Source organism: Dermochelys coriacea, chromosome 1 (genome assembly GCF_009764565.3).
Source record: "Dermochelys coriacea isolate rDerCor1 chromosome 1, rDerCor1.pri.v4, whole genome shotgun sequence".
Lineage (NCBI taxonomy): Eukaryota > Metazoa > Chordata > Testudines > Dermochelyidae > Dermochelys > Dermochelys coriacea.
In genome coordinates, this window is record NC_050068.2 from 286,641,476 (window position 1) to 287,785,116 (window position 1,143,641).

The 1,143,641-nt window shown below is 41.2% G+C and overlaps 11 protein-coding genes and 4 long non-coding RNA genes across 26 annotated transcripts; 8 read left to right on the plus strand and 7 right to left on the minus strand.

Moving 5' to 3' along the window:
* Positions 1-24,928: 24,928 nt before the first annotated feature.
* Positions 24,929-49,566, plus strand: TSPAN8 (tetraspanin 8). The gene is made up of 8 exons (XM_038410531.2): positions 24,929-24,988; positions 30,595-30,657; positions 33,633-33,761; positions 35,075-35,149; positions 35,237-35,344; positions 42,971-43,120; positions 45,161-45,244; positions 49,385-49,566. Exons 1-8 carry the CDS (start codon positions 24,929-24,931, stop codon positions 49,436-49,438), a joined length of 723 nt encoding a protein of 240 aa, XP_038266459.1. The 3' UTR covers positions 49,439-49,566.
* Positions 49,567-65,963: 16,397 nt separating this feature from the next.
* LOC119844753 lies at positions 65,964-75,630 on the plus strand. Its single transcript, XR_005289386.2, has 3 exons — positions 65,964-66,093; positions 69,802-69,928; positions 74,027-75,630. It is a non-coding gene; the product is annotated as an uncharacterized LOC119844753 (long non-coding RNA).
* A 39,541-nt stretch (positions 75,631-115,171) lies between these two features.
* Positions 115,172-118,250, minus strand: LOC122457816. The gene is made up of 2 exons (XR_006277489.1): positions 118,103-118,250; positions 115,172-115,749 (listed from the first exon to the last, which is right to left on the minus strand). It is a non-coding gene; the product is annotated as an uncharacterized LOC122457816 (long non-coding RNA).
* A 44,579-nt stretch (positions 118,251-162,829) lies between these two features.
* On the plus strand, positions 162,830-354,817 carry PTPRR (protein tyrosine phosphatase receptor type R). Of its 4 annotated transcripts, none has more exons than XM_038411493.2 (14): positions 162,830-162,963; positions 179,659-179,963; positions 262,271-262,384; positions 271,191-271,346; positions 278,041-278,151; positions 286,363-286,625; positions 323,700-323,886; positions 327,659-327,743; positions 335,772-335,851; positions 337,924-338,061; positions 343,747-343,857; positions 345,731-345,888; positions 350,240-350,353; positions 353,597-354,817. In XM_038411493.2, the coding sequence occupies exons 1-14, from the start codon at positions 162,885-162,887 to the stop codon at positions 353,688-353,690; spliced, it is 1,995 nt and encodes a 664-aa protein (XP_038267421.1). In that variant the 5' UTR covers positions 162,830-162,884; the 3' UTR covers positions 353,691-354,817. The 4 variants fall into 4 exon arrangements, with proteins under 4 accessions (XP_038267421.1, XP_043349343.1, XP_043349347.1 ...); XM_043493408.1 differs by lacking the exon at positions 162,830-162,963 and adding an exon at positions 177,613-177,736; XM_043493412.1 differs by lacking the exons at positions 162,830-162,963; positions 179,659-179,963 and adding an exon at positions 260,962-261,040.
* An 823-nt stretch (positions 354,818-355,640) lies between these two features.
* Positions 355,641-462,260, plus strand: PTPRB (protein tyrosine phosphatase receptor type B). Of its 3 annotated transcripts, XM_038381931.2 has the most exons (34): positions 355,641-355,801; positions 357,083-357,475; positions 378,255-378,496; positions 384,775-385,051; positions 394,917-395,195; positions 395,575-395,832; positions 396,718-396,981; positions 398,707-398,976; positions 402,879-403,139; positions 411,369-411,635; positions 412,712-412,975; positions 414,376-414,639; positions 415,264-415,527; positions 416,879-417,142; positions 419,507-419,776; positions 420,793-421,056; positions 421,787-422,050; positions 422,387-422,668; positions 429,506-429,784; positions 433,519-433,668; positions 435,842-436,085; positions 440,621-440,727; positions 442,083-442,182; positions 444,836-444,919; positions 445,036-445,053; positions 445,175-445,256; positions 445,698-445,788; positions 448,663-448,739; positions 449,548-449,682; positions 451,466-451,588; positions 451,802-451,965; positions 452,863-452,998; positions 456,827-456,947; positions 457,861-462,260. In XM_038381931.2, exons 1-34 carry the CDS (start codon positions 355,747-355,749, stop codon positions 457,881-457,883), a joined length of 6,636 nt encoding a protein of 2,211 aa, XP_038237859.1. In that variant the 5' UTR covers positions 355,641-355,746; the 3' UTR covers positions 457,884-462,260. The 3 variants fall into 3 exon arrangements, with proteins under 3 accessions (XP_038237859.1, XP_038237878.1, XP_038237886.1); XM_038381950.2 differs by lacking the exons at positions 355,641-355,801; positions 357,083-357,475; positions 378,255-378,496 and adding exons at positions 383,757-384,397; positions 384,569-384,670; XM_038381958.2 differs by lacking the exons at positions 355,641-355,801; positions 357,083-357,475; positions 378,255-378,496 and adding an exon at positions 383,757-384,397.
* A 16,808-nt stretch (positions 462,261-479,068) lies between these two features.
* KCNMB4 (potassium calcium-activated channel subfamily M regulatory beta subunit 4) lies at positions 479,069-515,114 on the minus strand. Its single transcript, XM_038370041.2, has 3 exons — positions 513,943-515,114; positions 493,436-493,563; positions 479,069-479,694 (listed from the first exon to the last, which is right to left on the minus strand). Exons 1-3 carry the CDS (start codon positions 514,276-514,278, stop codon positions 479,526-479,528), a joined length of 633 nt encoding a protein of 210 aa, XP_038225969.1. The 5' UTR covers positions 514,279-515,114; the 3' UTR covers positions 479,069-479,525.
* Positions 507,623-521,062, plus strand: LOC122456016. The gene is made up of 3 exons (XR_006274620.1): positions 507,623-507,633; positions 513,961-513,963; positions 520,745-521,062. It is a non-coding gene; the product is annotated as an uncharacterized LOC122456016 (long non-coding RNA).
* Positions 521,063-534,511: 13,449 nt separating this feature from the next.
* CNOT2 (CCR4-NOT transcription complex subunit 2) lies at positions 534,512-681,275 on the minus strand. Of its 4 annotated transcripts, none has more exons than XM_038397345.2 (17): positions 680,999-681,071; positions 632,608-632,680; positions 597,674-597,796; positions 588,569-588,625; positions 572,185-572,251; positions 568,784-568,931; positions 567,967-568,149; positions 565,253-565,332; positions 563,606-563,731; positions 561,550-561,674; positions 557,948-558,068; positions 557,685-557,841; positions 549,225-549,286; positions 549,076-549,125; positions 547,531-547,631; positions 543,826-543,970; positions 534,512-536,254 (listed from the first exon to the last, which is right to left on the minus strand). In XM_038397345.2, the coding sequence occupies exons 3-17, from the start codon at positions 597,782-597,784 to the stop codon at positions 536,168-536,170; spliced, it is 1,620 nt and encodes a 539-aa protein (XP_038253273.1). In that variant the 5' UTR covers positions 597,785-597,796; positions 632,608-632,680; positions 680,999-681,071; the 3' UTR covers positions 534,512-536,167. The 4 variants fall into 4 exon arrangements, with proteins under 4 accessions (XP_038253273.1, XP_043349372.1, XP_038253266.1 ...); XM_043493437.1 differs by lacking the exon at positions 680,999-681,071 and adding an exon at positions 680,402-680,420; XM_038397338.2 differs by lacking the exon at positions 632,608-632,680 and having other exon boundaries at positions 680,999-681,257.
* Positions 681,276-855,311: 174,036 nt separating this feature from the next.
* Positions 855,312-928,954, minus strand: MYRFL (myelin regulatory factor like). Its single transcript, XM_038372943.2, has 25 exons — positions 925,250-928,954; positions 918,400-918,490; positions 914,536-914,603; positions 914,189-914,447; positions 912,790-912,881; positions 910,603-910,753; positions 904,539-904,734; positions 903,106-903,182; positions 898,819-898,929; positions 897,856-897,946; positions 893,392-893,592; positions 892,899-893,007; positions 889,450-889,559; positions 877,851-878,014; positions 877,126-877,189; positions 874,539-874,624; positions 873,788-873,859; positions 873,653-873,699; positions 873,392-873,550; positions 866,368-866,430; positions 861,493-861,580; positions 861,145-861,219; positions 858,866-858,974; positions 855,974-856,048; positions 855,312-855,878 (listed from the first exon to the last, which is right to left on the minus strand). The coding sequence occupies exons 1-25, from the start codon at positions 925,293-925,295 to the stop codon at positions 855,792-855,794; spliced, it is 2,691 nt and encodes an 896-aa protein (XP_038228871.1). The 5' UTR covers positions 925,296-928,954; the 3' UTR covers positions 855,312-855,791.
* Positions 928,955-929,034: 80 nt separating this feature from the next.
* On the minus strand, positions 929,035-983,756 carry LOC119863668 (RAB3A interacting protein). 3 transcript variants are annotated; one of them, XM_038422415.2, is made up of 11 exons: positions 983,586-983,756; positions 963,519-963,794; positions 963,043-963,304; positions 956,051-956,146; positions 952,593-952,670; positions 951,966-952,169; positions 948,709-948,837; positions 940,228-940,340; positions 935,369-935,468; positions 935,197-935,266; positions 929,035-929,387 (listed from the first exon to the last, which is right to left on the minus strand). In XM_038422415.2, the coding sequence occupies exons 1-11, from the start codon at positions 983,702-983,704 to the stop codon at positions 929,305-929,307; spliced, it is 1,530 nt and encodes a 509-aa protein (XP_038278343.1). In that variant the 5' UTR covers positions 983,705-983,756; the 3' UTR covers positions 929,035-929,304. The 3 variants fall into 3 exon arrangements, with proteins under 3 accessions (XP_038278343.1, XP_043349396.1, XP_038278352.1); XM_043493461.1 differs by lacking the exon at positions 956,051-956,146 and having other exon boundaries at positions 983,586-983,751; XM_038422424.2 differs by lacking the exons at positions 963,519-963,794; positions 983,586-983,756 and adding an exon at positions 959,053-959,163 and having other exon boundaries at positions 963,043-963,182.
* Positions 983,757-992,026: 8,270 nt separating this feature from the next.
* Positions 992,027-1,003,430, plus strand: LOC122457817. The gene is made up of 3 exons (XR_006277490.1): positions 992,027-992,218; positions 996,453-996,540; positions 1,001,861-1,003,430. It is a non-coding gene; the product is annotated as an uncharacterized LOC122457817 (long non-coding RNA).
* A 6,805-nt stretch (positions 1,003,431-1,010,235) lies between these two features.
* On the plus strand, positions 1,010,236-1,042,205 carry BEST3 (bestrophin 3). The gene is made up of 9 exons (XM_038368989.2): positions 1,010,236-1,010,387; positions 1,012,946-1,013,040; positions 1,013,609-1,013,842; positions 1,022,688-1,022,842; positions 1,023,573-1,023,650; positions 1,024,098-1,024,250; positions 1,036,539-1,036,619; positions 1,038,010-1,038,161; positions 1,041,082-1,042,205. Exons 1-9 carry the CDS (start codon positions 1,010,236-1,010,238, stop codon positions 1,042,001-1,042,003), a joined length of 2,022 nt encoding a protein of 673 aa, XP_038224917.1. The 3' UTR covers positions 1,042,004-1,042,205.
* A 5,740-nt stretch (positions 1,042,206-1,047,945) lies between these two features.
* On the minus strand, positions 1,047,946-1,081,240 carry LOC119856970 (cathepsin E-A-like). Its single transcript, XM_043507417.1, has 9 exons — positions 1,081,185-1,081,240; positions 1,080,827-1,081,004; positions 1,075,812-1,075,929; positions 1,074,053-1,074,171; positions 1,063,240-1,063,439; positions 1,062,044-1,062,166; positions 1,060,845-1,060,989; positions 1,049,476-1,049,574; positions 1,047,946-1,049,388 (listed from the first exon to the last, which is right to left on the minus strand). Exons 1-9 carry the CDS (start codon positions 1,081,238-1,081,240, stop codon positions 1,049,209-1,049,211), a joined length of 1,218 nt encoding a protein of 405 aa, XP_043363352.1. The 3' UTR covers positions 1,047,946-1,049,208.
* Positions 1,081,241-1,095,997: 14,757 nt separating this feature from the next.
* Positions 1,095,998-1,098,776, plus strand: LRRC10 (leucine rich repeat containing 10). The gene has a single exon (XM_043493484.1). The coding sequence runs from the start codon at positions 1,096,046-1,096,048 to the stop codon at positions 1,096,898-1,096,900; it is 855 nt and encodes a 284-aa protein (XP_043349419.1). The 5' UTR covers positions 1,095,998-1,096,045; the 3' UTR covers positions 1,096,901-1,098,776.
* A 10,571-nt stretch (positions 1,098,777-1,109,347) lies between these two features.
* CCT2 (chaperonin containing TCP1 subunit 2) lies at positions 1,109,348-1,133,890 on the minus strand. 2 transcript variants are annotated; one of them, XM_038405085.2, is made up of 16 exons: positions 1,133,574-1,133,890; positions 1,131,600-1,131,674; positions 1,130,403-1,130,468; positions 1,130,185-1,130,296; positions 1,129,811-1,129,887; positions 1,127,110-1,127,222; positions 1,123,215-1,123,417; positions 1,122,910-1,123,010; positions 1,122,700-1,122,827; positions 1,118,441-1,118,544; positions 1,116,270-1,116,389; positions 1,114,713-1,114,841; positions 1,114,504-1,114,607; positions 1,112,960-1,113,059; positions 1,111,321-1,111,462; positions 1,109,348-1,109,641 (listed from the first exon to the last, which is right to left on the minus strand). In XM_038405085.2, exons 1-16 carry the CDS (start codon positions 1,133,574-1,133,576, stop codon positions 1,109,611-1,109,613), a joined length of 1,608 nt encoding a protein of 535 aa, XP_038261013.1. In that variant the 5' UTR covers positions 1,133,577-1,133,890; the 3' UTR covers positions 1,109,348-1,109,610. The 2 variants fall into 2 exon arrangements, with proteins under 2 accessions (XP_038261013.1, XP_043349410.1); XM_043493475.1 differs by having other exon boundaries at positions 1,131,600-1,132,739; positions 1,132,987-1,133,718.
* Positions 1,133,891-1,143,641: the final 9,751 nt, after the last annotated feature.

Consider the following 1,143,641-nt stretch of genomic DNA (forward strand, 5'->3'; position numbering starts at 1 on the left):
GGCACTTTAACTAGTAGGATGAAACTCACACAAGTAGGGCCAGAGCATTCTTGGTAGAAAGTCATAGGCTGTGTCATTCACTGCCACTGGAGGTCAGGGTGAGCCCACATTTTGCTAGTTTCAGAACATGCTGCAAGACCCATGCCCTTACACAGATTTTACTTCAGTAAAGGAGTGGCAGGAATGTCCCAGCAACATTCACCTGAGTAACAGAAGCCAACAAACAAGGAAAGGGCGATGATTTGGACAGATACGTGTGATTCTGTCTTCCTACTAATCCTTGTAACTGGTGCCTAGATAGGACAACAATGGGTGCATTAGAAGTGCTGATGGTAGGTAATAAATGGAATGTCTTACAGCTCGTTTTGGTATAAGAGAAAAAGAAAAGCAGCAAGTATTTGTATTCTTGAAATTATTAACAGTGTTCATTACAAAGAGACCAAACTTGTTCAGCTTGTTTTACAGTAAACATTTCTGGGGGTTGGGTGGGAGAGGCAAAATCACACATACCCTTTTTGCTATCTGGTTGGATAGCTGGCTAGAGCATGTGTGAATGAATCAAAACCACACATGTGCACCTAAAAGGACCATCATCAAGGTGTTTCAGAGCTTTTTATTGTTCTTTAATCTGTGTAATTTTAATACCCTCTTTAGAAGCTTAAAACCACTATTTATTTTCCTATTGATTTCCTTCTTCTCTTTCCACTTGCAAGATGTTTTTGTTTTGCTTTGTTTTGAATGCAGGTGAAATTAACACGGCTGTTCTTATTTAAAAACACAAACAACTTCAATTTGTATAGCATGTTCACAAGCCAAATCTAGGGAGGGGCAGGGACCGAGATGGACGGTAAATAAAGTGATCAAGTTTTCTTTTCCAGATTTGTAAGTTCAGGACAGTAGTGGCATCTGTGAGGCTCTTTTCTGGCATTTCGCCATTGCATTTCACTGTTCCCTTTTATGGCCACCTATACATGAATGGGAAGACAAACACGCATGTAGAGGGTCAGGGCCAATGTGAAAGTTTTGTATACTCATTTGTTGCCTATTCCGGGGTGAGGCATGAGAAAAATGATGATTTTTTTCAAAAATGGACCTTATTTTCATTTACATTCAGTCCCCTTTATAACACTGTGACAGAGTAAAGGAGCCTGAGTGTAAATGAGAATCAGGCCCAATATTTGTAGTCCTTCTTACTATGCTTCCCAGTGGATATTAATCTGACTTCCTGACACAGCTCATCACGAAGATCCCTCTATGCCACATGCAGTTCTGTCTTCTCAGTTGGTGAGGGGATGTGATACATATGTGTTGCAATGAGCAAGCTCAGCACTGCACTCCAGGTGGATGGACAGGTAGGAGCTGCACAGTGGGAGAAATTAAAAACTTCTTAAAACAACAGAAGTTTTGCCCTTCTTTCTTTTTCTAGACTATACCTGGGGAAGGAGAGGTGCAGAGCAGGGTCAGCCAGGAGGAAAGAAGGAGCCAGCATTGGGGTTAAGGATTAGCTAGCTCAGTTCTGAAGTTTCTGAATAGAGCATGAGAGGGAGAAGAGAGTATCTGGGGTCACTATGGGAAGTGGGATAGCAGAAATTCAGTAGTTTGGTTATTTGTATTACAGTTTTGCTCAGGAGGCTACAGATAGTGTTAGGAGATATACCTAGATACCCTTCTTATTTTTGTGATTGTCCTGAAGAGAGAGAGACAGAATTTATACACACTTCTATTCCAGCACAATTCAGTTCTGAGGTTCAAGGATCAGATCAGGTGACTCAGTTCATCCTTGCATGCTTAGTCCCCACACAGAAATTCCTCTTTGCAGTTCCACATGTGATTTCACCCACATTTTCAGGAAAACAAAGCGTTGTTGACTTTGATAACTTTTGTTAACATACGACTAAAATGAATGGATTCACACCTTTCTTAGTGTTTTCATTCTTTCTTTTGGCAAACTACACTGCATGTACCATGCAGTGTCCCCAGCATGCAAACTGATTACTGTAAAAACAGAAGGAAGAGAAACTCTTTTAATGAAAAAAAGATTTGGAGGACTATGGAATAATCTGTTCAGAAGTCCTACATTTGGGATTTCACTCACATTTCTGAGAATGTAGAAGATCAATGTCCTTTGGGACGGTGAATATTAAGAGGTTAACAAAAGCGTAGCATCCAAAGCTAACAATACCCCATGACTATGAAAAAACTGTAAAATAAGAAGGTGAAAGGACACATTCACAGCCAGCCTGGTAGTAGATAAAATTTAATGTTCTAGAGCGGAGTTCAACGTAAACTCCAGAAATATTGGTATCCCAGACACACAATGAAAACAGTTTAAAACAACTAGATGAAAAGATGAAATCACATATAGGTCAGAATTAGCTCCTTCTTCCTTTCAGTCCAGTGCATCTCAGCAATAGCTGAACACCTGTTCTGTTTTGTAATATTATTTCAGTGTTTTCTTCTGCCATCTGTTGCATCATTGCAGTACTGCGAGTCAATTTAACAGATGAACTATTCTATTGTACACCCGTTTCTTTGCTGCTCACTAGTGCCTGGGCTCCCACACAAAGGCAGAAGGTTTGGTTATAGTCACCCCCTGGGATGTAACTGCAAATCCAACGTGTCTAATAGTAATTGATATATATTTAAATTACACTCTAAAATGCTCTATAAATAGCCTACAGTTTGCAATCTAACTGGACACATCAAGATAAAGGAGTGGTGACGAAAGCAACACACCACTATTTTCCATGGTAATTTTCACTCTCCGATGTTTTCTTCTTTGTATTTATGTAACAGCTCCCTCCATCCGAGGCTCTCAATGTGCATTGTCAAGAAGAGCAATTGTAGCCTCTCAACCACCCTACAAGAAGGTACACTGAGGAAGGTTACCTCCTCTGAGACACCCAAGATGACAGACAAACAAGGAGGTGGAATCCTAATGCAGCAATACATACTCCCATGTGATTGGATTAGGGGGCTCCCTCCCGCTAGGGCTGCATTTTCTTCTTCCCCCTGAAGAACCTGGTGCGTGTACACCCCCTGCCCCCATCAAAGTTGCCTCTCTCTGGTAGGGCTATCCTTCTGGCCTTCTGGTAGCTCTGACTGCCAACATACTGAAAGGTTTCAGAGTAGCAGCCGTGTTAGTCTGTATTCACAAAAAGAAAAGGAGGACTTGTGGCACCTTAGAGACTAACCAATTTATTTGAGCATAAGCTTTCGTGAGCTACCGAAAGCTTATGCTCAAATAAATTTGTTAGTCTCTAAGATGCCACAAGTCCTCCTTTTCTTTTTGAACATACTGAAAGTGTCTTCTTACTATTCACTGATTTTAGACAGGGCATGTCATCCCTGGCTACTGTAGAAGAGGACAAGTAAATGAATTAATTGATAGACTTCCGTGGGTGTTCAGTGGAGTTAAAAAAGGGACACAAGGCACTCTCCCTTTTTGCACCTGAGCAAAGGGTAACTACAGTCTGTGCCCTGGCACTCTCAGACTGAAAGCTGACTGGATTCTAGTGATAGAAAGATCTGGGGTGATGCCATAGTCAACAGGGTTAGCACTGTGAGAGTAACCACTGCCCTCCTCTAAAGGCTGTCAAAATGTGTTGAAATGCCTGTTCTAGCATACACTCCCCCTGTGCTCCTGAGGGCTTCTGTCTGAGTCAACCAGAAAGCCCCTTGGTGTTTGTCCCTGGCTCAGAGTACTCCTGTCACTGCTGGCTCTGGTGTAAATATTTGGAAAGATTTTGACTATGCAAAATGCTATATCTTTTGCATCCATCTAGCAAACTGTCAGCTGTTCTGCATTGTACCATATTTTGCATTGGCATTCTGGTCATTTTTATTTTCTTATTGGCTAAGTGAAAACTTGTTCAGTTCTTGTGAATGACTCAGCTACAATCTGTATATATGGAAGAGGCACTCATCGTTGGCACTTGAAGAAACAATAACAGTCAGGCTACCATTTTTTGTTCCTATTCTTTGGCTTCAGCCAGTGGTTTTCAACCAGGAGTCCGGGGCCCCCTGCGGGGGCGTGAACAGGTTTCAGGGGTCCAAGCAGGGCCAGTGTTATACTTGCTGAGGCCCATTGCAGAAAGCCAAAGCCCCACCGCATGGGGCTGAAGCCCAGGGCCCTGAGCCCCACCACCCAAGGTTGAAGCTGAAGCTTGAGCAATGTAGCTTTGCAGGGGTCCCTGTGGCATAGGGCCCCAAGCAATTGACCTGCTTGCTACCCCTTCACGCTGGTGCTGGCTTTTGTATGCAGAAGACCAGTTATTGTGGCGCAGGTGGGCCATGGAGTTTTTATAGCATGTTGGAGGGGAGGGGGTTAAGAAAGAAAAAGGTTGAGAACCCCTGGTTTAAGCTATTGTTCTACATGAGCAGGTGGAAGGAGCTCGAGTATTATATGCATTTCATAATAAGCTGGTTTATCATTTCCCAAACAGCTTTCTTTATCTCCTTTTGGCCCTATGAGTCGCCTGTCTCTATTTAGAAATATTGCATTAGAAACGTGAAAACAAAAGAGTAGACACCTTGGTTACTTCTTGAACTGCTGTGTCTTATCCCATACAATTCTGTTTTGCTTTGATGGGGCTTGCTGCCAGTTCCTCCCCCCCCCTTTGTACATGTTTGTTTCTGCTGCATGACACGAGTAGTAACTCATGTTTTCTGGACTCCTACTTTCTCTTACCTGCCTCTTGTCCTTATTTCCTTTGGGGGGGGGGAATGAACCCCTTTCTCTTAGGCCTCTCCAATTAGCTTGTCTTTTACATTTTCTAAACAATTACAACTTTCACTGAGTGCTGCATATTTGTGTGTGATTTTGCAGTGCAAAGGTTTCCCATAAAATTCCTTGAGATTTTACTCTCACCACAAAAATTTAGTTAAGCACAAAATGGACATTTTTTCTAGCGTGTCTAGGATTATTTTTATGTGTTGTTGTGCATATCTAATCAACATTTTTATTTTGGCAGAACTATTTTTGTCAGAAAATTGGAGACAATAAAAGCTGAATAATCTTTGTCTAGTATCTCAAAATACAGAGGTTGTCTTCCTAAGAGGTTGTTTATTTTGAATGGAAAAGGATTTTCCCCACTAATACTTTTCAGACATTCTCAACCAGTGAGGTTTGTTTCCTTGCTCAAGAGCACAAAATTTCTCCACACCAATTGTTAGCTGCTATTTCCATGGGCTAGATTGTCTCTTTAGGCACAGCCCTGAGCCAGGGGTAGTATATAAGATGCACCACCGCAGAAGCAGCCGAAAGCAGCAGTGGGCCTCTGAGAAACTCCTCTGCACCACTATTCCTTCCCTGCTTCCACCTCGTTCTGGTGGGAGGAGGCAGGGTTATTAATTCTGACCTCTTTAGGGCAGGATTTCACCCATGATTCTAAACTTTAGACAGACAGGTGCTCTAAGACCGTTTGTGCCTCTTTATGACCGTTTTCCTCCCTCTCACTCTTTATCTGTCTTGTCTGTTTAGACTGGAGGCTTTTTGGGGCAAGGACTGTCTCTTACTGTGTGTTTGTATAACCCCAAGCACAATGGGTCTCTGATCTCAGCTGTGGCCTCTAAGTGCTGCTGTAATATAAATAAATTAATTAATATTAGAGCTGTTTGGAAAATAGCTGTTTTTCCTTAGAAAATTTTGACAAAAATAAAAAAAAAGTTTTTCAGCAAAATCTCTTCCCTTTTCAACAAAAAGTCAAAACCCACAATAGTTTGGCCAAAATCTGAAATATTTCCATTCAGAAATGCTGCCACAATCTCTAATAGGAGTTATAGTTAGGGCAATATGGGTGATTCTTGCTCCCATTTTCCTCTAAAAGTCAGGCTGCTTGGTCAGAATAAATCTCCCATGATGCAGCAGGATCTCCTCTCTTAGTGGCTGAAGGCATTGCATCATGGGATACCTATGGCTGTAGTGCACCACTGATGATGAAGTCTGGCTGGGAAGCCTAGCCCATAGAAGAGAATGGGGATGTGAGAAAACCATACTACAACTCCCACATGCCACTATGATGGCATTTCCAAATTGAAATATTTTGCTTTTAGCTTTAAACTGAGAACGTTTACATTTTTGTGCATTCATTTTTTAAAAGAAAAATCAAAATTTTCCATGGAAAACAAACTTTACAACTTTTTTTGTTTAATTAAAACCCAATTTTCTGCTGAAAAACAGTTAGAGGGAAAATTTTTGACTAGCCCTAAATAAGGCTGTATCATATATAACATAATTGCACCTTTAGCTGACTTACAATATTCCTCCATGAACATTTCTGTAGTATGTATCTGCCAGGGTATTCTTTTTTTCCTCCTTGTTCCTTCATCAAATATGACCAGATTTTTCCTTATCAATAAAGTACCAACTTCCAAAGTACACACAGTCACCATACCTACACATTCTTATCAGCTCTCAAGGTGTGTTTGTAGAAAATATGTAATGTGAAAGTAGGGAAACTCCCCATCAAAACAAGAATCATACATAGCAATGAATTGTTATCTGAGCAAATTATTTATTAACACAGCAAGGTGTGTCGAAGACTGAACATAGTTTCAAACTAGGACTTCCATTCTGAACCTTCAGAATGCATTGTCTCATACTGAGAGATATGTGAATGATGCTGGGCTTTAGCACATTCCTGTTTTAATTAACTGTTCTATTACTAAGTCTGATTTGAGCATTTTCAGCACAGGATACTGTATATTTCTGTTTGGGCTGATGTACATAACGAAAGGTGATGGGTATGTGGAGACTTGTGTGGGGCATGCTATTTACAGCATAAAATATGTTTTATATGTTCTATTGTTGGGGATAGTATGACAGCCTAGGGGACACTGGGACGTGCTGCTGGATTAGTGTACACTAAGGGCCACAAGGAAACCAGAACAACTTTTGAAAGCTTTGGCCATTCTAATGATGACCCACAGGTGAAATGGATTTGTGGAAAGGTGTGCCAAATTTGTGTGTGCCTGTATTTTCCAAAGCATGTGGGGGAGAGGATGAATACTACTACCTGAAGACTTGGTTGAAGTGGAGAATGAAGGAATGATGCCCAGTAAGGAAGGAGCATCAAGGAGTGTGCAACTAGCTTTCCCCTTAAGGCCTAGATGCTTATGGGCCAACCAACCATAGTTACTAAGGAGGCACACCTAGGCAAGGATCATTTGATTCTCCTATAAAGAATGGCAGGAAGAAGTCTCTAAGTCTCTAAATTTGTTGGTCTCTAAGGTGCCACAAGTACTCCTTTTCTTTTTAGGAAGAAGTCAGGCTGCTGACCCTGCAGAGAGAGACAGTTCTCAGGGAGAACAGAGTGGGAGTACAGAGGCTTCTCGGAGCTCCAGGATAGAAACCTGAAAGACCAGGGAGTGACCCAATGAGGAGGCAAATGAATAGACTTGAGACCTTAATTTTGAATGTTTTGTTAATTTAATAAATCGGAACCTGAGAAGAGCTGTGACTGGATGAAAGGATTTATGAATGATTGAACAAGCCTCTTGACTGGGGAAACAAAGGCAAGGGCTGCTTGCAGAGTGCTCTGAGGCCATGAGGGCATGTGTGGGAAGCAGCTATGCATTGATGGAAATATGAATGTGTTATTCAGGAATTTTGTAGTTAGGCATATGTGACTTTTTTTTTTAACTTTCATACACAAGTAACTTTAAGATATAATGGGTGAGAGTCTTGATTCCAGACAAGCTTTGCTCAGTGCAGGTCCTGAGGGGACAAAGTTGGTTGTATGTCCCCATTGAAGTTGGGGCTGGACATTCAATGTAAAGCAATGTCAAGGCTGCTCTAATTTGTACCTCATTGCACAACTCCACAGTTGGGGGTTGCTGGAGCCCGGAAGCATTCCAGCCATGGTCCATTGCCATTTCCCTTGGCCATGCTCTGACACACCTCCTGTGCCAGAAACTATGATGAAGGTGATGTAGAGGTGGCTATGCCAACTCTGCATAACTGGAGGGTTTCCCTGTGCAAAGGAGATCTTCAGGTGGCCACTTAAAGTTTAAGTTTTCTCAAATGGGCTAGAATGGCACAAAAGAGATTTAGTGTGGTCAAGTAACTGGTCCAATGATCTCACATCTCCACAGCTTCAGAAGACTCATACGCACATCATTAAGCTATGTGCTATGTTGTCATAATCTGGGAGGTGCATCACTTCATATTTGCACATGAATGGCTAGTTTGATGGTGAAAGAGCTCAACCAGATTTATGCACCAGTAATCCAAATAACATTGTTTCAACAGTAATTAGTGGAAGGTTGTCTTCATGTAGCTGTTGGGTTTTCAGTTAGAGGCATGTCTGGGGAAATGTGCATGGGCACACAAATGCCTGTATTAAATGGTACTTTTCCAAGGCATGGGTCTTGTTGCTATGGAGGATGCTATTTAGATACATCTTGATTTCCAAAAAGATACTTATCTCTGATGTGTATTTGACATTTTGCAAATGGATGTGAAATGTTACTTATGAAAAATTGGACCAATTATCAGTAACACAGTTTTTGTTTCTTGTACAAATGTAGTACAGATTGGGATTTGAGTGAAGGCTTGTGACCTTGATAATCCTCATCTGTTGCCTTTGTTGACATGCTTTGTGAGGAAATAGTTCACATAGATTCTCTAGAGAGGTTTTGGAGTAAACATCCTACATAGATCCATATCCGATGTTTTTCCCCTTGAGTCATTTTAGGATTGGCTTACAGATCATGGCGTTTTTATACTGTAATATTTAGTCTTTGGGCCAGATGCTCCTTTAGGGTAAATCATCATAGCTACACTGAAGTCAATAAAGCAGTGCAAATTTACACCCAATGAGAATTTGGCCCTTTATTGTCTATCATTGGCATTCCCAGACTTAGTGAGATGGGCAAATATTTAGCATGGAATACAAAAGGTAGGAAAGCAAGCATTGGACCTACAACTTGGGAAAGTTAAAGACTCTAATTTTCTTAGTGAATAATGTATATAACACATCCATTTTTTCCTATCAATAAGTGCTCTGGAGAACAGATTTTCTCTTATTACTCTTGCCCCCCCATATTGACTGGGAAATCTGTGTGTCATCATAATACAAATATTAAATAATAATACACTATGGATCATAAATTTTATTTTGGTCCTGTACATTGATGGTAGCAGGGATGGATCTAAACAGCAAAGTTCAGAGCTTATTAGAGATCTGAACTTCCCCAATAGCATGAGTGGTGGTCAGATCCAGGATTTTAGTTTGCCTCATTATAGAGACAGGTTCCAACCATAAAGGTCACATCTTTGTGTCTGATTATCAATATAGATGGAGGTTTTTGGATCCATAGCTTTTGGTCAGGCTTATCTTTGGATATAGTTGATATATATATATGGAAACCCTGACCATAGATATAGATGATCTTGGCACAGTTTTGGGAAGCTGGAATTGCATGCTTGTGTGGATGTTCCACACTATGTGACACAGTTTCAAGATAAACATTGTTCTTTGTTTGTCATGAGACGGTAGTGCCAAAAAAATTCATTGACTTTGATGGGATGGCAACCAATTATTTAGTATAGAGGAGGCATAAAGGTCAACTGCATGCCGATGTGTAGCCTACAGGCTCAATGGGAAAAGCATCCTTTGTTATCCTAACTGTTGAAAATCAAAGTAATTATGCTCAAAGGAGGCATGAAATGGAAACATTCAGGTTTCATTTGTTCCCATGATGATTTCACTCTGTTGTTCCTTTCAGCATTATTGCCTTCTTTTTGAAATATTCTCTGTCAAAAAGAATTATTTCCTTTTAGATTTAAACTGTAAATTGATCATCTACATCAGAGGTGGCCAACCTGAGCCTGAGAAGGAGCCAGAATTTACCAATGTACATTGCCAAAGACCCACAGTAATATGTCAGCAGCCTACCATCAGCTCCCCCAACCCACTCCCAGCGCCTCCCACCCACTGGCAGCCCCACCGATCAGTGCCTCCCGCTCCCTCCCTGCATCTCCTGATCAGGTGTTTCGTGGCATGCAGGAGGCTGGGGAGGAGGGGGAGGAGCAAGGGCAATGAAGGCTCAGGGGAGGGAGTGGGACGGGGGGAATGGGGGCAGGGCCTGTGGCAGAGCCAGGGGTTGAGCAGTGAGCACCCCCTGGCACATTGGAACGTTGGCACCTGTAGCTCCAGCCCGAGTCGGTACCTATCCAAGAAGCCACATATTAACTTCTGAGGAGCTGAATGTAGTTCTGGAGCCACAGGTTGGCCACACCTGATCTGCTTTACAGTTCCTCCTCCCCATATGTATTCACTGCATGCACCAGAAGCAGTTTAGATGATTCCTGAAATGTTAGCTTTGGTGTGGACAAATGCTTTAGCATGGGAACAGATTTGTAATAGCAGCTGTGGTGACAAAAATATTAATGCATCCTTATTTTGGCCTGGCTCATCCCCACTGCCCACAGTAAAGGGCAGAGTACTACCTCATGGGACCGTTCCTGCTCCCTATCCTAGGGCCAACAGGAACTCCTCTGGAACTCTGGATATTTGCAGGAACTGGGGGGCAGAGAACAGTGTAGACAGCTGGAGGGACAGGTGCACTACACATATTGTAGAAGTGAATGTAGCCCGAAGTTGTGTTAGCTTTCCAGCAGAGTGGTGAACTGCCCACTTTAGTGAAGGTTTCATGGATGGTGGCAGTCAGGGAGTCCCTGTTAGTTGATCTTGAATGGAATTGCACTGCCCGATCCAGATTGGACCAGGGTGCCCCAGAGCAGCGGAAGAAGGCTGGGTCTTTGAATGGATGACTTGGTCTCCAGGCAGATCTGTGGATTCTGAACCCCCTGTTTCTTCCAGAGGGGCAATCTCCTTCTACCACCTCAATGGAACAATCTATTGGAAACTCTTGCAGGTGGAATGAAGAGAACCACCAGGGTTTTTCTACCCCTTATTTGTCAGTCTAAGGCACCTACCACTTTGCTACCTAGTCCCCTGGTCATACCCAGAGGTTTGTCTGTGCAGGTGGTAGTGATCCCAGAATATTTGTGGTAGGCTGAGACAGTGATGCTATTTTTATAGTGGAAGTCAAAATATTGGGGCCAATCCTGCCTGGTGCTGAGATCCTTCTGAAAGCTGTTGAGCACCCTCTACTCCCATTTAAATCAGTGGAGGCTGAGGAGGCTTAGCAGCAAGCATGAGCTGCTCAGCATCTCACAGGCTCAGGCTCTTTACAGAGACTTTATTCTATGACTTCAATAGGAAACATGCTCTCAATACTGATGTGAATTACACATGTGCAGTTTAGGCCTGGTCTACACTACAGACTTAGTTTGATGAAAGCCATCTTACATCCCTTCTGCTAACCTAACTCACCTGTTATGTTGACTTAATTTCTCCACCTCCATGAGAGGTGTAGCACTCAATTTGATGTTGATGCATCATCAGAAAGGCAGTGTAGACACACGGTTGTATAAGTCAACTGAACTGTCCTTCAAGAGATGTCCCACAGTGCTCTGCTGTGACTGCTTTGGTGATCATTTTCAACTCTACTGTACAGCAGCCAGCTACAGAGGAAACAGTCCCTCCCCTCTTAAGACCCCGGGAACTTTTGACTTCCCATTTCCTGTTTGATCAGTGTGGAGAGCTCGACAGCCCAGCTGATCATGGCAACTCAACAACCCAAATACGCTCCATCCTGGAGTACACAGGAGATCATGGGTTGGTCTGTGGGGAGAAGAGTCTGTGCAGGGTATGCACTGACAATGGTTGCCTTGTGGTTTGCATGCATTGCAATGGAAAGCTTGGCCTTCAGCACAGCCTCAACACCTGCAGAGAGGCTCTAGGAAATTAGAAGACAGAAAGAGAGAACACATGATGACATGTTCAGTGAGATAATGAACGCCTCTGGGACAGCAGATACAGAGCTTAGAGCCTGGAGGATTTCATTGTCTGAAAAACTGGACATGGACATGGAGAGCAGTCCACGAGAATGAGCATAACATTCAGGATGAGCTGCTGCAGATTGTGAGGGACCAATCAGACATGTTGATGCACCTGGTTGAGCTTCAAAAAAACAGCTTAAGTCTAGACTCCCACTGCAGTGCCTGAAGAATGGCCTGCAAACATCACTGTATTCCCAATCCCTCTCTCCTAAACGTTCCAGGAGGTCGTGGGGAGGGAGTGGAAGGTGCAAAGAACAAAAGGCAGCCATTCCAAGGCCTTTGATGGGCAAGACTTCTGTGATTACAGACAAGCTGACTTGGTTTCTCCCTCCCCAGTTTTATCCCACCGTTTGCCCAAGGTTAAGTTATTTCTCTGGTCTTTCAGTTTCTTTATGTTTGTGTAATAAAAGTCAATGTTTCAATAATTAAGTACTCTTTATTCATTGCAAGCATGGGAGCTTAGGGGCAGGGAAGGGGAGGTACAGGGAAACTGATACAAAGGAAGGGATGGTATGGAACGGTACAATGGAGATAAGCGGTGCACATTACTGTGGCTCATTACTAAAATGGGTTTTCAAAGCCTCCTGGAGACACAGAACTCCTTGCTTGGCTCTTCTAATTGCCCTGGTATCAGGATGCTCAAAATTAGTTGCCAGCCTATTCACCTCCACACTCCACCCCTGTGGAATCTTCTCTCCCTTTGCCTCACAGATATTATGGATCACGCAGCAGGCAGCAATAACAATGGGGCTATTGCTTTCACTGAGGTCTAACCTAGTAAACAAACTGTGCCAGCAACCCTTTAAATGTCGAAAGGCATATTTCACCATCATTCTGCACTTGCTCAGCCTATTGTTAAACAGCTCCTTACTACTGTCTAGATGGACGGTGTACAGCTTCATGAGCCATGGGAGCAAGGGGTAGCTGGGTCTCCCAGAATCACTATTGGCATTACAATGTCATCAATGGTTATTTTGCAATCCAGAAAGAAAGTCCCTGCTTGCATCTTTCTGAACAGACCTGTATTCCTAAAGATGCGTGCAGCATGCGCCTTTCCTGACCGAACCACACTGATATCAGTGAAACCCTCCCTATGATCCACCAGCACTTACAACACCATTGAGAAGTACTGCTTTCAGTTTATGTATTCTTTGGCAAGGTGGTTTGGTGCCAAGATAGGGATACACATGCCATCTATTGCCCCACTGCAGTTAGGGAACCTCATCGCTGCAAAACCATGCACTATGTCCTGCATATTGCACAGAGTCACTACCCTTCTTAGTAGAAATCGATTAATGGCCCTGCACACTTGGATCACAACAGCTCCCACAGAGGAATTACCAACTCCAAATTCATTCCCCACTAACCAGTAGCAGTCTGGCGTTGCAAGCTTCTACAGAGGGATTGTCATTCTTTTCTCTATTGTGATAGCAGGTCTCATTTTAGACCTGTGCTTCAGGGCTGGGGAAAGCTCTGCAAAGTTTCTGGAAAGTGGCCTTCCATGTTTGAAGGTTCAGCAGCCACTGCTTGTCATCCCATAACTGCAAACGATGTGATCCCACCAGTCAGTGATTGTTTTCCAGCATCAGAAATGGCTCTCTAGTATGTTCAACTGCTGTGCAACTGCCAGCAGCAACAAGGAATTGTTTCATTCTATGGCTTGCAGCAGGGCTGCTTGAAGGACATTGCAATGTCCCACGTGGCTTCTCCTGTCTCGGCTCTGGAAATACGGCAGGATAAAGCATGAGGTGTTTGTAATACTCACAACAGTAGTGCACAGCTGAGCAGGGTCCATGCTTCTCGGGCTATGGCAGGAATGCGGCTAAGCCAGGCTTTCGAAAAAAGGCGCCAAAAAGCATGGGTTGTTTGCCATTGATATCAGGGCAGGGAGGGAGGAAGGGAGGAAACTGCATCATGGGAGGTCAAAGCCATGTTCCCATTCCCCCCGTGACAATGTTTTGGTCCCATGGGGCATTGCAAGCCATTCCCAAAACCTTCTGCGGCTACTTGAACTGTAGGATAGCTACCCATGGTCCATTGCTCTCTGCATCGATGCTAGCGCTGCTAGTGAGGACACCCTCCACTGACACAATGAACATGGTGTGGACACGCCCGCACAACTTAATTACTGCAGTGGCAGGATGTCAATTTAAGTTGACTTCAGTTTGTAGTGTAGACATGCCCTTATAGATCTGGATTAGTGCCCTCGGTAAAGCCACCAACTTGGCTGATTCAGTAGTTAGTATAAAGTGTTACCCTTGAACCCTCTTCCTGTCTTGTAGGCCAAATGAAAAACACTGGGAAAGCAAAGTATCTTTTCATGTATGTGGAGGACAAAAAAGACTAGTGCTTGGGAGACAAATATGACTGGGGAATAAAAAGCATGTGTTTGTCAGCAAATGTTTATGAGCTGCAAAAGGTGGAATTTTCCTACTGAAGCTCTTAAAAGAAAAAGCCCGGAATGTAGAAATAAAATTATTGTGTGCAAGGGAGTTGCATTGGAAAAAAATGGTCTACTATTTCCTGATTCATAAAAAGGTTATAGTGTCCACTGAACATGGGAAGTCAGCAAAGTTTAATATCAGCAGGAATGTTAAGTTTAGAGAACAGATAGGTTTGTGATATGAGGAAACCCCCCTTTGGCCTATGAAAGGACTACACACATCTGGTAGAGAACTCATGTGGTATTGCTAAACTTGGTGTCTTGGGATGTGCCGCATATGTCCCATGAAGGGGCAAATGATGTATGGTCTTATTTATGTACAATGGACATCCTTGTTCTGCAAAAAACCCCTCTCACATTTAACCGTTAGACGGCTGGGTTTTTTACCCCAGATGGGACCTAGGATGTTTAATATATGTTTTACCCCAGATGGGACCTAGGATGTTGGCCCCTTACCAAAACTTAGTGTTTTTTTGGTTGGCCGTCTCCCAATACCAGGAGAAAGTGGAAAGGCTGAAGAGGCGTCAGGATCCTGGGTCTGACAGGAGCTCAGAGCTGAGCTGGGGAAAAGTGCAGCACCCCAGAGCCCGAGCAGCAGCCCAAGACTGAGAAGTTGGAGCTGCACAGACTAGCCGAGCTGACAGTGAACCAGAACTGTCAGTTACAGTGGAGAGCCATGAGATCAGAACTAGGATAGCGAAATGTCCACCATGTGGCAAGTAAACTGGAGCCAAGTGCAGAGAGTGGCTAGGGAGAAGGAGGTGGGGATCTGGGACGGAGAGGACCCAACAGAGGGAGATGTTGCCAGATAAACAGGTGTTGAAGGCTGGACTCAAAGGTGGGGTGGCATGAACTTGACGGGAGGGCCAATACTGGGGAGATGGATCCCTGCCACTGAGAACCCGAGGGTGTGTAGCCAGCACCAGAGCAGGTGTTTTAACCATAGTATCACCATAGCATATCCAGGTCCTGGAAGGAGGCCTGGGATGTGTAAGGAATAGATTGTGGATTTTCTTGAGTTCCAGAGGCTGTTGTTTATGGTGTTCTCCATGGCCGTAGTGCAGGGTTCTTTGATACTTTAACCTTCTCAGTTTTTCCCTTATTTGTTTACAGTTGCTGTTTAATAATCAGATGTGTTTAAAACTCTATGCAGTGATCACTAGGTCAGGAAAGTGGCTGGTGAGGAGGGAATACCTTGGAATGGAGTCTTTTTGTTGTGTTTGTACAGCACAATGGGGTCCTGGCCTAGTTTGGGGTCCCTAGGTGCTAATACAAATAAATGATCATACTCGATATGAGTAAGAGTGGCAGAATCTGTCCCTTAACAAGAGTATTTTGACAGCAGTGATATTTTGAAGTAAGTTCTAGTAAATGGTTTGCATAATTAAGGGCCAGATGTGGATACCCTTCCTCACACTGAGTAGTAACTTACTCCATCAGTAGCTCTTCTGAAACCAATGAAATGTTTTAAATCCAAGGTCATTTAGCCTAAATGAATCCTGGCCAGGTCCTGGGAACCATGAAGTCCCCAACTGAGCCTTAAATAAAAGAACAGCTTTGTCCATGAAATAGGTAAAAAGGATGTAAAACAGCCAAGGAAGCTAATAGTAAATGAAAAGCCTTGCTGGAGGGTTAAAATAGAAATGTGCAGACTATACTTGGGTCTTAGAGTCACAGAGGCTAAGGCCAGAAGGGAGCACCAGGTCATCTTGTCTGACTTCCTGTATATCACAGGCCACCAGTACCTACACGCTAAACCCAGCAACCAAAATCAGACCAAACTATTACAGCCCACAGGAGACTAGAATATTACATTTCATAGGTAGAGAACAGAAAGGAGTGAGGTACACCAATACCCCAGGCCCCCCAGTGGCACAGAAATGATTAAGTGAGATATACTCAAATATTTCTGGCAAGTGACCCATATCCACATGCTACAGAGGAAAATGAAACCCCCCCCAAAATTATTCCCAACCCCACATATGGCCATCCGTTAGACCCTGAGCATGTGAACGAGAACCAGCCAGCCAAGCACCTGAGAGAAACAGAATGCTCAGTGCCACCTCAGAGCCCTATCTCCAACTGTAGCCATCCCTGATCCTGTAAAGGAAGGAGATCAAATCTTTTTACATTAGTATGGAGCAAAATATCAGCGGGTGTTTCAAAATAATATTTTTCATTAGAGTTTTCAGCTAAAAGAACTGGGTGGCCTTGGGGAAAAAAAATCAGCAATCTGTTGAAAGAGGAGAAGTTTCCTGGGGGAGGAAAGTAAGAGTGGATCATAGATGGACACGCTGTGTAAAGTTTGTTTCCTGGCAGAAGAGCTGTTGCTTAGGCAACAGGAGAGAGAGTGTGAGCGCACAGAGCTGTGAGACCTTGCAAAGGCAAGGGTGGGAGAGCCGTGGTAGTGTCAGCCAGACACCTCAGAATGCCTGGATTTGGGTGCTGAGTTCAGAGCGGACTTCTGGATTTTTGCACAGGGAACACTGGGCTCCAAGGTCTTGCCACCCGCAGAGTGGTGCAGCAGACCCTGATTTTTGAGTAAATTGACTTCTACTCAGATCCCCTGTCAAAGAACAGGCACAGGGAACTGAGCACTGGCAAGTTATTCAGATGGTTAATTACCATTACTGTTAAAATTTGCTTCTTATTTCTAGTCTGAATTTGTCTAGCTTCAACATCCAGCCATTGGATTTTGTTATATCTTTGGCTGCTGAAGAGCCTTCTACTATCAAATTTCTGTTCCCTATGTAGTTACTTATAGTCTGTGATCAAGTCACCCCTTAACATTCTCTTTAAGATGAATAGATGGAGCTCCTTGAATCTTTTGGTATAAGGAATGTTTTCCAATCCTTTACTAATTCTCATGGCTTTTCTCTGAACCCTCTCCAATTTTCCAACATCCTTCTTTATTTGTGGTGACCAGAACAGGACACAGTATTCCAGAAGTGGTTACCTCAGTGCCAAATACAGAAGTAATATAACTTCTCTAGTCCAACTCTACATTACCCTGTTTATACATCCAAGGATGGCATTAGCCCTTTTGGCTACAGTGTTGCATTCAGATTATTGCATGATTATTCACCATGACCCTTTTCAGGGTCATTACTTCCCAGGATAGAATCCCCCACCCTGTAAGTACAACCTACATTCTGTGTTCCTGGATGTATGACTTTACCTTCAACCACATTGAAATATACAGTGTTTGATTGTGCCCAGTTTATGAATTGATCCAGATTCCTCTCTATCAGTGACCTGTCTTCATTATTTACTGCACCCAAATCTTTGTGACATCTGCAAACTTTATCAGTAATGATTTAATATTTTCTTCCAGGTCATTTAATAAAAAAGTGAAATAGCATAGGGCTAAGAATTAATACCTGTGGGACCCCACTAGAAACATACCTGCTCAATGAGGATTTCTCATTTACAATTACATTTTCATACCTATCAGTTAGCCAGTTTTTAATCTATTTAATGTGTGCCATGTTAATTTTCTATTGTTCTAGTTTCTTAGAATGTTGTGCAGTACCAAGTCAAATGCCTTCCAGAGTCAACAAATATTCCATCAACACTATTACTGTTATCATCCAAATTTATAATCTCATTTAAAAAAAAGATAGATCTATTTTCCATAAGCCCATACTGATTGGCATTAGAGTACCCTCATTTAATCTTTTATTACAAAAGTCCTATATCAGCCATTCCATTATTTTGCATAGGGCCAGTATCAAGCTGATAAGCTGATAATGACCCTTTTACTCTTTTTTAAGTATTGGCACAACATTAACTTTCTTCCAGTGCTTTGGAATTTCCCCAGATCCAAGAGTTATTGAAAATCAACGTTAATCATTTAGGGAGCTCCTCCATAAATTCTTGGATGCAAGTTATCTGGACCTGCTGATTCAAAAATGTCCAACTTCAGTAGCTGCATTCAACATCCTCCTGAGTTACTATTTGAATGGAAAGTATTTCATCAACATCATCTGATATGAATTCACCAGGCTTTTTCCCAAATCCAGACTAAGGTTTATTGAACATTTCTGCCTTATTTAAAATTCTACCATTCCGATTTCCATCTAGTAATGGACTGATACTATTTTTAGGATTCCTGTTGTTCATAATATACTTTAAAACACCTCTTCTTATTCTTATTAACTCTGATAGATACAGATAGCTCTTTGTCTTCATTTGTGTCCTGTATCAATTGTCTACAATTGCTAGCTCTTAGCTGATAGTCATTCATTTATAAAACTACCCCTTTTTCTATTGGTTATATTGTTTTTTTATTTTTATAGATTATTTTAATTCCCTTCTAAGTGAGGTTGGTTTTTAACCAGTATATCCTTCTTTCTTGAGTGTGTGATTGTGATTCTGGGGAATCTGAGAAAATATTCTTAAATAGTTTCCAATTTTCATTCACATTTTTTCTGTTTAAATTCTTTCTTCCAACTGACTTAGCTCATAGCTGTTTCCAAGTTTGTGAAACTGGCCCTTTTAAACTTCCAAGTATGAATATTACAGGTTTGGATTTTATTCTGTTTGCACAACACATGCGATCAAGTCATGATCACTTGCAGCAAAGCAACCACTAATTTTTAGTGCTGTGTCTTTATTTGTCAAGGTGAGGTCTGGTATAGAATTCTCCCACGTTGGATGCAATGTGTTCTCATTTATACTATTTAGAAATTCTGAGGCTGTTGAGGCCTCCAGCATATGTCACTCAGATTGAAGTCCCTGATAATAATGCAACTTTCCCCCCTACACATTATAGATAGGTGCTTATGGAGCTGGTATCCTGTTTCACAATGAGATTTGGTGGTCTGTAGCACCTAACAACTAGTACCCCATTGTGGGCTTTATCTGTTACTACATTATTCCAAAAGCATTAAAGATCATTTTCTTCTGAGTTGTCAGTGACTTTCAAATACGTAGTGCCACTCCTGTTTTGCCTATTCATTTGGTCCTTCCTAAATAGATTATAACCATTACTTTAACATTCCAATCATGCAAATCCTCCCACCAGGTTTCAGTAATACCAACTAGGTCAAATGTATGCTCATAAATGAGCAATTCCAATTTCTCTTGAAAGAGAGAGAAAATATATTGCCAACACTTTATTGCCAGTATTGCCAACACTAAGCCCTCAAAACCCATGAGTCAGATCAGAAAAAATCACAAGATTTTTAAAAATGCCAATATATTTTTGGTTCTTTTTATTTGTCTCCTAGCTTTTGAGCCTTTAGGGAGCATTCATGTCATGTTTTCTAGCTCCCCACTGCAATCTGGGGTGTGGGTTGGGGGGGTAGAAACATAGTTTATTTTAAAATGAAAGCTGAGATTCGCATATAATCACTCAATTCTAGTAGTTGAGGATAAACTTGTGAGATCTGGAAACACCATATGTGTTCTAACACAATGTAATTTTCCAGTGAATAAAGACTATAAAGGGACGGTGGTGTCTCAAGTTACAGAGAACTGTTCTTCTAGCTATTTTTCTAGTGGCTTCTCCCCTTCCCCAACCATGATACATCATGGTAAGCAGAAACCACCACCTTGTTCCTCCTCACCACATATCTGCAGCCACATAGTCTAGTGATGCACATTGTCTTGCATGCATCTTTTGCAGAGCTGAGCTTTCAAAGGATTGAGTGAGTCACAGCAGACAGGAAATCCTGATACAGTTCTCAGATTCTGAACATGTACATTCAGTAATCAAATAGACAGGAATATCTCTGCAATATCCAGCCTATTCCATTATGCAGTTTTAACCATATTGGGCAAAAAGTTCATACTGTATTTCATCCTTTTCACCTTGCCATTGACTTAAAACTGTAGTCCAGTGAGCCTACATTTGAAATAGCACCTTAACTGGTTCTTGGCTAAAATGGTAGTGACTGATTTCCAGTTTAAGTATTATTATTACTACTACTACTAATATCTTACATTTGTTATAGATGGACCCAGTCCAAAATCCCAGATCCAAAATCCATAAAATATTGAAGGTTATTGAAATCTGAACACAGATCTAAAAGTTATAAATTACTCCATCTTTATAACCAAAATTGTGGATCCCCACACACTTTGGGGAGTTTGCAATTCAGATCTGAATTTGAAACCCATTTTTAATCTATTTTTTATCTTTCTTGATGGACCTCAAAGTGCATTCAATACTGATTATATATAGGAATCACTTCACCCATACTGATGTGCAGCACACCCTTAGAAAGTATATGGCAGCTGTTTAGTTGTGTACACAATATTAGAGACAGGAAACGAAGAAGATTGTATCTAACTGAAAACCCAGAACAGGGTAAATGCAACTTAATTAACCAAAGCAGAAATAGATGAGAGGGGTGACTCATATCTTCTGTTGCAAAACAGTGCCATGGGATCTTTAATCAGGCTTGGTCATCACAATCTCAGGTTTATCATTCAGTTGAGAGACTAAGCTGCAAGAGTCACAATACCAGAATTTCACATTTATATTTAGCTTTTGCCCTACATTAGCATGCTAGCCTCACCCATTCCCTGCACCCAAATGAGTAACTGGTAACTTCATATGCTAACCTGTTAGGTTTTTCCTTATTTGCAATTTGTATTTTCAAGTCTTTTAACTGGAAAAGGATTGCAGGTGATTTGTGGCAGAGCATTTATTTTTGTATACATATATAAGGGCCTAAATATTGAATAAGACGTTCTGGGATTGTGGGAGCAATTTGGCATGCACAATTAAATATGGGCACAAAACTGCAGGCAGAATTACTTGTGCTGAGAGTTGTACCCATTTAGAACTGCTATGGGCAATTCTGGTTGCACCTACAAATCAAGTCATTACAGCTCTAACTGCAACTGCAAATAAACGTACAATGATCAAGGATACTCCAAATCTGGAACTGCAAAGAAGAAAGGTTAATATACAATAGACTTACCATCTTCTGCAGACAACTTCTGCAGAAAAACTTCTTGATAATGGAAGGCGCTCACATACTTTTAATCACATACTGCACATTTTTACTTTAAGTACCTTGGCACATAGATATGAAACATCACTGTTATGACAAGTTTATGTAATACATGAAGATTATGTTATAATTAGAATATAATTCACATTGGGAATGTATTTAACTTTGCCCAATTCCCCTTTTATCAAGTCTCAAATGAGATATAGCAATCAAGTCATATGAAAGTTCACTTTTGTTTTTTCAGAGAGACCAGGAAAAAAAAAGTCCTGATGGTTTTTACTCCTGGGTAAATGGTCAACAAAAGAGATGCCCCCAGTCTTAGGGAGAACTGTAATCCTCCTGGGACTTGCTTGTAATAACTGGCAAGTGGTTCTTTTCTGACAAGGGAAATAAAATCCCAGAGGTTCTGATAAATTACTTCAGCAACTGCAGCCTCCAATTGTACCTGCAATGCTGAAAAAATAGGCTGACTAAAATCTAGATCTTAAACTTTTAAGTCTTCTAACCTCACTGCAACTGTATACACAATAGCGCCAGATCTGCAACTATACTGGTCTTGTGCCCTGCACAACTGAAAACTTAACAGAGGGGGAAACTGGTTCTATTTCTGACACACTTTGGAGTAGCCTCTGGCTTGATCTTCATAGAATGGGGTGAATAACTGATTTTTTTTTTGGTTTGCTGGCAGTTCAAAAATATTGTTTGGGATCAAACAAAACATTGTGTTCAATCTGAAACATATAGATTTCATTTCACTTCTGGGCAATTTTAACCTTTAAATAAAAGCAAAGGGCTAGAGTCACAGAATCGCTGGAGGAGGAAATGGTGCCACCATTCCTCTTAACCTAATAGCCCAGTGTTTGAGAAATTCACATGGGATATGAGAGATTCAGTCTTAAATCCCTGCTCTAGGGCAGGGATTATGAACCTGGGCCTCTTCCTTCTCAGAAGCATGTTCTAACCACTGGCTTAGATATTGGTTATTCTAGGCTAGGTCTTTCTCAAGTTCTCCTGTTAATGCTGTTCCACTTTGTAAAAAAAAAAACAAAGAAAGAAAGACTCCAAAGTCTGATGGTTAGAGCGCTCTTTTGGGAATGCAAGATCTGGATTCAAGTCCTTATGCCAATGAATAAACAATTTGTCAAAAAAAAATTGCCCAGCTTTAGCTCTAAGTTCTTCCTAACTTCAACAGCCCCTAAAGGGGCCTTTCCAGTAGCTGGGGATCTCTGGAGTTAGGTAGCCAGTACACCAGTTTTGTATCTGCTTTCTGCTCCAGAGTGGTGGAAAGAAGATGGGAAGGTGAGGTGGGAGCTAGGATTTGGTCCTATAGACTCCCTTTATAACTTGCGAAATGTTTGCATACTAACCTCCTAGAGAGGGGCCATTCTGTACGTGTTTATCCTTGGTTTTTATATCAAAATGCTTCTCAGTTTATCACATTTTCCCCCAGTGATTTCTTTTCTTTTTGAATGTCTGGTCCAAACATTTCAGATAAAACTATTTTAAAAATTATCAATTGTTAATGGATATCTACTATACAAGACAGTTCATGACTGTGTAATCTCTGGTACAATATGACACTTTTCTTCAGAGCTATTCTGATAATAAACTTGCTCTAAATGCAACTCCGTGCTTTAACTTTAGACTTATATCTTCAAAGCAGATGTCAGCTGTAATTCTTTCATTGCCCTTTATAGAATCTGTTATATAATTTTATATGGTACTTGAACTATTCTCATGATTCATTTGTGGCTATGTAATTTTTCCATGAAGACATATAAATTTATTTACTTGTTTATTATCTGGGTCTTTAGATCTAAAAACATACTACTCTATTGTTTCTCCAAGTTTCTGAGAAATATGCATTTCATAAGCACAATTATTTATAGGAACATTCTCCGATTTAGTTTGGATGTTTTGAAATAAATTAGTCATAAAGCCAAGCCCTTAGAATCAGAAAAATTGTTACTTCCAAAAAATATGCCATACCTCTGAAATTTGAATATCTGTAAGTCAGGTTAATCACCAGTCATCAGAATTCAGAGCAGGTGGGTCTTCCTAAATTTAGTTAAATAAAAATTATGGGCTATATTTACCCAGTATAACCTAGAGTATGTCCCCTTTGTAAAGAGCAACAAGAAGAATCTATGCCCAACAAAATTTATTGGTCCAACAAAACCCACGACAAGGTTAAGTATCCATGTGTGCCATCTTCAGACACCTTGCCTATTAACCATTTACATATACATGTAACGCTGCCCCACACAAATGTGTGGTATTGGCAGTGGGCATCAAATCTTGGACCTCTTGAGCTGAATGCATGAGCCAAAAGACGCACGTCTCTTAGCCAAGACTGTAGCAATCTCTAGCTGGTTTAGCCACCACTAGAGGGGGCAAAGGTTACATATGCAAATATAGAACATTCCCCAAACCACCTTGCTGTGCACTCAGAATGGAGATCTGGAGGATAATAGTAAACACTGCTGACTAAAGAGGAGAGTTGGTCAAGGTGGGTGGGGCTGAAACTGGTTCAATATAGCCCATCCCCAGCCTCTACAGGCAAAAGTTCTGTGGAACCATCTGCAAATTAAATCTTTCTTTCCATGGAGAACCCAACATAGCCCCTGCCTGACTTTCATCCCCCTGGGATTGTTTTGTTGGGTTTCCTCTAGAAAACATAGCGATAGAGAAGGCCAAACAAACAATCCGCTATCTATATTCATTTAATAATATCTTTTTGAGGTCAACCAATGAAACCAAAATAAAGTCATTACAATTGTCATTGTCATTTACTCTGGGACAAAATCCTGCCCCCTGCTTTCTGGGTGTAGGGAGTCTCACAGTGGAACTGCTGTGTGGGGCTGCTGTGCTGGGGTAGAAAAATATCTGGCAATCTGCACAGGGCCTGTGTGCTCTGCACTACAGATCCAAGCTCCATGGGATGCTGTCATGGAGGGAGAGCCAAGAGCAGTCTGGAGAGGGCGTTAAGATTGAAGTAATGGTGGCAGATTCCTCTTTCCCACTACTGTGCAGAGAAAGCCAGCATCCATCTCATTACTTAGGCTGGATGTTTGGAACAGGACTGAGGGGAGGTCTATGAATTCTGGCAATGTGTAAATAAAGTGATGAAACAGAGCAAATCTAGTAATTGTTAGAAGCACTAGAAGTGCAAGCGTTTAGCATTTAATGATGGATTCTCTTAAGACTGACCCGATAAACATTTTACATTTTCATTTCCTCTCCTCCACTTTTGATATTATGCCTTAGCGTATAGTATCTGTTTAATTTTGGGGTATGGAAAATAAGAATGCAAACATAAAAACTTCCAATCCTGTAGCCAGAACAAGAGAACATGCCTATGCACATATTCAGAGATAACTCTTGGTGGTGCTTGGTTAATATTTACCCCGGGCATATGTGGTGCTTGGTTAATATTTACCCAGGGCATATGTATTAAATTAAATAATTGTCCCGGCTTTCCTCCAGGACTTTTGGTATCAAAGCACAGAACATAGCCTCAGAGCTTTCTGAAGAGTTAAAAAAAAAAAAGAGAAAGGAAGAGCTCCTGTAAAAGCCTCTCTGAAATTTTGGTTCCACTAGCTTTTGAAAATGGCAGGGGTGAGCAGCTGCATGAAATATTCCATGTTCATCTTCAACTTTTTGTTCTGGGTAAGTTGATTTTTAAGTTACTAATAGTGGCATGGGAACCAGAGCCCACCATATTCAGGGAATATAGCAGCAGCAGTTATAAAGAAAATTAGATATAAATAAAAAACTAGAGTATGATTGGAAATAGGTAGAGCAGAGGGGAGAGAGAATCCGTTTAATTTCAGCTTATCAGCAACATTAGCTTAGTCTCTGTTTTTCTTTAATTTTCAGTGCTTAGTAAATGCCTGCATTTTTTGTACATTTGAAATTAGAGATCTAGTTCTTGTGATGACATATCACAAGTGCCTTCATTTTGAGGGACATCACTCATTATAGTCCAAAAGTTGCCTATGTTACACGTGAACTATCTTGCTTTTACTTTGTAAATTATTTACATCTGGGTTTAGAATAATTTTATAGAAGCATTTTCAAATCTTTTGCAGGAATAATTTGTGTGTGTTGTATTTTGGCTCTATCTTGCACTGAGTCTCTTACTTTGGCTTTGCTGACAGGTTGTAATGGTGTGTATTAGGGATAATTATATGGAAGTGGATGGAGTATGTGAGAGAGTAGAATCCAGGCCTGATGTAAAAGAAGAGCAGTGTGAAGCCTTCTAAGTTTGGTTTGAAACAGATCTCCATACTTGTTGTGTCTACTTGTTTGCAGACCTGGAAGTTTTTGAAAGATTTGAGTCCAAATAAAATCAGTCTGCTCATGGCTGAATCTTGTCAGCCCTTAGGCAAGAGATGTAACAGGTTGACAATGGGGACACTGAAAACAGAAGTGGAATTAGTAGCTATACCACGGGACTTGCCTCAGGGGATCTTTCCCAGTGAACAGAAAACAAAACTCAAAAGGAACCACAAACAGTAGCTTCTGAAAGTTTGTGGCTAGCCAAATAGAATTGCAAAATCTTTTCATGCCTTGAGGACACAATAAATAAACTTCTAATGAGCCAGGGCTGGTTTGTGAACTCAGACCTAGCCCAGGCTGATTTTGAGTGTGTTTAAAGTTTAAGGTGAACTTTTTACATAACAGTACTTAAAGGGGCACTAATCATAGATGTGACCTCAACAGTCATGTAGTCTGGTCCACTGCACTCAAGGCAGGACTATGTAATAACTAGACCAATCTTGACAGGTGTTTGTCTAATCTGTTTACATTAATCTGTTTACCTATTTACATTAATTCTTATGGGGAAATTGGATTCACGTAACATTGTTTTGCTTAAAGTAGCATTTTTCAGGAACATAACTACAATGTTAAGCAAGGAGTTACTGTATGCAGTTGATTGTTCTTTCCTAAGTGGAGTACTTTGCATTTGTCCTCATTGAATTTCATCCTATTTACTTCAGACCATTTTTGCAGTTTGTCCAGATCATTTTGAATTTTAATCCTATCCTCCAGATCACTTGCAACCTCTCCCAGCTTAGTATTGTCTGCAAACTTTATAAGTGTACTCTCCATGCCATTATCTAAATAATTTATGAAGCTATTGAACAGAACTGGACCCAAGACACTTCCCTGCGGAACCCCATTCAATATGCCCTTCCAGCTTTACTTTGAAACACTGATTACTCTGGGAACAGTTTTCCAGCCAGTTATACACACACCTTATAGTAGCTCCATCTAGGCTATATTTCCTAGTTTGTTTATGAGCAGGTCATGCTAGACAGTATCAAAAGCCTTACTAAAGTCAAGATATACCACATCTACTGCTTCCCTCCATATGCAAGGTTTGTTACCCTGTCAAAGAGAGCTATTAGGTTGGTTTGACATGATTTGTTCTTGACAAATCCATGTTGACTGTTATTTATCACCTTATTTTCTTCTAGGTGTTTGCAAATTGATTGCTTGATTATTTGCTCCATTATCTTTCTGGGTACTGAAGTTAAGCTGACTGGTCTGTAATTCCCCGAGTTGTCCTTATTCCCCTTTTTTATAGATTGGCACTATATTTGCTCTTTTCCAGTCCTCTGGAATCTCTCCTGTCTTCCATGAGTTTTCCAAGATAATTGCTAATGTCTCAGATTTCTCCTCAGTCAGCTCCTTGAGTATTCTAGAATGTATTTCATCAGGCCCTGCCAACTTGAAGACATCTAACACGTCCAAGTAATTTTTAACTTGTGCTTTCCCTATTTCAGCCTCATTTTCACTGGTGTTTACTATGTTAGATGTCCAATTGCTACTAACCCTTTTGGTGAAAACAGAAACAGAGAGAGAACAGTGGGTATTACTACAGCTTTTATTCAGTGTTCCCCAGGCACACTCATCCTGGCACTCTCCAGAAGTGTGCAGAGCACTGCTCCCCAGTGTGGGGTAGAAAAATCGAGCTTGTAATAGGAAGCTAAGGTAGCATCAGCCTCAGAACAGCTACTGCCACTTGAGTACTTTTTAGTATATTGAATTTCAACAAAATCAAGGCAGTGCTTTATTCAGGGCTCCTGTAAGGACATAGGACTGGAAGGGATCTCCTTGGTCATCAAGTCCAATCCCCTGCTATCACAGGCAATCCCATTTAAAAACTTATCAAGCTTCATCTTAAAACTAGTTAGGTTGTTTGCCCCCACAACTCCTATTGGCTGTTCCAGAACGTCACTCCTCTGAGGGTTAGAAACCTTCTGATTTCCAGCGTATGCATCCAAGCAAGGGAATAAGGGTGTGTAAGTCTCCTCTTTGCTTCTTTACCCAGGCTGCCTATAATGCAAGCAGCAGTGCAGGGAGGAGTGCAATCTCCATGCGATTGCTACTCGCCCACCTACCCATGTGGGTAGGCAGTGAGTGGAGCCCTAGTATTCTAGTCAGACACCACAGTCAGTACATTTGCAGTAATCTCCATCAAGCGTAGGGCTGGCACAGATTACTGCACTTGACTTTGAAGGAAGGGGGTGGGGAACCAGGCACCAGACTGTGACTCTGTGAGACACAGTCTGGGCCCTGGTCTGCTCCTGAGGCAGTTCAGCTACATGGGTGGCCCTTGGTCAGGGCTTGTGGCAAAGCCACAATATAGCCCTCAGTTATTTGCTATTACCCATAGCACTGGTTGGAAATTTTCTGATGGCACATTTTTTTCCATCCAAAAATGCTGATTTGTCAAAAATGAAACATTTTGTCAACATGTATTGATTTTGACAAAATTTCATGTGGAAAAAAAAATCCAGAAAAGAGCATTCTGATAAGGCTGAGGCATTGTGTTTTGGCCCTCTCAGAATGTAATGCTTCAATTTTTTCATTTTGAAACTACTTTTTCAGATTTTTTAAAAATTGGGTTTTATAGAAGAAAGTCTAAATTGGAAAAAATGCATAGACTTTATCAAAGTAAAACATTTTGATTGACCTGAAACTATTTCTGTGTGTGGTGGGGGTAAATTTCATAATTTTGCCGGAAACTGCAACAATTTTTGGTTCTCTTTTATTTTGGAAAGGAAACATTTTGAAATTGGAGTTTCCCACTAAATGGAAAAATCTAGTTTGGGCCCATTATTCATTTTATTATTATGGATATATTTCTGTGGCAGTAATTAAGTCATTAATATTGTGGCTCAAATTTTGTTCATGAGTTTAGGCCAAATGTACTTTCTCACATGAGAAGTGCCACTGAAGTGAACGTGACTAAAGCCCATAATGTCCGATACATAACCAAATATTTTACTCAGTGACATAGACCAAGGCCTGAACATGGGGTCATATGGTACCATCAGTTTTTAAGACAAAGTCCCCATTCCTTTCAATGGAAGTTCTAGTTAAAATTTGATAACATGAGATAGCTGTAGCAAATAATATCCTCTCTTTTTATTGTTTCCTCTTGTTCAGATATAAAAGCCTATAAACAGACTAAATACTAATGTACTTACAGGACTTTTACTTAGAAACAGAAAAAAATGTAGTGTTCAGGTTTGAGTATTGGCCATGTTCCACATTAAATAATCTGCTAAAGTCATTATGGGATTTGAGATTGAGTATTATACTGGCCCTTTTAGTGGGTGAGGATTTTTTTTTTAAGGAAAATTGTCTAAAAATTATAAAAATAACAATGTTACTTTAGAATGTCCAGGAATGGTCACAATCTTACTGAGATGCCAATATCATCATCTCTCTCAAAAATTAAAGGTCATCTTCTACCGCCCTTAAATTGACCACTAACGGGATACAGCAAGGTAGTACTGAACTTGTGTAAGCATGGCAGTCTGTCCTTAAATGACAATTCTTTCTCCTTCTCTCCCCACATCCCCTTCATTCTTTCAAGCCAGTACATTCTTTGAATGTGGTTCTCCTCTTACACTAGTATAACTATCTTTATTTCAGTAGTTCTAATCTGAGTTTCATCAGAGTTAGTGAGAGGAGAGTCGGGCCCTTTGCCTGCCTACTTATCCTTCATCCAGTCATTAAGGTCTTCTCTGGTCTGAGGAGAATATCTGAAAGGCCACAGGATGTATGCTTTCAACTAGCTGGGCATGTCTCCAGTTGGGTACAGTACACCTCTGCTTGATATACAATACTGATATTATTCTTGGAAACCAGGATCTGCACATGGTTGTTTGTAGTCAACCACTGCAGCTAATAAAAAACGGGGTGGGTGAGTCACTCAGGGCCAAATCCTGAAATCCTTCTCAGATTTTACTCAGTCACCAATCAGACTCCCAGGGACATAATTAGAAAAAGCATGAAATCAATACAAGTTTACCTGAATAAGAAATGAGGGAGGACTTCAATATTTGATACTTGATCATTAATATTAGGCCACAGTGGGCCTATGGGAATGTATCTTCCTGCACCCAGAACCATTTCTCACTTCCTACCAGTCTGTGGAGAGCTGCCTGCAGGGTTGGAACCCATTGGGTTGGGTCAAGTATTGGCTAAGCCAAGTGGAAAGAGTGGGTGGGCTAAGGAGGGTGGGGGAATGCACACCATCCCTTCTCTGGTCCTGCAGTACTTACCTGGAAAAGGCAACACAGCTTGGGAAGGCTGTTGGCAGAGGGAGTCCTTGGTAGTGCAGTTTCATTAGAGAAACAGTGCCATGGAACAAAAGGCAGCTGGGGGAAGAGGGCCTCCATGTGGATGGTCCTGATATGAGAAATGATCTTTTTTCACAACTCTGGTATATACTGTGTTCTCTAACTATTATAACATTGTACATTTATATACACCCTCATCCCACCGAATCACAAAGTGCCTCCCAAACCATGTACATAAATCACTGAACTGTAGGCACTTCAGGGACTGGAACATCAGGCAGCTGGTGCACAGCAAACTGCACCACTGGGGTGCGTGAGGGAAAATCATCTGCCATTTATGAAGTTTTCTGGCTGTGAAGCTGTAGGCTGCTGTTCTTTCTTTCACTTTGTTGTACAGATAATTTCAGTATTTCTGCAGGCATCTGGTGCAGTTGGGGATGGTAAGTGTGTGTACAGGGAGGCAGTGTTACCTAATGGGCAGAGACTCAGCTCTGCTATTGAACTCCTGGGAAAACATGGCCAAATCACTTCCCTTCTGTCTGCCTCAGTTTCCCCATCTGTAAATGGGGATAATGATACTGATCTCCTTTGTAAAGCACTTTGAGTGCTTGTGATGGAAAGTGCTATACATGAGAGCTAGATATTATTATTACTGATGTTTTTTCCCTGCAGATATGTGGCTGCATTATTCTGGGGGTCTCTATCTGGATGCGTGTAAGCAAATCTGCTCAAGAGGTAAATGTATTTTGTCCTACAAAAAACATTTTTTTCACCCTAAAATGCTAAAGCACTGTGTCAGCTAATAAAGACAGACATTTTCCACGGTAATTTCCCTGAGCTTGCTAGCCTTTCAGTGAGGTGACTGTTGTGTGTATAACCAAATTATGATCTCTAACATTAAATAAGAGGGATCAGTCAGGTGGTCAGATGTAATGAATGGTACAATTGCAGAGGTATATGTGCCATGAGCTTTTCTTTATGGTACTACTACTATATATGTTTACAGTGTGGGTGGCAAAGCTGCTTAGATTTCTGCTGTGCAACATAGTCCTGATCTTGCTCCCGTTGAAATCACAGGGAACTAGGCCATTGATTTCAATGTGGGAGAAAGATCAGTACCTACATAACAAATAGTCTCCTCAAAAGTCAGTCCAAATTTTTTTTTAGAAAAAGAAGTACACTCAGGAACCCTTTTGAATTTTCCAGTGAATTTTCTGCTTTCTAACCCTTCCTCAAAAGTGGGATGTCTATTGCCTGAGCAATTTTAGCCTTTACATATAAGCAAATATTTTTCCTATGTTTCCAATGGAACTGTAAAAATGTGAGCCCTGACCCTGTAACCCATTTTACTGCATGAGTAAGGATTTGCAGTAAAGGGTCCTAAGGTAGCCAAATCAAGAAGTCATTATGAAGGGTTATATTGTCCTTTTCTGTAGAAATCCTGCTGGAGATGAGAGGAGAGGAAAACTGCTTGAGGTTCTTCATGGAGTTTATTTGGATCAGTCCACTGGATTTTCACCTACCACCTTCCCTCCTTACAAAATAAGCAGGAAGTCCACCCTCCATGGTCTAAGATTCCTGAGGAATCTACCAGAGACAAAGGCCTTCTGTGTGGAGGCCCTTTACTTCTTCAGTGGTTCTGGGGCCCCCTGCAACTTACTGTCAATGGTCCCTGACAGTAGAGTTCCATTGGAGTCACACTCTAACAGCGACTCTTCCATCTGCCACTGGTCAGGAATCTCCCTTAGTGCGAGGCTGGTTCGATAGCACGGTGGGGGTTAGTGGAATAGTAGGCGCTTTGAGCTTTTAAGATTTACTATATTGATTGGGGAGGAGAGGGGAAGAAAAACATCCAGCTCCAAACTCTTGAGAAACATAACTCTTTTCCTCAGTGCATGAATCTGGGCCAGAGGGAGATAAATGGATTTGAGACTTAATGAGTAATTTTGTTCTCAAAATGCTTCTTGACTGATTCCAGAAGTGAAAAAAAAAATGACTATCCATGTTGGAAACAATTTTTGCGACTTCCAGGTTGATTTTATAGGGCTGATTAAAGTGCCAAGACATTTGATTGCCAATCTGTTGCCATACCATGAGCCAGGGCACTTTTCCCCATCAATCAAGAACAATATGTCTTTGATCAACATTTTCACATTTACAATTTAAAAACAAAACAAAAAACAAAACAACCCCCCCCCAGATGTTGGCATCCTACCTCTGGTGGCTGGCTGTGTTGCAGCCAGTCAATCTCAGAGTAAACTCCCACCTTTGCCAGAGTGTGGACATGAAAGAACACATCGAATATTTATTATAGAGTCCCCTGGTACAGAGTCCCCATATTTTATATAAAGTCATTGGTTGGGGGGAAGTGGAGAGCTCTGAGCTTCTTTTTTACATAAGAGGATAGAAGACAAGTTCTAGTCTTGAATCTCCCAGTCTTCTACAGAGGCTCAAGTTGCCACACATATCTTATTGACTTTATACAGCACACTTCCCCAAATGGCCTTGTATACCTGGAACACCTTAATCACAACTGTGCTCTGCAAGGCCACGAGTCAGGAAAGCATTTCTATTCAGGACAGTATTTAAGTGTGTACCTAAGTACTTTCCTGAATTGGATCCCCAGTTCTAAATAGCTGAACTGCTTAAGTTGCTGCCTGCAGAATTAAGAGTTAGATCTTGAAGTCCTTACACACCATTTTCAGTCTTCACTCAGGCAAAGTTCCCATTCAAAGTCAATATGCATTTTGTCTGACTATTTTACTGAGTAACCATTTCAGGATTTGGCTGTAGATGAATACAGCTCTCCAACAGTAAATAGGAGGTTTATTTCACTTGGAAAAGTAAAGCACCCTGCATTCCTAAAATTATACTAGTCTATAGGCACCTCCACTCTTTCCATCAGAAGATAAATGTGACAACTTCCAGACATTGTTACTAATCTTGGCAACAGTGAGGAAAATATTCTTTGAAGGTTTCTCCCAATGTTGGCCTATGGCCCTGCTCGTGCCCAATGGGAACTGAATAAATTGATATTTAATTATATTGAATTATAGGAATTGTTTGCTTAAATATGACACACATCAAAATACAGACACCATCCCTTAGAATAATACTGCAGAATCAGTTTAAAACAAAGAGAAGCCTTGGAAAAACGTATCTGACCTTGCCCTCTCGTGTATCCAGTACTATTCTGAATAGTGCTCTCATGGGAAGTGCAATAGAGTAAGCGAATAAATTTCTGGGATTGTCATGAAGAACTCTTCCCCCCCCCACCCCCCAACACTAGAACAACAACAAAGAACTTTTCCAGGTAATAATTTTTTTCTACATAAAGTAAAACCAAATATTTATTGGCTGAAAACAGAACAAATCATATTTAAGACAAAAGACCTTTGTTTATTCACTAAGGGTGAAATTCACCTCTGTGCAGAGAGCCAGCACAAAGACAATGGACTGCTAATTCCCACTTAAACTCTCAAAATAGGACTGAAATGAGTGCATAGGCCTTAGGAGTGTCCTCTACTCAGGAAAGACTGTCACCCTGATTGATTAATCCATACATAACAGTTCTCTATCCTCAACTACAAAGTCACCCTCTTTTTTGGGGGGTGGGGAGGATAAGGAGAGGTAGATCAGGTTATCTAACAAATTACCCTTCTTCTATAAAGGGTTTTCTTACGGCTGACTTTTTGTTTCTCTCTCTACAGGATATCCATTTAGATAATAGCCTGTTTTCAGCTGTTGACCTGATGATAGCAGTGGGCTCCATCATTATGGTCCTTGGTTTCCTGGGTTGCTGTGGTGCAATGAAGGAAAGTCAGTGCATGCTGATCTTGGTAGGATCACAGAAAGAAAAACCTTTGTCTACACTTTTCAAGCTAAAGTTAGGGCTGGTGGAAAAGTTCCTTGCAAATGAGACTAGCTGTAATCTGGGGCAGTTCTGTTTGATCAAATTATTATTTGTATTAACTGTTTGGACCCATTCCACCCAGTGCATGGTGGGATGCCTCTCACTGTCTGACAAAGGCAACTTCCATAAGCAGGGTTGGGAGGGTTTCAAAAAACATTGGGCCATATAGTGGCTGCTTAGTGGCCTTCCATGATAGCAGTCCCTTCACTCTTGGAACTGCTAACTCTTTCAACCCCAGGAAGAAGTTATCCCAAAGGACAGTTTACACAGAGCAGGGCTGGTATACAGGTATAGCTGCCAAGTGTCATGCATCTGGTGTGACACTCACATCCTTGCAGCCCTACTGAGATGTCATTGGTTCCGACAGCTGTGGGAATGGGCCTGAAGCTGGTACTGCCTGCCAGGGGCACTGTGGGCACTCTGCCTCCCATTGCCCTTCTCCCTCTTCTGGATCCCAGAGGGGAATCAGCAGTTAGTGGGAACAGAAGGTGAGGGGGACCCAGTACTGGGTCCAGAAAGCCCCTAGCCAGCTCCCAGCTTTCTCCCCAACCAACTCCCACTCAGCTTCCCCCTGCCAATCTTCTCCCAGCTTCCCACCACTGTCACCTTTCACCCAGTCACCTCAGACAGCCCCCAGGTCACACCTGACTGCCCCCAACCTGCAGCTTGCCTTACCCAGCACCAAGCCATCTACCCAGCATCCTTAACCACAGCTGCTAAGTACTATGCAGCTCTACATCCTACCCCACACGGCTTGGAGTGCCAATATAGTCCCCACAAATTGATGATTATGGGATTGGTTTGTCCAAATATGCAAATTAGTTCATTACATCATTTGTATAAAATGTTACACAGGGAGCTGCACAAAACATTTGTACTGGGGAGGGCAGCAATCTGTACCATGCCAACGGATAGAGCACAATATGCAGTACTCGTGTGAGCTTAGCAGTCTTCAGATAGATTGTGCCTGCCTGAGATATAACAGCTCCTGATGCTCCTCCTGGAAGAGTGAAATACCACATCACCCCTTATGCTGGCTCAGGGCATTTGTGTACAGAAAAAGGCCAGATTTTGTCTCAAACTGAGTTAGGATGAATACTCTGATTAGCTCTAAGCAGGATGTAAATTTACTCTACTAAAGTTTCCATTCATGTAAATAATAATTTGCCACCAAGCTGGAAGAAATGATCTTTTGCTGGTCAAAAGGTTTAACTTTTTCCTTCTTTGTTTTCTTGCTAGTTTTTTATTGGACTGCTTTTGATCCTGATCCTTCAGGTCGTAGCAGGTATTTTGGGAGCAGTGTATAAGTCTCAGGTATGGTTCAATCACATTTGCTGAATTCTTTGCAATATTTTACATAGAATATGAACTATTACAATATAATATCACTTGGATTTCCAGATAGAAACAACACTTAACAAGACTCTCTTCGAGGAGACAAAGAAGTTGCAAGGCTTCACTTCGAATTCTCGTGTATTTCAAGAGAAGTTTCAGAAGTTTGAGAAAATGGTAATTGAAGACAGGTGTTATCTTTCTAGTCTGTTGCATCTGATGCAGAGTTAATCCTTGTTTTATCACTACACTGCTATAAAGTTGAATATCACCCTTCTGAAAAAGCATAAACTGCCCTAAATGCAGCTGAAAAACTGTACAGGGGAATTCTATTCTCCATGTGTGGCTTGGAGTTCTTCCCTGTGCCGATTTCCCTGCACTGACATTAATGTAAGAATTGGGGGTAGCGGTTTAGCACAGAGACGACCCGTATCTGCTGATAGGGGGTGGCGGAGTTGGGGGGGAGGCAGAGTGAGGGCAGACACTTCAGCAGATGCTACTGAGCATGTGAAGTCCATGTGAGCATGCTCAATACAAGCCAAGCAGCAAATTTGGGGAGACACATGACCAGTGGTAAGCTGGAGCCAGTTCGCACTGGTTCGCTATAACCAGTTGTTAAATTTAGAAGCCCTTTTAGAACCGGTTGTTCTGCGAGGGACAACCGGTTCTAAAAGGGCTTCTAAATTTAACCGGACAAAAAGTGTCGCCTTGGGCGCCGACTCCACGGGTGCTCCAGCCCTGGAGCACCCAACGGGAAAATTTGGGGGGTGCAGAGCACCCGCTGGCAGCTCCCTGCCCCACCCCCGGCCCCAGCTCACCTCTGCTCTACCTCCTCCCCTGAATGCGCCGCCCCGCTCTGCTTCTCCACCCCTCCCCCCCCGGCTTCCCGTGAATCAGCTGTTCATGCAGGAAGCCAGGGCAGGCTGAGAAGCAGGGTCGCAGCTTCCCGCTCAGGCCCAGGGAGGCGGAGGTGAGCTTGGGCAAGGGGGGGCGCGAGCAGGGCCTCCCGCACCACAGCAGGTAACCCGCCTCTGCCACCCTCGACCTGAGCGGGAAGCCCCGGTCCTGCTTCTCAGCCCTCCCTGGCTTCCTGCCAAACAGCTGATTCATGGGAAGCCGGGGGGAGGGAGGGCATGGAGAGGTGGGGTGGTGGGTTCAGGGGAGGAGGCGGCGGATCGGAGGGGAGCTGGGGCCGGGCGCGGGGCGAGGAGCTGCCGGTGCAGGCTCTGCACCCACCAAATTTTCCCCGTGGGTGCTCCAGCCCTGGAGCATCCAGGGAGTCGGCGCCTAAGGCACCACTTTTGATGTGATCCGTGGGGGGAGCGGCCACTCCCCCCCAGCTACGCTCCCCCACCCCTAGGAGCCAGAGGGACCTGCTGGATGCTTTCTGGGAGCTGCCCCAGGTCAGCACTGCCGGGACTCCCCACCTCGCCCCCCGGCAGGTGCCTCTGGCTCTTAGGGGTGGGGTGGGCATCCACTATAGTGGCCCACAAGACCCTCCCGCCTGGTTCTGGGGGCAGTCAGGGGACAGGGGAGGGGCCATCCAAGGAACGTGGGGGGGTTGGATGGGGCAGGAGTCCTGGGGAGTGGGGGTGGGCAACGACCCCCTCGTGGGGTGAGGAGGGAACCCGTTTTTAAGATTTTGGCAGCTCATCACTGCACGTGACCCCACTTGCCCTTCCCCACACATCATCTCTTGTTTAGAATATTCACTGGATCCATCACTATGCAGTTTCCCCATGCCCAGCACACACACCCCCACCACCACCACCCTGCACATAGGGTCCAAGCCACTGACTAGGGGTTTACATACGAGTCATTCTTTAACTTTCTAGGGAACGTTTTGAGGAAGTTTGATATCTCTGTCTTTATCCCACTCTTTATTGTATTATCTAAGTACCTGTGTGTTGTCAGAGCACAAAACATTTTTGGTACATGAGTATTTGAAGAAAAGAGGGTCTCACTTTTTTTTTTTAGGAATATCATATTTGCTTGTATAGAAATTCCAACTTTGTTCTATTCATTTGTTTTCTCTCAGAACTACTGAGCTATATTTTAGAAGGTTTTATGGTTGACTCATTTACTACAACTATTTCAACTTCAAAGTTCCATATAAAGTTTGTAAATCACCAAAGGACCATGTGAGTTTATAAAGTCTGGATATTATGTATCTAAGATCCATAAATTAAATTGCCTGGTTCAAAGAACCTAAATTGGAGCAAAATAAACCAAATAATTTTGGTTCAAAGATTACAAACTCTGCTATGTGCCTACAGATACTGTAAATTTCTTCATCCAAACACCCTGACTCAAGAAAAGTTGAAGCACCCAGCAGTTCTTCTAAGTAACATAGAAAGCCATGAATAAAAAGCTTTCAAGGTCTTCACATGCTGCCAAGAGAATTTACAAGGTCTGTAGACTCACCTGTTCCTTGAAAGGTCTCCAGCCCCTTCCTGAGGCCCATGTAAGCTCTGCACTTGTTATGCCACTATTGAGCTTACAAGACTGCAGATTTTATCTATTGAGTTTAGAAGGCCCAGAGGTATTGTCTCTCTTTTGCAGGGTCTGCATACTCATTCCATTGATTTTGTAAGCTTTATTCTTACTGATATGGAAGGTACAGGGTCTGCAGCCTATAACCAAATGCAGACCATTATAGAGATACCTGAACCAAACCTCTGAATTTGAGCATATCCAATCTTTGATTCATAGATTCCAAAGCCAGATTGTGATTATCTGATCTCCTGTGTTATACAGGCCATGGAGCTTCCCCAAAATAATTCCTAAAGCAATCTTGACTTAAAATTGTCAGTGATGAAGAATTTACCACAACACTTGGTAAATTGTTCCAATGGTTAATTACCTTCACTGTCAAAAATTTATATTTATTTCCAGTGTTAATTTGTCTAGCTTCAGCTTTCAGCCACTGGATCATGGTATACCTTTCTTTTCTAGATTGAGGAGCCCCCTATTAGTAAATATTTGTTCCCCATATAGCTACTTACAAGAGTTGTTATAATCCTGGGATGCACAAACTAGGGAATCTCAAGTAGAAAGACAGTGGTTATTTAATCTCTGTATTTAGAACTGTTGTGACTGGTGTGACTACTGCTAGAATACTGTACCCAGTTCTTGTGCCCACAATTCAAGAAGAGTATTGATAAAGTGGAGATGGTTCAGAGAAGAGCCACAAGAATGATTAATGATTTAGAAAATATGCCCTATAGTGACAGACTCAAAGAGCTCAATCTATTTAGTTTAACAAAGAGAAGGTTAAGGGGTGACTTGATTACAGTCTAATAGTATCTTGGATTTGGATCCAGATCTAAAATTTGTCACTCTGAATAAAGTGAAAGACTAAATCCCTAGATTCAAACACTACTCAAAGACAGGGAAAGTCAGATAAAGAACAAAATGTTTGCATCTTAGAGCTGTCTCTATTGACCATTCTGAATACCTCATATAATGCCAGGTTTGTTGACTGCGTTGCCAGTGGACCTTATCTGCTCTGGAGAAAACAGACCTGATTCATATCTATGATTCTTGATTCACAGCAATGGGGACATGAGAGGTGCAATTTGAACCCCCATGCTCAAATGGGGATTCATCCCTAGGCTAGATTGTGATTCTGTCACCACCCTCTATCTTTAAACTCTATCTATGACTCCATAGAACTTTGATTGGAATTTTCCTATGTAAGGACTCAATAACTAATAAAAGACCTTAGAATCTGGCCAGTGCGGGGAATAAAATATAAACAACATTTTCATTTTCTTCTTAAAAATACTAAAGAAATTCCCAATGTAAAACGTACCTCACCTGCTCAAACGCTTTGGTTATTCTCTGTAGGTGAAGCACTTATCTGTAGCATTTGCATTAGTGTAGACTGGAAATCATTGTTCAGTGTCTCATTTAAGCAATGGCTGAAATGTCTCAATATTTTTCTCTGCCCTTCAGAAAAACTGTCTTTCCAACACAAACATGATACAGGAGGATAGAATTTAAAATACTTTGTTTTAGCTCAAATGTTTTTATTTCTTCTAAATACTCAACAAAAGAAGGAGCTTGTAAAAGGGGCCCTCAGTAGGCCAAGGAGCCTCGTGGTTAGCACTTACTCGGTCATGGGGCAGTGGTAGGAGAGTCTAGGCTCACCCACTCCACTGGGTTCCGACCCAGGGCCCTAGGAGTAGGGATGCTGGAACTGGGGGAGAGGCAAGGGGATCATGGCCTCCCAATTTATAACATGGGTGTAGTTTGGGGGCTGCATTGCCCCCCCCAACTGCAAGTCTTGAGCAGGTACGGAGTGGTGGCAGCAGGGGCTGCGCTTCATGGTGGGGGGAAATGATAAGGTGATCATCTCCCCTGCTGTCAAGCACAGCCCCTGCCAGTGGCATCAGCCTCTTCCCAGAGGGGATGAGGCTGAGGTGGGCCTCAGCACCCCCTTGCCTAGAGGCCCAACCCACTGCTCCTCCTCTTCCCTCTGAGGTCCTGTCCCCTGGCCAGTCTGGAAGCAGAGCCGGGCCATGGTAAGAGCTGCCCAGGAAGTCCGGGCTGCTGTGGGGAACCCCACACTTTTCAGCAGAGTGCCCAAGGGGGCAAGGACATGGGCTGGGGGCTGCTTTCAGGCACCCTGACCCCCACCCAGGGCAAGTGGAGGGTCTGGGGATCCCCACAGCAGCCCAGACTTCCTGAGCAGCTCTTACCACAGCCTGGCTCTGGATTCTGGCCTGGCCAGGGAGCTGGTCTCAGAGGGAAAGAGGAGGAGCAGGGTCAGGGCCACATGGGAAGAGGAGGGGGGGCCCTTGTGGCCTTCCCACTTGTACTGAGGTTCTGGCACTCTTGTCTAGGAGGGTCACCAGACCTTTCCCTTTCTCTTTCTAACAGAGTTTCCTTCCCTCAGCTTCTGATCCCAGATAAGGGGAAAAGAAAAAGGAAACCAAAACTGCCAGCCCCGGCTGGGCTGTGCCTACAGCACTGTGCCTTCAGGGAGGCTTCTCCAGCCCCTTTTGGGAGGAGCCCTCAGGGCAGGTCTGCATTCTTCCTCAGCCTCCCCTTTCTGAGCTGGGTTGCTCCCTTTTCAACCCTATCTGCAGCTGGAGCATGATCTGCAGGATTGGAGGGGCGGGCCTACCTGGGCCCAATCTAGCCGTTTAACCTCTTCCGTCCCAATGTGGGATTTGTATACTCCATCACAGAGCTATGTATCACACACCGTTTTACCAATGTTAATTGAAATTTTACATCTTATTTAAAATAAATGATGAATCCAAGCACCACTGGAATGACGACATAATGGGTTTATGGGAGAAAGCAAAGGTTGTATAAAGACTTTATTAAGGAGGATTCAAAACAAAGAATGATAACATTATAACAAGCTCTGCTAGTCCTAACCCTCCTTTCCTTCTCCAGTCTGAGGTCTTCACTTTACAGGTCTCTAATGAAGCAATAACTCAGAGCTGGCAGACTCCTGCGCCAGGGGAGAGACCGGGCGCAGCATTAAAAGCCTCCCTATCTAAGGGAAGTTCTTTCTGTATCTGGCTGCACTTCCCATTCAAACCAGCTATGGCAGCAACCCAGATATGCAATCTGTATAATCTTTTCAGCACTCAAAGAATGACAGATACTATTTTGTCATGACAAATGTCACCCAGTGACAGCACCACCAGTGAGATAAGACGCTTTGGTTTCAAGCCATTGGTTCCAAACTGAAGAGGTTTTGAAGAAAAGTTGCTACTCCAGTCTTTACTATTTTAAAATCATCCACCGGTCTGTAGTGGCAAATTTACTCCTGGGATAAGGGAGCCTGTCAGGGACTATGTCAGTCATAAAGAAAAATGACCATATCTTATGGAACATTCACCATGTGTTGCTTATTTGAAATATTTTCTCCCTTACTACAAAGTCATGTAATGCTATATTTTATTGTAAAAGAGAGGGGAAATAAAATGAGATAAAAGAGAGGTTCTTCTGTGGGTTTATGTCTAGGCTCATATCCATGCATGCCTAGCACCAAAAGGTAGAACATTCAAGATGGATCTGATCCTGAAAGATGCCTCCTGAGAAGTGCAGAATATTTTCAACTCCCATTTACACCAGGGGACAGGCCACTCACCACAGAGCAGCTGGTGCTCAGAACCATTCATTCTTATTATGCCTGGGTGTGCATTGCTTGGTCCATAAGAGTACATGACTTTAGGGGATGAGCTTAAGGGCTCTTCTTCTGAACACTGCCAGGGATCCTAGTAGAATGGTAGCCACAAGCAGTGTTTAGACAGCTTGTGCTACCCCCTCCTATTGCTGACCCAGCTCTCTGCTTATGATATCATAGACAGTTCCAAGGAGGGGTGAGGAGTCTCTCTGGAAAAAGTAGAGGTAGAGCCATAGTGGCTCTGTTTTTAATAGATCATGATTGTGTTATTATGTCCCATGGCCTTTACATCTCTACAAGATGAGTGGTTCCAGCTGCCCTTTAAAAAAGAGAAGAGCTAAAGCCAGAACTTTATGTTGCCCTACTTCTACCCCTGCACTTTGATGGTTTGGATAAAATAGAACCTGAATCAAAAGCACACCTGGTTTAGGTTTTTAAACCCAAAACAAATTCCTAGCCTCTCCGGCCCATGGCTAGGTTCATGGGCTACCCATCCATTAAGGGGGTTATTTTTCTAGCTATTGTCTTTTTCCAGGTTGGCTTTTTTTCACATGTGAAATACTTTGGCTATGTCTAACATACAAATATAGAATGCAGGGAAAAAACATAATTCTGAAAACATCCAACATTATTACAGGCTATGTTGTGGCACATGCAGTCATTAATCCAAAGCCATATTACTGATTCTTTCTTATTGTATATTGGAAATCTGTTTCTTCTTCATCCTCTTTATTTATTGACTACAAGTCACCTGCCATTCTGATTGATAGACGACATTGATACATGTACGCAAAGGGCCTCTTAGATGTGCAATGTCTTTGTAAGGTTTGCAAGCGTGAAACAGATTTATGTGACATAAAACAAACAGGATGTTAGGAATTGTTAAAAAAAGGGATAGAAAATAAGATGGAGAAGATGTTATTGCCTTTATATAAATCCATGGTACGCCCACATCTTGAATACTGCATACAGATGTGGTCTCCTCATCTCAAAAAAGATATACTGGCATTAGAAAAGGTTCAGAAAAGGGGCAACTAAAATTATTAGGGGTTTGGAATGGTGCCCATGTGAGGCGAGATTAGATAAGCTAGGACTTTTCAGCTTGGAAAAGAGGAGACTAACGGGGATATGATAGAGGTATATAAAATCATGAGTGGGTGGAGAAAGTGAATAAGGAAAATTTATTTATTTGTTCTCATAATATAAGAACTGGGGGCCACCAAATGAAATTAATGGGCATCAGGTTTAAAACAAATAAAAGGAAGTTCTTCTTCACACAGCGCACAGTCAACCTGTGGAACGCCTTGCCTGAGGAGGTTGTGAAGGCTAGGAGTATAACAGGGTTTAAAAGAGAACTAGATAAATTCATGGAGGTCAAGTTCATTAATGGCTATTAGCCAGGATGGGTAAGGAATGGTGTCCCTAACCTCTGTTTGTCAGAGGGTGGAGATGGATGGCAGGAGGGAGAGAGATCACTTGATCATTACCGTTTAGGTTCACTCCCTCTGGGGCACCTGGCATTGGCCACTGTCAATAGACAGGATACTGGGCTGGATGGACCTTTGGTCTGACCCAGTATAGCCATTCTCATGTTCTTATGACTTTTTTCAGTCACCATTCTTCCTTTTCACCCCTCCTTTTCTCCTCTTTTACAGAATCAGTGCTGTGGTTTGATGAAGGGATATGAAGACTGGGGGAACAATTTTTATTCTCTTTATAGTAATTTTAAGAACTGTGAATGTGCACAGAAAGACCAAAATACAGATCTCTGCATCCTTTATTCTACCAGAATCATTTATAAAAGGGTAAGTACGATTTTTACATATTTCACTTTCCAAAAAGAGGTTTAGAGCGAGGTTCTGTCTGCTTTGCCAGGTCATTAAAGAGCCCCTGAAATTTTTCAAAAGGAAAAGGTTTTGTTCTGTTTTCCTTTGTTAAATTTTCCTCTCCTCCAGCGATTGTGAAGTGCAGCATGCTTTTTGGCTGCTGCCTACTCCCCCTCCATACCCGCATTTCCACAGTGCAATGCAGTGCCCTAAGGACCTCTGCAGCCTGTCTGGGTTCCCAGTTTGTGGTCACCAGTGAGGATTCTGAGTGACAGGAGGCCTTAGCAACATCTCCATATTGCTATAGGGATTACTCACCTTCTCTCTCACCCCAGGCTCAGGATTCCACACAATAAAATAACTACATTGTCAGACATGTCTGCCCAGGATTTGACCCATAGCTTTTAAAGTACTTAAGAATATTTCAGGATGAAAGGCTTCAATGTAAGATTTTTTTCTTGTTAATCTCTTTTAAAAAGGGTTCACACTCAGTTATAGAATCTGCTGGAAGGAAATGCTGCATGTTTTCTGACAGCTATACCCCTTGGAAAAGCTTTCAGCATTTAATTATAACAGTAAGACAGGGTGCATGATGACAGGCAGCAAAGAAAGATTCAGACACAAATTGGAGGATGGGCAGCAGGGAACTCAATTTATCTATTTCAAGATTTCATTGCATGGAAATTAGAACTCTGCAAATCCAGAGAAAAATAGTGAAAACAGGCATAAAATGTCTGCATTTTTAGAAAGTTAGTGCTACGACATGTTTGGTTTTGCCATTATCTACATCCATTGTATAGCCAATTTCCATAAATATCAAATTTTGGGGCTAGATTTTTATAAATATTGAATTTCATGGCCAGATTCTGCCACCCTTATTTATGCTGAGTACTAATTCATTCCTTGAGTAGTGTCACTGAAGGAAAGCTGCTTGTGAATAAGGGTATATTCAGCAGGTGTATAGGGTGGCAGAGTCAAGACCCAACATTCAAAAATACAAAATGGTATGTGCCCCTTTGGCCAAAGTTCAGTCAGGGCCTAAATGGAACCCACAGAATACAAGCATGAAACTATAGATGAATTATTGTGGGTGCAAGACAAATTCCCTGTGCAAACCACCAAATTTTATGGGCAAGGGTGGATATTGGCAGGATCTTTGTGAAGCAAACTCACCATTTTGAGACTTGCAGCAATAGTGAGTCAGAGCTAAATTTAAAGCCTTTTTGAGAGAAAGATAAACATGTTTATCACTGGGGAGGAAATAGGGTGAAAGTCCATCCACATGTTGGTCAGGGAACAGCGGTGGAGGGTCGCTGTAGTTTTGATGGCTCTGGGCCTCACTTGGTCTTCACCATGGTTTGCAAGAGTAGTTAGTCACCGACTTGAGCAAATGTAGTCATGATAAGAACAGGCATCTGTACATTTATAAAAAAAAGATAGAGAGGCTCAAACTGGAACTTCAGATCTGAATTGCTCACTCCATCCCACATCCAGCCTGAGCCCCTCGAACATGTGAGAAAGTTTGGATTTAAATGTGGCTCCATATCCAATCAACCTGCTCTGAGCCTGTAATAAACCTGACCTGGAATAGCAAATGCAAATATCAGTATAATGGGAAATGGACTCACTTCCAGACCCAAACTTCACAGCTTTGGCCCCTCTCTAATAAAAAGGGATTAGACAGAGAAAATAAGAGTAAATGATATTTTTATTTCATTTTGCATGTGGCAGTATCACAAACCCTAGACACTGAAGCAGTGTCTTTTATTCAGAAACTTTACCCTACATATATATTTGGATACTAGATTCATATTTGGGAAGACAAAACAGATATTCCTCCCAGAGCACAGGATGGTTGCAGATATACTCTGTCTTTGTAACAAACCTGAGCAAATTAGAACAGTTTCTCTCGCACATGGTAGATTACCTTTTTGGCCAGTGCTATCCCATGCAGCCAATGATTTTAGAGGTGGTACTCCTAATAAGCTTGTATTACTCATAATTAATCTTTTCTTTCAGCCATGTGGTGTTGTGATAATTGATTTCTTCAAACATCATATGGTCATACTCATGGGGATTGCATTTGGACTGGCATTTATTGAGGTATCAGTATAAACCATTAAAATATTTACTAGATGACAAGCAAAGTGTTGTATTTGAAAGTGTGCTGGGACTGGGATTAAAATACCTGGATTGCTCAACTATTAAGCAAGAGTGAATTGGCTTTAACCTCATCCCTAATTGTACTATCATTTAGTATTTAGGTATATTGCAGTAAGACCTCAGGATCAGGACCCTTCTGTGGTGGGTGCTGTACAAATAGGTTGCATGTCCCACTTCCTGCAAAGAATTTACAGCCTAAGGGCTTAATCTTAATTTTACAATTGGCCCTGAGCAAGGTCTGGTACGTAGCTGCATAACCCCAGCAGCATATTGGGGAGAGTCACAGTCCTCTCCCTATTTCCCCCCCACTTTCTGGGAGGACAATAGTTTACTTACTGTGCGACTGGCCAGTTACTGGTTTCTGACCACGACAGGAGTGAGGTTCTAGAACAGCCTCCCAATAGGGGTAATGGGGCAAACAACATAGCTTTAAAATGGATTCTGAACAGGATTACTTGACAGGTTCTTGTCAGCAGCAGAAACAGAGGGGCCAAAAATACCAAAAGAGATGCTATTCTTGTTCTATTTCTGGCCCAACTAGACAAAGGAAATGGTAGAAATTTCACAAGAGAACCCATCCTTGTGGGATTTCCAGATGAGCTGGAAGTTGGTCTGAACTTTGGGATGCTCATGTGAACCAGCTGGTCACCTTGAACTTCCTCAGTTTCAGCCATTACTACTTGCTGGAACCTGAAATTCAACCTCCCCCCCCTTTTTAAATTGCTTTAAAGGGCCTGGAATTGAAGTCCACTGAAGTCAACAGACCTTCCAATGGGCTTTGGATCAGGTTAAAACAAAGTTATCGATCTTGTCTTTCTAAATACATTGATTTAAGAAAGCTTTACATTGCCAAGAATTCAGGTCAGCTACATTACCTCAATTGTAACTACATTGCAGCCCTCACATAATAGAGAGATTATGATGTGGAATTATTGTTCTGAGGACACAGTTCCCCCATAGAGGAGATTTAAGCAGGTAAAGAGCAGAATATACAATTGGAATGTTTGGGCTGCTTATTTCAATTGTTTCTTCATTTACTGAAGAACGACACAATACATTTATTTTAAAGGAATAAGGGGGGGGAAGTGATGTTATCTAGTTAACCACCTGACTAATGTTAGGTTCTGTCTATGACTAAGAAACAGGGGGTTTAATTGCTTTGCTTCATTCCATTATTTCACATTTTTTGTATTACTTTTTTGTAGTCCCCCCCCTGAAATTAGAGGCTTGAGGTAAACACAGAATGACAAAGTGAATTTTGCAGTACCAAATCCATAATTCAGACTGAAAAGGTATTTAAATTGTAGTGCTGCTTTGGCAGAGAATTATTCTGCTTGGCCTAGAAGTGGGCAGGAGCCCCCAACCTAAAAAAATCCATGTCCAGGAAAGTAAGAGTAAGCAGGAAAGACTCAGTACAGCTGAAGTGCTTGATATGACTTGCAACTAACCTCTTACTTAGCATTTTGTATAAGACTGTGTACTCACTATGCATAGCACACCTTTGTGTCAGGGTGCGATGCTGCACAGGGTCCTCATTTCCAGCACTGCTTACTGACAGTCTGCCTCTCACTGCCTCTTCCATGCCTCAGCCCTCCAGCCAAGTCACATAAAGTTCAGGGTAACCAAAAGGTCCAAATGAAAATCCAAACATCTGAAAAATTCTTCTGCCCTCTTAGGCAACTGAAGTCTTCTGTGCCATGTAGAAACCCTACCTCAGAACTACTCAACCACAGAAGCCTACTCTGTGAGTTTGTCTCCATAGGAAAGTCTTCTCTTCTCTATGGTCTCTCCCTGGATCTTGCCCCCTTTCCAAGGCCTGTTCCCCACAGGGATCAATTCTATCACTATGACTTTTCTCAGTCTAACTGCCTAAACCCCTTCCCATAGAGATTCAGAACTCCATACCTCCTCTCTCCTAGGCCTTCTCCACTCAGCTCTGTTTAAGTAATCCTCTGCAGCTGGGGTCAGTCACTCTCACTCCATTACATCCAGCTGGTATCACTAATTGCCCCTATATAGTTAGATCAGGGGCAAGGCTGAGAGTAACTGCTAGGTCAGAAGCCAGGCTGAACTCAGCTTGCCCAAAGATCCAGCCTGCCTATGACAGCTGGGTATTATTTCAAGAAGCTACTTATGGTGGATCACTTAGATGAAAGTTGCAAAGCACAAATGAGGAAAAATAGATCATTTGTGAAAATGCAAAAGGAACGTTTAAAATGTAGTAAAAATGTATGTGATGAATTAACTTGTCCATGAAAAATAAAACTTGTAGTCACTTCAGTTTAGTGAGTACAATTACTGTAACTCAGTTTTCTCCTTAAATGCCGCTTCTTCTGGCCAGCAGTCTACCCCGTTCTCCACTTGGGCATTGCTTGTTGCTGCTGTCTCTCTTGATCATGAGAGAACTAAAAACCAAACAAACAAAAATCCAAGGGAAAGATCCTCAGCAGGTGCAAATTGTCATAATTCCATTGACCTCACTGAATCTGACATTTTACACCTGCTGAAGTTCTGCCATCAAGAGTTAATGAGTTATGACATCTCAAATAGTAGCCATTAAAAGGGCACTTGCTTAACCACCTTCCACCCCAAAAAACTACCCCCACCTCCCCAAACTCAACAAGTGCTCTTCCAAAGCTTCTCCTTTTCTCTTCTTTTTGCTATTGGCATACTGATATACTAACTCACTGTGATATTTGTATAAATTAGACTATAATCTCCTTGAATTGGGGATATTGGACCAAAATCAACACAGGCACAAGTGAATATGCCTATGTGGCTTATACCAGCCACTAATGAATTTGTCTCCTTGTCTCGCTTTACATCTGTATATTCCAGTGGTTCCCAAACTTGTTCTGCCACTTGTGCAGGGAAAGCCCCTGGTGGGCCGGGCTAGTTTGTTTACCTGCCTTGTCTGCAGGTTCGGCTGATCGCGGCTCCCAGTGGCCGCAGTTCGCTGCTCCAGCCAATGGGGGCTGCGGGAAGCAGCAGCCAGTATATCCCTTGGCCCACGCTGCTTCCAGCAGCTCCCATTGGCCTGGAGCAGCGAACCGCAGCCAGTGGTAGCCGCTATTGGCCGAACCTGTGGACGCGGCAGGTAAACAAACTGGCCCGACCCTCCAGGGGTTTTCCCTGCACAAGCAGCGGAACAAGTTTGGGAACCACTGGTATATTTTATATGTTCTCCATTGTAAATTTCTTGAAAAAGTTAAACACTATTGTTTAATTGCTTCACAAATGACTATTTGGATTTTTCCTGTTTTTACTTAGCACTTCAAATAGTGATAAATTAAGGCCAAAAGGGATCATTATGATCATCTAATTGGTTCTCAACCTATTTACCATTGCGGGCCACATATGTGGCCCACAATGTGTTATGTGGGCTGCATCAAATGTACCTCCATAGCCCTGAGGATGTCACATGGGCTACAGCTCTGTGCTGATTGGACCACAAGTGGCCCTTGGGCCGCAGGTTAAGAACCACTGAATAATCAGACCTCCTGCATAACCCCAGCCACAGAATTTCACCCAGTAATTCTTGCATCAAAACTTCGCCTTAGTCAGATTTTATTTCAGTCAGCTAGTTCTTTAATAGATGCAACACTTCTGGCCTGTTCAAATTACTGGCAAATTTAAAATATTTGTAATGTGACTATTTAGCACCCAAAATGATAGGGGTGTCTGAGTACATATGCAAATAATGTGTGTGTATAGATGTAATATAAAAGCTAGTGAAACACAAGAAAGGTAAAAATCAGAAAAGATTAAAGATGTCAAAGAAACTAAAATCTTGGTATACAACAGAGTCTGAGAAGTTATTCCAGCGACTTAGAAAATAAAAATGAATAGCTGCATTTAAAAATCCCGCATCTGAAGAAGGGTCCCCCATCAACATGGGCCATCTTTTTTAAACAAAGTTTAAGTTTTCCATTCTAGTGAAAGTCATTAGAAAAAATCTACTCCTCCACAGATTTATGTAAATCCAAGACATTTGCAAACAAAATGTTCTCACTGTGTATCAATTCTATGCAGGGATTTCCAGGACTTCCAAGTAATACCATAAATATCTTTGTTTTCCAGATTGTTGGTTTGGGGTTTTCGATGAGCCTGTACTGTCAGATCCAGAGAAATTGAAACAATGGAAGTGTCAGAACTATGTCATCAGCCAAATCAAAACTTTTATAGTTAAAATTTGGTTTGCCACATTTAAACAAATACATGCATGTCACAAGCAGCTGTTTTGATAAAAGCAGCAGCCCTGATGAATACAGATTCTTCATGTGAAACGATCTCCTTAAAATTAATGATGTGAATGTGGATTTTTATTTGCAATAAATACAACTTTTGTTTACAACTTTGATGAGCTAATTTTGTGTTTAGATTACTTTGAGTGATGTTGAAATTTTTCATTTATCAGACAATGTGTCTGCACAGTGTTGCGCTAATCACAACAGAGTCCTCAGAAAAATCTGCAAATGACATTGTAATGGTTGGCTGATGCTGTGAATCACATGATTCCAGGAAGTATTTCTTGTGGGGCAGTCTTTCTTTTATAACTAATATCACAGGTCAATTTTGCCCCAGGTAAGGTATTATGGAGAAGGTTTTGTTATTTTGGGGATTCCAATTTTTTCTCAAATAGGAAATATATTATCTCCTTAGGGATGTTTAAATTAGCACCTTGCCAGGTAACATGGACACTGAGAGGTCTCAGTGCTACTTTCCCAAATGAGAAATTGGATTTAGGGACACATATTTCACAAGTCTGCATAAAGGGTGATATTCTGGTGCCTATTGAAATCAATGGCAAAACTTGCATTGACTTCAGGGGGCCAGGATTTCATCTAAAGTGTCTAAGCAAGGCAGCTGGTTCTGCAGAAGCAGGTAGGCAAGAGAAAAATGGGAAAAGATCAATCTGAATGAATATAACACATTACATGAATATACTTGGCATTAAGTAACAGTTTTATAAGGTTATTTAGGTACCTAGAGATGCTGATAAGCAGCTGGTGAGATTCTAAAAAGAACCTTGAAATTAATGGGACTGCTAGAGATTGGGCCATAGGCAGTCTGGCCTGCTGGTTAAAGTGAGAGTTTGGCCTACCAGTTAGAAACTGGGTTCAGGGTGAGCAGAGTCCAGGACCAAGCCAAGGGTCTGGGCCGGAGGGACAGAAGCCAAATGCCAGAGCTGGAGGGCAATCAGAGTCATAAGCTCTGCAGAGGCAGGAACTGAAGGGGAGCCAGAGCAGGTTAGGAGCAGGGTCTGGAAGCCTGCTGATACAGGGACTGAAAAGGCAGGATACACATTGAGCAGCCAGGAAGCTGCAGCTGCTGCTGTGCTTAAAGCCAGCCAACTGCGCTTCCTGACCAAATAGGTGATGCAATCAACCAGGTAACGTAGTGCAGGCCAGCTATGCTTGTTGGATTGCCAGGAGACTGACTCTGCTGCAGCTCTAATCCCTGACAGTATCCCCCCCAACTACGCTCCTCAAAGGCCATGAGGCCTGATTTCTCTGGGTAGATGCAGTGAAAAGCGAGCTGGAGGTCTAAGTTATGGACATGTTCTGCAGGTTCCCACAAGCATTCATCAGGGCCATATCTCTTTCAGTCAATTAAGTATTGGAGCCTTCCCTGTAGTCAGCGAGAATCCAGAATTTTCCAAACCATATATTCTTCCTGACCCTGAATGGTTATTGGTAGGGGCAGGGGAGTGGTGCAATATGGGAAGGTATTTTTGGTATGTGGCTCTAACAGGGAGATCTGGAAGATGGGATGGACTTTAAGAGATTCTGGTAACTGTAGCCTGAAGGTTACTATAATAATCCATTCTTTAATCTGAAAGTCCCCCATGTACTGGTGGTCCAGATTTGCAGATGGGTGAGTAGATCTAAGGTTCTGGGTGGCCAGCCAGACCTTATCCCCTACTGAGAAGCTAGGGGCTGGCTGACAGTGCTGATCAGCATATCATTTGTATGCTGCTTTAGCTTCTTCTAACCAGAGTTTAAACTCTTGGTGTATCTGAAGGATGCGAGTGATGAAGTCAGCAATGGTGTCATTGGAGACTTGGTGGGGAATTTGGGGTGAAAGCAAAGATGGAATCCGTAATTAGCAAAAAGAAAAAAAGATATCTGTTGGATGGAGACTTATGTGGCATTATTGTAAGCAAATTCTGTGGGAGGTAAGCAATCATCCTGATGGTAATTAAGAAAGCCACATAGGTCCCGCTCCAGGACCTGACTGACTTGTTTTGTCTGACTGTTGGTGTTTGGGTGGTAAGTGGTCAAGGAACAGGTGTTGATTCCCAGAGGGCACAGGAAATTACCACCAGAAACAGGAAATGAACTGGGATCCCCAGTCAGACACTATGCTCATTGGTAACCCGTGGAGGCAAAAAATGTTTTCTTTAAAAGGGCAGGCTTGTCTCTTGGGTGATAGGGAGGCCTCAACATGTTATAAATGCACCATTTTAGTAAGAAAGTACACTGTGACTAGAATCATGGCGTGTCCTTGGGAGTGCAGCAGTTCCATGATTAAGTCCATGGCTGAGATGGGGTGGGCAAGGGCTGAAGGAGATCCAGGGGTACCATATGGGTCAGGGGGTTCTTCATCCAGGAATAGAGTTTGCAGGATCTTACATAAGCTGCTATGGAAGCGCACAGGACTGGCCACAAGAAGCGCCTAGACATCAGGTCCTAGGTCTTGAATTGTGCAAAGTAGCCTGCCAGAGGAGGGTCATGGCAAATAGTCTTAGGATTTGGAGCCTGGTTGTGCCCTCGGGCATGAAGATGCTCCCCTTGCAGTAGAGGATTCCATCATGGAGTGTGAACACCAGGTTGGACTGAATATTAGTATCTTCTAGGGTCCAATGCATTTTAATCATGAATGGATCATTGGGCAGCAGAGACCAGATGGAGGTATTGGTTAGGGACTGTGGTATCAGCAATAAAATTCAAAGGTTTCAGGATCATGCACAGGGTTTCCATGCCAGGCTCACAATACTTGTCCTTTTGGGATAATGCATTCACCTTCCCATTCCTTATTCTCGAGTGGTAGTGATCACAAAATTGAAGTGTGTAAAGGAGACCAGTGGGCATGCCACTGGTTCAAATGCTGGGCTGTCTTCAGGAGTTCCAGGTTCTTGTGATTAGTAAGAACTTGGACTGAGAATTTAGTGCCTTCCGGGAGATGCTGCCACTCCTCGAAAGTCACTCTAATGGCCAATAACTCTTTGTCTAAAATGTCATAATTCTGTTCCAGGGGAATAAGTTTGCACAAATGGAAGGCAGAAGGGTGAAGCTGACCATTGGAGTCAGCCAAATGGGAAAGGTTTGCTCCCAGCACAAAGTTTGAAGTATTTTCCCCCACTGTAAATGGTTTGGCTGGGTCTGAGTGGATCAATATGGTGGATGATATGAATGTAATCAAATGCAGTCTGTGCTTTTGGAGACCAGAAAAATAAGGCTGTCTTCTGTAGGAGAGTAGTTTTAGGGGCAACCATACTGGAGAGCCCCTTGATAAATCACCTATAGAAAACGGCAAAGCCCAGAAAGCATTGTATTCCATGGATGTCTTTTGGCACTGCCCAATCTTCTTAACAAAGAAAATTGGCACTTCTGCCAGACATGTGGCTGGACAGATGAACCAGTTCTGCAGGTTCTCTTGCAGATATGTGAGAAGAGCTTGAAGCTCTGGTTCAGAGAGGGTATATATAAGTCAAAGAGAATCTCAGCTGTGGTGTGGAGGTCGATAGGACAGTCACACCTTTGTCCATTTTCCCTTTGTCAAAAGCATCAGTGAGATTGTGATATTTTAGTGATATCTTGACAGCAGCAGATGGGACAGTGGAAGGCATGTTTAACTGTTGTGAGATCACTTTCTTAGAGTAGGCAAAAAGAAAAGGAGTACTTGTGGCACCTTAGAGACTAACAAATTTATTAGAGCATAAGCTTTCGTGAGCTACAGCTCACTTCATCGGATGCATACTCTACTCTGAAACCTTAGAGTAGGCATTCCTTGTGGCATGAGGTACAGAGAGTACCAATCCTCTTACTGGCTTTTTTGGGATAATGCATTCACCTTCCCATTCCTTATTCTCGAGTGGTAGTGATCACAAAATTGAAGTGCGTAAAGGAGACCAGTGGGCATGCCACTGGTTCAATACTGGGCTGTCTTCAGGAGTTCCAGGTTCTTGTGATTAGTAAGAATTTGGAACAAGAATTTAGTGCCTTCCAGGAGATGCTGCTACTCCTCGAAAGTCACTCTAATGGCCTACAGGGGTCATGTTCACGAAGCCAGGGCAGACTGAGTATAACCGCAGAGTGGTGGTGGTGGTGGGGGGGGGGCAAAATTAACCCAAACTTGAGAGCTTCCTGTCCCTATAGAGAAACAACTCCTAGGAGAATGGTCTGGTGAGCTACTGGGCCCAAGGATAGGACTGACAATCAATGGTTTCTCCTAGTTCTGGAGAGTTTTTGCACAGGGTAGGAATCCCTTGGGCCTTAGCAAAGTCCCAGCCCACAAAATTATCCAAGGCCCCCAGTCAACTAGAGCTTCCAGGTGGATCTGAGGCCTCATAGAAAACCAGATCGGCAGTGGCAATCAGAGGTGTGTCGGATGCTGGTTTGCTTTTGCTGCTGTCCTAACACTGGCATGTGGGAGCCAAGAATTTATAAAGGAGGGAGCAGACTGGTCCAGCGCAGGTTCCTTTATCGAGGCTGTGGCCTGATGGCTTCCTTGCCCAAAGACCAACCCAGCCTTTGTCAGCCATAATGCTGTGAAGTGTCTAGGTCCCGGGCAATATAAGCATAGCAATGCTTAGCGTCTATGGTTTTCTGCTTCTGGTACATGCCAGCTGACCTGGTCATACTGTCTGGGTTCCAGGTCCTGAAGTGAACTGCGCAGGTAAAGAGTCACAGTTCAGGGTGTTGGCAGTTTTTGGGGTGCTGAGCAATGCTCATGACACTGCTCAGTCAGGGGGATGTCAAGTCGAATGAACAAATCAATTAGGTCATCCAGACTGGATGGAGGTTCAGCCTGCACCAGTTCCTCTTTAGTGTCTTCATTCTAGCTGGATAAGGTGACACTGTGCTGCCTTGTTCCATTCAGTGTCCACAGACAGAAGGCAGCACTTGGCTGCGTATTTGGCCAGAGGTTGACACCCCTGTCATAGCGCCTGAAGTGTGGTCTAGACAATTCAGGCGCAGTGAGGGTCAGCAAGGATCACAGACATTGCTCGAATAGACTCCTCCAACTGGCCTAGGAGGGGGCTGGACTGTTCCAAGAGGGGAGATGCCCAAGCCAAGGCTTCCCCAGACAGTAAATTAACAACAAGCCCAACCCAGGCCTGGTCAGTAGGGAACAAGTTGGGACATAACAAGAACAGGAGCTGGCACTGGTTCAGGAAACCTCTGACTGTTTTATTTTGGGCTGGGAAAGCAGCGCTCCAGCCCACAACACCATTAGAGATAATTCATTCTTTTATAGTCCTTGCCACAAGTTGTATCCTATACAGATAAAATATAGCTTGCTGATATAAGAAAATAACTACAAGCCATGTGCAAAATAACATAGGTATCAATCTCAGCAGGAGGACAGTGTTATGGATACATTCTTAAATCTTTGAAACGATTCATTGCTGCATGTCAGTAGTTAATGATAGATCATACGCACCTGACAGATTTTGTATAGTAACTTGCTGGCCAGCTCAAGCTGAGGCCCTGGGCATAAGTGAAGTTAGGACCAAGTACATGTTCACTTCTTCCATACTAGCCTGCTCTTGATCATACTTATCGGCTGTATCATAGCACTGTCTTCTGCAGTTTGAAAAACAACTTTCAAGTGCATAGACATTTTGATATTCCCAGAGAACCATTCTTGCATCAAAATAAGAATACACCCTTTAGACTCTTTGGATGAAATTCTTGTCCAATTGAAGTCAAGAGCAAATCTCCTCTTGATTTAATGGGGCCAGGATTTCACCCTTGGAGACGAGAGTAATGATAACACTGTGTTCAGGGCTAGGGTGAACATCTTCTGTTATTGATTCATGGGAGCTCACCAAAATTCCTTTCAGGCTATGATGAATATTTACTCATACAATTCATCTGTTGTGATTATACGTTGCGATGATTCTTAATTGATGAATCCCCAGATAGCTTTCAATGGATTATCCATCTGTAGCCAAAATGTTATTTTGGTCATCTTTAAAGGCTTGCCAGTTGCCTTTGGCCTAAATACTACTACTTCAGTATTTGTAGTGCTCCTTATAGCAAATATGGGGATGGCTGCAGATACTGCTAGGCAGTCTCATTGATTTATCTAAGGCAAAACTAGCCAGACATTAAGTGTGACCACTGTAGCATATAAGAAACAAACAGATTCAGTGCCTTCAGTCAACAGTATTAGAAAGGTAAGTGAGTAGCTGGACAGGACCATTTCTCAGAAAGACAAGGGGGTGAGGTAATATCTTTTATATTATGTCACCCACCATGTCTCTCTCATATCCTGGGACCAACACGGCTACAATACTACAAAAGACCCTGTATGTAATACCCCACTTGGGGACTCATTAATCCCAGAGTTTGAGGCAAATGCCCCTTTTGCCCAGTATTAATTCAGCCCATTAATATAGATGCTCCTCTGACTAGACAGGCTGCTTTGATTACATTGTCCATGCTGCAATGTCCCTGGCAGAGCCACTATGTTGCACCAGAGATTTCAGCATCAGCAAAGCAACTCATTTAAATTTCTGCATTAACAATTAACTCAGTTTTTAAAGCAACCAGAGACCAATTGCTGAGATCACATCCACTGCTTAATCTTAATGTCTGGAATATCTGAAAATGGAATTTGACGGTAAACCCTCAATGGAACAATAAATCAATGTGTTTTTTTGAACAGCAATTATATTCAAGGTCATGGTGAACTCTTATGTTGCCCCATAGAGTCAACTAGACAGAGGAAAGGTACAGGGCCAAGAACAGAGCCTTTTGGAATAGCAGAAAACATACCTGCAAATCATTATAATTTTTCAGTTTTTAAGGAAAGGAGTGGTAAGAGGAAAGACAACAAATCCCTGCCTTTGCCAGAGGAAGTAAGTCACAACTAACAGCCATATCTGTTTAATATAAACTGGTCATTTATCTTGTCAAAGCCAAAAGAAATATCTAATTGCCACATCCATGATGTTGAGTATGGGTCAGACTATATCCAAAGCATAATTTGTTACACTAGTTAAAGGGATTCTAGCAAAGTGTACTGTTCTCATAAGGGATTAATATTTGTGGGGGAGAGGAGGAGAAATATCAAACAAGAAAAAGAAAAGGTTTATAGTTCATGGTAAAATCTGACGCAGAAAAGCCTTGTCCGGAATGTTATAAATAAACAAGGGATCACTAATATGTCCAAGACTGGAAAGCCAATCAACTGGCAAAAAAGAATGTAACAACAACGCGACATAAATGCTGACTGTGGAAATGAAAGGAAAGAAAAATTGGGCAACCGAAAAAGGTCAAGTCCTTTAAAAAAAAAAAAAAAAAAAGAGTCAAGATATGGGGACCACATCCTGACCTTTGCCAGCACTCATCTCAGTGTGCAGAAAAGTGAGCTTTAAGACACCTTTCTGGTTCTGTGGTCCCTAGAGATGTTTTGAGCCAGTTCAACCCACAGCTTAAGTTACTGCAGCCTGAGGGCTGTCCCACATTCCATTGGCAGCTGGGGATCACAGCAACACTCCAATCTTACCCCAACATCACCCTTACACCAGGGGTTGAGAGGGAGGGGGTTATAGAGTCAGCTGTGCCAACTGTATGGCATGTCCAGAGATACCTGGGGAATCCCCAGGTAGCTGGAATCACTGGGTTTCCAGCTAGAATGGGGACTAAAGATCTGGAACCACTATTTAAAAATGGGATTGAATGAGGCAGCAGACTTTATTTTTAAATTAATGTGGAGGATTAGCAGCTCCTGAATAGGATTGAAACCACAAAAGTAAAAGCCAGATCCCTGGCTCTGCTTAGGTCCCTTCATGTCACTAAACCTATCCTAAATGTGCAGCAAAGGATTTTCTGGCATGGAGGAAAACTCAGCTGATATAAAGCTAGTGTAGGCTGGATTTCAAACATTCCCAAAGGTTTGGGGCTGTTTAAATTTGAGTTTTTGGTTCAACCAGTTCTAGAGAAAGTTCCTAATCCAGTTGGGGAGTCCAATTTGAAACCTTCCCCTGCAAAAGTTCAGATTCAGAAATCCACCTTGGATCAATTTCTACCAGGAAGTGACAGAGGTATGTGGAACTGGGGAAGTATTCAATCTGGATTCAGTTCAAGATCTGACTGAAGGTTTGGATCCTTTCTGATTTTATCCAAGGCAGTTTGATTATAAACCAATGGACTGGGAGGTTTTTCCACCAATATCAGTATCCTGAATTCCAATCCTTTTTCACTGAAGAGCTCTGGTTTTTGTGCAGTGTTTTCTGATTTACCAGCTTTTTGTTCTTTATTGAGATCTCTTTGTGGCTGAGAGATGACGATAAGTTTGATTTTTGCAATTCCCTTTTCCCCCCTTTGATTTCTTTGGGACTTGGAGGCACTCAATGATTTGCAGGATTGAATCTTCTTTCTATTTGCCCTTGGAAATTATATACGAAGGGGAAAATCATGCCCCTAGATCCCGGTGCTTCCTCTTGCACAAAGTGGAGACTCAGCCTCCTCCACAAAAGTAGCCTCCTCCCACTTTCCCTGGAGTCTGTGAAGACCTCTCGAAAATCTTGAAATTGGAAATTGTCCAAAATCTATGCAAGGAGGGAAGCAGGAATTGAGCAGGATGGAATAGGAGGGAAGAGGTGACACCGGGGTCTGGGGAAGGGATGCATATTTTCTCAACCACAGCTGCCTGGAGGTCACCTGGAGAAGGTAATAACAACCTGTAAAGCATATTTCACCTCAGGTGCTCCAGGTTCTTCACCCTGCTAATAAATGAAACCTTCCCACACCTACGTGAGGTAGAGAAGGATTGTTAGATCCTTTTTTCAGATATGGAAACTGAAGTTAAAGGAGGGATTTAACTTACTAGCCCATGGTTTTGCAGGAAATCAGCAGCAAAGCCAGGAATAGAACCCAGGAGGTCGAATCCTGGCCCCAGTCACTTCAACAGAGCCAGGATTTAACCCAACAGTTCTGCTGCTCAGGACCCTGTTTAATTAATTAAGTAACTTAATAAACTAACTCTTTCTCTCTCTCCTCCCCCATCCACCCCCTTTAATATATTTCCACACTTCCTTTCCAGGAAATAAACCTCAAACTTAAATCTCATGATTTGATGATGTATAATAAGGGTAATTATCAAAGTGATTTCCAATGAATGCCTTTAAAGGATTGCATCTAAATCATCACTGATTGTTGTTATATATATATATATATATATATATATATATATATATATATATATATAATTTAACAGGTTTTCTATTTAATAAGTCAAATAGTTTCCATTGTCCATAGGCTTGTTCACTCTGTGGTTGTCTGGTGCCTGGTACCTGAACGGTTTGTCAGATAAGAGAGATCCAGGCTGAATCTGTAAATATTGACTTTGTTGTTTCAATGTGTTTTCTTGGCAAAGGTTTTCCATGCATCGTACTCCTTTCCTGTAAGACAGGTGTTTCATTATAATCATGAATTGCAGCATGGGTAAATTCTGAAACATCAAAGCCATCAACATTCGACTTATTGGTATGAATTTCTCTGTTCCTAAAGCTAAAATAAGACCAAGGAAAAAAATGTTCTGTAGACTTAATGCAACAGTTGAATAAACAATGTATTGAATGAACATCATCTTTTGTCCTATTTGCGAATTGTCTGCAAGCAATTTGCAGTTTGTTATTTTAAAATATTTGTCAAATTATTTCTTTAACTAATTCTTGGTCTGAAGATTGTTTGCTAGTGGTTTGTTATGTGTAGTGAAAATCTGAAATTCCAGCTGTATTGATGAGTTTTGACTGTTCACATGCCTCACATTGTTTATTTCTGCTTCCTGACTGGATTACGTTTCCCATGCACATGCCTCTGTTTACAAGGTCAACATTCATTTTCTGTCAATATTCTGTAGTATTTGCTTAAATTTCACTGTTTCTATAAATATATCTGCCAGGAGACTTGTTCACTAGAATAGTCATAGAAAATGGTTATAAAAGTGGAGCACATATCAGTGAAGCACAACGTACACTCTCCTATCAAATAGGAAATGAATTGCAACCACTTTCCTCACCACTGAAATTAGGAGCTGTTTAGATACCATGTTGATATGTGCCTCTGATATACCATAGACAGACAGACAAACAGATTGATGGATTAGACCACGTAACAACACTTCAGAATAGGAAGTGAATATGAATATTATATCTAATTGCAATTACAAAGGAAAGAATGTAAGTTACTTGAACTGGAATGTGTCCAGGCATCAAGATGGAGGGTTCAAGACCCAATCTGATGCGAAGTGCTATGGGAGCTTTGAATGCCTTGCATGTTGCACAAGGATCTGAATGTTTGTTAGCTGAAATGAGAGATTGCAAATGGTTTCACACTGACAATTACAGTACAATAGGGTGCACTGTCTAGGAAATGAGAGCTGTACTAGGGTGGTTACATTTTAATCGTTTTGAAAGATATCCCTCAGCCAAGGGGTATTTCCTATGTTAAAGAGAAAATTATCTCTTGGATATAGACCTTTTTAAGTGTGACCCCCAAACTGAGGATTATTTCTGACATATTTAGTATGGCACAAATGATCACAGTGCATCACCTGCTCCTCATGAATTACTGCAGTGTTCGCCTCTTATTGTACACATGGAACTCCAGCTGATGCCTATGGGAGGTTAGCCACTGCTGTCCTTGTTTGCACTCTGTGTAATGTCTCAGTCAGTGAGAGAAATGAGACCTACCAATAGACACACTGAGACTTACATTTGTTAAATTGCTTCAACATAAGTTGTTAAATATATATTCAAAATACAATATATCAGAAAAACCTTTACCTATAACTTTAATATAGTGCATATGCTATGCAGATATGCAGAGGATTTACAAAATTGTGGACAAAAGATTTCACAAGCACTTTCTCAGAGTCAAAATTGGCTCTTTTTCAACTGTTCTTGAAAGGTCAGTTTTTGGATGGAAGTTGATTTTAATAATGATTGCTCTAGCTGTAATAACCACAACAATGTTATGGGAAGGAAACAATTGCCATGGATTTCATGCTGGTATGGATAATTCTGTGATCAGATGGAATGTATTTTATATTTTCCAGGTGGGACATTTGACTTGGTTTTGGTCATATGGCAGCCATTCATGGGTTTTAAGACAATAGGTGATATAAGCTTTCTATGATTATAAATCTGCTGTTTTCATTTATTTTTGTAGTCTATGATGGATATTGCTGTAATTTACACTGGAAAATAATTGTACTCAGGAGCCAATGGCCATGTAGGCAGAAACCAAAAATATTTATAGAGCATTTTAACCAAAATAGAATTTTAAACGATTTCTCAAGATGCTCAAACTACCACGGTGAAAGTTTGTTAGATCTTTCACTAGGGAAAGTGGTTCATGTGCTAAACTACATGATTATTGATGATTTCACAAATGAGTTAGTGCATCAAATATTATAGTACATGTTGCTATATATTGTTAAATAGCTTCTTTGTTCCATTCTGGACTTTAATCGAGCCACACCCATTTATACTAGATAAGAATCTGTCCTCTGATATCCAGAAGGGAATTTTTCTCCTTCTATCTATCTACTCTTCTTTTTCTAGCCTTTGACCCTTTATATGGGTCATCTCTTTGAGCCCATCTTCTCCATTCCAGTCTGTCTTGAAGCAGTTCCTTGGAAACTCCACAGTTAATCAGACCCTTTTGTATGACCTACAAACCATCCACCTAGTTATGAGTCTTCCAACCCTTCTCTTACCCTTGACTTATATGTTTAGCTCTCCCTTTCCTACACATCCTTCCAATCTTCTTTTCATATGAACAAACCATCTCAGCTTGGGCTGCCTCAACTTCTTTTTAATTGGTACCATCTTCATTTCATGTGTTCTGAATATGGCCCATCCTTGTAACTCCAGTCACCCACCTTAATATTTTCTTTTCCACTGTATTCAGGATCTGCTCCTATTGCTTCCTCGATGCTCAACAGTTGAGCCATACCAAAGCACAGGCCTGATTAGATCTTGTAGATCTTTTCAGTTTGAGAGGCAGTCTACTATCACAAATCACTCCATTCACTTCTCTCCATTTAGTTCATGCCTTCCTGTTCTGGTTATAAATTCATCATTGAGTTCACCTAGGTGCTTGAACTTCTGACCCTACCTTCTGTTTATTAACTACCTGGATTTTTCAATCAGCCAATCAGGCTATTTGTTCTTGTTATAAAGCAGTGATTCCCAAACTTTAACACCCTGTGAACCCCTTTCACTAAATTGTGAAGTCTTGTGAACCCCATTCCTAAAAATGAATATTTCCAGGGATTTATGTTTAAATTTCCTCAGTGTGATGGATGCGCTTGCTTTGCTCTGCATAGCTCTTGGAAGTCCGGAACCACTAGAGAAAGATTAAAGTCTGAGGTCTGGTTTGGCATCAAGTCTGTTTCTATATTTGGTTTTCAGATGTGCCTATGAGGAAAACGCTTTCTCGCATAAGTATGTTGTTGAAAATGGTAACAAAACTGCAGCAGCTTTTTCTGCCAGAAGAGGGTCCTCATTTCTTAAACTCAGCCAAAAGTTGATCAATGACAGATTTCTGAAACTCCTTTTCAGTTCATAATCACAGGAGATCTCAATCAATTTCTCTTTCTCCTCAGTGTTCAATATCTGGGGTTTGGGCTGCTGGCTCCCCCGCTGATGGGGGCAGGGCTTGGGCTGCCAGGCCCAACTGCCCTGCCCCGTTCTCCTTGGGGCTCGGGCTGTCTGTCCTGCAACCGGGTCCCGCCTGCTGCCTCCAACGCCCAGGGTCCTCTGCCACCATTAGTGAAATTTTTCTGGCAAACCCCCTGTAACGTTCCGTGAACCGCCAGGGGTTCACGAACCCCAGTTTGAGAATCACTGTTATAAAGGGTGTAGAAAAGTTAGAGGAAACCTGAAAAGTTAACTTGTTCTGGCAACAAAACTACTGTGCCAAATTCTGCTTAGTTATACCAGAGTAAATCCAGAGCATGTCCCCTTCAGTAAGAGATACTCTGGATTCACAGTGTACTGTTAATAAGAAAATAATTTGTTTCCCAAAGTGCATGGTTTAAAAATTGGCATTCATACCAGATAAGGGTATTATCATAAATAGTTCCATAAAATGGAACAAACAGAGTTTTAAAAAATCATATGTAATTTACATGGATTTTAGTATAGATTCTTTGCCTTTATTTGGGATGGCTGCAGAGATTTACAGTTGCTGCATGTCAATACAGCTGCGTTTCTTTGCTTGGAAGCTCTGTGTGAGGCAAAAGCTGAGTTTATGACTTCTTAATGAAAATGAAGGGGTGGATCTGCAAAAGATAAAGGGCCATGACAGTGAACTCTGTGAACAGGGGACAGGAAGCCGCAACCATGAGAGTTCCTAAAGAACTTTTGAGAGCCAGAAGCACCCAGAACTTGATAAATTTCAACAAGTGAAGTAAGATGCAGTACTTATGCCCCTGTCAGGGAGCCAGCTGCAGAAGGGGTAATCTTTTAGCAACACACTGGACACAGCTGATCCTAATAGGGGCTGCCTGATTGACTGCACTTCCTGATTTGTGGAGGGGCAGAGCTAACTAGTATTTGTTTCAGTAACAGCCAGCACTTGCTGGCTGCTCAATGCATTCTCTGCCCACCCATGCTCCACCCCCACATATTCTTGTGTCTACTTCAGCCCCTCCCCTTCTCCATTCTTGACATCCCTGGCTCTACTTCCTGACCAAGTCTCCGGTTCATCCATTGACTCTGGCATTTGGCTTCTTATCCCTGGTTCTGACTGTCGGCTCTGCACTCAATGATGTCTGCAGGTGTCCCGTGGCTCTGATCCTTGATTACAGCTCAGCTCTGCTTTAACCTCCAGGCCTGACTACTCCCATGGCTTTGACCATTAGGCTTGACTGCCCACATCATAGCTGTGTTCTTAACAGGCCCTGATTCAACACTGTACTTAATCATGTGCCTAGTTTTAGCCACATAAGAAGCCCCATTGACTTCATTGGGATTGCTCATATACTTAAAGTAAAGCATATTCTTAAGAATTTGTAAAATCGGGGCATATGTTGAGTAGCAACTATTAACATGTAGCTCTTTTGTGGCAAGCAGTATTATAGCATATGTGTAGCAAATTTGAAGTAGATCCCGTACATGGAAACAGGATTTTATAATCTCTTACTAATTTGTTGTTTTGATTTTTCCATATATTTTTACAATTGTTAGGGAACAAAGTTAAAATTTGACATTGAAAGCCCGGTGGGGTGATAGTGGGCAATGTAGGATTACAGAAGGGCAAGGAACTAGTCAGATCTCTTTACTGTTCAGTTCCAGACTTTTTAAGCATGTGTTTTTTTAAAAGGTGTTGCGTTTTTATAAAGAACGTCATTTTGAGGGGTGTTAGCTGGACTCTATATGAACACTTTTAACATTTATACTTTTTTAACAAAGTTTTGTTTGGAAATTTATCTGCTTTTCTAACGAGTGCTTAAAAGTTTAAATAGGTGCATATAAGGTACATAGTGATGGCGGTGGGGTGGAGGTGCAGGCATGGTCTGACAGAGCTTATGACTACGTACAGCCCTATGGAAGTAACTGGACACAGTTCTTCAGATGGTGCTGTACCATGGTACTGTACAATAGTATAATTTCTTTTGCATCTTTTGCATCAGATGTTACTGGCCATCAATATTATAAATGAGAAGTAAATATATTTAAGAACAGTGGTCTGTAATGAGTCATCTCTGAACCTGATGAGTACTCTTTGAGCCTGCTTACCTGAGGGCTTGACCTCAATCAACCAAGGCTCAGCTAATCCATAGGTGAAGGTCTAACTAGGTGACTGCAAGGCCGGGGTATAGGCTTCAAATGAGAGCAGCCATGCCAGTTTCTGACATGGCCCCAGTAATAATTTCTGAGGCACATCCCTATTAACTTCATGCCATTCTATGAAACAGGCATTCACTGACACTCTATCATGTAAAAACCTCTCTTTAACCCACAATAAGATATTGGGCCAGATCCTCAGCCGGTTTAAATCCACATAGCTCCATTGATATTGCCATAGCTCTATTGATCTCAGTGGAGCTATTGCCAGACCACACCAGCTGAGAAGCTGGCTCATTGTCTTTTACCTCCTAGTTACTGATTTGCCTGACAAGTCTGTTAGGAAAGAAACTACAATTTAATTTGTTTCCAAAATTTCATGCAGATTTTTCCCCCTTTTTGTTTCATGTAGCTTTGCACATCCTTAATTTGCTTTCACGAAAGATGGCTCTTTTCCACAAAAGATAGGTAAACCATAATTGTTCATAATTTTAAGGCACAGTCCCATTTTTTTTCAAAAACGGACCCATTTCTTTAAAAAAAATACAGATGTCGATTTTCTTTTGTAGCACTGTTCTCTCTTTTTTTTAGTTCATCATGTAATGGGGAGAAGCTTGAAGCCCAAGTCGTTTTGCACTTTATTAAGAACATTTCACACACATCTGCTTTAAACACCTTACCTAAATATTTCTGAAAATCCAAGAGAATCACATCATCTGGGCACCTTTGTTACTGTTTGAAAGAATTTTGCTAACTGGTTTGAAAGCATGTTCCTTTTTCTTTTCAGAAGTTACATTAATAAGTGGTCTGGCTTAAATTTACAAAATTCAAAATTTATCCCTACTGACTAATAGTTTCCAATATTAGGTTACATTGTTTTAGAACCTCAGAAAGCAGCTGATCTTACATATCATGTAAACTATGATGCTCCTACATGACAATACAACCATAAGGATCATCACTTTTCATTATGTACAGCATCAACACCACTCTATCTCCACAGTTTTGGGAGCTGATTAGAATATAGAGATTAGTATATTTCTTTCTGGCATGGTTGAGTTTCTTGGTTATCTTGTTTACTACATTCCTCTGCCATTCTCAGTATTCCATTTTTATTAAATGACATGCTAAATAGTTGATTGTATGCTGCTGGTCAGAAGAATATTCTGATTTATATTTGACACATTAGGCCTGCACAAGCACATTGTCACAGGGTGAGATGGCCCCTTCAAGTGAGCTGAGCAAAGTCTCACCTGTGATTAGCTAGCTGCTTCCTAAGGTGGTGAGGTACAAGCCCACCAAGTAGCTCCATTGATGGGAGTCTTGCAGGAGACCCTGGGTTGGAAAAAGGACCTAAACGTTGAAGGACTTGGCTGAGGATTTGGGCTGTGTAGGCAGCAACAGAAAGGCTCTGAGGCAGAGGTTTTAAAATGAGCCAGGGGACATGATTGACGCTGAACTGTGATAGTGTTTGTGATAAATGAAGTGGGGGTAGCTCCCTTTTATGTATAGCCAGCCAGCCAATTAGCTATAAAATCCCTGTTAGTAGCTGTTCTCTACTTGCTTTACCTGTAAAGGGTTAAAAGTCTGACTGCATGCACAGGTAAAGGGAAGTGAGTGGGCACCTGGCCAAAAGAGCCAATGGGAAGGCTAGAACTTTTAAAATTGAAACAAGACTCCCCTTTTGTCTGTCTGTCTGTTGTTCTCCTGGAGAGGAAACAGAGCAGCAATGATGTAAAAAGGTTTGAGCCAGGTATGAAAAATCATCAAATCAGACCTAGAAACTACTCCATTAAAAATCCCAGATATGTAAGTAGATCAGGAAATGTCTAAGAAGATGCAATTAGGTTTATTTCTTTTATTTCTTTGTCTTGTGGACTCCTCTGTGCTAGCCTGAGGTGCTTTTGTTTTGCTTGTAACCTTTAAACTGGACCTCAAGAAAATTATTCTGATGCTTAATCCTTATAAGTGGTTCTTTTTAAAATCTAGCAATAGTCTGAGTTTTTAGATATATTTTCTTTCTTTTTGTTTTTAACAAAATTTACTTTTTTTAAGAACAAGGTTGGATTTTTGTCTCCTAAAAGGTTTGTGCACATGTTGTTTAATTAGCTGGTGGCAACAGCTGATTTTGTTTTCTTTCTCAGCTCTTTCCCAGAGGTGGGATGAAGGGGCTTGAGGGTACTCCACAGGAAGGAATTCTCAAATGCTTCTTCCTGGGTTCTCAAAGGAGGGTTTTTTGCACTTGGGTGGCGGCAGTATCTACCCATCCAAGGTCAGAGAAAAGTTGTAACCTTGGGAGTTTAATACCAGCCTGGAGTGGCTAGTATTAATTTTTAGAATTCTTGCAGGCCCCACCTTCTGCACTCCAAGTGCCAGAGTGGCGAATCAGCCTTGACAGTATTTGAGCAATAAATAAAAAGGAGGAAAAATACTGAGGCTGGTGAAAGCTACATTAAAGCACTGGGAGGGGAGTTGGCCTGGCTTCCATGAGAGTGGGGAACCTGAGGTAGAGGCAGGGACCGATGTCAGGATTGGGGTGATCCCTGTTACACATCCCCATTCAGTGCCACCAATATGTCCCATTCAGCACACTCATCAGTGTTTGCAATATGATCCTAGTTCCTCACTGACACTAAACTGTGGTCACTGCAAGACACTTCAGCTGGTTCTTGGTTGGAGAACTACTTAATTAGGACACAGGTATCCCTTGCTTGGCTCACTTTGCCACCACTTTTGATTGGCATCATATGCATGAGGAGGGGAGAGGTACATGGGGAGAGTATAATGGATCTCAGGACTTGTCTATGCTGGAAAGGGTTTGCCTCCTAGTGGAACCACAGCTTATATCTGCAAAATTTTATACTGGAATAGCTTATACCAGTTCCCTGAACAAAACAAACTATCCCAGCAAAATGACTTTTTTGGCCAGCCTAACTGCATCTCTACTAGGACTTTTGTCAACACAGCTATGTGAACTATGCCAGCAAAAATGTTAAGTGCAGACTAGGCCTCAGAAATACACACAATACCTCAATAAAGTGTGTGCCTTTTATTTCCTGAGCAAGTCCTACCAAAATACTGCATGCTTTTTGTATGGGCTCAAGACATAGTCATGTATCCTGAAAAATTGCCCAAAGGAAGGACTTTAAAAACAGCAGGAGGACAGGTTCTGTTGGTGTGCAATGAAAGTAGGGAGAAAAAAAAATCAACCAAATGTTTCAGAATTCCAAGACAGTATTTATTTTCCACTATGATTTGCTCTGAGTTCTTCACTGTTTCCATAGGTTTGTGTATTCATGACAGAACTCTGGTCTGGTTTAATATCAGCCAGAAAGAAAACTGAGCATTAATATTGATGATAGTGAAGTCGTTGCTCATGCCAGTACTGACAGTCACTGTATCATTTACAATCTCTAAAAGTAAATTGCTTGCTATAAAAACATTACAATATCCTATTAGAGCTTGCATAGGCTGCTGAGAAGTAGTAAATCTTTTAGAAATTTGATCTTTGGGTTCCATTAACTTAATATAAAATCAAAGAAAATTTTAGATATGTAACAGGCATGAGTAGTTTCATACGTTTCAGACAGTACAGTACAGTTTCACTGATTAAAAATACCTGGGTCTCTTCCAAACTTGTCGTCATATTGGCTATATGGCTGTTACAAGCAGCCTCCCACAAACAGACAGATCTGAGAGTTCAAAGCTTATTTAGATTGAGTTCACTTATAAAAGGGAAAAAAATGCCATTTTTGTTTGGAATAGTGGCTTGTAACTTTTCCAGTGCTATTTTTCATTAATATCACCTGATTCTGATATGTATGCTATACAGCAGACTCTAAATAGGAAATCTGGTACCTTTTGGCCTATTATTCCCATAGCATCTGGCTAACAGGTACCATACAGTTTTTGTAGTGTGACACACCAAATGAAAAAGTCTGATCTTTTTAAAACCACAATAAATTCCCCAAATGGGTTCGTGTGAAATGTTTAAAAGCAGAAGACGGAGGTTTTGGGTTACCTTGCCTTTAATTTGAAAGGGGAAATAAATGGAGCCAGGTGGACTACTTATAATATGTGGCTGTGCCAGTTTTTTGAATCTGTGAACGTCACACTTGGATACAGCTGGAAATTGGAATAGTTGTTATAGAGACTTGATCATCCCATAACACACAGAAGATGGACCATTTGCAAGGACTCTTTGAAAGCAGGATACTTAAATCTATATTGGGGCAGATGTACTAGAGTGGCAACATGCTAGATGTCATATGAAAGGAATGAAACTTCTTAATTTCACTGTGATATACAAGAGCACAATTTCTCAGGTCGCTGCATCCTGGCCTCTACCCACTGTCTGCTAAAAGTTGCTGGGTTGAGAAGCTCGTAGGACTACAGCCTCAGCTAAGGCACTTACCACAGGAGCCTGGATTGGAGGATTGCCCAGCCCCACTGATCGGTCCAACCATGCTATTTAAGGCAGAAGGAGGCACATGAAGTTGTCTGAGTAATAAGGTGATTTCCTCCTGTGGCTGTACTGGACTCTTCTCCTGATTGGCTCCTGCCTCGTGCTTAATCCTTGTGTCCCATTCCTGCCCTTCCGCCTTGCTTCTAAATGTCAGTTACTAGTCCTGCCTCTGACCCTCAACTTTGATTCCTGGCTGACTCGGGTGTGATCCCTGGCTCAGGTAACTGGCAGTTGACTCTAGTGCTGACCCTTGGCTTTGTTCCCCAACCTGGCTGCCTGCTTTGCCCACTAGACCTGACTACTAGGCAAGACTGCTTACCATCTTGGTCCATAACAAAAGTATTTTTAAAAATGTGGGTTTCTTTCCTAATACTGTCAGCCTCAGCATTTCTCTCTTTGGTGGTATGAGGCTTGTAGGGAGCCAGTCCTACTGTGAAGGCTTCTAATTCTTCATTCTGGTTTATTTTTACACTATTTGCAAGGTGGGCCTCAGGGTAGGCCCAAGTAGGTCTCTTGAGCAAACAACAAACTCACAACACAAAGAAATCCATTTCCTCCCCCCACCCCCAGAGTGTTGTCTTATGCTGTCTTATGGTTGCCAGCACTTTCTCAATCAGAAGGAATCTTAAAAAGAAAAGGAGGACTTGTGGCACCTTAGAGACTAACACATTTATTTGAGCATAAGCTTTCGTGAGCTACAGCTCACTTCATGCATCTGATGAAGTGAGCTGTAACTCACGAAAGCTTATGCTCAAATAAATTTGTTAGTCTCTAAGATGCCACAAGTACTCCTTTTCTTTTTGCGAATACAGACTAACACGGCTGCTACTCTGACAGAAGTAATCTTGATTGTTTCCCCTATAGGAAGGAGAACAGCCTTCTATGTAGTAGAAGCCTTTTCTCCCTGCTGCTGCTTGTTTCTGTTTTAAAAGGTCACTGGTTGTCCATAATTGGATTTCAAGTGTTTCTAATTAACCTGAGGTAACCTCTTTTTAGTCCCTAGGGTAAAGGGTATTCACCATTCTTGGACTGATATGCCCATCTTCCTCCATTCTCCTATAACTGTCTGGTCTGACTTTGAGACACAGCCCATTTCCAGAAGTCAGCTGGCCATCAGCCAGAGGTGGGTATCATGAAGGACCAACCTAAAACAAAGAGGTTGGTAAAGTCTTTCTTCAGATTTCAAATGCAAGAGACAATTCAGGAGAGGAAATATCGTAGTAACCCCTCACAATTAACCCCCCAGACTCGTACACAGTCTTAGTCATTAAAAAAGAAAAAAAGCAATATTTTAGGATCTTCTGTGTAATCCAAGTAAGAGAACATATAAACAACTGATGCCTATTCTTTGGGAAAAATTCAGCAAGGTCAGTACAAGGTATTAAGCATCATGTAAGTCCTATTTAAGCCCTATCTTGAGGTTTTATGTGGTGCATGGGCCTTTGTGCTCTCCCTTAGATCCTAAGTGAATTTCACCCTTGGTGAGATGTATTTGCTGTTCTTAGATTTAGCCCATGTTATTTGTGCTGCATTCTCCTCCTGCCAAACATTTTGCCATTATGATAGCCAAATCAGTTCAGATCATTATGAAACTTCAGACTTTTAAAGGTATTGAGGCATTGAAATCGGTGTTTTAGGTTCCCAAATGTGGGCCTAAGTGACTGTATTACAATGCTGTAATTAAACAAAAGGACAAAAAAGAAAGTTTGGGGATGGAACAATAAGGTTCCCATTCATCCTCTAGTGTCTATATATATATATATATATATATATATATATATATATATATAATTTTAAAGGTTGGGGGTTGATCAAAACAAGAAGCTGGAGAAGCAGGGCTGCCTTAAAAAACACCCCCACCCCGCTGCAAAAAACAACCCCCCAAACACCTTCAAAATGTGTGTGAGAGAGCTGCAAATTACCCCTTGTAGATTATTTAGGATCAGATTCTGACACTGTTACACTGAATAGCAATTTACTCTTCAAGACCTGATATTGACCTCAGTGAGCTGTCCTGTGGAATAACATACTACTGTACTCAGCATGAGTAAGGGTTTCAGAAGAAAAAAATAATAAATTTAAAAAAAACCCACAAGAAATAGATTTGATCTTCTTATCATGAGCAGTAAAATAATATTTTGGCTATTTTTTTTTCATACTGAATTGGTGAAAATGCTGCAATAAGGATCATTTTTGACCTCACTTAGAAAATGCCAGTTTCATAACAGCTGTATATGTTTGTTCCATTTTGGGTATTAATGCTTTTTACTGGCTTAAATATCAGTACTAGTTATAAACTAATAGACAAATGTCTAACAGATGTACAAGTGCACATTAGAATGAATACAAAATTCACAGAGAAAAATTCTCCCACCCTCAGAATTGATCTGCAAAGTGAATATGAGACATAGTACACTTGTGCTTCTTTAGCAGTTAACTCGTTTGTACTGTGGGAGATTCCTTGATTCCAGTGTGCTCTTTTTCTCTTTCATGTTTTATGTAGCTATTTGGTTCTTTTATTATTGTCTCACCAGAATTTTTTTAGCTCCGGGTTTTGTAGATAACTTCCTTGAAGAGCTCTCATAATTTCTTGAGTTTCCTCTTCATACAGTACCATACTATACTGATTACTTAATGAAATTAAACTCTAATCAAGAAAGGGAGGAAGAATGGTCTTTAATTAACCAGGTTCTCAGGAGATGTAGGTTCAATACCTGCTTCTGCTATACTCTTCCTTTGTGACCTGGGGCTAGTCTCTGTAATCTGAAGGAGCAATTGCAACCCATGTAGGCAAGATCTCTAAAAATGCCATAAAGGGGGTGGCAGCATGGACTAGCTTTGTGGTACATACCTACCTGGGACTCTGATTATGTATTTGGGTGGCTAGCCTATCCTGCTGCTGTAGATTCACTGCTATTTTTTTACCACTCTAGCTCAAGTATGCCTATGCATGCTGCAGTCACACCACCAATGGCAGCACAGACACCCCCTGCCACTCACGGTCCTATCTGCTACATGGGGATAATAATACTTCTTTTCTCCCACCCTTTGTCTGCTTTGTAAGCTCTTCAGAGCAGGGATTCTCTCTCACTATAAGAAAAGGAGTACTTGTGGCACCTTAGAGACTAACAAATTTATTAGAGCATAAGCTTTCGTGAGCTACAGCTCACTTCATCGGATGCATTTCGGATGCTGTAGCTCACAAAAGCTTATGCTCTAATAAATTTGTTAGTCTCTAAGGTGCCACAAGTACTCCTTTTCTTTTTGCGAATACAGACTAACACGGCTGCTACTCTGAAATCTCTCACTATAAGTATATATAGTGCTAGGCACAATAGGGACCCAATCTCAGCTGGAGATAGCAATATTTACAAATAGTAAATAATAGGAATAATTAAGTAGTGAAAAGAACAGTAGTGAAATCTGTATTTACATAGTGAAACAGCTCATTTATTAAACAAAGATGTTTCTATAACTATATAAGGTTGGGAAAATATTTCATTCAATTGCCCCAACTCTCATGTTAGGTTGCCATGTTAATATTATTAATATATGATATTAAAAAACCAAGAATACTATCTTCATGCCTTTTTACAGAGATTTCTCATTAATTTCTTTGTGCCCTTATTTTTCCAGGGATTTCTCTGATGCTGTAGTTGTATTTAGCACATATAAACTACTTATGATTAAAGCAGTGAGGTCCCCAACTGGTGCCCAGATCAAAACAAACAGTTCTCTGGAACACCGCAAAAGGGAACTAGCATCTCTGCGGTCTACCAGAGGCTTCACCCATCAAGCTCCTGATTGGAGCAGACATCCAGCTCCACCAACTGGCCCAGATGCACTACTTAAGCTGGAAGGAGGCACAAGAAGTTGTCTGAGCAGATTCCTTATTCACTGCTGTACTGGACGCTGACTCTGGCTTGACCCTTGGCACTGTTCCCTGATTTCTGACTGACTCCACTCCTGACCGTCACTATGATGCCTGATACTGATTTCAGCTCAATCTTTGGCATGGCTCCTGATCCTGACTCTAGCCCTGACCCTGGGTGTGATCCTGGCTCTGGCTCTAGCTTTGGTTCCTGGCTTCTGACCCTACCTCTAACCATTAGGCCTGACTGATCACATCCTGGTCCCTAGAGAGGCTTAGTTCGATTTGGATAAACACTGAAATGGTCAGACCTTATTCTTACCTGAATTCTCTACCACTCTGACAAGCACCATCCCCAGGCCCTAATATCCTACACGGGTCCTCTCACCAATCCCTTCCCTACAGACCTTTTCCTCCCTCTCACCTGAATCCCTGTGGGTTTTCGCCCCCACTACAGTTGCAGTGCACAGTTACAGCAAAAATCCCCAGCGGCTGGAGATGGGACACTAAAGGGGGAGGGCTCTGAGTCACTACAGAGAATTCTTTCTCAGGTATCTGCCTGGTGGGTCTTGCCCACATGCTCAGGGTTTAACTGATGGTCATATTTGGGGTCAGGAAGGAATTTTTTCCCCTGGGTCAGATTGGCAGAGACCCTGGGGGAAGGTGTCTTCCTATTCAGCATTGGGCATGGGACACTTGCAGATTTAAACTAGTGTAAATGGTGGATTCTCTGTAACTTGAAGTCTTTAAATCAGGATTTGAGGACTTCAGTAACTCAGCCAGAGGTTAGGGGTCTATTTCAGAAGCAGGTGGGTGAGGTTCTATGGCTTGTGATGCCCAGGAGGTCAGGCTAGATGATCATGATGGTCCCTTCTGACCTTAAAGCCTGAGTCTATGAGCTTCTCTATTGTGACAATAGTATGATTGGAAATCTCCTGCTGTTTGGGCCAGCTTCTGCTGGGGAAAGTTAGAAGGTGGATGGGTAGAAGGGAAATGTCTATCAAAACTTTTTTAAACCACTGCACTCATTTAGGTTTTAGTTTGACTTTGGGATGGTCAATAGGTGATTGATTGTTTACCCACCAGATTCCCCCTCCTTTAATTATAGCAAAGTTTAAAAGGACTCTTTGCTGCTTTTACAGATCCAGACTAACATGGCTACCCCTCTGATACTTGAAAGTTTAAAAGGTGTTCTTATGTACAGTATGTCAGTGAAATAATTCTTGTAGCATTCAGCAATAATGGGATTCTGGGGCAGGCGGGATGGGGAGGAAGAAAATGGCTCTAGATCATGAATATTAGGCCATGTTTGCAGTAGGTTAATTGAGAAATAAATTTGCACCCATTCAGGTACCTTAAGTGGGAGCCCGTGACTCGGAGTACAAAGCCTGTACCCAGCAGGAAGGGGTTAAAGAATGGTTTTGGGCTCAGGCAACTCACCTCACTGCACCTATGAGGCCTCCCAGGCTTGAAGGAAGATCCTTAAAAGGGAGGGAGCCGGTTTTGGGAGATGGACAGACTGCTCCCTGTTGATGTCCAAAAAGGAGTATGGAGGACAAAGTTGCCTGAGTCTTCCTGTGAACACTACACAAAAGTTTTGAGGCCTCTGAGCTGGGCTGCAGCTTATTAGGTATCTCCTGAAAGGAGGGAGGCCAGAAACATGTCTGGACTATTTTTGTATTTTGCCTTTCCTTGTTACCTTTCCTCTGAGGTGGACTGGGGAAGAAGGCCTACGGGGGGCTGCAGTAGGAGGCAGTCCAGGGAAGAAGCTGGAGGTCTGAAGTTCTAGACCTTCAATATCTGCTACAGGGGCCTTGAGCTACAACCCAGGGTTGAGGGAAGGACTGGGTTCCCTTACAGTCATCAGAAAAAAGAATGATGAAGACTGCGGAGATAAGTTGTAAGGACTAGCTGGGCTACAGACCTGGTAAGACATTGCCAGACTGTTGTTGGACTGGACACTTGCCCTGAAGAGATGGGTCCGAGCATGATCTGTCTGGATGGGGCTAAATTGCCAGACAGAGGGGACCACCACCACCAGACCCAAGTGAGTGGCTGGCAAGGTGACAAAAAGAGCAAATGCCAATGCTGTGTCTGCCACAAGGGGACATGCTGCTGGTGAGTCACTTTGCAAGCTGCTGTGCAGACATACCCAGGTGTAATTCCCAGAATGGGTCAACGTACATTTGCTAGCTCTGCTCGAGCAGCATGGCCGTGGTGGCACAGGCTCAGGGTATCCACCTAAATACAATCCTGCCTGACCCTCTAGGTATATACTTGCTCAGCTAGCCTAAGCTGTTGTGGCCATGCTGCTATTTGGTGTTAGCTCTAGGAGAACTAGCACCTGTTTGTCTACCATGCTGGGAATTACACCTCCCACCTGCTGTGTAGGCACATCCTTTGTCACAAAGCCCTACTGCTCAGCTGGCTTCTGACCTTTTTATCAGTTCATTTTAATTGACATAGTGATTAAGCCACTGGAAGATGCCAGAATCTTAGCTACATCATAGCTCTCATTGGCTTAGTGGCACCAGTGGTAGCTCCAATGGGAATTTCCCTCCAGTGTTCCCTGTTATGGACACAGCCTATGGCTTTAGACCACATTTTCTCCTTTGTCAAAAGAAACAGTTAATGTGATGGTAAATCTGCCTTCTACATTCTTAAAGTGTAAAGTTATATCACATCTGTATTATTTTTTTAAATCATCTATTGGATTTGTTTGTTCAAGTTAATCAAAATGGTGTGTTATTGTTATGCAGTGATGCCAAAACATTTCACCAGAGACTTCATCAATATGTTTGGTGCCTTGCCCAGTTTCATGTGGTTTTACTTTTCCCCCCTCTTGTGGAAGAAGGCACATAGTGATCTTAGGATTTTAATACAACCAAAGATCAGGCCTTAGAAAGATTCCCTTAACCAATGGAAAAAGAGATAATAAAGACTGCTGAGGACAACTGGGGTTGGGCTTTTGTCTGTATGGCTACTGATGAACTCTCATTTTCAAAAGATCCTGACTCATGTTGGTGGGTATTTACTCTCCAACTGAAGTCAAAGGGACCACTTGTATGGGGAAGGCAATCACAATGAGCCCTTTCAGTTTCTAATCTCCAGAGCATTATCATTTGTTTGTGGCGGCACCCAGAATATGCTAAGTAGCTTCCTCCATTCAAGAGGAGTGGATGGTCTCTTGTCCAAGGGGTTCACAATTTACAGACCAGAACAGTCAAGTAACTGCAAGGGAAATAAATAAAGACGTTTTATATAACTCTGCTACAGTCTCTGCAGGCAGTAAGGCACAAACAGATGCATCTCTGATTTCTTCTATAAATACAAAAGGGGAGAGTAGTTTTTTGTTCTGTTTTTTTTTTTTCAAAGGGCACGTGAACTGTCTGGCCAAATCCCATCAACTTCTGGAAAGATCTAGGTCAGACAAGTATTTATTGCCAAAAAATCTACATGCAACAATAGTCTATCACTAGCAAACTGTAATTGTGCACTAACTTATGTCTGGTGCAAAAATTAATTGCAGTGGGATTGCAAAGGAGAAGGGATTAGGTTGGTCAAGAATCTGTCCCACAAAAGATAAATATATTTACCCATTTAAAATTATGGGTTGAATTCTGATCTACTAACCTTGTGTCCTGCCTTTGTGACTTGGCTGTGTAAGTGCCAGTTGAGTGAAGGGGTATGTAACATGTTCGGTGAGAGGGAGGGTGGCCTAGTGGTTGAGAGGCCTAGGAGTTAGGACACCTGGGTTTCAAGTCCCTGCTCCACCACACATATCCTGTGTGACCTTGAGAAAGTCAGCTAGCCTCTGTTCCTCAGTTCCCCAACTGCAAAATGGGCTGTCTTGAACTGTCTGGCAGTCTGGATACCAAAGCCAAGAACTCAGAAGATGTTGGCTCTATTCCACCTTAGTGTTGGAAACAGCAGATTATGATGATGATAAACTTATGTGGTATTTTGAGCTTTGGAGTAGTAAAATATGTCCTTAGTTACAGCCTGAGTCACCTTCCCCCGTCATTGACATTAGTGGCAAAACTCACTGACTTCAGCGGTGCAGGATCATGCCCTTAAGCACTATTTAAGGCCTGAACCTACTCCCACTGCATTAAATGGAAGCAGCTACCCAGAGCCACTCACTCATGAGGTTGTGTTTGAGGTATTTTAGGAAAAGCACTTGGAACAATTATCAGCTAGAGTTACCATATAGACAGCAATATGAAGTGAGTAACAGACTAGATAGGGTGGAAGCACAAGAGGTGTTTAAGATAATTTTATTGAATAAGAACTGTCCGTATGAATGAAAAATTGAACGTCTTCCAAAGCAGATCTAATTCGAAGAATTGACATTGCAATCCATGAAGGCCTTTTTCCAGCGTACCTTACATTTCCTCGCTAAGCCTGAGAGATGTACAGTGGAGTCATATATCTTTTCTTGTCCCCTGCCTCAGCCAAGCTTCTGCATATGCAAATTAAGTTAGTCTGAATTGTTTGCAGAGCCAGAGGCCTGAACATCTCAACTCCAAACAGAGAGTAATGTGACTCTCCTTAGTAGCTGGACACTAAATTGATTCCTTCTTCTCACCTCTTATTCTCCAATGTATAACAGGAACCTGCTCACCAAAGTGGAAATAACTATAATAAAGCTCAGTGTATTTAGAAATGGATGAACTTTGTAGAGTTCAGTGTTTTGTGAACCCCTCTAATTGTTTTCGGAAGTTTGAAAAACTAGTTCAATATTGCTAACTCTTCCCTCTCTACAATTGACATGCTTGTTTTGTCCCCCCTTCCTTCCCCTCAAGGTAAACAATGAAATTAGAAAAAAATGAGCTTGTTTGTTTCCTTTGGAAATCTGTACTACATATTACTTGGTTTAGAAAAGACCCCTGCCCACCTATTGAAATCTAGACTTATGTGCCCTGTCAGATCTATTTTAAAATCGGAAGTCCCCTCTGAGCTCTATAGAGAGTTCTCTTGAAAAAGCAATGGTAGGATATACAGCTGGCTGAAAAATTTCCAATGGAACAGTTTGCCACTGGAGAATGTTGTTCTGTGGGAAAGTGTAAATACTTTCAAGACTTCTGATAGAAACCAGGAAGGCAGGGGTGAGGGGGGGTTGCTCAGGACCCCAGGTAGTCTTGCTCCATGCCCAAATTGTATGGAAAAATTCTGTTTCAGTTCTTCTGAAATGGAATTCTTCCAATATGTGTATTCAGGGGAAAAATTTACATTTCTAACTCTTTGTTCCAATTCAGAATGGGGGAAAAAATAGGAAATACAAAATTTCCCATGAAATGGAAATTCAGTTCCTACACAGCTCTTGCAGGATATGACATACTATATTTATTTCGTTTTGCCTTAGGGTTTTTCTTTCTGCCTCTCTGCTCCTTTTGTGCAGCCTCTTGATTTTGCTTTCACTTCCTCTTTTTCTCCATTGATTGTTTTCTTGATCCCTGCCTTGCAATCTTTTTTTAAAAATTGTCTTTTTAAGTCAAACATGAGCCCAATAACATCTAAGTTGAACTTACAAACCCACATAGTTTGAGTAGATTTGAAATTTGGCTCAACAGGTTTGCTCATACCTACTTATTAAGATCTATACCAGTGGTTCTTAACTCTGGTCCACAGTTTGTTCAGGGAAAATCCCTGGAGCGCCGGGCCAGTTTGTTTACGTGCCGCGTCAGCAGGTTCAGCCGATCGCGGCTCCCACTGGCCGCAGTTCGCCGCTCCAGGCCAATGGGGGCTGAGGGAAGGGCAGCCCCAGCATGTCCCTTGGCCCGTGCTGCTTTCTGCAGCCCCCATTGGCCTGGAGCGGCGAACTGCGGCCAGTGGGAGCCGCGATCGGCTGAACCTGCGGACGCGGCAGGTAAACAAACCGGCCTGGCCCTCCAGGGGCTTTTCCTGAACAAGTGGTGGACCAGAGTTGAGAACCACTGCTCTATACTGAGGCTAATGTTAAAACTTCCTCTTTCTCTATGCTACATATTCTCACTTTTTTATTATCTTTACTTAGTGTTATATGCAAAATCTTTGACTCATGGAAAAACAATGTCATGGATTGCCTGGCCTCCTTCATTCACTGTAATGAGGGAGGGTTATCTGACACACAAGTCCACAAACTGTGAACTGGCTTGTATATTTGATACTATTACATTAAATTACAAGAGTTCCCTTCATACACACTTTTTCCCTTCAGCACAGCAAAAGTCTTAACTACTGTTATTAGTTTCCCTAACAGTTGCACGGGTTGATTAATATTGCTGTTTGTAACCTACTGTGACTTATCTGTGAAAAGCCCTGTTGTTAGTGGAATACAATAAAAAGAAATAGGCTTCTCAGAAGGAAAGGGAGTAAAGGGAAAAAAAACAAGATTTTTTTTACACAAAGTTTTATAATACAGCCATTAAATTATCCTTAGAGGTGTGTTTTAAAAAGTCTTTGAGAAAAAGTCTGAAGTATTTATTCTACATTTATTCAGGCCTTACTATGGCACTGAAGCAAATGGAATTTGCTTGATTGAGAACTAAGGGTAACATTGTCAAAAGTGTCTAAGTGATTTAGGAGCCTAAATACCATTTTCAAAGGTGACTTAGGCCCAGATACTCAAAGGTATTTCTGGGCCTAAGCCCCCTTTAAAACTGAGATTTGTGGTAGTTTTTTTCAAAAGTGCCTGTAAAAACTGTGGGACAGATTCTTTCCACTGGTCCAAGGCATGGGGAGTCCTCAGCTGGCATAGAGATGATGTAGCCAGCTACCCTGTCACCCCTCCTTCCCCCAAAAGTGCCCAGTCAGGGTATATCAGGTAGTCTAAAGTATGCAAGAGCCAGCACAGGACTGGCTGCATTGTCCAGTCACCACGCTGACTGACATACCTTACTGTCTCTAACTGATCCTGACTGTGACCAAAGACTGTGATCCTGTGCATCTGAATCTGTTCTAATTTACACTGGTAAGAGCATAATGAGACCCTCAGTACGGAGCCTCAGAATTGACTCTTGGCTGCTTTGTGCCTTGAGATCCAAGCACTGAGGAACAAAGGGACTTTCTCTGGACAAGGAAAAAAGCCAATACACAGCAATTGTGGGCTTGTCTACACTGGCAAGTTTTGTCGATGAAACTAATGTCGACAAAAGCAAAGTCGCCAAAGCGTGTCTACATTTGCTCCCTCTATTGACAGATCATGTCCACATTCGGGGCACCTTTGTCAACAGCAAAAGCAAAGGACTATGGGTATGTATCCCACAGTGCCTGGCTACACCATCAGTTCTGGGAATGCGGAAATAGAGCACGGCGCATCCTGGGATGTGAAAAATGTACCGTCATGCATCGCTTTGTGTCCCAGCCCTCCAATGGTTTCTGGCTTCTTTTCGTGCTATTTTTCCAACTATCATTCTTTTGTAGTGCGGGCCAGCATCTGCTGTGAGAGAGGATGGATCCCTCACATCTCTCCTATGCGCTGTTAGCTGTCGTGAGGACATCGTGCACGACAGCACATTTACTTGCAGAGTTACTGACAGAGGATGAATCGCAGGCACGCGAGTGTGACATGGACGGCAGCAACTTATCAGGGCTTTATGTATTCACAGAGCAGCTGCATATAGTAGACCGTTGTTTTTGGGCTAGGGAAACAAGCACTGATTGGTGGGATCGCATTGTCATGCAAGTGTGGGATGATGACCTGTCATAAATGTAAAGGGAAGGGTAACCACCTTTCTGTATACAGTGCTATAAAATCCCTCCTCACCAGAGGCAACATCCTGTTACCTGTAAAGGGTTAAGAAGCTCAGCTAACCTGGCTGGCACCTGACCCAAAGGACCAATAAGGGGACAAGATACTTCCAGATCTTGCGGGGGGGGGGGGCTTTTGTTTGTGCTCTTTGTTTACGTGGTTGTTCTCTCTTGGGACTGAGAGAGGCCAGACAGAAACCCATCTTCTCCAACCCATCCTAATCCAAGTCTCCAATATTGCAACCAATATAGGTAAGCTAGGCAAGGCGGATTAGTTTATCTTTTGTTTTATGTGAATTTTCCCTGTGTTAAGAGGGAGGTTTATTCCTATTTTCTGTAACTTTAAGGTTTTGCCCAGAGGGGGATCCTCTGTGTTTTGAATTAGAATACCCTGTATAGTATGTTCCATCCTGATTTTACAGAGATTTTTAACCTTTCTTTTTTTTTAATAAAATCCTTCTTTTAAGAACCTGACTGATTTTTCCATTGTTCCAAGATCCAGTGGTTTGGGTCTTTGATAATTTTGTAACCAATTGGTTAGGATATTATTCTCAAGCCTCCCCAGGAAAGGGGGTGTGTAGGGTCTGGGGGTATATTTTGGGGGGAAGACATCTCCAAGGGCTCTTTCCTTGTTCTTTGTTTAAAACTCTTGGTGGTGGCAGCATACTGTTCAAGGACAAGGCAAAGTTTGTACTTTGGGGAAGTTTTTAACCTAAACTGGTAAGAATAAGCTTAGGGGGTCTTTCATGCAGGTCCCCACATCTGTACCCTAGAGTTCAGAGTGGGGAAGTGACGACCAGTTGGTACAGAACTTTAGGATGCATAAGGCAACCTTCATTGAGTTATGTGCTGAGCTATCCCTAACCTGCCGTGCAAGGACACAAGATTGAGAGCTGCCCTTTCATTAGAGAAGCATGTTGCAATCACTGTGTGGAAGCTGGTAAATCCAGACTGCTACTGGTCAGTTGCAAATCAATTTGGAGAAGGAAAGTGCACTGTTAGGACTGTATTAACCCAAGTGTGCAGGGCAATAAATCACATCCTGCTGTGGATGTGACTCTGGAAAATGTGCATGGAATAGTGGATGGCTTTGCAGAGATGGATTTCTCTAACTGTGGCGGGGCACTTGATGGCACACACATTCCAATTTTAGTGCCAGATCATCTTACCTCTGAATACATCAGTAGGAATGGATACTTCTCCATGGTGTTGCAGGCGCTTGTGGATCACCGGGGGCATTTAACAGACATCAATGCAGGCTGGTCTGGAAAGGTGCATGACACATGCATCTTCAGGAACAGTGGCCTGTACAGAAAGCTGCAGATGGGGAGTTTCTTTCCAGACCACAAGATCATAGTGGGAGATTGGAAATGCCCATAGTAATCCTGGGAGACCTGTCTTACCCTTTACAATCCTGGCTCATGAAACATTACACAGAGCACCCAGACAGCAGCAAGGAGTGTTTTAACAACAGGCTGGGCAGGTGCCGCATGGTAGTCGAATGTGCATTTGGCCATTTGAAAGCTCATTGGAGGTGTCTCAATAGCAGGCTAGACCTTACCGAGGATAATATTCCTGTGGTCATAGCCATGTGCTGCACTTTGCATAATCTGTGTGAATCTAAGGGTAAAATGTTTGCTCATGTGTGGAGCACTGAGGCAGAGCGCTTGGCTGTACAGTTTGAACAGCCAGATGCTAGGGCTGTCAGAGGAGCCCAGAGGGCTGCTATTAACATCAGAGAGGCTCTGAGGAACCACTTTGACAATAAAGGGCAGTAACACATGTCTGCTTTGGAGTTGCTTCCCTGGTGCATCCATGAACAATTTTGGGGCCCAAGATCTATGCAACAAAATGCCTTAGAAACCTGTTCCCGAGAGTGAATTGATTGCTATATGCTTTTGTAGAACACAGAATAAAAACGCTTTACCATTAAATACTTAGCCTTTATTTATTGTTAAAAAGGGTAAAGCCTCACAACTATGTGTAGCTTGAGCTATCATTGTGCAAGCTGTGAGAGGGGGTGGAGTGATGAGGAAACTCAGGAGAGCTGTGAAGTGAAAAGGAATGTGTGGGCATTGGGGGGAGAGGGGGGTTGGCAAAGAATTATGCATCTGCATGTGCTGCAGTGGAAGTCTACCACGGATCTGCTCAGTCTGCAGCTATATCAAAGACTTGAGCAGCCCTGTCAGATCCTCCATCACTTTTATCATCCGCTCTGTCGCTTGCCTAGCAAATGCAGCACTCTCTTTTCTGTCCTGCCTTTCAGCTACCCAGGACTCTTTGCATTCCTTGTTCTGTCTCTCCTTGCGCTGCAGCACCTCCTGGAACATGTTTTCTTTGCTGCACCTAGGGTCCCTCCTTATCTGCCGAAGCCAGTCTGTGGGGGTGTGTGGTGTGTTCCTCGAGGTCTGTGCTGAACAAAAGCGGGATTGTTATATTCTAGCAAATGATTGAAACATTTTAGTAACAAGGGCCTTTTGCTAGTAGAAATCACTTTCTCTCTGAGACTTTAGGCAGGCACATAGTTCCACAAGCACCCCAATCATGGTGAGTGTCGGGAAGGCAGTTGGGTTTACAGACAAAACGGTCACGGTTTGCAGGGCAGTTTTGCAGGGAACTCATTCTAAAATTATCACACACTTTTTCATGAGCGGCCAACCTGCTGGCTGACATCTCGCTGCTGTGGGTTATCAGGGAAACCAGGGCACAACTGCTGAATGCTTGCGGCTTTCACCTTGGTCTATATGCAGCTCAGCTATGTGCTGCTTTGCACCCAGATCCAGTGATTGCTAAATGGCATGGTACAGTTTCCTACAATGGGGGAACTAACAAGGCTGCAATCCCTTGGAATCTGTGGCAGAGGATTAACAAGTACCTCTTGGAAACTGTCCAGAGACTCTCTCTGGAAGATTCTCTGCAAGTCTCGATGTCCATCGACACCCTGCTTGGCCATGCAGATTAGCTACACCAGGCAATGTCCACCTCACAGAAAACACTACCTACCTCCCACTTTTCAATTCCCTACACAAGCCGTAGTAACTTACCCAGCGTCTCATCCGCTTCCTGCTCCTTGTTGAGCACTTCTGGAGAGGAGAAAAGTTCCTGGCTGCTTACCCCACTGGGCTGGAAGCACCACATCCTCTTCTTCCTCAACTTCTTCTTCCAGAATTTCAGCCTCCAGGTTACCCCCTCTTTCTGCTGCCTGCGATGTACCCACGAGTCTATTGGCGATGGAGGTGGGGTCACCACCAAGGATAGCATTTAGCTCCTTATAGAAGTGGCAGGTCTTAGTGCACCATGGGCACAATGGTTCGCCTCCCACACTTTATGGTACGCCTGCCTCAGGTCCTTTATCTTCGCTTTGCACTGCTGCATGTCCTGATCATAGACCTTTTTGCACAAGCCTCGAGAAATTTGTCCATATGTGTCCTGATTCCTACTGGTCATTTGCAGCTGCGACTGAACAGATTCCTCTCCCTATATGCTGATCAGGTCCAACAACTCAGCAGCGGTCCGAACGGGAGCGCATTTGGTGCGATAGCCAGCCATGCTGACCTGGGAAGCTCCTCTGAGAAGCCAGCAAGCAGGAATTGAGATTTAAAATTCCCAGGGCTTGCAAGGGAGAGGGGTGGGTTGACTGCAGGGCAGCAGAATTCAAACCGATGACCAGAGTGGCAGCATGGGAATTGTGGGACACTTTCTGGAGGCCAATACAATAGAAGAAAAAGCTGTGGTGTCTACACTGGCTGTTTGTCGACAATAAAGGGAGGGGAACTGACAAAAGTCTCTTGCAGGGGTGTAAGCTTTTTGTCACGAAAACTAGGCGTTTTTTTTTTTTAAAAAAAAAGTCTCATTGCCAGAGAGCATCGTGACCTTCTGGTATCATTGTCCAATCTCCAGAAGCTGCAAGTCACTGGAAACAGAGGCCTTGCACGCATCACTTGCACCCCAAACCATCTCTGATGTGTAGATGAAAACGTGAGAGGCATCAACAGGCAGAAAACTTTTGGGTGAGTGATTCTGAAGGGGACCTTCTGTTAATATAAATAATCTAAATCCTTTGCCAGTGAGGCAGCTTCTAGCAACTATACCTGGGTTCTTCCTCAGTAGCTGTTTAGAATTTCATAAAAGACATGAAAGAAGCAGACATCTTCCAGGCCTTTTATGATCCTCCTGACTCTTCTTCCTGGAGAAAGCAGTCATATGTCTTGTTTATCTCATGTAGTCATTTTGTTTGTCTGCCTCCCCCAAATGCCGGAGTCTCAATCTGAGCAGCTGAACAGGAATCTGAGAAGTTTCAGGAACATTGTTTGGTAGCTGGGCCTGTGTGTGTTGTAGTACCACGGCTGAGATATTTGCAGTGGAATCCACCTCTTGCTGCAGAATTGTGTTCTTGAATCTAAGCTTCCATTTATTTATTTTTTTTCTAGCCCTCATGGATATGAGGAAAATCTTGAGAACATGAACAGGTCAGTGTTACTGATTCAATATTATCTTCCTAGGTCTACAACAGCCTGAAGCAATATCTCAGGGATGTGAACTGCCCCTCCACCTCACTAGGTTATTGACTCTGAATTCTAATGAAGCCAAATTAAATGTTAAAGCTTAACTATTTCAATGTTCAACCCTTTAACCGAATGATCCAGCTGATGTGCTAATCCCACCATTTTAAACTATTTTCCATTCTTCTCTGAATGTGAAAGGATCCAACTGTCCCTTATTCAAAAGCAAAACCAGACAGTTTCCCACAACAACTTCTTTGATGCAGCTGTATGAAGTAATACAAACGTACGCAGCATATTGAAAACTAAAAGCGAGGGTGCAGCATAATAAATTAAACACAAGATCTACTACACTGGTTGTATTGCTGATGTTCCTATTTAATTCATTTAAAACCTCAGTTTTTAAAACTGAACTAATGCTGCTGCTGCTATATTCCCTGTCTGCCACACTCAAGTATAACAGAATCCAGGGAATTTGCCATAGAATCTTGCCACCGAATATACAGAGTCTTGGGGATTAGCAGTGGAGGAGTATCTTTAATTTGCTGGTGCTATTTTTGCTAGTAGACCAAGACTGCAAAACTCCCCTTGACTCTGACAGTTGGAGCAGTGGGACCCTGGTTATGAAGCAAATGGTTAAAGTTCAGCCAAGAAAAAGGTAGAGGTGTAAGATTGTGCTCTTGCACGCTATGAAAAACTACTTGCTTTTGAGCCATCAGCTAAGAGTGCCCTGTCTACTTAGTCTTTCTTGCCATCATTTAGCTGGCACTGCTTGGGCTGTTGGGGAAACACTACTCCTTGGCTGTATTGACTCACTGCCATGAGTGGTCATCAGACTGTGCGGTGTCCCAGACTATGCCTCTAAGGAAAGGATGGGGTTCCATAGTTGTATGAGCACCACCCAGCCCACCTGAGAGAGAGGTAGACACTCTTTCAGATTCACTCACCCCAATAGTTTTAGGGTACAGACAGGCTGTGGAAATCCTGTGGCTTTGGCTCTTGTTTTGTTACAGAAATAGCTGCGATGGAAGACTTTAACTATTGTGATATTTCTTAGGAAATCCTTTCCTTGCTGCTATAGTTTGTTTGATTTTTGTAGCTCAGCTCAGTTAATCTTTTATTTTTTCAAAAAAATCATTTGTGTTCAATTTAAAATAAAAATGGGAAAGTATTTTAAAAGCTATAAACAACCTTTTGGGTTTTGTGGGGGTCTTTTAGTTGGCACCAGTTAAAAGAAAAACTCCTACAGTGTAAGCAGTCAATTTGTTTTGGTTTTGTTCTTTGGTTTATTTTATAGTTGCAGATGCTGGGTGGGTGGGGAGCAACTTCATTTTTTCCCTGTTACATCTGTCATTTTACGAGTTTGTTTTTCTTTCAGAAATGGTTGGTGTTGATTTCAGCACTGCTGTCAATTATTATTCCATGCTGTCCAATGCCTCACCTCAAAAACACACTAACGTAAATTACCCTTTGAATAAGAGGACTGGACTTTGTGCTTAAAATATCCACAGTCTATGTGTACACCAATAGATACCAACATCTTCTGAATAGAAGCGTCCTCTTTTCTCTTCCTGCCTGATCCATTCTGATAAGCATGAGGGATATTTTCTTTTACTAATGGACTCCAAGTTCTTCCTTTTTCCCAGCATGAGCCAGCCTGCAAAAATGGCCAATTCCCAGCTGAGACAATGGGCCCACTTCTCTGCGGCATTGAAGTCAATGGAAGAAATCTAGCCCCATTGATTTAATTGGGGCTAGGATTGCACCTAGTAGAGCTGTGCCAGTTTACACAACTGGAGAATTTCACTCAATATTTTTCCATCTGCTTGGAGAGGTCACTGTTTTACACAAAGGGAGGCTGGGAGCTAGTCCCTTCCCCGTAATTTAGAAGGGCAGCTGCCAAGATGTCCTATGTCCAGGTCTAGACAATATCATCTCTTCCTCTGAGTAATTTTGACCACGACCTCCCTTCTCTGACCTATCTACCCCCAGAGGATTGGGACCCCAGGAGGTCACAGAAGTAAACATGGGGATGGGGGGGAAATAAAGATATTTTGCATTTCCTACAGCCAAGCAACTGGACCAGGGAAGCATGCAGGTGGGGACAGTGACAAGAAAAAGAAGGCCCAGTCCACTCTAAGATGGAACTCTGGTCATAGGCCCATAGAACAGAGCTAGGGGAAATCCTGCTGGCAATGCAGAGACTATCAGTTTCCTCTGACACGGCTCTTTTCCCAGTGTGTGATGTCCCTGTTACAAGCGGACATCAACACTATACTTTAATTCAGACAGACAGTGAAGAATAGCATATCCAATGGGAACCTGTGTGTGCTGAATGGCCAAATTCAGGCCTAGTATAGCCAGGCGCAGCTCCCATGGACAACTCTAGGCCAAATTTAGTGATGATAAACAGTGGTGTGAATTCCATGTGGGTGTAAGTGGGTCAGAAAAAGGGTGTAAGGAGGTGGAGTGGATAAGCAGCATCACGCTGGCATTCGGTGATTATGCAGAAAATTACAAAATGAGGTGGGCAGAAGACTAATAGGATGGGGAAAGAAAGTGGTCAAGGGGCATGAGCTGAGCCTGTGTTTCCCAAGCTGCAAAGTCATTCTAGCATATACGCTCTCACATGCGTATCACCCCTGAATGTGATATTTGGAAACATGGCATTAGCCTTACCGGTAGGTGAAGGTGTAGGTACAGTCAATGATTCAGTTTGTGCCCCATTTGTGACATCATGGGAGTATGCCCACCTTTTTGCTACATGATGAATTATCCACATACATTGGCCAACACTGCAGGTTCAAAAAAATCTACAGACGTAAACGTAGAAAAGTCACCTTTCAAATAGTAGTTTGTTTTGTATTTGACTAGAGGGAATAAAACCTTGGAGCTTTTATTTTATATTTAAATGGTACTTCATTAAAGTTTATTTAAAAGGCTTCATAGAGTATTTTCTCACAGTGAGAGTAAAATATGGCCCATTAATGTGGTGCTGATTTATGTGGCCACTTTGATGATGAGGAAGTTTAATTAATAATAGTTGTATTTCTGGAAAAGAATTTTAACAAGGTGTTCCACATATGAAAAATACAGAAGTCCCTTTGTTCTAAACAACCTCCACAGGGGTATACAAGGAGTTTTATTGCTCACTGTACTTGTTTTGATAAATCAGTAGGTTACTTTGAGCAAGCAACCAGAGCAAGATCAATGTTACAGAATGTCAGATCTTGACCAACTAAGGGAACAATTTCACCATTATTAAAGAGTTGTCAGAATTTTTTCTTTTATAGATGTGATATCTTACACTGACATTTATTTTGGGAGACACTCTTTTACTTGTTGGTGGAAATAGCACCTGGAAGCCCAGATTTCAGCAGGTGTGTCTTTTTTCCATCTTTGAAATACTAGAAAGCTTTTGGATGTGGACCAGATTTGCTGCTATTCTAGGTTACTCTAATAATCATTCTGTGGGCTCCATGATAACTCAAGGGTCCCTTCCCAGGAGATTTAGTGGTGAAACTGATCAAGAGCAGGATGAATATTTTGGGAACATTAATTTCAATTTTTTCAACTAGTTCTAATTAGTTCTAGCTGGTTACTTGTTCTGTGAGCAGTTACTACTCTAGCTCAAATAAAGGAGACAAACAGCTATCCCAGGAACTCCTAACCCACAGCTAGTACTATACTCTAAACAGCCATGTTACAGCAACTTATGATATATTTATCTGACTTACCGCCTTCTGGGAAACTGCCAAGGTAACTCAGGTCAGTACATATTCCCACTCTATGAAATAGGTACTTGTCTTAGAAGAACTGGTAGCATTCCATAATAAATCAGTTGTTAATGAGTATTAAAGGCATATTGATATCAAAGGATCAAAATAAGTTTTTAATATAAAACCACCATGTAAAAGCAGGCACAGAAGTCAACAGATACTGACCATGTGACAAGGGTATATAGCCTTTTGGTAATCCTGACCCATGCCCTATGATCGGGGGTTGGACTAGATGACCTTCTGGGGTCCCTTCCAACCCTGATATTCTATGATTCTATGACTTATGCCATGGAATAAAGACCAGTCTCTTCCCAGCAAGCCACGTGTCTTCTTTATTATGCATCCTAATATAGTTATCACAATATGAATATAATAAAGCAACCAGAGTTCACATGTTTACAGTCCTTTATCACTTGTCCATATGTAGTAGTAGCTCTTCCTGTACCAATGACGCAGTGGGGATACATTACAGTCTAGTCCATCTAGGACAGAGGTGGGCAAACTATGGCCCGTGGGTCACATCCGGTGTGGTGTGGTGCGCTGGCCAGACATGCTGCTCTGAGCGGCATGGTAAGGGGGCAGGGCCAGAGGGTTGGATAAGGGGCAGGGAGTCCCAGGGGGTAGTCAGGGGATGGGGCGGTTAGATGGGGTGGAGGTTTGGTGGCGGGGGGTGGGGTGGTCAGGGGATGGGGAACAGGGAGTGGTTGGATAGGGCAGAGATTCGGGGTGGGGGCAGTCAGGGGATGGGGAGCGAGGGGGGTTAGATGTGGGTGGGATCCCAGGGGGTGGTTGGGGCGGGGGTCCTGGAAGGGGGCGGTCAGGGGACAAGGAGCAGGGGGGGTTGGATAGCTAGGGAGGTTTGAGGGGGGCAGGCAGGGGGCAGGAAGTGGGAGAGGGCAGATAGGGGGCAGGGGCCAGGCTGTTTGGGGATGCACAGCTTCCCTACCCCACCCTCCATACAGTTTCTCCACCCCAATATGGCCCTTGGGCCAAAAAGTTTGCCTACCCATGATCTAGGAGCATGGAATTTCTATTCCTGATATACAGTGACTATAGAATTCCCTATCTAAGTATCTAAACTACACCCTTGGCATCTTAACCTTTATATTTCCTACTCAGATATTATAGGCTTGGCAGAATTAGAATTTTATTTTTTAAATAATTTTGAGATAACATCGATGTTTATCTTTAAGCATTTTTAAAATGTTTTATTGTTTTTAAACATTCACATTTCACAAAATTATGGGTTTTATTTAAACTATTGAGTGTTTTTGAATTTTTATCAATTTAAATGTTCACAGTTGTAGGAAATTATGAATGGTCAGACAATAATTATTTAATAAGAGCAGATGTTGAGATTCAAAAGTCAAACCATTAAAATACTAATTGTCAACATCACATGTCAAAATATACAAAGTAAATATCCTTAAATCAAACTTGAATAAATTCTCAAGCAGCATTTTTCTTACTTTGCACAGCTGTATATTTAATTTATCGATGGAATTTTTTTTGTTGGTTTGTGCATGTGTAGTGAAATTGACATTTACCAATAAAAGTCTGATCCTTCCAAGGCTACAGCTAATGTATAGGGTGAAGGGCCTTTCTGTTCCACAATATGGAGCAAACCACTACATTTAGTTTCTTTTTTCTTTTCTTTTTTCAAACAAAACTATTTTAAAATACACTTTTAACAAAGGACAAGACTGCAATTCTGAATACTTCAGCATGCCATTTGTATGCTAAAGTTATTTTAGTGTTGCCAGCCCTTGCTATTTTATCATAAATCTCATTATATTGCTGTTTTTCTTAAAACCCCAGCTTATGTGACTGTGAGAATTCCCACTTTCACTTTTTGAAACAAGTTTGATTGTGGAGAAAAGCTTGAAAATGCAAACCTTAAAGGTTCAAAAACCAAAAGTCAAATAAAAAGACCCAAAATGTATATAGTTGTTTTGCATTGACTTCAACAGAGCCAGGATTTCCCTGTCGTAATCTGTTTTCAGTTCTGCCACTGACCTACTGTGTGATATTGGGCAAATTATTTAATCTCTCTGGCCCTCTTTTTCCCCCTTCCCCTTGTTTTATCTGTTTTGACTGTGAAATCTTTTGGGCAAAGACTGCCTCTTGCTATGTATTTGTACAGTGCCTGGCACAATGGGCCCTTGAACTTGGTTGGAGGCTTTATGCACTATCGTAATATAAATGGAAACAGTAAATGAATGTATTCCTGAATTTACCGGCACAAGATTCTGTTGTACACCGTATGACCCATGACAGTGGAGACAGAGCTTAAACACATGAATTTATTCTCTGCATGTGTTGAAATCAGTAAAAGGGTTGATTCCAAGAAGAGGGCTACCATTTTTCATAATATGGAACTCAACAGCTATGCAGGTGTAATGCATCACAAAAGCATGAAGAGTGCTTTCTTCATATAGGTCACCAAATGTAGTTCATGGCATAGAAAACACTGTAAAAAAATTTGCAGGTAATTAAATTCAAGTAGAGCCTGCTGGTTCTGAATCTCTGTGTCTTACCCTGAGTGCAAAGAATCAGCTGTGGAATGAAAAAAAAAATTCTTTAGGTGAGTATGGAGAAGAGGCTGGATTTTCCCTTTTAATCTTTAAAGTGAGTCAGAATCAGACAGCAGAATTTGTACACCCATAATGATAATGTTCAGGGACCATCTGAAGGAGCAACAAGGCAGCTGGGTTTTAATGCCCCTTCTTTTTTTTCTGACTTTCTGTTGAAATGTTAGCACTGATGTCACATATGATCATGGTTTTTATTATGTGAACAATTATCCAACCTTCCAATAAGATATAATGGACCAGATTATCTGGCATACTGCAGGCGTGTTGCACAGAGCCAGCTCCTCCACCATCACTTTTCTTGCCAGGGTCAGGGGTGTGTGGGCAGAGCATTATTATGCTCCAAATATTTTCAGCCAGTAGATGGCCCTCTGTATTGGAGGAAAAAAAACAACCCATGAATTCTTCAGTTCTTCTCAGGGTGAAGGTATAATTAAAAATGGGGATCAATTAGTTTTCTTTTGTACTGGAAACAAAAATCAGGAGGCAAATGGCAGTTACAAAAGTTAAACGAGGCAGGTGAGATCAATTTGGGAGGTAACAAAACCAAATTATTTATTTAGTGTTCTGAGTTAACAGATTAATACTATATTTGTGCTAGAATTATGTAGCGTATTATACACTGCTTTGTGGAGAAGCCCCATTTCTTCTGGTTTCACAGAAGTACAGTGTTTTGCAGTTTGATGTATTGTTCTTTTAAAGCTACCATAATCTGGAGCATTCTGAATTACTGGGCCAGTTCCAAATCATGGTCACCCTACAGCAGCTTGACTGCTGCCTTTAGACTAAGCTATATGCTTTATTTTTACAACTGAGGTCTTCTCTTTATCCACCAAACGGATACAACTTCCCTATAAACTGCATCTATATTAACTCAGCTAATCCTGGAGTGACCACATGTAACTAGTTCTGGAGTTTACACAATTACCCCAGGGCTGGATTTACCCCAGTAAGTCCATTTAAACCTTTGCCCATTTGGATGGTCTTTTCTGTTTTGTGAGTCCTCATTCCCTGGTGACACTGGACACTACCAATTTATAGCTTATATGAAGATATAAATTACTGTCAAATGGCAACTTTTTGAACTGGTGCCTATAGATGAAGGCTGCATTTCCCATTGTCCATGTCCTGAGAGATCCAACTTCCTCCAGAAGGACTTTTATTATGATTTTGAAAGAAAGGATATTGTCTATAGAAAGACTAAAAATACAGTAATGAAAAGCACATTGTTAACCATTTTTCCTCAGTCCTTGTTAGTTTTCAGCTGAATTTTTTCATTTTTTGGCCGAAAATGTTAAGTTTTTGGCTTCTGAAAACCAAAATTTTTTCAAAAAAAGAAAAGGAGGACTTGTGGCACCTTAGAGACTAACAAATTTATTTGAGCATAAGCTTTCGTGAGCTACAGCTCACTTCATCAGATGCATTCAGTGGAAAATACAGTGGGGAGATTTATATACACAGAGAACATGAAACCATGGGTGTTACCATACACACTGTAAGGAGAGTGATCAGGTAAGGTGAGCTATTACCAGCAGGAGAGTGGGGGAGGGGGGAACCTTTTGTAGTGATAATCAAGGTGGGCCATTTCCAGCAGTTGACAAACCTTACCTGATCATTCTCCTTACAGAGTGTATGGTAACATGGTTTCATGTTCTCTGTGATACACAAATTTTCCATATTAGGGTCTAGATTGTACAATCCATACACACAATGATGAACAGTTGATAGGGCTGCTGGTGTGAGTCAGTGCTCTTAATCTACCTCCCAATGAACACTATCAAGTTTGAGACACCACATCTGCTCAAGTAGTTTTAAACCTTACCGTAATTCTCTTTGCAAAGACAGATACATATTTATGCTTTGAAAAGCCAATAATTATATGCTTCAATACTCTTTTTTTAAAAAAAATCAATGCCTGCAGCTCACTACTTATGAACAAGTACAATTTTTTTAAAAAAATGTGAAATAGAAAACTGCACAAAAGGAAGCTCTTTAGAGAAAATAGGATATTTTGCATTTATATGTATTCCAGCTTTTGCTAACAATGGAAATAAATTGCATTAGTAGGCACATTTTATATAAAGATGAAATTTGCATGAGAGGAAATTAATAACTATCCATTTCAATCTGGGATAAACGGTTGAACTAGCAATGCAGTCTGGACTATTGCACTAAACTATTTGTATGACTGTAATTATTCTAATTCTCCACTGGATGTCAATACTGCTTAACACAAATATTGGCTCTGAATTCATTGCTAAAGCAGGAAGAACCCTGTGCTTTTAAAGAATGTGCTTTACTCTGACTGTTTTAACACTATGTAGTTATGTAGTGGCAATTGCCACCTTAGGTGAAATTCTGGTCCTCTTGCACTTAGTGGGAGTGTTACCATTGACTTCAATAAGGCCAGGATGTTATGCCTGCCACTCTCCACCCAACCATAGTTAAGGTTGCAACTAAGAGCTTGTCTTCACTACGGAGGTAAGTCGACCTACAGTATGCTACTCCAGCTACATGAATCTACATGTCAACTTCCCTTACTCTTCTCAGAGAGCTGGAGTACCGGGGTCGAACAGAGAGCTCTCTACTGTCAATTTAGCAGGTCTTCACTAGACCCACTAAATCCATCCCTGCTGCATCAGTTGCAGCAGTATCAATCTCCCCATAGTGAAGACCAGCCCTAAGTTTCCATTATAAGCCTGATTTTTGCCCCTTTCTCTCCAGAATCCACAAACAGAAAAATATCAGCCTCAAAAATAGCAGGTTACATCAGAGATGACGGTATAATTTTAGGCCAAATTGAAATGAATTAGACAAAGTCATCATGGAATTATGGCATTCTAAAAACAGAAGTTCCCCAGTGTTCAAAATGTCTTCTAATGCTTTTCTCTCTGTTTTTACAGAATGACACAGCTCATACTTCATTTACGAGACTCATATGGCTGCGATATAGTGCACAGGACCAAAGATGAATTAATTAAGCTTACATTTTAAGCTGTTAAAATTGTATGGTAAATAGTAAAGTTAGAATGCTAATTGGCTCGTACAAGCTTACTTTAGAGAGTCACATGACTGCTAGAAACCTAAACTTTCTTTAAAAAAATCCCCCAAAACACATCTCTGACCCTTTTTCCTGATTAAGATACACTGCAAAATTACTTCCTTACATCATCCGCTTCTTTAGGTCTCCAACCGTCAGCAGGGAAGGGAGTGTTGCATAGGCACTGATGGAGGAGCCAATAGTAACATAATTCCTGAAGCAGAAGTAGTTCCAGAGGGAAATTAAGACCCTGTAACACAATGGAGGTGTTCAAAGCTCCCATTCTCTGCAGATCTATGAGATTTGAAAGATCTTGTGGTTCCTCTGAAACCCCTAATGTCTCTTCCACAAAGGGAGCATTGCATCAGTAATTCCATGAGGAGAACATGAGCTCTCTGTTGCCCTCCTGTTTGTTTATCACAGATGGGAAACTCTATGAAGAGAGTAGTATATATTGATATAGGTGATCATGTATGAGTTAACAGAAGGTAAGAAAAACAAAGAGGGTGAGGCAATATCTTTTATTGGACCAAGAACTGTTGATGAAAGAGACAAGCTTTCAAGATTGTTGTCTTGGACCAAGAGAAATTAGTCCAATAAAAGATATTATCTCACTTGCCTTGCATCTCTCATATCCTGGGACCAACAAGGATACAGCAACATTGCAATTAACAAATATATTGTTTAACAGAAGAGAAAAATCCAGTACTTTTGTTGGCAAGTGACTGTGAAAGACAACTAGTTAAATATGGAACATTTAGCAGTCTAAGGGTTTTTTTAAACAACATGTGTAGGAGATCAGCAGAAAAAAAAATTGTAGAAAACAAAATGAACAAAAATGGTGTTTCAGCAATTGAGCCTCCAAAGCTGAGTTGGTGCCAGTGGCACCCCATACTTCTCTTATTCTGCCTAACGATGCCTATGGTATTTAACTTTCACAAGGATTTAATGTTTGACACAGTGACAAGATTTCTTCCAAGCATGCATGCAGTGGTTTTTTTATAAACTTTTTGGCATATTTATTCAAAATGAACTTTATTTAAAGTTGTTGTAATCACATACATACATTGGCTACTAGCCATGGGGTTCGAGCTATTAATCATAAGCCAGAATCCATGGCAGATGTAAAAAATAAGTTTTATTTATCAAACTTGCTCATTTGAAATAGCAGACCAAGAAATTTAGTTGGAATCTCAGGGTTTTGATTTTTTCTTACATATTGTTGGCAATAGAGTCAGGGAATTATAAAGGTGTAAATCATATTTCTGCTTGTTCCAGACATTGTTGGCACAAAGCTAAAATTATTTTTCCATAAATGCAAAACCCATTGTTTTGATGGCCTCCGTTTTCCTGCCAAATTATACAACTAATGTTATTTCTTCAGTCTAACACTCTTTTCTATTACAATACCATCTTTCAAGTCACAATTGAAATGTATTTCCAGTTACAGTCATCAGACCAAAGGCATGCCAATCCTGGCAGATAATTCAGATCCATAGAGATGACCACATTTGAACCCAAGATAAAATATAGTCTCCTGTGGAATGAACTGCAGACTGTGGTTAGTATTCTCCAGAGAGAAACAGATGAAAAGGCATTTACCTGACTTGGGGAAAACAGATTTATAAAGCAGATAATTTTAAAACATTTATTTCTAGTAGGTCATTGGTTCCCTCTGATGTCTTATCAAATGGGAAATATCTATCTGTCCTTTTAATTAAGTGAAATAACTTCCCTCGTGTGACACACCCAAGTCCTAACCTTGAAAAGACTTGTTCGTATGTTTAACTTTATGCACTGAGAACACTGGTACTAAAGTCAATGTAGGCAGATGAGAGGTGCCATAGTAGAAGTATTTGCAGGGGCCTTAATTTTCATTATTTTGTGTTTTGTTATTCACTAATATATGAAAAACTCCTGCAGTGTGGACCTCGAGTTTTATATTAGAAAAAATTACCCACAAAAGAAGATGGGGGAAAAACATTAACAAAAGTAACATGTCAGGATACAGAAACACTCTCACCATTTGAGGGTTGTGGATTTTTTCTCCTACTTATTTTATTTTTAAGTTGGTTTTGCTTTTTAAAGTAGTATCTCTATATATACACATTATATGAGTATAAGGACACAACTCATTCCAAATTGTCTTCTGTTTGGGGCAGATATGTGCAAACCTTACAAAGTTTGGGCTTTACTAGATGTGTACTCTGATTCTAAAAGGTTTCATCATACTTCTGATTGCTCTTTAGAATTATGAGAGTACTGTCGATCTATAGTTCTATATAGACTCTTACTGCGTAAAAATGAGAGTTCCTTTCTTGAACAGCTTATAAACCTTTCATCTCAGTTACAGAGGATATCAGACACCAAATCAGATGCAGGAAGATGTGCAGACCCCTTTGGAGAGGAGATTAGCATAAGAGGGCTTCATGAAGGAAGTGATTTTAGGGAAAGTGCTTGATGAACAGAGAATAGAAAGCTGTCCCAAACATACAGGGTTTCAAGAAAGATTAAGCTTTAAATTAAAATATTAAATGTTCTATCCTGAGAAACAGAAGCAACACGTGCGTTAAGGTTAATATTGTCAGTATCCCAGGGAGTTGCAGCCTCTCTTATTTTTTCCAAATTTATAACATGGCAATGTAGCATAGCTCACTGTGCCAACAGGGTCCTCCTAACGAATAGCTGTTAATAGACATTCACATTAAAACTTGAAACATGGTTGAAGGTAACAATCTGCCTCCCAGCTGTTAAACAGTTCACCAGGAAAATGAGAGGTTAAACCCCAAGATTCTGATTTTGCCATGAGGCATAAATCCAGAGAAGGTCCACAGAAGACAATAGAGTTATTCTTAGCTTAAAACAGTCAACCTCAGATCGGGAGCTGGTCAGTGCACGCCTGCTGTTATCATGTGTTCAGGGATCCTCAGGAGAAGGACTGAAATCATACACATGTTATGCACTAGTGTCTGTCAAGGTCTCAAACAGCTGGGATGTATGTCACACGTCAGTCGTGGTACTCAGCTGCACTACAGTATCTATTTGTTGGTGAATGCTCATCACAGGCCTTGTGTGTTAAGTTTCTCAGCATTCCTCATGGTTCAGTGTCCTTTTGTTTGCCAACATTCTATTTGTACTTGAAATGGGTAAGCTTTGTTTTCAGAAATGTCACCTTTTCCAGGGGTCCATCTTCTTCCTTTTTCAATCATAAAAAAGGGTGGCTTTTTCTGCTTCATGTTTCAGAACAGCTTAAAACAACCCGACAAAAAAACAAATAAGATAACAGAAGCAAAAGTTTTTGCCTGAAAGGTCTTGAAGAGCAGAAATTCAAAGAGACAAATGAACTCAGAATAGTTCTTACCATGCCCCTTCTCAGTCACCAACTTAATTCTCTTTCACTATCTGATCACAAGTTTGTGGTGCAGTAACTGACCTTGCAGCATCTTGTACTATTTTCTACTGGAGTTTGTTCTAAACAAAATACCGTCCATCTGCTTTTGTCTCCGCTGAAATGAAAGTGAGGGCAGGTATATAATAACCAGTTCAGGGACTTCCAGGGCAAAGATTCACATGCTTGCCCTGAGCAGAGCCAAAGACCACAGCTGCATGCTGTAAGGTTAGCCCAGAGATTGGGGGATGGGTGGGTAGGCAGAAGCTGGATCAGCTGTGAGGAATTAAGCACTTCCCTCACTAGGAAAGGAGTAAAAAGAAAAGGAGTACTTGTGGCACCTTAGAGACTAACAAATTTTCCACTCTATACGGCTAAATTCAGTGCCTTGCATAATGACAGGTTTCAGAGTAGCAGCCGTGTTAGTCTGTATTCGCAAAAAGAAAAGGAGTACTTGTGGCACCTTAGAGACTAGAGAGAATAGTCTCTAAGGTGCCACAAGTACTCCTTTTCTTTTTGCGAATACAGACTAACACGGCTGCTACTAGGAAAGGAGTGGAATTCAGAACACGTTTTTGTTTGGTTGATAATAAAATGGATATCTGAGATCATCTGAGGCATTCTTGAGACTTAACTTCTAAGGTAGCTTTTTCTTTCAGAGGGCCCTTGATTCTGGTACTTGACCCTTCTGTTGATTGGCCAGAACATGAATGTCAGGATTAGTGCACTCAGCAAGCTCCAGGTCTTTAATAAAGAATGTGAAGAGCCTGGAACTGAGGGGAAATGTCAACTTGTTCACTGCTCTTCTGGTAAATCTCGATCCCCTACTCCAGTCTGATTTTATATCCCAAAGGGAAACATGGGAGGCCTGCCCCCCTTTTATCCTAAAGTATTTATACATATTCTTCCAACTTTCACTGCACTAGCCCTTTAATGTCCTCTGGGACTGAGATTCTCTCAAGTTCCCTGGGTTAATGGTAAGGTTTTCCCATAGGCCCAATGTACCATAGTGCCCTCTTGGCTCCAGTGTAGTGCAAATAGCATTCCCAATCAGCAAGATGGATATTGCAGATCTTTCCACTACAAAGAGGTGGGAGGACGGGAAGCACAGATCACAAAGACGTGAGAGATTAAGGGAGTAAAAACTGGTAGCCTGGTAGACTGCTCAAGGTGGTTGAGGGGAAAAGCCTGAAATAGTGTGACAGGTTTCATAGCAGAGGTAGGGGTGTGGGGTTCTGCAGGAAGACCCATCCAAGAGCTACTGTAATGGTAAAGGTGTTATAGTGCTGAGACTTGGGGAGATAGTTTTTGTTCCTGTAGAGATGTGAGACTGGCTGGCACTGAGATTTCTCAATTCACTGTGCTTTCCTGGATGTTAGGGATCAGGAGGAAAAAATCAGAGCAGGAGGTGTGCTAAGGGGTACTGAAGAGGGGAGCTTGTCTTCACTCCTTTTCAGCAGCAGCTATTGTTATTACACTTAATTAAAAGAGATAAAAATTTGCTCTAACAATGAAACTTTCTTCAGCCCCAATCCTGCGCGTGCTTAACTTCACTATGGTAAATAGTCCCACTGAACTAGTCACAATAGTAAAGTTAAGCATGACTGTAAGCATTCACAGGGTTGTGGCCTAAGACTTCAAAAGGCAGAGCTGTTTCTTTCAGTCCTGGACCTCAGTCCTGGGATTTCTTGTGTGTATGGCTGGACGGTGCCTGCACAGATCCCCATTGTCTTCAGTGGGTTTTTGTGAGTGCAATAGTCTAGTCCCCCTGATCCTTAGCGTCTGCATTTCCTGACTCTTATGGATTTACATTTGCAATTTCAACATTAAAGAACAACAACCAAGTTCATTCAACAGTTTCAGATCTATATATCCTTGATGCAGTTGCCTCTCGGTAAGATTTAAAAACAACACTCTTGCTGGTATTTGCTACTGACAGGAGGGAAAGAAAATTAGCTCTGGCTTTCTTTCTTTTGAGGGGAGGGGAGCAGAAGAGGTTATATAAGGAAAACATTTTCAAAATGATTAGATCAACTCCTTGATCATTTGGTTTGTAGGGAGAAAAAGGCATTGTAGAGTGTTTGCCAGCTAAGGATCCAGACCTGCAAAGACTTCCATGTGCTTTGCTATAACTATACAAACTGGTCCCAGGGGGGCTATATTTGTGTGGTTAATAACCAAATTATTTCAAGAAAGATGGGCCAAGTGAAATTGATTGAAAAAATGTATATAGTTATAAAAATGATACATACTGTAAACCTATTATATACATGCTGCCACAGCTCTGCTGTATTCCTTTATCTTGTATTTCTGGCACATTATTGTAGGTTTTTTACATAATGAAAAAAAGGTTGTATTCTCAATTTATCTGCTTTTTCTTTTAATGAAAAGTTAATAACTAAGGCCCCAATCCTGCTAATGTGGGCCTCTGCAAAGCCCTATTAATTTCAATGAATAGGTTTCAGACCTGGGGCCTTTATTTGAATGAATACTTAGACAACCCGTAATAGGGACTGATCTAATCACATGAGTAGCTCTATTGATTCCAGCATGTATGAGCAAGGGTTGAAGGAGCGGGCTAGGGTTGCCAGGTGTCCAGTTTTCGACCAGAACACCTGGTCGAAAAGGGGCCCTGGAGGCTCCGGTCGTTAAAAATCTGGTCGACCGCACAGCAGGGCTAAGGCAGGCTCTCTGCCTGCTGTAGCTCTGCATGGCTCCAAGAAGCAACGGCATGTCCCCCCTGGCTCCTACGCATAGGGACAGCCAGGGGGCTGCACACACTGCCCCCGCCCCAAGCACCAGCTCCACAGCTTCCATAGGCCAGAAACCTTGGCCAATGAGAGCTGCGGGGGTGGCACCTGTGGATGGGGCAGCATGCAGAACCACCTGGCCATGCCTCCACATAGGAGCTGAAGGGGGACATGCTGCTGCTTCCGGGAGCTGCGTGAGGTAAGCGCCGCCTGGAGACTCTGAACCCTTGATCCCTTCCCGCACTCCAACCCCCTGACCCAGCTCTGATCCCCCTCCCACCCTGTGAACCCCTCAATCCCAGCCCAGAGCACCCTGCTGTACCCCAGCTTCACCCCAGAGCATACTCCCCCAGCCAGAGCCCTCACCCCCTCCCGCATCCTAACCCACTGCCTCAGCCTGGAGCCCCTTCCTGCACCCTGAACTCCTAATTTCTGGCCCCACCCCGGAGCCTGCACCACTAGCCAGAGCCCTCGCCCCTCCTGCACCCCAGTGTCCTCAACCAGCCTGGTAAAAATGAGTAAGTAAATAAAGGTGGGGAGAGCGAGTGATGGGGGGGGTGGAGTGAGCAGGGGACGGGGCATCGGAGAAGGGGTGATTCAAGGGTGGGGCCTCAGAGGATGGGCTGGGCAGGGGATGAGGCAAGGGTGTTCAGATTTGTGCAAGTAGAAAGTTGGCCACCCTAGAGTAGGCTCACAGTTTGGAAGTACAACTACATGCTTAGACATAAAACCATATTTTGAGCCCAGGCAGGTATTTCTGCTTTTCTGTTCAGATACTCCAAGATTCTCTATTAGGTGTTGTGAAGCAATGTTACGCATGGTCAGTAGCATGAGAGGTTTACAGGGAAACCTGACAATGCTGCAGGAAGTGTTTTTGATGATTCAATAGGTGTCAGACTTCTAAGTCTGACGGAACCCATACTCCAGCATGTTATAGGAATGCTGTGCTGATAGAGGGGACTGTGTTTTTGCTGACATAGCCCACAAGCACCAAACACTTGTGTTCATTATAGAACCTACAGTAACTTTTTTCTATCAAGTATCAGAGTGTTAGCTTCCATCTCTTGGCCAAATTCTAAGCAGGGTTATTGTATCCTGGATCTAAATTACCTTTCCAACTTCAGTTAGATAATGTATTATTCCTCTCTGAACTGTTGTGAATTGTTATGTACTGTTTAGACAGCTGCTCTGTACCATTCCTGGGAAAGCTGCAATTCTGTGCTGGGTCAAATTGTATATATACACAAACAGAATTTTGTAAACCTCTTTGGGATCCATCTGGATAAAGGGTGCTATATAAACAAAAGATCATCATAGCTGTATACAGAGACTAATATTCATAATCCCCATTAGCACTGTGAACTCAACAAATGATTGAAAGACTGCATAAATGGAAAACTACTTGAAACTGTGACAAAACATACATACTGTATGTAAGCACGTGGACATCTTCTCCTGCAAACACTTATACATGTGTTTAACTTCATTACCATGAATAGTCCCATTGATTTCAGTCCATAAGTGTTTGCAGGACTGGGGCCAATGTATGCACTGTAGGTATAGTCTAAACTTACCCCTGGTGTTCGACGTTATTTATTAAATAAAAAATAAACAAGTTTTAACCCAGCTTTCTCCTGAGATGACTCAGAGAGATGCTCCAACTCCTATTGTATCTTGGTCTAGAGATAATACAACTCACCTGCAAACATAACTCAGCAAAAATAATCCTGCATTTTTAAAAATTGTATTATTGCAATGAAGTGTAGAGATCCCAGTCAGCGATTAGGTCCCCATTGTGCCAGGTACTCTACATGCTTACAATGGGGAAAAAAAGTGATGTCTCCTGCAAGGACCACCAGAAATGACATTAGTGTGATACAGCAGAAGAGCTCTGTATTCTTAGAGCCTGTTACGCTGTACTATGATCAAATCTAGGTGTCCTTTGAAGACTGTTCTATGAACTCTGTTGGGAAGATGTATCTGTCACAGGCATCTTGTACATTGGAAGTCACTAGAAATTATTCTTTAGAATTTTTAGGGTGCACTAGAAGAAGAGATGTTTCAAATTTGCATCATGGAATGTTTTGCATCTCTTTAAAGGCTCTGGGGTAAATAGACTGAACAGTACGGTTTGGCCTAGTGCTATTGTTACTATTATTTCCCTTTTTAACCCTGCATTCCAAAGTCAACCAGGGCAGCCTGTTCCAGCATTATTGTTGTGCATATATAACTTTAATATGTAAACTATTAAGGCACCAGAACTGAGTTTATGTTTAGTAATGGAAAATAACATTCCATACATTATCAAATGAAAATAGATATATTGCACTCTATTCAGTGAAAAATTTTCTGCTGTATTCTACTCTGGGAAAACTATGGAAAAATCAATATTTGTCTTTCATACCTTGTGTTGTAATTGTCTGAAGTATTGGCCCTAGCCACAGAACCTTCTTGCTGGACTTACTTAGAATCCTAGATACTGTTGATGGGAAAAGACTTACTGGGATCAAGTCCATCTCTCTGTCAATGTAGGATTATTAATCATTGGTCGTTTATCAGGGCTTTTTCCAGTCCAATATCTCAAACTTCAGGCTTCCCTTAGGAGAATGTTCCTAATGTGGGAACACTGGCAGGTAGTACTGTCAAATTACAGATGTCACCTGCTTAGTGCAAGATTGCAGACAGGTTCCCTCTTTTCACGAGTGGCTCTAAGCATGCCCCATTAATCAATTGCAGGCCATTTTTCTCATAAAACAGGCCTTCTACATCGTGTAGTCATAGAATCTGTGTTTTTTGGTAACTCGCTGACAAAAAATAATTGTTTTCTACAGTCTACCCTTTTATTTCTTTTATTTTCTAGTCTTCATGATCATGAAGATTGTTCATATTTTCTAGTTAAATGTAAACTAATGCCATGTGGTCCTCGTGAAGCTGCAGATCACCTGAAACAATGGCTCTGATAGCAGACCTACCCTGTTCATCTATGTGTTATCTGAAACCTATAGAAAACTATTAAAATAACTATTCCATTTAGCTTGTTAGCTCAAACATCTAGCTAATGTACTTATCTCACAAGTCCAAACTACGTCTCTGGCTGCCAAACACTCAACTATCCCCTAACCAGCTTCCAAAACCACCAGCTTTCCTCTTACAATTTCTGCAATGCAGTTATGTTTTATCATTTAAAAAATATCTGCAGCATATTATAAACTGGCAATAGTGGGACTGTCAGAAATACAGTATGTCCAATTTTGTATAACACAGTGCTATTCATTTTAATATGTCACTCTTTAAAAAATCCTCTATAGATTTACTTAAAAGAAGCTGCTCCAGTACTTCTAGGTTGCTATGGTAGTATTTCACAGAATTTTGGGCTTTGCTGAAGAATTTAGGTTTAGTTGCCCATGGATCCCATAAGGAATTGAGTACAGGAAAGAGTTTGCTAGGAACCCTAGTAAGAGAAACACTACTGGATATATTGCACATTCAGGATTAGCCTTTAGAAGTAGCTGGAGCAGGTGAGTCCTGCACAGCTATAAATTTGCCGAATAAAATTCTTTTAAGCAATGGACACTGTTGACAAAGTGAGACTGAATTCCAAGACGAGATATACAATGTGTCTTTCTCTAACTATAAGGATAGCCTTCTAGGGGAAACACTGACCTTTCCCAGGGTATAAAAAGCATGACTAAGACCAGTTTAGTGATGTAAATGCAAAATAAACTAGCAACTTTATGTTTCTTTGTTTTGTGAGCCATAGGTGGAAATGGTCGTGGATGACAGAGAAATTACCTATCTCCTAAAATAATCTCAAGTGTTTTTTTGCCACTGAAGGCCCTTAGTCTCTGCTACATCTCCCTGTCTACCCTGCTAAAATCTTTATATCAAAAGGTTGTAAAGAATCTTCATATCAAAATAATTGTTTGTTTATTATTATTTGCATTACAATAGTGCCTTGAGGTTCCAGCCAAGATCAGGGTGTTATATGAAGATGTAATAAGAGACGGTGCCTGACTCAAGGAACTTTGTCTAAAGAGACTGGGAAGGAAGCAGAGACACAGATAAGAGCAGTCACTTGCACAAGCTTTGTGATAGAGCCACAAATAAAACCTTCATCTTATGACTGAGCCCTGTGCCTTACCCACTAGTCCATGCTGCTATGACTGAGGAAAGAAGGCTCTTCCAGCTTTTTGGGATATTATTGGTTCTAGTACTAATATCTGGTTAAAAGCACAATGTGTGAGTGTTCAGAGAGAGTAGAGAAGAGACGAATCTGGGACTAACATCAAATCACGCTACAAACTTATGCCTGATGCATGAGGCTGATGAGTAATGAAATCTATGCTGGTATGTAAGCTTTATATAAGACTGGGTGAGGGCTGTAATTCTTCTTGTGCAGGGGCTCAGTAAAGTCACTCTTGGGAAGACTGCACTTTCAGGCTTATCTCTATTTTTAATCAGTCAATAAATTAGTAGCAAAAAAGCATCCAAAGAAGTGCTAAAAAGCTGGTAAAGATGAGAGCACATGGCTAAAGGAGGCAGTTTGTTAGAATTTAATATAGACAGCTGAGAAAGTAATTAAAGGAAGGGGTGTAAATGTTTTAATGTGAAGGATGCTGTGATACCATCTGAGAGGGGGAGGAATTACTTAAGCTGTGTGTGGAATAATAAGGTGGAATGGCTGCAAGCTAGAGAAGAGGGAATTTAAATCAGAGTTCAAGAAATATTATAGAGTATATTAGACAACAGTACAACTTGCTAAAGGAAGCTCATGGAGGTACCATTACTAGAGGCAGTCCACAATAGAATTGATGCAACCCACACAGCCCAGTCCCACTCCTATTAAGTCAATGAAAAAATTGCCACGGATCTCAGAAGCAGGGTTGTGCAGTTATGCATTTAAGGACAAATCTTGCCCCTGCTCTGTAGATGTGCTGAGTCTCCTGGCAATAGAACCAGCATGGAGGGACAGGATTTGAGGGAGTGGAATTCACAGGGCCGAGGCAGTTCTGCATGGCTTGAGACTCAGCTCTGTGGCAAATCTCTGTGGGCCATAGCACAATGAGCAGGACATGAGGAAATGTGATGCCAGAGGATCCTCCCTGCCCCACAGCAGAAGGGAATGCACTAGGGCTCAGCATTAGCCACCTGCTGCGATGCCTACTACTCTCCCTCTGCCCTCACCCCCCACGTTTTCATGGAGATACTCTAGGCACAGCCAGAAAACAGGGTAAATTATACATAGGGCAATTCTGCCTTACTGTTGTGGGAGTGAGAGATGACCTCGAAAATGCTTTCCAACCCTCTCATTTGAATTATGAGGCTGAACAAGAATATTTTGATAGGAATCCATGTATATTCATATCTCATAATCTGTCTGGAATCCTATTTACACACTTTTAGTGGCTAATAATCAGCTAATCAGGAACTGAACTGTGTTTTTATTGTTCTTGTGCCTTCATTCATAAATTGGTCTGGCAGAAAAATGGGAAGGTCATAGCTTAGTGCTGCACACAACCGATGCCAAACTCACAATGGAAGTCATAAATCATTCTGAACATGATGAGGCCTATAACTTTAACGTTACCATCTACAGATGAATGTAGAAGTCTGCAAATGTGGACAAGAAGCAGGGGGCACCTATGCTAATTGGCTGGCTGCCTGCACACATTTCTAGGTTTTCGTAGTAAGGAGACTGTCCCTTCCAGCCCTATATTTCCTTGCTATACAATTTAAAATCTTCTAGTCTCCAGGAATCTTCTGCTGGTGTAGGGCTCAGATGTCTGAGCAGGTCTTGAAGTATAAGGATTCCAGGACAGCTCTTTCTTCCATCTGTCCTTTTCCTAAATTACCAACATAAACTAAGTCAACATATGCCAGCTGTAAACTGACTTGAGTGCCCACATGAGGGGTTGCCACTGGTTTAAATACATTATTTTTTAAAATGAATTAGTTAAGCCAGTGCAACTTTGAGGTACAGACAAGGGTTCAGAATATCTTTTAGTATCTGTTTTATTCTAATAATGGGTTGCTACATGTCAAGAGAGTTCTGCAATGGTTTGTAGGAAGGTCACCCATCGTGGGCTTCATGAGCATGAATGGAAAGACCTTGTGAGAATTGAACAGTACTTGATCAAGAGAAACTCTAAAATACTGCTGGTGCCTCATGTCTATTTAAAGGTGCTGTACCTCAGAGAAAGCTAGAAGACTGGTGAACAATTCATAATTACAGTGTCAATCACAGAGGCTGGAATTCATTGCTTCAAAGATTAGAGGAAACACAAGCAATGGAACACACTGATTGGTGGGATCCCTGACCCCTGGAACAAAACCTTTATTGCGAAAGGAAGAAGTGTATGCATGTTGCTAATCTGAATGATGGCTTCTGCTGATGTTTAATATTGAAAGTAAACCTGATGAGTATGCAAGTGACTGAAGGCTTTGCATTCATGGTATAACTGATCAACTAACACTCAAGGACAAGAAGTGTGTCAAGTGGGCTGGCCACAATGCTTAGCCTATATATAGTAGGTATATCTGCATAGTTTGTTCACCAATATCTCATTCATCTTCACCAAAATAAACAGTACTGGATTCACTGACAATTCCTAACATAAGTAATAAATGTAGGGGTATTTTGGGGGTAGGGAGTGCTGATCTCTCTAAATCAAGAGGTGATTAACATAGAGCTTTCGAGCTAACGGTGAGAGAGACACTATATGTTACAAGTCACTGTGAGCATTCCTAGGAACTAATGCCAGGGATATCCCATCAAGGATTGCTCTTGTTCAGCATATTCAAATAATGTGTAATGGGATCACGACACTCTAAAAGGGATATAATTGCATTTTATTACTCTTTTGGTCAGCATGAAGCAAGACCTCTGATGTTTTGACCTCTTGGTCTCGGTAACAGATGCCCTTTAGTTTAATAAAATGTAATTATATTCTATTCAAGTCATAGTGAAAAGTCATTACTAGAATAGTATGGAGAAAGGCAATCCCGTTTTGTGGAGGATTTTTATATTTAAAAATCTGGTTTCATTCTGATTTGGAACAAAAACAAACAAAAAATCCTTTGAAATTCTCTGCAAAAGAAAATAGAGCCCTGGTCCTATCTGCTGGACCCTGGAAGGTCTGGGATCTCCCACTCTGAGGAAGTTAGCCAGGTGGGTCTGCCAAGAAGCCAGGTGGAAGAGTTGGCAGGAAACCAAGAAGTGTTCTATTGAACCCTGGCCTCGCTTCTGGAGGAACTTTACTGAAATCAAACAGTCTCTGCAGAACTTTTTTTTTTATCAAAATCTAAAGTCAGGATTTTCTCGACCAGCTGTAGTCAATAACCATTTCAGTTTGCTGCTCATTACCTTTTCCTGCACTCAGGAGTAGCCCTCATTCCGCAGTCCACCCCTATTTAGCAAAGCACAGCGCAGCACTTAACATTGGGTATGTTTTTAAGTACCATTGACGTCTGTGGAATTAAACACATGCTTGAAATTGAATAGGGATGGATTGAAGCCTGTGCTTGAAGGTTTGCTTAACCTGGATTCTTGGTGTTCGGAAACCAACCAGTCTCTTCTGAGGCTGAAACCCATAAGTGTACATAAGAACAAGCTGGGCTTTGAGCTAATTGGGGTTTACCCCAGCTTGAAACAGGCAAATTTCACATCGTTCAATTGGTGCAAATTGACTTGTCCTTGGGTGCTCGAAGGTATCAGCACCGGTGCAACTACAGTAGAACCTCAGAGTTATGAACATCAGAGCGTACACCAAATATTGAATGGGAGCTACTCCAAAGTGCAGATAAGGCCCCATACATATACAATTTTGGATAGTGGAGTTGGTATTGGTGTATGTGGGAGGGATTTACGGTTCTGCCATGCAGAATCTCCAGATTTCCCTTTTTGAAACCTATATATTTTACCAACTGTGGATGAGGTTCTTAAAAAAAAAGAGAAAGAAAAACTCTCAGCATGACCATCTCCCACCAACATTAAACATGCTATCCCTTTAATCTACTTCACATGCATTGGCTGCATACCAGGTAACCTAAGCCTTGGCTGGCAGTACACTAGCCACTATTGCACTACCATGTTGGCTCAGTCAAAAGCATTTTTATTAGTAACTAATTTATTGTACAACATAAGCAGAAGAATGAGATTTCAAAAACAATATAAAGATTTATAATCTGCAAGAGGCACCAAAAATGCTTTTGTACACATAAACTCTGAATACAAAGAGATTGGGCTTGCCTCAAGAGCTACAAATAATCTAGGAGGTCCTGTAGAGTCAGGTTTTTTTCAGCTCTTGATTTGCTAAGTGAACAATGGCACTTAAAGGCAGTTGACTTTTATCTTATTAAAATGAAAAACATATGTGTCCCTTCTCGCAGGTCTTCTGTTCTGGTAGAGTTAGGAGGCAGGAATTTGCTATGGGTTGATATCAAGTTTTCAAACATTGCTTTTGAATATTTTCAGCACACAAAAGATAAGTAACTCTTACAAATAAGAGGATAAAATATAACACAGAAATGGCATGATATTAAGCAAAGAAAAATTTAGGCCGAATAGAGAGAACTTCCTAAATGTGAACCAACTGCTTTCAGTCTCTGCATGAATGTATAAAGCAGAGAGGGAACAAAGAACCTTCTGTGATGGGCCTGGTAAAAACTACAGTCCTTACTCTCCTAAGTAGGGTTAGTAAAAATATATATTAATCATTTGTCTTTTGATGTGTCTCCTTTCCAGGATCCTAACCCTCTTTTTGATTCCCCCTCCCCACCTCAATGGGCATATCCACCAGCACAGCTAGTCAGTAGTATGGAGGGGAGTGTATATTGTAACCCCTCAAGGGGCGTAGCATTGGGCATACTTCCTCCCATATGCTTTGTTGCTCCAGGAGTCATTGTTGTACCTGCCTGAGTTGCAATAGTTCCTGTATCTCACATTGTGAGCTGCTGCACTACCCATATATTGGGCCAATGCCACAAAAAACAATTGAGTCAATTTTTGTACATTAGATAGCTGAGCAGCTCTGTTGCTTGGCCATTAGAAAGTAGACTTGACAAAGATGTTGAGAATGCAAAGACCATTGTTCTATTCCCAGGGGACTGAACCAGAAGTCTACATTTCAAAAGATGTATAAGCAGTGTAGCTTAATTTCTCAGCAGCTAGACTAGACTCAGCCAAGGCTAGATATCTTCAGTCCCAACAAAGTAGTGTTGTGTGTGTGTGTAGTGTTTGGGTGGTGGGAGAGCGGAGAGGGAAGGGGAGGAGTGAGAGAGAGCAATAATTCCTACCCCCGTAACTGTGGAATGCTACTATTTTGGACTCTTATCACTTCTAGGAATATATCCCCAAATAGACAATGATTATTATTAAATAAACTATTAATAACAGTTGTATTACTGTCATGTCTAGGAGCCCTAGTCATGGAGCAGGACCACACTGTGGTAGGTGCTGTACAAACACAGAATAAAAAGATGGTCCCTGCCTTCAAGGCATTTACAATCTAAATATGAAATTCCAGGAGCCTCAGTAGTTCAGCATTTTCAGATAGGAGCTTTTATAATGTATTTTCCTAATGACCACCACAGTAGTATATGAATGCTGTAGGACAAGAATATGAACATATCTGTTTTAGGTTACATCTAGAATCAATATACTTTCAGTAAAATACAACTTCATTTGTATGTTCTTTCTCTTCCTGCACCCCCAGTCTCCAGCTCCACATACAATAAAATAATAATAATAATACAACAGACTATACCCTTGTCTCTGCCTCAGGTGAATATGTTACTTAGATTTTCATGATTCATAGGGCTCCACAGTGAAGTAATATAATTCCCATATCCTGATAATTTATTTAGCTTTGGAAAGTCTTGAGTTAATTCCCATTTTACTGGAAATTGTTGGAAGGAAAAAGAGAGATGTGAAAGTAATAATATGACTAAATATGAACTTATACATTTTGGAACAAAGAACATAAGACAGACTTTCAGGATGGAGTACTCAATCCTGGAAAACAGTGACTTTGAAAAACGTTTGGGAGTTCTGGAGAATAATCAACTGGACATGAACTCCCAGTGCAATGCTATTGGCAAAAGAACTAATAAGAACATAAGAAAGGCCATACTGGGTCAAACCAATGGTCCATCTAGCCCACTATCCTGTCTTCCGACATTGGCTGATGTAAGATGCTTCAGAGGGAATAAATGATACAGGGCAATTTACTGAGTGATCCATCCATCCCCTGTTGTTCAGTCCCAGCTTGTGTCAATTCGAGGTTTAGGGACACCCAGAGCATGGGGTTGTGTACCTGAGCATTTGGCTAATAGCCATTGAGGAACCTATGCTCCATGAAGTTATCTATTTTTTTAACCCTGTTATGCTTTTGGCTTTGATAGCATCCCCTGGCAATGAGTTCCACAGGCTGACTGTGCGTTGTGTGAAGAAGTATTTCCTTATGTTTGTTTTAAACCTGCTGCCCATTAATTTCATTGGGTGACCCCTAGTTCTAGTGTTATGTGACGAGGTAAATAAATATCTCCCTATTCATTTTCTCCACCATTCATGTCTTTATAGACCTCTATCATATCCCCCCTTAGTAGTCTCTTTTCTAAACTGAACAGTCCCAGTCTTTGTAATCTCTCCTCATAAGCTGTTTCATACCCTTGATCATTTTTGTTGCCCTTCTCTGTACCTTTTCAAATTCTAACATATCTTTTTTGAGGTGGGGCAATCAGAACTGAATACAATACTCAAGGTTTGGGCATACCATAAATTTATATACTAGCATTATATTTTCTGTCTTATTATCTATCTCTTTCCTAATGGTTCCTAAAATTCTGTTAGATTTTTGACTGCAGCTGCATATTGGGCAGATGTTTTCAGAGAACTATCCACAATGATTCTGTGATAGAATACACCCTTCATGCCATTGTAATAATCTTTGTACAAAGTATGCCTTGTAAGGTATCATTTGAAAACTCATAATTTGCTGGTCAGTATTGTCCTGATAAAATATAAGTGGCAACATTATATGTGAAGTTATAAGATCCCCCTGTATAATGTTATTAACACATGTTCCAAGCCCCCCCACCCTGCCCAAGCAGAAGTGGAATGTGTGCGTGCCTTAATTTGCATTTAAGCCGTAAACAGAGTCGTCAAGCAGGAAGGAAAAATAAAGGAATTTCAAACAGGTGAACAAAACCAGTAGGGAACATCCTTCCACGTAGATTCTTTGTCTCCTGGTTCTCAGCTGGAAATGTTTTTCGAAGAGGGCACTGAAACTATTAAAAGGAGGGACAAATACCCCACGGGACCCTTTTTCTCTTTCCCTGCCCATTGCATTCTCTGCACCTGAGAAGATGAGAGGAAACAGCCATTAGACTCACGGGAGGGGTTCTGACCTGGAGAGTTTGGTCAGTAATCTGCTGGAGCATGTGGGGTGAGAATTTGCTTTGCAACTAAAGCAGTTTCTTAAGTACATACCAGCAAGTGTTTTATCTTTATTTTTCTTGTAACCATTTCTCACTTTTACACTACATTACTTATATTCAATAAAATCTCTCTTTGTAGTTAACAAACTTGTTTTACTGGTTTATCTAATCCAGTTGTTTAAATTGAAGTGTCTCGGTAACTATTTAAGGTAATGACATGGCATATTATTCCCTTAAAGAAATAACAGACTTAATATATGTGCACTGTCCAAGAGACGGTGGGGCAGTACAGGACATGGATTTCTGGGAGAAGATCTGGGACTGGGAGTATGCTGGGGCACCCTTACTATAACCAAGGCTGGTGAGAGCCAGGGTATAGTTTGCAGGCTGCAGTTATACACAAACACTCAGGATGTGGCTGCATGTGGGAAGTCTGCTTTGTAACTCCCAGGTGCTAATTAAGGCCTGGCTTGAGAAAGCCCTGGCTGGGATGATTTAGTTGGGGTTGGTCCTGCTTTGAGCAGGGGGTTAGACTAGATGACCTCTTGAAGTCTCTTCCAACCCTAATCTTCTGTGATTCTATAATACTACAGAAAGGCATTATAAGGCACTCAAGGTTGCAGGGCAGGGGTGACACAGCCCTTCACTAGTCTGGATTGTTTGTCAATTTGTCACATACTCCAAGATCTTTCTTGAGTGGTAACAGCTAACTTGGAGCCCATCATTTTATATGCATGCAATCCTGGGATGCGTAAACAGCAGAATTCAATCAGGAGCAGAGAGGCCATTTTTCCTCTGTATTTGGCACTGGCGTGGCTACTGCTGGAATACTGTGTCTAGTTCTGGTGTTCACAATTCAAGAAGGATGTTGACAGTGATGAGCTGCCAAAATCTTAACAACCGGTTCCCTCCTCACCCCACAAGGGGGTCGTGGCCTGCCCCTGCCCCCTGGGACTCCTGCCCCATTCAACCACCCACATTCCTTGATGCCCCCTCCAGGATCCCTGCCCCATCCACCCCCCTCCCCTGTCCCCTGACTGCCCCCAGAACCGGGCAGGAGGGTCTTGTGGGCCACCATAGTGGGTGCCCACCCCACCCGTAAGAGCCAGAGGGGCCTGCCGGGGGGCGAGGTGGGGAGTCCAGGTGGTGCTTACCTGGGGTGGCTCCCAGGAAGCATCGGGCAGGTCCCTCTGGCTCCTGGGGTGGGGTAGAATAGCTTGGGGGGAGCAGGGGGAGTGGCCGCTCCCCCCACTGATCACATCAAAAGTGGTGCCTTAGGCGCCCACTCCGTGGGTGCTCCGGGGCTGGAGCCCCCACAGGGACAATTTGGTGGGTGCAGAGCCCCCACCGGCAGCTCCCCGCCCCACGCCCGGCCCCAGCTCCCCTGCGCTCCACCTCCGCCTCCTCCTTTGAACACGCCGCCCCGCTCTGCTTCCCCACCCCTGGTTTCCTGCAAATCAGCTGTTTGCGCTGGAAGCCGGGTGGGGCTGAGAAGCAGGCGGCGGCTTCACGCTCAGGCCCAGGGAGGCGGAGGCGGAGTGGAGGTGAGCTGAGGCGGGGGAGCGCAATGAGGGCCACCCATGCCACAGCACGTAACCCCGGGGGGGCGCAGGGGAACCGCTCCCCTACCCAGGTCACTTCCACCTCCCTGGGCCTCAGCGCGAAGCCGCCGCCTGCTTCTCATTCCTCCCCGGCTTCCTGCACAAACAGCTGATTCACGGGAAACCGGGGGGACAGAGAAGCAGAGCGGGGTGGAGCATTTAGGGGAGGAGGCAGAGGTGGAGGTGGAGGTGGAGGCAGAGCAGAGGGGAGCTGGGGCTGAGCAGGGAGCTGCCACCAAATTTTCCCCCCTGCTCCAGCCCCCACGGAGTCGGCGCCTAAGGCGCCACTTCCCGGTTGTTAAATTTAAAAGCCCTTTTAGAGCCGGTTGTCCCCCGTGGGACAACCAGTTCTAAAAGGGCTTCTAAATTTAGGGGAGGAGGCAGAGGTGGAGGTGGAGGTGGAGGCAGAGCAGAGGGGAGCTGGGGCTGAGCAGGGAGCTGCCACCAAATTTTCCCCCCTGCTCCAGCCCCCACGGAGTCGGCGCCTAAGGCGCCACTTCCCGGTTGTTAAATTTAAAAGCCCTTTTAGAGCCGGTTGTCCCCCGTGGGACAACCAGTTCTAAAAGGGCTTCTAAATTTAACAACCAGTTCCAGCGAACCGGCTCCAGCTCACCACTGGATGTTGATAAATTGGAGAAGGTTCAGAGAAGAGCCATGAGAATGATTAAAGGGTTAAAAAACATGTCTTATAGTGATAGACACTTGGAGCTCAACTAAGAGAAGGTTAAATCTGTCAGTACGTACATGGAGAACAAATATTTGATAATGGTCTTTTCAATCTAAAAGAGAAAGGTATAACATGATCCAGTGACTGCAAGTTGATAGTAGAAAAATTCATACTGGAAATAAGACATACATTTTTAACAGTGAGAGTTGATAGCCATGGGAACTATTTACTATGCATTGTGGTGGACTCTCTATCACTGACAACTTTTAATTCAAGATAGGATATTTTTCTAAAAGGTCTGCTCTAGGAGTTATTTTGGGAATGTTCTATGATCTGTGTTGTACAGGAGATCATAGTAGATGGTAAACAGTGGTCACTTCTGGCCTTGGAATCTATGACTCTATGAAAATACCAGCCATGCCATTCTTAGAATAACCAATTATTTGAAATGCAGGGAAGCCCTATATGACTGAGCTGTGTAGGGAATTAAGTACCAGAGAACTGAGTACATTTTGGTGTTGAGCCATCAGGTGTAATCATTGGTCTGGCTGGATGACCCCACATTTTTTACTGCCTGCTGCCCAGCTGCTCCTCTCAACCACAAGCTAGCAATGCTTACAATAAACCTGGATTAAGAAAAGGCACAATCCAGAACTGTCATTACAGACTACTTAAGCCTATAAAGCCCCATATATCCTATTATGTTGTACAGACCGTGAAATGCTGAAGCTGTGCCTGTTTTGGAATTAGTAACCTTGGATGACTGCATTCTGGCAGAGACCAATGTAGAGAATACACGGCTGATAATCTGAGACCCAGACTATTCTACCCATTGAAACAACCTCTGCTACTTGGATAACTGTGCTGTGTGTTCAGTCTTAAGGAGACTCTTGGGAGACTTGACATCTGACTACACAGTAGTTAGGCATATATCACAAGTCTTTCTGCAGTCTGTGTGGTCACTGGCTGTGTTTGTCACACACCATAAAGGAAGCTATACCCCACAAGCAAACAATCAACCAAAATTTTATTTCCAGTCAAAATGACCCCTCAAGTTCTCATAGAGTTAGCCAAGCAGCCTTTCCACTTTGCTAGAAGAAGCTGACATAGAGGGAAAAGTCTGCCAAATTTGATTAAATAATAGGATGCTGATTATACCCCACTAAATTAATCACCTCTTGTGCCCAAATTACTGCTGCAAGATCTTGTCAGCTCGGTTCCCATCAGTGGTATATACCGGAGATCTGTGCTGGAAGATGGTTCCACACTTGTAGGGTGTATTCTCATTTTGTTGCATGTTTCACTAGGCTTTCTCATTGTTGTTAGTCTTAGAGCTTTGCCTCTCCATCCTTCAATTGCAGTTCAATCTCCATTTCTCCAGTGTTGTAGAGCAGCTCCTCCCTTTCTTCCTCCTGTCTTCTTAAAAAAATCAATAGAACACAATAAACTTTACTTTATCACAATAAAATAATCTGTCGTAAAAGTCCAGTTTTTGACCAGTAGAATAGATGAAGTTCCTCTGGTAAAATTTAGTGATGGAGTTTCACACTTTCTGAGCCTCCATGTGAAACTAGTCCAATGAATAACACTGAAAGCAACAGAATGTTTTGTTATGATCAAAAATGTACATAATGTAAAGATCAAAAAGTATAATGTCTGGACAGATTTAAGTCTTATAAAGAAGTTTAGCTTTATGAACTATAAATAAATTGTATGATAGAAACCACCTAGGCTATTTATTCAGCTGCCAGTGTTCCTCCAGGAGAAAAATAAATGGGTCAACAGGCTTTCATGCTTGAATGCCATTCACAAAAAAATCACAGATGTGCAGCCAAAGAGCTGAGGCACAACTGCAGTCCCATGAATAATAATATTGTACTTCTGTCTAAATTGCAACCTGAAATATTTTTGAAATGTAACATGCCTTTCTAAAAGCCCCAAGATCTTTCCTTGCCTATCTAAAATGGAGAAATTAAAGTCCTAGACACACAATATATTGTTTCCATAATACTGGAGATGGAAATTGACAGAATAGATCTGAACACTTCCCTACAAATCTGAGGTAATCAAGAAAATCCCAAACTCTGTTCCTGCTTTAATCAAGGGATCCTTCCTAGTTAGGACACAGAATGGGGCAATCAAGGCTTTGCATAAACTTGTGATTAGATAATTAGTTTGAGAATCTTGTATAATTAACGTAGACAAAAATGGAATCCAGTCTCTCATAGGATATGGGAACCTTGCAAATGGGGGAGGAGGGATGGAGGAAAACTGAGGGTTCCCAAAACTAGAGCCTAAAATTGTAAGCTCTTTGGGGCAGGAGCTGTCGTTGTTCTGTGGTGGTCAAGTGCCTAGTGTGTTGGTACTATAACAATAAAAATAATTAATAATAAACAAGTAAAGGGCATTAAACAAGAACTGTCCACTAAGAAAACAATGAAATGCCCAAAATAAAATAAAAAATGAATAAGCCATGGTGAACAGTCTGGAATGTTCTTTAGTAGTTAATAGAGAAAGTCTGTAATGGGCAATTTAAGATGACTTAACCAGGGAGGCTGCAAAAAATGGGTTAGAACAAATACCCTATTGGAAGGAGTTATGTTTAAAGTGATGGTGGGAGGGAAGCCATAGGGAGACTGTTGCTCTTTGCTCAATAGGAATATATTTATATTTCTTAAAATAAATAATGTTGCCAATCAACTGCATGAAGAATTTGGAAAAGGATCTGAAGTCTGGAAAACTGGCTCCCAGAAGATCAGTAGGCAGCATCAGTCTCTTTAGAACAACAGGTGGAAACTTTCCTGCCCAAAATAAATCTTATCAGCACACAGCTAAGCTCTTGGATGTCTTTACATAATATACATGTTTCAGAGTAGCAGCCGTGTTAGTCTGTATTTGCAAAAAGAAAAGGAGTACTTGTGGCACCTTAGAGACTAACAAATTTATTAGAGCATAAGCTTTCGTGAGCTACAGCTCACTTCATCGGATGCATCCGATGAAGTGAGCTGTAGCTCACGAAAGCTTATGCTCTAATAAATTTGTTAGTCTCTAAGGTGCCACAAGTACTCCTTTTCTTTTTGCATAATATACATGGAAGCCACAATTTAGCTGGTGAGGAAATAATACCCTTAGTCAAAGGTATACCACCAAAATGAGACAATGGGAGCAGCCACCACTGTTCGAAGACTTTCATGTAATTTAGTAGTAGGTTGAATGCTTAGGGCTTGATCCTATTTCCACAGAGATTTATGGAAAACTTTGTATTTATCTCAAAGGTGCAGGATCATCAATATAGCACTTAAAGGCTGTGTCTTGAGACCCTTTTATACTTCCATTTAATATAAAGGGGTTGGGTTCCTTACTTCGTATTTTAATCTTCTGAATCTCAGTTGAATCTCTAATTAAAATATTCAGTTCAGTATGATTAGTTTTCTTAGCAGATGTTTTTGCTCAGGCATGAAGACTATTGGAAACCAATATGTTCTCTACACTGGCTATATTTCTCCTGAAAGACAATTCTGATCTAATTAGTGTGGGTATTAAAGGGATTTCCCATCCTAAATATACTAATTTCCTCAACTGTTGTACCTATGTCTAACACATCTCTAAACATAGTAAACAGAGTATCTTCAGTTACCAATGCCCCAGAGCTTAAATTCTTGTGGCCTTAAAAATCAAGGATCTAAGATACTTGATACAAGTTTCTAAATCTCATTTGAAACACCTGATTTTTGAAGGGACTTGAGGGCACTCAGCACCTCCTATGAGATGCTCAGCATCTTTCAGGATCAGGCCCTGGAAGCACTGTCACAAGAAAATATGTACAAATCAGCATTCTGGATGATTTGGTCACTTAAACTGTCACAGAATTGTCCTAATCTGAGAATTCCTGTGCAATATAACATCTGGCAGCTGTCATATTTCATAGCAGTGGTACCTACCAGACTTAGTGAGGGAAGCTCAGGACACCGTATCTTATTTTTTGATGGTAGCCTGTAGCGGGATAGTCACCCCGCTCCTGTCCTGAAGGGGTTAAAACAGCTCTGGGAGAGGGCTTCCCTGGGGGAGCCAATAGTAAAAGCTGCCCTAGAGAGGGCTGTGGCTGGAAGTAAGGGGAGTGAGAAGAAGCTGGGGGAAGCTGACTGTGTAGCTGACCACAGCTGTGGCCAGCTCAATCAGGGCCCAGCTGGTCCTTATAAGAGGGCTGTGGGCCAGAAGCAAAGGAGTTTCACTCTAGCCCTGGAGTGGGAAGGGGTAGCTGGCTGAAAGCAAAGTACCTGAAGTAGAGCGGTGCTGGGGAAGGGCAAAGGGAGCTGGGGAGCTCCAGCCTGGTAAACCCCCAGGCTGCAGGTAGGATGACCAGACAGCAAATGTGAAAAAACAGGATAGGGGATAATAGGAGCCTATATAAGAAAATGACCCAAAAATGGGGACTGTCCCTATAAAATCGGGACAGCTGGTTACCGTAGCTGCAGGCCCTGGTAAAGGCCCAGAAAGGTACTGGGGCTGCAGAGGGGAAGCCTGGGAATAGGCAGAGGAAGTTGGTCCTAACCCCTTGCCAATGATGAGTGGCCATTACACTGCAGTCTGCCCCAGTGAGTGGGGGTTAGATGCGGACTGGCAGTAGCCACTGAGGCAAGGTGGGTTTAGAGGGTTGGGGGTTCCCTAGGGAGGGGAGACCCAGAGTGTGGGTGTACTGCTGGGGCAGAACCCCAGGGTAAAGGGCACTGGGGTCTGGGAGGGACAGGGATGCCAGCGGCAAGCGAGACACCGGCCTGCAGAGGGTGCTCTGAACGTTGGAAAGAGCTAATTCCCGAGACAACGAGCAGGAGGCTTCGCACCGGTGAGTTGTTGCATAGCTACATAGCCCCACTGGAAAGCAGTGGATATTTATGTAGCCAATCTCTTTTTTAAAATGTGGCTTTAGAAGCAGTTGCTATGACGGACCTGGGCATCCCATAAAGAGTCAAATTGGATTTAGCAAACTAGACAGAGGCTGAAAGAACTAAGAATTGCAGTAAAATTGGAGATTTAACAAGAGGTACTAAGTGGAATATGAAACATTACTTCCATATGTTGGAGAAAACCATATGTCAAACAGGGGGAATGGTAGGATATCAAAGTGGTAACTGAAAATTGGTTGGGCTTGGAAAAGTAACTCAAAATCAATACAATAAACAGAAATACCATCACTGCTATCGATATTTGTCAGTCCTTTTGACCTAAAAAAAATTTGTTAAAGGATGTTGGTACCTGGTATTAAATATTTCATTTTTATAGAAATTGTAACTTCAAAAAACCAGTACTGTAGTTTAACTATTATATGAGAGAGGATGTATGTGGGCACTAAGTAAAAACAAATATATTAAAAAAAGCAATGAGCTGATAATGAAATTAAAGTGTGTGTATTACCTAGTGATATTACTCTGTATAAAAATATGATTCATGAAATAACACTATTTGTTGCAAAACTAGTAGCTGTTTAGTTTATTCAGCTCTTTCAAATGCACTTTATCGTCCACAATGTTTTCTTTCTTCAAATATTGAACTGCCACAACAACAAACATGTTATCTGGAGTCATGGGTATAATTATTTGCTATTCCATTGTTTTGTTGTATATTGAAACAAACATAATTCACTTTTATGGGAGATTTTACAACTGGCAGAACTTAAGGAAAATGCCACCACAATATCTCAGCATTTACCTGAACAGCAAATTACTTCCTGTAATAATTACCATTTGAGTTTACGGTAAAATCCTACATCTTAGCCAGATGACACCCAGTGGTGCTGGAACAATATTTGTAGTGGGGGTGCTGAAGGCAGAAACCATGTTTTTGGGTTGTGGTTACTACATCAAGCCAGGGAGCGCAGCTGCACCCCCTGCACCACTAGTTCTAGCATCTATGATGATATCTGGCCTACAAGCTGCAATTACAGTACTCGTATATAGCTAAAATCAACAGCTAATTGGAAGATCGCATTCTGAGAGAGAACCTGTATTCTGGTTTATGACGAATGGCTTGCTAAAATTTGCCAAACAGCTTAGCAGCCTGTTTCCATGTATTTGAGATAACAGATCATACAAAAAGCTGGTTAACAATAGCACATCTTTAAATATAAATAATGAACTCCCAGCAATCAGTTCTGCATAGATTATTCTGTGGCAAATTGCAGCTACAGTAGAAAATGGAGAAGATGCTGCTTCAGCGGTAAAAGTTGCTGCTGTCTTCTAGCATTGTGTCAGAATTGGGGGGGGAGGGAGAGAGTAGGTGAGGTTAATTTTGGTCTATCTCTTCAGGTCAAGACATCTGTACTATAACAGATCGTTCTTTGAGCAGTGAGATTTGGAAAGCAGCAGGAAGCTGATCCTGTTCCAGGGGAAGAACATGGCAATTCTGCCATTTACTTCAACTGGAGCAGGACTTGATCCCACACTACTGGTCATGAATGGCTCAGTTACAAAAGGCCAGATCATGTAGCCCTTACTTGTGTTGGTGAGCACTCATTCACAGGGGTGCAACAATTCCTATTTAGTACTCACTGCTGCAACTGAGGGATCCAGCTCATTGTAACTGAGTAAGTGCTGACAAGAGCATAAAATGCCTTCTGAAGACAAAAGAAAATAGCAACCATACCAAAAAACTCTATCTGCTTGTTAAATAACAAAGTAGGGAAACGCACCAAATGGTAATTTGAAAATATGCAGCAGTTGCATCCCAAAATGTATACAAAGCCATTGTCCTGCAACAGAGGCTGTGTGTGTGTGTGTGTGTGTGTGTGTGCGCGCGCGTGTATTTAAATCAGAGATCAAGAAATTAGAAGGGAAACCTTCTTTTTGTTAGAGAAAAGAGAGAGGCACTGAAAGAGGTCCAGTGGAACGTGGGTTAGCTCAGTAGCATTTCATCTGAAAACGTGTATTCAGGCATTTGGAAATCTCTTCTGCACCTTGTGTGGATCACCAAATCCCCCCACAATTTTTTTTCAAGCTTATCAGTATTCATCTGAAGATGTTGTCCATCTATATTCAGAGGCATAGGCAGGGATGTGACTAAAGCTTGGACAGCACCTGCTTGTGTAACAGGTTCTAGCAACTGTTTCCAACTCCTTACTTTCACATGCATAAAAATTTGCGACATTTCCCATATTTTGTGGTCAAAGATTTTAGGCATGAAATAGATGAACTGCTACTTTCAACAAACCCCATTGTTTTTCTGACTCCCTTCTCCATCTATATCTGGACAGTGAAAAACATAGTATTCTCTGATATGACTTTCTTTGCACTGACATCCCCTATGGATGAGTCAACATACTCTCGGGGGGGGGGGGGGCGGGGAATTATCTGAGCTATGTTCCACCCACTGGAGTAAGGGGATCTCTTTTGTCACTCATCAGGAGAAGGCAGAGAAAGTGGGAGAGGACTCATTTAAAAGCAGAGAAGGAAAGGTTGAGAGTCATAAGAAGTTTACACTTCATCTCTCATCTTAGAGTTTTAATTTGGATGGATGAAAATGTTTGAAAATTAAAACTGACAAGCCCTTAATGAAGACTAATTGCACTGAATATTTTGTGTATTAAAGTATCCAATTTTACCTACAAATATGGGCCAAGACTTTTTTAAAATTCTATTGATTTTTCAGTGCCCAATCAAGACCCATTTTCAAAGAAGACTGATTTCCTGAGGGTGGATGATCAGTGCAGGTCAGGGTTAAAGAATTTATCACCACCACCTCTTCTGTTCTTTCTGCTTTCTATATCAATTAATGGTCTTGTCCTGCTTCAGACACTATAACTGTGGGACACAGAGGCCCATTGGGTGTTCATTATTCTGTCAGCAACTCCAGCCAGGGCATGACAAACTATACCTAACACATTGCTGTCATGGTATTTGTCTGTAAAGAAGGTGGTGTAAGATGAGAGCCTATAGCATAGTGGTCATCATAAGCATTGAGAGATGTATGCATGAGTGCTATTCAAAAAGTTGTATGTATTCACTAAAATATGTTTACATAGTTTAATCAGGCAGGGTTGATCAAGTTTTTCCAGACAAAGGAGTGTTTGTTTACCTGTCTACCTAGATCTCTGACATAAATTAGGTAGGATTAGCCAAATACAAGGGGAGTTCATTTGCATTTGAGGTTAACAGGAAGAATAAGTCAACAGGAGGATGAGAAAGCAGCATGATGTAAGCATATTGGAACACAAGTAGCTGGGAAGGAGGATCTTATGTGGAGATGCATTTCAGAAGTTTGCTGGAGTATAAGAAGAAGGAAAAAGAACCCCTTGGTTATCCCACTGAGGGAGCAAAAGGGACAGTGCTTTTTGCATCCATGAAAGTTGGATCCTGGCCTGGAGCTGGCAATGACAAGAGGTTGCTTTAGGTGAGAAGCTTATCGTAAATAAGGTCTTAAACTGTTGTGATTGTCTTAGAAACATGTTGTTGTTTTGTTTGTAAGCATCATTGTTTCCATTATTCTTACTCAATACTCATTTGAATCTGTAAATCTCCATTCATTGTTAATAAACTTATTCTCCTTTTAAAAGTATACTATGTCATGTCAGTGCTGTGATATTAAGGAAAGGGTGTCTTAAATCGAATCAAGTAAGATGCTTTGTACACTGTCTCTTTGGAGGCAGCAGACTTGGTAATTACTGTGACTCTTCAGTGACAGGGGCTGGACACCAGTATTCCCGAGAGAATTCGGTGCCAAAAAATTAAATTCTGTACACATTTTAAAATGTAAGTGGGGCCCCAACGGCCAGATCTTCTGTCTGTACAGGTTGCTTGATGCCACTCAACTACTCATTGATTCTTAGCCTGATTGAGGGCCAAACCAACCCACAGCATTACTTGGAGCAGCCTAAAGGCTACTGTAATTTATGCTGGCTAGAGAGCTCCCCAGAGACTACTCTTCTGGCTGGGGATCTCTCCTGCCCCCTGCCACGTCAAGTAGTGTCCTATGCCTGGGGTCCAGGGGATCAGGTAGTATAGAGTTATGCCACCTGGAGGTTTCTTCTACTGGTATGTCAAGGGAACCCCAGCTATCATGTTAGGACAACTTTCTGTTTCCTTATGCTACTGGAGTGGTGCAAAGAGAATTGACCCTGACCCTGAGAGGTCTGGTTTATTTCAGCTGCCCAAGGACCCTGTGGTGTTTTGGGGATCACCCAGACCATAAGGGGTCTTGTCATTGCCTGCCGCCAGTGATCCGTTCACTTTGGCACATGCTTCAACACAGTCTCCCACCAGAGACCTGTGTGGGGTAAAAATAAACAAAAGTTTATTTAATAGAAAAATCACAGACTCAAGGGAAGCAAACCTATACAAATTACACAATTTCATTACACCATTAGATAAATTCCTCTTTCTAATTACCTATTGCCTTTCAACAGTTTGCCAGCATGCTCCATATCATACAGAGGAGCCAGCATTTCATGGACAGCACCCTGCCTAAATGTTGACCCTCAGTTTCTGACCCTCAGACACAAGCCTGCTTTTAAAAGTTTTTCACCCCTTTTTCTCTTTCCCCTGGCATAATGACTCATGGCTATTCAAAGTGAGGGAAGTTTTCCAGGACTGGAGTTTTCTGTTCAGTTTCAATGTCTTTCCATTAACTTTAATGGTCCACCATGAGCCGCTTTTTGTGTAAAACGTGTGGTTGGGAGGAGTCTTTCCATGGTGTGAGGTGCATTTGAAATTGTAGAACAGATCATGAGCATAGTATTCTATATAAACAAATAGATACCTACCCACAGTCTGAATCCATAGCTAATAATGACCATCCAGTCTAAAACATTACAAGCTTCAATAAGACCTTACTTGACATATATTTATAACACCTTAACATTGTATACAACCAGTTGATCCAACTGCCTATTTTGGGGGTTCAACCCCCCCTTTCTCTCCCTGGAGTGTCTGGACACTGGTTGTCCTAGACCCACAAAGCTGGATGCTCATCTGAACTCCTGAGCTGAAGTATGAAACCAATGGATAAATGAGCATTTAACTTAGAGCTGGTGGCAAATCAGGTATAGCTTTCAAAGGAGAGCCCTTCCTTACTTTTTCTACTGCAGAGTCATAGACTTTGGGTAAAGTTTAAAATGCTGGGCTGCTGCTGGCTTTTAGCCAATGCTACTGCTGGCACCTCAGACTCATCATTTGATCAGGTTGCCTCTGTTACATGAATGTTTAATTATTTTTGGGATATTTTTAGAAGGCTGAAATGAGAGTGCTTTGTGGCATTCCAAATTAATTAATTTGATTTATTTGTTCTCTCTAATAGTACAAAAATGTTTAGGCTTAATATCTATTTTGAAGGACCTAATATATAGAGAAATGTTAAGATATCAATGACTTTTTTTTGTTTCATTTAGATTATCTGGCTGTAGTGGACATAACCAACACACAGCCCCAGTCAGTCACAGCTATGAAGCCAGTATAACTGGTTTCTTTACAGCATTCAATAAGATCTGCTTGGGGCATAACATGTTTGTGGGGAAACACTGCTCCTGCTCTATTTTCAGTATTTATAGTTTTTCAGAATGGATGCATTATTCTTATGTCTATAACAGTAATGCCTAGAGTAATACCCCAGCTGAGATCAGGGTTCCATTCTTCTATGTGATATATGTAGACCTAGTAAGGGACAGTCCTTGCTCTGATGATCTTACAATCTGAACAGACAAGACAGAGGATGGGAGAAAAGAAGCATTATCTCCATTTTATAGGGGGAACTGAGGAACAGAGAAAGTTGCACACAATCAAGTGTCTGGCAGTGGCACAAATTTCCTGCCAATTTCCTGAAGCCCAGGGCAGTGCTGTATTTTTTTTATATGACCATTTTTTTTCTCAACATAATAGTCTAATATAGAGCTGGAGGAATAGTTCAAAAACAGGGTTTGGTTTTGTCAATTGAGATTTTACTGCAACTCTTGCAATCTGGGAGGATGGGGTAAGGGAGCGTTTGTTTGAAAGTCCTGGCTCCTAGAATCATGTGATTATGCGGGAATCACAGCTTTCTTTTTTCAAAGTTTCTAACTTTCATGGATGTAAATAGAATTGGCTGAATTTTTTTTTTGACAGAACAGTTTACCATCAGAAAATGCCGTTTAGTCGCAATTGAAATGTTTTGTAGGAATGTGTCAGTTCTGACAAAAGTTCTGTCAGAAAAATGTTGAAATAAATTTTTAGCTTTCTTGTTTAGATAATGTTGAAATGCTTCATTTTGACTTTTACTGTTAACATTAATATCTAAGGTTTATATTTACTACTATTTTGATGTTGTTGAAACAAACCATGTAGAAGTTTCCAAATCCAAATGTTTCAGATTTTCTATTCCATTAAGTCAAAATTTGGACTTTTTTTTATTTGGAGCAAAACCAAAATTTGAAATGTCAGAATTTCCTGTGAACAGGGAATTCCATTTTCTGACCAGCTCTAGTTGTAGAGAAAAGCTGGAGTATGGGAAGTGTATAGGCTCAAGAATTATAAGGCAAATAAAGAGTCCCACACTTTGTTTTTTTTAAAATAGATTAAGAAATAATAATCTCATGAATTTTTGGTGGCCTGGCTCTCAGGTTTTTAAACACCAGGGGTTCAAAATGCTGCATTCATTCAAACTTTGAACAATTTTTCCATTGAGCTACATTTGTGCCTATATTCACAAATATTTGTGAAAATATTTTTTAACATGCAAGTTGGAATAATGGGTGTTCTCCATATGAATATTTATTTGCCCAAGAGCAAGACATTAATGCACAAAGGACCATATCTGTTCTTATTCTTAGCTATTCACTCTTGGTTATAAGTTTGTTTTTCCTGTTCAAATAGTTTAGCATGTCAGGAAGCAAAAATGATATCAAAAATGATGTCTTGGGTGAGCCCAATCACACAATGAATAGTGAGGAGTTAAAGCGAACACTTTGATTATCCCATACATTTAAAATTGTTTCTCCAAGCTATTCAAATATGTATGAATAACACAGAAATTTGCAGACACCTGGATATACTTATAGAAGTTTTGTGAACAGAAGAAATGTCTAAATCCATAATGTACTTTATTCTCAATAACTTGGCCAGTCCCAGCCCTGACTCTGAAATATTTTATTATAGTTATATCACTCTTTACCCATAGATCTGGAAGGGCTTTCCAAAGGAAAGGAAAGTGTCATTACCGCCAGTATAAAAATAGTGAAACTGAGGCACAGAAGTGCAGTGACTTGTCTGAGGTCTCGCAGAACATCAGTGTCAGAGCTGAGAATAGAACCCAGGTTGCCTGATTCCCCAAGGCGTGCCCTTTCCTGGGCACGATGCAGCCTGTCTTGAGAGTGAAGGCTGTTTTCTGTTCTTGAGGTGTCTGTCACTGTAAAAGCACTGAGGATAGCAATTGATGGATAAACCTTTCTAAAGGTACTGAATGAAGAAAGCCCCATCTTATTTATACAGATAGGGCCATGTGTGTTAGTCCAGAATGAACAGGTACTACTCACTCCACCATACTTCCAAGATTGGTGGAGATGAATTTCTTCCTGAAGTTGTGATTTCAAAAACACAATGTAAATAGGAATGGATGGTATAGATGTCAGTACAGTTTGTATATATCAGCTGTAGGAGAACATGTTTTCATTGCTCTAGGGCTAGTAGGCACTCTGATTATTATAACATCTCCCTATTTTGGTCCCATGTTTCTGTTGAGTCTCTGTTCTAGTTGATTTTTGGGTTTGAGTGATACCAAATTTTCCTCTCAATCAGAAATCAAAGAAACACTTGCAAAATTATTAGGATAGAGAGAGAGTGCCTTTAAAATAGTCAATAGTTGCCAAGAATAATAACACAGCATTATCTGTGATTAGAGAACAAATGGTAGTATTTTTAGAACAGGAGATATCTGAAGTTCTGTAGTTCTTAATGGCTTCTTCTGCATACCCTTTAACTCTTTGATACTAAAAGCCAAATTTTCCAGAGACAAGCCCATATTTTGTTAGTGGATGTGCTAATGCTAAAACGATTACACCAATATTTTAGAATTCAAATTCGTTTTATTATAATGAGTGAAACAGTAAGTTGTTGACCATGTGTCCGCATAAAGCATTACTAAAATAAAACTAAGCTTCACTGATCTCAAATCAAACAATTTTAGCTAGTGCTCCTTCAGATCAGAGCCGCTATAGTAGCAACTCCTTGCAGTTTTGACGATACAACAGTTGAAAGTCATTTGAGAAGGGATTCTGCATGCTGTCACTTCTCCATTAGGCCTAATCTTGTCAGGTTGTTGGCAAGGTATTTGGCTGGAATTGAGTTGAGGTTTAAAATTCATATTTATGATATGGCTGTCTAATGGCTTCCCTGTTCAGATTTAGTTGAGAAGAGCAGGTAGGCCCCACTGAAATCTGGACAGTGTTCATTCCAGTTTTCAGGGAGACAACTAGGACCAGGATCTGACTTCAAGTGTTAGATTTCAATCGGGACCTGCTTAGGGTTTGGAATTTTACAAAAGCAACTGCTAACTCTCAATGTATTGCAAATCTGAGAGCTTACAAACTGTCATTTTGAAAACACTCCTCCCCCACCCCCGGACAGTACTCTGCAGTATTCACACCTGCCAGAAAATGTTAGAATGTTTGTTCCAAGAACAAAAATGTGGGCAGAATATTTATTCTAAGAACAAATATGGGCGCATGTCTTCCTCCCAAAATAAAAAGTACAGTAGATACATGCTGAACCTTCTCCAACTCTCTCAGGCTGGAATTAGTCATTTTTTCTGTGAGAAGGCGGCATCAGCTGTTGCCAGAAGGAACACTGGAGAATGAGCTGCTTCTGGGAGCAGTGTTTGGGTCAGCAGTGGGTTTAGTTAGACCAATAGGCATGGATGTCTGTATGGGAAGGTAAAGCCTGAGTTAGCCATACACTGTGAAAGCTGTGGTGGTGTGAAAGCACTGTTTCAAAAGCATCTGGGATTGGGGGGAAGAAATTCACAGTATGGTAAAATTGTTGATTTGCCAAACAAATCTCTCTGTCAATACCTTCCTTCCGTCTCCCTTGCCCCCACATCCTGAGACTCTATGATGAATATTTTCATAATCAAAACAGTGTTTCATTAAATGATCATCTCTTCTAATGGATCATGTCCAGAAAATATGCAGTGAGTGTACTGAAAAAGGGAAACCTTTGGTAGTGGTGCAATGGTATCACAAGTCTTTCAAAGACTGCAAACACCCCAAAATACCAGAAGTGATAGTCTCTTCTAGCAATGCCAGCTAATTTAGTCTGTCAAAAGTCTGAAGAGAGCTCTATGTAGCTCAAAAGCTTGTCTCTTTCACCAACAGAAGTTGGTCCAATAAAAGATATTACCTCAGCCACCTTGTCTGTCAAACACAGGCATTTCAAATTACATTAGTCCCAATAAAATGAGCAGCTTTCAGTACCTTCTGTTTAAATAATATGAGATTAAAACAGACCAAGTCATAAAAGCTTTAGAGAGGAATATATGTTCTTGTGGTTAAAATGCTGCACTGGGACTCAGAAGATATGGAATAAATTCTGGCCCTGCCATAGACTACTTATGTAACCTTGGGTGAGTCACTTACCCTCTCTGTGCCTCAGTTTCCTATCTGTAAAATGGGGATTATAATACTTGTCTATTTTATAAACTCTTTGGGGCAGACATTGTGTGTCTGCACAGTGCCTAGCATGTTGGGGAGGGGGGGCCTACTGCAATACAAAGAAATATTGTCAAACAAAATCAGCATAATGGAAATACTGAATGGCAAGACTGAAGTATCATATTGGATTAAAAGATTCTAATGGGCCCGGTGACTATCCAACTGTCATGTATACTGCTATAATAGTAACATATAGGAGGGATGGCCAAAACCTGTTCCATCAGAATTGGTTTTTGACAGAAACCTGGGGGGGGGGTTGCTGAGAATATTTTTTTTGTGATGTGTTTCTGCTTTTCCTTGAAAACTTTGATATTTTTTTTAAATCAAATAAAGAAAATGCCTGAAAACAGAAAAGTGTTTGGTTTTGGCCAAAAGATGAAATATGTCAATTCTGAGATACTATTGTAGTTCATGTCCCCATTCTACTCTATGGGCCAGGCTTCCCAGCTAGACTTCACATCCCAGAATGCATTTCAGCCATAGGATTCCTGTAATGCATTGCCTCTTTTGACCCAAAGAAGAGACCATGGTCCATCAAGGCAATTATAGAATGACCAGGAAACTTGGTCTCCAGAGAAAAATGGAAGCACGAGGCTCCCAAATTACAACTTCCATGAGGCACTGCAGGACATTTCCAAATAGAAATATTCTAGTTTTCAATTTTTTGTTAAGTCAATTTCTTCCACTGGGAAGAACTTATTTTTCTGACCAGTGCTAATATCCTTGAAAGTATTTCTTTGCGTTCTTCCTTCCCCTTCACCCCCGTTTCTATGGAAGCATCCCCTGCCAACACTGGAGATATTCATAGTTTTAGAACCCAATCCTGCAACTCTTACTCTCTCAACTGTTTTCATTAAGGCCAATGGACTGACTATTCACTCAAATAAGGATTATCCATATGAACAAAGGTTGCAAGACTGGGCCCTCAATGAAATCATGTTTACTAAAAGTTCTGGTAGCTATAGTTCATAAACATTCTAGTCGGTAATAACTAAAATAATTTCAAGAACTCATAGAAAATGTATGAACACCATGACATTTTTGGTAGACAAGATGGATAAGTCTCAATAGATCAGCTATGCTGATGGCCTTGTACTGTTTCAGAAACCTCTCAAGGGATTGAAATCAAAAGTGTGGAAACAACAATTTTCCCCACAATCTTGCTGAAGGCACTCCTGTGTCTACAGATCTCATGAAGTAAGAAGTTCATGTTTTTGGCACACTATGAAACTTTCAAGAGTTGTCCTATGTGATCTTTTGAACAAAGCAGCATCAGTAACAATCTCTGAACTGAACAAGATATGACAAGCTGGAAAAAAAAAAGGGGACACTCTTCTTTTGCTGCTGAACTGTAGCTGCTGAACAGCCAAGTCGTGCATGCTGCATTAAATCTGCTCATCTTCAGAAAATGTTTTTGTAAGTGTGTATTCAACAAGGCAGAGAATTGGTCTGAAACATGGTGGGAAAGCAGGCACTTATGGGGCACCATAGTGTGGCACACAAGAAACTTAGTTGCAGTACTTACTTTCTTTTTGTATATTTCTTTCTTGCTTTAATGTTACCTTTACGTTATAGTTCTATTGCATTCTTTTTGCAATGATGATATTTTGAATTATTAACCATTTTAACTATCAAAAAGCTCCATATTGGCCCCATATGAACACATTCTTAATACTTAGAAATAAGATCATTCCTGAGAAGCTGAAACAGTGAAACTTTACCTGAGTTTAGTAGTCTGGTTTTTTTGTTTTTTGTTCAATAATCCTTTCACAATTGTAGGAAAAAACATAAATCTGATTTCTTAGGGGAGAGTGAGCTCTGATTCTATATCAACTCAGAAGTGAGAAACCAAATCAAGATAAATATTAGTGACTGAATTCATCTGTGGAGCTGCAGTTGCATATTCAGACTTCAAAGAACAGGAAGGATCCATATTGGGCAGTAAATGATATGAAGCAATATCTGACCAAGAGTGGGGGAACAATCATGAAAGCTTGTACTACATGTTGGAATATGTATGACATGAAAGGCTTCTTGAAAAAGTTTTGACAGACTGCACTTGACAGGGCTCAAGAAGATGTTGCTACTCAGCACAGTTCATAGGATGATGAAAAACATGAATACCTAGAAGGTATAGTAAGTTATTTGGCCTCCTCAACCAGTGAGGTCATCACCACATGGCTCTTGTTAAAATACATATAGAGGGAGAGCTTGGAAAATTATAGAAACAAAATTAAAGATTTTCAGTCAGAAAAAGTAAAATGATTTGTCTAAGTCCTTACGTGGACCCCATCACTTGCTTCTGGGGGTTTGTCTTCACTACTGAGGCAAATTGACATAAGTTATGTCAGCTACTCCAGCTATGTGAATAACGTAGCTGGAGTTGACATACCATAGGTCGACTTACCACAGTGTATTCACTGCGCTGCATTGATGGGAGACGCTCGCTGGTCGACTTCCTCATACGCCAGCTCCCCGAAAAGAATATGGGGTCAACTGGAGAACCCTCTGCCTTTGATTTAGCAGGTCTTCACTAGACCCACTAAAATCCACACCCATTGCATCGATTGCAGCAGTGTCGATCTTGCCAGTAGTGAAGACAAGCCCTGAGTATTTTGTAGAAGTACATAACTTCTAGTGGAAAATTTAAGTTTCTCCAAATGGATCTCAAATATCCACTTGTTTCTGCCGAAGCAACAAGGCTGGTGGATGGAATGAGGTAGATTTGCATGGAGTGAGAGAAAGCAATTTTTAAGTTTTCCAGTTTTTTCCCTACTAATTTTCTGGGATTGTCACTACTTTTCTCTAAAAGAAACATAAGGCAGTCCCTACATAAACTCAAACAAATATTTTCCTTAATAAAAGTCTGAATTGCGTAACAAGCCAGGTAACTAGGAAAAACAGTTGCAAATCAACAGAAGTTTAACAAAATAGTTTTTAAACATCAATGTACAAATCTTCAGAAACATTGTGCCATTGGCACTGAATGAGACTGGATGTCTTTCTAAAAGATACGGATACTACTCAGATACTTGATTTAGAGTATTAGTCTGTATCCGCAAAAAGAAAAGGAGTACTTGTGGCACCTTGGAGATTAACAAATTTATTTGAGTATAAGCTTTTGTGAGCTACAGCTAACTTCACTGGATACATGCAATGGAAAATACAGTGGGGAGATTTATATACACAGAGAACATGAAACAATGGGTGTTACCATACACACTGTAACAAGAGTGATCAGGTAAGGTGAGCTATTATCAGCAGGAGAGTTGGGGGGGGGGAATCTTTTGTAGTGATAATCAAGATGGGCCATTTCCAGCAGTTGACAAGTAGAAGCTGCTGGGTTTGATGCAGGAATAACTGGGTGAAATTCTATGGTTTGTGTTACACAGGAGATCAGACTAGATCAAAATGGTCCCCTATGCCTTTAAAATGTATGAAAGCAGGATTTTTTGTAACTTGTTTAGTAAATTGCATACAGAGCATGTTCTAAATCAGGGATTTCTCAATTTCTTCACAATGTGGACCGAAATTTGAGATAATGTCTCATGGACCTCCACTCCTCCCATCCACAGATACATGGACTGCCTTTCCTCTCTCTGGTAATGGAACAATATCTGAAAGGTGAATACAAAAATTGCCTACATGGAAAAAGTGGCAGTAATGCAATTTAGTAGGTGGGAACAAGCAGCTGAACCAGCATCATGTGATCAGCCAGCTCTCCACAGGCCAGTGGTAAGTGCTCCATGGATAACAGATTGAGAATCACTGTTCTAAATAAACTTGTACATATTCTAACATCTAATGCAACCAAACCTATTCCAATGGGACAATTTAAAATAATACAGAAGTTTGGACTGAATATAGTGTCCAGCATATCAAAAATATGGATTCATTTGCTAGCATTAGTGATTTGTGTGTATGGATTCCTGAATCCAAGAAAATAGATATCTTGCAAAATCAAACCAAGGGACAGTCTCTACCTGGCCTTGTCAGTCTAGGCAAATATTTTAAAGATAGAGATGTTAGCTTCATCCTCAATAACTTCAGTAACATCTTTGAATCTTTAGAAGAAATTCGATATGACAGGAATTTCAGTTCACATAAGATTCCGGATGCCACAGTCTTGATAAAAGACTTAATTTTTCTTTCTCCTAGCTGCTTTCACCAGTGTGATGAATGAATCTGCCATACTATCTGGCACTATGTACTGCAAAAGACAATCCATGAAACATTCTGATGTGGTGTTAGGAGCAACATATAGTTTTTGGACAAAATGAGAGAAGACAACTATCAGAGTTAAATTATAATGACTCTGATTATAGCTAATGCAGATGGTAATCTCCCACCAAAATAACAAAGCCATTAATTAAATTTGTTAACATAAATTTGATAGTTTAAACATGAGATTGATGTTTTTAATTTCACTTGTATAACTGGAAAACAGATTGATCTTTCAAAATTACATTTGGCAAGCTGTTAATGAAGATTAATTGCTTTGCTTGATTTAAAAATTGTAGGGCCAGATCCCTGGGGCTATGCTTGGATGGGATGAAGGGTGAAGAGGTAGCAGCTCTAAACCACCTTCCTGCTCCCATAATCCTTAGCCTGACTGTGAGCCAAACTGCCCCAAGTGTAATTTAGAGCAACCTAAAAGCATAATTTAGAGCAGAGCATTGCACTCAAGGTTCTGTCCTTTCCTGCACCTCAGCCATGCTCTCAGCCCACCCAGAAACACCCACTGTACGTGGGGGAGGATGTGTAAATGAGTGGCATGGAGCCAGCTATGTCTGCTTCACACCACCCCAGGATTCTCCTTTGCACTGGGTGAATCGCAGTCTGCCCGGTTAGGGCAGATCTCCTTCCAATTTGCACCATTAAAGTTGGTGGCCATGATCTGACATGCATTTTTTTTTACATGTAGGAGGCTTTTATTGTTCAAAAATAATGCTGGACATGCAGGGTTTGATTATTTTTATACCACTTATTGATTTGATAGACACAAAGAATATGGTGATAAATATGGCAGTTAAGTCTGTTGTAGCTTTTTTTTATGCACAGTGTTCTTGTAGCCATGTCAGTATCTGGACAGATGACTTAAACTCCACACCAATTTCATCAGCCACCGTCAATCCATTAAACTCTCTCTGGAACACTTCCCCGCTAGCATCAACTTCCTCAACACCCTGATCAGTTTCAACAATGGAATCTTACAGATAACTACATACAAGAAAACTACAGATCACCACATCTATCTTCACAGATCCAGTAGCCACCTCAAACACACCAAGAAGTCTTATCTACAATCAGGAACTCAGATTCCACGGAATATACTCTCCAAGCTCATCACAATACCAGCAAGTTTCCCACAGACCAGGGCACACCCAACTCAGTGGCACCAGACCCTGCCAGAACAGCAGATGCAATACCTGCAAACATATCTCCACTGCTACAACCATTGGCAGTGTGTGACTGTTGCATTTGGGAAGACTAGGGGTGCGAGTGCCAGAAGCTCCCTAGAAGCAGGGGGTGCTACTGGTGCCCGGACTGTGGCCCTGCCCCCCACTCAGCCTACTCCCCCCAAGGTCTTGCACATGCTCCACCCCAAGGCCCTGCCCCCACTTGCCTCCTCTCCAAGACCCCACACGTGCACCACCCCAAGGCCCTGCTCCCACTCTCCTATTCCTGCTCCACCTCTTCACCTGAGGTCCCACCATCACCCTTAGCTCCTCTCCACCCCCTCCCCTGCGCCCCCCACCTGCCACTTGTACCTCTCTGTCCTCTCCCCCAAGACCCCCCTGCCTGTCACTCTCTCCTCTCCGCCCCCTGTCACATTTCTCACCCTTAAGGGGAGGCCTCTGGGAAAGAGGTGAAAAGGAGCAAGCTGCAGGTGGGGGAAGTCTTGGGGGGGGGAGGGAAGCTGAGTGGGAGCCAGTGCCGCCCCCCCATTTCTCAGGAGCTTCCAGCAGCAGCGCTCCAAAGGTAGTGGGCCATTGGCATTTCTTATCCCATTTGGCAAGACTTAGCCTCCTCAGGCCTCTTATACCCACTACCCATGGCTACAATTATCAACACTCCCCCACAACACACCTTTCAAGATCCATGCGTCCTACTTATGCCTATCACAATGTGTGGTGTACCTCATCCAAAGCACTAACTGCCCAATAAGAACTCTTTGGGTAAAATCGGACAATCACTGTGCTCTTGAATGAACTCACACAAGAAAATAACAGACAAAAACAGTGTTATCACCTGTGGGTGAACACTTTTCACAGAGCGATCACTCTATATCTGACCTATCAGTCCTCATCCTCAAAGGAAACCTGCACAATACTTCCAAAAGATGAGCTTTGGAGCTTAAATTCATAACTTTGCTAGACACTAAAAATGATGATCTCAATAAAGACACTGGACTTATCATAGAAGCATAGGACTGGAAGGGACCTCAGTAGGTCATCTAGTCCATTCCCCTGCACTCAAGGCAGGATTACAAAATAACTAGACCATTCCTGACAGGTGTTTGACTAACCTGTGCTTAAAAGAGTGGCATGTTCCTAAAAACCTCCAGTTACACAACCTCCCTAGGCAATTTGTTCCAGTGTTTAACCACCCTGACAGGAAGATTTTTCCTGATTGTTAACCTAAAACCTCCCTTGCTGCAATTTAAGCCTATTGCTTCTTGTCTTATCCTCAGAGGTCAAGGAGAACAATTTTTCATTCTTCTCCTTGTAACAACCTTTTATGTACTTGAAAACTGTTATCATGTCTCCTTTCAATCTTCTCTTCTCCAGACTAAACAAACCCAATTTTTTCCATCTTTCCTCATAGGCCTTGTTTTCTAGACCTTTAATCATTTTTGTTTCTCTCCTCTGGAATCTGTTCAATTTGTCCACATCTTTCCTGAAATGTGGTGCCCAGAACCGGATACAATACTCCAGTTGAGGCCTTATCTGTGCGGAGTAGACTGGAAGAATTACTTCTCGTGTCTTCCTTACAACACTCCTTGTAATACATCTGAGAATGATGTTTGCAGTTTTTTTTTTGTTTTTTTGTTTTTTTTTTGCAACAGTGTTAAACTGACTCATATTTAGCTTGTGATCGACTAAACCCCCCAGATCCCTTTCCGCTGTACTCCTTCCTACGCAATCATTTCCCATTTTGTATGTGTACAACTGATTGTTCCTTCCTAAGTGAAGTACTTTGCATTTGTCTTCATTGAATTTCATCCTATTTATTTCAGACCACTTCTCCAATTTGTCAGGATCATTTTGAATTTTAATCCTATCCTCCAAAGCACTTGCAACTTCTCCCAGCTTGGTATTGTCTAAAATTGTATAAGTATACTTTCTATGCCATTATGTAAATCATTGATGAAAATATTGAACAGAATTGGACCCAGGATGGATTCCTGTGGGGATCCTATGTGATATGCCCTTTTCCACCCTATATCAGTAGACACTGTCAGAAATCAGCAGCATGAACAGTTGAGACACAAGTGAATTCTGATTTCAGAAGTAGGGAGTGAAATTTAAGGAAATCCCTAGGCAATACTCATTAGTGGCCTGAGTGATCACTAGATGTCACTGTTCTACAGAAATAAAAGTATGATAACTTTTTTCTGGCTGGTTTCAGAGTAGTAGCCATGTTAGTCTATTTTCGCAAAAAGAAAAGGAGTACTTGTGGCACCTTAGAGACTAACAAATTTAATATGAGCATAAGCTTTCGTGAACTACAGCTCACTTTCTGGCTGTAAATATGGTGGGTTTTTAAAATAGCCGTTCAGAAACTCACATTTTCAGGGGTTGAACTTGTCTGAAGTTTCATGTAGTTCATCGTAAAATGTGATTCACTACAAATAATTTACTTTACTTTAATATAACATTAAGTCTGATTGCTTGATTCTCCTCTTACTTACCACTGAAGGCAGCAGAGTGATGCTAGTGTATGGTGAGGGATTAATCGAGCCATATATTCAAACTCAAAAGTACAGTCTTTACTCTTTCTCCTTATATGCATACATTATGAGAGGGTCTTTAATTACAGGGTTACATCAAAATGAGCAATGAAGCACATGCAATACATGGCAATACTTTCTCCCCTCCCCCATTTTTCAGATAAAAAATACAGCCAGATGCCTCCATGTATGTCCAGTTTTAACTTGGAAGCTATGCTAATTGTAAACAAGTGAAATGTGGGGTTTGCCCTGGAGATACTTATCTAATCTCTGTTGTCAGTTTTAAGTATTTCATCTCTGCTTCTTGAAATACTCGATTTAAGTTTTATCGATACTTAACTAGACTATGTAAAAATACATACATAATTTTAAATGTTTATAAAAAAAGCTACAGATAATATTGTTTATGGGACCAACTTCTGTTGGTGAGAGAGAAAAGCTTTCAAACTGCACAGAATTCTTCAGGTCTTGGAAATGTGCTAAGAGTATTTCTATACTGCAATTAGACACCAGTGGCTGGCCTGTGCCAGCTGACTTGGGCTCATGGGGCTCGGGCTGTTTAATTGTGGTGTAGATGTTTGGGCTTGGGCTGCAGCGTGAGCTCTCAGACTCTCCCACCTTCCAGCCTGAGCCCAAATGTCTGCACTGAAATTAAACAACCCCGTAAACACAAGCCCGGCAAGCCCAAGTCAGCTGGCATGGGCCAGCCACAGGTTTTTAATTCCAGTATAGACGCACACTAAAAGTGTCACGGTTATATACAAGATCAAACAGATTGGTTAGCATACTCTAAGGGACCATTCCCAGAGAGTAGTTATCATGATTCACAGTCAAGCTGGAAGGGCATATCACATAGGATTTATCACATTTTACGATGAACTACATGAAACTTCAGACAAGTTCAACCCCTGAAAATGTGAGTTTCTGAACGGCTATTTTAAAAACCCACCATATTTACAGCCAGAAAGTGAGCTGTAGTTCACGAAAGCTTATGCTCATATTAAATTTGTTAGTCTCTAAGGTGCCACAAGTACTCCTTTTCTTTTTGCGAAAATAGACTAACATGGCTACTACTCTGAAACCAGCCAGAAAAAAGTTATCATACTTTTATTTCTGTAGAACAGTGACATCTAGTGATCACTCAGGCCACTAATGAGTATTGCCTAGGGATTTCCTTAAATTTCACTCCCTACTTCTGAAATCAGAATTCACTTGTGTCTCAACTGTTCATGCTGCTGATTTCTGACAGTGTCTACTGATATAGGTGGAAAAGTAGATATGATACAGAGTTAAAATACCTGTGGTTGGGGAGAACTGTGTGAATTGGGGAGACATTTAAAATGTGTCTAAATAAGATGTAGAAACAAAGTAATATACAGACAGATTCACGGCAGTGTCTGCTTCAGTTTTGATTTGTACAGACCGAGGCAAAGGACCTGCAGTGGCAGAAAGTTTGCCTAGGAGCAGGGGTGTTGCAGCACAAGGCATCAGGCACATGCCAACCCTGCCAACACATCACCAAGGGTATATCTAGACAGCAGCTGGGAGCACAGACACGCACTAGCCTGGGCAGACAGATATGCACTAGCTCTGATTGGGCTAGCATGCTAAAAATAGCAGCATGGCACAGACAGCAGCAAGGTCTAAGCACCTGAGTTTGGACCCAGGGGGTCAGGCAGAGTTATACTTGGGTGGCTATCCCATGCTACCACTCATGCTACCACATGGCTGTTTTTAACATACTACCTCATCCACAGCTAGCATGTACCTGTCTAACCATTCTTTCAGGTACGCTCCCAATTGCACTGTAGGCATACCGCAAGTGGCTGAAGGCAGCATGCATAGATTCCATACATTTCTGATACAGTTTCTGCTGCTGCGCTTCTGTGGAGTCCCTGTCAGAGTTTATAGTAGAGCCAGTCAACAATTTTTCAACAAAACATTTTTTTTTGTTGAAAAATACTAATTAATCAAAATGGAAACCATTTTCAGGAACATACCAGGTTTGATGAAACTTTGATTGGAAGAGGTGTCAGGTCCAGGATGGAATTTCTGGTTAGAAAGCAACACACCCCAGAATAGCGAATAGCCCAGTGGTTAGAGCACTCACCTGGGATGTGAGGGAGTAGCAGAGCAGGGACTTAATGCTGGATCTCCCACATCTCAGCTGAGTGCCCTAAGCACTGGCCTATTGGATCACTAAAGTTTTGATGAGAAATCGCATCCTGGACCTGAGAAACCTTTCCCAATTAAAAATTTTTGTTGTAACTGGTAAGTTTTGACAAATTGGCATTTCCCAGTGAAATAAAATCCCAAACAGATCTTGTGATACTAGAATGCCATGCCATAGATGAGAAATGGAGATGAGAAATGTATTTACAGCAGTGTAACAGACCTGAATGCTTTTGCATTTAAACTACCACAAATGAAGGAGGTGCTAGAAGACAGAAAAACAGCATTTTCTTCTATCAGATTCAGAAGACCTTCAGCCCCTTCACTAATAGTAATGTGAGCTAACAGATTGTAGGGTAAAATTCAAGATGGGTACATTAAATAGGGGCACTAACACCACTTAAATCCTAAAAACAGGACTTCAGCGGATCTTAAGTGGTACACAGTGCCCCTTGTGATAGCCCCTCTGAGGGGGGTGAATTTAACCCTGTCGGGTAGGTTTTCCCTTGAAGTTTTCCCCAAGGCAAGGGGCTCACTGAAGGACTATCACAGAGAAGCAATCGACTTTGTTTGTCTCTCAGCTGCTGATCTACCTCATGGAACCATGTTTTTTTTCTAGACCTGGGCCTGCAGGTGGGGCAAACATGACTTGGGGAGGGGACTGGAGTGTGTCAGTAAAGCACATGGTACAGAAGATAAAGATTCTACATGAGCAGGTGCTGCTCTGTGCAGGGGTTCGACCATCACCACCCAGAAGAAGGACTTGCAAGAGGGACTCCACCCATCCTGAAATGCTGACAAACCTCAGACTCACAGGAGTGAGTTCAGCCTAGAAGAAGCATGTCTCAGCACTTCTGTTGTTTTCCAATCTGTAACTCCCAAGTGCTTTAAGCGTGAATTGTCTGTAGTTAAGAAATTCCTTTGCTAAGCCTGTGTTCCTTGCTTTGTTCCTTGCTTGCTGACACATTGTCTCTGAAGAGGTTAAACTAGAGGCACAGAGAGCCCACAGGTTAGGTGGAGCTCTGAGGAAGTGTGCTAAGTGACAGAGGATGGGTTGTGCGGTCTCAGACGGCGGGGGGTTGGGTGGCAACAACCCTTGTTCCAAGGAAGGGAGTCAGGAAAGAAGTCAGTGCCCCGGACTGTGTCCTCGGGCACCAGACCTAAAAACAGTGACTGGACTCAACACAGCATCAGCTGGACTCTGGTGCCTCTATACTGGTGCATTGGGCCAGGTTGTAATAAACATAATTTTTTTTAAAATGTAACTTCCTAAGTTTCATAAGTAAACTGGAAACAAAGTCAATCATTTGGACCCACATTGGACTCTCCTTGGTGCTTGTCATAAATATAAAGGGAAGGGTAACCACCTTTCTGTTTACAGTTCTATAAAATCCCTCCTGGCCAGAGGCAAAACCTTTTCACCTGTAGAGGGTTAAGAAGCTAAGATAACCTCACTGACACCTGACCCAAAATGACCAATGAGGGGACAAGATTCTTTCAAATCTAGGGGTGGGGGGGAACAAAGGGTTTGTCTATGTGATGCTTTTGCCGGGAACAGATCAGGAATGCAGCCTTACAACTCCTGTTAAGTTAATAAGTAATCTAGCTAGAAATGTGTTAGTTTTCTTTTGTTTAATGGCTGGTAAAATAAACTGTGCTGGATTGAATGTATATTCCTGTTTTTGTGTCTTTTGTAACTTAAGGTTTTGCCTAGAGGGATTCTCTGTTTTGAATCTGATTATCCTGTAAGGTATTTACCATCCTGATTTTACAGAGGTGATTCTTTTACCTTTTCTTTAATTAAAATTCTTTGTAGAACCTGATTGATTTTTCATTGTTCTTAAGAGTCAAAGGTTTGGGTCTGTGTTCGCCGGTACAAATTGGTGAGGATTCTTATCAAGCCTTCCCCAGGAAAGGGGGTGTAGGGCTTGGGGGAATATTTTGGGGGAAGACGTCTCCAAGTGGGCTCTTTCCTGTTCTTTGTTTAAAACGCTTGGTGGTGGCAGCATACGGTTCAAGGATGAGGCAAAGTTTGAGCCTTGGGGAAGTTTTAACCTAAGCTGGTAAGAATAAGCTTAGGGGGTCTTTCATGCAGGTCCCCACATCTGTACCCTAGAGTTCAGAGTGGGGAAGGAACCTTGACAGTGCTCATCAGCAGGATTGGAATCTTTTGATCTACAGTGCAGACCTCTATCAGTCAAGTTAACAGGGTAACTGGTAGCAGTAGCAGCTGCAGCATCACAGGAGCCAGCAAACAGAGTTGTAAACGGGAGTTTGTAAGAGGAGTTTGGGGGGAAGACTAAGAGCCAGGCAGAGGATCAGACAGGCTAGTGAAGGGAGTGTGTGGTGTTCTGGCAGTGTTTTGGTGCTCGTTGGGGGTTTGCTTTGCTGTGGGAGGTGGTGGTTTGGTTTGTGTTTGTATTTCCCCGACTTACGGGATTTAGGTGGGAAGGCTATGACAGATACAGAGGCAGCAGTGGTAATGACCCAAGCAGTGGAAGACACAAGGAAGATGACTGGATGTGGAAGCTGTGGCATGTACGTGATCCTGGAGGGGGTACCTGAAAAGAGTTTAATCTGCATGAAGTGCCGCCTGGTAGAGCTGATGGAAGAAAAGATCAGAGGATTGGAGAGGCAGATGGAGACTCTGGTTGAGTTTACAAGGGGGTTTGAGCGGATGATGGAGCAAAGACATGAGGAGGCTGAAGGGAAAAGGTCTTGCAGATGAAAGCAGGACCAAAGAACTCTGAGGGGAGACTGCTGGGTGAGGAAAGTGGACAGTGGAAGCATGTGACTAAGAAAAGCAGGCAGAGGAAAAGACGGGCTAGTGAAGGAGAAACAGAGCTCAGGAACAGGTTTGTGGAGTTGGAAAATGAAGAGGGGCTCAGCAGGTGGTCACTGAAGGTGAGAGGGCAAGGAAGAAGAGAAGAGTGGCTAGTCCTATAGGAAAAGGAGAAGAGTCAATGGAGACTACACCAAATATGAGCCCCAGGAGGATACAGGATGGGTTGCAGATGATTGCAAGGGACAATAGGAATGGAGAGGACTTGCAGCCAGAGGGAACAGGGGATAGACCGGAGAATTGCACCGTGACCAGGAAAAGGCAGGTCTACATGATTGGGGGCTCCTTACTGAGAAGAATAGACAGGCCTGTAACCAGAGCCGATCCAGAGAACAGAAGGGTGTGCTGTCTGCTGGGTGCTAAGATACGGTATATGGACCTGAGGCTGAAAAAGATCCTAATCGGAGTGGGAAAGAATCCACTGATTGTCCTTCATGTGGGAACAAATACAGCTAGATTCTCACTGGAACGTATCAAGGGAGACTATGCCAGGCTAGGGAAGACACTTAAGGAAATTGAGGCTCAGGTGATCTTCAGTGGGATTCTGCCTATTCCAAGAGAAGGGCAACAAGAGTGTGACAAGATTATGACTGTCAACAGAGGGCTCAGGCAGTGGTGCTATAAGGAGGGCTTTGAGATGTATGGCCACTGGGAGGCATTTATGGACAGAGGACTGTTCTCTTGGGATGGACTTCACCTGAGTAGGGAGCGAAATAGACTTCTAGGATGGAGACTGGCACAACTGATTAAGAGAGCTTTAAACTAGGAATTTGGGGGAGATGGTTGCGAGATGTCCAGGTAATCTCCATGCTGGATTTTAACATTGAGAGGGAAGAAAATGAAGTAAGAAAGGATACAGCCGTGGGTAGGAGAATGGACATAAAGAGGAAGGGTAGTATAGATACTAGTCTAATAGTACTGGCGGTAGAATGTCTGTGCCTAATCAGGTAAAGAATGTGAGCGAAGCCAAATAGCAAAAATTAAGATGTCTGTATACTAATGCGAGGATCCTACATAACAAAATGGAGTAACTAGAGCTACTGATGCAGGAAGTGAAACCAGATATTATAGGTTTCAGAGTAGCAGCCGTGTTAGTCTGTATTCGCAAAAATAAAAGGAGTACTTGTGGCACCTTAGAGAATAACAAATTTATTTGAGCATAAGCTTTTGTGAGCTACAGCTCACTTCATCGGATGAAGTGAGCTGTAGCTCACAAAAGCTTATGCTCAAATAAATTTTAGTCTCTAAGGTGCCACAAGTACTCCTTTTATTTTTGCAGATGATATAGGGATAACAGAAACATGATGGAATAGTAGTCATGACTGACTACAGCTATTAAAGGGTATGTGCTGTTTAGGAAAGACGGAAATAAAGGTAAAGGTGGTGGAGTAGCATTGTATATCAATGATGAGGTAGACTATAAAGAAATAAGAAGTGATTAAATGGATAAGACAGAATCTGTCTGGGCAAAAATCATATTGGGGAAGAAAGCTACCAGAGCTTCCCCTGGGATAGTGCTTGGGATGTGCTATAGACCACCAGGATCTGATTTGAATATGGATAGAGACCTCTTTAATGTTTTTAATTAATAAATACTAATGGGAATTGTGTGATCATGGGAGACTTTAACTTCCCAGATATAGACTGGAGGACAAGTGCTAGTAATAATAATAGGGCTCGGATTTTCCTGGATGGGATAGCTGATGGATTCCTTCACCAAGTAGTTGCTGAACCAACAAGAGGGGATGCCAGTTTAGATTTGGTTTTGGTGAGTAACGAGGATCTCATAGAAGAAATGGTTGTAGGGGACAACCTTGGTTTGAGCAATCATGAGCTAATTCAGTTCAAACTAAATGGAAGGATAAACAAAAATAGATCTGTGACTAGGGTTTTTGATTTCAAAAGGGCTAACTTTAAAAAATTAAGGAAATTAGTTAGGGAAGTGGATTGGACTGAAGAACTTGTGGATCTAAAGGTGGAGGAGGCCTGGAATTACTTCGTCAAAGTTGCAGAAACTATCGGAAGCCTGCATTCCAAAAAAGGGGGGGAAATTCCTAGGCAGGAGTTGTAGACCAAGCTGGATGAGCAAGCATCTCAGAGAGGTGATTAAGAAAAAGCAGAAAGCCTACAAGGAGTAGAAGATGGGAGGGTCAGCAAGGAAAGCTGCCTTACTGAGGTTAGAACATGTTGGGATAAAGTGAGAGAGGCCAAAAGCCATGTAGAGTTGGACCTCGCAAAGGGAATTAAAACCAATAGTAACAGGTTCAATACCCATATAAATAAGAAGAAAATGAAGAAGTGGGACCGCTAAGCACTGAGGATGGAGTGGAGGTTAAGGATAATTTAGGCATAGCCCAATATCTAAACAAATACTTTGCCTCAGTCTTTAATGAGGAGCTCAGGGATAATGGTAGGATGACAAATGGGAATGAGATATTACCACATCCGAGGTAGAAGCCAAACTCAAACAGCTTAATGGGACTAAATCAGGGGGCCCAGATAATCTTCATCCAAGAAAATTAAAGGAACTGGCACATGAAATGGCAAGACCATTAGCAAGAATTTTTAATAAATCTGTAAACTCGGGGTTTGTACCATATGACTGGAGAATTGCTAACACCGTTCCTATTTTTAAGAAAGGGAAAAAAATGTGATCCGGGTAACTACAGGCCTGTTGGTATGACATCTGTAGCATGCAAGGTCTTGGAAAAAATTTTGAAGGAGAAAGTAGTTAAGGACATTGAGGTCAATGGTAATTGGGACTAAATACAACGTGGCTTTACAAAAGGTAGATCATGCCAAATCAACCTGACCTCCTTCTTTAAGAAGGTAAAAGATTTGTTTAGACAAAGGAAACACAGTGGATCTAATTTATCTCGATTTCAATAAGGCATTTTATACAGTTTCACATGGGGAATTATTAGATTATTAAATTTGAAAAGATGGGGATCAATATGAAAATTGAAAGGTGGATAAGAAACTGGTTAAAGTGGAGACCACAACGGGTCATACTCAAAGGTGAATTGTCAGGCTGGAGGGAGGTTACTAGTGGAGTTCCTCAGGGATCGGTTTTGGGACTAATCTTTCTTTTTATTACTGACCTTGGCGCAAAAAGTGGGAATGTGCTAATAAGGTTTGCGGATGACACAAAGCTGGGAGGTATTGCCAATACTGAGAAGTACCGGGATATCATACAGGAAGATCTGGATGACCTTGTAAACTGGAGTAATAGTAATAGGATGAAATTTAATAGTGAAAAGTGCAAGGTCATGCAATTAGGGATTAATAACAATAATTTTTGTTATAAGCTGAGGACGCAACAGTTGGAAGTAACAGAGGAGGAGAAGGACCTTTGAGTATTGGTTGATCACAGTATGACTATGAGCCACCAATTTGATATGGCCATGAAAAAAGCTAATGCAGACTTGGGATGCATCAGGTGAGGTATTTCCAGTAAAGATAAGCAGGTGTTAGTGCCATTATACAAGGTACTGGTGAGACCTCATCTGGAATACTGTGTGCAGTTCTGGTCTCCCATGTTTAAGAAGGATGAATTCAAACTGGAACAGGTACAGAGAAGGGCTACTAGGATGACCTGAGGAATGGAAAGCCTGTCTTATGAAAGGAGACTCAAAGAGCTTGGCTTGTTTAGCCTAACCAAAAGAAGGCTGAGAGGAGATATGATTGCCCTCTATAAATATATCAGAGGGATGAATACCAGGGAGGGAGAGGAATTATTTAAGCTCAGTACCAATGTGGACATAAGAACAAATGGATATAAACTGGCCATCAGGAAGTTTAGACTTGAAATTAGACGAAGGTTTCTAACCATCGGAGAAGTGACGTTCTGGAACAGCCTTCCAAGGGGAGCAGTGGAGGCAAAAGACCTATCTAGCTTCAAGACTAAGATTGATAAATTTATGGAGGGGATGATATGATGGGATAATGGGATTTTGGTAAGTAATTGATCTTTGACTATTAGCAGTAAATATGTCCAATGGCCTGTGATGGGATGTTAGATGGGGTGGGATCTGAGTTACTACAGAAAATTCTTTCCTGGGTGTCTGGATGGTGAGTTTTGCCCACATGCTCAGAGTTTAGCTGATTGCCATATTTGGGGTCGGGAAGGAATTTTCCTCCAGGGCAGATTGGCAGAGGCCCTGGAAGTTTTTCACCTCTCAGCATGGGGCATGGGTCAGTTGCTGGAAGATTCTCTGCACCTTGAAGTCTTTAAACCATGATTTGAGGACTTCAGTAGCTCAGACATAGGATAGGGGTTTGTTACAGGAGTGCGTGGGTGAGATTCTATGGCCTGCATTGTGCAGAAGGTCAGATTAGACAATCATAATGGTCCCTTCTGACCTTAAAGTCTATGAGTCTGAGTCTATTTATCCTCTCTATGGATTAGCCACTAGAGTGGAATTAAATGCGTACTTTGCCAATGGGTTTAACAGCTGTTTTCTAATAGCAGAGGAGTGTTAGGAGTTGGGAATTCTGGGTCTTTTCCAGATTATGTAGAGAAGTGTGCTGTAATGGTTACAGATCCTTCTGTCTCTCTATCTCCCAGAACCTATTTTTGTCCCCCTCTACTTCTATCTGCTCACACCTATCCTTGATTTCTTTTGCTTACATTGCCACTCAGTGTGCACCCCCTATCCTGCCCCACCTGTCCCATGTTGAGCCTGTCCTCTCTCTATGCAGCATCACTGCTTTTGAGTGAATCAGGGTGCTACCTTTTTCTCCTACATGCTGCCTGTGGGCCAGCAGGGAACTATTTAGAGCATATGGGCATTCTGGTGCCACAATGGTCCCTGCCCAGCCCCCGCAGCTGCGGGATGGAACATACTGCATTGCTTTGAGGGAATGGTGCATGTTCATTCCACTCAGCAAGTGGGGTCTATGTGGTGATGGAGCATGCTCAGTGTAGATGGGCTCTTCAGAGAACTTAACTGCCATTCTCTTAAAAAGCCTCTCTTCTGAACATAAGCAAATGGAAGTTTTCGGAGGCTTATAATTTGGCCATGGTCTGTGGATTTTCACAGCAATAGCAAAAGGCACATCCTGACATTAGGATGACTCTTCTGCCTAATTTCAAGATCAACTGTTAAGTTCAGTAAAGTTAGGAACATCTGAAAACAGGGTCTCATAATGAAGAATGTTAGGAAACCTTAACTGCAGAAGGATGTGGTGGTTATAGTGCATCACAAATTGAATATGAGCCAACAATGTGATGCAGTTGTGAAAAAGGCAACTATTATTCTGGAGTGCATTAACAGGAGCGTTGTATGTAAGACACTGGAAGTAATTATTTTGCTCCATTTGAGGCCTCAGCTGGGATATTGTGTCCCAGTTATGGGTGCCACCTTTTAAGAAATATGTGGATAGATGGAAAGAGTCCAGAGGACAGCAACAAAAATGACAAAAGGTTTAGAAAACCTGACCTATGAGGAAAGATTTTTTTTTAAACTGGGTATGTTTAGTTTTAAGAGGTCCTGATAATCTTCAAATATTTTTGACTGGTACAAAGAGGATGGTAATCAATTGTCCTACCTACTGTGCACATGGAGAACAAGAAGTAATGGGCTTAATCTGCAGCAAGGGAAATTTATAGATATTAGGAGAAACTTCCTAACTGTACAGATAGTTAAGTACTGGAATAGGTTACCAACGGAGGTTGAGGAATCTCCATCATTAGAGATGTTTAAAAACAGGTTAGACAAACATCTGTCAAGGGTGATCTAGATATTCTTGGTCCTGCCTCCACATGGGGTGCTAACCTCTCAAGGTCCCTTCTAGCCCCACATTTCTATCATTCTTTGAGCATGCTGCCAGTGGGCATGCTTATGACTTTCTACTGCCTGGAAAGGTTCTATAGTGCCAATTGTCTATTCCCTAGGGAAATTCCATTTCAATTGTGGGTCACAACAGAGCTTCAAGGTTACAACAAAACGGGATGGTTCTAATCTAGTTTGTGGTTTTGTTGTGAACATTTCATACAGTTCTAATTTTTCATAGTAATAGTTGAAAATAGATTAATTTAATTTTTTGCTTCAAATGTAAATAACCTTTAGATCAAAGAATGCAGTTTAATGAAAGTGTACATTGTTTGAGTTGATTCTGTTAACCTCTTTGCTTTTTTTAAAATACATTCATCAATTAAAATATTATAAAGCTGAAAGTTGTTGCTCTCCAGTCTATATTTACAAAGCATAAAAAAATAAACTGACGGGACCATAAGTAACCACATAGGCCAGGCCAAGCATTTAAAAATGTTCTTTGCTACATTCAATTGTGGTATTGCAAGTGTGTATGTGTCTCAAATAGTTATGCATTAGTAGCACTTTAGTTTTATATGAGAATCATAATCAATCCTTTCTTCTCATCAGTATAAGAAAATGGTGTTAAAGTAACCTTTTTTTAAAAAACTCATTTAAATAGAAAAATCTTCTAGTCTGTGTTTGTACAGTGCCTAGTATAATGTGGTCTTCTTCCTGGTTGATCATTAGGCATTACTGTAATAAACATGATTAATTAATACTGGCATGAATCATCACAGTCTCTGGGCTCAGTCCTGTTTCCAATTAAGTCAATGGCAAAATTTCTCAATGGTCCTGATTAAACTCACTATAGTTAATAGAATATGTGGTTTCTTTAAAGATTTGGGGCCAGATTGTGAAGCCCTTCCTCTCATAGGTGAACAGTTACTCATACTAGTAATTCCATTCTATTTAGGTTCTTATACCACCTGTAAGGGGGTGGACTAGGCCCAGAGGCCCCCTATTGGAGGCTTCAGGGTCCTACCACACCCTGTCCCAGATAGGAACAGAAAAGAAGTCCTCCAAGCTGCCTAGGGGAAAGCTGCTAATTGGAGAGAGGCTGAGAGGAACAGCCAATCAGGGCCCAACAGCTTCACATAAAAGGAGCTGCAGAGCTCGAGAGAGTTGCTGCCTAGAGCTGGAGGAGTGAGGACTGTGTTCCTGGCTGGCTGAAGGAGCAGAAAGACCACAGATAGATCAGTTGCTGGTAGGGACCACTGGAGCAAGAGGGATCTCCTGACTGGCACCTGGAACTGAGCCCAAGACAGTTGCTGGAAGGGATTGGGGAAACAAAAGTGAGCTCCTGGCTGGCTGCTGGGACTGAAGATAGAAGAACATCTGTACCATAAAGGCCTAGAAAGGGTGAAGAGTCTCCAGGGAGGAAGCACTGGGGGGCACCATAACAGGGTGAGGGGCTATTTGAAAGAAGGGGCTACAGGCCTGATTAAGGACTGAGCCCAGGAAGAGCAGTCTCTCCAGGGAGGAAGTTCTGGGGGTATGGCCCCATACCAGGGCCAGGACTATTTAAAGACTGAACCTGGGAAGGGCTACAGAGACACCACTGGAGGGGTACTGGAATAGGCCCTTGGTGGACTGTATACCCCAGAAGAGGTCTGGATGTTTCACACACAAACTGTGAGTGACTTGGCTGGAACGCTGAGTCACTGAAAATCACCTGAAAAACCACCAACAGCAGTCACCGCAGACTAAAAAAGTTCAGGCACACAGATACATTCGGCCAGGTAGTGCTTGCAAGAGGTGGGTGCCACCCCATTACACCAACCTTGTCACCATGAGATCTGAGTATCTTCCAAAATCATATGAAGTACCCTGCCTAGCAGCTGTTAGATGTAATTCATTCTTTCTCTCATTCTTTCCTCAGGGGAAAATTGTTTGAACAGTTTTTTAATCAATATTATGTATAGTATACTGTACGTTTATATTAGGTTTAGAGAGAGAAGGTGGGTGAGGTACTATCTTTTATTGAAACAACTTCTGTTGGTAAGAGAAACAAGCTTTCAAGCCATACAGAGCTCTTCTTCGGGTCTTGGAAAGGTACACCTATCCTGGGACTGACACAGCTACAGATGCACTGCATATATTTAGATTTGACAGATTTCAATTTTTTTAAATCATTTTGACCGATAATATCAATGATTATTTTAAGCACTTTCTTTTTATTTTTAGCTATTTAAATTTTCACAGTTGTGGGATATTATGGAGGGGGGTCAAGAATGGGAGGGGGTGGAACAGACAATAATTATTTAGCAAGAGTAGACATAGAGATTCAAAAAGATAATTTTATAACTGATCAAACACAAATTGCCAACATCATGTGGCAAAATATATAAAGTAAATACCGTTAAATCAAACTCCAATATGCTCTCAACCAGCATTCTTCTTACCTTGCCTATCTGCAAATTTCAATTCTGATTAATGGAAATATTTTTCATCAGTTTGTGTGCGTACAATGAAATCTACAGTTACCGATAAAAATCTAAATCTTTCAAGCCTATTTATATTAGAGAAGGCAAAGTTGAAGAAATGTATCTTGAACCTGCAATAGAAGTTCAGAAGGTCTATGTTTAATGACAGCTTTCAGAGTAGCAGCCGTGTTAGTCTGTATCCGCAAAAAGAAAAGGAGGACTTGTGGCACCTTAGAGACTAACACATTTATTTGAGCACAAGCTTTCTTGAGCTACAGCTCACTTCATCGGATGTATGCAGTGAAAAATACAGTGGGGAGATTTTATATACACAGAGAACATGAAACAATGGGTGTTACCATACACACTGTAACAAGAGTGATATAGGGTGTTTCATGTTCTCTGTGTATATAAAATCTCCCCCACTGTATTTTCCACTGCATGCATCCAATGAAGTGAGCTGTAGCTCACGAAAGCTTATGCTCAAATAAATGTGTTAGTCTTTAAGGTGCCACAAGTCCTCCTTTTTTTAGAAGGTCTATGGTGGCTCTTAGTCCTTGTGGAAGCTCATTCCACACTCTTGGACTGGTCATGGAAAAGCTCTGGCTGCTGCACAGATGAACTTCAATAGAACTTCTCATATGTTACTACTCATCTTCATCAGTATAAGTGAAGAATTCAAAATCTAACCTTTTGAAAATTTGTCCTCTACATTTAGATATTACTGACTAAATTTTCAACAGTGACTAATGATTTCAGTCCCCCAGCATTTGGGTGCCAAAACTGAGATGCCTGATGAGCACATTCACCCTGAAAATCAAGTCCCTTTAAGGTGTCTCATTCTGAGCAATCAAGATCACCAGTTACTCTTTAAAATTTAGGCCTACCTCTAGGAACATGAAGAAAGAATTTGGTACCATATTTATTAATACAACCCTATGCAAGTAAATAGTTCAGTAATTATTATCATCATCACTCCCATAATCGCATTGGTGGTTGGGGCACCATCACTGATGAGCAATCAACCAATTGTCTCCACCCCGATGATTATGTGTTAGTGCTTGAGTCTCCGCGAAGTCCATTCCTGTTCACTCTTTTATGTTGTCAATCCATCTCTTCTTCTTCTCTTCCCCGTACTGTCCCTTGGAAGATGATCTTGGATAGGCCAGATGATCTTGTTATGTGGCCATACCACTTCAGCTTGTACTTCTTCACTGTCATCACTTCATATGAACTGTTTCACTGTCTCCAGTTCTCGTCCACTGACAGTGAGATGTGAGCTGATCCCATCAAGTTTGTTTGTCATAAGCTTGGTTTTCTCTGCACTGTTCAGTAATACATTTTTAAATTACTCATAAAAAGGGATTGGATGTTTGTTCTATAATGTGCAAAGTATTTTAATACTTGTAAGTGTTAAGAATTTCTCAGACTAAATGGCCTGATTCTGCTCACAAAAACTCAGTGAAAGTCTCTGAAATGTGAAAAGTCGTAATGCAAAGTGGGTGAAATCACTTCCTATATACCTCACCTAGTAATCAGTCTCTATTATGGAGCCTCAGGGAATGGCAGTATGTGTGGGGATGTGGGGGATGTACTCCAGCCTATGGGTGGAGTCACATAATTTCTGCTGAACACATAGTATCCGAGTACTCACAAACATTAGTGAATTTATCCTTACACTACTCCTAAGAGGTAAGGAAGTGTTATTATCTAGAGCTGGGCAAATTTTTTGAACAAAACCTTTTTTCAATAAAAGCTGCAGATTCAGCAACACTGAAACGTTACACAAATTTGTGTTGATTTTGTGGAATTCTTTCCGTCAAAAAGACAAAACAAAATGCCCAACAGCCTTTTAAAAAAAATCAAATATTTCATTTTGGGTGACATAACATCATTCTGACCTTTTCAAAACAAACAAATGATTTTTTTTATTCAAAATGACTTTTCATTTTAAAGTTTTTTAAAATGTTAAAATGATCAATAAATGTCTTGTTTCTGGTCAAAGTAAGTTTTGTGTTTGACCCAAAGTGATTATTTAACTTTTTTAATTTGCCAAACATATTTTTTTATTCAGCCCCAAACAATAATTAGGCAAAAAAATCATTATTTGGCCAGATCTATTATCTCCCACTTAATTATGGGGAAACTGAGGCACATGTGGAGAAAGTCATGTGCCCTGGGCTCTTTAGCAGAACCAGAAGTTGTACCCAGCTCTCCTGAGTGCCGCTCCAAGGCTTTTGGTCACAAGACTATCCTTCCTCATGTTTGGGTAGCATGCTGGTGACCACTTAATCTATGTAACTTTTGGCTTCTTTGACTCATTTCCCAACTTGTCTCTATCCCGTACCCAGTTTCTGTATTGTTTTGTGTGTGGAGACCCCTTCCACTATGTACAGTGGGTGTGAAGGCACACCTAGCCACTCTGCACATGGTCCTGCTCACTCCTATGCTATGGCCACTGCCGTCCTTGGCAGGGCGAATTTTGCATACCAGCCCTTTCTACATTAAACTGTTGATTCACCTGATCTGGATCTAGATGTCACCCACCTTTGTGATGGCAGGGAGCAACTCCTCTCCCCTTCCCTCCACTTCCAAAAAGGGATATCATTTGAGTAGGTACAAAAGTAGATTTAGAATCAAAACATCTTTTTCAATGTTATACTCTTAAAACTGAACTGGGGCAATTTTTCTCCTTGAGGTATAAATAAAATGTTTTGATTATGAGCCAATTTATTGACACTTGATAGAATGAACAGTTATCTCAGACATGTCAAGAGGGAGTTGTCTAGATATGGAAATATGTGTTTGTACACAGATACACACACAGAGAGAGCTAAATATGAAATGAAAAGCAACAGCACATGGACTTGTAACGCCCCCTGGAGTAGTTGGGTTTCAGAGATCAATGAATGGCTTTCATTGCCCATATATGCATTTTTTGCCATCTGTGACAGGTGTAAAATGGATAATATTCTTTGTGTTAATAGTTAATCTAACTATAATGTAATGACGAATTTATGAGTTATACTGAGAATACATTTTATCCATGGAAGATCATGCTTTTTCATAACTATTACAGATCATAGCTTTTCAGTATCGCATACACCTATCTGTATTAAAGATCTTTACTACCATGCAAAGCATACACCCGGGGTGAATACACCTGGGATGAAACTGTGCATCTGTTTAACGCAAAACTAGCTCAGTGGTTTGAGCATTGGCCTGCTAAACCCAGGGTTGTGAGTTCAATCCCTGAGGGGGTCATTTAGGGATCTGGGCCAAAAATTGGGGATTGGTCCGGCTTTGAGCAGGGGGTTGGACTAGATCAGTGGTTCTCAAAGCTGGTCCGCCACTTGTTCAGGGAAAGCCCCTGATGGGCCGGACTGGTTTGTTTACCGTTCAGCCAATCGTCGCTCCTACTGGCCGCAGTTTGCCACTCCAGGCCAATGGGGGCTGTGGGAAGCGGCTCGGTCCAAGGGATGTGCTGGCCGCCCTTCCCGCAGCCCCCATTGGCCTGGAGCGGCGAACCGCGGCCACTGGGCGCTGCAATCGACAGAACCTGTGAATGCAGGAGGTAAACAAACTGGTCCAGCGCACCAGGGGCTTTACCTGAACAAGCGACAGACCAGCTTTGAGATCCATTGGACTAGATGATCTCCAGAGGTCCCTTCCAACCCTGATATTTTATGATTCCCATTTGATTTCAGTGGGACAGGATCTCACCTGAGGCTATGACCTAAGTCTAGCTCACTTGATGTACATATGTGGCCTCCATAAAAATTCAGTTTCTGCAGAATCTAAGATTTTATTTTTAAAGAATAAGGAGTAAGACTCTATCCATAACAGTTTGGAAGGAAACCATCCAAATATGAATGGAATGTAATCGAGGCAATGTTGTCTTCCTGAGTCTGAAGCCAGCCTGAAATAGTTACCCTAAAACATGTGAACTCCCCCATCCCACATGAATTTCACTGATGTATCAGCTCTAAAGCCTATTGACAACACTTGACTCTGAGCATTATTTAATTGCTAATTGTTTTAGTCACTGGAATGGTGTGAGAGATTAGGAACTGGGAGTTGCAGAAAGGACGGAAATACAGAAGAAAGAACAGAAGAGTCACACAAAGACAAGAAAGAGAGAGAACCAGAGAGAGGAAGATGGGGAAGGAAGATAAACAAGGGACAGGAATAGCAGTGTCCAAAAAGGGACCATATTTCCCCATTGAGTTTGTTACTATATTGTAGACTAAGTATAAAATTAAAGATATATGTGTGGGTGTGTGTTGTAAAGAAAGCCCCAATCAGCAAGAAAGAAGACTCAGAATAATTAGTTAATTAGTTGCATCCGATGAAGTGAGCTGTAGCTCACAAAAGCTTATGCCCAAATAAATTTGTTAGTCTCTAAGGTGCCACAAGTACTCCTTTTCTTTTTTTTTGAGTATAATTAGTATTACTTGTAGTGTGGGAAGGATATATGGTTTCAAAAGTAACTAATAAAATAAAGAGCTGCAGTACCAAGACACAACACAAACAAGACACAAAGAAACAAGCCCAAATCTTCCCACTGTTCTGCTAGTAAGCAAGGAGTGGGGAGGAGAAGATAAGAAAAAAAAGGCTTTGGGAAGAAAGAAGACTGTAAATCCTATGTGGATTAATATTGGAAATAAGGGTGAATTGTTTCCAACTGGGTTTTAGCTGAGTCAGTAATTGGCAATGACATTGCTTGTTTGTTAAAGGATATAAAAAGTAAAGTCTTAAAGGGTTCATTGCTAATACTTTCCTGACCATGTTAGAGCCAACCGATATCAGTCTAAGCACCCCTAGATTTAGCCTGTTTGTAAGTATCTTGATCAAATACTTGTAACTGTTTTGTTATTGTTTGGATGTAGTAAATTGCTATTTTTAGGCTTTTTAGGCATATTTAAAGCAATTGTATAAATTCCATTTGGCCTTTGGATATAATAAAGGAATTTAATATTAAATTAATGTTTGGTGGTTTCCAATGTCAATATTAATAATTTCAAATATTAATAATAATTCCAACATATATAAAAACAGATTCTACCCTGGATCTTTGTACAGACCTCCTATTGACATCATTGCTGTGGACTGAGGGGAATATGGAATCCTAAAGTTATAAATTAACCCATGGACCATAATTAAAAATGGAATATGGCTCTTTCCACAGGGTGAGTGACTCCTTATGTGGAAATATAAAATACTGACACTTCTTGGATGAACTATTCTGTTTATTCCAATGAAGTGGAATTGTTCCATAAAGTTGTAATCACATTTGTATGAGTCTGATGTGCTTACAGGCTCTGTGATGCTCGCCGTAGAACAGCAAAAAAGAGGGAAATGGACCCAGGGTCTATATAAGATACTAATACATATGCTGTTGTTTGTTTCCATATGGAATGTGCCTGAAGAGGATGTTAAGAGTAATATCTTAATCTCTATCCGGAAAGACATTATCTGTGGCTTCTTTCTTCTAACTTTGTTCTTTATTTTCACATAATTTTAGGTGGGAGTTTATTGGATGGGATGTCTGCGTGGATATCCTTGAGACCAGCTTGGATAATGCCATGGAAACCAATGAGTCCCCAGCTCCAGCCTCCACACCAAAATCCAGTGGAATCCAGCCCTTGAATGCAAGCATAGAAAGATTTCCTGTAGTAAGATGATATCACATAGGATGTTATGCCTGATCTAAACTCCCTCTCTCTTTGTAAATTAATGTGAGGATTTAGATGATTGTTAATTTGATATTGCCTTTACCATAATTTCACCCTCATGCACTCTTCCCAATTATAATCTACTGCCAGAACTGCAATTTGCAGCCTTTTCCCCTTTGGTATAAAGTTTATAGTTAGTGAATGTTAATATAGTTATAACTTCAGCCAGTGAAGAAGTCTATTCTGGGAGCAAGGGAGAATACAGGCCCAACAATTGTCTATCTAGGGCAATTATTTTAAGATAAATTTGAAGGTCTCTACATTCTATAATGTTTCATATGATTAATCCAAGACTAGTCAAATGAAGAAAGAATAATAAAAGAACAATATTGTTGTTCCCTGAGCCTCTGAATAGTGTCAGGATAAATTTTGAATACACGAGTTTGTTTCCTCCTCATATGCTAGAAGCTTCTGCTGCCTGATTTTGGCAATCTAGGAGTTCCTGTCCTCGTTGGCCTTTCATGCACACCAGTATACTGAAATTTTTGAATGGGAAGTCAGTGTCTCTGGAACTGTGATTGTCTGTCTCAAATGTATGTTAACTAAACTATTCAAAAGACAAATAGAACATCTCTTTAAAATGATTTCTTTCAGTCAAATCAAGCAATTTCTCATTAAAAACAAGCTTTGTGATTATACAGTAAAAAAAAAAAGACTGTTAAACCAATCTCATGGAGGTGGTCTTTTTAAAATGTCATTTGTTCTTACCTGTTGCATAAAGAAAGAAAAACGTCTGTTTTAGAATATATTGTATCCCTATTAGTAAGATCCTGGCCCTTCTGATTCATATTTATATTTATTTATAATATTGTGCTAGACATTCTGGAATATATTTTTAAAGTGGTTCGTGGGAGGCTGACACACAAATTAGACATCGGCCTGAGTCACAAAGTTTTTATCTGTAATTTGATCTGTTTCCAAACTTCCCTAAATGCTAGCTCTGGATTAGCGGAGGCATTGCTTGGATTTGGTTTGACTCATTGTGGACAGAAGCCCACATCATGAATTCTGGATCCAAAAGTAAAATTCCCCCTATTATGGGAGGTTAGGATCCAGAGTTATGAATGTATTGTACCTATTTATTTTCAATCTTAACTTTAGCTACTTTATTTAGAGAAATGCTGCATGATAACCATAAGTTAAAATGTAATCTTTAAAAGCACATTTTATATTTTTTTTCTTATGAAAATCCTACAAAATGACCTACCACATTAAATTATCCTGATGTAATATAAATGGATGAACAAACATGTATAGTTTTAAATATTTGTTCTTCACTGTACTATTCACTTAAGGTCTTTTAAGAACATTCTGAATCTTTTTTTTTTCCCCTGGCTATATTATAACTGTGACAAGCTAATCTGACTGGCTCCAGTGGAACATTGCAGGGAAGGAGTTTTTTACTGGCTGCTGGTGTGAACAGCTTAAGGTAGAGAAGAGATTGATCTCAAAGAAAATGCAACAAAGAATAGGCTTAATCTAGATACGTGGTTCTCAAACTTTTTTTTTTCCTGGAGCACTTGAAAATGGCTGTGGGTTTCAGTGGACCACTTAATGATCTTTCCAAATGTTGTTTGTACCATTAGCTAACTATTGTAAAGCACTTTGGATAAAAGCGCTATATAAAAAAACCCTTAATAATAATTAACATTTTTGGTTCTACAAATAAAAGCACACAACTCGTATTTTAATATCCGTAGTCTTACCTTTCTAATGCGATGGATGTGCCCTCTCTACCCTACTGCGGCAGCCCCCAAGCTAGAGCTCAGAAGGAAGGGGGTCTCTCCCTCTGTCCCCCACCGCAGCAGCCCCTGAGCTGAGGCTGGGAAGGAGGGCCATGTCTCCCTGCAGCTGCAGTCCTTGGAGCTGGGGAAAGTCGCCATTTTCTCTGACTGCTTCAGCCCTGTACATCCCAAATTCTGCCCCCTTCTCACCCCACTGCCCCCTCCCACCTACCCTCTATTCCCAAGGCCACCACCTCACCTTGTATGCGTGTCTTCTCCAGAGTCCAGGCACCTAATTAGTGGAGCCATGCCTGCGTGGCTCCACTAATTAGGTGGGTGGCCCTTCATTCTCTCATGTGTGACTGCCCAGGCGTGCACCTTAGAGGGAACTATCCGCGGACCACCTGAATGGAGCTCATGGACCACTGGAGGTCCGCGGATCATAGTTTGAGAACCTCTAATCTAGATGATGAAATGGTAGATAGACTGAAGAAAATCTCAGCCACTACCTGTGAGTCTGACCCATGCTCATCTTGGCTGATGAAAGATAAAAATACTTGGTCCCTCTATTAACACTGATTTGTCAGTGCTTTCCTCCAAAGGACTGTTTATTAGCCACCTTAAAATGCACATTTCTGATCTAGTATTCAAGAAATACTCTCAATACCCCCAATTGTGCCTCAGGCTCCAAGGCTCCATTTCTCCTTCCTTCTCTTCAACACTTATGGCAAGCTCCTGGGAAGATCGTAAAATGCCATAGATTTAAATTGCAGTGTTAAGCAAATGATGTTCAGTTATATTCCTTCATATCAAATACTAAGCTATCCCAATGCATGAATGAACTCAGCTCCTGAAAGAAGAGCAATTGAATAAAGTTAAACCCATTTATTTGTTCTCCATCCCCTCACCCTTTATAGTTACCTGACTTTCTCCCTGCACCATTCTGAATTCAGTCATCATGCCTTATTCCTGTGACAGAGTGCTCTGAGTCAGGTACCACATAATCCATTTCATTCTCCTTTCCTTCCCTTTTCAGATTGGAGTGAATTACTTCCAAACAGTGTATAGCAAAGTTCATTAGAAAAAGTAAAGAAAATCACATCTTGTGTAAATTTGGGTAACAGCCTAGTAATATCAGCACATACATGTAGGCACAGGTGAGTAATTCAGAGAATAAAGGAATGTTACATTCTGTCTCCCTCCCATTCTGTTGGAGTCTTTGCAAGTCTCTTAACATTGCAGCATTTCAGAGACTCTTGGGCACAGCAGAGGTCACTGAGTAAGTGCTGTTTCCACCCACTCCTATCTTAGAGGGTCCTGTCAAATATACATTGGAGAATCTTAGAAGTAACTTAGAAATGTTGTGATTCTTTATTGCCTCACTAAGTTGTATGATGCATTTGCAGTTATTATTCAGCCCCCAGCTATGGAGTCATACTACTGCGGTAGCTGTTCTATTCTGAGAGAGGCAATATATTTGCCTAGGTGCAATCTCTGGGACATAAATTAATCCATGTCCCTTTCCCTAGAATGGTTGCCTTTCTATGCCACATTTATTTAAAAAATAACCAAAACCAATCCCATCCCAGAGATGTAGTTATTTCTTCAATTCTCATTCAACTCTCCTAGCATCTCAAATGATCCTTTGCCACCACATGTACATTCACCTTATTTTCCTCTATACAAGTTCTCTCTCTTTATTCCCACACAGTGTTTCTATAGGCTACTGAATCTAGTACAAAAAACCATGTAAATATTCCTTGTCCTAGCCAGAAGTGTGATGCTCTCATCTCTGGTTAATATTCTTATCTATTCATCATCTTGGCCTGGACTGTCTTTCTAAGTCAAGGATCCTTGTTGTCAATAGAAGCCTTGTTTATATACAAAATGATTCCTAGCCAAGAATGACAATCTTGCTGGAATGACAAGTTATAAAAGTAAGATCTCTTCAACATTAGGAGCATACTATTCTAATCAATATCTCAGCAGAATGTAACCAGTCAGATGGACCAGACTAGCAGGAGGTGACACTAGTGCGTAGGAGGAATCATTGTGAAGAATTAGCCAATACCATAATCTCTACCTCAGTAGAGAGCATTTGTAAAAATAGTGCTGTGACTCTCTGTACCTCAGGGGAACACCCAGCACCCCCATGTTCATCATTGTAAAATGATTGTGTGGTATCCAATGCAAAGTTTGTCATGTTGGGTGTCTTTGCTCATGATGCACTGAGCATTGTTGTTATAGTAATCATTGTTATAGAAATGTTATAGGTTGTAATTTTATGTATATAGTTATGAGGTGGAGAATGTGCAAGCCCAGGCAAAATCTCTCCAAGAGCAGAGGGGCAGTTCACACCTCATCAGGGCATGTATGGGACAAACCCAGCCCAGCCTCACAGGAATAAAGGACACTGGCCTAGGCTACAACAAAGGATGTGCTGGACTCTTGAGTGAGTCACTCCCCTTCCTTTGGTCAGTTTGGAACTATAATGAGGTAATGCTCACCTGACTCTGAAGGGCGGGGGCAAAGCCAAGAGGAAAGAAAGAACATGATAAAATGGAGAGACATTTGCCAGGCTCTTCCTCTCTCTTTTACCCATCTACAGACATCACCACCAAGCGACTGAAGCGCTGATCAAAGAGGAGATCCTGGTGGAAGGGCAACCAGTCAGCCTGTGGTGAGAAGTATCTAAGTTTGTAAGGGCATTGAAAGTGTTAAGATCAGCTTAGAATGCATTTTGCTTTTATTTCATTTGACCAAATCTGACTTGTTATGCTTTGACTTATAATCACTTAAAATCTATTTTTGTAGTTAATACATTTGCTTTTTTGTTCTACCTGAAGCAGTATGTTTGGTTTGAAGCATGTCAGAGACTCCCCTTGGGATAACAAGCCTGGTACATATCAATTTCTTTGTTAAATTGATGAACTCATAAGCTTGCAGCGTCAGCGGGCATAACTGGACACTGCAAGATGGAGGTTCCTAGGGTTGTGTCTGGGACCGGAGATATTGGCTAGTGTCATTCAGTTGCAAGTAGCTAGGAGCAGCTTACATGCCAGAGGCTGTGCGTGAACAGCCCAGGAGTGGGGGTTCTCACAGCAGAGCAGGGTAAGGTTGGCTCCCAGAGTCAAGGATTGGAGTGATCTAGCAGATCACCGGTCCAGATAATACCAGAGGGGAACGTCACAAGTACTCAATGAAAGAGTTGTCCTGGAATCCTCAATGATCCTGGATACCCAAATAGTAGAATTAAAATAACATGCATACTCTCATCTTCAGCTGGGCAAGAGGCTATATACTGTCCGAGACTCTCTCACACTTTTCCAGAGATGATTAGTGTCAAATGCTATATTCGGAAACAAAACTACAGACACTAATGAACTCAAGCTGATGCTTGATACAGTAGCTCATCTTCTGGCCAGCATAGACCAACAAGAGCCCATCACTCCAGTCATTCAGCTTCCTATTGAACCTCAGATCAAGCTTGGCATTCTGGTATTAAGCTGGGCCCATTTCATGAGTGCTTTGAAAATTATTGTGTAGATTTTCTTTCTTTGTCTAACCCATACAATCTGCAACAGCTGCAATCCTTATGAACAATGAAATGGGCAATCTATGGCCAATACTACTGGGAGATACAGATAAACCCTTCTTGACCGTTGCCCAGTGGCTGTGAAACTGCCTTCCATTCAAGCTAATAATGACCACAATCCTTACTGCCTAGTTCTCCAGTTGTCCACAGAATATTTTTTTTTCGAAATACAAAGTATATAAAAATGGGGAACAAAATGAGTAAACAAAATGCATCTCTGGCTTTCTTTATTAGTTAAAGGGAAGCAAAAAAGGAGGTGCAAAACCATTTAGTCTTTCTTTGCCAATCACCTTTAACATTTCAGCCTTTTTCTACCATATATGATGATATAAAGAAAATGAGGGAACTGCCTGAAACATGTGTGAACAGCACTCTGAGGGTTGCCAAGGAAGCTAAATTAGCATGGGTACATCCACAAAAACAATAGCATCTACAGGATTTTTTCAGTTCTTCTCACTGTTATGTGAGGAAAATCTTTACAAAAAATGTTGATGCTCAGTTTAAAACAACCAAGGAAAAGTAACACTGGGAATCCCCTTTCACCCATCCCACTTTTCTCAAAGTTGTCCACTGTAGAAACCCTGCAATGTACGGCTCTAATTGCAGAACGGATCACAGAAACATTCCTTCCCCTATATCAAACGATGGTCAATGGATAGACCATTTGAAGGAGTGAAGTACCTGCCCTTTCTTGCAGGATTTAGCCTGGTTTAGGATTCTCGCAGTCTCTAAATGCTTGGTTTTTTTGTTTTGTTTTGTTTTGTATCATTTAAACTGAACTTTTAAATGGGATCTTGCTGTGGGTCTGTTTTATCTTGGGTGTCCTATCACCCTTTGAAAATTAAGCTTTTTTTCATGTACTTACATTCTATGGTTTCTTCTGGGAAGGTTTGATATCAAGATTGACAGGTTGGGATGGCCACGAAAAGAAATTTATCTTAATAGGTTCCGTTAACAGCGTGAACATGTTTGAAGCAGTACCTAGAGCTCACTGGATCCCAGACAAACGTTGTTTTATTTCCTGTCAGTCATGATCTCCGTCACACACTTTCAACCGTTTATGTTTGGCGGGGTTTTACATAATTTGCAAGGGGGATGGGAGTCGATGTAGCCGCATTCATAAAAATACACCTAGTCCGAAGAGCCTGCGGACGTGCCAAGTCATGTGAAGCAGCGGCCACGTCCATGTGAGCGCTTTAGTACTGGGTAGATTTGAACATCGCTGCAGATTTAGAAGCAAACGCTGAAGCTTAGCTGCGGGCGGGGGGGGGGGGATCCTCAATGCTGTTGGATTTTGAAACGAAGACCAAAATCCCCCCCCCCCCCTTCTCCTCTCGCTCTTCCCTGTGACTGTGCTAAATGGGCGGGATTTTAAGGGCTCTCGCCTTCTTCCTTCATCTCTTCACTTTTGCCCCCTCCCCTTACGGACAACTGCCTCTCCCGCTCTGGGAGAGGAGACCTCCCCGGAGCCCCTCCGTTGTCCACTTCACTGTCCGCTTATGCCCCCCTTCACTCCCCTCATCTCCCCCCCCCCTTTTTTTTATTTTTTGCTCCCCATCCTCCTCTCGCTTCCCCTCCCTAGGTTGCCGCCCAGCGTTCGCGCCCCTCGCGCCGTTTCTAGCCCCCGCCGCTGTGGCTCCTCGGGAGCCGCTCCCCCGGGGCAGGTGAGGGCAGCCGCCCCCTCCCCCTCCCCCTCCCCGCGTGCGCATGCTCCGCTCAGCTCCCAGGCATGCTCAAAAGCCGGAGGGGCGGAGCCTCTGACAGGGAGCGCGGCTGCCCCGGCTCGCGGCCGGCACCATGCGGAGGCCAGCCGCCTGCCTCCCCGTCGCGTGCCTGCTGCTCCAGCTCCAGCTCCAGCTCCAGCTCCAGGCGGCAGGTGAGCGGCCGCGCTGCGGGTTGTTGCCGCGCTACCCAGGGGACGGAGCTCTGGGGAGCGTCCCCGTCATCTGAGCGAGGGGAGACCGGCGTGTTTTCCAAACCGGCACCCGCTAATGGAGCTGCCGCAGCACCTGTTGTTGGCGGACAATGGCAAGGGTCGGGGCTAAGTGCCCCCCGTCCCACACGTAGTGGCCCGGCAGCGTTAAGCGCCTTGCTGCGGGCGACAGCGATGCTTGCGGTAGTCTAAGCAGGGAGTTTCTTCCCCCGCCCCCTCCCCCTCCCCAGCATTAACATGGATGTAGCTTTGCACACACTAAAGCACGTGGGGGGGGGGGGGGAGAGGGAAGGAGCAATGGTTAATCTAACGCCTGCAATCGTTAGCTACGGCGTCTTCCCTCCTTGGGGCTGGGGAGGGTGCAAGTGGAAGCTCCGCCGCTGCCTTTGATGGGGATGCAACGGGCCGAGCTAACGGCTCGGAGCAGGTAGCTGGAGAGATTCCGCTGCCTCTTTGGCCAGTTCTCTTGTCCGTGAAGTGCCCTCCGCGCAGGTCTGGGAGCGAGGGAGGGGGCGGGTGTGTTTCAGCACCGCGTGTGTCTTTCAGCACCATGGTCAGCAACCGCCGGAATAAACACAACTGCAAAGCTGGAGCGTTGTTAAGAGGCCAAATGTCACTGAGGTGGATTCGGTCGCCGTGGTAGTCGCTATCCTCAACAGGGTTGCTAATGATTAAAAATAAAAGCACGGTTAAATGGCACCGCGTGCAAGCCCTCAGCTGTTGCCAGTTCAGGTACTCTAACGCCTACAGATACTCACCTATTTTTCTCGGTCACTGTTGCTCTGGGATTTGGAGCACGAGCCACGTAGGTTTCTAAATATTTTAGAAGGATGCAAGTTTTTTTTTTTTTTTTTTTGAAATTTAGCATCTTTTAAATTCCACACCTGAATTCAAGCGTGGAAACAGGATTTTAGACAGCAAAATTTCAGCTGCGACAGCAGTCATTTGTGCAGTAGTCCTGTAACTATGTTAGTAAATCCTCTCACTGCTTAGCTAGCAAAATGTGGGCATCATTCAGAAATGTGGCTAACGAGGAACTATATTATACAGAGCTTTTCAGTTCAAGCGTCAGTTTCACTTTGATAATCATTTGCTGTATTTCTTCAGTAAATGAAGGATATGGCTTAATCGGTATAAAAACTGCCCTTTCTCCTGAGTCCTTTTCTGCACTTCCCATCACGTTAACTTAAATTCTCACCCTTTTAGAAGGAAAGTAAATTGGTGCTGAAGGCGTAATTAAATGTAGTTTGTAATTAATATAACTGAAGTGTCTCTGTGTTTGCAGAGTACTGCTGTATCTCTACTTCTGACATAGAAAATGGCTGTTGCACCCTGCTTATAACTTACATCCATGACAACCTCCCTTTGTGTGTGTGTGTGTGTGTGTGTGTGTGTGTGTGTGTGTGTGTGTGTATAAGGTATAACAAAATACAATGGCTGAAAGTTGAAGCTAGACAAATTCTGTCTGCAAATAAGGCATACATTTTTAACAGTGAGAGTAATTAAACATTGGGACAATTTACCAAGGATTGTGGTGATTTCTCCATCATTGACAATTTTTAAATTAATTGGATGTTTTTTCTAAAAGATCTGTTCTAGGAATTATTTTGGGGAAGTTCTATGGCCTGTGTCATACAGAAGGTCAGACTAGATGATCACAATGGTCCCTTCTGTCCTGGCAATCTATGAATGACTCTATGAATATGTGAATACATATATAGTCTTTTGCTGCCACAAACCATCTTTTTGGAGAGTGTTTCAGTATTCCATTAACTTGAACTGTTTTATTATGGGATGAAAGGTTTTAGAAGCATATCAGGGTTAAGTAATACCACTAGAAATGTAACATGGTAATAAATAAATCATGATTATCAGGTTATGATAATAGTTGTATACATTATTTAATATGCCAGATAAATGGGCATGGCATCATCTTGTTTAATCTAGTCACAAGAAATTGTTACCATCAGTTATTAGAACTTTACTCTAATGGTAAATCAGACTATCTTTGACAAGATTTCAACCATGTCTTATTCCTTTGTATTTATGGTTGCTTAGGAGAGTCATGTATTGCTATTTTACACAATGTGTGTGACAGATTACAGACTAAAGGATAACGAGCATTTTGAAATCCATTTTATGAAAATCCTTAAGCTGCTTTTAGTTTGTTCTTTTACAAAAATATACATTAAAATTAATTTCTGTGTAAAATTAGTGTACAACTGCTATTTGTCATAACATGCCTTCTAAATCTTCATTTATCCACTATTAATTCTAAATTGCACAGATTACCTTGCTTAGTCTTTCCATCATACTAATGGAAACTGGCTTAACTAAAATGTACAATTGTCTTGGTATGTTTAACTTGTTTTATTAAGTTAATATATGAAACTTAGCCTTTAATCTAAAAATCTTCAATAATCATAAAAATGGAGAAAACAACACATTGCTATCTTGTTTCCCATGCAATTCTGGTGAATAATCACTTTAGAAAAATGAGCATTAAAATCCAAAAAGTGAAACATTCAGTCTTATAATGTGTACAGCTCCCATCAAAGATGAGTTGTGCCTGCTCCAGCCAGCATGGAGTTTTCTGTTACTAGTCTTGTCATTCAAGACACTACACTAATGAGCTTCCTGACTTTTACTATCATAGTAAACTTAACCTTAAGCAATTAAGAGCTCTCTCACTTTCACTTGAAGTGAAAGATGAATTAGTCATTTGGCTCATTCTGGAGCTTTCTATGGAGCACAGTTGACAGTTGTGAATCATGAATGTGTGATTTTGTGATAAGGGTTCATCTGGTAACATAAAAATGTATTTCACTTACCATTACTGATTGGTCATAAGTTATATGTTGTTTGTCATTTTGTTTTGCTCTGTGGTTGAAACTACTTGGCTTTTCATATATGGCTTTGTTCCAAAATTCAAAATACATGAAGCCAACTTCTATGTAGGAGGATGCTAAGATATCCATCGGCAGATGCACTAACAATATCCTCCCTAATATCAGTTGATGTTAATAGGTTTTAGGAAAAAATATGATTTTGCATTTAATTGAGATATTACTACAACAAGGAGGTATTGATTCTGTAATGTGTTTAAAGCAATTCTTTGTAACTGAAAGTATTACACTGCATATTGGAGAAATGAGTTTGCCATGGAAAGGCTGTTCCATTACCATTGTGCTCCAATATCAGGATATGTATTTGCAAAGAAGCTGACATTTTTTCACCATAAAAGAATCTCAAATTTCTACATTTGGTTTTTTTAAAAGATCACTTGAATTCAGTTTAGATGCTGTTGTCAATAAAACATTACAGCTGTGTAGAAAGCAAATTAAATCTAGTTATGCTCTCAGATACACCTCTGCAACTTCCACTGAAGTCGATGTAGAATTAGGGCCTTTATGGACCCAGTGCTGCATTGGGCAATGTGCAAGAGCAGAAATCTGCTTGTACAGAGCTGTCACAGCTGGAGTAGGGCCTACATTTGTACTAACTGATTACAAATCACTATGAACCTTTAGCTGCTATTATGCTTTGAAGAAAAGTGCAAGATAGAGTAATGGCATAGGTTATTTGCTAGTAGGTATGATATAGTGCACATTTTTGCAACAAAAAGTTAGTATCTCTCTAGACGACCAGAAACAATTGTTATTTTGATGAAAGAATGGTAGGTGGTAGTCAGAACACATAGTGATGCACCAAAATAAGCTTATAATTAGAACTAGTGAACAGTGGTTCTGGATCAATTTTATAGTGGTGGTGCTGAACGCCACTGAATCAAACTGTAGACCCTGTATATGATGGAAACCACTTCAAGCCAGGGGGTGAAGGAGCACCCCCAGCAGTCCTAGTTCCAGCATCTATGCTAGTGAACCATTGGTGTTACCTAGGTTACTGAACTAATTAACTATTTAGCTTCATTGTCTTTTCATGAATTCCATGAACAGGCTTAAAATATACAAACAAAGAATAAAATATACAATCACTGTAAATGGCCCAAGAAAAACCATCTATACTGGAATAAAACTTACTCAAATAATAACCTCCATATCAACCATCCATATGTCTTTTATCAAAATACTGAGAGAGAAAGTGATTTTTGCAGAAAGTCCTAGAGGTTAACAAATTCTGGTGCTGGAGGCCCATGGAGCCAAACAATTGTACGTAAAACTTGGTAGAATTGTCATCATTACGATATGGTTTCTTGAGCAAAGGTCTCGCAGCATGTTTCTTCAGGGCCACTGTTATTATTCCCTCCCATGAAGGAACACCTTGATAATATAAAACATGGGATCACTACTTCAGCAACCAGGAAAGACAAAGGTCCTACTCTCAGTCTTTTGCCAAAAGAGATCCCAGTGCCTCCAAAAGGTCATCTGAAACTCTAGTAGAAAAGACTGGCATGTATCTACTTGAGATACTGCTCAGGCCTGATCCAAACAGTTGTAACTGCAAAGTAACATGAAAATCTCTCTCAGTGGAATTTTGCAGGTGTGGAGAAACTTAAACGAAGTGTGCTAGATTGTGTGCAATGCATATGAAAATTGACTTTGGAGAGAGCATCTACTCCTCCCTGCTAGTTTGTAATGAAAGTGTCCTTCAAAATGGAAGTTTCTGTGTAGCATATCCAGTCAAAAATATTGAGGTGTATTCTCCTTTGGAATGCCTTCATAACACTACATGTCATATTGAGAACACATAATGTTTAATGTTAAATTTGGAAAACCAGTTCCTACCAACTCTCCATACTCCATGTCTCCTGCAAAGGAAATTGTGTGTCACGTTGAGCTGGTGGAACTGCAAATACACCAGAGACAACATGGGAACCTTCCACTGGTGCAAATCACTGTAGTTCCAGTGGGAGTTCTGGCCAATAGATTTTTTTTGAGATTCAAGTTAGAACTTTCAAATTAAAATATCTGATAAATTAGAATGTTCTTTTTCAAGATGAAATGGAAAAATGTTACAACTCACTCTCTCAAGTCTGGGAACATGATTTGAGGAAGGAAATTGGAATGTAAAAACGATAATTATAGGCTTACTCTAGATATAAGATCAGAGCCAGCCAATTTAAGAATTCACTGAAAACCAAATTGTGAGCAAATTTGTGTGGATGTGCCGGGATAGAAGGAAATGCAAGAAGCCCTCCCCCATCCCTCTACATCATGCTTTCACTTACTAGGCTTTAAAAGCCCTTTCTACAGTAACAGTCCCATGCTTAGGGGAAAATAGAGACTCTGCACTCAGGGAGTGCAATATTAAAACCAGGGATGGGGAAGAGGTGGTGACATGGAGTTGCTCTGGTGCATAGAAGTGGGGAGCAATCTGTGCCCGCCTAATGGTTGGGGAAAGGGGCTTAGCCCTGATGGGCACAGAGAAGCCCCCAGAAAGATTGCCTCAGACATGCCCAGTCACCCATTGTTGCTCCTGGGCAGGGTTGCCCACATTGACTTCCTCTCATGGTCATGGCATGAATGCTACAATCTAGCGCTGAGTATACTTGTCACTCACAAAGCTGATGGTTGCTGGAAGTATTGTGGCATCAAAGACAATCATGCTTAAATGCTGTGGCAATGGGCCAAAGTCCATCTTTTTTGAAGGAAGTTTATACTGTGGACCAATGTAGCTGTCCTGTTGGGGTTTCCAATACAGCTCTGAATCAAATACTTAGTAAGGCCAGCCAGTTATGTAGCCTAGGAACTCATGAAAAGCACTGATTTCTCAGAGCCACATTAGCTGCACCAAAATTCCATAGGCTCAAATTCTGCTTTCCATTACAGCAAATACTGATTTCACTGGAGTTACTGTGGATTTACCTCTTTGTAACACAGAACAGAATTTAACTCAGTCTTTACTTGGAAAACTACAATAATGCCAAATATGGCAAATTGATGTGGCACCTTCTGAAAAACAGGCAATTATGACACAATATCAATGCATCAATACTATGTGTCAGAATATGTCAGAATACTAAGTGCCTTAGGGACCAGTGCTTCATCTCTTAACTCACATGAGTAGACCTACTGAAATCAATGGGCCATAGTAACAGGTTCCATTTTCAATATATCAGGCAACATACCCCTAATGTAGATGATGATGAGATGCAAAGCCTCACTTTCAAAATACTACTGGTGCACTTAATCATATATTGGCTGCATTCTGACTACTTTGTTCTGCTTTGTTGTGCATTTGTATGATTAATTACAACCCCTATACCTTGGAAAATGTTATGTGTAGTGAAATATTTTTCAGATGAAGTTGTTTTTTTGCCAGTCCTGGAGTTTCTTACACACTACCTCATCCACAGACTAATAAAGCAGCATCCAGATTTTTTTCTCTTAAAGCAGTCTAATTAACTTAAGAAAATACCTTTTGCAAAGCATGTTCTATTCATTTGATTAACGCAAATCCATACATTTGTGTCAGTTTTAAAAATCTATGTGGATTTATTGGTAATAATTCTTGATTTTAGCTGCTAGAGATAAACATTAGTATGTGTACAACTAGAGCTACATAACCTACACTAATGAGATTTTAGTCTGACTTGATTGACATGCTGTTTTGCTGCCATTTAAGGCATACTGTTAAGTAGACATTACAAATGCGAAGCATTTTGTCTCCAGACAGTTTTTGTTTTCCTCTGATCTTTCATGATTATATAAAGCATTTTTCTACCAGAAATGTTGAGTACTCTTGATGTGTTAAAATGTTTTTGACTAGAACAAATAAAACATGGAGAGATGAATCTGGTATTTGTATTTAGAACTCACATTACTTGTAGTTTTTCTTAAGCTTTAAAATATCAGTGATTTGTTTGGTTTTCTGAGAGGAAAGTGTAATCCAGAGCCAAAATACTTCTTGAGTTATTGATTAATATATAGAGCTATGCCTTGTGCAGCATGGCTGCACATGGAGAAAGAAGGCCAGGGAGAACAATGGAAGACATGTTGTGATTGGTGCAATCCATATGAGGGCTGAAGGACCAATCGATCAAGGTGATATGTGGCTACTACCTAGGTCTGAAAATGCAAATTGTTTTGATTGTTGAAGTACCAGTGGTAGTGCAAGTTTCCTCAATATGCCTCAACCTTGACCTGAAAGGACTCGCTCTCCTTCACCTGTTCAGCTCTTGGCCTTTCTCTAGCAATTACCAGCAAAGCTGTCAATGACAAATGTAGCATTATATATTTGTAATTTGGACTCCTGGGAACTGGACCAAGACTAATAAACTCTTATCACAATATAAATATTTTAAGAGACTTGAAGGTAATATTCCCCCCCCCCCACTATAGGCCATATTCTCCACCTTATGGAGGTACACAGAGGGGTGCAAGTTGTAAGGATGGGTCAGAATTGCATTCCCCATTCTCAGTAGAATGCAGGGATTGTTTTGTCCAAAGATAGCAGGGAGGAAACAGGCTATGGCCTCAGCCCACCTACGCTTATAGGAACAGAACTATGATCATACAGGAGCAGACCAAAATCCATCTAGTTCTATAACCCAGTGGTTCCCAAACTTTTTACTAAAGCGAACCACCAACTGCATTTAGTCTGTTGTGGGTTTTTTGCGACCGACTCTTGCATCTATGCACCCTCACCACAACCCTAATCTGAGCCTTCTGTGGAGAGGAGCCCCCCGCCCGGGGTCTGGGGTGTTTGGAGAGTGAGCCCATCCCACAATCGCCATGCAGAGGCTGCTCCTGATCTCCAGGGCTGGGCCTGGCTCCTAGCTCTGGACATTGTGACTTGGCATATCTGTTTGCAGTGCCAGTCAGGTTTGGCCAGGCCACTCCCCCATCATGACGAAGGGACCATCAGGCCAAATTTGAGCGAGTGGCATTGTGACCCATGCATCAGGTCACAACATCCTGAATGGGGAGCCAGGCCCAGCTGTGCAGGAAAGGAGCCACCAGTGTGGGATGAGTACAGGGTGGGTTTGCTCCCTGGAACCTCAACTGCACATTGGATTAGAAGAAGTGTATTTTGTCTAGCACCTTGCAACCCATCTAAAATCTTCCTACAATGCACTCCTGGGCTGAGAAATACTGCAGTATCCTTGTACTGACTGTGATGAGTACCTGCTGCTTCAGAGAAAGGTGCAAGAAGCCTTGCAGTAGGCAGTTAAGGAATAATCTGCCCATGAAGGTGGGACCAGTGGAGTGGGAAGAATAGGCCTATATGTACTAAAAGGTTGTAATAGCAGGCATGCTCTCCATGTGTGCTGCAAGAATTCAGCTTGGCACTCTACCTCCTGGATGCTTTGCAGTGCTCCTCAAGGGGCAGTGCAGCTCCACGCTCCCCTTTACTTTGGGTTGCACCTAAGTAACATGTTCAAATCTGTCACGCTTTCTTCCCTTACGTATTGCTAAAAGCAGAGAGAGATCACTTTAAGAGAGCATTTTTAATTTCTCTGTTTTTTTGTAATTATTAATAATAATATTTATAATGCCATATCACTTAAGAGCCTTAGTCATGGACAAGAACCCCATTGTGCTAGGCGCCATACAAACATAGAACAAAAAAGATTATTTGTTCCTCAAAGAGCTCATGATCTAAGTAATAAGGCTATTTTCATATTTCCCAAACAAATTTTTCATGGAATTTCACTGTACCTAACTTCTGACTACATCACAGGAAGTATGGGCTCAATACTGCAATCTGGTTCGAGTAAGAACTGCTCAATGGGAAGAAAAGGATGCTGAATCAGTCAATATTTGATGTCACTGTAGGCTTACACTAACAATAATCAAAGAAGCATTGTTAGGGAGTCTGGTTGGCAGAGCAGGAGGGGGGCCCTGAAAGGAAGGGGGAACAGTTTGTTTGGTCTTGGTCATACTCTTCCAGGAAGGATTCTCATGCTAGAAGATGCAGACTGCTTCTGAAAAATATACCTTTGCTTGTGGAGCGTTAGGACAGGAGAAAAACCTTGCCCTGGAGAAGCACACCCGAGTCTGCAGAAATTACTTTTTCAGCATTCTGAACAGAAGCAATAGAGAAGTGACCGATGAATATAAGAGCTGCCATACTAGATCAGATCATGGTCCATCTTGCCCAGTATCCTGTCTCTGACAGTGACCCGTACCATTCAAGGGGAATGTACAGAACAGGGTTTTTAATTGAGTGATCCATCCCTGATTTCCACTCCTTATATTTCTGGAAGTCAGAGGTTTAGGGTCACCCCAAGCATGTGGTTGCATCCCTGACAATTTTGGCCAATAGCCATTGGTGGACCAATCCTGCATGAACTTATCCAGTTCTTTTTTTAACACATTTATACTTTTGGCCTTCACAACCATCCACGGCAATAAATCCACAGGTTAGTTGTTCATTGTGTGAAAAAGCACTTTCTCTTTTTTGTATAAAACCAGCTGCCTATTAATTTCATTGGATGGCCCCCTGGTTTTTGTATTGTGAGAAAGGGTAAATAACACTTCTCTGTTAACTTTTTACACACTATTCGTGGTTTGATAGACCACTATCATTTCCCCGTTAGTCATCTCTTTTCTAAGCTGACCAGCCCTAATTATTTTTTGCCTTTTTCTCTCTACATTGCTGTTTCCTGCAAGAATACCTTGTCTCTACAACTGTGTTTTCTGCTCCTCCAGTATTTATAATGAGACCCAATAAGCCACGAATGATATTACCAAAATGTGTACTTTCTGTGGGACATTGATGTCAGTGGCAGTTAAGGGCCACATTCTGCCATTTGTATTCAAGCTGAGTAGTACCTTACTCCATAAATAAGCCCATTAATGGGCCCTGAAATGACAGCTTCAGAAATCACTAGTCTGGGGTAGAAATTGGCCATAATTCCTAAAGAAAATGGGATGATTTCTTCTTTGGAGAGAAGGCAATGGGGAAAAATTGACTTGGGCCAGATACTCCAGTCCTCTGCTCTAGCTTCTGTCACAGCTGGTTAGCCAAATGTCAGGGAGCTGCAATTGGCTCCCTGTGAATGTAGCTCAGATGTAGTGAAAAATCAGGGCCTTTATTCAAGCCCTTAAAAAATAGGCTTTCTTATCCCTGTGAATAATTTTGATGTTTCATCAAAAAATCCAAAATATTTCTGAAAACTGAACTTTTTTGATTCACAAATGCTACTATGGTGCACATGGGAGTTGTAGTTTGGGAGGCTCATTTTCCTTTGTAGGCTGGGATCCCTGGTTGGACCACATCTCTCACAATGCACTACAGTCTCCCCATATGGTGTTGCGATGTAGTGCCATCCTGGGAGTCCCTGACCATTGTGCATGATGGGAGAAGTAATCCCGCTGAGAAGCCTGGCCTATAGCGGAGAGTGTGATGAACTATAACTCCCATGAGACACCACAGCGGATATCCAAATCTAAATATTTCTGCTTTGGAGCACTTGGTTTCTGATGAAAAAATTGAAATTTTCTGCAGAAAACAGACACTTTCATGAAACATTTAATTTAGTCAAAAACCCAGTTTTCTGTCATAACAGTTTCAATGGAAAATTTTTGACCAGCTCCATCTTTTTCTCCTCTCTCTCAAGCCAGTTACTCTTCGGGGAATTCTTTGTCAACTACGCAGTGCAGAATTTTGCAGAAATTAATGTTGGGCATGCAGAATTCCCTTTTTCCCCCCCCCCACAGAAATGGGCTGCAGAGATGTTGGCCACCACTAGGGCCTGCTGGACCCAGCAAAGCCCAGCTCATAAATAGAAGACAAGGCTAGAGGGAGAGGGAGCGTACTGGAGAGGGAGGGAACCAGCAGCTGCAGTTCCCAGCTTCCTCCCTGAAGGAAGGAGGCAGTGACATGCAGGAAACTCCATGCAAGCCTGGGCCCCAGCATCAGGTTGTTTCTCCCTCTGGATCCCTGGGCTCTAGAAGGTCTCTGAGTGTCTGGGCCCGGACAGGACCTGCAGCTGTGCTCTGTGGGGTAGAGACTGTGAATGTGCTAGCTGGGTGGGGGGTGGAGGTGCTCCATGACTGTGGTTTTGCGAGGGAGAGGGTGTGAGTGTCTGGTCTCCTGGCTGGGCTCTGAGGGGGCAGAGAAGCAGGAACTGGGTTGTCATAGGGGTTTCTTTAATTCTCTACTCCTGGGGGAATTTTTATGTATGTCTGTATTGTTGCAAAAGATACTTGCTGACAGATATTTTGAAATACATTACCAAAATAATTGAAACTGGCATGATTATATAGTGTTATTTTGACATATAAAATTTGCAGAATTTTAAAATGTGTGCAAAATTTTTATTTTTTTTTTTTTTTTGGTGCAGAATTCACCCAGGAGTAAGCTAGTATAGGGCCTGATTTAGTCTCACTGAACAGAAAATCAGTTAGAAAAATCTCATGACTTTGGATAGTGCCCACACTATCCATCCTTTCACTCAGCATTCTGATTTTGGCATTGGACTCCATGCAGAATCCAACACCGCAGCCACTGCCCCTTGATAAAGTGGTTGAGTTTAAGCCAGTAGATAAGTGGGAGGACATTTCCGGTGTGAGATGCTGGAATCTAGTGATAGTGGCTAGGGCTCTAGTCCAAAGCCCATTGAAGTCAATGAGAGGACTCCTGTTGACTTCACTGGACTTTAAATCAGGATCCAGGTGAGTGTCTAATGCTGCAGAATGGGAGGGCAGATGGTGTAGGGAAGTGCTCGGGTTTGAGAGTACTGAGTTAGAGACTAGGAAGAAATGTGAAGATCAGAGACTTGCCATTTCTTAAGTAACAAGGTTCAGTTAATCTGTTTTCTGAAAATCACACACATTACTGGAAATAAAAGTAAGAAATGAAAGTTAAATTGCAACTCGTGTAATTTACCTGGAAAAATGCTTTAAATGTCCTTTGAATATATATATATATATATATATATATATATATATATATATATATATATATATATATATATATATATATATATATATATATATATATATATATATATATATATATATATATATATATATATAAATCAAGAGTCAAGTTTCTCTGGTTTTTTTTTCCTTGTGAAATTAATTTCTTCCTGTTCTCATTTCTCCAAGTTCTGGCTTGTTAGTCAGAAAGTGGCAGACTCTGAAATAAACTTAAGATGCCCACAGCCATGGAAAAGCTGAGACTTAAAAAAGTATACCTCAATTAAACGGTGTGATTTTTATCATGTCTGTGAGTGTATTTTACATAATGTTGGGTTATGGTATAAAGGTGTTTAGAAGTATGAATTTTGGATGACTGCATTGTTCACAAGTGGTGTGATGTATACATATGAGTGCCATATATGTTCCAGAAAAAACAACTTTGGAATGTTTGAGAGAGCTACTTTACCATAATTCTAACTTCTCTTGGCTCAGAAAGAGAAACAATTAAAACTAATTTTAAAATACTTCTGAAAATGACTAGGAATAGCTTTTCTAGACCACAGATGTAAAAACTTCCAGAATCCATTATCTTGGGTCCTTTCAGGGCTAGAAGTGAGTGTGAGGTCCCATTGGGAATCTCCCTTTTCCAGTGGTAAAAAGCTCTGGTTTCCAGGCCTGGGGGATATAAGATAACAGACTTCAAAGTTTGACATTTTAAGTCTTAAAGCTGTTACTGATTCTGAACTGAATCTTGCCTTTCTTGAAAGCTGGGCAAGGTTAGATTTTTGGGGAGAGAAGGATGAAACATTTTCCTGACAGGTTGTTTTAAATAAAATGGCTGCTGTTTGAAGCTGCTTAGGGATTTGGAATGGTAAAATACATCCTGCAGAGAAGGATTAGTAAATGGGGCAGCTGACAGTCAAAAGTGCATGGCCCATTCATTTATTACATGGTTTTACAATTTATCATATGGTATCTCTGCTACATATGTAGTGATTGTGTGTCAATATGGGGTATGTATATGTTATATGGACAGATCCATGTGCCATCTCTGATTCCTGTGGTGTGTGAACATGTCTATTCAGGATTAGACTCTCATGATTAGGATTTGGGTGTCTGACTTAATGGTCAGAGCAGGAGTCAGGGGCCAGAGGTCAGGCTGGGTCAGGATACCAGAACCTGGAAAAAGCCAAAGGGCAGACTGAGAGTCAGGTGCCATGCTGGAGCAAGAGGTCAGAGTCAGGGAGCAAGTGCAGGAGATACAGTTCTAAGTCAGGGGAAACCCAGTTGCCCAGGCAACTTCCTGTTCCTCTACTTGGTTTAAATAGAGGCAGAGAATCAATCCAGACTCCTGGAGTTTGGCCTGTCAGATCACAGGACTGTAGTCTTCTGCCACAGTTGAGTTTGAGTTCTGGCAGCTGTTAACTGGAACTGAGTAGTGGATTTTCACATACTGTATCCTAACCACCTTTTGGCCTGGGGTTCAAGACCCATGCTGTGGATATAGACTGAGCTTGTACACACAAGAGCCATGAGATGGCAGTGACTTTGATCACTTTCTTTAAATTGGATTTTTAAAAAAGAATTCAAAGGCGACAGGAACTTTCTGTTGTACATTTTCACATAATTCTGTTCCCCTACCTTTCCTTCTATTTACCAGAGGGGAAAATTCAATGTTGTGGTGGGAAACCACAAGTTTCATGTGAATTACACAGCAGAACTGACTTGCATGATTTCCCTGTGCCCCTTTCAAGCCATGAATGCGAACTTATATGCGGAGTAAGTCTTTACTCAATAATGCTGTTTACATTAAGCCAGATTGTGGCTGGTCCGTGTGCAAGGGTGTGGCAGTTGTAAGGCATTTCCATTCCCTCCCCCGCATCTGTGTAGCTCCCTGCTTGTGTGCCCAGGATGCTAGACACTACAAATGGGGAGGTGAGGTGTAGGGCCATGGTCTTGCACCCTGCACTGAACAGCAGAGGAGAGTGCATGCTGCAGTCTCCTAACAAGCGTATCAGAGGGCCTATACCGACTCTGTGCCAGAGAGCTGAGGCATTGCCTCCTGGAACACATACCATAGTGATGTATTTCCCCAATGCCACCAACACAGGTCAGTGACTGATCGACACAACTGAACATTTTCGGTTTGCTTGTGAGAAAAGTTTAGCCTTTCTCATTTTGCTGGCCAGCCCCTATGCTTTCTGGACTACACCAGCTCTCTTGGCTGAACAGGAGGTATGGGTGGCTTTTTGCTGGTAAGGGTAGCAGTCTGGGTACCACCAGTAGAATCAAAGCCAAAATAGCTTAATCGGACTCCTGGAAGTTTAACAACCCAACATTCATCTGTTTTAAAGGTACACCCTGTATCTGACTTTTTTTCTTCCTGTGCACCAAATCCATCTGCCCACAAAAACAAGGGCTACTGCACCATATAATCCCAGCTTCTCTACTGGATGACAGTCTGTCAAGAAGAAAGCCAAGCATTCAAGGTGCTAGGTTCTGTGGTGGGTTGGGGAATGATTTCTTTTGTGTTTGTCTACTCAAAAGAATAATTTACATTTTATGTAGCATGTTTTGTACCTCACGATCCCAAAGTGCTTTACAATTCTGTATTCCTAATTCAGGAAAATGTCCCATTGGTTTCAGTCCATATATACTCCTGGGGGAATTCTGCACCACTGCACAGTGCAGAATTTTGCAGAAATTAATGTTGGGCAATTTCCTTTTTTCCCCCAGAGAAATGAGCTGCAGAGATGTTAGCCACCACTATGGGCCACTGGACCCCCGCAGAGCTCAGCTCACAAATAGAAGACAAGGCCAGGAGGAGCAGGATAGGGAGGGAACTGGATGGTTCCCAGCAGCTTCTGTTTCCCACACACCCTGAAGTAAGGAGGCGGGGGCAGGCAGGGAACTCCGTGCAAGCCTGGGACCCAACGTCAGGCTGTTTCTCCCTCTGGATCCCTGGGCTCTGGGAGGGAAGGGTCTGTGAGTGTCTGGGTTGGGGGGGCCTGCAGCTGGGCTCTGGAGAGTAGGGATAGGGGGTGTGAGTGTCTGAGATGGTGGGGGTGTGGCTGGGCTGCGGGGAGTAGGCGTTGTGAGTGTCTGGACCAGGGGAGGGGGCCCACTGCTGGCCTCTGGGGGGAGCGAGGCTGTGGCTGGCCACTGGGGAGGAGGGGGTGTGAGTGTCTGGCCCCCTGGCTGGGCTCTCGGGGGGAGGGGGACACAGAAACAGAAACTGGGTTGTCATAGAGGTTTCTTTAACTCTCTACTCCTGAGAGAATTTTTGTGTATATCTGTATTGTTACAGACATACTTGCTGATGGGTATTTTGAAATAAATTATCAAAATAATTGAAACTGTTGTGATTATGTAGTGCTGTTCTGACAAATAAAATTTGCAGAATTTAAAAATATTGTGCTGAATTTTTAATTTTTTGTGCAGAATACCCCTGGAGTACATATAATAATTCTGCATATACATGAATCGCTTAACCCACCATTGAAATTCACCCGTCTTTGGGTAGCAGTAACAGTAGACGACAGATAGGATACTGTTCTTGATTTGCAGTCTGGCTCATTGAAATTTCATGAAGAAATTAGGTCAACAGAATGTAATTACCTAAACTGGAATCTCTGAAGGGCACTGGAATTGACATCTTAACTCTTCAGAAAAGTGCCATGGGATCTTTAGTGACCTCCATCTTCTCACAAACATGATACAGGCAGGAAGAACAGTGATGGTATGATTTCACACGATTCAAACAAAGGACCTGCCAGCTTTGACATTTCATATATCATTCATTGGTCTGAAGAATCTCTCTCTTTTTCTATATCCTTACCTTTGTTATTTGTTGCTTTGAGAATTCCAGTTTGTTGTTTTTAAATTGTCCGCCAGCATCTGTGTTTATTACACACAAGAAACAAGTTACCATTAGACAAGATGACTGAGCTGTTCTGATTAAGTACAAAAGCGTTATCTTTACATATAGGTGACATACAAGGAACAAACTGTGTGATCATTTTCAAAGTGGGGAGGGGACAGTGGGAGTTTGTCTTCAATGCAGGCACAACAAATATATTGTGAAGAGATTAGAATTATATATGTAAGTAAGATAGGCTGATAGAAATACAACACATCATGATTTCTTGTGTGTAGAGGCCCCAATCAGGGATCAGTTCTCCATTGTACTAGGTACACATCCTAGTGTAGTAATGTGGTTACACCTGTGCAGCCTACTTTCTTCCAGCAGAGGAAGGATGATCCAGTGGTTAAGGCATTAGCTTGGGATTTGGGATACCAGGGTTCAGTTCTCTGGTCTGCCACAAACTTCCTGTGTGACCTTGGGCAAATCACTTAGTCTCTGCTATCCTTATCTGGAAAATGGGATAATATACTTCTCCACCTCCTTGGTGACTTGTGAGAGTAAATAAATTAAAGACTTTAGTGTGCTCAAATAGTGTGGTAATGGGGGTCATATAAGTACTTAAGATAGATAGATAGAATTTACTCCTGTGTTTGCTTCCTCTGTGTAGTCTTCAAAATGTAAGCATGACCATTTGCCAGCATGCAAAAGAAAATTTGTCATGATCACCATATCAAGAATGGAATCTATGTCAATGCAATAGTGTTTATCACCTACAATTGCTGAAATGTGCCCAGCAGACTTTAAAAGCATCATTCCATATTCCCTAAATAATTCCTCCTAGGATCTATGCAACTCAGTTCAGCAGATGGTTCTGAAAATCTGAATGGCCAAATGAGACTGTATTTTCATTTAAGTCACTGATGTTCTCTCTTCTTTCAACAGGGTGCTTTTCAGGAGACAATGATCACTTCTTGGCAATTCATCAGCGAAAGAGTGGGAAACCCGTATTTATTTATCACCATGTCCAAAGTGTTGAGAAAAGTTTGGATACAAATAGCCAGAAGATTTATAAACACAATTTCCATTCCTCTTCCTATGCAAAAATAAGCAAGCTGCACCCTGCGATCATTGTTAAATCAACTTTCCCTAGACCTGCTCATGACCCATCCCTCAATCTATTAGCCATGACTGGTCAAGAGCCAGAAGTGGAAAATCTCCCGATTCCAGCAAGCAATGTGATTGTTGTGGTAAGTACCTTTCTCTAGGTCTTGATATTGCTTCATGGGCATTTTTATCTGAGGTATCCAAAGTTCATATTTCTACTTCATGAGCTATGCCACTTGCAGCCCTCACTTTGTCCTCCTCATTCAAATAAAACTCCCTGTGACAGAGTGGTGGTAGCAGCATTGTCATCAATTACCTTGCTGCAGCATCAATTAAGCACTTTGTGTTGGGGCATTATGAGCACCAGAGTGGTAATTACTGGGCTAATGATGTAATTGGGAAGATATAAATAGTCACAACAGGAAGCTAGGAGGAACTCGGAAGATGAGCTGTGTTAAAGAGGGAGGCTGTGTGGAATGCGCCCACTTCGAGATGTCTGTGTTATGTTCTATGGGTAAAAGAGTGGAGGAACAAAAAATACACCTGGAGAAAGGAGCATATCCTTGATATGTTAATGACTGTGAGGAGATACAAACAGGCTAGGCAACACAACATACCAGGTAGCTGAGAGAGCACCCCACGACACGCCTATTCAGTAAGCCCTGTCATGATGTGTGTGATAGGCAGATAACCAGACAGGCAGAATTTGGCCCTAGGTAGTTAAGGAACTTGTCTTTGCTTCAGGTGTCTTGAATACCTTTCTCTGTACTGCTCTCTTTGAATTTGCACTGCCAAGCAAAGTGGTAGAACCCCATTTGCTGGATGGCTTTTAAAATTAATGTGAAAAAAGCACTAAAAATGTACTTTAGGGAATAATCCTTCATAATCAGGGAGATGGATGGATGATCTAAAAGGTCTTTTTCATCACTTCTATGATGTGTTGCAGAATTCCATAATTATGGCAAAGCAGCTATTTTAGAACACTCGTATATCCTATGTGGCAGTCAGGAACTCCTGAGCGGAGCATTTAACTGATGTAGTCCTCGGTCCAGTAGATGAAGCAACATGCACTGCTTAACTGGAGACCCAAGCATGCAACCCTTGACAGGCAGCAGCTTTACTAGGTGAGCTAAAAAGAAACTCCTTCCCCAGGCATGGTGATAGGAGCTATGGAAAACTTTTCTCAGGGGCAAGTTAGCGCTCTTTTTTCCTCTGGATTACCGAGCCATCTGCTGGGGATTTCTATGGGAGCTAGGCTGGGGAGAAGATAGCAAAGTGCCAATGAAACAGCTCAGTGACTGTCACTGGCTGGAATAGTACCTAAGCTGCTGCTCCCTGCCATATAGCCAGTGGAGCCATATAGTTACGATCCACCAAGTTCACCCCACTCCTCCGCTTCTGCTCCATTTTAGGTGTGGAAATACTCTTTGTGGAGCTGTCCTCCATGGCATACACAGGGGCTGCACACATTCTGCAGGAGCTACCACCGTTCTGCACCCCCCACCCCGTACTGTAGAATCGAATGAGACCTAGGTCACAGAATTATAGAAGATTAGGGTTGGAAGAAACCTCAGGAGGTCATCTAGTTCAATCCCCTGCTCAAAGCAGGACAACACCAGCTAAATTATCCCAGCCAAGGCTTTGTCAAGCCGGGCCTTAAAAACCTCGAAGGATGGAGATTCCACCACCTCCCTAGGTAACCCATTCCAGTGCTTCACCACCCTCCTAGTGAAATAGTGTTTCCTACTATCCAACCTAGATCTCCCACACTGCAACTTGAGACCATTGCTTCTTGTTCTGTCATCTGCTGCCACTGAGAACAGCCTAGCTCCATCCTCCTTGGTACCCTCCTTCAAGTAATTGAAGACTGCTATCAAATCCCCCCCTCGCTCTTCTCTTCTGCAGACTAAATAACCCCAGTTCCCTCAACCTCACCTCGTAAGTCATGTGCCCCAGCCCCCTAATAATTTTCGTTGCCCTCCACTGGACTCTCTCCAATTTGTCCACGTCCCTTCTGTAATGCGGGGACCAAAACTGGATGGAATACTCCAGGGGTGGCCTCACCAATGCTGAATAGAGGGGAATAATCACTTCCCTCAATCTGCTGGCAATGCTCCTACTAATACAGCCCAATATGCCATTGTCCTTCTTGGCAACAAGGGCACAGTGCTGACTTGTATCCAGCTTCTCGTCCACTGTAACCTCCAGGTCCTTTTCTGCAGAACTGATCCCCCTGTCTGACCAAGGAGGAAGCGACTAGATTTTCTCTTTTCTAATTTACAAAATTCAGCAATTCACAGTGGCTCTCCTGGTCATTACTGTGCATTAGTAAGTTTTGGCTATAACCGTATGACTAATGATAACAACCAGTATATGACTAATTCTGTAAATTGTTTTGCAATACTGTACACTTTTATGAAAGATGCTAGATTAAAAAACACAAGCATTTTTATAAGTCAACCTGTTGTACAGTATGTTGGCATCTTAGCACAGAGAATGTTTCAAAATGAAGATTCCTGGCTAGGTCTTGGTTCTTGGACTCCTGCTAGAAATTCCAGGTGCATCTGGGTTGTTTTGCTGATGAATGTACTAAGTATTTGCTCATATTTGATTGAGGTAAATGGAATGCAAATAGCTGCTGGAGTCACAGAAGATGAAAAAGAGAACCAGAAGGGGCTAATTTGGATTTATGAAGAGTTTTCTATTCTAACTATCAATTGCTATTAATATATTTCCAGAAAATTAGCATTTAAGGGCCAGATTCTGTGCTGATTTGCATCCTATGTAACTCCAGTTTGGTGCATATGTAACATATGCAGCTGACAAGAGTCAGCCTGAGGCTATGCCAGTTTGCACATAGAAGTGGGCTAGAGTAGCTCAAAGGGCTGACCACTTCACTGGAGGAATGTCAACTGTTAGTGCAGTTCCAATAGGGAGTGGTGCTGGTCAGGTAGGAGGAGGAGCCAGGCCAGCTGATGAATACATTGTTTCAGTGTGTCCTTAGCCAGCAGGTTTCCCATAAAGTCTAGCTGCAAATTAAGGCTTCTTTCCCCTTCCCAAACCCGAAACCAGCAGACACCTGGCAGCACTGCTTGTCATCCTCTGAAGGTGAATCCCCCACATGGATATAGCTGCCCATGCAGGTGTAAGCAAATTAAGCCCCAGATGCATGGTATGTATAGTATCATTCATCTTAAAAGGTGATAGAACCTTACAGGGAACTTGTATGAATTCTGGGAGAGGCACAAATCTCACATCATGATGGAAAGCCCACACATGAATGATCGGAGAGAACCTATGCTTTCAAATGGATGGCCTCCTAGTCACTTTAAAACCTGAATAACTCAGGTTTTCAGTTGGCAGTTCTTGCATAACTGTCCTATTAAATGTAATTGTGACCTTAGTCCAGATCCTTGCTGCTGCATTTATGCTATGAAGAATTTACCACTGTTCTGAGACCTTCTGTTCTGACCGAGAACCATTTTGTGCTCTAGGCACAACAGTGTGATTTGAGCAGCCTTTGCCATGACAGCTTTCAGTAAGCTTTCTGTGGGAGTCTCTGAAACTGTTATTTTAATGTTGTCTTTTAGCATGAGGTAGTCAGAACAGTATATCTCTTTCTGTAGAAGTGCTGAGAGACTCAACATCCAAATGAGCTTAATCGTACTGTAAGAATTTTCCTGGAGGATGCCTTCCACCATCGGGCAGCTCTTCCATTGCAAAATGCCTGTTGGAATTCAATCAGACATCCGCTATTTGCAGGGTTTTTCACATCTGAGTTTTCTTCTGTGAATTTAATGCTAAATGAATTTCTGCATTAATGACATTTGAAAAGGATTAGGTTTGTTTTGAATGCAATTATGGCATTCCCTCTGTCTATAACATTTGCTACTTGTTGTTGTGTCTTTTGGGTTTTGATCATTTAGGGCAAACATTTGCTGTATTGCACTTTCTGACCTTTTTGTTCCAGCCTTTAGCTATGTTGTTGGTTCCTCAACTTGAAAGGGCAATTGCTAGTGTCAGTGCTTCCTGTAATCCAGTTACTTGCCTAATGCATGTTGGGATTTAGTAGGAAAGCTTGAAAAGGGGGGTTATTTTTAACTAAATCAATACAGTCAGTTTATTGCAGAGGAGAAGGAACAAAATTTAGTCAAATTTCAGCAGTTTACATTTAATTTTCTGCATAGTAAGGGCAAAGAAGAGTGACTGACTGTACCAGGAATGTAGAATTATTAGAAGGTGAAATTCTGTTAGAAAAAGACCATCTAACAAACAAAGTTTCACCCACATACAGCTGATTCCTTGAAGCATGTTGTGAAGCCAAGAATTCTGTGTGCAAAAGAGTTGTTTTGGGACTCCTTCAATAAGAGTTGCATTCATGAGTTATCTTTCCAGTGAACCTGGGGAAATTGCTGTGCATGTTTATCTGGGGAAGGAAGAGGAGGCATCTCTTTTCCTGGGGTAAATGTTATATAACTTGAGGCTTTCTATCACAGGAAAATGCTTGCCTTATCTTATGCTTCTAGTGTGTTTGCTTGTTTTTTAAGGAACAATAGGGGCAAAACAAGAGCTTTTACAGGCGCTTTGGTTGTTGTATAACTATGCCTCACAGACCCAGTCTGACTATTAGGCCATATGCTCCTTTAAGCAATACCAGAAAACACATGAGAACAGCCAATTGATGGTTTTATGTAAGGGATTACTTGTTTCTCACAGGACTGTATTTTAAGTGCCCTATTCACCAGGGTTTATTTTGTAACTGGAAAAGCTATTTATTTATCAAAAAAATGCATATTTTCAGGGTTTGTGTGAGAGTTTGTTCATTTCACTCTTGATTCTCCAAACTGAGATGCAATTATTCAGAGTTTTGCATGTGTAAAGTATATGCATGGGGTTCTCAAACTGGGTGGTCGCAAGGTTATTATATGGGAGTTGCGAGCTGTCAGCCTCCACCCTCAAACCACACTTTGCCTCCGGCATTTATAATAGTGTTATAAATTTAAAACCACAATTTTTATGTTTAAGGGCGGGTCTCACTCAGGTTCGCTGTGTGAAAGGATAACCAATGCAAAAGTTTGAGAACTACTGGTATATACTCAAGGTGAGTGCCACCAGGGTCAATGCAGTACACAGAAGGCAGAAATAGTACATGGATAAACACTTACTTATTTATAATTAAAGATGCAGCTGTCTGGCACACTTTTGAGTAATTTAAACCCTGTTTGGGGGGAACTTGGAAGAAAAAGTGAAGGACTAATAGCATTGATTAGTCAGGTTAGCCGGGGGCCTACAGGTGTCTTCTCAGAGCTGTCCCAAAGCTTGTTAACTCTAACATTCCCTTTCTGTCTATAACCAGCATTTGCTGCTTGTTGTGTCTTTTTTGGGTTTTGATCATTTAGGGCAAACAGAAACATTTGCTGTATTGTACTTGCTGACCCTTTTTGTTCTAGCCTTTAGCTATGTTGTTGGTTCCTCAAGTTGAAAGGGCAATTGCTTATTCAGTCCTGAGTCTCTCCCAGACTGACTAACAAATGCATTGTGGTGTTTGATTGGTTTTGTGATGCCGATAAATGTCCATTAGAGATTGAGCTGAGACTATCAGATGCATTTTCATTTGTTTCCTACAAAGTGTTTTGCCTTCAGGTTTCAGGACATGGAAAGCTAATGCATTTGGTCATTGCATTCACTCTTTCCTTTCCTCCTTCATCTCTTGCACACCGTATTCACAAATGCGAAAATCTGTCTGACCCTTAATTTGTACCATGCTCGTCACTGTAAAGTCCTGTACCTTACAAAATAATAGTTTCAATAAGCATGAATCTTCTCTTAATTGCATTCGTTTTACATCAGTGTAACTCACCTCCACTGACTTGATTGGACTTATTCCCAATTAACACCAGTGTTAGATAAAAATCAGCCTTCATATCAGTGACTTATCCGTAGACTTTAGTTTCCCTTTCTTTTTGTCTTTGCAGGTGTAACGCTGACAGACCTCGGTCGTCAGCGGATGGAATCAAACCTGGAACTTAGTGCACAAGCTAAAAGCCAACTGGCTGTTAGCTAAGGCTGTAGAGCAGACTCCTTCAAGTCTCTCTAAGTGGTGTCAGTGCCACTAGATGGGACAGAACACCACACCCAGAAGGTGTGTGGGTTACCTACTTCCCCTAGCTGAGGAAGCAAGTCCCGAGCTTCAGACACTTCGCAGTTGAAATCCGGGATGAGCCGCCACTGGTAATACCGACAGACGCTGGTCGTCGGCAGGCAGGATCGAACCAAGGATCTCTGGAGCTTAGTAGCCTCTACCACATAAATTCAAACTGGAGCAGGTACAGAGAAGGGCTACTAAGATGATCCGAGAAATGGAAAACTTGTCTTATGAAAGGAGACTTAAGGAGCTTGGCTTGTTTAGCCTAACTAAAAGAAGGTTGTGGGGAGATATGATTGCTCTCTATAAATATATCAGAGGGATAAATACAGGAGAGGGAGAGGAATTATTTCAGCTCAGCACCAATGTGGACACAAGAACAAATAGGTTTAAACTGGCCACCAGGAAGTTTAGACTTGAAATCAGACTAAGGTTTCTAACCATCAAAGGAGTGAAGTTTTGGAATAGCCTTCCAAGGGAAGCAGTGGGGGCAAAAGATCTATCTGGTTTTAAGATTCTACTTGATAAGTTTATGGAGGAGATGGTATGATGGGATAATGGGATTTTGGTAAGTAATTGATCTTTAAATATTCAGGGTAAATAGGCCAAATCCCCTGAGATGGGATATTAGATGGATGGGATCTGAGTTACCCAGGAAAGAATTTTCTGTAGTATCTGGCTGGTGAATCTTGCCCATATGCTCAGGGTTTAGCTGATTGCCATATTTGGGGTTGGGAAGGAATTTTCCTCCAGGGCAGATTGGAGAGGCCCTGGAGGTTTTTCGCCTTTCTCTGTAGCATGGGGCATGGTTGACTTGAGGGAGGCTTCTCTGCTCCTTGAAGTCTTTGAACCATGATTTAAGGACTTCAATAGCTCAGACATAGGTGAGGTTTTTTTGTAGGAGTGGGTGGGTAAGATTCTGTGGCCTGTGCTGTGCAGGAGGTCGGACCAGATGATCAGAATGGTCCCTTCTGACCTTAGTATCTATGAATCTATAAAAGCCAACTGCCTGTTAGCTAAGGCTGTAGAGCAGACTCATTTAATTCTCTCTCTAAGTGGTCTTGGTGCCACTTAGCTGGGACACAACACCACCCAGAAGGTGTGTGGGTTACACAGGCACAGGTAAGATTGGTGGGAATTTCCTCATCTCCTGTTCTCATTCCACTTGCAAGAAAAAGGCAAGACCAGTGTGTTTGTGTATGTGTCACTTGCATTTTGTAGACTCACAGGCAGTGGCTCAAAGTTCCAATTATGTGTCCAAGAATTCCTTTTGTGTGACTGGACTCAAGTCAGTACAGGAGCGTGGAACACTGTTCGCTTTGTCCTCATCTCTCTGGCTCTGAATTCCATTTCAGGTATGCATAATCCTCACTAAGGAAAAAGGCTGCTAACTCTCTGTGGAGTGTGCTGGATACTGGAATAAATTGAAGGCCGTTTGGGTTTGCCAGCTGCTTATAGTCTGAAATAGTTCTACAGCAACATGGCAATCCCTATGACTGGTGAGAGAGGATCTCTGCCTCAAGCCATAGTTTTTGGTGCTGGGCTGAAAGAATTAAACCCCTTGTGCTGTAGCTCTTCCATGCCATCAAATGTGTTTTTTCATCAGCAGTTGAGTCCCCGATCTCATAGGGCATCTGAGAACCAGGACGAGCTGTGGTCTGGCCAAACTTTTGAGGTGGGTGTGGAAATCTGGATATCCTCTCCAGAGTGCACAGCTCCCGTAGGTGGAAGGTTGGAGATGGAATCCTTCCGTGAAGCTGTGGAGCCATAGTGGAGCTGCGCTGTCATCAGTACTCCAGCCTCCTCTCACAATTACTGTCACCGCCTCCCTTCTGGTTACCGCAATACCCATGTTGCCCCCATGTCAATGCATACAAAATTCAGTTGTTGAAATCGTCTTTCTTTGCTTGTTGATCTGCCCATACCTCATAAGCACATGCACCCTCTGAATGTTTCTATTGGTTCCCCATTTCCCACTGCATCAAGCTCAAGCATCTTTTTTGTTCAATATCTTCATAAATGATCTGGAGGATGGTGTGGATTGCACTCTCAGCAAATTTGCGGATGATACTAAACTGGGAGGAGTGGTAGATACGCTGGAGGGGAGGGATAGGATACAGAAGGACCTAGACAAATTGGAGGATTGGGCCAAAAGAAATCTAATGAGGTTCAATAAGGATAAATGCAGGGTCCTGCACTTAGGATGGAAGAATCCAATGCACCGCTACAGACTAGGGACCGAATGGCTCGGCAGCAGTTCTGCGGAAAAGGACCTAGGGGTGACAGTGGACGAGAAGCTGGATATGAGTCAGCAGTGTGCCCTTGTTGCCAAGAAGGCCAATGGCATTTTGGGTTGTATAAGTAGGGGCATAGCGAGCAGATCGAGGGACGTGATCGTTCCCCTCTATTCGACACTGGTGAGGCCTCATCTGGAGTACTGTGTCCAGTTTTGGGCCCCACACTACAGGAAGGATGTGGATAAATTGGAAAGAGTACAACGAAGGGCAACAAAAATGATTAGGGGTCTAGAGCACATGACTTATGAGGAGAGGCTGAGGGAGCTGGGATTGTTTAGTCTGCAGAAGAGAAGAATGAGGGGGGATTTGATAGCTGCTTTCAACTACCTGAAAGGGGGTTTCAAAGAGGATGGCTCTAGACTGTTCTCAATGGTAGCAGATGACAGAACGAGGAGTAATGGTCTCAAGTTGCAATGGGGGAGGTTTAGATTGGATATTAGGAAAAACTTTTTCACTAAGAGGGTGGTGAAACACTGGAATGCGTTACCTAGGGAGGTGGTAGAATCTCCTTCCTTAGAGGTTTTTAAGGTCAGGCTTGACAAAGCCCTGGCTGGGATGATTTAACTGGGACTTGGTCCTGCTTTGAGCAGGGGGTTGGACTAGATGACCTTCTGGGGTCCCTTCCAACCCTGATATTCTATGATTCTATGATTCTATGATCTTGCCCTCACCTTCAAGGCCCTTTACAGCTCTGCTCCTTGTGGTGTTTAGATGTTGCTTGTAATTATTAGAATTGGGAGCACTGGCTGTTGGGACTCTGAAAGGACAGGAAACACGAAGGAGGGGGGAGGAATTGAAGAGGCTGAAGGAGAGCTACAGAGGGTGCAGCAACAGCTTGGAAAAGAGGTTTTCACTTTAAAAAATAAAGTCCTGTTGAAGTTTAATACCTTGCCTGGCTACTACAACATTTTGGCGATGAGGATGGCTCTTTTGCCTCTGAACCCACCTGCACCCTTTTTACAAAGCCCAGGTGAGCCTCCAATTGCTTTTACTGTCTGGATCCATATGTTTGAGACTTATCTGCTTGCAATCAGTGCTACAGAGATTTCTGAAATAAGAAAGCATGCTCTGCTAATCCACTGCCTTGGAGCAGAAGGGCAGCGTACATTTTACACTTTTTTCCCCTTGCAGATGATAAATATGAGAGTGCACTCACTGCATTAAATTTTTTTGTACCAAGAGTGAATGTAGTAGCTAATCGCTACAGATTTTGCCAGCGTGACCAGAAACTAGGGGAGCCTATAATGCAGTATATTGCTTCCCTGTGGAGTCTGATTGTAACTTGTGACTTTGAGAATATGGCAGAAGAGATGATTAGAGACCAGCTCTTTGGGAAAAAAAAAAAACCAACCATGCTTCGTGTAAGAGAACGTTTACTTCTAGAACCACAACTTACACTAGAAAAAGCAATAACCATTGCTCCGCAGATTGAGTCAGCTACAGCTGAAGCCAAAATAATGAGCATGGATACAGGAGGCACAGTCCAGGCTGTGACTGCTTTGCAGAAAAGTTCACTATTGCTGCAGATAAACAATTACAAGAGGAAAACTAATGAAAAATCAGCAAATTCAAAATACAGTAAAAGCATGCTTTTGCTGTGGATCCCCACAACATCTTGCAAGCTACACAGGATGTCCGGCAAAAGTAGCTCAGTGCAATCATTGAGAAAAGATTGGGCATTTTGCTAAAGTATGTCGCAACAGCCAGTTCAATCAACAGGTGCATGCAGTTACAATACCAGATGTTACTGTGCTGAGCGTGGACAAAATGACTACTGCACATATTCCAGAACAAATAAAGTGCATGGTAAATGTTTCCACCATTCAGCTAATGTTGGAAACTGGCTCAGCAGTATCTATACTACCTGATCCCATCTATTTGCATTACTTTAAAGATGTGCCTCTTACTGAACTCAAGCTTCACTTGGTGTGCTATTTGAAAAACCATATTCCAGTACGTGGCTGCCTGCCAGCAATAGTTACTTTTGGTGATTGCTGTGTTACTGCAAAGTTCTACATTGTCCACAAAGGCACGCCTATGCTTGGCAGAGATTTATTGGCTGCTTTAAATCTCAGGGTAGTTAATGGACGAATTGATCTTCCTCAGCAAAGCACTCTTGTGGTACACACACCAGTTTCAGCTGGGAACCAACACCAGGTTGAGGAGAAACCCTTCTCTGCTTATGGGTTTTCGCATAAAGTTAAAATGAGGAATAATGTGATGCCTGTACGACAGAAATTATGACGCTTACCATTTTCAGACAGGGAAGCTGTTTCAGAGGAACTTAGAAAACTTGTTCAAAAGGACGTTATTGAAGAGTAACTCCTTGGAATGGGTTTCACCTATAGTAGTGATGCAGAAGAAGGGTTGAGGCATTCGCCTTTGTGTGGACTTAAGGGAGCCAAAAGCTATTGTGATTGACAGCCATCCTCTTCCTCACATAGAAGAAGTATTTGCAGAACTCCATGGAGCAAAGGTGTTTTCTACTCTTGATTTTCAGAGCGCATGTCACTAGGTTATGTTGCATGAAGATAGCAGAGACCTCACAGCATTTATTACACATGAGGGACTATTTCGTTTTAAACATGTTCCATATGGTCTCGCATCAGCCCCAAGTGCCTTCCAAAAATGTCATTGATTTTGAAGAATCAACATGGAGTTCAGTGTTTGGATGATATTATCGTGTTTGGACATACTTCAGAGGAGCATGACAATAACCTTCAGTCTGTACTAAACTGCATCAGCAAAGCAGGCCTCAAGCTCAATAGGTCCAAATGCAAATTTAGACAAACTGAACTCTCCTTTCTTGGGCATACAATTTCACAGGCTGGACTAAAACCTGATCCAGCTCATATCCTGGTAATTTCAAATCCTCCTTCTCCTCCAACAGATTTGCAAACCTTACATTCCTTCTTGGGTCTTACCTCCTGGTACGCAAAATTCATTCCCAATTATGCTTCTGTCATTGAACCGTTACGAGAATTACAATGGGGAAGTTCAACCTTAGTGTGGACAATGGATGCACAAGCTAGTTTTGAAACAGTGAAAGACTTGATTGTACATAGTCCAGTACTTGCACTATTCAGTCCTGCATTGCCCACAATTGTAACTATTGATGCTTCTGATTATGGACTTGGGGCTGTCCTCATGAAGTTGTGTGAGGACAGCCCCAACACAGAAAGGACTGTTGCATTTGCTTCAAGGACACTAAGTAATGCTGAGAGAAAATATTCTATAGTCGAAAAAGAAGCACTTGCTTGTGACTGGGCTACTGAAAAATGGAGAGCTCTACCTGTGGGGCTGCACGTTCAAATTACACACAGACCACAGCCCTTTGACCATGTTGCTCACCACGAAAGGACTGGGAAGAGCAGGATATACCATATTGCTCGATGGTCTGGTCTGCAAGACTACTCTCTTTCAATTATGAACTGGAATATAATCCTGGAAACCAAAATATGGTAGCTGATTGCCTTTCTCGCCTGCCTTTGCCTTCACCAGATGGTCCACCAGAGGATAGGATGTAGTAGTTGCGCTTATTACAGCACTCTTACAGCAGTTACAAGAGAACAATTTCAAGCTGCTTGTTCAGCGTGTCCAATTCACCAAAAACTACGGGAATTTCTGGCAAAGAGCCCAGTAACCCTAAAAACCTTGACCCAGTTTTGCTGCCTTATTTTAGAGTTCGGGATGAACTTTCTTTGCTTGATGGCTGTGTGCTATGAAGTACACACCGGCTACTTGTGCCAGAAGAACTCATACACCTGGCAGATGATACTCGTCAAGGAATTGTCCGAACCAAATGACTATGGGGTCTGTATTGGTGGCCAGGGATGTACTCTCAAACTGAAGCACTCATAAAATCCTGTGTCACTTGCCAAATGCATGATAAGACAGCAGTTACATGTACCCCTCCATTACAGCCTGTTCCTCTTCCTGAATCTGCATGGGAAAAAGTGGCGATTTGACCTTGTAGAACCCTTTGATACTGTTCCATTACTGTTATGCCATCACCTTAATAGACTATTTCAGTAAATGGCCTGAGATAGCATTTACATCACAAATCTCTTCAACTACAGTAATTAAGTTCCTCTCTTCAGTTTTTAGCGGGGAAGGTAACCCCAAAGAACTGGTTTCAGATAATGGTAGTCAATTTACTTCCCTGGAGTTTGAAACTTTTCTAGCATAGAGGAACATTTTACATAGAAGGTCGTCCCTATACTACCCTCAAGCCAATGGGGAAATCGAATGGTTTAACAGAGAGTTTACAAATGGCTAAACTGGAAGGGTGATTGTGGATAACCTTCACTACTGATTTCTTGCAAGCATACCGGGCTACACGACATGCCACAAAGCAAAGATCACCCGCAGAGTTACTGCATGGGAAACAGATGAATGCTAAATGGAACATTGCTGGATTGTTAAAGGCATGACCTGAGGCCCCAGCTGAGGATGATGTGAGAAAAACAGTTGAACAGAACCAAGCAAAGTACAAGACTTTCACAGACAAGCAGCAGGGTGCTAAGGAACCAAAGTTTCAGTGTGGTTCCTTCATTAAAAAGAAAGGGATTACTTGTGGCACCTTAGAGACTAACAAATTTATTAGAGCATAAGCTTTCGTGAGCTACAGCTCACTTCATCGGATGCATTTGGTGGAAAAAACAGAGGAGAGATTTTTATATATATAATACATACACAAACCCATTGTTTCATGTTCTCTCTGTGTATCATACACACTGTAAGGAGAGTGATCACTTAAGATAAGTCATCACCAGCAGCAGGGGGGGGAAAGGAGGAAAACCTTTCATGGTGACAAGCAAGGTAGGCTAATTCCAGCAGTTAACAAGAATATCAGAGGAACAGTGGGGCGTGGGGTGGGAGGGAGAAATACCATGGGGAAATAGTTTTACTTTGTGTAATGACTCATCCATTCCCAGTCTCTATTCAAGCCTAAGTTAATTGTATCCAGTTTGCAAATTAATTCCAATTCAGCAGTCTCTCGTTGGAGTCTGTTTTTGAAGCTTTTTTGTTGAAGGATAGCCACTCTTAGGTCTGTGATCGAGTGACCAGAGAGATTGAAGTGTTCTCCAACTGGTTTTTGAATGTTATAATTCTTGACGTCTGATTTGTGTCCATTCATTCTTTTACGTAGAGACTGTCCAGTTTGGCCAATGTACATGGCAGAGGGGCATTGCTGGCACATGATGGCATATATCACATTGGTAGATGCGCAGGTGAATGAGCCTCTGATAGTGTGGCTGATGTGATTAGGCCCTATGATGGTATCCCCTGAATAGATATGTGGACAGAGTTGGCAACGGGCTTTGTTGCAAGGATAGATTCCTGGGTTAGTGCTTCTGTTGTGTGGTGTGTGAAAGATTCTGAGGCAGTAATGTGCACTAAAACCTTCACAGGGCACATTTATTTTTCTTTTGTCATCTTCCTTGGAAAATGTTAATAGAAGGCTAGTGGTGGGATAGTCCAGAACACAAAATTCTTTAACTGATTAGCTGAGTGTTGGGAGTCTGAAAAGGGTCACTCATAATAATCCAGAGTAAATTTTCTGTTTTTTGTTTCAAATTGAGTTTTGCACAGAACAAAGCGGTAATCTTTCTTTCTAAATACCCAGCTCATCATCTTGTGTGAAATTGCCAAGTTCTTCCTCACTTTTCCTTCATTTCTTACTAAGGGAAACTCCCAGTGAAGTTTACTTGGAGATTTTCATGAATATGAATTAAATGGAAACTGAGTAAGGACTTCAAGATTGGGCCCCTGGTTGTCTTTTGAATTCTGCCTTTTAATTTTTTCTTGAAGGTGAACTGAAAAAAAACAACAAATAGATGTTTAGATTGTAATTACTAGCTATATGTGCATATATAGTGGGGGCAGAGTGGTCTCAGTCCATAAAGGGGGGTGGGCATCATGGACCCACACTGCACTGGGGCTCCCCGTGTGCAGCTTGGTAGGGGCCAGTCAAGGCCAAGGAAGGGGACAGAGGATCTGCTGTTTAGCACTTCAGGGCCTTCTTCCTTAGCACTCACGGCCAGGGCATATAAGTGGTTATAGAGAGCTATTTTAGCCATTGGGCTTCAGTAGTCTTTCGGAAGGTAGAGGGAAATAGATTGCCTTTCCTCCTGCATCTGTGCATCTAGCTAGTGCCTATGCTAGCTATTTGGGTTGAGGATGAAGATTTGGCTGTAAGAGTAAATACAAGAGGTAGGTCGTCTTGTTCCCTCCCTTGGCCTTGCCTGCTCCTTTACCTAAGGAGCCTGAGTCTAGTGTGGTCCACGCTTCTGGACCCCAGATCCCTTCTGGATTGAAACCACACTGCTTCCCTGTAAAAGGGGACCTTGCCTGGCAGTAGCGGCAGATTTTTGCCCTTGGTGAATAAATCAAGTGCATATTCCAAATGGTCTTATATCTGCCACGATCTGATCAGTGTTTCTCCTATAAAAGCTGATGACCCCACTACCCACTAAAACAGAGTAAGGGAGGCAGCATTCTGTTGTATCAGGTTCCAAATTGCTATATCCACCACTACAGATGCCCAACAATCCTAACTCACCAATGAATGAGGTCCCCAAAGGCACTCAGTATAATGAGCCCCTCCTCCTTCTCCCCCCCCCCCCCCCCCCCCAAAAAAAAGTTACCATCTGTCTCAAATAAAAATATACGGCACACTGGTCTACTTGAGGAATGAACAGTGAGGAAGCACAGATAGAGCTTTTTATTCATCTCTGTTAGAGCCCTTAGAGAATTGTCTTTGTGAAAACCCAAATTCCCTTACGCTACTACTGAAAGGCAGAGAAAGGGCATTCAGATGATGAGACAACACATGTTTTCTTATTAGTAAACATTTTCTTGGATCTGGCAGTAGAGCTCTTGCACTATTCCCTTGGTTTCTTCATTTTAGATAGCTGTATGATTGATATATATACACACACAGACAAATTAGTCATCTTTTAAAGGTTAATAATGTAACAATTTTAGCCTGGCTTTTTAAAAAAAATATCTCATGTCACTTTATTATGAAGCTGTCAACCTACAATATTTTATTTTAAAATATGATGCTATTTTGAGTTGTAGAAGCCAAAGATTAGGAGGTAGAAGAGGATCTTGAGGATGAACCTTTGGCTCCTTAAAGATCAAATATTTGTGCACTTTGGCATAATGGAGAGCGACCAAACTGTATGTGGCCAAAGTGTGTTTAAATGAACAATACCGGATTCTGGAACTGAGCACAGCTGAGAGGGACAGCTTGAATGCGTTTAAAAGCTATCACATTGAAACCTTTTTTGAAAGCCTTGCAGGAGTGTAATGGTTATAGGAATGGTGAGCTCCCAGGGGAGGTATGCATAGAGGTACTGACCCTTTGTCTTTATTTTGTTCCTATAAGTGCTTAAGCAATGTTGTTTTACCCTTCTGCTGCCCTTCCTTTGAAGGTCATTCATGACTGACAGTCTGTAATGGAGCTAATTCTCATTTGGCTCTGCTCCATAATAAGCTGGCAGAAAATACTTTGGGAGTCTGGGACCAATTTGATAAAATTCTTCTAGTCCTGTATGTGGTAAAAGCATCATGAAAATATTGCGGCTACACATGAAGCATTTATAATAATATAAAAGCATAGAAAGTGTAGGGGCTGGCTGTTGTATTGTAGCTGTGTTTATTTAAATACAAATAGAAACAGACTTTACATTTTCAGCCTTTATCCGCTGCTTCAGAAGGCAATTGGAATACCTACTTCATGCAGCTTTAGCTGCACATGTGCATTTTCTTTACTAATGGTCGTGTACATCACTGTAGGACTAATCACAGGCAATACAAAGATTTTTACATTTATGATGTGCTAAACTCTTTTGTTTGATTTACACGTTGTCATTTACTGGAGTTCTTTTCACTGATTGCCCATTATCCTGTTTCTATTAGCATGTGTTGGTGGCTGAAAATAAGGGGTTATCCCTTTGTTGGGGCTAATTACATTAATAATGTTCTTCATTTTAAAACTTGCTTTCACAGAAAAAATGAACATTTTTATTATGGTTGGTAGTGCTGTGGTGTTCATACAGTTATGCATTGTTTGGCCAATTTGCTAATAATGGGCCTTACTTTATGCTGTATCTAACATAGTGACTAAATGAGAACACAGTTCTGGATGCTAATAACTACCTATACACAGATGTTAATGATGCTTCAAATTTAGGTATTACACAATTTATGTTTATCTGATGCTCTTAGTTGACAGGCCATGAAAAATATGGGTATTTAGGGCCAGCAGCAGAATGACCTAAACTACTGCCTCATTTTTTAGGGACCTTTCATTCATTTAGAAAACTAAACCTGGAAACAGTATAGAACAGAAAGTCTTTGTCTCAAGGTGAAGGTGATGTGCAGCCAGAACACAAAGCATACAATGTTCTCTGGTACCCTCTGACAGGCTGACTCGGGAATGGTGCTGCAGGTATATGTGAATCTACCTACTTAGCCTCAGTGATGGTCAGTACAGGTGTGGGAAAGAGAAGCAATCAAATTCAATGGCAAATTAATAATTTATTTAACATTTTTTCTTTTTCTTTTTTTCCCCCCACCTTCCCTACGTTTATCTTGTCTATTTAGGTTGTAAGCTCTTTGGCCAAGAGCTATCTTTTACTATATCTTTGCACAGTACCTATTGCAATAGGGCTGCGATTTTTGTTGGATAGCTAGCAATTGCTGTAATATAAATAGTTAGCAAATGGATGAGCAGCATTAGGAACACCTCTTGCACCTACTATCCCTACCCCTGTTTAGGACAAGGGAACATTCACTTGAAAATACAATACACCTTCATATTCAGAAATAGAAAGAAATAAGTTTGCTTATCTTGTTTTTGTTTGTTTTTTTCTAGATTTATCTTACTAGAAAGCACAGACTTGTAGTATTACAATACATGATATATTAGAAATCCATATGCTAAATTTTAAGAGTCATTGAATGTTTAGCTTTCAAATAAAAGAAAAGGAGTACTTGTGGCACCTTAGAGACTAACAAATTTATTAGAGCATAAGCTTTCGTGAGCTACAGCTCACTTCATCGGATGCATTTGGTGGAAAAAACAGAGGAGAGATTTATATACACACACACACAGAGAACATGAAACAATGGGTTTATCATACACACTGTAAGGAGAGTGATCACTTAAGATAAGCCATCACCCACAGCAGGGGGGGGAAAGGAGGAAAACCTTCCATGGTGACAAGCAGGTAGGCTAATTCCAGCAGTTAACAAGAATATCAGAGGAACAGTGGGGGGTGGGGTGGGGGGGAGAAATACCATGGGGAAATAGTTTTACTTTGTGTAATGACTCATCCATTCCCAGTCTCTATTCAAGCCTAAGTTAATTGTATCCAGTTTGCAAATTAATTCCAATTCAGCAGTCTCTCGTTGGAGTCTGTTTTTGAAGCTTTTTTGTTGAAGTATAGCCACTCTTAGGTCTGTGATCGAGTGACCAGAGAGATTGAAGTGTTCTCCAACTGGTTTTTGAATGTTATAATTCTTGACGTCTGATTTGTGTCCATTCATTCTTTTACGTAGAGACTGTCCAGTTTGGCCAATGTACATGGCAGAGGGGCATTGCTGGCACATGATGGCATATATCACATTGGTAGATGCGCAGGTGAACGAGCCTCTGATAGTGTGGCTGATGTGATTAGGCCCTATGATGGTATCCCCTGAATAGATATGTGGACAGAGTTGGCAACGGGCTTTGTTGCAAGGATAGGTTCCTGGGTTAGTGGTTCTGTTGTGTGGTGTGTGGTTGCTGGTGAGTATTTGCTTCAGATTGGGGGGCTGTCTGTAAGCAAGGACTGGTCTGTCTCCCAAGATCTGAGAGAGCGATGGCTCGTCCTTCAGGATAGGTTGTAGATCCTTGATGATGCGTTGGAGAGGTTTTAGTTGGGGGCTGAAGGTGATGGCTAGTGGCGTTCTGTTGTTTTCTTTGTTGGGCCTGTCCTGTAGTAGGTGACTTCTGGGTACTCTTCTGGCTCTGTCAATCTGTTTCTTCACTTCAGCAGGTGGGTATTGTAGTTGTAGGAATGCATGATAGAGATCTTGTAGGTGTTTGTCTCTGTCTGAGGGGTTGGAGCAAATGCGGTTATATCGTAGCGCTTGGCTGTAGACAATGGATCGAGTGGTATGATCTGGATGAAAGCTAGAGGCATGTAGGTAGGAATAGCGGTCAGTAGGTTTTTGGAATTAGCCTACCTGCTTGTCACCATGGAAGGTTTTCCTCCTTTCCCCCCCCTGCTGTGGGTGATGGCTTATCTTAAGTGATCACTCTCCTTACAGTGTGTATGATAAACCCATTGTTTCATGTTCTCTGTGTGTGTGTATATAAATCTCTCCTCTGTTTTTTCCACCAAATGCATCCGATGAAGTGAGCTGTAGCTCACGAAAGCTTATGCTCTAATAAATTTGTTAGTCTCTAAGGTGCCACAAGTACTCCTTTTCTTTTTGCGAATACAGACTAACACGGCTGCTACTCTGATAGCTTTCAAATGTAATTGCTGAGAAACACTCTGAAAATGGATATAACCTTTATGAAATAACTGCAACATGAGTCTTTGAATGAATGAATAAATGATTAGAAAACATATGGATGCATAAAGTAGAATAACAAATGTACCCTACATAAAAGTAGAATGTCCATAAAACATTTGACATCCCTGCTTATCAGTTCTTGGCTTTTTGATTCTAAATTGAAAGCCAGGGTGGATATTGGAAAAAGTGAGTCTGGTACTCTGATATCAGGCAACTTTCATTTAAGCACTAATTTAACTTTAGACAGCTGTGGGTGCAATATACTAAAAATACATGCAAAGCATTGCTAGTTTAGTTGTGGACTTTTACTTTCATTATTGTCTTCATCCAGTCAATGAAAAATTATTCACATTTTACTTATAACAGATATTGTGGTATGATATCAGTTTTAGTGAGCAAAATGTTGTATAACAAAAGAGCTTCCCAATATTTCATGTAGGGTAATAAAAATAATTACTATTATGATCCATTTTTCTTTTTAAAATAGAGATATAGAAGAGTGAAGATAACCAGCTGTGTTTATGCAGATCAGACCCAATCATCAAAATGTTTTTTCCTAGCCTTAAAATCTATGAAGTAGAAATGGATGAATGGTGGGGTGTGCGCACACACAAAAGGAAGAAAAGCAAACCTTGTTTTAGCTTTTAAACAAACTCACTACTTAACTGTTTACCTTCTTTGAATCTCAATCCATTGAGAGGAATAACCAAAACTGAATTTTGTGCAAATATTGTAGAATATTCACAAAGCAAACAATGATGAATTTGTAATCACAAATATTTTTTCATGGGAAGTCTGATTCTAGACATTTCACTCCACCAATCAGGGATAGAAACATTATCAATAGGGCCCTACCAAATTCATGGCCCTGAAAAATGCATCATGGATCATGAAATCTGGGTGTGCCCCCCCCCCCCGGGGAAATCTGGTCTTTTGTGTGCTTTTACCCTATACTATACAGATTTCACAGGGGAGACCAGCGTTTCTCAAATTGGGGGCCCTGACCCAAAAGGGAATTGCAGAGGGCTGTTGCAAGTTTATTTTAGTGGGGGTCACAATATTGCCACCCTTATTTCTGTGCTGCCTTCAGAGCTGGGCAGCTGGAGAGCGGCGGCTGGTGGCCAGGTACCCAGATCTGAAGGCAGAACCTTGCCAGCAGCAGCAGAGAAATAAAGGTGGCAATACCATATCATGCCACCCTTGCTTCTGCGTTGCTGCCTTCAGCTTTCTAGGCAGCAGCGCAGAAGTAAGGGTGGCAATTCCATACCATGCCATCCTGACTTCTGCACTGCTGCTGGCGACGGCTCTGCCTTCAGAGCTGGGCTCCCAGCCAGCAGCCACCACTCTCTAGCTGCCCAGTCCTGAAGGCAGTGCAGAAATAAGGGTGGCAATACCGTGACCCCCCCCAAAATAACCTTGCAACCCCCTCAACTCCTTTTTCGGTCAGGACCCTTACAGTTACAACACTGTTAAATTTCAGATTTAAATAGCTGAAATCATGAAATCTATGATTTTTAAAATCTTAGGACCGTGAAATTGACCAAAATGGACCATGAATTTAGTAGGGCCCTAATTATCAGACCAGTGAAAACAACTCAAATTTGGAATATTCAAAGTAATAGCCCATTTAAATAGTTTATTGAGGTGTTTCCATAAAATTTTCAGACAGTTTTTGAACAAACAAATTAATTGGTGGATATTATCTGTTTGCAGATAACTTCTAAAAAAGATAAAAGGTTAAGTTTGCCAAATATATTCTATATGAGTAGTATACTCTGCTATAGTTAGGGCTTATTCCAATAAGACCTTCTATATGTGTATAATACAATGACCTTTTTTCTTAAATGTAAAATAATGAAAGAGAGGAATCCATAGTACCTCTGGTACTCTAAGTACACAGCTCTTTGACCTTTGGAAAAACATATTTTTACAACATTTAGTGTCTGCTACTTAACTTGAAAAGAACATCTAACCTGTTCTGGCCTCAGTAATTTATTCTGTGTCACCAATCCTACTTGCCTTTGGCCAGATATGATTGTCCAAGTTTGGCAAAGACTTATTTTTCTCTGTCTTTATTTACTTCGTAATTTTTCTTTCTATCCATTGCTCTTCTGTTCTAGGGGACTCCATCTTTGACTTCTCATTGTCAGTGTAGCTATATTATTACTACTGTAGTTTCTTCAGTTTTGAAGATGCCCTTACTCACGGGTGGGCAATCTACGGCCCGTGGGCCACGTCTGGCCCATCAGACCTTTTAATCTAGCCCTCAAGCTCTCTCCAGGGAATGGGGTCAGGGGCTTGCCCCGCTCTGGTGCTCCAGCCAGAAAGCAGGGTCAGGGACTCGCCCCACTCCACACAGCTCCCAGAAGCAGCAGCATGTCCCCCCCTCCGGCTCCTACACATAAGAGCAGCCACGGGGCTCTGCACGCTGCTCTCGCCTGAAGCGCAGCTCTGCAGCTCCCATTGGCCCGAGCTGCAGGGGCAGTGCCTATGGATGGGGCAGAATGCAGAGCTGCCTGGCCAGCGCCACACCTCTGCATAGGAGCCAGAGTGGGGACATGCCACTGCTTCTGGGAGCTGTGGGGGCAGCACCAGTGAATGGGGCAGCATGCAGAACCGCCTGGCTGCCCCTCCACTTAGGAGCTGGTGTGGGGACATGCTGCTGCTGCTGCTGCTGCTGCTGCTGCTTCTGGGAGCTGCTTGAGATAAGTGCCACCTGGAGCACCCTCCTGCACCCCGAACTCCTCATCCCCAGTCCCATCCCAGAGCCCTTACCCCCCCCCCCCGCACTCCAATCCCCTGACCCAGCCTGGAGCCCCCTCCTGCACTCTGAACTCATTTCTGGCCCCACAGCCCAACCCCCAATTTTGTGAGCATTTATGGCCTGTCATACAATTTCCATACCCAGATGTGGCTCTCAGGCCAAAAAGTTTGCCTGAAGGCATTAACTGAAGGGAGATTTTAGGGTTTGTCTGCACAGTGAGGTAATGTGCTCTGCAAGGGTGTGATTTCTAAAGTACACCAATATGTTGTGCATTAATTAGTCTGGGGAGACCCTACTGGTGTGCACTATAGATTCCCTAGTGCACTCAAACATAGTACAGTTTGAAACAGTACTACATTAAAGTGCACCGGCAGAGTATACACCTGACTATGAGCAACATGTTAGTGCATTTTACAAATTACACCCATATAGAGCACATTACCTCACCATGTAGACAAGCCCTTGTCTGGTTCTTCTGGACAGTAGCTTGTTCTCTTGGCTTTCCTTCTTTGCATATATAATTGACATCCAGGATCTCTTAAGACCTTCACCAGGAATAAATTTCACTTCCCTTCTGCTCTGTCCTTGGCTCCTTCTTTCCTCTCCATCTGTCTATCTCTAGGAGATCTCATTGCTAAATTCTCCCTTTAAATCATTTTTTGGCAGACTACATGCAACTCTACATTTCCTTTGATGTTCTCTCATTTCCCTGTTTACCACCGCTCCAATTGGTTTAATTGTCAATTTCTGAGGAGACCATCATGTCCTCCTAATGACTTGGCTCTGCACTGCAAGTGGGAGTCAGGACTTGAGGGTAGAGCTGGCTGGAAAACAAGAACTGCATTTTATGAAAAGTTTCAAGGCTTCAAAACCTGGTTTTGGTTTTGCTTCACGTCAGAGTGAAACCAAGACCTTTTGAAATTTTTCATGAAAAAATGAGACATATCCACACCAGAATAGTCAATAGCCTTATGGTTAAGGCACTCACTGGGAATGTGGGAGATCTTGGGAGAGAGTCTCTGCTCTGAATCCCTGCTTGCATATGTGCTCTGTCTCTGGTTTGGACCATAAATGCTGGACCTGAAAATCCTGCCCAGCATAAGGTAAGGGTCCAGCTACACTCCATGGCACAGTGCTTCCCCAACCCATAGAACTTTATTGGTTAAAATATTACTTTATCTCTCTGCAGTATGGAAGTCCTCCCCAACCCAGAAGGAATTATTGTCCTGTTCATGGGTTTAGCCCACATACATAGTCCAAAATGTATTGTATTGTGCTATATCAAATGGGGACGGTAAGGGAGAAAGTTACCTACTCAGTAGCTAATACCAGAGTGACTAAGTAGGCTGACAGGCAGTGAGTGAAACTGAAGCATGGTGAAGCCATGCTTCTAGCCCACTCTCATGTTCTCTGTTTGGATAGCTCACTTATTCATCCAAGGAAAATCTTTTAAAAATCCTCCATGTATAATGGGTAGTCATTTTAGTCAAGCATTAATGTCAACCAGACAATAGTTTCAGCCAGACTTGCATTAAATTGCTTCTGCATTGTTCATTCTTTCTTGAATTATACTTTCTACTGGGACTTATGCTATTATACTACTTATGTGAATTCGCGTGAAATTTGAGAATTAAAGTCCTATTTGACATGTCTTATTTTGCCCACTGTAAAAACTGCATTTCTTTATATTTAAGCAGGGGTGTAATGCATTCAGGGGCACTTTGACATAATTTTGAAATGCTACTGCTTTCCATTCTTTTTTTCCCATTGCCACTCACTCAAAGCATTTACCCTAACTCATGCCACCCTCTCCTCTTCCCCCTCTGCCCCCTCCCACATCCTGTCTAGCTTTGCTAGAATTCCTCACCTCCAGAACTCCCACCCCCAAATCCCTAGTGGTGGATTTGTTGTTTCTTCCCCCATGAGCCTGGTGACTCTGAATGTTAACTTACCTCCCCTCTCCTACCCACACTCCAAGACTTTGGTGTCCCTGCCCCTTTCCTCACCTGCCTATTGGTTTCTCTCTGTCCACTTACTTTGGTGGTTCCAGCATTGCCAACTCTGAGTTCCAACACTTAGTAAGACCCAACATATAAGATATTGAAATTTTGAAAAATATTTGTCTTTTTTCCCCTCTAACAGGGGAAGTTCCCACCCCCTATTGATGTGTGGTGTCATTTCAGGTTGAATGGCTTCCCCTATCTGGCTGCTTGGAGTGGGAATCCACTCACTTCTTCCTAACGGCCACTTGGTCCATCTCCCCATCTCTCCTCTAACCGCTCAGCTACTCTTCTCACCATATACTGACTACACTCTTCTGTCTCCTTAGAATCCTCCCCATCCCAATCAACTACCCTGGTCTGCCTAGTATCCTTGCTCCCACTCATTCTCCTGCCCCTGCCATTCTCCTTAGTTGCCTGCCCCTCTGCTTGCAATCTTTCTGCCCTCTCAACTTTTCATGTGTCTCAGCCTTCTCCTTTCCTGTCCCCCAAATTCTCTTGGTCCTAAATGGTCTGCTTTCCTGATCTGCTTCCACGGTTCCTTCTCTGCCAGCCACAGTCCTCTGACTCCCACATGTACCCCACCCCATATCTCGTTCTCTTCCTTTCACGATCTCCTTTCTGAGCTACACGGAGTGTATAGAAACAGTCATCCTCACCAAAGGCAGGCTGGTTCCAATCCCTCTGAGAACTATGGGACAAGGTAGTCATTTTTCTTCTGATTGCATGAGCTGCTTAAACCTATCCCAAATCACAACACTCACAATAATGTGGTGAGAGATAAGAAGCTGTTGTCTACTACTTCTTCCCTGGGCAAGTGGCTGCCATCCTCCATTTCTGCTGCCTATCTCCCCTTCCTCCCCCGATCCCTCTCCAGAAGGCCAGTAAGAGATATGGAAAAGTGCAAATGTTTCTCTTGTGGCAATAATGGCTGGTTGCTGCAGGCTTCCTTGGACTTACGGACTTTAAGCAGTGCAGGCGCTGTTAGTTTGGGATAGACACCCATGATATTTAAAAAAAACAAAAACAAAAAAAACCCTGACATAAAAATGAGCAATGGCTTCTGAAAATCAAAGCCAAATCAAAGCCAAAATGTACCTTAATTTTCAGGATACAAGCTCACATAGCTCAATAATGAGTTCAATGAGAACATATTTTTGCTCAGAAAAACATAGTTTGAGTTGCTGCTTGATTACTAAGTAAAAGAAACCAGAGAATGCAAAGAAAAAGGTCCTTTCTGCTGAAGTAGTACTGACATAGGATTAATTTATCAGTTGCTTGTATCTGAGGTCAATTTTGTAATGCTAAAAATTCCCTCTGTAAAGTTTCAGAGTGGTAGCTGTGTAGTCTGTATCAGCAAAAATAACAAGGAGTCCTTGTGGCACCTTAGAGACTAACAAATTTTATTTGGACATAAGCTTTCATGAATTAGAACCCATTTCATCAGATGCATGGAGTGAAAATACAGGAGCAGGTATAAATACATGAAAGGATGGGGGTTGCTCTACCAAGTGTGAGGTCAGTCTAACGAGATAAATCTCACTTAGGTTTTGTAATGACCTAAGAACCTAAACTTAATTTCCCCAATTCTAATTTCTCCCTACTGTTACTCACACCTTCTTGTCAACTGTCTGTAATGGGCCACTCTCTTACCAGTTCAAAAGTTATTTTTCCTCCCTTGGTATCCTGCTGTTAATTGATTGATCTCGTCAGACTGACCTCACACTTGGTAAAGCAACCCCCCATCCTTTCACGTATTTATACCTGCTCTTGTATTTTTCATTCCATGCATCTGATGAAGTGGGTTCTAACCCACAAAAGCTTATGCCCAAATAAATTTGGTAGTCTCTAAGGTGCCACAAGGACTGCTCTGTAAAGTCTTTCTTAAATTTGAGCTGCTATGTAGGTTAGAATTTTACACTTGAATTAATTTCAAGAAACTTTTTTCTTTAAATATATAGGGGAAAAAAGTTTAATAATACAGTTTCATCCACCAGGTGTCCCTCTAATCACAAACAGTATGATAGGTTTTTATGCAATCACCTAATTGCTTTTTAAAAGGAAATTTACACACCAGCTATATATGTACAGTACCTGTGTTAATCACTGCATTCCCAGACCAAACCCTTTGTTAAATATAAGTAAGGCTGTGAAATAGATAAGAGTTTCAAATAATATTGTTTTAATGTAAGTTGTAGTTATACAAATACATTTGGAACTGTGAATTCCCTAAATCAGCCTGAACTTTGACCTTGTATCAAATATGCCTCATCTATTCATTAATCACCTCCTTAAATCAAACTTATTCTAGTACTTTATCCCAGTGGCTCTCAATCTTTCCAGACTACTGTACCTCTTTCAAAAGTTTGATTTGTCTTGTGTATCCCCAAGTTTCACCTCACTTTAAAACTACTCGCTTAAAAAATCAGACATAAAAATACAAAAGTGTCAGAGCACACTATTACTGAAAAATTGCTCACTTTCTCATTCTTATATAATTATAAAATAAATCAATTGGAATATAAATTATTGTACTTACATTTCAATGTATAGTCTATAGAGCAGTATAAACAAGTTATTGTATGTATGAAATTTTAGTTTGTACTGACTTCGCTAGTGCTTTTTATGTAGCCTGTTGTAAAAGTAGGCAAATATCTAGATGAGTTGATGCACCCCCTGGAAGACCTCTGCGTACCCCCAGGAGTACATGTACTCCTGGTTGGGAACCACTGCTTTATCCAATAGAAACAACACAATTCAACTAGTGCAACTATAGTAAAATACATAGCGATAGAGAGGGCCAGAGCTACTAGAATTATCACTATTACTGAGTTGTGTAATTCATCATGCCTCCATGATCAACACAGGCCAGAATTACCATAGGCTCTGATTCAAAGCCCACTGAAATCAATGGAAAGATTTCCATTGACTAGAGGGCATTAGATCAGGCCTATACTCTTGGTACAACTACACCCTACATCCTCGCTCCCATTTATCATGACCATTTCAGCTGCCTATTAATAGCAAGTACCACCAATATCTCACCTGTTTCTCTCTATACACACTCCTGAAACAACATTCCACTACAATTTATAGAGCCAAATTGATCTCATTCACCCTCTAAAATATATACCAGTTGGAGTCTCCCATATGGATCCTTAATTCCAAGCTCTTGTTCATGTGAGTAGTCCCAAGAGACTCAGTGGAACTATTCATGTATATAAATGTTGTGAGACTATGGGTGTTTCCCAGTGCAGGTATGTAGACCAGTGCTAGCTCATCTTGTGCTAAAAATAGCCATGTGCCTGTAGTGGCATGGGCAGTGGCTCGGGCTAGCCACCCAAGTACAATCACATCAAACCCTTGGGTACATATGCTGAGCTGCTGCCAGTGCTGCTGTGGCCACAGTGCTATTTTTTAATGTGCTAGCTCGGGCAGGCTGGGAAGCACTCTCCCATTACCACTGTAGACATACCTTGTACGTGTACGTTTGCAACTGTACACAGTTACATGTGTTGTGCCATAACCCCCCTATTGTCCACATCTGAAGCTCTGAAGCATGTGTATGAAGGAGAGTGCATTGCACAGAAGCTAGCACACATGAAGAGTGGTGTATGTACATGCCTCTGTTCTGGCATGGCCCTGTACCAGTGCTACAGTGCAGTGTGGATGGGAGCAAGGGGCATGTACCAGGTCACAGGTAGCCATAGTCCTCCAAGGCCATTCCCATAATGCAGGTGATACATTTACTGCTTGACCTTTTACCCAAAGGTATAAAGTCCCTGATCCCTCATTGCCAGTGGCAGTAGCAAACTGCACTGAGCACTTCAGATCACTTTTCTTCCATGAACTATATTGATCAGTACAGGCAATCCTGGATCATGTTCCAAAAGCTGCCACCTCATCTCTGGGTACACCTACGTACTGATCAAGGTGTGGTCAGACCGCACCATCCTCCACGACTTCACCTGGATTGGAAGGAACATATCTGTACCGGGGGAGTGGCAGGGCGCTTCAGGGGAAGCCCTAATCAGCTTCTGCCATTCCAGCCCCAATCAGGGGAAATGGGTTGGAGCTGGGCTACTAGCTCGGACTGGCCTGGAAACTGGCCACACCTGCCAGCTTCGTTAACAGGGGCTAAAAGCTTCAGAGGGAGTGGGGGCAGAGACCAGGAGCAGAGAGTAGGCTCAGAAGGAGTCAGGAGTGTGTTACCTTGTTGCCACTGAGGCCTGTGCTAGGCCAAACCTGTAAATAGTTGGAGTTTGGTGGTGGGGACCGGACACAGGAACAAAGAGCATGGGTGTTGCACCAGCATAAAGTGGTCTTGGCTCATTGGGGAGCAGGTCCAGGAGGCAGAACCCAGCAGGGTGCAGTGAGCACCCCATTACACAGGGCATTTCACAAAGGCTGGGGGAGGCTGCATTCACCGGACTCCAACCCAGTGCTGGGAGTGCATGAAGCACCTCAGCCTCCTGTATCAAAGGCTGAAGGACTCCAACAATCACTCTGGGAGGGGACTTAGCACATGTCCATGCTACAATGAGTTGGACCAGGCGCTCTCAAGGGCAGTGAGTACAGAGCCTGAAGTGACTCTCAATCCCTTGCTCAACCCTGCTAGCCGCCTCATACAGCAAGATACTGCTGTAAATCAATTACTGTATTGAAATCCTGTGAACTGCTGTAAAGCGTTTAGTGGAAGTGTAACAGAATATTAATGAGCAGTTACCACAGGAGGTGTTCTCTCCTGCCCAATGAATGAAGGCCCATAAACACTAGACAAACCATTGTGGAACATAGGAGGAAAAAAGCCTTTCTTGATTGCTCCCTCCAGCTGTGAAGAGATGTGTGTGTTAACTCATCCCATCAGCTTGAACTCTGGGGGGAGGGAATAAAAATCCCTAAAGAAGAAGAAAATGTATCTCTATGCTGCTTGGATTTTGGGAGGGCAAGATTTCTAAGCATAGCAATGGATCTCCAGCTGCTTAGTCTGGATTAGTGCTAAAGGACATATAGAACTTGCATATTGCAGCAGCTTCTATCACCTTTTGGAACATAAGAATGTAACATATTTGTCGGTGTGTATGTTAACCAGCTTTAATCTTGTAAATAACTCTCATTTCCTTTTCCTAGCTAATAAATCTTTAGATCCTTTATTATAGGATAGGCTACAAGCGGTGTCTTTGTGAGATCTAAGGTACCATTGATCTCAGGTAAGTGACTGGTTCTTTGGGAAAGGGAGTAACATAAATCTTGCATCCAATGAAGTGAGCTGTAGCTCACGAAAGCTTATGCTGAAATACATTTGTTAGTCTCTGAGGTGCCACAAGTACTCCTTTTTCTTTTTAGGAATACAGACTAACATGGCTGCTACTCTGAAACCTGAATCTTGCTGTGATCTTTGGAGTAAGGATCCATCTATCACAAAAGTAGGCTTACCTGGGTGACAAAATGGATTGGAGTATCCAAGCACACTGCCAGTGAATCCATGTTACAACTATTATAGTGGTTGAGTGGTATACTTGATGATTGGTTGGAGAAATCTAAGTATAGAACTCACAACCATTTCAGGGTTTGTGCCCTGCTTCTGAGCAGTTTGCCCTGAGGTTGGTATTTGTACTCTTGAGCCACTGCAGGAGAGCTTGACACCTGCCTAGGTCTAGAAAGGGAAAGAGCCATTTGTCTGTCTGAGGAACATTGTAGCAGTCCATTCTCCCTTTGACCATTTCAAATGTTTATTACTGTTCCCAATCCCTGGTGTTCAGTCTTTCCCCACAGTGAGCCACTCTGCAGAAGCCAGGAGAAGAGTGGGTGGGTGAAGCATCAGCTCCAGTGGTTGTACAAACATAATTCTGTGTCCCTTAGCAGTGGAAGGGTGACAGGTTTGCGGTGTTAATCCAAAAGTTCAGGGAAGAAAATACACTTGCAGTGTGACTCTCTTTTCTCTCCCCCCCCCCCTTCCCATGCTGTTCTCGGACATGGCCTAGACTTTCTGAGGCCAGAGAGACTAGTGACTGGGTGGACATTCTTTGTGGTTCTCTGTTCTTCTTCCATGGGAACTGGCTGCTAGCTTAGAATTGCCTCCCTGTGCTGGAAGCCTAATTCAGCAAACATTTGACACAGCAGAAATTCAAGCTGGTTATTCAAGTTTAATGGCAGGGCAATGTGCTTTGTAGCTCACCAAGACACCTTCACTCAGCAATATGTAGATCATTAGCAGAAACATTTGTGGCGTAAGTGAATGGGTGTCCTACATAGGACTGGAAAGACACTCCTCTTTTGCATTCTGGTACCTTGCTCTCAGCTATGTTCTCCAAATGATGACCAGCCTTTAAAGAAGAAATAGGTAACTGGAAATGTAATTCCTGAAAGGAACTGAACCGCACCCCAACCAGCCCTTTGATGCACTGTAAACAGTGGAACATTTTAAGAATGCTGATGCAAGTATCTTACCATTTTTACTTCATGGGCTGCAAAAGCAGCCTTAAGGAAGGAGGCTATAACAGCAGCATTCCTGGGATGCTAAAATGTATCAATATTGTAGCCTTTGGCAGCACAATTGCATTATAGGGAGAGATTTTAGGTTCTGTCCAAGAAGAAATGAAATATGTGGGGCACAGCTACACCATGATAGCTGTGTCGACATAATGCTTTGACTTGCCAGGACCTTCCAATGCCAGTAGGGAACCCATTCCACCAGGAGGGGCAGGAGTAGCACCTCAGAGGCAGATGAAGGATCTGCTTGTCAGCACAGACAACAGTGAAGAGCAGTTACAGTTACTTAGGGAAACGGAGGATTGTGATCTTAAGGAGGAGACACCGATGATCTGGTTCATGAAATGGGACTATGCCCAGAGGGAATGGGACCATGCAGTCACCGGTACAATGGCTGGCTGAACACTTTTGGGGCTCACCCACTACTTCTCCTCTCTGGGAACCAGCAGCACCTCTTGTTCCTCATCCAACTACTGCTTCTCCTCCAGATACCCAAGCTGCTATTGAGGCAGTGAATTACACACATACCCACACACCCCTTGCCAGGGTGAAGTGTGTTGGATGCCCAGCACAACCTCCCTTCATTGACATTCCAACCCCTCACAGAGGAAAACGCCAGAGTATGCAGAAGGGGAATAATGAGCCTGATCCAGTCCCTGTAGCCCAGCCTGTATTTGACCACAAACCCTCATGTCCTCATTTGGTTGTCTCCCCCGCCCAATATTCTGCAGCCAATCCCCCCTTGTCAGGGCAAGGGGGAGGAGAAGGGCAGGGAAACATGGCCACAGACAGTACTGTTTGCCCACCTCTCAGGGAATTTGACTGGGTTTTTTATTCATTTGTTTCTGTTACAACAAACAGAGCTAAAACAGTTTGTATGTCTAGATGTCAAAGCTACTGTTCATGTCACTTTCCAAGACAGATCAGCAGGATGTTTCCCACATGTTTGGGATGGGTCAGCAGTATGCACAGTACAACTGTGATTTCTGTAAATGAGTTGCCAAAGAAATGCAATGAGTTTTGTCCCTCCCCCCACCCAAGAATTTCCTACTGTCAAGGAGCAAAATAACAGGGTTCATGATAACTATCTAAGCTCTGAAATAACTATTGCAGTCCAAAGCACCAGAATGAAAAACCAAGGAGAAGTTTTTTGTTAATATTTAAGTGACAATACAGACAAAAGAAATAAAACTAACTTACCAAAGAAGATATCTGACACTGAACAGTGCTTTTTTGACCCACACCAAACAGTCACCACCTGCAACCATAGGAGTACTCATGTACAGTACCTGACAAGTGTTTGTGGACAACGGTGACAGAAAACATTGTGAAGAAGGAATGTTTGACATCTGTACCAAAACCTTAAAGAACTGTTTTTAAATTACCTTTAACTATGCTTAAGTGCTCCCTAAAAAGCACCCTGAACAGAGCTGCTAACTTGCAACAAACACATTGCTTAATGATGGCATGAAAGTGCATACACACTCTGCATAGCACAAACCCAAAGGTGTTAACTTTGAGGACCCTTTCAGTTAGTACATTGTCAGCTGCAGGCGATCAAAACTCGCCAAGGCATGTCACAACACAAGTCTTTGATAATTTTCCATTGGGCTTTTCCAGTAGCACCTAATGTCACAATAGTGTTCCTTGGCACAATCCCAAGTTATCTTCCAGCTTCACACTGATCTGCAGTATTGCATCATGAATTTCCTTTGCCCATCAGGAGCAGTGTGCACATGGGTGGGATCTGGTTGCCTGTATAGGCTTTGAACACCAGATCTTTCCTGTGCCTACTCCCTCTGGAAGTATTCCCCTTTAGCCTCGCATATGTTTTGCAAGGCACAGCATGCCATAATAATGCAAACCCTGTTGGCTATGCTGGCATCTTGATAGGTCCATAGGCATCACCAACAATGATGATTTTTTTAGATGCCCAAAGGTACAGTCCATCATCATTCTGCAGCTACTCAGTCAATAGTTGAATTCCCTTTTCCTGGGGTTAGCAACTTTGGGCTACAGCTTTGAGCCATGTGAGGAGTAGGTAGGTGAGGTCCCCTAAAATAACTGTGAGAACCAAACCATGTCATTTCTGGGGAAAAAATTCCCTTCTCCCCCACTGCAGTAAAATCCTGATCTCCTGAGTGCCCTGGCATTATGGACCTTTCCTGTGTGTCCAGTGTTGGTGTTCATGAACTGACCACTCTGGTCCACTAAGTCTTGGAGAATGAGCAAATAGTAACTGCTCTGTTTCATATATTCACTGTCCCCTTTCAGTGAGCAAAGTGTTGGGATGTATGTTCTGTTGATAGCCCCTGCACGGTTCAGCAACCCCATCCTCTGAAATCCCATTATAATTTCAAGGACGTGGATTATGCAACCACTCATAGCTAGATCGATTGCAGTACTAATAGCATGGCAAACCTGTACAACCACAACTGTTGACTTCCCAACCTGGAACTGGTTTGCATCTGACTGGTAGCTGTCATGTGTAGCCACTTCCAAAGGGTAATAGCCACCTTCTTCTGTACTGTTTGGAAAACAATTGGTCTGGCACTGAACGGTTGCTGCAAGCTGCTTGCACAACTCCATGAAGGTCTGCTTCTTCATTTGGAAGTCCTGCAGGCACTGGTTGTTGGGGTTCTCATGCGAGCCGGACAAAGCACATCAGCCAATATGGTTGGTAGCAAAGCCGTTTATCTATTATTTCCTCATTGCTTTTATACACTCCTCTTACATAACATTTTCAACCCCCTCCCGTCCATCATCCGGTCACGGAGACATTTTGTTGGTCGAGCAGCCTTAGCACGGGCTGTACACATGCATTCTTCCTCTTGATTGGAGCACAGCTGTCCGCTATCTGTTGTCAACAGGATCTGGTGTTGCCAGTCTGTCTGGGTCACGTTCCAGCCTGTAACTCTTTCTCAAGGTTCATTAAAGGGTCATCAAAGGTTCACCGTGACCTTCACTAGCTCATAAACATTCTTAACTATCTCACAAACACACCATGTTCCCACAACTGGTCATCATCCCAGGTTTCCAAGACAATGTGGTCCCACCACACCGTGCAGGTTCTCTGGGACCAGAAGCAGTGGTCCATCCGTGGGCATAACATTCCAATTTCAGCACTCAATATGGGATCCCAGTGGATTTTCATTTGCCCTTTCAGTCATTTGTCTTTAGTGTCTCAAATTTTTCTGGCCCCATTCCATCCAGTATCCAGTGCATTGGTCCCATGAGCAGTAGCAGGAGCACAATCCCATCATCATGGACTTGCTCCATGTTTTCAATGCATATAGAAGAAGGGAGAGACAATTGGGAGCTGTCATCACCAAATGTGTGAAGGTGGCATACAATACCAGCAACACACAGCAAAGTGATTCCCAAAGCATCTCCTGAGATGCAAAGGACTCTGGGATACTATCCCTGAAATGGTAGCACTACTGTTGCATACCAAAAAGGGGCAGTAGATAGATGTATCTCTGTGCATAGTGTTCTGTGTGTTCTCATGAGACAAATGCAATAAACACAAGGTCCAATTTCACAAGTATTTAACACCTGCTAGTAGTGCTTTTCACAAACTTCTGTTGAAAAATCAGACTTGATGATGATGATGATAACATGATAAATATCATTGTTTAACATTTATATTGTTAGTGTGTGTCTATGAACCTGATCCTGGAAATGTATGTGAGTAAATTTACTCATCTGAATACATTTTGAGGATTGATCCCAAAGATATATATGGATTAATCCTTCAGAAGGTGTTTTTCTGAATAAGATTACAGGATTGTGCTGTATAAGTACTACAGTCTTGAGCCAATAAGGTGAAATTAGTGGGGGTTGAGGGTGCTGAGTGTATTGTGAGACTGAGCCCTTAGCAATATTTTTTTAAATTTTTTGAACTAATTGTTCTCTTCCAACAAATAAACATCTCTCCTAATTTGCAGAAATGAAAGCACTCTGGAAAACCAGACATCTTGGAATACGTGAGCATGCTTAGAGTTTATCTGTCATAGCTTTAGATCTGAACTAAAAAAAGGATTTTCAATAGCAATCACTGCCTATCTGTCCACTGACCATGTGCATTTGTGTGGGGGTGAAATAGCTGTTAAATGTTATGTTGCATGTAAACTTTGATTTTTAACATTTTAGTTGTAAAGTTGTCTTCCTCTCCAGGGGACAGCTGGGCAAGAGAGACAGCACTGGGTCATAAAATGATGAAAGGAAGTGTTAGCTGCAAAGGCACAGTAGAAGAAGCTGTGAGTAATTTTTCAAGTAGTGCATTAGGTGGTGGCCTCAGAGTTCTGGTTCGTATAATGATGCAGAATTTTTAAACAAGATTCTTTGGCACTACATTTTTTAAAAACTTTAAGGTGGTTTGAATTCATGATATGCATCAATATTGATATAAAGAAGCTTTTAGGGAAAGTAGGGTTTAATGGAGATAAAAGCTTTCACATTAGTTTGTTTTAGTGTCATAGTGTGAACCAAATTTAATTTCAATCCAGTGAGCTAATTATATATTTTTAATCCTGTTATCTTATTTGCAGCTTCCTGGATGATCTCTAGCTCTGTAATCTCATAAAGTGCCATGTTTCTTAAACTGCATGCATGCATCGGGGAAGCCATTGGCAGGAAAAGAGAGAGAGACTGCAAAAATTCATTCACAAACTTTCGTAATTTGAAAGTAGTAGTACGCACCAGCTACATATACATCCTGTAATGAAGTGTGATTATGTAAGTACTTGTAATTTTGAATACGCTTTTTTGTTTAAATATAAAAAGGCATTCTAAGAGCCAAGGAGTTGCTTAGCATTATGTTCAGTAGTATAGAACTAAATTCTGCTGTGGGCATGTTTGCATTGGAATTGCAGTATATAGCATTTTGCACTGAATGGCAAATAGGCAAATATCTCAAAAGGATGCATGGTTAACTGTTCTATTCTGCAGGTACCTGCAAATACCCATTGTAGCTTGTACTGTTCATGGAGGCCCATTAGATTAGGAGAGCAACTAATTATTCTAATAAAAAAATGTGGTCAGTTATGTTGAACTGAAATGTTAAAGTAACTGTTCTCATCTTACACAGTGAATACCATGTATCAGAGGGGTAGCCGTGTTAGTCTGGATCTGTAAAAGTGGCAAAGAGTCCTGCATCCGATGAAGTGGGTATTCACCCATGAAAGCTTATGCTCCAATACATCTTTTAGTCTATAAGGTGCCAGAGGACTCTTTGCCAGTGAATACCATGTAAACACAAATCACCCTCAGTAGATTCAACAATGGCCTTTTCTTGACAACTTGCTTATATAACTAATCTTTTACAGCAGTTAAAAAGCCCAGTGCAGTGACTTAACTGATGAGAATTATTGCCAATGACATTGAGGTTGACACCGGGTTTTTTTTTAATCAAGCAGAGGTTTATGATGAAAGATATCAGTGGATTCACAATAAAAGAAAAGAGGAACTAGCTTAAATAACAATTTACATGCATATTTATTCAATTATAGCCTGGAAAAATGGGTGAATAATTTAATGTCTGAATGTTGGGCTACCCATAGGTTGTATACAGGGGGAAATATTCACAAATAATATTCTCAAAGAAAAGGCCAACATTTCTTGGATAAATTATTCACAATGAATAATTTGACCATCTTCACTAATTAATGCTATATGTGCATGCCTATAAATGTTCATGTTAAACAAATGGGAATTAGATCCTGTGGTGTATGAAAAACATTGCCACAAGTCATAGGTCCAATGCTGGGGCATAACATAGTCCAGTTCCAAAATCTAGCCAGTGTCTAGTTTATCTCCATGGGAATCCATTCTGGCACTGGGGGCTTATCTGCCTGCTTTTGATTGAAAGATTGCGACCTAAGGGTCAAATCATGCAAACGTTCATTTTCAGTGAGTTGCCCTTATGTAAATAGTTCCACAGAAGCAAAAAATAAAATAAAATAAAATCATTGTTAGCATGATTATGGAAAGGAAGAGAAACTGAAGTCACAGGTGATTCCAACATGCATCTCGTTGGAGGACTGGGGCCTTAACGTGTATAAAAATGAAAGTTGCAAGCTAGCAAGGCTGCAAGTGAATCAGTAATGTAAGATGAAGCCTATCAATAGCTTTTAAATCGGTGTTTCTTGTTTTACTATGATTGTGATAGCCCACTTGCAGTTCTCATCCATGAACACTCTACCTTTAAACTTACAGATTTTTGTAAATAGGGGATTGAGGAAGTTACGTATTTCTGGACAATGAATAGAGCTGTATTTGAAGCACATCATAGGTTGACCTACCTTTTTGCTGGCTTAATGTGGGGCTAACTTCCACAGTCCCAGATCACTACAGCTAGATAGAACTTTATATTAATAACACCCCCCCTTCATTTGGCATCTAGCACTATCTTTCTTCCTGTAAGGGTTAACAGCACTGAAGAGATCCTTTTCTGAGGGCAAACCTAACATCTACTGCTTCATGCACACAGAAATGTTAATTTGTTTACATTTGGTATTGCTTCATCAATGACAACCTGATTAAATCTATTCAATAGTGTGGTGGTATTTCAGACCATTTAAGCATTCATTTTACAAATCAGTGGTTGGAAGAAGATGCTTACAAAATGGGAAAGACTGAGGCTATAATTTGGCATATTAGTAATCTTTTTTGGTAACTTAACATTTGGACAGCAGTCAAGGAGAAAGAGAGGTACTATATGTTTGCAATAAGCAGAGAACCAGAAGACTCTTTCTTTATCAATATAGATGAAATGAACTAATGATATTTTCCTGGTTCTCCTATTATTTTTCTGTTTTGTCTTTTTACGTTCTGTGAGTTGCCATACCATATAGAAAACTCTCTAAAGAAAACAAATAAAGTGCCTGTGGCTAATCCTGCAACCCTCTCTTAGGCTAAACTCCCATATATTTTGATTGCTCAACAAGCAGGCCCTCTAAGCTACATGCTCCCTACTTCTGCATGTAGCGGAGAAGAGTAAAAAGTGCCAGAAGCGCCCACTGATAAGTGTAAAGCCGGGAGCTGTGACTCAGTTGCATACTTTGCCGATCCAGGGCAGCAAGGCTCCCTCTGACTCATCTCTGTGTAGCTGAAAGAAGTTGGGGGAAGAGTTGTGTTTGGAAGGAGGCCGACCAGGGGAGCAGCTGCTCTCTGGAGCCTGCACCAGATGAATTTTTAAATACAAATCTCTTCTGAAGTTACAGCTTACAATAGATTACAATCTGTTCAAGTGTGCCTAAAGGGATCACCCTGCTGATGGCCATCTGAGCCATGTTGACCGGAAAAGGTAGGCTGAATAGACTGGAATGGAGAGGCAGAGATGGGATAAGTGCCTTGAAATCCAATATCTCCATACCATTACAGGCTGGCCCAAACTCTAGATCTTGAGGAGATCATGTCAATTTCACTAACTCGTGGAATATTGGGGAATATCGCCCACAGGAGGCAGGACTTGTGACCCTACAGCCCCTTCCCTGCAAGCTGTTCTGCACAGTGTGCTGAACCCCATTGTCTTCAAAGAAGTTCCTTGTAGGTGCAGACATAAAAAACAGCTTGCTGTATCAGGGCCAAGGTTTGTAAAGGGTTTTGAAGATGTAACATGCTGTCTAAAATCATCATTAACAACAACATAATGCTGTTTAGCATTTAAAGAGGCAAATGCATTTTAATTCTCTAAAATTTATTAAACATTAAAAGACAGACCAAAATTCTGTTCAGATATGTCAGCATAAATGAAAATACAGTGGAAGTTGTTTCTTCATTTGTGCTTTATGAGCACTAAGTATATTTTACATTTGTAGGGTTACTGTTTTGTAGAGGAGGTTTTGTTAATTGTTAGTTGTGACACTAACATCTGAGACTGGCATATATATCATTTATAAAGCACAATCAACAAAAATGTCATGATATCTTGCAAACATATATAGCCCCAATTGTATAAGTACTTATGCATATGAACAGTTTTATCATTTGAATAGTCCAGCTGAAGTAAATGGAATTATTCACATGTGCGAAGCTAAGCAGGAGGTAAGAGTTTGCAGGACTGATCTTAAAACAGATTGCAAAATTCTACTCAAATGGGTCAGCACACACCCCCACCCTTGCCCAGACAGCTGTTGTTTCATTAGTATCATTGTCATTTATAGTAAAAGGCAGGCTAATAGATTTTGTGCCTAGACAGGTAAATTTCCTTTTTCTGCAAGATTGGAATAGACACACAAACATAATGAAGGTAAGAAAGATGGTCTGTGAAACCACACACACACAATCACATATGGTGTGGCAAAGGTCATTTTAAGTAATTCTGAGACTGGTGATCTGGGTTTGATTATCCGCTCTGGCACAGACTTCCTGTGTTGTCTTAGTCTCTCTGTGTGTCAAATAAACAAATATCTTCAAAGCAATATACAAATTTATTTTTAAAAGTGCTTGCAAAGTGGTCTTTCTTGCATCAGCATCAAGGGGAATCCATACTCCCGTTTGTTGCAGACACAAATATATTGATTAATGTATCTGTCTATCTTTCTGGGTTCATACACCATACCCACCATCATGGTGTCTGAGAACTTGATTGCAGATACAGGTAATGATCCTGCTTCCATTTAAGTTAAAGGGAATTTTGCCACTGGCTTTCACCAGAGCAAGAGTAAGATCAGACAGCATTTCATCTCCAAACCCCAAGTTCTAACAGTCCCATTCCCTTGAGTGTTAGATGAATCAGTGGTACATAGGTGAATCCAGAAGCTTAAAATGGTCTGTTGCAGTCTAGGTCCCAAAAGTTTTAACAGTTAAAACAAAAATCACAAATAGGACAGCTGCCATGTACACAGCATATTAATGTAGCTGGGGTGTGTTGACACAATCCTTTCCTCTTACCCAAAGACAATGAGCATCTTCTTTAGCGCCCACTGATGTCAGTGATCAAAACTCCCAGTTACTTCCTTGGCATTTGATCAGGCCCTAACAGAGCTGCTGCACTCTGCTGTACCTGCAGATGATGAATGAGTCTTTTTAGTGCCCCATAATAAGGAACATTACCATAGTCTAACCTCAAGGAATCTTCCATGTTAAGAGATGCTTTAAGTAAGAGAAAATCTACATTTTCTTCCCTGACAAATATAAGGAAAACATTTTAAGGAAACTGTGTTAGTAAAAATCATGGTAATGAGTCAGTTACGGTAAATAAGATTTTTTGAGTGAAAGGCTTTATTTGTAATGGAAATACTGAATGTGGCTACTGCAGATGAGTGAAAAGCAGGGCATGAAATTACAGCCTGCCATCTGTCTTTAGCTAGATCATTCTTCAGTACTGTCAGTCAAAATCAAAATTCATCATTCATGTGGGATGCTCTATTTTGAAGCTTTTCGAATGACAGACAGAATATTCAACTGTATAAGACAAGTCTGACTTGGGAGGGTCAAAGCTTTGCTGTCATAGTTTGCAGGAGGCAAGTGAATTGCTTTATCCATCTTTCCTGTCTCAGTTACAGAAAGATGTGCTAATATTTCATCTGCAGCATGTGTTCTTGATAGAAAGAAAGGGAAAAGAGCTGACCATCAAGACAGATATCAGCAATGGGGCCACAATTACATTATTGTGTGTCTTTGAATATTTTTAGAAGGTTGGTGGTTAATTTTGAAGATAATGACTCTGAATATTTGAACTTAGAGAAGCAGTGCAAGGAAATGGTAGTGTTTGGTACCTCACAAAGGGTATTGATTATAGATTTGGTTGGAGAGCTGATCCAAAAACATTGGGGTTTCTTTCCTCTCATAAAATTTCACATGCACATTTTTAATTTAAAATTTTTATTCACTTTTTTAAACTTTTTTTTGCAGGAATTTTTTTACTTGAAATTTTGTTTCATTTCGGTTTTCAGAAACCAAAAGATTTTCAAAATCTCTGATTTTTTTTTTTACTTTTATTTTCCTATTTCCCCCCTTTTTCTTTTATTGTCACTTAATTCAGTAGAATGATTGACATCTAATTTTTTTTTTACATTTCCCTCACCCCTTTTTGCTATCTAACTTTTTAAAAGTTGGAGAAGTTTTGAAAAGTTATAGTATGGGGGGGAAGGGGAACCAAAACCAAACAAACAAAAACAAAAGATGGGAAGCAAAAACAAAACAAAAAAACTCACCCCCAAGCCAGACATCATTCCATTCAATTCAATGGCAAAGACGGTGTGGAAAAAGGAGGAAGAAGAAAAAACAAAAATTTTGATTTCAGAAATGTTTTTTGTTTTCAAAAACCAAAGCAAAAACTTCAATTAGAAATAAAAGCAAATTTCTTATGCTATTTCAAAATTTCCCATCAATTACTTTTAAAAGTCAAAAATGAAATTTTCCTGCAAAAAGACTTCATTTTTCAAACATGCCATTGTTTGATGGGAAAAGTTTTCAGTTGAAAAACATCCATCTCTACTTGGCTGATTACCTTTCTGCTTTTCTGGGCTTATAATCATGGTCTTGCACAACTTAGAAACTGCCTGGTAGACAGCGATCCCAGAAGCATTTGTAAAGTGCTGTGGTTCCAGGAGGTTACAAACTCTCCACAACTCAGGAACTCAGCAGCTAATCAAGTTGGGTTCATGGAATATGCAAACTTTATTGGCCAAACCACTTGGATTCAAGCTGGTTACAATCTCCATCAGAACTGACTGCTTCTCTTCTTATAAACTTTTCATCTAGATCTTGATGGAGAAAGCTAAGCTCCATGATCCATTTTTACAAACTCTGCTGGTAAAATATTTCATAAAAATACTGATATACATTGATTTATGTTTAACTGAATGGCATATTTTCTGTAATTACAGAAAAATATAATCTCTCTATTGGAAAAACTGTAACAACCTAGAATAAGTTTTCACATATTTCAAATTCTTCTAAGAAACACTAAGAAAGTTACCAGACAAAACACTTTAAAATACAATTCAGGTTGAAGAGACCTCTTAAATTAAAACAGGTCTGAGAAGCAAAATCCTGTAGTTCCTAGAGATCTCTACTTTTCCCTAGAAATATTATCCTTCTCTCCTGACTGTTCTGCTTTGTGATCAACTCTACCTCCAATGAGGGCAATGTACAGGAGAGGAAGTCAATGTACTTTGGGGTTTTATATGCAAGACAGGGCAATGTGCAGTTTCTACATATGAAGGAGAGCCTATGGCCCTATCAGAGCAATGTGCTAGCTGGCAAATCCATGTACGTGGGAATCATTTTGAGAACAGCTTCAAAAAGCAATTTCAAATGAATGATACACGTGGGTTTATCTCTTGAGTAAAAAATTTTAATGGAAATATGTGTGTGATTCTAGTGAAAAATGTCTGCTACTCAGGCTTTTTAGATTAGCAGGCATATTTATTTCATTTTTGAAGGAGCTTTTCTTTTTGGTCTCTTGATGCTCTTGCAGCTTTACTACTGCTATGTTAAAAATGTAAAGCTGGATTCAATTAAAAATGTTTGCGTCTTCCACAAAGAGGAATTCCCTGAAAAATTGACTTCAATTTATCTTGTTCCCCCATGGCCTTGCCATGGTAACAGGATAATTTTTATTGGATCAAAGCTCTATGTTTTTTTATTGATGGGTTCCACAGCCTACAGTGTGTCCAAAATGCATTTTTAAAATTGCTTTTTCTTTAAATTCTATTTTTTCACTGTGCATTAGAACATGTTTGCATCATTACTAGATAGATTACTTAAAATGTGTCTATTAATTGGGGAAAAAAGTACATTTCTAATTGCATGGTGGAATTACATATGTAAAATTTCCAATGTTCATGTTCACTTTAATTTCAGTCTCTGGTTCTCCTTCTCTCATAATATGCCACTGCTGTGTGTACCCTCCATGATCCCAGCAAAGAAAGATCATAAAAGCCCTGGCTAGGATTATTTAGTTGGTGCTGGTCCTGCTTTGAGCAGGGGGTTGGACTAGATGACCTCCTGAGATATCTTCCAACCCTAATCTTCTATGATTCTGTGACTTATTTCAATCTTTTGAGGTTATAATAGCAGTTGTGAACACTGAAATTGAACAGAAAGATAATTACACTCAGAAACTTATTCAGCATTAAACTAATTCTGTATTTTACATGTGCTTTTTTTAAACCAGTACAGAATTTATTGCATAGTTAACTATGGAAATTTGTGTATTTCTATATTCTAAGGAATTTCAAGTCATTGTCACCAGTCAACTGCGTGTGTCACAGTTCAAATCTCAATCTAGCATCTGAGAGTTGTGGTGATTGTATTCATATCCACAAATGCTAGATGGTTTGATATTTTTAATGAAGATAAAGATTTAGGTAAATACAACAAAATCTGCAAGACAGCCCTAAATATGCAGAATCTATGAATGCTTCTGTGCTGTGGTTTTTTGACTGACATGTAAAACTAAGCAGTGTTCTTTGTTTATCACATTAAGAACTATGATGTTTTCTTCCCTGGATGCACACATGTAAGTCCCATTAGTACTGAAGTAAGTTACACATAAGCATTGAGGAGATAGAATAGTTCCCCATGGCCCTTATGTTCTCTTCCATGCATTAAATCATGTGGAGAGGAACAAAATAATCTGAAAATATGATGGCTTTGAAGTAGGACTGTTGAACCACAATATCCCCAGCACACACATTGCCCCGAGCTGGCAAGAACCTAGATGGTAAGGACAGAATGTCAAAAAGGAGTGCATAGGTTTTTGCTAGACCTCCTGGGGTGAATTTCATCCTTTGTGCAGCAAATATTCTGCCCTTGCAGACAGAGCTGGTAGAGATAATACATATAATTCCCGGGAGACAAGAAATCTAATCTAATCTAATCAAAATCAATTTGACTATTATATCATAATAGACATAAAAACAAAGTTTTGACATTATGGGAATTAAACATTTTGATAATTTCCTATAAACATTTTGGCAGTCAATACATTCTTGTGAAATGTTTCTAATTCATTGAATTAGCATTTTCCAACAGAAAAATATTCCATCAGAAATTTTTTGATCAGATCTATTTATCCTCTTCAGGTCACTATTGCTGGTATCCTTAGTGGTCAAAGCTAAAACAAAATCTAGTGATGTATGGGCCAGTTTTGGTGTTTAGTAAGTTTGCCAGCTGTGGACCTAATATTTTAGACATAGTGTCCAGCACTGAACCTGACCATGAATAATTTTGTGATCAATATTATTCTTTTAAAAGTATATGTTTCTGATATAAATTTAAAAATAGAGCTGGTTAAACAAAGCCAGTTGCTTTTTATGGGAAATTCTAGAAAAATCATTAAAAAAAAAATCTCATGATGATATTTGTTTTTTGGATTTCTCCCTCTTTTTCCCATGGACAAATGGGGGGAAAAAAAGATAGAGTGACATAAAAACTTTTTTTGTTTTTGCTGGAAAAACTTGTCAATTATTTTATCATGAAAATTATTGTTTAGGGGAACAAAAGGTTATTTTCTTTTGAAAAAATCATTTTCATGCAAATATTTTGATCACCGATGCTTAAAATGCACTTAGGATATGTCAGGCAATACTTCTGAATCAAATTTACCATCCATTCAGTAATTTAGTTTTATTAATATATAATCTGTAATATTGTGCCTTCGCTTGTTTAAAGGTCATTTGTTTTCCTGGTAGTGATCATTTGTTCTTGTACAGCAATTGCTGCTTGTAAATATTTGTGCACATCAAGCTGGTTGTTACCTTCCTTACCTGCAATAAAATCTTAGTTAAACAGCTACAGGCAACATTTGATTGTTTGGCAGGGTACAAAATGATGAATCAAAGATATGACTTTTTAAAAAGCTATTTTGAAGAGAGTCGAACAATCCTCCTAGTCTTTCAAAATCCATTAGGAGGATATTGCTCAGGAGAGTCAAGCTGATCCAAATTAGCAGCAAATGAGTGATGGCTGTAATGTAAAGAGACAGGCAGCAAGAGGTCACACTAAAAATCCATTACTATAAATCTGCCAAAAATGTAGTTTTCCCATTATGTGTGTCAGACTATTCTCCAAGAGCCATGTTAGTAAATCTAATTCTTATGAGGCTTGATCTGAATTCACTGAAGTCAATGGCGAAGCTGGTATTGATTTTAATGATGCAGGATCAGGGCTAAAGTCTCTTTGCTATAAACTGTATCGGTAACCTACATGCTTTATACTGCAGCATTTTTATGTATGTATTTATTTGGCCCAAGGAAAGGGAGAGAAGCAGTGGGAAGGAGACATAAAAGGGCCCAGAAAGATCATAAATAGGGTGTGGCAGTTATTAGAAATGCTTAGTAGATGTTTCTGAAGCTATATAGGAAGTTATAATTGTGCGCGAGCTACTTGGCCAGTCACGCCTAATCACCCTTTGAGAGCTGACCCAATCAGAGAATGTGGTGGGGGGAGAGAGCAGGGAAAGGTTATCAGCAGAGTTAAAGCTGGACTCAGCAGTTGATCCATATAGGACTAAGACGTGTCTTCTGTGGAGGCTGGGTCCCAATACCTGTACCACTTTGGATACAGGTGAATGCTATTCCAACTTATTCCAACTTCACTTACTAGGAAAGACCTCAATTAGGCATAATGTTTGTTGCACGACAGCGTGTTTTTATGGCCCTAGAAAGAGAGCGGGGAGAAGATTATTTGTCACCGTTAAAGGCTACAGAGCCTTGGGAACATACATTTAACTGTTAACTAACTGATCTAATTGGGATTCTGTCTCCATTAAAGAGAGAATGGGGGGCAGAGCTGAGTGAGGTGAAGGTTTATATATTCTTACCTGAGTTAGCTGGGTTTATAAAGAGAAGGTAGTGCCCTACAGAGTGAGTCTTATACAGATCCAAGGAGTGGATGTTTTATATGTTGATGCCAATACCTGTTCCACTTTTGATATAAGCTACAGATTTCTGTTTCACCAGCCATTGAGGACTAGTCCACTATTAGCGCGAGGGCTGGGATGGTGGAGATCCCCAGATTTGCTGACGAGGTTCTGACATATCTGAAAGGACTAAGCTGCTCCCTTTCTGCTCAAGCTCTGAAGAGTCCAGGTGACACACATCACATATTTATGATCACTCTATAAAGACTGAGAAATCATCTCTGAAAGAACATCAGAGAGGAATGTGTTTGTGTGTGCTAAAGTATAGAAGAGTAGATTTTATGTTGAAACATTGCATTACATTTAAATATGTAACAGCGACAAAAGCAGAGGTCTGTATAAGGAACACCAGTAGATTTATTGTGTGACAGCTTTTGTTTAAAAGTTATTTCTAGTACTGCAAATGTACAATGTTTAATATGTGCATTGAATGGCTGTTTTACTAAGAAACTGTATGGTATGCTCTCTTCAAAGCTGACTGGGAACTATTAACACCTACCTATCGAGATTTTAAATATAATTTCACATTAGCGTCCTCCCTAATTCATCTGCCCACAAGGCCTTTATCTTTAAATCCTTTTTTGCCTAACATATGTCTGTACTGTTCTGTTCAGGTTCTTGTACATTACCCAAGACCATGGATGGTATCTGAGTACTTTCCATTAATGAACTAAGCAATGTGACTAGCATCAGTCACGGGAAATTCTTTCCTTCTTTCTCTTCTTTTCATTAGGCAGGAGTACATTGTAATGTTTACATGAATGTGGACAGTCAAGAAGTCATGCATGGGGATTCAAATATGCTTGTTAGGAACAGTCTTTTTTGCCAAGCTCTCCCACTCAATTCCCCAAGGAGCTACAAAAATGATGCTGCAAAATGGCTTAATTTTTCTTAAACAGCTGAAATGTTAAGGAGTTATTACATGTGAGGAAAAGGAAAGAGGGAATGGGCACATAACATTTGTTTAATAGAATCCTGTGTGCTCTAACAGAACAAAATCTATTACAGCAATTTAAAAAGCTGTCCAAGTTTGCTAGCAGTAAGACCAAATCTTTGTATTTCTTGTAATAGAAGTCCTGTCCATATATTTTTGCTACAGTGCTTCCTGAAAAGGGAAAAAAAACCTCACATTACTCACAAAAATACCCACTTTCTTGAGTTTAGAAATCTACATTTGGGTATAAAATTCTTGGTTTCACAGTATTTTGATGTATGAATGAACTGAGCTGCTCTCCATCCTGCTGCATTTAACATGGTAATTTAGACAGAGAGAGGAAAAAACCTTGCTTCTTTGCTCTCATTAATAGTTAATTGTTATTGCATTGTTTCCTACATTGGAGACGTATACTGGGCAAACCATTCTTCTTTCCCTACAAGTGAGCTGATATTATTATCCAGAATAATAATGCTGTAAATAAATGTGGTCCTTAGAGGAATAAAACCTACCGAGTTTTTTCTTCCTCTCACAAAACACTTAAGTTAGCCAACAACCTGTAACGGAGTACATCTGGGAAGAGAAATCAATGGTGATGCTTCATAAAAGAGAGCTCTCATGTTCTTTAAAAGGTTAGTATTGGCTGTGTCAATGACATTCAGTCTGTGCTGTGGATGATATAGCTATCCATGCTAATGCTTTCTGCATTAGTGAATTAACTCTCTTTTCACTTATTGCAGGACTAAGTCCCTGGGGAGAAACTGAATTCATGATGAGATTTATATCAGAGTGTCCCAGTGCGACTGGGATGATCCTCCCACCTGCCCAGACAAGAAGTGGATAGTAATAAGATGGGTGCAAGTGCTGGTGGAGATAAAAGTGAAATTTATATTTACCCTACATCTCAGAAGACAGAGATAGGCCTGGTTCAAGATAAATTAAATGAGCCTTGCATGTAGAAAAATTTCAGTAACTCAAGTATTACAGAATTTATATATGGATAATGAGAATTTCCTCAGTTACATTGGGTAGGATGAAAAAAGGAAGATGTTTGGAAGGGGCATGAGCTTTCATAATCTACACTGCAACTAAGGGAGTTAGGGAGAAACTCTTTTAGTAGCCAAGTTGTTACACATTCAGACACCTCCGTGTTTGCTGCACCTTCCTTTGGAGCATCTAGTACTGACCATTATTCCCACTAGACCAGGAGAGCTGATTAGATGGAATATTGATCTGATCCATTATGATCCAGTATCCTTAGGTTAGAGGCATGGTTGCCATCAGTAAAGGAGAATGGGGGAATGGAGGACAGGTAAGAGGAAAGAACAGGTGGTATGAAGGCAGTACATGATGATCTTGGCTGTATCATCCTGAGTTTGAGGTGATTGATATAAAAGATATTTCAATGAAAAATGTTGTTATGATGTGATTGTGACTTGTAGTATCTTCCAGATCTTGGAGAAGCAGTCTAGACCATTCCTTGAACAGGTGATTGTCGTTCTAAGGGTAGATGCTAAATCTGATTTCCATTAAGAGCTTGATGAAGGATATAAATCTTTTCAGGATCTCAGGAACTTGAATAAAGCAAGAGCTGTGAGAACACACTTTTTAAGCCAATCAGTTTGAACACTGAATCCTTTCTTACACTTGCAGGACTATTCATATTTTAACTTATTTCCCAGTACACCATAGAAACATGAAAAACATGACCCACTGATTTTCTCATAGTTACAGCATAGCATTTAAGTCATTTTAGAGGAAGATATTATAATGTAACGTAATAGTAGTTATCTATCTTTAGATATTCGCATCTGCCATCCAGAAATACAACTAATCCACTGAGTTTAAAATTGTTAAGATGTTTGTTGATTTGTTTTTCCTCTTAAGAACTAGGGTGAAATTTTCTGTACAAATAAATGCACTGCTCTATTTTACCATTTCTAATAAAGAGCAGACACTTTACTGATTTTGAGAGAACTAAGGTGAGGTTCTGTGTACTTATTTATGATGTATTTATCATAGCACTTCACCAATGACACAGCTGTACTTTTAAAGATGAGTCTCTGCATGTTCAATAATGTGCACTGCCCTTTGGAAAAGTTAAATCAGATCCTCTTTAATGTTGACATGACTTGCAGCATTGGAACCGACACAGTGCATTTCAATTAGGTTTGATTTCCCTACCTAAAAAGGTCTTAAAAGCTAATTGGCACAGTGCTTTTGTCCTCCTAATGTAAACAAAGACATAATTATGCAGGAGGCTGGGGAGAGGGAGTACACAGGGCAAAGACATTTCTGCTGTCATTAAAATGTTAGTCACATCTGGAGGAGTGGGAATCATAGCAGTTAGAGATAGGGAAAGGGGAGTGGTTACATTGCAGACTCTCCCTGTGCAAGCACAGGATACAGTGTCCCATTAAGCCATATCAGATATTAATTGATTCTACACAGTTTTAGCCTAAAGGCCAAGAAGAAGTTATTCTCTGGTATTTTATATCTGAAGATCTTTATTAAGTCCAGGGTCAAAAACAAAATGGGTTTATTGTAAACCTCAGGTTGGTTTCTCGTGGTAACAATGCATCTAACAGTACCATTATTCTCCTCAATAATAAGCCCTTTGAAAGACGTACACAGGAAGCTCAGAGTTTTATTTTAATATTGTAAAGAAGTAAATTAATTCTTAGGCATGAATTGTTCCTTTCAAAAATGTTATTTTAATACAAAAAAGTAAACAATGGCTTTTTTTAACAAATGCCTCCATTTATGTCAGTGGAAGGTAACTACTTAGATGAATGTCTCAGCTAACTTTTCAATATATTTACATTCAGGACTATGGAGAGACCTAGTCCTTGCATGCATTGCCACTATCATCTAAGGTTATGGAAACTGCTAAATAGAATTTGTACTGTATGGCATACTATGCTAATGTCTCTAGCTATTTCAGCAAAAGAAAACGTTTCATCAGCTACCACATTTGTTTATTATTCCTGAAGATATTTTCTGATTGGAAAAAAAATCACTGAAAATAGCTGCGGAGCGGATCTTCTGGTTTACAAACATGCCAGATGCTCATTGACTGCATGATGTGTTGCATATTCCTAAAATGGAGCCATATTCAATCACACATAATGCGTGAAATTCAAGGCTGGCGTAATGCCATTGACTTCAATGGAGTTACACCAGGGATGAGTCTCGGCCCAATGACGTATTTGAAAAGTACAGCTGTATTCACGTTGGTGCTGCTAGTGTTTGCCTTTTCATGTCCTCTTTTATTGAGCATATTCGATTCCTTTCTGCCCCTAGAAAGCCTCTAATTGAAAAGGCATTATCCTGATTTTGTTCCCATTCTCTCAAGAGATTCAACCTGGATGATGGATATCCCATTTACAGTGGAGGCATCTATGGAGTTTTAGGGGGAGCCTGTGATCCAGCAACTTTTCTGGGAGTTTCTCCGTTATATGGAAACTAGTGCTTTTGTTTTTGCTTGGAAAGACTGTTTTCAGTTAGATTGTTCATTAGGGAATTAAAAGGGGGAATCTAAAAATACCCCTCTTGGCATTTCCTCCCAGAAGTTTGTTTATATATCTATTGTGTATCAAACGATTGCATAAATTCTACTGCCATTGATATAAATACGGATGCATGAAATAAAATTGCTCACCAAAAGGGCCTCACTCATTCAATTAGTCCATAGTTCATGAATTAACTGACTTTTTGACAAGTTCATGCAACAGTAACCAAATCCTAACGTTACAACAGTCAAGAAGCCAAAGTTTCCCCCTCAGGAGTGACCCACATAGGTGGCAAGTTGCAGTGGAGCTTGCATAGCAAAGGAGCAGCCATGTGTAGAGCTATTAAGTGGATACCAAAGGGGAAGGACCCAGTGGGAGGGAAACAATTCCTTACAAGTCACATTTTTGACGCTATCTTCAAAAAAAAAAAAAAAGCAGGGGCAAACCAATGTTTGTTTTTTCAAATTCCATACTACTTCCCATACTTTCAAATCCCATATAGATAGTCATTACTAAGGCTCTACCATATTCACGGCCATGAAATGCGCATCACAGACCATGAAATCTGGTCTCCCCTCCCCAGTGAAGTCTGGTCTTTTGTGTGCTTTTACCCTATACTATACAGATTTCACAAGGGAGACCAACGTTTCTCAAATTGGGGGTCCTGACCAAAAGGGAGTTGTAGGGGGTCACAAGGTTATTTTAGGGGGGCCATAGTATTGCCTGTTGCCACTCTTACTTTTGCACTGCCTTCAGAGCTGTGTGGTCTGAGAGCGGCAGCCTGGTGGCTGAAGAGTGGTGGCTGTTGGCTGGGCACCCAGCTCTGAAAGCGGCACCCTTCCAGCAACAGCGCAGAAGTAAGGGTGGCAATAATATACCATGACACCCTTACTTCTGCACTGCTGCTGGCATCAGCTCTGCCTTCAGAGCTTGGTTCCCGGCCAGCAGCCACCGCTCTCCAACTGCCCAGCCCTAAAGGCAGCACTGCCGCCAGCAGCAGTGCAGAAGTAAGGGTGGCAGTATCAAAACCCCTCCTACAATAACCTTGCAAACTCCCCCAACCCCCACAACACCCACACGCAAAAAAAACCCCTCCTTTTTGGATCAGGACCCCTACAATTACAGCACTGTGAAATTTCAGCTTCAAATAGCTGAAATCATGAAATTTACAATTTTTTAAATCCTATGACCATGAAATTGACCAAAATGGACCATGAATTTGGTAGGGCCCTAGTCATTACAGATATATCCTTGTCATAAATATAAAGGGAAGGGTAAACACCTTTAAATCCCTCCTGACCAGAGGAAAAACCCTTTCACCTGTAAAGGGTTAAGAAGCTAAGATAACCTCGCTGGCACCTGACCAAAATGACCAATGAGGAGACAAGATACTTTCAAAGCTGGGGGGGAAGGGAGGGGAGAAACAAAAGGTGTGTGTGTGTGTGTGTGTGTGAGAGAGAGAGAGAGAGAGATGCTTTTGCTGGGACCAGAACAGGAATGCAGGTCACAATTCCTGTAAAGAGTTAGTAAGCAATCTAATTAGATATGCATTAGATTCTGTTTTGTTTAAATGGCTGATAAAATAAGTTGTGCTGAATGGAATGTATATTCCTGTTTTTGTATCTTTTTGTAACTTAAGGTTTTGCCTGGAGGGATTCTCTATGTTTTGAATCTGATTACCCTGTAAGGTATTTACCATCCTGGTTTTACAGAGGTGATTCTTTTACTTTTTCTTTAATTAAAATTCTTATTTTAAGAACCTGATTGCTTTTTCATTGTTCTTAAGATCCAAGGATTTGGATCTGTGTTCACCTTTGCAAATTGGTGAGGATTTTTATCAAGCCTCCCCCAGGTGTAGTGCTTGGGGGATATTTTGGAAGGGACACGTTTCCAAGTGGGCACTCCCCCTGTTCTTTGTGTAACACTTTGGTGGTGGCAGCGTTTAACCTAAGCTGGTAAGAATAAGCTTAGGGGGTCTTTCATGCAGGTCCCACATCTGTACCCTAGAGTTCAGAGTCAGGAAGAAACCTTGACTATCCTCAAATATATATGCCATTACAAATATATCCTCAAAGATATATTTAAGCACATATTGATGCAATGGGAGTTAGGTGCTTAGGCCCCTTTGCAGATCTGGTCCTATGAACCTGATTCAAAAATCACTGAAGTCAAAGGCAAGGCTCCAATTGACTGTGGTAGGCTTTGGATCAGGCTCTTAAATTGGTCTTTACTGTACCAAGTTTGCCTTGTGTCTCTTTCATTTATCACTCTCAGAAGTGAACCCCTGTATCTCCTGCACTTGCCATCCACCACTGATCTTCAGAATTCTCTGCTGTGTTGTACATTTGACCTTAGCAAACTCAAGTAAAACTGCTATCTTGTGTCTTGGGGGCAGAAAGATTGTCATGGAAATCAATTCTTGGAGGTTATGTGCTTGAACTTGTCATACCTGTCAAATCTTTCCCTTGTTTTTATATCTCCACTTCTCCACCTTTGCTACTACTTTTTGCTAAGCTCATACTAATGGATTTGATTATGAAGACATCTGAAACAAAAATAAAAGAAACCTCCTTCAATCATTTGACCACCATCCTCCTAAAGCTAGTCAATGGATACAGGAGTGAAAGAGAGAAGCAGAACAATGTTGTCTCTTCTCTAGCTTTTGAGATGTTCAGTGTTCCTGCCAATCTTCTCTAAAGATGGCAAGGAGATGATAGAGGCCAGATCAAAGCTGGTGTAGATCTGCATAGCTTCTATTTCAATTCAATGGACCTGTATTGATGTATACCTGCTAACAATCTGACCCAAAGCTATTAGTGTTAAATAATCATGTCAGAAGAACCAATTCCAAAAGAAATGAATTTACCCTTTCTTCCTCCTTCAAACTCAGTAGAGCCAAAGCTCTGTGTACCGTGTGGAAAACTTGATTTAATTTACACAGCAAGAGCACAGAATTTTGCAGCAGCTTCTGATACTTTAAAAAAATGTTTTTTTCTTGAATTAATATAAAAATGAATAACTACAGTAACTTCTGTGTTGTTTGGTATTCAGTTCCTTTTTATAAAAAGTCATTGCTCTCCGGATTTATGCAGTGGAAAACCCATTACTTTTATAGAAGTCAGGATGTGGAGGTTTTGCAGGCAACTAGGGAACATACGAGGATTCTAACACATAGAAAAGTGGATGTGGAAGTTTGGGATTGTGGGATAAACACATTAGCAAGACATTAACATGATCAGTAGTGGTTAAAAATATTGACAATAAAACATGCATAATTCATAGTGAAAAGCCCATTGAGATAAATATACTAATTCACACCTCAGAGCTATAGTTTCAGACTGTCTGCAGACTCGGGCAGACAACACAGCACCATTTGTAGTAAATTTATGCTTGGAAAAGTTTCCTTGTCAATTATAAAAGTCTAGAAATGTAATTTTATTTAAAACAAAACAAAATACTGTGTCACTGCAAAGGGAGATATTAGGGAATGTAGTTTGAAAATATCCAGAGAGCCAGAACCCAGCAGTAAAGAATTGTTGATACCTCTGAGAAGCAAAGATAGAATATTTACAGGAAGTATTTTATTGCAGGAACATCTGAAGAAACCTTCATAATTCTTACCACTTTTACTGTTTTAGAGCCTATCTGCCAAGTTCCCCAGTATTCCTCTGTCTAATAATGAATATGAACTAGCCAGTTAAAGGTAAAAGATAAGAGCAGCATACAAATAAAAAAGAATGTTTCTTGCTGTGATATTAGCAGAACAATTAACTCTGAAGCCCAAATAGTAGTGCAGAGCTCAAAATAATTCATGTTCATATTTTAATCACAAACACCGCATGCTTCTCAGGTTTAACCTTTTGGAAGTATGCCAGTTAATAAGAGTTTGTCCAATTGGAGTTGGAAACTCATGGCAAAAGAGTCTGTTTTGAAATGCAAACCTTTCATTTTTAGGGCAAGATCAGTTGATATTTATTTAAAATATCTTTGCTACAGGATAGAGTATTTAAACAAATGATTGTTACTCCAGTTTAGTAAAGGAAACATGTTTCTCTACCAGTGGATTCCAGAAGGGCTCTATTAAAGAGAGCAAGTAATGGATTTGCGAGTAAAACAAAGAAAAATTTTGTTCCACAAAATTTTTATCAGACTTTGTATTACACTCTTTCCTCTTAGTTCTTTAAATATCAGTTGGACAAATTACAACAAAATGGGGCAGAAAATTAGCTGATGTAAAAAACTGAGGATCAGGTCCAATATTTGTGAAGAAATCATCTTCTTTTGGATAGATTTTTTTATTACTGTAATGACTTTAAGAATGGGTTGGCAGCAGAGTTTGAATCTGTGATGTCTAGCTCCAAACTACAGATCTGTCCCACTTGTGCTAAAAAAAGTAACATTATTAGGTGGTGGTAATAGTGGTAGTGTAGTAGTCCATTATTATATAGTAGAAAATGCTTGAGGGGGACATGACATACACTGTGCCATGTGTTATCCTTCACATTTCAGAAAAGAAGGCAGCCACAAAACCATCCTATAGAAATCACACAAACTTACTGGGAATGGATGAGTCATTACACAAAGTAAAACTATTTCCCCATGGTATTTCTCCCCCACCCCACCCCACCCCCCACTGTTCCTCTGATATTCTTGTTAACTGCTGGAATTAGCCTACCTTGCTTGTCACCATGAAAGGTTTTCCTCCTTCCCCCCGCCCCTGCTGCTGGTGATGGCTTATCTTAAGTGATCACTCTCCATACAGTGTGTATGATAAACCCATTGTTTCATGTTCTCTGTGTGTGTATATAAATCTCTCCTCTGTTTTTTCCACCAAATGCATCCGATGTAGTGAGCTGTAGCTCACGAAAGCTTATGCTCTAATAAATTTGTTAGTCTCTAAGGTGCCACAAGTACTCCTTTTCTTTTTGCGAATACAGACTAACACGGCTGCTACTCTGAAACTTGTTTTCCTATAGGACACTATTCACTAGAAACACTTTTACATTTGAAAAATAGGTTCATCCACTTAAGAATGCTATTGAAACACACATCATTTGTGAAGAAGAGCTCTGTGTAAGCTCAAAATCTTGTCTCTCTCTCTCACCAACAGAAGTTGGCCCAATAAAAGATATTACCTCACTCACCCGGACTGTCTAGTATCCTGGGACCAACATAGCTACAGCATCGCTGTGTGCTGTAAACATTGGCATTCTTTACTTCCTGACCTAAACTGGAGTGCGATTTTGCTGTTAGAGTTATCATCTTTCACTGAAGTGGCAGCTGCATCTCAGTGATAGATAGCAATAGTCTATATAATATAATTAATAATGCATATATTCTTTAAATCAGTTTGTATTGTTTTTTGCTATCATTAACTGTGTGAATCAAAATCTCTTCTGTTGTCAGAAGACACGGGAATAGCTAAAACTGCATGCCACAAATCACTTTCATTCTAGGTCTTGGTGTTTTGCAAAACCGAGGCTTCTGTGGAAATCATATGTTGTTTTTACATATCACTAAACCAAACCTTTATCGCTTCCTTTTTAAAATAAATTCTCATCTGTCTTTTTTTCTCATCCTGCATCAATCATATTGACTTAAATAAATAATGGAAGAACTCTGCAATTGCTCAATTGCTTAAAAAAAATTTTTTTTAATCTTAACTCCTCTCCCTTTCCAATTCCTATTTTGTGCCTCAATCAAGAGTCAAATTAATTAATTGCTAGAATAAATTAATATTAGCTGTGGACAGTGGCTATGGATCTTTTCAAACTTAATTAGTAGCTCAGGTATTCATTAGAAATGGGGATTTTTTTTTTGCCAATCGAAAATAGTTGCTTTGATAGATGTTCTCGCACTCATATACCAAAAACAAAAATGAACCTTTTAAATATATGTTGGGAAATCCAGGTAGGTAGAGATCAGTAGAAACAATTTATTTTATTTGGACACATTTGGATAATCACCTCTTGTGATTTGTGATTTTCCTACATATGTTAGTTCTGTATCATACTGCAGGTGGACATCTATCAAGTTACATTGTGTTCCCTGAGGTACAGCATCATGCAATGAAATATCTTGTTTTCCTTCTCGAGTCAAACGAGGGAAAAGTTCTCCTGTTAGACTTTGATGTGTAAGTACTTTTCTCTGAAAAGTGAGGAGGTCTGTTCTGGGATAATATATTTGTTTTAATACAATGGAACACTATTTCTGGTGGTTGAAAATCCCTCAACTGCAGTCCATTTCAGAACTACAAGAATTACTGTTTTGCACCTTAGGTGGAATGAGTCTCCCTCCATGCTCTTCTCTGCTGGGAGTTGGCTGACCACATTTGTTTGAAGGAAATTTATGTTTCAGTGCAAAAATACAACCAAGATTATCATGTACTTCCTTAATGGATTTTGTTCCATTACAAGAACCTGTGCCCCATATATTCTAACTTCTGTATGTGTTAACCATTTTAAGAGGCACTACGTGTATGATACAGACCAGCATTCAGAAATCTACAATAACAAACATTCATCATGAATTTAAATTTAATTCAAATCTAAAGAAAAATATACCATCCTCCTGGAGCAATCAGAGATCAGACACACTAGAATTGGACAGGCTTTTCCCCAACACATTATGAATATTAATCTATGAAGAGGATGAAACTAAATAGAAAATACTCACAGGAAGTGTCACAGAGGGCTACAGCATGAAATGGAGTATAGTTAAAACGGGGAGGATGGCTCACACCTATTTGTGGAATACCAGGAGATGATAGTATTCTGGCAGTTAGTGGTGATATAGTCATTATGTACCATAGCTGAAAATCAGGCATGCTGCAGGACTTACTACAGTGAAATACATGCCATATGACACAACCATGCAGTCCCTGCTACTTTCTTTCTGGTTCCTTGGTGAGAGTAAATATGTTTGAATGGAGGAATTAGGACAGGAGTTACTGATCACTGCCATGTTTATCACATATGGTATTGTTAGAATCCATTGTCCAGAACTGTGGCATAATCTTTCAGGTTATCTGTTGGGTCCTTGGTCTTTCAGTGGAAATATAAATGTACTTCAGCTAATGCAGGCTAGAAAGATGTTTGTAGTTTTAGGACTGAAATGAGTAGGAGAGCTCATTTTGTATTTGGATGCTAGAATGAAAGCCTTTGATTAAACACTCGCTGACCAGACGTTTCTGAAGTGTGACTGTGAATTCTTCATATCCTCGCACATTGATATCAGCAGATGGAAAAACTCATTTGTGATTGAGATTAATTTGTTCTGTCTACACCAAAACAGTTGGACAGTAGGAGTTAACGGTCTCAATTTTGTCAGAGATTTGTGCTAACTATATGCCTTCCTATAGAGGGTTGTACAGTATACAACCACAATGGAGAAATTCTTCTTCTCCTTCTTCATTTGTGTTGAAGAAGCAAAACTTAAATTTGTCTGATTTTCCTGCCATTATCAAGCCTGTTCTAAATAATTTAGATTGAATTTTAGAGACTTTATATTACATTTTGCAAAGGAAATTTAATTTTCAGTATATTTCTATTGCATTTAAGAAACCATGGAGCCTTCCTCCAGTGATCAAAATATCACTAATAAATTCCTTTTAACCAAACATGGTGTATCCTAATGGAAAAAGCTTTCATCTTAGGTTTCAGTATTAGTAAATGGAAGTCATTGAATGGTTGGGTTTTTTAAAATTATTCACGTATTTTTTCTCTATGTGAAATGGATTGCAACATTTTTACTACTAAGGCTTTGATCCTGCAAGTAGTTAATGCATGTGCTTAGCTTTACTACACAGATTCATAAAGTTAAGCACATGCATTAAGTCTTTGCAGGATTGGGGACTTAATTATCTTTACCATTCAAAAACGTTCTGTGGTTAATAAAATAGCTGAGCAGCTCATTTGCAAGAAGCAAAACACGAGTGGACCTGTTTTTAATTAAATGTTGCATAAAGATATTGGGCTTTGAATCGTCTTAGCAATTCTATTCCATTCTATATAGGTTCTTATACTGTGCTCATCACTATAGTATCTGCATTCTGTGCCTCCATATCCCAAAATATCATTCAAGGTGACCTGCAAATGATCTTAAATAAATGGGATTGTGCTTTTTTAAAAATCTATTTGTTTTACCTTAAAAAATACTAAGAATGTCAAGTCCAGTCTGCTTTGATTTAGCTGGAGGACCTGCTAGTTCTCTCAGAGCATGTTTACTATGGGGTTGTCTACAAAAACGTTTAGTTTGCAGCAAGTTGGGATATAAATCTACCCTGCACTCACCTGCCGCTCATTGTGTCCATATTGACCTGCTGATATATGCTAATAGTTCCTTAGTGCACCTTGACCTACCTCTTTGAAACAGAACTATGTTACACCACACCAAGCACCTGTTAGTGCACATCGGTAAGGTCCACATGAACTATTAGTGCATGGCAGGTTAATGGTGGTCCTTCACATCCAAGCTTGCCACAAACAAAATGTTTGATTAGAAAAGCCCTATGACTTTCATGCCTTAAATGAAAAGGGGGGAGGTTGAATCTCTCACAAAAGCTTCTTTTGTCTAAAATGTTAGTCACAGAAGTTAAACAGGTGTTAACAAAACCCAAGAGTGTTTTTTCCATCTGTGTAGGAACACTACTTCTCCGAATAACAATAGCTAAGTTGATGAAAGCATTCTTCTGTCAGCACAGCTACCTGCGTCTACACTCAGGGTTATGTATGACATAACTACGTTGGTCAGAGGTATGTTTTTTCACACCTCTGACCAATATAGCTATGCTGATATAACTTTCAAGTGTAGACTCAGGCCATGTCTACACTACCACTTATGTTGGCAAAATGTATGCTGCTCAGAGGTGTGAAACTCCTTCCCAAGCAACATAAGTTTTGCTGGCATAAGTGGTAGTGTAGACAGTGCTACGTCGGTGGAGAGCTTCTCCCACTGACATAGCTACTTTTGCTCATGGAGGTGGTTTTATGATGTCGACGGGCAAGCTCTCTCCTGTCAGCAGAGAGCAGCTACACGAGCGATCTCACAGCAGTGCAGCTGCAATAGTACAGCTTTGCCGCTGTAAGTTCGGTAGTGTAGACATGGCCTCAGTCTAAGTTTCTAGTGTAAAAAACAGGCAGACCCCACCACTCTTTCAAAGAAACAAACCAACAAAATTAACCACTTTCAGGCCTTCTAGATACATCATAAAGAAACATGAACGGGAACAAACTGGTTTTTTTCCCCCCTTTGCTCATCACCTTTAGGACTTTCTCTGAACTCTGTAACAAAATATTTTTGGTCTTTGCATTCATCAGTCAGAATGGCCTGTATATGCTGGCAAGTTTTCAGCCATTGACTTCTATGCAGATGCAGAGGCTCAGCCTTTTTTTATGCATACAAATGCAGATTTAGGCGCTTTAGGCAGTCTTAACTTGAAAATGTTTGCCTCATTCTCTTAGCCCTATGTCCTACCTTTGATCATGTTGCTTTGAAAGTAGTAAGTACTGTATCTTGAAACAGACATTATTAAATTAAAAGAAATGCCCATTTATACTCAGGGGAAACAAAACACATTAAGAGATGGAAACCTCTGGGGAGGGGACTTAGTTGTGAGTTTGCCAACCTAAAGTGGTTGCCCATCTAATCCTAATAGCATGTGGTTTAACTTGATCAGTTGAATGACTGAAGTGGGTGTTTTTCTGGATAGCACATCATCATCTTATGGTTGAATAGTTCCATTTTTAACTCAGATTGTTTTATACATATGAAATGGTTTGGATGCATTTTACATACAGAAGGATTGCAACAGATGGTGAGGGGGCACAGAAGAGCAAGCTACAGTTACCAAAACTCCTCTGTGAAAGAAATGCTAGAATCTCGCATCTCCACAGGAAATAATAGATCTCTTTCATGGTACTGTATGTTTTTATTATGTTTAGACATAAATATGATGGATAAAGGAAAATATATCAAATGAATCTGTAAATTATTTCAGTGCTGGTCAATTGTTGTGATACTTTAATATAAACCATGCCAAGAAAAATGTACTTGAAATACATTCCACAATGTATAGCATCTAACACCAGATCATATATTGTAAATATCATAAATATTGACTTTGTGTAATATCTTAATTTTATTTCATGGCAGGTATTTTTAGACGACATTATGACTGTGAAATACAACAAATATTTGAAAAATATTGGGTCCTATAAGTAACATGATAATCTGGGGTGAGGGATAGCTCAGTGGTGTGAGCATTAGCCTGCTGAACCCAGGGTTGTGAGTTCAATCCTTGAGGGGGGGCCATTTAGGGATCTGGGGCAAAAATTGGGGATTGGTCCTGCTTTGGGGGTTGGACTAGATCTCCTGAGGTCCCTTCCAACCCTGATATTCTATGATGCTCATGGAACCATCACATGATAAGAATGAAAAACAGTGGAGCAATGAAGACTGATAAATGCAGTCATTACAGCTCAAGTATATTTTCTTTTATCTCACTAAGTAAGATGTATAAAACTTCAGAGGTCCAAATTCAGCAAGGCAGCTATAAGTACATGCATAGCCAAACATGCATGAGTTATTCTGTGGAAGTTAATAGGGCTACTCATGTGACCAATTGGGATCAGAACTGCCTCTATTCTGAAAAATGACTGTAAAATGCCACTTACTAGCTTAGCAGGTCTATCCTTATGTACATTCAGAGTCATAGCTGGTAATTTTAGTGGCAAAAGCAGGTCTTAAATAATGTTATTACTGAAAAAAACGTCACAACTCTGGGAAAATGACTTCAATTCTTTTCTTTTCCGTGGCATCATCCACAGAATAGTTAATCAAGTGCCAGATAGTTCCTTCCTGCAGGTTTCCCGTGAAGGGGGACAAGGGAAACTCAGTGAGGTTTCCCCTCATGGAATTACTTCCTTCCTTCAGGAGGGAAAGTGGGGGTTTCTGTGTTTCCAATACCTATAGATCTCAAGGTGTCTTCTGTGGCACAGGGCCACTGTCTCTGGCCAATTATTAATTTCCATGTCATAGCTTGATTTATTTTAAGTGTATAATATTTATCCAGACATATGTAAGTGTAATCAGATGGGATCTAGGCATTCATTTTAGTGTTGTGATTAATCTTTTATAAAGTCGATTTTAATGTGTGTAACATTATAGTAGTAGCGTCCCTCAGTATCCTTGAGGTATTGAGTCAGTGCTCTAAAATCATAATGGACAGATAATAAACAAATGCATTATGTACCTGTATCTCACAGAGTGGCAGGAACATAAAATTAGCTGAAGCGTGCATGTAATCTGTGTGCCAACATGCTGGATGGATGGCTTTGGGCATTACAGCTATAGAGCCAATGGGATGGGCTTCTATTTTGAGATTTTATCATTTGCTCTGTGTGATTTTTAGAGGTTTTGCATGGGTTTTATTTAACTCTGAGCACTAATAAAAGGCAGCAAGCAGTTACTTCACTTCCAAAATGCTGAGGAGGGCTCTAGTTACAAAAGCTCCATGCAGCATGGTACAGAGGAGAGCAAAAGCATGGACAGCAGCTGGAAATGGGGCTGTGCATGGAAGGGAGAAATGTCTGAATAATCAGTTTTCATGTGGCTAAAATGCAGGGGTGGAGAAAGGGAACTCCATCCCTACACAGTACAGCCCTACCATAGTAACTGTTTCATCTCCCTCCCACTTGCATGCTATGGTAGGGTCATGCAACCTCTGTAAACCTAAATCCTGCCCCGCTTCCCATTCTGGGTGCCAACCTGTGCAGGGTGAATGCAGAGATTCCCTCTGGCACAAGAGCTGTAGAATCCTCCCTGAAGTGCCCCTTTCTGCAGGGGCACACTGCCTGACCAACCACAATGGGAGACTGAAGCAATGCAGAAGTCTTTGCACTGGCCCTTCTTGCCCTTGGTTCACTCAGGAAAATGAGTTGGGTTGGTTGGCTTTTGGTTTTTGTTTTTCTTTGGCACACTAATATTGTTTAGGCAAAATCTTTCTGGGAAACTTTGCTGAGGGGCACACTTTTTATTAGCATCTAATTTCTGTCCACTGCCCCAAAATAGTAGCAGAAAATATCTGTTCGTATGTGGAATTGTTAGGCTTATCTGAGTGACACACAGCATGAAAAATGTTTTCCTTCAATTATTTTTGCAGTGTGAAGCAAATTACAGTTTTTCTTCAAATGTAATTGAGAAAAGAAGACTGGCTGCCTGTCTGTCATTGCCTGTGTTTTCAGTGAGCAGCGTATATGGCATTCAAAACTGATGTTGCTAATTAAATAACACATGCAGGAAGCATGAGTAAACTGTAGTCTGTTCAAGATACCCCTCAGGTGCTGTGTGTCACCTGGTAAGATTCAGCTCATTAGCCGTAATAAAATCATTATGTGCTTACAAAGCTAGAAGCAGCTGGAATGTAAAAAAATCACCATGTACTGCTGTGTGTGTGTGCGTGTGCGCAATTTTAAATTCTACAGATCAGTTAAATTAACTGTTGGCAATCTCTGAGAGAACAGCATTCAGATAAAACATATGGGATATTCACAGATGCATAAAGCCAGAAGGGACCATTATGATAATCTAGTCTGACTTCCTGTATAGCACAGGCCATAAAACCTCACTTAATTATTTCTGCATCAAGCCCATAACTTCTGTATGAAGCATATATTTTCAGAAAGATATCCAGTTTTTATTTAAAGACTTTTAATGATATAGAATCGACCAGATCCCTCGGTAAGTGTTCCAATTGTTAAGTACCCTCACTATACAAAAAAAGTCCACCTTATTTCCAGCTTGAATGTGTCTTGCTTCAGCTTCCAAGCATTGGATCATGTTATGCCTCGGTTGACTAGAATAAGGAACCCTATGCTATCGGAAATCTTCTCCTTATGTAGGCACTTTTAGATCATGATCAAGTCACCTCTTAAACTTCTCTTGGATAAACTAAATAGATTGAGTTATTTAGTCTTTCACTATAAAGCATGATTTCCAGAGATCAAATCACTCTTGTAGCTCATTTCTGAAGCCTTTCCAATTTGTCAACATCATTTTTGAAGTGGGGACACCAGAACTGGACAGAGTATTCCAGTAATGGTCTTACTGATGCTGTTATGCACCTCTTTTGATAAATTATATAGATTTCCAGAAAGCTAATGATAATCTTTGGAGAATTATGGCACATTGGAATACCAGCAAAAATAATTAGAATAATCAAGATATGATATACAGAATGTGCAGTCAGATATGGTGACAACATCAGCCAGTCATTTGCAGTGAGAATGGAGTAAAATAAGAATGTATTATGTCTCCACTATTGTTTGCACTAGTTGTTGACTATGTCATGAGAAAATTAACCGCAGAAGGCAAGTGAGGAATTTTGTGAATGAATGATAAAGCACAATTGGATCATCTCATTTTGCTAATGACATTGTCCTGTTTAATGAACAAGAAGACCCAGCTTTGGTCAGATACAACAAAACAAGTTGGTGTGTTCATCAACAATTAGAAGACAAAATATTTGGCTATAAATGTCCCAGAAGTAACCATTAGAGTCAGAGAAGAACCACTAGAAATAGTAAGTCATTTTACTGTGAATGTAAAATTAGAGAGTGAAAATGTGCATAATGGGGACATTATGCTAGATGTCAAGCAATAAATATCAAAAGCAGCAAACTACTTTCATAAACTTGAAAAGATTTGGAAAAGTAGCGTGAGTGGCACTGACAAAAAAAACACGTTCTTTTTAACATTGGCATTATGTCTGTCCTCCTTTATGGAGCAGAGTCATGGAAATCTAAAACAGAAATTGATAAGAAGATCAACTCCTTCCAAAGTAAAAGCCTGCAAAATATCTTCTGTGCCCATTTGAAAGAGTTTCTTCCAATATCAGAAATTCTAAGTAGAGAAAACAAATCTAAATCATCAAGTATGGTAAGAAGATGATCATGGACATATATAAGACATCATTTAAGGATGCCACCAACATGACTTCCGTGGCAAGTGATAATTCAAGAAAGAGGAAAAATACGACCTAGAGAAGTATTATGCAAAACAACAAAGAAGCAAAATCCTTCAACATAACACTCAGAAGTCTAAACAGACCAGCACAAGACTGAAATGAATGTTGGAAATTGCTGGATACTTTATGTACCTGAGGATGTGGGAGGATAAGGAAGAAAGAATAATGCTGTATATAGCAGTGGTTAACACCTCATTTCTACTACTTGATATTCTTCTGTATCCCTTGTACATCTAAGGATTACATTAGCTCTTAGACACTGCATTGCACCGGGAAATCATGCTCAACTAGTTCTCTACCATGATCCCTTTGTTCCATTCAGAGTCACTGCTTTCCAAAATACAGTCTGTCATCCTGTAAGGGTGACCTACAGTCTTTGTTCCTAGACGTATCTGACCTTGTATTTGCCGCATTAAAACATGTTGTTCAAGTGAGCCAACTTATTCAGATCACAGTGTAGAACTCATCTGTCCTTATGATTATTTACCACTTCACCAATTTTGTGTTATATGCAAACTTGACTAGTAGTGATTTTATATTTCTTCAAGATCATCTATCAGAATATTGAATAGATTCTGGGAAGAGACCTTCAGCCAATTTTTGGGTGCAAGTTGTCCGGTCCTGCAGACTTAAAACATTTAACTTTTTAGTAGCTGCTGTTTAACATCCTGCCTAGTTACTGTTGGAATGGAAAGTATTTCATTATTGCTGTAAATATGAATACATCAGCCAGCTTCTTTCCAAATACACAACAGAAATATTTATTGAACCCTCCTGCCTTTTCTGCATCATTAGTAGCAATTTTATAATCTCCATCTAGTAACAGAACTATACCATTGCTAGGGTTAATTTTCTATCAAATTTTTAAAAAAATCTTATTGTCCTTAACCATACTGGCCATAGACCTTTCATTAATACCTTTAACTTCCTTTACCCATTAGCTACATTTCATAGACCGTGCTTTCTCTTCCTTGATAATAATAAGTCACTAGTTAGATAAGTGAAATCCAAGGACAATAATTCTCTGTGATCATAGAAATGTAGATGGATTCACAGAATTACAGTCTTTTCAGAGGATCTGCAGTTTTCTTCAGAAGCAAACCCCTTTTTATTAAAAGGAAAACTGTAAATTCTCTAGACTCTTTGGGTATATCTACACAGCCCATGGAAGTGAGCTTCCTAGCACAGGTGAACAGACATGGGCCAGTGGGACCCACACTAGTGCTATAACAATAGCTGAATAGACGGCACCTTGAAGTTGTGGCTTGTGCTGGAGCTTGGGCTCTGACACCCACCCCCTTCACTAGTCTTGAGAGCTCAAGCTCCAGCCTGAGCGGCAGTTCCAAGACACTGTCTGCACAGCTATTTTTACAGTTCTAGCCCTGCCAACCTGAGTCTGTTGACCCAGGCTGAGAAGCTCTCTTCCACAGGCTATGTAGGTACCCTTCGATGCAAAGACACTATAGCTTCAACAATATGAAATAGTCTTTTTGAGGTTGTAGCCAGAAAGAATGAAATAATAGCATCCAAATAAGTGTGAACAACACCTCTTAAAATGAAAAATTACCCCATTCATCAAACTGAGTTAGCACATTTTGAATTTAGCAAAAACATGAACATAAAATTCCCATCAGAGGAAGCAAATTGGATTTATAAATTTAATCCGATTGCCAGTTCTCTACTTCTAATTCTCTAAGCCAATCCCTGATTGCTCCTATATACCATTCCTCTGTTTTTGTCTTCCCAGCCCTTCAAACATAACCCAATCCTGACACTGCTGCTTCTCTTCTAAATTCCCAATATGATCCTCCAGCTTCTGCTCTTCCCACCATTCTACAGTGTGCATCTATATGTTTTATTCATGGTTAAAACTCTACAAATATTTCTTTGTGTATATATATGTGTATATTATGTGTAAGAATGTTCTATTAGAGCCAGGCAACACTTTTTTGCACAAACTGGCTTTTAAAAAAAAACAAACAAACTTGTTTTCAACAACAATTTTTTGTGTGGAAAATCGTCAATTTTCTCAATTTTTAAAATATTTGTTTACCAAAATCATTTTCAATTTTTTAAAAATTCACCAGGTTTTGGTAAATAACAAATACATAATGTGATTTTGATAAAAATTTGGTTCAAAACTTTTAATGATAAATTTGTAAAATATCAACAAGAAATTTTTGTAACTTTTTACAAAATTGTTTTCCTGTTTTTGAACAACTCTATGATCAGTTATCTGTGTGTGTATTTTTAGCATAGAAGAAAAGAGAAGGTTAATAAAAAGAAGAAGAGAAACAACAGAATAACACCAATGAAATCTTGGGAACTTAACTTAATTTCAGATGACAATTTAGAATCTCTAATAACACATTGTACTATAAAAGACTTATGAGTCATACTTTGTTTTCAAACCACATTAAGTAAAAGAATGAAAATACATGACTTGTCAAGGCCAATTTCTAATCTTTTCCCAGGTCATCCAAATAAATAACAACATTCTTTAATATTTCATAAGGGAAAATGTGTATCTTAAGTCCTATTGACAGTCAATGGGATTTAGACTCCTAAATGTATAAAACACTTTTGAAAATGAGATTTAGGTTCCTTAATCAGTTAGGTGTTGCAACACCTAAATACTTTTTAAAATCTGGGCCCTGTATATTATGGTGATGGAAGTCATATAAGTACCTAAAAAATAGATCTTAATGTAATCTAGCGGGACCTAATGGATTATGCTACAGTATGCAAACACAAAAAAGGAATATATGTAGTGAAATAGGTTAAAAAAATCCAGATCCAAAGGTTCTGTCAATCTTTTACACAATCACAAATAAAATATATGTGTAATACCTTCTTTCTGTACTTTAGAATGTGTTTACCAGAGGAGTTTTAAATGTGATTATGGCTCAGTATTAATCAAATTTTATACTAAAATATTTTACATACAATGTAATATGACAAACCAAAAATGTGGAAAGGGAAATACTATGGTTTAGTGGATAGGATGCTGGACTGGGCATCTGGAGACCTGGGTTTTATTCACAGCTTTGTCACTGACCTGTTGCATGACTGTAAGCAAGTCACTTCACATTTCTGCTACTTTTTCTCCATTGTAAAATGTTTTGTGACCCATAAATGAAAAGAGTTCTACATGTGATTTTAGCATTATTATTATTTATTATTGAAAGGAGCTTCATTGTTTGCAATATTTTGTGTCTTGCTGAGATACACAGTGAATCAACACTCAGTTTGTGATTAAACTTCTTTATTTTGACTACAAAAGCAGTTGTGAAGTTAACAGCCATGGGACCAAATTCTGTTGTCTATTATATTGGTGGTGTAATAGGGAGCAAATTTTGCTCCAGGAAGAAAAATCTATGCAAAGAGGGAGTAAACGTCACTAGGTACACAATGTCAATCCAATCAATAATAACACAAGCAGTTGAAAACCTGATGTTGCTTATCATTTGAGATTAATATTTCAATGGGCTAAAATCCCTCTCTGTGTTCAGAGTCAGGTTGCTCACAGGTAGCTGCATGGTGGAACCAGTAGGAAGAAGCTATTTGAATACAGTAGTTCTGTAGGGCTACTCATTCTGGATATGGGATCTTCTTGTTGATACCTGATGGATGACTAACTTACATAACGCACCTTCTAGACCTCTCTGTACAGATTTGCTAATTACTATGAGAAGCATCCTCTCTGTACATTCCAGTTCTGGTAAACTGCAGGAACAGCAAGTACCTTTGGTGTCCCCCCCAGGGAGCACACCTCGGCAGTTCTGGGACCAGTTATGTCTCTAGCAATAATACCAGGCAGTCACTTTCTAGAGGCTGAATGGGATTTGCTTTTCTTTCTCTGTTGACTTGGAAACCTGCATGATGAGGGCTGATTACTGATGTGAAAATGAGATGCACAGAATTTTACACATGGATGTGGACATAGCAGCAGCACCTGAACGGCTTTTGGAAAAGTAAGAGACTCCATCAGGTTATTCAGTGTGTGATATAGGTCTGTTTAAATGTAGCATATTGATATAGTGAGTTGATGACACTTATGCACAGGAAATGTTGGATTATATGCACTGTAGTATTTTTGGTCTGGTATTTCTTGTATGGTGAACAAATTCATCCGTTTTTCATAGTAACCCAAAAACTGATCTTCATATTGTTGTCATGGGACTGTATCTGTAACACAAGGGAGATATGGGAAGTAAACTACCAACTATGGGCTCATTTATAGCCGTGCAGCTCCACTGAATTTTTTTTCTTAATTATTGCTACAACAATTTGTGGAAGGTATTATATTTCCAAAGGCTTTTTGCCACAGGGACAGAGAACACTGCGTATTATCAAAACTTAGAATTCCAATTAACTTAAAAAAATATTTTGCTTGTTCTTGCTGTTTGTTCTGCTCAACAAATGTAAAGATTTTTTAAAAATCTGCCTTTTTAATTTAAATTTTCTTTTTCTCATTTTCCCTTTTTCCCCTAAGAGAGGTGATTATTTAAGTATGCAATATCTGTCTGAAGAGCTTTTGGGGAGGTTTTTTGCTTCTCAGGAGAGGTCATAAAATCCTAGAAAAAAGACAGAGAAAAGAGCCATTTAGTTCATCAACCCTGTCTCCATACCCATGTAGGGCTGTTCTATTTTATATTTTTGACTGCTTTGGTCCCAATTAGGCAGCTTCCCCCATCACTTAGAAGATTTGCGTACAATCTAATGTTTACCATTGTCAGGAAAGTTAGTTCTAGTCTAGGAGATAGGCAGGGAGCGATTAATCCATAAATTATTTGGTATAAAGATCAGAAATGTTTACATTGAGCTCACGTCACCAGTATTGCCATAGAAGCAGCCTTTATTCATGCAAGTAAGCCTATTGATTTCAATGGGATCATTTGTGTGGTTTGGAATGACTCGTGAAAAAGTGTTTGCAGGATTGGACCCTTAACTAAATTGATTTCTGCCTTATCATAGTTACATGTTATTAGGCTTGTAAATAGTAGGAGCTAATTTGTCAAAATAATCTTAAAAGCAATGGCTTCTACTTAGTGTTATGGATTAACAATAAAACAACCACAATCTCATATGAAATTCCTTTCTCTGCATAGTACTGTCATATATGGTATATACATACAATATAAGCATATAATATATAATTTAAAGCACTTTCTCCTGAAATTTCTTGCAGTTTTTTTAAAATTCAAACTTAAACATGGAGGACCAAATTCAGCACATGTATATGCAGGCGCAGCTCCACTGACAAATTTGGCTCCTGATTTTCAGTTAGATTCCAATCAAGCACTCAAAAAAAAAAAGGCAAGCAGAACTTTATGCTAATGGAAATAACTTCTAACACAGTTTCCCCTTGTGATAAGGCAGATGTCATGTTTTTCAGAAGTCAGTGGGGCTCCATCTAAGCACAGCAGCACACCCACATGCAATCCCCTATGGCATTGGGCCTTAGGTATGGTGAATGTGCCATTTGGGCTTTTCGCCCTCCTTTGAGCCGTGCATACAGCCAGAAGCTAAGGACTCTCACAGTGTGGATTCAGAGATGCAGGGACTGCTATTCTTATCCCTAAAATGGAGCAGTAGCCTCAGAGCTGTTATGTTGGCTCCTGCAAATGCCCAGGTGTGTGAACTTCACCCATAAAGCAAATGAATACATATCTTTTCCACTAGTTTTTGATAACTGAACAGTCACTTTTTCATTGTATAGATTATTATTATTATTTCTTTGTATTATTCTAGTTCTTAGGAGTCTCCTCCTTGAGGTTGTGTGGAATAAGGGAAGGGGAAGTGTAAGTGACCAGAGGTACATCTGTCTTGCATCCCTTATCTGAAATTGAATTGCACAGATGCGGTTGGCACTGCTCAAGTTTCTTCTTGCTTGTGTTGTTCTGTGGAAAAGTAAGGTGATATGGAGGTGGAGATGCTGAAGAACTGGAGGTGAGGAAAAGCAGAAAAGAAAAAATTCCACAAAAACAAATGGAAAGAGCAACAAACAGGGAAAAACAAGGGAGGGTACAAAGACTTGAAGCCCAGTAAAATTCCTTTCCAACTGTAAATGTGAAAAAAGAGGGTATGTTTACATTTGAGCTGGGGGTGTGATTCCCAGCTTGAGGAGACATACTCGTGCTGCCTCTCGTTGAGCAAGTTACCTAAACACAGAGCGTAGCTGCAGCAGTGCGAGCTGTGGGATTGGCTGGCTGCCTGCAGCACATATCCGTCTGAAACCCTAGGCATGTATTTGAGATGGCTTGCGCATCCCGCCACTTGTTACAGCGTGGCTACACTCTGTGTTTCACTCCCCAGCTGGATGAGAGCTAGTGCCAGTATTTCTCCATTTTCCCTTTCAAGTGAAGACATATTGAGCAAGACTTGAAGGCCAGACCCAGGGAAATATTGAGGTCACCCACATAAGTATCTTCAGGGAGTTTCACCTCACTTTCCTACCCTGGCTCCAATGCAGCAAATGCAATGCAAGCAAAAGGGCAAAATGTAAGATGAGCAAAGTACAAGTATAAAGCAAGCAGTTAATCAGTTAATATTTTCTCAGTACTTTCAAGATTTAAGCCTTGAATAAGTCCTGACTAGTGTTATATGCTTATTAAGCAGGAAGGGCAAAGAGGGTTCCCAATGGTATGTGGTGACAGTGCTGCTGTGATAGCTGAATTTGGAATTGCTGTAATAAAAATAAAACATAAAGAAGTCATAGTGGTAATAAAGTCTATGCATTCCAAATTGGCAAGTATTCCACTTGTTGAGTAAATTCCTTTTGGGAAAGTAAGGATGTTTTCACAATATTAAAATGACTTACAAATAAAATATATCCTAAAAATGAAGAAATGTTTAAGGATGGGAAGATGATATAGGACATCTGTGGGGTTTTTCTTTGCATGATTTATGAGTGTAGACTTTCTTGAATGGCTTGTTTTAACTCCAAGAGCCTGAGATAGGCATAGCAAACAAATCTGAATAAATAAAGAATGAACTACCTTTTACATTGCTGTCAATCTCTTTCTAAAATTTACTAGGAACACTGGGTTATCTGTTTACAAAATATTAGCTGGGAGGGATACCTCGACTATTGGAATGGTCGAAACACTGTTATCCCTCTGCCCCCTGCCCCCAACCACTGACCAACACACACACGCTGAAGGGCCCTGGCTTCCAATCATTAAAGAGTTGGTGAGAGTGTCAAAAAAAAGGGGGGGGCACTTTCTTGCTCTCACTGTTTGTCTTCCCAAATGGAACCCTTATTAAATAAAAATAAATTGGGCTGTAGCCTCTTAAAGTTTTTTCCACCGTGTTTAGTCAACACATGAAAACCTTGTCCCAATTTACAGCGTCTGGTACCCAACGTAATTCTCAAGAATCCAACATGGGCAGTATTAGCAGCCTGGACTGGAGCGGGAGACCTAAAATACCAAACTGGCATTTATGTCTGTAAGAGTCACGCAGTTAAAACCCTGTATGAGTCTTCAAATATTAAGTGTTCATATTTCCACTAAAATGAAAACTATACTTTTGGTCTTCAGTAGTACATCAGTATCTATCCATTCAGCTGCTCAAGAGAAGAGAAGTTTGCACCTCAGAGTCTGTTTTGATATGATGCATTTGGTATTGCCAACTCCAAGAGTTCAAAAATCATGAGATTGTCTTTAGTTCACGAGTTTGTTTTTTTAAACAGTAATAATACAGCGGGTGTGTGATTTTGGAGCCTATAGGTTTCATGTTTTGAAGCAACCCTGAGGCTAGAAATGTACTGTTTTATTAAATGAATTCTGAGATTCTCATCTATTCATGATAAAATCATGAGAGTTGGTAGCACTGGAGAGTGATATGAAGTATCTGTGCTCCTCAAACTATGGAGATTATTTTTTCTGCATCTGGCCCAGAATGCAGTTCAGGTGATGCTTCTTAAACTATGCAATGATAAACATCATATTTAATATTGGCTGGTTTCGGTTTGTATGGCGTTGAAACAGCCTACTAGATAGGAAAGTCAATGCTATCAGTTTTGTTCCCATATCTCGGTGATGACAGTAGTATTGGACAAAGCTCAAAGGGTTGAGAGGTTCAGTATAGTTCAGCACCTAACAACCATGGGTCACCTTGAGACATCTTTAAAAGGCCAGGTTTTCAGAAAGTACTGAGCACTCTGGAACACTTTGAGGGCAATTGAACCTGTATTTCCCCTTAGTGGGCCAGCAAGGATATTCACTCTCAGGCCTCCAGATCCCCAGCTGTTGCCTTTCTTGGATGGAGATCCACATCTCACTCATTTCTGACCAGGTGTGACGGGGTGCACTTACACCGCCTTGGCTTTGCAAGAGTTAACTGTGCATTGCAGGCTGAGGAAGCCATGCCCCTTTGCTTCTGCTGGGCATGCTGAGCCTAGAGGCAAGGTATAAAAGGAAGCAGCCCAGCTCAGTCTGGACAGGTTGCTGAAGGGAGAGGTTGGGTTGCTGAAAGGAGAGGATGCCAGCTGCAGGTTCTGTCCAGGGAGCTGCTACAGGACCCAACTTCAGAATCAAGGCACACTGAGCCCCAGTCGGATTCCAGGCTGCCTGACCAACCCAAAGAGGAGGCCCTGCCATCAGGAGCTACACCATCTGAGGACCCCAGAGACCCATGGGAATCTTGCTGTGAAGACAGGGTAGGAAGCAGCCCCGGGGACTTAGACTTTGCTCTGGTGGCTGAACCGGGGAACTAATAAGGACGAACCCTGCCATTGCTAGGGCCATTGCTAGGGCCCTGGGCTGGGGCTCAGAGGAGCAGGGAGGGCCCAAGTTCCCCTACCTGGGGTGTCACACCTTCCTGTGTGGCACCCCACTTCCCCAATGGGCCACACGCCCTCCAGCTCTAAATGGTAGGATCCTTCTTCCCAGTGTCGCGCCCACCCTGTCAGGGTTACGATCCAAGCCTGGCCTGCAGAGCCTCTTGGCTGAGGCGTCTCCCTGCGCTGGGCCCGCTGCCCAGGGTCCCCCTCGGTCTGCCCAGCTTACCGCACCCAGCTCCAGTCCCAGCTCCACCACTCTGTCTCAGCGCTGCTGCTGCTGCTCTGCCTCCAGCTCCCTGGGCTGCTTCTCTGGCCCCTCTGCCTCTGGTTGCTGCAGCTCTGCTCCCAGGACAGGGTCTGCTCTCTCTGGGCTGCTTTTCTGGTCCCTCTGGATCTGGCCCAACTCTGCTCCCCAGCTCAGCTTGGGCCCCTGCTTTCTCCTTAGCTGGGCCCCACTCTGTCTGTCTGACCCAGGCAATTCCAGCTCACACAGAGGATGGGACCTCCCTGGCCTCCTGACTCCCTGATTAGCCTGCCCGCCCTGTCATTCAGGCTGACCTGGAGCATTGGCCTCTCCCCATTGTTCCTGGGGACTTCCAGTCTCGGGGTCCTGATTCCATCGACCCTTCCCCTTTGAGTACTGGGAGCTAGCAACTAAAACTAACTGACTGTTAGTAAGGGGGCAACAGTCCCCTTACACCTGCATGCTTTCTACTTGCCCAACCCATACTTCCCCATCCACAGTGCTATTCTTAGCCTTAGTGCTGTCACCCTGCTGCTGGAGTCTTTCCCCTCCACAGAAAAAAACTCCCCCAGCAGGGGATGGCTGCTAGCTCCCCATTGTTGGAGCCCTTCTTCACCATAGGGAAGAACTCCAGCAGTGGGAAAAGGCTCTGCCAACTCCTCATTGCTGGAGCTCTTCCGCACCTCAGGGAAAGACTCCAAGACTGGAAGAGGCTCTGAAATTTCCCTGTTGTTGGAGCCTTTCCTCACAGTGAAAGGCTCCAGCAGCCGCAGGGAGCTGCTGAAGCCTTTCCGCACTACATCCTCTCTTCCAGAGCCTTTCACTGGCACATGTAGCTACACACCACAGTAGATGCAGCCTGCTTTTCGCTGTGGCATGTAGATACATGTACATTACATGCTGCCACCAATGGTATGTGGTGTTGGCATAGCCAGCTTGATTGTCAACATTTATAAGTAGCACATCATTCTTTCTATTCAAGCCTACTGTATTCTTATGGTAAAAACACTACAGAGAAAATATATTTAAAACAATAAAATAACCTGCATGCATGCTAATAGCCTTACCAGACACCATCTCCACTCTAATATGGGCTCTGGTAGGAGCAGTCCTTCAACGGCCTACCCCCCGGGGTTTTCTTTGTGATCACAAGTTCATCACAACTTCAGCTCAGAACAAGTACACGGTCTTAAGGGGCCACAGTACCAGTCTTCCCAACCTTTCTCAAAGGATTGGGGCCCTCTGTGGACCAAGGGTCCTGTCCATTTGCTGGATCAGGAAGAAGGCCCTGAGTCCAGGATATTTATTTAAAAAATACTTTTTGTATGTTGGTCCCTGGAAAGTCCAATTTGAACCAGTATATGTGAACCTCTCCAGGGGGCGGCTTTAAAGGGCTGATAACAGAGGAAGTTCATTAGCATCCCCTCCCTACTGGAGAAAGTACATATAGTGCCACAATAAGACGTATAAAATTACATTTTAACGCACTGTACCCCAGAGGTATTAACCCTAATTCTATAAGGTTTAACTTAATTCAATAAAGTTTATCTTAATTCCACAAGTTTTGTTCAAGATATTACAGAATACTGTCAGTCACACTCACCCCCCTTCTGAAAATCAGGTTCTGTCAGAGAATCTCAAGCTGGCTCATCTGAAAATTGAAGCAGCAAAATTACCTGTCACTTCTGAAAATCTTGACCATGATGTTTGTCTAAACATTCCAGATCCTTTTGTACTGCAAGGGAAGTTTGGAAAACACATAAAAGAGGCTTTCCCATGAATATCCTGCTTCCAGCTGGCCAAGAAATAGTACAAGAATACCGTTTTTGGTAGTATTTCAGCTCTTCTCCATGTCCCAAGTACAGCTGGGCGAAATGTTTTGAATAGTTTATTTGACAAAAATGCAATTGTGGGTAACCCAAAATATTCATGAATTTGCGACAAATAATTGTGGCCATTCAAAAAACGGCTGGAGGAAGAGTTGCTGCTGTACCTGCTTTCCCCCCTTTTAACCTTTATCCCAATGGCTAGGGCACTCATCAAGGACATGGGAGATCTAGGTTCAAAGCCCCTAGAATAGACTCAAAACAGACTTTTTTGATTCACCAAAAATTTTGAAAACATTGAGATTCAGTTCAACCCAAACTGATTTTTTTCAGAACTGCCATGAAACTGAAAAATCAATTATTCCCCCAGCTGTAGTCCTGTGGAGGGACAGAAGGGCACGAAAATAAAAGTGTTCTGTATCTTCCCAAAAAGATTCCGTTTGAACGAAGGTTCAGGAAGATTTCTAATTTAACCAGAATGTTTTACTTATCTTTAACTAGTGGCAAAATTGTCTGTGAAAATAAACATGCAAGCAATATAGCAAGTCAATAGTGTTGGATTCTTACCTTTAAACTTTCTAAGCCATGTGAAGGGCTTTGGTAGTGTGACTCCTATAAAGTCAATGAGTGTCTTGTGGTTAAAGGTACTGGTCTTGACCAGTACATAAAAGAAAAAATTATCATCTATTTTCTCTCATGTACTAGTTTATAATTCTGGATAAAAAAGCCATTGCTCCTCCTGACAGCTTCCTAGAAAAAATTTCTATATTCTTTCAGCCATTTCACAAAACTACAGCAGGAATTTAAATGTCAATAACTGAGGTTCGTTTGAGGGAGGTGAAACTAGCTGCAAAAACGTATAATACATCTTTTACCAAAGAAGCAGGGAAAGACAGTACATGTTCCATCATGCTTCAAACTTTACACAGACAGTACCTAGAGACTCCATAATCAGAGAGAAAAATAATGTATTACAAAGTGTTGTACTGAACATGCTCAAGAGCCCATTACTCTGTGTATTACAGGTAAGCTTTCGGAGGTTGAAATGTTATATGATTGCTGCAGTCATGCTAGGCATAAAAATTGTACTGTAGATAATAGCACCCTTTCTTTCTCTTATAATAGAGGGAAGTCTTTGGTTTCTATACATTTAAGGACAGTTTGGATAATTTTGTGCACTAATCATCACATATTTCTCAAAGAATAAGAGGGTTAAAATGGTTCAGCTGGACTTCTCTCTCTCTCTCTCTCTCTCTCCCCATGTTTTCATCTGTCTGTGTATTGTCTTTTGCTCTTGCAGCAGATCATTCCTGTCAACTCTCTGGCATATAGCTCAGGGGTAACGAGAGAAAAAAGAGTCAGAAAGGGCTGAGAAAGCTATCATTCCAGTGGCTTTGAAATACACCCCTCCTGATCCTTATAACAAGCCTAACATCATTTCATTCTCATTTAAAACTCAGGCCTTGGGGAAATGCAGAACCAAATTAAAGAAGGGCAAAAACTAACTTTTCAAGTCTAAGTCAAGGATTGCTCCTAAATAAGTTGTAAATGTCTGTCTATCTTAGATATGTATATGGCCCCCATTACTACAGTATCTGAGCACCTCAGAATCTTTAGTGTATTTAACCCCACAATGTCCCTGTGAGATAGGAAAGTGCTACTATCACCATTTTACAGAAGGCAAAGGGAGGCAGAGACGAGATCACACTAGAAGTCTATGGTGGAGCAGGAAATTGAACCCAACTCTTCCAAGTCACAGGCTAGCACATTACCCACTTTTCCAGCCTTCCTTTTGTTATTGCCAGGCTATACTTTCTGATAGTTAATACTGAATCAATGGAAAAAAATAGTTTTCAACTTAAAATAGATGCAATATCACATTGATAGTTTTTTTTAAAGGGAGTTATATATTTCCATTCATCCTTGTTTTATTCAATGGGTTTCTTCTTTATCACTTATTAAAGTGCCATTGTGTGGTGCAGGAGAAATCTCCCTTCTCCTTATGGAACCCAAGGGGGTTCAGCTGTCATCCCCAGAAGATCCTACAATCCTTATGGATTGGCACAGGCCCACTGCATTCCCCCGCCTCCAGAACCTTTCCTTACCCTCCCCCAAGTGGTTCTCATAATACAAAGGGTAACAAAGACTCAGACAATGCTTCCATGATCAGCATTAACTTAATTTCAAGAGCCCTGGAGATCTGTGGGGTACAGTGCCCTGTAGAGTGGACATCCCTCACCCTTCTCCCTGTCCTACCCATTTAAAACTATGGAGCCTGAAACCCACTGAGCTCTTACGGTGCGATCCATAGCCTATTGACTTCAAAAGAAAAACTCCCATTGACTGTAGCGGGCTTTGGATCAGGGCCCTTACAGAGGCTCTTATGTGGGGTTATGAGATGGACATAGAATACAGTGAATAGACTAATGAATTCCACACAAACACACACACCCCAGTGACACGTGATAATCAAGGAGAGATGAATCCACACCCAGGTTTCATGAAAAGGAGATGTAGAACTGAGTCTCATCAGCATATTGAAGACAATGGAGCCCAAAATATCTCACTATATCACCTAATGTCTTCAAATAGGCGCTGCAACAGGAGTGACACAAATGTGAGAGCCCTGAGAGAGGAACAAAAAAATGCCTTCTGAGACTTCTCAGAGAAGAAGCAGCAAATCCTCTGATGTATTATTCCGTCCCTTCCCATAAGATCATACTAGTGGTTATCATGTAGTATCCTCGTAGACATCTTACTCTTTAGCATTGCTATAAGATCACTAGCAATAGATATTAATGCACAGCCTAGACTGATAGGAATCAAAGTATTCTGTAGAATCCAAGTGCAACTGGAGCTGGTTCATCACTATCTTTCAATAGTCTTCCCTGAAAAAGGAAAGTTTGAGATCAGATAATAATTGGTGAGTGGTTAATATTCATGTTGGTTTGCTGAGTAACAGTTTAAACACAGAGTATGGTTGGAAATTTGGCAAAATCTCAGATGTCCCGGAATGCCCTCTTGAAGAGAGATGTTAACAGTCCTCATCAATAATGAGCCAAACGTGTGTCTACATGTTTTAATAACCATGAAGGGTATGGGTCCTTTCTGTAAATGCCTGACTATAATGCTCCAAGCATACCTAAAACCTCAATGAATGACTCTAGGTGAAAGCTAGGCACTACAGACAGAGCATTCCCAATATCATGTTTCTGACTGGCTAGTACCAGATGCTTCAGAGGAAATTGTAAGAACCCTTCAGCAGGCAGATATGAGTTACTCTGCACCCCACATTAGGTCTCATCTTGGTCTCTAATAGTGAAGAGTTTGCCTTAAGCCCTGACGCATGATGTTCAATATCACTTCCACAAAATGTGTGTTATCATTAATTATGATAACTCTGGATATTCTTCCTATCCATATAAATGTCCAATTCCTTTTAGCATCTTAAGTTCTTGGTCTGAACAGTGAGTTCTACAGTTTAATTACACATTGTAAAAAAGTATTTCCTTTTATTCATTCATTTTGCATTTCCCACATTTCAATTTCAATCAGTGTCCCCTAGGGGAAAACATGGAGAACGCAGTGTCCACTGTGTCAGTTGTCATGCTGACTAATTAGATTATCCCCATACTTCCCACTAGTATTACTTCTAGTCTTCATTTCCTTCTGAGAGCTCATAGTATGTGTGTGTATACATTATTTTTCATTGCACTATATGAATATATCAAGTGCCAGAAATATATGTTCTTTATTATCTTACAAATTCATAAAATTAAGAAGCATTGATTTTTACCTAAAATTTAGATTTTGCCTCACAGCGAATATTTCACTGAACTTGTACGATGTGTCCATCTGAATACGCAAAATTTGAATTGAATTGGGCTGCAGCAATCTAAATGCCAATTTCTACCACTTAACAAATCTGTATGTTGAGTTAATTTCTTGATCACAAAAATATTCTTTGGACAAGTTATGCCAAATGTTCACAGGCTCCAAGGAAATATGAACTGTTTGATCTCAGTACTTATACATTCGTTCAGCAGTCTCCTCATAGGAAAATTGCATGACTGGAATAGAGGTGTATGCCAGGTCACAACTGAATTATATGGACAGAGAATTGTTTACAGCATTTGCCTATACTTTGTCTGATTTTAATTACCTCAAACAACATATGTCATCACTTTCTCTGCAATTACAGGTGATTTTTTTCTATAATTTTTAAGCCTAGCCCTAAGATTCCCCCCAACATTTTCAGTCATTACCTGATGGCCTTGGAAGAGTATAAAGTTCCCAGCAAAGTGCTTCTGTTTTGATTTCTATTCACACTGGGCTCCTAGCAGAAAACGGTAGTTTGCATAAGTAGCTCAATGTAATGGCTAATACCCAAAACCATGACATCCCTGATTTGGAGGGATTCATTAATCATCAAAAGCGTTACTGATATTCAGAAAAATGAATACAAATTGCAGGTAGAATAGAATTGTGGCTCTGCAATTTTGTTATCATAAGCCACAATTATCATTCAGCATGGACATTATATTATATTATAAAAATATTGGGCTGGTCAAAACCCCGAAATGTTTCCTGTTTTCCCTGTTGGGGAAAATACAGGAGAAGTTTAAAAAGAGTTGGGGGGGGTCCCCAAAATCCCCAAGTCAAAATGTTACAGTTTCCAAATACAACATTTAAAGTCATAACAAAAAAATGTGTTTTGAAATGTACATTCAGGGGGAGAAATTACAATTTTCCCATTGGAAATCAAATAGAAAAATATTGATTTCAACTAAGCCACGTTTCATGATGGGAAAAGTTAGCTGTCAAAAAATTTCAATCTCTCTCTTTCTCTCTCTGCATGTGACTTCATTTCTAGACCAGGGATAGAGTATTATCAGAAGGCTGTTGATACACAATTATACACAGAAAATCTCATGCACTGATTCAGGTTTGGACAAGAGCCAGGAAGGCTGACCCATGTATCTGAAATATTACAAATAGACACAAAGGCAAGCCTGAGAATGTGGCTGGCTCTGTGGAAAAACCCTCTGGATAAAACCAAAAGTCCATAATTTCCAGAAACATCTGCCCTGACATCTGCATGCACATGGGAGTCTTCAAAGATAATAATACATAAGGATTCCAAACGTTGCACCATCACTATTTTAGAGAGTTTAGCTCTGACATTTTCCATACGACCTGATGGTATATAAGCCAACAAAATCACAAATCTACATCATGCTTCAGGTGTACAGGAAATGACAGGAGCCAAATAAACTAGTCCCTGTATCTGGCTACCTCAAGTCTTGCAAGCAGAATGAAAACAATACACTACTCACCCCTCCTCTTTGTTCTGCGAAAAGTTAGAGCATGGCTGAGTGCAGAGTTGTACAAATAAGTGTATCAAACCAGATCGCTCTGCTTTATGACCGATCCAGATAACACTCAAAAGTAGAATCATGAATGGCATATGTTTATTCATAACAGATCCGTCACTATCCAACCGAAACTGTAGTCACAATGAATCTTAGTAAGCCATATTAAAATCCTAATAGATACTGCTAACGTTGCTGCCCAAGCCATCCATCCCTTCATCTTCCCATGCGGAGCCATCTTCCAGTCACACAAATAACAGAGACAAAATAATCACTAGAACACTGGAGGGGTATTTTCACTCCTCCGATCTTGAATCAAACAAGTGCCACAAAAAATGGTGCCTGTTCGGGGTATTGGAACTTTTTATTCTTCATTCTCTGTGTCATACAACAACTTTCTGGCATTCACTATAGATCAATTAATATTTGTTAGTGAGCTGATAGATAAGTAGGTAGGTATGTAGGTAGATCTCTAAGTGGATAGTAATGCAAATAAAGCAACCCATTTATGAGTTTTCTTTTTGCACATGATCTGTTTTATGGTTTTCAATATTCTGGTCCCTATTTTTTTTAAACAAAACAAAAATAAATGGAAAAAGACACTTTTGAAGACTCACCTCTTAACCCTTTTTTATCCCTGATAGTTAGATAGATAGATAATATTCTGACTACCCAGTGGTAAGTGGTGGGAGAGAACTTGGTAGCAGAAGGTAAGGGCGGATGGGTGTAGTTACTGGAGTTCTGAGGGAAGGAACCAGACTAATGAAGAGCAGTGGTACGTTTGAGAGGCAGACTGGCAGAGAAATCAGAGCAGCAAAAGGATGATTTGGGGAAGGAAAATAAAGGGGGGGAAAAGAGAGGCTTTATTTGACTTTAGCCTGAGTAACAAATCTTGCACTTGATTCAATAAATTATTATAATAGAGAAAAGACATTACTCCATATTTGAAATAAATCCCGTTGTGCAAAATTTCATTCCCCTAGGATGAAAATCCATGAACTGAGATGTTTATGGAATCCCAGTGTTAAATGTTTCTTCTTTGGTTTTCTGTTCTGAATTTTCATTTTGGAAATATCTCTTTCCAAGCATTTTATTTATTGCAGGCAAGAACTCTTTTCCCTCAAATCACCTGTTTTGAAACTGTCACTTCACTTGCAATAGCCAATTAATAATTGCTCTGGGAAATGAGGATGAGTAGCAGATTCAAAATTGTATACTCCTTAGAGAGCAGGTGCAATACATGATAAACACTGCTGATCAGCAAAGAGTAAATGATTAATTAGTGTTGTCTAACAGTGGATGTTTCAGTCTTTCCTTTTCCAAAGCAAAAGGAGCAGCAGCAGTAACTGAGTAAGAAATCATTTTAAAATGTATGCTAACATTTTATTATATTGATCTGCCATATGCTAATGCTCACAATGTATATGCTCCATAACAGTACTGTTAGCTTAATAATTTTGTGATTTCCAGCGGATCAGAAAGATTTGGACTCCAGATATGTTTCTCTTTTATCCCGGTTTATCTAGTCGAGGGAGATTAGACCCATCTAATTCTTCTAATCTAATCTGTCTATCCTAATATATGTACTCTATCATATTTACAGAATACCAATCACCATAGTATCTAGGCACCAAGTTACAGTAATATCAGAGTGGCATAACGATATTAAAAAGGAGCTCTACTCTCACGAACATATATTTAGAGATTTGTTTTCTCTCTTTTCCTTTTTCTCTACCTCTCCTTTTTTACTCTTGGAGTAAAAAGTATTTCTCTTGGAGTTTTATATTTTCCTGGTTTATATCTAATCAAAAACTGTTGCAGGCAAGTTTTGTGACTGAAAATCCTGTGTCACTGAGAGAGAGATTTCTTTAAGAAAATAGTTCTTTCTTTATCAAACACAGTCGCAATTTGATATCTTGCCCACTGCTAGTTAATCTTGCTCTCACAGGTCTATCTGGGAAGGAGGAAGCCATCCTAGGGTACTTTAGAGCTGAATGAAAGCTTCTCCTAGATCGCCCCTCACGTGTTCTGGGATCTTGAGCAAGTCACTCAGCCACACTGATGGCTTTAAATAGAAGGGAGAAATTTCTTACATGAAAAATCGTTTTCATTCAGTTAAATCAACCAGTTCAATTTCATTTGGGTTAGACCTCTTTAAAGGTCTTACTCATTTCCAGGTTAGCCCCTCCTGTAGAATACATTTCCTTTCCTTCTTCCTGCTTTCACCTGCACATAGTATCCAGAAAGGAGCAAGGGAGGGATCAAATGTTGTGTGCAGCTCTCATCACCTTCCATCTGTAAAGGGAGAGATCTACATGCACAGGGCCCCTGTTACATGTGGATTCTTGGGGAATGATCTTTACTTCAGTTCTTACTCAGGTAAAATTCCGTTGACTTCAAAGGAAGTTTTTCATTGGTAAAGACTTTTTTCAACTGACAACGTTTATCACACTTCCCTTGTACTTTTTCCTTATTAAAAATGCAAATCAATTTCACAGATGATCATCTTGAGAAAAACAATTAGTAAGATTCATAGAGGTCAGTCATTATTCGAGAACTGTATGTGCTGAGCACAGAACTCATTTGTTTTTGTTTTTCAGGCACTGCAAATGGATGTAAACAAGCTGAATATCACATTGCTTCGGATATTCCGCCAAGGAGTGGCTGCAGCTTTAGGACTGTTACCACAGCAAATTCATATCAACCGACTCATTGTAAGTACCAAGAATTTTGTATAAGAGGAATTACCAGGTAATTTCAGTTACATTAAATTAGCTTTTGTGCTGTCATGGAAAAGTCCAATAGACTCTGATTGAAAAAAGATCCCCTTTCTATAGTTTTTTAAACCATTCTATAGAGCATAATGGAAAATTATATCTCTGTTGTCACATGGTTCAAAAAACTTATGGAAATGAATTATCTATTAAATTTTAGCATAATTCTAGAATTATTTCTAGAGTAAATTCTATAGAACTCTCTTTGTTTCATCCAAGGGTTTTAAAAGAACTGGCCGAGGAGATCTCTTGACTGGAAAAGTTGATTTTTTTTCAATAAATCTTGTAACACTGGGTTTGTCACAGAGGTCTGGAGGAAAGCAAATGTTGCACCAATATTTTAAAAAAGTAAAATGGATGATCCAGATTATAGTCCTGTCAGCCTGACATTAATCCCTGGTAAAATAATAGAATGGGTGATCTGGGGTTTGATTAATAAACACTGCAAGGAGAGTAATATATTTCATGCCAGTCAGCACAGATTTATGGAAAATAGTCAAATTAACTTGATATTTCTGATGAGAGTACAAATTTGACTGATAAAGTAATAGACTTCTGTAAGGCATTAGACTTGGTACCCCACAAAATCTTGATCAATAAACTAGAATGATACAAAATCAACATGGCACACATTAAATGAAATAAGAACTGGTTAAATGAGAGATCTCAAAATGTCTTATAAATGGGGAGTCTTCATTAAGATGCTGTGTTTCTAGGTGGGTCCCACAGGCATAGGTTCTTTCTTGGCCCTATGCTATTTAACATTTTGATCAATGACTTGGCGTGGGGGTAAGAGAGACATAAAATTGTCACTGATAAAGTTTGCAGATGCCACAAAGATTGAGGGAGTGGTAAATAATGAAGAGGACAGGTCACTGATGCAGAGACATCTCGATGGGTTGGTAAACTGGGCACAGGCAAACAATATGCATTTCAGTGTAAGATCATACATCTAGGAGAAAAGGATGAAACCCATAGGTACAGGTCGGGGGACTCTATCTTGGGGGATCAGTGACTATCCATGATCCTCAAGTCTTTTCCAGACAATCAGCTTAATATGAGCTCGCAATGTCATCCTATGGCTAACAGGCCTAATGCAATCCAGGGATAGAGCTGTCCATGGTCGTGCTGGTGTGTGCAAATGGCTCCCATGCTTCTGGACAGGAGTCCTTTCCATGCAGCGGTTTGCGTCTCCTGTCTGGGAGCGTGTGAGACGCTTGCACACATGAGCAAGACCACGGCAGGGCTGGAGGTCGTATATCCATGTCAGAGGAGCTGCCGGCACAGGGTACTGGCTCCTGGGAGTGGAGGCTCAACATGCTGCAGGTTTCATTGCTGCAGTTCCTGGTAGAGCCCTGCAGCTCGGCAGATACCGATTTATATCTGCGGATATCCATATCTGTGGAGATGGATTTTGTATCCACGTGGGGCTCTATCAATGGAAGTATAAACACAGGAATATTGAAGGGAGGGAGGTTATATTACCTCTGTATTTGGCACTGGTGTAACCACGACTGGAATATTGTAGTGTCAAGTTCTGTTGTCCATAATCCAAGAAGGATGTTGAAAAATTGGAGAGGGTTAAGAGAAGAGCCACAGGTATGATTAAAGGATTGGAAAATATGCCTTATAGCAGTGGGCCCCAAACTTTTGAGGGCTGTACCTACCTTACCCCTGTCAGTTCCCCTCTACCTCCCAGCCACAGCTAGGAGTGGGGTGCAGCTTGGGGGGACATAGACAGGAGTAAGAGGGCCGAGGCTGGGGCCCCAGGGATGAGACTGGGGATGGGGACTGAGCCAAAGCCAGGGCTGGGGGCGGGAGCAGAGTTGCAACCAGGCCCTGGTGGGGGCCAGCAGCAAGGCCCACAGCCAGGTGTGGCTCCATTCCTGGCCCCACCCCCAGCCTCAGCCCTGGCTGGGAGCGGAGCTACAGCCAGGCCCCTCAGCCAGGCATGGAGCTGCATCGAGGCTGGGAATGGGGCCAGGCACAGGGCTGGGAGCAGAGCTGGGGTCATGGCTGGGGGCAGGGCTGGAGCAGAGCTCAGGGCAGGGAGGGGCTGGGTGGCGCTCACTCCCCACCCCCAATGGGGGCTGGCCTGGACCCACCATGCCCCCCAAAGGTCCCATCGAGCCCCCTTGGGGGGATGCTCACTACACTTTGGAGACCTCTGCCTTATAGTGAGAGACTCCAGGAGCTCCATCTATTCAGCTTGATAAAGATAAAGTTAAGGTGGGACTTGATCACAGTCTAAGTACCTACATGGGGAACAGAAATTTGATAGTAGAGGGCTCTTCAGTCTAGCAGACAAAGTTAAAACAAAATCTAATGGCAGGAAGTTGAAGCTAGACAAACACAGACTAGAAATAAAGTGCAAATTTTTAAATAGTGAGGGCAATTAACTATTGGAACAATTTACCATAAGTTGTGGTACATTCTGTGTCACTGATAATTTTAAAATCAAGATTGGATTTCGTCTCAAAGATATACTTTAGTTCAAGTAGCTGTGGGACTTGATGCAGGAATTAATACAAGGAGGTCCTATAGTGTGTGTTATGCGTGAGGTCAGAGTAAACGTTCACAATGGTTCCTTCTGGCCTTAAAATCTATAAATCTCTTAATCTTTAGTCAATTCTATGGTACATTTCCAGAAGGAAATTTATTCTTATTTTCTTTATACCCCATCCCTTCATTCAAATATACATGTGATTCCTGCTCAGACTATATGTTGGTCTGTCTCTGTTTATTTCTGATACATTTCTAAGTCATCGTCACCATAATATCTGAGCTTTTCATTAAATGTCTTGTTATGATATTAATATTCCTGCTTTGATAGTGGGCTTCAGCAGCATGTGTTCAGGAATGATCTTGTAGATCCTAAGGTACCATGTTCACAAAAGCTGGTGACATTTTGTTTCTAAGGAAGGAGAATAAGTCATTTAAAAATAATTTTCAAAATCTGTGATTTTCCATTTAAAACTAGCTAAGATTGTTAATATCTGGTGAATATATAGTATGTAAAGAAGTATACTATACTTGTGCAGGGATCCTCGAGGTGCAACCTGGGACTGTGGGAGCGCTGTGCCCCCTTAACGCACTAATGTAGGTTGTCTCTCACAATGCCTTACTGGTGACAAGCAGCAAACCCTTCCAGGAGCTGTTGCTACTCAGTACAACTGCATGTGGAGCCCCACACCCCGCCAGACTGCATGAATGCTCCCAGAGCTGCTCATGGATCACACAGAGAAAGGCACCAGCCAAATCCCCCCAGCTCCCAGCGCTGTACTTCCAGAATATATTGTCTTGCACTGCTCAAGACCTTGTCTTGGGCAGTGCAAACTTATGAATTGGTTCATCACTTCATCGATGGGACGTGGACATACACCAGCCTTTGTAATCTGAGCAGATTTACCAAGCACTTCAGTCAAAATCACTGGTAAGGATAAACTTCAGAATACGTTTATTGATTACAAAAGACAGCTTTTAAGTGATTATAAGTAAGGTTACATTTTTAATCATGGGTATTTTTAGTAAAAGTCATGGACAGGTCACGGGCCGTAAACAAAAATTCACGACCCGTGACCAGTCCGTGACTTGTACTATATATCCCTGACTAAATCTTGGAGGAAGGGGGCAGCCCAGGGTGCTCGGGGAGAGCAGTCCGGGACCCCGGGGCTGGGGCGGGAGGGTGAGTACTGGTGCATGGCCCGGGACCCCTGCTGGTGCTGATGGGGCGGGGGAGTTGGCAGGGCTGGCAAGCTGCCTACCTGGCTCCCCGGAAGCAACGACATGTCCTTCCTTCAGCACCTAGCTCCGCATGCTGCCCCCGCCCCAAATGCCAGCTCCACAGCTCCCATTGGCTGGTATAAGGGACTGCGGAAGACTTTGTTACAGCCTAGCTAGGGAACTTTCGCTTTCTCGAGCTGAGAAGCTACTGTGGGACATAGATAGCTGTTTTGTTATTGTAGGAGATAGTTCTTGAAGGACATAGCTGCTGTGTTATTGCAGGATATAGATAGTTCTTGAAGGACATAGCTGCTTTGCATGGCCCTTCGCCAGGTAGTAGAAAGCCCCCCTTTAAGAAGCACCTAATTTTATATTCATGAGCTGTTTTTGTGTAATGCTTATTAACGCTGACTGTCTGCCCCTCCGTTGGACTCCATCCCAGGCAAAGCTCCGGTGTGCTGGGTTTCCCGCCTTTGTGACTGCAACGCTTGGAGTCCCCGTTGCGGGTGGGTCACTAACCTTCAATAAAGCCAATAACTCAAAGCTGTGTGTAAGCCTCGTTTTTCTCAGAGTACTCTTGCCGGACCTGTGGTGCTTCGAGCACCGTGGCCCAGAACAGCTGGGAACCACAGGGGTGGTGCCTGTAGGCAGAGGCAGTGCGCGGAGCTAGGAGCTGAGAGGGAGGGACATGTCACTGCTTCCGGGGAGCTCCCCAAGTAAGGTAATCAGATGTCCCAATTTTATAGGGACAGTCCCGATTTTGAGGTTTTTTTCTTATATAGACTCCTATTAACTCCCACCCCCATCCCAGTTTTTCACATTTGCTCTCTGGTCACGCTACCCCCAAGGTAAGCACCACCCAGAGCCCTCACCCCCTCCCATGCCCCAACCGCCAGCCCTGAGCCCCCTCCCACACGCACCCAAACTTCTGCTGCTGCTGGGAGGGGGAGAAGGTAGTGGCCCGAGACTGCCCCAGCAGCGGCCAGTGCAGCTGGCCCAGGGGCTACCCGAACTCTTCAAAAGGCCCACAGGCCAGCCCCACCAGCTGCTGCAGAAGACACGGAGGTCCCGGAAAGTCACAGAATCTGTGATTTATGTGACCTCCGTGATAAACTCTCAGCCTTAATTATAAGTGATAGGCAAAAGTCAGAGAGCTACCAAAGGACCATAAAAGATCAGCACTCAGTCTAAATTCTGAATCTCATTAGACTAGGCAATATCTGGACTAAGCAGTTTTTCTCACCCTACTGGATACTGCAAGTTGGTTAGTCTTTCATATGTGAGCTCTCCCTGTGAGCCTGGGGAGCATAGAATCATAGAATCATAGAATATCAGGGTTGGAAGGGACCTAAGAAGGTCATCTAGTCCAACCCCCTCTCAAAGCAGGACCAATCCCCAACTAAATCATCCCAGCCAGGGCTTTCTCAAGCCTGACCTTAAAAACTTTTAAGGAAGGAGATTCCACCACTTCCCTCAGTAACGCATTCCAGTGTTTCACCACCCTCCTAGTGAAAAAGTTTTTCCTAATATCCAACCTAAACCTTTCCCACTGCAACTTGAGACCATTACTCCTTGTTCTGTCATCTGCTACCACTGAGAACAGTCTAGATCCATCCTCTTTGGAACCCACTTTCAGATAGTTGAAAGCAGCTATCAAATCCCCCCTCATTCTTCTCTTCCGCAGACTAAACAATCCCAGTTCCTTCAGCCTCTCCTCATAAGTCATGTGTTCCAGTCCCCTAATCATTTTTGTTGCCCTCCGCTGGATTCTTTCCAATTTTTCCACATCCTTCTTGTAATGTGGGGCCCAAAACTGGACACAGTACTCCAGATGAGGCCTCACCAATGTCGAATAGAGGGGAATGATCACGTCCCTCGATCTGCTGGTAATGCCCCTACTTATACATCCCAAAATGCCATTGGCCTTCTTGGCAACAAGGGCACACTGTTGACTCGTATCCAGCTTCTCGTCCACTGTAACCCCTAGGCCTTTTCTGCAGAACTGCTGCCGAGCCATTTGGTCCCTAGTCTGTAGCGGTGCATGGGATTCTTCCGTCCTAAGTGCAGGACTCTGCACTTGTCCTTGTTGAACCTCATCAGATTTCTTTTGGCCCAATCCTCTAATTTGTCTAGGTCCCTCTGTATCCTATCCCTATCCTCCAGCGTATCTACCTCTCCTCCCAGTTTAGTGTCATCTGCAAAGTTGCTGAAGGTGCAATCTACACCATCCTCCACATCATTTATGAAGATATTGAACAAAACCGGCCCGAGGACCGACCCTTGGGGCACTCCACTTGATACCAGCTGCCAGCTAGACATGGAGCCATTTATCACTACCCATTTAACACTGGAGCAGTCTCCTCAGTTCCAGTGTTCTTGTTGCCTTTTGGAGAACACAAGTCCAGACATGTCTGAGGGGCATTGCTGAGTTCCCAGGCTAAGTTGCACAAGGCCACACCAGGGGAATTGCTCAAGTAAGCCATTGAATTGTAACTCCCTTGCCGGACAATGGCAGTTGATATTTGTTCGACAGACGCTCAAACATTGGTTACCTCCCTGGTTGTGGTCTCTGGGGTGCTAAACCTGGGCAATTCCCAAACTCACAGCATATTTTAGTGACAACCATACAACACAATCTTATAATTTTATATGAACTAATGATATACTTATTTAGATAGAACGATGGGTTTCAGCAGATCATAATCTTTCCTGTGATCCCTTACATGGCATGATTTATATGCAATATCACAGTTTTACACAAATGATGAATATGGGGATTACAGGGCACTCCCCTGAGGTATAGAGTGTCACACTACTATATTATATAAAGTACTTAAAGGTTAATGTTAATGGCTCACTGTAGGAATCGATAACTGTTGTTTTCCACAGGGCATTTCTGCCATTAAACAGAAAAGCCATACAATCTGTGTGTTGCTAGTATTCCATTATTGTTCCAAGTGAGGGTGGCTTTTTTCAGGCACGGTGTGGGCTGAATACCAGTGAAGAGGATTGACAGGTTCAATATAAATGTATTTCCTAGTATGATAGAATTTTATATGCCAAAAGGGATCAAAAATACCTTTCAAATAATGTCTTTGTTAAAGGATCACACACGCTGTACAAAAGGAAAGATCAATAGCAATGCAATGACATTCTTTTCATTTTCTTTGGGAACATCATTCATGGCAGGGAATGCTCAATCTTCTTGTCCCCCACATTAACCAAAATGTTAAAGTTATAAGGCATACACAGTGAAAAGTGCAACTAAAAGAGGAACTTTCCTTATGGGTCCTCAAATACTCTGTCATAACATGTTGTGTAGCAGCTTTCCTAATATGCTCTGAGGAGCCTGGGTAATTGAGAGCATCTGCATATTGTGTTTTCCCATTGACTCCGTGGTTTCTTACTTTCTCTTTTAATTTGTGGTTTGAGGGTAGACATATTAACATTTTGCCCTTACACCTAGCCCAGAACACATTAGAAACATTAATTAATATTGGTCTGCTCAACACCCATGGTGAAGAAGGTATTAATCTACCCATTTTCTAAATGGATAAAATGGGGCACAAAGAGGTTATATGATTTGGCCAAGATCACACAGTGAGTCAGTAGTCACGCGCATTAATAGTGTAACTGAAACATCCTTACTCCTATTCCTCTTGCTATTACAACTAGACAGCAGTTCCCTCGATACAACACTGCTTGTGAACAAAGCCCTATATTAACAGAAGGTATAAAGTCCTTTCTGTAAGCAAAGGAGAGCCTACCTAAGGGAGGCACTAAAAGGTGGGAAAAGCACCTCCTCAGCAAGCTCCCCCTTTCCACAAACCCCATAGAAACCCCTCCATTGGGGCTATAGGGTTCTGACTCTGTGAATGGGACAGGAAAAAGAGGGTGGCGGATCTCCTCTGGAATCTCTTGCCCCCCCCCCAAACCACAGAGAGTAATAATCTGTGGTAAATCACACTGGTTCCCCTTCTGCAATCTGGAAACAACCCTGCTCCAGGGGCATCTGTGGTGGTAGAGCTTCTGGCAACCTGCCTCCTGCAAGAATTGTAGGGTCTGGGGCCTAGTAGAAGATAGGAAAGAATTCATGGCAATATGGAGGCAAGGAATCTCCATGAATGTGCTCTTTCATCTGGCTTATCCACAAGATCTATAGGTTTGTGGGGACTGAACTCCTGTCACTTGTGTTCTGGGGGAATGGCAAATTCTGCTTCCAATGAAGAAATCAATGGAAACTATAAAAGTTTATTCTAAGTAGGAGCACAACCCTATAGGAGAAAATGGCAGCCTCTGTGTATGCTATGGTTTCTATGGAGGTCAAATTTAAGCTAATTATCCTTGAAAGTGTCCCATTAAATCTGATGTTTGTGAAGTTATGCTTCTGAATGTAATGGCTCAATACCTTAAATATAGCAAGGTCATATTTGTTTCTTCACAACAACAATGAAAGTAGTGAAGTAGGATGATTATACTTCCTGAAAAAAAACCAAGATTATTCCAGTTTTAATTAATTTATCCCCATCCTGTAACAATACATTGCAAGATACCAGAAACACAAGCAGACTTTTCTATGGAGTCAACACAACTTCCAGGCTGACTTTTAGGATCCTATCACATTGCTGTAGCATCTAATAGCATGACATTGCAATGAGAATATTGTGCCTCAGCGTCACATAAAATTGCAATGTGTTGACATTGGATTGCAAAGTAACAACAAAACACCAACATGTCATGATGCAAAGCAGTTTTGCTGAAGGACAAACATTTAAAGATGGTGATTTTAAGGTGAGGATAATCTAATTGGGAGTGAGAGAGAAAAAACACAGCATATACTATATTTTTTATCATCCATCTTGTGAAGTTTAAATTGCTCGAAATGGAATGTGAGTAGAGAAAGAGAGCAAGCGAGCAGTTGCAATCCTCTTTATACTATATTTTTCATTTTTTAAAATATTAAAAATTGTGGCTGGCAGGAATGATTCAGAATCAAATATTTTATATTATTTGTGTTATCTAGGGGAAGAAGAACTGCGTTGAGCTGTTCGTGTCTCCAATAAATCGAAAACCAGGAATTTCTGATGCTCTTCCATCTGAAGAAGTGTTGCGGTCACTTAATATCAATATTCTGCATCAAAGTTTATCCCAGTTTGGAATTACAGAGGTTTCCCCGGAGGTAAGTTATCGTGTGTCTAACATATTAGAGTTTACTGTAAATTAGTCAACTCTAAATATAATTATTAAGATCTGTGTTAGTTCTTAGGCTAAGGTACTGATACTGAGGAGAATGTATGGCTAATAAAAGTTGTTTTTATTATTATTGCAAGGCAATAATAAAAAATAATCCTGTTAAATTATTTAAATAAAGCTTGAATGGATCATATAATCATTCAGGCTATGGCTACACTACAATTTATGTTGCATAATTTATGTTGCTCAGGGGTGTGAAAAATCCACACACATCCCAAGAGACATAAGTTACACCAACATAAGGACTCGTGTGCTCAGCACTATGTTGGTGGGAGAGCTTCTCCTGCTGACATAGCTTCTGCCACTCGCAGAAATGATTTTATTACGCTGATGGGAGAGCTCTCTCCTGTAGGCATAGAACATCTTCACCAGCCGTGCTGGAGTGACACAGCTGTATTGGTACAGCTGCATCGCTGTACATATAGACATGGCCTAAGAAACTTTGGTCTTTCATATGTGAGTTGGCTGATCTGAAGACTTCTGTGAAGACACAAATAGAATTCAGATTTCATGATAATTCTCCACTTCAAGTCCAACCTCCCGCTTGGTCCATACAGGGTTAAACTGTGTCTTGAATGGCTTTGGGAGCATTGTATTTATTTATTTTATCTATTGCTGACTTTGTTTTCTGGGAGTGAGAGATTTGAAAGTTTTCCCACTTTATTTTTTTACCTAGCACAAAAAAGAGAGAGCCCTTAAAATGTCTTGCTATTTTTTATTACCACTTTTATTTAAAAAAGGACCAGCACTGCCACATCGGCAGTGCTCTGCAGACATTGTATTTGGACATATATTTGACTGTGGGTTTTCCTCGTGACACCAAAAGAAATAATAATTAAAGAAAAAAGGAAAGGAAACCACTGAGTTCACACACACATCAGGCTATAATCAAATCACTTTGGATCTTTGTTTTGTGCTTGGAAGCCTATAATTACACATAAAGCCCCTTGGACTCTTTGTGAGGTCAATTTCATGAACCGTCTCAAAACAGTTAATCAAAAACAGATTTTCCTGTGCAAATTTCTATTTTGATGACAGAGCAGTTTTTGGTCAAAAAAACATTCTGAATAAAAAACTTTGATCAGCTCCAGTCCCCCATCCCCGCCCCAGTCCTGTTGATTCCTATGCCTAGCAAAGGATCAGGGCTTTTATGTCCAGGCCTGTGTGTGAGCCATTGCTGAGTGCATAATGGGTGCTATATTAGCCTATATTAGCCTATATTAATTGCTGAACTCCCATTTTTCTACCTCATTTGAAAGTTCTAATTCAGTGTAAAGTGCTGCAATATATTTTCAGTATGAAAAGTGCAATATAAAAAACAAGTTATAATGACCAAAGTCATATGTGTTTCCTACAGCAGGTAAATTATGGAAATGAAAGGGTTTTCACGGTGCAGATACTGAGGTTATAGGACACTGAGTTATAGGATCACAAAGTGAAGCTAAGCAATCTTGTCCTAATGTCAGATCTGTTCATTACAACTCCAATCAGCTACCCGGGCTGCAGCCCTAAAATACTTTCTTTAAATGAGAATTTACTTTAGTGCTGAAGTGTATGAATTTGAGAGGTATGATTATTCCAAATACTTCAATTACAAATAACAATTCAAATAGACAAGGGAAGAAATCATATGTGAATAACTGTTATGAATGGAGAAATGATTTCAAGCTAGGAAGGACTGTCTGAAAAAACAGACTGTCTGACTTTGAAATCTCACCTATGTTATATGAAATAGTAAATTGTCATTCCTCAGTTTCAATAGTCTAGAATTACTAAGTATTTGAATTCTCTTTCTGTCAATCAGATAAATGTAGCCAATACAAAGATAAAGGTTTCATGGAGTTTTCTCTAGAATTCTTCATACAAAATAGCTCATAAAGTCAGGTGGGTTTAATGCTATTGGGAAGACAAGAGCATTATTTGAATGTCTTTATTCCATTTTTAACAGATTACATAAATAAGGCCCTGATCCTGCAATGACTTATGCATATGCTTATCTTTACATGTGTAACTAGTCCCACTGTCTTCAGTGGAACTACTCATGTGTAAGTCTTTGTAGAAATCAAGGACTAAAAGACAGCTACATTTAATCTTCACCTCCCAGCCATGTTAACTGACCAATTTTTCATGTATCCCTAAATCCACCCAAAGAACAAATGTTTACAGGACAGAGGCAATAAGGGGCTATAACCAGAGTCACACCAATGTCTGTGGTCCCCAGGCTTTACTTATGCACCTTACTGACTGCAGCCAGTGTGTTGGAAGCATATTTTGAGAATGGTCAACTTTCTGCCCATGCCTTGCACAGAGTGCTACTGGTCAAGTGCTTCTTCTCTCCCACCTTTCTCTATTACCAGAGGTCAGGTGTTCATTTCCTTTGTCCCTGAGAGTGGTCCACAGGAGGTGCCTTAATAACAGAGTAGGTCCAAAGTTATCATAGAAAAAAAAATTTATAAAAAACCGAGGGCTTGTCTGCACACTAGCTTGAATCAGTTTAGATAAACCAGAGCAGACATACATAACCCCCTACATAGACATTCTTGAATCCATTTAGAAATTGTTTATATCAATTTAGCTTAAATTGATTCCATACTAACTCAAGCTATATTGATACAAACTATTGTTAAACAAACTTAAGGGGTATTGCACCAGTTAAACTAAATTGGTGCAAGTTTGTGTGTAGATAAGCCCTGTGAGAAAATCAAAGCATTACATTATACTGCCACTTAGCTAGTGACATATGTTATAGTTCCAGTTCATTTAATCAGCACACCCTTGCATCTTTAAGTTTCAGTGTCTGTCTCTGCTGACAGGCTTTTTTTTTTTTCTTACCATCTCCGACTTTCTGCTCTCAATAAGGAGGACTATACCAGCAAAGCTTTTGTCTCTAGGAGCTTAACAACTAAGCTGTTTTAAATTAACTTAATTGTTTATAGCCCCGTCTTATCAGTTTTCCTGGACCTCAGAACAAATAGTCCTGAACAAATTGATACTGTCTCACAAATTATTTTCTTATCATAGACATGAAGTGACTCAGCTACAATAGTCCAGAACCCCTGCTATCATAATTACAGAAGAGTTTAAGTAAGGGTTCTGCTGTCCTTCCTGCTCTACATTAGAATCAAGGGAACAGACTTCTTTCGTTAGGCTAACGTAGTATTTCGGTGTTCCAAAATGGCATGTCAGTCAGTGTTAGAGCTGTGGTGTGTAATTTTTGCCATTTTATAGACACTACCTAACGTTTCAAAATGGTTTAGATCTGACTTTGAGAAAAACAAAATCAGGAGAAAATGTGCCCTGCATTTGTAATGGAGAAGAATTACGGTAGACTCAACTACTTATATAATAAGTTCTACCATTTAAAAAAAAGCTCTACTGTTCCATTAATGTACTAAAAATAAAGTAATTAAAGTCCTTCAGCCAATAGTTCAAAAATTATGTTACCTAGTTAACTCTCTAGTTTATTTGATCTTTAGATGGGGAGGTACATGGCAGCATTTATTTACTTATGAAAGGGAAGTTCAGCTGATGCTCAGTGAGCTCCTGCTTTTAATCCAGTTTTCCACGTAGGATGTCTGAAACACAGGAAGGTTTTCAGGTAACCTCCCCAAGGTCAAACAGTTAGTTTATAGCTTATGGGCCAATGCTGCAGCTGCTTTGAACACGGAATTCCCATGGCTGTCAATGGGAGTTCAAAATGCAGGGCAGCTGCAATGTTGGGCCTTAAGCCAGCATGAAGACCCAGGCCTATCCTGTAAATATTAGATGAAATGACCTCCTCCCTGCGTTGAGGTAACTGAATTGCACAAAACAAATAGTGAAAGCAGTGAATTTATTGTTGTTTAAATACGGTTAAGAACAATTTAAGCAGAAATAATTGGCTAGTATGCCAGTGTACCATTGAAAATGCTTCAATTTTCTGAGTGATTCACTGCAACAAGGTGATTTATAATTCGTTTTCAGCCTGTGGACATATACAGAGCCCTTAGGGTCAGGTTTTGAAACCAAGTGCTCACATTGCTGAGCAGTTTCCCACCCAAGTACTCTCATTGATTTTAGTGGGTGTACTGTGTGAGTTTCATTTTGCCATCTGGCCTTCAGTGCTGTGACAGACTGGCATCTCAACAAAAGAATATTCTTGTTAATGAAGTTTTTTCTAATTATAAGTCAATAGATAGTAATTTTTTTTTAAAAAAAGTACCCCTAAATTAACCATCTATCAAATACTTATGTGTGTGTGCTGTATTCTATAAAGCTATATTCTGTGAATTACACAGACTAGGCACTGAATGCTTCTGTCCCTCTCTACAACTAGAGGGAAGCAAATCTGTGTCAAATCAAAACAGCAAGCGGCTGCTTTCAGTTATGGGTCCCTCTGTCCCTGGAGTCCATGTTCCCATCAGTGCATATAAACTCCTCTGCTTGAATTCTACCTGAGCAGAGCTTTCCCTGTTTGGGAGGGCTCTAGGTCAAAGGGGTTTATGAAGGTATGTAGCATTGCTCAATTTGGCAAGGTCCCAGGAGACCTGGCAGATTTCAGAGCATGCCGGCATACCCAATGACAACATAGCTCCAAACCATGCCCAGGGATCAGCATGGAGCAGAAGGCCCTGCTGAGTTTGCAGATCACTCTCCCCCCACCCCCATGAGACTCCTGAACTTTTCCCTCTGTGGTGATCAGGTGACTCCAAGTCTATAAAGTCAGCATCATAGAATATTTGCTATAGGGCTTCCTGGGTCTTCATTAGGGACATGTCCATACTTGCAACTGTGTGTAGAGTACACACACTGCATGCCCAGCAGGTATGGATATAAGTAGCAGTGTAGACGAAGAGGCACTGCTTAGGCAAGTAGAGCAGAAACACCCCAGGGTATGTACCCTACACAGTTCTTTATGGGTATGCTTATACGCCAATTAAACACTTGTGGTTGGCCCATGTCAGCTGACTCAGGCTCCTGGGGCTCAGGCTAAAGGGCTGTTTAATTGCAGTGTAGACATTTGGGCTTGGACTAGAGCCTGGGTTCTGGGGTTGCAGGATCCCAGAGCCCTAAACATCTGCACCACAGTTGAACAGCCCCTTAGCCTGAGCCCCTGGACTTTGAGTCAGCTGACACAGGCCAGCTGCACAGTGCCTCCTATGTTTACACAGCTGTTTTAGCAGTGAAGTATCCCCCTGCCTCCTGGCCCTGCTGATGCCTCTCCCTGCCGCAGTGAAAGCCTCCAGCAGTAGGGAAAGGCTCCGACAAGGGGGAGGTGGCAGGGAAACGCTCCAGAAGCTCCCCACTGCCCGAGCCTTTCCCTGCCATCTTCTCCCTGCTGGAGCTTTTCAGTCACGTGTAGCTACACACCGCAGTGAGTGTGGATGGAGCTTCCTGTTCACTGTGGTGTGTGGCTACATGTATCCTACATGCTGCACAAGTGTAGACATGGCCTAGAAAAGAAAGTTTGTTCTTAACTCAAGTTGATTAAATTGAGGAAAATCATAGTGAAGACAAGGCAATTTTTAGTTTTCACATGAATTAGCAGGTCAAGTTACAGAGTTGGGCTCTCTAGAGGGCTTTTCTATGAAAGGGGAGCACTGAGACTTCGGAAATGCATATTGAAGACCTGATTTAAATATTTTCTTTTCTCTCAACTTGACAATTTTATTCAAGAAATACAATAAAGAAATAGACTGAGATTAGGAGTGTGACTTTCTGTATTAATGTGCACAACTTAATTTCTTTCAAGTCTATTTGTATGTAATCTTCTTCCCTTTGAAACACACAAGTGAAGATTGCATTTGCTGCAAGTATATACATCGTAGTCTGAATAATGTATTACAGTTGGACTGAGGAGTCTATTAGAACCAAGTTTCCATTAAGCTTTTTTCCATTTGAAAATGTAGCCAAAATATTATAATTTCATATTCCAACCAGGCTTTCTCACTGCAATAAAGACAGAATAAACATTATTTGTTTTTTATTTTATATTCCCCAACAGCTCTGCATTTTTCAGCATACAGAGCTACTTTAGAAATGTAATATCATTGGGAGTCCCTAAAGTTAGGAAATTGCTTTAAGTACAATCAGAATTTAATATAGGGGGAGGGGTTGTTTGGGGTTTTTCTTTAGGTTAGACTGTCAGGGCTTTTCAGCTTATTAATACATCATGAGATTCTGTTTGCACCTGTTTTCACTTCTGAGTAAGGTGTAGATAGTACGTAGGCTAGTTTGTAGGTGTTGTGGGAGGAGACGGAGCAAAATGAGACAGCAAGAGCAATTTCCTCAGGACACTTATGAGTAGTACCCTCTTACCTGATGGGCCAGGTAGTTTCCAAGAAAGAATGAGTCTTGTTTACTTAGCTTACGACCAGTCCATTGCATCTGTGGGAAGATTACTTCAACAGTCGCTCAGAATATCTTAAATCATCTTTGGGTGTGTTAGGATTATTGTGGCAAACACATATAGTTCAGCCGGTTTGCTTATTTTAGATAGCTATGGAACTGGCAGCGGTCAGAGCCATATACTATAGAATGTGTACAATAACAAATCTGAACTAGTGCATAGTGCCTGATAAGAGCTCTTTAATCTGCACATGATATTATAGAATTTCAACCTCTTTTTTTTTTAAATGAAGAAAAATGTTTTGCAAGGCCAGCATGAAGCGGACAAAATCTGGAGCAAAGAAGGATTTTATGCAGTTGTCATATTTCTCAGCATCTTTGTCATTGTAGCAACATGTTTAGTGGTAAGTCTGTTGCTTTATCTTCCTTCTGTTTTCATTTATTTATTGCTTACATCAGTCTGAAAGACCGAGTCCTGCCTCCTTTATTCCAAGAGGGCTTTCATAAAATAGTGAGAAGCTCAGCCTCTAAGTAACAGTAAGTAACTCTGATAGTGTTGGGAGGCCAAAGCCTGATGCGTAATAGAAATACTTATTATGTTTAGAATGTTTTATATCTGATATAAAATATCACTAATGTAAGCTTCAGAAATAATGGACATTTAACCATGCACAATAATCATGCAGTAATTTAATTGAGGGCTTCTACTAACATGATAAACCATGAGAGTGACGCCTAAGTGAGTGCTTTACAGAGGTCACAGAAGCCCTGAATGTCACTATGTATTTCTAGTGTATTTTATTTCTTATATTATATGGTAATAAAAAACACAACATTGATTTTATACATTTTATACATGGTAAAATGGTATTAGCACTGTGTAACAATATAATTACAATAAAATATGAATTTGACATTGAAAATATTGATATTACCACTATTCAAAAATGTAGTTAGGGATAAATGTGTTATTAAACTGCTCTTTTAACATGATGTCTGACATGTGATGCAGTATATGTCTGGTGGCCAGGTGTCTAGCCACTGGATGTCCAGTGAACATCCTTGCTAATGAATAAACACTCCAATGAATGAAATTCAAAAAAATTTAAAGGGCCCTGAGTGCATGTTGACACTGGAGGTATTAAAGGGACACACTGAAATCTTTTTCAATTTGATTTTGTTTAAAAAAAGGAAACTGTCATTTATAGCTTCTGAATCTGAATCCTTCCCACATTGTTAGGGCACAAGCAAGGCTCCATCATCCCTGGGGCTCCAGGGCCATTCTTTGCATGTCCTCTGTGTTGTTAGTTCCATAAGTTTTCTCTCTCTGAGTAGTGTTCAGTGGAGGGATTCTTTTGGTTTGCCTCACTTTAATGTTCCTCCAGCTGCTCAAGAATGTGTTCATTCTTAACACATGTCCCAAATATTTCCATCTTCTTTTCTGGGATAACTTTACAGATAAGGGATTGTTGAACTCTGATGAATCTTGGCACTATTAATTCCACTGAATACCCAGTACTTTTCAAACATACTTGCTTTCAAGGGCATTTAGATGTCTGTCTATATACCTTTGGTGGATTTGCAGCTTTTACATCCATATGTTAAGATGGAAATAACATTTGAGACGAAGATTTGTAGGTCGGTTTGTAAATTATAGATGTTTGATGACAAAATCTTACTTAAGCTGGTAAAGCCTCTCTGAAGTTGTGGGGGAAGGGGGATTCTTGTTTTTTTCCATCTGACAAACATTAATCCTCCCTCTTCCCCTCCTCGCCCCTCATTTCTTATGAAGAATAAGACATATTGCATCATCAAAGATGTCACTGTAATTCTGGAAACAGGATGTGATAAATTTTCTGTCTCTGCTGCCTAGCTGTTCAGTTTGTGGAAGCAGAGTACACCACCTTGGACACCTACTCCATCTTCCTCCTTTTATCTACATAATCATAGAATCATAGAATCATAGAATATCAGGGTTGGAAGGGACCCCAGAAGGTCATCTAGTCCAACCCCCTGCTCAAAGCAGGACCAAGTCCCAGTTAAATCATCCTAGCCAGGGCTTTGTCAAGCCTGACCTTAAAAACCTCTAAGGAAGGAGATTCTACCACCTCCCTAGGTAACGCATTCCAGTGTTTCACCACCCTCTTAGTGAAAAAGTTTTTCCTAATATCCAATCTAAACCTCCCCCATTGCAACTTGAGACCATTACTCCTCGTTCTGTCATCTGCTATCATTGAGAACAGTCTAGAGCCATCCTCTTTGAAACCCCCTTTCAGGTAGTTGAAAGCAGCTATCAAATCCCCCCTCATTCTTCTCTTCTGCAGACTAAACAATCCCAGCTCCCTCAGCCTCTCCTCGTAAGTCATGTGCTCTAGACCCCTAATCATTTTTGTTGCCCTTCGCTGTACTCTTTCCAATTTATCCACATCCTTCTTGTAGTGTGGGGCCCAAAACTGGACACAGTACTCCAGATGAGGCCTCACCAGTGTCGAATAGAGGGGAACGATCACGTCCCTCGATCTGCTCGCTATGCCCCTACTTATACATCCCAAAATGCCATTGGCCTTCTTGGCAACAAGGGCACACTGCTGACTCATATCCAGCTTCTCGTCCACTGTCACCCCTAGGTCCTTTTCCGCAGAACTGCTGCCGAGCCATTCGGTCCCTAGTCTGTAGCGGTGCAATAATCTCTGAGTGCATAAGTTTAACACACATAAAATGGATGCACTCACAAATTCTGCAGGCTACAAAATGTTGGGCTTTTAATAGGGTACCCAAAATGATCATTTTGGAATTGTACTGCAGCTGCATATTTTATCCCTAAATGGGAGTGTCAAAGGTGCTGTTGACCAAATCTGGATCTTGATTACTTGGAAGTGTCTCTTAAAATGTGAAGTGGAAACTAATTAGATGGGTGTGCAATAGTGGTTAGTGCAAGCTAATTGAATTGTCTATGTTAATCCTTTGTTCTATAGAATTATTATGGAAATTATAAAACAGTGCAGCTTTTTCTCTTAATTGGGTTTTACAAATCATGATATTTAACTGCACAATTTTTACACTGACTGAAGCCTGTGCATTAAAAGTCTTTACATATTTTATTTTTAATTTCTCTGGAATTTATTAATGAACTGCAATAAGAAAACTATTAAGCCTTTATTTTATTATGCAGTGTATTGCTATATACAGTAATACAGTAGTATTATGTAGTAACATGAGCTAAATTCAGACCAGTAAATTGTTCCTCCCAGGCCACCCATTTATTTCTGTGTCCCCTCATCACCAGAATAACTGTGCTCTTTGTGTCTCAGAAGGGATTCACCACCAGTGGTCCTCTTCTGCAGCCCAGACTATGGACTAATTTCTCTGGGAGCTCCATACATCATTTATAACCTATTAAGTAACAGACCAATTAAGTGTAACTATTGAACAATGCTATTCTAAGGAGAACAGGCCTCTCTGATTTTTATTTTTAATAGATAATGGTTTGTTGTTACACTAACCATTTTTAGAGTACAGGTTACTTGTAGAGCTGGTTAACAAATGGGATAATTTTTGATTTAAAAAAAAGTATCCCTTTTTCTTGTCAAAAGTTTTCAAATTCTAAAATTTGAAAAACAGAATGACTTTTTTCACACACAAAAAAAGAAAAGACAAGAAAAATTTGACCCTTTTTTGTGTAAGTTGTGAGATTCAACATTTTTTGACTGGCCCTATTTGTTTATGAAATTTAATTTGTCATTCATTATTTTTGCAGGGTGTTTCTTACCAAAATCATGGGTGGAGAAGGGGTTCTGCCAGTTAATTGAATTTTAGAAACACTTTAATCAGGAGAATATTGAATAACAGGAAATTAACTTGTCCTGTAAAAATTTTCACAACTGATCATTTGTTCTAAAGTTTGTGCAGCTTTTAGACTTCATAAAATTTTCAGGATATTCAAAAAGCTATGATTGTAGGAATATACACAAATAATTTATGACCCCATACATCAAAGAAAACCAAACTTGGCATTTTTTTTCTTGAAAACATAAGATTAATTTTAAAAATACTGCATCAGCTCTTATGTTCAATGCTTAGTAGAATTGCTGAGGGAATAGTAGGAGATTAACCAACAATTTCTAGCCAGTCCAAGAGTTAGTTTCTCTTTCTAGGAGGCCTCATTCAATTTTTCTTAAGTAAAGTTTATTGAGTGACTTAAGCAAAATCAAAATAATATACTTTTATTCTGAAGTAAGAGTGTCCCCACACATTCATGCACTGAAATAACAAAAGATATGACTTAAAAATCAATTTGCCTGTGAAAGTTAGGCTCTTTTGAGGTATTCTGGGCAGAAACAGAAGGTGTGAACTTCAATGTATGTAGATTAGACCTACTGATCACTCCATGTGGACCCAAGCAAGGAGGCAACAGGAAGAGAAGTTGCATTCCCATTGAGTTGTGAGTCTACACCAGGGTCCCCATATATGCAAAATTTAAAGATGTCCCATTGTGTCCTAGAAGGCAGCTCTTTAAAGGTTAGGGATTTTTCTTCATATTTTTCAATTATCCTGTATCTCTGTGTTGGTGTGTACCATTTATCCTAGTGTTCCGAGGTGGCTGTAGAGAACTGCCTTTCCTTAGCTCTTGTGTGCTATAACCAGGTCAGACATCTTATGCCATGAAGACCTTGTCCATGCTCAGCCTTGAACTGAGTCTAAGCTTTCTTTAAACATGGCTGTAACTAAATTGGTTACTTGCATAATTAGAGCCAAACTGTTTTTAAAACCATTTTTAAAAACCCAGAATGCCTTTTTAACCATGTCTTTGATATGATTTTTTCCCCATCCATACTGTTTGGGCAAACTGTGTTAGCTGAAACCATGTCTAAATGAAGACCAAACATGATTCCTTAACTCATTTCACAGCCTGTTATGGGTGGAATCTAAATTTACTGGGTTGGTTTTTTTTCTATGCTCAAATAGCAGAGTATTAGAGAGAGGTAGGAAATTGTGCTAGTCTAGATGGACCCCGAAGACCTAACTAACTGTGCCTCCAAATGAGACATCACATTGAAAGAAAGCAATGTAAATATGGGATTTAAAATGTTGTGCCATGAATGGCAGAGTGATATTCCCATAATCAAGTATCTAGGAGTTATCTGAAAGCAGAAAAGCCCAAAATGATTTGTAGGAGGAAAGTGGTTAGAATATCTCAAATACCTGTATTTATTTATCCGATATACCTGTTGAGTTTTGTAATATAATTAGGGCTATTTTCCTCCAAAGTGAGGAGGACCAAATCTTGCTCACTTTACTGATGTAATTTATTCCCTAACTCAATTCAGTGAATATAGTGTTTACATATGTAACTGAGGCCTGCCTAATGGGTGAATTACCTCATAAATGGGACAATTTCAAGCTCACACTGAAGTATTAATCTTTGAATATTACCATGAAAATGGATGTATGAGATATTTCCAGTCACACACATTGGGCTAGGCAGTGACAGACCCTGGCACGGGCTTGAGTGAGAGTAGTCAAGGAGCCTCACTGAGTGGAAGCACCATAAAAGTTCCTGGATTTGTGGCAAAGGGAAGTAGAAGCAATACATTATGTTCCTCGATTATTCGGGAGTTTGTGGAATCCCCTGTAGACTCTGCAGGACAGAGGGATCTCGTAAGGTCTGGGAGAATGAAAAAAAAACACTGAGTTGGAGAGTGCAAAAATATACTTATTTTGTCTTCTGATAGTGAGACTCGCTTTAAATTATTTATAGCACCTGGAAAAGAAATGTAGTATGGTTGTTACTAGGACTGTCGATTAATCGCAGTTAACGCATGCGATTAACTCAAAAAAATCACAATTAATCGCAGTTTTAATTGCACTGTTCAACCATAGAATCGTATTAAATATTTTAGATGTTTTTCTACATTTTCAAATATATTGATTTCAATTACAACACCGAATACAAAGTGTACAGTGCTCACTTTATATTTTTATTAAAATATTTACACTGTAAAAATGATAAACGAAAAATAGCATTTTTCAATTCATCTCATACAAGTACTGTATTGCAATCTCTTTATTGTAAAATTGCAACTTACAAATATAGATTTTTTTTTGGTTACATAACTGCATTCAAAAACAAAACAATGCAAAATTTTAGAGCCTTCAAGTCCACTCAGTCCTACTTCTTGTTCAGCCAATCGCTAAGACAAACAAGTTTGTTTACATTTACGGGAGATAATGCTGCCCATGTCTTACGTACAATGTCACCAGAAAGTGAGAACAGGCGTTCACATGGCACTTTTGTAGTCGGCATTGCAATTATTTATGTGCCAGATATGCTAAACATTCGAATACCCCTTCATGCTTCATCCACCATTCCAGAGGACATGCTTCCATGCTGATGAAGCTCGTTAAAAAAATAGTGTTAATTAAATTTGTGACTCCTTGGGGGAGAAATGTGTGTCTCCACCTCTGTTTTACCTGCATTCTGCCATATATTTCATGTTATAGCAGTCTTGGATCATGATCCAGCACATGTTGTTCATTTTAAGAACACATTCACTGCAGATTTGACAAAACACAAAAAAGGTACCAATGTGAGATTTCTAAAGATATCTACAGCACTCAAGTCAAAGTTTGAGACTCTGAAGTGCCTTCCAAAATCTGAGAGGGACGAGGTGTGGAGCATGCTTTCAGAAGTCTGAAAAGAGCAACACTCCAATGTGGAAACTACAGAACCCAAACCACCAAAAAAGAAAATCAACCGTCTGGTGGTGGCATCTAACTCAGATGATGAAAATGAACATGCGTCAGTCAGCACTGCTTTGGATTATTGAGCAGAACACATCATCAGCATGGACGCATGTCCTCTGGAATGGTGGTTGAAGCATGGACATATGATTCTTTAGCGTATCTGGCATGTAAATATCCTGCGACGCCAGCTACAACAGTGCCATGTGAACGCCTGTTCTCACTTTCAGGGGACATTGTAAACAAGAAGCGGGCAGCATTATCTTCTGCAAATGTTAACAAACTTGTTTGTCTGAGCTACTGGCTGAACAAGAAATAGGACTGAGTGGACTTGAAGGCTCTAAAGTTTTGCATTGTTTTCTTTTTGAATGCAGTTTTTTGTACATAATTTTACATCTGTATGTTCAACTTTCATGATAAAGAGATTGCACTAGAGTACTTGTATGAGATGAATTGAAAAATACTATTTCTTTTTTTTACAGTGCAAATATTTGTAATCAAAAATATAAAGTGAGCACTGTACACTTTGTATTCTGTGTTGTAATTGAAATCAATATATTAGAAAATGTAGAAAACATCCAAAAATATTTAAATAAATGGTATTCTATTATTGTTTAACAGCATGATTAATCACAATTATTTTTTTTAATCACTTGATAGCCCTAGTTGTTACAGAGACATGTTAGTGCTTCCCTTATTGTAAGTTTCCTAGATTTTTTTTTTAATGCTAGAAGGGATCATCTAAAGTGACACAACCACACCTCAGAAGAGCTTGTTTCTTCTTCTAAAAGCATTAACTCCATAGCTGCTAAAGAGACATAGTGTCGGGGTCCTTTGCAATGGCAAAAATGGGGCCCATGTTAGCTTCACAGTCACTGCCAAGCCAGTGTATCTTTGACATGGAACTCCACTGAGATCAGCAGAGCTGAATCTAGAATTAATGACATTATGAAAAGTAGTTACCACAGATAGCGGATACCAAAGTTTAGTGGGCAATGAGTGGATAGTGGAATCCAGGTTAGATGGAGTTTTTAGATGTTAACATTTTGGCTATTGTAAAAACACAAGTTTTAAATTTTGAACCAGTCCACAATCAGTTGAACCTATTGTGCATCTGTTGGGTTTTATTAAGGATTTAATTTATTGTGTATTTCTTGGTAGAGAAGATTTTAAAAATGTCTCAATCTACAAGAAATCTACTGTCTACTTTCCCCAAGGAAACAAACAAAAACATGACATTTCTGAAACATTTAGAGTCAAAATGAAGCCTGGAGTGATTTTTTTGAAGTATTATAAACCTGAAGTGCTGAAGTCGTAGCACAATAGTGTTGCAAAGGTGACCTTGTAAAATTATTCTATTCTGGAAACAGCTCTTTGTGCAATGAGTTAACAACAAGTATTTTGAGACTCTAAAACAAATTTAGGACATTAGTTAGAGAGAGATGAGTCTGGATGTATCATAAGCATCAGATGATATCTTGCACTATTGTATTTTTGGTGTTAATATTTTGTGAAACTTTTCTATAATTACTTTGTTTATCAGTATTTCTTTCCATACAATGGTTTTGTGACAACTATCTCCCATTATGTTTTATTTATCTCTTTAATAATACAATTGAAGTAAATGTATTAAAAAAATATTAGTTAGCAATGAGAACTTCTAAAACCTTCTACTACCTCTGTGCCAGTCATGGTTTATATAATAGAAATATTTACCCTTTTTGTTGGAAACACTTCAGCCCATGAGTTGTGGAATCCTTCTAGAAATCACTGATACTATATAGATCAATCCAAGGCATTTTTAATTCTTCCTTGACTTTGTTTACACAGTAGTTGGGATAAAATTTGATACTCTTTCCTTTCTGTTTCTATAGGTCCTGTACAGATTAAAGGAAAAAATTCAGTTCTCACTGCGACAAGATAAGGAGAAAAAACAGGAGATCCACCTTTCACCCATTCCTCTGCAGACAACTCGGTCAGAGTACAAGACAGCAAACAGAATGGTCCAACCTGAACAGGCTCCTAAAGCTGTTAATGTCATAGTGGATCCTCAAGGCCAATGTGTTCCTGAGATCAAACCTCCACTCTCTGCCAGTCCATCGCCTTTCAAAATGAAACCTGTGGGCCTTCAAGAAAGGTAGGATTATGCCGGAGCACACTCAATATTTACTGTCTCATTTTAAGATCTCGAAGCATAGTTTGATGTGCACCTCCTCCTTCAGAGAAGCACTAAAAGGTGCCCATCCAACACAGCGAGTGCCTTTGACATACATGTTAAAACACAGGAACGTTGGAGAATACGAAGTAATAATCGACCAAAGCAGCAACACTTCTTTTCCCTTGCACCCTGTCATGCATCATTTGAGCATCAGTCACATGAACTGTTTAATCCCTCCCCCATCATACTTCCCACCAGATAGAAATCCCACTCTCAGTTGCCTCAGGATATGTCTACACTGAAATCAAACACCTGCAGCTGGCCTGTGTTTGGTGACTCAGGCTTGGACTAGCGGTCTGTTTAATTACGGTGTAGATGCTCAGGATTGGGGTGGAGCCTGGGCTCTATGACCCTCCCCCATCACAGGGTTCCAGAGCCCGAGTCCAGCCCAAGCCCAAACCATCTACATCCCAATTAAACAGCCCCGTAGCTAGGTTTGCCAACTTTCTGATTGCAGAAATACCCTCTCTCCCTCAGTCATTTTCACGGGGCTAGGCAGGTGATTGGGGTGAGGGAGGGAGTGAGCGCTCTGGCTGGGTGTGTGGGCTCTGGGGTGGGGCCAGAAATGAGGGGTTTAGGGTGCAGGGGGGCTCTGGGCTGGGCAGTTCAGAGTGCAAGAGGGGATGCGGGCTCAGGGAGCGAGTTTGGGTATGGGAGGGGGCTTAGGGCTGGGGCAGGGGGTTGGAGTATGGGAGGGGTTTCAGGGTGCAAGCACCGGGCAGCGCTTACCTCAGGCGGCTCCCGGAAGCGGCTGGCATTTCTCTCCGGCTCCTAGGTAGAGGGGTAGCCGGGCGGTTCTGTGCACCGCCCCTGTCCGCAGGCACTGCCCCTGCAGCTCCCATTAGCTGTGGTTCCTGGCCAATGGGAGCTGCAGAGCTGGAGCTCAAGACAGGGGCAGCACGCGGCCCCATGGCCATACTTCTGCCTAGGAGCTGGAGGGAAATGCCAGCCGCTTTTGGAAGCCACATAGATCCAGGACAGGCAGGGAGCCTGCCTTAGCCTCGCTGCGTTGCCAACCGGAATTTTAATGCCCAGTCCGTAGGGCTGACTGGAACCGCCAGAATCCTTTATTGACCAGGCGCTCCAGTCAAAAACTGGACACCTGGCAACCCTATCCATAGTCCGAGTCAGCTGACACAGGGAAGCTGCGGGTGTTTGATTGCAATGTAGACATATTTTCATGTCACAATTCCAACCTTTTCTTTGCATCCTGCAAAGCCTTAGTGGGCATTGGAGTCTGAGGGCAACTAATGCCTTTGGGTCTGCAAACTGGCTAAAACAAAAGCTCAGAGAACTGCCCCATCGACTCTGAAACCTCTCTACCCCAAATAGACCACAGCACGGGGGCAGTGCCATGGCATGGGGGTTGCAACATGGAAGCACCATGTAGGGTGTGCCTAGTGCCTTGGTTTTCTTTAGTTTGGCTTTGCACTGCTCTCTGCCATTACCTTGTTCTCCCTCTTTTTTTGACTGTTGATTCACTGGCTGCATATTATTCAAATCCCAGTTTGTGAACTCTCTAGGGCAGGTACTGTCTTCATGATGTACAAGAAGGCCCTACTCCCTGTCTGGGTTCCTTAGGCATGACTGCAGTATAACTAATCAACATCATCCAGCCAGGAAAGCTTGTTCTGTCCCCTCTCCCTTGATGTCACTCATCAAATGAGTGACCCCACTGCCATATTTGACAGCCAGGGGGGAATCTGTGACTCCACCTCTTGAGGAGAGGATAGAGGTTGGGCAATTGCAGAGAAGCACTATGACTTCTGCCTGCAGGGTTCTCCACTCACACAGACGTACCACTCTATGTAAAGCTGCTGGGGAATTTTTTGACAAATTTTTTTTTGCCAAAAAATGCCAATTCATCAAAACCAAAATGCCTCATGAAGCAGGGTTGGTTTTGGCAGATCTCCCAACTCAGAAGGAGGGTGGCGGGGAAAAAGCAAAGCTTTGAAATTGGTAACATGGGACATTGTGACATTTGCAAACTAGAAAGATGCAGTTTTTTGAGTCAAAGTGACTTTTCGTTTCAAACTTTTAGTAAATTTAGACCAAAAAGGGGAAAAAAAACCCTGAAATCAAAATGAAACATTTTGAAATTGAAAAGTTTCCATTGATTGGAACCTTTTTATTTATTTATTTGGTTGGTTGGTTGGATTTTTGGTTTCTGAAAATTTTCACAATTTTGACTTTTTGTCAAGATCTGGGACAGGCAAAATTTTAGAAATCTCAAAAATTCTCACTGGATGGGAAAACCTTTTCCTACCCAGCCCTAACTGGATGTCCCAGCTGCACTGCAGAGCTGTGCCAGGTCAGGGTTTGGGTCTCTAATCTCTCCTATTTTAACAAGGATGGAGACGTTTGGTACAGAAGCAAACACTGTTCACAGTTACCACAATTGATGTATCACTGAAACAATTCTGTGGTTTGTCCAGCTTCTTAAAATATATTTTGTTTATGAATAATTCAGTAGATTCTTCGCACATTTTTACTGCCTCTTTCTCCAGCAAGAATCTTGCTTAACATTTTATATAATAAAGAGTTTTCCCTATAGGCTATACAGCTAACATTTGCATTTATCAGAGGTATTCAATGTCTCTAATAAAATATATGCCACACATACTCTGGCACTGTAATACCATGATTAAGGCAGTTGAGAAGAAGCATGATTGTCTTCCTGATACCATTGTGATCCCAAATCATTGGTCCGTCTGTAGCAGTAGTGGTAAAATAGGGAAGAGAAACGAAATACTTGCATGACTTTAATGGGGGGGGGGGGGGGGGAGAGAATATGGCTTTATTTCCTGCTAACAGAATTTATCAAAATCATACCAAACCTCAGCCTTCATTACCAACTATATATCCTGAAACTACCATTGTTTATTAGGAATCCTTTGTAACAGAGCTCTCTTTAAAGAAAGATCAAAACTTGTGTGATATAAGAGTTACTTACATCCGAACTATGGGCCTTGTGCTGCAGTGATCACTCAGTATCACAGTCAAGCTGTTGGATGATGGGAGAGTGACATCTAGAGGAGGGAGAAAAGATTGCAAAGTATCTTGGTTTCAGAGTAGTAGCCATGTATCTTGGGTTTCATTCCTGAGTAGGAAGAAAAGATTGGTTCCGTTGGAAAGATGGGCACATTTCTTTCTGCAGCCCTTTCAGTTGCCCGGCTTTGGGTTCTTGTCCTGGATCACTTTTAGCTGAAGGTTTTCCAGTGTCCCTTTGAGTAGCTCCCTATTTCACTGTAGTGGATCTGGAAATACTCATTCAGCAGAATGTTAGCTAAAGCGTTCCATTTCAACGTTTGTTCTGGTTTTGAGGAAAGGCAGCATGGCAATGCTATCATGACCATAACAGGCGCTGTAGCTCAATAGGTGAATTCTCTTCTCTAGTATTAATAAAAAAAGTCTTTCCATATTTGGCATAGAGTAAATGTTTGCCCCATGGAAGAGATGGTGGTTAAAGATATACGTGAATGACATAGAGATGATAGACTGGCTATGTCTAAGCTATGTTTCTTGATCCCTTTTCTCATTCTGGTTATTTAGTGATTCTTGGCAAGGAAAGGTGAAGGGCCTTCTTCAAGGCCTTCTGGAATCTTGTAAATTATTCAGCAGAGGGTTCTTGAAAATTGATGTTTGCTGGCATTCCCGTTTCCCTAAGTGACAAAGGCCTATTATATTGGCAGCATACCTGGTCCCATTACTGACCCAACAAGCAGGAGAACTAATGTTCTCCAATAAATGTCTCCTGTGAGGCACTGCAATAATTCCTTGGGGCTTAAACTGTCTCGTCTGTCATATTGCATGCTGCATGATCATTTATTTTTCTAATTAAACTCTTATAAATTGGCCTGCAAACCAATATTTTTCCAATGAAAGGTCAAGCCTAATTTTGATCTCCACTGGTCCAGAGTTAATCTGATTTACACACTGTAACCAAAATCAGAATCTGATGGATAGTGCTTTGGTATTTTAAATTGTAGTCTGACTAGTAAAGCACTTCTTCTTTTCACGTCCTAGTCACAAACTAGATGTTTTTCCAGAACCGTGCACAAGTGATGGCTCTTCCCATTGCTGCAGCGAGATCCTCCTTTGTACAGGTCTCCCCAGGAGTCGGCAAATGAGCAGATCCTCCACAGTGTACACTTCACCGTACTCGCATGCATTTGTGCATTCAGTAAAGCACTGAAAACCCTATTAGAGCTATTAACAAGTTAAACACAAAAGTGCTGGGTGTCCATTACAAAAGGAGCAAAGGAGATAAGTTACCACACCAGCAAATCATGCATATGATTTACTAGTGGAATTACTCAGTTATCCATCTATTATTAGAACAGCCATACTGGGTCAGACCAATGATCCACCTAGTCCATTATCCTATCTTCTGACAGCGGTCAATGCCAGGTGCTTCAGAGGGAATGAACAGAACAGGGCATCCCCTGTTGTCCATTCCCAGCTTCTGGCAGCCAATGACTCTCAGAGCATGAGGTACATCCCTAACCATCTTGTCTAATAGCCACTGATGGACCTAGCCTCCATGAACTTATCTAATTGTTTTTTTAACCCATTTATAGTTTTCGTCTTCATGACATCCCCAGCAGTGAATTCCACAGATTGACTGTGAGTGGTGTATAGATGTGCTTCCTTTTGTTTGTTTTAAGCCTGCTGCCTATTAATTTCATTGGGTGACTCCTAGTTTGTGCATTATGTGAAGAGGTAAATAACAGTTCCTTATTCACTTTCTCCATAGCATTTATGATTTTATAGACCTCTATCATATCACACCCTTCCCCCTCATCGTCTCTTTTCCAAGCTGATCAGTCCCAGTCTTTCTAATCCCCCCCCCCATATGGAAGCTGTTCCATACCCCTAATAATTTTTGGCACCTTAGAGACTAACAAATTAATTTGAGCATAAGCTTTCGTGAGCTACAGCTCACTTCAAGCTTATGCTCAAATAAATTTGTTAGTCTCTAAGGTGCCACAAGTACTCCTTTTCTTTTTGCAAATACAGACTAACACGGCTGCTACTCTGAAACCTAATAATTTTTGTTGCCATTCTCTGTACTTTTTCCAATTCTAAAATATCTTTTTTGAGATTTGGTGAAGAGCACTGCATGCAGTATTCAAGATATGGGCATACCATGAATTCACATAGTGGCATTATAATATTTTCTGTCTTTTTATCTATCCCTTTCCGAATGGTTCCTAACATTCTGTTAGTTTTCTTTACTGCTGCTGTGTAGATGTTTTTAGAGAACTATCATGATGACTCCAAGATCTCTTTTGTGAATGGTAACAGCTAATTTAGACTCCATCATTTTGTATGTATAGTTGGGATTATGTTTTCCCATGTGCATTACTTTGCATTTATCAACACTGAATTTCATCTGCTGTTTTCTGGTCCAGTGACCCAAGTTGTGTGAGATCTCTTTGTAACTCTCCACAGTCTTTTTTGGACTTAATTATCTTGAGTAATTTTATATTGTCTGCAAATTTTGCCACATCACTGTTTATCCCTTTTTGGACATAATTTATGAACATGTTGAATAGCACTGGTCCCAGTACAGATCCCTGGGGGACACCACTATTTACTTCTCTCCATTGTGAAAACTGATAATTTATTCCTACCCTTTTTTCCCCTGACTTTTAACCAGTTACTGATTCATGAGCAGACCTTCCCTAGCCAGTCCAAGTTCCTCTGCAGGGTTTGGTGAGTGGAAAATCCCCAAATGGGAGAACAAAGAAATCAGCTGTTAATTCTGGGTCTTAAAAGCCACGGAGCCTGAAGATATGTCTGCACTACAGAGTTAACCCAGATGATTGGCCAGGGTTAGCTTTACTCATTACTGTGTCCTCACCGTTTCTGCATGCACCTGTTCCATGGTTCCTGGTGCTGAAATGTTCAAGGATTCTTACCCAGTCAATTTTGTCCGTTATGGGAGAACTTGTCTGTCCTTTGGGGGTGACTTGTGGGAAGTCATTGGAGGATGATCAGCACTCAAGTGATTTATCACTGCAAAATGGGTAGGTTATAGCCCAAGTTCAAACTGTAGCTTGAGTTCTAACCCACATCTCCAGCAACATAGGTGAAAAGTTTTTCTGCGTGCCTGGTAAGGGGATTTGGGCTAAAACGTGGGTAAGAGCCCCCATTAACTGAGCAGTGAAGATGTACTGTGAGAGGGAACTCAGAGGAACTCATTGACACACAGGAAGCCTGGGCAGGAGAGAGGCAGAGAGTTGCCAAGCTTTTGTAGAAGGGAGGATTGTTGACCTTTTAACTGTTTGACCAGCTGAGGAAGAAGGAAACTGGCTGCACAGGAGAGAGAGAGAGAGAGAGAGACTAGTCATTTGGAAGAGAAGCCAAAGAGAAAGATCCTGGACATCTCAGAGGAATTTGACCTAAGCCCAAAGAAAGCTCAAGAGTGGTGAGGAAACTGAGGCAAGGAACTAGGCATAGGTGTTTTTTATTGTTTTATCTAGATCTGTATATTTTTGTGCTAGGTAAAGTAAAGAGTGATTAAGTTTACAAACCTCTATACAGCCTCTGTGTCCATTTGCTTCACTAGTATGTGTCCCTGAAAAGAGAACTGTAAACCTAGAGTTCCCACAAGATTGGGGCTCTGGTAAAGGGTGTGCTTAAGTCATTGGGAAGTCTGGGAGGATCAGCACTGGTCCTAGGGACCTCAGGCCACAGGGCCCCATTTCCATGAAGAGGTAACAGACAGTGTTCCTGTGCATAGGGAATGTGCCAGAGAGGCCAAGGGGAGAGACAGGACAGCAGCCTACTCATACTAAGTGCTCACGGGCCCAGTGTGTGAGTCCCAGACATAGCACTCTGATGAGTGTTCAGCCAAGGGGAGCTCCATTAGGGCTGGGTGTTACAGCCTTCATGATTTAGAGCATAAACTGGTGGGTTTAGTAAAAAATTTTCCCTGGGGGGCAAGTTATTCCATAACTGCCCACTGCCGGGTTTTGGGTTTTTTTTTTTTGCACCTTCCCTCTGAAATATCTGGTACTTATTGCTGTCAGAGAGAGGCTACTGGACTAGATGGGCCACTCGTCTGCTATGGCAATCCCTGTGTTAATTTTGACAGATCTGCTCCTTTTCAGTTATTTTACATAGGTACAAAAATTAAATTACAGTATCTGACCACCCTTATTCATTATCTCTCCCTTGGCAGCCATCTTGTGGGTGATAAGCATTAGCTGTACAAGCTGATACTTGTTTTACATATAGTCCTGGCAGGTTTTCTGGAACTTGAGGAACAATCTCCTTTCAAAGGAATCAATACATTAGTGATACTGTATACCAAATTGACCTTATATATTAACTAGTAACTATTGTGACCCCGTAGTTAGAAACACTTAAGGGAGGGCAAAAAAATTGATGCTCTTGTTTACTACATTAATATAATAAAAGTCAAATAAGAAAGTATCACTATTTGAGAAAATCTCCATTTAATAAGACAAGAAATGTTATCCAGCAATTCTCTCTAGTCCTGTTCTGATTTTTGAATTAGAACTCAGCTGATGCTGTAGATATAATTATTTTATTACATAATCTCATTAGGACTAAAGATGTTGCTGAGATTTTCTGCCATTAAATGAAATATTCTATTGTGAGTAATCACGTAAAGCAATACTTTGTGGGTAGCACCTTGCAGTTGGAATATTGTAAACATGCCAATGTTTGTAGTTTCTGATATATGTATGAGAACTTACTATATTTACAGGAAGGGGCCTTGAATTTCCTGACCAAAATATATTTTCTTTGCACAGATTTGGAGGATAAATTTACTCTATTGTGTTGAGCTGAATATGCTTTTGGCATTCTTAATTTAACTGTCAGGGATTGTTTCCAGGAAAATGTCGATGTAAAAGCAGAACTATGTGGCAACCCAAAAGAATTAGCTGGAGAACATGTTTGAAGAGATATAGAAATTACATCTTGCCCTGTCAAAAGGAATTAGAGAAGCAGCAAGGACTCGTAAACTGAGTTTGAGATGGGAGCCAGAAAATCCTGATTTCCAATCCCATCTCTGCCACTGACTCACTGTGTAGACTTAGACACGCCACATAAACTCTATTTCCATGTTCCTATCTGTAGGCATACCTACCTCACAGGAGTATTGCAAGGGTTAAAATAAGAATAATAATCTAAAGCCCATTGGAAAGACTCCCATGACTTTCAGTGGACTTTGGATCATGCTCTAGCTGAGTACAGGGCCTTCAGTCTGGCCAAGGAAGAGCTGTGCAGATCCCCTAATCTTTGGCCTCAGGCTGAAGAGAAAATTCTGTCCACTCCAAACCCTTTTGCAAAGCCTGTTTACTTGGACTTTATGGAAAGGACAAGAATTTGAATGAGTCTGAACTGCCCCATTTATCTCAATGGGACATCAACTCAGATGCCAATCTAAGGATGACCATTTAAATGTCAATTTTTACTATTTCTCTGCTGATTATTTCAGAAGAGGAATCCAGCATATGTGGAGTGTTTTCACAGTGGTTGAAGCGATCTGAAACAGTATTGAGAGATGTAAATAACTGGAAGCTCTGTTGGATAGTTGATTTAGGTTAGTTCTTTATATAAGATTTTGAAATGGAAGAGAGAAGATCTAGATGATTGGAAATTCCTTGGGAGGAAATCCTTAGTGAAGAACAAAAGATTTCATGGAAGTGGGAAAGGATTTTTTTTGCTTTGGAAGACAAGAGTAACTATTTGTCTAGATATTTATATCCCCCTGCCCCTTTTCATAGTATTTAAGTTATATAGATTTTTAGAATAGTTATTATAGAACCCTGATGGCTTCATCTATATGGATGGCTGATGGCTGCATTCTATGGACTATTCCATGAAGAGTGGATCCATTGTTTGCGATGACTTCTACCTATCATCATCTAGGTCTTTAGACCCACATCCAACCCTGAGTGCCTCATGGACTTTCTCCCTTTATCTTGAATGCTTCTTGCCGGATTGGTCCAAACTCAGCTAGAATAGATGGTTCACTTCCCCTCCCTAACTCTGGTGTTCCTTAGGCAGGTGGTACTATCCCAAATTTCCTCCATCTTTCCTGCAAAATAGGAAATTTTCATAGTTGGTGACATTTGTTTCTGGGACCAGACAATCCAGGCAAATTAGCCCACCTAATATTCAGTACAGTTTCACTGATTGGAACTTCAGATTCTCTTGAAAGAAGAGAAGTAAGTGTTCAGTCTAGCTGCAAAACACAAATGCCTGTGCTAGAATTTGTATTTTCCTTTTTACACTTTCTTAGCCAGAAATTTTTAACATACTTTTACTGTATTGCCAGATCTCTTATCTTGCGTTTATTCTTGTTACTCTAGTTGCTACTGGTTTTAGCTTGTACACAGGAAACTGCAGTGCCAATCAATTTAGTTCCCAAGGTGACAGGAAACCCTATTTGGTCGGATGTTGATTGTGCTTGTCTTTACTGCTCCACCCATCACATTTTCTTCCTTTTTGGCTGAAGTTAAGACAAATTAATCATTGGCCACCATCTGGCAGACAGTTTTGGTGGTTTGTCAGCTAATTGTCCAGCTGACCTGTTTAAAAGTAATAAGTAGTATAACAAACTGAGGGGAAGTATCAGTGGTAGGACGAAAACCTTTCTAGAGGCCTAGAATCATGCACTGATTTCTGACAGAATGAGTGATATGGCTAATTATGAGTCATTTATAGTCTTGTCTACAGGAGAGAAATTTGGCTTTCTAACCACTGTTTGGTTCCAGTAGCATGCCTGCAACACTCATCACAGAGGAAAGTGATTTCGGTGGGACACAGATGTTCATTTGGAAAAAGACTTGCTTCCAGTAAGGCTAACCACTGTGTGATCCTCCACCATGCAATTCTCCACTGGTGCAGCACCAGTGCTAATGGGATGGCTGACATAACAGCTCCAAATATGCCTATAGTGTTCTCATTACAATTCCACAGAGTGTACTGGTCACTATTTAGATGTTCTATAAGCTTTACTTATACACCACTACACTGCATGGGGGTCAAACTGACAAAGCCACTTATCTGTACAAATGCACACAGCATAGAGCTCAGCAGCATGCTATCCAGCAATCATTTTTTTCAGAAATGACTTCAAGTTTGTCTTGCTTATATGGGTAGCATGTTTCAGGCTGGGCTTCCTATAGGTGTGCTGCCAGCTGGCCTGAGGTCATTGTATGGGCACTGGTGGCTATCTGGGAAGATGAGAAGATTCAGGACCAGCTGAACTTGGTCATTCAGAGCACTTTTGTCTCCAAATGTGTGTCCAAGTGCCTATTCAGAATAGGCATCACTGGAAGTAGCAAGCAATATCTTGGAAAGCAAAGACCATAAAGTCTAGTATAACAAATCCCAGAGCAATAACTGTAAATCCAGCTCAGGTAGAATGTCACTCTCTGAGAAATTGGACCAAATCCACTGACCTTGCTTTTCCATGCATCCTGATATGAAACTGGGTAACATGGAGCCTCCCTGAAGTGGAGTGGTAAGGGACAAAGAGAATGAAAAGAACTTCATCAATTGGGCAGGCCACAAGACTGAGGAGTAGGATTAGGGTAATCCTAAAATGCTGTCAGGATCTCTTTACTGGGTCCCAAGAATCAGAAGCAGCAACTGAGCAGGTTCAGGAGGAGGAAGAATCTGTGTTTGAGGGGGCTTCCACGTCCGGTACATAGCTTTTTGTTGTACTGTTTACTAGTGGGGTCAGATGTTTGCAGTCTTGTGGAAGAATTTTCCAGATTCTTATGAATGCTGCCATTAATGCATGTAGAAAGGCAGATATAGCCTTGCGACAGAACAGAGGTGTCCATCATTCCTCCTGCAGTGGTATTCCACCCCACACTGCCTCCACCATTCCTCCTTCCCAAACACATCAGCAGCCCAAGCCGCTGCTGACCAGTTTGTCCTCAATCTGTCCAGTTCAGGTTCTGTTAATTCCCTGTTCTCTCCATCCCACTTAGACCCAACCTTTGGCTGAATGGGCCACAACTCCTGGTAAAGGTGGAAGAGCCCAGCCCAGCAAGCAGAGCTGCTGGCTGAGCCAGGCCTCATGGCCAAACACAAAATGGCAGGCAAGCAAAGAAAATAAAAAATCAAAGTGCCACAGAAACTGCTATGTGAAATGTCTACAAATTAGATCATTTTATTGCAAGAAACATGTATTGGACAATATAGACAAAGTATTTTACATTATATTGTATCTGCCAACCAAGATACTAGCCTAAGGCACCCAATCTGTGTGCTTCTCTATCTAACTGAAATCACAATTAATTCTGTCATTGTATTTAATGTGTAAAAACAGTCATAGATGCTAGTAAAGTGGCAGAGACCACGAGAGTACGGTAAATAATTACGCTGTCATCAAACAACACAAGGTGGATGAGTGTGACATTACCCAGGATACAATCTGACTGTTGAACAGCCATGTCCACTCAGTTCTCCAACCTGAGGTGCTTTTTACACTGCTTTGCTGTAAGAGTTACCACTCTTGGTCTCCTCACACAGCTTCCAACATGCAAGTTACACCCCATTATATTATGTGAGTGCTGTAGCCAGCCACTCATGAATTACACTGCAGAACAACAACACCAGCAAATTCCCAGTCCAGACTTGCCCCCAGAAATGTATGTCTTGTACAACGCTCTTCTGAATAATACAAGCTCATATAAAGCCCATCATTTTATTAATAGAAAATAATGTGCACAAATCCTGTTATTCCAAATGGAGTTTCCCAAACACTTCAATCCAAACTCACAGATAAAACAATAAAACAAATTTATTAACTACAAAAGGATTTTTAAGAGACTTCAAATAATGATGCATAAAAATCAGAATTGGTTACAAGAAAATAAAAGTAAAACACAATTAATACCTAATTTAACAAGCTAAGTGAATTCAAAGCAAAGGTCTCTCTCACCACATGTTTCAGCAGTCTTACTGGCTGAATTCCTTTCAGTCAAGATCCCTCCCCCAGGCCAAAGCTGTTTCCTTTGTTCTTCAGGTGTTGTGGGTAGAGAGAAATGGAGGACTACTTTGGGGCCTTTCCTTTCTCCTCTTTATAGCTCTTTCTCTTCTTTGAGAATAATCTCCAGCTGAGGTTCAGGAGACAGAAAGTCTGTTTAGATGGGAACCCCCAACTGTTTTTTTGTCAAGATGTATGTTTTCACCCACATCCTCTTTCCTGTCAAAGAATGGACACTTAACCAGGTGATAGTCCATTTGATTTTGCTGACACCTGACTGAGGCGTTTGTTAACCTTTTGTTTCTGGGGAACTTATTTGTGGCTGCTTCCCCCCAGACTTGGAACATGTCTAGCAATGCCATACAGAGGAATCCTATCACTTTACATGCAACATTGCCACACACATTTTACCAAGACAATAACGATTAGCAAATTATGAGTTTTCAAATGATACCTCACAAGGGCATACTTTGTACAAAATTTATCATAGTCCTGTAAAAGGGGTGAATATAGGGGTAAAGACTGTCACAGTGAGGTAATATCTTTTATTGAACCAACTTCTGTTGGTGAGAGAGACACACTGTCAAGCCACACAGAGCTCTTCTTCGAGCCTTCACAGAGCTACGAATCAAATAACTCTCCCAACAGCAGCAGAGTTTCAGTCCCTTCCTCCAGGGATGGGTTTATTTTTCAAAACCAAAATAGTCCATCGCAAATCAAAACAGATTAGCCAGCTCCTGCTTCCTGGCCCCTCCTAAAATCTCTTCCTCATAAGGCTTCTATCTTTGCCCACACATCTCCAGTCAGTCTTCTGCATAACCTGGAGCAACCCTATGCAGATCCTTCCCTCACTCTCGGTCCTCGGCAGGAGTTTTTCTGTACCCTATAGGTGATTTCTCCTACTTATGTTGCCTGTTGGCCTTTTTACGAAGGATCAAGTGCCCTGAAGGCTGTCACCTGATCCTTGACCTCAGTCCCATCACCTGACAGGCAATTAGTGGCAATTAGTCACAAGTAGCACTAAGCCCAGATTCCTTAAAGGGCCATCTCTCCATTAGATAACACAATACATGGTAGCATTGGCAGCAACTGTGCAGATTCTGTTATTTGTTGTGGTTGTCTTTGCAGTTCAGAATGTTTTGGTTTTTAGCTTTATATTTTCAGTTAATCTGTAAACATCTGGGCTAGGGTTCCTTTTCTTTTGTCGAGTTGTAGTGAATTTTGTATCTGTTGTCAGTGCCTTTGTGATGCAATGGTTATGCAAGTATCAATAAAAGACATCAAACCTATCACTTGGAAGGAGCTAATTAATCAAAGATAAAGCCAAATCCACCTTCCTTAAAAAGTAGTCCCACCCTATTTCCCAACTCTAGTTGTGATGGGTTCAAAATCTTGTGAGAATGGCTCATCTCATGAAATTCCATCCTGATACGGTAGCTGATTTGTCATAATTTTGCCATGTGGGGCCAAATTCAACAAGGACAGTTTGTATGATTTTTGGTGCCATCAAAGCCAAAGCTGAACTCTAGTCCTGATTTGACTTTGAACCTGAGCCAAACTTGAACACCACCTCCTTAGCCATTTTGTAATTATTTCCATTTTATATCTGGGGAATCACATGAAGTGGTTAAGTGACTACCCCAAAATGACACAGAAGTCATTGTCAAAGCTGGGTACAGAACCTAGGTCTCTGGGTTCTGAGCTTTACCATTAGACCATGCTATGTCTAAGAGCAATAAAGAGAGGTGAACGTTAAACGTCTCTCTGTGGTTAGAGTACACTGACTGGGATCATCTCTGAGAAACTGTGCATTTTGTTAATATTATCTAGTTACACTTTCTCCCCAGGACACGGAATGTCTTTTTGTCTTAAGCAATACATTGTTGGGGCTTAATAAATAGCAATAGTATTAATAATTAATTAGTGGTCATTTTAATGTTATTATATTAGCCCTCAGGCTAACACCACAACTTGACATCGGGCAAAACAGGAGAAAAATCTGAAACAACTTAAAGTGGCCCCTAAACATGTGGCTAGCCATCAAAAGGGCAAGTTTTCTATATAATCGCTACACCCCAAAATGTCACTAACTTTAAAATTTCTCAAGTGAACTTCCTCACAGGAATGCTGTCTGGCCAATGACAATTCCTGAGAGAGCTGCGCAGCCAATGGGAGATTATGGTGCTGTCTGGCATTGGCTGAGGGGCCGCACCGCCACAGGGTTGGAGCTCTCTATTCCCATAGCTCCGCTGACATTTGTGGGTGTGGCAGCTGCATCTCCTACTTCCACTAAGACCCCACAAACACCTAATGCCTTTGTAGCAAACAGATCATTTCCTGGACTTTATGTTCCTCTCCCCTGGACTTGGCAGTGGGACACAACAAGGTAGTCTTAGGGACATAGGGGAAAAAAACACAAGCAGAGCTACAATACTTCACACAAGGGTTAATAAACATATGATGTTGTCATAGTCTCCTCTCACTGTAGACCTATGCATCCCTATTGACTTCAGATGATTTGCACAGGTAACTGAGAGCAGAATTTGGCCCACTGGACACATATTGCTGAACAGAACTGCAGGAAACAGTGGCTGGATAAACAGAGGATTTAAAGATACTGTGAAAAAACAAAAAGCTGGGTTTGAAATTATCCACCAAATGACTCTCCAGTCTGTACCTTCGTGTAATTTAATAATTTATTTAAGCTTCTTAATGTTGATCGTATTGTTACTAAAGTAAGTAACATGAACACTCTTTGTTGTGATTATTCCAATCTAAGATATCCATGAAACATGAAAAGAAGTTTGTATCAAGTAGTTAAGAGAGAGTGCCAGGGACAGGCAAAACACAATAAAGCTTCAGCCTATCCCATGCTCCCTACTCAGGGGCCAACCAGAAGTGCAGTCTCTCAGTGAGACTTTGGAGCCTAAGTGTCCAAGTCACTTTTGAAAAGGGGATTTAGACGGTTCAGTCTTAGTAACTTGCAATACTGAATGGAGTAATGCCTCAATGCCTTTACAAATCTGAGATGACTATAGTCTTGTCTATAGATGATGCAGCTTTTTTAAACAATGGCCTGGATTTGAAGGCTCAGTATTTTTCAGGAACTGCTATCATTCTGTAATTGTTCAAAGGGTGCTAACAATTCATTTGTCTGTGTTTAGAAATCCTCTATGTGACACTTGCAGTTGTTTAAAGATATGAAGACCAACTCAAATAAACAAGGAAGGAATGTGTTTTTTTTATTATCTTAAGGTTGACAGGGTGTTGTAAGCACCTCCTTTCAAGATGTTCCTTCCTGTCTTTTCCTAATGGCAGTCCTACCAGGAAAGAACTCATTATACTGATTATTCTTCAAGCAACAATAAAATATAATTTTCTCTTACTAATACCATATGCATAGCACCAGCTGCCCAATTAAATAGACAATGCTTCTGACAGTGCTTTTTTCAAGTCTACTGGATCTGGCTGAACTTCTAAGGAACATCAGTGCATGACGAGGTTATATTTCTTTGCTTGGAGTGGATACAGATTCTACACTACATCTGAGCAATATGGGCATGTCCAATTATAAATTCCTAGTACCGTTTGAAAATAGAGATTGTGCTTTAAGGTGCTGTCCTTTAGCTAAGGCATTAACATTAAATACTGGAAGCCAAATTTGTCTCTGGTGTAACTTCAGTGACATAAAGACTCATTTCTGCTGGGATGCCTGCAAGAAAGCAGCTGTTTTGTACAGAAGTCTTGATAACTTATAACGTTTGTTTACTTTAGAGCAGGCTGAAAACTGATTTTCTATGGAAAATTGGGTTTTCATTTAAATAACATTTTTCATTAAAAGTGTCTGCTTTCCATGGAAAATTTGGACTTTTCATTGAAAAGCCAATACTCAAAAACTGTAAAATTTCAATTCAGCAATGCTGCTGTGGTGCCTCATGGGAGTTGTAGTTCAGGTAGTTCATGGCTCAGTTCATAGGCCCCATTGTCTCCTATGGCCTCCATTCCCTCAGCTGGACTATTTCTCCCTTTATGCACTGCACCCAGGAACTACCATGATGCACCATAGTGCTCAGCAAGAGAGGAGTGGGTGCTGCATCATGGGAGATGTAGTCTGCTTTGAGAGACAAACCCACAGAAAAGGATGGGGCATGAAGCACATGAACTACAATTCCTATGAGGCACCACAGTGACATTTCCTAATCAAAAGCTTTTGACACAAAAAAAAATCTATGAAAAATGTAGATGAAACTGAAATTTTCCATTTTCAGCTAAAATTTTCCGCAGGGAGGAGGGCGGGCAGAAATATTTTTGCAACCAGCTATTTTTCATTTTAAAAAATTATTTGCTTATTATAGCTTATCTATATGACCACATGATCTTATTGCTATCCTCTTCTTCCCTCCCCTTTCCCTACCTTCACTGTCCTCTTTATTATATTCATTGCATCTTGTTTCAAATTAGATTTGTAAGCTCTTTGGAGCAAGGACTCTGTCCTTTTGTGTGTTTACGCAATGGGTCTTCTAATCTTTAGGTGAATGCTACTGCAATAAAAATAATAATAATAATAATTAATAATACACTTGACTGTTTGCACTTAGTATCTCATTGTCTGAAGCAAATTAACCATAAATTAATAAACACTGACGCAGCACTTTGAAACACCACCAAATAAATAAGTGCAAAGAATTATGATCTTGGTTTTAACTCTGAATATTGTAAAAGCTTTCATCCATACTAAAACACCATATATAGGCATAAATAGCATTTAGATCTTTGGGGCACTATTAAAATTTCATCTCCAAGTGAAGTTTGCATGATAAAACGCAAGTTGATTGTAGAAATAATCTGCAGGAAAAGATGGGAGACTGTCTAAGCTGTGCATTTTGAAAAGTCAGTTCCCGTAGCTGTACAGTGCAGCCTTATCGAGAACAGAACAGGAGTGAATTGGCAGTACATTAGAAAGCATGATTAAAAGAGGGAAAGCTGAAACTATTCTCATGTCAGCTGTTTTCCTCCACAGGATATTGAGTTATTCCTGTCCTAACCTGATACTGATTGCTTAAAACTTGGTCCAGAAATACTTGTCAAAACTGTTTCCTTTGTTCGTTTTGACATGCGGAGGTTGGAGTACATTTTGAAATGGTTTGGAGTGTTGGCTTTAGTGCTGGAGTTATTGGCCTGCTGTCACTCACACCACTGGAAGCAAGAACAGGCGCTGTGGTTGGTACATAGGATGTATTTACTGAACACTCATTTAACACTTACACCTTGAGGTACTGGTTAGTTTCTACAGACTAAGTGGGAGCTGCTAAGGAGTGTGGGGGCTACCGTGGGAGACCTGAGGGTTTTGTCACTAGGAAGTTGAGGTGGGTTGGAAGTCTTGCCTAGAATGAGTCACACCTCTCCTCTTCTGGGATCCCCATTCTCCTCTTGGTATGGGCACGGCCTCCTCTTGTTGCTACTTCCTGACCCCTTCCTCAAGCTGGGAGTCAGGAAGCATAAACTATTCCAGCAAAAGATGAAAAAGAACCAGTAATAGAACACTAGGAGTTGTATCCTTGGGGGGCAGCAGTTTTAGGAAGAAATCACTTGAGACGCAGAGAGCTGTAGACCTTGAAAATCAGCCATTTATTGTCACACACTGAACTAATCAACAACCAGCCAAAACTGGCTGGGCTATCCCCTAATAATCTAACTCAGTTGCCATAGCAACAACAAGATTCTATTACTACGACAACCAAATACACAATATATTCTTCCCCCCTTAATGAGATCGTCCCCTAAATAAAACAAACACTAAACTAGAGAAGGAGGGTAGACTGCCTCCATTCTTGGCTAAACCCTGGGGATTATTTTGCCCTGTAACCGTAGGCTTGCCCAAGCTAAAGATCCAGCCATCTGTCTCTAGGTGGACTTCTGGTGTTGGTGCAGCCGAAAGTATCTTGGGTGCAAGCCTGACAATGGGTTCATAGTGTGAACGGGTGAGCATGTGGTATCAGCTCATTCAGGGAAAGAGTGTATCTCTGCCACAGGCAGTAATAGATTCATAGATTCATAGATACTAAGGTCAGAAGGGACCATTCTGATCATCTAGTCCAACCTCCTGCACAGCACAGGCCACAGAATCTCACCCACCCACTCCTACAAAAAAACCTCACCTATGTCTGAGCTATTGAAGTCCTTAAATCCTGGTTTAAAGACTTCAAGGAGCAGAGAAGCCTCCCTCAAGTCACCCATGCCCCATGCTACAGAGGAAGGCGAAAAACCTCCAGGGCCTCTCCAATCTGCCCTGGAGGAAAATTCCTTCCCGACCCCAAATATGGCGATCAGCTAAACCCTGAGCATATGGGCAAGATTCACCAGCCAGATACCCAGGAAAGAATTTTCTATAGTAACTCGGATCCCATCCATCTAATATCCCATCTCAGGGGATTAGTCTTATTTACCCTGAATATTTAAAAATCAATTACTTACCAAAATCCCATTATCCCATCATACCATCTCCTCCATAAACTTATCGAGTAGAATCTTAAAGCCAGATAGATCTTTTGCCCCCACTGCTTCCCTTGGAAGGCTATTCCAAAACTTCACTCCTCTGATGGTTAGAAACCTTCGTCTAATTTCAAGTCTAAACTTCCTGGTGGCCAGTTTATACCCATTTGTTCTTGTGTCCACATTGGTGCTGAGCTGAAATAATTCCTCTCCCTCTCCTGTATTTATCCCTCTGATATATTTATAGAGAGCAATCATATCTCCCCTCAACCTTCTTTTAGTTAGGCTAAACAAGCCAAGCTCCTTAAGTCTCCTTTCATAAGACAAGTTTTCCATTCCTCGGATCATCCTAGTAGCCCTTCTCTGTACCTGCTCCAGTTTGAATTCATCCTTTTTAAACATGGGAGACCAGAACTGCACACAGTATTCTAGGTGAGGTCTCACCAGTGCCTTGTATAATGGTACTAAAACCTCCTTATCCCTACTGGAAATGCCTCTCCTGATGCATCCCAAAACCGCATTAGCTCCAGTAATGGAGGGGGGAAAGTCAGGAACAGGTGACTGTTGATTTGGGGTCTCACCAGAAGTGGTGAAGTCAGGCAACTCCACTGAAGATGTGTCCTGGGGACTAGTATGACCTGGCAACAGCTGATCTATATGTTGTCGCCACGTGAGATCCTCGGAAGTCCGGACAATGTAGGAAACAGGTCCTGTTCGAGTGATGACAGTGTCAGGAACTCATTTAGCTCCAGAAGCATAATTCCAAGACAAAACTGGCTGTTCAGGATTAAAGGTTCGGTCTTTTGCTCTGGGTGCATGCCTGATGACTTGATCTTGTTGCCGACATTGCACAATTTGTCAGGGTTCAGAAGGTTTCAGCAGATCAAAGCAAGTGCGCAGCGGTCGTCCCATCATTAGAAAGGCTGGGGATGCCTTGGTTGTAGCTTGAGGTGTGTTTTCTGTAGGATAGTAAGAAGGTGTCCAGATGCTTTTGAATGGATAATTGTCCCCTTGCTGATTTCAAAGCGTGTTTCATTGTCTTCACAAATCTTTCAGCTAATCCATTGCTGGGTGGATGATATGGTGCTGAAGTGATGTGGTCTCATTTGCCTTCATAAAATTTCCAAACTCCTGAGAGACAAACTGCAGTCAGTTGTCACTCACAAGTTGTTCTGGTAGACCGAAATGACTAAAGAGTCCCCGTAGTTTTTGGATAGTACTCTCTGCAGTAGTGGACTGCATTATAGAGACTTCTGGCCATTTAGAATGGGCATCTACCATCACCAAGAACAGGCTTCCTTCTAGTGGGCCAGCGACATCAACATGAGTATGCTGCCATGGATTTTCAGGATGTAGGGGTGCCCACTGGGGTGCATTCCTCACACCCTGACATGACATATGAGCTCTTGCCTTCTCTTTGATAGCACTGTCTAATCCCGGTCACAAAAATGGCTTTGTGCAATTTCCTTCATGTGTACTTCCTTTCCTTCATGGTGATCGGAATGTAGCTGTTCTAACATCTGTGATCTCAGTGGTGGTGGGATAATGACACGTCTTCCCCACAACAAACAACCAGAATGGACCGATAACTCCATTCTCCTGGACATGTAGGTAACAAGGTTGGGTGAGACCAGAGAGGTTCTTCAAGATGTTCCATGCATCACCAGGTCCATAACTTGGGACAATACTGGGTCAACGCGAATTGCCTTCTTTACCTGAGTTGCGGTGATGGGTGTGTTCTCTACCTGTTCAAAGTAAAAATTTTCCTTCTGGGCAATATCTCAACATTTGACTGGCAAGGGCAGCCTTGAGAAACATCTGCATTGCCGTGCAGAGTGGATTTCCGATACTGAATTTCATATGTGTGTGCGGAAAGCAACAATGCCCATCATTGCATACGACTAGCAGCTAATGGGGGAATGTCTGTGTGTGGTCCAAAAATTGAAGTCAGTGGTCGACGGTCTGTGAGATGTTCTAAACTTCTATCTGAACAGGTACTGATGTTCAGTACTATCTGAACAGGTACTATCTGAACAGGTACTCAACAGGTCTGAAAACTATACCCAATGCCTCACGTTCAATTTGGGCATAGTTAGTTTCTGCTTAGCCTAGGGTGTGTGAAGCAAAAATAATAGGTCTCTCTTCTCCCAAAGGCATAATGTGTGACACGACTGCTCCTACTCCATAAGGGGAGGCATCACAGGCCAACTGTAGAGGTAAGGATGGATCAAAGTGCATCAGAACTTCCAAGCTGAGCAATGCACCCTTAGCTTTGTTAAATGCAACATCAGAGGCTTCAGTCCACTTCCAGGAGTTTATGAAGTGGTTTTAACACTGTGGCTAACTGCAAGATGAACTTTCCATAATAATTCAATGGTCCTAGAAATGAGCAAAACTGGCTAACATTCTGAGGAGGTGGAGCCTCCACAATAGCCTTAACTTTTGCATGGGCCTTACGAAGACCCATAATATCAATGATGTGTCCCAAATATTCAGCAGAGGGCTGGAAGAATTCACACTTGTCTTTGTGGACTCGTAAGCCATACTCTTTCAGTCTTTGTAGGGTAGCCTTTAAATTCTTTAGGTGATCCTCCTCATTCCTTCCAGTGACCATGATGTCGTCCAGATAGCACTGGACTCCTGGCATGCCATACAAGATCTGGTCCATAGCCCTCTGGAAAAAGGCAGGATCAGACGTTATTCCAAAGAGTAGGTGACAGTGTTGATAAAGCCCTTTATATGTCACAATAGTCAACAGCTCTTGGGACTTTTCATCAACATGCATCTGTAAATATGCTTGACTCAGATCAATCTTACTGAACTTTTGTCCCCCAGCCAGGCCTGCGAAGAGGTCATCGATGCGGGGATGCGGGTATTGCTCTGCACACAACAACGGGTTGACCGTGACTTTAAAATCTCCACAGATCTGGAGGGAGCCATCTTTCTTCACTATTGGAACGATTGGAGTTTCCCATGGGCTATGGGTAACTGGTATTTGAACTCCATTTGTGACCAGGCACTCCAGGTCCACTTCAACCTCTGGCCTGAGGGCATATGGCACAGTTCTAGTTTTCAGATAATTTGGTTGACTGCTAGGTTTAATGTTCAATGTCACAGTGATTCCCTTCATACTTCCCAGATCCTCTCCAAAAACAGCAGCATGTTTCCTTAGTACAGCGGTCAGACCAGTTTCATCTTTAGTCGTTCGGTGCACATCTGCCTAGTTCAGCTGAATCTTTCTCAGCCAAGACCTACCCATTAAGGCTGGGTAATTGCCTTTCACCACAAACAGTGGCAATTTAGCAGCCTGTTCACTGAGCTCCACCTTAACATCAGTAGTGCCCAACATGGGCACAGCTTCTCCCATGTACGTCTTCAGAACAGTTTTCATTGCCTTAAGTGGAAGATGTTGTAGCTTTTCTTTATACACAGTTTCGGAAACCAGCGAGACAGCGGCACCGGTGTCCAGCTCCATGCATACAGGTTTGCCATCCAACAACGGGGTTAGCCATGTGAGCCCACTGCCAAAGACAAAACATGCAGTGGCACTTCTTCTTCTAACGAGGTTCACCTTGATCATCCGGGGTCTGTTCTAGGGTATGCAGATTTTCCTTTTTGGTCCGCCAGACGGCAGGCCTCTTTTTCTTTTGTTTACAGGCAAAGTCATTGTGTCCCTTTTTGCCACAGTGTCGACACACCAGATTCTTACACCAGCATTCTGATGCCTGGTGACCCGGCTTACCTCAGCAGTAACATTCCTGACTCCGCACAGTTTTGTGGGTAGGTTCTTGTGATACCTTATGCACCCTAGGGAGTGCACCAATGTACTGTGCCTCCCTTATAGCCAGTTCCATGGAGACAGCAATATCAACGGCCTTCTGTAAGGTAAGCTGAGCCTCTGTCAATAGGTGCTTCCATATAGCTTCACTGTGCAGGTCACACACTAATCTGTCACGCAGGGCATCATTTAACATCTCCTTAAATTCACAGTGTTCTGCTAGCCTTTTTCAAAGTTGCTACAAATTCTACAACTGTTCATCTTCTTTTTTATCTCTTTTGCGGAACCTATATTTTTCAGCAGTTACCAGTGGTTTTGGAGAAAATGGGACCCCAGGATTTCCACAATGTCACTGTAAGATTTGGTCTTTGGCTTAACAGGGAGTAGGTCTTAGCCCCCACAACACTTAAGAATATTGGCGCCTTCTTCTCTTCCGCAATGTCATGTGCAATAACAAAAAGCTCAAAACGCTCAGTATATACGTGCCATTGCACTATAGTCTCCTCAGAAGGTTCCAGTGGCCCCGTAAGTGTAGCCATGGTTTTAGTTTCAGTTTGCACTGTCAGTGCAAACAAGCCAGTTCGCACCCCCTTCCAATGGCAAAAAGGTGCTGGTTTTTTGTTGGTTTTTTTAAAAAAATGTGTTTAACCTTGACTTCTACCTTCTTTTGTTGCTGGGGCAGCACAGGGATCCTATCCTCGTTGCCACGTTGTTGTATCCTTGGGAGGGTAGCAGTTTTAGGAAGAAATCACTTGAGACCAGAGAGCTGTAGACCTTGAAAAGCAGCCATTTATTGCCACACTGAACTAACCAACAACAACCAAAACCAGCTGGGCTATCCCCTAATAATCTAACTCAGTTGCCATAGCAACAACAAGATTCTATTACTACGACAACCAAATACACAACACAGAACACACATAGCCCTTCAGGACACATACCCCTCCTGAGGATTCCCAGGGTTATAGATTAGCTCCAACACCCCCACCCTGCGCTGTAAATAGGGCCCCATGATTAATGAGATTATGCTATCACACAAATGGCTACTACATAATTCATCTCTACTGATGTTGACTCTGGAACATAACAACACTATAAATATCAACATCATTAATTACTTCACTCCTCCTCAAGTCAGAAACATCAAGCTGATAACTGTTTGTCTTTCTTAGAAGATCCACAGGAGAGGTGTGAACCTGTGCCTGGAAAGGGGCTTTGGGGAATGAGATTGGGGGGACAAAAAGGTAGACAGCCCTACTGTTTTTCACGTTAGGAGCTCAATATGTAAAACACTGTGTTTAAAGCAGCTTTGGTGTGCAGGGAGATGGGAAGATTACGCATGCAGATGGATCTCTGACCATATACAGCCTATTCACCACACCACAGTACTGAAAAGAGGCCTCTCTTTGGTCTCTCCATGGTCCCCTGGGTCTTCATGGACTTAAATGGGAATGAACCAGGGATAGAGCAACGGACTAGTACAGGCTCTGAGTAGAACAGGTCATTGGGGTATAGTGCCATATAAATGTGAAGACTTTACTTATTATGTCTGATGTGCAACACAGCACACAGGATCTTGATTAAAAGGTAAATCATTCATTTAACAGCCATATGTACTTCTGTACCTTCAAACCTACTCTTATGCCACTGTTATTACCAGTTACTGACATAAAAAATGCTGAATCTTGAAATTAGCCTTTCTTTTTAGCCCCATGTGTCAGTCAGGACTACTTACAATGACTGACCTAAAACTGAGGGAAACCAGCTTGCTCAACATCACATATCAGGACACCTGAGTTCTGTTCCTGTTTCTGCTACAGATTCACTGTGTTTTTAGGTACGCTGCATGTGGCCTCTGATTTTTGGGTGCTTCAGTGTCGGGCTTGCCAACTCCTAACAAGTTAGGCCTGTTTTTCAAAAAATGTTGAGCACCCACAATTCTAAATGCAAGTCCCAGCCGCAGAAACACCAGTGAAAATGAAGGCCAAAATGTCTTAAATTGGGGGCCCAGAATTTAGGCAACCAAACTCAGAGATCTTTTTGAATGTGTGGGCTTTCATCTCTGTGTACCTCAGCTATAAAAATTAAGGTTATTGATTCTCTGTGAAGTGCTTTGGGATCCAAGGATGAAAAACACTATATAAAATGAATGCTAAGCATTATTTTTTAAAAAAATGCATCTGATGAAGTGAGCTGTAGCTCATGAAAGCTTATGCTCAAATCAATTTGTTAGTCTCTAAGGTGCCACAAGTACTCCTTTTCTTTTTGCAAATACAGACTAACATGGCTGCTACTCTGAAACCTATCATTATTTTTTTAGTTATCACAGTGGTTTTATTCATGATTTTCTCAGATTTATTCTGGTGATATTGAATAAGAGGAGGCTTATGTTAATATGTGTTGCATATTATCAGGGTGTGTTTTTTCTGTCCTATAAATTATTGTCAAATAGCATATCTGAAAAATAAAAATCAATAGCTATGTCCTTAAAACAGAAAATGTGGACCTGTGAAAGAAATGAATCCGCATAATTTCAGGCTTGTGATTGACCTTCATTCTGAGCCTTTTGTCACACATTTTAAGAACCAGTTAAAGTTCAACCTGGAAGTCAATGGGAGTTCTGCCATTGACTTCAGTGGAAGCAGGACGGAGTTCTTTATCCTGAAGAAGGAAAACTTTGTTAAAATGCAGGGCTTGCTATGGAATGATATGTGTTAACATTCAGAGAAATATTTGTTGGGCTTGAAATCACATCTGAGTTGAAGTGCGATTTTGACACAGTAGACAATGAGCATCACTCAAAGTGAGTCACACAAATGTAATCATTTGTAGATAAGGAGGCAAGATTGTCCCAGAGGCATGTAGGCTAGATGCCTATGAATGTTTCAGGCTGTATCATAGAGAAGAGGCACAATACTGAGGTATATGTGACCTTTAAACATATCAAGAGTTACTCTTATGTTGACTAGAAGTGATTAATAACGTAATGATGATTTTAAATAATATTTCCCAAAGCCACCAAACTTTCAAAAGAAAGTGTTCTTTAGGCCCTGATGATGATAATGTATGATATAAATCTGAGTGTGAAACAAAGCATATCTAAATAACGTATTAGAAGGCATGATTTTACCACTTGTCCATGGCTGAAAGAAAATAGTGGCACATTAGACACTTTCCAGAGATCCCCTATACCTCACCAATTGTCTACTTTGCCACTCTGAAAAAACCACCATGGACTGATTTTTCAGAAATGCTACGTTCCCACAACTCCAGATGAAGTCAATAGGAGCAGAAAATCAGACCTATCTTTATTTTATTTTTGCACCAAAATATAGAACTTAATTGTGACCACTATAACTCTCTTTGTTTTTTTGTTTACACTTCCCTCCCCTTTAACTGTCATGTTTTGTCAGCCACTTAAACATGTTTCTTCTTAGCAATTTTTTAATATTTGGGAAAGCAAAATCTTCTATATTTTCTCAGTTGTCCTCTTTACAAAGCTGTGATGTATACTACTGAAATGGGAAAATAATTAAAGAATAGGTTTTTTAAAGTCATTTCTTAATTTGACACTGGAAATCAAATTCTAGGCTCACCAGTAATATTTTAAACATAAGAATCCATGGACCTGGTTCTGCTCTCTCATTTATGCCAGTTTTTACAATGGTATAATTCAATTTAATTTAATGCAGTTCCTTCTGATTTATGCCAGTCTGAGAAGAGACTCAGGCCCCATATCTAATACTAGTTGTCATGACCATGAGTGCCAATCTCAGGGTAGACTGTCAAAAAGCAGGACAGACACTCTAAATTGGTGGTATTTTCTACAATTAGATTTCACCAACCCAGTATCAAATGTGAGTTCCTAAACCACTGTAACAGTCCTACCATGGAGTCACAGACAGTCCCCATGCAAGCAAGCTGGACTTGGTGATAATGGTCACTTATGCCAAAGATCACAAAATATTAGGTCACTTGCAGTCCCAAAAGACCAGTCACTTACCTCAGGTCAATTTGTACCTCAGATCTCACCCCAAAGACTACACTTGTAAACTCTATTCTAGTTTACTGTAGTAAACTAACTAAGGATTTATTAACTAGGAAAAACAAATGAGAGCATTATTTACAGATTAAAGGAGGCAACATTTATACACAAATGAGTTACAGTTTATGATTCCAAAAGTTGACAGAGTTGTAATAATCTGTCAATACTGAATGTCTCTTTGGGCTAATACAGCCTGACCGTGGGGATCTCTTTGCTTTTGTTTCCTTGCTACAGCCCTGTGAGAGTGCAAGCAGCAAAGAGATGAAAAATGTTAATGTTAGCTATCTTTGTTTCCCTTTTCCAGAATTCAGACTGATGGGATGAGTTTTCTTGCACGTAGCACCTTCATGGGTATGAGAGGATCATTAACCCAGTCTCTGTTTCCTGATGTTCCATAATTGCCCATTTCGTTTTGATAATCCTGCTTGATGTGCAGGGAAACCACTCCTTCTGCCTCGGTTCACAAGTTCAGAGAAGGTTCAGAGCAGGCATCTTTACAGTTACAAAGCAAAACCATGGGCGGCGGGTGCAGGGGCAGCAGATTTGTATAATTTTTGGTGGTGCCCAGAATGGATCCAAGTCCCCCTCTCTCACTAAGGCTCTGGGAGGGAGTTTGGGTGCAGGAGGGGGGAGGCTCTGGGAGTTTGGGTGTGGGGTGCAGGCTCTGGGCTGGGGGTTGGGGTGCAGGAAAGGATGAGGGGTGCAGCACTTACCTCCGGCAGCTCCCAGAAGCAACCCACACCCACCTCTGGCAGCAGCTCCTAGGGAGGGGGCTGGAGGGGTCTCCATGCACCGCTGACCATAGATACCGCCCGTGCAGCTCCCATTGGTCGCAGCTCGGGGCATGGGCAGCACGCGGCATGGGCAGCACGCAGAGACACGCCTGCCCCCCAGCCCCCCGCCAGGGGCTGCAGGGACGTGCCAGCCACTTCTGGAAGTGAAGCGGAGCGGGCAGGCAGGAAGCCACCTTAGGCCCATTGCGCTGCTGCTGGTGGTGGTGGCGGGGGCCCTGGGCCCTTTTAAATTACCCGGTGGCAGCAAGCAGGGCCGGGGGGATGCTCTGGGGGAGGCGTGCGGGGCTGGAGGAGAGACCCAGCTCCAAAATTTGGTGTAGCTGGGCCCCCATGCTCTCTTATCGATGAAGCATGGGCACCACGGGCCCATACAACTCGCCTTTGGGAAGGCTAACCTGTCGGCCCCACCCCTTCTGCCCGAGGCCCTGCCCCTCCACCCATTGAAGCCCCAAGCCCCCCATCATGATGGAAGAGCCCCAAGACACACATCCCCTCTGGCTGAAAGAGCCACAGCCCGCCCTCCCCGGCCACACCAGCCAGCCCCCACCCCCAGCGCTGGGCCATCCCCAGTGTTGGGCTGAGCAGCTGGGTCTGCCCAGCACTGGGCTGTCCCCAGTACCAGGCTGAGCTGCCAGCATGAGCCACTGGGCCAACCCTGCCCTTGGCCAGCCTAAGTCCCACCTGGGGCTGCTCCCGGCCACTGGCAAGTCTGAGCTCCAGGCTACCGGCTGGAGCTGAGCCCCTGCTGGCTTCAGGGTAGAGGGGGAGGGGCCTCCTGGCAGAACATGGGTGGGGCCGTGACCTGGGTCCAGGGAGGCTTAGCCTCCCCTGGCCTTTGATACCCACCACCCATGAGCAAAACTTACATATGACCTTAAAGAATGGGATACAGACATTACAAATAAGATTAATGCATCCAACAACTTATAAGCGTTTGATAGAGTCTAAACACTAAAGATATCCTTACAAGTCTAACACTTATTTTGAACAATACTAGCATACAGGTTAGCTGGTCTGGTTTCCAGCTATGAATTTGTCAGTGCTCAGCTGACGCCTACAGCCTTGCCAAAAGCTGGCCCCTGGTCTACCAGCATCACACAAGTAATACTAATAGTATGAATTAACAGAAATAAAAATTCAATGTAGGAAGGCTAATGCAAGGGTTTTTTTTTTCCTGTCTCTGCAGTAAGATCCACAGACAATAGCACTGTTGAGTTTCCACTGCTATGTATGTGTTCTTAGAACTCAAACCAAGCTCCCACCTCTGCAGTCACAGACATCAGTGCTCTTCCCGCTAATTAATGTCTTCCTTCCACCTGCACAGTTCAACAGCTACCCCTCAGCAACAGAGAAATTCAGCAAAGGAATGGGGCACTGAGATCACAAAGGAAGCAACTCCCTTGTCTGAAATTCCAAGGTCACAGGGCAATGACTTTTGGAGGGCAGCAACCAGCCGCAGTTGATTCCCAAACCATTAAAGAGAATGAAAAGCAGAGGACTGGGGCTCTGGGCGTTGCATTTTTAAAGAGTGCTGAATAAACATTGGAGCGTGTATTTAAAGAAATTACCAAGTTTAAATAAACAATCAGGAGAACTTGTTGGGTAACTGGTTTTCATAATCACAACCGGTGGATTAATTTTAGGGTACAGATAGACCTGGAAATGACCTAGCTAATGATTTATAGCATTTGCTAACCTGAGAGGCCATTGAGATGGACAGGTGGAGCTTCCTTTAGGGGCTTTTCAAGCAAACGTTGCATTAATCATTTTTTCCACCATAGTTACTGCTAAAATTTGTTCTATAAATGCAACTTTTAAAAGATACTAACATGGATTGACTCAGTGGCTCTACAATCATTACACCATCTAAAGATATGGCCCTGGGTATATCTTATGCCCCCATAGCAGGCACCAGACAGTATCTATACATGTGTAACTTCCTGGTTTAACTTACTTCACATTCTCAATACCAACCAAAGAGTTAGACCCAAGCTTACTTCAGTGAATGTGCTAATGTACCAAATGTTTAAAATTCCACCAATTCCTTACGTAATGATAATTCACATCAAGAGAAACTCTCAGGAGAATTGCAAGAGGCGTGATTTTGGCCACATAGGACCAAATCCTGCTCATCTTTCTCAAGTAAAGGACTCATTTACCTCCAAATTTGGCTCAGAATATATACTTGATAAATGGAATGTTAACCTTATTCACTAGGACTGAAAGGTTCATAGTTATTCAGAAGTTGTAGAAATGAGATTTACAAAACTGTTTCATTCTAGCTGGGATTAATGTGTATTTATACACATTATAGGCTGTGTGACTCCTGAAATGGTGGGAGTGTCGTATCCCAAGAGCCAGGACTCCAGGAGGAATTGTGTCTCAGAGAGCCCCTATGCCTCCCAATATTCTCTGACATGCAAAGGGAGTTTAGCCAGTCAAAGACAGGTACTTGACTAAGCTACTAGTCTTACCTATTATGGCAATTTCTATGGTCTTGATCCAAAATCTATTGAAGTCAATGGAAAGACTCCCAGCAGTTTCAATGCACTTTGGATCAGGCTCTATACAGTCATTCTTCTGCTAGCCTTTTTACTTAGTGTCCTTGCACTGCCTCGCTCATGCAATTCCTGCATTCAGGTGAGCTTAGTGACCAGTCTTCTGCTCTGCCCCATGTGAGGGTCCAAGATGAGGAACCCTCCTTGATCCCTACACATTTGCAGACCCACTCAGAGAAAGAGCACAGTCTAGCACTCTAGCCTGATGTATAGGGCAGTAAGTAAGCCCATGTGTTGGATATTTGGTGTTGATGAGTTCATCAATGTCTCTAAGATTAGTATAATGTTTACCTCATTTATTAAGTCTCCTACCTCATTTCTTCAAAGTGTAGTTTCAGATTACTGTTTTAATGGAATTATGGTCCCCTAAGGCGATCATCTGCCTTATTGTGCGTTGATCATCTTCTACTGTGCTCTTTTAAAAATGCTTTCTTGGCTAAATTAGCAACTGGCCACTTCTGTCTTTGCTCTACTACAGAATTTTAAGTGACTTAAGTTAGGACTTAAGAAAATAATTCTACACTTCATAGTAAGTAATTTGGTTCTCAACACCAATTTTTTTTGAAAGAGCCCATGAAATGGAAAAAGCTATAAATTCAAAGTTATAATTAGATTAGGTATATTTCTTTTTGTTAGAAAGGAAGTAGCCCTTTTGCCAAGACTGCCAGATATAACAATGTAAAAGCCAAGGAAAATATTAACATTTTAGCTGTACTTTGTTACAAAACAGTATGAATATTTTCTTTCTTTCTTTTTTACCAGCAGAAATCAGTAGGGCCTTTCAAAGAGTTATGATTGGACCCAATTTGGTACATATTTTCACAGCCAAGAACAGTGCAGATAAGGTTAACCAGGCTCATTGTACACCTCTTCTTGTACTATTGATTTCCAGATTGATTTAAGAGGTTGGTTTTGGTCTATAAAGGCTGAAATAGCCTGGAACCCACCCATCTATAAGAGACTCTCCCCATGATATCCAACTGTTAGTTAGGATAGGTGCCTTGCTGATGCCCCTTTATTATAAGCGGGGAAGAGCCTGCTAGGGTGTTATGAAGTCACTTCCTCCACAAGTCTATAGCAGCCTAGGTTTGTCAACTTACAGGGCATGCTGCATGGCCAACCTTTTCTCCCTGGCCGGTGAGGAAATGGGAGTTGGGTAGGCCTCGGTATGGAACACGGGAGTACGTGTGGGGTCAGTTAATTTCGGTCTTTTCTGATGTTGCTGTGTCTTTGAGTTGATCTGGGGATGCTGACAGATCTGTTTAGTGTGTTTTTTTAATATTATCAGTGGCACCCATTGCGTTGGATGGGTGCTCTTTTATTACACTCTATATTAATTTAAATAAACAGCTTGACTGAGTGGAGTCAAAATCACTACACGTTCACAGACTAGTTATTCAGCCTTCTCCATGCCCTCTACTTGCAAGAAGAAAGTGGTGCTGAAAGGCATTTCCCCTCTCTCACTCTTCCGCCTAATTTTTTACACAGCTGTCACTGTGCCTCTGAGCTGGAGGAGTAACATTAAAATGCTTATTCACAGGCCCTGACAAAAAGTGTCCCTGGTACAAAATGAATAAAAGATGTTTCACACTTAGCCTCTCAGCAAACTGCACCTCCCGGGGCTTGTGGGGAATGAACACTGACAGCATTGTATCTGATTGTAGCTGCACAATTTCCTGTTTAGAACCACCCATCATAAGGTATATTGGAGCACTGCAAATTAGAGTCCTGTGCAAATGGCTGAATGCATCTGATCTCATTTACTGATGGTCCAGACTGTGGCAGTTTTGGAAACAGTCACAGGTGGAAGGTTAGTGTCAAATGAGTTATGCCAGAGGTTCTCAACCTTTCCAATCTTCTGTATCCCTTTCAGGAGTCTGAAGTCCGAGCCCCGCCTCCCAGGGCTCAAACTCAAGCCCCATCACCCAGGACTGAAGCATGCAAGTTAGCTTCATGGGGCCACATGTGGTGTGGGGCCCTGGGCAGCTGACCTGCTTGCCACTCCCTAACGCCAGCCCTGCACTTGTGACTCCCCCAAGCCTGTCCCAGGGGTGTCGCAACCCCCAGGCTGAGAAACACTGATCTAGATGACATATCCCCCTCAAGAGTTCTGCATACCCTCAGGGGTCTGACTACCTGTGGTTAAGAACCATTGATCTATGCCTAGCAGTACACTATTTTGTGTGCAACGTCCCTGTAGATTGTCAACTGTGTGCTCAGTTATATAGTTTTAATTAGAGCAAATGTTGCTGTGGTTGTAGCTAGTAATTTATCTATATTCAATCTATTCCCTGTTTCTGTTCTGAAGAGCGGGGGTGGCCACTGCCTCGGAAATGGTTGATTTTTGTGTCTCACTACTGAATGACAGCTGCTGAATGAAGTGCCTACCTGTCATTGCACTTCTGCGCTGCATTTCTATTGCTCTATATCTAAGCTATAGCTTTTTGTTGATGGGGACTCTAGTTTATCTAGGGAGCATTGGGCAAGCTGCAAGAAACTGCTACATATACCTGTAACTGCCCACATGCAGGAGTTGTTTGCCACTCCTATCTGCTATAAGCTTCTCCCATGGACTTTCTAGTCCACAGCTGCCTACTTTCCAACAATATTAGGTTCTGCAAAAGTTTGGCAATGAATTTCTTGGCAATGGCTGGTACAAGCACATGTTGTGTGCCATCCATTCAACTTCACAGTCATAGCAAGCTCCATCCTTTTCTTCTGAGTCCTGGAAATGGTAGATAGATTCTTATCTTTTTCCCACTCCTGAGGGCCTTATCATCCTCCCAAGTGAAGCAGCCAGCCCTGTAGTTCTCAACCAGGGGTCTAGGGCCCCCTACGGGGCCTCAAGCAGGTTTCGGGGGGCCTCCAAGCAGGGCCTTCATTAGATTTGCTGGGGCCCACGGCATAAAGCGAAAGCCTCATCCTATTGTACTGAAGCCCAGGTCCCTGAGCCCTGCCACCCGGGGCTGAAGCTGAAGCCTGAGCAATGTAGTTCATGGGGGACCCTGTGGCATGAAGCCCCAGGCAATTGCCCTGCTTGGTACCCCCTAATACTGGCCTTGGCTTTTATATGCAGAAAACCAGTTATTGTGGCACAGGTGGGCAGAGGAGTTTTTATGTAGGATGACCAGATAGCAAGTGTGAAAAACTGGGACAGGAGGTGGGGGGTAATAGGTGCCTATATAAGAGCCCCAAATATCGGGACTGTCCCTATAAAATCAGGACATCTGATCACCCTATTTTTATAGCATGTTGGGGGGGGGGCCTCAGAAGGAAAAACATTGAGAACCTCTGGCCTAGCCCATCCCAAAAGGCAGCCAGATGGCTACAATCAGCTGAGCTCTGTTTTGCCTCTGTCACCTGCTACTGTCTCTGACTCACTTCACCATCTGTGGGGCCTGGATACCAAATTTTTGCTATAAGCCACCCATCCGTGTAATTGAAATACACTTGTGTACAGGAAGTCTTATCTTGAGCATCATTGACTCCAGCAAGGGTTTTCTTTCTTTGATAAATGAGAAACTTTTTTAAATGACAGCTGGGTCATTTCTATTCACATAAAACAACAGGGGATAAATAGTATACTAAAATAAATAAATAAATGATTAGCATTATTGAAAGGATCCATTGGCAAGTACATAAGAGAGGGGGAGATAGTGCATCAAAGCAGAGTTTTGCCTGAGTGAACAAAATGCACTGAGTGGAGTGTTTAGTGGATATGGAAAGACTGGTTAGCTCAAAAAAAAAAAAGTGATCACCACTAATAGACCTTATTCCAGGGAGATGAGTCCAAGAAACAGGACAGCAACATCTTTTACAAAGAAAAGTACTGCTATCTGGGAGAATAGGGTTAACCTAACAATAATAGATACATGGTTTTAAAAAAAAAGAAACATTAATAAAAGCAACTAAAAATCTTCTAGTTAAAGAGGAATCCACTGCCCCAAAATTTGTAGCAACTGCCATCACTCATACTGCTTACTTATGGACGGTATTATGTGGCTTATGGAAATAAATCTGTAGTAATACATTACTTATTAAGAGGCCTTATTGATACAGTCCCACACTGTGAGCAATGTGGAATCACCATCCCAGTGGAAGTTCCAGCAGGCAAAGGAAACATGCCTATTAAGAACTGATAAGAAATGTATAAAACTATTTATAATCCTAGAGGGAAAGGGGAGTGGATGGAGTTATTGATCAATGGAGAGAGGGATGAGGCCAGTGGGTGGAAAGAACTGCCACTAGAGATTATAGAAAGGGAAGTGAGTGGAGTTGCTCACTGTTATGACAGAGTGGCTTTACAAGAGCTTCCTGATATGGGGTGTAATAGTACGCTTATATATAGGGCAATATGTAGGAACTTAGACCTCTACGTTCAGGAAGTGTTTGATGAGAGAGGACAGTATATGTGGAGGAAGGAATAAACCTGAACATTATATTGTCTCTCTCTATCTTTTTCTATCTCTATCTTAACTGAATACTGAACAGTGCTTTATGGAATTTAGAAATATGCAAAAGTCAGGCAGAGCACCTGGTAACACTATTCTCTAGATAGTTGGCAGGCATGCGTTTTCTCTGCATCACAGCCCTCCAAGAACTTAGAACAGTGGGGTGTGATTAGGCAGATTCACTCAGGTTGTAACACCCCAAAGAAAAACCACTGTCACCTGTATAGAGGCTCACATAAACTGGTTCAAATTGGATTCTCCCCAGACCAGCAGACAAAGCGAGGACCTTTGGTTAAATAGTTTGATTTAAAGCTGACTGAGGGCCTTCTTTCTGATCCAGCAAATGGACAAGACCTTCTGTCCATGGGGTGCCCTTCCTGAGAAGGGTTGGAAGGACTTGAACCAGTCTGTATTCTTGTTCTGAGTAAAAGGAGTGATGAACTGGTAACCCCAGGAAAACCCCTGGGAGGGGTTTAAAGAACTGTTCAGCAGCCAGAGCCTTTGTTGGAGTCATGGGGTGATTTCTGGTAAGCTTATTAGCATGTGTGTAGGTTCTTTTGTTGTTTTATGTTTTCTCTATAATTCTTTTCCCTTAAGAATAAATGTGCTTGCTTAGAATGAGCTGGTGGTAATTTATAACTCTGGCAATTATACTGTTTACCATCTCTGTGGAGAAAAGAAAAGCAGGTCTGCTTAGGCAGTCTGACTTAGTTGGGGAATTCACAGTGTAGGCAGGAAGCTGTTTAGCCTGGAAATAGCTCAGCTATTTGGGTGTCTCCACCCAAGAAAGGTAACGGCTGAGCAGCCTGGAGCCTGGGGTGCCCTTTCTGGACCATAGAGCAGGAATACAGGGGCAGTTGCTCTGAAGTGTGACACTGCTTTCTTCATATTTTGCAAGATCAAATCTGTCGTGGAATTAAGCTTTCCTTTGAAGCAGAAAACAGAACATTGATGAGTTTGATGTCCTTCAAGTGAGACATTTTTGGTGTCTGTGCACAATCCTCTTTAAGTCTGCTGATCATTTCTTTGTCTCTGTTTTACCTCATTTATTATGGTTTGTGCCTCCTCTGATTTGGAACTGTATTCCTATTATCTGCACATCTACTACACTTACATTGTCTTTTTGTCTGCTGCTAATATTATAAACTCCCACTTCCTCTGTGCTATATATTAAAGACATCTTTCACATCAGAGGAGATTGTTAAAGTTACAGGCAGTCTACTCTTTATTTGATTTCCATGAGCTGTAAATGGGGTTACTTTTAAATCATTTAGGTAACCATTACTTTTTTCCTTATCTGGAACATCCACTCTTACTGATATCACTGACTGGTTGTTTTTAGCATTTCAGATTCATGAGGATTTAATGGATCATACGGAATAGTTTGTATTCTAGAATATCATTTAGAATAATTTAGGTGGTTTCACACACACACTTTTCTTTCAGAGGTCCCTGCTTTTTTAGAGCTTGCTGTCAAACTTACTTAATGTCATACTGATTTGTTAAAAACACTAAAGGTTACATGACAACATTCAAAGAATCCCTAAATACCTTATTTGGTGAAAAAGTGTTGAGAGCGTGGATTCAGAGGATTTCATCTGTAGGTCATCAGCTCAAATGTAGCTAGTTAACCTTTGATGTCGGAGGCCAGTCTAGTGAGTTGATGGTTTCAGACCAGTTCTAAGTGGGCAAGTTTCTATATTACAGCAAAACACCATCACAACTGGTACTAACTGGCATCCTTGTTGGTAAGTTTAGAAGAGAAGCCATCTATTGAATGGGAATCGAGATTAAACATCCCCTTCATATCAGAGTTGAAACACATTGTCAATAGGCAAAGTGTGGTTTTGTACTTTTCAACACCACTGCCCCCACTGTACCTGATTTATTTTATTCTCTAGAGGTATCACTTCACACATATCACAAGCACTAAATTCACATTTTTGACATATTGAATAGTGGCCAGATGTGGAATTTTCTTGTTGCTTTTTGCTTTGAATGATGTCTCTACATGTGGGGAGAATATGCCCGAGGAATTTTACATTGATATCAACAACAGATAAGTCCCCAATATTCAATTTCTTACACAGTAATCTTCTCCTCTACAGATATAGAATGTAACGTTGAATACACTTAGTTTCTTCAGAATAAGTTAAAAATTATCTGTTTTTACTAAATTGTCACTCGTTTTTCCTTATTTTCACAAATTGTGATTAGAGTTGGGCCTAAGCCACAAAGTTCAGAACTTCGGAATTCAGAAAGTTCTCAAATTTCATATGTCTTCAAACCCAAGCTTTTGTTTTGGGCCTAGCTAGAGTCATGACCAGGCATAGAAGTGTCATATTATTTTTCAAAATCTGTGAACTTGTAAATAAGATTTAGCTTCTGGCTCTCCCCCACCTCTTATAAGGAATATTCTAACATTTCTCTTTCCCCTCAAACCTACTTCTCTACCTCAGTGCCTAAATGATTAATTTATGATTAAGAATCTGGATTTTGCAGTTTGATATGCCCACCATGTAGAAATGTTTACTTAATGCTGTTCTCTTTTTATATCCTTCCAGTCAAATATACCAAAAACAGAGGCCCTGATCCTGTAAATATTTACGTGTATGATTTACAAGTTGTGAGTAGTTCCATTCAGTGGGATCACTCACATGTATGAGTGATTGAAAGATCAGGGCCAGAATTATCTGCCATGCTATGGCTTCTTGGCCAACCCAAAACTCCCACTGAAGCCAATTTTGAATTCTGTGCATACCTAAAACTCCTAGTGGCTACAATGGAAGTTTAAAGTGCATACGTAATTCAGGAGCATAGCATTATTATACAATTTTATAACTATTAGATAGGGAGCTAATATAAATGTATTGTTATTTTTCACTATAGGCGAGGATCCAATGTCTCCCTGACTTTGGACATGAGCAGTTTGGGAAATGTCGAACCTTTTGTCGCTGTGCCTACCCCACGAGAAAAAGTAGCAATGGAATATCTACAGTCAGCTAGTCGGGTCCTGACAAGACAGCAGCTGCGAGATACAGTCGCATGCTCTCATTTGCTTCAAACAGAGTTCATGGTGAGCCCATTTTTCACTGGGAAAAAAGCAAAACAAAACAAACCTTGCAAGGCAATTTTAATAGTGCTAGTCTAATAAATGCAAGAAATGTGTACAATATCAGGGCAAACAGGAATGAGAAAATGTATACCACTCTCTTGAGTATGTTTGAGATATAACAAATGAATATGAACAATATCATTTTTATTAAACATGCTAGGGCATGTGGTTTGTTGGGCTTTTCTCTCTTTTGAATTCTGCATACATAAGTCAATAAAACAGATGATGTCATCTTGGATGCAAAATAGTTTTCATTATAAATTATCTCAGCTCAGTAAAATCTTTATATTTCATCTTTAAAGAGACACTGTTTATGAGGCAAGTCAGTGTGCCAAATAGTTTAAATTGAAAGAATTTTAAATATCTGCCATGATTGGTAGGGGAACACAGGCCCACCCTCTACTCTGGGTTCCAGTCCAGGGCCCTGAAGTGAACAGTCAAGGTCTGCATTTACACCAACCTTAATGTTCTCAGCCCAGGACTCCTTCCTACCATGTTTCTTCTCCCATCCCTCAGAGAGAGGGACTGCAGGTTTTCTCCCTGCACTGTTGCCAGCCTCCTGGCTTTATAGAAGCCCTGCCTGTTCCCTCACAGGTGAGCTTCCTCCTCATTAACTCACATAACACAGTCTAAATCTCCCTGTTTTCAGCTTAATTGGCTGGTTGAGCCTACTTGGCTTAATTCAGCTATCGCAGAGCTGATGTGGGGAGTACACCCCATCACACAGGGCCAAGGACAACCCCATGCCAAATGGAGAGAGTTTTGTTGTAGCAAAGAAGCCTCAAATATGGGCAGAGACTCAGCCCAGGAAAACGCTGTATAAGGCAGGTCCTACGTTTGAGCTGCCTTTACCTACATGGGTGGAAGAATTCCTGTTCTGCACCTGCTTTCACTTCTGTTGTGCCAGGGGGAGGAAATGAATGAATGCAGAGTGAATACATTGTATGTGTGAAGTATGCTTGTGGTAGGGGATGGTGTGGGTGCAGAGTATGGATGCATGTGGATGAGATCAGGGTAGATGCATGTGACTGAACACGTGGATGAGCACAGGTGGAGTGCAGGTGACATTGTATGAAGTGTGCAGACTTAATGGATTTGAATATGGGTGAGAGAAGAGTGAATGTGAATGAGTGAAATGGGCCAGGGAGAATTCAATAAAAACAAGAGCAGCTGAAGAATTTTTCATTCATTTATTTTCTGGTAGCAACTGCAACAAACACAACAGTATGCAAATGTATGCAAATGTGTGCAAATTAATGCTCATTTGAAATCTGTTGCATTTTGGGTTGCACGGGTTAGCAGGTATGTTATCGTAATATAATCTCTTACTTACACTCTTTGTCCTTTATCTTCTCTTGCCTTCTGTAGATAAGCATAAAGATTAAGTGCCATGTCTATGTTTGTAGAGCACCATATAAATTTAGAGAGATGTTTATGGTCTTGGCCCTCCATACAAGCACTTACCCCTGGGAGTAGTCCCACTGAGTAAACCCCACAACCAGTAGTAAGTGTTTATAGATCTCAAGTGATTAACTGGACCAGAAAAGCAAGGCTCTATGTTCAACTTGATGGCATGTCTGTGTCTGTCTATAATGTGATAACTTCTGAATGCTGCATCTGATCAATTCCAAAATTTCAGGGGATGTTCTAGGCCTCCATGGGCAGACTCCTGTTGGTTTTGTTGAAAACTGGAGAACCTTGATTTGATTTCCACTACTCAGGTCCATAGAGCCTATTTGGGGTTGTAGGCTGAAGAATCTATCTGGCGGCCTCTCCTGTCTACACATATCTCAGGCAGCATCTAAATACACTGCTCTCTCTTGTTGACTGTACAACTTTACCTGCTTAAGCAATAAAGTGTTTTTTCAGTTTCAAAGTGCCAGAGATGTTTGTACCAACAGTGCAGAACTGCACCAGGGAAGCTATAGCTGACATAAAAGAAAACAGTCCCTGCCCCAAGGAGCTCACAATCCAGTCCAGACCCTGTTGGAACAGTTCAGAGTACACCAGGGGCTGTATGCAGGGATCTCACAAGGTCACAGTAAGGAGGAGTGAGCTCTGGAGAGAGATGTGAAGAAGGAGCAGGAGGTCATGAGACACATGGGGCATGGGAGAGACTGTTCCATGCAGAAGGGGAAAGGGCATGGAAGGCAGCTTAAAGGATTGGTGAGGAGGAGGCTGGGGCTGAGTATGGGGGAGCAAAAGGAGAAGGAGGCGGGAGTGAAGTTGGGTAGGACTTGCAAGTGAAGAAAAGTCTGCCCTTGATGCAGGAGGCACAGGGAGGGTGGTGCAGGGACTTGAGGTGAGTGACATGAGCAGAGCAGCAGGGGATGAATGTACTTTTAGCAGTTGCACTTTGTCTGGGCTGAGGGGGAACAAGGGGAGAGGCACAAAATCAGAGAGGAGGAGGCTGCAGGAGCCAAGGAGAGAGCAAGTGGTGGAGGTGGGGAAGAGGCAAGGATGGAGATCAGAAAGGATTCAGTGACAGTTTGTGTGGGGGGGAGTAAAAGTTAACATGAAGGTTGCAAGCGTGGCTGGTGGGGAGGTCAGGAACAGAGTGAGAAGCAGGAGGGAATCACAGCAGCAAGAACTGACTGTAATGAATCTTATTTTCCTTTGCTCCTGTTGGCCCAGCGGGGAGGGAGAGTGAATGCCCTCAGGCACTTTGAGAGCCTCAGATAAGCAGTGCTCTAGGAGGGGCAGGGCACTTCAGTTCATGGACAGAGACTGTGTTCCTACCCCTCCCACTACCCTTCTTGCAAGAGACAATTCTGCCACCTTCTTAGCACTCACATAAGCTTTGGCCTGAAGGGTTGTGGCGTGGGGCACAGTGTCCAGAATTTCAGAGGCTGTTCTGGTCATCAGTGGGCTGAGCCCTGCCGATGGCTGTGAAAATCAGAAAAGCCTGATTTGCAGCACTGGAAGCATGAAGTAAATCAATCCTACGGCGCGCTCGTTTGGCACAGAAGGCTGAGGAATCTCTCTGCTGCCCTCTGCTGCTGCCTATACAACTCACAGGCAGCAGATTAATATTTTGCTCTCTTTCATTGGTTGTACAGCTCGGCCTAGATAAGCAAGGAAGTGTGAGACCCTCTAATAATGCTAATGGTTTCACATTGAAATCATTTGAATTTTCTAAAGGAGGCTGCATGGTTCATTGGTTAGGGCACCAGATTTGGAGGCAGGAGATTTGGGTTCAGTTATTGACAGTCCCCTGATTCACTGCGTGTCATTGGGTAAGTCACTTAAATCTATGCCTTAGCTGCCCTGTCTGTAAAATGGGGATAAGGTGCTTAACCCACCCTTGTAAAGGGATTTGCAATCTACACAACAAAAGTTTTATGTGAATGTTAAGCATTACTGTGTAGGAATCTTGAGGGCATTCTCACACAACGTAGTTTTTAGCTACAGTTTGTAAATCCTTGCTCTTTTCAACCCTAGCAAATTTTCAACCCCCTTCTCTTAAACTGTTGTGTACTTTAACCTATTTTATAACCTCATAAAAACCTTTGCTTTTAATAATTCATCAGAACTGTTCCTCGGAAGTCAACCCTTCAATGTGCAGCTCTTGTGTTTATTAAAGGAAGGGTGTTGACAGGCTGGAGATGGGAACCAGTTTTTTTGTTAATACTTTAATATCAACAGATAGTTGTGAAGCATCAGATGGCCTTCCAGTATGATTTCCTGCATGACTTCTTTAGAAACACCAATCTGATCTAATTTATTTCTATAGGAAATACCAATGAATTTTGTGGATCCCAAAGAAATTGCCATCCCAAGTCATGGAACTAAAAACCGTTATAAAACAATTTTGCCAAGTAAGTGTACTTAAACAATGCTTTTTAGTGTGAAATTTAGTCCCATTTTATTAATATAACTCTGTTTATAGATTTGTAGGACGCCTGCTGGTCTTTTTTTTTTTTATGGGGGACATTTTGTACATATTTGAATTAGGGCTGTTGATTCATCGCAGTTAACTCATGTGATTAACTCAAAAAAATTAATCATGATTTTTAAAAAAATCACAATTAATCACAGCTTTAATTGCACTGTTAAACAATAGAATACCAATTGAAAAGTATTAAACATTTTTGGATGTTTTTCTACATTTTCAAATATATTGATTTTAATTACAACATAGAATTCAAAGAGTACAGTGCTCACTTTATATTATTATTTTTATTACAAATGTTTGCAGTGTGAAAATGATAAAAGAAATAGTATATTTCAATCCACCTCATGCAAATACTGTAGTGCATTCTCTTTATCGTGAAAGTGCATCTTACAAATGTAGATTTTTTTTGTTACTTAACTGCACTCACAAACAAAACAATGTAAAACTTTAGAGCCTACAAGTCCATTCAGTCCTACTTCTTGTTAAGCCAATCACTAAGACAAACAAGTTTGTTTACATTTATGGGAGATAATGCTGCACCCTTCTTATTTACAATGTCACCTAAAAGTGAAAACAGGTCTTCCAACGGCACTTTTGTAGCTGGCATTGCAAAGTATTTACATGCCAGATATGCTAAATATTCATATGCCCCTTCATGCTTTGGCCACCATTCCAGAGGATGTGCTTCCATGCTGATGATGCTCATTAAAAAAAATAATGTCTGAATTAAATTTGTGACTGAACTCCTTGGGCGAGAATTGTATGTCTCCTGCTCTGTTTTACCTGCTGCCATATATTTCATGTTATAGCAGTCTTGGATGATGACCCAATACACGCTGTTCATTTTAAGAACACTTTCACTGAAGATTTGACAAAACGCAAAGAAGATACCAATGAGAATTTCTAAATATAGATACAGCACTCTACCCAAGGTTTAAGAATCTGAAGTGCCTTCCAAAATCTGAGAGGGACAAGGTGCGAAGCATGCTTTCAGAAATCTTAAAGGAGCAACACTCTGATGTGGAAACTACAGAACCCGAACCACCAAAAAAGAAAATCAACTGTCTGGTGGTGGCATCTGACTCAGATGATGAAAATGAACATGCATTGGTCTGCACTGCTTTGGTTCGTTATCGAGCAGGACCCATCATCAGCATGGATGCATGGTGGTTGAAGCATAAAAGGACATTTGAATCTTTAGCGCATCTGGTATGTAAATATCTTGTGATGCCAGCTACAATAGTGCCATGCCAACACTTGTTCCCCAGGTGACATTGTAAACAAGAAGCAGGCAGCATTATCTCCTGCAAATGTAAACAAACTTGTTTGTCTGTGCAATTGGCTGAACAAAAAGTAGGACTGAGTGGACTTGTAGGCGCTACAGTTTTACATTGTTTTGTTTTTGAATGCAGTTATTTTTGTACATAATTCTACATTTGTAAGTTCAACTTTCATGATAAAGAGATTGCACTACAGTACTTGTAATGGCGGAATTGAAAATACTATTTCTTTTGTTTTTTACAGTGCAAATATTTGTAATGAAAAATAAATATAAAGTGAGAACTGTACACTTTGTATTCAGTGTTGTACTTGAAATCAATGTATTTGGAAATGTAGAAAACATCCAAAAATATTTAAATAAATGGTATTCTATTATTGTGTAACAGCACAATTAATTGCATGATTAATCGCGATTAATCTTTTTAATTGCTTGACAGCGCTAATTTAAATAACTTATCTGTATTCGATCTACAGTGAGGGACCATCAGAACTGTGGCCTTGAGGGGACCTCGGGCACTGTTGCACTTTGGTCCCGCCTATTCTCTGCCCATGACACATAGTAATCTAGTCTCCGGTGGGCTGTCATACTTTGGTCTCATTTCAGTTGTAGGGTAAGTGTGTGAGTGCTGGGTGGTGTTGGTGGCTTGTGATGTACAGGAGACCAGACTAGATGATCTAATGGTCCCTTCTGGCCTTAAACTCTAGGACTCTAGAATGCTCACTGAGTTATGTCTAGTCAAGTTCTGCAACTGCAAGACTGGACCCTGAATGAGTCAGAGAACCTTATTGCAGATCCTTTACTGTCTAACATTGAGTGATTCAGACTAAATGAACCAATGTGCCCTCGGATCTTCTTGAGTAGACATTCATTTATACTGGTTCTCTTTCTCTTGCTTCTTTTCTTTTCCTACTGGTTTGTAGCATTGTTGGAATCCATCTCTTTTAGCCAGATAACTACCCTTATACTACTATCTCAGAGTTGCTGTTAACATTATTGTTGTTAATTTCTTGTATTGCTTCTGTGTTTTCATTGGTCTAAGTGATGCATTTCCCATAACAGTCAGAATTACTTCATTATAAATTGAGTTAGTCAACATTTTCTGATGGAACATTTTTCTATCAAAAATACAGTTCCATTGACATAGAATAATTTTGTGGGAACATATAATTTTCACTGAAATGTTTGCTGGAAGAAAGTAAAAATGATTTGTTTTAACTTTCTCATTTCATTTCTGTGATGTTAGAATGTTTTGTTTTTATTTTATTTCATTTCATTTTGTCTTCTTTATTATACTGCATTATTATACTTTTTAATTATGTGTAACAGTTTGAAATGAAATGTTTCAATGGTTCTGAATCAGAATCCACAAGAATTTCTGTTTAATGGAAAATTTCTAAATTCCAGTTTTTTGTTAGGATTCAAAACGAAATCAAAATTCAAAATGTTGACTTTTCCCATGAAACTGATATTCTATTTTCCAACCAGCTCTAACAATAATGTCCTTGCAGTCATGTGCAGTCATATACTTTGCTCAGTGTGGTAATCCTGAGCAAAGTATATTCTATGCATTTCACACATTCTAAATGGTAAGAATGTTCTCTGTGCACCTAACTGAATTATACTTTGATCACACTGTAAAAGGGATTTGCAGGCAAATTATTGAAAGATGTTGTCCATCAAAAGTATTATTTTGTCAGGGATCTGATATTGGAAACAAAACACGGGTGAAATTCTGAGCCCCCTGAAGTCAATGGCAAAACCCTCATTAACCTCAAGAGGACCAGCATTTCACCCATTATGGTCAGTGAGCCACATACAAAGGTACTGTATGCAAGGATGGAAGTTACACATTGGTAAATGAGTCTAGGTTGGTGTAATTTACATACTGAAAGCCCAGAAGACTACCCCCTGAATTTAGCCCAATATAAACAGGATCTACACTAAACTCCCATTTACTTCATTTGGGCCAGAATTTCATCCAATGCCTCCAATCTGTTGATATGCCAACCCCTTAACAAAATAATGCGTTCTCTCTTCATATAATTCTGAATGTTAAATCTCCTGCTGCTACCATTGTGTATAGACCCACAGAATGTACCCTGTAGATACAGTGCATTAAATTACACTGTAGTTTGTTTGTATTTGAATTGGGTAGCTACAGTGTAGCAGTAGTCAATGATGCTTAAGTATCATAATGCCTTTGTATTTTCACTTTCATTGTAATTGGAAAAGGTATCATTAACTTCTGGATGCACTTTTAGTTGACATGCACTGCACAGCAGCGAGAGTCTCAGACAGATATTTTGTAATTGCCTTTTACAGAAATCAAGAGAAAATGAGGATAACAGATCAGTCATGTATTAATTCAAAAGAAATGCCTTGTGCTCTTCTACAGAAGATATTTTGGGGATCTAGGCACATTCTGATAAATACACAAATGCTCCACTCCCAGACTCCAAGGGTTTGGAAATTATTTGAATGATTTAATAGAACAGCCTTCCCAGTTTCCTGCTCAGATGATATCAACCTACTGCTTAGTCCTCTTGTGTCAGCTTTTCCATTCCAAGCACTGGGTGCGTCTTTTGAACTAGGGCACCTGTAGTGACAAGTGATGTTTGAAATGATTAATTTTCTCCTGAAAATGTCCATGGTCTGGCGCTCTACCCTTTGTGCTGCTGAGAAGTTTCTCATTTTCTAAGAAATAATTCTGTCAAGCTGTTAAGAGACAGACTGCGTTGGGGCAGGTTGGCATGAATAAACACTATTTTGTCCGATTCTTTAATATGAAGTGTAATGAAAACCTAATAAAATGTATTTCTTAATAGAAAATTGTCATTGTAGCTGATCCAAAATACTTTTAAGGAATGATTTTTCAATTGTAGAATAAAATTCTCAGTGCTGCTAGACAAACACTAGAATTTCATTGTAAGATGCCTAGAAAATGCTAGGAGTTTTACAATGGTATAGTAAAGTATCCCCAAGTTTAAGACAATAATTTTTTAAAAAATTAAATTTAAATCAAGTGAACAAAATGCTTCCTTGTGCCAGTTTATAAGCAGATGCCATCAGAGGTGATGTATGGGGGAGGGCATCTGGGGTCATGTGACCCCCAGATTTGCTGCTTGGCTTGTACTGAGCGTTCTCACATGCACTCTGAGCATGCTCAGTAATACTGCTGAAGCCAGCTTCCCTCACTCTGCCCCCTCTTTCACCCACCCACCCACACTATTGTCAGGCATGGGTCGTCTCTGGATTCCATGAAACAATTCTTTTGAAGCTGAAAATCCTCAGTCTCCCTTGAGCTTTTCCTACAGTTCTGACATTGATTGTGTTCTATCATTATTTCTCCGATCCTGCTCCCTTTTAAAATCAATAGGATTGTGAGCAGGCTCTAAAAGATTCATAATTTTTTTAGTGGGAGGAAAAAACATTTCAGCACAGATGCATCAAGACAGTTTTTTATATTCACCTGATTCAATAAATTCATCTGGGTACAGTCAGCCATACCCTGATATTTAAACAGTGTTAAGTTTAGGGTTACCAACCCTCCAGGATTATCGTGGAGTCCCCAGGAATTAAAGATTAATCTTGAATTAAAGATTATGTCATGTGATGAAACCTCCAGGAATACATCCAACCAAAATTGGCAAACCTAAGGTTGTATCAAAATAAAACCTAAATGCATATGAGGTTAGCATTATTTTTGATCATGTAGGAATGATCACTTTTACATGTGGAATATAATTGAATGATCACTTTTACATGTGGAATATAATTGAATCATGCATATATTTACATACCTTGAATCGATGAGATATTTTTCCAGTGGGCAATATGTTGGTAGTTTGGAAAGTGATTTAGATGTGATAAAGGATTATGCATGGTTTACAGGTGTTTTATACAACTGGAATTTTGAGCCAATTATGAAATTTGCTGTATGAATAAAGATCCACAACTCATACAATATTTTCAAATTCCACCTTATAATATTAGCCAAATAATGTCAGCTACCCCCAAAACTTATCAATTCCATGAGCAAACAGAGGCAAAATAATTAGGGATAGATGACTCTTAAAAGGTATATGTCTATCCAAAGTTTTTGAGACTTCTGAGTCTGCAGAATTAAGCAAATATGTGAACAAATTTCTCTTTTTTGGATCCTAAAGATCAGTACCATGAAACCAGCCTTTTGCACATTTCATAACATCTGCATAGTATAGGAGTCAGGACTGGGGACAATATTAATGAATGATTTATTAGTAGTAATCATGTGAAGTATATTGTAAATGATCATATAGCCTGACACCCAGAGGGCTTCCAGTCTAAAGTCATACAAAAATGGGGGGGGGGGGGGAAAGAGCATACAAGCCAGGACATATATAGAGTGGTATATGACCTCTGAAGCTTTCATGCTTCATGACAAAAATGGGATATTAGTAATTTCTTAAAAATGGAGAAAGTAGGAGCTTCCCATATGGAAAACATGAAAGAAGGCAATGGTAATTTTACCTCCGTAAAAAGTACAATATGGGGTCATTTGTTTAAATGCCACTTCCACCTCCAGGCATTCATAATTGTAATACTCAGCACTTTCATAGCATCTTCTGTATCTCAAAGTGTTTTACAAACTTTAATGAATTAAGTATAACAATCACCCCAGAAGATATGTCCGCTCTCCTGACACCAGATCCTGAGTCTTTACCATTCTTGTCCAAAAGATCACTAACATGGGTAATTTAACTACTCCCACTTGTGGATAACAGAGTAATGCCCACTGCTCCTTAAACAATGTCTCCTCATTTCAAAGTTGCATAGATACCATACATCCATTTTCTAAACAGTCAATACCTGGGAGTGATTGCTAGTGTATGCAACATTATGATTTTCAAATAGTGGTAACTTAGTTGATTGGAATCATAAAAAGGATCTTAATAAAATATTTAATGATCCATTAATATCTTGGGAAATTCAGTATGAAAAATATTTAAACAGCCTGGAGGTTGAGTCTTCTTCTAAGAGCATGTTTAGGGTAGAGGTCAGGCTACATCAGGATCATAGGCATTGTGAAAGCTAAAGGAAGTGGGTGTTTTTCCAAGGACATGTAGCCTAAGGCGTTTGTGGAAATGCCTAATAATCACTGTACTGAAAAGGAATAAGAGGTTTCCTGTCCTCATGTGGTTAAGGGAAAGAAAATAAAATCTCTGTATGAAGAGGTTTGGGAAGGCAAACAGAGAGATTTTTAACTCAGGCTAACTAGGGTTCATTTTACTCTGTGAGCACACAAAATGAGAAAGCCTTCCTGCTTGTACTGTAGCCTGAACTGAAGGATATGAATGCAGTTTCATATTCTGAGAAGTATATTTTATAAAACATGGTCCTAAACCCTGCTGTGGCTCCAAGCAATGAACTCTTGTTGATTTCAGTGGGAGTTAAGTATATACATAGAATATCAGGGTTGGAGAGAACCTCAGGAGGTCATCTAGTCCAACCCCCTGCTCAAAGCAGGGCCAATCCCCAATTTTTGCCCCAGATCCCTAAATGGCCCCCACAAGGATTGAACTCACAGCCCTAGGTTTAGCAGGCCAATGCTCAAACCACTGAGCTATCCCTTCCCTCATTGTCCCTTTTGTTCTAGGCAAAGATATAGACTAGAACCCCAGATGCACTGCTGTGAGAATACTAGATTTTACCAACAGATAAAATAACGTATATATGCTGATTCCACAATTCAACATGCATACACCTTTTTACACCTTGCTTGGACTCCGCCCAGTAATCATCTCTCCAGGGACTATTTCCAACAGAGTAGATACGGTAACTTCAAACAGCTGCTACTTTTATTTTATTTGTCTAAGCAATCTGCCAAAGAAAGTTTTCCCTTTTTTCACCCCAGATGTGACAGAACACGGTTTCCATTTTATTTTGTTGAAGGGATTACATTTTTGCAGAAAATGAGTGGAGGAGGGTAAAGTAGTAGCTGCTAGGCAGTTACAGTGTGGGCTCCTATGCACCCTCCTCCCTGTGTCTTTTTGTGGAGAGGACTGTTGAGTAGATCTATGTAACTGAGAAACTTCTGGCTCCCATTCAAACCCCCTAGGGTGAAGAGATTCCCCAGGAGCACAGCTCCATGATGCACAAGAGATTTAAAATCCCCTCATAGGGACTTAGCGTCCCATCAGCCCTGTGCTCAACAGAATTGCTTCTGTCCCAGTCCCGCTAGGACCCTCCAAGGCCATGGAGGAGGCTGGGAATAGGATTTGCCCTAAAATAATAGGCAATTGAAGGAAAATGTTCTTATAGTTTGGCTATACATTTCTCCAGATACAAGACACCTATTCAAATGAAATGTTTGTATGTTGAGTTACAGTGAACGTTCCTTCTATACAAAAAGACAATTCACCCTGTGCAGAAGGATCAATACAATGCCTTTACCTGATTTAAGGCTCACTTAAGCCCACAGAACACAGGTGTTAATGGGACTTACATGATGTTTAGGCTTTTTGTAAACCCTCTGTCTAGGAGTGAATTTCACCCAAAATGCAAAATGCAGCACCAAGATAATGGTAGATTATTTTGCTCCAACTAGTCTTTGATTCACTTCTGCGATTCTCAATAGAAATCTTCTCTTTGTGATTTTCTTTTCAATTTTCATCTTTTCTGACTTCTTAGATCCGCTAAGCAGAGTGTGTTTGAAACCAAAGAATCCAGCTGACTCCTTGAGCACCTACATAAATGCTAACTACATTAGGGTAAGTAAACACACATTCTTTGGGTGCTCCTGAGACAGCATTCTGTTTTCCAGCTGAATAGTTGAGTCTGTTTGGGCTCCACTCTCCTTTTACTTCTGTTGACTTCACCTTGTAAGATATAAGGATAAAGTCTACCCTACCGCTCTCTCACTATTGGTGAGATAAAGTGGTCCCGACTGGGTGTTTATAATAAAGCACCCAAGAGTTATGTACGTATTTAACCTATGGTCACATAAGACATAGCTCTGGAAGGGACCTCCAGTCATCAAGTCCTGTCCAATCCTGTTGCAGCCAGCCCCATTATATAATCCCATTCATAAACTTAGCATCAAGCTCCATCTTAAAACTAGTTAGGTTGTTTGCCCCCAGTACTTCTCATGAGAAGTTGTTTCAGAACCTCACTCCAGTTCACTCCATAAAGGAAGTCATTCTGCTTTTTTAAAACAGCAATACATAAATATATACACCTACACACACACAGTGTCCTGTCCCCCATCCCCTGCCCCATCCCGCTCCTCACTTTACATCTGTACCGTCAAGGCTTTGCATCACAGACATCATTATAGTTAAGGAGAATGATTCCATTTAAAGAGCATCAATACTGCTTTTAAATGAGCAATAGAAATTAGGCCATGTATTGAGTCCTGTGAAGTATTCCTTCCCTCCAGGGGATGAAGTACCATGGTGTTTCATATTGCTGACACTGGTAACATTGTCAATGATTTAAAAAAAATGTAACAGTGAGTAAATTAAATTTCACATGAATTTACAGTATATTGTAAAGCACCTTAGACACTTCAGTATTCTCGACTGTCTGAACATTCTGACGCACCTGTCATTGACAAGAGATGTTGGGGCATATCTGACGCATTGTTCTGTGTAATGGATAAGTCAGTGGATTGTTCCATTGTCCCTGTGGTTGTGGAAATGGTTTCACTGAAGAGAGAAACAAAGTTACAATATCTGGCTCTGCCAATCATTTTATTCTTTAATAATTCATTCCTTTTTGAGGTTGCCGCAGCCTTCGCTGGCCAGCAAGGCTCAAAAGAACTCCTTCTTTAGTGCTGGACCCAAGTGCAGTGTACAAGTTCACAAGTTTTCCTTTTCATATGATAAAGATCTTTCCTTTGCTTGCTTATCATTTTCAGCGTGTCTCACGGTTCGTGCTATCTTGAGAGAATGTCCCATATATAAGGTCTCAGAGGCATTTTCTGCTTAGCAAGTATAAATTGGAGCTTCTGAGTCTGTAAGGATTTATGTATTCAAAAACTCTTTTCCCTTCATAAATCTTCATGGTACTACTTAGTTTCATATTTCTATTCTGTTCACTCTCATTTGTTTTTTATGGCCTGTTGCTAACTATACGGCAGAAATACTAACTAACAGGTAGAGCAGGCCAGAAAAGGGAATTTCTATTTTGTGGGAAATTCTGCAGTGTCAATGTTTCAGTTTGTTTCATTCTGCATCAGCACAAAATATTTACATTGAAGAATTTCATGTGAAATGGAACAATCCGTTTTGGCACTGGACAACAGGGAAGCCGGCTGCCTCACCAGCTTGTCATTTGTCCAGCAAGGTAACCAAGCAGTCTGGGAATTAGGCAGCCAGGGAGTCAGGCAACCAGGGAGCCAGCCACCTAGGGAGCCAAGCAGAGAGAGGCAGCCCAGCTACCAGGCAGGGAGTCAACAAGTTGGGCAGATGGAGAACCAACTATCAGGGAGCCAGGAAGCCCATCTGCCCACCAGACAAGGGGCTTGACAAGTTGGGTAGCCAAGCAGGCAGTCCAGGAAACCAGGGAGCTGGGCAGGCTGGCAGGAAAACAGGTAGGCAGGGAAGTTTCAACAAAACCAGCACATTGCAGTGGAATATTTTGGTTACATCAAATTAGAATTTTCCAGCAGAAAACTCTTCCACTGAACAATTTTTGACCTGCTGTACCAGGTCATGCAGGCTTTCTGTTTTAATTTATCTTGTGGTCTAGATTCCCATTTCTTTCTCTGGAACTTTCACCTAAGATCTCTGTGCAATGCATGACTTTAAATCAAATACTGCTGTGTCTGTTTCTAAACCAGGGTTACGGTGGCAAGGAGAAGTCCTTCATTGCAACTCAGGGTCCCATGATTAATACCGTGAATGATTTCTGGCAGATGGTTTGGCAGGAAGACAGCCCTGTCATTGTTATGATCACAAAGCTGAAAGAAAAAAATGAGGTATGATATCAAATGGCTACATCCAGAAATTACTCCAGTGGTTGTATTGTAAATGAGACTGTCTATACATCTCACAGTATATAACATCCTTTGTAGAAAGAACCTCATAGTAGATATAATACCAGCAGATAACCAGCTCTTAAATGTTAAGGTGATGGTCATTATGGAAAAACCTAAGATAGATAATTAGATATAGCATTATATAGCAATCTCAAGAGATGTATAAAGCATATCCCAGAATATTCATGAAGGCTGAGGGATGGCAGTTATGAGAAACACTCCACATATAGTTAGGTAGCACTTGTAAATTTGGGATCATTACCTGTTAATTTTAATTATATATAGAATATTTTCTTCTTTTGGATGATGTAATGTCCAAGGAAGATTTCACCTCTATGTTCCAGACCTGCACTTTGGAACAAACAAAGACAACTCCTAAAGAATCCATCCCAAGTTTTACAAAAGAACCTAATTCATGTTGAGAAATACAGTTTGGGAGCATTTAGTCAATAGTATGGTCATATCTAGCCAGTATGGAATTATATAGTTCCTTACATTAACACGGAGAATATGTGACCATTGCTCATTAATTGCTAAGGCCAGATAAGGCCTGTTATATTTTCTGTGACTTTTGGAGGGACTCCCACCTACCTATTTTATTAGCTTTATTTAATGCTTGTACAAATTGATGCCAGGTTCTCCATTATGGTAGAAGAACACAAATCAACTGCCCAAGGCACTGAGGGTGAAAATCACCTTTGTACAGAGGACCAGCGCAAAGTGTATGCATCACTTAAGTCCTATTTAATCCTATTTTAAAAGCTTAAATGAGACATAAATGGTGCACAGGCCTTCTGTATGGAGTGAATTTCACCCTGAGCGTGCAGGGCCTTTAATTGTGCCTGGTCTCTGGTTGAGGGGTTAAAGGTGGGCAGAAGGCTGATTATACCTTCCCTTTTATACGTACCCCCAAATCTGGCCCTTTTTCTCTCTAAGTTTAGAGTCGAGCATACAGTGTTTATAACATATCAAACAGGAAAGCTATATAACGTAGGTCTGTGCTGTAAATATCCCACATATTTCCACACCAGGCCACATTTTGATACTGTAGACCAGCCAAACCAATGTCTGGGTAACTTTCATTAATGGAATATTTTTGAAAAATCGCCCCAGTAACAGAATAACAAATATTTGACTAAGGAAATACTGAATTTTTAAACACTTACTTCTAACACTGTGTGAGAAGAATGACTTGAAAGAAATGTCCAGTGGTTTCCAACATATCAGGAAACCGTGTGTTTACCTGAATTGGTGAGGCCTGCCACGCTAGTGTTTATCAGCATTGTTGTGGACTGACAGTGGTAATTTCCTTCTAATAAAAGAGAGTGAGACATCTTCAGTGTTCCCAGGCTACTTGGAGAAGGTCTGTGTTTACATGAACTGTTCTGACATTCTAATGAACAACTCTGGGAAGAAATGTTAAGAACTGCCTGATGATTGTAAGCTGAATTGTTCGGGATTTTACTTTCTACTGAGAAGAAAACAATATGTTAACTTCTTTAGTAAAATATTTACTGCCTGCAAAGAAGACAAAATAGCTGCTATGCGGCAAAATAGCATTGTAATTTTTTGCCCCCTTTGTTCTCTGCAGCATACCCATCATTTTCAGGGAGGTTTGTTTATAAAACACACAGATGTTCAAAAGCAGCATCCCCCAACTCTTTCAGCCTTCCAATACACAACTCTTGTATGTAGGCCCTATTCCTCCTGTGCTGAATAACATTATGATGAACATGAACATTTCTGCTGTGAAAAGTCAGGGCTCAGAAGCTTTCAAGAGTCTTCATTACTGCTTATGGTGGGTGATCCAGGCTATGCATATACAGTACAAATGTGGGGTTTTATTAAGAACTGTTTGTTCTGTCAATGACGGTTCCCCCCACACACACACTACATACCATGTACAGCCAACCCATGCTTCTTTAGGGCCAGTTTCTGTCAGCCTTCTCATGTGACCTCACTCCCTGGGACATCTTGTCGCATAAGGTGCTACTTTACATGAGTGACAGAGGCAGAATCAGGCCCACACTTAACAATATAGGGAGACATTTTCTGCTGTCATCATGCCACCATTGACTTCAGTGCAGTTATTTCAGCAAATAATTTGGCCCATATTACTCATTATGTACTTGCTGCACCTTTTGTGTTTATCACAATCGAAGTTGGTTTTAAGAAGCTGCCGCTATCAGAAATATGTACAAAGGTTGTGAGTGAGGAGGGTGGGGAAAGGAGGAAAGGTATAGAGCTAGTTTTAAAGCTCAGCGTCTCCCACCCTGTATAGGTACTGCAGGAGTGGACTGAAAATAGGGAGAGATTTTCAGAAGTGCCTAAGAGAATTAGGAGCACCAGTCCCATGGAAAGTCAATGGCACTTGTGTTTCTAGTGATCTTAGACTCTTTTGAAAATCTCACCTGTAATTATGAATGTGATGACTGCAAGACCCACTTGTTCCCAGGCACAGGTTTAGAAAGCATTTAAATAGGTGAGCTCCTATAAAGGAAAATTAAAAAGAGGCCAAGGAGCCACAATATGAATGGCAAGGAGCAGATACACTATTGCAAGGAGAAGTGATGGGCTCTATAGGGTTTTATAACTCAATTAAGGACCAGAGAACTCCTTTCTCTCCCCATATACAAACACAGTAGCCATATCCAATACACTAAGAGTTTTCTCAGAACGGAAATAAGATTATGAAGTTGTTTGAATGACCCAGTGGGTGGTTTTTGAACAGCTTTCAAAAATACCTGTTCTAAAAGATGAGTACTATGAAAACTTGTGGTCCAGTTTTCTTGCCATATGAAATTGTTAGTATTGGGCAATTTCCTTCTTTCATGTTTGTATACCTGTGGAGTTTCTGCAAGATTGTCTGAAGACAATCGCTGTCCCCATTTATTTTATATATCATCCATTTGTTGCAATACATTCCAAAATATGATCATTTCCCTGGTATCCAACTTTTTGGAAGTGCCCTAACCACTTGAGTCTAGCTCTGTTTTCAGGTCTTCTTTTTTGTTATCGCCATGGTATTTTCAAAACCAGCATGGAAACTGTTAAAATTAAGCTATTGTATTTTACTAAATGTAGATGAGATATTAACTGAGGATTGTTTTAATTAACAATCTGATTGCATAGTCCACACAGTGCAAGCTGCCAATTACTGTGCTGGTAAAGAGTCAAGAAAAACACTTATAAGGAGGTTCTGAAGTCTTTGGAGACCAGTGCACAGTATTCTCATTTATCAAGAAGGTTCAGAAGCTGACTGCACCATTGTTGATTGTCAGGGTGCAACTGCACATTTAGACTTTTCATTTCCCATATTAACAATGAAAACTAAACTCCCAGGGAGGGGCATGCCTTTCAGATCACATAGCTGATAGTGGCCATATGTCACATGGTGTGGCTGCTGAACTTTTGAACGCTTTTTTCTTATAAATTTATTAGGGTGTTTTCTTGCCATTCTTGGTATCTTCAGAGAGACAGCGTTTAAGAGGTATGGTAGCTCTGCAAGTCTTACAGTGCAACTGATGACTCTTCTTTGAATGAAACCAGTCAAATTGGTCAGTGCAATTTCAGTTACAAAAAATGTGTCTTCCACACATCTCACATTATTAAGGTAATGAGCATTTCTTTTTAGAAGAATGTTTATTCTCCAGAGTGTTTCCATTCAGCTCAATGAGCTATTGAGTGATAAGGTACACCAGAAATTTAAAGATCTTGCCTGATGGTCAAGTCTTGCATTTCACTGTAATGTTTAAACTGAACTATACTGATTTTTTTTCCAGTTTTAGCAGTATATACTAGAAATTGTGGTTCATGGTAATGAATGACATTAAAGCAATGATTTTGTTTTGCTGTGCAATGGGGGCTGTTAAGTAGCAGCTATCTGAATATACGTTGTTCTTTGAATCAGTAGTTGCTGGTGACAGTAGAAAAAGTCCCTCGTGTTGTTTCTATGGGTGTAGGATAGTTTGTTCCATGGTTCAGGGTTTTTTCTGTGTATTGGTTACTAAATGTTTTCTGTAAGTTTCATGTGATCTGTATTTGAAATGAATAGTAGCTATGCTGCAGGTAAACATGGTATTCCACCTGAGAGTTTGATTTCTTAGTACTATCTGTTTCTACATCTGCCTTTGAACAGATGCTTGGCAAGTACATTTCTGGAAAAGTTTATTAGTTCAATAAGAATGCTTTATATTTATAGGTTTACTCAAGCATTTTAGGCAAGAGAATAACTTTTTTATCTTCATTGCAGCTCAGAAATTGAATAGACACTTCTTTCTTAGGCTTCAGTTTATCTAAGGGCTTAAGCATGGGTTTAAGTCTGTGTTCAGGGCCCTAGATAGTAAATAGGGATACAATTCTTATGTGGGAGTGGGAAAAATTCTGAGTCCTTTACTCAGTTTCAGTCCTCACACAGGCAAAAGTTCCATTTAGGTCTTTTGCCTGAAGAGAAACTAAGTAATGGCTTCAGGATTTCACTCTGTACATTTATAAAAATGTACCTGCAAAAATCCAACTTGGATTTTGAATTTATCTTTTGTTCAAAATATTTTTCTTCAGTCAAACTTAGTTGAATTTTTAAGCATCAAATACTATTCAAAGTGTTCAGTATAATGGATTAAGATTTTAAAGGCTAGTTTTCAAAAGTAGCCTCTGATTTTGGATACTTCTGTTTCTGGATGCCCAACGTGAGACAGGTTGGGCCTGATTTACACAGATGCTTCAACTGGATTTGCGGCTGCTCAGCATATTCTAAGAATTAGACCCTAAAACATTCATCAGGACACCTGCAATCTGTTACTCATAAATGTTTCTGACATTCACAATATGTGAATATCACCTTGTTTGCTTCAATATGTGCTTTTCAGACAGATACTGTTCTGATAAGAATCTGATATCAGTATCATCAAATCATAGGCGGCATATAATGGAGGCCAGAGGAGACTGAGCCTCTCCAAACCTCATGCTGCTGGCGGGGGGAGGCAAGGCAGATTTGGGGCCCCCTGAAAAATCTCCCCCACCATGCTCCCCGGGGTGGAGGAGCTCTCACTCACCACCGCAGCTCCAGAGCTACAGCAAGGGCACAGAGTTTTTCCGGCCTCAGGGTATCGGGGGAGGAGGAGTGAGCAGGAGCGGAGCTCCAGGGGGGAAAGATGTGGAGTGGGGGCAGAATGAGGCCGGAGCCATGTGTGGAATAGGGTGGGGCCACAGGGGAAGGGGTGGAATGGGGTGGGGCCATGGACAAAGCTGCAGGCAGAAGGGGCAGGATGGGGGAGGGGCTCGGGGCTCCAGCCAGGGCCTAGAGCTCTGCCGTAGTCCCAGCCAAGGCTGAGAGCTCGACCCTGGCTGGCACTGAGCTCTCAGCTTCCCCACCACCCGTGACCCCAATTGAGCTCTCAGACCTCTCCCCACCCCGGGCCATGGCAGGGAGAGGGGCCAAGCTTGGCCCCCTGCCCTGGTCAGGGCCATGGCGGGGGGATGAGGGGGGCTGAGAGCAGTGTGTGAGGGCGGGGCCTCGGCCACAAGAGGCGGGCAGGGGGATCGCCTCCCCAAGGGGGAGCTTCATCTGCCTGCCCATGCATCCAGTAATTAGTATCTGGATTCACACTGATGTTTCCTTTTCAGAAATGTGTGCTCTATTGGCCAGAAAAGAGAGGGATCTATGGGAAAGTTGAAGTCCTCGTTAACAATGTGCAAGAGTGTGAGAACTATACTGTCCGCAACCTTACATTAAAGGTAATGATCTATGGCTGTTATGGGGAAATGTCCTTCCAATGTCCATAATATTTAACTGTTGAATGTTCAGTGAAATTGAACAGCAATACATTTAAAACTGAAAAAGGGCACATTTTTTCACTATTCATAACTAACCTATGGGACTCACTGCCGCAAGGTATAATTGAAACCTAGGACCTGAAGCCCTTATAATAAGGCCATTTTACATCACTCTGGCAGTGTAAAGGGGCCTTAAAGTTATACTCACTTAAGTTACACTCACTTTAAGGCCCCTTTACACTGTCAGAGCAATTAGGGTTGTCACCAAGTGGACCCTTGAGGACTCACCCCTTCTCTGCCTCTTCCCTTGAGGCCCTGCCCCCTCCCTGCCACTTCACTCGAGGCCCCACCCCTACCCCACCTCTTCCTCAAGGCCCCGCCCCCAACACTCACTCTTCTTCCCCCTTCCTCCTGTCGCTAGCTGGATTGTCTCCACCTCCCTCCCCGCACCCCCAGCAGGGCTTCCTCTGCTTGGGGCTGGGACAGGAGCTACTGCAGCCTGACAAGGAGCCTGCCTGCAGATAGGAGGCGGCCCGAGCTGAGCAGGGGCTGGTGCGGTTTAATGACCCGGCACCCCTGCCCTGCAGAGCTGGGCTTTTGGTGTCCAGTCTGTACAACTGACTGGACACTGCCAGGTCCCCGTTTTGACTGGACTTTCCAGTCAAAAACTGGGCACCTGGCAACCCTAAGAACAATGTAAAGGGAGAGTTTAAGTGAGAGTTGGGGCCCCAGAATTTAACAGGATTCAGAGAAGGTTTAGATATTTATATGGATGATGAGAACACCCACAGTTCATTAGATAAGATAAAAATATAAGCGATATAAACTTGATGCTTCAGGGCATAAGCCTGTCTGGAGTTAGGAAGAAACTCCTCCTATGAGCAACTTATTCCATAATTGTCCACAATAAGGTTCCTTCATCTGCTTCTGAAGAATCTGGTAGTAGCCACTGTTAGGGCATGTCTACACTTACCTCCAGAGCAATCGATCTAGCGGGGGTCGATTTATCGCCTCTAGTGAAGACGTAATAAATCGACCGCTGAGCGCTCTCCCGTCGACTCCGGTACTCCACTGGAACAAGAAGTGTAGGCAGAGTTGACAGGGGAGCGTCAGCAGTCCACCTACTGCAGTGAAGACACCACGGTGAGTAGATCTAAGTACATCGACTTCAGCTATGTTATTAACGTAGCTGAAGTTGAGTAATTTAGATTGACCTCCCCTTCCCCCCAGTGTAGACCAGGCCTCAGAAACAGAATGCTGGACAAGATGGGCTACTAGTCTGATCCAATAAGGTAGTTCCTGTGTTCATATACCGAGGATATTGTAGTTCTCATGTAAGACCTGCTTCAATACTTATGATAAGGTCTTTTAGCAGATAGTGGACAAATTAAGCAATTTCATCAATATGAATACAATTTAAAGGCCATATTCTCTGGCCTTATTCCACTCCCATTGCTGCACTCCTCCTTCTATGCCTGCCCCCTATTCACATCCCACAGTGCAGAGGGTAGAGAGAAGGTCTGGCCAGAGTGCATTACACTCTGGCAATCCCCAGCTGATAATAAGGACCCATGGTGACCCTAGTCATCTGGTGTAAATAGGAGCAGAAGAGAATCTGGCCCTGAGTATCTTGTTTCACCATATCAAGGTATGTGATTTATCAGCTGTTGGATTCCCCAAATAGTCACCGGTATCTGGTTTGATAATGTATGTATGGGCCAAATTCTGCCTTCATACATGCATGTGTCTGAAGCTTATCATATTGACAGAAATAAAATTAATTGCAAAATTGTTCTTCACAAGTGTATAAGTGATATCTTTACATTATTTCCAGCAAGGGAGTCAGTCCCAAAATATGAAACACTATTGGTACACATCCTGGCCGGACCATAAAACCCCAGATAGTGCTCAGCCTCTTTTGCAGCTTATGCTGGATGTGGAAGAGGACAGGATGGCATCAGCTGGCAGAGGACCTGTAATTGTGCACTGCAGGTAATCTACTACAGTTTTCTTAAAATAATTAGTGCAAAACTCAATGGCTTAGAATTCTTATAGTAGGGCTACAGACATAGGTGCAGGAACTAGGGGAGCATTGGGTGCTGCCGCACTGCCTGGCTTAAAGTAGTAATAACAACCCAAATACATGGTTTCCACCTTCAGCACCCCCACTATAAAAACTGCTCCCGCACCACTGGCCTCAGATCACAAGGCCCTTTCCTATTCAAATAGGGCCTTTCTGGAAGTGGTTAAGAGAAAGTTCCACAATGCTTTTACTAAATTCTGGTTGAACTGTTAGTTTGCGTTGCTATGTTTTAGAAATTTAGCCATATTTTGGTAGTGAATAGTTCCTGAACCAATCCTGATTTCTGCTAATGAATTAGGTAAGTGTTTGAAAGACAGTTCTGAGGAATAGTTGTCAGTCTGTGTTCCATGTTGTTCACTGTTCACTTTAGCTATTTGTTGTCCATTATTCATGTTGTGTGATTAGTGACATGTTCTGCCCCATGATTGGCTGCCTGAAACTTTTTAAACGGGAGAATAATGAATCACAAACTTGAGGTAAAATTTTTCAAATGAATACACATTAGTACTAAAATTCATGTTCATTCTGGGGTTTGTGAACATTTTCACAACTGCTTGGCTGAATACTCACAAACCATAAATAGTGTTACCCCACAAATCAGAGTGAGCCAAATGCTGCCCATTTTGCTCATCAGAATTCATCAGTTCTATTAATCATCTGTCATTTTACTCTGTGTACTGTAGTGAACTAAATTGTACATCATGAAATAGTAGTAGGCTATTTCAGATTTGTTATATTACTTGAAAAGGTGTTAGGAGATGAGGCAACTTAGAAAAAAATTATTTCCATGCCTTTTTTCTCTTATAATCATGGTGCTATAATGCACTTTTTGCTAGACATAGGTCAAAACCAGAACTTTTCTTCTCAAACTACCTCTACTAGCTCCATATTTCTGGGATTTGGATAAATACAACCCAGAGATTTGAACAACCCCTCATTATGCCAAACCAAATCCAAGGAGATTTTCCAAAAACCATAACCACCCCAATTTTGCCCATCTCTCTTTACTATTTTATTTTGTTTTGTTTTGTTTTGTTTTGTTTTCTTAAGCAATCCACAAATCTATGTATGAACTTCTAGGTTCCCATTTGCGCAGTAATGCTTTTTCATGAGGAGGGGCACAATGGAACTTGGTGTCATTCGGAGGTAAATAACATCATAGGGGGGTCTGAAATCACTGTGTCCCTAATAAAATGAACATGACGCTGTAGTGGCGGTGTCATATTCCCTCTTCTAGCAACATACTTTCCCACATTTTAATCTTCTGATTTATGGGATAGAGGTATCCAGATCTCACAAAACTTTCAAATTTGGGGCTGTTTGCCTGGGATACATATGTGCAGCTCTCATTTATTTCAGTGGCAGCACTGCATGCTGACCTGAGGACAAAACATGACCCTCAACCTTGTGCAGAAAGGCTATAAAAATATTTTAAGTTTTTAAATTATTATCAACATTGAAAAAAAATACATTTGAAAAGTAAAATGAAAAAAAATAACCTACAAATGCTGGCTGCTGTCTCATGTGCTCCAATAGCATGTCCATTCAGGGCATTATGTGTAAGAAAGAATATAATCCATCTCACCCTCCAGCAGCAGAGTTATGTCTGTAGAGCTAAGAGGAGAAAAATGAGTATACATTTATTATTGTCATTTAAATCAGCAGATGTGACTCTGAATACACAGAGGGAACAGATCCACTAAGTAAGAACGTTTGTTTTGTACAGCCAGTTTTCAGAGTAGTGTTGCACTTTAAAGGTACAGAAATTTCCTCTGTCACTTGAAGTGCCCATCCAAATCTTATACTAATCTATGACTGACACACCATCTTTTGTATGGTTTCAGAGTAGCAGCCGTGTTAGTCTGTATTCGCAAAAGAAAAGGAGTACTTGTGGCACCTTAGAGAGTAACAAATTTATTAGAGCATAAGCTTTCGTGAGCTACAGCTCACTTCATCGGATGCATTGTGTAGCATAGTACATCCAAATGAGCTCGTGTGTTTTGGCCTCTAGGTGGTCTTGGACTGAATATATATTTGAATGAACAGACTTCAAATACAAAGTAAGAGATTTTTTTCTATTGACCAAATGAGGAAAAAAATAGAGGCATAGAGCTAGATTCTCAGCTGGCATAAGCTGATTTAGCTCCATTTATGTCAATTAAACTATGCTAATTTATGCCAACTGAGCAGCTGGCCCATAATGTGCAATACACAAATTACACAAAAGATATCCTCTGCCCCCAGAAGAAGCAACAAATTAATATATAAGGTGCAGGAACTGCCTGGGTTACAAAACTACCTCTACCCATGGTGATGAACCTGACACTGACATTTTGGGTGCTGAAAAATGCTGCATTCACTGCCTTTGCAACCAGTACAGAAGCCCCCAACCCCGGTGCCTCCCACCCCATGGGGCTGGAGTCCCTGAGACTCCCGTCCTGCAGCTGAAGCCTAGAGCCCTAAATGGGGGGAGTATAGAGGGCTCTGGGAAGTAGTCTCTGAGAATTTAAGCCTTGAAATTATTATTCCCAAAAAGCAATAAACACTACTCTATGGTATTGGAGCCCAAACAAACAAACAATACAGCAATACAGAACATCATACTGTACTGCCACAGGGGTGCAGTGTGATAGGTGTCTTAAAAATACCTATGTAAGTAGATCACAAAATTGCCCTGATATTTTGTGAGAGGTATATAGGGCAAGTAACAGATTCTCTGTAACTTGAAGTCTTTAAATCAAGATTTGAGAATGTCAGTGACTTAGCCAAAGGTTACAGGGTCCATTACAGGAGTGGGTAGGTGAGGTTCTGTGACCTGAGATATGCAGGAGGTCAGACTAGATGATTGTGATGGTCCTTTCTGTCCTAAAGTCTATGAGTGTCAGATTTAGTTTGCATAGTCTGCAGTAAAGTCAGGGAAAAAGATATGACCTACATTGCCTGATGCTGGGGAGATGGGAACTTGCCTTTGTCAAATACACTGGAGAATTTATCCAAGAACAGTTAATCCGTGGGAAAATATAAATCATGTAATACTACCAGGATCTTAGAGGTAGGGGGATCTGCTGTGAAAGTGCTGACCTATTGGTAGTTTTAACTTATGCACCTCATTTGTAAAGGATTTCACAATATTTTGAAGAAAAGAATGTATGTGCAGTAACTTGCTTGTTTAGGCTAGTTCCTCTGCCTTCCCCTGTGTATAAAATATCTCTATCCCATTTTGGACACATTTGCCCAGATGATATCAGCATTCAAGGATATAGGTTGTCAGCTATAAATCTCAGACTCACCCCAGGAAATCAGTCTTTTCTGATTGCCAGTTTTGCTTCTCACTATCCCCTCACTTTTTGGCTTAGCAGCCTTATATATTTAATACTGCTGACTCCTGGGGTACCTGAGTCTCAAATACACTCCCATCTTTAATTCCATAGCCAGGAGTCTGAGATTGGGGTCCTCTGCACTGCATACATATAATCCTAATAAAACTCATACTGCAACCTTTCATCCAAGACACTCAAAACACTTTACAGACACTAATGGAATTAAGCCTCACAGCACTCCTCTGAGGTACATAGCTGGTATTATACCCATTAAACAGATGGATAAAGTGAGGCAGTCAATCATTTAACTACTTAGTGCCTCACTTTATCCATCCCTCCTCCACACTCCCCCCAGACGGCAAACGAGGAACAGAACATGGAAAGTTGCAGCACTCACTCCCTCTCCCCTCTGCAGAATTGCAGAGCACTACAAGAGGCTGATAGAGAGTGGCAGCATGATTACTGGTCTTGCATACATCCATGGCTAGTGTGGAGAGAACTGTGACAGAATCTCTCCAACTGAGCAAGATCCATGGAGATGGGGCTTGGAATACAGATCCCTGGCCTCTGCTGCCTTTCGGGGACAGATTCCTCTGGTCACTCCACATCTCCCCTTGAACTGGAGCAGAGAATACTCAGACTCCTCAGGTCCATTGGATCTGTAGAGGTTTTGCATTTACATTTCCCCCTCCCGGCACTTTTGTGCAGAGCAAAAACATATGGGCCTCACAAACTAACCCACAACTGTTTATCTGCTGCAGCTCTGTGAGCATTCATTTTCTAGCAGAAAAGGTGAGTTAGTCATGCACCTAAGCACTGATGAGTCTCTTTTCTGCTGAGTATTTTCAGGTCCATATATCCAACATCAGAACAACTTCTTTGAAGGATGCAGGTTGGTGTCTGTCAGCTCTGTTCACCTTTGTTTTAATTTTACTTTCAGTGCTGGAATAGGAAGAACTGGGTGTTTTATTGCTACTGCCATTGGTTGTCACCAGCTGAAGGAAGAAGGCGTTGTAGATGCACTAAGCATTGTCTGCCAGCTACGAGTTGATAGGTGAGTTGCAGTGGAACTGTAAGTCAGACAAAAAACACAATGTGGCATTTTCAGTCCTGGTTTGCCACATTCCTATCTGATATATTTGTCTGTTAACCTCACAGAACAGAAATACTCTGCCTCATTGTAGGATATGTCCTGCATCCTACACTCTGTTTAAAGAAGGTCACAGTTGGGTAAGAAATATACAAATGTCAAGACTTTAAAGGATTCACCATTCTTTAAGGTGAATTGAAGTGTTTAAATTGTTAAATTATTAACATAACACGTGGGACGATTTAAAATTTATGGAAAACTATGTGGGAGATTTTCAGAAGCTCTCAGAGTTGCCTAATTCTCCTCCTACTGATACCAAAGTGAGTTTTTCTATGGACTTCAATGGGAGCACAGTTAGACTAGCACTGAATACTTCTGAAAATCCCACCCTACATTTTTAACTGGAATATTTTGAAAAGTTCTTTCCTTTTTTACTTTTCTGTCAGGACCTGAATTTGGGGTTCTGTGTTTCTCTTGCAAGAGTTTCCTACATCACAATGGCCAAGCCTAAGCCGGTTAAGAAGCTGAGGCTATTTGGCCATCCAGTAGCAATGAGGAAACAAAAGGACCTCAAAGTTGTAAACCAACAAAGAGATCTAAATAAGAGAAGGTATTTGTTGAATAAATTGTTTTACAATTTCTTTGCCCATTCTGCCTATCAGCTGTCTTTTTTTTGGTTAGAAAAATCATAGATTATTTTAAAATGTATTAACCTGAGAGTTTCTGTGGCCTAGCAGGCCATGTATTAAGAGACACTGGATCCTGCACTCCATGTGATGCAAACCTCTCACTGAAATCAATTCAACAAAGGGTTGGCAAAAGCAGTTTAAAGTGTATGTCACAATGCATATTCCTTTCCCCCTGGGCCATATCCTCTCTCCCGGACAGACACACATATCAATTCCAAGTAACTGGCTTGGTGCAAGCTTGGGAAGGGAGGTGAGTGTGTGTCTGTAATGGCCAAGTTGCAGTTGCTTTTAACACCCTGAAATTGCAATAACCCCTACTGCTTCTGGGTCCCAACTCTGTGAGGGGCACTGGCCGATGGACCTCAGTGTTAACCAAAAGAGCCTCAGTTTCATTTTCTATCTGAAAGACAACACTGGTAATGCAAAAAGAAAAGGAGTACCCGTGGCACCTTAGAGACTAACAAATTTATTAGAGCATAAGCTTTCGTGAGCTACAGCTCCGATGAAGTGCATCCGATGAAGTGAGCTGTAGCTCACGAAAGCTTATGCTCTAATAAATTTGTTAGTCTCTAAGGTGCCACGGGTACTCCTTTTCTTTTTGCGAATACAGACTAACACGGCTGCTACTCTGAAAACTGGTAATGCAGTACAGCCTCAGCTAGTAGTCCAGTAGTACAGCACACACACACACCCTTACTACTATGCTCGCTTTCAACACTGGATATGAGCTTAGGTCCTACTGTGGGACTTCATCCCAACATCTGGCCTGAAACCAGTGCTACCAGCTGAGTTATCACACAGCTGTATTAGGTGTTGGTAACTGATCCAACAGACTGCACTGAACACTTTTTTATGGTCAAGTTTAACTAAGTTGCATTGTTGGCGCTGAAATGAGTCACTGTTGTAAAATTTCTTCTGTGTCTGCTGTTTAGACAGGATGCATTGTAGGCATTAGAAAGAGGAGAGGAAGAGCTGCTCTCTGTACATGTGATCTAAAGGTCACCATAGGTTACATTTTTAGGATATGAAGAAGAATGAAATCTGTGTACACTAAGGTCCAAGTTCTCTTGTCCTTACTCATGCTGAGTAGTACCTCACTCCTCCAACAGCCCCAATAAAATCAATAGGATTGCTCTGGGAGAGTGGAACTCAGCATGTATAAAGGGTATCAGAATCTGCCTCAAGTGCCTGAGTTTTTTATGACATATCTAATCTTAGTTGTGCTTAAAATATAGCATATAAAGTGTTTTTTAGAGAGATTCCCCATAATTGTGTTGGGTTTGAAATTTGGATTTTAACAGCTTAGATGCTGGCTATATGGTTCCCTATATTTCTTACATCTGTTGTGTCAGAATTGGATATTCATGATGTAATAACAAGTAGGGCTGTCAAGTGATTAAAAAAAATAATTGCATGATTAAAAAAATGAATTATGATTAATTGTGTGATTAATAGAATACCATTTTTTTAAATATTTTTGGATGTTTTCTACATTTTCAAATATATTGATTTCAATTATAACATAGGATACAAAGTGTACAGTGCTTAGTTTATATTTATTTTTATTACAAATATTTATACTATAAAAAACAAAAATCGTATTTTTCAATTCACCTAATACAAGTACTGTAGTGCAGTCTCTTTATCATGAAAGTTGAACTTACAAATGTAGAATTATGTACAAAAAATGGCTGCATTCAAAAATAAAACAATTTAAAACTTTAGAGCCTACAAGTCCACTCAGTCCTACTTCTTGTTCAGCCAGTCACTAAGACAAACAAGTTTGTTTACCTTAGCAGGAGATAATGCTGCCCACTTCTTGTTTACAATGTCACCTGAAAGTGAGAACAGGCATTCGCATGGCACTGTTGTAGCCGGTGTCACAGGATATTTACGTGCCAGATGCACTAAAGATTCATATGTCCCTTCATTCTTCAACCACCATTCCAGAGGACATGTGTCCATGCTGATGACAAGTTCTGCTCAATAATAATCCAAAGCAGTGCAGCCCGATGCGTGTTCATTTTTATCATCTGAGTCAGATGCCAGCAGCAGAAGATTGATTTCCTTTTTTGGTGGTTCGGGTTCTGTAGTTTCCGCATATGAGTATTGCTCTTTTCAGACTTCTGAAAGCATGCTCCACAACTCGTCCCTCTCAGAGTTTGAAAGGTAATTCAGATTCTTAAACCTTGGGTCGAGTATTGTAACTATCTTTAGAAATCTCACATTGGTACCTTCTTTGCGTTTTATCAAATCTGCAGTGAAAGTGTTCTTAAAACAAACAATATGTGCTGGTCATCATCCGAGACTGCTATAACATAAAATATATGGCAGAATGCAGGTAACACAGAGAAGGAAACATACAATTCTCCCCCAAGGAGTTCAATCACAAATTATTTAACACATTATTTTTTTAACAAGTGTCATCAGCATGAAAGCATGTCCTCTGGTTCTTAGCAGCAGAGCAGATTGTTTGATTTTTAAGAAACAAGGTCATTCTATTGTACTTTCTTTTCAGAGGTGGAATGGTTCAGACCAGTGAACAATATGAATTTGTGCACCATGCACTGATTCTGTATGAAAGCAGACTTTCTGCAGAAGCTGTCCAGTGAAACTATGAAGGGTACCCAGAATGTCAATCTCTTGAGGTAATTTGTTTCATTACCAACCAGCAACTTCTTCAAGGAGTATACTGCAATGGATGCTTTGAAGCCAACTTGTGAAAGGATTGTGGATTGTTTGGCAAAAATATAAAGATTGCCAAACCCTTACTGTACATGAATGTATTGTAAGCTTCCCAAAAATGATTTTTAAAGAAGGTACTGTACTGATGCTACATGTGGATTTCACGTATATATAGCTAAAGGTGGATTTATTTCTGTAATAATAATATCTGCTATACAGAATGTATGTATGTACTATTGCTGCAGTCGGATGGAAACTGGAACTTCTACAGAAGAAATGTTTTTCTGTGTATAAATGCTTTAACATTTGCCAACTCTGTCTTGTGAATGGACTGTCAGCTGTTAAACTATACCTGTTAAGTGCTATTACATATTATGTGGTGAGCTTATTTCTTGGCCACATAAGACTCTTGCTGCTAAAGTTGCAAGGATCAATTATGGATTTAAGGTGAAGAAAGTCCTTTTGTTTTTGAAACTGCTCAAAAGCAGTTATATCTTTTATATGGAAATATCTGTTCTTCATACTATTAGCTATTTAATGTGTATTTACAGTAGGTCCTATAAAGCAGTTACAGAGCACAACCTCTGTTATTCAGTGTATATGTATGTATTTACTCTATACTGTTGATTGTACTCTATACTGTTAGAAGCTGCTTCTGCTCCTGACCTGAATCCAGTGTATTTGTAAATTGTATAAGTCATTTTACTTTTAAAAGAAACTTTGTAGAATATATTAAATGGTAAGGATTTTAAATATTTGTCTGTCTTTTACTAAAAGGGGCTTTTTAGAATATGTTGTCTACATGTTGTATCTCTTCTGTTAAGAGATGGATGCCTTTGGAAATATGAACTGTTCTGTAACAGGAGGTTGTACAAAAAATGCTGCTATGAATGTTTCCATATATTTCTGCACGGATTTGTTCTTTAAAAGAAATGTGAATCTAGCATAACTACTTATAGCACTAGGAAGTCTGCACCCAGTTAAAAAAATCAGTTTTTAATTCAATGATGTTGACTTTGCTTCATACTGACAATAAAATACACTTGATACAAAATAGTTAGTGAATCTGGAGTTTTTTTTGCATACAGTAATTAACCATTACTATTATTATAATACAATAATAAGGCAAATGTATCCCAATCAGCTCAAGTTAATTTCATGCTGTCTTCTGACCATTTGGACGGTCAAATCACTGAGGCCTTTATTCAGCTTTTAGTTAAGGCAGATTCTCACTGTATGTAGGCAAAATGGATCAGATGATGCTGAGGCAAAGTCAACATCACTTGATCCCATAATGGGAGTGTACATGAGTAAGGACTTAGTAAAGAACTCAGAGATTTGCACTCCCACCATGTATGGTTTTCAGAACTCATAAAGAGGAGTTGGAAATCGTATTTAATAATGTGATCTTGCATGATGGACTCACAACATTTCATTACAGAAACTGTGCATGGTGAAAAGAAAAGGAGTACTTGTGGCACCTTAGAGACTAACAAATTTATTTGAGCATAAGCTTTCATGAGCTACAGCTCACTTCATCGGATGGATAGCATGGCATGTGTTTATTCAGCACAATCCAAATCACCTGCAGACATGTAATGAACAGTCAATTACATGAAATTACAATCCCTTTTCCTTATATTTTTAGTCCAGTACATTGTTCAGATGTTGAAACAACTTTTTGTTTGTGTGTGAGACTTGGTAGTTTCAAAATCTATCCCTCTTTTGCTTGGATTTTTCCAAATAAATCAGAGTCAGTAAACTCTGAAGAATCATATGAAAGGACAAAGTGGTAAAAAGTTCCCAAAACTATTGAATAGAAGGAAGTGCTCGTCACTGACTTTTCCCCCTGTGAAGGCACATTTCCTTCCTAGCCTTCGCTTCACTTATCTGAGGTGGTGATTTTGTGTGTGTGTGTGTGTATGTGTGTGTGTGGTTTTTTTTTTTTTTTAAAGAGAAGCATGGGGAGTTGTTAGATGGAAAATGAATCCTTTATTTCATGTCCTGATTTTCACCTGTCTGGCTTTCAAGATCTCAGGTAAGTGCATCTCCTGGGTTCCCCCCTCCGTTCCAGTTCTCATTCTGTCACTAACCAGGGCTCCCAAGGGTTGCCTGAAACTTATTCAATGCTGTGAAAATAGAGCTACTTCTCAGCCTGAGTTTATACAAGAGGGATCGGGGGGGGGGGGGAGGGCAGGGCCAACAAAGCCAGAACTGTTTAGATTTCTCGCCAAAGCAAAATAAACTCTCTCTCCTTGAATGTTGTATATGCATCATTTTTTAAAAAAGATCTCGGACTAGACAATCCAATGGCTGAGCTCTGAGCCAGCTTTCTTTGAAGAGAGATTCAGATTACTTATTAAGGCTTTGTGAAACTTACAAAAGCAGAAGCTTCTTGGGGCACTTACTTAGAATACAATCTTATGTCGTGCGTCATAAGAAAGGGGGAATGAAAAAACAAAGGAAATCATATGTATTATTTTTAAATGGTTTTGTTTATATAGAGGAGCCTGAAGCTTTGACTAAATAACTGACTTTTTAAAAAAAAATTGAAAGTGGTACTGAGATTGATTTTGAATCATCCAATCCTGTTCTCTGTAACAAGGGGGAATTTGGGGTTGGGGGAGTTTAATTTCAGTGAATGATTTCTGTTCATTTCAATGTTCGATGTATACATTTAAGCTTGGATGATAAAAGAATCAATCTGATCTGTAGTGAAATGGTTATAAAATAACGAGAAGAGGAATCAATGTACTTAGAAATATAAGATACACAGAGTTCGTATCAGTCAAAAGCCCCCATCCTTTGTAAAAGATAAATGAAACATAGCCCTGAACAGGCAAATAGATTTTGGAAAGTCCCCTTTTCTGTCCTTCCTTCCCCCTCCAAATACTATGATTTCCTTAAAAAAAAATCAATGTGCAGTCTTATATAGTGGATTTAACTTGTGGTGACAGTAATGAAGGCTAATGGATCTCTGTGTATTTGAAGAGGAGGGAGAGGGTTTCTCAGAAATGAGCTGAAAGTCAATAGCACCCACGATATCCTTTTAATTCAAGTTTGATTTCTTTGGTTTTTACGTAGAAGGTCAAGGTGAACATTACCAAAAAGGGTTTGTTGCATTCTTACCCTTCGCAGTTCCCAGACCAAACAATTGTGATTTTGTGGCTTTTAAAATCAATTCTGCTGGTTCAGGTCATAAAAACTGAGATATACCGAAACAGAGAGAAAAAAAGAGGTTTATTTTTAAGTCATTGGGATTTATTTTTTAAGGGCCATGTATGATTTGTTATATTTTTATGGGTTTTTCATCTTTCAGAAGGGTTTCTGATTATCCATGTCCAGAAACGGCAATGTCTTGTTGGAGGCAAAACAGCATTTGTGGGCAAGTGCAATCTGACTGATCCAAACCAGCAGTGGAAGTGGACAGAGGATGAGAAGCTGCTCCATGTTAGATCTGGCCAGTGTTTGGGCATCTCCAAGTCCTCTGCTGCATCATCCCGCAGCATCTTCATAGACTGCCCTCGGGCACCCAACTGGATCTTCCACAACACAGAAGGGCTCCTCCAGGTGGCAAACACCTCTCTCTTTCTCACAAAACAAGGCCCAAGGGTAATGATCAAGATGGGTAGGAAATACCCCCATAGCTGGAAGCAAATAGATGTCGATGACAAGGGGAAAACTGCCTATGAAAATCTGTGCCCACACAAAGGTGAGCTTATCCTTTCAGGCAGTGTCCTGGGAGTTGTGGTAATAATCCTGTCTCTGTTGTACCCACTTACATTTTAAGGACTATGACATTACTCATCGGAGGTTAATTTAAAGGATTGTTCAGAATCCAAAATCAGAGTGCCTTAAAAAGATTAGTTTTAAGACAGCCATGATAGCTGCCTTTCTAACATTCAGTGTTTTTGATAGTCTGGGTGATATTTTCAGACTGTTTCCTTTTCTGTTTCATTTTTGGGCCCAAATCTTTATGTATAGGCTTAATCCACCAGACTCTTGTGCTATTTACTTCCCCAAAAAAGAAGAATATAATTTTTGGTGCTGCTTTCATGTCGTTTATACCAATGTTAAATTATTCAGATCCTCCTCATCCACTTTATCATAGATATACACATTTCAAAAATCTACCAAAAAAGGCAAACAGTCATCTGAAAAATGGGGTAGATAGAGTACAACCTCACTGATAACCTGAATGCTTGTTCCCAATGAACAAAGAGCCTTCACATTCTATTGCTTATGCAGCAGTATCACTATACCAATATGGGGAATATTCCCTGTAACAAACACAAAATCCTCAGTATAATGAACTGAACCCAAACCTATGGAAACACTGGTTATAAGGTTTTAAGATGTATATCTGTGTGCGTACCTCTGTATGTGGCATGTGTTTATATACAGCTATAACATAAAATGTGGGGAGAAAGGGTCTGAATGTTGTTTAATCATCTAAGTTAACAGCTCTTGCTTTGTTGTTTATTTGTTAGAGTTCACAATAGCACTTTTCAGTATTGTTCTGTGCTTTGATTTAGCAGTGCACTAAAGTAAATCATAATGACCTAGCTAGCTAGCTCTTTATTACAGAGACAATAAGATGCATCCCATGTGATTTATTCCATCCTTTAAAAAAAATTGCTTTAAAATATACACATGAATGTGTCATATGACCATCTGACGTTTTTTAGGAAGTTTAAAACAAAAAAAGAGTCATATGTGTTCTAGAGATGGGCAGAACCAAACACTCTGTACCCAAACACTTGTAAGAAGTCAGATTTGAAATTGAAATCCGAATTCAAATTTTCCAAAGTTCAGGATGTTCATATTTGGTGTTTGGATTAGGCCTATTATAGAAATAGTTGCACTTCCTGGGTTTGGATCTTGACCCATCTCAAATTTTGTTAGATGTTTGGATAGAGATTCAGTGTGGTTTTCTTTTTTTGCAAGACTGAATCATTCCTTTGACAAAACCTCACTATTCTTCTCTCGCAATCTCTGCTGTTGGCTCTATTTCACTTTGCATAAATAATTAAATATTAATCAGCCCAGAGAGAAAGAAAAAACTTCCCAGGGCACTCACTTGGGATGTGGGAGTCAGAGGTTCAACTCCCTGGTCTAGTAACTCTCACATTCCAGGTCAACAACGGGGTCAACAAACATGTGGACAAGGGGGATCCAGTGTACTTAGATTTCCAGAAAGTCTTTGACAAGGTTCCTCATCAAAGGCTTGTACATAAATTAAGTAGTCATGGAATAAGAGGGAAGATCCTTTCATGGATTGAAAACTGGATAAAAGACAGGGAACAAAGGGTAGGAATAAATGGTAAATTTTCAGAATGGAGAGGGGTAACTAGTGGTGTTCCCCAAGGGTCAGTCCTAGGACCAATCCTATTCAACTTATTCATAAATGATCTGGAGAAAGGAGTAAACAGTGTAGTGGCAAAGTTTGCAGATGATACTAAACTGCTTAAGATAGTTAAGACCAAAGCAGACTGTGAAGAACTTCAAAAAGATCTCACAAAACTAAGTGATTGGGCAACAAAATGGCAAATGAAATTTAATGTGGTTAAATATAAAGTAATGCACATTGGAAAAAATAACCCCAACTATATATACAATATGATGGGGCTAATTCAGCTACAATTAATCAGAAAAAAATCTTGGAGTCATCATGGATAGTTCTCTGAAGACGTCCATGCAATGTGCAGCGGCAGTCAAAAAAGCAAATGGGATGTTAGGAATCATTAAAAAAGGGATAGAGAATAAGACAGAGAATATCTTATTGCCCTTATATAAACATCTTGAATACTGCATACAGATGTGGTCCCCTCATCTCAAAAAAGATATACTGGCATCAGAAAAGATTCAGAAAAGGGAAACTAAAATGATTAGGAGTTTGGAATGGGTCCCATATGAGGAGAGATTAAAGAGACTAGGACTTTTCAGCTTGGAAAAGAGGAGACTAAGGGGGGATATGATAGAGGTATATAAAATCATGAGTGGGATGGAGAAAGTGAATAAGGAAAAGTTATTTACTTGTTCTCATAATATAAGATCTGGGGGCCACCAAATGAAATTAATGGGCAGCAGGTTTAAAACAAATAAAAGGAAGTTCTTCTTTACACAGCACACAGTGAACCTGTGGAACTCCTTGCCTGAGGAGGTTGTGAAGGCTAGGACTATAACAGGGTTTAAAAGAGAACTGGATAAATTCATGGAGGTTAAGTCCATTAATGGCTATTAGCCAGGATAGGTAAGGAATGGTGTCCCTAGCCTCTGTTTGTCAGAGGGTGGAGTTGGATGGCAGGAGAGAGATCACTAGATCACTACCTGTTAGGTTCACTCCCTCTGGGGCACTTGGCATTGGCCACTGTCGGTAGACAGGATACTGGGCTGGATGGACCTTTGGTCTGACCCAGTATGGCCATTCTTATGTTCTTCTGTGAGTGTTCTAACCCCTGAGCTATTGGCTATTCTGGCATGGGTATCGTCTTCTCCCTGGTTTTTAGGGAAAAGTTTCAAAGGGCCTTGGTTTCATCCCCATGTGGAATGAAACTAAATTTCAAAACCTCCATTATTTCTGGAAATGGAGTTTTTTTTTCAGCTAGCCTTAGTATGGAGAGTAAATACAGCATATGCAGAAGTGGAACAGCAAGAGAAGATCTCAAATGTTTGGTTTAAGTGTATATATTTCAGGGGATCTATTCAGTTAAACTGAATCATAGAGCATTTTGAAATTTGTCTGTCACTAATCTACTTGGAACCAGACTGCAATGTTGCTGGGTCTCCTGAGTCTTGCATGACTTACAGATGGAAATATGGGAGACTGAGGGATTCACAAAAGCTCACACTCTGGCTCCACAACAGCCCTGTGCATGATTTTCAAGTGGCACTATTATAGAATTGCACCAAAACTTTATGACCTGTAGATTATTCGGTAGTTACAAGATCTGGTAGCTGTTAGATGAAAAAGGTGAAAGGTCATTACTACCACAGAGGAAATAGCCAAAATAATTGTCCACAGATAATTGCAGGGCCAGTACCGTTGTGATCTGTGGACAGTTGGCAAATGAGAAAAGAATGGTAAACTTGTCAAATGATTTGTGATTATTCACTCAGCTCTAGTAATCACCATGTAGCCTATATTCTGGTTTAGAAGACAGTAGTATTGCATTACCCTCCTCTATGGTATTGATATAGACCTAGCCTGCTCTTCTTACCACAACAAACATTCCCGTGTTGTTCCTAGGAGTAAAAACTTCAGGCCTGAGCCCAATCTAGATAAAACACTTACACCGTAAAGATAAAATAGATTTATCACATATTGAGTACCTTAGTGCAGCGTTTCTCAAATGCGACCACCAGGCCACCACTTTTCTTGCAGCCACAGCCTCCTGGGCAGTGATGGGGGGGACACAAAGCAGCGGCCCCTCCCCAGGGGCCACCAGGAGTGGTTGGGCCCTGCCCCCCTCTGGAGAGACACAAGCTGAAGAAGCAGGCAGCCAGTGAGTTCCCCACCTCTCAGAGTCAGTGGTGTTCGGCTTCAGCCCTTGGGTGGCAGGCTCCATTCCCTGGGCATGGGCTTCGGGCTCCATTCCCTGGTTGCGTGGTGATGGACTCTGGCCCAAGCTCACCCCCGCATCACCTCTACCCCCCTGTTGACTCCCCCACTGTCCCATTACCCTTGGCCCCTGCTGCCTCTGTATCCACCTCCCCATCCAGGGCTTAATTTGTCCCTGGGCTTGCTGGGGCTGGAGTGAGTCTGCTGTGAAAAGTGATCTTTGTGTGTTTGTTAGTATCACTTTTCACAGCATACTTAGTAGCTAGCAAGTCTAAAAAAAAAATAAAAGCAAAAGAAACAATAAGAAAAAGACAAGAATGTTCAAAGCACCTTATTTGTGTTTCTGTTCTGTTTAGATCCCCTAAAGAATAGAGACAACTATACACTATTTTTATTATTGAGTCTGCAAAAAAAAAAAAATCCTACATAGATACATTACAATGATTTGGACATGTATGTGTGCATATTTATTTTGTTTTTCCTAAAGTTAATTAAGTTTTTTAGGGGAAAAGGTCACAGCGGCCACCAGCAAGAGTTGGTGGCCACACTCTGAGGACACAAAAAAATGTATTACAAGAACCCCGCCTTAGTGTGCTCAGCTCCTCAAAGACACAGAACAAGAAGAGGGGAAATGTGCATCAAATACATCATTATATCCTCTGTCTGTTTAGTCTGCAACTTCAGCTAGACAAAACAGAGGAGATAACAAATAAGCAAAATGACTCATTGTCAGCTGCTCTTGGTGCAAGCTGTCTAAGGGACCCAATTTTTCTAATTGGTCCCCTTCAATTCAACCAGTCCATAAATTCTTAGCTTAAATTGAGTCTATCAGCCCTTAAACTCCAGAGTTTTGCCAGTTCCTTTTGTCTCCTTGTGGGTTTCTTAGACACCGCCTGAAATGGAGCTAGGTGACCTCTGCTATGCCAGGCTTTTCTACCTCCCTTCCTTCTCTGTTCGCCCTCATTTATAGATGGGCTTGTTTTCCTTATTGGTCACAGATGTAGGTCCATGTCTCTGTGATGGGAAGTTCTGGCAGCTGCACAGAGGGAGTGATCAGCCTGATTGCCTGTAACTAGGGGACACTCTCCTTTCCCTTCTGCCTTTGCTCAGTATGGGGTTTGCTAAACCCCATTATACTGTACACTTTGACATACAGCCTGTTAGTGCCAAAATTTCTTGTTTCCATTTTTCCCACTCCCTTCTACTTTATTTGCTCCTTTTCACCATCTGTCCCTCATCCAGACCCTCCCCTCTAAAACAGTACCCTTCTGCACACCTTTGGTGTGCCTGTCCTCTTTTTCTATCTCAAACATTAGACTGAGTCTTGAAGGATTATATCATGGGGAGACTAAAGCCAAAAGGGCTTGATCCTGCACCCTTTAAAGTCAATGGTAAACCTCACATTGACTTCAGTGGAGCAGAATTAGGCATAAAGTAGCCAGCTAGCCAGAAGAAGCACTCAATAATCCCCAAATGGAGGTAAGCCTCATCCCAAAGTTTTTTGTTGGTTTAAAATGTAGGTTAAACTGAAAATAGAGGTGATAGAAAGCATTTTTCCATGTGCCGGCCTCCTTCTTAATGGGTCTGTTAGACTAATGCTTTTCTGGTCTGTCAAAATTCCAGTGGCTCAGACTTTCACCACGGTCTATAACCTACTTACCATTCACTATCCAAAGCAGTTGGAGCTCCTGGTTAGCACAAGTGAGGCGCTAAAGGAGTTCCCTCTCTAATCTGACTGTAGCATACACGTTTTTTGGTTTACAAATTAGTATATGTTAGAGCTAGTCAAAAAAATGATGAAACATTTTTACACACACACAAAAATTCAAAAGTTTTCACATAATATTTTTGTCAAAATTTCAAAGAATTTCAACCAGCTTTAGTGTATGCCTTTAATGAAGCAATATGATGCAACATGCGCTGAACATGAAACAAACGGTGTCTGACAATTGGTTTGAATTAGAAAAGTATTTTTAAGATATATATACTCTTTAGTAAAAAATTATCAGTTTTTACATAAAAGCTTAAAAAAAAAACTCTGCATGTTTTCATTCTAAAAACTATGATTTCCAACTAGAGAACACTGCATTATTTCACTTGCTTTTTGTTTAACCTGAGTTCCTAAAATAAAATAAATCAACCACCATCCCTCCATAAGAGCATTTAAGGACAGAGTATTTTCAGAACAATTACTACATATCTTGACAGGTTTCAGAGTAGCAGCCATGTTAGTCTGTATCCGCAAAAATAAATGTGTTAGTCTCTAAGGTGCCACAAGTCCTCCTTTTCTTTTTACATATCTTGGATGGCTAAAGTAGCAGCTTTCATCTTAGTGCATTTTAACACTACCCAAGATACACTATAATCACCTAAAAATAGTCTGCTTCTCAGGTCTCATTGTTTAAGTAAATAGTACTTACATTATATATATGCACTTTTAAAGAAACTATTGCCCATCCTTATGATGATCCTAAAACCTCTAGGTCTCTCCTGAACTCCCACCAACAAATACTATGTATATAATGACTTCAGGAATAGGCCCACAATTTCGTTGTCTTTATTGCTTAAATTCTGTATGTATTTCTCCCACAGGAATAAATAAAACTTCAGCTATAGACCCAATTATAAAGACTTGGTTATAATTCCATGTTATAGTAATAGGAACCCACGGATAAATGTGAAATTTCACTTTTGTAAAAAGAAATGGTAACATCTTCACTGAAGTTTAAGCCCTTTATTCTGATGTGTTTTTCTAACTCACAATGACAATTACAATCCATAGAAACACAGAAAAAGAGGCGACTGAACACAGAACTGTGCTTGCTCACAAGGGAAAAATTTTGCAAGGTCTGAGCAGCCAAAAAAGTATAGAGAAGATACAGAGGAGATAAATGTGACAGCAGTGCTGCACATGTTGAAAAGTAGTCATTGTTTTTAAGGTTCATAGACATGGACAAGAGAGACTGTCCTAACAAATTTTCAATCTTTAAATCTAATCTAACAAATTCATTGTACTTGAGTCTCATCTAACAACTGCATTGTACCTGAGCATATATTGTACTGACAAATTCATGTCTGAGTCCATATTGACAAACAGAAGCGCATCTGTTATTTCATGGGGGAGATCTTTAAAGGCATAGTTGGGAGTTATATCTCCAATTCCCATTGACTTTCAGTGGGAGCTGGGCTTAGATATCCCTTTGTGTCTTTGAAATATCTCCCCCTTAATGACAGGTTTCAGAGTAGCAGCCGTGTTAGTCTGTATCCGCAAAAAGAAAAGGAGGACTTATGGCACCTTAGAGACTAACAAATTTATTTGAGCATAAGCTTTCGTGAGCTACAGCTCACTTCATCAGATGCATTCAATGGAAAATACAGTGGGGAGATTTATATACACAGAGAACATGAAACAATGGATGTTACCATACACACTGTAAGAAGAGTGATCAGGTAAGGTTTGTCAACTGCTGGAAATGGCCCACCTTGATTATCACTACAAAAGCTTTCCCCCCCAATTCTCCTGCTGGTAATAGCTCACCTTACCTGATCACTCTCCTTACAGCGTGTATGGTAACACCCATTGTTTCATGTTCTCTGTGTGTATAAATCTCCCCTCTGTATTTTCCACTGAATGCATCTGATGAAGTGAGCTGTAGCTCACGAAAGCTTATGCTCAAATAAACTGGTTTTTGAATGCTATAATTCTTGACGTCTGATTTGTGTCCATTTATTCTTTTACGTAGAGACTGTCCAGTTTGACCAATGTACATGGCAGAGGGCCATTGCTGGCACATGATGGCATACATCACATTCAAAAACCAGTTGGAGAACACTTCAATCTCTCTGGTCACTCGATTACAGACCTAAGAGTGGCTATTCTTCAACAAAAAAACTTAAAAAACAGACTCCAAGGAGAGACTACTGAATTGGAATTAATTTGTAAACAGGATACAATTAACTTAGGCTTGAATAGAGTCTGGGAGTGGATGGGTCATTACACAAAGTAAAACTATTTCCCCATGTTATTCCACCCCCAGCCCCAGCCCCCCACTGTTCCTCAGATGTTCTTGTCAACTGCTGGAAATGGCCCACCTTGATTATCACCACTAAAGGTTTTCTTCCTCCCTTCCCCCCCTCCCACCCGCTGGTAATAGCTCATCTTAAGTGATCACTCTCCTTACAGTGTGTATGATAAAACCCATTGTTTCATGTTCTCTGTGTGTGTATATAAATATCCCCACTGTATTTTCCACTGAATGCATCCGATGAAGTGAGCTGTAGCTCACAAAAGCTTATGCTCAAATAAATTTGTTAGTCTCTAAGGTGCCACAAGTCCTCCTTTTCTTTTTGCGAATACAGACTAACACGGCTGCTACTCTGAAACCTAAACAGAGTGATTACCCAGGGACTGGGTGCACTCATTTAATGCAATCACCTTTGGTCTCAGAACAAGAATTCAAACTAATAATGAGCAAAAGCAGAAGGCCCTGAAATTGGAAAGTTTTGGATAAACCACCTTCCCAGGCTTGGGCTGCTCTCCAGACTTTTTGATTTGTGCCTTTCTCTGTATGGAAGTACTTTCTATACACAAAAAGAAAAGGAGTACTTGTGGCATCTTAGAGACTAACAAATTTATTTGAGCATAAGCTTTCGTGAGCTACAGCTCACTTCATCAGATGCATTTTTTTCCACTGTAGCTCACAAAAGCTTATGCTCAAATAAATTTGTTCGTCGCCAAGGTGCCACAAGTACTCCTTTTCTTTTTGCGAATACAGACTAACACGGCTGCTACTCTGAAACCTTTCTATACACACATTTGGAGCCCCACTCAATGAAGTTCCTCCTCATTCCCACCTGTTCAACAGCCAGGCTTTCACCCTCAATCACTTTCACCCAAGTCAAGGCCTACTGGCTTGTCTCTCTTCTATCTATTGTTGTCTTCTTCTACTCACAGCTTCCCTTTCTATTCCTTTTTTCCCTTCTCCCAAACCATTCTCCCTTCATGTACATCAAAATAGTTTTTTTGGAAAAAAAATCAATAGATATTCCATAATCAAGTTGTGTTTTTCTAGTTCAATGCAATGAATTTAATGCCACTGCCATATCCAAAGCCTTGTAAAGTGAAATCACCTCTTAACCCATAGAACAGGCAGTGAACATGCAAGTTGCCCTCCTCAAACTATCTGGCCAATATGTCACAACCATGTCTCTTAGAATGAAGATTTAGTTAGTTAGTTGATCTCCCTGCTGAGTCGGCAAACAAAGGTGCCAATTGCTGACAAATATACTTGTAATTTTTGTGATGTGGCTATTTTCCCAGTAGGAACTGAAATGAGACCACCAATTCATTGCACATAAGCCTCTGAACAGCTTCTGGGTGGTACTGCCTTTTTGTTACTACAGACTGGTCTTAATTGTGATGAATCTCTTAGTAGTGAAAAACTCACATAGTCTATTCCCATCATCATAGAAGGTTTAACTTCTAATAAATGCTGAGTTAAAATGTAAATTCTCAATTGTAAATCTAGCAATAAACAATATCATCTATATTGGTTGGCCTAGTAATCTAGCACTGACATGGCTTTGAATGCAACTGGAACTTTATCCTTCTCTGCACAGCTGTTAAATGGTGGGAGCACCATGGAGGCTGCACTGTCAGTCCTAGCAGAAAGGATCACTTTGTGTTGTTTCACTAAAAACCCTCTGACCAGGGGAGATTAAGGCCCAAATTCATCACTGCACTTGTGTTGAGCCCATCACAGAGAAAAAGTGCCCCCCCTACCCTGGTGCTGATGGAGACCAGTGTGTCCCCTGACACACAATGATCTCTATATCATCTGTGACTGTCAGGGAATAGCAATGGAAAGTCCTTGGACATAAACACATCCAACACCATCCAAAGGAAAGAGCCCAGTGAGGTTTAGGAACAGGAAAGGGAGGGCTGCAGGGACACTTAGAGCCTGAAAAACTTCCTGATGGGATAACGATATAGAGAAATTTCTTAAAGATTTTAACAGTACCATTACTGAGACTATAGCTTCAGTCTGTCAGTCTTTGAATTCTAAGCTCTCCTATGTGGAGTTTACAATTATATTATCAATAAATAATTATTAGCAAAGAGTGAATCTGAAAAGGTTTTGTTTGGAGCAGTATCCAAAAGTGTGGATGCTTCTCTGAAGTATCTGATTTTTTAAAAGACACGATAATAGAGGCTCAACTTAAATGTATATCCCAAATTAAAAAATACAGTAAGAGAACCAAAAAAGTGCCACCATGGCTAAACAACAAAGTAAAAGAAGCAGTGAGAGGCAAAAAGGCATCCTTTAAAAAGTAGAAGTTAAATCCTAATGAGGAAAATAGAAAGGAGCATAAACTCTGGCAAGTGAAGTGTAAAAATATAGTTAGGAAGGCCAAAAAAGAATTTGAAGAATACCTAGACAAAGACTCAAAAAGTAATAGCAAAAAAAAATTTAAGTACATCAGAAACAGGAAGCCTGCTAAACGACTACTGGGGCCAGTGGACGATTGAGATGCTAAAGGAGCACTCAAGGACGATAAGGCCATTGCGGAGAAACTAAATGAATTCTTTGCGACTGTCTTTACAGCTGAGGATGTGAGGGAGATTCCCAAACCTGAGCCATTCTTTTTAGGTGACAAATCTGAGGAACCGTCCCAAATTGAGGTGTTATAAGAGGAGGTTTTGGAACAAATTGATAAATTAAACAGTAATAAGTCACCAGGACCAGATGGTATCCACATTCTGAAGGAACACAAATGTGAAATTGTAGAACTACTAACTATTATTTGTAACCTATCATTTAAATCAGCTTCTATATTAGATGACTGGAGGATAGCTAATGTGACACTAGTTTTAAAAAGGGCCCCAGAAGTGATCCCAGCAATTACAGGCCAGTAAGCCTGACATCAGTACCAGGCAAACTGGTTGAAACTATAGTAAAGAACAGAATTGTCAGACACATAGATGAACATAATTTGTTGGGGAAGAGTCAACATGGTTTTTGTAAAGGAAAATCATGCCTCACCAATCTACTAGACTTCTTTGGGGGAGTCAACAAGCATGTGGACAGGGGGGATATAGTATACTTAGATTTTCAGAAAGCCTTTCACAAGGTCCCTCACCAAAGACTCGTCAGCAAAGTAAGCTGTCATGAGATAAGAGGGAAGGTTCTCTCATGGATTGGTAACTAGTTAAAAGATAGGACACAAAGGGTAGGAATAAATGGTCAGTTTTCAGAATGGAGAGAGGTAAATAGTGGTGTCCCCCAGGGGTCTGTACTGGGACCAGTACTATTCAATATATTTATAAATAAGACTATGATATAATCACGGGTATTTTTAGTAAAAGTCATGTTCAGGTCACGGGCAAGAAACAAAAAATCACACCCGTGACCTGTCCATGATTTATATACCATAAATGCACCTGATTGAATCTTGGAGGGGGAGTCTCAGGGGGCCACAGCAGCAGCTGCGGGGATGGAACCTGGGAGGGCCTGTGGCACCAGCTGCTGGGGGGGGGTGGAAGCCCTGGGGGCCCGCTACTGCTCCGGCTGCCGCCAGGGGAAAGGGGAAGCCCAGGAGGCCCCACTGCTGCTCTGGCTGCTGCTGGGAGACAGGGGAAGCCCCGAGGGGCCAGGCACTGCTCCAGCTGCCCCAGGACCACTGCTGGAGCCACCGAGCTGCAGCTGCTCCCACCACCCACTGCTCAGGGAGTCCCCTAGATCAGCCTCATAGGCTGCTGCTCGGGTGGTCCCCGAGGCCAGCTGCCCAGGGTCGCCAGAGCAGCAGCTGGTGTGACTGGCCTCAGGCTGCTCCAACAGCAACCAGTGTGGCTGTCCCCAGCGCCACATGAGCAGCTGGTCCCGAGCCGCGCTGGGGTCAGCCACACTGACTACTGCAGAAGTCACGGAGGTCGCAGGAAGTCATGGAATCCGTGACTTCCTGCGACCTCCGTGACGGACACAGAGCCCTCTTCATAAATGATCTGGAAAAAGGGGTAAACAGGGAGGTACAAAACTACGCAAGTAATTAAGTCCCAGGCAGACTGCGATGAGCTACAAAGGGATCTCACAAAACTGGGTGACTGAGCAACAAAATGGCAGATGAAATTTAATGTTGATAAATGCAAAGTAATGCACATTGGAAAACATAATCTCAACTATACATATAAAATGATGGGGTCTAATTTAGCTATTACTACTCAAGAAAGAGATCTTGGAGTCACTGTGGATAGTTCTCTGAAAACATTCACTCAATGTGCAGTGGCAGTCAAAAAAATCTAACAGAATGTTGGGAATCATTAAGAAAGGGATAAATAATAGGACAGAAAATATCATATTGACTGTATATAAGTCCATGGTACTCCCACATTTTAAACACTATGTGCAGATGTAGTCACCCCATCTCAGAAAAAATATACTGGAATTGGAAAAGGTTCAGAAAAGGGCAACAAAAATGATTAGGGGTTTGGAACAGCTTCTGTATGAGAAGAGATTAATAAGACTGGGACTTTTCAGTTTGGAAAAGAGACAACTGAGGGGGGATATAATAGAGGCCTATAAAATCATGACTGGTGAGGAGAAAGTAAATAAGGAAGTGTTATTTACTCCTTCTCATAACACAAGAATTAAGGGTCACCCAATGAAATTAATAGGCAGCAGGTTTAAAACAAACAAAAGAAAGTATTCCCTCACACAATGCACAGTCAACCTGTGGAACCCTTTGCCAGAAGATGTTGTGATGGCCAAGACTATAACAGGGTTAAAATAAGAACTAGACAAATTTATGGAGGATAGGTCCATTAATGGCTATTTGCCAGGATGGGCAGGGATATTGTTATTAGACCCTCTGTTTGCCAGAAGCTAGGAATGGGTGACAGCGGATGGATCACTTGGTGATTACCTGTTCTTTTCATTCCCTCTGGGGCATCTGGAATTGGCCACTGTTGGAAGACAGGATACTAGGCTAGATGGACCTTTGGTCTGACCCAGTATAGCCATTCCCATGTTCTTAATCTCTTGGGTCTGTGGAAATAGGCTGGAAGCAGGTGTCACATTAGATATCTGGAATGTCCTGCTTCCATTGGCATTGGAACCACCACAAGAACTGACTCTCTTGGGATACTACAGAATTTCCAAAACCAGTAAGTGTAAGCAAACATATGGGTTTAGGGTGAAGTTTGGGGGCATTCTTGTTTTTATCTGAACCAATTCAGCTTCCCCCTATATATGCATGAGATACAAAAATTTGCTCAGGGATAAACCCTGTAATGCAAAGTCTCAGACGAGGAAGACATTTTTCTAAGGTAAAATCCATTTTTTTAACTTTTAAGGAACTACACAGAGAAGCCTTTAAAAACATACCATTTGTCAGTTTCTGCTATTCTTCTATATTCTTAGCTGCAACAAAAGATGGAGCCTGATTTTTAAAAATGGCATCCATTTTTGCAGGCTACCTACAGTTCAAGTAGTTAGATATCTAAATCCAACATTCATTTTTCCTACAAAACATACAGACCCTTTTAAAACATGGCCCTTCTATTTTAAATAATTGCTTACAACTGATTTTATATAATAGCTTCCCTTAACTTCCATAACAGGGAATAAGGATTCATGCATGTTTCACAAAAAGAAAAGGAGTACTTGTGGCACCTTAGAGACTAACAAATTTATTAGAGCATAAGTTTTCGTGAGCTACAGCTCACTTCATCGGATGCATTTGGTGGAAAAAACAGAGGAGAGATTTATATACACACACACACACAGAGAACATGAAACAATGGGTTTATCATACACACTGTAAGGAGAGTGATCACTTAAGATAAGCCATCACCAACAGCGGGGGGGGGGGGGGGGGGGGGGAGGAGGAAAACCTTTCATGGTGACAAGCAGGTAGGCTAATTCCAGCAGTTAACAAGAATATCAGAGGAACAGTGGGGGGTGGGGTGGGAGGGAGAAATACCATGGGGAAATAGTTTTACTTTGTGTAATGACTCATCCATTCCCAGTCTCTATTCAAGCCTAAGTTAATTGTATCCAGTTTGCAAATTAATTCCAATTCAGCAGTCTCTCGTTGGAGTCTGTTTTTGAAGCTTTTTTGTTGAAGTATAGCCACTCTTAGGTCTGTGATCGAGTGACCAGAGAGATTGAAGTGTTCTCCAACTGGTTTTTGAATGTTATAATTCTTGACGTCTGATTTGTGTCCATTCATTCTTTTATGTAGAGACTGTCCAGTTTGGCCAATGTACATGGCAGAGGGGCATTGCTGGCACATGATGGCATATATCACATTGGTAGATGCGCAGGTGAACGAGCCTCTGATAGTGTGGCTGATGTGATTAGGCCCTATGATGGTATCCCCTGAATAGATATGTGGACAGAGTTGGCAACGGGCTTTGTTGCAAGGATAGGTTCCTGGGTTAGTGGTTCTGTTGTGTGGTGTGTGGTTGCTGGTGAGTATTTGCTTCAGATTGGGGGGCTGTCTGTAAGCAAGGACTTACAGATCTCTCAGATCTTGGGAGACAGACCAGTCCTTGCTTACAGACAGCCCCCCAATCTGAAGCAAATACTCACCAGCAAATTTATTAGAGCATAGGGTTTTGTTAGTCTCTAAGGTGCCACAAGTACTCCTTTTCTTTTTGCGAATACAGACTAACACGGCTGCTACTCTGAAACCTATTTCCCCATGGTATTTCTCCCTCCCACCCCACCCCCCACTGTTCCTCTGATATTCTTGTTAACTGCTGGAATTAGCCTACCTGCTTGTCACCATGAAAGGTTTTCCTCCTCCCCCCCCCCCCCCCCCCCGCTGTTGGTGATGGCTTATCTTAAGTGATCACTCTCCTTACAGTGTGTATGATAAACCCATTGTTTCATGTTCTCTGTGTGTGTGTGTATATAAATCTCTCCTCTGTTTTTTCCACCAAATGCATCCGATGAAGTGAGCTGTAGCTCACGAAAGCTTATGCTCTAATAAATTTGTTAGTCTCTAAGGTGCCACAAGTACTCCTTTTCTTTTTGCGAATACAGACTAACACGGCTGCTACTCTGAAACCTGTGATGATGCATGTTTCAGTTATAATTCAACATCAGTTATTTGAAACTGTTTCTGCTTACCCCTGGTAACCAGTCTTACAAGATCTGAGAAGTTCCAAAAAGCTGTGCCATACTAGCTTGTCTGGGTATTTAGCAGTCATGATAGGATACTAATATTTGGCAACTAACTCAGCAATATATTTTTGCATTGCACACTACCATCATATTCCCAAAACTGATGGATTTCACGTTCTTGTAAATGGCCTCATTTTACTTAGGTGGCAAAAGAGGAATGTGTATATGCAGTTTGCAAGATAAATTTAATCGGTGCCATTTCATAACATTCTCATGCTTTGTTACTGATGGCTGTAGTATGTTTACATGCAGTATGTCATTCAGCCACTAGAGGTCATCTTTAAAAAATTATGCCCTGTTGGCCTAATTGTTCCCATTGAAGTCAGTGAGAGTTTTTCCATTGATTTCAATGGGAACAATTAGAACAAGGGTTCTCAAACTGGAAGTCGCGAGGTTATTACATGGGGAGTCGCAAGCTGTCAGCCTCCACTCCAAACCCCGCTTTGCCTCCAGCATTTATAATGGTGTTAAATATATTTTAAAAGTATTTTTAATTTATAAGGGGGGGGGTCGCATTCAGAGGCTTACTCTGTGAAAGGGAAGGAGGACTTGTGGCACCTTAGAGACTAACAAATTTATTTGAGCATAAGCTTTCGTGAGCTACAGCTCACTTCATCGGATGCATTCAGTGAAAAATACAGTGAGCCCGTTGCCAACTGTGTCCACATATCTATTCAGGGGACACCATCATAGGGCCTAATCACATCAGCCACACTATCAGAGGCTCATTCACCTGCACATCTATCAATGTGATATATGCCATCATGTGCCAGCAATGCCCCTCTGCCATGTACATTGGCCAAACTAGACAGTCCCTATGTAAAAGAATAAATGGACACAAATCAGATGTCAAGAATTGTAACATTCAAAAACCAGTCAGAGAACTCTTCAATCTCTTTGGTCACTCGATTACAGACCTAAGAGTGACTATTCTTCAACAAAAAAACTTTAAAAACAGACTCCAACGAGAGACTGCTGAATTGGAATTAATTTGCAAACTGGATACAATTAATTTAGGCTTGAATAGAAATTGGGAGTGGATGGGTCATTACACAAAGTAAAACTATTTCCTCATGTTTATTCCCCGTCCCCACCGCACTGTTCCTCAGACTTCTTGTCAACTGCTGGAAATGGCCCACCTTGATTATCACTACAAAAGGCTCCCCTCTCCCCCCCCTTCACTCTCCTGCTGATAATAGCTCACCTTACCTCATCACTCTCCTTACAGTGTGTATGGTAACATCCATTGTTTCATGTTCTTTGTGTATATACAAAAAGAAAAGGAGTACTTGTGGCACCTTAGAGACTAACAAATTTATTTGAGCATAAGCTTTCGTGAGCTACAGCTCACTTCATCGATGCATCTGTAGCTCATGAAAGCTTATGCTCAAATAAATTTGTTAGTCGCTAAGGTGCCACAAGTACTCCTTTTCTTTTTGCGAATATAGACTAACACGCCTGCTACTCTGAAATCTGTGTATATAAATCTCCTCACTGTATTTTCCACTGAATGCATCCGATGAAGTGAGCTGTAGCTCACAAAAGCTTATGCTCAAATAAATTTGTTACTCTCTAAGGTGTCACAAGTCCTCCTTTTCTTTTTGCGGATACAGACTAACACAGCTGCTACTCTGAAATCTGTGAAAGGGGTCCCCAATACAAAAGTTTGAAAACCAGTGAATTAGAACAACACTGAACACTTTTGAAAAGCCTACCCTAGAGCTCTCTGTGTGCTGTATAGATTTCTAAGCAGGTGGATGCTCCCTGGTCAAAAAGAGATACAACGCTGGAACTCAAGCTGTGTGGACATCTGTTTGTGTCTACGATGGGTAGTTTTCTTTAACAAATACCTTCTGTTTAAGATGGACCAGGAATCCTTGTATCAGGATAGTAGTGCTGCTCCCTTGCAAAAATAAATAATTCTGCTTTTATTGAAGTCAATGCAAAGCTACCATCAATTTCAATGTGCGGCAGAGCAGGTCTATATTGAGCAGTACTCCTGAAAATAGAATAAGAGGCTGATTTATATAGTGAAAGGTAACTGACTGGCTCCTGTGGTCAATCTTACGTTGACTAGAAGGGTCCTTTGGCTAGAAACCCACAGTAGTACTGACCTTGATCTCCAGCATGACTATCATATGTGTGATTCCTTGTTCAATTTAACTTCTCGCAGAGGTGAGGGAGTGTTTCTGCGAAACACCTGATCTACAGTCCGTTCTGTCTATCAAGTTCTGTCTCCTTTGCATGGTTGCAGCTACTAGCCCCCTGACTGCTGAATGCGGTATGTGTGGCTCTAGTGTCAGGACCTGCCCTTTTATGGAGTTGAAGCTTACCTAAAACCCAGCTGGCAATGCAAAGCAAACCATTTCCTGCTGCAATCATTGCTATTTAGCTATATATGACTTGGCTGAGGCCAAGATTTTCAAAAATGGGTGCTTAAAGTTATGCTTCTAAATCCATATTTAGGCACCAAATCAAGTGGCCTGATTTTCAAAAGTGCTGCTGAGCACATGGTAGCTCTCATTGTCTTTAAGCAACCTTTTTGCCAGCTAGTCTAGTCTTTGGAGTTACTCAGAGACATTTCAGAGAAATGCTACATTTCTATGGCCCCAAGGGGCCCTCCTTGCAACTGAGGACAGTGAGAGCACAGTGATGCTCTAGCCACACCCTCTCTCTCCCCTCTGGTAAAAGCTGTGTAGTGTAGACTGAGCACTACATGGGCTCCACATATGCACCAGGGGATTCTCCACATATCCTATAAAAACAGCATCCTGGCTGTTTTGCACCACTGGAGCAGACTTAAGGTTAAATGCTGCTCTCCCAGTTCCATCTGCGATTTCAGTGGAGTTAATTCAGCCTTATACCAATGTAAGAGAGAGCAGAATTAGACCCGCAGTATTGGCCTTAGCACCTAGATTTTGTAAAATATTTGATCAACATTTTTGTGATTTAATAGAAACTTAGAAATTTTTGTTCATAGAAGAGCAAAATTAAATAAAAAACGGGAAATACATACAGTAGTATGGTTATATATTCATCTGAAAAATACCTCTGAAAGGGCTCACATGATATATGCTGGGCTAACATACTGTGTTGTTTGGATGAGGAAACATGTTCATTAAAGTGTAACTTACAAAAACATATGTCTTGTATATTTTGGTTATATTCCTGGATGTAAATAATAGCATGCAAAGTTTCAGTTTATCAGTAGCATTAAATAGGCAAGTTTCAGAGTTAACATATGAGAAAAGTTATATTCATTTTAAGAGGAAAGTTCACCAACTGATCCTTTTGGTAGAGGAGTAATCATAGGTTGGTATGCTAAGACATCATAATTACATGCTAAGTAATCATACTGGAAGTTTTCTGCTACATCTAATCTAGTCATTAAATCTTTTTAGAAGGCCTGTGAGCTAAAATTGTTCTAAGTGGCAACCAACCCAGTGATGCAGCATCAAAACAAAGTTCCATCATGTGCAAGACCCTGGTTCAAAGACAGGAAAAGTATCATAGGCTTTAGGCTAGTAAAGGCTAGACATGGTGATTCAGTTCTCTGGGAGAAGACAGTGAGCAGTTCCAAGTGCCCAGCCTAAATGTGGTGCTCCTAGATGGAGAGTCCACAACAGATTGAACCCTGCCCTACTGGCCACAGAGAAAGGATATTAAATACATATCAGTGAGGAGGAAGAGACATGAAAATGTGGAGGAAAAATGTGCAGTAAAATCTTTCCTGCACGCTAATTGCAACTTTGGCATTCTCTAAAGGATACGTGACTAAAAACACAAACTAGTGGTACAAATTTGCAAATGATTCAGCTAACTCATATAATTGTTATCAGAACCTTGAAAAGACAGCAACCAAGGGTAGTTTGCTCTCTGGATAGAACTGGTATAATAGTACACATGGAAATGTTTTAAACGATCATCAAATCCTTGAAATGTGGAGCTGGAAAGAACCTTGAGAGGTCATCGAGCCCAGCCCCCTGCACTGAAGCAGAATCAAGTAAACCTAGACCATCCCTGACAAGTGTTTGTCCAACCTGTTCTTAAAACCTCCAATGATGAGAATTCCACTACAACCCTTTGAAGCCTATTCCAGAACTTAACTAACCTTATAGTTAGAAAATTTTTCCTAATATCAAACCTAAATCTCCCTTGATACAGAACAAGTGATCACCATCCTCTTTGTAACAGCCCTTAACATATTGGAAGACTGTTATCAAGTCCCCCCTCAGTCTTTTTTTCTGAATACTAAACATGCCCAGTTTTTTTAACATTTCCTCAGAGGTGAGGTTTTCTAAACTTTTTTTAATTTTTGTTGCTCTGCTCTGGCATGTCTCCAATTTGTCCACTTTTTTCCTAAAGTGCGCTGCCCAGAACTGGACACAGTACTCCAGCCAGAGCCGTCCCAACCATAGGATGGACCGAGGCAACCACCCCGTGCCCCGTGCTTTGCGGGGGGGGCCTGCTTCAGGGGGACATGGCATCCAGGGCAGTCTGGGAAAATAGCAGGGGGCCTTGTGCTGGCAGCAGCAAGCGTCCTGGTCCCAGCCCGCCCCACCCTCGCTCAGGGGAGGGGGCGGAAGCCAGAAAGAGGAGGGGTGGGAGCTTGAAGGAAGGAGTGGAATGGGGGCAGGATGAGGCGAGGCGGGGGCTTGGGGGCCGATGAGGGGGTTGTCCCTGGCCCCACACCCTCTTTGGGATGGCCCTGACTCCAGCTGAGGCCTCACCAGAGAGGGAAAATTACTTCCCATGTCTTAGAAGTAACACTCCTATTAATATAGAATATCAGGGCTGGAAGGGACCTCTGGAGGTCATCTAGTCCAACCCCCTGCTCAAAGCAGGACCAATCCCCAATTTTTGCCTCAGATCTCCAATTGGCCCCCTCAAGGAGAGAGCTCACAACCCTGGGTTTAGCAGGTCAATGCTCAAGCCACTGAACTATCCTTCCCCCAGGACAATCTCACCTTTTTTTGCAACTACATCACATTGTTGGCTCATGTTCCATTTTTGATCCACCATCAGATTCTTTTCAACAGTACTACCACTTAGTCAGTTATTCCCCAGTTTGTAGTTGTTCATTTGATTTTTCGTTAGTAAGTGAAGTACTTTGCACTTGTCTTTATTGAATTTCATCTTGTCTAAATCAAAACCAGTTCTCCAACTTGTCAAGTTTGTTTTGAATTCTTTGATCTACAATTTTCAAGCAAGAATTAAAAGTAAAATGCAAGCATCACACTTTTGATACAGAGGGCCATATTTAGACTGCATTTACACTAAAGTAACTCCATTTAGCTTGAATGATGTCCCTCTGCATTTACATCATTGTAAATTAGATTAGACTCTAGCCTGGAAGTGATGCAAATAATTCGTTTCCCCTAAGAAATTGGAATCTTTTGATATCCAATACATTCAAGTAAGTGCAAAATTCTGAGAGCCATATCATGCCATCAATATTAAAGCACTATCTCCCACCTCAGAATCAATGGGGAATTCTGCTTAAAATTGATGGTTTAAATGACCCAGTAATTTTATTTTACTATGGTTTTCACAAATATTCTGATCATGTAAGTGAAAGGTCTATAAAACATCTGTTTCCATTGAAAATCAAAGGCTATAGAACTGACAGGTACGCTTAACTAAACTACTTATAGTATAACAGGTTCCAGGGTCTTTACTGTTGAAAGTATGGATGATAAGCAAATATGAAGCTAATTTTAGTTATTGTCCTTTATTCATCTTAGATCTGCACTGGATTTTCTGCATCTTGGAGAACAGTAGAAGTACCTCCTCTCCTTTTAATGCTATTACATCTAGTCCTGGGAATTTCCATAGGAGTAGCACAGAGATCTTCATCAGAAACATTACAGAAAACTACAGTAAAAACATTAATGAAAAATTCTATCTGACCCTGAAATTGTCTGCAGTAACAGAGAAATCCTGGATTCCAGCAACTACCTATCATTACTTCAGTACCCCAGAAGAGGTAAGGCAGACAAGTTAATCGGAATATATTGGGCCTAGTTTTCAGTCATTCCGTATCTGTGTCAAATGCATTGAGAAGAACCTTGAAAATACCAGGGGACATATTCAGAGTAAGTGCAGTCCAGCTGAGCGGGCAAAGGACAGGGTACTATTTCTGATTCTCCAGTTGGCATACTGTGTGAGCTATGATTTCATCTCTATTGAAAAGAAAAGTGCTATTCCAACCTTATGAGCCTGATTTTCAGCTGTTTTGCAGGTGCAAGTAATCCTATGTGCAATTTAGGTAGTTGGGTCAAATACATGGTTTTCATACGCGGGTGATGTCTGAATGACTTAAATAATTGTGAGATAGATTCAGCCTGGCTCTTATGTTGGGGATATGCAGTGTGAAGATGGTGTAAAGCACTTTTTCACTGCCACCTTGCTTAAGTGTTAGGCAAAACTACAAGCCCTGTACTCAGGGAACCGCAGAGGTTGCTCTTTCCTTGCTTCACTTAGGGCCCACTCACCCACAGAGGGAGAGCAGAGATGGGAAGAAGGCAGACTTTTTATGCATAGGCCAGAAAAAACAGCAAAGAATACTAAGTTGCACCCTGTAAAAGGATGTAGCAGTGCACATGTGGACTCTATAGGATGCCTTCCACCATTCCCTCTGTGTGCATCTCTGCAAGGTACAGTCAAGTACTGATGGAGAAAAACACAATGTGTGGATGCAAAAACACAGATCATCTGTAAAAATCTGGCTATGTGCAGGCAGTAAGGTTTAAAGAATGTGATATGTAATTTGTTATATCACTGCTACAGATATACTGATGTTTCAAATCCCTCCAATTCCATGTTGCTTCTATTGCCATGGGATATTTTCTGTGCTAAAAAGTTGGAATGGGCAAATAAAAGTGTTTAGTCATTACTTTAGGTGACAGCATTAGTTTGGATGAGACTGGGAAATGTGCTTTGTATCTGCCCAGTTTTGTGTGTATTCCAGTAGAACTAACTACCATGCAGCTGTTTGGAGTGCTCTATATCAGTTTTCTGTTTATTCAATGGTCTTCACTGTAAAGGTGAAATTCACCCTGATTCGGTGGGCCTGCCCAAGGATGTCAGCACCACCTAGGCTTTGCTGGGGATGGGGGCGAAGGGGGGAATGGATGGACTGTGGACGGAGAGGCCTCGAAGCGAGGCCTCCACATCCCTGGTTTGCCACAAAGAGCATCTCTGCACTCATTCCGCATAAGTTGGTGTGGAGGGCAGTGCTGGAGGTAGACGGGGGAGCAATGTGACCCAGGACTATGCAGATCCAGAATCCGAACACACTGCACAAAAGGTGCAGAGAGGCTGTAGCAGCTATCCCAGCATATAGGCTGGAGCAACTGCAGCAAGAGGTAAAATTGCTTCACTGCAACCCCGCAGTCTGGTGCTGAGCTGAGGGAGGATTTTGCACCCAGGTATGATTTGATTTTTCAGGTTTCATGCAAGTGAATTAGATGTTACCCTATATGATTTGCGTTCAAAGTACATCAAGCTAGCTGTCTCACACACACCATTAAGGTACGTGCACTCCAACTAGAACGCTAAGCGCCTACTGATAACTTCACTTTGAATGGAAATATTACACAAAATCTTCTGTTGTTAATAGCAAACTTACACTGCCTCCCCACACTGCCACAAAGTACCCCCACCAAAGTTTTGGAAAAATCAGGCTACTTCATGATCTAGTGAACTAGGAATTCCTAAATTCTAGTCCTGGTTTTGCCAATGATTCACATCAGTGGACTTCAGCAAATTACATAGGTCAAATTTTTCAAGCCTAAAGGCCTAAAGTGAAGCACTTAAATCCATATTAAGCATTTACATAAAAGTGATCTAATTTTTGGAGGTATTGAGCACATGCAGCTCCCAGCTACATCAAGCCACTTTTATTTAGGTGCTTCACTTTAGACATACAAGTTTAAAATTTTTGGCCTTAAACTGCTGGTCTTTCAGTTTTCCTGTCTGTAAAATGGGGTTAAAACATTTATTTGTCCACTTGCCATGGGTGTTTAAAGGATTGTATAGTGTTTGTACAATGCTTTGAAAATAGAAAAAGCTATGTAAGTACGTAGTATCATTGTTAGGAACACAATGCTGTCTGTGAACAGTACCAACACAGGCCAGACTCCATGGCTTACAGAATAAAAGCCTGGACGTTGTTTGCCTGTGAACAAACCCATTTTGGGGGGACAATGGTGGCACTTGAATCAAACAAAATGTTTAGTTTAGAGCAGCTTTGGGTTGCAAGTAAATCTGCAGCTTGCACTTTCAAAGCTGTGACAAAAGCTATGCAAAGCCCATTTCCTTCTGATTAAAAAAAGAGAGAGAGCACAGTTGGTGTTTTTAAAAAAAAAAAAAAAGCCAGGAAACCTTGGGAAAGTGTCTGAAAAAGACTGGAGCCTGCTATTAGACACACATCCGGGCACTCCCAAAACTCACTTCCAGCTTTTTTTTTTTTTTTTTTTTAAATTCTTGGCTTAGCAGACTGATTCAGTAACTGCTAAAGGCCATACTTACTGATTTACTAGGAGTGTGTCAGTTCAGTACCAACTTAGAATTAATTATTTGGTATTATGCTGTTTATTCTGTTAAAATATATTACCATCAGTGGCCTATCCTATCCCTTATTCCAGTGTTGGGATGACATCTCTGGCAATCCTTACCCTTGAGTGTCACTGTCCTCTGCAATATACAGAAGGATTCCTGGAAGTCCACAAACCTATACTTATTTTCCAATGAAAATACAGGAAGGGTGAGGCTTTTAAAGCCTTTTCAATTGCAGGAGTAACAATCAATCAGTCAATCAATAAAAAAAGAACTGCTTCTCAATTTAAGGACAACACAGAAAACGTAGCAGCATCCTCTTACTTGTGAATCTCCCAGAATGAAATTTTGAAATTTGGCTCTCTTTTGCAATATAGCACAATACAATTGAATTATTCTGGTTGGAAACAACCTCTTCAGGAGAATTCAATCCTTTTAGGTAAAATTCAACATTTGGTTGAAGCTCTGAAGCTTCTCCTGATTTCATTAAGATCAATTGGTAAAGGAAAGTGCAATTGGTTGATTGTCTAGAAACGTACCTGCAAATTTGAACAAAAAAAGTTTGCCATGTTCCTCAAACACAGATTTTTCTTTTTTCATGCCAAATGTATATTTAGATTATGTATTTTTAAAGTACGTCTTTTCTATAATTTAAGATTCTGAACATGTTGCATTTACAAAAGGATCTCTGTATGATCTATACAAGTTCAAAAAAACCCCAAACAAACAGGCGCTTTTAAACATGCACATGTTGAAATAGGGACCTACAGTTTTTTTCCAGATATGTTACGCTTATAGGTCTCTGAAGGTATGGTGACCATATTGATAATGTTTTGTCATTCTTGGAAGCACTATCTCCCCACTGTTTCTAAAAATGATCTTGTAATATCAGAAAGTCCGAGTGGCTAGTGCAGCAACAGACATCACTCAACTTGAATTGATTTTAACAAGATACCTCTGTCATTTCAGATCTACGTTTATTTTGTCCTAACACACATGCCGTTGTTACCTATCACACTACTGTTTATCACTTTAGAATAGCTCTTTGGGGCAGAGACCATCATTTTGTACCGTGTTTGTACAGTGCCTAGCACCATAGGGTCCTGGTCAGTGACTGAGGTTCCTAGCACTACCATACTACAAATAATAAATAGAAATAATACTAATAGTATCACTACAGCTTATGAATCACATAGTTGTGGTTACAGAAAATTTTTAGACCTGTCACTGGAATTGATCCAGCATGAGATTGTGTTTGGGTTGCTGCTCAATTTATTGTTTATGTCCTTCATTTGAGCCAGATTCTGCTACATTTGTTGCAGTGGGACGATGTGCAGAATAACGCATTGATCGTAATACTGAGCTTTGCATCAGTGGACCCCTGCACACAGTCCCACTGAAATCCATGGAGCTTCGCACAGGTGTGGGAATCCACACTCAGAGAGTTCAGTGTGGGCTCAGAGACCAAGATACTATTCAGCATGAGTAAAACTGTTAGAAGCTTGGCCTTTTCACACTGCTGGATCTTGCTTATCAGACTGATCACTTATTTCTAACAATAGACAGAAATATCCAACAGCTCCCCCTTCCTCCAAGAGGGTTAACAAACAACTATTTTTAACTCACAGCATTTTTTCATGTCAGTACCCACAGAAGAAAATCTAACAATGCTACTGACAAATGTGCTTAATTGTTGATCATGAAAGTTAAAACCCTTGTACATTATACAGTACTGAAAATGCAGAAATATAATATATCCTGTGTAAAGGGGGGGAAAGCTTACTTTTCTTTTCTAGTCAACTCCAAATTTACCCAATCTGCTTCTACCTTGTTATCTATCCTGATACTGAAGATGTGAAACAATTCTAGGTACATTACCCCATCCCCCACCCCGACCCCCACTCCCCTTTGCTATGGCTTGAAATGTAGATGAAAGGAAATGGGAGTAAATAGGAGAAGTGGTGGGTTCTGCTGTTGCTTCTGCTTCTTTAGTGTATGAAATTCATTTTCTTTGTTCCCTGAGAATCTGGAGACTTTCTTGCTTTCTGTGGTGTGTATTTTTAGTTTCAGAGCTATTCAGGGACTGGGAAGGAGATTGTTTCCACGACAAAAGTTGGGGGGGGGGGGGAAAGCGGAGATAACTTGACCCTCTTTGATGTACTGATTACTCCTCCATCCATGGAGTTGTGGAGAAATTAAATACCAGGGCATACAAAGCCTTGAACTCTTTTTTGTGGTTTTACAGGTAGAGATTAGACTGGTTTGAATATGCTAGAAAAATAACGAATGAGTATGTTGACTGCGGGTTATTTAATCTTGGGCACTGCTGAAATGACACTGTGGGGCACAAAGAGAATGAAGGAGGGGCCGAAAAACTTAGCCAGAAAGTTGCACTCTCCAGATGATGACTTTGCAGAGACCCCCCACCCCCACCCCCCAGGCGCTAGACAGATGGGAAAGGAGGTTTGAAAAGAATCTGTGTAAAGCCCAGGATGGCAAAGGAGAGCGTGGCTGGGGGGGCTGGGAAAGTGAACTGGATGGGACCCGGGGTGAGGCAAGTGTGAAACGAGACGGTTTACATAAGAGATTCCGATGGGTGTGTGTGGGGGGGGGGAGAAGCTCAGGGCAATCAGCATCTGGTCGCTCCCGAGTCAGAAATAGCCCTGGGATGGGAGCGGAGCCCCGGGAGAAAGCAGATGAGGGAGGAAGATAGGAAGGAAGAGGGCTGGGGGAGAGGAAAGTGAAGGGCGAGAGGCGCTGAGCCGAGCACCAGGAGGAAGGAGCGGAGGAAAGTGAAAGTCTTGGCGCAGGCTGAGGGGGGGCACAAGGGGCAGCCCGGCCTGGGCGCCCTGCCGGCCGCAGACATTGGCTCCTGCCCCCCCCCCGCCTTGTGCCTCTGGAGAGGGACGCAAGGAAATTGCCTTTTGATTGCGGAAGTCGGCGGCCAGGGCTGAGGCAGAGTCAGCCGGGGTCAGCATGGCAGCGTGGGAAGCGCTGCGGCGAGCTGCCTCCTCCTCCTCCTCTCGGAGCCTGCAGCCGGCCGCGGGCAGCCCCTGCGCACCCCCTGCCCGAAGGAAACCTCAGGGAGCCCGGGGCCCCCCCTGAGCGCATGCAACCAGTGCCCGGCCCCGCAGAGGGCTGCCCCTCGCGCACCAGCCGGGGGGGGGAGAGGGGGAGGGGGGCTCGACCCAGGACCCATTTTTGGCAACGTCGCTTCTTTATCCCTCCCCACCCCCCCACTACGAGGATTATTGCAAATAAAACACTGGTGGCAATGCTGCGCTCGGCAGCTGGGGTCTCCTTGTGGATGGCGCTGGCCCTCATCAAGGTGAGCTGCCAGGAGGGGGGAAGGGGCGCCAGGGGGAACCACAGTTCCCCCCCCCTCATCATTTCATCTTCACTGAGTCCATCCCAGAGCAACTCACCTGCACCCCCCCCCCCTTTCCTGCTGCTCAGAGACTCCCCTCTGCCCCCTGACACTCCCCCGCCTCTCCCCCAGGTGAATTTCCATCGCCGCCTTCACCAGCAGCAACCCCTTCCTCCCGGGGCAGCGGGGGCAACGTCTCCTTTCCTTGACTCACGTTGCAAGTCTCCCCACCTGGTGAGCGACCCCAATGGCCCCAAGAGCGACTCGGGGAATAAGGTGAGTGCTGCAGAAGTCAAGGCACGTTGTGGCTAATCAGCGGTCTGTGTTGTCCTCTCCAGAAGGGCCACGGGGAGCCTGTAAAATGCGCCATCAGCCTGACGGAGTGGAGGGTCTCCAGCCGGTCTGTCTATCTCAGATGGAGCAGTTTGGGGAATCTCTGCAACTTCACCCTGACGTGCAGCTCTGACAACGCCTCGCACACAGAGTGTCATCCCATCCAGAAGACTAACGAGTCCTACGAATGCAGCTACAATGGCTTAGAAGCAGGGACTTTGTATCATCTCAGGATTTTCTCTCTCTCGGACACAGAAACGAGGAACATCTCTTTGCAAACAGGTAAGGGCCACAGGTGCAGAAGTGCTGCAAACTTTTTTTTTTTTTTTTTTTGGCCGCGTAGGAAAGAGGGCTGGGGGTGGTTTGTTCCCCCCACAATCTTATTTCGAGGCTGATTTTCCTGACCTTGCTTTGACGATGGAAAGGGGAGATGATGTCCCAAAGGATTATTGACGCTGTTTCCAAAGACACTTTAAATCTACATCGTTTGCAGCAGGCTGGCTGCAGAATTCCCATGCTTTAACTCCTTCCCAGTTGCTCTCAGTAAGTGCTGCTGAAAAGTAGCACTCTGGGCTTGAAGGGAGATTTTACTGTGAATAGTCTAGATCTATTTAAAGGGTTTATTTTGTTAAAAAATAGATTTCAAGCGATTATAATACAAAACAGGTTTCAGAGTAGCAGCCGTGTTAGCCTGTATTCGCAAAAAGGAAAGGAGGACTTGTGGCCCCTTAGAGACTAAAAATTTATTTGAGCATAAGCTTTCGTGAGCTACAGCTCACTTCATCGGATTCAGTCCACTGAATGCATCCGATGAAGTGAGCTGTAGCTCACCAAAGCTTATGTTCAAATAAATTTGTTAGTCTCTAAGGTGCCACAAGTCCTCCTTTTCTTTTTGCGAATACAAAACAGAAGATCTATTTTGAAATAGCAGCATAAAATATGCTTTGCGCTCTTCAAAGACGTTACAGATTCTCCGTTCATAGTATATTTGCTTGCATTTAAAACACAGCTATTGCATTATAAACTAACTGAACCTATCAAGAGTGGATAACTGACTGTTTTACTCTGCATAACTTTATTGGAAATAAGTTTGACCAATTTCAGCCCATGAAAGCTGACAGGTAGCTGTTCAAAGTTAATACTTTTTCCTAAAATAAAACTGCTTGTGATTATAGTTAAAATAAAAATGTGTGTACAACATTTCCTACAAATACAAATCATGGGCATACATGTGGTATTACATAAAGACCAGTTGTTCTCAATAGGTTTTTTGTATTGGAAACATAATTGGCTATAAATATACTGAAATGTTTTCTATCCATACTCTGCAAATTCAGTGTCATTGGTTTCCTATGTAGGAACAAGTTATAGCTTTAAAACAAAGAACTGCACCAAAATATTGACTTCAGTGTGAGAAAGATTGGACCCTTTCTTACATACACTGATGTTTTAATTTCATATAGTTCTTTTTTTAAAAAGCTGCTGAAATATAATATTTGACAGCCTTCTGCTAGTTGCTAATACAGGACCGCAAACCTGAGTTGTTAAAGTGTAAAAGGCTCTATCATCTGATCCCTTCCTTTATCCTTTCCTGAAATCTTAGCTATAGAGAGGCACTGCAATTTTTAATTGTGGTCTTTGTTTATGTCTGAAGGTGATAGTAGATGAATACTTAGAAGTGACCTTTTCTAATCCTCATCGTTTTATTTCACAATTACTGTGCCTCTTCACCAAATAATGTTAACTAACCTCAGTTAACTGGCAATCAATTAACTCAAGATAAAACAGTCTAGCGTAGTCAAATCCAGGGTGATAGGCACATATTCAATGTGAGAAATATTTTTAGTATGGCTTGGTAGAACTAATTGTTTCCACAGTAACAGCAATTTAAATCTATATCATTCATTGCTCCAACTGTTTTTAATATTGATGAATCATACTTTAAAAGCAAAAATAACAAATTAACTTATCCAAGTAGCAGGTATCTATCACAATCTTCGTTGAATGGTAAAGGTTTTTTATATAGCCCTTGAATAGAAGATGAGCAAAAGGTAGCAACATATACAGGAAATTATATATTGTATAAGTGGAAAGTGTTTTGATTATATTATAATATTGAATTTAGACAATGGTTAATATATATCATTTTTGACAGATTTCCATCTTGGTAAACAGGCTTTCACAGAATATAAGAAAATGACAGAATGATTGAAACAGATCTGTGTACAATATTTGTATGATCACATGTCTGTTGGATACAAAGTAACAAGATGGACAAAAGTTTACAGCTGAAATCCTCTAAATTAGTTTACCTTGATCTAGGTGAGGCTTGTGTTTGGATAGCAGAGAGGTTAGCAAGAAGGAGAGAGGGCTTTTTTATACATATCTCTTAAGGAGATTGTGAAAACTGCCTATGGAAGCAGCTACTCAGGTTGCTTTATCTGCAATATTTACTTTGCAATATCACCCAGCACCTGAATGTAGTCAAGTCATTTACATAATTTGGATTATGTATAGAAATACACAATTATCTGCCAAATGTAACTATTTCCAATGTTTTAATTAATGACTTTGATTTGTTAAGGTTTAACAAGGCAAAAGAATACATACAGTAAAATACAGTACATTTTAATATATAGTAATATACAGTTTTTAAAGAGGCTATTCCTTCATTTCCACTAGGGGCAACATTTTACTCTAGATTTCTGGAAGACTTCCCCCCTTTTTTCTCACTGACTTCTAGTGTCAGTACTTTTGTTAACTAAGTTATGGAAACTGAATCTATAAAGGCATTTATTCTTGGAAACTAACCTTTGAGTGTGTTTGTGTGAGGGGACCTTTTGGGGCAGATTATACTGAAAGGCAAAACTCCCATTGACTTTAATAGGAGCAAAATCAGGCCCAGTGTGTAGATAGATATATATAAAATAATCTGTGTTATATAGACCACATACATAACTTCTTGTGAACATTCAGTACTGCTAATGCTTTTATAGGCTGGTTCTCATGACGAGTTTACATTTTGCCCATGACGTTTTGCTTAATGTTGTACCTTAATGTCAAATGTTCACACTTACAATATGAAGTGGTAGGGTAGTTAAAATAATGTTGAAGTTTAACTTAAACCCCTAAAATTAAAAAAAAAAATCATTCTATCTTCATTTTGCTCTATTCTGCTTTGGTATTTAAGGTGAGATCAATGCGTAGTAAATACCACACATGTTGCAATTCCTAAGCAAAAGGTTTAAATTGAGGAAATTAATTTGATTTGTTTTGTGAGTATAATTCAGACTCTTAAATTACTTCAAGATACTGTAATTTAATACATTAATGTATTACAAGAAAAACTTTATACGTTAAAAGACAGGACTTTTTCTAAACAAGAAAAAAGAGTTTACCTAAATTGCCATTTAATTTGACAACTGAAGACTATTAATTTGTAGAACATTGATCCAATACACCACAAAGGTTCATTCAGGTGAAGTCTGTCATGGTGATGTTTACTGAAGAATCTTTAGTCTACAGATTATTAATTAGAAAAGACAATATCTGAACCTCTACAATTGGTCTTTACTCCCCAAAAAGTGGCATGAATATTACATATATTGCTGTTTCATTTTGATAGTAGTGCTATTTTTGGAGAGCACAAAATGAGAGGGGAAATGCTGATAATTTATCAGAACTGAGCTCTACAGATAAATTCTGCAATGTATACCTAAGATTACAGATGTGATTAGGCATCAAGTTTGTGCCTTTGGCATATTTTAGTATTTATATTGGCAGTTCTGTAGTATTTAAAGTACATAAACTAGTATACAAGATATACATTTAAATATATATATATTCTGGACAATATTATTGATATTTTAAAATTTGATGACAAAATATGTGTCTAAGGGGCTTGTAACCCTTATTCAAATGTGAATAAGGACCACTGTATGAATAAAGGTGGTAGAATTGGATTTTATGTTTTCAGACAAAAACGCTTAGGCCCTGATTCTGCAAACACTTGTACACGTGATTAACTTTTTACCTCTGAATAGTCCCTCTGAGTGACTTCAAGGCATTACTTAGAACATTAGGGCCAGATTCACAAGATAACTGCACTGGGCTCCATAGGCAAGTTAGATGGAGAAACACCTATCTTCCCCTGGTTTGTGCATTGCACTGGGGCTTAGGCATCTGAACATCTAAAGGGGAGCAGCAGAAACTTTTCTGCACACTGGCAGAAACATGGGCATCTGTGGAACTTTTACAGCAAAAACATAGGTGTTGAGTGAGCTTAGGCCTACAGGGTTCAGCTATAGCTGAGCAGAGGGCTTGTGAATCCTGTTGGGGCCTGATTCTGGAATTTAGGCACCAAAAGTAGCAGTTAGGTGCCTAAGTCCTTTTGTGAACCCAGCCCTATTTAAAAAACACTTTTACATTAGTTCTAAATTATGATTAAATTTGTGGGAAAATACATATTTTAAAATCCAGACTTAATTAATTGGTCTTTAGAACCTTGACGGTATCTTAATGAAGTTTTTATTTGGGTATTTCCTTAGTTTTTGAATAAATTATTTAAAACTTGCTGTTGACTCTTATATTTTCAGTCATAAAGATACTAGGTTTAGCTATAATTAGAGGGGGTTTTAATACATTGTACAACATGGTATTAGGCCTCAACTGAGTATTGTGTCCAGTTCTGGGCACCACATTTCAGGAAGGATGTGGACAAATTTGAGAAAGTCCAGAGAAGAGCAACACAAATGATTAAAGGTCTAGAAAACATGACTATGAGGAAAGATTGAAAAAATTGGGTTTGTTTAGTCTGGAAAAGAGAAGACTGAGAGGGGACATAACAGTTTTCAAGTACATAAAAGGTTGGTATAAGGAGGAGGGAGAAAAGTTGTTCTTAACCTCTGAGGATAGGACAAGAAGCAATGGGTTTAAACTGCAGCAAGGGTGGTTCAGATTGGACATTAGGAAAAACTTCCTGTCAGGGTGATTTAGTATAATGCCAACAGACCTTGGTCATTGGCAGGCGGGATCAAACCGGGGACCTTTGGAGCTTAGCACATGAGCCTTTACAGCATAAGCTAAAAGCTAACTGGCTGTTAGCCAAGGCTGTAGAGCAGACTCATTTTATCTCTCTCTTTAAGTGGTCTCAGTGCCACTAGATGGGACAGAATACCCCAGGAGGTGTGTGGGTTACATAAGCACTGGAATAAATTGCCTAGGGAAGTTGTGGAATCTCCATCACTGGGGATTTTTAAGAGCAGTTTGGACAAACACTTGTCAGGGAAGGTTTACATTATACTTAGTCCTGCCTTGAGTGCAGGGGACTGGACTAGATGACCTCTCAAGGTTCCTTCCAGTCCTATGATTCTATGGTATTCTCCTAAAATACTAAACTGGTAGATACTGTTTCTGCCTTGACTCAGACTGGTTCCACTGACAAATACAGGCACCTGTGCTAGCAACCACTTTGAAGTTAAGTATTTGAACTGAACAAAGTAAAAATTCTATCACCCTAGTAATATACCAACAGAGTTCATAAACTCAGTCAGACTCCAAGTCAATTTGGAGATAAGACTAAACCCCTTTATTTATTTTTTTTCTGTGGCTTTATAAACTCCACAGATGTTAATGAACCATCCTTGTAATTCTATAAATTGTGAGATCTTTGGGACAAATGTCATTTACTGTATCTTGTACAGCATTGAGCATAATGGGGTCCTGACATAGTCAGGCCTGTAAGCATTACAAATATTAAATAATAATAATCCTCTCAAGAGATAGATTATGAATAGAGAATACATATTGGGGTAGTGTGATATAAAGGTTTTATCATCATGAATTTGAGCTTCATCTCTCACAAGAAGCAAAACGTTATGCAGCTCATCCCAAAGAAATTGATCGTTTAAGGACTGTAGGATCAGACCCATGAACTAATCTTCACAAAATTCCTGTGTGGTAGGTAAGTATTATCTCTGATTTATAGAAACGGAAACAGAGAGAGAGTTAAATTGGAATTTGAGAGTTCCCAGCTCTCAGACCTGTGCTCACATCCTAGATTATATCTTTCTCATGGATAATATATTATGTTTCCATAATTACAGTCCATCATGTCTTTGGGAATCTGCAGCTGTAATCATAACTAGTCTGTTAATCAAATGTACATACAAGGGCTGTGCATGTCCAGTAAGTACTCTTACTAAAAAATTTCACAAAAACTAAGATATTAGTGTAGTGGAATTTTTAAAAAAATTAAACACCCAGATTTATTTATTTTATATATTCAAAGGCATTCGTTCATTATAGAGTAGTATAAAAATATCTTCATGAAAATGTTTTATTTCTGTGATATATCAGTGTGGGACAGTTGCCAGCACAGAATATAATAACAATGTAAATGGTTTTTTAAGTGTGTGTTTCCAGCCAGAGCTCTTTCAGCCCAGGCATTTCCCAATCTCATTGTTCCTTTGTTCTAACGGATGTACAAAGGACTGAGTGTTTTGTTTTCTGGGCCAGATAGATTAGATAAAGTTTGAATTTCTGAACTTCATCTTCTAGGCACGCAACTTTTTTTTTTTAAATACACCTTGGAAATTAAATTCCACACCCAGCACAATGTACATTATGAAGAAACTGTAGCATGTAAAATTATAATATGCTATTATCTTTGATATGATTTGATAAGAGACGTGATTACAGTGTTGATTACTTTTGCAGTCAGTCAGCCTAATCCTAATTCTGTTGTTTCAGCAAGAATGAAAAATCCTTCCTTTTATCACCTATGGTTCTTCTTCATTTAAGAATTTCCTGCATCTCTTACCTTACATAATGCTAGTATTTGTTTGACTCCTAAAGGGTGATTTTTTCTAATTCAACCCGTCACCTTCAAAGAATAATTTTACATTCTTGCTATTTGCCAGATAATAGTCTTTAACGGATTATTATATATTATAGGTGGAGCTGGTAGCAAAGTCTTATAATTAAATATCGTGGGTAGCATGTTAGTCTGTATGCACAAAAACAACAAGGAGTCCAGTGGCATCTTAAAGACTAACAAATTTATTTGAGCATAAGTTTTCATGGGTAAAAAACCCATTTCTTCAGATGCATGGAGTGAAAATTATAGATGCAGACATAAATATTCTGACACATGAAGAGAAGGGATTTACCTCACAAGTGGAGAACCAGTATTGACAGGGCCAATTCGATCAGGATGGATGTAGTCCACTCCCAACAATAGATGAGGAGGTGTCAATTCCAGGAGAGGCAAAGCTGCTTTTGTAACGAACCAGCCACTCCCAGTCCCTATTCAAGCCCAAATTAATGGTGTTAAATTTGCAAATGAATTTTAGTTCTGCTGTTTCTCTTTGAAGTCTGTTTCTGAAGTTTTTTTGTTCAAGTATAGCTACTTTCAAATCTGTTATAGAATGTCCAGGAAGATTGAAGTGTTCTCCTACTGGCTTTTGTATGTTATCATTCCTGATGTCCGATTTGTGTCCATTTATTCTTTTACGTAGTGACTGTCCGGTTTGGCCAATGTACATGGCAGAGGGACATTGCAGGCACATGATGGCATATATCACATTAGTAGACGTGCAGGTGAATGAGCCCCTGATGGTGTGGCTGATGTGGTTTGGTCCTCTGATGGTGTCGCTAGAGTAGATATGAGGACAGAGGTTTGCTACAGGGATTGGTTCCTGGTGTTTCTGTGGTGTGGTGTGTAGTTGCTGGTGAGTATTTGCTTCAGGTTGGGGGGCTGTCTGTAAGCGAGGACTGGCCTGCCTCCCAAGGTGTAGGAGAGTGAGGGATCATTTTCCAGGATAGGTTGTAGATCACTGATGATGTGCTGGAGAGGTTTTAGCTGGGGGCTATACGTGATGCCCAGTGGTGTTCTGTTGTTTTCCTTGTTGGGCCTGTCCTGTAGTATGTTACTTCTGGGTACCCATCTCACTCTGTCAATCTGTTTCCTCACTTCCCCAGGTGGGTATTGCAGTTTTAAGAATGTTTGATAAAGATCTTGTGGGTGTTTTGCCTCTGTCATAGCTTCATAGATATTAAGGTCAGAAGGGACCATTATGATCATCTAGTCTGACCTCTTGCAGTCTGAAGGATTGGAGCAAGTTCACTTGTATCTTAGGGCTTGGCTGTAGACAATGGATCGTGTGATGTGTTCTGGATGGTAAGTACTTACCTACATGCCTCCAGCTTTCATCCAGGACACATCACAGGATCCATTGTCTACAGTCTCAGCTGTTTGCAGCCCTTATTACTGAGCAAGGCCTCACACCCCCGCCTGAGGAGGCTATCAAGTAACATTTCCTCCCAGTTTACTGATAGGGTAACTGAGGTTGCACAAGGTCAGTTTAGAAGAGGTTGAAAATCAAATCCAGGGCCACATTCTGTGCTGCACTAAAACTTAGGGCCCAACGGAGAGGGCGAAGGTGACTGTAAACCACCTTTGTGCCTCCCAGATTCTAACCTGCTCTATCAGCTTGTGTCCCCCGTGGGTAAGAGCAGCCTTGGAGGATGCTCTAAGTCACAGCAGCCTTACCAGGCTGCCTCCAGGCTTCTCCACAGCCCAGACTTTTCTGTGTGCAGAACGCTCTGGCTGCTACCCATCATGCCGCTGTCTGGCCCCGGCCCTAGCACTAACCTATGACAAACAGCACCATAGGGACATGTACACTAGCCATAGGATATTCTTGCTGTAAGGAAATCTCCTCATGGCCACTCCCCCGCATTGTACCCTGTGTGCCAGTGAAAGGGCATAATTTGCAAGTCTGAAGCGGACCCCTCTGAAGGGGTCAGTGTGGTTTGGATGGAATTTATGCAGGGGTGGGGGGTTGGTTTAAAAAAAAAACTTAGAAGTTTACGTACAAGAAATTACATTAAAAGAATATTTAAGTTTGCAAAGTCAGGCGCTCAAAAGTTAGGAAATGCCTGAATCAAAGTTGCCCATTTGTTTTATAGGGCCCCTGCTTTACTCAGGGTGCACAGTGAATGAAGCAGTGGGTTGAAAGAAGGAAAAGGATGGGTTTTGAGGGGGTTAAGACGCTGTGCTGATATCCTGCACAGCTGGGATCTCTGCCTGGCTCTGCCACACTCTTTGTGTGGTTGGGCAAGGCATATGCACAAGGAGGCTGTATTAAGGTAGCACGGGCACTAAATTCAGTCACCTCCTAACTTTTGAGTGCTTAACTCTGCAACTTTAGTACTTTTTTGTACATTATAACATAACCATGTTATCAAATACAAATGAGAGCTTTAGTGCATCAGTGTATAATGACTTCTTTTAATTACAAGAAACTATAAAATAATCAAAAGTCTGTAAAATTTGGAGTATACTTGCTATCATTTTTGGAGCTTAAGCTTTCTCTCAAACAGTTTTGCCCAAGATGACTACTTAATCAATTTGATATGTTCTCAAAGAATAGTCCTTTAAAGTATATATTCTGAAAGCTTATATACAGGTGGGTTTTTTGTTATTGTTGTTTTAGACCTTTTGTGTAGGACAATACTTCTGGTATTGGAGACCCTTCCAGAAGAAGAGTGGATATGTATTGTCAGAAGGTGCTTATGCTGATTGAAGACAATAGCAAAAACCAAAACGCTATCATAATTAAAATTGTATTTTTATCTTGAAGAACTTTAAATATACACATTTTTGTGTCCAACTTAACTGCCGGGGAATGCTGAAATATGTTGTGCATTTATTTGTGGTGTTGGTATTGTGTATCCAACTAAAAAACCCTCAGAATCTGGCATAAGCACCTGAAAGTTAGTCACTGATGCTCTAATATTTATAGACTACATTATCCTGAGTCATTATGACTTCAGTGCTGTTTCTAATATAGTGATGCCATACGTTTGTTGTCAACAGATTTTGAAACTCTTTATTTACACACACTGAAGCATGCGCTTTTCTATAGTATACATATATCTGGGTTCTCCAGGGCCAATTTATAGGAAGATTAGTTGTGTTTTCAGTGAACATGGTGTTTGGGAATGGAAAAAAGAAAAATTTTCAATAAAGATTTGCAGTGGAATGATGAAAAACTGGGAAATTGTTGGAATTGATTGAGCTAACCTGTAAAACTCTTCTAAAGCCTAACTAAATTAATATTTTTGCTGTTATTTGTAATTATAGATCCCTTACCACCAGCAAAATTTGAAATTAATAAGGAAAAAACTACTTCGACAAGCTTGCAGGTCTCGTGGAGTCCATCCTCAGGAAAGGTGGACTGGTATGAGCTACAATTATCTGATCATAATAATAAAAAGATACAGAATGTCTCAATACAAGGAGGTATTTCAAGAAGAGAAGAGACCTTTTCCAATCTCACCCCTGGGAGCAAATACAATATTGTCATTACTGCAGTTGCTGGAAATAAAAGCACCCCAGCAATTCACATCAGCGGATCTACTGGTGAGACCTGTTTTATGTGTAGTGCATCTAAATAAGGCTACTGAGCATTTTTACACACATTTTGAGGTTATGGATTTCAAAAAGGGTATAGATATACATTTCTCCTAGATAGCTAGTAATGCATGTAATCAGTCTTCATTAATCTAACATGGTTCACGTTGGTTATAAATAGAAGTAAACAAAGAATGTCTAACTAATTTTAAGAGACCTCTTCTAAGTATGAAGAACTATTGGCAGGTCCAATTTGGCCATCAATTTTGGTTTTGCTTTTGGCAAACCCTAAACACTCAAAATCTTTGCAAAGTTGAACAGTTCAGTCTTGCTCAGATAGTGAAGAAAACCTTTACCTGTAAAACATATGTTTTTTTTATTTCATCAGTGCCATCCCCAGTGCAAAACATTCAGATCAGTGTCAAGACAGACACTATCCACGTTTCATGGTTACCTGGCTCTGGTTATGTGGATCGATACAGGCTGCTATTACTGGATAAAGAAGGACCGGTTCGTGAGATCAACCATGAGGAACGCTTACTCTCCTACACTTTTCTTGGACTTACAGCAGGACACCTGTATAATCTCACTATCATAGCTGAAGGTGCAGGACTAGAGAGCTACAACTTTAAACTGGTTAGGACAGGTAATTATATCATAAATAACTCATAGTAACCTGTGAGGCTGCAATATAGCACATTTCAAAATAAGAAATGGAATTGTTTGGTCTGGCCTAAACTGAACACTAAAGTTCAGAATTCTGCCCTCTGTGTTGCAGAGCTCCAGCTGACCCCAATTGTTGCATGCCTGAATCTAGGCAGCATACAGCCCCATTCTTTCATAGCATTGTATGGGGTTTAACTTAATTATCTGAGTTGCAGAGTTTAGTGGTTTTCTGAAAAGTTGGAGGTAATATTTCTGTAGTTTATTTTTGGGGGGTTAGAAATCCTAACTTTGAGACTCACTGAAAACTCCTATTGACTTCACTGGGAATTATGCACATGACATGACAGTAGATTGTGACCCACTATTTAAATCTGCATAGAATGGCATAGGTCAAAGCGGTCACTTTAGAAAAACAAAACAGGAAGAAAAGAACCTTCATAACTTTTGATACATTTAAGAACAGCCCTAGCAGAAAACAAGGTAAGAGTTGTTGGCTAGCTTTTCTTCTGGTGAAATGTCAAAATACAAAGAGCCATATTTTGATCCCACTTACACTGGTGGCAGTCAGGAATAACTCCAGTCAAACTACAGCTTTTGTTGTGCTAACACCTCTCCGGCTTTCAATAACGTTGAGCATCGTGTGCCATTATAATCCTTTACATTCAACATGCACAATCAATGAAAATAAGGAGGTGATTTGTGTATTTGATCATCCAGTGATGTTACAGTAAGCAATGTTTGTAGAGCCACTTTGGGTATAAATAGTCTTAAATATAGATTTAAAAAATCATGCCATGTTGCTGTAGTAGCAGGGGGGTTGTGTACTCTGTGGGTGAAATATTTTGTTTTTCGTTATTTTTTTTAGCCCCAGCAGAAGTCTCAGCTTTGATGGTGACGAATGATGGCAGCTTGGATACATTAAAAGTTACATGGAAAAGACCTCTAGGAAAACTAGATTTCTACAATATCACTCTGTTTCATCTTGGATCCATTAAAGAAATCAAAACTTTACTGCCCCAGGTCACAGAGGCTCAGTTTGACAAGTTGATTCCAGGAAGTCTTTATCAGGTCACTGTCAGGACAATCAGTGGTGAATTATTCACTGATAAGATGGCAAGTGGCAGGACAGGTAAGTCTTCTGCATCAGTAAGAACATTTGTAATCAAAGCCTCTTTGATCTATCCCATGGAATACACTGCCATGTAGAAGATCATGTTGGAAGAGAAGCAGGTTTTGTTGGTAGGCAATAAGAGGTTGCTGAGATTTGGTTGTTGGGTATAGTGTGCCGGTGCTGGCTGGTGTTGGTGGCCTGTGATGTACAGGAGGTCAGAATAGATTATCTAGTGGTCCCTTCTGGCCTTAAACTCTATGATTCTGTGTGGCAAAAATTGTTGGGCTGATCTTACAGTACTCCTTACCGGCCAGTCCGCTTACAGCAACCTTGCAGCCAGTAGTCAAAGCTACAGTGCTGACCTGTCAGAAAGAAGCGGTGTATATGCTGTAGATAGAAATCAGCATAGGTTGAGCCTGTAGCAAAACTATTCAGCACCTGTACATTCAGTAGCTTTTGCCTAATTTTATTATTTTGAACACAATCCAGAGAGAGAGATAAAACAGGGCTACAGTAAATGGAAGTGTGCATGTAAGGTACTGTGCAATTATTTAAAACTATCAACAAAGTATAACAACATTGCCCCGCTATGGTCATATATCTGTGGAGAGAAGAACACTCACAAGTCAGAAATGTTCAAGTCTTCAGTCTCAATCACAACGGTTCTAGAGTTTGTTTATATATATTGGAACGGAGTCATCAATATTAAGATCCCAAGCATTTGATATTGCTATGAAATTTGGTCGTAAGCAAGATCCTGGTTCTAGGCATAGCTCATTAAATCTAAGCCATTTTGACTGCCCACAGCACTGACTAAGGCACATGGCAGTCTTTGTGGTGTTGGGTTATTTATTTATTTTAGTTGTATAGTTATTTTTCATCTTATCTGATTGATCAAACTGAAAAGACTGCCAAAGTTCTCCCCACCCACACACTACTGTTAACCATGAGTCCACGTTACTTCCATCCTACACCTCTTGGCAATTGGTAGAATTTAGATTGGAAAAGTTTTCAAGTGGGTGAAAAGTACATGCAGGACATCCAAAAATTGTTAATAAAGTCCATCTGAGTTAAACAACTACAGAAAACAGCAGGAAAAATAATTTAAAATGCTGCGAGTTTCATTCTGAAGATGCATAAGGTTTTCGCTAACCTCTGATTTATTGTTCAGCATTTCTGATGTCAGTAACTGACAAACAGTGAGTTCTTTGTGTGGGAGAGGGTATATTTCTCACTCAGATGAGTACTACACTTTGTAAAAACGCATTTTGGCCCAAATTTTTAAAGGTATTTAGGCATTGCTGCATTCAGTGTTGCAATGCCTAACGGACTTAGGACCATAAATCTCATTTTCAAAAGTGATTTAAACTCTTAATAATCTAATTCCCATTGACTGGTGAAAAATCTGGGCCTTGATTTTACTGTAACTGACCAAAGCACTTCAGCAATGTCTGAGCTGTGAGCCAGGTTTCATTGCTGTCCGGTTATATTTCCCCAGAAAAAACACAAATTACTCACCTGTTTCTCAAAAAGAAAAGGAGCACTTGTGGCACCTTAGAGACTAACAAATTTATTTGAGCATAAGCTTTCGTGAGCTACGATGAAGTGAGCTGTAGCTCACGAAAGCTTATGCTCAAATAAATTTGTTAGTCTCTAAGGTGCCACAAGTCCTCCTTTTCTTTTTGCGAATACAGACTAACATGGCTGCTACTCTGAAACCTGTCACCTATTTCTGTATTTCAGTTCCTCAGAAAGTTTCAGAGCTGAAAGCTAGCAGTGGTGGTTGGCTGAGGTCTCTGACAGTGAGCTGGCTGCCCCCTGCTGGAGACTGGGAGAGATACTACATTATGTTGTTCAACCTCTCCACTGTGCTGCTGAACACGACATTAAAGAAAGACAGAAGAGAATATGTCATCCAGGATATACGACTCATCCCAGGAAGACAATATGAGGTGGCAGTCATAGTGGAGAGTGGAGGTTTACAGAACACGGCTCGCTGCAAAGGCAGAACAGGTCAGCAATCTCATTATACTGATAGCATGAAACTTCAAAACTTTCAAGTTGGCTATTTTGGTAGCTGGAAAAAAAATAAAATAAGTGGTATGTATTATACTGATTCACTAGGAAAACGCTTTCACACGAGCATAGATAACTATTTTAACTCAAAACATTTGTAGTCATCTTCATAATAACTGTAAATGAAAGAGCAAATTCCTAGACTCTTATTGTTTGTTTGTTTGTTTGTTTGCTTAATTTATTATTGGCCCAAATCCTGAATTCCTCATTCAGATTTTGCTCAGGAGTTCTATCCCTTTGATTAGCCACAATTTAATATTTTAAATAGTGACTCTTCTCTTTAAAAGAGATGGGACCAAATTCAGTGGTGGTGTGAAGAGTGTTATAAATTGCACATCAAATTTCAGATAGTCAGAAAAAAGAGGTAAGTGGTAAAGCAGAGTGATTTGGTCTGGTTTTGCATTCATTCTGGCATGAGAGACCTGATCTGCATCTCACACCACTTTTACACTGGAGTAACTCCATTGACTTCCGGAAAGTAACTCCAGTTTTACCTTGCACGTGAAAGCAGAATCAGAGCCATGAGATGTAATTGAGTGATGTACACATTAAGACAGTGGTCCATCCTGTGGTGTGTAAACGGCCGTATGTGAGAGTATGTGCCAGATTTTGTTCATCGTAAATCTAACTCTACTGACATCAGTGGAGATAATCTGCATTTGCACTGGTATAACTGAGATCAGAATAGTCTAAGGGCATATCAGGCTGAAGAACAGAGGAGTATGTCATTTTCAAAATACACTTATACGTATCCTATAATGGTGTAAATGATGAAAGGGTGCCTAATTTTATCTAAGGATGTCTCATGGGTTTAAGTTAAAGTAGCCTCTTCTCTGCCCTAAGATCCACCTGAATCACAGAAGCTGTCCTTTCTCAGATAAGTGTGCTAGATACAGGAACAAAGGGGCAGATAGCTCACTATGAGAAAGCAGCTAAGGGCAATGAACAACATTGCAGCTGCAAGTGTCTACCAGCTCAGCAGGCTGCATGAGAACATGATGAAAACAAAAAGCAGGTGGGTGTGAACATAGAAATAGCACAGAAAACACCAGCCTCTGCACACCACAGATGGTAGTAGCAAATATATAGATTAGTTAGTGGCCCTCTTGGGAATCAAATGCTTGCAGCTTGCAACAGAAACAGGTGCGGCATTACCCCTCTATCAGAACCAAGGCCTGATACAAGGTTTCCAAGAGTTCAGTGCTGCTTTTTTTTTGACTGATGTTCCTGGAGACACATCCGACATTCCTGTAATGAGTGTGATATTGCCGTTCCTGCAGTAGATGTTTCTGTGAGCAATGTGTGGCCTGGCTTCCCTGTCAGCCTTACTAGCTAGCTACTATCACTGATGTGAACTAAGTTGGTTCAGGAGTAAGGATTGTACCTCCAGTCTATGTGGAGCAAGCAAGCATATACAATGGGTCAATTCTATTCTGTTACATAATGCAAATCCAGAATAACTGCAGTGAATTTTATGGTGTTACTCTGGAGTTGCACATTGGAATAAGTCAAATGAGAATTTGGTTTCTGAGTCTTAATTGACACTTGTTTTATGTGTAATAGGTAGGATTTTACTCTGTACCTGAGAGTGGCATGAGGCAGTGTGTAACAAGAAAAGCAATCAACAGGAGGGTATAAGATAAGGCAGGGTGTGCCTGATTGAGTGCTTTTCCTGCTACACCCTCATCTTTCACTTCCTGGGTGTATAAACTGCACTCATTTTGCATAGCCACAGTATGCCAGATCAGTGCACATTATATTAATTTAACATTCACCACCGTTTTCTGGCCAATTTAACTCAGCAAACCAGATTCTGATCTCACACGGATGAAAATCCAGAGTAATTTAAGTCAAAGGCGTTCTGATTCTGATTTCTCTTTCTCTGGTGCAAACCTGCAGTAACTCCTTTGAACTCAATGGATTAACACTGGTATAAATTCAAAGTAACAGAGACCAGAATCTGGCCCATAAGCTCAAATTAAATTATTAATGCCTAGCACCTAGGGCCACACAGAGGTTTTGGGGCACCTGAGGCAAAATCTGAAGCAGAGGCCCCCTCCCCCAGCCTTCCAAAATAAATTACCGCTAAAGAGAGAGCCCCCAAGGAGGAGAGCGAGCCTGAATTCCACTTACCCCACAGAGGTGGTTCAGCTCCTGTCCCAGGGGGCTGGGCCCAGCTGCCTGCTCCAGGAATTGCAACCTCACGTGTGAGGTCACACCTCACTCAGGTTTGGCCCTCCGCTCCTCCATTCTGACCGAGGGGCTGCAAGGCCATATTTCAGTGAGTAGTGCTGCAACTCTGCATGCCAGATTGCAATGTCATTCAGTTTGGGAGCCCTCTTAAACAGGGGACCCATAGCAAATGGCCTCTTTTGGCTCCCCATCAAGAGCCGCCCTGCCAGCACCCTCCTCCCCACACACATCAATTTACCAATACACACTCAGGGCCAAATTCAGGACCTGGCTTCCTGCGAATCAGCTGTTCGTGCAGGAAGCCGGGGAGGGCTGAGAAGCAAGTGGCGTCTTTGCACTCAGGCCCAAGGAGGCGGAGCGGAGGGGAGCTGGGGTGGGGGGGGCATGAGGAGGGCTGCCCGCGTCACAGCAGGTAACCCGGGGGGCGCACAGGGGAACCGCTCCCAGCCCCAGCTCACCTCCACCTCCCTGGGCCTGAGCGCAAAGCTGCTGCCTGCTTCTCAGCCCTCCCAGGCTTCCCGCGCGAACAGCTGATTCACGGGAAGCTGGGGGGGTGGGCGGGGGGGCAGAGAAGCAGAGCGGGGCGACGCGTTCGGGGAGGAGGCGGAGCAGAGGTGAGCTGGGGCCGGGCGCGGGGCGGGGAGCTGCCGGTGGGGGCTCTGCACCCACAAAATTTTCCCCTTGGGGGCTCCAGCCCCCAAGCACTCAGGGAGTTGGTGCCTAAGGCACCACTTTCGATGTGATCAGTGGGGGGAGCAGCCCCTGCCCCTGTTCCCCCCCCTTGCTATGCTACCCCACCCCTAGGAGCCAGAGGGACCTGCCAGATGCTTCCCGGAGCCGCCCCAGGTAAGCAACACCAGGACTCCCCACCTCACCCCCCGGCAGGTCCCTCTGGCTCTTGGGGTGGGGTGGGCACCCACTACGGTGTCCCACGAGACCCTCCTGCCCGGTTCTGGGGGCAGTCAGGGGATAGGAGATGGGGATGGATGGGGCAGGATGAGGCAGAGGGGAGCAGGGGGCTTCAAGGAACACGGGGGGGTTGGATGGGGCAGGAGTCCTGGGGGGCAGAGGCGGGCCACGACCCCCTCGTGGGGTGAAGAAGGGAACCGGTTGTTATGATTTTGGCAGCTCATCGCTGGACATGACTGTTTGTCACAGCTACGTTTGCCCTATATCTATTTTCCAGTATAATTGTTTTATGTCCCTGTTTGTAGCCCCTGACCATCACAGAGTTATTTTGTAAAAAGAAAAGGAGTACTTGTGGCACCTTAGAGACTAACAAATTTATTAGAGCATAAGCTTTTGTGAGCTACAGCTCACTTCATCGGATGCATTTACCGATGCATCCGATGAAGTGAGCTGTAGCTCACGAAAGCTTATGCTCTAATAAATTTGTTAGTCTCTAAGGTGCCACAAGTACTCCTTTTCTTTTTGCGAATACAGACTAACACGGCTGCTACTCTGAAACCAGAGTTATTTTGTGAGATTTACTCCCCAGCCTCAGGCAAAGCCATTCCCTCTGAGTAGTAAAATTTCTGTTACTCTCTTATTGCTGCCTAGCTCCTGACAGCAGCGCGGTCAAGATGTGGTATGTGTGTCCATTGCAAAGTCCTTTGCTCATTGCTATACTCATGTTCTTCCCTTAGCTCCACAGCCTGTTCTTCAGCTCCGGGTAAAGCACGCTAATGAATCTTCACTAAGTGTCATGTGGATGACCCCTGTTGCAGAATGGGACAGTTACGTGGTTTCACTGGGAGACAGGGATCTTACCGTCATAAACAAGGCTCTTGTGAAAGAAGCTAAAGAATACACTTTCAGTGGTCTGGTACCTGGACGGAAATACACAGCTACAGTCACTAGCATTAGTGGGGATTTAAGCAACTGGACTTCAGTAGAGGGAAGAACAGGTAACACACTGTCAATCCACTTCTAATCCAACTTCTAGTAACCAGCAATAATGACTTGTCGCTTTCTTTGTACTGAATTATATTAAAGCAGTGTCCAGATGTCAACACCCTTGAACTTGTGTACATTTTCTTAATAGAAATGCTACATTTCTAAAACTCTTGTGTGTCTTGCAATATATCTCAGAACATCCAGTCTCTTTTTCTGCCATTTTCCATGGCTTTCTAGGATGGATATGTAATTCCTGATGGAAACTGGTATCTGAAATGTTTCTGTAATGTCTGGTCGATCTACCTAGGATGAGGATAATAAGTCCTGTTTTCACTTAATATCTTGGGGAACGTTAGCTTCCTGATTTGTTCCTCAACAGATGCACTATTTGGGAGGAGAAATGGGAAAGAATTGTTTGAAGGGGGACATTTCAAAGTTAGCAGACACAAAATGGAGGTGACCTTCAAAACATATTTTGAATCCTGCTACCTTTTTGATTAAAGAAACCCCATCTGCAACACGATCAAAATTGAAGTGACTGTTGGGTGGTGCTTTTGTAAAAATCACAACCACTACTTTTTTATGCCTGTGTCTAAGTTTAAATCCAACCTATTTCTTTGCTATGCCTGCCTGATGCATTCTTGTGAGCAGGTAAGGCCTTTAAAATGGGTATTCCTTTAGGCATAGCACAGGATAAAAACATACTGTGAGTGCAGTTAGTCTAATTGTAGGCCCATAAGACTGAGCGTGTCCTTTTATAAAGCTTAATAAAGTTTTATCCTTCCTTCCAAGGTGCAGAAGGCTTGACTTCAGCCTCCATTACTCCATTTTGGGATTTAAATGGCTAGGATTTAATTTCCTTCTGTTTCAGGCCCCTTCTCCTAGGAAAGGGCGTAGTGTCAGACTGCACTAATTGTGAATCCATGTGTGTGGACAAATCAGGAAGGAGTAATACACATTAGGCATTAAATTATAACTTGTAATGAGCAAACCTCAAAAAGGTTGGAAGCTAGGTTTGGATGAACGTCCCAGACCTCAGGTTATCTGTACCTTATGTCAACTACCAGAACCTATTAGATTCATAGATATTAAGGTCAGAAGGGACCATTATGATCATCTAGTCTGACCTCCTGCACAATGCAGGCCACAGAATCTCACCATCCATTCCTGTGAAAAACCTCTCACCTACGTCTGAGCTATTTAAGTCCTTAAATCATGGTTTAAAGACGTCAAGGTGCAAAGAATCCTCCAGCAAGTGACCCGTGCCCCATGCTACAGAGGAAGGCAAAAAAAACCCAAGGCCTCTTCTAATCTGCCCTGGAGGAAAATTCCTTCCTGACCCCAAATATGGCGATCAGCTGAACCCTGAGGATGTCGGCAAGATTCACCAGCCAGATACCCAGGAAAGAATTCTCTGTAGTAATTCAGATCCCACCCCATCTAACATCCCATCACAGGCCATTGGGCCTATTTACCATGAATACTTAAAGATCAATTAATTGCCAAAATCATGTTATCCCATCATACCATCTCCTCCATAAACTTATCGAGTTTAATCTTGAAGCCAGATAGGTCTTTTGCCCCCACTGCTTCCCTTGGAAGGCTATTTCAGAACTTCACTCCTTTGATGGTTAGAAACCTTCGTCTAATTTCAAGTCTAAACTTCCCGATGGCCAGTTTATAGCCATTTGTTCTTGTGTCCACATTGGTACTGAGTTTAAATAATTCCTCCCTCTCCCCGGTATTTATCCTCTGATATATTTATAGAGAGCAATCATATCTCCCCTCAACCTTCTTTTGGTTAGGCTAAACAAGCCAAGCTCCTTGAGTCTCCTTTCATAAAACACGTTTTACATTCCTCGGATCATCCTAGTAGCCCTTCTCTGTACCTGCTCCAGTTTGAATTCATCCTTGTTAAACATGGGAGACCAGAACTGCACACAGTATTCCAGGTAAGGTCTCACCAGTGCCTTGTATAATGGTACTAACACCTCCTTATCTCTACTGGAAATACCTCGCCTGATACATCCCAAGACTGCATTAGCTTTTTTCACGACCATATCACATTGGCGGCTCATAGTCATCCTGTGGTCAACCAATACTCCCAGGTCCTTTTCCTCCTCCGTTACTTCTAATTGATGCGTCCCCAGCTTATAACTAAAATTCTTGTTATTAATCCCTAAATGCATGACCTTGCACTTCTCACTATTAAATTTCATCCTATTACTATTACTCCAGTTTACAAGGTCATCCAGATCCTCCTGTATCATATCCCAATCCTTCTCTAAATTGGCAATACCTCCCAGCTTTGTATCATCCGCAAACTGTATTAGCACACTCCCACTTTTTGTGCCGAGGTCAGTAATAAAAAGATTAAATAAGATTGGTCCCAAAACCGATCCCTGAGGAACTCCACTGGTAACCTTCCTCCAGTCTGACAGTTCACCTTTCAGTATGACCTGCTGTAGTCTCCTTTTTAAACAATTTCTTATCCCCCTTTCAATTTTCATATTGATCCCCATCTTTTCCAATTTAACTAACAATTCCCCACGTGGCAATGTATCAAACACCTTACTGAAATCTAGGTAAATTAGATCCGCTGCGTTTCCTTTGTCTAAAAAATCTGTTACTTTCTCCAAGAAGGAGATCAGGTTGGTTTGGCACGATCTACCTTTTGTAAAACCATGTTGTATTTTGTCCCATTTACCATTGACCTCAATGTCCTTAACTACTTTCTCTTTCAGAATTTTTTCCAAGACCTTGCATACTACAGATGTCAAACTAATGGGCCTGTAGTTACCCAGATCACTTTTTTTTCCTTTCTTAAATATAGGAACTATATTAGCAATTCTCCAGTCATACGTTACAACCCCTGAGTTTACAGATTCATTAAAAATTCTTGCTAATGGGCTTGCAATTTCATGTGCCAGTTCCTTTAATATTCTTGGATGAAGATTATCTGGGCCCCCCGATTTAGTCCCATTAAGCTGTTCGAGTTTGGCTTCTACCTCAGATATGGTAATATCTACCTCCATATCCTCATTCCCATTTGTCATGCGATCATTATCCCTAAGATCCTCATTAGCCTTATTAAAGACTGAGGCAAAGTATTTGTTTAGATATTGGGCCAGGCCTAAATTATCCTTAACCTCCACTCCATCCTCAGTGTTTAGTGGTCCCATTTCTTTTTTCGCTTTCTTCTTATTTATATGGCTATAGAACCTTTTACTATTGGTTTTAATTCCCTTTGCAAGGTCCAACTCTACTTGACTTTTAGCTTTTCTCACTTTATCCCTACATGTTCTGACCTCAAGAAGGAGCTTTCCTTGCTGATCCCTCCCATCTTCCACTCCCTGTATGCTTTCTGCTTTTTCTTAATCACCTCTCTGAGATGCTTGCTCATGCAGCTTGGTCTACAACTCCTGCCTATGAATTTCCCCCCCTTTCTTCGGATGCAGGCTTCCAATAGCTTCTGCAGCTTTGACTTGAAATAATCCCAGGCCTCCTCTACCTTTAGATCCATAAATTCTTCAGTCCAATCCACTTCCCTAACTAATTTCCTTAATTTTTGAAAGTCAGCCCTTTTGAAATCAAAAACCCTAGTCGCAGATTTATTTTTGTTTATCCTTCCATTCAACTTGAACTGAATTAGCTCATGATCACTTGAACCAAGGTTGTCCCCATAACCATTTCTTCTATGAGGTCCTCACTACTCACCAAAACCAAATCTAAAATGGCATCCCCTCTAGTTGGTTCAGCAACTACTTGATGAAGGAATCCATCAGCTATCACATCTAGGAAAATCTGAGCCCTATTATTATTACTGGCACTTGTCCTCCAGTCTGTATCTGGGAAGTTAAAGTCTCCCATGATCATGCAGTTCCCATTAGTATTTACTTAATTAAAAACATTAAAGAGGGCTCTATCCATATCCAACTTAGATCCCGGAGGTCTATAGCACACCCCAAGTACTATCACACAGCAGGCTCTAGTAGTTTTCTTCCCCAATGTGATTTTTGCCCAGACGGACTCTGTCTTATCCATTGCATCACTTCTTATTTCTTTACATTCTACCTCATCTTTGATATACAATGCTACTCCACCACCTTTACCTTTATTTCTGTCTTTCCTAAACAGCATATACCCTTCAATACCTGTAGTCCACTCATGACTACTATTCCACCATGTTTCTGTTATCCCTATAATATCTGGTTTGACGTCCTGCACCAGTAGCTCTAGTTCCTCCATTTTGTTACCTAGGCTCCTCACATTGGTGAACAAACATCTTAATTTTTGCTGTTTGGCCTCGCTCACATTTTGTACCCTATTAGGCACAGTCATTCTACAGCCAGTATAACCTATTAGGCTGGTATCCACACTACCCTTGCTCCTTATATACATTCTCCTACCCACGGCTGTATCGTTTCTTACTTTGTCTTCTTCCCTCTCAATGCTAAAATCTGGAGTGGAGATTACCGGGACATCTCCCAACCATCTCCCCCAGATTCCTAGTTTAAAGCTCTCTTTATCAGCTGTGCCACCCTTCATCCTAAAAGTTTATTTCCTTCCCTACTCAGATGAAATCCATCCATGAATGCCTCCCAGTGGCCATACATCCCAAAGCCCTCCTTATAGCACCACTGCCTAAGCCATCTGTTGACAGTCATAATCTTGTCACACCTTTGTTGCCCTTCTCTAGGAACAGGCAAAATCCCACTAAAGATCACCTGAGCCTTGATTTCCTTAAGTGTCTTCCCCAGCCTGGCATAGTCTCCCTTGATACGTTCCAGCGAGAATCTACCGGTATCATTTGTTCCCACATGAAGGACAATCAGTGGATTCTTTCCCGCTCCCTTTAGGATCCTTTTCAACCTCAAGTCCACATCCCGTATCTTAGCACCCAGAAGACAGCACACCCTTCTATTCTCTGGATCAGCTCTGGTTACAGGCCTGTCTATTCTTCTCAGTAAGGAGTCCCCGATCACGTAGACCTGCCTTTTCCTGGTGACGGTGCGATTCTCCGGTCTATCCCGTTCCCTCTGTCTGCAAGTTCTTTCCATTCCTATTCTCCCTATTCTCTTCAACTCATCCTGTATCCTCCTTGGGCTCATATTTGGTGTAGCCTCCATTGACTCTTCCCCTTTTCCTATAGGACTAGCTGCTCTTCTCTTCTTCCTTGCCCTTCCACCTTCAGTGACCACCTGCTGAGCCCCTTCTTCATTTTCCAACTCTGCAAACCTGTTCTTGAGCTCTATTTCTCCTTCACTAGCCCATCTTTTCCTCTGCCTGGTTCTCTTAGTCACATGCTTCCACTGTCCATTTTCTTCACCTAATAGTCTCCCCTCAGAATTCTTCAGTCCTGCTTCCATCTGCAAGTCTGAGCTTTTCCCTTCAGCTACCTCATGTTTTTGCTCCATAATCAGCTTGAATTCTAAACTCAACCAAACTTTCCACCTGCATCTCCAATCCTCATATCTTTTCTTCCATCAGCTCTATCAGATGGCACTTCATGCAGACAAAACTCTTTCCAGGTACCCCCTCCAGGATCATGTACATACCGCAGCTTCCACATCCAGTCATCTTCATTGTATCTTCCACTACATGGGTCACTCCCACTGCTGCCTCTGTATCTGTCATAGCCTTCCCACCTAAATCCTGTTAATCTGGGAAACACAAACCACACCAAAACACCACCACCCACAGCAAAAGGTTTGCCAACTGTAGCTGGGAGTCTCACAGATACAGGCTTTCTCACAAGTCTTCCAGTATTTCCTACTTCCAGTCAGTCCGAAAATATCATTATCATCATCATCATGAAAAGAAAAGGAGTACTTGTGGCACCTTAGAGACTAACAAATTTATTAGAGCATAAGCTTTCGTGAGCTACAGCTCACTTCATCGGATCCGATGCATCCGATGAAGTGAGCTGTAGCTCACGAAAGCTTATGCTCTAATAAATTTGTTAGTCTCTAAGGTGCCACAAGTACTCCTTTTCTTTTTGCGAATACAGACTAACACGGCTGCTACTCTGAAACCTATCATCATCATGGAAAATCCTAAAGGATGTGACCATCTTGCAAATTGAGCATCACCCAGATTGAGCTCTGGCAAGCTGCTTAAGGTGGTCTGGTTGTGTATTCTGTCTATGTTCATCACTGGCAGTCTTGTCGTGCCATCGAAGCTTTTGATGTCCATGTGCTCATCGGCCATGTTGCTGCAATCCTTGGTACACACACTTGAGAATTCTTTCGTCTTCCATTCTAGTAATATCTCCATATCAAGAAAGCCACTGAAACTGCACCTGTGCTGTTGGAAGCGGTTGCTGGGCTCAGCTTCAAATATCCTCATTTCTGATATTGTCCTACTACTTAATATGAAGCAGCTGACAAAGATGATGAGTACTGAAATGACCATCTAGTGTTTCTCAGCCTTCCTCAGTGCCCACATTTCACTTCTATACAATAGAGTTGGTATAACTTTGGTACTGTAGATCATCAGAAGCCTGATGGACTCACAATATCCCTACAGAAGGCACTGAAGAGCTTGAAACATGGCAACAGCTGCTGCTATATGCATATCACATCTTTTCAGCATCCCCCAGCACTGTGTGTGATGGCTACCTAAATATTTGACAGTTGCCACCTGCTCAATGTCCCATCCGGACAGGTTAACACTGAGTTGGTTGTAATCTGGAGTTGGAGGCCACTTGATTGTCATGGCCAGAGATTTAGTTTTATCTGGATTAATAACCAGACCCATGTGTGCTGCTTCTTGCATGACCAGCCCGCCCACTAGCTGCAACGATTCACCAAACTGAGCCAACGCAACAATGTTGTGGGGGAATTCTGGATCTCAAAGCAGAATATGGTGTTCAGCTCAGAATATGGTGTTCACTGACAGCTGCCTCTTCAAGTTTATCCATCAACCAATCAGTGTAGATATGGAACAATGATGATGAGAGAACTCAGCCTTGCCAGAACTTCCCTGGCAATAGGAAACCATGCTGTCTGTCTGTCACCAATGCAAACCAGCTTTCCATTCCACTATAGAGCTCCCCTATCAATAGCACTATCTTTCCAGGGAGGCTGAGATGCCTCACCAAATCCCCCAAACATGCCCGAGGCCCTGAATCAAAGGCCTGATGGAAATCTATGAAAAGTGCTGCACACAGCTTATTAAATTCAGCCATCTACTCAAAAGCTGAAATATCACTAGAAGAGCCTTTCACACAAAAATCAGGCAGAGCCATTGCAGAGCACGGATGGGCCTGAGAGGCAAAGTTCAGATTCAAATCCAGACTTTCCCATACTCCAAGCCTGTCTGGACCCAAGATTTTGGTTCAGACCACTGAATAATCTAACCTAATCTGATCTGTTTTATCAATATGCTTAATCATATTTATGATGACCAGTGCCATAGTGTTTAGGCTCTGAGCTAGGTATAAAGCAAAATCTGTAGTTTGGATCTGAATTTTCCAAAGCTAAAGGGTTTTTAGATTGTGGAAGATTGAGTCTGACTGAACACTTATGTGAAAGCATTCAAAAATGAGTAACTATATTTTCATACTTTAATCAAACCTTAAAAGGGGTTCATTGGGTTTTTGTTAACATTTGGGCTAAATGTTCAGCTCCCTTTTTCTATTTCTGAACAAGTTCACCCACCCCTATTTATTTTAAAGGTAACATTTTGCTACCCCTCAATCCATCATTAAATGTTAGAAGAGTCAGTGCTATGAAATTCTTCTGAAGGAAAAGAAATTCAAGTCAGACTAGAAAGATTATATGTCCCAGTAACTCAGAAAATTAAAGTGGTGAAAGGTGTTGCCTTAGTTAGGTCTTGTGCATCTATGTAATTGGTTTGCCACTGGCTAGGAATGGGATGAACTCTGTGCAAGTTCGGTAGTCATCACAAACACAAATGACTTCTAAGTCATTTGTTTTTATCTGAATGACATTTATAAAATGAGATCCCTTCCAACCTCCTCTCTTGAATCATTTTGAGCTGACTGAAGAAAGCAAAGCCTGGGAGACCTTTCTGTGTAGCGCTAAAACCAGGAAGCCTTTACGGTTTCCCACAAATCACAGTCCATCAGACAGGAAGCAAGTCTGGGAGTCCACCATTAATTTATTTTTAGTCCTGTTGAGTCTGCTTTTTTGATGCACTTCCTCAGTGTGACTAAACTCTGTTTGGGAAATTTGTTTGTTTCTGTGTACTTACACCATGACATTCTCCTATTATAGTGCCAGCTCAGGTGACTAGCCTGCATGTGACAAACCAGGGGGCAACCAACAGTTTGTTCACCAACTGGACAAGGGCGCTGGGAGATGTAGAGTCATACCAAGTGCTGCTGATTCATGAAAATGTTGTCATTAAAAATGAGAGTGTTTCCAGTGAGACCAGTAGATACCACTTCCACTCCCTGAAAGCCGGAGGACTCTATTCCGTGGTCGTTACCACAGTTAGTGGAGGGATATCGTCCAGACAGACGATTGCAGAAGGGAGGACAGGTAAGGAAGGGGAAGGAAGTGTTCCATCATATCTGTGTAAACTCCCACAAGCTGAACTGATTTGGAAGGATGGTGTCATGGTTAAGTCAGTGGACTAAGATTTGGAAGATCTGGGTTCTGTGCCAGACTCCCATGCGTGGCCTTGCACAGGTCATGCCTCTGTTCCCTAGCCTCACAGAGTTGTTGTGAGGAAAAAATGTTTGTTGGTCATTAGATACTCCAGTGATGGGAGCCATAGAATTCTGAATCTTTCATGAGCAATAAAGAACAACAACAGTTTCTCGGATATTGAGCTCTGTGGGGAAAAATTTCACCAAGTTTTTGTGAATTTGGTCAAACCCAAACATTCTGTGATTTGACCCAAATGTTTTTCATGAAAACAACTAGTGATATTTTCAGGTAAAATCATGAAAAAACTAACCAGTGAGAAAATAGCACTGAAAAGTTGGGAAGCTAAAAAAGTTTCTTAATGTTTCCTAATTAATAGTGACCATGACAGAAAATGGTCAGATCCTTCCCTGGTGTAAATTAGCTTAACTGAAATGGACTTCAGTGGAGTTATGCCAATTTGTGCTAGTAAGGATTTGTCGTAATAAAGTTATTTAACTCCAGAATACTCCTGATCGTTACCTAAAATGTCACCAGTTCTGGCAGGGTCAAACACACCAGCACATCTTGCATCACTGAAAAGAACCAGATCAATTTTCTACCTATTTTTGGCCACTAGGGGGTAGAAAACTCTTGATAATTAGAAATAAATCTTTGCATTGGCCTCAAAAGGGATTTGTGGTTATTTTTATTGGTGAGGAATAGCACTGTAGGAGGATAGCTAACGCTCTAGGATATTAGACGTGCCATCAGACCCTTGACCTCACCACCACAGACAATAACTTCACTGTCTTTGTTCAGAAACTCAGATGTTTGCTACTCACTTGGAGTGGAAGGTTTTCTAATGTTAAATAAGACATCTCGCCTTTTTTGTTTTGCTTGGTCACATTCCACACATTCCTGCTGCCCTTAACAATTGGAATAAGCTATTTAAAACTTCTTTGCTGCTTTTTCCTTTTGTTGCACAGTTCCTTCCAGTGTGAGCGGAGTAACAGTGAATAATTCGGGACGGAGTGACTACCTCAGTGTTTCCTGGCTACCAGCTACTGGAGATGTGGATAGTTATTTGGTAACACTCTCCCATGACAGCCAGACGGTTCAGACTCTAACCATTTCGAGAGCCCTCAGTGAATGTTCTTTCAGCAGCCTGGTTCCTGGCAGGCTCTACAATGTGACAATAATCACAAAGAGTGGGAAGTATGAAAATCATTCCTTCAGCTGGGAACGAACAGGTAAAGGGGACAGAAAGAAAGGGGACTGTGTGTGGATTCAGTCACATACTTCTCTCACGTTCAATCCTTTGTGATGATCTGTGCTAGCAGTCATGGCTAACCAAAACAGGAGCTAAATTGGAAGGTCAAGTCCTAAAACTACAGTGCTTAAGATTTAAGGCCTGCTTTTCATTTATGACCATAGGACTACTTTACACCACACTGACAATGTAAAGTGGCCTTAGCATAAATGAGAATCAGACCCCCCGATCTTCCTCACGTTGCAGTCAGTGACAAAACTGCAATTAACTTTAATGTGAAGAGGATCTGGCCCAAAGTATCACTGTATCATAACCAAAGGAGGATTGGGAGTAAAAAAATGTGAGTACATAGGAAGGCCATCCTTAGCTAGAATAATTTGTGCTCTTCACCAGGGCAGTAATTTTGATCCCAACGTAAGTGAGGGGATAAGGAGCTTTTGCTTCTGTGAAAGGACAAAATCCAGTAGATATTTGGCAGCCTTCATGGTGAGCTGAGATAAAATGACAGTTTTGACTCAAGCACTTTGTTCCCCGGACCCTGTAAGTTGGCCCTTCATGTACTATCCTGTGCAGTAGGGGTCCAAAAAGGCAAAAAAATGTTCAGATACAAATAGAATGGAATGGAAAGTGATACTGGAAATAATATAATGCCATAATATAAGTGAACTCCTGCCTTTATTTCTGGACATGCTATCTCAAAAAGGATATAACAGGAATAGAGGGGAGCCAGAGATGGGTGACAGAAATGATTTGAGGTATGGAAAAACTTCCATCTGAAGAGAAATTTAAAATATGAGGACTGTTTACCTGAGTGAGCAAAGGAATAAGGGGGACAAGATAGAGATATGCAAAATAACCCCCTTTCTCTTAATAGAACAACAAGGGGACAGCCAGTGAAATAGAAAGGTAGCAAATTTAGCACTAATAAAAGGAAATACTCTTTCATACACTGCAGAATTAGCCTATGAAACTCATTGCTATATGATAGCAAAGAGTGTAGCAGGATTCCAAAAAGGATTGGGCTTGTATGTGAATAACAAGAACAGCCAGAGTTACAATAGCAAGAATTAAAACAATCAAACAAAACCCACTGTTGGAAGGGATCAGCCCTCATGTTTCACATCATAAGCCATGCCCTAATTCATGGGAGTTAGGAAGAAATGTTCCCAGTGGGCAGGCTATTCAATAACTGCCGACTGCAAGATTTTTGCACTTCTCTCTGAAGTATCTGATACTTGACCACTGAGCTAATCTGGGTATGGCAGTGCCTGTGCTCAGTTACCTTTCTCTGGATATTCTGTGTGACACATTTATTGTTTCAGAATCCCTAATTCTTTGCCTATGTTCTTCTCTTCCCCCTCTTCCCCCCTCCCCCACCAGTACCTTCAAGCGTGCAGGGGCTTACTGTCAGCAATTCAGCAAGAAGTGACTATTTAAAGATGTCCTGGTTACATGCCACTGGAGATTTTGATAATTATGAAGTGATCATCAAGAACAACAATGACTTCAACCAAACAAAAAGTGTCCCCAAGGATGAAAATGAATGTGTGTTCACTAAACTGGTCCCGGGGAGGCAATACAGCATCACTGTTAGCACACGGAGTGGAAAATATGAGACTAGTAAAAGGGTCAATGGCAGAACAAGTGAGTAAATACCCTGGAGAACATCCTGAGAGAGTTCTGATTGGAGTGAGGGCATTTTTATTTACAGTACACAGGTAAAAAGGTAATCTTGTTTTACCATCTGATATTGATAGCTTGGCTCTTCAAACGTGTGTCGCTCTAAAGATCAAAGGAGGCAACTAGGTTACAGTGGATGTCTAAGTCAGACATGCAGAAAATTTACAAAAACCCATATGTTTAGGGTTATAAACTCTGAGATAAAATATAGCATATTTAAAATCAAAGTTGTACGGTTTTGCCATGTCAACCTGTTGTTTATGTTTTAAAAGCAATGACAACAGATATAGAATCTCTCTCTTTCATGTGACAGACTGGAGGTGCAGAAAGAGAGTTATCCATGCTTTTATTCATTTATTTGTTATTTTAGTTTTTGTATTGTGGTAGTTCCTAGAAGCCCTAGTCATGGACCATTGTCCTAGACTCTGTACAAACACAGAACAAAAAGATGATTCCATTAGTTTCAATAACATTTTGCATGCTAACGTTTACATCACAAAAGGTATGTCAAGTCATGTTCCTTGGCAATGGTCAGAATAACAATGACCTGAAGAGTTTATTTGTTGTTCTTTTCTATTGTGTTTTCAGTGCCGGAGTCAGTGAAGGAATTGACTCTTAGTAACAGAAGCACTGAAGACCTGCAAGTTACCTGGTCAAAGGCTGAGGGGGATGTCGATCAGTATGAGATTCAGCTACTTTTCAATGATATGAAGGTCTTTCCACCCATTTTCCTTGGAAACACAATTGAGGAATATCGGTTCACAGCCTTAACCCCAGGGCGCCTGTACAAAATTCTTGTCTTGACAATCAGTGGAGACACACAACGTGCCACTTTCATAGAAGGACTGACAGGTAAGAGAAAACAGCTTCTAAAACATGGTTTCGGGCTTCTTCATTCCAGAGAGCAAAAAACTGGGAGTTCAGAAAATCCAGACTGCGTCAAAATCATACTTGAGCTCCTTAGTCTACAATGAACCCAGCTGTAATACTGTCAGAGAAATGCAAGATCTCACTGAAAGCCACATCAATACTTCAGCTAAACTAAGCTTCCCTTAATAAACAAGTTTCAGAGTAGCAGCCGTGTTAGTCTGTATTCACAAAAAGAAAAGGAGTACTTGTGGCACCTTAAAGACTAACAAATTTATTAGAGCTTAAGCTTTTGTGAGCTACAGCTCACTTCATCGGATGCATTGCTGGAGAGGAAGATGATGTCTGTCTGTATCTGTACGAGTTTTTTCATGAAGTTGACAGATTTCCACTCTATACGGCTAAATTCAGTGCCTTGCATAATGACAGGTTTCAGAGTAGCAGCTGTGTTAGTCTGTATTCGCAAAAAGAAAAGGAGTACTTGTGGCACCTTAGAGACTAACAAATTTATTAGAGCATAAGTTTTCGTGAGCTACAGCTCACTTCAATGCATCCGATGAAGTGAGCTGTAGCTCACGAAAGCTTATGCTCTAATAAATTTGTTAGTCTCTAAGGTGCCACAAGTACTCCTTTTCTTAATAAACAAATGTCACAATCATCCACTATCATATAAGCGATGGATGGTAGTGTGATTTCTTGGTTAGAGGAGGGCATTGGGAGTGAAGACTCCAGATTTCTTTTATGCCCAGCTCTACCACTGGTTTGCTTTGTCACCTTGGTGAAATCACTTAACATCTCAGTCAGCTCCCCAATTTACCCATCTGTAAAATAAGTACATTACATAACTACAAACAGGTTTTGTGACGTTTAATGCATTAACATCTGTAAAGAATTTTGAGATTCTCAGAAGAAAGATCCTTGCGTAATATTATCTGCAGAATATAAAGATATCTAGACAAAGCAACTATAACAGTATTTTTTTATTTTCTTTATTGTCTCTGGAAAGATATAGCATTCTTCTTATGAATAAAGAGAAAGAGAGAGGTACGGTGTTGTACATTGCTAGGGCACAATCCTACAAATACTTACACACATCTGCAGCTTCACTCACACAAGGAGTGGGACTACTCATAGGAGTAAAGTTACACATACATGTAAGTATTTGCAAAATTAGGCCCCTCATGAGTACAATAGTCTCTTTTCCTTTTGTACTCATTCGTGATGTAGACTTCAGAATTCCATTTGCTGCAGCTACAGACATACCAGTATTTGAAATATTTGAATGGAATGGAAATTTCTGAGCTGGGGTTTCCATCTTTCTGTTTTTTTTTCCCAGCTCCAAGTGCTGTCAAAAACATTCACGTTTCAGCCAATGGGATGACAAACAGCCTGAAAGTGAACTGGACTCCTGGAGGAGGAGACGTTGATTCCTACACAGTGACACTATTCCACCACAACTATCAGCTTGATTCCCAGACTGTCTCCAAGCCTGTCTATGAGCATACCTTCAGCAAGTTAGAAGCAGGGGAGCAGTACCGGGTTGTGGTACAGTCTAACAGCGGCACCCTGCACAACAGTTTAACGGCTCTCGGACGTACAAGTACGTTTCTTCATGGAAAAAGGGCAAAAAGTGTCATACATTCCCATCAGATTAGTACTATTTTATAACAGTATTTTATTATTTGTCTATATGGTGTTCCAAAGTGTCTGGGGAGACTCAGATGTATAAGGAGTTGTTTGAAGGCTTGATCCTGCAAACCTACCTGGTAGTAATTTCGCTGGTGTGAATAATCATATTGGTGTCAGTGGGACTTCTCATGTGGGCAACTTTGCTTGAGTAAATGTTTGTGAGACTGGGCTCTCCAGTCCAAACTCTGTCATGGGATCTGCTAATGCAGCCTCTTATGCCTGCCTGGAATCCCAGAGGAGCCGACGGGACTCCACACAGACATAAGGTGTGTGGTAGCAGAGCCCACTGCATGATCAGGGGCTCCCAGACAATATATAGACCCTATATAGGGTATGGAAGAGATGTAACTCAATATCATGATTTAAATCCTCTTCCTCTTTTTGTGTGAGCCTGTGTTTTGCTTTGGGGTTGGGCTTTTGGGGGGAGTAGCCCTTGGCTGAGATGTTTTCTGTCATCCCGTACTTGCCTGTCTTGCCTATTATTTTGACAGTTTTGTTGTTTCTTTACGTTTTAATACTTGTTTGTATTCCTTTGAAACCTGTGATGATTTTTCAGCTATTTATACACACTACACACACACATACCCGCTTTGTGGTATAAAAGCTAAATAAATTCTCTCTCTTCCTGATCATTCAATTTTTTTTTTTAAATAACCCTCCCCTGACCATCCCTTTCTCTGCTGTCCCAAGCACCATGGCTCTCTGGAAACCACCCCCCTACACCTCCTCTTATCCATTGCTTCCTCAACCCAACCTTGGCCTTGGTGTGCTTTAGCCACTTTACACACTGGAGGAAAAAGGAATGTAAGCTGAGGCCAAGGGATGGGTTGTAAGTGTCTCAGCCAGGGACAATGCCTGCTACATCAAGAGGGTGAGAATGCGATATTGGAGAGTAGGCAGACTAATCACTATTTTGGCCCCATCTTTCATATGATCTTTTATTATTTCTTAGATATGACTATATAAACAAGTATGCAACTTCTGTTAGAACAACATTGAATAGCCGTGGGCTGTAGTCTGCTTTGTGAATTTATGCTCCATGAAGCAGAGAACAGGGGAGTAGTCTCAGGGTGTTGATTACGGTTCTCTAATTCATTCCCAAGGGGCTGTCTGCCAGCTGCGGGTAGCCAGAGCACAGCACACCCCCTACACCTCCCTTCCACCCTCCAGCCACTAGGAGTTGTGGGGAGTTTGTCCTAGACCTGGCTCTCTGCCTGCTGGGGGTCTCTCCTATGCTGAGGAAATTCAAAGTTGGGGAGATGCAGATGATATATAAAGCTATAAAACTGTATCATTTAATGGCAAAAAGAAAAGCAGTACTTGTGGCACCTTAGAGACTAACAAATTTATTAGAGCATAAGCTTTCGTGAGCTACAGCTCACTTCATCGGATTATGCAAGGCACTGAATTTAGCCGTATAGAGTGGAAATCTGTCAACATGCATCCGATGAAGTGAGCTGTAGCTCACGAAAGCTTATGCTCTAATAAATTTGTTAGTCTCTAAGGTGCCACAAGTACTGCTTTTCTTTTTGCGAATACAGACTAACACGGCTGCTACTCTGAAACCTATCATTTAATGGGTTAGCCAGCCTTCCAACATTGCATTCCATGCTCTATACTCTCCCCAAATGTATTTATTTTAATTTTTTTAATAAATGTATGTAATTTTATATAGGGCAGACACAATGAACAGAGATGTGCATAACAGGCAACTTTTCAAATGATGTTGGAGTGTTGTACACAAACTGTGAAAGCAAGATGTTTAGCCAGTTTTATGAAGTAGAGTTTAATAGAAATGACTTCAATTCACCACTATTTGGTAGAACAAAAAAATCTGTCTCTTTAAAAATCTGTTTAATCTAATCTACAACTTCTAAAGTGCCTTAACCATAATCATGTAATTATTGCATGGTACTTGGTGCAGAGTTAAGGTTGTTTGGTGCCCTACTGATACATTTCCATAGATGAACATTCATACTTTTTTTTTTAAGTTTAACCTTCACTTTGAATTTCCAGGAGGTATAATGCTTGGTTCGGAGATAATTACAAGATCCCTGTAATGCATCTTACCCTAAATTACGGAAAGTAGTTTTTGTGTAGGAATTCTGTCTGTCTGTCTGTGTGCACGCAAATACACAAATACACATACATACACCACATGCATCTGTGTGTGCTGACATACATAAATATTTTTCACAGTTAATTATGCTAATCCACAAACGCATATTAAGTGATACAAAATTAACCTCACAATCTCTTTAATTGTTGTTCCCAGTTCCTGCCTCTGTCCAGGGATTATTTGCAGATCATGCCTACAGCAGTCATTCCTTGTTAGTGACCTGGCACAGTGCTCCTGGAGTGGCTGAGAGATATGACATCCTGCTCTTGACTGAGCAAGGTATCCTTCTGAGCAATAAATCGGAGCCAGCAACTGCTAAACAGCACAAATTTGAAGATTTAATACCAGGCAAGAAGTATAAAGTGCAAATGTTGACAGTCAGCGGTGGGCTCTTCAGCAGCCGAGCAGAAACCGAAGGCCGAACAGGTAGTTAGAGCATTTCAGCATTATTTACAGTATCTGCAGTAAGATATGGTATGAATATAATGATTCATCCAAATATCTAGTTATCCAAAAAGCTCCAATAGGAACCAGTCTCCTCGAATCAATGCATCGTTTTTTGGACATATGTTTAATGTAAAAAATTGAAAATTGCTTACAAAGGGGGTGTGGATTTTCCAGGTTGTAGTGAAGGGATCAGCAGCCTTTGGCATGGGACCCATCAGGGTAAGCCCCTGGTGGGCCGGGCCAGTTTTTTTACTTGCCATGTCTACAGGTTCAGCCGATCGCAGCTCCTACTGGCCTCGGTTTGCCGTTCCAGGCCAATGGGGGCTGCGGAAAGGGTGGCCAGCACATCCCTAGGCCCGCGCTGCTTCCCGCAGCCCGCATTGTCCTGAAGTGGTGAACCGCGGCCAGTAAGAGTTGCCATCGGCCGAACCTGAGGATGCGGCAGGTAAACAAACAGGCCCGGCCTGCCTGGGACTTTCCCTGATCATCCATGTGCCAAAGGTTGCCGATCCCTGTTGTAGTGCATTGTATATTGAAGCAGAGAGTTGAGGAGTGTTGCTATAGTTAAGGATCTCTCTGCATGTCCATTATATAGCCATGTTAACTCTTTCTATTGTCTATCCTTAAATTCACTTGGCTTATATAGGATCCTAGCCTCAACTTGAATACAAATATACTGCCGGTATTGCCAACCTTTTCTCAGGCAAAACTTCACATTGATGTTAAAGGGAAGTTTTTTATGTGAGTCTAGACTGGAGGATTGATCCCATTGGGTATCATACATATTACATATGTGTTGCTAAATGGCATCTATAACTTACAAAAGTTTTCATCTTGTTTCTGGATGTCATTGTTTTTGTGCTTTTATGTTATATGAATGTAGTTCTCAGTGGCTTAATAGAAACTTCTTCTAGTCATAAGTGTCATTTTAACTGAAATTTAGCTTAGTTACTAGAATCTCTGATATTTTCTCCTGTATTTGTCCCTGTTTCCAGTCCCAGCTGCTGTCACAAATCTGAAGGTCACAGAAAACACCAATGGACGCCTGTCATTCAGCTGGACTACCTCCCAGGGAGAACTGGACTCCTATAATATCTTTCTGTACAATCCAGACAAATCCCTCCAGGACAGAATTTCAGGGGACCAGAATCTTCAGCAGTGTTCTTTCCAGAACTTGCGGCAAGGCAGGATGTATAAAATGGTGATTGTTACCCACAGTGGAGAGCTCACAAATGAGTCATCCGTATTTGGAAGAACAGGTAGGAGCATCTAGCAGGATAATCCATCACCAATGAAATCTTCCTTAAGAACATCGGTGAGCTAATTTAATAGCCAAAAGCTGGTACTAGAGTCTAGTAAAGCTGCTAGAAGTATCCAAACTGTCTTTATACATCAAAGGCATTATCTAAAAGGAAGCTAAATTCTAAATTATGTGACAACTGTTTTCAGATAATAAATAAGTAAATATTGTCCTAATTTATTATCTGCGGCCCAGTGGTACCTAGGTGTCCCAATCAAGGGCAGGAGCCGTATTGTGCTAGATGCTATATAGGTATAAATAAAAAGACAGTCCTCTGCCCCAAAGAGCTTAAAGCACTGGTTTATGATAAGATGCAGCAAGTGGGCAAAACAAATGGGGAAGGGGGAAGACAAGGTAGCTAACAGTGAAATGAAAAAGTTTTTCATGGTCAGCACTAGTTTCAGCTTACCTTTTGTCTACCCACTGCTAGATGGCAGGGTGTTGTAGGCATTTGTAAGAGCTATGTTACTTCCCAAAACCTCCTCTAATCTCCCACTACTCCCCCTCCTCCTCTCCCCCGCCCCCCCCCCAAAACACACACACTGAAATTCCTGAAATTTGTTTCCTGTTTTTTAGCCACCTATGCTATGTATATCTAGATCTTTATATGGCCACTATCACAGCACTATCGTAGCACTATTCTTCCCCAAAATGTTCAGTGTGTAGTAACTGTGTACCCTCTCTTTCAGTTCCAGCCCCAGTTATTAATCTCAACAGCTCCAACAGAAACATGACGAACAGTCTGTGGTTCACCTGGGGACCAGCATCAGGAGATGTAGATTATTATGAACTGAATCTTTATAACCCAAATGGCACACAGAAGGAAACAAGGCATGGGAAAGACCTGAGAGAGTGGCATTTCCTGGGCCTAGTTCCTGGCAGAAAATACACCCTAGTTGTAGTGACCCACAGTGGTGACCTGACCAATACAGCAAAGACTGAGGGAAGAACAGGTAAAGAACTGCAGTAGTTTTTTGCCCCCAACTGTCAGAATTTACAGCAGTTCATTGATATATGATGGATTTATTCTGAGATAAGATGTTTGTTGCATGAATTATTAAAGGCATAGAAAAGTACAAGTAAGACAATCATAAATGGTATTACATTAATGTCAGGAAATAAATCAGAGTCCGACTGGTTTGTTCGGAGTCTTGTTTCTTATCAATGGTACTGTGCAGAAGCTGGAGAGAAATAAAGAAGTCTAAGATAATGGCTGTTTTGTCTCACACACCCATCCTGTGTGCAAATGTCATGAGACTTTTTCTTTTCATTTTGCCCCTTGTGTCTAGCACCCAATCCTCCTAGCGCTGTATCATTTGCTGATGTTGCAAACACCTCCCTGTCAATCACCTGGCTGGGTCCCCCAGACTGGACGGATTATGATGACTTTGAGTTGCAATGGTTCCCGAGAGATCCCCTTACAGTCTTCAACCCGTACAGCAACAGCAGATCAAAGGGACGCATCATGTATGGCCTTCGACCAGGGCGGCTCTATAATTTCAGTGTCAGGAGCGTCAGCGGCAACACCTGGAAGACATACAGTCAATCACTGTCTGGAACTGTGAGAACAAGTAGGAACCCATTTGATATTGAACCCTTATTGCTCATCTGGAGATGATGCTGAAACAGTACGGCCAATGAGTTAAATCTTACCCATCCCAATTAAGCATTTATTAATTTCTATTAGTTGACTCAAGAATGTCTGGATATGGAGTCAAGTAGAAATCAAAATGTTCCTTTGTCCTGCCCTAAAGCAAGTATGTAAAGATTAGAAATGATCACAAGCTGCAAAGTTCAGATCCAGATCAAAACATTCCTGAAATTCTGGACCATTTGGTTCCAGATTTCGATTTATCATAGAATCAGAAAAATGTAGGGCTGAAAGGGACCTTGAGAAGACATCAAGTCCAGCTCCCTGCATTGAGGTAGGACCAAATAAACCTAGACCATCTCTGACAGGTGTTTGTCTAACCTATTCTTAAAAACCTCCAAGGATGAGGATTCCACACCCTCCCTTGGAAGCCTATTCCAAAGTTTATCTAACTTTATGGTTAGAAAGTTTTTCCTATTATCTAACCTAAATCTCCATGATGCAGATTAAGCCCATTACCTCTTGTCCTATTTCCAGTGGACATGAAGAATTGATCACTGTCCCTTTTATAACAGCCCTTACCATAGTTGAAGACTGTTATCAGGTCCCTGCTCAGTCTTCTTTTCTGAAGACTAAAAATGCACAGGTTTTTTTTAACTTCCTCAAAGGTCAGGTTTTCTAAGCCTTTTCTCAATGTTTGCTGCTCTGCTCTGGCCTGTCTGCTGATTCAGATCCAATCTTCTCTGAAGTTCAGGTTATTTAGATTCTGAAATTTGGAGTGGGTCCATCAAGATATTTTGAGCAATCAAAAAGGAAGTGTGTTCCTGGGGCACAAGAAGGCCTTGAATATAGTAGATTTGAAAAAGTAAAGTCAAAGAGTTCCTTTCCTCTTAATAGCTGTTTGTCAATGTTTGTGGCTTCCACCATATTTATCTGAGTCCAGCTGATCTCATTAACAGTCTGATGAGAAGACTGCCCTGAAGTGGACAGAATAGCTAAACCATGGGGAACATTTTGGAACATACAGTAATTTGTACTTTGGGTCATATGTTGTACCTCACATAGTGTAACTAAAACACATATTTTGCACAGTGAAATACATACTTCATAGACATGCCCTGTTGAAATGGGCATTTCATATGTTACACAGGAAACCAGATTCACACATAGTTCATGTGACTTTTGTCCTCTCAGCCTTGAGAGGACTGTGTTGTGGTTTCCATTTCTGATTATTCAACTGAACTACTAATCTTGTGATAAACTGCAGATACTAACTGCTATATGTAGACTAGACGGCCTAAACTTTCATTTTTGTTTCTTTGCATGTTACTCCTTGAAAACATTTTAAGCGGCAAAATAGCAAATTTTTGCCACTTGAATTCAAAGTGCTAATTGGAGAAGTAAAAGGACAGAATAAAGATGTTAGCTGCTATGCTTCTTCCCCTAATTACATCAGGAGGCAGTGAAACTGCAGCAAAAAGTCTTATGAGTGATAGTGCCATGTAGAGGGGAAAGGGGAATAGAAAGTGCATTCATATGCACACACCATTTAGTCCTGTTAGTTTTCTTCCACAAAAGACCTGCAAAACTGGGCTATGTTTGCAAAGGAGTTGGGCCCAGGGGGTGGATGAGAGGAGCCATGAAAAAGATATGCTAAGTGACATACATAGAGAGAGAGAGATTTGGTGAAGATTTTGGTCTATATTTTGCGTGGGGGGGGTGGTGAGTGTGTATATGAGTGTACATATACACACAGAGTATGGGTCAAAATCTTAACCAAAAAAATTAACTATGTACTCTGTGACTTCTCTCAGTGGAAATTCATATCTGATATAAGTGGCTGGAAATCCCAGGGACACATTCTAGAAGGAAAATACTGGTCACTTTTGTTCCTGCAGAGGTCTGTGATCAGTTTGTTCCTTGCATTGATTTTATTCTGGAGGGAAATGTAAAGAACTTAACATTATGGGCATGTTTATTAGGTAATAAATTTTTTAGTCTCTAAGGTGCCACAAGTACTCCTTTTCTTTTTGTAAATAATATAAGATCATTTTAAAAGTTCTAATTAAAGGAACACATTTTGACACAGCGCAAAAATGAAATTAAATCAAGGCACCTTTGTCAAACTCTAACTTTCAAGGTGAAAAGCTAGAGATGCATGTAAAAAAATGAACAAACCCCAAAACCAAAAAACCAACCAACTAAAAACATTCGTATAATACTTGGAAAAAGGTCTAACCCAGGCATTGGCAACCTTCAGCAAGCGGCCCATCGGGGTAATCCACTGGCAGGCCGTAAGACATTTTGTTTACATTGACCGTCTGCAGGCACAGCCCCCCGCAGCTCCCTGTGGCTGCTGTTTGCTGTTCCTGGCCAACTGGAGCTGTGGGAAGTGGCAACCAGCACATCCCTGTGGCCCGCCGCTCCGATTGGCCAGGAATGGCAAACCGCGGTCACTGGGAGCTGCGGGGGCCATGCCTGCAGACGGTCAACATAACAAAATGTCTCGCAGCCCGCCAGCTGTACTCCTTAGTTGATACTTTGCAACTGTAAGATGATTTGTTTCAAAGAGAGTGATCCAGCCAAGATTTTCAGAAGTGACTGATGGTTTGGGTTGCCCCAGTCTTGAAATTTTTTAAGTGGGCCTAATTTTCAGAAAGTGCTAAGCACCTACCCTCTGAAAATCTGGCCACTTTAAGGTGTCAGAAGTTAGTACCTATAATTATTCATCACTTTTGAAAAATTTGGCCTTTTTACATTTAGCATCTCAGAGGACAACAGTGGTTAGACCAGGGGTCAGCAACCTTCAACACGCAGCCCATCGGGGTAAATGCTGGCGGGCTGCGAGACATTTTGTTATGTTGACCGTCTGCAGGCATGGCCCCCGCAGCTCCCAGTGACCGCGGTTTGCCATTCCTGGCCAATCGGAGCGGCGGGCCACAGGGATGTGCTGGTTGCCACTTCCCACAGCTCCAGTTGGCCAGGAACAGCAAACAGCAGCCACAGGGAGCTGCGGGGGGCTGTGCCTGCAGACGGTCAATGTAAACAAAATGTCTTACGGCCTGCCAGTGGATTACCCCGATGGGCCGCTTGCTGAAGGTTGCCAATGCCTGGGTTAGACCTTTTTCCAAGTATTATACGAATGTTTTTAGTTGGTTGGTTTTTTGGTTTTGGGGTTTGTTCATTTTTTTACATGCATCTCTAGCTTTTCACCTTGAAAGTTAGAGTTTGACAAAGGTGCCTTGATTTAATTTCATTTTTGCGCTGTGTCAAAATGTGTTCCTTTAATTAGAACTTTTAAAATGATCTTATATTATTTACAAAAAGAAAAGGAGTACTTGTGGCACCTTAGAGACTAAAAAATTTATTTGAGCATAAGCTTTTGTGAGCTACAGCTCACTTCATTGGATGCATTCAGTGGAAAATACAGTGGGGAGATTTATATACATAGAGAACATGAAACAATGGGTGTTACCATATACACTGTAATGAGAGTGATCAGTTAAGGTGAGCTATTACCAGCAGGGGAGCGGGGGGCGGGAAAAAACCTTTCACAGTGATAATCAAGGTGGGCCATTTGCAGCAGTTGACAAGAATGTCTGAGGAACGGGGGGGGGGGGGGGTCGGGAAATAAACATGGGGAAATAGTTTTACTTTGTGTAATGACCCATCCACTCCCAGTCTCTATTCAAGCCTAAGTTAATTGTATCCAGTTTGCAAATTAAATCCAATTCAGCAGTCTCTCGTTGGAATCTGTTTTTGAAGTTTTTTTTGTTGAAGAATTGCAACTTTTAGGTCAGTTATCGAGTGACCAAAGAGTTTGAAGTGTTCTCCAACTGGTTTTTTAATGTTATAATTCTTGACGTCGGATTTGTGTCCATTTATTCTTTTATGTAGAGACTGTCCAGTTTGGCCAATGTACATGGCAGAGGGGTATTGCTGGCACATGATGGCATATATCACATTGGTAGATGTGCAGGTGAACGAGCTTCTGATAGTGTGGCTGATGTGGCCTTATGATGGTGTCCCCTGAATAGATATGTGGACACAGTTGGCAACGGGCTTTGTTGCAAGGATAGGTTCCTGGGTTAGTGGTTCTGTTGTGTGGTGTATGGCTGCTGGTGAGTATTTGCTTCAGGTTGGGGGGCTGCCTGTAAGCAAGGACTGGCCTGTCTCCCAAGATCTGTGAGAGTGATGGGTCTTCCTTCAGGCTAGGTTGTAGATCCTTGATGATGCGTTGGAGAGGTTTTAGTTGGGGGCTGAAGGTGATGGCTAGTGGCGTTCTGTTATTTTCTTTGTTGGGCCTGTCCTGTAGTAAGTGACTTCTGGGTACTCTTCTGGCTCTGTCAATCTGTTTCTTCACTTCAGCAGGTGGGTACTGTAAGTGTAAGAATGCTTGATAGAGATCTTGTAGGTGTTTGTCTCTGTCTGAGGGGTTGGAGCAAATGCGGTTTTATCGTAGAGCTTGGCTATAGACAATGGATCGTGTGGGTGGTCTGGATGAAAACTGGAGTCATGTAGGTAGGAACAGCGGTCAGTAGGTTTCCAGTATAGGGTGGTGGTTATGTGACCATCGCTTATTAGCACCATAGTGTCCAGGAAGTGGATCTCTTGTGTGGACTGGTCCAGGCTGAGGTTGATGGTGGGATGGAAATTGTTGAAATCATGGTGGAATTCCTCCAGGGCTTCTTTTCCATGGGTCCAGATGATGAAGATGTCATCAATGTAGCGCAAGTAGAGTAGGGGCATTAGGGGACGAGAGCTGAGGAAGCGTTGTTCTAAGTCAGCCATAAAATGTTGGCATACTGTGGGGCAGTGCCGCTGATTTGAAGGTATACATTGTCCCCAAATGTGAAATAGTTATGGGTGAGGACAAAGTCACAAAGTTCAGCCACCATGACATTATCGGGGATACTGACCCTGATGGCTTGTAGCCCATCTTTGTGTGGAATGTTGGTGTAGAGGGCTTCTACATCCATAGTGGCCAGGATGGTGTTTTCAGGAAGATCACCAATGGATTGTAGTTTCCTCAGGAAGTCAGTGGTGTCTCGAAGATAGCTGGGAGTGCTGGTAGCGTAGGGCCTGAGGCGGGAGTCTACATAGCCAGACAATCCTGCTGTCAGGGTGCCAATGCCTGAGATGATGGGGCGTCCAGGAATTCCAGGTTTATCCATCTTGGGTAGCAGATGGAATACCCCAGGTTGGAGTTCCAGGGGTGTGTCTGTGCGGATTTGTTCTTGTGCTTTTTCAGGGAGTTTCTTGAGCAAATGGTGTAGTTTCTTTTGGTAACCCTCAGTGGGATCAGAGGGTAATGGCTTGTAGAAAGTGGTGTTGGAGAGCTGCCTAGCAGGCTCTTGTTCATATTTTGACCTATTCATGATGATGACAGCACCTCCTTTGTCAGCCTTTTTGATTATGATGTCAGAGTTGTTTCTGAGGCTGTGGATAGCATTGTGTTCTGCATGGCTGAGGTTATGGGGCAAGTGATGCTGCTTTTCCACAATTTCAGCCCGTGCATGTCGGCGGAAGCACTCTGTGTAGAAGTCCAGTCTGTTGTTTCGACCTTCAGGAGGAGTCCACCCAGAATCATTCTTTTTGTAGTGTTGGTAGGAAGGTCTCTGTGGGTTAGTATGTTGTTCAGAGGTGTATTGGAAATATTCCTTGAGTCGGAGATGTCAAAAATAGGATTCTAGGTCACCACAGAACTGTATCATGTTCGTGAGGGTGGAGGGGCAGAAGGAGAGGCCCCGAGATAGGACAGATTCTTCTTCTGGGCTAAGAGTATAATTGGATAGATTAACAATATTGCTGGGTGGGTTTAGGGAATCACTGTTGTGGCCCTTTGTGGCATGTAGTAGTTTAGATAGTTTAGTGTCCTTTTTCTTTTTTAGGGAAGCAAAGTGTGTGTTGTAAATGGCTTATCTAGTTTTTGTAAAGTCCAGCCACGAGGAAGTTTGTGTGGAAGGTTGTTTTTTTATGAGAGTATCCAGTTTTGAGAGCTCATTCTTAATCTTTCCCTGTTTGCTGTAGAGGTTGTTGATCAGGTGATTCTGCAGTTCCTTTGAGAGTGTGTGGCACAAGCGTAGTCTGTGTGGTATGTAGATTGTAATGGATTTTTTACCTTCAGTCCTTTTGGCATGATGTCCATCTGTTTGCATTTGGAAAGGAAGATGATGAACCTTGTATTTTTGCTTCAAGGAACTGAGGGATAAATTACTAATTCCTGCTATTTTAGCTCCCTCTTTTGCATTGTACAGTACTTGATTCTTCAGCTGTAATGTATTTCTTTGAACAATTGTGGAAAATAAGGCTGAAAGGAAAAAGAGAAGTTTATAAATAGCATGTTAAACATTTGTGCCTTTCACTGTAGAGTGTGTGCTATATGATATGGACATTTCATTGTAAGAAGTATGCATTTCAATTACGCTGTATGATGAGGGGGGTTTTTTAACTAGATTTAAGCTCCAGTTGTACCATAGTTCTAATAATATGTTGGATTCCTATTGCACCTTTCTTCAGAAGATCTGAAAAGTTTTTTTGCAGTTAATTACTGACGAGTCACAGTTCTTTGGAGGTCGATGGCATTAATTCAGTTTACAGAGATAAAATGAGGTCAAGTGACTTGCCTAAAATCTTTCAGCAAGTGTGCGGTAGAGCTAGGAACCCTGACACTTAGTCCCTTTGCTCTAATTAAATTATTAATTTAGACTCGAGTGCTAAGAATGATGGCCAAACCATAGAGTAAGCACAAAATGTATAATGCATGTCCTCTGTTACATTACACTTCAACTTTTCAACCTCTCCCCTTCATCTTTAGGACCAGACAGAATACAAAACCTTCACTGCCGGCCACAAAACTCTACTGCCATTGCATGTTCCTGGACCCCGCCTGACTCTGACTTCGATGGATATAGCATTGAATGCAAAAAAATGGACACTGGAGAAGTTGAGTTTTCCAAAAGGATCGAGAAAGAAAAATCTTTGCAAAACATCATGATGCTAGTACCCCACAAGAGATACTTGGTGTCCATCAAAGTGCAGTCTTCAGACATGACTAGTGAGGTAGTTGAAGACAGCACCATCACTATGATAGACCGTAAGTCCTTGATGTATCAAATACATAGGTACAGTGGCATGGAGGCAGAAGGTGAACAGGAATAAGCTATCATCTGGTCCTGTTGGTTAGTCAGCAGACTTTTCAACCTCCAAACCTGCCTGTTGTGTCACACCAGCCACCAAAATGTGTGACCAGTGACCAAAATGGGGAACACCCTGTGTTTAGTTGCACACTGTGCCAGATTATAAGGCTCTTAAACTATAAAACTTCTTTAAAGGATTTTTTATCACTGGTTTATTTGACTCATGTAGTAAGAACAAACTTGAAAACAAGTTTTATAATCTGTCAGTCATGGCACAACATGCAGCCTACAACTGCCCCTTTGTTCTCCTCTGGGTTTGCCTCTTTGCTGTCCCCTGGTCCTTTCCTCTCACCAAATGCCATCGCCAAGTCAAAATAGTGGGAAGCCACTTAGAGTCTTCAGGAAGTTGGGGCAGTGGCTCTTTTTCAGGCTTTACTCCCGCTTCTCTCAGATGATGAGTTTGCGTCGGGCAGTGGAGATGAAGGAAGGAGCACTGCTCTGCAGGCTCCTCCCAGATCCCCTGTGGCTCCTCCCTTGGGCTGCAGATGGGTGGTAAATGGCAGCTTGCAGCTACTCAACAACATACCCAAGGAGGGAGGTACTGCCAGCCCGCATGGTACTGCCCTGTGCATGGTGACGTCTCTCTCCACTGTGCACAAGCCACTCACAGGAATCTCCTTCTCCCTTCTGCATCTTGGCAGAACTCAAGTTGTGGCAATCCATGGGTCACCTCCAGTCTGGGTGGTACAGCATGACAGAGACCCTTAATTACCCCCAAGGGCAAATGTTCCAGGAAGTATAGTGTGATTGAGAGGTCTGGTCACCAGTCCCCCCTTGGCTGCGTAGAGCCAAGGAGAACTACAAAGTCCAGTCACTAAAAACCACTGCCCAATGGTCCCTTCCTGAAGGAAGGGAGGACCTGATGCTGACTCACCTTAAAAGGAGACTATTCCTCTCTGTTGGCGAACTCGGATTAGGGCCACAGCCTGATCAGTGCCCTCTGAAGGAAAAGAGCTTTAACCCAGCTTTGGGACCATTCATTTATGTCAATTCCCCTTTCTTCTGTTCATTGACAACCTTGGAAGGGGCAGGTTATCTGGGGTCCAGCCACTGGTCTGGGCCTCTTAGGACTGTAACTGGGAATGATAAAACCACCCAGACATTCCAGAGCTGTGACCCCAATGAGTGCTGGGGCCCTGCCCAGAGCCTGGGAAAAAAGAACATGGTAAAACCCACCCTTCACATGAATTGCAACCAAGCCTTGTCTCTTCTACTACAAGAGATGCTATGAGTTCAGATAAAATCAGAGCTAACCTGAGCATCACCAGAAACAGCAACAGAACCTCTTTGAAGGCTTAACTGTTCTCCATTATTTTCATTTTTAGACATCTATGCACTATCAAGTTCTGGTTGAGCCTGGAAGCAGGATTGTCTAAATACCATGAGGGAGCCAGCTCTCCCAAGAATTCCAGACTGGTCTTACAGATCGAAGATATTTGGCTAGTCTTCAAATAAGCTTGTGAACTATTGGTTCCTTATCCACACCGAAACCCTTTAAATTTTGGCCATGACTATTAAACAGTAGATACTGATACAATATATGTGGCTATATAGGTTATTGAAAACATTGAGCTGCGATCTCTGTTACAGTGCTCTAGTGTTCCATTGGGAGGCTTACATCAGATGTACTTTATTTCCCCCTCCCTCTTTTTCCTTTTCCATTTCATAGAATCATAGAACTGGAAGGGACCTCGAGAGGTCATCTAGTCCAGTCCTCTGCACTTAAGGCAGGACTAAGTATTATCTAGACCATCCCTGACAGGTGTTTGTCCAAAAAATCCCCAATGATGGAGTTTCCACCACATCCCTAGGCAATTTATTCCAGTGCTTAACCACTCTGACAGTTAGGAAGTTTTTCCTAATGTCCAACCTAAACCGCCCTTGCTGCAATTTAAGCCCATTGTTTCTTGTCCTATCCTCAGAGGTTAAGAAGAACAATTTTTCTCCCTCCTCCTTGTAACAACCTTTTATGTACTTGAAAACTGTTATCATGTCCCCTCTCAGTCTTCTCTTCTCCAGACTAAACAAACCCAATTTTTTCAATCTTCCCACATAGGTCATGTTTTCTAGACCTTTAATCATTTGTGTTGCTTTTCTCTGGACTTTCTCAAATTTGTACACATCGTTCCTGAAATGTGGCACCCAGAACTGTACAAAATACTCTAGTTGAGGCCTAATCAGCGTGGAGTAGAGTGGAAGAATTACTTCTTGTGTCTTGCTTAAAACATTCCTGCTAATACATCCCAGAATGATGTTTGCTTTTTTTGCAACAGCGGTACACTGCTGACTCATATTTAGCTTGTGATCCACTGTGATCCCCAGATCCCTTTCTGCAGTACTCCTTCCTAGGCAATCATTTCCCATTTTGTGTGTGTGCAACTGATTTTTTCTTCCTAAGGTGCAGTACTTTTCATTTGTCCTTATTGAATTTCATTCTATTTACTTCAGACCATTTCTCGAGTTTGTCCAGATCATTTTGAATTTTAATCCTATCCTCCAAAGCACTTGCAACCCCTCCCAGCTTTGTATCATCTGCAAACTTTATAAGTGTACTCTCTATGCCATTATCTAAATCATTGATGAAGATATTGAACAGAATCAGACCTAGAACCAATCCCACTCGTTATGCCCTTCCAGCATGACTGTGAACCACTGATAACTACTCTCTAGGGACTATTTTCCAACCTGTTATGCACTCACCTTATAGTAGCTCTGTTTAGGTTGTATTTCCCGTTTAGTTCCTGATGTATCACTGTTCAACATATAGCTTGTTTAGACATATGGCAGATACAAATGCCAGTTCCCTATGGAAGCCATACTATAAATCTGATATCAGATCGTCTATATGTAAATACTTTGCTTAATTGATTCAGTGTCGTGTTTTGTTTCTTGGACATTGTTTATTGTTCCATTTGATGTGAGAGGGAGAAATCTAAATGTTTCAAAGCAAATGTCTATCTGCAGCCTCAATGGTCTCAAAGTACCTGGATTGAACCCACCTCTGAAAATGCTATTTTAGCGGCTATAGTTTAAGACTGCATGGATTTAATGAGACATTCATGCAACCCTGGGCAGCTTCTGCAAAAAAATCCTACTTGTAAGGAGCTGCCTCTGTCATTATGTTTAAAACACCACTGGTCTGTTACGTCTTCTGGCAGCTTCTCTGCTGGAGAGGGATACACTTTGGGCAGGTCTACACTACAGCAGGGATTCACGCTCTGAGATCGATCCACCGGTGATCAATTTAGCGGGTGTAGTAAAGACCCGCCAAATCGACTGCAGATTGCTCTCCAGTCAACCCCTGAACTCTACCCCGACGAGAAGGGTAAGGTAAGTTGACGGGAGATTTTCTCCCATCGGCCCCCCGTGGTGTAGACCCCATGGTAACTTGACCTAAGGTACGTTGACTCCAACTACATTATTCACATAGCTGGAGTTGCATAGCATAGGTCAACTTACTGCTGTAGTGTAGACATAGCCTTTGTGACTGCAAAGAGCATAATATGAGAGACATTGGGTCTAAATGGTTGAGTTTGGTTGAGATTTGCACATCATTTGCTGTTATTATGTAATTAAAAATATATAGATAGTGATGTATTTTATTTCGCCCTCCCTCTCTCTTCTTTTCCAGGCCCCCCTCCACCACTTCCCCACATCCGAGTAAACAAAAAGGATGCACTCATTACCAAATCTTCCATCAACTTTACTTTCAACTGCAGCTGGTTCAGTGACACCAATGGAGCTGTGAAATACTTTACTGTGGTTGTGAGAGAGGCTGATGGTAAGTTTTTATGAATTAATAGGTTTCTTTCTGTAACCCGTATTAACACAAGGAGTGTATTTGTCCTCATCTACTGGACAGACTTCAGAAGAGGTGTATGGATCTGCTTCTGCCAATGAACCTGGTCCTTTAACTTAGCAGGGAGAGGCTTTTAAATCCAGAGGTCCAGTCTCCACTGGCACCATAATTAAGGACAGAGTTTTACTTCATTCTCTGGGATGTTACCATCCACATGTTTGGACAGTTTCCTTACTTAGAAGATGAGAGAACTCAAAGCAAATGTCTCAGAGAATAGAAATGGGACAGATTGTCTTGCTATGCACTGATTCAATAACGTGGCTTAGACGCTAACTTGAAGCAGGTAAGAATGCATCTCAGCTTCAGTTTCTGTTGCCTTCAGTGTTGCCTGATAAGCCGTTATTAGAAAACAAAGGTAGCTTACAGTCTGAATAAAATTCATGTTGTTTATTTCATGAGGCAAATTGCTCTCACATACACCAGTGTAAATCGAAGCAGAAAATGTCCTCATATAGTGCATATATAGTTCCTTCCTTGTGCTATCCTGTAGAGAAGAAGAGTGGCCTTGCAGTTAAAGCCCTAAACTAGGACTCAGGAGATCTGAGTTTAATTCTTGACATTGCCACAAGCTCCCTTTGTGACCTTGTGTAAGTCACTTAACCATTCCGCTGTGTCTCTGTTCCCATGTAAAAATAATCCTTTTTTTCTCCCATCCTGTGTCATTCTTGTCTATTCAGAGTGTAAGCTCTTTGGGGGCAAGGACTGTTTCTCGCTATATATTGGTACAGTGCCTAGCACAGCTGACCCTTTTAGGCACTATCATAAATAATAAAAAAATCAGGATTCATTTCTGCGGACTACAATAATTTCCTATTGCAACTATTCTCTGTACCCACTGGCTACTTTTTTTTTTATCCCCTGTGGAAGGAGGCAGATGGCGGGGGGGGGGGGAAAGCAGGGCGGGGCAGAATTATGCAGCAGAGGTGATTCACACAACCTTCTCAAGGCATCAGACCCTCCCTGTGCACACTGTTCTAGAATGGGATCTAGAAGAGATATAGCAAACTGCCCTGAGTTATCTAGCCAAGCAAGCCAGCATCGATCCAAAAATATCCCCATAGACCAACATGCAGTGTGGGTTCAAATAGAAGACAGTGTGCCTGAAACACCCTGAGCTAGGCTCAGTCCAAAAATACTAAGGGTACATCTAAATTGGAGCTGGAGGTATCATTCCCAGCTCAGGTAGACATACCCATGCTAGCTGTGATTGAGATAGCACACTAACAAGTGGAGCAAATAGTGGTTCCCATCTGACACCCTATGTGCAGCTACAGCTCTGCTGTTATTTTCAGCACATTAGAGTGATCAGAACTGGCATGGGCATGTCTATCCCAGCTGGGAATGACATCTCCAGCTGCTGTGTAGACATACCCTAAGACTTAATTTTAGGAATTGTGCCACAAGTCAGCAGTGTGTGGACCATCACTCACTTAAGAAAAGCACAGAGTGTTTCTTTAGGACAGTTTCTTTAGGACACTCAGTAATTTGAGTCTGTAGAGGTCTCTGTAAAGAAGGGGCTTTCGTGTGGCTTAACAATTTTGAAGACAGTATAGCATAGTCTTTATCAGACTGTAAGAAGCTTTTTAAACCACAGTGCCAGGTTGCTTTGAAACACAGAATTTCCTATCTGTAGGAATTTGCTGTTTGCCGTAGGAATCTGCTGTGTTCTGCATCTTCTCCTGGGGATCAGATTACCACACCAGACCAGCTGTTGTCTGTAAAGATAACATAGCTACTAATGACCCCTGCAGTTAAGGTTAATAATAACAGTTTGTATATTGTGTGTTCCTTGCATAGACCTTCAGGTGCGTTACAAAGGAAGGTAATTTGGCAGATGGGAAAACGGAGGCTCAGAGGGAAGTGACTTGCCTATGGTCATACAACAGTTTAGGGTCAAAGCTGGAAATAGATTCCTGGTAGTTAACTCCCAGTCCCATGCTCTATTCACTAGACCATGTTACCTCCCAGACAAAGTACAGAAGTTTGTCAAGTGTTAAATATGTCTATTGATGCCCTCGGCCTTAGATACTTACTGCACTAATAGCACGAGAGCTGTGGCATATGTGCAATTTTTTTTTACCATTTTTTTTCCTAGGCAGTGAAGAGCTGAAGCCAGATCAGCAGCACCCGTTACCTTCCTACTTGGAATACAAACATAACAATTCCATACGTGTCTATCAGACCAACTATTTTGCAAGCAAATGTGCTGAAAACCTTGACAGCAACTATAAGAGCTTTGACATTAAGCTTGGAGCTGAGATGGAAAGTCTGGGAGGAAAATGTGATCCCAATCAGCAGAAATTCTGTGATGGGCCACTGAAACCCAGGACTGCCTATAGGTTAGATTTATTGTGGTAATTTTGCTGTGTGAGATGTGCTGTATTATTAGGTACTATGCTATCTCGATGCCTGATGTACTTGAGCTGCCATAGATTAATAACCTGTGTTACATGGTGTTCTCTGTGTTGTACTGTGCAATTTATAAAAGCTTTGTCCCTGCCCCATCTCATATTTAATGTATAAACATTTCCTTCACCTGTCTGGAAATGCTACAATTCATTATGTGCAAAACTCCATGCTGTGCAAAGGCCTCTTTATCTCTTTAACTTCGATGGGGAACTTTGTTACAGTTGCTAATTTCTCTGTGGAGAGACTTAAGGGCTGGATCAGCAGCTGAGTCAGGGAAGCATTCAGGACAGTTAAAACAGGAGAGCAGGAGATGCAAAGGTAGTTTTGTGTTCCTCTAATTCTGTGGACAGGCTCCACCAGGCCAATCTGCTGGTGCAGACTGGAGCAACCCAAAGGCCATTCTACCCTGTGCCAGCTTCCAACTGACTCAGGAAGCCTGTACAGTAGCTGAGGCTGACCAGGACAAAGGGAAGATTTAGCCACAGTCGGGCATGGTGTGGGAGCTGCTAGAGCACCTGTACACCTCCTGTTGCATGCTCTGCACTGGCATGAACCTCCAAGGGCTGAATCCAATTACCTTAAGGCCACTTTGCACCTATGGAAGAGCAGAAAGCACCTGCAGTGTGACCCAGCATGTAGGCCTTAGATTTTAGCCAAAAAAGTATTTTTTAGAGTATTTGAAGTAATATCTCCAAACAACTATGATTTGTATTTCAGACAAACTGGATATCATGTATGTTTATGTACAAGCTGCAGCTTCACATTAAATGTAATTACTTTTCCCTGCAGCATTAAATCAAGCTTAGCTACTAAATGTGGACTACTAAAAACTTAATAAGAAAAGGAGTACTTGTGGCACCTTAGAGACTAACAAATTTATTAGAGCATAAGCTTTCGTGAGCTACAGCTCACTTCATCGGATGCATTTGGTGGAAAAAACAGAGTAGAGATTTATATACACACACACAGAGAACATGAAACAATGGGTTTATCATACACACTGTAAGGAGAGTGATCACTTAAGATAAGCCATCACCAACAGCAGGGGGGGGAAGGAGGAAAACCTTTCATGGTGACAAGCAGGTAGGCTAATTCCAGCAGTTAACAAGAATATCAGAGGAACAGTGGGGGGTGGGGTGGGAGGGAGAAATACCATGGGGAAATAGTTTTACTTTGTGTAATGACTCATCCATTCCCAGTCTCTATTCAAGCCTAAGTTAATTGTATCCAGTTTGCAAATTAATTCCAATTCAGCAGTCTCTCGTTGGAGTCTGTTTTTGAAGCTTTTTTGTTGAAGTATAGCCACTCTTAGGTCTGTGATCGAGTGACCAGAGAGATTGAAGTGTTCTCCAACTGGTTTTTGAATGTTATAATTCTTGACGTCTGATTTGTGTCCATTCATTCTTTTACGTAGAGACTGTCCAGTTTGGCCAATGTACATGGCAGAGGGGCATTGCTGGCACATGATGGCATATATCACATTGGTAGATGCGCAGGTGAACGAGCCTCTGATAGTGTGGCTGATGTGATTAGGCCCTATGATGGTATCCCCTGAATAGATATGTGGACAGAGTTGGCAACGGGCTTTGTTGCAAGGATAGGTTCCTGGGTTAGTGGTTCTGTTGTGTGGTGTGTGGTTGCTGGTGAGTATTTGCTTCAGATTGGGGGGCTGTCTGTAAGCAAGGACTGGTCTGTCTCCCAAGATCTGAGAGAGCGATGGCTCGTCCCTCAGGATAGGTTGTAGATCCTTGATGATGCGTTGGAGGGGTTTTAGTTGGGGGCTGAAGGTGATGGCTAGTGGCGTTCTGTTGTTTTCTTTGTTGGGCCTGTCCTGTAGTAGGTGACTTCTGGGTACTCTTCTGGCTCTGTCAATCTGTTTCTTCACTTCAGCAGGTGGGTATTGTAGTTGTAGGAATGCATGATAGAGATCTTGTAGGTGTTTGTCTCTGTCTGAGGGGTTGGAGCAAATGCGGTTATATCGTAGCGCTTGGCTGTAGACAATGGATCGAGTGGTATGATCTGGATGAAAGCTAGAGGCATACAGAGACAAACACCTACAAGATCTCTATCATGCATTCCTACAACTACAATACCCACCTGCTGAAGTGAAGAAACAGATTGACAGAGCCAGAAGAGTACCCAGAAGTCACCTACTACAGGACAGGCCCAACAAAGAAAACAACAGAACGCCACTAGCCATCACCTTCAGCCCCCAACTAAAACCCCTCCAACGCATCATCAAGGATCTACAACCTATCCTGAGGGACGAGCCATCGCTCTCTCAGATCTTGGGAGACAGACCAGTCCTTGCTTACAGACAGCCCCCCAATCTGAAGCAAATACTCACCAGCAACCACACACCACACAACAGAACCACTAACCCAGGAACCTATCCTTGCAACAAAGCCCGTTGCCAACTCTGTCCACATATCTATTCAGGGGATACCATCATAGGGCCTAATCACATCAGCCACACTATCAGAGGCTCGTTCACCTGCGCATCTACCAATGTGATATATGCCATCATGTGCCAGCAATGCCCCTCTGCCATGTACATTGGCCAAACTGGACAGTCTCTACGTAAAAGAATGAATGGACACAAATCAGACGTCAAGAATTATAACATTCAAAAACCAGTTGGAGAACACTTCAATCTCTCTGGTCACTCGATCACAGACCTAAGAGTGGCTATACTTCAACAAAAAAGCTTCAAAAACAGACTCCAACGAGAGACTGCTGAATTGGAATTAATTTGCAAACTGGATACAATTAACTTAGGCTTGAATAGAGACTGGGAATGGATGAGTCATTACACAAAGTAAAACTATTTCCCCATGGTATTTCTCCCTCCCACCCCACCCCCCACTGTTCCTCTGATATTCTTGTTAACTGCTGGAATTAGCCTACCTGCTTGTCACCATGAAAGGTTTTCCTCCTTCCCCCCCCTGCTGTTGGTGATGGCTTATCTTAAGTGATCACTCTCCTTACAGTGTGTATGATAAACCCATTGTTTCATGTTCTCTGTGTGTGTGTATATAAATCTCTACTCTGTTTTTTCCACCAAATGCATCCGATGAAGTGAGCTGTAGCTCACGAAAGCTTATGCTCTAATAAATTTGTTAGTCTCTAAGGTGCCACAAGTACTCCTTTTCTTTTTGAGAATACAGACTAACACGGCTGCTACTCTGAAACCTGTAAAAACTTAATGGGGCAGTTGTGCAATTGAAGTGAAAGCAGCTTTCAAGTGGGCTCTAGCTGGGTTCAGTGGAAATTATGCCCACTTATCCCTACTCAGAATGAGACCTACTGTGAGTAAGGATTTCTACCTCTTAACTTCTTTGATTCTAAATTCTATCAGCTGACTGGCAGGAACCTCCACAACAGGTTACCAAAGCCACAATGAGAGCTGAGTGACTAGATCAACAAACCTTTCACAGACACTCATTTCAGCTTTTTAATGAATTTGCTTAGATTTCATTTGAGCTCCTTTTGCTTTCTGTGAATGCTCTTAGAAATGAGTTTGCTGAGAGGAAAATTCATGGACTTAAACAGTGAATTTCAATTGAATGTTGCAGAATTTTTTATTTTGTTCATTGTGTGTATCTGTATCAGAAACCTGCTTAAGAACTACGTTCATCCAGTCAAAGAACAGAAGCTTACCAGGTGACCACGTGTCCAATCAAATCAATGTGTTCATGTGAACAGATTTGTTGATTAATTTTCAGCGACAAATTTTTGGCAATCAGGAGCTTGTGAAACTAGCAAAGACCTAAATCCAACAAAGACGCCGCTCACTATGATTAGTTTGTCCCGCTCATGGGACTACTTTCATGATCCCCAGGAGCCTAAGGTGGTAAAGCCCCAATCCTGAAAACATTTATGCACATAAATAGTCCATTTACAGGCCTAATATCAGGAAAGATGGAAGTAGGTCCTGAATATGACTATTCACATGCAAAGGTGTGTGCAGGATCAGAAGCATAGAACGTAATCCAAATCCAAGACCCAGTATGATAGTATTGAGGGCAGTTATATCCATAGATCAGCTACTCAGCAGTTTTTTTGGCTTACTGCAGCCCTATACAAAGAACACACTGTGATATATAAGCCTTCCCTCTGATCACACAGTTAGGCAGAAATTTTTTTTCCCCAAGTTTAATATGTTGTGCCATCTAGTATCTAGTCCTTCTTTCATTTTCCCCACATATTGTTGAGCAAAAAATACTAAAAAATGGAATGAACTGCTGAGGTGCTAAAAATATTGGCTTTGAAACTCTCACTAAAGCAGAAGCTGAACAGCAAAAGGTATAACAATAACAGTAGTTAGAAGACACAGGAAATGTACTTAGTAAATGTTGTCCAGAAGCCCTGTTTTGTGATTTTGCTATTTCTGTGTTAACCTTTAGTTTTCTCCTATTTGATACCAACTCCCAAACAGATCTAATAAACCCTTCTGCTTTTCCAGGATCAGTATCCGAGCTTTCACCCAGCTCTTTAGTGAAGACCTGAGGGAATTCACTGAGCCACTCTTCGCAGATACCTTTTTCTCTTTACCAATCACTACTGAGTCAGGTGAGTTTCTCCTTTTATTCTATACTAACTGTACCAGTTACATGGTATGACACCCATTGGTGCTGGAGTGGGTAGGAGAGAGCAGCAAGGACCTTGTTGCTGAACTGAGTTACTTTGAGATTCAGCTCTCCGCCAGTTAATATTTGGTATTCAGCACTGTCTGTTAAAACAATAGCTGTAATGTTTCCCCTTCCATCCATGATTTCCTTCTGAAGTACAAAACTTCCTACAAATTATAGGGTTCACTTTAAAAGGGAATCAGAGAGAGAGAGAGCAAGGACTGTGCAGCATCCTTCGGGACAGAAATAATACGTAAGGCTAGATTCTCCGGTCTGCTTTCTGCCACTCAAGCTGCTCAAAGTGGACAGAAATGGCTAGTGGAAATTTCTCTTGGTGCAAGGGAGCTCTCTTCTGGTGTGAGAGATGGTATAACCACCTCCTGCACCTGCTGTCAGAGCAGAGGCGGTATAACCAGAGATGGTACAACTACCTCCTGCACCTGCTGTGCCATGTGTCCAGGGTGTAGGAGAGATGTCAGAGGTGGGAGGGAGGTGTGGCAGAACTATGCTGATCCTTCACGGTGTAAGGTCACCTAGGGACTTTATGCCAGTGGCATGAGTTAGACCTGCTCCTCAGCAACTCTTAACTTATGCCGTGGCCAAGCAGCACAGGATCAGGGAGCCACAACCAGCCCCTGTGTTCCCCCATCTCAGCTATGGTGGAGCAATAAGCCCGTAGGTTATAAATTGTTTGGGAAGGAACACATTGCCCAATAGAGTGGGGTCCCTGACTGAGGGTCTCTAATCACTGCTACAATACAAACAAAATAAATAATAGCATAGCCCCTTGATACAAGGATCTCAATACTTTCCAAACACTGATTAAGCCTCAAAAATCCCTTGAATCCAGACAACAGTTCCTTTCTGGATGTGAGAATGAAATGGTTTTGTCATCCAGTGTAAATGGTCTCGAAATGGGACTGAATCAGTGAATTATCCTACTCAGTTTGAAAAACCCAGTGAACTACTGTAGCCTGGGGAGGAGACCTGAACTCCTGGGAAATCTGGCTGTTTCTTCACTCCCTCATTCTATGGAAGGAGAGAACTTTTTTCTCTTCTACCTATTTCTTGCCCATCTGATGTACAGTGTAAGTTCTTGAAAAACTAAGGAAGTAATATCAAAGCCCAGTCCTCCAAATATATATGCATTTGAAGTTCCTTTGTATTTATTTCAGTGTCTTTAACTGATAACATTGTATTTATCTAATTCCTTTGCTCTGTGTGTGTGTGTGTGTGTGTGTGTGTGTGTGTGTGTGTGTGTGTGTGTGTGTGTGTGTATCTATCTATCTATCTTAGAACCCATGTTTGGAGTTATAGAAGGCGTGAGTGCTGGTTTGTTTCTCATTGTGATGGTGGTGGCTGTCACTGCTTTATTTGTCTACAGACAAAAAGTTAGGTAAGTAGAAACTCCCTTTTTTTAATTTTTCTTGAACAAGGTCTGATGAAATTAGACATGATTTTCAATCTGAGACACTGAGGAAGGTGTAAAATTGGATGAAAACTTTAAATTGTATTTAGGAGAGCAAAAACCTAATTCCATTTCCCTCACCATTTGTACAAATTGAATATTGAACTAAGAAGCCCCATATTACCCTTGATTAAGGAACAGGATTTCCACTGATTAATAGGAGTTGCATGATTTAAGGCTGCAATGGGACCTTTGGTTCTTAGTAGAGCTGGTCAACACATTTTCACTGGAGCAGTTTTCTGTCAGAAAATGTGGCTTTATTTAAACCTTTCATGAGAACTTATTGATTTCAATGACATTTTTGATGGGAAAACTTTGAAATGATTCATTTTGACCCTCTCATTTTGGAAACATTTAAACATTTTCTTTCAAGAATGTCAAAAAGTTTAGTTTTGACTTTATTGTTCCATTTCATTTTGAACTGACTTTTATTCTATAATATTAATTTTATATCATCTATATATTATTTTAATTTAAATATATAAATATTAAATATAATATTTTAACATTATAAAATTAAAAAATTACCTTATTGAAACAAAACATTTTATAGTATTGAAATGAATTTTTTTTTATATTTCTGAGTCAAAAAATTTTGGAATTTCTATTCTGTGGGAAATTTTGAAAATGCAACATTTCGCTTGGAATTGGAATGGAATTTTTCTTTGAAATGTTGGAAATTGTTTTCCAACCAGCTCTAATTCTTAGTCTGCATGACGTTATTCTCTAGCAGTTTCTTCTAGACACTTAAGCCCATATTCAATGCAGATGTCTAGATGCTGACCATGAAAAAAGCATGTGCACTTGTGTGTAAAACCTGCATTTGTTTGTGCCTACAGACAAATGCATGCCTACATATCTGTATGCATACACTGCTACCATTATGCATGAGTAAAATGCAGGTTTTGCATTCACAATAGATGTACACATCTTCTCCTGGCTGCTACTTAGGCACCTGCATTTGAAAATATGTCCCTTATCCTCTAATTTATTTTTGCTCTACATACTTTGAATGGTAAATAGTAAATCATATGAAGTGCATGTTTTCTCAACTGTATTGTGATTTCTTCTTATGAGTTCTGTTCAATGGGTCAGTGAACGTCAGTATATTTTTCTGTGTCATATACAGTAGGTAAATGTTTCTTTCATTTACAAGAGAGGTTTCTGAGGGAACAAATGGTGATCAGAGATGGAGAGACAGTGTGTGTGGTTTAGTGGAACATAGGAATGTAGGACTGCAGGGGATCTCCTGAGTCACTGAGTCCAGATCCCAGTTATTGCAGGCAGCCCCATTATATAATCACATTCATAAATTTATCAAGCTCCATCTTAAAACTGGTTCAGTTGTTTGCCCCCACAACTCCTAGTGAGATGCTGTTCCAGCGTCTCACTCCTCTAATGGTTAGAAACCTTCTTCTAATTTCCAACCTGAATTTGTTCATGGCCGGTAAACACCAGGAAGAGAGAAGAACTATTTAGCTAATGGACAATGTTGGCACAAGAACAGATGGGTGTAAACTGGCTATGAATAGTGGAATGAGCACAGAATGAATTCCAAAAACTTCCCAAATCTATCCGATTTGCTGCCACTAACTCCTGCTTTGATCCTTCACAAGTCCCAGATGGCCTGATTTTCAGAGGTGCAAAGCACCCACAACTAGGAAGACCAGATGTCCCGATTTTATAGGGACAGTCCTGATATTTGGAGCTTTGTCTTATATAAGTGCCAATTACTCTCCCACCCCCGTCCCGATTTTTCACACTTGCTGTCTGGTCACCCTACCCACAACACTTGAAGCCAGTGGGAGCTGCAGGCACTCTGCACTTCTGAAAAGCACAGCAGTAACCTGTTCCACAATCTGCACATGGAAACTAGGGATAATACCTACTTCACAGGGATGTTCTACCGATCAGTTGGTTAGGCCTTATCCTGCCATAGGACACCCACTAGGACTGGCTGGAAAACAAGAATTCTATGTCACCAGAAATTTTGAGGATTTGAATTTTTTTTTCATTCTGTGTTGGAACAAAACCAAGACCTTTCTAAAATTTTCAAGGGAAAAAAAAACAACAGAGTGAGATTCAGACCAGAGACTTGAATCTGGGTCTCTGCTAAACCAAGTGAGTGCCCTGGTCATCAGTCTATTGGTTATGCTGGGGTGGGTGCTTCTTTCTCTCACTAGAAATTCCCTCCTGGACCTGAGAAACCTTCCCAACTAAAGGTTTTCCGTGAAAAATTTCAGTTTTGACGAATCAGCATGACAGTTAAAAAATTCCTGACGAGCGCTAATACCCACTTTAGTGGTAGTTTGGGCTGTGTCTCTTATGGTAAAAAACAGACCATTACTGTTTTACACCGTTTTTTTCTTATATGATATAAAATTATTGTCCTATTGCAGCAAACTAAGGTACAGGAAAACTGTGCAACCGCAAAGATCCATTTCAGAGTAGCAAATGAAACAGCCATCTCTTTTTATTCCTTTTCTTTATTTCCTGCCACAAGATACTTTTGTTGCCCAACTCACATTGACTTTGAACATAGCACTAAACCAAAGTAAGAATAGCTTCCTTTGTATTGCAGTAATGGCCAAGAGCGAACTACAGCAAGGCTGAGCATTCGCAGGGACAGGCCGTTGTCCGTCCATCTGAACTTGGGGCAGAGAGGGTAATCTCAAAGTTTGTTTCTAAGAGAAAACTGTTTTAACGTGGCATCATAGATGAAACAGTCTCTCCAGTCACTCACTGACAAGTTCTTTCTTTTTCTTTTGAAATTATTTCTAGGAGCCGGAGAATTTCCAGGTAAAAGCAAATATTTCTTCATTTAAAATATCTTCCTTTGTAATGAATTAGGTGAATAATGTCCTTGTCTCCTGGGGTAACTGGGTGTTTTTGTCTTTTTTTCTTCTGTCGAATGTTTTAGTCCAATAAAAGTAAATCAGTTTGAAGCGCACTTCACCAAACTCCAAGCAGATTCCAACTACCTCCTGTCCAAGGAATATGAGGTACGAATCCAATCCAGTGGAACCATTTCTTTATTGAATAGACTGGTTGGGTGCGAACTCTGGATCACTAACCCTTCAGCCCCAGAGACATGCATTCCCTGGTCGTCTTCACATAGTGAAAATGAGTTTGACAGTCTCAGCTTAAACCGTTTGTCCTACTGCCAAAACCACAACTTGATCCAGTTGGCAGCCTCTGTTCATGAGAGGCCCAACACAGGATCACCAGGATGTGCTGAAGGTCAGGACTGATTTGTGCTAGCAGAGCTGTATGGCAAATCTTGAACAGTGCCTACCAGCAGTATGCCTGGTTCAAGCCAATGCCTCCAGTTCTCTAATTTCAGTCTAATAAAAATAAGTTCCTTTCCTTGGCCTTGCATGCTGTACATTCTGTTTTGTAGCATCCTGTAATTTTCACCTCACATTCATTTTGGCCTTTTACAGGACTTAAAAGATGTGGGTCGAAGCCAATCATGTGACATAGCGCTTTTGCCAGAGAACAGAGGGAAAAATCGATACAATAATATATTGCCCTGTAAGTTTTATGTTTGGATATATAATATTACATCACACCTGCTATTTTTCACTTCTTTTCTGGATGGGATGGGGCATGTAGCATATTCCTTTCCTTGTTTCGCCTTGTCCGAGATGAAATAGCATTGCCAAGCCAAGTCTTGGTGCTTTGATGCTGATGGTGTATGGCCATGAGCAGCTTTAAAACAGCAGCTCTCATGAAATTTCACTTCCCACCAGAGGCGTAATGACTAGTGTTCATTCTGTTTATAAAAGGCTTCAGCTGTTCTAGCCTTTCAGCTGTTCTGTCAGGGTGGATAGTAGGAATAATAGAAACCTTGCATGTGTGTTTTGTGTGATCAGAACCAGATAGCAGCAGGGCTACTTTCTCCCTAGTCATTCAGATATTGTCAGTTCAAACCTGTCTAGTGGCCACAAATCACTTATTTGACATTGATAGGCGACAGTCGCTTCCTTCAGAGTTAATAATGAGCCTGCAGTAGCACAGTACCCCCAGCATGGCAGAAGGTGATAATCCTGAAGGAATCCTCTTTCATACAAGACAAAGATCCTGGCAGTACGTGGCACATGAGAATAGGGATAGCCCTGGGAAATGCCTGCTGGAGGTAATTAGCCCACCTTAAATAGCCCCCTGCAATTTCAATGGGCTATGGTAGCAGTCAGCTTGATTTCCAGTCCTAACTTGCCATGTAGTATTGCCGTGTGCCATCGTTAGTTGGCATGTTTTATCCAGAGATGGCTGCATTTCAATAGTGGTGAAGGGATCCCTCAGTGGCTATGTCTAACTGCAGCATGGAGGGTGCTTCCCAGCTCAGATAGACAGACATATGCTAGCTTGTGCACTTAAAATAGCAGTGTAGCTGGGGATAGCATGGGCAGTGGCTAGGGCTACCTACCCACGTACATACCCAGTAGGTCCGGGAGGGTTTGTATTTGTAGCACGCTAGCTCAAGCAGAGTTGCACTTGTCTGTCTACCCATGCTGGGAAGTACCCACCCAACTGCCAGGGAGAAGTACCCAAAGTGTGTATGGTGCTATGGTACCTCTATTTCTCAGTCTGCCCTGGACAGGCAACTCTGCAGCCAGAGACTCAGGAGGAATGCTGTCTTGCTCAATCACCCAGCATTTTCCCAGGGGGCTGCACAGTGAAGTGGAGACACAGCTGTCTGTCAAGGAGAAGAGTGTGTGCTCTCCTCCATGCACTGCTGGCTCTGCTGTCAGGGGCAAAGAGGGTTGCAGCCACAGTCCCACCATTACCCTAACTCCCTACCTCTTTCAAGTAGCTGGCATCCACAAGAGCACAACCAGGGAAGAGGCTTGTGCTCTGCAATGGGATTGCGCTCACCTGTGGGAAAATGGGGTGAAGTCTCCCGGGGCTGAATCCATAAAGATACTTAGGCATTGCAGTGCCTAACCAGTAGGTGCTCTGCCCAGCCCTCCATCCTGAGTTAGACATTTAGACTCCCCATCAATGCATGAGGGGAGGTAGGCACCTATCACAGGGATCCTGTGAAAGCATCAGTGTCATGCAAAAGGAAGGAGACAGGACTTAGGGCCCAGATTCACAAAGGTACTTAGGCACCTGCTCCCATTGGTCTGGGACTCTACTTACCTGACATGCCAGAGGGAGGCACCTCCCGCTGCTCAGAATTCTCCACCATCAATCCTCTCCTGACATTAGGCATCTGAGCTGGGTAAACCCATGCCCTAGCAGATGAAACCCAGACCATTCTCCTGAAAGACAAGAGAGACCCACCCCATTGTAGCCAATAGCTCTGTGTTTATAGCACTCACTTGGAATGTGGGAGACCTGTTTTCAAATCTCCATTCTGATTTGAAACCAGGACTTGAACCCACAAATCCCACATCCAAGGAGAGTGCCTAGCCCCCAGGGCATTGTGTATTATGGGTGGATCTCTCTGTCTCTCCTATTGGAGCTTTCCACTTAGTATAAATAATTGGAGGAGGGACTTAAACCTGGATCTCCTGCATCCTAAGTGACTACTCTGGCCACTACACTCGGGGATAGATGCTCACACTCTCGTTTGTATGATGGCTGATCCTGAAGGTTTGCGCCAACATCTCTGGGGTCGGGCCCCACATGAGAGATTGGTGGGGGAGCCCCTAGTTTGAGAATCCTGCTTTGAAGCTTCAGCTTGAGCAACAGGTCTGAGCAGTTTGTTAGCTATGGGGTGGTATGATCTGTTAGGCAGCTTTGCACATGCCCACCACTGGAAACCTAGCCCTGTTCTACAGTGGGTGGGGAGGGGGGTTGACCTAAGATATGCAACTTCAGCTACGCAAATAGTGTAGCTGAAGTCAGCGTATCTTAGGTCAACTTACCTGGCCATGAGGACGGCGGCAAGTCAACCGCTGCTGCTCCCCCGTCGACTCCGGTGCCACCTCTCACGAGCTGGAGTCAACAGGGAGCGTGTTTGGGGATCGATTTATCGCGTCTAGACAAGACACAATAAATCGATCCCCGATAGATTGATAACTACCCGCCAATCCGGTGGATAGTGAAGACCTGCCCCTAGACACTTACTGGGGTAGGAAGGAGCTTAATAGTAATTTTGAGCATGTCGGTGGCACCTACATTGTGGACTGAGGTGCCAAACAAGACAGTTACGTGCCTATGGACCTTTGCGGTTCTAGCTTCTTGCATACAATCTCGCTCATCAGCCGCAATGTCCTTTGGAACCCCCCTGGTGAAAGGTATTGTGCACATGTGGGTAGCTATCATTTGCAAACAAACCTGCCAACTCTGACTGTGAAAGTGCAGTCAGTATTTTTACATGGGCACATTTCCATTTATGTGAAAGGGATGAAAAATCAAGACCTAGGCATAAACCTCTTGTAATACATTTCTTCCCAGATGATACATCAAGAGTGAAGCTTTCCAACGTAGATGATGATCCTTGCTCAGATTATATTAATGCAAGCTACATACCAGTAAGTGGCTCAATGGTGTTTTTTTTATAGTTCTTGTCTCTCCAATGGTAATTTCACCTTCTTGTGAAACTTAACATGTAGCTAGATCCTTAGGGCTCCCTCTTTTCATATGTTCACTGGTTTTAATTAAAAGTCCGAGAACTGTTTTTGTGTGTGTGCTGAAAGGCCATGTCTGATTGCCATACAGTTAACTGAGACTGATTCAGTCAGCTCTTAAAACTGCTTCCCTGAATTGCTATAGTTATATAAGAGTGCTGTTATAATTGGCCAAGGACAACTTCTGAAAGGTCACTGTTTTTATACAATTTCTGCAATAAGCACAGCTATCACTGAGATCATACGTCCACACTTGTATTTCATCCTGAAAGTGTTTGCACCTTGTATTATGGTGAAATTGGCTGAGATTACAATTGTGCCCTTTGCCAGGGAATTATGATTGATAATAACAGAGCCCTAACGATCCAAATTTCAATCCAGAGCTCAGTTAATTAATGGCAAACAGCAAAACAAAACAAAAACCCAGTGGTTCAAAATGCCTAGGGCAGTGCTGAACACAATAGAAAGATGAGAAATCTCTGACTAATGCTAATAAATACCTTCCAGCAATATTTAAATACACTGGCACTTTCTCTTCCTCCTTCTTGCTCCCACCAGCCTTCTGCTTCCAGAGTTTAGGGCGTCCTTTAGTTTTCAAGCTGTGGCTGCAGTGAAGATGTTGATGCCACAACAGTGGTGGATTGTTTGCAGTTGCAATAAGGTCTGTTTCTCTGGCATTATAGAAACTAATTGGAATTTTCTGGATTTGTAGGGCAATAATTTTCGCAGGGAATACATTGCGACTCAGGGCCCTTTGCCTGGCACCAAAGATGATTTCTGGAAGATGGCATGGGAACAGAATGTTCACAATATTGTCATGGTAACCCAGTGTGTCGAGAAGGGCCGAGTGAGTAGGGAGGTTTCTTGCTTATTCATTACTATTTTTAAATTTTGTATTTATTATTTGTATGACACTAACACCCACAGACTTTGGCTGAGATCAAAGTCCCATTATGCTAGGCAGTGACACGTAGTAAGAGACAATGCCTGCCCCCACAAGCTTAGAATCAGGTTTTTGAAGCTATTTAGGCACCTAAATCTCTTTGATTGCAGTAGGAGTTAGGTGCCTGCATGCCTTTAAACATCTGGCCCTTGCAGTCTAAATAGACAAGACAGAAAAAGGATACATGGGGAAACAGAGGCACAAAGAGGTGAAGCGACTAATCCAAGGTCACACAGCGGATCAGTGAGAGAGCTAAGAATAGAACCCACGGCACAAACACAGTATCCTAAGCACACATGGCACTTAAAGGGTAAATATAACAATTACCCAAAGACATTGCAATCTCTAAGGGCCTAATTCTGCATCTGTAATCACAGTGAGTGGCTTCAGCGTGACTACTTACGTAAGGGCTTCTCAACACCAGTCGGTAGACATAATGTTGCATGGGATAACAACGTACAAAAGGTTGGGATATGGGAGGACAAAGGTAGAAATCAATAAAGATCATGAGATAAGCACCATGCATTACATGTACTTCATGGTTTATTTATTTAAGGTTAGTATATTACAATTATGAAACTTCTCTGGGCCTTTCACTTACTTATTTCACTGTCCATGACAACCTCATAAAACTTATGCTGCTGTAATCAGAATCTGAGCCACCATAAAAACATCTTCTATGTATGGTACAAAGGCAAGTGACTAAACTGTAGAAACCGTAAATATTATTTCCTTCCCTGATGCCCTCATATAGACACACAGAGGTAATGGTTACATCCAAGTCCATTGCATTGTTTTTTTGTTTTTGTTTTTTTAAAAACCAGAGCAGCTTCCCTGCATTCCCAATCACTCTTTAAACCAGAGATTGAATTGAGGGGAGGTGTGGGAAGTAGTGGTCCAAGCTCCATCTCTTGAGTTGTCAAAAACAAGAGTCTACTCACAGCTGATCTTCTTAATATGATCATCCCTCCTCTTTTCATGTGCTTTGATCAACAGTAAAGTAGTTAACAATGTTGACATTTAAATTGCAAACATTAGCCTTTATAATTAAGATACCCTTGTCGTGAATAAGACAATGCATGTTTCTTTCAGAGTTGTTGTTTCAGGCTGTCTTCAGACTCAGGTAGATATCACTGAATTGGTTCATACTCTGATCATGTATGGTTGTAAGGTTGTCTTTAGCAACTAAAGGTGTAAGGTAAGCATGTAAGGTGGAAAGTTGTCTTTAGCAACTAAAAGAACTAGCAATTTAATTTTTTTTTTTTAAATAAAAGTTCAGATTCTAGCACACTCCAGGAAAAAGTATTGGTTCACCGAATCAGTCCAGATCAACCTCTGCTTTAAACATAGTCTAAAGAGTGCAAGCAATCATAACTGTATGTAGAAATGCTTTTTGCTGTTTAGGCCCTGACATAGCGAAGTACTTAAGCAATGCCTAACTCAATGGAACTTTTTGCTTACTTAATTAAGCATGTGTTTAGGTCTTTTGTTGACTACACGTGCATATGGATTATTTTAGCTGCCTTAATTGTCCATCTACTGATGAGTGACTGCTTCTTGCCTCCTTGGAAGCGGGGGACAATTAGGAACCCTGTGCAAAAACTGAGCTGATAAGAAGGTGTTTAAATATGACAGGGTGGCTCCAGCTGTTGTTATTATTGAAACACTCTTTTCTTTGTTCATACAGGTGAAGTGCGATCATTACTGGCCCCTGGACCAGGATTCCTTGTATTACGGAGACCTGATAGTTGAGATGCTGTCTGAGTCAGTGCTTCCGGAATGGACAATAAGGGAGTTTAAAATTTGTAGTGTATGTTCATTTATTTTATTTATTTTATTTTATTTTTAAAAAATCTGTTAGGAAAACTTAGAATGGTTAAACCTCACACATCCTGATTGCTCTCCAGTGACCTACTCCCTAGTGGCAGCAGTAACAGAACATGATGTTCACTACAAAGACGTGGTGTGTTGGAACATCTGCCTCTTAACTGTCCTGATTATCCACATTTCTGTGATCTGACAGGAAGAGCAGCTTGACTCAAAGAGGCTCATTCGTCACTTTCATTACACAGTATGGCCAGACCATGGAGTTCCAGAGACCACCCAGTCCCTGATCCAGTTTGTGAGAACTGTAAGAGATTATATCAACAGGACTCCAGACACCGGACCAACCATTCTGCATTGCAGGTATAAATGAAAGTAGGATATGATTGGTTCAGGAGTTTTATAAAATATATTTAAAAGATCTCTAATGTTGGTGTCTCTCAGGGGGTAACTTTTGCTTAAATTTCTATGGAACAGCCACCGGCCTTAATAGATAGACTATGGGCTAGGTGGTCAGGAACAGTGTTTGACACACATGCCCTCATCCTGAGAGATGCTGGGTGCCCAACTCGTGCCAGTGAATAACAGCTCTCAGGAGGTCATGCCTCCAGGTAGGACCACTAGAGCACTGTCCCTAGCACACCTGCTATTCCAGGGTGACCCTCAGCTGCAGCCTTTTGGCAGATTTTTAAGTCTCCTTTGCACTGCTGGCTCTGGCCCAATGTCTCATTACCCCTTTTTAATTAAGAAAAAGTGAAGCATAACTAGTGGTACATCTGAGCTGCAAATGTGTGTCCAGATCTTCATAGATGTTTAAGGCCAGACGGGGCCATTGTGACCATCTAGTCTGACGTCCTGCATAACACAGGCCAAAGAACCTCACCCAAAAATGTAAAACATTTGGGTCCATATTCAGGGTCATAGTCTGAACAGACCGGTTCATCTCTAGAAAGAAAACAACTTTAAAGGCTCCTTACAAACAGATTTGGATATATTGAAATGTCAGCCTAACTTCATCCATAGTGACAAACTAGTGACAAAGGAGATATCACAACTAGCTGTTCTATGACTCCAAACGAAAAATCTACTTCCACTGTAAACTATTACCATCTGAAATCCTAGAGCTGCCACTTGTATAGTGCAGATAATCCAAAGACCATGATGGATCTATAGCAATGCCAATCTGTTTCTTGCCTGAGTGAAATGTAAAGAGGGCGAGAGCTTTGACCCAGTGGGTTTGTGTTTTCCATCTCTTTTCAGTGCTGGTGTTGGTAGGACAGGCACATTCATTGCACTGGATCGAATCCTTCAGCAATTAGACTCTAAGGACTCAGTGGATATTTATGGAGCAGTGCATGATCTAAGACTTCACAGGGTTCATATGGTTCAGACAGAGGTAAGCTTTGGAGATGGCACAGCACGGCACATCTTCATCATTAATATAATAATAATAGTTTGAACACAAAGAGTTTTACCTGAGCATCTCGAAGCACTTCACAGCTGTTCATAAATTAGGCCTTGTGGCACCACTGTAAGATAGTTAACAGGTACTGTAGCACTTAGAACCTGATCTATTCCTAGTGAAGCTAGTGGGATTTTTTTCCATTGCCTTCCATGGAGCTGCATCGGGCCCTTACATATCAAGTTCTATACACAACTTAGAAATAGGGATCACTTCACCCGCCACTGAACTGCAGTCACCCTCAGGAGTGTAGCGCAGCAGACCTTTAACAGCACATTGCACTGGAGTTACTGAGTTAGATAAATATACTGGGGGAAGGAACATAAGCATTTAAGTACATTGGGGATGGGCACTAAGATGAATAGATAGGCAGTCATAAAGGGAGAAAACAATGGAGGATGGAGATAATTACTCAAGTGTTTATTATTTTAAAACCGTAGCACTTTGACCTTGCTACTGTGTGGTGTCCTTGTACTTACTGGGCTGACATGTCCATCTTTCATTATGCTATTGGGAAGGAAGATCAATCTTTTCCTAAGCCATTATGGAGAAGGGACTGAATCTATCTTGTTAGCACAGGATAAGCAAGTCTTTTATGGTTTTAAAAGTGCAGGAAAATCACTTTCAGAGACTGGTGGCTAAACACTTAGGGACTAATTTAATAAGAGTAATGGAGGCAGCTTGTACATTGTCTCTGTGGAACGTGTTAATAGAGAAATTGGAGTGGGTTTACTAGGCTGTGCAGCCTGATACCAATGTAGCTCTTTGTTGCAGTTTGGAGGTTATGTTATGGGTGGCTAAGTTTGCTGATGTCTGCAAAGGCCGCACATGGGCATGAGGAGACACTGAATTTTATTTCAATGCTATCTTAATCATCAAAGAGCTCTAGTTAGTACAAAGTCAGAATTTCCCAGACCTGGCTGTGGATCTTCGGTGGCAGCCTGGCATAAAGTCCTAATCAGATGCCATACCCAGGTAAAATGTCTGACAGGACTGTGGAGAACTCATATACTATTCTGTGGAAACAACTCACCACAGATACCACTACCTCTTCCATCTTATCCTGAACCCTTGCAGTGATGGCTTGAGTCCCATCCAAGCCCCTGGAGTAGGCAGCCTCAATACAGCAAACAGTGAGAATCCCCAGAGTAATCCCAGGGGTAAAATCATAGCAAAAATGAAAACTGAATTGAGCCCAGATTAATAGTCTGGTCCTTCCTGTTCCAAGGCTAGGGAGTGCATCCAGCACAGAAAGAAGTTCTAACAAACCTTTTATAAATGATTTTCTCCTTCTCTTGGTGCTTCTTCTTGTATTGAAGGTTTCCCATAATCCTGGGGTAGAGGTAAATACTACAAGGGTTCTGTTTAGCAAACTATTTTTGGGAATTGTTGGAGTTCTAGGCTCCACTGAACCTGAGGAATCTGGCATGAACCAGATTCATGGCTTCATTAGAAGAACTTCCAAAATCCACTTCTATATTTGTGTAAAAAGAAGGTTTTATTTTCACCTGTTTGGGAGAGCCTAGGATGGGGAGGGTGGGCAGATGGAAGTGGACACGCTATTATTTGTATTGAAGTAGCACCACAGCAGGGGTGGCAGGTCTGTATAATTATTGGTGGTGCCCAGAACAGGTCCATGTCCTTCCTGCCCCCCACACACCTACCTTGTAAGCTGATATGTATATTTTTTAATCTTGTAAAAATGGACTGGAAACAGTAAGCATTTAACAATTTCCCTATATTACACACTGGGGGGGGGGGTGAGGGGTTTGGGGTGTTGGAGGGGGCTCAGGGCTAGGGCAGAAGATTGGAGTGTGGGAGGGTGAGGGCTCGGGCTGGGGATGAGGGGTTTGGGGGGTTGGAGGGGGCTCAGGGCTAGGGCAGAGGGTGGGGGTGAGGACTCTGGCTGGGGGTGTGGGCTTTTTGGTGGGGCAGGGCTGGGGATGAGGAGTTTGGGGTGCAGGGAGGCTGTCCCAGGGCTGGGGCCAGAGAGGACTCCACAGTCCCCCCAGCCCTCTCTCCCCTCAGCTCAGAGCCCCAGACGTGGAACAGGGTCCCATTGTGCTTCACACTGTACGGACCCAGAATGAAAAGACAGCCCCTCCTTGAGACATAGATTGTAAACTCTTCCAGACAATCGACAACAGGAGAGCACAAGGAAACAATGAAATAATATTGGTTAGCATGATAGGGAGCTGTCTCCACAGCTGCCTAACTGGCAGGGAATCACTGCTCCATTTCACTCACAGCATGAGCCCTTAGCAGTATCTGCTAACTGAAGATGCTGTGCCCTGACCAAATTTCCACTGAATCGGTGGGTGGGGTGCAGAATTCTGTTCCCCAGAGACAGCAGCCTTATGTGCATGACAGCAGGTTTTGTAACTTTCCCAGAGAGAGGACAGTAGAGAAAAAAGTACAGAGCAACAATTAAACTTGTTATGCAAATGAAGAGAAATTGTTGAAAAAAAATTGTGGTCCATGGGGAAATGATGCTTTTAAGGCAAAGTAAAATTAAAAACAAGAGCCTTAGTATGGGGAGGTGTTCGCTAATGTCTATGGGTACTATAATACATTGGTCATGTAATGCTAGTGTTCCTGTGGTCATTGCTCTGAGAGAATGGCACGGCATGGAGAATTAGCAGTTTATGCATAAGCGAAGGCAACCTGGGTGAATAGCAGATCCTATCAGTTAGGTCCTGTCCACGCTGGTCAAAACAATATCTTAGCTCCTTTCTAGTAAACTATTCAAACACTAGCCTTAGAAAGGAGATAACACAGTTCACTTGGTCTGCATAGACAAGGGCTAACCTTGCTGGAAAACCAGGGAAGTCACAGTCAATATCATAGTCTAATAAACCAGTTTATAGCACATTTAAATCCTGTCAGCACTGGCAAGGGAAAGAACATTGACTTTTTTTGGTAAAAACCATCCATATTTAAATATAATTTGTTAGAAAAGGGTCCCACAGGCTTTCCTTGTCCAGTATAAACAGGGCCTAACTGCACTTCGCTGCCCAGCCTGGAAGTTATCAGGAAGTTACTCTTGTTATCAGGAAGGTTGAAAAACATACTTGACAAGGGCTTACTTCATTATGTTACATGAGGCTTAATGTTTTGTATGGGCAGCAACAGTAAACTGGAAAGCTGCTACACAGATCAGTTGTGCAGAACCAGGAATTTCCATGTCACAGGAATTTCTGCTATTTCAAAATTTGTTTAGTTCTGAATCAGAATGAAAATAAGTAATTCTGAAATTTCCCATGAAACAAACATTTTGAAAAATATTCAAGTTTTAGTCAATGGAAACATTTCATTTTGATTTTCATACTTTAATTTTTTCATTATTTTAACAGTATGAAATAAAAGCTATTTCAAAATTAAAAGTCCATTTTGATTTGGAAAAATTGAAACAATCCATTCCAAATATGTCAAAACAGAACATTCTGACATTTTTTTAAACTTTTTTAAAATTTATTTTCCAAAAGAAATGTTGATATTGACATCCCACAGGAATTTTCAGTTTCAACAAAATACCATTTTTCAGTGGAAAAATTTTCCATTGGAGAATTTTCCAAACCCGCTCAAATAATAATCTTATGAAAAAGATACATTCCCATAACAACTGACATGGCTTTTTATCTCCTTTGGAACAAAGGTGTTGCAAAACACCATGTTTTACCATTCAGTGGCATCTAAGTGTAAGACTTTCTTACTCCTTTGCAGATTTCACTAATTTCTGACGCTTCCCTCCCTCTTTTCCAGTGTCAGTATGTCTATTTACATCAGTGTGTGAGAGATGTGTTAAGAGCAAGAAAGCTACGCAGCGAACAAGAAAATCCCTTGTTTCCAATATATGAAAATGTGAATCCAGAGTATCACAGAGGTAGGGACAAAGTTATTGAATTATAAAGCTTTTCAGATTCACAATTTAATAGCTAGGGACATATTGCATTATCTCTTGCCTGGGTTATTATAACCTTCTATCAGACATTCTCTCTTCTACTCTAACCAAAATGCTGATGCTACGGTTATCTTCCTCTCTTGTCACTCTGGCCATCTCATTCTCCTCTTCATTAGCTTCCCCATTAAATCCCAGCTTCACCTCCACATCTACATCTCTGATCTCATTTCCTCCTACACCACTCACTCACATCATATTCACCTCCCAGTGCCGTCACCTTACTACTCCCGTTAGCTTTCTTTCACACTCTTTTCTATCTCACACATTATTAAGCTGTCCCCTATGACAGGAACAGCCTCCAAGCTCCTTCTCTCTGCCCCATTAAAACTCACTCTACCCAGAAATATTTGCTTCCTCCTTCACTGTCTCTTCCTGGTTTCCCTTGCGTATTCTTACCTCACATCTCACATTTGTCTGGTCCATTTTACTTATAAGCTTGTTAGGAGAGAGAAAGTGTTTTATTTTCATGAAACACCATGTATATTTCCAGTGCAACACCAGTGATTTTTAACAGTACTAAGTGACATTTCCTTTCCATTGTTGATGACCTATCTTCAAAGCCTGGCTCCTTTCCCAAGTGGGAAAGAATTTGGTGATCTGACGCTCACCTCCACATGTGAGAGGCCAAAGACTGAAATAACAGGAGTTGTACAACTCATGACTGAAGTGTAATGGCGGAGCTGTGAGTGGGAACTTGCTCAGTGCCTCCCTCTTGTCATACCAATCTCTAGACAGTGCTGGTGCTCCGCCACTTCTCCACACACCATATTCATCTGCTAAAGATGGAAAATAAAACAGACTGCTGATTTTTCTAATCTGTTTTCCTTGCTTTCAGATGCTGTTTATTCAAGACACTAAGAACAGCCACCTGCTTTTGTGATCAGATTTGTTAACTTTGTGTGTGTGGTGTGTGTGTGTGTGTGTGTGTGTGTGTGTTTCATGCACTAGAGCGGTGCCAGACATTTCCATTGATGCTGTGTATAATTTATTGGTCTGGTGACTTTTTTAAAGATATATAATTTAAGTGTAATAGATATTATTGTATATAATTGTATGTTGGTGTTACGTAAAGATGTATTTTTTCTATAATGTTTATATTAATATTAAGCTTCAGATAATACTATTTTTCCATACTAAAGTTTTTAAGAACTTTTCTACATAAACTATTTTAAACTGTGTGTCAAAAAGAACTGCTGAGTTTGGAGTAGGTTGTGTATTGGCACTTAATATACAAGAAAAATCCATTAAGGATAGCCAGCCTTTTTAGCTGACTCAGTGTTCACAAGATGAAATAAGATACATGTCAGATAAAGGATAGTAGTCCTACATAGGAATTCTAAACTTTAAATTGATTGCTGATTGCTTGTGGATTTCATCCATTCTGATCAAATCACAATGCCAGGGTGCTGCAATGAAGGAGTACCATTTAGCAAAAACTCATTAACATCCAAATAAAAAAAACATCCACTTCACTATGAGCAACTGTTTCACTGTAATCTGAATGTTAGTGGAAAAATATTAACATATGTTGCCTTGAAGTTTAATAAAAAGAAAAGGAGTACTTGTGGCACTTGTTAGAGACTAACAAATTTATTTGAGCATAAGCTTTCGTGAGCTACAGCTCACTTCATCGGCTGCTACTCTGAAACTTGAAGTTTAATAGAACTCTTCTTTTACTCTCATGGGCGGTCTGATTTTGATTTGACCTGCATGACTATGTAAATGAATGCATACAGGAGCGAAAGATAATAAATAAACTACACATGCATTCACCCTGACTGACATGCAGAGACTTACCTCCATGAGGATGCAAAACCTGGCAATTTTTATCACTCTTTAAAACAAAAGTCATTATTAAGAGAGTTTAAAGAGTAGGCAGAGCTGGATAACATCAGTATAGACCCCCTCCCCCTTAAGAATATACAGATTTACGGATGCCAAAGATGGAAACAGTTTGCACAGTAATAGTGGCATTTAAGCTGCCATTGGTCTTTATTGGAGATCACTTTTCCCTTGATACTGTAATCTGAGCACTCCTATCAATAGCATTTGTTTCTTTGTGTTTAAAAAAACTCACTTTGAATTAACAGGAAAGGGACTGTTCACTATTAAAATATAAGGAAAACTTTGTTTAAAGAACAATCCTTTCCAAAACAGAAAGGAAAGGCTTGGTAGTTCGGCCTGCCTTCCGATCTCTTTCCACACAGCTTCTCTGGCCTGCCACAAGACAAAAACTTTGAATATTTTTGTTGAGGAAGGGGCAGAGCTGTTTGGAGGAGAAGTTGTTCAAATGAGCCTCTGATGCTGTAAATTCCCTGTTCTTTGGCATGTTGGTACCCCCACTCCAGGCTGTGTGGCCCATAAAGTTTAATACTGTCCCAACCAGCACTTCAGGACAGCCCCAGCTGTGGGGAGAAAACAGCTCCTGTTGCACAGAATTAAAATAAAATCATGTATTAGGGTTGAGAAGAAGGAACCTTGCCCCAGGTTCCAGGAAGAGAGGACATAAGCCTTTTTTGCACCTCTGCATGCTGAGGCTAGTCTCTCCCTGCTGCAGAACACCCATGAAAGTGACAATGGAAGAGCAGAGGAAAACACCAAGGCTGCCCTTGCAGAATTTTCCTCAAATTTTCCACTCAGTGGGGTTGGTGGGTTTGGCCAACACAGAACAACCAGGGATTTCTACTCACCAACACTGTAGGTCACCCAAAGTCCCCTAGATAGACCATCCCGACAGTCCCTGTGTCTCTCCACTCGCTCTGGAGTCCCCCAGACACCCTTCCTGCAGCTGCTCCAGAGACCTCCCTTTATACAAGGTTTCACAGCCACCCCTCCCCCCCCCCCACACACACACTGTAGTGAATGAGGCATGAGGTTAGTTCCCATCAGTACAATTGCATGTTGAAGGAATGTCAAATGTACCATATAAATTATTCCTCCCTAGCTAGTACCATGACATTTTTTTCTGCTAAGGAAATGAAACCTGTTCAATAATGTGCGCTTGGAGAGCACGAGTCCAGGACTGTAAATGGTGTATAGATGTAGTTCATCATTTTCAAAAGCCTACAAAGCATATTCCTCTTTTTATTTTAAAAGTTGTTTTCCTGTCTCTATGCCTTTAAAGTGCACAAATCAGCAGCCAAAACATGATGCCCTAGCCAAAGTCTGTTTTCAACATTTCTTTACCCTAACAGTGCCTGTAGGTCATGAACTTTTTCCTTTTTTACCAAAATGATGAGCAGCCATAAACACTCGCGTACCGTGCTCTTGAACAGCTTCACCCTAGATATGTGACTTCTCACACACAAACACACACACACACACGTATGACTGGTTCTGTGTGCTAGCTAATAAGCTGACATATTCATGTGTAGCAAGTATAATTATACTGAGAACAACTAAATGTCAGAAGCTCTGTGATATTTTTGGTGCAAGCCACCAGTTAGTATAATTAATTATATTTATTGTGCCTTGACATAGAATGCCAGAACCGATAGGGAACTGTTAGAGCAAAAAGGCTGGACTATATTAAAGAAAGATAGCTGTTAAGGAACATAATCCTCAATTGAAGATTTTTTATATACTGTATAGCTAAGAATCCCCTTCTTGATGTTTTCCAATTGTAAGGTTAAAAAGCAACACTCAATGTTGTTTTCCCTTGAGCTAGGATTTGCACACTTGGGGCTCAATCTTGTAAATCCCCCCGACCCCTTTCCTCATGTGAGTAGTCCAATTAATAGCAATGGGACTATTTACATGAGCAATGACACGTACAGCATCATTCGCAGGCCTGGGCCCTTAGTTAATATTTTTTTTGCTTGAAAAGTATTTAATAAAAAGTGTGATGAATTGTTTTAGTCTGTGCAATACCAATGCAAGGCCTACTACTTATTTTAGCAAAAACTTTCACATAACATAGCTAGAGATTTAGAGAAGAGGTTTTTTTTGTTTTTTTTTTAATTACAACTAGGTCATTGAACTAAATGATTGCAATAGACACACTGTGAAGATGTCATGAAAGCGCAACTTTATAAATTGTATCTGCTGTTATAGTTATTTATATGGCTTAAATGTGCTTGATAAATGCCTGCCAAAAAAAAGTACTTCTTAGGCAGCTACATAAAGAATTTCTCTTCAGCTGGAGTGCCCATAAAGACCTAAGAGCAGCTTTGTGTTCAGCTTACACATTATGCCGTGGCATTGATGCTGTGTTTTGGAAAGCAAAGCACTGGAACCACAGACAGCAAAGTGAGATCACATACAATGCAAAGTTACTATTCCTTACTATTCCTGGGTGGTAATGGCCTGAGCGTTATCACCTGGGAGGGTGATCTGCTGTGACTGGGCCAAGAGCCATAGATTGTAGCTACTCATGTGTAATACTTAGGTATGGCCTATAGCAATTGCATGTCCTTGTACACAATGCACTAGCCATAACTGGCATGGCTCGCAATTGTATACAATTAGTTGCCTGTCTGTCAATGCTTCAAGGACATTCAATTGTGTGAATAGGCTGAAGCATAAGATGAGAGTCATTTTGTTGATGACTCAGCCTCAACCTTCTGAGCATTACATTCTGGGCCCCGTTGTCCCTGGAGGGTGCATCTCTGAATGAAAGATGAGTTTGCACTAGCAGGCTTCCTGTGGCCTGTTGTCCTGTGACCATCCCCTTTCTCCCTGGTGACACTCCTGTGCCCAAAGTAAAGCAGGGTGACTCGTGACCTAGCAGATCAATGAATTAGATAAGATTGGTCTTGTTGAACGACTGTAGCAGAAAATACATATGACTATGGACTAGTGTGGAACTGTGGTATACAGTATCAGTAATGGTGGGTGAGTAATTTGCAGGTTGGCTTTTTTTTTTTTTTTGGTTTAATTTGAAAGCTAAAACTATATAGTAAGTCAAGTCTAGGAGCTGACTATATAGTGTTCTCAAATAGCACACTACTTTACATTGCTAAACAATTTTTTTTAAAGCTAGCTAGTCATAAATTCTGTACGTGGGTAAAGTTTCAGAAAAAATGGTTGCAGAAAAATATTCCATTTTCATATGCTATATAATTATTCATATTCGTGTTCCTAACAAACAATAGGTGAGCACAGAACTACACTACTATTGTTTAATTTATGTATTTGTTATATATACTTTTATAGTTTTAACTCCTGTCTACAAAGCAAATATATTTGAGTGTATTTTACACAGCGTTCATGAATAAAACAGTTAATTTAAACTCATGTCCTTATCTTCTATTTGACTGCTTTTGCATTATGGATTTGTGTTGTCCTGTTGTTTAGGGAAAAGGTCATACGTGAATTTGATTTTTAAATTAGACTGTCTTCAGAGGACATTAAATTCATCAACGACTGTGTGCTCATGAGAGAAGTACATACACCATATGCTACTGAGTGGCGGTTGCTTTTTCCTCCCAAATACTTTTCTCTTGGCCTCTAGTAACCAATGTGAAATCTCTTATCCAAAGTTCATTTTCAGTTGTCGCAGTGCAAGACTATGAAAGCTCAAAAAAGTGAGCTAGTTGTTAGAAAGACCCTGCCTGCAGGAGAGCAACGAAAGGAAACAAAAATCGATGGCTTTAAGAGGAAGCCAATATGAGAGACTATCCGAAAAGGTGCAAGTGGAGAATGCATGTGCCTGATATTTCAGTTGCATTTGCATGCATTTTCAGAGGTGTGGCCTGTGGTGTAGGGCTACAATAGCAGAACTCACTTTGAAAATTTTAATAGATTAAAAATATGAAGATCTTTTTAAGAGCTTTTATAAACAGACGCAGGGGGAGCTGCACAGGGCCCTGTGGCAAAACATCCATTGCTGTGAATGGGAACAGGATGGTGGCCAGAAAAAGCAATTTGGTTTTATTTCCTATCCTACTGTGAATAGGGAAATATGAAAAGTACAAGGTGGTTAGTAGCAATACAGAGGGGAAAGCGAACACCTTCCTGAAGAAACAAACACATATCATATACTGTGTAGTAATGGTACCAGAATACACCTCAGTGTAAGCTGAGCTATACTGTAGAAGTAATTACTAAAAAATAATTAAATGCAGAAAAATAAAATAAAGTTTCTCAAATGCCGCACACTGCAAGGGAAGAAAAATGAAATGCAAATAAGGGAGAGAGAGAAACAAGTTCACATGTTATCTGGGGGCATTTTAATTGCCTGTCACAGTGATTTCACTAGTGTTATTTTAGACTAGGTAAAACTGAAGAAACACAGAGGTAACAAAGAATGTTATTCAAGCATCAAACAACATGACAGAGTATGGGCTCAAGATGTGATAAATACAACTATCCAGTTAGTTTACCCCTGTATCTAAAAGATGCCTGGGGTCAAAAGAAAGAAAAATATATTTTGAGTATCAGACGTTTAGCAAATGAGCTAACAGAAATTGAATCCATGCAAGAAAGGTTGGGGAGAACTAAAAATATCAAAGGACACTGCTATACTGTAACCCACACACGTCCTGAGTATGGTGTTCTGTCCCATCTAGTGGCACCGAGACTACTTAGAGAGAGAGGTTCATGAATCTGCTCTACAGCCTCAGCTAACAAGCAGTTGGCTTTTAGCTCATGTGGTAGAAGATCATGTACTCAGCTCCAGAGGTCCCAGGTTCAATCCCACCTGCTGTGGACTGGGGTCAGTCAGAGTTATAATAGCACATCATTCCGCTTAGAGCTGGTTAGACCATGTGACAAATTCTTGTGCACCATTTTTTTCCCCTCCTATTTGCCCTGCACTTCTCTAGGTGGTTGGAAAATTTCCATTAAAAGCACCAAAATTTTCACCAAACTGGCAAAAAATTCAAATCAGCTGTAATGCCAAACATGGGGCTTGCTACAGCCAGGTGGTATTGTTATGATTTATATTATCATGGTGTCTAGGAGCCCAGTCATGGACCTCAACCCCATTGTGTTAGGTGCTGTACAAAAGGACAGGCCATGCCGCAAAGAACTTACAATCTAAGTATAAGTGACAACAGAAGGATATAGATAGACCAACTGGGGAGTACAAGGAAACAATCGGTCAGCAGGATTGCCTGTGGTCTCAGCACAGCAGCAGCCTCATCATTATCAATTCTTTGTCTGGAAAAAAAAGTTGGTTTGTGGAAGCAGATATTGAGTTCTCTCAACTTCCCTTGACTTTTAAATGAGAGTTGAGGATGTGCAGCATTTCTCAACATCTTGCCTAACTTGGAGGGAACAATGTTCACTCTTTACAGTGTTGGAAACAGCAATAGGAAGAGCAGAAAACCCATCACAGCCTTTTTTTAAACAAGTTCTTAAACATGTGAGTATTTCTATTTGCCTCAGTGGGATGAGGCTTAAATGCCTTGTCGAAGTAGGGACCACGTGAGGAAAAGTACAACAATCAGGAAATTTTGGGCCTAATTCTGCCACCCTTATTCATGGTTAGAAATACCTCATTTGGAGCTCAGTGAGAGAGCCTGTGAACTACAGGAATGGGAGAGGTTAGGCAAGTAAAGGACAAAGCGTAAAGCCCCAAAGCACCTCCACCAACAATACTTAAATTGACATTTTGATTAAGATTTCTTCACCAATCAATACAACATAACTAAACAGTTAAAGAGCATGAACAATTAAAAATAACATGTAACACACAACCCAAGGCCACGGAGAATGTGTTCTTACTGAAATTTCAGCACTGGCTGTGATTTTGGCATTACCAACAAAACTCCAATGACTATATGCAATTCAGCTCTGATTCACTTCCCACTGAAATGAATGGCAAAACTGCCATTGGCTTCAATGGATGCAGGATTGGGCTCTGAATTGGTAACCAGAAAGTGGGGGAAACTATTTTTTTTCAATAAAAGTCCCCTAGTGTATAGAACACTGTGCACATACATGTTATTATTTGTAGCATGGTAAGGCTCCAAAAAATGATTGGGGCCTGTCATAAATATAAAGGGAACGGTAAACACCTTTAAAACCCCTCCTGGCCAGAGGAAAAATCCTTTCACCTGTAAAGAGTTAAGAAGCTAGGATAACCTCACCGGCACCTGACCACAATGACCAATGAGGAGACAAGATACTTGCAAAGCTGGAGGGAGGGAGAAACAAAGGGTTTGTGTGTGTGATGCTTTTGCCGGGGACAGATCAGGAATGGAGTCTTAGAACTTAGTAAATAATCTAGCTAGATATACGTTAGATTATGATTTCTTTAAATGGCTGAGAAATTAGACTGTGCTGAATAGAATGAATATTCTTGTCTTTGTGTCTTTCTTGTAACTTAAGGTTTTGCCTAGAGGGATTCTCTATGTTTTGAACTAATTACCTTGTAAGGTATTTACCATCCTGATTTTACAGAGGTGAATCTTTTTACCTTTTCTTATATTAAAATTCTTCTTTTAAGAAATTGAATGCTTTTTTCATTGTCCTTAAGATCCAAGGGTTTGGGTCTGTGGTCACCTATGCAAATTGGTGAAGATTTTTATCAAGCCTTCCCCAGGCAGGGGGGTGCAAGGTTTTGGTGAGGATTTTTGGGGGAAAGACGTTTCCAAACAATGCTTTCTCAAAAATAAACCCAGACGTTTGGTGGTGGCAGTGGAAGTCCAAGGGCAAAAGGTAAAATAGTTTGTACCTTGGGGAAGTTTTAACCTAAGCTGGTAAAAGTAAGCTTGGGAGGTTTTCATGCAGGTCCCCACATCTGCACCCTAGAGTTCAGAGTGGGGAAGGAACCTTGACAGGGCCCCACTGTGCTAGCCAATGTACAAACAGAGAGTGAGAGAGGGTCCCTGCCCTGAAGAGCTTACAATTTAAATAGCAAGATGGACACAAAGTGGGGAAAGAGATAGAATATACAAGAGTTTAATAAATACATGAGGGCAAATGGACCAAGAAGCGGGGGCTAGGGGGTGGGAGAGGAACCGTCACCTTTTGCAAAGAATGAAAATAGCAGATTTTAAAAATACAAGTAGAATAAAAGAACAGGGATCTCACTAATTTGCATGTATTTGCTAATCAGAATGGTGAGTGTGAAGCAATGAGGAATTTGCATACAAGTGACAATTGGTTATGGAAGGAATACGCAGCTGTCTTGTGAACTGCAAGCCAAAACACCACACATGAGAGGCTAAGAAAACTGGGGAAGGATTGGGGAAGCCAAAGGGTGTTGTGAAGCCACCTATGCCCCTCAACTCCAAGTGCACCAAGCCACACTCTGACACACCTGGGAATCTGACCAAAAATATTTTAAACTGCGGATTAGAAACTATATTTTTTGGGGGACTGGATCCATCAGAAGATTATAAATGGGCAATGGCCTATTTTGCTGCTAGATCACCAGTTCAAATATGTTTGCATGCACATCCAAGGGAAGAACTTGACTCACAATGGTATATATATATATATATATATACACACACACAAACACACAGCAGACAAACATTCCCTTACCTACACCTCCTCATTTTCTTTCCTTCTCTATTACTTAACTGTATAATTAAATTATGCAACTCAGGAAAGTGTTTTGGAAACCAGATGGCATGCAAATTGCTACACAAAGTAATGTTGTATTTTAAAGTTTTATTGCAGGCCACACACTCCAATCTGGTTGGTATATGGCCCTAGAATGAACTGCTTATTAAAAGCTGCTTGTGTGATCGTTGAGCCTCCAACTTAGTATTCAGAACTGAATAATCAATCACACATTTCACAGAGTACTGTTGCAAATCTTGTTCTGATCACACAGAACAAGGGTGCAAGCTTGAATTTGATCCTGACATCCAAGACATGGTAGATGTCATGACAAAGAGGGAAACTGGTTCTCAAAGCAAGAGATCACTGAGCCAAAGGACAAACCACGTGCAAGTCTGGAAAGCCAGGGAAAGGCCCAGCAAGTGAGGACAAATAATATGAAGTGGGAGAAGCCACAGTACAGATATCAAGGGGAGACATGAAATTCGTGAGCTCTTCCTTGGGTCCTCCATTGGCTTTTAAATTCTGAAGCTGAAATTCTTTAAGAATAAATTCATAAATATTTATTGTAACTACTCTTTTATTGTTTGTTTTCTTCGGTGCATAGAGAAAGCCTATAGACCTCTAAATAGTGGTACCATATTGCATACAAAAGAGTTCCCCCCCACTCTAAGCTCTTCTTGACATTAGACTGATTTTCTTTACATGTATGAGCACTGGAGTAGTTCCACTGGAGAGAGCAACAACAGGTGACCAGTGTAAACCAGTTACCCATATCTGCCAGCATTAAAACACCTTGGCAACTAGACCTAAGCATGAAGATTAAAATGCTGGTGAGCCAGCCAGGCTTCCACCACCGATGGGGCTGCACCAATAGCAGCACTGGTGGAAAATTAAAGAAAAAAGTCTACCAGGTTCACAGTCTAGGAAATGGACCCGTTGCTGACATGAATTGTCAGCACCAGATCTTCCAGAATCAGGGTTGAGAATATAGATAAGCCAAAGCTCTTTTCCGCACCACTACTGTCAACCAATTTGCACAAGTCTCCATCACACTGTCTGAAACGGTGCTGTAAACTGTTCTCTGCCCTCTCTACACCAGTAGTTAAAACAATGTCCATGAGTTTGGTGGGACCCACTATTGACAACCATTATCACCAGCAGGTCAATTTCCTAGCATAGATGGAGCTAAGCTGACTTCAGTCTCCAAGAGGCTCATATGCAGAGAGAGTTTAACAGCTAAGCTTAATAACAGCAGATGTTTAGAAAAGGGATAACAGACAAATGTGTGAGTCATAGAGTGCATGTAAAAAACATCATTAGACAAAAAAGCAAAGGCAGCATTAGACCAAATAGTAAGAAGGGAATAAAACAAAAGCTGTCTTCATTCCTTATGAGACTGCGATTGCCCAACTGGCCAGTGTTATGAACACTGGTGTTTCAAAGTCAAAGCCACATACATATCTAAAATGCTGTGTTAAACAGAGCTGTATTCTAAGGTGAAACTGGTAAGCTGGGATTTTCTCCTCCTTGGGAGCAGCACATTGGTGAATAGTGCAGGTATCCTGTGGAACGGGCTGGACACTCCACAGCAACAGTCGCAGGGCTCACGGGTTCAGGTGAACCAGTTGCTAACCTGCAGAGGGACAGCTCAGCCCACATGTGCTTGTGTTGCCTGTGGCTGCTGGAGTTGGGAGGCTGACACACACACACAAAGCTTCCTCACGCTAAGGCATGTTGTAGCGAGATGCCTTGTAAACCTGGGTACCCCTGGGAAGTGTCACATGGTAGTACAAGATTAGGTGTTTTTTTAAAGGGAGCCAAATTATCAGAATTTCTTTGTGATACAGTAATTAATATTACCAACGCCATCATTTGACTCAGTCTGAGAATGCTGCAAGCCAGTGAAGCACAACGCTTGCATCAAATTTTAAATGGATCAGTTAAAATAGATCTTTTTGCAAATTAAAAAAAAATCACTATTTCGATGTTTGATTTTTTTTTCTGAGACATCACTAAAATCTCAGCCATCTTGATAACCAACCTAGAACACATAAGCTAAGGGAAGAAGATTATTAGACAGACACGGCTGATAGAGGAACAATACAATGAGGAGGAACGCAACTCGGTACAGAATGTCTTAGTTCTTGTCTTCACTATGGGGGTAAATCGACCTAAATTATGCTACTCCAGGTATGTGAATAACATAGCTGGAGTTGATGTAGCTTAGGTCGACTTACCCTGGTGTCTTCACTGCACTTCTTCGACAGGAGATGCTCTTCCCTTACTCTTCTCTGAGAGCTACATCTATCCCTGCTGAATCGATTGCAGCAGCATCGATCCCTGCAGTGAAGACCAGCCCTTAGATGATTAACAGCTAATTATCGAGACAGACAGAGCTCAATATAGATGAATGCAGAATGAGGAGGAGTTTGGTAAATCTTTGCCACACCATTCAGTGTGTGTGTGTGTGTGTGTGTGTGTGTCATCAGTATGATTAAGAAAGAAACAACAAAATGAAAGGGGAAAGTATGTGTGTTATAATTGAAGGAAGGAAATGAGACTATTTCTCAATCTATATAATTAAGAGACATTGTTAAAGTTGCAACCAGCTTCCATTATAAAGTCCTATGTTGACACGTGTATCAGTTTGACATGGGCTCTAAACCATCACATTTACTCTGAAGGCAAAAAGAAAAATTTTCTTAAAACTTTGCAGGAACAAACCATTTTTGAGTAATTGGTCATTCAATATAACCCTGATTGGAAATGCTGATTTTTGTCTAACTTTTCTGTGTTTCGATTTTGCTCAAAAATGACTTGTTACTGCTCAAACTTCCCACATAGTGAAAACTCCTTAACAACTCCTGCACCTACTATAAATGAAGAAAATAGGTTATAATCAAGCAAAGTTATTAATGATTTCTTTTTGTGAATAGTTTTGTGCCTAAGTGATTTCAGTGGGAGCTAGAGACCCAGTTCTGAACTCATGGATGTCACTTTGGAGTTTTCTGCCATTGAGTTCAATCGGAGCAGGAGCAATCATTATGGATGAAATTCACTGCTGTGCAAAGGGCCAGTACAAAGTCTATGCATCGCTTATTACCACTTTATTCTCTGTTTAAAAGTGTAAGCAGGGCTTAAGTAGGATGTAAGCCTTGTGCTAGCCCTCTGCACATGGTGAATTTCACACCTATATAAATATGTTGTCCTCTAGTGTCTTGTTGCAGATTAGAAACAAATTCAGAGCACTTCTACAGGTGACAGTTAACAGAGATCTGTCTTAAACGCAAGGTGTAAGAAGAGCCTTTGATTTGGTTGCTAGAGGACCAAGATTCCAGGCCTGACTCTACAGGCATATGCTATTTGATTATGGAGTTAAGGTTGCTTCCATGGTCCCATTATAAGGCTAAGGTTGAGTCCTTCTCATATTCCAAATAAAAAGAAGAGAAAAATCCAAATGCTTTAAAATTTGTAAGTGTTACACCACATGGTCAATTGTAAGGTGTTCTGAGCTTTTTGATTAAACTGAGTAAAACCCCCAGGGGAATGTAAAATTAACTGCCATGCAGCCATGCGTAATCTCTATATAGACACACAAAATCCTTTGGGAAAAAAAAACTTATCCCCTTCATCTTGCAGCTGGATCCCTGCAACCCAGGGAACCCCATGAAAGTCATGGGGCTCTACCACCTGCACAAATGCAAGTACAGTATCAATGCCGGATAAAGACACAAGCTGATCAGCTGCAAATGCAAGCCAACATCTATTTCTCATATCCTGATAACCATGCACACCTTTCTTGCTCAAACTCCAGATGCAGAACTACTGTATTCTAAAACTAACCTGTCAATTGATAGCGCCAGTAACTGCCTTCTCCCATTTAACAGTATCACTTTAAAGAAAAACATGCCAAAATTGATACACAACCGCACCCAGAGTTAAGGTGTTAATAAAATATACAGATATACTGGAAAGGCGACTTGGTTTCCCAAGAAATGGGTGATTTCAGTCCTACACACCAATTCTTCTACATCAAAATCATGTATAATTAGCTTTGTGCCATAACCACTCTTCTGTCTACTATCAGTTGTGGCTCTTCTTTTAGCATCTCTGCCTTCCAAGTAGCTTCCTCCCACTACGTCTGTATTTGCTGTATCCCTCCTCCATCACTTCTAATTTATTAGCTTATTTTTTCAAGATATAAAAGACATTTTATCTTCTGCTCCTCTTTCTAACCTGTTGTGGTCTCCTTTGTATTGTCTATCACTTTGATGTTCATAACTCCTCCAGATTCTGTATACTTTAAAAAGGCAATTAATTGGCTCTTTCTGTTGCCTTTCATAGAATAAAGAAAAGCTGCTGAGGCACTTCACCACACACCTTAATGCAGATGATGTACTGTCATTTATTATTGCTTTGTGTTGACAGTTCTTCAGCCAGAACTCTGTCTTTCATTGCTCGTAGCCAACCCGATATGAATTAATTTTTCAAATGAGATTTTGAGCCACAGAAAACAATGCTAGTTGTTTTACTTCATCTGTAGTCCCATTATTTTCTAGGTTGGCTGTAAAAAATGTAATCGGGTTTATTGGACAATATTTGTTCTTAATAAATCCATGCCATTTGCTGGTTGTGTTATCTTCAAGGTATTTTCCTATTAATTGTATATGGTCCATCATTTTAATAAGGATTGAAGCTAGATTTCCTAGGTCTGGAGGGATTGATTTAATGTTGGTACTGCATTTTCATTTTTCCTTTCTTCTGATGCCAATTTTTCAAGACTTTTCAAAACCAATTGTCAAGGGTTCAGTCTATTTATTAAGAAATCTTCACAATCTGGGATGCATATCATCTGACTTATTGACTGGTCTATATTCAATTGTCTTCTCTGCTGCTTATAAACAGCTTTGTTGACAAGGTTTTCATTAATTCCTGACTGTCCAGGCCTGTTTTCTTAAAAAGACTGATTTAAAGGATCAGTTCAATAGCTCAGCCATTTTAATGTCATTCAGGATTTTATCACGTTCATTTATTAATGAGTCCACATCCTTTCTAGCATTTCTTTTCTCTTTGATCTAAAAGTCCTCTGTATATTCATTAGCTCTTTGGGCTAGCAGTGAGTCCACATTTTTGCTGTCCTGATGCCCCCAAGTCTTAATTGCATTCTCATTTAGCTCTATCCTTCTCCTCCATGTCTAGTATGGGGTTCTCTTTTACCCTAAGCCCTCGGATTGCTCTCTCATGAGGACACATTCCTATCAACGGAAGCCTAGTTTTTCAAAACAAAATTTAGCAAGGTTCTAGCCTACATCAGTTATTTCTTGGCCTGACTTTGGTTAACTGCTTTTAGGCTTTATCATTCTAGGGTTATAGGGTTCACAGGAGGTTACATCAATTACATTCTCTCATCAGAAAATGAGCAGTGTCAGTTTGTTCCATTGTCACCATGACAAGACTCCAGTTCATTAATGTTTCCGTTTTATCCTTACTCACTCTTTGCTTCACAGTATCAGTCTCCTTTGTTATTATTCAACTGGAAGTAACTGTCAGATATTTTGGAGTTAAGAGAAAGCTCGTGCTCTATTCCCTTCCGGAATCATTTAACAAGCATAATCAATTTTGAACTTGAGGTTGCTCTCCAATTTTAAGTCTCCTCTCACCAAAGCAGACATTCCAGTGCTCAATGATTCCAAAATCTTCCTCTCTCTACCTTTGATACAGTCTTTGTTTGGTCTCAACTATCAGTTTTTCCTTTTTCACTCACAATGGGCACTGGAAAGATCTCTGAGATCATCTACCTCAATCCCATCTTCCAGTCTTTTATCCCAGAACTCAATAATCTGCCACTGTTCCAGCAAATCTCTCTTTGGTATGTAATGTAAACTGTACTGCTCCTACGGCATGCAGTTACAAAAATTCATGTGCAAATTTCACAATGGCAACAATAAGCTTGGCTGAGCTGGCAAATACTATCCAGCAAAATCAAAGAAAGTCATAGCCATGTGTTAAAATGGCTAATCTTCAAAACTCAGCTTGCAGTCCCACAAACTGCCTGTAGAGGGGCCCAAGCTTTGCATATTAGCCTCTTGTCAAGAGCCAGAAGGTTGCATATGAATTTATATATATAAATCTGTAATATTTGCTTATTCCCTGAAAAAGGACTAGAAATTGTTTCTTATTTCAGCCTACCAGCAAGAACAACACCCAGTCTGGATTTGTCCTCAGGCTGCAGTTACATGTTCTCTATGTATATAAATCTCCCCACTGTATTTTCCACTGAATGTATCCGATGAAGTGAGCTGTAGCTCACGAAAGCTTATGCTCAAATAAATTTGTTAGTCTCTAAGGTGCCACAAGTACTCCTTTTCTTTTTGTGAATACAGACTAACATGGCTGCTACTCTGAAAAAAGACAGGGAAACTTCACTCGTCTCTGAACAGCCCTGCTTTGGCCCTCCTGGATTTTGAGAACAAAATGAATGCACTAACTTCCTTTGAGAACTGGTCCTTCTGAGACTCTCTTCAAACTATAAGAATTTGGTTTATTTAAACTGCTTTGTCTAGGAAATATGTCAGTTGGTGAAAACTAATATGTGACATCGAACCAGCTTGTGAGAATTGATTTTCCTATACTATTTCTAGAGAGCAACAAATGAAACTCAAAGCTGGAATGAGCCAAAAAGTTATGAAAGAGCTTGGCATATATTTTATACTGCTGTATATTATTAAATTAAAGACTCTTCCTCAGCAAATTACCCTTTATATAAACAGCACCAGAGAAGCTTCTAGTAGTCAGCCTCCTTGCCTTTCTGGGAAATGTATTTTCAGGATGATTAATCTATGCATTACAGACTCTTTGGAAATAGGTTGTGCATTTTTAAAATGTTTATTTCACATACAGTTATACAGTATGATGAGTAATTCTATTTACTTTTCTCATTTGTTTTTAAAATCTACAGGATGTATGCGTAATGAACAGAAAGTGGTTTTCTGGTCTATGAGATTGCAAACCTCCATTAGAATGATAAAACTGTGAATTAAACATTGCACATGTAGGCAATCGCTTTTATATCAGAACATCGCTTCACATGGTACACTCCCTACCTCTCCCAGTTAATTGTAAACATCCAGTCTGAGCCATTCAGCAAGGCTGTGATCTTCCAAGACTGTTTGATTGATTGCACAATCATTCTTTCCAAGGTTTTCTTGCTCATGTTTTTTATGCTTTCCATTGGTACAGACGATAGTTAGTCTGACATATCATCTTAACAACTTCTTTAGATGGCAAAATTAGGGAAAGCTTTTGTTTTAAGTTTAATAGAGGCTTGGCAGCTGCTCCATGCTGAGGAAAGGGACTGCTGATTTTCATTGAAATTAAATATGGAAGCAAACCTACCGTATGTTTTAGATGACTTCAGCAACGAAGCTTCCGTCACTTCTCTTGGGAAACTATTCCACAGTCTAAGAGGTTACTTATTATAAACCCCTCCCTGATGCTTTTTGCACCATTCTAGAGAATTCCTTCTGTTTCACCTCGGTCCCTCAAATATTTGTAGACAGGTAAAAGTTTGTAAAAATGGATATTAGTTATTCAAAAACATGTATGTGCAATACTGACAAAAGATCCTTTAGCAATCCACTCCTTTTATAAACATGCAGTCCACACTATCCCAGCATCTATATTATTCCCTCACTGGTATACATTTAAAATACATACATTACTCTGTGTGTCATGAATAGGAATTACATCTCTTGCTGCCAGGGACTTGCACTTCTTGAAGTTTATTTAATCGCTATAAAGAATGGTCCATTTGCTAGGGATTTAAAGACTTTTAACCTATTTTTCCCTTTGGCATCTCCCATATTAAACCAAGAGCTTTTCTTTTGCTCTGTCATCTGGACGCTGAAGGATAAGCAAGCTATATAGACCCTTTGTTGTACCAAAAGCAGAGATTTGTTTGATATGCCTCACAGTTGTAGGTATACATATATGGTACTGGAAGGATAGCTTCTGTATGTCTGGAGCTGAGGCAAAGGGCTACAAGAGGATAAAAGAGCTGAATGCAGATTTAAAAGTTCCATTATACTTCCATAGCATTAGAAACTGAGAAAATCCAGTCACGTCATCTTTATGGTGTCTAATTCTCACCAAAAGAATTAACCAGCTCTGTGAAGTTCCAAGGTAGGAATATCCAAATGACTGTTTTGTTGTAATGCTTGGCTATCACATTTCGGTTGATTAGAGCCCAGCTTGGAGTCCACTGAAATGGGCTATGGTTCAGGCCTTTGGTGTATGCCAGTTTTTTTTTCTGCTGGTGAGCTTTAGTGAAGTTCTCCCTCACCAGAGATTACACTCAAGAGATCAGAATATTGTTTAAACTGGAACTCTTTATTGGTACCCCTCTAACAACCCAAGGCAACAAAGCTCACACAGACCACTGCTTAAATAGCTCAAACTCCTGCTGCAACCTCCTACTGGCTCACCAGAGCTGACTTTTGAGCAGAGGACCAGCCTTAACGAGACAGACTGTGGAAATATAGCTCTCAAATTCCAACCAATTTTGCACAGAACACACAATTTACTCAAAACGGGCTATATTTACACTACAAAGTGTGTGTGCTTACTTTTGAATGTTATGCAGACAGAATCAGAAGTGCCTCTCCTGCTCAGGTAAATTGAGTTAAGCTTCTTAACGTAGTAGTTAATTTTTCTAATCCACCCCTGAATGTTTATTAACTTATTACAACTACAAAAACATGCCAAACACAATGTCAGAGAAGGTGGACTCAAAGAAACAATGTTCAAATAATTTCAAATAAGCACAAGAAGCTACTGGATTTGAATATTATATAAACAAACTGGTGCACATGAAAGAGAATGCACATTTTTTAATAAAGCTGTGCACTGGAGAGCATGATGAAACAGAGTCTTTCAAAGTAGTGGCAATATAAATATTGAATGAAATGGAGAACAAAGACTAGTTTGATCTCCTTAAAGTGCGACACTTTCTTAGCAGATCTCTGGACAATATGCAACAAGTATTGGAAAATATACTAAGCCATCACCTTCAGCCCCCAACTAAAACCTCTCCAACGCATCATCAAGGATCTACAACCTATCCTGAAGGACGACCCATCACTCTCACAGATCTTGGCAGAAAGACCAGTCCTTGCTTACAGACAGCCCCCCAATCTGAAGCAAATACTCACCAGCAACCACACACCACACAACAGAACCACTAACCCAGGAACCTATCCTTGCAACAAAGCCCGTTGCCAACTCTGTCCACATATCTATTCAGGGGATACCATCATAGGGCCTAATCACATCAGCCACACTATAAGAGGCTCATTCACCTGCGCATCTACCAATGTGATATATGCCATCATGTGCCAGCAATGCCCCTCTGCCATGTACATTGGCCAAACTGGACAGTCTCTACGTAAAAGAATGAATGGACACAAATCAGACGTCAAGAATTATAACATTCAAAAACCAGTTGGAGAACACTTCAATCTCTCTGGTCACTCGATCACAGACCTGAGTGGCTATACTTCAACAAAAAAGCTTCAAAAACAGACTCCAACGAGAGACTGCTGAATTGGAATTAATTTGCAAACTGGATACAATTAACTTAGGCTTGAATAGAGACTGGGAATGGATGAGTCATTACACAAAGTAAAACTATTTCCCCATGGTATTTCTCCCTCCCACCCCACCCCCCACTGTTCCTCTGATATTCTTGTTAACTGCTGGAATTAGCCTACCTTGCTTGTCACCATGAAAGGTTTTCCTCCTTTCCCCCCCCTGCTGCTGGTGATGGCTTATTTTAAGTGATCACTCTCCTTACAGTTTTCAGAGTAGCAGCCGTGTTAGTCTGTATTCGCAAAAAGAAAAGGAGTACCCGTGGCACCTTAGAGACTAACAAATTTGTTAGTCTCTAAGGTGCCACGGGTACTCCTTTTCTTTTTGCGAATACAGACTAACACGGCTGCTACTCTGAAACCTGTCATTATGCAAGGCACTGAATTTAGCCGTATAGAGTGGAAATCTGTCAACTTCATAAATTTGTTAGTCTCTAAGGTGCCACGGGTACTCCTTTTCTTTCTCCTTACAGTGTGTATGATAAACCCATTGTTTCATGTTCTCTGTGTGTGTGTATATAAATCTCTCCTCTGTTTTTTCCACCAAATGCATCCGATGAAGTGAGCTGTAGCTCACGAAAGCTTATGCTCTAATAAATTTGTTAGTCTCTAAGGTGCCACAAGTACTCCTTTTCTTTAAGCCAATAGGGAATCAATAAAACAATCTTAAGGTAGGAAATCCCGAGAGGCAGTCATCAAGAGTAGGGATTAGCTGGAAATTTCTATATCACCAACGCAAAGGCTGTGATAGAATTAATTCTGTCCTCGACTATTCCATAGCCTGTAGAGCATGCTGGAAAGATACTTACTGTCTTTCTTTGCTTTCCAATTGAATTTTCTATGTCTACTCATGCTGCAACTGCTCTGCAAGATGAAAGGTGATTTAGTATCATCCTGATAACTGTGATTTACTCCCAGTGGTGTCCACAAATCACAGTTCTAGCAGGTTTACAGCTGTGATGTTCGAACAAACTAGATTTGACATAGGGATTCAAGTCACTCCTTACCTTTGCTCAGGGAATCAGCCACACAGTTCAGTCACAAGAGCTTTTACAGCAAAGATAGAGAGGATTTAGTTAATCTGGATTTATGAGAACCAAGCTGCTGCCTCAAACCCTGGATGAATCTCACCAAATTTTTCTATTTCCTTTGAAAAAAACAAAGATATTTTAATGTGCATCGAATAAAGATTATACAGACTGCCTGTAGTGAGTCGTGCCCAGTGGGTGTCAATGGAAACATATATAAAGTGGGCTTGCCCCTGTTTCACTCAAATGGCAAAATTGCCCAAAGACAGCAATTTTCTCTGATTTGCAGTGTGACAATAAAACCCATGGAATGGCTCAGATTGTTGCTAAGGTAGTGTGTTGCTAAGGCAACAGGATTGCAGCACATGAAAGAGGTCGTGGAATCTAGAAACTGTCACTGAATAAAAAGATATGTCCTCTGCTAACTAGCAGGCTTCTATTTTCAAAAGATGCCAAACTTCCATAGGCAGTTTGAAAAAAATCACAACCTCCATTCATCGTAGCAATTTCCACCCCCCCGCCTCAGACTGTACCTAGAGGAGGAGGATGATAAAAGGTGTACTTCCTGGTGACTGAGCCTTTGAGCAGAGAATTATGTATACACCATTTATATAGCACTTTTCATTCCTAGCTTTCAAAGCACTTTATTGAGAAGTGTAACATTATCCTTATTTGACAGATGGGGAAATTGAGATACAAAAAGATTAAGTGACATCCTAGAGGACATACACCGGGGCAGTGGCAGAACTAGGAACAGACTGCAGGCCTCCTAAATCACAGCTGTGGGTCCTACCCCATGCTGTCCCCATTGTATGCTAATTTCTAAAATAAAAAGCTATTAAATCATTTGAATATTTGATTATCTGTACAATAACCACTGAAAGGATAATAGACAATGGAAACCACCTTATGACATCAGAACGTTTCCTAGGGTTTAAAGTCCAGTTTGCTTTTTTTGTGGAAATATTTCTATGGATAATTGTCAAATGAGTCCGGAAGCAACAAATTAGATATTTAAATCAACACTAAGAATGGCAGAGATTAAAAAAATAAAGAGCAGGTTTAGAGTTGCAGACTTGTTAACGAAGGTTAAAAATATACTATATTATCATATGATTTACATCAGAAACATATTGAAAAGTGGGATCTCATTAATAAGACTTGTGACAAAGGCAGAGACAGCTTTGCATTGAACTAAAATGTGCCTTCTATGTTTATTCTCTAACCCGACTAGGATAAATAGCCCTGAGGTTTACGATGCTGAAAGTTGGAAATGGCAGGGTAAGATATGGAAAGCAGATACTGAGTTATTCAGTTACTAGTATATCTTATTTTTGATGTTGAAAAACATCCTTTTGCTGAGACTGTTAGCACTGTATACCGCAATGGAGTGACTGTGACAATGGTAGTTTAGTTACATGCACTAAGGGTCTGTAAAAAGTAGAGATGTTATTCTTTTCACTTGAACAAAGTGATGTAAAGTGACTCCATGGCTCATAGAACTTTCTAATTTAAGTATGTGATTAGAAGTGTCACACAGCATCTTAGCGGGATCTCTACTACAAAACGATGTGTGTGTGGTTTATATCACCACTTTGTGAAGCTGATAACGCTAACAGAATACTATAGAACTGCTAAGGACTGAATGCTATTGAGTCAATAGGATTATTCCCAGCATTGTTTTCCTCTTTCAAATAAAAATCAGTATTTGTTTTCCAATTACAAGAGAAAATTCCTCAGAGATCTTAATATTTTGCAAGATAAACAACCGAGGATGAAAGAAGAATTTTGTCTAGACCCAGGTTAAAGTGTCAATTTCAAAATGAAACTCTCCAGCTCAGTGAAAAAAAATAAAATCAGTTGAACATGTTACTTTAGAACTTTACATTAAAAAAACTGAATTGAGAAAAGGTAAAAACCAAAACCAACCATCCTTTATTATTTCAGAAATACAGTCTATGATAAAGTAAATAATATTTTAAATATTTAATACCAAATACTAACAACAAAGATTGTTTTGCAAAGATGAAATTCACCACCTTTCGGGTTTTCTGATATCGTCCCTCAGTACAACTAAGACCTGGATAAACTAGCCATTGTTCAAGTTTAGCCTAATACAGTACAGCATATTCGGTGCAGTTTAGAATCTTTTAGTGGAATATTCTTGTTTACTGTCATAGCAGAAAAAGCAATTAGTTGACATTTCATAAAGCTGTCCCCCAAGAATAATCCTCAGGCATCAGCAACACCAAAGCTTGACAAAACCCTGGCAACGGGCATGTCTGGGTGCACCAGACGTGTAGGTATGTCGAATTTGCCACTTTCGATTTTCTTACAACTTTTTCCCTTTCCTTCAGTGACTTTTCCATTTATGAGTGTTTCCTCTTTTTTATTGCCTCGGCTTTAACGGCCAAGCTCTTTGCACAGATTGTCAGGACCACAATTAGGACTCCTACCAGGAAAGTAACCAGAGGCCAGAGAAAGCAATGCAAGAGAACCGTCTCATCATGGGTACGCCTAAGCAGCACATCATCTGGTCTGTAAAGGAGGGAGGAAAAACAGGAGAAATAAATTATATATATATATCAAACAGGCATCAATTCATCCTTCAATGGAAGGCATTTGACCTGGAAACAATAATGGCATTTTATTTGTAACAGGGCAGAAAATGATTAAGTGGATCATTCCACTTTAATTTGCAAATATATGATCAACATTCATGGCCTTCTGCCGGGGTGTTTTGTCTGAAGTATTTTGCAGAGAAAAACCCATTCAGAAAAAAATGGTCTGGGATTTTAGGTTATCATATAAAGCAGTGAAAGACAGCACAATGTAATAACATCAGAGTGTTATTTACGAAAAACAGTAAAATGATCACTTAATACACTACATCAGTACTCTAAAATGTAGGTGTCAAATTGCATCAAAATGAGATAATTACTTTTAAAGTGTTACTTTTTAATTAATTACTTTAATTACTTTTTAAACATTCTAACTCATTAACTTCTAGTTTTTACTACACTGGGCATAGGGGTGTGGAGAGAATTATAATGCTTGAAACAAAGCATTGGTAACAGTCAAATATAACATAAGCAGGGCCTGTGCCAGTACAACCCCTTTCCCCACAGTTCTGCCACTTCTCTGCATTAGGGGTTTGCTACAGCCTAACTACCTCTGTGGATTGCCATCAATTGCTAGAATCGAGGCAAATTCCTAGTATAGACACAGCCTTTTTCTCATTCCTAAACTGCTACAATCGCCTAGTACAGGACTTCATGACAGCAGAGTCTATCAGAGTAGTGTCAATCTGTGGTTTGCTAGTGAAAACAAAACAACTGCCAATGGAAACAATGAGTAAACTTTTCAAACATGCCTAAATCACTTCGAAAGTCACAGGAACTTAGGCGCTATTGAAAATTTTACCCTAGGCAGAGGCCAATTCCATAGTGACCAATTCATTTTAGTATTCAGGTCTGTAGCAGGTTTGTTAATTTCCAATAGGGGAACCTGAAAAGGTTTAGAAACTCAGTTTGGATAAAGCATCTGAAATATCAACTGTTTATCTGCACCTCCCAAGTCTGAAAACTTCGTCTGGAAATCTTATGGACAAGTTTTCTCATTTCTACCTCTTTCTGCTCCCACTGTAATGACGGTAATAACGTTAAATCAGCCTCATGATACATGGACAGTTCTGCTATTTTTACAATCAGAGCCACAAAGAGCAGAAACACACATACAAATAACGATCAGAGGGGAGGAGAACTTTTTCAAATCCCAGAAAAGGATTTGAGTTGATGTTCGAGATGTCCGGATAAGGTCAGAACCAACATTACCCCTCTGGACCAGGGCCACCTGATGCTAGTCTTCCCATAAACTGCTCTGCTTAAAATAAAAAGAAAAGGAGTACCCGTGGCACCTTAGAGACTAACAAATTTTATTTTTTTTCTATACGGCTAAATTCAGTGCCTTGCATAATGACAGGGTTTTTTTTTTTTTCTATACGGCTAAATTCAGTGCCTTGCAGGTACTCCTTTTCTTTTTGCGAATACAGACTAACACAGCTGCTACTCTGAAACCTGCTTAAAATACTAACCAATAACTTGCATGTTGGTGTTATTAAGCCCAGTGAGTTGAATATAGCTGGCATGGTTCTCCTCTCAGTGGTTTCAATCAGAAGCACCCTCACTGAAGTCAGTGGAATTATACTGATGGAAAACTGGTGGAAATGAGAGGAGATCCTGGCCCAGTGATTACAACCCTTCTCATCGGCTGTTGATCTTCTAATTTCCAGGTATACTGTCTCTTTCTGATTATTATAAGATAAACAAACTTCAAGGTCAGGAGAGTCGGGACGAAACTCTTTTGCCTCTTCCCCACATACCTCACTGTGGAATTCATTAAATATATTATGGCTTTTTTTTTCTTCCCTGAAACATCCCAGCCACCAAGAAAGACAAAATTCCAGGCTAAATGACTGATAGTCTGTGTTGATATAGCAAACCCTAGAGTCTATGGACATCCCATTGAAATCAGTGGGAGATGGTTAGTTCACTGAATATTATCCCTTTGGATTTTAAGTTCATGACAGTAGGGGCTGTGTCACTATACATTTTCAAAGTGTCTAACACAATGGGGCCCTGATTCTGCCTCTGGGCACTAGCACAATATAAAAAAAAAAGCAGCAAAAGAACTTGGCATATTCAGCAGGACAGCGAGTGAAGTGCACTCCACTGGGTGTTCCTGGATCATACTGAGACAGTAAATTAGTTACTATAACTATAATAACCCCTCCCCCCCAATATTTGATATTTGAATGATAGCACACAAATCTAAAATATTTTCTCAGAAAATACTATGCTGTTTTTGTCACACTTTGTACCTAATGTTTGACTAACAGAGTGGAATTTGACAATGAATGGTTAACAAAGAGCATCCCCATTCCCGGTTCTCAACTTGCAAGGGAAGTTAAGACTAAGTATTTTTTTTAAAGTGGGTACTAATCAAAGAATAAGATACATAAAACAGCGAGCAAGCAAACCTGAAAACTGGATTCAGTTAGGGCAATGAAGGTGTAATTAGAGAGAGCCAGACTTCCTTTCAGTTGTGTCCTATCAGAGAATTTGGAACGCATCTGTACAAATTACAGGAGTGATGAATTGTAACATTCATTATAGAGAGATATTCAAGTCTTATACTTGATCTTTTAAAAGTTTTCCATACAGGAAATGAGCCAAAGGCATACTAAGCATTTTCTTCAATTCCAAATATCTGTGCAACATATCAGATATTGGAGTACTCAGTAGAGGTCCTATTTTTTAAACATATATTATTTTACTGTATAATTTTCTGTGTACATGACATGACACGTTAACATGTTTACTAAATGTATACTGACATGCCAGGCCTAAGTACATGCTACTGCTGCTCTGATTGATTTTTTGGAAGGTTCTAAAATACAGAATATAGATAGCATCATTAAAGGGCTCACAAATTATTTAAAGTTTCAGAGTAGCAGCCGTGTTAGTCTGTATTCGCAAAAAGAAAAGGAGTACTTGTGGCACCTTAGAGACTAACAAATTTATTAGAGCATAAGCTTTCGTGAGCTACAGCTCACTTCATCGGATGCATTTGGTGGAAAAAACAGAGGAGAGATTTATATACACACACACAGAGAACATGAAACAATGGGTTTATCATACACACTGCATCCGATGAAGTGAGCTGTAGCTCACGAAAGCTTATGCTCTAATAAATTTGTTAGTCTCTAAGGTGCCACAAGTACTCCTTTTCTTTTTGCGAATACAGACTAACACGGCTGCTACTCTGAAACCTGTGATTATGCAAGGCACTGAATTTAGCCGTATAGAGTGGAAATCTGTCAACTTCATGAAAAAACTCGCACAGATACAGACAGACATCATCTTCCTCTCCAAATGCAAACAGATGGACATCATACCGAAAGGACTGAAGGTAAAAAATCCATTACAATCTACATACCACACAGACTATGCTGACAGCTTGTGCCACACACTCTCAAGGAAACTGCGGAACCACCTGATCAACATCCTCTACAGCAAACAGGGCAAGATTAAGAATGAGCTCTCAAAACTGGATACTCTCATAAAGAACCAACCTTCCACACAAACTTCCTCGTGGCTGGACTTTACAAAAACTAGACAAGCCATTTACAAAACACACTTTGATTCTCTACAAAAGAAAAAGGACACTAAGCTATCTAAACTACTATATGCCACAAGGGGCCACAACAATGGTTCCCGTAACCCACCCAGCAATATTGTTAATCTATCCAACTATACTCTTAGCCCAGCGGAAGAATCTGTCCTATCTCGGGGCCTCTCCTTTTGCCCCTCCACCCCCACGAACATGATACAGTTCTGTGGTGACCTAGAATCCTATTTTCGACGTCTCAGACTCAAGGAATATTTCCAACACACCTCTGACCAACATATTAACCCACAGAGACCTTCCTGCAAAAAGAAGGATTCTAGGTGGACTCCTCCTGAAGGTCGAAACAGCAGCCTGGATTTCTACATAGACTGCTTCCGCCGACGTGCACGAGCTGAAATTGTGGAAAAGCAGCATCGCTTACCCCATAACCTCAGCCATGCAGAACACAGTGCCATCCACAGCCTCAGAAACAACTCTGACATCATAATCAAAAAGGCTGACAAAGGAGGTGCTGTCGTCATCATGAATAGGTCAGAGTATGAACAAGAGGCTACTAGGCAGCTCTCCAACACCACTTTCTACAAGCCATTACCCTCTGATCCCACTGAGAGTTACCAAAAGAAACTACAGCATTTGCTCAAGAAACTCCCTGAAAAAGCACAAGAACAAATCCGCACAGACACACCCCTGGAGCCAGGACCTGGGGTATTCTATCTGCTACCCAAGATCCATAAACCTGGAAATCCTGGACGCCCCATCATCTCAGGCATTGGCACCCTGACAGCAGGATTGTCTGGCTATGTAGACTCCCTCCTCAGGCCCTTCGTTACCAGCACTCCCAGCTATCTTCGAGACACCACCGATTTCCTGAGGAAACTACAGTCCATTGGTGATCTTCCTAAAAACACCATCCTAGCCACTATGGATGTAGAAGCCCTCTACACCAACATTCCACACAAAGATGGACTACAAGCCGTCAGGAACAGTATCCCCGATACTGTCACGGCTAACCTGGTGGCAGAACTTTGTGACTTTGTCCTGACCCATAACTATTTCACATTTGGTGACAATGTATACCTTCAAATCAGCGGCACTGCGATGGGTACCCGCATGGCCCCACAGTATGCCAACATTTTTATGGCTGACTTAGAACAACGCTTCCTCAGCTCTCGTTCCCTAATGCCCCTACTCTACTTGCGCTACATTGATGACATCTTCATCATCTGGACCCATGGAAAAGAAGCTCTTGAGGAATTCCACCATGATTTCAACAATTTCCATCCCACCATCAACCTCAGCCTGGACCAGTCCACACAAGAGATCCACTTCCTGGACACTACGGTGCTAATAAGCGATGGTCACATAAACACCACCCTATATCGGAAACCTACTGACCGCTATTCCTACCTAAATGCCTCTAGCTTTCATCCAGATCATACCACTCGATCCATTGTCTACAGCCAAGCGCTACGATATAACCGCATTTGCTCCAACCCCTCAGACAGAGACAAACACCTACAAGATCTCTATCATGCATTCCTACAACTACAGTACCCACCTGCTGAAGTGAAGAAACAGATTGACAGAGCCAGAAGAGTACCCAGAAGTCACCTACTACAGGACAGGCCCAACAAAGAAAACAACAGAACGCCACTAGCCATCACCTTCAGCCCCCAACTAAAACCCCTCCAACGCATCATCAAGGATCTACAACCTATCCTGAAGGACGAGCCATCGCTCTCTCAGATCTTGGGAGACAGACCAGTCCTTGCTTACAGACAGCCCCCCAATCTGAAGCAAATACTCACCAGCAACCACACACCACACAACAGAACCACTAACCCAGGAACCTATCCTTGCAACAAAGCCCGTTGCCAACTCTGTCCACATATCTATTCAGGGGATACCATCATAGGGCCTAATCACATCAGCCACACTATCAGAGGCTCGTTCACCTGCGCATCTACCAATGTGATATATGCCATCATGTGCCAGCAATGCCCCTCTGCCATGTACATTGGCCAAACTGGACAGTCTCTACGTAAAAGAATGAATGGACACAAATCAGACGTCAAGAATTATAACATTCAAAAACCAGTTGGAGAACACTTCAATCTCTCTGGTCACTCGATCACAGACCTAAGAGTGGCTATACTTCAACAAAAAAGCTTCAAAAACAGACTCCAACGAGAGACTGCTGAATTGGAATTAATTTGCAAACTGGATACAATTGACTTAGGCTTGAATAGAGACTGGGAATGGATGAGTCATTACACAAAGTAAAACTATTTCCCCATGGTATTTCTCCCTCCCACCCCACCCCCCACTGTTCCTCTGATATTCTTGTTAACTGCTGGAATTAGCCTACCTGCTTGTCACCATGAAAGGTTTTCCTCCTTCCCCCCCCTGCTGTTGGTGATGGCTTATCTTAAGTGATCACTCTCCTTACAGTGTGTATGATAAACCCATTGTTTCATGTTCTCTGTGTGTGTGTATATAAATCTCTCCTCTGTTTTTTCCACCAAATGCATCCGATGAAGTGAGCTGTAGCTCACGAAAGCTTATGCTCTAATAAATTTGTTAGTCTCTAAGGTGCCACAAGTACTCCTTTTCTTTTTGAAATTATTTAAAGGGATATTATCATATTCTTATACACGAATCTACCATTTTATATTTGAGAAAGAGAAAAATGACCATTGGGAGAATTATAAGAATTACATGAGCCCTCTCTTTAAATTCAGATGCAAAGCAATGAGCTGCACTCACGTTAGCAACTCCACCCGGGTCAATTAACATGTAAAAACATAGTCAGGAAGCTAGAAAGAAGGACACAGGCCCCATGAGTGTGGGGTGTTCCGCTGAAAATGAGATGTGAGGTTGGCCGGGAAACAATTGTTGTGGGTATAGCGACAAGAGGGAAGATTTTAAAAAATTGTCTGTCTGGGTACTCTGCGTTGCAGAGTGAAGATGTGATTGTAGCAAAGATAAGCATAGCTATTATCTAGCTAGCACAGGTAACGTAACAGTAGCAGTGTAGAAGTGGTGACGCAGGCTTCAGCATAGGCTACCAATCTGAATACAAGCCCTCCGGGGACCCTGAGTATATATTTGGATTGCTAGCTTGTGCCATCACATCTATGTTCTGTTTTGGTATCCATGCTAGGTACAATAATTGGTGCAACCATGAGTGCTACCAGTAGAATCCATTGTAATAAAGCACTGTAGCAAATCAGCTATATCCCCCAAGCCAGACAGGATTGTAAAGTCAGGAGTGGCATTACAAATGTTTTCCTCAAATAGAGTTTATTACTTATCCTTCCACATTTATTACAGAATCTCCTATAAGAGGCCCCAGGGACTGTAAACATTTGACTTTCATCAATCTGCATATGTATTACAAATTTATTAAAACAAACCCCCAAGTCCTTTGTACACACAGCAGATTTATTCAGTGAGTGATAACTGGAACATCTCTGTGTGATAATTTAATAGCCTTTCTTCAAGATTAGTCTCATCCCAGGCTGATCCTGTGGCCCAAGGATAACCAAAAGTACAGAAGAGGTGAAATTCTACCTTCATGGACAAACCTCAGAACAAATGACTAATGACATTTTGATACTGGATTCATTTGTCTGATTAATTCTGATTGATTCAGAGTTTCTTTCTGACAGACAAATATAAAGCCTTGTTCGCTAATGAAAGCACATTCCCATATATGTTTGTGTACAACTGTGTGGTAGTTGCAATGAACAAGGCTCAAAAGTTCAGAGGTCTGTTGTGATAATTGGCTCCCCAATAGAATGTGCATTTTAGTGACTAACAAACCATGCATGAAGCACTTGCATGTACATATTAGAAAAATAAAGCAGCTACCCAGAAAATTTTCGTATGGTAAAGGGGAAGGAGGAGTGTCAAAAACTGTCATTAAATCCACTGTTTGAAATCCCCTTCAAGTTCAATAATTTTCCCCAAGAGAGCAGAAATATGAGCTTAGAAAGATGTAAAGGAGCCACACAACTAGGGGAAGAGAATAGAGAAAAGTAAAAGAACAGCTGGTAGAGTGGGGCAGAGAATACACCGACTTTTAAAAAAAACTCCAGAGGAGATTCTGGCAATTACAGGCTGGTAAACCCAACTTTAATACCAGGCAAATTGGTTGAAACGATAGTAAAGAACAGAATTATCAGACACATATATGAACATATTAGAACACAACATGTTGGGGAAGAGTCAACATGACTTAGGTAAAGGGAAGTCATGCCTCACCAATCTATTAGAATTTTTTGAGAGAGTCAACAAAGCATGTGAACAAGGGTGATCCAGTAGATATAGTGTACTTGGACTTTCAGAAAGGCTCTTAAGCAAAGTAAGCAGTCATGGGATAAGAGGGAAGGTCACCTCATCAGTAGCTGGTTAAAAGATAGGAAACAAAAAGGAGGAGGTCAGTTTTCATGGAGGAAAGAGGTAAATAGCAGAGTTTCCCAAAGATCTGTACTTGGACCAATACTGTTCAACATATTCATAAACAATCTGGGAAAAGGGTGTTAATAATGAGGTGGCAAAGTTTGAAGACAATACTAAATTACTCAAGATAGTTAAGTCCAAAGCAGACTGCAAAGAGCTACAAAAGGATCTCACAAAACTGGATTACTGGGCAAGAAAATGGCAGATGAAATTCAATGTTGATAAATGCAAAGTAATGCACATTGGAAACCATAATCCCAAGTATATATATACAAAATGATGGGCTCTAAATTAGTTATTACCATCATGAAGGAAACCTTGAAGTCATTGTGGATAGTTCTCTGAAAACATCTACTCAATGTGCAGCGGCCATCAAAAAAGCTAACAATATGTTAGGAACCATTAGGAAAGGGACAGATAATAAAATAAGAAAATATCATGATGTCACTGTATAACTTCAAGGCACACCCACACTTGGAATACTGTGTGAAGCACTGGCCATCCCTCTCTCAAAAAAGATATATTAGAATTGGAAAAAGTACAGAGAAGGGCAACAGAAATGATTAGGGGTGTGGAACAACTTCCATATGAGCAATTAAAAATACTGGTACTATTCAGGTTAGAAAAGAGATGAATAAGGGGCAGGGGATATGACAGAGGTCTATAAAATGATGAATGGTGTGGGAAAAGTGACTAAGGACATGTTATTTACCCCTTCACATAACATATGAACTAGGCTGAAATTAATATGTAGCAGGTTTAAAATAAACATAAGGAAGTACTTCTTCACACAATGCACAGTCTACCTGTGGAATTTGTTCCCAGAGGATCTTGTGAAGGCCAAAACTAGAACTGGGTTGAAAATAAAATTAGATAAATTCATGGAGAACAGGTCCATCAATGGCAATTCATAGGATCACAGAATAGAATCACAGAATATTAGGGTTGGAAGAGACCTCGGGAGGTCATCTCGTCCAATCCCCTGTTCAAAGCAGGAACAACACCAACTAAATCATTCCAGCCATGGCTTTGTCAAGCCGGGCCTTAAAAACCTCTAAGGGTGGAGATTAGCCAAGATGATCAGGGATGCAACCCCATGCTCTAGGTGTCCCTAAACCTTGATTGCCAGAAGCTGGCACTGCTTAACAGGGGACGGATCACTCCATAATTGCCCTGTTCTACTCATTCCCTCTGAAGCATCTGGCACCAGAAGACAGGTACTGGGCTAGATGGACCATTGGTCTGACCCAGTATGTCCTTTCTAGTGTTTCTTTTGTTCTTAAACAGGAAGGGTAGCAGTGGAGGCAGAAAGACATGCCTCAGGTGTGAATGACAATAATGGGAAGAGAAGGAGAAGTGCTATGCTTAAGTGGTAGTGGGAGGTTGAGGGAGCACAGAGAGAGACCAAACAGGACAGAGGAAATTAGATTCTTGTTAATCTTGATTATGTCGTGCTATATAGTTTGTGGCCCACATACACAGCTCCTTCTCTTGTTTGCTGGGTGATCTCTTCCTTCACTCGTAGTGGTGCTCCTCCTCAGCAAGAGAATGATAAATAACTGCTCCTTTTAATTCCAGATCTTTAAATATGTAGGTGGGATAGTAAAATCACCCATATAGTACAGATATCTCAGTTGCCCACATAACTCCAAACACTATTCTATTATTTCCTTGTGCGGGACTACTGTTCTCCTGGCTATCCTCCCTGATTTAAATCCCGATCAGTTCCACTCAGCCATATCAGTTTGCTACTTTTACCAGTTGTCTACCTCGACACAGTAGATACCAAATTCTGACTGGTGCTACCAACTGGACCAAGCACAAGGACTGGTCGTTGCAATACATTCTGACAGGGAACAGACAGACACCCTTCATGACTTGTTAGTAGCAGGAAAAAGAAGATGAAGAAATAAAAAGTGATCATTGGTTTATTGTAGTTGGCTTTTTTTATTTGTTCGAAATGGAAAAGGACATCATGGTTAATGAGCATCATTATGTTAATGAAGCAAATTGTGAAAAGGAAGCATCTTATGAATTTCTAAGCACCTATTCTCACACTTATAAACAATCTTCTTCCTTTGTCTGTCGCTATTATTTTGATATGATCACCTTAGCCCCAGCATTGCCACTAGCCTTCCAATGTGCAAGACAATGCTTATTTTTGTGCAGCAGTCCCACATCTTGCAAAATTAGCTTGCAGAACAATAAAAAATAGAGTCTCTGAATTTATTTTCAGGTGTTGCAATGTAATGTTACTGTGTGCTGCTGCTGCTTCTACCATACCTGATGATGTTGCATTAGGTCATGGAACTCTGCATCCATGTAAACACACACAAGCAATATTTTAAAGGAGATCTACATAGGATTTAAAAAGAAAAATCCACAGTGTGGACTTGTATCCTTTTTGCTTCTTGAGGACGTAAAAAGACGACCACATTTTTTAAAGGGGTGTGCCAGGCATTCCACTTGTTTTTAAAATTAGAAAAATGAAGATGTCAAGTCTTATCTTATCAGGTTTCCACGGGCAGGCCTCTTGGAGGGTCTGCAAGTTCTCAGACCTTAGTTGAAAGTGTAGGCGTATAGAATCTCACAAACAAATGTATAGTGTTTTCTACAACACCTACCAACACATTATCTATGTACTTATACATACTATGTACATACAACATATAACAGCTCTTCCACACATGGGGGAAAAAAAAACCACTAACAAAAACTGCACACATTCCCATTTTAAAATCAAGAACTAAGTTTTTCTTTTTGTTCTTCATGTGTTTTTCTGCTTCCCAACCTGTTTAATTTACATAAATAAAACCTAAAAATTGCAGACCCAAACAAGCATTTCCCTTTCTATGTATTTGACCTTTCGAAACTCATTCCTGCCTCTAAAAGAAAAGATATGCGATCCGATCAATGCTGTGTTAGTGAGTTTATTTGCACTTTGAACATCTCTAAACCACTTTGTTGTCAACCTCTCTGTGACACCCTGGCACCCCATTATTCACCACTGTCATGTAATTAGGATATGTTTTGCACAAAGTATGCCTTGTGAGGTATCATTTTAAAAGTCTTGATCTGCTCGACATTAATATCTTGTTGGATGGTATGTGCTATCGTCGTATGTGAAGTTATGAAGTTTGGCTATGTATGTGTTACTGAAACATGTTGTGAGGTTGAAAACACCCACAAGCAGCCTTTCGGATACAACAGTAAAAAGGCCAAACAATGTTAATGGCTTATTGAGGAAATGCACATAAGCACAAGGATTACCCCAGGAACTGTGGGAAATGGGAAGAAGATATTAAAGAGGGAAATGACATGATGGTACCTCACTCTCCTTATAACACCACACCGGAAACACCTGAGGAACAAAGACTGAACTGGGGAAAGTGATGGTCCCAGGCTAAAGGGATTTCTAGCCTGTGTATGCAAACCTGGGAAACCCAAACTGCAAAGCAAAGGCAGCTTGTGCCTTAAGAATCTGCCAGCCTGTTTATCATTCAGGGTGAAAATCTGCTAATTCATATCCTACCTATCTTGTATATTATATCTCAGTTTGCAGTTTTGTTTATTTACTAGGTAATCTGCTTTGATCAGTTTGCTATCACTTACAATCACTTAAAATCTATCTTTTTGTAGCTAATAAATTTATTTTATGTTTTAATCCAAACCAGTGTGCGTTTGACTAAGGTGTCTGGGGAAAATCTCAGCTTGGTTACCACAAGTGTACATGGTCCTCTTCACATTGAGGGAGAGGTAGACCAAGTATTAATCCCAGATACGGGCCAGATTTGACCAGGGCAGGATGGTACTGCTCTGGGGTCCTAGGCTGGTGGTTAGAGAGCCTGCATGTAACTGTAGCTGGGTGTGTCCCTATCTGTGTGAATGCTGGTGAAAGTGCAAACTTGGAGGGCCTTGCAGCTTGTCACAGCTGCACAGTGTGAGAGGGAGCCCAGGCTGGTGGGTCAGAAGGCTCAGTGGTACCCCAGTTCTGGGTGGAACCCGTCACACTCTCCTTCTCCTGTATGATCAATAAGAAGAGCAATGTCAAAGGCAAAAAACTAAAATGCATCCTTCGTACTTGCCAAGAAAGTTTAACTTAATATAAAATGCAGTCATCTTAAAAGCAGCACCCTAGTGCTGAACAATCTTGAAAGTAATGAAAGTCAGTGAAGTGAGATAGCACAGTACAATGGTATTTGTATGCCAGCACTCTGGCTTCAGTGTATACTCCAGTCTGAGGTCAGCCTTCCACTCAGAGAATCAGCTGGAAGGCCTTTGATATTGACCAACTCTGGAGAAAGTTACAGATAAGTTGGCCACACAGACAACATAATGTCACTCCGTACATTCTAGTTGCATCTACTATCTGATAAGAAGTATGATGGCAATCACAGCCAGTGTTGGAATCAAACCCATAAAAAAATTAATACCATCCCTGGCTTGCTACCGTGCCAAAACAATCTCTTGCTGTCTTTGCCACCAACTCCCCCACCGCCAACAGATTCAACTTTTCTGAGACCAAGATCCCCATTCCCAGCCCATTAACTGAATCCACAGATCCTGCTTTAATCCATCCATCCTTCTTTTTGCTGTTTACACCCTTCAAATATTTATGGAATTGGGTCCCCCTCTTTCCTTAGGCCATGGTCCTACAAACACCTATGCACATGCTTAACTTGACTCCCGTTAATAACCCCACTGATGCAATGGTAGTGAAGATAAGCACATGGGTTAAGCACTTCCAGGATCAGGGCCTTAGCCACACTATTCATATTTAGGCTTGGGAGGTTGTTTGTTTGTTGGTTTGTTTTTTAAATCTTTTCTTATGCCCATCACAGCAGATATATAGTCATTTTTCATTGAAGGGAATTCAGGGAAGAGCAATCTAGCTACACATTTCTGGTAATGACATGGTGCAGTTTTACAGATGCAGTCTCACCAAGGATGTATAATACTTACTCCTGGACACAACATGACCAGAAAGATACAGACAAACAGGAAAAGAGAAGAACAACAATAATCAATCCATGTACCTGAGAAGGGAAAATATACGGAGAGGTAAGTTGACTGCTTTAAGCTAAGAAAGCTATCTATCCCTTGATACATGTGTAAGTCCAATTACTGCTAATGGGAAATACACAGACACCCAGAAAGAAGAATAATTCCCTAAGTAGAATTGCCTGAAGCCACAACTCTCCACTTTATAAGTATGAAAGAATGAAAACTGATAGTTGTGTGAACAAACATTAATCAAATCTAAGGCTCATTTCCTCCATGAACACAACTCCTCACAGTCAAAATGGTATAATTCCTTCCTCTTTGGGGAAGAAACACAAATTTGTTACAAGTAAGGATTTTGTCAATTTTGGTAGCAAAACAAAGTCAGCTTTTGCAATATAGTGAAACTTTTTCTGGGACAACTGCCTTTCAGTGTCACACACAAACAAAATTCAACAGCAAAAAACTAAAAATACTTTGTTCACCAGCAATGAGAATTCTCTCACACATTTTTTACTGTCAAGATAGAACGTTTTCAAATACTTTGCTTCAAGACCAATGGAAAGCAGAGGATGGAAAGGTTGTGTAAATATTTCTAGCTATGCAAATGTAGACAGTGACTTACCTTAGATGCTTATTAAAATAACATGTAAATGGATGTGAACCCACTTCCACTTTCCAGTATTCCTGCCAGTGTGTGACAATTTCAGAATTCTTCTGATTTTCTCTTTCACAGGGAGGGATGTATGAACACTGTCAAAACAGGTTCCAAAATGCAATTATTTTAGTACTCAACAATATAAGGCATCATTCTCTCTGGATTTTCCTCACCAAAGTCACACATAGTGATAAAGACTGAATCTATGGATTCAAGTCTTCAAACAGAAGGGACCAAAAAGTTAGATGAACATTCCTTGATCATTAATTGCTCAATATTTATGTTTTAATGATCAGTTACAAAAGAATGATTTACTATGTGCTTTACTAACTTTACTACTATCGGCTCTTTCTCACACACTCCTCTATCCTTCCAGGAAACATGATACTGTTTCGCATGTTGAAATTAAAAAAGATGAAAAGGAGAGGATTAATTTTCAAGGTGGTTCTAGCTAGCTGTACGCATGGGTGATATTTTGAAAATTAGAAATCATTACAAACTTTTATGACATGTACAATCACATGTTCCATTTAACAATGTACAAATAAATAAATAAATAAATAGTCATTATTACAGCAAATTTTCACCAACAGATCTCAAAATACCATACAAAGGATAGGTATTACCCCACATTAATAGATACAAGGTTTGCAGGAAACAAGCACAGGACATTGAAAATCCCAATTCAGCAAAACGTTTTAGCACATGCTTAAATTACTTTGAAGTCAACCTGATTTAAGCCTGTATTTATGTGCTTTGTTGAACTCGGGCCCAGATGCCTGATTCAAAGTCTACTGAAGTCAATCGGAGTCTGTCCATTGACTTTAGTGGGCTTTGGATCAGGCCTTACGTGACTTGTTGCAGGTCACAGAGGAACAGAACCAAGTGTCCTGCTTCCCAGCCTCTCATTTAACCACAATGCCTCCCTTCATACCACTTATACCTTAAACACATATTTTTAGAATTAGTACCACAGTTTATTCTTTGGAGAAATATTTATACCTCAGGGCACAAGCATAATTCTTTCAGTCATTAATAGGTATCCCATCCATCCAGGAGAGAGAGAATTCACCCTTTCATTTGCGAAATTCAATAGGCAAAGTTATCACTACAAACAGTACACTGCTTTGTTAACATAAGCAACAATGGAAACATTTTTATTTACCTTCCCTCGTGTGAGAGGGTATTGAGCCTGAATTCACATGAGCACAGCACAGTGTGCATGGTATGACCTGTGTCCCTTTTAAAACTGGGAGCTGTAGTCACAGAACATATGACGAGGAAGAACTATGTGACCAACAGGAAGCCAGATATAGGATTTCCACACTCTTCGGTAGGGGTAGCAGACAGGAACCCCAGGCTCAGGGAAGTCCTAGTGCAGGTCTCTCCATAGTAACCTGAAAGGACAACTAATAGGGAAGAGTCCCTCAGAACTCTTATTTGAAAACAAAGACAGCTGTGAGGAAAGGATCTTGATTAGGTGCCTGGTGGGCACTTTTCTATCATCCCATCGGTGAACTTATGCCTCCACTCTACCATTGAACTACTTCACACTGTACAGAGCTGGAAGCCTGTCTCCTTTATATCCATTATATCACTGTGATTTTTTTACAGGTAAAAACAAGTTCTTAGGTATTCATCAGTCTGATCAAGTAAAACGTTGTTATTTCTGTCAGCATCCACACTTATTTTTAATAAACTCCTGTATTCTAACCTGCAACAAAGTGCAAATTCTCTCTCGTTTGTTTCAAGTTAAAACTTGCCTTTTTCATAACAAAGCGCCCCCATTTTCACAGCAACACATTTGGTGTGGCTGTCATGTATAGCTGTTCACATCCTGGTGCTGAGAAGAGAATCCTACCCTACGATTCTTTTCCAGGTTTGTATTTTTAGAAATAAGTAGCACCACAATGACTATTGTTCTGCAGATGCTGAAACAGAATACAAGTGTTTTGTTGCTTTTTGTTATTTCAAATTTAAAATCACTTCCCGTGGCCAAAACCTTTCTTTGTTCAATAATGCAGTTTGGGAGTTTGTTCAGCAGTGGCCTTTAGGACTACCACGTCCACCAGAGGTCTTTTAGGGCCTGCTGGTTGGTGGAAGGGTTAAGACTTGTTAGCTTGACAACAGGGTGTGTTCTATTTATGAGGGTTATTGGGCGTAAGGCTTCTGTGCCTTTCTGCCAGGCTGCGTTGACTCTGGTTGAAGCGAAGAGATTTTCTTTAGGCCACGAACTAGCATAGGCCCCTGCCATGGGAGTGAGGAGAAAGGAGGAGTATGTTTGCACTGTCTGCTGGGCTATGTTCATTCAGTTTCAGTAATGTCTTTTGCCTGGTGCAGTGTTTGAGCTCTCCTGGAGATGTTTAGAGGTCACTCCTTTTATTGTTCTGTCATCTTCTGGTTGCATTCTCTGCTGGATGAAATTTATAGGCACATCACAGTGTTTGATAAGAAAAGTGAGCCACCAGGATTTCCTGTGGAGAAATTCCACCCCCCATGCATGAGATTCCTCATTTCTCAATCTGGCTGAGTTGACATGGCTCACTTGTACCAATCCCACTACTATAATTCCAACTTGAAAATGGTAATTGCCGAATGAGGTAATAATGGCTATTATTTTTTATAAATAACATATGCCCCGGAGTTCACCTGGTTGGTATTATCCTGAGTGAGTTCAAGGCATTAAATCAAAGGAGGATGGCAGAAGGAAAACAAACTGGTAACAACAAAACAATGGCAAAGATAAAGTATGTCCAGAGAATACCAGGGGTCCTTGAGGAAACGATGGGGAATACTCCAGCCAGCCCCCAACCAGGCTGGTAAGGTTTACTCTTCCCATTTCTGAGGCCAGGATCAAAGGGGATACTAAACCATCAAAGCATCAAGGGCCTAAAAGAGTAAAGGGGGTTGACTGAGTTGCTGGGGAGCATCAGTGAGCACTGATAGGAATACAACAAGACACAGAGACCATACTGTAGCAGGGCAGTCTTCATCTTCCAACCCACAGATGAAGGTAACTGGGCTGAAGGGGGCTTACCAAATTTGAAGATATAGGTAAGGGGAAATATATATATAGCCTTTTTGTTTTATCCCTTTGTTCAATGTGCTACATGTCTTTGCCTGAATGACTAAATAGTGCTTTGTTCTGAAAAAATTATTTTTGAGTCACTCTCATCAGCTGTTACAGGCTCCCAGACGAAAAGAGCTAGAAGGTGCCAAACCCAGTTTAGGTTGCAGCCTCCCAGCTTATCACCTGTGTTAACCCGACAGCCCCGAGATCCAGTCTAGGAGTGGGAGGACCATAGGGCTCTACCCAGAGAGGGATGAAGTTAGTGAAACCTGCTTCCAAAGGGGCACACCTGAGAGGAACTGAAAGGGGTCTGAAGTGTGATTTGCCCCAAAACCGTGATAGTCAGTAAAATACTTGTACCCCTCCTGCCAGATCTTCAGAGAAACTGCTGCCATCTTTGTACTATTTAATTCAAGAAGTGGGGGGAAATCAGTTGAGAGGCTTCCCTCTTAGTGTCTGCTATTGTTTAGAATAGCATCAGTGAGAAATGTTTGTCCTACCTAGCAACTCCTGGAGCATTATTAATTATTTGTAGGGCCTACAGGTCCCAATCAAGATCAGGCCATCATTGTGTTAGGCAAGGTCCAAATGCATTGCCCAAAAGAGATCATTTAGACAAGCCAAACAAAGGGTGAGAAGGAAATTAGAGGCATGGAGAAGTAAAATGACTTGCACAGGGTCACACAGCACATCCGTGGCAGAGATGGGAATGGAATTCATATCTGCCCGGATTGGGGAGGGACGGGACTTCCTCTTCCCGTGCAAGGGTTGCTCCCAGAGCAGGGTCAGACCCAATTCTGAAAATCTCCCCATGCAGTAAGCTCCATGGCTTCTAGCTGGAAGCCCAGCTCTGAAGGCAGTGCAGAAGTGAGGGTGGTTATCAACCCCTGACCCAGGCAGGGAGGCTGCGGCTCCAGCTGTCAGCCCCTGACCTGGGCAGGAGGCTGTCAGAGAAACTCGGCTGTATAGTAACCCACCCCTGCATACCCTGCAACCCTCACTTCTGCACTGATCCTGGTGGTGTTGCTGGCTTTAGATCTTGGCATCTGACCAACAGCTATGGCTGTCCGGCTGCCCAGCTCTGAAAACAGCACCCCTGCCAGCCGTCCCGTAGAAGTAAGGGTGGCAACCCCATGACCCCCCTACAATAACACTGAGACCCCCCCAACCCTCTTTTGGGTTGGGACCCCCATGGTTACAACACTGTGAAATTTCAGATGTAAACATCCGAAACTGTGAAATTGATTATTTTAAAAATCCTCCGACTGTGAAATTGACCAAAATGGACTGTGAATTTGGTAGGGCCATACTAAAATAGCTGTATGTACTCCAAGCTTTTATATCTGTTCCTAACACTTTTATTGAATTGGGTCCTGAGTCATTTATCCAAACAAAGGTTTGGAATAAGGGAGGAATTTCATTAGCTGATGCTGTGTAACTGAGATCATATTTGAATTGTGTAATTTGATATGTGCTACAATACATTGTAGGATGTGTGATTATGGAGTCGTGCACCAACTGAACTTCCAGAAAAACTCTCCACTTCATTATCTTCATACTCAATGCATAGTGCAATGTTGATCCTTCAGGTCCATCAAAACTCAGAGAGGACTAAGGTCAAGGAAGGTGAAGTGGAAGATTTCCACCAAAATTTGGCATCACTGCTTGTGTAATAATGCCACACATTATCATAGGGCATCCAAAGATCCCCTTTTTAGTTTCTAACACCTTACATATATTACTTTCTGATTAACAGTATTTGTGATTTCATGTAGTATATGAAGGGTGAGGGAGGGAATTTTGCATTCCCCAGCCCTGCCCCTGCCCCTCCCCTCCAATAGTCAGATTTCACAGTGGAGATCAAATATCACGGTCCGTGATGCATTTTTCATGACCATGAATTTGGTGGGGCCCTATATATTCACGTCCATAACTGGCACATGACTATAGGTACACATCCAAAATTTGAGCCTCTCTTCAATTGTCTTAATAAAATGATGGTTCTCTGCACTGGTATTTTGATCAGTGAGAGTGTGCCCCAGTGTCATGTGGGAGGCTCAAATGCAGGTTCAGATGCTGCTGAGAGTCTCGATATGGACTCTAGGGTAGCTTACTGAATCCCTGAAAAAAGACAATACCTTATGTATCACTCAACAGGCACCCTATGATGAAACAACAGCAGAACTGAAAGGCTCTGAAGTGAATTCTCTCCAGCCTGTAGGACGCTGATGACAATGCAAGAGCGCAAGCAGAGTGGCAGGTGAATGGAGTGTGAAGTGAGCGAGTGTGGTGGAGAGGGGATGAGAATCCACATATCTACATGAGAGACGGTCTCTGTCCCTAGTAGCTTTAGCCCAAATCTCATTCAGAAACTCTGCACAATTCTGCCTCCTTGGGTGTATGCATTATGAAACAAGCTAAATAAATGGGCACATACTAGTTTTTCCACAGGACCCCTGCCTCATTCAGTGCCCAGGATGGACAGTGTTTGCAGAATGAATCAGGGTTATGCAGTAACGGGGGATGTTGTCCGTAGACTGCCTCCTCATTTGCTGCAGAAGTTGGAAGCTGGGAGGTGAATGAGGCAGGAGACTGCAGGAAGAAAAAAGACAGTCATATGGTTAAGGCACCTGACGACTACCCAAAAGAATGGGGTCTCTCCCAGCCTCACCCCAGAGTTTATGTACGATGCTGGGCAAGTCACTTAAACCAACATGTTTATAGTTGGTCACTAATTGTGTGTTCCTCATTTTCTGGGTGCCTAACTTGACAGCCCTAAACTCTGGTTTGCATAAGTGCCAATCATTCACAGCTGCAACTGAATGCAGTGGGATCTGTGATGCTCAGCACCTCTGTCCGTAAGGCACAGTGTGGTTGAGAGGAATGAGCCCAGGGCTGGGAATCAGGAGGCCCTGGCTTCTAATCCTGACTTTGCCACCAATTCACTATGAAGACTCAGGTAAGTCACTTTGCTTTTCTGTTCTGTTCCCCAGCTATAAGATGGATCGTGAGCAAGCATTAATTTGTTTAAATATGTTCTGGGTACTTGTACAATCTATATAAAAGCACAATATACAAATAGGATTAATGTCCCAGGAATTAGACGGATTCCAAAGCCACACATAACTATATGTTTTACATACCTATATGACCCTCATCACGGTATCTGAGCACCTCACAATCTTTAATGTATTTATCCTCTCCACACCTCTGTGAGGTAGGAAAGTGCTGTTATCCCCATTTTACTGCTGGGGAATGGAGGCACAGAAATCAAGCAACTGGCCCAGGATCAGACAGGGGAATCTGTTACAGAGCAAGGAACTGAACTCGCATCTCTAAATTCCCTGGCCAGCATGCTGACCACTGGACTATCCTTACTCTAAATGGTCAAGGCAGGCAGAGAGGATGAACAGAGAGGTGAAGTGACTTGCCCATGATCACATAGCAGCTCAGGGTATTCCTACACTGAAGCTGGAAGCAAGCTTGCTAGGCCGGGTAAACAGATTCACACTAGCAGAGCTTGAGCTAGCATGCTACAAATTGCAGTGTGGACGTTGCAGCTCAGGGTCTCAAGACCACCCTATGCACTAGGGTCTGAGCTCAGGTGGCTAGCACAAGTCTCTGCTCGAGCTGCAATGTCCATGCTGCTATTTTTAGTGTGCTAGCTCAAACCCCACTAGCATGAGTCTGTCTACCCAGCCTAGCAGGCTTGCTCCCACAGGCAGCATAGACATACCCTCAGTGGTCAAGACAGAAGTGCAGGGGAAGGTTGGACAAGTCAAGGGATATGGGAGACTGTGACAGTATGCTTGAAAGGACTGGGAGGAGAGGCTACTTACATGCCTTACAAGGATGTGCCAATGTCCATAAAGTGCTTTGAATATATAAAGTGCTGTTAAGTACGCTGAAACATCAAGCCCTAGATGTATCAGCTGGGCATGCAACCACTAAAACACCTAAAATTAATGGACTTAATCTACCTGTGTCTCAAGTTCCTCATCTGTAGAAACCCTACCTACCTCACAAGGGTCTGGAGAAGACAAATCCATTAACAGCTGTTAGGTTCAGCTACTGTGGTGAAAAGACCATGAGGAAATTAATAATTCTGTATCCAGTGCAAGGTTTGGATATGAACACTAAGTATGGCCTGGGGCCACAAACTGAATAATGAATATAAAGAAATACAAAAACAAAACAGCTGCTTCATTCTATGTGCACAGTCAATCCTGTGCACTGAATGAGGCAGGGGCCCTGTGTAAAACAAACAGTAGGTGATCATATAATTACAGGCTGTGCCATAATGCACATACAGAAGGGGGCCAAGTTAAGGTTGCAAAGGTGACCTTAATTCTAGCATTTCCTAATTTTGGAGTGTTTGACCTTTGCAACCTTAATGTTTTCAGTGCAGTTTTTTCTATGTGATGTAATATACACTATGCCCTAGATAGTTATGTGAGTTGATATAGTCCAATACTAGGGTGGTGCAGCTACTCCATCCTCTTCCCCCTACAGTATCTGAGTCATGGCTATGGCTAACCCTTCACCTGATCCCCTTCTGGAACATAGTACACATGGGAGAATAAGTAGTGAGCTATCCTTGAGCAGTTCTATCCAGCCACTATATGGGCAAGGCATGCTATTTACTTCTTTCCTTCTTCCCAGCCACTCCCAGCACGCCCACCTTTATGGCCAGGAAGAATCTAGCCAATTATACACACACACACACAAACTCTATATTTTATACATAGCTAAAGATACACATATATATTCATTCACATAAGTCTTTTCTAAAATAAGTATAAATCAGACAAGTTATTTTTTGCGTCATGCTCAGTTGCAGGCATAAAGAGAAAAAATGATTCTAAACAAACGAGTAAGGAGGCACGTGTCAATTTTTTTTTTTAGCTGCAAGCTGACATATTCCATTGTAAATTTACACAACTAAATATATTTTTTGGCACTCTGCACTATATGTATTAGCAATAAATTCAGAGTTTGGGATTAGCAGCAGCATAATTGGTACTGGCTCCAAAATTAATCTATTCTGCTTGATTAATGGTACAGAAGGCATAAAACTTGATTTTTTTGTATTTGTACTTTATATGGAAGGTCTCCAATGCCCCAAGCTGTTAAACTTTGGCATGAAAATGGTTACTGCAATTGGAGCAACTAAAGAAAGTTTACAATAAGTATTTTAATTAATTTAATCTGAAAAATCCATCATCCACAAATCAGGCATACTGAAAACAAACATTTAAATTGCTCTAATCCTATACAGTATTTTACATTCATATTTCTGGATTTACTCTGACCCAGCTGCCTAATCTTTTAAGAATCAAAATGAATCTAGGATTGCACAATTGTATGATTATTCCATACAATACAACTTTGACTTTATTACATACTAATGGAAGAAAATTTGAGATCATTGTTCGAAACATACAATATTTGCTAGCATGTCAATATAGATACTTGAAGTTATGAATCTAAGGTGGAATGCTAAACTATAGAATTTAGAAAATAGTTTTACAGGCCAAAAACACTGTTTTTGGAAGGTCTAGATTGCCACTAATTCAGTTTTGTTGTAGAAAGTTTGTAATGAGACCAAAGCATACATTTTTCACACTACTGATTCACACAGAAGGTATAGATACCCTAGTGAATAATTAAACCAGGATATGGAAAATAAAAGGTCTTTTAATAAAGACCATTAAAAACAAGTTGTTCAGGATTTTTGCTATGGTTAATAAGAGTATGCCCAAACGATTAACATATTGGGTGTCTACTGCTGCAAGCCATAACTTTAATAAAAACATTTGGGGTTAAGAGATCTGTCCGATTGTTCATTCATTAATGATTTTAGTCAAGAATATTTTAACTAAACCACAATTATAATCTGTTAATATTGCTATTCTATATTAGCATAGCATTTGGAAAGCTTTTAAAAGCCTATGAGATTTGATGACAAAACTAAAAAGAACATTATTGTCCCAAGACAAACTTAAAAAAAAAAAATCTGCTATGGACACAAACCATGTGTCACTACTTGTCGCTATATGTCACTACTTTTAAACATAGGCGTGCACAGCACATTTCATTAGGGTGTGCACCCAGGGAATTTTATTTATTTTTATTTTTTTAAGGCGAACATTTATTGAATACTCAAATCATAAAGGATATTATTTTTATTCATCAAACAAACTAAAGAAACTAAAACCTTAATGTTTTTTAAATTAACAACTAAACTTTACTTAAAAAGTACAAACTTAAAAAATGAGACACAAAATACCAAATGTTTGCTGTAGTGATAACCAGGCGTATACAAAGATACAGTCAATTTTCATGATCTTTGTCTTTAACCAGATAATGAGCTAACCTAAATTGACCAAAACAGATTAAGGTTTCTTCATCTTCCTGTCCTAGAAAATGAGATGTCGCTCACCAGATGTTACGGATTTAAATTCTTCAATCACATCATTGTAATTAACTGACAAAGCAAATTCTTGTTCAATGTACAAAATCACGAGTGAGTCGAGGCGCTGCTGGGACATTGTACTTCTTAGTTTGTTTTTTACATGTGCTAGTTTCAAAAAGGCTCTTTCACGTGAACAGCTTGTAACAGGTAAGACTGCAAAGCATTGAATAGATTTGTAAAAGGCCTGGCACATGGAAGACCGATCCAATTCCTTTAACCAATCAAGCCACTCGCTGGTGGTATTCGTAGTGCTACCTTTAGGAACAGATCCATCATAACCCCGAAGCAATCCGACTTCAGCTTCCAACTCATCCAAGGACACTTTAAATTTGTTGGCAATAATTCTCATATCGTCCCTGCCAATGTCTAAGCTCAGCAGTTTTCCCATTGTAATCACAATTTTACAAGTCTCCTGTTCAAATCAGTGGTCAATGCCAGTAATTATGGAGTCTAGGAGTGGGGAAAATGAAGTTATTCTCTCCTGCTCCTCTTTTGTATCAAAGTGATGCTGGGACTCAAATACATCATCAATACAAGTGGACGTTTTTCTCTTTTTAACTGGAGGAATTGATATATCATTCTCTACACACATTTTTACACTGTCATTGAAAATATTCTGGGCCACTTCTCATCACAGCCAAAGAGTTACACAAGCTTTTCATCCCTGTCATTGCAGTAAGTAAGTTGAGATCTGGAGCTTGAAGAGCCTTACTCACTTTTACCACCACCTGGAGAATCGGGTGCATCATGTGAAGAGCAAAGATGAACTTGAATGAATTTAGTTCATGGATAAAGCCCCTGGCTTTTAATTTAGCCTCAGCAAGGTGAGTTGTTTTGATAATCTCTTGTAAAGCTTGTAAAATGATGGAGTGGTTTTGTTTTACAGCAGCCACTGCTTCTGCTCTGCATGCCCATCTTGTGTTTGACAGGGACTTCAAAGTCTTCAATTGGGATCCTACTTCTTGTGAAATCTTCTCCATTACTGCATGTCACACAGGACTCCCCTCCATGAGGGCATAAAGAGTCTGAATAACACGAAAAAAATCAAAGACAGTTTTGTTTTGTTTACTTGCTGTGCATGCATCTTCTAGGATGAGGTTCAAACAATACGCATAGCAGTGTACATAGAGTATTTCACTGTTTCTTTCTTCACATTTCATTTGAACTCCCACAGTACCTCCAGACATAGTAGATGCGCCATCAAAACAGACAGACATCACTGATGACCAGTCAATTTTAAGAATGCCAAGGATGTCATTTAACTGGCCAAAAAGAGACTGAGCATCAACTGTTAATAGTCTCTGAACAGACCCAAAATGTTCAAATGGACTATGTTTTTCATTGTCAAAATACCGCACCACAATGGACATCTGTTCATGGTGTCCACAGTCAGTAGTGTCATCGGCAATTATTGAGACCATTTTTCCATTTAGTGAAGACAAAATCTTTTGTTGCATAACGTTGTGCAAGGCTACAATTAAATCACTTTGGATGCGATTACTCAGATAGGTAGCGTTTCGAGGAGATTGTTGCACATGCTTTGCCATTACAGGATCATATTTTTGGAGCATATTGACAAGATTTAAAAATAAACCTCTCTCAAAACTGGCAGCTTTTTCATTGTGAGCCCTGAATGGTCTCCTACCTTTCGCCAAACACAGAACGATGTCAATCAGTTGCTCCATTACACTTCGGTTATGGCACTGTTCTTCTTCTTGTTTAGACAGATAAGCCTGCTTGCCCTCATCCAACAATACAACAATAGGTTTCCCTTCAATAAAACTTGACCATGAAGAACAGCTCAACACATGAGATTTTTACTGGTGGTGGTTTTTAAAACATTCGTTAGCCCTATGCCAGTTTCTGAATCCCTTATCAATAAATGCTGGATCGGTGTGACCTCTGTTTGCTGCATCATTAGAGGAGATGAAATGGCAGTAAAAGCAAAATGCTGCGTCCTTTGATGGGCTATATTCTAACCATCTATACTTTTCATACCAATCAGACTGAAAACTTCTTTGTTTATTCCCTATTTTACTTCTAGGAAACATACTCAATCTAGGCTGATAAGGACCTCTAGATAATCGAGACTGGCATTCTAATCTATTTTTTAGAATATCACAGACCGGGTCATCAGATGGAATGTTTGATGGCTTTGAATAGCAACTATACTGACCTGAACTAAGAGACAAAGTCTGTTTCTGTTGGTCATTACTCAGTTTATTGCATGCACTGGAACTGGTGGCGGTATTAAATTCATGTAAGTTCTTAACCGAGGAGTCCGAGGTATTTGCACTACTATCAGCACATTCATTATAATTCAGTTTGTCTGCTCCTTTTCATAGATGAACAAAGAACCGATCCATATTTTAAAATTAAAAGGGGGTATAATACAATTGAATTAAAACATAAAGCCATGGGCTTGTTATGCTATTTCAGTAGAGTATATGCGACAAAGATTACAAACACTGTAGACACTGCGCTGGGCACGCCTCACGCGGCCGCTTATATAGGTCAAAGAATTTTCTAGAATAATAGTTGGAGGGGAGGGGAGGACCAATGGTAATGCGGCACTGCAGTAGTGGGGATGCATGCTGCGAATGAATGTGGGCTTTCTATACATTTCTACAACATCTATATTATGCAATTCGGTGCTTATTGCATAATACAACATAATACAACTGCAAAACTAAGCATTTCTGATGGTATCTTCTAGACTGAGCACTGAGTCCCATTGGGTAGATAGAAAGATTAACCTAAATAATCTATACAGAACCCTGTGGAACCCCGTAAGATTGGGTCCCTAAACCATGAACTATTAGAACTCATTTACAAAACTTTTCTTAAACATTACTTTAATAAATTGTCTCATACTACAGACAGGGGAAAGGATTGGTCCCCAGCTGGAGCAAGGCAGGGGCCAGGGGCAAGAGCAAAGCAGGGCATGGGGGGAGGATTAGTCCCTGCTGACTGGAGCAAGGCAAGGGCTGGGGGCAAAAGCACAGCGGGGCGGGAGCTAGGGTTGGTCTATGAAGCAAGGGAGGGGCTGGGGGTAAACTGCAAGTGCAGCAGGGCTAGGGAGGAGGTAAACAGGATCCCCCCCACTCCTGCCCATATAGAGTGGGTATCTACCTTCTCCCTGGTTCTAGCCCATTCTCTGTCTCTCTCCGCACCAAGCTGAGGGTAGGGGTGCACTGAGTACAGGGCTGGGGATGCAGAGTCTGGGAGGGAGTTAGGGTGCAGGAGCAGGCTGGGGGTAGGTTGCAGGGTCTGGCCAGGAGCTAGAATGAGGGAGGGGGCTCAGGGTTGGGGCAGGAGGTTGAGGTGTGGAGCACTTACCTGGGGCAGCTCCCATTTGCTGCGAGGGATGCAGGTGGATATGTGGACAGGAGGGCGCAGGAGCTTCCCATTTGGTGCTCAGGGTGCGGATGTGGGGGGGTGCAGGAGTCAGGGCATGGAGTGTGGGGGGGCTGTGTATGTATGGAGGTGCAGGAGTCAGGGCTGGAGTCATGGGGGGTGCAGGAGTCAGGGCAGAGGGCTGGAGTGTGTGAGGGGGGTGCAGGAGTCAGGGCTGGGGAGGTGGGCTGGGGTCATGGGGGTGCACCCAGCCCCCCTGCCCTGAGTGGTTCACGGCAGGGGGCTGGAAAGGATATACTCTAATTCCACCCCCTTTCCCAAGGCCCTGCCCCAGCCTCTTCTTTACGTCCTCCTCTCTCTCCCCAGCACACAGCTGATCAGGGGCAGGGATAGAGTGAGAGGAGGAGGGGTGAGTATGCAGCACGCTGGGGGAAGAACAGGAGCTTGGCTGCTGGCTGCCGTGGAGCGGCAGGACAGAGCCTGGGGCGCTCAGCACCACCAAGCTTCTGCCCCCGCAGGGGAGAGCAGGAGCGGAGAAGAGAAGCTGGGCCAGGGCCCACCCTACCCCAGACTCCCCCGCTCCCCATCTCTGGCAGTCCGGCCGCCCTTTTTTTTATTTTGCGCTTGGGGCGGCCCTGATTAAAGTGTGCCTAGGCACACCCGACACACCCCGTATACATGCCTATGCTTTTAAAGTAAACTATTATGCCAGACAAAAACTCAGGTTTTGGTTTTTGACAGGAGTTTCTAAAAGTAGGTAAAATAATTGAAGAGCATTTCCTTCTATGCCTTAAGTTTAGTTTAATTAAATTACTAGAGAATTTACTTATGACAAATATATACGTTCTACTCTTACAGTCTCATCTAGTAAATTACCATCAATCAGCAGCAGCCTATATGCCACAATAAGAGACTAAGGAAGCTTAAGATGCGATGCAATTGTTAAGGAAAACTAATGACAATATTAGTTAAAAACTTGTAACAGCAAATATGTAGATGTATATTTATTTGTTTGTTCAAGTTTCTAAACTACACCTATAGGTGCCCATACAATGTTCTGCCTGTCTGTCTCCATAAACTAAAAATCACCAACCAAATAATGGATTGCCCATCAACATACCACCTCAGCCAACCACCTCCTCAACAGCCTTGGAGAGCAGAGGAAAAAGAGGGTCTTACCAAAGGTTAACAAATCAGTGCGCTGACAGACTAAGACAGGGGTGGGCAAACTATGGCCCAGGGGCCAAGTCCAGCTCTTCAGATGTTTTAATCCGGCCCTCAAACTCCTGCTGGGGAGCGGGGTTGGGGCCTTGCCCCATTTCGCGTGTGTCGGGGCTCCCGGAAGCAGTGGCATGTCCCCCCTCCGGCTCCTATGCATAGGGGCAGCCAGGGGGCTCCGCACGCTGCCCCCGCCCCAACCGCCACCCCTGCAGCTCCCATTGACTGGGAACCACAGCTAATGGGAGTTACAGGGGCGGTGCCTGCAGACAGGGCAATGCAGAGAGCCATCTGACCAGAGCCTGCACCTCTGACCCCTTTCCCGCACCCCAACCTCCTGCCCCAGCCCTGATCACTCTCCTGCATTCCCAACCCCTCATCCCCTGCCCCATTCCAGAGCCCGCATCCCCAGTCGGAGCCCTCGCCCCCTCCCACACCCCAACCCCCAGTTTTGTGAGCACTCAGGGCCTGCCATACAATTTCCATACCCAGATGTGGCCCTCGGGCCAAAAAGTTTGCCCACCCCTGGACTAAGATGAGAGTTCCAGTTGTATTGCCTCTTCTGATTTCAACAGTAGCTGTAATATGAAAGCAGCCTCTGCTTGTTGGGGCTTTGGATCAAGCCTTTTTTCCCTTTTGGGGGCTGCTTATCTAATGGGTAACATCCAAAAAGCATCTCAAGTAAAGGGGCCTGGAAAATGCTGTCCTTTGTTAATACCTGAGCAAAGTCAGTGATATAACAATGTGATATAACTAGGGCCGTACCAAATTCACGGCCATGGAAAACGCATCACAGACCGTGAAATATGGTCTCCCCCAGTGAAATCTGGTCTTTTATGTGCTTTTACCCTTTACTATACAGATTTCAGGGGGGGAACCAGCATTTATCAACTTGATAACCCAAAAGAGAGTTGTGTGTGTTTGGGGGGGTGTCACAGGGTTACTTATGCACTGCCTTCAGAGCTGGGCGGCTGGAGAGCAGTGGCTGTTGGCTAGGCATCCAGCTCTGAAGGCAGCGTCCCACCAGGAGCAGCGCAGAAGTAAGGGTGGCTACACCATACCATGCCACCCTACACTTACTTCTGCGTTGCTGCCTTCAGAGCTGGGCAGCCGGAGAGTGGTGGTTGCTAACTGAGGACCCAGTTCCACAGGCAGCAGCTCTGCCTTCAGCTGCCCACAGCTCTGAAGGCAGCACCGCCACCAGCAGCAGCACAGAAGTAAGGGAACCAGTACCGCAAACCCCCCCCACAAGAACCTTGTGACACCCCTCAGCTCCTTTTTGGGTCAGGACCCCTACAATTACAACACCATGCAATTTCAGATTTAAGTAGCTGAAATCATGAAAATTTACTATTTTTAAAACCCTATGACTGTGAAATTGACCAAAATGAACTGTGAATTTGGTAGGGCTTATAACTCAAAGGTTTTTCCTAGGTCCTTCTTTTGCACGTCATATTACTGACAGATAGAGCTGGGCGAAACTTTTTTTTTTTTGGCGTGAAAAAAGCAGATTTAGTGACTATCACACATTTCAAAAAAATCATGTTGATTTTGCCGCATTGTTTTGGTAAAAAAAAATAAAAAAATAAAAAAATTGACACCCTCCCCATTTGAAATTTCAAGCATTTCAAAATGAAACGTTTTAGTTTTATTATTCAAAGTTATTTTGTCTAGAAATTGTTTAATTAAAAACATTAAAGATTAAAAACATTAAAGATTGCTCAAAAACTAAACAAAAGATTTTGTTCAACCCAAACTAATTTTCTTTCAAATGTATGATTCACCACAAATTTTGAAAAAAATTGTTTTCAGTTCTCCTGGAAACTGAAATTTTTTTATTTTTCAGAAATGACAGTGAACCAAAAAAATCCAATATTCACACAGCTCTACTGACCACCAACATCCCTACTGAAAAGGGAGCTGCGGTAAAGCAGGTTGGTTGGAACAGTTTGAGGTACATGTGGTACATCTTTGTTCCTTGCCAAATGACTCACACCAATGTCTATTCTAAACAAAATATGTGTGAGTCTATAAACCAGCCTGGTGGGACTGCAAGAAGCTTATGGTTTAATGTCTCACTCCATGATACAGGATGTTATCCTGCCCCACTGAAGTCAATGGGAGCTTTAGCAGTGACTTCAGTGGGCACAGAATCAAGCCCATAGCAATAAGCTACTTTCCTTTCCTACTTCTTCATCCAATTCCTATTAGATTTTAGTGCCCTACATTCCCTGGTACTGACTTCTGCCCCCTCCCCACCTCTTTCTCCTTGCTCATAAATTTGGTCTCAGGGGAAAAAATAAAAAGACCATAGTACATGTTTCTTCTTTCAGGGCACAAACAAAAACTGGCACTAAACATGAGTGTTCTAATGCCTTCCTCCAAATTACTTCCCTCTATCATTGTCCTAGGATGATTAAATACTTAGGACTTTTATCTTGCAAGCTCTGAATGAACATTAACTAATCTTCACAACACTCCTCTGAGCTAATTAAAAATTACTGTTCCCATTTATTAAATAGAGAAAGACCAAGAAGATAGAATTTCTAAGGCTACTCAACAAGTCATTCTCTCTCAAGCTCTTCATCCAAGTAGTTCACCCTTGTACCAGCCCTACTGTGATCCTAGTTTACTCTTTTGTGCTGAGCCATATCACAAGTTTTACTGAAGCCCTTATAAGTTTTCTGCACTTTAACTTCTCATTCTTTTAGCAAACTAATTCTGTCAGATTTTCAGGAACTTTCTCCCTTTTGTAAATATACATTATACTGAACAAAATTTCCTCCAGCCAATCAGAATGCTGGAAAGTTGACTTACTCATTAAGAAGTGCTTTAAAAACAAAAAAAACTACAAAATATTGAAGGGTCAATGCCAAATGACATTTCAAACAAATTTCCTTCCCCATTTTATCTAAACAGTACCTCAACATCTTAGTTTACTAAATTTAAAAGAGTGAAATATTAAATATCAATTATGTTTTTATTCAGTCAGTTTCACTTTCAAGTTCTCTGCTGCAATATTTAGAATGCAAACAGTACTGAGGAATGCTGGCTTAAAAACAACACTTTCTGCTGTCTTAAATAAAAACATAAGCTCTTTGGGGGAAGATGCTAATGATTCTGTTTTGTAAAGTATCTTGCAGTTTTGGGCATTGTAAAAATAAATACATAAGAGCAATAATAATTGATAATTGTGATGTTAGGCATAACAGAAGCTCATTTTTATAATTTTGTTCAAATTTGACACAAAAGCTCAAGTTATTTATGAACATACAAGCAAAAATTGCCTAAAACCCATTTACCACTAAAAAGGTAATAGATTAACTAAAACATAGTTTTCCTGTATATTTCCTATTTTCTGATTAGCTGCACCAAGCCAGCAGTGCTGAGATCTACCATGGTGCCATCCTAGAATCCATCTGGAAGATGAAAGAATCCAAGTAGGTGTTTTAGAAATTTTAAAATCTTCCTCTCTCATACACACACCTGGATCCATAGCAATGTCAGGAAAACAACACTTTTGCCAAGTAATGGTGCATAACCACTTCTAAAATGAATACTGTGGCTTCAGTGAGTTTTCCTAGCTGATGAAGAGACCATTACTGCAGAACAAACTTGAATTCTGTTAATGCTCACTTAACTCAAATCGTAACTTTGGATCCCTAAACGGAGCTCCCAGAATACTGACCATGTGGTAGTAATAGATCTTTAATTTCCTGAATCTTCTCTGCATAATTTCTTGTATCTTTCATTCAGGTTAGTTCCTCAAAGCTTCTGTCTGCAACTAATTTAGTACTGAGAAAATGAAGTACTTACCTCACTTATGGAAGTGCTATATTATATCACCATTAGTTCATCAGTGGTGTTTCCAGAAATTTCAAATCTTTTGCAGCTCTCCTTGTCTGAAGAATTCTTGAACACAGTAAGTAGATGTCCTTTGTGGAGAGCGTCAGACGTTCTAATCTCTTGGCCATTGCTTAAGAAGAGTAGTTAAGCATGACTTCTTGTGTTTGCTCCAAGAGATACAGGAGACAGGTCGATTGCCAAAAGTATCCCAGCTTGTACATATTACAAAACTCTAGATCAGTGGTTTCTATTTCTCTTCATAATGTGTCTTAAGCTAGATCAGCAGCTCACACTGGCCTGGAGCAGCGAACCGCAGCCACTAGGAGCCGCGATCCCCCGAACCTGTGGACGCGGCAGGTAAACAAACCTGTCCGGCCCAGCAGGGGCTTTCCCTGCACAAGCGGCGGAACAAGTTTGGAAACCACTGATCTAGATTAAGCCACATTATGAAGAGAAACATTAAAAGAATATCCACAGAGTTCCCTAATTTCATGCTCATGGATGTGACATTTTCCAGATTTTCTTCAAGATTTCTTACGTTTCCCTTGATGCATAGCTGAATCCAGTATCCTAAATGCTTTTGTTAGCACTGAGGTAAAACTTTTGTTTTGTTTTGTAACTGACACAGTGTAGATTTTTCAGTAGGCAGACTTCATTCACTCTCTCCCCTATGTACTTAACTCTTCATGCACCACCTTCCTGTCTTCGCAAAAAGAAAAGGAGTACTTGTGGCACTTTAGAGACTAACAAATTTAACAACTTCATGAAAGTTCATGAAAATTTAACAACTTCATGAAAAAACTCGTACAGATACAGACAGACATCATCTTCCTCTCCAAATGCAATTTTTAAATTTGTTAGTCTCTAAGGTGCCACAAGTACTCCTTTTCTTTTTGCGAATACAGACTAACACGGCTGCTACTTCCTGTCTTGTCTAAGTGTTCTACATTTTTAATTTAACTTCCAGGCTTCCATGCTCGGTGTTGTGTACCCATTCACATATGCCTGTAACTATATCCCGCTTGAATATCTGGCACTCCCTTGTTAATCCACAGTGGTATTCTTATGCACAACAATGCGTTGGAGACTTGCAGCATTGAGACACAGCTATGAATCACACCACACTATACCCTGCCAGCTAATCTAAATCAGGAACTTTCAAGCAGGAACCAAATGTAAGAGACAAAAACTTTAAAGCAAAAGCATGAAGATAAGCATTTGCTTTTGTAGCACTTGAAATATAAAAAAGGGGATAATAATTCTCATAGCATAAATACATACTCAATGCTTATCTCGCTGCAATAGCTGTGGGTTTTTTACCCTTCCTTCCACTTGCTTATATTAACTGCACGCCAACTTAGAAAAAAGTGTTCAACTCCTTTGCTAGCTACGACACTTAGGGTAAACTGGAAGGACAGGGATCATATTTTACAAACACAAACACATCTCTTATCCCAGGAGAAAGTTTTTTTGTTTGGTTGATTTAAAGAAGGGGTTGCAAAGGTGAAATCTTCCCGGCGTGTGCTCAAAGCAAAGAATACACTGGCCTTCCCTTCCACATCATTTTTCTTGTTCAATTGCTAGGTGCTGAAGTTGTGCGTTTAACGCGGGTTAGCTTCTTTTCCCACTGGCTCTCCCTCAGTGGAGTCGTATTGCTGGATTTGTGACTTTACAATCGTTTCCCGGGAACGGGTATTTGCTTGCGAGGCTCAATACGGAGCAGCCGGGTTGGAAGGAAGAACCTCGGATCTCGGCATCAATCTGCAATAACCGCGAAGGAAACGCAACCGCAGCTGACTGCGTGCGATTCCTTTGCCATCCCCAGCGCGCCTCCCCGTAGGACCCCTGCCCTCCTCTCCGAGCAGCCGGGGGGGGGGGGGGCAGATTGCACCGAGGGAAGGTCGCAATCCGTTGTCAATCGTGTTTCTCTCTGGCCGAGCGTGGAGGTCCTGGTAGATCGGGTCTCAACCACAAGCTTGGCGTTGCTATCCCCGCAGCCTGATGGATTCCGCGGCTTCAAGCTCCCATCAATTATTGGCTCTTTTACGGGACACGATTAACATTAAGGGGGGGAAAACTCCAGGCTCTTCTTCTCACTAGACCTGTGATCCGTTTCAAGGAACTGTGAGCAGGTCTGTGCATGCCGGGGCGGGGAAGAGGAGCGGCCAGAGACCGGGCGACGAGCTTATCCAGGAAATAAAGTTACTTTGCTGTCCTACGGGAGGCGGGGAGGAGGGGCTCCAAAGGCTGCAGCGCCTCAGTTAGATACTGACAGCGCGGGGCTCTAGCAGCAGGCGGCGGCACAGCCGGAGCAAAGAGGGGGCAATAGGACGCGAGTGGCTGATCTGCTTTTGCTATTCAGGCCATTTGATCCAGTGTCCGTGAGTTCCCCACCCCGCATCCCCGGGATTCGGAGACAAACCCCAAAGCACGGCCTGGCTTCTCCGTCTCCGCAGCTGGGACGTTACAGGCGCCCCCCCCGCCCTTCTCTCCCTGGCGCAAGTTTACCTTAGGGTTGGTGATGAGCTGGTGCTCGTCCTGGTGCAGCAGCGCCCTGGAGTTGGACTCCGAGTTGTTGACGTAGATCTGGAGGCAGGGGTACAGCGAGGTGCCTTTGCAATCCGTGCCACACGTGAACGTGCATTCAAACATCTCCCCGATCTGTTGCACCGAGAGAACCGTGCAGTTGGCAGCTTTGCCTTGCAAATCCTGCAAAGCGGGGTTGAGCCAGCAGAAACCCAGGATGAAGAGCGACACGATGCCGGAGACGATCAGGAACAAGCCGAGCCGGATGCTTTTGTCTTCGGCTTCTGTGTACTCGTAAGACACCCTGATTTTCGCCATCTCCCCCTAGACCACCGGCAAGCGCTGCCCCAGCCTGGCAGCAAGAGCAGCAGCGGGTGTGAGAGGAGAAGGGGGCGATCGGAGTCAAACTCCCTCCACTCCAGCTGCCAAGCTCCCCTCGGCTGGGGTCCGGAACTCCCCTGCTGAGGCGAGGCGCCGCCGTGCAACTCTTCACTCCCGCCGCATGGTGCAAGGCGGAGGGTGCCAGTCACCAGTGCAAGCCCCCCCCCCCTCCCGTCCCCCCGGGCGACAGGTGTTTCCCGTTCCCCGGGCCTCTCGGCCTCTCCCTCCGCCAATGATCGGCGCTGGCTGGGAGCCTGACAACATCTGCCGGGAGATAAACCGCTTAGCGGGAGTGAGCTCGCTGCTCCCCCTGCAGCCCCTCATGGCTGGGAGACTCGCCCGCTCAGAAGTGACCCCGCTGATCCGCGGCAGCCGGTTGATCCCGCCCCCGGGCGAGGCAATCGCCTCTAGGGACAGCTTGGCCCGGGATTATCTGCCCCCGGAGACGTGTTCCAGGAAGCGCCTGATTACGGCTCCGGATTAATGCCATCGAAAGGCGCTCCTGAGCCGGGGGGAAGCGCCAGCCCCACCCGCGGGAGGGCCGCGGAGACGGCGGGAGCCGCGCCACGCCGCGCCGGTGTGGGGAGCTCGCTGGCATCCAGCCCTGCGCCAGGAGGGGCCGGTGCGGAGCCGACTCGGCCCAGCCCCAGGGTTCATTCCGGGCTCTGCTCCGCTCCGAGCCCGGCCCCGCCCAGCCGCCCGTGTGCCGAGCGCTCCCGCTGGAGCCGGCCCCCGAGACCGAGCGGGCCCCGGCGCTCGCCGCGGCGGGGCCTGGGCCAGGGCCACCGAGCCGCCCGCGGCGCCGGCTTGCGCCGCTCCTCAGAGCTCGGGCCCAGAATCCAGCCCCCTCGAGCTCGGGGCGGCCCCACCTCGTGCGTTCTGAGCCCTCCATGCACCCGAGCTGGGCCAGGCACTGCGCGTGGGCACGAGAATGTCTCCCCCCGGGCGCCGGGAAGACGCTGAGCCCGGCGCCTAATCTCAGGGGCGCGCCGAGGCGGTAGAGCGGCCGGCTGCCTAAAGCGACCCCCGGAGGTGGCCGAGGGCGCCGAGCTCTGTCGCGCGAAGCCCGTTGGGCGCCCTGCGCTCTGGAGAGAGGCTGAGGCCTGGCCGCACAGCCAGCCCCACAGGGGGAGGGCTCGGTGCCCAGCGTCTGTCCAGGACAACGCCCCGCGCCCGAAGGGCCTCTGGCTGGTGGCGGGGGTTGCCAACTTTGCCTGGGCATGTTCCTGGAGGTTTCGTCACCTGACATAATCTTTAATTCTTGGGGACTCCAGGGCAATCCTGCATGGGGTGGCAACCCTAGTGGTGGCACTCCTTGCTGGGCAGAGGGAGCAGGAGCAGGAGCAGGACCTCCCGGCTGTAGGGGGAGAAGTGCACACGCAATTGTGGACGTGCCCGCTGCCCTTCCCCTCACCTACACTCAGCATGAAGATGGGGAGAGATCAGAGCTGCTAAACGGGGCGGGGGGGGGTTCCCTCTCACAGCCACCTGAGCATTGGTTTGATTTTCTAGCAGCCCAAACTCAGCTTCAAAAAATAAAATCTTTGACAGGCCTGTGCTCAGGACACAACTGCAGGAATAATAGAAGGGCCATTTAGACAATTTTTGAATGTCTAATGTCATTGCGTCCACCATCTGTCACCCACAACAACTCCACTGCAGAGCAGATTGCCTGGTGTAACTGGTAGAAGTAGCAGTTACTATTTTCCAGTAACCAGGCTTCAGCTTTACTCCAATTTGTGAGATTAATTATGTCCTTTGCATCAGAAGGAGGTTGTAAAAGCAAAGTCTTATTCAATTAAGTTAAAAAAAAAAAAGATCCTGCTGAGTCAACGTAAAGTCTGCAGGAGAAACATTTCTATTTGCAAATCTGTTCTAGTCCAGCATGTATTCTACAGGAAAACCTAGCAACCAGATTTCAGAGTAGCAGCCGTGTTAGTCTGTATTCGCAAAAAGAAAAGGAGGACTTGTGGCACCTTAGAGACTAACAAACCTCTGATAGTGTGGCTGATGTGATTGGGCCCTATTCAGGGGATACCATCATAGGGCCTAATCACATCAGGCACACTATCAGAGGCTCATTCAACTGCGCATCTACCAATGTGATATATGCCATCATGTGCCAGCAATGCCCCTCTGCCATGTACATTGGGCAAACTGGACAATCTCTACGTAAAAGAATAAATGGACACAAATCAGACATCAAGAATTATAACATTCAAAAACCAGTCGGAGAACACTTCAGTCTCTCCGGTCACTCGATTACAGACCTGAGGGTGGCTATCCTTCAACAAAAAAAACTTCAAAAACAAACTCCAGCAAGAGACTGCTGAATTGGAATTTAATTTGCAAACTGGATACAATTAACTTAGGCTTGAATAGAGACTGGGAGTGGATGAGTCATTTCACAAAGTAAAACTATTTCCCCATAATGACAGGTTTCAGAGTAGCAGCCGTGTTAGTCTGTATTCGCAAAAAGAAAAGCAGTACTTGTGGCACCTTAGAGACTAACAAATTTATTAGAGCATAAGCTTTCGTGAGCTACATCCGATGAAGTGAGCTGTAGGTCACGAAAGCTTATGCTCTAATAAATTTGTTATTGCCCCATGTTATTTCTCCCCCTCCACCCCGCCCCCCACTGTTCCTAGATGTTCTTGTTAATTGCTGGAAATGGCCCACCTTGCTTGTCACCATGAAAGGTTTTCCTCCTCCCCCCCCTTCTGCTGGTGATGGCTCATCTTAAGTGATCACTCTCCTTACAGTGTGTATGATAAAACCCATTGTTTCATGTTTTCTGTGTGTGTATATAAATCTCCCCCCTGTATTTTCCACCAAATGCATCCGCTGAAGTGAGCTGTAGCTCACGAAAGCTTATGCTCAAATAAATTTGTTAGGCTCTAAGGTGCCACTAGCAACCAGAGTTAAACATAGGTTGTACCCTGCCAAAAAAAAGTGGCAGTCCAAAAACCTGGTAAGTCAAGGACAACCATGAAATAAATTCATTGGCAGCAAGGCCCACAAAGACTGGGAAACCCAAGTCCTGCTAAAGAAATTACTGCTACAGTAAATTTTAGCAACCGCGGGCATTTGAGTGGCTATGAACAGAAGTGGAATTAAAAAAGTGATTTATTTTTGCATAATATTGTAGCAAAACAGCAAACATTTATCTTCTTGAAACCGTTCTCTGTGTCAAGTTGTCTGGAGTTGCAAACAACCTTGAGTGATAACCTCAGGGCAAAATGTCAAGAAGCGGGGCAGAGACCACAAACTGGTGGTGTGTTCTGTATTTAGATTTCACTAACCTAACCAAGTATCAAATGTGAACTCAAGCACTACAACAGCTTTACCCTGGAGTTCCAGACAGGCCCAGGCAAGCCTGCCTTTGTGATAGATGATCCCTTCTTATACCAAATAGCACAACAATATTCAGTTTACTCACAGTCCCAAAGGACCAGTCACTTACCCCAGGTCAAGTGCACCCTATATCTCACCAGCCAATATTTGTAGTGTTAGGGGAATTCAACCTAGTTAGCATATGTGACTCCATTTTGGGTTTCCTGTTCACCATTAACTAGAAGCGAGCACATCTATACCAAAGAAGGAAGGATCCTTCAAGGTGGACAGCTGGACAGTTTCAAGATAAGGGAAACAAAGGAGGCAGGAACCAACCGACATGCCTGAAATAGTTGCCGCTTCAGCTTTTTTGCATGGGGAAGGTGGCTGCAGAGGATTGGTAATAGATAAGAGAAGGCCTGTTTATTGGTTTAGGCCCCCCGAGGCACACAGGCAGGATATTTTGCCAACAGTATATAATCTTTGTGTAAGCTGTAATCGGGGTCCCGTTCTGCTTAACAGAGCGGTATCACGCTCGAGCGTAATAAACCTGCAAACTTTGAGACACTCTGCAGTCTGTCTTTATTTGGTTGCCTTAGCCTAGAAACGAACTGTACGTGTCCTAACTGGAATAATTTGTAACAGTTTTGGCACCCCAGATGGGACTCTAGGCTCACCCTTGTAAGCGAAGCCGCACTCCTTCTCTCAGACAACTCCAGCCGGCACCGGATGAGTTCACCTTCGAGAACTCCGAGGAACGGGAGCGTGGGCTGCTGCTTAGGCGATAAGGTGGCACATTAGGTGTTCTTGTGGTAGCCCTAGAATGGGCTCTGAGCAGAGTGTGAGCAGGGGAACCCCTTTGGCTGAGATTCTCGAGAATTGGAAAAATATTTCTGGCACCTATGGGTTAGGTAAAAGGAGAGCTGTAATTTTGTGTAAAGTCGAGTGGCCAGCAACTGACTATTCAGACACCCTTTGGTTGGCCACCTGACGGAACTTTTGGACAGGATGAATTAACCTGCCTTAGACAACAGCTGGAGGACAAGCATCCAGCTCAAATGGATTATTGGTATGTATGGGATAATTGGGCATAGGCCCCAGATAAGAGGCGCCCCTCGACTATGAGCTCTGGTACCAGATCTAAGGTTTGCATGCCGCTTGCGGTTTCCGCTCCACCTTATGCTGCTTTCCCTTCTCCATCTCTTCCCCCTACTCCTCCTCCTCTTGCCCCTCTGTACCTGTCTCTAACCCTACTCTCTGTTGCGCTTCAAGCACCCCGATACAACAGCCCATTGCGATGGGCACTGACCATGTCACTATGGTCACAGTCCACCGCATTTTTGGCCCTGGGGACCTGGTAACCTGGCAGTCACAGATGCCGAGGTTGCGCGATGATCCAGAAAGAGTCCTACAGACTATCCGTTCAGTCTTTATGGTATTTAACCCTAACTGAGCAGATGTCCAGGCTATTTTGCAAACCCTATTTACCCCTGATGAGAGGTATTCTATTCTAGATGCTAATCGGCATTGGGCAGAGAACACTGAGAATCGCACCCCTTGGTCCAAAGCTGATCCAGGTTGGAATCCTAATGACCCAATGGCTGGGCCCGCCTCTCAGCTGCCCGGGAAGGGCTCCTAGAGAGCATCCATAGAGCGGATAATAAGACGGCAAATTGGTCAAAAATTAGAGAGTGTCAGCAAGACCTCAACGAGCATCCGTCTGCATTTTTGGCCCGCTTGTTTAAGCAGGTTAGAATGTATGGGGGAGGGGTGGAGCCAGAAGCCGAGGTTAGCCATACGATGATGGTCTCTTACTTTGTCGATCAAGCAGCACCGGACATAAAGAAGTATTTAACTAAACATGTTCCCAATTGGCCAGGGAAACCCCTAAATGAAGTAGTTTGCCGGCCACTTTTGTATTTAATGGTAGGGACGAGGAGAAAGCTAAGGAAAAACGTAAGCAAAAGAACGAGGAAGTAAGTATGTTGGCAGCCGCATTGCAGGTTCCCTTGGGGAATCAGCACTGGCAGGGACATGGGAATACAAGGGGGAGGGGACGCAGAAGCGGGACAGGATGGGGAGGAGGCTGGGGTGGGACAAGGAACGGGAACTGTAATTATTGTAAGCAACCGGGGCACTGGAAGAGGGAATGCCCCCTGCTTCCACGAGGGGCTCCTTGGCAGGATCAGCCGGAGACCGGTTCTTCCTTTCCCCCTAACGCTCCCCAGGACTTCGCACAGCCCCAGTGACTAGAGGCGGAGATTTTGGGAGCCGTGGGAGAGTTGGAATGGGATCTTGGATTGCAGTCGCAAATTTACTTGAAAATTGGAGAACGGTTTGTGCCCTTTTTGGTGGATACTGGAGCCACCCTTTCCACTTTAACTTTTGTTCCGGGCTTTCTTTCTAATACCAAGGTCTGGGTGCAGGGTATTGAGGGCAACCCATGCCCGGCTCCCCTATCCTGCCCCATTCCTGTGGAGCTGGGTTCTTTAAAGTTGTCACATAGATTTGCTGTCATGCCAGAAGGCCCTGCTAACCTTCTTGGGCGGGACGTGCTTAGCAAGCGGGGAGCTCACATATATTGTGCCCCCGAGGGGCTTTGCATGTCCATCCCAGATTCAGGGGTTGCTTCTCTTATGGCCTCGGTTACCCTGATTCCTGATCTCCCCCCAGAATTGTCCAGCATTCCACCCAATTTGTGGAGCGTGAATTCCACCAACGTGGGCCTCCTTAAGTCAGCCACTCCAGTCAGTCTGAAGGTGAGGGATGGGCCACCTCCCTCCTTAAAACAATATCCCTTGCTGAAGGAGGTGGAGAAAGGTATTTCCCTTCTTATCTCTAGTTACTTAACCCAGGAGGTCTTGGTTCCGTGCAGTTCTCCATGTAATACTCCTATCCTTCCTGTGAAAAAGCCAAAACCGGGCCCGGATGGGCGCCCAGTTGATCGGTTCGTTCAAGATCTGCGTGCGATAAATAGTTATGTTATAACCCCTCACCCAGTAGTCCCTGATCCGAGTTAGCATATGTGACTCCATTTTGGGTTTCCCTTTCGCCATTAACTAGAACCGAGCACATCACGTACCAAGGAAGAAAGGATCCTTCAAGGTGGACAGCTGGACAGTTTCAAGATAAGGGAAACAAAGGAGACAGGAACCAACCGACATGCCTGAAATAGTTGCCGCTTCAGCTTTTTTGCATGGGGAAGGTGGCTGCAGAGGATTGGTAATAGATAAGGAGAAGGCCAGTTTATTGGTTTAGGCCCCCCAAGGCACACAGGCAGGATGTTTTGCCAACAGTATATAATCTTTGTGTAACCTGTAATTGGGGTCCCGTTCTGCTTAACAGAGCAGTACCACGCTCGAGCGTAATAAACCTGCAAACTTTGAGACACTCTGCAGTCTGTCTTTATTTGGTTGCCTCAGCCTAGAAACGAACTGTACGTGTCCTAACTGGAATAATTCGTAACAGTAGTCAATCCTATAATTAACTAAAGGTTTATTAACTAGGAAAAAATGGGAGTTATTTACAAGATTAAAGCAGATAACCATACACATAAATGAGTTACAGTCTTAGGTTTCAAAATGTAATAGAAGCAGCTGTAATGTGCAAGCTCTATATGACCTTTAGGGCTAACCCATGCTAAAGAGCTGGGGATCCCTTGCTTATACTTAGAAGTCTTGCCCTCCCCCTGAAATCCAAGCAGCACAGGGATAATTTCTTCTTGACAGGGATTTTTATTCCTTTTCCCTAGATCAAACTGATAGGATGGTTTGTGCAGATCCCCTCTTCATGGGTGCGTGGGGAGCAATAAACAAAGTCCTTTGGCCACTGATTTTCTACACTGGTTCATTTAGTGTCTATAGGAGTTCCTTTGTTGAGCAGGAAATGACCCCTCTTGTGATAAACTAGTATTTCACACTTGGTGGTACATCTCTCCTGACTGTGGGAGTTTCCATTTTCATAGCAAACACTTTTATAGTTAAAGAGTAAAACATTTAAATATTACCTTATAACATGGTATACAGATATAAGTGAGATTAATGCATGCAGCAACTCATCAAACATTTCATGAAGTCCAAACACGTCTATAAATTTAATACCTGTTTTATCAATGCTAACACACAGTTGAGCCAGATGGTTTCCAAATATGCCTTAATCAGCGTTACGTGAGGCCTACAGATCTTGGCATGAGCTGGCCCGTGGTCTGCCAGTGTCAAACTCTGCTCCTTCCTTGTGCAGTATCTTCAGTGACTGCTTGGTAAAAAGTTTTCTGGGTGGTTATGGGTGCATGCAGACTAGCAAAAAGAGTTGTTATTGGGTACATATGCCGATTTCATTCTAAGTGCAATCAGATCTAGTGTTTCCGATTAACATAGCTTTATGGTAACAGAGAAAAGTAGCCTGCCTTAGATAGGTCCAACCCCACTGAAGATCCAGCTGTTAAATACAGCCTGCTAATAGAGTCAGTGAGGTATCCAGGGTAGCAAGTTCATTACCCTGTCTCACTGGCCGCTGCTTGTTCATGGCATTCGCTTTCAACCTCACGCAGTTTATTGCTGTAGTTGATCCCAGAAGTGACAAGTATGTGGACTACTATGGCCAGGTCCATAGCAGAAAAAGAGTAGGCTCATGCCTGGCTGCAGATATTGAAAGGCGCTTCTAATTACTGGTGTCAGTAAGGAGTCCTTCGGGACCTCCCAAGACTCCATCCACACTGGCGCTCAGAGGACGGACACCTTTGAAGAAGGGGAATGTTATGATTAGGGCCAGTGCTTGAAAACACTTTTCTCTTTCCACTATCACCTCCTATGTGTTCCCTGGATTTAACTAATATGGGTTTTACTGTTACTCAGGCACTGGCAGTGTTGAGTAACGGGGCCGTCCCTGATGTGAAGTTACATCATCAGTACCAGCAATGTGTAGAAGTACATACAAGCTTCTTCTAGGGGATTAAAAATGGATGTTGAATAGGGGTGATTACTGCAGGACCCTAGGAGTGGATGCTCTGGAGGGGAGGAAGTAGCAGTCCTCACAAACATCTATGGTATGTCTCCCCCTAGGCACATCTGTATTTATACACTACTACAATAGTATCTGTACAAAATATGCCTTGTGAGGTGACATATGAAAGTTAACACCATGCTGGTTATTAATATAATTGTAAAATGCATGTGTTAACTATGACAAAGTTCCTGCTCTACCTTGGTGGGTCTTGCGCTTATTGGCGGATTTGCTTACCTTGGAGCTTCACGGCAGCCCTCAGCTTGGCTGTTTTTCTGAACCCACAGTCCAGGTCAACTCCTCCTGTGTCTGACCAGGAGTTGGGAGGATTTGGGGGGGACTCTACTCCAGGTTCCAGCCCAGGGCTGGAATGGGAGTGGAATGCAGCTGTCTAGAGTGCCTCCTGGAACAGCTGTGCAACAGCTACAACTCCCTGAGCTACTTCCCCATGGCCTCCTCCCAACACCTTCTTTATCCTCACCACAGGACCTTCCTCCTGGTGTCTGATAATACTCGTACACTTCAGTCCTCCAACAGTCCACGTTCTTACTCTCAGCTCCTCTTGCTCCCACCTCCTCACGCTCCCAGTTCCTCACATGCACACCACAAACTGAAGGGAGCTCCTTTTTAAAACCCAGGTGCCCTGATTAGCCTTCCTTAATTGATTCTAACAGCTTCTTGATTGGCTGCAGGTGTTCTAATCAGCCTGTCTTAATAGTCTCCAGAAGGTTCCTGATTGTTCTGGAACCTTCCCTGTTACCTTACCCAGGGAAAAGGGATCTACTTAACCTGGGGCTAATATATCTGCCTTCTATTACTCTCCTATAGCCATCTGGCCTGACCCTGTCACATAACATAATATGTGAAGGTTATGAATTCCCTTGGCATGATCAGTGGAGCCACAAGAGGATCAAGGTGCTAAAGGAGAACACAAGGAAGACAAACCCATTGTAAAGAAGCTAAATGAATTCTTTGCATTGGTCTTCACTGCAGAGAATGTGAGGGAGATTCCCACACCTTAGCCATTCTTTTTAGGTGACAAATCTGAAGAAATGTCCCAGATTGAGATGTCAGTAGAGGTGGTTTTGGAACAAACTGATAAATTAAACAGTAATAAGTCCCCAGCACCAGATAGTATTCACCATTGAGAGTTCTGAAAGAACTCAAATATGAAATTGCTAGAACTACTAACTGTGGCATGTAACCTATTGCTTAAATCAGCCTCTGTAGCAGATGACTAGAGGGTAGCTAAATTAGTGTCAATTTTTTAAAAAGGCTCCAGAGGCAATACTGGCAATTACAAGTCAGTAAGTCTAACTTCAATACCAGGTAAATTGGTTGAAACTATAGTAAAAATAGATCAGACTCATAGATGAACATGGCATGTTTAGGAAGAGTCAACATGGCTTTTGTAAAGGAAAACCATGCCTCACCAGTCTAGTAGAATTCTTTGAGGGCGTCAACAAGCACGTGGACAAGGGTGATCCAATGGATACAGTGTACTTGAACTTTCAGAAAGCCTTTAACAAGTCCCACGCCAACGGCTCTTAAGTAAAGTAAGCAGTCACGGAATATGAATAAATGGTCAGTTTATAATGGTATGAATAAATCGTCAGTTTTCACGGAGTGCTGTTCAACATAGTCATAAATGATCTGGAAAGGGGAGTTAACAGTGAGGTGGGAACGTTGGAAGATGATACTAAATTATTCAATACAGTTAAGTTCAAAGCTGATTGCAAAGAGTTACAAAGGGTTCTCAGAAAACTGAATGACTGGGCAACAAAACAGCAGATGAAAATCCAGGTTGATAAATGCAAAGTAATGGAGGTTGGAAAAAATATTCCCAACTATGCATACAAAATAATGGGTTCTAATTTAGCTGTTACCACTCAAGAAAGAGATCTTGGAGTCGTGGATAGGTCCCGGAAAATAGCTGCGCAATGTGAAGCAGCAGATGAAAAAAGCTAACAATGTTAGGAACCATTAGGAAAGGGATAGATAAGATAGAAAACATCATAATGCCACTGTATGAATCCACGGTACACCCACACCCAGAATACTACATGCAGTTCTTGCCCCATCTGAAAAGATATTAGAATTGGAAAAGATACAGAGAAGGAAAAGAAAAATAATTAGGGTTGCAGAACAAATGCCATATGAGGAGAAATTAAAAAGACTGGGATTGTTCATCTTAGAAAAGAGACAATTAAGGGGGGATACGATAAAAGTCTATAAAATCATGAATGGTGTAGAGAAAGGGAATAGGGAAGTGTTATTTACCCCTTCATTTAATCCAAGAACTAGGGCTCACCTGATGAAATTAAATAGGTAGCAGGTTTAAAACTAACCACAGGAAGCACTTTTTCACACAACACGGTCTACCTGTGGACTTTGTTACCAGATATAATGGCCAAAAGTAGAACTGGGTTTAACAAAGAATTAGATACGCTCATGGAGGATAGGTCCATCTACTAGCAACCCCAAGATCTGGGTGTTCTTAAACTTCTGACTGCCAGAAGCTGGAACTTGATGCCAGGGGAGGATTACTGTATAATTGCCCTGTTTTGTTCATTTCCTCTGAAGCATCTGGCACCACGCAGTATCTGAAGACAGGATACTGGGCGAGATGGACTATTGGTCTGATCCAATATAGCCATTCTTATATTACTAAAACATGGCTAAGACAAGACAGCCTAGCCTAGGTAAAGGTGATAAACAGGTCTATCCTAGACAAAGGAATGTGGCTTTACCTCAACTTACATATTAGCAGTAAACAAAGCCATTGAGCTGAACTGGCAGGGGCTCTCATGATCCTGAACTTGAGACACAGAATTAACATGGCTTCTGTACCCCAAAGAGACACATGAGACTGAATCCCCAGAAGGCCTTCCTACTGGTAAAACAAAGACATTCCTTTGGGGATATAAGGAACTGAGAGAGACTCCATCTTTATCTTTGACCTCAGGAGACAAAGAAACCAAGCAATTTGATCTCTGTGATGCATCCTGGCCAGTGAAAAGCAGGGAAGGAAAGTGGGTGAGAAAAACCTCCTTGACTAAAGACTGCATCTTGCTAGGTTAAGTTGTAGTCTTTTAGATGTATGTTTTCACTTTTATTTGGTTGTAACCATCTCTTCCTTTATTGCTTTTGCATGGTATCTCTTAATCCATATTTTTTTAATTAATAAACTTTTACTTTTGCTCAGTATTGTGTTTAAAGGGTCACGTGTATTTACCTCAGTTAAATTAATAACCTGATTTACTGACTTCATCAGAGCAGCAAACTTAATATCTTCTGTGAATGCACCGTGGTAGTCTGTATTGCTGAGAAACATCTGAGCGTCGGGCTGGAGTTCACTGATTGTTACTTGCTAGGCAAGGTTTGGGCTGAGAGAGCCTTGAGGAGTTTGCAGAGGAGGTGAACAGACTGGGTTGCAAGGAGCTGACACACTAGTCTTCAACAGATCTCACACTTTCTGAGGCACAGCAGCAATGCGGTGGTTCACAGCTCTTGGTATCTTCTTGAGCAGGTTACAACATGAGACCAACAATCAGGGCCAGCACAATGTGATTCTTTCTACCCTACCAAGTCATCTAGTCAACCATGCGGTTTATGGTCATGATCAGCACCATCTCAGTGCTGTATCTGGTCTGAAATCCAATTCAAGGGTCTATGCTGTTGACAGATCACCTGTTTGAAATGTGCTTCAGGAGCATTTAGTCACTTATGCAGAATATGGAAGAGTAGACAGGGTGATAAATGACAATTATTCGCATGCAAACACCAGATTTTTTTGAGGGGGGAGGAACTGCACATTTAAAGTTGGATCCATAGACTGCCCACCCCAACATAAGTATTGATCTCTTTGCAAAGGGTATTGGGTGTTTTCAGAGACCTATTGAATAGCTCACCAATTTACAGATACCAAACATTGCCTAAAGATACAGCTGTGAAAGAGCATGCTCAATTGTCTCCTACCTCACCCTGTTCTGATTCTATAGCCTTCAGCGTAGGCAGTTATATACACAAACAGAGCAGTAGTAATTCCAGAGCAGAAGCGGCGCTTGCAGTTCTTCAGGTGACATGTACATTGGACAAAATACAGAAGTAATGAGAATAAATATGGAACAGCAGTGTCGCTGTTCACTGTCACTTCTCTCATGGGGCGATGCTCAAACCTTTACAACTAACTAAAACCTTTACAAATAAGTTGATCCGTAAGTTCTTAAAATGTTATATTCAGCAATTTTTGGCACAAAGGCTATCAAGAATCTACTTTTGCGATATGAAAATAAATGCTATTGAATATTATCCGCAGTTGCACCACTGCACTCTTTATCTGGAGGTTTCAGAGTAGCCGCCGTGTTAGTCTGTATTCGCAAAAAAGAAAAGGAGTACTTATGGCACCTTTAGAGACTAACAAATTTATTTGAGCATAAGCTTTCTTGAGCTACAGCTTATGCTCAAATACATTTGTTAGTCTCTAAGATGCCACAAGTACTCCTTTTCTTTTTTATCTGGAGGTTAGCTCCTGTATATCAAATACATGTTTATAATCCAATATTTTTCAGGAAAATCACTCCAATCTTAGGTGTGTGGCTTGCTGTCTTTAGTTCTTCATACTATCTGCTGCCATCTAATTTTATATTTCTAACATGCTCCTCATTTTGGCCAGTTTATCATCATCCGTCCCCTGCAATCATTCTGCACTGTTAGTGTTTTGGGGGATGGTGCTCTCTTGTGAACCACATTGCTGCTCTTTGCGCGCAAACCATGTATAAGTAAAATACTTCTTACGATTCTAAACCTATGTGATCTACATCCAGCCCTCTGGTCCCTAACAACTCATTTTTTACCTCACAAGTTTATTACCTGTCATGTCTACCTTCCAAAAGGACAGCTCCCATGCTGACAAATTCTTTGTTCCTCAGCCTCCTGATTAACTCATTACATCGTGTTATTCTTATATGAAAGCATGACTAACCCTCCCCCTATTAGTTTTCCCCTTTCAAACAATTAGCAATAGGAGTTTTCTCATATTTGGTATACAGTTTTGTACCCTCCCCTACTCCCTTCCAGTATCAATACCCATCCATGTGTTCTGTACTCAGTTGTTTTAAGGCAAGGGGTCTTTGCATGTAAATGGGACATTAACTTTCTGAGATTCACCATCCTTTCCATTGTACCAAAACTGCATACATTCCTCGGTTCATCCACTTGCTAAACAAAACAAAACTAACTTATGGACATTTAATCAAGTCTTCATCTTGAAGCCTTTTTTCTTACACACGTCACTATTACATTGGTGGTGCTGGTGAAGGAACACTATTTCTTGTCTGTAAGTACTACAAAACCACGTATAGATAACTTTAGCTCACTGAACAAATGTGCCGTCAGAAAGTGGTGAAATGAGGATGGAGTATAATGCTGAACACTTACCAGGCCCTTTACCTTTACAAAGGGCTCTACAAATATTTACATTCCATACATTTTATTTGGGTCAGAAAAAGTTACATATGCAATCATTAATGCCCTGATCATAGGATTTGTGATTGGCTAGAGTTCTGCACCTTCAATGGGGCTCTGCGTGGGCAGGCCCCAGCACCTCTGCAGTCCCTCTGAAGGGCCTGCACAGATTGTGATTGCAGGACAATTGCCTAAGTGGTAGCACAAGTAATCTTGTCCAACTGGTCCAAATCAAATCAGTGTTGAAGGTTAACATTTATATAGCACTTTGAAAATAGATGAGTAATTATTAATAATGTTTCACTAGTCATAAGTAGTTTAACATGTTCAACAAAGGTAAACATTAACTATGAAATATATATCTAATTTGTGCAGGTTTTTAATCCTTTCAGATCCTAACTACATAATAATTCTTTATTTTTGGTACTGGAAAGACAGCTAGAAATGCCCAGTAAATGTGTTAATTCAAATATGCCTCAAGATGTTTGCGTTTATTAAGAATATTAAGGAGAAGCCAATAGACATGTCTGCAAAAATTAGAGGAACTGAATATTTCCAATTGATAATCTACTGAAATGGCCATGTATGCTGACAACTGGAAAATCTCACATAGCATTAACTACTCACCGGTTTTGGATACATTTTGTCTTGTTAATTTATGGATAGACTGCATACTACAGACAAATCTTCATATGAAAAGTAGAGTGCACTTTTCTGGCATCTGAAGGCTGTTTGAGACAATCTACAACTATGGGCAACTGGCTAGAATGAGCTCTGTTAAGCAACCTGTATTTATTTGTGTGGTTTCCTGTAATTCTCTATAGTAGCAGCAGCAACGGTTCCTGTAATATTTGTCAAAGTGTGTGAGTTTAGTGTAGCTGTCTTACTTCTGTCGTATTTCTATACAATGGCCAATACAATCTTTTGTATAACGGGCATCTTACTTATGCAGACAGTTATTGATTGGTTCATCTGAGAAACTGAATTTCGACTACAGCGGAGGCAAATCACACATAGATGGGTATGAAGGTAAACGGCAAAGAAAAGGTCTTGCTTTTCATCCAAAGCAGTGCCACAGAAAAAAACTGATCCTCTACGTATACTCTTTTTTACCCTATATCCAAAAGCGTGAGAGAGGACAATTTCATTAAAAAGTGTCCTGGTGTTTAAGTCAAAGCTTGAATATGAAAATAGTAAATATTGTTTAATCTTTTATAGACAGTACCTGGACTAGTAATTTATAAAAGTGTTTCTGCAAGACTAGATTGACTGAACTCTTGCCATATTTCTTGGCATCTTTAAATACAATTTTTAGGAGCATGTAGATAAGCTTAGTAAAGCAAGGTTATTGAGAATGCAATGCTTATGATACCACACACAGTTTATTTGTAAACATGAGATGTATAGATTTCATCCCATACCTTCAAAGAAAAAAGTGACCATCAGGACTCAGGAACAAGAGGAGGCATCCCTTTTCCATTCTTCTCACAAAACACGTCAGCACAAGTGCCCAGCTTTGCATTAGCTTTTGGTCAGCAACAATGCACAGGCATATGAAAGATGAAGCATATAATATGACAGTTGCTAGTTTGCTTGTACAGTGGACAGTACAGACTTTTTAACAGCTGTATACAATAAAAACTGTTGAAATGCACTTTGACATCTTCACAGATAAAATATTGTATGTTTATGTGAAATGAAATAGGAAACTTGGGCATATAAAAATCTAAAAAGTTCAAATTGAAATGTTTTATTTATCCAACTTGTAGTACTAAATTTGAAAGTCAGTTGACTTCATAACATTCAAGAATTTTTTTTTAGCTAAATCTAACTTTACTTTAAAAATAGCTGAAAAGGAACTCCAATAGTAGACTGTTTTTAAAGGGCAAATTAAATCTGAGGTTATTCAAACCACAATTTAAAAATTAATCTGTAAAATTCAACTTCATTATTATTCAAATGACTAGATGTAAACTCTTTTGATGCCCCCAAAATGCTGAGGGCAAAATTATTTGTTAGAGGGAGGGAAACAAATAGCCAAATCCCCAAAATTCTCACCCTATGTGAAGAGTCTCAAGCGAGAATCCAGGAGAAAAAGGTTACAGTACAGTAGCCTGTACCCAACCCAAATTCCCATCATTACCATAATTTTGAGATTATCCTTTTTAAGAAAAATGTGGGGGGAAGCATGGTATCCAAAGAATAAGCTTATTCTGAAATGCTTAACTATCTTAACCTATGCAATTTTAATATATTTAGTTATTTGGAATACAAAACTATGCAGCTCATTCATTAGCATCACAATTGTTCATTTTAAATCCCTTCTTGATTAAGGTAGGCTGCCAATGACATTTACATTCAATTTCAGTCAGTGTAAATACATAATTCCTGTGGAAATAGTTTTAATGAAAATTATTGGGAGATTACTCAAAAGTAAATTTTAAATGCGTCCAATGTAGTTTAATATTATATTTAAAACAATTTTATTTAGAAATTGACTAACCTGTTTGAATTGAGTCACTACCAACTCGATATCAATGACAGGATCTAGTTGTCTGTTAAACGGACTCACAGAAATGAAAGAATTGATGATTTCCAGAGTTATTTTCAGCATTGCCTCTGGATCATTACAAAAAAATTGTAATTCAAAGTTAGTGGCTCCAGTTACTGAAATGCAGCACATTTTAGAACTTCAGTTGAATACTAACTAAAGCATATGACTCAGCTTATTCAAAGCACAATCTTCTGAAAATTGAGAGTCAATAGCTTTTTTGAAACAAGATTATCTACTATAATAAACTATAAAAATTCAAATCAATTGCACTGATCTAAAGATACAACATTGAATATAATGTACGGCAAAATAGCAGCAGGACTACAAGTTCCTGTGCTGGATACTTGCTTTGTAAAGTTAACCACATATACAAATGTTGACGGTTCAGGACCTAAGATTTGTCCAGTATTTAAATCTTTAAAAGTAAGTGTTTATAAAATACAACACCAGTGGAAATGCTTTCACAACTTTTTAAAATTACAATGTGTTTAAACTTTTTCCTGCAATATTCAAAACCTGAAAGTATTATGTGCTATAATATGCTAAACTGAGGCTTTAATTTAACCAATTTTGCAAATGTTAAATACCTTGTCTGCAAGACTATTAGAACATGTTTGCTATCAAATGTTAGCACACCTTTAAATCCTAACATAGACAAGCCCATTGATGAGAGATCCTGAGCCTGCTCTTTAACTCTACCATAACTTTTAACACCATTTTCACACACAGAGAATTCTTTCCTGGGTGTCTGGCTGGTGAGTCTTGCCCACATGCTCAGGATTTAGCTGATCGCTATATTTGGGGTCGGGAAGGAATCTTCCTCCAGGGCAGATTGTCAGGGGCCATAGGGTTTTTTCGCCTTCCTCTGCAGTGTGGGGCACGGGTCACTTGCTGATGGATTCTGTGCATCTTGAAGTCTTTAAACCATGAGTTGAGGACTTCAATAGCTCAGACATAGGTTAGGGGTTTGTTACAGCAGTTGGTGGGCGAGATTCTGTGGCCTGCGTTGTGCAGGAGGTCAGACTAGATGACCCATAATGGTCCCTTCTGACCTTAAAATCTATGATTCTATGATAATACACCTACTGTGTCAGTCAGCAATCTGTCAGTCACACAATACTAAAATACATAGGGCAGACAGCTTTGGCATCCAAGGCCAAAATATTGTACATGAATAACCGTACATACGGTTCAGTGGGACTACATGTGTGTTCAGTGAGACTCAAGTGCATGAAGTTACTCATATTTGTAAATATTTGCAGCATCAGGACCCATCGCTGTAATAAAACTCAGATAGGAAATTGAATGCTAAGATTGCTTGTTTTTAACTCAGTTTTGGAAAAAGCCCAGTGGTTTGAGACAAGGCTGGAATAGTTGTCTAACTGAATATTCCCTTCACTGCTATTTCTAGACACGTGCGTAATGTCCATTTCATTTTTTTTCCCCAACAGATAAGTGATTATCCAAATAAACTGGAATAATTCTTCTTCTGTTTCAATGCATCAGTGAAGAGAGCTTTATAACAAGCCTTAACAAAACCACAACTCTAGAAATGTTTTTGAAACACTTCAAAGATCTAAATATTTCCAACTGATACCAGGTTCATATTGCTACTCATAACTTACCTTGTGTACGGTCCACAGAGGACTGACTACATGTAATTACAGAAAAAGACTTAAATGAAAACAGTTGAAGAATAGTAATCTTTTTACTCCAGAATAATGTTATAGTGAATATAAAATCACCTCCAAAGTTGTTTGTACATTAGCTGCCACAGGATATACACAAACCAGTGTGTTATAGCATAGGGTATGTTTACACTGAACATCAGCCCTGGGTTATAACTCAAGTTAGCAGACCCTGGGTTGTTAACCTAGGGTTTGAGCATCATCTGTAACCTCAGGTTTGGCATTCGTAAACCACTGGTCCCAACCCGCGGCTTCAGCATCTACACCGCACTATGCTGGCCCCTCCCAAGATGTGGCTGCTCTAACCTTTGTTCATGGTGCAGTGTGGAAAAAGTTGACTGTCCACCAAAATTTGACTGCCAGAGAACAAAGAAAGTTGGCCATTGGGATACTTTAGACGGACTCCCAGAGCATGAGTCCAGTGGGGCTGCATCCATACTGCAAAGCTATTGTGGCTTGAATTCTGGGTCCTGGCTTGACTCAGGCTTGGATCCTCCACCCCTCCATTAGGGTCCTGGGAGCCTGGGTTAGTGGGATGTGTGTGTTGACAGAGGAGGGGTTAGGCTTGAGCCAGAGTTCGAACCCTGGGCTTACACCGGAGCGTAGATATACCCACAGGATAGGTCTACAGTGTACTACAAAAATCCTCAGCACTGAGTCTCAGAGCTTAGGGCAGCTGACTCAGGCTGCGGGGCTAAAAATGTTCAGACTCAGGCTGGAGCCTGGGCTTGGAGACCCATCCCTCTCGCAGGGTCTCAGAGCATGGGCTCCAGCCCAAGCACAAACATCTACACTGTAATTTTATAGCCCTGTAGCCTGAATCCCATGAGCCCGAGTCAGCGGACCCAGGCCAGCCATGGCTGTGCCATGGGTCTTTTATTGAAATACAGATATAACCATGGTATCCTAACTCAATTCAGTCACCAAAATATGCTGATTTAAAATGTTTTCAGTAAGGGTAGCGTGTGTGTGTGTTTTAAAGAGAGTGTATGTGTGTGTGTGTGTGTGTTTGTGTGTGTTTTAAAAAGAGTTCTGCTTTTTATTAAGGAGACCTGTAATTGTTCATGGAGTACTTCAAGTTTTATATCTTTTGTTTTGTATTCAAAGCTTCTTCTCCTGCTTTGGCACAACATGATACAAAACTAAAATAACCCAGGAGTTACAAGTCTTTGTACCCCCTTATTTAATCACCAAGAAGCAGGATAAATGAGCCACATCATTTATTCCCTTGGAAAGGGTAAGTAATCAGCTCCTGCACTGACACTTGTGCATTGTATTTTATATTAATTTTAAGTACATCAAGCTTCTGAATTAGTAACTGAATGCAAAGTCTTTACAAAAGTCACCGTTTGGAAGATGCGGTTACATTCCCAATTCCAGATTAATGATTGATTTTAAAAGGTCATCACATACTTTGCAGCACGTAAGATTTTGTTTTGTTTTGTTAATTTCACTAACTGTCTTGCTCCTTACTCTACCTTTGTTCATTTCACCAAGACTGATATTGTGCAGGAAAAATACATTAGACCCACAAAAAATCACATCCAAATTAAAGTTAATGTATTCTTAAGGTACTTTTTAAAACCTAAATCTTGAAGTCCAAGCAGGCCTTTTAAAATTAGAAATATTTACCAGGAGTTAATACTGTTAATAATCTGTTGTGATTTTTTTCAATACATCATCCCTCCGTTTATAGTTTTTGTTTCTTAATAGTTAAATGTTTGATTCTTTTCGGAGCTAGGGAAAAATCATAGGCAACTTTTTTCATCAGTGTTTATAACCATTTAAATTATGACCAACACTTTCCTTTCAGATTGAGAAAGTTGTTTGCTTTAAATAATAAAAAGATGATATATAAGTAGTTTTATATTTTTATGTCTCTCTTATCCCAAAATACATATAAAAATGTAGAATTTAAAGTTGCTATACACCTGATACAGAAACACAGCAATGTCATTATTGGTCAATTTCCAAACATTATATGATAAATGCCAACAAACTGTTTTGTACTACATAGAAAAATAGGTTAAAAACTAAAATAAAAAAAAAATCAAGATTCACTGACATTGTTTTGCTGTCTTTTCTTGCTTTGGTAACCGCAGGTTTTGTTTTTGTTTTTTTTTTTAAAAAAACATAGTTTGCATCATCAGATGTAACATAGTTCACAAGTCGTTGAATGTAAAATAGCTGTCACATTAAAATAAGGGACACACACTACCCAGGTTGTTGTTTTTTTCCTTTAGTCTAGAGAACAGTTACAGTACTTTCCAGAAATGGTGTATTCAGGTTTTGTTTATTGAGGTCTGAGCCTCAGGAAGTCATATGCATCAAATGAAACATACCTCTCTGTTTGAAGTGGTAAAATATCAGCTTGGAAGTAAAGCTGTGACGAGTTAGGATATTTTAATTCTAAACCAACAAACCCATCACAAAAAGAAAAGTATTTTAATATGAACCTTTCTATCATTTCAAATGTTACCCAACCCCATTTGTAAAAAATAATTTTCTATTTTGTATTAGTTTGTTTAATGTGAAAAAAAAGATTGACCATAATTTTTGGCCTACTGAGGAAAGGTATATAATCTCTTAAATTATTTGTCAGCAGCTAAAAGACTCTTCAATGTAAGTGTCTTAACCACTGTACAGCTTGATATTTTTAATACTTCAACAGTTATTTTCATTTTTCATTGTTGAAGAAATGATTTCACAATTTCAAATCAAAGTCAACACTGCAGTGAGGAGAGCTTTTCTACTTTATTACAAAGAGAAGAAGCCTTTATGTGGTCAGAAAATACAAGATTGATTTTTTTTTTTCTCTTCCTATGAAACGCTGCTGTTCAAACAGCCAGAGTGAATTGTCTCAGTTCACTTCTTTAAGTCCCATCACATTCACTTGGGTATGGATGTCCTTGGCTGCTGAAAATCTGGCCCTTTAGTGCACAGGGCGACAAAGCAGTCCCCTGACCAGCAGTTCCAGAATGTCCCGTTTTCATATATTGCATCCATGCACACCTCCTAAAAATGAGGTACAGCAGGGCAAACATTTTCCAAAATAGATGTCATATATATAATATATACACATTCGTACATACATACCTTTATTCATGTGATGTCCAAAAATTTAAAAAAAATGTACACATTTATTACAAAATTGTAACAAAGACTGGACAGTGTTTTGCTCATTCTGGAAAGATGAAGCTCAGTAATACACAACCCTGGAAACTAACCAGAGGTTGTGGCAATATCTTTCTTCTAAACAGTCAGATATTCTTGCATTAAGCTTGGCGAAAACTGCCTTTCAAAAACATACGGGGAAGTAAAATGAAGGAAGCAGACCTTGCTCATCTTTCCAAATGAAATACGAGAAGGATCTTCACATAAAAATGCACAAACATTTTTTTATTACCAATAGTGCTACAATGAACAATGCAAATTGTCTAATTTTGTCTTTTTGCTTTTTTTTTTTTTACATTTTGGAAACTAAGTGGTAAACTTTTGACAGTGTATTCGCTTGTCTTTAGACTCAAGCTTGTCTGCTGGCAAAAAATAAAATAAAACAAACAAAAACAAATTCAGACCCTGCTCAAACTAAAGAAAAACAAATTACAAATTTAGTTGTTGGGCAGCACATAATTAGTAAGGCAGGACCTCAAATGGTGACCCTTTGCGTGAGCCAATTGCCAGATCCTCAAGGAATTAAAACCAGGATGCCTGAGCCACATCAGTTCTGCAGTTATGTTGAGTATTGTGCTGAGACAGCCATACCCCAAGAAAAGGGAAGTCTTTAGAAGGCTTGCTGAGCAGGGTTGTAGTTGAAGGTTGATGGCAGATGAGGCCTTTCTTCTAATTTGTCATATTCCAGATGGAACTCCTACAATTAAACAAAAAGGATTATTTAATTTTTGATATTTTCCTTATATATGTAAATGTCTGTATCCATGACGAGCAACTTCTTCTCTTTAAGTAAAATGATGCTTTTAGAAATAGCTTGATTTAACTCCTATTTTATAAATGAGGCCAAAAAACCCAAACTTTTTTTGTGATCATAGTTCATTATTTTAAAAAAATCAATATAATACAGTGCAGTGTCTGCAATAGCACCTTCTTACCCATTTTTTAAATGCTAAGTTAGCTTCAGAAACCTAGTTGTGAGCCCTTAAACAATTAAACATACAGACAAGACACAAATGTGCAGGTAAATCAAACTGAACTTTTAGTAAACCTATTTGTCAGCAATTCAAAAGATCTTTTCAAAGATTTACTTCAGATGCCTCAACACTGAGTTTTGAGGTATTTTGTGGCATATCACCATGCCAACTGTTAGTGGAAGGCAAATTAGTCAGAAATACCATGAGGCCAGGTTTCTTCTTCATGATATGAAATGCAAGAAGAACAAAACTATGTAAGGAGATTTAAATCGACTTAAGAATCACAGATGTAACAAAGAATTCCACTACCTTTTATACCTAGGTGAAGCGTTAAAGTTCTGGTATATCCATCTTTCCTTTAGGTTTGTTGAGGCATAGACATAAGCCCTTTATTACTACACTACACTTCAATAGTGGCTTTCATCTAAAGACCTCAAAGCACTTTATAAACCATTATACTGAATATTAATATGCTCAGCCAGTGTGTGAGGCTCTTACAGCTACTAATTCATAAATGCACAGTTTCTCTCTCATTTATACAATCCCTTGCACTATGTGGGCATTTGATTTGCTTAGTAATTATAAAAATATTCCAGCCACTCAAGTAGGTGAATATATTTTGAATAGCTAGCAACCATTATGAATCAGATTGCTAGGATACCTACCATTTAAATACCACTCGACAACTCTGCTATGAATATGCAGTGCTCTGCTTTTATTACAATTCCACTGCATGATCTTGAATTGTGATCACCAATTTGTGTACTCACATCGGCATCTTCGGCATACAACTTGGATATACGGAAAAATATACATAAAACTGGGCCTTAAAAAAAAATCATTTTTTAACTTTTTAGTAGTTTGACAGCTCCCCAAGTCCCTTTCATTGCATTTTCATTCAAAAAGTGAATGTTTAATTGAAAATTTAGTACAGTACTTTAAGGATACTTTCTGTTAACTCAGTAATCATCATCCCGGGCTAAACAAATACGTTTGCCTTCAGCTTTGTAATTTATTGAGCTTACTATCTCAAACAACAAGCCTCCTATAGATTCTAAACTTATCTGGGTAGGGACTATGTCAACTCTTACTGAGGAACACACTCAAAGCATTGAAAAAATTAATAATAAAGCCTCACAACACCCTTGGCGGTAGTTAAATATAGTATTATTTCTATTACAGATGGGTAAGCTGAATTAGAGAACAAATCAATGCACGAGTTGGGACTAGAATTCAGGAGTTCCGAGTCCCAGGCCTCTGATCTTTAAGGGGAAACAAAGTTTTTATGGCACAGAGAAATAAATTCACCATGGTAACGAGGTAATTTAGAGAATCATGCCGAGAATTAATTGAATCTACATCCCCCAAATAAAGATCTCCACAAACCTTGAGAATCCCAGCAGCATCTACAAGGCCAGGGCCATGTGCATGAAAGCTGTGTCTCCCTACTGCGGCTCTGGCCCCGACATTCATCCCATCCTCCACCCCAGCTTCCTGGCTGAGGCAGCTCCTGGGGACCCTGAGGTGGAAATATAGCGTGCCACTGTATTAATGTTGGGGGGTAAATTCCACCCCATGCACATCCATGGATAGAGTGGGGTAATGCACTGGCACATAAGGTCTCTTTCGGAGGGGACGACGACAAGGGATACCAGTGTGTGGAAAAAGCTTTCACACGTGGTTCTTCGGGGTATAACTTAAGGTAGAGTTTTTAACTCTAATTCTCCTGTCTTTCACTTTGAAATAAGAAAAATGCCCCTCAAATTACCTTCTCTCCAACCTCCCAGTTCATGATTCTCAGAGTATGTTCTGCAGATGACCAGAAAAGGCTCTGCAGATCATTACCAGTCTATGGATCACAGTTGGGGAACTGCTACTTTAACAAAACTTACTAAGCAAGAAAACAGGTAAATGCTAAGATCAGTTTCCTCAAACCCTCACATATTCTGGAGTGCATTCAACACTACATGTAGAGAACAGCCACTTGAATTATTGTGTGGAGTCTTAAGGAAGGAACCTTACTGGCTCATGAAGGTTCCTTTAGAATCATATGGATTGAGATTTGTAACTGACAGTTTTTTTTAGTAAATATTAACACCTACAGGATGCAAGTTTTGTAAACATTAAAACAGTGTTTGTCAGTCATTTTATTGCTGCTTCAGGTATGCTAAAGTATTAAAAGATCCCACATTCAGAGTGTGTAATTACACTTAAAAGTTATTATATTTAACAATATAGGGGAAAATAATTCACTGACCAAATATTTTTGAAAACCAAAAAGTAGTGTATTTATTGCACATAGAAAAATACTTTCATACATGTTATTTTACGTTTCACTTTAGTTAGTAGTGGGCATCATAGATTTGGATATGAACAATAGCATTGATCATTTTTGTATTTATTAGATACAAAGAAATGGAAAAAAACTCCAGCTCTCTATTAAGCAAACATTGGTTAAATTAATTGCTTTTATTTTTCATATGGAAACAATGATTTTTTTAAATACCTTGAATTAACCAAGAATAGGGATTCCATAGTTGAAGGGAGGTGGGGGGAGGGGGGGAATCCCACAAAGCATATCCAACGCTAAAGAAATTTTCTGTGCAGTGAACCTTATTTTTCATATGTCATTCTGATTATAGTCACAAAGAGCAAGTTATGTCACAGCAATCAATGTATTTATACAAAATATTTAGTAGGTGTGAACACCAAATATGGAAGAGAATTGTTTAAAGAGGATTAATGGAATAAGAAAGCAAAGGCAAATGTATGCTAAATAGGCTAAATGTAGGGAAAATGATTAAGTCTACTGGACTGTGAATCAGTCTCCTATGGGAAACAGTGGAAGCCCCATTACTAGACATAGTTTTCAATTAGACTGGAAACAATACTTGCATTAGCTACCAAATGGACAGAAAAGACCCAAACAGAAATTAGGAACTAGAACCTACTACTCTATAGCATGTCTGTGTCATTAAGTTAAATGTTGTTCTATTAATAATTAAAAAAAATATTTAAATATCGACCTTAAATATTTGAAAGGATATTTAGTATAGGCAGCATCCCTTTTCTAAGAGAAAAAATATATTTTCTGATGTCTACATTTCTCTACCATAAAGAATTCAAGCTTCTAGGAAGAAAAAACAAATGCAGGGTTTTAATTTTGTTTCTTAACAGGGATCACCTTTCCTCATTTTTGAAGAGAGAAATTATAAAAATTTTATTTAAGAGAATTTTCTTTTAGTAATGTGTAATCATTGGCAGCATTGCTTGGCCTCACTGTCTCCACTTTCCTTTCTCTTGCTGCTGGGCCTTTCAGCATCACCTCAGCAGCTTCAACAGAGGAAGCTATCCAGTGAGTATTCTCTTGTTTTACCTGCTCAGTATAAAAATCAAAATTTTTCTAACCATGTTGTACTTTCTACATGGAATAGGATGAAAAGCCATAAGCATATCATAGTTGTGATCAACATTTCCTTAATATTTCTGTTTACAGTGAATAGGAAATAAAATTCTTCATTATTCAAGTTCTTGGGCTATTTAAATGTCTATGGATAATTAATTTAATTTGAATTTCAAAACATTCTAGGAAGCTGTCTCAATGCTTATTCAATTTTCACTCATTTCCTTTTTCAGTCTGTTACTGAAGGTGAATGTAAAGTAAAACTCATTCTTTATTAAATTAATGTTATTTGCTATTTCACTGAGTAGGATTATGTATAATCTATTTTATTAGATTGTTAAAACCAGCCTAGGATGTTGTCACAGAGTTTTATTAAATTGCAAGTATAGTCTATATTTTTTAAAAAACAGTGGTACTTTTAGTAATATTATCCAAAGAATGCATATATACATTAAAACAAGAGGAAAGATTTATAAAGTACCTAGAAAAATAAATTTATTTAAAGTACAGATGTAAATGATGGTAATTTATTACAGATAATTCTAACCTGACTGCAGTAAAGCAACATCCATGGACCAATTAAGTAGCAGTTATTAATATGCTCTTCTGGCAAACTGATAGTCTCAATATTCGGTAATAATGTATCTGTTACAGTAAAACAAAGTACAAGGAAAATATCTTTTAAAAGTGTCTCCATGTGGTTGTAATTGATCAGGATACGTTCTCCATGGTATTTGATATTTGTACTGCCCTGGAATTTAATTTTTCTAATGGGATTTAGAAGTGTAGTCACTTAGACAACTAACCCTTCATATTACAAACAGCATTTAAATTTAATCATGTCCTTATTATCCTAAAACTCTTAGGAAATTTTGACTCAAAAGGTTAATATTAGAGATAGCATTTTTACTACACAGACTTAAGGTCATATACTTGCCCTCCATCTGTGCCTGAAATTCCCACTGGTCTTAGAAGAGTTTTACACATAGTAACAGTTAGCCTAGTAGTTATTTTTCCATTGCTCAAAAAAGCAATTTTTCCCCGTAGTCCTCCATAGCTCCCCATCAACCAATATTCAGCTTGCCTAGTATATTTTGCTCCAAACTAACAAGAAATCAGTAAGTTGTTAAGATGCTACTGCTTGCATGTTCCTTGGATCCAGAATTTTAGAAAAGGTATAAAAGCTCTCCTCTTTCCCTAACTAGACCTCAGGTCCTTCCTAATATTGGACAATTATTGTCAATTTGTGAAGTTGAAGGAGGCAGGAAAAGCTGTATGGATCTGCAGAGACAATATATTTGAGAGATTATATTTACAGCTATTGGTAAAAGTAATCTTTCTTCATTGACGCTGCTGTAGATTACCTATCCCCGGAAGAGGGACGAGGAGTAGACTAGTCAAAAAGACTGAAGTTCTGCTCTCCTGAATACAGCATCCAATCTACAGTCTCAAAGAGAATACTGCTTTCTAAAAGTAGCAATAATCAAGCTACAAGTAGCAACTTTACAATTTCTACTACAGGCATATAGTGAATAGCAGCTATGCAGACTGCTACCTCTGTGGCAGAGTGGACACTTACTCTTTCTGGTACAACAATTCAAGTAAGCTCATAGGATGTTTGAATACATAATACGATCCATTCATACAGACTCAGAATTGAAAGGGTTTGGCCTTCACTCTTCGTCAAAAGTAAGAAACAACCTTGTAGATTTCCAATCGGGCCTTTTCCCCCACTATTAAGATAATACCTCTCAGAATGTCTCAGGTATGTAGGATTGCATTACTGACAGCATATCTAAGACTAAGAAAAAAACTGATAAAGAAATCAACCAATTCAGTTAAAAATCCAAGTTCATCTAGGCCAATTTTGTTTGTTTGAGGCCCTACAATTATCTTCCCCTTATGAAAAATTGTATAAGGAAGCTTTGCCATTAAGACCTGAAGTGTGTAAATGCTCATGTGTTAGCCAGTCAAAAAAACAACAAATCAAAACAAAATCTAACTACAGATGCAAAAAGTAACATATCAAGAAGTCAAAAAAAGATTCCATAAACTTTGTGAGAACTAGATGTTCTCACATTCACCAGACTAGTAAGAAGCCATTTTATTGAGGGATTTGAAGATACTGAATACTCCTGCACATTAATATGGTAGCATATATAATAGGTCATCTCTGACTATCTGTAGATGAAGAGAAACCTGAATCTATTGTGTTAACAGAAAATTCAAGGTAACGCTACATGGGGAGAAATGGAACTACCTCCTTTAGACTCTGTTTAAACCTGAAAATACTTTCACCGACAGGCATATAACTGCTTAGAAGAATATTTGCATGATTCCAAACAGCAGAGATGTGATTTACACAGAGAAGTGCAATGACTCACCAAACAATCAATCCTGCAATTAGGCTTTCAGGTTAAGGGAATCTGAAGTTGGATGAAATATTTGCCCTCTTCCTTGACATAAAGGATCTGAGAATAGGTTATAGGGAAGAGTAACGGGTAGTTTCTTGAAAAGGGCTAATATCCAAGAACCACGTCTACTGAGCTGAAGATATCAAGATCACTCTGGCCCTGACCTATCAGCTTTGAAATAACAGAGGAAATGGGAGAAAAGCATATATATTCCCCTTTCCTCAATGCATAAGAAATGTGGAACTTCAAACAAACATCTATTCTGTAGCAGATCAGACATTTAAATTCGAAAGTTGCAAACCCATGCCATATACAGATGACCCTATAATGACAAAATAAAACTTTTCAGTGAATTCTCGAGGGACCACTTGATCCAATAAATTGTATTGTATTTAGTGTAAGGTTCTTGGGTGTTTGTTTTTTTTGTGTGTGTGTTAAACTCATGCCAGAGGTAGCGCTGAAGACATAACCTTGTTCTGAATGCAACATTCCATAAAAGCACTCAGCATCTCATAACAACAATGGAAGTCAGTTCTTCCCTTGGTGTTCAAGTAAACATATTGCCACAGTATTGCACGTGAGAATCTTCGCTGCTTCCTCTGGAATTGGACAGTTGATAGTCAAATTCTAGTGAGGAAAAAACTCCTATAAAAAGATCTTAAAATTATGCTAAAGAAACTACTAACACACTGATAACTAAATTTTTGGAGAAAAATAAAATTCTGTAAAATCTTGACATTGATCCTGTACACAGTGAGGCTGGATTTTGAGACTGCACTGTCTGCCAAAGAGGAACAAAGCAAGTTGAATAGAAGTGGGGATATTGTTTGTGTTGAACACCATCCTGTGGCCAAGAACACTAGTTCTGAGGAGCTTTGGCTTATGCCCCAAAATATTTCTTAATATGAAAGTATTCTGTGAGTCAAGTGATAAAGCACGAATCTCCTACAATGCATATCTGTGGAGGGAATACCATGAAGGAGAAATGGTTTAATTTGAAAATAAAAAGTTTGTGCTCTGTTTTTAATGTTCTAAAACAAAATACAGTATTTGCATGCCCAACTTCTAAATGGCAAAAAGTAATTACTCCATAGTTCAGTAATCAGAACAAAGCAATTGGATTTTAACTAGAACTATTGGAAAACGATATTCTGCATTTTTCTATCTCTTGGAGAGTGAGAGGACAGTTCCTTCCCCCCCCACAGTAATGAACCAGTATTTTTAGAAAATCCTTATTCCCTCCTACATCTGAATTCAAGTCACAAGGCCAATGTGTGGGGTACAGAATGAATATTTTATTTATATATATATATATATATATATATATATATATATATATATATATATATATATACACACATATACACATACACACACACACACACACACACGAGTAAAAAAGGGGATTTTTAAAAAAAGGTTTTTAAAAATACATGGTTGATAGATTTAAAAATCTGCACAGTGGAAGAAAAAATACCTTAGCTACTTTCCTCCAGTTAAGACAGTCAAAGAAGTAATATGTTCCCCTCTCATATGTATTGGTTTTCATTGTTGGCTCCATGCCTGGTGCCCTGGTGATCCATACTCGTTCTTCTTTGTGGTATCTCCAATCGCGGTTAAATCTTTCGTTTTCAGTTGGGAGGAAAAAATTTTTGATGTTAGTTGCTTTGATTTCAGAATACAAAAAACACACCCTTTCAAGCAGACATTGGTATATACTATTTAAAAAAAACAAACAAAACAAAAAACAAAACAAAAAAAACCTCTTAAGATATAAAATCAAGCCAATAAAACACCTACTTATCTGCTCCATATAACCATTTATTAAATACCGTCCCAATGGTAGGACCAAAATCTTGGCCATTCTCTGTAAGAAGTTGGCCTATCCCAGCAGCAAACCATTTTCAGAATGTTTATTGTCCTCCATTTTGTTGTTTTGTTTTCAGATGGTTACGTAAGAATGGCCATACTGGGTCAGACCAATGGGTCATCTACCCCAGTATCCTGTCTTCCAACAGTGGTCAATGCCAGATGCTTCAGATGGAGTGAACAGAACAGGGCAATTACTGAGTGATCCACTCCCTGTCATTCAGTCCCAGCATCTGGCAGTTAGAGATTACGGATACCCAGAGCACGGGGTTGTACATGTGACCATCTTAGCTGTTGGTCATTGATGGACCTATCCTCCATGAACTTACCTAATTGTTTTTTGAACCCACTTCTACTTTTGGCCTTCACAACATCCCCTGGCAACGAGTTCCACAGGCTGACTATGCACTGTGTGAAGAAGTATTTTCTTTTATTTGCTTTAAATCTGCTGCCCATTAATTTCATTGGGTGACCTCTGGTTCTTGTGTTATGTGAAGGGATAAATAACACTTCCCTATTCACTTTCTCCACACCATTAATTTTAACAACTGTTGGCATTTATGTAGCATTTTTTGTCTCCAGGGTGCTTTAAAAGCAACACAAAACCCATATAAGGTAGATGCATTTTATTACAAATGGAAAGACTATAGAAAGGAACCAGTACTAGAGTAAGTATCAGAATTGAAAAGCTTCAGGGTTACAGCCCTGTGCACAGATCATGCCTCTATTTTTAGGGGTTAAAAAAAAAAGCTTTCCTAGCTTTTAGAAGTAAACTAGAAAGCAGAATTTTAGACTTACTAAAGAAAGAACAGGAGTACTTGTGGCACCTTAGAGACTAACAAATTTATTTGAGCATAAGCTTTCATGGGCTAAAACCCACTTCAATCGGATGCATTCAGTGGAAAATACAGTAGAAAGATAGACAGACAGACAGACAGACAACATGAAACAATGGGTGTTATCATATACATTATAAAGAGAGTGATCAGTTAAGGTGAGCTATTATCAGCAGGAAAGACAAAAAAATCTTTTGTAGTGATAATCAAGGTGGGCCATTTCCAGCAGTTGACAAGAACATGCGAGGAACTGGGTGTGTTTGTGTGTGGGGGGGGGGTGGATAAACATGGGGAAATAGCTTTACTTTGTGTAATGACACATCTACTTCCAGTCTTTATTCAAGCCTAATTTAATGGTGTCCACATTGCAAATTAATTCCAATTCAGCAATCTCTCATTGGAGTCTGTTTTTGAAGTTTTTTTTGTTGTAATATTGCAATTTTTAGGTCTGTAATTGAGTGACCAGGGAGATTGAACTGTTCTCCGACTGGTTTTTGAATGTTATAATTCTTGGCGTCTGATTTGTGTCCATTTATTCTTTTACCCGAGCAGGAGTATTCTATCTGCTACCCAGGATCCATAAACCTGGAAATCCTGGACGCCCCATCATCTCAGGCATTGGCACCCTGACAGCAGGATTGTCTGGCTATGTAGACTCCCTCCTCAGGCCCGACGCTACCAGTACTCCTAGCTATCTTCGAGACACCACGGATTTCCCGAGGAAACCGCAATCCATCGGTGATCTTCCTGAAAACACCATCCTAGTCACTATGGATATAGAAGCCTTCTACACCAACATTCCACGCAAAGATGGACTACAAGCCGTCAGGAACAGTATCCCTGAAAATGTCATGGCAAACCTGACGGCTGAACTTTGTCCTCACCCAAAACTATTTCACATTTGGGGACAACGTATACCTGCAAATCAGCGGCAATGCTATGGGTACCCACATGGCCCCACAGTATGCCAACATTTTTATGGTTGACTTAGAACAACGCTTCCTCAGCTCTCGTCCTCTAACGCCCCTACTCTACTTGCGCTACATTGATGACATCATCATCTGGACCCATGGAAAGAAGCCCTTGAGGAATTCCACCATGATTTCAACAATTTCCATCCCACCATCAACCTCAGCCTGGACCAGTCCACACAAGAGATCCACTTCCTGGACACTACAGTGCTAATAAGCGATGGTCACATAACCACCACCCTATATTGGAAACCTAAGGACTGCTATAGTTACCTACATGCCTCCAGCTTTCATCCAGACCACACCACACAATCCATTGTCTACAGCCAAGCTTTATGATACAACCACATTTGCTCCAACCCCTCAGACAGAGACAAACACCTACAAGATCTCTATCAAGATGTCTATCTTACAACTACAATACCCGCCTGCTGAAGTGAAGAAACAGATTGACTGAGCCAGAAGAGTACTCACAAGTCACCTACTACAGGACAGGCCCAACAAAGAAAATAACAGAATGCCACTAGCTGTTACCTTCATCCCCCAACTAAAACCTCTCCAGAGCATCATCAAGGATCTACAACCAATCCTGAAGGACGACCCATCACTCTCACAGATCTTGGGAGACAGGCCAGTCCTTGCTTACAGACAACCCACCAACCTGAAGCAAATACTCACCAGCAACCACACACCACACAACTAAAACACTAACCAGGAACCTATCCTTTCAACAAAGCCCGTTGCCAAATGTGTCCACATATCTATTCAGGGGACACTATCATAGGACCTAATCACATCAGCCATGCTATCAGAGGCTCATTCACCTGCACATCTACCAATGTGATATGTGCCTGCAATGCCCCTCTGCCATGTACACTGGCCAAACCAGACAGTCTCTACGTAAAAGAATAAATGGACACAAAATCAGACATCAAAGATTATAACATTCAAAAACTAGTCTGAGAACACTTCAATCTTCCTGGTCACTCTATTACAGTCTTAAAAGTTGCAATATTACAACAAAAAAATTCAAAAACAGACTCCAATGAGAGACTGCTGAATTGGAATTAATTTGCAAACTGAACACCATTAAATTAGGCTTGAATAAAGACTGGGAGTGGATGTGTCATTACACCAAGTAAAACTATTTCCCCGTGTTTACCCCCCCAACCCCCGCACTGTTCCTCACACGTTCTTGTCAACTGCTGGAAATGGCCCATCTTGATTACCTCTACAAAAGTTTTTTCTTCTCTCCTGATGGTAATAGCTTACCTTAACTGATCACTCTCGTTATAGTGTGTATGATAACACCCACTGTTTCATGTTCTCTGTGTATATATATCTTCCCATTGTATTTTCCACTGCATGCATCCGATGAAGTGGGCTTTAGCCCACCAAAGCTTATGAGAATACAGACTAACACGGCTGCAACTCTGAAACCTTAGATTTACTAAGTGATTACTAAAGTAAACTGTTACCAAATTGGCCAAAATATTTTGAACATACAGCTCTACTGCTGCTAATAGCTGTAATACATCTCCTCCATTCATGTAATAGAGATAAAACAGTAGATCTTCTCCATATCGGCCAAGTTTTATTGCAGCCAGCTGCAAAAGATAAAAAAATTAAGATTAAAAACCAAAAAAGGTAAATAAAATAAATGACAGCTAATACCATTTAAATGTGACAAGGAAATATAATCCTAGACTATCAAGATTGGAAGGGATCTCAGGAGGTCATCTAGTCCAACCCCCAGCTCAAAGCAGGACCAATCCCAATTAAATCAAAAATATAATCCAACTGTTTCCCTTACATTAAGTATGTTGCAAAAGTTATACTAGATATATAGCAGTGTAATATACTAATCAAAAGCTCAATTTTTCTCCAGTTTAAATTAAGCTTTCCTATTTTCCTATTATATAAACAGCAGGACAGTTAATGTAAGTAACAAACCTGAAAGGGGAGAATCATTTTTCTTTGTGTATTTTCTAATCATCTCACTTTACTTTTAAATTTATTAGTTCATTTACTAAATTTCATTATATAGCTACATTAGTACAGCAAATCCTTACATCTTAATTTCTAAACATTACTGAATGATCTCATCAACATACAATATTTAGGATTTCTTTTTAAATATATCAAGCTTAAAATTCCTATTAGCTAAGGAAGAAAGGAGTAAGAGCTATCAATGTTTAAGCTTCAGGTTATAAGCTGATCAGATGGAATCAAGAAATCTCTCTGTATTGTATAATGTTGATATACTATGGCAGGGGTAGGCAACCTATGGCACGTGTGCCAAAGGCGGCACACGAGCTGATTTTCACTGGCACTCACACTGCCTGGGTTCTGGCCACCAGTCCAAGGGGCTTTGCATTTTAATTTTAAATGAAGCTTCTTAAACGTTTTAAAAACCTTATTTACTTTACATACAACGATAGTTTAGTTATATATTATAGACTTATAGAAAGAGACCTTCTAAAAATGTTAAAATGTATTACTGGCATGCAAAACCTTAAATCAGAGTGAATAAATGAAGACTTGGCACACCACTTCTGAAAGGTTGCCAACCCCTGTACTATGGTATGTGAATTATAAGGGTTTGATGCTTTGGTCTAAAGGATCTGACACTTTCAGAGATAGGATATTGATCTAGACTGACTACTGCTTTCATTACATTGACTATGATTCTAATGATTTCTGTTGGTCCTTTCCTAAGCCCATTCTCACATTCCCCAAAATCTAATGCAAAATATTTTTAGCATCCAAGAAATTAAAGGAAAACAAAACTGGGAACAGATGCAGGGTTTTGGTTCTTTGTTTTTAATTTTTTTGTTTGGTCTTGTAATGTTGGAAAGGGTATGCAACATTCCTAGAATATTCCATGCACCTCTGTTCTTACAGAATTTAACACCTTCTAAAAACACTGGATTTGATGAGAGATATCCATCTGCAAAAAATTACTTGTCAGGTTATCTTGAAAAGAATACTATAAACCAAGCAGCTGCTTATCTACATATTTTATTATACGGGACAAGAAAGCACACTCACCTTATCCCTAATGTGAATGTTCGTTAAGTATTCAGATGGAACATGGAAGTCTAGATAAAGGAATCAGAATTGACCTAATTGTTAAACCATGTAATTGATTCTCATTTATAAATATCAACACAGCATTAAACACAATTTATTTTCCCTACCTATGTCTTGAGGTCGACAAGGCGAAGATGCCCAAGGTGATGCAAATTTGGGGTAGAGATTTCTGAACAAGAAAAAACGTAACTCAAATGAAAAAGCAATGAATTTGAAGGAGACATCCAAACCCCACATCCCTCCCCTCCTCCAAAACCATCATATTTAGTTACTTCATTAACTTTTAGGGTGAAATTCTGGCACCACTGACTTCAATGGCAACCCTCCCCCTCACTGAATTCAAAAAAGGGCACAATTCTCAATTGTGCTTGTAACCTAAGTGCCTTTGGCTCCAACCCCTTTGAGAAGCCCAAATGTACTTGGCAAAATGGAGGTATTGTGTAACACCTTTCAGGAGCCTCAGGAGCTAATAAATCTGAGCCCATAATTAAAAGAGGAAAAAGACTTATAGCTGGCAGGTCTAGTTTCTCCACCGATAATGATTGTACCCTTCCTTTAAATTCTACTCTATGCTGACAAAGAACCGATTTCACCATTTCAGTGGAACATGAAAAAAAGTCTGAAAAATATAAATTTTCTGATTTCATTTAATTCAGGGGTTCTCAAACTGGGGGTCGTCACCCCTCAGGGGGTCATGAGCTGTCAGCCTCCACTCCCAAACCCCACTTTGCCTCCAGCATTTATAATAGTGTTCAATATTAACAAAAATGTGTTTTTAATTTATAAGGCGGGTCGCATTCAGAGGCTTGCTGTGTGAAAGGGGTTACCCAATACAAAAGCTTGAGAACCACTGATTTAATTCTTGATAATACATCAAGAAGAAAAAAAATGGAGCGCTTAGATTACTAATTAAACACTGTAGAACTTTGCTAATTTGAATCAATGACTTAGTGATACACTGAGAACTACTGAAGTTTGGTAATTAGCCGGAAGAGGAACAAAAAAGGACAGCGAATCACAATATACAGTTTTTTGGCAGTTGCACTTCTATTTTAATTGTTTGTGATAATATTGTATTGTGACATATTTTGCAAATGAGACTTCAGTCTACTAACCTATGCACCTTCTAGCAGGAAGGCATAAGAGTGCTATAAAATCTTTGAAGCCTGGGAAATTACCAGAAGACCAATTCCCAACCGAGTTTTAAAGAAAAATGTTTCCAGACCAAGGGGTGCCAATCCTATACCATAGGCCACCTTTAACCCAAGGTTGACAACAGCTTATATTCTCATATATCCTGACTACAGGCATCACAGGGGCAGCATCTGTGGAAAACGACCAAGTCCTTTCTTCTGATGGGAGAAATCTTTCCAACTGTGTAGTACTTCCCAAGAGTTGAAATATAAAGGCTCACTCACCCATCTAAACACTGCCTTAAAGGCCACAAAACACTATTTTTTTAATCAGCATAATGTGAATATCTCTGCAAAAAATCAATGGGCAAAGACTCTTCTTAATATTATCTGCCTATTGTAGGTAAAGTTTTTAAAGAGATATGATCTCCTGTACGCTATATGTGAAGCCTGACTTATTTACTATATTCCATAAGGAAGGTGGATCACTTTTTTGTTGTGACATCTGCTACGTTTTGGAAGAGTTTAAAAAGATTTTACTGTAGCCTTAAAAATTTGGTCTAGCATAAAGTGTGCTAAAAACATAAGTAACTGATAACTGAAGCAGTATCTTTGGTTCATGGAACATAGCATTTGCTCTATATTTTGGAATAAGGCAAGATCCAGGGATAAAAGAATTCATACAGGCATAGAAAAGCATAAAGCACTGTATTAAGCAGATAACTCTCTTATTAATGGATACAGTAGAACCTCAGAGTTACAAACTGAGTGGTCAACCACACATCTCATTTTGAACCAGAAGTATGCAATCAGGCAGCAGAGACACCCCCTCCCCCCCAAAAAAGACAAATACTGCACAGTATAGTACTGTATTAAACTCCTAAAAAAAATAAAGTAAAAAAAATTGGTTTCAGAGTAGCAGCCGTGTTAGTCTGTATCCGCAAAAAGAAAAGGAGGACTTGAGGCACCTTAGAGACTAACAAATTTATTTGAGCATAAGCTTTCGTGAGCTACAGCTCACTTCATCGGATGCATTCAGTGGAAAAAAAAATTGATAACTCTTTCTGTGCTTTTTTCATTTACATTAAGATGGTTAAAAGCAGCATTTGTTTTCTGCATAGTAAAGTTTCAAAGCTGTATTAAGTCAATATTCAGTTGTACACTTTTGAAATAAACCATAATGTTTTGTTCAGAGCTATGAACATTTCAGAGTTATGAACAACCTCTACTCTGAACGTGTTCGTAACTCTGAGGTTCTACTGTACTTCTGGGCAGTATACAAATTATTTGATTAATATTTTGGGAGACTTTCACACTACATAAGAACGGACATACTGGGTCATACCAATGGTCCATCTAGCCCAGTATCCTGTCTTCCGACAGTGGCCAATGCCAGATGATTCAGAGGGAATGAACAGAATAGGGCAATAGCGATCCATCCTGTATCATCCAGTCCCAGCTTCTGGCAGTCTGAGATAATGGACACCCAGAGAATGGGGTTGTGTCCCTGACCATCTCGGTTGATAGCCATTGATGGACCTGTCCTCTGTAAACTTCTCTATTTTTTTAAAACCCAGTTATGCTTTTGGCCTTCACAATATCCCATGGCAATGGAGTTTCACAGCTGACTATGCACTGTGTGAAGAAGTCGTCCCTTATGTTTATTTTAAGCCTACTAATTTCATTGGGCGACCCCTCGTTCTGGTTATGTGGATGGATAAATAACACTTCCCTATTCACTTTGTCCATACCAGTTATGACTTTATATTCCTTCTCATCCCTAGTCTCTTTTCTAAGATGAGCACTCCCCAGCCTTCTAAATCTCTCCTCACATGGAAATTTTCATTCCCTTAATTTTCCTTAATGGCTCCTAAGATTACCTTTTTTGACTGCCACTGCACGTTGAGCAGATATTTTCAGACAACTGTCTACAACAACTCCACTCTGAGTGGTAACAGCTAATATAGACCCCATCATTTTGTATATATAGTTAGGATTGTTTTCTAATGTGCATTACTTGCATTTATCAACATTGAATTTCATCTGCCGTTTTGCTGCCTAGTCACCCAGTTTTGTGAGATCTCTTTGTAACTCCCTGCAGTCAGCTTTGGACTTAACTACCTTGAGTAATTTTGTATCATCTGCAAACTTTGCCACCTCACTTTGTTTTCCTGTTTTTCCAGATTGTTTATGCATATGTTGAAGAGCTTTCTGAACATCCAAGTACACTATATCAATTGTTTCAACCTTGTCCACATGCGTACTGACATACTAGACTGGTACAGCGCGATTTCCCTTTACAAAAGCTGTATTGACTCTTCCCCAACAAATCGTGTTCATCTATGTATGTAATAATTCTGTTTTTTACAATATTTTCAACAGTCTGCCAGGTACTGAAGTTAGGCTTACTGGCCTATAATTGCCTCTGAAGCCTTTTTCAAAAATTGGTGTTATATTAGTTATTCTCCAGTCATCTGATACAGAGGCTGATTTAAGCAATAGGTTACATACCACAATTAGTAGTTCTGCAATTTCATATCCAAGTTCCTTCAGATCTCTTGGGTGAATACCATCTGGTACTGGCAATTTATTACGGTTAAATTTATCAATTTGTTCCAAAACTGCTTCTACTGACACCTCAATCTAGTGCTGTTTCTTAGATGTTTCGCCCAAAAAAATAATGATGCAGGAGTGGGAATCTCCTTCATATCCTCCACAGAGAAGGCCAATGCAAAGAATTTATTTAGCTTCCTCACAATGGCCTTGTCTTCCTGAGGTGCTTCTTTAGTGCCACTAATTGTCTGGCAGGCTTCCTGCTTCTGATACAGTTTTTAAAAAATTCTGTTAGTTTTGGTGTGTTTTGCTAGTTGCTCTTCAAAATTATTTTTTAGTCTGCCTAATTTTACATTTAACTTACCAGAGTTTATGTTCCTTTCTATTTTCCTCAGTAATATTTGACTTCCAATTTTTAAATGATGCTTTTTTGCCTCTAACTGCCTCTTTTACTCTGTTTAGCCATGGTGGCACATTTGAGGTCCTGTGTTTTGTTTTGAATTTGGGGTATACATTTACTTTGAGTGTCTATTACAGTGTTTTTAAAAAGCTTCCATGCAGCTTGCAGGCATTTCTTTTTTGTGACTGTTCCTTTTAATTTCCATTTAACTAGCCTCCTCATTTCTGAGTAGTTCCCCTTTTTGAAGTTAAATGCTTCTATGGTGGGCTTCTTTGACATTTCCCTTTCCCCCAGGAAGTTAAATTTAAATTATACTATGGTTGCTATTACTGAGTGGTTCGGCTATATTTACCTCTTGAACCAGATTCTATGCTTTGCTTAGGACTAAATCAAGAATTGCCTCTCCCCTTGGGGGTTCCAGGACTAGCTGCTCCAAGCAGCAGTCATTTATGGTGTCTAGAAATTTTGTGTCTGCATCCTCTCCCTGACATGCATCTAGTCAACATGCAGTTAATAATAATAATAATTAGAGATTTAACTATTATTATTATTATTATTATTATTATTATTATTATTAGAGTATTCAATTTTTGTGGCCTCTCTAATCTCTCTGAGTATTTCACAGTCACTATCACATCCTGGTTTGAGAGTTGTCAGTAGCATACTCTTATTAGTGAAGCACAGAATTTCGATCTACAGAGATTCTCTGGTACAGTTTGATTCATTTAAGGTATTTACTATATTTGATTCTATTCTCTCTTTCACATATAATGCCACTCCCCCACCAGAACAACCCATTTTGCCTTTCCTATATATTTTAAACCCAGGCGTTATCATGTCCTATTGATTATCATCGTCCCGCAAGGTTCTATGACGTCTATTATACCAATACCCTCATTTAATACAAGGCACTTCAGTTCATCCATTTTAGTATTTAGACTTCTAGCATTTGTATAAAAGCACTTATAAAATCTGTCAATATTTAGCTGACTGCCTTCATGTGACGTAACTGAACAGGACTTTTCGTTTGACTGTTTCTCTTCAGTTCCTATCTGTACTTTATCAACTTCTATTCTCTCTATAACTCAAAGATGGGGGGCTCAGCTCAAAAAGTTTTAAAACAGCTCAGGGTTCAGGGAGAGAGTACCTGAGGACTCTGTGCAGGCAGGGAGTAGCTAGGGTTTGTGTGTGAGTAGGGGGGTAGCTCAAGGTGCAGTGTGCGGACGGGGGGAAGGTTAGGGTGCAGGGAGGAGGCAAGCAAGGGGCTGTGTGCAGGCAGGGGGGTAGCTCAGGATGTAGCGAGTATGGTACCTAAGGGCTGTGTGCAGGCAGGGGGTAGTTTGGGATTGTGTGCAGGCAGCGGGGTAGCTCAAGGTGCAGGGAGAAGGGTAGCTAGGGGCTGTGTGCGGTCCCAGTTCCCCGAGGGTTCTGCCAGCCACTGAGCCAGGTCCCCCTGCCCAGTCGGCTTTTACCAGCTGCGTGAGCAACAGGGGCTGGGAGTTGAGGAGCAGCTTCAACCCCCCGTAGCAGCGGGAGAAAAGGGAATGCCTAGGATGCCTGCTCCATGGCACTAGCCAGAGCAGCAACTGTCTCACGCTGCCCAGCTCTGGCTTCCCACCTCTGACCTGGCCCGGCGGGGAGAGGAGTAGTTTCTTGCAGTTTAGTTTCAGGGGGAGGGAGGCAACACCCACATGCCTCCCAACTCTGCCTATGGGCTGAGGGCTTCTGCCCTGTGGGGAGGACCAGGGCTCGGGGCTCCAGGATTCAGCCCCACTGCCCCCTGCGGGGGGGGGGGACGCCAGAATCGGAGCTTCAACCCCGTGGGTCCTAGTTTCAGCCCCACGAGAGGTGCTGGGGCTTGGGCTCTGGGTTTTAACCGTGGGGCCTCAGGCATCCCTGAAAGGGTTCAAAGACTCCCTGTTGAGAACTGCTGATTTAAGGCACAGTGAAGACTGACTGTCACACTAGGCAAAAACATATCTCTAACTTTGAGGGCAGTAAAATAAAATAGCAAATCTTTTATCTGTATCATCAACTGTAAAAGCTCCAAAACCAGACTAAAAGCAGGTATTACATATAATACACCCCCCCCCCCAAATGTTGTCACTTGAATAATATGCATCCACGGAAGATAGTAAATACTCTGTATGAAACTATTCCCTATTAAAAACTAAAAAAATCCAGTTAACTAATTACCAGCAATCATGGCAACAAATTGGTAAAATCCTGCATAGATCTGTATATTAACAATTAGGATTTTATCAAATTGAGGAGATGCACAGCATACTAATAAACCACCACAATAAAGTGCCTTTAATTTCAGATATCATCACCATGACAAATGTCATTCTAAACCATTACTATTTTTCAGCACTTCAACACTACCAAATAAAAACTAGCTTTATATCACAGTCTTACACGGATTATAACCAAAGCTAAAAATAAATAACCTGAGATTTAGACGAAAGAATTTTAAATGCTAGTTTTTACTAGCAAACAGTGGGACAAAATTGTACCAAAAACTCAGATATTCAGCTCAGATGTGCTAAATTACACTTAAATCTACTTTAAAATACTGAATTTCAGATGTACTTTGCTCTAACCACATTGTTCAAACATAGCCTTTCTGAGGACAATCTGTATTGGAAATATCAAACAACTCTGATATTGTGCACATCCTGCAGATGCACCTACGCAGACAGTCAAAATTAAATCAATGCTACAAATTATGGAGCTAGTAGTGAGAAGAGTGATTTCTTAGTATAGCTATTTAAAACTCTCATGTTCTTAGTGAAGTAGAAAAAAATCCATCACACTCAAAAAAGTCATGATCTGTAAGAACAGCACTAAGTCTGAAGAAATTACTATGTACATTTTTCATTCTGCAGACTCTAAATCCATTCGTATTTAAGAGTGGTTATGGTGCACAAGTGTAGTTCTGAGAATACCAATGGAACTCTTGAAAGCTTGTCTCTATCACCAACAGAAGTTGGTCCAATAAAAGATATTACCTCACCCATCTCGTCTCTCTAATGGAACAATGTTCTGAAAAAATGTTTAGAAATGCACTATGGAGTAATTCCTGAAAATAATCAATTTACGTAAGGGATATATATAAATTAAGTGCCAATTAATTATAAAGAGTGCAGATTCCAGAATGCCACTTTTTTCTTCTTACTCTTTCTTGTTTCATCTTGTTTTTTACACACACACACACACACACACACACACACACACACACACCCCTCTCTCTCTCCCCCCCCCCCCATTCTTCTTCAACTCATATACATACCTATTTCATGTGTATATAATCTGAGAAATGTGAAGTGCAAAGAATTCCTTTCATCTATATGTACCATTCCAATCTGGTTTTGCTGGTTGGTTTATTGTGTGCATTCATAAAATTTCAACAAACATAGTACACAAATCTTTGGTGGAAAAAAAAAAAAAGACTTTTTTTTGAGAGAGAATAAACTATGAAGTTCAGCAAGGTTCTTCTGTAGGTGGGTCATGCATCAAATACCTTTTAGATTAATTATGTTTTTAGTACTCTGTTTATCAGGTTATGCAGAGTAAACAAAAGCTTTAGAGCTCCCCGTCCCAAGTTTGCCCATGTATCTCAAGAGATGAGGCAGCATTGTAATTCTGCAATCCAGCCAGAGTAAAAGATAGTGTGCCGCTGAACTGCCCCAGAAGCAAGGTAAGAAACAGATGTGACTGTTTCCTGCTTTTCCCTAGCTCCAAATGACTTCCCGCTCTACAGCAGCTCAAGTATGTGGGCAGATGTGTTGGGGGGCGGAGCCAATACTTCGCTCACTTCCCACATGTATGGAAGGGGAAATAGCAGCATGCCAGCAGCTGTTCCCCTCCTGCCTCCCAACACAGGCTCTGGTGATGTGGGTAGTCCACACAGAGGTGCAAGAGATTCTTTAAAATCCCTTACTGCCCTGTGATATCATGGTGGAAGGCTCACAATTATACACATGGAGAATATAAAATAGCTATTGGACTAGTTAACTTCAAAGGTATACTGCTCTTGAAGATAACAATACAACTATACAACACAACTACGAAGGTGTAGTGTTTGTTATTATATCAGTGTAAGTTTAATTTACAATAAAAATGCTGTCTGATTGTTAAATGTACATATCCTCAAGGAAAATTTTTATTTAAAAAATAATTTATGCATGAAATTTATTAACACCACATTAAAGCTTCCCTGACAAATATCCTTAACAAGTTAAGGGCATAAGGAGAGCCTCCTAGCTTACTGAAAGCTTGCAAAACAAGATCTCAATATACCTTGAAGCACAGTTCTCTTATTAATGAAGGCTTTACTTTACTGTCATTGCATTTTCAAATTTAATTTGTCAAAGTATCTGCAGGTTTTTTTATATTCATGTGAACTAAATGAACCCAATATTATGAACAGCAGCATAATAAAAAACAAAACTGATGACAGTATTGAAAACAAAACTTACTCAGGAGAGTTGAGATTGAGACCTAGTGTTGTTAAGTCGCTTCCTAATGCAAGATGCACCATTCCTGGGTCCGTCTCTGCTGCCCTGATGAATGTTAACAAGCCAATCATTCCAAACTGGTCCGTCACCATCCCTTGAGGAATGTTGGTAACCCGACCTAGGCAAGAACAACAAATTAATTTTCTCCTTTCAAAAAATGGAGGAATCAACAAGATCACTTGAAAATATTTTCAGGTGATTTAGCAAAAAAAGCTCAAGCGTACCATCAGGTAGCACCTGGATCCCTTTTTTCTGCTGGTTGTTGTTTTGCGTTGTTGAACTTTTATCTCCAGGGAATTTGGGTCCGTCTGCACTCGAAGATGTTTTGCCTGATGTACTCAAATTCTATTAAGAAACAAGTAATTTGTGCAAGTTAGCATGATAGAAAACAAACCAACATGGAAAACTTGTCTAGCAGCCCTTCTGAATAAAGTGCTCTTCAAAAGCCATCAACAGGACCATCCATGTATTGCGAGGCTGAAGTCTATTCAATTATTCATATCCCAAAAGAAATGAAGTGCCCTGCCACACTACAAGGTAATTCAGTTTTAAGTTTTGAAAAAAAAACCATGTGACAAAGTTTCTCATCTGCCTTGGCGGGTCTTGCGCTTATTGGTGGATTTGCTTGCCTTGGAGCTTCACGGCAGCCCTTAGCTTGGCCGTTTTTCTGAACCCACAGTCCAGGTCGACTCCTCCTGTGTCTGACCAGGAATTGGGAGGATTTGGGGGGGAACCAGGCCCACCCTCTACTCCAGGTTCCAGCCCATGGCCCTGTGGAATGCAGCTGTCTAGAGTGCCTCCTGGAACAGCTGTGCGACAGCTACAACTCCCTGGGCTACTTCCTCATGGCCTCCTCCCAACACCTTCTTTATCCTCACCATAGGACCTTCCTCCTGGTGTCTGATAATGCTTGTACACCTCAGTCCTCCAACAGTACGCGTTCTCACTCTCAGCTCTTAGTGCCTCTTGCTCCCAGCTCCTCACACACACACCACAAACTGAAGGGAGCTCCTTTTTAAAACCCAGGTGCCCTGATTAGCCTTCCTTAATTGATTCTAGCAGCTTCTTGATTGGCTGCAGGTGTTCTAATCAGCCTGTCTTAATTGTCTCCAGTAGGTTCCTGATTGTTCTGGAACCTTCCCTGTTACCTTACCCAGGGGAAAGGGACCTACTTAGCCTGGGGCTAATATATCTGCCTTCTATTACTCTCCTGTAGCCATCTGGCCCAACCCTGTCACACCTGGTATTTGTATATAAAGGAATTAAAACCAAAGACATAGTTTTCCACACTTTTCAGGGCTTACTTATGAGTAAAATGTAAACCACAGCTCTGTTTGTCAGTTGAAGGCCTCGTGTTCCGTTACCAATCTGTAGGTATGATTAACGCCTTTGTCATTTTTACAATCCCTGCAGTAAGAACTACTCCCAAATCTATAATCTCAAATTTAAAAGGTCAGGATATTTAAATATTTTGTACACAGTTGAAGCAGAATATTAATGGGAAGTGTAAACTGCTGCATTTCTAAATGAGTGCATGGCACAGGAGGTGCCCAGGGGCCCATTGCTCCACATGCCTGCCTACAGTCTCATCTTCACATAGAGAGCCCCTCTGAGCTGCAGTGGCTGACACTGGATATAACAACAGGACCAATTACAGAAGCAAGCAAACTACAGTTGACACTCACCAGTTAGGAAAGAGGTATAACACTATGTTTGACAAGAAAACTGTATAAAATGTTTGCTCTCTACTGCCACAAGTTGTTTTTCCTGTCATTTCTATTTACTATTTCTACAGTATGCATGGTGCCACACTGAGAGGATACTACTCCGAAGAGCTCAATGTCTAGAGAATATTGTCACAGGAAGGGACAATAAAATAAATTAAAGACACGTCTAAAAGGCTGTTTGGTGCGCAGCAAGTTCAGGTGTAAATCTAGAGAGCTTCAGCATGCTGCATCTTAACTGTCCACATGGATCTTGTCGCTACACACTAAAAGTTTTCTAGTGTGCACTGACATACTGCTGTTTCAAATGGCAGAATATCAGTGTATCAGGACATACTGCCTGCATAGTACTGAGACTTTTTGACAGGATAACTTTGTATAAAATCACATTGTATCAGTTCAATTTTTATCCAATCCCTCTCTGAGTCTGCTTCCACCTCCTGTTTTCTAGTACTGACAAACCTTAACAGCTTCCTCCAGGGAATGAAAAACTAAGAATTTGACCTCCACAGATAGCAGGACTGCATGCAATGAAGTGGCTTCACTCCCGAATCTTTCAACAGCTTCTTGCAAAGGCTTTAAACTACTTCAAAAAAAACCAAGTGTATAATGTGGATAAATGCTAATTTTGGCAATCTGAATGATTGAATCTCCCATGGTTATGACAATTCATGATACTTCACTGAAAATTCTATGAATCATCCAAGTTCAATAAGTTAATCATTAACCCAAAACTGGTTGTACATAGTTGAGATCAACCACTCTGAAATGCCCATTAAAGTACAGAATCTAGGATTTTTTTTTACATGAGTCATTTTGCTAGTCTGATTTGTATTATCAAATCAGTTCCATGATCTCACGTGCACCAGGACTGTGGTTTTAACCAGTGAGATAGTTAACACTCTCCATTACTTGCAAATCCCCTGAATTTAATTTTTATGGTTTCCATGGAACATTACATACTACCTATAGTTTATTAATGAAATCAAAGATCAAAGAACTTGAGTTGGATTAAACAGTTCCCACTTTAATACCTTTGCCACTCATGGCTTGCCACATTAACTGAAGAGGAAAAAAAATTTTTTTCAAGTTTATTCTTATTTAAATGTTTCATGTCATCTGTCCAGTAAATACTGTATATGTAACAATATGAATGACAAACTAGAATCACAAAAACCCACCAATATTTGCCAAACCTTGCTATCATCAAACTACACTGGAATATGGATAGCTGAGGACAAACAACCCCAAACCATGCAATTACACTATTAATATTCACATTACTGATAGATACCAATACTACCAAACTTTCAGAATCAATAAACTTATACATGTAAAGATGTAATAACTAAAAGGCTGCAGAATAATCTTGTCGTTTAAGTATTAGGAGTTAGAAATCTTAATTCCTGACTATGACACAGATTTCCTGTGTGATATTTGAGACTATATTAAGATCACTTTATCCCTGTGCCATTATTTCCCTATCTATAAAAAAAAACAAACAAACGGGGAATAACAATATTTACCTAGCTCTCAGGGACATTGTCAGACTTAACTCATTACGTTTGTAAAGAATGTTGAGAACCTCAGTGGAAGGTGATGTAGTGTGGAAAGTATTATTATTGTTATTGGAGAAAGTAACATGTGAATCTACCTAAGAAGAGGGAGCTGAACTGGAAGTATTTTCCTATGTTAAAACTCAGCACGGGGAATTTTAGAACAATTATATCTTGATTCTAGAAGCAAACTTTGTGATATATACCTGAAAGAAACAATTAAACTCAGGTTTTCTAGCTCCAAAAGTGTACATAAGAGTACACAGGACTTTTTGAAACTGAGAAAGTAATTTGATTTCCTTCCACCCCAAATAATCTGTTATCAAGGTCATTTTCATGGTCAGAAGACAAGTGATTCCCCAGGAGAGCCAATCTGCATAGTACATATAGTGATATTTCAATTACTGAGTAGTTTATAGAAGACCTCTTAAAATTTGTCATCTGGAAGTACAAGTGTACTCAAATTGCTTTACTGCCAATTTTAAACTAAGTTGTTGAAAAACAAATGAACTGGAGGAAAAAAATAAAGTTAAAACATTTACTTACAGATTTACTGTCATCATTACTTGATGTTGGATCTTTGTAACTGGAGCCTGGTAATGCTGGAAAATCTTCATTGTGTATTGAGAAGTCCTGGGATTGCTCACTTGCTGGTTTTGTTACCATTCCGACTATGATCCAAATGAGAGCAAGTACAATATTAATAACTTATGAAAACATTTTTCTGCTGCTGCTTTTATGAGCGAGTGGTACAGTGCAACAGACTTTAAAAGAACAGGAAATATGAAAAAAAATGAAAGTGTGTTGGTTTACTGGAACCGTATCTCACTGACTCAGTTCTCTTATTTAAATTAGATGTCGTAGAAAACTTTGGGACCAAATTCATAACTAGCACAACTGCACTGTTTTTATTGAAGTTACACTAAGAATTAATTAGGCCCAATACTTTTACTATTATTAACACTGAACATCTTACAAAACTTCTGAATAAACAGAACCACTTGAGAGGAGTTTTTAAAATATTAAAGCAATTTGATAAAAAGGAAGGAAATAGTGATTTGATAGTACAGATCTTTTTAAACTGAAATGTTTTCCTTTAAATTCTGAAAATGTTTTCTGAAATTTGGTTAGGCTTATATATTTTAAGTAGACATGCAGGTAATTTGCAATAGAACATCACTATGTTATACTTGCCAGTGACTTAAACAGTAGGAAAAATGCAAGTCTACAGATATCAGCTGACCTCAATGCTCTGACCCTAATTTCAGAAAAGTAGGTCATTCATACTGGCAGATGGGATCCAAGGACTGAAGAGCAGCATTATTTATTACGACAATATTTAAAAAAAAAAAAAAAAAAGACTCCGGGGTCAACCTCTTGCTCAGACACACAGAAATAATATAGTAATCTGGCTGCAAATTACTCCTCAGACCTATCATGCAGGGTAAATGCACATAGAAAGAAACCTAGAGCTCATCTTCCAGAGGTTCTGGATAGGTGTAGATGAGCAAAAGTGTATTGATACAAGTTGACATTAGACATTTTCCAGTGTTCTGAGGTCAAGAAGAGACCAGAGCTCCCTTTTTTTTTTTTCTTCTTCTTCTTCTCAATTTAGGAAATAGGTTGACTGAATCCTGTTTCTTCTTTCTTCTGAATAAATGGATTCTGGCATTTATAGAAGCAAATGAGATCTTTTAGCAAAATGCTGATCGATATTCTAAAGGTAACAGCTTTTTCTGTCAGAAATTTGGAGAATGAGCTAAAAAGAACTTAATACCCTCTTTCTTGTAGTACCCAATGATAATTTATATAACAGCAAGTTATATGCCCAAGTGATATGCAGAAGTGATATGCAATGCAAACATATATTAAGCAACAAGAAAAAATTGTACTTTGAGGCCAAGCTACCCTGGGTGACTTATTCTAGAAATTACATGAGCAAAGATAATTTTTAACTATTCTACAAGTAGTTCTATTGCATAAGATTGGTATCTATTTAGTACTTTAAAAAATCCATAAGCATCAAGTACTATGTTCACTATTAAAAAGTCAATAGGTAGCACAGTATAGGAGGAAACTGTAGCATCTCTGATATGATGTTATATCTCTTAGCAAATGCTGACTTTTTAATGTTAATAACTGTACCAGTCAGATTTTATTTCTAAAATCAACTATTTAGAAGATACGCTGTGACATTTTGACCAACAGGCATCTAAAAGACAGGCAATCAATTTGACAGGAAACAAAAAACTGAAGCTATTTAAAAATATGCATATCCAGACTAAAAAAAATTGCCAGTTTTCAAGCAAAGGTGAATTTAAACAGCTGAATTATAACAACTTGCAACATGTTTGAACTCAACTGCTAACCGAAGAGATGTTGGGTAACGTTTTCAAAAGCATCAAGGTGACCAGACTAAGTGTCTCAGTCACTTTTGAAAATATGACTTAGGAGCCTAAGTCTTATTGATGGTCAATGGGACCTAGGCACTTTTGAAAATGTTACCCACTGTCTCATAACAACACATTACAAACAGCCATAGGTGAATCAGGCAAGTAAACATTTATTTTATTCAACCAAGTTTTCAGAAGCACATTCTTACCATACGGAGCCCTTCCAGCTAATGGGTTTATTAATGGAGTTGGGTTGCCACTTCCTTCCCTTCTATTTCTGTCTGCTAGTGCTGGAAAATCTGAAAGGTCCAATCCTGTCACATTTTCACTTCCATCTAAAATAAAAAGCACTCCATTTTTTAACCCCCTTTAATTGTTTACACAGGGACTGCAATACATGAAATCAAGTTTTTCTTCATAAAACAATAAAAGGATCAGAAATATTTTCTTTTCATGAACACGTATATTCAAACAAACTGATTTTTTTAAAATGTTCAAATGCACACCACCTCCTGTCACCAAGATGTGATTTCATGGTTTACAGTGCTAGCAATAGATGATATGCTGAAGAAATAAAATCCCACCACTAAAGGTAGGAGAACACTTCTTTTCTCTTCATGTTTCTATCAGTATTTCGTATACATTAAAAAAAAAAAAAAAGCCTAGATGACAAGGCTAGGCTATAGAGCATTTTTTGTTTTTAAAATAGCAACTCAATAATATATGCTAAGAGTCATGAATGTGACACTGTACCTGTACATTACAGGACTGAAGTTATCAGTGGTTCCAAAGTGGGAAAGAAAGGCTTCACTGACAATAGGGAGCTAGCAAGAGAAGGGTTTGGAGAGGGGAAGTAGTAATATCAGTGGCAGCGCTGTAGGAGATCTTTAATCGCTACTAACTCAGGACAAGGCAGAATAATGAAGCAATTGTAGAAGACACGTAGTAAAACCCAGGGTAAGGCATGAATTGCGATTTGCAACTGGTATCAGAGTATATACAAATTTTGAATTACAGTTTTATAATGCCATCACAGGGTCTAATGACTACACAAACCACTTGGGCATTACCCTTTTACTTTATGACATCATCAGTACTTTTAAGATGTAATTATAACCTTGTAGTTATATACAGAAAGCTTAGTATAGCCATACATACCTAAAGTAAAGAATTTTTCTGGATGATTTTAGATATAGTTTTCTTAATACAAATGAACAGTCTGTAATTCCTAGAAAGAGTCACAACCCAGACTACTGATTTAAAAGGATCATTTTTTATATCTAAGAGGAGTTGGAAATAAGGGAAGATTTCTAAAAATAGTTTAAGAAGTTGTTCACCATAATATTTTCATACTAAACTGATACTTTCCCCCCACAGATTAATGAACATTTAACAGGATCATCCCTTTGTTGTCCCTGGATCTTTAAATTATTTTTGACTTTGAAACTGAATGGCTGTTATGAATGTGTATATATTTAAAAAAAAATCCATGCAAAACAAACTATTTTCAGTGTAATTTAAGTTTTTCTACTTTGTTTTTAAAAGTAATATAAATATTAATTTCTAGTATAATTTCAGAAGTGTTATTTTTATGCCATGTGCTACTTCCTAAATATATTTTGTATTTTCCATATGATCTTAAAAACTGAATTACACATTTGTCATATATTAATGTCAGCGTTCCAATTTATATGTATATTCTTAAGTAATGGAAACAATTCTGTACAAAGGCATTAAGCATAATTACAAAAAAATCACAATTAGAGACAAATATCTTTAACAATTTGGGGTTTTAACCAGCTAACATACATACCTCCTATTGTACTTCATACTCTACCTATTTAAAGGAAACTCACCTGTTCCATTAAAAATGTTACTTGATAAGGAGTTATTCATTCCAAATGCCTGATTCCTGTTCATTCCAAATCCAGACATACTGTGCACAAAAACAAAAATTCAGATACAAGAAATAAACACTTTCTAACTTCAACTGAGTGAGAGAAGACAGGACAAGAAAGGAAAACGAAGAAACTTCATTAACACCTCACTTGAGTTACTACAGGCTAAGAAACCTGCACTCATCTTTCAAATTCAGTTTTCACTGTTTTATACTTTGCACTTGTCAAATCTGTATAAACAATGGGGCAATTAAGACAATTTTATTATAAACGGCTAACAATAGACTATTAAGAAAAATGCTCAGAGACTTAAGGATAACGGAGCCATAGGCATTAAAATAAATTCATAAGTGAATCATGACAAAGTTGACATATCTATGGATAAAGAGAATACAGTAGACACCATCTTGACTTTGCTAAAGTACATGATACAATAAAGTCAAAATGGTATTTCAACAAGATAATCTCGGCTTGATCTGTCAATGCTAACTCTTATTTTCTCTCATGCTTTATTAAGAAAAGCAATTAGTCCATGGTTTAAAAAAAGATAAAGTAAAAAAGGCTATCCCCCTTAACCTTTTGTGTTTACCGTTTCCCATATGTGGGCACACATCAATCAGGGAACTAGACAACTTGCTTTGCCTACTAGTAGCCATAATCACCCTTGGAGGGGCAAGAGAAACTGCTTTCAGTTCCCCTAACGCAGTTCAAGAGATTGAGTAGGGGAACAGTAAGTGCAGAATGACCCTGTTCAGCTTGGCTTCAGCAACGTGGTGTATTTGGAATACATCAAACCCTTTGACTTCTATCTATCAGCCACTTGAAGAAACAGATTTCTGGCATCTTCTGGAATTCTAAATGAGGTGAGAACACTGACAAAACCGTCGATCATGATGTAGTTAGTATGGGCATGCAACATAGCCTGCTGATATATAGTACTTTTCACACAACACATCTCAACAAATAAAATCCAGCAATTAAAAGAGTCCTCAAACTAGGGATTTCAGAGAGATACAAGAGGTCAGACAGCCGAAGAAAAAATTGCCCCAGTTATTTGTTACTTGTGTGTTATCCAACTTTATATCAATACATAGTGCTGCCTCTTTAGGAAAATGGAGGTAGCTGATGAGGAGAAAGTTAAATATTCTACAAATTTTGAAACAGCCAACACACTGTTTAAATTGGGGAAAATGTTCAGAGAATATTTTATGGAAGTGATCATCAATTATGTGACCATCGAGAAAATTCATAAAATCTTCATGAAGTTTTTAACTTTATTCACAATAGTACTGATATCTGTAAATTTAGTGTTAACAGTGACATTTGTAGTATACTTTAACATGTGTATTTATAGACTTTTATGTACATATTTGCCTTTAAAGTCAAATGAATAACTCCACTCTGGAAATATCTTCAATAAAAAATAGCAACCTGGAAACTAGTGATCATCCTTTCCTAAATGGGAGAGGGATGCAAGAAGAAAACATATGATGTACAAAAGATGAAGACAACAATTCAAAAGCTATTGCAGACTGGGATTTCAATATCTCTGAATTACTGTTGAAAACTAAGAAAAGGGGCATCTCAATTAATGTTAATGAGCTTTTTTTAAAAAAACAAAAAAAACAAAAACAAATCACAACAATTTATTTGCTCCTTTATTTGTGGATATTCATTACAGCTAACATGCTGAGGTAGCCTATAGAGTGAGAGGACCAAAAGACCCCTCTCATGCCACAAGGCAGGGATTTTAACTACTGCTGCCAGATCCCTACTGTGGCTGGCTGAAGAGATCATCAAGATCTTCTTTTCTTGAAGTGGATAGGAATTGTACAAACTAAGAGATTAAAAACATTATCTTAAAATTTCTCTCCCTCTCATTCTTCTTTTACATAATGTTGGGTTGGAGAAGGCATATGACTGACGTGAGTTAGTTTGCGAACAGTACAGAGAGATTTAAATGAAGAAAAGGTGAGGATTGGGAACACTGCGATTGGGTGGAAATACTACTATAAGATGTGGTAAAGCAGTTATAACCAAACTACAGTAGTGATTCTATTTAATTGTTTATATAAATAGGTAACTTCAAAAAATCAATATAAACCAAACATAGAATTATCAATAACTTAACAGTAACACAGCGTAAGATAAACTGAGACCTATGCCTACAGTGGAAGGAAAGGAACAGAGGCTGTTTGCAACGAATGCTCAGCTCTACAGGAGGGCAAGTCATTGCTTTCCAAATGGTTGCGTGGCTTGCAGCACGGAGGCGCAAGACTCCAAAGCATGTGAATCTACAAAGGCAATTCTCAAAGAACAACTATTATATTTTTAATTCTTGCCTTACTTTTTTCCAAATGCATTTAATGTAACTTATAACCAGTACTAAAGTTAAAATGTGCAAAAAAAAAAAAAAAGCCAACTTGCACTTTAAAAACAATTGTTTAAATATGCATTTTTGCAGGAACAGTAGTGGATGACCAATAGCCAGGCAAAATTTAGTTTGAAGGCGAGAGTCTTATGTACATTTCAAAGCAGATACACAGTCTCCTGGCAGTAAGAATTTACCACTTCAAACTTTAAAATAATGGACAAAACTAGATTTTTATTTCAGGAATGCTGCTGAACATGCCCATACCTGCATGTATATAGCTTGACCAAATCAGTCTTACCTGTTCACAGTAAAAGGTTGTCGAGAGGGTTGCTGCTTTGGCATACATATTATGCTAGGCGAGCTTCTGTTGGGGCTGCCTAACCCTGAACTGCTCATGCTGTTTGTCCTGCTGGGAATTCCAATGCCCTGACCAACCTGGGAGTGGTTCATCATATTCCTAGGATTCATAGGCAATATACCCCTGAAAGAGATAAACCATCCAAAAAGTTGAACCTATACAACACTGTTCAACTTAAGAATAGAAATGAAACAATTTTTTAGGCCGTCAAGCTAGGTTTATGAATAATTTCAATATTGCACATCATTTACGCAATTACTTCTCAGTAAATGGTACAGAGTTTTAGGTTTCTTCAGAAAAGTCATATGCTCCTTTATACAATGAGTGAGACAAATCCTTGGTCGGGTCTAGTGTAGAACACTTATTAAAAAAATATATGAAGTGGAAAAAAATCTTGTGTGAAATCATATAGCTAAATCAACTGATTTATAAAATCTTTTGTTAATATTAGTGCTTCTGTCCTATCCCCTTGATATTCTGAATGCTGTATAACATGCATACAATTTTAACCACACATTTACCCAAGCAGTCAAATGATGTCTTGTGTTCCTGCAACAGAATTTGCAAGAGAACACTATCCTTACACATACAAACACTGTATTACAAATATAATTTTCCTCAACACAGGCAGTGATCCATAAAAGGAAATATTTTTTCTTTATTATTAACTATAATGTAAAGTAGTTTAGGTAAAATATGCTTAAAAACGGCTCTGCAGAAAAACGCAATTGCAGAAATATCAGCTACCAATAAATACCTGCTCGGAGATGGAGGCGTATGAAGTGACATTGTTGGTACCCCTGTTGTTGGCGTTACGTGGCTCGGTAACTGAGTGCCTTGTGATAAGCTGCGATTTAACTGAGGGGTATTGTTGCTCATTCCCCTCATTGGAAGGCCTAGTGCACCTATTGAAAAAAATTCAGAGGGGTGGAAATATGTAGCAATCAGGAACAAAGTGTTATCCATCTGGTGTTGATGGGAACTTAACCTAATTTGACAATTTTAAAAAAAATATTAGTGTAATTCTGCAAGGAAACGAAGTGAAAAAATTAAGTCCTTACTTACATGATCTAAACTCAGTTATTTCAAATATGCTGTCTTTTTGTAATTTTCAGAAAAAAGGTTTTTTATTTGAAAGGTTTTCATATTTGACGAGCACTACCAAAATTGCATTTCCATTGATATTTGCATTCTACAGTAAGTGTTACAGGTTTAATTTTATATCAGTAATTTGCAGGTTTTAAGGTTCCGACTGGTTTATTAGACTCAATTCTGAAATCTAGTTTTAAAACTGAAGGAACAGTATAAAAGAGTGTCCTGACTCTCATTTTGTATGTTGAAAAACTTTAATTATATAAGCAATAAGCAAGACTTAATGTTCTTCTTTAAAGTGTCTTACAATCTTGTTTAAGAATTTGGTTTTTTGTCATTTATTGGCATCATGTTTATCTTCTAAAAAGCTAAGTCAAACAGCATTTCATGTAAGCATTAAAAACAATACATATTTGGCTGAGTCCACATGCACTTTGTAAGAGCATTTTTAAAATGAAAGTAGGAAAAAATCAGACTCGTTTTTAAAAACACTTAATTAAATAGAAAAATATGTATTTGGCAAAGAGCAATAGTTGTAACTGGACCCCCCCCCCCCCAACATTAGACAAATGCTATTTCTAGAATAGGCTACTTACACAATTTAGAATGATTTTATACTAAATATAGTACATTTAAATTAATGCAAAATTTCAAGTAGAAGATACATTTTCAGAATGTATAAGCGGATACACACTTGGCCTGTGTTGAAAACACTCATCTTATGCAAAACAATACGAACTTCTTTCAAACAAATATTAATAATTTAGTTTTCAATACTATGCTTTTTAGAATTGTTTTCTGTCAAGTATAAAGTGCTTCTTCTTGAGCACAGAAATTCAACACCTGTAATTAATTTAAGTCTAATGTTCTGAAATTAGAGAAAAGTGAGACTTTAACTGTCCACTAATATAATAAAAATCATTGTGAATGCCAGACTACACGTTCAGTATTATTGTGTTCAACAAATGCTTCACCATAAATGTGTGGGTGTATACAGCAAATAAAGAAACCATTTCTGCGTGAAAGACAAATAAAATGGAAATTCACATTATTTAAAACAATTGGGACAAAAAAAAATACTCTGTGGAGAAATGCTTTCTTTTGTTTTCTGAGGACATTTTCAAATATTGTGTATTACTTTCTCCTGATTCACAAATCAATTTTTCTATTTAAATTTGAAAAAAATTCTGAATTATGTCCAAATATAACAAAAAGGAAATTTCATGTAATATATATGGAGAAACAAAACTAGCACATATAACAGTGTAGCTAAAAAAATATTCCTCATAATTGGTCAATTGGTTTGGCAGCAAGGTGGTAAACTAAATCTCTAAGGAACTGATTTAGAAGTTGACCTCACAGTGCAAAACACAGGAAGCATTCTCTGCAGAAAGTGAGAGAGAGAGAGAGAGAGAGAAAAATAGATTTCAGCTGTCCATCCACAAATTTACGAGACTTGGAGGATCAAACGCCATCTGTTTTACATATATTCAGATATAAAAAAATATTCTATGTAAAACAGATGGCGTTTGATCCTCCAAGTCTCATTGTAAATTTGTGGATGGACAGCTGAAATCTACTTTTCTCTCTCTTTCACTTTCCCATGTTAATACTTCCAATAGCAATGACTTCAGTTGACCATTGGAGAAAAAAAATAAAAAGCTAATTTTGTGCCTGAAAATCGGGTTTCTTTAACTCAGATTTACAATATTCCCATTCCAGAACAAGGCACATACATAGCTGGATAATGAAGCAGATGCTACTACTCCAAATCTAAGTATGTTGGCATGTTCAATTTTATTCTTCCAAAAAACATTTTAATGGTTAAACATCATCTAGTCCCCAGCATGGCATTCCAGACTTTGGGAAGAAATAGAAGCCTGTTCTAGTATGACCTTTAGAAAGTAGTTTCTACTTTAAGCATGATTCCACTTAAGATAGATTGCACTTTCAGTCAGTTCTGGCTGTGATGCCTAAATATTAGGTTGTTAAGAAAAATGTATTAGATCATCTGGGTGACTTAATGGGCATAATGAATACAATTACAATGAATAAAAAGGTACAAAAATAGCTACAGCCCCAAGCTATAAAGATAGCGGAGACTAAAAGAGGCTCAACAATGCCAGATTAAGACCCCAAAAATCAGAATTAAGCTTCACTCCTTCACTTCATTGCCTAGAAATGGATTTAAAGAAAATTCATCATTGAAATGAATGTACCAGTAGGTCTAACACTGTTACTCATCAACAATCTATGGGGCAACCACTCTTGCTATTAAGAGCTTGAATGTTATTCAAAGAAAAATTAAATACTGTATCAGAAAGAATGCATCTTCTAGGAGACAATACACTTGCCCTGTCCAGCTAAAAAAGTCACTTGCTAAAATACCCTACAAGATACTTTACATACAGTGTCTGCTGCCAATGGAAATTGACTAGAAAATTCCAATCAAGTCTACTCAGGAGGTGTTAAATACTTAAAATCCTCCTGTAAAGCACACAACCAGTCTTTCTGCAGCTTCTAATTTAAACTTTTAACAGATGCAGGCAGAAAAGGAAGAAATGGAGGGTGGAAAAATAACTATTAACCATGAATATTTTCCCCAGCTTTACTACCTCGCATTTTACAGACAGAATTAAGAATGACCAACTTTTAGAAGAGAATCAATTTGCCTTTTGTGGGTATACAATACCACATTACAAATCAAGCTATTCACTTGATTCTATATCTATTATTCAGAAAACTAGGTTTATTTTGGCCTCTTATTTTAGTTTTCTTTTTAAAGTCATGGCTAAGCCACAGATATTCTTTATACAGTGTTTAACTATAGACTATTTTAGGTGATATTTATTTAGCAACTGTAGACCATCAAATCATGGCAAATGCATAAAAAACTACTAACCCAGTCCTAAAATGTATCTGGCACAGGTCACACACATAAAAAGACATGCAACCTCTCCTATGTAATTAACAGAAAAAACAATATGCATATTCTCCCTCAAGATGTAAAAATGGCACATCCATACATCATAAAAGAAGCATATCAATAATAAACAGAGTACTTACTTTGTTGCCCGTATAAACTTGCCCCAAACTGAGACAGCTGACCTGATGTAGATGGTGATGCCAGCATCTATATTAAAAAAAAAAAAAAAAAAACCAACGAGTTTTTACCAAAAGGACAAAGATAGATAGATACTTCATTGCTCTAAAAAAATGATACCTAAAGTTTGTAATATCATACTGATGTTAATATCAAACTTCACTTTCAGTGGTCTCAAACATCCCACTCAGTTGCTTCTGGAGCAATAAATACAACCACACACAGATCACTAGAGAGATTTTTTCAAGGTATACAGAGGACAGTTTAATGACTCAAAGTAAGAAGACTCTAGCCAGAGGAAAAGCAACTCTATACCTACACTTTACTAATAACGAATAACTGATTTAGAATAGGAAAACGTTAAGGAAGCTTGGAACCAGTGACCATAAGCTACCTGAATTCAGTATAGAAAGGGATAGGTTCACAGAACAGTGCAGTTGTTTTAGGAAAGCAAATCTGGAGGGGAATAAGATATCTATTAAAATCCACCAATGAATAAAAATTGTAAAATTCAAGAATGTGATATAAGTGAGGCATGACAAATCTCAATTCCTCAGAAAAAGAAAAATACAAAGAACAAAAACCAGCTATTGTGAATTTATGAGACAAAGACATGAAGTTAAAAGAAAAACCTGTAGTGGAATTTATGAGTGAGGCATCCAAATAAAAAGTCACACAGTGATGTCTAGAAGAGGCAACAGAAAAAGAGTAGGAATTAGAGCTAGCCCAGAAGATTAAGTGGACTCAAGATAGCATTTAGAAATATTAATGGGGAAGAGGAGTCGAACAATTAAGCTGAAAGGGAGATTCCAGAAAATCTGTTGGTTAAGAGTAGGTGACTGAATATTAAGAAAATATGAACATTAATAGCTGGTGACTGATATACATAACAATTAAGTAATTAGCTATCAAACTACTTGTAGCACTTACAATTATGTTTTGAAAAAATCAGAGAACTTGAGAGGTACTGGACAATTAGCACTGGACGTTTCTATAGCCAGTAAAATATTGGAACAAAGATTAAGAGAAAAAAATTATAGCAGAGGATAATGGAACCATAACTAACAGCCTGGCTTAATGAAGAATAAATCTTGGAAGACAATGTTTTTGTTCTGAGGAATTACAAAAATAATCACATTTACTGTGTCATGAACTGTTATTTGAAAAGATTATTCAAATTGTCTTGGCCTGAGAACAAAGGTGGAAAGATTATAAAAATGGCCATTGATTCAATAGCAATGTACTCAGTTGGGGAAGTCTAGCTGAACTAACTATGAGTAGATATAGAAAAGGAGTACTTGTGGCACCTTAGAGACTAACAAATTTATTAGAGTATAAGCTTTTGTGAGCTACAGCTCACTTCATCAGATGCATGTAGCTCACGAAAGCTTATGCTCTAATAAATTTGTTAGTCTCTAAGGTGCCACAAGTACTCCTTTTCTTTTTGCAAATACAGACTAACACGGCTGCTACTCTGAAACCTATGAGTAGATATGACATTCTTACTGAGAACATGAGATACCAAGCTCTCCCAGAAGATATCTGACTAAATTGATTTTGCAACACTTACCCCACCCTACCCCAAAAAAAGGGGGGAGGGGAGAATTCAAATGGTTTTCCATATGCCTGTTTCAGACTGAACAGAGGTGGTATTTCTTGGATAAATGTCACAAGAAAGTAGTGCATACTACAGTTTTGGTATTTTATATAGTGGTACTATACACTTACGTAGATAGAAACACTTATAGGCTATGAAGGTGCTCTGGTTTACTCTGTGATGCTGGTATAATTGATTCCCATGCCATTAGGAAATTCTCACAATGACAGATGTTGCTATCTGACATTCCCATTAACAGATGCCTAAAATCTTGCTTTATTTTTTGCCATCTTTTCATCTTTCAGATCAACACTGAAATATTCCGCTCAGTCCTGGCACTTAACATACACTGGCTTCTTAGAATGACTAGTTTATTCATAATTATGGCTTCTGATTTGCTTCATATAAGTTACAGAAGATTTAATAAGAAAATGTATAATATTAAAAAGGATTCCTTCCTGAATTCTAGAAATAAAGGTCAATACAACTTAGAGGCATTAAGTTGAATCAGGGCCCTGACCTCCAACAAGGTATGTAAGCACACACTTAAGTTTAAACATGTGAACAGTCCCTGTTAAGTCAATTACATTTTTGGGACATGCTGAAGTATGCTGCTGAACTTGGGTTCTATTTTATAAGAAACTGCTAACTTAATAAGGGTAGGGAAAATCCTTATGGAACTCTGGTTATTGAAAATGGATGGGTTGACAAGACTAAATTTTGTGGTTCTCAAAACATCAGTAAGGAGAGCACCCCAAAGCATCCCTAAGATGTGTCTATCTGAATGACAAGGTTATCTCAACACACTTTTTCTTGTGGTGAAAAAATTAGAGGGGCCACATTATACACACTGAAGTAGGATATTTGGTATTTATGGCCTAAAAGGCAAATAATGTGTTTGTATTTCTTCCCACAATGGCAAATTTAATCGAATGTGTCTACAGGAAACTCAGAAAAGTTGTTCATAGGTCCTTATGGTCTGCATGATCTCAATTTAATGAACACATCCTCAGGTCATAGCTAAATGGATGAATGCCTCAGGGAAGGAAAAGCAGAAAAATAGTTACTTACCTCTCGTAACTGTTGTTCTTTGTGATGTGTTGCTCATGTCCATTCCAATAGATGTGCACGCGCATGATCGTTGGAAGGTTTTTCACCTAGTGGTTCCCATCGGGTCGGCTGTGGAGACCCCTGGAGTGGTGCCTTCATGGTGGTGAATATAGGTCCCTGCCGACCGACTGCCTGCTTAGTTCCTTCTTGCCAGAATACTCCGACAGAGGGGAGACGGGTGGGATTTGGAATGGACATAAGCAACACATCTCAAAGAACAACAGTTACGAGAGGTAGGTAACAATTTCTTCGAGTGATTGGTCATGAGCATTCCAATAGGTGACTTCCAAGCAGTTTCCCTGGGGGAGGGGTCGGAGTTCACCTGGTTGCTGAGTGAAGGACTGCCCTGCCAAAAGCTACATCGTCCCTTGCCTGTTTGGTAATGGTGTAGTGTGACATGAAGGTGTGGATGGAAGACCACGTTGCTGCCTTGCATATGTCCTGGTTAGGGACCTGCACCAGGAATGCCGCAGACAATGCCTGTACTCTCATGGAGTGTGCTGTAAGTGGAGGGGTTGGAATTTTAGCCAGGTTGTAGCACGTCCTGATACAGGACTTGATCCATGATGAAATGTGCTGGGACGAGATCGGGAGCCCCTTCATCCTTTCTGCGATTGCAAGAAAGAGCTGTGGTGACTTATGAAATGGCTTTGTATGCTCAATGTAGAATGCTAGGGCACGCCTAACGTCCAGGGAATGGAATATGTGTACTCTGTTACTGGCATGAGGCTTAGGGAAGAACACAGGTAAAAATATGTCTTGGTTCACATGAAACTGGGAGACTATCTTCAGCAGAAACGCAGGGTGAGAGCGTAGCTGCACCTGGTCTTTATAAAAGACCGTATAGGAGGGCTCGGAAGTCAGCGCTCTGAGCTCGGATATCCTTCTGGTCGAGGTTATGGCCACCAGAAAGGGCACCTTCCAGGAAAGGTAGGACAGCGAGCAGGTTGTCATGGGCTCGAAAGGGGGCCCCCCATGAGTGCAGACAGGACCAGGTTGAGGTCCCACTGAGGTCCCCATCTTACCTGGGGATAAAGCCTGTCCAAGCCCTTGAGAAACTGGCCCACCGTGGGATTGCCGAAGACTGACCTACCTGCTGCCCCCAGTGGAAGGCCAAAATGGCAGCCAGGTGTACCCTGAGAGATGATATTGCCAACCCTTGCTGCTTGAGGTATTACAGGTAGTCCATAACAAGGGGAATTGGGGTTAGCTACGGTTTGGTGCCCCTCTGCAGAGACCAGATGGAAAAGTGCTTCCACTTTGCCAAGTTTGTGGCGCAAGTGGATGGTTTTCTACTCCCTCACTGGGTCCGAACGCTGAAGCTCAAGAGGGTTCAGCCATAGAGAGTTTCCACGCCATGAGGTGGAGGGACTCCAGGTTGGGGTGTTGTAGACGGCCATGGTCGTGTGTGATGAGGGTCGGGCACACAGGAAGGGCTACTGTGGTCTGTCCACTGAGAGGTTCAACAACATGGTGAACCAGTGCTGGGGGGGCCATGCTGGCACTATGAGGATCAAGGAAGCCCTGTCCCGGCGAGTCTTGAGGAGGACTTTGTGTATGGGGGGGGGGGGGGAGAAGACGCATACAGCAGGTGACTTGTCCATGAAAGGTGTCCGCGATGGAGCCTGAGCTGTGGTTCAGGAAAGAGCAGAACCACTGGCACTTCCTGTTGCTCTGCATCCCGAACAGGTATATGTGGGGAAAGTGCCACCTCTGAAAAATTGAGTGCGCGATGTCTGGCCTGAGGAACCAGTTGTGACTGTGAAATGAGCAGCTGAGGCGATCGGCTAGCTCGTTGTGCACACCTAGGTGCAACGCCTCTAGGTGCATCGAGTAGGTGATGCAAAAGTCCCACAGCTCAAGGGCTTCCCGGCAAAGGGAGTGGAGGGAGCACCACCCTGTTTGTTTATATAGAACATCGCTGCAGTGTTGTCCGTCAGTACTGACACTCATGTGCCCTGAAGGCAGGCCTGGAATGCTTGGCATGCCAGATGAACTGCCCTCAGCTCCCTTACGTTGATATGCAGTGATAGTTCTGTGTGGGACCACAGGCCTTGGGTTCTGATATTGTCCTGATGCCCTTCCCAACCAAGCACTGAGGCTTCCATGACTAGGGATAGCATAGGTTGGGGTTTGGCAAAGGGTATTCCCACACAGACCACTTGTGGCTGCAGCCATCAGTGGAGAAACTCGAGAATGCGAGGGGGGAGGGTAACTGTGGCAGGCGCCTCTTATTATTTCTGCCCCATCTCTTGGACGAGTCTCACCTGGGAGGCCCAGAGGAGAAACGGGACAGGGGCTGAGGCTTAAAAGGCTTTCTTTGGGGTACAAGGGTGTGGATCCCCTAACACTTAAAAGTCGTCCCCAAGGCCTTAAGGCTGTGCAGGCAAGAGTCTGTATTTTGGGTGAACAGGCCTGCACAGTCAAAGCGGAGGTCCTGAATTGTGTTCTGGTCCTCAGGTGGTATTCCAGACACCTGCAGCCACACACTGTGCCTCATTGTAGTGGCAGTGACCATAGTCCAAGCCACCGAGTCCGCCATGTCTAACGCGGCCTGGAGGGAAGTTCTTGAGGCCGCACTGCCCTCCTCAAGGAGTGCACTAAACCCATTGCGCAAGTCAGCCTATAGTAACTCCTGGAACTTTGCCAATGAGCTCCACTAATTGAAAGCACAGCGGCTAAGTACCGCTTGCTGGTTGGCCACTCAAAGCTGGAGCCCCCCGGTCGAGTAGACCTTTTGGCCTAAAAGGTACAGCTTCTTAGCATTCCATGACTGAGGCGCGGGAGCTGGCTGCCCTTGCCGCTCCTTATGATTTGCCGCATCAACCACCAGAGTCCGCAGTTGGGGGTGGGTGAAAAGGTGTTTGTACCCTTTCCGAGGCACAAAATAGCGTCTTTCCACCCCTTTAGTGATGGGTGCTATTGAGGCCGGAGTCTGCCAGAGCACCTTAGTGATGTTCTGGATCGTTATTAGGGGCAAGGCCACCCTAGATGGACCCTCTGGGGCAAGGATGTCAGCCATCGGATCCGACTCATCCATGACCTCCTCTGCCTGGAGGCTGAGGTTTAGGGCCACCCTACTAAGAAGGTCCTGGTGTCCTCTGGTGTCCATCTGGTGAGGAGACCTGTGGGACAGGGTCTTTCTGCCCTTCTGGCTCTCTGGAGGCTGGATCAGATACCTCGGAGCCTCCTGTGACTGGAGGTGGCTCCAGTGTCACTGATAGCATGGGTTCGGGTGCTGCGCCTAAGCATGAGAGCCCAGAGTCCCTGTCTCATGCAGGGTCCTCAAGAGCCCTGGGGGTGTGGCAAGCCAGCGATGTTGCTGAGAGGGGGCACGGGGTGTGGATGTCACCGATGCTAGCCTGAGCCCTGACCCTGATGGTACGCCCAAGGAGTCCAAAAGGGCCATTGTACTAGGCTGGCCAGGCGACCGCCGGTGCCAATGAGTCAACTGGTCTGCAGTGCCGGGAGCGGTACTGGCTGTGTCGAGACACAGAAGCCTCAGTGTCTGACTCAGATGAGTAGTCTGTGCCTGACCACAGGGGGCGGAGCCCGACGGTGCCGGGAGCAGTACCGGGGTGATGGTGAGTGGCGCCATAACATGGTGGGCTTGCCATGATGATGAACCAGGGGCAGTGCCACCATCAGCACCACAAAGGGTGCTGGAGCCATATGTGGCACTGGAATAGACACTGCAGCCAGTGCCGCTGACAGTGCCTGGACTTGTGGTGCCGGAGCTCACACCTGCAGGGCTGGGGACTGCGCCGTCATGGCAATGAGGTCCCGCGCTGCCTCGTAGGTATTCAGTGTGGAGGGAGGAAGAGCTTGACCTCTCAAATCCTCCTAAGTTGGGGAGTCCACCAGCACCGGACTCAACGGGCCTCCCATTGGAGTCAGCAGTGCCGGGTCTTGAGATCCAGACCGTGCGTGTCCCGCTGGAATCCCCTCATGGCTTCTTGATGGGGGAACGACCCCTGTCCACCTTCTTTTTCTTATGCGGCACTGGGGACTGTGAGCGGTGCCACGTGGAGCGGTGCCACGTGGCCTTACGAGACGGGGAGAGGTGCTGGTGCTCCTTGGAGGAGTCCTCTCTCGGTGCCGGGACATCCCGCACCGAGGCCAGGGCACTGCGCACCAATGATGCCAGTGCCAGCTGGGAGCGGAGGGCTGACTCCCTCAGGAGGAGCTTCAAACGATAGTCCTGCTCTGGGTCTAAAGCTCTTGCAAATTAGGCACTTATCTGTCTGATAGCCCTCTCCTACGTACTTGAGACAAGCAGTGTGCAGATCACCTGTGGGCATAGGTTTTGCACACATCTCGCATGCCTTAAACCCCTGTGACTGAGGCATGCCCCGGTGCTTGGGGAAACTAAGGCGGGGGGAAAGCCCCCAGAGTAAGCACAGCTAACTACAAACTACTGTATAACTAACTAACAGCTATTTACAACTAAGAAAAGGGAACGACTAGGTGGGCACTTGCGAATGCAAGAGACTGAGCAGCTCCAACGACCGTCACTCGCAGTAAGAAGAAACTGAGAAGGCGGCTGGTCGACAAGGACCTATATAAACCGCCACGAAGGCGCCATTCCACAGCTGACCCAACGGGTACTGCTAGGAGAAAAAAACCTTCCAACGATAGTGCATGCAGCAAGCGCGCACCTATTGGAATGCACATGAGCAATCACTCAAAGTAGTTGTTTAAGTTCTTGAACATGACGGATTGCTTAGCCTTCATTACCCGAAGGCCTTCCCCCAAGCCTTCATTACCCAAAACAATGGAATACAAGAATATTACTACTAAATACTTTGTTGAAAGCTACTTATCTCTGTTAAGGTACATGCAACAAACAAGCCTCAATGACCCCATCCAAGATAAATTAGCTGTTTTTTTGTCATATCCATTTTCTTTGAAAAGCGAGTAAACTGGATGGAGAGTGTACACTATCCTAGCTTTTATTATTTCCTTCTCTTTTTGTTTTCCTTGTGGTAACTGAGAACTCATCTGCTTCTAGCTGATCTCTGAGTCAGGGACTATTTGATCTGGATTCAATAGGGAGGACAAATCATTTATTACTTAAACCATTCATAATTCACTGAGAGAAAAATAGTAAGAGAATTTTCTGTAATAAGGATGCCTTGGAATAGGGTGACCAGATGTCCCGATATTTAGTCCTTTCTCCCGCATCCCGACCAATGTACGATCGGCATGCCAATTGTCCCGATCATCAGGTAAGGAGGTGAGCAGGAGAGCGTGGACGGGGCAAAAGAGGCGAGCCAGCAGCAGGCCAGCCAGCAGCTGGCTGCCGGCTGGGTGAAGAGGTGAGCTGGCGGGACTGAGGAGCGAGCGGCCAGTGGGCGGGCGGGCGAGGATGAAGAACCCAGCAGCGGGCAGGGCGAGGAGGCCAGCGGCCGGCAGGTGGGCAGGCGAAGATGAGCCAGCAGCAGGCGGAGGGGGATGGGGCGAGCCAGCAGCTGGCCAACTGGCTGGCCAGCAGGTGGCAGGGTGAAGAGGCGAGCTGGCAGGCGGGGGAGGGGGAGTGAGGAGGCGAGTGAGCAGCGGGCAGGCGAGGGTGAGGAGGCGAGTGAGCAGCGGGCAGGCGAGGGTGAGGAGGCGAGTGAGCAGCGGGCAGGCGAGGGTGGGAGCAGTGAGCCGGCAGTGGCGGCAAGGCGAAGAGGCGAGCAGGGAGGCAGCAGCGGGGTGGGGAGGTGAGCAGCGAGCCAGCAGCAGCGGGATGGGATGAGGAGGTGAGCAGCGAGCCAGCGGCTGGCGGGGTGTGTGTGTGAAGAGGCGAGCAGCACGCGGGGAAAAGAAGCGAGCTGCGAGCCAGAGGCACATGGGGGTTTCTGGCAGGGGAGTGAGGAGGTGAGTAGCAGGTGAGAGGGGGTGAAAGAAGGCGAGTGGTGGGTGGGGGACTAATGAGGGATGCAGCAAGCCAGCGGATGAGGAGGGGTGTGGTGGCGGGGCCGAGCAGGGAGGGGGTGGGACCTGGGGCAGAGTGGGGGCAGACTGTGGGCGAGGCCTACGGCACCGCAGTGTGTCCCGATATTTTAGTGTTGCGATCTGGTCACCCTACCTTAGAAACAACAATTCAGAGTTGCTAATACAGAAAAAAATTGTTTCAATCTATTACTGTGATGATTACATTCAACAATGTTTGAAGTCCAACATAGCATACAAACAATACATATTCTCTTTGTGGTTTTGAAAGGGTATATATGGAGAAAAATGACAAGTCCAGTGGCACCTTAAAGACTAACAGATTTATTTGGGCATAAGCTTTCGTGGGTAAAAAAACCCCTAGCACCCCTCTTCTACTTGTGCTACATTGATGACATCTTCATCATACGGACCCATGGGAAGGAGACTCTTGAAGAATTCCATCTGGATTTCAACAATTTCCAACCAACCATCAACCTCAGCCTGGACCAGTCCACACAAGAGATCCACTTCTGGAAACTACAGTACAAATAAGTGATGGTCACATAACCACCACCTATACCGGAAATCTACTGACCACTATACTTACCTACATGCCTCCAGCTTCCATCCAGGACACATCACACAATCCATTGTCTACAGCAGGGGCTGGAAAACTTTTTGGCCTGAGGGCCACATCAGGTTTCCAAAATTGTATGGAGGGCTGATTACGGGAGGCTGTCTCTCCCCAAACAGCCAGGAGTGGCCCGGCCCCGACCTCCTATCCAACCCCGCCGCTTCTCGCCCCCTGACAGCTCCCCTGGGACTCCTGCCCAATCCACCACCCCCTGCTCCCTGTCCACCCCTGGACCTTCCACCCCGACTGCCCTCTGCTGCCTCATCCAACCCCCCCTCATTCCTGACTGCCCCCCCGGGACCCCTGCCCCATCCAACCCCCGTTCCCCACCCTCTGACTGCCCTGACCCCTATCCCCCCTGCCCTCTATCCAACCCCCCCGTCCCCTTACCCCTCTCTGCCTGGAGCACTGGTGGCTGGCAGCACTACAGCTGCGCTGCCCAGAGCATTACACCAGCGGCGCAGTGCGCTGAGGCTGCAGGGGAGGGGCCAGGGACTAGCCTCCCAGGCCAGGAGCTCAGGGGCTGGGCAGGAGGGTCCTGCCGGCCGGATGTGGCCCGCGAGCTGTAATTTGCCCACCTCTGCTCTACAGCCAAGCCATTTGCTCCAATCCCTCAGACAGAGAAACACCGACAAGATCTTTATCAAGCACTCTTAAAACTGCAATACCCACCTGGGGAAGCAAGGAAACAGATTGATAGAGTGAGACGGGTACCCATAAGTCACCTACAGGACAGGCCCAACAAGGAAAACAACAGAACACCACTGGGCATCATGTACCACCACCAACTAAAACCTCTGCAGCATATCATGAAAGATCTACAACCTATCCTGGGAAAACGATCCCCAACTCACAGACCTTGGTAGGCAGGATAGTCCTCGCTTACAGACAACCCCCAAACCTGAAGCAAATACTCACCAGCAACTTCACACCACACCACAGAAACACTAACCCAGGAACCAATCCCTGTAACAAACCCCTTTGCCTACTCTGTCCCCACATCTACTCTAGCGACACCATCAGAGGACACAACCACATCAGCCACACCATCAGGGGTTCATTCACCTGCACATCTACTAACGTGATATACGCCATCATGTGCCAGCAATACCCCTCTGCCATGTACATTGGCCAAACCAGACAGTCTCTATGTAAAAGAATAAATGGATGCAAATCAGACATCAGGAATGGTAATATACAAAAGCCAGTAGGAGAACACTTCGATCTCCCTGGACATTCAATAACAGATTTAAAAGTAGCCATCCTTCAACAAAAAAAACCTTCAAAAACAAACTTCCAAGAGAAAATGCAGAGCTACAATTCATTTGCAAACTTAACACCATTAATTTGGGCTTGAGGAGGGACTGGGAGTAGCTGGCTCACGACAAAAGCAATTTTCCCTCTCTTGGTATTGCCACCTCCTCCTCAATTATTGGGAGTGGACTACATCCACCCTGACTGAATTGGCCTTGGCAAACACTGGTTCTTCACTTGTAAGGTAACTCCCTTCTCTTCATGTGTCAGTGTATATATATTTATGCCTGTATCTGTAATTTTCATGTCATGCATCTGAAGAAGTGGGTCTTTTACCCATGAAAGCTTAGGCCCAAATAAATCTGTTAGTCTTTAAGGTGCCACTGGACTCCTCGTTATTTTTGTTGATACAGACTAACACAGCTACCCCTCATATATGGAGAGAATCTCAAAAAGATATAAGAGTGACTATGGGCTTGGCTACACTTGAGAGTTAGAGCGCAATAAAGGAGCCCCGGGCACACTAGCTCACTACCCGCCCACACTGGCAAGGCACCTAGAGCGCTCTGACTCCGCGGCTATAGCGCTGCTGGTACTCCACTTCGGTGAGTGGAATAACGTTTGCTGCACCCTCGCTGGAGCGCCACGGTGCCAGTGCGAACGAGGTGTTGCTTTACTGCGCTCTGATCAGCCTCTGGAAATGTCCCATATCCCCTTAAGTCTATTGGCCACTCTTGTAATTGTTTGGAATTGGCTGTAGGAATGAGGAAATACCCTTTGAAAGCTCCATTTCTGACAGTCAGTCGCTTATCTTCTCCGAGACAAAGCAACCATTAGTGTGGACTGCTGTGGGGGGAGGGATAGAAGGGGGGGTCTGTTGCTGTATGAGCTTACAAGACAGCATGCTGACATGCTCTCAGCCCCCCAAAAACCTACTCTCACCCCACATACACACAACACACTCCCTGTCACACTCCACCCCACTCCATTTGAAAAGCACACTGCAGCCACTTGAATGCTGGGATAGCTGCGCATAATGCACCGCTCCCAATGCCGCTGCAAGCGCTGCAAATGTGGCCATGCCAGTGCGATTGAAGCTGTCGGTGTGGACAGACTGCAGTGCTTTCCCTACTGTGCTCTCAGAAGGCTGCTTTAACTCAAAGCGCTCTACATCGGCAAGTGTAGCCATGCCCTATGATATTACTTAAATTCACTGCAGGTAGCACTGGATTAACTCACATGATCCTGCTAGTATTGAAACTCTGGCCTCCTAAAATAGAGAGACTGAAAGGACTTCTAGTATCCTGGATACCCAAGGAGAAAATTTTCCTAGATTATGCATCAGTGATGCTTTAGAAGAGGAAGAGTTTTGTGTGTGCAAATACTGTTATGTTGGACAAAGTTTCTTTCACATGTCTCAGAGTAGCAGCCGTGTTAGTCTGTATTCGCAAAAAAGAAAAGGAGTACCTGTGGCACCTTAGAGACTAACAAATTTATGTAAGCATAAGCTTTCGTGATCTACAGCTCACTTGATCGGATGCATTCGGTGGAAAATACCCACCGAATGCATCCGATGAAGTGAGCTGTAGCTCACGAAAGCTTATGCTCACATAAATTTGTTAGTCTCTAAGGTGCCACAGGTACTCCTTTTCTTTTTTTCATATGTCTATTACTGACAAGGATGTAAACAGTAAATTTAATTAGAAATTCTGAAGTGATGGCTTTTGCTAGTGAGAGAAACAGATGGTATCTTGGTACACCTAAATGGTAGAAAGAGCTCTGATAGTGTGGCATTTTTGACCAAGCTATGCATGAAGTAGAAATGGGACAATGAGAGTGTGGCCAGGAAGATGAGTGAAGATGGTATTAAGTCATATTTGTGACTCCTTTATTCTTGGGCCAGTCAAGGCCTTGCCTGGGCCCCATATGCAAGTTAAAGCAGCCCTATCTACTTGCAGCCATGAAGGACTGGTTCCAGTAGCTAAGAGCAGCTGGAGCACAGAGATGGTCTAACCACACCACTCCACCTTTCCATCATCCCTACTTCTTATGCTAGGGGATGTGGTAATGAGTGGCATAGATCTCTACACCACTCAGGTATTTATATACAGTAGTGGAGGAACACACAGGTGATCAGAGCCAATTCATTTAAAGCCCCTTTGCACTACTGAATAGGCATAATGGTGCCACAGCTCAAGAAAGAATCAAGCACTGTATTTCTAATAAAAAGAAAAGCAGTACTTGTGGCACCTTAGAGACTAACAAATTTATTAGAGCATAAGCTTTCGTGAGCTACAGCTCACTTCGAAAGCTTATGCTCTAATAGATTTGTTAGTCTCTAAGGTGCCACAAGTACTGCTTTTCTTTTTGCGAATACAGACTAACACGGCTGCTACTCTGAAACCTGTATTTCTAATGTAGACTTCAAATCTCAGTCCTAGCTAACACATTCTTCACTTGTCTACAGTGATTTAATTTTGAACTGTTTATGTACCTACACCGATTGCCATTAAAAAGCCAACATCTAAAAACAGTGCCTACGCAACAACAAAAGAAGAATATGGTAATGTGTGGTTTAAGTACAAGGAAAATTGAGTGGTAACCACTTGCAAATGTTAAAATTTAATGACAGCCACTATATATTGGTGGTCAGGAAATTATAGCAATTTTTTTTTTTTAAACAGTAGGATTCAATTAAAGATTGTTTAATATGGCATCCCAAGCATGTACTATTAGGAAATACAAGAGGCTTAATACTCTGTATTTTACCTAAATTTCAGGTGAACTGGAAAGGCACATGAGGCGTCATTTATTAGTTTATCATGAAGGGCACGTTGGCTATTTAATGTATTTGATTTTGTTGTTCAACTCACTTGCATTTTACAGCAATATTTAACCTTAGGCTGAAGCATTATCATCCGTATTATAGTAACAGCTTGAGGCCCCAATCAGGAAGCTATTGTTCCAGGCACTACGTTTAATAATAAATAATAATTTTTTAAAAAGCAGCAAAGAACAGACAATAGTATAGCCAACCTGATTACTGTCATGGATTACTTTGTGGAATGCCTTGGAATAATTCAGAAAGAGTATAAATAAACTAATTTTCTCTCATATACATAGGCGTTCACTGGTCTGCATACTGTGGGTGACTGGAAAAGTGGGTGATTGACCCAATGGAAGAGCCAATTCCTAGGGAAAATATCAAATACAAGGCTACTTTTCTCTTATAGCAATTGACAAAAATAGACAGTTGACCTAATTCACATACTTTAATTTTATTGTTTGCAAAATTTAAAATAAAAGGCAACAGGACCAAAGACTGCAACAACTGAGGTGAGAAAGTCACTCTTGTGCTGCTTGGGTAAGGAGTTGCAAATCTTAAGAGGCCACAATGCAAGTCTTATCACACAAAACTCTTATCACCCCAAAACAGTTGTGAGGTCCAACAACACTCCTCACAAATTCTAGACTTAGATACAAGAAGGAACTGCAACAAATACATTCTAACAACAAACAACTGACAAGGTAACTGTATTGGTTTCTATTATATATGCCGTCATTATCTCCAGATTGGTTTATTGCAATGCAGTTTATCTAGGCTTGATAATATCAGCCCTGAAAAAGTTGCATGCACATTCATTTGAAGTTCCTCAGAAGTTTATGAAATAATCATGCTCTAAAGCTCCCGCAGCAAAGCTGAAGCTGTTTTCCTAGATGGAAGGAGTGGGCAGGTCTATGCTACTGGTTAAGTTGATCTAACTTGCATTGCTGGGAGGGGCGGGAGGGGTGCTTTCTCACATCCCTGAGTGACAAAAGTTTTGTGTGGTCCACACTGGTGCTATGTCAGTGGGAGACACTCCCACCAACACAATTTATGCGTCTCCCCCAGGTGGAGTAATTATGCCGACGGGAGAGCGGTTTCCCGTTGGCATAGCGTGTCTTCACCAGATGTAGCGCTATAGTGTAGACTTGCCCAGTGTAAGCTGTGGTCAATGAAGTGCTGCCTCAGTCCAGTACAGTGAACCTAAACTCAGAGAAAGAAGTAGGAAAAAAACCTAAACTGCCTCAAATCTTGTAGAACGAGCAAATTTAAATCCACAAATAATATCCAGACCAATGGATAACTAAACATATGAGAAAGGTTGATAATTATCATCTTAGCCAGATATGTACACCAAACACAGGACAATCATTCTGTATCTGTGTTACTTTGTTTCTGTTATTTATCTAGCATAACAGGTACCATTTGAATGACATAAGTAGATGAATCACAGTTTTAAAGGGAGACAACACTATGTTGACCATTTAACAAAATTAGAAGTCAAGCCAACAAATAATTAACACAAACAAACTAGATCTATCATATTATTCAGGTTTATCTTTCATTTTATTAATAATTCTCCTTTTATATTAAATGCAATTTAAAATAGACCACTGCAAGATTTCCCCCAAAATTAGGTTTTATAACAAGCATTTACAAAATGTAAGACCAATAAAACCATTTCTCTAAGTTATTAAAATTCCAATTAAAAGTTTAAAATAAACATTTAGAGTGAAGTATTTGCAACAGTCAAAATATTTATAAGCACTGAGAATTTGAAGTGAAAATAACTATCAACTTCATTATTTAACTTGAGGAAAATGTAAGAAATAAACTGCCTAAATAGTGAAAAACAAATTAATTTTTATAATTCCTTCAGTTTTAATAATTTAAGGTGTAAGTAATATCATTAACAAGTTTGTTGTTTTTTTAAAAAGTTTAGCATCTCTTTAAAAAACTCATATATACAGTACTAAGGTATACAATATGAATTATCAATCAGACAAGAGATTACTAGAAAATTTGTAATTGGGTATTATGGAAGATGCCATGAGTGATTAACACTAAGCTGATAAAACAGACATTTTAATCAGATTAAGAGACTGGCTGCAGTTTATTAATAGATGAATACTGAAGGTGAAAGAATGAACATTAAACACAAATACATTACTAACACAATGCAATACATTCACTATATACTCAATGAGCCAATTTATAATACAGAAGCATGGAAGAGGAGCATGATTGCATGCATGCAATGGAGTCTGGTCCAAAGAACCACTTGAAATTTTAGTACTCATTTGCATTCACCAATTAACTTATACCGTTGGTTTAAAAATAAGTGTGTTAGACATAGCTTTATAGTAAAGAATAGAAACAATTTTGCGGTATATTGAAAGACTTGCATAATGGCTCAACTCTCTTGTAATTCGGCTTGGCAGACTTCAATTTTTATCTTTCTATGATTTCAACAGATATACTGATGTTTCTATTAACCTTTTTTAGATTTTTATCAAATAGTGTTCACAGTTGCACAGAACTATGGGTTAAACTTTTTTCTTCTATTTTTATCCATTTAAATTTTCATAATTGTGGGAAATTATGAGGAGGGGAGTTAGACAATAATTATTTAATGACCGTAGATATTTGCAATTCAAAAAGTTCAAGTTTTAAAACCATCGAAACACAAATTGCCAACATCACGTCAGAATGTACATAGTAAATATCCATAGAGAGAACTCTGAAGTTCTCAAGCAGCATTTTTCTTAATTTGCCTATCTGTATATTTCTATTCTTACAGATGAAAAGATTTTTTCATTGGTTTGTGTGTTTACAGTGAAAGACCTTTACCGATAAAAATCGAATCCTTCCAAGCCTACTTATAACCTATGTTAAACAAAAATTCTTAATCAGTAGTTTGCTGATAGTTATAATTCTACCATGAAAAACTGATTTTTCTCCATTTCCTTTACTATATACATTCCAGTTTGTTTAAAAAAAAAAAATTACCTGTAATTTCTTAAAATGTGACTCAGAGATGCATTTTACTTCCTCCCTCTCTGCAAACTGAAGGACAATATAAAGTACAAAACATGAATACCTGTTTTCCTCTCTAGCCAAGTAACACTGGTTTATGTTTACATGCCCAAACTAGATAGGTCAAAAGCAGATATCTTATAGGTAATAAATATAGGTAATACAGTATAAATTTCAAACACTTGGCTTTCCCATCATGCAGTATACATTTATTATGAAAGCAATTATTTTTTAAGTTGTAGCAACTGTTTGATAAACAAATTATAAATTGTTACAATGTTGCCACATGTTTTTAACATTATACAATGGATGTTTATATTTGGTCAAGATAGTTAAGTCCAAAGCAGACTGCAAAGAGATCTCACAAAACTAGGTGACTGGGCAACAACACAGCAGATGAAATTCAAATGTTGATAAATGCAAAGTAATGCACATTGGAAAACATAATCCCAACTATACATACAAAATGATGGGGTCTAAACTACCTGTTACCACTGAAAGAGATCTTGGAGTCATTGTGGATATTTTCTGATAACATCTGCTCAATGTTCAGCAGTAGTCAAAAAAGTTAACATTAGGAACCATTAGGAAAAAGTGATAATATCATAATGCTGCTATACAAACCCATAGTACGCCCACATCTTGAATATCGCATACAGATCTGGTCGTCCCATCTCAAAAAATATATATTGGAATTGGAAAAGGTAAAGAGAGGACAACAAAAATGATTATGGGTATAGAACAACTTCCAAATGAGGCCAAAACTAGAACAGGATTTTAAAAAGAATCAGGTAAGTTCCTGGCAGATAGGTCCATCAATGGCTATTAGTCAGGATGGACAGGGATGCAATACCATGCTCTGAGTGTCCCTAGACTCTGGGAGTGCACTTGATTGACTGTTCTGTTCATTCCCTCTGAAGCACGCTGGCATCGGCCACTGTTGGAAGATAGGATATTGGGCTAGGTCAGTGGTTCTCAAACTTTTGTACTGGTGAACCCTTTCACATAGCAAGCCTCTGAGTGTGACACCCCCCCCCTTATAAATTAAAAACATCTTTTAATATGTTTAAACCATTATAAATGCTGGAGGCAAAGCGGGTTTGGGGTAGAGGCTGACACCTCGCAATTCCCCGTGTAATAACCTCACGACCCCCTAGGGGTCACAACCCCCAGTTTGAGAATTGAGAATTCTGGGCTAGTGGACCACTGGTCTGACCCAGTATGGCTGTTCTTATGTCCAGCAAGAAATTTCCTCAGACTGTTGTCAAATGATAGCAATGCACCTTTTCTTCATCTCTTAAAATGTCAATAAAAGCTTTTTCACCTATAATGAGGTAAATGAAGAGTGTCTGATTTCTCTCACACAACACAGCAAGCTCCCGTCTACACTGCTTTCTGCGTTAGCAATTTCATCAGCTATTGCAGGGAAATGGCAGTTAAGCTCTGAGTTTTGTATAGTAAGCAGGGGAAATGATTTTGACACAATTTTATTTTAAAATATATTTTTAAGGTTTATGAAAATACACGTCTCCTATTAACATTAAACCTATCATGCTAATCTGATTTTTGCCAGAGATGAACTTTCCACTTTATTCAAATGGATCAAGGCTAGTCACCCATTACTAAATAATTATTTTATCATCTAAATTAATGCTACTAAAACACCCAGTCCTAACCTCACTGTACCTAGTTCCTTGTAATATCAGAGGATTCCATGGGCATGCTTTTGACACACAGCCTTAAATGTAATATCTGAAGTTAAATAGTGAATCTGTCAAATTTTTAGCTAAAAGCCTCTCAAATGTTAACTAAAGGCATTTAAGCAAAATTTTCTCAAGGAAACAATACACTGTTGTTTTATTCATTATCCCAGCAAGTTGCAGCAGCAGCAGCAGAAAGCAGAGATGTCAAACTAAGGCTAGACACTATATTCAGCAGCCTGAAAAAAACCTAAAGACGTACTACACAAAAGCCAGTAAGAGTTTCTATCTCCAACCAAGCCCTAATATTTGTAATGGATAAAACTTTAAAATACCAAAATAACTTGTGTTAGAATACTGTATGTAGCAACAAAATAAAAACATTAACAAATAGAAGATAAGGAATTAAAAATTACTAAAATGATAAATATTTATAATAGAGCTTTGAAAGCATAAACATCTATAAGGGATCATCATTATTATAAATATGAAGCCCCAAATCTGAATGGTGTCTAAGTGCCCCTGCAATACCAATAGTTTAAAAAAAAACAAAAAAACAAAACAAAAAACAAAACACCACACACCTACAACCCCCAAACCATCCTGTTCTCAACCGAACACTGTCTTTTGATCTCAAAGCAGAATGGCAAAACACAAAAATAAAAGCAAATGCATATGAAGGGAATTAAAACTCAGTAAAAGAAGAAAAAGCAGACTTCTGTTGCATACTTCTTTCAACATCCAAAATATAGCAATCCAAAATGGATGGGCTGAACTCCTATCTTTAAATAACAGCAACTCCACATGATCAGGTGGTGTGATGACAGCCTCAAACCGCATTTTGCGTCTCAAGATATTACAAGCAAAAGCTTCCAATCAAAAGGTATTTACAGTTCAAAATCTTTTTAAGCCCGCTTGCAACAACCTAAAAGCGGGTGGTAGGGAAAATTTTCAAAGCTCTGAGACTTCTACTGTCACAAATCAGCAAGAAATTTTTCCTCATCAGATGATGTATGCCAGATGTGGCTTCACCCCTCCCCTTCCTTCTGTAATGCAGCTCCTATCCCCATGCAAGAAAAGCTTCTGCTAAAATAAGACACTTTCTCATGAGTCACTTTTGAAAAAATGAATTTGATGGTCAGAACAAAATATCAAGCCTTGAGACGATGAAGCCTGGAAACTATAGAAGAATTCAGATTTTCCAGACAAGATAAAACTAGTGAACTAATCCAAAGACTATGCTGATGTCACTGATTTTCTTTGTCCTGTAGCCTTTTTTGTCAGTCAAAGGACTGGGAGAGAAAACCAAACACCAAATCATGGAGAAAGCATTTACTGCAAAAACTAATTCACAAAACATGGTTTTTCTTTTGTCATTACAGACGCAAACTGACGGAAATAGATTTGTCCGTGAGAAGTGAAATTATTTGCAGTTGAATAGTTATGTTATGGGATGCAATCCAGACTAGTGAAAAGTTGTGTCACTGTTTACCCTGTAACCCTGAGTGCATTACAATGCCTTGATTTTGTGGGTGTCACAGGCAGAGAGCTACAGTAGCAAAGCACTGAGGCACTGAGGGTTAGAGGCAACAACTTACTTCATCCACTCTTGTCTGTGAGCCAACATGTAATTAGAACATCAGCCAGTATATTTTTTCTCCTCAGAAGAGAATAGGGATCAGAAGAATAAGATACTTTTCTGACCAAAGCTCACAAAATAATTGGATTCAGAATTATCACCCATTTGGATGCAGTAGTCACATTGTCAATTCAAATTAGAATCACTTTTGTTTCAAGCAGAATTCTGAATTGTCAAAAGAAGATCAAGATGCTTGAAGAGCTATAAAATGTATATTCAATTCCTTTGCCAAAGACAATATAGTCTACCTTGAGTCACATGTAGACTCTTGACCAGTGCAATCCATAACAATAGCATTTATGGATGTTTTACCCATAGCCGTTCCATTCACCTCAAAAGCACAGGAGGGTCGCTGATGACAGGTGAAATGAGTGAAGATCTACAGACTCCAAGCAATGAGCACCCAATATGAAAGAAGAGAAGGATTAGATGACTGGAGTGGAGTCTGATCTAAGAAACCACTGCACTATACATGAAGTCAACAGACACAGTGAATTAAGACTGTCCAGGCTGTGGGTGGGCAGGTGAGTCACTGAACTACATATGGAATTCTTTCACAACAGAAGATCTCAACTCTGGTTATCTAGAACTGAACTTCCTAGTGAGAATCTAGGTAGACTCTGATATATCCTTTTTCTACACTACAGAGTTTTGTCAACAAAGGAGGTGTACACACTGCAATGCTCCTTCTGTCAACAAACTCTCCTGCTTTGCTGACAAAATAAAAACATCTTGACAAAAGGCATAGAGCTTTTTGTGGTAATGTTATATCGACAAAGTGTGAGTGTAGACACCACGCTTGGTTATGTTCCAATAAATGGCCTCCAGGTGTCCCACAGTGACCAGCCTGACCACTCTGGTCAGCAGTTCGAACTCCGCTGCCCTGCACCAAGGTACACAGACATCTGCCCTTCCCCCTTTAATGGCCTGGGAATTTTTGAAATTCCACTTCCTGTTTGCTTGGAGTGAACAGTTCACATCGCATCTTCCCATCTGACCAGGGTGGCTCCACACAGCAAATGCTCTCCCGCTTGGAGCGCACCTGAGTTGTTGGATCTGCTGGCACTGTGGAGAGAAGAGGCTGTGCAGTTCCAGCTCCGCTCCAGCCATAGGAACTTTAGTACCTATGGTCAGATTTCTCGTGGCATGTTGGATAAAGGCTATGAACAGGACAGGCAGCAGTGCCGTCCACAGATAAAATAGCTGAGGCAGGTATACCAGAAAGCGAGGGAGTCAAACTGTCAACCGATGCTGCACCAAAGACCTGTCACTTCTATAAAGGAGCTGGATGCCATCCTCAGTGGAGACCCCACTGCCACCGCCAAGAGCCCTGCTGATACTTCGGCAGGGCTGGAGTCAGTGGACTCAACCCCAAGGACTAAGTCGTGGACAAGGAGGTCGAGTAGGAGGACAACGTGAAGCACACAGCAGGATCGTCCAGTGGTGAGGCAAGTCAGGACCTCTTTTCCACTCCGGAGGGATCTTGCCTGTCCCAGCAGTCCATCTCTGGCACGCATGATGCAAGAGAGGAGAGCTCTGATCAGTTGAGTTGATGCTGCTCAGTTATATGAGGTAGAGTTGTCCTTTGCTTTGCATATTCTTGAAGTGGGTGAAGGGACAAATGTAAAACGACTAGCTGTGTTTGTGTGTGCTTTACATTCCCTGCTGTGCAACTAAACAGTGTGTTAATGCACACAGAGATTTCCCAGGAATCCTGCAGAGAGATCTCTAGGAAAAAAAAAACTTTTCTGCAGGTACTCGCCAATCCTCTGCCAAAGGTTCCATGGCAGAGCTGCTTTGTTCCTTCCCCTGTTATAGGAAACTTTCCCATGCCAATCAGCAACCACTTATGCAGGGACCAAAGCGGCACACAGGCGAGCAGCTTAGGGACCCGGTCTGAAGCCACACGGATGAAGAAGATGCACTCTTGCATCCTTGTTTACCATCAGGAGTGAGATATCAGCTTCAATGGCCCCAGTCTGTGGAAAATGGTGGCAGCGTTTACAATATTGTTCCACGCTGCCTACAGTGTTCCTCTTAAAAAACCACCTAGACCCTTTGCCCCATCTTGAGCACCCTTTTTCCTTCCCCCAGGCCAAACTCACCATGTTTAGGGCATTCGCTGAGCTGTGTGCTTGCTAAGGGACAGTGAGAAACTGATTCATTTAAAAAGATGTGAATTTTACTATAATGATTCGATGCTGGACATGCATTAAATCATGCTTGTTTATTGTTTCTTGTTCTTCTGCAGAGGTGGCCTTCAGGGGAACCTCCCTACACACCGGCAGATAAGGAACTGACCAAGGAGGAGCAAGGACAACATGTTTCAAGAGGTGCTCCAACCCCCAGAGGCCAAAAAACAACATAAGGCGTGGAGAGAGACTTTAAAAGAAAATTATAAAACAGACAGGCAGGACAGAAAGGAGAGCCAGGAGTGAATTTTAATGGGGCAGGTGCATATGATCAGAGTGATGGAGGAGCAAATGGAGATGTTAAAGTCCCTAATCACACTGCAGGCAGAATACATGCATGCTCCCCTTCTCTTCCCCTCCCACAAAGCGATGCAGAACTGCTTTTCAAGCCCTCCCCAAACTCCTCCCACACATTCCTTGCAACTTCCTAGAATATCTCAGTACCCCATTCATCCCACTACTTCAGACAGCTTCCAAAATGATAGCTGGACTTACACACAGTTATAAGAGCCTACGCTGCCTTTCATTGTTCTCTCCCTTCCCACCAAGCCGTGTGTGTGTGTGTGTGTGTGTGTGTGTGTTATTAATTGGTATTTAATAAAAACACTCTCTGAAAGATAATCAAATCTTTAGTTGTCTATTACATATGGTGGTTGCTGCTGGAATTAATAAAATGGCAATTTGATCATTTGCCGACTACAGGAACCATCAAAATTTCCATGCAAGGTGGCAAGTTACCAAAGCATGGCAGAGTGCTGTACAGAAAGAAACACGTTACTGTTGTTCATGGTCAAAATGGTGCCTCAAAGCCTCCATGATTCGAATAGCGCCCCCTTGTGCCCCTCTAATAGCCCTGATATCTAGCTGCTCAAAATCAGCTGCCAGGCAATCAATCAATCTCCATGCTCCACTCCAGAGGAAACTTTTCACCCTTAGCCTCACAAATATTATGGAGCACACAGTAGATTGCTATGGACATGGGAATATTTTCCTCATTTAAATTTAATCTGCCATAAAGGCAGGGTCAGCATGTTGTTTAATCTGCCAAAGGCACGTTCTATGGTCATTCTGCACCTGCTCAGCCTATTGTTGAAGCGCTCCTTGCTGCTGTCCAGGTTTCCCATGTAAGGCTTCCTGAGTCATGGGAGTAAGAGGTATGCTGGGTCTCTCGGTATCACTATGGGCATTTCAACATCCCCCATTGGAATCTTCTGGTCTGGAAAAAAAGTCCCTGCTTCCAGTTTTCTGTACACTCCAGTGTTCCTGAAGATGCGTGCATCAAGCACCTTCCTGGACCACTCCGCGTTATGTCAGCGAAACACCCACGGTAATCCACAAACACCGGCAATACCATAGAGAAGTACCCCCTTCTATTAATATCCTCCGTCACAAGATGGTCCAGGGCCAAAATTGGGATATGCCTGCCATTTATTGCCCCGCCGCAGTTATGGAATCCCACTGCCACAAAGCCATCCACTATTTCACACACGTTGTCAAGAGTCACAGTCCTTTCGTAGCAGAATGTGACTAACAGCCCTGCACATTTGTGTTAATGCAGTCCCAACAGTGGACTTCCCGACTCCAAACTGATTCGTGACTGACCAACCGCAGTCTGAAGTTGACAGCTTCCACACATCAATCACCATGCACTTCTCCATTGAGAAGGCAAGCTCCGCACACAGTTCCAAGATGGCAGCTTTCCATATCTGAAAGGTCCACTGCTCGTCATCCCAGACCTGCATAACAATGCAATCCCACCACTCAGTGCTTTTTTCTGGAGCCCAAAAGCAATGGTGCACCATGTGCAGCTGCTCTGTGAATGCAAAAGTAATCTGGTGTTGCTTCTTTCCATGGTACGCAACAGGTCAGGCTCCTCTGATTCCTGTTCAGATTGGATGCTCATGATATACTGAATGACCAGCCGTTATCTGTTCATAACAGTGACCACAACAGGAGAGAGCAATGCAAGATCCATCCTTTCAGACAGAGATGGAGGGTGCACAGTAAATGGGCCATTGAAAGATGCTGCAAAATGCAGTCAGAAGCCCATGGAATTATGGGACAGAAAAATCTGCATAATTTGACGCTGAGCGAACACCCATGATGCCCTGAGATCCACTCCACCTTCCCACAACTCCTAGCAACAGAAGGTGGTGAGTAGCACAGTGGAATCGCTAACCACAGGGCACTGCTCTCACTATCACTGCTCTCACTATCAATTGTGGACGCTTTCCGCCAACAGAAAGACCGTTATGTGAACATGCACAAACGACATAATTATACCAGTTTTTGATCGTCGGCATAACTTGAGTTGACAAAACACTGTAGTGTAGGCAAGGCTTAAACCAAGGCTCTCAAATACTCTTAGAATCTCTTGAGCTACTTGTGGTGCTGTTTGTTGCCCAGACACTTGCATTAAGTCATCCAATTATAAAACAAGACAACAGGTGCCCTCCCCTTAGTTTTGCTGCTTTCACCTTGGTAAAGTCTTTGTGTTGAAGCTATCTTAAATGGCAAACCAGACCACCACTATAGTGACAGGTGTTATATAAATAGTTAGCTAGAGGCAGAAAATATAGTTTTGCATCTAGACTATGCGTTTTAAACACAGTCTAGAACCCTTCCTTTACTAAAATGTAATGGGGAAAAAGCTCTCCGTTTACCACTTGAAAAAAATTCTAAATAGCCTGACTGTTGAAAGGAAATATATAGTGACAGTGCTTCAAAAGTGTCAAGTCAAACAATTCCTTAAAGGAGTAAAGGGCTAGAGTATTCCACCTCGTAATATTACTCTCTCAAAAGGATACACCTTGCGGGAATAGGAGGCAATTATGGGAAAAGTGTTTTAACAAACTACTATAGACCTTTATGTTTTGCATAATCATACTAAATCCTCTATTTTGAGTTTTCTAGAAGAACTTCGTCCTTCTACATGCTTCTGAACTTTTAGAATCCCCCTGCCTTGAGGGGTGGAGGTGGGGGAAGGAATAATATAGTTTATTTTTTCCCCAGTAGATTTGAGGAATGTTTTTTACATCATAATCCTCAATTTAATTCTCGATTTTATGGGAGACAGAAGCTAGTGAGTCCTATGCATATTTGGCCACGAAGGAGTCAGGTGTATGGTAGCACTCCCTGTGAAAGAAGGAGTCGCTTTTATTTAGAGAACAAGCAATGCTTCAACAATGGGCCAGAAACGCAACATCAGGGACAAAATAGAAAGGAATGTTCTTGTGCAATGGCCAGGGCTGGACATGCTCCTAATCCTTCTCAAATAGCTGAATTTGAAAAGTAGATCCAGGCCATCCATCTAGGACTTCTCTGGGAACTAAACTACCTTTATCTCTAGCTGAGAAACTCTGAGTAGGGCACTGAAGCAGTTCATTTGAACTACCTGCGAGGCCCACACACCAACTAATTTACACAGGCTACAGCTTAAAGGAATACCCTTGAGTACAGGACATTCTGTCCTTATTTCAATTTCATCCATTTTGTTAGGAGATTAATCCATTATTAAAGGGCAAAATATTATGTTTGCTCATCTTACATCTTTTTCCGACCGATGTGGGAACATTGAAGACTGACTGTAGTACATGTTTTCATCGTGGTAGTCACTGTCGACCCCCTCTACAAACTTCTTTCTTGAAGCACCAAACATGCTGTTTGTCACCTAAATGATAAGAAAAATTATTACACTTTATATACAGTAGCTTTCCATAAAGCAAAAGGGATAAGGCAATTTGTACATTAATGGTCACTTTTAAAAATATACAGTTGTGTTGTTACATATTTTTATGCTGTTATGCAGGCAGTGTTATGCCAGAGAAATACTTCTGTACTACAGAATGGCATAAACATTTCATGGGCATATTCTACTACTAAAAGCTAAGTTTTAATTAACACCTAAATAAATAAGGAAATGCTGTCATCCCTCTTACTGGATTACTATGATATTTTAAGATCCCTTAAAACCCAAAAGCAAAAGCATTACATTAATTTTATATTAACAGGACCCCAGAGCAAAGGCGCAAAAGCATACATTAAGTTGTGGAACACGGGGAGACTTCTTTTAGATCAGTGTACTTCTGCATATAAGCTTTTGTTTGCTTTCAGCAAAGTTTCAGAATACCAGGTAAGCATTTCAATGCAATGATAAAAAAAAATTATACCTGCTAATGTGGAAATTTCTATAGAATGAAAAAAGCCTGTGTTAGAAATGTGAACTTCAGTGCCTCATTCTCAGATATTTCCAATATTCTGTAGTAGTCATTTTGATTTCTGGTTCTAGGAACTCCAAAATAGTTTTGACAAAGTAAAAGATTACAAAAGCCACACTGATTTGGGGAGCTGGTAGGAACCCTTATATCAGGTTGTTTAACACTTTCCATTCTAAAGGATTTTTGCACCCTTTTCTTGGAAAAGTATTAACACATACATGCTTGCAGTCAGTCAGTCTTTGATATTCACCAACGTCTCAGGCTGTAAACATGCCTTTTTTCTTTGTCCCATAAGATTCCATTCAGATTTAGCAAAATTGTCAAAAAATATTTAGTTGCTATTTCCTCTCCCTTGCTTTCCTTCAGCCTCTGGAAAATTTTGGTAGCCTCTCAAAACCACGGAACGTTCTAAAAACTCCAGCTCAAGCCACTGTCAGAGCAGCAGCACCATCACCACACTTTACTGGCAATACCTGGAAGCTGCCAGAGCCAGTGCGGCAAAGGGCGGGGTAGAATTGATTTTGAGAGAGCTGGGTTTGGCTTCCCATGTCAATCCCTCCCACCGCCCAAAGTGCGCAGGAGCGCTCTGACCTCTTGGGGGTGGCATAGGGGGGACAAACTAGGCCAGACACACCCAGACCCAGAATATGGCTTCAGAGTCTCATTCCCCCACACTCTGGGATAAAAATCCTTCTTCTGCCAGCTACTGAAGTTATACCTATAGCTCAAGTGGTGAAGTCTATGCCAAAGACTCAGGCTTCAAATTCTGCTGATGATGCATGATGGGGAGACTGTCTGAGTTATACATAACAGACAGATACCTACTTTTACTTTTGTCCTTTAAAAAACAAACCACCCAGGAAATTACATACAAAAAAGTTAAGAATGTTATTTGGGTTTCAAACTAAAGCATTTGTTAGGAAACGCCAGACTTACTTCTGAATGAGAAAGAACATTTTCTACTGTGTCTCTGCAGATTGTTACTGCAATATTACAGTGAGAGCCTACAAGATGAAAAATAGCTTGTGTGAACAAGAGAATAACTATCACTTGTGGAGGCTGGCTACAAATGTAGAACAATGCTCACTGGCACATATTTTGTCTAATCGGAGTCGTCATAACACAGGTGTATATACCTAAAAGCACCACAAAACTGAGCAATATTAGAAATATCCTTGCAAAAGAAAGGTCTGAAAGCAAATGGGGCTTTACGAACCAGAATGGAGCTAAAGATAAAACTCACTTACTCATTCTTGAGCCCCAAGAACCATCAGAAAAAGTTAACCAGAAAGGTTACTTCCCCATTGCACTGCAGTGCCTGGTAGATCACAGAGCCCAGTCAGCTACAAGCGCATGATAGACAAACTCAAGAACTCTGGCTCCTCTGAGAAGAGGCAGAAAGAAAGACTTCCCATCAGATAACAAATAAATTAACAGGGAAAGCAGAGTACTTCATCCCTCATCTTGTCTATTTTGTTTTCCCTTGGCTAATAAACTCATCTTGGAATCACACCAACAGAATCAAGTTTGGTTAAGTGTGAATCTGAATGGCTGAAGGTGAGGCAGAGATGACGTCTAATGTGTAATGGCAGTACTATGTCCACATTGTTATTTCAGTGGGCTACACTTTGCACAATAGCTTCTGAAAGGCATGAATGAAGAGGCAGAAAGTGCCATTAGATTTGTCTACAAAGAAAACTCAAGGGATTCTAGAGTCCAGCACTGTGTAAGCTGGAAAGTTAACATAATGAATGCCATTATTTTGTGACTGCAGCAGCAAAGGGTAAGAAAACACGGATATACACATAGCAGCTGTAGGAAAAACTAAGGAGTATATTAGATGCATTTTATCACCAGCTTCCTGATTATGCATATTGATTATTTCATCATACTTCTACTGTGCAGGAAGGTGGGAGAAATGGAGCATGATAGGATTTCCGACAACCACTAAAGCACAGCCAGCCTTTGGGCCCATGATTTGGGACAGAACTAGAAACGTAGAGAGAGAATAATCATTTTTAAAATACAAATGAAAGCTGTGTTTCTACCCCTTTTACCAGCTAATGTAGTCTTGAAAATGAAACCAATGTAAGATGACCACTAGGGTTAAAAGGTACAGGCAGCTAGAACAGTCTAAATCAATTGCAGCCACCGTGGCCGCATGCAGCCCTCAGCAGATTTTTTTTTGCAGCCACAACCACCTCCAAAGCATGGGCAGAGATTGGGGGGCATAATTCTGCTGAAGAATTAATGTTATAGCAGTCTCAGATGACGACCCAACCCATGTTCTTAAGTGTTTAAGAACACTTTCACTGCAGATTTGAGAAAACGCAAAGAAAGTACCAATGTGAGATTTTTAAAGATAGCTACAGCACTCGACCCAAGGTTTAAGAATCTGAAGTGCCTTCCAAAATCTGAGAGGCACGAGGTATGGAGCATGTTTTCAGAAGTCTTAAAAGAGCAACATTCTGTTGCAGAAACTACAGAACCTGAACTACCAAAATAAAACGAACACACACATTTTAAAAAACAAACAAACAACCTTCTTCTGGTGGCATCTGACTAAGATAATGAAAATGAACATGTGTCGGTCCACACTGCTTTGGATTGTTATCAAGCAGAACCTGTCATCAGCATGGGCGCATGCCCCCTGGAATGGTGGTTGAAGCATGAAGAGACACATTTAGCGCATCCAGCATGTAAATATCTTGTGACTCCAGCTACAACAGTGTCATGAGAACGCCTGTTTTCACTTTCAGGTGACATTCAGGGCAGCATTATCTCCTGCAAATGTAAACAAACTTGTTTGTCTGAGCGATTGGTTGAACAAGAAATAGCACTGAGTGGACTTGCAGGCTCTAAAATTTTAAAATTTTATTTTTGAATGCAGGTTTTGGTTTTTTTTTTTTTGTTTTTTTTTTTGTTTTTGTTTTTTTACACACATAATTCTATGTTTGTAAGTTCAACTTTCCTGATAAAGAGACTGCACTACAGTACTTGTATTAGGTGAATTGAAAAATACTATTTTTTCTGTTTTCTTACAGTGCAAATACTTGTAATAAAAAATAAATATAAAGTGAGCTCTTTACACTTTGTATTCTTTGTTATAATTGAAATCAATATATTTGAAAATGTAGAAAACATCCAAAAATATTTAAATAAATGGTATTCTATTGTAGTTTAACAGTGCAATTAATAGCGATTAATTCTTTTAATTGTGTGACAGCCCTACTATAAAACAAAACACCATAACCACCACCACATATTTATTTGTTTTGTCTGAATATTTTCAGGGTCACTCAGATTTTATTGATGATGTAAATATTTCAATTTGAAAGTTGACATTAGAATGCCAATTTCAGCCTGTGAATGAAAAAGTAAGTATTCTAAAAGTTAAAAGGGAAGTGATAAAAACCATCAAGGTTCTTGTCCTGGCTGAAGTTTAAAAAAGTTATAAAACTGTCTAGAAGCCTACAGGAGAATGGGTGAAGACACTGGTGACTGAAGTGAAAGAGAGGTGTAGCAAGTGCTACATGTAGAATAGGGAAGTTGGAGGAGTTGTGATTCATTAGGGAGCTTGGCTTTCTAGGATCTAGGATTTTCTGGAGAACAGCCAGAACAAGGTTCCATATGAAACTGGCTAGCTCACCTTACTTTTCAGTTTTTAAATACTAAATGCACTAGGAATTTCTCTCTCATTCTAACTGTTGTAAACGTGAAACCTGATGAATACTGCTCAACAACAATTGACCAGTAGTTAGAGATTACCAATAATCACTGTATAATTTTTCTGATGTAACATGCCTAAAGATAAAAGCAAGTTATAGGAAAGAAGTGATTGAATGGACTCAGTAATGAAAATAAAATAATTCTTCTGAAGTAAAATATAAGAGTTGTCAAGGGCTAATTAGCAAGATTAAAAATAATTTATAATCATCTCAGGTAGCGTAAACACTCCTGTCTCCAGGACATGATCCTTTGGGTTTTCTGCATGTCTGGCCTCCCAGTAACTGTCAATAATTCAGACTGGGTTGCTGAATTGCTTGCTCATCAGGACTGAGTTCAACTCCTGATATAAGTGGAGAGTGATTCAGGTGGCCCTGAGATAAAGTATTATACTAAACATTATTCTACCATATTCACCCCCTCAACATTGTCCTAGCATCACTGAGTGTTGCATTCAATACTCAATTCAGTAAGCCTAGTGTAGACCTGCTGGCTGTAAGCTTAGGTGATGAGCTTCAAATCACATCATCACTCTAAATACTGAGCAGGTTTAATGACACAGGCCAATGTACAGCTCCAAAAGATCTTCACTAGAATAGACATTCAACAAAGGGGAGGGGGAGAAGATGTGGATAGCTAACACTAGAGTACCACCAGATTATAAAAGTATGTTTGCTTCAGCTCTTTGCAGTTTAATTGTAGTAAAGTGCACTCATTAAATCCTTCCATTCTCAATCCTGCATCTTTCTCTAATCCGTCCCCTATAACTGCGCTGCCCTCCCTACCCTATGTAACACCCATCCTTTCCTCTTAAATACTACCTCAAAACACAATTCACTTGAATAGTGCAGCCATACTCCTCCACAAAAAAGTGGTGCCATTATAGGTGCATTAAAAAAAATCTGCACTACTATTTATAATGAAGTAGCACCTAAAAACTCCAGACATGGATCAGGAGCCCACTGTGATAGGCACTGTGCAAAACACATGCATCCTCCCGCCCACACACACAAAATGGTCTCTGCCCCCAAAGGGTGTGATATTTTGACCATTGTCCGTCATCTTAAAGTAAAATGTTTGTCTTATCTTCTGTATACAGCTGAGCAGATCGTCCGTGCTGAGTGAATAATGCTCAGCATTATATACCATACAAAATACTTATTAAATGAAGAATTGCCTAATGGGATATCTGAGACACTAGGGGCAGAGGTGGGGTGACAAAAGGAGAACCGAAAAACTTGAAATGCCACATTGTGGGAGGAAATTAGGAGGACTAGTTAAACTAGTGAAACTGAAGTGCTTGAGACTTCATGTCCGCACTGAATAGCAGCAAGCATCATCAGTTCAACCTGACCACTGCTAATGACGGTGTCCCAGATGTTCCATCCAAATAATAAAACTAATGCTAGAAAATTGAGAGACTGTAAGCACTCTAAGTCAGTGTTTGCTCAGAGCAAAGTAAAATGGGATCTCCAGGCTTGACTAGGGCCTTCAGGCACAACTGTAATATGTTCAATAAAATGAACTATCATGTGTGGACACAAAAGCATTGTACAGATATTACAAGCCTGAGGTATTCCAATCAACAGTCATTTGCACTCTCTTCACTCAACTCATCTGAAAGGTAATAGCCACAGCAAAACACAACCAAAAAACAAGGGGTGAGTTGAGTGGGGTTGTAAGAGTGTATGGGGAAAAAAGGGAAAAATTTCAGAGCAAAACAATAATCCCTCTCGTTCGTAGGGAAAACAAATATGTTATCAGTTTTGTGCAACAAAGTATGCTGCTGAATGTGAACACAGGTAAATAACCAGCAAATGCCTTGCTAGCACAGAGTTCGATCTTTGTGATAAACATTTCTATAAACTTGTCTTCACAAATTTCAAAAAGATCTCTTCCATAATCACCAGTGATTTAAGATTTCTCATATGGATGTAGATTAATTAAATTATATTAGAGTTTAGCACCCTGAAGCAAATAAGTAACCGGTTTAGAATACTAAAACTAATTCTCTTTATTAAATTTTAGTTTTTCAATATTATTGTAGGTATCACCAAGAGTGATTTGGTTTATCATTTTATTGGACTCAACCGTACATTAAGATATTAAGAAATCTTGTAGAATTGATGATTTAAAAATCTTTCTGTAAAGCAGAAAATTTCTACATTATGTTAATAGATTAAATAATTCTTTACCCCTGAACAGATCCAAAAAATTGTTTTCGACGGTACATATGTTTTTCTTTTTGGTCTGGACTAAGGGTTTAAAGAAAGAACTTAATGATATCCCCTCTTCCATCTTATCTCTCACAAATCTTGCCCATATGCTCAGGATTTAGCCGATAGCCATATTTGGGGTCGGGAAGGAATTTTCCTCCAGGGAAGATTGGAGAGGCCCTGGAGGTATTTCACCTTCCTCTGTAGCATGGGGCATGGGTCACTTGAGGGAGGCTTCTCTGCTCCTTGAAGTCTTTAAACCACGATTTGAGGACTTCAATAGCTCAGACATAGGTGAGGTTTTTTTGTAGGAGTGGGTGGGTAAAATTCTGTGGCCTGCGCTGTGCAGGAGGTCGGACTAGATGATCAGAATGGTCCCTTCTGACCTTAGTATCTATGAATCTATAAAGACAACAGCATTTGCCAAAACGTGCTGTCTGAAGTAGTGGCAATAAGTCAAACTAATTACTTCTCTTTGGAATTGCCTAATTTTCATCAAAAACTTCCTACTAGTCAAAACCAGTGAGTCTTGCATGGTTCAGTAGAAATGATCTAGCTAGCAAGTTAAGATTTATTCTACTTTTCCTTTCTGCTGGAAACATTAACTTGTCTTTATAAAACAAAAAAAATTCTTATAGAAGTGTTTGCTTAGTGAATTACAATGAAATAATACAAATATGCATGAGCCCAATTTATGAAGTTAAAAAGCCACTGAATCAGGCACCAAGTCAAGTCAGAACATAGCATTTGCAAATGCATTGGAAGCCAATTTTACCACCCCACATAAATAATTTCTATTTTAAGTAAATAAAATAGTGGTTGATCATCTCATTCTCAGTGCCGAAGATAAATATAATTTGATGCAAGTCAACAGCAAAGTACCATATAATATAAATTAAACTGAACATATAAAAACCTCTTTTCACATTCTGAGTTTTGTAGCACAGGTTATAATAAACAACGAGCATAAAAAAGTCTATGAAAAGAGACAACAAAGTATGACTAGAATAAAATACAAGTTAAGTAAAAGTAAATACATGCATGCACTTTGTAGGTAGAAGTGCAAGCTGAACCTACTAAATCACTCTAAGTGCAGTTCTGGGGGTATTTCCTCATTGATTTTATTAGACTAAAAGACAGGATATTTTTATTTAATAATAAGTTCAAAAAAAATTAAGGTTATTTATTTTTATTAGACATAAAAGGTGAAGTTTTTAACTAATCCATAAATTACCACTTTTTCATTTTCTATACTAGTCTAAACCCCAGGTTTAACTAACTATTTACTGCAGAGTGGGACAAGTTTTCAGGAATATCCTGTAACTGCTCTTCATCTTGAACTTAGTAAAAAATTAATTCCATATTAGGAAAGGAAAAATAGTTTATAGCCAGAGAATTACTTAGCAATACTTTTGTTAGTTTCTCTAAACCCATTCTTTACTACAGTTCTTCAGAGCAGTATGGATTATTAGCCTGTAATAAGTACTCATATATACCCATACTATGGCTATTCCAATTTCAATGGCTACATTACTGCAGGAGAAGGAATACGGGTGAAATCTGGGTCCACAAATTTTGCCATTGATTTCAATAGGGTCAGAATTTCACCTCTGATCCCTATAGCACTTTATGGCTCATGGCTTTCTAGTTAATGTACCAGTAATTTAGGAATGCACAATAATTCTCCTGAAATATGCCTCCATCAAAGCCCAACTATCTCGTTTTCACTCATAGCTATATCTATATATCCTAAGATGAAGCTTTTGATTTTTCCACGAGATGGCAACTACCTTTAAAAGTAGTCTTAAGAATAAAACTTTCATATCATGCATCATTTGCCTAATTCCACATGAAAATGCAGAAGCAACTCTAAACCAAATACATCACAAAACAGTCTTTAAAACAATTTATGGGATAACACTGATCTTCCCTGTAGAGTGTTTGATTGGGGGGGTTGGGGAGAAAAGAAAAATTTTCATACTAAAGGAAAATTCAAAAGAGTAAACTTTATTAAAAAAGAATTGCTTGACTTGACTGCATTTTTCTGTTTCCTCCACTATTACCGTTTCTTTGTTTTTAAATAAAACCTCTCAATCCAGCATATCTTTCCTATTAATCCAGCAATGATGTCATAGCTCTGTAATTATGTAATCACTTGGTTGTTGAGAGAAGTATTGTGATGTAATTCTTATGATTTCACCATAATATCAAAAAGGAGGCGTACTTTGTACAAGGAGTACACACCATTCTAAACAAAATAGTTTTGATAACGTACTAAAGCAAACTGAGAATAGCAATATATATTTTAGAATGACCTATCTGAAAAATTTGCCTAGTACGAAAGTCCTTCCTTGAATAAGAAACTAAAGTAGACTATAAAAAGAAAAGGAGGACTTGTGGCACCTTAGAGACTAACAGATTTATTTGAGCATAAGCTTTCATGAGCTACAGCTCACTTCATTGGATGCATTCAGTGGAAAAAACAGTGGGGAGATTTATATACACAGAGAACATGAAACAATGGGTGTTACCATACACACTGCAAGGAGAGATCAGGTAAGGTGAGCTATTACCAGCTGGAGAGCGTTCTTACTACTACAATACCCACCTACTGAAGTGAAGAAACTGATTGACAAAGCCAGAAGAGTACCCAGAAGTTACCTACTACAGGACAGGCCCAACAAAGAAAATAACAGAACGCCACTAGCCATCACCTTCAGCCCCCAACTAAAACCTCTCCAATGCATCATCAAGGATCTACAACCTATCCTGAAGGACGACCCATCACTCTCACAGATCTTGGGAGACAGGCCAGTCCTTGCTTACAGACAGCCCCCAAACCTGAAGCACATACTCACCAGCAACCACACGCCACACAACAAAACCACTATCCCAGGAACCTATCCTTGCAACAAAGCCCGTTACCAGCTGTGTCCACATATCTGTTCAGGGGACATCATCATAGGGACTAATCACATCAGCCACACTGTCAGAGGCTCGTTTACCTGCACATCTACCAATGTGAGATGTGCCAGCAACGCCCCTCTGTCACGTACATTTGCCAAACTGAACAGTCTCTACGTAAAAATAAATGGACACAAATCAGCCGTCAAGGATTATAACATTCAAAAACCAGTCGGAGAACACTTCAATCTCTTTGGTCATTCAATTACAGACCTAAAAGTGACAATTCTTCAACAAAAAAACTTCAAAAACAGACTCCAATGAGAGACTGCTGAATTGGAATTAATTTGCAAACTGGATATAATTAACTTAGGTTTGAATAAAGATTGGGAGTGGATAGGTCATTACACAAAGTAAAACTATTTCCCCATGTTTTTTCTCCCCCCTCCCCCTGACCGCTGTTCCTCAGACGTTCTTGTCAATTGCTGGAAATGGCCCACCTTGATTATCACTACAAAAGGTTTTTCCCCGCCCCCGCTCTCCTAAGGTAATACCTCACCTTACCTGATCACTCTTGTTACAGTGTGTATGGTAACACCCATTGTTTCATGTTCTCTATGTATATAAATCTCACCACTGTATTTTCCACTGAATGCATCTGATGAAGTGAGCTGTAGCTCACAAAACTTTATGCTCAAATAAATTTGTTAGTCTCTAGGGTGCCACAAGTCTTCCTTTTCTTTTTGCGGATACAGACTAACACGGCAGCTACTCTGAAACCTAAAGTAGACTATGTAGCATATTTGGGTTTTTTTTATATAAAAAACTTTAATGGAATATCATACCATTTTCTCTGTGGATATAATCCCAGAAATCAACAGAATCCGAACTACCTCCCCAGAGTCATGTTTTCTTCAAAGCTTCTCCTTCAACCTCCAGACTGCTACACATGGCCAATTTCTCAAGAAATGGCAGACTGAATTGGTTCTTGATTAAGTGTAATCTGGAAAGAAACTTTGGGGATGGGTCTAGGACAGTTTTATTTATGCAAAATAATTTAGGGTACAGAGTGAGACAGAAATGCTTGAATATGTGTATTGCATTCACCTATTAAATGTCTTTTTTTTTTAAAATGATTAAGGACCAATTCTTTTCTTTAAAAAAAAAAAAAAAAAACCTGATTCACTCCTTTAAATAGCCTCACAGACAAGGAAAGAATGTTACACAAAATTACAGCAAGTAGTGATCTTATTTTAACCCAGCTGAGTCAAGTTTAGTGAAAGAACTCCAACAAATAATTCTCAGAAACGAATATAATATTGGCCATGCTGGGTCAGACCAGTGGTCCATCCAGCCTCATATCCTGTCCTCCGACAGTGGCCAATGCCAGATGCATCAGAGGGAATGAACAGAACAAGGTAATTATTGACTGATACATCTGCTCTCATCCAGTTCCAGCATGTGGCAGTCAAAGGCTTAGGGGCACCCAGAAAGTGAGGTTGCATCCCTGACCATTGTGGCTAATAGCCATTGACGGACCTATCCTTCATGAACTTATCTTTTTTTTTTTTTTTTTAACCCAGTTATGCTTTTGGCCTTCGCGACATCCCTTCGCAATGAGTTCCACAGGTTGACTGTGCATTGTGTGAAGAAGTACTTCTTTTTGTTTGTTTTAAACCTGTTGTCTATTAATTTCATTTGGTGACCCCTGGTTCTTGGGTTACATGAAGGGTTAAGTAACATTCACTTTCTCCATACCTTTCATGATTTTATACACCTCTACCATATCTCCCCAAGTCGTTTCTTTTCCAAGCTGAACAGCCCCAGTCATTTTACTCTCCTCCTCCTCATGGAAGTTACTCCATACCCCTAATCATTTTTGTTGCCCTTCTCTCTATACCATTTACCTTTTTTTTAAATTGAGCAACCAAAACTGCATACAGTATTCAAGGTGTGGGCATAAGGCCATTGCGGAGAAACTAAATGAATTCTCTGCATCTATCTTCATGGCTGAGGATGTGAGAGAGATTTCCAAAGCTGAGCCATTCTTTTTAGGCGATAAATCTGAGGCATTGTCCCAGACTGAGGTGTTATTAGAGGTGGTTTTGGACAGGGTCCCTCACAAAAGGCTCTTAAGCAAAGTAAGCTGCCATGGGATAAGAGGGAAGGTCCTCTCATGGACTGGTAACTGGTTAAAAAGATAGGGAAAAAAAGGGTAGGAATAAACTGTCAGTTTACAGAATGGAGAGAGGTAAATAATGGTGTCCCCCAGGGGTCTGTACTGGGTCCAGTCCTATTCAACATATCCATAAATGATCTGGAAAAAGGGATAAACAGTGAGGTGGCAAAATGTGCAAATGATACAAAACTATTCAAGATAGTGAAGTCTCAAGCAGATGGCGAAGAGCTACAAAGGATCTCTCAAAACTGCAACAAAATGGCAGATTGCATTTATCAACATTGAATTTAAAGTAAAGGACATTGGAAAACAATCCCAACTATACATATAAAATGATGGGGCCTAAATTAGCTGTTACCACTCAAGAAAGATCTTGGAGTCACTGGTCTTGTCTACACTACGCAGCTTTTAGCGACAAGGTTGTGTCTTGTCACTAAACAGCCTTGTCACTAAAAGTTAGCATGTGTAAACGCTCTCCGTCGGTATTTTGTCAGCACTTTTGCCCAAAAAAATACTTCCAGCCCCACGAGCGACTTCAGCTTTGTTGGTAGGAGCGCGCTTCACACTGCCACTTGCATCGGCAAAACTTTTGTCTTTCGCAGGGGGCTTTTTTAAGTACCCGTGAAAGACAAGAGTTTTGTCAACGTCGTCACAGTGTAGACAAGCCCATTGTGGATAGTTCTCTGAAGACACTGACTCAATATGCAGCAGCAGTCAAAAAAATGAACAGAATGTTGGGAATCATTAAGAAAGGGATAGATAATAAGACACAATATATTGCCTCTATATAAATTCATGGTACACCCACATCTTGAATACTGCGTGTAGATATGGTTGTCCCATCTCAAAAAAAAATATATTGGAATTGGAAAAGGTTCAGAAAAGGACAAGAAAATCATTAGGGGTATGGAACAGCTTCCATAAGGAAAGATTAATAAGACTTGGATTTTTCAGCTTGGAAAAGAGACGACTAGGGGGAAGGATATGAGAGAGAGGTCTATAAAATGACTTATGTGGAGAAAGTACATAAGAAATGTTATTTACTCCTTTTCGTAACACAAGAACTAGGGGTCACCAAATGAAATTAATAGGCAGCCAGTTTAAAAACAAACAAAAGGAATTTTTTTCCCCACACAACGCACAGACAACCTGTGGAATTTCTTACCATAGCATGTTGTGAAGGCCAAGGTCAAGGCCATGGCCACAGCAAGATTAAATAAAGAACTAGATAAGTTCATTGAGGATGGGCAACTAGCCATGATGGGCAGGGATGTCCCTCGCCTCCGTTTACCTGAAGCTGGGAATGGATCACTTGATGATTACCTGTTCTGTTAATTCCCCCTGGGGCACCTGGCATTGGCCACTGTTGGAAGACAGGATAATGGGATAGATGGACCTTTGGTCTGACCAAGTATGGCCGTTATGGTCTTATACCATGTCCTTGTATAGGACATTATGGTATTATAATATTTACTGTCTTCCCTTTCCTAATGGTTTCTAATATGGTTAGGTTTTTTTGACTGCAGCTGAACACTGAGTGGATGTTTTCAGAAAATTATCCACAATGACAATTATCTGTCTTGAATGATAACAGCTAATTTAGACCCCATCATTATGTATGTACATTTGAAATTTGTTTTCCCAATGTGCGTTACTTTGCATATATCAACATGTTCTATATATTTTACATTGCATGTAATAGATGGTTAAAGCAATGATTAACCTTGCAATTAAAAAAAAATCTTTTAAGTCAGTGATGTCATCAGTTTTTAGAAAAAAAAAGTCCATTTTTCCAAATGACTAGCATATTTGAAAGTAGACTGTTTCTACAATTAACATTCCCTTGGTAAATATTCCGACTCCCAGTAATTTCATAATAGTATTAAAATTATATTCTTATACAATAACATTCTTCTAAGGCACTTTTACCTATATAACATACATTAGAATATTTAATCTACATGTGGCTGACAGGTTCATTTCATGGATTCTCATCACAGTATTAAAGAAAAAAGATGAACATTGGCCCTGAACACAGAAACATAATTTGAGGGAATTTAGTTTAGTGATGTAATCATAAACTGGTGACAATTGATAATATTCATTTCAAACCATTTCCAGTATAAATTATGTTATGTGGAATTAAAAATAAAGTTATTTCCCATTATTATTTAATTGCAGTGTGCTCACTCTGTCCTGTGTAGCACTAAGACATGGTCCCTGCTGTGAAATATCCCAGAATACATTTATGTTTTAATATTCTAGCCAAATAATTCTCTCCCCCAACTGTAGTTTAGCACTGAAACATTAGTATTCTTGCCATGAATACAATAACGAATTGTGGGGTTTGTCAATGTCTTCACCATTTGCTTTACTTCCTTTAAACCTGAAAAAGCCTGTGTAAATTAAAAATTCAAAACTACAAAGACTGAACAGGGGATTGACACAATATATCTAGCTATCAGCAGCAAATCTGTCAAGAAATTTGAAAAGTGGGTCACCTTTAAAATAATCTTACAGTACAAGTGTTATATGCTTTTAAAAAAAGGATTTTTCAAATTCACAAAACCATTTTAAAGTAACTAGACAATCAGAAACTAGACAATCAGTTCACAGATTAAACAAAACTTGATACAAGTTCAAAGTACTTTGAGTCTTAAGATACAACATCTCCTATAACACTACATTGTGTTTCCTTTAGAGAAATAAGTATGACAGCTTAAGTACCTTAAAACTTCAACATAATATCACTCCAGACTGAAATTTGAATTACAATACTCATTACTCAGGAGATATTTAAAAATTAAGAAAACATTTTTTTTTAAAATCATCTCAGAGAAGCGAGAGGAGCACAGAAATTAGTAATTTCAGAACATGTTTTCCTTTGACACTCTCAAAAATGGATATTTGTAAGTCATTACTCAAAGTGCATTATATGGTGCCTACCAAGACTTTGTAAAAACAACATAGAAAATCAAGTTTTCTATATGTGCAATAACTGCTTTCAGTGTCATAATCATACATAGCAGCCACATGGATCCAGCACAACAGCTACATAAATCCCTGTGGCAATCTCTACAGACAGAGAGAAGTATATAACTGAACATGCTATCAAAGACTGAATTAAAACTTTTATTGAAAAAAATAGTTGAAACTTTCCCAAAATTATGTAAAAAAAGCTCAAGAGAATCAATCATCTTGCATTACAATGCAAAAAAATATAAAGATTCAAACTTGGGGCGGACCTGTCATTTTACTGAACTTAGGAAATGCATGTTTACAAGAGGAGTGTATTTAGTTACTATACAATCAAAGGGCTTGTCTACACTTACATTTTATAGCGCTCTAACTTGCTGACTCAGGAGTGTAAAAAAAAATCAGCCCCGAGCGCAGCAAGTCTGAGCGCTTTAAAGCACTAGGGTGGACAGGCTCCGAGCTCTGGGAGCCATGCTCCCAGTGCTCTGAGCTAATCCCCTCGTGGGAACCCACACTCGCACACGACCACACTCACACTTCAAAACACTGCCGTGGGAGCACTCCTGTGGCAGCACTTTGAAGTTTCCAATGTAGCCATGCCCTAAGGTATGAAACAAAGTAAAACTAGTGTCACTTCAAACTAAGATCTTCTACGGGGGGGGGGGGGGGGGGGGGAGGAGTGTATTTCATGAACATTAACTATGTCTTCTAAAAATCTGATTTTGTTGTCCTTCACAACTGCGCAACAAGATAATGCAAATAAGCGATATTCTCTGTGTGGTTAAAGATAACTATGTGCGTATTTAGTATCTTCCAGTCTTCTGTTGTTCTCCAAGGAAACTTCAAAGTCAACCTTGATTAAAGCAAAAAGAGAACTGAGTAGAGCTAACGTGCAGGCACGGCAGCACATACACCTCACTGATTCTCTAACTAATGCGTGGCACTTTATATAGTCATGCAATACTTTTACATTCATTCTTGTACAACACTTACATTCTGATCTGGTATCATTTTACATCTACTATGCACAAATATAAAATGACTACACACAAAGCAAAAGGCAGAGAAGAAACCCAAAAATCTAAATTAATGCTAATTAGAACACTTCTAAGGCAAATGCAACCAGTAAGTGAAACAACAACAAACAACAAAATAATGAAGAGCATCTGATGTGCTACAAATACTAAAGGCACTAAAACACTACCCTACACAGAGCTATGGAAAGATAAAAACATTACTCTTCCAAATCCTCAAATATTAAAAACTTTCAAAAAGTAATTGCTCAGTGTAATAAATTACCACACGCAGCAATATTGTGGATTCTGCTAAAATGATGAGTATCAAGAACAGATCAGATAGTTTAGAAAGCAATGTCAGATTTATTGGGAAAAAACTGTTTCTCAGGAAAAAACTCATTTTTTATCTGATCAATTAATAGCTTTGATTTATTCTACATATGCAAAGTAAAGCAACACATAAATTGATTAGTAGCAGAAAAGGAAAAATGACAAAAAGCAAAGCAAGAAATATACTGCTGACAAACTCTTTTGTGGTGTTTGACAAGACTCACTGGGTTAGAGTGAATATCACTGCTTAAAGAGCTTTATGGTTCAGATCAACATTCTGACATGGTATCAAAATGTAAAACTAATTGTTCTACCAATAGAAGCACGAGAGTATTTGGTGAATACTTGGTAATGTAAATTAACAAGGGATGAGGGGGGAGGCAAGGTTTATAAATGCCCTTTCATCAACTAGAAACAATACTAACTTTGCACCATCTGTTAAATACACAGCTATTTCTGACCTAACAGAGTAACCAGTTTTAGCTCCATCACAATCCACAAAACTCCAGCTGAACCCTGACATTTTTCAGACCAAAAGTTCCCTAGGTAACTATGTTCCTGTTGCTGGGCATGTGTACTACTGCCTCCCTAAAGGCTAAGCCACAGAGCAATTCACAAATCAGGGGAAGACAGGTGTTTGGCTGCCTAAGTTATGTGTAGGGTCCAATTCAGTAGGGGTGATCTGAGGCTGCCTACCAGATCAGGTCCCATGCAAAATGAGGATGGTGGTAGCGGCGACAGAGGTGATGGCGGTGGAGGTGATGGCAGCAGTGGCAGCCACCTTATAACTTTTGGTTCAATGGTTAGGGTGAGGAGCTTGGCTATTCGGGAGGGCCTTGGAGTAGAGCCGCTACTCCTCCGGATCGAGAGGAGCCAGTTGAGATGCTTCTGGCACCCGATAAGGATGCCCACTGATAGGCTTCCGTCAGAATTCTACCGTGCATGTCCCACTGGACAGAGGCCCGAAGGCTGACCCAGGATACACTGGAGGGATTCCATAAACGCTGAGGAATCCCCCAGGAGGAGATGGAGCCTGTTGCGGAAGAAAAGGAGGACTGGTCCTCCCTACTCTCCATGCTGCTGCTGCCACCCTCACCAGGAAAAGCGGCATAAAGGAAAAATAAAGTTAGAGAACTTGTCTGGGATGTGGGAGACCCCAATATTATGCTGAACTACTTCCTCGTCAACATATCAGACCAGAAACTAGCCCCAAATTTGTCTTCAACTTCCTGTTAGAAAGGAGGATAGTTTTGTGGTCAAGGCACCAGACAAATGTAAGAGATCCTGGCTATATTCCTAGAATTACTACAGACTTACTCAGTGACTGTGGGGCAAGTCAGCTAATCTCTTTGCTCCAGATCCCCATTTGTAAAGTAGGGATCATAGTTCCTGATATCATAAAGGTACTGTGATTACTACACTGAAGCTTTCTGAGGTGCTCATATATTATGCTATTGAGTCCCTTAGAGGAGCTTATAAATAACCCATTTCAGTATAAATTCTAAATATATTAAAAAAAGAGGAGAAGGATTCAACTGGGGGAATCAAAATTGGAGGGATGTGAAATGGTCACTTCAATGAGCATGCTGCATTTGATATGTACTGGAGGAAAGCACTCTTCTCAATTCTTTTGCCATTCCCTGTCTTCGCCCCCTTCTACCATGCTGCCCCCACATCTAGAACAATTTCTCCGTTTTCATCAATACCAATCATATTCTGGCTCTCTTTCTCCAAAGTCCCTACTTTAAATCACACTTCAAGCAATTTTTCCTACCTTGTCAACAATTCCTTTATTCCCTATTAACTCAACTGTTGACAAAAATCTATTTGCTTTGACTGACTTATCTTAAAACTCTAGAACTGGGGATATGTATTTCTGTAATATGCCAAGCCTTATACAGTGCTGTATAATGGATGTTTTGTTAACCCTTTCAATAAGAAGAGTATGCCAGTTCTGTCCCTATTAGGCTACAGACATTGTCCTTCACTATCATTGCATATAGTGTTTACAACCTGGTCTACTATAAACCAGAGAGAGGATGCTAATGAACTAGCAGAAAGGTACCTGAGAATATTGCAGGACTAGTTTCTGCTCCTGCTATTTATGACTGCCCACAATTAGGAGAACTGTCCCCTGCTTGAGAAATTTAAATTACAGAGGTTCTTTTCATTCCCAATTAGTTCTCAGTCACCTGGCATTGGAGTCCCAAGGCATAATTTTTTATTTACATCTGGATAAGGGAATAAACCATTTCTCCCAGACCAGGACCTTGCCAAACTAATTCATGCCTTTGTGCTTTCTAAGCTGGCTCTAAAGGGGGCTACCCCTTCAAGACCACTTTGAGGTTACAGCTAGTACAGAATACAATTGGCTGTTTATTTGACTGCATTAGTCACAGGAAGCATAAGAACGGCCATACTGAGTCAGACCAAAGGTCCATCTAGCCCAGTATCCTGTCTTGCGATTGGGGCACCTGGCATTGGCCACTGAGGGAATGAACAGAACAGGTAATCATCAAGTGATCCATCCCGTCACCCATCCTCAGCTTCTGGCAAACAGAGGCTAGGAACAACATCCCTGCCCTTGTGCGGATTGCACAAGTTCTTAGACAACCACTGCAATGGCTTTCTATTAAATTGTATCCAGAAAGAAGAAAGTAAGAGGTTTGACTGATCTATAAAAGTCCTCCTCTGTGGCTTGGGTCCCGACTTACTTGGAGACTACCTGTCTTCCAGGCACCACTAAGTTAGATGAGATCAGCCGGCCACAATTAGTGGAGGATCAATCCTGGAATCTGCTGTGTTCACTGGTCTGACAGAGTTTGACAACTTTTAGGGAACAATGCCAGGCCTGTTTCCATTCCTTGACTTTTCCCAGAAGAGTGTGGGATGTTCCTTTTAGTTTTGTGATGCTTTGGGGGCCAAGGAGATAGACAAAGAGAGGAAAGAAGATATAACATGCCACGACTTTTCATATATGTCATATATTATATATGCACAGGTATTATTGGGTGTACTTTAAAAGAAGACATCAATCCATTAAAAATATTTTAAAATAACCAATATATTTTTTCTAATTGCCTGTTATTTTTGCATTGTACTTAAGTTGTTTAACAGTTCCTCAGAAACATACTGCTAATTTTTAATATTTAAAATTATTCTAGTATGTATGGCTTAGACTAATCTGACTGAAAGTTTCATTTTGTACTTACTTACTTAGTGTGTGTTAGAAAAACGGTCTTCTCTGAAAAATGCACACAAAGAATGCTAAATATATTAACAGTTTAAAAAAATTTTCAAAAGATTCTAGTTTTATTTTTTGTCATCTCTCTTATTAATCTTTCTATTGAAATGCAAGTTTTTGCTTTTTGACTAAAAACCAAACTGCAAAGGGAAATCATATAGTTACAGTTGGAAGGAGCAGAATTTTATTGGTAAACATTGATTTCACCATAAAACACAAACTGATGAAAAATATTTCCTTCTATCATAAAAGTTTACAGATGGGTAAAAAGAAAAATTCTCCTTGAAAACTTAATTTAAGGATATTTATTTTGTGCATTTTGACATATGATGTTGACATATGTGTTTTTAACTGTTACAAAGCATGAACTTTTTAAATTAAATTGTCTGACCCACCCTTCCATAATTTCCTACAGTGGTGAAAACCGAAATTGATTAAAACAGAAAAAATGCTTAAAAATAAAACTACCATCCAGAAAAATGATAAAAAAAATTGATTTCTGTCAAGTCTATAGAATTAGATAGAGAACTAATGAAAGAAAAAATATAAATAAAAAAAACTCTGATGGGAAAATGAAACATTATCTGTTGACCATGAAATAGTGTCAAAGATACTAAAAATAAAAAGCAATTTGTTTGCACACAAAGTCGAAAAGGTGAAATTCTCAAAGTTGAACTGAGATACATCTATGAATGTTTGTTTGTCACAGTGTAATTGTCCACATATTTTTCAACAAAGCATCAAGATGAGAAATTTGTTTGTTTTTTTTAATATAGGCTGTTATATATAATGAAATACAACTCTATATTATGATGTTCGGATACAAGATAGGCTTTTCTTACAAAAAACTGTATAGGGCAAATTCTTCATAAATCAGGAGTAAATTATTGCTTTAAATAGGTTTCAGAGTAGCAGCCATGTTAGTCTGTATCCGCAAAAAGAAAAAGGAGGACTTGTGGCACCTTGAGACTAACAAATTTGAGCATAAGCTTTCGTGAGCTACAGCTCACTTCATCAGATGTATTCAGTGGAAAATACAGTGAGGAAATTTATATACACAGAGAACATGAAACAATGGGTGCTACCATACACACTGTAACGAGAGCGATCAGGTAAGGTGAGCTATTACCAGCACGAGAGCGGGTGGGGGAAAAAAAAAACAAAAAAAACAAAAAACCTTTTGTAGTGATAATCAAGGTGGGCCATTTCCAGCAGTTGACAAGAACGTCTGAGGAACAGTGGGGGGGGCGGAAATAAACATGGGGAAATAGTTTTACTTTGTGTAATGACACATCCACTCCCAGTTTTCATTCAAGCATAAATTAAATTATATCCAGTTTACAAATTAATTCCAATTCAGCAGTCTCTCATTGGAGTCTGTTTTTGAAGATTTTTTTGTTGAAGAATTGCCACTTTTAGGTCTGTAATTGAATGACCAAAGAGATTGAAGTGTTCTCCAACTGGTTTTTGAATGTTATAATCCTTGACGGCTGATGTGTGTCCATTTATTCTTTTATGTAGAGACTGTTCAGTTTGGCCAATGTACATGGCAGAGGGGCGTTGCTGGCACATATCACATTTGTAGATGTGCAGGTGAACGAGCCTCTGATAGCGTGGCTGTTGTGATTAGGCCCTATGATGGTGTTCCCTGAACAGATATGTGGACATAGTTGGCAACGGGCTTTGTTGCAAGGATAGGTTCCTGGGTTAGTGGTTTTGTTGTGTGGCGTGTGGTTGCTGGTGAGTATGTGCTTCAGGTTTGGGGGCTGTCTGTAAGCAAGGACTGGCCTGTCTCCCAAGATCTGTGAGAGTGATGGGTCGTCCTTCAGGATGGGTTGTAGATCCTTGATGATGCGCTGGACAGGTTTTAGTTGGGGGCTGAAGGTGATGGCTAGTGGCGTTCTGTTATTTTCTTTGTTGGTTCTGTCCTGTAGTAGGTAACTTCTGGGTACTCTTCTGGCTTTGTTAATCAGTTTCTTCACTTCAGCAGGTGGGTATTGTAGTTGTAAGAATGCTTGATAGAGATCTTGTAGTTATTTGTCTCTGTCTGAGGGGTTGGAGCAAATGCGGTTGTATCGTAGAGCTTGGCTGTAGACAATGGATCGTGTGGTGTGGTAATAGCTCACCTTACCTGATCACTCTTGTTACAGTGTGTATGGTAACACCCATTGTTTCATGTTCTCTGTGTATATAGATCTCCCCACTGTATTTTCCACTGCATGCATCCAATGAAGTGAGCTGTAGCTCACAAAAGCTTATGCTCAAATAAATTTGTTAGTCTCCAAGGTGCCACAAGTACTCCTTTTCTTTTTGCTTTAAATTGTCTGTTTCCAGCCATATGAACACTGACAAGTCTTGGAACAAGAAAGCTACTTACACAAGATTTTCGTTTCAGGAAAAGAGTAAATCTGGATTGTATTGCCGTATAAGTGTTTGTCTCATTAATATTTCCGGCAGCACTGCACTGATCTAAACAAGACTTTACCTTCACCTACAGAGTGAACAACTCCGAGCCAAACTGCAAAGTGTTAGCCAGAGTTTTGCATTCCAGAAATTAAACTCACTGTTACTGTAACTGAAAAACAAGTCTACCACCAGTGAATTTTCTGTAACCTCATTACAGCAGTGTAATAGGAGAAGCAATCCATCAGTCATTAATGTAGACTGAAGCTAATCACAGCTCAGAACTTCATGTATCACTTCCTCCTACTCACAATAGCTTCCAGTAGTGCCCTTTCCACATCTGAAAAAAAATCTGTTAGCCTACAGCTGTTAATCCTACAAATTCAACAGTACCCTGCATCCTACAATACATACCTGGGAGAGCATTTGTAATGATATCTATAATCAAAGCCCAGAAAATACTTAACACATAGGAAATATGTTATTCTGTAACTGAGTACCAAGCAATACAGACTGGGTTTCTGACTAGTAGTTGCTCTCTCTATATACGTGATATGGAGTGGGGGAAAAAAAGAGGCTACAGAGACAGCTGCTAAGATAGGAAAGGGAAAAAAGTGCTGAATGATGAACAGGGTATGAACTCAACAACCTATTTTCCTTATAAAGATATGCACTGGTTTAATGAATCATCATAATGCACTCTCTTGCCAATGTCTCCAGGCCAATGTTGCAACGCCGAGTGGCTGGAAAGCATTAACAGATCACCAGGTGAACAATTTGTGATACTGCTCTGAGGTTTCTCACATCTGAGTCCAAAATGAGCCCACAAACTTCATAGTGAGCAATTTTCTTTCCATGGCATAAAATTTCTATAATTTTATATACCACCTTAATATAAAAAGGTGTTTGCACATTACTAGTGCAAATCAAAATGCCTCGGGATTTGGCTGATTCTGTCAAAACACAGTAATAAAACATGCAACTTTTGAGTTCTGTATTTTTATCTATTCTGTGCAGACAGAGAGATCATTGCATACTTAGAGACCGTGACAAGCTCCCTTTCAACTTTAAGGTGTCACAGAAATTTGGAAAGTCTCATTTCTCAGTGTAGATAAAGTATTGGGGAGGATGGACATGAAGGCAGCACAGACAAGTCTTAGTGGAAAAGAAAATGTGCATCAAATGTGAAAACCCCTGCAGTTCAGTCATTTGTCTGGGAAAAGCAATAGCTACTAGGAAAGTTCCTTGTGGAACAAAAAATTAGAAGGCAAAAATTCACAAAGCTCCCTAAGAACCAGGATGAGACTAAAGGAGCAACTGAGGCTTTAGCTTGGTCTAATTTAGGAGACTGCTTTCAAGAATGCAGAAACACCTACCCACTTAGTAGAATAGCCCAGAGTGAGTGAGTCAATCTTGTACTCTGGAAGGAGCTGGGAACCAGAGCATCATAATTCTATAAAGAATTCCTGAGTAACTAGAATAGTGACTTTCCCATCTGAGCAACTTTGGGCTCTATACAACACTGTAAGGATGTCTCGAATCCTGCAAGACATTAGGATAGTGCCTCTTTTCTTGAGAATAAGGATGCTTCTGTATTGCTTCGTCCAAAATAAGTACCATATATACTCTATCATAAGCCAGTTAGTTTATAAGCCGACCCTCCCCCGCCCCACAGATGAATATGTAAAAATGGAAAAAGAAAAGGAGTACTTGTGGCACCTTAGAGACTAACAAATTTATTTGAGCATCACGAAAGCTTATGCTCAAATAAATTTGTTAGTCTAAGGTGCTACAAGTACTCCTTTTCTTTTTGCAAATACAGACTAACATGGCTGCTACTCTGAAACATGTAAAAATGGAAAATTTTTATAACCCATTCATAAACCGACCCTTTAACTCAGGGGTTGGCAAACTTTGGCTTCCGGGCCATGAGGATAAGCCACTGGCGGACTGAGACAGTTTGTTTACCTTGAGCATCCACAGACACGGTCGATTTGATTTAAATCAAATTGATTTAAATCATGATTTTAAATCACTAGTCAGGAAGACCAGTTAAAAAAAAAATCATTGATTTTTATCCACCATTTTCTACCAGAAAGATAAAGTTACGCTACAAAAAGAATGCATAAGTTCCTATTTTCACAATGCCTCACGTTACTGAATTCTGCAGAGAGATTATCTCTTGGCGTTGTCATACTGGACTACTCTCTACGATAGCCTACAAGCGCACACTTAAATAGGATGTATATTGATAAGATAAAGACCCAGACATTGTGTTGCTGTTGTAACTGTGATAAAACCTTTATCCAATGTTTATATTGCCTCAGCACCACAATTAGCAAAATTACTCTCTAGGCTATCGTACAATGCCATATTTGCAGTTAAGCAAGGGTAATCTAATCTAACCCTCTGCCAAGATGCAGGATTTGTTGTGTCTAAAACATTCAAGGCAGATTCTTCTATGGGGGGAAACCCAAAACATTAGATACTTCTTTCCCAGTCAGGATAAGTGTGATGTTCAGGATAGGTAATGGAAAAATATACTAGTTCATAAGAAACCTTAACTTTTAACTTCCTTTAAAAAAATCTAAGATCATTTAAAGATGATATAGTGTGTTTTTACCAGTCCAAAATATATTTGAAGCTTCTGGTTCCCAAACTGATTGGCTCAGGATACTGTCCAAGCTATGATTATCTGGACAAGTCAAAAGAATCCAATGTGGCTTATGCTTATACCAGTTATAGGAACAGAAACTAATCTAATCTAATGCATCCGATGAAGTGAGCTGTAGCTCACGAAAGCTTATGCTCTAATAAATTTGTTAGTCTCTAAGGTGCCACAAGTACTGCTTTTCTTTTTGCGGATACAGACTAACACGGCTGCTACTCTGAAACTAATCTAATCTCAGTTCAAGTAAAAGGATCCAAAATTGGATTTGTAAAGGTGTTGCCATAAAAACACCACCACCTCCTTCCTTAATAGCAATTGTCTTTGTTTGACTTTTCTTCTGCACTTGCTTAGATTTCATTACTAAAATAGCAATATTATTTCTGGACCTATGTTACTGCTTCTCCTGAGTGTTACAGGAAGTAGCTAGAGCAGTGGTCCCCAAATTTTTCACGTCATGCTCCCCCTTACTCCTGTTGGGAATCAGGGCTGGGAGCAGGGCCGCGGCTCCCGGGGGGGGGTGCACAGATGGTATGAAGGGACCAAGGCTGAGGCTGATGCCAGGGCCAGGAGCAGAGCTGCGCTGGGCAGCCAAGGCTGGGGCCCCGGTCGGGGCTGGCAGGAGCAGAGACCAGGGTGGGACCGGGGACCAGAGCTGTAGCTGGGGGGCAAGGCCAGAGCAAAGCTGAGGACAAAGTGGGTGGCGCTCACTCCCTGTCCCCACTGACCCACGCCCTGCCACATCCAACATCCAAATCTTCCTCACAGTTTGGGAACCACTGAGCTAGGGGCTTGCAGAAAAGCAAAGAGCATGACTGACTATCACTTTCCAGGCAGAAGGGAGAAACACCCAACAGTCTGTATTAGTGGCAAAAAGTGTGCATATTTGATCTCCTTTTAAATACTTTTAATTCCTTATTTTCTTCTAGTAACATAACAGGAATATTTCTAGAATCTTAAATCTCTCTCACAAGCGCATGTATGGCTATAATTTTAAGCAAAAATCAGTTAATTATTTAAGATAGCTTAAAAGTAAATGATCAGCATAGAAGTCTGAGTTCAAGGTTTTCCTTTACACTTCATATTCCTGATCAAACCAGTTGGTGTACTGATCCCGTAGCAGACCCAGTCAGCAGACCCCTGTGCTCACACCAAATTAGTTTCAGGATCAGGCCCTTAGCGATTTACAAAAATACTGAGATCTTCCTGACATATATAAATGGCTTGTAGGCAAAGGGAAGAATTGAGCTTCCTGCATTTGTTGTACATTCTCTCTTGTACATTTGAAAAAAATTAAACTAATTCATTGCTACTGTGCAATACCTTCAAACAGTAATCACCGCTTTCCTATGCCACTATCATTAAGAGTCCCCAGCCTGAAATTTTACTTGCATTAATTTACCTCAAAACTAATTATTTACTTTCAAAGTGTCTGATCTAATCAGCTTTGGCTAAGCCTTAAAATTGCACAGCTAGCTTTATTATTACAGCCCTGCAGTAATTACACATAGTCAACACAAATACTAACATGATTATACATTTTCACATTTTGTGAAGCACTTTCCAAAATGCTAAACTTTTTTTTTTTAACGTACATATACGTTGTATTTGGTTTACATTTACATGGAATTTTGACAATGCTATATTGCTGATCTATACTTATGACTTTTTTTTTTTTAAACCCACTCACCCACCCTAAAAAGTGCTACACATTTTACAGGAGAGATATTTTAGGGTGCTTTAGAGTTTTATAAAACATTCTTGGGATTATTTATTGTAACATTCTGCCCGTAAAGCTAGGCTGCCTTAGTTTTGACTTCAACTGTACAAGGCTCAGCAGGAGCCATAAAACAAAGATGAGATAAAATAGCTTTTCTACATCTAAACAGGTCACTTCTAAAGCAATGTGGATAAAAATTATCTTAAAAATAAACTGGAATTTAAATTTAAGCACTGTTAGTTTAACATAGTCTTTAATTGCTCATGAGAGTGTCTTGTACTATTTAAAATTAGTTTGCTAATTATTAATTGAATTTAAGACTTTTACATTTCATTTTCTACCAAGAAGTTTCACACTTAAATTCTCCTCTATAATGAATAAAGCCATGTCAGGGCATCACTAACATCTTTAATGTGAGAACATCACAATTCAAACACAACATTGATAGGCAAATAGCCTGTGCTACATTATAAACCAACGCTCTTGTCCAATATACTGAATGTCCATAAATCAAGAAAGATGAGATGAATGCTTCTCCAAGCTATACTCCATCAGGATTTGCAGTCTGAAGAAGTGAATAAGAGGTCTGCTCCTAAATCACTGAGGTACTTTGAAAATTCCTCAGTTAAGCTCCTAGACCCATATCTAGGTACCTAACTTTAGGCTCCTGTATTTGAAAATGTTGGCCTCCGAATGATAAAAGTTCACGATAATTCTGTTAATATACTAAAAGTCTAAATAACTTTTCATTGTTCACTCTGAAGCAATTTTGTTTTGAACAAACAATTTTTTAAGCAACTAAGAAAACTTTTTTTTTTTTTTTTTAATAAAAATACAATTTTACCCCTGATGCTAAAATACTTATATGTATGTGCTTTAAAGCACATGAATAGTCTCATTAAAGTCAAAGGAATTATTCATGTGAATAAACTGCTTTAGAGTTTGCAGGCTCAAGGCCTTTAATATTAGTTTGCCAACAGCTGTTTTGTAAAATTAAAATACACCACCTTACCAATAGTCTGAGAAATTATAAATGCATTTTAAAGTTGCAAGAGTGCAGATGTTCAAATTAATTTTACAAAGTGTCAATCTGATTTATATCAGTGATTTTAAAAAAATCAAGCAAATTAAATTTATGTCACTCCACCCCTTAAAGTCAGATTCTCTCAGAGCCGTGCAGCAAGGCAAAATTTGTATCTGCATCCTATCCACAAATATGGTCCGTGGATATCTGCAGATTTGCAGGGCTCTTTCTGGGGCTAGAAATGAGCTGGAAAAACTCCTTCCTAATGATACAGTGCACCTGTTTCTCATCCTGCAAGACCATGAGATATCATTCTTCAAAGTTGACACATTTTGGGATAAAGAAAAGCAGTAGCTCCAGCAGTAAAATCCTGCCTAAGGAAATGTAGTTTGGATAGAAGGAAAAAAATTTCTCTGGCACATTTTCAGAATGCTAAAGTAAGACTCAGGGGAGCTGTATTAGAACTTGTTTATACATGGTGTTATTCCATAATAGCTATTCTAAAATAGTGATTTTTCAGTATCTTCAAGTGTGGACACTCTTATTCCAGAAGAACAACATCTGGACATGCAGTTATTCAGGAACAACAACTATTACATTTTAAATCTGCTCCCTCCCTTAATCTAAATTCACTTTCATGTGTAGACAAGTCCTTAGTGAGCAGAGGGACAGATAAGCTGCTGAAAGATGCACAGTAAGAAGTATTTATCACTGGGCTCGGCAATTTATCAATACTTCTATCACCTTGATCTGATGTATGCATACAATATAAAAACCTGACAATTTTAGAAAATATCTATACGATGCAATTCAGTTTCTCAAACTATGTACAATACATAGCTTTCCAATGAGAAATTAAATTGTCAAAAACATTTACAAATGCTGAAGACACTGAGTATATACTGTACTTGGATTCTTTGCTTAACTATAATAAGGTTTTACAATAGTTTTTACCTATCTATAGTGCAATAAGTTTCTGACTGAACTGTTAAATTAATATATTTCTGCCATTAACCCTTTCTTGCCAACAACAAAAACCTATTTAATAGAAAATTTATTGATATATGGCAAAATACAGTGCCCTGTCATATGATGCACATGCAAACATTCTATGCATGAACACGCCACAGTATTTAGAAGTTAATTGCAAAACCTAAACATATTCAAAATTGTATCTTGATGTTTCTAGTGCTTTGTTAATCACTGCATGGAATGCATGCAAAAATAATGAAGAAATAGTTTAAAAGTAACAAAACCTCTCAAGCGATTATGTTTATATATTACAAATCCTTCTTACTTGCACACATCCAAAGAAAAACAAGATACCCAAACCCATGTCTGGAAATTCACCCCATCCTCACTTTTTTTTTTTTTTTTTTTTAAAGGGGGGGTCGGGGGGGAAGAGATACTATCTACACATTCAATACAGAAAGCAGTGTAGTACAAATTGCTGGATTTGAGACACCAAAATTAAGTTTTACAATATGAAAAACTCAGAATTGCCAAACAGAACTGTCTGGGGACAGAAGATACACAATCTCAGCATTTTGGGGTGAGTTCTGCCACAGAAATAGAAAAGTCTGTCACAGGATGTAGACTGCCTCATTGATTAAATGAAGAAAGGGTAACGAGTGCTGTCTCTAAGAGTATTCATTTGGATTGAGGGAAAGCAAGCCTACAGATTAATCAATTCTGGAAAACGTTTTCAAGCGTGCAAGAAGGATGGCATGGCCCCCCCAATACAAAAATTATCAGAGATTTAGGGTTTTATCAAGCACAGCAAGTCAACCTATTTAGTTTATTTTCTTACATATTATTGACCTATTTAAAATTGAGTTCATGTTCTAAACTGGGCAGGGTCTAGGGATGCTTTGAGGACCACCTTATCTAGATAAATCTGTTTGACTTTTCTTTAGTTAAGAATTAATGTAACCTTTCTCTCAAAGTGAAAATGTGATAAGAGATTCTGAAATGAGAAAATAGAAATACAATGGATGGTTGGTAGAAAGTAGCTTTAATGATTGGTTGAAATGTCATATTTGAATGCCTTCAGTCCCCAATTTATATAATAAATGACAGTGAACCACAACTACAAAAGTACTAAAATACTGGGATATAATTGAAGACTGCAGCAGGAGTCATGTAATATTAGAGATTAGAACGTAAGTAAATTCTTCTCAGAGCCTGTGGATAAAAGCCTCTATGGAGAAGTCTAGAAAAACGTTTTTGAGGACTTGCTGCAAAAGGAATCTTACCCCATTGAGGTTAAAATAACCCCATGACTCAATAAGCTTAAAGAGGAATGCTTACTAAGGTTTCAGATAGGAAACTTCAAATACAACAGAGATCAGGATAAAGCAAGAAACTCTGCTGGATTATATTCACTATCTGGAAAGATCCACTATTTGACTCTCTATATCTACATTTAATTATGAACAGTAAAGCTGTTGTCAACAGTCAATAAATTAATAATATGACAGAATTGTGACTGGTATTTATACTCACAATGAGCAGCCTCTAACAACTGTTGGCACTCAGTTTTCATGCTATCATATTCAGGTATCTAACACGTGGTTTATAGTACTGGATGCTAACTGATTGGTTTTGGTCTTAGCAACAGAAGGGATCAAGAAGCTCTGAAGTCTACACAGTGCTTTTCAATCTTTCGGTTTAAGTCCACAACCTGAGTCCCAAGGTTATTTTCTGGAGTCATGATACTTATTATAGATCAAGTTTTCATTTTAAAAGCGTTCCTAGAATTGCAATGATCAATGAATTATAAATGCATAGACAGAGCCTCGGTGAGAAAATAATGTCACAACTGTAAACAGCTGCAGCAATTTGACTGACCAGGGAAACCATAGTTCAATAATTTTTTTTTTTAAAGGACACTTTTCACATTTAAAAAAAAAAAATCAAATTTACATTCTATGGCCTTTATGGAAGTTCTATGGCCTGTGATGAAGCTGACTAGATGGTTACATGGTCCCTTCTGGTCTTCGAAGCTAGAATTCAAATCATCAATGTCTCTACTGGCCATATATAGCACGTGAACTTTAACAGTGCAGCATTTTGGGATTCGGGGCTGCAACAACAGAAGGCATTCTAGGACTAGCCATGAAAAGAGGGGGAAAAATGAGCAACATTTTCAAACAACTTGAGAATCCTTGATTTAGAAGACCTGAAACATCACCTCTGTAGCCAACAAGAGGAAACAAGTATCACAGATATTGCTCTTTTCCTCCTTACTTTCTAACTCCTTCTCCTTAGGGAAAAGAAAGGAAGTGATGAGAATCTAAGCTTTAGTTCTAACAAAGTGATCATCATTATCCTCATTCTTTTCAATCAGGTCCCAAATTATCTTTAAAATATCAACATTAACTGTTTCACTCCAGGTAATTTTTGCAGAAACATTCAGCTTTGTTTATCCAATAATATCCTCCATATACCCAGAAAGGCCCCATAGGTCCCCTACCAAGGCACCAAAACCTCCAGCTTCCTCCCGACAACTTCTTTGACTGCAATGTTATTGTAGTTGTGTTGGTCCCAGCATATGAGAGAGACAAGTTAGAGGAGGAAAAATATTTGTATTGGATTAACTTGTCCCTTTCATCAACAGCAGTTGCTCTAAAAAAAGATATTTTCTCACTTACTTTATCTAACTTCTTGCTGCATTTAGATATTTATGATTACGAAAATTTGTGAACGTAAAAACTGAATGTATGGGCCAGAAGTATATTAAGTTGAATTTAATATCAAAACAAAATAGCTAAAAATCAATCATTTTCATTTTTAACTCTTTAAAACCTCAGGTTTAAAAAAAATTTAGATGTAGCTGCAACAGAATTTCCAGTCTGCTGCACCAGATTGTTGCATTAGGTGGACATGTAACAGAAATCAGGAATCCTGCTGTAAAATTTAAGTCCAGCCTGCTGCAGTGCAAGTGAGCCTAAGAGTAGAACATGGGCAGTTTGATTTTATTCTGTAATTTTCATCTCCTGTGAATAGGTCCGTTGTGGATACATAAGGCTCCGACCACTTGCAAATGGAGTCTTCCTTCTGCCAAGTATATATATTCTTTGTTCCGGTTACAAGAAGCACATATTGAGAGAGTTATTTTTCCCCCAATTTAAAACAGAACCATCTTGGAGAAGGCTGCCAGCTCTGTTACTATTTTGCCAATTTACATACACTGATGACAGCCAGCACTTCCATCCTTTAAGCTTGCCAAGTTTTTGAGTATCAGATTTCCCTCATTTATCAGTATGTGCTCAAGTAGTCCATTATCTTTGAGAAATCTGGAATACCTAGCCCACTTTGTATCCACAGAGAGTACATATTGGGTGACCAAATTATTGAGGGGGCTGGGACACATAATTTATGAGGAGAGGCTGAGGGAACTGGGATTAATTTAGTCTGCAGAAGAGAATAGTGAGGGGGGGATTTGATAGTAGCCTTCATCTACCTGAAGGGGGGTTCCAAAGAGGAAGGAGCTAGGCTGTTCTCAGTGGTGGCAGATGAGAGAACAAGGAGCAATGGTCTCAAGTTGCAGTGGGGAAGGTCTAGGTTGGATATCAGGAAAAACTATTTCACTGGGAGGGTGGTGAAGCACTGGAATAGGTTACCTAGGGAGGTGGTGGAATCTCCATCCTTAGAGGTTTTTAAGGCCTAGCTTCACAAAGCCCTGCCTGGGATGATTTAGTTGGGGTTGGTCCTGATTTGAGCCAGGGGTTTAACTAGATGACCTCCTGAGGTTTCTTCCAACCCTAATCTTCTATGAAGATTTTCCTCTTTCCTCCACCACCCAAAGATCCAGAATTCTTACTGCCCCTGTACCAGTTCACAAAAGCAGGGAAACTAGAATCTGACCCTGTGCGTCTCTGTATTGTGTCAAAATCTTAAACTGTCCAAAATGGGGGGGGGGAGAAAGAGGTAGAATTAAGGGAATTTTAATTCATGAACAGGTTAGGAGAGTTTGAGGAGAGTGATAGTTAAAGAAATGATGGGCAATATTTGTTTGGACTGAAAGAATTGTTGATTAGGTATTTTCAAAGGTTCTGGAGAGATGACATATGTTACAGCAACAACCCAGAATCTTAAAATGAGAAGACATGACTGTGTATGCCAGTGGTCCCCAATCTTTCTTGTGGGAATAGCATATTGCTATTCCCAGAAGACTGTGGCAGGTGCCAGACAACCCGCCGCCAAGAAGCGGCAGCGGCAAGAAGCCTCACCACCGAGAAATGGCAACACTTCTCGGCGGCATTTCAGCGGTGGGGTGTCCTGCGGGCGTACAAAAATGCCCTGGCAGGCGCCATGGCACCCATGGGCACAGCACTGGGGACCCGTGGTGTATGTATTATTAGAAATTTGATTGGGACACTATTGATGTTACAAGGTTGCCACACCTTTTGGACATTTTTTTCTGGAGAGCACTTACCTATTGACGGGTGGAACAGTGGCAGGAAACTTTGGGCAGCAGCATCTTCATTGCATTAACCAGCATTGATACTCTGGTTGCCACTTTCACCACCAAAGATGGACAGATTTACATTTACATCACTGGGCTTTATTTTTCCTAATCCTATAAAACGTTCTCACCAAACCAGATGAGGAAAGGAACTTAGACAACCTCATCCTCTTCATGGCTGGGTCCTGAGCAATGTTTTCCTCTTATTCCTCCTGCCTCCTTTCTGTCTTTTGCTGTCCTGGCCAGTCTTTAATATCATGCCACCTCACAAATTCTGACCTTCTTGTTTTAAAGGGCCTATCTACCCAAAAAGTGTGCAGAGCTTCTGACCCACATAGCTGCTCCTATTGCCTGGTTCAGATTAAATCAGTACATCAGCAAAAATCGCAATCTGCCTCTGGTCACAATCCTTAACTCAGCAGGGTCTTGTCTTCAGACTAAGAACACTGGACTGTGCCACAGCTTCTAGGGATTGCAGTTGGCTACTGCTGAATTTGCTGGCAGCAGCACATATTCATTCACTGTTGTGTTTTGAAAGATAGCTAACTAAGAGCAGAAGAGACAAATGGAAATGCCATGCTGGCCTTCAACTTCTTTTATGCACTGTGTTGGGAACTGAAGGTAAGCCTACAATGCCTCAGGAACAGACAGTTCATTAAAGTACAAAAAACAAAAAGTGTTCATGAGAATTAGTCTCTCGGTGGGAAATAAGGTGTATTGTCCAGTTTTGCTTTGAGGAAAAGATCAGTTAAGACACTACTTTTAGAGGCAGAATTTTTTTTGGTAAACTACATGGAGGGAGACCACCCCATGCCAGGTCTGACATTCTCCAACCAGGGTACTAGAAATCCCCAAAACAAGGACTGGAAAAATAGGAGTATACAAGAGAAAGATTCACCTTCATATTTTAGTAGCTACAGCTTAAGCACAATAGGCTACACCACAGTATTGATAGCAAGTCAAAGAAAAATAAGTTTTAGCACTTTCTGAAACTGTTCAACAATTAAAACTAAGAAAATATTCATTAAAAAGTGTGAAGTAAAACAAAAAATTACAACAGGCAACTTATTATTCCCGATATTTGGAAGCTCTTACATATAGCTGTCTTGTTTAAGATTCTTATTCAGTTAAGACATGTTCTGACTTGTTCTTACCACCATTTTTGCTATTTCCATGTTCAATTTGTTTTAACAGCTTTTGATGAACATGATCATTTTCTCCTACCATTTGACATTTTACTTTTCTGTAGGCTCCTATATGAAATCGTGTTCATTGTGTGGGGTTATCTATTGAGGTTACTACATTTGATTATAATAGTAATTATATTATTAAAAAAATGTAGTTTTAAATTTCTATTTGCAAGCGCCAGCTCATTTTTTATTTAATAGAGTTCCTCCCTTTAGGTCATGCTATAATCTGATTAATGCTGAATTATATTATTACATTGGATACATAGTGTAAAAACAGTGATATTAAACTCTGCAATGTTTGAAAAAACACTGTATAAGGTAAACATGCATTTCACAAAACAAACTTTCCACTTTTAAACAGTAGAGCCCTAAGGCTTTTTATTTAAATTAAATGTAATGCCACTTAAATACCCTACATAATTATAAAGAAATCTCTCTCTCTCTCTCTGAGCATTAAATGAAAACTCTTTTCAGGGAGTACTACTAACCTGTAAGATTTGTTTGAGCTGAAGAAATGCAAAGGAATCCAATAAAATATTTGCAAACAACAATATTAATCTGAAAAAGCTTTAGTTCATGTTTTGGATTTGTTTTGGAAGAGGGTAAAGAAAACATCTTTAAAAAGGAATGTAAGGCTTATCTATTTTCTGTGCATACTGCTGTTCATAACCAGATTGGTGGTTTCTTAACAGTAATTATTATTAGCAATAAAGAGTATTACAGAGACAATTACAAACTGGAAAAGAAACCTTTTATTATTTAAATGAAGCCCATTACATTCAGCTACCCTAAATGTAGAAAAATTATCAGATAAATCAAGGAAATCTACTCCTGTCATATCTTATTAGGAAATTCGCGTTCTAGATTTCAAATACTAGAAAGTCAAAAAGAAGAGTCTCTTTTCTGTACAAGTATTAAATAAAAGTATTTGCCAAGTGAAAAGGGTACACAAGGAAATAAACATCACACACACAATATTCTGAAGAACTTTCTATAGTCTCATTTAACAAATGTAAATTTGAAGAGTAGCTAATTGACAACATTAATACACTTCGGATAAACCTTCCTCATCATTTCATTATGGAATCCATCATACAGTACTTTTAAAGCACAATATCTTTCATTCTGAAGCCTGTTCCATTACAATGGAAGTTCTTCCTAGAAGAAGCTTGAGCACACCAGGAAAATATCTACCTACCTAAACACTGTACTTTTGCCCATTAAATTTTTGTCTCTGCTGAGGCAAGCAAACTTTGACTGAAGAACACTTCCTGTAAATGAAGTAGATTAATAAAGTTATTAGTAAGGATACACTGAGAACCTGAGCAAGACAGACAGTTCATTGTTCGGTAAGTTTAAAAAAAATTTAAAAAAATCATTCTTAGTTCACATTTTTACATGACTGTTCAGTTTCTTGGGTGAGAAAAAAGGGAGCATTAGTAGTTTTTAAAACTAAAAGAACTAAATGCAATAAAAGCATTAACTACAGTATATTAAATTCTTGCTAAGAATTTCTTAAATGTACAAACTTCAACATTTTATAGAATAAGAAACAAAGCCTGTCAAACCTTTAACAAATTATATCATTTAGACAATACTAGTAAATATTTTTGAACCTAAAGAAAAACTAAGTAAGACTTTTCTGGAAAAAAAAAAAAAAAAAAAAAGGACATATTGGAAAAAATCTAGTACTAAACCATAAGAAAACAACAGATTTTATATTTATAACGCATTGTATTATTTTTTGCTTCTACTGTCCTCTTTTGGGAGGCTTCTACTCTCTCCTAGCCCCTCTCTATTACTACATCTTACAGACCAGGCACTCACCCCCCCAGCCCCCATTTACTACTGCACCTTACAGGAAATTTGGCATCCTCAGCTGATGAAATAAAGTGATTCCAAACAGCCCTGAGAGCAGAATACAAGCATATGCTAGGCTTATCATGCATCAATAATAATAGTTTTTAGAGATAATACACAGGGGGGGAAGTCAGTGAAGGCAGCAGGAGAAGTCAAACTGTGCTTCCGGATCCAAGAGGCAGTGGAAAGAGGAGCAGGCCTCCAAATCAGCTTTGTTTGACTGAATAAGATCATGGAAGGAAAACCAAAGCCAATAGAGAAAAAAAAATTTAAATTACAGCATGAAAAATTAGGAGGGAAAGGGACCCTCTTGGATTGTTATCTCTTTGGATTTTGGAAACTTTGTCAGTACTTGAATTTGACACATCCATGGAAAACCCAAGTGGTGCAGGATGTGGTACCGACATAGTAGGATCCACCCTTACCTGTGACTCAGTACAGTATTCTAGGGCATTGTGCTGATGAAGGACTATTTTCTGGATACTAAAATTTATTTGAGCATAAGCTTTCGTGAGCTACAGCTCACTTCATCGGATGCATTATATTTTATTTGGTGAGCTGTAGCTCACGAAAGCTTATGCTCAAATAAATTTGTTAGTCTCTAAGGTGCCACAAGTACTCCTTTTCTTTTTGCAAATACAGACTAACACGGCTGCTACTCTGAAACCTATCTTCTGGATGAGATGTAAAAGTCACAGGTTTTGCATGGAAGAGTATATGGCACTTTTCATACAGTTAAGGTGTTACCCAAACTGGGAGGTAACCATAGCAGCAAAGGTTAACTGTGCTGTATAACAAAATTCTTAAGTTATTTTTCACTTTCCCTCCTACAAATATGTATGTAAGGTTGTTCTCAGAAGGGCTATATAATTTCCACCACAGAGATGTTAAAAGTAAACCTTATACTTTTATTCTGTAACTTGGGATCCTTTTGGACTGAAAGGTGCAAGAAAAACGTATTACTATTATACCATGAAGTCAGTGAAAGCAGTAGTGCAAGGGACTGGTCTGGCCTTTGCCCCGTGGGACCCAGGATAGCTGGACTATTGTTGGACCCATGCCCAACGGCAATATCATTTAGCAATTGAGTTAGTACATTTCTTAACATGATTTCTATCTGTGTAAAATATTGCTGCAAAGCTGCAATTAAAAAAAATTTATTGAACTTTGACTTTTCACATAATTAGCTGCACCCTATGATCACAAAAAACTAAAACCACATATGTAAATTTTTAGTCTTGAACAAAAAGTGTATACAGTTTCAGATACTTGGGGTCTTATTTCCATAATGGTAGAAAAAATTAACACATCTAGGAGATTCCACTAAGGCCTGGTCTACAGTGGGGGGTTGGAAGGGGGGAAGAGAGGAGGGAAAAATCAATCTAAGTTATGCAACTTCAGCTATGTGAATAACGTAGCTGAAGTCAACATACTTAGATCTATTTACTGCGGTGTCTTCACTGCAGTAGGTCAACTGCTGACGCTCCCCCATTGACTCCACCTATGCTTCTTGCTCCGGCAGAGTACTGGAGTTGAGAGGAGAGCGCTTGGCGGTCGATTTATTGCGTCTTCATTAGACACAGTAAATCGACCCCCCACTGGATCGATCGCTCCAGAGGTAAGTGTAGACATGCCCTCAGTAAAGATTCCATTGCAGCTGTGACCCAAATATTGAGAATACACTACCCCAAAACCTACTGGAACTAAAATTGTAAACTGCAGGATTACTTGAGGAAATTCAGAACAAAACGTTCCACTGTTTGTAACTAAGATGCGCATTACAGATTTGCTCTTTAATGTTAATGTTGAGGCTGTATCAAAGATTTAATTATAAATTACATTGTTACATTCCAATTTATCTCCTGGTTTAACCGACTGTTGCCTCTGTAGCTGGCATAGGATTCTTTGTGGGAGTGTTCACTGCACTTTTTAAATAGGTGTAGATAATTAGCCAAAATGGCCAAAAAAAAAAATTCTTTAAAAATCTAAATTTTTCCATGATAGACAATAACTATCATATTCACTAAAACACAGTGTCCCTCTTCCAAAATAATCTATAATCCTGTGAATAGATGTTAACCTTTGAGAATGTTCAATTTGGTTGTTCAGGAATTATCTTCATTGCTGTTAAAGTCCATAGGATTTCTTCCCCATTCCCACTTACTTTTACAGATTCAGACCACAGTGCTACAGATTATAGCCATCATAATCTGGGACAGAAAAAGAAGAAGCTTTCCTTTATAGCCTGTTGATGCTGCTATTTAAAACATTTAGAGGAGGTTACTGTAGAGACAAACAAGATGTACTCCTTCTTAAGGGCTCAGTGTGCGCACTCTCTGCATTACTGCTGTCCTGACCAATCCAAAAGGGGGGGGGTGGGGGGGAAGTGCATTTTTAGCAAAGAAAACTAAAAAGTATATTCATTCAGCTAATGTAGTACTCTAATTCCATTTCACTTCACCCGATTACCATTTTCTCTTGCATGTTAAAAGACAATTCCTTGAGTCAGCTGAGTTGCCTACGGGGGCAACGTTCTGCAATGCCATGCAAATGACCCAGATTCAGTTCCTCTAATCCAGGGGTGGCCAAATTTACTGACTCTCTGAGCCACATACTACAATCTTCAGAAGTTGGAGAGCCGGGGCCACCTGTCAGGGTTTGGGGTTTCAGACCCATAGAAGGCGCCTGGGCTTGCGTTTTCAGCCCTACTCCTGCTGAAGCCCCAAACCCCAGCAGGTGCCCCCCAGAGGGCTGACTCCTCAAGACCCCTCTCCTACCCCTGCCCCCACCACCCTGCTGCAAGGCAGAGGTCCTGAGCTCCCGCCCCCCCCCACAGTCTGGTTGGTGGAGAATGGAGAGGGGGGGGAGAGACGCGGGAGCAGGGGGGGGCTCTGCAAGCCACACTTAATGGTAAAAGAGCCACAGTTTGGCCATCCCTGCTCTAATCTCTCACTTCCTAAAAGTATAAATTGCCTGCACCGAAGAGGCATCACTTTCAGTTCTGGTGGTGGAAAAATCCCTTGTGCCACTGTATTATGACCCGCTCATTGATTGAAAAACAGCACTGATGACCTTCTAAGGCACTCCGATTAGTCATTCTTGGAAGGAGCAGGACTGAGATCTCAATTTAATAGCAAGACCAAGCTCTGACAGGTATAAAGACAAAGCCCCTTCTCACCCCAACCCTCAATTAAAAAAAGAAAAAAAAACAAACAAAACCTCTAGTCAAGCACATCCCAGTTCCTCTTATCAAAAAAACAAAACAAATACACTATTCTGTTGAAACATTTCAATTAAAAAAAAAAAAAGAGGTTCTGTTTTGTCAATGCAACCAATTTTTACTTGAATTTTAAAACATGATTTCACTAACGTAGCAGCAAATTAAATTATATGAATCAATGAAAAGAATAGCATATATCAATACTAATCCATTTTACAAGAAAAAATTAAAACATTCTATGCTGAAACAGTACTTCAAATCTACCTCCGACAGTCTGTAAAAATAATCTGAACTTTTTTCCAACAGTTTTATTACAAATTTATTACCTTCAGCTTAATTTCAGGAGCATTTTGAGGTCAAATTTGGTCTATCATGTAGATTTTGTAAAGCTAATTTTACTAAGTATTTCAATTTTATTTATGCAGTTTCAACAATAATTTGGTGTCTGCAATCAAACAATGCAACACTATTAGAATGTAAGAAAATAAAGTTTGGCTATGGAGTATAAACAAAAGTGAAATTTGCTAATCTACATTGTTTAATGCAATGCGAAAAATGTAAATGAAGAGACAGTATAGCAAAATGTAATTTAAAACTGACATTTTAAAAATATATTTACACTTTTTTAAAAAGTTATTTTAACCTGGCCATTCCTCTGAAATTTTTTTTTAAATCCATTTTTCAATTTTCCAAAAATAGTTACAGAAATATATGAAGATTTTACGTATATGTTAGCAAGTGCATCTTTTTTTTTGTAATAATTTCTCTGACAGAATCACTTCAGAAATATTACACAGTTGCCCAAAAGAGATCCTTGAATTACACTAAATTGCAATGCTGAGGTGATATGATTGGCCTAGTGGCTGTTCCTATCCTTATCCTAAAAAGGAAAGGAGTACTTGTGGCACCCATTATGCAAGGCACTGAATTTAGCCGTATAGAGTGGAAATCTATCAACTTCATGAAAAAACTCGTAAAGATACAGACGGACATCTTCCTCTCCAAATAAAAACAGATGGCCATCATACCAAAAGGACTGAAGGTAAAATAGTCTCTAAGGTGCCACAAGTACTCCTTTTCTTTTTGCAAATACAGACTAACACGGCTGCTACTCTGAAACCTATCCTTATCCTAGTTTAACATGAGCCCTAACAGAGACTTCTGCAGTTTCCAACACAAAAATTTGTCAATGATTAATAGATAGCATCAACAAATAACTATTGTTCTAGCACATAGTTCAAGGATGAACTGTTTACACACAAAAATGCAGATCAGAATAGGCAGCTGGGAATATAAGAAAGCAATGAAGTATCTGTGCAAGTAGTAAGTTTTTACTCTCAGTTCACCAAAACATATGATTGATAGCAAGCTCTGAGAGAAAGGGGCAGAATCTAGAAGGGAAAAAAGATATCATGAGAAACATCAATCTACACTTTTTGTGCAAGAAAGTAGGATGACCACAACGCTATCCTACATACTACACCATTTGAAACTTTTCCACCCAGCACAGTAATATTTATGGAACAGGCTCAGAAATGAAGAGGAAAAAAAAGAGTACCTCTTCGATTCAAAGACTCAGAGATACATAATAAAGTCTATCTATTGCTGAGCATTCTTTAGAGACCCTTGACCTCACAGAATAGAACGAAGATGTTCAGAGGATCTAAATTTTGGCCAAGACAAAAAGAAATTTAGGGCCTAGATTTAGAGAGAATACCAGAGTTTCTACCTGTCATAGGGAAGTATAATAATGCAATATATCAACTTTAATCCTATGTCAAACTCAGATTATGAAAAAGGCAGATATCTCCAATGATGGTACTCACATTTATTCAATAGCCTCAGACACATTGTGTTTCCCCTGCATTATACAATAGTCTAGAAGGGCTCTAAGTGGTTAGTGGTTATCAGTGGTCAGGATGTAACAATTGGTCCTTAAAGCAGGACACAGCTGACCAGATTTTGGAACAACTAAAATGATTTAAAAACTGCTTGTATTTCTGGAATCTAGGAAGGAACCAAAATAACTATCCTCGAAGTAGCATATTTATGGCTAGCTTGTTATTAAAGGTTGCTGCAACTTCTGCTATAATCGTGAAGAACCTTCAGAAAAGGAGACAGTAGCCCAAACTGGAACATCGGTACTACAGCTATAGGTTCACTACCATTCATTCTAGATGGCAGGGGCACACTGGGATATTAAAATTGGCATCCCACGGGTCCAAATTATACACAAAAGGAAGATCAAGAAGGGAAAGCAACCTGAACTCTGAACTTATTTGCTATCAGTAGTCTCTCTTTTTAGTCATTTTAAGATTTTAAAATTAACTTTTATATATTTCATCTAAATTGCAGGAGTGTGAATGCAATACGAAACTTGTTCTCTATTCTGAAATATTCAACATCTAGAGAAAGAACAGGGAACTATTTTCACTTTATTTACAAGTTAATAAAAAATGGATAATTTTATGGTTAATCAATTTAAACACCTCCCTAAAGTCAGCATCAACAATTCTCTGATTTTCTTCTATTCTGTTTGACAAAAATATATTGGTATTTATTTTGAATACAGCTGACGTGTACATAGAGCCTTATGATAAAAATCTCTGTACGCATGCATGCATCCATCAGTGGATGACTGCATAGTCCAAGGAAGAGAAAAAAAATTCAGGTAAGACAGATTTCCCTCCCAAGTGACCAAGTTCACCAATGTCCTCACTACTGATTTTTGTCCCACTCAGCTGAAATGGTTGTAAGACCTTAGAACCATGGGCTGAGCCTCAAGTAGGACACACCGTTTCAACTCATTGCCAGAAGACTATTTCCACAGTTAAACTTGCATACTGAGGCTTTGCCCTAAAATATAACAGAACACTGTTTTTTAAAAATTTAACTATAATCATGAAAATTTCCTTCTTTCCTTATCAGTTAAAGCAGGGTCAGACTGGTTGCAGCGATCTTTGAGAAGACATTATTAGAGAAAGTTCTAATCTCTCTTTCAAAAGCATAGCCTCACAACAGGAAAATGATTAAGTATAAAAACTGGATGAAATGGAAATCCTATTAACATAAAATACAAAAAAAAACCCACAAAACTTTCAAGCACAGCATGCAGAACACTCCCTCCAAAACACATAATTCAAGGTAAGCAATCTAATTGTAAGTGCTTATGTCTCAGTAACTCATTTGCATAAAGCTAAAAGCTGTCAGGTAATTTTTAAAGCTAGGATTTTATAAGGTCAACCATCAAGGGTGAGGAGGTAGAACTTAACAGCAGTAATGAGGTAATTTCATGTTTCTGAGATTTGTTTGCAGATAACTGTCCAAGTGTCAGCAATCACATGATGGGGCAAAAGATGTTTAATCACTGAAATGTGAATGGATGCGTATCTAGCATTTACACTGTCCACAATGCTCATCTACTGTCATCCGACTGGTTCAGCAAAGTCTTAAAATGTTTTGAATTAGACATTTGTTGGAAAAAGAGGAAGTGTACCCAATACCCTAGATTTTGACAGATTGTTTCCAAGCTTCGTCCCTCAGAGAAATTCCCATTTCATATTTTTCCTCCCCTGGATAAATGGGTAACAGACACCATTTAACTACTGTTAATAAATATTAGCCTGGGCATCTACTTGCTCTGGAGCCAAAATCTTGATTGGGAAGGTAACCAAACTGAGCATGGCTTTAACAGCACATTCAGTTTTCAAAGTTCAGAGAGAACTGAAATTGGGGAAATAAAAATAAATTCTGAGAGAAGACTGAAATGAATCCTCTTGATTACCTCTGAAATTATGTAACGTTTTAAGAAATATGAAAAGTCTCCACATCCTACTTCAATCGCAGAATGAAAACAGAATTTAGTATCTACCCTCACAATAAGACAAAGAAAATAGTCACACACTCCAGGAAGAGTAGCAGCCGTGTTAGTCTGTATTCGCAAAAAGAAAAGGAGTACTTGTGGCACCTTAGAGACTAACAAATTTATTAGAGCATAAGCTTTCGTGAGCTACAGCTCACTTCATCGGATGCATTTGGTGGAAAATACAGAGGGGAGATTGATATACACACACACAGAGAACATGAAACAATGGGTTTATCATACACACTGTAAGGAGAGTGATCATTAAGATAAGCCATCACCAGCAGCGGTGGGGTGGGGGGGAAGGAGGAAAACCTTTCATGGTGACAAGCAAGGTAGGCTATTTCCAGCAGTAAACAAGAATATCTGATGTTTCAGAGTAGCAGCCGTGTTAGTCTGTATTCGCAAAAAGAAAAGGAGTACTTGTGGCACCTTAAAGACTAACAAATTTATTAGAGCATAAGCTTTCGTGAGCTACAGCTCACTTCATCGGATGCATCCGATGAAGTGAGCTGTAGCTCACGAAAGCTTATGCTCTAATAAATTTGTTAGTCTTTAAGGTGCCACAAGTACTCCTTTTCTTTTTAAGAATATCTGAGGAACAGTGGGGGCTGGGGTGGGGGGGAGAAATACCATGGGGAAATAGTTTTACTTTGTGTAATGACTCATCCATTCCCAGTCTCTATTCAAGCCTAAGTTAATTGTATCCAGTTTGCAAATTAATTCCAATTCAGCAGTCTCTCGTTGGAGTCTGTTTTTGAAGCTTTTTTGTTGAAGAAGGATAGCCACTTTTAGGTCTTGCTTCTCTACAAAAGAAAAAGGACACTAAGCTATCTAAACTACTACATGCCACAAGGGGCCACAACAGTGGTTCCCGTAACCCACCCAGCAATATTGTTAATCTATCCAACTATACTCTTAGCCCAGCAGAAGAATCTGTCCTATCTCAGGGCCTCCCTTTTGCCCCTCCACCCCCACGAACATGATACAGTTCTGTGGTGACCTAGAATCCTATTTTCGACGTCTCCGACTCAAGGAATATTTCCAACACACCTCTGACCAACATATTAACCCACAGAGACCTTCCTACCAACACTACAAAAAGAACGATTCTGGGTGGACTCCTCCTGAAGGTCGAAACAGCAGCCTGGACTTCTACACAGAGTGCTTCCGCCGACGTGCACGAGCTGAAATTGTGGAAAAGCAGCATCGCTTGCCCCATAACCTCAGCCATGCAGAACACAATGCCATCCACAGCCTCAGAAACAACTCTGACATCATAATCAAAAAGGCTGACAAAGGAGGTGCTGTCGTCATCATGAATAGGTCGGAGTATGAACAAGAGGCTACTAGGCAGCTCTCCAACACCACTTTCTACAAGCCATTACCCTCTGATCCCACTGAGAGTTACCAAAAGAAACTACAGCATTTGCTCAAGAAACTCCCTGAAAAAGCACAAGAACAAATCCGCACAGACACACCCCTAAAACCCCGACCTGGGGTATTCTATCTGCTACCCAAGATCCATAAACCTGGAAATCCTGGACGCCCCATCACCTCAGGCTTTGGCACCCTGACAGCAGGATTGTCTGGCTATGTAGACTCCCTCCTCAGGCCCTACGTTACCAGCACTCCCAGCTATCTTCGAGACACCACTGACTTCCTGAGGAAACTACAGTCCATTGGTGATCTTCCTAAAAACACCATCCTAGCCACTATGGATGTAGAAGCCCTCTACACCAACATTCCACACAAAGATGGACTACAAGCCGTCAGGAACAATATCCCTGATACTGTCACGGCTAACCTGGTGGCTGAACTTTGTCCTCACCCATAACTATTTCACATTTGGTGAAAATGTATACCTTCAAGTCAGCAGCACTGCAATGGGTACCCGCATGGCCCCACAGTATGCCAACATTTTTATGGCTGACTTAGAACAACGCTGCCTCAGCTCTCGTCTCCTAATACCCCTAGTCTACTTGCGCTACATTGATGACATCTTCATCATCTGGACCCATGGAAAAGAAGCTCTTGAGGAATTCCACCAGGATTTCAACAATTTCCATCCCACCATCAACCTCAGCCTGGATCAGTCCACACAAGAGATCCACTTCCTGGACAATACGGTGCTAATAAGCGATGGTCACATAAACACCACCCTATATCGGAAACCTACTGACCGCTATTCCTACCTACATGCCTCTAGCTTTCATCCAGATCATACCACACGATCCATTGTCTACAGCCAAGCTCTACGATATAACCGCATTTGCTCCAACCACTCAGACAGAGACAAACACCTACAAGATCTCTATCATGCATTCCTACAACTACAATACCCACCTGCTGAAGTGAAGAAACAGATTGACAGAGCCAGAAGAGTACCCAGAACTCACCTACTACAGGACAGGCCCAACAAAGAAAATAACAGAACGCCACTAGCCATCACCTTCAGCCCCCAACTAAAACCTCTACAACGCATCATCAAGGATCTACAACCTATCCTGAAGGAAGACCCATCACTCTCTCAGATCTTGGGAGACAGGCCAGTCCTTGCTTACAGGCAGTCCCCCAACCTGAAGCAAATACTCACCAGCAGCCACACACCACACAACAGAACCACTAACCCAGGAACCTATCCTTTCAACAAAGCCCGTTGCCAACTGTGTCCACATATCTGTTCAGGGAACACCATCATAGGGCCACATCAGCCACACTATCAGAAGCTCGTTCACCTGCACATCTACCAATGTGATATATGCCATCATGTGACAGCAATGCCCCTCTGCCATGTACATTGGCCAAACTGCACAGTCTCTACATAAAAGAATAAACGGACACAAATCAGACGTCAAGAATTATAACATTCAAAAACCAGTTGGAGAACACTTCAATCTCTCTGGTCACTCGATCACAGACCTAAGAGTGGCTATACTTCAACAAAAAAAACTTCAAAAATAGATTCCAACGAGAGACTGCTGAATTGGAATTAATTTGCAAACTGGATACAATTAACTTAGGTTTGAATAGAGACTGGGAATGGATGAGTTATTACACAAAGTAAAACTATTTCCCCATGGTATTTCTCCCCCCGCCACCCCACCCCACCCCCCACTGTTCCTCAGATATTCTTGTTAACTGTTGGAAATAGCCTACCTTGCTTGTCACCATGAAAGGTTTTCCTCCTTTCCCTCCCCTGCTGCTGGTGATGGCTTATCTTAAGTGATCACTCTCCTTACAGTGTGTATGATAAACCCATTGTTTCATGTTCTGTGTGTGTATATCAATCTCCCCTCTGTTTTTTCCACCAAATGCATCTGATGAAGGGAGCTGTAGCTCATGTAAGCTTATGCTCTAATAAATTTGTTAGTCTCTAAGGTGCCACAAGTACTCCTTTTCTTTTTTCTCCAGGAAGAGCAACCTTGAATTGTGCTCTTAATGCTGGGTGAGGTTGCAAAACATTTTCACACCATACAGACCCCATTATGATCACACTTTAGTAACAGGCTAATAGGTTTTATTGTGGTATTCCTTCTCAGGACTTGTCTACACTGGCAATTTACAGCACTGAAACTTCGTCGCTCAGGAATGTGAAAAAACACCGCTTTGAGCACAGTAAGTTTCAGTGCTGTAAAGCACCAGTGTAGATAGAGTGCACTCTGTTTTCACTGATGTGTTAAATCAGATGTTAACTGAGTCATGGTACATACCAAAATGATACTTTGTTTCCCCACTATATGAAGGCAAAACACTTTGTCCAAACTGATGTTAAAATGTTTCTCTTAAGTGTTCTATGTATTCTTCTTTGCCCATAAGGAATGGTGTGTGTATGTACTGCCTTGGCCTGATCCACTCTGTAAATCTGCATATTGTTAACTATTTTGTGTGTGTGTTTACAGAACACATACCAGCTGGATCATTTTGTTGCTTTACCATCTCTCCTTCATAGATGCACATTTTAATTCCACCAAGCTCTTCTCTCCCAAGATCTAATACTCTATGGTGGAATAAGAACTTTTGCTTTATAAAATTCAGATGCAACAAGCCTTTCAACTGACTAATAAAAAAATGGGAAAAAGCTGTGAATTAAATTATCTAGTTCAGAAATACATTTTCAAATTTAATGCAGCTTCAATCTTATGCCATTTTAGAGTCCGAGAGAGTTTAAAGCTAGAAGGGAGCACCAGCATCTGGTCCTGTATATCACAAGCCACCAACCACCATTCAGCACCCACACACTAAATTCAACAACCAAACTTACAGCCTCCAGGAGACTAAACTATTCTGTGCCACAGGCAGAAAATAGGAGGGACCAAGGGGCACCAATGCCAGAGCTATCTGCAATAGTAGAGAACTAACTAAGGTTATGTCTTCACTACCCACCGGCTCGGCGAGTAGTGATCGATCTATTGGGGATCGATTTATCGCGTCTCGTCTAGACGCGATAAATCTATCCCCGAATCGACACCTGTACTCCACCTCGGCAGGAGGAGTAAGTGGAATCGACGGGGGAGCCACCACGATCAACTCGCCGCTGTGAGGACGGCCAGGTAACTCGAACTAAGATGCTTCGACTTCAGCTATGCAAATTGCATAGCAGAAGTTACGTATCTTAGTTCGAACCGCCCCCCGCAGTGTAGTCCAGGCCAAAGCGAGATATACCCAGATAATCCCTTCAAAACACCATACACTGCAGAGGAAGGCAAAAAAAAACAAAAAAACAAGGTCACTACCAATCTGTCCTGGGGAGAAATTCCTTTGGCGATCAGACCCTGAGCCTGTGAGGAAGAACCAACCAACCATGCAACAGAGAGAGAGAGAGAGAGAGAGAGAGTGCGTGTCCGTCCCCACCACATGCGAGTAAGGGAGGGAAGAGAATTCCTTCCTGACCCCTACTGGGGACTGCTGAAGCCCTGAGGAATGAGATTTTTAGGAACAAAAGACATTAACCAGAAGAGATCCCCAGGGCTGCCAAGCCCTGTCCCCCAACATCACAAGCAATCCTGGCATACAATCCCATTCATAAATTTGTCCAGCCCTCTCAAAACTAATAAGTAGTTTGCCTCCACTACTCCTCCTGGGAAGCCATTCCAAAGCCTCACTCCTCTGATGGTTAGAAACCGCCTTCTAATTCCCAGCCTGAATTGATTTATACTCCTTTGTTCTTGTGCCAACATTGTCCTTCATCTTAAATAGCTCTTCATCCTCTCCAGCGTTTACCCCTCTGATGTATGTATAGAGAGCACTCATATGCGCTCTCAGCCTTCATTTTGCTAGGCTAAACAAGCCAAGCACTTCCAGTCTCCTCTCATAAGCTAGGCCTTCCATTCCCCTGCTCTTCAGAGTAGCTCTTTTTTGTACCTGTTCCAGTTTGAATTCATCTTCCTTGAACATGAGTGACCAAAATTGTATCAGTATTCTAGATTTAGTGCCTTATAGAATGGCATGAATACTTCCCTCTCTACTGAAAACACCTTGCCGGATAAATTCCAGGATCACCTTTGCCTTTTTCATAGCAGCATCACATTGGCGGCTCACGCACTTATCTTGTGATTGCCAACACAGCCAGGTCTCTCTTCTTCTCTCATTTCCAACCGATGAGCCCCCAGTTTACAGTAGAAATTCCTATTGCTAGACCCTATTATTAGACAATATCAAGTGCATGATCCTGTATTTTGTACTATTTAATTTCTTCCTATTTGTTACTCCAGTCTTCATGGTCATCCAGATCTTTCCGTATAACACCACGATTCTCCTGTGTACTGATGATGCCCTCCAACTCTGTATCTGCAGCAAATTTCATTAGCCCACTCCTATTTTGTTGGGTAGACATGGCCTAAGCTAAGCTTTTTTTCCCACCTCAGGTATGAAAACTTCCATTTCTCTACACTTATTTCCATCAGCCAACCTACCTTCATGCCCATGTTCAGTTGTTATTGTTATTGAAAACTAAGGCAAAGTATTAATTTAGTTTTTGGGCCATACCTAAAATTATCTTTAAATCTCCTCCCCCATCTCCACTGCAGAGTGGCCCAACCTCATCCTTCCTCATTTTCCTTATAACTTAAAATAAAAAAATCTCATTATTTAATTTCCTTGCAAAGAGTTAATTCAGCTTGATTTTTAATAATTCTCATCTTATTCGTACATTTAACCTCCAAGATGCAGCATTTTTTGAGATCACTCCTTTTTTCCTTTTCATTCCCTATAGGACCTCTACTTACTGCTAATAACGTTTTCATCTGCTTGAGTGTGCAGCCTTTCCCAGTGTACTGACTCTCTTTTAGTAGTGGTTATTCAAAAACAAATCAAATTTAGAGTTGCTAGATTGTAGATTGACTACTAGTCCCCTAGACAGGCCAGGATATTCATTCAGATTTATAATAAAATATGTACAAAAGAAGCTATTGCATTCAATATTCAATTCTGTACTGACATTTTTATGAAGTTACAGTAACAAGGCATAAGTTAATTTGTCCAGTACAATAAAGGGAACTTTAGGTTTGATTTATTTTTTAAATAATAAAACCGTCAACAATATAGAAATCTAAAAAAACCAGCATATTCTATTTCTATCACTTCCCATGCTAGAATTTTTGGGTTACATTCCACTGATTAGTAAAACTCTTCCTCAAATCTTTTATTATGTTAATAGATTGTAGTCTGCTCACTGGACTATCCCGGTTACTTGGTGAATATTCTATCTCTTGGCACCTCTCTGTTAGCTCAGATAGGAAACTAGAGAAAGTGTCTGACATAAGTGTTATCTTTGAGGAAGTTATATCAACTGCTTAATTGTAGAAAGGAAAAGGAGAAAAGATCTTATTTGCCTTCCACCAGAAGGAAGGAATTCCCCTCTGTAAGACTTTTGGATATGGAGGGTACAAAGAATATTGCTTTTGTACTAGGCCTCCTGCCACTTATGGCAGTTGTCATTTTATAACGAGTTTTATGGTTTGAGGGTCTCTTCATAAATGAAGGTTACTTCTAACTGAGATTCTTCGAGATAGCTCTGCATATTCACTTATGGATACTGCACCACCTTACGGTGCCTTGAGTAGAATCTTCTTCTAGCAGTTTAAACTGAAGAACTCTCATCTATAAGGATATAATCTGGGAAGAAACCGTATAAACCATTCAATTGTTTTTGCTTATCTTACACTAACAATAGCACTTAGTGAAGGGGAGGGATAGCTCAGTGGTTTAAGCATTGGCCTGCTAAACCCAGGATTGTGAGTCCAATCCTTGAGGGGGCCATTTGGGGATCTGGGGCAAAAATTGGGGATTGGCCCTGCTTTGAGCAGGGGGTTGGACTAGATGACCTCCTGAGGTCCCTTCCAACCCTGATATTCTATGAACAAACTCACTCAACAATCTACGAAAACACTTGGTTCCATCTCAATAAATTAGCAAGGGTCCTTCTTGCATCCACAGTACGTAGAACATACTCCCTCTTATTAGAATGAGGTTTAGCAAAACTAAATTGGCAAATTAATAAATTTGATTAATCTGAAAATCAGCACCAATTTAGGTAAGAGCCTGGGATCAAGTCTGAGAACTAATTTGTCTTTATGAAAAGAAGCGAAAACTGGATCAGTTATAAGGGCATTTGATTCACTCAAATTTGCTGACCGACATCATGTCAATATTGAAGATTGTCTTGATAAGTGATAGAGAGTACACTCGGCCAAGAGTTCAAAGGGTCATTTTACCAGCATGGTCAACACCAAATTGAGATCCCTACAGGGGGACATTCATTTGATAAACCTTTTGATTGAACAATGAAAAAAACAAACAGTAATCTCCCATTAACTAAAAGTATAATATGCAGAACTGACTGCCAAATGAACTTTTACCAGTGAGTTACATAACTCTGGGACTAAGTACACTAAGTATTCCAGGACACACAGAATAGAAGTAGACTGAGGAGAAATCAGGTTTTTTCCTTCATCCCTCCCTGAAATCTGGTCCACTTTAAATAGTAAGCATTTCTAGGGGACTGTTTTCTAGAATTTTAGTGTGTCCTGCACAAATAAAGAACATGACTGCTCAAGAGCAGACAGCATCAAGGTCCAACTGCCCACGCTAGTCAGATGAAGAGACTGTGGGTCTGGGTGAAAGACCTCGCCCTCCTACTAAAACAGTAGATCTGGTGACAGAGGAAAGGACACAAAGACTCTGCTGGACAACTGAAGGAGATGCATAAACCATGGCCAAACAGGGGCAATGAGAATCATCTAAGCCCTGTCCTGGTGTATCTTTCTCATTAGCTTCTGGATCAATAGAAAGGGGAGAAAAGCATATATGAAACCTTTCCTCCAGCGCAGTAGCACAGCATCAGGCAGGAACATACTGTCCCTGCCAGCTCTGGAACAGAAGAGGGGATACTTTTTGTTGGGCTTCATTGTGAACAGGTCCACCTCTGGTCCATCCCAGCTGGAGAATATGGTCTGAACCAACTGATCCTTTCGAGGCCATTAATGCACTGAGCTCTCTGCTGAACCAATCTGCAACTACATTGTTTCCCCCTACCAGATGCAGGGCCACAAGGATACAACAATCCCATAGATTTACAGCCCCTGCACAAGGGAGTGCTTATTCTGCTCTCCTGTGCTTGTTGATGCAATACATTGCCAATGTATTGTCCGCCATCACCTGCACAATCCTACCTTGTAGGTAATGAAGGAATGACTTGAGGGTCAAATGAATAGCTCTCAGTTACAACATATTTATTTGCAGGGTCTCTTGATAAGACCAATGCCCTTGAGTTGTCAACTGATTCAGATGAGCCCCCACTGATCCTTGTTTGACGCATCCAACATCACCAGAGACAGGTCCTGGGGTTAAACTGTAAATCTCTGGGCAAATTTGTTCTTACTGACCACCATTTCAGGAAGGCTATGATGTTCTGAAGTATGGTGATCAACATATGGACGTTAACCTGACTTGTTCTGTTGACCTGAGATATCTAGTGCTTCCTAGATCTCATTCTCTGACAAGCGAACGGCATCATGTAGGTAACGGCTGCCATCAGACCCTAGAAGTATTTCACTCTCTGAGTGGAACCCTACTGAATCTTTAATAGATACTGGCTCATCTTGAAAAACCCATCATCTGATAGAAAAGTTCTGCCTTCCACAAAGTCCAGTATAGAACCTATAAAGGGAATTCATTGAGTAGGATAGATAATTGACCTAAAAAGAAATTAGTTGTAAAAAAAACAAAATGGCTTAACAGGTTCTCGTGTACAGTGGCCTTCAATAGCCAAGGGTAATGAAAATTCCCTGATTTCTCAAATGAGCTGCTACCACAGAGAGGCATTTTGTAAACATTCTGGGTGTGTGGAGGAGCCAAATGGAAACAGGTTATATTGGAAATGGCATCCAGCCACCAAAATATGGAAGTACTAGTGATAAATATTAGAAATTGAAATATGAAAATACACACCCTTTAATTCAAGTCACAAATCAACCCATGATCAATAGCAAAGAGATTACGGAGGCTAAAGTTAATATATGGAACCAGGACTTCCAAACATATATGTGTTCAAGTCCCTCAAGTCTGTATTGGACAAATATACACCGTGTTCCTTCTGTAACAGGAATAAAAGCCATGACACCACAGGGATTCAGGGACTTCTTTGACTGCTTCTATCAGGAGCAATTTTTCTACTTTTGCAAGAGAATAGTCTCATGAAGGGGATTCTTGAAGTATAGGGAAATGGGAGGGGGGACATCTTTCGAATAGTACATAGCCCCTTTCTATGGTCTCTATAACGCATTGGTTTGACATAATTAATTAGTCTCCATGCCTGATAAAATGAGCTAGCTTCTCTCCAAAGAAGGGGGCAGACTGACTGATTCTCAACTCTCGATAGTCTCACCAAAATTGAGGCTTGCTGTTCCTTGACAAAGAAGTAGGTTATTTAGACCTCAGTTTTAAGGGCCTCTTACTAGGTTGGCTCAGAAAGGCTGCTGATACCGTTGGCTTCTCTGATGATGAAAAATAGATGATGAAAACTGGGGGTAGGGTCTCTGGTACTGGAAAAACAAAGTAGCAGAGGAAGTCAGATTTTAGAGAGAACCCTGCAACCTTATGTCCTTTAATTTTTCCAATAATTTGTCTTTTCGCTGAAAAGGTCCTTCCCTTCATAGGGGAGATCCTCCACCTTAATCTAGAGAGTCTAGAGTCAGGGAGGAAAAACAAAACCATGCATGCCTCCTGATGGTCACAGCAGATGCCAATGCTCTGGCAACAGAGTCTGAAGTGTCAAAAGAGGCCCTGAGGGAATGCTGGGCTACATTTTGGCCCTCCACAAATATGGCATTTGGCAGCCTTTTCTTGTCAACTAAATCCTGTAAAGGACAAATGTCATCTTTTCCCATAAATGGAACTGGTAGAGGGCTATGACTGCCCAATAATTCACCACCCTAATACCAAGGAACAATGAAGAGAATCCCTGTTTCACCAATGAATCAATTATTTTCCTTTATCAGCTAGGATGGAGTGCAATTATCCAGATTTTGCCCTGTTACTGGCAGTAGCCACTACCAGTGAATGTGGGACCAGGTGGATATGAAAATAGGAAACCCTCTCAGAAGGTATCTTATACAACTTATTAGCTTTCTTATGAACAGGCTGACAAGAAACAGGCATGGCTCACACAGAGCTAGCTGGCTATAGCAAACTATCCAAAAATGGGCAGGGATATTCTATTCCCTGAGGTAGGACCAAGGATATCAGACACTAAGTGAGAAGACTCTTCCACAGGTACTGCAGGAAGATTTAAAGTGGACACCATATTATCCACCAAATTGAGGAACTGTGTAGCGTCTTCAGAAGGAAAGGAGGCAGAGGTCACTCCATGTGTTCATCCAATGCTAAATCAAGTTCATAGTCCATTTCCAAATACTCCTGCTCAAAGAGGGGAGCAACCTCCTTGGCTTCTTCTTCAGATAACATTTCAGGCATCACTGTCTGCAATGACAACAGATCCAGAGGACACAGATCTGAGGAACTCTGGATGGCCAGATTCTCCGTAGACAAAAAAAAGAGTACCACTTCATCCATGTGGAGGGTAGTTGAAAAAAATTCCTGAGCTGCCCCCCAATAAGGCCAATAATGTAGGGCATAGACTCTCTTCCCCTACATTTCCCACACACCAAACCTAGGCCAAAGCTTCTCCAGGTGGGAAGGGCCAACTTGACAGATCCCCTAAGAAAAGGTCCCATGACTCCATCCTCTAGAACAGGAGTTGGGAACCTTTCAGAAGTGGCATGCCGAGTCTTCATTTATTCACTCTAACTTAAGGTTTTGCGTGCCAGTAATACATTTTAACATTTTTAGAAGGTCTCTTTCTGTAAGTCTATAATATATAACTAAACTATTGTTGTATGTAAAGTAAATAAGGTTTTTAAAATGTTTAAGAAGCTTCATTTAAAATTAAATTAAAATGCAGATCTTATCAGTTTAGTGTGATCCTTGCCCTTGCTTTTCCTTGCTGAGTTTTCCAATGTCTAGTACTTATTTGGATACTTTAAGCTGCACATAGGCTTCTGAGTAATCAGTTGTTAACTGGCTCAGAGAGGAACAGAGGACAGATTTCATGTGTGAAAATACCTGTTCACACAGGTATGTGGATCCAAATGCTGAAAGCATTGCAAACGCAATTTTCTTCAAAACAATTAAATTTCACTGGCAGGGACATCCAGCAGGTCAGAATAGAGGCCCCATGATCTCTCTTGGTAGCTTCAAGTGCACTCCGCAGATCTCCAAAAACTTTGATGCCCACAATTCTGAGCTTTTTAACTGAATGAGCTGCATTTCAAAATCTTCAACGCCCATGCACTGAAATACAGACAAATCCGAGTTGCTTTCATTGAACTTTTCAGGTTTAATTAGAAAAGAAAGCACTGGGCCAAATCGCTGGAAATCTTGAAATCTGTCAGAAAATTCTGATTCCAGTTCTTGCATGTACATTCTAATCTCAATGTCAAATGCAGCACGCTGTTCCACATGGCGTGATAGTGATGTAAGCAGCAAATCAGGACTTAAAAATATCTCAGTACAATGGTGGTGGAACAAATTTTTAAGGTGGGGGTGCTGAGCTGCGCCCCCTCTTACCCGTCTGCACCCCTCACTGCCCCAGATTGGGGTCAGTGGGCTGCAGCTGGGGGAGGCTGCAGACCCCTGGGCTGGCGGACGGGACCCCGGGCTGGCAGCAGAGCCCCACAGACAGGTGGCAGAGCCCCTGGGGCCGGTGGATGGAATCCCAGCTGGCAGGGGGCTAGCAGCCAGTACCCCAGGCACCGGTGGCCAGGACCCAGGCTGCAAGAGTGCCACTGAAAAATCAGCTTGTGTGCTGCCTTTGGCACGTGTGACATAGATTGCCTACCCCTGCTCTAGAAATAGATAACCTAGTGACCACTACTGAAGCTAAGAGCTTCCATTAATTTGGTAACCAGCCTCCAAACAAAAAGGTACCCTGGAGTGATGAACCACTACTACCTTGGAGTGGAATCCCATATGAGCTGGGTTCACTGAAAACAAAGACACGGAGAGTTTTGCCACAAAAGCAGTAAGGGAAGGGTGCAGAGCTAGAGGAGTGGACCCCTTACCGCATTCTCCCTGACAGGCAGAGAGACCCTCCCCCCACCAAAAAAACTCATGTAATTTGATTGTTCTTTATTACATATCACTGTCAAACAGCATTTGAATGGGTATGTCTTCAAACAAGTTATTTTTTAGGCGAATCCAACAGCTTACCATGTGTTCCCTAAACCATTACAGAAGGCAGCTCTAGGAGCAACTACCCTTCACCTACCCTCACAGACAACAATGTTTCAAGCCCTGAACTTCTGTCTTCCATGGCTACCCAAAGGCAGCACCTTTTGACTTTCTAGGGAAACCTTACACTTGACAGTAATCAAGGGATGACTATGTTCTACATGCATACTCTCAAGCTGTCATTTGTAAAGGTCTTCATAGTTCATGCTATTTGCTTGGCAAAATACAAACATTTTAAAACCAAATAAAAAGAGAGTTACAAATGCTGGCAGAATGCTCACGGAACTGGGGTTTAAAAATAATGTTTAAATTAACAGGGTCCTTTCAATTTCAGTATCACCTTTACTTACCTACCAGACCTTTACATCAGAAACCTATGGGTCCTCTGCGACAGCTGATGAAATCACAGCCATGTCTAGACTGTTGTGAAGTGAATTTTAGCAGAAGCAGCAAAATTCTAAACTAAGGACTTAGGTAAATTAAGGTGACACTACTTTGCAAATGTTTTGTATTAAAATGTAAAAAGTATTTGTAATTGTCTGCTCTATACCTATACCGATTGGGAATCCTAAATTGGACTTTTCTCACAGCAAAATATATAAGCACATATTTACTTTAGGATTATGTGCTAGATGCCCCAAGCCCCCCCCCCCCACACACACACAATGTAGTAAAATTATGGCTGTGCTAAAATGCTTTAACTTATATTTGAAAGTCCTTGAGAGCAAATCCTCCTCAAAGTGATTGTCAACTTCCCTGTGATAGGCCTCAGCATGTGCTCTATTGATGATATCACACCCAACATTAATCAGGGTTGGAGAGTGGAAATTGCTTTACCATATTTGCAAATCAAGTACAGACACACAAACATCCCCAGAGCATATTAAAGAGGCATGTGAAAAATCTTTAGAAGGCTCTGTAATAAGAACAAACATCATTCCGAAAGTCAAGCCCTATTCGCTCCAATATAGATGGATGATTAGTGGGTGTTACTACCAGAATTAAGGCTAGTGGGGCTTGGCCTTCTAGAAGAGGGAAATTTGTTTTTTTGAAGACAACTGCTCTTCAAGGACTTGCAAGACGAGAGGAAACAAAGTTAAAATTTTTAAGTGGAATGAAAGGTTTTGTCCCTATTTACCAGGGAGATTCAGCATCTAATGCTGTTTAGCATGTGTCCACTTTTCAATTAGACATCTGCCTTCTTTTACAGGTAAGTTTTTCTCTCAGTGCGAATTAGGACAAGACATTCTGGTATTATGACCAAACATTACAGGATACAACTAGAGTGAAAAATACTGTGACAGTAGTATGCAACAATCAAAGTAGTTAATCTATGTATTCCATTTGATTGACACTACAGCAATTCATTGCTGTTTTAATGAAGGCTGTGTAAGCACCTTTTCAGCTATTTATTTGCAGGGATTTAGATCTCCATCATTAAGATTCCCATTGAAATGGAATTTAACTCACCACAGCTAAACATTACATGCCACTTTAAACTCAAATTTTAGCAACAGAACTTTACATTTAAAATGTATATGAAAGGACACAGGTTATATCAATTTCAGGCACCTTTCATAAACTCAAACTGATTTTTAAAACCAAAGTTTGACACAGTTAAGAGAATCTTGGTTTGCTTTTTTTAAACACTAAACTATAAAAATCAATTCACTCACCACTAAAATCAGCCATTTCTAAAATGTGGTAGCTGTTTATTGTGTAGTACTGCTGTGCACTGTTAGTTTTGGATGGGAAGTTGAGACAACCGTAATCAATTAAAACTTCAAAGAAAATGGAGAGAGAAAATATTATGGCTTAATTTAGTTAGGAAATGGGGGGTTAATGCCAAGGATCTTGCCAAAGACATCCTAGGATCTTTAATAAACAAAGGTCAGAACCTTAATTTTACACCTCCCTACATTATGTTAGTTTGCTGGTCCAGTAAGGACTCAAAAAAAGCAAGAACACCACCTATTGAATCACAAACATCACTTACTATACAGTGATGTTTTCACTGGAGTTTTGCATTCCAAATACTTATTATGCCTACTCCAGTTTACAGCTTTCAGATCACAGCCAAAGTTGGTAAGGCTGCAGATTTTGTATATGAATACATTAAAATATTTTTTTTAAAAATGATGAAAAATCCAACTTAATGTTTGCAGAACAAACTAAAATGAATATGAAACTCCACACTAACCAATATTTCATTTATGTTGCACGCTTTAACCTAGAAAATCCTAAACACACTTCACAGATGGTATGCCCAGATTGGAGCATGTAAAGGGAAGGACCAAAGCATTCAGAGGCACTGTGTCTGAAGCATACACAAACAGCAAACAAAATGCTTAGTTGCTCCATAGCAACAGCTCCAAACCAGTTCTTTATTTCAATGATATTGGCCACAACGCATGCCTAACATAGACTGAAGGAAGGAAGGAAGATAGGAAGTCAGAGACAAATCTAAAACACACGTTAAAATATAGTTACCATTCATTACAAAACAGTAATCCCAATAAGGCTATTACCACCACTGACTCAACAGCGGCGCCCAAGGAACACGTCACCAGAACTCCAATAGGATTTTTATACAATACATTGTTTCATATTTGTTGATTTGTTTTAGATTTGAAATGTCCGAAACATTCAATATTCTAATCACCAGGGATATTAAACATATCTACAATAATACAAATCAAAGCATTACTATCCCCATTTAGTCTAAAGACTTTTCCAAAACCCTGTTAGAGATATTCAAAACCAAACCACAAAATAGTAACATTAATTTGCTTAATAAGAAGATTCCCTCTGATAAAGCAGAACAGTTCCACTCTGGTGGTTTAACCTGTCACAATAACTCAATACAAGTCCATCCTATTAATTCTATGTTGTTTATCCATTATTTGTATCAAATTATACACCATCCCATAATACAAGTTCACTAAATAAATTATTAAAATGGTAAATAGGGAATAAGTTATAACAGAGTAGAATAATAAAATTGCCATAGCCTCATAATACAGGAATGAGGAAATGGTGCACCACAGCCTATGGTGATGGTATCACTCGTAGTACACAGTACCACAGACCATGTAACTTATTCTGTTCTTTTAAGTTCATCCATTTAGAGTAAAAAAAAGCTTTATTTCTGGTATTAGCACGTTTTCTGATGTGTGCATGTTAAAGTTGAAAGGGACTCACTTAATCTATATTTTTAGATATTGACTAATTTAAAATCAATTTTCTTATGTATTAAAGGGATATTCATACACAGGGAGAGAGAGAAAGCACACATGGGTGTGTGCGCGCGCGCACACACACACACACCTTTTTTAAAAGTTAAGGGCTTTTTCTGTTCTTTGCCTCATTTGTAAAGGCAGGCAAGAAAGTGCATACTAACATACAGTGCAGCGAACACCACCTTCTTGCTGAGCCTGAAGAAGGGTATGCACATCACTCTTATATACTGATCTGGGGACAAATAATGCAACTGTGTCAGCAACACAGTCAAATTGGATGTACACAGGGTGCTGTCAAATGCACAAAAAGAATGGGAAAACAAAATTCTTTTCATTAATCATTGATTTATTTTATAGATTACTTTGTAATAGCAGATACTGAGTTTTCAGGGAAGCTTTTCTACCTCAATTAAATTTTAGTACTTCATAAGTAACTATTCTTTTTCTTGTGGTATTGTTTGCTTGCTTGTGGGGTGAGTTTTTGGGTCTTTTTAAAGTTAATATTTTGGACTATTCATACAGTTCTAATTTTGGATGTCTATCTAGTCTCTTCACTTCTGAATACCTTCCTCCATCCCCACAGTCTTGTCATACTATTTTAAAATGCACGTAACCTTTAAATCAATGAACCATAAAGTTCCATCTTGTATGGTTGGCACAAGAAGAGTACATTTGCGACACACACAGTATGTTCACCAATTTCAAAACACAAGTTCTTTCTTATGTGTAATTTGGGCGTAATTTAATGAAGAACGTGGTTATGTTTGTGTTTTATATTTCTTTGTATTTTTTAAACTATCTTCCAACTGTGTGTGTATACAGTCCACCCTCTGTCCCACTCCCAAAGTCAATGAGAGTTAGATTGGATACTATAATTGGAAAACTTGGTTGGTTTGAGAAATATCTACAGTTAGTACTTCAAAAAGTGTATAGGTATTTTCTGACACCTTTAAAGAATTTGCAGTACGTAAGAAGTGTATTCTCGTGATAATTTTCATAAACAGAAAGACACATGGAGAGAAGATTTGAATTTCTCATGAATCATGGGATATCACATTGCCATCTCTATGCTCTGTGTGTCCCACAAAACATAAATACTTAATAATCTTATGCAAGAGAATCACAACTGGGAAGAAAAACACTGGATCCGTTGTTCTCCTGTTACTGCACAAAGCACTTGCAAAGGTTGCCAATGCAAGCAGCATCAGTCAAACTGACAGCCTTGGTTTCAGTCTGCTGTTCCTGCTAGTCCACAAGAAGAGCTACTGTGGGAGGAAGGAACAGGTGACACATATTTAGCCTTCTCTCCCCACAGGCCCCAGAACACACAAAAACGAGATTAATTGCCTCATGCATCTATGTTATTTATATTTCTCACACACACACACACACACACACACACACACAGAGCAGTTTGTTTTGAGAGAGAGAGAGAGAGAGAGAGAGAGAATGAACTTAAAACGGACAGATAGCAAGACTACATGATTGCATAATAATACATTAAAATAATAAAGGAGATCCACAACAGAGGGTCAGCCAAGGACAAAGCAAAAAGTTTGTTGTAACAGAGTCATAGTACTAATCATTTTATGGTATCAGTTTTTAAGGGATTTAGGCAAAACAATGATACCTAAGAGACCAACTAATTCCAAATCTCGCAACAGCTGGCTTTGTAAAAGAAGCTCTTTAATGCTAGCTGCAAAGCAGCAGTGAATCATCCACAGGTCTAAAAATACCAGACCTTTAAAAACCTAGGTTCACCCCCGTCTCCCCAACCAGCGGGCAACATAATAAACTTATGTTATTTCCTTTCACATGTAATTATGCAAGATGAAATAGTATACTGGGGACACTCTTACAATTATTAGATCTGTCCTGTATAATTCTTGTAGCACAATGTTTTAATCTATAAAAAAAAAAAGTTCAGTTTTCCTTGGGGTGCCTCTGTACATTTTCCCAGCTTCATTATAAAGGTGAGGCAATATTTGCAAGTACCAGAATGGTCAAAGATTCAAATGTTTTCTTGAGAAAAAAAGTTAGTATTATCCTTGCTAGCCACAGAGTGTATGATAGTTACTGTGGAAAGACCTGCTGCAAAACAAACAAGCAAAGACTTTATTGAAAATTATATAGTTAAGATAATGCATTTAAAAACGGGAATTGTAAAGTAGAAATAAGATTATTACTAAATACAATTAAAATGTAAATTTATTAAGACATCTTTTTGTAGCATTGTGCATACTATGCTAAAGGGGATAAGGAGTTAGGACGTCAGCAACATCAGGAAGCTAGATACCATGTGAAGAATCCAGCAAGTAGTTTTATATACAGTGAAAGAATGGTCCTTCGCTTGAGAGTAAAGAGACATGGGGGATGAGTGAGTTTGTTGGTGCAAGGCTAAAAGAGTAATTGATATTAATTTCCAAGATAAATGGAAAGGTAGAATCCAACTTCAGGTAGAATCCAACCTGTTGGCTCCTGGATGATGCCTGAAAAAGGGATTGTTCTAACTCTGAGGCAGGAAAAGTGTGGAAAATAAAAATATGGTATAAATTTGCTGGATTTGATTTTATCTACTGAATTATATATAATAAGAGTAGCACTTAACCATGCAAAAATAAGTTAATAATCGTAAAAGCTAAGTTATGTCAAAACTTAGACTGCAAGTAGGCACTTAAAATCAAGAAATGCTAGAGTTAAAATACATTGTGCATCCTCAATTTTTTGCACACATACATTACACTAGTTATGATCACAAGCTATTTCTGAAATATATACGTGAACCTAAAGTCTAACACATGATCACAGATTACTGTAATGCATATCTCACAAGGAAACAATTGTTTCAATTTACACTTACATAATTCATTACTTAAAAATGATGAACTATGTGACCTCAACATTGCACTAGTATAGTTTTTGCAATTAATTTTTTTGGTCTTTTCAAGGGGAAAATCTCTCAGCTAGAACCTCTCTCTAAATATGTAAATATAAATATTACAAAGTTCATTATTGCACATGTTTAATACATAGTTAAAAATCTATCAGAACTTTGTTAAATTCAGATCACTTTTCTACCAGCCACGTAAAGGTGCTAGTTTTAAACTTAAAGCATTTTTTTGTGTAACCTTGTCAACGGAAGTGAAGTTCATTTTAAACATCAGGAAAAGTTTTAAAATTCACTGGTAATATACCAGTAAATAAAAGATTTAGCATATAAACAGTAAGTATACAAACTGTAGCAAGAAAAATCTAGGATATCTGCAACTAAGCGACACGCTCAAGAAAGGTTTCAGAGTAGCAGCCATGTTAGTCTGTATTCGCAAAAAGAAGAGGAGTACTTGTGGCACCTTAGAGACTAACAAATCTATTAGAGCATAAGCTTGAAGTGAGCTGTAGCTCATGAAAGCTTATGCTCTAATAAATTAGTTAGTCTCTAAGGTGCCACAAGTACTCCTTTTCTTTATGCTCAAGAAAGTATACTGTGTTGTGGTAGCTGTGTCAGTCCCAGGATATTAGAGAGAGACAAGAAGGTTGAGGTAATCTTTTCTTGGACCAACAACTTCTGTTGGCTAGACAAACAAGTTTTTGAGCTACACAGAACTGTTCCAAGATACCACAGAGTGCCAAAGATAAATACAAAGTTGAACAAATAGTTCAAGGTGAATGGTCCCCTAGAATATGTTATTACATTGAACAGTAAGTCAAGTCTTCAGATACGCTAGCAAACGTTTATTGCTACATTATCAACCCCTGACAAAAACTTGACCAGGGAACTGCTATCCACATAAATAAGAAAAATATAGATCCTGATAGTCTGCATACTATTTCATGTATAAAAGTACAGGAACAGCTAAATGCACCTCAAGTTGAAGAACTCTCTTATAAAGAACTGTACATTAATTCAAATAGTTGGAATTGGAAGATGGTTGGTGAGAAAGATGGAACGTCTCACAAAATATTAAATTAACTGCTACTATTGCTAATCCTAATGGAAAACTTCCACTTAAAAATGGATAATGGTAAACTTGCAACAGACAATGCAGCTTTGATATTATTCTTTACTTTTAAAGTCCTGTACATTCTAGTTGAGAACCTAATGCTATGAACAAAGCAAGACATAGCTATCTGAACTTTGGCCTTTGAAACCACTTTTACCTTATGAGTAAACAAAATGATGGAAATGTATAGTTTCATGAAACCAGCATGTATGTAGTTTATATAGCAATATTCAATGTGATTTCTTTCCTTCTGGCTGAAGCTGCAGTGTATGCCTATGGAAATATTACAATTACTACCATGCAGTTAAATGCACCTGGAAGTGAGCTATCCCAAGGAAGCCTTTGGATTTCACAGGATTTGCACCACTGTTCTGCCAAACAAAAGTGAGTTATATATTGGGTAACTACAAGCAGAGTTCTGAAAGTGAACAACATATCTTATAGCAGGAAACTGCTGCTACTAAGCCTACAGTTGTTTATGCAACACACTGAAAAAAAAATACTATCAAAATAGTTTCCAATAAAATTTTAAAAAGTAAAAATTATGAAATCCAAGATGTCTGCTAATATGATAAAATGCTTTTCCTATATAAAGTTTTGCATAAAGCTTTTCATAATCATTTCAGTTCAAGTGGTCCATTATGACCTTTCTAAATATGAACATGGTATAACCTAGTGCAGTAGAGTGTAACTTCCCTCCTGACCTCCAAAATAATTATTTGTATTATAGTACCATCAAGAGAACACCAAGATGGGAGCGCCTCTGTGCTTGGTACCATACAAAATGTAGAATAAGAGAGAGTCTATGCCTCTACACACACACACACACACACACACACACACACACACACACCCCTTCAGTCTCCAGAACAACAAAATACATCTGGGAGAGAGGGACCATTAGTCATTTTTATAGTTCCTTTCATCCCAAAAATGTAAGCAGAGAGAGGACCAAAACAACTTTCAGACACATTTCAGAAAAAATTGTTCTTAACACTGACTGTCTTCAATACCAGTTCAGCTGTACTTATAGCTAGGAGGGAGATTAACTTGTTACTGCAGGCAAAGCTCCCATGGAAAGACAACTTTAAAACACTGGCCCTTTACAATAGCAGACACACTCATCAGTACATCTAGGCTTGGTTGTCTATACCCAGGTCTTTCTGGAAATCTCCCACTATTGCTGTAGTGCCACACTGGTGTACTGCAGCTTCACTACAACAATAGAAGGAACATTAGTGTAGATTACTAGCTGCTGGCATTTTTACCACAGTGTTAGAGCTGCTCTAAGCATTACATAACAGCTTATCCACTAATACAGTCACCATCATCACCCATGAGAGATTTTTTTCTTTAACTGTAGACAAAACCCTGCAGTTCCTTTCTTCAATCCACTCCCAAAGTTTTACTCGCTTATGTTCATAGAAAAAAAAAAAGTTTGCTATATGTCCACAACTTAATATTGCAAATTGGCTAGATCATTTTGCAATTAGTGAAGCTTACTCTATACATCTTCTACCCTTTCTACTCTGTCGTCTTCTTACTATCCAAGTTCTGTCCAATAAATCTTTTGATATCAATTTCACAGCCCTTTTCCCCTACCATATCCCTCCAATTTTTTTTTAAACTTCAGATAGTTATATACTACTTGAACTTACATAATTTATCCTCTATTTACATCTTCCATGGCAATTCCATTTAATGTGTCCCACTTCAATTATCACTTTCAGCTCATCTAATTCCTCAGTCTCACCTACACCTTCCCTTTTATCTGCGTCAATCTCTTCTGTTTTGCTTCCTTTTATGCCACATTACACTCTGTAAACTGGCAGCTAAAATGTTTTTTCTGTTATTCCCCCAGATAAACTATCTATACAAAACATCCTCAATATGGAGCAGTGGAAGTCACCCCATAAGTAGATGGGTGGAGCAAACTTGTCATTTTAAGTCCAATTTTCAATTCCCCCAAACGAAACTTATCTTCCTAAAATTTTGCATGCCAAAACTGACACCAGAATACAACTTTTTCTGTAGAGTCTGATGAAAGTCAGACAAAATGGGTAAAATTTTCACAAGTACCTACAGACTGATCTACACTAGAAAATTAGGTCAGCATAAAAATCCACACTCCTGAGCAGCGCTGTTAAAATTACCCTAAAGGCTTGTGTTCACGTACAGCAGTATATCTGTGCCACTATAGCACTTTAGTGAAGATGCTCCTATGCCAACAGGAGAACTTCTTCCATCAGTGTAATTAACTCACCTCTCCAAGAGGTGGTAGCTATGTCTTCAGCCGACGCAGTGCTGTCTACATGGGAGGGTTAGGTCGATTCAACTACGTTGCTCAGGCGCTGGAATTTTTCACACCCCTGAGCAACGTAGTTATACCAATATAGATCTGTAATGTAGATGTGGCCTAAATCCCTGTGTAGGCAGAAGAATTCTTTTGTTGACTTAGCTACCGCTTCTCAAGGAAATAGATTATCTGAGCCAATGAGAGAACCCTTTCCATTGGTGCATGTAATATCTACACTGAAGCTCTATAGTGATGCAGCTGTGCCACTGTAATATTTTAAGTATAGCCAAATCCTAAGTGACTTAGGAGCTTTTGGGTATGTATACACTACTGAGACTACAGCTATGTCGATGTAGCTATGTTGGCATAACCCCATAGCACAGACACAGTCTAAGCCAAAGGAAAGGATTTTTCTGTTGGTCTAGGATCACCATTTCCCTGAACAAAGTTAGCTACATCAACAGACACATTCTTCCACAGACACAGCATCTACACTGGGGGTTAGGTCAGCATAGCTGAGACAGTCAGGTGTGTGGCTTTTTCACACCCCAACCAATGTAGCAACGTCAACCTAATTTTTGCATGTAGACCAATCCTAAATTCCATTTTCAAAGCACAACCCAGGTCTTATAATCTTGTAGGATTTGCCTACACTACAGAAGCACACCTACAGCACAACACCTGTGCCTTTGTAGCACCATAGTGCAGACACTTGCTACAGTGACAGAAAGGGTTTTTCCCAGCACTTTAGTTAATCCACCCCATAGAGGCAGGTTGCTAGGTTGATGGAAGAATGCTTCTGTTGACCTAGTGGTGTTTATAATGGGACTCATGTTGACTTAACTATGTGTATTGGAGGTGTGAATTTTTCACACCCCCGAGTGGTGTAGCTAGGTCAACCTAAGTTTTAGGTATAAACCAGACCTGAGTCACTTCTGAAAAAGGGATTTTAAAACTTTTTAGGTGAAATTTTCAAAAGTGCATAAGTTATGGAACTCTGAAAATGATACTGTTGTCTACTTAAAGTTTATTCTAACACTTCTGGGCTAATCATCTCTATAAAAGTGGAATAGCCTAGAAATGAAGATTTTTTGAAGGCCTTGTCAATAAGTGCCTTTAAGCTTTTTAAATAAGTTACTTTGAGAGGGAGGTTATGAAAATTTATAGAATTGGTTTTAAGTATTTGAAGAGCAACTTTTATTATAGGCAGCAACATCTAAAAATGGGTCAATCATTTCCAACAGCTATTAGGGAAAAACAGCTTTTGATCATGTTAAAAATATTCTTACAACTGTTTCATTAAGAAGCTTTAGCACATCCATGCTTTGGAGCAGGGACTTGAAATTGGCAAGGAGTCTCCCTATCAGGAGCATGTCATTGTCATCCTTGTAAATCTCACCCATATTGGGCCAAGTGATAAGCTTCTGAAGATTCACTCTTATCAGATGCTGTGGAGAGACTTAAGAATTTGACAGCTAAATTCTACAAATCCATCTGCACCAAGCATGCTCCACCCCCAAACAGCTCCACTTGTGAACTGGACTGCACATGTGGCATTCCTCTAGAACAAGTTCCATCCTAGGGCAGCTGCAGCTGAGGATGAGTCCTGAAATTGTTCTCCCATCAGCCAATTCCCACTGTAGTGCTGGGCACCAGAACTGAGAGCAAGGAACCTAATTCTCCTCTGCTTATCCTTGCTGGCACCCAGGCAGGATGGAGGAGGAAGCATCTTGATTTGAATGCACAGGGGTGAGGAACCAGCGTCAGGAGCAGAGTGGGACAGGAGATGTGGAAGGGGAAAAATAGAAGCAAAAGGGTGGAGAGGTGAACAGGGGCAAGGAACTGGGGGATAGCACTAAAAGGGGACAGGGACAAAAGAATCTAACCACTAGAGCCAACTCCCTTCCAGAATCTGAAATTGAACCTATTATTCTTAGATCTCAACATTCCTTTGCTGTCTAGGAAGCAGCTGTGAAACCCACTGGCAAAGTGTGTCTCCATCCCCCTCTAGTGGGCAGGTCCACAAAATAGTCTTCTAATACTAACAATTACTCCATCCGCTCCAGTGTTAGAGGACTGTATTGTAGATCTAAAGGTGCCAACCCTGCTGATAATCCATTTGGGGGAGAAAGGAGTGTGAATATAGTTGCACATGATGGAATTTCTATATTTTCAAAGTTAAAGATTTAAAACTTATGAAATTACACCCTAAAAACACTGTGTTAAAAGCATGTTAATGTTGCAAAGAAACTCTGAAAAATAATGCCAGAATTAAGGGTGAACATGTTGGATCATATTAAAGAAGTTCTGTATTAAAATCACAAATGAGTTTGATTCCCCATAGTTTAAGTTCCAGGATATTACTAATTAAGAGGTCTCTTGGTTTTTGGTACTGTTTCTCTCCCTCTCTGTGTGAAACTTGCAAGCTGCCAATTGTGTTAGTACATTCTAAAACAGAGTCTGTTCTCAAAGCAATTTTGAAACATCAAAACTACTCACACAGAGAGAGACTCAAAGCAACACTCTGTAACAACAGAACAGCACCCAGAGACTCCCCGCCCTTTTGTTGTATTCATCTCACCTTAACAATTGTGATTAAAATAGAGATAGAGGATGTATGTGGACGGATGCTTGGTGTGGATAATAACAATGATCAGGGAGGTGCCAGCCTAAAAATCCAGTGTCCATCAGCTGAAGAAGGCAAAAAAAGTGGAAATAACCAGAGGACCCCCAGAGGGCAGACTGAAATCCACCCAACAGCCTCAAGAATGGGAGAACCAAAGAACAAGATAAACATCTGACAGCACGGAACCATCATGAATGTGCCATCTGCTGATTGATTCAGCAACAGCATGATGAAGCAATTCCCATAAACTGGCATAGGAATAAATTCCTATAAAAATGGACTCTAGAAAGGGAGAACTTTGGGGTCTGATTCTGCAAACCAACTTCCAGGAGCATCAGATGAGCATCTGACAAGGCCCTGCTCCCTCCTCGTGTCCAGGCCACCTGGCCAGTGGCTTGGCATGAGCAACTCTAAGGCTGGTAACTACGATAACAACCTTGCAGAAAGTGTGTGCGCGCACGTGTGTGAATAAATATGAAATTGAATGGAATGTTATAACTATAACTGCTTACTAGGATTCTTTCTGTATTCACAATAAATGTGGCATTTTGCCTTTTCCTCTTTAATAAGATCCTGATGGTTTTTATTTTATTGGTATAACAGACAGACAACCTTAATTCAGTCCCTGTTTGATAAGCATAATGATACAGCCTTTAATTGCATGATTACATACTGTTTTTTGCAAAGAACACCAACTCATTCAGCGCAACGCACAGACTGTGCTCCGGATATTAATCAGTGTTGTGTACAGAATGAGGCTCTTGTCTGTAGAACCCCTGAGTCATTTACTGCAAAAGTAAAAAGGTGTGTGATGAATGAGGCAGGGGGCTGCAGCAAGTGAAAAAATGGTCTTCTGGTTAAGGCAGATGAATGCTAACCTAGTGAATTTGATTCTATCCCTGCCTCAACACAGAGTTCCTGTGAGATGCTGGGCAAGGCACAAGGACCAAGATTTTTACAGATGGCTATGTTTCAGAGTAGCAGCCGTGTTAGTCTGTATTCACAAAAAGAAAAGGAGTACTTGTGGCACCTTAGAGACTAACAAATTTATTAGAGCATAAGCTTTCGTGAGCTACAGCTCACTTCATCGGATGCATTTCAGCTGTAGCTCACGAAAGCTTATGCTCTAATAAATTTGTTAGTTTCTAAGGTGCCACAAGTACTCCTTTTCTTTTTACAGGTGGCTATGTGTTTCTCATCTTCTGTGCACTCACCTTAAGGCACCTGGAGCAATTGTGGTCAAGGGGAGCTCTTCTCTGAATATAGAGTGTTGTAAAACACTAAATAAAGCTTCTCAAATACAGCACACAAAGTTTAGTTGACAATTCGTGCTTTAATCTCTACTCTTCACTTTCCCCTCTGTAAAATGGGGATACCACCTTACAGAAGTATTGTGAAAATACATCTTTACAAAGATTAATTAATTTAAGATATTACTGAGAACATCCTAGAAAACCTCATGAGGAAATTAATAATTTTGCAATCAATACAGGCTTTGGATGTTGTGCAGTAAATAATGCATGAGGCTATACATCGAACCATGAAGATAAAAAAATTGAATAGCTACCCATTCAATGAACAGGACCCATACCATGCACTGAATGAAACAAGGTAGTATGAAAAAAATAGCATACAATCATATAATTAGACACCATATCATAGAGCATATACAAAAGAGGGCTGGAATTAAGGTTTCATGGGGAACCTTAATTCTGGCATTTCCTAACTTTTGAATGCTTTGACTTTGCAACATTAATGTTCTTTTAACAGTTTTTTTAATTAATAGAATATAAACATTTAAATGTTTATAAAATGACTTTTCCACTCCTGAGCCAAAAAAGGTAGGGTTTAAAGACCAGAGAGAAGTGTGGGAAAGGGTATGGAATGGGAGCACAGAGTGAGTGAGTAAAGGATCAAGAGAGACATGGAAAAATAGCAGAAAGCCATGCTTTCCAATTCTGGAAAACAGAGTCTGAGTAAAGACACCAGACACTGTCATGGAGGGGGAGAGAGGGATAAATGGGTAAAAAAAGATACAAGAGAAGCCAGAAGATTATAGAAGGGGCACAGAACAGGCGTACATGGAGCCCGAGGAGGCAGGAAAATGCAGACTGGATCAGAAGTTTTGCATCTGGATAAAGACCCCCTTGTCTTCTCTACCATTCACTATCTACAGTATCCAACACAGTTGAACTCCCAGCATCATATGCATTCACCACCTATGCGCCTATTAATATCTGGAGTAGAGTCCTGCTCTGTTAGGCCTCATAAGATCTGTTGGAGCACAGTTCCCTTCCTGAAGATCTTATACACCGACACAATTTAAAATCTTTGGCAAGTATTTTAAAATTACAAATGTTTCTTAACAAAAACTTTAGGAATTAAGGTTGCAAGTATGCTTCAGAATCCAACACAACCAAAATAGTTACACTTTTTTAAATGGAAATTGTTATTTAACAAAAACAAAAACATTAGAAAGGACTCAAATGAACCGTTAAGGGATGCAACTATCTCAATAGTGAATGCTGAAGAACCATGTAGCACTATCAGTGGCCACTCAAATTTAATATTACCTCCTCTTAAAATTTGTATACTTTTATGTAAAAGTCAAAAGAAGTTACTAGGAGATCATAAAGTCCCATTTCTTAGTCAAGAGACCTATTTCCAATAATATCCTAGTAATCTGTTATTTTCATCTTTGCAAATTTTATTGAGACAATGTTAAAGTTGAGTGGGCAATATGGGTCAGATTGTTAGTGAGAAGTAAAAGTATATTGCAGTGAGGAACTAGCTGGATCACCACACTGAAAGCATTCTCCTATGAAATATACCCTAACGGCAGCAAATGGAAGACATTAGGTACACTCAGAAACATGCGATTCATTATCTCACTCAGATATAAGGGTAGTGAGAATGACTCTCCAGAGTGAAAAGACTTAAAGACCAGTCTGAAAGTAGTAATAGCCAAGTCTGGGGAAAAAAAGACTTCAAATGAACATTGTTAATAAGTCAAACGACATGAAGGTGGCAATTTTACTCTATACAGCATACAGACTGCGTTTTAGAGTTGGGGGGGAGGGGAGGGAGAAAAACGTCTGTCCACATTTAGCAATACTAAAGCAGAAAGTTTTAAAATGATATTTTTTAAAATATTTGTAATGGGTCTATTATTTGTTTGCAAGACAAAAGCTAAGCTCTTTTCAATTTTATTTGTAATCCTGTTGTCTCTTGTGTACGTGTTTTTGCTTACTTGCTTTCCTTCCTCCCCAATTTAAAAATATTTTTGTCCCAGTAATTACTCGAGATATGTTCACGACCAAAAGAACTGAAAATATAATCATGTGACTACATTACGACTGAAAACAAATGGACAGTTAACAATATAACACACAGAACACACACAACACAAAACCTGAAAGATGATTTAATAATTCTATTAAATTTAGTTAGTGGAAATAAAAATAACTACTTTCCATAAAAGTGAAAGAAAAAAAATTAAAATCTTGGTTATGGCTACCATCAGTAGTCGGATCTTTCTTTAATTGTATGTAAATATTAAGATTAAAAAAATATGTTGATTACATTTAGTTATCCTTGTATTAATCAATATATTTCAACTAAAAAAAAGTGTGTATGGAATAGGTGAAGTAATACAAAATAAGTGACTGCAAGTGCAAAGGCCTAGAAATGAACAGCTAAGGGATGTAATTTTTTGAAGCATAATTTATTCTTGAAGCATTCTACATTAGAATTCATTTTCTGGGTGTTAACTTGACTTTAGTTACACATGCATTCAACTTTCCTCGGTAATATTTTGTTTACTAATAAATTAACAGGTTGTGTTTCACAAGACTCTCTCAATAGCCCAATGTGGCTACCACCAATGCTAGAGACAAAGAGTTGCATTAGTTGCCAACACTTTAATCACGGTTACCCAATCCTGCTCAAAGCGGGTCAAGATGACAAAATGATTAAAATGACAGCAGCCACCAGTGCCTCCTATACACTAGAATTTACACCAGCAGACAGAGCTGCACCAACGGTAGCCACAGCGGGAAAAGTTTAAGAAAAGGTCTAATAAAGACAAGGCATAAAAGGTATATTGTTGTAATTCAATATAATTGCTTCATTGTATTTTTACACCCAAAAAACCTTGATCTATACAAACTATTAATGTTATATCTGTGCTGAGTTGCTTATACTATGTACTCTTTAAAAAGGTGAAGTAACAACAAAATCTGGCAAAGATACAGATGCACTTTTATTGTCAAATCATCTTCAAAATTTCATTTTTCCCCATCAAAATGCAACATTAATGGACACTCTAGGGACTGCTAGAAGGATGGCTGAACTATTTCAATTGCCTGGCTAGTACAATCACCAACAAAACACCTAAAAAATTCCTTATATATCTGAAGATACAGCAGTACAAAGGAAGTTCACCGAGTGTTTTTATAAATCTTTCTTCATGACTACAGGTCTGATTGTTAATTCATTTTGCTTTAAAATGCATTGACCTGCAAACTTCTTCAGGACAAATGGCATTAAGATAATTGTATTTAACAAAATAATAATAATAATAATAATAATAATAATAAAAAATTCAGTGATTGAGAAAAGCAGGAAAGAAGTCAAAATATACAAAAATTTATCTTAAAATTCATCTTGAAAACATATATAAAATGAAGCATTTATGATGACCTATTAAACATTAGTGCACACTTGTTTTTATAAGGATAGTGGAAGAAAGAGAGATTACAGAGAGGCTAAAATAGAGGAGACACTCTTCCTAGTATTTAAGAGTATTCCAGATCTTTGCTCCCAGGCTATGCAGTTGCAGCTGGTCTCAAAGTCTATGTCTACACTGCACAGTTAAACTAGGTGACTGGCATCTGAATCTGGGCACCTGGATTAGCCTAGCCCAGTGTGTGTACCATTAGTGTGTATCAGATGCAAATCTCTCTCCTTGTTACTGCTCCTCACTGTTTCTGCATTCACCTGTGAGCATGTCTGGGGAATATCCATGGTTCTTTCTGCTGAGATTCTAGGGACCCTCACTGTAAAGTAGGCAAATTCCAGCCCTAACTAAAGTGGAGAATGGTTCTAATCCACACCCTGAACCAGGTAATCTAGCCTGGTTTTAGAACATCTCCAAACTCAGGCCAGGGGTTTGTCTTTGTGTATGGTGGGGATAGGGAAGAGGTTGGGGAGGGAGCGGGGATGTTAAGACTAAAATCCACGTAAGGAGCCCAGGTTGACTGGCAGCGTAGACACTCCCTATGGGTATATCTACACTGCAGTTAAACATCCATGGCTGGACCATCTCAGCTGATTTGGGTTTGCGAGTCTCAGGCTGATGGGCTCTAAAGCTGCAGTGTAGACATCCAGCTCTAGGACCCTTCCCCCTCATGGCTCCAGCTTGAGCCTGGACATCTACACAGAAATTTAATAGCCCTGCAGCTCAAGACCCATAAACCCATGTCAGCTGACATGGGCCAGCTGTGGATGTTTAACAGTGGTGCAGACATGAGTAGTGTATATTCTAAACACTACACTTTTCATACTGCACCAGCTTCATGAGGCAAAATGGAAGATGAAAACCAAATTACTTTAAATTAAAAGACTAATCCCAATAAGTCAAAGTTACACTGCTCCAACCCTCAAGTTATTTATATTATTTTTGTTTTGACTGTGTGATCCCATAAATGAGATATACGATGCACTCCATCACTTAATACAGTGATAAACTGCTAAATCCTTAGGTTAATTCATAACTTGTAACTGAGCAGTAGCACACAAAGCAAGTACTTGGGAATATCATGTCAAAGATATTCTCTGTGTGCCAGTAAGAGCACTGCTATAATCACAGAAAAGTCAAAAGCCTTAAGTATAATATGACCATGTATTTTCCCTGAAGCTGGGTTTTAATATAAGAGTTTTATACATTTTAACAACTCTGATTTGCTAAGTCATAACAGCAAAGTTACACTTATCAAATTACTCTCCTTCTCCCCTTATCTACAATACATACCCTACACCTGTAAAACCATTACAAATACATTTGTCGTCATTTCTATATACTGTACTGCTCATCTTCTCAATGGAAAATTATATCTACCATACCTGTAGTGCATATACACTGTATTTTTAAATTGCATGAGCAGGTCTGAATGTGCAACAATATACTTTTAAACTGTTGGTCTTCTTAGACTTTCCAAGAACGTTACAGCAACTCATCTAATAGTATAGATAAAGCATTTGGTATTTATAAAATGCAGTTACATTTGTTAATAGAGGAAATGAGGAAATAATTACAAACACATCCTATACTATATTTTTAATTGTATGCTTCCTAGCACAAGGAGCAATACAAAAAGAAAATCAGTAATAATAAACTACGGAACACAGACTATATGTTAACACTATTACATTAGAAGAACATTCTTGAAAATTAAGTGCTGCACTGGATAGGTTTCAAAGCCATGGCCAGTTACACTCATGTATGCAAAGCACAGTTGCCCAAGATTATTAATGGAGATTTTCACCCTCCTCTTCAACATCTGGAAGAGGACACTGAAAAAAAATAGCATACTAGATTAAGATTAGAGTAGGGTTTCTACCCATGTCCTTCATATTAGAATGTTTGAGATATTTCAGCATTGGAATGCCCCATTCCAGACAGACAAGATTCCGAAATTTCCAGAAGCCATTAAGAACAGTTTTCTCTTGATACATGTAATTAACAAAGTTGTTTTGGCTTCACAAAGTTAGTTTGAGTCCTTTTTAAAAAGGATTCCTCCAACTGTCTTCTAGCTCAGCTTTATACTGTTCACACTGCAGTGTGAACCTAACATGCACTTCCAGGAAAAGACTGAACTCTGCACTCCCTTGCCATCTAATATTTTCTCTATTCCTTGAATTTTTACCCAATTTAAAACCACCCCAGCTAATTTCAAGATCACGTGTCATGGTAGGAAGAAATGGCAAAACTCTCAGATGAATCCATCGACATTACTCCTATGTTTGTTAAAGATGGGTTAGATACACAACACTCAATACCTTCACAGCAGTTAAATAGTCCATGAAACAGCTTCGGCTTTTAGCAGAGATTCTAGCAACTGTACACTTCATAACTTGCAGCTTGGTTAATTCACTGCAAACTCTTTGCGAAGGACGGCTAGTGTGATCTGTGGACTAAGCTCAACCACAGAGCTCTACAAGAAGATTCACAGATTTTTAAGTATAGTACAAGCTAAAAACATCCTCCTCCCACGCATTCACCAGCTACAGAGCCCAACAAACACTGTTCCACTTTAAGCCCAGCAGGTACTGGGTTGGCTCAAAATAGAGCACTGCATGCTGGGAAATATACGCACTGACTATGCCTCAATAATTAATATGGAAATGTCCTCAGTGAGTCATTTCATGCAAGAGTGCCAGATGGGTCAAAATTTGGGCATCCCTGCTGTCAAGACATTATAAAAACGAATTAAGGCTCGGAAAAAAATGGGTTCCTAAAGATGGGCTCTTATGCTTTGATTTGAATGGGAGCTCCTGGATGCAGTGAAAGTCCTAAATAAGTGACCTTAGGCACTTTTTTTTTTTTTAATCTTGACCAATATAAATAACTTGTGAATATACAAGCTGTTATAAAAATATTACCTACCATTCATATCTATTTTTAAACTATATTTTTCTATTAAAAAGTATTACTGGATGTAAAGACATCAGATCTTACATGCGACTAGGCCAAAAAAATCAATATGGTGATGCATCTGGAATTCCTAATAAACTTTAAAAAGCTTCACTATCATTAAAAGTATATGAATTTTAACAAAACAATATAAGGTTGAAGAAACAACAGGACACTCCTAGATAGTTTAACTGTCTTACAACTTAAGTGTTACAAATTAAAGATGAACTGAAGAAGAAGAAAAAAACGAAATGGGATTAAGCACATGTATACATGCTGAATCCCCACACTAGCTAGGATGTGGATGCATTAAGAAGAGCATTACATTTTAACTAAAAACATTTTTAAAAACTATTTTGCCCATTCAAGAAATTATTTTGGTATTTTCTGGTTCACTTAAGGCAGACCAGAATTTATCAGACTCATTTGAAATCGCCTTTCAACCCATGAAACCACTGGTTTAGAAGCATTAATAATGAACTTTTTATTTCAGTATACGAATGAAACAGAATGACCATGTATATAAAACAGTTTGTTTCAAGATACGCACTGTTAAACTCTGGATTTGTAGGAAATTTCTTTAGTAAACACATTTTCCTAATGCTGTCCAAATTGCACACATTGCCATTTCTTTATCAGACGGATTGCTTTCTTAGGGGTTTTATATTGCTGCCCATCATCGTACCCGACTGCCTTCTACATAAAATCAATAGCAATAGCAAAGTCCCTAGTGAGCTTTCAGCACCTATTCGTCACATAAAGCTGTTTATACTGTTCTCTTCTGACTCTAATGAAACAGTGTTTTCAGTCTATACAATTTATATGAAGTTGAAGAACATTCTTTGTAACTATTTCTGGCTATGCACCTTTTACATTGTACTTTTAAGAAGTGTTCTCTCACAAATTAAGAGCTACCACACAATAATGACAATGAAAAGGAAAGTACACCAACCTTGTTCCAGTTACTTTACTGACTATGGAATATGCACTTGGTAACTAGCCGTTCTGTGGAATTACTTGTAATTTGTGAGAAAACATTTTTTACAACTACAACATAAACAGCTACAAAGGAAAAATTTAGTTACAAGGAAATATTTCCCATTTCATAGAATAGAATAGAATTTCATATAATATATTAATTGTATGGCCTGAAAAGGGGGAACACTAATTACCATATACCATATTACTCGTTCATAAGCCAAATTTTTTTTTAGTAAAAAAGGGAAGCATCAGAGAAGGGGGTCGGCTTATGAATGGGTATAGAGAGGGAGAGGTGGGACACAGCCCCTCCCCCGCAACAGAAGGAGCAAGGAGAGGCAGCACAGCTAGCAGAGACAGAAGGGAAGAGGTGGGGCCAGAGTCTCTCCACTTCTGGCCCCACTGCTCTCCCCCAAGCCTCCAAAGCAGCTGCAGCTGCGCCGCCCCACTGGAGCAGCTCCAGCCAGGCCACAGACATCATCCCATGGCTCTCCCCAGATAAGGTGGGAAGGGATGGGATGGGGAGAGTGTGGGGGTCCCAGGCTAAGGGTGGAGTCATATGGGGGGTGGTCACAGGGGTTACTCCCCTGACCCCCAGCTTCTCCCCCCCACAAAAATTTCCCCACCAGTTGCTGTCTGGCCCATCAATGTAAGCAGCTGGCATGCCGGGACACTTTGTTTACTTACGCTTACCTCTGTGCCTGCGGATGCTCGAGGTAAACAAACCATCTCAGCCTGCCAACGGCTTATACAGATGACCCAGGAGCCAAAGTTTCCTGACCCCTGAATTATAGGGTCGGCTTATGAATGGGTCACAAAAATTTTACATTTTTACTTATCCGGGGTGGGGAGGGGGTATCAGCTTTTAAATAAAGCAGCTTATGATCAAGTATAAAAGGTAATTAGAGAACATTTTGAATAGCTTCATGTGATAAGTAGACACAGAAACTTGACAAAGAAATGACATTATGCACAATTTGGACAGCATTAGGAAAACTTCTTCACCAAGGAATGACATACAAATTCAGACCAACAGTCCATATCTTAAAATAAACTCAATTGCTGTACATAATTAGTCATTCTATTTCAACCATATACTTAAGTGAAAAACTCCTTGTTAACAGCTCCAAACATATATGCATATTTATATTGCAATAGAAAGTGTCTTAGCAACACTACTACAAAACAACCAGGTGCAAACAGAACTGTCACCTACTGACAGCGTACAAGACTGCTTTTTAAGTGCTATTTTCAACTGTGGACGATTATAAGTAACTAATGAAATAGTACTATGGATTTCTTTAGAACTTTCCATCCACAAAGCTACAAAGATGGGTAAGTATTACACCAATATTACACATGGGAAACTGAGGTACAAATTAGTTAAGTGACTTACACAAGGTCACAAATTAGCGAAGGGCCAGGAATAGAGCTCAGGTTTTCTTACTCCCATTCCCATGTTCTGGACTACTGCTCCAGCAATCATAGTAACATGCAAAGTAATATTTTCCATATCATTACCCAAGAGAGAGTGTAAGTGTTTTGCACTAATTGTATTAGTAAGCAAACTACAGGTTTTTACAAATAACTTGACTTCAGCAATCAGTTTCATACGCTCTAGTCAACTGGTACCAGAGCTCTAAAAATTTCTCAAGCACACAAACTAATGTTCATGAGCAGACTTTCTGATGTGATGCAACTTCAGCACACATAAAACACCAGAAATTCAGGGTGCATTAAGAGAGCAAAAATAAATAAAATAAATAAATAAATAAAACCGAAACAAAAAACAAACAAATGGAAATAAGAACCTGAAAGACTTGAATGAAATTCAGATTATTTACTCTTGGACCATTAGAGCAAATAAATCAGCAAAGGGAAGGGACTGAAAAGATAGCAACACTTAATTATTTTTAAAGGATTCTCAAATAGCTTAGTCCAAATTTTAACCTATAAATATTATCTGGTGGGGAATGCCCTATAAATTATGTTTTTAAGCCTCCCAGTCCCTGATTGTGAAATTAAACAATACACCCAACCAGATGGCAGAAGAGGTGAAGTTTAAGTAAAAATCTTATTTTCAAAGAACCATTGATAAGTAATGAAAAAAACAAACCAGGGAGCTAATAGCAGACAAAGACTTGATGAACTATACTCCATAGAAATAAGGGGGTTGGGGGTAGGGAACAGAAGGGAAACATTTACAAAATGGAAAACAAAAACCAGTAGGCTCTTTGGGCCAGAGATCATTTTTTTGTTCTGTTTGTATAGTGCCAAGTAGTGGGGTCATGGCCCATGACTTGAAAACATCGGTAGTACCATAATACCAGTAACCACCACCACCACCACGTTATTTTCAAGTTTGTAGAAGGTATTATAAACAACTTAAAGATAAAAAAAAACTTTGAAAAAAATGGTGTCCTTTTACTTATGCAGCTGTACATTTTTTTATTTTAAGAGCTGCAGGGCAGGAATTATCTTTATTTTTGTGTACTGTACAGTACACAGCAGCGTCAGTACTAAGCAACTTATAAAATTATAGCTTGCTAATATTAATAAAACTAGAAATACCTAAAAAGCATTAGTAAGAGATGAAATTCAGTGAAACATGACAAAATTTATTAGAAGAGTGAGGATTTTTTTTAAAAAATTTGCAGCTGTTGATATACTCCACAGCAATAATAAGCTAATGGGGTGGTACTGCACACATTCAGTAATGATGTGTAATTCATGTTTGTACATTGTTACAAGCAGCATAACAGTCTTCAAGCTACTGCCTGATATTCCGTCACCAGTTCTCTCTCTATTAAAGCTTGAGACAGGTGCCCATTAAATTTTTTCATACGAGAGGCATAGAGGACAGGTCTACATTAGAAACTTTTTCTGGTAACTTTTGTCAGCCAGGGGATGTGATTTTTTTAAGGCATTTCTGTACCAGCAAAAGCTTTATTTTAGATGCAGTTATACCAACAGAAGGTGCCTTTTGCCGAGTAGGTTACTTCTTTCAGAGAACTAATATAACCTATCCCAGCAAAAACAATCTTTTGCTAGCTTAAGCTGCATCTATACGAGGAGGATACAGTTATACTGACAAACTTTTCCAGTGTAAATTAGACATCATAAGCACTTTTGTCATCAAAATTTTATTTTCAGAGGATACCACCTAGCCTTTTATCTGCCCAAGCCTAAAACCTGGCAACCTGTACATGCTTGTAAGGCATTTTGGGATCCTTCTTTACAAAAACAATAATAATTTTTCCTTAAATTCAAAAGATATTTTAAGTTAGATTTTACTTCAAAGGTGTACAAACAAAAAAGCACTTTTATTTCAGCAATACTGAATCTCAAAAATAGTTTACATACAAAATTAATTGTAACCACTAATTCAACATAGACATGGCTCTTTGGATGTCAACTCTCCCCCTTTTATTCCCCACAGTAAAGGGTTATTAGCATTTTAAAATAGTCTGTGCAATAATTTCACTTTTTGAAGAACCCAGATCTTTTAATGTTATAATGAAGCTCAAATGATACTAACTTTGATCTAGACAGAAATTTTTTTTTAAGTTTTCAGAACGTCATCAATACATATCTAGATCCCAATCCTGCAAACACTTATGCAAATTCATAGACTTAAATAAAAGTCAGCAAGGCTACTTGCACACTTAAAGTTGAGCACATGCATAAACGTTTACAGGATCAGAGCCATCGCCAATAGACCAATATAATACCCTCAATTTTAGTCAGAGTCTTATTTACGGTATAACACCACCACAACACTTTGACCTCTACCTAGGAAACTGGAACCAAAACAAGCTAGTCTGATTCTCTGTATACAGTATATTTGAAACATCAGAAGAGTTTTCAACTATAAATGCATCTGTAAAATTTCATTGATGATTTTATCAAATTCCTAACACTATTTTAAAAATATATTAAGATTCTGACATAAGCTAATGAAGGCCAAAAGATTCAAGCTTAACTTCTAATGTCTTGGTTTTTGTCAATATGTATCAAACTGTGTGTTTTCTGCATTAATTATAAAAATGATTGACTAATCCTGTATATCTGATGATAAACTGCTTTTTTGTTTTCCTCTTCTCCCAAATGAAATTCATTTTTATTTATTTATTTATTTTAAAGATTAGTACATAGCATATCATTTCTATATGGGCTTAGGCGAGAGCACTGAAAATTTCTCCCTCTATCTAGACTAATATTTGTTTTGTATATTTCTAAATGTGACAAGTGTTTTACCAACAATTAAAGAAAAAGTAGGAACTACCATATATTCTTTAATTTGCACACAGATCTTCACAAACGAGTAATAGGTTGAATTATAGATTTATTTAAACAGCACTTTAAAACAACAGGGATTCTACAGTGCTTAAGGCCAGATTCTGTCCTTGAATACTTGTGCACAATTCCTATAGATTTCAGTGAGATTTGCACATGAATTTTTGACAGAAGAATCTAACTACAATTACTATTAGGTTCAATATTTTAGATCAAGTCAGAACGTCTGATGCAGGTTAAAGGTAAAATGAAAGCAACAGTACATTGTCGGTTTAGTGACTGATACCATTCAACCCTGAAGGCAGGTAAGTTGAAAAAGTTACAGAATTCTTGAACAGATTATAGTTGAGTGATATAAAAAGTATATTTTTCAAATATAAAAATCTATAAAAATTAAGACTATGATACAATGAACTGATGTACAGAGTATCCTGCACCCATACAAACTGTGTAAAACTGAATCCTAAAAATGAAAGTTTCTGATTTCAGATCTAACTTCAAGTACCTGCTTAAATGGCATACCTAACTCTTAACACAAGCTAAAGACAAAGACCAAGATTTTCAAAAGTCAAATGTGATTTCTGAGACCTCCATTTTTGTCTGCCCAATTGGAGAAACCTTAATGGTCCTGATCTGATTTTCAAGTACTAAATACTCACCCTCTTTTTAAAAAATAAAATAAAAAAAAGCAAGCATCTCAAGTTCGAAACTGAACTGTCCAAAATCACTAGTCGCTTTTAAAATGCTTAGACATTAGACAAATCTCAGAAAGAAACGACAACAAAAAGCACAGATAAGGAGAAACACCCCCCCGCCCTCCCCATGTTAGCCTTATTATCAGCTTCCAGGGTGGGGAGGGGCGTGAAATACTGCTTTCTAATGAATGGTATGCCAGTTCTTGTACTCAAATTCCTTCATAGTTTATAACTTTATAATACCAAAAGGATCTAGCACATTGAAATCTGGAAGCCTAGCATGTGTCCACTGGAATTCTCCACACAAATGATGTTATGATGTTATAAAATAGTGCAGTCCTCAAAAACTGGCATGCTTTGATCAATAATAGACTACACTGAAAAATACAATCATAGAAAAAAAAAATCAAAGGATGCAGTGCATAAATCCATCCTCAGGACCAAATAAAAGAATCTTTGCAATAAAACCTAAATAATTATATATGGCTGTTCTGCTCTGCATACGTCTTAATAGTTTGAACTGCATCCATGTTTCCAGAAACCTAATATCTATTGACTGACATGATAGCAAGTTTGATAAACTTTAGGCTCCCCTATTGCTGAGTTAAACCCAGCAACCAATCACTTCCACCAGATGTTACTGCTGTACAGGCAATATGAATGTTTTGTTCCTTCATGGACTTAATTCACTCCCCACCCAGGAATCAAAAGGGAGATCTCTACATTTTAATATATGAAATAAAAAGCCAATATTACACCACAGTTTTGACAGTAAGTTTCTCTAACAAAATGGATTTTTTAAAAAATGCTGCTGATCCACAATGACATAATTATGTTTTGGACAGAGTACTACAAAAATATCTAAATTAAAGTTACATGTAACTTGAATTCTAATAAAAGTTTAAGTAACAGATGCATCATTTTTTGGGTTGCTAATTTCAATATGTGCACAGGGCTACAATTGTAAACACACGAATTAACTCTCCCTTACTGTATCTGCATGCTCCCATTAGCACTGGCTCAGGCTGAAAGCTGCTTCAAAGCAGAACCACCACCACACACAGGAAGACAAGACATCATCTGACACAGAGAGCACTCAGAGGAAGTGGTTCAGTTTGCTTCAAGTTTGTTTAACAAACATTTCTGAGGGAGGATCAGAACCTGTCCCGACATCATCTCAGCCTCCCTCAGAAAGGCTATGGAGAGTACACCAAAAAATAATTAACCCTATTTCACCCCCTCTCTTCATCCAAGGGACACACATAACAGGCCACAAGGCTACACTGGTGAACAGCAAAACCCCAGCATCGCCTAGAAGGAAAAGCCAGTAGCAGCAGAGTCGGTGGGTGGCAGATTTCGCTCCATCCGTTTCTTAACCCGGAGCCAAAAGGCACATGGGGGGGGGGGGCATTAACATCAACTTGTATCCTCCCACACCTAAGCAAGCCGAATGTACGACGGGGCTGTAGGGTATCAGGAACCACAACTAGGCCACGGGCGTCGGGGAAGAGACACTAGGACACAGGCGGCAGCGGGGCGGAGGAGAGGCAGGGGGCGGACATCGCGGGTGGACGGGGAGGCAGCGGCCAGGGCAAGGGGCAGCGAGCAGCGGAGCAGGAAGGGACGCCGGGGCTGCGTGAAGTGCCACAGGCGGCCACGGAGGAGGAGGAGGAGGAGGCCCCAGGGTGCGGGCCCCGGGCTCTGCCGCCTCCCGCAGTGACGGCCTTTCCCTCCCCGCAGAGCGGGGCTCGGGCGCCGCCGCCGCGGCCGGAGATGGCGGAGGAGGCCGGGGCCGCTGCCTGGGCTAGGCCTAAGGGCTCCGCTCCCGACTCAGACGTTGCGCGTCCCCCCCTCTCTCTCCCTCGGAGACAAAAGCAAACGGAAACCCGGCTGGCTGCGGCCGGGCCCAGGGACCCCGGAGCCGGGCCCGGGCCGCCAGGGGCCCCACCGCCAGCGCCTGCGGGCCCGGCTGGGAAGCAGCGGGCAGAGCGCGCCGCGGGGAGGGGGCCAGAAAATAATGGGGGCCGAACTCACCGCATGAATTTTCTTGTCCCGCGGATCCAAGATGGCTGAGTATCCAGCACGGAGGATGCTGGGGGAGCGACCTTTACCCTCTGACCCGCCCGCCCGCCCGCCCGCCGCGCCGCGCCGCCGCCCGGCCTGGCAACCGGAACCAGGGCGACACGGCGAGTCCGGGCCCGGCCCCGCGGCGAGCAGAGCGGCTCGCTCGGCTCCCTCCGCCTCCCGGGAAAGGCTCGGCCCCGCGACAGGAGCGGCTGCCGCCTCACTGCTTCCTTCGCCTCGGGCCAGCCCGGCTCCTGGGCCTCGCTGTCTCCGCGCTTAACCCCGGCGGGAGGCCAGGGCGCTGCGGCGGGCAGGGGAACGGGAGCCCTGGAGGCAGCGGGGCCCTAATTAGTGCGGTGATCCCCTAACGTGCGGGGGCAGCAGCTCGGTCACACACACGGCACAGGAGGGGGCGGATACTGGGCCTGATGCTCCCCTGGGGTGGAGGCAGCAGCTCCGTTAAACACCCGCTCCCTGGGAGAGAAGGGGGGGCATTAGGAGTGTGACCCTTCCACCCCTTCCCTGTCCCAGGGAGACAGGAGCGCAGCAGCTCTGTTACAGACACACACATATAGGGGGTAGCCGGGCAGCAGCTGTTAGGGCTCCTGCTCTTTGCCAGAAAATTAGATGGACCCAGCTACATCACGAGGGGGTGTGAAAAAATCCACACCCCTGAGTGACAGCTAAGCTGATCTAAGTCCCTGTGTAGACAGCACTAGGGAGATAGAAGAATTTTTCTGTCCTCCTAGCTACAGCCACTCAAGGGAGGTGGATTATCTATGCCAATGGGAGAACCCCTTTTATTGGCATAGGTATGTCTACACTGAGGGCATGTCTGCACTGCAAAATTAAGTCGACCTAACTTATGGCGGCATACGGCTGTGACAGTAATTACATCACTTGTGCATCACTTTGCTCCTTGTGTTGGCGGTGCGTGTCCTCACCAGGAGCACTTGTATAGATTGTACTGTCTCTGCGGGGAATTGTGGGATGGCTTCTGAAAGCCAGTAACAGTCAATGTAAGCAACGCAGCGTGTACACTGACACTGCTTTGATATAATTACATCAATATTGACTCTACACCTCACGTGGAGGTAAGTTGCCATAGCAGCGCAATAGGTCGGCAGGAGCAAAATTTTAGTGTAAACACAGTAAGGTTGACATAAACTGACTTGCTAACTTAGTAGTGTGGACCAGGCCTCTTAACACTACAGCAGTGCAACTGCACTGCTGTATAGACAAGCCCTGAGATACACACACCATATGAGACAATAGGTGGGGGCGGGAGGGCAGAAGTTCTTAGGGTACATTTACATGGGTTAAAAGACCCATGGCTGGCCCAGGTCAGGTGACTTGGGCTTGTCTGGCTCAGGTTGTGGGGCTAAAAATGGCTGTGTAGAGGTTCAGGCTTGGGCTCCAGCCAGAACTCTGGGACCCTGTGAGGATGGAGGGTCCCAGAACTCGGGCTCCAGCCCGAGCATTTACACAGCTATTTTTTAGCCCCAGAACCTGAGCCCTGTGACCCCAAGTAAACTGATCTGCACCAGCCACAGGTTTTTTATCCCAGTGTAGACATAGCCTTAGACACCCACACACCCTTTGGAATTGGTGGGGGTAGGAGGGCAGCTGCTCTGTTAAATACATGAGGGTGGGTGGGACAGCAAGTCTGACACCCAATGAGGAGACTTGGTCAGATTACAGGATTTGGGCTTTAGCGAAAAAATTTAGATTAATGAAACATTAAGGTTATATATATGAACGAAGTCAAGGAATGCAAAAAGTAAGGTTCTCACAGAAACGTGAACTCTTTTGCACATAGTGTGTATTTAGTAGCCTAACCAGTAATCACAAATTGTATGCACAATGTGAGCAAGTTGATGTTAATTCAAGAAACTTAACTGCTGTATTCCTTTGCTTTGTGTGTTTAATTGTAGAACATTAACATTGCAAGTACATAGCTTTTGTGTATTTGACTTCTTTGTTTGTTTTCTTAAAGAAAACAAAAGTTAGCATTTTAATGGTTTGTAATAAACTCTGAAGTAGATAAATAGTCCACAATTTACTGTGATGAATGGGATGAGTTCACATCTTTGCTCCTGTTGTTATTGGCTGAGTACATTTTTCTGCAAGGATGAGGCCTGTTCTGCACACAAAACCAGCAGTTTAATAAAAGGGTATTTTAACCAATTAAGTTATATTGCTGCAAAACCCTGTGTGGACTCTCTTACTTCAATTTAAACCTGGTATATATTAGTTTAGCTTGCAGGTATAAGGTTTTGTCAACATACAAACTTTCACTCATTTGGCTAAAAGTGTGTTTGTAAACCTATTTTAGCTAGACTGGTACAAGTTTGTATGTAAACAGTCCTTTTTCGGTTTCAGAGTGGCTTATTTCATAATCTAAATTGATATAAGCCAATTTTTAAATCAATATAAGAGTGTGTCTATATGACAGAGGCTGGTGTACACTATCAACTTATGTCAGTATAACTGTGACACTCAGGGATGTGGAAAGCAATGTAGGTATACTCACTTAACCCCCTCATAAATAGCACTATGTCTACAGGGCTTCTCTCGTCAACATAGCTACCACCTCACAGAGATTACCTATGCCAACAGGAGAAGCTCTCATTGGCATAGGTAGCATCTTCACTAAGCACTACAATGGTGCAGTGCTGTAAGTGTAGACAAGCCCAGAGACTATACAAGCTTAGCTGTGGCAGCATAGCCCTGTAATGTAGATGCAGCCTTCACCAATAGAAGGGGGTTTTCTGTTGGTTGTAGAAACATCACCTCCCCAAACAAAGTTAGCTATGTTAATAGAAACTCTCTTTTGTCAACATAGCTATATCTATCCTGGGAGATATATCGGCATAGCTACATCAGTCACAGCTGTGGGGGGTTTTTTCACACCCCTGTCCAACAAACCTATGCCAATATAACTTTTCAGTGTAGATCAGGCCTGAGTGACTGGTAATGCACAAAATGTGGCACCAACAGCATGTGAACAATACAATCTGGCATATACTACTGCATAGAGAGCTAGGAGGAAGAATTTCCCAAACTAGTTACAAAGGCACAGTTGGGGAATCAGATTTACTTTGCAAAAAAACCAGCAAGACCAGTAACAGAGGACTATCATTTGCTATCCTAGGTCATAAACAAAAGTGAAACGTTGTTGGCTGCAGTGTTGTAGCCATATTGGTCCCAGGATATGACAGAGACAAGTTAGGTGAGGTAATATCTTTTTATTGGATTAACTTCTGTTGGTGGAAGGTACAAGCTTTCGAGCTCTTCAGTTCTGGGGAAGGAAGTAGTATTGTTGGCTGCCAGACTTAAAAACCATTTGTTAACCAAAGCCAACAAACTCAGGGCATGTCTACACTACAAAATTATGTCAACTTAAGTTACATCGGCATACAGCCACTGCAATAATTAAATTGCTTTTGCATATCCACACTATGCTCCTTGTGTCAGCAGTGCGTGTCCTCACCAGGAGCACTTGTACCAACTGTAATGTCAGTGTGGGGCATCTTGGGGCAGCTTCTGAAAACCAGTAACAGTTGATGTAAGTAACAAAGTATCTGCACTGACACTGTGTTGACCTAACTACATTGGCATTGACTTTATGCCTCTCTTGGAGGTGGAGTTATTAGTCAGCTTAGCGGGTCAGTTATGTCGGGGGGGAGCAAAATGTTAGTCGACACTTAGTTCTGGTCTACACTACAAACCCATATTGGTATAACTACATTGCTTGGGTGTGTGAAAAATCCACACCCCTGAGTAACTTAATTTTACTGACCTAACCCCCCCCATGTAGGCAGCGCTGTTGGCAGAAAAGCTTCTCCCATCGACATAACTGCTGCCTCTCAGGGAGGGGGATTAACTACACCTATGGGAAAGCTCTCTTCTGGCAGTTTAGAGCATCTTCATTGAAGTGTTTCAGTGGCGCAGCTGATGAGCGCAGTTGTGTCAATCAGTGTTTTAAGTGCAGACTTGCCCTTACATAGTTAGGTCGATGTAAGCTGCCTTGCAGCAACCTTGTAGTGTAGATCAGGCGTCAGTTAACAGATGTAGTGTAGAGGGGGCTTTTTCACTTTCCTGTCTGCAGATTATCCCAGCAGCTGTCAGGAAAAAACAAATAGTTCATTTGCTTATAATATGTTAAACTTTATTCACACCTAGAAGAAAACATTCAGCAAAAGAATTTTCTCATGATAAATATTGTCTACTAAATTTTACACTCTCTCCCAAACACAAGTTTTTGGAACATGTCAGAAGTGTGTGTTAGTGAACTTTTTCCTTGAGATCCCCTCTCTTAGTGAAGTTGAACTAAAATATAGATAAGGCCCCCACCCAGATGCCCATGGTTTTCAGTGGATCTGTATTTTCCACAATGGAATTGGTATAGGCGTTTTTTCCTTCTCCGCAAATGTCATAATAGAAGAGGGTGTGATCCCACCATTTTAGTAGTATTAAAAAAACGCAGTATAATACGTATTTGTCTGTTACTTCTCTTCAGTGTCTGACTTAGTGTAAAGTAAGTCAAATCATCATGCCAAATGTCAAGTTAATGGAACTCTGTCCATTGTAAAAAATAGTAGGACCTACAATAAAAAATAAAGTGAAAGATTTTACAAGAAATAATATGCTGCAGATACACTGTATAAAGAAAAAGAGGTCAGCAAATCAAGACCTGTAAAATAATATTGGTTATAGAAAATTAGGACTGTAGACAGATTGTATTATTTCTCAAGGAAAAAAGGAAGGCTGACAAATTTATTTTCCAAAGGAGAGAAAGTATTAGAAATGTTCAAGCTCACACAAAAAGAGGTGATAATGGCATTTCAAAGAATGGTTGGTTAAACACACAGACTAGATCTGGGAACCACCCCAGATTGTGACAGGGGGCGTAAAGAAGATACAGGAACCTTAGGAAGAATCATATGTCTGTGATTATTGTTTTCCTCATGGTCTTCGGAGAGCTGCTTGATCGTACATTCACTAGTCAAAACGTTCTGGACATCATAAAGGAGTCCTGACCCAAGACTTGTGAATCCAACCCATGCCCTTCCTGGTTTGTGAGAGTCATGAACAACTGGTGTGACTGTGACTCCTAACGGAAATAGCCAATGCCTTGTTCAGAGAGGAATCTTCCCTTTCACCTTTAAACATGCAATAGTTCAATCAACACTGAACAAACCTACCCTGGATACTTCAGTCCTAGCCAACTGTTGCTATTATGTGGTTTACTTCATATACTAAAGGCATTGATTTTTGCTAAGGAGCCAATAGTGGGGTAGAGGATGGGTTGCCATTCAACTATCAACTTAAAAAACTTCTTTATAAAGCAAAGGGTTCAAGATCAGACCGAACATTTCAGGAAAGACCAGAGCAAGTAGTTAGTCTACACTGGCAACGGCAAAAGAGAGAAGACTGGGATTAATAATGTATTTATATTTTCTGTTACATTTCTCACTATATTTTTATAATTCTGATATCAATAAATATTTGTGCTGGTTATGGGCAATCATCTCCCAAGGTTCTGGACTCTGGCGTCCCTTCCGCTGAATGTCAGAATAAATGCAGAGAAATACTAAAGTGGTGGAAACTTCATAGACGTCTTTGTGCCCATGAATTGCATATAATCGTGAAAACATCTGTAAACGTATTCAGTTGCTAGTCTATCACAAAATCAACATTGAAGCATGCAGCATTCACATCATCTGAATGCGAGATGCAGTTTAGTAGCCTTTAAAGACAGCATTCTAATCTTGCTGTGACTAACTTCAGAGACCAGCAAATCGACATACAAGACTGGGAGCATACAACCCAAAGAAAGCTTTTTTGTGTGGTCTCTAAGAATTTTATCTTTATTTTATGCCACAAGCCTAAATGCTGATTTGGGGGCATGTGATCACCCAGTAATATTCTTGAATCCCTTGGTGATGTTGAGCTCTCACATCACAACAGCCACAAATAATGCTTTCTACCATCTCCTCCTGTTGGCGAGAAGACATTGCATCCTGGCAGACAAAGACTTGGCCTCAGTTATTCATGCCTTCATCACCTCTTGGCTGGACTACAGCAATACAATACTGTGACCCAGAGATCCCTTGGTGCCAACTGGCAGAGGGCACAGGGGACGCACAAAGTTTTACAGGATCCCCTAGGTTGGATATCTGCGTAATAGTTCATCTGAAGGTGGCTTGTGAAATCTCTACCTAGAGCCAGTAGCCCTCTGGTCATCATAGTCATTGCAAAACGTATGGAGTTGTGTATCTATATTTAACAAGTTGTGTATCTATACTGAAAATTATGCTCTTCAAGTGTTGGAGTTAAGGCAGGTCACCAGGCGGTGACATATCTCAGAGATATTCCCCTCAAGCAGGAGGTAACTGACACCTGTTTCCCTTTCTGGCCATTTGTGTACTATATGCCTCACACTTTGTGTCTATTTGCATACTGAGCAGGTGCCAATTGAGACATTTTGAAATCTACAAGAAAGGAAATCTACAAGGTGAAACAAATAGCAAGAGGGTGTCTTCTTTATGAATAAAGACAAAGGATTGGTCTGGTGTATCTTGGAGTGCAAAGAAATTGTCAGGACCCTCGCTACAGGGCCTGGGTCAAGCCTGGGGCCTGGATTTGTGGGGACATTGTCCCAGTTCAGTCTAGAGGGTCCAAGCCCAAACCAATAGTCTGTATTAGTGTCAAGCCATACGATCAGGTTGGAGTCAAGTCAAGCCACACCAGGTCAGAGCCATGTGAGTCAGCCAAAGTAGGGTTAGTGAAACAGAAGCAGGGTGAGAATGCAGGATTGCGGCCAGAAACCAGGAGCAATAAAATGTATCAGGAGTGAATTGAATGCCTCCAAATGTTCCTCTCTTAGGTTTTAAATAACATGCTTCAGCCAATTAGTGAATGCAATAGGCTCTGTCAGTCAAGATCTCTGTAGGTCAGTGGTGCTTGGTCCCACAGGACTCACAGTCCATCAGTTGCTGCTCTGTCAAAGTTGTTGGGTGGTAGTGTGGATAAAGCAGATGCTCAGGGACTATCTGACCTAGGCCCTAGCCCGGTGGATCCTCACAGAGACAGCCCTTGTTTTTGAAATCCAGGCTGTAGATTTTGAGTTACGATTTTATTTTTTATGTAACCATTTGTTTCCAATGTATTTTTTGTACCATGCTCAGGCAATAATGTTTTCTGTTTCCCTCTTTTCAAGGGCCTTCCACCTCCACAGGATAATTCATGGCACCTGAAGCCTGGGTGCCTGAACCACCTTACTGTGGGGAAGAGAAAGAGAGTCTAGGATGAGCTAATGGTTAAACAAATTCCAGGTTCCAACTCAACTACCAAAAGGATAAGGATATTTGCAAGGAAGAAAGACACAGAGGCTGCACAGCATGAGGAGAGACAGGCAGATACATTCATGGAAAGAGGTCAGCTGGTCTGCATTACTGGTTGTTGCAGCTTGTAAATACCTCTGTGAAATAAAATGTTGGATTTGTACAGAAGGCAAGAGTAACAAATTTTATTATAGGTAGGGGTAAAAGTGGCACAGACTTTAATGAATGTCATCAAATACCTAATCTCAAAGTTTCATAATAAACATATACAAACTGCCATCACAGTAATCCATAACCTGTAAATGGCAGCTTATTGCCAGAATGGATAACATTCATAACGTATGTTATTGAAGTATTTACAGAATTCATGATATACAATACCTACACATTTACAAGAAGGATCACACACACAACCACTTCAAATACCATTTCATTCCCCCTCATGAATGGAACCAGGCATACCCATTTTATTATAGGTACACAAAGGATCTCAGATTTCCATTGCATGAGTAACCACTGTCTGGTTGCGTGTACTGGTTCAGCTGTCATCAGTGTCCTGATTCCACTCCTGATTAAAAGGTTCTCCCTTCTCTTTGCAAACATTGTGTAGGGCACAGCAATCCTCAATAATGTTGACTTCATTAATGACACTGGACTCCAAATGGTTTTGAAGGCTGTGCCAGCATGCTTTCAATCTACCAAATGAACATTCCACCACCTTCACACAGCTAGTGTGTAGCTGAACCTTTTGTTGACAGGTCCTCTGAAATCAGGATATGGTTTCATAACCCATGTCAACAGGGGCTTTTAGAATTATAATAGGAACAGTTACTCCATTTATAACATTGTCATTTTGTGGGAATAATCTCACAGCTTCTTCCTGAAGGTAAACAAGCTCAAAAGAAAAAGGAAAGAGACAGCTGAAAAGGAAAATCCATCAGCATCAACAGCTGATGGATAGATGAAGCCCAGTAAATATATTTTGCTTATTGGTTTGCTTATTTTATGAGGTTTTGTATTTTAATCAAATACATAGGTGTGGGTGAGAGAGATGGTAAAGTTAAGTTTTGTAAAATGTTTATTTGATGCTAAATTGTAACATCTCTGTTTTTCTTTATCAGGCACAGGTAGCTCTCCTGACAATGCTATAGTCAGAGCTACAGGGACACCTCCACCAGAACTGCCAAAGAACCAGAAATCTGCTATGAGACCTTTAACAACAACGGCTGATGGATGGATGAAGCACTGTATACTTTGTATTCTGCTGTAATTGAAATCAATATACTTGAAAATGTAAAAAACATCAAAAATATTTAAATAAATTGTATTCTATTGTTTAATAGCACAATTAATTGTGATTAATTTTTATAATTGCTTGACAGCCCTACTGATTATACATAATATGAAACTACATAATAGTAATATACTACTCTTTGTATTTAATAGTCGCATACCACAATCTTATCAATTTAAGAAAATAAACACATTTTTATGTATTTTAAATTATTAAATGCCTTTACATACAACTGAATATTTCCCAATGTAAAGTTCAAATAATTTTGCTAAGTGTAGATTCTGGAATCTAATTAAGCACTAACTTTAAACTTTTTAAGATCAAAGGTGTCAGATTCAAGCATTCAAAAATCATGAGTCACGTTCTTCAAAAGCACAAGATTAAAAAAAAAGGATCTTTTTATTTGCTCTTTAGCTTTTGTTCCTTTCAGATGAACTTGGGTCACAAGCTCAACCTTTTTCCACAACCATAAGGCCTGGAAACTTCCCTTAAAAAAAAAAAAAAGTTGAGTTTCTCATGAATTCACAACATGCAAGGAGCTGGACTTTAAGAAAAACACCCAACATCATGAGACTTACGATAAAATCCTGAGAGTTAGCAAGAGCAAACTCATTCAGAGGAAAGGGCCAGGTCCCATACTTAATTATGGTCTGTGAATTGGAATATAAATTCAGACTTCATCCTCCACTCAGTCCACTGTGGGAGTTGCTGAGAGGTTTACACAGAGATCAAGAGAATACAACTTTTGTAACTATACTTTGATACTGCAATGGGTTCTTTGTGATCTGACCTCTGTACCTATTGTAGAGCGTCATCTACCACTGCAAAGTTCATTGCAGGATCAGTACCTTAGCTGACACGTTAAACCTGTTTCTCCTCATTCCAATGTCACATTATACAAAACTTATAATGTTGCTTTAACATCCAAGATATTTCCATATTTAAATTTACCGTATTAACTGCAGTTAAAGGATCAGATGCCCAGTCCTGCATTTTCTAAGCCAGAATCCCCAAGTGAGTTTTGCCTGAACTATAATTAGGCCCATAGAATTTAACTTTTTCATGTTTAAATCTAATTTTCATTCTTTAAAGTATATTCATTGTAAGAGTACACAGGATGCTCATTTCCTCTTATAACTAAACCAAAGAAACATTTAGTGTAACAGCAAATTGCATTTCCAGTTTTAACTATAGAGATGCAGTATCATGTACTGTTAAGACCGTGTATATTTCATAAGCAAATATGTTCTGTGTTTCTTATATATGATGTTTATATTGTATGTTATATTTATATGTTTTGTTTATATATATGATGTTTTTGTTTTTTTAAGTTATGTAAGCTTGGATACTAAATTATAGGTTTTATTTACCCAAGTGGGAGTCTTGAATAGTTTGTGACCTGCACTTATTGAAGGTACTTATTAAAAAACCACAAGAGACTGTTCAACTGCCAAATTTAGGCTAGAGTATAGTCTTGGGTCCCAATCCTGCAAACTTGCATAATGCGACTGTTTGTATGAGTAAACTTATGCACATGCATACATGTTTGCGAGATCAGGGCCTTATTTTAGAAAAGTATACTACAGCATATTAGCTTTCAAGTTAAGGCAGAGAAATGGCTTTATTCCACAGTAGATCATTTTGTGGACTAGACAACAAAGCTGTATAATAAATATCCTTGTGGCATAGGAGACGGGGAGGAATCCATATCTTAAGGAGACTTTTTTCCCCCCAATACCATGACACTAGAGAGTACTGCATATAGTCCTTATATGCATCTGAAATTGTGAGCTCTTTGAGGCAGGGACCATGAGTTGTGTTGTCTTGGTCAACAAATAAATAATAATGTAGACAGAATAGAAGGAAGCACACATACAGCTATAAAAGGAGACATTCAGATGTTTTAGGTTAGAAAGTACAAACAGTTTCTTACCAAAAATTTCTTATTGTAATATTTATAATACGTTTTTCCAACTGATTATGTCTTTTATTAGCCAGATGGTATTTTATTTTATCTCAAATTCATCAATATAAAGAGATGACAATTTATGTTACAATAGTATCTAAGGGCTCTAAATGAGATCAAGCCCCCCCCTATGTACAGACATAACATCAGAACAACCATACTGGGTCACACCAAAGGTCCATCTAGCCTAGTTTCCTGTCTTCAGACAGTGGCCAGTGCCAGGTGCCCCAGAGGGAATGAACAGAACAGGTAATCATCAAGTGATCCATCCCATGCCCATTCCCAAGAGACAGTCCTTGCCCTGAGAACATTCCATGTAAATAGGCAAGACAGACAACTGGCAGGAGAAGAGCAGAGAGTTGAGGTGATTTGCTCTAGGTTGCACAGCAAGTTAGTGGCAGGGTTGGAAATTGCACCCAAGTGCCCTGAGTCCCAGGCCAATGTCATATCCTCTAGATCACAGTACCTTTATCTCTGCTTAACTTGGTCCTTACTGTTCAAATAATTGTTTTTCACTAAGGAGAAAGTGAATACAATATATTAGCATTCAAGATCAAATATGGAATATTTTGAATAAAAATGTGTTGCCTAAATTTTAAGATTTTAAAATTATTTGAGTGTTACCATAGTAATAGCACACATATAGTAATGTCCAAATGTAATACTAATTGGAGCCTTATGGCTATGATTTTTTTTTTAAATGATCAATGTGAGTCAGTCTAGTGACCATATAAAAAGGATTAAAACTCCTGTGAGGAAACCCTGACCCATCTGACATCAATGGTAAAACTCCTATTGACTTTATTGGGGTCAGGAGTTCATCCTTGGTTTTCATCAGTCAAAGCAGACCCTGATATTGGGCAAACTTCTTCACCCAGCTCTGTCAATGAACCTCAATCATGACTTGGAACATGTCTGTGCTACTTCCTACTGTAGGAAACAGACTGTTTTTATGGTGCCCTTAGATGGGGAATTACCATCCTTTTATTACTCTTCTCCATCTTCTTGGGGGTGAGGGTAAACACTCTATTAAGAAATCATTTACTGTCCTGGGATTTACTAGCCTGCAGTGTATTTGTTCTTATTCAGAGGTTTTTTTAATTCTCCCTTCAACTGACCTCGGAGTGCATTAAAGGAAGTACAGGTTTCTCTTACAATAACTGCAAGTAACCTGAAAAGTTATGTAACAATGACTATTAAAGTAACAGCAGAAAACACAATGCAAGACAAATCTTGTCAAAATTCATAGTTCTGAGCAGCAAATGAAACAGTTGTGTATTTATTATGAATTTTTAGAAACTAATTACTGCAAATTTAATGCTTCAGGGCCAAACTCTGGTGCACATGGGTGGTTCCCATTCCAGTCACTGGATTCTCCCATTGGCATCTGTGGGCAGAATTTCAGGGGTAAGTGTCTTCTTACTCTTAGTATTACATATATTGTGGTGGGATATTAGGTCCCAACCAAGGTCTAGGCCCTGTTGTGTTAAACACTGTAGAAACAGAAAAAAGGATAGTCCCTGCCCTGAAGAGCTTATAGTCTAAATATCCATCCACTGTACAAGCTGGGTCTCAGTTTTAAATGCAATCTGAAACAGCTTTATTTATAATTTCTCCTATAGGAATCAGATATCCAGGAGCAAGACTCAACCTTGTGCTCCTCTAGTCATTGTTATACTAATAAAAAAAAAAAATGTACGTCACTAAAATCTTAACTCCCTGTTAAGGGAACAAAAGTTTTCATTTCTGTCTATTGCAAAACTATGCCTATGTCTTAGTTTAGTACTGATTTCAACAGAAGATGCTGCTGATGAAAATTATGCTGGAAGGAAGGACGCAACCCTATTGTTAAACCGTTTTGTTAAATGCAACCATGCTGTTAAAACGTCTTTTGTTGGTAAGTTCACTGATGACTGTTTAACACTGCCTCTTATTTTTATACAGTTTGATCAGACCTAACAAGTTAGAGGATTTGTAACTTGTAAATTGTAGTTAAAAGTCACATGTGATGCTCACCTACAATATGGCAGGTGAAATGTATAGATTAACTTGAAAAACTGCAAGCAATAAGTCTTGCTTTAAATCATCACTCAGCATTTTACATGTTACGACAGTTTGGAAAGAAAAACTATTAGATTAGGTCAGAATAATTCCTCCTTTGTATTCTCTAGACTAGGCAACCAATCTTACACTTCTCCTTTCTAATACACATTTAATGAGCACTGGTGCCAAACCCACCCACAGCAAATATATTAACCAACAATTGATTTGGAAGGTTATATTATATGTACGTGTGAATACGGTACTGTTATGCTTTCTGTAGTGAGGCATAGATCTGTTTTGGTTCCTATTTTCTAAGTCACTCATGAGATGAAAAACCCAGTGATCATCTGTGTCTCAATATATCATATGAGGTCTTTTTGTTTGTTTGCTTTATAAGAAGAAGAGGTTGCTAACAATGCCTCTTGTGCATACATTTCCCTCCAAAAACATTTTTAAATTAAGGGGAATAGTAATTAAAAACAAAATTTTGTAAAATGTTAAATTAATGCACTCTAGACTCTGTCTGTTCAAGTGTATCCATAAACTTAAAAAGCACTCAGTCATTACCAGAATTACTCCTCCAGTCCAAATGTAATGCCTTGTCTACACTAAAGGGAAAAGGTGATCTAAGCTACGCAATTTGAGTTACTTGAATAGTGTAACTCAAGTCGACGTAGCTTAGATCTACTTACCGCGGTGTCCACACTACGCAATGTCGACAGGAGACATTCTCCCATCAACTCCCCCTACTTGTTTTGATTTGGTGGAGTACAGGAGTTAAGAAAGCGATCTGCAGCCGATTTAGCAGGTCTTCACTAGACCGCCTAAATTGACTGTTGATGCATCTATTGCTGTTCATCGATCCCCTAGTTAGTGTAGACAAGCCCTCAGTTTCTTTTTATAGTTTTGGGAGCTTACCAGAGAGGACACATCCCAGTAACTGTATGTTAAAAGCTATGAGAAAAATACCATAGCTGTGCCAAATCATAATTTCAAAAAAGAGTAAAATACAGTTCTCACAGGTAAGGAATTGTAAGGCGGTCGCAGCTCTCTCCCGTCCATTAGGGTGGGAAACCACACCCCCTTTGCTACGATACTTCTGGTATGCTTTGGTTCAGAGGAAAATCAGCTCACACTTAGTGTCCCAGGCCTGCAGGCAGGCCAAGCAGCAATAAGTCTATAGGCCTGGACCCCTCAATCAGGGTGGGGTGACACACAGTTAATGGCTCTGGCCAGTGTCTTGGAGAGCCACAATGAGTCTATCTGCCTGGGCCATTGTAACGATGTGGCCTCTGGCAGGACACAACTGAGAGTATCAGTTCAGGACAAATTGCTTAGATCAGGGCAGTTACAGCTCAAAGTTGGGTGTCCTTTATTACTAAGGCACACCAAACCAGCTAAACAGAGAGGACTTCGGTTTTACTGCACTGCCTAACCAGAAGTCATACAAGCAATTCCCTCAGACACTCCAGTTTCCCAGTATCACCATCAGCACCACTCATAGGGATGAATGGTTAAAAAAAAAAAAAAAAAAACAAATACCCCACTAAAAGAAAAAAGGTTCTCCCGATCCTAAAGGGCCAAGCCCTAGACCCAGGTCAATATACCAGTAAGATCCTACCCACAAATCATGCTATTGCAATCCTTTAGAATCTAAAATCTAAAGGTTTATTCATAAAAAGAAAGAAATATAGATGAGAGCTACAATTGGCTAAATGGAATCAATTACATACAGTAATGGCAAAGTTCTTGGTTCAGGCTTGTAGCAGTGATGGAATAAACTGCAGGTTCAAATCAAGTCTCTGAAGTACATCCACAGCTTGGATGGGTCATTCAGTCCTTTGTTCAGAGCTTCAGTGTAGCAAAGTTGCTCCAGAGATAAGAAGCAGGACTGAAGACAAAATGGAGGGGTTTCCAGGGCCTTTTATATCCTCTGCCATGTGGAAGGAAACCCCTTTGTTCTTACTCTGGAAAATCACAACAGCAAGATGGAGTTTGGAATCACATGGGCAAGTCACATGTCCATGACTCAGTTTGCAGGCAGCAGCCATTGCTCACATATTACCTTGAATGTCCCAGGAAGGCTCCTCAGATATGGATTGGCGTCTCCCAAGGTTCATTGTCAGTTAAGTGTTTCTTGATGGGGCACTTACTCAGAATAGTCCTTTCTCAAGAAGCTGACCAAATGCTTCACTGATGCTACTTAGAATCAAACACACCAAGGTACAAATACATAGCCAATATTCATAACTTCAAATACAAAAATGATACACATATACAGACAGCAAATTATAACCTTTTCATAGACACATAACTTGACCTCCTTTGTACAAGATTTGGTGCCACTATAGGACCTTGGTTGCAACAATGATCTATACAGTCACAGTTCATATTAATAACATCACAGCCATCAGTCAGGGTAGGGCAGTAATCCAGCAGGGGCTCTGACCTACAGTCAGTCAGGTAGAACAGTAAAGAGTCTATTTGCCTGGGCCCTCAATCAGGTCAGGGCAGCAATCAGTTCAGGTATGGGGCTCTGGTCTGCTGTCAGGCAGAGCAACAGTGCAGTCTAGGGAAGATTAGCTCTCTGGTGGAAGAGTCAGCAAACCATCTGGCGCTCTAGTTCAGGCGGGTGCCAGACCAATCCAGGCCTCCTGACCATAAAGTGGGGTGGCAGAGGATAGGGGGACACAGGCCTTCCAGCTCCACTATGTCCCAGCCCAGGGTACTAACAGCGGTGGAGGGGTCTGCCACTGGGTCAGCAGGGAAATCCGACTGCAACATGCTGGCTGGCTTGCAATCAGTCACACAACCAAACCCTATTCAGCTTCCCCGGGCTTCTTCCTACACTCCTAGTCCGGAGGTACCTGGGTTGTCGTCGGTCTTGCTCAGGTAAATGGCGAGTGACAGTCCCAACAGCTCCTTGGTGACCCCGGTGTCTGACAGCTCCAGAAGTCCTTCTAGGCCTCTGGTACAGGACAAGTCTCCATCAGGTCCAGGCTCCGGCAGTGCAGGAGAGACATCCTGCTCCTTTGGCAGCTCTGCCCCAACTGAGCTAAAGGGCCGGCCTTTTATAGTTCCTGTTCCTGCCCTGCCCCTCTGCTTCTGGCGGGGTGGCTACAGGTATCCCGGTTCTGCCTGCCAGTGGGCAGTCATGGCTCTCTCCCTGTCTGTCAGGGCAAGAGACCACGCCCCCTCTCTACAGGAATAAATAAAAATGTCATAACATTGAGGAGCACAATCACCACAAATGTTCATATCCCCCCTTTATTCTCTTCTGTTTTAGATATAGATATAATGCTCTTTTAGTAGTTGGATTAGGTACATCAGGGATATTTTTCTGTTTCTCCATTCAGATGCATCACACGCAGTAAGTTTATCTTCAAAGCATTTAAGGGGACACTCTTGATTAGCCAATATGTTTCAGACCACAGACACAATGCTTTCTTTTTATTTTAATCCTACCTTCTTGGATGAAATTCTGGAGCTGAGTGACAAGCCTGAGTAAGGAAATATTGCCTGTGAGAATTCCACAGAGGTTGGAGTTAGATAGTTCCCGCCTCCGGAAGGATAGCATAGGTCCCTTTGACACTCAAGAAGTGGCTACAATCACATTTTTCATGAAATCTCCCCATCATTGCAATACCATTAGTAAGAACAATGGTTGAAGCACTAGTGTAAATGGTTTATCACCAAGTTATCTAGCCCTGCTCGGAGAGTCTGAGCTCCAAGGAGGGTTAGATAACACAGTAATAAAAATGCCTTTGATCTATTTACAGTAGTGATCTTACCATTGTTGTCAACAATAAAGTTGTACCAGTGGTACCGCAATAGTAGATTTTAGTAGATTTCCTGAAAAATGCTAGCATGGGCAAAGATCTTGTCAGGGTTCCTTCCCCACTCTGAACTCTAGGGTACAGATGTGGGGACCCACATGAAAGACCCCCAAGCTTATTCTTACCAGTTTAGGTTAAAAACTTCCCCAAGGTACAAACTTTGCCTTGTCCTTGAACAGTATGCTGTCACCACCAAGCATTTTAAACAAAGAACAGGGAAAGAGCCCACTTGGAGATGTCTTTCCCCAAAATATCCCCCCAAACCCTACACCCCCTTTCCTGGGGAAGGCTTGATAAGAATCCTCACCAATTTGCATAGGTGAACACAGACCCAAATCCTTGGATCTTAACAATGAAAAATCAATCAGGTTCTTAAAAGAAGAATTTTAATTAAAGAAAAGGTAAAAGAATCACCTCTGTAAAATCAGGATGGAAAATACTTTACAGGGTATTCAGATTCAAAACACAGAGGATCCCCCTCTGGGAAAAACCTTAAAGTTACAGAAAACAGGAATAAACTTCTCTCTTAACACAGGAAAAATTCACATAAAACAAAAGATAAACTAAGCCGCCTTGCCTGGTTTATCTATACTAGTTGCAATATTGGAGACTTGGATTAGGATGGGTTGGAGAAGATGGATTTCTGGCCTCTCTCAGTCCCAAGAGAGATCAAACACATAAACAAAGAGCACAAACAAAAGCCTTTTCCCACTCCTGCAAGATTTGAAAGTATCTTGCTCCCTTATTGGTCCTTTGGGACAGGTGCCAGCCAGGTTAGCTGAGCTTCTTAACCCTTTACAGATAACAGGATGTTGCCTCTGGCCAGGAGGGATTTTATAGCACTGTATACAGAACGGTGGTTACCCTTCCCTTTATATTTATGACAGATCTAGATTCATAGTTCATAGTTACAGCTACAACCTGCTATGCCCCTTTCACACACACAAAATACACGGCTTGGGGCCAGTGGATCCATGCAATTTAGAGACCCAGTGGCCACCTCAAACTATTCCCCAGCCTATCTACAACACTTCTCATCCCTACATATATGGTGCAGACAGAGAGGGAGAGAAGGGAGGAGAAACAAAGATACTGGGTTCATGGCGGACAGGGGGTTGTAAAGCTTCTCTGCACAGCCACTTTACTGCTTAACCCCTCCTCCATGTAACAGAACCATGGCAGGAGGCTTTAGTCTAAGTAATTACAGTCTTGCTTAAGATAACATTTTTCCTGGAAATACGTCATAAGTATCTCAGCTTTAATCTATTATGACCCTCCTAGATGCTTAGAGAAGGGCTCTTAGTTTTCAAAAAGTAGCTAAAGATGTTGCTTTCCTGAAATATGTTTCTATTTATGAATCAGTTATGTAATTTATTTACTCAGAAGAACAAGTGCTTAGAGTAGCTCTGGTTAGAAAACACCAAAAACTCCAAGATCTACTGTCAAAGGTCTGACTGATTGGTCATTCTCCAGAATGAGGAATCCACCCAAAAAAGTTAGTTTGGAGGATCTGAGGAGCAAAAAGCAATTTTGCAAGTAATTTTCCCACTTCGCTTATGATAAAAATGTAACCCATTATATCTGATCTAAATTTTTGCCTTAGACATCCACAGAAACCATTTTTTATTTTAAACATAATTCATTTCTGCCCTGAAGTGGCAATAGCATAGTTTTACAGCCGTGTGGCATGAAAACTCTTCTAGGAACCCTGCTGTTCTACATTTTTTTGTTGAACATATTGGAGCTACCTGCTAATTGGTGCAATTCCATTGCTTTCAGTGGGTTTACTCCTGAAATGAATTTGGCCCATCAATTCTCTAGCATGACTACATTAATTTTAATCTGTCAGAGTGGCATTACGCCCATTGACAAGGTTGCATGCTAGTTTTAACAAATCATGTGTGTCAAACCAAAAAGGATTTAGATGTATATGGCTCTTACCTGGTGTTGCATTCTGGCCATTATGTGGTTAAACTGAGCATACAGAAAACAGCTAGATCCCAGCTATTACTCAACAAATAAATCTGTACAAATTAAAACAAAATCTTAGCTCAGTCACTTAGGTGGCATCACAACATAATTGTACATAATTACACAGCTCTTTCTTTTATAAATGACAAACAGAGCTCAGATACTACAAGGGGCACTGTAGGGAAAAAATTAAGGTAGACAGAAATTTTAAAAGGGACAATGTCAGGAAGTTAAAGCCCAACACAAAACCTAATGTTAATAAACATTTCACTATTTTTATTTTATTTTAGTAAAACAGTTTGATGGATTTAAATAGCCTGCAGCAGCATTAGCAACCCAGACTTTGCAGCCTGGTGATAATGCATAAGAAGCTGAAAATGAAACCAAAGCCCCAGTTTTGCAACTTGCACCTTGCAATTATAGGAGTCCACCTATGCAGGACAATGCAAAAAGTAAATGGTCCACATAATGGGTGAAAGCTACATTTTTGAAATTATTTCAGTTTTAATAATCTTTTAATAATCTATTTATCAGCAATGATAAATACTTTTTTCCCTTTGAAAATACAAAAAACTTTTAGGCTAACTATCTTGTTAACAAAACACACAAAGTCATGAGATAGATTAAAGCATTAGACATAGCATACCATCAGTATATTTGATTTCTCCCTCATAAAAAAGTATAGGAAAACCCACAAAATCCACATGCCCGCCCCACAGAGTATACCATTTTCAATTTTAAATTCCACAATAGAATTATTAAAACACATCTATTCCACTTCTAACTTTTAAAGAAAAACACATAGAATTAATATTTTTAAAGCCAAATGCCCATTGAGAGAATCAATAGAATAACTCTTACCTGTATCCCAGAAGAATCAGGCTCACCCAGACATCCAAAGTTCAGATTATTTTAGTAAATAACTGTTGTGGGGTAAGTACACCCCATCACAGAGTGTTGGATCAGCATCAAGGTGGCTACCCTCCTGTGCAGGGCAGCATGGGCTAGTGGCCAGAGTCAATAGGGCCACCCTTTGGTCGCAGCATGGCCTAGCGGCCAGAGTCAATAGGGCTGCCCTCGGGGCAGGGCCATGTGGCCTAGCAGCCAGAGTCAGTAGGGCAACCCTTCGGTGCAAGGCAGGGTGGCCTAGTGGCCAGAGTCAATAGGGTTGGTCAGGCAGCCCTCACCATCTAGGGTTCCACAGCCTCCTGGCTGGGGCAAGTCAGCAACAAGTTTGGGCCTTGCAGCCAAAGGGGAGCAGGCTGCCACCCAGTGTTTGGCTGGTGGCCAGGGGTATGGGGACCTGGGCCCTCCCTACTCCAATGGGTCCCAGTCCAGGGCCCTGTCAATGGTGAGTAGTCCTGCCACTGGATCAGTGGGGGGTCCCACTGAAAAACGTTGATTCCATTCCCAGTACCATAACCAGACCAACATTTGGTTCTCATGGACTTCTTCCTACCCTGTTTCCCTGCTCCATAGTCTGCAGGTCCTCCTTTTCCTTGAGATACTTGGTGGGTGAGCGAGGTTTCTGGCAACTCCTACCCACTGTGGGCCTTGGTGGACAGCCAGGTACTCACTAGGGTCTTGGCATGGTTGGTCTCTGCGACCTGGGGCTCCGACTGCTTCTGGGCAGGAGCTTTCAACATACATCTGCTCTCCTCCCTGATCATCCCAGACTTGCTGGACTACCATCTTTTATCGTCTGCCTCCAGTCAAGAGTGACAGAAGCTCCCTAAAAGTGGAGGGGCCACTGGTGCCCAGACTGTGCCCCTGCCCCCACACCACCCCTTCCCCCCGAGGCTCCGTCCCCTGCTTGCTCCTCATCACCCCCTGTTCCCCATCACTTGCCCTTATGTCAGATAAAAAGTGAAGGGGTCATGCCTCATTGCCCCCCCCCGTTTTGAAGCCCCTGCCTCCAGTTGAAGCATGCACAGCAAGGGAGAGGGGGTGTCATCCCTTTGGCCCACAGGATATGGTTAACCCCTGCAGGGCCAGCCTGGGGTAAGTACACCCTGTCACAAACTCCCCACCATGAGATAGGGTCCAGTGGTAGCTCCCCATCTCCATCTTCCCTATCCATGCAGGAGAACAAATCTGCATTCATGTAGGTCTTGCCTGGTAAACATGATACTCAGAAGTCATAAGGCTGGAGGGAGAGGTACTGCCTCATAATCCATGCGTTGCTATCCTTCATGCTATTGAGCCACTGAAGGCATGCATGGTTGGTGACCAGCTGAAAGGGGTTTCTCAGTAGATAGTACCTCAGGGTATTGATCGCCCACTTCACAGTCAGGTACTCTTTCTCTGTGGGCAAATATCAGATCTCTCTGGGAAACAGCTTATGACTCACGTAGAGGACTGGGTGTTCCTCCCCGTCGACCTCCTGGGACAACACCACCCCAAGTCCCACTTCTGATGAATTTGTCTGGAAGTACTTTGTAAAGTCGAGGTGAAACAGAACCAACTGCTTAGTCAGCTGTTCTTTCAAATCCTGAAAGGCTCTTTCGCATTCCTCATGCCATTGGATCTTCTTGGATCGGGAGGTTTTTTGTTAAGTCCAATAGGGGATGGCCAGCATTGCAATTGGCATGAATTGCTGGCAATACCCCACCAACCCGAGGATCGGTTGCTTTTTCATCATAGGTGTTGGGCAGTCCCACAGGGCTTGCTCTTGTCTACCAATGGGCATAGTATCCCCTTCCCTATTGTGTATCCCAGGTAGGTCACCTCTCTCTGCCCGAGATGACACTTGGCCAGGTTAGTGGTGAGTCTGGCTTCTCCAAGGGCTCGCAGTATGTTAGTGAGGTGCTGAAGGTGTTCTTCCTAGCTGTAACTGTAGACTATGATATCAATATATATAGCCCCATACTGGCTGTGTGGCTGTAACAGTTGGTTCATTAGCTGCTGGAAAGTGGCCACGGCCCTGTGCAGGATGACAAATTGGTACAGGCCAAACAGAGTATGGAAGGCCCTCTTCTCCTAGGATGCCAGCACTAGGGGTATCTGCCAATAGCCCTTGGTCAGGTCTAGGGCACTGCCTAGCTGCTCGAGTAACTCATCTACCCAGGGTATGGGGTAGGTATCAAACCGGGAGATCGCAATCACCTTCCTGAAATCGATATAAAATCTTATGGCCTTGTCTGGCTTCGGAACCAGCTCTATCAGGCTCTGCCACTCACTCCAAGATTCTTCCACCACTCCTAGGGCCAGCATCATTTTGAGCTCCTTTTGGATGGCATCCCATATCTTCTTAGGAAAAGTGTGGTGGTTGTCCTGGATCTTCTGACCTGGAATGGTAGCTATATGGTGGCTTCTTGCATTAGTTCTGGGAGGGTAGAGGGTGATCAATAACCCCTCATGGGCTTACCAAGCCCTTAGGAGGTTCATGTGGTATCTTTGGACCTCTCTCCACCTCCCTGGTAACCGGACCTTGTAATCCACGTGCCCTATCCATCACACCACTTCAGAGGGGCCTTGCCACTTGGCCAGGAGCTTGAATTCAGAGGAGGGAAGTAGGAGTAGGATGCTGTCCCCGAGTTCAAAGGTCTGCAGTTTCATCCCTCAGTTGTATTGGCGTTCTTTTGCTTGCTGTGTCTGCAGTAGATTCTTCTGGGTGAATGTCCCAAGCCTCTGGAGACATTCCTGCAGCTGTATTATGTAGGGGACCAACCCCATGGCCCAGGATTCCTGCTCGTCCCAGGTTTCCTTAAGGAGGTTTAGGATTCCCTGGGGTTGTCTCCCGTAGAGTAGCTCAAATGGGAGAAATCTGTGGAAACTTGAGGGATCTCACACACTGTGAACAACAATGCAGGTAATAACTTATCCCAGTGTCATGCGTTGTCCTCCATGAATTTCTTAAGCATTGATTTCAAAGTCCCATTGAATCTCTCCACCAGACCATCCATATGGGGCTGATACACTGAGGTTTTAAGGGCTCCGATTTTCAATAACTGGCACAGCTCCACCATTAACTTCGATGAAACATTGATCCCTCAGTCAGTTAGTATCTCCAAGGGTATGCCTACCCATGCAAAGATTTTTAGAAGCTCTGTGGCTATTGTGGGGGCCACAGGTCATCTGTAATGGCATAGCCTCAAGTTGCATAATCTACCACTATGAGGATTTACCGACATGCTGACCTGCTCTTTTCCAAGGGCCTATGCCAATCTGTTCAAAGGGCATCCCAACTACGGGGAGCGGTATCAGGGCGCCCTGGACACTTCCTTTGGGCCAGCGTGTTGGCACTTGGGGCAGGAGGCACAGAAGTCCCGAACTTCGGGGTGGATACCTGGCCAGAAAATCCTCAGTGCCAGCTGTTGCAGGGTCTTCTCCCTCCCCAAGTGCCCTGGCCAGGGCACTGAGTGCACTAGGCATAGTAAGCCACACTGGAACCTCCACAGGACCAACAATTGCTAGAATTCTTCCTGGATTTGAGGGTTTTTAGTCAGCCTGTAGAAACGGTAATCATGTACCTCACGTTGGGATCCTAAGGGGTGGTCATTGGCTTGGGGTCTTCTGCTTGGGGTCCACCACCTGTTCCCAAGTCTGGCTCAGGGTTGGGTCCTCCCTGTGCTCCCTTAGGAAGTCTCCATTGATATCCAACCAGTCCTGTCCGGCTTCTTCCAGTGCCTCAGCCTCGGGGTGGGGTGCCGTACTGGTATCTCTGGTGGGGCAAAAGGGCCTTTACCCGAGTCATCCAGGCCCTCGTGGCCCAATAGTTCCCTCTTTGTTGGCCTTGCTTTGTCTTTCTCAGGTGGGTGATTGCTCCACTCTTGCAAGATTTCATGGAACCAGCACCAGTCACACCCCAAGATCACTGGGTGGGCCAGTGTTGGGGTCTGGCTGACTTGGCACACCTCCTCATGACAGCTGGCTGCCAGCCTCACCCAAGAGGTCAGGTATGGTCTTATATCCCCATGGATGCACTATAGGTGTATGGGGGTTCCCACTTGGTCAGGAGACTATACCAGGAGGCCTAGACAAGTGTTTGGCTACATCCTGAGTCGACCAGGGCCATCACCGGGGTGCAATTTACTTGCAGAGATATCAGGAGTTTGGCTTGTCCCCTTTTCCTGGCCTGGAGGCTGGCCACCCACACTTGGCTGTACCTACAATCTGTGAACGGGCAGTCATGGCGGAAGTGCCCCTCCTGGCCTCGCTCGTAACATTGACTCCGGGGCCCCCAGCCAGTGGTTCCAATCTCAAGGCTGCATGTTTCCCTGGTGGGTCCTTTTCTTCCCCCTCAGGAGCAGGTGGGTCAACGGGGCGCCTCCTTGCTGGTGTTACTACTATTGCAGATGGCCTGGGTTGGTGCTGAGGACTCCCTATCACGCCCCCTGATCCTCTGGCTGACTCCAGCTGCCAGGGTTCACGGTTTAAAAGACGTGTGGCTCAGATCCTTCGGAAGTCAGGTAATCTTCCATTAAGGAAATGGCCTCAATGACGGTGGCTGGGTGATGTTGCCAGACCCACTTCTCCCCACCACCGGGGAGGATCTGTGTTTACTGCTCCAGTGCCATCATGTCCAGCATGTGGGGCCTGATCATCTGCTCTGGTTCCAGCCAGCACTAACAGTAGTCCCACAGCCTCTGGGCTCCTGCTTTAGGCTTGGCCCCCCAAGTACAGCTTGCAGTGGAATCGCTGGCAGTAAGCCTTGGGATTGATGCCAATCTGGTCAAGAATTGTTGTCTTTACCTTGCTCTACTCCAGTGCCTCCTGCAGGTCTAAATTTCAGTAGGCAGTCTGGTCCGGGCGGATCAAATATGGCACCAACAGGGTAGCTCAGTGCTCTGCCAGCCACTGGGCAGCAGTGGCGAACCATTCAAATGTCATCAAGAAGGCCTCTGGGTTGTCCCTGGGCCCCATATGAGTGAGCCATACTGGGAGCCCCGCCAGTCCACTTGCTATCCTGTCCCTCCTGGTTGAGAGCAGGTGGGGTGATTGGTCGCAGCAGCATCACCATCTGATGTACCAGGCATTCCTGCATCACCTGGTGCTGGACAGCCATCTCCTATACCAGCTGCAGCCACTGCTGAGCCAGTTGGAGCTGCTGCTGGGTGGCCATTTATTGCAGCAGCTGTGCCATGTTGTTGCTGTGCCGCTCGTTGTTGCTGGCTTTCCAGCAGCCATTTCAAAACCTTTTCCATCTCCATCTTTGTCAAACCAAAATGCGGGGCAGGAGGGTTTCGTCGTTGGCCCTCCCTGCTGTGGACCTCTCATCATGTAGCTGTCATTGCTCACATTCTCCACCAGTTGTCACAGGGAAAGTACACCCTGTCATGGGGTGTTGGTCAGCTTCAAGGTGGCTACCCTCCTGGGCAGGGCAATGTGGCCTAGTGGCTGGAGTCAATGGGGCTGCTGTTTGGGGCAGGGCCATGTGGCCTAGTGACTGGAGTCAATGGGGCCTCACTATCTAGGGTCCCACAGCTCTGGCTGGGGCAAGTCAGCAACAAGCTCAGGCCCTCTGACCAAAGGGGAGCAGGCTGTCATCCAGTGTTGGAGCTGGTGGCCAGGGGTAGGGGGACGTGGGCCCTCCCTATTCCACTGGGTCCCAGCCCAGGTCGCTATCAGTGGCAGTTGGTTCCACCACTGGGTCAGCAGTGATCCCATCCAAAACACACTGACTCCGTTCCTAGTACTGCAACTGGACCAACATTTGGTTCCCCTGGGCTACTTCCTACCCTGTCTTCCTGCTCCGTAGTCTGCAGGTCCTCCTTCTCCTTGGGGTACTTGGTGAACAAGGTTTCTGGCAACTTCTTCCCTCCATGGGCCTACTTGCCAGGGTCTTGGCATGGCTGGTCTCTGCAGCCTAGGGCTCTGGTAGCTTCTGGGCAGGAGCCTGCAACACACGTTCACTTTTCTCCCTGGTCAGCCCAGACTGAGCTGCACTACCCTTTTTTATAGTCTGCCTCCAGTTGGAGCATGCCTAGCAAGGATGAGGGGGTGTGGCCTCCTCGGCCCACAGGGTAGAGTTAACCCCTGCAGGGCTAGTGCAGGATGTGTACACCCCGTTACAATAACCAAGAATCAAACTGAGGCAATAAGACTTTAGTGAACATCATGGTTTCCTACAGCATTGTTCTATTGGAACCACACTGCCAGGCCTTCCCCAGAAACTGGTTGTTTCTGAAATCCTTCTGCTGGAAGGCAGGTTCCCCAGAATGGAAGGGGGCCACTCTGTTAAGTTAATGCAGCCTCAAGTTAAAAGTGATGCCAACATCCCTAGTGGCTCAATGAATTATCAATGTGAACAGTTTGCTTAATGACTTGTGTGCTGAAAATTATTCTTTCATATTGTTTGGCAAATATTCAGGCATAATTTACAGAATAGTTATGAAATCATATTAATTAGGGCCAGTTTGTGACTGGTTCAGCAGCAGGAAAAAGAGAGCTAATTTTTCGGACAATTTATTTGCAATGAATAATTCAAAGAGTCAATCTACCATCAGCTAAAGCTTTAATCTTGTATATCTTTTACTAATCAACCTTTACGAATCAGTTCTAACAATTCAAGATATGGGGAATCAAGATACAGTAACCTTTTTAATTAGAGAATCAAAAGCCTTTACATAGTTAATTTTTTGTTGATGGTCTCTCTCATGAAAGCTTACACTGTAAAACTGCTGAGGTTTCACTATTTCACATCCTTCCATAATGTGAGCCTTTGATTATAAGGGTATATTTTAAACTGCAGAAAAGCTATATTGAAGTTACATGACAATAGAAAAAACGGATCCCTTGATAATGCCCTTGGTCTCAAAATTTCTCTTAGAGATCTCTTGGCAAAAGAACCAGAAGCTCTTTGACATGGGCAGCAGGTGAACCCCTCCCTTTGGGGAGGCTAACATGCTGGCCCTGCCTGTTCTTCCCACAGCGCCCCGCCCTGTGGCTAGAGCCCCGAGCATCCGCCGCCACCGGAGGAGCCCCGCCCCGGCTCTGCCCTGAGCCACCAGCTGGCCCACCCCAGCCATGCCAGCCAGCCCACACAAGCCCAGTGGCCAAGCCTCTGGCCCCAGCGCCAGGCTGAGCTGCTGGCCAGACCCCCGGGCTGGCCCAAGCACTGCCCTGTGCTGGCCTGAGCCACCCCAGGTGGTTCTAGCCCCTGGCTGCTGGCTAGAGCTAAGCCCATGCAGCTTCAGGGGAGAGAGGGAGGGAGGCGGGGCCTCGGAGCAGAATATGGGCGAGACCACAGCCTGAATTAGGTTTAGCCAGCCCTGGCCTTTGATACCCGCCGCCCATGCTCTGTGACATATGAGGCTTTGGTTCACAGTGACAAGAGGAAGTTCATGGCATCTTACTGTCTAGCCAAGTACTCCCATCCTTCAGATTCTTTTAATTAGTATCTTTTCAGAAGACAATGGGATTTTAACAAATTGACAAGCTTGAGGTCCAGCTTGGAAAAAGGGAACAAAGAATTACAACTGATTCTAAGAAACCTGCTGTCAGAAGCACCAGTTGTGTGTCACTTGGAGAAGGTACACTGTCTTCTCCCTAAGTTTGAATAATTAGAACACAGCAGAAAGAAAGAGGCAAAACCATGAGCTAAGGAAGGGCACAGAAGGAATGTGTCTGTGAGGTGTGGACAGGAGAAGAGACAGAGCATCAGCAGATATACTCCAGAGAAAAGCCAAGGCATCAGATTTAAAGGTGAGCTCTTTAAGGACTTCCATGAATCAGAAGAGAATTTGGAGGAGCATAAGGAATATCAAGCAGGAGATCTACCCCCAAGCATGGGGTTTAGGGACAAATGAAGAGGGTGAGCTTGAGAGCAAACATACCAGGACCCATGTCAACTGTCCAACGACAGATTCCAAACAGCAGAGTGTGCCTTCAGCCTCAACTGTTAATTGCCTGGGTGGAAATGACGTCCATTAGGAAAGCACAAGAGGTTACTAAAAGGCAGAGGCCACTGAGAAATTTCTCTTGATATTTCAGAGGATGGCTCAGGCAAGAGAGTGTCGAAGGAATAGAATTTGCCTAGAAGTTCTCATTCTCATTGGAGAGGCACTTGTAACGTAAAGGTTCTGCCTCCCTTTCCCTACTTCTGTTCTTTTCCCATTCCAAACTGAGACAGTTGAGTTTGGACAAAGGCTATATCACCGTGACACATCTCTCCCTCCCGTCATCTCCCAGCAATTCTTCTTTTCTTTGTTTCCTATTTCAAATTAGTAAGGAAAAAAAATCTAGTTTAGAATAATCTATTTGTTGCTGCTTTTTTATCCTTCCTTACTAAGAAAGCAGAGTCAGAGAATCTGAACCTCACTAAAACTAGAATTGTTTATCTACACCAGGAATATTTGATAGAATAAAGTCCTCTCACAGGCAAGGTGAGGCTAGCTAGAAGAAGCTCTCTAAAGGCAGTTCCTGTTTCCTCCCCTTCTCTTATGTAGTAGTGGCCCTTACAGGTGGTAGCTGTGTTAGCTCTTCCTCATTTCCAGCTGTTTTAATGAGTGCCTTTGTTCTTCTTTGCAAAGTTTGGATGCCTGTAGAAGCAACTGGAAGTAAGAATGGAACATAAGAATGGCCATACTGGGTCAGACCAAAGGTCCATCTAGCCCAGTATCCTGTATTCTGACAGTGGCCAATGCCAGGTGCCCCAGAGGGAATGAACAGAACAGGTAATCATCAAGTGATTCATCCCCTGTCACCCATTCCCAGCTTCTGGCAAACAGAGGCTAGGGATACTATCCCTGCCCATCCTGGCTAATAGCCATTGATGGACCTAGCCTCCATGAATTTATCTAGTTCTTTTTTGAACCCTGTTATAGTCTTGGCCTTCACAAATTCCTCTGGCAAGGAGTTCCACAGGTTGACTGTGCATTGTGTGAAAAAATACTTCCTTTTGTTTGTTTTAAACCTGCTGCCTATTAATGTCATTTGGTGGCCCCTAGTTCTTGTGTTATGAGAAGGAGTAAATAACACTTCTGTCCAGAGAAAATCTAACATGATACTAAAAGGCAGACGCCACTAAGAAATTCCTCTTGATATTCCAGAAGAAGAAACAGTACCATGATACCTTCCAGTTTTCTAAGAATTATGAACCACAGGTTTTTACCCCAGGTCTAACTAACACAGGTTTTGTAATCTACCAAGGTTATAACCCTTTTCCTAGTTATTATCATGATAATCATTCTGATGCAATATAAATAGGTGTTTTATCAGCATAGCCTTTCAAGCCTCACAAACTCACACCAGCATTAAAAATTGCTTTTAGTTATCAAAACCAAAAATGTAGTATACAAAGTACTTTTGAAGTCAAAACTTCCAAGAAACTGAAAACTCCATGACTATATTTCTATACTATATCCTTTTCCGGTGATGTCTTCAGTGCTCACAAGTTCTGCAAGGTGGTGCCTGGTCAGTACTCAGATGGGACACCCCAGTTATAAAACACATGTGGTGACTCATGAGTGGATACTCTTCCTTCTGAGTCATTGATGAATCAGTGCAAAGAGGCACTTCAGTGTTAGAGAATGGTTCTGGCTCTTGAAACTGAAAATAAAATTTAACCATGTGTCGACAATAATATCCTATTGCACTTATTTGTAAGAGTGGTGGGAGGGAGAACCTAAGGGTTAGAGCAGATTGAAAAAATTCAAAATTCTTCATTAATAGGGACAAATTTGTTTTTCTGCTAGCTCTACTCGGCCTTCTACCTCCAATGCCAATCAGGGCGACTAGGCTCAATTTACTGAGATCCCTCCCTGTGGTTTTCAATTGAATATAAAATGTTTCAATTCTGATCTTAAATTATTAGGTTGTTAAATACTACTAAACAGGTGATACCTTCTGCAAGGCTTAATTCCAATGAGGTGTGAAATAAATTCTCTGTACCTATAATTTGTGGTTCTTTACCATGGAAGTAAATATATGGTAATATATGATAAGCTTGATTTGCAATCTTCTGGCAAACTTCAGCGAGAAAGGAGCTGACAATGGGGAATACAGTGTAGTTATCTGTGATACTGATGATCTCATCTGAGGGTGAAGAAACTGAGCTCCAAAGTGCAACAACTGCTACTAAGCAGTAACTATGGTAACTAAAGGTGAAAGTAGAGGAGAAGAATCATCTTAGGTGTTATAGGCCCAGATCCACAAAGATACTTAGGTACTAAGTCTCAAGTTTAGGCACCTAAATCCCAGTTTTGGCTTCACTGTGATCCACAAAACTCCTGCCGAACCTGGCAAGTGTCTAAACTCACTTGGCAGCTAAGTTTTCAGAGTAAAAGTTCCCTAGATACCTATCTTCCTGCTTCTGGGCATGTGCATTGCTGCCTTCCTGTAGGCATCTGGCTACCTAACTTCTGCCTAAGCCCCAGAATGATTCACGAACCAGAGGAAGATAAGCTTTCGGCCTTCTAAGTAGCATGGAGGGACTAATCTCATAGGCCACCTAGTGAATCAGGTCCCATTTGAAATCTAGGGTGTGTGCCTGCCACCCATCTTATAACTTTCAGCCCCGTGGTTAGAGAAGTCACCTGCGATATGGGAAGCCCAGATACAATTCTCCCCTCTCTGCCTGAGCAGGGAAAGAATTTAAACGGGAATTTAATCACCTTTCAGAGCAGCACTTTAACCACTGAGCCATGGGATAATCTGATGTAGGGAGCCTTCACTCTCTCCTGTTGCACATGCGCTGACTTTCCCCCTGCCCCATGGTGGGTGCCCTGCTCTGCCTCTTCCCCTGAGGTCCCAGCCTCACTCTGCCTCTTCCTGCCCCCGCTTCATCCCCTCCCCGTCAAGCACCCCTGCGTGCCCACCGCTTACTCTTCTCAGCCTCCTCCAGGCGCCTCCCACCAGCCCCCTCTGCTCCACTGCCTGCCCCGGGGCACTGAACAGCTGATCAGTGCCCAGCCTCTGGGGCCTGGAAATACTGTGGCTGGTGGGTGCTGAGCACCCTATATTGTTTTTCTGTGGGTGCTCTAGCCATGGCACCTATGTTCTGTTAAAACTGTTCCACTGTGTATAAATAATTAAAGAGTAATTGGAACAGGCCATTCTCTCTCTCTCTGGCCCAACAACTATTTAAGTATTTATCCACAATGGTACAGTCACTGGGGAGCGGGGAGCCAAGGCGCCTAACTCAAGCTTTGTGGATCACAGAGAAGCGTCTGTGATTTTTCTAGGTGCCTAACAGTTAGGCACTTTTCAGAGTAGCAGCCGTGTTAGTCTGTATTCGCAAAAAGAAAAGGAGTACTTGTGGCACCTTAGAGACTAACAAATTTATTTGAGTATAAGCTTTTGTGAGCTACAGCTCACTTCATCAGATGCAACTGTTAGGCACTGTGATGCTCAGTGTTGCAATACCTAAGTCCATTCAGGGATCCCACCCATTGCAAGTAAAAGTGAATAGCACTGCTAATGCTTCCATGTTTACATTATCTGAAAATCAAGGGAGCAGAGATATTAGAGTGAGTTGCTTATTGGATGCTGAAAAAAATGGTTTACTTAAAATTTTGACTGTATATCATCCAAACTACAAAGCTACATTTCCCTTTCTTTAGTCAGAAAAATGAAAGAAATGGTGCCTTTTTGAATGTCAAAATAAAATTACAAATTTAATGGATTTGCAAATGTATGCTAATTAGATAGCATCTAAAGAGATCAACTACTTGTTTTTGTAGTTATCTAGATGACAGTACATAAATAAATTGAAAACTTGTATATTTATCTTCAATCTCTTGTCCTAGTAACCTGAAGTTTAAATAAATGAATTCCAGGGATCCCCAAGTCCCATATACCTAAGTACCTTTAAGTGGGGTGTTAGCATATGTTATTTGTCTTTTACTTAGATACGGCCTTTTTACTAGTGTAAAGACTTTTAAATATGTTTGTCTGTGTTTGGAGAACACTTGTTAGTTATTCATTCTGACCTATTCCTTAACCACAGGAAATAATGACTTTCTGCACTAGAATTGTCTCAATGAAATGATTCATCAGGCTTGATACTTAAGATCCTAAAGATAAAATGGAGCACATCATGCCTTCTACTCTGAGTGTATAAAGCTTCTGTACAGCCATATAATTTAAAGTTGTAGTCTTATCAGAGCTCATAAAGCAAGCAGGTTATGCCACAGGAAACCTAGAAAAAAAACCAAAATGCTGTAAGAAGTATTGCTGCTTATTCAGTACAGGGTGCTCATCTCTGAGTTATTGGACCAAAAATCCAGTATGGTGTTAGAGGACATTACATTGTTAGAATTTGTCTGAGACAAACCTCATTCTTTTAAAAAAGTGCCATAGGATTTTTCAATAACTACAAGTGGTCAGGATCTTAGTTTTATGCAAACAATAGTAGCGCCAATAGCATTATGCCCCCTAACTCCATGTAGACTTGGTGACAAAAGAGCCAGTAATTAATCAAGCAAAACTATGGCACCTAAGGCTTTAGTGTTTAGTGTTAGTGTTGAGCTAGTTGGTGCTCTGTCTTTATAGCGTAAATATTACCTGACATAAGAGTTGGTTAGAAACTGGAATTTCTGTGATGAGGGAAATGCTGAAATTTTGAAAAAACATTGTTCTGAATTGTAATAAAATGGTGAAATTTCCAGTGGAACAAACATTCAAAAGAAAACTGGATTCAGAACCATTAAAATATTTTTGACTTTATAGTACATTAAAATATTAAATATGTTACATAATATGATAAAACAAAAATAATGTTGTAATGTAATATAAAAGAAACAAAATGCTAGTCAAAATGAAATGTTTTGATCTACTCAAAATGTTTCAATATTATCAAAACAAAACATTGACAATTTTTCCTATAGAGAATTTCAATGAATCAACATGTTCCTGTGAAACATTTCAATTTCAACAAAGCTGCATTTTCTGACAGAAAACTGTTCCACTGAAAATTTTTTGACCAACTCTGTACAACAAATATTAAAAGTATTGCAGGACTGGGTGTGTTGTTTTTTAGTTGTACAATCATTCTTCCTGAAATGATCAATGGATGAAGCATTTCAGCTTGTACAGCAGTTTATCTTTTTATTCTATACGCTGGAATTGCAGGTATGCAGTTAAATGAATTTCATTTGCAATATAGGATTAACTAATTAAATATTTTCCCAACATGTTCAGCAGTTTAGGTATATACTATATTGTCAGGCTTCTCCCCCGCCCCCCGTCACCTCCCCCACAGCAGTGTGGATTTCATCAGGTAAGTGGGGTGGGGGTGGGGACTGGCTGAAAATTCCAGAGGTGAAACAATTAGTGGGTGGCACTCTGGAATTCAGACAGTTCTCTATTATTATTTGCTTTGAACTTTTGTTTGACTGTAGGGTCATATGTTTGTGAGAATGCTTGGATATCTGACATGCTGTCAAATACATTAATTGATTAATTAAACTTTTCCATAGTAATTCAGGCTATAGTTAAGGCTGAGTTCCATACTGTGGTATATAAGAATTGGGTAGTATCCCTTTTAATAGTTTGTGAGCCCTCGGGTGGTCCTCACTCTATTCCAGAAGCCAAAAGAACCCTACCATAGTGGCAGTGTACATGTAGTTAGGCTATTCCTTGTATATACAGATGATATCTGGACCCCACTGAGCCTGTGTGGTTCCTTTATATTACACACATTGTGTAAAGAGCAGAAGACAACACATAGTACATCCCAACTCACATTTTTAACATTGCTCACCTCCAGAACTGCGTAGAGTCATGCATCCTGCAGCCCCCTGGCATGCCTGCTCCTATCTCAGGGGGATTCCCAGGTATCTAACTGAGCTGCAGGCATTTGCTCCTCCAGGCTGCCAATGACTGCTGTGGTATCTGCTGAGTGAGCATCTAGGCCACCTCTCTGTTTTCCTTTTTGCTTCATCCCAAACAGGAAAGATCAGCCAGTAGGAGGCAATGGCAGTGGGGGGTGATGAATACAAGGGAAAGGGGCCTGACACTGGTTTTAGGCTCCTTCATTCCCCTCAGAATCTAAGAGCACAAGATAGCAGCCTCCAGAAAAAGCTCTGAACTAGTCCAGACTGACCTGTTTGAGGCTGAAGAACTGACAAGAGTAAGAATAATTATTTGGTTTTCTATTATATTTCTATTATATAAATCTCCACACCAGAGCCAGCACTTTTGCATGTGCCTCCAAATCATTTTTTTGCTGCTCCCCACCCTGCCAGCTATAAATAGCTCCTGTCCACCACAGTCACACCATTATACACAGGGAAGTGTTTGTGATACTTTCAGACATGCACCTGAATCCTGACTCTTTAGAGCTCTGGCCCTTCCTACTTCTCCTCTCTGGTCCGTCATGCAGAAAGCTGCCACCATGAGATAGGTGCTTCCCATTTAAAGTCCACAACTGTTCATATTATGGTGTGGGAAAGCTGATCTACACACTGCTAGAGTGAACATCACTAGATAAACATTGTTTAATCCATCAAGCTCACATATAGTTTATAGACAGCAGAGCATGGCGACAAAACTACATCTTGTTGCTAGTAAGAGACCTATGATTATTTAGCATTCAAGAGATTAATGAAGGTTCAACAAAGATGAAGTACAACATAAAAGTATGAAAATTGAAAATGTCATTTGTCATGTCTGATTTAAGGGTCCAGCTGCCACATTAGGACATAAGTACTGATTAACTGAGCCATGAGTTGCCACTGTGATAGAAGTAGAAGTAGAAAGTCTTCACTATTGAGTTCTTGACCTTTAACCCACCAGACTCCAGGTAAATTACAATGAGCATGAAAAATCAAGTTTCTGAATGTCTGGTGAGAGTGGAAAACAAGGGCTGGATCACCCTCCACTTCCCTCTGCTTCTATAAGTAGAGGGGACTGAGATGCAGCAGATCTCTTCAGACATGGAAAGAGGTAGAGTCTTCACTCTACAACATTAGCTCTTCCCCCCACACCCAATCCCTAGTCCCTGTGTGTTATTTTGGGGACAGTGAAAAGGGTTGGAGGGGATGATGTCAGGGACCAGATGATGTTTGCTGTATTGTTGACCCCGTGGAAGCACCATTAACTCCTGTTGGTCTTCTTTGTGGCTTCTGTATGGCCATGAGGAATTCATCCTGAGGAAGCCATAGCACAGCAGACAGCTCTGCATTTGTGCTATTGAGGCTTCCTTTCAACATAGATCCCGTGATGGCAGTGTTGGGAGACCATGTCTCTTCTATCATCCCTCCTGCCTGAAGGAATGCTTGTCTGAAAACTCTAGAAAGTGGACCCTCATGGAATGTTCTGTGGGTTTCTCAATGGGAGGGGATTGCAGAGAAGGGGACTATCTTGACCCATAGATTTATCACTTCATAAAAACATGACATGAAGCTATGGTTTTAGTATAGTTCCAATTAAAAGGATCTGCAAGTGTCATATCAGGAATAATAGGAGTACTTGTGGCACCTTAGAGACTAACAAATTTAGTCTCTAAGGTGCCACAAGTACTCCTTTTCTTTTTGCGAATACAGACTAACACGGCTGCTACTCTGAAACCTGTCATTACACCGAAGTATATTTTAAATATAAAACACCCACTGTGCTAAAATCTACTCTTTCACTTTGTAGGCTAAGGGCCAGATGTTTAAAAGTATTTAGGCGTTTAAAAGTCTGGCCCTAAATCCTCACTTTGATCAGTGGCAGTAGTGTCATATGACTGCACATGTATCTAAACAAAGAATATAACAGCAGGGCAGTGTCTCTCATTACAGGCCCACACAAGCTCTGTGAGGTCCTTTTTACTGCTCCTTTCACCAGGAACAGTGTACTTCCTATACCTGCTGCCTGCTAGATCTTGCTGCGGATAGCCACGTGTATTTTGATTGTGGACACCCCACATATCTTTTCCCCTTTGGATGTAATGTATCCCTCATCATGTTAGTGGTGCATACTGTCAGGGCACACATGTGCTGATGTAGAATGCTCTCTAATCCATCCACATTACAGAGGTTCCAAGTTAGTTTATGGTTTTCTTATGTTGTTTTCAATTTTCAGTAGCAGCACCTCCAAGACCAGGATTTATCCCTAAGTCTTCTGACCTCCTTTCAGCCTTCTTGTGCTTTTCCATTCTGGCCTTTTAGTCCCAGACGTTTGGCCCCTATCTGGATAATACATTTCAGACTATTTACATTTCAAAAAAGTACACAGTAAGATTTGAATTACATTTTTAATAGTATGTACTTTTCTGGCATCATTTTTTTTCTGAGAGCAATGCTGAATAATATGAATATAAATACGTGTCTTTATAAGGAGTGATGTATTCCCCCACCCCCGCTGCCCAGCTGAACAAAACAAAGCTCTCATTTCAAATAGAGATTCTGCCCACGTCACAAGAGATAAGCCTGAGTAGTTTGTTCATGTCACCAGTAATAGCCTGCATAAAGTACATTCTTTAATGTTTCTATGTATATATATTTCAACATCCCTCTTTCTGTTTCCCGAGCTCTTCTCCAAGCCCTAAGCCAGTTTCACCTTTTTCGTTCTTTTCTTATCTTCCTACACAAATTCCCCTCCATGTTACTACCCAAAACCTCTCAGTGATGCAATGAACTTTAATACCATTTATCCTAAAGACATATTATTTACATTCCTAAAGATACCACAGAGGTAGGCTTTGTGTAGAACCATTGGACAGATAAACATTTTCTACTTTGCTGATGTCTCTTTTATATGCTAAGTCAGATGTTGAACAAGATGGGTATTTTTTAAAATAAGCTGATTGGTTTATTTCTCTCTTAGCTGTCTTTGTGCCTTTTCCCACATGCCCTTTCTATTCCTGTCTGCCAAGCCATTACCCTCTCTTCATTCAAATTCCCCCCTAAAGACTCCTTCCCACAAGAAATTAGTCCATAACATTTATAATGGGTAATATTATTCCCCAATATACCTGTGCTTGGAGGGGGGGGGGTGAAGTGGATCTTCCATGAAGCCATGGGGCTCAGCCCTCTCCACAGCACTATTTCCCCGATACACCCTGAGTTCTCTATACACTGTCCATGTGTGTGTTGGTGAGTGGGTCGAGACTTGATGCGAGGACATTATATTTTGAATTTTGTACAGCACGAAGCAAACTATCTGCACTTAACAATATTACACATCTCCAAGTTAACAATTCTATTCATTAAAATATATATATTACAGAAAACCTAACACTTTATCTGCCATTAATTTCATGCTTGAACTAAGGTTTACAAGTTCATAAAATACCTAACTGAGATGTATATAGACTTTTATGTAATTGTAAGGATTATAAATAATTCTACATACAGAACATACATAAAGAACAGTTATATACTGTAGTATTATACATGTACCTTTACAGCTATCCACACTTTTAACTCATATTTCAAGCAACCAATTCAAGAGAACATTTTTTTGCACTCAAGCTAGTTGAAATGTTGGGTTTTTCTTTCTGTAAAAAAATTTAAAAAAAACATAATTTCATGTGAATATTTTCACTTTTTAACAAAAAATTTCAAAACAAGATTCTTCAATTTTTTAAAAAAATTTTTGCTTAAAAGTTTCATTTGAACTTTATTCCCTCCCCTCTCTCACTTATTTATTCCCCCCTTTTTTTCCTTCATGTGAAATAAAGGGGCAAAGTAAATTAAGTGTGTGTGTGTGCACGCGTGCATGCGGGGGGGGGGGGGGGAGGGGAACTGTTAAAAACTTTGCCATCAGAAAGTAATAAAAAAGTGAGGTTTTTTCCCATTATGATCACTCACTTTACTTTACTCCAACTTTTTTTTTAGTGGGGAAAAAATAAACAATGTGAAAAGATGTGTTTTCCTCACTTTCTGTCTTTTTTTAGACTTCCCTCCCTTTTTTCCAGTGAAAATTTTCATCAGAAAGTTTCAACCAGCCCAATTTTTAAGCTTGTATAAAAATCTCTGTCCCAAATGTTTAGTGAGCCTGGTAACGTAGATTAGTTTAAATAAAATAGTTCATCCCACAGCTACAGCATGATAAAGCTATAAAAGCACTGAACTCAGTAATTTCTCCACAGATGAAGAATATATTACTATACAAATCAGCATGGCACTTGTAGTTATAAAATGATTTCCTACGAAATGAAAACTTAATTGTAATGCTAGAAAAAATCATAAAATATTGGTAAGGCTTTTCACACACACACACACGTTCCATTGTCTGTTTAGAAAGAAACAATAAGCTAAAAATGCAAGTCTCTGAACCATTACACATTTTCAACCTTAAAAAGAAAAGGAGTACTTGTGGCACCTTAGAGACTAACAAATTTATTTGAGCATAAGCTTTCATGAGCTACAGCTCACGTCATCGGATGCCATAAGTCCTCCTTTTCTTTTTGCGAATACAGACTAACACGGCTGCTACTCTGAAACCTGTCATGAAGTGAGCTGTAGCTCACGAAAGCTTATGCTCTAATAAATTTGTTAGTCTCTAAGGTGCCACAAGTACTCCTTTTCTTTTTGCGAATACAGACTAACACGGCTGCTACTCTGAAACCTGTAATTTTCAACTATGTTATTCTCAGTGCTTTGCAAACCACAGTGAATTGCATGACTAAATCATTCATGATTCTTGGTGCATTTAGAAAAGGAGTACTTGTGGCACGTGAAAGCTTATGCTCTAATAAATTTGTTAGTCTCTAAGGTGCCACAAGTACTCCTTTTCTTTTTGCGAATACAGACTAACATGGCTGCTACTCTGAAACCTGTCATTGGTGCATTTAAAATCTCAAGATCCAGACTAAGGGTTTGAGTTGGTGATCATTGGCTTAACCATAAAATGATTTTCTACTTCATTGAGCTTTGTCAAAGTCGAAGCTTTACGGTGTAAATCTGCATTTCCATTATGAATACAGTATTGAACGCTGTGATTATATAAAATATGATATTAATATTCAGAAACTGTTTCCTTTTCCATTATAAACATACACATTTCAAGATAAAGTTAATTCACAACTTATCTAATAAAGCTCCTGTTTCAGCAGAATTGTTTTTTTGTGTTGCAGAGGCAATTCATACGAGGAGCACAATTTCTATGATGATATCAAATTTAACCTGAATTTGCTGCTTGCTTTGTTCTATGGGAGACAGAAGATAATGGAAGTTTGAGGACTGGAGAGATTCAGTATGGAATCTCCCAAGATAACCTTTGAAATCTGAAAGCAAGCTCTGGTGATTCAGATAACTAGCTTGGTACTTTACATACATCTAAAAAAGAAAAGGAGTACTTGTGGCACCTTAGAGACTAACAAATTTATTTGAGCATAAGCTTTCGTGAGCTATAGCTCACTTCATCGGATGCATCCGATGAAGTCAAATAAATTTGTTAATCGCTAAGGTGCCACAAGTACTCCTTTTCTTTTTGCGAATATAGACTAACACGGCTGCTACTCTGAAACCTATACATACACCAAGGCAGACAGTCTTCATTTGTTGCATTTACTCTGACCTGCTGAATATATAATGTAGGAAATTACCTGCTAAATTCTCCAAAAAGTTTTATTAATATATTATCAATATTTTAAAAAAATCTATAAATACAGATTTTACACCCTCAGTTTTAAGCATGTCTGATTGCGTTAGCAAATTTGATTTAATAAAACATAGAAAGGAATGGCAGCAAATAACCCACATAACACACAAAAATTTATCTAAATTATGCATTCATTTCACACTATACTACATAGTGGTATTACTTGCATGTTTAATGAACATTTCAATATATGACAGAGAGCACTGAAGAATAAAACATCAACATTTTCACATGCTACTCTTTAACATTATAAATATATGTATGTTACATGTATGAGGAACAGTACTAACAATACAGCTGGATATCCAGAATGACTACTGCACAAACAGCCTTCTCCAACCTATTATATAATTATTCTATACAGTTGTTGTAGTAGCCAGGCAAGGTACTAACAAACTTCAACAGGACTTTATTTTTTTAAAGTAGAAACCTCTTTTCCAAGCTGCTGCTGCACCCTCAGCAGCTCTCCCTCAGCCTCTTCAACTCCTCCCCCCTCCTTCCCATTTCCTGTCCTTTCAGACACCCAATAGCCAGTGCTCCCAATTCTAATAATTACAAGCAACATCTAAACACCACAACAGTGCTCAAACTATAGCCCTAGGGGATGTTGATTTGGTGGAGTACATCAGCAAAAAGAAAAGGAGTACTTGTGGCACCTTAGAGACTAACAAATTTATTAGAGCATAAGCTTTCGTGAGCTACAGCTCACTTCATCGGATGCAGTGAGCTGTAGCTCACGAAAGCTTATGCTCTAATAAATTTGTTAGTCTCTAAGGTGCCACAAGTACTCCTTTTCTTTTTGCGAATACAGACTAACACGGCTGCTACTCTGAAATACATCAGCAAAGATGAGCTGACTTGAAGCACAATGGTATCAGAATGGTTTTTCAGGTTAGTAATGGGTGGAAATAAAATTAATTATGCACCTCTGTCACATTAGTGAGCAGCTACTGATAGCCTTTGTGAAAGCATAAAACAATCTGAGCATACAATCAGTATATTAGATTTTTGTGACCCTAAGAGTTGTTCAAAGCTAAAGGACTCACTATACCATAACTCATATCAGACCTGACGTAGTCACTACACTCAATACAATGTAGTCAACATATGTATCTAAGAGGTGTTATGTAAGGTATCATTCGTAAACTGGTACAGACTGGTCTCAAAAATCATTGCATGGTATATGTAAGGGTTGTGTATAAGGAATTATGGATGAGAGCTCGAAATGTGATTTGAAAATGTGTTTTGAGGCTTTGAATAAATCACATCTACCCTAGACAAAGGAATGTGGATTTACCTGTCAGACCAGCTTGCTTACAGGCAGAGGACAATAAAGGACATTTACATATAAGGTAAACAAAACAATTAAGCTAATAAGTGGTAGAGGAATCAATTTACAGAGCACATGAAGGTTCCAACTCTGCATCCCCTGACCCACCCAGGAAGTTTTCCTGGCTCTTGAGATGAAGACAATGGACTTTGGAAAAATCTAAGGGGGAGCAAAACCATATTCTAGTTATCCATCATTTAGGGAACAAAAGGGACAGGACCCTCTGATTCTGTGATGCTGGTAACTTGATGTAAGTGAGCAAACAGCATCGCAAAGATTGTAACTTGCTAAAATTAATTTTTAGTCTCTAGGAAGCATGTTTTGTTTAGTTTGTTTGTAACCATATCTGTATCTTTTTCTTTTGCTCAGTATCACTTACATTTCTGTTCTTTGTTAATAAACTCATTCTTAATTTTACTATAAACCATAAAAGTGCTGTTATATTGAAGTATAGAGTGTGTCCTCAGCTAAGCTAGTGGGCTGATGTATACACAGCTTTTTGGAGGCAGCAAACATAATACTTTCTGTGAGTGCTCAGTGAGAGGGACTATATACTGCAGACGTCTCTGGGGAACTTGGGAACTGGGGTTCACTGATTGTTACCTGCAAGGCAAGGTAACAACTGGCAGAGTCTCGAGGAGTTTGCTGGGGAGGTGGACAGGCTAGTATGGCAGGGAGCTGACACACACTCAATTCTCCCACAACACTCAGTCTTACTAAGGCACAGGGGTACAGTGGCTCACAGCTCTGGGTGCCAGAGCATCACAGCTTTGGGACCTCAGTTATGTCAAAGTTATGTAAATTAAATTCTATATTTAAAGCTAATTACTTGGTACTTAGGATTGTATGTGCTGGGACACCCTAACCAGAAATTGGGCTGCTCAGGGAAGTAACGATGAACGTCTGTCTTTAGGAAAGTTTAGAGACTTGGAGTAGCAGATACAAACAGTTTAACAAATTGTATCTTATACGCTTAGCACCAACATTTTAAAAAGTATTAAATATAATAAACACGAGAAAGTACTTAGAAAAATATCAGGAAATCCCCTCTTCCCTCTCAGCAGCAGTCATTTATCTACTTATGGATTAGATGGGTTGCCAGGTCATCTAACAATAAAAGGAAAAAGAGAGAGAGAGAGAGAAATATACTCACATCTGTTTTCATAAGTGTTTTCATTTTTGTTTTTATTCGATTCACTTGCACGTTTTGTTACAGCCCATTATGAGTTGTATGATCACTTGGCCCCTAAGTAAAGCCCACTGAGTTCAATGAAATTTGGATCAGGGCCTTGGACTCAGGCCAGTAGATTCTCAGGTGTACACAAAAGGCTAGATTCACCCTGCCTGCAGAGGAGAAACTCACTACCTGGGGAGATCAGGAGGCCTACCTTTAATTTCCTCCAGCAACTACATAGGATTTCTACTGATAGAAAATGCAGTGGGAATGCACATAAGGCACAACCCAGTTCCATTACAGTGCTGAGCATTTGGGCATTGATTTAAATAGGAACAGTATCAGCTTCTTAATCCACTCATCCCCAACCCACCCTGGCCATACCCCGCCCTGTTTAACACTACACACTTTTCAGGCTATGCTAGCTTCCTATCAGTCTATCTGTCTGCCTTGACACTGGTAAATAGTTAAATTCTAATTAAAACGGTTGTTGAAGTCTTACAATCATGTGATATCAACACTTCTTTGATCACAGATTATGGGTCCTGTCCAGCCCAAATTCACCACAAGAGCTGCTGCTGATCTGAGCCGTACACACAACTGTTATTTTCAAAGGGTATTTTTCCCTCAGAAGCAGCCATGTAATGGCCCTTTCAGCCTTTTGCAATCAAATCCCATATTCCTTTCAGCCAAGCTCAGGCTCTGGCTCAAGACTCTGTTGCCAACCCCTGAGCTGTTCAGCACCTTCTTACTGTTGAGCAGACGTGGGGTCTTGCACAGCCAGCTCATTGTGCCTCTGGATAGCTGGTATGCAGCAAGCAGACATGGGCTTCTAGAATTGGAACATTCCATAATCTTCTCCTTTCTGAACAAGCCTCATGGTATTTAAAACTAGTCACTCCAGTATTTTTTTCCTTAACCTGGGTTAACGTCGTTTCTATTTTTGCCTCATACCTAACTGTGTAAAACCTCAAGTACTTTTCTTCCTCTGTTTTTAATATATCTGCCCAATCAACTTTCTTCCCTGGGTAAATTCTGACATGAGGTATGATATAAGCAATTCAGTAGCTCTATGAAAATGTTCATTTTGATTCTGTGAACTCCTTTGTAATTCCTCAAATGCTTCCATGTAATTATACTTTAATAATCTTTTCTTGTTTCATTGATTTCACAATACTTGGATTTTCAGATTTTTCACCAAATAACAGCTGCCCAGAAATCTAACATAAATTACCTTTCCACGATTATCATATTAATATAATAGATTATTATCTTAATAGATTTAACATGTCTAAACTTATCTAGTTTATGAAAGGGGTTAATAAACCTGATTCTATCTATGTTATCTAATAAAACAACTGAACATTTGACAGGTTAGGATGACATGGCTTAGGTCATTTCATTGCTCTATTCCCTTTACAGTATTGGGCAATATTTTATCCTTGGCCCTTTTCTTTACCAGGTACATGCTGAAAACCATGATTGTTATTGACTCCATGTCAGGCTATCACCTTACCAGCTTGCAATACTCCTTCCTGGCCACTGCGCTGAACAGCAGCACACTGCTGTGCTGAGGCTGCTGCTCCTTCTCCACGGGCTACTGCTTTGAGTAGCACCACAGAGCGGCTACTATACTCTTGACTCCTTCTTGGTTCACCTGCATTTGTTCTGCCCCTTGCATGAAAGAGACACTGCTGGTGGGGAATGCATTTTCCCCCATTCTGATCCAAGCCTCTTGTGACTACAGATGGGTCCAAACAAAAGACCCAGCTCAAACTCCCTTGAATTTTGGGGAAGTTCAGACTGGGAGTAAGAGCTGAACTTCGCGGTTTGGAATCGTATCTGTGTAGGATCCACTCTCCCCCTCCACTGCTGACCCTGGGAGTAACTCACCATTTGTTGTGGTATTGGCTGGGTCCTATGACTCTTTTTGGAAGCCATTAACCTCTTGCAGCACCATGTGGTTACCTCCAGCCTGCAGTACTGACGATTCTGCTCCTGAGTAGGGCAGAATGCCCTAAACTCCAGATGGCTTTTGCTATTCCCCCCAAGAACTGTGGGGACTGCTGTTAACCTGTGAGGCCCAGTCTCAGGAAATGCTTCAGCTGGCTGAATCACTTGTCAAAGAGGCTCTGTTGCCCATCGTCCCCTACTGCCAGAGGCAGATTCAAATGGCTGCTTCCATTTTTGAGAAGCTGAAGTGATATAAGCAGCAACATTATTACCAGAATGAAAAGTAACTGTCCTCTAGATTATAGTCTGGGTCATTACACATATTGAATCTATTTCCCTAAATTAAGTATCTTCACACCTTCTTGTCAACTGTCTAAATAGGCCATCTTGATTATCACCACAAAAGTTTTTTTCTCCTGATGATAATAGCTCATCTTAACTAATTAGCCTCTCACAGTTTGTATGGCAACTTCCACCTTCTCTGTATATATATATAAATATATCTTCTTACTATATGTTCCATTCTATGTATCTGATGAAGTGGGCTGTAGCCCATGAAAGCTTATGCTCTAATAAATTTGTTAGTCTCTAAGGTGCCACAAGTACTCCTGGTCTTTCTGTGTTCATAGCTTCTGTCCAAGTCTGCTAACATTTTATCATGTACTCCTACAGCCCAGTGTTGTGGTTTTCCCCCTCTGTAAAACGATAGTAAGCTCTTCCAGGCAAGGCACGTCCTCTTTGTTTGTGTATTACCTGTCAAAATTTTTATATCAACTGAAAAGTTTCTTTACCCCAATAATTATGTGGTCCTTGTATTAAGGTACTTTATAATCTAAGTAAGTGAATACATACATCACACTCAGCATTCATCATTTAATATACACATGCCCTGAGTGTGCTGAGACACAAGGACCAGATTTATCCTGCATGTAATAACAGTGAAGTTATTGGATAACAATCAGGGATGAATTTGGCCCAATGTGTAGCAGAGTGGAAACCAGTGATTCAGAATAACCTGCATTTAAAATAAACGACAAACCCAAATCTTCTCGTCTTTTTAATTATATAGTGTCTACCAACTTTTTAAACAAATAAAAGATTTTCTTTCATGCTCATCATTACTCTGACATGCTGTGGAGACTCATAAATTTCAAAGGCTTTCAGAGTCTTTTCACTGCTTGCAGAGACTTGAATGCCCACAGCAATGGTCCTTTGAAGACAAAATGCCAGCAGTAGAAAAGCTAGGCAGTTTAGGGCCTGGCTCATACAATCTTAACGGTGTTAAGAAGCAGCAGAGGACACCAAAAGGGAAAGATGCAGGCCACCCGCAAGCAGCTAATATGGGATCAAGTTGTAACAGCCCCAAAAGTCCTGGGGTTGCAGTAGAGGATAACTAAAAAGGAGAGAGAGCTGGGATGAAGGAATTCAAATTATTAAAAATATTTCTAAATAATTCACTGACAAGCCTTCTCTCCTCTTTTCTCACCCCGTTCGAGTGAGGGGGAAAAATGTCAAATACAAGAAAGTGCTGAACAAGGAAGAAAATTGAAAACACTGGGCTGGCATGATGAGCTGACTGGGGAGGAGATATCGTTATTCAGAGAGCTAGACACGTATATCATCTAAAGCTTGCTTCTTATAATCCACTTTTATAGTGCTTTTCATCTGTAGATCTCGAAGTGCTTTAGAAATGAGTGTAAACATCATTATCCTAACTTTATAGATGGGAAAATTGAGGCACAGAGAAATTAGAGGTGACTTTTTCAAAAGTGACCACTAATTTTGTTTGCCAAATCAGAGATTCCTATAGCTTGACCTTAAGAGGGGTTGGGCACCTGCAGCTTCCATTTAATGTTTGCTGCAAATAGGAGACTCAGTGGCTCATCCAGTTTCATACAATGAGTCAGTAGTAGAGCGAGGAACAAAAGCCAGGTCTTCTGACTCTTTGTCTGTGGCCCTATCCATTAGACCACACTGACCCCTGAATGGAATCCATGGGGTGGACACCAATCAGATGTTAGCTTTTGTTTAAGCCATTTCATTAAAATAAAAATTAACATATGCTTTGTGAAAAACTGAGGGTACGTCTACAAGTGCTTTGTAAGCCCACGTGTAACCCCCAAGGAGATTACATAGATTCCTGGGACTCTTTCTGGGGGCGGCTTAGGGAGAGGCATGCTGTCCCTGGTAGGGAGGGGGAGCCAAGGCAGACTCAGAGTCCGCCCAGCAACCAATGGGGAGTGAGAGAAGCCATTTTGTAGTCAGTCTGGAGCCAGCAAGGAAAAGGGGAGGACTGGTTGTGTAGGGAGCTGGAGAGTCCCAGACAGGGCTGGTGCAACCACTAGGCGAACTAGGCGGTCACCTAGGGCGCCAAGTGGTTGGGGGCAGCCAAAAGCACGCTCCGGGGAGGCAGTGGAGCGGAGGAGAGCTGGGGCAGAGGGGCGCGGGGAGCTGCCGCAGGAGGGGCGCCTCAGGGTGGGGGGGGTGCAAGGTGGAAGTTTCGCCTAGGGCGCAAAACGTCCTTGCATCGGCCCTGGTTCCCAGACCTGCATGCAGGCAGAGAACAGGCCTCTAGGGACAGAGATCCTAGAGATCCCTAGATCTGACAGCAGATCCCTCAGCTAGATGTTTTCCTTCCCCACTGATGATTCCCAATTTGTAGAGTTTGCTGGGAAACTTCTCAAAAGGCTGAGTTCGCCCTCCAGCTCCCTAGGTGAGACCAGTCAGCACAGGGTCAGCTCTGCTCTGTCTGCTAGTCCAGGGAAGCTGCCTGCGGAGTGTGTGACTGGAGGCTAGGCTAGGAGGCTACCGTTTGGATGTTAGTGTAGTTGTGTAATCTACACCTTGAGCCCTGCACCCCTTTGTGGTGAGGGGAAATTCTGGGACCGACGCAGCCTGATTCCTGCCTGAGGAGGATCCCTGCCAGGAGAGAGCAGCCCCCCTGCAGTGACTGAGGAATCCAGAGTCATCTTCGAACCTGAGGATCATTCATGGAGTTTGTGAGTGCACCATTGTTTAGTTAGTTAGTCAGGGAATTTGTTCTGGGGACCCCCTACTCCCTTAACTGTGTCCTCAAGCCAGGGAGTAAGGGTTTGAGGATTTTATAACAGCTGCATATTACACCTGTGGATGGATTTACCACCTTCTTCCACTTGTGAGTCCTTTGGGCTGTACTGAACCCAGTCAGCCACGCTGCTAAACCACTGCAAAGAAGAATTTTGTGGTTATAGGTCATCAAGGGCCCCAGAAAAGTACGCTTACCAACAGGACATTAATTTTACATTTGCTACATCAAGTCATGGGTATTTGCGGTGTGGGCACCGGTGACCCTAAAAATAGTGCTTTACCTTGTTATGTTGTATTTGTCTCCTGTTTAATATAATTATTGTGTTAAATATATTTTTATGTGTTTGTGTTATTTCTTGGAAGTCTCCAACTATCTGGCAAGTAAGTGGGGATTACTTTGTAGTTAAAATTTTCCACCCAAGCTGCCCTGGTGACCCTGCCAGGAAGGAGCGAGGAGGGTGGAGACACCGCCAAATAATTTCATAGAAAAAAAAGAAAGAAGATACACTCCGCTGAGTGGGTGGCGGGATCCAAAAGAGCCCAGACCTGTCCATCAAAACCTGTATGCGGATTGGCATTAAAGGAGGTAACCAGGTAGAGAGGGGGCACTACACATGTATGTGGGACCTGGGCTTCTGGACTGGTGTTTCCAAGCTGATCCTTGAGCATTCACACTCCACTGTAAACCTGGTCTTACAGTTTCTGGACCCAAGTCTCACAGCTGTGGGGATATGTCCTACTACACTACACAACCCTTCTGACTCAGGTCTCTGGCTTGAGCTGCATCCTCACTCCAAAATGACAGGGCTTAGATCAGGGGTGGGCAAGCTTTTTGGCCCAAGGGCCACATCGGGGTTCCAAAACTGTATGGAGAGCTGGGTAGAGTAAGCGGTGCCTCCCTAAATAGCCTGGCCCCTGCTCCCTATCCACCGCCTTCCACTTCCCACCCCATGACTGCTCCCCTCAGAACACCCGACCCATCCAATCCCCACTGCTCCTTGTCCCCTGATTGCCCCCTCCCAGGACCTCTTGCCCCTAACCACCACCCCAGGACCCCACCCCCATCCAACCTCCCCTGTCCCCTGACTGCCCCCCAGGACCCCTTGCCCCTTATCCAACCCGCCCTCTGCCCCCTTACCTCGCCGCTCAGAGCAACAGGACTGGCAGCTGAGCCGCCCAGAGTGCTGGCAGAACGGCAAGCTGAGGCTGTGGGGGAGGGGGGACAGAAGGGGTGGGGCCGAGGGCTAGCCTCCCTGGCCGGGAGCTCAAGGACTGAGTAGGACGGTCCCGCGGGCTGTAGTTTGCCCATCTCTGGTTTAGATCTAAGTCACAGCGGGACTCGGGCTTACCCTCTGACTCACCCCCTTAGCAGGGGCCTAGGACCTGAGTGCTTTCTGACACAAGTCAGACTGATTTGCATGTGGACAGAAGGGGGGCTTGGGCTCACACCAGAGTCAGGGCCAGGCTTAGGGCAGTACCGAAATATGCTTACATCCTGAATACATTTGATGTATCTAAGCCCATGCCTTTTAGCTTGTCTGCCTCAAAATAACCCCCAAATAATTCAAAAGCAAGAATACTATCAATTCGCAGACAACTGATGATGGGAATATTGCTTAGACCCAAAGCACGGCATTGCTGAGTTATAGCTTCTTTCCATTTTTAGTAGCTTATGGATCTCAGACATTGACAAGGTTGCTATTTTGGCAGCTGAGCCAGTTATCTGCAATTTGGGCTAGAACTCTGTAATCCATGTTGGGAAATCTCATTGTGGGACTCTATGGGACTGCTTGTGTAAGTGGTACGACAGTATAAGTGTCAGAATCCATCCCTCAATGGCTTTGGTTCAACGCTGTAGGCTGATGATCTTATCAACAAGGAAATTGTATTTAATTGTTTAAAATGGAAATTAGTGCTCATGAAAGGTGCCAAGTTAACATTCTAGAAGCTGAAGTACTCTCCCCTCACAATAAGTAAACCATCAGCAGTACAAACGTTCCTGCCCTGACAATGGGTTTTCTTAACTCCGTTCTGTGGCCACCTCCTCTAGAGAGGAGATGGTATGATAGGTCTATATGCATATTGTACATGATCAGCCTGGAACTTGAGGCTTATCCAAACAAGTGGCTTGTTAACTCACCTGGATAAGAGGAAGGCGAGAGTGGTGCTCTTGGGGTACAGGAGTTAGAGGGGGGCTGGTCAGCCCTGAGGTAGGAACCTTAGGAGCAGCCAAATCTGAGAAGTCTTAGTTCCAATTTTCATTGTCTTCTTAGAATTTTTTTTTTACCATTAAATTCAAACCCCAAGGAGGGGGGGGTTGTTTGACTCTACACAGCATGTGAATTTGGTTTAGAGCTAGCTGGGAAAACACCAGTTCACACAGTTCTTCACCTTTTTGCTGAAACTGCAAACTGAAGTGCCATTTAGTGCAAACTGTGCTGGTACGTTTGTATTGCTGTGACTAACTGTCTGTCTAACTAAGACTACCAATTCATTTCATCTATGGCAGGTCATCTAATAGCAGTCAGGTGATAAATCATTTTCAGCACCAAGGACCTGGACTGCATTCAGATAGCTGACTTGGGGATGGAAGTTTCTATATCTCATTACCTATTCTTTGAACCAGATAGCCTAGGGATAATATGTCAACTGAAAATCAAGCACAGTTTACTCTTGTAGAAATATTGCAAAAGAAAAGCAAACACAAGCTCTGGTTCTCCTTAGCCTATTAGCTACAAGTTGATATTGTGTTCAGTGGGCATGTGATTTTTACCATTAGTGGTAACTTACTCAGCTCCTGTGCGTTTGACTTGACAAAAGTCACCATTAAAAATGTGACACTTGTTTATATAACTCCTCGCTCTATGATAACTTTCAAAAAGTTAAGTGCTTCTGTGACCCTACCAGTATGTGTCAGTTTGTCCTCTTGGGGTTTTACCTTCATGTAGAGATTTTCATGGGCCAAAGTCTGGCCAGTGCAAGGGATGTGGTGTTACCATCTCCAAATAGGCTGGTACATTCTGGTCAGCAGCACATGACCAACAGGACTCTTTCCTTACAGATAAACTACAAAGGCCATTGCCAAATCATGAAGCTCATCCTCAAACGTGGACCTTATCCAGATCCATAAATCTGTGCCAGTATGCCCCTTGCATTTCCTGGCATGTTGTGTGTGGGAAGGGTGTTCAGGGGGAAAGGGGTGTCTGTAATCCATAGGTTTCTGGAGCAACCAGCAAAGTGGGATTGACATTTTCTGCAGTGTAGGAACAGTATGCACATGCGCTGGGCAAGTAGGATTTGACCCCATATGTGGTAGACCAATTTATAACTTCTTGATAAAAAACTGCAGTTGTCCATAGTTCATCTTTTAGCTTATGAATATGATGGATTCACACCTTGATGTGATTGTAGCTCCCATTAACATTAATGAGCATTTCAGATATGAGAGTATTCTTGAATCTCCAAGCATCAGATTATTGTATTGTTATTCTAAAAGTCTGAGGGAAAAAGAGCAGTGGACTGTTTGTGGCAGATTTATTTTCCCTGAAAGATATTAAATCCCAGCGCATCGTGAATATGATCAAAGGGAAAGAAATTTTTTTTATTTAAAACATGTGACGGTGGCCCACTACAAAAATAAATATTTTAAAATACAATTTTTATTTCTTCCTGTCATTTCCATTTTTTTATATTTTTCTGTTTTTCACTCTTTGACTGGCTTGCATTATTGGCTGGCAGTAGATGTACATGGGAATATTTTTAAAATAACTGGACACCCAAGGCCTGTGAGGGGGAAAAACACAGTTAAAAGATTTCATCGTGGTATACGCATTCCTTTGTCTTTTGATTTGAAGACAAAGGAGACTTTTCTTGTGGTGTCTATCTGTAAAACACTTTATCAAATTAATAAGGATCAAGATAAAAATAAAGTTGTATGTAATTGACTTTTTTTGAAATTCAAAATGTTGATGAAAGTTTATTTCAAAATTTAAACTGAAAATAGGAAAAAATGTTGCAAAATGTTTTCAGCTATTTCTAGTCTATTCACTGCAGATACTATGGAAATAAGTGCAGAATGGATAGCAATATGGATAGCTAGATAGTTTTAAGAGGCTTTTGAAAAACCAAAAAGATTTTAATGAATGGACTGTACACCTCTAAAAATTGTCTTTTTTGCATTAGTGTATGTTTTTATAAATTATACAAATGTGTTATATTTATTTAGTTTTTAAAACCTACATTTTTAACCTTAATTTTTAGAATATCAAACACTTACATGATCTATTTTATTTATGATATTTTCATTATTTTACTTAATTGTAGCAATATCTCCTTTTCACTTGCCTAGAGGTATTTATTTCAAAAGGCACAACCTTGAGAAACATCTGACCTGCTGAGATGGTGCTGCAAGGTTGTAAAAGCTTAGCATATTTTTTAAGTGCGAGATGAATGGAAAAGGATTGATGATATTTATGCAGGAGCTTCAGAGAACTATATCACGTAATACTCAAAAAGTACTATAACTAATTCATAGAGCAATTCCCTAGAATGCATTCATCCACTATACTCAGATCCTGAAACTGGATTTTTTCAAGATCTTGCAATAACAGAGTTTTTCACTTCTAGGTCACCATTTAAATCCAACCTAGATTGGTAATGACGGAATACAGTTACCACCTCTCAGCTATTTGGCAATCTATGCGAAATGAAATGGCGCTTTCATTCCAGTTCCTAGTGAAGAGCTATGTTACAAGAGTACCAACCTCGCGTATCACTAATAGGCACCTTGTTTGTCTCAGCACAGAGGCCAAGGAATGGGAGGGATATCAATACTGAATCTGAGATGGACGTCACCGAACAAGAATGAAGCATGTTGGCAGGCAGATATGGGGAAGCTTGCCTTGTTACTACTGTGCTGTTTTGGGGGTGGATATATTCAGCACTTCTTTTTCCAAGCACTGCCAGTCGCACACCTTTAATAACGACTAATAGGAAAGCTGATCTTTGGAGTCAAGGAATGTACACATTACAGCAAGCCACTTATTGTAAAGCTTATGTTTAGACAGGACTTGATGCAGTGGGAGTGCCATAGTACTGTAGCCTCATTACAAGTACAGTAATTTCTCAGAGGGTAAACAGAGCACTTTTTTTACATTAATATATTTTTAAATGCTCATTTACAGAAGAGTTCACTTTTCATTTTGCTTTTTTACAGAATGTCTGTTTTACAGGGAAGTTTCTCATTCGTGATCTGTTCTTTCTACTCCTACCTATTTGTTTTGATCATTCCTGGCCATCAGGTTTAAGCTCCAAAATATTGCCTTCGAGTGTGTTATTAAATAATCTTTTGATATCTCCAGTCTTCCAAGAATACTACTAAGGCCTACCAACTACCATTTAGTTTTCAGTATGCTTTCTAACACCAAGCAGTACCCTAAACCCCTGCAAGGCTGTACTAGAAAAGCGGAACCCATAACTGTCTATGGCCTTTCATCCAGTTACATTAAGATCAAGTAACCTAGAGTCAAATCGTCTATACCCAAACATGATTACAATCTGCCAGGTTTGGGGGCAATATAGGAAGAAGATAAACACAGATTCTTATCCTTTACTTATTTGTTGGATAAGCAACTGTAGATAAATTAAAATAATGAAAAATATAGTCTTTCCAAATATTCTGCAAGTCATGTAGGTTCAGATTAAAATCAAAGCAAACAGCTTTGCCAGTGGCATACTGAAGAGTATTAGATTAGTTGCAACAATGGTTTAATCTCTCTACCAGTGATCTTTCCCGATCTTGTTTAAAATAAAAATAATTTTGTGCCAGTGTCTAAATTCAAGGGGAAAAACTGTAGATCATTGATTTCTTCACAAGTATATGATAAATCATTCAAGAAATTCTCCCTTTCTTTCAGCTTTAGCTTTGAAGCTCTTCTGTGGTGATCCTATATAACTTTGGCACAGAATCCAAGAAATTTAGGGCTGGAAGGGACCTTGAGAGATCATCAAGTCCAGCCCCTGCACTGAGGTGGGACCAAGTAAACTTAAACCATCCCTGACAATTGTTTGTCCAACCTGTTCTTAAAAATCTTCAATGATGGGGATGCTACATCCTCCATTGGAAGCTTATTCCAGAGCTTAACTACCCTTATAGTTAGAAAGTTTTTCCTAATATCTAACCTAAATCTCCTTTGATGCAGATTAAGCCCCTTACTTCTTGACCTACCTTCAGTGGACACAGAGAACAATTGATCTTCATCCTCTTTGTAACAGCCCTTACTATATTTGAAGACTTATCAGGTCTCCCCGCAGTCTTCTTTTCTCAAGACTAAACATGCCCAATTTGAGAAAAGTTTTCTCATAGGTCAGGTTTTCTAAACCTTTTATCATTTTTTATTGCTCTCTTTCTGAGACATCTCCAAGTTGTCCACATCTTTCCTGTATTGCAGTGCCCAGAACTGGACAGAGTACCCCAGCAGAGGATTTACCAGTGCTGAGCAGAATGGTACAATTACTTCCTGTGTCTTACATATGACACTCCTCTTAATACACCCCTGAATGGTATCAGCCTTTTTTCCAACTGTGTCACATTGTTGACTCATATTCAATTTATGACCCACTATAAGCCCCAGATCTTTTTTGCCGTATGACTGCCTAGCCAGTTGTACCCAATTTTGTAGTTGTGCATTTAATTTTTTCCCCTAAATTTAGTATTTTGTACTTGCTTTTATTGAATTTCATCTTGTTGACTTCAGACCAGTTCTTCAATTTAAGGTCATTTTGAATTCTAATTCTGTCCTTCAAAGTCATTGCAACCCTTCCCAGCTTGGTGTCATTTGCAAATTTTATAAGCATTCTCTCCACTCTATTATGCAAGTCATTAATAAAAATATTGAATAATATCAGACTCAGAACTGACCCCTCCAATACCCCACTAGATACATTCTCCCAGTTTTGACAGCAAACCATTGATAATTACTCTTTGAGTACGGTCTTTCAACCAGTTGTGCACCTACCTGTAGTAATTTCCTCTGGGCCATATTTCCCTAGTTTGCTTATGAGAATGTGGTGTGTTGGACTGTATCAAAAGCCTTACTAAAACAATGATATAAAATTAAACAAATTACTACATTTACTAAATATTAAAGATGATCTGAGGAGGTGGTGTTTGCATCCGGGTTATGTCTAAGTGCTTTTGCTTCCTCCTGCGGCATACATGCAACTGAGGGATTTAAGTACTGAAATAATGGATGCTGCAGTTTACAACAACTTTAGGGTCCTATCTCACAATAATGATTTTATTGAAGACATCTAAGGTCTGATTGTCCCCTTATTTACCCTATTGTAGCTCCACTGAAGATAATGGAATTATACTGGTGTAATTAAGAGGTGACTCAAGGTTCTGTAGAACAATCATTTCTGGTGATATGTATGATTTCTATAAGACTAAGTATTGTCTCCCTGATTCAGAGCATCATTCAAGGAGTACACTCAGGCAGACGGTAAAGCCTAACTGAGCACAGACAAAATCTCAGCCTTCCTAAACAAAATCTTTATTTTTAGGTTCAGTCCTCCTATCAAGGTTCTCTCTAAAATGATCTTCCTTAGTAAGTCTCTTTTTAATAAAAAGGATCCTAAATCCTAAAACTTCCTGCTCAGGGGAAGAGAGAACCTTGTCAGGTGGTAGAGTGTCTGGGACAGCCTGAGCTGGAGGCAGAGATAGGTGATATTTTAAGATTAGTTGCTTTGGAAGCCAACGTGATAGGAAAATTTAGGGTTAATCCCTCATTTTTCAACCAACCCGAAAGAGGTTTGGTCAGCAGAGCTCAAACAGAATAGCAGCAGCTAGGAGTGCAATCTGTAGCCATCATACAGGACACATCTTTACTCTGAATAATCTGCTGTTTATCATTGTGTATATGTACTGAGCAATTAATATCCTTACTTGCTGAAGCGCTGGTTCTGTGTGATGTAACACAGATTCCTCCATCTGTCTCTGTTTTCTTCCTTTAGCAGCTTTGCTTGTTCTTTCTGCTGATCCCGTTGTTTCCTTGTCCTTTCCTGGATTTCTGATTCAAAGTGAAAAAGCTGTGCCAGAGATGCACTCATTATTCAAGAGGCAAGTGTCTCTTGGACAATTAAATTCATAATTCCTCAATTACAAGCTTTGGTAAACATGCATAAGCAGGCAATTTGCTTTTTTCTGTGACCCATAGCACATCGGTATATTAAACAAATAGATGAAGTAGAAAGGTATTATTTACACGTACGTAAAAATAATATGAGGGCACAAATAATATCTTCATCTGAAGCAAGAAAAAAGTCTTTTGATAATCTGTATATTTTGAAACAGATAGATGAATAGAACTTATTTACGTTCATGCGGACACAATTCCAACCCCCTGCAAAATATTTTAAATTTAGATTGATATTGTTTCTGTGCTTTGAATCCCCGGTAAGCCATTTCCCCAGATGTAAGAATCACAGAGGGTTTTTAGCATGTTACAATTTTTAAAAATTCCTAATGCTTACTTTTCTTACTATTCCATTAAAAATAATTTAGGTTTTGGATTCTGTTGCTGTGAAGTTAGTTTTGCTTGTTGTAAACCACCAAGCAAGACATTCTTTTTAATATTTATCAATACAGGTGGGAAAATCAAAATATTTTAAAGATAAATAGCTTAGTGTGTATTTGAGCTAGCTTCTTTATTTCTTCTCTCTATTTGTCTAATGAATGTAAGGCAACTAAAATCATCTGAAATTCTGTTAAATAGAATCAAATGGGAGTGCAGGTCTACACTACTGCTTATGTCAGTATAACCTATGTCGCTCAGGGGTGTAAAAAGCTACCCGTAAGTGACGCAAGTTACACCAACCTAAGCACTTGTGTGGACAGCGCTATGTCAGCGGGAGAGCCTCTCGTGGAGGTGGAGTAATTATGCCGACGGGAGAGGTCTCTTCACCAATGTGCTACAGCGGTGCAGCTGCTAGTGTAGACTAGCCCTGAGTTTAGCGCTAAGTGGCAGCTCTCATTTATTGTTTGCTCAGACTTCCTTTTTATGACAGAACAAGACAACTACCCGCATGAGAGAGGGAGAGAGAAAAGAAGAGCAAAAGATAAGAAAAATCAGCTTCTGCCTCTAATGCCTGCCGATCACATGGCATATGACCCTTAAGTCACTCCTGGATCTCTGCTTTACTCCTCTGACACTAGAAAAGCTTTGGCTGTGTTATTCTTATTTTCTTCTGCTCAGAGTGTGGGCAGAAAAGTTTTTATTGCAAGATTAGATAAGATCCAGCTGGTTAAGCTGGATTTTTATTAGACTAAAGGCAAAAAAGACAGAAAGGAGGAATAAGGGGAAAGTGTTGCTCAGGACCCAGCCATGGAGATGGTGAGGTTGTCTAAGTCCCTTTCCTCATCTGGTTTGGTGAGAACATTTTATAGGATTAGGAAAAATAAAGTGGTGTAAGTGTAAATCTGTCCATCTTTTGTGGTGATAGTGACAACCAGAGTATCAATGCTGGTTAATGCGATGAAGATGCTGCTGCCCAAAGTTTCCTGCCACTCTTCCACCCATCAATAGGTAAGTGCTCCCCAGAAAAAAATGTCCAGGGCATTGACATTGCTTAAAAAGGGCGGGCATCCTTGTGACATCAACAGTGCCCCAATCAAACTTCTCATAATGCATACACAGCCACGTCTTCTCATTTTAAGATTCTGGGTTGTTACTATAACAAATTTGTCATCTCCCCAGAAGCCTTGGAAATACCTAATCTATAATTCTCTCAGTCTAAACAAACATTGCCCATCATTTCCCTAACTATCACCTCTCCTTAATTCTACCTAATCTGTTTATGAATTAAAATTCCCTTAATTCTACCTTCTCCCCCATTTTGGACAATTTAAGACTTTGACACAATGCAGAGACGCACAGGGTCAGATTCTGGTTTCCCTGCCTTTGTGAACTCGTACAGGGGCAGTAAGAATTCTGGATCTTTGGGTGGGGAGGAAAGAGGAAAATCTTCATAGAAGGTTAGGGTTGGAAGAAATCTCAGGAAGTCATCTAATCCAACCCCTGGCTCAAAGCAGGACCAACCTCAACTAAATCATCCCAGCCAGGGCTTTGTGAAGCCAGGCCTTAAAAACCTCTAAGGATGGAGATTCCACTACCTCCCTAGGTAACCCATTCCAGTGCTTCACCACCCTCCTAGTGAAATAGTGTTTCCTAATATTCAACCGAGACCGCCCCCACTGCAACTTGAGACCATTGCTCCTTGTTCTGTCATCTGCTACCACTGAGAACAGCCTAGCTCCATCCTCTTTGGAACCCCCATTCAGGTAGTTGAGGGCTTCTATCAAATCCCCCTCTCACTCTTCTCTTCTGCAGACTAAATAAGCACAGTTCCCTCAGCCTCTCCTCATAAGTCATGTGCCACAACCCCCTAATCATTTTCATTGCCCTCTGCTGGACTCTCTCCAATTTGTCTACATCCTTTCTGTAGTGGGGGGCCCAAAACTGGATGCAATACTCCAGATGTGGCCTTACTAGTGCCGAATAAAGGGGAATAATCACTTCCCTCTATCTGCTGGCAATGCTCCTACTAATGCAGCCCAATATACCGTTAGACTTTTTGGCAACAAGGGCACATTGTTGACTCGCATCCAGCTTCTCGTCCACTGTAATCCCCAGGTCCTTTCCTGCAGAACTTAGCCCGTCGGTCCCCAGCCTGTAGCAATGCATGGGATTCTTCTGTCCTAAGTGCAGGACTCTGCACTTGTCCTTGTTGAACCTCATCAGATTTCTTTTGGCCCAATCCTCCAATTTGTCTACGTCACTCTGGACTCTATCCCTACATGCCAGCTTGTCTACCGCTCCCCCCAGCTTAGTGTCATCCGCGAACTTGTTGAGAGTGCAATCCATCACATCATCCAGATCATTAATGAACATGTTGAACAAAACCGGCCCCAAGACTGACCCTTGGGGTACTCAGCTTGATACCAGCTGCCAACTAGACATTGAGCCATTGATCACTACCCACTGAGCCCAACAATCTAGCCAGATTTCTATCCACCTTAGAGTGCATTCATCCAATCCATACTTCTTTAAACTTGCTGGCAAGAATACTGTGGGAGACCATATCAAAAGCTTTGCTAAATCAAGGTATATCACATCCACTGCTTTTCCCCATATCCACAGAGCCAGTTATCTCATCATAGAAGGCAATCAGTTTGCCCTTGGTGAATCCATGTTGACTGTTCCTGATCACCTTCCTCTCCTCCAAGTGCTTCAGTCAGTCAGTCAGTCAACATGGATTCACCTTAGTAGCGCCTTCAGTGGAACTAACAGGTCTAGGTTTGTGTTGATAAGTAGAGCCTGTACATCCAGCTAATATATAAATATATGTTATATATTATATTATTCATATATATAATATATATATTTATTTTACATATATATATATATATATATATATAGCAGAAGAGATGGTGAGATATTGCTTAGGTGAGTTGAGTAAAGTGCCTGCATACCTAAATCCTAGGGTAGAAACCGTCCATAGCTCTCTACAACCCAAGCAGTGCCTCCCACTTTTACACTTAGCAGTGTAGTGTCCCCTGCCAGAGCCTTTCCTGGCCACAGTGAAAGTCTCTGGCCGTGGGGAAAAAACTCTGGCAGTTCCACCCTACCAGATCCTTTCCCCCCTACCTCCCTCCTGCCAGAGCCTTTCACTGCTATGTATAGCTACACACCACAATGAGTACGCCACATGTAGCTTCACATACCCTATATATTGCCGCAAGTGGAGGCAAGTGTTGATAAAGCCACTGGTTCAGGGTTCACTTGAAAAAGATTGTTGCCACTCCCCTGTGTGTTCCCCCAGTGTTCTTGACAACTTTTTGGAGAATGCCTCTGGGAAAATGCAGATGCAGTTTCCCCTTCCTTGCCAATGTGTCTGTGGCTTAAAAGATCATATTTTACCATTAAAATGGCTGATTGTTTAGCTCAAATCCACTTGTTGCTAACACTTTATTTTGTGCATACAGTTAGATTACTATAGTTTTAGTGCTGTCATATCTGTTAATTTTGGACATACCATTTTGCTGCATGTTCTGGCTGAAGAGGATTCAAATAAACTCATGCACTGCACTGGAAGCTGCTCCAAGATGCACAGTATCATATCCAGAAATAGCAGCCTCCTTTTAGGGCGAAGGAGAAAATGTCTAATAGTACAAGAGATTATCTCATTCCTGTACCTCCTTTGGACTGTCAAGCACTCTTTCCTCTGAGTCGTGATATTTCCATTCCACTTCACCACCTTCTGTCCCCCACAGCAGCCAGACATGGACGTGGGGTCACAAAGTTTATTTCTGTACACTACTTTGGTGCTCTTTCCTGTCGCCTGAATTAAACTGAATTAAACTCTGCTCTGTGAGGCAGCGTCAAATCTTCCTTGGACAATGACTTCTTTTGAATAATAGATTATCCAACTGATATGTACTCGTGATCTATTATTCAAATGACAGCATTAGTCAGAGAAGGAAAAAGACCATGATCAGATTCAATATAATCACAGGATAGCAATCAGCCTCCAGACACGTACTGGTAGCTGCTTTCATGGCACAACACAGGGCTCCAGGTCTGGTGGCAGAATGTCAGATTTGTAAGTCTTAATTAGTACTTAATAAAATGAAAAGGTGTAATTTACATTCCTCTTATACCTCCATTAACAAACTTTATTCTTCTTGCTGCCTTTGCTCCTCTAAGGGTCACAGACCTTCCTGTTTTTCTTCTGTTCTAAAAAGGAGTTGGGAGAAAAGAAAATACAATAATAGCTTTAGCTGAGCGAGACGGGTCCATTTGTTGTGAATGGTAGCACTCTTAGTGCACCAAGCTAACAAAACCAAGTTGCATGTTTTTTGTACATACATTACTAAGCTATGTAAACTGGAGAACAACATTTCAATTCAATCTACAGGCTAAGGGCTAGATCTTCAGCTGGTGTTAATTGGTATATCTCCATTGAAATCAGTGGGTCTGTGCTGATTTACACCAGCTGAGAAGCTGGATCTAGGGATCTACAAATTAATACGATTCTACATTGTCATATCTATCCAGAGAGGTATGGTCCATGCAATAGAGGGGACACAGCATTCAGAAAGTTAGAATAGAAGGTGAGGAGTCAGGGCTCCTAAGATTTATACCTGGGCTGGGCCAATGACCGTCTACAAGACCTTGAACAGGTCACTTAACATATCTATGGCTCAGTCTCCCTCTGTTTAAAATGGAGATGATCATACTCCCTACAGTACCTCACAAGGATGTTATGAGGCTTAAATCATTACTGTTTGTCATTATTTGTTGTATTACTGTAGCACCTCCGAGTCCCAGCCACTGACCAGGACCCCATGGTACTAGGCACTGTACAAGCACAGAACAGGTCCCTGCCCCAAAGAACATTAATGCTTTAAAGCACTTTGGAGATCTGCAAGTGCTACAAAAGAGCAAAAAGTCTTGTTGGCATTTGCTACTCAACTTATAATAAATGGAAGAAGAGTCAATGGATGCTTAAAAAATTTAGAGAAAATTAGTGTTGCAGTTAAACTCATCAGACAAACAATGTATGAAAGCAGAAAAGCCGAAAGATCAAGTAGTCCTGGCCCCATCGAAGTAAATGGCAAAACTCATATTGATGTCAATGGGGCCAGGAGTTTACTCACATGGTTCTTCTGCCATATTGTCTTTTACAGATAGTCCTTCTATTAAAGGTCCTTTTGGACTACGACTCCACTACTTGGAGGGCTAAGAGATTTAGATGGTGCATGTACACCAAAGCTGTACATTTCTAAATATTTTTAGCTTAACATGGCTATGCAAGATTCCTTGATAGGAGACTTTGTTAAGAGGGCCATGGTTTTCACTGACAGAATAGCTCAGAAAAAAACTAGTGGAATGTATCAGATTAAATAAGGGTAGTGCTAAATAGTCTTTTATTTTACCAGGGGCAGGGATGAAGAGTCTGTCATTGGCCTCCTGAGTACTTCTGAATGAACAAGAGTCAAAATTGCATATTAAATTCATATATTTTAAAAGGAATAAGTCTCCAGAATTTCCTACCTCATTTACCTTTTTCCCTTTAAAGCGTCTCCATTTTTTATTCCTTATCACCTGCCCTGATGCTTGTAAATGGCTTTTTAATGACCAACATTATTTTCATCCAGGTTTCCCCTTATGGGACAACCCATACCAGTGGAGAAGGAGAGAAAGCTTCATTAAATGCTCAGAATACCTCAGTACTGGATACTTATTTGAGGGTTGTTCCTTTTTATTTATTTGTCCAATAATGTGTATTATTTGTGCTGTTATTAGGAACATAACATTCTATTTACAATTAAATTCACTTTGTTCTAATTTTTGCATGATTATTGTGCATTTCTGAAGCTAAAAAATAATTAGATACTGTGAGTGGAACCACGTGGATACTGAAAGAATTGGCAATGTTCTTTTAAGTCTAGATCACTGGTTCTATATCACCCCAGGTGAGTAATTAGTGAAAACTGTTATAATCTAATACTTATTCAGTTGGGCCTATGTGAGAGGCCTTATGGCCTCAGTCTAGTTTATCATGAATAAGTGTCTATATTGAAAATGGCACTGATTAGCATCTTTTATGGCAGCTCCAGCAGATATCAAGAACTGAATACTTTGTCTCCAGCTGCAGCTTCCCTATGGAATACAGCAGCCTTCTGAGTCATGGACAATGAGGTGGATCATTATGCTACCATTTTTAGTTATCCTGATTCTCCATGTCTCCTAGTGAAACAACCAGAAGTAAAGACTAAGGGCTTGTCTACATAGTGAGGTAATGCACACTACAAGTACTGTGATTCTAAAGTGCACTAATATGTTGCACATTAATTGGTGCATGCAGACCTGACTGATGTGCACTAATATTCCCTAGTGCGCTTTAATACTAAGTTAAAACACACTAGAGAGCATTTAATATGCACCAGCAGGGTCTACACAGACCTATTAATGCGCAAACACATTAGTGCGCTTTAGATGTCACACGCCCTAAGGATAGGATTTTCAAAAGTACTAATGTGATTTAGGAGCACAAATCCCAACGAAAGACATGCTTGAAAGTTCCACTGGAAACATTCAAGCTTTTGAAAATCCCACCCAAGATAAATAAAAGGAAGACATAAAAAGATTTTTTTCTTTGAATCAAAACACAAACTTTTCTTCAGTAGGGACAGTATTACTATTATTTGCTCAAAATCACTTTAGTGAGGCACACACTTCTCTACATTTCAAATCTTTGCACAGAGCTTTTACATTACAATTTACATTGAAATCATCAGGAATCAGTATACCTAAAAGCTGTAAAACTGTGATAGTTTATAATATTTATTATGTCCAAGTTGATTTCTACCTGCTTCTATAAGCTGTTGGTCTTCCTGGCTTGGTTTGGTGTTCATTAGGGAGAACTGGCTGATTCTCATGGAAGTTTAGCCATTCTTCCTAATCCTATGGAATATGAACAAAACTATTCAGTGCTTAAACAAACCTCATTTTTAGACTCCATTTCCAGGTGTTTCTAGATCATTGATCACTGTAGTAGCTAAATGCTAACCTACTGGACAGAACAGTGTCAGCTTTAGGTAAGGGCCTAAATCCTGCTGAGGAAATTTAACTTTCAGCTCTCTAGCCAAGTAGTGAGAGTGCTACTGTAGGAACTATGAGTGAATAAAGTGAAGGAATATATGGTATTGGGAGTATAACCTGCTGAATTCAGCGGTAAAATGTAAATCCAGCTTAAATCACACTTTATTCTTATAGTTTCCATAATGTAGTCACAACTTTCAGAAGACCTAATCCTGTACAGTTCATTGGAATTTTGCCCTTGAATTCATTAATAGCAGGTCTGGGTCTCTAGTTAGCAAACTGGCACCTGCTGGAGTCTCCAGAGCTTCTGAATATTGAACTTTAATGTGGGGGGAAGAAGGGAGGGGTTATTCAATGGACAGCAAAATGAATCATTTATAAAATGAATCTGGTGTGTCAAGTTAAGCTGTATCAGCAGCAGCTAAGTTTACTTCTGTGACCATTGTCTACAGTAATGAAATCTATCCTCATTTTCTGATTGCTCTCATGTCCTGCACTGTGACCCCTGTATTCCCTCAGTAGGCTTGAAGTTATTTACACTAGTATCTTCAGTCAGGTACATCATGTCTTGGTCCTAAGTAATATAAAAAAGGAAACAATTACTAAACATGCACATATTTGCAATTACCATTCCATTTAGAATACAGGCATCTAAATGACAGTAGCTGAGTTATTATTCATGACACATTTCCTTTTGATGACTTCATAGTACTTTAAACAACTTGGCATTTTGTGGGATGAAAATGTGCATGTGTAAAACGAAGTCAGTGCTGAAAAAGAAAGTTAATTTTTGACATGTTCCATTTCTCTCTCTGCTATTGCTTAATTGCTATTTATTCAAATTGAAGAATAATTTTTTCTCAGAACTCATTTAGCACATGTTGTACCCTTTATATGCTGTAATGCTCAGAATTGCCTTTTGAGCACTGAATGAAGCCTAACCCTTTTTTGTTGTTTTCATCTCTGTCCATTAAATTCCTAACAGGGATAAAGTCTAAGGCTGTGATATGAATGGAATAAATATTTCTGATCTGTTGGGTTCAATAATGCCAAGGTATTTATTCTAAATAAATGATGAGCCCAGTTAGACATTTGTAATGTTTACAAAGCTTTAAAAAAGAATACCACCTACATCAAAAAATCAGTTACCATTTTGTAATAGAAAAATGAGTAGTCACATTCAGAAAATAATGTTAATATTGTTCTCTTTCGATAAAGAAATGTTTTAAATTGAATTATAGTTTTACTTTTAAATTGATTTCCAATTGTTTAAAATTACCACATCAATTTTGAAGGGTAACCTCTTGAGCTTCCTCAGAGACTACACAAATTGGCTATTCTTTAAAGCTGATTGAAAATTTTCCATTGAAATGTTGATACTAAAATCTTCTGTGAATTTTTTGTGTGAAAACAACAAAAAATTCATTTTGGATAAAAAAATTCATTTGTTGGCAAAATTATTTTTTTTAATAATTGTTTCATTTCAGTGGGGGAAACACTTTCCATTTTTTTTCAGCTGAAAAAAGTGAAAATTTTTGTTTTCAGTATTGTCATGGCAAATACAAAACATTTCGCAGAAAATCTTTAACTCAAAATTCCATTTCATTCAAGAAAAATTTCCATGAAATAAACATACCTTTGATAATTTCTATTGCTCATCCAGCCATCATGCATCTATTATAAAATACTCCTTTATCTTAAAAAGTGTGGAGAGGCAGAAATTCAAGTTATCTTAATACTTTTTTTATTCTGCTACAAAGTGGATACATTTCAGGATAAAATAAAAAATATATAAATGGAAGGGACTTAGAAAGAGAAGTAGAGAAAGTGTGCTTGGAAACCCATGGATGCTTCTTTGCCTGATCTTCTTGAGTCCAGTGAAACTTTGGGGACAGTGAAGGAGGAAAGACATGGAGCAACAGATCAGCTGAATTTCCACGTGAAAAGGAATAAATGGGAGTTAATCCTGCTGCACTACCAAAGGGTGCCCTCTGGAGACATGTTCTGGAGACATCCCTTTCTATCAATCTAGGTACAGTAAGTACTTTTATGGCCCAATTGCCATAGTATCTGAGTACCTCACAATCTTTAATGTGTTTATCCTCACAACATAGAATCAGAATCAAAGGACTGGAAGGGACCTTGAGAGGTCATCTAGTCCAGTCCCCTGCACTCATGGCAGGACTAAGTAACATCCCATGAGGGAGACGAGTGCTATGGGGAACTGAGGCACAGAGACTCAGGACTTATTGACATGGGGACACTCAGGAAAGTTAATCCATTTAACTAAATGTGTAAATTTATAGCACATTAATTATACTGAATGAAATCCCTGTGTGGAAACTAATTCAGAGTTAAAATGGTTTTAATTTGTTTTAGCTTCTGAGATTGTCTGCACTGGGGTTTAATGCAGTTTTTAAACTAACATGCTTTAAGTTCACACCTTTAGTTGCTTCAGATTAATTTTCCTGTGTGTCCCCAAGTAGACAAGCCCTCAGTGACTGCCCAGGAAATCTATGCCAGAGAAAAGAATTAAAACCAGGTCTCCAGAGTCCCAGGCTAATGTTCTAACCACTAGACCATCCTTCCTCTCTTTCCAACAGCACCCAAGATCACCTGGGGTGATATCCTGGCTCCATCAAAGTCAGTGGGAGTTTTGCCATTGACTTCAGCGGGCCAACATTTTACTCCTTGCCTCTTTTGTGCTCCCCCAAACACATCATAATTGAGGAAATGATAATCTAGAATATCTGAAAGACCAAATTTGTAATGCTCTAGTTCATCCTGTGGGTTTCTCCAGGACAGGGGGACAGTGATAATGATTTCCAACTTATTCTAAAGGGCTGCTATTTCTTCTGACAAAAAATATCTAAAAATATTTGAGAGAGTCTTCATTTCTTTAGTGTGTATAATGATATGTTTGGAAGAAACACCAGTTTTCCTCACTGCTGTTTTTGACACAATAATAATTCATCATAAACAATGAAAAAATTATCTGCAATTGTGAAGAAGTGCTGAGAAACACACAAATGTTACTGTAGTCATAGCTGTTGCAATATTAATTGGTTACATTATCCTGACTATACATTCTTAAGAACAGGGATCATAATTCACACGTGAAAATTAAACCTCCTGAAAACAAAGATGCAGATGTATTTTATGTAAACTGTAAAGTTTTTCCAGAGGAAATAAGTATGCTTACAGCATCTAAATATTAGATAGTGAAGTATAAAAACAGTAGTCAGAAAACCAGATAGTCCTATAGCAATATTTAGGTTTTTGCTGAGATGGAAAACAATTTCAACATTTTATTACCTTTTCTTTGTTACCAAATCAATTTGATTGTTATATCTGCAGTACAGAAAATAATTTTTAAAAATGTGACTGTTGATTGATCATTAATCAGTTTTTAACAGTGTGCCAATTTGATTATTTCTTTTCATTTACTCATCTATTTGTTATACCCAAAAATGCCATGCTGACAAACTTATCGGGACATCAGCAGCTCACCACTAGCATAATATGACCATCATTTTTATTATTCTAAAATTAAAAACAAACTATGCTATCAGGATTTTACCTTCTCAATTTTCATTTTTTCTTTTCCCCTCTTTACTCTTCCTAAAGTCCTTTTCTTCCTCTCATGTAATGATGTGGTTGTTGCTTTCATCTACACTCTGCATACAGTATCTACACTTGCTTTCTGATGTAGCTGTGTCTTATGCTCAACCACGTTACTAAATAATGCATTGAGATGAATCTACAGTTTCTCAGCCAATCCTTAACTGGAGCATAAACGCTCTCTCTTCTATAGTAACTATCATATCATCAGATAAGTCCAAGTCACTGGCATAAGTTACCCTTCAGTAGTTGTCTTCTCATGGAGACTAGCTCATTTTAAGTAAATTGGAAACCCAAACACAAACTACGGAACTGAAACATTTTCTTATATGTTCAACATATAAAAATACAAGAATGATACTTCACAGACTACCAGGAATAGTAAGACTAAAAAAGGAGGGAGAGAAATTGTATAACTCTGGAAGAAAAGGAAGTGCATGGCAGAAATGGCCCCATAAAGTATGTTACAATATCTGGGTGCCTGATCTTGCTCCCATTTAAGTAAATGAGACTTTTGCTACTAAATTTCAATGAGAGCAAAATCTGGCTGTAACACACCAAAGGGCTATTTCTGCCATGCACTGTATTTTTATATTTTGAACATAGAAGCAAATGTCTCATTTCCACAGTTTCCTTTTGAGATTCTACTGTATCTTGCTTGCCTCGCAGTTTCTCACTTCAAACACACCCAGTTCTTATTTTTAAAAAGTGTACTGGAATAATCTCCAGTACTTGTCCAAATCCTACTGCTTCTAGTAGTGACCCTGCAGTGCTTTGGGTTATCAGTTGAGCATGCAGTCACATATTTTTATACATAAGGAGAAGTCTTTTTAAAATGTAATTCGCCTTCTTTTAGGTGGTTTCCCTTACTCAGCTCTCTCAGTGATTTAGTTAAACAATGAAGTCCTGAGGCAGGACGTGCTTTGAAAGAGATCAACATAAACTTGGTCCATACTCTCTCCTAAAATACCTTTCGTGAAAGCTTTCCTATAGCAAGATTGTCTGTGCCTCTAGTTTTCTCCTTTAGGGAAGCTCTCAGCCTTGTATATTGGATGAATGGGGAGCTAATGAAACACATGGACTTGGCTGCTGTCCAGATGAATCCATCAATAGAGTAACTCTGCACCTCGACACAGAAACTAGGATAGTGTGTTGCAGGCTCAGAAAAACTCTTCTCCCTGAACACCTTGTGAAAGCACACTTTAAATAAATCTGGAATTGACTGAAAAACTAACAGGGAAGAACTCTTCACATTCATTCCCCGAGTTAAATGTCAAAGTACTGTTATGAGCTGGGATAAACCTTGGAAAGTATTGAGTTAAAACCTCATTGAAATGGGTGTGTGAGCGCACCCTTCACTTAAGATAGTTGTAAGAGACAGTTAAGGGGCCATATCTAAAACAAGGCATAATAGAATCTGTCCAGATAGGAAACTAGCATGGGGGAAGACGGGGGTGCAAGGTCCCACTGCTTATTGTTCTGACTGGGTGAGTGTGTGTATCTCTGTGAAAAAAATCTAGTTGTGGGGCCAGAGAAGATAGTGAGTGAGACTCCAAGGAGGTTTAGAAAGCCAAACTACAGCCTATAAGCACAGTGTGACCCTGAAAAAAGCTACAGAGAGTTTTTTGGGTGCTGGCTAAAGGAGCTTGGAGCTTTAAACAAAGAAGCTATCCCCAGTATTTGGTTCTTCCCGCATTGAGAGAAGCAGAACTTTATACATTCCTTATAAAGAAAACAACATTGCATCAAAGAGAATACCAGTCTTCATCGTCAATTTCTACTCCCAACTGGGACATCTCCAGGACTCCGAATTTTGACTAGCTGCTCAGGTCAAAAAAGGGGCAACAGTACTTTGCAAACTGATTCATTACTGGCTGGTCAGGAAAAACACACAACATAACTGACTATAAAAGGCCTTTGTGAGCTTGTCAAGAGAGCGATGAAACCTCAAAAAAAAAAAATCAGCTTTCCTAGCACATTCACATGTAACATTTATAGGGACGTCTTCCCTCCAATTGAATTCTGAAGGCATGACAATTGAATTAAAATACATTAGTACCAAGTATCTATATTTAATTTTTCCCCTCTTGGCATTATCCCTTTGGAATATGCTGTATTTCAAACATTATATTTTAGGATAGTATTACCAACTGTGATGCATTTATTTTAATAATTTAAGAATTAATTTCCTATTTTTATTAAATAATAGTACCTAGCTCTTCTTATCAAGAACTAATCATGTCAAATCAACCTAATATCTTTCTCTGACAGGGTACAAAGTTTTGTGGATGGGGGGTGGAGGAAGGAGCTGATGTGCTCTCTCTTGACTTTAGGTTTTTCATACTGTCTCACATAACTTCCTAAACAAATAGGAAAATATAGCCTAGACAAAACTACTATAAGGTGAGTGCACAAATGGCTAGAAACCTGTACTCAGAGAGTAGTTATCAATGATTCACAGCCAAGCCAGAAGGGCATATCGAGTGGAGTCATGCAGGGATGTGTCCGGGCTCTGGTTCTATTCAGTATCTTCATAAATGATTTAGATAATGGCATAGAGAGTACACTGATACAGTTTGCAGATGATACCAAGCTGGGAGGGGTTGCAAGTGCTTTGGAGGATAGGATTAGCATTCAAAATGATCTAGAAGGAAGGAATAATCAGTTGCACAAATACAAAACGGGAAACGACTGCCTAGGAAGAAAGAGTATGGCAGAAAAGGATCTGGGGGTTATAGTGGATCACTAACTAAATATGAGTCAACAATGGAATACTGTTGCAAAAAACATTATCCTGGGATGTATTAGCAAGAGTGTTGTAAACAAGACTCAAGAAGTAATTCTTCCATTCTACTCAGCACTGATAAGGCCTCAGATGGATTACTATGTCCAGTTCTGGGCATCACACTTTGGGAAAGATGTGGACAAACTGGAGAAAGTCCAGAGGAGAGCAACAACGATTAAAGGTCTAGAAAACGTGAGCTATGAGGAAAGATTGAACAAACTGGGTTTGTTTAGGTTGGAGAAGAGAAGACTGAGGGGGACATGATAATGGTCTTCAAGTTTGTAAAAGGTTGTTCCAAAGAGGATGGTGATAAATTGTTCTCCTGAGCCACTGAGGACAGGATAAGAAGTAATGGGCTAATTGCAGCAAGGGAGATTTAGGTTAGACATTAGGAAAAATTTCTTAAGTGTCAGGATAGTTAAGCACTGGAACAAATTATCATGGGAGGTTGTGGAATCTCTGTCATTGAAGGTTTTTAAGAACAAGTTGGAGAATCACTGACAGGGATGTTCTAGATAATACTTAGTACTGCCTCAGTGCCGTGGACTGGATTAGATGACCTATCAAGGTCCCTTTGAATCCTATATTTCTATGATTCTACAGTGCTTTTCATCAGTATATCTCATAGTGCTTTACAAATGAATCTAGAATTCAGATTGCAGGAAAACATGACATATGGGGCTTACCCAGCAGAGAACGCAGAACAGGGAATTAGCATCCAGAAACCATGATCAGGCATGGCACATCTTGTGCTACATGCTGTACGTGCATAGGAAGAAATGGTACCATGTTACAACTGCTAGCTTCAGGTCTGCTCCAGATAGTACCAACAATGTAGGAAAGCTTTAGGTGCTTTTAGGCATATTAACCAAGTTCAGCCTGTATACTTTATGGTGTCAGGAAGAAATTTAGTAACAGCACGAGATTTTCAAACTTGTGTCCCTGAAGTAAGGCCAAATTTTCATAGATACCGAGCACTTGCACCTCTCCCAAACTTCAGTCCAAGTTTTCATGTCATGAAAATCATGTCAGTCAAGATGCCTATATATGGTTATAGGTGCCTGATTTTAGACACCCCAGTTTGAATATTTTAGCCATACTGCCTAATTTTATACAAATTGGCAGCTTACAAGACAACATTGTAACAATTTATTAGAGATTTGGAGCAGAAAGAACAGAGGCTGTAGAAAAACAGGGGTTTATGCCACCTTTGCTGACCCTGGATCCTGGTGCCAATTTGTGCTGGCTGTACCCCAGATATGAGTTGAGGAAAACTTTGGTTTGCTCTAAATTATGCTGACTGCCCACAGCTTCCAAGGGGATATTCCAGCAATGGTGAACCACTGAAGCATAGCAATGTATGCCTATCCACACCCTCTGCACCACGGCTACAAAAGGGGAGATGTAGGAACTCCTACGGCTGCTCAGTATCACTCAGGGACTCCCTAATTTTGGGGAATTCTGGAAGGGGCTGATTAAAGGCATTTTTAATGGCTGCTTTGCACACCCAAAGCAAGCTAAAGGGTCCATAGACAGATTCTCTTGATAAGGTTTTTTCTGTTTTGTTTGAAACACATGAAAAAATTGCCCACATGGCAGTGAGCCTGCAGACAGTGTAAAGGACACAGGAACATCTACTACCCACCGTGTGCCATGTTGTTATCTGTACAGTGTGCTGCTGTGGGCATAGCAACATGCTTTAGGGCAAGTGACACAATGTGAACGCGCTCCACCAAGAGTTATTTCAATTGCACTACACTGGTATATCAGTGCAACTTCTGTTCATGGACAAGGATTGAGGCTCTGAATAACAGAGTGGATGCCTAGAAAGAGAACTATACACTTAAAGAACAGAAATGACTTTGTTTAGGCAGCTGTTAAAATCTGCTCCCAATCATTAAGATCCAATAAAATTGTTAATCCCTTTTTGATTTTTCTCTTTTCTCACCGTATCAGCTTTTGGGTTCTCTGTTGTGCTTCTCCATTTATTCTGTATTTTAAAACCCACATTAAATATTTGGGATAAAATGAGAGGAAATCAGCTCCACTATTTCTGGGAAAATCTGGTGCAGCTGGGACTCACTCAACAAAGGGATATTCTGGACCACAGCCCAGTTCTTCGCCCCTTCCAATCTTCTTTCTGTTTCTTTATCTTTCCCAAGCAGGCAGTTAGTACTCAACTCTACCCCTGTCCATCTTTGTCCTACACTTTGGCTTCAAGTCTTTCCAGACATTGCTGCACACTGCTGCTGTGCATCTCTGTGTTGGGACAACTTCCTGATGATTGCTATACCTTTTTTTGGTACCAAAGCAAGTGTGAAGCTGCGACCTAATGCCTTTAAGATGTAACCCGCCCACCTCGCTCCTTGGAGAAGCTGTCTTTCTTGGAGCATTTAGTGAAGTCATCTGGGATGAGTTATGAAGTATCTGCTGCATCAGATAGATGAGAAGGCTTCACTCACAATTTAAAGAAATTACTGTTATTTCTCTTACAGTTTGGCATTCTGAATATTGGATCACAGATTTATGGTTATGAGAGAAGAGGCTAATTTGAAAAAGGGAGAAGAGAATAAAATAAAATAATAAAAAGCAAGAGATGGTAAAATCCTACCCATTTCCCAACTAGTTAGGCTCTGTCCCCGCAAGCTGTTTCTTTGCTAGGCTTGTGCATTTCAGTCTTATAATACAATACATTACCTAGAAGGAAAGCAGTTTCCCCAGTTTTCTCCAACCAACACCCTCCATCATCCTCTTCTCAAGAGAGCACCACAACTCTGGTAGAGGAAAGTTGGACCTGTTAGCGGTCAGGGGTTGAGTGGGAACAGATAAGCACCCTGACCTGATCTGAATCTGCACCTGCAGCTAGTTAATGAATCTCATCTCTTTGCACTTTCTGCAGAAACAGTACACACCATATTCAGGGGAGTATTTCTCTTCTTTCAATAGTAGTGAATGAATATCACTGTGATAAGAGCTGTGCTAAATAATGGTATAAGCTCTGACTACAGTGGTACCACTAATGGGTTCTGCCTGTGGGGGCACTGCTACCTCAGTAGCCATGTGGAGACCCAAGGCAGCCTCATCTGAGAAAATTTGAGACACTAAAATGGCCTGGTAGCCACCCCCATGCAATGTGGAGCTCTGCTCCAAGGCAGGACTCTGGGGGTTGGTAAGAAATGAGGCTTGGACAGAGCCAAAAGATCCACTGCTACATTCATCCTGTGTATTGTCACCCTCAGCACAGAGGGAGCACTGAGGCTGAGGGGACCACTGCAGCTCCAGGGCTGTATTCATGGCTGCAGCAGGCAGCAGTGCCTGGTATATTAAGACTTTAAAGCACACATCTCACATGCATATTAAGAAATATAACATGACTCTGAAAAACATGGATAAACAACATTGCTTCTGCTAGTTATAAATGAAGAATCTGATTCACAGACAGGGAGCCAAGCCTAACATAAATTAGCATATCATATGATAAATTAACAGTCACAAAAAAGCAATACATTGTGAAATATTTAACTGCACGTTAGGAACACTAATGAAAGGAATTACATTGCCACAAATATACAATTAAATCAGTTATGGGAACTGGTGGTATAAATCAAGACATAGCAACTGTTGATGAACAGATGGTACAGAAACTTTCCATAATAGAACAGGAAAAGTAAATTATACATTGAGAATGTAAACATAACATGCCCATAAATATGTTATACATACACACATAGTAACTCGCACAATTACTTACAATAATCTTGTGTCAATTTATATATGGTACAATTAGAATTATATTACTTACACTGGGTGTATAAGCAAGGGATGAGTATGACACGCCTCTAATACTTCCAGCTGGTAAAAAGAGCCAATTTACATTTGGAATCTAGTTGTAACAATAGGGTGGAGGCCACTTTTATGAAGTCTGATCTCCCCATCATGAGACACATTGGGACTCCTTGTTTAAACTACCAGCCTTTAGACATTGTGGACTGTAAAAAAAAGTTCAATCATTGTTTTTAAGAGCTTATCAGTTTACTCTCTAACCAGCTAGAGAGGAGAGCTAGGTAAAGAACTTCATTGCTGCCTTGTAGAAAATATTCTCTGCTCCTTTTTCATGCAGCACAGGTTCATTCAAATCTAGCCACACAATCTGTCTGAATGACCTCTTGCAACAGTGCATATCACAGGCTTACTATATGGGGGCATATTTCCCTTTTGCTTTCAAATTTACTGCCCTTTAATTTAGTCAAGCATCCCTATGTACTTGTATTATGCAACAGGGTGAAAAGAACAGATTGACCTGTTTATATTATATCCATCATAATCAATCAAGTCCTCACTAAATCTTCTCCTTTCCAGGGTAAATAATTCTGTTGTTTTTTTAAAAAACATTTTCTCATTAAACCCAAGTCCCATTGTACCTCTAACTTTGCTACCCTTTCCTGTACTTTTTCAGTCTCAGATGCACTGTTTCTTTCTTGAGACGAGTAACAAAATTAGACCCAGCATTTTAGATTACATTATTAATAAATACAGACACTGTACATAAGGCACACCGTTGCTATATGGTACATCATTTCAGTATTTTCTCTTCCTTGTTAATGCACCTGAGCATTATTTAACTATTAATTATACTTTTCCATATAACCAATGGATGTTGCGCAACTGTGATGGGAGAGAAGATAACTCGTGAATGAGATGGGAAGAGAGGAGGTCCTTGCTAAATTGTCCTTGCATGGGAAAAGAAAGGTCCACAAGGCACTTTCACTGGTAAAATGTGAATCACGCTAGTAAAAAAGTTACAGATCCCTGCTTTGAGGCATAGCAGAGTCCTAGATATTCACAGGATTTTACTCTCTTCATAGACATGACCAAAAAGGAAGGCAACAAAGGAGCCAGCAATAGCATATCCAACTGAAGCAGGAGCAGCAGAGAGAATTTTAGCGATCAGAGTCATAGATGGCAGTAGGATAACTACTTAGTGCCAAATTCATTTCTTTTTTAACTCCATTGACTTCAGCTGAGTTACAGCAGGGATGAATTTGGTCTCTACAGTCTCTCTTGTGGGGCAAGGCCAGTATTCAGAGGGCATATTCTGGCCTTACTGTGGCAAAGGAATTTACTAGGAAGAAAGAGGACTGATTTCTCTTGAGAATGTCTATTTGCATCTTGCTTTGAAAATAACTTACCTTGTGATCACAAATGCAATCAATAGCAAGATGCACCCTGACTGAAGCCGTCCCTCCATATTATTCAATGCACACATCTTACACTTCAAAAGAAGTTGTTGATTTAATGTGGAACAGATGACCTTTATTCTATCATTTCCTAACTTTAGAATGCTTGATTATGCAACTTTAATAATCTTCTTTTAACATAGTTTTTATACATGTGATATATATGAAATTCCTACTGCAGTCTTTGAGAATCTGGGAAACAAAATGGTTTTAAATGGCTGACATGTTTAACTATTGTGCATCCACAATCGACTTACGTCCATCCATTCCTTCACGCTCTCATCCAACACACCCTACGAGCCACAATATCTGGAGTCAACAAACTATATCTCAAGCAGACAGACCTTAAGTACTGGGCAATGATGGGCTGGACCAGCACCACATTTTGGGACTCGCTATGTTAAGAAACCTATGTTGTCAACTCAACTCAGAACTGAAGTACCCAAGTAACTAAAAACTGAAGTACACAAGGATTTGGGTTGGTACTTAGGGGTAGAAATGACCTTAGGGTGGACATGCAAGGAGAGAAAGTCAGCAGGCAAATGTTAGTTTTTCATTAAAAAGACTATTACAAAACATAATAGGGTTAAAAACAAAACATGTAAATTAATATCAGTCATCCATATAGATAGGCAATGACTTAAAATACTCAAAATAACATACAAAATGAGAAAGTAAACAAGTGCTAATGTTCATTTGAAGACAAAAGTCATAATAAATACACTTTTAAAAGAGAAAACTAAGTAAACATAACAGACACAAAACTATAACGTAGATTACTACTTTGATTAATAAACTTAAAATACAGCACATCTACAGCATTGGGGCCATTCTTTGCCCTGATCACTTAGGCCTCAAACCTGAAATCAGATCCACACAGGCAAACTCTATTGCAGGACTAGGCCCTTATGTATTTATGTTCGATCCATTTCACTCATCCTCTCCTCCTATATTTTGGAGCAGGGATTGTCTTCCTACTTTTTTTTTTTTTTTTTTTTTTTACAGCTCCTAGCATAATGTGTCCCTGATCCTAAGAAGGACCTTTCAGTGCTACTACAATATATCTAGCTCAGAGATCGGCAACCTTTGGCACGCGGCCCATCAGGGAAATCCGCTGGCGGGCCGGGAAGGTTTGTTTACCTGCAGTGTCTGCAGGTTCGGCTGATCGCAGCTCCCACTGGCCGTGGTTCACCGTTTCAGGCCAATGAGGGCTGCAGGAAGCAGTGGCCAGCATATCTCTCAGCCCCTGCCACTTCCTGCAGTCCTCATTGGCCTGGAATGGCAAACCGTGTCTAGTGGGAATTGCGATCGGCCAAACCTGCAGATGCCGCATGTAAACAAACCTTCCCGGCCCGCCAGTGGATTTCCCTGATGGACTGTGTGCCAAAAGTTGCTGATCCCCGATCTAGAGAGATAAATAAATACAATTAAAGCCTACTATTAAGACTTTAATATATGAAATTCTAATGGTATAGTTTCATTGTCATAGAATGATAGAATATTAGGACTGGAAGGGACGTCGAGAGGTCATCTAGTCCAGTCCCCTGCACTCAAGGCAGGGCTAAGTATTATCTAGACCATCCCTGATAGGTGTTTGTCTAACCTGCTCTTAAAAATCGCCAATGATGGAGATTCCACAACCTCCCTAGGCAATTTATTCCAGTGCTTAACCACTCTGACAGTTAGGAAATTTTTCCTAATGTCCAGCCTAAACAGCTCTTGTTGCAATTTAAACCCATTGCTTCTTGTCCTATACTCAGAGGTTAAAGAGAACAATTTTTCTCGCTCCTCTTTGTAACAACCTTTTGTGTACTTGAAAACTGTTATCATGTCCCACCTCAGACTTCTCTTCTCCAGGCTAAGCAAACCCATTTTTTTTCCACGTTTTTGTCTTCCAGGTGTTTGCAAATTGATTGCTTAATTATTTGCTCTATGATCTTTCCTGGTACTGAAGTTAAGGTGTCTGGTCTGTAATTTCACAGGTTATTCTTATTCCTCTTTTTATAGATTGGCACTATATTGGCCCTTTTCTAGTCCTCTGGAATCTCTCCCGTCTTCCATGACTTTTAGAAGATAATCGCTAATTGCTCAGATATCTCCTCAGTCAGCTCCTTGAGTATTCTAGGATGTATTTCATCAGGCCCAGGTGACTTGAAGCTATCAAACTTGTCTAAGTAATTTTTAACTTGCTCTTTCCCTATTTTAGCCTCTGATCCTACCTCATTTTCACTGATATTCATTAAGTTAGAGGTCCAATTGTTACTAAAGTTTTTGGTGAAACTGAAACAAAAAAGTCACTTAGCACTTCTGCCATTTCCACATTTTCTGTTATTATTTTTATTGCTGGTCTTTCTAATCTGACTGATTATGCCATTAAAATACCATTACTATGCTTGATAAAAACAAAACAAAACAAAAAAAACAACTAAATCCTAGAAAAAACCCCATCACTGTGTCATTGCAATGGCAGAAAGATTCTAGCATACATGTAATGGGATCTTGAATATGCATAAAAAGACCTCCTGATGATGTATTATAGTGCGAGATTACAATGGCTAAACAAATTCAATAGAAATTTGTGAAGACTACATTTTGTCACTGAAATTAAACAAGACTGCTGAACAAAATTTCTGCTACTGTTAACCTATTTTCTCTTCATTTTGCTGTCATATTTTTTTTGTTCACTGAGGTAACTTCATAAAATACACTTCTCATGTTTGTGAGGGTCCCAAGTGAGCCAGCAATCACATTTTCTACACTTAAATATAGCATTAACAATCAGTAGAGAACAGTGAGCATAAGCAACAGAAAACAACCTGAACTGACTGGTCAATTTCAGTTCAGAAAGATTCAAAATAGAAGGCTCAACATTTTCTTAAGAACAAAATATCAGCAGAATATCAGAGGAATTTGCAGCACTCACAATGCAACATAATGCTGGGAAGGTTATTTACCCAATATAAATTTAATATGGAAATAAATATTTGGTTCACCCACGCCAAGTATTTCTGGTGTGTAGGTCAATGAGAACCTGTTACTTTGTTTTGGAGAAGAATTCCAGTGAAAATGTACAGCGGTGACCTAGTCCTTCCCTCCAACCCTAAGATGTGACATATAGACACATCTGTCTGTATCAGAAAGAGGTTAATTGTTGATGGTAATTTCCTTTGGAATCTGATTGGCCCATAGGCCACCCAGCATATGTCTACAAGGCAGCTGGGAGTGAGTCCTCCAGCCTGGATAGACAGATTCATACTAGCTTCTCTGTAGCTAGCATGATAAAAATAGCATTATAGTCTTTATGGCTCCATCAGACACTTGGGCTAGCCACTTGAGCTTAGGCCCAGGGAGCTGGATGGGCTTAAGACCGCAAGATGCCTCCCATGTGGCAATGTCCACACTGCTTTTTTTAAGCACACTAGCTCAAGAGGAACTAGCATGTGTCTATTTTCCCTGGGCTGGGAGGTTCACTCCCAGCTGCAGTATAGGCATAAACCAAGTTTCTTTAGGTTCCGTCTTTCACGCTCTATCGCCATTTCAAACTGGCCGTGTCCCATTGTCATAGAATATGATACAATGCAAGATGCCACATGCCATGGCATGTATAATAATCTGGTCAGAAACAACATGTCATAGCTATATTTAATAATCATGCACCGTTTCAATATAAGGGCCCAATCCTCCAGGGTGTAGAGCACTCACAATCATGACTCACTGAAGACAGTGAAGAAGGCACTCAGCTATTCACAGGAGGATTGAGCTTGAAGTTATTCACTCTTGTAACTATGTGTGAGGTTCCAGACTGTGACCCACTTCTAATTTTGAAGACAAAGTACTGGCAACAACTTTTATTTAAATAAAATAAAAGTTGTTTGAAGGAATGAACATGTCTTAACTCAAAAATCCCATATGGGACTGGGACACTGATGCCAACTCTGATCAAATCTGTATATTTAGCTGAAAACTGATAAAACTTCACAGGCCAATTCACTTGTGTATTATCAGATCAAAAGAGACTATGTGAATGTGTTTGTTGTTTAAAGTTCATATCATGAATGAGATTTTTTTTCACTAATCTGTATCTTGTTACTATAGTGCATTGTATATGACCCCAATATCTAAGTAACCCTCCAAACGTGAAAGAAGCCTTGTGTAATGCAAATGAAGGACTCTTATCAGAAAGATAATGCATCTTGGGCACTTCAAAGTGAGTGGACACTGTGTAGGACATTCAGAGTTCAAAGTCTCTAAAAGCATCCCTCTCTCTTCACCATCAAAGAAGAAACCACTTGATAGCTGTCCTGTCAGATTGTTCTAAGAGAATGAATATAAATATGGATACCAAAGAAAACCCTTCATCTCCAGACTGTTTGGATTCTAACAGAGCAGAATAACTGAATGAGAAGATGGAGATCCCCAGAGTTATTCTGTGTAGCCCTGAAAGACTTTTTGGAAACTGGCAGATTACTACATCTCTGCTACCATTTGGAACTATACGCCATGCCTCACTTGTACATATATTTTGCCTGCTTTAACTTCTCAAGAACTCTCATTTCTTTTTCTTAGCTATTAAACCATTAGTTAGTTTACTACAGAATTGGCTACCAGCATTGTCTTTGGTGTGAGATCTAGGATGCAACTCGACCTGGGTGAGTGACTTGTCTCTTGAGACTGAGCGTAACCTGGAATATTTGTGATTTTTGGTATAAGTGACTATTTACCACATAGGCAGGCCTGCCTGGGTGGCAAGATAGACAGGAGTGTCTAAAGGGGACTGTCTGTGAATCCATTATAAGAATATTGCAGTACTTTGGGAGTTCACATTTGGTACCAGGTTGGTGAAATCTAATTATAGAACATACCACTAGTTTGGGGTGTCTGCTCTGCTTTTGACAGTCTGCTCAGAGGTAGGAACTCATGGTCATGAGTCACTCCAGACAGCGTGACAGGGACATTAGTAAAAAACTGCCACCATATATCGGCTTCTTTCTCTCACTAGGAACGTGCAGGTCCTTTCAGCTACAGATGCATCAACCTTTGTGCAGTAACCATGGCTTAAATTCTCAAAGGTAGGCACCTATCTCCCAAATGAATGACAGTGTGGCATTTTGGTTTATTTGGTTCATATAGAAGCAAAATACTGATGCTGAAAGAACCTCTTTATGTTTGTTTACATCTGCAGTAATTTGTCTAAAGATTCTTTCACTAATTATTGTACATTCTTTCTAGAGTTGGCATTGTTTAGTATATACATACTGTATACATTCCATCAATAGCAGCTTATATGAGGTTTTCTAAGCCACCCAACAGACTATGCTAATATTAAATATAAAACAATCCTTAATTCTGGAAATAGTTTACCTAAAGTATATACTGTGTTGATTCTACCACCTAGATACCATTATTAGTCTTTCATTTGTGTGAATGGGTTGGAACATCCAAAAGGTATCAAAATTCAGACCACAAATGCAGTTACTTTGGATGATATGCTAGCAGAGCTAAACCTGATTTTTGACATCTGCTTTCACAATTACATAGTATTTTTTTCCTCTTGCCATTGTACTGATCTAACTTTCTAAACAGCAACTTTCTCCTGAGTGCATCCCAGACATGACATCTGGTATGAGTCATACACTCATTTAAAAGTGACATTTACAGAAAGACACTACAGAAATGAAGAGAAGAACTTCTGATCATATTTTTTTGGGACGGAACATGTCAAAATGCTGCTCTGTAACATAATAATCCAGCAGTGTAGTTTTTTTGCAGGTTACTAATCCAGTAATTCAGACTGGAAGAATTTAAAAAAATCTCTTTGAGATAACAGGTTTAAGATTTCAGCTTCAGGAAGACATTGTATTCAGTTAACTTATTCCAAGCTCTGAAACGGACATGGAAAAGCATTTCCACTGCAGCAGATTCAGAGTATACTTTTTTCAGAGTAGCAGCCGTGTTAGTCTGTATTCGCAAAAAGAAAAGGAGTACTTGTGGCACCTTAGAGACTAAAATTTATTAGAGCATAAGCTTTCGTGAGCTACAGCTCACTTCATCGGATGCATCCGATGAAGTGAGCTGTAGCTCACGAAAGCTTATGCTCTAATAAATTTGTTATTCTCTAAGGTGCCACAAGTACTCCTTTTCTTTTAGAGTGTACGTTGTAGACAAGAAACTACATCCATCCATTTTTGGCTCAGCTGAAGTTTCCCATTTGCCAGACAATTATCTCAAACCAAGATTAAATAAAAGAAGCAGGAGCCAGCATTTAGGGCGACATATTAACTATCATATGATTAGCCAGGACAACTGGCATGAAGCCTCCCTTCTTCTAAGCTCTGGGAAACTGAAAATTTTCATAGTTTATACTAATTATTCATATAATATTTCTTTTTTTAGAAATAAACACAGTGGGTTTGAAATATATTCCTAGAAAATTAATAAGGGTATATAAAGTGGAGAGTTCTGTATATAATTTATAATTATAGCTTAATGTCAAATACCTACCCAGGGAAAGCTGTGTACCAATAGTAGATAGGTTTTTGTTTGGTTCAATTATCCTTATGTTAAATATCTGTGATTTTAACATTTCCCGCACTGTTCACTGGAGAATAAGGGGACTAACTGGGTGCTAGCTTTACTCCAAGAGGTATTGAGGCATGGTGTGGACATGCCCTACAATCTAAAGGGAATTCTTCCCAGGAATGTGCTCAGGTTTTTTTGTATTGTTCTTGTGGAATTTTGGACAACGTGCTCTGCTTAGCTGGCTTTAAGCGTTAAAGAATCATGCCTCTGGTAAAAAAACAAACAAAAAAAAATAAAACAAATTAAAAAAAAATTCCAAGGCCAGAAGGGACCACTGTGATCATGTAGTCTAACCTCCTGTATAACACAGGCCATAGAACTTCCCCAAAATAATTCCTAGAGCATAGCTTTTAGAAAAACATCCACAGTCGATTTTAAAATTGTCAGTACTGAAAAATTCACCACAATCCTTGGTTAATTGGCCCAATGGTTAATTACTAGGGCTGTCAAGAGATTTAAAAAATTAATTGCGATTTAATCACTCCATTAAGCAATAATAGAATGCCATTTATTTAAATATTTTTGGATGTTCTCTACATTTTCAAATATATTGATTTCACTTACAACACAGAATACAAAATATACAATGCTCATTTTATATTTTGATTACAAATATTTGCACTGTAAAAAAACAAGATATAGTATTTTTCAATTCAGCTAATACGAGTACTGTAGTGCAATCTCTATCATGAAAGTTGAACTTACAAATATAGAATTATGTACAAAAAACCTGCATTCAAAAATAAAATATAAAACTTTAAAGCCTACAAGCCCTCTCAGTCCTACTTCTTGTTCAGCCAATTGCTCAGACAAACATGTTTGTTTACATTTGAAGGAGATAATGCTGCCCACTTCTTGTTTACAATTTCACCTGAAAGTGAGAACAGGCATTCCCGTGGCACTATTGTAGCCAGCATCGCAAGATAGTTAGATGCCAGATGTGCTAAGGATTCACATGTTCCTTCATGCTTTAACCACCATTCCAGAATACATGCGTCCAGGCTGATGATGGGTTCTCCTCGATAACCATCCAAAGCAGTACTGACTGATGCATGTTCATTTTCATCATCTGAGTCAGATGCCACCAGCAGAAAGTTGGTTTTCTTTTTTGGTGGTTTGAGTTTTGTAGTTCTACATTGGAGTGTTGCTCATTTAAGACTTCTGAAAGCATGCTCCACACCTCATCCCTCTCAGATTTTGGAAGGCACTTTATTTTCTTAAACCCTGGGTCGAGTGCTGTAGCTATCTTTAGAAATCTCACATTGATACCTTCTTTGTGTTTTGTCAAATCTGCAGCGAAAATGTTCTTAAAATGAACAAGATGCTGGGACATCCTCCGAGACTGCCATAACATGAAATATATGGCAGAATACGGGTAAAACAGAGCAGGAGACATACAATTCTCCCAAGGAATTCAGCCACAAATTTAATTAACACATTATTTTTTAGTATAATCAGCATGGAAGTATGTCCACTCAGTCCTACTTCTTGGTCAGACAGATATTTGTTTACATTTGCGGGAGATAATGCTGCCTGCTTCTTGTTTACAGTGTCACCTAAAAGTGAGAACAGGTTTTCGCATGACACTGTTGTAACCGGTGTCAGAATGGTGGCCAAAGCGTGAAGGGGCATATGAATGTTTAGAATATCTGGAATGTAAATACCTTGCGATGCTGGCTACAAAAGTGCAATGCAAATGCCTGTTCGCACTTTCTGGTGACACTGTAAATAGGAAGTGGGTAGCATTATCTCCTGTAAATGTAAACAATCTTGTTTGCCTTAGCGACTGGCTGAACAAGAAGTAGGACTGAGTGGACTTGTAGGTTCTAAAGTTTTACATTGTTTGATTTTTGAATGCAGTCATAACAAAAAATATTCTATATTTGTAAGTTGCACTTTCACAAAAAAGATTGAACTACAGTTCTTGTATGAGGTGAATTGAAATACTATTATCATTTTACAGTGCAAATAATAATATAAAGTGAGCACTGTACACTGTGTTCTGTGTTGTAATTGAAATCAATATATTTGAAAATGTAGAAAAATGTCCAAAATATTTAATTAATTTCAGTTGGTATTCTATTGTTTAAAAGTGCAATTAAAACTGCAATTAATCACAATTAATTTTTGAGTCAATTGCTTACTAAACTGTAGATAATCAACAGCCCTGCTAATTACCCTCACTGTTAAAAAATATACACCTTATTTCCATTCTGAACTGGTCTAGCTTCAACTTCCAGCTATAAGACTGACTTAGAAATCATGAGTTTAAAAAAAAAATTAAAAAGTGGGGGTTCTTTTTCTTTGCATTCTGGTTTCTGAGCCTTTATAATAAAGTAATGTTTTCAAAATTTTCTCCACAACCAGGAGGGCTAGAAACTTACTTAAGAAAAAAAGAAAAGAAACAAAGCTGAGATTCTCACAATCAATTAACTCCTGGAACTGGAGCTATTATATCAAATGTCACAAGACCCAGGGTAAGATCAAGAAAGCTGACAATGCTATATGAGTAATGGGCAAGTTATAACCTATGTCTGAGAGGCATGTTGATCAGGATGGTGATAGGTTAGAGATTTGTTACCAGAGTGGGTGGGTGAGATTCTGTGGCCTGCGTTGTGCAGGTCAGACTAGACTATCATAATGGTCCCTTCTGACCTTCAAGTCTATGATTCTACAGCAGTTTCTAAGGCTATATCTAGACTGCACGCTTTACAATGGCACCTTACAATGGCGCAGCTGTGCCATTATAAGGGGCGCAGTGTAGCCAGTTTTTCGGCGACAAAAGAAAACTACCCCCCAAAGAGAGGGGTAGCTTCATGGCTGGGAGCGGGTCTCTTGCTGATTAAGCGCTGTCCCCAACAGTGCTATTTGTCATTAAAACTTCTGTTGTTCAGGGGTGTGCTTTTTTTTTCATACCTCCAAGCGACAAAAGTTATAATAATGAAAGCGCAGTGTAGACAAAGTCTCAGTGGTATGAGGAGAGAAAAGTGCCTAGGAACAGACAAGGAAGAAGGCTGGGCTAGCTTCCCAGATGCCCTCCTATTGTCCCCATCTCTCTCTCAGGACAAAGTAAAGTGAGGGCTATAAGTTGTCCTAAGGACTCCTTTCCATTTCAGAGCAGGGCAAAGGAAACAAAGCCAGGCTGTAAACAAATGAAGTCTTGGAGTTCCTTCTTGTTTCCAGAACAAATAAAGCAAGTCTTGTGAGCAAGCTGTTAGCAAAGACAGTCCTTGGAGTTCCTCTTCTCCCCTCCAAACAAGCAAGACTGGGAAGCAGGCTGCTTTAAAAACAGTCTCTGGTGTTTTCGCTGATCTTCAGATTAAAGCCTTTTCAGACAAGCTGTAAATCAAGCATTATTACCTGTTATAGTTAGTAGTGTTTTCCTCTTAAGGAACACAGCCACACAGGACTGCTTTCCTATTCTCAGTAGCCACCAACAAATAGCTTCCCTTCCCAGGCCACTGTTAACCCTTGCCTTCCCACTCTGAACCCCCCAGCACACTCTCACCCATCCCTAGACAGTCTCTGTCCCCTGTCAAGTCATACACCCCATCACGAAGACCATATCAGTGCGCATGAGAGTGGGAATGTTTGATAAACTGAATACAAATCTTGATTCTAAGTATAACTCAAAAGGAAACCAATGACTACTTTTAGGTTTACTAATACAGTATCCTGGAAACATTCAACACATCACCAAATGAGTGGTCCCTTCATGGCCCTATGCACCATGCAGAATATGCACATGTTCCCCTGGAGTTTCAGTGTTGCAGTAAACCAGTTAGGTCCGGAGGGCTCACCAATCAAAGAAATCAAAGGGTTAAATCCTCTGCCTTCAACGTCCACCCTCCCCTCCAAAAAAAACACTTATATTTTTAAACTTGGATATCTCCTGCTCCATCAATCAGACAACAAAGTATTAGTAGAATGGTTTGAGCGTTTTTTTTCTCTCAGAATCGAACCTACCTTTATAGTTTCCCAAGTAAAATGGATGTGTAACCAGTGTGGATCTCCTGTAGCTTCCACGACCATTGCTGCTCCTTGCTGCTGAACTTCTGGCTTCGACTTGGCTTGATTTGGACTTCGCTTCCTGACTTGGATCCTGAAACTTGACTCAGACTCTAACCCTTTGTATTGACCCTGGCCTGGAACCTGACTATGCATTTCTCTGCTACTCCCCCACCTCAGGTTTGCTCCTGCTGTGACCTTTGATCCCGAATGCCTTTGTTGGGATCCTGACAGATTGAAGGATCCTGTTCGGAGGAGGGATTGAGGTTTATTAGGAACTGGAAGTCTTTTGGGGAAAGGAGTGGCCTATACAGGAAGGATGGACTCCTCCTAAATCAAAATGGAACTAGACTACTGGCTCGTAAAATTAAAGCGTTTTTAAACTAAGGGCTGGGGGAAAGCTGACAGATGCAGAGGAGCACATTGTTTGGACAGACACATCCCTTAAGGGAATACTGATTAAAAAGGATACTCTATATCCAGATAAAAAGGAAAGTTGATAAAGTACAGGCAGGAACTGAAGAGAAACAGTCAAGTGAAAAAGAATCCCATTCAATCACATGATGGCAGACAATGAAATATTGACAAATTTTAAAAATAAAATACAAGTGCTTGTATACAAATACAAAAAGTCTAAATAATTAGTGGGGTGAACTTGACTATCTAGTATTAAACGAGGATATTGATATAATAATCATCACAGAAACTTGGAGGAATGGGACATGATACTACAGGGTACAAAATTTATGAAAATGACAGTAGGTGGTGCTGATTGGGGAGTGGTACTATATGTGAAAGCAAGCATAGAGTCAAATATAGTGAAAATCTTAAATGAATCAAACAATACCTAGAATCTCTATGGATGAAAATTCCATGCTTGATTAATAAGTGTATGGAAGTAGGAATATACTACCGACCATCTGACCAGGATGGTGATTGTGAAATGCTCAGGCAGATTAGAGAGGCTATAAAAACAGAAAAGCCAACAATAATGGGGGATTTCAACTATCCCGAGATTCCCTGGGAACATGTCACCTCAGGACAGGACGCAGAGATAAAATTTCTAGACACCATTAATGACTGCTTCTTGGAACAGCTAATTCTGGAACCCGCAAGAGGAGAGCCAATTCTTGGTTTAGTCCTCAGTGGAGCACAAAATCTGGTCCAAGATGTGAATATAGCTGAACCATTCAATAATAGCAACCGTAATGTAATTAAATTTAACAACCCTGTAGGAGGGAAAAATACCAAATAATCCCACCACAGTAGCATTTAACTTCAAAAAGGGGAACTACTCACAAATGAGGAGGCTAGTGAAACAGAAATTAAAAGGAACAGTCAGTAGTGAAATGCCTGGAAGCTGCGTGGAAACTATAAAAACATCATAGTAGAGGCTCAAACGACAGGTATACCCCATATAAAAATAAAGGCAAGAGGACCAAAAAATGCCACCATGGTTACACAGCGTAAAAGAGGCAGAAAAAGGCATCTTTTAAAAATTGGAAGTCAAATCCTACTGAAGAAAATAGAAGGGAACATAAACTCTGGCAACCCAAGTGTAAAAATATAATTAGGCAGGCCTAAAAAGAATTTGAAGTAACTAGTAAAAGACACAAACTAACTGAATTTTTTTTTTAAAAGTACATCAGAAGCAGAAAGCCAGCCATACGATCAGTTGGGCAGCTGGGTGATCAAAGTGCTAAAGGAGCACACAAGTAAGAAAAGGCTATTGTGGAGAAACTAAATGAATTCTTTGCATTAGTCTTCACTTCAGAGGATGTGAGAGAGATTCTCACATCTGAGCCATTCTGTTTAGGTGATAAATCTGAGGCAATATCCCAGATTGAGTGTCAATAGAGGCCTCTTTGGAACAAACTGATAAATTAAATAGTAGTAAGTCACCAGGACCAGATAATATTCACCCAAGAGTTCTGAAGGAACTCAAATATGGCTCTTATGTAAACTAAGCAGTCATGGAATAAGAGGGAAGGTCCTCTAATGGATCAGTAACTGGTTAAGAGGCAGGAATAAATGTTTACATTTCAGAATGGAGAGAAGTAAATATTGGTGTCCCCCCAGTGCTATAATATAGATTCATAAATGATCTGGAAAAAGGGATAAACAGTGAGGTGGCAAAATTTGCAGATGATTAAGACTTTGTTTGAATTATGGGATGATTGTCAAATAATTGCAGCTGACTTGCAGACAAGACATGGAAAATCACAGAAAAGTAATAATGGACCTTTATTAATTAGGGTAATTTGGAAAAGCCAGAGAAGACCTATTTGTTTGAGAAAATTTTGCTCAAGTATTATGTTATGCTTGCTAATTTTTTTTATAACCATTTTGCTGCAACTAAATTACAATCATTAATGTATGGGGCTGACAGCAGGAGCCCTGCTGTGCCTGGGGCTGACAGCCCAAGTCCCAGCTGCTATCGCTGGGATAAACGGGATTCTAGTGTACTAATGGGGGGAAAAGTTTCTGTTGCAAACCTCAAAATGTATGCAAAATTGTGGACTGTGCAAAGTAAGCTAATTAAAATCAAAATTGCAGTGGAAGCCTAATATTGCGGGATCCGCCATTTCTGCAGTGCTGCTAATTAAATATAGCCTTACAGATGATACAAAATAACTCAAGATAGTTAAATCCAAAGCACACTTCAGAGAGTTACAATGGGATCTCACAAAACTGGGTGACTGGGCAACAGAATGGCAGATGAAATTCATTGTTGCTAAATGAAAAAAGTAATGCATATTGGAAAACATAATCCCAAACGTACATACAAAACAATGGAGTCTAAATTAGTTGTTAACACTCAAGAAAGAGATCTTAAAGTCATTGTGGGTAGTTTTCTGAAAATGTGAAATGTGCAGCAGCAGTCAAAAAAGCTAAAAATGTTAGAAAGTATTAGGAAAAGGATAGATAATAAGACAGAAAATTTAATACCTCTACATACATTCCGGGCACGCCCACACCTTGAATACTACATGCAGTTCTGTTTGCCCCATGTCAAAAAATTAGAACTGGAAAAGGTACAGAGAAGGGCAACAAAAATGATTAAGGGTATGGAACAGCTTCCCTATGAGAAGAGATTAAAAAGATGGACTGTTCATCTTGGAAAAGAGATGACTAAGGGGGATATGATAGAGGCCTATACAATTATGAGAAAAAGAGTTATTTACCCCTTTACATAACACATGAAACAGGGGTCACCCAATGAAATTAATAGACAGCAGGTTTAAAACAAAAGAAAGGAAATACTTCTTCATACAATGCACAGTCAACTTGTGGTACTCATTGCCAGGGCATTTTGTGAAAGCCAAAAGTATAATCAAATTCAAAAAGGGATTAGATAAGTTCATGGAGAACAGCTCCATCAATGGCAATTAGCCAAGATGGTCAGGGATGCAACCGCATACTCGAGGTGTCACCTAAATGTCTGATTGCCAGACGCTGGGATTGGACAACGGGATGGATCACTTGATATTTTCCCTGGGTCTGTTCATTCCTTTTGAAGCCTCTGGCATTGATAACAGTCTGAAGACAGGATACTGGATACTCAGACATTGATCTGACCCAGAATGGCTGTTCTTATGTGGAACTCAGACACATAGGTGCCGACTGAGTGGGTGATCCGGGGCTGAAGCACCCATGGGGAAAAATTAGCAGGTGCTCTGCACTCACCAGCAGCCAAGCTCCCCCTGCCTCCTCCCTTGAGCATGCCACGTTCCTTCTCCTCCCTCTCTGTCCCAGCACTTCTGCCAACCACCAGACAGCTGTTTGGTGGCACTCTGGGAGGGAGGGGAAGGAACGGGGACACAGTGCGCTCAGGGGGAAGAGGTGGGGTGGGGACTTGGGGAAGGGGGTAGAATGGGAGGGGTGGAGGTGGAGCAGGGGTGGGAAGAGGCAGGGCGGGGGTGGGGACTTAGGAAAGGGGTGGAGTGGGGGTAGGGCTGGGGGCAGAGGAGGGTTGAGCACTCACCAGCGGGAGCAGAAGTCAGCGCCTATGCTCAGACAAGGAAACTAGAATTCCATGGTCACTTCCCAAGTCTGATTCTCCTACAATAATTATTTATGCAGTGATTCCCCTAAAGCCATTAACCTAGTTAAACATTAATATAAAACCCTTATAAGATATGATTGGCTACATATTCTAAATGTTCACACTGGAATGAGTGTCTATAGCAGTCCCCAAACTTTTCAGGGTTGTGCCCCCCATTACTCCTGTCCATGCCCCCCTGATGGAGAGCCAGGCTGGGAGCAGGGTCCTGGTCTATAGATAGGTCTAGACTGGAAAGATATATACTGCTGTAACAATGAGTTAACCTAGCTGGTGTGAGAGTTATAAAAGCTAGCTCTGCAGTGGGAACAAGCCTGAAGATTCATTAATGATGGCTCATTATTTTTACAAAATGTTCTGTACTAGTTTACTTATATAGCATAAGATATCATTAATTAAAACTAAACTACAGTCCTCAGAATAAATGAACAAAATACATTTTGTGAAGCAATGTAATTAAGTTTTTAATAGTATTTGTTTGCTTAATGCATGGGGTTATCCTCAGCGGGACTCCCAGTCATTAACTAACAAGGTTCCACTGAATTCCCTCTCTCTGCGCCTCTTTATTGACATCATTCTTCCCTTACTCATCATATTTTCATCTTTACTTTTCCTCTCATTCTCTTCCTTAAGTTCTTGCACTTGCTCCCTGCCATGAATGCATATGAATGGACATTACCGTGGAACATAGGTACGTTAGCAGTAGCTTAATAAGATACTGTATAACAGTGTCACCTTTGGATCCTTAAGCTCTTTCTCATCCATGGGCAATAGGTGTTTCCTATACATCATTAGGACGGCAGCTCTTAAAATTACACACCTTGTGGGCGTGAACTCCTTGATCCACACTAAATTGAATTAATTTTTCAAGTAGTATTTTGTATCAATTAGCAATGCAAAAGCAGGAATTCTTTTTAGTATTTTTACCTCTCCTTTGTACACAGACTTTCTATTTGCAATCTGGGTTACCTTAACTAACTTTATATTCATGGCACTGCAATATATATCTCTCACTTCATATCAGGCACTGATCCCATTGTGGGTGCCCAAGCAGTGCGGGCCACTTAATTGACTACTGTTGTCAGTAAATATAAAAGTTCAGAAAATCGTTGCTAATTACAGAATTTTGCTGGTTTTGCACCTACACTGAAAATTAAAGTCCAGTCTCTCAACGGCCACTGCATCTATTATCAAAATTAACAGGCTTACTACCTGGAGGTTTTCAAACAAACTGGGATAATGATAGGATTTGAGATTAACAAATTGGTAGTTTATTTGCTAACACTTGAATTTTACAGGGTACATGACTGATGTTAGTCCAACATTTTTATGCAGTTACTCGAGTCTTTATTTGTTGCTAATCAGAGGATTATACTGAATCATTGTATTGTACTATATTTTATTTTTTCCAATATTTATAACAATTTTTTACATTTATATAGTGCCATTCATCTGAAAACCTTTTACAGAATTAGGGCCTTATTTTTCACTGCTTTGCACATTACGTAATTATTCACACCTAGCCAAAGTGGGTTTCAAATGCTATCAAATCAGAATGCAAGGCTTCAGTTACATTGATGGTAACAGCTCACACCCCAGGTAAAAAGCACTGGAGAATCAGCCCTTTCAGCTGATATAAAAGCGACATACAGGTACAAATTCACCAACTACTGAAATGCAGAAGTCTCTTTAGTGAAATATAGCAGATGCTTAACAGAGCACAACACTGCACAATGTTTAGGTCAGGAAATGAAGAATACACTACCTGAACAAAACTACAAAAGATGTTTAGGACTGATAGCCAGTAATGGTCTGAATTAGCTACAATCAGCTGATAGTAGAAATATAGCTATATATCTAATAGTTAGGAAATAACTAGGCTAATGAGAGGATGTAATGCTAGCATAGGAGTGATTGTTATGCTGGAAGGTGTTAATGGTTGTCATCAAGTAAGTCTTTGATCTACAGACAATCACAGACCAGGTTAAAGCTGATGGGTGTGCTAAACACCCTTCTTTCAGACTAAATGGAAGGAGCAATTAAGTCCATTTTGGAGTGAGATAGCTGGAAACTGTGGAAGTCACCATCCAAGGCAATGGGCTGCATGACAAGGCCTGATATGGAAGTGGATATAGCAATAGTGGCCCCTCTTCCTGGTCTCTTTGAGGCATGGTATACCCTAGAGGCACAAGGATTAGGGAGTTGTAGTCTCTCCACTTGGGAAGGTGCAGCAACATCAACAAGCCCTTGAGTGAGATATAACAAAGGAGAGGGGAGATTCCTTGTACATCCTCCCACGAGTCCCATCCTCCCATGAGTCCTGAGAACAGGCCAGTTCTAGAGCCAGGCAAAAAATTAATTTCAAAATTGATGAAAAAAAGGGGACTTTTTTGTCAAAAAATTTTGTGAAAAAGATGTCGCCTTTTCCCCAGTCGCCGCAAGTCATTTCCTTCCTTAGATACACATTGGAGGGGGTGCTTCTAGAGAGGGACCAATTCAGTTTAGTTGTTGCATGCCTTTTACTAGAGTAGCTGTGAATTTCATTCTCACATTTCATATAGGCTTACAAACATGCAAAATTTACAACATCTAAGACAGTAGCAATGATCCTTTAATGTAAAGGTTCTATTCACCCCTTAAAAGTAGCATTAGTGTTTATTTTAGTTTAAATTATTTATTTTGAGAGTACAGCTTTTGACATCAGAGCCTTCATTATAACCTACCTTAGAGATTTGGCTTGGATTTAATGTTTAGAGAATGATTTTGAAACCAGAGCTTTAAAAACAAAACAAACACAACGGACTCCAGCAAACAGACATCAGGTCTTATTTGCAATCTGTGCAGGATACTTCTGTACCTGCTACATTTCATTTCAGAAGTCTGTCTCATCACATATAAAAGGCTTGCTCGCACCATTGTTTGTCAAAAAGAAAATCTTTGGTTCCTGCTGTAAATTGTTTCTGCACATCCTTATCTGATAACCATGCAAAGTCTTCAGATCGGATTCTGATCCTATTTAGACAGGTGTATATTTGGAGTAACTCCAGGGAGTCAGTGGAGTTACTCCAGATTCACAACAGTGTAAATGTAATCCAAAACTATCCCTTTGAGGTTTTTTTCCAAGTCCTGTTTGAAACTAGGGTGAAAGTGACAGAAGAAAAAGGTACCATTTCTGAGGCAGAAGTTGTTACCTTATCTCCAGTCAATTTTATAATTCTGTTGACAGACCTGTTGGTACTGAGGTCATGGTCACACTGTTGGGGATTTGTCTTAATGCCAACTAATAGTATAGCTGCAACTAAGCCCCCAGTGAAAATTTTGGCCTTGTACCCTGTTTGAAACCTGTGTAAATTGCATGGATGCAAGACAAGCCTTAGAGCAGTTTACCCTCTCTATATTAGGCATTTGCACTGGTATCTAGCCATTGATGGCTGGCAGATCCCCACAGTAGGACAAGGCCCGAGAGGACTCTGATATTCAGAGTACTCTGACTGGGTGAAATTTGCCCCTGTGTAGAGGACTAGCACAAGGGTATGCATGACTTAAGTCTCACTGAGAGCATAAAACATGGTGTAAGTGGTGCATTGATCTTTTGTTGCCTGTTTGTACAGAGGCGAATTTCACTCAGTGTAAAAGTCAGACAATAAACAAAAATTCATGGGCCCATGACCTATCCATGACTTGTACCATAAATACCTCTGACTAAATCTTAGCTGGGGGGGGCTGTTACTTGGAGGAAACCCCATGGGGGGGCCTTGAGGCCAGTGGTACTAGCTGCTGGGAGCCTCCAAGCAGCAGCTGATCCGGCTGCCCGCCCACCTGCCGTTGCTCCTGCTGCCCCTGGGACAGCTGCTCAGGTGCTGCTCCTACTGCCTCCTGAGCCCTGGAGTCAGCCACACGGAAGTCACGGAGGTCACAGAAAGCCATGGAATCCGTGACTTCCATGACAGACACGGAGCCCTAACCATGAGTCAAAATAGTAAACTGCATAAGACAGACATCAGATCCCTGGATCACTATCCTTAGTCAAATCTAGCTCTCTTTGTCATCAGAATATCCCAGTATTTCCGAGTCATATGTATCCACAATGGAGGAAAGTTTCCCCCAAGTTATATTTCAAAATGTTACTGTAAAATAATATTCAATATTTTTTAAAATGTCTCACTAGTTCACTATTTTCCATTTTCAGTGTGGTCCCACTGGAGCTTATATCCATCTACAGTGAAGCAATAGGTTGTCAAAAAACGAAAGGCATAAAAATAACGCTGAATGTTTCAATTTGAGAGGCAACCATTTATACTTTTCCAAAGGAGACAGCCAGCAGTTTTCTCATTTATTTAAATGGGATCCAAATTCTGCAAAAGAACTACAAAACCAGTGTTTTTCTTGTGTCTAAAAATGAGGCTTCTCCAGTTGTTGGTTCTAAACCAGATCTTATTAGCCAGTCAAGCAGTAATCATCTATGTCTAAAGAGGGGATAGACTGACCAGTTTTATTTGGAAATAATAATGGCAAAAATAAGTAGCAAGCAGTCAGACCTAATAATTTGCACATCTGTTTTGCACTGCTGCAAAGCTTTTTGCTGGGTCTTATTAACAAATTAACTTAAATCACACATGGTGAATAATGGATACGTTTAAGAATAAATAGATAAAAACTATAGAAATATGTATTTAATTCTATGAGCTTAACTGAATGTTCAAAAATGGGAAGGCAAAGAAGTGGCTTGAAAGAATTAAGACTGTGTATTTGTATGGAATGGCATAAGAGGCAAAGTTAGGATCAGGGTTTAATCTTCTGGATGTTTCATTGCGTAGATGAGAGGCCAATTTAACAATACGTCTCTCCGTACTTAATCCTCTTCTAATGAAGTTAATAGCAAAACTCCCATTGATTACACTGAAAATAGGCTCTGATCTTTAAAGGAGCATATTGCAAACCTAAATTACGTTTCCAGAGACTTGATTAACCTCCCCCACATTAAAAAAGTGAGCAGAAACACTGTAAGGAATTCCCTATTGCATTTCTTTTAAATTACTCCATGGAGAGCAAGGTTGCCCATACTAGACTGAGTCACAGTTCTACCCACTACAGCCCAACAGATCCCCAGATAACCTGCCTGAGCTAACCTGAATTCCAACCCCTTATGCACAGTGCTTAATTTGTGCCAAGGCTTGCCAGGACTGAGCCCTGGCATCTCTAGGCTTGGCAGTTCAAAGCCGCAGCACTCCTGGGCTTGCTGCACCAGTTATGAATGTAAAAAAATGACTTGATCCCCAGCATCTCTTTCATTACAAATTCAGCACTACTTATGGATTATAGGACACAATGTCATATTATATGATCACATACTAGTTTTTCCAGAGGACCCCAGTCTCATTCATTGCAGAGGATGGCTGAGGTTCAGTGAATGATGCAGCTGCACATATTCTGGCCATCCAGCCTTACTACTCCATTCCCTGGCAAAGGGGCACCAGTGGGGCTGCACTACCAGGGCCTCTTCTAGGCTTAGTTTCCTGGGGACAGCCCAGAGATGAAGGTCTCTACACAAAGGATACTTCTGCCAGGAGTTGTATTATTTCTTTCCTTTCAAGTATGGTCAGTCAATACAGATCCCACCTTCTAGGGATGTGCTTGCTCCTGTCACACAAAGCCCGGAAACCTCTAAACGGTTCTGTCTCTTGGGGACCACCTGGACTCTGCCTCAAGCCATGGAACAATCCATGCAAGGTTATGTAAGGAGATATGGGCCCAACCCCCCCCCCCCAGTTCCTTCTAACCACTGATCAGCACATCAGTGCCACCCAGAGGATTCAGGGGGCCTGGGGCAAAGCAATTTCGGGGGCCCCTTCATTAAAAAAAGTTAGTTTTGCCGCCCCAAACAGCGAAGAAAAAAGAAAAAAGAAAAAAGAAAAACCCAAGTCATGCCACCACAGAAAGAAGACGACAGGAGGACCCACCGCTGAATTGCTGCAGAAGACTGAAGCGGAGCGATTGAGCTGCTGCCGAAGTGTCACCACTGAGGAAGAGAGGGACTGAAAGACTTGACGCTGAAATTGCCCCTACCCTGTCTGTGGGCAATTTCAAATTGCCCCACTTGCCCCCTCTCCAGGTAGTCCTGCTCACGTCAGAGCTCCCTCCATTTCATATAGCTTTTTGGCCATTACCATCCCTATCTTTAGTGAAGAGCAGTGATTGTAATACAGTTATATTAGTGAGTTTTAAATTTAAAAAACATTTTTAGTTCAGTTAGGGGGATTTTTTATTTTTGGGGGGAACTTGGTACCTGGGCCTGCCCACTCACTACATATGACAGAAACCACAAAAAGCGATGGGGTTTATAGACTGTCCTCCTTGAAACTCCACATTTCTGACCTTCATAGCTGATGCCTGACATGCTTGACTATCAATCTGAATTTTACTATTAAGGTTTTCAAAGACTAAGATCTGGTCTACACTTAAAAGTTATATCTAACTAGCTATGTTGCTCAGGGCTGTGAAAAATTTCATGCCCTGTGCAATGTAATTAGGTTAACCTAACTTTGTGTTTCAATGCAGCTAGATCAACGGAACAATTCTTCTTTTGATCTGGTTGCCACCTCTCAGAGATGTGGATTAACTAGATGGATAGAAAACCCCCTTCTGACAGCGGAGGAAGTACCTACACTAGGTACTACAGAAGAATAGCTGCAGTGCTGTAGCGAAGCCACTATAGTGTAGACATTTAATTGATTCTCAGCCTCTGGGGATGATCTAGAGACAGAGTCCTTTTTTTGCATTCACTTTAACTGAGGGAAAGTGGCTGCAAACTTTAGCTGTGCATTTTCAGACTAATGTTTAAGGGGTTTCGTTGTTGTTTATTAACAAGTTCATTATTTAGAGATATTGTGATTGGTAGCCTGAAAAATGTATTTTAAGACACTTTAATCAGGGAACTGTTTGGGAGCAGGCTCAGCTGGATAGGAACAGGAGGGGCTTGTATAAAGCCCAGAAGTGGACAACAGAAAAGGGCTACAGTCCTTCCCTGGGAGCAAGGAGGTACGTTAGGGGCTAAATGCTAGTCCATAGTTACTCCCTGAGAGGAGGGAATTGGAAGGCCGGTGAGCCCAGAGAAGGGGGGAAACCAGTAAGGTAGGAGAAGGCTTAGAGAACTTGTTAGGCCAAGATAACGTGGAAGGGTCCCCCCACAAAGGTTTAAAGTGTTTCCAGTGCCTGGTTTCATCCTCATTCCCTCTACAAAAGTGATCATGTTTCTTCTCCAGCTACCTGTCTTTATGTGACACCTGCAGAGTGGATAGTATTACAAATTAGAGGAGTTTGCCTGAGTACATGAAACTGGAGAGCATTTGAGAACTTTCAGAGGAGCATTCCCACCACCCTAAAGTTTGACATATGTTGTGCCTGAATATCTTTGAAAGTTATTGCCTATTAAATGTGATAGTTATAAATACCAAAAATGTCCACATTCTGAACAACCTATATTCTCCAAAGCCTTTCCCATGGGAAGAAAACAGCACTGCATACCCATAATTACCATAAAAAGATAAGAGGTCCATTAAAGTAATCACTGATTCCGGAAAAGTGATGAATCCATTAACAAGATAAAACAAGAAACCTAATTTGTTGCTATTGTTATTTTAGAACAGTGGCTTATATCCTTGTCCTATTATTAGAAAGCTTTCTATAGTTCTGTTATAACAAGCATCTAAATGAGACAAAACACCCAGATAATTTAAGGAGTGGAAAATAATGGTTTGTTTATTTTACTTCTACACTTGTTAGTGATGATAATTATTTCTTACTGCTCCACGGCTTTATTTTGGTTACAATATTCAACCTGCTTTAGTATCATTCCGTATTCAAATGAGACATTCTTCCAGAAGAAAAAATAAATCAACCCAAAAAACTTCTATTTTGTCCGCTCAGATTTAGCTTTGTTTTAGGGAGAATAAAAAAGGAAAAGAAGATACTCAATGAAAAGGAGCAAAAGATACAGCATGAGCCATCTGGTCAGACAAATTTTACTCCAGGGTAACTCCACTGTCTTCAATGGATTTACTGCACATCTATACCGGTATGAGAGCACAGTTGGGTCTATTAAAATTTTTTTTAAAAAAAGCTTTCCCAGTATTCATTTTGGAAAGTTAAAGCTATACAGTACTCCTAAAAAGAAAATCAAAATATATAAAAAAGAATCTCTTACAAATCATACATCACATTACTACAAAATACTTTCTCTCTCACCCGCCCCCCCAGTTATTATATGTTTGATGAATGTGTTGGTTATTTCATAATTCAGTCCTTGTTTCAGTTAAGTGAAGATGTTAACGCTCCTCTCTCTCATTGCTTTTGATCAATTAGTTATTGTAAGCCAGGTCTATACTAAAAAGCTAGATCGACCCAGCTATGTCACATGAGAGTGTGAAAAATCCACACCCCTGAGCTACATAGTTAAGCCTTCCTAACTCCTGGTGTAGACAGTGCTAGCTTTTCCCCACCACCAGCCTTGAACACCCACCCCCATCGTCAGCCACTTGACCCTCCCACTCACCGCTGGTGGGCGGGTGGCTGGTGAGCAGGGATCCAGCAGGCAGCAGGACCCGCCAGTACTGATGATGGGGGAGACAGAAAATACTGGACAATTTGCCCATTTTTAAGAAAAATTCAGGACAGTTGCAGGAGGGCTTAAATACAGGACTATCCTGTTAAAAATGGGATGTCTGGTAACCCTACACATGGGCTTCATCTTTAATTAGATCTGGTCCACCCTCCTGGTGCATGAATTGGTCTCTCAGACCCACATTCACCCAGACACCTAATAAACATCTAATCAAAAATGACTTCAGTATAATTTGGATAAAGTAAATGACTATGGGCCCCCACACGAGTAGTTCCATCAGCTGGAATGAGGCTATTCATGTGAGTAAAGGTTTACAGGAGCATGCCTTATCTTATATATTACTATTGTCCATCCTAGAAATTACCAAGTATAAGAACTGATGAAACCAAAAGAGCCTAAATGGAGTATTTGAACCAGATGATCTCAGACCCCAAGTAACAAAACCTTTCCTTTTAGGTACTTAGTGTTTTAATAGTTGTTACGTTTCCTGTTAATAAAATCCGTGAGAAAACTGCAAATAAAATTACTTCTAATTTTGTCTTTTTTTCATTTATCATACATAGATTTATTTTCACTCCTGTGTTCCTAATGTAACTTGAAATTAATGGAGCTTATTTTATGTATCCATATCCTTGATCCAATCGCACAATTTAGGATTAGAGATAATTACATGCTGTTGCAAAAGATCACAAAATGCGGACTATATCCTATACAAAGTTAATTTTTATTTAAAAATTTAGAGCAAAAAATTGATCCAAATTATATTTCTCTAGAAATTATAATAATTTTAAAATCAAGTTAGATTTCAGACTGTCAGATTCATACTGTTTCTTAAAGTTACAGTCAATATAACGGTGTGTGTGTACAGTGCCTATTGGTCTCTGAGTGGGGACTCTAAGTACTAAGGCAAATAATAAACACCAATATTTGTATCTGGCTACTGAATATAAAAAAGTACTATTTCAAAACAAGAGGAAATGAAGAGACAAAGGTTAGAAAAAAATCAACATGCCCTACACAGTACCATCTTTATTGTATTGCATCATAATTAAAAACCAGGTGATTCCCTGCACAGGAAAACCTTCTAGGCCTTCCTTACACCCCACCATGCCTCATCGGGATCATGTTTTAGGACTGAGGCTCTCCTGTGTTCCTATTGGCCCCAACCCCTTCCCACCCAGAAGTGTGTGTTTCATGCAATAGAGAAGGGATAGAGAGTAGGAAAAGGCTGACTGATGTACTTTGCCAGGCTGTGGCCTGAGGCAACACTTAGAAAAGGCAACATTCAGCAGTAAGAGAGAAAAAGGATTAAAACTTTTCAGATTCATTCTGACTTAATTTTGTTGGGTGTTTCACTGTGGCTGTCTGATTGCTTGGATATTGTAACTAGGGCTGTTTAGAAAACAAGAATTGTTTCATGAAAAATGTCAAGGTTTCAACATTTGGTTTAATTCCGCATTGGAGAGGGAAGGAGGGAGACACCCACCTCTGAATACCCAATAGCTCGGTGGTTGAAGCATTTACCTGGGAAGGAGGGAGGGAGACATTGATCAACATCATTCCAAAACAGCCAATTGCCTTGTCATTAGGGCACTCATCTGGGATGGGGGAGACTGAGGTTCAAGTCCCTGCTCTTCCTGATTTGGAGCAGGGACTTGACCCTGGGTTTGCCTCATCCCAGCTGAATGCCCCAATTACCAATGCCCCAACTGGCTAATGGGAGTTATCCCTCACACTCTCTGCTTGTGACCAGAAATTCCATCTCTTGGGCCATCTCTCGTAAATAGCTAACAAAGTCATATTAGATAGACCAGAATGTCTGAAATGTAAGTCTGCATGGTCAGAGAATTAGAAGTAAATACTAATTACATTTGTGTTTACCTATATCTATTAGAAGCTTCACAATGTGATCTCATTAGCTGGTAAGATGATAAATTTCTCTTCCTGTCTGTTACTATGTTCTATTGATCCAGAGATCAAAAGGGAATATTAGCAATTAGATGAAATGTGTGGTGTAATAATATCAGTCTTTATTTCTCTTTGAAGTTTGTAATAAATTACCTGTGAACCTTTGAATGGTAAATTGCCTTATGCTAATCAATTCAACTAATTACCTGTGTATACATAGGAAATAAAAATTGACTTCAAAGCATCAATGTGTATTACCTACTCTTCACCCAAGAAATGCCCACTGTGTTATCTGTGTCAAAAGGCTATTGTAGCCTGGCAGATATAAAATATATATAATATATTATAAATATAATATAAATATAATATATATAAAATAACTCTAGGGCCTGATCCTGTCATCTCAGATCTGCTTAAGCTTGATCAGGGGAAGTTTAAACTGCAAGACTGAGGACTCTAGCTCCATTTTGGATTAACCTGCAATTTCTCATGGATGAATTTAAGCAGATTCGGAACATGGAATGACTATTGGACTATGACCTATGGAACTGATTCTGGAAGAACTTTTTGCAAGTCAGCACTCACCATCTCTGCTATGAAAGTGACCTAAGAACATTATTCACATCTGTATGTATAATGATCTTTTAACCATAGTACTCTTTCTTTTCTTTTTTTAATAAATCTTAGATTAGTTAAGTAAGAACTGGCTGTAAGCATATATTTGGGTAAGATTTGAAATATTCATTGACCTGGTGGGTAACGTGTTCGATTTCTTGTGATTGGTAGAACTTTATATATGGTGAATACTATTTTAAGTAATCCTCACCATATCTGAGTTGGCTGTCTGGGTGGGAGCCCAGGGCTGGATTGCTTTAAGAGAGCTGTATTTTTAGCTTCTGGATAACCAGTAAGGTTTTGTAGCTGGCTAGGTTAATCTAATTATTAGAATAAACCACCAGTTTTGGGCATTGTCTTCCCCATTCTTTGCAGTTTGCCCTGATTGAGCAATCTCAGGGTGGTCCCTCCAATAACTATGGTCACACATACATACATTTAAAAAAAAATCAAAGGGAGGAAAAAATTCTAAGGTCAGTAATATAAACCAAATTGCAGTTGCATGGAGCCACATTCAAGTGGAGTTCTACACTGAAAAGTGACTGTAAAAATGCATCATGGTATTCAAAAGATATTCTCCCTGTGTATATTCAGAGTGATAACTGCTTGCTTTAGTGACCAAAACCAAAAAACCCTCACATTTTCAATTGGCCAGTGAGATAAAATTAGATAAAACTTTAAACAAGTGTAAGGCCTTTTCTACATATTATTCTGGTATAGTTTTTTCTGTTTCATTCAGAATAAGGTAGGGTGTGAATTTAAAGCAGATTAACTATTCCTGATTAACTCCATATGAGGATGCTTTTATTCTGGAATAAGAATACCTTATTCTTAATTAAGATATGGAGTTAATCAGGAATAATTAATCTGCTTTAAATTCACACTTTACCTGATTCTGGATTAATTTTCAAGTATAGTCAAACTCTAACATAGCTACAAAACATGGAACCCATTCCAAACATAGCACTATGATTCCAGGACATATAATTAAATAAATCAGTAGTGAAAGAATGATACATACAGTATTTTAATGAATATTGCCACCATGACATTTTTACATTGGCTCTATATTTCTAGTAAATTTACTCTTGGAATGGTTAAGGTCAATTATCAAATTGCATACAGTATGGAAGACTGAGCTAAAGGGAAGTTAACACATCTACAAATTAAATCGATGCAACATACTATTGACAAAACATGTCAATATTTAATTGACAACAATTGTCAACAATTACAGTACATAACCAATGACCTTGATTCCTTTGCTTCTGGCCTGCTTTGTGATGAAAAGGTGTACTAAAGCCGTCAGATCTGCTCATCATACTCTCCCAGTTCCCAGTGGACAGGGCTCAAATATGGTACCACTATAGCTGGCTGATCCTCTGCCAGTGACACAGCTCTTTGAAGTGTTCACAGCTGACAAAAGATAAAACCGCCTTCAAGCTGTTCTATCTTGCACTAGGTCAATATCTGGCAAAGATTTTGGGAATAGAGTGAAGGTAGTTTAAGCCAAGTTTTTACTTCCTCCAGGCTTGCACTGAGCATAGCTTGTAACTGGCCCAATACACAGGAATTATTCTAAATACATACAGTTTAGCATTATATCACTATTGACAACAAATTTAAGCATATTATAAACACACAGCACAGAAATGAATTAATCTAAGTAACACCTGATGATTGCGATGCTTTTAGAGTTTTCTTTAACATGAACTTGAAAATTACTAATGGGGCATTGTGCAGTCTAGTCATAGTATAAGTAGTTAGGAATCATGCATTATGTAACAGTGCAGCAGTCTTACACGAGATCATTTAAACTTGTATTTATAGGCACAAGGGGCTGGTTTTCCAAGTGCTTTTTAATGAAATTGAGCTTGGCCCCTTACAGCATAATAGGTGGGGTTTGGGGGTTTCTACATCTATCTAGTGATAATTTATCCTAGTTCAGGATAAAGACCCATTTAAATGGCATAAGGGTATTGGCACCACACTGTGCATCCATGTACAATTTACCTAGCAGTGTAGAGCCTGTGCAAAGCCTTCCACACCATTTACTCCCACACAATGAGACTGCCACCCTGCCTCTCTTCACACTGTGTTCCACAGAGAGCTTCACTGTGCCAGCTGAATAGCTTGGACTGGGCCATGTGATCTCCACTCACGTAGACCCAAAGGTCCAAAGCCCACAGTCTGGAGGAGCAACCTTGGAGGGTCTTCACTGCAGCCTGGTTGTGTGGGTCAGTTCTGTCCCCCATTAGTGCCCTGAATAAAGGTAGTTTGTTTGGGAATCATAAAAGAGGTCGTGAATTTCACCAAGTGAACAAACAATACAATGCATTTCGGTCAAAATGCCATCTCTGTGTTATTCTATGCCCGCCTCTCTTATAAGCTAGCAAGGTACAAAACTGCAGAATGTTCATCTCTTGAACCATGTAGCAGTTACATCCAGTCATATAAGTGCAAAACAAAATGATTAAATATTGGCCTCAAATTAGGCAGACTTGGAAATAACAATATTCTTTGTTAGAATTAATATTTGTAAAAAAATTCTGCATTTAAATACGATTTCTAATAAAACAACAATACAATTTCCTACTTTTCTTATAGTAACCATTAGCTAGCTCTGCAATGAGGATGTTCTAAGACACTCAATATTTGGATTGACCCAGAGCTTCTGAATTACATCATTATTTTGCATTTCAGTAATACTGCCGAAATTGTGATAACACTTCCACTACAAACATAGATAGTCTGTTTCAGCTTCAGTGCGCCTCTCAGAGGACGCTGGTAAGTAACTACTTTACTGTGCCCATTTTACATGCACGGAACAAAGGAGGCAGAGAGGTGAAGTCACATAAGATTGCAGAGGGAGGAATAGTTTCTGCACAAAGATTAGAACACGAGGGTTCCTAGTTCTCAATCCTGTGCTCAGAACAAGCCTTTGTCTCCCCCTTATTTCCCCCCCCCCCCCCCCCGCCATCATAATTAGAGCTGAATGAATAATTGATGTTTTTGGTTTGGTGACTGATCTAAAACCCCCTCCAAAATTTTTGTTTTGGGTGGACTCAAAATGGAACTTTTTTTGTTTTTAATCATCAAAGTGAAAAACTTATTCTATGTTTGCTTTGGGTCAAATGACTCATAGAATAATAGAAATATACAGGTGGAAGGGACATGGAAGGTATCTAGTCCAGCCCCCTATGCTGAGGCAGGACTAAGTAAACCTAGATCATCCCTGACAGGTGTTTGTCCAACCTGTTCTTAAGAACCTGCAATAATGGGGATTCTGCAGTCTCTCTTGATAACCTATTCCAGAGCTTAACTGCCCTTGTAGTTAGAAAGTTTCCCCTAATACATAACCTAAATCTCCCTTGCTGCAGATAAAGCCAATTATTTCTTGTTCTACCTTCCATGGACATGGAGAACAATTGATCAATGTCATCTTTATAAGAGTGTTCTTTCCCTCGTCTTCTTGACTCAAGTCTGAACATGACCAGTTTTCTTTCCTTTCCTCATAGATCAGATTTTCTAAACCTATTACTATTTTTATTGCTTTTCTCTCCAATTTGTCATAAGAACGGCCATACTGGGTCAGACCAAAGGTCCATCCAGTCCAATATCCTATCTTCTGACAGTGGCCAGTGCCAGGTGCCCCAGAAGGAATGAACAGAACAGGTAATCCTCAAGTGATCCATCCCCTGTCACCCATTCCCAGCTTCTGTCCATATCTTTCTTACAGTGTGATGCCCAAAGTGTGGTGGCCAAAACTGGACACAGTACTCCAGCTGAGACTTCACTAGTGATGAGTACAGTGAGACAATTACCTTCCATGTCTTACAAACACACTCCCGTTAAAACAACTGTGACATAGTGTCCACCCCCCCACCCTCCCACCTAGCTTGAAAGGGTTAATGAGGTTGGGAAGGGGGTCAATTAACTTGAAAAACTGCACCTGAGGGAGAGCCAGGGCTGGAAAGGCTGACTGGAGATGGAGCTCAGCTGAGAAGGATAGGGGGGTTGTTAGTATAAAGACAGGAAGTTGGCAACAGAAAGGAGTTGCAAGAGAAGGAGTCTGCAGTCACTTCCTGGGAGAAGGGAGGTGTGTTTGGGGCTACAGCACCAGGTAGCTTGCAGTTACTACCTGAAAGGAAGGCATTTGGCCTGGTAAACCCAGAGAGGTGGGGACCAGAAGTAGAAAGGGGTCCAGGAGAAGAGTACCATGATATGGGAGGGAGCAGGATACCATTGCTAGGCATAGAGACCCTGGATGGAACCCTGAGAACAGGGAGGGCCTAGGTTTCCCTACCAGCTACTGGAGAAGTGGCACAGTCAGGGCAACGAAGTGAAGACTGGCATTTTTTATAGAGGCACTTTGATACCCCAGAAGGGGAGGACTACAGTGATCTGGCAGAAGGACTGACACATGAAGGAGCAACCTGAGTCCCAGAGAAAGACAGAGACCATGGGGATAGGAACTGACGGAAAGGGAGGGGGCAGACCTGAGAAGAGCTAATCCCTAGAGCAACTAGGTGGAGGTGCCCTAGTGGTGAACTGACCACATGATAAATACTCCAGAATGATATTACCCTTTTTTGCAACTGCATTGCAAGTTCAGATTCAATTTGTGATCCAGTCTAACCCCCGGGATCCTCTTCAGCAGTACTACATCCAGATTTTAAATAAATCTATCTAAATGTCTAAACAAAGTGTCATTTTGAAATGAAAAGTTGAAATGTTTTGTTGTTTCAGCCAAAACTATTTGCCAAGTCTGACACAAATTCATGAATAGTTTCAGTTGATCCAAAACCGTATTTTTTTGGCAACTGAATTATTCATGCAGAAAAATTTTACCTAGCTCTAATTGTAATAGAGGAATTGTAATGTTAGGTGAGATCCACAGTCCATCTAACCCAGTATCCTGTCTCTTATAGTCGTCAGTACCCAAAGCTTCTGACAATGGTCCAAGAAATCTGTAGTGGACAGCTAACACCCTAACTATAAAAAAAAGGAGAAATTTCTTTGTGATCAGTTAGTGGCTGATCTCAATAGCCACATAAATGACTAATCTTCCTTTGAATTATTCTACTAAGCCCTTGACCTCAACATCTTTTGGTACTGAATTTCATCAGTAAACTGTGCCTTCTATAATAAATAAATAAATAAATAAATAAAAATTAAAAAAAAGTATTTCCTTTTTCAGTTTGAAATTGCCTTTCAATTTAATAGAATCTCCACTTGTTCTTGTATTGGAAGAAAGGTAGTTATGAGAGCCCAATTCACCCTCTCTATAGCATTCATTATTTTGTATCCTTCTACCATGTCCCCTTTTATTCATCTCCTCTTTAAACTAAACACTACATATCTTTGCTGCTGCTCATCATATGGAGGTCTTTCCATGCCTCTAATAATTTTCATTGCCCATCCCTGAATTCTCTCTATTTCTGCCACATCTTTTTTTGAGAAGGGGTGACCAGAACAGAGTGCAGCATTCTAGATTAGGGTGCACTCAAACAATGTCATTGAAATCTTTTCAATATTATTTTGTCATCCTTTTCCTTATGCATCCTAATACTTTGATTGTTTGGTTGGGTTTTTTTTAAAAACCACTAACACACATTGGGCAGAAGTTTTCAATGAACTATCCATAATAATGCCCAGATTTTTCCTCAAGTGGTTAGAGCTAATTTAGAATCCAGTAAGGTGTACGAATGGTTCAAATTAATCCTTCTAAAGTGCATTATCTTGTGTAAAACCAGTGGGCTAAGTCACCAGCCCATGCACCAAAGAACAGTCTCCAGCCACAGGATTCCTGTCCTTTTCTCTTCAGGAATTCAGTGTTATTTCTTCAAAATAACAAGTTCAATACAATCAATCATGTCCCTTCTCCTTGACCCAAGGTGTTCATCAAGAGCCTATCTACTCCCTACAGGATTCTACTTCAACCTGGGAGTTAAGACAAGTCCCTCTGTTCCCTTCTTCTTGATACCCTACTCTCTGCAGGCCATCCGTCTGAAAGTCATATATGTTTTTTCATAGGATTTAAGGCCAGAAGGGACCACCAGCTCATCTAGTCTAATCTCCTGTCTATCACAGGCCACCAACACCACCCAGCACCCGCACACTAAACCCAGCAACCTAAGACAAACCAAAGTTTTACAGCCCATAGGACCAAGATGTACCAATGCCCCTGTAATGGTAGCAGATAACCCAGATAATCCCAGCAAGTGACCTGAACCTCATGATGCAGAGGAGGGTGAAACCACCCCAACGTCACTGCCAGTCTGACCTGGGGAAAAATGCTGTCCCAACCCCACATACGGTGATTAGTTAGACTCTGAGCATGTATCAAGAACCAGCCAGCTAAGCATGAGAGAGAAAAAAATGCTCAGTGCCACCTCAGAGCCCTGACCAATCCCCAAACCTCACTCCTCTGATGGGTTCTTTCCCTTGAACTATAGGCTCCTGTCTACTCTTTCCAGCTCAGCTGTGCTACTTGCTGGTTTCTATGATGATCATATGATCTTCAAACTATTACCTGAGCTCTGGCCCCATAGCATTAGCTGGGAGGCAGCTGATTAAGTAGTGCCCCACCCTGCCTATGACTAAAGGGCTAGCCCCTATGTGACACCTTGAACTGGTCAATACTGAATTTCATCTGCCATCATGCTCCTCTCACTGAGCTTTGTTAGAAATACCTCTCCATCATCCTTCAATTTAAAGGACTGCTCCCATCTTAGCCCAGAAGTTAACTATGTTCCACACAAATTCGGAATTCTCTCACTTACATTGTTGACTTTAACATCAAAAATAAAGACTCATGACATTGGGCTTATAGAAACCATTACACTGAAGAAATGGATTCCACCGCATTTTAAATTTCCAGCATGAATACATTTTCTCATGCCAACACACTGTGTCCCATAAAACATGTTGAGGGGAATGTTTCAAGTTCCTCACAGTCTCCTCTAGCCTTGCCTAACCTAAACTGTATGTCATCTTCAAATGTTGCCAGCTAACTGTTCACTCTTTTCCAGATCACTAATAAATAGAGCAAACACTAGTCCCATTACGGAATGCCAAAGCACTCCATGGCTTATCTTTGTCATGCTGAGAATTGACCATTTGTTCCTACTCTTTGTTTTCTATCTATCTTGATCAGCAGTGGAAAGGTCAAGGTAAAAGTAAAAAACTTCCTTCTCCAACACCAGCCTGCCTGATTCATTCAGAGATGGCTCCATGCAGTGTTGGAGATAGAGTCACTTACCATGTCAGCAAGAGAACTGCTTCCCTCTGCTTATCCAACTGGTATCATATGATAGGCAATTCTTCACACTTTGAAGAAATTTTCCCCTTGGAAAGAGTGTGACATGGCAGCCTACAAGGACGAGGGATAGGATACCCTTTCAAGTCCATTAATGCCACTCCTTGGTTATACATAGTGACTGAGGCTATGTCTCCCCTTTAAAAAAAAGGGTGTTTTCACACAGAGAGCTACTTTCTTAATGTAAAGTACTAGTAGAGACAAGGCACAGGTAGTAGTTTTAAGCTCAATATAGTTAATGAAGGCGTGAGGGGGACAGGTACAAGGTTTGAACTCAACTAGCTACATCAAGGTAAAAACTAACCTTTTCTCCAGCTGGATTTTACGCTGAGGGAGCTAGCTTTTTTTTTTTTTTTTTTGCACTAAAGATGTAGCCTGACACTGCGCTTTGCAAGACATTCTCTACAGGTATGGCCATACAGCAATAAGAGATCTGGTCCCTGGCAGCAGCTGGCCTGGGTCAGCTGACTCAGGCTTGACCTGCAGGGCTATAAAATTGCACTGTAGATGTCTGGGTTCAGGATGGAGCCTGGGCTCTGAAACCCTGCAAGGAGGTTCCAGCCTAAGCCCGAACATCTGCATTGCAATTTTCAGCCCAACTCAAGTGACCTGGGCTCTGAGATTTGCTGCCTCAGGTTTCTTTTATTGAACTATAAACATACCTGAAGGGGAGATTGCACTGCCTTTGCAGGACTTCCAACTTGTTTTATTCTTTCTTGATAGCCCCTTAAAAGGCAACATCCAAGAACAATTAGCTCTTTAGTTTAGCTGCAGACAGCATTAGGACAGTTAAGCAAATTGTGGCACTTGAGAACTTCCAAAAATCAAGAAAGCAGGTCAGAGTCCACTAAAATACTGAAGATGAATAACTGTAGGTGAATGTAAACTAGGAAGCTCACAGGATTTTAAAATTATCTTCTATGAGAATTAAGTCTTAATTCAAATCAGTAGTTCTTTTTAATTAATTTTTTAGTTCTTATGGAAAGAGCTGAATTGACCGTGCTGGAAACTGAATTCCTTTATTCATAGGCTAGTAAAAGAACTGGAACTGCAAGATCTAGCAAGCTGCTCCATTAGTGTATCTTAACCTTCATATGGAAAGGCCACATCCAGAGGATGAGGGAGTTCCCTCTCCAGGTTCATCCAGCATTGGCCTTTCTGCTAAGGCTGTGACTAAAAGGTGCCAGTAATAATGTGGATGTGGAACCTTGGCTAGGAACTGGATGCAAACACAGTAGATCAACCTAAGTGACTAAATATCCTCAGATGGTAACAACTGTGGGTTCAAAGAGTGACTTAGAGGTGAAGTGCATCATATTGAGTTTCCAATTCCTTGGGCCATCCACTGCTCCTGGCATTAGGCAATGTCACCCACTGGATTTTCCAATTTATTGTTAACTCCTCCCCCATATATTTATAACATATTGGACATGGTATGCATGTGCTTTCTATACATTTTATTTTTCTCAAGACAAATAAAAATAGCATAACAGCAAAGAGATGAAAATCAAAGTTACCTTTCTTATGGTATAAATGACTGATCTGAAAGACTCAGCTATAGGGAGAAGACCCTGGGGGAGAGAAAAAGAAACAGATGAAATAGAGTGGAGAAAATAACAAATATAAAAAAATGGGAGGAAGAAAGGGATTACAGAAATTAATATGGTAGCAACTAAGAGTCTTAATCATGGATTAGAGCCTCATTGTACTAGCTCTGCACACACAACTATGGAAGGAAAAGCTCTCAAACGGAGACTAGAGAATTTTTGTGGGTCACAAAATTATGCTGACACTTTCCCTTTCAACTAAGAGGAGGCCCATTTCAACTAAATGGGGACACTAACTTTATTATTATTAAAGCAACAAAATACCTAAGACTGGGTCTGGAAAAGGCCACCTTAATGAGCCGAAATCACAGGAACATTTCTTTAAAATAGTTTCTGGAGTGTCTGTGGCACAGAAAGGAGTATTACTACTTTGATGTTCTCTCTCTGTTGGGGGTACCCACGCCATTTGTAACTTCTGGCAAAAGACACGTGGACACCACATGCATATCTAACCCGTGGACTGTATTGCAAATGTGTGTGTAGCGTGAAAGTGTGTAAATGATCAATCCTGTGAGTGACAGGGACTTATACAGACCACAGGTCAAAACTCAAAGAAACACATATAAAGTGCCATTTCCATTGCAACCTAATACACACAGAACCACTCAGAAGTTCCAATCGGTCTCTGGGGCAGGAACAGTCTCTTCATTCTGTTTGTCCAGCACCTAGCACAATGTGGCCTAGGTCCATGACTGGGTCTCCAGGTGCTACAGCAATATAAATAAATAAATAACCACTTCAAGATACATCTTATCAAGGGAAGTTCACCCCTGTCTAGAGGGCTCTGCGTCAGCCAGTAGGGGTCAGTGTAGTCTGAGAAGATTAACTCCTGTGGGAGGGCATATGGTGTTTACAATGCAGCCTCCTGCCTCCCCCACTCAGGTTCATTGAGAGGGCAGATTTATATTGTGATTGGAGTGCCAAACAAGCCACTATGTGGGGCTATCTGGAAGAATATTGTGAATTAGAGCTTTTCACAGCACCTGACCATGTTTCTCCCCCTATCCCACCAACACCAAGGACTATGCTGGTTGAATGTGGGTCCCCTGGCATAGCACAGTTTACAAGAAACTTGTATCACTACAAAACTTCTCCCATGCAATCATGATGTGGCTAGCTCCTTGTAACCTGGGTTTTGCTGGCTGTGGTACAACAAGCCTTTACTTTTTATGCAATGTCTTAGAGCTCTACCGTCTTGGGAAGTTGCAACATACCAGGTTACAATCCAGACTAATGAGTAGCTGTGTCACCCCTGCTCTCTAACCGGCGGTGTCATTTACAATGCCTTGCTGCTGTTGCCTCCAACCTGGACTGCTCATGAAACAGCCTCCAGCATGCAAGTGACTCCCAGCTATGTCTGTGTGTGCTTCAGCCAGCCAGCCACACCTTGGCTCTTACCAGCCTGGGTTATGCTTCAGGGTGACCCTGACACACCACCAATCCTAGATTTTCCCCCAGAAACATATCCTGTACTACCCCAGCCTTCTCTGGACAGTACACATATATTAAGTCCATTATTTCTTTAAGGGAATAATAATATGGTTACAACTTGATACCCCAAATGGAGTTACCCAGACACTTCAATTTGAACACACTGGATTAGATAAAACAAGTTTAACTACAAAGAGATAGATTTTAAGTGAATACAAGTAATGAGGCACAAAAGTCAGAAATGGTTACAAGAACAATAAAGATAAGAATGTAAGAATATAAGAATGGCCATACTGGGTCAGACCAAAGGTCCATTTAGCCCAGTTTCCTGTCCTCTGACAGTTGCCAATGGAAGGTGCCCCAAAGGGAATGACCAGAACAGGTAATCATCAAGTGAGCCATCCCATCACCCATTCCCAGCTTCTGGCAAACAGAGGCTAGGGACACCATTGCTGCCCATCCTGGCTAATAGCCATTGATGGACCTATCCTCCATGAATTGATCTAGTTCTTTTTTTAACCCTATTGTAGATAAAACGCTTACTGGTGTCTAACTTAAACTACATTAAATTCAAAGCAAAGTTTTCTTGCCATATGCTTAGAGCAGTTTTACTGACCAAACTCTTTAGATCAGGACCCCTCCCCCAAGAGTCCAATGGCTGCTTCCTTTGTCTCTTCAGGTTCAGTGAAAGTGATGGGTAGGGAGAAAGAGGAGGGTTACCTTGGTGTTTGTCCCTCCTTTTTATAGCTTCAGTTCCCCTCTTGAAAAACATTTCCAGCTGAGACTCAGGAAACAAAGAGTCTATGTCAGTGGCCCTCAACCTTTCCAGATTACTGTACCCCTTTCAGGAGTCTGATTTGTGTTGCGTACCCAAGTTTGACCTCATTTAAAAACTACTTGCTTACAAAATCAGATCTAAAACTACAAAAATATCACAGCACACTATTCCTGAAAAATTGCTCACATTCTCATTTTTAACATATAATTATAAAATAAATCAATTGGAATATAAATATTGTACTTGCATTTCAGTGTATAGTATATAGAGCAGCATAAAAAGTCATTGTCTGTATGAAATTTTAGTTTGTACTGATTTCACTAGTGCTTTTTATGTAGCCTGTTGTAAAACTAGGCAAATACTTAGATGAGTTGATGTAGACCTCTGTGTCCCTGCCAGGAGTACATGTGCCCCTGGTTGAGAACCACTGATATAGGTGAAAGGATAGTCCCTGTTGTTTTTTTATCTGTTTGAACTTCCTTTGTTTTCTCTCCCTGCCTAGTGACTCTGTTTACTGTTTAAATGAAAATTAAGACAAGCACACATTAACTGTTTAGGACAAACCTCTCTGCCAACTTCTGTTTGGGCAGGGCTGTGGGGTTTGGAACATGCGTTACCACCACCATATAGGGGAATCTTAACTTCATGTGTATTGTTGCCACACATTTTACCAGGACAATACAGATCAGCAAGTTATGAGTTTTAAAATGATACTTCGCAAGGCATACCTTGTACAAACATTATTACAATAGTGTCAGGTGTGAACACAGGTTTATTCTGTCACAGAAGTGCTCAAATATTAGTGTGGGCCTTCATAATAAAAGTTTAATTAGTGAGGGGAAAAAAAGATAACTACGCTTACTCACATACCTAGTTCATATTCATGAGGTATATATTTTCCTAGCAGTGCAGAGGAGCAGCATATCAAAAAAACTCAATTCAGCTGAAACAATCATTTAAAAAAACTTTCCTAATGAAAATGCAGTCAGATCAATTTTGTGAAATAAATTGCTCCTGAAATGGGAATGTATGAGCCAAGTTTCCACTACGATAATGTATATTTTAATGTTGACAATCAAAAACAACAAAAAGGTGGTATGAAGAAAACAAGCTGAACACTAAATACAAAATAATGACAAGTGGTGTACTTTTGTGTATGCTGATCTTATTTTTCATTTTATACATTACTCTTGTATGTGTTACCATTTTGTTCTGTCGTGCATTTAGAGTGATTAGGTGCTATATAAAAACTGAAAATATACAAAAAGAAAAGGCGGTCTTGTGGCACCTTAGAGACTAACAAATTTATTTGAGCATAAGCTTTTGTGAGATATAGCTCACTTCATCAGAGGCATTCAGTGGAAAATACAGTGGGGAGATTTATATACATAGAGAACATGAAACAACGGGTGTTACCATACACACTGTAACGAGAGTGATCAGGGAAGGTGAGCTATTACCATCAGGAGAGCGGGGGGGAAGGGGGGGAAACCTTTTGTAGTGATAATCAAGGTGGGCCATTTCCAGCAGTTGACAAGAACGTCTGAGGAAGAGCGGGAGTGGTGGGAATAAACATGAGGAAATAGTTTTACTTTGTGTAATGACCCATCCACTCCCAGTCTTTATTCAAGCCTAAATTAATTGTACCAGTTTGCAAATTAATTCCAATTCAGCAATCTCTCATTGGAGTCTGTTTTTGAAGTTTTTTGTTGAAGAATTGCCACTTTTAGATCTAAAGAAAAGGAGTACTTATGGCACTTTAGAGACTAACAAATTTATTTGAGCATAAGCTTTCGTGAGCTACAGCTCACTTCATCGGATGCATGAAGTGAGCTGTAGCTCATGAAAGTTTATGCTCAAATAAATTTGTTAGTCTCTAAGGTGCCATAAGTACTCCTTTTCTTTTTGCGATTACAGACTAACACGGCTGCTACTCTGAAACCACTTTTAGGTCTGTAATGGAATGACCAAAGAGATTGAACTGTTCTCCGACTGGTTTTTGAATGTTATAATTCTTGACGTCTGATTTGTGTCCATTTATTCTTTTATGTAGAGACTGTCCAGTTTGGCCAATGTACATGGCAGAGGGGCATTACTGGCATATGATGGCATATATCACATTGGTAGATGTGCAGGTGGCCTGGCTACGGTGTGAAAGTTATGTTTGCTTCTCCTTGATGGAAATGCCCCCCACTCCCTCCCCGGTTTCATTCTACTTTCCCGTAAGCTAAGCACTGTCCCCTCCCCCCCTTCTATCACCGCTTGCAAAGGCAATAAAGTCATTGTTGCTTCACATTCACGCATTCTTTATTTATTCATCACACAAATAGGGGGATAACTGCCAAGGTAGCCCGGAAGGGGTGGTGGAGGAGGGAAGCACCGGGTGGGGTGGTGGAGGAGGGAAGGACAAGGCCACACAGCACTTTAAAACTTATTGAATGCCAGCCTTCTGTTGCTTGGGCAATCTTCTGGGGTGGAGTGGCTGGGTGGCAGGAGGCCCCCGCACCGCATTCTTGGGCATCTGCGTGAGGAGGCTATGGAACTTGGGGAGGAGGGCGGTTGGGTATTACACAGGGGCTGTAGCGGCGGTCTGTTCTCCTGCTGCCTTTCCTGCAGCTCAACCATACGCTGGAGCATATGAGTTTGATCCTCCAGCAGCCTTTCAGCAAGCTTATGCCACCTACTATCTTCAGCCTGCCACCTCTCCTCGCGGTCATATTGTGTTTTCCTGCACTCTGAGATGGTCTGCCTCCATGTATTTTGCTGTGCTCTGTCAGTGTGGCAGGACAGCATGAGGTCAGAGAACATTTCATCACGAGTGTGTTTTTTTCGCCTTCTAATCTTCGCTAGCCTCTGGGAAGGAGAAACATATCCAGTTGGAGGAGGGAAAAAAAAAAGGGAGAGTGGTAGTTAAAAAGACATTTTACAGAACAATGGATACACTCTATCATGGTAAACCTTGCTGTTAACATTACATAGCACATGTGCTTTCATTACAAGGTCGCAGTTTGCCTCTTATTGAGGGTATGCCGGTTTGGTGTGAGAGATCACTCATGCAGGGCCGGGCAACAGAATTCGGCTTGCAGGCAGCCATGATAAGCCACAGTCTTTTGGCTTCTTTAACCTTCATAACATGTGGGAATGGCTTCAAACTGCAGCACCCGCATTTCCCATACCAAACAGCCATTGGTTTGCCCATTAAAAATGGGTTGGCAATTTAAAAGGAGGGGCTGCGGTTTCCGGGTTCACGTGCAGCAGAAACCCAACTAACCCCCTCCCCCCACACACACACCCCCAATTCTCTGGGATGATGGCTTCACCCCTCCCCCCACCATGTGGCTAATAGTGGGGAAGATTTCTGTGTAGCTACAGGGAAACAGCCCAGAAGGAACGGGCACCTCTGAATGTCCATTTACTAAAACCACCCTATTTCAACCAGGTGACCATGAATGATATCACTCTCCTGAGCATAACACAGAGAGATAAAGAATGGATGTTGTTTGAATGCCAGCAAACACCGGGACCATATGCTGCAATGCTTTGTTCCGCAATGATTCCCGACTACATGCTACTGGCTGGCATGGTAAAGTGTCCTACCATGGAGGACGGAATAAGGCTGCCCTCCCCAGAAACCTTCTGAAAAGGCTTTGGGAGTACATCCAGGACAGCTTTATGGAGATATCCCTGGAGGATTTCCGCTCCATCCCCAGACATGTTAACAGACTTTTCCAGTAGCTGTACTGGCCGCGAATGCCAGGGCAAATTAATCATTAAACATGCTTGCTTTTAAATGATGTATAATATTTACAAAGGTACACTCATCCCAGAGGTCCCTTCTCTGCCTTCTCCGCCTTCAGGGTCTGGGAGCCCACCTTGGGTGGGTTCGGGGGGTAGTGGCTCCAGGTTCAGGGTGAGACACAGATCCTGGCTGTTGGGGAAACTGGTTTCTCCACTTCCTTGCTGTGAGCTATCATCTTCCTCACCCCCAAAACCTGCTTCCGTGTTGCCTGCCACTCCTTGGATGGAGTCAAAGCACAGGGTTGGGTTAGTAGTGGCCGCACCTCCTAGAATGGCATGCAGCTCTTCATAGAAGCGGCATGTCTGGGGCTCTGAACCGGAGAGGCCCTTTGCCTCTCTGGTTTTTTGGTAGGCTTGCCTGAGCTCCTTAATTTTCACACAGCACTGCTGCAGGTCCCTGTTATAGCCTCTGTCCTTCATGCCATTGGAGATTTTTTCAAATATTTGGGCATTTCGTCTTTTCGAACAGAGTTCTGCCAGCACGGATTCATCTCCCCATACAGCGATCAGATCCCATACCTCCCATTCGGTCCATGCTGGAGCTCTTTGGCGATTCTGGGACTGCGTGGTCTCCTGTGATGATAAGCTCTGCATGGTGACCTGTGCAGGTGAGCTTGCCTCGCTGGCCAAACAGGAAATGAAATCAAAAGTTTGCGGGCCTTTTCCTGTATACCTGGCCAGTGCATCTGAGTTGAGAGCGCTGTCCAGAGCGGTCACAACTGAGCACTCTGGGATAGCTCCTGGAGGCCAATACCATTGAAATGTGACCACAGTACCCCAAATTCGACCTGACAAGGCCAATTTCAGCACTAATCCCCTCATTGGGGGTGGAGTAAAAAAAAAATCGATTTTAAGAGCCCTTTAAGTAAAGAAAAAAAGGGCTTCATCGTGTGGACAGGTGTAGGGTTAATTCAAGATAACGCTGCTAAATTTGACCTAACTTGTAGTGTAGACCAGGCCTCAGAAAAATCAAATTAATTTTTGTACCTATGCTATAAACTGAACCGTACCATTTAAGTGAAACAAAAACAGGTGAGCTACACTGCAGTCTGTGGAAGACATTGGAGCAATTTGTACAAAGACACAGCAACATCTCCATAGTCAAAATACACACTGTATCCTGATTACTGCTCAACTATACCTCTAGAAGAGAAAATCCTGTCTTTAGTAAACTATTATTTCATAGATTCATATATACTAAGGTCAGAAGGGACCATTCTGATCATCTAGTCCGACCTCCTGCACAGCGCAGGCCACAGAATCTTACCCACCCACTCCTACAAAAAACCTCACCTATGTCTGAGCTATTGAAGTCCTCAAATCGTGGTTTAAAGACTTCAAGGAGCAGAGAAGCCTCCCTCAAGTCACCCATGCCACAGAGGATGGTGAAAAACCTCCAGGGCCTCTCCAATCTTCCCTGGAGGAAAATTCCTTCCCGACCCCAAATATGGCGATCAGCTAAACCCTGCGCATATGGGCAAGATTCACCAGCCAGATACTACAGAAAATTCTTTCCTGGGTAACTCAGATCCCATCCATAAAATATCCCATCTCAGGGGATTAGTCCTATTTACCCTGAATATTTAAAGATCAATTACTTACCAAAATCCCATCATACCATCTCCTCCATAAACATATCGAGTAGAATCTTAAAACCAGATAGATCTTTTTCCCCCATTGCTTCCCTTGGAAGGCTATTCCAAAACTTCACTCCTCTGATGGTTAGAAACCTTCGTCTAATTTCAAGTCTAAACTTCCTGGTGGCCAGTTTATACCCATTTGTTCTTGTGTCCACACTGGTGCTGAGCTGAAATAATTCCTCTCCCTCTCCTGTATTTATCCCTCTGATATATTTATAGAGAGCAATCATATCTCCCCTCAACCTTCTTTTAGTTAGGCTAAACAAGCCAAGCTCCTTAAGTCTCCTTTCATAAGACAAGTTTTCCATTCCTCGGATCATCCTAGTAGCCCTTCTCTGTACCTGTTCCAGTTTGAATTCATCCTTTTTAAACATGGGAGACCAGAACTGCACACAGTATTCCAGGTGAGGTCTAACCAGTGCCTTGTATAATGGGACTAAAACCTCTTTATCCCTACTGGAAATGCCTCTCCTGATGCATCCCAAAACTGCATTAGCTTTTTTCACAGCCATATCACATTGGCAGCTCATAGTCATCCTATGATCAACTAATACTCCAAGGTCCTTCTCCTCTTCCGTTACTTCTAATTGATGCATCCCCAACTTATAACTAAAATTCTTGTTATTAATCCCTAAATGCATAACCTTACACTTCTCACTATTAAATTTCATCCTATTACTATTACTCCAGTTTACAAGGTCATCCAGATCCTCCTGTATAATATCCCGATCCTTCTCTTAATTGGCAATATCTCCCAGCTTTGTATCATCTGCAAACTTTATTAGCACACTCCCACTTTTTGTGCCAAGGTCAGTAATAAAAAGATTAAATAAGATTGGTCCCAAAACCGATCCCTGAGGAACTCCACTGGTAACCTCCCTCCAACCTGACAGTTCTCCTTTCAGTAGGACCCGTTGCAGTCTCCCCTTTAACCAATTCTTTATCCACCTTTTGACGTTCATATTGATCCCCATCTTCTCCAATTTAACTAATAATTCCCCATGTGGCACGGTATCAAATGCCTTACTGAAATCTAGGTAAATTAGATCCACTGCATTTCCTTTATCTAAAAAATCTGTTACTTTTTCAAAAAAGGAGATTAGGTTGGTTTGGCATGATCTACCTTTTGTAAAACCATGTTGTATTTTGTCCCATTTACCATTGACTTCAATGTCCTTAATTAATTTCTCCTTCAAAATTTTTTCCAGGACCTTGCATGCTACAGATGTCAAACTAACAGGCCTGTAGTTACCCGGATCACTTTTTTTTTCCTTTCTTAAAAATAGGAACTATATTAGCAATTCTCCAATCATTCGGTACTACTCCTGAGTTTACAGATTCATTAAAAATTCTTGCTAATGGGCTTGCAATTTCAGGTGCCAATTCCTTTAATATTCTTGGATGAAGATTATCTGGGCCCTCCGATTTAGTCCCATTAAGCTGTTTGAGTTTCGCTTCTACCTCAGATATGGTAATATCTACCTCCATATCCTCATTCCCATTTGTCATGCTACCATTATCCCTAAGATCCTCTTTCGCCTTATTAAAGACTGAGGCAAAGTATTTGTTTAGATATTGGGCTATGCCTAGATTATCTTTAACCTCCACTCCATCCTCAGTGTTTAGCGGTCCCACTTCTTCTTTCTTAGTTTTCTTCTTATTTATATGGCTATAGAACCTTTTACTATTGGTTTTAATTCCCTTTGCAAGGTCCAACTCTACTCGACTTTTAGCCTGTCTCACTTTATCCCTACATGTTCTGACCTCAATTAGGTAGCTTTCCTTGCTGATCTCTCCCATCTTCCACTCCCTGTATGCTTTCTGCTTCTTCTTAATCACCTCTCTAAGATGCTTGCTCATCCAGCTTGGTCTACAACTCCTTCCTATGAATTTTTTCCCCTTTCTTGGGATACAGGCTTCCGATAGCTTCTGCAGCTTTGATTTAAAGCAATCCCAGGCCTCCTCTACCTTTAGATCCATAAATTCTTCAGTCCAATCCACTTCCCTAACTAATTTCCTTAATTTTTGAAAGTCAGCCCTTTTGAAATCAAAAACTCTAGTTGCAGATTTATTTTTGTTAATCCTTCCATTTAGTTTGAACTGAATTAGCTCATGATCATTTGAGCCAAGATTGTCCCCTACAACCATTTCTTCTATGAGGTCCTCGCTACTCACCAAAATTAAATCTAAAATGGCATCTCCTCTAGTCGGTTCAGCAACTACTTGATGAAGGAATCCATCAGCTATCGCATCTAGGAAAATCTGAGTCCTATTATTATTACTAGCACTGGTCCTCCAGTCTATATCTGGGAAGTTAAAGTAAGTCTCCAATGATCACGCAGTTTCCATTAGTATTTACTTTATTAAAAACATTAAAAAGGGCTCTATCCATATCCAAATTAGATCCCGGAGATCTATAGCACACCCCAAGCACTATCGTAGGAGAGGCTTTACTAGTTATCTTCCCCAGTGTAATTTTTGCCCAGACGGACTCTGTCTTATCCATTGCATCGCTTCTTATTTCTTTACATTCTACCTCATCATTGATATACAATGCTACTCCACCACCTTTACCTTTGTTTCTGTCTTTCCTAAACAGCACATACCCTTCAATACCTGTAGTCCAGTCATGACTACTATTCCACCATGTTTCTGTTATCCCTTTAATATCTGGTTTCACTTCCTGCACAGTAGCTCTAGTTCCTCCATTTTGTTACCTAGGCTCCTTGCATTGGTGTACAAACATCTTTATTTTTGCTGTTTGGCCTCGCTCACATTTTGTACCCTATTAGGCACAGTCATTCTACAGCCAGTATAACCTATTAGACTAGTATCCACACCGCCCTAGCTCCTTATATACATTCTCCTACCCACGGCTGTATCCTTTCTTAGTTCGTCTTCTTCCCTCTCAATGCTAAAATCTGGCGTGGAGATTACCTGGACATCTCCCAACCATCTCCCCCTAATTACCAGTTTAAAGCTCTCTTAATCAGTTGTGCCAGCCTCCATCCTAGAAGTCTATTTCCTTCCCTACTCAGATGAAGTCCATCCCGAGAGAACTGTCCTCTGTCCGTGAATGCCTCCCAGTGGCCATACATCCCAAAGCCCTCCTTATAGCACCACTGCCTAAGCCATCTGTTGAGAGTCATAATCTTGTCACACCTTTGTTGCCCTTCTCTAGGAACAGGCAGAATCCCACTAAAGATCACCTGAGCCTCGATTTCCTTAAGCGTCTTCCCCAGCCTAGCATAGTCTCCCTTAATACTTTCCAGAGAAAATCTAGCCATATCATTTGTTCCCACATGAAGGATAATTAGGGGATTCTTTCCCGCTCCCTTTAGGATCCTTTTCAACCTCAGGTCTACATCCCGTATCTTAGCACCCGGAAGACAGCACACCCTTCTATTCTCTGGATCAGCTCTAGTTACAGGCCTGTCTATTCTTCTCAATAAAGAGTTCCCGATCACATAGACCTGCCTTTTCCTGGTGACAGTGCTATTCTCCAGTCTCTCCCCTGTTCCCTCTGGCTGCAAGTTCTTTCCATTCCTATTTGCCCTTATAATCCTCTTCAACCCATCTTGTATCCTCCTGGGGCTCATATTTGGTGTAGTCTCCCTTGACTCTTCCACTTTTCCTATAGGACTAGCCTCTCTTCTCTTCTTCCTTTCCCTTCCACCTTCAACAAGTACCTGCTGAGCCCCTTCTTCATTTTCCAACTCTGCAAACCTATTCCTAAGCTCTATTTCTCCTTCACTAGCCCGTCTTTTCCTCTGCCTCGTTCTTTTAGTCACATGCTTCCACTGACTACTTTCCTCACCCAGTCTCCCCTCAAAATTCCCCAGCCCTGCTTCCATCCGTGAGTCTGAGATTTTCCCTTCAGATACCTCATGTCTTTCCTCCATCATCTGCTCAAACCCCTTCCTAAACTCAACGAGACTTTCCACCTGCATCTCCAAACCTCGGATCTTTTCCTCCATCAGCTCTATCAGATGGCATTTCATGCAGGAAAAACTCTTACCGGGTCCCCGCTCCAGGATCATGTACATACCACAGCTTCCACAACCAGTCATCCTCAATGTGTCTTCCACTACAGGAGTCACTCCCACAGCTGCCTCCGTATCTGTCATCGCCTTCCCACCTAAGTCCTGTTAATCTGGGAAACAAGCCACACCAAAAAGACCACCCCCCCCCAGCAAAAGCAAACCCCAAACAAGCACCACAATACAAACTTCCCACTCAAACTCCCCTGTTTACAGCTCTGTTTGCTAGCTCTTGTGCCACTGCAGCTGTCTGTGCCGCTGCCTGACTGGCTGGCTACCTTTATAGGACCTCTAATTAGAAGCCCCACCCCCTAATCAGGGCTCAGCTTCTCTCCCAGCACAAAGCCCCTACAAGCCTCTACACACACACACACACACACACACACACACACACACTAAAAATACAAAACCAAGTACAAATACATTCTCCTCCAACAGAACTCCCACTTTAACTCCCCTGTTTACAGCTCTGTTTGCTAGCTCCTGTGCCGCTGCAGCTGTCTGTCACATTGATTGACGTGGCATTTATACCATAGCAGATATCAAATAATAGTTCAACATGGCATGCATGCAACTGATGGTTTACATCACAGTCATCTCGACTACATCATGGTGCAAAACCAATTTCATTCTGGGATCAACAGAGCTAAAACAAGGACTTTCCCCGGTGCTGATATTGGAAGTGATCATGACCTTATGATGCTAAACTTTTGGCTGCGGCTAAGGAAAATCGTTAGGCCAAAGTTCACCAGAATTAAGTTTGACTTAGAAAGTCTTAGAGACCGAAGCATTGCAGAGTCATTCCAAGCAAAGATCAGTGGAAAATTTGCTCTGCTGCTTGCTCTAGAAACAATGACTAACAATTTCAACACTGTAACGAATGGGGCAGCAATGGACATTCTTTGAAAACACCGTAAGAAGACAAAACCTTGAGTCACAAATGAAATATTACAAATGTGTAACATTAGAAGAGAACTCAAGAGACAAGAACAACACTGAGGGAGCTGATAAATACAGAGCGATTGGCAAAAAGATCAAGAAAAGAATGAAGGTGGCCAAGGAGATAGGCATCAAAAAACAATGCTCTAAAATTGAAGAGAGTGTATCAATAATAAAAATAGCAAATGAGCCTTCCAGAATGTAAAAGATCTGATGAAGGAAAGAGGGACCAAAGCTAATGCAATTCAATAAAAAGAAGGGAACAGTCTTACAGAAGAAAAAGACATCATAAATAGGTGGACAAATTACTGCTTTGATCTATACAATCACCAGACAAACGGAGATCCTAGTGTCCTAGACAGCCCAGATTCAACAGAAGAGGATGAGGAGGGTGCGTGAAGAAGTGGAGAGAGCAATGAAATCATTCAAGAACAGAAAGGCTACAAGTATTGACAACATACCGGCTGAGCTAATGAAATTCGGAGGACAAATAGTAATAGATGTACTCACCAAGATCCGCAGTAAGATCTGGCAGACCGGTGAGTGGCCCTCCGTGTGGACACAGTCACTAATCATCACTCTGCCAAAGAAAGGCAACCTGCAATTGTGTCAAAATTACCGGACCGTAAGTTTAATTAGTCATCTCAGCAAAGTGATATTGAAAGTCATATTGAACAGATTGAAGCCACAAGTGAAGAATATCATTGCTGAAGAACAGGCTGGCTTTTGTGCTGGAAGAAGTACTTCAGAACAGATTTTCAATCGTCATGTTCTATATGAGCAGTACTTACAACACCAACAGGACATCTACCACAGTTTTGTTGACCCCAAGAAGGCGTTTGACAGAGTATGGCATGAAGCTCTCTGGGCAGCTATGAAGTAGTACAATGTTAGTTGTAAGCTTATTCTTAGCATTAAACAACTGTATGCCAAGGCCAGCAGTGCAGTTCTCGTCAATGGCACAATAGGAGAGCGGTTTTGTATCACCGTTGGAGTCCAGCAAGGCTACTTTCTTTTACTCACACAGTTCAACATCTACTTGGAGCGCATAATGACTGATGCCCTAGAAGATCACACATGCACAGTCAGCACTGAGGCATGAACAATCTCAAATCTTCAGTTTACTGATGACATTGATGGCCTGGCAGATAGCAAAGATGAACTTGTCAATCTTGTGAAACGAATGGATGAAACCTCCACAAAATATGGTATGAAAATCAGTACAGAGAAAACCAAGCTGATGACAAACAAATGTGAGGGAATCAGCTCACATATCACTGTCAGTGGACAAGAGCTGGAGACAGTGAAACAGTTCAAGTATTTGGGGGCAATCATCATGGATGAAAGATCAAAGGCAGGAATTCTGGCAAGAAGTACACAAACAGCAGCAACAGTGGCAAAGCTAAAGCCAATTTGGAGGAACAAGAACATCTCCCTGAATCCAAACTGAAACTGCTGCATGTATAGTGCATTTTTCTGTATGCATGCGAAACATGGGCCCTTACAGCAGAACTTGAATGGAAAATACTGGTAGTAGAGATGAGATACTTCTATAAAATCCTGGGCATCTCCTAATTTGACCACATCACTAATGAAGAGGTCCACAACATCATCACCCAACACACTGAGTCATATGAAGACCTCCTGACGACCGTGAAGAAGCGCAAGCTGAAGTGGTATGGCCATGTAACAAGATCGTCTGACCTATCCAAGATCATCTTCCAAGGGACAGTACAGGGAAGAGAAGAAGAGATAGACAGAAGAAGAGATTGACTGACAACATAAGAGTGGACAGGAATGGACTTTGCGGAGACTTAAGCACTGACACCCAATCATCAGAGGTGGAGACAATTGGTTGATTGCTCATCAGTGATGGTGCCCCAACGATCAATGCGGTTATGGGAGTGATGATGATGATGGTATAAATGAAGACAATGCTATCAAAAACTATACTTTAAGAACCATGCAAAGTGAATCTCTGAGCAGATTTTTATCTAAATCTATTTTAAGTAATCAATTGTAATATAATTAGAATCCAGACATTACAATAAATGCTTCTGTTTGTCTCTCTGGTCACTCAATAACAGACCTAAAAGTTAAGGAGTACTGGTGGCACCTTAGAGACTAACAAATTTATTAGAGCATAAGCTTTCGTGAGCTACAGCTCACTTCATCGGATGCATTTTTTCCACCAAATGCATCCGATGAAGTGAGCTGTAGCTCACGAAAGCTTATGCTCTAATAAATTTGTTAGTCTCTAAGGTGCCACCAGTACTCCTTTTCTTTTTGCGAATACAGACTAACACGGCTGCTACTCTGAGACCTAAAAGTTGCAATTCTTCAACAAAAAACTTCAAAAACAGACTCCAACGAGAGACTGCTGAATTGGAATTAATTTGCAAACTGGACACCATTACATTAGGATTGAATAAAGACTGGGAATGGATGTGTCATTACACAAAGTAAAACTATTTCCCCATATTTATTTCCCACCCCCTACTGTTCCTTACACGTTCTTGTCAACTGCTAGAAATGGCCCACCTTGATTATCACTACAAAAAGTTTTTTTTTCTTTTTTTTTTTTTTTTTGTTTTTCCCCCCTCCTGCTGGTAATAGCTCACCTTCCCTGATCGCTCTTGTTACAGAGTGTATGGTAACACCCATTATTTCATGTTCTCTGTGTATATAAATCTCCCCACTGTATTTTCCACTGAATGCATCCGATGAAGTGAGCTGTAGCTCACAAAAGCTTATGCTCAAATAAATTAGTTAGCCTCTAAGGTGCCACAAGAACTCCTTTTCTTTTTGCTTCTGTTTAGTTACAATATAACTGTTGTAGGTTAATTAAGTCACTTGATTAAAAACATTGAAGGATTAAGAACTGTCACAAATTATGTATTTTATAATTTCTATTGATCAATAAAATTTTGTGATAACTAATTGGTATTTAATTAACTTTACACTGTTGTCCCATGAAATCAAAAACTAAATGTACTTAGAACATTTAATTTAATGTATTAAATCTCATGTTAAATTTCCAAGTCTATATTCACTAACAGGGCTTCCTAGAAGCACATTGTATTCCTGAACTGGACACATACCATATTATGAAACTGTTCCAATATTGACTATGTTAAAGTTACTGTTAATCTGCATTTGTTTTCATCTTGGCAGAATCTCTCTGGCACAGGAGGAGAATTTTCATTACCATTCTTTACTGTTGCAGAGACCCAATTCACTTGTAACGAACCATCTATTCTCTCTACTCTGTCTACTGAAAAGCAAAAACATTCAAATTAAGCAGTTGGATTTCACCTTATGAATAACTAGCGTCACAGTACAACATTAAACAACAACTCATAACACCGATAAATCAATGTCAGGTAAGATATCTGCATATACTTTCATATGGACCAATTAGGAACACCTCTGCAGCACAAAATATAGCTGTGAAATACAAAGTCAGTTTCTAATAAGGTAGAAATCAGTGTCTCAGGAATAATCCTGGTACGCAACACCAGGCATCAGTGTGATCCAGTATCGTCAGCTAAAGCATTTCAGCAGGAATTTGAGAAGGGTAGTGCAATGCATGAGATATTAGAATGAAATGTATCACATGAGATGTGTACTCCGTGACTCATTTCATTAACTCACCACACTCACTATATTCCACATAAAAATTTGATCATACATGTATCTGGCAGTTCCTAATGCATTGTCCCATCTCAAGATCCTGAAGAAGATCCCTAGGAAAGGGCTGGTGAGTACAGTACCCAACAGGAGCAATTGTATATGGCCTTTTTCTTAAAGATGTACAAAAATGTAAGTCTTTGCATATTACACATTCAAGAGTGGTGGCTAGATAAATATCCCCCAAGTCTATTCTATATGAGGTGATCTCCATATTCTTGAGATGGTACCCTACTAAATTAAAATCTACTGACTTCATGTATGAATCTCATATGAATTCACATTGTATGAAAAAGTATTATATTTCAATGCACTATTTGTTATATGCAAAGGTAACAGCCATCCTCTCACAACCTATTTTTTCTCTCATTTAATAAGAACAATTCAAACTGCAAAAAACAAAACAAAACAAACCACCACCTGGAAATGTAAATTCACAGTGGCCAGGTAACATAGCTGCTATCCAAGGACTGATGTGAGGACCTACAGTCAATCTGCAGCTAGCATGATAGTCAGGGGATGGAGGAACCCTTATAAACACAGCCAGCAAGTAGAAAAACCTTTACAAAAATTTTTTTCAAGGAATTTAAAAAAAAACAAAGAACCAGGACGTACTGTTTAGAGGCTTTGAAATCAGACAATTGTATTTTTTTAATTAGTGAATTTCAAAAAGTCCAATGGACTGTGTCTCTACATATGAGTGGGATGAAAGAATATCTCAGTGATAGTATATAGGATTGGGTCTCCTTTTGACAGTTTTTCCTATGGATAATCCTCTGACACATTCTATATATGTATTAAAAAAAGCTTCCTCAGTATCGTCATTTAGTGAAGTTGCTTAACTACATTCACATGTAGTTGAGCCAATGCAGTTTGTTTCACTGTATTCTGTAGCCTTTTATTTTATTTAAAATGAATTTAGTGATGTATTACCCCACCATGGGGTTGTCTCTGGTTGCTATAGTTTCAAGATCAACAGAATAAAATTGCCTCTGGTGCTTTTCTCAAATTTGGAGGCTCTAGGAACACACGAAACCCCAGGATAATGACCACAGATAAAACCACAAAGACAAAGTCTTATCTGTACTACAAGTTTTATTAAAGCAATAAGTAAAGTTACAATTACCCATGGATATAGATATCCTACATAAGCCTATGCATTAATTATAACTGTAGTCATACTCACATCCTCAAAGATATCCGATGGACCTCTCACCAACTGATCATCAGTAGAGGAGATAGTTCCAGCTGGGGTTTTTCCCATGAGTATTCTCACTTTTATCCAACCAGGGAACCCTTTATATATTGTAATTCTAACTACACCAAACGCCTTATGTTTATGCATGAAGGTGTCACCCCTTTTTTCCTTATCTGTACTTCCACACCATGAATATTGGGGTGCCCATTTTTCTTAGGTTGTTTATAGTTCCTCTTATTCTCATTTGCATCTACGCACAGCATACACCATGTGGTCAACACAGACATTCAAAGATGTTACTATCAGATGTCTTGTGGTCTTAGACAATACATTACAGTCGATTGCAATCACCTATTGGCATATCTTTACAGTAATCATGAGACCTTTGGGACATAGAGTTATTCCTAGGTCACTGACTCATGTCAAACATTCCTAAGCCTACAGCCTAATATGGCTAAGCTAAAATCTTACAGGTCTCAGCCTTGCATTTCAGCCACACTTTACTTATCGACCTAATACACACTCATCACTCCGAAATACTTATCAGTGCTATACTTCTATAATCCTACAATCTATTTAGCACACATTGATTATATACGAAACAGCATATAATTTGACCATAACATCACATAATACAATGATAAGTGGATGATAAAATGAACTAATTGGCTACAGTTCTGTTTAATAGGGGGAAGGATAAAGAGGCAAAGAAGTTCTTTTCTTCCACTGAACGTGATCTTGAACGAGAAGTACTTGTGGCACCTTAGAGACTAACACATTTATTTGGGCATAAGCTTTCATGGGCTAAAATCCACTTCATCAGATGCATGCAGTGAAAAATACAGTAGGCATGCATCTGATGAAGTGTGTTTTAGCCCACAAAAGCTTATGCCCAAATAAATGTGTTTGTCTCTAAGGTGCCACAAGTACTTCTTGTTCTTTTTGCTGATACAGACTAACACAGCTACCACTCTGAAACCTGAATCATTAACGTTCATGGTCTTATCTGAATGCTCTATATTGAGAAAGGTAACATTTTTCCTAAAAAACAAATCCTTAACAGAAGCACTATGCTATTTCACTCAGCCTTCTTCACCCTATCCCTCCACTACTGTTTGTAACTCGTGTCTTCTATCTAAAATGTAGGCCTTAATCTTGCACAGACTTATGCATGGGTTTAGCTTTACGCATGTGAATAACCCATTGAGGTCAACAGGGCTACTCATGTGCAGCATTATCACTCTTGAGTGTTCAAACATCATGAGTCAGGCTTACTCAAAATCATGCAATTAGCTTAAAATTTTTTAAAAAGCATTATTTTTGGTTCCTTTTATTTGCCTTATGGTGCATTTTTATTTGCCTTTCAGGTGCATTTTGGTCATGTTTCAAGCTCCTCTCTTTAACCACAACCACTAGGAACTTATCTTTTTTAAATGAAATTTGAGATTCCCATTAAATCACATTATTCTAGCATCTGGGGCTTTAAGAAAACCATCAAATAAGTTGCGTAAGGAATATCATAAGAGTTGTACACATTTTTATAGAATTGTAACTCTTTCTGGCGAGGACTGTGTCTCTAGTCTTCTAAGAAGTGCCCAACATAGCTTTGAGCACAAAATAATAATAATTAATGATAAAATAAATAACTGATAATCAAAATTGGTGCAGCCTTCATTTTAATTCTACTGCTACTTCCTGGCATTCATATTCTAGCTTGATGCCTTGATACATTTCTGAAAAAATAGCCTTAGTATAACTTTAAATATAAAGGAACACCATGATCATTGTCCAAACAAAACCAAGCAACTGGTCATAAACAATTCAAACCCAGAACAAAGCAAACAATATGTGAGCTTGAAACACAAAAGAAATACCAACACAAAGACTTAATAAAGGCAAGTACAGCATGTATACCTTGGACAAGAGACAGCTTTTGTTGTGTGCATACATTGTTTGTGTTTTTTACCTCTGGTTAAAAGAAAATATACTGGTGGTACATGCAGATGGCCTGCATCACCACTAAATACTTTGAGGGCAGAAAGCTTACTCAGATACTATACCTCAGGATAGAATGGAATTGCATTTTGTACATGACTTGATTAGCTTACCTTAATTATTGAGGCCCAGATCTTAGTCTTTTCAAGTATGGTATGATATGGATTTCAGAAATCTGCAGATTTCTGTTGTTCAGTTGTTAGGACAGAGGACAGTTGAATTCCATTCCCAGCTCTGTCACTGATACTGTCTAGATTAGAAAGAAACCTTTCTTTCCTATGCTGGCCAGTGACCTCATCACTGGCCAGCATAGGAAAAAAAGGGTAAGAACAATCCCTGCAGTTTCTGCTGATCCACCATGTTGGTCGGGGAACAGCTCAGAGATCTTCCCCTGGAACCTCCCGTGTTGGGTCCGGAGTTGGGAGGTTTGGGTGGAACCCAGGCCCGCCCTCTTCCCCGGGTTCCAGCCCAGGGCTCTGTGGACTGCAGCTGTCTAGAGTGCCTCCTGGAACAGCTGTGTGACAGCTACAACTCCCTGGGCTACTTCCTCATGGCCTCCTCCCAACACCTTCTTTGTCCTCACCACAGGACCTGCCTCCTGATTTCTGTTAATGTTTGTATTCCTCAGTCCTCCAGCAGCACATCCTCTCACTCCCGGCTCCTTATGTACACACCTCACTAACTGGAGTGACAGCCTTTTTAAACCAGGTGTCCTGATTAACCTTAATTCATTCTAGCAGCTTCCCAATTGGCTACAGGTGTCCTAATTAGCCTGCCTGCCTTAATTAGTTCTAGAAAGTTTGAGTGTTCTGGAATAGTCCTCGTTATCTTACCCAGGGAAAAGGGACCTGCTTAACCTGAAACTAATGTATCTACCTTCGACCACTCTCTTGTAGCCATCTGGCCTGACCCTGTCACAGTTCACATATTAAGGAAAGGTCATGGTTAGCTAATACATATCCAGGATGTAACCTTGACCTGCTTTCCTAATCTAGACTAACCTTAAGTGACACTGGGAAAATCAACCTCTCTGAGCCACAGTTTCTTCATTTATAAAATGGATGTTGTAATACCTAGCTTCCTCTCAGGAGCATTGTGAGTCTTAACATTTCTGAAGTTTTTTTAGACCCTTGTGTGACAGGATCCCCTGGGTACAAACTGGAACTGGGGTATCTTAGCTCTCCAGCCTGGCCTGTCTCTTGCCAGTAAAAAACAACAAACCCCTCCAGGCACCCTTATCACTCAGTAGAGCAGCATGTGGAGCCCCACTCCCAGCCAACTTGCATGAACGCTCCCTAAACCACTCACGAATCATACAGAGACAGGCACCAGCCAATTCCTCCCCCAGCTCCCCAGCCTTGCACCATCTTGCTCTGGTCAGAAGCCTGATCAGTGTAAGTTTATTACCCAGTCCACACCCACCTCGATGTGGAGAGGACACACACTAGCCTTTGTAAACTGAGCTGGGATTTCCCAAGCACTTCAACCAAAACACACAGTTTTAGGTAAAATATAAAACAGATCTATTAACTACAGAAAGAAAGATTTTAAGTGATAAGTGGTAGGCACAAAAAGTCAAAGATAGTTACCAAATTAAATAAAAGGTAAGCACACAATCTTAAACATTATTACACTCGGCAGTATTTGGATCAAGCAGTTTTCTCACCCCCACTGGATGTTGCAGGAAGGTTATAGTTCTTAATACACCGGCTTCCCCTATAAACCTGGGACCAGTCTTCTCAGTTCAAGTCTTTGTCTTCTCAGTGTTCTTGTTGCTTTCAGAGTAGGTAGGGGAGGAGAAAGGCCAAAACATATGCCACTGACACCAATTTTATATCTTCAGTCCTTGTGTCTAGAAAACACTGTCCTAGTGGGCTTTGCTGAGTCACAAAGTTGAGCAATTCCCCATTGTGAGGTGCTTGTGCAGCCCTCTTACAGTATTGCAAATCCCTTGTCTACAACTCCCCTGCTAATTAACGGTTGCTTAACCCTCTTGGGAGTGGATCACCACCTAGCAGTAGAGACTCTCAAACTTGCAACATATTTCAGTAACAACAATACAGCAAATCTCAACTTCATACACACAAATGATATACATACTTGGACAGAACAATGGGTTTCAGCAGATCATGACCTTTCATATGATATCTTACATGGGATTCTTTGTATGAAATATATCACAATTATATGACAGTGTGAATATGGAAGTTCCAAGGGGCTGCTTTGAGGTACAGAGTGCCACACCTTGGACGAAGTGTAAAGTATTATTACTATTTTGCCTGAATCTCTCATACGCAAGAATAAAATGTGTAGTTTTAGAATCCAAGAACAAGCTCTATTACACCATGGGAGAAAACCTGGTTTTCTTCTACATTGGTAGAGCTCTACTATGCATTTCATGTGCTTCTTCTTGAGCCTTCACTAAGGACCCAATCTACTAAACACTTAAACATGTCCTGAAGTTTAGTTCCAATGAATAGCCCATGAAACTCAGTGAAACTACTTAAATGAGTGAAGATATGATTGTGCCTAAGTTTTGGGGGATGTGACCTAAGAGTCAAAATAGTTTCTAAACTCTACATTTGAGTTCAACTTACAAAAAACAGGAGCTACGGCAAAACCAGCAAATGCTATCCTCAAATCAAGCTATATTGCTTTTTGAGAATGAAATGCAAATCCAACACAACATTTTGGGTAAAATTTTCAAAAAAGCAACCAAGTGACCTAGGAGCCTAAGCCCCATTTTCAAAAGTGACTTAAGCACTTAGAAACCCAACTCTTATTGAAAGTCACTGGGACTTTGACTTTCAAGTCATTTTTGAAAATGCCACTTTAAAAATAAAATTAAAAACTACCACATTGTCTCCAGGATTCTTAAATTATTTAAATCCCTTATTGATTTCATTGGATTTTATTCAGTCTGGACAAGTATTTGGTGGTCTGCCCTGTCCTGATTATGTTTATCATGAGTTGTTTATTTTATTTACAATATGATTCAAGTAGGTACTGCTAATGAATATCAAATTGATAGACAAATCAAGAAAATTAAAAAGAAGTGAGATATTTTACAAGACTAAGTCAATGCCAAAGAACCTTAGGAAGACAGACCTTTGAGCTGGAGATATGATAACTGCTTGAACTAGCTCTACCAGAACTATTTCTCTGGATATTTGGCCTGTTATTCTAATATTTTTAACATAGAGTTGATAGTAAGAGCCTTTTATAGGGGTATTTGTTTTTGTTTTTTTTTTAGATTTGGCAGAAATTCAGCCAGTATGTCAAATTAATCCAGGCATACTTCCATTGAAATAAATAATCTCCTAGACCAGTTTTATTCCAGCATTCCACTTGTAAAGGCATTTCCCCAAACAGAACAGTGCTAAGAGACTGAAAAGCTTTCACTGGAACACCTCATTGCCCTCTTCTGTGGACCACCAGCCTCAATACAGGAATAACTGGGTGAAATTCTATAGATTGTGCTATGCAGCGAGTCAGACTAAGTGGTCTAATGGTCCCTTCTGGCATTAAAATATATTAATTTTATAAATAATTTCTTATGTTGTCAAGGAAACTAATTTTTAGCTCTCTTTTATCTCAGTGATCCCTGCTGCCAATTAGGCAATCATGGGTTTTGGGGCTGGATGTTTCCTCTTCTTCACCAGTCCTCCTGAGCAGCAGTTACTACAGTAACTAGTGAATAGCCTCTCTTTACAGTGCACTAGGCACCTGAGAACCCTGCTAAGAACATATGGGCTGTGAAAATAACAATATGTGCTTCAAGTACTACTTGTATTTACTGTAAGAAGGCAAGTCAATTGCAGACCAATAGTGTTAGTATGTTGATGGATGGAGGGGGAAAAAAACTGTACACTTACCCTGAGAACCAGGCAAAGAGCCAAAGACTCATAACCCCACAGCTTGTCAACACAATGTTCTTTTACTGGAGAAAGCCACTCAGAATATACAATCAAACTTGAGAACTGTACCTTTTACCTATGCTGTGCTTTTTTGAAATATTGGTAAAGGTAAGAGCAGGAAGATAAAGCAACTTGTTTTTAGATTCAACCAGATAATGGAGCAGAAGTAGAAAAACAACCTTCTGTTACCCTCATAACCAGAATATATACTAGCAGAACCATGACAGACATTTACAGAAGGTCATGTGTTTCCTGCTTAGAGCAGCTGGCTGCAGGGCGGTTATCATTCTCCTCATTGTTTGTTCATGTATCCCTCATATTGTCGGAAACACTTTCCATGTTTCCCCATATGGGCTTCATCTTTCACAAGAGTCCAAGGCTGTCTGCAAAGTCGAGAGCCTAATACAAACATAATTTTTGTCACTGAATTTCAGTTCCAGGCTTTTGTGGCAGCTGAACCAAAGAATCCCACAGAACTTCTACATCTAGATCCTTGGAAGTGCAGTTTTTGACAAAATGTTAAGGATTACCTAGTTTATGTACCAGTTACATTTCATGCCTGGTATAAACTACAGTACTTACCTATGTACCGATGTACGAAGTACCAGCCTGCTAGAGCACTAGCCATAATAAAGGGACAGACTCTCAGAAATTTCATCCCACATGACTTTATTCCTTGAGGTCCCTAGAATATGCAAAAGAGAGAACATGCTCTCTTGCTTGACTTTAATTTTTTTTTCTTACTTCATTTTAGGTTTATTGCTTTCTTATAAATAAGGCTACTGACAATTTAGGCAGATTTTTTTATTTAACTTAAAATATTTGTATTTAGAACTCATCTTGAGTATTTTAATTTATAAAATTATGAGATAGTTTCTAGTAAATGCTATAAAATAGGATTCAGCAAGCCATATATATTTAACAATGATTCCAACAAATGTATCTTAATTGAAATCTGACTACATTTTGGGGATAATTTATTATTAGTGAAACACTGACTGTATGCTTCCTGCTGTACAAAGTGCAAACAAAACATGGGCCCCAGTCCTATAAAGCCTTAGGCATAAATTTAAATTTGAGCATGAGTAAGTGTTTGCAGGATGAGTAGTTTACAATCCAAACACCCAATCCTTCAATTAACAGTCTACCCATAAACAGTCAATTGCAGGATTGGTGCCCAAAATGTATTTCCAAAAATCAGACAAGACTAGAGAACTCAGAAAATAATTAAAACATTTATTTAATATTTCATATATACACACACTATATTAGTTTTGATGACATTACAGTGATATATGCTAGTGTTCATGTGTTTTCAGGAAGGATTAATGGAGCGGGAGACTGGTACACTTTTATAAGCAATTTGTTCCAGGCATGAGTCAGCATGAAAGAAGACTGAAAGGACCTGATCCTGCACTATTGATGGGACCTTTGACATTGACTCCCCCAAGTGGAAGATCAGCCCCATAAATTGGAAAAGGATAACAAAAGAAAGAGAAGGATGAGGTGGTATCACTGGAGAGTGAAGGCATTATCTTTGCTTTCAGCAGACTAGCCCTAGCACATGGATTAAAAGAAAAAGTTCAGGTTAGTCAGTAGCTAGTTTGTGCCCATAGGACAAAATGAATTACTTCTAATGAAATTCTAAACATACCCGGGATAAATCTCACCTGGCACTATTACATTAGCACAACCAGGCTGAAATTCAAATATAATTCCCACATCAAAGCTAAACCTAAAGCCAGTTAGCACTTACTGTGAAGCATACACAGATCTTTCGCAATGGTTGTAGAGACTTGTCCATGCAATTATCCTTTGTACTTTCTCCAATAATTCTGGGACTGAGTCTTGTTATATTAATTTAGATGGAATATATGGGTCAAAGGTACTAACATATCCGAGTCATTGTCCAACATTAAACAGTTTTAAACAAGTATACTGAGGTTTGGTAATACAGAGACCTTAGCCTTCTTAGTATTACAAACACACCATTAAAAAGATACCGAAAAGGACAAACAGTTAAAGCGTTTGAAATGAAAGGTAAGGTTTTCATTTTAACATCCCTTATTCCCGCCCTCTTTAGATGGAGAGTTTTGAGAAGGAACCCTCCCACCCCTTGTTTAACAGTCTTTTAGATGGCATCACAGATAGCAATAACTGTGCTTTTGGGGGTAAAGAGAAGTTAGTAGAGCTAGGCTGGAGACATCATTGTTGCTGTTGTTAAGTTTCATTGTTAAGTTTCATTTCCTAGCAATTCCTAGCAATTCCAGAGAAACACACACAAAAGGGGAGAGAAAAGATAGAAAATGCAGCTTCTGTCTCCAGTGAGGATGCTCACTTGCAATCTTGCTGCTGGGGAAACACAAGCAGAGCACACGTTCTCAGCCGCCACTCGGAGACCTGGAAAACTTATACCAGCATTGGGTTCTTTGAGGCATTGCTTTGAGTTTCTTCTTCCTGGTCACAGGCTTACATCAGAGTTGCAAAATATACAGTCTTGGTCAGCTAAGCTGGACTTTTACTAAACAGCAGGAAAGAGAAGAGGGGTAGGAAAGAGAAGGAATAAGGTCATGAACATGTCAGGGCTAGGAGAGAGAGAAAGACTGGGAGTCAACCAGACCCAGTAGACATGGTAGTGTCATCTAGGGCCATGACTACACTACGAAAGGACTCCGATTTTACAGAAGTTGATTTTTGGGAACAGATTGTATAAAGTCGAGTGCATGCATCCACACTAAGCACATTAATTTGGCGGTGTGCATCCACAGTACTGTGCCAAGCATCAACATTCCAAGCAGTGCACCGGGGGTAGCTATCCCACAGTCCCCACTGCCCACTGGAATTCTGGGCTGAGCTCCCAATGCCTGATGGAGCCAAAAATTTGTCACGGGTGGTTATGGGTAAATGTCAGTCAACCCTCCCTCCCTCCATGAAAGCAACGGCAGACAATCATTTTGCGCCCTTTTCCCTGGATTGCCTGAGCAGATGCCATAGCACGGCAAGCATGGAGCCCATTCAGCTCACTGCAGCAGTTATGATCATTGTAAACACCTCACGCATTATCGTGCAGTTTATGCAGAACCAGCACCTGAAAAACCAGGTGAGGAGACAACGGCAGCACGGTGATGAGGACATGAACACAGATTTCTCTAAAACCGCGGTCCCTGGCAATTTGGAGATCAGGGTGTTACGGGGTGGGCTCATGAGGTGGATCGCTGATTCTGAGCCTGGGAAACAACACAGACTGGTGGGATGGCATAGTGTTGCAGGTTTGAGATGATTTCCAGTGGCTTCGAAACTCTTGCATGCGTAAGGGCACTTTCATGGAACTTTGTGACTTGCTTTCCCCTGCCCTGAAACACAAGAATACCAAGATGAGAGCAGCCTGCACAGTTCACAAGCGAGTGGCAATAGCCCTGTGGAAGCTTGCAATGCCAGACAGCTACCGGTCAGTTGGTAATCAATTTGAAGTGCACAAATCTCCTGTAGGGGTTGCTGTGATGCAAGTAGCCAACGCAATCATTGAGCTGCTGCTATAAAAGGTAGTGACTCTGGGAAATGTGCAGGTCATAGTAGATGGCTTTGCTGCAATGGGATTCGCTAACTGTGGTGGGGCTATAGACGGAATGCATATCCCTATCTTGGACGGAACCACCAGGGCAGCCAGTACATAAACCGCAAGGGGTACTTTTCAATGGTGCTGCATGCACTGGTGAATCACAAGGGATGATTCACCAACATTAACGTGGGATGGCCAGGAAAGGTTCATGACGCTCACGTCTTCAGGAACTCTGGTCTGTTTAAACAGCTGCAGGAAGGGATTTGCTTCCCAGACCAGAAAATAACTGTTGGGGATGTTGAAATGTCTATAGTTATCCTTGGGGACCCAACCTACCCCTTAATGCCCTGGCTCATGAAGCCGTACACAGGCACCCTGGACAGTAGTAAGGAGCTGTTCAACTATAGGCTGAGCAAATGCAGAATGGTGGTAGAATGTGCATTTGGACGTTTAAAGGGTCGCTGGCACAGTTTCCTGACTTGCTCAGACCTCAGCGAAACCAATACTCCCATTGTTATTGCTGCTTGCTGTGTGCTCCACAATCTCTCTGAAAGTAAGGGGGAGATGTTTATGGTGGGGTGGGAGATTGAGACAAATCGCCTGGCCACTGTATACGTGCAGCCAGACACCAGGGTGGTTAGAAGAGCACAGCAGGAAGTGCTGCGCATCAGAGAAGCTTTGAAAACCAGTTTCATGATTGGCCAGGGTACTGTGTGACACTTCTGTTGGTTTCTCCTTGATGAAAACCCACCCCCCTTGGTTGCCTCTAAATTCCCTGTAAACCACTCGCCCTCCCCCCTTTGATCACAGCCTGCTTGCAAAGGAAATAAAGTCATTATTATTTTAAAACATGTATTCTTTATTAATTGATTGTAAAAATAGGGAGATAACTCACAAGGTAGCCTGGGTGGGGTGTGGGAGGAGGGTAGGAGAGAAGGAAAAGGCCACTTCAAAACTTGTTGAATGACAGCTTTCTGTTGCTTGGGCTGTCCACTGGGGTGGAGTGGTTGGGTGCCCGGAGCCTCCCCCCTCCCACACTCTTGGGCGTCTGGGTGAGGAGGCGATGGAACTTGGGGAGGAGGGAGGGCGGTTAAACAGGGGCTGGGGCAGTCTGTGATCCTGCTGCCATTTATGAACCTCCACCAGACGCCAGAGCATGTCCGTTTGATCCCGCAGTAGCCCCAGCGTTGCCTCATGCCTCCTCTGATCTTTCTGCCGCCACCTCTCCTCACGTTCATAAGCCACTTTCCTGTACTCTGCTATTGTTTCCCTCCACACATTCCGCTGAGTTCTGTCAATGCCGGACAACTGCATGAGCTCAGATAACATTTCATTGCGCATGCGTTTTTTTCGCCGCCTTATCTGAGATAGCCTTTGGGACGGAGGAGGGAGGCTTGAAACATTTGCAGCTGCTGGAGGAAAAAAAGGGAGTGAAAACACATTTTACAGAACAATGGCTATACTCTTTCACAGTGAACAACACTATTCACATTACATAGCACATGTGATTTTGGTACAAGGTCACATTTTGCATCTTATATTGAGTGGCTGGAGCTTTGGTGTTAGAGATCACACACACAGTGCCAGGCAACAGAATTCAGCTTGCAGGCAGCTATGGTAAGCCATAGTCTTTCGGCTTCTGCAACCTTCATAACAGCAGCGCCCTCCTCTCCCATACCAAGCAAAGCACGTTGAGTTGGCCATTTAGTGCTGCAGTTTTCCTGTTAATGTGCAGCAGCAGAAAACAAACTAACCCCCCCACCCCATCCAATTCTCTGGGGGTGATCACTTTATCCTTCACCCCACTGCGTGGCTGGTATCAGGGAAGATCCCTGCTAGTCAAACGCAAACAGCTCAGCACCAATGCCCACCCCCCGCACCTCACGTGGCTAACTGCAGGGAGGATTTCTTTTCAGCCAAAGGCAAACAGCACAGTAGAAACAGCCACCTCTGAATGTCCCCTTAATTAAATTCCCCTTTTTCAACCAGGTTACTATGAACGGTATCACTCTCCTGAGGATAACACAGAGAGATAAAGAACGGATGTTGCTTGAATGCCAGCAAACATTGGGACCATACGCTGCCAGGCTTTGTCATGCAATGATACCAGATTACTTGCTACTAGCATGGGGTGGTAAAGTGCCCTACCATGGAGAACGGAATAAGGTTGCTTACCCCAGAAACCTTCTGAAAAGGCTTTCAGAGTACCTACAGGAGAGCTTCATGGAGATGTCCCTGGAGGAGTTTTGCTTCATCCCCAGACCTGTTAACAGATTTTTCCAGTAGCTGCACTGGCCACGAATGCATCCCAAGTCCTCAGGGCTACTTAATCATTAAAAAACGCTTGCTTTTATAACATGTATTATATTTTAAAAGGTACACTCACCAGAGGTCCCTTCTCCAGCTTGGTTGGGTTGGGAGGGTATTTCAGTCAGGGTGATAAAAAGATCCTGGCTGTTGGGGAGAAGAGTGTGCTGTGTGCTCTCCTCAAGCTCATCCTCCTCATCTTCCCAGTCCGCAAAATCCTCAGGCATGGAGGAGAGTACCCCATCATCGAAGTCCCCGGACAGGGGTGGGGTAGTAGTCGTGGCCCCTCCTAGAATTGCATGCAGCTCAGCGTAGAAGTGGCATGTCTGAGGCTCTGTCCCAGAGCATCCATTTGTTTCTTTGGTTTTCTGGTACGCTTGTCTGAGTTCCTTAAGTTTCACACGGCACTGTGTTGTGTCCTTGCTGTAGCCTCTGTTCCTCATGGCCTCGGAGATTTTTTGAAATATTTTGGTATTTCATCTTTTGGAAAGTAGTTCTGATAGCATGGATTCCTCTCCCCATACAGCGATCAGATCCAGTACCTCCTGTTCGGTCCATGCTTGAGCTCTTTTTCGATTCTGGGACTGCATAGTCACCTGTGCTGTATGAGCTCACCTGGCTAAAAAGGAAATGAGATTCAAAAGTTCCCAGGGCTTTTCCTGTACACTTGGCCAGTGCATCCGAGTTCAGAGTGCTGTCCAGAGTGGTCACAATGGAGCACTGTGGGATAGCTCCCGGAGGCCAATACCTTTGAATTGAGTCCACACTAACCCTAATTCAAAACAGCGATGTCGATTTCAGTGCTAATCCCCTCATTGGGGAGGAGTACAGAAATCGGTATTAAGAGCCCTTTATGTCGAAAAAAATAGCTTCATTGTGGGGACGGGTGCAAGGTTAATTCGATTTAATGCTGCTAAAACTAACAAACTCTTAGTTTAGACCTGGCCTAGGTCGGTCTCGCTCTGGCCTGGTCTGATCAGGACATCTCTCAGGATTAGGACGACGAAGGCCCAGTGTCCCAGGAGAGTGTAGGTAGCGGCCATGATGGTAAAGATCACTCCAGTAGCCAATTCCACCCCCACCCCAAAGTCTATTTTTTAAAGGACCCCAAAAGGAAGTAATGGACAGACTAACCCATCCCCTCATTTTGTCGTCCACCAATTAGGCCCCGTTTTTGACACCAATTTTGATTCACTTATTTCTGGTTCCACACGTCTCTTGTCTATCAGACATTATCTTAACACAGTCCTTGAATTACATCACTAGGCTTTTTTGTTTGAACTATTTTAGTCTGTCTACCTTTTGCAACTTTTCTCAATAACATTTGTTATCAGTTACTGTGACACCTTATGATTTAACCTCATTCCTTACAGTTGAGCTCAGAAGTAGGATAAATTTTTAGGCTCAAGTAGCCCAGCAGTCATCACCCTCAACCAAATGCTCTGTCATATTTTACAGAGAGTTTGGCTCAGAAGAAAACTGCTGCTTCTATTCCCTCACATTGAACACTGTTTTGAGTTGCACCAGAAACCACCATTTTGACCTGGTTCCATAAGCTCAGGACTGGTGCAAGGAGAATCTTGTGGGTCCTCCTTTAAATTCTAGGAGAAGAGTGGGAGGAGCTTTCTCTAAGTTATTCTGGCATTTGCAACCCTCAGAACTCTGGTAACCAGGAACTCCTGTCAACAAATTCCGTCCATTCAACTAAGAACAATACATGACTACAAGTCATATTGGCAATACATTTTTGTTTTACCTCCTAGCATAACACCATTAATCTAAACTGTGTTAATAAAAATTTAATCTTTTATGCCTGAAATATAGAATAAAAAAGGAAAAAAAAATGTAGTTCCAATAGGGATCAGTATATCAAATTTTCCCAGCAGAATAAGTCCTTCAGTCATACAATAACGTTACCAGACTATTACCACATCTTCAATCCTGGCCGGCCAACCCTATACATTTCATCCCTACCAGTATGTGTAGACATTTTAGCAGGGATATAAAATTAATTCCTCCCAGGACAATTAGGTATGGTTGCTGGCTGAAAATGTTAGAGGATTATACATTTCAGATAAGAACCCAATAATATAACACAATTTCAGAAAGGGAAAAAAAAGAATTGTTAAACTTCAGATAGGACAAACTCTGGGGCTAAGAAAAAGATATATGATTAGTGGTAAAAATTAATCACTGAGGCAATATTATATAGTGGCTACAGCAAATGACAGGCAGGGCTACTGGTTTTATTCCCCGCTCTACCACGGAGTGGTTACCTTGGGCAAATCACGTTCAGTTAAGCCATCTTTAACTACTCCATCCCACAAAAAGGTTTGTTAAAGCTCATTGAATTTTTAAAGCAATCGTTAAACCAGATTACTATTAAAACATCATATGTTTCAATAATAATAAAATACTATTCTTTAGTATTATTATTTAAGCGTTGAATTTCAGAGTAGAAAAATAATAGTTACATTGTCCTCTCAGGAATCCTAAAAGGAGAAAAGACAAATAATATGGAATCCAAATGTCTGAAGGGCAGACATGTGAGTGGGGGTTGATTTTCTAATAGAATACAGTACAGTATATGATTTTGAGCAACAAAGTATTGATCTCTTGTCAAGATAAATCTAATGTAAGTGTCTCTGGTAGGGTACATATGGAATTGACTTTACAGCAGGGCAAATATCCATGAATCATTTTGTTAGTTAAATACATCACACAGAGTCCAGCAGGCCCTATCACCCCACTCGCAGTTTTCCAGCAGGGTTGACTTGCAGCACAAGGAAGACAGACGTTTACTTAAGGTCACTCAGTGTGAAAATATCTCAGTGTAGATTAGGACCCAGAATCCTTTGGGACCCCGAGCCCTTTGAGCTAGACCACATGGCCTCCTCTCGACAGCACAAACATACAGAATGGCTTGGATCTTAGCCAGATATACTTACCATATGCGATTCCTGGCAGGACATGCATGTAATTCATAAGACAGAAAACCTTGTTTTGAATTCCAAGTGAATAAAACTAAATTATTCCTGGCAGGATTTAGAGAATGGATGTTCATATACAGCGAATCTATGTGATTGTTTACAGAGTCATTGAGTAGCAGGACAAATGTAATGGAGAAAAAACTAAGATTTAATAAAGACAGGGGCAGATACAGACAAGATTCAGCTTCAGGGGACCAAACATGATTTTTGGCAGGAACATGATAAGTGTTCAATTACCAGGTTGGAAAAAATTTTAATTCCCAAAAGAAAAACCCTTCATGGCAACAGTATCAGGTTTAGTTTTTGTCAACACATACATAACCCAGTTCCAGACAGAACTAACATTGGGTTGAAAAGTCCTTGTAGAGAAAATCCTTATCATTCCTGGCAGGGAATGAATACCCATGAATACCCTAATTGTGGTAACATAAAGCAATAGGATTCGTGGTAAAGCGAACATATGGAGTAGCCCTGTAAGAGTCTCACATGGTTCCGTTCAGAAACTAGACCCTGCAGTTGATTTGCAAAGATTGACAGTGAACCCTATCCTGCAACTTCACTTTGAGGTTCGAGTTTAGGCAACAAGTGGGAACTCACAACCACCAGCTCTTATCCCTATAGCCCCAATTTCTCTTTATAGAGCACGTGGTCATCTTACATGTGTTCATGAGGATGAAACAAAGGAGACCAACAGCGATGAGGGAGGTTTGCCAGCTTTACATCTGTATGAAATTTTTTTTGTCCATGTTCCCTGAACTTCCAGGAGCATGAAATGAGATTCTTGAACTTGGGTCAGTTGCAAACCTAGGATGATTTTGTGCCCAAAGTGTCTTGCATTTGCAGTATGCAGTTGAATTAGTAGTGGGTCAACTGGTATATTTCTTGTTGATTTGCTGGCAACATGTAGCTGATCCCTGGCAAATCAAACACAGGGAATTACATTTCAGGCAAACAATCCATCTTCTGCCAAACCAATTTTCCCCCTCAATTTTTATTCCTTTACTGCATAGCCAGAAATTGTTGTCAGTTTACTGAGCAGGTTTTTGAGAAATGTTGATATTTTTGCATAAACTTCACAAACACCATAAAAGTTGTGTAAGTCCACGGGAAATTTGTACTGCAACAGTTAAAATATTACTCTCACTAGAGGCCAGCCTGGTCTCCACACAACACACTGCCACAATAGTGGCATCAGAGTTTAATGTCCAAATATTTCTCTCTTCTTGGCAGAAGCGGAGCGTAGTATGGGACAGCACATTGAACCCTTTGGTCTCACGCATGCCCCTTTTGCCAATGCATGGATGGCCCCGGCATGATTCCAGGAGAATTAACAGTCGCCCTTTTTTGGTGTAACTGATGGTGATGGCACTGAGTTTTGGGCTCAGTCTAACACAACTTCTCAGCCTAAAAATTGTTAGGTTACATCCAGGGAAAAGGTAAAATTTTTATGCAAAATCTGATGTGAGAGAGACAAACAGATTCCTGAATTATTACATCCAAAATTAGTAATTAGTAAGATTGCATTTTTGGTACTTATGTGGTAATGATTTGTAAAGTGTTTTTACTTTCTAAATAAAAGTTTATATTAAAAGAGATATTTACACAACTCCTAAATTCTCACTTTTTTTTGGCCACTGTGTAGCAAAAACAATAAGACCCAGAATGGAAGGGAACAATAGAAGCAACTTTACTGGATTTCATTCTAGCTGGGATCTAGAGCCCAGACCCAAACTTAAGTTAATTAATATGGAATTACAAACATTAACATTTTGGTTAGTAACATGAGTAATAAGCTCTGATGAACTTGGTGTTGGACATCAAAGGATTTATGAAGTTGTAAGCTCTCTTAAAAGTAAATCTCTAGTCCCTTTCCATGCGAGGATTGAGTTTAAAATACCAGCTGATTGCCAGGGAGGCTCATCAAGGGAAAAAAATATTTTTTCCATCCAAAGTTCAGGGGGGAACTCTCACCTCCTGCAATGCTCTAACAGTTTATAGGAAAGAGAAGGACAAGGTCTCTTCCTACCTGTAAAGGATCGGGGTCTGTCTTATAGCACACTCCTCCCATTGGACCAGGTTTAGCTCTTGCTGAGACAGTTCACTCTCTGAGGCAGATCTGCCTGAGCTCACTCAAGAAATCCAGGGAAGCAGTTTCCAGTGTGGTTAGTTGTTTTATTTTAAGCCTTCTTTAAAAACAAAAACAAAAAAAAAAAATCAAAACCCGGCAGACTCTTCCCTTAAAAGCCTGTGCTGGCTGAAAAGTCCCTCCCCAAGTCTGTCCCTCACAACAGTAACTTCAGCAACCCAAAATGTCCTGGCTCTTACCTCAGAGCCTCAGCATCAAAGGACATCACACAGTCTCCCTTCTGTCCATGAGGCTTCTAGAGCAATTCTTCTCAGCAGTAGCTCCAGTAGCAGTCCATTGGGAGCATGGCTTCTGGCCAGGGCCAGCCCTAGACCAAATGGCACCCCAGGCTAGAAGCATCTTCCACCCCCCCAACCATTTGTTAAACTTTTGAATATTGCATATATATATACACACACACACACACACACACACACACACACACCTTTGCAATATTGCAGCAGCTGGGCTCTCACTTCACTTCAGTTCATTCTTATATCTCAGTGACTGACTGGTGATACCCTGCCCTTCATATACCCACAAGGGATGGCTGACAACACTCTAGAAGGTTTGAGGAAAATATAGTGCTCAGAAAGCTTGAAAGGTTCCACAAGATTCTACAAAGATCCAGAACATTTTAGGAAGTTAGTGAAAAATGAATCCACATACAGAATAACTGAAACATTTTACTTCAAACACTCTATTTTCCCTTTTCTCGCTAACAACAAAAATAGCACCCCGGAGCACAGCACCCAAGCAGTCACTTGGCTTGCCTGCCCCTAAAGTCGTCCCTGCTCTTGACTCCTCAGCTTTCTGGACAATGTTGCCATCTCTACCCTCCATTTCCTGCTGCCTTCTTTTATAAGTGTCAGCTAATTTAAGTTCCAGCGGTTTTCTCAGATGCAGCAGGTGGGGCTAATCAGCCAGCTGCAGGCCTCTGACCCCAGAGGAATGGTGTCCCTATTCCTTCACAGTACCCAAATCCTCTCTCCTCAACCAGTCCTTTCTCAGTCTATATGAGGTCTGTAGGAAGGTGTGACCTGCTGCTGCAGATCTCAGGGGATCTGAGATAGGGCAATGAAGAAAGCTGTAAACATCTGTAACCGTGCCTTTGTGGGTCACAACTGAGAATACCAAATTAAGGACAAACTGCTGAGAAATAGGGCAGATACATCCCAAAACTGGCCGTTATTCTCCTCTAAGATATACCAATTCATCAACAAAAATAAACTTCACCACACTGGCTAACAAGAAGTCAGAACAGCAGTATCCTTAGGCATTCCAGTCCTTGAATTACCACCTAAAACACTAGATTTTAAGATGAGTGGTTCTTTACAACCAATTTCATCAAATGAAAGGTTCTTCTGATCCCAAAGGATCAGCCACACACCCAGGTCAATATATAACTCAGGTCTTACCTAATAATCATGCTGTTGCCGATGCTTTGGTATCTAAAATCTAAAAGTTTATTTATAAAAAGAAAGAGAAAAGTGAGAGTTAAAATTGGTTAAAGGAATCAAATACATACAGTAATTGCAAAGTTCTTGGATCAGGCTTGTAGCAGTGATGGAATAAACTGCTGGCTTAACTCAAGTCTCTGGTTGCTTCCAAATCATTGGAAGGTCCTCAGTCCCTTGGTTAAAATGCTCCCATTAGTATAAGTTCATAGTCCAGAGGTTTGGGCAGGAAAGAGGCAAAATGGAGATGGGCCTTTTATAGCTTCTGTCAAGTGAAGGGAATCCGATTGTTTCAAACAAAGCCCTTAGCACAGCTAGTGGAAAATTACAGGTAAAGGATGGAGTTTGGAGTCACATGTCCATGCATGACTTCGCTTAGTCATGGCAGGAAATTCCATTCAGTGTAGATAGGCATCTTCCATGGTCCATTGTGAGTTAAGCGTTCCTTGATGAGCCACTTAATTTGAATAGTCCCTCCAAAATGTGCAGGCTAAATACCTGGTGGGCACTGCCCGAGGAGCAAACATTTGAAATTCAAGTATAGAGCCAATTCTCAACTTAAAATACAAAAATGATACCTGCATACAGATAGCATAATCATATTCAGCAAATCATAACCTTTCCATAGATACCTTACTTGAGAACCTTTGTACAAGATTTGTTGCAATTATATAACAGTGGTAGCAACAATGATTTACACGGTCATAGTTTAATCAGATTATGTCACAACATCCCCTGAAGTGCCCCTAAGAAAGGCTCTACTGCATGGCTCGCATTCCTCTCGCATTCAAGTCAGTGGCAAAACTCCCAGTAACTTCCTTTTTGTGTAGGATCAGGCCCAATGTACATGCACAGCTAATTTAATTTCATAATTAACTACTTTTCTTCCCTGAATTGTACCTCAGGCTGGCTCTGCTGCTGGTTGAAAGAAGTTCAATCCTTGAGGGGGCCATTTAGGGATCTGGGGCAAAAACTGGGGATTGGGCCTGCTTTGAGCAGGGGGTTGGACTAGATGACCTCCTGAGGTCCCTTCCAACCCTGATATTCTATGATTCTATGAAAATGCATAGCGCATGAGTGCTGACAAAGAGTTATTAAAATATACCCCTTCAAGAGAAGAGAACTTATTGTGAAGATTTAAATCTGTAAAAATATGCTGGATTACCATGGTAGGTAATGTGTGTAAGTAGACAAGAAACAACAATATTACAAAATATTACACATGGCATATAATCTGTATATTGAACTGTATTGTGTGAGAAATTGTATGTGACTGAGTAGTTAATAACTATTGTAATACAAGCAATTGGGCAGAATTAAAATTGTATGTACCCCCCTAACTTTTCAATTTTTGGACTGTTGAGTTAACAGTACAACCTTTATCTTAATGGAATGCTATGCTCTCCATGGAATTACCAACCCAAATGTACTTTTCATGCCTGTATAACTCCTTTCAGTGTTCAGCTGAAAATACATTTAAGTGTGTATGCTTTTAAGAGTAGCATGCATAGCAGTAGCTCCCACCTCTGTCAATTGTAATCATTTTCAGCTCTGCTTGTCAGTCACATTCACAGATTGCAAGAGGGAGCAGCTCTTGTACCTCCAAGGGTTTAGACTAGACTACAGCCAAAAGCCAGTGCAAATCGGTGTCACTACATTGAAGTCTAGTTTTCAGATAGATTTGGTGAAGGGAAATGTTTTTCTTTCAGTTCAGGCTGAACTGTACAGGATGTTATGGAGAGTGTATACAACGGAGCATAGCGTCTCAGACAACTAGAGATGCAATCTTAATATGTGTCTTCATGATCTGTCTTCACGAACAAGGTCAGCTCCCAGACAACTGCACTGGGCAACACAGCATGGGGAGGAGGTGACCAGCCCTCTGTGGAGAAAGTGGTGGTTTGGGACTATTTAGAAAAGCTGGACAAGCACAAGTCCATGGTGCCGGATGCACTGCATCCGAGAGTGCTAAAGGAGTTGGCGGATGTGATTGCAGAGCCATTGGCCATTATCTTTGAAAACTCATGGCGCTCGGGGGAGGTCCGAGATGACTGGAAAAAGGCTAATGTAGTGTCCATCTTTAAAAAAGGGAAGGAGGAGGATCCGGGGAACTACAGGCTAGTCAGCCTCACCTCAGTCCCTGGAAAAGTCATGGAGCAGGTCCTCAAGGAATGAATTCTGAAGCACTTAGAGGAGAGGAAAGTGATCAGGAACAGTCAGCATGGATTCACCAAGGGTAAGTCATGTCTGACTAATCTAGTTACCTTCTATGACGAGATGACTGGCTCTGTGGATGAGGGGAAAGCAGTGGACGTGTTATTCCTTGACTTTAGCAAAGCTTTTGACACGGTCTCCCACAGTATTCTTGCCAGCAAGTTAAAGAAGTATAGGCTGGATGAATGGACTATAAGGTGGATAGAAAGCTGGCTAGATTGTTGGGCTCAATGGTTAGTGATTAATGGCTCCATGTCTAATTGGCAGCCGGTATCAAGCGGTGTGCCACAAGGGTCGGTCCTGGGGCCAGTTTTGTTCACTATCTTCATTAATGATCTGGAGGATGGCATGGACTGCACCATCAGCAAGTTTGCAGATGACACTAAACTGGGAGGAGAGATAGATACACTGGAGGGTAGGGATAGGATACAGAGGGACCTAGACAAATTAGAGGATTGGGCCAAAATAAATCTGATGAGGTTCAGCAAGGACAAGTGCAGAGTCTGATCCTGCACAACTGATCCTGCACTTAGGATGGAAGAATCCCATACACCGCTACAGACTAGGAAACGAATAGCTAGGCAGCAGTTCTGCAGAAAAGGACCTAGGGATTACAGTGGACAAGAAGCTGGATATGAGTCAACACTGTGCCCTTGTTGCCAAGAAGGCCAATGGCATTTTGGGCTGTATAAGTAGGAGCATTGCCAGCAGATTGAGGGACGTGATCATTTCCCTCTATTTGACATTGGTGAGGCCTCATCTGGAGTACTGTGTCCAGTTTTGGGCCCCACATTACAAAGAGGATGTGAAAAAATTGGAAAGCGTCCAGCGGAGGGCAACAAAAATTATTAGGGGACTGGAACACATGACTTATGAGGAGAGGCTGAGGGAACTGGGATTGTTTAGTCTGTGGAAGAAAAGAATGAGGGGGGATTCGATAGCTGCTTTCAACTACCTGAAAGTGGGTTCCAAAGAGGATGGATCTAGACTGTTCTCAGTGATAGCAGATGACAGAACAAGGAGTAATGGTCACAAGTTGCAGTGGGGGAGGTTTAGGCTGGATATTAGGAAAAACTTTTTCACTAGGAGGGTGCTGTAGCACTGGAATGGGTTACCTAGGGAGATGGTGGAATCTTCTTTCTTAAAAGTTTTTAAGGTCAGGCTTGACAAAGCCCTGGCTGGGATGATTTAGTTGGGGATTGGTCCTGCTTTGAGCAGGGGGTTGGACTAGATGACCACCTGAGGTCTCTTCCAACCCTGATATTCTATGATTCTATGTGCAACAGCAGGACAGTAAGACTGATACAGTAGGAGCTCCACGAAACAGACTTGTACATAAATATAGGACTCTGTGTCAGTTAAACCATTAACCTTTAGGCATATTTAAATACTTTGTATGTACCGAGCTTTCCACAATGTTATTTTTAAACCCTTTATGTATATTTAATAATATTTAGCTCCAGGGCTATCAAACTATTAAAAAAATCAATCACAATTCATCACAGTTTTAATTGCACTGTTAAATAATAGAATACCATTTATTATAAATACCTTTGGGTGTTTTTTTACATTTTCAAATATATTGATTTCAGTTACAACACAGATTACAAAGTGTACAGTGCTCACTTTATATTATTATTTATGACAAATATTTGCACTGTAAAAAAGATCAACAAAAGAAATCTTATTTTTCAATTCACCTCATACAAATACTGTAGTGCGATCTCTATCATGAAAGTGCAACTTATAAATGTAAAATTATTTGAGGTGGAGTAATTATGCTGATGGGAGAACGCTGTCCTGTTGACTTAGCATGTCTTCACCAGACGCATTACATCAGCACAACTGCATTGATGCAGTTGCGCCAGTGTAGTACAGTAGAGAAGACAAGTCCTGATTCACAGTCCAGGGCCCACTCCACTGAGCTACATTTCACTATGGTAGCCAAAGGGAAAATTTGAGTACCTGCTCTATACTGACAGATCATGAGAGTTGCCTGAGTTGAGACAAAAAAGAAAAGGGGTACTTGTGGCACCTTAGAGACTAACAAATTTATTTGAGCATAAGCTTTCGTGAGCTACAGCTCACTTCATCGGATGCATTCGGTGGAAAATACAGTTCAGACAAAGGCCCTGAACTTGCAGACTTAAGTGCATGCATGATTTTACTGAAGTTAGTGGTCTCATTCCCTCAATGGCATAGTTGGCTTGTTACATGGGCCCCTGGTGCCTATGCTCCACCAATATTCAGGAACATGGGCCCGGCTCCACCAACGTTTGGGCTTATATTTTCAGAGCTGTGCCGTCCATATGACACTCTGGGGCAACTACTATGGGCCCAGTGCTTCAGGGGGACTTGAGGTCCAGGGGCCTGGTTCCAGCAGCAGCGAGTGACCTGGCCCCAGCCCGCCCTGCTCCACTCCCATTCCACCCCTTCCCTCAAGCCCCCACCTTCACCCCTTTCCAGCTTCTGCCCCCTCCCCAGGGTGACAGCAGGAACCAGCGGGGCAGAGCAGAGCCAGGACCCCCGCTAACTCCCAAGGACCCCTGGATCCTGTGACCCCCTGAAGCACGAGGCCCCCCAAAGAGCAGGGCCTGGGGTGATTGCCCCCGTCTGTCCTATGGACAGGACAGCTCTGTTTGGACCTGTTCTGGGCACCACCAAAAATTATACAAACCTGGCACTCATGCTCAATGGGACTGTTCACAGGGGTAAAGTTACACTCTAAACAGGTTTAGTTCTTTCCTAAGGACGGGGGAATCGGATGGAACTTTGAGTTCTGTGAAAACTTTTTAAACAATTACATTCAGGGATTTGCTAAACTCTGGGAGGGTTTTACAAAATGCTTTTTCCCTTTAGTCATTGGTTTTTTCAAAGGATATTAAATAAGACAGACCATACTTTAAATATATTGAAGCCTGGAGTATGCAAAGAAAGATTCTTGTTTGAAAATAATTCTTCCATGTGATGCAGCCCCCCCCCAGAATTTGTTTTAAAAAAAAGTAACTGTTTGAATCTAGCACTTCTAAAAGGCACATCCCAAAATGGAGAAAAACACCACCAAAAGGGTATCTTGTTTTATTAGTTTGGACTTGAAATGTTTGTTGAGAGAATTTACAGTCAAAGATTAATATTTTTTTAGGACTACATAGTGTGGAAGTACTGAACTAAAAACATAACCAACTATTCTCAGAGGTTTCAGAGTAGCAGCCGTGTTAGTCTGTATTCGCAAAAAGAAAAGGAGGACTTGTGGCACCTTAGAGACTAACAAATTTATTAGAGCATAAGCTTTCGTGAGCTACAGCTCACAAAACAACTCCGATGAAGTGAGCAGTAGCTCACGAAAGCTTATGCTCAAATAAATTTGTTAGTCTCTAAGGTGCCACAAGTACTCCTTTTCTTTTATTCTCAGAGGGAAGTTTTTCAAAATCTCAGATTTTGAAGTAGAAGTCCCATAGTTTTTAAATGGAACTTTGAACTCTTTAGTCACTTAAAAGTTTTTAAAATCACACCCTTTGAACCTACACAGAATCTGAGTAAACTGAACACCCCTTTATTTATTGGCTAAAAGAGGTGCTGCCTTTCCCTAAGTAGTCCAGGTTCCCATCCCTCTTCTCCCTACCTTCTTACCCTGCAGACTTCTGCAATCGCTACTAACTAGTCCCATCCATTACCACTTGTTTTCCTTGCTATACTAGGGCAGTTAAAGACCAAAGAATCAACTTTGAAAAATGTTTGTATTTTATTATAAATGAAAAAATAAACATACCTTATTGAGAATCATGTTGGAGCAGGAGCAACCCTGTAAATCTGTTATAAATGAGTAGCAACAATTTTTTCAGTAAACAAACATACCTGACAGGGTCTTTTAACAGGATTAGGGAACCAGGGCCTACTGTTATTCAATCAGGTCAAAAGTTATATGCAAAGCCATACAAAAAACTAAAAAAAAATCTTAACTCCAGAGTCTCCTTTATTCCGGGTCCTTCTGATCATCAAGATTGTAATTTCAAACAGCTATTAGTTGAACATTGTATTAGTATGCTTTAGCACCATCTAGCTTGCATCTGAGGTAATGAAAGCCTATATTTTTTCTTCCAACATCTAGAGCCCTGATTCTGTACTAATGAGTTTTTATTTAGTAGTAGTAGTATGGGGGGGGAGGGTGGCGACGGATGGGGGGGGACTTTTTATTAAGGCAAAGTTGCAATAAAATGTAACCTAATTTGTTTTTTGATGGGTGACAAACTTTCTAAATACCTATCCTTTTTTTGGCGCTTCTCTTGTGTACATACTTGGTGTGAAAGTTTTTACTTTACAAGGACAGTCCATATTTGACTATATCACAATTCCATAAGAGGAAAAAACAGATTTTTCTAATAATGCACAATACAAAGTCTTGCTGCTAACAATAAAAAGTAAATTAATTTGTTGTTCTGTTTAAAATCTAGATCCTTCACTGGAGCATGAAGTGGGCAGTTTAGGAGATCTGTGGGAAGCTGGCATTTTGTTATAAGATGAATCTCTTTATTAATTTCCTCCCAAAATTGTCTAATTCCTGCACATAACCACCATACATGAAAATATGTTCTCCTTTCCCTGCAACCCTTCCAACAGAGTGCCTCCCTATTAGCAAAAATATGATGGGAATTAACTGGAATCAAATGCCATCTATACAATAAATTATAATTGTTTTTATGAGCTACACAGATTGAAGATGAATATCCCCTTTCTCATATAGAAACCCACTCATCCAGATCAACTTCTTTGTTCAAATCCCTCTCTCCTCTTTTCATCTGGGTTGTTTTCTTATTGACATCTGTTTTCAGTCAGAATCTTTATATATATATATATATATAATCTTAGAAATTAAATCTTTTGTTCCAGGGTCAACTCCTCCAATGTGGTTAAAGGTTTGGATAGAGTCATCTTGATTCCAGATTTCACAATAAAATGTTTGATTTGTAAATTTGGAAAATAGAATAATGTAAATAATATAAAGATCCTGTATCTCTCTTGGTCTTTTTAGCCCAATACTATAAATAGCTATAGTTGGGCTCCAGTCTTGTTCAAGTGTTTGGATGGTCGATTGTTAACCCGGTTAATCACATCTCTGAATTGTGATACATCACAACAACTCCTCAAATTAGGGAAAGCGACTATACCCCACTTTGTAGGCTTATACAGAACTTTAGAACTCACCCTTTGTCTTTTATGTTTCCCTATGAATTTTAATAGCACATCCTGCCATGATTTTAATGTCATGTTGGGGATACTAATATGGATGCACTGATGTATTTTTAAAGTGTAGCTGTCATTATGTTTGTCATTTTGGATACCTGGAAACTATAATCCAAATTACAATAAAAATAGATTAGATATATGTAGCTGAAATAGTAGGATACTGTAACAATTCATTCTACCACTCTCTTCACACTCATATCCATCTTCAAAGCCCAATCCTACCACTATGCCTCTGAAAAACAAAAGCTAATAACAGCTGTATTAAGGAGCAACTGAGAACATTCTAACACCACATCTTTAGAGAGCAAACAAGACATGAGCTAGTCATCTAATTCATTGTGCTTGTATGTTGCGTCTCTTTCCCTACCCTTTGTCTGTCTTTTTAGACCTTGATCCTGCAAAAGTGTCTGTGTGTGTTTGATTTTGCGCACACTACAGAGTCAAATAGATTTTCAAACCCTTTATTTTTAAATAAAGTTCTTTATCGGAGGTTATTGAGGAAAATCAGTAGCTGCAGGTTAAGCACAAACTTCTTGTTCTAGATTAAAAGCAGATCAAGTGATAGGAGGTTTGTTGGTGACAAACAACAGGGCTTCTCTACACGATGAGTTACTTTTCAGCCAGCCAGGGTAACTATTAATCTATGGAGCACCAGTTTGCTGTGCAGTAACACCCTGTGTGGACACTGCTACAGCACACTGAACACCCTGGAGAGCAGCCTAGCACACTGTGCAAGTAGTAGTAAGCCCAGTCACACTCTGGGACAGCCCCTGTGCTGTCACAGGGTCCACATGGGACATTACTGCATAACAAGCTGGAGCGCTGTAGATTCATGCCCTGGCTTGCCATGCAGTAACTTGCCATGTAGACAAGCCCCGAGTTGTTTGTTAGTAAAAGCTATAGAAGACTGTGAGAAACACAGAAACTGCAACTGGATTTAAACAGATTGGTCAGCACAAAAGCTGGTGATATATAATTTGGATAAATGTATAATTAAATCATACAAAGAGAGTCAGCCTGTTGGATTCACTTCTCAGATTATATTAATGTGGTGTAGGGATTTTTAAAAGATCTAGCAAATTTCATGATAAGTTGCATAACTACAGATATTTTCAGTGAAGAAAAGAAGGGCAACTATATGCTGTATATTTCAAAGAATAAGCAGATCATTTGAGATGTTGTCACGGATCCACAGGATCGGCGCTACACCCCCAGCTGGGTGACTATTTTTGAACACAATATATATTTTTTTGCAAAAATTGTTTAAGAGACGAGACTCAAAATACACCCCTTACGAAGTCTGAGGAGCTTGCACCCCAACAGTATAGAAGGGGCCCTAGCGAACCCTTTCTCATTGAGTCATTCCAGCTCCCCTCCATGCTTACAATTAAAATTGAGAGGAGATGCAGAAGCAGGGACAGGAAGAAGTAGCAGCCGCCCAGCAACAGCCAGCAGGGGCAGTTTCAGTCAGGGGCAGGGGTAACATTCAAGCCACAGTAGCTGTATCCTGGAAGTAAGGACAGCAGCCAATACACATAGCAACTAAGAGGGAAGAGGACCATGACCCCCTCCTCATAGCTTTCTTACATACACTGATATCAAAGTATCCTTTCCAAATATGATTTTCCTTGCCCTCATACCTCTCCAGGTGCTATGAGGCACCAGGCCACTCCAATGTGTCTGGGCTAGACCTGAAGGGCTGTCAGGGGCAAGGTGTCTCCTCTGTTTCACAGGGCACAACTTTCTCACTCACTCCTTATATGGCCTGGAGGAAGAGTGAGGAGCAGGTATCGAAATATTTCGCAACGCCTACCTCTCTGAGGACTACACCTACATAACCTGGGTGAAGAATACCTGTGCTACCACACCACCAAATCCATACAGATTTAATTTCCACTGACATCTTTTTCACTCTCCCCCAATAAATCACATAAGTCCCCCATTAATTCTGCCAGCTCCTAGTCCAATCAATTGTGCCCCTTTTCTGGCTTCTAAATAAATCAGCTCTGCCCTAAAGCAATTCTACTCCCTACTGATTCTGCCCCCTATAACTCCCCTAACACACACACACACGTACATGTCCTTCATGGCAGGGTTTCTTGCTTCTGCTGCTGTTCCCAAACACTGGGTGTGCAGGAGAGCTTCTGCCTCTCCACTCTTCCTCCTGCGTTTGGGCCCACAGGTCCTATGGAAAAAGCAGCAGTTTGGGAAATACCCTTCTCTTCCCTCACCTTCCTCATTCTGTGAATGATATAGCGGCTCCAGTCACTTTGCTCCTTGCTCCCCATCACCTCCTGCCAAAGGTGAAGAGACTCTTAGGTCTCTGTTACCTCTCCTCTCATCTTGCCTCAGAAATGGCTGGCGGAGTTTAGGCATGTTTCTCTTTTCCTTCCTCTCTGCTCTCCAGCGAAGGATCCAAGTGCCCCACTTAACCATGGCAAAATTTCAACTCACCTCAGATTTTTTTGCCAGCACTTTTGAGAAGCATAAACATAAAACTTATCCCAACCTGGGTCCCCCTCTCACCACAGGTTTCATAGCCTGTGAAAATCATCCCTGCTTTGGGAAAGGAGGCATGTTTCCCTTCTGAGACAGCCCATCAAACTCAAAACCTGCACATAAACTTGTGAGACTTGGTGTGACCCTAGGCACCACTGTATTCACACCCTAGACCAGGGGTCAGCAACCTTTCAGAAGTGATGTGCCAAGTCTCCATTTATTCACTCTAATTTAAGGTTTCGCATGCCAGTAATACATTTTAACGTTTTTAGAAGGTCTCTTTCTATAAGTCTATAATATATAACTAAACTATTGTTTTATGTAAAGTAAATAAGTTTTTTAAAATATTTAAGAAGCTTCATTTAAAATTAAATTAAAAGGCAGAGCCCCCTGGATGGGTGGCCAGGACCCGGGCAGTGTAAATCAGCTCAAGTGCCACCTTTGGCACATGTGCCATAGGTTACCTACCCCTGTCCTAGACGCTGCTGAAGTGACTTTTGTAGAAACTAGGTCTTGTGAAGTATCATATGAAAACTAACACCACACTGGTCAAAAATATCACTGTGAAATTTACGTTACAGTGTTGTATGTGGAATTAAGGCTACTCATTGATGTTACAGTTAAAAGTCTGTCACTAAAAGGTTTGTAAACCAGGTATGTCAGGGCAAGTTGATAAACAGATGTTCTCCAGACAAAGGAAAGAGGCCAACACCTCAAACCAGGTGTGACCAAATTCAATGGGCTGTTCATTTGTATCACAGGTTACAGGAACATGCTAAGGGACACTTTAATCAAAATGGAGTCAGCCCCCTGAAGGAGACAGAATCCCAGGGAACCCATTTAACCTTGAAAACAAAGGCAAATTTAGAGATATTAAGGGCATACAAAGACTTGAAGTTCTCCTTCACCTGAGGAGACAAGGAAAACCAGAGCCTTGGACTATGTGGGAATCTTAGCTAAGAATTAGCCAGTGTGACAGGGTCAGGCCAGATGGCTACAGGAGAGTAATAGAAGGCAGACATATTAGCCCCAGGTTAAGTAGGTCCCTTTTCCCTGGGTAAGGTAACAGGGAAGGTTCCAGAACAATCAGGAACCTTCTGGAGACAATTAAGACAAACAGGCTGATTAGAACACCTGCAGCCAATCAAGAAGCTGCTAGAATCAATTAAGACAGGCTAATCGGGGTATCTGGGTTTAAAAAGGAGCTCACTTCAGTTTGTGGTGTGCATGTAAGGAGCTGGGAGCAAGAGGCGCTAGGAGCTGAGAGTGAGAACGCATACTGTTGGAGGACTGACCGAGTACTAGCGTTATCAGACACAAGGAGGAAGGTCCTATGGTGAGGATAAAGAAGGTGTTGGGAGGAGGCCATGGGGAAGTAGCTCAGGGAGTTGTAGCTGTTGCACAGCTGTTCCAGGAGGCACTCTAGACAGCTGCATTCCACAGGGCCCTGGGCTGGAACCCGGAGTAGAGGGCGGGCCCAGGTTCCCCCCAAACCTCCCAACTCCTGATCAGACACAGGAGGAGTTGACCTAGACTGTGGGTTCACGAAAACGGCCAAACCGAGGGCTGCCGTGAATCTCCAAGGCGAGCAAATCCGCCAATAAGCGCAAGACCCACCGAGGTAGAGGATGCACTTTGTCACACCAGCTATTGCTGGGAAAAGGAGACTGGTGAGGAAACTACCTTGAACAAAGACTGCAGCTTATTAAGTTAGGTCTTAGCCATCAGAAAGCATATTTTTACTTTTATTTGTTTGTAACCATTTCTAGCTTTATTCCTTCTACATGGCATTACCCAACCTATGTCCTTTTGTTAATAAACTTGTTTTGACTACAAACCAAACTCAGTGCTGTGTTTGAAGAGAAGTTACTGTAGATCAGTTAATAAGATGCAATGTACAGACACTTTAAAATAATAGGGAACTTAATATCTTCTATGACTGTACAGCCATAAGTGTTGTGAATTGCAGCGAGACATCTCAGAAAAACTCAGGGACCAGAGTTCACTGATTATTACCTGCTAGGCAAGGTGAAGACTGAGTGCTGAGGTGTTTGCTGGTGAGGTGACAGACTGGTGTGGCAGAGAGCTGACACAGTCTAATCACCAGCAAAGCTCACTTTTGCTGAAGCAGAAAGACTTCACAGTGGCTCACAGACCTGGGTTTCCCCAGCAGAGCATTTCAGTTGGCTCATTTCGATCTCCTGAAAACTGAACTGCACAATACAGGTCATAAACCAGTCCCTGCAAGGCTCACACAATCCTAATAGAGATGCGTCTATATGGGAGGAAAGATGATCCAGTGGTTTAGGTGCCAGGCTTACCTGGGACTCAGAAGTCCTGGTTTCCCTCCACTGCCACAGACTTCCTGAGTGAACTTGGCCAAGTTTGTCCTTCTGTGTCTCAGTTTCTTGTCTGTACAATGAGAATAATAGTTCTTCCTGCCTACTCACAGGGTTGTGAGCATGAATTCTATTACTGGTTGTGAGAGACTCAGATACAACAGGTTTCAGAGTAGCAGCCGTGTTAGTCTGTATTCGCAAAAAGAAAAGGAGTACTTGTGGCACCTTAGAGACTAACAAATTTATTAGAGCATAAGCTTTCGTGAGCTACATGTATCCGATGAAGTGAGCTGTAGCTCACGAAAGCTTATGCTCTAATAAATTTGTTAGTCTCTAAGGTGCCACAAGTACTCCTTTTCTTTTTTCAGATACAACAGTAACTGTGGCTACACACGTACCAAGATAGAGAGAAAACAGAATAGCGTCAATAAACGTCATTGGCTACAACCACAGCAGGCTTTCTTTGTAATTCCAGTTCCTAGAAGACAGTGTGTTCCATGATTTCAATAATTTTGTTTCAGCTTTTGCAGCTTCTGCGACACAGCCTCCCTCTCAGAGTCAAGTCTCTGCTTCTGTTGTGGAAAGGCTATATCCATTCAGAGTCTGACTTTGTGCCAGGTTTCAGAGTAGCAGCCGTGTTAGTCTGTATTCGCAAAAAGAAAAGGAGGACTTGTGGCACCTTAGAGACTAACACATTTATTTGTGCATAAGCACAGCTAGATAGTCCGTTTGTTTCAGACATGATGCTATTCAGTTGAGTGGAGACAAGAGGCTGAATATGTAGGCTCTCTCTTATTGACATGGAAAATGCTTTCTATAAAACTTTGCCAATTTAAAAGAGTAAAAAAGTTCATTCTGGCCTGATTTGCTGACTTTTACAGTACACAATTATACAAGCACTGAAGCATTTTGTGCCCTTAAAAGAAAATCAGGCCCGGAGAATGATGTGTCCAATTAACCTATCAAATATAATCACAGCCCTGTAAATTGCATACTCTGCAGGATAGTGAAGTTAAGTAAGGTCAGGCAGAGTTGAAACAGCTGGGCTTATTTATCAGTTCAGCAGAGTGTGCCTGTCCTCTCGGGGTGGCAAACTCAAGGAATTTTATTATTTGCTGACGTATATAATCCTTTTTGCAAGCCTCAGAATGCTCTGTAGAATGATACATGAAACCCTTCACCCACCATCCAAACACAGCCAGCTCACGAGTGGATTGGGGGCAGCCATTACAACAGCATTGGCAATGCTGCACAAGAGTTTAGAGACAGGAAGGGAAGGAAGTCTCTTATCCATCTAAAGCAGCAGAGGAACTTAGGGGCATTAGGAACAGCACCCCTTACATACTGAAACCAGCGGGTTTGCAGGCTAGCAAACATAACTGTGTGAAATAGCAGGACTTCTTTTGGCCTAGGGAGTCACTCATTTCTCCGTTGTCTCATCTGCCAATAGACAGGCTTTAGGTCACAGTGCTAGCAACTCTCCCTGGAGTTGCTGAGCAATACCTTAGCTCATCAGCCATAGCTCATTCAGTGTGGCAAACAAGTATCACAAAGTGGCAACTGAAGCAGTAATTGCACCATGCTTGCTAATAATAGGCTGTGTAGTGCTGTGTGGAGAGGGCCTGTATTGGTTTGTTTCACACTGCAGCCTCCCCCAAGTACATTACAAAGGGATGCTGTAAAAGCTATAGCAATCCAGACAGACGCTACAAAACAGGTGTACCTAGAGACCCAAGCAAGACCATTCACCTTTCTTACATTTCAGCCAACTAAACAGCAATGTAGCTCTTCTTTATTAAAGTAAAATTCCCAAGATTGTCAGCTAGTGACCTCAAATATCATTTTGTACTAACGGGTAAATCTCCAAGGTTTGATTCCTGAATCAAATGTGGCAAAGTCATGGTGCCTCCAACTTGAGGGAAATTGCCTGTAGCAACAATTTAAAGACCCTAATGTTTCTGCACAAACCAATTTAAAACTGCATTTGGGAAGGCTGCAGGATGTGAGAGATTCAAAGCCCGAGCCCGAACATCTACACAGCTGTTTCTAGTGTCATAGCGCAAGCGCCACAAGCCTGCGTCTGAACACCTGGGTTCTGAGAACTCTGCCTTTAAAACACAATGTAGATATACCTACAGCAGCCAAAAGCTCATGACTGGCTCTTCTTTAAAGCCTATCCTCCCTAATTTATTGTCAATACAGAATATCCATGCCTGTGTTTCTATCTATCTATTCTTAGTGAGAATTCATATCCGCCTATGCTCCCTTCTGAACATTTCCATCTTAAAACACACACAAAGCTCACATTCATTGTTAACAGGGCGCATGGTGAGAGCACGTGCAGGATGACAGACAGCTCATGTCCTGATGGCTTTTGGCAAAGCTGCATTCTTTCACAGAGGACACCCCATCTGTCACTATATTCAGAAACAGAAACTGACCTCAGTAGCATTAAGGAAGCCCCAGCAGATTAACATTTAATGCTTCTTCCAGCTTCTGCCTTTATAATTTTTCATCTTCCAGATGACAGACACAGAGGAGGAAGGAAGCAGTGTACTATGTACAGTATAAAAGAAAAGGAGTACTTGTGGCACCTTAGAGACTAACATATTTATTAGAGCATAAGCTTTTGTGAGCTACAGCTCACTTCATCGGACGCATTTGGTGGAAAATACAGAGGGGAGATTGATATACACACACAGAGAACATGAAACAATGGGTTTATCATACACACTGTAAGGAGAGTGATCCTTAAGATAAGCCATCACCAGCAGCGGGGGGGGGGGGGGGGGAGGAGGAAAACCTTTCATGGTGACAAGCAAGGTAGGCTATTTCCAGCAGTTAACAAGAATATCTGAGGAACAGTGGGGGGTGGGGGGAGAAATAACATGGGGAAATAGTTTTACTTTGTGTAATGACTCATCCATTCCCAGTCTCTATTCAAGCCTAAGTTAATTGTATGTACAGTATGTGGGTCTGAGCCATCTAGTTTGATGCCATTGACTTTGAAATGCTTTTTGCTAATCCTGTGGGCTGGAACTATTCTATATATGCATTTAACCTGGACTGACAATCAATCATTCTCTGTACATGAATACATGCAGCTTCGGTTCTGAACTGTAGAACAAGCTTATCTAAACCAATTCAAATAAGGGGAAATGGCTCTCGGAACCTACACAGACAGAAGCAGCACAGAACTGAAGTGCTTAAAGGTGCAAACTGTATTAAAACAAATGATCCCTGTCTTCTATACAGAGGAATTAAAGGAGATCTGCAAAGCCCAAATGTTGTTTGTTGTGTTGGTGAGCACTTCCAATTATTTTTTCATAAACACAAAAAAAAAAGACATTAAAATGACATAATAGGTGCTGGAACTAGGGGCGTGGGGAGTGCTGCAGCACCCCTGGCTTGAAGTGGTTTCCATCATATCCAGGGTTTACAGTTTGGTTCAATGGTTCTCAGCATCCCCACTGTGTTCCAGCACCCCTGAATGACATTATGCTATAAAGTGGCAAACGCCTCTGCCCAAAAATTCTGAGTTAGATCTGCATCCTTTGCCTTAAGCTGCGCCAGGGCACTTATATTATTTGCTGAGTGTTACAGGTTTTGTTGGTGCTGTGTAATACACTCATATGGACAGACCTAGCCCAGAGGAATTTCAGCCCAGATCCTCAAAGATATTTAAGAATCTAACTCCCATGAAATTGAAATCAATGGGAGTTAGGCACCTAAAAGCCTTTGAGGTTCTGGCCTTACAGCTTAAGGCCCAGATTCTGCAACTGGGTCTTAAGGGCGGATCCTATGGTCACATTGGAGCCTCAGAGAAGTCAACAGGTCTCCACACAGGCACAGGAGCCAACTCGCACAGGTGCACTTGTAAAATTAGGCTCTAAGACAAAACAAATCAGGTGCAAACCCAGTTGGAGACCCAGGGAAAGCTCTCTGTTAGCTTAGCATTTAATGACTTAATATTGATGTAGGTTAGTGGGTGTGGGACTCAGGGAAGTAGTGGGGTTTAAGAGGAATTTACATGGAGAATGGAGTAGGCTGGCCCCCTGGGAAAGTGGTGGCCTGAAAGAAGGCACCGATAAAAGTGAGCTAAAGGGTTAACAGGAGCTGACAAGGAGGGTGAGGAAGGATGCGATGAGACAAAAGCAGAAATTCAGGTAGGGGCACAACTGTACAGTCTTGAAGAGGACAAAATTCCTGAACTTAGTTTGGGAGGAGACGAGGAGCTAGAGGAGCGATTCAAACGGGTGCGAACACACGTCAAATGGATTCCGCAGGAACTGTAGCACAGAACATGGTTTGAATTGCCATGCTCTTGATGGACTACAGGGAAACAAACTGGGAATTAGGAGGGCCACTGGGAGTTCTGCACTGCATGCACTTCTGGGTAATTTTATATCCCATGGGCCAGATTATGATCCCAAATACAGTGGGTATGCTGATGCACACATAAATCATTTGTAATGTGACATGACCATTTAAAGTAATGGATGCATAGCTCAAGAGCTCACTACTACTGACAGTCTGAGCGAAAACAGCGAGCACAATTCAAACTTGATATCTAGTAGCATTTTTTTTGTAAATGAAAGGGGTACTCGTGCTCCAGTGGGATTCATACAGTCAACACTCGCCATCCAGTGAGATGGTTACCATGGCAACCCAGCTAATGCAGGCTTCTGTGCCTAAAGAAATTAAATCTTTCAAAAACTATGGCTACTGCTGCAGATGAAACAACAGAACTGGGAAAAGGAAGCCAGAAGTGACTTCTCTGGGCCCAAGATTTCCTGAAATGGGAGAAAGAATGGGGATTTTGGAAGATAACGGGGTGGAATAACTGAGATGCAGCAGATCCCAGACCATTCTAGAAAATGAGACACGTGCCCTAGAGCAGTGTTTCTCAACGACCAGTCTGTGGACCAGCGCAAGTCCCTGAGATCTCCCTAACACAGTTTAGGAAGGCAGCAGGCTGGTCCCTGGTATCAAAAAGGTTGAGAAGCACTGACCTACAGAACATACTGCAGCAAACTAGGGCTGGCTCTGGAAGGAGGTGGCCACAAAGTAATTCCGTCTCCAGAAGACTATTTCCGAATGGCCAGAGCAGGCATTTGACAAGAAATTCAGTTCTAATCAGGGTAGCGTTCAAGTTTTACAAGAAGCACGGACCCGTGGCCCATCCCTACTCCTCCGTCACCGTTCCAGAGAAAGACTGAACACTATTGCAGACAGACTGCTTAAAGACACTTCAAACTACCAAACTCCTTGCAACGAGAGAAGGTACTAGGAAAAAAAAAATCTATGGCCCAGGACTCTTCACCTGACAAAACTCAGGGTTATTCCTGAAATTTCAAAAAGTCTTTAAGGATCCACAATCAGTACAACCATTTATGTTGACTAATGAGAGAGGGGAAATGGAAACAGAGTAAAAAGAAGGGCCAATCTGGGTCCCAAACTCCCATTATTACTATTTATTAGTACTGTAGCTATATTGTGGGAGCACCCAAGGTCCCAATCAGACCTGTATACAGCATCTAGCACAGTCCCTGCTCCAAAGTGTCTGGTCTTAAACTAGACTCTACACTCAACATGTGAGTGTGAACCAATAGAAGAGAAGGCGAGAAGAAGGGTGAGGGAAACAATTACATGTAGTTATGCGAACACAGTAAGAACATGAGAGACAGTTTTAGGGGCCAATAATTCTTCCACTGAAAGCAGCAGGAATTTCACCATTCAATGAGAGCAGAATCAAAACCAAATCAGAGATGGCATAACTACAGAATTTTATTTATACTAATGATCCCTGTTAGTCCAAACATTTAAAAGAGGTCCGAGACTCTAAATGAGTATCAGAAAAAGGTCTGGGGTCTAAATTATCCTTGATGAGAGACCATGAAAATATAGGTTTCAGAGTAGCAGCCGTGTTAGTCTGTATTCGCAAAAAGAAAAGGAGTACTTGCGGCACCTTAGAGACTAACAAATTTATTAGAGCATAAGCTTTTGTGAGCTACAGCTCACTTCATCGGATGCATTTGGTGGAAAAAACAGAGGGGAGATTTATATACACACACAGAGAACATGAAACAATGGGTTTATCATACACACTGTAAGGAGAGTGATCACTTAAGATAAGCCATCACCAGCAGAGTAAAACTATTTCCCCATGTTATTTCTCCCCCCCACCCCACCCCACCCCCCACTGTTGCTCAGATATTCTTGTTAACTGCTGGAAATAGCCTACCTTGCTTGTCACCATGAAAGGTTTTCCTCCTTTCCCGCCCTGCTGCTGGTGATGGCTTATCTTAAGTGATCACTCTCCTTACAGTGTGTATGATAAACCCATTGTTTCATGTTCTCTGTGTGTGTATATAAATCTCCCCTCTGTTTTTTCCAACAAATGCATCCGATGAAGTGAGCTGTAGCTCACGAAAGCTTATGCTCTAATAAATTTGTTAGTCTCTAAGGTGCCACAAGTACTCCTTTTCTTTTCATGAAAATATAGTTATGTTTAGTTAATGCCTTATTTTGTTATTGGAAAAACATACACTAAAATGATTGCCTATCACATCAAGTTAGTGATGAAATCAAATCACCACGATATGATAGGTTTTGCTAAAACATGACAGTATTGATACTGGTTCCTGGGTTAGTGGTTCTGTTGTGTGTTTTCCTCCTCTCCCCCCACCCCCTTCCTGCTGGTAATAGCTCATCTTACGTGCTCACTCTCCTTACAGTGTGTATGATAAAACCCATTGTTTCATGTTCTCTGTATGTGTATATAAATCTCCGCACTGTATTTTCCACTGAATGCATCCAATGAAGCGAGCTGTAGCTCACGAAATCTTATGGTCAAATAAATTTGTTAGTCTCTAAGGTGCCACAAGTACTCCTTTTCTTTTTGCAAATACAGACCAACACGGCTGCTACTCTGAAACCTGTTATTGAGGTCAGAACATGTAGGGATAAAGTGAGACAGGCTAAAAGTCAAGTACAGTTGGACCTTGCAAAGGGAATTAAAACCAATAATAAAAGGTTCTATAGCCATATAAATAAGAAGAAAACAAAAAGAAGAAGTGGGATCGCTAAACACTGAGGATGGAGTGGAGGTTAAGGATAATCTAGGCATGGCCCAATATCTAAACAAATACTTTGCCTCAGTCTTTAATAAGGCGAAAGAGGATCTTAGGGATAATAGTAGCATGACAAATGGGAATGAGGATATGGAGGTAGATATGACCATATCTGAGGTAGAAGTGAAACTCAAACAGCTTAATGGGACTAAATCGGGGGGCCCAGATAATCTTCATCCAAGAATATTAAAGGAATTGGCACCTGAAATTGCAAGCCCATTAGCAAGAATTTTTAATGAATCTGTAAACTCAGGAGTTGTACCGTATGACTGGAGAATTGCTAACATAGTTCCTATTTTTAAGAAAGGGGAAAAAAGTGATCCGGGTAACTACAGGCCTGTTAGTTTGACATCTGTAGCATGCAAGGTCTTGGAAAAAATTTAGAAGGAGAAAGTAGTTAAGGACATTGAAGTCAATGGTAAATGGGACAAAATACAACATGGTTTTACAAAAGGTAGATCGTGCCAAACCAACCTGATCTCCTTCTTTGAGAAAGTAACAGATTTTTTAGACAAAGGAAACGCAGTGGATTTAATTTACCTAGATTTCAGTAAGGTGTTTGATACCGTGCCACATGGGGAATTATTAGTTAAATTGGAAAAGATGGGGATCAATATGAACATTGAAAGGTGGATAAGTTATTGGTTAAAAGGGAGACTACAATGGGTGCTACTCAAAGGTGAACTGTCAGGCTGGAGGGAGGTTACCAGTGGAGTTCCTCAAGGATCAGTTTTGGGACCAATCTTTTTATTATGGATCTCGGCACAAAAAGTGGGAGTGTGCTAATAAAGTTTGCGGATGATACAAAGCTGGGAGGTATTGCCAATTTAGAGAAGGACCAGGATATCATACAGGAGGATCTGGATGACCTTGTAAACTGGAGTAATAGTAATAGGATGAAATTTAATAGTGAGAAGTGTAAGGTTATGCATTTAGGGATTAATAACAAGAATTTTAGTTATAAGATGGGGATGCATCAATTAGAAGTAACGGAGGAGGAGAAGGACCTTGGAGTATTGGTTGATCATAGGATGACTATGAGCTGCCAATGTGATATGGCTGTGAAAAAAGCTAATGCGGTCTTGGGATGCATCAGGAGAGGTATTTCCAGTAGGGATAAGGAAGTTTTAGTACCATTATACAAGGCACTGGTGAGACCTCACCTGGAATACTGTGTGCAATTCTGATCTCTCATGTTTAAGAAGGATGAATTCAAACTGGAACAGGTACAGAGAATGGCTACTAGGATGATCCGAGAAATGGAAAACTTGTCTCAAGGAGACTCAAGGAGTTTGGCTTGTTTAGCATAACTAAAAGAAGAGGGGAGATATGATTGCTCTCTATAAATATATCAGAGGGATAAATACCGGAGAGGGAGAGGAATTATTTAAGCTCAGTACCAATGTGGACACAAGAACAAATGAATATAAACTGGCCACCAGGAAGTTTAGACTTGAAATTAGACGAAGGTTTCTAACCATCAGAGGAGTGAAGTTCTGGAATAGCCTTCCAAGGGAAGCAGTGGGGGCAAAAGATCTATCTGGCTTTAAGATTAAACTCGATTAAGTTTATGGAGGAGATGATATGATGGGATAACGTGATTTTGGTAATTGATCTTTAAATATTCATGGTAAATAGGCCTAATGGCCTGTGATGGGATATTAGATGGGTGGGATCAGAGTTACCCAGGAAACAATTTTCTGTAATATCTGGCTGGTGAATCTTGCCCATATGCTCAGGGTTTAGCTGACTGCCATATTTGGGGTAGGGAAGGAATTTTTCTCCAGGCCAGATTGGAAGAGACCCTGGAGGTTTTTTGTCTTCCTCTGTAGCATGGGGCACGGATCACTTGCTGGAGGATTTTCTGCTCCTTGAAGTCTTTAAACCACAGTTTGAGGACTTCAATAGCTCAGACATAGGTGAGATTTTTCACAGGAGTGGGTGGTTGAGATTCTGTGGCCTGCGTGTGCAGGTCAGACTAGATGATCAGAATGGTCCCTTCTGACCTTAGTATCTATGAATCTATAAGTCTGCTCCTCTCCAGCGCTGTGGCTGTGGTCAGCTGTTGGGGAAAACAGGCTCTCTGAATTTAGGCCAAATAGTAATAAAAGGCCTCTGTTCCACTACCACATTGACTGACCCTGGGTAGACTCCCCAGCCTGTTCCAGGACTATGGCAAGGAAGGTTAAAACTGGGTCAGGATTTCCATTATAAAACCTATTATTTTAAATCAGCGCTTGTACTTTGACTGAAAATGCCAATTTTTATGAAATTTGGGCAAAGAAATCTAAGGCCAGTCAAACAAGCTATTTGGGAAGCGGGGGGAGAGGGAGAGATTACATTTGCAAAAGGCAATTTGACTATTTTAAGATATGTGAGAGCATTAAAAATGGTTGTGCCTACATTGAATCCATACCAAATGTACTTATTTCATACTATACTGCCTTGCTGACATTTTTAAACTCTCAGCCAATCTGGTCACACGTTACCCAGTGACCTGCTGACATCATCTGGCATCTATTAAAGACTCATCTTTTAGTCAGCCAGTAGTACAATTTGTGTCTGTATATTTAGAGTGTAAACTCATCAAGGCTGGGACCATGACTCCCTGAATGTCTTGTATGGAGGTAAGCAGACTGCCAGTGATTTGAGTGCTGCTAATGAAAAGGTTTTTGGAACTTCCTGTTGCTTGATTTGAGAGGCAGCAGCAATATTTATCTGTGTGTTTAAGCATAAAGTACGTAACTATTGTGTGGATGCCCTTATAGATTCTATTCTTAAGAAGTACCAGTGTTTTAGTAGCTTGATTTTAGTGCCTTTGAATTGTATTCCGTTACTGCAACTGTGTGTGAGTAGACTGGGATATTTATAAATATCTCAGTTTCACAAGTAATCCACTCAGAACTCAAAACCACTAATAACAGCTTTAAAAAATTATCATGAAACAAATCCATAACATGGTCATGATTTGCTGTCTGTCTGACTGTGTGTGGGCACGCGTGAGAGAGACAGAAGGGCAGAAAGAGAGGGCTGCTAACCAACAGAGGTATTTAGCAGTGGAAAGTGGTTCTTTAAGTTGCTCTATAACCACTGTTCATAACGATTTTTACTGCATATATTCTAAATGTGTGTTTACATAGTAGACAGCTGCATCCGAGATTAATGAGCACCTTGACTTAAGACCAAAATGTTCAAACCTGGGGTCTAAAGTTAGGCACCTAAATTCACGTCTTGGCTACTAAATAGAAGGGGGGGGTTCATTTTGATAAGGGCTAAGCACTGGCGGCTATCACTGACTTCGCTGGCAGCCCCAAGACTCATTCTCTCTTACATTTACCACTTGAGATAAAAGTTAGCAGCTTTTTTAAATTTAAACCATCCATCCTGGCTGCATACCTGCATAGCACAGACTAAACCTGCCCCAAATATCCTGTCTGAGAAGGTCCTGGGTCTTATGTAAAAGCTGGGATAGATCAATCAGGGCTACCTTTACTTTGGTTGCTCCAAAATCCTGGTTTCAAGCATAGTGTGGCTATTCTTGTTGATCTGAACAATAAGAGGAGAAAAGACTGAGCAAACCGTCTGCTGTATACGTCTTAGAAATTTTTTGAAAGTACATTTTTCCACAATAGACTAGAGGCAGCTTTACAGGAGACCTTAAAAAGCACAACAAACTGCATTAGTGCTGCCAATCAGCAGGTGGGACAAAACTACATGACAATACAGGGCAAACTGCAGGGTTTTGCTGCATCTTCCCTAGCTGCAATCCCCATTTTGGATTCTTTCCTCTAAGAAGCAAGCCTCCCTTGACCCTGTTGGAAGGTAGAAGAGTTTGGCTTTAGTTACACGTTTCCAGTGCAGCTAGCTGCGTATGTGCCATTCAGTGGAGCTAGTCCAAGATGAAGATCATAATCAGTGTAAGAGACTTTGCAGTTTCTATCATGCGAGTTTTCACAATATGTCTGTACTGCTGCTTCATAAGCACGGGACACTATGTTTAACAAGAATGAGGTCTTCACATAAGGAAACAAATATCCTGAAATTCAGCCTCAAAAATCTTGCATCACATATGAAATTCAGTTCTGATCTCTCATATGATTTCCCTGTGTACCTTGAAGCAGCAGCTACTATACAGAGTAGCTGATCTGTTTTTAAGTTACACAAATAAATACAGAGGTACTCAGGTCACAATTGTGCTAAGGTCTTTTGGAGGCACTTACTGTATTCCAATGATAATAGCACAGTTAACATAAAAAAGCAATGCACACTGTGTGCATAGGGAAGTCCATAGAGCCAAATGCATGAAGCACGAGAGAAACATGAGAAGTATGTAAGAAACAATGTTTACAGCAAATAGCCATAAGACACCTCACAGCAGAAGAACAGGGTAGCAATTATTGTAAATCGCCATGGCTACCACAACCAGAGTGAGAAACCAGAGACCTGATGTGCAAATGTGAGAGGGAACGTTACTCACCTCTAGGAACTAGACAGAGCTACTCTCCTATCCAATCCTATCTGCTCTCTCATATGAGTAACTTCAGTTACTCCTGCTTTGGTTTACTTTTTCTGCCCCAGGCACTCTCCACACCTGAGTAGAGGGGCCAGAACTGAGTACAAGTCAGCCAGCTGCTTGGCTCCCTCACAGGACTCATGCACATCTTCCTTTACATATGAGGGCAAAAGATTCAACTGCATGAGTGAAGCAGAGAGAATTTATCATGCCACGTGGACATTCTTGTGCCACTTCTGTGCTCACGGACTAATGCACCCCACCTCTCCCTGCCTCCTTCCATGGCATGCAAGGTGATTATGCACTGATACAGTATTCCCATTCCACCCATATGATGGAAAAATAAGATGACAAATATTTGTAAGCTAAGAAATGATTGATCCCCACTGGACTGTTTTCTCACATTTTTAAGTGTGGAGTTCAAAGTTTACTCTGGTAATGATCTTCAATGGGAATCTTGTCTGAATCCGGAAGGAAGACCCTATAAAATGTGATTAAACATTGACTTTTGACAATCTTGTCTAGTTTATGCCAATGATGCCCAGTAGTTCTCAATTTCAGGGGAACATGTGTGAATGATGGGACCTAGAATCTGCTTTCAGTTCTGTGTAGGGCAATTTGCCAAAAACAACTTTTGAATCAGTAACACAGAGTGGTCTCGCTGGCTGGACCAATGTGTTTAAAGCTGAGAAATTCCAACAGTGTTTTTGAAGATGTTTCTTTTGAAGGAATCAAGAGTTGGCTAGGTGGTTTATTTGAAAGTCAAGTAAAAATGTTAACCCAAGTATTACTATGGGATGTCATCGTAGTTTGAAATCCAGATCTGATCATACTAAATAGGAGTAGTCTAGCCCTCTACTAAAGTGCCTGCTGTAGCCTTTGAATGCTCATGTAAGTACATCTTGTCACCATGCCTCTGAGTCACAGCTGAGAATGTCAAATTCAGGACAGACTGCTGAGAAATGGGGCACATTCACCTCAAACTGATGGTTATTCTATCATTAGATTATACCAAGCCAGGAACAAAAGTGAACTTCTGTCTCACCACACTTGTTAACAAGGAGTCAGAGATGCAATCTCCTTGGGCATTCCAGCCCTTCTCTCACCACCCAGACACTGGACTTTATGATGAGTGGTAACTGAAAACCAATTTCATCAGTTATAAAGTCCCTATAATCCCCAGGGATTAGTCACTTAGCCAGGTCAATATAAAACTCAGATCTTGCCCAATAATCATGCTGATGCCAATCCTTTAGTAAGTAAAAACTAAATTAAAAATAGAAAGAAAAGAGTTATTGAATGGTTAAGGAATCATGCAAGTGGTTGCAAAGTTCTTATATTAGGTTTGTAGCAGTGATGGAATAAACTTATCTTGCAAAAGTCTCTCTGGAATCACCCAAACAGATTGGGGGTCATCAGTCCTTGTTCAGTCCTTCCTTGTTAGAAATCCCGCCAGAGAAATGATGCTGAAGAATGAAGAAAATGAAGATGGCTCACATGCCTTTTTATATCCTCTGCCCAGTGCATGGAAGTTTACTGTCCCAAACAAAGCCCACCTCCCCTGTTTTTGGAAAGTTACTGGCCCAAGATGGAGTCCAGGGTCACATGAGCATATCACATGTCCTTACATGGCTTGTGACTCACAGGGAGCGGCCATTGGCCCCTCCCTGTCTGAGGCATCCTCAGGAAGAGCCATCTGGATGGGATGAGTTTCTTCAATGGCCCATTGTGAGAGCCGAATGTCCTTGATGAGCGGGGTCATTAACACACAGCTGTCTAGCCTTGATGTAACTTCTATCTGGGGGATGTCACCCAGGAATACAACACACGTGTAAGATACAAGTACATAGCTAATATTCATGATTTCAGATATAAAGATGATACATGCATATAAACAGGATAATTGAACTTAGCAAATCATAACTTTTCCATTGACACCTTATATGATACACTTTGTATAAGGTTTGTGGAATGGTATAACAGTGGAAATAAGAGTGACATAAATGGTCACCTTTGTTTTACACAGCAAACACACATCTTCAGGTATGTTCTGTCCCTGCAAATAATTAAACCCTCTACTTGTGTGTCCCTTCTGGTTTACCATTCTCCTGTCTGTTTCTACTATGTTTAGCACACACTTGGTGCCACTGCAAAGGAATGAAGAATTACAGGAGGTACATTTTCCTGTCTAACTACCATTCAGTCATGGTTGCATAGGCCACCCAACCCTGGTATTGTCCAATGCATTGCTGATCTGGAGGACCTGGTACCGTGAAGAGGACTCAGGATGTGGTGCAGTTGGAGCAGGAGTCTGAACTCTTGCAGCCATTAGTGCAAGCAGCCTCTCAAACAGGTCTTGCTGCTGTGCTTTATCTTCCTCCCGCAAGCGATGTTCCTGTGCTAGAAACTGCACTGAAAATCTTTCCTTGTGCACTGCCGTGTTCTCCTCATGCTCCACAGCCTGCCTGGGCATTTCCATTTGTTGTGAATCCTTTTTCCTTTGGTATTTGACTAGCTTATTGGCCTATCCAGGATATCAACCCTAAGGCAATTGAGGAAACGCTTCCTCTTGGACCACTCTCTGACAGTTTGAAAAACCAGGCTCCTGTTGGACTGAGACTGAGCTGCAAAGGTAGAAGGGCCTGAAAGCAGATATATATCAGTGCATTATTGCCTCAGTACTTCAAAAAAGGTTCAGAACATCCTCAGAGAAAAGTGCCTTTGGAACGTCAAGCTCAAAAATTCTGTGTACTCAGAAAAGGAAGGCAATACAAGATTCTTACTCTAAACACCCCAGCACATCTTTGTAAGAATGTATGCATATCAGGTAAAAATGTAACACGAAATGCTTAACTGTTGTTTGACTTCCCGGTCTTCATTTTGAATTCCACGTTGTAGTGTGGGGCATAATGCCATGGTGCTGGCGTGAAGTCTTCTCTATTGCCAAATACACGCTGCTACCCATGACTTGTAACAAAAATTGCATTGCTCAAAAATTGTTCAAACTGGAAATCAGTCCCATTTGTACATTAAACAACAACAAAGCCAGAAAATTACCAGGCTCCAGGGCTACTTCTGCTTAGTCTGTTTCTGCTGCCTGTTCTGTGACCAGCTGCTCCTCCTGCGGGTCATCAAATTCTTCCAGGTTTGGATCCAGGACACGTGGCAGATGCTCAATCAGCAAAGCCTCCTTGGGGACTTGTATGAGCATCAGAGTCACTTTGCTAGCCTGAGCCACTGTTTGCTGGCTCCCCTCCAGTGCTATATTGGATTTGGGGGTCAGAAGCTCACCATCCTGGCTGACCAGGCTATAATGAACTGCTGCGGGATCAGTGTTTGGCATAATATCGAGCACCTGGTCACAGTCCTCATAAAAGAGGCAGGATGATGGTGAGTTCTCCGAGATGCTGTTCTCATCCCTGACTTTCCAGCACTCTCTCGAGTTGCTTAACTTGCTCTCTGCATTGGTCATAGGTCCAGTGAATCTCCAACACTGTCAACATGTTCACTACTTCTTGGTACACATGGTCATTTCTGGGACTCTGACTGAATTTGAGTGTCATGCTCATCTCACACCAGAGATTTACCAGCATCTGACTGTCATTCAGTGGCCAGATAGCAGCACACTTGTCAAAGACTTCTTCCTGTCAGTGGCCATAGACAGTTATCTCTGTCTGCAGCTCAGTGGTCAGAATCAAACGGAAGGGTTAAATGCTGAGCAGCTGTACTTGCACCAGAGGGGTTGCTTCCATTTCCTGGGAGTCAATAGGCTACTTTTGGGATGGGTTAGGAACACTGGCACATGGAATTATGGGATAGTGTTGGTGGTCTCTAAGGGCATGAGTCTTGAGAACCCAGGCCTATGTTCCGTCCGCACTGCAAAATGATAACATTTGGACCCAAGTCCCAGAGGGATTTAGGCTTGGACTTATCCTCCACCAGATTCTGGGACCTGGGTCCTAAGTGCTTACATGGATGGAAGAGGTGGGGAGGGGGTTGGGCTTCAGCCTGAGCCGGTTTATCTACATTTCCATGTAAGCTCAGTGTCCAAGATGATGTCAGTGACAGCCTCATCCCATTTAAAAGTAACGAACCAAAAGACACGGTTATTTAACTATAAACATTTCCTCCCCTTTCTAGAATCTCAGCTTGTCACACCAAGTTGAGACTTTCCCAAAAGCTGTGAAGACCCATCATCACAATTATTTTAACTTAGACTATCCAATTTGTATTGTACTAGTCAGTTTCAAACTTTTGCTTACTTTATAAATAATCAATAAGAGTTGGACTTTTGTTACGTTGGACAACTTAGAACATGGGCCTCTGCACAACAGCCATTCCTTTGAACCTGCATCAAGTCCTAAAAGGAGAGTTGCTAGATAAATGTGCCATGGGTGAAACTGGTTGAAACTTTCAGAATTTTCAACTAAAATTTGTCAAAAATTCAATTTGCACAAAATACAGCATGAAAATGTTTCACAAAAATGTTGTGGGGGGGTCTCCACTAGCATTAGCCAGAGGTTTGTTTTGATGAAGTTAAATTGTGGAAAACCCATGTTCTCCCACTGCAGTGCTACAGGTCAGTTAGAACAATATATCTACCAAGAACAATATCCAATGAAAAGCAGGTAGGCCTATTGATCTACAGTTTTGTTAAAAATGCATGTGTATTGTGATGTGTTTGATGGCGAGCATGTGTAATTTTTAAGAGACAACCATCAATTTAGGAGATTCTCCTCTGAAACCTAAAAGCAGAAATTGGTTTTGTCCAGATTCTGAATCCTTTTGGATCCAGACTTCCATATCAAGCCCATTTCCAGGCTATTATAGAATATGTCATCTATATGACATATTCCCTGGCAAAAAACTAGATTAAGATGGAGTCAAGGTTGAGAGTTTCTGCTAGTCATTTGTGAGTAAAAAATTTCAGGGAGGTTGCAATTATCCCCAAACTTCTATAAACCCAGGAAGTTCAGAGTTAAGGATTAAAGAGGATACAAACTTAAGGCACCCAGACAACCTTAACTCTGCCCTATGTCAGGCAGTAGCCATACAATTACAATTAAGACATTTTAGTGTTTGTGGTCAAAGATTAAAGTAAACTGATTTTTAGAGGCAAGATTTTCTTCAGAGCTTTTTCCCTCATGGCTAAACATCTGAATATATATTAGCATTTTTATGTTTATTTAGAAACCAGAAAAATTTCCCAAAAAACAAACAATAGATTTAAAATAGAATTAAGATTGCTCACATGTATATTTCATCAATTTCCCAAAATCTAGAATATCACCATTATATTCCTTTTTCTCTTCCCTCCCCAACACAAATAATTTTTTTTATACCCACTTATTGACAGCATCCACTACTCATAGTTCATGTACTTCCTCTATCTCAACAGCAAACGTACAACTTAAGTGACAGTCATCCTAACCTTATCTTTAAAAAACAATTTTCCTAAACATAGAAGAATGTAGATACCACCAAGTACACGTCTATCTTACAAAACTATGCACAGCATCCCATTATCATTTTCCTGTTCTCTCACTCTTCCAGCACACTGACACGTCTTTTACACATTGTAACAAAATGGGAATTTTCTGTAACTTTTTAAAGAATGATGTGCATGAAAGTGACTTACTTGAGGGGAAAACTCTTGGGGTTGGCCCACTGAAGTGGTTTCTCCAAGAGACTGCTTAAAAGCTGGGGCATAGCACAGATCTTGTGGATCTGTGACACACTCCAAAAAATAACCAAGGATATATTCTTCTGCACAGATCAAACCAAAAGATCATGTCTGAAAGATACACTTCATTCTAGCATCAACATCACTGGTGTTTTAAGTTGTACATTTGTTGCTAAGTGTGATGTTAGCACAGGTGTGTTGGCCCACGACGCAGAGAAGTAATTGCACACACTGTGGAACGAGGTTTCCTAAACTTATCGCTATTACGTCAATGAGATTTTGTACTTGTACAACCTCCACTATAACAAAGCTTTTGTTTGGTAGAAATCATATATACTATAAAGAAGGAGGCAGACAATAATGGAAGGTAGATGCTTGTAGGACAAAAACAAGTCTCAGCTGCAACTGATATTTTTATTATGTCAAAATCTTCTGAACAGTCTGAAGTATATTAGAATGCCACTATTTTTTCCCCATTTACTTTATTTTATAGCATTGCTAAGAGCAGTGGAACCCTTTAATATCTACACATCAAGCTCTCCATTGATTTTCAGAAATCACATCCTTTTACAAGTAATGACTTGACATGCAGAGCCTGGACTACAGTCAAATAATTTATTTTTGCCCACTTGTCTCTAAAAGTTAATGGTTAAACAAAAACTAGGAAACATTCCACACATCTCATTTCATTTGCAAACTTTTACTAAGACAATAGTCTTTTTGGTACCATAAGTATTATCTTCCTCTTCCCCTCCTCCCCCCCAGTAAACAGAATGATCAGCAATATTTTAGTTACACTGTCGATAGAAGTAGAAGTAGTAATCAGTAAAAAATATCCCAGCATAATTTGGATCTGTTGAACAGTTTGCAAGATCCTGCAGGAGAAAAATAAAGGAGATTAATGTAGAAACTAATCACAGCTAAAATGTCATTTGTCTTTTGGATAATTTCCCATTTGAAAAAGGCTTACCGGTGCAGCTACTCGGAAATGGTATGCACTGTCATACCACCAAGTTACAGGGAGAATCCAAATATGCTGACATCCCTAGATAATGAATTATAAAAAGAGAGAAATTTGATAACCTCATTTTACATTCAATTGGAGAGAAGGATAGGCTGTGAAAGCATTTCACTGCCAAATGCTGTATGAGTCATTGCAATAAGACTTGATAGCTACAGTGAGAGAAGTCAGCACACTTAAAGACAAAAGGAAAGTGCTGACTTTTAATGTTCTGAATGGGTTTTGTTCTGATCAGCTCAGGAATTGACAGACATTTGGCTCCCAGCATTCTAGGCTGGCTGTGAATAACTGAGCTCCCCCTAGACTCCTTTAGGAAACTAGACATTTTCCAGAGGTGCCAAAGTGCTCTGTAAAGTTTAAAGTGCAATAGTGGTAAACGTGATTCAGCTGATTAACAAGCCGCAGCAGGACTAATACCCTGGGTGTGCACAGGCTTCTATGTATTCCCCCAAGGCATAAAGCAGTGTCTTCACTCCAGGACTGTTGCAAGAAGATGTACGCATGCACGATTTGGTTGTGTGTGTGATACAACACTCTACCACACACAAATGCAAGTAATGTATTTTGGCTCTGACACTTTTCCCTGAGATTGTATAGGGATAATTCAACCCCACTGTTTCCAGGAAGAACAATGTTATGATGGTTTGACTTGGCACTCACATTTCATTCAAGGACCTCACAAATATCAATAAAGTCCCAGCTACCCCTCTTGCCCTGGGGCAATAGGTATTATGCACATTATAAATTTTAGGTGAAAATTGTTCAGAGGCCAGCTGACTGCTGGGCTACTAACCACTGCGGACTAAATCTCTCTACGCTCAGGAAAATAAGCTTGAAAACAAATACTTTCAATAGCAGCATTTTTATTCTGACTCATGCCAACCTTGAATGACTCACTGTTACAGCTGCTGGAAGCAGTTTCTTACCTGTGGGTCAAACTAGATAGCTTTAGTCCTTTGATGTGAATTTCAAGTTGACACATTAAGCCTGACTAGCTTTGCTGGCAGTCAGTCTCAATGACATCCCTATGTGGGCAGATATGGCGACTCTCTGGGTTTGACTCACAGCTTCAGGGGTTGCTGGAAATACAGCTGGAGGTCAGAGCTCCCAGGATCTTCATTCGCTTGTACCTGATGATTGGCTGTAGCCACAGCAACCTACACCTTTTTCAATGGCATTTGAAAATCATCTTGGGCAGGTGGAGGAAGACAGGGGTCCAGCTGATCAGCACAGCAGCAAGTAAGCAATTTAATAATACTTAAGAATGCAGGGTGTGAGGAGCATGCATGTTCCCCAAGCTAAAAGCAGATGTGTAATGGGCCAAACACGACTCCCAAGTGTTCATGACATGTAGGTTTGCCCTAGAATTTTATTTTCAAATTTTCTACCACCTTTATTCCCCACCCCCACCCTTTTTTTAAGCTAGCGGACGCACTTCCAGGCAGGTACAATAAAGACTAAATACCCATTCCTGTGAGGTATTGAGCTGCCTCAATTCTTATTGAAGTTGATGGGAGTTTAGGGCACTCATCTCTCTGTGAGTGAGTGCCCAGCACCTGGCAGGATCAGACCTCCAACTGGCTTGGATGGTGAGAAAAGTTCAGGTGTTTGGGACAACTTCTATTCCCCCCAAGACATCCCAGAGAATACATGAAAATAATTCTCACCTACACACAGCAAGCTTCTCTCTACATTGCTTTATAGGTGAAATCCTGGCCCCACTGAACTAAATGGCAGTTTTACCTTTGTTTTCAATGGAGCCAGGATTTCACCTAAAAGTCATAATTCACTAGCAGTGGAAGCAGTAGTATGGACATGGACTTGGGGGTGGGGGACTTCATCACCATGTGGCCACGGTGGCGAACACCCCAGAGTCCTATCGTGTTACATCTTCCTCCATTAGGTATTTACCACCAGTGGAGAGTTTCAGCTCTGAAGTTTGTGAGGGTCCATGCACCCCAAGTGGTATGTAACATGCATTTTATATTTGAGTGAGTCTACAGAGGCCAGAGGAGAAATGAAGACAGGAAAAAGCCATCCTCACAAGAGCCCAATGGGAGCCTTAAAGCATCATTAATTTAGTTTTTGCAATGTGCAGCAGCAAACTGATTTGCACTAACGGGTTAAATTCTACTTTCATTTACACCAGTGCAAATGCAGACTAACTATTAGATTTGGATTTTAGTTTGGATTTCCACCATTAAAATGTGAGCAGAATTTGGCCTAATATGTTTGCCAAAATAATTTGAGGATTTTAATCTTGTATCAGTTTTTCATTGATATTTTTCAAGCACCCACAAGTGCGGAATTGACTGAAACTAGAGATTTGTTGGCTTGCTTTTGCTGCCTTTGCATGTACCTAGAGTTCCTGAGTGTAGGCTCTTCTGTCCCCGACCCCCAACACATCTCTGTGCTTTGATCACCCCAGGATGGCCTTCTGCTGGGGAAGGGAGTTAAGCACCCACAGCTTCACAGAATTAAAACCCAAATGTCTCCATCTCCTGTACTGGGGAGGGACGTTCAGCAGATACATGAGTTATGACTAACCTTTTCAAAGTTTTATCGTCTCATCTATAACATATACTGGCAGTTCCTAAAGACATCCCAAAATGCATCACTGAGGCCCACAGTCCCATGCAATTTAGGTTTCAGGGTTGTCTCAGAAAGATGCATGCAGGGATGTCTTTAAGAAGTGCCAAATGATTTGACAGAAGGCGAGACTAGTTACAAATTATTTCTTTGCTTAATGCCTCCCAGGGCCAAGTTCATGGAGACATTGAACATGTATTCCTGGGTTTGCCTCCATTTTCATTTTAGCTTTGCAATTCAGGAAAGCGTTACCTGGGTGGTTTCCTGGAAAGCCTCCCGTTTCTTTCTGTTTCGTGGCTGATGGGAACACATATTTCCAAAAGCGACTTTGCATTGAAAGACGATTAATGGCTCTGTAGTGCTTCAAGAAAAAAAGAATCCAGGGTTCTACTTTGCTGCTTGGAACTGAAAGACAGACTGGAAAAAAAAAACTAAAACAAATTCTTAAGGGGTAATGTCTTCATTGCAGCTGGGGGGGGGTGTGAAGGGCAGCTCATGTGGACATGCCCCTAAAGCGCTACACATAGAAGTAAGGACATGGCACAGTGCCCATTTCACTCCCCTGAGTGTATACTCACATGTGCAGCTCACGCCATGGCAACCTCACTTCTATTATTAGTGAGCTAGCCAGAGGACAGCTAGTGTGGGCACGTCCACACGAGCTGCCATTCACACCCCCAGCTACAATATAGACACGCCCTGTAGTGGCCAAAATAAAGGAAATTAGGGTTTTGGAGGCTCAGAAACTCTAATCATGATCTGGACTCTTTCCTGGGAGAGTTAGCATCTGCAGTTTTGGTTCAGCCCATCAAACTGCAAAGCCAAATCCATGTCTGCATATAAACTTCTCCAACACTAAAGAATGTTCATACCGAAGGCTATAGCATATTTCAATCTCTCCAAAACAACAATAACTACGTGCTTTAGTTTATCATTCCCCAGGGCCAGAAAACCTTTGGGCACCATAATAAGACAGTAAACAAAACTTGACAGAAGACAAGCCAAACACACACATTAGAACAGGAACTTTCACAAAGAACCACAATCCTGCTGTGCACAAACATGCACACAATTAAAAAGGGAACAAGCACATCCTGCGCTTTGCCCTGATTGAGGTCACAGATCAACATTGGCCCAAGGAGAGAATTCCAGTCAGAATCCTTCAACAGAAAAGACCCTGCTCCCCTCCTCTTCCAATAGTATCTGAAGATGGTCATGCCGTTCCAATCCTGCCAGCCTGGGTGGCCATGATAGGACTTGAGGGTCAGAAAAAAAAACAGACCCAGAAGAAATTGGATGAGGCAACAGGTGAAAGAAAAATGGAAGCAGCAAGGTCGCATAAAAACGTAGGGTTGTTTTTCTGGGAGGAGAAAAAAGGGCTTGCTTGGCAAGCACAGTTGTACAACTTTACTTAGACATTTGTACAACAGCAATTGTACAAGTGTATAATACGCATGCCACATACTGTGCCCTAGATAGGTTGCAATAGTGTATGTTGGCTTCACTTTATTTTATTTAGTGGAAATAAGAGCATAGTATTTGGATATAACAACAACACATGTAATTAAATGTGGATTGTCTGTGGATTTCTGTGGTTTGTTTTGTAAGTGAAAGGTCACAAATACATTCAGAGCTAAAGAACTGGAGAACACAGCGGGAGCATGACAATAAGTTCAGCACCCTATTTTCTAAAACTATGAGCATGACACATTCATATCCATGCATGAGGGCTGCAACATTTGCATATAAAGTCACACGCTTAAACAAAAGATTTCTTTCTACCACTTGAGATGATGCACAGCCACTTCAGTAGGAGTCCTGTTATGGTCACGCTAATCTTACAAGCAAGAATGTTTGTATGTGAGGTCAGCAGATTGCCTTTAAAGCGTGTTCCATTAGCTTCATAAAACTCTGCCTTGGAATTCTGAGAGATCAGAGTAATGAAATGTCATGAGGCAGAACTGAGCATTCCCAATTCAACAACTGTTTTGAGTGGGATCAGCCTTCACTGGATGAGAAGAGGAGCAGAAGAACCGGTTACTTCTGAGAGAACAGAATGGAATTCGACCTATGTTCAAGACGAGAAGCCTTTGCTGACCAAGAGCTTTGCTGTTGGTTAGCTCTGCCCCATGGCATAGGTAAGGACAGGAACTATTTTCTAGTCTCTTAATTAAAATTTCCTTCATTAAGAAAAATCACAATAAATGAAGGCCCCAATCCTTCAGATGCTTATGTACAGTGAGTAAAGTTACATATGGGCTTATCTATAGGATTTGGGTCCAAGACGATCACATTTTAACATCTATCTCAGTGGATGAAATGCATCCTTGTGCAGAGTGCTGGCACTAGCCTGATGCAGTATATCCCACTGCAGAGCTATTTCAAAGACTTAAGTTATGCCTAGACATAGTCTTGGCCCTCTGCACAGGAACGAGTTTCATCTGGGGTCCAGAATAATCAGGCAGAAGCAATTTCATTCTAAAGCCCAGAGCACATTTTTTTCTATAGACACTTGCATTGATTGTACTTACTTGATTTCCAATGAGAGTATTACATTGATGGGCGTGTATTTGTTAACAGGAATAACATAGCTGTAATTTCCAGACCTAAATGTTGGCAACAATAAAGGGACAACATTAACACCAAAGAGTTCATGAAGCTTGTCTGCATGAGTATGAAAATTATATCTGGATTAAGAAAAAACATTTAATCGATTATGCTGTAAAAAGTCTCTTTTAAACAATAATATTTGCAATTAACTTTGAAAAATGGAATGGATATTTATCAAAACACATGAGAGGACAGGCAGGCACCAATGCCACCTTAATGGCATTCATACCTCATCACACTAATAAAATGTAACAAAATATTTCACCCACCTGCACTGTAGACCTTTACTACAATAGCGACGGTCAATTTTTTGCTGCGTTTCCAAAATCTGCATGGAACTGATTGTTGTATCAATCCCTAAAAACATTAGGAACAATTTTTTTCTGGATTACTTCAAGAGTTTGGGGTAAGACAGTAATAACATCACAGTTAACGCTGTAGTTCCCAGCCCCTTATCATCCATGGTAGAAGTTGCTGCAGGTCTAATCCCCAGCAATAGAAACTTTCAGCTGATGAGCTTTATCCTCATTCTGCAGTTAAAGGGGAGATTAAAACTAAAAGTCACATGTCAGAATTCCATGGGCAACATATTGGGAACCTCATATTAAAACATTTTCCTAGAACACAGCATCTAAGATAGAGTTGCTGAGTGTACTTGCATATTTAGTTTCCTTAACAGGAGCTGCTCTTGCACAGATACACCTGAGAGACACCAGCCCTTAATTTGAAAATCATTGCCTTTTCCTAGAGAAATGATTCAGAATGGAATGGAATTACTTTTTTAAGACTCCCTGGAATTACTTTTCTAAGAATTTGCACCTGCAGAAAATGTTTCATTCTGTAAAAGTATATGATTCTATATTAACCTATTTGATATAACATGGGTACATATGTACTTACATACCAATTAAACTGTGGTTCTAGAAACAGATCAGACAAAATCTAGAATTAGGACAAACCAGAACACCAGATCAACCCCCTCTCCACATCTAGCTCCTGAGATTTTGGGAAATTCAAATCTCGGCTTTGTGACTCTTCCTTCTCTTTAGGATGTGTTGAACTCGACCACCATGTCAAACCCACCTCCCCAGACTTTGTGGAAATTTGAACTTGGTTCAGATTCTGCATCTGAATTTCATATTTTAGGGGTGACAGGACTAACGTAGACATTGGGAAGTGTTATGTGCTTCCAAGAACTCTCTTAAAACAATGGACAAGTCAAGTCCAAATTTTTAGTTGAGTGGGGTTCCAAGAAAATACTTGGGAATAGGGAGTGTACACATTACCCACTTTCAGAGCACTTGCTTAGAGAGCTGTGGGTAACTAATAACTGTGGCAATTACACTCTTTACTGTCTCAGGAGAAAAGGAAAGCAGGCTGGCTTAGGCAGTTGGGGAGTTACAGTATAGGTAGGGAACAAAGAAAGAAGAAGTGGGATCGCTAAACACTGAGGATGGAGTGGAGGTTAAGGATAATCTAGGCATGGCCCAATATCTAAACAAATACTTTGCCTCAGTCTTTAATAAGGCTAAAGAGGATCTTAGGGAAAATGGTAGCATGACAAATGGGAATGAGGATATGGAGGTAGATATGACCATATCTGAGGTAGAAGTGAAACTCAAACAGCTTAACGGGACTAAATCGGGGGGCCCAGATAATCTTCATCCAAGAATATTAAAGGAATTGGCACCTGAAATTACAAGCCCATTAGCAAGAATATTTAATGAATCTGTAAACTCTGGAGTTGTACCGTATGATTGGAGAATTGCTAACATAGTTTCTATTTTTAAGAAAGGGGAAAAAAGTGATCTGGATAACTACAGGCCTGTTAGTTTGACATCTGTAGCATGCAAGGTCTTGGAAAAAATTTAGAAGGAGAAAGTAGTTAAGGACATTGAAGTCAATGGTAAATGGGACAAAATACAACATGGTTTTACAAAAGGTAGATCGTGCCAAACCAACCTGATCTCCTTCTTTGAGAAAGTAACAGATTTTTTAGACAAAGGAAACGCAGTGGATCTAATTTACCTAGATTTCAGTAAGGTGTTTGATACCGTGCCACATGGGGAATTATTAGTTAAATTGGAAAAGATGGGGATCAATATGAACATTGAAAGGTGGATAAGGAATTGGTTAAAGGGAAGACTACAACGGGTGCTACTGAAAGGTGAACTGAACAGGCTGGAGGGAGGTTACCAGTGGAGTTCCTCAAGGATCAGTTTTGGGACCAGTCTTTTTATTATGGATCTCGGCACAAAAAGTGGGAGTGTGCTAATAAAGTTTACGGATGATACAAAGCTGGGAGGTATTGCCAATTTAGAGAAAGACCGGGATATCATACAGGAGGATCTGGATGACCTTGTAAACTGGAGTAATAGTAATAGGATGAAATTTAATAGTGAGAAGTGTAAGGTTATGCATTTAGGGATTAATAACAAGAATTTTAGTTATAAGATGGGGATGCATCAATTAGAAGTAACGGAGGAGGAGAAGGACCTTGGAGTATTGGTTGATCATAGGATGACTATGAGCTGCCAATGTGATATGGCTGTGAAAAAAAGCTAATGCGGTCTTGGGATGCATCAGGAGAGGCATTTCCAGTAGGGATAAGGAGGTTTTAGTACCATTATACAAGGCACTGGTGAGACCTCACCTGGAATACTGTGTGCAGTTCTGGTCTCCCATGTTTAAGAAGGATGAATTCAAACTGGAACAGGTACAGAGAAGGGCTACTAGGATGATCCGAGAAATGGAAAACTTGTCTTATAAAAGGAGACTCAAAGAGCTTGTCTTGTTTAGCCTAACTAAAAGAAGGTTGAGGGGAGATACGATTGCTCTCTATGAAATATATCAGAGGGATAAATATAGGAGAGGGAGAGGAATTATTTAAGTTCAGTACCAATGTGGACACAAGAACAAATGAATATAAACTGGCCACCAAGAAGTTTAGACTGAAATTAGATGAAGGTTTCTACATCAGAGGAGTGAAGTTTTGGAATAGCCTTCCAAGGGAAGCAGTTGGGAACAAAAGATCTATCTGGCTTTAAGATTAAACTCGATAAGTTTATGGAGGAGATGGTATGATGGGATAACGTGATTTTGGTAATTGATCTTTAAATATTCATGGTAAATAGGCCTAATGGCCTGTGATGGGATATTAGATTGGTGGGATCTGAGTTACCCAGGAAAGAATTTTCTGTAGTATCTGGCTGGGAATCTTGCCCATATGCTCAGGGTTTAGCTGATCACCATATTTGGGGTCGGGAAGGAATATTCCTCCAGGCCAGATTGGACGAGGCCCTGGAGGTTTTTCGCCTTTGTCTGTAGCATGGGGCACGGGTCATTTGCTGGAGGATTCTTTGCTCCTTGAAGTCTTTAAACCACGATTTGAGGACTTCAATAGCTCAGACATAGGTGAGTTTTTTCGCAGGAATGGGTGGGTGAGACTAGATGATCATTATGGTCCCTTCTGACCTTGGTATCTATGAATCTATGAACTGTGCAGCCTGAAAATACCTTTATCAGCAGGTAGAGACATGCAGGTCTCCACTCAAGAGAGGTGAAGTCTGAGGATCCTGGAGCCTAGAGTGGGTGCCCTTGCAGGGCCCTGGAGAGGGGAACCCAGGTGCAGTCCCTCTTAACTATGACAGTAATGACTACAGGAAAGAATGAGGAAGGAAGCTGTTACCAGACTAGAAGGAAGGTCAGTGGTTCGGCCACTAGCCTGGAACTTGGGAGACATGGGCTCAATTCCCTGCTCTACCATAAGGTTCCTGTAGGACATTGGGCTAGTCATTTAGCGTCGTCATGCCTCAGCTCCCCACCTGTGAGATGGGAAAGATAGTACTTCCCTATTTCATAGGGGTATCATGAGGATTAAAGATTGTGAGGTGCTCAGATAGTATGGCAATAGATGGCATAAGTAACAGATAGATTGACCATGTTTGTCCCTTAAAGATCTAGTACATTAGTAACCTTCCCTTCATGACATCACTACTTTATTATGATTTGTATTACAGCATGCTGGAGGCCCCAACCAAGATCAGGACCTCATTGTGTTAGGCACTGTACATACACACAAGAGACTGTCTGTACCCCAAAGAACTTGCTACTAAACAGCCAAGCCATAGGATGGGAGGGTAACAGACTCAGAGAGGTGTGGGATTTGCCAAAGTCACACAGCTAGGGCAGACCAGGAAATAGAACCCAGGTCTCCTGACTTGAATGCCGGTGCCCCCTCCAGTGGATCACATGGACTCCTATTTAAACAAGCTGCTGCTAGAAACAAAACACCATCTAACTTAAACACAATCGCTGATGCACTTCATGCTTTAGCAATGCCAGAGTGCACTCTCATATTATCTGCAACCATGAGATGCAAGCACAGTGATTCGTTTGTCCAGAATGGATCTGATAATATTGTGCAACCTATAAAGGGGGAAGCCTTCAGTTACATTAAGAGCCTTGTCTGCACCAGGAAGTTTTTCAAAAATTCCCACTGTTTCTAACACAAGTTAGTCTCCACCAGGGTTGGAAACCCTACAGCAGATGCGCTATCAAATGGCAAACAACCCAGCTCACCTACACTTCAGCATGTGTTTAACTTTAAGCATGAGTGGTCCCTTTGCTGCTATTGAGCCTATTTAGTGGCTTAAGTTCTTTGCTGGATTGGGCCCAAAGTCCTCAGCATCATGCAGGATATAGCCTCTGTTGAGAGCTGTCATTCACCTTGGTCGGGGGGAGGGGAAAACTAAACAACACACCTTCAATTAATTTGACTTGAAGTCAAGTCCTTTGGCTCAATAAGTAGACTGAGAAAATAAGTGCAAGAGAAGTTCAGCTGATTTGAGTTCAACATATGCAGTCCTACCTTTATGCAGATCATCCCCAGGGCTAAGACAAAGAAATCATTAGAGGGGGTTGCAGGCAGATCTGTAAAAGTCTAAAGAACACTTCTATGCAATTTATTCTACAAGAAAATTATAGTGGACCACAGGTGTTTAACAGATTCCAGAACTCCAATTTCCTATAACCACAGTTATAAAGCAATTTCCCCAAACCAGGCCTTCAGGAAGTTAAACAAAAGTAGTCAAAAATTTTATAAATTATGTATTTAAAGTATTTCTTTTAAATGGAGGACTTACAGTCAATTCCAAGATCAGGTTTTTCCATCAATCTCCTCTCTTGTAGTGCTTTAATTTTGTTTCCTGTGGAAGGGGACAATATTATTGATCTCCTTGTACAAACTATTCTAATGTTAAAAATGGACAGAAAAACATCAACACAAGAGACACAACAGAAAGCAAAACGTTCTATCCCAAATGACAGACTACCAAGGCGCATGTATCATGAATGATGGACTCATTTAAAACGCAAACCAGCTTCATTCAGACCAAGGTGCATACAAAGGAAAGGGAACTGTGGACAACAGAATCAAATGAGCTTTTGAAATGCTACGGTATACAAGAAAAAAAATAAACATAACCAAATAGAAAGGATTTTCCCCAGTAAGCATGGAATATATTGGCTGTTGTACAACGGAAAGAAATAGATATTAATTCACTTCCCAACACAGTGCACCTGCATACATCTGACTGTAAAGATGTCATTAGCAAAGATGCCTTCCTGGTTAGTATGGCAATGGCTAAATGGATACCTGGCTACATAAAAATAGGCAAGGGGAATATCCAAGGCCTCTGAATGTAAGGAATAGGACAACAAGGACTGACCTAAAATGTAGTACATCAGGGACAGAGGGACGAGGGCAAGTCTACACTACAAAATTAAGTCAAGCTAACTTACGTCAACATACAGCCACCACAGTACTTGCATTGGTTTTACATGTCCACAGCATGCTCCTTATGTCGGTGGTGCGCATCCTCACCTGGAGCGCTAGCACCGATTTAAAGGCCAGTGTGGGCCAATGTGGGATGGTTTCTGAAAGGCAGCAATAGTCGATGGAAGCAACACAGTGCCTACACTGATACTGCGTTGACCTAACTACATCGACTTAAGTGCTATGTGGGCAAGTTACATCAATGGGAGCTACATTTTAGTGTAAACGCTTACAGAGTTAGGTCGATGTACGCTGACCTAACTCTGTAGTGTGGATCAGGCCTGAGACTTCAGCCTAGAGAAACTGACAGAGAAATCTAGAAATGTGATCATTGTATTTACTGATCACTGTTCTGTAAGTTCAAGGATTTGACTATCAGCACCAGACTAAGGAATTCTAGGTATGTTTTGTGAACTGTTTATGTCTCTATTTTCTAATAAGGACACTTGAAATGTATAGGGGTTACAGTATAATCACTACACTGTCTGCGCCTTAGACTAAAAGCATGGCAGTGGTTTTGTATCTTTTCTGCAGAGGCTGAGAGATCCTTTGCCTGTCTTCAGGATGGACAATCTGTCCACTGAGGTGAAGTTGACACGTTGGTTGTGGCAAACCCACAGCATAGGAAAAGTTTAAAGGGCTAAGTTTAAAGACTCAAGATGACAGAAATGAAATGCAAGAAAAAAAAACTTGAATTTCAAAAGCTGTTTTGTTCTGAATAATTCACGTTGCCAGTTTTGTCTTCCACCACAATCACCTTATTCCTATTTGCTCATTCATTCTTTTAAATTTACAAACTCTCTGTAGCGTCTCCCTTCCCCCCCTTTCCTGTTCTTTCCTCTCTGATGTTCTTTGCAGTGGAAAATCTAGATCAAAATTTTAGATAGTGCATTGCAAACTTCTCTGGCAGCATGTATGCTCATTAAGAGTCCTTCTGAAAGTGGTCCTCAGTCCTCTGCTGGAGTTGACAGACTGATCACTGAAAAGCAAACATTCTCCCTGTAGTCTTATTACTTCTACTTTAGTGCTCTGCTGGAAAATTCAGTACACAGGCTGGAACACTGGAGCAGTTCCACCATGTATTCTTTAGATGGAAGCGTTAGACTTTTCAGTTAAACTGTGAATGATGCATAGAATTAGGGTAAAGGTAAATTTATTTAACTTAGATTTCACTATTTTGAGGGGGGCAGTGCATGGGATTGGGTATCCATGTCTTCTAGTCTTCCTCTGATTCACCCAAGTTACATACAGACCTGAGAAAGGGCTCCACGGAGCTCAAAAACTTGTCTCTGTCACCAACAGAAATTGGTCCAGTAAAAAAATATTACCTCATCCATCCAAATTACTGCTTTATCCTGTCCGTTGGTGGGATCAAAATGAAATGCAGGAAGAAGAATTCTAGTTAAAGTCCTTTTTGTTTGGAGGCACAGAACATCATTCCAGAGAATCAGAAATTACCAAGAAGTGCAGTGGTATTCATTGAAATGTCCAAAGCATTCAACACATTTCTATGAAAGGAGGACACTGAATATGATCAGAACCTCATGTTATGTTGATCTAATGAGTGCACACTGTTATGAATCTATAAATGACAACATTTGAAGGAAACTAATAGGGACACGGAGCCTTTAGCCCTCATTGAGCTCTATGAGGAGCAATGATTTGGGGGAGAAGCACATGGAGGAAATGACAAAATTTTGCTAAAAAATAAGGACAGTCCCTCCTCCTCAGGGACAGTTAGCATGAATAGATATGCCATAGTGGCTGCTAGGCTGGAAACAAAGAACTATAGCCGTATTTGAGGAAATAATGTGTGGGGAAATGGACCATGTTCAACTAGAGTGAGGCAAATGCTTAAAAATATAAACTGTCAAAATCTGCTGACATTTTTTTAAGAATTGCTTTGGCCTTGCATGGACGTGGTTTTGTTTCTGCTGTCCTTGAACATTCAAGCAATTGAGTCTCACTAGCACAACTGTTCATTTTATGCAAATCTGAAACGTACTTAGATAGGATCTGCACTGAAAGCACTTGTGCACCCAGGAGTGTATGCACTGCTGTTGGCACCCACAAAGTGTGCGTGTGCCTGGAGATCAGGGAAAGGCCCCACTGAAATGCACTCTGGATTTTGCATTCAGTTTCACTGTATTTGCAAACAGCTGTAACCTTCAGTGACTATGTTCTTAGATTGGTGAACTGATTCCTTAAAATACACAATGTTTATCCTGATTATTTCCCTGTGTTTAGTTTTCAGCTTTTTGGTCTGTTCAACCTCTTCCTTCTCATTTGTTTTGGACACAGCTATATTAAGCCGCTTGTTGATTTTCTCTGCAGTTGGATTGATTATTGACATTACCACCATCCATTTGGGAGATCTGTTCAGTCTCATTAAGCTTGCTGTAGATTTGATATATTTCAGTAGTTTATGTGCTGAGCAGATTTTCACTCTTGGATCCACACTTCATGCTATTTAGAGCATGAAATTCCAACAGTAGATATTGTTCTGTGCATCTTTTTTTCCTGCTATAGGAATGCACTCTCATCATCTAATATAAAAGATACCCGGATGGGGATGACAGCTTTTTCTTTTTCCTGAAGTTCTCTCACTTTTAAACTAGATTAGTGTATTTTTAATTAAGGAAATCTTGATACTCATTCAAGCTTCAGAGTAATACAAATCATTCAGGGCAGTGCTTTTTAATGTATTGTGTTGAGCTATGACTTTTATAGGGTTTAGTTCAGCTGGAATCATAAAAACCATTACTTATTTATTAACAGTAATGATTTGAAAATAGGGCTGTCAAATGATTTTAAAAAATTAATCGCAATGATTGAAAAGATTGCAATTAATCAGTTTTAATTGCACCGTTAAACAATAATAGAATACCATTTATTTAAATGTTTTTGGGTTTTTTACATTTTCAAATATACTGAGTTCAGTTACAACACAGAACAAAGTGTACAGTGCTCACTTAAAAATAATGTAATTACAAATATTTGCATTGTAAAAAAGATAAAAGAAATAGTATTTTTCAATTCACCTCATCCAACTACTGTACTGCAATCTCTTAATCATCAAAGAACTACTTTTTTTAAAACACATAACTGCACTCAAAAATAAAACAATGTAAAAATTTTAGAGCCTACAAGTCCACTCAGTCCTACTTCTTGTTCAGCCAATCGCTAAGACAAACTAGTTTGTTTACATTTATGGGAGATAATGTTTAACATATCTGGCATGTAAACACCTTGCGATACTGGCTACAAAAGTGCCATGCCAATGCCTATTCCCATTTTAGGTGATATTGTAAATAAGAAGCGGGCAGCATTAACACCTGTAAATGTAAACATACTTGTTTGTCTTAGTAATTGGCTGAGCAAGAATAGGACTGGATGGACTTATAAGCTCTAAAGTTTTATATTGTTTTGTTTTTAAGTGCAGTTATATAACAAAAATAATCTACCTTTGTAAATTGCACTTTCACAATAAAGAGATTGGACTACAATACTTGTATGAGATGAATTGAAAAATACTATTTCTTTTGTTTTTTTTTTAAATGCAAATATTTGTAATTATATTATTTTTTTAAGTGAGCACTGTACACTTTGTATTCTGTGTTGTAATTTAAATCAATACATTTGAAAATGTAGAAAAACATCCAAAATAATAATAAATTTAAATTGGTATTCAATTATTGTTTAACAGTATGATTAAAACTGCGATTAATCAAGATTAAATTTTTTAAATGAGTTAATTTGTTTTGAGTTAATCGCTTGAGTTAACTATGATTAATTGAGAGCCCTAGAAAATAATAAAGGACAGCACTTTATGATACAAATACTGGTCAAGGAGTCACCACCACTGAAATTGTATATTGAATTGCAAGATTTTCATAGCCCATCCATAAAAATTGAACCAGGATCATAGCGAATATAGACTACTTAAATGTCCCTTTACCAGGTCTCTCTGCCAGGTGTCAAGAAGAGTCAAGGCCTGCTGCCTACCCAGGGCCTTTGCAGATCTGGGTCTTGGACTTCAGTACTGGCTGCTCCTTTTAGATCATTACAAATACAAGACTCTCCTTACTTCAGGGCTCAGAATCTTCTTTTCTCCTGACTGAATTCCCTTGTGAAGTACTGTAAAGATCTTGGATGGGTCTCTCAGGGCCAGTGTGATATGCAGCACTATCCCTGCCTTGACATTGTGAAAGTCATGCCATTTGACTCAGGCCATGGGGACTACACCACTGTATTCATTGCAAGTATTCATGCCCTGGCAGCCTGACTGGTTAGTGGCCAATCCTCAGGTCAATGAAAGGGGAAGAAAGGAGAATGAATGTTGGGATTAAGAGTACCAACATTCAGTTTTAAGTGTTGATGATTTTAAGGTCTGGAAATAAAGAGAAAATCAAGTCTCGAGCCTTTTCCAGGTTGGGGCCCCATTTAATGTTACAGCGCCATCAGTTACCAAATGCCACTTTCTGCTACTATCTATGTTACCATATATATAGTAGAGAGAATATGAAGAAATGTATTTTAGTAATAAGTATTATTTTATTGTACAGTGCAGTGTCTCAGAATGCCATCTCTTAGATCAGAGTGCTTGGAAAACCCGTACCTGAAGAGAAAGCTCTTTGTTTTTATTACTTTACATTTCACTTTTATGGCAGTGAAATTACTTTGCATGCCCTGAGAAAATATCACATTGGAACTATACCAGGTTGATCAGTTTTTAACACGAGTTACTTCTCTCTTCACTACATCCAGTCAATTCATTGTCAAAAGTATCTGATGGTTTATTAAAGGATTTAGCTGCCCTCAGCTTCACCTTGGATCATTAACTAAGTATAACTGGCTAGTAAGAAGTGCTCCCAGCTTGATGTTATAGACTAATGCCTCAAGATGTAGATAGGTGACCACTGGGATTTTCAAATGACCTAACCACATTTGAAAATTCCACTAGGTGCCTATCTGCATCTTTAGGTGCCAAAATACCTTTAGAAATTTGATCCTAAGTGCTTATTCTCAATAAAACTTTTACCCACCAGAAAATACCCTGGTGGATAGGGCATTCACCTGAGATATGGAATACCTAGGTTCAAGCCCCTGTTCTATTTGATTCAGAGTAGGGACTTGAACCTGCTTCTCCTGCATCCCAGATGAGTGCAACTGGGTTATGGCTATTTTGAGGTGCGTGTGTGTCCTTGTATTTTTTTTAAAACTTTCAAAAGGTCTCAGTTTTGTCCTGAGGCACAACAGGAAACTGATTTTGAAATCTCAAAACATTTTCCAGGAAGGAAAAAATCATTTCCTGCTGAGCTCTAATAGTACAGTAACTCCTCGCTTAACATTGAAGTCCTGTTCCTGAAAAATGCTACTTTAAGTGAAACGATGTTCAGCGAATCCAATTTCCCCATAAGAATGAATGTAAATAACGAGGGTTAGGTTCCAGGGAAATTTTTTTCACCAGACAAAAGGCTATTTTTATATATATATTACACACACACACACACACACACACACACAACACACACAATAAGTTTTAAATAAACAATACAAATAAACTGTACACAGCAATGATGATTGTGAAGTTTGGTTGAGGTGGTGAAGACAAAGGGTGGGATATTTCCCAGGGAATGCCTTACTGCTAAATGATGAACTAGCACTCAGCTGAGCCCTCAAGGGTTAACACATTGTTGTTAATGTAGCCTCACACTCTACAAGGCAGCACAAACAGAGGGAGGGGAGACAGCATGGCAGAGGCAGAGAGAGACAGAGACATGCTCATTGCCCCTTTAAGTACGCTGACGCCACTGTAAGTACATTGCCTTTTTAAGTAGATTAGTAAATTGAGACAGCAGCTGCTGCCAGCAACCTCCCTCAATCCTGAGCCCTGTAGTGCCCCCCCCCGTGGAGATGGGGTACAGAAGTGGGGGGAAGGGGGATACTTTGACACCCCTCTCTTCTCCCTCTCCCGCACAGCAAGCAGGAGGCTCCGGGGAGCAACTCCAAGGCAGAGAGCAGGAGCAGCACATGGCAGTGGGGGAAGGGACAGGCAATTGATAGGCTCTGGGCAGCTGCCACACAGGGAACCTAGGGGAGCTGATAGGGGGGCTACCGGTCCACCCTGGTTCCAAGCCCCCACCAGCTAGCTCCAACGGGCTGCTCTTCCTGCAAGCAGTTGACAAAGCAGGCGGCTGCCAAATAAGGGAGCATTGGGCAACTGTAAACGAGCATGTTCTCTAACTGATCAGCAACTTAACAACAAAACAATGTTAACTGGGACGACTAAGTGAGAAGTTACTGTAATAGGAATTCATGTTTCAACTTACTCTCCCCTGTCATCGTGGTCTGGTATCTTGGAATTTTTCTTTGTATTTGATGAATTGAACAGCAATAGGTCTTGTCACAAGGCAAGATGTCACAGAAATTCACTTCGGGGACTGTAATGCTGGATGTCATGGTTGGAGAAGCTGTGCTGTCACGGGGTGCTACAAAGAACAACCAACTCCTTAATAGTGCTGTTTGTCTCTTGACTTTTTGCAGCAGCACAGAAATTGAAGTCATATCATACAGAATAACAGATACAGTACCTGCCACGGTGGTGTACGGAGGCTGCATAATGGAACTTGTAGCATTGCTGGTGAAGGAGAAGAAAAACAATTAGTTACAAAACATCTACAGAAGTTGTTTATTGAAACAGAAGTCATAATAGTTTAACTACTTGCCTGTGAATGGGATTTTGACTAATGTCTTGCTCTTCTATGCTAAGTATGTAAAGAGTGGATATTGTCAAGGCACTGTAAAAAGATAATTAGTCAGTAGATTCATACCCATCATCTGATGCACACACCATATTAATAGGATCTCAACAGCAAGCTCCCTTCTTCCAAAGCCCATTGACATTAATAGAAAGATTCTCATTGACGCAATTTAGGATCAGGCGTTCAGTTGGCATAAGGGACCCAGCAGTTTTTGATGTGTTCCTTTCTGAGCATGGGTTGAAGTATTGTATTGTGGGAAGAGAGCTCCTCTGAGGTAACAGCAACAGTACAGTTGTAAATACAGCAGAAAATACGCTCAACTTTCCCTTATCAAAAGTACTATAGCATTAGCAGAGAACACTGCAGTAATAATATTCTTGTCTCTTTTCTAGGGGGTGTACGACCAGAATATTTCTAGAATAAAAAAACAGAACAGGCAACCCTTATATGAGGGATAAATATTCTGACTTTGCCTCATTTAGAGACACATGTATTATCAAGTTATTAAATTGAGCATATTCCATGCACTGAATATTAGTAGTGAAGAGAAAACTCTACGCTCATTTTTTGCAACTGTTACTGAAAGGAGCTCCAAATTCTAATTTAAAATGTTTCTTTCGAGCCAATGTTTATGGACAACCAGAATCTGATTTCTGAAGGGATAAGAGGTGGGGGCAAGAGAAGAAACAAAATGTGTGGATAATATATTTCTTACCATAGTGCCATAACAGCTATCAAAGCTATTACAGTGCTCTGGAAAATCCTGTTGGGCCATGACTGTTTTTTCTCAGATAAACAAACCTAAAAAAAAAAATTCAGTTGACATGAAATACCCAGTAATACGTAGCTGACGAATTGTCAGTTGGTAAATAACTAATAAAGCTAATTTCCCCTAAAATGGGGTCCCATGTCTCCTGATGGACTGGTGGCAGGAATATTACAGAAGTCACTAGTTCAGGGAAATGGAAAGAGGAGGAAAGAGAAAGAATGCTGTCCCCAAAATGGATTAGCATTGGTAATAATCACAGAAAATGCTGCTTTCTTTGGCTGCTATCTTCACCCCTGGAGGAAACGCCTATAAAATCCCTTTGTTTAAACCAAAGAAATTAATTGGTGGCAACCACATCTACGAGAGAAGGAACCTCCAATATGTGCCCAGGATGAGGCTTAACTGAATCTGATATAAATACAGAAAGATAGTACATTTGGGGCAAGAGGAAAAATTGTCTCAGAATACGGAGAGACTGAGGATCATCATTACTGGATACAGAATGCTTTGTCCCATCACCTGTGAGTGCACATTGACACCAGCAATAGCGATGGGTGATATGAAATGGCAGGACTAACGGTATCAGACTGAGAAGAATATGCCAAAGTAGTTCAGCACATGCCCTTTAACCCTTTCTTTTCTGTATCAGAATACAGTGAACATTGCTGTGACAGAGGGAATCCCCATGGCCATAGATGAGATTTCCTGTTGCACACTTTGCATGTTCTAACTTTTTCACTACAATAGCTTTGGAATCTGAAGGAGGAGACACTGCACAATACAGGGCGTGCAACCACTGAGCCATAGAGAGATGGTAAGTAGGCATCACATAAACAAAAATGATAGACTAAGGCTCAAATATATTGGCAGTGTGACAAAGTTCCTCCTCTGCCTTGGTGGGTCCTGCGCTTATTGGCGGATTTGCTTGCCTCAGAGATTCATGGCAGCTCTCAGTTTGGTCACTTTTGCTAGTGGCTCAAACCTGCTCGTTCACACAGCTACCCTCATCACTGGCCAGCATGGGAAAAAGGAAGAACAATAATCCCCACAGTCTCTGCTGATCCACCATGTGGGTCGGGGAACAGCCCAGAGACCTTCCCCTCTGGTGGAACCCACAGTCCAGGTCAACTCCTCCTGTGCCTGACCAGTAGTTGGGAGGTTTGCGGGGAACCTGGGCCCACCCTCTACTCTGGGTTCCAGCCCAGGGCCCTGTGAATTGCAGCTGTCTAGAGTGCCTCCTGGAACAACTGCGCAACAGCTACAACTCCCTGGGCTACTTCCCCATGGCCTCCTCCCAACACCACCTTTATCCTCACCATAGAACCTTCCTCCTGGTGTCTGATAATGCTTGTACTCCTCAGTCCTCCAGCAGTACGCCTTCTCACTCTCAGCCTCTAGTGCCTCTTGCTCCCAGCTCCTCACACGCACGCCACAAACTGAAGTGAGGTCCTTTTTAAACTCAGGTGCCCTGATTTGCCAGCCTGCCCTAACTGATTCTAGCAGCTTCTTAATTGGCTCTGGATTTCCTAATTAGCCTGCCTGTCTGAATTTGTTCCAGCAAGTTCTGTCTTGTTCTGGAACTGCCCGTTACCTTACCCAAGGAAAATGTACCTTCTTAATCTGGGACTAATATATCTGCCTTCTATCACTCTCCTGTAGCCATCTGGCTTGACCCTGTCACATGGGATGTATTACAAGACTTCATACACACTTCCTTTTTATTAGAGCCACAAATTTCAGATCCCAGGAGGAACTTCCCTCATGTCCTTCTTGCATTGGTAAACTACTCCTGATTTTTAAGGGGTACAGTTTCCCACCCAAAATTAACAACTGTTTTGTTATGTTCATACATACATTCACTTTGATTTGTTCTCTTGCTCTTCTGAGGCACTTTGTCCTGGTTATAAGCAATTCCTATTGCACTAAACAAACATGGTAGTGGAATTCTTTGATTGCAAGTAATTCTATTTTAGAGGCATGAATATGATTTTTCATGCAATCTGAAAAAATGCATTTCAATGGGGTTTAACACATGTCAAAAAAAAAAAACATTTCCACCAAATCTTATAGCACTTATGTCTAAGGGCAAGGCTAAACTACAAAATTAGGTATACCTAGGTTACATTGATGTACAACCACTGCAGTATTTGAATTGGTTTTACACGTCCACACTACACTCCTTTTGTTGGCAGTGTGCATCCTCACCAAGAGCACTTGCACCAATTTAACTGCCAGTGTTGGTCATTATGGGATGGTTTCTGAAAGGCAGCAACAGCTGATATAAGCAACACAGTGCCTTCACTGACACTGCATCAACCTCACTACGTCAGCTTAAGTGCTACGTCTCTTGTAGAGATAGTGGGTGAGTTACATTGGTACGAGTCACATTTTAGGGTACCTGCTTACAGGGTCAGGTCAACATAAGCTGCTTTACATCAACCTAACTCTGTAGTGTAGGCCAGGCCTAAGCCTTATAAAGAACATTCTCTGCCTCACTCACTCACACACCCACCATATATTACATTTCACTCACCTTACTTTGTGGTATAGGGACTGGTTTTCTTGGTGGTAAAAGACTAGCAGCTCGACTAAATTTGCTGTAAAATATAAAAAAACTGATTACCATTCAAGTGCTTCAGCAGTAATAAATGGGAAAGGGATTTTTCTGAGTAGGATTTTAATGTTATATGCCTTTGTGATAGCAACATTTTAAAAGAACAAAAAAAGTCAGTGAGGCCACAGCTTTGTTTTCAAGAACAAAGGGCACTCGTCAACTTGCTCAGGTACATGCTATTAAATGCTACATTTATTTTCAAAGAAAAAATTGAAAAAAAGATTTAAAAATATGAAATGCTCATCAATTTCACACAAATTATAAGGAAGATTTTCTTCATCAAAGAGGTTTTTGTGGATTTCCTTTAACTTGGAAATTGCTATTACAGGCCTATAACCGGAGTCGTTCAGGCCTTATTTTATTAGGCTGCAGAGCTTCCCGAAGTGATTGCTACTGAGTTGCTGCTTTTCAAACATGGAGATTTTAAACCTTGAAAAAAGAAGTGACTTAAGAAATAGGAAAGCTTTGTATGATTGCATGTGATTTGAATTAAAAAATAATTACAAAATTCAGAAGCAAGAGTACCTGGAAAGGAACGAAACCCCCACCAGACTAAATTAGTTCTAACTTTTATCACCCAGGCTGTTTGATCATCTCCGGTATCAGAATCATCAGACAATTCTTCCGAATTGATCCTGGGATACCTGCATGTGCTCTTTTCACTGACTGTTGACTTCAAACTGCTTATCCGTTTCAGCTTGGCCAGTTTTCTATTCCACACTTCCAATTCTTCTATCCTGATTTCAAGGTTGTTGGTTAGTTTACAGAGCTGCTTAACTGCACCAACATTCTCCATAAAAATTTGATCCTGAGGAGTGAAAGAAAAAAAAAAAGGAGAGAGAGAGAGACACACACACACAGACAGACATGTACTGTATTAATCAATGAGATGTCACAACCAAGGATGTGTACAGAATTCACACATCCAAAGATGGTTTCAGCAATTAAGATACAAACACAAATTAATTCAAAATAAATGTGAGGCCTCTTGGGACCATAAAATCCTGTTGCTGGATTGCTAGCTATGTTAAGAAAGTGCTTGCATTCGATTTGTGGTAAATTGGATATGAGCACTTGTATAAGAAAAATAGTGAATGAGCTGAAGAACTCTGCTGACCCAAGTCTAAAATTTGTCTTGAATTAACACTGTGCTGAAATTTAGGTACCGGAAATATCATGGCAAGCATCTACATTTTGATGTATGCCATTGCAACTTAACACTGTCTCCAGGATTTACGTACTCATTGGCTTATTTAGCTATGGGGTGGGCTAACTAGCTCAGTTGCCTATCCTGTAAACCAAACATGAACTTCCAAGGGAGTCAGAGAGAGAGAGAGATGGGGAAGAGGGACCCTGGTGCTGCTACTAGGACCAGGGCTAGGAAAGTATTTAGCTATGACGGGATAAATGGCACTACGTAGACCATGTCAGAAGGCCTCCCATGACCTTCTTGTAAATTCCCAGACCTTTCAGCTGGCTCATTGGCCAACCCAGCAGTTCTATTTATTATTTGTTTATTTTATCCCAGCATGAGTAATACATCATCGTTGCTACCAAAGTTCTGTTAGGAAGGTTAGTGCCACCTACATCTGGGTAGCATGTATTTCACCACCTGCACATCTCCATTTCTAAGCTGAAATTTTCATTGATCTGTGCTAAGAGCGGGATGACATGCTTTTTTGTGCTGTGTTTGAAAAAAATGCCTTCCCATGCTAGCGTATAACCTGAATGTTCCCATTAAGACTTGGATAAAGCAATTATTCTGCCAAAGATTGGTGAGTTGCTCCAGTATGTTCAAGCCATGCAGAAATAAGACACATAGATAGATGCATCTTTTTCATTGAAAATACCATGTACCAGAGCTAGGATACAGATGGTAAGTCACACACTGAACTATTACGATAGTATGTTTATTGACAAGTGACTTCAAAACAGCGTAATGTGCTTGGAACCATGAAATTAATTATGTGATCACTTGTCCCATATATCCATGATATGAAGCGGCTGCTTTTTCTGTTCTCTTGAAATCATGCACGACTCTCTCCTAGGTAGCTTCGAGAAGCTGAGAAAAATGACTCACCTGGCAAAATAAAAGGAATGTTTTCTTTGGAAGAAAAAACAGATTAGAGTTTTAGTGCCTCACTGAAGATGAGGTGCTGAGTCTCAAGGTCCCACATAAAACCTCAAAGCTCTCAGTTAAATACACCTTCAAAATGTTACACTAAATTCTTAGGACCCCCCCCATATCCTATTGAAGTCACTGAAAGCTGTACAAATACATTTTCACATACGTTCCTATTAACGTTTGCAGAAAGAGAATAAAAGGAGTCATGGATACCATTGGAGTAAAAGTTATTTTTATTTGAACGGATGTTGCAACCACTTCTGAAGCATTCTGTCAGCTCCAGTCTTGACCTAGGCAGAAGGGGAGACAGAAAAGGAGACAGCAGAAAGTTTGCTGGGCTGGAAATACAGGAGGGGGAAATCCTATGAGTAGGGAGCAGAGAACAGACTGGGGGTTGTGGAGTATTAGAAAGGGGACCTGGTAAGGAGATGATTTGGAATGGAAGAGAATAGTGAACATGGAACTGAGGGTCTGGAAGAGGGCAGTATAGAAACATAAGAATGGCCATTCCGGGTAAGACCAAAGGCCCATCTAGCCCAGTATCCTGTTTTCCAACAGTGGCCAATGCCGGGTGCCCCAGAGGGAAGGAACAGAACAGGTAATCAAGTGATCCATCCCATCGCCCATTTCCAGCTTCCGGCAAACAGAGGCTAGGGACACCATCCCTGTCCATCCTGGCTAATAGCCATTGATGGACCTATCCTCCATGAACTTATCTAGTTCTATAGGAAGAGAATCCCTGAGAAAAAGAGGGGAAAGGAAGAGTTTTAGGGGTGCCCCTCAGATAGAAGACGAACTCAAGGGGAGACTCAAGGGAGGTTAAGTGTGTGTAGTGAGGGACATAAGTAGGATGGTGGAAAGGATGAAGGCCAGAGAGGAAATATTAGGGAGAGGAAAAACCTAGAGAGAAAAATGGAGCAGAAGGAAAACAGTTTGGAGCTCAAGAGATTTGCAGAGAGGCCAGAACAATGGGGAAGACACAGGGTAAGGACAGTGATAGTGCAGGAACCAGAGGGAAAGAGAGAGAGCTAGAGACAGAGAGATGGAAAGAACTAGACATGGGAAGACTGCAGAGATTCAGGCAGGGTCAAGGGATTTCTGCATGTTAACTGCTTCACATATACTTCACATCTCCAAAGGAGGTTAAACTGTAAACCAGAAGCTTCACACCCCTGGTATGGATATTTGGAGAGGGTGTCTTTAAGGGCTGGTGAATCTAAAGGGTTGGCCCTGCACCCAGAAGGGCTAGGCAGCTTGCCAGAGCATTCCAGCTCTTAGGAAGGAGCATTAGACTATAGGTTTGTACCTGGAGATGTGCCTAGGGACCCAAAGATTAGGGCAGCAGCTGGACTCTGTTCAGGTCAGACTTAGACCACCTGGGGATTCAGGGACAAGGAGGCATCTATTACCCTAAAAGAAGTCCTGCTGGTGACTGGAAAGGAGCATCCACCCAGGTCTGTGACACAGCTGTAAAGCAGATGTTTAAGAATCCACGAAGTTAGAAAATCCAGATGAAGATGCAGCCGCCTTGCCATGAACATTGCTAAAATAGGAACATTTGGTATAGGGCAGTAGTTACGTTGGTGTTGTCACTAACATTAAACAATGGCTTTTGATGAAGAGCCAACCAATCACTCACAAGTCTTTGGCATCTTGAACTAATAGAGTAAATGCATTAACAATTCTTTTCAATAGTAAACCTAGAACTTCCCATCCTGTTTTCATCATGTATGAGGTCATAGCCCACAGCTTCACCTGAACACCAAACTAGTTGAAACTCCACCAGTGAAGATGGTATGTTCATCTTCTCCTTGTTGCTTCCACAGAAGCAGGCAAACTAGTTCAGATCCAATCTTATTCTGCAAAATAAATTGAATACTCTTCAAGTAGCAAATGGAATGGAACAGTGGAACATGTCCTAGGCTGTTACAAAGGGGAGAGTATTGAGTGGTCTGAATTTGCCAGCCTGCCCTTCACACAGGACAGCTGCCCTAGCCTGAACTTCACAAACACAGTGAAGGACAGGAATGAAACTTCTTACAGCTTCCATCACCACTGTGAGGAAGGAGCATAAAAACTCTAAGCCACAATTGATAGGAATCAGAGAGAGTTTTCTGCCTCGTCTCCTCTTTCCATAGTTCTTTTGAAAACTGAAGTGGCTCATGAAAAGATACAAAGAATTTTGTAAAACTGACACAAATTTGCTAAATGTTTCAGTGCCACTGAATCCACATTTTTCACGAAAATCTGTTTCGGACAAACAATTTTGCCCAGCACTATTCATGAATTTAGGTAAAGAGCATACAGGGACCACTATCACAAAACTTTTATTCTACTAGTTTGACACATGGTTCATTTATATGGACTACAGCATAGGCAAGAAAGAGCTTGTTTTCAAGTTTGTCTTTGTAAACTTATTTTTTAATATGATACATATAGGCGAAGTGTAATACTGAATATTTCATACTCCTGATGGATCTTTCATAGGAGCTGGGTGGGTTTGATTAATAGTAGGTAGGATTCCATACACATAATCTGAGGTTTTTGTGGTGTTTAGATGTTGCTTGTAATTATTAGAATTGCGAGCACTGGCTGTTGGGAGTCTGAAAGGACAGGAAACAGGAAGGAGGGGGGAGGAGTTGAGAGGCTGGGAGAGAGTTACAGAGGGTGTGGCAGCAGCTTGGTAAAGAGGTTTCCATTTTGAAAATAAAGTCCTGTTGAAGCTTGTTAGTACCTTGCCTGGTTGATACAACATTTTGGCAATGAGGATGGATCTTCTGCCTCGGAACCTACCTGCACCCTTTCTGCAAAGCCCAGGTGAGCCTCCAATTGCTTTTACTACCTGGATCCATATGTTTGAGACTTATCTGCTTGCAATCAGTGCTACAGAGATTTCTGAAGAAAGAAAGAGTGCTCTGCTAATCCACTGCCTTGGAGCAGAAGGGCAGAGTATATTTTACACTTTCCCCCTTGCAGATGATAAATATGAGACTGCACTCACTGCATTAAAGAATTTTTTTGTGCCAGAAGTGAATGTAGTAGCTAATCGCTACAGATTTTGCCAGCGTGAGCAGAAACCAGGGGAAACTATAATGCAATATATTGCTTCCCTGAGGAGTCGGATTGTAATTTGTGACTTTGGGAATATGGCAGATGAGATGATTAGAGACCAGCTCATTGAGAAAAACAAACATGCTTCATGTAAGAGAACACTTATTTCTAGAACCACAACTTACACTAGGAAAAGCAATAACCATTGCTACTCAGATTGAGTCAGCTATAGCTGAAGCCAAAATAATGGATACAGGAGGCACAGTCCAGGCTGTGACTGCTTTGCAGAAAAGTTCACTACCACTGCAGACACACAACTGCAAGAGGAAAACTAATGAATCAGCAAATTCAAAATACAGTAAAAGCATGCTTTCGCTATGGATCCCCACAACACCTTGCAAGCTACACAGGATGTCCGGCAAAAGTAGATCAGTGCAATCATTGCAAAAAGATTGGACATTTTACTAAAGTATGTGGCAGTAGCCAGTTCAATCAACGGGTACATGCAGTTACAATACCAGATGTTACTGTGCTAAGTGTGGACAGAATCACTACTGCACCTATTCCAGAACAGATAAAGTGCACTGTAAACCCTTCCGTCATACCCTTAGGTAAACCACACTCTATTCAGCTAATGTTGGACACTGGCTCAGCGGTATCTATACTACCTCATTCCATCTATCTGCATTACTTTAAAGATGTACCTCTTACTGAACCCAAACTTCACTTGGTGTGCTATTTGAAAAACCATATTCCAGTACATGGCTGACTGCCAGCAATAGTTACTTTTGGTGATTGCTGTGTAACTGCAAAGTTCTACATTGTCCACAAAGACACTCCTATCTTTGGCAGAGATTTATTGGCTGCTTTAAATCTCAGGGTAGTTAATGGACGAATTGATCTTCCTCAGCAAAGCTCTCTTGCGGTACACACACCAGTTTCAGCTGGGACCCAACACCAGGCTGAGGAGAAACCTGGCTGTGCTTATGGGTTTCTGCATAAAGTTAAAATGCGGAAAAATGTAATGCCTGTACGACAGAAGTTACGGCGCTTACCATTTTCAGTCAGGGAAGCTGTTTCAGAGGAACTTAGAAAACTTGTTGAAAAGGACATTATTGAAGAGATCGACTCCTCGGAATGGGTTTCACCTATAGTAGTGACGCAGAAGAAGGGTGGAGGGATTCGCCTTTGTGTGGACTTAAGGGAGCCAAATAAAGCTATTGTGACTGACAGCCATTCTCTTCCTCACATAGAAGTATTTGCAGAACTCCGTGGAGCAAAGATGTTTTCTACTCTTGATTTGCAGAGCACATACCACCAGGTTATGTTGCATGAAGATAGCAGAGACCTCACAGCATTTATTACATGAGGGACTATTTCATTTTAAACGTGTTCCATACGGTCTCGCATTTGCCCCAAGTGCCTTTCAAAAAAATGATGTAATTGATTCTGAAGAATCAACATGGAGTTCAGAGCTATCTGGATATTATCATCGTGTTTGGAAATACTTCTGAGGAGCATGACAATATCCTGCAGTCTGTACTAAACTGCATCAGCACAGCAGGCCTCCAGCTCAATAGGTCCAAATGCAAATTTAGACAAACTGAGCTCTCCTTTCTGGGGCATACAATTTCACAGGCTGGACTAAAACCTGATCCGGCTCATATTCTGGCAATTTCAAATGCTCCTCCCCCAACAGATTTGCAAACCTTATGTTCCTTCTTGGGTCTTACCTCCTGGTATGCAAAATTCATTCCCAGTTATGCTTCTGTCATTGAACCATTATGGGAATTACTATGGAGAAGTTCAACCTGAGCGTGGACAACGGATGCACAAGATAGTTTCGAAACGGTGAAAGACTTGATTGTACATAGTCCAGTACTGGCACTATTCAGTCCTGCATTGCCCACATTTGTAACTACTGATGCTTCCGATTACGGACTTGAGGCTGTTCTTACACAACTGCATGTGGACAACACAGAGAGGACTGTTGCATTTGCTTCAAGGACACTAAGTAATGCTGAGAGAAAATATTCTACAGTAGAAAAAGAAGCATTTGCTTGTGTCTGGGGTACTGAAAAATGGAGAACTCTACCTGTGGGGCCCCACATTCAAGTTACGCACAGACCACAGCCCTTTAACGACGCTGCTCACCACGAAAGGACTGGGAAGAGAGCATACCTTATTGCTCGATGGTCTGCAAGACTACTCTCTTTCAATTATGAACTGGAATATAAGCCTGGAAACCAAAATGTGGTCGCTGATTGCCTTTCTCACCTGCCTTTGCCTTCACCAGATGGTCCACCGGAGGATGAGGATGTAGTGGTTGCGCTTATTACAGGCACTCTTACTGCAGTTACAAGAGAACAATTTAAGCTGCTTGTTCAGCATGTCCAATTCAACAAAAACTATGGGAATTTCTGACAAAAAGATGGCCCAGTCATCCTAAAAATCTTGACCCAGTTTTGCTGCCTTATTTTAGAGTTCAGGATGAACTTTCTTTGTTTGATGGCTGTGTGCTACGAGGTACACACCGGCTCCTTGTGCCAGAAGAATTACAGTCAAAACTCATACACCTGGCACACAATACTCATCAAGGAATTGTCCGAACCAAACAACGACTATGGGATCTGTATTGGTGGCCAGGGATGGACTCTCAAACTGAAGCACTCATAAAATCCCGTGTCACTTGCCAAATGCATGATAAGAGAGCAGTGACATGTACCCCTCCATTACAGCCTGTTCCTCTTCCTGAATCTGCATGGGAAAAAGTGGCGATTGACATTGTAGGACCCTTTGATACTGCTCCGATTGACTGCCATTATGCCATCACTTTAATAGACTATTTCAGTAAACGGCCTGAGGTAGCGTTTACATCACAAATCTCTTCTGCTACAGTAATTAAGTTCCTCTCTTCAGGTTTTAGCAGTGAAGGTAACCCAAAGAACTGGTTTCAGATAATGGTAGTCAATTTCCTTCCCTGGAGTTTGAAACTTTTCTAGCACAGAGCAACATTTTACACAGAAGGTCATCCCTATCCTACCCTCAAGCCAATGGGGAAATCGAATGGTTTAACAGAAGTTTGAAAGAGAATTTACAAACGGCTAAACTGGAAGGGCGATTGTGGATACCCTTCACTACTGATTTCTTGCAAGCATACCAGGCTACACAACATGCCACAACGCAAAGATCACCCGCAGAGTTACTGCATGGGAAACAGATGAATACTAAACTGAACATTGCTGGATTGTTAAAGGCACGACCTGAGGCCCCAAACGAGGATGATGTGAGAAAAAACAGTTGAACAGAACCAAGCAAAGTCTAAGGATTTCACAGACAAGCAGCGGGGTGCTAAGGAACCAAAGTTTGAGAGTGGTTCCTTCGTTAGAATATGAAAACCTGTAATTTTATGCAAAGGGGACCATAAATTCACAGCTCCTCTTAAAATCATAGAGAAGAAGGGACCTTACACCTATCGACTTTCTGATGGACGGGTATGGAATGCTTCTTATCTTGCACCTGCCTATGCACCAAGAGGCGATTATGCCAACACCCAGTCTACACTGGATAACTTCACCGTAGTATCAACACAACAAGACATTGAACTGGAACCGGGACTTCAGAGATGGCCTGTCAGACCCAGACAACCACCTGTCTGGACTAGAGACTATGTTATGTAGTATCTACAGTGTTTTCAGTGTAATATTTCTGCCAACAGTATAGTGTTCATATTTCATATTCGTTTCATATTTGTTCCTGTGGTAAGAACAATAATGTTTATTTTAATTGGGAGAGGAGGGAATGTGGTGTTTAGATGTTGCTTGTAATTATTAGAATTGGGAGCACTGGCTGTTGGGAGTCTGAAAGGACAGGAAACGGGAAAGAGGGGGGAGGAGTTGAGAGAGTGGGAGAGAGTTACAGAGGGTGCGGCAGCAGCTTGGTAAAGAGGTTTCCACTTTGAAAATAAAGTCCTGTTGAAGCTTGTTAGTACCTTGCCTGGTTGATACAACAGTTTCAATAAAATGCAGAACAAAAAAATCAATTGAAATGACATAGTTAACAATGAATATGGGATAATAGCATGCTGTCGTTCAGACCAAATGTAACTACCTCCAATATGTGTAAATGTTCTCTTCTCCCTACTAATGTTCATTTCACTTTGGCAGAATTTTTCCTGTTAAATCAAGGGGGGAGGGATAGCTCAGTGGTTTGAGCAATGGCTTGCTAAACCCAGGGTTGCCTTCCAACCCTGATATTCTATGATTCTATGATTCTAAGTTTTGCTCAAATCCCAGGTTTATGCAAACAAATCTATAATCTCTATCTATGACAACTTAAGCACCCTTCCACAGTAAGATCTGCGTTTTGATATTGTCACTCTAGAGGCTAGAAGAGATGACACTTTGATTTCTAAGGTTGACTGTTCTGACTATTCAACATTCAGCTTATGACCAATGATGAGCTTGCAGCCGGTTCGCACCGGTTTGTTAGAACCGATTGTTAAATTTAGAAGCCCTTTTAGAACCGGTTGTTCTGGGAGGGACAACCAGTTCTAAAAGGGCTTCTAAATTTAACCGTCCAAAAGTGGTGCGCCGACTCCATGGGTGCTCCAGCCCTGGAGCACCCAAGGGGAAAATTTGGTGGGTGCAGAGCATCTACCGGCAGCTCCCCGCCCCACCCCAGCTCACCTCTGCCTCCTCCCCTGAACGCGCCACCCCGATCTGCTTCTCCGCCCCCCCCAGGCTTCCCGCAAATCAGCTGTTCACGCGGGAAGCCGGGGCAGGCTGGGAAGCAAGTGGCAGCTTCCCGCTCAGGCCCAGGGAGGCAAAGCAGAGGTGAGCTTGGGTGCGGGGGGCTCGAGGAGGGCCGCCCACGCCGCAGCAGGTAACCCGGGGGGCAAGCAGGGGAACCGTTCCCCGTCCCAGCTCACCTCCGCCTCCCTCGGCCTGAGCAGGAAGCCGCAGCCCTGCTTCTCAGCCCTCCCTGGCTTCCCGCTGAACAGCTGATTTACCGGAAGCCGAGGGAGGGGGGCGCGGAGAAACAGAGTGGGGCGGTGGGTTCAGGGGAGGAGGTGGAGCGGAGGTGAGCTGGGGCTGGGCGCGGGGAGCTGCCTGTGGGTGCTTTGCACCCACCAAATTTTCCCCGTGGGTGCTCGAGCCCCGGAGCACCCAGGGAGTCAGCGCCTAAGGCGCCACCTTTGATGTGATCAGTGGGGGAGCGGCTGCTCCCCCTGATCCCCCCCAGTTATGCTCCCCCACCCCTAGGAGCCAGAGGGACCTGCCGGATGCTTCCTGGGAGCTGCCGCAGGTAAGCACTGCCGGGACTCCCCACCTCGCCCCCAGCAGGTGCCTTTGGCTCTTAGGGGTGGGATTGGGCACCCACTACGGTGGCCCACGAGACCCTCCTGCAGGTTCTGGGGGCACTCAGGGGACAGGGGAGGGGGGTGGATGAGGCAGGGGTCCTGGAGAGGTTGGATGGGGCAGGAGTCCCAGGGGGGCAGGGTTGGGCAAGGACCCCCTCGTGGGGTGAGGAGGGAACCCCTTGTTAAGATTTTGGCAGCTTATCACTGCTTATGACTACACATTTATGAAACAACAAATCAGAATATAGCAGGACACTGCATTATCTTCATCATTAAAGCATGTTAATTTCTCTGTGTACCATACACATTTGATACTGTAGGATTTTGAAGTTATGATAATGGTCTAAGATAGAGAAACTTCACAAACCCACACAGAATTAGTTTTTACGTTTTGTGTAAAGCAATAGGATTAGAATAAGAAAGTTACCACAAGTGCTTAATTCTTCTTAGGAACCATTACATTAATTCAAACTTTCCGACGCAAAAGTTTTTTGTTGTAATAATGGCAGAGCTAGAGCAGCCAATCTTAAGACATCTCTATCCAAATTTTGTGTGACCACACTTAATTTTAAAAAAAGAAAAGGAGGACTTGTGGCACCTTAGAGACTAACAAATTTATTTGAGCATAAGCTTTCGTGAGCTACAGCTCACTTCATCGGATGCATTCAGTTTTTCCACTGAAGTGAGCTGTAGCTCACGAAAGCATATGCTCAAATAAATTTGTTAGTCTCTAAGGTGCCACAAGTCCTCCTTTTCTTTTTGTGAATACAGACTAACATGGCTGCTACTCTGAAACTTCATTTTAAGTATCTCTCAATTAAAATACTACTATATTGAGAGTTCAAATAATTAAAAAAAAAACCTCTTAGTCAAATACCTACGGGGGGAGATCAATTCAAATTTGAAAGACTGACATTTGCATCTTGACAAACACAAAATATGTGGTCCAGCAGAAGTTTCTTACCTATTTGTGAGCCTTAATAATTAGTGATCAAGTTAGTGTGATGAAATTTCACTCTTGGCTGATTAAGATACCCCTGACTGGCAGAAGCATATTAAGCTCTGGCCTGAATATTAGCTCCATGTGGGCAGATTCCTGTGCAAGACTTCAATGGGGCTCCACATGGGGGCAGGGGTCCACAAACACGCAACATCATGCAGCATCAGGATCAGGCCCTTACTGTCCACATAGACCTTTTCACATGACTCCTTAATGAGAACTGAAGGCAGCAATTCTGAATCAGACACTGGAGACCAAAAGTGACTAACAGAGACAGGTATTTAAAGAATCCAGAAGAACTATTTACTTGCAACTCTCTAACTGTAATTTCCGTTTTAATGCATTTTGCCTCAAGACCATTAAAAATGTTTCTGCAGCACATGACCAAATTATTAAGAAAAAGGAAATTAATTGTTGTTGGTCAGCAAAAAATTAAACTGAAATTGATTTACTGGACAGCCAGGATCTTCACCAAGTCCTACAACCGGACTAATAAAAAATATGGTTCAAGAGCAGAGCTTCCTTTCCCCAAAGGAAAAAAAAGCAAATTAGTTCTGAATGCCAAAACCTGTGTGGCTGATTCTGGGCAAAAAAGCACTTGCATTTGCTACTGAATTTTTTTTAAAATGCATTGTCTTAAAGTCTTTGTTTCATGTCCAGTACCATAGCACTGTATAAATGAATGGCAGTAAACCAATAATATACCTTATCAACCATGAGGAAGTTCTCTACTTTTTCTCCATTTTCACAGGTAATATCTCCAACTTCTTTTACAGCTGTCGGTAAAAGCTCTTTCACCTCCTGGGCTATTATTCCTGTTTGCAAAATAATGAAAAACTAGTGTAAAAAAAAAATTTACTCTCAGATTGTAATTTGTATTCTCCCTAATGTGGCCATCCTAAAAGTTAAAAGTCGAGCTCAGCAGAAACCAGATTTTCCTTTTTGTAGGAAATTCTGCAATTTTTATTTTTTTCCATTCCAAAATGGAACAAAACAAATTTTCTGAGAACCAAAATTCAAAAAATATTAATTATTATTATTATTGCAGGTAAATCAAAACATTTATTTGATAATATCTAAATGTTCCATTCCAGTTTTGACTTTGTATTTTATATTACCTAAATATAAAATTAAAAAATTGAAAGAAAAATAATCTTTATTAGAATGCTTCATTCTGGTTTGCTTGTTTTTCCCATATCCAGGCATGTTTCTACGAAATGTTTCAATTTTGACAAAAAAGCATTTTCTGGTGGAGAAACATTCCCTCAGAAAATTTTCAAGCAGCTCTAGTTACAGGTTTTTATCATTTTAGTTTTCACCATTCTAAACCACACCACTCCCTTATCTAGAACTACTATCTGCTTATGCCTATATATATTATTTACTGGATGGTTCAATTAGAAATATGGAATTTGCTCTATAGGGACAGACCAGGTGGGTCCCTAGCCCAATTTCCTGTATTTCTGATATTGGCCATACTCAGATGCTTAAGGGGAAGTACAAAAAACTCCAGAACTGACAATTTTGGAATAACCTCCTCTTAAGAGAAGTTTCTTCCTAACTTCACCTTCAGTTAGAAGCTGGCTTATTCTCTGAAACAAGAGGGCTTTTATCCTTAATTTTTAATCTCATCTAATATAATGTTCTAGTTGTCTAATCCTTTGTAAAATTTCCAAACTCTTGGCCTCTACAATAGCCTATGGAACTCATCACCACCGATGATCATGCAGATTTGCTGCCCTTCCAATTCATTGACGTGTTTTTGTATTATGAGGAGGAATAATAATTAACATCCTACTGCCTATGAGGAAGCTCCTTCTCCTTCAACTTGTTTCTTTCTTGTAAATAGATTTGCAAGCAATTTGGAGCAGGGGCTGTAATTTACTATATGTTTTGGACAGTCCCTAGCACAATGGGTCCTGATTCTGTTTGAGGTCTGAATGTGCTCCTGCAATACAAATAATAATTAGAAGTTTTCTGCTCTTTGCAATTTGTTATTTGCTACACCTAAGTTGAAGAGCATGTAAAGGGCAGGGAGGAGACAGTGACGTGAAACATTTCTCTTCCCATTTGGTTCCATATAGCGTGGGAAGTGGAGAGATGCAGATGGACGGAGTGGATGGGAAGGAAGGAACAACAAACACAAAGGTTACCGGGGTAAAAATATAACCTCTGATTCAAAGTGAACATTGAGGAAGAAGGGAGAAAACAACATGGAAAGGAAGAGGAAGGGAAAAGAAAAAACAATTACAAATACTAAATCAAAAATAACCAAGTAGAAGTCAGATCATAGAATCATAGGACTGGAAGGGACATCGAGAGCTCACCTAGTCCAGGCCCCTGCACTCATGGCAGGACTGAGTATTATCTAGACCATCCCTGACAGGCATTTGTCTAACCTTTTCTTAAAAATCTCCAATGATGGAGATTCCACATTCTCCCTAGGCAATTTATTCCAACGTTTAACCACCTTGACAGGAAGTTTTTCCTAATGTCCAACCTTAACCGCCATTGCTGCAATTTAAGCCCATTGCTTCTTGTCCTATCCTCAGAGGTTAAGGAGAAAATTTTTTCTCCCTCCTCCTTCTAACAACCTTTTATGTACTTGAAAACTGTTATGTCCCCCTCCCCTTAGTCTTCTCTTCTCCAGACTAAATAAACCCAATTTTTTCAATCTTCCCTCATAGGTCATGTTTTCTAGACCTTTAATCATTTTTGTCGCTCTTCTCTGGACACTCTCCAATTTGTCCACATCTTTCCTGAGATGTGGTGCTCAGAACTAGACAAAATACTCCAGTTGAGGCCTAATCAGTGCAGAGTAGAGCGGAAGAATTACTTCTCATGTCTTCCTTCCAACACTCCTGCTGATACATCCCAGAATGATGGATGTATGTTTGTTTTGTTTTGTTTTTTGTTTTTTTGCAACAGTGTTACACCATTGATTCATATGTAAGCTTGTGATCCACTATGACCCCCAGATTCCTTTCTGCAGTACTTCTTCCTAGGCAGTCATTTTCCATTTTGTATGTGTGCAACTGATTGCTCCTCCTAAGTGGAGTACTTTGCATTTGTCTTTATTGAATTTCACCCTATTTACTACAGACCACTTCTCTGGTTTGTCCAGATCATTTTGAATTTAATCATATCCTCCAAACCACTTGCAACCCCTCCCAACTTGGTATCATCTGCAAACTTTGCCAGAAGCTGGGAATGGGAAACGGGATGGATCACTTGCTGATTTCCTCTTCTTTTCATTCCCTCTAGGGCACCTGGCATTGGCCACTATAGGAAGACAGGATACTGGACTAGATGGATCTTTGATCTGACCCAGTATGGCCATTCTTATGTTCTTATGTAATGGTTTTCCAACCAGTTATGCACCTACCTTATAATAGCTCTATCTAGGTTGTATTCCGCTAGTTTGTTTATAAGAAGGTCATGCAAGTCAATATCAAAAGCCTTACTAAAGTCAAGATATGTCACATCTACCACTTCCCCCTGCCCCTGCCCCCGTCCCCCACCCCACCCCATAAGACTCGTTACCCTGCCAAAGAAAGCTATTAGATTGCTTTGACATGATTTGTTCTCGACACATCCATGCTGACCATTACTTATCACTTATAGACAAAGGAAAAGAGACATGACAGTATTCATCCTGTCTTGGACCTTAGATCTCCACAAGATTTACAAAAGAAACCAAGTCTCAATAGACATTTTTGTTTTGTTTTAAGCACAAGTTTTCAGCCCATATATGTAAGGCAGTATGTAGCACAATGAGATCCTGGTCCATGATGAGGGCTCCTTGGTACCATGGTAATACAGGTAAATAATAATATGGATTTATGTTTTAAATGCTCAAATACACAAAAAAATGGTTGAAGCAATTTGGCTAAAGCCTTAAGAAAGGTGCATCACCTCTGGGCCGAGACCAAGCATGGAAAACGTCAGCTGATTGCACCTACTAAAATGGAGACACATACACACACAATCAGATACCCACATATTCTCATACGCATCAGTTTTAAAAGAAAAACACTGCAAAAGGCCTTAGGATCCTAAAAATGAGATTAGAATGCCAGGGAATTAATCATTATGATACAACCTACAAATATAAAATGACAGACACTAGAACAGAAGAAGAGTTGATTGAATACCTGTTTCATGGGTACTGTTTATTCCCATTACAGATGCAAATTCAGGCTTGTAGTCATACTCAACGAGCCTCATTTGCGCTATTCTTCTCAGCTGCTCAGTTAGGTCAACCTAATTGCACAAAGACAAGGTTTCACAGGTTCCAATATTAAGAATCAGAGTCATATCAAGGGTTTCACAAGCATATTGAGAAGTATGACATAGCTGCCATCAAACATCTCCCTATTCATCATTAACCAATTATTTTTACTTGTATTCCCAGTTACATTTCAGTCAAACCACTTCATTTACAGACACAGCCTCATTCAAGTTCAAAGTCCCCCCCACCCAATTCAAACAAGATGGCTCCACAACGCAAGCAGTGCATTCACTTTCCTAAGGCCAACATTCTGACGTGTCTAGGATAACAGAATCTACTTCATGTGTGTCAGAAACATAATTCATACATGCACTGTGGTGTAAATGTAAATGCCCTAAAAGCTCCACATTACTCACCTCCTGGATATTCTGTTTTGCTCGACTGTCAGATGGATGCATGACTGTTCCCATCACTTTCACATTTCCACAGACAACCAGCGCTTCATCTGGTGCATCTGTGTTAATTCCTACTCGACCATGACAGACTATGGTCTCTGGAACATGTCCTCGCTGCCACAACACATCATTGTCATTCTCAAACTGCCCAGGGTTAGATGCCTGAAAACATTTGTTACAGTCAAAGACACAGAAGCACGGATTTACTATTGCTTTATCCAATTTACCAAAGTAATATGAAATGCCATACAAATATTTCACATTTAAACTACATTTTTGAACTTTGACACATCAAAATGGATAACCTCTAAAGAAATGTTTCCCATCTAGAACATTTTCAGTACCCGCAAAGCTTTTTCTTGTATTATATTTTACTATAATGTTAAAGAAGATGGTCAACTTCAAAGCTTTTCGAGTAACTAGGTTTGCGATCAGACCTCAGAATCATTTCTGATTTTCCAACAAACTGTCTTCTGGCCTACTAGCTCACTAAGGACTGGACACTGGACAAGAGAAAGAAAGGCAGATTTTAACACATCTGACTTGAAAGATTCCCCATTCCCTAAAGAAACCCATTGAACATACAGATCTCTCTTTCTCTCTCTTTTTTTTTTTTAAACCCGTTTTCAGACACTCCTTGTATTTCATCCGAGGTCCATTCTGAACAGATAAGAGATGGGATTGGGATTGGGCTTGAATTCATGCATATTGCATTCCCAACATGCACACACTCTGGACTGTAAATCAGACTGAAGGTACACTGTTGTCCACATTGTGGGTATCTAGGAATAACTTGTTTACGAAACTATCCCACAACTATATTACTTGAAGTAGCTGATTACCACTTCTTTATTGTAAACTGTTTGGAGCAAGGACTATCTTTTTGTTCTGTATTTGTCCAGCATCCAGCACAATGGGGTCCAGGTCCAGGACTAGGGCTCCAAAGTGCTACTTTAACAACAACATTGTACCAATTTCCTCTTCTCTTTGCCTGTTTGTGTCTTTTAGAATCTAAGCTCTTTGTGACCGAGACTCAGCCTTCTTTTATATCTGAAAAGCACTTAGCATCTCGTGGATGTTTCCAGAAACAAAAAAACAACAATTAAGCAACATATTGAACCCATGACCCCTAAGTGCTTTGAACAACCTAAACCTTATTAAGATGCCTCAGGAAAAGAATAGAACAATGAGATTTTCTAGCGGCTTAACTTTTTTTTTTTGCATGGATAATAACATTGCTGATTAAAGTGGACATAGATAAATTGACTTTGGAATGGCAGTTGCAACAAATCAAAGCTAGCAGATGAATTCCACTTATCAACTGAGACATGGAAATTTCCATCATATTCAAACATATTTGCATAGGTCTGGATACATGCAAGGTTTAAAAACAGCAGTTCCTGGAGAAGTCAACATCTGTAATATATACAACTTTTGCACTCATACGTTAAGTCAGCTGTCATTTTCAATGAGGGACCCCTAAATAAGCATGTCAACACATTCTACAAAATACTACCCCTTGTCCGAACTCTATTACTTTACATTGGACACATCAAATAAAATTAATCTTGCTCTCAGAGAAAAAAACTCAATGAACAAAAATCCTAATGCTTTTTGTTTATTTTCTTATTAAACATAAAAAATTAACATTGAATTCAGGCATTAAAATGTGGATCTAAACAAAATACCTATGTGCCAAAAACTCAGCACTCATTTATAAGGCCTTGTGTTTTCGCAAGGCTACACCATCTGTGATACAGAGAATTGTGCACTTCTAACTGTCATAATTAGAGTATGATCTGATGTGCTTGTTAACCACTACTCAGTTTGTAGTTCTTTAATCTTTAACTCTGCAGTATGGCGGACTAGAGTGTATGCTTTTCCCATCGCAATGCATTCAGTAAGTTTTGACACACTGCAGTAAGTGATGTCTTTATATACATGACCCTGCCTTCCATTCTAAACGTATCAGACCAGAACACCGCTATAGTCCCTTTTACTGATATTGCCATTGCTTACATTCTCAGTCCTCTATTTTGGTCCATTCAATCATTTATTTATTTGACTGGCACCATAGGCACAAGTGATAAAAAAAAAATCTACTTTCATTTACTAGTGCCATCTGATATGCTTCCCCCGGTGGGTGTGGGAGCTTAAACCATGAACTTCTGCAGAACATAAGCTTTCATTTAAAGCAAAAATTAAGATACTAGCCCTTATGGCTCATAAGATAATGATCCAAATGTGAATTGGATGCAAAAATGCAGTTGTCTTCCTGAATCTGCAAACAGACAGCTCCAACAGCTCTGCTTTACCAAGCAGCAGCAAAGCAAAATTATAGTACTTGGGTCAGTTTTACTGCTGCTATTCAAAATAATCTGAGCAACAGAAAACCTGCCAAGACTCAGATCAGTTTCATGCTGCTACTGCTTGGAAAAACTATGAGCAGCAGAGGCAGACACTGGAGTTATTCATGGGAGCAGAGCACTGAAAACAGAGGCTACAGGAGAGATAAAGTAGCACAGACCTCATTAGTTGATTTATAGAAATGTATACTACATCCATCCACAAAAGAACACCTAGCCCAAGCTCTCAGCACCTGGGCAATTTAAAAAAAATGTTTATAACAAAAATGAACAGACTCCAGCAATTACTGCCCTGCCCCATGCGCACCCCCCAACTAAACTAAAAGGGGAAGGGGAGGACCTAGGCCTCGTTATTACAAATTATTAAAATTGTTATGAAGTACATGTATCACACACAAAAATACTACATGACTATAGTAGCTGTGTATATGATCTCATTTCTACAGCTCTTTGAAATCTACAGATGAAAAGTACTATATAAGAAGTAGGTATGTTATTAAAAAGAAAAACATTAAATGTTTCTGATAATAGGTCAGTGGCACATGTAATTAGAGCTGGGTGAAATTTTTCAATAAAAACTTTTTTCAGTGAAAAACATTTCGCAAATTCACATTGGTTTTGCTAAGTTGTCCATTTTGAAAAAAAATTGAGGAAAAAAATCAACTGGTTTCACTTTGACATTTTTTTAAACTAAATTATTCAGTTTTTCTGTCTGAAATCACTTTGGTTTGAAATTACCTTTAATTTTATTTTAAAATTTGTAAAAAAAAAAACAAAACTGTTTACAAATGCTCAAAATTAAAACAAAATGTTTCGTTCACCCAGAATTTTTTATAATTCACCAAAAACTTAAAAAAATAAATCATTTCCGGTTCAATAGAAAACAATTTGTGGCATTTTTGTTTTGTTGGCATTGACAGTGAACTGCAAAATCTATTATTTTTTCAGCTCTACATGTTAGTTCTCTTTCATCTTATTTAATTCTCAATATTTCTACAAAAAAGAACATGAACTTTTCTTTTAAAGTGCAGTCCAATGGCGATTATAAAAAATAGCTTCTTTTTATTTAGCTTATCTATTCCTTGTGTGTAGTCAGAGTCAAACGTATTTTACTACAATGAGAAAAATAAAAGTTCACTGTTTTCAGCTCCTTTTAACCCTGCAGTGTCAACACAATTACAACAACACGAGCTGTGGGTTCTGTCCTACCTTGTACCTCATCAACACAGTTGTTTACTAAGTTCCAGTACTAAGCCCGTTGAACGCAATGGGACTGCACAGGTGTCATGAAGGGCATAAATTAGCCTGCAGAATATTTGACATGGGTGATGAGGCATGGACGGGGAAGTTTTTGACTCCCAACCTCAGACAGATTGCAGGCCCAGAAGTTAGAAATTATTATTTGCAAACTGAGCATAATTGATACAAAAATAATCAAGAGAGTGTAAATATGGAACTTCAGGATGCTGTTTTGAGTTACTCTTCAGAAAATAGAACTGCAGTCTAAAAATCATGGGAAGACTACCCCTCATGGGTCCAATCCTGTAGACATTTCTTGCATGGGGAGTCCTATTTAGAAGGATTCCTTGCATATGTAAAAATGAGCAGAATTGGGTCCAATTGGATCTACCCTAAATGTTATATTCAAAGGACAGAGCAAAAGATGTCCCTTACTCTAAATTCCTTTTCCTAAATATGATAGAAACACATACGCTTTTTCAAAAATTAATTGTTCAAAAGTATCAGGTGCCTATTGTAAATTACAAGCGGTGCATAATTTAAAAACAATCCAAGAGCTTTCTAAAATTCCCCATATTTTTGAATGTCTTCTCACTCCCTTCTCAATATGTACTCCTCTTAAAACGTGTCCATCTTTCACACATGCACACACACAGATATACAGAACTATTTATAGCCTCAAAATAAGCCCTCAAAAATATGAAGATCCCTAAATCACCATGTGTACTACAAAACAATTATAAAATGCACACTGCCCCAACAATAACCAAAAAATTCTCCCTTGTGAAAAGAAAATAAGAACGTGTAAACTTGTACCTACCCTCACAATGATCCTTTCAGAGACATGTGCAGACAATAAATAGGACTGGTCCTGAGTGACAGCATATAGTCCAACCACCAGCATGAAGTATCTAATATGAAATTAATTTCAATGATTTCACAAGAAAGTTGAAATAATCTCACAGGCATAATGTATCTGTGACTGTAGGGACCAGTAAGGTCCCTGACCAGTACCCTGACCAGTAAGGGCTTCTGTCACTGCCTGCCTTATAATTTTGAATGTCTTAATACTATGCTGCCATACCTCAGAGCCCTGATAACAGTAGCCAGTCTACCAACATAAAGGTCTCACCCTGGCTTCTATCAGCCTGGTTACTCCTACAACCCTGCCAGTCCCCATTTCCCCTCCTCTTGGGGTCCAGACTCGGACTGTCTCACTATTTTTCTGGCCAAATTATTCCTACCAACAACAGTAGTATGTTTAAAATACAACTTATTTTGCAGAATTGGAGGAAAATTAACACTTACTCTCTTTTTCATTCATTCTCTGTTAAATACTGTTTGGAGCCAATGCTCATTGAAGCCAATAGAAAGACTTCAGTATTGCCAACTCCAACCATTCAAGAAATCATTTATCAGGCCCCACAAAACTCATGAAATTGGCTACAAATAAATAAGCTTTTAAACTCTATATCTAGGTTTCTTTTTATTTGCATTCTGGTTTCCGAGCCGTTAAAGTATGACTTGGGTGATATTTTCCAGCTTTGTGCTGCAACCATGAGGACTAGAAACTTTTCTTTTTTTGATAGTAAAATGAAAACAGACTCTCACGTAATTCTAAAACTTCAGGAGCTGGGTCTTCAAGAAAGACACCAAAGACCATAAAACTCAAGATAAAATCATGAGAGCTGGCAACACAAACTTTCACAGATTATATCTGCCTCATTGTAAGCCAGGTCACTCCCCCCTTACACTCCCACCCCCCAGAGGGCCATCATGCTACCTTTGGTCAGGATTAGGTTTTCCCTTTTTTCTCATGTTATTTGCTGTTGTTTCACTGAAATGTAACCTTCCCAGTGTCACTTTGGTTGCCTGGTCTGCTGGTAGATCAAATCTAAAACAGAAAAAGGAAACAAGTTAAGAGGCAAACCACCCTCCACCTAGACCACTTCTGATTGTCCTGCAGGTTTGCTCAAGCTGATTAACATGCTTCATTTTTCCGATTTTATATACTGAGCTGTCAGCAGAGGCACCTCAGTACATGTGGAATGCTCCCCCACTTATAAAAATGTCACATTTTCTTCTTTTATGGCATCTTTCAACTTAGGTGCCAAAGCACATCAGCCTCACATTAACCAATTGATCACAACATTCTGTCAGGAAGTTGAGTAAGGGAGTGAATGTCGTCAGTCATATACAGTACCCAATCAAGAGGGGGAATATTTGGGTTCTTAGTAATATTCATATACTAAGTATCTCTGCACCAAGAGCCATACATAGCTGCACATAATAGGCCCATGGACATATATGGGTATTTGTTGCTAATTTAGGACACTACTATAGATCATTCAACCTACAGTAACACATTAACTAAACCGTAATTTCTCTCCTGTTTGTTTTTACCTATATTTGATTTGCATTTTTGTGTCCACTATTGCATGTAATGATGATCTGATCAAACATTTTTTCATGGACAAAGAATCGTCCAATTACTCACTTTTCATCTGGTGTAAATCAATGTTACTCCTTCAGTGTCAGTGGCACTACATCAAGTTACACCAGCTGAGAATCTATTCCTTGGTAGCTAGAAAAAGAACCGTGGCAGAAAAGGCTACGGGCTAATCTGTCCCCCATTTCCCAATTCAGCATTCACCTCTGTGGATTTTTTAATAGGAGATGTAACCTTTTCTGAAACTTAATGTGGCGATTTTTCTCTATGTCATATCTATCTGACATGCAGTGTTTTTGTAGCCATGTCAGTCCGAGGATATTAGAGAGAGAAAGTGGGTGAGGTAATATCTTTTATTGGACCAACTTCTGTTGGTAAGAGAGAGAAGCTTTTGAACCACACAGAGCTCTATTATGGAATTTTGCTGCTTTTCTCTTGGTATGTTGTACATCCAAAATGTTTTTGGTCAGATGTTTCTATCCATGTAGAAAAGTGATATGAATTTACCCATAAATCACACTGCTGTGTGAAAGGGTTGTTTTCGTCAAAATTTCTACCACCACAAGCAAATGTTGAGTCATAGGAAGCAGTCAATTCCAGTCCACGATTGCAACTGAAATATTTATATTAGTAACAAAAGGGAAGCGTTTAGCAGAGGTCAAACTACTAAGATACATGTGATATAAGCACACTGATCCCTGGGCAATGGTTTCTAGACAAACTACTCCCCTATAGAATTTTTTTTTGTTCTGTTCTGCTATACATTATATTTTGCTTTGCAGCTAAAAGGGCTTTTTTGTTTTCTTTTTCAAACTTTTTCAAAAATGTACATACTTTTTTTGTGTGATCCATCTGACACAAAGACAGATTTTAAGTAAACTCAAACAATAGGACTTGAACTGAAAAATAAAGCAGACTCTGTATCCACTAGACCTATACATTATTGGATTAATATTATGGCACCAGCTCTTCCTGCCTTTCATTATAAAATATAACGGGGCACACAGAAGGGAGCTGGAGGAGAGGAAATCCTTGCAGAACTTCTCCCGCATTAGGAGTTACCAGTGGAGTTCCTCAGGGATCGGTTTTGGGACCAATCTTATTTAATCTTTTTGTTACTGACCTTGGCACAAAAAGTGGGAGTGTGCTAATAAAGTTTGCAGATGATACAAAGCTGGGAGGTATTGCCAATTCGGAGAAGGATCGGGATATTATACAGGAGGATCTGGATGACCTTGTAAACTGGAGTAATAGTAATAGGATGAAATTTAATAGTGAGAAGTGTAAGGTTATGCATTTAGGGATTAATAACAAGAATTTTAGTTATAAGTTGGGGACGCATCAATTAGAAGTAACGGAAGAGGAGAAGGACCTTGGAGTATTGGTTGATCATAGGATGACTATGAGCTGCCAATGTGATATGGCTGTGAAAAAAGCTAATGCGGTTTTGGGATGCATCAGGAGAGGCATTTCCAGTAGGGATAAGGAGGTTTTAGTACCGTTACACAAGGCACTGGTGAGACCTCACCTAGAATACTGTGTGCAGTTCTGGTCTCCCATGTTTAAAAAGGATGAATTCAAACTGGAGCAGGTACAGAGAAGGGCTACTAGGATGATCCGAGAAATGGAAAACTTGTCTTATGAAAGGAGACTTAAGGAGCTTGGCTTGTTTAGCCTAACTAAAAGAAGGCTGAGGGGAGATATGATTGCTCTCTATAAATATATCAGAGGGATAAATATAGGAGAGGGAGAGGAATTATTTCAGCTCAGCACCAATGTGGACACAAGAACAAATGGGTATAAACTGGCCACCAGGAAGTTTAGACTTGAAATCAGACGAAGGTTTTTAACCATCAGAGGAGTGAAGTTTTGGAATAACCTTCCAAGGGAAGCAGTGGGGGCAAAAGATCTATCTGGTTTTAAGATTCTACTCGATAAGTTTATGGAGGAGATGGTATGATGGGATAATGGGATTTTGGTAAGTAATTTATCTTTAAATATTCAGGGTAAATAGGCCAAATCCCCTGAGATGGGATATTAGATGGATGGGATCTGAGTTACTATAGAAAATTCTTTCCTGGGTATCTGGCTGGTGAATCTTGCCCATGTGCTCAGGGTTTGGCTGATTGCCATGTTTGGGGTCGGGAGGGAGTTTTCCTCCAGGGCAGATTGGAGAGGCCCTGGAGGTTTTTTTGCCTTCCTCTGTAGCATGGGGCATGGTTGACTGGAGGGAGGCTTCTCTGCTCCTTGAAGTTTTGAACCATGATTTGAGGACTTCAATAGCTCAGACATGGGTGAGGTTTTTCATAGGAGTGGTGGGTGACATTCTGTGGCCTGCGCTGTGCAGGAGGTCGGACTAGATGATCAGAGTGGTCCCTTCTGACCTTAGTATCTATGAATCTATGAATCTAGGAGTAGGCTTTGACATGCACACTTCCCCTTGCCCTTTTTCTTAACCATCCCCCTAAACTTCAGATGGAACAGGCAGTTCTGAGTGCCTGGAACACACAGATCTTGTAGATCGCTGGAGATTTCCAAGCCATCTGTGCCCCACATCTCCAAATCAACTCCAGTGCCCCCTCTTCTGCTTCTGGCTCTCTAGTGCTCTGGGGGTCCATGCTGCCAGGGACTCCTGTAAACACTGTTGTTGTGGTATAAGTCCCAAGTGTTCAGGAGCTCTGCATATAAATTAAAAGTCTCAGGTCTCTTTGCTTTTTGTTGGATTGGTTGCTGGTGTGAGGGGGAATGTGCATTTCTACACAACCATTGGGTGCCTGCTACAATAAAGACACATATGTCATCAAAATTCAAAGAATCCTCTAGCAAACATGTTTTACCAAAAATAAAGCCCCCGCTCCCCCAAAAAAGCATTTCTTGTGTTTCAGAGAGACAAGGGCCTTTTTACATAAACCAACTGAGACATTAACAGTTCAGGAGAATGGCTATGATGTTGCAACACTTGAGGAGGAGATCAGGCAATAAATCAGGGGAAGCAGGTTTAGAAAGGAGATGTCTGATATTGACACAAATAGCCTATCAGCAGCGAGAGGAAAAGGAAGTATGAGGAAGTACAAAAGGCTTTTAGTAAGTTTGACTTAGGGCTTGTCTACGCTACAATATTAGGTCGACTTAAATTAGGTCAGCCACAGCAGTAATGAAATCAGCTGTCAGTGTCCACACTGCCCTCCGTCTGCTGGTGGTGCGTGTCTTCACCAGGAGCACTTGCACAAATTGTAGTGGGGCATTGTGGGGCACTAACAACCATGCTGGGCTCATAGCTGGAGCCCTCTCAGCCACCAGGGCTGACGGCCTGAGCTGTGAGCTCAGTCCAGGGCTCAGTTTCACAGGAGGAAAGCTAGCAGCAATGAAATTGACACTCTTGTCAGTTTCACTGCTGCTATTTCTTCACATTTTGTCTGGGGCTCCAGCTGGCGGAGCTCACAGCTGGAGCCTCTCCCCCTCCCCCAGGGCTGACATGCACTCCTCACTTTGTGACTCAGTGAAGTCAATTAGAGTTTTGCTTGAATAAAGACTTTAGGGCCAGGCCTAGAATTACCATCTATTTGTCATGGAACAACAATTCCTGGTGAGGAGAATGGGGAGGGAGAAAAAAATTCTTACTTAACAGGATTGAAAGATTTTTTGCTTCGGTCCAACTGAGACTGTTCAATGGTGATTATCTGATTTGGGGCGTCCACCTATAGTTAAAAGAAAATAACCTTTTCAAGTACAAATTTCAAAGTGTGACAGGTTACACCTTTAAAAGGTTAATTTTCTCACAAATAAATGTAAAAGGTTGTAGTGAGAATAGACCAAAAGTCAATATGCAAATTAACTAAAAAACCAAACTCTCTCAATTGTTGTCGAACCACATATATAGCGACATAGGAATCGCAAGCTGTTCAGAGCAGTGTTTCACTAATCCAGACTCATGGATCCCACCGTAGCCAGTTAATAAGGGAGATTTCAAAGCCTCCATCATGGACAATTATGCAATATGTCAAGGGGAAAGTTTCTTCCTGATCCCAAGTTGTTAATGCTTGGTTTATGTCCTGAAGCATAAGTGTGGATATCTTTTATGAATATTTATACAAACCAGGAAATTCCAGAAATTCTTTTAGACCTGTCTAAACCTTTTCCCAATCCTGTCAAGCTCTTTTTTCAGTAATACCATGTGACAGTGAGTTCCACCAGTTAACTATGTATTAGAGTTCTAAGAAGCATGAAGCAAAGCAAAGTTATTAACTACAGTATACTTTAAAAATACCTATATAGATATTTAAAACCACTACCCTCTTCTGGTAAATAAAAACTAGAGCAAATCTTTCAGACAGAAAGGAACTTAAATACAAGAGCATTGCTATACACAAAAGGCATTGACGATGAGAAATGAAATTTTGGGTTCCACTTGACTGGCTGGAGAGAGCTTGGTTAAATTTCATAGATTCAGGCCTCTGCCATTATCCAAAGATGACCTCCACTTCTGTTTTGCAGAAATTCCCCTCTAAACTATCATTCCCCACCCAAACCATGTACCGTCTTCCCACCCCGACTGTTTATGTATACAGTAAGCCTGATAAATCGAGCTGGCAGAATTGTTCATAATGACCAATTTAGCCCTTTTTCTGTTTGTGGATTGTCTGGGAATAGAATTCGAATTTTATAATTTTTGTGAACAACTTTTTTCAATTAGTCCTTATTCATGGTATGCGATTGACCACCTAAGTCACATGGTACCATCTGTATTCTCTGATTGGATGACAAACTAACAGGAGGGAAATCAGTGTTATCATGATAGCTGTACAAACATTACACCCTTCAGCACACATCTGCACAAGTATGCACAATCTCACTATCTGAACACATCCTGATGAACAAAATGTTGCCCATTCTATCAGTCACCAAAAAACTATCAAAAAGGGTCATCAGTAATTAAATGAATTCCGTTTTTTATTAAAATAAATTACTGCAACTGCTTTTTGCACTATTCCTCCTGCTCTATTGATAATCACATACTTATAATGAAGAGAAATTAAAAGCACAGGGAGACTTACCTTAATTCCAAAAGTTTTCAAGTAAAACTTTTCGATAGGTTTCAACCCCAGCTGGGTTTTGACATATTTTGGATTCCCAACAACACTGATGTGGACTGTGATCTGGAAATGGTTCTTCTTCTGGCATACAAAAGCATCATCTGCTGTTGAAAAATTAAATCCTTTGTCTGTGACAATGTGGTATCCTACATCAGGGCTACGAAAATAGGAATAAAGAACGGCTGCAGTAAGCAAACATACATTTCAGTGACAAACCCTGCTCATGTTCCTTTGGGTGAAGTTAAATAAATAATGAAATTCTAGGACTGGAAGGGACCTTGAGAGGTCATCTAGTCCAGTCCCCTGCACTCATGGCAGGACAAAGTATTATCTAGACCATTCCTGACAGGTGTTTGTCTAATCTGCTCTTAAAAATCTTCAATGATGGAGATTCCACAACCTTCTTAGGCAATTTATTCCAGTGCTTAACCACCCTGACAAAAGTTTTTCCTAATGTCCAACACCTAAACCTCCCTTGCTGAAATTTAAGCTCATTGCTTCTTGTCCTATTCTCAGAGGTTAAGAACAACAATTTTTCTCCCTCAACCTTTTATGTACTTGAAAACTATTATGTCCCCTCTCAGTCTTCTCTTTTCCAGATTAATCAAACCCAATTTTTTCAGTGTTCCCTCATAGGTCATGTTTTCTAAACCTTTAATCATTTTTGTTGCTCTTCTCTGGACTTTCTCCAATTTGTCCACATCTCTCCTGAAATGTGGTGCCCAGAACTGGACACAATACTCCAGTTAAGGCCTAATCAGCACAGAGTAGAGTGGAATAATTACTTCTCGTGTCTTGCTTAAAACACTCCTGCTAATACATCCCAGAATGATGTTGATTTTTTTGCAACCGTGTTACACTGATTAAATGAAAGTGGGATTATGTATAATCTCAAGCAACAGATCTACATGTGTACATGTGTTCATAGGTGTCGACTCTGTGGGTGCTCCGGAATTCAAGTGCCCACAGGGAAAAATTAGTGGGTGCTGTGCACCCACTAGCAGTCAAGCTCCCTGCCCCACCCCGCCGCTTCACCTTCTCCTCCACCGCCTCCTCCCAGTGCACAGCATCTCCGCTCCTCCCTCCCTCCCAGTGCTTTCCACCACCAAACAGCTGTAGCAAGCTCTGGGAGGGAGGGGGGGAGGAGCAGGAACATGGTGCGCTCAGGGAAGGAAGTGGGGAAGAGGTGGGGCTGGGGCAGGATTTGGGGAAGGAGTTGAATAGGGTCAGGGAGGGGGCAGAGTTGGGGCGGGGACTTTAGGGAAGGGGTTGGAATGGGGGCGGGAGGAGGCGGGGCAGGGGTAGGAGTAGAGGTGGGCCAAGGACCCACCATTGCGAGAAGAAGTCGGCAGCTATGCATGTGTTGTTCTTTTATCTTCATAAGGGTAGGACTAGGAATTCTTTTTAAATTGACTTGTAATTCTACTCTGGCACCTTACATATAGGAAGGTTAAGAGTGGGGGAAGTTTACACAATTCTCGCTTACAAATCATATAGAAAAGCACACCTTCAAACCATATCAGTTTATTCCCAGAGCTCAAAACACACCACTACAAGTAACTGAGCTGAAAATGCATTGTGTTTATTGACATGCCAATCAGCCAAGTAGACATCTTGCTTTGTTCCGGAATTCATGCAACCAAACACTTTCACAGTAGCTTTTGAAGTGGAGTAGAGTTTTACTCAGGCCAAACATACAACTGTTGACACATGCACTCTGGAAAGATCTCCATAAAGCACTGTTTTATAGTGCTGTTCCTCATCCACAAAGTAATGGAACCCTATTCTACTTATTGGAAGGGATAATTTATAAGCTAGAGAGAAAAGTTCTCTGTCTTTATATTCCCTGATTCAGAGCACATCAGGGAAAGGGATCAAAAGATCTTCCAGAAAGAACCAGTGAATTAGCCACCCAGACAATGGTTGCAGTCTGCTGACGTAAGTGATTGATAATCTTGAAGTAACAGGACTACATGGCAAATCTTCCAGATACGAAGAATGACTTTCCTCATTAATGACAGATGTGATGATAATGATCAAGTTCCACTATGGAACCCCCCATTAGCACAGCCATTAATGACAGCTTTTCAAGACTAATCCATTTATTTGCTCATTATAGGTTGGAAGGATTTAATATAAAAATTTTACAAAAGATTTATAAAGACTATCATCTTTTGAACAAACTTTAATCATGGATTTTTTGGCATAGAGAGCAAAGCTAAAAAGGCTTCATAAACTACCATACTGCTTCTGAATTCACTTGTTTTTTTTAACGTAAGTCATAATGAGTATAGCAGGTTTTAAAGAAGAAGAAGAAACTCCTTAAGCCTCTATATAAATTCTGAAATTTCTTCTAGGAAAGGGCAATGCCAATTTATAAGATGACGATTTAAAGCAATTTCTGAACATTTGCTTAAATGCAGACACACAGGTCAAGAAATAGAAGTACATCTTTTCCTTCCTCAAGAGGAATGATTTGGGTTGAAGGTTATTCTGAAGAGTACTGTCATGTTTGGATTCTTACCTACTGTACCCAGGTACATCTTCATAAAGCAGTTAAGAAACACATGGAGTATCTAGGCCTGATTTTGCAAGGAGTTTTATTGGGATTTGAAGGTGCCCAGCCTTTTCCTTTGCCTAACTAGGGCTCAATTATGTTTCTCATGAGTCTGAGCCATGGTGCGGCTGGGGAGGAGGCAGACGGCTGGAATGCTAGCATGAGGAGGCAGCATGCTTCACCTGTCTATGCCTCTGTAATGTTGACAGTGCTCCTCCAGTGCAGCTTTCCTGGAATACACTCCACATCAGCACACCTCTGCCTGGATTGCTAGCAAATCCAACAGAATTTCTTTCATAGCCCTGGGATGGACTCTGTGTGGACTCCATGCAGAGGCCCAAGGTGTATGGGAGGGGAAGAGAAATGTTCTCTCAGACCTTTCTTCCCACTCATCTAAGGGGAGGTGTAATCTGATCCACAGAGTTAAATCACAGACTGAGAGCCAGTCCTTCTAGCCCTCCACACATGGAGCTGCCACTGAAGTTGATATCAGTTCCATGGTCAGAGGGGTTGCAGGATCAGAACCTTCAGGCCCAGGATATACAAAGGTTTATGCACAAGTGGTCCAACTGATGTCAGTAAAGTTGCTCACGTGAAAAAGGATAATCATGCACATAAAACATTGAAGATCATGCCCTGTATGTGCGTTACGAAAACAGTCAGCCGTGACTTGAGGCCATTTCTAGTGCACTGACTAACAATGCCTTACACATCTCTTTAAAATGTAGCTGTAAATAAATCCTTTAGCAGCAGCAGCAAATTAAATAGATAGAGTGCAAGTGGAGGAGAGTTTGTTAACTGATGGATTTAAATATTTAAAGGGAGTTGTAAACATTTTTGCACTTGAAAACAAACAGATTAGGGTTTTTTTTAATATAAATACATAATTCTGTTTCCCCTAAATCAGGGATTCTCAAACTTCATGGCATCACAGCCCCTTTCTGACAACAAAAATTACGACACGACCCCATGAGGGGGATTGAAGCTTGAGCCCGCCCAAGCCCCGCCCACTCAGGCGAGATGGGGGCAAAGCCAAAGCTCGACTCCCACCACCCTGGGTGGGGGGCCAAAGCCGAAGCCCAATTGCTTCAAGCCCCAGGCAGGTAGCCTGTAACCTAAGCCCTGCCACCCAGGACGGAAGCCTGATCTCACCACCCAGGCATGAAGCCCTTGGGCTTCAGCCCTGGGTGGTGGGATTCGCACTTCGGCTTTGGCCCTGGGCCCCAGCAAGTCGAACACGAGCCCTGGTGACCCCATTAAAACAGGACTGTGACCATTTACACACATGAATAGTTCCATTGAACTTAATGGGACTACTAACATGTATAACATTAAGCACATTCTTAAATGTTTGCAGGATCAGCACCTGATTTTATTTTAATTAGCATTTACACTCCAACTGCTGAAGGCTGAAAAACTAACACTCAAAAGCCAGAATTTTCAGAAATAACTAGTAATTTTGGGTGTCCAAATTGAGACACCATAAAGGGGCCATCTTTTCTGAAAGCGCTGAGCATCCACCCTCTGAAAACTCAGGCCACTTTAAGGTGTTTCAGATGGGATATCCCAAAAACTGAGGCCCACAAAAATCAGCAGTTACCTTTGAAAATCTTAACCCATGACTTAATAGTTAGCTGAAATTTGAGAATTTTTTTTTTTTAATAGAAACAGGCCAAAGCCACACAGCTCAGATTTAAATTTTCCCAGAACAAGGGAATTTTCAGATCTAGAATTTTAGCTCCATCTCATCTTCGCTTTTATAACAAGAACAAATTGGCTCTTGAGACAACATGTTTCAGAATGGAATCCCACCTGCTGTAAACTGTGAAGGTGAAAATACCAAAGATTAAAAGAAAATGGCACTTTTTTCTTAGAAACAAAATTCTAAAAAAAGAGGAAATAGTAAGTTTTTTAGGCTCAGTGACAATCTATATAGACTTAGCAGTGATAATACTAACGTTCTTTTGACACAAACAGGATATAATATCAGGAAGCAGAGAAATTCTGTACACAGATCATAACTACAATGCATCTTGGGAGAAAGACTACTAACACGGACCTATACTAAAAAAAAAAAAAAAGATGCTAATCCCATTAGTGACCAAATAATGGTCATAATTTATCTATTTAGGTACTTTTATGGTAATCATCATAGTATCTGTTCCTTGAAATAATGCACCAAAAAAGTACATCAGTTTTAAGTTTTGAACATCTGGGAAATTAAATAGCTGATAAGACTGGATTCAGAGCCTATCACCTCTAATTCACAGCTGAAATGTAGTCATTGACTAAAAGTGGATGTGCAATATATTGGCTGTGGAAGGCCACTTCCTCGTGGAGAGGTATCCAGGCCAGAATCACCTCTCCAAGCCCAGTGGGAGGCTTGTAGGCTTTCCCAGCAAAGGCACCAAGGTTTGAAAGGCAGAGACATTGAACTATTGGCTCACCCTTAAAACAGTCCCTTCAGAGTAAAAAGAAAAGGAGGACTTGTGGTACCTTAGAGACTAAGTACACAAGTACTCCTTTTCTTTTTGCGAATACAGACTAACACGGCTGCTACTCTCAATCCCTTCAGAATGGGGTTGTGTTAAAAACAAACAAAAAAAAACAACCCACACCTCATATTGCAGCTACATAGTGCTGTCTGTGCATAAATGGGAGACACTAATGTTCAGGGCTGAACATGACGCACCCAAATTAACCTTTTTTGGCAAGTGTTTTTTGGCAAGTGTTTTTTTTATTTTTGGAGGGTGGAACTGGAGGAAAATACAAGCTAACCCTAGCACTTAAAAAACTTCTCTACTGTGCACAGTGACTAATTGCTGCAACCCTGGGGGATAAACAAGCTGACGTGGAAGGATCTCTGCTAAAAAAATGTTCTCAGAATACGAGAACATAGAAAATTGGGGGATGGAGGGAGGATTGAACTTGCAGTGACCTTTCCGAAGGTAATATGTTGATATTGGGGAGGTTTTTTTCCCCTTTTGTTGCTGCTGCAAAATTCTGTGTCTGTACAGGCAAACTCTAAAAACAAGTGCACAATATTAAAACCTTGTAGCATAGGTTATAAGAGCCCATGCAGCAATAACAAAGTAACAAAGGTAACTACATTAAGAGGACCTAGGCCATGGGAAGGTGATGTGCAGTATGTGCAATAGTTACTTGCTCCAATTGGTTTTGCCAAAAGGAGGGAAAAAATCAAATAGATTTAAGTTAGCTTGGAAGTGTTCTCATGCCTGAAGCCACCTGATTTAGAGTCCATCTGCTGTGTTGAAAAAAAAATATATCAGAATGCTTGGCATGAACATTCAGTGATTCCTTAAAATCTGGTGAACAGATTCATCCTCACTTCTGACTGTCACTTTCCCTCCCCACCTCATTTCATTCTGAAAACTACATATACCATTTATTTCAGCAGCTCAGTGCAAACAAACAAAAATAAATCCAAGTGTAAATATCTATGCTTACAGTTTTTCGTAACTATAGTTAAATAAGCTGCTCCAGTGAGAAGTTTGATACGGCTGCCATGTTAGAGTCTGATAACATTTGTCCACAGCCGCTACATTCTGTCCATCGCTGTCATAGTCTTGCACTTCAGTGCCACAGTCCTTTACTGTCACTGTGAAGAGACAAACACCACAGTTCATTTGCTACATGCCAGGGCTAGCCAGTAACACTGCAGAAAACCAGCAAATAAAAAAAAGTTGTTTTCCTTTGTAGCTATTCCGAAAATATTTTCCTGCCTTTTTTTTTTTTATTGTCAAAGAGCATTTGTTTTTTGGTTTTTTTTTACCTTTCATGCTCTAAGATATCACTCAGGTAGCACTGCTTTTAATTCTTCTACTCTCCCCCACCCCCAAAAAGGCAACTTTTACATGGCAAAAAAAAAAATCATTTGTCAGCTAAGCATTTTAATTTTTGAAATAATCGTTTTGTGACAAGATCTAGCAAAGGAAGAAGAAATGCCAGAAATATCAAATACCCCACCCCTTGCAATAAGCTTAAAATAAAAAATCTACCAGTCCAAACAAACAAATATTTAGTTCCATAACAAAGAAAAGAAAAAAAGAAAAAAAAAAAAAGAAGTAACATTCAGCCATTCAAACTGGCTGGCCAATCACTGCTTAATGCTTTATCATGAGAAACATCCCAGACTGCCGATTACATCAGCTTGAAGCAGCCAGCGTCAGTGCTGACGCTTGAGATACTCCACATGTCATGACGGCTGAGGAGCACTTCATGTGGGAGACAAATAAATGGAGTGGAGTCCAAAATATAGCATACACTACAGTGAGCAAGGAATCTAAGAATCCTTACGTAGCCTAAGGCGGCACTGTGTGACAGAAAGAGCACAGTACTGTTGAAATAATTGCAGCCCAGAGCCCTTAGCTGCAATAACTGTGTTTCTGACAGACAGCTGGGTGAATACTACAAACAATGTTCTCTGGTTACTCATTTCGATTTTTAAACTAATTTCCTTCTGCCATGTTTGAGCCCCTTGTGTGTTCACAGTCCACTAAAATTGAGCCACTGGGTTTTACTGACAAATGTTTTCACAGAGCAAATTTCAAAGCTGAATCACCATTATTAAAATCTAACATTTTAAATTCAGATAAGCAAGCATCTACAACTGCTTGTTTATCCATTCCATCAGGAATAGTAGCAATACCATGTGACTCATCTGACCAATCACAATTTACCAACACAGCTCAAACAACAGATACTTAAAGAAAGGTTTGGGGTCAATCCATATACTAGTTGATAAAAGAAACCACCACAAAAATTCATCTAATAATTTCAAACAACTTATAAGTCTGAAAGAGTGCCAGGCTTCTGACTATGCAGTGTTGTTGTAGCTGTGTCAGTCCCAGGATATTAGAGAGACAAGGTGGGTGAGGTAATATCTTCTATTGGACTAACTTCTGCTGGTGAGAGAGACAAGCTTTCAAGCTACACAGAGCTCTTCTTCAGGTCTGGGAAATGCACAAAGAGTGTCACAGCTAAATACAAGCTTCTCACTGAAAGGCTTAAATTCATCAGATAAATTGTTCATTGTGAACTAACTATTCGGTTACATACAACCTCATATGCCAAAGTTGAATCAATCCTGTAGAAGCCCAATGAGCCTTTTGGTACATATGGACTATTATAGACTCAGCATTTTCATCATGATAAAACCCTGAATTATATTAATGTTGGGGAAAAAACAAAGAGCTTTTATCAGACCCTTATATAGATACATTTTATAGAAGAAAGGGAGCTGTCAAATCAGATGGCGAGTGACGCTGAAATGCATTCTCTTCCTTTCTTCTGCCCCCCACATTAATGACCTGTTAAGCTGACCCAAGATGGTTTCCATGCCCTAGTGAACTTTGTGTTGACTAGGTCAACTGAGTACAGAATCCTTTATGTTCCACAGGCTCACGCATGTAAGAAGGACAGAACCCTTTGGCTGAAGAGTGCACTCAGTGTGTGTGAACAATTAAAGTTTCATCTGTAACCTGCAAAAACAGATAGTTCCTCACTTTTGAACAAACAATGAAGAAAATTGTCTGAAGGAGCCTGTCCTGTCAGGTTTAATACTGTTATCTTTTCTGAGCCAGCACTAGCGTGACTGTCAAAATGTCCTAGTGGTCAACAATATGAAACACTTACCCTGCAGAGAGTTGTTAGTCCATAGTGGAGAATCAGTGGCATCTTCTGACAATTGTGAGTGCCTTCTCTTTTTAGCTGATGCCAGGGAAATACTTAAAAAAAAATACATTGTACATTAGTACTCCACAGAATAACTAAAGGTATAAGATAACACCCAAGTACCTGATTTCCAACAGAACTTTTACTCGAGTTCTGATTCTGTTTTATTTTTACTGAATTAAGTGACTTATGCTTTTCAGTCTTAAATACCAGTGTCCTTTTTATTCCATGTGACCAAGGAATTCACCCTTTTTAAAGCAAGTTTTACATACACAGCACACCACAGAGATTGAGTTTGTTTTGGGCCAGTTGTACTAAAATCCCAGCCTTATTCCTGAATGGGTTTAGTCAGACAGGGGAAAACTCTGTTCCCTCCTCTGTGGAGAAGGAAAAAGGCCATTTACAGAGTTTCTGCTATATAAGGAGGAGGGGGATATGATGCACCTCTTGTGCAGCATGGAGTCTAGTTCCACATGGGAGAAGAGACAGGGCTGGAGGATCTGCCGCTAAATGGATCTTTGAGACCTTTAATTTGCCACCCAGACAGGTGTAGTGGCAAGGGCTACAAGTCAAAATAGATTCCAGTCCACAACCTGGGGGATGGTTACCCTTTCCCTGCCAAGGTATTTTGATTAGGCACTGAGGGAAAGGGGTTTTGCCTTAATCTTTATTTGTTTTATTATTAAGCACCCAACACATTTTGGTGGCTGAAGACTATATCAAGTATATAATGAGTATTCGGTTTTATCACACGAGTAAGATGAGCTGGTTTTTCTCATGCCTCATGTCAGAATGTTAACTTGTGAAAATAAAATCCCTCAAATGGGTGTTGTAAAATACCAGAGATATTTCTGCCATCCCAGCTACTCATTAGCTTACAATCTCTCTCTAACCTTGTAACTTTTTATTGAATTGAATTGCTTTTGGTTTTAATCTGTTTTTTAATCTTTAAAATATGGTGCTTAAAGAACAATAGCCGATAAGGATCCCATAAAATGTCTAAACAGAGCCACCATGTGGAGAAACTTGTACCCACAGGTATTTTTCTACACATGGTTCTTTCCAGACTGAAACCATATAGCTCTTAAGAGCAGCTGCCACCTTCCCTTTTCTGACAGGTTTCAGAGTAGCAGCCGTGTTAGTCTGTATTCGCAAAAAGAAAAGGAGTACTTGTGGCACCTTAGAGACTAACAAATTTATTAGAGCATAAGCTTGCATCAGATGCATCCGATGAAGTGAGCTGTAGCTCACGAAAGCTTATGCTCTAATAAATTTGTTAGTCTCTAAGGTGCCACAAGTACTCCTTTTCTTCCCTTTTCTGTATCTGCCTTCCTTCCTACATAATAGAATTATACCTTACCCAGCACTATGAGAGGCCCTTGGCTGAAGGTAGGAATAATTTAAACCCAGACAGCTGGAGGATATAGAAGTATTCCAGGGAGACATGGCATTATCTGTCTTGAGACAACAGTCTTGGGGAACACCACAAGAATGTCCATTGGTGCTCACGTCAGAGAAACTGTCAGGGTATCTACAAGGAAACGTATCGGGTGCCCCCGCAGAAGGGAAGGAAAGTGACGGCCGCAGTCCAGTGGGCCCTGAAGCATCATAATGTAAAGCTGCAAGGAATAACAAATGAAACATTTCAAACAAAGAGAATAGAAAGAATGCTAATAGTACAGTAAGATTAGAACTCGCACAACCCACCCTTCAGTTGTGCTGGAGAATATGGTTCTGATCCTGAATCTGGCGGGGATTCTGGTAACAGGCTTTGCCTGGAGATGAAAAGGATATTTTTATTTCACTAAGAAAAGAAATGCATAATAATCATAAGCCAATCTTTAACTACCTCAAACCACATGAGTAATTCATAATATATGGACCTGGTAGTCGTAAAGGCTTGGCCTGCCTATAAAAATTTAAAATTCCCTTTCTCTCTAGGCTGTGGATGGGAGATGCCCAGTATCTTCATCAGCAGAAGGTATCAGCTTTAGATAAATTTGTTCTGGCTTATGCTTTGGCCTCCAAAGGACTTCAGCGCTGTGGAAATTAAGAGACGCAAAGTAGGAATAGTGGAGAGGAGAGGGAACGGGACACAATGGAAGGAGGTTGAATTTGCATTTGTCTGATTCAGATAGAAACTAGAGCCAGACCCCTGCAAACTCACTGGGAAAGAGGGAGTTCAGGGCAAGGTTTCCAGGCAAGAAGCGCACTTTGCTCAGCGCCCTCAGGCAGTCTATTTGGACTCATTTTCATCCCCATGTAATTTTTCAGCTCAGTTTGGAAGACCTTAACAGGGGATCAATATTTGTATTTTTCATAGCTAACTCCCAAAATGCTCAGGAATACCGAGGATTGGTAGATTTTTTTTTTTTTTAAATGCACACAGCCCTGCTGAGGCAAAAGCACAAAAGCCAGCGTAACCTTATCATTTAAGACCAGCTATTCATACCATATAATAAACCCCACTCCCACTTTGTTCGACCGATGGGGTAGCTGCCCAGAACAGTCTCGGTGCCTATGGTTGCATTTTAGAAATCTGAATGAATTAAAATACATTACAAATGATATTTTTGTTAGGCTCATAACCATGCAAGCCAGTCTCAGACATCACACTACATTAAAATGGTCTGTAAAGATAAGAGCTGCATGTGTAACCCATTGGCCAGTGTATTGTGTGTCCCCAGTCAACATAGGGTCTCTTACAGCTCTAAATTTAAGAGGTTGACTCTCCATTTCAAGCTGCTGAGCTGCTCCTCCACCCTCATTCAATTCCTGATGTTGGCCAAGAGGCAGCTCTCACACATACACTCCAGCTGGGACTGTGAAAGGAGCCCAAGGCAGGGAATTGCTTATGCAATAACATTGTCATTTTCCTAGAACTGGAAGAGACCCTCAGTTAAAGGTAGGAATTATTTAAATGCAAAAGGAAATGGAAATTCAGTCAAAGTTGGGTGCATAACTCCCATAGGCTCTTTTGTAAATTTCAGCCTGAATCTCTACTTTGAAACGCTGCTTGAGAAATTGATGTGTAGGATTTATAAATAGACAGGTTAATAAAAGAAAGCTAATAGCAAAGGATTTTTTTTGGGTGGTGCGGGAGGAGCACTATCTGCTTGTACAACACCCAGTGGCCTGCTACAAGGTTAAATAGAAAGCAATTATTTAAAAGGATGCTGTTAAGTTAAAAATATTAACACAAAAATGCCCTTACCTCTATTGCAAACGCTTTTTGTGATTAAAATAGAGTTTCAGTGATCTAGTTTACATTCTACTATTTATACTGTTTAATTTTGTATGTCTTACTTTGTACACTATGAAAGACAAGTCAGTTTCACTTTTGTTTGCAATCCATTTCACTTACATGTTGTGGTGCATTTCAAGGTTCTATTGCTCTTGATTATATAAAATGTCACATTTATAAAAACCTACATTTTGGACCAGATGTGACTCGGTGAATGTCCTTTAAGAAGTGAGTATATGAATAACATTTAAAGTTTTCTTCAGAGTAAGGAGATATTTCTAGAGCTTTTAAAAACTGTATTTAACATTTAAACATTGTTTTCTAACTTTTAACAAACTAGAGTTAGGAAACTGATTTACAGATTTACAGTTCAAATTTTATGAGGCAAAAGCCTGTAACTTCCCTTATATATACACTGTATGTTTCCTGGTTTCAAACACTGCCTCCGGTACCCATCTAATTTCTGTTTTATATTTCAAATGAAAGTCCAACAACATATTTTAAGCACTACTAGAAGAAGGAAAGTAAACAGTCATTGAAAGGGGAAGGAAACTACTGTAGATTCAAGTTGGAAAAATACCATGGTTTTGTGTTTAAAAAAAAATGTTTGAAATAAACTTGAATCACAAACTTGGTACATCCATTAAGTATCCACTTGGGAAACAAAAATTCAATATTTTACTTTTCATTTGTCCCTTACTTTTTGTCTTTACTATGGAAAAAGGTGGGGAAAACCACATATTGCTTCAGCTTCACTGTGCAAAAGGAGAGAAGTGCAGATTATGTATTCCATGGCACTCACAATTTTTAAAAACATATAATAGCAACTCACTGAGATTCTACTCTGTTTGTGCCTGCAACATAGTATGCATTGTTCCTAAAGAGCATTTCAAAATGTAAGTGCAAAAACTTATTTGGGCCACTTTTTATATTCACTGCACCATGCCTGATATCTTTTGTATCAGCGTTGTATCCTTGCTCCTTCTTAGTAATATGAATATCTTCTTTCAAAAAAACAGAGAAAAAGTTTTATTAATATACTTTTCTCTTTAATGGAATTGTGTATAATTTTCTTTTATCTGTATTTTAAATATGCCCAGGCTCTACATGTGGATTTATACGGATTTCTCCGTAAAACTTTATTTTTGGTTTTGTTTTTCATACTTCAATGCAGAGAATAATTTTAGTTACCGAATTTTGACAAGAATAGTTATTGAACTGTTAATCTAATAATTAATAAAATGTTACTACACTTCACTATAGTTAAAAATCAGTTAAGCCCCCAAAATACAATACATTTGATATTTTGTACCCCCCCCACACATTTTTATTTATGTATATATAAAAAGACTTACATGATTATACAGCAGTTATCTACAAGTATATAATATTATATCTCCTGTAGATTCATAGTGGTGGTAGTAGATATGGAGTAATAGACTTTTCCTATTTAACCTGTTAACTGGTCATGAGAAGTGAAGTCTCATTTTAAAGGAGGTTTAATCATCTGTAATCTGGTTCTTTCTATATGCTTAGTGATACTAAAAATTAAGACTGCAAGTATCCAAGTAAAGCATTCCTTATATTCTTATTTTTTCTCTGCCTGCAAACTGAGATAAAGTTTATTCATAATTCATGAATGAAAATGGGTCAGTAATAGCCTTTAGCCCACTGTAAATCTGTGCAGTGTATGTGTATGTCCAGAATGAGAAATGGCATGAGGTTTTACCCTCCCCTATCACAAACATTCTTTGACCTTGTGTTGGCAGATTTCAGGCTTTGAATAATAATCTTTTGTATTTAATGACAGTCATCTGGCAGTTAGGATGAATTATCTGTGTTTTAAGGTCTGATAGATTTGTGGTCCATCGTAAGTTGTCCTCAATTATGCTCTATAGAATGGTGTATCATTGTTATTTACAAATTATTTTTTAAAGAGATCAATGAGTTGTTTCTTAGTTATGAAAGGGACATTAGGATGGAAGCAGCAGTTCCTATCCACAAAAAAGTAATATGTTTGACATGTTTAAATTTACCACAATAACTAATGTGAAAGTTATCAATGAGCCTATCCTTCAGTATCATCCACGCCTTTAACTCTACTGTACCTTAAAAGAAAATCATGTTTCAATTGCCATCTCCCTCTCTTTTTTCAAGACATATAGCTTCAAGAAAGGATCAGGACCTCTGTTTGATTGTTACTTTCTGTAGAACACAGATTTGAATGGGACTTGAGGTGTGATTGCTGTGTTCACACAGTAGCAATGTTGTGATTACAGAACCCAAGAAATGTGCTAACAAGTTCAGTTCTCATTGCTAATACTTACAAGGCTCCAAATTCCAAGTCACTGCCAAGGAATTCTTCCAACATACTTGTATCCACCATAGCATTCTCCAGGGCTCCATGCACATCTTGCCCTTCAATTAAAAACAAAGAAAGATTGACATTCAGTCCATGTTTCAGAGTAGCAGCCGTGTTAGTCTGTATTCACAAAAAGAAAAGGAGTACTTGTGGCACCTTAGAGACTAACAAATTTATTAGAGCATAAGCTTTATGTAGCTCACGAAAGCTCATGCTCTAATAAATTTGTTAGTCTCTAAGGTGCCACAAGTACTCCTTTTCTTTATTCAGTCCATGGTTTCCCCAGATCCTAATACATCAGACTCCAGCACATGCAAAATGCTGTAGCTCACTTGCTCATGTGTACAAAAGACAACCACATTGCCCCTGCCTTCAGATAAAACTCTCCTGCACATGATAGAAGGGCCACACTTTCATACTGGGGCTAGATTTCCACATGCAAGGAGGGATGAGAAATGTAGAAAGCAGTAAGCAGCATGGAAGAGGTAGTGGGAGCAGCTCTAGACACGAGACGTTTTCTTCACATCACACTTCGAGAACCGTTGTTTGCATACATCATTCAATGAAATATAAATGTAAGGGAGGTAGATGTAGGTCCATATTTTGCACCCTAAAATGCAGGTATTGAAGACTATTTCATTTCATAGTCATCTGCTTGCTGGGATCAGTACAAAACAAATAGACTGGACATCAGGGGTTCTGATATTTTACTCCATTTACTAGACTTGGGCTGTCAAACTGTTTTTGAAACAGTTCAAAACACAGAAAAACCACTTTCCTTTGGATTGGTTAAACTTTAGACAAACAGAACAAAATATCAGAAATCTGAGGTTAGGTGTTATCTTCCTGATGTTTTCCTTACAAAACCAGAGCACTAACATATAGAATTTAGTAATGAGTGAAAAAGTTCAGTTCTTTGTCCTTCGTTGCTTAGTAACTGAAGGCTATAAATGGATTTTATCATTATAAGGTCTATAGTATTAACAAGGACTTTTTCGAAAGTCAGCTGGAACTCCGTAAAAAGATAAACTTACTTTTTAAAATACGTTGTGGCCTTTCTGGGTTCATAATAAATATGGTATAAGTAAGGCTGCATGGACAACACTGCTAGGCATCTGCATGAGTAAATGGCTTAAGTTCCGTTCTGCTCTGCTTTTTTTCTCTTCTCATCCTGAGATGACTTCTGCTAGTAACTTTTGACACCATTTAACTGCAAACACCCAAATCTTCATCTGTCCATTTACACAATTCCCTTCTATGTACCTGCCAGCGCCTAGCTATAGCATTACTTCCAACTCCTTCTATGTTCTGTGAGCACAAAGCAATTTATGAAATGTGTATTTAGGAATCACTCGCTCATTACCAAAATGGAGTTACTTCTGTTACTAGAGAATCCCAGCTTTACTGTCCCCAGCTCAGCAGGTAATAGGGAAGAGGCTGAATAGTTTAAAGAGATGCAATCAACATTCCTTCTTTCACCACAGACAAATTTTAAAAAGCAAAAGCTAGTGGGAATCATTAACATTTCAAGTATGGTAAACACACAAACGTGTTACATACCTTTCGCAACTGTTGTTCTTCAAGATGTGTTGCTCCATTCTAAATGTGCACGTGCTCATGTGCACAGTCGTCAGAGACTTTTGCTTTAGCAGTATATGTAGGGTCGGCTGTGATGCCCCCGAGAGTGCTACGCTCACACGTCGGTATATTAGGCACCGCTAACCCTACGTCCTCTCAGTTCCTTCTTGCCAGCAACTTGGACAGAGGGGTAGGAGGGCAGGTAATGGAATGGACATGAGCAACACATCTCGAAGAACAAAGAAAGAAAAGCCTACTTTTCATAACCTCTCTCTTCAAGTGCTTGCTCATGTCGATTCCATTCTACATGACTCACAAGCAGTATCTAAGGAGGTGGGCTCAGAGTGCAGAGTTTTGTGGCTTGCAATACTGCCCTACCGAAGCCACCATCGTCCCAGGCCTGCTGAGTAAGTGCGCAGTGGGACAAATGTATGGATGGACAACCAGGTGGCCGCCCTACAGATGTCCTGGATAGGCACCTGGGCCAGAAAAGCCACTGAAGAGGCCTGCGCTCTGGTCGAGTGGATGGTGACAATTGCTCCGGGGGGGGGCACCTTCGATTGATTGTAGCAGCAGCAAATGCAGGCAGTGATCCAAGAAGAAATTCTTTGGGTGGATACAGGGTGACCTTTCATCCTGTCAGCCACTGTGATTACACAGACTTACGGAATGGCTTGGTTCCATCGATGTAGAAGGCTAGTGACCTAATGTCCAAGACATTCAGTCTACACTCCTTCTCTGACTTATGTGGCTTTGGAAAGAAGAGTAAGTAAATGTCCTGGCTTGAATGAAACTGAGACCCCCACCTTGGGCAGAAAAGCTGGGCGCAGTCTCAGCTAGACCTTGTCCTTGTTGAAGACGTTATAGGGCAGTTCCAAGGTGTGCAAGGATGAAATTTTTTACAAATACGACGACACTTGTCCTTCCTATGGGCTTTCCCCAAACACTTCAGGCAGCTGTCATGTGGGTCACTGACCTGCATCGGCCTGTTGCATGACGCACCTGACTTGAAGCCAGGGGAGCGGGGCATGCTCTGCTTGGGGATGAAGTTCCAGCCGGGACTCTAAGTACTCTAATTTAACACTAAAGACTAAACTACCTATTATTAATTATGTACAGATTAAGTAGAACACAGGTCTATGAAGAACCGCTAACACACTTGCAAATGGCAAGACGAGGCACTCCAACCGTCATGGGCGGTAAGAAGGAACTGAGAGGGCATAGGGTTGGCACCTAATATACCGATGCATGATCGTGGCACTCCGGGGGCGCCACAGCTGGCCCTATGGATACTACTAAGATAAAAGTCTCCGACAACTGTGCACATGGGCACGCACACACACCTAGAATGGAATCGACATGAGCAAGCACTCAAACAAAAAAAACATTTACGACCACGTCTTTGTACAGGTTAAACATGAACATTTTAAAAAGGACACACAAGGTCTTAAAGGTGCCTGTTCCCAGACTTACTGTACCCTCAATGTATTTTCTCAGAGGGTGAACTTGATATCTCCCTTTCTAATATGTCCCAAACAACACTTTCCTGTTTAGAGGAAAGATTTCCCTCAGTCATCCTTTTGTTCTTTCATTTTCCGATCTCTCATCCAAGTAGAAATTGCTCTTTATTTCCACCTGTGAAGATTGAAATATTTCTTCTTTCAACTTGGGCCTAGCAAAAATTGTTAAAATGTCTGCCACTCTACCCTGAAAGCAATCTAGAAACAGCACTGATCTGAAGATGGTGCACACGCGCACACACTTCATAGGTGTTTGAATAATATCTGCTTACATTAATGACAAAAAAGTTTGTATTTGATGGAATACAAGTGTTCAAACCCTACAAGCCATTGTAATAATCTTTGTACAAAGTATGCCTTGTAAAGTATCATTTGAAAACTCAAAATTTGCTGGTCACTATTGTCCTGATAAAATGTGTGTATGGGAACATTGTATGGGAAGTTATAAGATCCCCCTGGGCGATGTTATTAACACATGTTCCAAACCCCACAGCCCTGCCCAGGCAGAAGTCAGACCCATTCTGGCAAATGAAGACCAGGCTTCTGTTATTCGTGCCTTCTGCACCTCTCAGCTGGATGACAGCAATATAAAATGCTTGGGCATGAAACCTTCAGCACTTAGGAAACTCCAACTAGTCAAAATGTTGCATCACTCTGTTGAACAACATAAGCTGCTGTGAACACATCAGACCTGTCCTCTGCTCTCTCCACTGGCTTCCCATAGAATTTCAAATCCAGTTTACGGTCTCAGTCCTTATCTTCAAAGTTCTCCATGGCCTGGTCTTGAAAACATCACCTAAAGCTCCTGGACAAAGATTGTGGTCAATTCAGCAGCTGCTCTGGCACAATGGAACTCTCAACAATAATAGTAAAGCTGTCTGAGGGAGACAGGGCCTTCTCTGGAGGTGGTCTGAGCCTGTGCAGTGAACTGCCCTAGGAACTAAGGACCATCACAAACCTCACCATTTTCCTTGCCAAGTGCAAGGTGTATTTCTTTGACCTTGCCTTCTCTAACAAACACATAGCAATAGATATGTTTAACAATTAAAAAAAACTACCAAAACAAGATACTCCACTCCATACATTTCTCTTTTTGGGGAGAGCAAAAGAGAACAAACAACATGTGATAGATGTGTGATCTCTTTGCACTACTGAAATTATCTCAAATACTATGGGGTGGGTGCAGGATAGATACCTACAAAGAATAGAATAGTAGTTGACATCATATGTAGTGAATGTGACAACTACCCTAAATTGAAGCAAAATCCAGCTAACATACTTGCTCCTCTTTGTGCTTTAGCTGTGGTTTTAAAAATAACCACGGGCCTCTGAACACCAACTCGTGTCATATGACAAGGTTATTAAACTGTTTGTAACCCTGACTCATACTATGTGACTGTGGCCAGAAAATGAAATTCAGTCTTTTACTAGCACTGCTCTGTATGATACCTGTATTACAATGGTATGCTATTAACTCACTCTACTTAGAAGAACAAATGTTGTATAGGAACATTTTTCCAAACTTTGTGTTGTTACTTGACATTAATTTTAAGACAAAGCTTTCTTCTAGTTCCCAGAACACGTTATATATCTAGTATACTGAAAGGGTTAAAAACCTTAGTGATTATAGTTAGAGAAGTGGCACCCGCTAAAAGAGCTACTGGAATTCTCCCAGGGTGAGATTCCATTACTGCATTATCATTGCCACTGAAGTCACCAGTGTATGCTTCATAGTTCTCCTAAATCCTTGCTTTGGAAGCAACCTTTCCGTGGTGCTCTGCAGGTACTTCCAGTATGCTTAGACTTGGTTTTGAACACACCTCCCAGATTAAATTCCTGATTTTCATAAAGTATATAAACAGTTACTCAGTACAATGCAAGGTTTGTTAGAAACCCATCAGTCTGTTTAAATCAAAATTAAATCTTTCTGAAAGCAAAGAGAAGAAACAGTTTAACTTTCACTTTCAGTATATTTTCTCAGATTCACGTTAATAGTATGAACTGCTTAGCTTATAAAAGGAACACAGGATAACAGAAGAGCTATAGTTATTAACTAAACAAGTTAATGTATTGGATGAGGCTTTTTTATATTACACTGAGACTCAGTTTCACATCAAGAGTATTTACACCTGAGTTATGGTGGCGAGAACAAATATCCCAGCCAATTCAAATTAAATTTTTTTGACGAAGTGAAAAATCAGGGAAGAAAAAAAAAGTAGCAGCATGTTCTTTTGTTTATCATCTAAATTTGAATAACCATTTTGAACAGGTTGCATTCAATGTTAGAAGGCTTGAGAAATTAGGTATATTTGATTACAGAAATAAAAAAAATGGAAATATTCATAGATTCCAAGGCCAGAAGGGATCACTGTGATCATGTCGTCTGACCTCCTGCATAACACAGGCCATAAAACTTCCCCCAAATAATTCCTAGAATGCATCCTTTAGAAAACATCCAATCTTGATTTAGAAATTGCGAGTGATAGAGTCTTTACAATGACCCTTGGTAAATTGTTCTAATGGTTAATTACCCTGTTAAAAATTTACCTTATTTTCAGTCTGAATTTGTCTAGCTTTCAACTTCCAGCCATTGGATCATGTTATACCTTTCTCTGCTAGACTGAAGAGCCCATTACCAAATATGTTCCCCATACAAGTACTCTTTATTAAGCTACATAGATGGAGCTCTTGGAGTCTATCACTATAAGGCATGTTTTCTAATCCTTTAATCATTCTCGTGGCTCTTCTCTGACCTCTCCCCACTTAACATCCTTTTTTGAATTGTGGGCACCAGAACTGGACACAGTAGACAGCAGCAGTCACACCACTGTTCAACACAGAGGCAAAATGAGCTCTCTACTCCCACTCGAAATTCCCATTTAGGCATCCCAGGATCACATTAGCTCTTTCGGCCACAGCATTGCACTAAGAGCAGCTGATTAACTACCACAACCCCCAAATCTTTTTCAGGGTCACTGCATGCCAGGATAGAGTCCCCTGTAAATATGGCCTACGTTCTTTGTTCCTAGAGGTGTAAATTGACATTTGGCCGTATTAAAGCGCATATTAACTGTGATGGAGAAGAGGAAAGGTGGAGATTGTATTGGGGTCTGGCTGATGATGAAATCAGTGACACATCTGGCAAGAAGTTTTTACAGAAAGAAAATTAGACACAGTTGAAGATCAGATTACAGCCTACCAAAAAAGTCCAAGGGAGAGGACTAAAGACACCAAGAAAATGATGTTCAGTCAGTTTCAATAGAACATCATGCTGAGCAGGTTTTGGCTCCCACTCTGGTTGGGAGGAATGGTTCTCAAGCTCCATGGATATTGCCATATCCTAAGGATTTTCTTTAAAGACCTCTGGACATTTACTAGGAGATCCAGCCATTTCCTGGTACTTTCCTTCCTGTCATTCATCACTGAGAACTCCTAGGGATCATGGTTTCCTTTATTCCTATCTCTGCTGTTTAAAGGAGAGCATAAAGGAATCCTTCCAATGCTCTTATGTCATTAGTCCTCATTACTCTTGCATCCTGTTACATGGAACTCCTGTGTAAATATCAGAATATTTAGTGTTTCCACATATTTTCCTCTCCAAACTAAAAATTCAAATTAAAAAAGTAATACTAAGTACATCTTATTAAGACGCACATGCCATCTGAAATAGTTTCTCTTTCAGAAATTGTTGAGCTACTTTAGAAACTGTACTCTTACCTTCAAAGAACTGCTGCAGGGCCTCATTTTCTCCCACCACATCCATGACAAGAAGGTAGAAGCTTTTTTCTTCTTCACGAGTTTAGGGACATCAGACTGTGAAACAGTTGCACTATCCTCTCTTTTCCAGCTGATGTATTTTTTAACATGTTCATAATCATGTCATTCTGCTACTAAAGAACATGTCCGAAGCAAATTGATTGTCTTTGCCCCAGGGAAGTTGATTCTTTCAAAACTAATTCCAAGCAATGGACTCAAAGCTTCTATCACATGCAGAGAAGAACTTGACAAGACTTTAGGAGGAAAATTTTAGAAGGCATATTTTCTTTATTTCATATTGAAAACTATGTAAAATTAGTCTAATTTCTTCCTTGTTTCAAGGACCTTTGCCCCCAGTAATGCGCTTAGCTACACATGCGCAAGCAAGAAGGCAATAAAAATTACTTATCTTGTATTTGTCCTTCTGCACTAGTGTATTTATGTGTAAATGAGTAAGTACTACAGATAAAAATTGATATGATCAAATGTAACAGAAAAACACCACTGATTACCATAATTGTGCATTACCTGGGTTTTTATTATGGTTCCCTGCATTATATTGGAGTATTTCATAAATATGAATTTAACCTCACAATATATCTATGGGAAGTAGCATCCCCGTTTTACAGTCATGAAACTAAAGCACAGAAATTAAGCAACATGCCCAAGGTCACACAAAGTCTGCTTCAGAGCTGGAAACTGACCTAAGATTTCCTGAATACAGGGCACTACCACCAGTCCACCTTTCCCCATGTATTTGATGAATATAGACAAACACCCTATGCACTCCAAGTAGTTTGTTCCCTTTCACCCCTAAGACTAAATTGGAAATCGACCATAACTCGTATGGTGGGCAACTCCAAGAGGCATTTGGATTGGAATATCAAGGTCTGAATACAAACTCAAGAAACCTGCATGAAGACCAGATACAGAGATGTTAAGGTCACTGCAGAGGCAGCAATTGTATAATTGCTGTTATGTCCCTTTACATCCAGTCACAGAGCTGCATAGTTTCTCCTAAGAGGCTAGTCTCTTAACCATAAAGTTTACACTACAATAGAACAGCTGCATAGAGAGGAAATAGAATTTAAGGGGCGGGGGAAAGAAAGAAGACAAGAGACTAGCAGATCAGTGTTAAAGGGTGGTAATTGATTGAGACCAGACTAATAGCCAGGGTTACTGCCTCGTGGAAGCCAGAATCCAGTGGGCATACCTTTGTAGTCCTTGGCTACCAAAAAAAAAAAAAAAAAAGCATGCATGATAAACTTTCATATATCAGGTATCATTCGGTTACAGAATAAAGTAATTCTGAAAATGGTTTGATTTCAACAACAGAAAAGTTTAATCTTTCAAAAACAAGTGTGAAGTCAGTCTAAGTCTGAGTCGGGCAACTCGCATCTTTTCGTGTATTTATACCTGCTCCTGTATTTTCCACTCCATGCATCTGATGAAGTGGGTTCTAGCCTACAAAAGCTTATGCCCAAATAAATTTGTTAGTCTCTAAGGTGCCACAAGGACTTCTCATTGTTTTTGATGATACAGACTAACACGGCTACCACTCTGAAATCTCTAATCTTTCAAATACTCAAAATAAGAAATAATGATAATTTAAGATCTTTAGCAAGCATTTCTGTGTATAGCACAGAAAGATAACCATGAACATATGGTCATGTTTTCTACTGAAAATAGCAACTGAATTAAACAGACCTTTAGGCTATTATTGCCTTAACTTTTGACATTGTTAAAATTCATCCAGCTTGCTACAGTAGAAACTGTTGAACCAGTGATAGGATATACAAAATCCTTTCACCAATGGTTTCAATGAATACGTTGCTGGCAATGGAGAGTGATTGGGAAAAAAATTGTATTTTACTACTGGAATGACTATATCAAACATCCGCCGCGCACCCCCCTCACACACACACACCCTTTCCTGAAATACTGTGTTAAACATATTTATTCCATTAAATCTTGCAGCTCATTTGATTTACTTTTGTGCAAAAATGAGATCTTTTGCATGTATATATTTAGTGGTTAAAATAAATCACTTGGGAACTATGTATGTTTGGAATCTTTCATAATAATAAATGAAAGATCTGTTTACTAAAGTGCTCTTATTATAATTAGAGCAACAATATAAGTTTTTGTCTCTATATTTTAATTTGATAATCAATTTACCCACCAATAATCTTATGATATTTGTAAATGAAGAGCTGCTGTCAGGATCAAAAACAAACTACTGTTTTTCCCAAAGTGCATATGTGTAGTAAGTTTACCATACAGTGATGGCTATGTTCCACAAATCCTGATCAGTTGTCTGCCGGTGGGGCAGGCAAAGTGCCACTTTGTAACAAAAGCAGGCAAAGTGGCACTTGAGCAAAGAAGCATTTTTCTTAAGGAGCCATGATCATCTTTCTTCAGTTTCCCTTTGCAAGCAGTTCTACATGTGAGGAGATTAACAGAAAGAAATTTTCTAATCTTAATTTTCCATCTAAGAAGGAGGGCAGAAATGATTTACATGTGCAATGGCAGTTGACGGAAACTGATGTGTAAAGAATTACTGATTGAATGGTCTTAATATAGGGGAAAAAAAGATGCAAGGAAAAAGAAAACAGATACATGAATGAGAGAGAGAATGAAGGACAGGGTGGGAAAAAAGGATACATAACTAGAAGGTGGTTATGAGTAGGACTAAGGTTAGGAATCAAAGCAGTGTTCTAACACTGATAACCATAGCATTGTCTCTTTGAGCAAAATTATGTGGTACACCAAAGTTTAGAGGTGAGCTACCTGAACATATCCCCCATTAGAATACTACACAGTACGATTGTTTTTCCATCTCAACTAGCCTTAAGAACAAGTAACTCAATATGTATGAGATCCCAATGAAATGCTGTGGCAAAAAAGGGGTAATGTGAATCTTGGATGTATAAAAAGGAAAGTAGTGAGTTGATTTTACCTTTGTATATAGCATTGGGGAGACAGATCATAGAATACTGCATACAGTTCTAGTGTCCATATTTTTAAAAGGAGGTGAAAAATTGAGAAGGGTGCAGAAGAGAACCACAAAAATGATTTGAGGACTGGAATAAATGCCTTCTGTGGGAGACTTAAAGAGGTCAATCTGTTAAATTTATCAAAAAGTAGATTGAGAGGTGACTTGATTACAGTGTCTAAGTACTTTCTCAAAGAATAAATACTAGGTAGTAAAGGTCTCTTTAGTGTAGGAGAGAAAGCATAATCTCTCTTATGTCTTCATATCAAGACTGATGACTTTCTGGAAGATTTGCTTTAGCAAAAATACAAGTTAGGATTTAATCAACAAGTTACCTGGCTCAATAAAATCGGTAACTGAGTGAAATCTAAGGGCCTGTTATACACAGATCAGACCGGATGATCTAATGATCCTTTCTGGCCCTAAACTCTACAAATGTATAAATGAGAAACATAGGGAGAGGGCAACATTTAAAAAAATATTTCAGAGAACCCCAAATCCTCCTAGATATTTCCTTCTATACTGATGATCAATTGCCCAGATACGGCACTGACGGGAATGTTAGAAGTGTTTAAGAGAAACATTTACTCCCACCTATTCATAAAATTCTGAGATGTACTTCAAACCAACTCTTTTCTAAGGGTCAGTACCCAACAGATTACAGAGTTTAGAGTGACTATGGTGGGGGTGTGGGGTAGTGGTTCACATGCCATTCTGCATCATAAACTATACAGGACAATAAAAACACATCTTCAATCTAACATTTATTTAATCAGAGGTTTTGTTTACAATTGTAAATTACAATAACAAGTACTTGCCACATTTTGTTCAACTGAAGTATCTTATCTAAGCATACACGGCATAGGAGAGTTTAAAACAATCACAGTACTTAGTGCAATTTGCAAAAAGGAGAAAAGATCTTGGACCGTCTTGTTGGAAATAAATATCAAGTGACAAAAAATTTCAGCCATTTTAGAGTTTATCCATATCGAAGTTCACGCATGCGCCAGACTGTAAAGAATTAGAGCTCTTCCTTGTAATATCCAAGTTTTGCCAATGACATCTCTTTTCTCAGCTGCATAACTTCCCAAAACATCTGATCCGCTGTACAAAATAGAAAGTAGAAAAGTTACTGAAACAAAATCTCTATCCTCATTTCTTCAGGGTTTTTAACTGAGATATGTAGGCTACCTTATTCAAACAGTAGTTTCACCTTTAGAAACATTTTACAAAGTGGCATGATTTCAAAGCTAATTTCACCAATTTCAAAATCCCATCCTTTTATTTTGCACAAAGGAATATGCAATGTTTTTCATTTTTTTTTTTAAACATCCCTTCAACAGACAGAAGTCATCCCAGTCAGGAGTGGGCTTTCTATTCACTTTATAACTGCAGATCTGCGACACACTGGCAGCCTGAAAACAAGGCATTTTTAGAGCACTTTTAAGTGACCTTTGGAATGCTGAGATGTAAAAAATGCAAGAATTTAAAATATTTAGTCCAGAGGCCTTGCCACTATGTGCAGTACTAATGCATTAAGGAAACCGTGAATCCCCACATAAAGGGCTTAAGCTATTAACCCCTCTGCATCCTTGACTGCTGGTGTGCCTGTTGCCAGAAATGGTTTTCCTTCTGCAGGATCCTTATGAACAGTTTTAAAGCAAAGTCTCATAGCAACCTTGCAACATTGCTGTACCTAACCAGACCATAAAAACATTGAAGTTTTGCATTCATACATGTATTTGTTAGTCACTTTACTGGATATTGTTTGCAATGTTGTTGTAGCTGTGTTGGTCCCAGGATATGAGAGAGACATGGGTGAAGAGAGAGACACAAGCTTTCGAGCTACACAGAGGTGAACAAGAGCACTGTGTAGCTCGAAAGCTTGTCTCCATCTTTCACCAACAGAAGTTGGCCAATAAAAGATATCATCCTACCCACCTTATCTCTCACTTTACTGGGATGTTAGAGTTGAAGTTTTCCACATAAAAAATATCTTCACACTAAAAATGGCCTTTAAAATCAGAAATTTCCATAAAAATTGTGAGGGGGTGCCACCCCCCTTTTCTTAAAAATACAAACTATGGAACAAACACTGACCTGCTTTTTTTAGTTTAATCAATTTTCATCTTGCCTATTTCTTCTGAAAGAGGGGATTTTTTTTAGTGGCAAAATGGAAAAAAAAGAAAGGCATAGAAACAGAAGGGAAAAAGGAAAACCAAAGTTTTTGGATTATGAAAAAGTGTTCCTTTGCAAAACCTGGGAATGAAAACTAAACTAACTTTTTCAACTGGTTCTACTGGATGCAAACAGTAATCTAGGAACATCAAAAATTTATGATTTTACATATGAAAAATGTTATCAAATGAGTGTGTGTTTGTATAGCCCCTAGCATAAGATGGTACAGTAAATGACTAGGGCTCCTACATGCTACAGTAATACAAATAATAATCATAATGAATTACATGGTTAAACAAATAAGACAACAACAGACACCACCCTTACATCATCATCTTCCTTAGGATCATAGTCCTGGCTCTAAGTAAATGTAAAGGTATTGCTCAAATTAAAACTAAAAACTAAGTAAAATCTTTTCCCCATCATCTTTCAGAAATTCTTGAAATCTAAGATAGAGTTCTATCTAAAATAAAAGAAGATAGCACCAGAAGCATATAAGTAGCAAAGAAGCATACAATACAGTATGTGGATGACCACCATAAAAAAGCCTATATTCCCCTAACTCATAGTATAAATTATCTGAGAAAATATTTACATAAAGCAACAGGTCCAATTTATATTAAAAAAAATAATTTTTCCTAAAAGTGTGATGTAGTTGGAACATCAAGCCAAAATACTGAGTTCAGAGCATAGTTGTTAAACATTAATAATTCTGGTAAACAGGAAAATGTTTCCAATGTTATCTATTATAATCTCTCCCCTTCAAATAGTTTTCAGTCTTTTAATCTTCACAGTATTGTGGCAAGCATTATATCACAAACTGGGATAAATATAAGCTTTTTTGGTGAGAACAATATCCTCCTCTTAAATTCAATTGCTTTAAAATTAAGGCCAGTCATTTTCCAAGCATACTTCCTGCAATTTCCTTAAATTATTATTAGCAGAAACCTGTGACATATGCATTACATATATTTGCACTAAACCTGTTCAATACTTAGGCTATGTCTACACTACTACTTATGTTGGTGTAATTTACATCATTTGGGGGTGACTTATTCACACCCCTCAGTGATGCAAGTTACACTGCCCTAAGTACTGGTGTAGAAAGCACCATAAGTACTGCCGCTCACTAAGGGTGGATTAATTAAATCGACAGATGAGCCCCTGAAGTTGGCTTAGAGTGACTACACTAGAGAGTTTACAGCAACGCCACTAAGATCTCTAGTGTAGCCATAGCTTCAGAAGCAGGCTGTCTTCATGTAAATTTACTAGGGCTGTTGATTAATCGCCGCTAACTCATGTGATTAACTCAAAATGTATTGCAATTTAAAAAAAAAATCGCAATTTTAATCGCACTGTTAAACAGAATACCTATTGAAATTTATTATATATTTTGGATGTTTTTCTATATTTTCAAATAGATTATATTCTGTGTTGTAATTGAAATCGAAGTTCATTTTTTTATTACAAATAATTGCACTATAAAAATGATAAAAGAAATAGTCTTTTTCAATTCACCTCACAAGTACCGTAGTGCACTTTGTTATGAAAGTGCAACTTACAAATGTAGAATTTTTTTTGTTACATGACTGCACTCAAAAACAAAACAAAATGTAAAACTTCAGAGCCTACAAGTCCACTCAGTCCTCCTTCTTGTTCAGCCAATTGCTAAGACAAACAAGTTTGTTTACATTTGCAGGAGATAATGATGCCCTCTTCTTATTTACAATGTCACCAGTAAGCGAGAACAAGCATTTGCATGGCACTTTTGTAGCCGGCATTGCAAGGTATTTACGTACCAGACACACTAAACATTCACATGCCTCTTCATGCTTTGGCCACCATTCTAGAGGACATGATTCCATGCTGATGCTCGTTAAAAAAATAATGCATTAATTACATTTTTGACTGAACTCCTTGGGAGAGAATTGTATGTCCCCTACTCTGTTTTACTCACATTCTGCCAGATATTTCATGTTACAGCAGTCTCGGATGATGACCCAGCACATATTGTTCATTTTAAGAACACTTTCACTGCAGATTTCACAAAACGCAAAGAATATACCAATGTGAGATTTCTAAAGATAGCTATAGCACTCAACCCAAGGTTTAAGAAAATAAAGTGCCTTCCAAAATCTGAGAGGTATGGAGCATGCTTTCAGAAGTCTTAAAAGAGCAATACTCCAATGCGGAAACTATAGAACCTGAACCACCAAAAAAGAAAATCAGCTTTCCGCTGGTGGCATCTGACTCAGATAATGAAAATAAGCATGCATTGGTCCGCACAGCTTTGGATTGTTATTGAGCAGAACCTGCCATCAGCATGGACAAATGTCCCCAGGAATGGTGGTTGAAGAATGAAAGAACATGAATCTTTAGCGAATCTGCACGTAAATATCTTGGTGCCATGAGAACACCTGTTCGCACTTTCAGGTGACATTGTAAACATGAAGTGACAACTGACACATCCAACACATATTGTTGCCAATATACTGAAGTGGCAATCAACATTACTGAAGTTCTAGAGATAATGGAAACAAGCAATTTTGGGGAATTTCTTGAAAAGTATCTATATTATTAGCTATGAAAATTTAGAGCAGCTGAAGCATAAGGCAAAGTTTACTCTGATAAAGAAAATTAATGGATTGTGAAGGATGTGGGAGCTGCCTGTAATATTTTATGATTATACATTCTATGGATTTGATTGTTATTGTGTTTGCTATATAATTAGAAAGGATTAATTTAGGTATGGGTTAGTTTGTATCTAGACAGGAAAGCAGACAAACATTTCTGATAACCCTCTATTCACTGAAACTTAAAAAGACAATGCAGGTGTCAATTCCTCTGATGTTTTACCTCCACCATGCTAGGATCAGCAGTCTGGCTGGTGGGGAAGGTTTCAACTTGAAACCTCTGGGAGACTCCACATGAGAAAGAGAAACAAAGAACTTGAGAGTGGTTACAAACCTTGAGCCCCTGAAGTTCAGGAGAGACAGGGAGACAGACTGTAGGGGTGCAGAACAGTGGTGGGGGTGTCTGAATAAACTAGACCTACCTAGCCTTTAGATAAGACAGATGCATGTAGACTTGTCTTGAAAACCCTTTTTCTTGTTATGCCTCATTCCTGCTGTTAAGATTAAACGGTACTTTGTTTTGAACAGGCTGTTTTGTGTATTTTCACACTAGTCATAGCTCCCAAAAGGAAGATCACTAGCGCTCAAACCCAGTCAGGCTGCTGAGGAATCACAGCTGATATTGTGCCCCCAGAACAAGTCTGAAGGTAGGAGAATTGCAGGATTCCACCCTGAAAGAGGGAAAAGCAAGACGCCTGTCTCCTGAAGGGGTGCACTCAGAGACGGGGGGAAGGGAGGGAGGGGCAAAGGTGCAGACAGTCCTGAACCATGACAATATTATTTTACTCTTTTATAAAAAATAAAGTCATTTGCTTCAAACATATTAGCAAATCTCAACAGTGAGAGCACATTTTTAAGTGAGGATAATCAATCACTGGAACTTAGTAAGGGATATAGTACATTCTCCATCACCAGACGTGTTTAAATCAAGTCTGTGCGTCTTTCCAAGGCAGTGATCCCCAAACTTTTTTGTCTGTGCCCTTCCCCTCTTGGTCTGTGCACTCCCAGGAGCCATGGTTGGGCACCAGGGCCGAGAGCGTGGCCAGCACTGCTGCTGGGGCCTTGGCCGGGAGTGGAGCCACAGTCGGAGCCAGCAGCCACAGCTGAGAACAAGCCCACAGTTGGGGCCGGGAGCCAGTTCCCGTGGCCAGACCTGCAGCTGGGACTGGAGGCAGAGCAGGGCTGGGTGGAGCTCCCTCCCCACTCCCCATGGAGGCTGGCCCAGACCCCGCCACACACCTCTAAATGTTCCTCTACGTCCCCTTAGGGCGGTGCGCCCCACAGTTTGAGGACCACTGTTGTAATTCAATCAAATTATTGGAGTGGAAGTAAGCATTGCTGGATGATATTTTGTGACACCTATGCTATGCAAGTCAGATTAGATAATCATAACTGTCCCTCCAGATTTAAAAAAACAAAAAAAAACAAAAAACAAAACAAAAAAAACCATGAAACTTTGCAAGGCTAGTGCACTTAAAAAATGAAGCTCAAAGCCTACTCCAAAAAGCAGTAAGTTTGCAAAATCTCTCTAAAATTGTATAAATCTAAATTGTGGGCTACAGTGTCTTCATAGCCAGCTCTATGTATCCATTTTACTGGAACTGAACAGTTCAGCTGAACTGCTTTCCTAATTACTAACCTAGATAGGAGCTTGGATAGAGAGCCAGCTGTCCAAACAAGAATGAAGTTGGCAGGTCAGGGAAACAGCCTGAGGAAATGGCAGCAATATTATCTGTTCCCTTTACTGGAGAATTCACCTATTGCTTGTCATTCACACTGTAAACTGGGTGTCTAAGCAGACCGCTTCATGATGTCCTGATAGCAGCGGCTAAAAGCATATTTTCCATCTGCATTTGGCTAAGAGATGGCAATCTTCTTCTCTTGCATATTTTTACACATTAAGCTCAGAACAACCACTGTTCATGTAAGTACTGTATGACAACACCTAATGTAATGACTAGTATATGGGTACCAGCACAGGACCTTTCTGTCATATCATGTCACCATTGCTGTGCATAAGTGGGTATTTAGTATGTTTTAGACACAGATGCACCATTTACCTGGATATTTACATCTGTACCAAACTACAGTTCTCCACTTACCATCCTGCTGCTTCACAAGTCCTTGTTGGATATACCGAATGTATGTAAAGAAGTTACACACAGAAGTGATCTAAATGAATGGGAAGAAAAAAAAAAGGTTCTCATGTATTACATATCTGTACGGAAACACAATGTAAGCTAAAATGTATTCAAGATAAAGATAGATACTTACCCTGTATCGGCAAAAAGGAGAAATATAGTAATAGCTGCTTGAGTCCCCTAACTTGATTCTATGCTTGCATGATTTACTTTGTCCACTGAGAGCACATTTCCTGTAAAATATAAAATTTGCTTATTTTGCTTTAAATGGCATTTTGGAAACTCAACTGCTTGCAAGTTTTAGGACGCAAGATGCTATTTTAGTTGTTTCAAAGAAAAGTATGTAGTAATAGCTGCTTGAGTTCCCCTTCTAGCCTCTTGACTTGTAGTTTGCAATTACTATTCTAGGTTGTCAGCTATTATGGTTTACAATGACTATTCTGTTTTTAACATTCTCGCCCCATTAAATTTTACTAATTTTAACATCTTCTTTAAGACCCTTAAGGCAGAAGCTGAGAAAACTTGATCATTCTTAGTCATATATTCCCTCATTCATGACATTTCAAGTTGGTTGAATACAACTTGAAACAATGAGCTAGGGATTTGTCCAACAGAGCTCCTCATCTGTGGAATATGCTATTATATTTTGAGTTAATGTCAATTATTTGAAAATCAGTTTAAGAATTGCGCTTGACATTATATTTATTTGTCCTAAAGCACTGATATTTTATGTTGTTACACTGCTCAAGCCTGAAACATTTGTGTAAGATGTATTTTATAAGATCAATTTTGCTTTTATCTTGAAGTTTATATTGCATTTTGTATTCAAGGTATTATAAAAATCCTGAATAGAGGGACTGAAGTGAAAGCCTGACGGCAATGTTTGGGACTGCCTTACAGAAAACTACAGTTAAATGACTAGGTCAATTCCCCACCCCACCCCAGCCACTGTTTGTGTGCATCTGGATAGAATAAGCACGCTGGCAGATATAATGCATTGATTCCCAGAGAAAGGGTCATGTTAGCCAATGGTGATCCAGCTAAACAATTAAGGGAAAGCACTAAGTTTAAATAGATTTTCACCTACATTCCTTAGCAACAGAAAAGGGGGTATTTACAATTCGGAATAATTCATCTTCAGCTTTATCTGATGGAAAAAACTGTTGCTACAATAAAAGCTTGATATATATATAAAACTAGAAAAAAGTTTTAGGTTTTTCTGTAGCAACCACCAGCATAGTAACTGCACAGCTCACAGATAAATTAGGTTCCTATGGCAAGGTGAATAGTGGAATTGAAGTTTTTTGCTCTTCTCCCTTCCATTCTACATTATTCAAAATCAGGAGGTACAAGAACCACACTTTTCAAAAATGAAACAAAAGCAACTAAAGCACAATAGCTAAAATATTCTGTTGTGTTTATCTAAAAAGTATTCATTCAGTGTTTATCAGACTAGCTGATCTCAATTTTGGCAAAGCTTTTGGGGGAGAGGAGGAAAGTCTTTAAAAGCTAGAAAATGTCTCCTGCTATGTTCTTATGGTTATACAAGTCTTATATGAAGTAGTTCTTCTCTCAGCGCACAGTCAACCTGTGGAACTCCTTGCCTGAGGAAGTTGTGAAGGCTAGGACTATAACAGGGTTTAAAAGAGAACTGGATAATTTCATGGAGGTTAAGTCCGTTAATGGCTATTAGCCAGGATAGGTAAGGAATGATGTCCCAAGCCTCTGTCTGTCAGAGGGTGGAGATGGATGGCAGGAGAGAGATCATTAGATCATTACCTGTTAGGTTCACTCCCTCTGGGGCAACTGGCATTGGCCACTGTTGGCAGACAGGATACTGGGCTGGATGGACCTTTGGTCTGACCCAGTATGGCCACTCTTATATTCTTAAGTCCTTTTAATATGCTAAAAATAATTTAGAAGCTCAAACCAATGCTTTAGAACAAAAATAAACCTCTATGACATGTATCCCATTGACGAAAATGGGAGATAGTCTGTGATGGTGACAAAACACATCAAGTCACATGACAGAGAAGAGCAGTTCATTACAATTCATTTAAAACTAATAAATAGGGCCCTACCAAATTAGCGGTCATGAAAAACGCATCAGACTGTGCAATCTGGTCTTGTGTGCGCGCTTTTACCCTATACTACACAGATTTCATGAGGGAGACTAGTGTTTCTCAAATTGGGGGTCCTAACCCAAAAGAGTTGCAGGGGCGGGGGTATTGCCTTCAGAGCTGGGCAGCTGGAGAGCGGTGGCTGTTGGCCAGGTGCCCAGCTTGGAAGGCGGCACCCCAATACCATTTAAATATTAATGACCTACTTTAAAAAAAAACAAACCAACAACCTATAGCCAATTTTTTTGGTCTAACAATGACAAAACCCTCAGTCTAGCTTATTGCCTACAAGTAAATAACTAGCCTGGGTTAGCTATTTAAATCAATCTGCTAGGAAGTTCTCCATGACAAAATTGTTATTAAACACATAACTGATCATAAAATGGAGTTTATATCCCATGGGAAATTCAAAATATGTTTTGGTTCCAAAATATTAAATATGTATGTAAAATATTAAATGTGTAATAAAACATAGAAATCAATATGAAACATTTTATTCTATGACTCCCTGCGGCATGGGAACTGAACTTTGTTAAGAGGAAATATTAAGACAGGGACCATCTTTTTGTTCTGTTTGTACGCCTAACATAATGGTGTCCGGGTCCACGATTAAGTTTTCTAGGTATTATGGTGGTGGTGGTAATTATCATCATCATCACCACCACCACACATGTAAAACACAGGCAGAATAACACTGCAGAAAAAGCTTATGAGGAATTTAATAATCTTTTGGTGCTTCACTTAAGATATTACTCTTCCTTATGTGTCTATTTAATTCATTAAAATGATCCAGTCCTTGACTTAAGGATTCAATTTTCTCTGCTGCTCTTTTGTGTTCTAAAGCATCATCTACACTTAAACAAAATAAACCCTCACAAGGTCTCTTTCCTGAAGAGTGTTTGATCTAACATCAGATAGGTAAGCTACATGCAGTAAGTTAAATTGCAAGAGCTTGTGAATGTGGACACCATCTGAAGGGACACTATCCATGGAAAGGCTTCATGAAAGAAGTAGGTATGAAGAAATATAAAGTGCAGAACGGAATGAGTAATATCCCAGAACAGGGAAGGAGTGGGAGGGAGTTAAGACAATGATGGAGGGAGGTTCTTCTCGTACAGAGGATGTTGAGTAGAACCTCTGATGTGCCCCAACCAGGGCTGCAATAAAGAGGGAGATAGCTTGATTACCTCCACAAGATTCAGATAATTATTCCCACAAGGTACTCAGAACTAAGCAGTATGTATTATATACCATATGGCACTGAAGTAAATTTCAGATCAGCAACTAACCTGGTGTGGTGGAACCCAGTGATTTGTGCGCTTGTCTTATGAGTACTGGTAGTAATGACACAGTTATGGCTGAGGGATTAAGTTGATGTTTAGGAATATGCAAACCCTTTAATAATTTTGGGGTTCTGCATGGTTCAAAAAAAGTGACTCTGTGTGACTTCTCATTAAACAGCTTCTTTAAAAAAAAAAAAGATCCTGAAACTTCCTTCAAAAAGTGTGGTCAAAATATTTTCCTTTTCCCCACTTTTTCTAAAAAAGAGAATAGCAAAACAAAATGCAAAAATCCTACATTAAATATGATATGAGAAACCAAAATAATTTTTGTAATTTTTTAAATATACAAGTAGAGCTGGAACAGTTTTCCATCAGAAAATGCAGATTTGTCAAAACTGAAATGTTTTGTGGGAACATGGTTTATTTGACAAATTGTTTTGACAGAAGAGAGTAGAAGACTTGGGTTTTCCTGCAAGGAGGCTCAACATTTGCTTAAAACAGTCCTGGCTCTCTCTTTATAGATGACCTCTAAACTCTTTGCTTTCTTCTGCACATCTATTGCAAAAGCCCTGTTCCAATGCCTTAGTCACCTCTCGGTCCAATTGCTACAGCCTCCTCTTCTCCAGATTCCCAACATCATAGCTTACTTCATACTGCTGCAGTTCCAACCAGAATGCAGCTGCTAACACAATCTTCATTTCCTGCTACTCACACCCCATCCTTTTCCCTCTTCCTGCATCAGCTTCAAACTCATCCTCATCTCAACTCCACCCTCATATCTATGCTTGTCATTGAGGCCTTGCTCCTTGCCTTCCTCCTGAGTGCCTTCAACTGCTTCCTTTGTCTTGGTTCCAGATTTTTTTCATGCAGCTTGCTATGCTTGAAACACCTCCAGATATCAAACACTCACTCTCCATTTCTTCATATCTACTTCTTTCATGAAGCCTTTCCATGGATAGTGTCCCCTCAGATGGTGTCCACATGCACAGGCTCTTGCAATTTAACTTATTGCATGTAACTTACCTATCTGATGTTAGATCAAACACTCTTCAGGAAAGAGACCTTGTGAGGGTTTATTTTGTTTAAGTGTAGATGGTGCTTTAGAACACAAGAGAGCAGCAGAGAAAATTGAACCTCTAAGTCAAGGACTGGATCATTTTAATGAATTAAATATTACTCTTCCTTATGTGTCTGTCTTAAGTGAAGTACCAAAAGATTATTAAATTCCTCATAGGCTTTTTCTGCAGTGTTATTCTGCCTGTGTTTTACATGTGTGGAGGTGGTGGTGATGATTACCACCACCACCACAGTACCTAGGAAACTTAATCATGGACCCAACACCATTATGTTAGGCGTTGTACAAACAGAACAAAAAGATGGTCCCTGTCCTCATTTATTTTCCCCTAACAGAGTTCAGCATAGCCTTCTAATATTCTAGATGCAGAGGCCATAAACAAAAGGTTAAGATATATCCATTTTATTAGGGTCAGGTAACAGTTACAATAGTTCGATCAAACACAAGAACCATTCAAATGCCTGATGAAAAATATTGTGCCTCTCATATGACTAAAGTATTTGGTATAACATACTTTGGTCCCCCACATTCAACTGCAGAAGCTTTCACAAATCGAACAGGTTGCAGGCCAACTGGTTCAATGCTCAGGGTGTTGTTTTCAACAGCCTCCAGAACAGCTGAAGCCAACTACAAAAGGATAGCAAAGGAAGTAATTAGAAGTAGTTTGACATTATCCATTGCACTGAAGTAATACGAGCTTTACATCTATATAAATATCATTTAATCAAAGCAAAAAGTCTAAACATGCAAATTCAACTCCCCAGATAAGTTAAGAATTTGCCCTGTATGTCAGTGTAAATAAAACCAAAAGGTCCTAACTCCCAGGCTCCTCTCCAAATAACCCTGAACTCCAAGCTGTGAGGTAACTGCATTTAGAACAACAAAAACAAAAAGTTTAGTTTGTTTTCTTGTTAAGCATTGACTCATAGTGAAATTATTCTTTTTAAGATGAAATCAAACATGCTTTTAAGCAAGGAGTGTTTCAGTCCAAGTATCTGGACATTCACTTTTAACATTTTTTTAAAGCCAATTATTATTTCAAAGATTTTCAGGAAGGAATAAAACTGATTAATTTATAAAATACCAAAAAACAATAGATCATTATCAATGTTGCCAAAGTAGGCTTGGTTATAATATTTTCCTGTGGACACATCATAAAGCAGAAATTAAAATATCCCTTTCCCTAACTCATTTTCCTGATTCATTGTTTTTAAGTGCTTTTACATATAGATTCATAGACACTAAGGTCAGAAGGGACCATCATGATCATCTAGTCCAACCTCCTGTACAACGCAGGCCACAGAATCTCACCCACCCACTCCTACGAAAAACCTCACCTATGTCTGAGCTATTGAAGTCCTCAAATCGTGGTTTAAAGACTTCAAGGAGCAGAGAATCCTCCAGAAAGCGACCAGTGCCCCATGCTACAGAGAAAGGCGAAAAACCTCCAGGGCCTCTTCCAATCTGCCCTGGACGAAAATGCTAACTAAGAAGGATGTGACTCAATATCAGCCCATATGATTGTTTAAATAGACTCAACAGTTCTATTTCGCTAATATAGTCCATTGAAGGGTTTTTCCTCAATGGTTTCCACTAAACTCCTAACTGTATTATTAAAACAACTCTGTACCAATGATCTTTGCTACTGCCTATATAGTGTTATTCTGCTTTGGATATTTTACAAATCAACGCACAGAATACAGTATTAAATTAGTTTAAATAGAATATTCCTTGTTTGCCCCTCCCCCAAGAAATAAAATAGTTCACATTCACAGCATATATATATATACACACACACACACACACAGGCAAGAATTTATATAACACATCAACTAATCAATCAACTTAATCTAGTTACCATTTAGTTTACACATTCAGTTAGTCTGTGTTAGTCTGTATTCGCAAAAAGAAAAGGAGTACTTGTGGCACCTTAGAGACTAACGAATTTATTAGAGCATAAGCTTTCGTGAGCTACAGCTCACTTCATCGGATGCATTTGGTGGAAAAAAACAGAGGAAAGATTTATATACACACACACAGAGAACATGAAACAATGGGTTTATCATACACACTGTAAGGAGAGTGATCACTTAAGATAAGCCATCACCAACAGCAGGGGGGGGAAAGGAGGAAAACCTTTCATGGTGACAAGCAAGTAGGCTAATTCCAGCAGTTAACAAGAATATCAGAGGAACAGTGGGGGGTGGGGTGGGAGGGAGAAATACCATGGGGAAATAGTTTTACTTTGTGTAATGACTCATCCATTCCCAGTCTCTATTCAAGCCTAAATTAATTGTATCCAGTTTGCAAATTAATTCCAATTCAGCAGTCTCTCCTTGGAGTCTGTTTTTGAAGCTTTTTTGTTGAAGTATAGCCACTCTTAGGTCTGTGATCGAGTGACCAGAGAGATTGAAGTGTTCTCCAACTGGTTTTTGAATGTTATAGCTTTCATCCAGATCATACCACTCGATCCATTGTCTACAGCCAAGCGCTACGATATAACCGCATTTGCTCCAACCCCTCAGACAGAGACAAACACCTACAAGATCTCTATCATGCATTCCTACAACTACAATACCCACCTGCTGAAGTGAAGAAACAGATTGACAGAGCCAGAAGAGTACCCAGAAGTCACCTACTACAGGACAGGCCCAACAAAGAAAACAACAGAACGCCACTAGCCATCACCTTCAGCCCCCAACTAAAACCTCTCCTACGCATCATCAAGGATCTACAACCTATCCTGAAGGACGAGCCATCACTCTCTCAGATCTTGGGAGACAGACCAGTCCTTGCTTATAGACAGCCCCCCAATCTGAAGCAAATACTCACCAGCAACCACACACCACACAACAGAACCACTAACCCAGGAACCTATCCTTGCAACAAAGCCCATTGCCAACTCTGTCCACATATCTATTCAGGGGATACCATCATAGGGCCTAATCACATCAGCCACACTATCAGAGGCTCGTTCACCTGCGCATCTACCAATGTGATATATGCCATCATGTGCCAGCAATGCCCCTCTGCCATGTACATTGGCCAAACTGGACAGTCTCTACGTAAAAGAATGAATGGACACAAATCAGACGTCAAGAATTATAACATTCAAAAACCAGTTGGAGAACACTTCAATCTCTCTGGTCACTCGATCACAGACCTAAGAGTGGCTATACTTCAACAAAAAAGCTTCAAAAACAGACTCCAACGAGAGACTGCTGAATTGGAATTAATTTGCAAACTGGATACAATTAACTTAGGCTTGAATAGAGACTGGGAATGGATGAGTCATTACACAAAGTAAAACTATTTCCCCATGGTATTTCTCCCTCCCACCCCACCCCCCACTGTTCCTCTGATATTCTTGTTAACTGCTGGAATTAGCCTACCTGCTTGTCACCATGAAAGGTTTTCCTCCTTTCCCCCCCCTGCTGTTGGTGATGGCTTATCTTAAGTGATCACTCTCCTTACAGTGTGTATGATAAACCCATTGTTTCATGTTCTCTGTGTGTGTGTGTGTGTGTGTGTGTGTGTGTGTGTGTGTGTGTAAATCTCTCCTCTGTTTTTTCCACCAAATGCATCCGATGAAGTGAGCTGTAGCTCACGAAAGCTTATGCTCTAATAAATTTGTTAGTCTCTAAGGTGCCACAAGTACTCCTTTTCAGTTAGTCTGGTTATACTTAAAGGAAAATAAAAGATGGTCACTCCATGTACAGTGATTATCTGTAATTTATGCACAGATAAGTGGTAATAGCTGCATCCTGGCCTTTTCAGGCAACATATAAGTCTACAGTAGCCATTAACAGGGTGAGAGGGTTACAGAGGGAAAACAGTAAGATGGCCTAGTTATATAAATTAGAGACACATACGAACTACTGGAGCATACAGATAAAACATTGTACTGAAAGAAGTTAATGTACTGCTCTAAATGGATTGCAAATGAACCAATATGCAAATAGCTACCCAGATTGTGTGCCAATGGCCATTTGAAAGAGGATTGGATGAATTATGATAGAGTGATACACCAATCAAGTAAAGACATGAGATTGTTGTATGCAGGAGGAAAATTTAGCACTGCCTGAAAAGGCTGTCAATGTTTACCTTCTTCAAACAAATGAATTTCTGTAGGCTTAAAAGATTCAATCTTGCCTCTTGTATTTTAGGAAGATCGAAGAATAAATTTCTTTTACTCTTAGGGCTGAATCTTCAACTGTACCCAGTAAGTGCTGTGTGGAGGTGACGGGCAAACTCACAAAGAAGAAATGACCTGGGCCAGTTCTGTGCTTTCTCCAGCACAGCTTAGGACACTCTTAGGGCTTCTCTAAACAGTGCAGGTATGTAATGAGCTCTCATACTGATAGTGATGCTAAGAGTGTAGCATGCTCCAGCCACACCTCTTTCTGACCCCGCAGCATCACTGGCAAACATGGGAATGGGGTCCAGGAGTTGTGTAGAACCAGCCTTAGATTGCCCCATGACAGCAAATACACAACTGGCTGCTTACTAGCTACAACAGCTTTCCATCCCTTTTGTCCCACCTGAGGCCTTGATCTCATTTACAATTTACTGAAAAGGTTGTGTTTCTTTCTTTAGGGTCGGGGGAGGAGGAGCTTAGCAATCAAAATGAACGTCCTCTTTCATGTCTGTACTGTAAAACATGCAAATTTCCAAAACAGTAATACCTCTCCTACTTGAAACATGAGAATTCTTACTTTTATTTATTTATTTATTTAACTCTGGATCTCACCACAGTCATTTGGAACTATTTGCATCTCCATCTTTCTGTAAAATTGATGGGCAAGGCTAGGGGCAGGAGGGAGTGCATATTTTATCCTTGTACAGTATCCTCTGTCCAGTTAATTGACTAACAATATTTTTAATTAAACTGTATAAAGGGCTTCTAGATGGAATAAGTTACCATAGGTAGAAACCAGAGAAAAGGCACTGAGAAAATACATCTGGCCATGACCAGCAAAGCACAGTTTGACAGAAGGGAGGAGCAAGTTAATCTGTGTAGAACTGATATCTGGTGGATGAAAAATAAAAATGGTTTGCATGATGAAAAAGGTAACTTTTCTACTTACTTAAATTATCGTAGAGCCTAGGAGCCCCAGTCATGGACCAGGCCCCCACTGTGTGAGGTGCAGTACAAACAGTACAAAAAAGATAGTCTCTTGCCAAAGAGCTTACAAACTAGGTATAAGACAGACGAATACAGACCAACCAACAGGAGAGTACAAGGAAACAAGACAATATTGGTCAGCATGGTAGGCTGTGGCAAGACAACAGCAGCCTAGCCTAGCTGTTTTCAAGTATAGTCATCACCACAGAGGAGCGTTTTAAGGAATGATTGAACAAGAACAGTAAAATGGCATTACACATGTTTACGGGGAGTACGTCCCAAGCATACGGGGCAGGATGGGAAAAAGCACAAAAGTGCTTGTTTGAAAATTTAACAAGTGAGCTATGGAGGCTGGCATCATGGACGAATCAGAGGTAAGTATCAACAGCTTGGTAGTGAATGATAATAGATAGGGTGGGGATAGGCCATGAAGGGCCTTGAAAGTGCTGACAAGTAGCTTAGAGTTGATATGATAGAGAAGAGGGTGCCCCTGGAGGGATGACATGGTCAAAGCCACAGGCTAGGAAAATAATTACAGCAACAAATGAAAATTCAAAATGCAGAAAAAAAAATCAAAGATGATGAAATTCACACAACTGTTTTAATCCAAAATCAATTATGTTCCCAACTCTTTCACCTTTCTCTGAGTTTAGCCCTTCTGCCTAAGGCTTCCCTCCTCAAAGAAAGTAGAATGCACCACAGCCCTGGCTGCCTGCTCCAAAGCCTGACTTTTTCTGCTGCTCTGATAGATTGGGAGAGAAGACGTGTGTCTGCTGAGTAAAGGGTGTTGTGGCCTGTATGGCCATTTACATAAAGGCATAAGTAAGGAAGATAGTAAATGGACAATGTCCCTCCTAAAAGGTCCCTAGTAAGATGAGAAGTACACAATCCCCAATCCCTGAGGGCACTAGAGTTTGAAGGTGGGAGGGGAGAAGAATGAGAGTCTCTACTTGAAAGAGTCATGTCTGGAATAGCAAGAGAACTGCATGTTAGTATTGGATACAGTGACAGAGGTAGGGAAGGGGGAATCTGAACAACTGTGATCTTGTGCGTAAAAAGGTTGGAGACCACTTTTTGAATTCAAGTGCAACCCAGGATCTACCCCGCCTGTTCCCTGAGGCCCTACCCCGCTCACTCCATCCCCCTTCCTCTGTTGCTTGCTCTCCCCCATCCTCACTCACTTTCACTGGGCTGGGCTGCGAGCTCTGGGCTGGGGCTGAGGGGTTCAGAGTGTGTGGGGGGTGAGCTCTGGGAGGCAGTTTGGGTGCAGGAGGGGGCTTTGGCCTGGGGCAGAGTGCTGGGATGCAGAAGGAGGTATGGGGTGCTAGCTCTGAGAGGGGGCTCAGAGCTGGGACAGGGGTTCAGGATGCAGGACTGGGTTCAGGGTGCTGGATCTGAGAGGAGGCTCAGGGGGTTGGGTGCAAGCTCTGGGAGGGGGCTTAGAGCTGGGGCAGGGGTGCGGGCTCCTGCCAGGCAGCACTTACCTTAGGCGGTAGCGCAGCAGTGCTAAGGCTCCCTGCCTGCCCCAGCCCCACGCCACTCCCAGAAGCGGCCAGCATGTCCCTGCGGTGCCTGGGGCTCCGCACGCTGCCCCTCTCTGCAGGCCTGGCCCCCGCAGTCCCAACTGGCCGCAGTTCCCCATTCCCGGCTAATGGGAGCTGCAGGGGTGATGCCTGCACACAGGAGCAGTGCATGGAGAACCCCTGCCCCACCCCCATCAGGGGGCCGCAGCGAGCCTGCCTTAACCCTGCTGCACCATTGAACTTTTAAAAAGAAAGAAAAGGAGTACTTGTGGCACTTTAGAGACTAAAAAAATTTATTTAAGCATAAGCTTTTATGAGCTACAGCTCACTTCATCGGATGCATTCAGCGGAAAATACAGTGGGGAGATTTATATACACAGAGAACATGAAACAATGGGTGTTACCATACACACTGTAACGAGAGTGATCAGGTAAGGTGAGCTATTACCAGCAGGAGAGTGGGGGAAAAAAAATCTTTGTAGTGATAATCAAGGTGGGCCATTTCCAGCAGTTGACAAGAACATGTGAGGAACAGTAAGGGGGGGGAACAAACAAGGGGAAATAGTTTTACTTTGTGTAATGACCCATTCACTCCTAGTCTTTATTCAAGCCTAAATTAATTGTATCCAGTTTACAAATTAATTCCAATTCAGCAGTCTCTCATTGGAGTCTGTTTTTGAAGTTTTTTTGTTGTAATATTGCGACTTTTAGGACTGTAATTGAGTGACCAGGGAGACTGAAGTGTTCTCCGACTGGTTTTTGAATGTTATAATTCTTGACGTCTGTTTTTGTGTCCATTCATTCTTTTACGTAGAGACTGTCCAGTTTGGCCAATGTACATGGCAGAGGGGCATTGCTGGCACATATCACATTGGTAGATGTGCAGGTGAATGAGCCTCTGATAGTGTAGCTGATGTGATTAGGCCCTATGATGGTGTCTGCTGAATAGATATGTGGACACAGTTGGCAACGGACTTTGTTGCAAGGTTAGGTTCCTGGGTTAGTGGTTTTGTTGTGTGGCGTGTGGTTGCTGGTGAGTATTTGCTTCAGGTTGAGAGGCTGTCTGTAAGCGAGGACTGGCCTGTCTCCCAAGATCTGTGAGAGTGATGGGTCATCCTTCAGGATAGGTTGTAGATCCTTGATGATGCGTTGGAGAGGTTTTAGTTGGGGTCTGAAGGTGATGGCTAGTGGCGTTCTGTTATTTTCTTTGTTGGGCCTGTCCTGTAGTAGGTGACTTCTGGGTACTCTTCTGGCTCTGTCAATCTGTTTCTTCACTTCAGCAGTGGTACTGTAGTTGTAAGAACGCTTGATAAAGATCTTGTAGGTGTTTGTCTTTGTCTGAGGGGTTGGAGCAAATGCGGTTTTATCGTAGAGCTTGGTTGTAGACAATGGATCATGTGGTGTGGTGTGGTCTGGATGAAAGCTGGAGGCATGTAGGAAGGAATAGCGGTCAGTAGGTTTCCGGTATAGGGTGGTGTTTATGTGACCATCGCTTATTAGCACCGTAGTGTCCAAGAAGTGGATCTCTTGTGTGGACTGGTCCAGGCTGAGGTTGATAGTGGAATGGAAATTGTTGAAATCATGGTGGAATTCTTCAAGGGCTTCTTTTCCCTGGGTCCCAATGATGAAGATGTCATCAATGTAGCGCAAGTAGAGTAGGGACATTAGGGCACGAGAGCCGAGGAAGCGTTGTTCTAAGTCAGCCATAAAAATGTTGGCATACTGTGGGGCCAGGCAGTACCCATAGCAGTGCCGCTGATCTGAAGGTATACATTGTCTCTAAATGTGAAATAGTTATGGGTGAGGACAAAGTCGGAAAGTTCAGGCACCAGGTTTGCCGTGACATTATTGGGGATACTGTTCCTGGTGACTTGTAGTCCATCTTTATGTACAAGATTGGTGTAGAGGGCTTCTACATCCATAGTGGCTAGGATGGTGTTTTCAGGAAGATCACCAATGGATTGTAGTTCCTCAGGAAGTCAGTGGTGTCTCGAAGATAGCTGGGAGCGCTGGTGGCATGGGGCCTGAGGGGGAAGTTGAACTTTTAGCGGCTGGAGATTGTGATCGACTGTCAGAGACTCCAGGATCAACCAGTCGATTGCAATCTACGGGCTGGTGACTACTGCTGTACAACATCTTACCACTCTAAGTTAGGCTTCAGCCCTTCACTTTGACTAGTGCAATTTTTTTTATAATGAGGCAAATAGCTAAATATTATGTAACTATGTGAGGAAATAATTTACAGCCTTCAGGTACTGAGTAAAACATGTGGAAACAACTGTTCCATGAGTACCTATGTACATTACATAAAGACAGCATCAACATTTAGACAGAATAAATACATTACCTCACTTTTTGAGAAGGTTAAACATGGGAAGATATCTTCCTGATAGATTTTATCTAAGAAAGGGCATGTTCTGTCCATTGTCGGCTCATCCTTCCAGGATCTGAATTCATTATACAGAGATAAGTCAGCCTAACAAACAAACCCAAAAAGATACTTTTTAAATAAAAAAAGTTATATTCTAGTGACAAATGTTATGGATTACAGCAGTTGTGCTAAAACTGAATAGTTTATAATATCTGCATTTCAATCAAAAAGCATTAGAACCAATACCACTATTCCACATTATTCTATAGCTCCAGCAGCTGCATATTAACCATACTTTTTTTTAAATCTCTACTTTGCCTAAGTATACAAAAATAAGCAATTTAAGTTGTTGTTTCAGGTACCTTAACTTATTGCAGTATTAGGGCACTGAAATATTAAAAAATGAGACAAGAGAGGAAACTGGCAAGTCATTGAAGTCAGGATGCCCTTGGCAACACAAGATAAACTGTTTAACTGGGAGAAGTTACTAATTCTTTTACATCTGTGCATCTGTTGCATCCTTTCAGTCTGTCCACTGCTTGTTTTCTGAATTTGAAAAGTTTGGTAAGGTGACCAAACCTAAGTGATCTGTTAATATTATATTTAAAAGCAAAGTAAATAACCAAATACCTTGGTATGTGTAGAGAGTTTAATGTAAGAGTAGAATTCAGCCTATCATTTTAAACTCACTGTTATTCTTCATTTAAGGTCCCTCAAAGTCCAAAAACTCCATTCCCCCACTTTGCTAAGCCTCTCATATGCTATAATTTTACAGGCACCACATAGAATTACTGGAACATGAAGCCAAACCACATGAAATCATGTTCGGGGATGGGGGGGGAAGGGAAGAGAAAAGGTACATTGGGAAAGCATGAAGGGGAAATAATTGGTGGGGTTTTGAGGAAAGGGTGGGAGTTGGCATAGTTTTTATTATTAATTCACTTCTTGATGGAACTGATGGAGCTTATGAGAGCTCTGAATGAGAAAGATAGTGTCTTGATGAAGTGGGATTGGAATGGTATTTTATGCACAGGCAGCAGCACTAAAGGAGACAGAAGCAGAAGCGAAACAAATAAATGGGATGTTGAGGATGGATCACCCACTTGTCCTTTTGTCCTACAAACCTGTCTTCCCTAACACACAGAATACCCTCCCTGAACTGATTCACAAGAGTACTACTGTCTTTAAATTAATCCACAGTCAAAGGTCAAATGAGGAGGTATGTGTGAGGGAAGCAGGAAGGAAAGAGTTGGATAGGTAGGTCAACAGCATGAAAGCTGAAGAGGGTCAAGGATTGTGAGGTGAGGAAAGGTGAATGCCATTTAAATAAATAAGATGGGGAAGATGTGGTCATCTAGAGGATGGCAGAGGACAGTTATGGACTGAGAGAAGAAAACAGAAACTCACTGTCAAACTTGAAGGGAACTGAAAACAGGAAAAGTTGGAAATAGAGAAAAAGAAGAGAAGCCCATTGATGGATTTGCTGGGCCACCTCATGATTAGGGACTGTGAAAGAGAAGAAGCTGTTGTTTTAGTGAGATTGAGTGAGCAAGAGTTCAGAAACTATGAATGGGGTGGGTGTTCTAGAGGAAAGTAACATTCGACAAGCTGACACACCCAACTGAGAATTTAATTATGCTTATTTTATAGTATGCTTGTTAGAAAGCAAATGTAAGGTTTAAGTTACCGTTTAAAAATCATTTAAAAATATTCTACGTAAATGAGGCACTGCAGTGGAAAAATAATTCACACTAGAACAATCCTAATTGATTAAACTCAAAAGATCAGTTTATGTATATTAACCTCCTGTATACTATTCTAATCTATCCATTTTCAGAGTTTTCCTTGATCTTTAAGCATTTTACCATTTTCCTATAATCAGTTTTAAAAAACACAGAATTTAGGCAGGCCAATTTATTTTCTGTTAGATCCACTTGACTTTCACCTAGATATAATCAAGTCAGCTGTCTCAGTTAAACCAGATTGTAAATGCCCTTGTTGCTAAGCCACCAATCTCATTGTGCAAATGAAACCCAATAAGTGTATTCTGTTCCGTAAAGGAACATTCCCCATAGCCTCAATCAAAAGAAAAGGCATGAGAAAATGAATGGTTTATCAATACCTTAAAGAGTCACTCACAGGGGGGAAAAAAGCTTTTTTTTTTTAAAAAAAAAAGCATAATTTTTGTATGCGTTTATTCAACATTTTAGAAATCTAACAGTCATTATTTACATTGCATTTATTTTTAGTATTTTTCTGAGTTTCCCTCTTCATCCAATATTTAAAAGAAACCAAGTTGACTTGAAAAGCTCTTTTTATTTGGCTTTCTGCTTCGTACTTTGTATTTTGTACTTTGCCTTATTCGTTTCCTTTCTAGGTGCTGAATGTGTATCTCTCTTCTATCCCCACTCTTTCCCTCATCAGGTCAGCAGTGAATTATAATGGAACAAAATTTTAAAAGGGATACAATCAATTTAAATTACGCTTCTGTCTGAATATTTTTCCATCTTTACAAACAGCACCTAAGATTACTAATATATGAAAGATTAGAGAATTATATTACAGCCGTTTAAAAAAAATACTGGTGCAATAACATCATTTTGTATATAATTAGTTTCCTGGTTTCCTCTATATAGTCAGTTTCCTTTGTGTTTGTTTCCCTTGAACAGCAACAAGAGAAAGAAAAACATTTTTAATTTACTTGCAAAACAATTAAAATTGGCAAGACGACTAAGAAGCAGGTGTAGGAAACAACTTTTTTGTTTTTTAGATTAACTAGATTTCAAAGTTATAGTTTGACTTTACCAGGTGTTAGTCTGATTCTTCCCAGTTCTACGTCCAATAGTGCAGAAAGGCCTGAAATTAACCAAGTCTCATACATTTTCCAAATGTATAACAAAAAAGCTGACAGTATAAACAACGCTTGCAGAAAATGTTACAGGTAACTATCTTACAATATTTCAAATATTTAGAATATTCTCCCCCGAAGAAAGCATTTAAAGGTAAACAGGAAGATTCAGAAATTCACCAGTTATTGATATGGAACTCCAAGGTGAAACAGAAGTTAACAGAAAAAAATCTCTGAGAGCAATCAGTGGTACACAAAGATTTTACAGACACATGCATAACCATACACAATTTTATAGGGAATGAAAATAAAATTGCTTTTTTAATTCAATAAACATTAATGAACATCCCACTAGCCAAAAAGAACACAATCGTTGAACTGTTACCTCTTTGCAGTCTTTCACAATTGGCTGAACTGTGGTGAGGTCTTGATGACTACCACCCATAGCACTACTTGTACTTTTGTTTCTTGCATGTCCTTTTTTAAATGGAGCTTTTCCACTAGACTGAAGCTCCTTAGTTGGTGATGTTGGTGAAGTGGACAGTACTAGTGTTTTCAAAGCTGCTACTTCAGCCTGAAGGACATCAATCTTGAAAATGAGAAAATACAATTAAGTACTTGCAACCTATGCACACATTATGGCATGATATAAATGCCAATTGGCAATACTGTTAGATACTTTTCAAATATGGATAGTGAATGTAATTGTCTTGATTTGCATAAACAGCAGCAACATGTACACCTTTAGAGCACAATATGCAGTAGTCCTGCTGTTTTGCTGTGTCCACTGCCAACTTTCAACATTGTGCTGGAAAAATCCAATGCCAAGCCCAAAAATCCAATGCCAAGTTTATAGACCGTATATGTAGATGGCACAGAACAATTCAGTAATTATTAGCATAGATATACACAAGTGAGGATCCTTTTTAAATTTTTCACCCACGAACAATTCTGGATTTAAACTCTAATAAAATGCACAGAAAATAAGTTTAAAAAAAAAAAAACAACTCACCTTTCCCTGTGCTTCTTTTAATTGTTTTTCTGCAGTAGCTTGTTTGACATTAGCTTCTCTCACCATTTTGTGTGCTTCCTATAAAACAAAATATTTTTGTAGTGTACATGTTTCCCATAAAATAGCCACCCTACAAAATCCAGGGGAAAAAACTTAAAAATAAATGACATAATAACCCATTTCTTCATGAAGATTACATATAAAAAGAGTAAGATTTGTGATGTCTCTTGGAATTTAAATAAAATAGTTATTAACTCAAAATATCTACAAACCTATTACTTTTGCAATGGCAAAACAAAGGAGATCAGCAGGCCCTGTATATCATTGGCCCTGATCACAGACACTGGCAACTGAAATCCCTAGCAGCCAACTGCTAAGCACCATGCCTGGCAGGACCTCCAAACCCCAATCAAACTCCGGTGGCTGCCAGCTGAAGACCTCACTCCTCTCTTGAGAAAGAGGACCAGCAGCAAGAGAAGCAACTTAGGCACATGTTCATACTCAAAGGAACCTGCTTCTGCTCTCCTGTCGCCAGCAGAGCCAACCTCAATCTTAAATTTGTGCATGAAGAAGGCTCATTGAATGAATATATGAAGTCTAATACTTAACAGTAAAAATAAATTCAACAGGAAAATAGGCAATGTAAAAACCAAACAAATATATCAGGCTAGAGATTAATAAATTACATTTAAAAAATGTACATAGTAACGTGTTAAAAACAATCCAGGTAAGGAAGCAAGATTCAGCTAATAAAGGGAAATAGAAGAGAGCTAAGGGGTTAAGATTTTTTTTAAAAAAAAACATCATTTTGTCTGTATATGTCATGTCTATTTGAGCCTTGATTCAGCAACTTATTGCACATGGGTAAATGCTGTGACCGGCTGGTGCCAAGGGAAGTCAACACAAAGGATTTAGACTATAAATTATTTGGGACATGGACCTAGCTTACATCTGTAGAGCGCCTAGCACATTTTTGGATGCTATATAAATAAAAGAAAAAATAATAAATCATTAAAGCAAGAATGATTTTGCTCCCCTTGGCTTACATGAGAGCTCTAGATTATGGGTTTATAAAATTACCTTAAATCACAACAGATACATGCAGGAATAAGAAAACACACATTTATACAATCTGTACAGGTACATTTAACATTGACCATGCAGTTTCCAAGCAGGGATGTATCTCACAAAACAAAGTGTGTCATATTATTACAATTTAAGTATTTGGGATGTAAAGCACACACCCAACTATACAAAATAAATCCTGGATCCTGCACTGGGATATGCTAGTGTAACCTCTATTTCTTTTTCTTACATCACGGTGGTCAGCCAAACACACTCATTGCTGTTATTACTGCTGCTATTTCTACTTGCTCCGAGTTGATATGGAAACATTCCCAGACAAGGTGGCAAGCCAATCAGTAGTGAATTCTGTCAGGGGTTACAAAACTGGCAGCCATTTGGAGGACCAGTCAGATCCCACCCAGTCCCGCAGGGAGAAGATAGAGCTGTCGGGGTAACCCAGACTAAATCTCTGGGTTGAATCTTAGTGCCATTTCCTGTAATTTTACAGAAGTCAATAAGAGTTAGACTAGGAAACACCATTAAGAAGGAATTGCAGATTGGAGGTCAAATGTCTTCAGGAGGTGTACTATATCACTGAACCAAAGACCATGCATGAGCCTAACAGCTGTGCCAATTATCAAGTTTTGTTTTCTTTTTTATTTGAAGTTTACGTACGCAATAGCGTGGATGCTGAAATAGTTGGTTATATACTATAACTAAACGTTTTACCTACTTGTCAATTTTACCTACTTGTAAATAAATTTGTTAGTCTCTAAGGAGTACACAAATACTCCTTTTCTTTATGTGAAGGTAGAAGATCTCTGATTGTCAGAATCCCAATTCCTGTATTTATTTTGTAAGGAATTATATATATGTAGCTTCAGGTTTAGCTCCTGTGTTATATTCTTCATTTCAAGGAAAACAACAAAATCTCTAGTTAGTGATATTCATCTAGCTAGGGTGCATTATAACACTGTGCTGTAACAGTTTATCTTTGGAGTGTTATTCATAAAAAGGAATTTTAAATTATGAATTGTGTGCGCGCGCATAACTAGCTGATGGTAAAGACTGGTACAGGGTTCCCAAGATGAGAAAGAAAGTGAATCTTATTATAATTTCCACTTTTAGTATTTAGATGGTCCTATAGAAAATCCAATTGTAGTCTCTTACGATGATAGGAATTCATGGTCTGTATAAATATTTTAAGGCAGAGAGAGGAACTCCATAGCACAGAATTGGTAAGTAGATTGACTTACCTCCCCTCTACATAGGTTACACTTATACAAGCCCCTGTGCCCATTCAATGACCCAAGGAAGCCGATAAGACTCTGCATAAACACGAAGGTTCAGGCTTGTGGATCCCAATGCAGGATCAGGGCCCAAGGCCGTAGTGAAGTAATCACAGAAGTAAAGCTTCAGTGGTATGTTAACATTTGGGAATGTTGAACGCTTAAACACATTACAGAATAGTTACTAAATGCCCTACATTTCATATTTTGCATATCAAATACAGATTAAGTAATATACTTTTTCATGGTACCGTGACATGGCATCAATTTAATGTTTCAGAGGTATATTTATTTTTATGTGAAATACTTACCCAATTTCGCTCATTTTCCCCTCTCCTTTCTCTTGTTTATCATCTCTCTCTCACACACTTCTACCTTACTCCTTCTAGTCTTCTATTCATTCTTTTCCAATTATATGCCTCTGAACTCAATTTTTTTAAAATACTAGTCATCTGTATGTGTCTTCTTTAAGTATAAATATATCTTTAGAATGGTTTCCTGAGATGACACAAATTCATTCTCTTTATGATGGCACCACTATCCTTATCTTAACTTTAGAGATCCCCTTTGATATCTATGCTTCTGATTGTGCAACCAAATTCTATATTGACTGATTACACAAATGCACATAAATAACTGTGTATATTTAACAGGTTTATTTCAAAGTTTTGGGGAGCAATGCACCTGGCCCCAAATCTAAAAGCTGGAAGCATAAGTTATGCATTTTTATGTCCCCCTCACTGTGGCCCCAAATTTATTTCTTTTTTATGCAATCTTCTAGACAGATAATCTGACTTTGACAGAAAATGGTTATACAAAAGAGAAGAACAATACATTTTAAGCTTTCTGGTCAATTCTTTTTACATCCCTCATTTTGGGTGCAGTAGGCAGACTAACAAGGCTAATGAGATCTCTCTCTCTCTCATACATGTAAAGCTATACAATTTCTTGCTCTCAAGTCTCTACTTCAACAGGCCCAAGCCTTGAGAGCACAAATTCTTTTACAAGCTGGATTTTTCTGTATCAGAGTACAAGGTACTGATGCTATATAACACACCATTCCCAGTCTCCTTTAATTATATCACAGCAATGACTCAAACAAACCTCAAACAGACTAGCTGTAAGTTCTTCCAATTCCTGTCCAAGTTGATCTCGCACTTTAGAAAGTCTTTCACATTCTTCATCTTTTAATTTCAGCTCCTATGAAAAAATGAAAATTATTTATTCTAACTTAATATAGTAGTTTGTGGGCTTTTAAAGCTTTGCCACAAGTAAATCAGTGCAACAGATAACCTTTGCTAAATAAAACCTTTCAAAACATTGAACTTAACACTAGAGGCAACGACATTAATGCTGTATATGTATATCTAGTACTTCCTTCTATATGGCAACCTATCAGGCTGATCTAAAAATACAACTAAGCTAAATGTGTGTTTCCAAAATTCTCTGAAGTACAAAGGCTTCTTTCCTGAAATATAGAAGACCACATTCACTGAAACAGAATATAGAAACCAAAAGGAGAATATATAAAAGAATTCTCTAAGTTTGGTAATTTCATAAGTTTTGTATTGTGACAATGTGAGTACTGCTTTCACTAGTGCTTGATATAGCCATATAGCCAATATACACCTTCCAAAATTTTAATTTTATTTTAAAGCAATAATGTTTTATTTTCTTTACCTTTAAAGAAAAACATTTGTCTGAAGAAGAGTCCCTGTTCACAGAACCTTTTTTCTATATTTTTAATATAAAGTTTTGTCTCCAGAGAGCCTCCTTACAGTACAGCTCTAGCTAACTCCAAAACAGCACTCTAGTTTTATCCCTGCTCCTTGTAAAGGCAGCAACATGCAGTCAAATCAAAATCAGTTTAATCATTAAAACTTGTGGAGTGGGTAGCTTAATCTCATTTACACCAAGACCCCTATCAGGCCCCTTTACACTGCCAGAACATTGTAAAGTGGGCATAAATTACATTTACTCCGACTTTAAAGTCTTACCACCGAGCACAGCAGTGTAAAGAAGTCTTAGTGTAAATGGTAATATGGTCCAAGATTTCTTGAATACATTTTAAAAATGGAAGCAAAAGCTCAGAAGAGTCTTCCTATTGCCAGTCCTTCCTGACATTAAAATGCTGCATACAGTTAGGAACAGCGGCAGCTGGAGCCCAAAACTAGTGCTGCAAGTGGCAACCTCCCAGAATGCCCAGGTTGATCATGTTTTCAAAGTGAAAAAACAAACACTGGGGTTTGGAGTATTTTGACAAGTATGAGGGAGGTTGGTGAGGAAGTGGGAAGAAAAAAAGGGGGGGCACTCTCGTCCTTCCCCCATAACTTGGCCCTTTCAAAATGAAAACCTGGGACCTTTTACATGAAAGGGCAGGGTGTGAGACACAGTATCTATGCCACTTTAATGCCTTTGGTGTTGTCTTTGTCACAACCTCTCCTCTTTCAATCTCATTCTTATCTACCATTCCTCACACACATCAACTCATTAGCCAATTGACTCTCAATTCCCCTTGCACTCATCTGTGCCAACCAAACTCATCCCCCTTCCAGCTCACAGCCTGCCAGAGTACATCAGCTCGCTCCAAGCCAACTCCCACCAACTCAGAAGCACCTTCACATACACCCCCACACAACAATTTATCTCTGTAGTCAAGAAGCCCTCATCTTCCTACTTAACCTGCAATAACTCAGAGCTACCCCTCACCTCAGCTCTAAGCTCTCTCCTATCCAAGACTCCAGGTTCAGAACTCTTTTCCCTTCTACTTGACATCCAAAACCACCACCGGGCTCAGAAATCCTTCCACTCCACTTGTTGATGGGTCTGCAAAAGCAGAAGAGGCAGCAGGGAGGGTGTGCATGTGATCTGAAACAGCTCCACGGAAGCCTGTATTCCCTACTTAATACCGCCTCCCTCTGCTGCCCTCAGTCCATGTTGCATCAAGCTAGACTACCTCATTGGAAGCCACTTTTACTGAAGCCTCCAGGTGTCCCACTAAGTCTCCAAATGGAAGCATGTAACACTGCACTCCACAGTACATCACATTACATACACGAGACATTTTTTATGGGGCTTACACTCAATAGGCTCGAATCATCAGCTTACCCTACTCATGACACTCAATGAAAGCAATAAAATAGCACCACTGAATACACAGTAATGTGGGTTTTTTTAAGATATATAAAAATGGAGAAGCCATCACTGTTTCTGAATTCTTAAGTTACAGCTTTAGGTCTTAGCACCCTGCATTCCCCAGTGGGACATGAGGCTACAGCCACTCCACTGTGATGTAGAACTCAGCCATTCACAATTTTGTCACTGCCACAACAGAATACTCTAATACACTCTACTTCAGACTTCCCTTGAAAGTCACCCAGAATATTCAGCTGCCCACCCTCGCACTTCCTTGGGGGAAGAAATCACTATGAAGACATAGAACCAATGCCCAAATCTCTGCATTGGCTTCCTATACAGTTCTGGATGCAACTGCAGGTGTTCTCAATTGTCTTCAAAAGCTTAAACACCCTAGGACATATTCATGAGAAACCACATCTTACTTTGTAGCATCAAATTGAGCTGTTACTCTCAATTCCTAGAATAATATCAGCAGCAAAATTTTCTAATATCCTGCTTTTGGACAACTAAAGTTTGACAAGCCTCAGGGCATAGTTATAGGTCCACCTAGTTTGGAATTTGTAGATTTATTTTATTTAATTTGGGAGTTGTGTTTATTTTGAGTTTGCTTGTGTGAAAGTTTCATTTTTTGCTTTTCCGATCTGCAGCCTTTTAACTTTTTTGAAAGATTGTATTTCGAGAGGTACTATGTATGCAAAGGCACAGCAATTAAGGTACATCTCCCAACTTAATATATATATTGTTCCATACACAAGCAGCTAGCTTTCCCAAAGAGAATGCTGTAGAAAAATGAAAGAGGCTAGGGAGGGAGACAGATGCATATCTTGTGGTGGGAGAACAGAAAGAAAGAGGAAAAAAGAGGAAGACCATGGAAATAAGAATGAGAGAAACAAAGTACAAAAAAGGAATTAAACAGAAAAATAAACCCAAGGGAAGACAACACTGAAGGTCAGCAAGTTTATATTTACTCATGTTCCTTTTTGTTTAACTGTATTTCTCGAGGAAAAAGTAGGGGAGTTGAAGAAGGGAAAAGGCAGGTTTTGATCCAGGAGTGGTGAATATTCAGGCCTCGTATGTTTCTACAATGGAGAGGGAACATACCAGCACTTAGTTTTCAACTTCACTGTTTGTAAAGGAAACATTACATGCATCAGTAAATCTCAAAAGGAAGTTAAAATAACATTAGGTCAAGCATTATCTTCAAGTCACATTGAAAGGTAAAACTAGTTTTGCCCACTTTTAAACCTTTAAAGTGACAGAATTAACATATAAAATATTGTGGTTTAGATACACGGATTTTTTTTTTAAACTGTTCAGATTGTGGTGATTGGAAAGACTGCCTTTTTAAGATTCATTGTAGGCTGCCAAAGTAAATCAGACTTGTAATGTAAACTTAAACAATAAAATTGTCCAAGGAGGAGTTCAGTTTTGGCTACTGAAACATAACAAAAAAGCAGAGGACACCATACATAGTCTATTGCTCTTAGAAGTTTGGCTAGACATGTCAAATCTTAAATCCTGTTGGGCAAGTTTCCAGGCTGTTATTTAGGAGGAATATCATACACTATATATTATATTGTCAAACAAAAGCTAAATATTTTGGGTTGATGTGCTTTAAAAGTAAAGATATCTAGACAGATGCTTAAGGCTCTCTCTTATGTCTGAAGCTGTTACTGAAGACTTAGCATTACTCACAGCTGAGTTTAGAGAAATAAAAAGCACAAGCTGAGACAGACTAAAAAGCACAAGCTGGTTTAGTGGCACCTGACTACTTCAAAAAAAAAAAAAAAAAAAGTTAAGCTACTTGGAAAAAATCAACTATTTTAAACCTGAAAACTCACAAAATTACTATGGAATTATTTCACCCAAACTTTTAACCTGCATGCAAAAACAAAAGTCAAAAATAGTCTCCCTATGCTGATAGATAGCAATGGTAGTGCTTTTATTTCCTGACTAGATCCTCATGAACAAAGTTTTAATATAGTGCCACATATATACACAACTGAAAGGACATCAGCATGGTCCACCAGGATCTGCACTTCACCTTTAATTGCTTAAGGACCAAAAGGTTTGGTTTCAGCACTTATCTGTTTATGGGAAGCCTGGCTTTCCTTGAAATGCAACAGAATAATCAGATATTCCAGATAAGCTCCCAACAAAAGACTATTCTAAGATGCCAATTACTTAAAATTGGGAACAAACAAAAGGAACTCCCTTGAAGCCATTCTCTTGCACTCTCCAACAGGTCACAGAATGCTGTACATCAAGACATGGTCACTATATATCTGGATGACATCTAAATGTGGTTGGCTCATTTTTCTTAACCACTTTTCACAAACACCTCAATCTGAGGTTGGCAGATAAAATAATATAAGTGCATAAAGACATGAGTGGAAAAGGTCTTAGGTACAAAGTGTACTGAGTCAGCGAAACGAGTCTTGAAATGACCATGCTTGGCTAACCATCATCTGAGTTTCTTGATATTTGCTTTAACTAAGGAATATAGCTGATGAGTTGCAAACTTGAACAGCTCACACAAAAGACACCATTGTGGGTTGAAGTGAAAGTTTACTTTCACTGACTGACCCCGTGTCCCTGTTATCTTCACTATGAAGTTGATGAAACTGAGTCAACTCAAGTTTTCTGACTACAAGACTGCTTTTTTGCATTGGTTCACCTGAGCCTGTGTTGGCTAACCTTCTGGATATGCTGCAAAATGGTTACTTTATTTTAAGAAGGCTTTTGGGAAGGGCTGGGTTTGAAGTTTATATAATTATTATATTTGCTGGTGACTGTTTGTCATGGTGGGATGGGCAGTCCTTTATATTGCTATGTTATATGTATTTTTTTTTATTTATGGATTGCACACTCACAGCACTAAATTGGTACCAGAGACATTTAAATCTAAAGAAAGATACAGTCTAGTTCCAATAAATAACTAGAGAGCTTAAATCAACCTTCCTACCAACTCCAACACTCTTATCAGAAGATAGCCACTAGGAATAAGATTAAGGATGACAAAGAGAAAGTGGAAACAGCAGGAATAAGTTCAAAAGGAGGTTCACAAAGAGCTCAGACAAAATTAAGTTTGCAAGAGGGAAACTCTGTGGACAGGAGAATGCTTTAGGATATCTGAATTCAAGAAATGCCTAGAATAAAGTTGAATGAAACCCTAGCTCTTATGTCAGATCCAAACTTTCCCGCAATCTTACGATAAGCTTTGGATGTGGTGGCTGATCTAGACTGAAGCAGAGTAAGCATACCTGTCACTGAAACCCCCAGAAATTCTAGGGTATTTCCTTTTTACAACCTTGCCGATGGTGCCAAGAATCTTGAGAAGTGACTAAAGTGAGTGGCCTCTCTGAGGGAAGAAGTGGGTTTTCCACCATCATCCAAATCATTAGCATAACAGATTTTCTATGCCCAGAAACACTATCAGTGTAGTACATGCCTTGTTCCCTCTGATATCTTTGTGATAACTTTGTCCAGCAGTGAGAGAGAGAAGGCATATTAAAATACATATATGAATATTGGACCCATTAGGCAGACAGGTTGACATTAGTTTCCCAATTCCAAACTTCCCAGATAAGGCTCTCTCAGATTTCCTGGTTGTTCTCATGGTGACAATACCAGGGCTTTGTTGAAGATTTTAGGTAACCCTAGCTATGCATTTGTGTACTTTGAAGTGTTTGGGTTTTTTCTGTAAAGTGGAACTTTAAACTTAGAAAACTACAATGAATTGAGAAGTGGTCAGTGACAGTGATTGACTTTTCCCAAAAACTTAACCACAGTTGTTTTTTGGTTTTGTTTTGTTTGCCAAATTACAACAAAACAAAACAGTATAGCAAAGAATTGAAAGTTGGCTAAGAGTGATTATTTAGTGGAAAAATATCAATATCAGGAACAATATGAGAACCCATATTTAAAATTTACATTGACAATCATAATGAAGGGGTAAATTCAGCCATGACAGAATTAATGACAACATCCAACACTGAGGGAGGGAAAGCATTCAGGAAGACTAATCCAAACATGTGGCAAGATGGGGTTAAATACAAATACATGTGGAGAGAGGGAAAAGACAGCACATCTACAAACTGGGTAACATCCACCAGAAAACTAGCAATTCTAAGAAAGACGAAGTGGTGTTAACACAACAAATAATAATGCTTTACATTTATATAGCACACCTTCCATCCAAGGAAGGCAAAGCGCTTTACAAATACTAATGAATTACACCTCTGCACATTGCATGGTAAAAAAGTATTACTTCCATTTTACAGATAAGGAACAGAAGTGGAATTTAAGGGACTTGCTCTGGGTTACATGTCAGTCTGCGGAAAGAACAAGAAATAAAGCCAGATGTTCTGGTTCCCAGTCACACGCTTTAACAACAAGGCTATTCCATCTGACAGAAGACAGCATTCCATTCAAAGTATGGCATACTGATACTGTGAAGAGTGCCACTGATGTTCGTATTTCTTCTTTCATATACATTCATTCCTATGATACATCATTGTAGTATGTGAACACCTGTATATTTCTATTTTATATGGCATCTGCTACATTTATGCAGTATGGGAGAGAGAAGCCTCAAGATGTACATCATCAGTGTCTATAAATATCTACAAGGTAATACTAGAACAGAAGGGAACTATTCTTATTCTCAGAAGGGAGGAACGGCCTAAGTTTAAGGAAAGAAAATGTTTTAATTTAGACATTACAGAATTTTTCATAACGAGAAGAATCAATACTGGAAAACTCTACCAGGAGGTTTGAGTCATTATCACTGCAGATATTCGGGATCAGGTTACATAAAATAATGATGTAGTGATAATCCTGCAAAACATGGGGGACCCAGACTGTTTTGACTTCTGACCCATCTATAAGTTTAACAGTACAAATCTCTCTATTCTGCAAGCAAAAATCATTAGAGAATACAATAAAACAAATCTTACCCTCTGAGCTTTTGCAAGTTCTTCTTTCAATCTCTCATAGCCTTTCTCTCTTACTTCCAGTACAGATGGGCTGCGTAAGTGAGACAGACTGTCTGTACTCAGCCCAAAAATATCTTCATTCCCTTCAGAAACATCGGTTAGTGTAGCACCCTGCAAAAACTCTCTCTCTGCATTATTGCTCTCCTTTCTGGAACTACTGTGTTTGGATGACCCACTCTGGGGTCCAGAGGTAGAACAAGGAACCGTGTCTGTAACATTGATGCTGGAAAGAAATGACATTTCTTTATTTAAATAAGAACACACACTAAGAGGAATAAAACTTTTAGAAATGTCAATTTTGCTGTTAAATGTGCCACTATAAGCATAATTTAACATAGGATGTTAAAGATATTCATAATGTTTTTACTAAAGACATGCTAATTAACAGGATTTGTATTTAAATAAATCAGATATGTTAGTCATCATCAATAACCTACTTGATGCCTGATGTTTCTCCACAATTTAGGTGCCTTGGAGATGAATAAACAGGTTGTGTGGGAAGGTCAAAAACATTTAATGCATTGGGTTGGATAGGTGTAGAGCACACAGCAGAAGGATGTGGGCGGTAGATTACGCTGGGTGAGGTAGTTGGTTCCTGAGTCCCTGGCTCGTACACTCCAAGAAGATCTGGTGTAGTGGGAGAAGCTAGGTTCACTTCATGAAAGCCTTCCAATGGGTCACTGGCCATAATAAAAGCCTCATCATATGAAACCCTGAATTAAATAAGCAAATTATTAGAACGATTAGTAAAGAATACATTTATATATTACATTATTAACTTCAAATGCAAGCAACCCATTCTTACTCAAACACTGGACAGCATGGCTGATGAAGCAGTGGGCTTAGGAGTAAGCTTTAGGTGCCAGTTTACCAGAGTGATGGGAACTGAATGTATTGTGATGAATGTGTGTTCTGTTTTATACAATGAAGTCAGCTTGCACTAAATTACAAGTGTCTTGTAAAGCTACAGAAATGTGCCGAACACATGGGTTGTGTGTAGTGGAGTAGGGAACAGAAGTTACAGGAGAAAAATGGAAGCTTTAGGTAAAACCTCTCTTCTACTCTAAATCAGTACTCTTTTGATCTCAATAAAATAGACCCAGAAAAGAACATAAGAAAGCTCATATTCCAGTGCGTGAAGTATTTCCAATCAGTGTATCTCTAAATAAGTCTCCCAAAGTTCTATGGTTTGTTGAACTACAGGCCTGTTCCTGAAATAGCTCACTCAAGCGGCAAAAAAGAGTAAATGTGACTACTCAGACAAATGAGCCCTTAAATTTATATCTTTCGCGTATTATATCAACCCAAAGATATACAAAATAGTAATACTATGAAGTAGTAAAATACTAATAAAACTGCCATGCACAAATCTCTGCATTTTCCCCATATTCACCATAAGGTGAAAATTCACTATTTTGAATTGAAAAGGTTCTAACACAATTTTTGTTTTCAGCATAAAATCAGGGATACTATGTGCACTTTACAACCAGGTAACTCTAATTTTACAGAAATTTCACATGACATCCAAACCCTTTGTAAAATTCAGGGTTCTACATTTCAGGGTTCAACTTGGAGACTTGAGGGGAAAATTAAATACCAAGTACTTATATGACCACCTCTGAAAGGGGTGGCAATGCAAACAGGTTTTTCCGTTTGGAAGTATAAATAAATGCAATATAAATATAAAGTATGTCTCTTCATATAGCTGCATAGTACCATGGGAAAGAATTACAGCATTTAAACAGACATGTATGGCATTTTACAGACAAAAATCTGCTCTGAGCTTACAATTTAAAAAGACATAGCACCACAAATGATGACAAAGGGTGGTACAAGAGAGGAAGTATGCAGAGATGAGGTTTAAAACAGTCAAAGATCATGTGAAATACTTACTATTACATTTGCAGCCAGTTTGTGAATTTTTAAAAATACTTATTACAATGTAGGGACAGTGTCCAGGGTAGAGATCAGCAATTTGCATTTGCAATAATTTAGTAAGAGCATCCCTTTTTTGGTCCATTTAATAAAACAAATGGTTTTTTACCGCCAGTATCGTATTTGTACTAGATACATGTACATTGATAATTATTTCCTAATGCAACTACCTATTTAAATACATTGCCAGGTAAGTTTTAAAACAAAAACAAAAACATAAAAAAAAACAAAAAACAAAACAAAAAAACCCCGAAAACCCTAAAATGTTCCTGTACCTGAACACAATGGCTTCACTGTGCTGTTTCTGTGTTAAGTATGCTCTTGCTACTTCACAGAAATGTTTTGCAGGAAATCTCTAAATTATTGCAAATGCAAATTGCTGATCTCTACCCTGGACACTGTCCCTACATTGTAATAAGTATTTTTAAAAATTCACAAACTGGCTGCAAATGTAATAGTAAAAGGGACCCTCTTTTTATTCCCATTTTCTGTAGAAATGTGTTATTTAGAACTACCTACAACAGTAGTATCCCCTCCAGTTGCACAGTGTTTTTTTGGTAAGCAGAGTAAACTCTAAATCTACAGCTTCTCTACTGAACCACAAACATGAGCAGCTTATTTTTAAGTTTCCATGTAAGCAATTTCTTTGGCAAGAGAATCTGATTTTTTCTACACCTGTGCTTCACACTTCACAGTTCAGTTCCCCCTTTCCTCAATAAGCCAATCTAAACTTTCCACAATCACATTCTCATGCTCTGCCTCCCCACTTCTCCTTTGCATCCCAATTTCTTCAATGAGAAGGAAAAAACAGGGAGGCAAGTCCTCTGCATGACTGAAAGGGAGAACAATTGCCTGAATGACATGCCTTTTACATGCCCAACTGGCAGACAAGTGGAGAATATGGCCTAGGAAGTAAAATGGGAGCAACAATCCTGCCAGTTCCTCTGTACGTCAATCCCCTTGCTCCATGACTTCCATTGCATCAAGTATGAAAAACTTTAATGTGAAGGAACTACTATCACACATACCAGCAGATAGCTAAAAACTGCCAGCTCTCCAAAATTTTCTGGACAGGTGATCAGTGCAGCGAGCATATAAAGAGGCTGAAGAGCGAGTGCCAGAAGACCAGGGACAATAACTGCACCTCAGGCAACTCACCAACAACATGCCCATTTTGTGATGGCTTTGACCAGGTCCTGCGCACTGCACTCAGCAGGGAGCCAATCGTGTTTCATGATGACCTGGTCAGCCGGGAAGGTACCACATTAGCCCTTGAATCCAGCCTGGGGACTGATGGGAGCCAGCAGCAGGCTCCTAGTCAGGAGCATGAAGTGACTCTGGAGAAGACAGTGAATCAGGACCAATAACAAATTATCAGTCCCTACTCAAAAGAGTTGTTTGACACTGCCCCGTCCCACTCCACCCCACCCCACGAGGAACAGCCGGCTGCCAAGCCTGCAGAGAATCCGGTGGAGACAGAAGCCACTCCAGAACCTGGTAAGTGTATGACTCAAAAGTTTATTATTTCAGTAATGGGAGGGAAGCAAAAATGGTAAGCCCTGGCCACCAACATTTGGCCACTAGTGGCCGATTGTATCGCACCACCTAGGCGTCCCCTCTCCCTCTTCCCTTTCCTCCCACCATGTGGCATTCAAAATAGTGACTTGGAATTTCAAACATTCATAAACAGCTGTAAAGATTATTTTTTAACTGTTAAGTCACAGAGGTTTGCTAGGGTTACTCTTGTTTTCTTTTCATTATTTAGAAATTTGCCACTCTGTAATCATGTCTCCCGGGTCTATGCAGCCACCTGTAATTAGTGAACTGCATGTGTGTGTTTGGGAAACAGTATTCTATTTCCAAATCTAGTCCATCTCAGTTAGAGGTAATCCATGCAATTCTGCAGGTCACAAAATCATTTCTCCAAAGTACAAGTACGGTGGCAGTTTTTTCCCAGAACTGTGCTGGGTGCGGGATGGAATAAAGTTGCAGATTTCAATGAGTTTGTATACAGCAACAACGTGATAATTCATATTAATTCTCTCATGGATTCTGACCCAATACTGGCTGCTGATAGCTGCAAACTTTTCTTGAAGCAGGAACTCCAGATAGTTAGTCACATTGCAGAGAGGGGTATATTTTTCAGGCCCTGCCCCATACAGCTGACTAGCCCACTCCACTAAAATGTGCTGTTCAGTTACTATTCATTTGAATACTTCAGCTGCATACACTGCAAGTTTCCCTCCAGCAGCTTGGAAGAACATCTCCCACTGCCAGTGGGGCACCACAAGAACAGTTATGTCTTCCAAAATATGAAAGGCCTGAAATGAGAGAAAAAGCCTTTGGCAGCAAGGGCACTATACACATCCCTCCTCCCCCGCAACTCCAAATGGTAATTAGTTACGAAATTTTCATGTAACAGAATAAAGGTTATAATTCTAAAATTACCATGGTCTCTGCCCTTCTATAACGGCAATTAACAAGGCTGTATGCAGACACAGTTTGAGGACTGAAGCATCCCCTTCACAAAGTGTGTTGGTTCACTTTAGAACCGTTACATTTTATGTCCTGGAAATGTCACAATAATTCTGTCCTGCTCCACTGAACTACTTTAGACAATTTTCAGAGTAGCAGCCGTGTTAGTCTGAATTCACAAAAAGGAAAAGGAGTACTTGTGGCACCTTAGAGACTAACAAATTTATTTGAGCATAAGCTTTCGTGAGCTACAGCTCACTTCATCGGATGCCATCATGTAGCTCACAAAAGCTTATGCTCAAATAAATTTGTTAGTCTCTAAGGTCCCACAAGTACTCCTTTTCTTTTCTTTTTTTTTTTTCTTTTTTTTTTTTTTTTTTTGCTTTAGACAATGACCCTCTGTTTCTTGTCCTATTTCAGGATCCTCAATCTATACTGCCTGATGTTCTTCAGGAACTCGAACCCTGGCCCCTTGTACCTGCATACACTGTTCCAAGAGGCAGCATTTCCATGATGAAATGATTTACTGTTTTAAGACATGTTTATAAATAAGGCATATTATGATGCCAAGAAAGTTTATTGCTGCCATTGCATCACATTATACAATCATGATTTGAGATAATAAAACTGAAAACATGTTCAGGAGCAATTAAGCATTAGTAAGCAAATGGTATTCCTCTATTTAGGGTTCACAGCAATTCTATTTCTATAAACTCCACCTGCATAGCCATTGTGCCCGCTCCAACCAGATTCATTGTTCATCGTGTCATTCAGACTTACACTGCATAGCAATCAAGCCCAACCTCCCTTCCAAATACCACCCCTCCAAAATAAATGATCCAGTTTTGTCCTACTAGCACATTCATACAGGTACTATTCCCCCTCTTCCATAGGGCCATGCAAGTCCATATTGTGAGAATGCAAAGCATTCCCGACTTCTGCTGCCCAGATACAACCAGCTCCTGCAGTGGTAGCTACACTTTCTGGCTGATGGTACTGATGCAGTATCCCCTCACTGTCATATATCCATTCAGGGGGAAATGGTTCTCCTCGGATTTGACAAAGATTGTGAAGAGCACAGCAAGCCATAGTAATTCAAACAGCATTGATGACACTGACATCCAAATGGGTTTGTAAACACCTTCAATGAGATTTCAATCTTCCAAAAGCACATTCAATAATCATTCTACACCCGCTGAGAGTGTAATTAAACTTTTTTTTTTTGCCAAGGCCTCTGAAATCAGGGTATGGTTTCATAAGCCAAGGCAAAAGAGGGTACAATGGGTACCCCAGAATAAAGAAGAACATTGGGGACAGTAACATCATTTATGTCAATGTAATTTGGTGTGAATAGCATCCCAGCCTGTCCATGAATGTAGATTCCCAAGTGGTGAAGAACTCTGGCATCGTAAATTTTTCCTGTACAACCCAAATTGACATTCATAAATCTGCATCTGTGGTCCACTAATGCCTGCATAACAATGGAATAACCTTTGAGGCTTAACATGCTCCTTGAGGAGGGCAAACTATGGGCACATGAGTCCCATCAATAGCCCCAGAACAGTTCAGAAACCACATTCTCTCAAAGCCAGCAATTACTTCCAGAATATCTAATGTCAGCCACGTTGGGGTAAACCACATGCCTGATGGCCTCAGTTACCTCTGCCACCACTTTACCCACAGTCGATTTTCCAGCCCCAAACTGGTTGGCAATGGAACTGTAGCAGTTTGGGGTAGCCAGCTTCCAGACAGTGATAGCAACCTGCTTCTGGACCAGCCAGGGTGACCTCAGATGTGTCTCTTTACACTAGAGGAAGCTGCTCATAAAGCTCCAGAAATGTGGCTTTCTTCATGAAAAGGTTCGACACACTGCTGGTCATCCCAGCTGCACATAATGATGTGATCCCACCAGTCTGTGATTGTGGCCCTGCACTAGAAGTGCCAGTCTACATAGGGGGCATCAGCAGCTGTGCCAATTATACCGAACAGCATCTGCTAGTGAGAGTACTCCTCCTCCTCCTGCAGCTTCACCAGGAAATCCATTGGGTACCTTCGGTGGGACAAAAAAAAAAAAAAACACTGCTGAAATGTCCACCTGCTCCTCCTGGATGCTCTGCCAGTTTTCTGACACAGAAGTGAAAGCACAAGCAAAAGAAGTTTGTCAAAAGGTGCCTCCCTCCATGTTGCTCGATCCAGTAGCTCGGAGTGCACAGACCAAAATGACTGCTTGGTGGGCTGATCAAACTTCCTGTAACAAGCAAGGCGGAGAGTAAAGTTTTCCCACCACGTACAACAGTTTTAGGGCTAGAGTGGCCACATTTAGAAATGCGTTTGGCACTCTGGGATATGATTACTTCGAATCGGGTCTGTGCACTGCAGTCAGGATGCCAGAGCCGTAGGTTCAAGTATGGGTTAGAAAAGTCTTAATGTGAAGTTAAGGAACAGCGTACACTCAAACTCAGGGCTTTCTAACATGAGTCACCTGACTCAAGTCCCACTAACTCTGGGCTTACAGCGGAGTGTAGACATAGCTTAAGAGGTTGCTTGCGTCAGTCTGGACACAGACTGAAATAAAGCCCAAATCTTTTCCACTCAGCCACACTGTCTCAGATTTACAAATAGTTTACCCCATATTCTTTCACCTAACAAGCAAATATAAGTCAAAATATAAACCAAACTTCTGTGCCTTCCTGTTAACCCTCTTCTTTTCCCCCAATGCTATCCCCACACAAATTTAGAGATCTAGAATATGCACCGTTCGAACAAGGATTTTTCTTATTTTGCACTACACCTTATTTTATTAGATCATCACTAAAACAAGGAATAAAATAGTTTAATAAATTGATAAATGTTTTCCAACATCAATTCAAATTGTGAATAATCTCAATGGGGAAAAAAAAAGGACAAAACAAGCCGGCATGTTTAACTTATTTATATTTGATATAAACAACGTGAATTTGAAGCAGCTCAACTGCTAGCTCAGCTGAGTCAAAGTAGCCAGTGTCCAAAAGATTGATTGTTCCATGCGAAACAATAGTTAAATCATGCCATATCTTCATTTGGAAACAAAAAAAAAGTCATTTTATTTTAAAATATCTAGTATTGACTATGGAGCCTTGCTCAGATCCCTCAGAAATTTGTCATCACAAGCCCCTGCAGCCAGTCAGAAGTGATTTGCCTGACTAACAGCTTGCCTATAAACCTACAGCTACAACTCTCACTCTTCATTCCATGTATTTCAAAAATTTCTAGCTGCAAATTTCAAAAATTTCAGCTGCAACACTCAGGAGCACCTACAGAACAGCTAAAACCATACACTGTGTTATTACTATTTAACTGAAAGAAATAGGAGAGGAGAAAAAAATACCATTTTAATATGCTTTTGGTGATGGAAAGTCAACTTTAGTTAGCATTTTCAAAAACATACAAGTGTGTATGTTTAAAAGCACTGTACAGTTATCAAAAAAAAGAAAAGGAGTACTTGTGGCACCTTAGAGACTAACAAATTTATTAGAGCATAAGCTTTCGTGAGCTACAGCTCACTTCATCGGATGCATTTGGTGGAAAAAACAGAAATGCATCCGATGAAGTGAGCTGTAGCTCACAAAAGCTTATGCTCTAATAAATTTGTTAGTCTCTAAGGTGCCACAAGTACTCCTTTTCTTTTTGCAAATACAGACTAACACGGCTGCTACTCTGAAACCTGTACAGTTATCGCCACACAGTTCTTCTTTTGCATAAGTAATAACGTCTCAGAGAGAATTTGTTAGAACTTGTTTCTGCCAGAGGGTTTTTTATTCTGCACTAAAACTAGTTTTCAATATGCCTGAAATTAGCTCTATATTGGACAGGCATGCTCTTTTCAGTAAGCTAAACAAGTAAGGCTTGAAATACTATTTAGCATAATCAGTAATATTATTACGTTTTTTATGCTCCATCACAAAGAATTGAAGGGGGAATAATTATCTTCAGTATTCTAATAGGCTAATCAGGAATTTATCTTTTTCTGTGGATTGTGAATAGTGATAAAAGTGCCTAATTAAATGCACGTACTGTACAATTAAGGTCTTCAAGATTTTGTGATCACTGGTTAATTGTCCAGAACATAAAGGTTAATAAAATGTCTCAGACCTTATCCACACAAGAAAGTTGCACCAATTTAATTTATATAGGTTTTTTATTTAGTTTAAAAACATATATAGGTTTTAGTTAAAATAGTACAAACCCCCCGTGTGAACATTCTCATTTCGTTTTACACGAGGCACTCTCTTCTTTGGTTTAATTGAAGTAATAGTGTCCACACAGGGATTTGCAATAGTTTAATTAAGGCCTTGTCTACACTGGCAATTTTCTGCACAGTAAAGCAGCTATCTGCAGTTTAACTCCCAAAATGTACATACTGCCAAGCCACTTAGTTACAGAACTGCCCAGTTGCAGCGCTGTAAAAAAAACCACCCCGATGAGAGGCGTAAAGCTTGCAGCTCTGGGGCTACAGCTCTGCAGTGCCAGTGCAGACACTCTGGTTGACTACAGCGCCGCAACTGGCCTCCAGAAGGTGTCCCACAATGCCTGTTCTCGCCACTGTGGTCATCAGTTTGAACTCTACTGCCCTGCCCTCCGGTGACCAACCGTGAGCCCCACCCCTTAAATTCCTTGGGAATTTTGAAAGTCCCCTTCCAGTTTGCTCGGTGATGCATGCAGTGGTCTCAGCGCATCTTTCCTAGTGACCATGCCTGCTCCACGCACCAGGCGATTCCTCGCTTGGAGCAATGCCGAGCTGCTGGACCTCATCGGCATTTGGGGAGAGGAGGCTGTCCAGTCCCAACTGCGCTCTAGCCGTAGGAATTATGATACATAGGAACAGATTTCACAATGCATGATAGAAAGGGGCCATGACCGGGACACACTGCAGCGCAGGGTCAAAGTGAAGGAGCTGCAGAACGCCTACCACAAGACACAGGAGGCAAACCACCACTCCGGTGCTGCGCCCATTCTAGCTGCCGGTTCTACAAAGAGCTGGACGTGATATTGGGTGGCAACCCCACCTCCACTGGGGAGGCCCCATGGATACTTCGGTGGCTCACGTGCCAGTCGAGAATGGACTGAGCCAGGAGGAGGAAATCTTGGACGAGGATGTGGAGGGGGACCCAGAGGCAGAGGACAACTCTGAAGTCAGAGATGCATGCAGCCAGGAGCTCTTCTCTAACCCAAAGGAGGCTAGCCAGTCACAGCTGCCGGAGCTTGGCAAAGCACAAACAGGAGAGGAGGTCCCTAGTAAGTGTCTTTGATTTTGGGAATTGCTGAAGCGAGTTGTTGGGGGCAGGAGGGTTGCAGAAAGCAGGATTGTGTCTGTATGATGCGCGTACCACCACATGCCTAGTCTGAGCAGCAGAACAGAGACTCTCTCGCTTCACGGGAATCTGCCTCAGAGATCTCCAAGAAACTCTCATGGAGATACTGAGCAATCCGCTGCTGCAGCTTCTTTGGCACAGCTGCTTTGTTTATTGTCCCATTAAGGGTAACTTTCCTGCACCACTCTGCCGTCACATGGGGGCGGGGAAGAACCATTGCTGCACAAAGCAAGCTACATAAGGGCCAGAGTGGAAGCCACAGTATTGGAGAAGACCCTCCCTTGATTCCCTGCTCACCCTCAGCAGCGAGATACCTTCCATAACGAACACAACCTGTGGAAAATATGGGAACAGTAATGATTATAAGTCCCCCCTGCACTGCTGGCTCTCCCCAAGAGCCACGTGCCCAGTGTACAGTATGGTCCTGGAACACTGATTTCCCCTGCGGTTACTCCCCATTTTGGGGGTCTTGTGGCTCATGTGCGCTTGTCTGTGGTCAGCCAGTTAGCGACAGGTATGGGAATAGTGGCTGTGTTTTAAATCACTGAATCAGTAGTCAGTGTGTTGCAAACAATACTGCTTCTGTAAAATGTTGTATTTTGGCTTCACGGATATAACTGTGGGAGCCCAGCCTCTCTCTTTGTTATCGCCGGCTGAACGACTGCACAGAAGAGCAGCCATGAAGAACTAAGGAGGACTTTCTGCGTGATGTCATGATGCACTCCTCGGCCGAAAAACAAGAATTGAAGGAGTGGTGGGACAGCGAGAAAAGGGACCAAAAGGAGAATGCAGTGCGCCAGAACGAAACCATGAAGTAGCTCTTAAAAGTTATGGAGTGCCGAGCGGACACACTCCAGGTGCTACTAGCACTACAACCTGAGCTGCTCCGCGCCCGCCTTCCCCTGCAGACGCTGTTGCAAAACTCTTTCCCATGCACTCCCAGACACTGCCAACACACACTTATCAACCTCCTGGCTCATCTGTACCCACAACATTCCACTCCCACCCCATCACAGTCCAGCCCTGCGGCCTCCCAGTACCCACTTAACACCCGCCCCTCTGCAGTTTAGCCCTGCTGAAGTACAGTACCCACTGCACTGCACTCTAAAGGACAAGATTTCATATACTTGGACAGACAATTCTTCAAGCATCCAGGGACCCCACATCCTCCTGGGACCCTCCCTTCCCTCATCCCCCACAATACTGATGTGTTTTTTTGTTTGTCTCTGTCATCCAGCTGTTTTTTAATAAAAGAATTGTTTTGGTTTGAAAGCAATGTTTATTCCAGTAATTGAAAGCAAACAGAGCACTGCAAAGCAACAGGCAATTTTCTTAAATCTTCATAGTGCATCGGCTGCACTAATCACAATCAACTCCTAGCATTACAAACGCTGAAATCAACTAATACTTGTTGCTATGCTTGGAAGTGCAGTTTCAAATTGCTGCCTCAAGGAATCCCTGATCCTTATGGCCCCACGCTGCGCCCCTCTAATAGCCGTGGTCTCTGGCTGTTCAAATTCAGCCTCCAGGCACTGAGTCTCAGCAGTCCAGCCTGAGTGAAGCTTTCCCCCTTCCCTTCACAAATATTATGGAGCGTACTGCACGTGGCTATAAGCATAGGAATATCGTCATCGGCCAGGTCCAGCCTCCCAAATAAGGAGTGCCAACAGGCCTTTAAACGGCCAAAAGCACACTCAACAGTCATTCTGCACTTGCTCAGCCTGTTAAACCACTCCTTGCTGCTGTCAAGGTGCCCCGGGTATGGCTTCATAAGCCACAGCATTAAGGGGTACGTGGGGTCTCCCAGGACCACAATGGGCATTTCAACTTCCCCTACGGTGATCTTTTGGTCCAGGAAGAAAGTCTCTGCTTGCAGCTTCTTGAACAGGCCAGTGTTCCAAAAGATGCGTGTATCATGACCTTTCCCTACCAGCCCGTGTTAATGTTCGTGAAATGCCCACGGTGATCCACAAGCACCTGGAGAACCATAGAAAAATACCCCTTCCAATTAATGTACTCGGTGGCTAGGTGGTCTGGTGCCAGAATTGCAATATGCATACCACCTATCGCCATTCCACAATTAGGGAAGCCCATTTGTGCAAAGCCAGCCACAATGTCACGCACATTGCCCAGAGTCACAGTCTTTCGGAGCAAGATGCGATTAATGGCCCTGCATATTTCCGTCAACACTAGTCCAACGGTCGACTTTCCCACTCCAAACTGGTTAGCAACCAATCGGTCGCAGTCTGGAGTAGCGAGCTTCCACAGTGCAATTACCATGTGCTTCTCCAAGGACAGGGCAGCTCTCATTCTCATGTCCTTACGCCGCATGGCTGGAGCAAACTCATCACACAGTCCCATGAATATGGCTTTCCTCATCCAAAAGTTCTGCAGCCACTGCTCGTCATCCCAGACGTGCATGACGATGTGATCCCACCACTCAGTGCTTGTTTCCTGACCCCAAAAGTGGCATTCCACTGTGGTCAGCACCTCCACGAATGCAGCGTCGTAACTACTATGCGTGGCAAGATCAATGTTGAACTCCTCTTGTCTTTGTAGTTTAAAGAATAACTCCACTGCCACTCGTGACGCGTTAGTGAGAGCGAGCAGCATATTGGTCAACAGTGCGGGACCCATTCCTGCAGACCAAAGAGGCAGAGTGCACGTATACGGACCGTTGAAAGATGGTGCCAAATGCAGATGGAAGCACAGGGATTGCTGGGATGCGAAGCAATGTATCACAGGGCATTGGGACAGGACCCAGGATGTCCCACAACCCCCTCCGCCGTCGCACAACTCTTAGCAGCAGACAAGGAAGAGATGCTCTGTGGAATACTGCCCAGAGTACACCACTCTGAATACCACTGCAAGTGCCACAAGTGTGAACACAATATTGTACAGACAGCTGACAGTGTGAACACACAACAGTGCTTTCCCTTCAGCGCTCTCTGATTGGCATTATATCTGCCAGCGATGTAACTCTGCCAGTATAGACATACCCTAAGTCTGCTTAAAAGTGGATATAAGTCAAATGTATACAATTTTCTTGCAGACAAGGCCTCTGTTTAATTTTATTTTATTTCTTTACCTCTCAAAGTGTCACTATGGGGCAGAGAAGATTGTAAAGGTGACCTTAACTGTATTTTAAAACGCTTGGGTTCTAAGTTTAAAAACTTAGCTCTGAATTTCCTGGCTTTCTAATTATTTCTTTTTTATTATCTACAACAAAACTTAAAACTCTCTGTACAAATCAATTTTAAGATTTTGCATGGGAATTTCTTTAGATTTTTTTTTTAATCGTTAAGAATTATTCAGTAGCAGAAGTCCCAGCACAGTTTGGATCACTACTTCCTTATCTCCCTACAATCCATCCCACTCCACCCCAAATTACAGTTCCCAGCTGCCATTACATTAGTCCCCCTATGCAATTTGTTAGCTACTGCCACTCCATAATATAACAATGAGATTATATTTCTAGTCCTGCCGCTGGAATTAAAAAGGATTGCAGCTATATTTTAAATCCTTACTTAAATACCACATGATGCAACAGATTAGGAAAAAGTCAGACTTTCAAGATCTCTTACTGAGATGTCGTTTTATCTCCCAATTGTTTGTAATACAAAAACATCCTGGCTACTAGATATTCTAGAGACAAAGCAATTCAATAAAATTTTGAAGAGGGTACCTTTATGCTCAGTTCTTTTAGAAAAGGTGATGTGATAGAAATAGCAAAATACTTTCCAGAAATGATTTTGGGAGGATAGGGTGTGAGAAAAGGCAGGAGGGGAACTGTTTCTCAAAGTAAAAATGAAGAATTTTGAATTTGGAAATGATTGTGTAACAGTGCCCAATGAATGGGTCACTCAGAAGCTTTTAGAAAAAAAATACACTATTCTGAGGACTAGTGAAAAAAAATGTACTTTCAATTTTGGGGCAGCAATGATATTTCTTCTGATACAAGTATCACACAGTACATGTATAATCATATTCATTTAATGTATTTTTCTCTGTTGTGCATCTGAACACTTAATATTTCACATGCTTTAGAAGAAATTGTCTGGGTGTTTTTTACCCTTCAAAACAAGATTTTGTTTAAAATAATAGGATTTCACAAAGCTTATTAATGGAATTATTTTAATAAAAACAAGATGTGAAAAGAACTTGAAAAAGCCCTTTTGTATCTGGAAAAGTTGAAATACTATAGTTACAGGTATCAGTCAAGATTCTAGGACTGTCAGACACCTTATGAAGCTTTTCTGAAACCTAAAATATATATTTTGTCACATAAATTAAAGTTTGGTGGTTATTGTATCTTTTGTTAGAGTGGAAGCCAGTACTCTGCTGGATATAATCAACTGAAATTTTATTACAAATTGATTTTTCTGTTTTTCAGTTAACATATAGCTGCTCAAGATTTAAGAAACTTTCTCTAAACTGACTCAATTTTTACTGTGAATACTCATCTATTTTAAGTAATGTGACCGATCTGCAATATACTTCTCCTCTCAACTTTACGCTACTTTCTAGATTTTAGACCTGATGCCACTGCTACTGAAGTCAGTGGAATTTTTGCTTCAAAAGGAGCAGCCCCTTCATCTTTGTCTTAACAGCGGAAATGTTGTAACCAACAACAAAACCAAAGTGCATGATTGCAATGTTTAGATATTTTGTTTGCAGAGAGACATTTTAATGAAAGATTTCCTCTCATCTTGTTCCTTTTTCTTATTTTTATGGAAAACACGGTTAACATATGAACTACAGAAGTATGACTCAATTATTCAGTTATGGTTTTACTGAAATTGTTATAGAGTTAGTTTTAAATATATTTTTTAATGTTATTGTAGCATGCAATTTGAAATAAAAATCAAAAAATATAAAAGCTAAAAAGAAAAGTTGCTTCTTTGACAGACGTGATAAGCATTAAGACAACTATAAAAGTAGTTCACTGGACTTTTAAAATTATTGAAACTGAATTTTAAATAAAATGAATACAGGCTGCAAGACTACCAATTATCTTTCTTCTGCACGGACGCAAAATTGACCCTTTTATTGAAAGAGACAATTCTGACTGTTCTACTGTGAATGTTTTCCCTTTTAAGCTGTGTCTACACTACCACTTTCAGCACTAAAACTTTAGTCGTTCAGGGGTGAGAAAAACCACCCCCCTGAACAACAAAAGTTTTAGTGCTGAAAAGCACCAGTATATGCTTTATCCCCAGAAGTGCAGTTCCTGGCAATAAAGCTACCACCGCTCCGGGTGGGGGTTTTTTAATCCCCGGTCATAAAGCGAGCCTACACAGCCCACATCACAGCACTGCCGCTGTCACGCTGTAACATGGACAGCGTAGACATACCCTTTAATATATTGTAGCCAGATTTTAAGAATGCTTAGTATTATGGTGTCAGCTACAAGGTGTGTGCACATTATTTATTAAAAGCATAATGATAATGGTAAATTATTTAGTCTACTTTGCTCACAAGGTAACATTAACCTAGTGCAATAGAAGTGTAACCTTGCTAAATGAGACAAAAACATGAAAGGCATGATGTGGCCACACTCAGAACACCTACACTTTAATATGTGTCATGTAATAAAATACAAAGTATTAACAGGATATTAATGCTTAATCAGGCTTCAGTTCTTCCCCATATTCCCCATCTCCCACTTTGTCAAGGAATAGGGTTACAACTGAGCAGATGACATCTGTCAATACAAACTTCTAAATAAAAAAAAACAACAACAACAAAGTTTACTTCTGCTTCTAAAAAGAGGCTGATTATTAATTTCATAGTTACTGCAAATTCTAGAGCTGGTTTAGCCATTTAGGCCATTATCCTAAAGACTGTGTAAAGAGACACATTCATGTGACTGGAGTAAACAAACAAACAATACAAAGCAAAGGTAAGTGAACAAAAATGTGCCAACTGCGAACTAAACAAAATGACAACGCTTTGAAACTGAGAAAAATATTATTGCAGTTGGGTATTTTATGTCTACAGAATTGTTCAGGATTTTGCCCCTTGGAGGATGCCTGTTTGTCAACGAGTATCTGTCATAATTCTTATGAAACTAGCACAGTATCAGAAAAGTGTTTAGAATGTTTACTATCATATTTGATTGCAAGTGGTCAGCTACACAAAAGTTATAACCAAAATCTGTACCTTGTTGTTCTTGCTTTAACATAATTGCATTACGAAATTGAGGTTAACTGAAATCCTCACTACTTAATTGTGCTGGGATTTTACAGTGACATGGTATTAACCTCCATATTGCATGCAACTATTCTCTTCTGCAAACAAAAACGCTTTGTAAACAACTCAACAACCTTTATCACAACACAAAATGAAAATATCAAGAAAGCAGATATGCACTTTTTTAAATACCTCAAGATTGTCACTTCAAGCCAGGAGCTGCTTCAGACCAGAATTTCAAAGACAAAGTTTCACTATCAAATTGAACAGTAACAAGCCTGATTTTCACTTTTTATAACAGCGTCTCTCTTTCTAGATTGGCTTTAATGCCAGATGTAGTTGAGGAAATTAATGCGTGAGAACAATTTCAGCAGAACTACTTCTATATGCATATCTCATCAACCTTTAAAACAACAAAAATTAAGCCTCTAATTTCACTCATTTTCCCCCAATGTCTTGATTTTGTTGTTCTGCTGGAATGTGAAACAATATGCAAGAATTTAAAGGACTTAAAACGACTTAAAAACCATCGACTTAAAAACAACTGGCTGGTTGGTTTCATGCTAAATGTAGCACGATTACTTGAATATTAGAGAAAAACATTCATTTTTTCTGGTTATTTACTTTGTGCATTTGACAGTTCTTTCTGTAGTCAGTTTGAGTTTTCCTTGTTTGTTTGATCTTTTATACAACAGATGTGTAACAGGCAGTTTCGGGGGTGGTACCTGAAACTTTTTTTTTTAAACTGGATTTCCAGTTGACAATATCTCTACTCATCAACTAACTTGTCAGCAAAGACGCAGAGGACACCAAAGAGGCAAATAATATGTTTCTTTAGAGAATAGCTATCCCTCCCCACCCCAAACACATACACACACAAAACAGTTTCATTGCAAGACCTGACCTATGGGCTATATCATGTAATCAGTATTAAAGCAGATTTTCCCACAGATTTCCAGTAGGAAATTCTGCTAAATAACTGATGGCACAATAGAGGCATAAATGAAACATTCCCACTGAGGAGGGTAAAAAGGTATTTGTATGAACTGCAGATTTCTGTATAGAAGCAGTCAATGTTCATGGGCAGAAAGAGGCCTCTGTTGTTGCTAGTATCATGTGAGTGCTGAGTCTGCAAGGGGCTGCTTAGGAAGAGGAAACAGAAAGGATCTGTTTGGGTCATAGGGAGAGAATAAGATATAGGAGCCTAAGTGGGATCTCAGAAAGGAGGCTTGGGTTAGACACACATATGCTGCTGGGGGAGAAGTCATGGGTACTGCCAGGAGGAAGTCAGGACACTCAGTACAACCCCTTAGTTCTCTCCACATGCAGGGGCTCTGTATAGGTGTCGAGGCTGAGTTGCTTGGAGGTGTTGGGGGGGGGATCTATACAGGTACAGGGCTTTGGTGGTAGTCCTGTTGCTGGGCCAAGGGTGCAGCTGGGGGGCTGAGTGCGATGGCCAGGCTAACAGGAAGCTCTGGAGCTATGGTGCTGTGTGCCTGGGATGGGTGCAGTGGGACTTTGTGCAAGAAGCTCTGTAGGAGTCAAGAATGAGTCTCCTGCTGGTAATAGCTCACCTTAAGTGATCACTCTCTTGTTACAGTGTGTATGGTAACAGCCATTGTTTCCTGTTCTCTATGTATATAAATCTCCCCACTGTATTTTCCACTGAATGCATCCGATGAAGTGAGCTGTAGCTCACGAAAGCTTATGCTCAAATAAATTTGTTAGTCTCTAAGGTGCCACAAGTCCTCCTTTTCTTTTTGCGAATACAGACTAACATGGCTGCTACTCTGAAACCTGTCAAGAATGGGGGGGAGGTGGGGGTGGACAAAGCTCTGCAGAGGCATTTTGGGTGGTAGATGGGGTGGGGGGGGTGTAAGCTAGAGACTCTGCATAGGAGCCGGGGTTATGGGTCAGCTAAGGGGGTAGTGCCAGGGGTTGTATTAAGGGCTGTGGGTGATCACTGCCTGAGGAGAGCTGGCCCTTGCTGGGTGTCTGAGGGATACAGGGGGTTAGGGGGAAAGGGGCACTGGGTGTCTGGGAGAGGTGGGCAATGCTGGAGGCTCAAGGAACTGGGTGTCTAGGGGATGCCAGTGGCTGAAGGGATGATGGGTGAGGAGTATCTGGAGGATGCAGGGGGGTCAGGGCGCCTGGAGGGAAGACTGTGCAGATAAGGGTGGGTGCAGAAGGTGGGTGCTCAGGGGAAGGCTGTGCGGGCGAGGGCGGGTGTCTGGGGGGTGCGGGAGGTGGGGGGGCTGTGCGGGCGAGGGCGGGTGTCTGGGGGGTGCGGGAGGTGGGGGGGCTGTGCGGGCGAGGGCGGGTGTCTGGGGGGTGCGGGAGGTGGGGGGGCTGTGCGGGCGAGGGCGGGTGTCTGGGGGGTGCGGGAGGTGGGGGGGCTGTGCGGGCGAGGGCGGGTGTCTGGGGGGTGCGGGAGGTGGGGGGGCTGTGCGGGCGAGGGCGGGTGTCTGGGGGGTGCGGGAGGTGTGAGGGCTGTGCGGGCGAGGGCGGGTGTCTGGGGGGTGCGGAAGGTGGGGGGGCTGTGCGGGCGAGGGCGGGTGTCTGGGGGGTGCGGAAGGTGGGGGGGCTGTGCGGGCGAGGGCGGGTGTCTGGGGGGTGCGGAAGGTGGGGGGGCTGTGCGGGCGAGGGCGGGTGTCTGGGGGTGAGGGAGGTGGGAGGGCTGTGCGGGCGAGGGCGGGTGTCTGGGGGGTGCGGGAGGTGGGGGGGCTGTGCGGGCGAGGGCGGGTGTCTGGGGGGTGCGGGAGGTGGGGGGGCTGCGCGGGCGAGGGCGGGTGTCTGGGGGGTGCGGGAGGTGGGGGGGCTGCGCGGGCGAGGGCGGGTGTCTGGGGGGGTGCGGGAGGTGGGGGGGCTGCGCGGGCGAGGGCGGGTGTCTGGGGGGTGCGGGAGGTGGGGGGGCTGCGCGGGCGAGGGCGGGTGTCTGGGGGGTGCGGGAGGTGGGGGGGCTGCGCGGGCGAGGGCGGGTGTCTGGGGGGTGCGGGAGGTGGGGGGGCTGCGCGGGCGAGGGCGGGTGTCCTGGGGGGTGCGGGAGGTGGGGGGGCTGCGCGGGCGAGGGCGGGTGTCTGGGGGGTGCGGGAGGTGGGGGGGCTGCGCGGGCGAGGGCGGGTGTCTGGGGGGGTGCGGGAGGTGGGGGGGGCTGTGCGGGCGAGGGCGGGTGTCTGGGGGGTGCGGGAGGTGGGAGGGCTGTGCGGGCGAGGGCGGGTGGGTGGGGGGGTGCGGGAGGTGGGGGGGCTGTGCGGGCGAGGGCGGGTGTCTGGGGGGTGCGGGAGGTGGGGGGGCTGTGCGGGCGAGGGCGGGTGTCTGGGGGGTGCGGGAGGTGGGGGGGCTGTGCGGGCGAGGGCGGGTGTCTGGGGGGTGAGGGAGGTGGGAGGGCTGTGCGGGCGAGGGCGGGTGTCTGGGGGGTGCGGGAGGTGGGGGGGCTGTGCGGGCGAGGGCGGGTGTCTGGGGGGTGCGGGAGGTGGGGGGGCTGTGCGGGCGAGGGCGGGTGTCGGGGGGTGCGGGAGGTGGGGGGGCTGCGCGGGCGAGGGCGGGTGTCTGGGGGGTGGGGAGGTGGGGGGGCTGCGCGGGCGCGGGCGGGTGTCTGGGGGGTGCGGGAGGTGGGGGGGCTGTGCGGGCGAGGGCGGGTGTCTGGGGGGTGAGGGAGGTGGGAGGGCTGTGCGGGCGAGGGCGGGTGTCTGGGGGGTGCGGGAGGTGGGGGGGCTGTGCGGGCGAGGGCGGGTGTCTGGGGGGTGCGGGAGGTGGGGGGGCTGTGCGGGCGAGGGCGGGTGTCTGGGGGGTGTGGGAGGTGGGGGGGCTGTGCGGGCGAGGGCGGGTGTCTGGGGGGTGCGGGAGGTGGGGGGGCTGTGCGGGCGAGGGCGGGTGTCTGGGGGGTGAGGGAGGTGGGAGGGCTGTGCGGGCGAGGGCGGGTGTCTGGGGGGTGCGGGAGGTGGGGGGGCTGTGCGGGCGAGGGCGGGTGTCGGGGGGGTGCGGGAGGTGGGGGGGCTGTGCGGGCGAGGGCGGGTGTCTGGGGGGTGCGGGAGGTGGGAGGGCTGTGCGGGCGAGGGCGGGTGTCTGGGGGGTGCGGGAGGTGGGGGGGCTGTGCGGGCGAGGGCGGGTGTCTGGGGGGTGCGGGAGGTGGGGGGGCTGTGCGGGCGAGGGCGGGTGTCTGGGGGGTGAGGGAGGTGGGAGGGCTGTGCGGGCGAGGGCGGGTGTCTGGGGGGTGCGGGAGATGGGGGGGCTGTGCGGGCGAGGGCGGGTGTCTGGGGGGTGCGGGAGGTGGAGGCTGGGGGGGTCTGCGCGGGCGAGGGCGGGTGTCTGGGGCGTGCGGGAGGTGGGGGGGCTGTGCGGGCGAGGGCGGGTGTCTGGGGGGTGCGGGAGGTGGGGGGGCTGCGCGGGCGAGGGCGGGTGTCTGGGGCGTGCGGGAGGTGGGGGGTGGATGGCGGACGCTGGGTGCCCGAGGGGGGTCCGCGCGGGACAAAGGGGGAGGGGCTGTGGGTGGCTGCGGGAGACGGTTCCCTCTGAGCCCGCCCACAGGGACCAGCCACCCCCGCCTCTTACCTGCCGAGCCCCGCCAGGCCGTTCGCAGGCGCCGCGAGAGGCTCCTCGGCGCCGCAGCTTCCCCACGGCGAGCGGCTGGCGCGGGACGGGGCTCCGCCCAGTCCGCGCGGAGGGCGCATGCGCGCAGAGTGCCCGTTTCCGTCAGCTCCTCCCCCTCCCGGACACACCCCCCTGGGTCCGGGGGCGCGAGGCGGGGATCAGCCCACAGCCCCGTAGTAGTAGTGCCGCCCCTCCCCCGCCCCCGGTGACGTTATGGCCCGGCCTGGCACAGGCAGGAGGCTGCCCAGGCAGGGCCAGGGCGAGTGGGGCTGAGTCACCCGAACCGCGTTAGGGAACCTGGGGTGGAGCCTCTACACTGACTTTTAACCCTACGTTGAGCATTTGCTGTCTGGGGCTCCGGCAGAGCGGTGCACACGCTGCGGGACCTTCATTCATTCCTCTTCCCCCTTTGACTTCGCCCCGCCGCGCACGCGCACGCGCACGCGCACGCCTAGAAAGGTTCTGGCACCCAAAGGGCCGTGGCCGTCTGTCCCCCCTTTAAAACCTGGCCCGGAGCGAGCAGTTGCCTGGGCCCTGGGTCCCCTTCCGCCCTGAGCCACATGCTGGCAGCTGGGCCCTCCCGGGTCACTACCAGAACTGCTCCTCTTGGTGCCTAGCACCGGCTGGGTCTGGGAAGCAGGAACGAGCCGTCACCTGAGGGCTTTGCGCTGGTCAGCGGCGGGCGCAGGGGCTCCGGGGAGGCTGGGGCTGGTGGAAGGGGGCGGGTTGGACAGGGTGGGGAGGCTGGGGCTCTGGGAGAGGCAGGGGGTCTGGTAGGATAGGACTGGAGATGGGGGCGGGGCCTCCAGGAGAATGGGGGGGGGCTTGGGCCTTCCACTCTTGCAGTCCTTCCGGCACCCATGCATGCCGTCCACCTGGCAGCATTCAGACCTGAATGAAACCAGCCATACCCCAGTCTCCCTAGAGCGTGGGTGGGCAAACTTTTTGGCCCAAGGGCCACATCTGGGTATGGAAATTGTATGGCGATCCATGAATGCTCACAAAATTGGGGTTGGGGTGCAGGAAGGGGCGAGGACTCTGGCTGGGGGTGCAGGCTCCAGAGTGGGCCAGAAATGAGGAGTTCAGGGTGTGGGAAGGGGCTCTGGACTGGAGGTGTGGGCTCTGGGGTGGGGCTGGGGGGACGAGGGGTTTGGGGTATAGGAGAGTGCTCCAGGCTGGGACTGAGGGGGTCAGAGGGCTGGGGCAAGGGGTTGGGGCATGCGGGTGGGGTGCAGGCTCAGGGTTGGGGCTGGGGATGAGAGCTTTGGGGTGAAGGAGGGTGCTCTGGGATGGGATCAAGGGGTTCAGGCTCTGGGCGGCGCTTACCTGAAGCAGCGGCATGTCCCCCGTCCGGCTTCCAGGTGGCTCTGCGCGGTGTGTGCTGCCCTGTCCACAGACACCACCCTTGCAGCTCCCATTGGCCACAGTTCCCAGCCAATGGAAATTGTGGGGGGCGGGGGAGTGCTTGGAGCAGGGGCAGCATTCAGAGCCCCCAAGCTGCCCTACGCATAGAAGCCGGATGGGGGACGTGCCACTGCTTCCAGGAACCGCGCGGAGCCATGGCATGCATATGCGGAGCAGCCCCCGATCCCAGCTGGAGCGCAGGAGTGGGGCAAGCCCTGGATTCCGCTCCGCAGCAGGAGCTCGAGGGCTGGATAAAATAGGCTGGCGGGCCAGATGTGACCCGCAGGCCATAGTTTGTCCACCCCTGCCCTAGAGCCCTCCTGAAATGTGGCTGCTCTAGCCCTTTGACTGTGGTGAACTGTGGGAGAACTTGACGGTCCACCTTGCATGTGACAGGAAGTTTGAACAGCCGCCAATACATCCTGCCACGCAGTCATTTTGGTCTGTGTGCTCCAAGCCACCAGAGCCAGCAACATGGAGGAGGCGCCTTTTGAAGAACTTCTCTTGCTTGTGCTTTCACTCCTGTCAGGAAACAGGCATGAGATGCATTGGTGGACATTTTGGGACATTTTCTGACCCACTGAAGGCACCTGACAGAGCTTATGATGCAGCAGGAAGAGGAGACCCCCCCCCCCGACATGGCAGACTTGCATTCCCTGATGCTGCTCATGATATTTGGTATAGCCACTGATGTCCCCTACATAGACTGGTGTGGGCCCACAAGCACAGACTGGTGGAATCACATCATCATGTGGACTTGGGATGACCAGAACTTTCTCATGAAGAAAGCCACATTTCTGAGCTTTGTAGGTAGATTGCCTCCACTCTCCAGTGTAAAGACACCTGCAGGAGGCCACCCTTGCTGGTCCAGAAGTGTGTTGCTATAACTGTCTGGAAGCTGGCTATCTCAGACTGTGCCGATCTGTTGTCAACCAGTTTGGGGTTGGGAAGTCAACTGTGTGAAAAGTGGTGGCAGAGGTTTCTGAGGCAATCAAGAGTGTGGTTTTATCCCAAGCGGCTGGCATAAAATTTATTCCTGAAATAAATGTTGGCTTTGAGAAAATAGGGTTTTCAAACTGTGCTGGGGCCGTTGATGGGATTCATGTACCCATAGTTTGCCCTCCTCAAGGAGTACATAAACCACAAAGAGTACTACTCCATGTTATGCAGGCCTTCATGGACCACAGAAGTTGATTCCTGAACATCAACATGGGCTTCACTAGGAAAGATCATGATGCCAGGGATTTTCTCTCATCATGAATAGACTGGGACACTATTCCCACCAAATGACATTGCCATAAATGGAGTTACTGTCCCCACTGTTATTCTGGGGGCCCCCACATACCAACTTTTGCCTTACTTATGAAACTACCTTCATCTAAGAGGCCCTGGTAAAAGACAGTTTAATTACACTCTCAGCGGTTGTTGAATGGTTGCTGAATTTGCTTTTGGCAGCTTGAAATTCCACTGAAGATGTTTACAGACCCATTTGGATGTCAGGGTCATCAATGCTGTCTGCATTATTGCGGGTTGGTGTGCTCTTCACAATCTTTGTGAAGTCAGAAGTGAGCCATTTCTCCCTGAATGGACATAGACAGCAAGGGGCCACTGAATCGGTACCCTCAGCCAGAAAGTGCACCTACCACAGCTGGAGCTGGATGCACCCTGGGGAAAGAAGTCAGGGATGCTTTGTGCTCCCACATTATGGACTTGCATGGCTTGATGGAAGAGGGGGAATGGTACTTTACGAATGTGCTAGTGGGGGGAGGGACTCACTGTTTGTGGGAGTTTCAGTGCTTCGGGAGGGGTGGTGAGTTTAGTGCCATGCAGCGTACTTATGAATGGCATGACCAATTATCAAAGGAGGGTGGTGGTCATTCACAGTATGGATTCACGTAAGGAAGTGATTGAAGTATGAATTGCTATAGATTACTGTATTGAGGGATAATCTTTGCATACTAATTCCTACTTGTCCCTGATCATGTGTTTACCTTTATTATTTTGAATACACTGTATGATATGAAGCAGTGATAGCAATACACTTTCTTGATTAAATAAACTGTATTCATAACCAAGTACAGCAATCACCCATTCCCAGGCAGGCCAGCTGCTGTTAATACCAATACACTAAAACAACCAAAACACCAATTACGGAAAAGAAAAAATAATACCAAAGTGCATGAACAAGTGCAAACAGTGAAAACATGTACAAGACAGAAACCCCCTACACCGGGTGTCTCCTGGCCACCATTCTCCTTTCCCTTCTTTCCCTAATTGCCTCTCCCTTGGAACTGTGGGAGGAGGAGTGGAGGCATCCACAGAGAAGGGAGTCAATATGGAGAGCTGCATGGGGCAAGGTTGCCCTTCCCACCTACTCGGGGGTCACCAGGGGCCACCCACCCATGGAGTCTTCCAAGCTGCTTCTGGACTGCAGCACAGGGTAGTGTGCAGGGACTCGGGCTGTGGTGTGGGTGAAGCAGCAGGAGCCACTACTCTTGGAGTCATTACTGATATGAGCTGCTCAGACAGTTCCTTCTGCTGAGCTCTATCCTCCTCCCATAGCCGATGTTCCAAGTGCTTGCTCCTGTGCTGAACCTCTGTCCTCAAGCTTTACAAACAGCCCGAGCCTTTCCTCTTGCCTCTCGCACCATGCCTTTCCTAGCCTCAAGTCCCTCTGACTTTGGAACTGGACCTGCTTGTTTGCCCTCCCCGGAACTTCAACCATAAGTCCAGCAAGGAAATGCTGCTTCTTGTAATGATCCATGGAGGTACCTTGGCCCAGACTTGTGCTGCAAAATGGGCAAGCTGTGGGGGTACTGGAGCCAGTAGAGGTCAAGGGACCTCAACAGGACAAGATACAGAGGGTTATTGTTTCAAATAGCTCAGTGCAGGAGCACAGAAAAAATCCCTGTGGAATTTCAAGGACATAAAATGATACTTTTAACAAACTGAACTTCAGTATATTGTGAGAGGGATGGTTCAGAACACAGAAACCCCCCGGATGCAGCCTGTTCAATCACAGTGAAAGAAGCAACGGTAAGTTAAAAATGAAAAGCTAGGTTTTTTTATTTTAGAAAATTGCAGAATTACTTCTGTTTGGAGCGGGGCAATGGCAGTTGACATCCATCGGGCTACAAAAGCTGCTTCTATCATTTCAGGCCTTCCACATTTTGGAGGCCATAGCAGTTCTTGTGGTGCCCGACTGGCAAAGAGAGATGTTCTTCCAAGCTGCTGGTGGGAAACTTGCAGTTTATGCAACCAAAGTATTCAAACATATAGTGACTGATCAGCACATCTACGAGTGGAGAGGACTGGTCAGTGACCGAGATGGGAGCCCTGGAAAATACACCCTTTCCTGAAAAGTAACTACCTATCTGAAGTTCTTGTTTCTGGAAGCCATTAGCACCCAGAATTGGGTCAGATTTCATGAGAGAATCAAGAGGACGCTGCATTAGTTTCCACATGGCTTACCTTGTTATGGCTGCATGCAAACATGCAGAACTCCACAGCCTTTCCTCTTGCCTCTGGCAAATTTCTGAACAAGATTTCAAACCCCAGTCATATTTAACACAAATTATTTTGTCACCTATGGACTGCATGGACTACCTCTATCTGAAGTGGACTAGGTTTGCAAATGGAACACATTTCTACTTCCCTGCATGGTTCACTGTTTCCATGCAGCTCAATAGACTGTTTAGTGGTTACAGAGCAACATACTTACAGACATAGCAATGCAAAGTTATTATTTTTAAGAAACAGGAATGGCCCTACCTAAACTCTGTGCCTTTCCAGTAAAAATACACTTTCGAAGTATTCATTACTGTTTACATTTCCCAATCAACATTTTGAACTTCATGTGCAGTGGGGGATGGAGAGGGAGGTACCAAGGTCCTGGCACACAAACTGCCATTAGTGGATACATGCTGCTAAGCTGGGGTTTCTCATAAATTTTGCATTGGTTCACAGAGCAGAAATTTCTCCTATTACTGAATTAATAAACATTAAAATGGAGCCAGAAACTTACTGGGCTCAGGGGCAGCTTTTGTCCCTTCTGTGTCTGCTGCAGGCTTCACAGCAGGCTGTTCCTTAGGGGGAAGTGAGTGTGGGGGCGGAGATCAAATAGCTCCTCTGAATATGGACCCAGGATGTGCTGCTGCTTCTACTCCTGCTCCAAAGTCTACTCCGGGACTTGTTTCAGCAACTGAGTGACTTCATTGTAACCTGGAGGTCAGACTAGATGATCATAATGGTCCCTTCTGACCTTAATATCTATGTACCTATGTATCATTCAATGCCTGCTGCTGGCTCCCATCATTCCCCAAGCAAGGCCCCATCCCAGGTGACCAGGTCATCCTACACCACTCTTAGCTTCAGGCTGGGAGCAGTACCCAGCAGCCGGTCAAACTCCTCATAAAACCGGCATAATGTTGGCGAGTTGCCCAGTGTGCATCTGTGGTCTCTGTTTTTTCTGCACTCGCTCCTGAGCTGCTTAATTCACTCCCTGCACTGGTCACCAGTCCAGTAAATTTGCAACGCTGACAACTTCTTCACTATCTGCTGGAATGTGTGGTCATTACTGGTGTTCTTACTAAAGTCCACAGTTTTGCTGACCTCACGCCAGACATTTACCAAAATCTATCTGTGCTCCTATGACCATGAAGCAGTGCACTTTGCAAGTGGCTTCTTCTGTTCAGTCTCCATTGCAAACACCGAAGGCTCTCGGATGGTTTATTTGCAGCTTAGTGGTCAGAAGTCAATGGAAAGGTTCACGCTGACTCACCGAGCTGCTGCTGTATGCCCAGAACAAATTGCTTCTGTTTTCACTGCAGTCAACTGGAGATTGTTGGGATACAGATGACAAAGAAAGCTGGCCCATAGGATTGTAGAATACTTTTGGTGGACTCTCAGGACCCGAGTCGGAGTGGGGTGGGCTGTGTCTACATTGCAAAGCAATAGAGCTTGAACTCTGGATCATGGCTTGACTTGGGCTTGGACCCTCCAGCCCTGCAGGGTCCTAGGACCCTAGATCTGAGCCCCAGTCTGAAGTATTTGTGGGTATATCTACACTGCAATATAAGCCCAGCCTAACTCCCCTTCTGTCTATACACAAATCATGCTAACTCAGCACTTGGATCCAGAATTCCAGGATCCCATGGGGGTGGAGGGTCTGAGCCTGAGTCAACTCAGGACTGAGGGTTCAAGTCCTATTGCTTTGCAATGTAGATGCAGTCCCACTGGACTCCTGCTCTGGGTGTCTGCCAAAAGTATCCCACAATCCCATGGGTTGATTTTCTATGTCATCTGTTCAGTCAAGTTTTCCCACACTAGCTCTTTGTTCATGGTGCAGAGAGGCCACATTTTGGGAGGACACTAGGAAGTCTGGAATATGGGTGGTTGGACTCAGGCCCTCATAATGCAATGTAGATGCTGGAGCCCCAGGTTGGAACCCAGGGTTTAACTAGTCCTAACCTGGGGTTACAAATTACTGTAGATGCTCAAGCCCTAAATTAACAAATGTAGAGTCTGCTAACTTGAGTTCTACTAACGCTGGGCTTGCACTGCAGTGGAGACATACCCTGTGTGTAGACAGAAGGGAGCTCTGGGTTCAAGCTTGAGTCTAAGCCTGGGCTTAAATTGCAATGTAGACATACCCTTACTGAATAGAGTCAAAGCCCCCTGGACTCCCAGGGAGACCGAGTGCCAAAGGTGCACTGCCAACCTGCACACGTTGACTTAAAAAAAATGGTGGTGGGGTGCCTTTTTATTTGTCCTGTAGTTTCTGAGTCTTTAGGCTCTACTTAGGTCACGTTCTCAAGCTTTTCTAATCTACAAATTATTGAAATCCTGCAAGACAGGAGATATGTATTTGCTAGGCCATAGATTTCAAAGAGGTGTAAGGGTTACAAAAAAGTGGGCCTCAGAGAAAGAGATACTGGATTTTAAGAGTACAAGTACATGGCCCTGATCCTGCAAACGCTTACCAGTCTCATTCACTGATATTAATTAATTGGAACAGAATCTAACCAATGCTGCCTGAACATAGGTCAGCCAAGATAGAGGGCACATTAGGGGAAAAGTTGATTAAAAAAACATGGTTGTATAACAGACGTTACATGTGGAAGAAGAATACTTAGTGGAAAGTACAAGCCACCTCTTACTTATTCATTCTCATCTATTGACTAGAGGTAATCCTATAGTCCTTAATCCTTTGAAATGTCTATAATTGGCACCACAATCTACAGTCCAATTAATTAGCTTGCAAACAGAATAAAAGACAATACAGTTCCGAAGACATTTGGCTGAGCAAAAATTAATCACTAACAGAATTTTGTCAAAATAAACTCTCATATTTAGCTATCTATACACACCTCAGAAAAAAATCAGACAGTTACATATTGCATAGTATGTAATGAATGTGGTTAAAGTTAAAACTACTAAGAATACATTTCTTGATGCAGTATCAAATTAAAATAAATTAACTGTTTTTAAACATCTATTTAAAAACAGAGCTCTTATGTGACACATGATTTCATCATAGGCTGACTCTCAGGCACAATCAGAAAGATGAAAGTTCATTAAGAAACACATTTCATTGTAAACAGAAATCAGCAAAGTTGCTGCTGCTGGTAAAATGATGGTGCAGCTAACATCCTTGACAGGAACCTGTTTATCAATATACCTTGGACTGGTGTATTCCCTGATTGTGGGCTGTGTAACTAATGTGTAGCCTCACAGCACTGCCCAACAAAACTGCACAGCCCCTAAAATAGGGGTGGGCAATCTATGGCCCGTGGGCCGGATCCAGCCCCTCAAGGTTTTGGATCCGGCCTGCAGGATTCCCCCCACCCCCCGTGGTGCCGCAGGCTCCGTGCCGCTCTCAGAAGCATCCAGCACCACGTCCCTGAGGCCCCAGGGGGACAGAGGGCTCCATGCATTTCCCTTGCCTCCAGGCACCACCCCCTGCAGCTCCCATTCGTGGGGAACCGCAGCCATGGGAGCTTTGGGGGAGGTACCTGGAGGCGTGGCAAGGGCAGCACGCGGAGCCCTGTGGCCCCCCTCCGCAGGGGCCGTGCAGGGATGTGGTGCCGGCTGCTTCCCGGAGCAGCGCGGTGTGGGGCCAGGGCAGGCAGGCAGGCAGGGAGCCTGCCCTGGCCCCGGTGCGCACTGCTGCCACCCCGGAGCTGCTTTAGGTAAGCAGCGCCAGGCCGGAACCCGAACCCCTCCTGCACCCTGCCCCCCAACTCCCTGCCCTAAGCCTCCTGCCACACCCCAGACCCCAACCCCCTACCCTGAGCCCCCTGCTGCACCCTGTACCCTGACTCCCTGCCCTGAGCCCCCGACACACCCCGCACCCCTCCTGCACCCCAACCCCCTGCCCTGAGCTCTCTCCCACAGTCCGCACCCCTCCTGCACCCCTGCCCAGAGCCCCCTCCTGCACTCTGCACCCCAACCCCCTGCCCTGAGCCCCCAATACACTCCACATCCCTCCTCTGCCCCAATCCCTTTCCCTGAGCCCGTTTCTGCCCACTGCCCCCCTCCCACACCCCGCACTCCCTCTCGCACCTCAACCCCCTGCCCTGGCCCTGCATACAATTTCCCCACCCAGATGTGGCCCTCAGCCCAAAAAGTTTGCCCACCCCTGCCCTAAAATCTGTTTTTTTTTCCCCACAAATCACATTAATTCTGTAACTCCTCTGCCAGGTGGAGTCGGCAGCAACAAATGCGAGCTTCAAAATCTAGGGGTCCCTCTTAACAATACAACACAGAACTGTCTCGAGCCCCCACTCCGTAATCTGGGAAAATTAAACACCATTCCTGGGTGCCTCTAAGAGGCCATATTTCCCCTCTCGCAAGCACTGAGACTGTGTATATGTAAGCGGGGGAATAATCCCGCTATTGTGGGGAATTTTCCTGGCTTCTGCACTGCCCCGGTGAAGTGAACTAGCGAAAGGATCTGAGTCCTCGCTCCCACTTCCTTTACCCAGTGGCCTCCCTGCCCTTGAGGGCTCCTCTTCCACTCTCCTGTCTGGCAGAGTCCTCGTAACCCCGACAAGGCTGGATCCAGGATTTCAGTGGGGCTCAACCCCCAACCCTGCTGTGGTCACCTAGGACAGGGGCTAGGGTGTCCCCACTCCGGGGTACTCTCTCTGCACTGGGCACTTCTCTGACCCACTGATTATTACATACAATTTGAAGCAAATGCAAGTTATTTAATCAATAATTAATTTTAAAAAGAATAAGGGGAAATGGGAAAGGTTAAAGGAAACATCAGCCAGCTCTGTGGCAGGGAACATCCCAAACAGTGTCTCTGGAATGTCCGGGCAGTTCACAGTCTGTTCCTTGTAAGTCCCAGGCCTTCTTCTCAGACCCTGGCTGTGCTGCAGGGATGCTGTGGGTTGGACACTCGCTCTGGTGGTGGCCCCAGGCTCTAGATGGCAGGGCCCTTCTTCCCAGTGTTGCCCCCGCCCTGTCAGGGTTACCAATCCCCCTTCGAGTCTGGCCTGCAGAGCCTCCTGCCTGAGGCGTCTCCCTTTGTTGGGCCCACTGCCCAGGTTCCCCCCTCGCTCTCCCCAGCTGCTCACGACACCCGGCTCTGGACTGCTCCAGCCCCAGCTCCAGCTCCAGCTCCAGTTCCACTCTGTCTTAGTTCCAGCTCCACTCTATCTCAGCATGGCTGCTGCTCTGCCTCCAGCTCCCTGGGCTGCTTCTCTGCCCCCTCTGGCTCTGGTTGCTGCAGCTCGGCTCCCAGGACAGGTCTGCTTGCTCTGGGCTGTGCCTCTGGCTTTGGGGCTGCAGCTCTGCTCCCAGGACAGGGTCTGCTCTCTCTGGGCTGCTTTTCTGGTCCCCCTGGATCTGGCCCAACTCTGCTCCCCAGCTCAGCTTGGGCCCCTGCTTTCTCCTTTGCTTGGCCCCACTCAGTCTGACCCGGGCAATTCCAGCTCACACAGAGGATGGGACCTCCCTGGCCTCCTGACTCCCTGATTAGCCTGCCCGCCCTGTCATTCAGGCTGACCTGGAGCATTGGCCTCTCCCCATTGTTCCTGGGGACTTCCAGTCTCAGGGTCCTGATTCCCCATCGACTCTTCCCCTTTGAGTACTGGGAGCTAGCAACTAAAACACCTCCACTGAATGTTAGTAAGGGGGCAACAGTCCCCTTACATATAGCAGAGAAAACTTTTAATAAAAAGTGGAAAGGAACCTGGCATTAATTTGGAAAAACACTACAATCGTGATTCCAACACATCTCACCATGAGCAAAATTCCCAACCCAGAGTACATCGGGCAGTGTTCTTTGCCTCCATTTCTCACTTTGCAGTGTGAAAGTCCAAACAAATATCCCTTTAACATGCCACTCCCCTCTCCCTCCACCACACCCCACTCATCGCTGCTGTTCTTGGTCATTGAAGATCCAGAGTTCATAGATGCATTCATATTAGTTTACATCCCACGTGGGGGGGTGGGGCGTGAGGGTGGAGGTAGAGGTTCCAGAACCAGGGGGGCCATGGCCCCCCACTTTTAAAATTTAACATGGGCATAGTAGCCTTGGGCAGGTGCAGAGGGTGGTGGCAGGGGCTGCACTTCACAGCTGGTGAGCTGATCAGGCGAAGTGCAGCCCCTGCCAGCAGTGCCAGCCTCTTCCCAGTTGGGGGCTGAGGTGGGCCTTAGCCCCCCCTTGCCATGGGACCCCACCCCTGCTCCTCCTCTTCCCCTGGAGGCCGTGGCCCCTGGCCAGGCTGGAAGCCAGAGCCAGGCTGTGGTAAGAGCCACCTGGGGAGCCCCTGACCCTCCACCTGCCCTGGGCAGTGCGCCACAGGGGGCAGGGACATGGGCTAGGGGCTGCTCTGGGGCACCACAGCCCTCTGCCCAGGGCTTCCCACAGCAACCTGGGCTCCTAGGGCAGCTCTTACCATGGCCAGCTCCAGCTTCTGGCCTGCACAGGAGGCAGGGCCCCAGGAAAAGAGGAGGAGCAGGGAGCGGGATCATAGGTCCAGCACCAGTGGCCTCATCTACTCCACTGCAGATGGCCCTTCCCTTCATCTTCTGCTGCCACCTGCCTCTCTACTGTGACCTCTGTGAGTCAATTTCTTGAGGTTCTGCTCAATGACTTCAGTGGCTAGTGGGGGAACCTCACTGCTAGTGCAGGCTGGGCAGTCTCTTCCACAGAAATGTTGTCCCATAGCAGGTCTAAGGCTTCAGCACTTAGATCTGATTATCAGTTATTTCTGCTCTAGAGATCACTGAACAAAAGACTCAGAATTGAGCCTAATCAGCTGTCTTTAAATAGTGGAGAGGAGTGGGTTAAATGGTGCCTATGACTTTTAGGCAGAGCCCACACCACCAGGCAGAAATACCCATCCTCACCCTCTCTCCCTCCAATGGGCTCTGGTATCTGAACCTCCTGCTTAGTGAGTTCAATTCAGTTGAGGGTGATTCCCTCAATTAGGACAAGCTAAATATAGTCTTGCTGCTCTTTACTCATGCAATAAGGATAACAACATTTCATTACCCCTGCATTCAATACTAAAGGTGAATTATAACCCAACACCAGCCAAAATTGATCATTTGGGCAACACAGCTCTGACTGTTGTTTACCTAAGTAGAATAGGTTCATGTAAATATAATCTGGCCCTGAAGTCTTCCTCTCCTTACTCCCCCGTCCCCCGTCCTGACAGCTCATCACTAGATGTGAGGGGAGAGCTCATTCAGACCTTGCTTACTCCCAATGGATACCAATAATTGCTATCCCCCTATAACATATTCATGCTCGGTTTGTTAAGTCAGCCCACACTTTTGCAGTCCTTTTAGATTCCTCAGTGTTATTGGTTGCCCAAATAGCCATGGAAGCAAAAAATGCCAACTCCCAGTGCCAACTGGTCACAAAATCTTGCCTAATCTTATCATTTTCAGAATTGGCCATGCACTGATGACTGCCAGGCTGGATTACTGCAAGTCCTGTCTAGAAAAGGAATCAAATGCCTTTGTACAAAACACAGCAGCCTGTCTGCATAGCATCATACATCACTAGGAGCACATTCCCCAATACGCCTTTCTCTGCACTAGCTCCTCACTGAATATAAAATCTAGTTCTAGGTCTCTGTTCAGCTGTTGGATTCAATCTAGCAACCTAAGAGATAGCCTCTTCCAATGTGACTATAACCACCTGTGAATGTTACATTTCACTGGAACCATGGAATCCATTCATCAACAAAGGGAGGCACATGAGCACGGGATATAGAAATTTCACAGGAGCTGAACCCATACTATGGAAGTCATTCATGCAAAAGATAAGAATGGGCAGAGGATTTACCAAATTCAAAACTAAGTGCAATGCTCACTTATTTGACTTTATTTTCCTTCATGCAGGTCTTTAGATGCACACTCACACAAAGCAAAATGCTGTTAATCAAACTATTCCTCTTCCAGGCTGGAAAAGAAGAAGAATGAGATTATTTTCTGTATTGGGAAGTTCTCAAATAAGATTGTGATGGAGCCCTTTTTAGCACCTAGACAGGTAAGACAGATAGATAAGAGCTATTCCTTAAATCTAGAGTCCAACCACCTGCAATAGTTTTTTCTTACTTATTTTATTGGTTTAATATACTGTACAAACCTTAATTTTTAACTCCCATTCCACATAGATGGCAAAAAACATAAGTGCAAGCAAACAAAACTGCAAACCTTGTAATGGAAAACAATGGGAAAAAAAATGTGAACCAGCTCTTTGGCAGGGCTTTTTGCAACCTAAGGCCTCCATCCTGCAACAAGAACTTAGAGGGGCTCCAGGCTGGTTCTGGAGTCTGTCCATGCGGTTCTCAGTGCAGAAGCCAGGCTTAATACTGTAATTCATTTTTTGTTGACATCCTCTCCTGCAATAATAACAAGGTAACAGTAACATTGTGTAGACCAAGATTACAAATGTTGCTTTGCAACAGAAAAAAACCTTCAGACATTCAAAATGCCATTAGAACACAACATTTTCAGTCTTATACCTCTTCAAAAATATACATATATGAATGCTAAATGCCTTTCATCAAAGCATCTCAAAAAACTTTACAGACACCAGTGAATTGCAACACACTAGTAAAGTACCTAATTATTTGGTCTCCTTTATACAGATGAGAAAACTGATGCACAGAGAATGTAAGGCCATGTGTACACTGGGGAAACTTAAAAAAATAATCCTGCAGGTTCAATTGAACTCATGTTAGCAATAGTGGAACCCTACTATAGACAAGGTTCCTGCAACCAAACATTTTTTCATCACCATTTTAGTTAAGCCAGTTGAAAGCTAATGCTAATTGAAGCATTGGTAAAAATGGGCATCCAGCTGTGGGAATCTTATCTAAATGGGGCTCCCACCATCACTTCCACTAATTCAGCTGAATTTGTGTTAGAACCAGTGGAGATTTGTTGTTGTTGTTGTTATTGTAAATTTCTCCAATATAAAAATGACTTTAGTGACTTGCTCAAGGAAGTCAGCAAGACTGCAGCAGAACCAGGAACAGAATCCATATTTAATTCCCGCTCTTCTGTTCAATTAAACAATGATTCCATTTAATAACATTTGGAATCATCATAAGAAATGAAAGCTTAAAATGGTCTCAGAAAAGTGACAGGTCTGTCCCAGACTAGCCCAGTAATGGAATTTCATGTGTTTATAACAAAATGTTAAGTCTTGAAGAGCAACAAATTTTAAACTGATGAAAGGAAATACTTTTTACACAATGCATAATTAACTTATAGAACTCATTGACAGAAGACATCATGGATGTCTGGGCCCAGATCTTCTAAGAGAGTTAGGTGCCTAAATAACTTTGAGGACCTGGTTTCACATGCTTAGTAGGATTCAAAAAGGTTTGGACATATATGGATAAAGAGAATTCAAATTAATTAGTAAGGAAAAAGAAAGTATAAAGGAGATAAATTCTCATTTTTCAGGGCATAAGACAATACCTGACAAGAATTGGAAAGAAACTTCCTCTCTCTGAGCAGGTTAGTTCACAATTATCCACTATGGAGTTTCTTGCACATTCCTCTGAAGTATCTGGTACAGAACACTCTTGGAGACAGGATATGAACTAGATTGAGCACTGGTCTGATACTGTTTGGCAGTGCCTATAAATGTATCATGCTATTGCTACTTTTGAAGGAGTTGATAAGTATTATTTAATACTAAACAGCAGAAGCTAAAGTGTTAGCAATGGTAGGAAATTATTTGCCCAAACCCCTAATATAGACAAGGGCTCAGAGACTAAAATTCAGTTCTTAGGTAGCGCTGAGACTTCTGAGTTTGGGTTACTGCATTCTCCCTTGCTGTGACGCAACATTAAAAATACAGTGTCACGTTGTTTAGCTTTTATTTAAAGAGGGGAGTTGCAGGAAGATGGGATGGAGAGGGGGATAGGAGAGGGTTGATTGCTTGCAGTAGGTGCTGAGAGCAAGTGGATTGAATTGTCTGTAGAAAAAAGAAAGGAGGGGTGCATTTGGAACATGTTGGTTCACTCTTCCTCCTGTTTTCTCTCCCAGTTGATAGTTTCTCCTTAGATCCCTTCCTTCTCCTCAATACATACTAGCTATGAAGTGGAACAAGATCTGAGAGTGCAACTCAGTGCAGACCCACTCTCTCTCTCTCACACACAGCAAATTTAAGGGTATTTTCTTTGAATACCTTTGATCAGATAAATCACAATTCAGCAAAAGCTGCTGTATCTCACAAAAACGTAAAGATGCCAGACATGTTATAACAACTGTGAATAACACGGGAAGTACACCATCGCATTGTTAATGCTCATGTACTGTACTGTCTATCAAAGGTACTCCAAAGAAAATGAAGAAGTGAAAGAGTTAACATTACAAGCTCAATTTATTGTTATTTTTGTTGTAAATTATTAGGGGTTTCCATAAAATGAACAAGCTGTCAATATTTGTTATTTTCAAAGGTTTAATAGTACCCCCTAAAAACCTAGCATCCTAGCCAGAAAAGATTGTCAGTTTATGGCCTCTCCCACAAAATATTAACTGAGAAAATAATGGGAAAGTACTGTGTTAACTGCAGTATAAATATACACTCATGGCATTCATATAATAGAAATATACCAATACAAATTTTCTGACATGAAAAAAGATTCCATTATTTCAAATCTAACCCAGTTTACTGAATCATAAAGAGAACATTAGGGAAACGTAAACATATATTTGGAGCCTAAACTATAGTTATCACGGTTCAATATAGTTCAATGTCTACTACAGTACAAAATATTGTTAACAGAATTTCATCGATGAGCAGTAATGGGTTTAAGATTTTTCAGGGTTCCGTATGCAAATGGGTAATATTAGGCAAATGGGTACACAGTTAGCTGCATTTTTATGAAAGAAAGCGAATGTTTTTCATAAGCAATAACCTGTGAATTCCTGGCTGTCTTGCAAAGTCAGACTCCACTGACTTCAGCAGAGCTACACCCTAATGACACCAGTGTAAATGAGAGCAGAACCAAGCCCTTGATTCAAAACGGTTCCTTCTGCAGTAGCCTGTTGGGTATTGTAGGCTTTGTCTAGAGCAGAATAAGAGGTGTGTTGTTAGCACATCTGTGGTATCTACCATGGTCAAAGTGTAACGCAGACAAGATAAAATATAAACACATGCTACAGTGGACACATTAAAGTCTAGGCTTCGGCTACCTGCACTTTACCTTGACCAGTGTCGCACATGTGAAGGTAGTGTGTCTTCTCGACACTAGACTTAAAGCATGTTAGCACAAATTAGCTAATGTGCTCACATCACACCTTTAAACCCTAGTCTAGACAAGACTTTACAGATAAGTGTCATCTGGAGCTTGTGTTTGCTGTTCCTGATGTTTTTCATTGCCATGAGAAGGTGGGCTTATGTTATTTCTTTCAGTGCACAAGTAAGCACTGTTAATAGCATTTTGGATGTTCTCAAATAACATAGGCTGAAATCCTGGCCTTATTGAAGTCAAGGGGAGTTTAGCCATTGTCTTCACTGGGACCAGGATCTACCGCCCCCCAGGGTCCTCATTTATTTTGTTTAGCTGCAAGGTCGACCTTGAAAGATCATTATGATGTATGACTTTGGTGCAGATGGTAAAGCTGTTACCTTGGCTGCCTGGATGCCCACCACTTTCTCTTCAAAATCAAACATTCTCTCCCACTTGCAATCATGCGGCTCCTGGGGACAGCCCTGCAAACAATTACAGTGTAAACAGTTGAGACAGACCCGCTGAGTCAGTGTCTACCTGTGCACCCTGACAAACCATCTTTGCCTTGCTGGACCCCTAAGGACTATAACAAAAGGAGAAGTTAAAGGGGAACAGACAGTGAGTGTACCAAAGGTGGTGTCATACTCACCAGAAATAAAAATCCTCGTGAATGAGATCCATTAATCGATCTAAGAATTTTAGTAGAAATAACATATTTCCACACCACGTGGAAAATATATTGGGTGCGCATAGGGGGCATGTTACTCCTTTATTCCTGCTTACATTGATTTTGCACAGACTCAGTCAATCCTGAAGACAGATGTGCCTGGTGAAAGGAAGCACCAGCCGTGAAATTCTGGCCCCATTGAAGTCAAAATTCAAAATGCCTATTTGACATTAATGGGGCCAGGTTTTCCCCCTTGGTATGGAGCCAATGAGTAAATTGAATAATCCCATGAAGCCTCACACACACTATCATCTCATAGCTCCGGAGCAGTAACTGTATGCCAAGAGAGGGCCTAATGGGACCTTGGCCACCTGGGAGTTACAGAGGACAATAGCCCAGAGGCAAACTGCAATCCAAAGGGATGCTGTCCTCTCCCCAGAAAATATTTCATTTAGGAGCTTTCAGCTGACACAGAAGTGTCTTGGAGCCAGTCAGTCTCTCTCCAGCAGTCAGACAAAACACCCTGCCCTTCCTGCTGGCACAGAGGGGAGCCACTGCTTTCTCCGATGTCTCCTAGTGCTTTGTGTCAGCTGGATGACTCTCTTCACTCCAGCTCCCCACCTGCCTTCTGCTGGGGTGAATCACACAGAAACAGAAGGAGTCTCTCTGGTACCACATTCTATATGTCAGCTTCTTGTGCTTGCATAGCAGCTCCCCTGTGTGGATGTTCTAGGGCAATGAAGACATTGTCATGATAGACAACACCACTATCGGCTAAAAGCATAATGTTTATCAAGGCACGAAAGTCTGCACCAGTGACTAGAAAATGAAGCATATTTTGTTAAAAGGGCATCACATATCAAAGTGTTTCTTCATGTGGAGTTACAGTATCCTAGCAATTAATCTGTTGAGGCAGCAGGCTTTATCCTGCATACAGAGTGCATTTGTGATCCTCTGACATATTTACCATATGACTGCTGGAGATAAAGCAGCCTACTTTAAAGTATATTCTACAACCCACAGTGAGTGCTGCTAAGCACAGCGGTATCTCTTTTACTGGAATTACTGTTAATTATTTCAATCCCTCTCATGAAGAAACTACTAGACTTCATGGCAGCTCTTTACATATTCATTTTAAAGAGTCAGTGGACAGCTTAATTATACACCTATCCTATGTTAATTTGTTTAAAAGTGCTATAAAGCCGGTAATCCCAATGGCAAGTGACTGTATGTAAAAAAAACCAACTGTTTTATTCAGAGAAAAATCAATATTGCTGCTGTTCTCTGCTATTGCAATTTGCCCAAAATTTTAGTCATTTATTTTTCTTTTCAATGAGAAAACTCTTTCAGGTTTCTCAAACCTCTGATACTTAGAAACCCACTGGCCTTGTTTAAACTGGGATGAATTTGGACATTATTTTTATGGATTATTTGTATTATATTCACAGCTCAAGACTCAGTCCAAGATTGGGGCCCCATTGCGCTCTGTACAAACACAGAGTAAGAATTTGTTCCTACCCCAGAGAATTTAAGAGGAAGACAGTAGAAGGAGAAATGACTTACCCAAGATCACAACAGCTGGCCTATGGCAGAGCCAGGAAGAGACCATAGCTCTTCCGGGCCCCAATTCAGTGCCCTATGCACTGGGCCACAGTGCCTCTCTTACCTCCTGCATTGGTAACAATAGTGACCCTGCTAGTATGGGCTCAGGTATTTTTACCACTGTCGTCGTCTAGATTTGTTCAGAGCAGCTTAGAGCACTTGATAGTAAAATCTCCATGACCTGTACACTAGTGATGCTATCACAAGTTGAGCTGCCCTTAGGGCAGTGCAATAGTAGGAGGATTACCCAGACAAGACCTCTGTGGGACTTCTCTCATTTATAAGCTCACAAGAAAGGAAGTGCTTACACTATGCATTCCAGGGTTATAACAGCTGAGGAGATCTATCGAGGGATATCAGAGAATGGACAAAGTGACAGAGTTAAAATATTCATTGCAAATGTGAAATAATTTATCTACTAAGCAAAATCCATCCTTTCTATTTACTCTTTCAGGAGTATCATGTGTATAAACAGAATTCTTGATTCCTATCTGGCAACTGACACCTTATAAAAATAGCTGAGTGTGATGCTGAGGTGTAAATACTTTAAGCAAAGTATTACCAATCTGTCATGTCCTGATTTTGCATTCATTTGAATTAATGTTTCCTGAAAATAAGACTACAGGTTTTTAATCGGCTATAAGGTATTCTGTTGATGATAACTGAGACATTTATTTCAGTCCTTAGATACTAAGGCGAAAGTATTTATGTGTTTATATTATCGTGTCGTGTCGCACTGCAGAGGGCAGTAGTTTGCAGGTCTTTGTTCCCTATTGTGGGATTTTGAGAGTTTACTATAAAACTTGGTTTAACCTAATAAAATTTTGACCACCCTTGTGTCTTACCATGGAATCTGGTATTCACATATCAGAGACGAGAAAACAAAAGGAAAAACCCTTGCAGAAATTTCACCTTCTCTCGCTTGCAAATTTGAGGGCATAGATAAATCACTACAGATACTATTCGCATTCCACCCAGAAACAAAGCCTATGTTCAGCATTCTTACATGGGCTCAGCACTGTTTTCACTGAATGTGTGGCACCTTCACCCTTATCCAGGCAAAACGCACATTGAAGTCCCAGGCTTTGTCCCTTGCTCATTGAAAGCTGAAGGCATTTCCTAACATTGTATTAAAAATGCTTTTGGTGAACTTCTATAACAAGTCCTTGGTGGGAACAGGGTCAGATGGATCGTCATGGTTCTGTGATTGCTTTCACATCCCTGCTATAGTTTGTGAGCTTTACGTGAGCACCTGACATCTGTTGTTAATGACATGAGTATGAAACACTGATATAAATCTAAAACAGAAAAGCTGTATCCAAATACAACGATATTTTAAAATTTTGCATAATGGGGCTAAAATCATGAAGGGTCTATGCTTGCTTCTGGTGGAGAGACCCCCAACTGTGGTAAGGTCACTAGGTAGGGATTTTGGAGTGGCACAAGCTCCCATGAATGAGGAAGGCCTTAGGGGACCAACCCAGCCTAAAATGTGAGTAGTAGTGTCTGGGAAAGGGTATGGTCAACTTGGTCAGAGGATGCACTGAATCATTGTATCCCCTCAGCAGCCTCGGCTAGCAGGAGTCCTGCAGAGCTCTTTTTGCCTCCCTGAGGTATGGAGGAGCGGGGTGGGGGGAGGGTACCCCTAAGGGAGAGCAATAGAGCAAACACCTCCTGTCTTTGGGATGAATCCTCCCCGGATATAGCAAATCTCAGTGGTACAGGGAGATGTACTTTACAGCTCTCCGTGGCAGTTTCAGTGGATCTGCACTATGGAAACTTTATTTTATTTCTGCCTCCAAAATTGTAAAGTTCCGAGTCTGTGTCTTCTGAAAAACTGCACAAAACTAATAGAGCAGTCTCAGCTGCTCATCTCTTTATATGAAAATACTGGAGCATGCCCTGGAAAACCATCTGACAGCACCTGTCCCTTATTAGTTATTTAAGTAGTGTCACTTGTGCTCAGTGCTTAATTTGTAATGAAAGAGGTGTAGGGGCTCAAGCAATTAGGAGCTGCGACTCAAGCACTTTTTTACATTCATAACTGATGCAGCAAGCCCAGAGGTCCTGGAGCTATGAACTGCCAGGCCTAGAGGTGGTGGGAGCCCTGGCACAAATTAAACACTGCTTGTGCTCAAAGAATCTACTAACGGGCCTGTTTCTCAAGCAAACTTGGGCCTAAGTAATTATTATAAACAGTGATCTTATAATATCCTCATTGGTAGGAGCTCTCCTATGAAAAGCAGTCACTCTAATAGGATCGGGCAGTATGTTTTTTCCATGCCAGACCATTTACTGTTAAAAGGCTTTATTATATTTCACCATAGCCCACTGCCTGCCCACAAAACACACCCACCATACAGTAATGTCTTTTGTGTTTTGACATCTAAGTGTCTTGTATCTGCTATTGTCGAAGAGGAAAAAGCAGAAGATGATCCCAAATCATTTCCTTCAGAGACAAGCTGAATTAACAAAACATGCTCCTGAATCACTTTGTACATAATGATGGGACTCAAACAAGAAAAATCTCTCATCAGAAAATATAGCTTTCCCCACTGGTCTACACAGAATCTTATTTCTCTCTCCCTCTGCTCTATTTTATTTCACTTTGCAATCATCTTGCTTCATTCATTTTGTGAAAGATTCTATGAAGAATCATGGAGCACTGAATGGCATCCTCCTTGTCTCATTGTCTGTCTCATTTCACAGCTTCCTGTTAACACCATGATTCCTGAAAGACAGAGTTCATCTGACCTTCAGGGTGGGGAGAGAAGCTCCAATCATGCAAAGATTTAACTTCATCGCCTTGACTCAATCCACTGAAAGCAATGGAACGACTCATGGGAGTAATACAAAACATGTTCATAAGACTACAGAATTGAGGCAAGACTGATCCTCTTTTCTGAATCTCAGAGGAAAATGCTTCCCTCTTATTTGTTCCATTTGGGGGGACAGAAGGAAAGTGGTGAAAGGTTTTGGTGCCATCCAAACCATTACAGAGACTCTTCATTCAACTCAAAGGGGTCTTTTGGATGGCAAGTGGAGTTATAATTATAGACTAGAAAAGAGCAAGATCAGCAGCTGCTGTTGCTTGTGTCTGTTCCCTGCTGTAACTGACAGCAGTGAGGGACTTGGCAAAAACAGGCTTCCAGAAGTGGAAAGACATTTTAACCCCTGTGCTTGTCAGTCCACTCCTCCAGGATCTCGGTAGTAAGCAAACCCCTAATAGCCTATGTTCCTACGGTGAAGAAGGAGCAAAGACACTATTTCATAACTGAAGGCTTCTTCACTGGGGACATTTAAGGAAAAGAAAGGGTCTGGGATTTTCCTTCATGTTTGGGCTGCCACATCAGAATAGCAGGTTAGTGTACACAGAACATGCTTAATGGTTTGTTTTTTTAATTGAATATTTGTAATCTGTACATTTGAATCCTTCTCTCCACCATAATATAAAAGAGGAAATAAAATGATAGAAAGTTGATGGTTAATTTTTCATGTAGGCTATATTTATTTGTATATACTATAATGTATCTACAATGTTATTAATTGCCATCCTTTTCTATGGTGGTTTCTATTTTAATTGTAATGCTTCCAATCCTGAAGTCCGGACCTGACAAAACTCCCATTAACTTTGGGAGTAATGTTAATAGAAAAACAATATTCTTTTATTTTTAGGCACCAATGCCAAAGGACTTCTGGTTGCCTTAGCAAAAGTAAAATAAAATATAAGTCACAGTAACAGAGTAAATTCCAGAGAGGTAACCAATACTGAAGGGAAGGAAAAGCAGGATTACAAGTATGGGTCAAATTCTCTGTTGATGTAAATTGGTGCAGCTGTAGTGATATCAATGGAACAGTGCCAATTTACACCCGAAGAGAATTTTGCCCTATATCTGCTAATGAGGTAAATAATAATAAAATATCTATATAAGATATTTTATAGCACCAATCACTCTTGCAAATACTAGGCACTAGATACTATGGTAAAGCCATGAACCATGAATTTCGGTCTTGTTTATACCATGTCTTCCCATTGCTATGTATATTAAAAAAGTATAATGGAGACTATGAACATGTTCCCAGAGAAAAACACAAGTTTAGCGCCAAATCTGTGCTTCTTGTGTTGTGAAACATTTATTTCCATATGAAGCAAAAGAAAATATATATACTGTGATTTCGCTCACCACTAGTCTAAAAACAATTATACTTAGTTTTACTAATACAAAAATAATGTGATAGTGCTTTTTAGATAATATTCCTGAATTTATCCCAACAGTACAAATCCTCCTGGGGGTACTCATAGTTTCAGTAGCTAGGGCTATAGGTGTGCTAACTTGGCTTTCACAATTCCAATAGAATTTCACTGGAGATCCCATTAGAAAGATTTGTTGCCCCATTCATACCAGATCTCTTCTCATTATAACCACTTGGTGAAGCCACCTGTTTGGTTGGGAATTAGAATCGAGGCTGTTGACTTTTAATCTACACTGCCCATGCTGACCCCAGGCATTCTGGCAAGCAAGATGTCACCTCTGCCCACCGATCAGCCAGGATGTGACCCTTAGTTGCACTTATCAAACTTCAATCGAAAAACGGATGTGGGGGAAAAAAATCAGCAATAGCACATCTATCATTTAGAAGCCAAGGAATAATAACCATATATTCCAGGATTTTACAAGCTGCCAGGCCATTCTCCACACAAATCAGAACTCTCAGGAAAGACCATCGGTCAGAAATGGAATTCTTATGGGTGTCCCTTCCCCTTGTTTACTCCCCCTCTGAACAAAAGAAGAAATTAGCAATTTTACAGATAAATTTTCATGACTTATTTTTATGCTCAGCGTCAGAGGCCTAGCCAAGTTGTCCACTATAAGGCAGCCCTCATGGTTTGATAGTTTCTCTTTTAAATTAAAGTAAATAGCCTACAGTGGCATAAAGAAACATATGCAAGTATGGCATTTATGCTAGAGCAATGCAAATGACTTTATACAATCATTAACTGGAGATTACTGCTACTGGGTCTTATTCATTTCCTTCCTAAAATGCTGTGCAAAGTTCTCCTCTCCATATCTGTACTTCTAACCAATATCCATAGGTGCATAAACAACAAAAAGAGCTATACAACACTTTGACAAAGTCAACAAGAAAACATTCTTACCACCACCAAATATAAGTGTAACCCTTCTGCCCGTCAGAGTTGGCAGCAACAAGGGCCGGGTTCAGTATCTAGGGGTTCCATTCCAATAACACAATGCAAAACCGGCTCAAGCCCCCACCCAGTGACCTGGGACAAGTATATATCACCCCCACTGGACACCTCTAAGAGGCAATACTTCCCCTCTCACAAGCACGGAGTCAGAGTGTAGCAAAAGCCTTTTAATAACAGAGAGAAACAATGTGGCATTATGTTGGGGAAACACCACCAAAAGGATTCATACCACAATCCAGGTTTCAGAGTAGCAGCCGTGTTAGTCTGTATTCGCGAAAAGAAAAGGAATACTTGTGGCACCTTAGAGACTAACAAATTTATTAGAGCATAAGCTTTCGTGAGCTACAGCTCACTTCATCGGATGCATCCGATGAAGTGAGTTGTAGCTCACGAAAGCTTATGCTCTAATAAATTTGTTAGTCTCTAAGGTGCCACAAGTACTCCTTTTCTTTTTGCGGATACCACAACCCATGAGCAAAACCCATCCCAAGCAAATTGGGCTGTGTCCTTTCCCTTTGGTTTTTGAGTCCACCAACCCAAAAGTCACCCAAAGACCCAAAAATCCAACAACCCAAATGTCTCTGTCTCTGGTCAGTGCAGCCCCAGAGTTCGAAAGTTTAGCTGCAGAGTTTTACCTCCCAACCTGGGTGAAAATGGGAGGATTAAGGGGCACCTTATGTGGTCCAAAGCCGATTGCCCCTCCTCTCCATGGACCCCTGCTCTGCTCTACTAGCTGTCCCACAAATCGGTCTGCTCTGCCAGCCCCCACATGTGAGCTGCTCCAGCCATCCCATAAACTGCTCCACAATATATCTTCAGGCTCCCCCACTACTTAACACAACACTCAGTGATTTCAGCACTTAGTAATTTTAGCTCTTTCATGATTTCAGCTTGTAGTAAGGGAGCCTCAGTGCTGGTGCATCACTGGCTCAAAGTGAATTCAGCTCAGCAGCCTGTAACTAAACTCCTAATAGAATCAAAATTAGCTCTGTCATTCCACAGTGGAAGAAGAAGGAAGTGCAATTAGCATATAGGGCCCTCACCAGGGGCCTATGCCACCAGTTAGCAATAGCTGTTCCCAGCCTTTCTCAATTCACTGAGTTTTGGAATCCATGGTGGGAGAAATAGCTCAGTGGCTTGAGCATTAGCCTGCTAAACCCAGGGTTGAGAGTTCAATCCTTGAGGGGACCATTAAGGGATCAGAGGCATAAATTAGGGATTGATCCTGCTTTGAGCAGAGGGTTGGACTAGATAACCTCCAGAGGTCCCTTCTGACCCTGATATTCTATGTCCCTTGCCTAGCAAGTGCTACTTAGTTGATGGTGAGTCCCTCCATCATAACAAAAGGCAATTCCACTCTCCTTGATTCACATAATCAGGATAATAACAATTTATTCTTCCTGCCCCAATAACAGAGAAACTGGGGATCCCACAGCAGCCAAAGTGACCATTTGGGCAGCTATGGGCTCATGCTAGGTGAGGTGGGTGTGCCTATGCAAATGAAATCAGCCCCTGAAGTTCTTTGCCACAACTCACCACCAGATGTCAGGGTGGAGCTCATCCTGACTTTGCTTACATTAGCTAAATTCCTAACCCTCCACTCAGCCTGCTAGGGTTGCCAATTTTGGCAGGACATATTCCTGGAGATTTTATCACATGACATAATCTTTAATTAAAGATTAATCTTTAATTCCTGGAGACTCCAGCACAATCCTGGAGGCTTGGGAAACCTACAAGGTGCTCTGGTGCAGACCTGAGAAAATAGCTAGGTCTTGGACTATAACCTAACTTGGGCACTGCACTGTTGGAGTAGAAGAAGGCATGAGGACCCACCAATGAGACTGTCCTACCACCAGCCACTCAAATATCAGGAAAAAGAACAAGGAGTACTTGTGGCACCTTAGAGACTAACAAATTTATTTGGGCATAAGCTTTTGTGGGCTAAACCCCACTTCATTAGATGCAGTGGAAAATACAGTAGGAAGATATATATATATACAGAGAACATGAAAAAATGGGTTTTGCCATACCAGCTCTAACAAGACTTTCAATTAAGGTGAGCTATTATCAGCAGGAGAAAAAAAAACTTTTGTAGTGATAATCAGGATGGCCCATTTCCAATAGTTGACAAGAAAGTGTGAGTAACAGTAGGGGGAAAAAATAGCATGGGGAAATACTTTTTACTTTGTGTAATCAGCCATCCACTCCCAGTCTTTATTCAAGCCTAATTTAGTGGTGTCCAGTTTGCAAATTAATTCCAGTTCTGCAGTTTCTTGTTGGAGTCTGTTTTTGAAGGTTTTTTGTTGAAGAATTGCGACTTTTAGGTCTGTAGTTGAATGACCAGGGAGGTTGAGGTTTTTCAAAATTTGCAATTTTGTTGAATTTTTTATTCAAAATTTCAACAGAAAAAAAACCAGAAGAACAAAATCATAAATTTCCTTGCCCATTTTCAGCCAGCTCTGGTATGATCTATACACCCCAATGTGATCTCGGGACTGCCTCTCCCATTTTATGATCTCACTTTCAGCAAGTGAGATCATAAAATAGGAGAGTCCCGAGATCACATTGGGGTGTATAGATCATACCAGAGCTGGCTGAAAATGGGCAGGGAAATTTATGATTTTGTTCTTGTTTTTTTTCTGTTGAAATTTTGAACAAAAAATTCAACAAAATTGCAAATTTTGAAAAATGTCATGCAGTCCTAGTCAGTCACTTGAACAAGGCTCAGAGCAAGTGGGAAGCTAGTAGAATCTTTGAAGAATAGGTGTTGTATGCTCCAGGTAGCGGATGCTGCCAAGCAGGTAGGCAGGAAGGCACATCTGCCCCAGCTGGAGCTTCTGGATGGTCTTCAAGAGTAACCCCACATAAATAGCATTGCAGTGTTCCCATCTGTAGGTCACAAAGACATGACTAACTATAGCTATATATGGGACTATTAAAGTTAAGATACACTCTAAAATTCTGTCAATTTCCTGCTTGTTTTTACTTTTCTAGAAACAACCTGCCAAGACAATGACAGTCACTTACTCCAGTAAAGTAGCAAATGCCACCTTCTTTGGATTTCACAGATTACTCCTCAGGTGGAAAGGCAGCATCTACAAATTGCTGTACAGGGAATTTATTGCCTTTGCTAGTCTTTATACAGCAATAAGTGTGTTGTACAGGTACATCTGTTTCCATGTGACATATTCATGTCTCCTTCTTAATAAGAATCAAATGCTATGTAAAGGGGACAGTCTCACACTTCAAATCCTTTGGCTGATGACTGATTTTGTACTAAAAACATAACCTTTTGCTTAGACCTTTTTTAATGTCCTTTATTTATATCTCACATGATTTTTGGAATGTTAAATTACTGTTTAACCATCATCTTCAAGTGATTCTAATCTCAGCCACCTGCTATCTGATGATTGTTGTGTATATGTTATGTTCCAAAAACGTTATGCCATATAAAAATCTGCAAGACTCCTATGTCATTACATGTTTTTTGCCACTCTAACTCTGCCCTGACTAAATGACCTGTTTTGAACAGCGAAGTCTAGACATATTGTCATACTTATGCGTCTTTGTCATCACCAGTTAATAGATGGCAATTTAATAGGAAACGCTGAAAAGTGATTATCTTATGGTCCCATTATGTAGTCCTTTCTCAGGAAACGGAAAGTTGAGTTTTGCCAGAGTAAGGACTGCAATAAGAGCCCATAGTTTTTAAGAGCCCAAACTCACAAGATGCCAAGCATCTACTCAGTAGAAATTGGAGGCACTCAAGTCGAGATCCATTAAGAGACGTAGGTATTGCAATGCTGAGTGCCATGGCACCTAACTTTTAGGCACCTAGAAAATCCAGGAGCACCACTCTGATCCACAAAGCTGAGTTAGGCGACCAGGATCCCTATACAATAAATGGAGAGAGATAGGTGCTTAAGAATATGATCCACAAAAACTCACACACTAGGCCAGGAGCTATGGGAGCTAGCCAATGGGAAATGCTGATAAAAGAGGTGTGTGCTAAGTCCTGCTTATCTCCTGAAGGTAGGCACCTAAGTCTAGGGTGCAGGGAAGTGCCTATCTCTGCTTAGCGAGTCACAAATGGGCATCTGCCCCCTGCAGTCAGACAGCTTAGGTGCCTAACTTAAGGCATTTCTTGAAGGGAATGAGTGAGGCACCTGCCTCACTCTACACAAAACAGCTGAAGAAGGAGTTGGTGAGGCTGCCACATCCCTGAGTGACATAGTAATGCCGTCCTAACCCCAGGCATAAATAGCTTCTCCCATTGACATACCTCTCTGGGAAGTGGAGTACCTACATGACAGGAGACGCTCTCCCCTTGGCATAGGTAGCATCTTCATTAACCACTACAGCAGCGCAGCTTCACCATTGCAGCGCTGTAAGTGTAGACAAGCCCTAAGTCTGGGATTTAGGCACCTAAGTTCTTTTGTGGATCCCTCCCTCACTACCTCAGAGGAGAGGCTCAACAGCAGCACCTTGCAGGATAAGTGTGTAAGTCAGGGTGACATTTATGCCTGTGCAAAAGGCCAGCACAAGACCTATGTGACACTTAAGTCCCAATGAATTCCTCAAGTGTGACTTAAATGGGGTGTATGTCTCATGCTAGTCCTCTGCACAAGATGAATTTCACCTCGGTGAAGACAAGATTTCTAATGGAATGAAGACTTTCACTGATAAAATAAGTGGAAGACTTCAAATTATTTTTCAGTCCCTCTTTAGAAATATAATTGGAGCTCAACATTTTTCTTTTTGGCGTAAAACAAGTTCTTTGGACTTACTTTGTCTATGTGGATGATAACTAATCTTCCAAGATATACAGGCATACAGCAAAGTATAGTTTGTAGCAAGACTAAATCACTGGCATGTAAAGAAACAACAACAACAGCAAAAACCTTTAATTAAAAAAAACTCTATTCTTACTTTAAATCTGTAAATAAAAACGCTCCCCTTTATTCAATGTACACTGTGGAAAGTATTCTATATGAACAGCAGATTTTATTTTACAAATGTAAAACAACCCCAAACATTTGCCATGTATATCTTTTATATGGGATAAGATAACTGTAAGATTTTATATATAAATAAAATAATTGTATTTCCTTAGCTATCATTCTACGTGGAAATCAGTCACTGTACTCTATTATTTTTTTCTGCCATAAGGCTTATAGTTGCCTTAGTTTAAATATATTTGATTCTTTTCTGCATTTTAACTTATGGCCAAGAAAAATTTCTTAGTAGTAAATGAGATATACCTCCTGATGTGGAAAGAGTAGAGTTTCCGCATAACAGCAAGTACAGATTTGTGCCCCTTTCCAGTTTCAGAAGATCTGATCAGATCACTTTTATTAAGTAGTCCAGTTGAAAAATGGGAGAAAAATACATTTGCTGAAGTAGTTTGCACCAAGACCATTGATTTGTATTAGGTGGCATACTACAGATGAATAGCACAAGTGGATTTTGTCACTTCAGTAATGAGAAACATTTTATGACCAGCGAATAATATTCCTCCACACATCAGCTGCCTTATTACATGCTACAAATATGAACACCCTAAAGTTCATCAATTTAATTCCTTAAAGATTCATCTGTGCATATTAGCCAAGATCACTCCTAGTTTCAGTTATCTGGTTATTTATACTTAATTGTCTTCACTTTATATCCGAGGTGTGCAGCGGTATTACAAAGGGATATATACATTTTATTTTTGCTACAGATTTTTTCTTACAGGAAGCCAAAAACGGTTCTTTGAAAAATTATCAATTTACTGTGACAAATATGCTGAACAAATCCCAGTCACCTTTGTGCTTGGTAAGTACAGCATACCTGTGGAAAGAATCCACAAAGCTGCCTCCATTAGGATGTCACAAACGGCAATGCATGGAAGTATTTCAGAGCTGAAAGGCATGTTGGAAATCTGTCACACAATAAAAACACTGCCATCCAGTAAGATTGCCTTAAAGTCAAATTGCTTTTGTCAAATCAACACCACATGTGCTTGAATTATCACTTTACTATTAGAAGATTTAAGTTTTTATTCACTAACTGTGTTTGTTTAAATAACTATCTGAGCCTGATCCTGTGAAGTGAGTACCCTTCACTCCCATTTCAGTGAATGGGAGTTGTGGGTGCTCAACATCTTGCATGAGGCACTTAGAACCTTGAAGGATTCAGCCTTTGGAATGTAATAGCTACTTAATAATAGGCTTTAACTCTATCATATTGTGCATATTTTATAACAATTATTCTGGCAAATGAAGTTACCTTATAGCCTAGATAACATGCTACAGAATGAACTAAAACTCAACATTAGAGGACCTGAGTGTGTGTCAGTTTTGCAGCAAGAACAGAGATGCTGATATACTTTTTTAACACGCAGGATTCTACGTTACTTTGGTGGTGAACCGCTGGTGGAACCAGTTTGTGAATCTGCCCTGGCCAGACAGACTTATGTTCTTGATCTCTAGCAGCATTCAGGGAAGAGATGAATACGGGCGCTTACTTAGGAGGACTCTAATGCGTTATGTGAATTTAACCTCCCTGATCATCTTTCGCTCAGTGAGCACAGCTGTATACAAAAGATTTCCAACCATGGACCATGTGGTAGAAGCAGGTATTGTCAATTTCCTTTCCCCCATAAGTTCTTCCCTTTCTCCTACAGATGGGGATGTTGGAGATCTGCCTTGTATTTTCTTCTCTTTAACCCTTTATCCTTGTCAGATCACCCCATGTCAAAGCTACCCACTGGCAGAGAAGGATTAGATAAAATGCCCTTAAGAGTCCAGCATTGCTAAATTCTTTATCTAGGTCCATTTTAGAAGAAGATGAGGCCCTTATGACTGAGCATGCTACATCTCCTCTGCACTCAGCCTTTCTCAGCCAGGGGAGTGAGAGGATGACAGAGTGAATTTAAAAAAAAACAATTATTTAAATTAAATATGAGTTTATTTTTAAAACAACCCAATTTGAAATTCTGACAAACTATGTTAAGGCCTAAACCTACTATAATCTAAAAAAATCATTAAATTAAATGAATAATATTAAATATTGCATGCTTGCTGCCAAAGTTTCAAAGAAAGTCAAACAACTGCAATGGTGGAAGTCACTGACTAAGTGGTGGAAGTCCCTGGAACCAGAGTTTGTTGAACTGCTAAAGCTTTTGACAGCTTCATTTCAGTTTATTCAACTAGTACAGTTGATTAACTAGTTCATTCAACATTAAGGAACCAGTTGGCAGTCAAAATAGAAGGAAAGCTTGATTTTCTCTTCCAATCTATAACTAAAAATGAGGTAAAAAGAAAAGGAGTACTGAGGTGTGAGAAGAGGAGATCAACTAGTTCTAAAATTTTGAAGGACATGGTGACCATAAACAATCAGTTCATGTCACTGAATTAGTTAGTTTTAAACGCAAAATATGTTTTGATAAACCTTTTTTTCCTTAAAAAGAAAAGGAGTACTTGTGGCACCTTAGAGACTAACAAATTTATTAGAGCATAAGCTTTCGTGAGCTACAGCTCACTTCATCGGATGCATTTGGTGGAAAATACAGAGGGGAGATTGATATACACACACAGAGAACATGAAACAATGGGTTTATCATACACACTGTAAGGAGAGTGATCACTTAAGATAAGCCAGCAGCAGCAACAGGGGGGGAAGGAGGAAAACCTTTCATGGTGACAAGCAAGGTAGGCTATTTCCAGCAGTTAACAAGAATATCTGAGAAACAGTGGGGGGGGGGAGAAATAACATGGGGAAATAGTTTTACTTTGTGTAATGACTCATCCATTCCCAGTCTCTATCCAAGCCTAAGTTAATTGTATCCAGTTTGCAAATTAATTCCAATTCAGTAGTCTCTCGTTGGAGTCCGTTTTTGAAGCTTTTTTGTTGAAGAATAGCCACTCTTAGGTCTGTAATCGAGTGACAGGAGAGATTGAAGTGTTCTCCAACTGGTTTTTGAATGTTATAATTCTTGACGTTTGATTTGTGTCCATTCATTCTTTTACGTAGAGACTGTCCAGTTTGGCCAATGTACATGGCAGAGGGGCATTGCTGGCACATGATGGCATATATCACATTGGTAGATGCGCAGGTGAACGAGCCTCTGATAGTGTGGCTGATGTGATTAGGCCCTATGATGGTGTCCCTGAATAGATATGTGGACAGAGTTGGCAACGGGCTTTGTTGCAAGGATAGGTTCCTGGGTTAGTGGTTCTGGTGTGTGGTGTGTGGTTGCTGGTGAGTATTTGCTTCAGATTGGGGGGCTGTCTGTAAGCAAGGACTGGCCTGTCTCCCAAGATCTTTGAGAGTGATGGGTCGTCCTTCAGGATAGGTTGTAGATCCTTGATGATGCGTTGGAGAGGTTTTAGTTGGGGTCTGAAGGTGATGGCTAGTGGCGTTCTGTTATTTTCTTTGTTGGGCCTGTCCTGTAGTAGGTGACTTCTGGGTACTCTTCTGGCTCTGTCAATCTGTTTCTTCACTTCAGCAGGTGGGTATTGTAGTTGTAGGAATGCATGATAGAGATCTTGTAGGTGTTTGTCTCTGTCTGAAGGGTTGGAGCAAATGCGGTTATATCGTAGAGCTTGGCTGTAGACAATGGATTGTGTGGTATGATCTGGATGAAAGCTAGAGGCATGTAGGTAGGAATAGCGGTCAGTAGGTTTCCGATATAGGGTGGTGTTTATGTGACCATCGCTTATTAGCACCGTAGTGTCCAGGAAGTGGATCTCTTGTGTGGACTGATCCAGGCTGAGGTTGATGGTGGGATGGAAATTGTTGAAATCCTGGTGGAATTCCTCAAGGGCTTCTTTTCCATGGGTCTAGATGAAGATGTCATCAATGTAGCGCAAGTAGAGTAGGGGCATTAGGAGACGAGAGCTGAGGAAGCGTTGTTCTAAGTCAGCCATAAAAATGTTGGCATACTGTGGGGCCATGCGGGTACCCATCTCAGTGCCGCTGATTTGAAGGTATACATTGTCCCCAAATGTGAAACAGTTATGGGTGAGGACAAAGTCACAAAGTTCAGCCACCAGGTTAGCCGTGACAGATTGACAGAGCCAGAAGAGTACCCAGAAGTCACCTACTACAGGACAGGCCCAACAAAGAAAATAACAGAACGCCACTAGCCATCACCTTCAGCCCCCAACTAAAACCTCTCCAACGCATCATCAAGGATCTACAACCTATCCTGAAGGACGACCCATCCCTCTCACAGATCTTGGGAGACAGGCCAGTCCTTGCTTACAGACAGCCCCCCAATCTGAAGCAAATACTCACCAGCAACCACACACCACACAACAGAACCACTAACCCAGGAACCTATCCTTGCAACAAAGTCCGTTGCCAACTGTGTCCACATATCTATTCAGGGGATACCATCATAGGGCCTAATCACATCAGCCACACTATCAGAGGCTCATTCACCTGCACATCTACCAATGTGATATGTGCCAGCAATGCCCCTCTGCCATGTACATTGGCCAAACTGGACAGTCTCTACGTAAAAGAATGAATGGACACAAATCAGACGTCAAGAATTATAACATTCAAAAACCAGTTGGAGAACACTTCAATCTCTCCTGTCACTCGATTACAGACCTAAGAGTGGCTATCCTTCAACAAAAAAGCTTCAAAAACAGACTCCAACGAGAGATTGCTGAATTGGAATTAATTTGCAAACTGGATACAATTAACTTAGGCTTGGATAGAGACTGGGAAAGGATGAGTCATTACACAAAGTAAAACTATTTCCCCATGTTATTTTTCCCCGCCACCCCACCCCCAACTGTTTCTCAGATATTCTTGTTAACTGCTGGAAATAGCCTACCTTGCTTGTCACCATGAAAGGTTTTCCTCCTTCCCCCCCTGTTGCTGCTGATGGCTTATCTTAAGTGATCACTCTCCTTACAGTGTGTATGATAAAACCCATTGTTTCATGTTCTCTGTGTGTGTATATCAATCTCCCCTCTGTATTTTCCACCAAATGCATCCGATGAAGTGAGCTGTAGCTCACGAAAGCTTATGCTCTAATAAATTTGTTAGTCTTTAAGGTGCCTCAAGTACTCCTTTTCTTTTTGCGAATACAGACTAACACGGCTGCTACTCTGAAACCTTTTTTTCCTTATGTGTCCAGCACATTTAAGGCAGTTTTATTTAACTAACCAAAAAAATTTAATTCTAATATCCATCCAAATAGAGATAGACACAAATCATGAGTAAACAATCATCATCCAGTAAATAAAAAATGCATCACTCACCATTTTCTAACATAATAAAAAAAAATAATAAATAAATGTGTACAAATATAGTGTATTCTCTTTAGCAAAAAGAAGTACCACATTTGTTGTAAATGTTATATTTAATTGCAAATCAACATGATTTAATGGTTAACAACCAGTAAGAACTAACCCTTCTTCAGGAAAATAACTAAAAATTCCAAACGCTAAACAAGATTAAGATGATGGTTTAAACCAGGATTTTAGTCTGTTTGATTTAACTCAATCCACCCTGGAAGCTGAGTTTGGGAATGGTACGTGGATCTGTTGCCTGGTAGCACACAACATCATTTATAAGCAAACAGGCCAGCCCAATAGGTATTATCATTTTTGGATTGTGCACGGAATAATGAGATGGCACCTTTTATCCCTTCTCTTAGGAAATACCCTTTTCTAATGTTCCGATGACTTAGTTCCCATGACCACCACTACACCTCATAAGAAATGGGTTCCCCCTGCCACCCCTAAAAACATGTATTATCCCAATGTCTACCAAGGAGCATACACATGCTTCAAGGCAGAAGCTGGTTGCTAGCTAAGCCAAAATAAATTCCCTTTCCAACCTCCCTGCTGCACAGTTAAGTGCATGGTGTAGTCTTATACCTTCTTCTGAAGTATTTGGAATTGGCTGTTGTCAGAGACAGGATACCAGACTAGATGATGATTGGTCTGTTGCGACAGGGCAACTCCTGTATTCCTTCAATCAGGGCTTTGGAGAGGAGCCCGGAGCTGGAGCGTGGAGTAGCTCTGGAGCAATGGAGTTGCAGGTTTTTGCCTGAAGCTGGAGTGGAGCCGGAGCACAGCTCCAAAGTCCTGCCTTCAATGGTATCTTGTAAACTGTATTATTTTGGGAATCAACAGTAAGTTATTGATGTTACACTATGTTAAAATATGCTGTATATATACATATGAGAGTTTTAGAATATTTAAGAAAAAACTCCCAGCCAACTGCACCTTTCTTATTGACAGAACCAGCTCAGGTTGATGTCTTCCTTTTTGCAAAATTATGTTGAATTTTGAAATCCTTTTCCTAGCATTTTTCAACAGCAAGTTGTTTACCTGAGCCTGAGAGGTCAGTGAAGCTTTTGTCATTCTTCCTAGCCAACTACTCTTAATACACACAGGAAAATTATAGCAGTTCCTACAAGCTAACCCACGTCTGCCTCTAAAGACACCCTGTTCTTAAAGATACAGTGTATGAGTACTATACATACATTGCTGTACATTGGAAAAGAAATATATTTCTTAACAGATGGAGAAAATATTCTGCCACAGTGTCCCTGAACAAGTCATGATAATATAATCAACACTATACATCTGAATATATCTTGTCTCATGAATATTTCACAGCTACAGTACTGGAATACTTGAGGCCAGATTCTGCTAATCTTTCTCATGTTGAATAATACAATACTCCACAATAAGTCCCATTCATAGTTAGCTATGGCTTTATGGAACAGACTACTTGTTGATCCTGCATTCAATTTAAGCAATGGTGGCAGAGTCTGACCCTTAAAGAGCATCAGTAATTATTGAAGCCACCTGTGCCAATTTTTCACCTCATTGTCAAAATGAAAATTGTTAAAGCAAAAATATTGCTACACATTTGCTTTTCCTGTAAATGTATTTCATACATTAATAGATTAGATTTTAAGGCCAGAAGGGACCATTATGATTATCTACTCTGACCTCCTGCATAACACAGGCCACAGAATCTCATCCAGTGATTCCTGCCTCAAATCCATAACTTCTGTTTGAGCTCTAGCGTACCTTTTAGAAAGATCTAAAGACTGCAAGTGATGGAGAATCCTCCATGTTCCTAAATAAATTGTTCCAATGCTTAGTCACTCTCACTGATAACAGTGTGCATCTTCTTTCTAGTCTGAATTTGTCTAACTTTAGCTTCCAGCCATTGGCTCACATTATGCCTTTTTCTGCTCGAGTAGAGTCAAAGAAATCCCTCCCCTACTGAGGTGCTTGTAAACTGCAAGTAAGTCACCTCTTAACCTTCTCTTGGATAAACTACATAGACTAAAAGAACAGGAGTCAGAGACTAACAAATTTATTTGAGCATAAGCTTTCATGGGCTACAGCCCACTTCATCAGATGCATAGAATAAACATGTAGTAAGAAGATATATATACATACAGAGAACATGAAAAGGTGGAAGTTGCCAGACCAACTCTAAGAGGCTAATTAATTAAGATGAGCTGTTATCAGCAGGAGAAAAAAAACTTTTGTAGTGATAATCAAGATGGCCCATTTCAGACAGTTGACAAGAAGGTGTTAGGATACTTAACATGGGGAAATAGATAGACTAAGCTTTTTAAATCTCTCACAATAAGGTGAATTTTCCAAATCTCAAATCATTCTGGTAGCTCTTTGCTGAACTCTTTCCAATTTTTCAAGATCCTTTTTGAATTGTGGACATCAAAATTGGACACAGCATTCCAGCAATGGTTTCACTAATGCCACAGACATAGTTGATATTCCCCTGCTTATGTATCCAAGGATTGCGTTTTCATTCTTAGCTACAGCATCACCCTGGGAGCTCACGTTCAGTCAGTTCCCATGAGCCCTAAGTCCTTTTCCATGTCACTGCATTTCAGAATACAGTATCCCAACTTGTAAGATCTACAGTCTTTGTTCCTAGATGTATAACAAAATGCATGTTGTTCAAATGAGGGTACCTCAACAAGTGATCTAGATCACTCTGTATAACTTATCTGTACCCACCATTATTTACCAGCTTTGATTTTTATATTTTCTTCCAGAACCTTGATAAAGATATTGAATAGCTTTGGACCAAGAACAGACCGATCTAGAAACATCCCCATTGAATGATAATTCCCCATTTACAATACTTTTATATATATATCTATATCTATAAAATAGATATAGACATATATATATCAATTAGCTAGTTTTTAATCCATTTAATATGGGCTACAATGATTTTGTATGGATTTTGCTCATGGGTGGTACATCACGGGGCTAAGCGTCCCCAAACCTCCACTAATGCTTCCTGCCACAGCCCTGGACTGGGCCGCAGTGGGGCTCAGGGCTCCTCTGGCTGGCCAGGGCTCTGGGATGGACCGGGGCAGCTTGAGTGGGCAGGCTAGGGCTCAGGGTAGCTCAGGCAGTCCTCCTCCAGCCATGGTGGGGGACTTAGGGCTCCTTTGGCCCCAGTGGATGAGAGTGGGGGGAGAGGTGGAGGGGAGTGGGGACAGGGCCTTGGGCAGAAGGAGTGGGGCAAGGGGATAGCCTTCCCGAACAGGAGGTTCATGCACCACCCATGAAATCCTAATTTTTCAACAGAATGTCACATAAAACTAAGTCAAATGCCCTACGGAAGTCTATGATATCAATACAGTTACCTTTATCAACAAAACTTTTCTTCTCCTCAAAAAATTACACTGTTTATTTGAAAAAAACTATTCTCCATAATACATGTTGATTGACATTAATTATGCTATCATCCTTTAATTCATTACTGACTGCATCACATACACCTTTCCATGCTTTTACCCAGGATTGCTAGTGATGCCAACACTGTACTTCAAAAATACGGGACAGACCTCAGCTGTCCCAGTCTTGAATTGAGCCTTTGGAGTCTATGTGTTTGTATAGTCATGATCACAACAGGGCCCCAGATAGCAGTTGGGACCTCTAAGCATTACCATCAAACAAATATTATCAAATAACCACCACCCTTTTTGGATACTTACTAAGACTATTTTAGCTGCAGCATTTTGAACAGAATGGAATGATGAGAGCTAGAAAGCCGGGAGATTGCAATAGTCAGGGTGACAAATAACTCAGGCATGAAGGAACTAAGGAACCAATCATTTCCTTCATGGCTAGTTGTTTTCTGAAACTCTTCAAATGTTTGTAGTTCACTTTTGTTTACTGTCCATTTCTAGTAAATTTCACCTTCTCGTTCTCAGGCAGTAATACAATGTAGGGATGAGGAGGTTACAAATGCTTCAGGGGGCCGTTTTACTGGTATAAAAATGGTTTATACTTGTAAATTAATGGAAACAATTCTATTGTTCTTAGGATTAGTAAAAGATTGTTTTCCCCAAATCTATCTTTGGGACCAGCTTTTGCCTGACAGTGGCCAGGGCCAGATCACTCCACTGCAGGGGGGAAATGTGAGGCTCCCGGACCATTAATTGAGTAGGTAGAAGTGGGGAGAGGATAGTGGAACAGGCATGGAGAGATCACCCTCCCTAAACCAGAGTATCCACTTCCTGGGCAAAGTCCCCTTGCCTCTCGGCCAGCTCTGGGGCTACCCTGCTCCCACGTCCACTATATGCACTATGCTGTTCCAGTGAAGGTATGCTGCTAGAGACAATCCTGGCTCCATCTTTTTCTGCCCCTGGAATCCCAATTCCCTTCTAACTGGTTGGGGGAGGGGTTTGTAGGTAAAGTGAACCCAGAGATTTGGGATTTCTGAGCAGAGTTCTCTTTCCCTCTCTTAACACTACTGAATAAACCAGAAGAAACAAAATCCTACGGAGAAGCATTTTAAGGGCAGTAAATCCATTCTCCATTGAACTTGGTTTACTAAACACACTTTTATTCATTATTGCTCATTCACTCCTTTGACATTTTAGTGAAAATGTATCAGTCAGAAGCTCCTGTGACCCCAGTATCACTTTTAACAAGTTTTAAAACACCACAACAAGCAATTACTGTTGAATGATAATCTTTTGATATTATTTAGTTTCTTCTTGCCTAAAAATAGAACATTAAATCAGAGTGATTTGTCTAATACCTAATATAGTACAACTGCAGTACTTCAGCAGCAGCATATAAGAAAACAAGTTATTTTTAGACTAATGTATATTATCTGAGAGGTCTAGCTTTCTATATAAACCTGGAATGTTATTTAGGTAGATTTTGCAAGGAGGCTGATGCTCCATATTGGGAAGTTGGGTTCAGTACAGAGAAGAATGGGAGAAGGAAACTAATGGGGAAAGCTATGAGAAGAGTTCAGTATAGTTTTATATAAATATTACATACACACACACACAATGTTCAGAATCATTCTGGTGCCTGGAAATTAATGTTCCATAAAAAGCTATTTCAGTACTGGAGCTCTTAACATAGGAACCAATAATTTGCAAACTAACTGCACCTTGGGACACTATAAACCAGCTATTTTTCTTTTGTAAACAGGTTTTATGACAGTAGATGAAAGAAAAAACTTTGATCATCTTAAGTCTCCCCATCTTAAATACTGGATTCCATTTGTCTGGTTTGGAAATCTAGCATCTAAGGCACGAAAAGAGGGTAGAATTAGAGACAGTGTAGACCTGCAGACACTGATGAATGTAAGTAGGAAAAATAAATCTACAGAAACAGATACTGAAATCACTATGCATTGTCTGTTCACCTATATAATTTTATCTATTACATGCAACTTTCCAATCTTTTCCTCTCCACCTCAGTGAACTTACTCTAGATTTGTACCAAGTGTGTTTGTCTACGCACATACTATGCACAAAACCAAGTCCACCACCAAGTGCTTAATGTGACAGTATTTATATAAATGAGAGAGAATTGATTGAAACACCAAATCAGTGAGCAAAATTCTGCTCTCACTTTCACTTTCACAGTAACTCCACTGTAGTTACAAAAAACCCCAAAAGATGGAGAAGTTGTTTGTCTTTAGGGGGCTTATAATTTTAATTTTATTTTATTTATTTTAAGGAAAACAGTCTGCCCAAATATATCATGAAACAATCAATAACCCTTTTTTGTAATGTAAAACGTATCCTCCTGCCAATATCCCTGGACAGCATACAAATTTAAAATAATGGAACAATAGATAATGTATTAAGAAGCTAAGCATTACACCAAGCTTCCTAAATCTATTGTACAACTGAATTTTTAAATATAGTGATGATCTACAAAATATTATTTATCAGATCAGTTTCTAATTCAGTAAATTTGGTGCAGAGTATACTGTTTTACAGCCTTTCGTTTATGTGAAATGAATTGTGACAAACCCATTATTATTTGGGAGCGAATGTCACACATTTTGTTTTGTTTCCTATTTAGGAAATGAATAAGTACCGGTCTTGGTGTAGCCTTCTATTTGGTTATAACTGGGTTGGAATTCCATTGGTCTACACACAGGTACTGAGATATTACCATACCCAAAATTTGACCAAGATTTTCAAAACGAGGGGCCTAATGTTAGACTCCTAAGTCCATATTTAGGCACCCACATAAGTGATCTGATTCTCAGAGATGCTGAGCAGTCTGCAGCTGCCATCTTGGACATGGTCTCTAGGATGATTGTCTGGCCAGATATTTTAAGTTATGTTTGATGTGAAGGTGCTGGGTGGTTTGGGAGGCTGGGAAGGTATTAAGAGGTTTGATACGCTGGGGGTGAGTAGGTTATGAATTCTGCAATACCATTCTGTGGCTACCAATAGATCATGTTGCCATTTTATTTGTAATATCTATCTATAATATTTAAAATGCTATTGTGTTAGGTGCTCAGCAGCCTTTGGGAATGTAGTGCCTTATACATAAAGAATGATTATTATATTATTTTAATGTAGCTTTTATTTGTTGCAGGTTGTCACTCTTGCGGTCTATACCTTCTTCTTTGCCTGTCTGATAGGACGTCAGTTTTTGGATCCTGACCAAGGCTATGTAGGACATGACTTGGATATTTATATTCCAGTCTTCACACTATTACAATTCTTCTTCTACGCAGGATGGCTTAAGGTAAGCTATATTTGTCAGCTACAATAACAAATAATTTGGTGTTGATTTGGCTACATCTTTGGGGAAAGGTAGTAGGTGAAATCCCCCCAAGTCAGCTCAAGTCAAAGGTCCAGGTTCAAATTTGTTGTAAATTCATTGAAGCTTAATGGTGTTACACAAAAGGATAAATTTAGCACAAGGTGTCCAGTGGCTGATCTTCAGGAAGAGCTTAGAAAATCATCCATTATATTTTCAATCCACCCAAGGCAGGTGAGGTTTTTCATAGGAGTGAGTGGGTGAGATTCTGTGGCCTGCACTGTGCAGGAGGTCAGACTAGATGATCAGAATGGTCCCTTCTGACCTTAATATCTATGAATCTATGAATCTAGGTCTTACAATAAGTGTGGTTGCAAGAAAGAGTCAGAATCCTGAAAGTATCTCCTGCGAGGAGGTGAGCACTGAAAACTCCCAATGAAGTATGGCCTGGATCCACAAAGAGATGTAGATATTGCAATGCTCACTTTTAGGCACTTAGAAAATCACAGACACAACGTGATCCACAAAGTCTAAGTGAGGTGCCTCAGCTCCCTATGCAATGAATGGGAAGAGTTAGGTACCTAAAAATGCTATCCACAAAACCATCATGTAAGGTGAATCCCTACTAAGCTATCCAATGGAAGATACTGGCAAGAGGGGTGTGTCCAAAGCCCTGCCCCTCTCATGGAGTTACATGCCTAAATCCAGGTTGCAGGGAAGTGTCTCCCCTGGCTAGCAATCCACAGCTGGGAGCCCCTCTCCCAGAGTCAGGCATCTTAGATGCCTGAGCCATTTCTTTTGGTATACATTAGGCACCTGCCTCGATCCAGTAAAACAGCCAAAGGAGGAGGTGGTGCTGATGCTGACATTATACATTTTAGCCGAGTGGTTTGAGTACTCACCTGGATGTCAGCCTGAGGGGGAGAAAGGATTTATAGAGGGGTCAAAAGAGTGTTCTAATCACTGAGCTATTCTGGTGTGGGGTTCTCTCAATCTCATCTGTCAAAGCTGTTCCACTGTGGCTAAATAATGACAGAGTAATTGGGGCCAGGGGATTGGCTATAGGGTCTCCCACCTTCCAGGTTTGTGCCTAAACCACTGGACTGCAGTCATTCTCTCTCTCTCTCTCTTTCCGACCCAATGACTATTTAAGCATGAATCCAAATTAGAACAACTTCCACAGGAGAGACTGAGGGAGCCCCAGATCAGAATATTCCATAAGCTCAGTGGTTAGTGCTCCTGAAAGGTAGGAGACCCTGGTTCACTTTCTTCCCCTCTGCCCGAGGGGGGAATTGAATCTGGGTCTCCCACATCACAGGTAAGTGCGCTAACCACTGGGCTAACAGTTATAAGGGTGGTGGTAGGAGCAGCAGAAGATTTTGAATGGGCCATGATCCGGTAGATGGCCTCTGAGCACAGTTACAGGGTCAGGCCCCATGGGCAAGATAGGTGGAAGAGTACCTACTTGCTCTCAGTTCATGGGTCTCTCTGTTGCTTAGGTGGGAGACGGGTGTCCAAATATCTAGAAGGAGGCATCAGTGTGCATATGTCCGAAGGCAGAAACTTCAGCATCAAAGGAACTTTTACCCCCAAAATTTAGGCATTGAGTGAATTTAGGCGTCTTCAGGGTTCAGCAGTAGCCAAGCAGGGTTTTTCTGGATAACAATGGTGCCTAAAACTAGGACGTAGGGCCCAGATCCACAGAAATATTTAGGGTCCTGGGTGCCACTGAAATCAAAGAGAATTGGATGTCTAAATACCTCTGAGGATCTGGACCTAGGTGCCTAAATCTGGGGATTAGGTTCCTACATACCTTTTTGGATATGGCCTATTATCAGAATCAGGACCTGGGAGTTGGACAATAAGATGTCCAAAGGAGGATGAAAATTTAGGCCATGAATTTCCTCTCTCTCCAATTTTGTGTCCAGTTGGGGAGATGGTGCTGCAGAGGTGGAATGGGGCGCAGAGCTCTAAACCACTTGTTTTGCTTATGGTCAAAGTCAGCCTGCCTTGTAGAAGCCAAATGGAGTTACCCACTTTCAGATGGCAATGAAATAGTGACAGCTAATATTGACTACACTACTAGCATCACATGAAGCAGTTCATTAAAGAACGGAATTGCAAAAGAAGTTGGATTTTTTTATGGCCGTTGTTTTGTTTTGTTTTGTTTTTTTAACAGATCAGTTAAGATCTCCTCATCAGGTGTGTAATTAAACAATTAAGCAATATTCTCCCTATTGATTCTTGCCCCTGCAATTAGTAACAAACTAGATTAATTCAAAGGGAAACTGAAATGAAAACTCAACCAGGCAGTATTAAGCAAATTCATATATTAAGCCCAGCAGTCATTCTTGCTTCATTAAATCATTACTGTAAGCTTTGAAAAGCTAGTTGACACTAGCACAACAATAAAAATTGTGCAAAACCAGCCATTTTTAGGGCCTAATATGGCAAGCCCTCTGGGGAGTTTTGTAAATTGAGAAAGTCCTTTGGTCTGCAAGCATTTTCTCTGGTTTTGACTCATGCAGGTAGGTCCATGCCTATGTATCAGGTTCAGAAAGACCCTGAAACACAGAGTCAAAATCAATCAGAATTGTCACATTTGTATCAGGTTTCAAGGTTCGCAAACTGTTTGTAACCAAACCAAGCCAAGTATTTACAGTTTCACAGTCTGTCATACATGTTTTGTGCAATTCTGTGCTAACACATATACCAAGCTGCAATGTAATAATATTAAATACAAAAAAACCCCAACGCGTTATGACACAACTCAGCAAAACTCTGAATATTCAGAATTAAGTCTTGCATTCATTCTTAGAAGAAATGGCCAAAGACTGAGTTTTGGGGGGCTTATTATTGGTTTATGCCATGAGCTTAATGTTATTTTAAATTTAATGACTGGGATGATATTTATGCTCCTTATTGCCTTAAAAATATATATTTAAAAAAAAAAGAACAAAATCGTTCAGGGTAAATTATCAAAAGAGTGGACTTCATTCTCTTACCTTGAGAAAAATCGATGGCAGTTAGTCTGATCCTGCTGTGAGAGAATCAGGAACCTTTTGTTTTCAAAGGTATAAATAGTTGTGTATGTATGTTATAATACACATTTAGGAGTAGAAACACATGCATTTTATGAAGGTGCAGAAACTCACCCTGTTAAATACATTTATGGGATTTATTCTCTACTGAGTATTCTTCAAGATTTTATTGATAATATACCAAGGTTAGTTAGTATATTATTAGTATATAAGGTTTTGTAGTATGTTGTATACTATTGTTAATATGCAAAGGTTTTATTGGTAGTATACAAAGCTAGACTGTGCCAGTCTTCCTAAGTCTGCTGCACTGCCTCTAATTGTGACTTATGAACAGTGGAGTTGGACCCCTCGATTGTCCATCCAACAATGTAATCATAGAAGATGAGAGATGGGCCCTTCAGTTTTGGAATGCTCATTCCCTTAATCTATACGAAAGTCCATCTATAGCACCTTTTCTAGTTGAGCTCAAGACCTCTACCAGCTTTGCCCTGGCAACTTCAGGTAATTTTCATTATAAAAATCGCTTTATATCAAAACCCAAAAATGTAGTGACAGTCTGCATAAACTTAATTTAATAACAGAACAAACAAAAAGAGGGGCCATTGGGTTGCCTTTACAGTTTAAACAAAGCTTCCACTGAATTTCCAGTCTGCTGCTCCAAGAGTGCCATAGAATCCAGGAGTTTGGCCAAATGTAAATCCTGTTTGCCACAAACTCCACAGGGCCTTCATACAGGATTGCAGATAGAGTCTCGAACCACTATTTTGCAGTTCAATAACATAAATGTGGCTAAACTGGTATCCATTCTTAGGCTGTGCATCTGATTTGTCACCCATACCGTACAGAGGACAAGGTTTCCCATCACATGAGATGCTTGTCCCAGACTAATTTATAATCCATTCAGTTGTGATAGCCAGCAATCCAAAAATAGATCTTCACTGTACTGCACTGCATTCATTTTCAGAGGATGATCTCATGGGCTACATGCTAGTGAAGGAGAAATAGAGCTTAGGAACAGGTTTGCAGAGTTGGAAAATGAAGAAGGGGCTCAGCAGGTAGTCGCTGAAGGTGGAAGGGCAAGGAAGAAGAGAAGGGAGGCTAATCCTATAGGAAAAGGGGAAGAGTCAAGGGAGACTACACCAAATATGAGCCCCAGAAGGATACAGGATGGGTTGAAGAGGATTATAAGGGCAAATAGGAATGGAAAGAACTTGCAGCCAGAGGGAACAGGGGAGAGACTGGAGAATAGTACCGTCACCAGGAAAAGGCAGGTCTATGTGATCGGGGATTCTTTATTGAGAAGAATAGACAGGCCTGTAATTAGAGCTGATCCAGAGAATAGAAGGGTATACTGTCTTCCAGGTGCTAAGATACGGGATGTAGACATGAGGTTGAAAAGGATCCTAAAGGGAGCGGGAAAGAATCCCCTAATTATCCTTCATGTGGGAACAAATGATACGGCTAGATTTTCTCTGGAAAGTATTAAGGGAGACTATGCTAGGCTGGGGAAGACGCTTAAGGAAATCGAGGCTCAGGTGATCTTTAGTGGGATTCTGCCTGTTCCTAGAGAAGGGCAACAAAGGTGTGACAAGATTATGACTCTCAACAGATGGCTTAGGCAGTGGTGCTATAAGGAGGGCTTTGGGATGTATGGCCACTGGGAGGCATTCATGGACAGAGGACAGTTCTCTTGGGATGGACTTCATCTGAGTAGGGAAGGAAATAAACTTCTAGGATGGAGGCTGGCACAACTGATTAAGAGAGCTTTAAACTAGGAATTTGGGGGAGATGGTTGGGAGATGTCCAGGTAATCTCCACGCCAGATTTTAGCATTGAGAGGGAAGAAGATGAAGTAAGAAAGGATACAGCTGTGGGTAGGAGAATGTATATAAGGAGCGAGGGCAGTGTGGATACCAGTCTAATAGGTTATACTGACTGTAGAATGACTGTGCCTAATAGGGTACAAAATGTGAGCGAGGCCAAACAGCAAAAATTAAGATGTTTGTACACCAATGCGAGGAGCCTAGGTAACAAAATGGAGGCACTAGAGCTACTGGTGCAGGAAGTGAAACCAGATATTATAGGGATAACAGAAACATGGTGGAATAGTAGACATGACTGGACTACAGGTATTGAAGGGTATGTGCTGTTTAGGAAAGATAGAAATAAAGGTAAAGGTGGTGGAGTAGCATTGTATATCAATGATGAGGTAGAATGTAAAGAAATAAGAAGCGATGCAATGGATAAGACAGAGTTCGTCTGGGCAAAAATTACATTGGGGAAGATAACTAGTAGAGCCTCTCCTACAATAGTGCTTGGGGTGTGCTATAGATCGCCGGGATCTAATTTGGATATGGATAGAGCCCTTTTTAATGTTTTTAATAAAGTAAATACTAATGGAAACTGCGTGATCATGGGAGACTTTAACTTCCCAGATATAGACTGGAGGACCAGTGATGGTAATAATAATAGGGTTCAGATTTTCCTAGATGCGATAGCTGATGGATTCCTTCATCAAGTAGTTGCTGAACTGACTAGAGGGGATGCCATTTTAGATTTGGTTTTGGTGAGTAGTGAGGACCTCATAGAAGAAATGGTTGTATGGGATAATCTTGGTTTAAGTGATCATGACCTAATTCAGTTCAAATTGAATGGAATGATTAACAAAAATAAATCTGCAACTAGGGTTTTTGATTTCAAAAGTGCTGACTTTCAAGAATTAAGGATATTAGTTAGGGAAGTGGATTGGACTGAAGAATTTATGGATCTAAAGGTAGAGGAGGCCTGGGATTACTTTAAATCAAAGCTGCAGAGGCTATCGGAAGCCTGTATCCCAAGAAAGAGGGAAAAATTCATAGGCAGGAGTTGTAGACCAAGCTGGATGAGCAAGCATTTTAGAGAGGTGATTAAGAAGAAGCAGAAAGCATACAGGGAGCGGAAAATGGGAGGGATCAGCAAGGAAAGCTACCTTACTGAGGTCAGAACATGTAGGGATAAAGTGAGACAGGCTAAAAGTCAAATAGAGTTGGACCTTGCAAAGGGAATTAAACCAATAGTAAAAGGTTCTATAGCCGTATAAATAAGAAGAAAACTAAGAAAGAAGAAGTGGGACCGCTAAACACTGAGGATGGAGTGGAGGTTAAAGATAATCTAGGCATGGCCCAATATCTAAACAAATACTTTGCCTCAGTCTTTAATAAGGCTAAAGAGGATCTTAGGGATAATGGTAGCATGACAAATGGGAATGAGGATATGAAGGTAGATATTACCATATCGGAGGTAGAAGTGAAACTCAAACAGCTTAATGGGACTAAATTGGGGGACCCAGATAATCTTCATCCAAGAATATTAAAGGAATTGGCACCTGAAATTGCAAGCCCATTAGCAAGAATTTTTAATGGATCTGTAAACTCAGGAGTTGTACTGAATGATTGGAGAATTGCTAATATAGTTCCTATTTTTAAGAAAGGCAAAAAAGTGATCCAGGTAACTACAGGCCAGTTAGTTTGACATCTGTAGTATGCAAGGTCCTGGAAAAAATTTTGAAGGAGAAATTAGTTAAGGACATTGAAGTCAATGGTAAATGGGACAAAATACAACATGGTTTTACAAAAGGTAGATCGTGCCAAACCAACCTGATCTCCTTCTTTGAGAAAGTAACAGATTTTTTAGATAAAGGAAATGCAGTGGATCTAATTTACCTAGATTTCAGTAAGGAGTTTGATACCGTGCCACATGGGGAATTATTAGTTACATTGGAAAAAATGGGGATCAATATGAACATCAAAAGGTGGATAAGGAATTGGTTAAAGGGGAGACTACAACGGGTCCTACTGAAAGGCGAACTGTCAGGCTGGAGGGAGGTTACCAGTGGAGTTCCTCAGGGATCAGTTTTGGAACCAATCTTATTTAATCTTTTTATTACTGACCTCGGCACAAAAAGTGGGAGCGTGCTAATAAAGTTTGCAGATGATACAAAGCTGGGAGGTATTGCCAATTCAGAGAAGGATCGAGATATTATACAGGAGGATCTGGATGACCTTGTAAACTGGAGTAATAGTAATAGGATGAAATTTAATAGTGAGAAGTGTAAGGTTATGCATTTAGGGATTAATAACAAGAATTTTACTTATACGCTGGGGACGCATCAATTAGAAGTAACGGAAGAGGAGAAGGACCTTGGAGTATTGGTTGATCATAGGATGACTATGAGCTGCCAATGTGATATGGCTGTGAAAAAAGCTAATGCGGTTTTGGGATGCAACAGGAGAGGTATTTCCAGTAGGGATAAGGAGGTTTTAGTACCATTATACAAGGCACTGGTGAGACCTCACCTAGAATACTGTGTGCAGTTCTGGTCTCTCATGTTTAAAAAGGATGAATTCAAACTGGAACAGGTACAGAGAAGGGCTACTAGGATGATCCGAGGAATGGAAAACTTGTCTTATGAAAGGAGACTTAAGGAGCTTGGCTTGTTTAGCCTAACTAAAAGAAGGTTGAGGGGAGATATGATTGCTCTCTATAAATATATCAGAGGGATAAATAAAGGAGAGGGAGAGGAATTATTTCAGCTCAGCACCAATGTGGACACAAGAACAAATGGGTATAAACTGGCCACCAGGAAGTTTAGACTTGAAATTAGATGAAGGTTTCTAACCATCAGAGGAGTGAAGTTTTGGAATAGCCTTCCAAGGGAAGCAGGGGGGCAAAAGATCTATCTGGCTTTAAGATTCTACTCGATAAGTTTATGGAGGAGATGGTATGATGGGCTAATGTGATTTTGGTAATTAATTGATCTTTAAATATTCAGGGTAAATAGGCCTAATCCCCTGAGATGGGATATTTTATGGATGGGATCTGAGTTACCCAGGAAAGAATTTTCTGTAGTATCTGGCTGGTGAATCTTGCCCATATGCTCAGGGTTTAGCTGATTGCCATATTTGGGGTCGGGAAGGAATTTTCCTCCAGGGCAGATTAGAAGAGGCCCTGGAGGTTTTTCGCCTTCCTCTGTTGCATGGGGCACGGGTCACTTGCTGGAGGATTCTCTGCTCCTTGAAGTCTTTAAACCACTATTTGAGGACTTCAATAGTTCAGACGTAGGTGAGGTTTTTCGTAGGAGTGGATGGGTGAGATTCTGTGGCCTGCATTGTGCAGGAGGTCGGACTAGATGATCAGAATGGTCCCTTCTGACCTTAGTGTCTATGAATCTATGAATCTATGCTGGTGGCAGGTCAGCCAGTCAAAAGGCCCTGGCTGAGGTTTTCCCTGCCACTGCGCCTGAGTGTGCCTATCAGCTTCTGTTAGGTGCCGTGCGTGCTGTGGGGTCGCTGACTTAGAGCTAGCTGAGGAAGTGGCTCCACCTAGAAGTCATGAGGCAGCTTGTTCTCTGGTTTATTTCTATCCAAACAGCAACATAGCTATACTTGCAATGTTAATGCCACATACCAAAGGCATCTCTCCCCTCCTCCCCAGCTGAGTCTGGGATATTAATTCTTATCTTCCCCTAGCTCGTGAATGAGATCCAGCTACAATTTTCCTGTGAACACTGAATGGCATGATGTAGAAAAACCTTTAATAGATCGCAAATACACAGGAAGTGATTCTTATTACTATTGTTAGTTATTTGTATTATGGGAGCAACTACAGATTAAAGCCCCACTGAATGGGGGCTGTACAAACACTTAGGAAGAGACCTTTTCCCCCAAAGAGCTTCCAATCTAAGCCCTAACTCATACAATTTACGATGTGCACGATGAGTGCTGCACCCACACAGAAACCCATTGACTTCTAAGAGGCTCTGGGTGGGCCTAGCCATTCACCCTCAAATTGTAAATTGCAGGATTGAAATCTAATTAGACATGATAGGCAAACAGTGGGAGAAAATAAGTATTTGTCTCTCCATTTTCCAAATGGGGAATTGAAGCCCAGAAAATTAAGTGACTTGCCCAAAGTCAAATGAAATCTACGGTAGATTTAGGAATTGACTCCCAGTCTCCTGGGTTGAGGGCAGGGCCTTAACCACAAGACCCCCAGACACTGTTATAGCACAAAGAAAAGGAGTACTTGTGGCACTTTAGAGACTAACAAATTTATTTGAGCATAAGCATCTGATGAAGTGAGCTGTAGCTCACGAAAGATTATGCTCAAATAAATTTGTTAGTCTCTAAGGTGCCACAAGTCCTCTTTTTCTTTTTGCAAATACCCACTAACACGGCTGCTACTCTGAAACCTGTTATAGCACAGAATCAGTGGGGAGGAGCCTTCTCCACCCAGCCCAAGCAAGCAAGATTTGGGAGAGTGACGAAGACCATTGGAGATCCTCCCGGTTCATTTAAGACACATAGATCCCTAAACGAATGACTCTGAGTCACTAACACATCCAGTGCTCCCCCACAGAGAACAGCTGAAACTCAGGAGTGCCCCTCTATGATAAACACAGATTATAGATAAACATACCTGTTCTGTTCGTTCCCTCTGAAGACCTGGCATTGGCCACAGTCGAAAGATGGGATACTGGGCTAGATGGACCATTGGTCTGACCCAATATGGCCATTCTCATGTATACAGCCCTTCTTTGTAAGTGGAGCATTCCAAAGAAAACAAAGGCCACACTGTGGAATTCTTTCCAAAGTTAATACAAAACTTGCCCCTACCCGGGGCTTTCTGGGATTCATACGACTTCCCCCAGGGATTGTTCACAAAGGCTTTTCCAAATTAAAGCCACATGTTTGAAAAGAAAGAGCAAATGTAAGGGGGAAATGGTGTGTCATTTGCCCCTTTCTCTAGGAGAAACCCCTCTGGTTCTCTCCTTGAAAACCAGGGAAGGAAGCATTACATGTGCCCAGTCGTCTTCCCAGCAAACCTGTCCATAGCCCTGTACTGCAATCCTGACTTTCCTGTTGGCTACAAGAGTCAGCCTTTCTTTCCTGGGCTGTTGAGGGAGAGGCTGGCTGGAAACACCCCCAGCTTTAGGGCAAGTTCCAGCCCATCCTATTCTTGAAACTTCAGTCTCAGGCCCTAAACCCAGAGAACAGTCTGAGTTTCCCACAAATTTCAAACCGTCTCAGAGATCTCTTCCTCTCCATGTCCCCGATGCCACAGATACGTCTTTTTTCAGAAAAAACTGGAGAAGGCTATTGCCAGCTCAAGTGGATTCCTTTACTAGCACCATTGCAAAAGACCTTGTCCCAGCCTCACACTGCCCTGTTACGGTCACTACAGAATGGGAGCCCCCTGCTTTCCTGAAGGCCGAGCCTCCTTCTCAACTTAAATGATTTCAAAATAAAATTTAAAATAATTCAGTCTGAATAAAAACAAAATGCAGAGTCTGTTTCCTGTTTGCAATAAGCAAGGTAAGAGGGCACCCTGGCTTCCATTGCATTCCATTTTTAAGGCGGCATGCTTTTCTCGACTAATACCAGGCCAGAGAGAAACACTCAGTATGACTATGGTGTGGTTGCAAGCTCAACAGTACATCCATCACACGCCATGCTCAACCATCACACGCCATGCTAACCAGACTTAAGGATGGAAAGAGGATGGGATTGATTTCAAGGAGATTCCAGCTGTGTTGTTTTCAGCAAGGTAAAAGACTATCATAGACAGTTGAGAGGGCTGGTCCCCTGAGTTGCTTTTTAGACAGTGAGGCCATCAGTCAGCATTCAGTTGCCATGTTGATGGCATTGATTGTGCAGGGAGGACTGCGTGAAGGTTGCCATCCTCCTCCCCCTGAGAAAGCTAGTAATGGGATGCAAAGCCTTTAGCTGCAAAAGCCCCAATTCAAAGTCAATCCAGGTCACCACTAATCAAATGTTATTGCAAAGATGTGGGTGTTGGGTGACTGTGTTGGGACACTCCCCTACCCCAATCTGGAGAAAGCTAACAAGCCCCTCTGGGTTCACCTGCTATCAGACAGGCACACCTGCAGGGTCTGCACGAGCTGGAGGAAGCAAGTTTAAAAGGAGCGCTTGTCACAGGAAGAAGTGCAACCATGGAGAAAACTTCTGTGCCCCAGCAAGCTGATGCTTGTTCCAGGGTCACTGAGAGGGGAAACAGCTAGCAAGCCTCTACTGCCCACAAGGACAAATCAGACCTTTATAAGGAAACCAAGAGAATGAATACTCCCTTAAATGGGACCCCAGAAAGTCTGGAATGACGTTCCCAAGTGGGGAAAGGACTTTTAAAGGGAAAAAGACTCTGTAACCACCTGACTGTGACCCTAGAGAGCGGCCCAGCTTATCACAGAGACCTACATGGAATGAACAGGTGGTCTCAGTACAGTTCCTAGGGCATGGATGTCCGCTTTAGAACCACCACAGTTGTGACTGACAGTATTGCAAGGACAGGATAGCTCAATCTGATCTCTAAATATGGTTCCCCCCAGATCAATTTGAGATACATTTGTTAGGCACTGTGGGGAAAGCGTCCCCTAGCATTGCCTAGGTACTGTGTACTTATTCTACAGATACTGTATACAGATGACTTCACTATCCAGCAAGACAAGATGGGTTAGGTAATATCTTTTACTGGACCAACTTCTGTTGGTGAGAGAGACAAGCTTTTGAGCCTACACAGAGCTCTTCTTCAGGTCCTGAAGTAAGTAAGCTTAAAAGCTTGTCTTTCTCACCAACAGAAGTCAGTCCAATAAAAGATATTACCTCACCCACCTTATGTCTCTAATATCCCAGGACTGACACAGTTACAACACTTCATGATCCAGGACAGTCAATCAAACAGCTTTCATGACTGCTAAATTCAAAGCTGGGACCCAGAGCTGAACATTCCCTGTGTTCAGAGGAGTACAGATGTGTTTTGTTCAGGCTTACCTTTACGAAATACAGACACTGATTTTCTTAAAGGTACCTCCTGAAGGTGTAGTGACTTAGGGCCGACTCTGCTGCCCATTAGGAATAACTTTGTTAGTTATTTGGTGCAGAAGTCTGAGATATGTTAATTTTATCACTGCAATTCCATATACATTAAGATCTGTATTACCTGTGACCAAACCAAAATTAATATGCTGACATTACCTAAAATGCCAAAGTACCTTTACAACTGAGTCAGTGCAGCTAGACTGGCAAAACATCACAATGGAATTCATGTTAGGGGAAACAAGGGGCACAGGAGAAAAAGAAAATGAAATCTTAACAGTCAGTCTCTTCAAAGCCATTTTAAGGCAACAGCATTAAGCTTTGCATATTGGCATTTATTCAGTCTGTGATTTTAATTGTAGGTTGCTGAGCAGCTTATTAATCCATTTGGGGAAGATGATGATGATTTTGAAACAAATTGGTGCATTGATAGAAATTTGCAGGTCAGTATTTTTGGTCTCTACTTTCCTCTCTTCTGCTTTATTGTAATGTATTATAAATGTATTCCTTATAGAGCTGAGAAAATAGCTAGTGGGACTAAGAGTTATACAAAATGATTCTTTACCCAAAGGGGATCATATCTCCAGAATCCTCCATGTTTTGTTTTTAGAGTCAATATATTATTAATTCACCATTTCATATGCCTTGTCTTCTGGGGAAAGGATGCAAAGTGAAGACACCTGAGCTGCACTCTAACCACAAGCTCATTTCATGTAACCCTGCCTGTACTCACCAGTTCAGCCACATAGGAGATCCTGGCAAGACTACTCTGAACCAATTTCTGTTCTCATTGACACCTTTGCAAACTCACTGAAATCAATGAGGTTGCACCAGTGTAATGGGTAGCAGATTTTGGCCCTATATTTGTACAGAGCAGAGAGCAGGTAAATAATTTACAAAAGAAGTCAGCACTGCCAAATCTTGCTGTTGAAATTATTCCTACATCTCTTATGGCACAATTGTGACCCTACCACCCAGGAGATTAAGGCACATGAAGAGCTCCATTACTTCCCTGCATGGGCAACACACATTGGAGGTAGCAGAACAGGAAGGTGACTGGTCTCCATGGGGTCACCACTCCAGAGCAGGTATGGAGCGAGTGGGGGTGGAGGGAGGAGACGCAGGCAATCAGGGCAACCTTGGTTCCACCCCTCACAGTGTGCTGGCCAGCTCAGCTAAGCCCGCATCATCAGAGAAGTATCTGCACCTGACATAAGGCTCTGAGTCAGTCTTGGCCATTCCTGGGGGAATGCAGCTAAATACAACTTGTCACAAAGACACAGCTGAGCCCTTTATTTTTACATACGTAAGTCGATGATACAAGGCTGTTCACATGCTCTCTTGGGAATATTTTTAAAAATATGGACAAAGTTTGCTTAAAGGTTTGTCTGTGTGAACTTCTGCATAAGAAACATCTCTACAAATAACATAATAATAGTCCTCATATATTTCCTGAAAACATGGCACATCAGAGAATCACATGACCATTTAGCTAAACAATCCAGTTAATAAGAATGCTTGCCGGAAAAGTTAATACTTTATCATTTGTGATTAAATGTGATGTAAGATGAAGGGAATTGTTTTGCAAATGTCTGGGGCTCCATCCCATTCTAATTAAAGTCAATTAAATTTGTTGCCATTGTGGGAGGAGAAATAATCTATTTTAGCTTTCTATATAGTGCCCATTACCATGGATCAGGCCTGTAGTCACTGTGTACATCTTATGTAATTTCATAAAACTTATTTCCTAAAGAATAGTTCCCATATAGCAGGAAATAGTATATTACACACAAAACCATATTTAAAGTAGTGTAATTACAACCACGACCCCAGGTCTCACTTCTGGCTGTGGATGAAATGCACATGAACTTACCAAAGATGGACAAAGATATTTACTGGGATGATTCAGCTGCTCAGCCACCATACACACTGGCAGCTGCCGATTACTGTATTCCATCTTTCCTTGGCTCAACTATTGAAATGGGGTAAGTAAGGCTGCCATCTTTTCATGATGTCATTAAGGCTACTAAAATGTGTATCCAATCATTGTAATGGCCTATGGATTTTAAATGTATATCATGCATAAATATGACTTCAAAGTTGAAGTTTAACATTTAAAAATAAATAGGTTTAAAACTATGTAATGGTTTCTTTTCATATGCCCAGACGTGTACAAATTCAACACCTGGGAAAGCTCAGTGGCCATTAGAAAACTAGTGATTTAAATGATCCTTTTAGGAGAGTGACACAAACTTAGCCCTTTGGTTTTTTTGTGGTATTGTAGCAGTATAAAACAGCATAAACCAAAGAAGCAGCAAGGTTTTTCAAAGAAATTTTCAAGGTACTAAATCCTCTGTGTACATGATACAACAATTAGCACAATACCCATTTATTTGCTTGTTTCTTATACAGACACTCCCTTTCTTCTTGCTGGGTAAGATCATTCCAGACCTTTGTGAGACAAACTATAGAAATGGTCTTATGACTTTTCAATTAATAATAACCCAGAATTGTTTTCTTGCATGTATACCAACCCTATTGCAAAGAACCAGCCAGAGTATGTGACATTGCTAGTTGTTCTGGCACTCTGAGTCTACACCGCTGGTGGAGGCGTGTGGTGTACGTGTAGCTACACGCCACAGTGAAAAGTAGGCTGTGTCCGCACTGCCGTCTGTAGCTACACGTGTCAGTGAGGCTCTGGCAGAGGGGAGGCAGTGGGGAAAGTCTATTTTCCCTCCTGTCAGACCTTTTCCCTGCTGGCAGAGTCTTTTCCTGGAATGGAGAAAGGCTCTGGCAGTGGGACACTACACTGGTATTTTTAGCAGAGTAGTGAGTAGAAAGCTGTGGAGGGTATGTATTCACATACACACCCTTCAGGAGTGTTTATTCTTTACTCACCTAAGCCATGTCCCTCCATCTACACTGCTATTTATATCCGTGCTGGGCAGTATGTACACTACACGCTGCCAAAAGAAACATGCAGTATAGATGTACCCTCATAAAATAAGGTGACAGGCCAGGCAGAGCATGAAAGGCTGAGTTAAAACACGTATGATGTGCTCTAGCGTAAAACAGATCGGTGAACATGAAGAATATCCTGTCCCTTTAAGAACCAAACAAATACTAGAGCTGGTAGAAATTTTTCATTTGAAACTTTTTTAAAAAGCAAAAGTGGCTTTTTCAAAACCTAAAACTTTCTTTTTTTTTTCAAAAATTTTCCAGTTTTTTCACTGAACCCAGAAAGGTTGAAATTTTTGGAGAGGTTAGTTTTTTCTCCTTAATTCTCTTTCTCTCTCCACCCACTTTTTTGCCACAAAATACAACAGAAAGAATGGTGTTCAGGATGTTTTTTCCTACTTTTCCTTTTGCCACACAGTAACTTTTCCAAAATTCTTCAATTTTGGAAAAGTTACAGAGTAGCAAAAGGAAAAATGAAGGGAAAAAACACGCCTTGGCCATCATTTGATTTATTGCATTCTGTGAAGAGAAAGGGGAGGAGAAAAAAGAGGAACCGGAGGGACCCAAAGTCCAAACTTCTGACATTTTTATAAAAAATATTTCATGAAAAAATAAAAAATATATATACATTGTTCCATTTTAAATCCTTTGAAATGGTAAAAACTTTGAAATTCTGTATTTTTCCCCAAACCATTTCTCCATTTTTCCAACCAGCTGTAACAAATATAACAAGGTTTCCTTCAGCCAGAGTTCAAAACCAAGGTCTAAAGGTATAGCTTGTTTCAGCCAAGTCCAAAACAAATATCTAAAGCATGGCTGATGTCAGACAAATTCCAGAGAGGAAGAAGATTCAACACTCTCATCCTTCATTCTAGTCCTCCTCCTAGGGACAAGTCTATCCCTGGTGCTCTGTGCCAAACTAAATCATCTGCTGTCACAGAGCATCCCATTTATAAGTACTGGAAGGAATTAATCAATCCATCAAAGTTGCCATGTCCATACCAGAAATCCCTACTCTCCGGACAGTCAACTTCTTCTAGTGTTCCTCCCATTGTCTTTGCACCCATGGCAAGTACTAAATGTGCTCCACTCACCAAATGGTGTGGCTGCAGTCACTCATCATTAACCTCAGAAGCCAGGCAGAAAAGCAGAAGCTAATGGGTGGGATTTTCAAAAGGACCTAAGAGACTTGGAGCACAAGGCCCATTGACTTTCAATAGCACTTCTGCTCCTAAATCACTTAGGCACTTTGAAAACCCTACCCCATGCTCAGTGCTTAATTTGTCATGTGAGAGGTGTCGGGGCTCAAGCAATTAGGTGCTGGGGCTCAAGCAGTTTTTTTTACTTTCATAACTGAAGTGGCAAGCCAGTGGTGCTGGAGCTATGAACTACCAAGCCTAGAGGTTCCGGGGCTATGAACTGCCAAGCCGAGAAGTGCTAGAGCTCCTGGCACAAATTAAACACTGTCCACACTTCCAGGAGCACCATTAACTTTTGCCTGAGACTCTTCCTGATAGAATGAGGAATATACTGCACAGAGCAATTGTTCTCCTCCTGCTCCCGCAAAGCTCTGATCATGTGGAGCTGCCATCGAGGAGTGTTCCATTGTTCTGAGACAGGAGGGAGAACAAATCAGCATTGCCTGTGCTCCTCACCCCTTTCAGTGCCTCTGAAGATTTTCAGCCCCACTTCGCTCTTATTTGTTCTCCTATACACCTCATGGAGGCCCTTTATTAGGAACACATTTGTTCCTTAAGTTCTCTGACTCTCATCACTCACTGTTAATGTAGCTCTGTTCTGCTAATGACAGGCAGACAAAAAAAATGGATCATTATATAAACCATATTTTCCATTTAACATGAAACCTTACTGCAAACACTACACTTCTTGTGATTCTAGAGTAAAACAAACACAGAGTGACCCACGCTGCATCGCTTTATCTTACAGGTTGTCCGATACAGAGTTCCTCCATGGGGAAAACTGGCCCTGGGATGATGAGAAATACAGGCGACAGCCCTCAGTGCTGAGAAGAGTTAAGCGATTTCTGAGTGTCCATGAAAGCTCTCCCTCCCCAACCAGGAGGCGCTACAGCAGACAGACAAGTGAGAACTCTGTGTTTTTCCCTGCGCATGAAAAGGGTCACATCAGCAGTTTGCAAGAAATGCATTCTAGAGGGAGACATTTTGCCTCAAAGGTCAAGAAGAAACATGAGCTGGCTGACAGGAATCCCCGACTGCACGCTAGCATAGATCTAGCAACTATTAGTGAAACTAGCAGAACCAACATTTTAGAAAGCTACCAATCTAGTATAAATGACACAACAACTAAGATAGCTTTGCCAATCCCCGAAGCAGTTGTTGCTACAACTGAGGACAGAGCACCCAACGCATCAGACAGCCAGACTTTACAGATAGACACTTCCACAAACATGCCAACACAACAGAATCTCCTAGGCAGTCCAGCTGAGCCACATTCTGATCCTGTGGATGTGCCACGACCTCATTCAGAAATGGCTATGTCTTTTACGGATTCTAGGCAGCATAAATCATTCACCATTGTAACAGAGGAACCAAAACCTGATTTACACAAAAGTATGACAGCAGATGATAGCAAAGATCAACACAGGAGCTCTGAAAGATCTTCCCCAGACTTCCATATGCTCAGTATTACATTGCATACAGATGCTGCACCTCTTTTATTGGATTTCGGAACACCCTCTGGACCAAGTACTTTACGTGGGGAAAGTAACATTGCTGCTACCTCTGCTGCTAGAGATACAGTTGATATGCATCACTTATTGGAACATCTGGATGCTAAAGAAACAGCTATACTAGAATTCATTCATGAGAAGAATGAAGGAAATCTCTGACAAGGTTGTCAGAATCTTCTAGATTCCAATTCTATTCTATTCTTTATAGTGGGGTGAAATGCTTAAGAGTCCCTGCAGCCATTCAGGGGTTCCCCAAACACAGAACAGTTTCATTTTGCGAAACAATTGGAACTTTCTGTCTCTTCTGAAACTGGTTATTATTCAGATTTCTAAAAATACAGAAATACAAATACACTGCTCAGACCAGACATACAGTACAACATACGGCTGATGTTATTCCCAAGGGAAATTACTCAGATTGCTATGTTAAAGCTTTCCTCTCTCAATAAGGATTCTGGCAGGGCAATATTAAATTTAAATTGAAAAAAAATCTCAGCCAGCCAGGATCCCCATTCCCATTCACCAGCCAGTACCCAGCTTTGGCAGTGTTCTTCAGCCTTTCTCTAAGCACGGACTCCACCTTTATACGTGGCTTGGGAAAGAGAGCTCATGCTGTCTATGGCCACGATGGAAAGGGATGTTTTCCCTCTCTTTCAGCTGTGGGAAAGGAGATTTCTCTCCATCACATACATGCCCAGCTCTTCTTTCTTGGAATCCATCTTTTTGCAAATCAAATTGCTTTTATAACACAGCCAAGTCATTATTTTCCCTTCAAGTCTTATTCAAATGTCACGAAATAGCAAGGGCAAGTGTTAAGGAATCATATTGATGTCATGCCAGGACAATTCATTAACACCACATCCCTCCTCCTCCACCCAAGGGTGTGGATGGTTCCAAAAGCAATGGAACTAATGCAGTTACTCTACTCATGGCAGGAGGCAGAGCACCCTCCTTGGGAGTGCACAGCTCCCGTGTGCCTGAAGCACTCCTCTGTGGCTTGCTCTATGGTAGCATAGGAAGGCCTGAGAAGTGTGGGATGTGACCACAGTGATCCACAGCTATGTAGGTTCACTGGCTAAACTCCCCCCAGGCTTGCATGAGGAGAAGGATGGCCGTAGCTGCAGGAGGGAGTGTAACAGCAGCCACAAAACAGTTCCACCATTTGGGTAAGAGGATTCCATAGCCAGCCCCCGACAGAACATAAGCCTGAGGAAATGGGAGTATCTCAGGGGAGAGGATTTGAGCCTGGGATTCCAGGCCACTGGTTCTTTTGTCTCTTTTCTCTCTGTCTTTTCTGATTGCAGAGATCTTGCCTAATCTGCCTTCAGGGTCCAATCACCATCTTGCCACCATCTTCAACCTCCTTTCTCTCTGCTTCCAACAGGCTCGTAGTTGTATTGGAACACAGTAATCACCTGCTCCATCCCAGACTTCAGTTTACCCTCCCTCCCCACAGTACTCAGCTGAAACAAAACTAAGCATATTTTCCCCACTGTTTAACTGTGTTTACCTTCCACTGCCTGCCTCTCTAGTTGACTCCACACCACACCTTTTACATCAGTGCTTGATCTCACAACTGCTGACCAATGATTTAAATGCTTGGCCTCCTCTTTCTTTCATACCTGTTCGGCTAACCTCAAGCACAGCTACTGCATCCTGCTGGTTGGCTGCAGAGTTGTCATTCAAATTCTCTCCCCTCTCATTCGTAGCTGCGTAGTAGGCCTACTTTATAGCCATGTAGTAGGCCTGCTTCCGTTAATGTTTCATTCATGTTTCCGTTACATGTAGCCATGCACCAAACCTGGACCACCAGTGTAAGAAATTAGCGTCCTCTCACAGAGTCTCATAACGCTGGAAAACAATACAGTACAATGGGAAAATGCTTACAGGTATTTCACAAATAGCAACTAATTACAGGAATAAATTCAAATATTCTGTCCATTACTTGTAAAGAATGGGACTTAGTTAAGGCCATTTTCAAAATTTCCTCTTGTTAGTTACTTTGTCTGTGAGCCCACTATTGCATTCATCTGGTGCTGAATTATCTTTTGGACCAAGTTGGTCACCTAAGTGCCCCTTGCTACAATTTTTTTTAACACTAGTTTAATAAATTGACTAATTATAACACTAGCAGCCCAAACAATTTATGGTTCACGTTTACCAGCATAAACAATGTAAGCGATTTATTACATAAAAAAGCATTTTTTTAAAAAATGAGGTTGCTTTGGTTGTATTAAACTATGTCAAGACATGTCCCAACAAGGACCTGACCAATAGTGTAGGCCACTTTGGAGAACAAGAGCATCATAGGGCAGGAGCTACAGATGTTAGTGAAGCTGGAAAAGACTGGGGAGAAAACAAGGCTAGAACAGAGGCATATGTTAAAATAACAGTTTGTTACCATCTCCTGGGGCTAATCTTGGACAAGGTGGGATATATGACCATAATGTCTGTGGTATGATGAGCTGACCAATACTGCAACTTTCTAGGTGTTTGCATTCTAAGTCAGAATTCAAAGAACCCAGACCGCAGAATGTTCACATTTTATGGAACTTTCTGGCAACACTCATTCATATATGACAGAAATGTGAGTTGACTGTAATTTTCTGTTAGAATAATAATTGTATGTATATCTATATAATGGAAATGTACAAAATGTAATTCAACTACTCGTCTAAGGAAGCAAAAATATCCAGGCTGCTGCTAAATAAACAATACAGCTTTATGATGTCTTATTTTAGGACCAAATAAATAAAGTTTATCTAGACAGAAAAGTTTGCTTATGAGCACTGCATACTTTAAGAATAAAATTGAGAAAAAAGCATATACACAAAATAGATGTGGAGTAAATCATATTTGTATAGCTTACCCTATTCTGCAAAAACTGGTCAATGGCAACTGTCTCTTGTGGGCAGGGACATAGTCTGTCAGATCAAATATATGAGGTATAGTCCTTTACTGATGAGTACAGAGCCATGACATTATAATGCTGGGAAATATAAATACATACTATATAACACATTAGAAACCAAAACCAATATTCCAGAGATATCTGTGCATAAACTTTCTAGGTCTGTAACAACAGAAGCTTCAAGTCTAAAAGTCCGTGTGTCAAACTTTGTCAATGCCAGAAATGGGTCTTCTATTTGTTCAGAACCACTAAGCTTGTTCTGAAGTACAGCATTATCAAGTTTCTCAATTGACACTGCTCCGTATTTGTTGGGTCAGTGCTCTTCTTAAAGGATTAGTTTCCATAAAAGGGAGACTACATGCTGTGCTCCTATATCTGGTAACTGGTCTGGAGTATTGCATCTAAAGTAAATCAGTTTATTGGGACCAAGCCTTGAGTAGGAATATGGCTACCTCAAGAATATGTCCTTAAACATGGAGATTATTTTAAAGCATATTGTTAACAATTGGACCTGCTAACTTTGATGTGGGCTAGGTGCCCAACCTATCAATCCCTCAGAATTTCTATTCTAGAAAATTGGGTATCTAGGCATCCTAGGCACTAGCCTGCAGAGTAGGCTTCATCTGGCAGAACCTTCCAAACTTTAGCCCAGATAATTCAGTTTTGACTATCAGAACATAGTCATTGGAGGGAACACACCGAACGCATAATCCTGTCATCTGAGAGAGTGGTGGAAGGAGATTTAAGGAAGCTTGCTGTAATTCCTGGACATTTCCATAGCCCCAGAAGTCTTCTTTGAATTCAGCTGATCGCTTTTGCATTCCAGAGTTTAAAGTGAGTGTCAGAAGTGACGGCATAAAGTTTCATTTGTAAATGACTGTGTCCGTCATTTCAAACACGTATATATCATGGAAGTGCCCAGGGGACCAAGTGATACGCTAAGCACTGTGCAAAGACAGAATAAGGATATGTCCACACTGCTATGGCAGGTGTGATTGCAGCTCTGGTAGGCATAGCCTTGGAGTTAAAACCGGCAGCGAAGACACAGTGGCACGGGCTTCAGTCCTGCCTAGCAAGCCGAATATGGAGCCAGGGGGACCAGGCAGGTTTGTAGAACCCACGATGTGCTCGGTAGATTAAAGCTATAGTGTGGGTCCAAGAGAGCTGCAATCACACCTTCCACTGCAGTATAGACACACTCTGAGACAGTCGCTGCCTTGAAGAGCCTACAGTCTAAATAAACAAGACAGACCGGGCAGGGGAACGGGTAGAACACACAAGCTGAGTGAGCAACGCGACAATGGCAAATGTCATGTTACTTCCATGAATTATGCTTATTTATTTATCTGTGTATTTAAATCTTCCCAGTGGTGTGGTGTTATGCAGGGCGTAGCTATCTGGAAAGTCAAACGAAGGGAGAGAGATGGTGCAAACAGCCTATCAGCACGGGGCAGAGCGTGGTCAGAATGAGAACTGCAGAAGACAGTCTGCTGACATCATCAGTGTCTGTCATTCCCGGCACAAACACATCCAGCTGCTGCTCTGCTGCCTTCAAGTCTCTGGTTGGCTCCTCCCTGCCACATGTCTGTGGGGAGAGGAACACCACATGGTCCTAGTCCCCAAGAGGTCAATATAGTTCTGGGGCAGGAGGCTCTGGGGGTGGAAAAGATGGCTCCAGCTGGGACCCATTTTCCCCCGCCTACCCAGAGTAACAGTAGCTGCTTAAACCACCGGCAGCCAGTGATGGGTTAATGCACAAGCCCACAGGGTCCATGCCCAGGGGCCCTGGCCAATTTGGGGGCCCCCATAGGAGCATCAGAACGTATGTGGAAATAGAGGGGGCCACCTGCACTGGAACTGTAGCCCTGGCCCCTGTTCCTCCTCTGCCCGCTGGGGCCCCGCCACCTGGCCAGGCCAGAAGCTGGAGCCATGCCATGGTAAGAGTCGCCTAGGGACCCTGGACCTTCTACCTGTCCTGGGCAGGGGATCAGGGTGCCTAAGAGCAGACCCTGGTCCATGTTCCCACACCCCGGGAGTGCAACCCATGGCAGGTGGAGGGTCCAGGCCTTCCTGGGAAGCTCTTACTACTGCCTGGTTCCAGCTTCCGCACTGGCAAGGGGGTGGGGTCTGGGGGGAGAGGAGGGTTAGGGGGCAGGGTCCCACGGCAAGGGCAGGGCTAAGGCCCATATCAGCCCTGCACTGGGAAGAACTAGCAGGGGCTGTGCTTCACACCAGGGGAGCTAATCATCTTATCAGCTCCCCCACTGCGAAGTGCAGCCCCTGCCACTGTCAATATGCCTGCCCAAGGCTACTATGCCTATGTTAAAAAGTGGGGGGCCATGTCCTACTATCTGTTCCCCCCCCCGAGTTTCGGTTCCCCCTGGGGTCTGGGAGTCCAAAATGTTCTTTGTGACCCGGGCTCCAATAAATCTTAATCTGCCTCTGCCTGCAGCTGCTGGGCCACCTCTCTGCAGAATGCTTCCCACACAGGGAGTGATGCTAGTGGGTGCAGCAACCACTGAGAAGCTGCCCAGATCACGTCAGGTGACAGCCAAGAAAGAGAAGTCAATGTCTGAGATTACTCCACACTTCCTGTTCAAGTGGGAGCCAGAGCACATGTAGAACCCACATAAATCAGCCCTTCGCAATACTTAAAAATCTTCTAGAGCAATAGTTAGACTGCATATTGGGAAACTAAAGTAACAAAGCATTTCCTGGGCATACGCTGCAGGCAGAAAAAGACTGAAGGATTTATGTAATCTTTGAAAATCAACTTGGGGCCAGGTATCCTTCTGCTTGCGTGAGCAATATGCTACCTACAACAGCTGTCCCGCCCTACAACCTGTCCCCACAGAGTCCTGATCATCCCCGGCAGACTCCTGAGAATGTGGCATTGCCACAAATGGACATTCAATGGCTCTTGGAGGAGAGGAAGAGGCATTTGGAGCATGTTGCTTGGCTGTGCGCTTCCCTCCCCTCCCTTATGGTGTCTTTGAGATTTTCCCTTCCTTTTTTCGTTAACATGGCCCTAGTTAACTTATTTTTCATTGAAAGAAAATGTAAAATGAAATGATAAAAGCACCAACTCAAACCAGTTTTTCTTGATCAAATTTTATTCATTTGTATGTTAATAGCTAGAATCAGATCTAACAAGCAAGATGAATATTCAAATAGGTATAAATCAGATGAATTCATTATTCTTCAATCAATTGCACAACAGAGGACAGCTTGGCTACCCATGGCTCGGAACTATTTTGCATCTCAGTCAAAACTGCTGCTAATGATGTCTCTCAAAATGAGGAACAGCACAGGTCTACATTGGGGTCCTATTTTTGTATTTTTCATGGAACAAGGTGATGCTACCATGTCATTCCCACATAACAGTCTCTCTCTTTGCAAAAAGAAAAGGAGTACTTGTGGCACCTTAGAGACTAACAAATTTATTAGAGCATAAGCTTTCGTGAGCTACAGGCTGCTACTCTGAAATCTCTCTTTGCAGCGATTGTGCAATACAAGCTTCACTGTCGGATTTCTTGCCATGCAAGTGGATGCCAATCCCAGCTGTTTCAATCCATCAAGGTGTGGAGATGTCAGGCACTAAAGACAGCATCTGACTGACCGTGGTGCGGGAACAATTTTTATAGTGGGGTACTGAGAGCCATTGAACCAAACTGTAAACACTGTATAGAATGGAAACTACTTTGAGCCAGGGGATGCGGTACCCCTAGTTCCAGCATCTATGCTGACTGAAGATCCAGTAATTGCAAAACTCTAGCCAAATAAGGAAAAAGAAAGTGTAGAAAAAGAGAATGTACCTGAGGAAAAAGACAAGTCAGAGAGAATAAGTAAGGAACAGGAAATCACATTTAAGTGATGGTAGTAAAAAGAGTAGGGATTGGGGCTTTGCGCACATAAAGAGTATCAATAAAGGACAGAGGGAGAAAGGGTGGAACAAACCCCAGCAAATAATGAGAAAATAAGAGCAATAATTAAATGATAAAAAGAAAATATTTAATCAGGAACTAAAAGGCTGAAACTGACAAGCAAAGGAAGAGAAATACCCAACACTAATCAGATTAGGTTCTCATAACTGCAATTGATACACAATCATCTTTGCATTATTTAGCAGTCTTCTCCCAAGCACACTTTCCCTTCCACCCCAATGCAAATCCTACAGGCAAGTTGTTGTACAGGCATTTACTAGTTTTTTTTACACAGTCCTTCCTAGAGCTTTTGGTCTCTCAATCACTGATTTAGAAATAAATGTCTCTGTTGCAAATGTATAGAAATGGAACCTAGCTACAAAATTTGTATTCTGAATTCAATTTCAAACCCACCCTAAACCCATGTGAAATTTGTTGGGAGCAATATTCAGATCCAGGGTTTTAGTTCAGGCTCATCTCATATCCCTGAAATAACATGTGTTTAAGGCAGAACTGATGCCATTAGGGCCTCAGGAATGCTCCCTTCCATGAGAGGTTTTTGCAAATCCCACTCTATCATTTCCACGGTCAAAAACACAGTAAAACGCAGACATGAATACATCTCCTAAAATCCATAGCTGGCCAGAGTGAGTGACAATATCCAGAGACTGAAAGCCACTGATGCACACGGTTTTTTCTTCTATGGTTTCCTGAAATTAAAAACACATTTCTATTAGAATTACATATTATCATCTCATAATTTGGTAGATACCATTTCTTAGAATTTATATACATACCTTTATTATATACTCTTTTGCTGTTAACATGTATTCTCTGTGTCCAATGGTGAAACTTATATGTGGCAGGCTTGACAGTCTCCTGCAGTCTACAACAAACTATAACACAATATATTGGTTGACTTGGGGTTTGTTTGTTTGGGTTTTTTTATTCAAAATTATAATCAGTCTATCAACCTAGCAACCAGAATATCAACCTCTACAGTCCGGTTTGAGATTGTCATTTATTTTTTTTCAGACCTAATGGTCAATGTACAAGATTATATTATGGCCCTGCACAGGAGTGCAAGTGGTGGGAATGTATAAGGAGGCCTCCTGTTCTTTGAGCTAATACACAGAGTTGAACACAGACTTCTCAGACTCCCAGCACCCAAGGACCAATGAAATCTAGGGCTGACAGCAAGGCTAGTGATGTCCAAAATGGAGGGGTCTCTGTGGACATGGCTTCTCCTCCTTCCACATATGCAAGCAAACCCAGGCTCCAGCATGAGTTCTCATTGCCTCTTGTGATGGGCGCTGCTAAGTGCACAATTCCAGTGCTCCCAGAAGCCTGCCACAGGCACAGACTTGGGAGCTGCCTCCAGTATGTTTTCTCTCCTTAGAGTTTCCACAGTGAGTGACTTACAGCCACAACTTTCCCCATATTGTACAAGAACATCATATTTTCAGAGGGAGGAAATCCATCCAGAAGGTCTATGGGGCATATTGTGTTCTATATTATACTACACTAAAGTGGAATTCCAAGAACAGTTGATAGATCACAGTCTAGAATGCCCACCCATTCATTGCTGTAAATATTACACTAATTCACAGTGAATATATGAGAGGGGGTTTTGTTGCGTGTTTGTGTGGGATTTGTTTTGTTGTTGTTGTTTTTGTTTTGTTGATTTTTTTATTTTATTTATTTATTGCCTCTCCAGTTGCTCCATTCATTAAAAAAATGAAAATAACTTTTGACCATTCCAAAGGATGGTCTATTACCCTCTGGGAGCTTTGTTGTAAGCTGTAGTGTTTTGTCTTATTGTTTTACAACAGAATGAATATTTTTAAAAATCTAGTTTATGAAAATATATTCCCCAAGTATTTTGTATGTCTGTCGAGTGTATGCTGGAAAACAAGAGCTAAGTAGAGCTGCAGAGCATATTGTGGGATATATATACATACATATATATATAATAATAATAATACATACATATATATACAATATAACAAAGCCAAGATAATGCCTAGTGGGCTATGGGGGTCATAAATTAGAGCTGGGCAAGTAACAGATTTTGCAGTTCACTGCCAATTGCAAAACAAAACAAAAATTTTTTTTTTCATTTTTGGTGAACTGAAAGGTCTAAAAAAAAAGTGTTATGGGTCGAACAAAACATTTCATTTGAACCAAAATGTTTCATTTCAATTTTGAGTGTTTTTAATGTTTTAAATTAAAAAAAAATTGAAGGCAATTTCCTAACAAAAAGTCTTTTCAATTGAAAAATCAAAACGCTTCAGTTTGACATTTTTGGAAACTTTTCCCCCCAACATGAACAATTCAGTGAAACCCACACAAATTCACAAAACCTTTTGATGTGGCTGAATCTCAATTTTTTTTTTAAGAAAAAAAATTTTGCTGAAAAATTTTCTCCCAGCTCAAGCCATAATGTAGCTCCATTTACACCACAAATGTGTCTAGAACAAGTTCAGGCCATGTGAGCTCATAGTTTTGTTTTACCCATGAAGTACATGGGAAATGTGAAACACAGCAGAGAGAGAAGTTGAAGCACTGAAATGGACTCGACTTTATAGCATTGTCGTAATGTGTTATAATCAATTTGTTTCAGAGTAGCAGCCGTGTTAGTCTGTATTCGCAAAAAGAAAAGGAGTACTTGTGGCACCTTAGAGACTAACAAATTTATTAGAGCATAAGCTTTCGTGAGCTACAGCTCACTTCATCGGATGCATTTGGTGGAAAAAACAGAGGAGAGATTTATATACACACACACAGAGAACATGAAACAATGGGTTTATCATACACACTGTAAGGAGAGTGATCACTTAAGATAAGCCATCACCAACAGCAGGGGGGGGAAAGGAGGAAAACCTTCCATGGTGACAAGCAGGTAGGCTAATTCCAGCAGTTAACAAGAATATCAGAGGAACAGTGGGGGGTGGGGTGGGGGGGAGAAATACCATGGGGAAATAGTTTTACTTTGTGTAATGACTCATCCATTCCCAGTCTCTATTCAAGCCTAAGTTAATTGTATCCAGTTTGCAAATTAATTCCAATTCAGCAGTCTCTCGTTGGAGTCTGTTTTTGAAGCTTTTTTGTTGAAGTATAGCCACTCTTAGGTCTGTGATCGAGTGACCAGAGAGATTGAAGTGTTCTCCAACTGGTTTTTGAATGTTATAATTCTTGACGTCTGATTTGTGTCCATTCATTCTTTTACGTAGAGACTGTCCAGTTTGGCCAATGTACATGGCAGAGGGGCATTGCTGGCACATGATGGCATATATCCCATTGGTAGATGCGCAGGTGAACGAGCCTCTGATAGTGTGGCTGATGTGATTAGGCCCTATGATGGTATCCCCTGAATAGATATGTGGACAGAGTTGGCAACGGGCTTTGTTGCAAGGATAGGTTCCTGGGTTAGTGGTTCTGTTGTGTGGTGTGTGGTTGCTGGTGAGTATTTGCTTCAGATTGGGGGGCTGTCTGTAAGCAAGGACTGGTCTATCTCCCAAGATCTGAGAGAGCGATGGCTCGTCCTTCAGGATAGGTTGTAGATCCTTGATGATGCGTTGGAGAGGTTTTAGTTGGGGGCTGAAGGTGATGGCTAGTGGCGTTCTGTTGTTTTCTTTGTTGGGCCTGTCCTGTAGTAGGTGACTTTTGGGTAATCTTCTGGCTCTGTCAATCTGTTTCTTCACTTCAGCAGGTGGGTATTGTAGTTGTAGGAATGCATGATAGAGATCTTGTAGGTGTTTGTCTCTGTCTGAGGGGTTGGAGCAAATGCGGTTATATCGTAGCGCTTGGCTGTAGACAATGGATCGAGTGGTATGATCTGGATGAAAGCTAGAGGCATGTAGGTAGGAATAGCGATCAGTAGGTTTCCGATATAGGGTGGTGTTTATGTGACCATCACTTATTAGCACCGTAGTGTCCAGGAAGTGGATCTCTTGTGTGGACTGGTCCAGGCTGAGGTTGATGGTGGGATGGAAATTGTTGAAATCATGGTGGAATTCCTCAAGAGCTTCTTTTCATGGGTCCAGATGATGAAAATGTCATCAATGTAGCGCAAGTAGAGTAGGGGCATTAGGGGACGAGAGCTGAGGAAGCGTTGTTCTAAGTCAGCCATAAAAATGTTGGCATACTGTGGGGCCATGCGGGTACCCATCGCAGTGCCGCTGATTTGAAGGTATACATTGTCACCAAATGTGAAATAGTTATGGGTCAGGACAAAGTCACAAAGTTCTGCCACCAGGTTAGCCGTGAGAGTATCGGGGATACTGTTCCTGACGGCTTGTAGTCCATCTTTGTGTGGAATGTTGGTGTAGAGGGCTTCTACATCCATAGTGGCTAGGATGGTGTTTTTAGGAAGATCACCAATGGACTGTAGTTTCCTTAGGAAATCGGTGGTGTCTCGAAGATAGCTGGGAGTGCTGGTAACGAAGGGCCTGAGGAGGGAGTCTACATAGCCAGACAATCCTGCTGTCAGGGTGCCAATGCCTGAGATGATGGGGCGTCCAGGATTTCCAGGTTTATGGATCTTGGGTAGCAGATAGACTACCCCAGGTCGGGGCTCCAGGGGTGTGTCTGTGCGGATTTGTTCTTGTGCTTTTTCAGGGAGTTTAGCGATGGTCACATAAACACCACCCTATATCGGAAACCTACTGATCGCTATTCCTACCTACATGCCTCTAGCTTTCATCCAGATCATACCACTCGATCCATTGTCTACAGCCAAGCGCTACGATATAACCGCATTTGCTCCAACCCCTCAGACAGAGACAAACACCTACAAGATCTCTATCATGCATTCCTACAACTACAATACCCACCTGCTGAAGTGAAGAAACAGATTGACAGAGCCAGAAGATTACCCAAAAGTCACCTACTACAGGACAGGCCCAACAAAGAAAACAACAGAACGCCACTAGCCATCACCTTCAGCCCCCAACTAAAACCTCTCCAACGCATCATCAAGGATCTACAACCTATCCTGAAGGACGAGCCATCGCTCTCTCAGATCTTGGGAGATAGACCAGTCCTTGCTTACAGACAGCCCCCCAATCTGAAGCAAATACTCACCAGCAACCACACACCACACAACAGAACCACTAACCCAGGAACCTATCCTTGCAACAAAGCCCGTTGCCAACTCTGTCCACATATCTATTCAGGGGATACCATCATAGGGCCTAATCACATCAGCCACACTATCAGAGGCTCGTTCACCTGCGCATCTACCAATGGGATATATGCCATCATGTGCCAGCAATGCCCCTCTGCCATGTACATTGGCCAAACTGGACAGTCTCTACGTAAAAGAATGAATGGACACAAATCAGACGTCAAGAATTATAACATTCAAAAACCAGTTGGAGAACACTTCAATCTCTCTGGTCACTCGATCACAGACCTAAGAGTGGCTATACTTCAACAAAAAAGCTTCAAAAACAGACTCCAACGAGAGACTGCTGAATTGGAATTAATTTGCAAACTGGATACAATTAACTTAGGCTTGAATAGAGACTGGGAATGGATGAGTCATTACACAAAGTAAAACTATTTCCCCATGGTATTTCTCCCCCCCACCCCACCCCCCACTGTTCCTCTGATATTCTTGTTAACTGCTGGAATTAGCCTACCTGCTTGTCACCATGGAAGGTTTTCCTCCTTTCCCCCCCCTGCTGTTGGTGATGGCTTATCTTAAGTGATCACTCTCCTTACAGTGTGTATGATAAACCCATTGTTTCATGTTCTCTGTGTGTGTGTATATAAATCTCTCCTCTGTTTTTTCCACCAAATGCATCCGATGAAGTGAGCTGTAGCTCACGAAAGCTTATGCTCTAATAAATTTGTTAGTCTCTAAGGTGCCACAAGTACTCCTTTTCTTTTTGCGAATCAATTTGTTGGCATTATGTTCTATTCATAATACACCTCAAGGTGGCAGTGTTTTCATAGGTTTCAGTGTAGCAGCAGTGTTTGTATTCAAAAAAGAAAAGGAAAGAAAAAGTGTTTGTGGCACCTTAGAGACACCACTCCATGCATGACAGCTCAGCAATATTAGTTTGGGAACACAATGTAGTAAAATCCCATTCTGTGGGCAAGTTAGTAATTAAAAGATAAAGGAATATTATTTGATTCATAAAATCTATAGCATCATAATTTCAATGATGTCACCTTCTGCACCGGGGTAGAGGAGACTCCCTGCCCTGGGTCCTCCAGTTGGTGGAAATTTTGATAATACGAGGTCATTGGAAAAGGTTTGAGTTGGGTATATTTCGAAAGCCCTTTCCCCCCACAAACATAATCGTACCAAACATGACAAACCTAGAACGTGTGTGTGTGTGTGTGTGTGTGTGTGTGTGTGTGTGTGTGTGTGTGTTTAAAAATCAATGCTTTCTAAATTATACTTTAACATAAATTGACCTTTGGTAATCCTAGGTAAGTTGCCTTGACATGAAAGGACTGAAAACATTTTTTCATCAAAGTTATCATCAGTGTCATCTCCATCTATTCCACTGCTAGATACATTGTCACACTGATCCTCGTCCGTGCTACACTTGCACCTCTCCGTGCAAGGCAGGCTGCTGGCCAAACATTTGCAGGATAATGAGCATCTGTTCTTTGCACACAGGTATTTGATTAGCTGAAGGACTGATTTGGGAGCACATGGTATTTTACACATAACCGATGTGATCAGTCCCTCCTCCAAGACCCATCCATGCCCTATTAAGGAAGGTAGTTTTGGACATGCTCAATCATCCTAAAGCCATTCCATTGCTTGATAATTCACTCTCTTGACAGCACATATAAATGCACCCCTTATCAGTAGCAATTTTTCTCTGTTTCCTTCTTGAAAACATCCACCTATGTAGCTCTGCAAGTGTCATAATGTTGGTCTTCAAATGGTAAACTTGGCATATGAATGGCTCCAGTGCATTTATGACCTCATCAGTGACTGCGTCAGCCATTCCGAACACCTTCAGAGTGAGAAGAAAGTCTTTGAAGGCTGACTCAAATGCCTTCCAGTATGATAATTTGGTCTTTCCAGCCCATCTTCCAGTAGTGTCATATCCTGAAAGGGCATGGAAACCAAGCAGTACTGCAGCTTTTAATGGTTTGCATGATAGGAACACAGCTCTGAAGAAAGAAAAGGAGTATTTGTGGCACCTATGTACCGCAATTCTGTTTCCCAGCAGCAGGTGCAAAACCAGGATCTTGCGGAACCCTTGGGTAGCATCTCATGTAGAGCTCTAGAACATCTGTGTCTTGTGCAAAAACCTAGAGTTTAGTAGCACCTCTCTCTGTGGCACTGATGACATGCAAGGTAATTTTAGTGTCAGACTCCTCATGGGAACTATGAAGAAACTGCACTGAACAGTGTGAGGCAGCTGCTTCATTATGCCATGTGACCATGAAATTCTTTGAAAAATTATTTGCACACTTGAGTATTTTTCCTGCAAGGTATGAGATTAGTTCATCCTTCATAGGGATATGAGACAGTAGCTTCTTCATGATGACATTGGAGATGTTCATGGAGTCAGTGACTTTGGATTGGACAGGGGCAATACCAGGTATTTTTGGTAATCTTTTTAATTGACTCCTCTGCATACGAGTCAAACAGGAGATGGACTTTGTCATCAGGCCAGTATTTTTGCTGTAGCCTCATAATGAAGTATACAGTTTTAAGAATGGAGAGAGTTAAATAGTGGGTATCCCCCAGGGTCTGTACTGGGTCCAGTCCTATTCAACATATTTATAAATGATCTGGAAAAGGGGGTAAACAGTGAGGTGGCAAAATTTGCAGATGATACAAAACTACTTAAGATAGTTAAGTCCCAGTCAGACTGCAAAGAGTTACAGAAGTTTCTCTCAAAACTGGGTGACTGGGCAACAAAATGGCAGATGAAATTAAATGTTGATAAATGCAAAGTAATGCATATCGGAAAACATAATCTCAACTATACATATAAAATGATGGGGTCTAAATTAGCGGTTACCACTCAAGAAAGAGATCTTGGAGACATTGTGGATAGTTCTCTGAAAACATCCACTCAATGTGCAGGGGCAGCCCAAAAAGCTAACAATGTTGGGAATCATTGGGAAAGGGATAGATAATAATACAGAAAATATCATATTGCCTCTATGTAAATCCATGGTATGTCCACATCTTGAATACTATTGGACTTGGAAAAGATTCAGAAAAGGGCAACAAAAAATTATTAGGAGTATGAAATGGCTTCCATATGAGGAGAGATTAATAAGACTGGGACTTTTCAGCTTGGAAAAGAGACAGCTAAGGAGGGATATGCTTGAAGTCTATAAAAGCATGACTGGTTTGGAGAAAGTAGATAAGGAAGTATTATTTACTCCTTCCCATAACACACAAACTAGGGGTCACCAAATTAAATTAATAGGCAGCAGATTTAAAACAACCAAAAGGAAGTATTTTTCATACAACGCTCAGTCAACCCTTAGAACTCTTTGCCAGAGAATGTTGTGAAGGCCAAGACTATAATAAGCTTCAAAAAAGAACTAGGTAAATTCATGGAGGATAGGTCCATCAATGGCTGTTAATCAGGATGGGCAGGGATGGAGTCCCTAGCCCCTGTTTGCCAGAAGCTGGGAATGAGTGACAGGGAATGGATCACTTGATGATTACCTGTTCATTCCCTCTGGGGCACCTGGTATTGGCCACTGTCAGAAGACAGGATACTGGACTAGATGGACCTTTGGTCAGACCCAGTATGGCTGTTCTTATGTACAGCCAAATCTTGGCAGGTTTTAACTGTTTCTGATTCGCTGAGACATTGTACCTCAGCCATATCATCTGTGATTGCTATGTTAAAAAGCCTCTGCTGGCATAAGATACTGGTCACGTTGTTACTAGGTACTGGCTTAGGAAGACCATGCAAGAGGTGAATTAGTTTGCTTTCTGCCTGGCACAGATGCATTATTCCATCACATTCAAACATCGATCGTGGCCCCATGGAGAACTTGTACTTTCCCAAAATCTCACTTAGATCAACATCATGCTGAGATCTGGACATGACCAGGAGACAAGCAAGCGATAACTTGTCTGCGGTTAGCTCTGTCATAGTCCCTGCTACCTTCACTCTGACTTCCTTCTTTGCATTCAAGCACAGCTTTAGTCTCTTCTTCTTGATTGTAGCCAATTGATTGATGGAGCCTTGAATAATTGTTTAGGTTGTGAAGGCTTCATACAAGTCATGACCCAAAGTATCTATTCAACTGACATTGTTAGCTATCTCATCGCTGAAGACTGCTTTCATCATGATATTAATGAGCTCCAGTCCATCACACATGAATGGGTTGCCTGTGCAAGTAAGCTCACCCTGTAGCTTTAAAATTACCACTTCTTGGCATTTAACAGCATATAATGAGTCCAGATGGTGCTTGGTTACTTCTGGGGAAGTCACCCCAGCCTTGCTTAATATTTCATTCAAAATTCAGCAGAGTGCTGGGTTTGTCAGGAAAACCTGGGAAAGAGCATTTGGATGTTGTGTTATACCCAGCAATCCCTCCCGTGAATTTCATTGCTCTGTTTTCATGTTCTAGGGCAGGAATTCTCAAACTGGGGGTCAGGACCTCTCAGGGGGTTGAGAGATTATTACATGGGGCATCACGAGCTGTCAGCCTCCACCCCAAACCCCGTTTTGCATTCAGCATTTATAATGGTGTTAAATATATTTTAAAATGTTTTTAATCTATAAAAGGGGGGGGTCACACTCAGAGGCTTGCTATTTGAAAGGGGTCATCAGTACAAAAGTTTGAGAACCACTGTTCTAGGGTTTCATCTGAACCAAGTCCACAGAAGGGAACTGGTGATCTTTTAAAAACCCAATTTCCTTTTCAAAATGCCTCCCATATGTCAGTGTCAAACTTTTCTACACCTCTTATTTCATTGAGGTACCAGGCAATCATACATAATTCCTTAAATCTTAAGCAAAAAAGTATTTCACAAAGTCTTTCAGTGCGGTGAGGTGCAAAGTCCAATCAGCTGTCCTGACAGATCAAATTAAGAGCAGCAAAGACTCTACCATCTTCATGTATAATAAATCTCCATCAACTAGAGGACCTGGAGCTGTAAACTAGAGAGGTTGGGGTGGGGGCAGCGAGTCCCACTAATCAGTGCAGAGGGTGATAGCATGGAAATTATGATTCTGTAGATTTTTATGAAATGACATCTCCCTTACCTTTCTATCATTAATTTGCCCATGGAATTACACATGCTCCCAAACTATGTGGGACTACCATTTCAATGCATATAGATGAAATGAGCTGTAGCTCACAAAAGCTTATGCTCAAATAAATTTGTTAGTCTCTAAGGGCCACAAGTCCTCCTTTTCTTTTTGCGAAAGCAGACTAACACGGCTGCTACTCTGAAACTATAGAAATGAATATGGCTGCAAGCAGGCAGACTGACAAGCCTCAAAGTGAGGAAGCAAAGCTGTCTGGACATCAAAGGAGAGGTCCCTGAAGGAGATGGTGAAGCTGCACATAGGAGGGAAAGCATTAGGGTTGCCAGGTGTCTGGTTTTCGACTGGAAAGTCCAGTAAAAAACGGCACCTGAAAGTGTCTGGTTGGAAACACTGACCAGACACCAAAAGTCTGGCTGCCGCCTGCAGGGGCAGGGGCAACATGTAGGGGGGACATGTGGGAGCAAGTGCCCCCCCTCAAAAACTGGCCCATCAGGTTGGGGAGAGGTGCTCTGTCCACCACCCACTGCCGCCGCCACCACCTCTCGCAGCCAGACTCTCTCTTGCAGCCAGCTACCGCACTGGCTGGGCTCTCACGCCGCCCCAGAGCGTGGTCCCGGCCCTTCCGCTCCCTGCCTGGGTCTGGCTGCCAGGGTCAGAGGCTGAGTGAGCCGGAAACCTGCCGGGGAGCACAAGAGGTGGGACCATCCACTTCTTCCGCCAGGTGCTCTGCTGTGGGTCGGTGTGAGAGGGCAGCAGCTGGACTGCCGCAGAGAGAGCCTGGCTGTGGGTCCCCGCCCAGGCCCGGCTACTGGGAGCAGGGCCCGAATGTGCCTGGGGGCAGGTGCAGTGGTAGGAGGGAGCCAGGTAACTGGTGGGGTGGGGAGAGTACGGCAGTCCCTGGGCTGGGTGCAGGGCTGGAGGGAGAGGAGTGAGCAGAGGGCGGGATCTTGGGGGAGGGGGTGGAGCAGGGGGCGGGCCTCGGGGGGGGGGGTGCAGCAGGGGTGTCTAGTTTCCAGAGACTGGAAATCTGGCAACCTTAGAAAGCATCGGAGGATGAGAGTAGCAGCAGCTGGGAGGGAGTGGCATAGTGGGGAGTGGAACAGAAGCAGGGAGATATGAGAGAGTGAGCCACATATGGAAAGTAGGGGGTGGCAGGGAGCAATTAGAAAGAGATTGAGAGGAAAGGAGACTTGGAGCATGGAGGAGACGGCAGCAGGATGCTGTTGAAGGTGAAGATGCAGCAGCAGGGAGGAGAAAAGGGAAAATGGAGGGAAGAAGAAAGTGGGAGGAGGGGTAGAGCAGGGAAGAGAGGGAGGAATGAGAGAGGTAACGGAGAGAAGGGGGATGGAAGACAGGGACTGGGATGTTACATTCAAATGAACCAGAATATTTTGAATGATAGAACTGTGTCCCCCACTAGGGGCCCTGGTAACAAGAATGTTAGCTCTCATAAGCTCAGCTGACACCTGTGCCCTTCGATGGAATTATTACATGTCTTTTTATCTTAATTTCCGGATTCTGACTGATAGTCAGCCTGGAACTGCTCTGGATTTTAAGGAATTAACAGTCATGTCATATGACCTAGGAAAGGTAATTCTCTCTTGTTTTACAAAATAGTAGATCTGTCATATGATGTCATGATCATCTGAGCAACTTTAACAGAACATTTCCATAAACAGATGCTTCTACTAGATCCATGTGTCATTAATGAGGGAAGAGATATCTTGGAAACAGAGGTGGTGGGGAAGGATAAAAACAATACAAATCAAATATCTTGCCCTGATTTCAGTTCTGTACAAGCAGCAAGCTTTTCTCCTAGTCCCTACTTTGCACCTAATTTTAATCATTTTATCTCTTTCCCTGCCCCCCTCACATGAGCATTTGTATCAAATCATTACTTCACTTCCTCTGAGTTTTTTGTCCCGCTCTGTGGTTTTTACCTCTCCAGTTTGTGTTGGACTGGCCCCAATATGCTCCTGTAGTTGTCTTATTTGTAAAGAGGGGCCGGTAATAAGAGAAGTGCCTGAATCAACAATGGCTTCACAACCATGGAAGCAAAGCGCAACCCGTCCCTGGATTTTCACGCTGCATGTGGAAAAACCAAAACATATACACTTTAAACAGAAAGTGCAGATACACTAAGAGTGATGACACAGTTATCAGGGAATTTAAGCAAGTCTATGCTGCCAGTTAAAATACAAGCATCTGGTTCAAAATTTATACTAACTTTAGAGGTGTCCTGATTCCAAAAGAAGGATAGTGTTCACAGAAAACTAGGGCAAGAGAGCTTTGGAAATAATTTGTGTGTGTGTCTGCTCTTCTGAATGTGTAGGAGTTTAAGGTCTATCACTGATCTGACCCCAACCAATATATCCTCTGAGCATCTCGCAAACATCAATTAATGTATTCAGGGTTGGGAACTATTATTATTACAATCATTTTAAATAGTAGGAACAGCAAGGCTAAGGTCATGTCTACACTACCACTTATATCAGTATGACTTGTGCCGCTCAGGGATGGGAAAAAACACCGCCCCCCCCCCCCCACTCCCGAGCGATATACGTTACATCAACATAAGTGCCAGTGTGGAAAGCGCTATGTTTGTGGGAGAGCTTCTCCTGCTAACATAGCTACTGTCGATCTTTGGGGTAGGAGTAATTATGTTGACATGAGAGCTCTCTCCAGTTGGCACAGAGCAGCTACACACGGGAGCTTACTGCGGTCCAGGTGCATAGGTACAGCTGCGCCACTGTAAACTCTCTAGTGTAGACATGGCCTTAGTGACTAGACTTTTGTCACACAGGAAGGCTGTGGCAAGCCAGGAATTGAACTGCAGATCACGTGAATATCCCTTACCCAGGAGGGTAAGGACTCCCACAATTCCCACGGATGTCCATTAAGCCCTTAATGTGACCTGCTAACAAAGGACACTCCTCTGAGTACCAGCCACCAAAGTTAGTGCTTCCAGTAATATTATTGGAGCACAGGATACACTAATTATCTTCAGATCTTTCCCAGAAGCATTGTTTTTGGGAGGCAGTACATCTAGGGTGGCCACTGTAGCACAGATGTCCTGGGATTTTAATGGGCTTACACAGAGAGGCACAGTTTCATCAGATTTATAGACATGCAAACGTACTTGTTAACATGAATTTGCCAGTAGCTTTTCTCAGTAACTGGAACCCAGTGAATTGAACCTTTGTAAAGCGACTGGTCTATACCCCCCAGTATCAATTCACCACCATTTTCAAGGTCGTCTCCTCTAAAAATGTAAAACAAATAAATATGTAAACTGGATCACATACAATTTAAGTGGGACATGGGGGTAGGAGGAAGAAATCAGCTTTCAATTCCAACCCTTTCATGTCTTTTTCAAATGTGTATGTTGCAATGGAAGTCTAAAACTTCTAATTTTATAATTATACCTAGAGATGGCCCCAAATCAGAGCCTTCAGTCTAAACCCCTTACTAAAAATGTTAGGGATTGTAGAGGGTTTAGGAGTGAGATTAGAAACAAGTGCCTTAGGCCAGTTTCTGGTTTCGTTTACCCCAGTATAAATCCAGGGTAAATCTAGTGATTGAAATGGAGTTATTCTAGGTGTGACTGAGATTAGAACATAGCCCCTTTTCTTCTGAAATACAGTCGCTAGACTGCAGTGCTGCAGTTCTGTTCATCTCCTAGCTGATGAAACAACTCTACGAGTGCCCAAGACACTGTAAGAAAGTCAGATGTTCTTATTAGCACTGGTCAAAAGCTGGTAAATATGCTTTGTAAACATTTTCTAAATTTTCTGATTCAACAAAATAAATTAGTTTTTTCTTTTTCCCTTTCACCCCCTTTTTCAGTGACAAAATGCAAAAAAGAAAAGGGAAGGGTGTAAAAATGGAAAAACAGCCTAAAATATTAAACTGACTATTTTGTTGTTGTTGTTTCCAACAAAAAAGTGGATTTAAAAAAAAATTCTCAAATTTTCAAAACAATCAAAACTTTCCTTTGGCATCTTATTTTTTAAAAAAGTCAATTTTTCATTTTAAAAAATAGTTCAAATGTAGACCATTCATCAGATTAATAAATCAAGACACTTCTTTGGAGTTCTCAGTGGTTTGCGCATTAACTGTGCATCTACAAGTGTTTATTTTAACTATATAAGTTTAATAGCATTTCTGTAAATATGATTTTAGTTACTATGCTCCCCCACTGGTGCTTCTATCTAGACCTACTCCTGAAAATGTCCTTTCTGGAGATGAAACATATACAAATGGATGGTTTTCTTAATCTACAGTTAATATTTGCTTCTTTTGACAGTGTCCCTTTATTCAGTGTTAAAAACTGACCTGCTCAAGTGGAAGGAAAACACTGGCTTCTCTACCAGACGTTGGTTGATTATGCTGTCAAATACTGGAAGAGCACTGCCAACTGCTAAAGAAGGGTATCCTAAACCCAGTACGCCATCGAAGTGTGCAAGAGCAAAAGTCACGCCAGGCTCAAAGATAGACTCTCCAAAGTCCTGCCCCTGGATGGAAATGTTGCTAATCTGTTTGTTATTACAAAAGGGAACAAATGAAAAGTAAAGTCTGAGCAGATTACAGAAATAACCACATTTTATATACGCATCAGGTTTTTAGATTTATTAGTTTTATCAAATGTAATGTCCAGAGCTTTCCGGTAATTGTGTTAGTTGCATTAATATTAGCAGGCATCACGCTGAAGACAGTTATATTTTAGAAAGCAAGTCCCCTCTAATGGCCTAATTCTGCTGTCATTTGTTCATAAACTCATGCTGGAAAACGACAGTCAAAAGGGAAAGGCAAGGTGAAAGATATCTGCCCTAATTCTAGTCAATCCATAGAAGGACATGGACAAACATAGGAAGACAAACAGGAGACATGAAGGGCCATGCTGGAACAAGATGCACTTGTTCCAGGACTACACATGTCGTGCATTTCACCTTATGTCATATTGCCAGAGTGTTGTATGTTACTGTGCTCTCAGGAAGAAGTCTATCACTAGACAATAATATAGCCTTTCTAATTTCAAAATTATGTTTTTATATTTATTTTTAGTGGACTGGCAGCTCTGCTAGTGTGAACCAACAGCTTTGCTATAGTTAAGGTTGAATCACTGTTTAAAAGATAGGTTTCAGAGTAGCAGCCGTGTTAGTCTGTATTCGCAAAAACAAAAAGGAGGACTTGTGGCACCTTAGAGACTAACAAATTTATTTGAGCATAAGCTTTTATGAGCTACATGATGCATCTGATGAAGTGAGCTGTAGCTCATGAAAGCTTATGCTTAAATAAATTTGTTAGTCTCTAAGGTGCCACAAGTCCTCCTTTTCTTTTTGTTTAAAAGATAACCGTTCTAAGTGCTCTAAAATCTATTTGCTGTCTCAGATTGTCTTGCAATTTCCTGTGCCATATGGGAATGTGGGATAGGGGTACGGGTCCAAATTTGGGGTAATTTTAGCCACAGGTTCCCAAGATACAGCCCCCCTAAAAAAGTAGCTATTTACAAAATTACTTGGTTCTTCTTTCTTGCCCACTCTTGGGGCTCAAACTATGGGCCTGATCCTCCCCAAACTGAGGCAGGATAAGTGGGGATGGGCAGTAGGGGTGGGGGACATGAAAGTGGGTGACAGGAGAAGTGGCAGCCAGTCAACCGCACATTCCCCCCTCCTCTTGGAAGCCATCACCACAGCCCCTCCTGCTCCTCCCCCACTCTCCTCATCCTGCCCAGGCTTAGTGGTTGGGGAATAAGTGGAGATGCCTCCCATTCCTCCGGGCAATGGTCAAGGGCCGGCGGGGTGGTGGGGGAAACACATCCCACATGCCAAGGGTGTGGGAGAATAGGGCAGCAATAATCCTGAAACCTAAGGAGGGCTGGGGTCGTCCATGTGTGAGCTGGGATCTGGAGGGCCCTGCCCCTATGGAGGTCCAAACCCTTCTCTCTTTCCCTCGAGTGATTTGGGAGGCTTTACTCCTCTCTGGGAGAGGGCCTCTCTTTCTGAACCTCTGTGAGTAAGGCAGGACCAGGGAGACCCTGTCCCTCCAGGGAAGTCTGTGCTCCTCTTCCTAGCACCCCCCCACCCCATGTCAGCTAGCATTCAATAGGGCCCTGCCCCTCTGGGTGGCCTAAGCCCCTCTGTCTGCCCCAATATGAGCTGGATTTGAGGCAGGGTGACCATATTTCCTATCCTGAATATGGGACACCTGATAAAATTATTTGTATTCAAGCAAGTTCAACGGTAATCAGACCTATGCAGTACAAACATTCAAATTAACATTAAATTGACTGAGCCCCCGTTAAAAAGAAATACTGTGTAGTTGGATTCTTTTTATTTACCTTCTTATCTTTAAGGCTTTAAGGTTCACACAGGGAGGGATGATACATACACCTCTACCCCAATACACACACTCACAGGGAGAGGTGACGCACACACGCATATCTCTCTCACATGGGGAAGGAGGGGTGACTGATCCTCCCTGCCTGGCACGCTCCACCCTCCATGCCTGGCTGGGCCCCCAGGACAGACCCGCCTCTCCCAGTACCTGGTGTCACATCTTCCCAAGGGAACACGTGGGGGGCAGAGGGATGCACACAGGGTCACATGCCCCCCTCCACAGATTTCTGCCAGCCTATCGGCACTGTGCAGGAGGGAAGGGACGGGAGCTACTTCCAGCGGCAGGGGATGGAGGGAGGAAGGGATGACCTGGCCATGTCTTTGCACAGCTCATCTCTTCGTCTTCTCCTCCTTCCCTCCCCTACCCCGAAGGCTGGAAGCAGCTTGTCCCTTCCTGCCCGCACAGTGCCAAAAGACAGCTAACACCTCCAGACTGCTGCTGGTTACTGACATAACCCAGCCCCCTCCTGTGCTGTCCCTGTCCCCCCTGCAAGCTAAAGCACAGGCAGGAAGGGGTTAAGCCCTAAGGATGCACTATGCACTAGGGCCCAGGGAACCTGACTGTAGGGGCTTCAGCTAACCTGCTCATAGAGGTGGCTCGGTAGGGGAGGGTGCTTGGGGACCACACACTCCCTGGGGGCATGACCCAGGGTTGGAGTGGGACAGATGAAGAGGGTGCTAAGCCCGGCTGCTGTGAAGCCTGCAGATGTGGGGGGAGAAGGGGGAACAGGTTGGAAATCACTTCCCCCCACACTCCAGAGCTGGCACACAGCGGGGGCTGTGCTGACGGATCAGCAGTGGGAGAGGCCTGGCCCCACATGCTGCAGCTTTGCCCCACCACTAGTTTTGCACACCAACCCCTATCGTTGGCCTTTGGACCACCCCACTCACGGCTGGTGGGCAGGCAGCTGGCGAGCAGGGATCCAGCTAGCAGCAGGACCCACCAGTACTGATGGGGGGATGCTGGAGAAATTACAGGACAATTTGCCCGTTTTTAAGAAAAAGTCAGGACACCTGCAGGAGGGTTTAAATACAAGACTGTCCCATTAAAAAGAGAACATCTGGTCACCCTAGTATGAGGGGACAACAGAGCCACCCAGCTTCCCTATGCCGCCACTAGCAGTGGGGAAGGAGCTCCAGGCTCATCCTTTCCCTCAATGCAGCTGCTTCTAGGGGGAGAAGGAGTCGGGGGAAGAAAGAAAGAGATCAGAGCTGTGTAGTGGGGGATGTAGCAAGGGCGTCAGCTCTGTTCCCCTAAACCTCTGCACATCTATACCTAGGGCCCTACCCAGGGATGAGCTGCCAAAATCTTAACAACAGGTTCCCTCCTCACCCCAGGAGAGGGTCGTTGCCCACCCCTGCCCCCCAGGACCCTGCCCCATCCACCCCCCTCCCCTGTCCCCTGACTGCCCCCAGAACCGGGCAGGAGGGTCTCGTGGGCGACCGTAGTGGATGCCCACCCCACCCCTAAGAGCCAGAGGCACCTGCCAGGGTCGAGGTGGGGAGTCCCAGAGGTGCTTACCTGGGGCAGCTCCCAGGAAGCATCTGGCAGGTCCCTCTGGCTCCTAGGGGCAGGGGAGCTTAGCTCGGGGGGAGCAGGGGGAGCGGCTGCTCCCCCACTGATCACATCAAAAGTGGTGCCTTAGGCACCGACTCTGTGGGTGCTCCGGGGCTGGAGCACCCACGGGGAAAATTTGGTGGGTGCAGAGCCCCCACCGGCAGCTCCCAGCCCCAGCTCACCTCACCTCCACTCTGCCTCCTCCCCTGAATGCGCCGCCCCATTCTGCTTCTCCGTGCCCCCTCCCCTGGCTTCCCGCGAATCAGCTGTTCGGCAGGATGCCAGGGAGGGCTGAGAAGCAGGTGGCGGCTTCCCACTCAGGCCGAGGGTGGCAGAGGTGAGCTGGGGTGGGGAGCGGTTCCCCTGCATGCCCCCCACCGGGTTACCTGCTGCGGTCTGGGCAGCCCTCCCCCCCCGTGCCCCAGCTCACCTCCGCCTCCCTGGGCCTGAGTGGGAAGCCGCGGCTTGCTTCTCAGCCTGCCCCAGGTTCCCGCACAAACAGTTGATTCGCGGGAAGCCGGGGGGGGAGAAGCGGGGCGGCGCGTTCAGGGGAGGAGGCGGAGCAGAGGTGAGGGGGGCTAGGGGTGGGGCGGAGAGTTCCTGTTGGGTGCTCCAGGGATGGAGCACCCATGGAGTCAGCGCCTAAGGCCGATTAAATTTAGAAGCCCTTTTAGAACCGGTTGTTCCTCACGGAACAACCGGTTCTAAAAGGGCTTCTAAATTTAACAACCGGTTCTAGCGAACCAGTGTGAACCGGCTCCAGCTCACCACTGGTCCTACCAAATTCACAGTCCGTTGTGGTCAATTTCATGGTCATAGGATTTTAAAAATCATAAATTTAATAATCTAAGATATTTAAAAGTGACATGTGGGCCCTTCATTTTCCATTTTTATTTCATTTAATTTTTCCTGGGAATTTATCAGTATTTATTCCCACAACAACAAAAACAGGTGAAAATCAGTGCAAAAAAACCTATAAATAATTTTTCTGGATAAATACTGGGGTTTATTTTGGTGGACGGAAAGACCGGGGGAAAGTATTCAGTTGATTAATGCTTTGAATTCCATTCATCAATATGGTTTCCTGCAGAATTAAAACAGACCTCAAAACACTTCTCTGAGTTTAAGAAAACAATATACAGTATCTTTAATCCACAAATTAGGGCTGTGAAGCGATTAAAAAAATTAATCACAATTAATCATGATGTTAAATAATGATAGAATACCATTTATTTAAATATTTTGGGATGTTTTCTACATTTCAAAATATATTGATTTTAATTACAACTCTGAATACAAAGTGGACAGTGCTCACTTTATATTTATTATTTATTACAAATATTTGCACTGTAAAAAACAAGAAATAGTATTTTTCAATTCACCTAATACAACTACTGTAGTGCAATCTCTTTATCATGAAAGTTCAACTTACACATGTAGAATTATGTACAAAAAAAACTGCATTCAAAAACAAAACAATGTAAAACCTAAGAGCCTACAAGTCCACTCAGTCCTACTTCTTGTTCAGCCAATCACTCAGACAAACAAGTTTGGTTACAAATTTACAGAAGATAATGCTGCCCACTTCTTGTTTACAATGTCATCTGAAAGTAAGCACAGGAGTTCCCATGGCACTGTTGTAGCCAGCGTCGCAAGACATTTACATGACAGATGCACTCAAGATTCATATGTCTCTTCATTCTTCAGCCACTTTTCCAGGGGATATGCATCCATGCTGATGATGGGTTCTGCTCAATAATAATCCAAAGCAGCACAGACCAACATATGTCCATTTTCATCATCTGAGTCAGATACCACAAGCAGAAGGCCGATTTTCTTTTTTGGTGATTTGGGTTCTATAGTTTCCACATTGGAGTATTGCTCTTTTAAGACTTCTGAAAGCATAGACTTTAAGACTTTAAGGTCAGAAGTGACTGTCTAGTCTGACCTCCTGCACAATGCAGGCCACAGAATCTCACCCACCCACTCCTGTAACAAACCCCTAACCTATGTCTGAGCTATTGAAGTCCTCAATGGTGGTAGTCCTCAATGCAGAGTATCCTCCAGCAAGTGACCCATGCCCCATGCTGCAGAGAAAGGCGAAAAACCCACAGAGCCTCTGCCAATTTGCCCTGGAGGAAAATTCCTTCCTGACCCCAAATATGGCAATCAGCTAAACCCTGAACATGTGGGCAAGACTGACCAGCCAGACACCCAGGAAAGAATTCTCTGTAGTAACTCAGATCCCACCCCATCTAACATCCCATCACAGGCCATTGGGCCTATTTACCACTAATAGTCAAAGATCAATTAATTGCCAAAATTAGGCTATCCCATCATATCATCCCCTCCATAAACTTATCAAGCTTAGTCTTGAAGCCAGATAGGTCTTTTGCCCCCACTGCTTCCCTTGGAAGGCTGTTCCAGAACTTCACTCCTCTGATGGTTAGAAACCTTCATCTAATTTCAAGTCTAAACTTCCTGATGGCCAGTTTATATCCATTTGTTCTTGTGTCCACATTGGTACTGAGCTTAAATAATTCCTCTCCCTCCCTGATATTTATCCCTCTGATATATTTATAGAGAGCAATCATATCTCCCCTCAGCCTTCTTTTGGTTAGACTAAACAAGTCAAGCTCTTTGAGTCTCCTTTCATAAGACAGGTTTTCCATTCCTTGGATCATCCTAGTAGCCCTTCTCTGTACCTGTTCCAGTTTGAATTCATCCTTTTTAAACATGAGAGACCAGAACTGCACATAATATTCCAGATGAGGTCTCACCAGTGCCTTGTATAATGGTACTAACACCTCCTTATCTTTACTAGAAATACCTCGCCTGACGCATCCCAAGACTGCATTAACTTTTTTCACAGCCATATCACATTGGCGGCTCAGAGTCATTCTGTGATCAACCAATACTCTGAGGTCCTTCTCCTCCTCTGTTACTTCCAAATGATGCGTCCCAAGCTTATAACAGAAATTCTTGTTATTAATCTTTAAATGCATGACCTTGCACTTTTCAGTATTAAATTTCATCCTATTATTATTACTCCAGTTTACAAGGTCATCCAGATCTTTCTGTATGATATATCCCGGTCCTTGTCTGTATTAGCAATACCTCCCAGTTTTGTGTCATCCACAAACTTTATTAGCACACTCCCACTTTTTGTGCCAAGGTCAGTAATAGAAAGATTTAACAAGATTGGTCCCAAAACCGATCCTTGAGGAACTCCACTAGCATGTTCTATACCTCATCCCTTTCAGATTTTGGAAGGTACTTCAGATTCTTAAACCTTAGGTCAAGTGCTGTAAGTATCTTTAGAAATCTCACATTGGTACCTTTTTTGCGTTTTGTCAGATCTGAAGTGGAAGTGTTCTTAAAAATAATGTGCTGGGTCATCATCTAAGACTGCTATAACATGAAATATATGGCAGAATGTGGGTGAGACATACAATTCTCCCTCAAGGAGTTGAGTCACTAATTTAATTAACAAAATTTTTAAACAAGCATCATCAGCATGGAAGCATGTCCTCTGAAATGGTGGCTGAAGCATAAAGGGGCATATGGATGTTTGGCATATCTGACAGGTAAACACCTTGCAACGGCAACTACAAAAGTGCCATGTGCACACCTGTTGTCACTTTCAGGTGACATTGTAAATAAGCAGGCAGCATTATGTCCTGTAAATGTAAACAAACTTATTTGTCTTAGCGATCGGCTGAACAAGAAGTAGAACTGAGTAGACTTATAGGCACTAAAGTTTTACATTGTTTTGATTATGATTTCAGTTATGTAACAAAAAAATCTATATTTGTAATTTGCACTTTCATGATAAAGAGATTGCACTACAGTACTTGTATGAGGTGAACTGAAAAGTACTATTTCTTTATCATTTTTACAGTGCAAATTTTTGTAATAAAAATAATAATACAAAGTGAGCACTGTATACTTTGTATTCTGTGTTGTAATTGAAATTAATTAAAATTAATATAATTAATTAATTAATTAAGAATTAATTAATTAATTAAGAAATTAATTGAAATTAATATATTTGAAAATGTAGAAAAACATCCACAAATATTTAATAAATTTCAATGGGTGTTCTATTGTTTAACAGTGTGATTAAAAGTGCGATTAATCGAGATTTTTTTAATTGCAATTCATTTTTTTTAGTTAATCGCATGAGTTAACTGCGATTAATCGACAGCCTTACCCTAAATAAAACTTTTCATTTGAATAAACAATTTACTATTGTACACTTAGAACTATTAGCCTATAAATATTAACATTTAATAGTCTACACCATTTGCAGTGCACACTTTCAACTTCATCCTTTTTTCCTGTTTTTGTTTTTTTTTTAACTTTCCAATACTTCTTTGTGTTCTAAAATGTATTCTGATGAAGATTTTCATTTTCTTCCCATTTTAGTGTGTCAAATCTTTAAAAACCGTAATCTGCTAGAAGCTTTAAATGTGTACGTGGTGGGTATAAGATTCATCACTTCAGAGCTTATGTGTGTGCCTGTTTGTTTATTGTTTGCATCTTCTAGACTGATACATAGCCTTACTTCAACAGATAGCTTTGCATATACACACAGACTAATGTATTATCATAATACATATATCTCATGCAATGTATTGTATTTTCCTAATAAAAAGTTATATATATATATATTTGAATAATACAAAAGTAGGGTGAAAATTGGGAAAAAATGAATACTTTTTGTAAAATCTGAGAATTTTTGGGTAAAAAGCAGTTTAAACTGAAAACAAAAGGGGCCCACATACTATGCCCACATCTGGAGTAGAGACTTTACATCTGCACTCTCCTGCCCCTTCCTTCCTCCAGCTAATACATACCCTCCTCACAACCTCACCACTCCCCACTTCCCCATGGCCCTTCCAAGCTTACAAGGGGCATGGAGTGGGAAGGAGGATGGTGGATCTGGTGTGCAAGGGGGTGGGCTCTGAGCATTGTGGGTATTCGGGTGGTCAGAACAATGGGTGTGATGGAGGGAATGCTGGAGCTGTCGGAGTAGTGGTAGGGGAACATGGTGGTTAAGAGCAATGAGCTATGGTGGGGAGGGGGTTGGAGCAATGCAGGGAAGAGTGGAGTGGAAAGGAGGAGTCAAACTATGCATTGGGGGATGCTGGGGGGCTTCACATCTGTCCCCCAAAACTCCCCACATCCATTTCCACCTCCCGTGTCTGCCTCCCTTTCAAAAAACATCCTCACTGACTCCATGCTAGTCCCTGCATCTTCTCCCCATCTCCCACACCAGCGGGTTCCATTCCAACACTCACCTCTCTGTGGGGAGGTGGGCTGAGTTTGACACGCAAGGAGATGAGAAGATGATACAGTGACAGTGAAGGGACTCACATGCAGCCTGTGCATTCTGTGGCCAGGGTAATCATTGCCAGGGAAGCTGCAGGAGTGGAGGGGGAGAACTAGACTGCGATGCATGAGGATACTGAAAAATTACTTTAAAAAACACAAGGAAATTAAGTGCCCAAAAGCTTTGTTAACGCAGAGTTAAGGTTCCCTGGTTGAGTCGCCTGCCCTTTCAGAACTCTGAGTTCAGCTGCACCCAAACTGCTGAAAACCAAGAACTACAGAGTTAAAGTACTCACTCACCTCCCTGGCAATGCAACCTTAACTCTGCCCTTTTTGAGCAATGTCTCAACATGCCAACACCACATACTAGTGTTCTACAGATGCTATAGAATATTCTGGGATCAGAGCACAAGAGCGCTATAGGACAAAGTCTTAGCTAAGACAAAACTCAGGTTAGGTCTGATGTAGCAAACAGGAGCTACTTACACCTGGCCTACACTCAAACACTGAGCCAATTCCACACAAACCGTCTCAAACTAACTAAATGTTACCTCCCCTTCACTCTAGCCTGAGAATTCCTTCTGAGGCATTGCCTTCACTAACCCCTCACCAGCCCTGTGAGCCACCATGCTTCTGACAACCCAGAGATCACCCCATGCATCGACACTGACACAATCTATAGAAGTCAGTACTTAAATGAGTCACTTGTGATCCTCTGATATATTCATGCACCTCTCGTCATACAACAGACTATGTCTATGCTACAGCTTATGTTGACATAGCATGTCCCTCAGGGGGATGAATCAATTCCCCCCCCCGTGACATAAATTACATCAACATAAGCGCTGGTGTGGACATAGCCAACATAGCTGCTGCTGCTCACAGGGACTAGAGCAGATAAGCTGAGGGGAGACCTTTCTCCTTCATCTTAGAGTGGCTACACTAGAGAGTTTGCAGCAGCGCAGCTGTAAACTCTCTAGTGTAGCCGTGCCCACAGCAACAATTGTACCAACTTGCTCCAATGTAAGCCCTCCAACATTCAGTACAACTACACCTAACACAGTGAACGCAGCTGACATGAATGCCAATAAATGCTGGAATTCAGATCTGTGGAACACAACACAAATAATGGTACAGCCTCTTAGAATTTCCTGCTGGCTACTTATTACGGCATCCCTTTTGTGAACCATTCCCAATGGCTATTGCTAGCTCCAGCGGGCAGAGTTAAGGCTGCATTGCAGGAGTGGCCTGTACCTTAACTTTGTATTTCCTGGGTTTCACAGGTTGGTGTTTTGCTGAACACAACATTTGGGAAGGCTACGGGGCACCATCATCAAACAACTCGGCGTTAACAAAGTTTTGAGGCATCAATAATACATGAAAAGGTGCCTTTTCTAGGCTCTAGGCACATTTGCTGTAAACTGACAATACAGTCAGTCAGCTTGAACTAGCTTGCTCCTCACCCCAAAGCCAAAGATAAAATCAAACCCAAGCAATACCAACTTTATCCTCAAAACCCTGGGCATACAGTTAGGCCTTGCTCACGGTCAGCAGATTTGTGCTGTTTTGGACCATGAAGGAAGGAACTTCTGAAGCCCAGGGCTTCTCATAGAGAATGCTATGCTGAGGGCTCTCTACTTCCCTCTCCCCACTCCATCCCCCAGGGGCTTCAGCTCAAGCATCTATACTTATAGCATCTGTGGCAATATGACATGAGTCACTGTCTCTGCCCCTATGTAAGGCAGGCCCCAATCTACTCAGGTCTTTGTAGGTCAATACTAACATCTTAACCACCTGGAAAGCCATAAACAACCAATACAGACCGCGATGATAACGATGATGTTAGGGTTCCACTCACCCGTAATGTGTCTTTGCCAGCAATGCCTAGAAGCTGCCCAGTACCATACTGTAGGGCAAAGGCCTGCCCTCCATGCTGATAGGAGTTTGATAGAAATGATTTGAATTTTTGATGCATCCCTGTGAAAATAAACCTCACCCTTAGCACTGAAGATAAGGTTATCGGGAATGTACCAGATTTCTGAGACACAGGACTAGCTGATAGGCAAACAAAACACATTGTTTGGAGAAGCAAAATAATACATGAAGGGCAGCAGGCAAGAGTCTCTGCATCCCATAAACCCTGCAGTTTTCTCCCTATTCTGAAAATATCTCAGCGATTGATTGACTTCCTTTCTGTATAAAAAAAAATTAAATTTTTTATCCAGCTATTTCCACAGATTTTTTTTAACTTTCTGATGTTTCTTTTGCCTCTGACTTTTCATAGTATTTAATTGTCAATTAGCAACTGTTGCAGCAACAAAAGGTGCATATCCCGGCTACAGTGAGGCAAAGGAAGAATGGAATTTAAAATAGTAATGCAATGACAGTGCCAATGAGGGCCTTCAAACCTATCCTTCCCTGCCATCCTCCTGACATATTTAGAGGGCAGAATCTCACCTTCTCTCTCTTCTGCTCTACCCATCCTGTTTCTCTAGGGGATGCACAGCAAAGTCTGCCCACTCCTTCCACAAATCCTTTCACATTTTCCTTCAGCCCAGTGAACTCTGAGACATCTTTGAACCCCAGAGTCAAAAGATCAGTGTAGCAGCAGCAGCTGCAGTGGAGGAGCCTTTCCACTTCCACTGCTGCATTACAGAGAGAAGATGCCCACCCCAGGAAAAGACACTCAGGGTTTGGACATCATGGCCAAGGTTCCTGAGAGCACTTTGTCTCAATATTGATGTAAATAAGACCATGCATGCAGTACCTCTTCCCGCACCCCATTTAGTAGCAGGATGAACGCATGAGCTGGTTGCCACCTGAAGATGTCAGGAAGGGGAAAGAGTTGTTGCAAGAGCAAAAATCTTCTCCTAGAAGATTGCACCAGCTCAGAGACCACCCAGACCTATTGAGGGATGGGGAGGGCAGCAGCTGGATACTCCAATTGGACTGAGATCCATATCTGAGGTTATGAATATTATCCAGCTGCTTGTGCCCCTAAATACAGATTCCACTGAAATATTAACCTGTTCATTTCTCCCTAATGGGCACATCTATAGCCTTTAGTTTCCAGTACTTCACTCTGAGATTTTCTCTCTGTCTTCTCTTGTCTCAGATGTCTCTGGCGGCATGAAATTTGAATGTGGTTTATCCACCACATCATAAATTGTGTGAGGTATAACGGACATATTAATGTAGCTCAGCAGCTAACTCTGAGATAAGCAACACAGACATTCTTTCTAGTGACTCCTTTTTCTTACCCACCTCGCCAGCATGCACTAATCCTTCCACCTCCCACTTTCTCTCACCCCTGTTGTATCTAACTAGCAATGACAAATTCCAGAGCATGGGAACTGGAATTAATCTGAATATAACAGGAGATTATCAACTCCCACCATTGTTGCACAACATGAATAAAACTGCAAGTGAGTCTGTCAGTGGAATTATTGTAAAATAGGGGTGTGAAGTGAAGGTATGTGATACTCTGCTGAACACTCAAGAAATGTGTTTGGTTTTCTGTTAAATACATTTTCCAACAAAGTGCATTCATTGCAGGGAAGCTACTTTAAAAGATGAATTAAACCATTAGAAGCGCAAAGGAACATAACATCTCTTACTGCAGGCTTCACTGATGCAATAAGCTGAAGGGACCCAAAAATTGGATGATCCTGTGTCAAACACCACTGTGAATTTCTGAGGTGGGGTGCCAACACTTACCACCCCATAGTACTGGGCCTGGGGGAAAAATATAGTCAGTCAGTTTAGCACTATATCAATGCAAACTATCCTTGAAGAAAAGACAGACAAAGGTACAATGTAAAATATCCTCAGTGTTTCCAATCCAATTATTTGATTTTTAATTAAATGCTACCTCTACCAGGCAACCAATTCTTTCCGGTCCCATGAGTGGCAACTTAAGGCAGATTTCAGGATGTGGCATAGCTTGCACTTCAAGAGCAAGAAGTCAATCCTGGAGTTTTTCCATTGGCTAAAATGGAAGCAAAATCAAGCCCCGAACTCTTACAAATTATAGACAAAATCCTACAGTAAATTCCAGCAAAACTCCTGTTGAAGGCAACAGGAAGGTCTGGGAGCTTCATCCTAGTAAGAAATGCAAGATCTAGCCCTACTGATTTTAGAAAGCTCTGAATATTAACTCAACTGGCAATGCAACTATCACCTCACTGGGGCACACAACCGTATATTTTTGTTTGAATGTATTCTAGTCAATAGTAATTAGTCAGTTAAAACAAGATGATCAAATTCAGCCTCCGCTTAAGACTCCACCTGATGCACCACACAAAACCTATCAGAGGAATATAGAAAATACAGAAGGCTCTTTTCTATAAAAGGCAGATGGAGATAATCTGTGAACATGTGAACTCTGAAGTAGCTTATCAGCTTTCAGGCTCCAAGTGCTTAGTGCCCATATCTGCCTATGGAATAGCACTGCAGCATTAGGAGACCTATTTTTAGGAATAGGCATTTCTGGCATCCGATATAGATAGAAAAGCCTCTCTGGTGCCAAAATATTCTGTATTGATGCAAATATTTGAATGTTTATTATGAATGTATTAGTTGCTATTAATGTGCTCAGCACTGAATGGAACGTGGTCTCTGCCCCAGGAACTTACATTCTAAATTAGACAAGTCAGTAAAAACAGCAGCATGAGTTATGTGTCAAAGAGCACCTGGATGAGCACATTCCTCCACGAAGTCACAGCTTGATTTTATTTATTACTGTAACCCTTGTCCTCCGCCACTATTGTTTATCGCCTTATTGCATCATCTGTAAAATTAGATTGTAAGCTCTTGAGAGCAGGGACCTTATCTTTGTATCCATTTCTGTACAGCACCTAGCACATTAATAATAATAAATACTATGGTTAAATGGAAAAACCTGCAGCATTTTGAGATTAATTAACTAGTGTGTTATTTGTGGGAAGCATGTTATTGCCTGTATGTTTAAAACTGAAAATCCCTTTGGGGCATGACCCATAACTTTCTCTAGATACAATGACAAGCACTCAATCAGAGCTAAGCAAGCCCTTCCAACTACATCACTCAGTGAGCAGATTAAGATTTAAGAATTTTTTCTATAGTAAACTACAGTTAGGGTGTGTTGTGGTGAATCTTATCTAGATTGTCCCCTAGGCTTCTGTTCTTTTAACTTCACCCTGAGGATCACCATTTCCAATTCACTAGCTTTCCCCTCATCAGAACAGGTGGAAGTGGGACCCTATTTTATCCTAACTGGGTCATAGTATTATTTATTTTATTATATGCTACAAAACAAAAAGTGTGCCCATCCCAGGCCCCCTTGTGGTTCCTTGCTACTAGATACAGATATATCATTATGCAAAGCTGGAGAGGCAGAGGTATCATAATTCATAAGCAAGGAAGCTTTGTTTAAATTAAGTAGTCCCTCCACTTACAAGTGAAATAGTAAGGATATAAATCATTCTACTAGCAAATGTATTTCTAGTATTCATATCTTCACAAAATGCTCATCAGTTAAGACCCAGGAAGCAAAACCAGAAATGTTATTGTTTAGGGGTTTTTAATTTTATTGGTGGGTGGAAGAGTGCATGGGATCCCACCCACTATATGAAATTCGTTGTAGGGCAGTGGCCTGTTCAGAGCTGGTGCTAGGCGTAAGCAGACTAAGCAATTGCTTAGGGCTCCAGCAGCTCAACGGGGCCCCCTGTTCACTTATTATGTGTTGGGGGGAGGGGCAAAAATATTCCTGCCGAAGACTCCCAGTGGGTTAGCACCACCTCTGGGTTAGCTTGATTACAGACAGAATCTGCTCAGCTGTGCTCATAGTCAAATTGCCAGTAGTGTGGGGAGTTTGGAATGGTCAACTCATGCATTTGCCACTTTGAGAAAAACTAAATAATTGATCATTCCCATTTTTTAAACTGTAAGATGAGACAAAAAGATTGAGCAATTGACTGGGTAGCCTCAGTTCTGCCCATCCCCCTTAGGCCCAGGCAGGGCTTTCCTCAAGGCTACCCCCACTTCTACCTCCCCTCAGGCCAGGACAGAGCCCCGCTCAAGGACACACCTCTTGCTATCTCCCCCCAGGGCAGGGCTCACCTCAGGACTACACTGGTCACTACATACACTTCCCTCTGGCTAGAGTGCAAGTGTTGCTGACTGGTTCTAAGCAGAGCTGGTCAAAAAAACAGTAAAAGATTTCACAGATATTTTTTGACTCTTGTTATTGGTTTTATTGACCAGCTCAACTGCTAGTTTAAAAAAAAAACAACAAAATCTTCTCAACAAAAATTTTCAGGACGTTTTCTGTAAAAATTCGAACAGGCAACAAAAATGTTTTCAGAAATTCTAAATTTGGAAAATTCTGGCCAGCTTTAGTTCTAAAGGGAGTTGTTTTTAACCCTTCATGCTCTTCTTCCATGCTCACCTCTGGGGCCTTTTTCTTTGTAGCCCTCCATCTTGGAACCCCCTCTCATTGACCCAATCTGCCATGCGTCTACCTTCTTGCATACAAACACTATCTCCTCCAAGAAGCCTGTATAACCTAGTCCTGTCCTTATGATAAATGTTAACAAAATAACCAATCAATGAGAAAACCAAACAAAACTCTTAACCAAGAAACATGGTGTTCACAAGCTCAAATCACTTGTGTGATATAATATCCCATCCAACGCAGTCCCCCAAATCTGAGATCTGTTTAGATGGGAAATTCTTCAGGGCTAAGGCAGGCCTGACATTTTTATCTCTGAAGTGCCTCTTGCACTTTGGGCATAATAAATAATAATAGCAAAAACTCCATTCATATTACCTACATGTCTTTATTAACACAGATTTTTACAAGAATTTATTTGTGACCTAACATGTTCAAACAAGATGACATTTTGGTTTATTTTGTAACATGTCAACAAACAGATTTCTGATGGATGTTGCTGGGCCTCCCACATAGATGTGAGCCCCAGTGAAGTCAATAGGGGTTCATTACTACTGAAAGGCAAACTGTCAGGTTGGAGGGAGGTTACCAGTAGAGTTCCTCAGGGATCGGTTTTGGGACCAATCTTATTTAATCTTTTTATTACTGACCTTGGCACAAAAAGTGGGAGTGTGCTAATAAAGTTTGCAGATGATACAAAGCTGGGAGGTATTGCCAATTCAGAGAAGGATCGGGATATTATACAGGAGGATCTGGATGACCTTGTAAACTGGAGTAATAGTAATAGGATGAAATTTAATAGTGAGAAGTGTAAGGTTATGCATTTAGGGATTAATAAAAAGAATTTTAGTTACAAGTTGGGGACGCATCAATTAGAAGTAACAGAAGAGGAGAAGGACCTTGGAGTATTGGTTGATCATAGGATGACTATGAGCTGCCAATGTGATATGGCTGTGAAAAAAGCTAATGCGGTTTAGGGATGCATCAGGAGAGGCATTTCCAGTAGGGATAAGGAGGTTTTAGTACCGTTATACAAGGCACTGGTGAGACCTCACCTAGAATACTGTGTGCAGTTCTGGTCTCCCATGTTTAAAAAGGATGAATTCAAACTGGAGCAGGTACAGAGAAGGGCTACTAGGATGATCCGAGGAATGGAAAACTTGTCTTATGAAAGGAGACTTAAGGAGCTTGGCTTGTTTAGCCTAACTAAAAGAAGGTTGAGGGGAGATATGATTGCTCTCTATAAATATATCAGAGGGATAAATACAGGAGAGGGAGAGGAATTATTTAAGCTCAGCACCAATGTGGACACAAGAACAAATGGGTATAAACTGGCCACCAGGAAGTTTAGACTTGAAATCAGACGAAGGTTTTTAACCATCAGAGGAGTGAAGTTTTGGAATAACCTTCCAAGGGAAGCAGTGGGGGCAAAAGATCTATCTGGTTTTAAGATTCTACTTGATAAGTTTATGGAGGAGATGGTATGATGGGATAATAGGATTTTGGTAAGTAATTGATCTTTAAATATTCAGGGTAAATAGGCCCAATTCCCTGAGATGGGATATTAGATGGATGGGATCTGAGTTACCCAGGAAAGAATTTTCTGTAGTATCTGGCTGGTGAACCTTGCCCATATGCTCAGGGTTTAGCTGATCGCCATATTTGGGGTCGGGAAGGAATTTTCCTCCAGGGCAGATTGGAGAGGCCCTGGAGGTTTTTCGCCTTCCTCTGTAGCATGGGGCATGGTTGACTTGAGGGAGGCTTCTCTGCTCCTTGAAGTCTTTGAACCATGATTTAAGGACTTCTATAGCTCAGACATGGGTGAGGTTTTTCATAGGAGTGGGTGGGTGAGATTCTGTGGCCTGCGCTGTGCAGGAGGTCGGACTAGATGATCAGAATGGTCCCTTCTGACCTTAGTATCTATGAATCTATGTGACTCATTGCAGGGCCATAGTTTCTAAATTAGAGGGAAATTCTAAGTAGGTCCCATGTCTATCCTAATTTTACTTATGTTACTTGATCAGTCTTTTGCAAACTGGCAAGCTCATTTATAAGGATGCAAAGAATCTAATTTAAACAGATACACAATTAATCTCAACTTGCAAAACTTTTTACAAGAGAATAGAACTAGTATGCTGAACAAAACCTGCCTTCAGTACAATAAATAACCCTTTAAATTCTATTACATAAGAACATACTCACATTCATGTAGTCATATAGCCTTTCTGAAGCAGATCCAGCTGGTAGAAAAATATCTGAAGGGAAGCAATGCAGATATCTCCGAGCAAAAATGTCAGGCTGATGATTTTTCAAAAATTCCTCCAGTTCTCCCTTTTCCCGAAGTTGCCTCTTGGTGGATTTAAATCGAACTAAAGGGATCCTAAGCAAACAAAATAAATACAAACCATTTTAACTGGACTTCCTTTCTAGGGTATCACTCAAATGCCAATGTTTTTTTAAAATAGCTTTTGCGGAAACACACAAAGATCATTCCAGAAAATCAGCTGAGAACAAAATGCACTATGAGGACCATTTTGTGATATATGAAATGCTTTCTTACCTTTCTATAGCTAAGATGAATGGAATATACACTAGAGCCACTAATAGCACCCTCATGGTTTCAGATGGGTGGGAATCTATATGACATTCATACACTTAGTACTGTCTTTTATATTTCATTGGACAACAAAGGGCTGTTAGCCAGGTCAATCAATTCCAGGTCGTCAGTGGTTTGGCAGAACCCTCATTAATGTGTTCTAGGACAAACCATTGGTTTGTGTAAATATTGACATCCCCTGAAGATATTAAAGTGCATGGAGCAAGGGCATGGTCTATATGAAAAGATACATGTTAACATTTTATATATATATATATGCAAAATCCAGCCCATGTTATGGGAGAGCAAGAGAGAGAAAGCAAAACACAAAGCAACCTAAGGAATGCTCTGGCTATCTCGCTGTACAAAGAAGCATAGATGACAGCTATTTCTAAAAAAAAGGAGTACTTGTGGCACCTTAGAGACTAACAAATTTATTTGAGCATAAGCTTTCGTGAGCTACAGCTCACTTCATTGGATGCATTCAGTGGATCCACTGAATGCATCCAATGAAGTGAGCTGTAGCTCACAAAAGCTTATGCTCAAATAAATTTGTTAGTCTCTAAGGTGTCACAAGTCCTCCTTTTCTTTTTGCGAATACAGACTAACACGGCTGCTACTCTGAAACCAAGTATTTCGAAGGTGACTAAGAGAGTTAGGTAGGATTTAATATCCAATAGCTCAGTTTTTGATGTGGAGCTTGCTTCAAGAGGATCTACCACCTATGTGTCCGAATGTGTTGTGACAAGTCACCCCCTCAACAACTGAAGTTAAATGCCTTAGCTAAAACTAAGCTACTTGTGCTGTTTATGTGAAAGCTGTATTTCAAATAAATAAATGGACTGTCATCCAAAAAAAGTCATCCATCAAACAAGATGGTGGCATGCAAAGTAATGCAAGAAATAGCCTAGGATTTTTTCCCTCTCACACATTGTCAAGGCAGGTTTTAATGGAGATTTTGCTGTGGTTTCAACAAGACATTTATAATTTTTTCTTTTGACTATCCTGAAGATAGAAGCCCCATCCATGCCCGAGGCCTACGGATGGACCAAACAAGGAAAATGTAAATTGTTGTAATAAGGGGACTCCGCTTCATTAGACTGCTAAAGATCCTAGCAGATGCCTAGTGAGCATGCTCAGAAGTGATGTTTCAATTGCTTATGACTTGTTTTATTTTGAATCTTTCCTCCACAAAGAATGTAGGAAAGTGCATACTCCTTAGGGTGAACTACACTAAGGTGTACTTCCAAATATCAGCCATTTTTGCTATATCTTGTTCAAAAGAAGGTGGTTAGAAGGTGGGGGAAATGTATTTTTCCATACTTTCCTAGCATTCAAAATGAGCTAAAGAACAGGTTGATATCAGCATGAAGGTGAATTAACACTAAATAAATAATTAACCTTGAACAGACATAAGAAATTAAATCACAAAGAAAAGACAGTTACCTTTTCTGTAACTGGTGTTCTTTGAGATGTGTTGCTCATGTCTATTCCACAATAGGTGTGTGTGCTTGCCATGTGCACTGGTGCTGGAAGTTTTCCCTTAGCAGTACCCGTAGGTGGGGAGCACCCCCCAAAACCCTTGGAGTGGCATCTGCCTGGAGCAGTATAAGGGGAGCTGCGCACTCCCCCCCACCCTCAGTTCCTTTTTGACAGACAACTCCAACAGAAGGGAAGGAGGGAAGGATGTGCAATAAACATGAGCGACACATCTCGAAGAACACCAGTTACGGAAAAGGTAACTGTCTTTTCTTCTTCAAGTGATTGCTCATGCATATTCCACAGTAGGTGATTCCAAGCTATATCTGTTGAAGGTGGGTAAGAGTTCACAAGTTCCCAGGACAGAGTACCGCCCTGCCGAACCCAGCATCATCCCTGGCCTGGGAGATGATCGCATAGTGTGAGGTGAACTTGTGAACAGAAGACCACGTGGTGGCCCTACAAATGTCCTGGATGGGGACGTGGGCCACGAAGGCAGCTGACGAGGCCTGCACTCGAGTCGAGTGTGCCCTCACAATGGGTGGCGGGGGGACACCCGCCAGCACATAACAGGAGCGGATGCACGAAGTGATCCAATTGGAAAGCCACTGAGTAGAAATCGGCTGGCCCCTCGTGTGCTCAGCTGAGGTGATGAACAGTTGCAAGGACTTCTGAACAGCTTGGTCCGCTCGAGGTAGAAAGCCAGAGCCTGCCACACATCGAGCATGTGGAAGTGGTGCTCCTCACTGGACCCATGAGGTTTGGGGCAGAGGACTGGTAGAAAAATGTCCTGACCCATGTGGTAGGCAGAGACCACCTTCGGGAGGAACACGAGGTGTGGGCAGAGCTGGACCTTGTCCTTATAAAAGACCATGTACAGCGGCTCGGAGGTCAGGGTCCTGAGCTCCAAGACTCACCTGGCCGATGTGATTGCAACCAGGAAGGCCACCTTCCATGAGAGGTGAGACCAGAAGCACGTGGCCAGTGGTTCAAACGGGGGCCCCCATGAGACGAGCCAACACCAGGTTTAGGTCCCACTGTGGGACCGGGACTCTAGAATTCGGAAAAAGACAGTCCAAACCCTTAAAGAACCGGCCAGTCACAGCATGGGAAAATACTGTGTGCCCTTGCACCAGCGGATAGAAGGCTGATATGGCTGCCAGGTACACCTTGACTGATGAGGGTGCTAGGCCCTGGACCCTCAGGTGGAGGAGGTAATCAAGGATAAGCTGGATCGGGGTGGCCACAGGGGAGACACCCTGGTCTGCCGCCCGCCTAGAAAACCGGGACCACTTCGCCAAATAAGCGCGGTGAGCTGTCTACTTTTGAGGAGGACGCACTGAACCTGTTCTGAACACATCCTTTCTTCTCCACCTAATCACTGAGCAGCCATGCCGTAAGGTGAAGAGCCGCTAGGTTCAGATGGATGAGGCGACCCAGTCCAGCGAGAGCAGGTTCGGGCAGAGTGGCAACGGCCAAGGCGGAGCTACCACCAGGCCCGTGAGGGTCCCGTACCACTGCTGCCTGGGCCACGCTGGGGCAATCAGGAGGACCCGGGCCTCGTCCGTCTTTATCTTCTCCAGGACCCTGCTGATTAGAGGAAACGGGGGAAAGGCGTAGAGAAGCCAGACGGACCCAGGATAAAGGCATCAGAGATAGCGCCTCTCCCCAGGCCTCCCCTGGAGCAGAACCAGGGGCATCGCCGGTCCTGCCGAGTTGCGAATAGATCCACCTGGGGAATTCCCCACCTTCGGAAGAGCCGGTGGGCCACTTCCGGTGGAGGGACCACTCGTGTTGCGAGGAAAAGTCCCTGCTTAAGTGATCCGCCCTCTTGTTCTGGGTGCCCAGTAGGTGGAAGGCTTTCAGGTGAATGTTGTAGGCGATACAGAAGTCCCACAGCCTGAGGGCTTCATGGCATAGGGCAGAGGATGGGGCCCCGCCTTGCCTGTTAATATAGAACATGGAAGCCATGTTGTCCATGAGGACCCCGACTACCTTGCCCTCCAGGTGAGAGCGGAAGGCCATACATGCCAGCTGCACTGCCCTGAGCTCCTTGACTTTTATATGTAGGGTCAGGTCTTGAGCCAACCACAGGTCTTGGGTCTGAAAGTTCCCCACATGGGCCCCCCAACCCAGGTCTGACGCATCGGACACCAGCTCCAACAACAGGGCCCGGTCTCTGAACGGGATTCCTTAGAGCATGTTGTTTGGGGCAGACCACCACCGCAGGAAGGTGATCACAGAGTCTGGCATGGTGAGGACCTTGTCCATCCTGTCCATGGCCTGGGAGAACTTTGAGACCAACCAGAGCTGGAGGGGCCTCATCCTGGGTCTGGCGTGACAGACCACGTACGTGCACGCGGACATGTGACCCAAGAGCTGCAGGCAAACCCTGGTTGTTGTCTCCAGGAACCTTGTGACCAAGTCGATGAGACCTTTCAGGGTCCTGAATCTGTCTGGCGGGAGAGAGGCCCTGGCTGACGCTGCGTCCAGGAGCGCCCCGATAAACTCTGTGCGTTGGACCGGGATTAACGTGGACTTGGTGTTGTTTGCCAACAGGCCGAAGGCGGTGCACGTGGACAGAAGGAGCACCACGTGATCCTCATCTGTGACCGGGAGGTGCCCTTGACAAGCCAATCGTCCAGATAGGGAAATATCTGGAACCCCCCGGGTCTGAGGTAGGCCGCTACCACTGACATGCATTTTGTAAACAGCCTGGAGGCAGTGGACAGACCAAATGGGAGCGCTGTGAATTGGTAATGATTCTGTCCCACCACAAAATGGAGGAAGCGCCTGTGCCCTTTGAATATGTGGATGTGGAAGTACGCATCCTGTAGATGGAGGGCAGCGTACCAGTCCCCGGGATCCAGGGAGGGGATGATGGAGGCCAGGGAAACCATGCGGAACTTGAGTTTCACCATGTACTGGTTCAGACCTCGCAGGTCCAGGATGGGCCTGAGCCCCTCTTTGGCCTTCAGGAGAAGGAAATAACAGGATTAATACTCCTTGCCCAAGAACTCCTTGGGCACCGCCTTTATCGCTCCTAGTCCTTGGAGCAGCCCCACCTCCTGCTCAAGCTGGGGGTGGTTTGGCAGGGAGGAAATAAACTCGAGGGTGTAACCCCAGGAGATGGTGTTGAGGACCCATCGGTCCGAGGTTAGCCGCGACCATTCTGGGAGGAAGCACACAACCAGTTGGAGAAGGGAAGTTTTACTGGGGGTGGATCCCTGATGAGGATTGGCGGGGTGCCCCTGAGTATCCCATCAAAAGCGCCTTTTCCCTGCCTGCTTGCCCTTGGAGGACCCAGGCTGGGGGGAAGGCCGAGAGTGCCTCTGAGGGCATCTCTTATAGTTCCACTGCTTCTTAGGGCAGCCTCATACTTCGGGAGGGTGGCTGGGTGGGAGTCTGCTGCAGTTTGAACTTAGGTTTTGCCGGAGCTGGGACATAGAGGCCCAGAGTCTGTAGGGTCGTGTGGGAGTCTTTCATGCCATGCACCCTTGTATCTGTTTCCGCCCCAAACAGAGCTTTCCCATCAAATGGGAGATCATACATGGAAGACTGCGCCTCGCTGGACAGCCCAGAGAGCAGAAGCCATGATACCTGTCTCATGGACGCCGCAGAGGCCATGGATCGTGCGGCCGTGTCCTCAGCATCCGAGGCTGCCTGCAGGGATGCACTAGCGGCCGCTGCCCCTTCCTCCACTAGCGCCTTGAACTCCTTCCTATTGTGCTCCTGGAGGGAGTCCTCAAACTTGGGCAGGGAGCCCCACAGATTGAATTTGTACCGGCCCAGGAGAGCCTGATGGTTTGCCACTCGTAACTAGAAGCTCGAAGATTAATAAATTTTCCTTCTGAAGGAGTCCAGTCTCTGAGAAAAAAGAAAAGGAGTACTTGTGGCACCTTAGAGACTAACAAATTTATTTGAGCATAAGCTTTCATGAGCTACAGCTCACTTCTTTGTTCTTTGGGGTTGGGGCTGGCTGATCCTGCTGTTCCCTGTGGTTGACCGACTTGACCACCAGGGAGTTGGGAGTCGGGTGGGTATACAAGTACTCATGCCTCTTAGTGGGTACAAAGAACTTGTGTTCCGCCTTCTTAGAGATGGAGGCCAATGAGGCCAGTGTTTGCCACAGGGCATTTGAAAACTTAGCCACCCCTTCATGGAGGGGCAAGGCCACCCTACCTGGTGCCAACAGGGACAGCATGTTAAACAGGGAGTCTGAGGGCTCCTCCATCTCCTCTCCTCTTTAAGAGTTCTTGATGGGCCCTGAAATCCTCTTGCAGCGGAGAGGGGCGGGGTCGGTGCGGAGTTCTGGGTATCGGCTGGCACCGGAGACCTCTGGGCATGGTGCTGAGGACATACGTCCCACCAACTCCTTTCTCAGGGGTCTGGAGAGGGAGGCCGATGGTACTTCCGAAGCTCCGGCTACCAAGCAAGCTCCCACCAGGGGCTCGCCGAAGGCCACAGTGTCCATTGGTACCATTGGGTCAGCCACGACACTTGGTGCCACTGCACCTGTTGTGGCACCGGCAGGGCCAGCTGTTTGGGTTGGCTGGCCTGGCCCATCAAAGGAGGGCTACGAATGGAGGCCGGGCTGGCGTAAGATCTGCTGCTGTCTCTGGACCGGGAGGAGTGGCAGTGCTGGGATATACAATGGCCACAGGACCGCGATCTTGACGTGGAGGACCGGTACCAGTAACAGCTGCTCCGTGAACGGCCTTGACCAGCGGACCCGTGACGGTGAGATGCCAGTGATCGATGCCTGGGACTGTGATGTCTTGGTGGAGACTTGGAGCAGGAGTCCGAGCAGGAACGGCATCAACGATTGTGCCGTGACTGACTGCGGTACCCCCTCCGAGACGAGGACTGTTGGCGACGCCTGCCGCGGTCCTGTCGATATTTGATCCTTGAGGATGAGCGGTGCTGAGAGTCCCGGCCATCTGGAACCCAGCCAGACAGTCTGGTTGGTGTCAATGGCGATCCACATGGACTCTACCCCGAACGGTCGCCGGGCAGTGAACGGCGTTGGGAACATTCCCTCAACCGAGACCAGTACTGGGCCGGAGGCGACTGCAGAGATCCCAGCGGCAGCTTGCCTCTGGACCGTGGGGCCGACATCGGCATGGACATAACATCCCGGGCCACCGGGAGGGCTTCAGGCGTGGATGATATCCGGACATCTGGAGAGGCCTGTTCTGAAAGGGCCAGGCTACTCTGCTCAACATGAGTCAGAGGTCTGGGGCCCGGTGGAGATCAAGGACTGACCGACATGGGCCTAGTCTCTGTCCCAGACTTCCCTTGGTGCCACTGCGAAGAGGCAGTCTTCCTGGCCCTCTTGGCATGCCCTATGGACGGGGAGCGGTGCCGACTGGTCGATGGCACCGGAGGGTCGCCGCGTACCAACGCCGCAGTGCCAGTTCAGAGCGCTGTGCTGGAGTCAGGGTCAGGATGGCCTGGAGCATAATGTCCCTTTCTCTTTTGGTCCGAGGCTTAAACACTTGAAAATCTTGCACCTTTTGCTGATATGGGTTTCTCCCAAACAGCACAAACAGTCTGCATGCAGGTCACTTCTTGGCACAGAAAGCCTACAAGAGCTGCACAACTTAAACCCTGGGGCACGGGGCATGCCCTGGCCCGGGCTCACTGACTAACTAAATTGCTAACTAACTACAGGTACTAACACTGAACAAATGAACAGTTCTGGGGATGAGCTACAGCAAAGCTGGAGCAGAGCAGTTCCGACGCACCTTCACTGGTGGCAAGAAGGAACTTGGGGGGAGGGGAAGAGCGCAGCTCCCCTTATACCGCGCCAGGCAAGTGCCACTCCAGGGGTCGCCAGGGGCACTCCCCCTCCCCACAGATACTGCTAGGGGAAAAACTTCCAGCACTGGTGCACATGGCGAGCACGCACACTTATTGTGGAATACACATGAGCAATCACTCAAAGAAGAATGAATGTTTGGAAACATGGTACAGCTGTAGATTATCATATTCTACAATCTTTATATTTCAACAACAAAAAAATGAAAAAGTTACAGCATATGTGTCATGGAAAATGACCAATACACCTGTCACTCACTTATCAAAAATATATAGTACTTATATGGTACCACATTTAAAATAAACTGTCATCTGTATTGCCAACCCCAGACATACACAGTCATGGGTAAGGCCCCCTCAAAGTCATGAGATTGGCTTAAAAAACACAAGATCATTAAAATAATACATTTGGAAGTCTCTTTATTTACCTTCTGACTTTATGGCTCATGTTTTCAAGCTTTTCTCCAAAACCAAAAGGGCTACAAACTTACATTTTTTAAAAAAATAAATGTTGTGGTAAAAATAAATGTGGTGTATTCACTTCACTCCAGGGTCTAGGGCTTTATGAAAACAGCAAATTTTAAGAGATTCATAATAAAATTGCAAGAGTTAGCAACGTTGTGGTATATTTAACATACAGGAGTATTGAAAAGTTTGTAGACTTTTTGTGGTTTGTGGCATTTTTTTTTAAAAAGACTTCTGGTTGCTTGTATGAATGAAAGAAATTAATGTTCCCCCTAGGCTTAGCTGTTTTATGCCAAGGAACTCAAAGGCCTTAAATCCCCTTTTGGACTGTGTACCTGACGTCAGGATGATCCTTTAGCCATTTAATGGTCTCCTGGACTATACCATGGGCTCGCTAATTTAGCACCAACTCTTCCTCCACCACTGTGAAATGCAGTAATTTATGTAATGCTCACTTCTGATATGATGTACTCTAATAAGAGGATTGATTCTTTCTTCAGGTGTATGTAAAGGTTAGCAAGGAGTTATTCAGAAGTAGATACAAATCTGATTCTATTCTTGAAGGAATAAACAGCACATAATATCAGAACCTTATATATGCTCAGATATACAGTGATGGGAGATAGATGAGGAAGGATCTGGAGTTCTCTGAGTATATGCCCTATGCAGATCCGCACCTCTCTGGTATACCTCATTTCAAAGGACTTCACTCCTTTTAGTCCCAAAGTTGCCTACACTCCACATAAATGTGGTATTCCCTCACTTTTATTACTGAAAATTATTTACATCAGAAATAAACAAATGAAGCTGAGTTTATAACAAGAGTAAAGGAATGAATCCCACTTCACCTTTAGTTTCCTGCATAAATATTTTTGTGTCCCCCTCATACTGGGTCTTTGGCACATATTAAATTCCACATTTGAGTCTTGGCAGGGTGTACCTTGGTGCCAGGAGTCATGGAACCATCTAGAAAGCAATGACCAGTTGGGCTGCATTCACACCCTCTCACAGTTCCAAACACTTGATGCAAGGCTATATAGAGGAAGGTAGCCACTTTCAGCTATTCAAAATTTCAACAAAGGACTCCAAAGAAGTAGGAAAGGACGGAGTGGGCAGTTGAGTATAATGAAGGAAATTGAGTGTGGTTCTGCAGAGGCAATATATTGACAGTAGTTATGGTCTAGGTGAGTTATCTTCCTTTTGCCCTCAAAAATTGCCTCTGCAGATAACCATTCTTGAGGGAGACAGACTAGCAATAATAACTGCCCTGGAAGAAGGCTAAAGAAAACTTGAAGTTTAGTTCTATACTGAAAAATTACTATGTAAAAATGGTACTCGATTAACTGATCTGTTCTCTAGGTAAAATCCCAGGCCTATTAAAGTAAAATTATTATTATTTATATTACCTAGCACCGATGAGCCCTACTCATGCACCAGAACCCAGTGGTACTAGGCACTGAACAAACACAGAGCAAAAAAGATAGTTCCTACCCCAAAGAGACAATGGGAGTTTCACCATTGACTTCAATGGGACAGGATGTGACTCTTGGTGTGTTATCAGTCATCTAAAGTTTTTCTGCGTCTTTGTCCCTTTAATACTGTGGAGCCAACACAGCCAGTAGGGAATGCAATGAATTCAACTCCTTCTTGCTCAGAACCAACAGAATTTTTTTCTAAGCTCCAGTTACAAGGCTACTGTGCACATCCAGTCCCACTGAAGGTCATTGGTCTGTAGTATTTTTATTACTGATAGTGATTTGCGAGAAGAAAAGAAACCAGCTTGACTTTCAGATCCCAGGTAGAGTTTGCAGGGCTGGCATTTGGGGAAAAAAGGCTTTTTTGTTATAAATTGAGCATACCTGATCTAGAAGAGTCCAATACAATAAACATGGAGCCCTTTTTTGCCATATTTACAAAGCCACTTTTCAGACTAGTTTAAATAAAGATCAAAGGAGTGCTCTCCTGAAACAAGCAACCAATTTGGCTCTAAAGTTGAGAGAATAGCATTAAGTAAAGGTCTGAATAAAGTAGTAAATATGGTAGCTTCACAGATTTCAGATATAGAATATTTCTGAAGAATCCATCTGAAACTGCCTTACAGCTAGTTGAATGGGCCTTGGGCCTTCTTGTACACCACCACCATTTAGTGATCACAAGACAACCTCTGACCTCAGACTGATTCTCCCTTGGACTTATCCCCCCAAATCACAAACACCTTTCAAGATTCATGACATATTTTGCTCTACTCACATCAATACTCTTTTGATGTCCAGTTCAGAAAGTCTATCTTTTCTAGGTATGTTGGGGAATACCGGAAAGAAGACTGGGTGGTTGATGGATGGGTTAAGATGAAAGTCAGAGACCACCTTCAGGAAGAATTTGGAGAGCGAGAGCAGCAGCACCTTGTTTTTATGTAAAATCATGAAAGGAAGATCAATCATAAGGGTTTGGCTCCCACTTGCCAGAGCTGATGTAATGGCCACTAAGGACATATCTACACACAGGTTTTGAACTTATTTAACTATGTTGGTTTAGAAATAGATATAGTTACACTGGTGCATCCTCTAACATGGATGCAGTTATACGCTTTACATTTAAGTAAAGTGACCAGAATAAACTCTGCCAGTATCAAGGTGTTTATGTCAGTATACCTGCATCCACACTAGAGGTTTGCACCAGTGTAACCACTTGTTAACAAATATAGTTAAATCAGTAGAAAAACTGTGTATAGACCAGACCTATGGATGTAACTTTGAGAGACAGATGGTAAAGAGAACACTCCTCTGTGTGTTCAAGAACAATTCCATGAGTATTGTCCATACTACATTTAGGCCTGATCCAATGTAGATTGTATTCAATGTGAATCCTTCCACTGATTTGAGGGAGTGTTGGATTAGGCTCTTAATATGCCATGAATCTATCTGCCTGTCTATCTAAGTTTGGCCCTGATCACCACGGAACCTGTCAAGTATTTCAAATTAGAATAAAAGATAGTCTCTCTCTCTCTTCTACCCCATTCCATAGGAAAAATAGCTTGATTAGTTTAGTTGTAGGTGTATAGACATTCTCCAGGTAAAGCTAAGTTGAAGAGATGAGTTTGCTATTTATTTTTGAACTCGACGGGGTCTGTGGTGATTTTTATCTCATGTGTGAGTGTACGCTATAGTCTTGGTCAGCTCCCATGAAGTTCTGTCTCCTGTGCTCACAGGCACTTGTTGTGGACATTCTCGCATTCTAGTGGAGGTAGTTACTGTGGGAGGTCAGTCACAGAGAAAGAAGTCATTTCTCAGAGAGTTAAATCCAATAATAACCATGAGTCTGATAGTTTTTCTCACTGATCTGTATTTCTCATTGTACATTAAGAATTAACCTTTTCCGGATAGTCCCTTTGCTCTTCTCAAATAACTAAAGTCAAATTCCAGCACCACCTTCTGTAGTGTGCAGTAATAAAAATATATTCTCATTGGATCTTATTGCTTTTTTAATAAACCTAGAGAAATAACTGAGAAGGAAGTCCTGATTTCTTATTTGTGAAAGGGAGTTTTCCCACCAAATTCAATCAAACCAGTTGTAGGCACTAACTGCTAACAGCTCAGAACACCAGAGCATGATAACATACAGTACGGTTAAATTTTTTTCTCAATATTTGTATTTTTATGGGACAGCACACCTGATTATACAAAAACAAAGAACTCAACAGAACCATAACTGACAATGAGCTCAGTCCTGTAATGAGGTCCGAGGGGGTGGACCCCTGTAATATGGTAGAGCCTCACTGAAATATCAGGGCCAATAAGACTAACTGTCAAGGTATGAAAAGTGACTTCAATATCTTACATTAGGCATAACTACGTTGCGCATTTCCTGACTGGCTGAATATTTGTTAATTTGCCTCCCACCCTCAGCTTCTCCACTCAATCATTAGCTGCCTAGAAATGCCCTTCCTCATTATCATTACTGCTTAAATGAATCAGGACTTTTTATTATATTTCTAATGTCCCCTCAAAAGCCCATTCTTCTATTGTTGAGTTGTGTTTTTTTTCCCAAATACTCTGATTTCACTAGTGTGTTCCAAATAGACTTTAACTTTGCCAACAAAAGCACAAAATGCAGCAACGAAAGGTCATTCTGACTTTTTTTGATAAGCTATAGCAATGATTAAACTATAACCCAGAGTTTTCCTAATATATATTTAGTTAAAAACTACAAGAAAAAAAATCTTCCTGAAATATGCTCTAGAAATATACAAACATATACTCTCATATACAAATGCCAAGCTGATAAGACAAAAAAGTAGAGATATATTTTTCTTTTCTCCATACTACACTGGTAAAAGGACAATTACACTTCAAACAAACTATATTAATAATTAAAAAGTTATTACCTAGGTTTTTGTACCACACTGGTCACCACAGTATCTGAATCCCTTATATTACTATGGAAATACCTATATCATGGATCTGTTCTCTATCATTCAGTTATCACTAACTCACACCAATAAAAAGTGATGTATGCCAACTATAGCAATATATAGTCTTTTCTCTGTGTGTTTTGATAGACACAATCAGGTACATTTTGGAGGATTTTGAAAGGCTTAAAGCTTTCATAAAAATTGGGGGGTTCATAAAACAGATTAAAATACAGATGCTAGGCTGGGGTACATCAAAGTATTTCAGATTAAAGGGATTTCATAAAATCAAAGTATCTAAATTTTCCATGATAATTGCTTAGAAAGGGAGGTATTATGAAAGTAGTGCTGACATGCTATTTACACAGTGTCACTGAAATACAGCACAGTATTGCATTATAAAAAAATACAGCAACCATGTGAAGGTTACTCAGTAGAAACTCCACTGTTACTGAGGTACCGCCATATGTATGGTACATCGCTTGTTTTGCCATTGTCCGGTGTACTAATTCAAGACAATGTTTTCAATACTGATCCTTACAGCAAGCCAACAGACACTTGCAATAGCTAGCCTTACCTTCAAGATCCTGATAACTCTACCCATTCCTGCTTATCAGCTTGAATCTCATTTCAAGTCACCCTGATCCACTAGCGTCCACTCTGCTCTGCCAGTAAATCCAGCCTCAGCATGCCACTTATCTGTCTCTCCCATCAGTGTCTTCAGGCCTTCTTTCATAGCACCCTTTCTGCATGGAACATGCCTCAAGACCTGGTCCCCCACATCACTGCCCTCTCCTCATTCAAATCCCTGCTACAGACCAACTTCTACTATGACACATGTACAACTAACTATGATGGATTGGCTGTAGGATAATTTGGAATTGCCAGTAGAGTACATTTAAAAACAAACAGTATCAATGCAAATTTGTATGACCAGGATGTAGACATTTGCTCTGAGGCCACTTTAACTGTTTGCTCTTCCCCTTTTACCTATCTTCTGTTTGTTCCGTCTTTCCTCACCATCGCCACTAAGTGTAACTTTTCAAGGCAGCGACCATGATTTCTTTTGTGTTTGTACAGCACCTAGCACATTGAAGGTGCTACTGGAAAGTAGTTGTACACACTTTAAAGAAAATAGCCTTCCTCGATCACAACTGATGCAGATAAAGAGTAAAACTCTACCATTTGATGTGTGTACTGAAATCAAACCAAAAACATCCAACTCCATCTGTTGGAAATGCTCTTTCAAAAATCAAAGTTCTTCCGAACCTCTGATGTGAAGATTTGCAAGAATGTTGTAGAAAGAATCACCCAAGAGGTCAAAGCATTTATTGAGCTGCTCTCTAAAGATTGGAAGTCCTATGCAAATGAATGGATGCTATGCACCAAAGTTTGCAGACTGAATATCTAAATTAGCAATAACAGTGAATGTATTACAGTAAAACCCGCCAAGAGCAACCACTCATCGGAGTTAGCAAAAGTGGTCGTTTATAAGAGGTGGTCTCTCTTCAAAAGTTTGCATGTCTGGGGCATCTGCAAGCAGTCGCTCATGACAGGTGATCTCTCTTCAGAGGTGGTCTCTAAGGCAGGTTTTACTGCGTATAAATCCATAACTGACTACATTTAAGCTCAGGACAGCTCAGTAGTTTGAGCATTGGTCTGCTAAACCCAGAGTTGTGAATTCAATCCTTGAGGGGGCCATTTAGGGATCTGGGGCAAAAATTGGGGATTAGTCCTGCTTTGAGCAGGGGATTGGGCTAGATGACCTCCTGAGGTCCCTTCCAACCCTGAGATTCAATGAAAACATTGCCATTGATTTAATTACAAAGTCTTTTGCCAGATGAAAGGGCAGCTAGACACTGGGAGTCAGTGGCAGGAGGTTAGAAGAATGGAGGCATGTTGTGATGGTGAATGTGTTGTATATGGGATTCAGGCAGTATAACCAAAATGCAATTTAGCAAAAAGACGGCACACAGCTAAAAGTCCCAGCAGCTCTAGTAAATACAGTTAAATTAAGAAAGTAAATACTGAGGCAGCTAAAGAGCACTTTGCCAAGTATTTATCTTAAATGTATGAGATAAGTATTGGGTGGCAGGTCACACTGTTCAAATGTGTATTTGGCACTTCACAAAGTAACTCCATAAAAGTTCCACTGGTCTGGAAAGTTAGTTGAGTCTTGACAGGTATTCTAAACAGAATCAGATTCCATCTGACATTCCCACTCAGTCTGCCACAAGATTAAATGTTTAGTTTAAATTAAGTTTAAAAATTCACTCTTCAGTGATGTTTACTTTCCTTAGCCAATCCCCAGCGCTGGTACCAGCCGCGCAGACAGTGTGGCTGTATCTACAGAGAGGCAGGGAGCATTTGAGAAACTATTTTTGGTCAAGTGTAGTGCAATTTTAGAACTTTTACAGTCTTCACAGGGAAGATGACCTCTTTTCTGTGTGTGAGAGAGACCTGTTCTCCGAAAGTCAGGCTGTCTGCACTTCCCATCACCAAGCACTCATTCGGTTATCAGCAACATTTCAGAGCTCTTGAGATTAATGACTGTTGCCATGTAAACTGTGTATTATAACGGGAAGAAGGAAATACCAGCAGGACAGTGCACAAAGTAGAAACCAGGGAGAGTTCCTGATGCTCCGGGTTCCACATGGTAGCAGTGATTTTAAATGCAGACAGTTTCAGTATGGGCAACACGCTGAGAGCAATCATTGCCTTCATCCCTTCTGATGACTGTCAGAAATATCTCCTGGGAGACCTTGAAGAGATGCCAATTGATAGAACGGTGGATCTGAGCAGCAGGCAGCTGAGGAGATTTCCCTTGCATGTTTGTTCCTTCAGGGAGCTCGTCAAGCTGTACCTGAGTGACAATAACCTGCATCAGCTGCCCCCAGAGCTAGAACAGCTGCAGAACCTCCAGATCTTGGCGTTAGATTTCAACAACTTCAAAGCGCTGCCCCTGGTGGTGTGCACCCTGAAGCAGTTGTGCATCCTCTACCTGGGCAACAACAAGCTCTGCGACCTGCCCCAGGAGCTCAGCCTCCTGCAGAATCTCAAAACCTTGTGGCTCGAGTCCAACTGCCTGAGCTACCTTCCCGAGGTAGTGTGTGAGCTGAGCCTCCTCAAGACCCTGCACGCCGGCTCCAACGCTCTGTGCACGCTGCCTGCTGGGCTGCGGTGCCTGCAGGAGCTGCGCACCATCTGGCTCTCCGGCAACCTGCTGGCTGACTTCCCCCCGGTGCTGCTGCACATGCCCTTCCTGGAGGTGATCGACGTGGATCGGAACGCCATCAGGTCCTTCCCCAGCCTGGCTCACCTCCCCGGCCTCAAGCTGGTGATCTACGACCACAACCCCTGCAGGAATGCACCCAAGGTGGCCAAGGGGGTGCGCAGAGTGGGGAGGTGGGCGGAGGAGACCCCCGAGCCCAGGAAGCGCTCTGAGCTGGGCAGGGAGGAGGAGACCGATGACAAGGAACTGCCACTTCCCCCTGACAAGCAGCCCTAGCCCTGCTAAGGATCAGCCAGGCAGCTCTTGCTGGTGCTGCCATGGGCAGCTGGCAAATTGTCACCTGTGCCCTTCTCCTCTGGCGGCGCGGGATTAGCGCACCTCTGGCTGGTTACAGCAAAAATGCCTTTTAAATAGAGCGTTTCTTCACCTCCTGCTACCTCAGCTGTTAAATGCACACAATAGTGCCTAGACTGTTCTTCACAACAGTATTTTAGAGGCCTGTATGATCTCAGTTAGTAGGTGTAGTTATTTAAATAGATGTGCTATCAAATTTCTCCCTTATCCCAAAAGCCTCCTAACTTTGGGCTAAAACCCAGCACTTCCTTTTGTAGGATGAACAGGTGAAAAATACTGTATACAGCCGACCCTTTGAAGTGACGGAACGGATTTGCATCTAGCAAAATCCCTTTTATTCTAAATGCCGCTTAAGAAAGCATGACTGAGTGAGTTTTTCCTTCCCCTGATCATGCTGTAGCACTCGTGAGCACTTGCCGCCATACCCCTTATGTAGCCTGTATCAAAAGAAGTGTTTCTCCTGCTAATGATTAAAGGGATCTCAGCAGTTTGTCAAGACTCCCTCTTCTGCCTGGAAAGGGGGTGTAGCAAACATCTTTTGACTGTCCCCAACTAACACCTAAAATGACTAGACTAAGCCCGAGAGAGAATGAGGTTTTTGTTTTACTATGTGCCTTTGCCAGCACTTTATGCAGGGTCATTTCTCCATTCTGTGGGGTGGGTTTTCACACCTGCAAAAGGAGTTGTTTTGTTTTGTCTTTTGTAAAACTACAAAAATTGGCAGAGCGTTTTACAGGTGTAATACCTAAATATGGCCCCAAACCTGCAAACACACCTATGCTTAACTACAGCTAGCCCCGGCCTTCAATGGGACTACTCCCCTGCTAATCTTTGCACAACTGAGGCCTGTACTTCTCCCACCACACTTGGAAATTTACTAAATTGCATGTTTTGTGCTAATGTGCCCTGGGTAACAACGACTGACTCAAAATGGGTTGAAGTTATGTTTACTAAGTTATACTTGCAGAGACTGTTCTTTTGATTTATAGTATTTTTTTATATTCAGCACCAAACTTGACAGGTTAATGGGGTTTCACTGGACCTGAACAGCTACCCGGTCTCTGTCATCTTAACAGCACAATACACAAAAATGACAGTTAATTTTCTATAAAAGGTTTGATTTAGTGACTTTTTAAAGTCATTTACATTCTTGAAAGAATATTTGGAAAGTAGAAAATCAGTTAGTACTTGCTGTCTAATTAACGTGAAATCTGGGTTTGGATCTGGCTAGTACCCACCTAATGTGCTTCCTATTTATTAAACTAATGAATTGGAGTTGTACTCAAATGCCTTTAGCAGAGGGAAACTGTATTGCTCTGGAATTAACTGGATTACTTTTCTCAAAGCTTTTGCCAAATCTTGTTCTGCCAAATTAACAATCATTTCTTTAGTGAAATAAAGAGAATAACATTTGGATTTTATATATGAAGATGCACGCCTGCTTCTTGTTTCCACTAGAATTAATGTAACTCTTTCCTGTTTGGTCTAATTGGGGCATCTTTCCTTTGCTACACATATGAAATCTTATTACTGGGCAAGAAACTGCAACTTTTTTATTTTGTACAGCTGTGTAACATTAAAATAAGCCCCGGCAGTACTGATTGTCTATTTCAGCAATCTATAACAGCCCTTTCACTAGTTGCCCTCGGAAGAGCTGTTGAAATATTTTATTCAGCCTTGGGCATCACTGCCCTTTAGACATAATTTAGATCAGTGGTGTCAAACTTGTGGCCCTTGAGGGTGCTTGAAAATTATTTGTGAATTGAGAGTATGTTCCCTAAGCCATACCCCATAACTTTAAAAAAAAAAAAAAAAAGGAAGGAAGGATTTAAATCAGCCCTATCACAAGGCTACATTTCTGCCTTCTCTTGCCACTCCCCTTTCAATTTTTGAACAATACAGGATTGCAACTGTGCCTCTCAGTCCTGGTTGTGACCCCTTGATGTTTGGTGCTGCGACTGATAGAGTTGGACATTAAGGCTGGGATTCACAAAAGCTATTTATAGGCGTTGGCTCCTTAACTATGTTTATGACTCCCATCCTAAATGACCATAATCACTGCATGTACAAATAGCTGCAGTGGGGCTTTGGTGACATTGATTGTTACTGCGAACACTTACCAGTCACTGCCAGTGAAAGTCATGTCTGTATTTTGACTGATGTAACCTTTTGAAATGCTATATTGTACATAGATTGGCGGGTTTAATACAGACATCAGCAAATGGGACTTCAGATACTCATGTAAAGTTATTAGAGCCACAACCCAATCGTCCGTCACTTATTTTACTATCATCTTTTGATGTGCTGATAAATTCACAGAGTGAACAAATTAGAAGACTGGAGTCAAACCAAGCTTTACAGCTTCAATAATTACATAAGGGAGTTCTATACTAAATGGTGAGCCATTTTTTCCCCTATAAAAGTCCTTACAGGTAAGAAAGTGCAAGGCTGGTTGTAGGCAGTAACAATGGCAACTCTATGAAGTTAATATTCAGTATACATATTAAAATAAATTAATGGACATACACACAGTCTTGCACTTGAGCATTTAGTTTCACTTCACTATTTTTCTCAGAGTAGAATAAACCAAATTGATGTAGATTTCTAAACAGTGGGAAATCTATATAATTTGTATTTATTTATATTATAGTAGCAGCTGGAAGCCCCAAGCAGGGTAGGCTGAAATCGTATAAGCTACAATAAAGGTGGGTCTGAGAGATTTGAAGAGAGCAGTAGCCTCTTGGATCAATTCAATTTCATACGGAAGAGAACAGAAGGCAGCATCCTGCTCGGACAGATATAAAAAAGAAAGCAGCATCAGGCCCTAATTTGAATTAAATAGAAATTCCATCATCATTGCTAGTTTCCAGATATATCTGAGAGAGACAAGCCTGAGGATGTGATGCTCCATCTTAAGCTAGCTGGCTGGGATTCTATTCTTAGTTTTGGTAGCCTGCAGCTCGGCAGTAAAAATGAAGGTGGCCAGAGGACCGTGTGTGCTACCTTTCAGTACCAGACTTAAATTTTTATCTCATGGCTACACGCTTAAAACAGAGTGAGAATTGAGCAGACATTACAGATAAAGCAGGTCAACTATTATAGAAATATCTGAGTTTTTAAATGTCACAAGCATTATTTTTATTTCTAGCTGTAATGGATAATGCACTACCAGATCTTAGCCCTGTGTCACTACTGCAAGACTGAGTATTCGCCATGTAACTGTGCAGGATCACATCACCTATGGGGGAACAAATATTTATTTAGTAAGCTGTGGGAAGATCTGCAGTGTTTGAAAGATCAGACAGCTCGCAGTGGAGCTGGAGTAAGGGGCAGAGTACAAATGCAACAGTCAGAAGTGCATGATAAATGTCATTACCACATGAATGTCATCACATACAGTGTACTTACAGATGCATTGTTTTCAAATATTGTAACAGATAGTAAGTAACATTGTTCAGTCTATTTAAACAATTCTAAGATTTTTCCGATTGATCTATCACATCTTTCCAGAGGATGTTGTGTTAGAACTCCAGTGCAATATATACATATCAGAAGATTTGTAAATTTCAGCTAAACACTGCTCTATCTTAAACACCTGTCCCTGAAATGGATGAGACAACACACAAGTCTCTGGGCAAGATTATTTTGGACTGGTTCCAAGGTGTCCTTTTCTAGATAACATCGACATTTCTGTCTTGTAGTTGGCAAGAATAGCTTTTCCAGGCCAAATGTAACCATGTGATGAAGAGCACCACCTCAGAGTGATCATGAATCATGAATAACCTTCATAACAAGGAAAATTACAAAACTAGGAACTAGCAACTTGAAACAAAACAAAAAAAATAAAACCACTTCTATGAAAGTGTTCAACGAGAATGGCAATGAGAGGGAGGGTCTCTGACATCGCTTCTAGGAAGGTGAAGAGGGTCCAGGGGGATGTACCAAGATATCCTTGACAGGAGGCCTAAACATAACAAATAGTTCCACTTATCTGTGATGCTAATTCCTCTTGTTCCCAGATTACAACAGCTTCTGAGCAAACCATTCCCCACCTCCTCCCTGGGCCAACAGGAAGGCTCCCTTCAGCACTTATATAGCAGCAGCTCCTTTTTAAAGGTCGCTGCTCTAGTTACTGCAGTGGCTCTTGAACTTTTGTACTGGTGACCCCTTTCACATAGCAAGCCTCTGAGTGCAACCCCCCTTATAAATTAAAAACACTTTTTTATATATTTAACACCATTATAAATGCTGGAGGCAAAGCAGGGTCTGGGATGGGGGCTGACAGCTCATGACCCCCCCATGTAATAACCTTGTGACCCCCTGAGGGGTCCCAAACCCATCTGAGAACCCCTGAGTTACTGTAATCCAGTTCCTGAATTCGGAACTACTAACCAAGTTATCAATCAGTAAGGCGCCTGGATTGCACAATTTTCTTAGGCCCCTTCCCTTGCTGTACAAAACACTCTTTCAATTTTCCATTTGTCTAGGACACATGTTTGTGAAGAAAACCTTGAAGGCAGAACTGAGAGCAACCACTACAATATTGCCTTTCCTGCATCTAGAACCTGACCCACAGTCTTGAGACTGGATCAATGGTGCCAATTCAGGGAGACTTTAGTACTACTAAAAGTGCCCATAAATGATTGAGTCTACTTCCTGTCCTAACAAATCATTCTCTTAACTAAAGTATTTAGTTCTCTCTCTGACAAAGACAAAAGAAAAAATGGGTACTTCCTGTACAGAAACTGTTGTTCTTCAAGATGTGTTGTGCACAAATACCTTCCGCTGTGAGTGTATGTGTGCCCAGTGCATTCAAGTTGGAGACTTTTGCCAGCAGTACAATGAGGTCGTGCACGTGCCCCTGCTGTCTGGTGAGGGCATAAAAGGGGCTACTGCCTCCCTCTCTGCTCCTTCGCACCACTATACGTAATGTCTGTAGTACCGGGAAGCTGGGAGAGTCATGGAACATATCTACACAACATATCTTGAAGAACAACAGTTACTGAACAGGTAACCATTTTCTCTCTTTCAAGTGATTGTGCATTCCACTGTAGGTGACTCATCAGCATTTCCCTTACAGATGGAGGGATTTTGGATTATCTAAACAGAGACTAACACCAATTTGCCAAAATTTGGTGCGTCACAAGCAGGGATGTGAAACCCATAAAAACCCATGTTTTTCCAAAATTGAAATGAAACATTGAACTTCAGTTTCCCTAGCCGGAATATATATAGATATCAGTTGAACAAAATGTTTTATTGATACAATGGAACCCTGTATATCCAATCTAATTGAGACCAAGGCCAGACTGGATAATCAAAAATTTGGATAATCTGGGGTTCCCACTGTCAACCCCAGTTCAGTTAATATAGAGAGCCAAATAATGGAGGCTCGGATAAACAGGGTTCTACTGTATATGTTTTTATTTTTTCCACAAAATGTAAAACTAAAGATTCTCTATAAAAATGCAAATTCTGTGTTTTTCCATAGCAAACTGATTTATAGGATCCCTGGTCATGAGATGTCTACGATACTCTGCACCCCATATTCACCATAGTGATATGATTATGATATTATGATGCATTTTGTACAAAATATGTCATGTGAGGTATCAATGGAAAAGTTATGGGTTGCTGAATATGAATTATCCTATGTGTATGAATGTATAATTTTTATATCTGGAGTTATGAATATTGACTATACATCTACATTTCAAATGTGCTTGTTCCTGGGTATCTAATCTAGCCAGAGTCTATTTAAGGTAATGGCCTTTAAGCAAAAACAATAGGCCATGGGAAAAGCTTAGCCTCACCTGATGAGCTTTCCTGTTGGCACTTCAGCCAATGTATAAACAATGGCTTCTATGACTCATCAAAGCATGCAGTGGCAGGTGACCAGATCACGTGATACTGGACTCCATCTTGTGCCTGTATTTTTCCACTAACTGTGCTGGGGACTTTGCTTGGGACAATGAAGTTCCCTCCACTTGGAAGAAGCCATAAAAGGGGGAAGTTGGCAATCACCAGTTGGCCTCACTCCCCTTACATCTAAACATCTGGAAAAACCATAGGAACAAAGACTGAACTGGGGAAGAGGGTCCCAGGCAGGACAGTAGAAAGCCCTGCCTGTGTATGGAAGATGGGTGGACCGTTTGTACCATTAGGGTGAGACACTGCTTGATTCAAATCCTGTCTAGTTTATAGAATTTAGATTGCAATTTTGTTTATTTTTTAGGTAAGCAACTTTGATGTGTATGCTATTACTTATCACTTAAAATCTATCTTTCTGTAGTTAATAAATTTGTTTTTATATTTTTTACGTAAAACAGTGTGTTTTGCTAGAAGTGCTTGGGGAATCTGCTCAGGAACAAACTGGCACATTGTCCTCTGAGGGGCAGACTGGATAATAAACTTACACTGGTCAGGCTTTTGACTAGGACAAGCTCTGGGGTCCTAGGCTGTGAAGCGGGGCTGGCTTGAGCCTCTCTATTGTTAGTGCATTAGTGGCTGAGAAGCATTAATGTAACTGAAGCAGGTTGTGTCCCTGCCTGTGTAAATGTTTGTGTGAGTGCAGGTCTGGGAGCAGTCTGCAGGTGGTGACAGCTTCACAGTGTGAGAGGGGATCCAGATTGGTATACCAGAGGGCACAGCAGTACGCCAGTTCCAGGTTGTATCCCCAGAACGTCCATCACAATGGCATAGAGTGGAAAAGATACACACAGACAGCCATGTCGCTGCCTTGAGTACACCATCTACTGGAACTTTGCTCAGAAAAGCTAATGAAGTGTACAGCCTTGTGGAGCAGTTATTCTCGGTGTAGGAGAGACTTTAGCAAGATTGTAGCAGATTTTAATGCAGTCAAAAATCCAGTGCGAGATTTGCTGAAAGGACATTGATTGACCCTTAGTTCTGCCAGCATAGGCTACATAAAGCCTGGGGGGAAGTTCTGAAGGCTCCAGTGCAGTTCAAGTAGAATGCCAGAGCCCTATGAACATCCCAAGTATAAAGAATAATCTCAGCTTTAGATTAACGGGGTTTTGGGAAAAACACCAACAGATTAAATGTTTGGTTTTGATAGAAAGCTGACACTAACCCTAGACAAACTTAGGATGTGGCCTAAGGGAAACCTTATCCTTATGGAAGACTGCAAAAGGAAGGTCAGCCAGAGCCTTACGTTCTAAAACTCTCCTTGCAGAAGTAATTGTCACAAAAAACTCTTGTCTTAGACAATAAAGAATTAAGTTATAGCCATAGGGTCAAAAAGGGGGGCATCTATGAATTTGGAGAGGACCAGATTTAAATCCCACACACATACAGGGGCAGACACACGATGGTAAACATTGATTAGGCCTTTCAAAAAACAGAGAAATGAGCAGATAAAAGAAAATGGAAAATTCATCTATTGGCAGATGTAGTAAAAAAAAAAAAAAACCACCCCAAAACCCAGCTGAACTCTCAGAACTAACTGAAATGCCTAACGATTTCAAGTGTAAAATATAGTCCAGCACGTGTAATCTCCATATGAAGATTTGAGAAATGCTTGGAGTGCAACTAAATCAAAAATCTCTTCTACTTCACTGTGTACATGGCTCTAGAGGAATCCTTTCTGCTGCTTACCAAGATAATCTGAACTTCTCAGGAGCACGATTTTTTTGAAAATATTCAAACAGAGATCATCCATGCCATAAAGTGGAGAGCCTTCAGGTTGGGATGCAGAGACTTTCCTTGATTTTGATATAGAAGATCTTTGACTAGCAATAAAGTTATGGGCGACTGGAGGAAAAGCTGATAGAGGTCCATGAATCAGTACTATCTTGGCCACACCATTGCAGTAAGGATTAATCGTGATTGGCCTTGTTTCAGCTTCTTGAGCTCCCTCACAATTAGAACAGCTGAAGAAATGAATATAGGAGATGACTGGACAATGGAAGAAGAAAGGCATCTGTGATGGAATGTCGGCTGCAGCCCTGGAGTAAAATCTCATGCACTTGTTCAGGTTGTTTGTGAACAAGTCCAATACTAGGTACCCCCAGCAATGGAAAAATCTGGAGAACATCCTTCCTAATTGCTCAATCCTGTTGGTCTATGACAGGGATTGGCAACCTTTGGCACACAGCCCACCAGGGTAAGCCCCCTGGCGGGCCAGGCCTGTTTACCTGTCGCATCAGCAGATTCGGCCGATCGCAGCTCCCACTGGCCCATTCGCTGTTCGAGGCCAATGGGGGCTGCAGAAAGGTGCGGCCAGCAAATCCCTCGGCCCGCACCACTTCCTGCAGCCCCCATTGTCCTGGAGCAGCGAACTGCAGCTAGTGGGAGCCATGATTGGCCAAACCTGCAGACATGGCAGGTAAACAAACCGGCCCGGCCTGCCAGGGGACTTACCCTAGCGGATCATGTGCCAAAAGCTGCCGATCCCTGGTCTATGAAAACCCTGCTGAGGATATCCACTTCCGTATTTCTCACTTCTGGAAACTTTGGGACAAATGCACAAATTACATAGGATGACAGGCTCCTGGCACAGTTGAGGTGATCTTGCACCTCCCTCTTTGTTCAGGTAAAACATGGTAATGTTGTTGTAAGAACTTGTAACATCTGTAGGGAAACCAGTCCTGGTATTTAGGACTGGTAGTGGAAGACCTGTAGGGTGATCTGAAAGAAGTCCAAAGATGAAACAGAAGACACTTCAGAATAGGAACAGTTCTTATTGGGATTCTAGGTGGTTTGGATATCAGAGACACACGAGATTCCAAATGTCAATGAATAGATCGGCGCCAGCATAACCACAGAACACACTTATGGTGCTGGGTGCACTGACAGCACTGGGAGCATTGTTGAAGTCAGATGCCACAATGTGTCGACAGCGGAGCAAACACTGGAGTTGGCTGCAGCAAATGAGTGACAGGTAAAGAAAGACAGACAAAGAAGCCCCTTGCCAACAAGAAGGCACCTCAGGTAAATGTATTGGCACAGATGGTGCCAGTGGAGCCAAAGCACACTGAATCAACCCAGGGAAGAAGGACCCAGCATGGTGAAAACACTGGTCTCAATGGTCCCGAAGGAGATGGAATCAATGGTGCTACCTCAGAAAGGACTAGTGAGCACCTCGCTTTGTGAGGTCTCAAACTGGAGGACTTACCAGAAAGTTTTCTGGGAGAAAACCAAAACTTACAGGTTTCGTTAGTCAGAATATTTGGAACATTTCAAAGCTGAAACAGAAGACAATGCATGCTAGATTTAGAGTTCCCTGTGTCACAACTAGGGCCCAGCTGAGGTGCAAGTCACATTGCCTCTTTCATAAAGTCAATCTTAAGACTACTCTTTTTCAGTCCTGGTGGGGAAGGAGGTAAAAATAGAGCATCTGTCCCTCACCAAGAGAGATCAAACTATTCTTGTGCCTATCCGTGACAGAGAAAACAGCCAAGCATGTGGCACATTGTTTAAAACCCAAGGACTTTTTCCATAATAAAATCCCTCCAGGAACCGGCTAAACTTCAGCAACTATCTGAACTACTAAATACCAACTATACCTGTATACACTAAAGCTATGGAATGCTGGCTAACAGAAGTAAATGCTATATGGAGCTCTCACTGTCTCCACAGGCAGTAAGAAGGAACTGACAGAGGCAGCAAATATGTCCCTTTTATGCCCTGGCCTGAGAGTTAGAAAGCAGGGGCACATGCACCACCTAATGGTACTGCTGGCAAAAGTGTCTGATTTAGTGCACGGTCACAAATACACCTGTCTATAGTGTAATATGTATGCGCACAATCACTTGAAGGAGAATAAGATTTCTTTTGTGTACGCACTGTTTACATATTGTGACAAAGCTCTGTCCTTGCCTCCGTGGGTCCCGCGTTTCCTGGCGGATTTCGCTAGCCTCGGAGGCTCACTGTGACCCTGCACGTAACCCTTCTTTCTCTAGAGACAAGGGTCACAGTCTACTGAGCCATTTTCATCACAAGCCAGCGAGGGAGATGAGGAGAAGTTATCCTTCCTTGCACAGTCTCTGTTGTCTCCCAGTCTCAGTGATTAAACAGGAGGCAAAGGTGAGGGGAGGGAGCCCAGGGCCACCCTCTACTCCAGGCCCCAGCCCAGGGACCCTAATAGTATCAGCTATGGTAGCTGACCTTTTAGAAACATGACATGTACAATTCCCTGGCCTACTTCCCCCACAGCAGCCCTCACTTCCTCAAGCTCCACTTCACCCTTACCTCAAGGCTCCTTCCTTGTGCCTGATATGGTGTGTACCACTCAGCCTCTCCAACAATGCAACTTCTTCCCACAGCTCCTGATATGCACACCCACCTGACTGACTGGGAGGCTTTTAACAAGTTTCAGCCAGCCCCCGATTGGCTTCAGGTGTCCCAATCGACCTAGCCTTCTCCCTGCATTCTGTAAAGTTCTTAATTGGCCCCAGGTGTCTTAATTGACCTGGAGCAGCTTCCATTTCACTTAACCTGGTACCTGGGATTCGTTTAGATATATTAGCTCCAGGCTATCTCCCAATACTTTTCTATAGCCATCTGGCCTTGCCCCATCGCAATATACACAACATTGCATTTGCAACTCAGCTTCAGATTCTCCCTAATGCCAAGAGCTAAGAACCTCTTCCCACCACTACTTCCAACAGTGCCAATATTTAAACTAAGATGAAGTTTTAGTCTGAACACATTATATGTAATGAATGTTTAGATAAATGCAGAATGACCCAAGTTACATATACCAATACTAGTGCCAGCCACGATTAACCATGTATGTATTCTTAACCATCATCTCATTTTAACTCAAGCAGCGTCAGACCTTGCAAGTATTTTACTTCTGCTAGATCAAACTGTCACCTATGAAACAGGATATATAAGAGCGTGAGCTGGAACTCTCAGGCAAAGAATTGCCTGTAATTAAAGCAAGGTCTTTGTGGGCAAGCAGAAACATTGCTTATTGTATCTAGAAGCAGTTCTCATTCTGTTGCTTATCAATTGAAAAAGACACAGCAAAGGAAATTTAGAGAAGCCCTGCTTTACATGGGGGCATAATTCACATTTGTTATCCGATCATAGAAGGAAATGGAATGAGAAGTGGGAGAAATGTTGTGTGCTAGGAATTTTGTTAAAATATGCAAGTGTGCTAGTGCCCTCATTTAGAATCGGATTTCAATGTACGCAACAGCACGTATCTAAAGGTAATAATGTTCTAAAATTCTAGTGTAAAGAAAACATACTGTCTAACACATACTGAACTCTTTAGAATGCGTTAAAGGCAGCATGATTTGTCTCCACTGAAATAAAGTTAAATGTGTTGTCATCACATCTTTAAATCCTAGTTTAGACAAGGCCAATGAGGGAACCAGATAGAGTAGCTTTTAGAGTAGCAGCCGTGTTAGTCTGTATTTGCAAAAGAAAAGGAGTACTTGTGGCACCTTAGAGACTAAACAAGTTTATTTGAGAATAAGCTTTTGTGAGCTACAGCTCACTTCACCGGAAGCAGCATTACTTGAGTTATTTAAATTTGGGAGTGGGGGAACATGGCAAAATACAGCCAACTATGGCAGGTTTTACCGCTCAAAATAGAAGACATACCTCTTATGTCTGTGGCGTTCAGGGGGTTGTTAAGTGCATGACTAACTGCAAAAACAGTTAACGTATCTTAGGAGAAAGAATACAAAAAAGTTATTCAGACAATCCCACCTTTCAATCCATTAACATCAGTCTACTTTTGTCACATGAAGCTGTCTTAATAACTTTATCCATTCACTTGATTGGCTACATACAAATAATTTTAAAGATCACCCAAGTCTGTAATGCTGTTCTCCCTTCCCCCAATGTTCAGTCATCCTAAAAAATAATTATTATGCACAATTATGAAAAAAGCAGCAGCTCTACTAAATTAAAATCTTTCAGTATAAAAATATGGATTTTATCCAAGAACCTTCCAATAGGAAGAGAAATCTTGCTGCAACTTGTCATTGCATTTCCTTCCATGGCATATTGTAAATTTCAGTGCTAACAGAATGATAAAAAAAAGCTTAACAGCAATAGATTTTTTTTTCAACATCCAAGTTAAACCCAGTCTTTTTTAATTGCCAAAAAAATGCAATGCATAGTCAGTATCCATTATAAAGTAAAACCCATGGCTGGAAATACATAGCCTGCAAAGCATATATTGAGTTACTGGGCACAAAAATATCAATTTCAAGCTAAAGTAGTAATGTAAATCTCCCCCTCTGTGAGAGGACAGTCATTTGTATCCACTTCCTTGGTCACAATATTAAATATTTCTCAGCTCCGGATGCTGGGAAAGTCCATTGCAATTCTCTCGATATATCAAGATCACACTCACTCATTCTTTATCAAGAAAAAAACTCTCAGATATGAATTTGAAACTTTATTTCAGGGATCTATTGAGGGAAATAGGAAATGAAAAAAAGAATATAGATGTTTCATACAACCCATGTTTTATTTGAATGTAAAATGCCTTTTTTAAAGCACAAAAACAAAATAAGTTAAATCTTCAGGAAAATGTAATAATGACATGCCAGTAATGAATACACTCTTTCTGTTCCATAACCTCTCCGGGTTTGTTTGTTTGAAGTACTTGGCGAGATCTGGTCCACACATCCTTATGGGTTGAACAGTTAACATGGGCGATGGTCTGGTACACGTTTCCTGAAAGAAAATCACAAGATTTAGAATGGTATCTTCCCCTGGAAGTCCAGATGACATTTTTTGAAGTACCTTAAGTTTTTCACACTACTGTAAAGTCAATGCCAATTATTTCCATAAGTATGGAACATATGAGCTGCCTATCTGGATGTGTCCCCGGTCCCTCAAATCCAGTACCTTGTCTCTGACAGTACCCAGCACCACATGCTTCCAGAGAAGGTGCAAGCAACCTAATGATAAACTGTTAGGGATAATCCATCCAGTAAGCGTCTTCTCTTAATAATTAGAAACTCAGTTGAGACCTAAAGCATTAGATTTTATATCCCTTCTAAAAAACTTTAAGTAATAATTTTACTAATGTAACTGGATACGTTACGTACATAAAAGAATTAAACTTTTTAAATCTTTCCCAGCTGATAGCTAATTTAAAATTCATTAGGGTAAGTTGTTCAAACTTTCGCCTCCAATATGCGTTATTCATATTTATCAACATTCATGTTGCCCATTCACCTAACTTTGGTTATTTCCTCTGAAGTTTCTCAGAATCCTCTATGGACTTGGCTAACAATTGCAAATTGTGTTATCTGCAAATTTTGCCACCTCCCTGTTTACTCCCTTTTCCATATCAACACACAGCAGTTCTAGTAGAAACTTGTGGCACCCCACTGTTAACTTTTCCCATGACAATTCGCTAACTTTTTCTAACATCTGTTTTTACAAAGTTAAAATTAAGGCTGAAATTCACCAATGTAGTGAGGGCTTACATAAGCCCTTTGTGTCACCAAAACCTTTTAGGTAACACCAAATTAGTTTTGCAAGGCTGTTGCCACAGGGATGAATTTTACTGGTAAGGAACAATGAGGGATTCTTCATTAGCAGTCATTTTATTTCCAATAAATTCCTCAGTGCATGACTTGATTTAACCAGGGAAAGAACTATCTTTTGCCACAAATTATATGAAGTGACTCTTCAAGGTGGCATACAAAATTATAGAATATTTTCAGGTACACAGATGTCAACATGCTCTAAGTTACAGCCTCTGAATCATCCAAAGAACGATGTTACTTACTTTATAGTAACTGTAGTTTTTAGAGAGGTGTCATCCACATGGATTCCACTCTTGGTTTGCATGTGCCCCAAGAGTGGAATCCATGCGGGCAATGACATGAAGAAATGGGGATTACACATTAAGATCGGTAGATGAACTTTACTCCTAGTACACCAATCAGCAACCGAAGCAGACAAAATAGTAGTCAAAATAATAGTATACAGACAGCAACAAGCAGTAACAGATTCATTTCAGATAAAATTTGGGCATCCAGCTACATTTTTAGCTTTTAGGGTTTCTTAACGGAGAGAATCAAAAACTGCCTTCCCCATTTTTATTCACAAACAGATTTCTCCAGTGAACTCAAGAGTTTAGATCTACACACTTGGATCAAACTCTGCGTCACAACTATGGAGGTTCATTGCCTAGATGGTGCTTGAACATACTCTAATTTAAACATCACAATGAGTTTGGAGAGTCAATTGTTTCTGCTATTGCAAACTATTTGTGGGAAATGTTAGAGTAGAAACAAAAAATAGCTTTATCGGAAAAAAAAATATATTTAGCTTGAAAAGAAGGGTTATATCTAATTGTATAACTAGAACACCAAACTTAGATTCAGAGTTTAGGATACCTTGGTGCTGCTTTAATAATGTCATCCACACGAAGAATCATTTCTGCTGCTTCAGCTGCACTCAGCAGAACTTGTCTCTTGACTTGGAAGCTTTCAGTTATTCCCAGGGTTGCCATGTCTCCAATGACACCATCCTTCATATCTTTAAAAAGAAAGATACTTTGCCAGAAGGGGTTTTTTTTTTCGGTTTGTTTGTTTTTTAAAAGGAAAAGCTTGCTAATAACCAGCATTATGCACAAAGCAATCTAAATCAAGTGCAGATAAAAGCATTACATCTCAACCATGTATTACCCATATGTCAGAGATTCCACAGAAAAACTAAATTTAGAAATTATATTTTAAAGAAAAGGGTCAATACTTATTACCTTTATCCCTCCACCTGTAAAGCCAGGTGCTTTAATGACTATGAGTCCAACTATGCAGGGCTAAAATATCTCCACAAGTGACCTAAAATAGATTTCCTACATACAGAGATGTCAACTCCAAACTTCACCATCTTGGGAAGTTCCTGGGCTAGAAGAGAGTGTTAGGTTCCCTTGGGAAGCTGTGAATATCCTCTTTCCAACGCTATGAAGCTTCCATTATGAAATGCCCAATAAAGCTGCAATATGGTGGTCTTAAAGTCATGATGTATTAAGTACATACAAGCTGTTATTGAGGGCTTGTGTATTTGAATAGTTAGTTTGTGACAAGCTGGGGTGTAAGCCTACCTCACACTAGACTGCCATATGCTAACTGTCTATGGGACCCTTCACACAAAGTTACACAGTGCGCTTTGATCTGTCCCTGTTTCAAAGTGGGCATCCACACTGAACCAATTATCCCAAACTCAAGCCAATAAAACTTGCATCACATCATCATGAGTACCATGTTTTCTTGCTATGCATGTGTATGTATCTGATATGCAAACTCATGCATGACGATATTAATGTGTTTAATTTTCAGGATATATTTATAATTTTTTTGCACTATTAACTAAGAACTTGAAGGTAACATTTACATATTACAGGTTAGGTGTAGTCTTCTATATTTGAACTTAAAGTAGTAAGTTATTTACTATAACCATCCTTTCTATTACAACCATGTCTAAGTGGAGCTTTTCAACCTTATGTCTCTTATCACTTTGTTTCAAATTCTTCATCTATTTACTGTCACTTCCTAATGCTGCTACTCAATCTTGATTGAATCATAGCATTAACATTCACTGATGTGATACTTATACTTTAACCAGGAAGGTAAAAGAATAGGTTATATCCATACAGCCATCTCTATTCCAAATGATCAATATAAACCATGAACTGGTCTCCTAGCATAATAACCTCAGAGGACAGGGACAATTACACATTAAGACAGTATAGGAAAAAGCTAGTACTTTCATTCATCATATGAAACCATGATTCACATCCATCCAATTGGACATCTATTGATACAAATAGGTGTGACTATTTTTCATGCTAGGGTGTTAAGATTATACTTTAAATCCTAATTATTTTGTTTGTGATGCAGTAAACTCTTACCTTGACTTTATCAAAAAGTCAAGTTTGCGCCCAGTAAGTCACAACAATGCAAAGGCATACATTCCATACCATAAAAAAGGACAAAACATTCAATACAATTCACATGCTATCAAATTTCTCACCAAGTCCATAAGTTGTTTTCCCTTCACTGTGAGCAGCTCTGAGCTGAGACACTAAATCTGCACTGTCATAGCCAGCATTATCAGCTATAATGGTTGGGATCTAAAAGAATAAATATGCATGACAACAGATCAGAGGATGCAAATAAAGCAAGTGAAAAACGACAAAATAACCATACTGCAACAACTCTATACAAACTTAAGGTTGCTTATTTATTCTTCAGTTACAAAAACAGCTGTAAAAGAGAAAGGCATAGTCACAAAAAACATATATAAGCAGAAGTTCCCCAGTTGAGGTTGTCAACAAATGTTTTTCATTAATTTATAGGTACACAAAATTATACTATGACCATATGAAACAAAATATTCATCTGCAATTAAAATGGTTTGCAGTGATTTCTTGTGATCTGTGCAAAGTAATTCTCTACACTGAGAATACACATGCAAATCTGCAGGCCAAAAGGAGGTGTTTAGATTGGTTGAAAATATATAGTTTACAAAGATCCAAAACTGCAACCTTAATGCTGAAACAGATATTAAGCAGCTCTTTAAAAAAAATCCTATTAATTTGTATTAAAGGTATATATTTCAGTAAGAAAGAAATTGGAAAAAATAGACCAAAACATTTATTATGAGAATGCTATTCCCTCAGGCTTGAGACCACTGTAAGCAGTAGTAGAGGGAATGCTAGCTATGATGTTTTAGTAGGTTTTTCCTTCAATATAATACATGAACACAAGAGTACATTTTCTCATTAATGATTTCAAACCGGTCTTGTGGCACTTGTTCCATTTTAAGAATGTAAACTTGCTGATGAGCATTTATCAACAAAACATTCTTTTAGTCAACGCATGTCAGTATAAATGATGCTAGAGCAAACTGTGTAGGGTCATTAAAGAGACATTATTCTCTAAATTAAACATTATTTGAGTTTCTGAAAAAGAAGTTTTCCCTAGTTTAAAATGTTGCTACTGAAAGTCAGGCTTTCCCAACTCTGTGCTCCAATACAAGGGAAGTTAGCATTTAATGTGTATTGTATTCACTTTTCTGTGATGGTGTCTCATTTTTCACAAGATGAAGCAAATATTTTCTAAGATTTTATATAGGGAAGTTCAGACAATGCTAGAGAATTTTTTCTATTAAAGCATTACTGTAATCTCCCTGAACCAACCACCTAAATCAGCTGGAACCAATGTGTGCTGCCCATTCTACTGCTCTCTTCTGCCTTTAGCCTTAGGGTATATGTCTACACAGCTAAAGAAAAACTCACAACTGGCTCATGCCAGCCGATTCCAGCTTGTGGGGTTTGGGCCGCAAGGCTGTTTCATTTCTGTGTAGACTTCCAGGCTCAAGTCCCAGAGCCTGGGCTCCAAACCGAGCGGGGGCAGAGGCAGAAGGAGGGAGGAGGAATGCATGAGGACGGGGTACAGTGCATGTGCTGGCCAAACAGACACTGCTACCAAAGTTCTCCCATCGGCAGCACAGAGATGCAAGTGCACCTATAGTGGAGCATCCTTAGGGACACTATTTGAAGAACATTAACTTACCATTCTCAAGGCCTTCGCAAAAGACTCCATTGCAACAGATTCTTTGCCTGGTGTTCTATTGGCAATCTCTGTGACAGCATTAGCCATCAGCATCTCTGAGCAACCTATATATTAAAAGAATGTAAGTACCTTACAACCTGCCTTGACTGACAACAAGAATTCATACATAGTGTTGAAAAGAAAATGTAAAAGAGAACTTTAATATTCACCTCCACCATAAACAGTTCTAGTATCTTTCACAGTTTGGGCAAGGACACACAGAGCATCATGCAAAGATCTTTCGGCTTCATCTATAATCTGCTGTGTTGCTCCACGCAGCACTATGGTGCAAGCTTCACCTAAGGTCAAAAATAGCAGAACCAAAGAGCTAAGAACACAGCCAACAGAACATCAACTAAATTTTGACAGAATGAAAAGCAAAGACAGTCCCAAAAGCATTTATGCTGGTTTTACTGACATCACCATGAACAAGTTTAAACTATTTGGAAAAAATGCAACAGTTGGCATTTCACAGTACAAATGAAAATTTGTAATGAACTTCATTAACCATGCCATTTTCATCCATGTCCTACTACAGAATTTGCTGGATTTCTTATTAAATACTTAACTTAGAAGCATCAAATATCAAGCAATAATTTGATAAACTACATAGAGATGAGAAGTATTGGCACTTTCTGGTTTATGACAGTTACTGAAATCTATTCTAGAAGATTCCTGCTAACAGGTTGCCACTTGCCTCACCACTGTTTCATTTACCAAAAAGGGGTGTGGAGAGGGGACGCAAAGTCTTAGGTCCCAATTTTGCAAACACTTATGAATGTACGTAACAATACAGTAAAATTAAACCTATGAACATATCATAAGGACAAGGGCCTTAGTGTTGGCGAAGCTTTTAAGACAAAATGTTACTTGTCACATGGTGCATCTAAAGTATCAAATGGTTGTCATTAGAATAAATGAACAAGTTAAATATAATGGTTAGTGATAAATAGAGCCCTACCAAATTCACATGCCATTTTGGTCAACTTCAGTCATAGGATTTTTAAAATTGTAAATTTCATGATTTCAAATATTTAAATCTGAAATTTCCAGTGTAACTGTAGGAATACTGACCCAAAGGGGGATTGCAAGGTTATTGTAGGGGGACTGCGGTATTGCCACCTTTACTTCTACGTTCCTGCTGGCACCAGTGCTCACTTCAGAGTTGGGCAGCCGGAGAGCAGCAGCTGCTGGCTGGGAGCCTAGCTCTGAAGACAATACAACTGCCAGCAGCAGCACAGAAGGAAGGATGGCATGGCATGGCATGGCATGGTATTGCCACCCTTACTTCTGCACAGCTGCCTTCAGAACTGGGTCCTTGGCCAGCATCTGCTACTTGGCGGCAACCCAGCTCTGAAAGCAACAGCACAGAGTAAGGGTGACACAGTCTGGTATTGCCACCTTTATTTCTGCACTGCTCCTGGCGGGGCTCTGCCTTCAGAGCTGGATGTCTGGCCAACAGCCAGCATTCTCTAGCCACCCACCTCTGAAGGCAGCACAGAGGTAAGGGTGGTAATACCATGACCCCCCTGCAACCTAATTTGGGGTCAGGACCTCCAGTTTGAGAAATGTCAGTTTCCCCTGTGAAATCTGTATAGTATAGGGTAAAAGCACACTAGAGACCAGATTTCACAGTCCGTGACGTGTTTTTCACAGCCGTGAATTTGGCAGGGCTCTAGTGATAAATGAATGAAATTATAATGGTTGGTTAATGGTAAAATACTTACCCATAGCTACACCAGAGAAATGAATGAGTTTATCTTCTCCAATCAGAACCTCTTCAATAAGCTTGCAACTTCCTAGTTTTACTAGCTCTGGGTGATCAAAGGTTGAGGCAATTTCACCACCTATGAATGCAAGTTCATGTTAAACTACTTGTTTGGTTACAGTCTAGGTCAAGTCTTGGAAGATCTAAAGCTTCCTTTAGCTACTAACAACACTACACCAATGTTTTCTAAAATTGGTGGCAGGACCGAACATCTCAGTTGATTCCCAGAGTCTCCACTTTCATGTTTTAAAAAAAAGCTAGACTTATTTTATGGTCGCAAAGTAAGTCTTTAAAGGGTGTGTATTTTCACTAAGAGAAAAAACGGTGTTGGGGGGGGTCTAACTGGAGTTACCTAACATGATGTAAAATCCTAGTGAAGACAAGGCAGTTTGTAGTTTTTACATACAAATTAGGTGGTCAAGTTAAAGACTAGGCTCCCCATAATTTCTAACTTGACCTACTAACTCACATGAAAACTACTAACTGCCCTGTCTTCACTAGGATTTTGCCTTGTTAGATAACTAGTCAGCTAGCTTGAGCTGAGAATACATCTTTTCGCTTTAGTAACAACGCCAAACTGTTAAACAACTGAAACCAATGCAAAGAAGTTTGAGTTTACAGAGAGCCCTAAACAATATCTCCAAGGCTTGGACTGTTCCATCCTTTTCAACGGGTGCTAACTTAAATGTCAATGATGACAATTAATGTTGATATTTGAAGTATTTCACTGCTCAACCCATGTAAGAAACGGTGACAAAGTTTCCACCATTTCCCAAAGCATGTGGAGGGCACAGGAGTTGGGAAGATGTATACATTAAAACATAAAACTTTATCACTACATAGTAGCATGCAACTGGTTTCATCTTCCTGAAGTGGAGGCTCAGCTTTGAAGAGTTTGGGAAATTCAACAGTATATATTGTAAAACTCCAGATTCCTGGCACCAAAATATTAAGAACAGAGCCTAGAAGTATATGTTTGTTTCACCTCTGCAAAAGCACTCTGAGATCTAATGAAGAAACGACTGTATTACTTTAAATTTTGAATTTAATCCAATTATTTGATTAAAGAGATTCAGCTGCTACATGAAAAACATAACCAGTACCCAACTATTTCTTATTTCACTCTAATGCTTAACTACCATGAGTGTAGCTCCTTTTAGACTGTAGGGCCAATGCTAAGCGAGTGATATAGAGCTACAGTATGATCACTACATACAAACCTATATGATCTTTAAACAATACAATCTTAAAAAATCATACTTCTGTTGGGATATTTAATTTATTTTACATACTATTGTAACTAGAATATTTATACTTCCCCAAAACCAAACAATGCTATACCTAGCAAGGCTTATCTGCAGTGGCTTATCCCATTTTTCTTTCACACTTTCTATATTGGTTACTTAGGGTACGAAACACACAATTCTGAAGATTTTTTTTTTTATAGTGATTTACAGGTAACCTTTAAAATAGGGTCTGATCCTATTTATTAGCATGCTATGATAATGCAGGGCTCATGAGCTGCTGCCAAATGACAACAGTAAGTTTAAATTTAAAGCAGAGTAAATTGAAGAGAGTTCAACTCAGTTTCCATCTCTTCCCTTTTGACAATAGTACTAACTGGGACGTAGACAGCTGTCCATTAGCAAAATAATGTATTTTACAGAGGCCAAAAGCCATCAAGAATATAAGAATGGCCATTCTGGGTCAGAACAATGCTCCATCTACCTCAGTAGCCTCTCTTCTGAGGTGGCCAGGTGCCAGATGCTTCAGAGGGAACAAACAGAACAGGGCAATTATTGAGTGATCCATCCCATTAGGCAATCAGAGGTTTAGGGACATCAAGAGCACGAGGTTTCATCCCTGATAAATAGTAATTACTTTTGGGTAGATTTTACCTTGAGAGAAAGATCCTTAGAGGGTTTTTTTGTATTTAACTCCTCCACACTCCCAAGTAAATTGTGTTCATATTACTCCACCACTTTTTATATTAACTTCTTTTGTTAAAATGAAAAGTTAAAGGCAAGTTGTATCAACTATGGAATCATGCATTAACATTTAGCAGAAAATGAATTACTGATATGTCAACACCCAGGACATACTGCTATGATGCAGCATTCTTCTCTATACCTGTAACAAGAGCCAGACGTTCTACGCCTGCAAAGTCTGCATGTTCAATAGCCATAACACCAGCAGCACCAAACAGCTGTTCAGGGTAGTTATAAATCAGTTGCCTACAATTGAAGCACACACACACATTTATGCTATCGGAAGACTGCATCTTTCATCAAAATTACATGATAGCGACAGAAGTAAACCTGCTTCTCAACATGAACAGAAATGGATTTTGAATAGAATAATTATTTATACTTTAGATTCCAAAAGCACTCGGGGTGCGAGGCACTTCCCAAACATGGAGAAAATGTCCCTGCACAAAGAGCACACAGCATGAAGAGTCAGACAAATTCTGGGGGAGTAACTGGAAACTAAGACACTGTAAAGTAACTTCTAACTGTGGTTTTTCAAAATGGGTTATCCAGATATATTCCACTACTGGTGCACATATACCCAAAAGGTTCAAATTCAAATTATTTTGGCTATCTGTGCCTGTTGGGGCTGCACCTGCACTGTAGTCCTCCTCATGATCCCCCACCCCAGGGAATAAAGGGAAAAGTGGTCCCAAATGCCCCGAGTTCCTTCCCCAATACAGAATCCAATTTGCATAAGATTCTGAAGTAGCACGAAAGGAGAGCAGATTTTATGTATTCCACTTCAGGTGACTCAAATACCGTGACCTGGAGCATAGGAGGTGGGTGATCTAAGTATCTGAACACCTATCACAGAACAGGTCCGCCAAAGCACACATCAGCTCTTGATGCTTCCACAAGGGAGTAGTGTTGTATAAATGTGTACCAAACACATGCAGCTGCCCTACAAATCTCAGGTTGGTACACAGTAGCTGCCTGGGACCTGGCATGGGCTCCAATCTTTACTGGCAGATCTTGTCTGGCTGTTTCATAGTTGCCTTAGGGCAACTGTGAATCCAGTTAGATAACCTCTGGGCAAATACTGCCTTACCCATCATCCTATCTGCAAATATACACATAGTCTGGGGAATTCTTGAAAAGTTTAGTTGTGTCTAGACAGAACGACAGTGCCCTAAGTACATCTAGGGAGCGTAGCTTGGCCTGCCCTTGGTTGGATTGGGGTTTTGGAAAAAAAAGACAAGACAGATCACTGTTTATATGGAAGCTTGAGTCTACTTTCCACAAGAATTTCAGATAAGGCCTAAGGGTCTCCCTGTCCTTATGGAATGTAGTGTACACAGTAGATTAGCCATAAGTGCCTGAATTTCTCCTACCCTTTAGTCACATATCACCACCAAGAAGGCTGTGTTCATGGATAAATGGTAAAGTGAGCGGCTCAATAGAATCTGAAAAGGCAGAGCCACCATATCAATCCCACATCCACTATATTAAGGTCTCAAGGAGGAGAAGACCCCCTTATTGAGGGGAAACACATCCACATAAAGCCTTAAGGAATCTAGCTATCATCAGGTGGGAGACCACCACATGACCATGCATGGGAGAGATGGCTGGCTGATAATGCTGCCAAGTGGACTCTTATTGAGCTAATAAGATAACCCCGAGTTCTTCAACAATAAAAAGGTAGTCCAAAATAGCAGTACCTGAGTCTCTAAGGGAGAGAATTGGCAAATAAGAGAATCTTTTCCACTTGGCTGAATGAGTAAACACAGTAGTCTTTCCTACTCGTGAATTGGTATATTCTGGACCTCAGCAGAACAGCTCCTCTTAAGTCATGGTTAGCTAGCCAGTATCTACACTGTCCGGGATAACAAAGCTGGGTCAAGATGAAAAATCTGTCCCTGGTTCTGGAAGATTATGTCTGGAAGAAGTATCAGAGGATGAGTGGATAGATTCTGCAGGTCTGATAACGAAAACTTCATTGGCCAAGCTGGATTCATTGGCCAAGTGAGCATGATCACTTCAGTAGAGCACGTCTGAACTCACTTAAGACCCTTGGTATTAATGGGATTGGTGGGTAGGGGATGTACTTTTTTCCTGATGTCAAGGGAATGAGGAAGACATCTGATAGGGAGCCCAGACTCAGACTCCCCTGACACACTTCTTGTTCTCCTTTGAGGTAAGTCTATGGCTAAGTAACCAGTTGTTGATGTCTTGTGTGATGGTGTCTTTAAAAGATCATGCATGATCTTTTGTGAACTGCCTTCTGAGGCAGTCTGCCAGGACATCCCATAAGCCTGGTAAATGAAAGGCAACCAGAGTGATTTTGTGGGACACACCAACTGCTGAGTTGGACAGCTTATTGACAAAAGAGAAATGATTGTGCTCCTTCCTGCCTGTTTATACAAGACATTGCTTTCATGTTATCTGTTATATCTAGACCATCAATCCTCTCAATATGAGAAGGAATGCTGTGCATGTCCAATGAATTGCTTTCAACCCCAGTACATTTAAGTGAAGGCAATCATCCTCAGGAGTCCAGAGGCCTTGGATCTGCAAATGATCTAGGTGAGTTCAAGCATGTGTCATTAGTGTACTGGATGGCAAAAGTGAGAAAGGTACCTCCTTTTACATTTAGAGGATTCTTTCACTAGTTACAGTAGGACTTCTGGAGGTGTCTTGCACTTTAACATTTATGTGACATTTATTGGGCAGATGCACAGATTTTTGCATAGAGCATAGGTGAAGTCTGGCATGCTTTGTGACATATATCCAAGAGGCCATGTGACTTCTGGCTCACATGGCCCCTATGTTCTTATTCATGTTTAAGGATGAGCCTGCAGCTGGTTGATGAGATCCACTATGGTACTGAACATGTCCTAAAGCAGATAAGTCTTTGGTGTTATGGAAACTAGCAACGCCCCATGAAGTCTACCCTCTGGGTTGACAACAGAATCAATTTTTTTTTATTGATCAAGTCCTAGGGTAGTGAACAGCTGAAGAATCAGGTGAATGGAGTCACTTACATGTGTTGATTTCACTCAAATGATTTCTTACTTTTTCACATGAGCTTCCATTTCCACAGCCAGGGAGTTGAAGACCCTTAGCATTGTTGATAGTTGGAATGGCAGTACTCTGTATTGATAGTGGGAATTTATCATTGGAATCTCAAACATTTCCTATGAGTTGAATGGATTGTTATATGAAAAGAAGATCTAAGGAAGGGATTATAGCGGCTATCTGAAGAACCAGAGAGAGTCTAGAATTGGGCACCAGTCCTGTTTTTTCTTCAGACTTAACAGTCTTTCATGAGAGAAATCCCTGAAAAAGGGATGGGGAAGGAGGGTGCAAGGTAGGGAGACTCTGAAATTGTTTTGAATATCCCACCCTGTAGGGATGGGAAAGGATGAGTAAAGATCCTCCAGATGTTGTAAAACAGCTCTCAACCAAGATGTAAAATTAACTGCCTTGATGTAGCCACAGGGTGAGTAGCAAATGAAGGGAAGGCAGAGTGTCTTCCTTTGGTACTTCTGCTTAGATTACATTTGTAGTCTGGCCTGCTTCCTTCTTGGTGCACAGATGTAGACTCACAGAGATCTCTGAGTGACTTGTGAGTCTTTCAGCAAGAGGATAGCCTCGTTGGTTATACTATTCAAAAGATCACAGCCTTCAAATGGCAAGTCCTCAGTGTTAAGTATATGAAATGGATAAATAAAGAGATCAACTTATAGTCAGTTGTTTATTGTAGGCATCACAAAAGAAGTAGATCTTAAGGAATGTTTTTAAAAAGAAGAATGTGGCTCTGCAGACCGGCTCAGAAAAGGTGTTCTATATGTAGCAAATGGCATGGAACACTACATGGAGAGAGCTGGCGCACCAGTCACAAGGGGTGTTATGGCTGACAACAAAAGGGATGGGGATGACAGTAAGAAACAAAGGCCAGATCCTCAAAGCTATTTAGGCACCGAACACCCATTGAAATCAATGGGTATTAGGTGCCTAAATAGCTTTGAGGATCTGGGCCAAAGATGATTCAGAAAACATGGGGTAGATATAAGTAGATTCTTGTACTCAATCACAAGCAGCTTCAACATAATGCAAGGGAGTAGGGAGAGTGAGTGGAAGGATTTAAAAGGTAGGGGGCATGGCGCAGTCAGAATGACAGGTAAGAAAATTACTTAGCAATTGTATTTTCCATGGAGTGGAACGGGATGGTAAGGAGTGATATTGGACTCGGTGAAGATGTTACAATAAATAAGAAGTCTGATGATAAAACAGTTGGATGAATCTTATGTGTGTGAGTAGAGAGAGCTGGATCTTAAGTTATGAAGTAGCAAGCCTTTAATAATATAGAACATGTGGGACATAGTCACATACCTTATTCCTTCCGCAATAAATACATACCTGTTAATAAAGCAGTTTATTCCATGCTTAAGAATACGTTCAACCTTCTCTTTCATTTTTTCTTTTTCTGCTTGTTCTATTTCTGCTACCTTTGCTGTCGAATCCACTCTTACACGAGAGCCAAAGACCTAAATTAGAAACAAAGATGTAAGATTTATTTGAAAATTAACTCAATTTATAAAGAAGGCTTCTATTATATTAATCGCCTACCTTAATTTTATCTGTATCCATGCCAGTGTTTGCAATAAGTATCTTTGCATTTTCAATTCTTTTTGGCTGGTTGACACCAATCTTTTTATCTAGCAGAAAGCCTACAGTGAAAGAGAAAGTAGCAAAAACTCAGCATGCCTTAAAATAGGAAAAGGACTATTATTCTAAAATGTGTCAAAAATTTGTACAGATTCCAATACCAATACCATAGCAATGTTTCCTGAAGCACATACAGACATATGTATATCTCTCACATATAGTATTAATTTCAACTCTCAAATACACGGTCACTGAATAAAACATACCTTCATCTAAGTAAGAGTCTACCAGACTTCCACCTAGTTTCTTGATAATATGGATAGCTTCCAAATTACCAGATCCTTTCAGTCTAAGAACAGCTTCCACTGCTAGTTTAGTAAAGTGATCTTTATGATGAGTAAGTAGTTTTGAGGACAACGTGGTCCCTGCAATGTTCATTAAGTCTTCACGGAACTTTATTTCATCATCACTAAAACAAACACAGTGTAACCAAGTGAGTAAAATTAAACGGACAGGACTGAAGAAACAATTCAACTGACTGACACTACACTCAGATTTACATATATTGTTATATACGTTTCCTCAACGTTTTTGAAGTGATGTGCAGTTGCAAAATAGTTGCACTTTGCAAACATTTCACTATATGCCACACTAAATTAAGCACTCTCTATTTAGGATATGAATTTGAATAAAAGCACCTCTTGAAAAGGAGTTGGTGCTCAATGGATAACACACATGGCCTGTTGCATTACTGCATATATATATTATTGATACTTCGCACTTACATAGTGTTTTCACCTATACATTTCAAAACACTTAACAGAGGGTAAGAATCATCATCCCCATTTTTCAGTTGGAGAAAGTCACAGATAGAAACAGTATGTAGACTTGACATAAGCAACTTGCCTCATTTCTTATTGGGCGTGATCGGGAAGTGCATAGAAGGTTAAGTTGTCATAACAAACTGTATGCTGGAGTCAGGATGGCTAGTTAAGATCAGTAGGAATATCCTGATATTAGCAAACAAGCATAAATGTAAGAAAAGTTGAAGATCAGATTATGCATGAACAGTGCATGCTGTACACGGATTGATTCCTGAAAAGTAACCAAGTCAATCATCAAGTGTAAGATGCATATAGTTAGGCACTAGTTAGGAACTAGTGTTGGTAGAAATGAATATAAGGAAGTTTTACTGTATGACTTTGGATCTGTGCTGTATCCTGCATCCACCCCGCTATTTTGCATCTAATCAACTCAACATATCTTGGCTGTATGCCAAATAAAGGAATATGAAAGATGAGACTGGAGCCAAACTGAGCTTTTTGGGAACTGAGTGGAAGAGGTCTCAGGGAATCCCAACATTGTACTGTATTTTGTTTTGATCTTCATTTCTCCTTTAGAATGAAATATGAACACCTGTATTTAAGTGCTTCAATTTAACTGGGATTATTGTAACAAATATTCAGATTACTCAAATGAGCGGTCACACCTTTCTTATTATGGTCCGATACCATGGTGACAGGTGTGGTATCAGAGGGCCTGTTGTACCTTCAACTCATATTCCAAGATGCTGCTTCATTCAGGTATCTGACTATGAAAACTGGTAAAGGATCATTTCATATCTATATTGCTAATTGGCAGAACAAGAAACTGCACAGATCATCTGGGCCAAATAAGAGGAACTGCTTCTTTACAGGAGTCTTGATGAGGACAGAACATTTGAGCAGAGTTACTGAGCTCAATTCTCAGTTACATTAAGGCCTCATAACACCACCTTGGCAATATAAAGGGGTCTTAAGTGGCTCACAGAATGCTCCTTGTGCAGATCCTAGCAACGGCAAGTACTCTATTTTGGCCCTGTTCACAGGCAACAGCACAGAAGTGGATAGTGAAGGTTTCAAGGGGATGGCTGGAGTGTACCATACTATGACTATTCCCTACTTCCCAGAGACATGGGGTCCATGAGAAGCAGAGTAAACTGGAGGTACCCTGAGGTTCTAATTTATGTCAGGCAAGCTCCAGAATACAGCGAGAACAAAGGGGGCCCAACACTACCTTTGTCCAAATCTCTTGCCCAACTCCCCAAGCCCAGGAGAATATGCATTACGTAACGACACGTTATCCTCAGATATAGCTTGTACAGCAACTATTTTCCCAGTACTCGCTGAAGATTTGGTTTGAACCAAAGTACACCGTTTGCAGCTTTTTCTAGTCAATACAGACATAATGTTGCAAAAGTTGGAGAAATTTGGAAAAGGTGGCTGGGTGGTTTCTGCCTATTAAATGTAACAACCCTCCTCTTCTGTCACACAGATCTGAAATCCCTATTGGCTTCTGAATCCCTAGATAGCATCACTGGCCAGAGGTGTCTTTTTTCATTTGTATTAGGCTAGATAATTTGAACTCAGGACTAGGTAGAATACTGCTGGGGGAATTCTGCACCACTGCACATGCACAGAATTCATGTCCCCCGCAGATTTCTTTGCTTCCCTGCAGAAAAATGACTTTCTGACAGAGAAGCAAAGGAAAGCTGCAAGAGCAGTCACGCATCACTCCCTAGCAGCGCAGGTACAACATTTCAGGCATCCAAAGCAGCCGGCAGAGAGGTAAATCACCGTGGGGCTGGGGACACCCCACTCAGTGGCTCCTACCCTGAGCCAGGATAAGCTGCTAGTCCTGGCTGGGCTGGAGGCAGGAGAGGACGGGATTTAACTCTTCCCCTGCAAAGAGTGGCTGGTGCTGTGTCAGACCCACCCCTGGAAACTTCCCCCAGCTGCAGGTAGTTCAGCATCCTCCCCTGCTTCCTGCCCACTCCTCAGCTGTGGAGGGGAGGGGCCACTGTATGGGGAGCTGCTCCCCCATCCACCCAACCCCTGTGCATCTGGACGTCCCATTCACAGACACTCCTGCCAAGCCTCACCTGGTACATCCAGAACCCCCCCCCAGCCCTCCATACCCAACCCCACTGAACCTCATCCCCTGCATCTGGAATCCCCCCGCACCAGACCCTCTGCCTCTGGACCTCCACCCCTGCATCCAGACCACCCCCCACTGAGCTCCCTGCACTCAGACCCTCATCCTGATGAGCCCCACACCTACACCATCCTGAGCCCCCACCTCGCTGCACCCAGACCCCCATCCCACCAAGCCCCACTCCCCCAGCAGCCAGACTCCTGCTGCTGAGACCCCCACACCCAGACCCTTCTGCTGAGCCCCAACAATCTTCACCTGGAAGCCCCTGCACCCCCCAACAAGCCTCTGTGTATCCAGATCCCCCCACAGCTAGACCCGCCCCCACTGAGCTGCCTGCACCCAGACTGTCCCACAGAGAACCCTCTCACCACACACCTGGATTCCCCCATATTGAGCCCCTCCACACTTGGATTCTGCCTGGTTGAGCGTACCTGCCCCACCCCTGGTGCAGACGGGCATGGCCCCAGCATGTTTCTGGGACTGGCCCAGGCCTTGTGCTGTGTCAGGGTCAGGTGCAGCCTCACCACTGAATCCATGTGCTGGGGGTGGGGGGCTGCAGGATGAGTTTCCACTTCTTGCAGTTAGTGGCCTGTGCTCCCCACTGCCACGCTGGAGCCTCTGCATTTATTTATTGACAAATAAAACTTGCAGAATTTTAAAATACTGTGAGCAGAATTTTTTGGTGCAGAATGCCCTCAGGAGTAGTACAGTTCCTGAAACTAGTTCTAATTTTGTTAATAGATTTAAAGTCAACCGTACCCATCTAAGATTGAAATAACTTTGGATCTGGGTTTATGGATGTAGAGAATCTGGAAGTGAAACTAGAAGTCTATAGCACACACTGAAAAATCTGAACAAAATTGCAAATTTTGTTGAAGGGGAAAATTATATTTTAAGGCAAATTATATTTTAGTTAAACAGTTACATCTTTTAGTATTTTAAGATAATTTGTCTATATTTTTAAAAAGCCTTTATAGTTTAGCTAAAGAAAATTGTGATAGCATCTATTCAGAAAATATTGCTTAGATCATATTATATTCTAAAGTACAAAAATGAAGAAAATCAAACGGTTTTCCTCCTGCTGCACAATTTTCATCTGTTTGTCCTACCCATCTGTGACAGTTTACATAGAAATTAATCAGGACAACCAAAGAAGATTACTACTGCAATTTTAAGATATTTACTAACCCATGATCCACTGCAGATTTCAAGAGGGCCTCTCTTGCTGCTTTTGTAGCTTCTCTCCAACCTGCAATGATGGTTTGAGGATGAATCTTCTTTGCAACTAATGCTTCTGCCTCCTATTAACAAAAAACATATAATTAATCTACTTCAACGTCAAATTTGAAGCGAGGAAGGCAATTTATTCAGTAAGATAATTTAGAATCTTTTCAACACCAAAAGGAGACTTTTAATCCACCTGACAGCCAAAACGATCAAAATAATCTTAGTGTGAATGATTTAGGAAATATATAATTTTCCCTCTAATACTACAAATACAGATGTGACCATTCATGCTGCTAGTATTTCTTACCTAAGCAACTAATGTGCTTTATTCAGAGTGGCCCTTGAAGATCATTTGGAAGCTTTGTCTAGTGCAAGCCATAGCTATATTTTGAACAGGCAAGCAGGTTATTCTAAAATTGTATCATCTACTCGAAGCTTTGCATTGGCTTCCTGTTCACTTAAGGGTGTAACTCAGGGAACTGGTGAGAAATCTTTAAAGCCCGGGTAAGTCAGCTACCCAAGAGATCATCTCTCATCTTAAGCCCTATCATTTCAGTTAAGATCAGCAGGTGCTCTTGATGTCAGTTCCTGGAGCTAAAATCTCTAGGCCTTGTTGAAGAGCTTTGGTAGCAGGAGGTCCTTGCCTCTGAAGCTTCCTCCACGAGTAGCTCAACAGAGTCAAAACTCAGTAGCCTTCAGATACACAGGATGACATTTAATTGGTTAAATGGGCACTACCAAATCAATTTAGGTCCTGCAAAAACAATCGTTTATAAAGCCTCTCAAAAATGTTTTTTTTTCTTAATTCACTGGGAAAAAAAAGATTTAAAAGGAGTATTTTCCTGAAGTGTTTGCAATCAAACACTGTATCAGTCTGCTAACTGCAAGAGCCAGAAAGTGAAACTGATTATATGATAAACAATGAAATTGTCTTTTTACTTATCAGTTGCATGAGGAAGACAAAATCCTTTCAATTGCAATAATTCAAGATGTTGTTAGTAATAGATAAGGAATACAGTTGTTTAAAATACTATAAATATTAACAGAACAATGTGACCCAAGGACCTCTTAACGCCAACTGGCATACGGAACAGGGATACATAAGGGTTTCAGGTTTCAGAGTAGCAGCCGTGTTAGTCTGTATTCGCAAAAAGAAAAGGAGTACTTGTGGCACCTTAGAGACTAACAAATTTATTTGAGCATAAGCTTTCGTGAGCTACAGCTCACTTCATCGGATGCATTTGGTGGAAAATACAGAGGGGAGATTGAAATACACACACAGAGAACGTGATCCTCTGGGTCTGGTGTCTACACACTAGTCAACCAAAGAGTATCATGCAAGGTCTCTTATGATAGCCTGTGTCACACTGGTCACAACTGTGAGATGTATCTACAGAAAATATGTAAGAAAAAGTTAAGTTCTCTAGGTCTGAGAGTTAAGGTAGGCCACCAGAAGATGATCCACATGGTCCTGACAGGCAGGAAGGACGAGATGATTATCTCTGTCTGCCTGGTCACGTGCATCGAACGTTGTATGGCTTACAATGGATGCCCATTTATAGTTTGAGCAAAATGTTACTCAGTGGATTGTGGGGACTGCAGGAAAACACAGCAAAGATTTAGGAGTAAACAGCATATAACAAACAGCTTTGGGTTTCTTTTTGTGCAGTTGGGAGGCCATTTTCATGGAGCTGTACCCACAGTTCCGCCCCACTGCCCATTCATCTCTGGGACTGCTTTTTCCTCCCTTGAACTATGCCCCATTCAGCATCATGCGCAAACCGCTAGCCCCTTGCTATTTTTTTGGTGGGGTCTTTTTGTGGTTTGGACAAACCAGACTTGTTTTGGGGTGGTTTTCCTGGCAACCGGTGCAGATGAACCCCAGTTATTCTTTAATTTGTGAGGACAAGCCACCAGTGGGCTTGATCTTATGAAGCAGGAATCTCAGCCAACTTGGTTGAAACACTGGAAAAAGGACTTGGGGCAAGCTATCATGTAGGACACAGAGGTCTTGTGACTTAAGTTTAGGCTCTAGAATGCACGTTATGATTGTTTTATATATAACCATTTCTTACCAATATTCTTACTTTCTATCAGTTGAATCTCTGTTCTTTGATACATTTATTCTTACATTTATTCTTGTTTTCACCATCTCCCCTACACTCCCCCAGTGCTATGTGTAAAGTAAGGTGCTGATCCTGAGTTGAATCTTGTAGGCTGGTGAATACTACTTTTTTGGGAATAGCAAATCAGGGTTCTCCAAGTGTTCAGTGAGACGGGGGTGGGCATTCCAGAGGGATGGTTGAAGGACTTGGGGGTTGGTGAGTGCCTATTGCTAGTCTGTACAGAGAGAGTGAGGCTGGCAGAGGCCTGGAAGGTAGTACTTGCGTTTCCAGAGGCTGGTGAAGTCAAGGAACTGATACACAGAAGACACAGAGAAGACTTCCTCACATTAAGGGTAGGAGGTAGCAAGGTGCTTCACAACCCTGGATACTCCCAAGAAGCAGCACAGAAATCATCTAAGTTTTGTTCCTGTTTCTAACAATTTGATAGGTGATACACTAATGCTTACTCTCTTGGTGGCACCCTATGCTGTATATGGTACCAGAGCACTCAAATGCCAGATACAGAAGAAAATGTTTAAAAACAAAAGTTTTATTACCCTAAGTAATTCCGCTGCCAGCACAGTTACAGATGTAGTTCCATCACCAACCTCATCATCCTGAACCATCGACATGTCTAAGAGAGAATACTACTATGTTAGTTTATTTATTCAAATATTCTGTACTGCTCAGTACTAATCACAATTATTATACATTATGGATACACACTAGTTTGGAAATCAAAAACAGCGTTTTTAAAAAAATACATAGGGGCAGGATTAATTGCAATAACTGAGCATCATATTATCAACCTGCTACATAGCAAAAGAAACTTGCACAGAGGATGTTGTTTGTTTGCTAAAGTAAGCTATTTAATAATTGACCTACAAGGAGATTTTAAATATTGTAATGACAAACATCTAGTCAAACTCACCAACCAAAACCTTGGCAGCTGGGTTGTCTACTCCAATAGATTTTAGGATGGTTGCACCATCATTGGTTACTGTCACTGTGCCATCTCTTCCAGTACTTAGAAGAATCTTGTCCTACAGGATATAAGGGTTGGGATACTGCTTGAACATGTACTTCATAGCGCTACCACAGTTTTAGCTGTCTTTGCAACTGTTATCTGAGAGCCTGCAGATATCTTACCATGCCTTTAGGTCCCAGAGTGCTCTTAACCAGGTCTCCAATGGCAATAGCACCAATGAAGGATGACTGGAATAAAAGTGAACAAGCATCACACAAGGATTCATCATTTCTTTTATAAGAGTAAGTAGCTAAAGATTAAACCATAACAGGGTCAGGAATCATAACTACTTGCCCTCATCTACTCCCTCTACCACCATATCCCATCCCCTTCCCTCCCCGGTCCAGCTCTGAAGTCAGGCAGCTTCCTTCTCCTCATAACCTGGGTGCCAGTAGAGGAGCCACTCAGAGCTCAAGAGATGCTGCTCCGTCTGCTCATTCTGTACCCAGCACCCCAGAGGCCCACAGCAGCTGGAAGCAGCAACTCCATGGAAACTCCTGCTCAATCCCTACAAATTTAGGCTGGAGCATTCTCAGTACAGATGAAATCTTCAAAGAATTATATTTCAATAAGTCTCTACTACTGAACAAATGCAAACTGAATTTTTTTTAAAAAATTATTAAATGTGGTCCAATTTGGCAGTTTTTCATGTGAATGGCAAAAGAAATCCCACTCTCAGATTTCAAATCCTCGGTCCAAAGAATGAAAGGAGCAGACCTTCTCAACAAAACAGATACTTTTTAATATTTTGTTAATATGAATGCACACACACTTCCCCACCCCAAATCTCGTTCTTGAAAATGGCTGAACCATTTTTGCTTAAACTTGTTATATGCAACTGAAAACAGAGTCTTGTACTTGGGGCTCGGTGTAAATTGTAATTTTATTTTTTTAAAGAAAATTCTCAACTGTGTAAATGGCAAAGTATTGCTTTTCAGGGAGCTTCCATGGAATTAATTTTACAGGTAACTTTTGCCGATTTCAAGAACTGAATGAATTTTACAAGTTAATCAATTTCTTCCACACACATGCACACAGCAGTCTTATTCCTTTGCATGCACAGAGCACTCTATTCTTCTGGATACGCGCACCACTGCAAGTACAGGTAATGTTTTATATTGAACACTTTGTTGTAAACACTCTCTTTTTTTAAAAAATAAATATTTAAAGATAGCCATTGGGGGGAGGGGAGGCAATTTAATGGTTTCCATGCTCTCCCTGACAGTGTGATTTACACAGGGCCTTACTTATAATGGAAACTGTCAGGCAACCTTACCTATAGAAGATGTTAGCAGTTCTGCTGATATTTAAATACTCACCAACCGAGCTGTCTCTGCTTTTTCTTCATCTGCTCCAGCCTTGAAAATATTCACAGGTGCTAGGGAAAGGGATGCCTGAAATAATAGTGATCATAATGTAATTTAGCTTTATCACTTCATTTTTAAAACACCTCACAAACGTAAGTTGAAACTAAATAACGTTTCTGTTATAGTTGAATTACAATACTTAATATCCCCTATTCCCAGGTATATTTTAATAAATGGATATTTAACACACTTTTTATCTAAATCTTTTTTTTTTTTTTAATCTTCACTTCACTGACATTATATAGAGCCTTTTAATTTAGAAAGACATTTATTACCTCAGGGGCACCAAAGAACTCAAATGCTGTCTCCAACTTTGCTGAGATGAACTAATGGAGCAAATATAAGATTTGCTGCCCTGTTCTGCCCTGCAGAACACAGGTGACAGAGATTTGCCTGGAAACTAACCAGATCTCCCTGACTGAGATGTCATCTTTGTTGCCAGTGAACTAGCTTTCTGCTACTCCTATTCCTGGAGTGAATGCAGCTATTCTAACAGCCCTGGAGGAGCATTACCAGTGGGTGTAGTTTAAAGGAGCCAGCTTTTAATTACACCAGGGCAAAGGTGAACCCAGCAGAAAATTAGGAAACCAGAACCTTTGTTTCTCCACTGCTCTGCTGCACCCAGCAGAAAATTGGAGCCACTCATTTCAAAATGTTGTGGAATTACTGAAAACAAACATAAAAACTTAAAAGTTATTAGATGACAATGTTTTCAAGTTAACATGATCGCAATTTTACTTCCTTGCCTTTCCCATGTCAATTACACCATAACAGTAATATCTTTTAGCCCATTAAAATCAGAAATCTAAACTTAATCAAGGGCCCCATGAAATCAGCAGCAAACTAGAACTCAGTTGTACACCACCGAATGCTGCATTCTAAAGCAAACTCGGGATTCTTCAGCAGCTTCGAGTCAACTCAGAACCAGATGAAAAGGAACATAAATGATTCAGTGGTATTAGAGCGTTTGGATATTTACAGCATATTCAATTTTGCACCACTGCAAACTTTTAACGCAGGGAATTGTTCTGATATAGGGTTGGGCCAATTCTGGAATAGTTTTCCCAAGGAGTTGAAAACTCCCGTCAGTTACTAGGAGCCTTATGAAAAGGAGGACTTGTGGCACCTTAGAGACTAACAAATTTATTAGAGCATAAGCTTTCCTGAGCTACAGCTCACTTCATCGGATGCATTTCTGTTTTTTCCACCAAATGCATCCGATGAAGTGAGCTGTAGCTCACGAAAGCTTATGCTCTAATAAATTTGTTAGTCTCTAAGGTGCCACAAGTACTCCTGTTCTTTTTACGGATACAGACTAACACGGCTGCTACTCTGAAACCTAGGAGCCTTATGTGCAGAAACGCAACGACTTAGCTCCCCTACGCATATTTTACCTCGTTTGAGGTGGATGATCCTGTTCCCCAGGTAAAGCCTAACCTCGAGTCTGCCAAGGGCCGCCGGCCTCAGCCGCATCCCCTGGTGCCCCGTGGGAGAGCGGCTGCCGAGCTGTCGCTGTCCGGTCCCAGAGCTGTCATTGCCCCTCTCGCCAGCAGGCACGTGGGACATGGGCCCCAAACCCGACAGCATCAGAGCCCGCCCCTCACTCCCGTGGGATGGGGCGGCGGCCCCGTGGCCATGGGCCCCAGCGTGACGCAGGCCAGGCAGCGGCCCCGCATGGGGAGCCAGCGCCAGCGCTCCGGGAAGCCGCTCGAGAAACTTCTAGGCCAGCGCTCCGCCCGAGGCCGGGCGCGGCAGGGGCCAGCGCCCCCGTGACTGGCGGCACCGCCGCCGCACAAAGGAGGAGGAGGGCCCGGAGCCGCGGGCGGCAACGGCGGCAGAAAGCCACAGCTCCTCGCGGCCCATGTGGAGCTGGCGCAGGCACAAGGCCGCCTTGCCCCGCCGCTCGCTTCCCGGCCCCGGCCTTACCATGGTGACGGTGAATCTGCTACCAGCGTCCTGCCGATCGCCTCGCGCCCGCTTACAGTCACTGCCGCGCGCGCCGTCCCCGGGCCACGAGCTGACCCCGCAGCAGCCACCGGAAGTTGCGTTGCCTCCCCCGCGGCGCAGCCGCTCCCTGGCGGCAGAAAGGCTGCCGCGGCCTAGCACATCCCCCCTATTGAATGTGGCATTCTGGGAGTTGTAGTCTGCCGCAGGCCAAGCGCAGCTCCTCAGGCTGAGGGGAGGGCGGCCTGGGGGGGGGGGGGGGGAGCCGGGGCGCGGTCTGAGCTGCCCGCGGGAGGCTGACCCACCTTAGCTACTTTGGCACTCGCTGGAGTGACTTCGGTTTCCTTAGCCAGAAAATAAGCGTCAAAGTGAGCAGTGACAACCGTAGCAACGCACCGTCGCTTACAGTGACAGGCGGAGGACGGGAGGCACCTTCCAGACTAACACAGTTATTTGAGCATAAGCTCCTGGGGGCTAAAACCCCCTTCAGCGGATCCATGCAGTGGAAGATACACGAGAGAGAGAGAACATGAAAAAATGGGTGTTGTCCTACCTATTGTAAGGAGAAGGGTCAGTTAAGGGGAGCTAGGAGCAGCAGGAGGGAAAAAAACGCTTTTGTCGGGATCACCAGGATGGCCCATTTCCAACAGTTGACAAGGCGGCGTGAGGAACAGCAGGGGTGAAAAACAAACATGGGGAAATAGTTTTACTTGGTGTAATGCCCCCTCCACGCGCAGTCTCTCTTCAAGCCTAAGTTAATGGTGTCCAGTTTGCAAATTAATTCCAATTCAGCAGTCTCTCGCTGGAGTCTGTTTTTGAAGTTTTTTTGTTGTAATATTGCCAAAAACAGACTCCAGCGAGAGACTGCTGAATTGGAATTAATTTGCAAACTGGACACCATTAACTTAGGCTTGAAGAGAGACTGCGCGTGGAGGGGGCATTACACCAAGTAAAACTATTTCCCCATGTTTGTTTTTCACCCCTGCTGTTCCTCACGCCTTCTTGTCAACTGTTGGAAATGGGCCATCCTGATGATCCCGACAAAAGCGTTTTTTTCCCTCCTGCTGCTCCTAGCTCCCCTTAACTGACCCTTCTCCTTATAGTAGGTAGGAAAACACCCCTTTTTTCATGTTCTCTCTCTCTCTCGTGTATCTTTCTGCGGTATTTTCCACTGCATGTATCCAATGAAGGGGGTTTTAGCCCACAAAAGCTTATGCTCAAATAAATTTGTTAGTCTCAAAGGTGCCTCAAGTACTCCTCGTTCTTTTTGCTGATACAGACTAACGCGGCTACCACTCTGATTCGGAGAATGAAGTCACCAGTCCCGATCCGCAGAAGCAGCTCAATAGTGTTAGTAAAATCCAGTCTGTGGTCTTCTTCCTACATTCTGTTGCACACCACGGCAATGTCATTACATCTCAATTGAGCATGTCCTCAGAAGGAATCACATTCATGGCTTCTTGGGCTGAGATCACTAGAATCTGCAGGCAAGGAAAAGAAGCCCAGGTCAGCTGGGTTGGTTAATTTCCACTGAGCCTCTCCTTGCAGTCTGGATTTGAGCCAACAGGTTAATGAAAGGGAGAGCCCAGAGCCGGAGGAAAGAGATCATTCGCCTGACCTGAGTTCAGCATTGTAGGGAGCCAAAAAAGTAGATTTTAAAAAAATCTGCTAGCCTGACCCCTTTCCAATTCCCCCCACTTCCAGGGTTTGATTTCTGAAAACAGCTGAGCAGCTAACCTCAGGTCAAGCTGGGGGAAGGAGTAAAAGGGAGCCAAAATCAAGATAACTCCGTCTTTGATCCTGTAGTAAGGGTTTCAGCCCTGGAGGCACAGTGCACCTTGCTTCATTGGGGCACATGGCCCTGTATTATTCCATCCCATCCCACCTTCCATCTCTGCAGCTCTCCTCAGCAACTAACCAGCCTCCCCTGCTTCATTAGCCATCTTTCCCTGCATCACAGGGACTACCACCTACTATGGAGCAGCAAGAAAGAACACATTTGGGTAAAAACAAGCCCCAGTTAAGATGCTGCTCTCTCCACAGTGCACCTGGCCTTAGCAAAGTATTTAATTAGCCTCCATCGACAGGGGCAGTGAGTTGTATGGGTCCATGGTGATAGGGTTCTAGCAAATTCAGGGCCCGGTGAGCTCAGCTCCACCAGCGTTCAGGGCCAGGTCTCTCCCTTGATCCCACCTGCCACCCCCTGTATGCATCCCCCACAGCATCCCCCAGCCCCACCTGTCGCCTGTGTGCCTCCCCCAAGCGTACCTGCCTGCCCTGGGCAGCTGCCCTGCTGCTCCACGCTGCGCTCCCTTGCCAGCTGCAAGAGAGTAGCACCAGGGGCAGGCTGAGATAGCTACTGCACCTGAGGAGGGGGAGGAGGTGCATGGCAGCACCGCCCCCCCCCCCCCACAGTAAGTGACTCCAAGTCAACTTAGAAGATACAGGGGAGAGACTTATCTTGGCTGGGCCTCCTAAGCAGCAATCTGAGGGGACTTGGGTGAGTGTCGGGTTGGGAGAAGGCCCTGCCCCAGAGCTCGCTGCTACTGACTGGGAGGAGGAGTACTCTAGCCCCCAGCCCTGGGGCAGCCTGCCTGCTGCACCCAAACTCCTCATCCCCAGGCCAGAGCCCAAACCCAGCACCCAAACCCCCTCCAGCACCCCAACCCTCTGTCCCAGCCCAGAGCCCACACCCAGCACCTAAACTCCCTCCCAGAGCCCACACTCCCTGGAACCTAAGCCCCCCCCATTTACATTAATTCTTACGGGGAAATTGGATTCGCTTAACAACAAAATGCTTAAAGTCGCATTTTTCAGGAACGTAACTACAACGTTAAGTGAGGAGTTACTATATTCAGTATTTTTAATGAATTGGATGATGGAGTGGAGTATGCTTATAAAATCTGTGGATGACACCAAGCAAGGAGGGGTTGCAAATACTTTGTCAAAATATTAGAATTCAAAATAACTGTGCAATTCAATGAAGACAAATACAATACCTGCCGAGGAAAGAAAAATCAAATAAAAATGGGAACAACTGGCTAGGCCAAGAGTCTCAAACTCGTAGCCCGTGGGCCATCTGCGGCCTGTGAGCCTCCCCAATGTGGCCCATGGGGCTCCAGCAGTTTTGGGGCCAGGGCTCTCCCTTGGCCCCACCTGCTGCCCCTGGGCACTCCCCGGCTCAGGCAATTTACAATGGCCCTGGGCCTCGGCAGCACAGCAGAGCTAAGTGGCTTCTGCCTGCTTGCTCCACATGTGGCTGCAGGGAGGGGCCGGCGGACAGGACAGGGCTCTGCGTGCTACCCCCCACCCAGCACCCTTGCGGCCAATGGGAAGCTACGGGGGCAGTGCCTGGGGGCAGCAGCGCATGGAGGTCCCCCGTCCCATCCTGCCTTGGAGCCCCAGGTAAGCACCGCATCCCCCGACCCCCTCCCAGAGCCTGCAATCCCACCAGAGCCTGCACCCAGCACCCGAACTCCCTCCCAGAGCCTGCACCCCAATTACCTACCCCAGACCTCCTCCCCCCCACAGTCTTAGCAGGTGGGGGGTGGAGTTTTTTTTTGGGGGGGGGGCGGGTTGTGGGCAGCATGAGTAACATTATTGGCCTGCTGGGAGGACTTGAGGACTGGCACTGGCCCTAAGGTAAAGTGAGTTTAAGATCCCTAGGCTAGGCAGTAGTACTGCAGAAAAAGGATCCCACCATTATAATAGATCACCAACTGATATGAGTCAGTGTGATGGTATTGTGGAAAAAGTAAATTTAATTCTGAGATGTAGTAACAGGAGTGTCATATGTAGGACAAAGTAGGTAATTGTTTTGCCATATTCAGCACTGGCAAGGCCTCATCTGGAGTACTGAATCCAGTTTAGGGCACCACATTTTAAGAAATGTGAAAAAATTGGAGACAATCCAGAGCAGAACAACAAAACTGCTAAGAGGTTTAGAAAACATGATTTATGAGAAAAGATTAAAGGAACAAGGCATGTTTGCTCTAGAGTGAAGGTGAGTGAGGGGAGACAGCAATCTTCAAATATGTAAAAGGTTAGTATAAAGAAGATGGTGATCAATTGTTCTCCATGTCAATTGAGGGTAGAACAAAAAGTAGTTGACTTAGGTTGCAGCAATGGAGATTTAAGTTAGATATTAGGAAGTTAAGTACTAGAACAAGTTACCAAAGGAGATTGTGGAATCCTCATCCTCTGGAGTTTTTAAGAACAGGTTAGAGAAACATCTGTCAGGGATGGTCTAGGTATACTCACTTGTGCCTCAGAATAGGGGATGGGGGTGGACTAGATGTTCTCTTGAGGTCCATCCAGCCCTATATTTCTATGAAGTCAGCAGAACATAAGGAAGGGCTTAGAGTTAAGTACAGGCCAAGTGCTTAGCTGCATAAGGATGGACGGTTGAGTCAGAGCATAAATTACTCTATCATTGGGGCTTCATCAATACAGTCTTGGGACCTATGCTTACTGCTGGACCAGTTGTTCAGTTTAGTATGCTGAGCTATTGCAGATTAAAATTTATAGTCTTTGCCACTGTGATTTTACAAGGCTGTTTTAAATACTTTTACTGGTGCTGTTAATTCAGTTATGACACATTAACGTCTTGTGATTAAGGGGATGACTCGACCTAATTTTGCTATCTGCCTTCAACAAGATTTTTAGTTCATTTTCTATAGAACTGATTATTTACTTCAAGAAATATGGGATATGTATCAATTTAAAGGGCACCTCACTGAAAAAGCAACATCTTTCTATATATTACAAAGATGTAAGGCCTGAACACCACTCAAAAAAATCCACGTATACTTCCAGGGCCACCACAAAAAAATTTCCAAACTTAAAAAATTATGTATCCTAGTAATACAAAGGAAATAGAATAGAGGCGGTCTTTGTGATAAATGAGATTCAGAAAATTAAGTGAATACACAATGTTGGCCAATAAGACTATGGGTATGCCAGGGACAATGGTGAAAAAGGACAAATATCTTTTCCATTGGATTGAAGGTACAACACATCCAATATTGAATAATGAAAATCATAACCGAGTCTCAAACAAGAAATTCACATGCTCCCTACAATGTAAAATCATTTTTATTGCCATGCTACAATTTAAAAAAAAAATGAAGTTGGCACTGATGAGGGAGGACGACAATGTTGTCAACATTACATAATACATTTTTTAAAAATGAACATTTGGTAAGCTATCAGTAATGAAAATGCAAACCAAACTTAAATTAAAACTCTAATATGCTGATTTGGAACAGCATAAAAATACTGTACTATGCAGAAAGTGTCAATTTTCTCATAAAAAGAAACATGGAATGTCTGTAAAAGATTAACCAAACAGGGCAAAGCTCATGGAAATTTTATAAACAATTTGGCAATGGTACTCCCACTATTTATAATTTTTATAAAAGAAATAAAAATCTAGAAAGCTACCTTTATACAAAGTTGTTATATTTATGCCTTTAAGTAGGAAAAAACATTTTATAATGCAAATTAGAACATAAAATAATCTTACAATATCATACAATGTAATGACAATAAAGGAACATAAAAACATGATTTTGGCCTTTATAGAAATATATATTTCTGCATTTAATAAATGCATTTGTGGCACAATGGTGACGGCTGTACTATTACTACCAGTCAGCTTTCATGCTAGAGCTGTATTCAGTTGTACTGTAATTGCAAATTTGCAGTTTAGTTAAGATGCAAACAATGGTTCAGAAGTAATAGTCCTACGTGATGCAACAGAATGAGGTGTTACATGCAAAAAAAGGCAACGTTTACAGTTGGGACACACTGTTTTGTGGGATACCATACAATACTAATTTTCCTTTTCAAACCAGAAGCATATCCTATACATTCAGTAATTAAGTACCAATATCTTACAAGTGAGAATGTCTGTGTTAAAGATTTGGCAACTTCAGGGACAGTACAAACTTAGTACCAAATATATAGTACATTGTGTGCACACACGCATACACATCCGCACACACCCCCTTACACAATCCAGTGCCAAAATTTGCATTAATTTGGAGTCAAGGATGCTGACGTCCATTCCTAGCATTAAAAATAAAAGCAATCCTGAGCTGTTTCTTTCACACTCTTTAGAATCATTTCCTCTTTCATACATAACAGCTCAATCAATGTACACTTATGTATGACAAATAAAAATTTATATTGTAATTTTAACTCTGGCGACCACAATTAGGAATTTTTTTTAGTACAGGTAATTAAATATTTATATGTTTACAGTATTTTTAGGCCATTCCTGAATAGCTTGATCAGCCAGATCTTCTGGTGTAGTGCAGCCATTTTGCTCTCATTGCCAACAGAATCTGATCAGGTAGCACCTGGTCCAACAGACACCGAAACCAACAGAAATCTTTCTGTAGGCTTCAATGGGCACAGAGACAGTGTATACAGCTCAAGATCGCTCCAGTACAAAGGTAATCCACAGAGAGGCTCATGCCTCACACTCCCACTTCTGCTGCAAACACAGAGGATGTGATTAGAGGTTGATATACCCCTATGCTCTATTATTCACCTACTGTGATTTTGGGTTGGTTTGCAGCTATTGGGGAGAATTTTCCTGGGAAATAGCCAGGCACACAGTGGCTCCCAGAATCAGGGAGTGGAAAGGTGAGCTTCATGGCATCTTAGTACTCATGCTTCTCAATTAAAGGTGAAGTTCTGGCCCTGCATCTTCATTATCTCCTCTTATTTTTATCACTGTAATTCTCAGACACCAATCAGCATTGGGGTCCCATTGTGCTAGGTGCTTTACAAAACACAAAGGAAGACTTAGTCCCTGCCCCAAGGAGCATACAACCTAATTCTTAATTATATTTTTACATCATCTCATTTGTATATGTACATATTTGCTACATTAAATAGAAATACACCAAGGTAATGGATATATCAGAAAACTTTGTCACAATATGTGTATTATCACACTAGATAATTACTAAAACTGCAAGAAAAATTTTAAATGCCCTTTGTAAATATATAAAAAATATAAAAATGTCCAATACTTGTTTCATGACTTTTAAAGATCTCAGACATATTTCCACCTATATACCTACACATTTCCACCCAAAATACTGCGTTAAACTGGAGTAAACATTAGGATAATATCCTAATAATACATCTGACAAATGTCTTAAGTCATACTTAAAGCACAATTACAAGAAACATTAACATATGTATGGTCAGAGTTAAGTCTGCTATGTAAATTTTAATTTCCTATTCATCGTGTGTGTGTGTGCGCGCGCGCGCGCACATGCATTGCCTGGAAGAGGAAATATTTTCTAAAGATTGTGAAAGAACCTTAACTCAAGATTTCCTATGTTTTTAATGAGTACTATTTAGGAATGGACATCAGCAACCTTAACTCCACATTAACGCAGTTTTTTGTGCTGGAATTTCCCCTGGGCTTTTCTCTCTCTCTTTTTTTTTTTGAGACTGTAAATGAATTCAACATTAACACATCTTACATGAGTTTGATTAAATATTTTTATGAAGTAAATACTGTCAAATTTGAATGCCTGAATTGTTATTCATGGAAAACCCCTACATTTAATTGCCAAAATCAATTTCTTTCTATCGGCCAACAAGCAGGCTCAAACTTTTCTTGACCTCTTCTAGTGACGGTTGAGAGAGAACTTTTCCTCTAAGAAACCAATTAGATCCACTACCAGCCTCTACGGTATGTTTCCTCAAATTCATCTTTATTTGCATCCATAAATAACAGTACAGTGCAGATATGGAGTTCTACTACAGATTCCATCTTATATGAAGCAGGCAGTTCTGTTAAGAAACAGAGCTCCACGTCAGGGATGCAACATCATACACAATGTAGTAACAACTCAATGAAAACTTGTTCACTCTTAATTCTGGCTCTCGATTAATTGCAGTTAACTCACATGATTAACTAAAAAAGTTAATCATGCTTAATCAGTTTTAATTGCACTGTTAATAGAATACCAAATGAAATTACATTTTAGATGTTTTTCTACATTTTCAAATATATTGATTCCAATAACAAAAACAGAATACAAAGTGTACAGTGCTCACTTTGAATTTTTATTACAAATATTTGCACTGTAAAAATTGTAAACAAAAGAAATAGTATTTTTCAATTCACCTCATACAAGTACTGCAATGCAATCTCTTTATAGTAAAAGTGTAATTTACAAATGTAGATTTTTTGGTTACATAGCTGCACTCAAAAACAAAATGTAAAACTTTAGAGCCTACAAGTCCACTCAGTCCTACTTCTTGTTCAGCTAAGACAAACAAGTTTGTTTACATTTACAGGAGAGAATGCTGCTGGCTTCTGATTTACAATGTCACCTGAAAGTGAGAACAGGCATTTGCATGGCACTTTTATAGCAGGCATTGCAAGGTATTTACGTGCTACATGTGCTAAACATTCGTATGCCCTTTCATGCTTCGCCTGCAATTGCAGAGGACATGCTTCCATGTGGATGACACTTGTTAAAACAATAATGTGTTAATTAAATTCTGACTGAACTCCTTGGGGGAGAACAGTAAGTCTCCTGCTCTGTTTTACCCGCATTCTGCCATATATTTCATGTTATAGCAGTCTCGGATGATGACTCAGCACGTTGTTAGTTTTAAGAATGCTTTCACTGTTGATTTGACAAAAATGCAAAGAAGGTACCAATGTGAGATTTCTAAAGATAGCTACAGCACTTAACCCAAGATTTAAGAATCTGAAGGGGACGAGGTGTGGAGCATGTTTTCAGAAGTCCTAAAAGTGCAACACTCCGATGTGAAAACCATAGAATCCGAACCATCAAAAAAGAAACTCAATCTTCTGCTGGTGGCATTTGACTCAGACAATGAAAAGGAACATGCGTCAGTCTGCACTGCTTTGGATTGTTATTGAGCAGAACCCATCATCAGCATGGATGCATGTCCTCTGGAAAGGTAGTTGAAGCATGAAGGGACATATGAATCCTTAACGCATCTGGCACAAATATCTTGCAACACTGCTACAATAGTGCCCTGCAAACGCCTGTTCTCACTTTCAGGTGACATTGTGAACAAGAAGCAGGCAGCGTTATCTCCAGAAAATGTAAACAAACTTGTTTTTCTGAGTGACTGGCTGAACAAGAAGTAGAACTGAGTGGACTTGTAGGCTCTAAAGTTTTAAATTGTTTTATTTTTGAATGCAGCCATTTTTTATACATAATTCTACATTTGTAAGTTCAACTTTCATAGTAAAGAGATTGCACTACAGTACTTATATTAGGTGAATTGAAAAATACTATTTCTTTTGTTTTTTACAGCACAAATATTTGTAATCAAAAATAAATATAAAGTGAGCACTGTACTCTGTGGTGAAATTGAAATCAATATATTTGAAAAATGTAGAAAACATCCAAAATATTTAAATAAATGATATTCTATTATTGTTTAACCGCAATTAATTTTTTTAAAATCACTTGACAGCCCTACTCATAATTGAAGTGAAAGAAGGCAAAGGCAATCTGTCCTCTGTTGATACTGCCTCATCCTGGGCAAAAAGGAACAACCCCAGATATCAACATGAATATTCTGGGCTGGCTTTTCAGTGGATGTACATTGGCATAACTCCATTGAAACCAACTGTTGATTTACACAAGGATATCTGTCTCTGTTTCTCACACTTAGAACACACTTTCAGGTTGTCATGCCCATGAAAGTACTATTTAATTTACCTTAAGTTAAACGAATTGAGTGTAGATGCCTCCATTTCTTTCAGTGCCTGTCTGGGCTCTGAGTGAATATGAAAGCCTGACTGGGTGAAGGGTGATGAATTATCAACACTAGGGAGGGTTAGACTAGCCCTTGAACAGGAGGAAATGAGGCTCCAAGGAACAATATTGGGGTAGCTGCTCATGCGGCTATTGCAGGGAGCTGGGCCACACAGTGGCCCTGCTCTGAAATCTTGACCTGGACCCTGTATATCATAGCTGTGGCCCAGACTAACTGCATTCTATGTTGCAATAAAATGCTTTCCGTGGCAGAGAT

Bases quoted from the DNA above. Each gene is read 5' to 3' on its own strand.
- LOC119856970 (XM_043507417.1), bottom strand. From the start codon at position 1,081,240: ATGAGGGTGCTATTAGTGGCTCTAGTGTATATTCCATTCATCTTAGCT. The intron at 1,081,005-1,081,184 runs GTAAGAAAGCAT...TTGTTTGCTTAG, and splicing joins TTCATCTTAGCTATAGAAAG to GATCCCTTTAGTTCGATTTA. The intron at 1,063,440-1,074,052 runs GTGAGTGGAACC...AATAACAAACAG, and splicing joins CTGGCAAAGACACATTACGG to ATTAGCAACATTTCCATCCA.
- CCT2 (XM_038405085.2), bottom strand. The intron at 1,127,223-1,129,810 runs GTAATAAAACTT...TTTTGTTAATAG, and splicing joins TGGCAGCGGAATTACTTAGG to GAGGCAGAAGCATTAGTTGC. The intron at 1,116,390-1,118,440 runs GTATAGAGAAGA...TTGCATTCATAG, and splicing joins ACGTCTGGCTCTTGTTACAG to GTGGTGAAATTGCCTCAACC.
- LOC119863668 (XM_038422415.2), bottom strand. From the start codon at position 983,704: ATGCGCCCTCCGCGCGGACTGGGCGGAGCCCCGTCCCGCGCCAGCCGC. The intron at 963,795-983,585 runs GTAAGAGGCGGG...TATTTAATTCAG, and splicing joins GGCCTGGCGGGGCTCGGCAG to GGTTTCATATGATGAGGCTT. The intron at 948,838-951,965 runs GTAACAGTTCAA...TTTGTTTGTTAG, and splicing joins TTGTGAAAGACTGCAAAGAG to GCTGACTTATCTCTGTATAA.
- KCNMB4 (XM_038370041.2), bottom strand. From the start codon at position 514,278: ATGGCGAAAATCAGGGTGTCTTACGAGTACACAGAAGCCGAAGACAAA. The intron at 493,564-513,942 runs GTAAACTTGCGC...CTGTTTTGACAG, and splicing joins AGCTCATCACCAACCCTAAG to TGTTCATACATCCCTCCCTG. The intron at 479,695-493,435 runs GTAAGTCACTGT...CCTCCTTTACAG, and splicing joins TATTTTAATAAGCATCTAAG to ACCAGATGATGTGCTGCTTA.
- LRRC10 (XM_043493484.1), top strand. From the start codon at position 1,096,046: ATGGTAGCAGTGATTTTAAATGCAGACAGTTTCAGTATGGGCAACACG.
- PTPRR (XM_038411493.2), top strand. From the start codon at position 162,885: ATGCGGAGGCCAGCCGCCTGCCTCCCCGTCGCGTGCCTGCTGCTCCAG. The intron at 278,152-286,362 runs GTAAGTCTGTTG...CTGTTTCTATAG, and splicing joins TTGTAGCAACATGTTTAGTG to GTCCTGTACAGATTAAAGGA. The intron at 345,889-350,239 runs GTAATCTACTAC...TTTTACTTTCAG, and splicing joins CCTGTAATTGTGCACTGCAG to TGCTGGAATAGGAAGAACTG.
- BEST3 (XM_038368989.2), top strand. From the start codon at position 1,010,236: ATGACAGTCACTTACTCCAGTAAAGTAGCAAATGCCACCTTCTTTGGA. The intron at 1,010,388-1,012,945 runs GTACATCTGTTT...TTTTTGCTACAG, and splicing joins GCAATAAGTGTGTTGTACAG to ATTTTTTCTTACAGGAAGCC. The intron at 1,036,620-1,038,009 runs GTCAGTATTTTT...CCACGACCCCAG, and splicing joins GCATTGATAGAAATTTGCAG to GTCTCACTTCTGGCTGTGGA.
- MYRFL (XM_038372943.2), bottom strand. From the start codon at position 925,295: ATGGATGTGGTGGGAGAAAATGAGGCCCTGCAGCAGTTCTTTGAAG. The intron at 914,448-914,535 runs GTGGGTTGTGCG...TATTCCTTGCAG, and splicing joins TTCTCCAGCACAACTGAAGG to CTTTACATTATGATGCTTCA. The intron at 898,930-903,105 runs GTAAGAATTTTT...TTTCTGTTTTAG, and splicing joins AAATCTTTCAATCCTGTTAA to ATTTGATCTACCAGCAGACC.
- TSPAN8 (XM_038410531.2), top strand. From the start codon at position 24,929: ATGGCAGGGGTGAGCAGCTGCATGAAATATTCCATGTTCATCTTCAAC. The intron at 43,121-45,160 runs GTAAGTACGATT...CTTTTCTTTCAG, and splicing joins CCAGAATCATTTATAAAAGG to CCATGTGGTGTTGTGATAAT. The intron at 45,245-49,384 runs GTATCAGTATAA...TTTGTTTTCCAG, and splicing joins TTGGACTGGCATTTATTGAG to ATTGTTGGTTTGGGGTTTTC.
- CNOT2 (XM_038397338.2), bottom strand. From the start codon at position 597,784: ATGTTTGGTGCTTCAAGAAAGAAGTTTGTAGAGGGGGTCGACAGTGAC. The intron at 561,675-563,605 runs GTAAGAATGTGC...TTTGGATCATAG, and splicing joins AGCTGGAAGGGCTCCGTATG to TCGGAATGGTAACAAAACCA. The intron at 547,632-549,075 runs GTGAGTGTGCTT...TATCTTTTGCAG, and splicing joins ACATTCACATTAGGGATAAG to CTGGCTGCAATAAAACTTGG.
- PTPRB (XM_038381931.2), top strand. From the start codon at position 355,747: ATGAATCCTTTATTTCATGTCCTGATTTTCACCTGTCTGGCTTTCAAG. The intron at 429,785-433,518 runs GTAAGTCCTTGA...CTTCTTTTCCAG, and splicing joins CACCATCACTATGATAGACC to GCCCCCCTCCACCACTTCCC. The intron at 449,683-451,465 runs GTGAGTAGGGAG...TTGTTCATACAG, and splicing joins AGTGTGTCGAGAAGGGCCGA to GTGAAGTGCGATCATTACTG.